Here is a 1153433-nt window from a genome sequence, read left to right as displayed (position 1 = left end):
CTAAATGGTCGTAAGAACTTCATCTCTTTATGTCACCTGGTCTCAGTAGAATGCAATTTGGAAACATATGGAACATATGGTTTGATGTGGTTAAGGTATATAGTAAGCTACCTATTTCTCTGAGGTTCTGGTGGAAAAATGAAAAAATAAAAGCAAAGTTGATTATCAGGGAAGCCAAAACAAAAGGAGAAGAAAACAATCTTAGCCTCAATAATCTCTGATGGGAAGTACAGCCCTTTAGGAGAGATAATGAAGTTACTTCCCACGCCATCACATTTAGCCTTGATCTGAGTGTCTCCTGATTCTCTTGTGCTTTTGCACTGTAAGGACAGAGAATGACTTTTTCCTCTTTTCTATTGATTTCAATTTCCGTTTGGTAACCTGCGTACTAAACCGACATGGGACTTGTCCTTTCTGTCTGGAAAGCTAAGAAGAGACAGAGATTTTGCTTGATTTCCTAGGAAGATAAATAAACTTCTCGATCCCTTACTACCATTTTCATCACCATGAAAAGCCAGATAAGACAGTAAAATTGACCATTAGAGTAGCAACCTTGCAAACACACATCACAAAATGAAGCGCCTTGTCTCCACGAAGAAGGAGTACCAGGGGTTCCCTTGTTGCCATGTTTCGTTTTAGCCAGTTATATCCAGAAAAAACTGTCTGGTTTTTGTTTGTTCCATTGGGAAATCTAGGAGATTATTGCCATGCTTCTAATTAAGGCATTAACATTTGCTTTGGAGGTTCTAGTTAATAACAACAACTCATCAAGTGGGTCCCACAGCCACTAATTAGTTTTTTTCCACACCACATTTTCTACCTGAAATTTCCGCACTGATCCTGTGCCTATTTTCCTTGGAGCTTTTCCTAAGGGTTTTTGCGTCTGTCTGTTGGGTTTTTTTTAATAAATCAGAAAAACTTCTACTGGTGACTTTCCATTCAACTTCTACTCTAGACGCTGCCCAGAAATGTTTTGGCATTTTTTTTTTTTAATCCAGAGAGAAACTAGAGAGATGTGCATACTAACAGTACACATTTTGATGCCTTTCACTGTTAACAGTATATACCTTCTAACCATTAGGCCGCTGTACTGCTCATTGCTGTAACTCTCATCTTTGACATTATACAGTGTTGAATGTAGGACCTGATCCTGCAAGCGAACCCATGCCACTGACCCTATTGATTAAAAAACAAAAATCACACATGAGAAAAATGTGCAGCACCTTGTTTGCAGTAGACTGTAACTCTCATGGTGGGAATTGTCATTTTATTTATATCTACCTTACAAAATAGGTAGCTAATATTTGCTTTTCATTTTACGTAGTCTTCCTATGTACGCAGTTGTCAGATCTCCTCCTTTCCTCGTGGAAGAAGGCTTCCTCCTCCGGGAATGATTTAAATGATTAAAAAAGTACCTTTTGTCCTCTTATGATGAAGAATTTTACTGTGTATTTTGTGAAACAATTCACATCTTGCCATTCTCTCCTTTTTCTCTAAATCCCCCTGCATTTCATTGTCACAGCTTGAACTAGCCCTGCAGTTGAGAGCTACCTGCCTCTCATGAGCCTGATCACTATGGTTGTGTTAATGAATATTTACCACCCTGCAGAAAGGCTGAAGAAGCCTGACTGCAGCTGTGCTCCAAAACACCGGAAAGAACTGGATCTTTTTAAAGCTATTACCCCCAGCTCCATCATTTAATAAAAGGAAAGATAATACACGCTGCACTATAATGAAGTTTCCTACTTTTTTGTACACACGAATGCAACACAATGCTTCACGGGATTGATAACCACTGTAAATTAAATGAGATAATGGCATGGACCGGACAAATAATAAGATTAGCATTAAACTGAATGTCTTACTTCAGTATTAACTGCTCAGTAACAGATTATAGGGGACAGTCTCTTTTCCACCTATCTACAACCTCTGCGTAGTCAGGGCTGCGAGGGAAATTATTTTACTTTTCTGCATGAGTTTCCAAAATTAGGAGAAAACAGGAATCTTAAAAGACCAAGGTACAAGTCTCATTTCATAAAAGGCTAGCTATGTTAAGATTTAAGCTAATTACCTAGGCTCTCCTGTAGTCAATTGAGAAAAATAGATACAACCGGAGGGCAATTCATTGCATGTCCAACAGGTAGGATGAATGATTTTCTAGAAGTGTCTGTCCTTCTCGCAGGCCATTAGTTTAGATCAGACCCTGAAGATTAGAGGAGAAAAACTGCATCTACAGACAGAGCAGGGATTTGAATCTGGACGCCTCGTAGTCCGAACAGAAGCCATGACTACCACTGTACTTGCGGCCCGCGAATGTCTGCTGAAAGGTTTGTTTTATGTAACTGTATGTAACTTTTCATTGAACAAGAACATGAACACAGCTGCCCTCTTCCAGCTGAGAGTTTGAATCGTCTAGCTTTTATGGCACTCGCTCTACATTTGGCCAAAAATTGTGTTCTGTTACTTGAGAAACATTTCCCTGCAAGGGTCCTGTCAAGACTGGCATGTTGCTGAAGGCGTCTGTTTTGATAAGCATTTTGCTGATGAAAAAAAGCAACAACAAATCAAGAATATTTATTCACTAGAACTCGAAACAAAGACTTTTCAGGAACTGGTAGAAACCACCAATTTGCTCTATTATTTTGGGCTTGCCTTCATCCCGTTAAAAGCAATGGGAAAGCTCCCAAGGACATCAAAAAGCATTGTTCCTTTCCGTGTGAAAAAATAAACTATTAAAAGATTGAGCAGAAATTTGAGAATCAGACTCTCATACAGCTCTTAATGGTTTTCCCATCTGTAAAATGGAGAGTATTGTTGCATCGATACTTTGCAGAGAATATGCAGAGGATAAAGTCATAAATACTCAGGAATTGTCATTATCTATTAAAGATATTTCAAAAGCTGTCTAAAAAAAGAATATCTATGAAACCTATACAAAACTGTAGGTTATACTATGCATGAAAGAAAGGAGGTATTTTTATTATCTTGTGCGCTTAGGATATAGCCCTGGAGACATGAACTATTTGCTTTTCGGCCTAACGTGTGAATGTGACTAACGTGTGAATGTGGCAACTCAAACACTGCCTCAGCTTGGCAGCGTAAAAGATGGGGATAACGCTACGTTCCTCACAAGTTTGCTCTGAGGCTGGAGCACTTTGACATCTTTGGATGCAGGCTGAGACAAAAGCGAAATAATTAATAATTGGGACCAAACGCTTGGAAAGGTCATTTAGCGCAATCCCCTGCTCCTGCTGGCAACTGCATCATAAAAATTTATGAAGCTGTTTTCCCTTTCTAGGGGCTCGGGGCTCGCAGAAGGGGCAGAGCCGTGTCCCGCTGCCCTCCGAGCCAAGCAACTGGTTAACAGTGATTTTTGAAATGAAACGACCATTTCAGATCCGGGCTGTTGAAGTTAACTAACGCGTAATTTTAGATCCAGTCCTTTGGGTCTTTTTTTTTTTTTTTCTTTCCCCCCCCCCCCCCCCCTCAGAGCACTTCTCTGGGAAAAGGGGGTAACGCTACTTCCACGCTTCACTGCGGCGCTCGGGAGGACAAACGCACCCAACGGCTGGCGAGCCCGCCAACCCTGCCCTCGCATATAACTTAATATACAAGCATTTCCTTGAAAGGGGATATCCCCGTCTCGAAACAAAGAGAACAACTGTGCTAACTCGAGCCACTGTGGCACCGAAGAGAGGCCGGAGGGGCCCCGAAAAGGCCACGAAGCGAGGAAAGGGCGGGGGGGGGGGGCTGCACTCCCGCCTCGAAGCAGCTGATAAACCAAGGGCCGCCTCCGCGCACCGCAGGGGGAGGACGAGGGGGTGAAACCCCCCCACTTTTCCCCTCAGCCCTTCATCCCCTGCGCCGCCTACGGCGAGGGAAGCCGCCCCGAGCCCGCCCGCGCCGCCTCTGACAGGATCCGAGGCAGCGCCGGGGGCTAACGGCTGCCGCGCATGCGCGACGCGGGGCTGGGCGGCTCCCCCCCCCCTCCCAATCCTCCCGCGCGCGCCTCGGTTTGGGGGCGGCAGCCTGACCCCTCCCCCCCCCCTCCCTCTCCCGAATCCCTCGCAGCCATGTTAGTGTGGGGAGCGGGGAGGGAGAGGGCAGCCGCGCCTCCCATGGTGCAGCGCGGCGGGAGGGCGGGGGAGCGGCCTGGAGCGGCCGGGCCGGGCGGGTGAGGAGGCGTCGCCGCCGCCGCCGCCGCGCAGAGCCACCTCGAGCGGGGCGGCAGGCGGGCGCTCCGCGGTCAGCGGCGCAACTTCGCCGCTCCCTCCTTTCCCCCCCTTCTCCTCCTCCTCCTCCTCCTCCTCCTTCTTCTTCTTCTTCTCCGCCTCCTCCCGCCGGGGCCAGCCGGACGGAGGCGGCTTCCCCGCAGCCCGGTGAGTGCTGGCGGCGGGGAGGAGGGGGCGGAAGGGGGGAGCGAGGCGCAACGGTCCTAACGGCCCTGACTTATATAACGGGGGGGGGTTGGTGAAGGGGGGGGCAGAGGCTTCACCCTTCGTTCCCCCCCCTCCTCCTCCTGCTCCTCTGGGAGTGAAAGCGGCGCCGTCTCCTCCGGGGAAGAGCCGCCCGTTTCTGGGGTATCGCTGTGGGCCGGGGGGGGGGTGTCGATGAGCCCCCCCCTTCCCCCCGAGGGCGCAGGTGTGTGTGTACACCCCCCCCCCACGCACACACGCGCGATGTGGGCCTGCAGCCGCCCGTGGGGAGGGGGGTGGGCAGCTCCGTCCGCTGTGGGAAGAGGGGGAAACACGAGTGACAGGGGGCGGGGGGTGGTGGGGGGGGGGGGAGGTATTTGGCGCAGCGTTGCCCCCGGGGCAGTGGGGACCGGCGGATGTGGTGGGACGCGGGTGGGTAACGGCGGCTCCGCGGCCGCGCGGGACGCGCCGCCCGGTAAACAAAGGGAAGGGGCAAAGGAGCCGCGGGCCCCCGGCAGCCCGGTGCAGCGGCCGGGCCCCCCCGCCGCCCCCCCCCCCCGGCTCTCCGCAGCCGGGCTGGTAAATCTGTGGTTGCCTGTGCGAGCCGGGGTGGGAGTGCAGGGGAAGTGGTTGAGGTTTCCTTTTTTTTTTTTTTTTTTTTTTTGCATTTTGGTTTCCCTTTTTTAAAATTTTTTTTATTATTGTTGCCGTGCTCACTGGAGAGGAGCGGCGGCTCCTGGGTCGCGGACGCTGTTTTTAACACCCGGATCGCTTCGTAAATCCCTGCGGAGAAGGGGAGGCGAGTGTTGCCGAGTGGAGTCACCCGCCCGGTGCCATGGAAGTTGGATGAGATAAAGGAGGATTTGCAGTTTTGGGAGAAACTCATTTTTTTTTTTCTTTTTTTTTCCTTTTTTTTTTTTTTTGTGTAAACCTGGTTTGAGGTTAAAGTGGGAATTGTACGCTCAGGCAGCTCTGTCAGAGTATCTTTCTCCTCAAATCCCTGGCACTAATTTTGAAGCAAGCTCAGTATATCACCAGTTCGCACATCCGTTCTCTTTCCAAACTTTCTTTCCCCAGAGGATCTTTTTCGGGAGGAGGAGATGGTCTCTCGCTTTGGTTTCCTTTTCTTTTTCTGGCTGAAAGACAGTACTTCAATAACTAAATTACTTTTTCTTTTTTTTCTAGTTGAGGTGCAATCTGTCTTATTTAAATGCCCTGAAAGCAGAATGATCCTGTAGGCCCTAGCACCAGTGTTAGACTCATGAAGCTGCAGGCTGATACTGAATTTTGGCAGTTTGGTTAAGATAATAGCACTGCTGTAGTAAATGTGTTGAACAGAAAGTTCACTTGAAAGCAGAAAGTGTTGGGGATTCATATTTAAATAAATGGGAGTACTGGATTTAATACATACATGAGCTTAAAAGTGAAGCGGTACTGCAGCGTCTCTTAATTTCAGATTTTTTGGGGGCCTTTGGTTGTCTGTACAATGTCGTCTTTCTGTGTTAATCAGAAAAGTCCCGCATTCCTTAAAGCTAATCTGCCTTTATCATCTCTGACCTTACTCAGGTTTAATACAGTCAAAGGCACAGCTGGATCAGGGCCAGAAAATATTAAATGTTACATAGTTATTCAGAACAGCTTGTTATCTTATTGGTGTTGTCCATGTCCAAAATTCCACCACTTCCTTTCTCCACCCACCTCCCTTTTTGTTACCTCTGAAATCGGGCCGTTATCCTATTGTACGTCTGTGTTGGACCACCTTTGCCTACATGGATTGATTTGCAGAATGGAGGCCGGTAGCCTTTGCATTTCGTAATGTAAGCGTTATGGCTGAGATTCTGTAAAGAAAGTATGTGTGTGCCTTTGCGATGGGAGCCTGTGTAACAAATTTAATGGATTTTAAAAGTTTGCAGATATTATCCTCCTTTAAAAAAAAAAAAAAAAAAAAGGAGGAGGCACTTTACTAGTAGCAGGGAAACAAATTTTCTCTCACAGGACTGTATGCTCTACTGGCTATTCAGAAAGGGAATGTGTAGAGCACGGGAAAAATATGTTTCTTAAAAATAAGTTCTGGAGTTAATTTGTTTTTCATGCTGTTAAGTCTTAAATCCAGTTTTGGTAGAGCATGGTTTGGGTTTCTTTGGGCTGATATTTCTCTTTGCTGATTGTAATTTTTTAGGAAGGCTAAAATATACACGTGTAAAAAAGATGGTATGGTACTTCTTTTTCAAAAGCTCTAAGCTTTATTGAGCCCTGGATATTATTAAGTGTAGTGAACATACGTAGCTGAACAGCAGTCAACTAGTAGTGTTCGTATCAGAGTATGTCACCCAGAAATGAATATTCCTAGAATAGTGCTCTTGCTTTTTGAATGTATAATTGCTGAAGTAACTTTAACAATTATTTCAGCTTCTAGGTCTCTAGTGTAGTGATGCAGTTTTGCTTCCAAGTATGTTACATGTTGTGAAGCTTTTTGTTTTTTTGTTTTCTTGTTTTTTTTTGAAAAATAATGGTTTACCACATTATGACTAATACTTGAATAGGGGAATCTTTGGTTTTGTAAATTCTACCAAGCTGACAGACATTTTTGGGGAAGATAGGAGATGAAAGCAGGAGTGTTTTTTTGGACGTTACATGAGTGCTAGACCAGGTGGTTTTGATGGTTTAGCAGATTATTTTAACTATATACATACACACACCAAATATGTATATTTAAAGCTGTGTTTTTTTTTTTTTTTTTTACTCAGGAAGAGGGTAACTCCAAAAAAACCTAAGTGTCTCTGAAAACCAAGAAGCTACTTCTTGCTATTTGTATAACAAAATGATTGATATTTTCTCCCTCTTCTAGTCATTGCAGTGTATATGGCATACTATCTTCCACATGTCATAATGTTCATGATGAAAATGCAGGCTATTCTAAATCGTTTCATATCTCTTAGGATTTGTGGAAAAGTCTTTTTGCCTATGACAGAGAACTTCTGTATTCTCCAAGTATCTTAAATTTGATTGCCTTGTTGCATGTTCCTAGAAGTATGTGTAAGTGCTTAGCAGCATTTTTTTGACAGTTACCCTGCACTAATGTTTAAAGAGAAGTAATGTTTTGCAGAATATCGGTAACTATAAATAGGTGGTGATTTTGCTGTAAAATCTGTGTATTGAAATCTTGTGTGTTTCTAATCTTACTTGCATAATTTCCTGTCCTAGTTTTAGAGTCCCTAGCTTTACTTTTGATATAGATTGCTGCACCCAGTGCCTCCGTGTTCTCCTGTTCTGAACAATTTAATTAATCAGTAGAAGATATTTAAAAAGGATGCTCTTGTGTTCATACTGTTTTTCCCCTGTCTGAAAACTCTCTCTCTGGGATGGTAGTAGTGAAAACTTAGGTTTTATGTACTTCTTACCAGTAAATATGATTCCTCATTTCAGAAAGCTCCATTAATGAAAACTTAAATGTGAGACTGCTGTTAACTTCCATGAGATGGTAATTTCCAGTCTAATGTACTGTGTTACTTGTTAGTGTCATTCTGAAGTTCCAACTACCTTTACTGAGTGACATGAAAACATGGACATATGGACTTAATTTTTTTGAGAAGGTTTTAATTAGAGGCCAGAATATTAAAACCCCAACAAAGAAACATTTCTTACTGTTATTCTTTTGACTTCTTCTATAGAGTGATTGCAGAAGTGACTTAAGAACAACCTAAACTTCTAATTATGAATGTGTTTATTTAGCATTTGAACTACAGTAATTCTTGTCTCCCTGAATGGCAATTTCTGCAGGATTCTTTTTTTTTTTTTTTTTTAAGCAAGCTCTTTTTTTTTTCTAACCATTTTTTTTTAAATGTTTGAAAAAACAGCACTTAATTCAGGTCAATGCAAGTTTTCACCGTGTAAACTGTTAGCAATTTCAAGTGAGTCTCTCTCAATTCCTGAATGATTGATATCTTAGGAGCCTCTGAAGTCTGGTGTGTTGTACTGCAGTGTTTAAAGAATGTGGTTTATTGTGTGTGTTAGAAACACATGAAGGTGAAATAATGGAGGTAAATGGGAAATTGCATTGAAAACCTGATGATGTGTATCTGTTTCTTAAATAGCCTTTTAACGTAGGAAAGGAAGACTTTCTGTGGAAGATGATCAAGTAGAACTTTCTAAAAGTGCTTTTTTTTTTTTAATGTTGTGTTTTCTATATTCGGGCAGTGGTTGATGGCTACTCAGATGAACTATTGAAGAAAGTGGTTATTTAGGAACTGAGCAGCTTAAAGAAAAGCCTACATTTTTGTGTTATTGGCTTAAATATTTGTTTTCCTCTCCCTTTCCTTTATAAGTTTTCCTTTGTTCTACCATGTAGGCTTCCTAAGGTGGGAGTTTGACTCTTTGCTCAGCCTTTAATATTGCTGACATTGGGATGTAAATCTTAAGAGCACTGTGACTTTGGAGCGATAGATCTTCGTGACTAGAAAATCACTCTTTGGTTCTAAAAAACAAACAAACAAACAAACAAACAAAAAAAACCCCAACTCTTGATTTGATTTCTTCCACTTGTATTAAAGCAGACCTAAGAGACCACTCTGATTATCTGGATGCTTTGTGCTGGAAGCTGTATGAACTATTGCAAGTGACAGGGGGACGCTCTGAAGGCTGTGTCAGAAGATACGTTGTTGGGTGGAGAAAGATGACAGTGGGAATCAGGTATATGGAAAAATATGTCTCTGGAAAGACAGAAGGGGGCCAGAAGTGAGAAGTCGTCTTGTGGATTTTTCTCATTTCCTTTTTGAGGGGAGACACAAGTGTAATCAGGGGTGGGAGGAGAACCATGGAAACTGGATGATCTGAGTCTGACAGTACTTGACGTTTGCAGGTGCTGATCACTAGTGTTGTCAATATTTCGTAGATTAAGAAGAATTTAGACAACAGTTTCTGAAATCTGGTTTGCAAGGTTTGAAAGCAATTTTTTGTCAAATAAAAATGAGAATGAAAACAGGTGAAGAATAGGAACTGAAGGCCTTAGGCTGCATTAAAGAACATCTGAATGTTCTCTCACATCAGCATTAGAGTGTGAGGACGTTTTCTTCGCATCTGCAGCAGTCCACAGTGGAAACTGGTAAAAGTCTTGTATTGGAATTCCATTGTCCCCATTGACTTCAAGTCTACTTTTTTTTTCCCTACAGTTCTCTGTATCTGGCTTTTTCTGTCTCTTTCCCCTCCTACACCCTATTTTTCTATTATTACTGCATTGGTTTTCCTGTTCTTCTACCTTTATTTTTTTTAATCATGTTCAACAGTGAAAGGGCAGGTAGAAAAGTTTATGTAGTGTTATGTAGCTTTCTGCTGCACCAAAGTGTGGGTGGTGTTTTTTTTTTTTTTTTTTTTTTTTTTTTTGCTGGGAAGGGGAACTGGCAAGCAGTCTAATCAGTTCTGCTCTGCTGCAGGATTCCAACTTCACACAGTTTAACTTAGGTCAGTTTAAAGCTTAATCCTAAAGAGTAATCTTGACCCTTTCCCTGCCCATGAAACCATAATTCAGCTCATTTAGAGTGTGGTATAGCTTACTTCCTATACTTTTGATTTTAAAAGTATTAGCAAAAGGTGTACCTCAGTTGTCCTGGAGGCAGTAATAGATTTCCTGTTCTTCCCCACTGCTGGCATTGTAGGTATAAAGACGATGTGACAGTAAACTTGGAAGCGTTTAGGCCATGTAAAAGTGAGATTGTAGCAGTTTGTGTGATACAGCTGAAGCTGTTCTTACTGTTTGTAAGAAAGGTCAGGGGGCTCTACTGACTGCTAGCTACTCCTGCTTCCGGCTGCCATGCTTGATTTTTTTCCTCTTGTTTACCCACACGTGAAAATGTGTAATTCCTGCTTTTGTTTTATTTGGTTTTGGAGGAGGGGAGAGGGAGCAGACCATGTCAGGCTATTAAATATCTCTGAAAGGCAGAGATCGTTTTTTTTCTTTGGTCCCATTCTAGTTCCTGGGAAGGTTTTGAAGTGGCAGCAGATTTTTAAGTATAGAAAGGAGGAGCCGCTGCTCTTCTCGTTTTCTTGCTGCTAGAATAGTAAGTAATTTGGTTGCAAATGTCTAATTTAGCAGAAACTAAAAATGAGCAGAGTGGTAGATTTTTGTGGTTCTGAATACACCTCTTCAATCAAGGACTTAGCTGTCTTCTCAGTCCCTTTTTGATGCTGCAAAGAGTGTGTATTGAAATACTCTCTGGGATTTACCGTGGCCAGTAAGACCTCTGGCTCATCTACACTTGACACTTTATTGAAGCATCTCTAGGAAATAAAGAGGTTCAAAATTACAGCTAATAAATTAGTAAGGTACTGAAGGTACTAATAAGGACTTATTGTAAATTCTAAATGTCTGAGTTATACCCAGCAGTAGGGATTTATATCCGTAGCTATTTTATCCTGTCATTTATGAATGCTTTTATGATCAGCATGAATACTGAATGCTGATGCAGGTTTATCCTCAATATTACCTTATAAGAGTGAGTTTCAGAAAGTCTATAATCTTAAACGAACATTTCCGCTTACTGATTTCAAGCAATTTTTTTTTTGTTATTCCTGTTGTATGAAGGGTAGTGTAAAAGAATAAAATGTACTGTCATTCTTTTATTTTTACTTAGCTATCTGTTCTTCGTTTCTTCTTTTGCACTAAGTAGTCATCATCTCTCTTTCCTTAGAGAAAAATTGTCTGTGTTCTGATTCAGACTATTGGAATTTATATTGCCCACTCTTTTCAAACGCAAGATTAGTGCATAGAATAGTGAAGCTAGTGTTTTTTAAGAGTATTGCTCCTTATATATTTTTTTGATTAATTAACTAAACTGTTCCTCAGCTGTTATTTCTGCTATTTCCAGTATGCTTTCTTGAGACAGAAATGTCTCTCCTTGGCGCCTGAATGCTCTTGTAGTTCTTTTTATGTTCTCTTAAACCTCAGATTGTAGCTGATTCCTCCTATTCACCTGTTCATCCTGTTCAGTGTACTTTATTGATTCTGTTCAGAGTAGTAGAAACTATTTAAAGGCAGGGATACTTCTTCATAGTTGACTTTACAGTCTAGGTGGCCGCATACAAAAGCAACATGTGTAACGTACCTTAATAGTTCAGTTGCTTGAAGTTACTCTTTGTAAAGGATTAAACTTGGTACTTCCTTGATTTTTGTGTTAGTCCTTATCTCTCTTTCTTCATCACTTCCCCCAACTAGTTCCAGAACTTGATTTTAGGTAGGTTTTGTAGTTCTGCTAGTACTACTAGCACTTCTCTTGCCTAATGGTACTGTTCTTGCTCGCTGTTGGTAGAAGAAGATGGGAAACACTGATATAACCGCGCTATTGGAAGTCAGGAGACGAGGATTTTATTTCTGCCTCCTCCTGTGGATTTTTTTTTTTTTCCTTCTGATGTTGACTAAACTGGTTTAATTGCTGTGCTATTGTTTATTCCCTTTAAAATAAGGACTGTGCTTTGCTCAGGCATTGTCCACTGGCACATAAACACACGGTAATTCCGAAGTGCTTTCCGTAACAGGAGTTTGAAGTACTTATCCCTCACAAGAAAAAGGAGAAACCGTGATGTTGGATCAAAGCTGTTCGTTTAAGGTGCAGTCCTACTGCTTGGAACGAACCTTGAGATGGCAATCTCAATTAATTTGCGTTTGTCACTGTGCTTGTTAATCTTTCACAGTGCTTGAACTGTGAAAGTACAGAACTACATTTGCATTCACAAAACATAATGCAAGTGCATTTTATTTCCTAGGTGAGAACAAAAGGAGGTTGATTGATAGTATGTATATAAAACATACATGTGCCTTTAAGATAAACCACAAATTGGAGAGTTTTAATCTGGAAGTCCCATATTTCATTATATTAGAAGAGTATTTAATTTTGTCACACGTTTAACTGTAGTTGTATATTGTTAATCTTGATTCAGGAAACCTTTACACATTGCTGATGTGTAAGGTTCTCTTGCTCACAGTGAAGTTTTGTTGCAAATGTCACAAATTAGTTTCTGTTCTCTGTTAACAGCACCGTTATGGGAATGTTGTTATTTAATGGAAAAAGAAGTAATTCTGAATTTTTATCTTCTCTGTATCATGCTGAAGTGCTGTACCCTAGAGGCTTCTAGATCTTACTAGGTTTATTAGCTGTCTTGTTATTTTCACTTTATTTTATGTAAATTACAAAGCTCTCTGGTTTCCCTACTTGCATCTGTCTTCTGGTACCTCTCATTTACAGCCTCTCTTCCTACTCTGTATTTAGTGCTTTATTTTTTTAAATCTTCTTGTTCAAATGTCTGCTCACAGCGTTCTTTTCAAGGTCTACAAGAGTTGAGCAAATTTATTAATCACAAACTGAGCAAAAAAAAATCAATAGCGTGCACATCCCATGTTCTGCATTTGCAGAAAAGGACAGACACTCTGCTGCGATGTATCCATAGGGGTAAATGCTTTGAATAACCCTTCTGCTGAATTCAGTGCTGGTAGGATTTAGTTAGGATGCCCTGTTCAGTTTTGGGCACTGCACTTGAAGAAAGTATTTCTGTCTTCTGGACTCTACCATTAACAGATCATATACCTGAAGAATATGACAGATAAGAATTGAACAAATTGAGATGTTTAACTTAAAACTAAAAGGAGATAAAAGCTTTTCATGTACATTAGGCTGTTACAGAGAGGAAGAAGATTAGGGCTTGGGGGCTGAAACAAGAAATGGCTATCTTAAATGGCAGGAGTGAAGACTTAGGTTATTTTCGGGGGAGGAAAAATTCAATGCTAAGAACAGCAAAGCTTTGGAATAAATTGCTTTGGGAAGGTAGTGGAGGGAACCTTTTTACCTGATGGTCTTTAAGAACAAATTGGACGTCTTTCAGACAGGAATGCTGTTTACCCGTACCTCTCGACTGGGGGATTAACACGATGGGCTACTGAGTAGTTTCCAGCACTGATTCTGATTCTGTCAATAGGTAAAGAAGATGGGGTTATATTTTCAGGTTTATATTGATAGTCACAACGTAGTTGGCAGTAACCCCAGCCTCAGATAGTCTTCTCTGAGCCCTTGTAAGTCCTCTCCGTTATCTAGTTGGCCGTTCCCTGATAGTTTTCAGTTTTGTTGTGAATCTGTTTTGCGCAAAGCATCTTTTATTTTCTTGGTAGGATGCTGTTCTTAATTACGTTTGTAAAGATCAGGAGGAGGAAAACTCTTCCACAAATGAAATTGTCATACTCTTCTATAGATGCAAATGTTACCTGAATATGACTGGAAAAGCAGAATTACAGACCAGCTACTGATCCTACAGCAATTAGATTAGTTGCCATTTTGTTTATGCCTTTACAAATTTAATGAAAGAAAACATGAAACATTTCTAATCTGTATAAGCAAATCAATAAAATAGCCATGGAGGATGACTTCTCTCATTTCCTTTGGTATTGCCCTTTATTTAATGAGTATATTCTATTACATATTAATAAACTGCGTTGTCTTGCTTTCAAAATAATAGTCTAGAACTTCTGGTGAACATGTACTTTCTCTCTCTTTCATTCTTTCACAGAACAGCTTGCATTTTGATATTGCACCAGTAGGCTTCCTCTTGGTTGTAACTTGAATGGATCTGTTTTAAAGCGAGTCAAAATACTGTTTCCTAACATTTTGTCATGGGAGAAGTAAGTCACTAGTGTGACTGGGAAACAGAATTAAGTAATTTTTAGCAAAAACGTATAGAGAGACAAATTAATTGTGGTCTGTGTGCTGCTACTTAAAACAGCCTCTACTGGAAACTAATATTAATGACTTGCCCTCCATTTGAGGTGTTCCTTCTGCATATCAACAAAAAACTCATTGATCTAACAGCTTTTTTTTTTTTTTTTTTATTAAAGGGTATGCTGAAAGTTGGAGGCAGAAGCTTCTTAAAGTAGCATTATAGTGGTACATCTGGGTTTTCAGAAAGTCTACAAGCAAAAAGGGGAAGCTAAGGGTGTACGTTTATGGAGTGTGTATAAACCTTCAGTGAGCTGTTTGTTATGATTTGGAAAACAAAATCATTTAAATTAGTCAGGTGGTGAGGAGGCAAGGTGAAGCCTGTTCTCATCATTTATATTAAATTCTGTTTAATCAATATGTAAAATCACCTAATTAAACTAGCTATTGAATGTTCATTATCAGTATAGTCTATTAACTTTGGATTTGTAAGTGGCACTTTTTTTCGAAAAGCCATTTTGCAACTTAAACAAGGAGGAAGGCGTTGCTAATACACACCTTAATATATGCGTGCATAAACTGTTGCAGATACATTAGTCAATAGTGTATCAGAAAAAAATCAATCACCTCAATAGTCAGAATTACCAGAAGTTAATGATATTCCTTTATTTTACATGTGTATCTTTATGGACCAGATTAAGGGTTGAAATTAATAAGAGAAATAGAGGAAAAAAAAAAAAAACTTGTATGGCATGTGCTTCTACTGTGGTAATATCTCTTCTTGAGTGCTATGTGACTATTAGATTGAGTTACTAGTCATATTTCTCAGGTTGTGGAAGAAATAAAAATAATGTAGTCAGTGCCTCTATAAAACTTAGTCCAAGAATGGAGTCAAAAGGAGAAGGATTTAAATGTTCTCTAGTAGCATTTGGACCTCTCTCACTTGCATCATGGTAGTAGGTTCTGTGTCATATAACTTAAAAAACGAAACACTTCTGTTCCATCCTCCGCCCAGGTTAAACAGCCGTATTTCACTTTTAAATGAAATTTAGCTTTAATTCCAGCGGTTTCGTATTCCTTTGTTCCCTGAAGTTTGTTACCTGCATGAAATTAATAAATAGCCAGGTGGAGTGCTTTAGGAGATTAGATGAATTAGAAGAAGGTGGTGTGCAGCACAGAAGATTAATTCTCAGATGGGGGTTTAAATGAAGTGAAAGTTTAATTGTTTCATAGACTACAAAGCCTCCGCTTGTTCAGTCTCAGTTGAAGGGGGGAGTTTTCTTTGTGTGATGGCAGTAGTGCTTGTCTCATGCTGTTTCAGTGCTTTCGACAGATAGTTTTTATGCCTTGCTTTGGTTTCTTCAAAAGAGCAGAGGTAATTCATAAGACGAGAGTGTGTATCACTGGCTTCACATTACAACTGAATCAGCGTTTTCTTCCCTTAACTTAAGGGTTTTATTTGCCTTTTTCATAGTCTAAGGAACATATTGAACAACAGAGCTTTCCTTTCTAGGAAACAAATTTTGAATTTCTGTTATCTATTTATCTATATGACTTTTTGAGGATAAACGGGGGTTACATTGAAGCGCTTGTGCACAGAAGTCTTTGTTACTCCTATTGCAAGTAACTTCTTTCAATAGAAAGAAGTTCTATTCTGAAGTTCTGGTTAAACTACGGTTTCCTCAAGTGGGAGCATTGGCCATATCACAGCAAGCAAAGGATCGTAGAATGGAAACGCAGGAAGGCTGAGGACTGCAACAAGTAGGTTATGAAAATAAATGCAGGTAAAGCATATCTTTGAAAATCGATGGAAAAAGTAAAATAAGGCAAGATCTCGTGAGTGGCTTAGTAGAGGTCCGTTTTGGAAAGATAAGATGAAAGGGAGTCATGACAAAGGATTCAAAGGATAGTCAAAATAAAAGCAAAGAGGAGAAGAGAGTGTGGTGGCCATGTGTATATGGCATAAGTACTTAATGCACATCTGTCACTTGAAATATGATAGTTTTTTGGACTCTGTCTTACAGCAATTTTAAGTGTTACTGCAGTCAAAATGTTGAAGTTATATTCTCAGCTGCTAAATCTTTGTCTGGATTGATGTATGATTTTGACATGTGATGCCTCTTATGAATAGAGGTGATAATGAGAATTGACACATTTATGTTGTATTGTTTTTAGTATGATATTATGGATGGAAGACCTTACTGAAGTTTGTCCTTCTTCCCCCCTTTAACGACTGTAACAATCTGGTTAGATGTTCCTGCAGGTCTCTTGGTGGTGAGCTTGAGAGTGGCCCGTACGGTTATGTTTTGTGATGGCACGCTTATTATCCGCATTTGGGTGCGGTGGTTCTGTTGTCTTAAATTCTGTTTTATGGGCTATAGTCTTCTGGCGTCGGAGTCACTGAGCAACGTTAAGACTGCTAGTGCATCACTTGTCCTGAAACACTAAGGCTTTCAAGACTGCTAATTTTTTAGAGCTTTATGTCTGTGCAAATAGCACCTCTTGGTTAGTTTAGAATTTGACTGCCTTGAGCGTTGTAGGACTTGTCTTGAAGGCCGTAGATGATTTGTCTGTAGATTGTATTCGGGGTTGTGCTGTACTATGCTTTTGCATAGGTTTCTCTTTTTGGTGTCACTTACTGCTGAAAGTGCTTCAGGCAGGTCCGTTATCCCATTGCTTCTGCAAGCAGAGGAGCTGAGTTTATTTAGCTGAGGTCAGCTCATGTTAGACCTCATTACTCTGAGGTCTAATCTCTTACGCTCGTTAGAGGTGTCTTTATGCAAGATTTAGGAGAGAACGTAAAAATCTATGTACTGTATAAGCAGCGATAATAATGGCAACTAATAGAGCTGACTTTAAGTGTTGTCTCTGATAATAGCAATTGCTGAACACCAGTAATGTTTTATTCTTCGAGTCTTCCATGTCTAGCGTCGTCTTTTGAAGTTTTCCTCTGACTTACTGTAGTGCCAACAGGGCATCATGGGAGACCAGACCTGATCATGTTAGATACTTTATAAAAATGTTGTGCCACACCAAAATATTTACTTGCTTTGCTGTCACAGATCACAGGTAGAGGGTGAGGTAAAGGAAATAAATAATATTGGTCTTTATGGACTCATCCTTCGCTTTGTAGGGCTTGATGACAAGCCTCTGTATGGAAATGATGGAGTAGGGGATATTGGAATAGGTTAAAGGAGAGGAATTTGTGAGAGGAAATTAATGGAATGATGAGGAAAGAGGACAAGCTTACTTCAAGAACGTGATCGTAGAACATCAAAGGTGTCTGAAAACATAAAGAAGCTGAAGACTGGGTTCCCTGCTTTAAATTAGCTTTTAGGTTTTCCTTCCCTAGATGGAAAGAAGTGGACTATGTCCTTAGTGGTAGATGTGGTCTAGAAGCCAAACTGGAGAGGGAATAGGATGAGAGTGGAAGGCAAATCTATAAACTAAGTTTTTTTTACATGGGGTATTTGAAAGGTTAAATCTAAAAGTATGACAATATTTTAATTGAAAACAAGTAGGAATGTGGGTGGCTTTAAAAGGAGAGATTAAAATATGACTGTAGATGGAAAGACGGAGATAAATTGATAAATATGAGTTTAAAAAAAAAAGAGATAAGGAAACAGATAAAACTGGAGCAAAAAGATGACTTTCAGCCAGTTGGAGAAAGTCTAAAAGGAGTAGTTTTCCACCAGAAGAAGCCTGTCAAAGTTAAAACATCTAAATATTGTCAGTTTACTGAAACCTTTCCCTTGAGGAGAAAGGTAGAGTAGTTCCAAAAGCTATGAAAAGTTCCATCTTAATGCTTTCAGAACAAATGTCTTTTTTTGTTCGTGTGTTGTTTCAAATAAACCATTTTGTAGGATATGTAGATTTTTAGAAGTAGAAATAAAAGTAAGATATTTTGTTTAACCCAAACAACTTCTTATGCTAAATCTTCTTTTGGCTAATTTAGAAGCTTTCAGTGTTTATTCCAATTAGAGTGAGACTAATTTATATTTTGCATTTAAAGAGCGTTGTAACTGGTCCAACTGAGTTAGACGTAAAAGAGTTCTTGTTACCTCTTGCTTCGTGAAGTAAAGCAATACATGCAGCAAATGAGCAAGCAGTGGTGACCTCCTAGCAAAACAAATCTCAGGAGGATGTGCTTAGATGCGACTGTTGGTGTAAGGGGCTGAAACGACCCTATATTTGGAGCGTCTCTGACTGCATCGCATGCTAGTAGCTAATGACCAAAAAGGAGGCCCTTTATCTGTGTTTCGGAGATGCAGCACAGCGTCAAATCACGGTAACGTGTTTGTCCACTCAACTTTACGCACATGGGTAGTTTTATTGGAAATCAATGGGACAGCTTGTGTGGAAAATTCAGTGGGATCTTCAGTGTTTGCACTATTGATGTCTAAGCAATTAAAACCATATTTCTAATATTTTTGCGCATTGGATACTACGTAACTCCCACAGTAATACACGCAGTATTATTTTAGCATGCATCAGGGTGCTGTTGACAGTTTCCCAGAGTGAGGAAAGATCGTCACTATCAGTATTGGAAGTTAAAAGTAGTTTTTTTGCTGTATCAGAAAACTCTTTTTTTGTTTCTCTAAGCAAATCAATAATTGTATGTATTTTTCAGTCTGACAGTTTCTTGAGGGATTTCCCTTTTAGTAAAGGATATAAAAAGCTGTCATGATGTCATTCCCATTGTGTTAAACACTGATGTTTTCATGCATTGTCCCAAGTCGTGACTAATTCCCTAAAAATATTCAGAGCAGACGTAGTTCTGGGGAACACTGTCGTTTGCCGGTCAGTAGTTTTGGTAGAGATGCCAGGACAGCCAGCTGACCTAACAGGTTCTGTGCTGACTTTAAGGTTAGTATTTTGAGGTAGTGTCATTCCTGTTACATGCCACTATTAAAGTAGTTCAAGTTGTTGGTGATATTTTTTGATGGTATGGATACATGTCACGTGAGTGTCTGTGGCTGAAAGCGCCTAAATTGAAGATCTGCCCATAAAAATGAAAGAAATCTTACATTAACAAGTAATGATGGAAGACCAGTCTGGTTATTCACTAATCACTTCCTCCTTGAAGTTCTGCTCTCCTCCAGCTCTTTTTTAGAGAAACTTTATGGATATAACCTGTTTTACTCTTTCTGAGGAAGCATAGGTGCTGTGAATGTATGAGCGTAGGGGGATTTTTTTTGTTTTGTTTTGTTTTTGTTTCGACTCTTTGAAGTAGTTAATGACATTTAACGTGATGAGTCTCTGTCTACCACGTATCCAGGTGTAGGGGTGCGCATGTGAGGAGCAGAAGGAACATCTCTCTGCTACTCTGGATCCTTTTGGGCCCTCTTTCTAGGGTGAGGCAGTTTCTTCCTGCTGCAAAGTCTTGAATTGGAAACAGGAGGAAGGGGAGTTTTTTCAGGCCTCCTTAGTCTGCGTCATCATGCCTGGTCCATACGCTGCCGTGTGTTCGCACAGCTCTGGCTACACGTGAGCCTATCTCATACAGAAGTTATTCAGTTAATTTTTAACATAGGCACATCAGCTTTGTACTAAAATTTTAAAGTTCAGGCTCTTAAGTTCTGCAAAGCAGTCTCAGTGTCTGCTGCTAGTGTATATAAAAGGTGCGAGGGGAAGAGAAGACACACAGGAATTGTTTCCCATTGTTTTGCACATGTTCAGACATTTAAACTTTTGTGGATGTTTTGCATAGAAATTGCCAGTATTGTGGTTTTCTTTTTCAAATCGCTATAGTTTTTATGAACAAAATGGTATGTGTTCTGTTTTTAATGTAATTTATTTTAAAATCTCTTTGCATTGTTTCTTTTAACATCTCTTATTTCCAGAAGATAATCTGATGAGGTAAAATCTTTCAGTGGCTTTGTGTGGGTGGGGAAAAACTTAAGTAGTTAAGGCGAATAAAGGTTCGGAAATAGTTCTTAAAAATTGATTTCTCTGTGCTCAATGCGTACCTAAGCTCAGTCTTTCTACTTGTACTAGAAAGTTTGTTCAAAAAGCAAAAGAGCAGAAAGAACTAGTCTGTAGATTACTCTGCCAAGTTCTTTGATGTGTTGCCGTCATTTCTTTTAAGGGGAAAAAAAATATATCTTTCTGGACCAAAGTCTTATGTGCATGTTTTGACCGATACCTGTACGCGTTTGTTACTTGAACTAAGAAGTGGCTTGGCTGTCCTGTGGTGCACATACCCTGAGGAAATAACGCTTTTCACTAGTTCCTCCCCTCCCCGACACACACTTCACACGCTTTCCCTCCCCCCCCCCCCCCCCCCCAAAAACCCTCCAGGAAACAAACAGACTTTAATTCCAGATCTGGATGGTGTTCAGTATTCACGGTGTTGTAATGCTGTTAAATGTGTGTGTTTTGGCTGTATTGTTTGCTGCGAAATCTTTCTCTTTCTCTCCCCCCTTCAAAATACTGAAAACATAAAACTTCCGCAATTTTAAACTTATTTTCATGAGACCTACAGGATTGATTGTCATCAAATTATTTTGTAAGGTGCTTATTTCCATTTCAAATGTATGCCCCCTGGCTGCTTCTGCTGTTTTTGTGGGGCCTTTCTAAGGACTTGCAGCTAAACAACCTGCCCTTGAAAATAGGGTCTCTACTTGCAGTTCATTTCTTTGTTCAAAGTTATCTTGTCCTAAGACTAAGAATGTCGTGGTTAAGTTTCTATTAGATATCTGACTGCTTTGAGGTTAATCAAGAAAATATCCTAATCAATTCTAAATGATCATTTCAGGCTTCATGTTCCATCCTGTATTGAGCACCGACTGCTGAGAGCTGGAAAGTCTACTTAAGGTATGTAGTATCTAATGATTTCACTTTCTCATGGGGTTTTATTACAGGTAAAATGGTCCTAGTTAAGATTTTTGTGGTTCCTTCCTTGTAATTGCTGGTGGAAATATTCGTTATAAACAGAATGGTAAACAGAAGTTTTTTGAATTTATTTTTTTTATCAGAGCCTCTTAGCACCGACCTTTCTCTGACACGGCATATGTAGCCCTTCCGTTCAGTGTGATGGGGAAAGAGATGAGTAGGCCTCTATAACAGTTTGTCTTGCGTGGAAGGAATTTGTAAGGTGCTTTCTCACGAACTGAAATTACGTAGCTGCAAATTGTCTGACTGGAGTGACGTGCTAGCGTTGGAGCAAAATGTTTATGATTCTCTATTTGCGTGTTCTTATCTTCTGTAGTACATAAAAATATTTGTGTTGGGCAGAATCTTTGCTATAGGAGTGCTTCACCTGATCTCAAGCGTTTCAGCTATAAGCAAAGTAGAAAAGCTGGATAATGATAGGCTATTCTTCGTACTCTAGGGCTCTAGTTTGGTCTCCTGTTTTTTGATTTTTATGTGCTCTCTCAAGGTGAAAGGTTTTATGTGCAAACTTCAATTTTATACTTGGTATTTTTCTAATATTTCTTCTGCTTTTATTGCTGCTGACGTACATGGATATTTGGAATATTCTTGCATTTGAGTGTGGGTAGAGGAGCTTGCTGGATCCATTTTTTGTTTTCTGTATTTTGTTGCTTTACGGCTACAGCTTTCTCTGTGCTTAACTGTTTGGAAACCGTTTTTAAGGCCTTTATATCACCTGTTTTAGATGATGCTAATGTTCTCCTTGCCTGGGCTGTAATATCCTTGAGAACATTCTGCTGCTAGCGTTCTGGGTGGAGTAAGCCCCGATGCCTTTTCAGACTGCTGTCTTGCAGATGAACTTCAGAGTATCGTCTCTCGCATATAAGAAGCTCTCCAGGATCTCTCCGTTTTTCCACCTTTAGTCAACAGCAGAGGTCACTTAGTGTCTCATGACTATCTGAATGTGCGGGAGTAGGTATCTTTTGCTCTTCAGTAGCATTTTTTTCTGCCTAACCTCTTATACCATGAGTGGCCTGGGTTAACATCCAGGCTTTCTTAAATTTTAAAGTTTTTGGTGACTAATTGCTTCTCTTTTCTACCCACCCGTTCCTTCTCATTTCTGGTTTGGAGTGCTCTTTGTACGTGCTGTTACACGGTTACTAGATGGAATTGCTTGGAAAAAACTTTTCTCTCTCCAAGGAATAAGTTGAAAGTGGTTTAAAAATAGTAGTCTTCAGTTTTGGGACTGAGTTGGAAAGCCTGAAGCACTGTAGGTGGAACAAAAAGCATCAGTAATAGCATTTTATCAATTAAGACCCGTATTTGTTGTCTTCTGTGCCTTGCTAAATCCAAAATGTGATTTGATTGGAATCCCGGACATGTTCTACACTTCTTACTGTACTTATTTTCCTTGAGTCACTGCTTATTAACATGAAAAAAATAGTAATGTGGGAAATCCAAAAAAGTAAGAATCTGAGAAGTTCTGAGTTTCTTTTGGGTCGGCGGGGGGAGAAAGTAAACAGAGCAGCTGCCTTCAGCTTATCGTGTATGAAAGACTACAAAATCAGATCTGTGGTTTCAGGGTTTATTTTTAATGCTTCCTTCCATTTAGTCTTCCTTTTTAAAATGAATGGCTACTACTGTCATGATGTCATTGGCAAAAGCACATACTTGTATGTTTTGTGCGCTGAAACTGTTTGTTCTTTGGAGTACATAGTTTGTAAAAGACTGAAGTGAGTCATATCCTGGTAAAACCGTGACAACTAAGTAATTGCTAGTTTGTTAGCCAAATTTCTTGCGGCACCTTCCTAGATAAGACTTAGTAGAAAACCAGCTCTGTGAATGACAGGGTTGTGAAATGTAATGTCAAGTGAGCAGAAAGAGCAGAAGGTATTAAATGTAAATGGCAAATATTTCTGATTTGTCAAGTTTAAATTGAAGTGTGTGCATGTATCTTTTATTTCTTTTGGCTGAGAATTTGGTAGGAGGGAGAGATTAGCACTGCTTACTCTTTCAAATTTGTATCGTACATGCAAATACTGGAATGACAGTTGCAGCGGAAATGACAGAAACGTATACTGAATCTCTTGCTTACCCGACTGGGATAAAGACCGTTACGGCAGTCTCACATTCAGATTGGCAGTATTTAAGTTCTAGTGCACGTATCATGATAGTGTTTTCATTACAAGATCATATACTTTGTTCTGCAGAGTCACTACCTTATTTGTTGCTGAAAATACACCTGTCTATTCACTGCACTCTTCAAATCCTTCTCTGACAAAATTTCCTGATGGGCTTTTCCGGAGTTTGCCATGCATGCTTTACCTATTCCTCTCATTAGGTTATTAGTATCCGTGCTGAATGGAATCACTGAATGTAGAGTCAAAAGGATGGAATGATTTTAGGTCCCCACTCTGACATGCCATGTTTTTGTTGTTATGCTTAAAAATTTCTTATATTCAAAACAGATCTTTCACTGATTTGAATAGCACCTGAAAGTACTTGGCAGTTCTGTATTTAACCCCCAGGGTGTCAAGATGAGTGTCGCTAAAAGAGAAACATGGAGATTGTGGAAAGCTTGATTAAATGATTCTGCTGACCTCATCCAGAGACCCTGAACGCAGAGATGATATTTAATTGCTCAAGCTCATAAAGTATTCTTTGTCTTCATGCTAGTTCTGATTACTTACTCCTACGTCCTAGCAAATGCAGGCTACCTATTTCAATGGGGGGGGATTATGAGCAACACTTGTATTACCTTTATAAGTCTGACTTATTCCTCAGGCAAGTCTTTGGGCTGAATTGATGCAGGAGGTCTGCAAATAAAACCTCCTGTAATTGTGTATTTTCAAAGGAAATGTTGGTCAGCAGATAACGGCAGGTGGTGCTAGCATTACCAGAAGATGTTCCCGTGATTGTGTCTCTACTGCCAGTGATACCCAATGCTTTACAGTTTTCCAGCTTTATTTTACTTGGAGTTAAACTAACAGCAGTGATTTGACAAGCAGCCTTGCTCTATCTAGTGTAGAACTTGTTTTAAAACAGTATGTCAGGTGAATAAATTTCACTATCATAGTATCTTTCTAGGGGTAGAGTGATAGCATTGTTATTAAGCTGGATTGGCTTAAGCAAACAAAACTTGTGCAGAGTTGGCTTTGTATTTATCTCCTAGAGTAAGAAATACTTCCCTGCTGAAATCTTTAAAGAACCATGTTTTCTCTATATTTTGGAGGTTATGCATATAATCTTGTTTTGAGGCATTAAGAGTTTTTCCCTTCTTGACAGAAAATTTGTTTCAAAGTAGATTTCAATATGCAGTTAAAACTAAAGAGTAACCGCTTTATTCTTAAGTGACAAGATAATTAATATGTATTGCTTCAAGTCAATAACCACCTATGTGCTTATAGCTCCTCCTGGCTTCTGAAAGTGGAATTTTGCTGGGCTTCCTATCTGGTTCATTATTCTAGACTTCTGGGGCGTTGGAGGACAATATACTTTTCCACTAAGGTTATAATAAACTTTCTTCCAACTAGGGTGGGTTTGCATGAGCATGTGAGTGTGTGAGATCACCAGTGGTTCAGTGCATAACACTTCTCTCTGGGTTCTTATTTTGAAAGGTTCTAGGTTTTATCTATATTGGCACACGTCACCGGTGCATTTATTATATGAAGTTTCAAAAGCAATGAACTTGAATTTCACAAGCACAAACTAGGCCATGTGGTACTTAAGGCGTTCCTGAACTCTGTCCTGGCCTTTGCCCAGCACGGCTGTCGTTCCTTAGCCTGTCTCCAGAGCAACTGTTGCCTTTTAAATGAAACTAAGTGGGTTCAATGGGAGGAAAAAAATAAACATTTAAAAAAAAAAAATCACTGCTTGTGATATTCTCCTTAGCTGTCTCTCATTCCCCATTGGATTTTAATTCCTAAAACCTCAATTTGCCTGGATTGTCTGGGAAAATGTTGCTGAGGTAGAATGAATTAATCTTCCCTTCAGAGGTGCTAAAGAACTTCTGTATACTATAACAAATTATTTGTTTTGCTTGCTACCCCTTCTGGTAAATGCAAGTAAGGAAACAAAACAGAAAAGAGTGTTTGCCAATCTGGAAATAGTATTTCTTTGTAATCCAGGTTGGATATGGATCTGTAGTAGTACATCCTCCTAATGCCAGGAATAGCTTTGTAATGCTCCTGATAATACTTTCCAGACTTTGCTTAAGTTGCGGACTTCTCAATTATTGACTTGGTTAAATGTCCATGAGACTTCTTCCCCCATATAGTAGGTATTAACCTGTACACTGCAGCGTTATTTCAGCTTGGAAAAGTATTGCCGTTTCACAAATTAGTTGCTGCAGGAAGACGAGAAGAGTATAATTTGTTCTTAATCCCCAGCCCTGAAAACACATACCTGTTTAAGTTTGTGCAACAGTGCTGATAATGTTCAAATCAGTAAGTGGTTCTTGTGTCTGAAGTCAAGCGTGCTTATTCTTGTTTTGCAGAATGAGGATCTTAATGCTTAGCTATTGTGGTGGAAGACTCTTATTTATACCCGTAAGGAAGGTGGATGCAACCCATTTTATTGTTTTAAAAGGCAAACTGCTTCTGGTTCACCACAACTATTGTGTTCCACCCCATTAATGTGTTACTGCTCTAAAAATAGCCATAGAGCTCTCGGGGGTGCAGCGCTATATATGTTCTACAGTTACTGCAGGTTGATATTACCGTGAGAATGCTTCATTTGTTTAGCTACTAGTCTATAACTGTCCTTTTATCCTGCATTTTGATTAACGGGTTAAAATCCATGCTGCCTGTTGGTGTCTGCAGGAAATACACAAGACTTAACGCTCTGGCCTTGAAAAAAGTCTAAAAGCAGCAGGATGTTCTGACTCATTCGTCCAGACCATTCTTATACAAAATAATCGATGATAATGTACTTCCTGCTGCTGGGTGGTGGACTTTACCCATCCAGGACGTCCAAATTTCAGACGCTTAGCGGATCAACTCTGCACCAGCCTTTGAGTGCACCTTGAAAAGTGTGTTCACCTTTCTACTTGTAAAAAGAAAACATGAAGAGAATTTTCTGAGTGCAGCCAAAGAGACCAACTCCAAAGACCAAAAACCAAAGCAGACCCCAGCTTTTCTAAGACTTGAAAATTTCAGTTTTCACCTGCAAACTCAGTTCGATATGCCTGGCTTCCCATTATCCTTTATGGTACTGCTTGTTGTTTGGCATAGCATCTTGAGTCTTAATTGTAGACCAAGTTATGAAGATTGTCCTTGTGCCAAAGAGATTACATTTCAGATATAAAAAAGGGAAAGCTGATGGATAGAAACATACTGAGAAGTCATAAAATATTGTGGGGGGGGGGGGGGGGGAAGAATACTGGCCAGCTTGATAGGCAGCAGGCTCAGCAAATGAAAGCCCAGTGACTACCATTGCCAAGGTTTGCTTGTGCTCTGTAGTAAAGGAGAGATCTGGGTTATTTCCTGGCAGATGATCACAGAAAACTCCTCTGAACAGCAGCAGTCTCAAATATACTTCCTGAAATGAATTTTAGTCAGCACTGCCAAAAATGCAGAGAATTGTGCTCTTCAGGAAATTCAGGGTTTATAAATATTTGTGTCATGTTCAAAACTGGACCTTATACTCAAGTTGAGCCAAATAAATTGAAAAGATTTCTTATCTTCCTCATGCTTGGCACCCTTATTCACAAGTCTCAGTATACTATTTGATCCCCCCCACCCCTTCCCTACAGCTGTCTCGCTCTTGGCTCTTGTTCACTTTTGATTCACTAAAATCTCCGGATGATTTTATGTGGAAATTTTCTTTCGCTAGTAATTTCATTTTATATATGCATGGCTGGTGGTTCCTACCTAGGTATGAATCTGGTGAAAATAATGTGAGATAGTGTTAGAAATGTCTGAGTCGTAAGAGATGACTTCTTTGCTTCTTACCTATCTTTAAGACATGTTACCAGTTGTATGTTAAGAGCCAGGACAGATGACTTCCAGCTTTTCCAGTGACAAGATATAAAGCGGATAACTCCAGTTGCCAGGCAAGATGCTGAACAAATGCAGCTTGTACAGCTTGCTTATTGAGGAGGATTAAGAGGACACGAGAAGACAGCAGAGTCTATAACTGTGCCCATAAGTGAACGCGTTATATGAGATATAATACTCTTTACCTAGAGGGAGCTTTGATCACATAACAAAACTTGTGACTTGTAACTTTTGGAATACCATTGAAATACAACCCTCTCTTTGATGACACATAGAAGCCGTCTTGTAACACACTGCACTCACAGCTATATTGTGAAAGGTGAAGTCTTTAAATGGCTAACCACGGTTCTTATTTAAAAAAAAAAAAAAGCCATTTCTTATTTTAGTAAAAAGGTATTAGGCATGTGAAAAGGAAAAAAGGGCGCTTAAAGTCAGGGTTGTCAACAGGCCTCCAAGTTTGGCATTCCAGATTATCTTTGTATTTATTGTAAGCAGGTGGCAGTGTCATCACTTCCCTCTTTTGGGATCAGTCTGCTCAGTTTAACTTTCAGGATAGGATAATAAAAGCTTGACAATGTCACGGTAGGTGTTGAGGTCCAAAGAAACTGGGACAGCCACGATCATCAAGTTCTTTCTTCTTAGCCTACTGCTTTATTCTTAAATGATTTCTGCAGAGCAGTGTCCAAAACGAATGGTAGGTTCTTTCTAATAATATTAACATTAAAAGTGTATTTTGCTGACTTTCTCCTGTTTCTGGAAGTCTCCTAATGTTGTTTGGTTAGTAGTAACATTGCTAGGAGCCGGGATGGTATGGTATCAGAGTTATTTTAAGTGGAACGGTTCAAGTTGTGCTGATCTGCTTTTAATGTATGCTGACTCTTTTTAAAAAAAAAAAAAAATCACCTAATGTATAAATTAGAATTGCACTCTTACTATAGTGAATAACTTAACTTAGAAGCCTCTGCATAACAGTTTTTGTCTTAAAACAAAAACAGAGTCTTTAACTTGCACTTCCTTTTTGCATAGCGTTAGAGGCTATGTATTGACCCCGTTGGATACCTTAAAGTAGTTTGAAAATGGAAAGTGATTATACTAATTTATTGGGATCAAGTGTAGTGCTGAAGAACAACTTGCTTAAAACAAGTCTCAACCTAAAAGATCCCCTTGGTCAGAAGCTAACGGTGTTCCCTCTTGCAGCAGCTAGTCCATATTGCAAAGCCATCCCTCGTATTGTTCAGAGCAGCAAGTCGGTGCTTTTATCTGCTGTCAGCTGCATGCAAATCTGCGTGTATGAGAATAACATCTGACAGAGTGGCTTTTCACTTTGTGGGTTTGTGTGCTTGTGGTTCTGCCAGTCCCAGTGGATTTGTGCCTTTTCTTGTCTATCCGGTTGCCAGCATTTTGCCTTTGAGCCGGTCTTAGTTTTATGTTCTGCTTCTCAAGACAGCTAGTCGCGAAGCACAGGGTATGTGTCCTCAGTCTGAGCCCTTGTGCTTCTCGCTCTGCCCTAAATGCTAATACTAGTACTAATACTAGCTATCGCTAGATGGCTTTGAGGTGGGGAGGGAGTGTTGTGTTGTTTGGTTTTTCTCTCTTCGCTTTCTCTACCAGATCTTACCTGGATATAAGTAGACAGTGAAGAACAGGACATCTGGTGGTGAAGGCGGGGAAATCTGGGCTTCAGCTCAGAGGTTCCCTGTCAATAAGGCTTGAAGAGGGGCCAAGCTCAAGGTACCTGGAAGATTTGAGACAGGGGCTGGGGAGGTGGGGGAATGTATGTATATGGTTTGAGATTTCACACCAGTTACTTGCAACTTTTAGAAGGAAAAGAGCTCTAACTCTTATCCTTACACTGAGTGCGAAGTTCCAGAGGCATAAAAATCACTGAATCCAATACAAGGAATTCATATTTCTTTGACCTTGTTTTTGATGACAAACACTTAACATTTTAGGCGTATTATGAATATAACTCTTCCCTTGGGAAGGAGAAAGAATTGCATAAGGAAAACAGTAAGTTATATTGCTTAAAATACTGATCATATCTGTATCCGTAGCGATGACAGCAGAAAAACCTGTACCGAATGCCACTTCCGACATGTAATAACAGTATACAAGCAGTACGAATAATATGGGTCAGGTATTGCTGTTCTAGCTTTTCTAACTAAAACTCCCATTTGGAGGTACGCTTGTGCCAAGAAAATTACTGTAGTGGCTATTCACATATTTAGAAAGTAGCTTAAATGAGGAGATGTATGAATCCTGGAGTTAAGACTTATTCATTTAGCCTCGAACGCTTTTCTAACGCAATTTTTGTGTGTTCCCTAATCCTCAGTTTAAGAGGAAAATGCAGAAGTATTAAGTTGGGGAAGGCAAGATTGCACTCAATCAGAAAGTTCCTCTATTTTTTTTTAATGCATAAGATTACGTAATCCCGTCTTTGTTCAAGTTCCTTGCCTGTCCTGTATTTTTCAGGAAAAATAATATTTTTAACCCCTAAACTTGTATCTGAACTACACAATATTTTCGTCAGCAGAGATTAATTTCTGTATTATTTGGGAGTCAGGTAGAGTTTAAAGTAAACTTGGAACTTTAGGATGAACTTCTTTCTTCCCCTTTCTTCAAAATAATTTTTCAAGAGAAGTTTGTAGAAACCTGAGAGCACTTGAAAACCAGATTATTGGAAAGGCTGTAAGCTTGGCCTCAGGTCTAGATTTTTTTTACTGTTATGAAGGTTATAGTTAGAATGGACTGAATGACGGGAAACTGAACAAAAAGACTTGTTGCTTTTGTGTATAGTGTAAGTATAACTTTTTGGCTGAGTCATCTTAAGTGCGCAGCAATGGAGGAATTCAGCAAACTTGCACATTCCAGTTAATCTTGGTTTTCACCTCTGCAGCATCCATATTTTCTGTACAGCTGGTCTGATGACTAATTGAGGTCAAATACAGTCTGTTCATGAAATCCTGAAAATGTTCCTCTGGTAACTTTTGGGATTTTCTTTTATTTGTAATGTTCCCTCTTATCATTAAAGTTGCATAAAATGTTTTTTGAAGTGAGGACATGTTTTGATTCGTCTGGTGAGAGCTCTCAAATTTCGGAAGAATGCAGAGATTTGAAGGAGGGAGGCAGTCAGAGCTGTGAGCAGCCCAAGGGCCGGGAAACCTATCCAAGCATACTCTCTTTTCCCTGCAGAAGAAAGAAAAATAGGAGGAGAAAATTTAGGTTTGGATTTTTGGATTGGGCAAACAATGGTATGTATGTATTTTACCTTTAAATGGGGTGATTGTTTACAGATTTTTATAAATAGCATGGGATATTTGAAAAAAAAAAAAAGCTGAAATATTCATAGTGCGTGGTTGTTGACACTTGGCAGGGTGTGCTGGTATTCTCCTTCACTTTGTAGTTTGTATTCTGTTCACTTTATAGCTAATCTCTGTTACGTTCTTAATAAATCACCCAAATTCATAGAAAATTGATTTGTATTGTTATTCTTAAAGTTCGGAGTCTTTCTGAATTGTGGTTAATTGATCTGGACTCCATACTTTAATACAGAGCGGTTGTTCGGAGAGCAAGACATCTGAATTACAAATTAATGTGGTGTTTACACATGTGGCTCACGTGTTCTTTAACTGATTTCACTAATGTGAGACTGGCTTGTTTTGCTGAGCAAGTGACTCTGAAGTGCTTGATGTAAATATGCCGGGAAAGTAAAGTAAGCTAGTGCTAACAACTGCCTCATGTGAAAACATGAAAGCCATGTTATATCTACTTGCATCTAAAACATCTGGAAATTCCGTGTTTCTGTCATTCAGCCTGTCCATCTCATGCTGTTTGGTTTCCCAAAGAATTCGGAGCTCGGTTTACTGAAGCTTTCCGTAACAAACTTTTGTATTTTGCCATTAATCAGGGCTGTAATGCAGTCCCTAAATGTTACCAAATTTGATAGGTCTCTGCTGCTTCAGTCTCGCAAAATATTCATGCGAATCAAGCAGACTTTTGTCATCTGTCATGGTTTTTTGGAATGTCAGCATTTTGTCCCCAAACAATACATTTTCATGGCTGTTGTATGAGGCTAAGTGAGGGCTTTTCTTTTTTTATTCTTTTATGCACTGTAAAAACACTTAGTTGCTGCGTATTCTTGTTCTGTTCTTAACCAGTGATTGCATTGCTAAGATTGCTTGCCTTTCATTTGAATAATATATGTGTCTTTAAGGGGAAGGTGGGGGAGAAGTCCACCAGGCCTCTGTTCTTGGTCATCCTGTGAAATTTAAAAGCGCAGCAGGAACTGTGACAGAGGACAGCTGGGTAGTTCAGCTGTTGAAGAGAGCTACTTACTATGTGGAAATCTTGTCTTTGACTTAGGTAAGCTGATAAAATTAAGATAATGCAATGAGACTGGAAAAACTGATTGATGTGTTGGAAAAGCTGATGTCAGAAAGGTGAGCTGTTTTGGCCTAAGGGTGCCCAGTGTAGTCAGTTGGCTCCATCTGCCTGACCAACAATTTATGAGGAGACAAGGTGTCCGTCCATTAATGGTCTGCACAGAAGGGAGTGCAAGTCTTAGGAACCAGAAGTTTTGTGACAAAACTACCATTTTTGCTATACCCCGGCTGTAAAAGCAACATACTTGCTTCTTTAATGGCTGTTTTGGGGGCTTGTGTGGAGGCTGAGGAAGAAAATGGGGAGTTAAGTCCTCTGGAGACTAAGTTTCGGAAGCCCAAATAGAACAGAGAGAAACCACTTGGTACCTCAGATAGCTCTATATCTCTGTGCTTTGGGGAAGCGGTGGGGGGAGTTGGAACTTTCTTTTGCCTCAGCTTAAATAGCCAAACATAATGATCTCTTTCTTCACGCTTTTCAGAAATGGGTGTGCTTGATGTATGTCAGGTTATAAAAGAAAGCTAAAACTTAGGTGTTCTCACATTCATGTTAGTACTTTGGAAGGAGGCCTTATACAGTACTGAGCCATGACTCACTCTGTCTAGCCTCAAAACTGCACTTCATAATGATTTTTTAGAACAGTGTTTAATTATGTAGACTTTATATTGCAAAGCTGTATGTAGTTACCAAACCTATTGACATTACCTAATGTCTGTGGTCAGATATGCAGATGTCTTAATTAGAAGAAGCTATGTTGGAAAAAACCTGAAATCTTCCTTTTTTGGCATTGCTTTTTCTGAGGTGACTCAAATGAGTTCTGGACTGACATCCTGTATCATTGGGATAAGCCTTTTTGCATGCATCTGTTTGTCTGTAAGAGGCATTTTGGACCAGATAACGCCATTTTTACCTGTAGAGAAACTCTCTTGGATGAAACTATTACAAAGTAAGGTCTGTCCTGCCCCGATGTTGAATTTCCTCTCTCCCCAGTCATGTTCTTACGAATGGCAGTACTGTCCAGCGTTAACCTACGTTTCTAAAAAAAAAATTAGAAAGCGCTCACTAAGCCAGGAGAAAGGTGTTGTTACAGTGATGAAGTGTTGTGTACGTGGGTGTGTAGGAAATAATGCTGTAATAATCTATTCGGAATCTATCTATTCTATACAGAACAATGCCATATTTATCTATTCAGAACAGTTTTTCTTAACTTTTCAAAACAGTGTCTGTAGGTATGAACTTTGAAATCAACTTAAGAAGGTAAAATTTTGTTGGTAAGCGTGTAAGAAGGTCTTGTGCTCTTAGGCATCCTGTTTAGTGCCATGCTGTGCCAGCCATTTGCATCTTAGTCCTGCTTTTTTGAATTTGGAGATATTTTTCAGGCGTTTGTTTCAGTTTTCCCTGGCATATTCCAAAGGGAATCTTCGCTGCTGCTGGGAGCAAGAATTAAGTCTGAAAGCATGCGTAAACAAGCAATAAGGGTTTGGGATTCATCTGGCTACACGCTGGTGTCTACGTGGTTGGTACACTCATCTGAGCCACTCTAGACAATTACAGCAAATGCTGATTTGTTCAGTGGGGTTGAGGGAGGAATTAATCACTTTGTGGAGCGCGTTCTTATCTGTAGAAACCCTCTCAGGGAAGGAGAGTCTTAGGACTGTGTACTTCAGGAGCAGTACCAGCTAGGGGGCTCGGAGGGCCTATGGGGGGAGTTTGTTGTATGATTTTGTTGTTGTTGTTTATTTTTAGCTCTAGATTGATCAGGGAGATGGATGTAGCTGCACTGCAGAAAAAGATCTGGTATACTTTATCTGCTCTGAAAGGTTCTGCTTGACTGCAGCTTTGTTGGCTCCGCTGGGGAAAGCCTTAAGGCGCTGACAGGCGCAATCTAGCTAGATCTGGTACAGGAAGGTGAAAAGTTACTGGCCTGACAGTCTGCTCCTCCGCTTTCCTGGAGGGCGGTGTCCCACAGAGGAATGGGCGAAACAAACTGCACTCTTACCTGCTTCAGAGTCAACTTGGGCAGCTCAGCCAAATCTCGCGAGGAAGCCTCTGGGCTTGGGCAGAGGAGTTCTGGCTGCTCACGTTACTTTCTGGAAACTAGAAGCTTAAATAGAAAAAAAAATCTGACTGTCCTTGCTAGGCTCTTGCTGGTGGACCAGCGTGAAGTAGCTGTATGAACTCACAGGCCATGAGCCAGCTTGTTAGCCACCAGGTCTTATAAGTAAGACCTGGTCTTAGTCGCTGTCCTCCCTCTGGCGCTCTTTCAGCCTTTTCCCCCATTCCTACAAGATTGTACTGAAAGCTTTTGCTGCTGGAGAAGAGGCTGCGTGAAGTCCTTGCCTTAAATGTTGTAATTTACGTCTTTGCTCTTTCCTAACAAGCACAGGATGGTAAATCTGTTCTTCTCCAAGTCGAACGTAATCACCATATTATTTTTTAAACATGACTTTGATGGGAGGTTTTTATTAGAGTTGAAATGATTGTGATTTATCCTGCCTTCGTTGAACAAGAGCATTTTAACGTTTTCTGAGAGAATATGCCCAGAGCCTTTCTCCTCTGTGACTGCTAGGCAGGGAGAAGAGGAAGAAGATGAGATCTTTCAGGGAGTAACTTCTAGAGGATTTCTGGAACGGAGTAACTGTGGTGTTTGATATCTGGTACTGCTGCCTTTTTGTGAGCAAGTAGAGGGTCATGCTCTTAGCTACAGGAGAAGAGGGAGACTCCCAAAGTTTTCTTTGGACTCATGACTTCTGTCTATGCTCTCTGATTAAAGAACTGGAAAAACGGAGATAAATGGTTCTCCTTAAATTGTGTTCATTTGGCAACAGGGATGACATCCCTGTCATTTAGACTGAAAATTATTCTTTTGTTCTTTGAGCTTGCTCTGGTTTGCTCCGACTTTCAGTGTCCAGTTATTAAGGACTTGTGCACTTTTTTTCTTATGTGGTGCTACAGGAGACAAATACAAAGTAGAACAACTCCGGTTCCGTGTTATATTTTTAGCATATGCAACCTGAAGTTCTTTTATACTGTCGAGAATGCTTAATTTGAAGAATGATGAAATATTAGAAGTACCAGAGCTACGCTAAATCGTTACACACTACCATTCTTTATTTTGATTTCTTACGGCATGTCACTGTAAGATGCATGTACTGAGACATTCCTGAAATACTGCTATACTCAGGCAGTAGAGCTAGATGATTTTGGACCAGAATAGCTTAGCATTTTAAATCAAATTTAACTTTATGCCCACTCTGAACTTGAGTGGATCTTGAAACAGCTTGCACTGGAAATGAGTCTTTTATAATAACTATCAGAAATTTGATTTAGGTTTTTAATCTGGACCTTAAGGCATTTTCCTTCTCTTTAATTTACACTTTAAAATTGAACTCCAATGAATTTTTGTTTTGTTTTTGAGAGAGCTTTATGATGCTCTGCCCAGTGAGTGGGAGGGTTGGGGAGCAGAGAAGAGATACTGATGGGCTCAGTGTTGTCTCCGTAGCGTTCGCTGAATTTTAATTTTTTAAGTATAAGCATTGCGTATGTACTGTCTGCGATTTAAGGAGAGTAGAAGAGATTATTATAGTACTGAATAACTACTAGGCATATATGACATTTTGTAGATGATAGATTTGGTTACTGGATCATAGTATAATAAATGCAGCTACTGATTTTTTGTTACGGGGATTAAAAATACGTGAGACGACTGGTGGTTCTGTTCATAATCCTTGACCAAGCTGAATTCTTTGTTCTTGCTGTTGTCAGATTCAGTGACGTTCGACTTTGAATAAGCTGTGTAAGGAGTGGAAAAAAATAGGTGTTTTTTTTTTTTTTTTTTTAACTGATCTTTCCTTCTTCCACACCTGATGAATAAACAGAAACAGGAAAATCTGTTTAGGGAATATTCGTCAAACAATTTATATTCATTTGAAATTGCAGAAGTGGTGCTGCTATTTCAGGCAAACAGAATCGGGGAGGGGGTAACCAATAAACTAAAATATTAGTGAACAGTTCAGAAAGATTATCACTGTGGCTGTTCTTGTTTAGGGATTTATTGTGGTGGTTTACGCACTGCTTGACTACACCTGAAAGGAGGCAAAAGAGATTCGACTGGCTTCAGTGTAGGTGATGATGCACTCACAAAAATAGGGAATGAGTCTGGTTTGTAATTCATGGCCGAATATTTATCATTAAGTTTCTGCATGTTAATAACTTACATTAAACACTGCGCACAGTTCTTTTGCACGACGAACTACTTCTGTAGTACAGGCAGATTGTATTGTGGAAAGGAAGACTTGTTATATTGCCTTTCAGCAGTTCACTGCCGAGTTGAAAATATGCGTGTTTTCTTTTGCACTTTGTGGTCTTACTTTCTGCACAAAGGTAAGAATTCATTTGTTCACTGAGTCCGGTGTGCACATGGCTGTACCAAATATGCCTGCGTAATTAGGATCTTTGTGGCCCTTTTCTATTCATCCTTCAAGCAGGATAGCCGTGATTTCTTTATTTGTTCCAGTGCATGTTGCAATTAATTTACTTGCTAATAAGGAATCATAATACATCAGCAATAAATATATATTCAGCATTAGCGTTGCATTTTACATATCAGAAAAGCAAGTACAAGTTAAACTTATTTGTACAAGTGTATATATACTGTATGATCACTTTGCATAAATGAAGAAAAGCTGTCAGTGAAATATTTATGTACTTTACAACCAGAACGGTACTGGTTCTAAACATTCACCGGCAGAAAAAGTAAACCTCAGGCTGACTTTTGAAATGTTAGATATGCTTTGTCTTGCAAAAATAAAAATGTCTTTTCTAGAAAATCATGCCTGCATACAAAATTATGGTAGACTTCAAAAATTCACTTAAAAATAGACGTGTAATGCTGCTTGACCTTGTATTGATAGATATTTTTAAGAGTCACTAAAGGACGCAGTGATTTTTTAAGCTAAGAAAGTAATGAGTGTGTGTTGTGAACCATATTTTGTCAGCATTCCCTTCTCCTCTGCTGCCCTTAGAATTGGCTTGTTAATTATTTGTGAAGATAATCGATCTGACAGCCCTGAAGGCAGAAGCGTTCGCTTCGTAGTCCAAATAGCGCTGCTGTGCCGTGGTCGTGATACAGGGAGGAGAGCTGCTGCTTGGAGAACTCTTCTGTATGCTCCCCGGTACAGTCTGCGTAGGGCAACTTTTTGTCATTGTCTTTCGGTATTTTGATGGGTAGACGAATTAGTTTAAATTGAACCTTGGCAAATTTGAGTAGGATCGTAGGCTGTGGTCATCTGAGGTAAAAGGGACCTAGATCTTGAATGGGTTCAGTTCTTTGACCCACACGTGTATTAATCTGGTTTTGGCTTGGAACCTGCACAGGAATTGTCAAGTGCCTCTGCTGCAAGTTGTCTTTGCTTATATTTCATATGTTGCATGATTAATATTTTCTGAAATCTGGCTTTAAAAAAGTGGGGGCGAGGGAAGGGGAATCATGGTTTACGTGGGATGCCTAATTGGAGTTAGCTGCTGGGAAGGTAAATGCAATTAGAGCGTTAACTGAAAAAAAAAAACCCAGCAGCTTTTGTAAACACAGCATTGAGTCTACAGAATGCAGAGTTTATAGCAAATCTGACATTTGGCTGCCACCTAAGATGTAATGAATCTTAAATCTTTCTGCAAGTATTTTTGGTGGTCTTAATCTATTTTATGCCAGAGGCAGAGAGAAGTAATGCGTTCAGTTTTGTCAAATTAAGTTTTTACTGTGCATTAAATTGATTACATAGAGCAGCAGATTAAGGAGAAAAATACTCTCTTAAATTACATTTCAAGACTGATGGAATCTTAATGACGCTAAGCTGACGTTTTGCAGTGGGCTTGTGGATATGAGAAACCGTTAATTGTGGACGCGACACTTCTGATGCTACTGCGTTAGAACATGTTTGACTTGCTGCCGTTGCGAACACGAGTAACGGGCACGCTTGCAAGTCGCTGCAAACGGAATATGCAGGTTGCACATGGGTTCTCGTCTGTCAGGTCGGCGGGGTCTCGCATTTGATCATCTTCCTGCAGAGAAGAGCCGTGTTGGGGATTTTCCTGTTACACGAGCAACGGTGTCTTTTGAGAGGCGCTGGCCGATGGCTGCGTGACAGAACCAATTAGGAGAAGAAAGCCCGTCTTGTGTTGTGTGCTGAAGTTCTGCTCTCTGCTGTCTCGTTCCCCCACCACCACTCCCCCCTTTTTTCCCCTCTCTGCTAGATTAAGTTTTCATCAGTCATTTCTCTTCTGGTTTCTTTGTCCTGGTGTGTATGTGTGTTTTCTTCTGCCCATGGTTCCTCCCCACATTGTCATCTTTTTTGCTGTCTTAAATTCACTTCCATTTTTCTTCTTACTGAGAAACAGTAAAAAATGTGAGAGCAGAGGAGAAGCAAGGGGAAGGGTTTTTTTCTCTGTTTTTGCTAGTGTTTCTGCCTCGCTTCGGGAGGGCCTGGGGAACCCTCGTACCACAAGAACAGCCATCGCGAAGCTTAGCAATTAACTACGTCAGTTTAGATGAACACGTAGTATCTTGCTTTGTTGCTGCTCTTTTGCCCTTTCCTAATTTCTGTTGTCTTCAATTCTGTTGCATCAAAAGTCTTATTTAGGACCCTGAGATACGACCCATGTCTTTCTGCCTTAAAAGCTGTGTATGTATGCTTTTGTAACAGTAGAAATAAATTAATCTTTCTGCTGATTCTCGTTACCCTATGTTGTCTCCTTTCTTCTCTGGCAAATAATGTGTTCAACCTAGAGGGTTCTTGAAACAATCTTCTGCTCTTTGTGACCTAGGTTTTAGAAAGTTTAACCAAAAAAAACCCCAAAACTTGCCTCAGAATTATACTTTGAAGTGTCTTATGCCTCCAAACCTTTAAAGTGGTTTGCAGATTGAAATCTATGTCCCTAGTAAGCAGCATAAGAACTTACTGAAACCGCAAGGTTGCTAAAGGAGTCTTTTTTTTTTACGCCTATAGTAGTACATTTGTAGAAAATATGTCTAGCACACTGAACAGCGTCCTCAATTTTCTGTTATTTTTTACATTGCTAGACTCCTCAACAGTGAGACGTGACAGTTTCAAAATTTAGGACTTTAGGACCCTCTGTGAGGGTGACAGAGCGTTGAAACAGGTTGCCCAGAGAGGCGGTGGAGTCTCCTTCGCTGGAGATATTCCAAACCCGTCCGGATGCGATCCTGGGCAGTATGCTCTAGAGGACCGTGCTTGAGCAGGGAGGTTGGACGAGGTGATCTCCAGAGGTCCCTTCCAACCTCGACCATTTGGTGATTCTGTGACTTTAGGATTCTGCAGCTTTGATGCTGTTAGTCGTATGCTTGTGGAAATGGCTGTTTATTTGGGGACGTTATGCTTTGCTTTCAAAAAAGCTTTAACTGTAGCCAAATGTTTTTCTCCATCTCTGGTATCGCTGTTACGCTAAACATACAGTAGCGTTCTCATTAAAAAGAGATTTCATCTTGTTTATTACAGTGCATTTCTGTACACAAAAAACCTTCTGCAACTGCTGTCAAACTCGCTTTTGCAGTATTCCTGATGAAATTAATAGAATTTTCTTTTAATTTCAGGCACTAGATAAGTTAGTCTTTTCATGCTTTCAAGCATTAACTAAATAGCAATTCTTTTTTAGATAAGTACAATATATGTGCAAAGATGATAATTATCTTGTATACAACTTTGGGCAAACTGCTTTCTCATTAAACATGTGTGGTTTACTGAGAAACTGTCTTTTAATTTCTTTTCCTTCTCCTTCCCTCCATGCAAGTGTCATTGACTTATTCTCTTTGACCTTCTTTTGCTCATCTTAAATATTCTGTAACTTCAAATGAAAACACTTTAATTCTGAAAAGGGGCAGTAAGAATGGAGTCAGTGTGTGGGCTGTAACCATGGAAATTGTGTAGTTATACGCAGTGGCAGAATATGAAGGGAAGTGACTCTCCCAACTTTTTAAGAGTTTCAAGCTTAAAAAAAAAGAGAAAAAAAAAAAACTGTTCTCATATTCAGAAAAGAAAACCATTCCTAGCAATTTATCTTTAAAAACAAACAAACAAACAAACAAACAAGAAAGCAGCTTTCTGCTGCATTGTGCTCTGGGATCTGTAGCACCGTTGTACTTATGTTCAAGTGTCCAGGTCTGCAATTCTTCCTCCTAATTCCTGTCCTTGGTTATGTCCTTGGTGTTAATTTTTTTTCAAGGATAAGGCTTGTACCTTGCAAAGTACCTGGAAAAATGTGTGTGTGTGTTTTTTTTTTTTTTTTTTAATACTGAAATATCTCCATGCTGAGTTCCTGTCATATCTTAGAGTGCATAACAGCTTTATTGGCGTGCAACAATAATCTGTGTTTTGTACAGGAAGTATAAAATTCTGTCACCTCTGGAAAAGGTGTATAACTTCTGGTGGAACATTGCATGTCACAATTCCATCATGAAAAATGATGGGGAAATTCAATGACAGCAAGCAGCGTTGAGCTGATAGGTTCTTCAAATGCTCCTCTAAACCTACTACTTTATAAGAGCCTGCACTCTGTCGTGCTGGGGGTGTGGGCATGTACAGGGTACCCTTTGGTTTTCGCTAAGCTTGCGCAAGGGCTTGAAATGGTAGGTTCATAAAACCTCACAGGATTTCAATCAGGATTACACGATCGCAGGTCGTAGTGCTGGAGATATTCCTGGTATACCCAGCGCAGAAATGGCCCTCCCTAAGTATCTTAAGCAGTTTAAGGTTCCTGGGCTTGTATAGGTCGCGTCTGGAGTTTGTGACTATTCTGTAGCGGGATCGTTTTGGCTACCCTTCCCTTACTCCCTCTGGTGCAGAGACCAGGATAGCACACAAGATGTGGATGCTTTATGGTTTGGTGGAGTAACAGGTTAGTATCTGTTTAGTTGAATCAAGTTTATCAGCTGCCGCATTTTAAAAGCTGGTGGTTTCGGAGGGACAAGTCATTACCCAGGCTTCTTTCCACAGCTGTAACTGCAGGAAGTGGAAGTGTTAAGTGTAACAAAAGTATTGTTCAGAATGCCTTTCCCTAGATGCATAATTTCACGTTCATCTATTTTGAAGCTTATCTGCTACCTTTTTGGCAACTTGCTTCGTTTGAGAGGTCTTTCTGGCATTCCCTGCCATTGGCATGGTGTTTGACTGCCCTTAAAAATACTTGAAGACTTGGAGATTTCACACATCTGTTTCACGATGCTGAATAAAAGCAGTTCTTGGGGGACCTCCCTCCTGACTCATCTATTCGTGCCTCTCTTCAACATAGGCGAAAGGGTTATAGCACTTGTGTATATATAATGAGCACTTGTGTATATTCATTAGCATAAGAGGTGGTCAGATAGTGCATGTTTCTTAATATATAATGGGATTGATTTCTGTCTCTCCCTGGCCCCAGTAAACATTCAGTGAATTTTCTTGCTCTTCTTTATCTCCTTGAATTGTACTATAGCTCGCATTACAATTTTTCCTCATTAAATCTCTTATTGTTTAATATGCCTTCCGTAAAATTTAGCTAGTGGTAACTGGATAGAGAATTTCATGGAGATGCTCAGTAGCGTCAATGAATTTGAAGTTTTTAAGTGTATCTTCTTTTCTAATTCAGGGCAGAGTTCCGATGAGATTAAGAAAAACACATGGATTGCTGTCAGCATCTTAATCAGAATATAGATTTTTAGATTTAAAAAAACCCTAGTATTCACCAGTTATAATCCAAATGGTTTTAGGAGGAGTGTTTTATTCAGTGGGAGAGGAGAAACTATGATTATAACGTCTACAGAAGTCTTTCAACAGTTTACAAACTAAGGAGACTAAGCATGATTTTTGTTTTTAAATTGCAGTGGGTGGGAAACAGGAAGCAGGTATAAACAGAAGATTGGGAGCAGTGAGAAGAACGTGACAGTTAATTAGCTGCTGATTTGTCAATTTGTTGTCAGTTGTAGAAATAAATATAAACTGTATGTATTCCCAAGATAGAGGACGCGTTAGCTGACACTGACAGTAGTGCTGCTGTAACATAATGTTATGCTCTTGCGTGCTCAAATCTGAGGTATGTCAACCCTTCAGTGCGTGATGATCACAATGTGAAGGTACCTAGCATCTAGCTTATTAATCAAACATGGTCTCCAAAAAGATCGTTATGAAGTTGTGTTCTGTATAGTTGTGTTCTGTCCTCAGATTTTTTCAGTGCCTTTAGTACTGGGTTGCTTTTGTACTTAAGGTTTAACAGCAGCTAGCATTAAAAGTAATAACTAAGAGTTACACAGAAGGTCTCAAAATGTAACATGAACCGTGCACCCTTCCGGAGGAGGGTCTCCTAACAGTTAATTCTTGACTGTTTGCTAGTCAACAGACATAGATTAAAGTGTTAAAGCATTACTGCTGATATTTGCAGCTGAAGCAAAGATTTAAACAAAGATAACAAAGTACTGCAGCGCAACCTGGATCCCCTGTGAAGTTGGGTTGTAAACGAAGAATGTGTGGTTTTGTACGTTGGAGGTCTTCCTATCTGGCCAAAGGACAAAAAATGCTGGCAAGTTTCGTGGATGGAAGAATCTATCCTACAATCGCCCCCCTCCAGCTCCCCAAGGGTAACGGATGAAAATTTGCAGTTCATGGTGGATATTCAACTTTTGCTGTGCCTTAGGCAAACGCAATAAATATGTCAACAGAGGGGAAAAAAACTCAATCTAAGGAAGCAAATGACATTTTCAGTGCTGTTATGATAGACTTGTGAATACTGTGTCACACATTGGTGTCTGCGTTTCAGACAGGTTCCTAAAAACAAAAGCAGATGATTCAAAGGCTTGTAAGGATGATCAAAGGTTTAAAAAAATGTGTCGTTACACTGTGACACTTCTGGCTTTCATCCTCTGTAGTTAATACAAGAAAAGATTTACCTGAGTTGCTCCTTAACCTAAAACTGTCTTAATGGGAAATGATATAATAAAGGGCTGTTATCATAGAGCTCTGCAGACTGGTAAAGCGAAGGAGGTTAGATTTTAGGTTAGAAATAAGGGCTGTACTTTTAACAATGATGAAGAAAAATCTTTATTGAGCAGTCTAACCAGTCGTTACAGTAGATTTTTGCATGGAAACCTTTTAATCCTACTGTGAGGCTTCTTTATTCTCTCTCTCTCTCTCTCTCTCTCTCTCTCTCTCTCTCTCTCTCTCTCTCTCTCTCTCTGTCTTTCTCTTTCTTTTTTTCCTCTCTTTTTTCTTTTTAGCAACTTATCCTTAGAGGGTAGAGGGTGTGCTGTCAGAATGGATTCAGGATAGATGGAAAGATGATGGAACAGCTCATCCTGGAGGTCCTCACTAAGCATCTGGAGGACAAGAAGGTGATCAGGAGTAGTCAGCATGGATTCACCAAAGGGAAATCGTGCTTGACCAGTTTGACTGAAAGCCTTCTCTGAGGGAATGACTGGTTGGGTAGAGGAGGGCAGAGCAGGGGATGTTGTCTCCCTGGACTTCAGCAAGGCTTTTGACACTGTCTCCCATCACATCCTTGTAGGTAAGCTCAGGAAGTGTGGGTTAGATGAGTGGCCAGTGAGGTGGATTGAGAACTGGCTGGAGGGCCGAGCTCGGAGGGTTGTGGTGAATGGCGCAGAGTCAAGTTGGAGGCCTGTGGCTAGTGTTGTCCCCCAGGGGTCAGTCCTGGGTCCAGTCTTGTTCAACTTATTCATCAATGGCCTGGGGGAAGGCACAGAGTGCACCCTCAGCAAGCTTGCTGATGATACTAAACTGAGGAGGAGTGGCTGACACACCAGAAGACTGTGCTGCCATTCAGAGGGACCTGGAGAGGCTGGAGAGTTGGCCGGAGAGGAACCTCACGAAGTTCAACAAAGGCAAGTGCAGGGTCCTGCCCCTAGAGAGGAATAACCCCACGCAGCACTACAGGCTGGGGGTTGACCTGCTGGAAAGCAGCTCTGCCGAGAAGGACCTGGGAGTGCTGGTGGACAACAAGTTAAGCATGAGGCAGCAATGTGCCCTTGTGGCCAAGAAGGCTAATGGTCTCCTGGGGTGCATGAGGCAGAGTGCTGCCAGCAGGTGGAGGGAGGTGATCCTGCCCCTCTTCTCAGCCCTGGTGAGGCCATATCTGGAGTCCTGTGTGCAGTTGTGGGCTCCCCAGGACAAGAGAGACATGGAGCTCCTGGAGGGAGTCCAGCGGAGGCTACGAAGATGATGAGGGGACTGGAGCACCTCTCCTCTGAAGAAAGGCTGCAAGAGCTGGGCCTGTTGAGCCTGGAGAAGAGGAGACTGAGAGGGGATCTCATCAACGTGTACAAGTATCTGAAGGGGGGGTGTCAAGAGGATGAGGCCAGTCTCCTCTCCGTGGTGCCCAGCAACAGGACAAGAGGCAACGGGCAGAAACTGAACCACAGGAAGTTCCATCTGACCCTGAGGAGAAACTTCTTGACTGTGAGGGTGACAGAGCCCTGGCACAGGTTGCCCAGAGAGGTAGTGGAGTCTCCTTCGCTGGAGATATTCCAACCCGCCTGGACGCGATCCTGTGCAATGTGCTGTAACTGACCCTACTTGAGGAGGGGGCTTGGACGAGATGATCTCCAGAGGTCCCTTCCAACCTCAACCATTCTGTGATAGGATCCATGGTAGCTCCATATTCAAGGACTTCGCTCAATAGATAGATGATCATGAATACATCCTCCAGTTTATCAGTGAATGTTGTAGTTTTACAAAGCAGTTTCTTGAAAGGTGATTCATGTTTTTTGCTTAATCCTTTGCTCATTTTCTCTACCAGAGTATGTTAAAAGGAAACGAGAGCTCAATGTCGTTAGAGGATGGAGGAGGATTCGGCAGCCTTTTAGCCTGCCAGAAAATCGTAGGAAGGGAAGCTTCTGCGTTGTTGAATGCAGCCTGTAAAGCAACATCCTCAAGCATCACTCATGCAGAAACTAAAAGCTGAATAGTTGCGTGTATTGTTGTGCAATATTGGCCCTGGGATGTGAGCAGGAAAATTGCCTTTTACGTTGTGGCTGGGATATTCCTCCTTCAGTTGGAAGGCTTGCTGTGCTGTTGAATGCCATGTGTTGCTCGACTTCCTGGAGGTTGTGGTCTGCGGTTCTCAGTGCGCTGCTAGCCTTTACTACCATTAGAATGAGAGATCAGTTTGTGAACTGAGTATCAAATTCATTTCAAGAGAATATCGTCAGGCTCAAGACAGTCAGTTGCTGCTGCAGTAGAACAGAATTAAATTTCTTGTGGTCTGCTCCTTACCACAATTCTGGAGACAGACCTGGTTGCAGGCTGAGTATGAGTGTGAGCCTCCGTTGTTGTCCACGGAGCCGCATTCTCATTTTGCTTTGATGCAGGAACATGAAGCTCACAAAATATTCATATTTTTGATGATTAGATGTTAGTCTTGGAAAGCAAGATGTTAAATTGTGGCTCCATTTCCAAGAAAGCATTTGAGGAAAACCTGCAGCACAAAAGGCATACTTTCATAAAAGCATATATAGCGTTATGGGTATATGAACGCCTTCTAGTACTGGATCTCATAGAAAAGACCAGTGATAAAGAAAGAGAGTGAGTGGATCCACAAAATCTATGTGAGGTTTATACTGCCCCAAAACATCTCAGCAGGTATAGAAGTAGTAGCAGAATTCTTTCCCAACATGGAGTCCTTTTTGTTCTTCAGGGAACTCTTGTAGATAACTGTGTTATTTGACATTTGGCTGAGGAGTTTCTTTGTTTTGTAGTGCCTCTAAAGTTGTTATAGCTTTTTTTCAAGTTCTGTTTTTGTCATCTGTGTATAGTATTACAGAAATGTTGATTGCAAGGGACCTCAGGAGGGAATTGCTCCATCCTCCCACTATCTGAGATTAAAAGAGTTTTTTTTGAGAACTAGACCATCTTTACTAGGCGTGTGAAAAGCTTGTAAAGAATATGATCCAAAAGTTACACTTTTTGCCTGCCCTTTTAATCACTAGCAGTTTGTTCCCTACATAGTACCATGGTAAGACACGTAAGAATATAAAATAAATGTGGGACGTGATTGAACCCTTGAAAGCATCAGTAGAAAGAGAAGAACATGAAGCAGAAGTCTGATCAGTTTTTAATTACACTTGGAGGAACAGTTTTGGAACAGATAGGAAATGTCAGATTGGTTTGTGCTGTGCCGCTGTAAACGCGGTTTGTGTGATAGGATTCATATGCACTCAGGAAATGAATTTTGGGGATAGGGTTCATATGCATTCAGGAAATGAATTTCAGGAGAAAAGTCAGTCCCAGGCCCCCGTCAGATGAGGGAGTCCTTACCAACAGGACAGCCCTGTAATGGAATGGATTATAATGAGCATAAATTCCCAGCTAACGGGTTTTGTGAGGCGAAGAGATTCGTGCTAGCCGTATCGCTGTCGGAGAGCGGCTGCGCTGCTCCAGCAGCCTTTGTGGCTGTGTTTCGATCCAAGGGTGTTGGGCAGTCAGGTGTCAGCACTTCTGGAAGCGCCAGGTCTGGCTCTGTGAACTCCAGTCTGCTACAGTAAGTGAAAGATGAAAAAGGGAGGGAAGGGAGTAGAGAAGGGGTGCACAAAATGTGACAGCTTTGCACTATGAAGAAGGCAAGCGTGTAAATCTGTGTAAATCTATAATTTGAAATGAGTTGCTAGCTTAAATGCATTTTTCAGTGTGTGAAATTTTTAAAATGTTGCCATAATCCACTAATGTTTTTTTTTTTAGTGTTACATACTAGGGGATTTGGCTTTCTTTTTAACTTAAAAAGAAAAATCTTTGGGGACTGAAGCTGAGAAGTTTCAAGATACAGAAGATGAGAGGTTGGGGGAACAGGGTAGATCCAAGGGTAAGAAATACCGTGGAAGTCCATCTTTGAAGTTGGAATGACTCTGCAACTAAAAATGTGAACATACGCTAGTGAACATACGCTTACTGTTGTGGTACCTGGTTATGCAAATAGTAAACACACAAAAATGCACAGAAATGGGGCTTTTCTCTTGGAATCATGGCATTTTGAATGCTTTATTTATGCTGTTATGAGTTGCTATTCTGTAGTGGCTGGTGTTTGCCAGAGCTGAGATGCATTAGCCTATAAAAGACCTTATGCTTAATGGAAATCCTTGAAAAATATGATACGGATAACTGGCTAAGTGCATTTCTGCAATTTTGAGCACGCTGATGTGACCTTCAGGCTTCTGTTTCTTTTGTCCTCCTTGCTTTTAAATCTCGCATGTGTGGATTAATCTTAGAAAAGAGTCTTCCTTATACTCAGTTGTATTAGAAGAACGCTTGCTTGCAGGAAGCTACATTAAGTATACTTGTCCCAGAGGTGTAGCATCTCTTCAGTTAATGCACTTATGAAACTAATTTGAAATGGAACTTGGAAGTAATAAATCATTATGGCTGTTGACTAAATACAGCAACGGGCTGATCTTGTAGGTACCCTTCCTGGGCAGGTCTCAGCGAAATTAGTGGGATTTATGTGAACGCAGGGGCGTATTCGCAAAGAAATCGCTGAGGAAACGGAGACTCAGGTGTTAAGTGCAAACACCAAAATGTGAGCAGTTCTTTCTTAAGTTAAAAATTATGTGCGTCTTAACAACATGGCTTTCCGTGAAGGTATTTGAAATTGCATGGCTAAGTTCATAGAATACAAGTTAATGTTTTCTGCATATGTGTGTGCATATTATAATGTTCTTATCTGGTGGTCATGCTTACTAGTGTTTTCTTAATCTTCTGCGTAGGCACACTTAGTCAGATAGCCTGCTTTGAGAGCAATAAACGCTGTGATATAAACTTTTCCTCTACATCAACACTCACACACTTTTATTGGAGCTTGTTGTTCTTTGTAGTAAACTAAATTTTTCAAGATGCTATAATTTTACAGACAGTTGAATTCAGAGGCTAGTTTCCATCATAGTAGAAAAATTAAAATCAGCCACGATATTTTTGTTTGATATTTTAGGGTTTTTTAAACTCAAGTGGATAAAATTGTTCGTATTTGTATATCCTAGTGACAAACCGAAATTTTTGTTTTTTGGCTGCATCAAAAATGTGTGTGGAAGCTATCAAACAAACCTACAAACCAACAGAAAGACGCAACGTTTCTCGGGATTCCTTCAACTTTCGAAGTTGATTGTTACTACGACGTATTTTTCTGCCAGAGCATTATATACACTGCTCTGTATTCTGTGCAGAAACTATTGCCGGAGACAACTTGAGGCTTTTCCTTCCTGCAGTTCATGCAGCTTATGCATCTTCTTCCTGCCTGCTTATTGTTTTTACCGTCTAAAGGCATTTCTTAGTACATAAGCTGGTGTTGCTTGTCGCAGAAGGCAGCGTGGTGAGCTTATCTTTTTATAAACGTGATTTGTTACTTTTGAAAATTTTGTGTGCTTTTGCCAGAATAAAGTCTGCAATGTTTTCTCTTTTTTTGGGGTGGCCTGTTGCTGTTTTCATTTTGCATTTTTAAGTGTCTTTGAACTTCTGTGTTTGCCGCTCCAGGAGAGTTTTTTCGTCAGGACGAATACTAAAGTTCAGTTTTGAAGTTTGTTTTGAAGTAAGCTGCCTTTAGAGATTTATTTATTTCAGATGTGATTGTGTTCAGCGTTCAAATTCCATCACATTTTTGCAGACGCAAACATGGATTATAAATGAAACCAAGCGTGGTTTTTCGTGTGTCTCAGTGCTAAATTTATTAAGCGTCCTTATTTTTTCTAATAGGTAGCAGAGTAGGGACCATCTGCCCTGATGGTCTCTGAATCTGCTCCAGTTCTTAAGGCTATGGATGAAGTTCAGAATCCACATGGACTTTGTACCCAATACATTGATTTTTGTCACTCAGCATTTTGCGTTTGAATTTTTTGTTTTGTTTCTTTTTTTCTTTAATCCAAGCAACTATGCTTCTTCTCTCTGATCTCTTTCTCGGGCTTTCTTATTTTCTTACTACTTTTTTTTTTTTTTAAATTTCTGTTTGTTTCAGCTTTTTATCACCTCCTGAGTTTGTGTTGCCAGTCCTTGTTGACTTGCAGTGATTCTTGATTCCTGGTCCTTTGTGGGTTTTGGAGTTTGTTCTGAACTCGAACTGGCACCCCAAGCCCCATTAACATCACATTTACTGAGATAACAACAGCGTATATGAAAAACAGTCTGAAGGAAGGTAACAAGCTATAATTACCTTTTTAGGGAAATTTAATGTCTTTGCATTAACGTCTGTCATTCTTAAGGTGTAATTTTTAGTATGATATGTTTAGATTTTGAAGCAGTGATTTTTTTTTTTTTGTCCCTCCGTGAGGCACATGGGACACTGTAGCTCAAGACACACTTAGCGTGTACTATGAAAATGTTAAGTAACAATCAGCTTTACCAAGATAGGTTTCCTTTCTTTTAATTTTACTTCTTAAGTTTGGAACTTGCTTGGCTACCTCTGAAGTTTTAAGGAAAAAAGAAAATGAACAGTATTGTCCTCTTGTGAGGAGGCGCAGACTTAACCTGACAGTTTCAGCTCTGAAATTATATGGGTGATAATGGCAAAATCCCTATGTAACGTTAATTTGTACTTGGTGACCTGCGTTCTCTTGTAGTAATTAAACATATATTGTGTAGCGGTTTATCCTTCACTTGGGTAGGCAAAATCTAATCTCGTTGACGAACAGGGGTGAGACAAGGGAAGTGCTTTTAGTTTGCACGTGGGGTGCCTAGCAGCTAGCGGATGGCTTCAGATAATGTGCGAGTACAGCCTTGCGGGAAGGTGATTGGGCTAACACAATTTTAAAACTACTTTTCCTTGTTTCTAAATGTATTTCTTTATTCTTCCAGATATTTCAAGACTTTCCTTGCCAGCAGGTAGGTTGTCTTCTTTCTTTCGTGTCTTGATGTGCCAGCAGGCAGCTTTTAAAGGCTTGCTTGCGATACGGTAATGCTTTTATATAATCAGAATGTTGATTCTTACTGGTACTGTTGTGGTATCTGTGTCATTTTGGGGACCAGAGTTAAGGCTAGGGAGAAAACAAAACCTGTTGAGGTACAGGGACTTTACATTTAAATAGTGTATTTTGACATCAGAATGAGGTAATTGAGATGCAAAGGTTGGTGGTGGCTAAATATGCATGTGATGTAGTTAATGTTTAAAATGACCCGGCACAAGCATGTGCTAAAGCTGTCAAGAGAACAGATTAGCAACAGTCATAGCTAGTATTAGTGGTGAGTCAGAGGGGCAAATGCGCAAGGAAACGCGGATAGATGGTTGGGGGAGGCAACTACTCTTCCCAGATGGTGGTGGAGAAAGTGACAGAGAAGTTAACTTCCCCGGGGCTGTGGGTGACTTGTGGCAGAGCTAGAAATAGTGTCGTCTTATCGGTGGTGTTGACAAAAAAAAAAAAAAAAAAAGGGGATGAGGGGGAGGAAAAAAACCAAACCTGATTGTAAAAAGTAGTATTCATTTATTGTTTATAATGCTGTTTGAAACACTGTCTTTAGTAATAAGCATCGTTAATCTTTATAAATTAGCTCATGCTGTGGGCCCGGGAGCTCAGAATGGTGATGCATGCGTTTTGCTCTCAGTAGCATTTTGTCTATCTATTCTCCCAATACATGTAATCAAGGGAAGAAGTCACTGTTTGTAATTATACAGTGAGTTCTCTGTTAAGTAACTTTTCTAGAATCATACTTGCAGTAAGCTTTTATTTAAAGTTGAGCAAGTTTCAGGTTGGATGTTCAGCAGGCCTCTTGCCGTTGGTCCTTGCTGTGTCGGCGATTTTGCTCATATATCCATTCTGTTATCGCTTATTACTGAAATATGCTTCATAACTAGCTATAGGTATGGACTTATAAAAAGATTGTTTCAAGTATAATGGTACTTAGTCACTTTGAATGTGCTGGGGAGGTAGTTGTTTTTTTTCCTTTTCGAATCAGATGCCAATTTTGATTAAAAGCTTTATGTCGTGCAATCTTTCCACAAGAACTCTTAAGTGTCTGTTCTGGGAGAAATCCGTGTTTTCTTGAAACAGAGTGCTAAACATGAAGTTATTTTTCATGTAAGAAAAAATGATATTGGAATCCTGAGAGCCGTTGTCAAGATGCAAGTGCTTGTGGAGAACACTTGGCAAACTAAACGTTTGTCTGATGCTTAGCCAGGCCGAAGGGAAGACGCGGGGTGTCTTGTTCTTCTGCAACTTTTAAAATAAAGATGCATGACAAAACTTCTGAGTTTCCATTTGGGACTTGAGGGCTTTTTGTCTAATTCATGGCTTGGATTGACAATGAACAACTGAAATCTGGTTAGAGTATGTTCCCTGTTTAAGGCTTGTTTCAGGTTAATTTCTGACTTCTGTCTTCAGAGTATTTTGGACAGATGGAGGGAGATACCTCCTCCTCCTTCCTCTTCCCCTCGCTCTTTCCCCACCCTGTGTTTTCTGCATGATGGTAGGATGTGGCAGCAGGATTAGTGGATGAAATGTGGTGCCTTCTCTCTTTGTGCGTGCGAGTGTCCTAAGGATTTTAAGAGGCATTGGGACTTGTAGCAGTAGCATTGAAGTACAGAGAGGGCAGACATTTGCCTTAGGTTTTGACATGGTGACCTGTGGTAAGGCACAGGCTTTGTGTATAGTTAGGCTAGAAACGCTATGCGCCATAGCATGGCTCTAGCAGGCTTTTGGCAGTACTCTCGGATAAGCAAATTAAGGAAACTTGTTTTAAAAACGTGCTCTTAAAGTATTGTGAAAATAGAAGGGCGTATCGAATGGAATCCCAACGAGATCTGGCTTGGCCTGTAGCGTTACAATGTTTTCATTAATGACCATGATGATGGACATAATGCGCTCATTCAATCTACAAGTGATGTCCGTATAGAAAGGTTAAAAGCACATTGGAGGATAGGATTAAAATTCAAGGGAAACTTGAAGAATTGCAGAAATGGCCAGGATAAAAGATGAAATGCAGTTGAATAAAGACAAAGTTTTAATTTAGACAGGAAGCTTTACTTGATGCTGTTTTACGTTCAGAACTCGTGTTTGCAATAGGTAACGATATTTACTTATTTCATGTTTTGCAGGTCCTTATTACTTTCCTCTTCTTGGGGCCGCTTTTAGCAATGGACGATAGAGATCACTGGACGTGCTCTCACTTTTGCCATCAGTCTCTTAGTACTCTGAATTTGCATCACAACATGTTGTGTTTTTGCAGTATTTGAAGACTTCACAGTAGCAAGGAGGATACTTCAGATGGTCACCGTTGTACTGTCTTGTTTAAGATTGGATTATGTGTAAATTCTGTTCTTTGTGGTCAGTTGCCTACAAGGGTCATCCAGAACATTTCTTTTTTCCTTTGATTTCATAGGCAAATCTTAGTGACTGTTGAATGCATTAGTGGATTAAGTCATTAGTTAAATCATCCCACAAGGGAGTTGTCCTACATTCATCTGTATCGCTGTTTTGAAGTCTATAGGTAACTTGATTTTTTGCTACCTTTTACTTGAGGTCGTGGATATGAGCGTTGTGAATTTCTGGAATGCCAAACAGTAGATAGAGGCTTGGAGGGCAACTTGCTAAAACTTTATCATTTCAGAGCCAGCTGGAGAACATGCAATACTTCTTGTCTGTGTACGAAGGCATCTTTGAACATGAGTGTGTTCATAATATGCCTGGAGGAGTGGAAGACTGGTTTCCTTTGGTAAATTGAGCTGAATCTTGTCCATGGGCACTGTTTGCATTTGAAAGTAATAGTGCTAGATTTTGCTAACCTCCGAATTTTAAACAGATATGGCGTGATAATCTTCGTGTGAAATAGCTGACTTTTTCATTAGTCTTAGTCCTTGGTTCCTGATCCAGCAGTGCAAATGAGTATTCATTACTAGAATCAGGAAATGGTAAGAAACCAGGCGACTATACTTAAGGTGTATACTAGATCGTTAGAGAAAATTAAAGGAAAATAGACAAAGTTTAGGATAGCATGCAATGGGTTTTCAGTCAGGAATCCCAGAATCTTAAATATAGAATCAGGACCACCCCAGGTCCTCCTCTGCGAAGCTGCTCTCTGGCCAGTCGGCCCCCAGCCTGTCCTGGTGCTGGGGTTTTTCCTCCCCAGGTGCAGGACGTGACATTTCCCGTTGTTGACCTTTGTGAAGTTCCTCTCTGCCCGTTTCTCCAGCCCCTTGAGGTATCTCTGAATGGCAGCGCGACCGTCCGGGCTGTCAGCCGCTCCTCCCAGCTTTGTATCGCCTGCAGACTTGCTGAGGGGGGCCCTTGGTCCCATCATCCAGGTCATCATCAAACAGATGTTGCTCTCCTACTGCAAGGTATGGAAAAATGTATAGGGAATGAGCATCCGCATTGCCCATGTAGCCTTAATTCCGGATACGCAGTATATTTGGAAAGTCGGACTGGTGTTTTTGTGCTGTGTAGCATATAATTTAGGTAGGTATCCTTCACACAGTCATTGTTACCTTGAAATATTAAATCAGTTTGGCACCAGTTCTAGCTCCAAGCGCTCATTTAGGATGCAAAACAAACAAACAAACGAAAAATGATATACCTTCAACTGCAGTCTAAAGAAGCTGCTCTTCCTGAATTAAAAATGTGTCCTCATTCAATCTTTCAGTAGCGTGTCCTGCCTGGCTGCTTACAGGAAGCGTGCTGGCGATCCATTTAATTAAATCGGATTCATCTCCCTGACACCTGCCACAGAAGCATACTTTCTCAAAAACATCCTTCTACTGCTTTTTCCTCTTACCCAGCAGATGCCAGGTGGCTGTTTAATGCTATGATGTAATTGGGTCGTCTTTATCTTAAAGATAAAGAGGGGAGGCAGTCTGGTCAGCTGTCTGATCAACTTAAACATTGCAGCTGGAAATGCAGCATAGCTTTTCAGGATGTCCACACGACACTGACTAGAATGAGAGCCTGGATGCTTTCAGTGATGCTAAGAGATTGAAAATTAAAAATCGATTGACTAATTGCTGTAGGAAGTTGCAGTAGCAAGAACATGGCAGAACTGAAGGTATGCAAAATTCTTGAAGTAAATGTTCATATTTATTAGAAGGGGGAATATATTATGCAAAAATGATTCATAAGTTGAGAACAAACTCAATAACATAAGCAGAAAACTGCTGTTAACATCTCTGCTTAAAGGGAAAAAAACTAACCAACTGTGTAGTCAGAAGTAAAATATTAGTGCTAAATAGCAGCTTTTGGATCTGTCCCTTACATTTAAATTAGGACGGACTCGAAATACGGACTACATTAGGGACTGTAAGCAGTTCCTCTCATGGCTGATTTTAGAATTCCTGTTTTACAGTGCCGAATGGCTAGTATAAAAAAAGTCTGCACGATCTGTTTTGCTAATGGTACTATTTTCAGAAATGCCTTTTGAAAGTCAGGATTTTTTTTTTTCTCTCTTGAATTCAGCTTCTTGTCCAACAATAAATTTAATCTGTATAAGTTTTTGGTTGTTCTTGTTGGTTGTAATTTTTTTCATTGCAGTTGTGAGGTTTTGTAATGTAGTTTTACAAATGAAAGTATGAGATTAGAATTTGTTGAGTCTGAGTAAAGCTAGTGCTGTTGAATTAGGGTAGCTGTCTGCATGCCTCTTAACTGTTCAGAAGGCATGAGACAGTTTTCTTTGTTTTGATGAAAGTGTGCTTTATATCTTAAATTCTTTTAATCAGCCATGAGGAATGTGCTATTTCTAGACTTCCAAATATTGTATCACAGAGCTTATATTCCTATTGGATGAAAGTTACTGTTGCTAGAACTTAAATCTCACTTTGAGGAAGCTTCCCTCGCTACTTGTGCGTTGGCTTTTCTTGTTTGAAAATTTTATTCTGTAGTTCTAATAATAGAATCATCCTCACATTGCAGAATGCCTTTTTCCATTATATACCTCTGATGCTTTAAAAGGTAATAAATACCCACCAGCAATAGCTTGAAAGAATGGCTCTTTGCATTGAACTCTTAACAGAGTTAAGAAATTGATATCTGAAAGAACAGGGTTATAATGCTTTCTCCCTTTCTCGTGGTACCTTATTTCTTTGCTTACAGATATCAGCATTAAACTGATATCAGTTTTGGCCCCCGTTGTTGGGTGAGGGGACAGTTAAGACCTTGAAATTAAATCTGAATATTTAAAAACCTTTCTAATGAAACTTTCTAGCCTCGTTTGGGCTGCTCTTTTCTAACCTTGCCCCCCAACCACGTGTTTTGTAGTTAATAACCCCACAGTTCAATAGCCAAGTGTCAAGTGCATGCTTTCAATGATAAAAGGTTAACATGTTGCAGTCAGTGAGTTTGGCCTAGGGTGTAGAGTTCATATCAAAGGTGATGAGGCATGCTAAACTTAGTAAAATCGAGAAAGCTTAGCACTGTTTTCTTTTTCCTTTAGAAAATGATGTTCTTGTTAGTCTTCTATTTGAAAATTTTGCGATATACTTTACATGGAGAGATCCCAGAAGATTTTGCGGGCTGTTCTTACAAAGGTTGCTTTATCTACTAAGTGTGGTTAGTACATATGGCAGTAAATATAGCAGTTCCTATATCTCAAACACGGTATAGAATAGCTGAAGTTGGAAGGAACTTGCAGAGATCGTCTGGTGCAACGCTCCCTGCTCAAAGCAGGGTCAGCTGGAGCAGATTGTTCAGGGCTGTGTCCAGTCAGGGTTTAGATACCTCCAAGGACGGAGACTCCCCAACCTCTCTGGGCAGCCACTTCCACTGTTCAACCACCCTCACGGTAAAAAGTGTTTTCTTGTGTTTAGATGGAATTTCCTGCATTTCAATTTGTGCCCCTGGTCCTTTCACTGGGCACCAGTGTAGAGAGTCTGTCTCCATCATCTTTATACCCTCACGTTTTGTCAAAAGATGCTTTTTACCTGCTTTGTAAGGTATGTTCCGTTTTTTCCAAGCAGTCTTCCATCCTCAAAGAGGATGACCTTAAAACCCAAAACCTTGCTGTCAGCACCAGCTGTGCAACCAATTGCTGGCTCACAGGATCTGTCCACTCCCCCTTGAGCTCTTCTCCATACTATGAGAAGGGGCAGAAAAGGTTAAATGCCCTGGAATAGTCTCGGTAAGACAGTTTAGGCTAACATGCCATTTTCAAAGTGAAATTACTGTTTAGGAAAATTTTATTTTATGATTTGTGGTTCGTCAGTGACGGTTAAGGCAATGACTTATTGTTCTGTCCTGAAGACTATTGCTTTGCGTGATGTTGGTGTTAGTTTAATCATACTTAGAGACAACTATGCCACTTGATCAAGCAACCCGCTTCAAATGCTGCTGCAGCCAGGTTTGCTCATGTTGAGATTGATTCAGGGCATAACTGGGTTTGTTATGGCTCAGGAAATACAGTCTGAGATGCACTCTTGTTTTGGAGCAGAAAAGGAGAACCTCTGCTCCTCTTGTAGCAGAGTAGGGAAAGAAAATAGACTAATGCAATGACAAAAATCTATGAATCCCTTTTAAAATGTAGAAGTTAGAAGCTAGACACTGCTGCTGCTTTCCGTTTAAACGTTTGACTTGATAGAGGTCTAGAAAGTGAAGAAACCTACAGTAAGGCCTTGTAGGCAGTCAGGTTTTTAATGCTTTTTTTTGACCTTGGCATCAGTGTTTGCGTAATACTGATGCTTTAAAGCCTGTAAATGTGCCTTATGTGGCTCTGGCTGTTCCCAAGTGTTACTAAACAGTCATATAGCGTATGCATGTCTCTAGAAAGTCAGTGTAACCACATCTAAATGAAATGCTATTCGTATAAATCCTTTTACAAGAGATTCCTGAACTTTGGTATGTGCACTGCCAGTAGTGTGAAAATGTAGTTTAAACAGCGATCCTCTTCTCTCCTAGCTGTGCAGAGCGGAAAGCTGTGTGTGAGCGTTACATTTGGGACCTCAGCCTTATAATATAGGCTACCTAATATTTGCTTGTTGCTGTAAGAAAAATAATTTTTCTACTGCAGTTGTCGTCTTTGACTATATACCTACCTCATTTTAGGTAGCTGTTCTAGACTTATGCTTGGAGGCTTTTAAACTATCGGGACTATTTGTTTTCCATTATCACCTCCAGAACTGTGTGTGCGTGGAGGGCGGGTTGTTTGACTCTAATCGTAAAAGGAACAAGGAAAAATATAAAACACCTTATAAAGTGTTTTATTCATCTGCTCCAAAATAGTTACACTAAGTGTAAAATTTCTGTGGCAGAAGGAATCAGGAAAAGTTACAAACAGGAGCCGTCTCTTTCACTGGAAGGCTACAGTTTTTTCCCTTTGCCGTGATAATCTTGATGAGTTATAACCAGTCTGTAAAATGGTGAATAGTTAAGAAATTTGCCCTGCAGACCACTGTTTTTCTGGGAGTGTGTAAAGGTCAATTTGAAGGAGAAGACAGGATAGAAGGAAAGAAGTTTTAAGACAGAATATTGAGAGTAAGATAAAATTTCTGGGGAAGTAAGTCCTGGGAGTACTGTGGCCCTCAATCGTAATTAGCTTAATCTGTTCTGATGTTCCAAAAAATGAAGTTTGATATATTTGTCAATTAATGCAATTGAAGTGATTGCCTGAGAAAGTAGGAAGTTAGGACTCGAAGGACCTTTCGTGTCATCAACTCCTATGCCCAATGTTCGTATACATTTTAATAAGCTGGCTTAATAGCCTGAGAGAATATATTTAAAAACAAAAAGAAAACCCAAGTTTATCACTTCCCGTCTGTAGTTCTAGCTCCCAATTTTTTGGGGACATAGGCGCTACTGCGAGGGATGGTTCTTGCCTGCTTGTATACAGTAATCTGATAATGGCAGAATTCAGGAAGTCAAGGGTATGCTATATAAAAATTGTACCACTTGAATGTATAGCATGTTGACGGTCTCTTCTTTGTTCTAATTTGTTGCTGTTTTTGGGGACAAACTGGAAATGTCTGTTTGTTTGCATCAGCTGGAAATCAGTTTTACAAATGATGTCTTTGGATTATTATAAGTCAATTTGTCAGTCTGGAGGGACTGGGATACTTTTCCTAGGGGAAAATTGCTCAACTGTTTTTGCAAGTGACAGGAGAAAGGCGCAGGCGAGAAACAGGGCTGCTCCTCTCTGGATAAGTTGAAAGATGCTGATTCCAAATACGCAGTCAGTTTTGAAATCAGTGATCCGCACATTTTCTCTCTTCTTCTAGCTAGCCGACTTGATTTTATTGCTCGTTTGGCAAGTTTGTTTTTGAAATACTACTATTGTATATATCCTCTTACTGAGGATGATGGACAAGAAACTTAGGAGCTTTGGTGCCATTAAGGCCTGTTGACATCCTTCAGCCACAATTTCCGGAAAGGGGTTTTGTAGGTAACTTCTCACAAAGCTGGGGGAGAGCGTTGTCTGAGACTTTATATTTTAAAAGTCCAAACTAAGAGTAGGTGTTATCAATTTCAAAAAAAAAAAACACGTATTTTGAAGGTGTTCTTGGAGAAAAAGGAAAAAACCTGACAGTTCTTCATTTTTGGAAAAAAGGACTAGGAGAGAAGCTACAGGATTGTTCTGGGTTTTGCATGTAACAATAGTAGAGGAATAGCAGCAGGGCTCAGAGCTCTGTTGTACTCTATCGCTGTCAGAAATAAGTAACTCGTAGTAACATTTTTCTCTTAGAGAGATCCAGATGCTTATTCACTTAAAAAAAAAAAAAAAAAAAAAAGGGGGGGGGGTAATGCCTGTTTTGGAGGGGAGGGAGTACAGGTTGAAAATGTTTATTTGTACTTTTTGTGCCTTTTAAATTCTCACTTTGATTCCATTGAAACAGAATGAGTGTCTAGGACTGGCGCTTCAAATTCGGCTGAAGTAGTTCATAAGTGCTTTTCTGTGAGCCAAGTGAAATAAGTTCACTCCACACTGTACATGTGTATGTATATTCTTACCAGCAAACTGACAGGTAACCGTAATGCAGAAAGAGCCTGAGGGACGTTGATGAGGGTTATTCGAGTAGCATACCTAATCTACATCTAAAGTAGATTTTTGTCCGGGCTCTACCAAGGTTACAGAAATGTGACATCTCTCGTGTTTCCGCAGGAGAAACTGTAGTGCTCGGCCTCGGGGCGTTGCTGCATAATGAAGGCCGTTGCACTTCTTGGAAGTGAAGGTGGCCTCTGGTCTTCAGCAGAGAGGTGAAGCTGCTGCACCCATTTCTAAAGGGTACCTTGGTCAAACCTCAGTGAATATCCCCATTCTAGCTCGCGATAGCAAAATCGATTGGAGTGACACGTGCTGATAGCGATGAAGTATGCAAAATTTACCTTGTGTTTGTTTTGTACTTCCTGCGTGCAAGCCAGGAAGCAACTTCCAGGGGTGTAGCGGAGCGTAAATTGGAAAGTCACTTTTAAGTTGAAAGGCTGTGCTTGCTCTGAAAAGCGCATGCCTACTCAGCTACCCTGGGCCATTATGTTCAGCTGGTGGCAACTTTTAAGGGAGCTTGTTAAATGGTTAGGAACTTAAGGGATTTTTTTTTTATTGTAGGGTTTTAGGTCTTTTTTTTTTTTTAGCTGAGTTTATAAAAGTGTGTGCAAAAGGCAGGGCACTTGTGGGTATCTGCTAAGAGGGCTGCAGCATGGAGGGTTCATCTTTCCACTCTTTTGCAAACAAAACAAAAAATGGAGGACAGAGCTAATTAAGGCGTTTTAAGGTATTCTGAATGAGAGATTCTGCCACTTCTTTACAAAATAAAACCTTCAGTGGCAGTCCCTGAAAATATCTTGATGTTCTGGTTCAGAGCAGCTTCAGGAAAACACAAACGGAAAAGGAAAGAAATTTAATAATGAAGGTATATAGCCACGTGTCCTTTACTGCATCGCCTGACCGGTATCTTGCTATGCCCATGATACACGTTCGCTCTGCTTTATAAGACTGCTCCACAGACAGTCCAGTTTCTGCTAAACTCTGTAACCCCTTCAGCTCTTGCATCTCTTTCACCTTAAATATGTAATGAACTTAACAGGTTTCTGTGCAGGTTTCCGTTAAAGGCCCTCACCACACTGGTCTCCTGTGCAGTTATATTCACATCCCATATCATGGTGTGCTGCTACTCCTGAAGCAACCTAAATGACTGAGCAATGATTTATTGAGCCTTGCTGAATTTTCATGAGGTTACCTCGGATTTTTTTTTTTCCTGCTGGTAAAACGCAAAGGAGTTGGAAAGAAGGGTACTCCTCGGCACCCATTTCATGCAGAAGATAGTAGGTAGTGGAAGTGAGCAGAGTCAGCAATATGTTTTGATGAGAACCAGGAGCTTTCTTGCATGAGTGCATTAAGGACACTTGCTATGGTATCAAAGTACGTTTGTATCTAAAGTTTGGTATCAGCAACTGTGACGAAAAGGAAGGGTGGGGAGAATAAAGAAAAGTATAGCTGAAAGGAGGTTTCTAGAAATCAAGTTGGATCTTGTGCAGTTGTTTATGTAAAGTGTTAGCTGTTAGAGTGTGTTTTTTGTTCCGCGGGACCTGAGTTGGGAGTGACTTGGAATCGTCTCCCAAAATACACATATACGTGTTTGAAGTTGAGCATCACAGGCTACAGTGGACTGAGAGGAAAAACATTACATGCTGGATTTTTTTATCAGCTATTTTATTATAAGTTACGCCTAAAATGACCATAAATAAACTACGTGAGGACTTCTTCAGTGTATTTTTACTTTCTTACCAGTCCTTGTTGTGTACAGTTCCAGTGTTTTGCTTGTTTGGTTAGCTAATAACTCTCTTACTTGTGCAGGTTTTTGTGCTCGACAGAAGGCTGGAGGAGGGGAGTAGTAAGAAAAAATGTAGATACTATACCTAATGGCTTCTTCCTCTCATGCTGCCTTTTTGTTTTAGGAAGGTGAAGAACGTCTTTAAGAAAATATCCAAACTGCTTAAAGGTAGCAGTGTTGTTTCCTGCAGCCCTTTTCCCTGTTAAGAGTGGGAGGGAAATTAGTACCGTGATGGAAATTGAAAGACTGCGGACATTACTTTGCTAGGCATCAGACTGATGCTCTTCAGGTTTTGATATGGAAGGTCAAACTAAAAAAAAAAAAAAAAAAAAAATCTGTTCTTGTTGCAAACCTATTTTCTTTTGGCCTTTATTCCTGCTAAGGAGCCAGAGTAACAGTAGCAGTCTGTTAGATGACTGTATTTCCACAGGCAGGCTAGAATTACGGTAGAGATGGATGCGAAAAGGTATCGATCCAACCTTTGTCTCATCTCTTTACTGTCCTCTTTCAAATGCTTGAAGTGGGAAGCGGATTCGCTTCAGAAGCTATTCAGCTTCTTTATAGTTTGTTTAACTCCAGCGCAAAGTTGTTCTCCAGATTATATCTTCGCTAATTATCCCTCTACTAAGTTTAGAAACTGTACAAAAGGATTTTTAAGTTAGTCTTCATTCAGATTGGTTACTTGCACTAATATTGTTTCAGGTGTTTCATTGTACGGCCACACGTATGCTGAAAGGGTTAATATAGAGAAATGTTGGAACTGTATTTCCAGGGTTAATAGCCTTTATCTTGTGATTCAGATTTACCTGCTTTCTTGAATTAAATCTATGACGACTGGATGGGCCAGGACGCAAACACGTGTTTTTGATGTGGTGGTTTGCTCTGCTTATCCTGCAGAGGCTTTGAAAGCCTTAGTTGTAGCTGAAGCTCTGTTTAGCAGTTCAGTTGCTCTTTGAGTCCAAAGAAGCTTCTTCCATTAAGATATGGAAGCATTTTGCTGGTGCTTCTTGCAGTCTTGGTAACACGTTATTGATTAGCATTAAAACTGCTACTGATTATCTCCCTGGTCAACTGTGTGTCCGCCAAGAAAGGGAGAGGAAAGGTGGTTACTAAGCTTCTGAAACCTGAGGCCTTGTGATAAAGAAAGGTGGGGGAGCTTATTGATACAGTGGGATGCCATAGGTAATCATGAGAGTTGAGGTTCTGGAAACATTGACTGCTGAATAATCAAGGATTTTGAATGGAAATTTAAAGGAGGACTGGACCACAAACTGGCTTTCTTAATCACCTGCCCCCTTCAAAGCCTGAGGGGGGAAAAAGGAAATCTCTACTGCAAGACAAAATTTACTGAACTTGCATCATTCCTGAAGATATCTAACCTATTAAGATGGTAATTTCACAGCTCTTTCTGCAATTTAAAAATTCCTGCTGTACTATCATTTAAGGATACTTAACCTAAACTTCTCTAGGAGCAATTTAAGCTAGCTGTGTTCTTTTCCATGTCTCAGTGACAAGACGAGGCTTATAGCTGTCCTCTGTTCATTTACGTATCCACTGATTGTTGTCTCCTCTTAGTCTCTTGTTGCCTAAACTTAAAAACCTTAAAGCTATCTGGTTTGAAATGCATCACACAGGATAGCGGAGGCTAATACCACAGGGCTTTTCAAAGTGGTGCTTGACAACTTGGTACCAGATGAGAGATGAGTTCTTGGCCCTGTCAGATGCTGTTAAGTGCTGACAGCATTGCTCCCATGACATCTGGTAATGTAGGTCATTCAGGCAACTATTAAAGGGCTTTTTAGTGTTCTGTCTACCATTGTTAGACTGTGGATATTTGTTTAATATCCTTTCCGCTAGACCTGAAAAGGGCTATGCTCAAAAAGTTGGCTCTCTTTCAATTGTATCGGTTGGTCTTGTGGATTTTTTGCTTCTCTCTATAGCTCTCGCCTAGTTTAATCCTTATAGCAGTAATCTTTGCTTCAGCAGAACACCTTCGTTTGTGCTCAGGTTGCTCTCGAGTCAGTGGATACAGCCGAGTATGCTTTTGGACGTCTGTTGTATTTGGAGCTACAGTGAAGAAGTTGCATTGATCTGTTCATAATATCAACGTATTACGAAAGGATAAGACTGAGAATATTTGGTACCTTTGACTTACTGAATGCTGTTTCATCTCGTTTCGTAGTTGGTTATCTAAACTAACTTGGGCTTTGAAACATGGGAAAACTTGAAGTAGAGCAACCTAGATCTGGTTATTCTGGGCGCTTTGTGATATCAGTTTGCAGGCGTTTTCATAGGTAAACATTATGTCTTCAACAGAACAGTGCTGAAGAGCTGTCTTTTTCTAATTGTAGGAACAAATGAGGCTATTTAGGGGTTATTATGCACTGGAAACAATTTTGTCTTGCCTGAAGACACCCTTTGATTCCCCACAGCATGGCAGGGGGACTACCTGAGGAGCCGGTGCTTGCAGGTTTATTGCCGTTCTCACAAGGCAGAGACCTAGGTGGAAGTTGTGAAGTGAGTGGCCCTTCTTGGTATAAAATTGGAAGAGGGATTGATTAAAGCAAATAGGAGTTGAATTTTCTGTGGTTTAGTGGCTCAACTCCACCTGGACTCTACTGCAGTTTTAAGGAATTCTGGCTGCTATACAGGATAGGGGCCGTCCTACACAAAGCATCAAACCCAACATGTCTGAATTTCTCATGAAACTATCTCAAACTGAATCTATGGTGAATCTATCTGTGAATCTTTGGAGAGAGGCAGGGGGTTTCTTATCTCTGACAATATTTTCTTGTTTATAAATTGACTTTATTTTTTGCTTGATATGATTAGGCATAGAATTTGCTTGGTTAATACAGCTTGTGTTATAAAACTTTAATTGAAAAGACAATATGTAAAAAATGAATTTTAAATTTCCTATTTTCTTAGAGCCTTGAAGGGTGTCAACGCTGGCTTGTTGATTTTGTTGATTATTCTACAGTACTAAAACTTCAAAGTTAGATAGCTGTAAGTTAAACTTTTACTTACATGTATGGAATTTATGTTAAGTTCATCCTCAAATAAGAAATACAATGCTAGCTGTTACGTTCATATGTTTTTAAATATAAATGGAATAGTGTTGCATTATTTTGGGCTGATGGATGTTTATTCAGTTTGTAGTTGCATTTAGTGATTCCAAAGTGTGAGGCGTTGCTAATGCTGTGTTTGCGTTTTACGTAACGCTCGGTCTTTGAAAATTCCCTGCTTTCTTCTAAGGTGTGATGATACATAAGTAGAACTCTTAGTTGAAAATACCTTTTTAGCACAGAGTTTTGGTCAGCTTCTTGTTCTAACTTTGTATTTAGCATATAGAGAAGCTAATAGAAGAAGGGAGCGAAAGTGTTCGGACTATACCGTTTCTGGTAAATTAACTGGGCCCTCTGTTGCTGCGCAGCTTTTCTGTTGTCTTTTCTATAACCAGTTATTAGATGGATGAAGGAGAAAGCAGCCCAGATATGACCCATAATGAGCTTCAGTGTTCTATATTCCCTTTCAGAAGATGTGACTAGCTATTCCTCGTTTACGTTTGAATTAATGGCAAAGGGTTTTAAGGACCATCTGTAAGGTCGGGGATGCCTTCCACAGAATGCAAGCAATCCTTGCAGAATGTATTTCCTTAAAACAGTAACAGAGGGTTGTTCCCTCACCACCACCCGTTTGGGGTATCTTCCACAGAGGAACATCCTTGTGGCCCCTATGGGTAGTTCTATCTCATTCCCTCCTCTCTTCTCACCACCTTCCTGCCCATCTGAGAAATCTGAAGAGAGAAACAAATACAAATGCAATGGCGTAGTGAGCCTGTGGACAAGCAACATTCTCAGACTTTGTTTTGCGGTAAAAGAAGGAGCAGGATGTGTAGAGATGAGAGTTCTTTCTCCTCTTTGTTTTCCAGGTCCCCATGAAGCAGATTTTTGCAGGGTGCAGTCTCTAATAACGTGAAGAGACTTCTCAAATGCATCTTGAGAGTAACCACGGCTTCTTTTGCAAATAGCCTAGAATCCAAAGAAGTAGAAGCTTGGAATCGGTGCCCTAAGGAAGGAGTAATTTTAAACCATTCTCAGATTTCATGGTGCTGACTTTGTACTCCTCTATGATAAGCCTTCAAAAAAGTAAATGGAAGGAAGTGGGAGAGGATGAGGAATTAGTCCACCTACATGAAAATATGCTATAGCTTATATGCCTGAAAATTAATGCAATCCCTATGAGCTTAAAAAGTGGCAAATCTTTATTTACAGAATAAGAAAAATAAAGCTAACTTAGAGGTCCTTCTAACATCTGTTGTCCTAATAGCTTAGGCTAAGATGCTGCATGCTCCCTGCTCTGTTGCTGAGCATCAGAGGCTCCTTTGGGAAGAGGAAGTATTGGGAATTTCATTAACAGCGAATTCTTCCTCCCCTCTCCAACTTCCTCTTCTGTTTCCCCTCCCAACTCCACTGTCAGTAGGTTGAGATTTAGCATAAAAGCAGTGAATTCTGTCAACTTCAGCTGTCCCCAAGGACTTAGAGAGCCAGTCCTCTGGCAAAGTAGGTACTGCTTTTCGAGAAGTAAGTATTTTGGTAACTGTATGTGAAACAGCCATGGAAATCTTAAATAACTCCAAGGAAGCCTTGCAGCTCAAAAAGAAACACGAATGCTACTGTAAAATGTAGTTCTGAGAATAGTAAGGCTAATTAGGTGACTGTAATCCAGAAGGTGAGAAATGTTACTCTAAAACTGTACGTTTTTCAGGAATTATGACCGTAGATGCATATTGAAGCTCAGCAAATGAGGAAAACGACAGCAACTTCAGTAGTGGATCAGATTTTATGCCAGAAGAATCTCTTGAAGAGATCTAAAATAGTTTATGCTCTAGAACCAACTTTTGGGGGGATATGGCTTTCTCTAGTCAGTTAAAGCAGCAGAGGGATGCTGCTCCCTACAGAGGGATTTTTTTTCTGTGTATTTTTGCAGTGTAAAAGTATTTCTGTGTATTTTCTCCTCGCCCTGAATAACAGCTGCCCCAGCTGTTTGAAGCTAGAAAGGGTGAGCTTTATTGTATCATACCCCTTCAAATCTCAAGGAATATTTTCCAAGTACTAGTTACCCTTTTTCTTCAAGAGAAAAATGGCCTGATTCTAACCCACGTTTCCTGAGCTTGCCTATGAGGACGTGAATGGGATGTGATGGAAGGCAGTGTCAGAAGCCTTGCTGAAGTCCAGGGAGACAACATCCCCTGCTCTCCCCTTCTCTACCCAGCCAGTTGTCCCATCCTAGAAGGCTATCAGATTGGTCAAGCCTGATTTCCCTTTGGTGAATCCATGCTGACTACTCCTGATCACCTTCTTGTCCTCCATGTGCTTAGTGAGGACCTCCAGGATGAGCTGTTACGTCACCTTTCCAGGGATGGAGGTGAGAAAACATGTAAAGATGATGATGCACTACTTCTCAACAGTTCCTGTGAGCAAAAGAGGAGGTCTTTTGATTGACTCTAGCTAAAAGCATCTTTCTGTCTTCCTAAAAAGAAGAAACTTATAGGAATAGTATTTTCTATTCTTAAATGTTCCACATACAAGAAATAAATACAGCAACTAGAAGACAAAAAAAAAAAAAAAGGGGAGCAAGGGATGAGCTTGGGAGAATGAAGGTTACGGTGCAGGTTCTGTAGTTGGAGAGCATCTTTGTTGTAATCTGGATGCAAACATGGACAAGCAAATGAGTTAGGATTCAGAAGACTTGTCCTATGACCAATACACCACTTTAAAATTAGTGTTAGAGCAGTCATGAGGCATTTTTAGCTTTGCAGTCTGTTCTGCAGTAGTCTCAGTAAAAAAAGCACTTGTGGCTTTGCCGGAAACCCTCGCCCTCTTGTGAGGGCAGATTTGGTTTGGGGGCTGTCATTTTTCTCTTAGCCAAATGAATACAGTTAAACTTTCTTATTCTATCTCTTATGTCTATATGCAGAATTTAAAATAAGTGTGCTTGTTCTTAAGCCCATAGTTACTAGAGGAAAAAGCAATGACTGAGAAAGTGGCTCCGTCTATCAATGGTCAAGTCCAAACAAAAAAAAAAAAGATGATGATGGTGTGATTAGTATGCTGTAGGCTGGACCTCTTTACATTCATTTTGTCTTAACAAGTAAATGTGCTGGTTCCTTCCCTCTGTTGGAAGGAGATGTCTGGATCTGCTGTGTTCATGCAGTAGCTGCGAGGTTGCAGGAGAGACATGGGGAAAAAAAAGAAGTCTCTTTCTTCATTCTGCTGTCAGACACTGCCTTGAAATAGATATGCAGACTTTCTTCACAGTTTCTGAATACCAAGTTTTGTCCAGTTTCTCTGGAAAGTGAGACTTAGGCAAGTATCCTGTAAGGATTCTGTCCGGTTGGCTGTGTCCCGTTCCCCTTCCCAACAGCGTCTGAGCTTCTCAGCCGGTATGGCCAAAAATTGCTGAATGGAGATATTAACTGATGTGAAAATAATTGACTGAATTGTGGAGAGATCCTAAACGATGCCTTCACTGAGGGAGAAGCTTCAGGTATCTGAGACATCCGCAGGAGCTCTGACTCCAACATAACCCCTAAGAAAGCCAAGCTTTGCCGATTCATCGATACGTACTTTAGAGCTTTATTTTTGTTTTGATAAGCTTGAGTGGAGAGAATTATACAGCCTTTTATCTGCCTCCCAGTTGTACAAAATTGTTTCTTAACCCTTTATTTCACGAGGCTTTTATGATTTTTTTTGCTCTTACCTTCACTGGGGGTACAGGACCAGCCTTTAAGGCAAAATTAAAACGAAAACCAAACGTCTTAATACAGCTTCAGCTTCTGGCTTGTTTCCCTGCCTTCAAGGAGCTGATGCTGATACTCAGCAGACTTTAAAACCAGTCTGAAATTAAGCAGCCAAAGTCATAGTTACTGTAGAAAAGCCTCGACTTAAATTTCCTTAGAGGCAAAATTCAGTTTGTTAGCTGAGGACCGTGAGCTCTCCGTTTTATTATTGGGGTGGTTTGAGGGGTTTTTTTGGTTGCAAAGTGTATTTTATGAAAACGTCCAGTGCTTCTACATACTGTTAGTATACATAATTTATTTTGGAATAGATATTTTGAGTATATGTTTAAGCAGACAGTTATCAAAGAAATGATATTTTGAGTAGATGTCAGCATAGGTATCTTCCATAACAAAAAATATTCTGTAGTGTTGTACAGCTCCAGTTTCTGACAACGGAGGGTTACCTCTGTGAATGTTACAGTCTGATGGGCATCACCTAGGACAGGTTGTTTTACTTAACTGGTACTCGGATACCTTCTTCAGGAACCGTATTTATCAAGTATTGCAAATACTTGGCATTGAGTATATTCTTTAGAGACAAAAATATTTAACCCCCTTTTAAAAACTTTTTGTCTTCTCTTTGTACCGCCCGTCCTTCTTTTTCTTTACACTGAAGTTTTAGGATTTTTAACTTCCTTCAGAATGCAAATTTAATGCTTTTGGCTTTTTGCACTGAGAAAGTGATGATATAATTTGCAAGAGGAGAACAAGCAGGTGTCCGTTATATACATTTCTTCAGTAACGAATAGAAATGAAGTAATTCCTGTGTGATATGTGGGTGTGGTTTTTTGGCTTTTTTTTGCTTGTTTTTTCTAAACCTGAGTTTTAAAGTATTTTACTATACGATACTCTTTTCCTCACCTTTTCCCTTTTGTAGCCTCATATTACAACCAGAAAGTACGTCCTTGAAGAGGATGACTGTAATACTCACGTCGTCAATGAGGATAGCTGTAAAAAGCAGGCAGCAGCTCTTGACACTCAGATTGAGAACTTACACTTTTCATGGATGAGACTAGCTTATGTGCAATGTCCACATAGTGCGCTTATTCATATCCTCCTTGAGAGGACACATCAGTTAATATTTCAAGAGTTCTGTTTTCAAAACTTTAAAAAAAAAAAAAAAAAGACTACAACTGATAGATGCGTAGGCTTTTCATATTTTACGTTGTAAAAGATGAACCAAAACCAACCCTAGTAACAACCAGGAAAATACCTATGGCTTTCAGTTTCGAAACTGAGCAAAACGAGGCCCACTTGCTCAAGGTGATGAAGGAAGTCCCGTGGCAGAGTTGGGTACCTAAAATCAGCTTTCCTGCACTCGGAGCTGGAGCTGCAACCTCAAAGGCGCCTTCCCTTTGTGGCTCTGTCTGCTGTAGACAAGGAGGGGCGAGGGAGTGTCCTAAATATTATTATAACACAGTGCAGCATGTGTTGCTGTATTACCCAAGGTAAATATGATTGACCTTGTTATTGAAAGCATTTGGCTGTTTGTGTAGCGCTTTGAGGCTTTGAAAACTTTGGCGGGGGGAGGCGTGCAGGCGTATCTTCAGGTCCCTTTGGCTTTCCCCAGCCCCAGGAAGAGCTTTGTGCCTGAGCAGCGAGGCAGAACAGCAGACGGCTCTAGTGTAGCCTTGTCACTACCTTTTTGCAGTGAATATATATATATATATTCCCCCCCCCCCCTTTTAAATATAGAAGAAAGCAATGCTTAAAAAAGGCAGCAACTGTATTTCTCACAAGTTTTGAAATACACTGCTTTAATTCCACATAGCCAGCGTATTGCAAAGTCAAGATGGCAGTACTTATACGTAAAGAACAGTGATTAAATTCAACATTTGCTGTAGAGTAGCTTGTGCTGCTACAGCAGGGCAGATATGTGAAGTTGAAGGTGGTTAGCTTTAGATTAATTCCCTTTTGGTTATAGTCTTGGATAAGCCTTATACCTTACTGCTGGGGCCTGGAAGTGAGAAAAGATTGACATGGGATATGTAAAGAGCTTAATGATTGTGCGTTAGATTTTTGTTCCTGTAGATTTGTAATACATATTTTGGCTGAATCAGTTGTTTATAGTCTCTTTTGTGGGCCTTTTGCTGAGAGTAAAATGGGTGTTTTATTGATTTCCAGATATATACGCTGTTTGCTTGTTTATGAACATGTGCTTGCACAGCGTTTATACTCTGATTTTTAAAAGGGAAAAAAACATTGTTGCCTGTAGTTTTGATGTTGCGTGCTGCAAAGTTAAGAAACAAGTGCTATCCAGGATGTTGGGCACGTGTGTATATTTTGCGATGCCCTTTGCCTTTTGCCCGGAAGCATGCGAAGAAGCTCCATGGGGTACTGATGAATCAGAGGCATGTGCTTGCTCTTTTTTAGAGGCACATAAACGCGGGCAGCATTCTTTCATCGGCCGTCTTGCCGCAGCTCTGATGAGGAGCGTGGGTTGAGGTAGGGTCCGGCCCCCGTTCCTGCTGAAGTTTATGGAAGTTCTCGCGTGGGGGGGTGCGTGGGTACGTGGGGGTTTTTTTGTTGTTGTTTTTTCTTAAGGTGTTAGTGGAGCTATGAAATACCCAAAGCATATTCAAGTGATGGTGGGGGGGGAAGCCGGTTTGAACGCGTGATTGCGGTGTTTCTGTTGCAGGCTCGTAGCCTCCTGGATAGCTGCGAGCGCCCCGTGCTCAAGCCGGGCATTGTTCCGGCTTTCATTGTTCCCACGTCGCCGGGATAGTTGCCGCAAACGGAGCGGCGGCGGGGCGCCTTGGGAGGCTGCCAAAGGCGTGAATTTGGAAAAAAGAAAAAGAAAAAAAGAAAAAAAAAAAAAAAACCTCGGGGCAGCACAGCTACAGCCCTGCCCCGGGTCAGCCTTGATTTGCGGCTCAGGCGATTTTTTGTTTGGTTGTTTTTTTTGTGTGTGTGTTTTTTTTTTTTTCCCTCCCCCCGAACCCGCTCTCAGTTGGGTAAACAGCAGGCTGCCGGGCGAGCCGCGCAGAAAGCTGAGATTAGCATGCTAATGCGGTGCCCGCTAATCGCCTCCCCTCCGCGCTCTCCTCCTCCCGCCGCCCCGCATGGCTCCGGCAGCCGCCGCGCACCATCCCCATCCCTCCAGCGCCGGCCTCGCTCGCCCCGGAAAGGGATGGGCTGCGCTCGGCGCTGCTGAGCCGCCGCCGGGGCCGGGGCTCCGCGAGCGCCGGGCGCTGGAGGGGGACGGCCGGCTTTCCCGCAGCCGGATGAAGACAGCGAGCGCGGGGAAGGTTAGTAGCTCCGCTCCTGGCTCGCGGGTTGAAGCCCCCCGAGTGGCCGGCTCCCCAGCCCCCCCCTGCACCACCGCGGACTGCCGGAGCGCTGCGGGCGGGCGCCGTATGCCGAAGCCTGGATGAGCTCGGCACGATTGTGTGTATGTTGTCGCTGGAAGCGGCAGGCCAGCAGGCCCCGAGACAAGCAGGTGCTGTCTGTATGGAGAAGAGCGGCTGTAGTCCGTTCCCAATATGCTGGGCTAAAGGTACATGCAACTTAATTACGTTTTTTATTTTTTATTCCCCCCCCCCTCCTCCCTCTGTTAATGTTTTACCACCTGTGGGTAAACGGGATTTTTTTTTTCTCCTATCAAAGGAGAAAAAAGCTGGACTCAAAAAATATTTCTAATTCTGGTCGTGCAATTGTAATGTGAAGCAAGTCAGCTGCATCTTTTTTCACCTGGCAGCTGAAATGGCTTTTTATTTTTATCTATTTATTTATTTTATAGCCTCTCCTCTCTCATTACCCAAAATTATTTGAAAGGAAACACTTTAGCTGTTTTGGTTTTAGTGGCACTGATGCGCGGATCTGATTGCTTTGCTTTTAATGCTCATATGTTTTAAAACCCCTGAATGTAATTCTGCTCTTGCTCACCTTTAGGTGACGGTGTTTTTAAGTCATTGATACAGCATTTTCAGTGAAATGCCAACATCCTTTTAATTGATGTCTTAGAAGTTGGCACCCATATTACAGGCAAAAAAAAAAAAAGAGAGAGAGAGACAATAACTAACTCCAAAGTATGCATTTATTATGGCGAAAGAGTTTGATCTGAAACTGAAGTTTATCAGAAATTAGATGGAAATGTGAAACTCACACAGAGTATCTTAACTTGAATTGCAAGGCGTTAATATTTACACTCTTATAATCCGAAAGGTTTTTATGTGTTGGTTTTGTGGGTGGGAGTATCTGTCTGAGGATACAGTGCAGGGATTAAGCTCAAAATTCTGCTAGTAGCCAAAGAATCAGATCCTCCTTAGATGGAAAGCAACTGTAAGGTATCAAGTGAAACTGGTTGTAAGCATAACTTCCTTCGTGTTCGCTTTCATTCAATGTACTTTCCTTTTTGGAAGAGAAACTGGCTGTGAAGTATTGCACCGTAGCAGTCTTGGATGCCGGACCGAGGCGGTTACTGCAGAAGTTTTGGGGGAGCGTGTCTGAAATAGGGAGGTGACGGTTCAGTAGTTGGTAGGCATCGGCAGTTATGAGCGCTCCCGTATAAAATAACGCGCAGCTGAAGTTGAGTTTCTAATCCCCTCCCTCTGTTCGGAGGGCGCGTGGAGGAGCGTTTAGCGCGGTCTTTGTCTTGCATGCTTTCTCGGGCTTACTGAACTGTTGGGGCTAAACTAACTACTGTTTGCCCTGCATTCACATACTGTAACAACACGTATAGGGAAAATAGCTGAGAGTGAGAAATCGCCCGCTGTGAGCATCGTGATGATGTCTAATGAAGTACAGAATCTATCAGCCTACTGGGGGGAAATAGTTCCTAAAACAGTGAGCAACAGTAGCTGGAAGTAAAGCTGAAATAGAGCTGTGCTTTACTTCTCATAAAACTTGCTTGCCAAGAAGGGGTAATGGAGATGTCTGTTGCTGCGTGTCGCAAACTAGGTAACTGAGGAGATGGAGTTAACTTCCCAGCCGCCTCCTTGGAACATGCAGAGAGTCAGAATGAAGGTGCTCTCTGGAGAGTGACTTTCAACATGCACAAGTAGGAAAGAAAAAGTTTCTTTTAGAAGAGGAAAAAAACGCAGGTTGTTACCATCTGTTAGTAAGACGTTTTCATATTGGGGACAACCGTTTTCTTCCTTGTGCTCGGTTCCAGGCGCCCACCCCAACAGGCTAGCGTAGTCTTTCAGAAGACGACAGCATTGGGTCCTGCTGAAAGGTATTGGTTTCCCCCCACCCACTCCAACAACGACGCTGAATGAAAAGTGATCCCTCCCTCTGCCCCTCGCTGCAGCAAAACTTCTCCTGGATTGCCTATCCTGCCTTCTCCTTCCTGACATGGAGAACAGCCTTGTGATCTCTCTTTATTCCTGCTGGGGGGAGAAGGGGGACACCAGCAGTTACATAAGAGGACAAAGGCACAGCATCTCTGACTCTGCCGGTTGTGGTGATTTCTGGAAAAAAGCTACATATCATCCCTCAAAAAATAGGGCAGATGAGAAATAGCTTGTGCTATATTTGTGATCGAATGGTGGCTGTTTCTTAGTTGATGAATACTCTGTATACGGTTCACCCGTTTAACCTTAGGGGAATGAAACGGATCTGGCCTACTTTGATAAGGGCTGTGAGATATCTACAGTCAAAGAAAGGTAATATATTAATGAGATAAACATTTAGTTTGGGTAGCTTTATTCTGACCCATTGGCTGTTAAACCTTCAGTTTGTTACCTGCAGGAACAAACAAAACTGAGCAAAATTGATAAACCTTTGTTAAGTGTTTAGTAATATGCTTTAAAATGTGACTTTGATGTATTTGTTTTGTTTTCCATAAGCTGTCTTTCCAAACGGTCCGTTCTCTATTTGATTGTGAAGGACGGAGCTTTTTGCGTGTTACATGTGATCTCGTGGCAGACGTTTGAAAATGCTTTGAAATATTTCACTAAATCTATATTCATATATAGTATGCGTATACTTTTTTTTTTCTTTTAGGGTTTCTGAATCTGAAATCTTATCTGCGTAGTGGTACCGTGTGCTGATCTGATTGCAGTTAATTCTGTACGCTCTGTCTGAAGGACTGCAGCAAAGAATTAGTCAGCTAGTACTTGCTCTTTTTTTATGAAGTATTCATGTCAGCTGCGTTGCCAGATTCTGCCGGCTCCTTCGCGCTAGCGTCAGTCCTAAGCAATGTCACTGTATTTGATAATTCAGTCTAGATCTGCATGCTCAAGATTCGAGAGTATTTTGTTTGGCAGGCTAAGAGAAAGTTTGTGTTTTGTTTACTGGAAGATTTCTTCTCAGCAGGCAAATCTGTATTACCTTATTTCAGTAATGATAGGAAATGGATCAATTCTTGGCTTGTTTTTTCTCATTTCCCTTACTAGGTAATTGCAGACTTAAAATTAAATCTCTGATCTAGTGAAGTAAAGGGATTCAAGCTTGGTTAGAGCTTAAATGAACACTGAAGGGGGAGTATCTTGGTCGCTGAGAAGGCAGTGCTTTTCCTCCAGTTAAGTGCTGAAATGTTGTGCCGGTGTCATATAGGGCTAGTTCTCTTTGGATATTTTCTTTCCGACTGTAACAGTAGACTAGAAAGTGTTTAAATTAGCTTAAATTTTTACCAAATAAGTTTATGTGGATCATTAATAATCTTACCAAAGCTTACAGATGCTAATTGTAAGTTTTAAATGGTATAAGTTATTGTACTTTGTACTAGTCTTTACTAGTCACCTTTTCCCCCCCGCAGTTTCACGTGGTTTGCCCTTTTTAACTTTACAAAAGAATTCAGAAAGAAGTGTGAATTTAGCAGTTAAGGAATTGTTTGATAGCTCTGCCGTATCCCTGTAAATTATCTACCCAAAGGAGGAAGTTCCTTTAATATGTTCCATATGAAGAGCTACCCGTTTAATAATTTACAAAGAATAAATTGGCTTGATGTTGTTAGGTGCACCCTAACAACAAGGGTGATTGCAGTTCTTAACTACTAGCTTTTAGACTGCAACATGAAAAGATATTCACTGTCTCCGAATAATCAAACCCAGTTCCGTCCAAAGCGGTGTGCTGACTTGCTATTTTTAAGCCAAGTATGTTCTGAAATATATATACACACATATACACAAGTATATATGTATTGCAGTCTATTAAATATTGCACCGCTTTCTCTGAGCGATAAAGTGATTTTTAAGTAAACGGTTCTTTTCTGGTGCAATGGGAGGAGGTGTTCAGATGGTGCCTACTGGTTCACCTTTGGAGTAGAAGCCAAATTGCTAGATGCAGAGGGAGAAGCAGTAAAGAGCTTTTCTTCCATCTCATCTGTCCGCTCTGTTTTGCGAACAGAGAAATAACTTCCAAGTTCTGCTTCAGTTTTGTAGAGACTTTCAGTTGAGGTGACTAGAGGAGGCACCTGATGAACGTGTTGCACTTCTTGCCAACCTCTAGGCATGACTAGGGAGTGCTGCTTCTCCCCGGGTTTCTGAGGACGTGGCAAGCAGGAAAAGAGGAATTGTTGTTTCAGTTAATGTGTGGCTGTTTTGTTGTTGGAAGTATTTAAAAAAAAAAAAAAAAAAAAAGCATTAACCTCATCAAACATCACTAATTCTTCAAAAGCAATGTAAGAAAAGTTTGTGAAATGCCTGTGGGAAGGTAAAAGTCGGCAAAAGTAGGCAGGGAGGTTGTTTGGGGTTGGAGCCCTTCCCCCCTCCCTTCCCCCCCCCCCCTTTTTTCCCCCCCCCCAGTGTTTCAGTACAGCACATGGTAGAGGTGGTATTTTTCAAAATGTATGTGAAGGGTATAGGTATGAGAGCTATGAGAGTACTGATGTATTTCTGTTAGGCTGATTGTTTCTTGCTCAAAGAGAAATGGAGCAGAAAATGGAACTTGGGATATTTGTACCAAAAAAAAAAAAAAAAAAAAAGGCAAATGACTCTTCTGAGCCCTTGGGGAACATTTAGTGTTACCTATGAGATAGTTGATCTTATCAGTTGTAGTACCTCCTGATGAACCAGTGCGGACTTAAACTCTGAGCTGCCTTTGAAGACCTGGAAATTACGCAAGGAGAATAAAATGTTTCAAATATCCTTTTGAAGATGGCTTAAAAAAAGGCTGCAGAGTGTCTGGAAGTCAGCATTTGAGATGGTGCTATGTTGATTGAAATAGTGCGTTTTTGCTGAATGGTGAAACAGGAATTTGACCTTCATATCTTATTCAGTTTATATTTGAAAAATTTGATGACAGGTCACAAAGGATATAGATATATAAACACGCACGCTCACTCTCGGAAAGCGTGGTTTCCCTCCCCCAGTTAGCCAGGCAACAGTTGCAGTATTTAGAAGTTGGTATCTTTAGATACTGAAGATGATCTCTTACCTGTTTTAAATCTGCCTTTAATGAACAAAATCCTTTGGGCAACTGGATTTCATACACTGCTTTTATTGGCAGCGTTAGTGTAATGAAATAAGCTTTTGTGTGTTTGTAACAAATATAACAGCTCACTTAATTCTTCTGCTTCCTGAAGTGCTATTTAAAAGAAACTGGATAGTCGCAAATTCATGTCGTTTAGAAACCTGAGTGTATTAAGCAAAGAGCATGCAGTTTTCATCAGTTATTAGTCCGAAGAACTCTTTAGGATCCGTAACTCGTGACCGGGCTTGTATTTGTTCATAACAATCCATTAAAAACTGGAGCTATCTTAAAGTAATAGACAGTGATCACGTTAGAGCAGGCAAGCCCACAGAAGGCAATAATCTCCACAGGCTAGCCTAGCAAACAAAGCAAAGGCCTACAATAAAATATCCTTGTAAATGTTGTGTTAAAACGAGCTCAAGTACAGCATATCATAAATGTGTTGTAATATATTACAGTTAGAAAAAGTATGGTAGCATTCATAACGATCTCAGATTTTTACAAAATAAATGACATCACTACTGTGCGATTGAATCGTTGAGGAGAGAGGCAATGCCACCAGGTTTTTCGAACAGGTTGTAATGGATGGGGATAGCCGGGGTTATGCTGTTAACCGAAACATGTTTGACACTTGATGTAACGCTTCATCTCCTGCAATACAAGGGAAGGTTTCTTTCCCCTCTTCTCGTATTAAATGTAACTTAGCAAAAATATTGCTAAGAACGTATTTCTGGGTGGAATTCAGTTCATTCAGTCATTTCATTGAAAATAACAATTTGTGAACAAACTTCCGTTGTTCATTTGATGGAAGGATTTATCAGAAGAGGAAACGGGTTTTTCGCCAGGACAAGGGTTGCTTATTGCTGCTTCTCTCCGGCACCGCCGCTACTTCCCAAAATAAGTTTCCCCTGCCAAAGACTTCAGACTCCTAAAACTAAGCACTAGCATTTTTCTTTTAATTGGACTAAAATTCCCTGAACAAAGTACAGTCTCTTCCTTTACTGAGAAATTTCTAAGGAAAGAAAGTTTTTCCGTAGGTCTAAGTCTCCTCATTTTATGCAAGTACAAGAAGAAAATCAGTGTAGGACCTTCAATTTTGCAATTGGTAGGTACTGCTGTACTCATGGCAGCAGCAAATGTTTAGGTAGAAGCTGGCAGTGAAGAGCAATGGAAGGTGTCATATCAGCAGGAGAGGAGGCTAATGAACTTAAGTGTGACATTTTGAGACTAAAAGCTAAATTTTGACTTTAATTTGACACTTTAATTTAGTTCAGAACTAAGTCTGTCAGAGGAAATTGAATAGTCATAATTTCTCCTATGCATCCAGTGTTTGATATTTCATCTTATGTTGGCTGAATGTGCCATCAAGGATAGGGAAATTGCCTTTCAGAAACAGGTACTGATAAAATAATCTTCACCATGTCCAGAAAATGGATAAAGGCTTTTGGTTCTCAACCTTGTGGAAGATGCAGATCATCTTCACTGTCTCCTACTGTAAGGAGCATGACAGACTTTGTGGTGTGCTTTGACTAATGAATAAAGAATAGTAGTTCCTTCCTATTGTTATATGCTCCCTAGTTCCTGTAGGGAATTGGACTAAACCAAAAATATTTAAAACTGTCAGGAAAGCCAGTCGTCTTCATTAACATGGTTCTAGTTCTTGTAGAAGCTAGCCTAATTGCTTACTCTATTACTGTTGTTGGTCAGGGATCCCTATGCCTGTTGAATTTTCTCCTTTAATAGGTCTATAAAAAGATTATTGTAGCAAGGAACTCTTTCATCACAAATAGCGGCATGATGGGTAATGGTCTATAGTCACGTTGAATCTTTATTTCTAGGGAGGAGGATGGGAAAGACAACTAGATGTATTCCTGAAGCTTCTCAGCTGGCTTCTAAAGATAAGGAGCCGTAAGATTTAAGCCCTTCTCATAGGCTCTCTGCTAGTATGCTTGCAACTGCGGTGATCTATTGTCTTTGCTTTTATTAGGAGGTACTAGTAGAGATTGTATTCCTGAAATTGTTCTATATTCCGTTAAGAGAAGATTTTATCTATTCTGTGACATGACGATTGGCCAAGATAAAATAACGTAGAATTATAACTAAACTACTGCAGACTGCAGCAGTTTTTTCAGTTTGATAACGATGGCTGATTTGCCTACAACAATTTGCGTTGCCAGTCTGCTTAGTAAATTAATTATGGAACAGCAGCTTTTTGTCCATTCTGGTGTTTATGGTTGCAGCACTCTTGAGTCATGCTAGCATGATTAAAACCCTGGCATAAAGGGTCTCTGATTTATGATTTCCTGTAGATTGACCTGCCAAAACCGCAGCGCGCGTGTGCTGTAGCTTGTCCATCCCAAACCTTTACCCGAGGCTGCTGCAAAGCGCCCGGGTGGCAGTGGGCTCTGCGTCTTCAGCCAGCGCTGCAGCACAGTGTGCGAGTATGCCGCTTTTATCATACGGCTGGAAAGCACATCACTGATTTGCATGCTGCTCTGTTCCTGTTCTTCCCAGCAATAACGGGATGCTGGCAAACGGATGGGATGGACAGACAGCAGCGCTGACTGTCAGCTAAATCGGTATTTTATAAATGCATCATAGGTTTTAGTAGAAGGTAGGATTTTCTGTACGCTTTCCTAAATCTGTGCCTTCTAATGCTGAACTCCTGCTTCAGTGATAATGTGAGGATTTAATAATAAGGATTTTCTTACAGTAATGTAGGAGACTGTCATTGCGCCATTTCTCTTCTGCCCTTTAAGGGTTTGGGTCTTTATACTTTTGCTGCTAAGTACCTTCAACTATATGCTTATATATACATCTTAATGGATATGAGTCATAGTACTTGGACGGGAAAATGTCCGTTATCTGCTTTCTTTCAAATTCATTTGGGGAATCCAGTTGATTCTGTGCCATATTATTGAGCAAATGTCTTATTATTTTAGCATGCACTAATGTATTTTTTTACTAAAACGAGGTGTGTGATCTACATTGGCTGTTAACGTTGGACATGGTGCTTGAAGAATCAAATTTGCACATCTAAGCATAATTTCAAATCTCTTTTGTCAGTCTGAAGACACTGTGAGAATTAAAGTGACAGACTTGTTCTGTTGGGTCGTTCTTCTAATATTACTCTTACTTGTGGGAAGCCTGACTTTCCCCGCGCGTCTTGCTGCTTTCTCTGAGCTCCATAACGTGTTGCTGATAATATTCACATAGGCTATAACTTCATGCTGAATAAGAGTGTATTACAGTAAAAACGGCAGCGCTTGCCATGACTGTGGCTGCCTAATAGTTCCTATGAAAATCCGTGTTTCAGTTAATGTATTTTTAACTCAATAATTTTCCGACTGCTTGTTCAGGCTGAAGCTTGTCCACTCCTAGACTTGGGAATCTCTTTGCTCCAAAACTGTTCTAGAAGTTTTAAGGGAAAATATTCACGCTATTTCTCAGGCCACTATGTCCTGTAAAGGAGCAGTGACTGTTGGGGACAAGTTGATACTAAAGTTGTAGCTTCCTGAATTCAGAAGCAAGCACAGCGTGTTTATATTTCTGTCCGTTATTTTATCGGATAGTTAAAGCACCTGATGCAAAAAGGTAGTGTTTAATGCTGCAGGAAAAGTAGGATGTAAGGACTTACTTGGTTTGGCTAGAGTGCTGCAATAAATTAATGGCAGAGTTGGGACTAAAATGTATTGCAGCTTGCTGCTTGTGGGCAGCGGTGGGCCAGGCTGCATATAGATGATCAGTGCTGCTCTGTCTTCCTCTGAGGAATTATATATTAGGCCCTTTTCCTACCGAAGATAAAGTAGGGGGAGTATATATAGTGTGTATATAAATACAGTATATCTTTTTAGTGTATTTTACACCTGCAATTTTTGTGCTTTTTTTTTTTTAGTTCACAATTTTTGCATTTTACTTTGGTCTAGACCCCGAGATACGGTCTGACTACGTCGCTGTTGTTCTTCCGTTCTAGTTAACAGCTGCAACGTTCACTGAGTGTATCGGACACTAAGAGCAACTACTATACAAAAAAAACCCTTCTTTTATAGTTGTTACAAAATCTAATTCCTCCATGCCCTGGTTAGACGTGAAGCAGGAAATATGGTAAAAATCAACAATGGAAAAGTAGCAATGGATTTGAGAAAGCTTATACTGTAATGCAGGGTAACAAAGAAAATATTACTGTAGACATCAGCTAAGCCCTTTTTGCAGGGCTTTCATTGAACAGTTTAAGCTAAGCCCAGCAGGTTCCTTAAGAAGGAAAGAGGTAAAGCACAGTAGAGCACTTCTGTAAAGCCATAACTGGACACCCACACCATTTAAGTAATAAATGTCAACGCGTGCAATTATGCCTGTGAAGATCACAACCTGTACCTCTTTCTTTTCAAGCAGTACACATTTTTCCCTAACTTGTTGGTATCTGCCCCACAATAGTTAGAGGAAAATATTGGTGTGGATAGTTGCTCTTCTGAATCATTAATATTTTAGTGCTTTTGCTTTAAGTCTTCAATTGTTAAGAATGGATTGATGAGCAGCCCAGTGTGAGCTTCTTTAAAGTCTGATGTGTGTGTACTGAGCTTAGGGAAATGAATTTGAAGACTTGCCTGCATGGGAAGTTTACATTAATTCAAATATGTTTTTGTTTGTTTTAAACTAATGTTTATCCAGGATGGGAAAAACAATGGCAGACACTCATTTCGCTTTAATCTAGATTTATCTCCACTTTCTTTTAATATATTAACATCACACTTAAGCCAAAGTGAAGGAAACCTGGGGGGGATGGTCTGATCTTAATCTCAGAAACAAGTAAAAATCAGTCAAAAAGGGGGAAAATTCTCAAAAGGTGAACCTCAGTATGGTCCTGACACTACATCCCTGCATAACTTAGTAAAGTATGTGTTTGAAATGCATTACACAGTGAGGATCATACTTGGATACATATTTATGAATGCATCATTGTTTTGGCCCAAGGATGCTCTCCTCATGCTTGAGACGTCCAAAAAAATTTGACTTATGCGTATTTGCATTCAATATCTCAAAAGAAGCTGTACTAATTTGCTCGGTCATTACGTTTTGTGCATCTTCTGGCACGTGGAAAAGTGAAGCCAGCTGTGAAGCTTGCAGTTGTCTCTCTAATTTCCATTTTTCTTTGGTATATTGGGCAATTCAGAGAGCTTAGTATGAGCACGCTGTGTTTGGAGAGGGAAAAACAAGAGGGCTGACTTAGGTAGAAAGCCTAACCTTAGCATAAAATGTCTTTACCTACCGTTAGTGTGTATTCATGGACCCACAAAAGATGTTGAAATACTGTAATGACTTATTTTAGTGCTTCTTTTAAGGAGATGGCCACTGATGTGTGAAGCTGGTCAGTATTTTCCTGCTCAGTGATAGGAACGTAACAAGAAGTTGGAGACGCTTTAAGGAGGCCTGGACCTAGGGCAGGACAGTTATCATGAACTCAGTTGGGTTTCTGTCTCTGAAGTATACTTGACGCCTCAGCCTTGGAATAATCGTATAATCCAGGACTTTGTTCATTGCTTTCTGTAACTTATTACCGTAATATTCTTGGAGGGAATTTTTTTTTTCCTTTTTATTAGACTTTCCCTGCCCTTTGTATCCAATATGCACTCACTTTATTAATAATTACTCCAGTTCTGTTGGGAATGGAAATAAAACGTAATCTCATTCTTTTCCTCTAATGGAAAAAATATTTCACGGGGTAGACTGTAGAGGTGATGTAAGCCATTATCTTTCTGTTCCTCGCAAGGACAGCAAAGCTACTGTAATGCAGTGAACCTGATCGTAAAATGTGTCCTTTGCGACTGCGCGTGCGGTTTTGTTGCACGTTTGCAGAGCCGAGTCCTTTCAGGTGTGGAGCACTTCAGGTGCATGTACGTGTCCCGGTGCTTCTCAGTGTACCGTAGATGTATTTATGTACTGAAATCTGCCCTTCGGGAGAATGGCTGGGCACACTCATTGTTTTGCAAAGTTTAGGCCAGATCGAAGGGCAAGGGTGGATCCTAGGCACTTGAGGATGCTGGTTTTGGTAAATCATGGCATGTGTTTTCTTTGAAATTGATGGTACTGTGTGATTTACCACTGAATTTTTGCATGAAATATTTCTGGCTTTGATTCCTCCTTCTTTGCGTTGTTTCTGTTTTTTCCCTCACTCCTTTTAGGCCGCGGGGATGCTGTTTGTTCTGTCGCTGCGAACCGTTTTGCTTAGGGTGGAAGAGCAGGTTATATAAATGTGTTGTCTTGATTTATAAGCTCCTAGCTTTCTGTCAAAACAACGTGTGATTCTTAACAATATGCTTTGGGAATATTCCTATCTCTCTCTTTAAACTTAATTTTGCTGCATTAAAACAAACAAGCAAGCAAGGAATATAAATCTCTCCTAGAAGATGTCCTGGAAGCATTGACAAACCCTTTCCAAAAAATGCCCTGATTGCTATAAATACTACTGCAACTTCTTGTAATGCAAGATGAAGAGCAAGGAAGATCTGTAAATTAGAGATGGAATTAATGCAGCCACATATCCTCCCTCTCCTCCCCCCCCCTTTTTTTTTTTTTTTGAAATTAAACTGTGAGAGAACACATCCAGTTCTAAAAATACATCTTTTATCTGGAAGACGAGGAACAAAAGGCTTGGTGTTTTTACTGGATATTTATCCTTATTTACTGAAAAAGTTAATTTCAGATAATTTTTTTTATATCAAGCATTTTTCAGATGATGGTAAAACGGAAGAATGTAAAGCAGACAAACCAGCGAGATTTTGGGGGGGGGGGGGGGGGGGGAGTCTTTCTAAATCCTATCGTTTTGGATACTGTTGAAATAAGTTAATTGATATGTGTAAGGGAAGATGGATATGAGGAACGTTTTTTCTAAATATTACTTCACGTCATAAAGGTGAAGCAGAGACTGAAGCAATCTTGTTTTCCTGTTCATCTTGCTCTCTGAAGTCTTTGAGCTCCTGGTTTCGTTTGATTAATTAAAAAACTGAATGAATCTGTACTTGATTAGCTTGCAGATATTGAGCACAGACTGGGAGCGTGTTTGAGGCGAAAAAAGCTCTGCACAGTTCCAGCGCTGGGCCATAAAGCAGAAACTTAACTCCAAGTGGCAAAGTCTTCAAAGACTTTGAAAGAAATAGGACGGTCCGATCTCTAGCAAGAGCATGGCAGGGGATGGCTAAAATAAGAGAGTAAATGGGCGTAGACTCTGCTGCCATTTTTGCAGAGAAGAAACATGTGAACACCTATTCCTGAAGGATTTTTTTCCTGCTGTAACATCCTTTTCATGTGTATTTCATTTTTGCTACAAAGCATGGAAAAGATACAGCCTGTGCAGCTAAAGTTCTTGCTATAAATGGACTTTTTTCTGTTTAACTGCAATTATGAAATTCATTTTGCAGGAGACTAGAATGGGACAGGAAAGAACTGTCATCTCTAACCGGCATCCTAAATGAGCAATTACTGTTACCATGAATGAATCAGAATTTACCATTTATTCTGAAAAGCTTCTAAATACATAATCTTAAAGTGAAAGATTGTCGGTTGGGGGTGTGTTTTTACTGAAACAGTAAAGCACAAAGTCTAATCAAGTGTGATGCTCCGTATTCCTGTTTACGTTACTGTAACATCCTTCTTTGTTCAGAACAAATCTTACTCACCGTGAGTTTCCAAAACGTTACGCTCGGGTAGCTGGAACATTGACGTGACCTCTACCAAAAACAAGCACTGGAGCAGTTAAATATGGTGTGTCTCACAAGTTTACCTGGTCTGTGTGTCCTGGGTCTACGTGATACAGGTGGAACAAAAATGTTCAAGCCTGCCTGAAGCCTGACAAGCTCCACGTTTTGCTTCTCCATTGATCACCTCTCATCAGCGTTCGTCACTCCTCTGAGTAGCGTTGTCTTTGACAGAAGAACCTAGCTGCATTTTGAACTAATTTTTTACTATTTGCCTGTCCGTTATCTACTAAACTTGCTTCATCTGCTCAGTGAAATGTCCTGGAGCTGATTGAAAGCTAATGCAATACTGTTTGAGAGTCAGATGGAAACAAATGCCGAGCTTCTCTTTAAGCCATACCTTTATTAGGACGTTTATACAAAATACTTGAACGCAATTAGGGCTTAGATTTGCTTATGCTGTCATTGTCTGTGCCAGGCATATTTCAGCTACGTTTTTTTCCATTCCACTTCATCCTTATTGTTCTGTCATCATGTATTCAAATGGTCTCTGCCCTAGAAGTTGCTTTTAAAAGCTAATATGGTACTTGCACCACCCTTTTAAATTTGGATGCCTAGCTGAGGAGCTCTAGATAGTATCACAATACAGCTAACTATCAGGCCTTCTGTTAACTTCGGTGCAAATTGTAGGTGCTCATCACCTTTTAGCTTCAGCCTTAGATATAAGCTTTATTTGGTCTCTCCTGTTCCCAGAAGTTTCGTATTTTCTGCACCTGCCAAGTTCTTGGAGTTTTGTATAAAAAAGATAAAAATTAACTCTAGCATCAGAACTGCCTACTCTGGTAGTAAACACTCTCCTCCTAAGCAAAGGCAAATTATCATCTCTTTGAGGAAACTAGATTTTTAGATAATTTTTTTTCCCTCTCAGACCGTGCCTTCAAGGCCTTCAGCTCGTGCAGTATCTAATCTTAACCTAAAGTCAGGAGATGCATCATATCCAGAGATACAAAATTCCAGTGTACTTTTGGGTATATGCATACAATTTTCTCATGTATTTATAAGCTATATCCGTATGCTCAGCACTTCAAAGCATACTTTCCATACACTTCCTTCACATTTTATAATACCATCAAAGTCGCATGTTGCCAAACATAGCATCAGATTGTATTTTGCAAAGTTGCTTGCGCCTCAGAAGAACGCTGGATGCTGTAGCAGCCTCGTCGTCTGGTTTTCAGACGTTGCAAATTCGGAAGTTACTGGACTACAAGATAAATTGCTTCCATTACTCTGCTAACAGGAAATACAAGAACATGCCTAGATTAATGACAAGCAATTAATGTATTTGAGGTCTTACATGTACTCTATTATATACCATGCTTTTATATCTGTTATAGGAGTAAAACTTCTATTTCAGCAAAGCCATTATTGCTAAAAGCTTTATTATGAATAATTAGTCATAACGTTAAGACCTCCTATGCAGTTTTCTTTTTCCTTTGCTTACTCTGAAGGGTAGGTAATAGAGAAGTAGGTCTGTCGGTGGCCTCGAGAGCTATTCACCTTTGTTGTTCAGGAGGTGCCCACAGGAGCTTCTTGGGTAAGTCAGGCAGTGGAAGGAGAACGTTGTTTCAGCCAGGAAGCTGGACTCCGGTTTTGGACCCTGAACGCTGAAACACTGTGAAAGTTAGTCTGCCTTGATCGTGTCCCTTATTTTTTCTCAGCAGCTTCTCCTACTCTGTCTTCGTGCTCGCTCTTTTTTTTCTGACAATCATGGGATATTTTCCTGAGCCATTTCAGTGTGTTGGTGTTAAGATTCTTGGTCTCTTTTTCAAATGTGCCCCTGTAGTTGGTCACGTGTATCAAATCTAGGTACAAGTTAAGAATTGATAAATGTTTTTAGAGGGAAAGGAAGAAAATAACATTGAAGTTAAAAATTATGTTTTAATACTGATATTTTAACCAAATTGCTTTTGTCGCCTTTGGCCATTAAAAGAGAGTTGAGTTCCTCTTCCTTTCCTACCAGTGCCCTGCCCTCCTCTCTCCCTTCCCCTTGCCCAGGTATTGAAAAATCATTAAACGCCATTTAACAGTTTGCGACAGAGGCTCAGAGCTGACCGTTCTGGAGCACAAATAATTCACGTGGCTGTATTAGAAAAAGTAATTTCACCCAAGCACAACCCTTTCTAGCCCTTCTGTGAGTGCAAACAAGTGTCTTAGAGTTCAGAACCTCGGAGGAAGATGGCTTCTAACTCCCACAGATTTTTTTTTTTTCTCTCCTCGTCCTCCTCTCCAAGGTACAGGCCAACGAGAGCGGTGAGCCGACACAGCCGCCTGCTGCTGCCAAAACTGGGAAGCCTCCTTCCAGCTGCTGGCCGTGTGCTTCTGCTGTTTACTTTGTGCTGACTCCAAAGCTTTTTAGACCTCTCTTTGAGCCACTTCATCTCATTTAATTGCCAAAAAAAAAAAAAAAAAAAAAAAGTCTGGACAGATTTCTTCTGTCTTAACAAGTAAAAGCAGCTGAAGAAAGCTTGTGCGAAGCGCTAGGAGGCCACAGAAGGGAAGCAGGGGCTGCTTGGTCGGGAGCAGAGGGGATGAGGAAACCCTTGGCAAGGAGGAAGGGAGTAGTGAGCTCTCCAGCTTTGGCAGCAGCAAGGACAACTCGGGTTTATTAGGCTGCTTCAGCAGGCTGCAGGGCGACTTGAGCTTCCTTTGAAAAACTGACTCAAACTTCAATACAAGTATATTCTGTGGAAATAATCATGCGTCGATTCTGTTGTGTGCAGCCATCGTGCTTCTTGCAGGCTGCAAACCCAGACTTGAGGGCTCCTTTATTGGTATTTGAACATTAAAACCGTACCTGGGAACGTGAAGAGCATTTGCAAAAATATTTCACGCTATTGAAAAAAGCTCTTTGAAAGCTCTGTTATTTGGGCTGGCTATCCAAATGCTGGAATTGGGATTTTTTCATGGCAGACTGTCGGAGCTTGTGCAGAGGGCTGTATTCTGTTGCTGAACACCAGTAAATTCTGACACGCAAACCTTAGTACGCTAATAGTATGTGGGACTGACCTGCTGGAGAGCAGCTCTGCCGAGAAGGACCTGGGAGTGCTGGTGGACAACAAGTTAAACATGAGGCAGCAATGTGCCCTTGTGGCCAAGAAGGCCAATGGTCTCCTGGGGTGCATGAGGCAGAGTGTTGCCAGCAGGTGGAGGGAGGTGATCCTGCCCCTCTCCTCAGCCCTGGTGAGGCCATATCTGGAGTCCTGTGTGCAGTTCTGGGCTCCCCAGGACAAGAGAGACATGGCGCTCCTGGAGGGAGTCCAGCGGAGGGCTACGAAGATGATGAGGGGACTGGAGCACCTCTCCTCTGAAGAAAGGCTGTGGGAGCTGGGCCTGTTGAGCCTGGAGAAGAGAAGACTGAGGAGGGGATCTGATCAATGTGTACAAGTACCAGAAGGGAGGGTGTCAAGAGGAGGAGGCCAATCTCTTCTCCGTGGTGCCCAGCAACAGGACAAGAGGCAACGGACACAAACTGCAACACAGGAAGTTCCATCTGAACCTGAGGAGAAACTTCTTTGCTGTGAGGGTGACAGAGCCCTGGCACAGGTTGCCCGGAGAGGTAGTGGAGTCTCCTTCGCTGGAGATATTCCAAACCCGTCTGGATGTGATCCTGGGCAATATGCTCTAGAGGTCCCTGCTTGAGGAGGGGGCTTGGACGAGATGATCTCCAGAGGTCCCATCCAACCTCAACCATTCTGTGACGTGCTTGTGGTTTTCAAAGGTGAATTGTTTAGTGCTTTGAATTCCCCTTTGCATGAACTGATTTTATTGGCTGTGAACAAGTTAAAAATAGTTTAAAAGCATGATGAAAAATGCCTTTTACAAGGAGGTTGTGTTCTTTGCTTTCAGTAGAATAACTGTACTCTGAAATACCTTTTCTTTTTTTGTGTTTTTTTTCCCCTCAATCTAAATATTGTCCATTATGGGTTACGGTAATGATAGCCTGGAAGCTCTTGTATCCGGGCGTTTGGGAGCAGAAGAAATTTGATGGTAGCACAGCTGAAGCCATACCAACCAGTCTCTCGCTTTCCCAAGCTGCATCAAAACTAGAAAACATGTTTATTTACAGAAAGACTTTATTTTTGTTAACAGCTAGGTTAACATTTTTCCCCAAACCAGTAGCGTTGCTGTACACCTCTTACAGTAACGAGTGAGAAGAATATGACTTAATTGAATGCTGGTTATCAGAAATCAAGCTACCTCCTGTGTAAAGCCTTTTTATCTGAAACTAATAAGAGATTAGTTGAATCGAGTCTCAAGCAGCTCTCTTATTAGGGCTCAGTTTATCCAGCCTCCTCGTGGGGGATCAGGCTCCCCTGCTCCCCCTGCCCTCCCAACCTGAGGCAGCCCAACCTTTTCGGCCTCCCTTCCCGTAGTGCCTGCGGCATCTCTTGCTCAGTTCAGTTACCCTGCTCTGGGCTTTCAGGACAGTCCTCGAGATGTGGTGGAAGCACCATCGACTTTTACTCTGTTATGCCTTGAGGTTGCATATAGAATAAAATTAACCATAGTTTTCTGTTGGCAGGAAATTGTATGATACTAAAGATGCTGAAGGTGGGGGATGAGCGAGGGGTCAATCTACTAAGCCCTGGCAGACCTTTGTCTAACTTGCAGGTATCCTAAAGACCCAATTTCAGGCTAAAACTAATAATGTGATGAATCGAGTATCCTTCAGGTGGAATAGCTAGTAACGTTTTTCTCCCTTTAAGTCACTTTTTCTTAAAGCTGGCTACTATGCCAATGTGCATAGGGGCTTGAGGGACAGATTTCTCCAACCTGTGAAGCCCTACCGCATAGGGGAAAGAAAAAATAGTTTCTAGCGTAGAGGGTAGGTTGTCACAACTGAACAGTCTGCTTTTGTGCAAGAAAAAATATTTTCGTGCACATCACTTGGCTCTGGGTAGCTAGAGGACGTGCTCCTTGTTGAGGAAAAAAAATCTGCTCTCCTGTTTTACATCTAGCTAGTGTGAAGCACTCTTACAGTTTAAACACATTTAAGAGTACAGATTACAAGTATATACAAATTCTGTGCTTACTGAAGCTCTTGTGCAATTCTCTTCAATTACTGCACCCTTTAACGGTATCATGTTAAAGGCTTGCTCTTTCATGGCAAATATAAGCCAGCATTTTAAACAGTTCACTTTTAGCCCCCAACATAAGTATTTTGCATGTTCTAATAGGGGCTGAAGGAAGAGTAGATTGATAGGTCTATGTATAATATTGGCTTAGGGAAGCATCTTGTTTATGTCATGTCAGCTTAATTTATTATCACCTCCTGTTTCTGCTGGTAGTTAGATTGCCGTGTACAAATAGCATATTTCATCACTATGACATGGTGGCGAATTAATTTATGGTTTCCAGGGAAAAAAATTAAATAGAATAAAAATGCACTGGAAAGCAACAGTTTTATCATGATCAGAGTCTTTTTAGCACCTACGTATGTTCAAATGTATTATAAAAACGGTGCAGCAAATTGTTGTGAAGGTGGTGGAACCTGCTTGCTTGAATTCTTCAGGTTTGCCTCTGTGGTCTGGCACGTGCTAAGAAACGACAATTTTTCTCCAGTCGTCTCCATGTCCTTTATGCCACCCTCGCACGATGAGGGGACAGTGCACGCTGGGGACTCGGACGTATGCCGTGTTGACAGAGCTGTCGTTAGGTTTGTGCCCATTAGCTGGCTGATGAGCTCGCAAACACTGCATGAACACTGATTTTTTTTTTTTGGTACCAATTTTTACAAAACTTGCAGCAACTTAATTACCTGCTGTTTCTGGTGCTTGTTCCAAGTTGTCTGAAACTGGTTAACTGTCGGTAACTAATGACTTAACTGGATTTGGTCAGGTGGGTTGTGATGAGCTAGATGAAATAACACAAGCAGTTGCTTTAAGGGAAATAGGCTAAAATGCTTTGTGGCAAAGGCTGTGTTTTATTTACTGCACATGCAGTGTAAAGCATGGTGTAGTTTTGATCCAAGCTGTCCCCTACCGTTGGATGGAGGGGGGGGTTAAAAACGGTGCTTCACTTACCCTGATCGAGTGCTCTTGAGATGATCCCACGCAATAGAAAAGAGAAAACTAAATTGATTTTGTTGAAAATCAATTGGCTGGTAAGCAGTTGTCGTTGTCCTCTGTCATCATCATTGACTGCACACTGAGGAAATCCACGTTCTCAAATTATATCTTATTCAGTCAGCTAAGCGACGACTTTCCCTTAAACTCGTGCGTTCCTTATTTCTCGGGACAACACAAATATCGAACCCCGGAAGGTCTAGAATATTAAACATATGTTTCTTTTCTCTGAAAAGGTTTGATGGTCTCGTGTGTTAGGTTGAAGTAAGGGCCTGGGAGGCTAGAGTATGCCTTTGGTGAGGGCAGAGGATAACAGCTTGGATAGCATCTACCCTCAAGAGCTTTTCAGTGTTGATGATTCTACTCAAAGACTTAATGGAGCATTCACTGGAAAAGACCCCACCAGTCAGTATAAGGCTCCTAAGTATTAAAAAGAACAAAGCTGAAGAAATCCCCTCCCAGTAGTTGTGCAATGCACAGGCCAAAATTAAAGAACCCCCTAGTTTTGCGGGGAAAGCACGGGGCTAGAGAGGCTGTGCAAAAAACCATTTCCAGCCAAAGTGAGATCACTCTGTCAGCTGACGTCCAGCAATGAGAAGCGTCTCAGAGACTAGGGCAGAGATGCTAGGTAGAGTCAGTCCTATGCTGCCTTCATGACATGTGAAGAGGAACCACAGGTGATCCCAGTACTGGTAGACCACGCAAATCTTGCCCCACCACAGCGCAATATGGGAGTGTTGACAATGACTCCAGAAGTCTAGGGAGGGCCTTGATGCACTGTCTTGAGTGGCTCGCGTGTTTTAGATTGCTTCTTTAAGGCTGTTCCTAGTCCTTTATGAAAATCTTGTAATGAGCCGTACAGTGGCGTATATCCACCTGCTTCTTGCTCAGCCAGCAAACTTCTTCCCCGAGTGCCGATGTAATCGTTACCCTACGGGCTTGGCCTTGTACCTGTTTTAGGGTTGTGTCAGAATCTGAAGCCTGCAAGTCAAGAAAATGAAATAACCTGCCGATTTCTTATCGGGCATTATGCGATTGACTTAATTGTTAGATCAAATGCCAAATGTGAGAAGGGACAGCCTCTATTTTTTTGACTAATTTGGCTAATTCTATGGGTGTTTTTTTTTTTCCTTTCCCCTGTTGCTTAATGCAACAGATAAAAACTTAAGGGAAAAGAATGCTTTACCTGAAAACTGGTGTAGCTGGTGGTTGGGTTCCCAAACACAGCCTGAAGATCTTTGGCAGCTAAGGACTGTGATTTGTAAGGGAATTCAAGGGAAGGTCCTCTGCTCATTGCTCATCGTGATCACAAAGAGACAAGTGGTACGTGCCTAGTTCCCTTTGCGAATTACTGTTTTTTGTATGCAGATACACAGAGGCATCATCTCAAAAAGCTAGAATTAGAAAAAGAATGATTATGCTTGCCCTACATTAAAGTACTATGCAGTTACTTGAATAAGAATCAGTTTGTACTTCATTTCTGTCTATATAACAGAGGCTGTAATTATTGGCTTTGGAAAACACTTGAGCCAGAATAGGCTTAAGTACAACTTTTTACAGGTCATTGATTTTGTAATAAGCTATTGTTATGCAGCGCAACAACGTGATTGTTGTTATGCAGTGTTCCTCTAGTGCACTTAAATGCGCTTTTTATCTGATGGTTTTGGTTTGCATGAAAAATAAGTATGAACAGCACAAAGGCAGCTGAAACTGTATTAAAGTGAAGCAAAAATTGAAAGCCTGTGCAGTTGGATGATTTAAAATACAGGACTGGGGTGATGTTATCAAAGCATAATATAAAACTAGGAAAGGCAGGATTAAAGTCAGATGTTAACAAAACGTAAATATGTTAAGCTGTGATAATGCACAGCCAGAGTACTGTACTTCTTTCCTTAACTACTTCTAATTCAGGCATTTCTAGTTCTTAATCTTTGAGAAGCGCACCTGCATTATCAGCAATCCTAATATATTCTTTGCTTTTAGTGCTCTATAAAGATAGTAATCGCTCAGTGCTTCTATTTGCTGCTTTTAAAGCTGTTTAGAAGAAGATCTGATGGTATGTAGGGCCTCCATAGAGCTATGTTGAGCGTGTGGTGTTGAAAAATAAAAACACGGGCTCACTGTTTACCCTCTTGTTTTGTGAGGTTCGTAGGTAGGGCTGCTGCCAACCAGTGGTGCCACTTCAAAATAGATGGAATTTTATTTTAACTTTTTTTTGCTAAATACAGAATTTCCACTGCTTGTTTCTTTGTTGCCTATTTAAAAAAACACTACCATGACAGCTCTCTGCAACTTGCTAGAGAAATTCAAAAGATAAGCGGTAGAAGATGTAAGGGGAGATTAGTATTTACTTGGATGTTGGTGGTACCAAGTGACCTACGTGAAGGTTCAGAGCGCTCTTGAAAAACGAGGCAAGTACCTAGCTGGATTTGTTATACTAATTAAAGCATGTATAGACACTGATTTCCTGGTATTCCCAACACAACTGATGTTTCTTCATCATTAATTTTTTTTTGTGTGTTTAAAATAGAAATTGGTGCCAACTCCAAAGGGATTTGCTGAGTAGTACAGGGTATGCAACAACATTACTATAAAATTGGGCTAAACTAAGTGTTTGAGGTATGTCGGGACTTAATTCTGTGAGGTGCTTCTGTGTGAGAGAATCACAGAATGGTTGGAAGGGACCTCTGGAGATCATCTCGTCCAACATTCCTGCTCAAGCATGGTCCTCTAGAGCACGTTGCCCAGAACCACGTCCAGGCGAGTTTAGAATATCTCCAGCGAAGGAGACTCCACAACCTCTCTAGGCAGCTTGTGCCAGCGCTCAGTCAGAGAAAGGTGGGAACTGTTTTGAATATCGCTAAATTAAGAGATTGCAAGACATCTTCGTTAACTTGAGATACTACTGTACAGTACAAAATAGTTCAGCCACTTGTCAATGCTCCTTAAAACTTATTTTCTCTATCTTTTCATCCGAAGGTGCAGTGCTTCCCAATAGCAGGCTAATTTTGCAGTAGCACTTAAAAGTGATGTGCGAGTCCTTAAGATAACCCGGCCTCAGTAGCACCTCTGTGTGGAATGTGCCCCAGTTCAAATTGATGTAGAGGATACACAGATTTATAAATTGACTTTTTCTAAGCATGCTTGCCTTGAGTTTAACAGGCCAAAGATTTATACAATGGGTTTCCAATGTGACTTACAGAAACAGCTGAAATTACTGACCGTTTCTGAAAGCAAAAGTGACTATTAAAAAAGCCCCTGCGCTTTCTTCTCTCTTTCCCTGTGTTTATCCCCAATTTGAAATTTGCAAACCTTATGGGTTTCTCAAAATAAATGTTTCATCCTTATATCTGTCACAAGATGTTAGCAGCATCAGATGAATGTGAAAACAACCTCTGCCGCAGCTCCAGCCTGCTTGCTGCTTCTCTTTCCTGGGTCATGGACGTGTCTGCAGGTACCACTTTTACCACTTGGGTCATTCCAGCTTTCTGTTTTGTCTGGGCTTGTGGGAATGGGACTATTGGCGTAACCAGGCTTTTCATGGGTGCCGCTGTGCCGTGTGGTCATCAACATGTAGTTGAATGCGCTAGAAGAAATGTATTTTTGTAAGTGCCACTAAAAAGGATTTCAGGGAGTCATCCAGTTTGTGTCCAACTTCGGGACTGAATTTTGTGATTAAAAAAAAATGCATTTGAAGGAATGGCATACCAAAAGAGTCAGCAATGTGCAAAACCGCATGCAGACTGAATAAAATGCAAGATTTATAATGAAGAAAAAAGTTTAAAATTGTACCTACCGTATGTGCTTTCTGTGAGGTTGGGATAGATGAGTTAATATTTGCATGGAGAGCTGTGGTAGGATTTAATAGTAACCGTGAAAATGGATTGAGCTGTAAACTCAGGAGGTGTTTCCTGACCAATGTGAGACACCTTATGGATAACTCTAAGGAATTTAAAGTGTGGATGAAATTCTTAATTTACGTTCTGAATTGCCAGTTCGTGGAATAGCTGAGGTTGGAAGGGACCTGTAGAGATTGTCTAGATCGTCAGCTTATCTAGAGTTGACCACGTGAGAAGTAGGGTCAACTAGAGCAGGTCGCTGAGGACCATGTGCAGTCAGCTTTTGAATACCTCCAAAACTGGGAGACTCCACAACGTGTCTGGGCAAGCTGTTCCATGGTTTGACCCACCTTCACAGTAAAAATGTTTTCTCTTATGTTTAAATGGAGTTTCCTGTGTTCCAGTTTGTGCCCGTTACCTCTTGTCCTTTCACTAGGCACCCCGGAGGAGAGTCTGGTACTCTCTTCTTTATACTCTCCCATCAGTTATTTATGCACATGGGTAAGATTCCGCTGCCTCTGTGTCCTCTTCCCCCCAGGCCTTCTCTTCTCCAGGCTCTCCAGAGTCCCAGCTCTCTCAGCCTCTCCTCATACATCAAATTTTCCATTCCCTTAATTGTCTTTGTGACTCTGTCCTGAACTCACTTCAGTATGTCCATGTCTCATGTATGTATCTCCAGCACTGGAAAGAGCCCTCCAAGTGTGACCTCACCAGTGTTGAGGCAAGGGGAAGGATCACCTCCCTTGACCTGCTGGCAGCGCTGTGCCTAGTGCAGCCCGGGATGCTGTTGGCCATCTTTGCCTCAAGGGCATATTGCTGTCTCATGTCCAGGTTGTTGCCTCCCAGCCAGAACTCTCAGGTCCTTCTCTGCAAAACTGCTTTCCAGCTGATTGGCCCTCAGGATGTACTGGTGCCTAGTGTTATTCCTCTCCAAGTGCAGGACTTGGCATTTCCCTTTGACCTTCGTGAGGTTCCTGTCTGCCCATTTCTGCAGTCTGTCGAGATCCCTCTGGTGTATCAGCCCTTCCTCTCAGTTTTGTATCGTCTGCAAACTTGCTGAGGGGACCATCTGTCCTGTCATCCAAGTCATTGCTGAAGAGGTTGAAGAGTATCAACCCCTGGATTACGTCAGTAGTGACTGGCCTCCAGCTGGACTTTCTGCCGCTGATCACAACCCTTTGAGCTTGGAGGTTAAGCCACTTTCCAGTCCCCCTCACTGTCCTTTCATCTAGCTCATACTTCATCAGTTTGTCAAGGAGGCGTCATGGGAGAGAGAGACACGAGAGACAATGTCGAAAGCTTTGTTACAGCGAAGATAAACAACATACGCTGCCCTCCCTTCATCTGCCAAGCTAATCATTTTGTCATAGAGGGCTATCAGGTGAGATTTCCCTTTTGTGAATCCGTGCTGACTATTCCCAGTCACCTTCTTGTCCTTCATATGTTTGGGAGTAGGTCGTCCTCCTTGAAGACAGGGTGACACTTGCTTTCGTCCAGTCCTTGGGAACCTTCCCCCAATTGCCATTACCTTTTGAAGATAATTGAGAGTGGCTTGGCAAGGACGTGAGCTGGCCATCGTGGGTGCCTCCTGTCAGGTCCTATGGACTTGGATGTATCCAGTCTGTTTAAATGTTCCCTGACCTGATCCTCCTCTAGTGAGGGTAGGTCTTCCTTACTGCAGACTTTCCCACTGGTCTCATGGTCCTGGGATTTCTGAAGGCAAATCTTACCAGTAAAGGCCGAGGCGAAGAAGGCATTGAGTATCTCAGCCTTTTACGGGTCCCTTGCCCCATTTGGCAGCAGGCCCACGTTTTCCCTGTCTTCCTTGTGCAGCTGTACTAGTAGAAGCCTTTCTCGTTTGCTCTTAATATCCCTCACCAGATTCAACTCTGGAGAATTTGGCTTCCCTGACTCTGTCCCTGCATGCTTGGCCAGTGTCTCTCTGTTTCTCCCATGCGACCTGGTCGTGTCTTCCACCTCTGGTATTTTTCCCTCGTTTTTCCTGAATTTAGTCAGGAGCTCCTTTCTCAGCCAGGCAGGCCTCCCGCCACCTTTACTTAACTTCCTGAACATTGGGATGGACCAGCCTTGAGCTTGGAGGAAACGACTGAAAATAAATGAAGTCACCTAATATGGTTTCTTCCCAGTACTCTGTGAGAAAATAGTTCAGTGATATCCTTCCTGGGTTGCATCAGGAAGAGCATTGCCAGCAGGTCGAGGGCGGTGATCCTGCCCCTCTACTCAGCCCTGGTGAGGCCATGTCTGTGGGCTTCCCCGATGCAAGAGAGACATGGAGCTCCTGGAGCGAGTCCAGCAAAGGGCTGTGAGGATGAAGGGCCTGGAGCATTCCTCCTATGAGGAAAGGCTGCGAGAGCTGGGCCTGTTGAGCCTGGAGAAGAGAAGGCTCAGCGGGGATCTGATCAGTGTGTACAAGTATCTGAAGTGAGGATATCAAGAGGATGGGGCCAGGCTCTTCTCCGTGGTGCCCAGTGGATAGGATGCGAGGCAGCGGGCAGAAGCTGGAACGCAGGAAGTTCTGTCTGAACCTGAGGAGAAACTTCTTTCCTGTGAAGGTGACAGAACACTGGGCCAGGTTGCCCAGAGAGATTGTGGAGTCTCCTTCCACGGAGATGCTCAAAGCCATCTGGACAGGGTCTTGGGCAACGTGCTGTAGGTCACCCTGCTGGAGGGTGGGATGTGGGACTAGCTGATCTCCAGAGGTCCCTTCCAACCTTGGCCATTCTGTGACGTGAGATAGCTTGTGAATGTCTTGTTTGGTAAAGCAGCGTTGTTTACTGAGGCTGCAAGTAACTCTTTTAATAACTGAACATTTTTTTTAAGAATATTAAAGTACTTCAGAGTTTAAGTCACAGAAGGTTTCTACACTCGGACCAGAGAAAGAAATGAAGTCGGAATTTTGATTGTATTTGTGCAAGTGGGAGTTATTAGATTCTTACGGGGAGGAATTAATTTCACGGTTTCGAAGTGAGGTGGAGCAGGTTACTCTGTGGAAATGTGACCTAGCGGGGACTTTATCTCATAGATGTACGTGCCTTCAGGCCTGAGATGGGAAGTGGAATATGGAGATTTAGCAGCATTATGAAACTTCGTGATGTCTACGAAGGGCAACGTGGAGTTGCTGTGTGAGTAATCGCAGCTTGGTTCGGTGTTGCACAAGTGTGTTGACACCTTGTTGTTGGCCATCTGTCATCACTAGTATGAGGAATATATTTTTTTGTTTTCAATTTATTGTCAGTTTGCTAATCCTGAAGCCATTATTATTGGCACCGGAAAGATTTCCTTTATGGGATTAGGATAACTTCATTATGAGTTTATTAATCACTTTTTAAATTAATTGATTTGAACATGTTTTTGTGTGTGTGTGTGTGTGGTTTTTTTTTTTTTGACTGTCTCATTACTGGAAGCAATTTAGTTTCAAAGTACGGAGAGCTGGTAGTGAAATGTGAGACTGAACTTTGATTGTTTGTACAAAGTGAAGAGTCATAATATTGACTTTGTTCCTGACCTGTCTGCAGAACATGGGGGATACACAGTGTTTGTAAGAAGAAATACATCAGATAACCAGTTTTATAATACTTTCCTAGTGTAACTGGTGCCTGAATAAAGAAAATGGCAATGAATCAACAACAAAATGTATCTTAAAAAAGAAGAAAAAGGAGCAGGAAGAACCGGGAGGAGTGTTTTCTTGTATTGTAACTGATTTGAGAAGCTAAATACAGTGTTGCTATTCAGAACAGACAAACCTTAAAATACCTTTTAACCTGATAAATTGTCTGAAAAATGAACGCATCAGTAGTTTGGCAGCAAGTGCAATGTCTTAGCAGAGCCGCTCACTATCAGTGGGCCGGGAGCTCTGCAGTTCCCCTCCTCCACACATGCTCCTCTCCCCCAACCTGTAGCAACTCTTTACAGTATTGAGAAATATGAATGTATTTTATGAAGCTTGAGAATTTGGGAACAGTAGGCTTTACTCTTGACAGCTCAAAGGGATAGTTGACACACAGCTTCACATACAAACAAGTTGGGCTAGGCTTGCTTTTAGACCAGCAGTCTTAACATTCCCCTGTTTTTTAAGCAGCACAATTTCCAATAAAATACTGCAGAATTAGGTCTCCATGCAGAATTAAGTCTCCATATGCAGGCAGCAGCTTGTTTCTGCTTCATAATAGCATATATTTGTCTGTTTTAATACCAAGAGGTCTAAATCTGTTTTATTAAACTGAGATCTATAATGGCAGTATTACAAACCAGTCTGGTTTGAATTTAGAAGAGCCCAAGTAAGCGTCTTCAGTCTTACAGTCTTAGCTTTTTTTTGTAACTTAAAATAACCAAGCCGATCTCATAAAATAGTTGTTTAACTATCCTTGCTTCAATACCAGCTATGCCTTACAAAGTTTTGGCCTAGGGCAGTTTTACAGTCACATTATAAACTCAAAACCAGGGGCTGGTTTAATGGAAATGTTAACAGGTTCGTAACCAGAAATATGGCCTGCGCTCCTGTAATTTTAGAGCCATCAAATTTATTGCTATTTTGGTACCTCATAAAGTAAGCATTGGGATTTTTAAAAGAAGTTGTAAAGAATCCAGAGTTGATCGAATCTTGAAGAAAAGCTGCTTTTGTACTGTTGAACTGGATAATATTTTAAACAGCTCTATGCTGTGAAATCTTTGGTGCTTAATTGTTTTCCAAGCTGAAAACTGACAATACCGTCTACCTATTCTTGTCGGTCTGATGTTTAATTCCAGGTTTTTCTCTCGATGTGGTGAATATGAGGCTCTTCTATGCAAAAATTATCTCTGTATTAGTATTTTGCATGTCTGTTGGAATTAACGCTAGTTAAGAGGACTCCCGTATCTAGCAACTGCTGTCTTTCATCACTTTTCTATATGCTCTTCCCAAGGGGCCTGTGTCATCCATAATAAATCTGTGGTCGGGCATCTTTTTCAGTGCTCCTTTCTATGCTCCCATGTTGCTTTTCTCCCTACTTTGTTTCTGCCAAATAATACCTGATGAACATGTAAATTATGTTGATGCCATACTGTGAATTAGTATTAAAACACGGTCGGTCTTTTAGTCCTCCTTTACTACAAAATTCTTTGTGTTGCCTTGGTCCGCGGCAACATTTTCTACCGGTTGCATATGTTTCCGCTTTTAACGCTGACTTTGAGGTAGGGTTGGTTGTTTGGAAGGAGGCAGAACTTTATGGGGAAGGATTTAAAATGGCCTAAGTTTGAGAGGAAAATTCCCGTTTAATTGCTACTAGTTGCCATATTGGGTGCAGACAGGACCTGATCTGAGGGAATTTTCTTGAGGAAGCTCGCTGTCCTCTAGTCGTTTAGTTTCACAATGGTTATTTTAACATGATGGAAGAGGAGCCTTGCAGGAAAAGGAAAGTGCATGTAGGGTCTTGTTGCATTGGTATTAGTCTGCCACGGGGAAGATGCACATACCTGCTTCAACTTTCAAGCCAAGGGTTATAGGAAAACAGTTTGCACACCTCTTTGGTGAGGACAGCTCCAGACTAACTTTGTTAGAGGTTCCCCTGTGTGTTCTGATCTCTCTCTGATGGCGTAGTGTGGATAGGAAAAAATGTTTTAAGGTGGGTATAAGATTGGCTTAATACTTTTTTATTGGTTGTGAGAAAGGAGAGCAATAAAACAAGGTGGAAAAGCTGCAATAATTTCCTGAATTTTCCACCGCAAAGGCAGCTGAGGGTTATGAACAAGCCAGCAGGCGGGTCCCTCGAGGGTCGGGCCCTGGGAGAAGCGTCGCATCGGCTTGTTCTTACGCTCTGTCCTCAGGGGAGATTATTAGAGGCTTTTGGTCTGACCCGGTGCTGCCAATCCGAAATTCGTACAGTTCTCTTGGATGGGTGGGGTTCGACCATTTATTCAAGAGGTAAGGATGTACTGCCCATGAGGTCTCTCTTTTCCCTGTTTATCCTTTTCCTGTGGGTATGAATTATATAGGCACTTAACATTGTGTTACACCTGAAGTCTTGTTTCATCCTCCAGCAAGGTGTTACCTACCTTTGCAGCCATGATATTAGTAATGTTGAATTCCTGCTGTCTAGGCCCTGCATAGGGTTTGACAGCGCTCGTAACCTCGTGTAACGGCTAGCTGCTGCTGGAAGGGAAAGGGTGTCTCTCCTGCCCCACCAGCTTCGGCTTCTCCGGCTCTGGGCTTATTTGACCTCCATGGTGAGATAACTCAGGGAGCTGGAAACCTTAGTGCACTTGTCCGAGACCCATCGGCTGGGAACAGAGAGCCTGGCAGTTCTTTGCTCCTCTGAGTTAGGGGACTGGAATGATTCTTGAGACTGAGCCGGGGAGGGACAACGTCTTGTTTTCTCTCTCGTAGTACGTTGATTTCTCAAACACCATCTGCTCACGGTTGACTAGTTTGCAGCCGTAGCCAAGAGGCAGCAATTTTTTTTTTTTTTCTTTGAGATGCAGACTCCTAAAGTGATCTGAGCCTTTTACCACCAGACTTGGAAATCACTTGGAAACCAGGCTAGTAAATAATAAAACTAGCCGCTTAGTGCATGAGAAGTAGGGACGTGGATGTCCCTAGTGGTTCCTCCTTGGCTTCTGATGGGAGAATGAATTTCTGCGTGGCTTTAAATTGATTGAGTCACACTGATTTTCAAAACAGCCCAAAATGAGTGATCTCAGAGTGCCCTAGCGTTGACGGGTACTGTCTTTTCATGCAGAGCCTTCAATTCAGTGCTTGTTCTGTCAGGGTTTCCATATGCTGATCTCTGGTGGGGCATCGCAAGGCTGACCAAGAGCTCTCCTGGGATGCAAACTCCTGTTAAAAGTGGAAGGCGCTAACTATTGCAGTCAAAGTGAATCTTGAACAGGGGTGGATGGCTTGTTAAACTGAAGGGCTCTGAAATGTTCGCTTTCAAGGGCTTTGGGGAGGGGCTGGGTGTTAAGACCTTAAGAAAATAAAGGAAGAAGTCTTGCCAGAAGAAGCCGGAGAAGCAACTTTTGTGGCTATCATATGGTTTGAATGGGGATAACTTGCTTAAAGAGACACTGGCAGTTTCTCTGATAGTAATGCTGTTAGATTTTTATGCGTATGTAGATGTGTAGCTATTTTAGCAGGCAGCTCCAAAAGAGCAATCAGCTGTCACTGAAAACATGAATCTTTAGGATTGCCAATAAATACTTCGTATGAATCAGTGTCAGATTTAGGTATAACTAAAGCTAATTTATTTTTTCTTTCCCTTTCCTAGAATATGACAGATACCTAGCATCTAGCAAAACCATGGCAGCGGCTTACCTCGATCCAAACTTGAATCATACGCCAAGTTCAAGTGCAAAGACGCACCTCAGTACTGGGATGGAGCGTTCCCCAGGGACCATGGAGCGAGTCTTAAAGGTCTTTCACTACTTTGAAAATAGCAGTGAACCGACAACGTGGGCCAGCATTATCCGCCATGGAGATGCTACTGATGTCCGAGTAAGTCTGTTTTTAGCATTTTCAGGCCATCTTTAGGTTAAATGTTAACTACACACTCCAAAAGTATGATGTAAAAGTCTGGGAACAAAGAAACATAGAAGTTTAAGTTTATTTTAAGAGAATCTTTATCTATCATATATTGTGAATAATTTCAGAAAAAGTGATACTTTCTTTATGAAAAATCAGGTGTAGGTATTATGTATTACCTTAAAGTAATTTCAGAACTCTTCTCATTTTTGCAGAATCGAGACCTTATGTTCAGGAAACTGGGTATCAGTCTAGGTTGCACCACTGATTTATGTCCGTTGACTTTTACCACTTTGTATTGCCCAAAAGCCCACGTGGCACTTCATCATGTACGCGCGTGTGTGTATGTAAGCTCGGAGAAGTGATCTGTTAAACTACTCTTTTCATGTGCATAACCCCAAACTCAGTGTTTTTAAATAAATAAATAAATAAATACATGAGCCTTGTGCCCCGCACCAGTGTGGGGAAATAGCCTTGAAGTTGTTACTGCAGTCCCCTTTCCCACCTGCTCCTTTTGTTTGTACCATGTGGTCCTTCTGTTAATCTACACAAAAAACGGGTGAGTTTGTTTTAAGAACAACTTTAAGGTCTCGGTAGTCTTAGAGGTATGTGGAAATGTGTGTGTGCCTGAAAATACAGTATTTCTTCTGTAAAGGGAAGTTAAGCAGCTCTGTGTGGAAGGGGTAGGGCAGAAATCTAATGCTTAACCATTTACTACGCTTACTCTTTTAATTTTTTGAGATTTCTCGGTAGCTAGATAAGCCGAAACAAAGTAGAAAGGGGCTCACTTCAACATGTCAAATGTTTTTAAAACTTTCTGATTTGCTTGTTTTCGATTATCCCCCCAAGAGCAGAACCTTGAGTGATGGCAGGTTTTGGGGGGGTGGGAGGGGGTTGTTTTTTACCTGAAAGGTTTCTCCCTGCAGAAGTAGATTCCCATCTGCTTATTCCTTTCAATACTAGTAGGCTCTGTGCAGTGCCTCAAATTGCATTTTAAGGACGTAATTCTGCTCTGCTGAAAGGAGAGAGTAATCAGAGTTCAGGAGATCTGTTGTCTCTCCCTGCCCACTATTGGTTTTCCTTTATGCAAGAGAAAACTAATGGAAAAGCCTAAGGGGTCTTGAATGCTTTCTCTTCCTTTCCTGCGGTTTATTTTCTAGCATCGCTGTGTTTGAAAAGAATTAACAGCGTTCCTAAGTGGAGTAAATCTTGTGACAGTGATCGTAGACCTGTGAAATTCAAGGATTTTCTTTGGGAACGATCAGAAAATCTACTTCTTGCCAATTTAGTAAGCTCACATCTGTGTTTAGGGATATCGTGGTGAGTGGAGAAATTGTACCTCTGACAACAGTTGGAATTATTGTTATCAATACACGTACATTTGTTTTCTATGGAATAGGGATTTTTGAGCGCTACTTGAAAATACATTTGATCCCTGACTTCTGTATATTGGTTTCATATAACCAATGTGACTGATTCATTTTATATAGAAATGTATTGTTGGGTACAAGGGAAGGAAAAGTAGGTCTCAGTGTGTCTTTAAGCTTACTTGCAAGCCTCTGCTCTGGAAGTTTGTCCAGGATTTTTTTTATATGCTACTCAAGACAAGTTTTTATTGAGGTTATCTGTCTTTCCAAAGAAATAGCTAGAAACTTCAAAAGCAGAGATTACATCTTGGATTTCTCCAAACCAAAAATACCTGTGGTTATGGGCTTTTAGGATCCAAAACTTACTCTCCCTGTAAGAAATTTAGTGCTCAGTTCAATTTGCAGGGTTATATACTGTTGTTTAAAGCACAGACTTCTTGGAATTTTTGTAAAAACTGGATCGAAAGAGCAAAGCAACAGCAGTTATTTGAGGCTTGCCTTAATTTTTAGTTTTTATATATGCCCATTTATAACTGATTTATTTGGATATTTGTTTCTAAAAGTAGCATTTTATGCGTGTGTGTGTGTGTGTGTGACGGGTCATGGTTACGCTTTATGCTTGAAATAAAAAAAAGTGATTTTTTTGTTTTAATTTTGTGAAAATGGTACAATGACTGCTGAAATGTGCAGGTACTTCATGGTAATGATCTAGCACTGGTATATTACCATGTCTTGACATTTATTTTAGAAACAGTAAACTGTTGTTGGAGAGCAAGCCCAAATTCCATTGAAATGACTGTTACACTGAGCCGAATAATTTAAAATGAAAGTAACCTTTAAGGTTTTTATGCCTTAGATTGTCTCTCCATTTTGTGGAGGAGATAGTCTGCAATAGAGCTGTCATTTCTTCTGAATTAAGATCCAGAAAGGTGATTGGTGCAGGTTTGGGGTTTTGTCTTGTTTCCAAGGAGCTCTGAGCATGTTCAGTGGTAGATGCCTTTGAAACAGCTTTGCAATTAACAAAGAAATAAAAAAATTATTTTCAAGACTTCTCACTGGTTAGTATGGCTTCTGGGATCACAGCCGAGGAACCTTTCCAGTTCTCAAAGGGAGTCTGACTTGGGCTGGCCTATTGAAGGCATTTCTGCTGTTAAAGCGGAGGACTCTGTGAAAAGTTCTTATACTAAGGGAAAGTAAGGATGGGATTTTCTTTCCTGATTTCTCATGTTTCCTTAACCTAACATCTTTTATTTTTAGCCAAGTGAAGTTTGCTTTTGTCAATTGAAAGGTTTTGTTTAACAGTCGTCAGAAAAGGACTTTTTTTTTTCCTTCTGTATCCTTCCCTCCTGTACGTACATACATACATACATACATATATATTTGCTTTGCTTCAGTGAGGTCTTCCTGGCTGTGGACCTCTGCTTTTTCTGTGTGGATTTAGTCATTTTCTTGGTGTCACAGTAGGGACATGCTTAACTTTAAAAAACAAACAAACAAAACAAAAAGTACAAACACTAGTCTCCTCCCATGAATGCCCATATAGCCATCCATTTGCCAGAGAAAGAAAGGATCTTTATCTTCGCTATTGATCTTAGTACATCTTCGTTTGGATATGTTGCCTACGGAAGAGGCTTTCCAAGGGTTTGGGAGGGCACCGGGCGTTCTCTGTCCTGTCTCCCGCCTCGGCTGCAGTGTGCGAGGAGATGGGTGTTGCTCAGAGGGAATTTCTTGGGTCTCAAGAGCACCCTGCCAATGGAAACAATGTCAGTGCATCCTGATGAGTAATAACAAATAAATAACCTTTTTTTCTCCGGAAGATGCGATCAAAGCAGAGTTACGATGACCATGTTTCATAGAGAAACGAAGGTGCCGTCAACGTTTAAGATTTTTTTTTGTTACTATATTTTTTGAAAACAAGCATTTGAAAATGTTGTGTGAGCCCCATCTAGATGGCTTGCACTGAAGTGTTGTTCTGCTCTGTGGTCCACGTCCCCACTCCAGAAGTGCCTAGTTTGCATCCACGCTACCTTCTAAACTTACAGCCTTCAAAACTGATCACTGATTCTTAAATAGGAGTTGTGAGAGGCAAAGTTGTGTGTAGTAGTAGCAATCAGAAATCTCAAAGCATGCTATTGACAGATATACATTACATCTTAATTCTTATACGGGTCTGTTTTTTTCCAATTTTGTAAGATCAGCTGAGTGAAACGTACGCTTGGATAGATAGCGGTAAAACTTTTGGTGGTTAGTGCTATCCTTATTTCTGGAGTTATGGAGTGGTACGATCAGAAGTCTTCAATAAAGATACTTTTTCTATGACTTGGTTAGCCTGCTCACGACAAAGATGTCTTTTCCTCCCTCTTCTGTGCAGTACCACCCAGCTTCTTTAAAGCTGACAGAATGAGAACTCAAAAAGCTAGGGCGAAACGGAAGAGCATCCTTTGCTAAGGGTAAGGATTTATCTAACCTGATGGACCTGAAAAAGTTTCTGAAGTCAAGGAGCATGCCTTAGTTGTATCCCTTTCCCGGGAGAGAGTAAATGTCCAGAGCAAATTCTTCAGTTTCCTTGTCCACCTGCAGAAACTTATTTTCCATGGGTAGAAAGCATCGGTGCATGGTTGGGAGAGTTGTGTATTCCAGCCAGTTCCATAATTTGAGCTTTTTAGCAGGAGAAGGCCTTAAGGTAGCGTCATACAAGCCATCACTAAAGCAGTTTATTAAACTGCCTTACTGTGTTGGTATTTATCTCTTCCTTTTTCTTGTTTGCCGCTTCCTTTTGATCTGTATCCTATTTTTATGTTCCCAAACCATTAGCAACTGCCATTTCTTGGTCTCTCCTACAGTGTTTGTATTTTGTTCTGTTTTGGCTAGCAGTGTTTCCATTCTCTCCAAGTCCGCCTGCATTAGGCCCATACGTTGTTTTGGGGAATTTCTGCGCTGTGGATTGTTGCTGTGCTTTACCTAGCACTACAGGAGACTTAACAGTTTGATCGGGAGATGCAGTTCACGGTAAGGCTTTGGTGCAAAGGTCTGCCACCCAAGTGATATCCTAGTCAGACAAGCTTGTCTTTTGGCAGCAGTGCCAGCTTCCTCCTCACTGCTTGTTTTGTATATGCTACCACTTCACTTGTGTTGGCCCAGGTGGTATGACTGTTTGGCAAACTCGATTTAATCCAGGTTAAAATTTAGCTTTCTTTGTCATGTATTTTTTTTTTTAACCCAGATCAGTTTTGCAATCCTGTTCACTGCGTCGCCTTGCAGACTGACGCAACTGTGAGAGGAAAGGAAGTGGCTGTTTGTGCTGGCACTACTCGCGTTTGCAGTGACAGTGCACTATCAGTGAACAGACTGTTAAAGAGTATGGTGCATCCCTCATTATCCACTGAAATATTCCTGGTTTCCTTCCACATCTAAAGCAGGATATTTTCGATCTTCATAAAGGGCAAAAAGGGAATTAAAGGTGTGTCAAGTCTAACCTCAGTCCCCGAGAAGATTGTTCTCATGTTCTAGCAATCAGCCCTCTTATTCAGCCTCCAAGCTTTTTCCTCTTTTTCAAACCCATCTTATTTTGACCCGATATCTGGACAAAAGGCAGCAGATGCTGTGGCTAACTCAGGCCACAGACTAACAGGCTGCCACCACCACATCTGGGTAGCCAGAAGCTGAACGCGCTGCTTCCCAACCGCTGAGTGGGCCAGATATGCTTTATTGCTTCTTGGTTCTTCCGAAAACAAGCAAATAGCTTGAAGAATTACAGGGAATTGGACACGTAGGGCTCTTCTGGCATATCTGCTGCTAGCTGTGAAGGACAATCTCAATCTATTAGACAGCAGAATTTATCTACTAGGTTTTTCTTTTAAAATAGATCCGTTAGATAATGTACCACTTGGGTGGGGGATTGGTCACGCACAAAGTTCTTTTACATTCAATGGAAAGGGCCTATGAACACAAGCAGGGCTTAAAGCTCTGCTAGATGTGAAATTTTTGGATGATAGAAGTACAGATACACAACGGCTAGATTTCAGACTCTTATTTCTACGTATGTGCAGTAATATATCTGCTTTGAGATGATGGAACTGTGTAGCAGTAGCAGACTCGGTAATGCACTGATTTCTCACATTAGTTACGTGTGGGGAAATGTACGAAGTCATTCCTGATTTAGTAAAAGAGCCAGCAGATAGGTCCTATTTACAGTTTTTTCTCTCTTCTGAACTGCACGCCTCCATGGATTGCACTGGATGACAAGGCATAGTTGTGGTGTCAGCAAATATATGCCTCACTTCTAAGATCTTGAAAAAAGTACCGAGAGCACAAAACTGCAGGCTTGCATGTGTAAACAGCGTGAAAAAGAAGGCGTACTGTACTATGCCAGTCGAACTAATGAGACGAAAATACCTTTATCTTTATAATACCTGTTTTATTTGTGCAAAATACTCTGCTGTCCTTGGATGAGAGACATGCAAAATGGTTTTCTAAAAGCAATATAAGTAGCCCTTTGACATTTTCCTGGAAATATCAGCTAGATCTACAGATATGGCCTTTAAGTTAACCATACTTTTACTGCATTAGAATTTAACCATATAGGACTGGATCCAAGGAAGCACTTAGACTTTGCAAGTGCAACTGAGGGTAGGGTTTTACAATGCAGTTGAGACTTTCTAATGTAGATTAATCTAACCTAGATCGTTTTCCCGACCCTCTTCTAGCCACGAATCCCTGCTATTTCTCTTCTGTTTCACTCTAGACTCCACAGCTCTGGAAGCTAACCTTCCAGAAAACTAAGCTTATTGTAAATATTTCAAACGGTGCTCTGCTGATTTCAGAAGCTAGAGCAGCGTGCAGTCGGATCAGAAGAGTGCTAACACAGTGGAGAGGATTGGAGAGCATTGGCCGTACCTGCTCCGTGGTTGTCCACGTTGTCTGGTTGCGCGCAGAGGTTTTCTGTCGAGTTGGGCTGCGGCGTGGAGGGACGTTTGTTGGTGACTGACCTATGCGTGGCTTAAGTGCAAGAGAGATGCTAAGGCACTTACTGCTGCGTCGTCTAAGTTGACGGGGTCTCTGGGCTTGCACGATGACAAAATCCTGCATAGCAGAGTTTCGGGTTTCAAAAATAGTAGTTTTAAAATACACTTGTCACTGGGCTTCAGTGACAGCGTTCTTGCTCGGCTGGGCCAATTCCCTGGTAGTTTATCATGCCATATGTGAACGTGTGCTGGACTAGTGCAGGAGGCAGACGGATAATGCGAATGAGAAAAAGAGGGATGTGGGCTTTGCTCTTTGAGTGTTGTTGGAGGACAGCCTAAATTCTGGTGTTGTGAAGTGACTCCAAAGTTTTGCTTCATGGAAATTTTAAATCTAGCTTGCATCAGGGCCTTGTTGTTTACTTCTGTTCAGCTCCTCATTTAAACCCCCTGTATAAATATCTTGTCAGGAGTAATAATACTTAATGCATAAATATCATTTGACCTACTTGAAGCGCTTCACGAACATTAATGCTCTGTCCCTGTGTAGGAGATGTTACTTGAAGACTTTTTCTAGTGCGAGAGACTTTCTGCTTTCTACTAAATAGGGAAATTAGGTTGGTAGTCACCCCGGGAATAGGTTATTTCAACTTCGATTTGTTCATAGTAGCACATCAACTTTGTTACTTTACGAGCAAGCGATGCACTTCCACTCGTTTACAGAAACACGAGATATTGCTGATATATATCCAGGATATCCTGAGCCTTTCTCTGATCTGTCTTGATTTTCTAGAGCCTCCTAACTCTACTGTACATGTTCTTTCTACTTTTGGACGCTTTCCCCTTCTAATTTGGGACAAATATCAACCTATTTTGCAAATTGGCCGCGTTGAATATTTTGTGGTTCTTTGGACAAATTAGTAACAAGAAGTATTTCTAGCGTAAGCCTTGTGGACGCTGTGATGAATTTGAGGTCTTACAATTATAATGAAGGTTGACACCTCCCGGCTCCTTACCTGTTTCTCACTCAGTAGAGCACCCGATGAGCTCCGCGAGCTGCGGGGCTGCTTGGAGCTGAGGCTGGGGCATTTTCAGGTTTCCTTGGCTCTGGTTTCAGTTAGAAGATGGTTATGACACGTTGCGGAAGGGTGTTTCAGTTGCTATTGTGCAGTGGTTAAGTGGTTAAATTGTTTGTTGAGAAACCTCTGGTTACGTATTCTGATCTCTATTGCAAGCAGCATCGCGGGCTTCTGGCAAGACTCCCCAAACTGGGGCCGGGAAAGGCAGAGATGCCGTTGCCCACCTGGGGTAGGGGCACCGACTGGTGGAGCCTCTCCAGAACCGAGGGCTCTCTGCATTGTTCACTACCACATCAGTGTTAAATACCCTGACCCACTTAGGCCACTGCGCCTATTGAACTCGCAGAGGTTAATCTTGGGCTGTTTAGAAACAGCAGCCAGATAAAACAAATCTCATCCTCCTGCCTGGGAATTTACTCCGCTGTTTATCCACCGCGCTTCCGCTCGTGGGGATTCGCGGTGCTGAATGAACTACGTGCTCGTTTGTACGGACTCCAAGGTGGGACTCTAAATGTTTCAAGTTCAGCCTCTCCGTTTTTATTAATAAAAAAGTAAGGAAGGAAATAGATGTTTTATTTGAGAGGCTTCCCCTGCAGACCAGCCATTTTGAGTGTCTTAATCGCCATGTTTCCTTATTTCTCCATTTTTGATTCCAGCTATGATTTGTTAGTAGGTGGAGTGATCTCCCCGGCTTTCCTGATTTAAAAAACCAAACAAGCAAACAAAACCCATTTAAGCAGCCACGTATGCTTGATTCGCATAAAGCATCAGTTCATCCTTTCCAAATTCACATACAAGTTTTTAGGATAACGTTTTCAAACACTTGACCTTCTTTTCTGCAATACTACTTGTTTATATCATACTTGATCTTAATGAGTATTTAACTTGCCTGATTAGATAGGTGATATTTAAAATGCTTTTCATTGCATGTCTGTATTGGACTTTGAAAAGAGAGGTGTAAATCTTTCTTACCAGCCTCTTTAGTGGAAGGCAGTTCTTCATCTCCATTCTGAGAGGAGGCTTTTTTGAGTTGTAATATATGTTCTTGATAATTATTTTCATGGAGTGATACTGATTAACTGACCAGAGGGAATATAGCATCCTTCTAATTTAAAAAAAACAAAACAAACAAACAAAAACCAACAACTTACAGATCTTGTGATAAGTTTAGGATTGATTGATGATGTGAAAGGGATAGAGGCATGAAAACCTCACTTTTGGTAGGAATTACGATATCTGACTTCCTCCAGCCCATTTGAAATGCCAACCTGAAAATCAGAGAGGTTCTTAAATGTCCCACTCAACTCTTTTTGAGCATATACTAATAGTTTTTCCACTGCCTTACGCGTCAGTATTTTCAGTTGTTCGTGGTCTTAGAAAAATGTCCAATTTTGCCATGATTTCTTCTTTCCAAACTCATCTCTTGTCTTATCACATCAGATGTAACTGCCTTTTTAAGAAGACATACCCCTGTTTTCATTATTGGCTGACAGCGTTGGGGACAAGGGAAGGGGCAGGTTTGTGGAGAAAAAAAAAAAAACCGCTGCATGCGATGCACTTTATTTACACAAAGTGCAGAAAGTGAAGAAAATGAATGAATCTGTCTTCTGTTTGTGCACATATGGAAAATCTGGCAGTGTGCCATTTAGAGGAAAGCGCGCCTGCCAAAATGTTAGGTCTTGCTTCACCAAGCAGAGCTTGTCTTTTGGGTGAAGAAGAGGTTAAATGTTTCTCTGTTTGTCACTTCTGAGAGTACTTAGCCACTGTTACACACTAACTTATGCAAAGACCTGCAAGGAACACACTTAACCAGTTTTTGCATCCTGTAGTTGGTTCCTTCAAGCCAGGTTTAAAACAATTTGCTGACCAGTTAGTAGAGCTGTGGAGCTTGTTGCTGAAGGACACAAAGACTTAACTGCTTTAAGAGGAGACTGGACAAGTAATCGGAAGAGAGTGTCCTTGAAGGTTGATGAATAGACAGAAAGAACGCTTGGCTCAGGAAGACCACTCAGATGAGTGTAGCCAGAGGCTGGCAGAGCGTGGAGGTGAAGTGTGTGCTCACCCTGGTTTCCCTCTTCCCTGGGTATCCGTGTGTGGCCACTGTCATTTTTCCTTCATTTGTTTTACCAGCCTCCTGGTGGGGAGGTTATTTTCATTTACATCAGACACTTGTCCCAGCAACCTGGACTCCTCCCGGCCACCAGGTCTCCAGTGTCACCAGTGCTCTTAGCAGGTAGTGGCCACTTGAAAATCTTGTCCTGAGTGAAGGATTTACCGGAGTGTTTTGAAGTCTCCCTCTCATGTGATACAGTCCTCGGCAAGCATCTTGCACGCTTTGCTGCTTGTGTGTGTCTTCCTCCAAGTGGAGGGCTCATAATCCACTTATCAGTGAGGATTATGGAAGGAAGTCCTCTCCTGGGCATGGCAGATGAGGGTATTGAAGTTCTACCATCACCGGTACGGAGGAGAAAGACACTGCTGCAGGTAGTCCTACTGCTGCTCTTGGAGACAGAGTACCGGGCTTGATGGAGATGCTAACTTAGACTCTCTCTGAACTTACTAAAGGAGGCTTGTGCTTCCTTTTTGTAGACTTCGGAGGATTGTCTTACATTTCACTCCGCCCCGTATTGCTGTTGGAAGATCAGTTGAAAGTTGCGGTTTGATAAGACGCATGAGGTGGTGTAGCAGCTTGCTGCCTCCAAAGCATGGTCCTGCTCCTACGTGTGTGATCTTCCCCCTCTCTGCAGCTTGTTTAGCGCTTCCCTAGTCCTTTTTTTGGCAGTTAGCTTTCTGCTTGCTTAATTTGCAGAATCAGAGTCTTAAACAATTTATTTGGGATATAAAATAGGACATTTTGGAAAACGGTGGAAAATGCTGCACAAACTTCCCCTTGGCTAACTCCAGCAGCCCACCTCCGGGCCCTAAAGAACTTATTCCTGGTTATCTGGCGACGTTCTCTGAAGTTCTGACCAAGAACCAGCAGCTTCCCTATAAACACTGAAGCGCATCTTCAATAGGATCGTTGCAGGGCCCGGAGCAAAGGACTGTGGTTCCCTGGAAGCAAATCTGGGAGCGGCGATAGCCTGTGCCCCTGCTGGGCTCTGCCCTCGGCGCTGGCTGCGATCTGCTGCCTTGCGAAGAGCCAATCCTTACCTTTACCGAGTCGCGAGGCAGCAAGTCTGAGCCCCTGCTGACTTTCTAATCTGGATAAGAGGAAGACGGTCTGTCTGGCACATTGCACTTAAAAGGCTGCTAATCCGTAATCTACTGAATTTTAGTTACCGGCATGTTAAACCTTTCATTTGGGAAAGCCTACAGCAATCTGATACATGATATTTTTTGAAAGGTTCCTCTCTCTGGCAAGAAATCCTCAAAACTCTAACATAAACCTACGTACAAAGAAGCAACGTATTTGTCTTGTTTGAGAACCTTCCCAGAGAATTGCTTGGCTTTATGGGAGGGATCTGCGCTGCACCTCAGGAGCACACGCGGTGGGGGGGCGCAGAGGGGGAGAAATCAAAGAGCTAGGAGGTGACCTCTGCTAAATCCTGGCTGCTCAGGCACTAAATAGGATGAAAGTCTAAAAAATTTTCCGGTTGTAGATTGAGAGTGATTTTGAAGGCTGGTGACAGGTTTTTTTTTTTTTAAAAAAAAAAAAAAAAGCAAATACATGTCCCTTTTGTCCACAAATCTGCTGCTCGTATTTTGGCTTTTGTGTTACTCTGTTTTACGTAGAGGGAGCAGTGGCTTAATTCTGATAAGATGCGGGGAAACATATTTGCACGATCTTTTGTGAACGTTCGCCAGCAAAACTTCAGAAACAGCAAACAGTTATCTGAAACAGAAGCTTTCCGTTTAGCATGTATAGTGTTCTGAAAGGTGATATCTGATTTATTGCTTAGCGTTTTGTGTAGGATATGACATGGTAACATATTAAAGCCTAACTGTAGATTTTTTTTTTAATACCTATTGCATTTTATGGCTTATAAGGAGTGTATGTTTCTCTGTTTTAGGGCATAATTCAGAAGATTGTGGACAGTCACAAAGTGAAAAATGTGGCCTGCTATGGGTTACGGCTCAGTCACCTGCAATCTGAGGAGGTTCACTGGCTACACCTGGACATGGGGGTGTCCAATGTGAGAGAGAAATTTGAACTAGCCCACCCTCCAGAAGAATGGAAGTAAGAGTGCAAATCTGTTCAGTGTCAAAATGAACTCATATAAGTCTTTTTGCCATGTCAGAAAAATTGACTCTGTAATTTGCTTTATTAAAGGAAGTCATCTCGTGGTGGAATAGAGGGGGTGGCACAGGGGAGAAAGAAAAAAGGTGCCCGTCAAAGAGGTGGTATTGGGGAATTGGGGAGGTGTGCTTTTTATGGTTGAAAGGGGGTGCCGGCAAACTGAGGAGAACACAAGTCTCACCTGGGCTTTAGAGGAGGCCTAAAATGGGAGCAGAAGGCTCCTAGCTGCTTGTCAGAGTTGTCCTGAAAACCTGCAAAACTTGCGATATGTCTAGTGAACACCATCTCAGGTTTTGTCATCTTTAAACATCTTAATACAAGAATCTTATTCCCAGTCTTATTCCTATCTATAATGTAAGCACACCTCTAACAATTTGAATGGATAAACCTTGTTCCTTAAATGAAAATAAGAAAATACTATTGAGCGGTGGCTGCATTTATATGTAGATTAAGTAGGACAAATAAAATTTGCAGAGAATAGATCAGCGTACCCCTTTGCAAATATAAAACTTGTTAGTTGTAAAACTTGTTAGCGTCAATGAATTGAGGCGCCAAGGGAAAAGTGAAATTTGCCTTTTTTTTTTCCTTCCCTTTCCCCCCTTTATTTTGACTGGGACCTTCTTCAGTTATCTCAGGGGCAAGGAACAGTAGAAAGATAACTGCAGATATCTGATTTTTATTTATTTTCCCCAGAGCCTAAGTGCATTTGTTAAGATACCTTCTCGATATCAGTTGGTTTAAAAAAAAAAGTGGTGTGACCTTTGCTATGTTGACTGTTGGGTTTTCTTCAGCTTTTTGGCAGGGTAAGCAGAAGAGACAGAGCAGGCTGACGGTGCACGCTCAGGAAAGGATGTAGGCTGGAGGTGAAGAGGGAGAAGACTGTCCACTTTCCTGACAGAAGGACAAGAGGAAACTAATGTTATTTGCAAAGGACACCATAGGCTACTAGGGAAGAGGGAGGGTCAGAGTTTTGAAATGCAGCACCATAGAGTCAAGTATAGCTGTAAAGTCATAAGAGGACACTGAAAAGTAGATTACTAAGTTTACTAGTTCGTTTGTAGGGTTTTTTTTTTTTACCTTGTAATTGTTTTTTCCTGTTCATAGCCACAATTTGTGCAAAAGTTGCTAAAAATACAGTTGCTAAAAAAAGCATACAAATAGAATCCTCTGCAGAATTGCAGAATTATGAATAGTCTATGCTTAATTTCTTGCAAATTGAATTAGCATAATATATTAGCAGATGTCACAGTTTGCAATCCTCAGTTCATAAATTCGCTTTAGTGACCTATCTTTATCAAACGAATTAGGAATATTTAAAACCTAGATGTCTGAAATGTGACACATTCTTTTCTATGTATCTTGCATTTCATGGATTCTCGTATGTTTGTGGGATATGCGTCAATATTTTTCCCCCCATACATCTTAAGAAATTTTTCCTAACACCTTGAAATTACAGATTTGGAAGTAGGATATTCCTGAATGCGTCCCATGATACTAGTGTTGCATTACGCTTGGAAATTTGTAACATAGTACACAAGTGCCAATTGCATTTATATTAGGCAGTGCAACTCGCATTCTACACATTGCAGAACAAAGTTAATCGGTTTTAACAGCAGAGTTAGATGATTGTTTTGAAGTTTGTGGAAAGGGTTTGTATAAAATGCTCATGAAAGAGCTATGATAAGATATAAATTATTCAATACCTTTTCAGTGTGTCATTTTATATTTTATCGAATACATGCAGCCCTGACATACCTTTTAAACCCATGGAGATTTACTGTGCATAATCAAAATGTTGCTGTCATATTTGGAACACTATAAAGCAGAGCATTTAAGATCATGTGACAGTGCTTGTAAAAATATTTAGATTAGTAAAGGGAGAGAGAAATCTTGGAAGAGTGCTTGAATTAAAAGCTTTCTATAGTATTAATAATCCAGTAACTGCCTCTTATGGGATTTTTTAAATTATCTAAATTAAAAGGGTTGTATGTTCAATATCTACAGAAGCAGGTTCTCACATCTTCTTCTGGACTAATCCAGATATTGGAAGTTACAGTGATTGTCAGTAGGATGTAGACAAAAGTTGCTGGGATAAAATGCGTCCCCCACATACGGAGCTTTTGTTTGGGGCTGTTGTACTATTTACAGTTCTGCAGTAGGAATGGGCCAGCGAAGGGCAATGACAGGGATACGACTCTGCCCCAGATGACCTAGCCGTAGCGAAAGCCTAGGAAGAGTAAATAGTAGCGGACTTCAAGCAAAGGAGGTCACCCAGAATTTTGTCATTTCAAGGATCTCTTCCCTCTTCTTATGGCAAGCGGTCCAGCTGCAGGAGCACACACAGCCTAGCTTCACCAAACTGCCAGGGCAGAACCTCCGTTGTATGGCAGAAGAACAGGAGATCACTGCTTACCGGAAGTCTGTCTTATCCCACACCTCACGTTTGCTTTAATGTATTACTTCGACCTTATTCTCCTGGCTAAAAATGGCTCACGTTTTACATGAGATAGCAAGGGTTGAACTGTCTTGTAATTTAAAAAGAAAACGCAGTGAAGACCTAATACTTCAGTTTTTTTCCTACAAAAAAGGTGAGGAAGATTGGCACTAAAATTCAGATGAAAACCCAGTATTAACTGTGCCTGCGTCTTCACTGTATTTTTACTTTAGGGACATTCATGCTAGTTAACTCTATCAAACAACATACCTTCTCCTTATTTTATTCTCTGGAAATGAGGATAATTCCCTCCATTGTCAGAAAATTCTGAATGTATCCAAAATGATGGTGTCAGAAGTCATCAGAGTTATAATTATTGGAACTGCATGCTTATTTCTTTGCAATAGTTCAGGAAATAACTGTTCTGGAGTCTGCTGTATTATATGTCACATTGGGTAATACTGGCTTATGTCTTTGAGATGTGCATGATCTAGGATTGCAGAAGCTTTGTATAATTTGGGCAGTTTCATGCAGTTGTTTTAGAAATGTTGTTTTCCAAATGCTTAGAGGTTTTTTTGTTACTGAATTACTGAATTTCAGTAACACTGTTGTTATCATCTTACAGTAGCGTGAATCGTTAATTCTTCTTTAAGCATTTGGTTGTATGAATGCCTTTGTAGCTGTGCATGCAAGAAGATGCCAGATGATAAGTGTAAAAATGAGCAAACAGAAAGACCCTGGGCCTTTTTATGGAAAGGCAATAAAGACTGGAGTGCCTTTGATTTGTTTCAGTTTTTCTTAGTGTTTGTGGCAGCAGGCAGAACTGAGCATGTCTAAAGCCCACTTTTTAATGAAGAAATTTCTCTTCGTTTGTCGTATTATTATTTTAAGGAGTGTTTGTTTCCAAGGGCAGGTATGGTGAAGGATGAAGGAACCTTCCTCTCTCAACCTTCATTTTTGTCTGTATAGTGTACGGTGAAATACAGCGTATGGATCCCCAGGGTGTGGGACTCTGAACCTCTAGTATTAACCCTGGCCAGTTTCTGTTAGTACGTTGCCCTCAATGGCAATCACAGCAGCTATCCTTTCTGTCCCGAGAAATGCTGTGTCCCAAAGAAGGGTTCCATTTGTTGGTCTTTCTCGTCCCACAGGGGAAAATCAAGAGATTCAAGTAACAAATTATATCTCTTGCAACAAGCTGCGGGTCTCAGACTATAGAGATCTTCCAGTTCTGCAGTTAAGAGCCTAGATAAAGCAGGAGCTTGTGAGCAGACATCATTCTTTGCTCTGTCAGGTAAAGGAGAGTCAGAAGGAAGCCTAGTACTTAGCAGTCCTGTACCATCGGTTTTGGTAGCTGCAGTACAAGTGCCTCTGCTGATGCAAAGGCCAGAACACCAAAGGTGTGCTTTAACAAGGTGGCTGAGATCATCTAACGACTTGCTGCACCTCTTCCCTGCTCTGCCTTCTCTCTCTTGCTTTCAGTTGCACAGACTTTTCCCTTTCCTTGTACAAGTCCTAATGCTTATCTAATCCTTCAGGGAGCTGATTCAGTTCATTAAACTCTTCCAAGGCTGTTTCTCCCTCCTTCATCCCCCACCGTCATTCTCCTCTTATCCTTTCAGATTACTTTTCTGCTGATGTTGCGAACTGAACTGGAACCTGCTGGGGCATGGTTAGGGCTGGTGGGATGGCTTCTTTCAGGGCCACAAGATGTTAAGACTTGCCTCATCCTTTCTTTTTCGACGACACCACCTGCCCAAGTGGTACTTGTTGCTCAAAGGGAAGCTCCTAGAAGTGCTCAGTAGTGTGTGCTGTGGGCAGGTTGTTTCCCCATGCAGCTCATTAGCTCTGAAGCCCATCTTTCCACAGGTCCATAGTGTCAGAGGCAAGGAGGAGGGAGGTTTTATACCTCAGTAGCAGTGACGGTCAGGTGTCAGAAGAATCCAGATGACAAGAAGTTGCCTTCAGAAGGCATGGACTGTTCAGCAGATAGATGGATGAAACTTTTCCAGCCTTCAACATCCATATGTGCCTGGAAGCGTCTATACCCCAGTACTCTGCAGCAGGTCCTTTTGGTAGTAGGAGGTGATCATCAGCTGGGATCTTCACTCGGCAGATCTGTTTTGTGAGAAGGGTCTTGTCCTGTTCGGGTGGCTGCATTTCAGAGATGCTGAAAAACAAGCCCATCCTTGAGCTGGCGCTTGGAAATCAGCTTCTTCTTTGTTCCCCTAGATGTAGTCAAGAGATTAGTTTGTAAATAGATAATGAAGGTGGCTTTCAGTGACTGTCCCAGGCATGCTTTTTACTTTCCTAATTTTCTCGTGAGATCCTGGTACAAAAAGAAGTCCTTGTCATTGCTTCACTGCAGAGCCATGCAGAGTCCCTGCTTTTCCTGTATTGTCTCATCTGAGAGAAGGAAAGTGTGCTATATCCCACTCGAGACTGGGGTGACTGACTCCAGCTGTACACTGTTAAGAGGTCTGAGATGAGAAGTTCTGTTTGCATTTCTTCAGGCCTGAATATTCTAGTTTTTTGGCTAGCAGGATGACTGAAAAAGGTGTTTCAGAATGACTAACAGTATTTAGTAAATGTTTGTTCTTAATATGTTGGAAGAGCAGATAAGGGATTCTTCTATATTGTTAACATTAATTTCGTAGTATTCACAAGATGTGCAATGACTTCATAAAGTTAGAAAGTATAAAACAGATTGCATGACTTCATGTAGCCCCTTCAACTTCTAGTGTGTAATGCCTCAAAATTGAGTTACCACTTAGAGAGAGGTAAGAACTCAGCTTTTAGATGGTTCCGTTGTTAAATGGGAATTGAACCCAAAAGTTACTATTTGATGGTCTAAGGGCTACTTTGCCTTTATATTTTTTTCATTTGTATAGCATGAAGATTCAACCCTATTGCAGAATCTGGCATTGAGTAAGATGTCCAAAAGATGCCTTAAATCGTAACGTTTCCCTTCTAGGATTTAGAAGGACCCTTTGGTTAGGTATTTGTGACAGAAGACACCTGCTTAGAGTGGGAACCCTTAGGTTAATTAACCTAGAGGTACCACGACATGGATAACCTGTTACCTTCAGTCACATTGAAGTGCCTGGTCAGTCAACTTGTCTTTGCGTAGAGGTTGGCTCTTTACTTTTGAATGCTTCATTCCTGCTTACTGTTTCATGGTCATGTATTTGGAAAGCAATCTAGAGGCCTACTGCCAAAGAAAAGAATCGCAGATAGAAACAGCGAAAGGAGTAACGAGGAACAGAAGGAGAACGAATGCACCTGAGGAATGATGAGAAATTAGGAAGGACAGTTTTCAGAGGATGTTCTTTCGGTCTTAATCTTAAAACGTATAAAGACAACTAAAAAAGTTTCAGAGCAAAAAAAGAAGGAAACGAGTCTTCCTCCTTATGCAGGAGACTTGTTTCATTCTGCATTAATCTCTGCAGTATAATCCAGAGATAAATTGCGGAGGCAGAAGCAGGGGTTAGGGAACTCTGGTTTTCAGCTTCTCGGTCGCGCGGTGATGCTGCCTTCCCTCCCTAGTGCTTGACCACCTGTAGTTGCATTTTGGCCTATATCTAACATTTCAGTGAATAGCTGAAGTTAGCTACTGTATATCATGAAATGTAAATACTAATCAACAATAAAAGTTGTTTCTATGGCTTTTTAAATTAGAGCGCTTTTTGTGAGAGTTTTTCAACTGCAACTTTGACTCTTTTTGTATTTTGGTTTCTACTTGGCTTGTCATCCACCCACCTTTTTATATCCTGTAGTCAGAAGAAGGTTGTTTTCTGCACATAAGAAGACTGAGCATGCATTTTCCTTTATGAAAAGAGGCTTTTTCATGTAGATATTCCTAGTTTGTTACAGTGTTGCAGTTGTACATAGTTTTCCGTATTTTGAAGATTCATAACCAGGCAATATATTTTCAATGGTTTCAAAGCAAAGAATCCTGCAGCTTCTGTTTGCAGTGTGTTGTTGTGTGGAATCCTAAGCAACAGTAACTTGTGGTAACTTTTTATCAAATCCCCAAATAAACCTTGAGATTATAGGCAGCCAAAGCAGCTGCTTAAAACGAGTTCTCCTTGTAATGAAACCAACAGATTGAAATGTTGCAAAATGCACTCTTAGTATCAGGAGTAAATGGTTAGATATGCTTATTTTGGGGAAGGCGTACAGAGAATTTTATACTTGGGATATACTGGCATCACCCACCCACAGGGATGCATAAGTAAGTTGTCAGGACTTCATTACAGAAATGAATTGGAGGAGGAAGCATGCAATATGTGTCAAGCATCATTAGCTGTTGCTGCGGGACGAATAATAATCCTAAATTTAGAATCGGGAATAGAAGTTTGAGCTTTGGGAAGGCATATGAATTTGGGATTGGTCGTGAGTCAAGGGGGGCTTCTGTATCTGTCTCGCTCCATCATATACTGTTTTCTTACAGAATATGACAGTCACGCTGAAAACTAGTTCATTCAGCTTTGGCATGCAGCTTAATGCCTTACTAGGAAGTAGTTTTACAGATAAATCCCTTCAAAACCTGTGGAATAAATCAAGGGTGAATATTGCAACTTTTGATCAGAGAAAAGGCTGAGTCATTCTCATAGCGAGTGAGCCCTTGTTCTGTCAATAGGATGTGGCTCCCTGGTGAGTAAAACTGGTTGCTGCTCTGACCTGGAGCAGTAGGATCTATGTGTTCGTTGCTGGCAGCTGCGTATTAGGTATTCATGCTTGAGAAACCGAAGATAGCTCTTGCCATGAGGGCATACCGGTGGTTATGTTAGCTCAGCTGCTGTCATCACCTATGTGGGGCCTCCCTTGCCTTCAGCCTGGACCTGACAGCGTACCCGCTTTGGGTCTTGATGCCTCAGGTCCTCACTGAAGCTTTGAGAAGGTCCCAGGGTTTGATGTGTGCTTCTGTACAAAGAAGGTCCCTCCTAACCATCTTTATGAAACGTCAGGAGCTGCGTGCCCTCCAGCTTTCTTGTTTAGATTTCCGAGTTGTCAAAACAGAGAATCCTCTGTTAGTTTTCTGGGTTTGTTTTGACTTTATTTTCAAGAACTCTTGATGACTGTCTAATTTCTGATGAAGTCTTGATTGTTATTTGTGCCTTGTCAGTTTAATTCTCTTTTTCTTACTTTTCAGATATGAGCTGAGAATCCGATATTTACCCAAAGGATTTCTAAACCAGTTCACTGAGGACAAACCAACTCTAAATTTTTTCTATCAACAGGTATATTCAGTTCTACTGCTCTTTATTTTACTGGCATCAATTTGGAAAGTTCTTACTTTGTTTATGCAGAATACATACTGCTGCAGAAGCAGAAGTTGTGAAAATGTAAGATTGCGTAGATAAAACAAAGGGAACAGACCATCACATCTCTCTCCCTGAGAAATGACGAGGATTGTTTTCCCAGGAGAAGGTGATTTTGCAGCACTCATCTTCGCTGAGATGAGAGTTACTCTTGTTCAGAGGACTTTTAATAGCTTTTCCCTATCTTATTAAGTTGTCGAATGTCTTCGTTTTTGCAACTGTAAGTAAGCAGGCAGGGTTTTTTTTGTTGTTGTTTTTGTTTTTTTTTACAACTATGTGATTTTTTTCCAATAGCATTATTAGGTTATTTTCTTGATTTCAGTATCCTTTTAGAGTGTGACTTTCTTACCAATTAGCAAAACTGTGTAATGGTAAAACTTCCTAAAAATTAAGCACCTAAATCCTCTTTTTGTATTTTCAAGCTGTCTTTAGACTGGCAAGTTCAAAGTTCTTTCTCTGAAAACTCAAACCTAAAATTACTTATTTGCTGCATGTTAGGTGAGTCGTCTTCAATGTCTGGCTGGTATGTTGGAATATTGTCGTAACTGAGACAGAGTAGGGTAGGGATGGGAGGCAGGGAGAGCGAGCCCTTGGGCTTGTTAAGTCAGCTGAACTGGGCGAGCTCAAGAACTACGCTGTGAAGTTAGAGTTATGTTTTGAAATGGTTTTTCAACCTTGTGAAGCTCTGATAGCATTACGCAAACCCCAGAGCTTTCTGCAAGAGATAGCTGTTCTCATGGACTACTGTCCTTTTGTTGTGTCTCTGCCAGGTTCAAAAATATCCTAAACCTACGAGATCAGCTCCAGATTAACGAATTTCCTGAACTCAGTCATTTACCTGCTCAACATGGGGGAAAAGTCCAGGAGAACTCCCCCAGATTGCCTCCCTTCTCTTATGGGACGGTGTTGTTATAGCGTAAGAAAATTCCCCCAAGTATCACAGTTTGGAGCCTGGTAAGAACAGGCAGCTGTGTTCTTTTTTGATCCCACACTTCAAACTCAGGAAGGGAAGGAGCTATTTCTTTTTAATCCCTTCTGATGTCCTTATTTTTTCCTTCATAGGTGAAGCTCTGCGTGTTTGGATTACAATAATAATGACAATGTGACATCTTCTCATTTGTGCCTCAAATTGCTATTTCTTTCAAGCAGGGAATTTGAAGTTCTAGAGGAATATATTTAGCATTTTCTGAGAAGCATGCGTTGACTAAATTTGGGGAAAACATTAGAAGCAGGTACAAATGCCTGGGAATATAGCAAGAAGGCTTAGAAGGTGTGCAGGTACTGATGAGCACAAGAAGACATCTGCGTTTATCTGATAGTGTCCTGAATCCCAGTTCCATCTATTACAAAGTGAAAATCAGATGCTCTTGTCTCCTTGCTCTGCACCCCATACAGTTTTTGGTCTCTCTTCCTTTCTTCTCCTCCCCCTTATCATTAGGTCTTTCTAAATCCACCTGTCTTTTTCCAAAGTCACTATTCTTCATTTTGGGATCCTGCAAGGTATTTGGGTGTTTGTTGTCATGGAAATCAGTGCATAACTTTTCAAGAGCTGATGCTCTCTGTCCCTGACTCTGCTTTGCTCCATGAGTCTCACTTGGCCTCTTGAGTAAATTAGGGCAATTACATTTGTCTTATCTGGTTAACTGTTCAGGCAACCTCACTGACTTCTGACAAGACAGCAGGAAAAGAATTTGAGCAATAATGCTGCAGCATAAAACAGACCTAAAGCAAAAGGGAAAATGGAAAGACGTCTCTGGTCATTCCTAGAGCATTGTAACTTTCTCTTTCTGCTAGCCACAGCTCACCTACAGTCAGATTTGTGTCATCAAACACAGCATGTTGTGTATAGACAGGAACACTGAAATGCATATAAATCATACAGGCATATACAGAGATCTTGAACTTTCGGCACGGAAGCCACTACATTAGAGATAATGAACATGGGACCCAGTTACAGCATTAAGAAAAAAAAGTAACACTTCTAGAATCAAATTGGCTTTTGTGGAACTAAAAGTCAAATATGTTGTTGCCTTACGTGTTATAATTGAGATAAAAGATTTTGAGGAACAGATGCTGCCCATGACTAAATCTTTCTTTGCAAGATGTGACTGAAGACCTGTTATTATCTTGATAACATCTAAAAGCAAGTTATCAGACTTACTAAAAATGCACAACATCAAATTTGAAAGGCCATGGAGAAAGAAAACTATTACGGCGACTTCTGTGAAAGAGAAGCCTGTGGAAAGTCCATGGATTTTAGAAACCGTGTAATTATTTTTTTAAATTGCTGCAGAGTAGCAATATTGTTGAAAAACAAGCTGTAAAGTTCCAGTGAGACTGAATCCACAAGTGATTCTTGGTCTTCACAGAAAGCGGAGCACATTTGTAAAGATAACAATGTTACCTTAATCGCTGTCAACAGACACAGTGTATTCATATTCTTAACCCAAACCACAATTAGCAGGCTGTTAAACTGAAAACTGGCACACATTTGTAACTTCACATGCATGACTACTCCCATTCACTGCAATGAGTGCATTTCTGGCTATAAATTCGTGCAAGCGTTTAAGTCTCGGTTTGGACTTAATAGCTGAAATATTTTTTTTTCCTTGGTTTTGCCTACATTAAGAATGCTGTGACCGTTCTTTGTGTTGGATAGTCTTTATTTTCGAGCGTCTTTAATAAACCAAGAAGCTCCAAGCAGAGCCGTCTGCAGCTTGATGTACTGCTTGTGTGCAGTCAGTGGCACTCGTTCTGCCATCTGCAGTGGGCGTAATCGGTTCTAATTGGAAGTATAAAAGCAGTGCACTTAATGAGACTTTTCACAAGAGTGCCCCTGTTTCGAAATCTGTACAGCAAAGGATTAAAATTAGTGGGGGAGGAAAAGCCCACAGAACTTGTTTGTAGTGTCAGAATTGCTCCTACTAATACCGGCTCCATCCAGCTCGTCGGGGTTTCGGTGTTCGGGCCGCTCGGCTTGGAGGCAGGCCTGCCGCTCAGGTCGTTCCTCTAGCCGGTAGGAGCTGGGCGTTCAGACCGCACCGAAGCTGGAATTTGACTTCCCGATCGAGGGCTCTGTTAAAAAGAGTAATATGCTAAAATTTTTCCAGAATTTCATCTTTGGTTTACTGGGTCTGTGTTTGGAAGGTGTTTGGAAGATGCTAGGTGAGGGGGTCTTCAGAGGTGTCTCTCTCTCTCTCTCTCTCTCTCTCTCTCTCTCTAAGCAGAACGTTTGGGTGGTTATATCGCACTGACTGCACTATGCCCCTGGGCCCAGCTGCCTAAAATTTTAGAAAGCTGGGCAGACTGGATGCTACCACGTGTTGTTTGGATCATGAGATTAAGTATTCAAGAGTTGGGAAATGTCAGATATAAGGTTATCTGGACAGTTTGCAGGTGCTTGCGACATATGCTTTGTATGTAACTCTTCAATTACTGTCCTGTTCTGTTGCATACCCAAATCTGACATAAATTGACCTCTAAACAAAATGACCTCCCAAACCCTCAAACACAAAGTACTCAAGATAGGTGAAGGAAAAATATTGCAAATCAGATTTTATCAGTAACATCTGTGAACTTGCATTCTGTTGGCTGTACTGTAATTTTGAAAAGAATAAAGATCTTTTTCTTTTTTTGTAGGAATTCATGAAAATTTGTAAACAGGAGGACAGAAGTATAAAAGGAGAATTAAAAAATTGGAATTTTTCAAGTAACGAAAATTATACTTCACATTTTTCTTAGACTTTTGGGGAGCATTTCAAATTGCTTTAGCAAAGTGTTGGTAGAATTTGTTGCGTCTTCCTTTCCCTAGGTCCCAGTGAAAATGACGCGAGCGTGCGTATAGGGAGGGGAGTAAAGGGTACGGGCGTCTGTCTTTTCTCTTAATAGCTGAGTGAGGGACAAAAGCCGTATCTCGCCTCGAGATAGAATACACATCTTTTAAAACATTCATATGATTAGAATCAGACGTAACTACTTGAGTTGTCTCCCTTTTATTAGGGAACAGGAGCCTGCACACATTTATCCCGGGATAACTGTGTTAGCCCACAGTAATTTGAGCTGGTTTATCCCTTGGTGAAAAGGGAATAAGCATCTGTATGGGAGTAGCGGGGTAAGCAGCTCTCAGGCATCAGCTGTTCCATTGTTCCTGCCCTTGTGCCTCTCCTAGAAGAGTTTTAAAAGTAACTTTTTGGATTTTTAGATCCCCGAGGAACAGGAAAAGGTTGTTTCGATCAGCATCGATGCAGCAGGAAAACCTGAGCAGAGCTCTGTGCCACGCAGCTTTATCGTTTAAGAAAAAAAAAAAAAAAAGAAGTGTTATCACTGAATGAATGTGGGATTTTTGATGTTCTGGCTGGGTTCTTAAAACTATGTAGTAGTGCTTTATAAAAAAAAAAGTGTGATTAGTTCCATTAAAAAAAATGCACGCACATAACAACAACAACAACTAAAAATCCGGCACTCCAAGGAAAGATGAGGCAAAGTTTCTCGCGGACAAACACCACCTTTTTGTCCGGTTTCTGTAGTGTCTGTGAAGATAATTTCAGCACTTTAAATGTAGTTCCCGAGATGAAAATTCTCACTTATATGGTGGTAAAGAAATGTATCATGCAAGTTAAATGTTGTTTTTATAACACTGTCCCCGACAGGTAAAAAATATTAAGTCAAGGTGCAATTACTGTAATAACTTAGTGGTTAAAGCTTGATAAAGCTTAGGTGCATGAGATGTAATTTGAAATGCAGACTGGGAATTAGACTCTTTGACCTAATTAAGTAACAACCTCTCTTATATTGTAATAAAAATAGGAGAGCTGAAGCAAATGACTTTGCCAGCAAAAGCTGTGAAGGAAAATCGAGGACATAGGGAGGAAAGCTCATGTTATGCCTAATGTTGGCAGCCTGTTTAAAACAAACAAAAAAGCCCTTCAGGAAGGGTTAAGGGTTGCCACACAAAGCGTGCCCTAAAGGGAGGTGGTAATAAATGTAAGGACTGCAGCTGCTTAGAAAGTGAAAAAATAAATCCAACTGAACATCACCTGTCTACTCCTTACAGCTTGTAAGAGTGATTAGAAATGAAATACCCTTTTGTAGGGGTCGGTTTGTTAAAATTGCCGAAATTCACAGTTCCTGGTAAAACACTCATTTTCAGCTCCAGAGGTTGATTTACGATCTCAAAACTCCACTGCCGTTCTTGTTGCAGTAGGTCTTGCTGTGTGTATAGCGGCGTAGCCCTTTCTGCCTCTCCCAGACGTTCTGCGTAAAACCGGCCTGCTTTCTGCTCGCGGTCCTGTAGGACAGGACTGGAAAACATCCTCGTATTCCTAAATACTCTTTCAGTAGACAAACTCAGACTGAAGTAAAGGGACTGCTTTGATTTGGTATTTCCACCTGTCTGCGGGAGTTCTGAAAATAGCGTTTGAGGGCTTTTTTCAGTGACGTATGTGAATTAATATTAATTCAAGACTGTAAATTTGAAATAGCCAGGAGCTGTATTTCCGTGTATCGATACACGCGTATATCTTTGTGGTGTTGAGCAAAACATTCTTTTTACTCCGTTTACCAAATCACATTGTGTGTAACAAACATCAGACAGAAACAAAGTGGAATCGCATTGATCCTTGTACTCATGTGATCTGGGAAAGCAAATTTTTGTGGGGGAGAGGAGGGGTATGAAATTAGCCCTTAGCAAAGCATGCTTAGTAGGTTGAGCGCTAGATGACTCCCAAGTGTATCGTCCTACTTTATCGAAGATCGGAGAGGCAGCAGTGTCTGTTGCAGTGACATCTGGAGATCAGCCCGCTCTGACAGAAGGGATAGTTTTTAGCCATTCTGTCCCAAACAATGCCTTGTCGCAAGTCGATTTTTTTTTTCCCTATCTCTAATGCCCTTATTATTAACATAGGAGGTTCCAAAACTAGTTAGCGATGTCAAAGATCATCGCTAGATAATATAGGGACTGTGACCTTGGAAGATGAAGAGGAGGAGCAGCTGAGGGCAGATGGCAAATGAATGTTATCCTGACACTGAATCTGTGCTTTTAACTCCCCTGGAAAAGGCTGAAGCTTTAATTTTCCCCTAATGTAGACTTATCTTCTAGAATGAGTCTAATATTATCAGATGGCTGAATAAGGGTGGAGAGCAACCACATATGTGGTTATCTGTCCCCTGCGTGTTTTAAAAACATCATGATCATTACGATCATTAAGGTGGCTTCCAAAAATACTGATGACGTTAGAAGTATACTTTGGGTTTTTGTGCATATGTTGCTTTGTTCAAAGCAGATTAGGCACAAATCTTTGAGGCTTAATTTTGTACAAGATTTATGAAGGTATAGTAGTGTGAGGTGGGACCTTACTCTTTCAAGGCAGAGTCACGTCTGAAGCTGAATATTCTGACCCGGTAGAGAGGAGAACTCGGTGTGCTACAGGAACCTGCTATTGATGGTTTAGGATTGATTCTGCTGTGAAAAGATGCAGGGGCCTTCTCCTTACGGCAGTTTTGCGATTACAAATACAAACAATTATGTAAGGTGACTGTTTCACGTTCATCTGAAGATTTCTCTCTCTCCCATGGTGTCCTACAGTATTTCAGCAGTGCATTTGACACTACACAATAGATTACAGCGGAACATGCAAGCTGTTTGTGATAATTATTTCTAATAATATATCCCAGAAAAGTTTTGAGTCCCGCGCTGGTGAACTTGCTTGTGGCAACTGCTCCAAGTACAGAAAAAAAAAAGTGCAACAGGAACTTGAGAACATGGAGCAGATTTATTAATTTTGAATATGAGGTCACGTGGTGAAAACAAACGTGCTATGCCTTAATCATTGGTTACGTGCGTAGTTGCCAGAGATCAGCTTTTCAGACTGATGCGTCGAGCGTATCCTGGACTTTGTGTTACGGAAGCCAAAATTAAGAATTGGTAAATTACAGGAAGAAATTCACTGCGCTTTCCTGGGCCTGGCGTCACCAGAGGTGTTGTGCAGTGGTACGAAATAATCGTCCCGATAAGCAGTCTCTGCGGTAGCCGAGACTGAGTTATTACGTACAAAGAGCAAACACTGAAACGCCTTTCCGCGTTAGACTCTTGAACGGTCAGCAGCAGGCTGTTAGGCCACACGCGAGCTGTTAGAAAGGAGGAGAAATAACGACCGTAGATACGGGACGGCTAAGAGTAGGATTGTTCTTTGCTTACGTAAACATCACCACCGAGCACGGGTACGTCATTTCTGACTATAACGCTTAAAAACACCAGCTGAGAATCTGTGGCTGAAACACGTTTCCTAGGGAGAGGACGCGGTAATGGAAACCTGTCTTGCGTGCCTTGCTAATTCTAATTAGGACTTTTATGCTACTTGCTATATGCCATCCAGAAAGGCACGTTGTGTTTGTTCGTTTGCTTGCGTGGATTTCTTTTTAACCAAAAGAATCACCAGCCCGGTGTTTGCGCTTTAAGCTCTTTGGAGGATCCTTCACCGCTTCCTTCTTACTGTTTAATTGCGGTTTTCAAAGCCCGTTTCAAATGCCCATTTGGAAAATGAAAAAACTAAGTGGTGTAAGTAGGTCATAGACATTGAAAGTGAAGCGAGAGAAATAGATTACTTATTTTTAAACTGCCCTTCTGAAAAACTGGAGATTATCCTGTGGGAAATTTCTTGGTAACATTAAATGAGATGGGAAAGCCAATATAGAGGCCAATTATTGGTATGTCGCCCATTTTGAGACACCATTTGATAGTGCTGTTGCTGTAGAATTTCTGCAGTAGTTTAGCCTGAAAACAAAACTCAGTAGAAAGGGTGATAATCTTATTTAGTAGTTTTTTTCTGTAGGATATAAACAAATTCAAAGCTGAAATATGATATTAGGACACAGCAACAGTAAGTCTTTTCATTCCTCAACTCCTGCAAAATGTTCAGTATTAAGTTCAAAATTATTTTACTCACGTTCTTAATAAAAAGGAATTGTAATCCAGCAGCGCCTTTTTATGAACTGCACTGGCAGGACGGCTCGTCAGCCTCAGCGACCGTTTTTCTGAAATACTGCAGCTGCATAAAAAAATGGTGCGCGGAAAAATGAAGCAGATGGCTTTTGAAAGTGGCAGCTGGTATATAAAATACGAGGTCTGTGATAGATTTCCTCTTAGATCGCATGTTGCTAGCAGAGGGCTATTCTCTGACTTCTCCGTGTTCACAAACATGGGCTTTCTTCGGTCTGCAATTTTTATTTTAAATTGTACCAGCCCATTTTTTCCTAGGGAATTTTGAAAAGGTAGAGAAGCTACTCCATCAGCAATTTGCCCGTTCAAGTTAAAAAAAAAAAAAAAACACAAAACAAATAGTTTAAAAATCAGAGCTGAAACTGGTCTGGCGAAACTGGGCTTTTCTTTATGTGCCCGACTTCCTCTTATCCGTGGGGAAAAGATTATTACTTCGTGGGTCCCTGTCCACTTTTTCCTTTCTTCTGGTTTTAAGAGCATCTTTGAGCTCTTTCGTTGCTCAACAGGCTGTAGAATCGTAACCGGTAACATAAGCATAACAGAATATTTTTGTCCTGGCTAACCAATGAAGGATACCCCGATGATCCAAAAAAAAACAACAAAAAAAACCCCCACCAAGGCAGAGGTACTGGTGAGCTGGTGAAGAAATGCGTTGTGGCTTAAGGTTATTTTGGGCTTTGTGACATTTTTGTTTGTTTTAAATATTAACGCCCTTTCTAAGCACGTATCAAGCACAGGCAGCGTGCTTTGTGAGGGGTGCCTTGCTGAGTTTGACTTTATATTTTTTAAAGGCATAGAGACTTCCAGGTCTTGCCTTTGAGGGGCGAGTTTAAGCTTGGCACTCAAGTTTTTCACGTATTGCCTCCTGTCGTTGTAATAGAGCGTTCACAGCTGTTGTGACCGAGAGGTTTACTATAAACGTGACGCAGGGGTGACATTTAAATGCTTATTCAGCAGCCTGTGAGTGAGCAAATACAAGTGCAAATACAACTTCCTTTAACCCTTAACGTTGTGATAGCGCTCATCTAGAAGCCTGACGTGGTTTGAATTTCTGTTGTACCGTGTTTAAACAAACCTGCATAGGCTAATCCTATCCCAAAAAGCCTGCACCTGTTTGACTGTAAATGTAACTTAAAACTTGCTGGAACATTTCAGACAAATCTGGGGGAGGTAAGTGCTTAAAACCAACATTCCAGTTTGCAGCAGGGAATCCTTTGTCCTTCAAACCTTGTTTCCCAGTCTATTTTGCTCTACACGTTCAAATAAGCGTGTTCTGCTAGCATGCCAAAGGGGTAAATAAGCGGAAACAACAAGATTGTGTTGCTAGCAGAGTAGACCAGATTGATTCCCTTAATTAAGCTATACTATTTTTGTTCGCTTTTGGTTGTTACCAAATAAAAATAGGTAGGTTTTTAGCAGTATAGTGTGTGAATTCGTGATCCCAGCATAAATCCCAGTGTAAAAAGTGTTTGCTTTGTTGACCTGTATGCATTTTTATTGCTAAAATATTACACCTGTGAAGCCACTGAGATCACTGCAGGCTTTACTGGGTCTTATGTTTGCCAGAGCATCTTGTTTCCAGCATGTGCTATAACTGAAGTACTACCGCACAGGTTTACCAGAGGTACCTTAAAGGCTTCATGGAAATCAGTAAGGGTAGGTGGGGAGGTTGGGGGCTTTTTTTCCTTCCCGTTCATTCTCCCTCCCCAAATTAGATTTGTGTTTTGTTATTTATATGAGTTAGTGTTCTCTTACACACTAGAAAAAATGAAGTTACCCTTAAGGTACCTTAAATAGCCTACTATAAATTTTCTGATTTAGCCATCAGGTCTGATTTTGAACAATTAAAACGGGGGAAAGAACCACAGCAAAGGTCCGTAATTGGCCCTGAATTCTGTTGCGTCCCTCCCATGCAATATTTGTTTGGGCTTTTTCCTTAACGGGTTGTGCAGCTCGCACTGAAACGCTTGCAGCGTGCCTCTCTAGTCTTTGTGCGTGAGCGTTAGTTCACGCATTGACCTAGTGCTCCCTCAAAGAGAATAGTCGAGGAGAGTTAAAGGGGATAAGAGAACCTCTCATTAGTATTCTCATATTGGAAACTGCATCTGCTTCTTTTTTTCCTCTTAGACTCCCGGAAATTTAAAGAACAACGTGTGCAGGCAGGTTTCTGAAAAGATGAGATTCCTGGTCTCGATATATTACCTTTGCCATCCATCCTACAGCGCTGTTCAGTCTAATAAGACCACAAGGTTATGGCCATAGGCTTCCCGAAGCTTATATAATTTCTTCGCATACCTTCCAAGATTGGAAAATGAATAGGTTCATAGAACGTATAGGTTCATATAACATATATGCAGTGCTTCGTGATAAACCAGTGCAACTACTCATTTTTATGAGAGGGGCGGCAAGGGACAGTTTTCACGTCGGACACTTCTGTTGGCAACAGGAAGTGGAAGAAACGCAGTTAATTTACTCCGCCTTTGTGAAATCTCTGTGTTTGTCCATCCCTTCTCACGCGGAGATATGCAAAACAAAAATTGCTTTTGTCCTCGTCACTCTAATAAAATTAGGCACTCAAGTAGGTGATTATCTGCTTGCATGTTGGAATATTGTGAAGGTGCCTCATTTTTGCCCTGTCTTGCAAATGTTGTGAGAAGTTTCACATTATTTACTCCTGCCTGGAAACTTTGTCCTGTTGGTATCAGGAGGGGGACTTTTAAGCAAGTTCTGGTGCCTGTAGCTGCAAAGCAAAACAGGGAAAACATGACTGGGATTTGTGAAAGCTCGCAAGCAAGATGGCAAAGGGGAGGAAACCCAAACTAGAACTGCTTGGGTAACATTGCTTATTTCCTTATAGAGTAGTAATCACTACTTGAGGCAGCATATTTGACGATATTGGCGTGAAACTGAAGATGTTCTCTAGGCTGCTGGCTTTAACAAATGAATTACCTTCCATACTGGGAGCTACAAGCCAATGAGCTGAAGATAAAAGAATAAAAATTTGATTGCTATACACTGGTAGGCTCAAATGAACATAGTTTCTGCAAGGGGAAAATTTATATGTCAGTATTGTAAAAATACTTTGCAAGAGCTCATGGGAATTGAGATTTGCAACTTCGATCATGCAACAGGTTTTCAAATAAAGTTGTAAGATACCACTAAAGAAGTGCGTACTAGAAAAGAGAAGGCAACTGCTTTTTGATTGGAAAGGTATTACTTGAAATGCATCCCCCCCCCCCCAAATGTATAGTCTTTTTTTAAAAAAAAATCAAAGCTAAGTGAAATAGCCAGTGGAACTTAATCTGGGTAAGTGGAAGACTGTTAAAAGTGGAAGACGCAGTAAAAGCGTAGATTCACCTCCCTTCCCTTCGGCCGTTAAGCAGCCGTACAATAAAGGCAACTTCTCTTCCGGCAAATCAAAAGGTTGAAGTTCTGGTTTAAAAAAAATAGAACAACAAAGCTGGCTCTGTCACCGAGGGCTCAAATGGACAAACTCTTCCAGCACCGCACGGCATCGGGTGCCGTTTTACACCTGCTGCCAAAGAGTAGGACGTTAAACCCCCCTGACCCCGGCAAATGTCCCTGCAGTGCCCTCTTTGCCGAGTGTTGCAGACGGCTGGCGTGCATCTGCTACGTCTTACAGCTAAGTAGCTAGAGGATAATATGCATTGTAGATTAGGCGTAATACCTGTGATCTTGTAGCTGGCAGGTGTCTCTGATTTATACACAGTTGCTGTTTCCCACGCGATTCTAATTTTTAAACAGTGAGCATTATGGAGAGGAAAAAAATTTGAATTCTGAGTATTTTAATTTGTGTGCAACTTTCTTAATTTATGCTATCACGAGCGTACAAATTGACTATTTATTTCCATGCATGTATATAAATTCCAAAGTACATGATGCTGATGGACAATTGTTTCAGTCTTTGACTTCTGTCTCTGTAATTAGTGTTTGTTTAGAGTTGCAGCGAGACAGATTAAAAACTTAACTGTTAGCTCAAAATACTGAGTACCCGGTCAGTCCAAACACAGGAAATTTTGGCCTGATGTTGCAGCTCTTGCGATAATTCACGTTCTCACCCTTATCAAGCTTATCATATTTCTTCTTCCACATCCTTCAGGAACAAATTAAAATTTTTCATGCACTCCCTGACTGGGGAAGTCTCATGCATTTGTCACTTTGTAGTGCAGGGCTGGATGCAGCTGCTGCGTTGCAGGGCGGATGCGGCCTGGGGAGAGCTCCGGCTGCTGTTTTCCCTTAGCTTTTAAAGCACGAATTTCGGAGCGGGTAGCAGTGTGACATAGTTTTTCGTACAACTTCTCATCCCTCAGGTTTCGTAAAGCATACCTCTCGCAGTGTATGATCTCCTTGATTTGCAGTTAGGTCATGTTGGTTGGGGGGATATTTCAGGCCTTTCTGCACCAAGAGGCTGTGGGATCACGTTGGCCGGTGGAGGATCTCGTAAGATGGAGCATAACGCGAGCTGTTAAAGAAAGGCTTGACTCTACTGTAGAGAGGTGTTACTGGTGAAAAATGCCTGCTGAACTCAAGACAATTTGCAAAAATCAGGTTTTCAGCAGTAATTCTGCGTTCTCGTACTGTTTTTGTTAATAACTGTATAAATGACTTTTTCCGGTTGTGAAAGTACTATCTGAAAATGAGCCTTACTGGCTTACATCCGTCTTAGTGTATGTAAAACAAGTCCAGGACGTGTGATAGGGACTTGACGACCTCCCCCCCCCCCAGTCCGTATAGTTTAGTACTTAGCCTGCTGTCTGGCCCAGTTTCTGTGCCTGCCGCTCTTCCAGACTGGGCCCAAGCACGTGCCTGGCGTTTGGCCTCAAGGTCAGAGGACACTTCTCGGCCTGTTGTATTTTCTGCTTTAGATGGTAGCCAGTGAAAAGGACCTAGGATGTAAGTTTTTACGCTCTTGGGTTTTATTTCTTGCCATGTAAAATGTCGTTTTAAGTCAGTACGTAGCACGAGTTTCGCATACGACCATTTTTACTTTCACAAGAACGAGTGGACGCGTGTCTGTTTTCTACGCGTGATCAGCCGCACCGACAAAGTTAAAAGCAGCTTAGGCACAGTGGTTCAAGAGTAGACCCTACGTTCGCATATCTTGAGTGCAGATGCAACCGTGTGCTCCAGCTTCCCGTGAAGATTTTGATTGTATTTAATAAAACATAACTAAACTGATGTACGTGAGGAGGATTGAACCGAGTTCACTGCGGTCCAAGTGGGTTTCTCGCAAAACCGCAGCTCGCTTAGGGAGAATATGTACATAACTACTTTTTTCTCTTCCTGCACCGTGGCTAGTTACCCCCTGCAAAAATTAAACCCAAGGAAAGACATATTTATTCCCAAGTTGTTTGGACAGCGTTTCAGTCTTTAACAACACTGCACTGATCTTTCTGTGATGCAATCCTACTTCTTTTGCTATAGGTGAAAAATGACTATATGTTAGAAATAGCAGATCAAGTGGACCAGGAAATTGCTTTGAAACTAGGTTGCCTTGAAATCCGGTAAGCTGATCATTTCGTTTATTATTCAACATGTTTCTGACTGCATATATGTATTAATTTTCAAACTGTTTTTAGCTCACAGATTTGGGACCAACATAGCTAGCTGAATAAAACACTATAAAACCTTTTTGCTATAAAGTAGCTTGAAGAAAAAAACTCATTAGATTATCTTGTAACTAATTTCTAGTGATTTTTGAATTAAAATTAATATTAAAATTATAATTAACTGCTTCTTGATATTGCCGTTTTTGGTGAATTTTTCATTTGAATAATTCAAAGGCCTGTAGGGTACAGTGAAGTGTAGTAAAAGGCGAATAAATCCGAGGTGTGAGCAAATAATCTCGTCGATGTGCATCTCAGTACTACGGCTGAGGAACGTAATTAAAGATAAATGCTACTACCTCTTCTCTCTACGTTTACTCAATTTTTCATGTGCTATTTTAAAAACTACTTTTTTGTAAATAGGTAAATGAACAAATCTTTCAGGAAAGGTAAAGAATCTTTTTTTTTTTTTTCTTTTTAACTGTTTTGACATTCTTGTCAACTATATAGACAGCTGGAAAGTAAAGATAAGTTGAATCAGATTAAGAGCTCCTTGAGAGAGCTTTCCTCACAGCTTCTAAAGTGCACGTTTTGTTTTTGCTAATTTATGGAGAATTCCCAGCCTGAATCATTTGATTTAGCTATTCTGTTGCCTTGCACAGAAAGATTAGGAAAGCAGTAAAATTTGTAAGAAGTAAATGGCAAACATAAAGAAGAAAAATGTAATTTAAACTGCATTTTTTCTAAAATGAAACGGAGTTTGGGTTTGTCAGCAGAATGGCGGTAACTGCGATTGCGTGGGTTTTGTCGGCGAGCCTGATGCCCGGGCTGTAAGCTTTACTGGTAGCCCTGGCGAAAACAAAATTGCTCCGTGTAATTGCAGATTCCTTACGCATTTACAGAATTACAGACGCCTTTTTTAAAAAGGTGTAATGAATACGATAACCCAGATGATGTTGTGAGCCAACACGTTACCCGTTGCTGTTCCCGCTATTTTGGGAGAAATGAAATCACTTTGTGAAATAAAAATCTAGTCTATTGGGGTAGGATAATGATGTTGTAATATATATTGGAGTTCGTTCTGCAGATGGTTTCTAATGGTAAATCGCTGAAAGACTTGAATATGTTGATACTATAGTTTTAGGCCGGATCATCCAATAATTGTTGCTTTCAAATATTTTTCCTGACTTCAGGAGATCCTACGGAGAAATGAGAGGCAATGCATTAGAAAAGAAGTCCAACTATGAAGTGTTAGAGTAAGTATTGTGCTCTAGCTTGAGGTTTCAACTGTTTCTTAATCAGGAATATTAAATTAGTCTCAATAAAAGAAAGCTGCTGTTGCATTTTATATTTCTTGCAGATTATTGAGGTCTTTTAATTAAGAAAAAGGTAACGGAACCTTTCCAACTATAGAAGTGGAGAGAGCCTGTTTAACTCTGGTCGAGGGAAATAAGGTGGTTTAAAGTTACTGATGAGGATTGTTACTGTGATTTTTTTCAATTTTGCTAATGCTTATGGGATCATCAAGTCTAGTTCTAAGGTGATTTTGTTTCTAAACGATTTCCTATGCATCATTGCATTCATCACTTGTGACTAATCTGTGGTAAGGTTTGAGTAACGTGAAATGTCTGTGGTATCATTTTTCCTTTATTCGTTAAGTATGTGGTTTTGCTGAATTGTGATCTTGCAGTTAACACGTTTATTATGTATCTGTGTGCCACAAGTTTTAAGAAGACCGGGAAGCATCCTTATACTAAAACTATTCTGGCTACTTAATCATGTTGTATGTTAGATGGCTTCAATCCAGGCAGTCTGAAGTACCTAAGAAGTTTTGTAGCTTGAAGATTGATTTTATTTGTGGTAATTTAGTGGAACAGCGTGTCTACACCCATCCCAGTGAGCTGTGCTTCACTGCTGATTATCTTTCTGAAAATATGCTGTACAGTGCAACATAAAATTGGGATAAAAGGTTGGTATAGCAGTAAAGTCTTGGTTTTTTTTCTTTTTTTTTGTAAAATAAAACTATACTAACTTAGAGGTGCGAAATTGGAGTCGTTTGGAGGTACAGTACAAGATTATTGTAAAGGGTGAATAAATTTATAAGCACTTTTGAGGAAAACGACATAATTTTAATGAGTAAAGTTAAATTTTGGCAATCACCTATTTATAAGACTACAAAGTTCGCACCCCTCCAGTGCTCCACTAGAAAGGGTCCATATCTTCAGACTCTTCACCACGGATGCAATATGCTACATATGCATCCTTTAAAAGGACATTACTCTATATAATTTATTGTAGACTGCCCTTCTTAGCTCTAACATTGGCTCTTTTTGGTTATTCTGGGCAAAATTGATTAGACATAAACTTTCAAAAGCAGCCTCTGAGTTTGAATGCTACCAAATTTGTCCATTTTATCTGAATGTTTTGGAGGAGGATTAAGCTCACGTACTGGCCTCTTGATTTTGCCTGGACTTGTGTGTGGTTGGAATCTGGAAATCTTTTGTCTTTAGTGGTAGATATTCCAAACTGAACATGATAAGAGACAACTTTTAGGGTTAGAAACCCGACTTTCTTGCACCTTTTTAAATGGAAAGCAATGTTTATTTCAAAAGCTAATCGGTTAACTTAGAAGAGCAATTTGGATTTTATATAGTGCTCCTGTAGCTGCACAGAATTTATGAGATTCTGTTGTTTAAACTAGGGTTTTTTTGAAGGACTTTAGCTGGTTTTATATCAGTAACCACCAGGAGAAATATATTCTGGTTAAGAGTACACATAACTAAATGAGAAAGGAGTAATAATGATGAACAGAGTGAACGGAGAGAAAAGGGTAAAAAGCAATATAAAATAGATAAGGAAGTAGGGTGACCTGAAATTTTGCTTTAAAAAAAGAGAGTTTGTGAGTTTAATGACTTCGAGTTGGTGATTTAGCTTGGATTTAGAAGATAGGCTAAAACAAATGAGACAATGCCAGTGAGAAAAGGCGATAGTTACAATTTACATATATTTCATCAAGAACTTTGGAAGGGTATTTTTGAATCTGTTATTGGTCAACCTTTAAAGTACAAACATTGGTAATTAGGTTAAGAATTTCAAAAAGTGGGGTAAAGGAAGCAAGGTTCATAACAGATGACACGAAATACCAATTAAGAATTATAATGGACAAGAGGGTCTTTAGGACTCAGAACAGGGGTCGCTTCCAGTTTAACGATGACTTGTTAACAACGCAGACGTTCGCCAAGCAGCATCTGCTTTGGTAGGTATAAAATTAATTGCTATCGTGGAAGACGGGCACGAAATGAAGCAAAACGGTAATGTGCAAAAACACGGCAACTTGGTGCCGTGCAGAACTGGACGAGTAGAATTGTGCGCTTCAAAGATGTTTTGTTTTTTGGGGGGGTTCGGGTTTGGAGGGGGGGTGGTTTTTGTTTTGTTTTTTGCTTTTTGAGAAGCAAAATATGTTTTGTGTGGGATTCAGCTGGGAGGGGTGAAGGATGAAAGCACCTTAAAGTGACTGTAGATAATTATAAGCTAGTAAGAGCCTGCAGAAAGTGTCGGTAATCCCCAAAACTGTACTCATGTGATCTTACCACCTTAATAGTCTACCGAGGTTTTCTTACACAAGTAACATTCATTTTTCAAATGAGGCTTTTTGTTTCTTTTTTTTTTTTTTCGGTAGCTTTATTACATCATGAGACACTTAACCAGCTGAGGGCAATTTTGGAAAGCGTTTTTTTGCGCTTGCTGTGATTGCTTCTCGCCTGTCTTTGTCTGTCTGATGTTTATTCATCTTTGATCAGAATTTCTTATAAGACCAAATCTGGATGGGAAAGGGTGGATAGACTCAAACTGCTAAGTAGCCTTTAATAGTTGGGTCTTCATACAATGAAAGGAGAATTTTTTTCATGATAAGTGTGAAGCCTTTTAGTGTAGAACAAGGATAATTACAAGTACAAAAATGGGAGCTATATGAAGAAGCAGCTGCATCCACAGCATTGAAAAAGCATATAAAATGTATTAAGCTGTCCTAATACTACTTTTCGGATATAGCTTTGAGATAAAAAGTAGAAATAAAGGTGAACATTGCCAAAAGCTGTTTAGTCATTATATAACAAGCTCTATCGTCTCTCTGTAGTTGGTATTTTATTAATCCTATTGAAGTTTATACAGGTAAAATTTTATTTTGTCATATAAATCCATGCATAGGGTAGACTAGATGGAGCTAAATGTAAAGCTTTTAGCTTTGCGAACCAGGATCTAGCTGCTAATTGCTGGCAGTCAGCAGATGGGTGTCCGAGTCCTTAATCTGGAGCGCTGAGTTGGTCTTTTTCCTGAGCTGGCCATTTTATGCCCATGCAATGCGGCTGAGGATGGAAGAGGAGGAGATTGCAGGACTGTGTGTTTAAACCTGCGTTGCACGTTCTCCTGTAGTAAATAAACGTACAGCCTAATTTAAAAATAGGAAATGCCGTCTTAACAAATTTGCTTAAGAGCTGTCATTCGTTATGCTCTACCTAAGGATTCCTTCTGGATTTGCTGCGTACGGGTCTGTACCGAAAGCTGCTCCACGAGTCGCTTTAAGAACCCGTTGAAGCAGGACGTGGCAGCCCTGTGCTGCAGTACGGTGAAGATGAGTAATACTGGAGTGATCCCGGGTGCTAATTTTTGAAAGCACCGTTTCTTTCTCAGCGCATAGTGTTAAACTAATACGTTCCTTGTCAAAATGACTTTGCATGTTATTTAGATGGTAATAGCGTGTTGGATTTATTTAACTACGTGGGATGATAAACGGCATATAATTTGCACTTGAGAAGGAACGCCTCAAAGGACTTAACGTTTATGGAGGTTTTATAACCGTGTTCAGCTTACTGCCGTTGCACAGACGCCAGCGTTCAGTGCTGTACATGAACACACTCTGCTTCTCGTGGCTGAGGGTGTTTTTAGTATGTTTTGTGAAACTGCATACTGCTTGTCTTTAGAGAGCTTTACAATGACCATGTTTTATTCTTCTTATTTTTAGACTGAATTTAATGTTGGTTTTCCTCTTGCACTGTTGGGTAGCAGTGAATAGATACCGTGTTTCTCTCACTGGCTAACACCTTTCTTGTCTTTATCGAGTGTTTGAATTCCAGTTTTATTTCTGTTTCGGAGATAGAGCAGGGTCTTTGTTTAAAAGAGGTTGTCACCTCTTGACTAAATTGAAAAATAAAGTTGTTGGTAACACCACTGAGAAGGAGACAACAAAAATCCTTTTCCCATTTAAAATTTTCTTACAATTTTTCCTCTGTCTCATAGAGATTTTATGCTGATGTCTCTGCATCTAGACTGTGCTCATGCAACTTTCGGTACACCTGGCTGTGTAACGATCTCCTCCTGCACTACCACCTCTGGCAACTTCTCTGCCGTCTGCTTTCTTTCTCAAAGCTACCGTTGGTTGTAGTGGTACAGATACACGTCAGATATCAGTTAGCTGCAGCACATTTCAGCCAAGAAAATATTTAACCTGCATGGCTTTGATTTTCAAACTAGGGCTCCCAACCCTATTTCAAAACATGAAATTGTGAGCGTGATGTAATTCCGCTTGCAGAAATGGAGCTTGCGGACAGAATTAGGATCCGGCCTTATGGATGCAAGAAGTGAGACTGCTTTCCTAACGCTAGATTGTAAATAGGAGAAAAACCGATGGTGGAAATTGCTTCATAAAGTTAATTTTGGTGCTGCAAAGGGTAAAACGGTAGGGGAGAGGCTGTCAGCCTTCCTACTAAGGTGATACCATGAGAGATCGCCCTGTATGTTGTGTTCTGTAATCAATTCTAATAGCAGGTGTTTATTGTAATTTGCAGTTTTTGTATTCTTCCCTTCTCTGCTGACTACGCGCAGTAAGAACATTTTTTTTCAGTTTTCTTTAAATTAATAAAACATGTACACTTAACAGGTTTTCTTCTCAGAAGTTCTCTGTGCCCAAGCCAACGTTTAAAGTTGTACACTTTACACACTAGATGCCCGCTGTAAAGGCAATAAATATCCTTCTGAGTTTAGAGTAGAAGATACTGCTGTAGCACGTTTGCTGGGGACTGGCTGAGGCCAGCATTTTAACGGTACTGTATTTGTACTCTGAGCTTGTCAGGGACCTTACTACGAAAATGGTAATTATATTGCATGCATTAGCTAAAGGCTAATCAGCAATATGCTATCTCATGCTTTTCGTTAATGATGTGTGTGTTCTTGTTTCAGGAAGGATGTTGGCTTAAGACGATTTTTTCCGAAGAGTTTACTAGATTCAGTGAAGGTAATTATAGTTTCAGTTAGTTGCATGCTGCCGAAAAAAAATTTGCTTCAGAAATCTGAAAAATGTGCGCTTGATTTCCCTGTATAGTCATAAGCGAGTTGTCATTAAGTTCTGTCTCCATGAAAAAAAATTCAGATCAGTCTAACAAATGGGTAGGCTGTAGGTCCCCTAGTTAAACAACGGACGTGAACTGGGAAGAACTAATCTGAGAACGGTTCACATGGCCTCGCTGAGCTGATAGGAGGGAGGTACCCCTCTGCCACTCGCATCTTGTGGCCAGAAGTCAGAGATGAGCCCTCAGCTCCTCTGATAGGAAATAATTCATTTTTCTTTTCTTCCAAGAGAAAAATGAGACTTTTGAAGAAAGGGGAAAGGGACACATAAGAAAACAGCATATTTTTACTGACAAGTTGATTAACCAAATTCTGCTTTCCTTGCTCACGACTGTATCCAGCTCTCACTCGAGGAAGCTTTTTCCAGCAATTTCCGCTTACGTTCATCGTAGTTAGACTACCAGCTTTAGTCAGATCTTACTTCCATTGAAGTCCGTCTGTTCCCTGAGTAAAAAAAATGCAGATTTTTCTCAACGTGTTGTGAAAGGGAGTCCAGAACTCTCACCAAGTAGTTTTACATCTATAGCAGTCTTGGTATTAAAATCATGGTAAAAATCTCTGCTGTTTGTACGGAAGTCAGCTATGCTAAACTCGTATTTTAGAACTGATTTTGGTAAGCAGTGACGGTTTTAGAGAGGGTTTAGTTAGAGAATTTAACTTACATGTAAAGAGTTTACTCATGATTGAAATGGAAGGGTAAACGGGAAAGGTCTGTCATGAAGGGGGTTTTGTTCCGGAAGGCTTGAAAAAAAACCAATCTAATGAAGCTGAGTGAATGTGGTAATTCCTATGCATTTTAATTTAAGGACTTATCTAGGATTGTATTCTCTGCTAAATATGCAAATTGTAGTGAAAGGCTCCTCACCTAAAGGAACAAGCAACTGTCTCAAAAACTGATATTAGGAGAGCCAGAAAGAACTGGTCGACAAAAACGGCTGCTCTTTAGAAACTAGGAAACAAAATAGCAGAAATAGCAAAAATTACCAAAAAGTCAAGCCGAGTTGAACCTTTCAAAGATACTAATACAAAAAAGTTAGATGTATAAAAAGAAAAATAAGGGAAAGAAAAATGATGCTGCTTTTCAGTGAAAATGGAGGACCTATTAAACATAATCCAGGATTGATTCAAGTAATTAATTGACTCCCTCACTCTGTGAAGGGTGATAATGTTGAAGTGGTGGGCAAAGGAAGACTCCTGATGCCCATGAAGTATAAAAATAATTGCTTTTCTCCATCAGTGAGGTAAAACTTGGGGTTCAGTGCAGTGCTAATGAGATTTGCTGCTGTTACAAAGCCCGGAGGTGTCAGCTAGAGAGAGGATATCACCCTATGTATAGGAAGACTAGAAGGCCGGAATAATGCAGATCAAAATATTTAGCAGGGCAAAGTACGAGGTGATACACTTGAGTATTAACAGCAGAAATTTCAGCTTTATTCGGGAAGCTCATTGAAGTCATGAGTTTAAAGACATCGGTATATTAGCTGATCACAGTTAAGACGTTAGCGTAATGTTGTAAAAGAAAGCAAGCGTAGTCCTACGAAGTGTCTCGTGATTTTTTTCCAGGAGGAAACACTTAAGTCGTTGCACAATGTGCTAGATCTCATATATATTGCAAATAGTTCTGCTTATCCTAACAAAGTCTGAGGCAGCTCTGGGCGCAGTATGGAGGTGTCCTGAGTGCCAGACCCTTCCTTCATCCTACCCGGTATCCGCAGCCTGTTGCAGCAGTGATCCACCTCATAGTTGGTAAAGACTTCTGCCAAAGTGATACAGTAATTTGAAACTATAACAACATGGCGTATTTGTTCAGTGAGAAACTTCAAGTTTGTGTGCTGAACTGAGATTTTCTTCAGTCTGCTTTCCATCTGCTCTGGGCATCAGCGTTCCAAAACCGATCATTTTGTATGTGAATATGCAGTGCCACTGGATCAGTCACCGGATCACTATCTGTCACTCTTTTCTGCATACCCTCTTCTGAAATTCCTGGCTATTTTGAGTTCTTAATGTACTTTAAAGGGTTGCTAAAAATGAAGGCATACTCTGAGCGTAAGTACTAAAGAGGAAAGAGGAAGTTTGTATTTGTTTGTGTAATGCCTGGGGCTGTCTAAGGCAACTTGAGTTTGAAGGCCCTTACCATAGGGATGAGAGGCATGTTTTTGCAGAGGAACAATGATCTTTCCTGTCTTAGCCTTGACATACTGCAAAAGTCGATCTGATTGTACCTTCTCGCATTGTTAGTTGGAAGATGCATCAGAAATAGGCAGTACTAAAGGTAGGGTTTTTTTTTTTTTTTTTTTTTTTTACATCCCGTCCAGCTACTTTTAGATACAAGTCCAGCTTTGACAAAGGAAGAAAGAATAGCTGTGTATGTGGCTGTGGCATTTTGGCATTACATGATATACAGAGTGCTGAAAGACAGCGAATCAGCTGGCGCTACACATAGCATACATATGCTCTCGATAAGGACAGAGGAGGGAAGCTACTGCACTTTTGCTGTAGTGTCCATATGAACTCTGGTGTCTAGGGACAGGGCGTTTATTAGAGATTCTTGATCCCTTGTTCAGTTTTGCCCAGCCAGACTTACCAGTCAGGGGATTGGTGGGGCACGTGGAAGACGTCATTTCACAGATTCTGCTTTTATTGTGAGAGGTGGCCGCCTTTCCAGGCGTATGGTTTATAAGCAGCCAAATATTCCATTTTTAATAAGTTATCCATTCAGTTCTCGTTCATTTGTCCATTAAAAAAAGAGACAGTTGCTCCCAAGTCTGCTTGTTTCCTTTATAAACGTTACCTTCCAGGATATATAAGCAGGGTCTGCCCCGGTCCCAGTCTCTGTCCCACTGCGCCAGATGTTGTAGCTATTAGTAGGATGATTTGTGCTGCTCTTCTTATGTAGTTATTTCTGCCTTGCAGACAATAAAATGATATGCAGTATAGTTAAAATATTCAATTTTTTAATTTAAATGTTTGTTTTAATTAATTAATTTTAATTTACTATTCTAATTTTATTTATTTACATGGCAACTATTTTGCATCTTCTCAGACTTTAAGAATCCAGTATGTTATGAATAGTCTAAGATACTTGCAACGAGGTGAGGATGGTTGCAGCTGAGGGTTATTCTTAACACATAAGAGAATAGCTTATGATGACATGAACAAAACTAAGACATGGTATGAGGGGGTAGTTTGCTGGTGGCACTGTTTTTATATTGGTAATCAGTCAAGAAAGTGGAAGAAATGGGGGATTTGGAAAAAACAGATCCTGCAAAAATTAGCACGTAGACTTACACCGTAATTTAACTGAAACTTTACTTGCCAGGTATTCCTGCTCTAAGGTACAGCAGAAATAATTTGGTTCCCAAGCAGAAGCTGGAAGGCAGAAGTCTGTTGTTTATGTTGTGAGGGTCCTTTTTTTCTCCCTTGAGAACTGTGTGCTGTGTTGCATTGAGAAAGAAACTGTTGTGATACCAAGGGACTGATACTTTTAATATACCCCGTCACTGATTGGAATGAAAATAATTGATCTTCAACCTTCTTAATACACAGGCCAAAACACTACGAAAACTAATCCAACAAACGTTTCGACAGTTTGCCAACCTCAATAGAGAAGAAAGTATTTTGAAGTTCTTTGAGATCCTCTCTCCAGTGTACAGATTTGACAAGGAGTGCTTCAAGTGTGCTCTCGGTGTAAGTACCGGAATGGGACAGCATCACGCATGCTGTAGTTATGAGTCGGATTGGTTTTGCCTAGCCTTGCAGTTAACTGCCTGCCTAGTTCACACTTGGATTTCAGGAAGAGTCCTTGGATTTCATTAACAACAAAATATACGTATTGATTTTATTCACAACATTCTCAGATGACCATCGGAATAAGTATCATTCATTAGTAGCGTAGGGATTGTACTTAAGTAAATGCTTGTATTGGTGCTTAGTTTGTGAAAGTCAAGCTATTTTTAACCTGGTTTCCTGCGGAAATGAGACTTCTCTACTTCTATCTGCTTGTAAATCCTCCTCTCATACCTTTTAATCTCCACCAATTTCAAAGAAATTTGACAGAGGGCCTTAAATCTACAAGCTTCATGAAAATAGACACTCAGGTGAAAGTTAGAACGTGAACATGGACGTCCATGAGGAGAGAAGACGAAGCACAGGAACTCGTTTCTTACGTGGACCTGAGATAAAACACATGGAAACTTGGAAGCTCACGCTAATACCGCAGATCCCCAGGAAACCAGGCCTCAGTAGTTTTGCTCCTGAGGAGATTACTCGATCCTAATATATTTTTTAAATGCCTGAAGAGTTTAGAAGCTTCTAGAGATTAATTACTAAGGACTGTAATGATAACATTGGAGGATAGCGTTGCATAACGTTTTCTTCTCTTGCAATTGAAATTTTGTTCCGTCTTCCTCCTTCATTTCTGAAGTCAAGCTGGATTATTTCCGTGGAGCTGGCAATTGGCCCAGAAGAAGGAATCAGTTACCTTACGGACAAGGGCGCTAATGTAGGTCTACTTCTGTTTTCCTTTCTCAGTTAGTGCCTTAACAAGCTGTCGAGTCGGGCACGGCCTGTTGTGAATTGGACTTTAAACCAAGAGGACAGAAAGTTGAATCTTTGAGTTAAACTCGGAACAGGAAATTCGGAGCAAAAAGCTGTTACTCAGGCATTAACTCACGGTGTGGGATGGGAGAAAACACAGCGGGGTTAAGTTGAGAGACAGCGTCAGCCTCGGTACTGAGTTTGCTGGCTTTGGTACCCAGTGAAGCAGTCAGTTAAGGAACTGAAGTATTAGCGGCGATGACTGTTTTTAACAACGAAACATTCAGGTTACTCTAAATTATTCTCCCCTGTCTGAGCAAGACTGCTTAAATGAAGAACTTGTTTAATCGGTTAGTGTTTAGCATTTGCCATGCAGTCGTTGCTGGATCATATTTTACTTTACTTTATTCTCCTAACAACCTTCCTGATGGTGACTGCGTTAACAGCATTTTCTTGCACCAAGGACGTGTTCAGGAAGCATGTTCAGACCAATTCTGCTAATAACAAAACATCGGGGAAGTTTACAGTCATTTCCAACTTCTGTGGAAACTAACTTGGAGGTGGGGAAGAGATTTGCAGATCGGGAATTTGTAGTCAGCTAAGAACATGCTTTTTAAAGCGGTCTGGAGGTGCGTAAGTATGCTGTGAGTGCAGATACCATGTGGTTGACCTATTGAGTTTTCTGTCTTGACATCCAAGAGGCCGTTTCCACTGCGTAGTTAGCGTGTGCCTAGTGTTACTCAACAGTGACCTCTGTAGTCAAACTTGGTGCTTGGTTTAATTTTGCAAATCCTGCAAATACGTGAAAATATTGTTACCCAAATCGCAAAGAAATTATAGAAGGAAACAAAGGAACAGGCTTTTTACAGTGTGATTTGGAGATCAAAGTCTGCATATGCTTTCGCAGCTTTAGGAGTAAAGCCAAAGTATTTTGCTGTAATTTTGAATTTTCCCCGCTTTTTCCGTTGCCTTTCTGCAGCCAACTCACCTGGCAGATTTTAATCAAGTACAGACTATCCAGTATTCAAACAGTGAAGACAAGGACAGAAAAGGGATGTTGCAGCTCAAGATAGCAGGTGCACCTGAGGTACGGTATTGACAGTTGTAGTAAACTTATTTGCCTTGGTTTTCCTAAAAAATGAAATTAGCATCCTGATAATGAAGATATTCTGTATGTTATGCTTACGTTTTTGTCTGCAACTTCACTCTGGATTTTTCTACTGTTGGTGTAGTTGTGATAAATGTATTATTCTAAAAGTATATCTCCCATTTATACGTACGAGAAAACTATATTTATAACTGTTTTTAACAAACAGCTGTATAAGTATGCATACCCTTACCAGGGATTGAAGGCTCCGGAAATTATTCTTTGATTTCTTTTTTTTTCTCATTTTTTTTTCTCGCTGCTAACCTACACCTGAATTTATTTGTACACAGAGATAGCCTGAAGACATACAGAGAATGAATGGTATGGCAGAAACATCTAATAGCTTTTACTCTCATTTCCTTTTTATCAAGCATCTTGCCTAATCCAGTTATAAGCATCTCTGAGCGTGGAACTGCCTGACTTTATGTGTGTAGTCCTGAGCCGTGGTTCAAGACTCTAGACTGCTATTGCTAAACTCTCGTTTCTTCTGTAATACAGCCAGTGCATTATGTTTAAGCATATTTCGCGTTCCAGGCGTTCTGTGTAGTTATTCCATTTTTCTTGTTATTTAAGGGGGGAGGAAAGGTGATCGTGAGTAGTCATAATCATTATGCTAGTCAGATATTTTCGTATCTGAAATAGATTTGCAGCTCATTTTGATGCTTTTATGCTCTAATCTTTGTAAAAGAGGTTGAATTTAGAAATATTATTGTTGCACTAGAAAGTGCAACTTTCTAGTAATAGCCTGTATATGCATATAATGCTTTCCACTGAAGTGGATGCTAAGCGGCTTCACTTTTGTGAAAAGAGGAAATAGGACATAATACATGGGGACAGAGCTGGAAGTGAAATTAGTTGTATAGGCTGGAAAATAGTCTCTGTGACAGACAAGGATCGAGGGCAAGGTGGCAAATATGTGCAAGGGAGGATGAGTGTTGATACTGTTAAGGTAGTTTGACTGTATGTGTCTCTTCCCCTTCCCCACTTTTCTAGTCTCCCATCTTTTTTTCATGTTAATCTGTTTTTCAGTTGAGGAGGTTGCTTTTTAGCTGTAAAAGAGCAGAAAATATAGAAAGAAAGACAACCTTGAAGAGCTTTAGGGAACAAGCAGCTTCTACAGAATTGTCATGATTATGGCCATAAAAGTCATAAAAATTGCAGTAAAGAGTTCTTGGCTAAAAGTTTGACTAGGAAACCATTTGGTGAGCCCAGATCAATCTTACATTGAGGTGGAAGGTTTTGTCAGCTATACTTTCTGACTGCCTTACTTAAATTGGCTAAATAGAAAGTAGAGAAGGCAGATGAGGACTGATATACCACCTTCAAAATATTAAGGATATCTCTGTTTATGTGAATGGTACCTTGCATGCTGGGGGGCCAGCGAAATGCAGATGTTGTTTCATGATCTGATAGTTCTTTGGTAACCCATCTTCTTCTGTTCGCTGTTTGCAAATGTGTATGAAGTTCTGATGCAATGACGCAGCTGTTCTACCCCGCGTTTGCAGCCACAATAATACCTCTTTGTTGGTGCCTTGTTTTCTTCCTTCTCTAGCCTCTGACAGTGACAGCACCGTCCTTAACCATTGCAGAGAACATGGCTGACCTGATAGACGGATATTGCCGACTGGTGAACGGAGCCACGCAATCTTTTATTATCAGGCCACAGAAAGGTAAGGACGTCTTTCGTTCTGGAGGAGACCCATAGATTGTTAGGTGCTGTCTGCTGATTATTTCAAACTGGAATAGGAGACGCAAGGTAGAAGCAAAATCCTCACTTGGAGACTGCTGTCTTTCTAGGAGGAAACTAAAGGTATTTTTGTAAAGACTGATAATAAATGCTATTCCACGGAAAATTATTTATGATTGATAGTTCAGACTTTCTTCCAGGGGTCAACACTTTACGCTATTTTTAAACTTAACCAGCAGAAGTAAACAAACTGTAATTAAAGACACGCCTAACAAAGAAATGTTATCTTGAAACGTGATTCCCTGACAACTGATTGGAAACCCACAGATATCAGTCGAGTGGATTTGGATAAGATTTCTGACAGTAGATAATTTTTGAAAAATTCCACCTTTCTCCCAGATACTCAAAACATCTCCATTTTTATCTTATAAACTCAGGTAGCTCATGATAGGTAGCTCATTAGCATTTCTCATGAAATAGAATTAAAGCAAAGCAAGTATTTTGTGGTGTTGATCAGCTGCTTTTGTAGCGGATCACAAGTTAGTAGCAGTGAAACTAGGGTGTGGGTGCAGTTAGTTTTAAAGAGACAATTTTAATTAGATTTTGTTAGAATATTTTCAACTTTCAGCAAGACTTAAATTATTGAGAAATACTGAAGCAGAGCTGCTTAAAACTGGCAGTGTCTGCCTTCTGTATTGATCTTTACTTGTGGAAGTTGATCCAGCATTTTTGGGTCCTAAAACAAGGAATAAACTATTTCCTTCTTCTGTGGTTGTGATACAAGAGACAGTACATGCAGGATCCCAGAAAGATGCTGAAATGCTGATATCATCGTTGACGAGTTGGGTTACTCAGTTGAGCACTTTGTTCAGTAATGGAAATTGAGCTGTTGTGGCTACCCTTTTCATTTGCACAAAAGAATTCCGTTAAAAATAAATACAAAAGTGGGCATTTTATCAGTGCTGTTATGAAGCAGAAGTTCTACAGTCTGAAGTTCCCTTTAGCCGTGTTTTTTTTGCTCTTTTATGGCACTTTTTTCCAATTTGTTGTTCCGATTGGGTAATATTATTGACATGGTTCAGGTCTTTCACAGGTCCATCATTAGCATCCTGCTTGTGCATGGCTCTGAAATCTGCTTGTACCCTTCTGTTATCAAAAAAGGAACAATACTTGGTCTTTCAGTGATGAAGAAATGTGATTTTAGAGTGTTAGGCATTTTGATAGCACTTAGGAATTGTTTAAATTATTCTTAAGACTGCACGTTTCTGTTTCTTATTTCTGACTCTTAACACGTACAACTAACTTTTAGCTCCACCGTAAGCAGCTTTGTTTGAATTTGCATTAGTCATGCGACCTTATCTCCATATAACGGAAAATCTTTCCTCTGCTCCACAAATTCCACTCTGCTGGCCAAACTGGTGCGCGGCTCAGTGAGCATGAACCATTGGCACAAAAATTCAACACCAAAAAAAGGATAAGCTACCATCAGTGATAATGCTAGCTTACTTACTCTTCTTTTAAAAATAAAATTGGCACCACGCACCAAAAATGTTCGTTTCGCTAGTCTAGTCTGTACCTTCACGTGATTATCTTTTGTACCCGTTTGCCTCGTTTTGAAAAATAACATCAATTTCTCATGAAAAATCATGGGCTTGGGTTTGTTGCCACCTTCGTTTCTCTCTCCTAAAACTTTCTTCCAAAGATTCAAATTGGCGATTTGCCAACCTGAACTCAGGTAGCCGAAGTTGAGCTTTTAACTTTCTTATGTCCTAACACATTGCCTCTCGCCACCTCTCGCTCATCCTAGGTTAGTGGATAGCGCCATCACTCTGACACTGTCATCGCCTGCCCTCTCTTCAGAGGCTCGCGGGTGGGCTTTGTCCCGTTCCTGCCGCTTCTCTGTGGGTGATACTTCAGAGGTTGGGTCTGTTTAGTTTGCGTTGCTCCTGGCAGCTTGGTTGCTAGAGTGGCTCACTTCCCACGTAGATGCTCTTAACTACCCAAAATGCCGTTGCTGTTTTCCCTCTGGCTGATGACAGCAATTCTGCCTTTCACGGTAGCAACCACAGGTTATTAAAACCTTCATCATCAAGCCTTATCTCTGTTCACCTAATCTGCAAGCTTCCAGCGCTGCACTGTGCTCCACTGTGCACCTGTATTTCCTTTTCTCTGCCAAGCCCTGCTCTGCTTTCCTCTGTGCTCTTCTTGCCCAAGCAAGGGAACAACTCTCGGTCAAAATCTAAACAAAAATTACCATGTCCTCCTTAATTTCCAGCCTCTTCCATGATGCGTACAGTTATCTGCCGTCTAAGACTAGCAGGACAAATGAGTCCTGATTTACTGCCCTAAGTGGCGATAAAAATGGACCCACCCTTTTAAAATTTTCGTGTTGTTTCTAAATTTTGTTTCACTGAGCTCTTCAAGGGCAACATCTCTGATTTTTCTATATGTTGTACAGGACTGAACGCAGCTATGTCTTGCACTGCGGTTTGCCTGTAGGCACTAACGCAAAATAAATCAATGCATGCGATGGCATGTGTGTGTTTGTATGGTATTCGCAGTGTATTTTAAAGTGGAGCAAATGAGCAGTGATTCAGTTAAAGGAACATTTGTTATATAGCACTTCGGGAACTGTACTTGAGAGACTGTTCTTTATGCAGACGGGAAGAGAATGCCTTAAATAAACTGTCTTTTTCTCGTTTCTCCGTAAGTATGATTTCCTACATACAAGCTGACCTAAACCATTTGTTATCCATTTAAAATAAGTTGTGTTTTCTTGTATGAGGGTTTTTTTTTATTATTGCATAGCAATACTGAATACATTAATTAAACATTCTGCAGGAGAGCTCTCCCCACCGTGACCTGCACGCCCAGAGCCCTCCCGCAGTGAGCTCTGATTATATACAGCATACGACAAAAAAATCCTTGTAGCAGCTCTGGATCCAAGAGATGCATCTTTTTCTTCCTCTTTGAGCTTTCCCCTTCCCTCTTTGTTGTAAATTTGTTTATTTTAAGTCTCCATGTAAGTTATCTCTCTTGATTACGAAGAGAAGCTGCGTCTTGGGGGTGTTTTCAGTCTCACTATGCATTAGTAATCCAGTTTCTCTTCATTTGGTGAGAGCGGTTAGTAATATGTAAGACCTGGTCTGCATTTGGGGTATTTTTATTCAGTTTGTTTTATTTTTCCTAACTACTTTAGTGCACACGTCAGTTTAGAACAGTGTAGAAACTTTAAATTTATTATTTGTATTTTCATTATCTTACTTCCCCTAGTAGAGGAAGAGTACAAATGAAGTGACTGATAAAAACTTAAACTGGTACTAAATGGCTGTATACTGGTTGGACACTGCGCTAGGTCGTTTCCGGTGATCGAAGTCTACTGGCTGAATTCTGTGTCTATCAGTTAAAACAAGTTTCTTAAGTAATGCAAAATTGTCAGACCTCTAAAAGACTAAAAATACTCAAAAAAAAAACCACTTAAGCAACTCAAATAGATAGCTGATGGTCATTTCTTTATGCCAGAGCTAAACATTTACACTTCAACATTGTTTCCCACTCAGTCTAAGAGGATCACCACTAAATGAAAGCTAGTCTGAATTGCTTCATGTTGAAATTAAATAATCTGTGAAGTCATCCAGGAAAGTCTTTGTTCACAGTTTGTTCATGTGAAAACTGAATGATTGGCATCTTATCAGAATGGCCGCATGTATTGCAATTCTTACGATACTGTCACCTTGACCGGCGTCTTTTTGTAGTGTTTGCTTTCAAAATTATTTTGGTCCGATGAGGACACAGTTTACATTGTGATAAATCAAAATACTTGAAAGCTCTTTTCATGTGTCCTTGCTCATGCATAGCCATTTTCAGCTCTTGAAAACCAACATATGCTTTTACTTGGGTGTTGTTAGTAATATATTTTAACCTCAGAACTACAGAAGAACTAAGGAATGTTTCTGATTTTACTTAGTATACGAGCTTTAAATGGCTGAGTACCAACTTGGAAGACACTACCTGCAGTGATCGATTTATATCTGGAGAGTATGTAGGAGTCTATAAAATCAGCTTTGGTATGCCATTTCGGCAGGAGTTGCTTGCAGATGCATCTCTGCTGAGTTTTCTTGAGCAAAAAGGGAGGTGTCACTGATACTACTTTACAGTCGGGCTTTGTTTCTAGTTTGGGTTTTGTGGATTTCTTTGTTTCTTTGGGGTTTACATATAGATAGATAGATAGATAGATATAGATATAGATAGATAGATAGATATGCTTATTTCCTTTATTCCCAGTATTTCCATTTCCATTATTTCCATTCCCATTTCCCCTGTCTGTATCTGGGGCGTATCTCTAACAGCAGTAAGGTGGATGTTGTCGCTGCAGCTCGTCAGTGCTAATTCTTGCAGGAGTCAGATGTTGCTCAGGAGCGGTGCAGGGTGCTCCTGCCCTTCGCCAGGGCTGAGCATGCGTTCTCCACTGCTCTCCCACCCCAGCCGGTTCTGGTCGCTGCAAGGGAGTGCGTCTCTCTGCTGCTAATGAGAGTTCAAAAGCGCTCTTGGATATCACTGTTATTAAGGGTTTGCAAACGGGAACGTTGTCAGGAAAAGGAGCCCGGTTCTGCCAGCTCTTATTAGACCTGTCAAAGCCAGGCTCCTTTCCTATAAATTTTTATCACAAAAGGGAGGACAAAATCAGTTATGCCCCCTGGGGAGGGTAAGGGACAGCAAAAAGGAAGATGATCGGGAATGATGGAACTTTAGTTATATTGGAACCTTAAGTCCAGCCTGATTTTTTTTAACCATCTAGAAACTTAAACTTTCATTTAACTTGGCCTAGAGACTCTGCTTTTCTCTGTCCCTACCCATCATTTCCTTGCGCCACTTTCCAGCCGTCTTCAAATCCTTGCGCCTTGATCACGCTCTAGAAATCTTTTTTTGCTCCTCACGCGTGCAGCCTTTTTCTGATTCCACCATGGTCCTTCGTTCCAAGATTAGCAGAAACTTGTTCACGTGTGGAGCCCTAAGTCTATGATCATTTATTGCTTATCCATTCCCACAACTGCTGATTCTTCCTGTTGTCTGCCGTGTTCTTCTATTTCCATCCCTGCTTTATGTGGCTGCGGTTGAAAATAAACCAACTTTTCAAAATTTGAACGATAATGAAACAGAAATAAATACACTAAGAGAATGTTAACCAAACCACAAGACACTAGAAATTTAGGAAATGCTTATTTAATCTCGGTTCCGCCTTGTGTCCCTGTGTGTTATTAACTGCATACCACTACTCCACTTAATACTGCTTTATTCACGTTCTCCTTATCTCATAAAATGCACAGAATGGGTCTACTTTAAGATAAAATCAGGATTTTTGTAGTGAGGGAGATGTTTTGGCAAAATCCTTGGTTTACACTTTGCACCGATAGAAAGCTGTTCAATAGATGAGGCAGGGACTCGCAGGAACAGCGTGGGAGATCTCATGGTTAGGGCAATTTAATACCGCCCTGGAAGGTTAGATCCTATCCTTATCTCTCAGAGAGATCCTTTTTGTTACTTAGCAAGTGACTTTGGCTTACTCTGCCAGTTGCCACCTAAGGCTATTTCTCATTTTCTCAAGGCATCCAGGTCTACGTTTGCAGGAGAGATGAACAATCTGATCTGAAACAGAAACAAGCAGAAACCGTGCTTTGAACATTTAAAATATTGTCTGTCTGCAGTGCTGCGGAGTAATTCACTGATGTTTCTGAAGTCCTCAGATACGATACGGATGTGGCCCATACAAAAATTCCAGAGGAGAATTAGAAATTCCATCTTTAGAATACAGTTTAAATAGTGTGTATTTAGTACGTCATGGAGCTACACAGTGAAGAGCAAGGACAGTTGTCTGGAAGGGCTGCTTATTAATTGGGGATTTGGAAATGTGGAAATGCTAAGATTTAACTTTGCAGTGTAGGAACATTCTTTTCACCCAGAGGTTCATACGTATGTATTATTTCCTGAGCCTTTAAAAGTAACAGTCTGCAAGTATGTTTTATCAGTGACACACACACAGATTCATCAGCACCATCTGAACCATTAAATCCACTGCCAAATCTGGGAAAGACAGTGGAATAACTAACAGTAGCAGCGCAACTTGATGTAGACTAGCACCCGGGACACTTTCACAAATAGTTATTGCTGACATAGAGATCAGGTGAGGCTTAAGGTTCTTGAGTCTTGCTCACAACCCTGGGGAGGCTCGCGCTCTAGTGGGCAAGACTTTTGGGCCTTTTTCTCCAAGCTTGGTGCCTTTTGCTCAGATCCATCCGGCTTGAATCCTGTACTGCCCATTCTGGTCTCTCTTTTCGGGGTTCCTCCCCCTCATCTTTTTAGTGCTAGGCTTCGTCAGGCTTCTGATCCCGTGCTTGTCACAGCGTACTACCTTTCAGGATTTTTGCCTTTGGTTTTCTTTCTCAGAAGATCTCGGTCCGCCTCACGTTTCACAGTATCTTACAATACCTTTCTCTCCTTCCTTGTGCTTCTTGTGTAATCTTTTGCTGCCCTTTATCTGTCCCCCAGTTTCAGGTCCTTGTTCTAGTCACTTTACCCAGCTACCTGAGGTGCACCTCTCTTAGCCTTTCTACGCTTAAGTTGGACTGCTGCTCTACACTTTTAAGTAGAGTTGCCTATCTTTTTTTTTTTTTTTTTTTTTTTTGGTTCCAGTGTCCAAACGCACTAGGAAAGATCTGCCTTTGTAGCCCTGGGGCACGTGCGTTTACCCCATAGGGATGGAGCCTGTGGAGCCCATGAGAGTTTGAAGAGATGGAGCGCGTTCAGTTACTTGCATGTATGCTTTGGGCAGTGCTAGGAGGGGGGCAGAGGAGAGCTTGTGGACATGGGGCGTGTGCACTTTTTCGGATGTGAAAGCTTCAAGGGGATTGAGGGGCATGCGCTTCAGCTATGCGATGCGTGTTCAGTTTGTCACCTGGGAGCTGGTAAGGGCTGGAAAATGCTGGTTCATGGAGAACAGCAGTAGGTGCAGCTTGGCCGACGTTAGATGCTATTAAAGGCTTGAGTATCCTCACTGAAGAGGGAATGCTTTCGGTATAGTTGCAAGGCTGTGTTAGAGCTCTGCTGAGCCTGCCTGCGTTGCAATGCCCCCCCACCCCCACCCCCCTTGATACCTTGACCAAAATTAGGCGAACTTTCCCTGAGATGATGAAAGGAAACATTCTGGCACAACCACCACCTCATATCAAATTTCAGTGCATCCCTGCTCCAAAACATAGAGGCCCAGGCAATTTCTGAAAAAAAAGAGGGAGGATTTTTGTTTTCTTTAGCACTGAAAAGGTCTGACCTGTCCCCGGAAAATAAGCCAGCCAGCCCGAGGCAGAAATTCAATATGGAAACTATTGACCTGGTTGGTAAAAGTACCACGGTGTTGTAGGAAACTGAAAATGGATCTTAATGACCTGAATAGGCAGTGCTGTGAGCATCTTTTCTCTTTGAAACTTTGCTCCAAATATACCTAAAAGAGACCTATGTTGGTGGGCCCAGCTATGTCGTTAAAACTTTGGATAACAAAGTAAGTGTAACAGAATGCTGTGTTTTGCCACGTAGAGCGCTGTCACGTCAGCAGTGGGCATTTCTCCACTCTGTCCCAGCGCTCACAAAGACGAGATTGTAGGTTTCTTTTATAAGGTCTGGAAATTTCAGAAATTTAGACGTAGGAGGAAAAAAAACCCTAGAATTTACAAGATTTTGTGAAAACAGTATATAGCACAATTTTCTAAACGCGTGGCTCTTCCATTTGCTCTCAGGTTGCTTCCCCAGTGCCCCTGTGACTTGGAGATACATATCTGTTCTCGTCTCCTGTCTCTTCATATCTCCTCTCTCTTTCACTGCATATTGCAATTTACCATAAATTGCTGGTGCCTTTAGTAAAGGCTTAGTAATTCCCCATCATCCTCCCCCACATTGATACTAAGTGTAATTATCAGGAAAAACAAAACCCTTAGGTTATTTGCATCCAAACACTTACACAAATATCATTATCAAAGACAGTTACACTGGCAGAGGATTTGCAAATAGTTTATGAAAAGCTAAGTCCATCTCTGGCTACTGAGCATTTCTGTTTTATAGTATAAACCAAATGTGAAATTGGTATAACAGGTTATGCGAGTTAATGATTTATGTCAGTTGTCTTGTCTGGAAGTTCAAGTTGACTTTGGTAATTTTATTTATGTTAGTACTTAGCACATCTTGGAGATGAAGGAGAAGCATTTATCAGTAGAGATGAGATACTGTCATGCCTTGTGCAGGTGATCTGTCAGAGTTAAATTGTTACGAATGAAAAAGGAGGTTTATATTTTGTGTACGTTTTTCTTCTCAGATAAGATTTTGTCAGAAGTTCTGTATCACTAATTAAAAGATGTGTTGATATGCTGCTGATAATACTAGTTTAGAACTAGTCTTGAATCAACATAATTTGCCCGAGAGGCTGTGGTGATTAATATTTCATGCATGTATCTATTGCACATTGAAAGAGGCTATTTGCAAGTTTTCATAAAATGGTAATCCTGTTTTCTTCCTCTTTACACAGAAGGTGAAAGAGCTTTACCATCAATACCAAAGTAAGTTTTATGCTTTCTTTTTTATATATTAAAAGTTTCTTGAGAAACAGTTCTGTGTAAATGATACCTTGAGACTTTATATATGTAATTAATTTTTATTGTTGCTTTTGGAGTCTAGAAGAATAGCAGGTAGTCAGAAGAGACCATGGGACATAAATGACTGACAGAGGCATTCAGCTATAAAAATACTAGACATAAAACCTGAAGAAAGAAAGTGCATGACGTATGGACTGACAATAGCAAAAGTAGGATGTTTTGGTTAAAGACTGGACCAGAATGCAGGCTATTTGTTTTAAGTCCATGAGTAAAATTTAATTATAGGAGTGATGCTAAACGGTTTTTGAATTGTGGATTCAGCCTCTGTGAGTACATCTACAACGTTGTTCTGCCTTTTTGTCCCTTTTCTCTGCCTATGTGAAATAGCGCACATACTTCTTTTCTTCTATCGTAAATCTGTCCCATCTGCTTTCTTAACAGCACTTGCATAATTGGACCGATCTAAGTTGGGATCTCTAGCTTCAACTGCAATAAAGAATAATAGTATTTAACATAGGAAATATTTTAACCCATTTTTTGAAAAGGTAGCTCAGTAGCAATATTGTTCTCTAATAACAACTGTGGATGTGAAGAGAATGCTGATGTATGTCAGACAAGTGAATTTGATTTTTCTCTGGCTGTTTTTATGGTGACACTGTATTCAAGGTATGATGACGCTTGCTGGCTGCTTCTAATAAGTCTTAACTAAGCTGTGCTAAAACCCCTGTCTCTGCTTTTTTTTTTTTTTCCCATCTCAAACTTCCAGGAAAATAATAAAAGATTTCTCACGTAAACCTGTTTGAACTAAGCACGCTCCTTACGTAGCTGGAGGCTCTGTTCCATAATACACTGATAGCAAGCTCTGAATTCTCCCTGCTGATTCTCGGCACTGTTAGCCTTACTGTCGCAATCTCCGTTTCGTTTGGCACGTTGCACTGGTTGTTTCTCCTCTGTCTTTCCTAAGGGCAGTGGCACTCCTTGTGGCTTACTAGACTTCTGTCCTTTTCCCGAGCTGCTTTTTTGTGTTGTTTGTAATCTGGCTATTTTATTAATAGCCGCATTCTGACCCGGTTTAAAGCCTCGTCTCATCAAATGGTTCCCCTTGGACCTTACGCAAGGGGATACCCTGACCAACATCGTCATTGTCTAGTTGGGGATCAGAGGTGGAAGCCCAAATGAAATTTAGCAGTTTATAGGGGCTTCTCTGTTCGTTTTTCTTGTGGGACCCAGGAACTGTGCCTCCCTCGACCCAGCCACCTCATTCTGCTTTTTCCTTGCCTCCAGGATGGTCTAGAACCTTTATATTTATTATCGGGTGGCGTGTGGGACTTGTTCTGTCACTGAACGGGCAAGAAAACGGTCACTCGCCGTCCTAGCGGTTGCTCTTCCTTCCCTGGTCCTGTTGCAGTCCTCCCTAGCCGACTGGTTTGCACGCGGTGCAAAAGGAGAGGAGCTGAAACGTAGGGAGGGCCAGGAGGTGAAAGTCAAGGCGGCCCTCAGTAGGACCAGAAAACTCGGCGTTCACTGACGTGCGAGATGAATATAAATTTGTTTTTACCTGCGTGGATACAGCTGAGAAAGAATAAGCTTCTAATTACATGAATTTTGCGTTGTATTTTTTTCATTTATAAGGCTTTCTGGGATAAAATAAGATTTCAAGGGAAAGCTCCCCACTTTTGGGGCAGTTTGCCTAAAATACATTTGTACGTGTGAGTCTAAATAAATACGGGTATTATATGTGCTGTTAGTCTGACAGCAGAGGGATGCTCTTTTGTCAGACGTGTAAAAGTACTAGCCAACATCATGCGGCGTCTGGAGAGCTTTGCCTCTGGCAGATGACGTTTCAAGCTTGTCAAAGCATGGAAGTGCACTGCTCTTTTGCTTTCTTACCATTAAAGTTATAGATGTACTTGTATGTGGAAAGAAACTGTTGAAAGACTTCATATTAGAGCGTTTCTTTTACCAGTGAGCCTCCCTAGCTAAAACAAATCCAGTTTTAATCGGTCTCCTTCATTTACTCGGCGTATAACTCGATTTAAATGTGTTTTTATACAGGGTAAGTTATCCAGCAGACAGCAGCTCAATTCATTCGTCTGGGAGCATGACATATAAATATCGCAAAACTTGGTGTATAGCTCTATCCTTTTTCTCTCCCATATTTACTACAGAGAGCAGATGCAAAAAATTGCCTGCATGGATAGCGTTTAGGCATGCACGCCTAGATTTTAAAAAAAGCGCCTTTAATTGTTCTTTTTTAAGTTTACTCTGCCGTTACGATTGTATGCGCCCGGTAAACCAGTCCTTGTAAAACGTTCCCTCCGCTCTTACTCCCCCAGCTGGCTTTGAAACGGTAGAGTCCCTTATTTTGTTGTTTTTTTTAAGGGTGGTTTTTTTTGTTGTTTTTTTTTTTTAAATAAAGTTTTCTCCCCCTCAAAACCGCGCGACTGCGGCAAACGGCTCGGCCCTGCTAGTGCCCGTAGGTGCCCCGCTAGGAGGAACGGCCCAGCGCGCGCGCCGGGGAAGGAACGCGCAGCATTCAGCCGTTTCAACCGCTCTTTTGCAGGCTGGCCAACAACGAGAAGCAAGGAGTCCGGTCGCACACCGTCTCTGTATCAGGTAAGGATCTTTTAAGGCGGCGGGGAGAAAACCGTGAGTTTTCGCTGACGGCTGTTTAGACACACGAGCGCCGGCGGTTAGAGCGCCTTTCTTGCTCCCTCGCAGTGATTTTTCCCAGGAGCGGAGCCGGGCTGCCTTGGCGGCGCGGTTCCTAAAGAGCCGCTTTCCGCCGCTGTCCCCCTCCGTAGCGGTGCCTGCGAGAACGGCCGGATCCGTGCGGGAAAGCTTCGCGGCAAGGCTGGTGGGAAATATTTCCGCGCGGGTTTTGTGGTGACGTAGAATATTTGGGAGCGCGTCTTACGCTGCGTGAGCCGCGCGGCGATCTGTAACGAGGGAAAACCAGAGACGGTTCGGTATCGAGCGTCACTTTTCTGAAAGAGGGGACTTAAGCGCTGCGTTTGTGTCGTTGCTGTTTAGACTGAGGTGCTATTACGTTTCTCCTACTGAAAGTCACGGAAGTTAGTTGGAGGGTGAGGCTGTGAGGGAATATATGTTGGTTTTGTAGCCTATGGGCTTCCAAGGTTTCTGTTTGGACTTACTGTACTTTTTCGCTTTTAGAGTTTTGATACTTGAGAGTGAACGTTTTTCTTTTACAGAGTCTGAAAACAAATCCTCCTGAGGGACTCGGTGTCTTTCTTAGGAGGAATACCTCTCTAGATCCTGTAAAGGAGATTCTCACCCTATAGATGTATATGATTTTTGGCCACAAGCTTCAGGAACCGTTTTTGTGACCAAAATAAGAGCGCCCACTCCTGACCTCCAACCCCGCTGTCACATTAGTGGCACGTAGGATCAAAACTAGGATATTTCTCACGAGGAGGAGAGAAGATGGACCGCTGCGTATTTAATTCCCTAGTCTTTGTGATCCTCTCCCCACCCCTACCCTTTTTTAAAGACGGGTAAGATTCACCTCTTGGCAGAGCAAGGCCAGACAGACCTTGGGCGAGGAAATAAGGGAGAGGATGTGGCGTTCAAACGTTCATCCCGCTGCAGAGCTTCCGCAGGTGCTGTTACCTCTCGGGGTCGAACGGCAGCTCGTGTTGCTTCGGGACCTAGCAAGCCGGCTTGGGGACACAGGAGTAGCCCCGCGGGGAAAGCCTATCCGCTCTTGGTTTACCTGCATGAGTCATTTTAGCTGTCAGAAAGAGTGGAAGTTCCTTAAATGACGAAGGCAGCGCTTTCTAATTGCTCTGCTTACACCAAGCTGTTTATCTTCAGGAAAAAAAGGGATCGTACTTCCTTGCCACCACAGTTTTCACCCCGTCAGGTTTTCTAGGAAACCCGCTATGCTGCTGTTATTGAAAAAGTTATAAAGGATCCTGTATTTTATTATGACCCTTCACGATCCTGTAGTGCCATCTCTTTGCAAATGTAGCCATCCTTTGTCATTGCCTGATCCTTTCTATGCTGAATTGGGGTTGTGTCTCGGAGCGCAGCCTTGCCTCTTTCCCCTTGAAGCAGCAGTTGGTCGTCGATGTAATGAAGGTAATCGTAACGCCGCATAGCCCTGGCGGTTTGGGTGTCACGTAAAGACGAACGGTTGGCAAGTGAGAGCTTTGCCAGGGAACCAGACCTGGAACACAGCGTCCGAAACGGAGACGAAAGCAGCAGCGCTGCGGGTTAGCTGGTTGTTCGAGCGAAGGTCGGGGAAGCTGCGAGGGACCAAGCTGCCGCATAATGGCATAGGCAAAAGAGGCAGCAAACGTCCCTCTCTCTCACGTAGGCGCGAGGAAGCGTCCCTCCTGCTGACGCCTGTAACCGGTACACCGGTATCAGGCGACGGAGGCAGCGGATGCGCGTAACGTGCAGTTAACCCGAGAGGGACAGGGCAGCAGAGCCGGACACCTGAGAGCGTCCAGCGCAAAGCCAGCTGCGGGTGGCGATCTCTCGGTTTGTAGAGTAAGAGCTTTCCTCAGGTGACATTTAAATGACTTGGAGCAAGGGGCGTCAAATAAGAAGAGCCTTTATAACTTACTGGCAGCTGTCACGTCCTTGAGGCCTTTAAGGGCGTAAATCATAAATTCACTCCGCTGTTTGTTTGCAGCGAGATTGCCGCTCTTTGTTCCGACTTCTCCCGGCGCTGAAGCTTAATAGCAAAAATCTGAGCCGGGCGTTGGGCAGAAAAATTAAGCCGTTGGACGTATTTGTAGTTGTAATACCCTTAGTTTGAAAGGAAAGTTTCCAAGCGAGTTCCCCCCTGCCAAAATTTGGAACCAGCAATAGCAGAAAGCCAGTGTGGAATATGGTTTGGTCTAGAAGTTCAGGTATTTGTCTGAAGTTTTAGAGGTTTGCCTGTTAATCAGCCTGTTAATGAAAGATTTCTGGACTTTCTTTCCGAAATATTTATTGACGTTCTGGCCTAGCGAAATGAAAACTTGTTCTTTCCAAGTATTTTGATGTTCTGAGGCATGAAAAGGTACTAGGTTTTCAAAACCAACATTTTTTGCTCTAACCTTCAGTAAAGACCTTTTCAAACTAGTGAAGGGTGAAGCTGCTTCCAGAAGTCCAAAGCATCGGATCCCTGGACCCAGCAGCCAGGAAAAGTTCTCTTCTGATTATGTGTCGCTGAACCTTGTTTGACCGCATACTCGTTATTGCCTGCCTCTTTTTCCATTTCTCCTTGCGCTATTTGTCTCTCCTGCCTGTTTACATTATATGTTCCTTGCAACAGGCATTATCTTTCATTATGTGCTAATAAGATGCCTACCCGTTTTCCCCCAGTGTTTTTAAGCATAGTAGTAATGTTTGTCCCTCGAAACTTGTTATATTTGTATGTGTGTGTTTATACAAAAGTATAAATAAAAAGCACAATTAAATTTGAGCTGGATTTCAGATTTCTTTGGTATAGATCTGATGTTTTGGCTTAAGTTACTGTGACTCACCAGAAGCGATTAGCGCTCTGACTGTTTGTTAGATGGTTCCAGCTTTTATCCCCTTCTCCCTCTACGTCCGTCTTTACGTTAAAAAAAGGAATCCTTTGTACTTAGCAGGAGCGTGCATTTGGGAAACGCTAAGGCTCAACTATTTGCTGTATACTTGAAATCAAGATAAGCACATCTAATTTGCAAGAAGTAACATACCAGTTTACTGTAATTCTATTGACTAGATTTCGTGCTGTTTTACTTGGAGCCTTTATCAAAGCGCTCTGCTCTAGTCTCCAGGAACTTACTTTGGCCAGCAGTTTGTTTTGAAATAGCAAACCTTGGCCTTAGTGAGGTGGTGCACATATTTCCCGATGCACGTATTTCCAAAAATAATAATTTACCCGGTCAATCACATATTATAGTAAGTTCTTCATAAAATGAAATCAATAAAGCCATAGTTTGCCTGCTCCCTTTTTGCATAAACTCCTTCTAACATAACATTCCTTGATTCCTGCCTGCCATCACGCTCCCTTCTGTAAATATGACTAGGAAGAATAAATATCATACTTTTGCATTCTTTGGGCAGCCTTTTTGCCTCCTTTGCACTGAAGAGTCCTGTGGCCCATAAATTCTTCTAATCCTGGCTCTACCGAAGCTTGTGTTACATGCAGAGCTAGAGAATATGGCACTTCGGGCCCATTCATTGTGGTGTGGAAATGTGTTGAACAAGCAATCCCAGTTGACATTTGGCTCTTCTGGTACTGGTGGATAGAATAATGCCCCTGTGGGGAAGAAACCATGACTGCAGAAAGATGAATAAGGAAGAAGACGGACCTTTCTGCGGGCACTGGCGCAAGGCATGGCCTGGAGGGGTTTTTTAAGGCCTGGCAAAGGAGCTGAGCTGGGTTTGTAGTACATGTTGGTTTTGCAGATTTAACATGTGCTTATTTAGTGATGGAAATTGAAGGGTGTTTAAATCTGTGGTCACTGTTTCACGTGTTACGGCAAACTGTTTAAGCCATCTGAATAGGAGGTCACACACCAGACCTCTGTAATAAGGAAACAGGTAGCATAAAAAGAGAAATAAGTTTGTCGGCATGTTCCCTAGCTAACACAAATAGCATTTTAAAATTAAAGTCAGAAGGGGTAGCTGTAGGTGCATAGCTAATGTTACGGCATAAGTTTCTAGAAACGCTGGTGTGCCGTTGCCTGCCTGCAGAAGAAAACCAGAAAGTCCATTTGCTCACAGTGACTCCCTAAGAAGTGATAAGTACATCCCATGGTTTGGGGCTATCCAGTAACATGCCCCTTATAGAACAACTCCACTCTCTTGGAGAAAGCCAGTTTATTGGAATTGAAGGATTTTAGCATCCGGGAAGGATTGGTGGCTTAGCAAGGTTCCACTTTCTGCCGTAGAACCATCGATTTATAGCGGCATCGTTACAGTCACTTAAATCACATCCCGTGACTGAACTGCCGATTATGGTGGTGAAGCAGCATGAGGGTTCTTCTCTGAGGTGCTACTTAGGAGCAGATCCTCAGCTTCAAGTAATTGCCATTTCATTCAGGTCATTTGGCTTAAAAATTTAAAGAAAGTTGGAGGACCGTTCCTCTTTCAAAGGAGATTTGACGTGATTTAAGTGAAAATAATACATTTCTGAGAGATTTCCAGTTGCTTACTTAGAAAAATGAAGCGTAGCAGGAGCCAACTGTCAAAATGGAACAAAAAAACAAAGTGTATTTTAGCCGATTTCAGTATTACGATTAAAAATGTAACGAAGGAGACGGCCTACAAAAGGGTCTGAATGTCTCCGTGAATGATGAGGGCTAATCACAGGCAACGGTGTGAGCCAGGATGGAAAGACAAATTAGATGTTATTGAACCACTTCTGCACACAAAGCACAATGTGTGCTCTATTTTGCGATTCCAGGACTCAAAATGAAGGTCTGCCCTGTGCTCAGCTCTGAAAGGGTTTCTTGTGTAGGACTCCTATTCTCCAGTTCCCTTTGGATAAATCAGGAGGGGGAAAAGGTGTCCTTTGCCTGAGGTTGAAAAGTGACGAAGTGGGGTGGGTTTGGGAACATGCTTATTTTATCAAGTCACTTCAAAAAGATAGTGCTGAAAAGTGTAAGTAAACAGTTTTTGAGGTGAGAAATTTTTCTCCAGGGCTCATGAGTGTGTCCATGAGATCAATTTATATTTGAAAGGACCGTACTCCACAAGCTACTGTTTCTGAAAGGAAAAGACTCCCAGCACTGTTGGCATAAATTACGTAGTTGTACTTTCAAATTATTCAGTACCTAGAGGACCGTAAAGACTCTGTGCAGCTATAAGTCTGTTGTATGGTCACAGGAGTAGGAGAGGTTCAAGCCCGAGTTTTAACAGATTACTTTTATAACTTGGAGCAAGTCATTAGCCTCCAAGTTCCTGAAGATTACTTTTTTCTTAATTAACGCAGCTGTTCTGCTGATTAAGAAGATAATATGCTGAAAATATCCTTGCTGCGGCTAAGTTAAAGCACTTAAGATTCGCATCACAGTTGCATGGACTGGTGTGTTACCTTCTTGTATTTTAGCCTTCCTAAACCACTGTTGCTTCTTTCCATGGACAGTAAGACTAGACTGGACTGTGGTGACCGTCTAAGCTGATTTCTTGTGCTTAACTTGATGTTAGGTATCTGGGAAGTTTTGCCTGGTTTGGTGGATGTGGATCACTGGTTAAGGAGCGCTTTCGCTCCCACCCTCCTCCCTTAGGATGCCTTCTTTTGATTTGAGCCAACGCTTTTGCATTGCTAGTGATGAGACTGTAGTATGACCACAGAAATGCCCCACACGCCTTATTAGCTTGGCTTTTTATTTGTTATGCCTAGGCATATTTGCCTTGACAAATACGTCCGGTAGATATTCTAACTGCATAATATCATTTTATTTCAAAAGCTTGAAAGCAAGTAGATTCATTCCTTCTACAGATTTTTTGAAGGCTTTTCTCAAATTGTTTAACTGAGGAATATAGGACTGAAATAGAATGGGAATAGGTTTTTTTTTTTTTTGGTAGCTAAACTTGAAGGTGTAATTTTAAGACAAAGGCGTACTTCTGTTTGTTTAATCTAGCAGAATAGTTGCATAAAACTTGGCTGTGGACAAGGGATCATCAGGGCAAAGTTTTAAATGCAGGGGACGAGTTGGATTGAGTTTCTTAAGTTCCCAGGAACGTCCAGTACGTGATGAATTATGAACACCTTGAGCATTTGCTGAGCACTTCATGAGAGAGAGGTTAGTCAGGCTTCAGTCGTCAGCTGCTTGTTACCCATGTGTCGATGTAAGAGAGAACAGCATTTCATCTGACGGTAAATTATTTTTGTAGCCTGGGTAAACGGCTCAAGAGTTGGAGGATCTCTTCCCTTTCTGGCGTAGCTTGCCCTGCTTCCAGGGACTCTATGACCTCTTCTGCTCTTTCAGAACAGGGTGTTACGTTCCTTTATTCTAATACGAACACCTTTGCAGTAGTCCCTTATAATAATAAGCAGGAGCATTTGTTCATTTTTGTACTCTGTCGAAAGCTTTGTTAGGAAGCTCAGGCTTGCGTTAGAACGACAGTGCTGAAATTTGTGCCGTTAGGAAGATATGTCCCCATCATTTCAGGAGTATGTCACGTGCCACGTAAATATTGGCGTTATACTAACTTACTGAATAAGAGTTTGCCCACTCCTCGAGCCTCCTTGGGTTTATAACGTTGAATCTCATTAATGTTCTGTCAGTTTGAATGAAATGTCGATTTTCACAGTTGATGAGTGATTTCCGTTGGTTTGCAGCCACCCTAGCAGATTTTAAAATGGTACTTTGTTGTTTTGATTGAAGATACCAACTTAGCGAAGCGTGAGTTGCACGCGGTAGCGCATTGCCCTTGTGATATGCACGTGTAAAATTCAACCTGCAGCCTCCAGACTGGACAGCGATCGAGCACGTTTGATTTAAAAAATTCTGCACCTTGTCCTGCAAAATCTGGCAACTAAAAAATTGCCCAGCTGTTTGCAAGACAATGCTTTTGCAGGAATGTATCTGCTTTGGTGGTTCCTAGGTTTCTGGAGTGCACGAAAAGTATCAAGGTTTTCTTTTTTTTTTTTTTTTTTTTTTTAAAGAAGGTACCATACTTCTCTTTTTCCACTTTTGACTGAGAGAGAGTACCAGCAAGAGGGTGTGGGGTTTATTACTTGGTTGGCTTTTTAAAGCACATCTCACATTTCCTGAGATAGAGTAAAGAGGGGAAAAGAATAAAGCAGAGAGAAGCAACCAGATTAACAAGAGAAATAATGGAAGCAGCGGAGCTGTCTTCAGGTTCTTGGTGTCTTTTTGGTTCCTTCTCTGCTTTCTCACCTTGTGAAATTGGTTGTGGTTTCTTTATGTTCTCCCCTCCCCAGAATCTCTCTCCTGATGAGAAAAGCCAGTCGCATGCAGGAAGGTGACCGGGACAGGGGTCTGTGAGGACACTACCTTGGAGAATTTTCTTCAGGAGGTCCTTGGAGAGTTGGAATATCTGTTCCAAGTCCGGTCCACACAGGGCGTAAAACTGCAGGGAGTTATTTCATATCATAACTTCCGTGCTGTTTTTGGGTGGGACAGAGAAAGTGAGGGCTTTGCCTTGTTCTGCGTAACTGTGCTGTGGGAAATGCTGCTTCGGTGGGAAGTTCTTCTTGTAAGCGAGTCCAGCAAGTCAATCCTTTTGTGTCCAAGTCTGGCGGGTGCCACTTAAGTCAGAAGTTACCTACCCCGCATTTCGGTACAAGGTAGGAGGGGAGCTTGGAGAAGGGGAGTAAACTTCTGGAAGGATGCTGTTCTTTGCGTCGTGAACGGCTGATATGTAGGGAGAGAGGATGGGCAAAAGTTGACTTTTTAGTAGATTCTGCTCTTACTTTTTAAAAGTGAGATAAGCGTAGTTGATTACTGGGGAGAGGAATTTTCAGGAAAACGCCTAACGCGCTGTAGCGTTTCGAAACCTTGCCTGTATGTGTTTGGCGTCTGCAGAGTTGTAACGTGAACCTTTACTTTCTGTGTTCATTCGTTGGTTGTAGATGTTCTCTGCGGTCTTTTTTGTTTTGCTTCCGAATAATTTGTTTCTGTTTTTTCTCTTTCCTTTTCTTGCCTCTTTGTAAAGGAGTCAATCACTGTCAGCATAAAGTAAAGAAAGCTAGACGCTTTCTCCCTTTCGTCTTCTGTTCCCATGAGCCGCCGCCTACGGGTACTGCACCGCTCTTTGTCTAGGCTGCCTTATTAACCCAAAAGCTGAACATACTAACTCAGTTACCGTTTGTTTGCGACCTTAGCGTTCAGGTATACAGAGTTCCAAGAATAATTTCCTTGACGTTTCCGCTACCCCTCCCCTCCGACTCGATTGGATTTTCGTGCCGTGTCGCAAACTTGCCGGTTGCCACTCTTACGGGGGGACTTTGTTCCACGTGCCGTGTGCTGCAGTGACAAACACATCAGTGATTCCACGTGTACAGCTATGCAGCCCCCAAATGCCCTGTTTGGTTTTTTTTTTTTTAAAAATTAATTATCTGGACTTCATTCTTGGACCCCTGGTGCAGCATGCTCATGAATGAAACCGAAAAGCAACAAGAAGCATCGATTAAGATCACTTTAAATTAAGTATTGAATACAGTGATGCTTGCGGCTGCTTACTGGTTCAGCACTCTGAGAGGACCAGTTTGGCTTTGTTAGGGGTGAAGACTGGAGGAAGAGGTGCGTTATTTTTGCAATATTAGTGTGCATTTTCATTTTATTCATAAGTAATGTCTAAAGCGCATCAGCTTGCGGTGTGGGCACTGGTGTGGCGTACGGCCGCTGCTGTGAATGCAGACTGCCGTGCTCATTTGAACAGATTCCCAGTAGAGTTGCTCCATTCACCGCGCATTTAACTTTCAGCTTTGTATAACTGTAAATGTTCTGTATGATTAATACTTACATTACTCTGTTTCTTATTCGCGTGTTAGCGATAGCTTTAGGAGCACGTGTCCCGTGAAAGAGTCACCACCGGCTTTGGTTTTCAAAAATGACGAGTGTCCGTGCGAAGCTTTGCTGGCCGAGTTGAACTGACTCATCTGGCTGTAGGAGATCTGTCTTGTAGTGGAAGTATCGAATTAAAGCACAAATTGGCATTTCTTAACGATGCATTAGAATAACTGGTTCCACTCCCAAATTTAATTTTTGTGTAACTTTGTGTTTGAAAGTCATTAACTTGTTTCGTCATACGAGCTTCTCAGAACGTAGCTCTGTCCCTTGGGTTTTAGGTGAGAAGTCTTAAATTCCACTACTTTTCTGGTTTCTCTTGAGTCAGGTGTATAAGATGACTGCAGTCTTAATACTTTTGGATTACTCATGAATTTAATAGTATATTTTCCCCTCCCCCTTCTCTGTCCCTTCTCTCTCCCCCTCTGTTTTTCTCTCTCCTTGCATGCCACCTGGATCTGCAGATGAAATTAGTGGGGACGGTAATATGTTTTCTAGTCTGTGTGTTACTAACATGCAATATGCAGCTCTTATATCCATGTACCGCTTAATGCACATTTCAGTGATCGGTTTTATGCAAATTTTAGTATTAAAAAGCAGCCTGCATTGGATATTAGCCAAGAAATACTGTGCTTCCCAGGCCACGCAACTAACACTTTCTGCTAACCTGGAATAGAAAAAGGGGGGGAAAAAGGCATTTGAAACACGCAGCGATTCGGTATTGCATGCGTTTGCAGTGAGAGTTCTGGCGTGGCGCGGAGGAGGTTTGTGGGTTTTCCAGAGTGTCCGTTCATTTGGACTGAAACGGTCGTCTCGCAGATTTTTCTTTTGTCCATGAGCAAGTTCACTGGACGTGGTAACAAACCGATAAATGAGTCGTCCCAGTGATGCTTGACTTCAAAGACATAGTAGCACCAAAGTGCTCTGTTGTCCCCTTGTTGTTTCCTGCCTAAAAAAGAAACTATATGAAACGGGTTACTTTAGATGAAATATATGAAATATTGTGCAGGCTTAAGCTACTCTAAGTACTGATTCTAGCAAAAGATTTGTAACGCTCTTCCTTAGAACTTTGAAGCTGTTGTTACAAAATCTTTTAACTTCTCTGGTGATGATTTTCATGGGGTTTTTTTTCAAGTCCGGTGGGGTTTTTTTCCCCCCTAGAAAATGTTGAGTTGTTCTTCTCTGCAAATAAAGCTTTGGGTTCTGTTTAAAAAGCAATTTCTAGCCATTTTTCCAAAGGAAAGCCACCTGCTGTTGGAAAAAATCAAGCTGCTACCGCTGCTGGTGCATGTATCTTCTTTCTCATAAGCTGGAGGTACTAAAAGGGCTCAGAAAACGATATGAAAAGGAAGGAGAGGAAAAGAGAGAGAGATACTGGCTCGTGGCCTTCCTCTCAGTAAAATGTAAAGAGATATATAAATTCTCTTCTCCGTTCTCCCCTTCAGATACAAATCATGTTAAGCTAATACTACCGCCATCTTCTTTCTTTTCTAAAATGTTAAAAACGCAAAGGGCGTTTTCTTTTCCCCATCATAAATTCAGAAATCCTATTTCATATGCTAATCTTAACTTTTTGGTAAATGTATAGAACCTGATAAACACTGGGGGGAAAAAAAAAAACATAAAAAGGGAAATGTCACAGGGGGTAAAAACCATGAATCGGCCGTCACAGATGCCGTGTAGCAGGGTGTGTTTTTCCTATGCTCTGCTAAACACACTCTGATATAATAAAGCACTACTTAGCTACCTCACCTGTATACCACCACCACTGTGTGTTTGTCCAGAAGGGACCTCTTTGGTTTTCATCTAAAACAGTCTAGGGCTGGCAGGTGAATAAGCTCAGGCCCGTTTTTGAGATGTAGGAAGAAGCAAGCAGTAAAGAGCCCTCCGTTTGTATCTCGCTCTTCCCAGATGTTCAGATACGGACGACTGCCCAAAGCCCGGCTTTGTTGGGGCTTTTCACCTCTTGAGAGCGCTGCAGCACAACTTGCTTCGTAAAGCAGCCCGGAGAGCCTTGCCCAGCTGAGTTTTGCTTTGCGCTCTCTTTCTGCCTGGCTTCTGGAAAGCCTCTCGTAGAAGCCCGTCTTAGGGTAGGACTCTCCAAGCGTGGTGTAAAGTCGGCAGGTGATGGAGGTCGCTGCTGTCTTGGGTGCAGAACCCTTTAAGCATGGTTTCGCCTTGATTAAGTTTGCCTCCCATTCCCAGGAAGAGTGGAGGTGTATTTAGTTAAGAAGTCAGAAGAAATAATTCCTAGATCCCTCTCCAAAGTAGTAAATGTATAACAAGGAATATTTGTTTAGTTAATTGCATGCATTTAATTTATTTGGACTGGCCAGCAGAAGACCCTTCCAGCTTGAGTTTTGGGCAACGTATCAAAAGCCCATAAAGTGGGCTGCGGTGCTCTGATAATGCTTTTAGTATGAATGAGCTTCATTAATTAAAACGGAAAGATGAACAAGCCAAGCCATTTATCACATTTTATAAGCACTGTTCTATAATGCAGTGTGACAAATGTTTTGATTTTTTTTTTTTTTTAATGACCGGCACAAAACCAGTTCTAGTGCCCGGATTCCTTTAATTCTTCCTGAGGCTGTTGATAATCTCATTCATTCATTCATTACATGCCTGTATAAAGTACTTTCTGGTATCTGCCTCAAATAATAGCTTATAAATGTAGCTGATACACACACACACACACACACACACACACACACACACGTATAATATATAAATATATAAAAAGTATATCGTGCTTGACCTAACAGAAATATCTCACTACAATATGGCAAGAAAGCAGAATGATTTATCCCAGTTATGTTGCTGTCACACTAACGTTGCCTTTCGGATGGGTGCTTATTTTTTAGATCAAACTGGGGCTTGTCTCTCACCAAAAGTTAGTCTATAGTATAGGGAGGAAAAAACGTACCCAAAAAAAAGGATAAATGTTTCTTTCTTTCCACTGGGGTATCCTGCCTGTTCAGACTTGTGCAGCTTCTTTATAATATACTGAGTTTTCATTGCCTGACTCTCTTTTGCCAGGTCCTAAATAGATATTTATTTTCTGTTTGCCTAGCAAAAATCTTAAATGGCCTAGCAAAAATTGCCTGGCAAAAATCTTGAGTGGCAGAGGATTTTCTGATTATGTTCTTGCAAGATACAATATATTCCCACAGGTGTTTGGGGAAAAAATGGCTTTATTTATTTTTTTGGTTTTTAATAGTGCCAATTTAGGGTCATAAATCTATATTTAATCACTGAAGTGTGTTGAACTTCAAAGGTTACAGGCAACCTGTAGTTCCCTAATTGTTGAATATTCATTCTGTTTGAAGATGAAGCCTCTTATTTATAAACCTCTATAATATTTAGGAGCCTTGCTTGGGCTTCGGAGTTGACTGAAGTTGGCTGGACTGAGGGCTGCCATCGAAAGGGATCATCCCAACCTTTTTTTCCGTTCTCACTATGGCTTTATCCCACTCCCCATTCGGACACCCAGCCCCTGGAAATGATACCAGGGAGGAGTAGGAATAGATGTGTGCTGGAGAGGTGGCAAAAAGGGGGAGTGAATCTGGCCTTTCAGAGGCAGCCCCGGATTTGCTCAGCTGCAACCAGCCCTGGAAACCACATACCGAACTTGAAACTGTTCAATTTTTGCAAACCTTTATAGGCATTTAAAGAAAGCGGCCTTGCAGGGAAAAATCATCTCACTGTTGTGGATTGGTTTGGTCAATCAGAATGAGAATTTATCTGATTGCTAGGGAATTACCTACTCACACTGGAAACTCTTTAGAGCAAGAGGAGGGTCTTCTGATATGACTTGACACCTTTTAGACTATTTTGAGAACTGATGATGTAAAAATAGCAAGTCTTAAAGGAAGAAGAAGAGTTGTTTTTCTTAAAACGTTGAGAACCAATGCTTTCCAAAAACTAACTGTGAGGTGTTGATTCTTGATAACAAAACTGGCTAGTTGTTGGAGTGAATTTCCCCTAAACAGGGAAAACTAAGATGAAGAGAGGAGAAGAGGGGGTAGGGCAAGAGCGGGACCTTGAGGCTCTCGATGCTCTAAGAGAAACTATGGAAAATTATTCACCTTGCCACACCGACCCTAGGGAGATGCTGCCCTGGAACATCTTTCCTGGCTGCTCTGCCTGTTAGACATAGCACAACTGGCACACCTTTATTCACGCTTCATTGAGAGTAAAGGAATTTAACCTGTTGACATTAGCTGTTTCTATCCGTGAGCAATGTTGTTTTCTCTTTTTTTGTGGCGGGAATTTGCTGTTAAAAGATTTTCTTTTTAAGTCAGCGGTTGAGGTGGGTTGGTTTCAGTTACAGAACTTGCTGTTTTTTAGCATTCAAACGGATTCTCCTTTTATGCCTGGTTAAATGCATCTGCGTGACATAGTAGAATGGGCACTGAAGTCATCATCGCTTTCATAAATACTTCATGCATGAGCAAGTTTAAGTCATGCTATTGTAAATGCCTCCCAGCAGTGGTGAACTTGGGGGTTGTGGTATATCAGTACTGATAAATTGGAGACAGTGATAAAAAGATTAGATTTGGTTTCACCTGCTTTTCCCGAAACTCTTTAATTCCTCCCTTACAGAAACAGATGACTATGCGGAGATTATAGATGAAGAAGATACTTATACAATGCCATCAAGTAAGTATGCCAGTTAAGTAAGTATGGTAGCTAACTTGAGAACTTTTGTCTGGTAGCTTCTTAGGTTTCGCAGGGACTGAATCTTGCATTTCAGCCTTAAGTAATATGCATTCAAAGAAAATATTTGTTGTGAAAGATGTTCTGAAAACGCATGCATTCAATGTCTTTCAAGTTCAGCTTTTGAAGCAAAGACAACCAAATTCTGCAACGAGATTTGCTGTTGTCAAAGACTTCAGAGTAAAATCCCTTTTTTATCTCAAAATGCAGGATTTTTAATTATGATGATGAAAACATGCTTAGAAAAAAAGAGTAGATATGATTTCTTTGATAGGGGCAAGTAATTTGGGAAGTCTCTAGCTTCTACATGTTGCTCTGTAGCTGTATCTCAGCCCTGCTCTGTGATAGACTTGCAGCTCTAAGTCCTTAGCAGAAGAAAGTCATCTGTACCACATGTCATCTTGTAAAGATGAAAGGCTCTAGGCACATAAAAATGCAAAATTTTCCTAAGTCTTCATCTTTGAAGTCAAATAAAGATAATGCACTAGCCAATACGAGGATTTTGTCTTCAGGCATGTTGGAATTAAGAGTATAATCCTAAACTGGAAGGTTAGGGTTAATTAGGTTAAAAAGCAAATCTAGTGTTGTGATGTTAAAAGTTTGTGTCTGCCCAGTACGGTTGGGTTCTGGCAGTCTAGGGTTTCTCTAGAAATAGATAATCGGTACACAGAGCTGCAGAAATGTCACGTTTGGCTGTGGTGAGAGGGCGGCAGGATGGTCATAAACTGATACCGTGATCAGCTGCAGAATGATGAATGTACCTGAGGATTTGCAGAGTCTCCCTTACAGGGGAGGAACGTTTCAGAATCATTTCAGCCTTTACAATATAGTGTGCCGTTTTGGAAAACACTTGAAAAGCAAGAATATATATGTTTTCCCAAAATAAACATGTATTTTGAATGTTGTGTGCAGTAAACCACTACATGACTCCACTAAAATAATTGCAGGATCAAATACTGTGATAGGTTATGTGCTTCCTTATTTGTTAATGTATTCACTCTGTATGTAGTTTTTGTAATCTTTACACTGAAGTTCTCGTGTAAGTAATTACTTGTGAGCTCAGCCCCGGATGATGCTGAACACTTAAGTACGCCTTCAACTCAAAGCCCGCCAGATGGACTGTTGAAGTGAAGTTCATTAAGGGCTTGGCGGGATTGAAGTGGATTCAAGTGTTGAGCTCTCAAAGGACTGAGCCAGTAAAGATCCCAAGAACAGGCCCGCGACTTCTGTTAATGTAAACTTGAAATTGCTTCCATGTGTTCTTTCTTCGGGTTTTTTAAATGTTAACAAATATTTGTCCTTGTGTTGTTAATTTGAAGAAGCTATCTCTAAGTAAGCATTTGATTTTTCTCTTAATTGCACTGCAGAAAGCTATGGAATAGATGAAGGTAACAGGAGACCCTTTACCCATCTCTGTGTGCTTGCAGTTTGGAATGATGTGGAATTTTTCGGTTTACTATTCACTTTCATTTAATAAGCATTATTTCTTTATAGTTAAACCAGCTAGCTTGGGGATTTTAAAGAGGAAAATGCAGTATCTAAAGCAAGAGATGAAAAAGGCATTTGTTGCTTGGGTTATCCAGCTAGAAGACATGAATTTTGTAGTGTTAATGAAGCCATAAAATAATTGGGCATGAAGTCTAAGCTGGCTGATGATGATTTTTTTTCTCTGAATAATATAAGAAGAGGTGAAAACATGCTGTAGATGTTTTTCTGCTATTCCTGAAATATTTTTCCATGTCAGCTAGAAATTGCAAACAAAGTAATTCAATTGCAACTGATTAAATGTTTTTCTGAAGTACTGAGCCGTTTTTATCAGTAATATCCCCACTCTATTAAACCACAAAGTTAATAAAATTGCCTCAGTCACATAACGTTATATCAATTTCATTTCAATGATACGCTGATGGAAGTGTCACGCACTCAAAATTTTGCTCTTTCATTTCATCTTTATTTGCCATGGTGTTGTTTCCGTATTTTTTTCTTGCAGTTACCTCTTTAAAAATTCTCCTGGCTCATTTGATGGTTCAGAGATCTAAAATACCACATAGTGGAGTTCTCTTAAACGTATAAAAAAGCACCTGTGCTCAGGCTGTATTTCATACATTCCGCATTGCCCTACGCTATTTGGGTTCTTTGCCTTTTATTACCTGTAATTAAGAAGGATTGAATTATATCCATTGCATTGAAATTAGTAATGCATAGCAGTCAATTTAGGAAATTGCATTTCAAAATTCCTTTTTCATTGCTTTGATTCGAACATTTAGTTAAGAGGATTCCACTGTGTGTATACAGCATTTGCTGTATAGGTTGATGTGCAGCAGATGTTAATCTTAGTTATTCATATGTGAGACATTTGAGTGACTGACTTTGAGTTTGGTATCTTGTGGATTATTTCTTTGCCCTTGGTTAGAAATCTGATATTTTAAGCGCATTATATTCTTGCAGCCAGGGATTATGAAATTCAAAGGGAGAGAATTGAACTGGGGCGCTGCATTGGTGAAGGACAGTTTGGAGATGTACACCAGGGAGTTTACATGAGTCCAGTAAGTATCACTTCTGAAATAATAAAGCTAATGTCTAACTAAAAAAATATTGTATGCCTTGGATTGAGTCCACTAGAAGAAGTAAACGTTGACTGTGCGTTATATATAAGAAAAATCAGCAGGTACGGCAAGTTCTCCGTGTTTCAATTGATGCAGAAAACTTACTTGTTGCTCTATATCCCTGTCAGACAATAAAAGAAAATAGCCGAGTGAATTATTCAGGCCCCTACCAAAGCCTCTGGCTGAGTCAGAATTAGAAGTCGTTGCTTTTAACCCCAACCGTACGCTTGCTCGCTCTTTAGTTTGAGCGTGTCCGAGCACGGCAAGCCCGTGTGCCTTTGGCCACGCTCCACTGTTGGGCGTCCGGCGCTTCAGGACCTCGCCAGGAGTTTGGCACCGCATTTATGGGTGGTAAAGCCAAGTTAGCTTTAGGTTTGACGTTCAGTGGAGAAGCTGCCATTTGTGTCAGGCTAAGCTGATCCGCGCTGAAGTAGGAGAACTTACCCAGCCGATCTGCTGCAAGGGCTGTAACCTACAGCAGAGCGACAACATTGCAACCAGTGTGGCTCTTTCTACAGTGAGTATCTAACGGTATCTCTTGCTAAGAAGCTAATACCTTAATAAACTACTGTTTTGGCCTGAAAGAAAAGATGCGGAATAGTTGGTTGCTGATCCAACGCAAGAGTCACGCCAGTGAAAGCAGAGAGGTCGGCAGGACTAACGTGCTTTAGCTCGGTGCTTATGTGTTTTTCCAGAATGCAATCACAAAGATTAAAGTTGCAGTCTAAATGGAGGAAGGATTGACTTTGCGGAAATACGCAAGAGAAAGTTGTAAAATTATTTCACTCCCACAGAAAATTTCAGGGTTATAGTGACGAAGGAACTGATTCCACACACGTAAAGCGAGCGCATCCGTTTCTTGTTTGAAAGGATTGAGGGGGCGGCGTGTTGACAGCTAAGCTAATAGTGCCTGTATGCAACGGTCTGGCTCTAACTTGGGAAAAACACCATTGACTTCTGGAAGCGTTGTCCAGTAAAACCCGATTAGATTCCTGGATATGGTTGGGTCCTGTACAGGGAAAAACGTTAACTATCTCATACAGGTTTGAAATCTGTTGTGATGTCTTCATTTAGAAACATACGTAGCCTTCAGGGGTATCCTTATTTTTCATTTAAGCCTGTCCGAGTTAACTGAAGAGTAACGCTTCGCTGAATTTGGGGCAGAGCGGATAAATCTAGTGCTCTATAAAACCAACTGAAGTCCCCTTTTTTTAAAGGAACACCATTTTGAAAATGCTTTCCATCTCAGTCTTTTCTTTTTCTTTAATCGGAAAATACCCTTTGTTCAGTCATCCTGTGCATCGTAGGAGTTTTTTAAGTGGTAACCTGCCGACTTTATTAATAATGTTTTTGCTGCATCAGACACTTGAATATGAAAGGGAAATTAATAAGGGTTTACCATTAAATTTAGATGCGATAGTCTGATGGTAACCTAAACCTTTGGCAGAAATGTTACAGTAGACTCAAGACGCAGTACAGTAACACAACGGCAGTTCCATCTTTGTATATATTCAGCTCACTTGTGGTAATATGGGGCGAGATTTCTGGCATCTAGTTCTGCCAGCTCAAATTCAACCTAAATACCCATCTCGTGATCCCATCAGTTGCATTTGCAGGGCTTTTTATTGTGCTGAATGCCACTTGCTACTAAATACTCCTGAAATACCTGGTAATCACCATCAGCCTGGGCTTGTGGGATGCTGACTGGAACATGTATAGGACCATATATGCTGGAACATATAGGACCAATAGTATTGCTCAACCATCCAGATCCGACTGTCTTTTAAAGGCTGAACTGCTGTGAAATTGATCCAGAAATGCCATTTTCAATAGTGTTTGCTGCTCACTAGACAAACTGTTACCAGTTGGGTGTCATGCCCGGCCTCCATATTCTCATTCTGTTGCCTCCGTATCCAAAAAAAAATACAAAAAATGAGCAAAATCTTGATACAAGGCTGCTTCCTAAATCTACTGTGCAAAATGTTTGGAGTCTTTGCTGCTGGCAGACACTAGAACTGTTCCTTTTGGTGCTGCTGTTGGTTATAAGATGTTCCAAAAATCCTCAGGAGAGGGCTTGGTCTGTTTGACCCCCAGAGGTCTCTTCCAACCTTAGTTAGCCTGATTTCAGAAGGGAATGAAATCATCTTGATTTACCAAAAGCTTCTCAGTCAGACTGTGGGCATCTTTGTCTATGAGAGAAATTTTGCAATCAATATTTACTTGCAAAATCAGCTCGGAGGGAAATGCTGTGAAAGACCTAGAAAATAGGCACTTAAGCCTCTGAAACGTAATATTACATTCAGAATCATTCTGATAATGTCTGTCTGTAAAAAGAGATACAAAATAGGGCCCGGATGAACATATTGGTGAATCCTGAGTTCTCCCTGGCCTTAAAGGAATAGGAGAGGGCCCGAGTCTGCCCAGTTACCCTCCGAGTAGCCTTTGGGGTGAAAGATGATTTATAATCTTCCCGTTAAACAACGCGCAGTCCTTAGCCTTTCCAATTTTAAAGCAGTCGTATTAGTCGTTGCTTAGGCCTGTACCTTGGTGGATATGAGAACAGTTCGCCTGCCTCGGAGCCGTTAGGAGCTCAGAGGAGCGGCGTGTTTTTAGCGCCGTGCTACTTCGGCTGGGCTGGAGGAAGCCACGCGTTGGATGTGGCAGCTTTTGGAGGGCCTCTGCCGAGCGGTCGCACCGAGAGCCCTGCGGCACCAGCAGGACGTGAGCTGTCCCCTTGGCCACGCACGGTGCCCTTCGCCTCCTCTAGGTTTAAACCCACCTGCTTAAAAACTAGCGTTCACCAAGTGAGTTGGAGGGAGGGCTGTCTCGGGTGCTAAGGAAGGACGAGCACCTCGGGCTGCTTTCCCGAAGAGAAACGCTTGCAACTTCTTGGCGCGGTCCGTGACTTGTGAGAAGAGCGTTTGTAAAACGTCCTGTAGAAAGAGAAGGTTAGAGATGGCATCCGAGCCAGGAGGCCTCCTTTGGGCTCTGTCAACGCTTCTCGTTTTTCTGCATTCGGAAGAAAAGAAATCGGATGCTGCAGTCTGCTTCCCATTGTGAACACCTGCGCTCTGTTAAACTCAAGTTTTAAGAAAAGAAATCGGATGCTGCAGTCTGCTTCCCATTGTGAACACCTGCGCTCTGTTAAACTCAGTTTTAAGAAAAGAAATCGGATGCTGCAGTCTGCTTCCCATTGTGAACACCTGCGCTCTGTTAAACTCAGTTTTAAGCCCTTGATATAACTAACATTGCATGTAATAGGTAAAGCCCTTGCTTTACATTCTTTTATAGTTTAAATTCAGTTGAAAAGTTTAATTACTGTGGATCCTGCTAGCCATCTACTTAGCACGAGGAATTTGAGTCAGTCGAAGTCATAGCCAGTCTCTGCATGGCAAAAGCCTCAAAAAAGCCCTTATTTGGCTTTCCAAGCTGCTTACTTGCATCAGGCAAGCACGTTTTTCAGGCAGAAGTCTACTTGTTTCCTCTGCTTTTGCTAAATATTGTTGCGGTTTACCATCTTCAGTCACACTAGAAAATTGATGGTACTGTTCACTTAAACATCACTTTTCCATAATTGTATATGAATGACGGTACTTAAAGTAAATTCAATTTTTCTTAGGGTCATTAGCTGCAGATGTTGAACACTGTCTTGATTATAATATTTTGTTAAGTTTTAGCATATTGCTGCTTTCACGGCTGATTTCTCAACTAAAGACATTTTAGTTTTTAGTCATTTTCTTTTAAGCAGTTTTGCTGGAGTTTTAAAGGAGTGAGTTTGTGATGGGCTGTGTTTCAGTTATTTCTAAATTTTTGTCTTTCAGGAAAATCCAGCTATGGCTGTTGCAATCAAAACATGTAAAAACTGCACCTCAGACAGCGTTAGGGAAAAGTTCTTGCAAGAAGCCTGTGAGTATTAAAATGTTTCTTTGGGGCCAGCTTCTGTGAGTGGTCCTTGCAAAGACTTTGCAGCCACCTGTGCTGCAAACTACAGATACTAATTTAATATGTAAAAGCAGTTTGAGATATATGAAAACAAGAAATTATAGAAATACGTAACTATTTATGTTCTTATATAAAATGTATATTTAGGAAATTTTATATGTGCATATATAGCATGAGCTTATATGCATATACGTATAGCATGAACTTTGTCCTCTCCTGCAATATGTGCCAGGCAGACTGCTTTATATCCTGGCATTGCCCATGTATATGGTTATACATAGATTATTTGATTTTTTTCACAATTAAGCAGTGATGTCCAACTCCTTTAAGGCTTCCTAACCAGTTTTGGCCTGTTAGAGATCAGATTCTCTATTTCCTTCTCTTTCTCTAATGAATTAAAGGACACGTAGCACTTGTTGGAGTGTTTTGCGCCCCCTTCATAAAGTCGGGTTGTCATCTCGGTTAACAACGTTGGCTAAAACGTTAGGCCTAAAAGAGGTCTGTTTTGAAGATTCAGGATTTAAAATTCTCACCGTATGAATTTCCTAAATCATTGCCCACAAGTAGTACAGTTCCCCAAACAGGGCTCTTCGTACACGGAGAAAGGCTTTCCGGATTTCTGAGCCCCTTATGAGCTCTGCGGGTGGTCAGAAATCTCGGAGAGATGGCCGCTAGGGCAAAACTGCTAAAGGACGTTACGGTTGCTGATTTCTTTAGCATTTGTAAGCAAAGTAACGTATGAGACACGGACCGTAATTTTTGCCTGTTATCCTCTGCTCCTGTATAGCTGGAAACCTTGTAGAGCTGTTGCATTACACCGCTCAGGGCGTTGGTTCGGGCCCGGGTAACAGGATGCTCCTGTTCCTTTGTTCAAGGCTTTTTTTCCAACTATCTATAAAGAAAATCTGTGTTCGTAGCTAATGCCTTTTCTTTTTTAAATGTTAGGGTTTTTTTAATTTATTATCGTTTTCCTTAATTACGTTCCTAGTTGTTGGAGAAGGAAATGCCATTGCTCATGGCAGTAGCTTAGCAGTCAGAGATACGCCGCTGTTTCTTAACAATCTAGACAATAATTGCTCATTTACAAGGGCTCCTTATTGTACTTGGAGCTTGACAGATCAGGAAATGCCAGCGTAGCAGACAGGTAACTTTTTCATTTGGGTTTAATCAGCTTGCCATTTTTTCTTCTTCCTTTTTGTAGCCTAATTGCCCTCCCGTTACCTGTCTTTTGTTTGTGTTCAGAGGGAAAGCTCCCTGAGAGCCTCTTGGTTTCTTATACCGCTCTCCAAAAAAAACCCCAAGTTTTGATAGTTTGGGGGTTTTAGTTGCTTGTGCGTAGTGCTGTTTTCCATGCTAAAAGGATTTAGTATTGATCCGTACAAGAAGAAACACATGAAAGGAAATGTTTCTTAGAGCAACGCCTCTCCCTGCCTTCCTGTCCTGTTTTGTGTAGCAGTGTGTTGCCATCGACGCAGTTGTATGTGCTGCAGTATCAACGGCCAGGTTTGGGGAGGTTATTCTTGATCTCCCACTGGATATGGGAAACTGCTCCTTTCTCCAATAGTTCCTTCTTTCCAGAAGCTTAATCTTCCTCCTGCCTCTAGATGCTGGAGAGCGCAGCAATATAATAACCTTACCTTTCTGAATTTGTGAGCTTGACAGGTAAAATGAGTTAATTTCTTTTCCTTAAAGATTCCTTAGGCAATTAAAACCGTGTTCCTGCTTCATTTTTACACCAGTGAAGCGGTGTTTTCATGTTACAAAACACATTCAAAATTGCTTTGAGTTTGGTTAGCGTAAGAGAACGCTAAAACTAAATGGCTGGTGTTTCTCTTGGAATACATACTTTATTTACAAAGATTTTAATAATGAAATTGGGTCCAGAGGTTCTGGTACAGTACTGCATCTTTTTGCAGGATGCCAGAAAGAGCTTTTTTGTATTATTCCTAATACACTAATATTTTAAAGGGTATATGCTTATGTGGGCCCACATAAGTTTTCTCGCAGGATAATGCATTATTGAACTGTTACGAGATTAGGTCTTACAAATAAAACTGTCGAAGGGATTTCTCTTGGGGTTTGTGGTGTTACGAAATGTGTCGACTATATGGTTGCTGCGTGCCACTGTACCGAAGTATAATTCTGAGCTCGTCAGACTAGGAAATCCCAAAACACCCGCTGCTTTTGCTAGATTAATTTGTGATTAATTAAAAACCAAAAGATGAGGGGTTTGTTCTTGTCCAATGTTGTTGAACGGGAGCAGACTCTTCAGCTGGGGAAATGCAGTGTATTTCTGTTGACGTTGTAAACTGTAAATGTAAAAGAGATACCACCTTGAGATTAAATTAAGGATATTTGTCATGCGTATGTCAGGAGATAAAAACTTAATCAGAAGACTGATATTTTGCTTAACCTACCGAATACACCTCCCCACAGCATTAATAAACGTTTGTCCATCTTCCTGCATCAAATATATTGCGAGTGCACTGCTGAGCCTGAAAAGTTAATTAAGCCTGTAGAAAATAAAATCAGATGTGAGCATAATCATTAAATGAGATGCTGTGTTTATGCCGTAAGCTGACACGCGATTTTTTTCAGATACTGAATGATACTTGCTTTTTATTCCCTCCTCCTCTTCCAAGAGGAAGAGCGCAAGTGAATACGTCAGAAACCGGGTTGATAGGTCAGGACGTCAACTCATATCGTGCTCCGGCAAGGCAGAAGAGCCCGACTTGCACCTTTGACAGCGGGTGGAGGGCAGACAGAGCCGCTCGAGCAAGCGGGATCTCGGGCTGCCTGCAGGCAGGACGCAGAATCTCAAACGAGCAGACGTCACGGCTTGCAAGCACTTGTCTGAAGTCCCGCAGAACTGTTACTGTGTCTCCTGGCTACTGGTGGCGCAGTTACAGACTACAAGCTTCTCGACTAAGTTGTTTCATTGCAAAAAGAAAAAAAAAAAATGGATAGGCATCGCATTAGCAGTTAGGTTTTATGTAACGTGCTACTTTGATTTTAATTTTTTTCCCCCCTTTCAGTAACAATGCGTCAGTTTGATCATCCTCACATCGTGAAGCTCATTGGAGTTATTACAGAAAACCCAGTCTGGATAATCATGGAGCTCTGTACGCTTGGAGAGGTACGGCAAATTCTCATCCCTCCTTGGTCCCCACCCTTTTAACTCCAGCTCGCGTAAGAGACTGAAAAAGCGTTTATCTCAATTCTAACGCAAAGGGGTCCGCAGGTTCCCTTGGAGGTGGACTCCTCAAATGTGGTACCGTTAGTGTGCGCGGGATTGTGGATTCGGGGGCGGCAGAATTTGGCCTAACCCCTCCGTTAAGGGAACTGCAGCAGCTCGCGCCAGAGTGATTTAGTCATGATTTTCAGAGGACTTCAGTTGCTGTCCCAAAGTGAGATTGGGACCCTTGGCAAGTAAAATGATGGTTCTGAGACAGGTTTTAAACAGCATTTGCAAACACGCCTTCTTCAGGTGAAATTATATAGTATGTCTTTTATTCCTAAAAGATGGCTGTAGCAGCTTGTTTTGTGTGTAGCAGTCGGAGAAACCGTGAGCAGGTTTGCTGTTCATGGGCAAAGAGAGCTCCTAACGTTTTGCTGACGGTAGTTAAAACTACAGTTTTTCACCTTTGGGAAAGTAGCTTCCTGAGCGATGCTTCTTCTCCCCTGGAAACGCTGAAGTTACTATGTTTCTTTCTCTGTCTCTGCAGCAGGGATCCTAGAAAAGATGATTTTCCTCATTATTATATCTTTTGGATGAATGACTTAAACGTACCTGGATCTCAGCTTTTATAATTGACTATTTTTCTTTTAGCCACGTGCCTCTGAAAATTTGAGAAGAAGTAATGTTTCGTATCGCATGATAGGACATTCATTGTATTTATCAAACTGCAATACTGTTGTCCAAGTTTTAAAAAAGAAAAGAAAGAAAAAGGGGCAGAAAAGCTATACTGGAGAGGTCATCTCCTCGCAGGAATTTACAGATGTCTTTTCCAGCCCCCTGATTGTTTTCAAAGCCTTGTATTAGTTTTGAAAGGAGAATCCATTAGGTCTTAGTTGCCTTATACCAGAAGTCTAGTTTATACAAATTCTGCGTTGATACTAGCTACTCTTGAGCTAAATCTGGGTATTTTAGCAAAAGTAAATGTAGATTAAAATTAATGCTGCCAAAACAATACTGATCTAACCAGTATTCATATTGGCCTTATACTGCTACTTCCTGAAGTTACGTGGGCCAAAAATGAGCAGTTTTCAAGGCAAGACTGCATGAAAAGACCAGGAGTGCTTGACTCTGGACCGGCAGCAGCGTGTGTATTTTGTCTTCAAAAAGAGCCCGAGAGCAATGCAAAAGTTTCGTCTTGGTTTGGCTGGCAGTTTTCACACACACAAAAATCTGTCTGGTTTTAACCCAGCGTCGTGTTTCTACGTGAGAACTGATTTTCTTTTCTCATCCACTCTAAAGGGAGGGCATGTCAATTGGTACCTGGGCAAACTTTACAATTGAAGGTATGCTTTGTTCAAATATTTTATCGTGACTTCTTCCCTTTCTTCTTCTTTTGCAAAAAGCTGAGATCGTTTTTGCAAGTAAGAAAATACAGCTTGGATCTGGCCTCTCTGATACTCTACGCTTACCAGCTTAGTACAGCGCTTGCCTACTTAGAGAGCAAGAGATTTGTACATAGGTAAGGTTTTATGTATACATGTCTATGCGTATATATGTATTTTTATATGTTAACTACTTAATATTTTAGGGTGGAAGCAGCGTCCTGGATGGTTGGCAGTAGGTGCGCTTGCTGGAGTGAAGACAAACATTTACAGTGCCTAGGTGCATGCTTTGAAGCTTGCCTGCTCTTCTCCTTTCCTTGCCCTCTCCTGATGAGCGTGTAGCAGCGATACTTCGGCGCGCCTAAAGTCCACCTATCTGCTTTATGTCGGGCTCCGTATTAGACTCTCACTGTTTTTGGAGACTCTGCAACCAAAATGACTCCCTTCCCAAGAGTGACCCCTGCTGGCCCGCTGCTAGACTGCCTTCGGGATGTTGCCTGGCTTTAGTCAGCTGAGCTGTGGCCTTGCAGTTGCAAGGTTTTTTCCAAGCTGCAGGTCGGCTGTGATTTGCCAAATACAAAAAAAAAAGCAAAACGAAGGGCAGCTGGCTTCTTAAGTAAAGAACGAGGAAAACGAAATATTTATACAACAAACTACCTAAAGTTCCCTTTTGGTGTGTGTTTTAGTTGTTATTCCCTTGAGTTTGAACATCAGCTTTCAAGGGAGAAGAGAGAGGTTTTAGCCTCTTTTACTGCACGCAGTTAACCTGTACCCAGCCCAGACACAAGCATTTTATGTGTGTTTAAATACTTAAAGTGTGTTTCAAGTCCTGTGTGTCCATACGTATCCCTGTAGGACTATCCCTAGGACTAAGTGCCTAAATTTGTTACCCTGTGATTTTTAAATAGGTGAAAAATAAAACTTTTTTCTCCGATGTTGACGTTGACAGTTACATTTTTGGATGATAGTTATAAGGATCAAATATACTACAGTATTTCTGCAAGCTTTTCATTATCAGTGGAAAAATATTATGTAGTCTTCTTATTCTCTACATGCAGAGTTAAACCGTGATTAGAAAATAATTTGGCCCTTTCCCAGGAGCCTGATGCTTTTGGGATTTCATAAATATTCCTTTCTTGATGCTGCTATTTTACCGCTGTCAGTTTTTTTTTTTTAAATGACTGGAAATAGTGTCTCCTCTATTTGGCAGGGATATTGCTGCTAGAAACGTGCTGGTGTCTGCCACTGACTGTGTGAAATTAGGAGATTTTGGGTTGTCGCGATATATGGAAGACAGTACTTACTATAAAGGTAAGTTAACACGCTTGCTTTTCACAGTACCAAGTTTGTTGTCAAAAGGCATTAGCCAGATTTTCTTGGCCTAGCTGTAGTAGTTGTATAAAAAGGCCAACTATCCAGTAATTAATAGATAGTGGTAAATTCCTTCATGTACATTGCACAAAGGAGAATCACAGGGTGCGTTTTCGATGGCAGAACGGAGGAAATTCATTCGTCGGTAAAACTGTGTCTTTTTAAGAGAAGTTTATACTGCTTGCTTCGCAATTTTTAGATTATTCACCTGTGAGGCTCGTTTGAGAAAATGTTCATGTTCATGGCAAAATCTAACTAGCCTTCAGTGAGTTCAGGGTCGCCTGCAGGTCTTTGTACTGAGTTTGCCCTGTCATCATGTGCTGCATACTCCAGATAGCAATGGGCTGGGGAGATTCAGTAGAAGAAAATCTTTGAAACCTACTTTTTTCCATTTTGTGTGGAAAACCGAAGTTAACTGGCTCCAGCAGCTGGGAGATGCCCTGCAGTGCCTGATAGGTGGGAAGCAGAGCGGGAGAACAGAGATGGCATTGTAGGGTACCAAACAATGACATTTTACATCGGGTGCATGTTATGAAAGCATGTTTTCATACGTTTAATCTTCACTATATTTCCAAATTTGCCTCCTGTATTTGGAAGCATGCCTTATGTGGACCCCTGCTCCCCAGAAGGTTTCCTTATGTCCCTTGGGTCTCACAATAACACTGTGAGATTTTGTGCGACAGTGTCCGATTTGGTATCGGGATGTTCTTAACCTGCGAGAGCTGTATCTTGAAATCAGGAGAATTAACTTGGAACCGGAACGAGCCCCTGCTCAGTCGGTCCGTGTATTTGAGCGACGCGCCGCTCTTCTCGGCGCCGTCAAGGGGAGCTGCCGGCGGAGCTGGTCCGGCCGTGCAGAAGTCTCTTGTGCAAAACGCGATGGTTGCAGTGCTGCACTGGAGAGAGGTTTTGCCTGCCTCACGGCACCAAAAATCTGTGTTTGAGCTCCGTAGCAGAAATAATGGCCTGTCTTCTCCTACCTTCCCTGCAGCTTCCAAGGGAAAGTTACCTATCAAATGGATGGCTCCGGAGTCAATCAACTTCCGACGGTTTACCTCCGCTAGCGATGTGTGGATGTTTGGTAAGGGAATACCGATTGTTTGGGTTTTTAAGTGTCCTGTTGGAGAAGTTGGGTTTCATTGTAATTAATGGAAGATGAATAATTTCCAGGTAATTGGCTGCATTTTTTATTGTGCGTTCTGAACATCCAGTTTCTTCCTGGACGTTTTCCATCTCTTTTTTTTTTTTCCTTCCTTTTTTGCCCTACTCAGTAAGTCTAAAATTTCATGTGCCTTTTCATGTGTACTAAGAAGTGGACGGAAATGAAAGTGCAAGGGAATTAGGTCCTAGTCATAACGGAGATGATTTCTTTACTGGTGGTTGGTTTTGTTTCTGTGGTTTTTTGACATACCGCTGTTATTTGCTGCTTCTGCTTTATATTCTCACATTTTCCTGCCCTGTGGTCTGCCGGCTTCCCTGCTTAATGCATAGATCAGCCTGTATTTTGGCCTGTTTCTAGATTTTTAATGTTAAAGTCTCACAGTCGCACCTAATTTGTCTTTCATAGCTCCTGCTAGCATAGAAAATAGACCAGAGGCTGAGCAAAAAAAAAAAAAAAAAAAAAAAAAAAGGGAATGGGAATGCCCTGAAACCTTGGTTCTTTCTGAATATTTTTTTGAATAAGTTTTGATGTGAATCTGATGCCCTGTGCTCCAACTAGAGCTTCACAGACTCCGTGTCTGGACGGACAACACAAAGACAGGCTGTATGAAGGAACTAAGGTGATGGGGCTTGAAGTAAGAGGAAATAAAGAGCCGGACAAACAAATAAGGATTCAGCCTCTTTGAAAAATAAAGTCTGAATGTTTTCGAGTGAAACATGCATGATTTTTACAAGGTGTAAAATACTTCAAAGAAAACATGCCTACAGTTGGAGTTAGAAAAACTAAGTCTGCGGAGCATTCAGACTGACCTTAAATCGACAGACCATTTTTCTCTTTGTGCTTTTGACACGGTTTCAACAGAAACTGTTTTATTACATAGTGTCAGCACCAAAAATGCGGCTCGATGCCAGCAGTAAAACACCCTCAAAGCAAAAATACCTTCTGCAAGTCAAAACAAGCCAGTTGAAACTAGTCAAAGGGGAAAGCAAATACAGCTCATGCTACTTCATGAAAACGTAGATTTGAATATGAGCAAGCGTTCTGGCTTACGGTAGGTAAAGCGTAGCTCAAGGTGAAGCCTGGCTGCTGTGAGCCAGCAGCGGGTCATGCTTCCTCGGGAGCGGTGGTGGCCGATACCGTGCGTGCGCTCGGGCTGCGCGTCATTCCTTTCCGCCGCCAGCCGGTAAGTGAGAACTGATTCACTAGCTGTACGTTTCGGATGAAGAAGTTGCGTTATTTGGCTGTGCAAGTCAAGCGAGGCGCTTTGGGAACGGGTGAATTTCTAATACGGAGTACTGCTGACCGTGACTACTCTGAAAGGAGGTGTGTTTTCTTTTGTCCTTTTATTTCAGCTGCGGTCTGTATTACAACTTCTTTTCTTCGCTTAAAAGGCAGGCTGCGCTTGCTTGGGGTTTTTTGTTTCCCTTCGGCGGGGTGTTTCAATACCGCTTTCCTAGTTTGCTCACGCTGGGACAATGTGTTATGTTTCTCAGGCGTGTGTATGTGGGAGATCCTCATGCACGGGGTAAAGCCCTTCCAAGGGGTGAAGAACAATGATGTGATCGGTCGAATTGAGAACGGTGAGCGCCTACCAATGCCTCCAAACTGCCCTCCCACCCTCTACAGCCTTATGACCAAGTGCTGGGCCTACGACCCTAGCAGACGACCCAGGTTTACTGAACTTAAAGCACAACTCAGGTAGGGTTATACTTCTGAAAGATGGTTTCCTTGTTCAAAGATGTGTATCTTTGCTGTATGTTTTGTTAAAATCTTTTCTTTCCATGGGAAATGAAAGACCGTGTGTTAAGTTTTATCTTCAGAGGGTCAGGTGTTTGACATTCTTCCAGGTTGGAAACCTGGACCTTATCTAATGAAGAAAATCAGATGGGGCAAATAAATCCGCAGGAACTGGAAATGTGAACCCCCTTCTTTCTCTCCCCCCAAAATTCCAAATTTTGAGCAATTGTTTTATAACTTTAGGTATGTATGTCACGATCCTCAGGGCTAGCGGTAGGAAGAATTTGGATCGATTACTTAGTCAAACGTGTAGTTGTCACAGGGTTGGTGGTAGAAAGGTGTCATTTCTGAAATAAATGAACCGCCACTTTTCAAAGCAGGTGCCCTGACTTAGGCACGTGAACGTTTTCAGTAGCACCTGCAAAATTTTGAAGCGAGTGTTGCTGAAAGTTCGTTTGGTGAATCACTTATCCACCCCATACCTCAAAATGAGATTTACAACGTACCGTGCGAGCGTACGTGGGGTGGAGGTTGTCCTGTGGCGGCTGTCTCTGTGCGGTTTTGTAGCCCGCAGTAAATGCAGTGTGATTAATTAGAAATGACTTTCCTCTCTATAAAGTAGAGGTGGACTACCTTACATTTATCGTGGAGTACGTGTGAGCACATGCTTGTGACACCAGGCTAAATTTGCCCGCTAATTTATTCTGCAGCAACTGATTCTTGTGTCTGTATCTCAGTTTCTCCAGCTCAGGTTTAAACTTTGAAGCATCACAAAGATACCGTATAGGCACATTTAACATTTGTGATGACCTTGGTGATCTTCTTCTGAGTGCTCAGTATTTATTTTGTCAAAGTCAACATTAGCCTTGAAAACAACGTTTAAGTTTTCTCCAGCTATAAGTCCCCGAGTGGCTTTGTAGTGACTCGTTGCCAAATACGTCATGGTTATGTTCCGTCTGGGTTCAAAGTTGTGCTTTGTGGCATATTTTATTTTCATAAAACAATTTGGGCTGTCACTGGATGTTCAGGTATGCAAGATGATTCATAGGTGATTGAAGTAAGCAGTAATTTTACTATAAGCAGTAATTTTACTATAATTATGATGCTCGTTCAAAGCTGCTGTATGGCTAACTTGTCCTGGTCTGTAGCTACCTTTACAGTTTTCCCTCTTTCTTAAAATGTCATGCTGTTTCACTGTCTGTTATGCCTGGAGCTCCTGCATAGACTAATAACTTACGTAACTACAGAGGCATGGCCCTTCTCACAAAGCACTTACCGTAATAAGAGAGTATCTCACCAGCAAGGGGAGAGGAAAAAGAAACCCAGAGCGAGAGTAACTGTGTGAGCAGTGAAATAAATGTAGCCTGTCCTCGGAGGGAGAGCAAAGGCAGCAGTGCTTGCAGCAGCACGAATTAGGAGCAGGGAGAGAGGAAAAGTGAAGGACAGGAGAGGTGTCACCAGAATAACGGGACAGACCCGTGTCCCAGAGCCTGACTCTTCTCAGAAACGCACAGCCGAAGGGCGAGAAGCAAGTCACAGATTGCAGCAAGGCAAATCGCGACTGGATATAAAGAAACAAATATTTTTCCTGCTGAGCGTGGTTAAGCACTGAAACGGGTCTCCCCGAGAGACTGGGATTTCCGTGCTGGGAGACTTTCAGACCTTGACTGGAAGCTACCCTGAGCGACCTGACCTGCATCAGCCCTGCTTTAGCCAGAAACTGGACTGGAGACCTCCAGGAGACCTTCCAGGCGAAATGATTGACTGCCTCTAGCTGAAAGGTGAACTGAGGGAGGGTTTCTTTTCTCCTCTTGTCACGCCAGGAGATCTGTAGCAGTCTTTAGAGGACAGTCTCTCTCCTGGGGCTGCAAGAAGTCTTGAACCCATTTTCTTCTCACTAAAGCAGAGACTTTGCTGCCGCTGCAAAAGGGTGACCTTTCTCTACTGGAAGCAAAGCGGTACAGTTGTCCTTAGGGCTTCTTTGCGCCGCACAAAGACAAAGTCAGCCTTTCGTTGGAAAGGTTGCCAATTCCCTTATGATGAGGCAATCTCAGGCAACTAGGAAAGATTGGGTTTCAGAACGCAAATTCCCATGAACTTGCAAAAACAAGCCATGTCCCTGGTGGCTGTTTCTGTGTGTTGGTTCTGCTGCTCTTTTTGGATACTCTCCAGGGTAGTTTTTCAAGCTGAGAGCAGGCTAGTTGTATGCTTGAAGCGCATGATACAACACCACAACATTCTTCTCTGTTTTAATGACAAAAGTCCATGAGTTTGGGAAAAAACTTTTTTTCTGCATCTGAAATAGCACTGATGGGAGCATAAACATCTCGAATGTTCTCAGTTTGTTATTTGATGCTTTACCCATTTCATACTAACATCTGCTTTGCGCAAACATTTTTTGCAGCTGCTTGTGCCCCGTGAAGAGGGGCATTTCTGTAGAATTTATGTAGTGTTATTAGGGTAGTAGAAAAGCAGAGTATTTTTCTAACAAGTGTGGCTCCGAAGAAGAAGTGTATAGGGATGAGTTAGACTTCAAGCCAACAGAGAAGCAAATGGATGGTGGATTTCCGCCATCACTTCTCACTTCTTCCGCTCTCCTTTGCTCTCTTTAAATGCCCCAAACCCTGCAGGTTTTGTGTTGCAAAGGTAGCACCGATGCAGTCATAGGCTTTCTTACGAGCTCCCAGGCTTGTGCTTGCAAGCGTGGTGCCCCGAATGTCCCTTTGGTTGGCAGTTCTGTTAAAACTGTTTTTTGCGTTCGATGTTAAGTAGGATTTTACTTTTGAGCCTCTTAATATAGTTCAGCGATGTTTCGTTGCAGCCTCGAGTGAATTTTACATCAGGTGCTCGTTGCTAACTCTTTCTCTCTACTAAAAATAGCAAATTAAGGAGTGGTTTTATCTCTGCTGTGGGACTGCAGTCCGTGGGACTGCCAATCACATACTAAATACAGATACAGCTCTAGAAATAATGTAAAATAGCGTAGAGGTAATGACTGATTCATGGTCTTAAAGTCTGTTTTAATGGCAACGCTGAGATAATTAACTGATGAAGATGAGACTTGAGGCTTTTTGTGACCACATTTGCTGTAACTTTTGCAGTACTGAAAAAGAAAAAACAAAGCTGATAATGAGGACAGCTCTAGAGTGCTGCCATTTTGTAGCATCCTGCCAATATTTCCCCCCTCCCGCCTTTTTCTTCTAAGCAGATAACTCCATACATATCGTGTAGGCTGCAGAATACTTGGTAAGCCTTTTGCTCTCTTCGGCAGTGACCGTTGGGAATAATCTCTCTTATTAAAATTATTAAATTAGGCCAGTATGTACAACATGTTCCTCTACGTCCAGCCTTGTATTTCTGGTGGCTGGAGGCTGCAGAGAGAAAGAAAGCAGCTGCTTGTTAAAGCGTCGGCGCTTACTGAAGGTCCCCACAGGACGGTATCGGAGGACGCTGGCTTTGCTGTGTCTCCTGAAATGCAAGGCTACATTTCAGGATTTCACAAATTCCTACATAGAAACTCTCAGCAAACGTGTCCTTTTCAACGGCACGGGCACGTTTTGGTGGAAAGATTCTTTGTAAAATAAATAAGCCCATCAATTCAGCGAGCTTTTACTCGCTGGAGTTTTGCATCAGGCTTCTCCTCCACGCGGCCCGGAAGATGCAGTGACGTTTGCTCGTACCACCTTAAGATTAGCCGGGGAAATCGTCTGGAAGAGAAATGCTTCTCCGCTTGCTCCTCTTGGCTGCTAAAAATAGATGTCGTTTGGGAAAATATGCCTAGATCTGACTTTCCTGACCTTCTGCAAATGCGAATAAACTGTTCAGAGTACTCGAGCAGCTGCGCCGAGAAAAGGTCAAAGGTATCTCTGGGCGTGCTTTTGCTCCGTCTATGGCTCGGCCTTCCCGTTGTGCAAACAAAGGCATTTTTGTAAGCCGTTTATATCCTTGTGCCGAATAACGCTCCTCCGAGGCGTTGCCGTTTCATAGTCTCTTGTCGGCACCAGCCGCTCAAGGGCATCCAAGTACAAGGATCGTCCTTTGGCCAGGCGGCCCGTCGGGGCGCTGGGAAGGGACCTCCCCAAGATGCGGGCAGAGGCGCGGCGGGGAAGGCATCAGAGTTGCGAGGCGGAAAGCTGAGCCTCTGTTGGGAGAAATCAGTCATTTTGGTAGAAATTTGCCGCTTCCGGTTACACTGTTGAAGTTGATGGTGTTAGGAAATACTTGGGCACCACGGGCACAGCGGCACCGCCAGCAAGGCAGACAGGTAGCAGCGTTTCGGTCCTTCTCCTGGAAGAGCAGCGATGCTCTGTGACAAGTGACACCCGTGGCCCTAATTGTCAATAAGCCACCTAAAAGTCAGCGACTTTCAGCCGACTTTTGCCCCGCTCCTTTTGCTTCGTTGCAAAATATACTTGGCGCGAAAGATGTGCGTTTTGTTCTCGCTTGAGATCCTGCGATACCGCTAGGGAAGACCCCGAGCGTGGTTCATGGCTACGGGTGCGTGTTGGGCGGTTTCTCACGCTCCGCAAAGCTACGTGCCAAGCAGCCGAAGCGTAACCTGGCCTTCCAAGCGGCGCTTCTGCCGCTTCGCGGCTCTTGGTGTTTTAGTGAAACGATCTCCCCGTCCTGGAGGGAGGGAGAGAGAGCTGAAACAGAAAGCTCGTCCTCTTTTTTCGCGCCCTCCGCCGGGCGGTAGCTGTGTCGGGGTTGCTTCCGCAAATACCTCGCCTGATGTTGTTTTTGTTGCGCATTCTTGTGTTAGTTCGGCAGTGATGGATGGAAATTGCAGCAACGCTTATAAACTCGGCTTCGCTGCAGTCGGGCTAGATGCCTTCCCTGCTTCCTTCAGTGGCGTGGGGCGCGTTGCTCTTTATTTTTTTAACCCCGCTTTTGGCCACGTGAGGAGAAGCGAAGCTCCGGGCTCCCACCAAGCAGCAATTTATTCCTGAACTAAGCCGTAAAGTTCCCAGATGGGAGCAGATTGCTGGAGCTGAGCTCATCCCTCGCGTGAGTAATCGGGCCGGGTAGCGAGCGGGCCGATTAAAAACGCCGCCTTTTAGCTCCGCCGCTCGCAACTCTCCGCCTGACAGAGGAGCTGGCGCCGCTCCGTCGCGGGCTTGTCCCGTGGCGACGGCGCTCGGCGAGCCGCGTCGCCCCAACGGCCGCCCAGCCCGCCGCCCCGCTGAATTTGCCGGTCCCCGTTTGCCGGGTATTTTTAAAATGGCAAATATCCAACATTAATAATCCACATAGCAGAGCTGGGAGGAGGCGGCTGTGGAGGAGGCAGCGGTATCGCGCTGAGCTCGAAACGCTCTTTAGTAGGCAGAAGAGGGGTAAGTAGCAAACCGGCGTTAGCGCCGTCTCGTACTTTGTTGAAAACGCGGCCTTTTGACCTGAATATTTGGAAGCGGGGTGAATGCTGTCACATAGTTGTGTTTGGCTAAATTTGTCTGCTGAATGTGTTCCTGGTTGGGCTGAAATGTAAGAGGAAGGCTTAGGATTTGCAAGGCTTTTGGTTGCTTTCTTTAAAGAAATTAAAAAAAAAAAAAAAAAAAGAGGGACAATCCTGGTAATTTTAGTAATTTGAAGCTCCGTCAAGTTGCCGTAAAGGACGTTTTCTCGTCCCTTGAAGCTTTGCGGCAGCTCAGTAGAATATTTTCCCTGTGAAGAATAAGTTGTCCTGCAAGTAAATGCCTGATGCGCTGCGTCGCAGGATTTCTCTGCGTAATGAAGCATCCGGAGAAATGTTAACGCGCAGGAAAAAAAAAAAAGGAAAAAAAAATTTTTTTTCCCCCCCCCAAGATCGACCGCAACTTTTTAAAAACTTGCTGCTGTTTCTGTTGTTAAAGGCACGCTGATAATCCTGTGGAAGCCTTTCTTCCCCATACTGCTTTTTGGAAACGTAACCGGTGTGTCCTCCCGTTCTCGGTCGCTTTGCTGAATAGCGTCCGTTCGTTCGCGAGATGTAGGGGCGCCGCGGAGAGCTCTGTTAGACGCTGAACGGGAGTTTTATTAAACGCAACGTTTCCGTTTTCCGCAGTACGATCCTGGAGGAAGAGAAGCTGCAGCAAGAGGAACGGATGCGAATGGAGTCCAGGCGGCAGGTCACCGTGTCCTGGGACTCGGGAGGCTCCGATGAAGCCCCTCCCAAGGTAGCTAAGGCAGCAGACTGCAAAGTATTTGTTAAAACAAAAAAAAAAAAAAGAAGGAAAGAAACAACATCCTCTCTTTCTTCCATTTATTTCTTCAAAGCCCTCCTTTGACCGAGTGGTCCAGACGACGGCGTTTTGGCTGCTTTTGTCGTCTGCTAATACTTGCCTGAAGTGACCCAGCTCTGCTTACACTCAGTTACTAGAGCTGATCTGTACTGTAATTTTTTTTTTTTTACTAACCATCTTCTGTTTCTTGTCATTTGTGTAACTTGTAAGAGGCTACACAAAATAGTTTCCTGGACTTTTCTTTTTTTTTCTTGCAGCACCCCTATCCTAGCTAGTGAGAGCTCAGACCACCATAAAGTTTTTGTTTATGATTCATTAGTGAGAGCACACAAGGGCATTAATTGCACTTTCCTTATTCTGAAAACAGAAAGTTATAGTTTTACTTCCATACCTGTGCATGTTAGTTTACGTTTAATCTTGTTTCCTTGCCTCGTCCCATGTGGATGTCCCTGATGTGTCCTGCAGTTGTGGAGTGGTAACCTCCCCGCTTGCTGCTCCTCTTCTCTCCATAACTTGACTGTTCCTCAGAGGAGATCTTTTGCACTTGGAAGGATTGAGATGGTATTTGGGAAAATTTTGGCTACTTGCTTTTGTGCAGGAGCCACCATAATATCCAATATTCCCTGTGCCATAGTCGATCTGTGATGGTGAAATCCTGGAGCCTGCTGTGCCAGCTCAGGTGCTGCTGCTGGTTTTAGTCGTACCACCATGGCACCTTCTGCCATGCACATCCTCCGGCAGCCATAGGAAAGTCACTTTGGTTTTGTTTAGTTTCCCCATTGGCAGCTTGTTGCCTGCTAGATTTTGGAGCTCAGTTCTCCGTTTCAGTAGTGGTAGGCAACCGAGAAATATGGACAATGCAATTGTTGCTTTTATTGCAGAGTTAAAACCAGCAAATAATCCGGATGTCAGCCTGCTCAGTCATCTCAGATGAACCCTCAGGGTTTGGTGCATATATAAGTAGACAAGGTACCAAGTTACAGAAGCAGATAAACTGTGTAAATTGGAAAAAAAATGCTACTTGATAATGAAAAGCTTGTTTGAAGAATTTATTTATTGTGAGGCTCGTCCAGATAGAGTAAATACCTTTAGTGTAGTGGATGAAGAACAACATCCTATTAGAAATGCTCATCGTTAAAGCCTTGGGCTGCGATATAAACGGCAACAGCTGAAAAAAGATGGGGTAGGATTGAAATGAATTCGCCTACCACCTTTTGGAGGGTGAAGTTTTAAACTCTTTGAGATGTCCTCACCACATATGTAAAGTGGTTAGGTAAGGTTTTTGAACAGTGTTTTTTGTGTAAAATGTTGGCATGCATACTAATGGCATGTGCACAAACTGAATTTTGTGGATATGAGATTTAAATATCTCTGAAGTTTTTATATCGTTTTTCAAATGGTGATGACTTTTTCTCTTACGACAATTAACGATAAAAGTTTAAGCCCTTTATAGGGCTTGAACTCAGTTCTATTTATGGTATTAAACTCAGTCCTACGCCTGCACAGGTAATTTATCGCTACAGTTTGGTCCTGTGAAGTTCTGTGTGTCTCACTGGCAGAAACCTTAGACGGGAGATCCTAGTACAGAATGGTAATGACGCTTTTCATAAAGCAATGATAAAACTGTGCTACCCCAAAGTAATGTGGTGGTAGCCTCTAGCTGCTGGAGGGACTGTAGCAGCCCCTTTGCAGAACGATGAGGTTTTATCATTTATTTTGTCTTTTGCTGATTTTTCTTCTCCTGAGATGCCCAGCAGCACTTTTCCTCACCAAAAAGCAAACATATCTTATAGCCTCTTTCTGTTAGAGCTCTGCTCTCTAATAGGAGCTCTTTCTGTCTGCTTGTCTTGGCTGGGAACGGGTTGCAAAACAAAACCTGTGTAGCGAAGGGACCTCGGAGTTCACAGTATGATCAGAAACACCTTCCGGTCTGAGGCAATTAATTACGTGGAAGTTAATAATCAGCCCTAGCTTTGGTCCTCAGAATCATTCATTTAACTGTGCATGCTAACCAAATAAATCAGCTTGCTTGACTTGTGTTCGTTTTAGACCAGGCTTCCCAAAGTAAAAAGAATTTACTTTGGGAACATTCGCAGAAGCGACACATTGATGGTAAAACTTCGGAGATATTTCTGTAATACAGATTATGAGCTTAGAAACGTTGCTGTTTGCTCCTGGAAACTTGACTTAAGTTATGGTCTGCTCTGGTGTCCTCTCTAGAATTAATCTGCACAGAGCAGGGTCTTTAGTCCTTGCAATTAAATATGCAGGAAAAAAAATTCGGAAGAGGCATTTTCTGTTGAAATGTCTAGCAAATGATTTAGATTGTTCTGTTTGTGAGTGAAAGTAGAGGAAGCTTTAATTGTTTGCAATAAAAATAAATAAGTAACACTGCAAATCATCTACGATATTCATTTCAGTTTTCTTTCCGAGCTTACTTCTGTGGTTTAGGCCCTGTAAATGTTCGTCTCGCCAAAGACTAATCCTCAGTTTTGACGCTTTTCTGTTTCTAAAGACTCTCTTAAAATTCCTTCACCCTCACAGCCCAGTAGGCCTGGTTACCCCAGTCCAAGATCCAGCGAAGGATTTTATCCAAGTCCGCAGCATATGGTACAGCCAAATCATTACCAGGTATGATATTTAACGCTGTGCCTGTATTCTTTCGAACGTGGCGTTTTATAACTCGCTTGCAGCTGGTGGGATCGATTCACTTCTTGCGCGGTTTAGTTGCATCGAGTCCTGGTAAATGTTTTCTGTTTTACATCAGAACAAACCCTGAGCTGAGCCTGGTAGGTTTGCTCCAGATGGCAAACGTTTCCGCAGTTGACGTGGCGCTCGAGTTCCTAAAGGGGCACTGAAGCACATTGGGCCTTTTTGTATTTACTGAAGGAATGTGGCGTTCACGGTGGCGTTTGTGCTAAGCTACAAAATGACTCGCATGGTAAAATGGGGTTGACTAGTGCATTTACCTTGGGTTTATTGATACACAGCTCCCTGATGCTTCTCTGAAACATTTCACTTTCCGTTGGCTAGTCGCCTCCTTTACATCTATCGCACAGTACGCTTGCAGGCTTTGCTTTTATTAATACTACCAAAGAAATTTAAAGCACAAGTTAGTCCCGAAGCGTTCTTGGCTTTGTTCAAAGCTGTGGCTGTGTGCAGCAGGCTCAACCGAGGATTTTTGGGTTTTTTCGTTGTTGTTTTTTCCATAGATAGGGAAGATTTTCATTGTTTTAATGAGAATGCTTCAGGCTCATTAAAATGACTTTGATTTTTTTTCAATGGGGAAGTTCCCAGGCTGTGCAGCTGAGCACAGCAATTACATGCTGTCACTCAAGACTTACTTAGGCTCCTAACGTGCACGGGAGGTTGCATTTCCGGATGGCTCCAGAGGGCAATACGTGCAGAGCTCCCGTTAACCTGAATGAGCTCCGCATCCGTGACTTAGAAATATATCACTTGGGTTATTTTTGCTCCTCAGAGGACTTGGATCTTCTTGACTACAGAGGTTAAAAAGCACTTCCTAGTGCTGCTGTTAGGATAGGCATCCTCAAATAGCACAGGGATTAGAGAAAGAGTTTTTGTGTGTGTCATGGCTTGGCTTGGCTTCGCTTCCTTCTTCTGGTGTCGCTTCCCCTCCTCCCTCCCAGAGACTGCCCAGACTGAGTCACTTCTGTGCTCTCATATTTGCTCCCTGGAGGGGAAAAAAAAAGAACAACTAAACACGGAGAAGCACAGGGCACATTAATATAACTTTTTTCTCTTTCTTCTGAAGGTGTCTGGCTACCCTGGTTCTCATGGGATGCCCGCCATGGCGGGCAGCATTTATCCTGGGCAAGCGTCTCTCCTGGATCAAACAGAGTCGTGGAACCATCGGCCTCAAGAAATATCAGCGTGGCAACCAAACATGGAGGTATCGTGAGCCGGCACATCTCGTGTTGCGCGCTGTGCACTAAACTCACTGTATTGCTATTACTTAGGTACATGTGGAGATTATGGTAGGGAAATTAAGTACATCTGTCTGGGGATGTTTTGTTTGTTTGGATTCCCTGATTGCAGTGGGACGGCACTCGGGACTGAATTCAGTTCTTTTTGAACCAAAATCTCTTACGTGAGATCTCGTACGTGAAGTGTTTGTACTCTTTACACTACTTCTTGGGGAAGTTATTACTGCTCTAGACATGGAGGCTAAATGAGTGATCACAAACATTTTCAGTTTATTAAAATAAGACTCTCCTGAAGCTTTTTGCAGTTAATATAGGAGGGAACATCTGTGTTAAAATGGTCCCCAAAACTGTTCTCGGGTTGTATTCCTATCGGGTGCTTTTCAGCCTCTCGGGGTTGCATAACGCTGCAAGGAACATCAAATTATTTCCCCCTTTCTCTGTCTTTTTTTTCCTTTTTTCTGTTCTCTTCCAACATTTTACACTTCTTTTAATATGTTTTCATTTTATGCTTTACAAGTGTCGGCTAAAATTGAAAAGATACTTGTTTGGATTAAAAAATGTGTCTTGCAGCTCTAGCAACTGGTTTGTCGTGTTATTGCTCAAGACCAAGCAAATGAATTTGGTGAATGTTTTTGGTTGTCCTGCTTGAGTGAAGCGCAAGAGGATGAAGCGACTATGTTACTGGAAGACAGAACAGAATTTTTCAAATCTTTTTGATTCCAGTGATTAGGAACAAGGCGGTTAAAATGCTGCAGTGGGAAAGAGTTTCTTCTGATGGTCTGCTTCAGTTCATAAGGAGATCAGGGACTCTGTTGTATGTTTGGGCTTTTTATAATCCCTTCTTTTATAACCTTTAAGATATTGCAGCTGTTTATGCAAATTGCTTGTTGTTGTGGGACTGAATACACTTTGCCGTTTTGTAGGATTCGGGCACTTTGGACATTCGAGGAATGGGACAGATTCTTCCCACACATCTCATGGAGGAGAGATTGATACGACAACAACAAGAGATGGAAGAAGATCAGCGTTGGCTCGAAAAAGAGGAACGATTCCTGGTAATGCTTTGTTTCCTAGGGCTTCTTAATTCGTTCTGACTTTTTTTTTTTTTAAAGGTTGCTAAAACTGGTCACTTCTAGGAAATGAGAATAATTCCGGAACAAGTAAGTTGGTACCAAAATGTAGGTTTGAAAACAGATTTTCAATGAAGTGTTCAGCCGGTAAGCGAGTCCCGTATTAAAAGTATCTTGAACAGCTGGTTTCTTTCATGAGTCTCACTTTATTCTCATTAATATTTATGTGTAGGAAGTTGTTGGTACAGTTCTGTAACGATCTGGAGATTGCCTGTTTTTTTTTCCTTAAGGAGATAGAGCGGTGTCTGCTCTACCCCTTAAAAAAAATCCTAACTATTATTAAGATTTGAAAACAGATGCAGTAGTGGGAAGAAGTAATTTAAAAGAGTGGGAGAGCATAATCTCTCTGTAAGGGAAAAAGCTCTTGAGTACCATCAGGGAGGAGGAGGAGGAGGAAATGCATTGGTAATGGGACCTTTTATTGCCATTTCGCTGCAGTTTCATGTTTTCTTGTTGTCAGCGCCACTGATGTACCTTTCTGAGTTCGGCTCGGGCTTCCCAGTTGTCAAGATCCAAATGCAATGTTCAAATTATTCTCTTTGAGACGGAAAGTGCCTGGTGGCTACAGATACGGCACAGGGCAGCAGTAACGTGTTACTCTGTATGGGCTCATGCTGGGGAGGCGATGGGCGCGTGAGCCTCGCTCGCTGGGTGGAATAGGTCGTTACGGGTTGTGACGAACCTCTGTCGCATGTTTGACCTCGTGTTTTTACCCAGGTTCTTAAGTGTATCTCAAGGAATGTTTGTTTTGAAAGCTTTTCATGTTGTATATGGCTATGAAACCTGGTTGTATAAACGCATGGTGTCCTAGGTTTGTTACAGGAGGTAAGCTTGAATAAATACGCTGTGTATTTGAAGCAGAAGAGGGTAACGGTAGGAGAAGTCTCTGCCAGCTTTTGGGAAGTACTGATAGAAGACCTCCCAGAGTGCCGGAGTCACGATGCTACTTTGGATTAGAGGACCCTGAAGCTGGTGCTTGGCTGGCTTCTCTGGAAGTGCTGCACTTGGGAACTGGAGGTCTGATGCTGGATGCTGGTGTTTAAACCAAACCAAACCAAACCAAACACTGTATCCAGATTGGTTTGTCCGTACTATTACAAGTCGAAGAGAGGGAGGGGGACGGGAAGATTTATTCCCTAATTTAGGCAAGAGCTTTTCCAGTCCTGAGCGGCACCGGTTGTGAAAGAGTGGCTCTTTCACAAGTGAGGAAGAACGGAGCTCAGATTCGTCCATCGTGGGTCAGCACTTCCTAGGTTGTCAAGAATTTTTTGAGGAATCAGTATGCTGAGTATGAAGCAGCGTGATTTCAGGTGCTGTGGCGCGAGGCTGTGTGGGAATTTTGACCTTTTCTGCAAACGAAGTGATAATTAGTTGCAGCACTTGGTATTCTGTTTCACTTCAGCCTCTGCACCCTTAGGACGTTTGCCATCGCCCAAATTGCTGCTTCAGCAGGGGCTTGTTGGTTATCTCCAGGCCTGTAATAGCAGTTCTAGCATAAGTTTGGAAAGATTTCCTATATTTTCATTCTGTAACGTTTCAGTGGAAGTAAATATGAGCTTAGATGGCCAAAAGGAGGATTTAGAAGCAGTAGGTGACTGCAGTTCTGTTTCTTTCCGCACTAGCGTTTTGACTTTTATAGGAGCTTTTGGTTTTATATTTGAAGGCGTGTTACAAACTGGATACAGATTTATACATTGTGTGAAAAGCTAAGCAAGCTGTGATGATAGCAACAAGATGTATTTGAACCCAAAGCAGCATATGTCAAAGGAAACTGTTCAGTTCATAGGTAGGTATTTCAGTTTTCTGGTTTTAGCCATGAAGAGCTCAAGGTGATCGAAAGAAGTAACAGCCATTGGACCGTTTGCTTTTCTTCTTAGGCACAAATAGGGTTAAAAGCGTTTTTTGTGTATAGGTGTGTTTTGATTCTGATTTTGAATAATACAGAGAAGCGAGGGTTGTTTCTAAATGATTCATTTCTCTTTGAAGTGGATAATCTGCGTCTGGCCAAGACTGTTTTCAGCAGTCATTGTGGGCAGCCGCTCTTGGAGGCCTTGCAGATCTCCTGGAGATATCCGCAGGTAACACATGAGAGTCCAAACACAGGTCCGGGGTAGAAATAATGTAAATATATCTAAAAAGAAATAATCTAAATATTACACGATCCCAGGCTCTCACTCCCTGCCCTGTGTCTCCTGGTAAAGGAATGACATTTCCTCTCTGGGACTTTCCTAATTTCACTCTGGGTGTTTTAGGGAGGATCGGCAACTCTTTACTCAGGGTCCTCTTCCTGTCTCACGCTTACTGTAAGGGCAGAAAGCTGAACTTTGGATTTTGATAAGCCGTTTTGCCGAAGTGTGGCTCTCCTGTGCCTGCTGTAGGCAGATTTCAGAGCGTTTTTCCTTCTGAGCGCAGCGAACAATAGAGAGAGCAGAGCCAGCTTTTAATTTTTAACTTACGTAACGCTGCAGTATCGTGTTCTCAGTTTATAACAGGCTGCTTTCAAAAGCAGATCCATCTACGTCGTCGTCACACTCCTAAAGTACATCTCACTCCTGCTGTTGAGGTTTGGACTCACAGGAGAATAATTGCGAATCATTTAATGCGAGACACTAAGATGAGAAGAAAAATCCTCGCCTCGTGGGGTTTCTGTTAGCACAAGCGTCGTTTCCCCTGAGTAACGCCGACTTGTGGCTCCAAATTTACTGCTGCTTTTGCAGCAAAAAAATGCAACTCAAAACGCGGTAGTGCAAGTGCAAACAGCACTGACGCTGCGTTGGCTGGAAGAGACACCCCAGCTCGAGGATTCAATTGTCGTGGCGTTGAAATGAAAAAGTACCAGCGCTCAGACAGGCTGTGTTATCTCTGTAAGCAGTTTGCCTAAAAACTGGTCCTTGGAGAAGACGTAAGTAGTCAATCCTTGGAAGAAGTTCTGCGTGCAAGCTGCAGGCGTAACAGCATCCAGAACGTGGGCTTTCTCCTCGAAGAAAGGAAAGGGCTCGCTCCGCTTCAGGAGCTTCGTGGGGAGCTCCCAAATAAAAATAAACCTGTTGTTTAAGAAATGAAGAGTAGAGAACGGTTAAAATCTGAAATGGAGAGCCGTGTTTACGCAGTGGAAGGTAAGAAGAGACTTGGGAAGTGGAAGTTTTGGGTTGGTCGGTGGGGTTTTCTGTTAGCCTTCCCCCCTCCCAGGACTGCCCTTTTTCTCCCCATTCCTTGGTAAGGAGGGGATGAAGCGCGCTAGTTTGGCAGTTTTAATGGACGCTGGTGAAATTTGCAGACTTTCCTGCTGTCTTGATACACGTGCTTTGGGTATCAGCGTCTCAGGAAGGCGGGCAGAAATGCCTGTGATTCGTGTTATTGAAGAGGGAGCTGAAGTGAAGCCAGAGCATTACTGCACTTAAAGCCTGGTACAGGTAACTGTAGAAGACAGCCTCTGACCGAGGCGGATGGAGGCGGAGGGATGAGACGGCACCCCATGGCCATGCTACACCTACGGAGCGCGAGTCGCTCTCACCTTGTACGTAAGGGCCCAGGCTGTTAAGATTTTTAGGTGACGTAGTCCCGGGGCCTGCGACTTTCACGCGTCCTTTATCCGCTGTCTGCGGTGGTACTCCGGAAATACCAACGGGAACCAATGACCATCTCGTTCGGCACTTGTTCCCGAGTTGTTTTTCCATCAGATGGCTCTTTCCACCTCCAAAAACGAAGTTTGCTCAGAGGGCAACGCAAGAGCCGGAGAAACTGGCGCTCCCCGGGCGCAAGCGCTGGCGCTCGCAGCTCAGGGTGACTGAAGATGTGGCCCGTGGCCGGCAGCGCAGCACGCGCGCGGTCAAGCGTGCCGGCTTTCTCCCGCCGGTCTTGGCGCACGTGAAAAGCGGCGCACGAGGAGCGGATCGCGCCGTTAGGGCCGCGGCATGCGCGTGTCCGTCCCGCAGCGCTGACTTCTTGTGTGGGCAGTCAGTTTAACAGCAAGGCAATTAGTTCGTTGAGTTAAAAATCGTTTTAGAAGGCGCTCTGAGCATGCTCGCTCTTGTGGGTTTGACACAACATTTGAATCTGCCAAAAACTGGGCTGGTTTTTTTTTCCTTTTCCTTTTTTTGGAAGATTGAATCGACTAGCTTCCAGAACGGAGTATGCTTTTCTATATTTTAATAGATGGCTTGACCCAAAAGGAGGGTCGTCTGTAGCCAACGGCAGGAGACGGCTAGCTTTGACGGTGCCGCGAGAGACCACGTAGCGCCATAGCAAGCAGGTGGCTTCACAGGGGTTGGGGGAAAGCGTCTGTGTCTCTCTGTCTCTCTCTTTCCAGGGTGGAGTCTAGGTAAGTTAGCGAGTTTTATGCTGTAACTTTTTGCACTCTAGATACAGAATCTGTGGCTAATTGGATGTTTTGCAGAATGATCTTCCTCTTTTCAGGGTTTTTTTTGTTTTTTTTTTTTTTTTTTGGTAATGACCTCCTTCCTCCCATATATTTAATTTCCAGTTTGAGCCTTTCTCTTGTGGTTGTGTTGCCGGGGCAGGACGTTGTTTTAATCTATATAAAGCAAGCAGATTTGCGCATGCCTCTTAGTAGTTTCTCAGCAGACAGAGCAATGCTGTATTAAGAAATTTATAGTCCTTTCCCGCGATAGGCTTAGAAGAAATAACTCGCATAGTTTCCTTATCGTGTTTGGCTTTGGGTTTTTTTTTTTCCTGAAATTCCCACATAGTTGTGGTTTGTGTTTGTCCTGTTTTGACAGTGAGAACTGCAATTCAACTGTAATTGATGTGAACTGTTGCTAAAATAAGATTTTAATTTTTAGCCTGAGAAAATCCCACCAAGACATTATAATTTGGCATGTCGTGAGAATACCGAGACGTACATGTTCTTTTATTAGTGAGGGACCAGAAATACTGGAAATCAAGTAGATTATGTTCCAGTATGTCAACATACACATCCTGCCTGAAAGTCCTCTTGACGTTTCCAAAGATCTCAAAGGGAAGACTGCTTTAGTAGAGGGGGGAAAAAAACTCGTTTGCTTTCCAAGAGTTTTGATTTTCTGCAAGATTTAAATAAAACACAGTCCCTCCCCGAAGCAGATACCTGTAATGAGTATGACAGTAAGTGCAAAAGATTTTGCTTAAACTTGCATTTTAGTTTCGCCCAGCTGGTGCTTCCCCAAGAAGATTTCCTCAGCGCCGCGAGGAGAGAATCGTTTTGAGGAGCTTCCCGCGGTTGCAGCAAGGGGTGCCAGGGCGGCCCAGGGCCGATGGCGGGGCCGCACCGCGGCCGTGTCGCGGGCCGTGCTCAAGCTGCCTTCGGTCTTTCCGTTTGCCAACGTGTGAAGCAAGTACTTGCCCAGCTACTTGAACGTATTTTAGCGTCGGGGTAACTTTGGCTCTCTTCTCCTTTTAATCTCGAAAAGTGCGTCACTCGGTCTGGGGTGTATGTTAACGCTTCTGACCCTTAAAATGCTAAATATGTCCGTCTTTTGGTGTTTGGGTTGGGGTGGATTTCTGGAGTAATAAATAAATGCTTAGAGTTCCTAGACGGTTGAGGTAAAGACCCCCCGGGATCCAGCGGCCTTCCACTGTTTACAGACTTTTGGCACTTTTCGTAGCTTTTTTTTTTTTTTTTCCTCGCAACTTAATAGAAATAAAAACGAACGGAAGAGAAATTGTGCCCGTCCGTGTACTAGAAATCCTTTCTGTTGTTCGTTTGCTGAGATGGACCAGAATAGCTGTTTCCGTTAGCTTAAAAAACAAAATGACGAAAATAGTGACTTACCTTGTTTATCTATCGGGCACTTCAGTGGGTATCAAATACTTTTATCAGAAGGATCCCTTCGTCGTGGTGGAGGAAATTTTAGCGTGTTTTTCGTGTGCGAGCTCTTCAGGCAGGGGCTGGCTCTCGCTGTGCCTCGCGGCGGCCGGGAGAGAGCGGGCGATCGCCGGCTCGGCAGCTCGACCCACGGTTTAAGCCCTTCTTGCGAGCTACCAACCCAATTTGGCCGTTTTTCCGGAGGAAAGAGCAGCGTTAGCGAGTACTGCCTGCCCTAGCAGGATATGCAAACTGGAATGAATCCTCAGGGCTTTTTGGAAAGACGGCAAGAAAGAGACCTTGGGTAGCCTGAGCGAAGTAGGGGTACAAATATATACCCCTCGGTGGGGGCACTTCCGTCCGAGCCGGTACTGCCGTGCCCGCATTCGCTAAATGCAAACTTCCTGCCTCTCTGCGCCCCGGGACGCGTGCGTGTATCACAGATTCACCGAACGGTTGAGGTTGGCAGGGACCTCTGGAGATCATCTCGTCCAACCCCCCTGCTCCAGCAGGGTCCTCTAGAGCACGTTGCCCAGGACCGCGTCCGGACGGGTTTGGAATATCTCCAGGGAGATGTGTGCCGCGTGTGGGTGTTTATATACCTCTGTAGATATGGGTCTGTGTAGATGTATGCCTACGCGTGCAAGGGCCGTGTTCCCACGGGTAGGGGGCTGCGTTTGCGGCGTTGCCCGAGAAGGGGGGACTGCTGGCGCCGCCGCCGAGGGCGGCGGGTTGAGGAGTCGCGTGAGTCCTCCCGCTTTGCGTTTCCGCCCCGAGGCGTCGGAAACGCGCTCGCCTTTTGCCCGCCCGGGCTCTTCCAGAGCGCCGCTAACCCCTTGTTTCCGAGCCGCTGGCACGGGGCGAATGGCGCCTGCGCGCTCGGTCAGCTGTCCGCATCCAGACGCGGTGCCTCTGCGATGGTTTTGGTGCGCGGCTGTTTGGACCTGCGAGCCAAGGGCAGCGTGACGTTCTCCCGTTTGTTTTTTTTTTCCTTCCTTTCAGAAACCCGACGTGCGGCTCTCCAGGGGCAGCATCGAGCGAGAGGACGGAGGTCTCCAGGGCCCAGTAAGTGTCGGGGGCGACCGCTCCCCTCCCAGCTCCTTCTCCCGTTCCCTGGTAGAACATGTTGTGCGCTGCCTTGATTATGGGGGAAGAGTTAAAAGTTTTTGCTAAGTGTTTCCGCTATTATTACGTGCTTGGACAAGTTTCCAAGCAGGTTTGGGGTTTGTGGGTTTGGGGTGTTTTTTTTTTTTTTTTTTTTTTTTTTGTTCCCCGCTCCCGAAGCTGCTGCTGAAACGGGCACCAAAACGTTTCCGCCGACACGTTGCAGTTATTTCTCAGTGCTTGTGTGTGCTGTATGACCGGGCCTTTTATTTCAAACTACAGAGAGTGTCTCAAACTTGTGTCAACAGGAAGCAGCGTTAACATAACTTTTGCAGTTGTTTAAATATCTGAAGGGTTTTCCTGTGAGGAACGTAAATGTTCCGGGGGTATTACCCAGAAATACTCACGCCCGTCGGGGGTGAGTGATCCGCTGGGAAACGAATGGAATAAACCCCAGAGCCGTTCCTTTCCTGCCAGACAGCAGCTGCAGCCGTGGTGTTCTTCCTGGGGGCCTTAACTCAGGTTCTGTTTAAATAAAAACGTCTCTCTGATCGTTTAATGACCATGGGAGTCGCTGAATCACGCTGGTTGGAAATAGGGGATCGGGCTGGAGACCACGGCGGTGTTTGAAACCTCGTGGCTGGTCTGTTACCTGTCTTCAGCGATCACCTTTGAAGCGTTTCTCGGAAATTAATATCTGAAATTCCCTCTCCTAGTCAGTTTTGGGACGCAGTTGTAAAATCCTAGTTTGGCTGCAGTATTTATGTACGGCCTGAGCGTTTTAGGGACTCTGTCTGCGTCTGCTGCCCAAATCTCGTCAAGGAGGAGCGTATCGATGGCGCGCTGCGGCAGAGTCGTGTTTGGAAGCCCCTAAGCTTCTTCCGTGCATGAAGCTGGAAAGGATATGAGTTATTGTTATGTCTTTGCTATTGTTATATCTTTATGTAACAGCAGCTATGAAGCGTTGCTGCGTTTCGCGCAACTCGTGCAGCTGCTTTGGGAAGGTAACTGGAGATGCTGAAGTCGTGTCCCAGGATTCGGTGAGGTGGCTCTCGGGGCGGGGGGTTTGAAGAGCAGCTTGTTGCAGCCAGCTAGCGTGCCGTCCTGCTGCTCGGTTTCGGCAGGACTGCCCAGGCCTAGCCCAGATCGGAGTTAGCGACAGAGCTGGTGACGCAGCTGGCAGAAAGCGGTGGGTTTCCCGACTGCGGGGCGGCCGTAGACCAGCGGGTGGGATGACGGGCCGGCGGGTGTCGGAGATGCTGAGTGACAGCAGAAGAGCGTCAGGACTTTGGAGCTTTGATTGCTGCTCCTGGTTCCTGACAGGGCATTTTTATTTCTCAAGTCTGTAGTTAAGGACGTGAAGCGGGCAGGTTGAACACGGTCCTTTCTTTCTAGCCATCGCATCTCTGCTCTAAAGCACTAAGGTGATACAGCATCATCATCTCTGAAACTTGTAAGAGCTTCTTAGCGTCTGTCTCCAGGTTTCTCCTTATGTGATATATTTTTATTTGACGATACTTGCTAAAAGATGTGCTTCTTGCCACAGTTTTCCATGGCAGACTGGTAGAAATGAGCCTGAAGGAGTGATTTAGTGTGGAAATCCTCAGTTCATGCAGTTAAAATTTGGCAAAGTTTTGAGCAGCTGAAAACAGGCCTCATAAAGCATTAGACGACCCTAACTATAGACACCGTTGTCAGACCTGCCTGTAGTTTTAAAACAATAACATTAATTTCTAAAAACACCAGGCAGAAACTTTGAATAAATGCTGAACTACAATCCTACAAGTTTCAGTGTCCTACAAGTTTCTTACTGGAAAGATGATCCAGTTGTCAGGACGTGTGAGCTTCTCTGCTTGGATCTGAGGGTCTCTCGCGGACTTCCTGTGTGCCGTTGGGCACGTCGCTTGGTGTTCGTGAAGTTTCACCTGGATACGTAGACAATGTGAGGTGGTCAAAAACAGTGGCTTAAAGGGTCAGAGAAGGAAGTTAAAGAGTTAACAGTCTTAAGCAGTGATTTATGGTAGCGTTATCGAGAGCTGGAGATGAATTTGAGCAAATACTGTTTTTTCCTACCGTAAGAAGTGAATTCTGACTTGTCTGAATAGCTTCAGTGTCGAAGCAGCGTCCTTAGGGTCTGATGCCAAGGAGTGTTCTGACTTGACAGAAAATGTTCTTTATTTTATAAATAAAAGCCTTGTAGGGTTGTATTTACTACTAGACCTATTAAATTTTAGCAGCCTTCAGGGTTTTACTCGGCAATGGAAACTCCTTTATATAGACACATTTGCATAAAATGTGACTCTTTGAATTACAGCGTCTCTTCTGACACGACGACCTCAAGGTTTGTTTGAAGTATTAATTTGGTTGCGACTAAACAGATTTTCGTCTTTCTTGGCGTGAAAATTGTATAAATATAATTACCAAAGAAAGTCACTTGAATACATCGTTAAATACTTCCAAATGAGTAAGCAGATTGACCTCGATTTAGGGCGTCACAATAAAACCAAAAAGTAAAACAGCTTAGAAGCCTGTTAACATTATTGAAACAATTCAGCAGTGCAGAAATACCTTAGTCTTCTAATAGTTCCTCTGCAATTTCCTCTTCACCAGCATGACTTACACAGTTTGATTTCTGAATAAAGATGAAAAATGACTGTGAACACGCCAGCGCTTGTGTGACTAACGATGATCTCAGCCTTGCAAGGATAAACTGTGTGTAGCCTAAACGAAGGCCAGGGCTGTTGTGAAGAATAGCTAACGATGGCAAATAGGGAAGTATTTTTAAATGTTGGGAAATGTGCTGAGAACTATCTACTCTTAGTGTTTAAGATTATCCTAATGAAAGTTGTGAACACGCTAATAACTAGTTTAAACGTGTATTTTATTTTGTAGACTGGTAACCAGCACATATATCAGCCCGTGGGTAAACCAGGTAAGCAGTAAATTCCTATCTTGTCCCTTTGAGTCCTTGATTACAAGTCTTCTAGCCACAGTAGTGAACCCAAAGATTTATGCCAGTGTTTTCACGTGAGGGATAGATTCGGTCCCAGATGAAAATAACTGCACATAGGTGTTTCAGTGTACTCCATGTGGTCAAGTTTCCACTACAGTCACCAGGGATGTGGTCAGCAAAGCCTAGAAAGTGTCTCATCAGCAGCCAGGACGTGTCTAGAGGAAGCTGAGTCACGCCGTAGGACTCCGTGGAGCGTGGAGTTCAGACATGTAAAACACAGGTAGACACCGAAATTTGGGTTTCTCAATCTCCAACTGAATCACATCTAGGATTTCTGCCACGAAGCAGTCTAATTTTCCAGACATACAGAGCGTGTGCAGCACTCGGTTACTGCGGTACGAAGTGCCGAACACTTGGCAGGTCTGGGCTGGTGGCAGTGAGGTGAGGAGCAGCGGCCCCACAAAGGCATTTGTGCAGCGCCTTACTGCAGTGGCCACGTCCTCCTAAGCGTAGGAGGACTTGCTGACTTTCACGGGCTTTTTTGTCTCTGTGTTTCTTGAGATGAAATACGGATAAGAGCGTAGTTCATCCGGATGAATTTTTCCTAGGACACGTGACTGACTGCATTAAGCTCTACGTCTCCTCTGCCAGTGCAATAAAGCACCTTTCTAGCCATGACAGTCCAGTGTGACGCAGGTACGGCTGATACCTTGGTCCTCTAAAACGCAGATTGTTTTGTTAACCAGATCATGCAGCTCCGCCAAAGAAACCTCCCCGTCCTGGAGCCCCCAGCCACCTGGGCAGCCTCGCGAGCCTCAACAGCCCCGTGGACAGCTACAACGAAGGGGTGAAGGTACATTGCTCGATGTCACTGAAATGCTTTTCAGGAAATTACCCGTTACTCCTCGGCGATTAACTTCTCCTGAAGGAGAGACTGCAGAAAGCAAAAGCAGCTAAACTTCCCAACTAAATATGTTGTCATGGGACATACATACCCCGGCCCTCAGCTGCAGATAAGTGAGACGTGTCCAAACTGTGACGCTCCAGCGAGCTCCAGCTGCAGGGTCAAGGCCCCGAAAACCCTGCTGGCTCTGGGGAGTGAGGGAAGAGGGGGAAATGGTGTGGTCGGCCTGTGTAGGTGCTATGATGAGAAATACTTTCTAATTTGTTGTTTTGTCTCCAGTAAAGAGGCAGTAACACCAAAAATGAACTTTTTTGGAGCTCTCTAGCAGAGAAGTGCTGCAGGGTGTTATCGAATGCGTTGTGCCTGGTCTCCCCGTTGCAGCGGTTGGTGTAGATGAAACAGTTCCTTCACATGTCGATCACCTCCAAAAAGTGTCTCTAGGCTTTATTCTGTGCCTTTGGGACTCTGCCTTCCTCCTGATGGTCACCTGAGTGACCTCGGTGCCTCGTGGGGGCAAGGAGCGGAGCTATTTCTGATGGCAGCGGTTTCCAGCAGCGAGATACAGCGCTGGCTGGGCATTCGCTGGCAGTAACAACCTACCAGCGAAATGCAGCTCGTGTGTACATGTAGCAGTTTCATTACTTTACAACCTTTGCTGCTGGAAAAATACCCCCCAACGCACACCCAGACTTTTGAGCTGACTGCAGTATCAGTGACCCGAGCGCTAAGGCCACATCACTCGGGCTGCTGCTCCTGTTTCCTCCGCTGACGCCAACAGTAGCGCTCGAAGTGGTTTGGTTGTGCGAGGGGCAAGATGGGGTCAGCAGTAGAGCACAGGCTCCTGCAAAGACGCACATCAGCAATCCCTGCTGCAGTAGATGTTAGTTTTCACAAAAAGACAACCTCCCGCTGAGTCTGAGCCTTGCCAAGTCCATACTAAAGAGCTGGATCCCATGTCTGGGTAGGCCACAGATAACTGCTGGACGTGACACTTATTTTAGGGGGTTTAAGAAAGTGCAGGAAAAAATGCAGTTCATCAGCTCGTGAAGTTCAAAACTAGCCATCAAAGCGGTATGTGGAGCAGAAACTTGATCTTTCAGCCGCTGCCTCTGTCTCACTCTCCTGAGATTATCTGAATGTTTGAGAATCAGCGTAAATAGACAGCGGTGGCGAGTTTGAGCAAGATTATTTATTACAAAGCGGTGCCAGAGCTTTTCAAGCTGCCAAGCCTCCGAAAGTGTAAAAAAAGCAGTAACAGATGCGTTACTAAACCTGGCTTCTCTAGCCAAAACTTCCTTTATAAAGAGTGATATTTGACGAACACGAAAGCCGTTTTCTGAAAAACGTCCTTTTGACACCAAACTAACCTGTACAGCCAAAGTCACCGGTAATAACAGCTGAACAAGATTCACTTGCTAAATGGCTTCTTCATTAGAAAGAGAGGGGCTGGTTTTGTTCTGTTTTTTTTTTTTTTTGAAGAGTTTCTTGAAATTGCATTGTTTTATGTCCTTCAGGAAAACACGGTCCATTATTTGGTAACAGAATATGGCTTTGTAATGCCTGCAGTCGTAAGCTGAAGACGTTTCTGGGATTTCCTTTTCTGTAGTGCCAGAATACAAATTAAAATAAGAGGATTTGAGCCGTTTAACCCCTGTAAAGCCCTATGCACCGAGATACACCTATTGTATAACAGTATACTCGTACTTGCTGAGGCAATGTCAGCCTACCCATGCAAGGAGAAGCCTGACCGTACAGTTTGCAGAGCCTTAGGGTTGATGTTGGCTATAAAAACGGCCAAAAAAAAAAAATTAAGAAATAGAGATATCCTTACTCTGGAAGTGTTAGGACCTACCCGTAGGACTGAAGTGGGTTGGGTATAATCCCTCTGCAATGGGCTCTTAGTAGCACTTCACCACCACCGTGACCAGTCATCATGAGCAGTAGCTGCACGGTTAGATGACTTCCTGTTTCCTATCATGAACTTTTAAAAACACAGCAAAAAACCAAAAAGATTGCGCAGGATTAAGGCAACGTTTTCTTGATCTGTTGGATAATGGATAGTTTGTGGAAAGGGTTTCACAGGCCGCAGTTTCCCCCTGTTGCAAAGGCCCTCTGCTCCATTCGCCACTTTGCTACTTGCCTGACCGGCTCGTTCCTGTCAAGCTTTGCATGATCTCTGCCCCACGTACTTGGTGAGACGAAAGCATGGGCGCATGGCAAACCCTCGGGCTCTGCGGGCACGCAGCAGGTTGTCGGCGCGTTGCGCTTCCGTAACAAGTGGGCCACGAGCTAACAAACACGACTGCCGGTACTGTTGGGGGCGGGCGTTTTTGCTGCAGGCTTTTTAACTGGTCTCTTGTTGCTACACATGGTTTGGTTTGGTTTGGTTGGTTTGTTTTTTTTTTTTTCTCTCTCCTCCTGCTGAGTTTTATTAATATTGTTTTTCTTTTTTCCCTTCTTTTGGTAAATTTCTTTAACCTCCCCCCACGTTCTGCTCAACCATAGCCGTGGAGGGTAAGCAGTGCGCGGGTGCGCGTGTCCGTGCCCTATGCCAAACTGTCTTTGCATGCGACTTTGCGGGGCGGCTCTAACTCCTCGATCACGGAAACCAATGGGAATCGCATCCTTTCACTACTGATTGAGGCAATTGTAATGTTCATTTGCCTAAGGCATTTGCTGATCAAAGCGCGCTAGATGATCGAAATTGTGTTAAGCGTTGTCAGTACCCGCTTGGTGGGATGCAGCAAAATGGAATCACCACGCACAAAATCCTGCGCTCCTTCCTTAGGCAAAGTTTCTTCCAAGCATTTTATACTCTCACCAGGTTAGTATCTCAGGTGCTTCCTAGAAACTTTCAGGAGGGATATCCTGTAAGATGCTGGAATTAACGCTGGTTTGCCGCTTCGTATGTAAGTGGGTGTTTGCAGGATGTAGTGAGGGAAACTCAAGAGAAATCAGGTTTTTAATTTTCTTCTTCCCGTGGCTTGGACTATAGTAGACTCCCGCTTTTGAAGAGAAACGACACAGCCCCAATCCTTTCTTTTCTTCAGACTGGAGCCTCGTGCTTCCCGTGAAATGTCCCTGTAGCTAGGGCCAGTAGTAACAGCCTGTAGCAACCCGGTTTGGTGGTCTGCAGCGCTGTGAGCTGATGTCGGTCCAACAGGCTGGAGCGCAGCTGCGTGACCAGCTGGAAGGAGGCAGTTTGTTCACCACCTTCTCCCGTTGAGTAGTTGCTTGGACCAGTAGCCCTGAAGAGCTGCAAGGTCCTGGGAGGCTTGGAGTTTCACAGCTCAAGAGCAGAGCTACTGAGGATTTTACAGAGGAAATGAGTTGTTTCTTTTCTGACCAGGGTAATTTCAGTCTGCCTTGGATTTAACTTTAGGCAGCGCCAACTTGATGGAAGTTTTGCTTGAGTAAGGACTACAGGATTTTTAGCCTATTGGCTTTGTTCTGATCTGTTGGAAACAAAGTGTATGAAAATGTTCAGTGTTTCCCACCTGTACTGGTGACACCATTTTTATTAATTTGCCGTGCGCGTTCACTAACAAAACGCTTGAGAACGTATGCTGCAATATTCTCTCTTTCCTATATCCGTGTGTTAAGTGTGTCCCCGGCATGGTTTTAGAGCACAAAACAACTTTCTGGCTCGAGGGACCGGATAGCCCCCTTGTCTTAGCAATGACACTTGTCCATCAGTAGTGAACCACTTCAGACATAGATTTGTGTTGCAAGTACTCTGCTCCTCGTTCCACAAATTATTTGCGTCTGTATGGTGAGAGTTGCACTGGAAGCTCTTCAGAGATTTCCTGGTGGGAAGTTCTTCAGTGTTGTCTCACAGGCGAGGCTCAGTCGGAAGAACAGAAGGGAATTTCCTTCCGATGTGAGAGCGGGTGCTGGCGGCCGGGACGGGGGCCCAGCGGGTGGGAGGGCTGTGCACAACCCGAGGCTTTCCCGGCGCTCTGGCGAGGTTGGGAAGTTGCTGAGCCCCATCTGCTGGGGACGCGAGATTGAACAACCTCTCTCTGCTTCCAGATCCAGCCGCAGGAGATCAGCCCTCCTCCTACCGCCAACCTGGACCGCTCCAACGACAGAGTCTACGAGAATGTGACTGGGCTGGTGAAAGCTGTCATAGAAATGTCCAGTAAAATACAGCCAGCTCCGCCGGAGGAGTACGTGCCCATGGTGAAGGTAAGAAGGCATTTTCTACAACCAGCGTTTGTTTTCTCTCCTGGATGCTGCTGCTCTTACCTACATGCTGTAGGAGAAGCTTCCTGGAAAGCTGGAAGCAGAAAAGCTTTGCGTGTTTGTGCGGGGTAACTCGTGGTCAGAGCGCTGGAGCTTTGGATACTGTTGCAGCACTGCAGACATTGGTGCTTCTCCCCAGCTTGCCTGTGCGTATCCGGGAGGTGGGGGAGTTGTGTACTAACTTCCCTGCATTTAAATTAAAAAAAAAATTGTTCTTTAATTAATTCGTTGACATCTTGTTTTGACGGCATGAAACAAGGAATTACAAGTGGGGTTTTCAAAAGCCACTGAGCCGTATTGTTCTAACTCTGTTCTTACTGAGATGAAGCGCAAGAGTACCTGCTGCTTCCTTCGCTCCTGCTGTAAGACTTTGCTTTCCGTTCCAGGTTTCTGAAGTTTAATAGACGTTTGCTTACGTGGTCTAGAGTAATTCCTGCATGTAGCTGATGAACTTAAACCAAACAACATGTTCCTGAGAGGGGGAGTTGAATCACAAAGCGGTGATGTGCCGTTGCGCTATCCATCCTTTGTCAAATTTGTTATTTCCTTTTTTTTTTTTTTTCCTTAGGAGGTTGGCTTGGCGCTAAGAACTTTACTGGCAACGGTAGATGAGACCCTGCCAGTGCTTCCTGCGAGCACTCACCGAGAGGTACGTAGAGCTCCACTCACGGAAAGCTCACACGTTAAGTTTCAAGGTGTCCTCAGGCAGGACAACTGTCTGGGTGGGTTTTGGCTTTCCTAAAATGGCAGGACTAGTTTTTTTTGACCTCTTTGCATTGCACATGTTAGATTCACTAAGCACTGTGAACTCTCAGTTACGCGCCTTCACTAAATTAATTTTAGTGGAATTGAATTGCTATATGGACATACGCTTGTATTGCCCGAAGCGAGGCCACTTGAGCTGGCTGTAATTGAAAAGCACACAACACGAGCGTACGCGGAGTTAAAGAAAAATGGTTATCAGTGCTTGTATGGAAATCAGTAGTCTAATTCAGGGAGACCATCTGGGAATTAATTCTCACTGCAAGTTTAATCTTTCATTAAACTACAGCTTGCACACAAAGTCATTACACACTTAATTGAGCGTAGCTCAGTGTAGCTGGAAGCATTTGCTGAGAGACTATCCTTCAGTAACCTAGTTCTAAAGGAGAATTGACTGAGATGCTTCAGTGAAGTTCACATGAGTCAGGAATAAACATTTTCCCTCTAAACCCTGAATGAGTGGGATAATGAGAAGGCTTGAGAATGATACTTTAAATATGCGCTTAGAGAATCATCCCAACTTAGCTGATGCGGGTCTGCTAAGCAATCTGTATCTTGCTTCTTGGCCTGTTTTATTTTTGCTGCTTTAGAGCTATTAAAAAAAAGAGGAGGACGGAGCATGATGATAATAGGGACCTGGAAACCTAGAACAAAGCGTTAACTTTTGGAGCCAGGCTAAATCCAGTGCTAGTGAGCAGGGCCTCACCGCTGTTAACAGCGGGTGGCTGATCAGCAGCTCAGAAGACTGCTCTTGATCTCCATGCAGCTTGTAATTGGGACAGAGCAGCAAGTACAGATATTTCATCTGCTCCGTGTAGTCTCCAGAGAAACTGCTGCAGCTTCAATCCGGAGCAGAGGCTGTCCAGGTTTCGGTGAGAGGTGATGCTCGCGCTCAGGAGGGTAGATAGTGCCGCTGCTCCGGCGGCGCTGCTGCTGGGGGCGCAGCACTCCTCCCAACGGTCTGCCCGGCTGACTGCATCTTGCTTTTCCAGATCGAGATGGCCCAGAAGCTGCTGAACTCGGACTTGGCTGAACTCATCAACAAGATGAAGCTGGCACAGCAGTATGTCATGACCAGCCTGCAGCAGGAATACAAAAAGCAAATGCTCACGGCTGCTCACGCTCTGGCTGTGGATGCCAAGAACTTGCTGGATGTTATCGATCAAGCCAGACTGAAAATGATCGGTCAGTCCAGACCGCATTAAATCCCGAGGGAAGCGTTTCATCGTTCTGTTAGAGAGTTCTGCTTGCGAAAGGATGTTACTTCACCTTCCACCAGCAGTGAGGATTAACCCAGTATAGTCCTGGCTTTCCAGCGACTCTTGCTTCAGCGGACCTGACTGACCGCTGTTGGTTCGCTCTCATTAGAAAAGTTTAACCCAGTTTTTATCCTAAAGCCAAGCTGGTCTGGGATTCAGAAAGTGGCATTATCACAGGATGAAGTCTGTACAGGTGTCCTTGGGAAATCATGACTACGGAGCGCAATTAAATTCCCCACCATCGCATAGGACGTGCTTAGGCTGAAGTCACCGCGGGGTCACCGTCTCGGAGCCAGAAGGGTTCGAGCAGCAGCTCGGGGAAAGATATTGTGAAGTGAAGAATTCTGGGAAACCTCAGGGCTGAGAATTCTTGCCCACAGTATATGAACTTATCCAGACTGGAATTTTTTTATTAGAACACTTACGTCGCAATATGCTAATCACAATTTACAGAGAAAGAAAATAAAAAGCTATATTTTCAAGACTTCGGTCATTTCAAGACAAACTAAAGCCCTCTTCATTTTCCTGCTTTTTACTTTTATGTGGATGTGTGGAGCATTCGTTTGGAAGATAGCTGTAGAACACAACCGAAAACTCTCGTCTCTTTCACCAGAATAACGTGCCAGTTGTTTTTTTGTAGCAATGTTATTTTCCTTGGAAGCAAAAAAAAATGCTGCTTTGTACCAGAGCAATTCAGAGCCGCATTTAGAGGAGTTCTGTAACCATTCATGTTCCCCATTTTTATATAATTTATAAAGAAAGATTAAAGCCATGTTGACTATTTTAAACCCACTGTAGTTAACTAACCCATCTTTTTTGTCTATCTTGCCTGGGAGGAGTTACAGTAGAGCAGTGTAATTAGATTTTTCCTTGGTTTCTCCAGTTATACCATCTGTTCTGTTAAAATAAAAACCACATGCCCTTTTTGCTGTTGAGGGATATAAATTATTCTCAGGAAGAATATAATGAACTGTACAGTTACTTTGACCTATTAAAAAGGTGTTACCAGTGAAATTCTGGCTATAATATATATTTTGTGTGTGTGTGTGTGTGTGTGTGCGCACTACAGAAAATATCACTGAGTTTTGTCTGCTGTGTTTTATCCCCCTACCAATCCCCCAGACTTTGAAAAATTCACTGAAACACAGGCTTAAAAAGGACCAGCGAGCATCCAAGGAAGACAGCCAAGGTTTACGTTATCTTCTGAAAGAGCATAGCTTTTCTGCAAATACAAAACATGGGAACAGGTTGACAAATGGCACTTGGGGCCAAAGTAGCTTGTTTGCAATCTACTTGCTGTCACTTGTTACGCTCCTTTAGACGTCTAATATCAATTTTCCTAGCGGAAGCTTAAAAAAAGGGGTGGGCAGGGAGGAGGCAGGCTGTAGCACAAGGTCTGAATAAGGTATTTGAGCAGCTCAGGAAGCTCGCTGCAGCAGGGGGCTGCAAGGATATCCAACAACTGCCACCACCCTAGGGCCACCTGCCGGTACAGCCCTTGCACTCAAGGCAGCCATCCCCACCGCCCAGAAAAACAAACAGAATCCAGTTAAGGGCAGAAGAAGGAGCACTGCAAAGTGCTAGCATATTTTTTTTGTTGTTCTAGACTAAGCCTACATAATTTTGGAGCTCTTCCTCTTGCAAAATTAGAATGTCTTACTGAGATATTGACAAACTTAATATATATATTTAAGACAGACACTGCCCCCCACCCCCAAAACCTTGCTCAGTTGCTCTGGAGAAGCCCTATTCAGGAGTTTAACAACATGGACTTTTTACCCTGTTCATAAGCAAAGTTACACAATCTTCCATACCCACCCACCACAGCAGAGATGCTCCTCAACTTTTGTTCCTCTTAAAAAAAAAAAAGTTAGGCACTTTTAAGTACTTTATACAGCCTAGTCTTCGCTGCAGGCCAGGAACTTGAAGCAGTCCCAGACTTTGTTAGCTTTTAAATCACATGTAACCATGAATAAATAATAATACACTGTATCCCTTGACCAGGGCCTTCAGACCAGAATTACAGCATTTTCCCAAGCCTTAACCTCAACTGCCTTACAGTGTAAAGCGCATTTAATCGCTGCCCTTTTAACTGCTCCCAAACAGGTTAAATTACCTGCTGCTAGAAATGCCCTAAATGGAAGCTGCAGTGTTGCTAATGCTCACGAGGTGCTGCAGCAAAAGCTGTTCCTGGCTGCAGTACAGACTAAGTAGCAGCACCTTCTGTTAAACCTGACCACAGCCCATGCTCACTGCAGTTACACTCCTTCCTTTGTTTGTAAACCATGAAGGCAAGTGAGAGAGCTCTAACTACCACAGGCAGAGCCCACTGACAGTGACAGTGTTCTGTGCCACCACCTGTCAAGAAGAGCTGTAGAGCTCTGAACTGACGGGCACTATGAAAGCAGCTTTGGTAGCTACAGGTAACATGCCAGTCCTCCATCCACTGCCCTTCACGTGCATCACCTTTATAAAAAAGAAAAGTACCCTTAAGCGTTCTTTATTACAGACATGTACAAAACTAATTAGTCAAAAAGACCAAAGCCCATGTCGTCATCAGATTCCTCTGATTCTTCTTTCTTTTCTTCTTCTTTCTTCTCCTCAGCTAGAAAAGAAGAAGAGAGTCAGGATTTTTTCATTTTGTCAGGTCACAGAAATCACAATTGAATATCAACTCCTACAGAAGACTTTATACCTAAAGACCATAACAGCAAGAAGCAAAGCCTGTACAATCCTAACAAGCTAACCTAATGACTCAAGGAGACTTCTGTTTGTTTCTTATAAGCAGGACACAAGTGTAGTTAAAATCATTTTTTTCCAACTTCCTGTCAAATCTGAAAAGCTTTACAAAAGCAGGTGGGCTCTCTCTAGCCGTCATACCAAGGGCCTGATATGTACAGGAAGTTCAGACTTAATTCAGAGGTAACACTAGCCCTGAACACTGACTGAATGTGCAATTCCAGCCTTTCTAAAGTTGAAGGCCAGCTTTGCTCTTGAACACGCACTTGCATACGAAGAAACATAAACCACAAAGACGACATGCAGGGGGAGAGCCCGTTAACAAGCCGTTTGCTATCAGCTTGCATTAAGTATTTCTTCCAAGTAAACATCGCTGCCTTGGACACCGGAGCCCACTTACCAGGGGCAGCACCGCCTGCAGGAGCAGTACCACCAGCAGGAGCAGCTGCAGCTGGAGCACCACCACCAGCTCCTACGTTACAGATCAGGCTGCCGATGTCGATATTAGCTAGAGCCTAGGAAGAACAAACATGGAGAAAGCCTCACTAATCCAGGCCGTGCGAGGCAGGTGTATGTCAAGCCTGCACCCTTTGTACAAATCACGCTGTCAATTCGGTGATGAAACCGCAATAGTAAGAGTGAGCAGCCTGCTCTACTCTCACTACCGGTGTCACCGTCGTGCAGCCCTTTCCGCCTGTGCTACAGGAAGCACTTTAAGCAGTTGCAGGCGGCTGACGGCTACAGCGCCAGCATCGGGGAGTCACTGGGGGGCTGCGCTCTGCCGCCAGCGCCCCGGGCCACCCCCAACGGGAGGGGGGCGGCGGCGCGGGGTCCCGGGGCGAGCGGGTCGCCTCCCGGCCCGCTCCTCCTCACCTACCTTCGCGAAGAGGCCCGGCCAAAACGGCTCCACGTTCACTCCGGCCGCCTTGATGAGCGCGTTGATCTTGTCCTCCTGCAACGAGAGCAGCGCTAAGCGGCGGCTCCCCGCGCCCCCCTCCCTCCGCTCCGGGGCAGCCGTTAAGCGGCCGCCGCGCCCCCCCCCCCCCGCTCCGGGGCAGCCGTTAAACGGCCGCCGCGCCCCCCCGTCCCCCCGCTCCAGGGCAGCCGTTAAACGGCCGCCGCGTCTCCCCCGCGCCCCCCCGCTCCAGGGCAGCCGTTAAGCGGCCGCCGCGCACCGCCCCTCCCCCGCTCCGGGGCAGCCGTTAAACGGCCGCCGCCCCCGCCGCGCGCGCGTCCGCCGGCCGGCCATGCCGCGGCTCGCCGCCATCTTGCGAGGGCGCGGGCGGCCGGGCGCGCACTCACCGTGACGGTGACCTCGTCGTCGTGCAGGATGAGGGCGGAGTAGATGCAGGCGAGCTCGGAGACGGAGGCCATGGCGGGGGGCGCGGTGCTAGTCGCCGGGGTGGAACGGCCTTAGCTTCAGCTGAAGGACACAGCACCTTGTGCGGCCACTGAGGAAAGGGAGCATGCGCCGGCTGAAGGGGCTCTTTATACGGGTGCCCTGAGCCAATGGCAAGCCTCGGGAAGCGAGACGTCACAGAGCCGTCAGCGCCGCTGCCCAACCTGTGAGCGGCAGGGCAGCGCCGGCCAATGCCGTAAGGGGAGCGCTCGGCCAATGGCAGCGCCGCGGGGCACGGCGGGAGCGGCGGCGGCGGCGGCGGCGGCGGTGTCATGGCGGCTCGGAGGCGCCGCCCCTGCTCTCGGCCTCGCCGTGCCGCTGCCCGTCCTCCCTCCCTCCCTCCTTTCCTCCCTCCTTTCCTTCCTTCCTTCCTTCCCCCGCGAGGGGCCGGGTCCCGCCTGCCCCCGGCTCCTCCCCTTCCAAAGCAGCCCTGAAACAACACTCCGTGTTAGTGTAAGACACCGCTTCGTCCTAGAGACTTTTCTTCGCGCCAACCGGAAAAAAAGAGCCCGGCATAGTTTCATTATTGCACCCAAGAGAGCTTAGTATGAAATGCGAGCTTAAAAAAGAAAAGGCAGAAGTCCCGAGGGGCAGGAGCGTCGGCTGGTGTGGTGGTGGTGGGCCGCGTCCGCAGGCCTTCGCGCCGGGTGCGGCGGCCGCCCCTCACCGTGACCGACAGGATCACCCGCGGGGGTTGACGTTCACTCAGGACCGGGCAACGCATGCCGCGTTCGGGCTTCAGTCCGCGCTGTTGGCTGGGGGGCCCTTTTGCCACCCCGAGAGCCTTTGGAAGCTCCGGCGTTTTACTCTTTGAAAGAGAACTAGAAAATGAGAAATCACTCCTTTCCCTTCTTGGTGTTCTTGACGTGCGAGACTGATGGATGTCACTCGCGAGATGCCTGGAAATACGGCCTGTGGGCTCTAACGCTAGTTTTGGAGTCCTGGGATGCGGGATGGGACCTCCGCAGAGAACACCCATGCGAAGCGCTGGATCGCGGTGCTGTTTGTTTGTTCCTCTTTCGGTTGACAAAGTCCCCTTCAAACTGTAGTCCAGACAACAGGAACCGAGAGACGTGTCTCAGCTGAGTCACATGCAGTTGAATCAGTCAGGCTTGTGCGTTTTTATTTTAAACGTTAAAGTGGCAAGATGGGCGTGTTTGGCTTTCCTCGGAAAAGATGGGAGATTGTTTTGAGAGCGTTTTCCGATCTTTTTTTTTTGTCAGAAGGGGGCATGAGAAAATAGTTATTTTGAGGGAGGGACAAGTACTTAACTGATCAAACTATCCTTCCCACCAAAATAAGAGCTTTATTTTCTATTTATATGTAGCCTATCAGTCTACTTCTAGACAGGAGTGGAATTACTTAAAACAAACAGCATTTTTTCAGAATACTGCTTATGTTCCATAAATAAGTCCAACTTTCAAAAAATAGACTTGTGCAGAATCTAATTCAAGGATTTGAAAAAAAGCCTTTAAAGGTTTAAAATCCTTAAGTGACAGTTTACCAATACCAGCAAAATGTACCCAACACCCTAATATTGCAATGCTCCTTTATAAAAAAAAAATAATAGTAATAATAACAATAAGAAACAGAAAGGACCATTATAGAGGCCATTACAAATGAAAACTGGGGCACACACGAGTGACTTGACCTCCTTGTATCCCTTACCTGTTACCAGAAGCCACATGAAGTATCGCTAAACTACGATTTGACGTTCCTTGCTGCTGGAGATGGCAAATGCAGAGTGTTGCAGCACTTAACTTTTGGGTTCTTAAGCCTGTTAGCGGAGTCAGCACCTCTGACTTTAGCACTTGCACTCCCTAGAGCAGGCACAGGGCAAATTCACAGGAGAGATTCACCAGCTGAGTAGGCAGCTGCTTTGCTAAACAACAGGCAATCCTAAGGACAGGGCTGTCTTGCATGCTGCCACACTCTGGAGTTTTAAGACTTGATTCAAACTGGCAGATAAAAACATCCTTTCATGAGGATGTGATATCCCGGGCCCCTCTTTCAGCGGTAGGGGCCTGAGGATGCGTTTTCACAAATGACTCGGGTGATGGACAGGGTGGTTCTGCTCTCCCCGTGCCTCCCTCGCTCCAGTGCTCCCAGGCCCCCTTGCGCTGTTAACTCACAGCATGGGTAGACAGGCCAGCGAGATGAGCTGACTGAAAACCGGCAACCCGTAAAGAGAAGGTTCATTTGCAGTCAAATGAGCTTGTAGATCTAATTTATTGTCTAGTTGCGTGAGTTTAACCAGTGCCAGTGCGAGGCAGGAGAAGGCAGAACCAGAAGTATCCCAATTTTATCCGAAGATCAGCATTCACGGAGTGCACCCTTAGCCTTTTCTTTCTTTTAGGATACGAGGGAAGGAGAGAGGGATATGGCCATATATCTGGCTGTGCACGCTGAAGAGACTTTGCAATGAAGGTGGCCCAGGAGACAAGTAACAGAAATTGTGTGAAAAAACAAAGAGTACAGACTTAATAAGAGACCAGTCATAACTTGCTTATGAGGGAAGTTCATATGCAGGCTATAACTGTTCCAAATTAAATGCAGAACTACTCGTCTGGAAGCAGAACCTGGAATTTCTTTAAGAGCATCAGAACCAAGCAAGGGGAACTATAAATTGCTGAAGCAGGACACCTATAAAAGCCATGAGCCTTTATTAGAACAGCTCACTTAAAGACCTCTCAGATACCTATTACTTTATAGGTCTAAAGATGCTGCCAGGTAAGAAACTACAACGATCTGAAATAAGTCTGCTCCAGCGAAAACATCCTGCATTGAATGGGAAGTAACCCTAAGTGCATTAAATATCTTCTCTGTACAACCTTCTGTCAAGATGCAGAGTTAAAAAATAAGCTAGTAAAGCGTAAATGGGACATTCACATGAGCCTAGGCTTTGTTTGGTAAAGAAGTTAATTAGATGAGATTTGCCTACATCCTTGCTTCACGGCTGCCTTGCTACATTTATTGAGTGACACTGATGTGGCGGATCTGGAGGGGCTCAGAGTAAAGTTATGGTGAAAACAGATCACTGAGTAATAACAGAGATAAAGAGCAGTTTTTGCTGCTTCCCAAAGCTTTTAAGCCTAGCTCTGCAGTCAGGATTGCTGGTTAGTAGGGCCTAATCGGACCAGAGCGAGGTCTAGAAATTTGCAGCAGTGCATGCTTTGTTTTTGATCCTGCAACTGTCCGTGATTTGTACAACTGTCGGCATCCGAACACACACTCCCACACACACCCATTTAGGGACTTGGACACTGCTGTGATGGGCGTGCTGTGATGGGGACTGATATAGCACATCAGTTTTAAAATTTAAAACAAAGCTTTGCTAGACAGACATTCATTAACAAAACACTCCATACTAATAATTAGTTCTCAAAATTGTTATCACTGCGTATTCGTTCTTACTGATTATCAGTCACTATCACTACATATACAAAGCAGTCCGTCCTTAACACTTTTATGCTAAATTAGCTGTGAGAATACAGTACTACAGAGCTGATGGGGCAGAGTTAGAGTATGACTATGGTCCTCGATAGTCATCAAGGTGGCTAAACACAGGAACTCTTTGCTGCGGGGAGCTGATCTTTCTCTTACCTTAGCTTGCCAATTGGGGAATTTTGTCTTTTTAAGATACGCTACATTAGCGTGCTTATGTTTCGGTTCAAAATGAGCCAGTATTAAAGTCTGCTTAGTGTGCTTCTGCTTTCAGGGGTGCTACAGGCCCCTGCTTTAGTTGCAACACTAACTCAATGCAACTTGAGAAGAGAAAGGGCCACTTTCAGATGCCCGGCAGGCACACAAGCATGTGTTATTCTCTTTCACCCAAATCATGCTGGGGTTCTAGAAAGCTTGATTACCTTGTGACTTGATATCGAGGGAGTAAGAATAAGTAAGACAGGTGAAATGGCAGCATCTTACATCTACAACTTGAAGACAGCATTTCAAAACATGGAACAACATGCGACTTAGAAGCTCAGCCAGGTATAAAACCAGCAGGTAGGAAAGTTGCGTGCCTGCCCATCCACCCAAGAATGAGAGAAGATATGACTGCTCAACTGAAAAAGGCCACCCTCCTCCCCCCCCAAAAAAAAACCCCAAACAGATTACCTTAGCTTCTAAATACGCTTCATATTGCCCAGAATCACTTGCATCTTCTGTATTTTTTCATAGTCTCCTTAAAGTAGTCACAGTATGACAGTGAAGGGACTTGGCAGTAGCTAAACCCTTTTAGGTTGTCTTTTTTACTACCATCCACCTTAATCTCTTTGCACTTATCTTTCTTTATTGGAAGTCTGCTGTTGTCATCTTGTTCAAACAGTCCAATTCGTTCACTGGCCCTGGGAGGATATTAATCTGGCTATGCAAGCCTTTATCTCCTGTTTTTAGCAATTAGCAACGCTAATGCTAAAACCAATGAACTTCAGGTTGTTGATCAAAGTGCCAGCGGCTTTACCCAAAGGCGCTTGGGTAAAGTCTGTCTGACTTCAAGAGGGGGAAGGTGCCAGTAGCTGTCAGGTTGCCCTGTTTTCTGTTTACTGCTGTTCTGAGCCACCATTTACCTCCTGTTAAGCAGGATAGGCATTCCCTCCTGCAACTGTTTTCCAGGAAAGATCTCGGTTTCTTCTTTGCATGGTAGGATTTTAGAACACGTGGCATTCTACTGTGCCATGCTGAGTCTGGTGGGTTTTTTTGGAAATTGGGAAAGCATCTGGAGACCATTAATTTGGTTTTTCCAAATTTGTTCAAGAACGGCCTCAGGTGCAGTATTTGCTTCCCTTATTCTTTTTGGAAATGACTTTTCTCCTTAGCTGAGTCTTTTTTGTCCCCTATCTGTTTTGTTTTTGCTGATAATTAGGTTCAAATCCAAGAAATATTCTCATGCCTGAGTTCACAACTGAAGGGGGAAGCCCAGCTCAGAAACCTGTGCAGATGGTAGATGACTAGCAAAAAATAGAACAAACTTCTACTACTATTGTAATGGTAAGTGCACAGTCCATATCCCCAATAGGTGGTGCTGCACCTTTTTCATAGGGTTTAATTGTTGTAATATTGGACCCCATCACCTAGGAAGGTGAGTACTTCTCGAGTGAAATGAAGTCAGGAATCTAGTAATAATATATATTTTTTTAATATAAATAAGTAAGTGTTACATTTCATTTGGTAAATGAAATAAAGTATGTCTTTTTAGCTTAGCGGTTAGTACAGTCACCTAGGTATAGGGAGACAATATTAGGTTTTGGTCCCTCTACTGCAGATTATTATTTTACTGATCACTCTTTTCATCACAAGTAAACAGTCCCTGGAGAAGAGACCCTCCGAGTCTATCTACCATGTGAAAACATTAGATGATAGAGTCACGGTCGTTTTCTCTTTTGTTCTGATCTCATTCATTTTATATTATTATTATGCAAAGCAGGATAGAGAATATGTGAGAAATCTAATACATTACATCTAATACAATATAAGTTAGAATCTCCTCAGAGTCACAAATCAAATCTACATGATCTTTCTCCAAGTAAAAATTCTTACCGTTTAACATTGTTAACAATGTCTAACAGACGTTCACAAAATGTGGTTTTAAAATTAATTCAGTTTCAAAAGGGGAGGGTTGTTACTTAGTGAAATCAATGCACATTTTCTCACCAGAAGAGAAGCCATATATTTGCCACTAGACTATTTGTATGTGAAATATTTATCCCAGATGATTGCCGCTGCTGATATAAGTCATTTTTAAAAGCTGTTCATAAATACCATTTTCTCTTCCAAAATGACTAAAAGCTGCTTGTTTTTTCCAAAAACAATGATTCCTTCTTTGGCAGATATCAGTTCTGGGAAATTTCAACTTTAAATCCAGCAGTTATGGTAGGGTATTGTGGCCAACAGTCAGTCAAATCTTTCTTTAAAGAAAAACATTTTTGAATGTTTCAGCAATTCTTCTTAAACTACTGCGTAATTGTTAATATAGTGCATGAGGAGCATGTATATAGGAATGCTTTTATAGAGTTTTCAAACCACATTGGCCTCAGTCTTCTCAAAAACTGGTGTCTTTTTTGGCGAAGTTGCCTGGTAAGGTGTAATTAGTTTTCAGTGCGCTCTGGAACATCAATTGTCAGGTAAAATGATTAAGAGAAAGCTTTAGAAGTAAAACAAGTTAGCAGGCCCAAAATGAGCGTGTGCCCTGTAACTGCAAGAGGAGGGTAGACAAGAGCTGTAACTCTCCTCTTTCCTCGACACACAGAAAAGTTGCTGAAAGTGCAGAGTAGCATGAAAACAGCCTAAAGGAAGAACAGAACTTGTCTACATGAGAAAACAGTAGTTAAATAAAACTATTTAACTGATTTACTATTTAACTGATTGTGCAAGTCCGCAGTCATGTATACACAGTGATAATGCCCTTTTGCTTATAAAGTTCTAAATCCACAAAAATCAGCTCTAAATCAATATGAGTATATTGCAATCTAGGAAGTTCCAGGTATTAATTGCTGTTTTCAGCATCTATATTTTCCAGGTAATTTCTGAAATCAATTGCAGAGCGTCCTCTGGAGCCCAAGAGAAGTGTGGGCTATGTGTTTACCATCTTGTGAAACCTCCTGCTGTATATCACCTATCTTCTACTGCTTGTTAGCTTGTGCTGTCTTCAAACCGCTAGCAGGTACAATCATGAGCAGATATTTTTCTTCTCTTTTGCAGCCGTGTGCGGTGTCAGATGAAGTTCCATGTGGGTATATCCCTTCAGCGTGTAAGCTTCACTGACCATTGCTTTCACGCCAGCATTTCACGAGCCAAATGGTGTAGAAAGGTGGGACAGGAAGATCTGCGTTTCTAGAACTACAGGATGGGGAGAGGGCCTTTTTCCTGGAAGTCTGTACTGAGCTCATGCCACACATCTACCAACATGAGCAGGTATTTCTTCACGTGGAAAAATATAATGCAGTAGTTGTTGCTCCTGTCCTTTCTATCCGTGTTGCGGGCCCCAAAGGTGTGAATGTTATGATGGAGGTTAGCTCAAGTGCTACTGGTTGAGGCGACCAAATTAGGCAAGCCTAGATTACTGATGTTTTTGCGAATGTAAGTTGTGTTGTTTTTCTGAGGAGACCCATGCATCTGTTATTTGTGGGTTTTTTTCCTCCCCCTAGGAATTGCCGTTGGAGTCATAATTGGGAAGGACTATTTTACTGCAGTATGCAGTGATGGTCCTGGAGGTCCGTTGACCAAATCCTCTTAACCTGAAATATAGCCCTCATAACCTAAATCTGTGCACTTTGTGTGGTTAAAATTTTTACAATATGAAAGCTGATTCTCCCAAAATACGACTTAAGAGTACAAACTTATAAATGAAAAGTTTATGTTATCATACTTGAAGTAGGTCAGCTTTAATAAAATTTTGGAGTGCTAATGCATCTGATTGTCTAATGCGTGAGGTGTGCTAATGGTGGTGGTATATATGTTACTGCCACATCACATCAGATGCCAGGCTAAAAAGTCACTAATTTTGAAATGCTGTGGTTACTTGTGATGATGGCTTATTTTCATCTTGCATTCTGTGAATAGCAAACATAAACCATGTAATTTATCTTGCTAAAACAATAAATAAACTGCTGATATGATAAAAGCTATACTAGCTCCCCTCCTTCTAGTCTCTCACATGAAACTTTTGAACACGTGCGTGTAGTGGTAAGTGCTAAGGGAGGACCACAGCTACTTAGCTGAGCCGCTGCTGAGGTGAGGCAGTAAATTTAGGCTTAATGTGTGAGATCAGGTGATGGCTACTGGATGCTAACTTCTCCATGATCATCACTTTCAATAGACCATTTTCGAGAGACCAGTGTATTTTCATGCTCTCTTGTCCTTAAATGCAGAAGATCTAACAGGCATCGTACGATGCATGTTAAACTTCCTAATCAGAAAGAACAGAAGAGATTGATTTAAATATAATATCAAAACCTTCGATGCTGATACAGGGGCTGCATGAGTTCCCACTGTCACCTCAGCATTTAGTACCGTCTAATAGAGCAGAAGCGCAGAGTTGCCTCAGATGACTCTCTTTTGGCTCGTTGTTTTTTTGGATTTTGTTCTGCTTCCAGCCTCTGGAAAGACTATTTAGCATAAACAAGGAATTAATGGTGTTTATGCAAAAAATCTACCCAAATCCTCAGAGGGGACAACAGCAATCCCTTTGACAGCTCCCTTGGCTGTCTTCAAAGTCTATCTTTACAATTTTGCTACAGTATGTCTCTTTACCGATTTTGACTCATGATTTTGTCCTTTATTTGTTTGCAGTTACCAGTAAATTTTAACTTTCTGGCAACTAGAGGAGCCTGGAGAATAATCCTTCCCCTGGAAAGTCTAGTGGTGACAACGGTTTTAGGTACAGTACGCTTGAAATGAAAGCTGAGCTCAGAGTAGAGACTTTTGAATATCTATCAGTATGACCCAAAGGGAAGAGTGGATGTATAGCTGACGTAACTCTGGCATAGTGGGATGCTTCTGTAGAGCTTCAGATGTAAACTGGTGAAGGAGGATGCTGGCTTGACTGACAACGCAAGCAGTACGTTCACCTTGTGCTTTAGCACAAGTAGTATTTACTGAAGGAATTCAGTTGACTTTGAAAGGGCTTTACTGTCCTGGGATGCTTCCTTTCAGGCTTTTTTAAGAGGTTTCATCTAAATGAGAGGAGTAGAGCAGGTACGTGAAACTATAGATCAGCGTTGCTATATTCTAACTCTGTAACTAACACTTTCTGGTGGCAGCGAGTGGCATCAGCTTGCCTTTTGCATCCATAACAGGCTTTAAGAATTTTATTCCTACTTTCTCCTCCTGAAAGGAAGAAGTACCAATGAGGTGATTTCAAAAGGATGACGACTCTTGAAGGAATCATCATCATCACTGCTATCTCTGGGTCTCCGTGCATCATACTGACCAATACTGTCTCTTTCACATTATAGAAATTACTGGTTGGTATTCTCCTGTATTAAATTTATGACCAGAGATTATCTTGTAAAATACGCTAGGTACTAGACCACAGCTGGGTTTCATAAGTACGACAAGAAGTGGATGCAGCATGGAGGTGTGAGATCCACGAGGTGAGCGATCCGAGGTTTTTCAGAGCAGCGTTGCCCTTGTTGCGTGAGGCTGTGGGGAGGAAGAACTGAAGGAACTAAACCCCGTTTTCAAGTAAACAGGGCATTCACAGGCAGTACAGATAACACTGACGCCGCTCCATCATCCCTGTCACGTGGCGTAGCTAGGCAGGCCGCCTTAAAGTAGCGGAGAGGGAGCTAGAGGAACTTAGTGTTTTATTTACCAAGCTCTGGTAGAAAGAGGGGTCTCCAGCAGCCCTGGCTGCAGCACACACTTTGTTTTAGCCTGACTGATGACGATACACCTGCCCGAAGGCCTCGGTTCTTCCCGGTGGGTGACTCCAGGGCCTAGAAAGACCCGTTCGTGCTGGGTTAGCCACACTGGCAAAGACTGTAAAAAGAGCGGAGGGCTCTGAGGGCGCGTGAGCTGTTCGGCGCCAGCTGATGAAATCCGTGGAGGGGAAGGGAAGAAGACGAGGAGGCGGCGGGAGAGAAAGGGGGCGAGCGCCGAGCGGCCGGGGCTGGCGCCGCGGGCGGCGGGAGGGAGCCGGCGGCGGCGGGCGGGGCGCCCCTGCCCCGTGACCCCCGCGGCTCCTCCCTTCTCCCCACCCACCGCCCCGCTCCTCGGTGCCGCCGAGTAACCTGGTTTCCCGGCGTCGGCCCGGCCCTTCTCCTCCCTCTTTTTTCCCACTCCCCCTCCTTCCTCCTCCCCCTTCGCCGACAGCGTAGCCGGGGCTCGGGCTCTCTCGCTCCCTCCTCCCCTTTCCCTCCCCTCGAGCTGCCGCCGCGGTAGGGAAGCCGGAGAGAGGCGCCGCCTCCGCCGCCGTACACGGAGACATGTACCCGGGAGCCACCTCCGCCGGACCCGGTGAGGTTTGGGCCGCTTCGGTTTCCCTTTCCCTCACCTCCCGCCCCGCCGACTTTCGCAGTCGCTTCGCGGCGTGTTGTGGAGGGGTTGGGTGCGGGGGTGGGGGGGGGGGAAGGTTTGAACTCGGGCTCCGTGTGCGGCGTTGGGGGGGGGAGGGGGGAAGGCGGAGGAGGGGTGTGTGTGTGGGGGGGGGAGGTGGGTGACCGTTGGCGCACGCGGCGGTCTGTCAGCGCGAGGCGCCGCACGCGCCCCCTCTGCCCCCCCCCCCCCAACCGTCGCCGCCGCGAGGCGCCAACGGCCGCCGGCGAGACGTTGGGGGGGGGGGGGAAGATCCGCGCGGCCGCCCTCCCCCCCCCCCCATCCGCCCCCACCTCAGTGCCCTCCCGGCCCGGGCCTGCTCGCTCGTAGCCTCCGTCCGAGGCCGCGCTGGCGGGGGAAGGAGGGGTCAGGCCGCCGCCGCCGCCACCACCTCGGGGAGGGAGGCGAGTGAGCCTGCGTGTCCTGAGGCCCCTTCGAGGGGAGGGTCGCCGTGTGTTCTGCCCTCCTCTCCCCTTCCTTCCTCCCTCCCTCCCTCCCGCGGCGGCGAGCCCCGAGGCAGCGGGGAGGGGCGAGAGGAAGGGGCTGCCCCGCTCCCCCTTGCCGGGGCCCGGCTCTGTGGTGGCCGCTGGGGCAGCGCCAAGCGGCGGGTCACCCTCGGCCGCCTCGTCCCCCCTCTATGCGCTTACGTGCCGCCTTGCCCCGGCCGTTGGTGCCAGCTCGGCCTCCTGCTGGCAGCGCGGCGCGGACGGGGGCGGCGGAGGTGGTTGGAGAAGGGGGGGGGTGCGGGGGGGGTCTCCATTTCCTCCCTCGCAGCGGCCGGGGGTGCCGCGGCCGCCTTTGCCCGGCGGCGTGTCTGCAGCCGCGGCCTGGCTGTTGGGGTGCGGGCGGGGGCTGCGTCCCGCTGTCCCATAGGGATCCGGTGAGGTTCTCGCCTTCAGTCGCCCTTCAGACTTCGGTGGATTTTTGTGAGCGAAGGGGGAGGAGGACGCGGGCAGCAGAAGCGCTAGCAACTTGCTCGGGGACGCTAGTGTTGTTCAAGGGGAAGGATAAGTTAGTATTGTGAGAGCTTGTGTCGTTAGCGTGTAGTTAGCCTAACGCTCGAAAAGAAAACAACTCTCCTAATGTAGAAACTATTATTTTTACCTTGTTTTTTTTTTTTCCAGAAAAAGTTTAAAAGTGAAACTTCCTGTATTTTATATTACTGTTCTTCATAGGTTTGTGTAAAATCTTTTTCCCGTGAAGGGAAGATCTAGTAAGGAAAAGTGCAGAACAATATAGGACCTGTAGCTCGGACCCTTCTACTGTTTCTCTCTTGCAAATGCTGCCACAGTAGCAGCATTCACCTTAGGATCTACAGTTAGGTGCTGGCTTCCTCTTCCCCCCCCCCCCCCCCCCCCCTTTTCTGTCTGATACTATTACCCTGAAGGAAAGAGAATCGAGAAAGGACCGGGACGATAGCTGTCCTTTTAGGAAAACCAGAAGAGCTATATTCTTCCTTGCTTTTCTTCCTGTAGTTCATGAAGGCTTTTACTATACACAGCAGGAAGACAGACCGCTGTAGCCGCGTGCATCCAGACTGATGACGTTCAATACTTTGGTTTTAAGTATTGGGCTGTCTTCAAGTTTCAGTACCAATAGCTGTGCATAAATACTTACTTTATCATTTGCTTGGCTTCTAGTGTCAGGTTCTCTTGTTCACTTTCAGTGTGCAGATAATCTTGGTGCTTAAATTGTGCTGCTGTTAAGGCTGTTACGTTCACCCCTTATTGTTACATCTTTTGCAAAATTGTATATAAGGGTTCTTCACCTATCTGGAGGTGGGGTTTTTTTGTTTTGTTTTTTAAAGGAACCAAATCATTGAAAAAATTGCCAGTATATGGACTGAGAGCAGGTTTACATGTGGGAGCAGTCTATCTTCTTCCGTTTGCTCTTTATCTGATCCTAACAGTGTCCCTTCTACACAGAATGATCTTACTTCCACAACACTGGCACAGGTGGTTGCTGTTTACTGCCAGATCCAGTGCGTATGTGTATTTTTCCCCTTATCAGAACAACCCTCTCTGAGCCCCAGAGAGCAAACACCATACCTTTACTGAGCTGCTATTTCTCTGCAAGCACTGCTGTCCGGTGCCGCAGGCTTCTGCTATTCCGCTCCCTTCAACTAAGCTCGTCTTCTGTCTCGTTTACTTCCCAGTTTATCTTGGGCTCAGCTTTTTTTCCCTCTGCAGAGCCAGGCAGGGACAGCGTCTGGTCTAGAGCACGAGCTGCAAGTTGTTGTCCGCATCGTTTCCTTCCTGTGCAGTCATCCACAGAGAGCCTTACCAGGGCAGTGGCTTTTAGCAATCCGAAAAAGCTTCCCGTTCTGCATCAAATCATACGGCAGGACCTTTGATTAGAGTTTTTAAAGAGGGAAGAGCTGTATTGTGAACCAGTCTGGAAACGGAGACTGTCAGCAGGGTGCTTGGTTTTGTCCTGTAGGCTAAACGTGGCCTGTGCACTGCTAGTGAAAGTCCCCTTCCACGTGTTAATCTGATACGTATCAAGCGAGCGTATGCTGAGATCCTCTTCAGAGGAATGAGCGAGCAGGAGTGTGGTTCGCAGACGTTCAGTAAGGCACAGCTGCTGTAAGTGCAGGAGAGCTCCAGCCTCTACATGTCTGTCACCACATCCTTGACGCAGCTTAAATGCTCCATTCATATCTCTTGTAACTTGGGTCTGGCCGCTGTTTGGTGGTTCGTTGAACGATGTTGCAGCATACGAGCTACTTTACTCTTCCTGCTCCCGTCACCAAACTGGACACCACAGCCATCCCTGTTCTGAGGGTGTTTGTGGTGTTGGCCCTCTGCCAATGTAATCACTCAATTTGCCACAGGGTTTGCTATTTTAATCTTCATTCTTTTTCTGGAAACAGTATAAAGCAAGTTAGGAGGCTGCATCTGACTAATTTAAAAAAATTGCAGCTAAACCTGGAAACTTTGTTCTAACATGCTGTTACATTGGGAGTAAAATATTTTTATACAAGAGAGTAAGATGTTTGTGTACAGATCACGTTTTTATGATTAGAAAAGCTATGATCTCCATTCCTTTTTCCCAAAATATTGTTCAGCTTTGAGACTTTACACTGGTGCTCCTTCTCCTTCAAGAGACTATAGAAAGACTACAGTTTTGAAAGTATGAAACTTTTTTTTTTTTTTTTTTAATTAATATAGATACTTTTTAGGATGTGTTTTCCTAGAAGGACAGGAAGATATCAAGGAGGTATAATAAAAATACTGTTGTTAGATCAGTTGAGTTTGAGGAAGTGATTGAAACTTGCACAAACTTCTGAAACTTGCACTGCTTAGTATTCACATATTTATAAATTCTAAACTTTGCATGCTATAGGTTGTCTCTTTCTTTATTTGAAAGAATATTTGTTTTTGTTCACTATCTGAGGTTTTAATTTGTTGTTGAAGGAGCACTTACTTGGAAAAAAGGTGACTTCAAAAAAAAAAGGGGGTTGTTGCTTTACGTATAAAATAAACTTTTTTTTTTTCCTGGTATGAAAAACAAGTTTGAGTTTTCTGTAGCAGGCTGTTGGCACCTGCCTCAGTAACACCAAGAACTCCCTTGTATCAAGGGTCTCCTCATCACCTGCCCAATCTTTTACTTCTTAGAAAGCCTCTTAATATTATTTTTAGGTTGAAACTGGGCCTGTTTGTATTGTGCTGTCCTGCTGGTATCACATGTTTGCACAGGTTTTTGGGGCTTAATTTTAGACAGTAAATTATGTTGAAATTCATTATAAGCTGCCATATGTAAAAGAGGAAATGATAATTTAATATACAGCGCGCTCAATTTTTTTTTTTGCATGAGACTTTTTTTTTTTTTTTTTAGACTTAAATCACATTTGACAGCCTACAATGTACAAAACGCAGGTAACTTTTTTAAAATATTGTTGTCATGGCCAGTATATTTTCCTAAGAAAGGAAAAGATTCCATATTATTGTTTCCACTAGCTGCATGGTCTTAGGTGGCTTAAAATGAGGGAGTTATTTGGTGAAAGGATGACTGATGTTACACATACGAACCAAAGCTTTCTCCTTTTCTTAGTGAACCAAAGATTCACTATGTGAAAAGTGAAAATTTTCAGCAGTGACTCTGACGTACTGACTATGCAGTAATGCAGGATTTTTGTGCGTTTATTTTTCCGTCAACTTGAAGTTTTTCCTTTTTGCAGAAATATCAGACACTCATATATTCAACTGTGTTTTGTAATGTGTGTAGAAGGGAGTGCAGAGGTCATGTGGAACCTCCAGACCTTCCTGACTTTGAGGAAAGTACCACTTTCATACTTTGCATGCCTCCTTCTGCACTGTTAGCATCATCAGTATTCCCCTGTTTCACAAAAGCAGGGGAAGGCAGCTGAATGCGTAAGCTCTGCAGGTTAAAACCGTGGGTTAGACTATCATATGCTGCTCTGTCCTTCTGTCTGCTTTAAACAGCATAGGAGGGAAAGTTTTTGCTATTCCAGAGAACTGAGGTCTTCTAAGTACTCTTGGCCAGCCAGAAATTACACGGGTCAAACCGATGAATGCAGTAAATTTCTAACTGCTAAATTGACTTGACGATCATATGCAGTTCTCATTAGCTAGGAGCTTTGCATGGGTAGTGAAAGCTTTGTTTGAGCTAAGCCTGTGCCATGAATAGCTTTTCAAAACTTGTAGGACTTGTCAAAGTTTTGTTGTATTTCATTCCTTATTTCAAGTTTTAGCTGAATACTTGGTCATATTTTTACTGTCAGAATTTCTAGTGCTCAAATGCCAGAAGGTATTATTTGACTTTAAAATGTCATCTCTGTCTTAAGTGACAATTAAGAAAAGTCAGCCTCAAGTATCTAATTTTTGGTAAGTTGTGAACTGGAAAACAGTAGCTGGTGGAAAATCTTACTTAGTTTTACCTGTAATGATCCTGGATTAGGATTCACTCTGCCTTGTCCAAATAATTTGGCTTAATATCATGCATCCTTTTGGATGTACGTGAAAAGCAGCCCACTGACATGGAAACAAGCCCTTATCCTGTCAACTAGGGAACAACCTCACTTTCCAACATAATGCAAATTTTTTGTTTGTTTGTTTTTCATCTAATCTGTTTTTAAATCCAGCTTTGGATATTAAGTTTTTCTTATCAGTGTTATGCTATCGAAATTTGGAATGTGGAAAAGTAAAGGACAGGCCTGTGTAGCTTTAGTCACAGCTAGACTGGACTGGTGTAGTATATCTCACGCCTTACACTAGAGTTGTAATTTAGTAGTGCACTGTTTTCTTTGGTAGCTGTTTCTAAGTCATGCTTCAAAGAGAGACTTTTTAGCACTGCTCACAGTGGGTTTTTGTTGTTATTGCTTTTTCTTATACTGAGATGATATCTGTACTTTTGTCTACCTGGGATAATTTTTTATGTACTCATGAAAATGTTTTAATAGTTAATGTCTTTGAGTGTGGTTGGTGGGCATCATAGGTTAGCAAAATTCATTTTAGTTTCCTTTCCATTTGAACTTATTTTACTTGTACTGGTCTTCTGTCAGACCACACCTAATGCTTAAAAAAAAAAACTAAAAAAACTCTTAGTATGAGCATTATTTCATATGTTTCTTTAGTCTCTCCTTGATTTTTTTTTTTTGGTAGTAAGGAAAAGTGTTTGTTATTTATCCTTTAAATATCTTTATTTATAGCTCTGCTACATGTATGAAGCCATATCATACTTAGTGACCAGACCCCCCCCCCCCCCCCTTTTTTTTAAACTGTATGACTTCTGAAAATTGGGCAGAGTCAAGCTGGAAGCTATTGATTTAGATGGGTACTGTTGATGATGGTATAATTAAGTCACTCCAAAGCTTACTTTGATGTTTTCCTGTCTGGTTCCCATTACTGTTTGTCTTTTGAGTTCAGTTTTAATTGAGCTGTCCACAGTGCTGCCAAACTTTGGTTGTATTTGGGTTGTGAAACTGGCTTTAATCACAGTCATGGTGAGAATAGTTCATTTTCTCCTGTTGACATTTGTGCTTTTCTCTATTTTTGTCAGTGCTGCTCGGCTGCACTAGTTTTGTCTTTTTTAGTAGGTTTTACTCTTGTTTTCCTTCAATCTTCATTAAACAGGCACCTGAAAAATAAAACTCTGCAATGCCAAAAGTAGATGTAAAAGCTGTCCATGTGTAACCTGTACTTTTACGTACATCTTAAACTGGCAAGATTTAGTGCTGCCGCAGAAAGAAGTGGTCGCGCTGGCATTAGTATCTGAGCTGCATTGTGCAGTTTGGCGAGCAGGTCCAAGGTAAAACCGAGTTCCTTCCGCGCCTTGCCTTTGTGCCCCCTCCTCTCCCTAGTCAGCTTTACCGGCTTTGCTTCTTTGTGGGAATACTCATGATGATACGAGTTTGGGGACTGCAGGACAGATTGAAGGGCTGCGTGAAAGCAGGGCTTGTCTTTCAGCGTGAGTTCTGTCTTATACTTGCGTTAAGTTATATGAAGTGAAGTGGTTAAGGCCTGCGTTCCGAAGTTAAAATATGCCGTGATAGCTCTGCAGTCATATAGGTCTCTATCTGACAGAGGTGTTAAATACTTTAACTTTTTAGAGATATAGAATGACTCTATAATTCTGTATTGTTCTAGGTTCCAGGTATGTTTCCTTTCCTAACAGTTCTGCTGGCAACAACCTGACTGTGTTTCATTATACGTGTTATTTTGTAATCAGAACGTGGAAAAGACTCTCAGTGTAAGGTCTTCCTCTGTGGGAAGAAGTAAATCACATAACACGTAATTCCATGAAGTTTATATAAACCTGAAGGTTCTGTGCTTAAACAGTATGTAAATTGTATGTCTTAGGTCATTTCCAACCTGCATTAGGATGTGATTGAAACAAGGGACCTATATATATTTAAAAAAAAAAAAAAAGTCATCACACTTTTGAGGAATAGGGTAAATTCTCAGCACGTTATCTCAGGGAGCTTAAAAATAGACTTTTGAGACAATGTCGGTTTGACGGTGCAGATTTGTGTGTGGAGAATCATTATGATAATTTGGTACCTAGTCTAGAAAAAATCCTTGCAACTCTTCTTCTGGCCAGACGATGAACTGACTTGTCAGGCAGTGTTCAGTCCTGTGAAGTGAGCGTGGGTGGTTCTGTTAGAGCTGGTAATGTCACAGTTCGGATCTTCAGAACTTTTTGTCTTAGGAGTGCTTTTCTGTATTCTTAATTTCAGTAATGAAATTTATTACAGCTTATTGATGTGAGAAAATAGTGAAATGTGACTTTTAAGTTAGTAGTAGGAAGTGTGTGGATGTGCTAACTTTGATTTATTTTGAATAAGCCAATTTTAGAAATATTCCTGAGAGAGGAGGTTTCACTGGCTTAACTAGATCAATCTAAAAACTGTTTGAAGTTAAACTTGCCATGTAGATGAATAAGGCTTTAAAACATAATTATTACTGGGGCCTTGTTATATACCTTCTGAAACTTGTTTAGCTAGTGTTTACTGTTAAAGGACAGGCTTTTAGACATAGAGAGGATAATTTCTACCTAAACATTGCTGTGTTCTCAGCTTCGCTTATCCTTTGATAATGAACTTATTTCATTGTCCTTTCATATGACTTTTGGATTTCAGTGAATGTTCTCTTTCTGTTAGCTTTTATCTATTTCTCTGTTGGTTGTCCTTTCCCAACACATTGTACTTCTCCATCATTTCTGAAATCTTTGTTTGCTCCCTGTGGAAGACAAGTCTGAAGACTTCTGGAGAGCAAGATTTTTTTTTTTGTGTGTGTGTGGGGGGGTTGTGTGTGTGTGTGTGTGTGTGTTCTTTTTTTTTTTTTCCCCTTCTTCCCCTTTTAACTGGCTGTCAAATATCAGATTTCTCAAACAACGCTACTTTCCCCTGAACTTCAGCTCTTCTGATTTAAATGTTTCTGTTGAAAATCTTAGTGTGAGATAAAAAAAACCCAACCCCAAAACCACAAACAAAACAAAATTAGAATTGAGAAGCCACTCAAATTCAGGTAGAAATAACGATACAGAAGAACGAACGTCTTGGTGAACCAAGTGCATTTCTTCTTAGGAAAAGCTTCACCATTTAACGAGAAAAGGTTTAGGAGTGATTGGTATAGAGGCAGCATGTTTGAGCAAAGGTGTGTTGTTCCAGAAGCGAGAGCTTCATTCAGAAGGAAGAAATAGGTTTTATGTATTTCTTGAGAGAATTTCAGAAAGGATTCCCATTAGAGCAAGGAAGTAGGAGCTTTATTATTTGAATCACGTTTTGTGACTAGAATACAGTAGTAACCTTTTTCCTTATCTTTTCTGACTCATATATCCCTTTTAATGTAAAGTTCCAATGGACATACAGGCATCTCTGTAACAAACTTAAGTTTAACGGTAGGCGTGTGTGCTTTTTTTTTTTTTTTTTTTTTAACTTACTGTTCATGGAACCCTTAGAGAGAATCTTCAGACCAAAAAAGGAAATTTATGGAACTAGGTACTAGGTTTTGACCGTGACGTTGTGGGGGAAAACGAATTGTTTCTGCAGAAAAGTTCTGTGGCGATTTGGATCTTCCTACAGTGAGATGCCATTGTGTGCTGTCTCCTCCCAGAGTGTTGTCACTGCGACTGGGGTGGCACAGTGCCACAGCTGACTTAATTCACTTCAGCTAACGTGACAACTTAAGTGGGTTACAAGAAGCAGGTGGAGGAAAAGAAACAAGATGTTATAGGAAAAAATTATCATAGAAGACTTCCACTGAAAGCCTACACGCTTGTCATATCTCTATTATTCCATTATTATAAACCTGTACTTTACTCCTCCTTTTCAGCGATACCGAAAACCACAGCCCTATCTCTTGAGACCGTGTTAGATACTGTTGGATCTCTTGCATGTTAAAGATGCTTCTACAGCTGCTTTCGTTATCTAAAATGATAAATCATAGCCTCAGCTCTTAACTGAGAATTTTCTATTTTGAAACTAAGCCTCGGGAATGTTCATGTTTTTAGATTAATTCAGCGTAGAACTGGACAAAGATTCCTTCTTCAAGGAAAGCATGGCTGCTTTGGGGTTAATAGCTTACCAGTTTGATTTTGTAAATTGGGAATGTTTTAGGCATGGAGACAACTTTATTTGGATTTTCTTTTACTAGAAAAAAACGGCAAGCCAAAATCTGTGGAGATATGAATGTGCCTGCGAAGGTACAGCACAGAATATGGCCATCCTAGTTTATTTCTTTAATGAACTGAGAACAACTCATTTCTGTGTTTCATTAAATGCTATACAATGTGAATACCACAGGGAACACTGATTCAGGGCCGCTGTGGCACCAGTTGCCAGCTGGTGAAGCACAGCTCACTGGAAAGGCACGCCAGCAGCAAGAGCTTTGAGCCTGAGCTATTACAGCTTGTTAGACTTGGTGGAGCTTGTGTGTGCGTGTTGGCACTGCAGCCTCTAGTAATACGAAAGGCAGGAGGGGAGTCATGGGATGTAGCAGCAAGGGATCTGAGAGGAGAAGGAGGGCAAGGAAAAGGTGGTGGTAGAAAGGCTGGGGACGCAGCGTTGTCCTGAGGACTGTGACTCTGCTCAGGTGACTTAATTCATCCAGTATCTGTAGTCTTTAATACAGAGATCAGTTTTTACTGTTTGCAAGGAAGTTTGGGGAAAGTCCATGAAAGGTTAGGATCTTTAGTTACTGTGGTAACAGAATTACGGTGTCACTAGTGAAGTGTGCAGTTCTCGAGCTGCTGTTTGATTGCTGTTTGTGTGTGGTGTCAAAGTACTTAACAGGGTAGGTTTTGGGCTGAGAATCCATCGCTGAGTTCAGTTCTGCCTCTGGCAGTAGCTGGAATGACACGTACTGTGCGCTCTCCCTAGGACTGACTGCACATTCTCGTTTATATCTGATATTCACACCAAGTAGTCTGACGGAAACTTCGGTCTGTCCACTGAAGTAAATATTAATGGAAGAGCCAGTATAGGTGTATAAGGGTGTCAAGCTTTTTGAACTTACTAGCAACTTTTTTTTTTTTTTTGGAAACAGACAGATAAAGACAATAGTGGTCAGGCTATGCTGTTTGCATTTTGGAACCTACTTAGCTCTAGGTGTAGGAATACGAGTGCCAATGAAGACAAAAGGAAGAGAGAGCCACGCTTCTTTCCTAACCTAAATGCAACTTTTCAGAAAACTGGGGGTAAAGGAAGGGTAAGGTGAGATGAGGAGAACAGATTTTCTGATCTTCTCTTTTATTGGGGAGAAGCAACTTGAAGAAAGGCATAGAAGCTAGTGGTGTTTTCTTTTTCTTTTACAAGATGTGTATACTCGTGACATCAGCCTTTGGGAATGGCAAAGAACAGAGATTCAGTTATTCTTTGTGAAAGTAGAAAATACTGTTTCTTTTTTAATTTTAAATTGTTAGAAAAGTCACCTGGAATAAATTCAACATCATTTTCTAAGGTAAGGAGAAATGAATAAGTCGTTAAGGCCAAATATGATAAGCAGAACTAAGAATGTTCTCCATTTCCCGCCTTGTTTTAGTAGAAGTTTGCCTAAAGGAGTTATTCTGTAGTTTGAATTCATGCTGAACTTTAATCTGGGTTGCCCACTTGTGGGTAAGCCGTAAGCATCCAGTGCATTGTTTTGATGAGGTTCGCTATTTTAAATTGATGACTTAATTCAACATTGCAATTTGTAGTTAAAAGCATTTCTCTGCATCCCTTAAGAAGAATTTCAGTCATATTTAAATCTATCCTTGCTACTAATCTTGCTATATCCTTGCTATAACTATTAAATGAAAATAAATCAATTAGTAATAATAAAAATGTTACTAATATTAAATACTACTGAAGTCTAAGCTTGGTTTATTAATAGTAAGGATAGAGATTCCTTATATTTTCCTCCTATGCTCTGATGCTGCTCTTCTCATCCCCACTTGTAAGTGACCAGTGGGTTGGTGAGAACCAGCTTGCTAATAGTTGAAAGTGTGGATGATAACTCTGAAGGTCTCGGTTGCGAGGAGAAGGTGGGAGAAGGAAAAAAGAATTACTAGCACTTGGTGGCTTTTTCTAGTTGACGTGGTCCATAAGAGGTTTATGGGCTAGAAAGAAGAACCGTTGCTAGTTTCTCACCTGCTGCTTTTTACCAACGCATTGATTTCTTCTTCTTTGGCTCTCTAGCCTTTTGTTCTTCTTGCAGTCTTTCACGTACTCGCATTGGAAACCTGGTCATAGCTTACAAAGTGAAATGGGTTGATGTCTTGTTTCTCCCATTCACCTCCAACCCCACCACCCGCTGACACCATTGATGCCTGAGAGTAATTCGGATTTCCTGGGATCGTATCGCTTCCTGCACTATGAAGAGATCACCCTATCTTACGGGGTGGGGGGAAGTAACGAGGGCCACTAGGGCAGCTGTAGATGTGTAACCAATTATTTACCCTAAGCAAAGTAATAAAATGGCTGACTTGAGAATTAACCTTCCTTGAATTCTTTTGTACTAAGTGACAATTATTCCATAAAAATTGTGTCTAGATTAGGTCTGCTGAACATAACGAGGTTGTAGGTTTGAAGGCGATGTTGCTTATCGAATATACCAGCTCCTTATATTTAACTTCGTTCTACCACGCTAAGAAATGAGAAGGAATTTGACACAGCGGGAAACCTAAAGTTCTGAAGAGAGTTATCTAAGGGCCTTAAAACGTGGACAGATGTGAAGACAGCTCTTTTTTTTCCCCTCTTTTCTTTCTTTATTTTTAACTTCTTTCTTTTTTTTTCCTCCTACCTCTGGTAAGCCAACTAGATGTATACAACGCTTTGTGGTTACAAAGCAGCTGCTCACTGAGAGACGAGAAGGACTGTTAGAGGGAGGGGCTCCATCAAGAACTTGAAAGACGACATATGTAAATCCTTGCCAAGATCTGGGCACAGTTGGTATGTGACCAGAATAGGAAAAGAAGTCTCGCTCGGACAGAATGAGGAGCACGAGAAGAGCTAAGTTGCTTCAAGACTTGGATTGCCAGTGCAGATGGAGATGTGAGGAGGCCTAGGACAAGCAGGGATTTGACAAAAGTACAGAAATAGTCTGAACATAATGAGGAGCAAGGGCAGCACATGTCCAAGCGATCTAACTGTGGATAGCATTTTAGGGACTGTTCCAGGAAACTGAGCAATAATTTAAAAGCTACATGGCTAGAAAAGATGTAGAGAATACATCTTTACCTCTTTCCAATCCTACCGGATGCTTATCAGGTTATTTGCCGTGCTGGACTTTGTAAAGTACTATTTTTCTACAGGGTGCGTTATTAGCAGAAAAACTCAGGAAATCTTCTGGCAACCACACCTGAATAAAGAATCTTCAATAGTTAATATTTCAAATAACGCTATCAAAGATGTTAAATTCAAATGAAGTAATGACCGTATCATCTTCCCTTCTACTTCCCTTCTTTTCCTAGGGGTTAGTTTGTTGAATTATTAGGGATAATGGATAAGTCCATTACCTTGTTGTACATCATCTTACCCAACAGCTAACTTTAAGCATGCCTCAGTCAAGGTATCACATAGTTTTCCATGCTCCAAAACATGCTTAATAATGAGCAGCAGAGAAAGATACACAGGTTCCATATAGATTCCTCTGCCCCCTTTGTATCAAGGGACTATTAGTTGCAGCTTTGGGTTTTCCTTATCTCTTACAAAACACTGCAAGTCTTTTCCCTATCTTTCTCTAACGGTTCTTAACAGAAAGCCAACGTGAAAGTTGAACTTCTCTATAAACTACAGACTGTAACAAAACTTACTGATGGCCCAAAGCTTTTCTAGTTACTTAAAAAAAAAAAAAGAAAAGACTTCACTTCCAGTATTCCTTTTCTTATTTTGGCCGTATATAAACTCTGTGCAGATCTTGTCAAGGTTTCATATATGCTGTCTTTCACATTCTTGCCGGATCCCCTCTGTCTTGTACTGAAGTAACCATGTGTGGAAACCCTATTTCCCTTCTCCACTAGGCCCATTGGTCACTTGCTCTGACAGCCTTGCATCTTACTTTAGTTGTATGCTAAAAAGGATCTGCTACACCTTCTAAGAGAGCCCAACTGCCTAGTGGGAAGGTACGGACAAGACCGAGGCAAACTTACTGAAGGTGCACCAGGATAGGGCAGGAGGCAGTGGATGCAAACTGGAATGCAGGAAATTCCCACTGGGCGTAAGAAAAGTTTTTATTTTACCGTGAGGGTGGTCAAACACTGGAACAGGTTGTAAGAGAGGTTGTGGGAACTCTTTCTTTGGAAATAGTCAAAACTCGAGTGGATAAAACCTGAGGGCCCTAAGGTCCCATCTAACCTGTGTTATTCTCTTATTATGATACCCTGCACTTCTGCAGAACCCCTTCAAGCAGATGTATTCCTGTCCCTTGCTTTGCTGGTCTTGATTTTGTTTCTAACCTGATCATGATGAACATGTTTGTCCTTCCTTGTCTCCTGCAGTTCTGGAGGCAAAGAGCTTACCACCAGCTGAGGCCGAGCTCGCAAGCTTTTTCCAAGGTGCAATGCCTCCTCTCTGGGCAAGAGATGGTATCAGTGGTTCACCTGGAGGCAGCTAAGTCCCCACACAGGTGCTGGCATTGTTGGCACCCTCTAAAAAGTAATATGTAAGTGGACTTATTGCTGCGCTGCCTGCAGGCTGGGATCAGCGAGCAAGGCACATCAGATCAAGTGCTGCAGGGGTATATTCAGTTAAGATTATTCCTTAAACTGGCATGCACAGCTAGAAAATATTTTGAAACCTTTTCTGAAGACATCCTTTTCTCACGGCAGCTTCTGTCAGTGGCAGCTGCGTTCCACGTAAACGCAGCAATAGCTGAAAACACCCGTCCTGATGATGCAGGAGATCTGACCTTTGTCTGATATTAGGAACCTCAACTGAAAGCAGAGCTTGCGAATAAGACTTCCTTAACAGTAGTTTCATTTAGAGAATGTGTTTTTAGAAAAATCATGTTAGAGATGCTTCATATCGACAAACAGACTCTGTTAACCCAATGCTGAAACATTCTTTGAGTTATGAAAACATCACCTGATTATTAAATATGCGTTAGGACTTGCTACACAAGGAAACTTACTGATATAATTACGCTGGCATAATTATACTCAGACAATTTCCTGTGTCAACAAGCCCTTGGATGCAACTAGTTTGGCCCCTTCTTCTTCAGTAACTCATTAGGCCTCTAACTGCACATTCAGATTGTGTAATTCACAGCTAAAAAACTTTAATATGCAAGTTCAGCGTTGACCAGCAGTCCTTCCAGAATACCAAGCAAACCAGCAGTTAAGCTTTAAAAAATTATGGAATATTAAAGACAAAAATAATAAATATATCAAGTCTAGGGGAGAGCTATAAATCAAATTGTCCTGAAAATTTGTAGTTACCCACTGGCATAGGTTTCAGTGTAGGAGACGAGCTGAACCACGCTCATTGAAAAGTGGGGCTCGTTGACACTTTTTATGTCCTGGGAGTGTCTGAGCCAGGTGACTCCTTGAGTCACACTCTTATCTCTGCTTTTGATCCACGGTATTATGATGGAGGAGAAGCATGTGTGCAGACAGCCTTGCATTTGCAGCTCTGTTTAAAGTTTGCAGAACTCTGTCTTTGCACCAGAGTAGCCTTTCTGTGTTTGTGGTTAGTTTCTGTACCACTTTCTTTTGGCAGAAAGTACTGCCTGAAGTTTACTTTCATTTCGGAAAGTGTTATGAAACTGTTATTCTGCTACTTTCTGTCTTTCTCCGCGTTGCTTTTTTTTTTTTTTTTTGGTAGAAATTGCTGCACTTAAGATCGATAACTCTGAACGTTTGGTCTGGGTGAATTATAACAGGATGTCCGTTTTTCATAATAAAAATAAGCCTAAAGACAATATACTCGCATCTCCTTGTTGAGTATCCAGCTTAACTTACTTCAAGCCTTAAAATAAGAGTTCGACGTTTTCTTGATGGTCTCAGTCATTATATCAAGGCTGAAACTTTCTCATTATTCATGTCATCAGGGAGCAGTAAGTGAGGCGCTTCATATATATATATCACACCGATGCTCTAGTTTACTCGTCTTTCATCTTTCTCCTAATTCGTTCTTCCCTTGACAGCACTTTAAAAGTAAAATCTAGGTATGCGCGTAGATCTCGAAACACTTTGAAATACCATCTCTGAAAGCATAATCCTTGCTCTCGGAGGAGTCTCTGAAAAACAGGAGAGGATCAAATAATGCAGAAGTGCGTTTGGAAAATTGCCCGAGGCAGACCTTTGGGTTTAGGGAGGTGAATTCTGGTGGGGTTCGCTGGGCAGAGCGCGACTTTGAACATCGCTGTTCAGCTACATCCTCGGTAACAGACATCCCGTCACACTGCGAAACCCCCCAGGTAGGAACCTTTCTGCTACAAAAAGCTTCTCACATCGCTATAGCTTCTGTAACACTTTAAAGAGGAAGAGCGAGGGGAATTACACAAGAGTATTTAAACAGGGAGTTGTATCAGCGCGGCTAGATTTCTGAATCGGCTTGAACACAGCAACTGTGTTTTATTGATTAAGGCTAAGGTTTCTACTTCGATAGAAATGATTAATAAGGCTGTATCCTCTGTAGACCTGTCTGTCAGTGCTGTTAACCAGTCAAAGAAGAAGTCAGTATTCCTTGACTTTGTAAATGCCACAAGTAGTTGCTGAAATACGTTTTACACGAGAGCGCTTGATTTTTATGTTCTTAATTTGAGGCAGCGGTCCGAAAGGTGAACTCGGATCGACGGTTGCGTTCCGAAGTTAAATTCACATCGCTTGGTCCTATAGCTAACGCATACGTATCTGTTTTAAGCGGCAAAAATACAGCTTAGCTTCTTATCAGGTCAGTACTGCTGTTTAATAAACAGTACTTATCTCATTCAAGCAACACCCTGCCCTAAATAAGTTTCTGTCTAGTGAGTTGAGCCAGAAATAGCTTCCATTTGTATTGGATCGTAGAAAATGCATCATTTTAAAGGGGTATTTAAAATCAAAATACACGGTGGTAGTAGTTTTACTTTCTGAACAGCTTGGTTCTGTTCTTCTCCATCTCACGCGTGTATTACAGAACTGTGTGGTCGCCTGTTTTCCCCAGGAGTCTTTGCTTCTCTCAGGTTTTTGTTTTGTTTTCGTAACTGAATGTATGCCCTCAGTTTTGTCACTAAAACTCCAGTAGAAGAGCGTTGCAATGTTTTTGAGCAACGTGTGACTGGTTTTGATCCTTGAACGTTTGCATCTTCCGTGCGTTCCTGTGAAGTACTAAACCACCCCGTTTTCATAGCAAGATGTAACTTGATAATACCTCCTCTCCAAAATCCCTTAATTTTGCAGCATATGTCGCTTATGGGGAGTATTCCCAAATGATTCTAAGCACATTTAGTTTAGAGTATTTCCAGTTGTAACCCATCTTTGTACTTCTAAATGTTACAAGTTCGTTGTTTTTTTTTTTTTTTTTTAGTGTTTTTGAAAATTAGTCACGATGTAGTCACGACTGAAGAAGAGAGGACAGGGAAATTAAGATGTGGCAGCAGCTACGGGCGTAAAAATAGTCATCAAAGAGAAGGGAAATGCTTAATGCTGATGAGATGATAATTAAACAGGTAATAGTGGTAAGGCAATACCTAACACAGCTAGAATACAGATTGTCATTAGCAAGAAATGGAAATGGTCAAAAACAAATGGCAGGAGTCTGGACAGAAAATGGGTGGTGCTACGGAAATCTTAGGGAACGAACGCAAAAAAAATCACAGAATAACATTCATGACTTGAATGCCGTTGTTAACGGGAGTTTTCTGTTATCGAAAGAAGGACATAGAAATAAGTGTGTTAATGCAGTGATGAGCTGTAAAGAACTAAGCAATAGAATGGATGAAACAGTTGGTGGATGTCAACGTTTCTTTGGGGAAAAAATGGAAATTGAGATTGTTGGAGTAGAGCCGAACGTGCCTGCTGCACGTTCCTAGGGTCTGATTTGGATACGGGTGATAGAAACCTTTGTAACATTACAAGTATAAATATTGCTGGGAATAGATTCTGTGGTACTTTCCAGCTGTAGAATAAAGGCTATAAATAAATCGGTTAGCTATCATATCCGTAATAGCTGACTCCTTCCAATTAAAGATGCAGATGCTTTTGGAATTTGTAATACCAAGCAAGGGGGGAAAGGGATTGCAGAGGCTGAGTTAATATCCCGAAGAAAAACATTTGAAAGAAGTGGGGATCCTACAAGGATTAGGAAAAAATGACAGATCAGTGAAGAAATCTGTCTCAGAAGTCAAGAAGTGCAGGAATAAAAAGGAAATTACCAAAGGCTGAGTGGAATTAGAGTGAGCAAAGTATTTTAACTTTCTGCAGGCGTGTAAATATAACAGGAGAGACGGCAGGGCAGATGGGCTTCCTGCAGTGAGGACTGGGTTAGAGACAAAAGACTCTGTAGCTGTCGTGTGGAAACTAAGAAAATACTTCATTTCTCGATAAAGGTGCTGACAGTGCAAAGGCAGGATGGATGCACAGAAAGAAGAGTATTTTAATGAGAATTGCTGCATTTGCACTGAAAGGAAAACTGAAGGAGTACTTAAACTAGGGAGACAGAATAGTCTTTTAGCACAGAATCCTGAAATTTCAGGTAATGAAAATGCAAGTTTTAGTAGCAAGCATTTTTAACAAATCCAAATTGGTGTTAGAGAAGCACAAATGTCATTGCCCATACTTAGGAAAGGGAGGAAGAAAAGCGAATTGAGTGTCTGTACATCAAAAGGGGGTGTAGCTTGGAATATATTTGGAAGACAAGACCTGGAACAAGCTTCCCAAATATTAGCCAAGAAATTATAACCAAAAAATCGTTTATCCTATTAAAAAGCCTGTGCAAAAAGCCATGTCACATTCCTCATGTCAAACCAAGCTCTCTGAATTTTGATAAAAGCATCTGATAACTGGGAGATTGCTACTGAAAGTCAGGTTGGTAGAACTGGGAAAAACAAGTAAAGAGGTGCTGATCAGGGAAACTGGCAGTGGGTAGTGTTGAGGGGGAAAGTGGGAGAAATGACGTTAATGAAGTTTGGGAGTGCTCTTGTTTATTATTTCATTGATGGCTTTTACAGAAACGTTAGGAATAAGTAGATGACATTTTGTCATGCCGCAGAGGAGCGGGAAAGGAGGACCTGAGTACCATACAGAAAGGAGTAACTGATATAGGTTGAACTAATCTAGCGTATGATAACTATATATAAGAACTAATATAACGTGTAAGATCGTATAGCCAGGAGTTAATAGAATTACCTTCCAGTAAACGGGAAGGTGGTCAGTCATAAGCAACTGGGAGGGACACGCACCTTTTGATTGATCACTGGGTGGCTGAGAACTGCCATTGTAAGGCAGTAGTAAAATGGGCAAATGCAGTTTGGGGTTCATTAACAGGCCATTTCCGATGGAGAGGTGAAAGCTTTAGAGCACTTGTGCCAGAGCCTAATGAGACCTTAGGCAGAGTAAAGCTTAAGTCACTCTTGGTGCAGAAGGGTGACCTGAAAATGCAGTAGTTCGAAAAGCTGCTGGAAGGATGAGAAGAAGGATGAAGCCTCTTTTATGAGAGGAGACTAACAGAAGATGTATAGCCTAGCAACCAGAGTTCAATGGGAATTTGATTTAAATCTAAGAATACAATAAAGAATACTTAATCCAGAGGCCAGTGAGTATAACCTGATCATGAAAAAAATTAGGTTGAAAAACGGAAGGATGTTTCTGAATGTTAGAGCCTTTAAGATTTGGGACAACTGCCACATGAGGAAAGCAAGGGTGGAAGAGTGGCAATTGTTTTGTTAACGAACAGATGTATATTGTTTCTGGTGCTAGCAGAGGTCTGAAGCTGATAAACCAAGGAAACCACACCTGTGTTCTTACATAAGTAGTATGTAAGAGAAGCCTCCTGGGCCGTTTCACACACGTGCATGTTTCCCTGCCAGTGTTTTTTGTCCAGTACCACATGAAATATCCATCCGGAAAGCCTGGGTACTGATGTTTCAGGAGTTTCAATACTCAGGTTGCTACCTTACCCACTTTTCAGTGGATTTTTAATGATTTTTCCTAGATTAAAACAACCATAAGCCACTATTGCACTCCTACTTCACATTGTGTGATCTGTATCAGCCAGCTACCGTTTGAGCTCAATAGTACAGTACAGCAGGAGTAAACCATTAATTCTATTTGCTTTCTATTTAAAGGATATAGTAGCAGGCAGGAATGATTCGTGTGTTATATTCCCATCTTAAACAGGCTACGTATAGAGCAGAATACATATAGCTAGAATGTGCACGTGGCATTTGCTTTGCATTTACATACCTACAACTCATTCAAATGTGATCCCAGAGGTGTTTTAAGTGGTAAAAACTCCACTTTATAGATGCTTGCTCAACTTAACATGGTTAGGTGATTGGCTTTGGCATCTGCTTTGAAACGGAGATTCTTCCTCATAGCGCGTAAGGTAAGGCTCCAGTTCTCACTTTTCCAGCAATGCCTGTTTAGCCTCTCAAATTCCCCATCCAGCTTATTTGTGGTACAGGAAAATGCAACTGATTTTAAGGTTTTCCTTAGCAATAAGGGCTAGGAGGTATAGCAACTAGTCAGCCAGCATGGGAAGAGGAGGGGTCAAACTTGCAGACTCCTGATAACGTTCTGTTGTTGTTTTTTTCAGTTTTAAGGTTGTTAAAAAGATGTACAAGTTTAAATGTGCTCTACTTCACTGGTGAAGTTTGGCTGTCAATTTAATGCACTGTTATATAGTGTGTGTGTGTGTGTGTGTGTGTATGTATATTATAGTGTATATGTACAATATAGTAAAACCGTATTGCTAACCTGTGCTTTTCTTTTTTCAGTGCTTGCCCCTCCTCCACCGTTGCCACCACCAATACAGGGATATGCCTTCAAACCCCCTCCTCGACCAGATTTTGGTACTTCTGGGAGAACAATCAAACTGCAGGCCAACTTCTTTGAAATGGACATTCCTAAAATAGATATCTACCATTATGAGTTGGATATAAAGCCAGAAAAATGCCCTAGAAGAGTTAACAGGTAATACTATGCGTTGCCTTTCCTCCGTTTATTTCTGTTCTTGTTTTCATTTGAAAATGCTGGAGCCACATGCCAGTTTTCCTTGACAGCTCTGGAGGATGCATCTATCTTTATTTATTGTTTGTACTGATAGCTTCCAGCTTGGCATATCCATCAGCTGGCATAATTTCTCAGACTTTTGTTTCTCCAGGTCTTTCTGTACCAACCCAGATTCTTCAAGACTTTTGTGCTGAGGATCCTTTATTTTGCACGAAGTCCGTAGTGTCTTAAAAAGCTGCTGATCAAAGCTACTGGGGACATCGGGATAAACTGTATTAACTCTAGTAGAGTTAGCTCAGTATATGCCAGCTTGATGAATATGGTTCTTAATAGTGCTTGGTTAAATACTGGAGTGGAATCAGCTGACAAGCCCTTCAGCTCTGTTGCCAGCTTGTTTTCCTGTCTTGCCCTATTGACAAGGGGAGAGGTAAACCCATGTGTTTGTGCTGCTGCGAGAAGGTCTTGAACTGAATTAGGTAAGAAATAATCCTTCGTCATCGGATTCTATGTAAGGGAAAGCTATGCTCCTGAAACAGATAGCAAGGTGAAAACATGGATCAGCTGGCTAAGGAAACAAGCGATTAGGTCCTATATTTTTCATATGCGCCCTCTTAGTAGTCACAGCGTGGCAACCTCATTGACTTGAAAAAGCGTGGTGCTGCCAAAAGTGAAACTGAGAACAAGACTTGGCACTAACTCGAAACCACAAGTGTCTTCATCAGACCTACCTACGTCTTGACTGTAGAGGATTGGAATGGACTGTTTATATGTTCAAGAGCTAAGACTTTCCTTTTTGAAAAAAGGTCGCATTGGGTAGACTATGTAGTCATACACAAACAGTGGAATCCAGAAAAAAAACCCTGAAAGCCAAAGTTTTCCTAACGTGAACTAATAAACGGGAGTACATTATCCATTGTTATACTGAAGAGTCTACGGATGATACTGTAAAGCTGCTGAATAGGTCTTACACTTTGCTGCTCTGTTTTTCTCTATAACACCTAATTTTTTAGCTAGTTTAAAATTGGATTTATTTTCAAAAGCAAACACCATTGTAAGTACGTTAAGCCCAATTCTCTTCCTGCCCAAGTGCAATGTGTATCGGAGCGCTGAAACTCATTTTTAGCAGTCCCTTTTTTCATAGTGGGAGCCGTGAGAGCTTTGCTTTCGTTAGCTCGAATCCCTCCCTCCTTCTCCAACCTTGACAACTCGCATGCCCCTGACTGATGCGAATTGCCGTACCTCTGTAGCTCCTCTAGAAGCTGCAGTGCTGTGCAGCTTTTATGTGGTGTTTATTTGTTGTATGCGGTCACCTCTTTGTGGCCTACTGTATGTGTGCTTGCTTGTCTCCTATTCCTGCATTTACCGGGAGGACTATGTTGCCCCTGTTCAGTACAGATATGGTTGAAGACAAAGATAGAGAGCATAATTATTAAATAATAAAATAGTTTTTCTGACTGAAAAGGCAGATTGTATTCAGTAACAAGCTGTTTTTCCCTGACAGCTTTTGACCTGACCTGCTTTGTCTGATTAGTCACTCCTCTTGTGGCAATAGGAGCAGGTATAAATCTACATAGATTCAGTGCCTTTTGCAGTAAACGAGGATGTCGTGAATGCATTCCAGAATACTACAGTGTCTGTTTCTCAGTGCAGTGTGGGGAGAATACAAAGTGGATTCACCGAGTGAAGTTTGTTTTCTTTCTTCGTTGAGTGCTTATTCCTGCTTGCATTATCCTGTGGATGTGCATGCATTCCAGTCACTCACGCCTGGGTTTTTGCTAGCCATGACCTTCGAGTCCTACGTAAATGCATATGTATATATTTATGTGTAAATATATGTGTATATATACACACACACACATACACACACATAGATATATAGGATTATGCAGGATGCACTTGTAATCTCAGACCAAATGATGATTTTGGTAGCTGGCCTACCTCTTCCTAGTCTTTGGCTTATATAATTCATACATGTATTTATAATAAATAGTTTTTATCATTACTTTGTATGTTGGAGCATCTACAAGCAATAGAGAGAGATCTTCATTCTTTTACACCTCTCCTTTGTCTGCCCCAGTTTTGTTCCTCAATTTTATTCTAAGACTTATTATGCCATTATGACTATGGCTGTGTGGATACAGTGCAGAGATGTGTCTGTTATCCATGCACGTTCCACAGTGATGAGACATGAGTTAGAGCACGACTGGAGGACGCATTGGCACACTGTCTCAGCTATGTGCCAAATGAATACAATCCTGCTGATTTTTTTTCATGTGTCACAGAAAGTCCCGATCTGTCTTGGTAGTTTGATACTCAGGGTGGGTAAGGCCCAAACCTCTTCCGACCTAGCCGCCCGGGTCTTGGCAGCTATCAGTTTTATTTAACTGAGGCCTTCTTTAAGAAATTGTTCTTTAAATGGTATTTGCAAGTAGTAATAAAAGACTTAATTCGTAGTGTAGTATGTTATCAGAGCCTGGAAAAACTAACTCTGTTAGTACTGGTGTCTGCTAGTGAAACTAACTCTGTTAGTACTGGTGTCTGTTAGTGCCTCGGAGCACTAGTATGGCTCTGTAGTCTACCAGAAAGGGAGGTACAAGGGCATAAGCATTTGAAGGAAGAAAGGTCCTTTGCTATATGGACAGTTCATGGAGAGACTATGTCTGTGCGCTCCCCTACCTTCCTTTCCTTCTCTTTCAGAATCGTGTGTCTTGATACGTTTGGATCCAAAGTAAAGCAAGAACCAGTATGATGTTTGGTTTGGCACCATGGATGTCCTCCGTTTAAATCATGAGGATAGCTAGGACTCCCAAGGGATCAAAATGTACTCTGCTGGCAGTCAGTAGTCTTGGATTCTTGGGGTGTATGTAAAAGTCTCAGTAGAAAAGTAGTCCCAAAGGGCTGAAGTTAGAGTATTGGTAAACTTCAAAGGGAGAAAATAATTCACTTTCCATTAAGCTCCACCCACAGCTGAGAAGCACCATTGCTAAGTACAATCTGAAACTTGCAAACCTTAATTCAAAAGAAGTGCTCGTTTTTGTACCCGGTGGTTTGCGATCGGAATGATTTAGCTACTAAGATAATGGATTTTCCATTGCTCAGTCTTTAACCTAAGGTCAAAAATATCTCCCTCCTCCCACCCTCCAAATTATGTACTCGTTCAGTCAAATGGTCGTGCAGACCTGGGGCAGAAATTATTGGACCAAGTTTTATTCAGGCTTCACCAGAGGTCAAACGAGTTTCTTTTAGTGGTCTCGTCTTGTTTTAAAAAGCCTTGGGGCGTAGCAAAGAAGTTATCCGTTAAAACAATCTTCATTCTTTACAATGTGTGAATTCAGAGTTTCATCTCAGATTTTTGCAGCTGCACACATCACTATAATATCTGACTGTATGCTTGGTTAGTTACTTTTTCAAGTCAAGGTCTATAGAGTAGTGTCAACTACAAGCTAGTTAACAACAGTCCTGAAGAAACAGCTTGCTGTGGCTTTCCTTTCCTTGTCTGTTTAAATTTTTAATGCCCTTTTGCCGCAAGCCATGTCTTTAGGATCTTCTAGGCAGCGAGTTGCAGCCCGCCGATGTATTTCAAATCGGTGGTCTGCAACTCGCTGCCTAGAAGATGTATTTCAAATTTTACAGCCGTATGCTACAGATAGCCTGAAGGATGTCTGTTTGGGATATTTAAACCAAAGACCTTTGGCATCAAAGGCTGTTATTATTCCAGTAGGCCACTAACCTGCTAGTCAACCACTTTGCAGGGCCAGCTTGTAAATAAACATTGCAGTTTGATGAGAACTTTGTGAATGGTTACATCATGCTAAAGCACAGAACCTGATTCCAGCCACGCCTAAACAAATATGTGTTTTTGGTATGCGTGGTACCTGGTGAATGCTGGTGTTTCAGCTATGGGAAGAAATTAGAGTTAAAAGCGTTCTTTCTGAATGCGATGCAGAAAAGCTTGCGTATCACTGTCATCAGGGGAACGTTGTGCTAGTGAAACACGGTGAAGGAAACTTTGATAGTGTTTCTTTAAAAGGTTCTCAGTCCTCTGATCTTTTGGTCCATGATCCTCTAGTGACATGCAAAAAGGACTGTAGGGTAGGGAAGGAGAAGCCCCAGGAGAATACTATGAAGCTCTAGTTCTAGGGATGAGATAGCAGGGGTTGTTCACATTCCAGTTCAAGCGTATCATGGAAAAGGTGAATAAAAGTTTCAGTCTGAAATAGCTGAAAGCAGCTGCTTTGAGAAACCAGTTCAGTCTGTGAAAAGGCTGGGTTAAATCAAATCAGTCATACAAATCTTGCCTCTAATGCCCAACAGTGGACAATTCTTTCATTTACCAACTAATGTTTTGGGGGGGGTGGGGGGGGGTTTATGCCCATACTCATAAACGTCCGCGCTGGTATTCATTTGCTACTTAACATCAAAACCAAAAAATTTGAACTAACATTATTTTTGTATTTCCAGAGAAATAGTGGAGCATATGGTTCAGCACTTTAAAACACAGATTTTTGGGGATCGCAAACCAGTGTTTGATGGAAGAAAAAATCTTTATACAGCCATGCCGCTTCCCATTGGGAGAGATAAAGTAAGTTTTTAAAAAAAAAAAAAAGTTTCTACTTGGAGATGATAATGTAATATTTGCAGAGCCTTTCCAGCAACTGATAGCAACTAATTGTATGGTTTTGGCCTAAATGTGTTCTGCTGATCTAAGGTATCACCTTAATCAGGAGGCGGTTTGACGAGAGAGGCTGAACGGAAGTATGAGCTTGTTGCCATCAAAAAGGTTGCTTCCCTTTCCATATCCCCTCTTTCCTCCATCTCTTTCTCTGCGCTCACATAGTTTTCTGCTGGTTTGGTGAGCTGGATCAGTTGCCCGAGAAGGGATGGAGACAAGCTCCATACTGGTGCTAGAGGGAAGGTGAAAACACAGTAGGAGTTGGGAGAGGAAGCACCCTTCTTAGCAGCAGCAGGCTGTTTTATCAGCTCATTAATCTTGTCAAAGTCTACTGTAAGCTGATACTCACTATCCAGTAGTTGGAAGAGACTCCTCCAGTGCTCACTTGGCAAAATGGAACGTGTACCTCTTCCCTAATCATTTGTCATGAGAGAGCCAAGTTAGCTCAAACTGTTTTGGTTACTACGACTGCTAGCTTAGCACTGGAGCAGCTGAGGAGCACTCACGTGTTCTGCTTTGCTCTGTTCTGGGGGCACTGACACCTTCAGTCCCTGTAGTTGTAGTTTTAAAACACATCTGTACCCATAGGTGAATTATTAAGCGGAAAGTACTGTGTTAAAACATGCTAACACACAAACTCTATAAAATAATTGATTCTGCACTTCTGTGGTCTAATACCAGATTGAGTTTTCTGTGGTCTTTTTGTATAGATGAGAAACACTTCACGATATAGGTCATTCTCATTATTCATGGAATCATAGTAATTCCTGGAGGCCACTGTAGCCTTCTGCTGTGGGTGCAAGGAAAGGCATGTGCAATTACAGTGAAAGAGGGTCCTGTCCTATAGAAATTGGTTACAACCAGAGTAGGCAACAGAAATGAGACATAAGGGGAAAGAGAAATACGGAGAAATGTGCAAACTTGCTTATATGATCAAGTTGGAAATAGAGCCCAGGTCTTCCAAAATTCAGTGACAGTGTGTTATAAGCTAGATGTTAGTGTTCTTCTCCGTTCCGTATGCTTGACGTTGTTAATAATTCTACCTTCCTCTAGTTCTTACTCTGATGTACGTAACGTATAACCCTTGCTTTTCCCGTGAATGTTCTCTGGTTTTGAGTGAGTGTGGAGCAGTAAAGGCCAGTCTCTGCTCCAGTCTGAAGTATTTTTCAACTAATCAACTAATATCTAGGAAAACTCTAAAGGAAGCATTTAAGATTACTGGAGATGAAAAGTGTTTTTGCTTTCACTCTTTTAGTTTACTAATATATAGTATCCCGATTCCTACAGATTTGACGAGTGAGGTTCTGAGGTACTCACCATAGCTGGAATGATATCTGTTGAGTATCTACTGGGGGCCCAACCAAGTCGTCTTGACACACGTGGAATTAGTTTTTAACTATAACATTGTCCAAGTTGTGTATGAGCGACTATAAGTCACTAAAAGAAAAATGAAAACCTATGGAGAATAAAGAGACTTGGATCAAGTTAATTCCGGATCTGTTGACACTTCATGAAATGCACGTTGACCCTTCTTTGATCGGGGGTTGGAGCAGGTGACCTCCAACCTATATGATTCTGTATGGTTGTTATCTGAGTAACCACTTACTGAATAGGCCTCTACCCTTGATATTTTGAATTGTGAAGTCCATAAATATACATGGTAAAAATGAAGTGTAGTGACAGTATGTCGTGAGGAAAAAAGTGGTTATCTTGCTGCTAAATTTGCCGTTCACGTGGCTTTCTTCTTGGCCAACTGTACAGGAGCCGAGTTTAATCTGTCACTTACTGTAAAGCCTGAAAGGAGCTACTAAAACAAGACATAGCGGGTAGCTTTCTCAAAATTTCCTGCCTGCCTTTCCCAGGGTTAACGTTGAGAAGTTGACTCCAAACTAGTGAGTATTACTTTTAGTCAAAGTACGGAAAATACCTTAAAATGAGAAGTAAACTTAAGGTGATTATATTGGAAATACGTTTGAAGCCTCAATTCCTCTGTGCGCGTGAAGATAAATGTTGTAACCTACTCTTTGAAAAGGTTAACTTTTGTTAATTGCTTTCGAGTGGGACAGAACTGTGTAGCATGAGGAATGGTAATTTGCAAAGGGCCCTTGGTATGAATCTCACTGGGGAGACTGTTTTTGGTGGAGATGAGCGCAAGATGGCTTCAGTTGTCATCTACGTAACTGGCTCACATTTAGGCTCAGTTGAATAAACTCTCATCCCCCCCCACTCCTTTTCACATCAGCTAGAGGACTTTCCTCCAGGGCAGAAAATATATATTTTATATATATATATAGTTATCTGTATAGCAAAAGTAGCAAGTGTGCTGTACAGCTCATTGCATCTATGATCCTATTGGAAAGATTGAACATATAAACGATTAATATGTGATCCTTAATCTAAACAGGAACAGACCTTGATTTACCTGCAGCGCGTCGATAGTGGAAGAACTGATCCTAAACAGAACGCTGATACCCAAATTGCTGGTGTCTTCCTCCTGTTACTCTTGCACTTCTGTACTCTATCCTCGTCTATGGTCAGGGGTGGTGGTTCAGGGTTGTTTGTTTTTTTTTTTTTCGTCCTTGCTGACAGTTGCAGAACTGTCTTTTATAACTTTTTCTCTTACATAAACACTTTTCATCTTCTTGGCCTTCATGATTATCTTACCTACTTATACCTTCCTTCCTTTGTTTCTTTAGACCCTTCAGGGCAAATACGAAATACATAAATATTACCAGAATATTTTCTTAGTTTTTTCCTTTTTTCTGAGTGTGTAAAAGTTATATATAGGACACTGTCTTTGCTTGTAGCTTCTAAGAGCAAGCTTAGCTCGCTTTACCTGTGGCTTTTAATGAACCTGCTATATTGCGTCTGTATTTGCCTGAACTGTGCTTTTAAAATTAAAAGCTAGAACTAAATTTTAACTTAATCTGGAATGTTTTCTTACCTAGCAAGATTCAAGAACAGCTAATACATCTTAAAGAGTCTTTAATTAAAAAAAAAATGCATGTAACTAATTCAAAGTGTTTTATGTGAATTTGATGCTGAAAGACTGCGCGGGAGGCTGATACAGACATATTATTTCTGTTCCCTTTGAGAAGGGAAGTCTTGTCCTGAGGGCAGTCTGTTAATCCAGTGTATGGCCCCAGCTGTGTTACTTATTCTCCTTGACTTTGTCCACGTGCAATACGGAAATAATACCGATGACTGTGTAAGTGGTAGAAGTAGACCTCTTTCATAAATCCTGAGCTTGAGGTTTCCAGGCCAGTGCGTGGGAGGTAAGCACCCCAATATTTGATTGGAAGGTATGCATCTATTTTCCTCTGAATCTATAGAAAAGAAAAATCTCTCAGGTTACTGGACAGAAGGTACTTCATACGCTGTAAACATGACTACGTAGTCATGTAGCGAGGCACGGATCTTTATAGAAAGGCAACTGAAGTACCGAATTCCCCAGAACTGCGTGGCCGGGCTTTGCGCGAGCTGGGAGCAGAATGCAGAAATTCCTTGTATCGAGCACTGTTCTTAACTCCTGATACACGCTGACTCCTGTGAGTAAGTCACCCCTAGTCTTTTTAGTCATTCAGTGACTTTTTGCGTGGGTATACAGTAACGTCCCTTTCATTTACTTCCAGACTTGCAAAATGGTATTAACTGAGTTGCAGCTTAGTCATTGCTGCAGCAGCAATTGGTTAGTGGCTGCGGTGGAACGCTTTTTCCTTTGGGACAGGTTGTTCCTGGTGCAACTGTAGGAAGTTGCTATATACATTGCTATTTATTCCTAATAGTAAAGTGAAATGGGAAAGACTCCCATTTAAAATTACTTTTCTTTTTTCTTTTCTTTTTTTTTTTTAATTTTGCTTATTCTCTGAAACTTAAATGTGCTTGTTTGCCCTTAAAAATGTAGAGTGGGATAAATCACGAATGATTGCCAGACTTAAATTCTGATTTGCAGCACTTCGAAGCATAAAAGTATATGTAGTCGTCTTATGAATGTGGATTATGGAGTCACTTTTGGTCCTAATGTGTTACTGTTTTTTTTTTTTTTTTTAATGGACTCAGTATAACTTAAACTCTTAAAAAGCAAGTCATTCACGTGAGATATTAGGGGAAGAAAACCTCGGAAGTTGGTTTTAAACCTTACGTACATCAAGAGTGACTCCGATTCGGTTATTTTTAAATGGATTTAGACTCAGCAATATCAGTTTCGTCCGAATTTGCCAGTGTAAATTCACTGTTACAGCTATGCTAAACGTAGTAGGTATTTGGCTCCCGAAACGTAGTAGGTACTTGGCTCCCGACTTACTCTGATAGTTTACTGATAGATTTGTCTAAGATAGCTGAGTACCTATATGTGTTATGGTAGAGTGTATTTTTGTCGCCGAAAAGGGTAAAGTAGTTTCCTAATTCTGGCATATCTACTTTTAAAATTAAGAATCAGGGGAGCGGATCGGACGCAAGTTTGCACTCCGCCAACTGGAATACAAACTCTTCAATCCTGTGTCTTTTATTTCCACCAGGGATACACAGTTACTGCAACACAAGTAGTCCAGTTCTTTATCTGTTTCCATTCCATCGTGGGTAAGGAGCTTCGTAAATTGAAACCTGGAGGGAGGGGAAAAAAAAAAAAGACAAAAAAGTCCTTGTTTAAATTAATGGTACCAAAGTCAGTAATAATCAGCCAAGTTATGTATTCAGCGGTGTCAGGAGCAATAAAAATGGTGCAAGTTGATTTGCAGCAGGAGAGGAGTTTAAAAAAAAAAAAAAAAAACATAATTCAGGTGTGAAAAGAATTTTCCATCCTCTAAGTTGCATGTAGGGTGCAGACCTTTTCACGGCATAGCAGCAAAAGACTTCATAAAAAGCTTCCAACCTGTGTCATCTGAAAACCTGTACCTTTGTTTGCATTGCTCTTTGGTAGGATTAACGTTCTGGGCCAGATTCAAGCCAGCGACCCAGCAATTACAGGCTCCCTTTTCCATCGTTTCCCTTCCTCTGCACGACTCTTCCGGCAAATAATGTTTGTGCAAGAGGAGCGATGAGGCTGTAATATTAATTTTAACTGTCTAGTCTAAGTTGTCAACTAAGTTTTTGGCTTATAGGACAGCTTATTATTTGTGTTTTATTTTAACTTTTTTTTTTTCCTGTGAGTGAACCAGTTAACTGTCACAAAAGACCAGATGATTGCATATATTAGCTCCCTGTTACCCATATATTGTTTTCACTACCGCACTAATTACAGTTTGTCTGTGAAGTGGATGCCTTTTGTATTTAAATTGTAAGCTCCTTAGGACAGGAAAATCAAGTGTTTTTGTTTATATCCAACACAAAGGCTATTCTGATCTGGTTGTTTCTTGTAGTCCTTCCCAGAAGTTCTCATCATTTCAAACAAGCCTTAATTTTAGTTAAAGAACGTCTGTTTTCGGACGTTCTTTGTGTTAATAAAAAGGGAGAAAATCAGCATTATAAAAATGCACCACAGCTGCAGTAATTTAAAATAATACAGTTTGTCAATGTTTTGGGCAAAAAAAATTAAAACAGAGCATAACAAGCTTGTTTCTTGCATGTTACTATTGCTGGTACTTGAGCCATCGTTTATTCTTTGGCATTCAGAAGTAATAGTTATTTCTTTTTTTTTTTTTTTTTTGACCTCTTTCTGGATTGTTACTGCTCGTTTGAACTATATTCACAGTATGTGAAAGGTACTCTGTCTAGTGCTCTAGAGAGAGAAGGTCTGAAGTTCATGAATTTTGGCAGGTAATGACAGCCCACGTTTTATTTTGCACATGCAGAAGTTGACGTTGTGCGCGTTGACACATCGGTATGCGTTAGATATCTGAATTCGGGTTTTCCGATTTTTCACTGAGACCTTCGTGGTGATACGCAAGCGCTTCCAAAAGGTACCTTGCCTTAATGAGGGAAGTAGATGCAAGTTGGGAAGTATGCTGGTTTTCTGAATTACGCCTTTGGAAAACCCGAGCTGTAAAAAGAGCCTTATGTATGTTGTTTCTTCAGCATTGCTTTGTGTCCTGTCCCATGCTTTAGAGTTGATATTCAGAGGAATTTATGATCCCTTCTAAGCCCCTTTCATTTTTCCCTTTAAATGGAAAGAATCATCTTGGTTTGTTGTTTGGCATTGTTGCAGGTGGAGTTGGAGGTCACGCTGCCAGGAGAAGGGAAGGACAGAATATTTAAGGTGGCTATAAAGTGGATGTCCTGTGTGAGTTTGCAGGCTTTACATGATGCTCTTTCTGGTCGGCTGCCAAGTGTCCCATTTGAGACCATCCAGGCACTGGATGTAGTCATGAGGCACTTGCCTTCCATGAGGTGAGGGGAAGACCTTGACGTTGTTTAGAAAAATTGCCTTACTGCTCATACCGCTTCAGCGGCTATTTTACGTAGCATGCACTTTGATAGATCAAGCGCAATAATAGTAGATCTTGTGTGCTCAGGCGAGAAGCAGTACTGCTGCTTTTCTGCTCTTCGGGTGAAACTAGTAGCCTCCAGCGTGGACACGAGTCCCTTTCCTTGCTGATCTTCAGCATCGTCCCATATTTGTATGGTCAGATCGAGGGAGAGCTCTTCCATCTCACCCATACCTCATTCCCCTGTAGTCTTAAAAGAGGAATGCCCCTCAAGTTGAAAGTAGTTGGAGGCTGGGAGACGTGTAAGGCTGGTTTCAAACATTATTACCCTGTTCTTACGTTTTCCTGGGCAGATGTTTATAGCCAATTTGGTATAGAGGATACTGAGCTAGACAGGCATTAGGCATTGATCTCACCTGGTATAGCTATTTTTATAGAAAACTCTTGAAAATGTTCTTTTCCAAGCAAGTGGGATCCACAGCATTTGCAGTCAAACCCAGGAGACACCAGGCTCCATAAATTCTGCTGCCATGAAACAACTCACTCAAGAACGCTGTTCAAATTAAAGTCAGCTGGAAAGTAAAGGACAAAGCTTAATAAGGCTGAACTTTCCTGTTTTAAAGAGGAGTAAATAGAGAGGACTAAATAGAGAAACTGAGCATTAAATTTATGTAAATATCTTTAAATATCCCTATATTAAGTTGAATTTATCCCTAATGGGAGGATAAAAGAAGGTACTTGAGTCAGCTTTTAGAACAGAGAAAACGGTCCATACTGGTTAGTCACACATCTTTGCTCAGAGAAAAATATTAGCACTGGTTTTGATTAGTTTTACATTAAACGTGTAATACTAAAATGCCAAGATGAAAGATGCATTTAAAATGTTTGTTAGATCAGTCTTTTACTCAGGCAAAGTTTCCATGGATTTCGGAGGAAGCTATTTGCAAATAAAGGGTGAGATTATTAGACTGTTGTTTTTAATATTAGAGATGCTTAAGTATTTTCTTACTGAGCCGTAGCTGAGTTTGTTTCAACAGAGCACAAAGAACGTTGTGAAGTTTTTGGTTTGTGTAAGTGGGTGTGTTAATGGGGTATATTGATAATGGGTAAAAAACCCAGACAGTCATGAGTACTAGGTAACTTCTCACTGTAACTAACTGGAATTGAGAGGTAAAACCTGAGTCCTGATGAGAGTTTCAGGTCATTTATAATAGGAAACACTGACGTTTCTGTGTTTTCGAGTAGGAATTTGTATTAGTTATTGTTGTATTGCTGAAGTTTTTTTCCTTTTCCTTCATGATTGGCCTCTTTAGCTAATGCATTCATTTTCTTTATTCCAGATATACGCCTGTGGGACGATCTTTTTTTACAGCATCGGAAGGGTGCTCAAATCCATTAGGTGGTGGCAGAGAAGTTTGGTTTGGGTTTCATCAATCAGTCAGACCTTCATTATGGAAAATGATGTTAAATATTGATGGTAGGTCCTTTATAAATTCTTTCTTCCTCCTCCTTTCTCTTTCAATGAAAAGCTAAACATTTAATCCTGTTTGTTGTGTTTCTGAACAATTTCCTCGTTGTTACTGTAATGTAACTTGAATGTACGTGCATTTGTCTGTAGTATCTGCGACCGCATTTTACAAAGCACAGCCAGTTATCGAATTTGTATGTGAAGTTTTGGACTTCAAAAGTATTGAAGAACAACAGAAACCTCTGACAGATTCCCAAAGGGTAAAGTTTACCAAAGAAATAAAAGGTAATAATCGAATAATATAAAAATGCTTTTATTCTGAGTGATGATATATGAAAACCACATGTTCAAAAGTCTTTCTGTTGCGGTTGATTTCTTGCTGGGAGACAGATTATCACAGTGCACACTGAACATACGCTTTTGAGCAAAACTAAGAAGACTCCTTTTATTACTTGGATATATGCCAAGACTTTCAGAACTCTACTAATGAATTTTATATTTAAGCCTATACCTGTCTTTTTCCTACTGTGTCATGGCTTGAGCTCTGTAAATTTACTGAGTTACTTTGTGGTTATAAGCAAAGTTGCATCAGTTAAGATAAATATGTGGCTTCATACTTGGTTAATCATAAGTATAAAATATTAAGTGAACATACTTATTTTTATTGAAGCCATGCACGCTTAGAGCTCAGGTATGCACATGAATAAGTTAGCACGTATTAGAGAATCTGTGGTAATGATAATATTCGTGTGCTTTTAGCCTATGGCAAATATAGGGTAATTTTAATTAGCTTTGCCTTTAATGAAAGTGCTTCAGTGAAACCATGAGGATGATGCATTTTACTTTAAGTGTTGAGATGAACTAAAGCTTCCTAGCAGATGGGTAGTAATTTATTGTACTGAGATTAGCTACTGGCTTGTGATTGTGCAAGCTTCTCCTCCTTTAACTGTATGTTCTCTTGACATACCTCAGTTTCTTCATGCCTCACCTCCACCCAGGCGTTTGATCGAGCATTATGACAAAGTTAGCTCTGCACGCTGACATCTGAGAATATCTCAGTGCAAACTGCTCAGATTTTTTCTCTTATAGTATATAGAGCAGCATCTCTTACTATGTCAGTCTCCTTTAAACAAATTTTTTTTCTTCCCACTTGAATATTGCTATCCATCCCGGTATTTAAAGGTGTTATTTACTGTAGCTCTCTAACTCTTTTTAAAGTAACCCCCTCCCCCCCCCCCCCCCATTTCTAAAGTAAATAAAAGTCGGTTACAAATGCAAAAGTTTCATACTGGTTTTCCAGTTTTGCAACATAAGTCAGTAGTGCCAATCCTGATTCAATAGTGAAAAGAAAGTCTAGGTTGTAATCCAATGATTGCAGAATGTTTGTAAAAGCCACAATTTCATTCCTTTTTTTTTTTTAATTACCTGGACTTAAATGTTTCCAGTTACTGCTGATTTTAAGATTTTCACGTGCCAGATTTTGCTAATAATTTGGCGATACATGTTTCCGTACTTAAGTATATTTCATGCCTACATTTTCCTGGAGGAAAATTACAGTTATTCTAATACATAATGACTGAATCAAAAAGTAAGAGGAGGGAGTACTACTGTTTGTGTTTGCAGAATCCTTACTCGTAAGTTGTCTTCTGAGAAGTCAAGGTCCTTCCTCTGCTTGCCTGTCTTGTACCTGATGAGATGATGTAGGCTTGTGACGTAAGCATCCCTCTTGGTGCCCTTATATACCTGAGAAGGGTGACTACATCATGAGCCTGAGTGGATTATTGAAGCCCCTACTTAGCAAGCCAAGTAAGCCTTTAGGGCGGTCAGGCAAGATACGCTCGTCAGAAGGAAAGTTAGAAGAGAGCAACAAACTCCACTAATCTGTCTTGCAGCGAAGGCAACTTTAAATATTCCCCGTTTCCACAAACGTCCACAAAATCGTTTTGAGAACACATATTTGCCCCACTAAAAGTTTGCAATACAGGTATAAAGAAATCCTCCCCTTTTTATTGTCGTGTGTTTTATGATGGGATTGTACTGCTCATAAATGTTTGACAGACATCATAACTGGGCACCGAATTGCCAGGTATTATTGTCATTTTTTTTTTTCCGTGAGGGTTTTCAGTCTTCAGGTAAGAAATAGTCATGTGAGATTTTGAGCAAAGCGAATCATAAATTAATGTATACTGAGGTAACAGTTTTATCTTTAATGGAAGTATCATGCTACTGGCTTCAGAGGTATTCATGACAACTTTTTTATTTACTGAAGCTTTCCAAATAGTTGGCACCTGGAGCCCTGACAAATAACGTGGAAAGATTTGTATGTTGTTTGGCAAGTTATTGGTGCCTTTAGCAGAGAGCTTAGATATGCACTCTTACTCAGCAGCAGCATGAACTTATACGTATGTGCAGCTATATAAGGAATTTATATGTACAGCCCTTTCTTTCATAGCCCCCTACATTCAACTTCCTCTCGTTCATGGTCCACCCACTTCTATTTTTGTCTGAATATGAAAGTAATACAAATGCAAATGCAGTATTCAAGGTGATGTTTAGAGGGTAGTGGTAAGTGAGAAACTTTTCTGTATAGCTAGCTGTGTTGTGTTGTTTTGGGGTGGAGAATCTCTTTTTTTGGGGATGTGCAGAGTGGGGACAATTCCACTCTTCTTTTGGTTAGCCTCTCTGAAAAGCTGTTGGCTTTCAGGTGGGCTTGGCTTCTGTGCAAGTGGGGATTGCGGCAGCTGGTAGTCTTCAGTAGAAATACAGCCCAGCTGCCTCATTCTGCAGGGTGCCCAGAGTCTTATAGGTATTTTTTGTTTTCAAGTTCGTTAGGTCAGGGTTGGTTGCAGCAGTTGGAGGTCTCGCAGTTTAGCTTTACCGTACAGATTGAGTAATCTTGTTTAGTAACAAAGAGGGCAGACACCATGATTTTGAAGAAACGGTGATACGTGTTTTCTAATTTTTAGGTCTAAAGGTGGAGATAACACACTGTGGACAAATGAAAAGAAAGTACAGAGTGTGCAATGTCACCAGACGACCAGCAAGTCACCAAACGTAAAATATTTTGCTTCTTTTTAAACATATATTTAATCTCATGCTGGAGGGATATCTTGCATGCAAGCCTGTCTTGCAAAATGATGCTTTATTTGGTCAGTATATTTAAAATATACCTCAGAGTAATGTCCCAGTTTTGGTGTTCTTGAAGTCCTTTATAGAATAAAACAGAACAACATGTCATTTCAACAGATCCCTTCGTCTTAGACTTGCTACCTGTTTATTTTTTTTCTTTATGAATTTCTTCAACATTGGAAGAACAGAAAGGGCTGTTGGTAGCGTAATGTTTTCCAGAATTGGTGAGCAGGAAATTGATGTCAGTTGGGATCTGGTTCTTAATCTTGCTTACTACCAGTCCATTCCTTCCCCCCGCACCGCAAGACATCTGTATATTTTTATGACTAACCAGAGACTTACAGATAACTTCAAAGTTGAATGGATTTTTTGAATCTTATTCTGGAATGACTGTATTCTGTGCATGGCATATCATAAAATATAGGACCGAGTATCACAAAAAATCAGAAAATGTTATCTAAGGCACCCCCATTCCTTGGGAACTTATGTTATAGCTTCAGGTGTCATGAGATTAGAGAAATAGCCTACTGGGATACTATTAAGACACATGATATTACATGGAATCTTAATTATAAAAGTATACTGAGGTCATTTAATTTCCAGCTGAATTTCTAGCAAACTTAACTTGTGCCAAGAAGTGTATTGAGCAAGCCTGGGAAAGTTTTACGCAAAGTGACGGCTTATTTTTCGCATTTGACTTCCAATAGATTCCCACTTCAGCAGGAGAATGGACAAACAGTTGAATGCACTGTAGCTCAGTATTTTAAGGACAGGCACAAGTTAGTTCTACGCTATCCTCACCTTCCATGTTTACAAGTCGGACAGGAGCAGAAACACACGTACCTTCCTCTTGAGGCAAGTAAACTTTGATATAATATTACATCTCGTGGGAAGGAGGTTGGGAGGAGGCAGAGAAAAAAGGCTAACAATTTTGTGACAAATTGTGCTTTGTGAGTAGCCAGCTCTAAAAATAGTGCAAATAAGCAGGAAAAGAATAACAGCTGCGTTTTGTTTTTTACCTTACCTTTTGTGGGGCTGTTTTAGGTGTGCAACATAGTGGCAGGACAAAGATGCATAAAGAAACTGACGGACAATCAAACTTCCACTATGATTCGGGCAACTGCCAGATCAGCACCTGACCGCCAAGAAGAGATTAGCAAATTGGTAAGTGTTCTGTAAGCGATGAGAGCAACGCGTGGTAGCAAACTTAGTTTTTCTCTTACCTCTAGAAGATATCAAGTAGTTTGTACAACTGCACACAGGTAATGTTTCTGTTTTTTATAAGACTTTCTCTGTTCGTCTCAGAAAAGTAAACACTCACAAAGGGTTTTCAAATGTCCTTTCGGTGCTTTACTTCAATTTTAAGGCAAGTATCCAAGCGGAATTAACAGAGGCTCTGAATGCTTGGCGTTACCCGTATGTGCTTGAGTACGGTTATCTGTGAACGTTTTAGATCTCATGAAAAGGGCTTTTTTTCTGCATGCAGTATCTCATTCCTTTTAATTTCAGATGCGGAGTGCAAGTTTTAATACTGACCCTTATGTTCGCGAATTTGGAATAATGGTCAAAGATGAGATGACTGATGTGACTGGTAGAGTCCTACAGCCTCCCTCAATCCTCTACGGAGGCAGGGTATGTTAAATCAGTACTGTGCAGTCTGTGATTGCTTTGATTACCAGGGGTGGTAGCTTCTGTAATATGGTTACTCTAAATGACATGTTGGGTGTAATGGGATAAAGTCATGATTGCTGTAATGTTTAACACTTAATTTTTTTTTTTTAATCCTTAAACTTAACGGCCATGTTGCATGTGATATGCTCCTTCTCCCGTTGCCTCGTTATTTTTAAAAGAAAAGCTAGGGCAAAAATACCTATTTTCCTCTACAGTTGATTTAAAGGTGTAAGTCATATTTTCCTCTCATGCACTGTTTTTTTGGTGTGTTTTATAAGGAGAAAATTGCAAATCATAGTTCAAATCAGTGCGTGTAGAAAAGAACAGACAGAGTCTATCGTTGTTATTTATTTTTGCCTCCCTTAACTCTGAAATCTTCTTCCTGAACTTCTCGTTGGTTTTTGAGAGCTCTGCAGGGAGCAACTCTGTTCAGGACAACTCTCTTAAGGTATTAGCTCTATCAGCATGTTACTCTCCAGAGCCACCCCTTCCTGTTGGAGTATTTCATGGGTTTTTTCCTTTAAAATGGCCTGTCAGGTGGCCTCTGTTTGACATGCCCTTGCTACTACTTTTTCAAAAAAGTTTGAGAAGCAGGATTTTTTTTTTTAACAATTGTATAATGTATCTTTTGATTTTATTTTTTATCCCTTACATGATATGTCTTTTTCTGCAAGAGAGAAGGTCTTAATGTCCATGATGCATTAACTTGTGGAGACTTCTGATGAACAGCATGTAAATTAAGTGCTGCAGCTGAAAATAGTTCTGTTCCCAGGCACAAGTCAGTCTGTTACTCCTGTAAATCTGCCATGGGAGGGTATCTTGAGCCTTCTCCATAATGTTCTTCTGTCAAAACCAGACAGATTAGCTCAAACCTTCCTTCCCTGACAAGTTAGTTAACCCAGCTGCCTTTGCCTGATCCTGATTAGGGGGAGCGCTCACATGAACTATTCTGGCAGCAGAAAAGGGGGAGCAAAAGCGTAAAGGCAGATAAATGGTGACAAGTCCGGGTGGGGGAGGTACTGCTGTCAGCCAATACAGCTCCTTACAAAATGAATTAGCAAATTTGTGTCCTGAAAAATTCCCATACGTTTTAGCCTTTGCTGATAAATGAAGGGCAGACACTGCAGTAACTTGTGTAAAAACATCTGCTGGGTACTAATACTTATTAAGGTAATTAACATCAGCAGACTCACTTTAGTCGTCTTATTCTATCCCTTATCCTCTAGATAATCCATCACAGTAATGTCTACTTGATAGGAGAAAAAGTGTTGCACGGGCCAAAGTTCAATAACCAGCCATCTTTTGTCAGCTCTTTCACTTTTTTTTCTAAGTGACCTCGAACCACTATTTGTCTCTATTTACTGACGTGTAAAATATTGATAACACTTGAATTAAGTCACTAAAGTGTCGGGAAGCTAAATTAATTCTTGAGAAGTTCACTGAGCAGTTGTGAAGTCACTGTAGAAATGTGCATTCCTATTATTTACCAGTTGTGAATCTCTGATTTACTAACTATACGTAATTTCTACCTGCTGCTGACTTACATAACCAAAGAAATTCATCAACAGTAAAAATGAGCATGCGATCACCCTAAGCTTTCTTTTTCACCAGATAGACAGGCTATCTTGTTGCAGTGATAGATTGATCTTTACATGATAGGATAGATATCTGAACGATAGAGAAAGAGCTGAGACTATTAATAGTCTGCTAGTTAGAGTGGAGCAACTGGTTTTTGTTAGCGTGAATCGTTTTCTGCATTAGGTGTTTTTTTTCTTTCTACTTCCAGAATAAAGCAATTGCCACACCAGTTCAAGGTGTCTGGGACATGAGGAATAAGCAGTTTCACACTGGAATTGAAATAAAGGTTTGGGCAATTGCATGCTTTGCTCCCCAACGCCAATGCACTGAAGTTCATCTTAAGTAAGTGTGTTTCCTAAGAAGATAATTTTATTACTTATTGATTATGTATGGAAGTGTCATACTTTGCACTTCTGTATATTTTTTTAAATTGTTTAACTTAAGGAAATATGTCTGTAATACTGCTTTAGATGTTCTAGCTGTGCGTTCGGTGTCATGGGTATTGAACTTCATGTTTTGAACCATGCCAATACAATTTCGATGTTAGCCTCATAGTTTCGTGAAATCCTCAAGATCAGAACCAGCTTATACTGTATGGCAAGTTTCCTACCCCAATGAAGTCTTAGCATAGAGTTAAAGATGAATAAAGAACAGTGGGGACTATTGAACTGGTAAAATGAACAGTGTTTATCACTAAGTATTTGTCAATACTGAAAGCTAGCATGTGTGTCTTATGTCTCAATTTAAGTATGTTCTTCATAACCGGAAAAAAACTATCTGTGCTGAACTTATTTAAAAGGTAAACTTTAATGTAAAGCAATCAAATTTTGGTCTCAAATTTTCCGTCGCCTAGAGGTACAGTAATGTATAAATTAGTGTATTTACAAGATTGGCAAGAGCAGTTTGTTTTGTTGACCTCGAGTGTATGAATGAAATTCAATTTTCAAATTTGGTTTCTCTCTCTTTTTTTTTTCCTCTCCCACAAATGAATGGAACACTATTGTTAAAAGTGACACCTACTGTTCTCTAGGTTACGGAAAGTGTGCCTGCCTATGTTAGATGGATTGTCTGATTCTTTGGCACACAGTCGTTTTCCCTTTGTGCATAGGCAGGTGCAGCTCTTGGAGCTTGCTCAACTGCTCTTTTTCAGGGGAATGCAAGGCAGTTATTATCCGTAACGATAGCATTACCATAACAATGTCCCTTTTGATAATTTGCCAAATTGTTGGGAAACGTTTCCCTAACAAGCGGTGATGAAACAGTAGAAATCTTACCTTTCATTTCTTGCCCTTGTTGTTAGGGACACGTTCTCTTTAAGTCCAGCGCTGCTTAGGAGAAGTTGGTCAGTTCTGAGGTGTAAAGCCGATGGGAGGAATAGGCAGAAGCCAGCAACATAGTGAGCTGAAGCAATTTGATTTCAGTTTAGATGACGTTTGTCCTCATTTTGAAAGGAAGTTCTTTCATACTGGGAATCTGTGTGCGTCCAGTCCCACCTTGTTGCCTCTTGTGAGGCAAGTTGGAAGTCAGCTGCTGTCGAGCTGTCTAGTTCTCATCTCAGAGTAAATGCTTCCAAAATGCCTAAAAGTCTTCAAAATCATTTGGTTTTAACTGTTGGGAGCAGTGTGATAACCGTTCCTATTAGACACCGTGCTTGTGGTTAGACTCGTATAAACTCAGGTTCCAAACTTGAAGTGTTTTAGACTTGGATATCCTGCTACTGACTATTTCTGCTCATAGTGGTGGTGAATGCCTGTTCTGCCAGGGAAGATGTGTAACATGCCTGTTTTCTACAAGAAGTCACAAGCTGCAGGGCTGAGACTCACATTCTGTTACAATCTGTGAAAATAACACAGGCTATAGAAGAAACTAAAACTTCACATCCTCTAAGTGAGTAGGACTGTGTTAGCTGGCACCCTTCTGTGAAGATGCACAACTTCTCAGGCAGCTATGGGGACATCTGCTCCGAAGTAATAGAACATCTTTGTCAACGTTGACGTCAGTTAACCACTGCTACCAAGGATCACCTAGCTATCAATCAAAGCTCTGGTAGTAAAGCCAAGTGCCGAAGAAGGACCTCTCTGGATGCATCTGTGCTAGTGTTTTAGTTCGGTTTGGGAGTGCGTATCTGAAGACAATCTTCTACCGGTCGCCACTTGCCAAGCCACGATCTGCATCCAGGAGCAACCCGAGTGCGCGCTCTGGGTTTCTTTTGGATGAAACTCAACTAGAGGATGTGCATCAGCCACTAATGGAGATTTAGCCCACTGCACCCAGCTACACCCGCTCTGAGGGAAAATCCCAGAAACACGTACAGCGTGGGTAATGGTTCAGTGCCAAGTTCTCCACTCCACACATCTGCTCTGTGGCACCTCACTACGTGCTAATCTAGACATGGCCTTTGGTTATCAGGCTGGTATTTATGGAGTACGCGTGCACCATTGACTGCAGGCAACTGACTCGGAAGTGCCCTAAATTTGAAGCTGCTTTCTAGACTCAGTATACTTCATAGGGCCCTAGACTCCTACACTTAAGTGCTTTCAGTTGTCTTGTTTAAAATAGGCACACTGGAAAACTTCTTGGTATCCTCTCGAAGGGAAAGATAGCCAAACGCTACAACCTTAGAAGAAGATGGAGGCAGGCTGCAGGGCAGCAGGCCTTGCTACCAGAGGCCTTGACGGGGGCCTCTTCACTGGTAAAAGCCTCTGACAAAATCAGATTGTCTCCAGTTCTGACCGGTTCCAACAAAGGGTGCCTTGTTTTGGCACCGTCCTGGAGAAGGTTTGTCTTGCACACCTCCAGGATACACCCTTCCTCCGATATCCAGCAGTTTTTTCTTGTGCAGTGTTACCACTGTTTGCTCAATTCACTGAGACGCAATTGCTAATGACTTTTGTTGGTCATTCTCCTTAGCAAACGAAGAACAAACTCCTGCCGTTTTTACAGTGATAAACCCTAAGTATTGTAGAGCTGGCTATTCAACGTGGTGTTGCTGTAGTGTGTTTTGTGAAAAGCAGCTCTTACTGTGTCTCCTATAGGCAGAGCTAATGGGATGGAGTAGTTTGCTTGCTTTTGCAAGTGAAGTTTTTATTAACAGTGTTATTTATGTAACGTGCTTGCTTATCTTCCTCAGTTTTTCCTTCAGGCCCCGAGTAGGGACATCCATTTAATTAGAGATACGCTCAAGGTGAACACTGATTTTTTTGTTGTTGTTGTTTGTACAAAAACCAGCAAACAAACAACAAAACTTTTTAAATTTAACAGGATTATTCGATTAGAAATGAGCACAAAATCGAGATGCTTTTCGCCACCTAAAAGTCTAATGTGTGTATGTCCTTTAGGTCCTTCACAGAACAGCTGAGGAAGATTTCAAGAGATGCGGGAATGCCAATCCAGGGGCAACCTTGCTTCTGTAAATACGCCCAGGGAGCCGACAGCGTGGAACCCATGTTCAGGCACCTGAAAAACACTTATACTGGGCTGCAGCTCGTTGTCGTAATTTTGCCGGGGAAAACGCCAGTCTACGGTCAGTATGTGCAAGTCACGAGCGTATGCACGCATCGGTCACAATTTCATGTATTTTTGTGAAGTATCTGAATGACAGAAGTTAATTCTGGTTTAATTGTGTACATGCCGTGTAGAAATGGGCTGTGCGTCACTTTCATTCCTCCTATTGTGCTGCGTGATGTTTCAAATTAATACCGTAATTTGTTTCATCATTTTTCATTTAAATTTGCTTCGTTATTTTCTCCTTTTGATTTGCTCTTTTGCATGCACCTTGTTCGCGATACATTTTGTTTCTGAGAAAGCTAAAATTGAGGCCTTTTGTAAAACTATTTAAAACAAATTTTCAGTGGTTTAAAATGTACTTACAGTTAAGTTGTGTGCTTAAAGCTCCAAGTGACTGAACAAGCCATGAGCTCAAAAACTACGTGTAGCTTTTAAAAACAACTTTGCCAACTCAACCTTTGGCAAAAACTTGCATGAAGTGGAAGTTTCTGCCAGTGGATTTTTCCTGTTCTTCTTATTTTTAACTCTTGGGTTGTGAGGACACGAATGCCTACAGTTTCACAGGTTAAAACTCGGTGATGTTACACTGTTTTAGAAACAGATCAATAATTTGTACATTTTACAGAGCACATAGGTATAGTTTTAATATGCTTCAGGCAAACCGTGGATTTTGTTTTTTTAACTAGCTTTTCCTGTACACAGGACTGCTCCTTTCCTATCCTGCCTTCCTCCTTTCCTCACTTATTTACTCTGCGTAATTGCAGATTCACCTACTTCATCTTTTTTCTCCCATAGCTTCAAGGGCTCTCACGTGGCTAATGGCTCAGATCGAACAAGCAGCTGCAGATTTGCTTTCCTCCTTCCTGTCCCATACCTCTCTCTCATCGATTTAATTTAGCAAAAATAGGCTCCTAGCTGTTCCTTCAGATTATCTGGCATCAAGTAAAAAGAGAGGCAGAGTGAAAAAGGAGCCTTGAGCAAAACGATAACCTTTTCATTTGCATTTTTATTTCCTTTAAAGGAAGTTGCTCGTTTCCAATTTGTTAATAGAAATCCAATGCAAACTCACTTTTCCTGCTTGGCATTACAAGGGGACTCCTTCCTCTCCTTAACCACTGAGAGGAGGTGGTATCACTCTCATCCGCCCTCTTAGTTACTGGCCTCAGGTACGGTTCTCCCTGCCCCATCTAATCGTCTCTCTCTCTTCTTCCCGTGCACTTCCATGCTCTTGGGCTTCCTATACACCCAGTTTTGCTTTTTCTCCTTCTCTTACCCTGCTCCTCAAAGAGCCTCTTTCCCTCAGGTGATGCCAAAGGGGGATTGTGTCTTCTCTGAGGGCAGTGTTGCTTTAATTCTGTTGGAGTCTAAATTTCTTTTTTTCCAAAAAGTAAGATTATGGCACTCTCAGAGTCTGCAGTCTCAGTTTTATTGTTAACGATAGGATTTATTGAAACCTTTGAAGAGCAAAACTCTTCATGATTTCCTTTTAGAGTTTTTACGGGCCATCCTTTGCTGAACCGTCTGCTTTTTATGCAAGTCAGGTTTAAAGCGAATGAACTGATAAACTGGAAGGATGACGTTCATGGGTTGGTTGAATATTACTTAGCACCTTTATTAAGTTTGCATTATTAAATGCAAATGTCCAGTGTTAAATGACAAAATAACGGCTCGTCCTAACGTTTTCTTATTACCTGACTTCACTAGCCAAAGTTTCTTCTGTGCTGATGATGAAACACAAAACCTCTGAAATTACAATTAGCATAATTTAAAATAATCCATAGTTAAATTAAATAAAAAATACTTTTAGTTATATATAGGACCCGGTTACTATACTGTCAGTGGGTAGAAGTTACTCCGAACAGAGAGGAGGAGGTTTGCTTGGAGACTGGAGTTCTTTATTGTTTTTTACTTTAAAAAAAAAAAAAAAGCTTAAATGACCACTTTGCTAAAACTCTAGGAATAGGTATTCATCACTGAATTAATGTCTCCTTCGTCTTTTGATTGGCAATACGCAAATGCTTTTTGTTTTGCCTTTGCTTTGCAGCGGAGGTGAAGCGTGTTGGCGACACTGTGCTGGGAATGGCTACGCAGTGTGTTCAGATGAAAAACGTACAGAGAACGACACCGCAAACTCTGTCTAACCTTTGCTTAAAAATAAATGTCAAATTAGGAGGCGTAAATAATATTTTACTGCCACAGGGAAGGTAAGACCTTTCACAGAAGAAGTGGGTGTTGTATTGTAAAGAGAACATGGATCATATTAACATAAAGTAGGTGCTTTTATCTGTAGTTGATAGCACTGGTTTTTAAGTCAAGCTATCTTTCGGGTTCCAGCATGGTCCTGCCAAAGCTGGAGTATAAACACTGGCAAAAAATAGTTGTTCCAATTGAAATGTGTAAGAAAAAGTAATAAAATATTTTATTTGCGATCTGACCATTGAAGTTTGCAGCTTTCATTTGAAGGAAGAATGTATATATGTATTTTTTCACTTTGAGTGTTTAGAGCCATGTAGAAAACATCCTGAATGCGATTTTTCTCTATAGTTTAATTGTGATTAGGTTTCTTCATTCCGTTGCGTGTCTGGACTTATATGGACATTTGAAAACGCAAGCAGAAAAGACTAATTCATTTCCAGGTCCAATTTACTTTGCAATTTCTTATTAGGATTACAGCGGTAAGCTTTAGTTGTACCGTGATTATATTCTGGAAAGCTGCTTTGATACTATGGAATTCCATGTTTAACAGATCAACAGATGAAATAGTATCTTATTTGTAAAAACGAGTGGACCCTCTTGTTCAAGATTCTACAGGGTTTGTGTGTCACCTCGTAACAAACGTTCTCAAACGGAAACTTTTCATCAGGTTTATGGGGAAAATCAATTCCAAAAGAATTCTGATGGAAAACGGGACAAAGTTCAGCTTGTTTTATCTTACTTGCGTAGGATAGAGAGGGCTAGCATAAAGATATGTATAGCTAGTTGAATCAAAATGAACGGCTAGGTCTCTGCTTCAGTAAAAAGATGGAGTCTTTACAATCCTGGCACATCAAGCTGTAGAGAGCTCAAGGAATAACCTGCCGCATCGTTCTTGGGATCCTGTTTCAAAGAAGTCAACACCCTGTTTTGCTCAGATAAGCAAATGTTTGCTTCATATTTAGGCTAGTCTGAAGGCAGCTACTGAAAAATAATCCAACAGCAAGAACCTGGGGGTGGGAAAAAGCCCTGTTATCAGAGGGGGTGCATGTTTTGTGTACCGTCTAAATTCCGTCCATAATTAAATTATAATTAAATTCTAAATATACTCAGCTTGGATAATGCACTTGTCTAAGTATCCTCTGTTAAAGCGACTAAAATCTTTGTATTCCAGAGCAGGCACTTCGAAAAGGCACAGAGTTTTGGTTTTTTTTTTTTTTTTTTAAGTTAAAAATATAGATACCGCTGTAGAAGCAAAACAAAAATAGACGCGCACCATATCAGCAGTTTAATGTCATATCCCTAGACGTTTCAGAGAAGTGGATTTTGGGGTCACTTGTATCGGAATGTTTTAACTATTATTTTCTGTTGGTTGTTTTATTTTTGGCGGGGGGGAGGAATAGAGCAGTTTTCTATTTGTATAATTATATTATAAATTACATTATAATAATAACCTTGACATACTTTTTAGAAAAGGTCTGACAACAGCGGCATCTATCTGCATAACTGTTCCCCCCGCGCATCCACATCCATAGAAAGATTTGGTGGCCTAAAATCTCCCAGTTAAAATCAAGTGTTTTGTTAAGCAATAGAGTTAAAGCTTCACATTTGCAGTGCAGTGTTCTGGTGTTCTACTTTTGACGAAGTAATTTAATATCTTGATTTAACTAAAACTGTGAAATTTTTTTAAATCTATTTTTAAAATCATTCCTATAACATCCAGATTTTTCATACTTCCTTACCAGCGCTTTTTTTTTTTTCCTTTTCCGTGCAAATTCATAGTGGTTGTATATATGCACAGTCCTTTAATTTTCTCATATGTTGCTTGATGCTAAGAGAACAGCTTTTTAACCCTTTCTGTGGTCTAATTCATGGAGGCTGCAATTCTGACTTCAAAATATTTTTTTCACTCATTTCGTATAAAAATTAACAGTTAGCAGTTAGCCATGCTTTAAAAATATGTGCAAGTACTTAGTATTTAGCATGGGAACCCTAATCAGGACTCTAAGCCCTGTCGCGGTACAAATGATCAACTCTGGACACGTGCAAATTGTTGACTAATTCTTGTCTATACTGCAGGAGTGTAAAATGCTATTTATTTGAGTTATAACATGCTCTGCTGAGAGTAAGCCTTGCTGCTTTTACAAAGCCACTGTTTCTTTTCCAGACCACCAGTATTTCAGCAGCCTGTCATATTCCTTGGTGCAGATGTAACTCATCCGCCAGCTGGGGATGGAAAAAAGCCTTCCATTGCTGCAGTGAGTAAACTATAATAATTTTTAACCCCTGCTCTCCCTGGCTGCTCAGTTTCAATTGATTTCTTCCCATTTGGTGCTTACTTTCAAGTACTCTAAGTTCTTGTTCTTCTTATTGCCTAATGACAGCCTTATGTGTTATTTTTCTGGAGAATCTAATGAAACTTCGAGGATCTTGCTCTGATAATTACCTAAATGTATGTATTAGCTTGGGAAATGCTCGAGATACTAATACACGGAGGAGCTTTATTTATCAGTCGATATTTATCAGTGACTTCTAATAAGTCAGTGTATCTTTAAAACTGCTTTTTCAGCAGTTAAAAATGTGTCCGTTACTGCTAGTGAATTATGCTGGCCCAGTTATGTTTTTTGTTGATTCATGCTTCCTGACAAAACAAATTGGGTGGTAATCCCTTGGAAATGTACTCCTGGTATATATGAAAGGGCCTTTGACTTGCATTATGTCATACATCTGTTTTAAACTGTTTTCTTAACTTGGTTTAAAAAATTACACACGAGTGCAGAGAAAGCCAGGTGGAATTGTGCTTAGTTGTGATCTTTGACACATGAGGTTTGGATTTTTAGGTTGGTGCCATTTTTTAAACTGTGTTAATTTTGAGGCTTCATGAACAGAAGATTTTCTTCTCTAAGAACAGTGTCTCTTCTGTGTGGACCTTTCAATGGAGGCTCACCGTGGGCTCTTCCACAGTGCCAGAGCTTCCAAAAGGGAGCTGCTCTTCAGGAGTTCAAATTTGGATGGTGCAGAACTAAAAAAAACGATAGTTTCATGGTATCTGGGCTCCAAATGTTATTAGTGTTTTCAGCTGCACGTAGGTGCAAGTAGGAAATTAGTCTATTATGTTTCAAAAAAAGTTCTCAGCTTCAGCAAGGTATGTTACCACAGGTAGACTGAACTCAAAGCTCTTCCCAAGCTAACTGTGATTTTGACTGCGTCTTTGCTTGGTCAACCCCTTAGATTGTAAGTTACTGTTAAAAAGACAGTTTGCTTATTGTCATGGAATAACTTTTATTAAAGTGCTTTCAAATTTGTTTTGGGGCTAAGTTCTGTTTTTTGTTTTTTCTTTGCCCTTCCCCCCAACAGGTTGTAGGGAGCATGGATGCTCATCCTAATCGATACTGTGCCACTGTCCGGGTCCAGCAGCACCGCCAAGAAATCATCCAAGATTTGGCTGCCATGGTCAGAGAGTTGCTTATTCAGTTTTACAAATCAACCAGATTTAAACCAACTCGAATTATTTTCTACAGAGATGGTGTTTCTGAGGGCCAGTTCCAACAGGTTACGCTTTTATTTTAAGATCGTCGTTATGTAGCTTTCTGTAGAAGACTTTCCAGTAGATGTAGTTCTGTGTAGTGGAGCTATGAAAAGAAGTATATCAAACCTTCCCTCAACAGACGGGTTGGATTCTATCCAAGAGGAGCGGGGAAAGTGTTTTCCTATTTTTCAGGAGCTTTTTATATTTTTTTGCCCTTAAAATACTTCCCTGTGCACGAATGAAACGGTGAAGTATAATTTTAATGTTAAACATCTGTGACTTATTCAAGATATGTTAGTCAAAGTGGATCCCATAGAACATAGACAGTAAAGAAAGACAAGGTGTAAGCTAATATTCTTAATTTTCTCCGGATTTTATAAATCTTGTATTTTCACATTGTCACTATTTATTTATTCTCTATAAAATTTAACAGATATCTTCTTATATTTATTTTACTTGCTTACAAGTAGCATGTTTTACAAAATATTTTTAAGATATTTACATATGCTTTCCTCTCCAGTATTTTTATACATAAATTAAAAAATACAGAACTTGGTAAACATCTTAAAATCCAAGGAGGAGTGAGGAAAGGGCGCTTAATAGACTTGGGTTAGTAAAACTCAGCTTTGTAATGAACTTCAATTTTTTTTTTTTTCAATTTTTATTGGTTCTTGTGGTCCACCATATGAATTCACAAAGCAGGCAGACATTATTCACTTTAGCAATTCTGGATTTTTTTACCCTTGGACTAATCTGAAAAATAATTAGGCTGTTGGATATTCAACAATCCAATTAAATGTTCATTTCTGTCTGGCGGTTAAAAAGGTTTTGACATCCAGCTTATTAGTCCAAGCCGCATGCGTAGAGTTGTACCAATATGGAAGCTAACTCTGGGCTGGCTCAGCAAACTGGTCGTCTAACTTGTTCTCCTCAAGTGAAGAAGTTAAGATTTGATCCTGCATGCACGGACGTTTCATTGCTCTGAGTGACAATGCAAGAAGGGACGTTATAAATAGGAGTAATTAGTAGAAAACTATCTTTCATATTTATCGCACTTTATTTTTTATGATTCAGGTTCTCCATCATGAATTGCTGGCTATTAGAGAAGCATGCATTAAGCTAGAAAAGGATTACCAGCCTGGAATTACGTTTATAGTTGTGCAGAAAAGGCATCACACCAGACTCTTCTGCACAGATAAAAATGAACGGGTACGTTGTAATCTCTGACTAGCCGAATTGCCTACATGCTGTATTAAAATTTTGCTGCTTAATTAAATAGTCAGGGACCAGTTGGAGGAAGTACAAAAGTGGGATCTTTCTGCCTGCAGAGGAAAAACATCCTTTTCCGTTTTTATTTTTTACGATAACATGGCATGAAGCTTTTGTGGAAACACTGCAGAATGTGTCATTCAACGCGTCTGTACATCCTTTTTTGCAATCTCAAATTCTTCCGGCTTCCTTTCAGTTTTTTGTACTGGCTCAAGCTCCTCAAGGGTTGAGATTCATCTGAGCAAAGCAGAGTCTTACGGTGAAGGTACCTACATCCAAAATAGTTACTTCAGGCGCTCTTTTAAGTTAATGGCGATGTAGTTAGTATTGCCAACACAGTTTAAGGCACAGTTCATGTGATGCTGAAGCAGACACTGATTTGATTCCTGTTAACTGAAGAGTGGCTCTTGGGTAACCGGCTGAAATGTAGACACGTGCGCAGTAGATACATAAATTGGGTAAGATGAACTCTGCCGTTTGAGAATTTTTTATTTTCCATTAATGCTACCTTTAAGATGTTGTAGGTGTCTAATATCTTGGACACGTGGAATTCGGTTGGGGCGTATCAAGTGTCACAACACAGTCTGAAGTGTTCAGTACTACAAATAGTTTTATGAATGTTTCTTAATCCTTATTATAACTCTGTGAAGTACACGCAGAAGTATTTGTTTCATCCGTTTGAGGTTAGGAGACTCTCCAAAGAGTCACTGTTGGAGGTGAGAAGTAGGTTCTTTTTCCTGCTGTCAGGCTTTTCCATGTGAGCCTTTGAAGCCCCACTAGGCTTCAAGGCAGTAATTAGTTACTTTTAATGCTGATGTGTATGTGTATCATTATTCAAAACACACAATGTGCTGTAGATTGTCGTTGTTAAAATATTTTAAAGAGTATTTTTAAGTTCTACTTTTATGTAAAGAATATTTATAAGGGAAAGGGAGGCCTCCCTTGCAGCCATGGCCTGTCCTCTTTCAAGAATAAACAAGAAAAGTTACAGTGAAATAATCTCTCTTGCAGTGGGAAGGTGAAAAGGATTTGACAACTCAGTCACAGGAAGTTCTTTTTGCATTGATCAGAAAAGCTAATTTTTATGGGTAACTTCTAAGAAGATTTTGCAGCTTTTTTTCTTTTTCTCTAGTAGAGACATTCCAGATTTTTATGTGAAGAAAATTTCATTTTTACTGATTCTTTTTTGACTTTTGGTTTTTACCGTGGTGGTTTTTTTTTTTTTTTTTTAAGATTTTTGTTGTGTTTCTCTTCTTACTGCACGGCTATAAAGAAGAGTTTGTCTGAACCTTACTATATTTGCACTTTTTGTTCTCGCAGGTTGGAAAGAGCGGAAACATTCCAGCAGGTACCACAGTGGACACAAAAATCACCCATCCGTCAGAGTTTGACTTTTACCTGTGTAGTCATGCCGGTATTCAGGTAGGGCGTTTTGTGGAGGATGAAAACTTTCAACGATAACGTCGGCTGTTGGCATTATATGTGTGTTATATGTGTTACAGACAACAAATGACACAGCTTTTGTCTATGTATTCCTGCTTTTCTCTGGGCCACCCATGATGCTCTTCTCTGGTTCTTAAAACCTGAAAGAATCAACGAAAGTAAACAGATATGAAGTGCAGCCTGTGCATTTAGCTTGCTGCGCTTCGCTCGTGTCTGTTTGCTGCAGTAAATAGTAGCACGGTAGTCTGGCTATTTCACATAGCTGCTTCCGGATAAATGAAGCATGCTCTAAAATATCTTTGTTCTCGCCGTGGACTGCAAAAGGAGTCTAAACCGCTAACGCGCATACATACAGATGCACCTTACTTTCATTCTTTACCCTTTTGCTTATCTAGAAGTTATCTCACGTCTGTAGCTGAACGTTATAAGAGACAAAGTGCCTCTTGCATTAATTTCACTTGAAACGTGTATCCAACTGCTAGGACGTAACTAGTGCTTTTAGATATCACCGCTGTAGTTTCGTGTTTTCCTGTGATTTCTTCTTTGCAATCAGAAGCAGCAACAATTAAACAGTAGCAACAGTACTGGAAGTCAAAATTGAATACTTTTATGTAACGATTCTTCAACACGGGCACAAATTAAATTGCTGTTAGCTATTAACGTTTTGCATAGAGCTACTTTGTCGGATGGCTTTTTGTCAAATTTACGTTTCACAGGATCAAAGTTTATTTCAGTAAGACTGTTTAATTTGACTAACACAGATGAAATTCTAGAAGATGCAATCCTGTGCCAAAATGCAAAGGGATTAGTTATGTGGGGAGCAAGCAGGGAGATTGCTGCATTTTTAAATGAAAAATTTGTTGAAATACGGGGAATCGATAGCATGTAATTTTGAGGAAGTAGCCTGTTATATTGCGGTTCACCTGGCGAGGTGGGAAGTTAGAGAGGTTTTCTGAAGTGCTGATGTCCTCTGTGATCTGCCTTCAGGGAACAAGCAGACCTTCTCATTACCACGTCCTCTGGGATGACAATCGTTTCTCTTCAGACGAACTGCAGATCCTTACCTACCAGTTGTGTCACACGTATGTACGCTGTACTCGTTCCGTTTCAATCCCTGCACCAGCATACTACGCGCACCTGGTTGCCTTCAGAGCCAGGTATCATCTGGTGGATAAAGAACACGATAGGTGAGTTGCATGATTTTGAATTATCGCACGATTTGAAGGCGGTAGGAAGGAAATTGACTTGTTAACTCTGATATCAGTGGTATCCTCAGGTAGCAGTTTGAGGGTAAATTTGGTCTTTCCACGGAATTACACTGTGAAAGAATGGAAGATGCTTCTGTATCCTTCTGTGCTTTCTTCTCTTTCAGAACTGGTGTGCTTTAACAGTAATTAACTTTTGACTGTTCAGAAGTGTTTGACATGCAAATAGTATATTTAAGGAGAGACGGATTAAATAGGGCTTCTCTTCACCTTCCTACCTCCCCGTTTTTGTTTTTTTTCCCCTCCCTTCTCTTTCAGTGCTGAAGGAAGCCACACTTCTGGTCAGAGTAATGGCAGAGATCATCAAGCACTTGCTAAAGCAGTTCAAGTTCATCAGGACACATTGCGCACTATGTACTTTGCTTGACATGTTTTAATGTTTAGCGACTCAGTACAATACAGAGTTGGATTCACACGAGACCAGCTGCACTTAGACCAACAGTTGCCCAAGCTACAGTGACAGCCAGCAATGAGTGATGCATCTTAATTTTTTTTTTCCCGTTTGCAAGAAAGCCTTCCGTCCAGAATTTCAGACTTGATCATGAACTGCATTCTTCTACAAAACCTCACAATTTTTGGAAATGTGGTTTGCCAAAATCTCTAAGCTGCTTGTTATAAAACAGACCCATATTTTATATTAAATCAAGAGCTGTGATCTCAGGGCTTAGGGAAACTCCCCCCCCCCCCCCCCCAAAAAAAAAAAAAAAAAAAACCTCTTCGTTCAGCTTGCTATTCATTTTAATTGCTTTTAAGAATTTGGAAAGATCTAATTCACACTAAAGTTGATGGGCTACAATGCTGTGAACTAGCTTTTAATACAAAGGAAAGCAAAACGTTTTTTGACTATTTATGCCTTGATTATTCTAGATGCATTTACAAAATTTTTATTTTCAAAAGGAAGAAGTGACAAAATTCTGGTTTTCAACTGTCTTAAAAAGATTATTCTCTGTGTGTCTAAGGGCAAACGTATTTTCTGAAGCTTGTTCTTGAATGTTTTTTATTGTGCTGCATTTAAAAATGTTTTTCATAGACTAAATATGAAATTTAAAAAAGGAGAAAAAAAAAAAAAAGAACTTGTACTTAAACTTTTAATAGGTCCAGTTAGATTGGCAAAAGAAAAGGTGCCATTTAAAAAAAATTTGTAAAGAATTTTTTTTTCTTTTTAATCATACTGACAGCTAATTTTAGGATTTGTCATACAGGACTGTGACACTTACTTTCCAAAGTCTCTAAAGAATACGGGTCTGTGGTGATAAATACAGTACAATCCTTTTTCACTGTTATGTTTGAATTAATGTAAATTTTATATATGTTTCACAGTATTAATGTGATAGACTAGATGCTATTATTTATTTTTTATTTACTAAGGAGTGCTCATTATACTTCTGTTAACATATCAAGAATGCTTTGGATTTAGAAATTAAAACCTTACTGTGGGGACATGGCTGGTTCAAACGCAGAAATATGCAAGCGACCTTGACGTGAGAGTTCAGCGATACGGACAGTGCATGGCGGTAGGGCTCGTAGCTTGTAGCAAGGCTTTTTACGCGCGCGCGCGCTGTGGCGGGTTTTTTACCCTGTGCCGTTCGGAGACGCACGCGCGAGACCAACGTTCTGCATTCGCTCGAGCACAAAACAAGTCGCGTTTAATTTCTGCGTTGATTCCTGGTGAAGCAGGCGCCCCAGCGGAGGAGGGTGGGTCACCCTTTGTAACGCAGACCCGAGTCGGAGAATCTATGCAGTAAAGACAAACCTTAGGAAACTCGAGTTTACTTACGAAGGGGGGCGAAGCTCTCTTCGTTATGCATGAGGTCAAGAGGAAACGCGAGTTTGGCCGTTCTCTTAGGAGAAGCATTAATTCAAACCGGTGATTCTTAACGCAGACGCTTCCATTAGTTTGCACACTGGGTCCCTAACAAACTGTAACGCAGAGGTAAACCATTGCACTAATCGTGATGCCGCGGGCTGGCTTAGAGGAGAGCGGAACAAGCCCAGGAGCCTGGTCGACGCTGACTTGGTTTCGTCTGTTTTTCGTAGGGTAGCTGAAATCCCTGTTCAGAGGCACGCTTTTTGAGTTGGGTTCTCTTCCGCCGATTTGGTTTGCTTTCTCTTTTCTCCCAGCAGATGCTCAGCCGCTGTTCTGAGTACGTTTACCTCTAGCCGCGGAGCTGGGCAAAGAGCCTGAAGCGATACCGAGGTCTGTGCCACGTAGTGGATAGGTGAGAACTGGTTGCTCTTGAATAAGCTAGAAAATGCCCACTTTTGCTGCCTAAAAGCTTTAGGTACGTAGCTTTGTGCAGGTTCAGCTCTTCACCCTGTAGCGCAAGTGTCTTGCGTGTCGTCGTTGTTTAGCTGAAATAACAATGTCAATTCTATTAACAGAGTAAATGTATTATTCTTCTTGTCGATTAGGTTTGTTGGGTCAGAGTTTCTTCTTGGTCGTAGTTAGGTAAATCCAGATTTAACATTATGCTGGTGTAACAGAAAGCAAAGTCCGGGTCGCGCTTCTGCCTTTCTGTTTTCCGGCCAGGCTGCACATAACCCCCTTAAAATACTGCTAAGCTGCAAAAGCTTTTCCGGAACAGATAAATTGTACTTCTTTGTGCGTTTGCTCGGGAGGTTTCAGAATTCAGCGAGGATCTTAATTTGGCAAAGTTTTATATATGATTTTTTTTTTTTAACCAATTATTCTTAGCAAAATAGGAAGATGATCAGCCATTTTACAGCTCTGTTTCTTTTATTTGCTCGTCATTTAGGCAGGGACCTCTTGGATGTGAAATTCGTCCTCCTCTTTCCGCAAACCGGCAACTGAAATGCTTTTATATAGGCGGTGAGAGAGGGGAGGAGGACGGATCCCAAACCTTATCTCAGAAGCGGGCTGCTGAGCTTTGGTTGTACCCTATTTTGGAGGTATTCTCTGGGCTGGAATAGGTGTTGCAGCTCCTTTGGTGAGAAGAGGAGCATTACGCAGACCCTTGATCTGAGCTTGGCTCTACACCCTGTTGGGATGAGGAGAAACTTTGCGTAGCTTGCTTTCCCAGAGTACAAAGAAGTTGGGATGCAGTTCAGATGTTCAGATTCCGGATATTTTTGCAGCTTTTTTAAGCCTGTAGCACTGTTAACTCTTTAGCTTTGATTTCCCTGCCTGCCCCCCCCCCCCCCAAAAAAAAAAAAAAGGTGAAGGAATGAATAATTTAAAGCATTTCCCCCCCCCCCAAAAAAAAAAAAAAAAAAGCTTTTCACGAAGCGCGTACTTTGAGGAGGACAGCATGCCCAGCAGCTGTCTTCCTGGGAAGATTTTTAATATAAACGACATAGTCAAAAATGCCTCTAATCCAGCACAATACTCTTGTCTGTATTTTTCTCACTTTGGGTAGGAAGAGCAATATCTCAGGTAAACCCGTAAGCAGGCGCGCTCTCCAGAGCAGGGAAACGATCAAAGGCAAAAATAAGCGCAGAGCTCCAGGTGTCCCTATGCGGCCGGCCTGCTCCTTGACGTTGCTGGTTGTAACCACTAAGCCGCTGTGCAGCTCAGGTCAGCAATAACCCAAATGCGTTTTTACCGGCCGGCAGTCATGCAAACTCTGTGCAGAAGGGTTTGCATGATGGCAGGTGCGAAAGCCGTCTCTTGCACAGGCTGACGGCGGCCGATAACGCAGTTTCCCTTGTGTTTCGGAGCAGCTCAGCCCTAAAGGAGCGTGCTTGAGAGAGGAGCAGGTGGGGATGAGCCATCCCGTTTAGCTGTCTGTCTTGTTGTGGTTGTTGTCAAGTAGTAACACTATTGAAACACGGAAATAAAAATATTCAAATATTGGAAGGGCTTGCGGAAGCTCAGTCCTCCACGAGGCTCAGGCCGGACTGGTCGGTCCCGGAGCGGCCTCCTCCGGCTGCCGCCGCTCAGAGCCCAGGATGGGGCTGGAGACCTCCCGCGAGCCCTTCCGGAGTGCTCGGCTCGGTGGAAAAACCTCCAAAAAACGCGTGGCGAGTGCAAAACGCTGCTAGCGGAAGCTAGGAAAATAACATCAAGACAAAATACTTGAAAGGGGGTTTTGTTTGTTTTACATACTAAATATGGCGCTGCAGTTGGGTTTGCTTGTTTGTAGACGCTGCTGCTCAGGTGGCTCCGTAGAGATGACGCGCGCGCTCTGCCTCTTGCAGCACCTGGGAAAGAGAGTTGGGTCCGGGCCTAGGAGGATACAGCCTGTGACGAAGCGTCGCGAGTCGGTGAGCTCGGCTCCACCTTGTTTCCGTTCGGCGTTTCGGGTAGCCCTGCGCAACCCGAACGCGTGGCCTGCGCTGGCCGATGGAGCGAGGTCGCTCGGTCCTACTGGGACTCGTTTCGGCTTGATGTGGGTTAGGCCGTTCCAGCTACGCTAACCGGCCGGCCGAATGACTTCGGCCGTAGTCGGTGACCTCCCGCGCTGCGCGAGCTTTTGTCGTCCTGCTTTGCTTCTTTCCCGATTCGTCGGGTGAAAAGTCTTTGGATTGTTTTGTCCTTCGCCCAAGGTATTGGGCAGCTTGTGCGTTCAGCTGCTGGAGCCAGCACGGGAGATTTCACAGCTACGTTTGAAACAAAAAAATCCATAAAATACACATGGAGATATGTATATCTCTATATCTCTCCTTGATCTTTTTCCTGGTGTACCTTCCCAGCTTGTTAAAGCCAAAATTGTCACTAAGGTTTAGCTTTAATTCCGACTCTATCAATAGCTCTCGGAGCCTCTGCAGAATTTGAACCTAGGTCTCGTTAAAATATTAGCAGCTCGCTCTTCCAGCTAAGACAAAAGCTAACTTTCCTCGCGAGGATTTTAACTGGGGCGGGTTTGAGGTTCCCGGGGCTGGGGAGGACGTTGCCGCCCCGCGGGGTTTCGTGGCCGTGGCACTGGCGGCTGCTTTCTGAGGAAGGGTGCCGGCGTGCGGAGGTGGCAACCAGCAGGTGCTGTAGCTCGCTCTTAGGCAAAGCTGCAAGCGGTCGAAATGCAGGATCGGGCCCCGAATTCGGAGCTTTGGATGGACGTACTTGCCGCTTGGAGGGATGCAGTTTCTGGGGGCGTAGGTAACCCATAAAGGGTTTGGTTTTGTTTGTTGTTTTTGTTTTTAGGAGCTCTCTTACACTTAAGGAATGTAAAACCAAACAAGTTCTCACTCTGGTTTTCACACTCAATGCTAATGTACTAAAATTACATTTTTTTTTCCCCCAATTTCTTTTAAATACTCTCCTCCTACAGTAACATCTCTTCTTGTGTATTTGTCCTGCCCGTGTGGCTTTCTCGATTTCTAAAACCAGACAGTACTTTTTTCTTTTTTTTTTTTTTAAGGAAAATGCCAAGCAGAAGGTAATTGCACTGATTTTTTTTAACTCCCTTTTTACTGTAAGACTTTTTTTTTGCATCTGCTGTAGCCGTCTGACAATACTGTACATCATGCTACGTGCAGCAAAACACGGAAAAGCTGTGGATACGCTGCCTTGCTGAGCTCGCGCTTTAGGGCCGCGGCTGTATTTGACGATACTGAGAGACGAGCTTTGGTTTTAAACATCCTTCGGCTTCCTGTTTGCGCTAGGGCGCGAGTCCAAGTTGCTCGCTCGGCTCCGGTGGAAATCTTGAGGGATCAGGCTGCGTTCATCGAAGTCGTTCTTCCCTCTCTCCGTGCGTTCCTCCCGCGCGCTGAGGACGCGCAGGCAGGTTTTGAGCCGCCGACGTGCTGCTTGGCCGGGCCCCGTTTAAACGCCCGACTTTGGTATCGCGGGAAGCCACCTCACGGCACTAACGCCCCGCGATCGGCCGCCGTTGCCCCGCGCTTCCCTCGCTCCCTTCCGCGCTGGGTTTCTGCGTTAAGCGGCGCCGTTACCAGAATCGGAGGGTTTCGAGGTGGAAGCGGCCGGGTTTCGCTCGCCGTCCTTGGCGCTCCGACCTCAGCGTTGCCTCCTCGGCTTGCCCCGGGTCGGAAAGCCGTCGGTCCGATTGCTTAATCGCCATTTGGCTCGAGGGCCAGCGGCATCCCTGCTGTAGTCCCTGCTACCATCACAGCTGCTAAACCTTAAAATGCCAAAAAAAAAAAAAAAAAAAAAAAGAAAGTAAAACAAAGCACCCCACCTTGCGAACGCGTTTGCGAGCAGCTTTGCAATATCTCCCCTTGGCGGACGCCAACGAAGCTCCCGGCCGGCCGGGAGAATCGCTGGCGTCGGTGCTTTTTGCCGGGAAGCCCTGTGGGGCGACCGCTGGCTGTTGCTCCCATCTCCTCCCCAGCGAACGACGGGCCGGGCTAAAACCCCGACGGTTTGGTTGGGCTCTCGCTTATAGCTTAAGCAAAGCTCTCCCGAAAAGCGTGGAGGGAAGGATTTCGCTCTCCGGTAAGGTGCTTTGCGGGGAACATCTCGCCGCTCTCTGGCGTTAGGGGTCTGTAGACGCTGTGGACGTTGCTCTGGTCTGCAAGGGGCTTCGCTGTGCGGGCTTAGCAAACGCTGCTGTTTTGAAGAGCCAAACATTTGCGTTGCAAGTCTGCGTTAAAGGCGATATGCTTTTCTTCCCTTTCCGTGGTCGTCATGAGTGTGTTTTCCCCCCGCTCCCCACCTTTTGGCCGTGCCGTCGGCCTGGGCTGCTTTCGTTTTGGTGCATCTTTTCCTCCTGGCCTCTCAAACGCCTGCTGGAGTAACTAACTCCCGGCTGATCGTCAGCAGGGATTGCGGGTATGCCTAAATCGTCCCCGGAAATATCAGTTAAAGCAGTGGTGACCACGTGACGCTTTGGGGCAGGCGTGAAGCTCAAAGGGCAGCAGCAAAGTCGAGGAGTTTCCGGGTTTCTCAGAAGCTTTTTCTAGGTCGGCTCGGAGGAGCCCAGCCACCACCGCCGTTTCAGCGCTATGAGGGACGTTGCCCGGGGACCTGGCCTGGGAGGTGGCCCCGGGCTTTCCTCGCGGCCCCGGCGCCCTGAAGTCGCTCGCCTCGTTCGCGGGTCTCGTCCTCGTCTTTCCCAGTACGGTGCGTGTCTCTGGCCGCCCGCCCGCCGGACTTGAATCTTTAACTGTTGTGTAGCTGTCCATCAGTAACGTTTAATTCGCAGATTATTTCCCAATTAAAAGACGACAGTAGCTTTTTTTTTCCTTTTTTTTTTTTTTTGTTACCTAGTTTGGAGCAGTAGAAATAGTGGTTTTTGATTACGTGGTGGGGGGAGGGAAGGGTTAGGTGTTTTATGTGCTTGCTTAAGGAAGATGTACGTAGGGAATAATGACTGTAGACCTTGGCGGGGGGGCGGGGGGGGATATTTTTCATTTTGTAAGTGAGGGCGTTTGCTCAGGAAAAAACAAACAAGCAAACAAACAAACCACAAGGAGCAAGTTTCAGAATCACGTGGTCTTGAAAAAAATCAAACCGTGAATTGGGTGCAAAGAGGAAGTACAGCGGGCAAAGCTGCGCGCTCTCCTGAGGAGCGTCGCCCTTCGCCCTGTGCTATCGGCTGCTGCAGCCGGCAAATTTATCCTGAGAGATATATATATATATATATATATATGTGCGTGTGTGTATCTGTGTATGTGCATATACACACACACACACACACGTATAGGCACGTGACTGTTGGTGCAAGGAAAAATGGGACTGTTCATATATGAAGACATAAAGACCGAATTTTGGGTTAACAGGCACAATTTCACCGACTTCAGCAGGATTTCATTGGTTTGTGCAATTGGGGGAACTGGCAGCGTTTAGGACAGTTCATAAATAAAGGTGCAGCCCCGGGTTTCGGTGCGGCAAAGCGCTCGCCTGGGTCACGGGAGGGCGAGAGGGAAAGCGGGATGTATTGTTTTAAAAAAGCAAACCCCCCCCCCCCACCGCCGCCACCGCCACCACCCCGTGCCGTCCTTCCGTTGGGATCCACCGGACGTCCGCCGAGGCGCTGGCCCTTCGGTTTCGGTGCTTCTCGAAGATTTATTTTTTTATAAAATAACGGAAAAAGAACCAAAAAAAAAAAAAAATCCGTGCCGAGACTTCCTAGCGTACGCGTTGCCCTGGAACCAAAAGGTTTTTATGACCCTTTAGAGTTTACTATTTTTTTGTGGAGAAAAACAAAAAAAAAAAAGGAAAAAAAAAAAGGGAGGTGGGGGGAGAAAAGGAAAGAAAAAGCCAAGGTGCCGGGGGCTTCCTCGCGCGGCGCCGCCGCGTCGACCTGCCTCGTGCTCGCAGCAGACATGAAGGCCGTCGCGCCCGTCAAGCGAAAACCACGCGCGCAACGTCCGGTGCCGCCTCGAGCCTTAACGAAGCGCTAAACCGGCCGGGTTTTCTCCGTTGGCGTAAAAACAGGGCCGCGGGCTGAAGCGGCGCCGCCGTTCCTCGCCGCCGTCGTCGCGGGGGCCGGCAGCCATTTTAAGTAGAGGCGAGCGAAGCGTCGGGGAAGCCAGGTGGCTTTTCGATTTGCATCTACCTCATTTAACCAGTCGGGTGCTATTTCCTCGGAGCTGAGATGGGCGAGAGAGCCAGCCCGCGGCCGGGCGAAGCGGCGCCGCTCCGTTTTTTGGCCGGAAGCGACGACATGGCGTTTTTGAGTGGTATTCGTTGTGCCTTTGTGGTCCTCCCCCCCCCCCCCCCCCCCAAACTCCCGGTAGGTACATAAGGAGGGAAAACGGCATTCTCGATTATTATTTTTTTTTTATTATTAGTGTTTTAATTTTTTTTTTAAGAAACTGCAAATGGGTTTGAACCAGGAAGCTTTAAAAAACAGAAACACAAAAGGTAGTTTTAGCCAACGTCAAAATTTCTGTCAGTGTTTCCGGCGGCCCAGCGTGCGGTGTCGCGGCGGCCACCGAAGGGACGCCTCTGTGAGGGGGGGAGTGAAGCGTCTTTGAGCTTTCCGCGCAGGTTTGGATTTAACAGTTTACAGCTACGCATACGTTTTTTTTCTACTCTGTAAACCCTTTTTTTTTTTTTTTTTTTTTTACTTGCAAATAATTCCTTGGAGGAAAATGTTGTGATACGCTATCTTTTTTTTTTTTTTGGAAATTTTTAAAAAAAATAACTTTTTACCAGTACCGAACGTAGGGGGGAAGATGAGGGGTGGGGAATCCGTTCTGTAAATTGTATTTAGTTTAAATATGGAAGAAATATCTGTACGTGGACTAGTACAAGTGCTGACATTCCCTAGTGGCAGGACTTCCGAGCCGCTTCCTACGGCTTTCTGCTGCAGAGACGCTCAAAGAAAGAAAAGGAAAATGCCTCTGTTAAAAGGGTGTTTTTTTTTTTTTTTTAATATAAAACTGCTCCATCAGGTCTGTACTTAAGCTATATTTTCTAAAGCCTAATCATCCTTTAATATGCTGCATATAAATTATCAGCATGGTTGCACTTTCTCAATAGTAACGGATGCCCTGCAATTGGCTCATGGTAAGGACTTTAGGTTTGTTTTTAATTTTTTTGTTTTTTTAACAAAACCGGTAGTGCTTTGGGCAGAAGGTAATATTTATATAGGTACCTCAAGAGAAGGGAGGGGGGGGAAAAAAAGAGCCTGAATATGCTGCATTTTGTTCCTTTAACATTTTTCATGTAGCATTTGTTTGCTTTTTTTTTTTTTTTTTTTTTTTTTTTTTTTTTTTTTTTTTTTTTTTAAGGCTATCCCGAGCTACCTGTTTTGCTTTGGGGACCCCGGTAGCGTTTAGACCGTCGTTTTCCGTCGATCTCATAGGAAGTAGTATCCTGCCCGGGCTGAACGCAGTCGGCGGGGGGTGCGGTTCGCCCTGCGTCGTGCGGGAGGGGAGGGGGACCACGAGGACATACATACGCTTTACATAGGAGGCTTCAGGAAAAGGATACTATATTTCTAAAACAGACAATACATGTTCCTTGTTTTTTAGTAATTTTTTTTTCTCCCTCCCCCCTGCTCGTACGGCTTTGGTGACTCTTTTCTCAGATACGGCCCGGTCGGGCGTTTGAGCAAGCGTGTCTTTTACTTCTTCCTTTCCGAGTCGGTGAAAATCTAAAAAAAGGTGCAGAGATGGGGAATTTCTTTGTTGGGAACTGTTGAAGGAAGCTTCTAAGGCTGTGAAATTGAGCATTTATTGTCCTGTTTTTAAGCTTAGGTGGGTCCTTTTCCGAGTTTGTTTTACAGCTTGCAAGGTAAAATAGTTTGCACTACTTTTGCAATAAACTCATGAAAAACCTAACAGTTTCTGTTTTGGTTTCTTACTGTGTATATATATAAATATATATATATACAACTAATACTAAAGACTTAGCATAGTGTTTTTCACCTCAAAACATAAGACTTGTAACAAGCTCAGAATGCTGTAATTCCTGACAAAAATAATGATGTGAATGATATTTTATAAAGTTATTTTGTATGGTGTCAATTTTGTTTTGCCTCATAGTATGTCAATAAAATAAAATCCTCATCTTTACAAGCTTCTGTTTAATGCCTTTTTATTGAACCTCGGACGCTTTCCGCAGCGATCGGGTGCGCGGGGAGAGCCGAGGAGAGACCCCCGGCCAGGGGAGCTGCTCTTTTATTCAACGATATGAATTCAGGAGTCACAACGGTCCTTCTCGTTTCAGTCGGAGCTTTGTTTTTTCTCCTTGCGTTGAGGTACTGCCGCTCCTCGCTGGACGTCTTGCCCCGTGTCAAACTTCAGGGGAAACGCAAAAAACAGTAGGGCTTGGCGGATGCAAGCCCTGGCGCTGGTTATGGCAAACTCTGGCACCTCTAAAGTCATCGTGGAGACTTCTGGCTGAATTGATGGAGAAGAGCGTTCAAGTTCTTGCGTGCTCCCCGAGTGGCAGCGCGTGCTCGTCGTGTCCCAGGAGACTCGGAGGAATGCAATAGGATGAATGACGTTTAGGAACCGTGGTCCTTTTGGCGTTTTTGCAAACCTAGGGAGATGGGAACTTGTGGTCTCCTTCAGGCAGCTTGGGTGAGGAGGATCTCACAAGTTATTAACGCAGCCTTTGTGGAAAGCTGCCCGGAGGAGGCCAGCTCATGTTCCTCAGCATCCGGCTTACTTGGGAGCTGGACTCCAAGCCCAAGTGCTGCGGTGTCCGCTAGTGACCTTCAGTGGCAGTGGAGAGCCGGGGACATAGTGGATACTATGGTCCTAAGGTGCTTTTGGGCCCACCTAGGGAAATTTATTGTTAAAGAACGTGGTTTATAGCCTGCGCTTTGTAATACCCCACGAATCCAGCTTTTGTTTTACCGCATGGAATAAAGGCAGGCTACGTGTAGCCTGGGAGATGGCACTTGGAAATCGCAGGCTGCTGGGCTATTGCGCTAGTTAGTGTGCTTGCATGTCTGATGTCGCTTGCAATGTATTTCCTGTAGCGCGTGACCCAGTGTTAGCATTAGCGCTTTGTTAGCACTTTCGGGCATCTCTTGGTGTCCATATCGGTTTTGCTGTAGATAGGACATAGCAGTAAAGGCAGGGCGGAGGGAAAGCACCATCAGAAGAGTGTGCCTAGAGAGGGATGCCAGGGCACAGACTGCAGGGACGAGGCTGATCCGTTGGGGTGCAATGCTGTTAGGGTCACGCACGTGTTAGCTTAACGGCTCTGCTGGTGGGAGCAGTGGTGGCCGGGAATAGCCACGCAGAAGGATTTGCACATTGGCTCTATGAGGACGCTCAACGATACCCGTTACGTAGAGGCTGGAGGCAGGATCTTGTTCAACGTTTCTGCTCGCTCCCCCCAGCCCTGGTGAACGTTTTGCAGATTCAGTTGCCCATCAGCAAGGCTGGCTTGGCTGCTTGGGCCAGCACAAGGACCTGTTTCGTACCACGCCTGTTCCTAAGCAGTTTGGCTTGTCGCAGGCTGCATAGCCTTGCGGAAAGGGCACGTCCCACTCTACGGACAGCGTTGCATGCATGCACCGTGGGGTGCATGCATGAGCCTCGTCTCAGGACTTCATGGCCAAGGGTAGAGCTCTGCCTTCTTGCTTATTCTTGTGCCTCGGACATATCTCCGAGGTGTCTCCTCAGGTGTCTGACACGGTTTGCAGAAGTAGGCAGGGAGGAGAGGAGGAGCTGTTACAGACAAGCCGGCTGCAGAACCCGTGAAGTCTTGGTGCTTTCTGAGGGAGCAATGGGCCTCGTTCTCAAAAGAGGGAAGCAGCAGCTGCAGGCTCTGGGGAGGACACCACCCTTAGAAAGCAGCACAACCATTGCTGGTGTCTGCTGTGGCAGCAGAGGGCTCCAAGACTGCCCAAGACACGTGCGCATCACGGACCAAGTGGCCAGCATCCTTCAGGAGGGTGACTCTTCCGTTGGGACGATATGTATATGCTGCTCACAACTCAAATCAAGAGCGAGGGAGGCTGGTCCAAGAGCCGAGGCAGAGCTGCTAGATGGCACAAGACTGTTCTTGACGCAGAAGGGCTTGGGGAATGGGGTTGCAGGACAACGAAGCAGGGTGCTTTGCCGCTGTGGGCTCTTCGTGTCTAGGGACAGCTCTGCCAGTTGTGGCAGTAGCCTGGATACACGGATAATATCTTATTCCACAATAAGATATGATGGTACTGAACAAGCCCAGTACGGTGCTTACCTCTGCTGGCTCCCGCAGTATGCTCCCCTTCCGATTGCAGGCGCCCCTCTCAGAACTGGCCAGGATCTGACATGTCCCCAGTGAACATTTGTTTTTTCAGTGCTCCTAGTTGTGTCAGCATGGGCGGGTGTGTACTGGGGCATGGGGTCAGGCTTTTTTTTCTTGGACAAATTGGCTGATCATGCTGACACGCTCCTTTCCAGGCATGTGATCTCCTACTCGCCAGAGCAGCGCCTGGCTGATGAATGCGTTGGGGCTTTGATACAGTGCCCAACAGCGGTGCTGCTGCATCACCTAACGAAAGTCAGTGGGCGCGCTCACTTGGCAAGCTGAGCAGCAGCTCGTCTTGAGTGCCAAAATCCAGCCATGATCAGTCCCCTGCAAACTGTGAGCAATGGGAGGTGCTCACCTCCACGCGGGGCTGCTTGGGCACCTTTACTATCAAGTCACTGATATTGGCCCTTATGATCTACGCCTGGCAAAACCCCAGGTCTTCTAAAACTGAGCCAAACAGTTAAGTAAGTTCAACAGCTTTTGAGCGTGAGCATGTCTCTGTTTGGTTCCCCCCCCACCCCCCAACTGCTCAGACATAATTTACATATCTCAGCATACTTGAGCCTTCAGCCTGGGACAAGCTGGTAGTGTTATCCTGACAGGGAGGATACAGCATGAATAATTAGCAGGCAACTCTTTGCCATACCATCCAAATTAGTGTGTTGTATGACACCTCTCATTTCCTGGTTAAGGGCAGGTTGCTGCCTGGCTTATTGGATGTGGAGAATTAGTTCCTTAACCTTTTTCCATGCTTAGGGAGAACAGAGCTTGGTTTCGGTAAGTGTCTGCGAGGTAGGTAGTGGAACACAAGAAGCATTCTTCTCTTAACCTCCCTCCATCTAGAGAGACATGTTAGTCAGTTCAGTTTCTTTCTGACTAAACATTAGAGAGACCCTTGGCTAACAGTGGTGAGGCTCCCAAAGCAGACTAAATCTAGTTAGCATTGCTAATAGAGAACACCTCAGACGATTGCTCCAAGCATCGCATAGCTCTTTGCCCCCCCCCCCCCCTTTCCTTTCTGGAAAGATGAACAGCAAGCATACTAGGCTCATACGTTAACCAGGGACGTGACTGAAGCTGGAAAGAACTGTAGAAAGCCTCTGCATTAACTGTCACTTTTCATATAAAACATTTATTTTCCTTAAAAAGTTGCATACAAAGTTCTACACAGGACTGTCACCATTTCTGTAGTTTAAAAAAAAAAAAAGAAAAAATCCAGCTCTACCGCTCAAATGGTAAAACAGTTGCTAATTCTCTTGCCACTCAACAATCCACATTCAATAAACTTAAAACAATGTCCATTTTGGTAGGAAACCACAGACAAATTGCAGAAGTAGAGACTTCACTAGAAAAAAAGATTCTAGATATACATATTTACATCATTATCTAACACATCTACTTTTTACTGCTGGCCGCAGAGCCACATCAGCTATCGGAATGGATCTGAACCTCTAGCTCATTTCTGTGCAGACGTGGCTATTTAAGCTGCATTACAGAAGCGGTTTTTGGGGGGTTTTGTTTTGTTTTAGATGGGCTTGGTCCACTGCTAATGCCCTGGCACGTTTCCAGAGAACTGGGGGAAGGTTTGATCAGTTATTGTCTACTTAGGGAGGCAGAGGACATTGCGTAAGAAGTCTCTCCTCCCCTCATTTTCCTCTCTGAGGAAAGAGAAAGTGGTGGAGGACTCCTGGTTGGAGGGAGAAAGAGCCTTTGGACTGAAAGCTGCATTGCCCATAAGACGTTTTAAATTTGGATAACGATTGTCTGAAGAAGTCATTTTAAATCGTCTGAGCAAGTTCTGCTGTCAGATTTACAACAACTCTTCTTTCCCCATCATGCGTCTGAGAGAAGAATTCCATTCTTCAGCAGGGATAAAGTTCAATTTCTAAACTTCTTAAAGCAAAAGCAGATGGCTCAGTGTATAAATATATCCAGCATATGGATTTTCAGTCACAAAAATAGCATCCTTTATACAACAGAAAATTGATTAACTATGAAGTAATTCTCCATTAGCCTTAAGATCCAACATCTTCAACACTTTCTTCTTCATCATCATCTTCCTCCTCATCCTCTTCGTCATTTTCCCTCACTTCTCCATCTCGCTTCTCTTTTTCAAGCATTTTTAGGTATTTGCTAGCGAGGATCTTCTTTGGTAAGATATCTGAAAGGTAGAATTGCTTCTTCTATAGAAAGTTTGAATACTTAAATTATCTCATAAATACTGTTGCATCCATATCATTACTGAAACAAAGTCCAACAGAGGCAATTTTGAAAAGTTATTATACTTTTAGCGACTAACCAGATTATTCACTCTGGCTTATGAACAAGCTGTGAGAAAAGGAGGGAATTGCCCACTTAAGGTACAAGTAATCAAAGATGAGGAATATATGTTATAAAACTGATTACAGACCACTCTCTTTACTACCTAATCACTTCATTTTACTTTTACATCAAATAAAAATGAGTGCTCATTTAACTGGATAGCCATCCCATTTATGTTCTGTGGAAATTGTTTTTCTGTACTCAAGGAAGGTATTGTTCAGGGCAATAATGATGGACCTGTGACAAAACAGGACTGCATGCTCTGAAAGCATGCCCATAAGGTGCTCGGAGAAAAACTGGGCTAGGTACATCTCATCCTCAACCCATATCCTTTTCCCATATCTGTTCTGAGCTAAGTGTTAAAACAAAAATCTCAGTACCAGCAAAAAATGTATATGTGCGTGCACACATATACTTACACACTAAAAAGGGGGAGTGGAACCAGAGAATGACTCTCTTTGAGAATTAAGATTTGTAGATTTACATCTGTAGTTTCTGGGATAACAGAAGTTGACACAGAAAGACCTAAAGTGATCTCATTTTATAGGCTTGAAAGCTTTCAGATTGCGTTGTTTGCATCTAAGAAACGGATAGAGCAATACACAGAGGACTAACAGGCCTTGTGTAGTTTCCCAGCACTGGAAAAATACCCATTCTTTTGCAAAGAAGTGTTTTCAGTGATGTAGTTCATGAGGTACAGTCGAATGCTGTACAGGACACTAACAACCAGTAGGAGAATCGTGTCCTCACAGAACGCTTCTGTGACAGCACCGTTTCATTTTCCAAACTACATCCTGGATTCACTATTACTCTACAGATACCTGCAAGGAACTGAAAGGTTTCACACTCTTCCGCGGTGTGAGACAGGTCACTGTAAGTTAGAGCGCTCTTCTCCTTGCCTCTGCCATGCTTGTAGGAGTAGGTAGCCAAATACTGTACAAAAAGCTCCTAAAAATCAAAACGAAGTCAACAGTCAAGCAGTGAATTAATACATAGAGTTGGTAGCAGTTGTCGTTAATCCCCACTTAACGCCCTTTGCTCAACCGTACGTATTGTGGGACGCCCTGCGCAGAGTCCCACGGATTTCAGAAAGGCTCAAGGTCAGGATGTAGCTGAGGGAACTTCACTCGCGCTGCTCGCCAGGGCCTCCCGCAGCCCAGCAAGCCGCAGGCGGGAGGGGAAAGCGGCAGGAGGCGGCCTCCACACGGGCTCGTTTCCTGAGCGCGGTGGAAACGCTGGCTCCCGCGGGCCCTGGCGGCTCGGCCGCAGCGGACGGCGCCCAAACCCCCCACACGACAAGCAGCCAGGAGGGCGAGGCTTCACCTCCCGCTTGCGCGGGTAGGAAAGGGCCGGAGGGAGGCAGCGAGAGCTGCTGCGGCGGCGGCGGCGGCGCCGTTGGGCCCGGCCCCCCCCCCTCACAACCGGGCCCGGCCCGGGAGGGGAGGTGAAAGGGGCGACCGGTACCGTGGCCTTGGCGGTGAGGAAAAGAGCGTCTTGGTTGATGCTGGAAACCTCCGGCGAGCTCTTCATGATCACGCGGATGCGCGAAAGGGGCAGCGACACCAGCCGGTTCTCGCCGCCGCTCAACCGCGCCGCCATCTTCCCCTCCTCCTCCTCCTCCCCCACCCCCAACCCCGCCTGGCCTCCGACCGGCGCCGGCCCTCCAAACCCGGCCGCGGGCGGGCGGGGATTTGGGGGGGGGGGGGAATAGGCGGCCTCTGCAGCACAGCCTGCTGGGAACTGTAGTCTTCGGCCACTAGAGGGAACGCCGCGCCCCGCGGCTAAGCAGCGAGGCTTGGACTACAAATCCCATGAGGCACCGCTCCGCCCGCCGAGGAGAGGAGGGGGAAGGACTACAAGTCCCGCCGTGCACCGCGCCTCCCGCGGGAGGAGCGTTCTTCCCGTGATGCACCGCGGGCCCTGAGGCGATGGCGGCGGCGGCGGCGGCGGCGCCGTTGGTTCCTCAGAGCTCGGCCCGGCCCCGCCGTCGGGGTTCCCCTTCCCCGGGCCCGGGAGGGGGCTTCTCTCGGCGCCGGCTGGTGCCCTGCTCCCTCCCGCGGCCCCTCCGCGCGGGTCGTAGCCCCAGGCGGGCGCTTGAGCTTCGGGAGCAGCCCCGCCTCTGTCTACCCTAATTACAGGCCACTGGCTACCAAATTATTCACGGATCTGTAATCGCAGGTGGCTAAATACCGCCTCAGCTGCTGTAGGGACAGTCAGAGGGAGGGCTGTGACGCTCGTGGGAGGTATTTAGATGCGGAGGGCCCGTGGAAGGTATTAAGTGATAATAGGGCAGTGTCTTTGTTATTAACACGTTCGGCCTGTGCAGGAGCGTACCGCGGTGCGTCTCTGCTCGGGTGACTCGTATCCCGCTTCCCAGCGGCTGGCGTCCGCTCAGGCCCACCGAAGGCAGGGAGGGTTTTGCTGCTGATAAGGCTGGACCGGAAAGTTCGCGCGTGCCTGTGAGGATGAGACCTGCCGTACTCTGCCTCTCCGCGAGCAACTCGGCGCTCGCGGAAAGGATAACGCGCTGTTTGCGTTTCCTTAGTGTCTTTATTCAAAAGTTTTCAGTGCGCTTTACGAGCAGTGTGCCTGATTGCGTGTGTTGGTAAGAAGTCTGCTAAGGTCACTTATTTGATCGCCGCTTAATAGACGCGTAGAGGCTTTTCCACGGCGTGCAGAAATAGTACGTGTCGAGTTTGGGGCAGAAAGGGAAGTGTCAGTAAAGAGAATTGTATTAAATTGAAAATGCAGGGAATTTGTTAGCAGGATATAATCAGCTGATGCAGGTTTTGCCCAGTACATAAGGACAAGGTTTTCATACAGGTGATGTTGGGTTATTAATGAAAAATAACATCTTCAGCACATGTCGATACCTGAGTGCAAGGGTGATGTGACAGTTCCAGCACTACAATATTTGGAGACGTCTTTTCCTATTAGTCTTTAAAGACAATCTAAATCTCTTAGACTGCAAAGATCCCTTGAGGTTACAACTTTGTTGATGCTATTCTGTGGCAGTTACAGCTAAAGCGAAGCATAACATAGTATGATGCTATTTTGCAGGCTCAGTTTCTTTGATCCTTATCTACTTGTGACATCTTGTGGAAACAGTTGACATTGCCATGACAGTGAATTCTGCTGGTATCTTTCATGATTTCAGTATATGAAGTTACCCATGAAACTACCAAAATTTCTGATGGTGTTGAGCCATCTGGATATGGGTTTAGGAGCCATGTAGATCCTATAGGAGCTAGGCACCTGTCAGTGGTCCTTTTACTCAGTGGTGGACAATGTAGCGTAAAGTGGTCTGGGCAAATCGGGACGTGCTCGTTTTTGTCTGGCTCCTGTCCCACTCTCAGGCTTTTCCCTTCACCCACCCACTGCTCCCAGAGTCAGGGCCCATGGGACAGCTCTGTCATTCAGCACGGTGCTGGGAAGAGGAGGGCGTTCGACTGACAGAGGACGGGAGTGGGAGCACAGCAAACTTCTGGCATCTCTCCCTTCCCACTGCTAATGCAGATTTGGTTCGCAGGAGGCAGAAGCACAATGCATGACACAAAGTGGATGTGTACACGCTCTGAGGATACCATTATACTGCAACGTTACTGGCACTTAATAATTATTTTTTTAGTACGTTTTGAAATGGCAGCATTACTGTGGTACCAGTAACTGACTGAACCTGTTCCTAATTAAAAAAAAAAAAAAAAAAACCACCCACAGATCTGTAGAGTTCAAACTAGAGTTAGTTCTTTTGAATCAGGACTGAACTGGCACTGTTACTAGGAATTATTCTTTAAACCTGACTTGGAACCCAGCTGAAATAAGTATCTTTTGTGATGAATTCGAACAAGTTTCACTGAAAACTAATATGCCCCAGTGGAAATCTCTTCAGCATAGAGACTATTTGTACCAATTACAAACTGCAGAGCACTGTCACATCAGTCTCTCCTTTTCTACTCCTGCTTGGGTCACTAGTCCTCCTTTTTGCTGTGCTTTGCGGCCTTGAATAAGAACCTGCTCAGTGGAGGTACTTTGGCACCTCAGGTGAGGTATAACTACGCTGTGTCTGGAAACACAATGGAGTGACCAGAGCTACAATTCTTGTCCCATAGTAAGGAATTGTTCCTTGTCACTGCCACCTGCCTACCTGAGCTTCCCTGCAGCGATCTCACTTGTTTCACTCTAAATATGTATCTCTGGGTTGTGTATGGACGTATTTCCCAGGAAAAGAGAAGAGATTAGACACGTTGTGCTCATCCCTCTCTCTCATTTCCTTCCTGCGCAGTGCAATGCCACAGTTTCTGTCGAGCTTCTCAACCTCGGTTTCCTTTTTAGGGAACTGGAGAGATGCTGCAGCACTGTGTTAACAGTATAGGTATTGTGCAAGCTTTGGCAGAAAAGGAGGCTGGGGTAATTTTCCTTGCTGCGGTCTCACCCTGTAGCATGGCTATTTTAATTCATTATCTGTGACGCAGTGCATATAAATCCCAGGTTACTGGTATGAACTATTAGTGTTCTGAACCAGAACAAAACTGTAACAAATTCATGGGCTGAATCTGAAACAGAACCTAACTGAAGAAAATTACTGATTTGACTCCCTAATTTACCAATTTGACTTCTCCTGTCCTATACTGAGTGGAAGTAGAGCTATTGTGGTAGTAAAGCTTCCTCTCAGTGAATAGTTGGCCTGCTCAAACAGGGACAGAACTCATTCATATGTACTAGTGAGCTGCCTGAAACTAGAAAAGAGTGCTGTATCTTTGAAAAATGCTTTCCTGTATCATTCCTTTATTGTATGGTATTAAAAGAAAAATCATGATAAACATGATGTATCACAATTCCCCATGGAAGGGAATCTGGAGAAGGTGTCTGCAGAATTTCCAAACGTCACTGAGATAAGTTAGAGTATTATCGGATAAAGAGCAAATATATTATAGAAAGAGCATGAAGCAATTCTAGCTGCACTGAAGCTCTTCCAGTTATTCCAGAGAGACTGTGATGAAGACTGCACATTCACATTGCTTGGCAAAGCCAAAGAAGTTCACGAATACATTTTCTTTACACAAAAGTGGAGCATAGCTAAAAAAATTGACCATTATGTTGCAAAGTGGCATTTTAAAACCAGCCCATGCACATTTAAGAGCATTGAGAGTAATTAGAGAGTAAATTATTTATGATCTGTAATCAGAAAAAAGACTATTGACATTGACCATTATGTTGTGAAGAACAGTAGGAAAGTGCTGGACCAGTGAAAAAATGTGTGTGAGTCAGCGAACAAGGGAGGAAGCAGAAGTCAATCTGGCAAAGCATAAACGCAGTATCTGGATAAGCAATTGGCACATGCTACAGTAAATGTAAAGATATATTAAAATAAAAAGCTGTTTATCATGAAATGCATACCATCACAAAAGACATTAACTATGCTGCAGTAGTGTTCTTGGCATCTGAAGCACAGCGATACGGAAGTAGCATTCACAAATAATGAGAACAGTTTATAACGAAGTTTATGATGAAGCAGAAGCGTTGTCTTGCACGAGGAAAAAAAAAAGTGATTCTGAAGGCATTTGATGACGTGTTATTGAGTGGGGATGTATAAGGCTGTATCATACTTGGAGATAAATCTGAGCCGTTGGTAAAGTAGATGTTAATGCACAAATGCAAATAGAAAATGATTGAATTGACAGTGGTCACTAATATGCCTAACCATTTTGAAGTTTCAGGTAAGACTCTCAGTGTAGGAGTTCCTCCGTTAGAAAAGCTGAAAGGATGAAGATTTTCAGCTTCAGAAATGTTTGAATGGGAGCCAGGTTTTCAGGCAAAAAATGCCAAGTCTGATCTTCCATTTCCGATTTTGATAGATGCCCATTTAGGTAACTTCTCTTCAGACTCGCTCCACCACCTGGGATTATGCAGGACATTATATACCCACAACCTGGAGGGTATCAGGAGACTGAGTAGCTTAACAGCAGTGTCAAAGCTCTAGATCACTGTGTTTACACAGCCTCAATCTAAATAATTTCCTAGAGATGCTAAAATATTAGATGCTCCAATTTACATTAATCGTAACTCTGCCTTTCTGCAAGCCATTTATCACCATCACCTTTTTGTCTTGCAAGAAAAAAGTGTGAAACAACAACAGACTGCTGAGATGAACTACGTCAAAAGCGTGTCTGAACCCCTCTCCAACCAAGGGTACAGAGTAGATTCATGAGTAACGATCAGCATTGGCTCTGTTCAGCTGAGCCCAAACCTTTAAGGTGCTTTGGTATCGCTGATACCACAACAAAGTACAAAGTGAAGTACCTGCATCGTTATTGTAGAAATAAATGTAGCAATCATGTTCCTGTGAGAAATGCTCCCAGTCACGTTCCTGGCAAAAGTATGTGAACAAAAAATGATTACTTTGTTTATTTAAAACTGTCACCCTCTACCCTCTCCATCCTAAATTTGGCTAAGCTTGACTATGGCTATCTTCCCTCCCGAAAGGGGTGTGCAGCTTCCTACCTTTGTATTCTTTCTGAAACAGAATGGCTCCATTTGTAGTTTCATCTGTATTATCCCTGAATTACTGTTAAATCAATTCACACCAGTTCACACCAAGCAATTGCTTGTCCATAATCTTCAAATAAGTGTTAATGCTATTGAAGTTACCGTTTCAATCTACAGTCCTTATCAGGCTGAATTTTTCAGTCACAATTGATTCCCACAGTGAGCTATTTTCTAGAATATAGCTAAAACTATTAAACTATATGCTAGCTGCGAAGACGAGAGATTTCTGTCTTAAACTCCCATTGTGACAGAACCTAATGCTGTGACACATTGTCCTACAGTGGCCAGTTTTTCAGTGCCTTAGGGGGAAAATGAGTAGCATGCTGGAAGAGAATGTGACATCCGGGGAAACGTGTCTGCTCTCCTGGATTACTGTGGAATACAAAAATAAACAGCTTCGTAAAGTGAGGTTGGGAGAGGTTTTGGGTGTTTTGTAAGCAGGGATGTATTTTTTTTAAAAGTAAAACTGTTACAGAAAAGTCTGGTAGCTGAGTGTTGATTTCCAGTTCTCTCCATAGTTGTCAAGAGGCCAGTAATGTGCAAAGAAGTGAGTTTGCATTACGTCCCTTGTGTCTTCACATGCATCTGTGAAGCTAATAAATGCGGTGCTTTCTAAGGAGAGACACCTAACTGTCAGCTGAGAAATCCCCAGCTCCTTTTTTTTCACAGAGGCTTTTGACTTGTCACTGGGAAATACATGTGTTCAGGTTATTCAAGTAATTATCATCCTAAATGGTTTAAGAGCATTCATTTGTCTGCATTTATATATAACGTTTGTGTGTTGGAAGTAGGTTTGTGCTCCTATGACCCTTCCCAAATCCTTTAATCTTTCTCCAGCAATATACTTGTGACAAGGTCTCCTGAATAGTGAGCTGTAAGGAGGCCATATTAACAATAATTAACTTAAATGACATTTTCTGTCCAAAGCTAGTAGTTAACTGTATTTTCTATTATCCCGAAAGTGTTTGTATAATAACTAGTTCTAAAAATTGTTTTAGAAAAGTTAAACTTGGAGGTAATTCAACTCATTTTCATCCCTCTCTTTGGGGGAAGGGCAATGTTTGCACCACGTGCATGAACCGTCTGCTGAGAAATGAAACGGCGACGTTCTTTTTCATCTGACAATGTTTCATCAGACTCTCTCATGGATAGAAGGTTTATCATTTAATATCGCTTTAAAGCGAAATCGATCCGTCGACTTCCCGGATTACAGCAGATTCCTCAGCGCGTGGTGGGAAGTAAAATGGGAGGAGGTGCGAGTCCCGAGAAGCGTGGCAGCAACCAAGGGGTTTCCGTTTGGAAAACAAGCTGGGAGGATGCCATCTGGGTGGCCGGCGGCAGGTATGTCCTGCCGACCCTTGGCTGAGAGAAAAACGAGGGATACGCCGAGAATCAGTCTTCACACGGCTAGCTGTTGGAACGAGGTGTGACGCCACATCGTTTCTCCTCACCAAGCCTTGGAGCCGGTTTCTTCTCTTTGTGTTTTAGTAGAATATATGTAGACTGGTTTTTGCTTGAATACTGCCCGATTTCAACAGTGATTTTTAGAGGTATTTGGCAAATACCGAGGTATGAGACATATCGTTCTCCAGGAACGGCTGTAACTAGGATCTCCTATGTGGTTAAGAGTACCTTAATCCTCACATAAGGCTCACGCTTCCCAGGCTCTGAGGCTTTTTGGCCCTTAAGCTGAAGATGCTGAAGGAGGCCGTTGCCACGAGTAAGTGCTGGAGTAGTTTTCAATTACGCGATAAGGCAGCTGGGCCTCACCTGCCGCTTCAGGTGAAATCACCTCTGTTTCAGTCAAAGCCTGATTTACAAACCGACGGGCAGGCCAGGCCTGGCAGCGCACGAAGAAAACGCCGTTTCCCGGAGCTGTCGACCAGCCCTTTCCGCCAGCGCTTCGCCGCTCCTCAAGCCGCGCAGCGCGGCGCCACCCGCCAACGGCTACGCCGCCGCCCCGGCGGGCGCCAACCGCCCTGCGCATGCGCTGCCTGCCCGCTGAAGGGGGGCGGGGCGGCACCAGGACGCCCGTTACCGTCAGTTCCGCCCCGCCCCGCCCCGCCCCGCCCCTCCGGCGTGTCCGGCAGCAGAAGGAGGCGGGGGCGGTTCCTGTCCCGGCTGTGAGTGCCTCCCCCCCCCCCCCCGTTACCCACCCGCTCGTGCCCCACGCTCGCGGGGGGGGGGGGGTGAGGGGCGGCCTCTCCTTCCCCCCCCCCCCCAAACTTCGCCGCGCCCCGCGCGTGGAGACGAAAGCGCCCGCGGAGCGCCGGCCGCCGCCGTCCCTCACAGGCTCGGCCGCGGGGAGGGTGGCGGCGGGGGGGGGGGGGGTGCGAGGCGCCGCCCGGCCGCACGCGCCCGCCCAGCGGCCGTTGGCCGCGGTTGTCTGCGCTGTGAGGGGAGGTGGGGGTGGGGGGATGAGGGCACTGGGAGAAACAGGTTGCCCCCTGCCTCGGGCCGTCTGCCGTTAAGGAAAAAACCCTTCGAAACAGCTTATTTTCCGCCACCACCTACATTCCCGGGCACAACACTCTTTTGTTGTTGTTGGTTTTTTCCTTAGTTCTGGTTAGTAAACCATTTAGCGTCAGTCTAAGGCTCTGCTGCATCCCCCCCCCGGCCCATATATACTTTTTTAGAGGGTGTTTTGAAGCTGAAAGCCGCCAGCGTGACTGAGTGGTCCAGGAGGCCTCAGAGGAGATGAAATGTTTTAGCTGTGCTCATCTTAATTTCAGAGAGAGCCGCAGCAGTTCGATCGATTTTAGAGCTCAGAGGGGGAAGGAATTTTAAGCGTTTAAATGTAAAGGAAGAAGTAATTGCCTGGTCTCGATAAACCTATGCGTGCTTTGAGGGAAAATAATGGCTTCAGTTCTGCTTGAATAAGTATTGTGGACCTGTTTCTCGTTGGCATGGCCTTGTGAAAGCGTTGGCAGCTCTATGGCCATTCTAATTTGGTAGTAGTTTACCCTTCACCTTACCTGATTTTCAGTGGTTCCACAAGGCATATCCTAGAGACAGACCGGAGAGTCCGAGTCCCAGATAAGGCCTCTGCTGAGGTTTTGGTAAGCATTCAGTCTGTGGCAGCGGTAGCCTAACAGTAGCTAGAGACTCTCCGCTGCCCCGTGGGTTTCTGCGGGTTTGCATTGCTTGCGCAGTTACCTGTATAGCTGCAGAGGGAATAGGATGGGGGAACTCATCTGGGCGAAGAACAAAACTTAGATGCTTTTGCTCGTGGCTGTTTGGGTTTGTGACTAAGAGCGCTCTTTGTGCTCACTTTAACTTTGTGTGATGGAAAATTTAGTAAAATTATGAAAAAAGCATTGTAGAGCAAATAGCGGTGTTCTGCCTTGAAAAAGGAAGAAGAGAATAAAACAGTTAAGTGTGGAAGCAGTTTAAAGGAGTGCATAATACAGAGAATGCAGAAATGTTTAGGATCGAAGTCCTTCATTCAGCAGCCACAGGTATTTTTGAATGTTTAAGAAAAATACATGTTTTTCTTTTATTAGCCCGCAGTTGATCCAAAATGAGTGTTCCTGACTACATGCAGTGCGCTGAGGACCATCAGACCCTCCTGGTTGTGGTTCAGCCGATTGGTATTGTGCCAGAAGAGAGCTTCTTCAGGATCTACAAGCGGATTTCAGCAGTGAGTCAAGTTAATGTGCGCGACTCTCAGCGTGTGTTGTATATCCGTTATAGGCACCATTATCCGCCAGAGAATAATGAATGGGGAGATTTTCAGACACACCGCAAAGTTGTGGGGCTGATAACTATTACCGACTGTTCTTCTGCAAAGGACTGGCCTCAGACTTTTGAAAAATTCCATCTTCAAAAGGAAATGTATGGTTCTACGCTGTATGATTCCCGGTTGTTTGTCTTCGGACTTCAAGGAGAGATTGCAGAGCAGCCCCGCACGGATGTGGCATTTTATCCCAGTTATGATGAATGTGAGACTGTGGAGAAGAGAATAGAAGATTTTATTGAATCCCTCTTCATTGTCTTGGAATCTAAGCGGCTTGACAGAGCCACTGATAAGTCTGGAGACAAGATCCCGCTACTCTGTGTTCCTTTTGAAAAGAAGGATTTTGTAGGTTTGGACACAGATAGTAGGTAAGCAGCTATTTTTATCAGCTGACAGGTTTTGTAAACGTATGTGGCAATTGCTAGCCTCTAGAATAAGCCTATTAGAAAGGACAAAGCATACTTTGTTGCCACAAAGGTCATGCCCCTATTTTATTGCGTGTGTCTGCTGTAATTTAGAAGACCTTAATTTGCTGTCTGACTATATTTGATGTTTTGTGTTTATCCATATAAGTATGTTTATCCATATCCAGTCAAACAGTAGGAAGAAGTCACAGAAAAGATTTGATAGTTTCCACTACAATGAGACTTTTTACTGAAAGAAACAAATGTTTTGTAGATATACAGTATTAATAAAGAAATTCAATTAACATTGTCAAAATCAGTTTTATATTTTTTGTAGTAGTATTTGACTAGTCATACTTACTATATTTTTTTTCCCCCAAGCCTGTCTTCCTTTTCATCCTGTGAAACAGTGATCTTTATTTTGCCAACCAAGTTCAGCATCTTTCATTCTTACTTTTTTATTTAATTATTTGATGTTCTTGACCCGTCCTGTTTTGCTACCATTCCATTCACAATTGTTCTCTTTGTCTAGAGGTTTTGTCTGTGTAATAGTTCTTATTTATTTATTTTATTCACATTGCATCATTTGGATGCTCAGCTTTCAGATTTGAGTGTTGCATAGTTCTGATATTAGGGAGTAGTAGTTCTGGCTTGCTAGCTACAGGCAGGTGCAAAATCTATTTGACTCCACTGCTCACAGGCAAATCCAAAGTAAGAAATCAAATGTCTTTCTATCATCTTGGAGAAGACAGACAGAGGTGTGAAAGTCCTAACGAAATACGTAGTATGCGTGGGAATATCTTTCAAATCAATTTTGTACGACTAGGGATGCTAGCAGTGGTTAAAGCTGAGAGATAACCACGTTGGATACCTTGTTCAGAGCTGTACAGGCATGCTTGTGAGGCCTCCTGACCAAGTTAATTAGCCCTACTTGCATAATTGATGCTAGCCTTAGAATCTCTATATAAGAGTGTAATATACTGGAAGACGGTATTCAAGGTTTCTAATTAGTTTGAAGCCTCCATTAAGTTATCTCTGGTTGCTTGAAGGAATGGCCGCACTTTCCTCCCCTGTTCCGGATCCTCTTTGGTGGTGTGCAGTTGAACTTGTGCCAGCTTGCTACTAGTATCATTTCCAACTGTAGCTACTTTTTCTAGTTCTAGTTCTAGTGTTCCATTTTGTCCCTGCATTATTTGACTTTCATTAGCAGTATAAATTATGTTACTGTATTTTCGGTACTCTACGGACAGTAAAGTTTTCTAGACTAGATGAGCCCTCTTAGAATCTTGACTTTAGTTCTTCACTCTGGATGAATTTTGGATGAACACAATCACCAAGATTTCCTGTTTCCAGTTAAGCTAAGAAAACTGTGAGTTTTGCCCAGAAATCTTTGTCTTAATATCAGAATTAATTCTGCTGTTCAGTTGTTTCTTGTAAATAATACGTTTCCAAATGGTAAAATTACTTATTGTAAAATTACTTGTAATTTATGAGCCGTGACTGTGTGTAGCTAGTGGCCAAAAATGTCCTGTGAAATTCTAAACTGGTGGGGAGCTCCAATAACAAGCAGTGTATTTATCCATACATACCCAAGAAGAGATTTTGTGCTGTTACCCTGAAACCCTGGAATGATTTTAATGTCATGCTTCAGCCCTTTGCAAAATGTAAGGTGCAAGTCCCTCTTCTCTCACCCTGGTTCAGTAAACATAAGCATTTACAAAAAATTAAGCAGTAGTTTAGATATGCATGCAACCTTGTCAAATGGCTTGAATGCTAAAAAGATTCTCAGTAAGTCTAAGTCAATGGATATACTTTAACTAAATCCTTTCTGTCCCTGACTCCTCTAATTCTAATCAACTCCTCTATTCTAATCTTTCCTCTTCAGTTGAAAAATAAAATGAAAATGTTTTACAGTTTTTTATTTTGCTATGGAATTAGCACTTCTGATTGTTTTAAAACTTGGGCTTTATATATAATAGCCAGAGTCTTTAGATGTGAAATACTAGTGTATTTCATTTTATTACTTGGGTTTCAATAAAAGGTTTTTATTGTAGCATATTCTCTTTTGTAGTGGTTGATTCCCTAATTAAGGGAAAATCATTGTTTTAAGTCATAATATGGAGATACAAGATCAAAAATGACCTTATTACACTGAGTCCAATTTCTGTTTTTGCAAGATGCTGGTTTGTATAATTCTGTACAGTGAGAGACTAAAGGTTGTCTAAATGCTGGGAGTGTGTAAGAGAACCTCTGGTATAATAACTTTTATTACTTTCTTGATTTTTTTTTTTTTTTGAATCTTTAGGTATAATGAGTTTAAAGAGTGAAGTCAAAAAATTAAGCTGTTCATGAGACAGTGAGGACAACGAAACAACTTTTCCTAGAATAGGGGGAAGTTTCTGAAGGATGAAAGGCAAAGATTGTCCCCTTACTCTTTTTATATCCTGACTTTATTCTTACCCCCTCTGTTTTCATTTTATTGATATAGTTTATCCTGACCTTACCGTCAGTGTGAAACAAACTGGTACATGAGCCTCAATGTTCTATATTAAATGGATGGAAATTAGTGCTCGTAACTGAGAGTACGCGTCTTTGCCGCTGTAGTTGTGGATGTCTTTTTAGTCTCAATAAGCATATGTTTTACAGCAGTTTCTGAATTTTTGAAGTTACATTTGATAGTCTGTACCACAGGTCTTGTTAGACTTAGAGTATAGCTGTAACCCTCAGCTAATGAACCAGGTTGACAGATTGAGTGAGAATATGTTAAGAAGTTACATGGGATGCAGTAATTATGATCATCTGATTTTTTTTTTTTTCCCCCCCCCTCAACTGAAAGACTAATTAAAACTGCTCAACTTTTTTAGTCTCTTAATATGAAAATATACTTTTCTCCAACATATTTATGGTAAAATACTAAAGTTAGTGCTAATGTCGTGATCAGAAATAGATGGGTAAGACTGATCTTTTATCTTGCCCAATTTAGAAGACTGGCATTAGTACCAAGAATGGATATTTGCCGCTAGGTTACATAGTCATTGAAACCTGATTGTCTTATTTTGAGATGTGGCATTTATAAATTAGGTATGTGAAAGATTAAGCTGCATTTCAGATAAGATTCTGAAGAAGGGTGCAGTCGATCTTTGTCTTTTGACAGGTTGTTTGTATACTGAGCAGATGAGAGAACGTTCCCAGAATTCGTATGGAGACAGTAATATAGAGAAAAACATTGAACGATTTGTGTAGAATTACTTTTTTGGCTGGTGAAAAACTTTTTTTTACCTAGCAAAAATAGCGGGTTCCCTAACAGGGAGTCAAGTGTTGAGGAAAGATAGGCGCATTGACAGAAAGGTGTAGGACTGGGCATCTGACCTAGGTTTAATTCCTAGAGCAGCCAGCCAATAGGTGATCTTGGCAAATCAGTTAATTTTCCTGTGTTTCTGTTCTTCGTCTGTAAATTACATAAAATATTTTCAACTATCCTCAGCAGTCCTGTGACAAAGTTTTTGAGGTCAGTTGCTCTTGGTATTTGTTCGTAGATGTTTGAGAACGGACTCAGATTGAAGGGAATGGAATTGCATGTTCAGAGAACGATACAGAAGTCTTCCTGACTTGAGGCTGGGAAACATACTTGCCAGAAATACTATAGTAGGGTCATGGCTAGTGCGCGCTGTGTTAGACATAATTTGCATGTTCTTCATCCATGTTACTGAATTTAATGTTGTGGGGCTCTATTCAAGTTGTAAGATAAGAGCTTTCCTTTGAAATTAGTCCATTCTTGATCATCTTGACAAATCCCATTTGCTTAAATTTTCTGTGACTTTTCTGTTTCCAGTTAAAAAAAATCTCAACATGCTTGTATTCATAATCTTTTTAGATAAACTCATTTGAATATTGTTTATGTCCATTTGTGTGTTAGGATCTTTTTTTGTTCTCTCTTAATACTTGTAAGGCATCCATTTAATATTACTGAGTGATTAGAAAGTAGGACTGTATTTGTAAAAGTTTGTTTTTCTAAATAGAATAGTTGGTGGGATTTGTTCACTGGTTTGTCAAACTTTGTGATATTTAAGTATGTGTATGTGGCTGTTAATTTTGTTTCTGTTCTTTGTCTTTCTAATTTTTGTTTTATTCCTTTCTTTTTTTCTTCTTCTCTCATACTGCCCTGTGAGTTTATTGTTGGGTCTGAAAAGGTAGGCTGTGATCGCGTATGTTTAAAAATAGTTAGCTTTCTTCCATGTCCTGCCTTTCCACTCTGCCTTCATTGCATAGTTTAGTGTTGCTTTTTATATTTGTTTTTTAGTACATATAAAAATTATTGCTGCCTGGACCCTCACTACTGTGGTTGACACCTTTTGGCGCATTTGGCAATTGTATTTGGTAGCAATGCTGAATATTTTTTTGTAGGACACACGTAATTTGCTTAGGTGGCTGCTGGCCTCTGGAATTTGCTTTATTTTTTAAACTCCAAAGCCATGAAGCTATTGCTGCCTGTATTTGGTTTCCAAATTCAAAAGTTCTGGAAGTCAGTCAAATGCTGTAGCTGTGTTTTTAAGTCTGGATAATGTTATGATTGGTGATATCTATAGTTATGCATGCTAATTGGGTTTGGCAGAATTTGATGGAAATTTTTGTTGAAGCATTTTGCATGAATACTTTTGTGAATTCATTTTGCATGTTTTTATTTTTAAATTTAGCCATTTTGAAATCTTGAGGATTCAGCAATTCCTTTCAAACTTGTTGCTGGATGGTTTTTAGTGGGAATAACTTGTGTCTTGAAATATAATGCCGTTGCTCTGAATTTTCCAAGTATTATCCTTGTAGCCATTCTAGGCAATTTTAGTTTCACAAAGGGGAACTCAGAGAAAAAAGGAGTTGGGGATGGAGGGGTGAAGAATGTATCCTATATAGCAAAAGAGGTAGAAGTGGATGTGGGTTACAGCAGTGCTTTCTGATTCCATTTTGAGAACTGGAACAGGATTTTTCTCCTCCAATGTGAAGTAGTAGTAATGGTTACTCATGGTGATGATGATGGTCGTTATTATTCTGAAGAGCACCATATATCTGGTAAAACAAAATGAATGTGGCTGGGCTTCTCTTTAGAGAAGAAGATTTTAAACTAGCTTTGTAGTCGTGTGTAGTACATGTGCTGAGGAGAGGACCTTCTGAAGAGGAGTTTGGATGATGGTCTGAAGTTACAGTGTATGTGGCATGTAGTCCTGTATTACATGACATTGTCTTCTCTGAGATATTTTTAAGTGCAGCATCACACTCCCTGGACGGGCCTCTTTTTGTTGTGTTTTTAGGCGACACTGCTTTCCTAACATCTTAAATTATCTGTCTTTTTGCCCAAGAAGGTTAACAGCTTTTAGCAGTGGGGTATGACAAGGACCTGGCCTTTGCTTATCCTAGAAAAAGTAGCAAAGCTTGTGTGGGCTTCCTGTCATCAAATACGTTAGAATTAAGCAATAGAGGACCAAAACAATTAAGCAATGTTTTAATCAAAATTATATTAGGAAGAAGGTCTCTCTAAGCTCTGGCTCTTAGCTTTGCAGCCTGATTTATTGGGTAGAGCTGTTAAGTTTTATGAATAATCGTTTTATCCTAGGAGGGTCAGCATATATGAATTTTTTTCCATTCAATTTACCATCCAGTAATCGATCGATTCAGCAGTTGTTTAAGTCATAATTCACTTAGTCATACTGTTAATGACCCGATTTTGCAGATGTGGTTTTTCTGAAACCAGCTTCCCAAATACAAAGTAAATTTGAGTCCTGCTGTCTACGGAGAATGGGTTTAGCTTTAAAGAAATCTTTGCTTTTTGTCTCTTCAAACACGCTTGCACTAATTGAAAGCTGGCATATTTGTAGTTTAAGGCCTGAATTCCTTGCACTTAACTGTGAGTGCTAAAATAGGACACGATTTATACATCTGTACATTGCAAACTTCCTCTATAATTAGTGGGAAGTGTTCTCAAGGAGGTGATTGAAGGCTTTGCAGAGAGTGTAGGAGATAGCTTCTCTCTTGGCGCCACATTTAAGAGCCAAAAAGTAGGTAGAATGAATTCAGCCTTTGAACGATTAATAGTTAATATCTTCCTCATCAGGAATAAGATATCTTTTAGCTTATAATCAGGGCGAGTTTCTGACAAGAGAAATGTTATGGCTAAACAATGTTTATTGATATTTAACTTTTACTGCAGTGAGCAGATGCATTCACATTTTGAATATATTGACATGTGCATAAAGTGTTTAGCAGAATTAGATATTGATTGGGAAGAGTTGTTGGTGAGGCTGTGTTACTGAAGCATTTCTGATATCAGTCTCCGTTTTAGAAGTCTGGCTCTATTCTGCTTTTGCTATATGACTTGCACTTAAGAATGTACGCTTAAGAACTTAAAAATATGCAATTTGGAAAATATTAGTTACTGTAAAAATTTTCTGAGCTTCCTCATGGAAGTGTAATGATTTATAAAGATTATATTGAATTTTTGAGTAGTATTTATTTTAAAGGATGCTCTTTCAAAATTTCTTCCAGTTGAGTGCAAAAAACAACGATAAAATCAAGGAAAATTGAGTAACTGATCCAGAAATTAGTAAATAAAATCCACTTGATTTGCTTAGTTTGGATATTTTGAACTCTTTTCTTTCATCTCTGAACTTACGTATTAGTTTTTAAAAGGTTACCGCTAGTCTATCGATTGCTGTCACTTTGGTAGGAACTGTGAAATGATCGCATTTGAAATATGGACAGTAGCTTCTTAAAAATAAATTTTATTTAACCTTTCAGCTTGGTTCTTGGCTGTAATCCTAACGTTTGGAGGAAAACAAAGAAAGATGATCTGTTACAGATCATGATGACAAATTGATACTGTAATTAATATCAGGAAAGATAATTAGGATGATAATGAATAAAAATAATCTTGTGTGCATTAATAAAAAAAAAACCTCTACAAAATTACAATTGTGCAGTAGTAAGGAATGCAATTTGTCCATAACCCTACAGAATACTTGAAAATTTAGGGAGAGGAATTCCGCGTGAAGAGTTAGCATCTCTGAATGAAACTATTGCTCCGGAATAAACTGAGTTTCCCCATTCCACTATTTATTCTGTGTAGCAAATTAAAAGAAATAATAACGTTTATGATCTTCATTTCATTTTAAAATGCAGAGATTAACAAAACCCTGACTTGAATCAGGGTTGTATAGGAGAGTATAAACTGTTTACGAGATTAAAAACCAACATTTTGGCCAACTATATTTCTCTAAAAGCCAAAGCTCATATTGAAGTCTTGTTAAGATTTGATGTCCTTTCTTAGTTTCTGCAGAGCAACTTTAGTTTTCACTTGAAATTTTCTTACTTTTTTGCATAAAACAGATCCATAAATTAGAAGCTTGTTGAAAAACTGAAAGATAAGAAATAATGCGATTTCTTGGCAAACCTGAAAGATAAAGACGACAGTCTTTTTATAGTCTTATGTGTTGCCATCTTCATCACATCAGTTGTGAATATGAGGTGGTTGATCAGAAAAGTGGGACTATACATTTACGGATTTATTTGCAATTTTTAGGATGGACGGAAGCAATAGGAGACGTGCTTCTTGACTTCTTGTCAATAATACTATTTCTGATTGCTTTTCTGCTTGTTTTTTTTAAATATAAGATTGCATGTTTTTTTAATGTAACATTTATCTGTAAATTTTTGTTCCCAGACTAAGTAATGAATAATGATAACTTTTTTTTTTTTTTCAAGTTCAAAAAATAAGACATTATTTCATAGCTGAATGTAGGGGCTGTTATTAGGACTTGATGCTTGTCTCCAGTAAAAACAGTAACATGGTAACATGTAGTTAATATAAATGTTTTCGTTATTATCGTCTCTCCTAGCCTTTATGCCTTACAATCTAAAGGAATATATTAATATGCTATACTTGGTTGGCTTTCCAGTTGTACGAAAGCATCTGTTTACTCTTAATATTTTCAGTAAGACTTTATTGTCCTTATCTATTAACTGTGGTTGGGATAGGAAAGACACTGTATTGTTGGTGTTGTTTGAAGTTTTATTTGAATAAATAAAAGAAGAGTAGGAACAGAAACTCTTGCCAGTTCTTGACAGAAATGATGGTGGTCATGTTGGGCCTCTAAGTGTGGAACAGGAGGAAGAATGGAAAGGAGCTATAGGTTTAATCAGTTCTTCTGCTAATTATCTCTTCAAAAGAAAAACATTCTTTTTTTAACAGGCCATGATATTTCTAAAGACGTAATACTACTTTACAGATACGAGCAGTTCTTTACTCTTTATGAGTATATTTTTATTTAATTTGTGACATGGCTATTAAAGTGCGCTGAAAAAGAGTCTTTGAACTTTGTCTGACTGTGTATATATTAATGTTATATAGCCAAAATATATGGTACATCGGTTTTCGCCATATCCCCTCAGAACATTGGTGCTTTTACTTTTGCCTGTTACGCTGGTTAGAATTCAGGCTGGATAATTGCCCAGGGAGAGTAAATTGATGCTGATGCATTGTTAAGGAGGAAACAAAACTGACTTTAGGTTAAATATTATCTCAAATAGGTGTTTCCTGGAAGTAGTTATGAACTGTAGCTTTATTTTGCAGACACTATAAGAAGCGTTGTCAAGGCCGGATGCGGAAACATGTTGGTGACCTATGTTTGCAAGCTGGGATGTTACAGGATTCCTTAGTGCATTATCACATGGCTGTGGAACTTCTGCGGTCTGTAAATGATTTTCTGTGGCTTGGAGGTAGGAATAATTGATTATAGTGGATCAAATAATTGGTTGCTAAAATCAAGGAAATCAAACTATCTTCTATAACATTCCTTCTATGTTATGAAAAGGAGGAACAATTTTGGGTGATCAAAGTCTGAATGTCAAGAGTAACTAAGAATTAAATCAAAATTTAAAATTTGTTAATAAGACATTAGAAAAAAAGTGTGTTTAAAAAGCCCAAACACTTGCAATATAAAATGTGCAATTGTAGTAAAGCATATATTTAAAAAAAAAATTTCGAATTTGACTTTTTAATGCTTTTTTGGAAAGTGTTTCTTTTTTTCAGGGGATTGTACAAATGATTTAGAAATCTTTCCTGCATGTATTTACTAGAACTGCTAGCAAAAAATTTTTGCTTTTGCATCTGCTAAAGCCACAAGGGTTTAACTTCCATTGACACGTCGTCTTCACTTTTGCATTAGATCCTAGGCTTTGCTTCCCCCCTCTCCCCCTTCAGATTTCTTCTCCTGTTCTTTTCTCTGTACTGGATATACGCGTGATCTCCGAATTAAATTCCTTCTTCTCAGTTTCCCGCCTTTTTAGGAAAATTGCTGCCTCCAGCTCCGCTTTCAGCTTTCTCTTTCATTTTACATGGAAATCCATTTGACATCTTACCTGCTCTGTAGCTTACATATTACAAAAACCTTAACCATTTCCAACTTTCCACTTTTTTTTGGCTTGTACTCTTGCAAAAGATTAAATCACTCAGGATCCTTCAAGCAGAAAAGGAAGACTTACCTACTTCTGCAGGGCATGAAAATATTTTAAGGCCCTTCTATTGGATTATAAAATTGTACTCATAAAATCATGGAATAATTTAGGTTCAAAGGTCCACTAGTCTGACCTTCTGGTCAGACCAGGTCTATTTAAATCAGGTTGCTCAAGGACCTGTCCAGTTGAGTTTTAAATGTCTCTAAGGATGAAGGTTTTACAATCTCTGGGCAACCTGTTCTAACATTTTACATCTCATAATTTAAAAAAAAAAAAAAAAAAGTCTTTTATTAAAGCAAAATTTCCTGTGATGCAGCTTGTGTCTATTGACCCTCATCCAATCACAGTACACCTCAGAGAAGAGTCTGGCTCTGTCTCCTCTGTACTTTCCCGCTGGATATTTGAAGACAGCAATAAGATCTCCCTTTAGCCTCTTGTTCTTAAGGCTGACCAAACCCGGTTCTCTCAACTCTCCTCATATGTCGTGGGCTGCAGTCCCCTGACCATCTCGGTAGCCTTCTCCTGAGATCGCTTCAATATGCCAATGTTTTTCTAGTGCTGGGGAGGCCAAAACAAACTGGACACAGTACACCAGATGAGGTCTCGCAGATGCAGACTAGAAGAGAATAATCACATCTCTTGATTTGCTGGGACACTGGGTGTTACAGCCTGCTATGCAGTTGGCCGCCTTTTTTGCAAGGGCTTACTGCTAACTCCTGTTAACTTGCCTACCAGGATGCCTAGGTATTTTTCTGCAAAGCTGCTTTGTAGCCGATTCGCTCCCAGGCTGTGCTGCTGCGTGGGGTTATTCCATCTGAAATGTGTTTGCCTTTGTTGAACTGCATGAGGTTCCTGTTGGCCTGTATCTCCAGCCTATCGAGTTCTCTCTAAATAACAGCCCTGTCCTTCAGCGTACCAGCTGCTCCCCCCCCCCCCCCCATTTTGGTATCATCTGTGAACTTGCTGAGAATGAGCTCTATGCAATCATTCAGGCTGTTGTTAAAGATATTGAAGAGTATTGGTCCCAATATTGATCCCTGAGGGGCACCACTAGTAACTGACAACCAGCTGGACTTTTGCTGCTGGTTTCATTCTCTTGAGCCTGACAGTCCAGGCAATATTCCACCCACTTCATGGTTCACTTACCTGAACCTTATCTCCTCAGTTTGGCTATCAGGGTGATATGGGAGATCACGTCAAAGGCCTTGCTAAAGTCAAGGTATACAGTGTCCATTGCTCTTCCATTGTCCACTGAGCCAGTCATCTAATCATAGGAGGCAACGAGGTTGATGAGGACTTATTTATCCTCTGCAAATCCATGTTTGCTGTTCCCAGTCACCTTTTTGTCCTTCATGTGCTTGGACGTGGTATCCAGAATGATTTTCTCTGTAGCCTTCCCAGGGAGTTAGGTGAGGCTGACCTGCCCATAGTTCCCTGGTACCCCCTTCTTGAAGATGGGTGTGATGTTTGCTTTTTTTCTAGTCATCAGAAACCTCTCCCAATTGGCATGACCTGTTGAAGGGCGCAGAAAGTGGCCTCTCAGTGGCATTGGCCAGCTCTCTGACAGCCTCAGAAGCATCCTGTCTGTGGATTTATGTCCAGTTGGATTAAGCGCTGCCTAACTATATCTTCCTCTACTATGGATAATGCTTCACTCCCATGGACTCTGCTAGTAGGCTTGGGGACCTGGAAAGCCTGAGGGTAAACCTTACAAATGAAAACAGAAACAAAAAGGTTGTTGAGTATCTCAGCCTTTTCCGTGACCTTTGTCACTAGGTCCCCAATCGAAGTATACTTCACGTTCATGTAAATGAGCTGACTCTGCTACGCGCTACTTCATGTAAATGAATTGACTCTACTAATCTGTTGATTCTTTCTTTAATCTCCAGCTGCTCTTGAAGGGCTATGTTCAGCATCAGTCATCTACCATTACCCCAGTGGTACTGGAGGTAAAACTGGAACTCGTAGGGCACAAGGAGGTTCTCTTTCTGCCGAGGCAGGCAACAGGCACAGACCAGGTAAGCGCTGGAGTTCATTTGTATTCTGTTTTTCAGATATTCAGTAATGGCAACATCCTCCCCATTTCCTACTTTTAGTAAAATTTTACACATGGCAGGAAGAACTGAGACAAGCTAGAGCTTTACACAGAGTTGTAAAGATTTTGGTCGATATTACTTCATCTGATTGTTAAAATTTAGTGTAAGTATTAGCTTGAATTTTGACAGAGGAAGTGCAGACAGTTTTCAGAAAACATATGTGGTATGGAAGAGCCACACATGCCGAGAAGGGTGAGTTAGGTGTATTTATGCTGAGGTGTTCTGCTGTTCCAAAGTCAAGATATAACAAATAGTTTTGGTTAACTAAATACCTATAAACCAGCATTGTTTTTAAGATTTAGCATGCTTTTTATGAACTCTTAGATTGTGTAACTAATAGGGTGATTGTGCGACATTGATATAGGTGTTCTTTGGAGATATGGTCTGCTTAACTTCATTAAGGAATTATTAGGAGAGGACAAAGGAATTATTAGGAGAGGAAAAAAAAAAAAAAGAGAAAATATCATTAAGTAGATCCATGGTATCTGTAATATTATGTGCCGTTTCATTTTCCCAGCTCAAAATGGTGTCCACGTTCCCTTTCTCCTGTTTCTCTACTGGAAGGAGGTTGCAGATTGGCAACAAAGACGATCAAACACTTGATATGGTTTCTGTACAAGGAATAACTGAATAGACTAGGACTCTTCAGTTCTGGAAAAAGTGATGATTGAGGAGAAATGTGATAGAGATCTATAATACCATGAACACTGGAGGAGGATGGGTAGGGATCAGATGTTCACTGCTTCTTCTGACACAAGAACTAGAGGACATCAAATAGAGCTAGCAGATCACAGATTCAAAACAAATGAAAGGAATTAATCTTTACCCAATTTCTAGGTGTACTGTGGAACTCCCTGCTGTTAGGAGTTCCCAAATATGGTAGACTGATAGAGGCAAGACTGCCTCGGTTCCGTGTCCTCAGATGCAGTCAGCAGTGAGACTTAAGCACGTGTATTCCCAGTAGGCACACATGCACGCGTTCACGTAATACATATACACATGGCCAACCACCCAGCTCAACACAGGCAGAAAACACAGCACTCGTGCAGACAGACAGCACTGACAGCCTAATCCTGTTTCCTTCTCTGGCGGATCAGCCTGAAACCCTGTTAGTGTTACATGCCTGTTAGTGTTGCATGTGCACGCGCACACGCGTGTGCTTGCGTGCACACACACACACTCTGAATCCATCCAGTATCTGACTCAAACTTCTGGCTACGCCAGCACTTGGCTCCCAGACCTCCTGTCCTACCTGCTGGTTAGTCCAGCTTGATGTTTGCTAGTGACTCCACACTGGCATATGCACACAATATGCACACACTCTGGTCTCTCCAGTTGCTAGCATCTCAGGCGCATGCACCCCATGACCCATGGGCCCTTTTCCCGTTGTTGTGCGCATATGTACGCAAAGAGAGTCCCCTTACCCAGAAAAATGGAGTTTAATGAGAAGACAGGACTGACTGTAGTGATCAGTGTTACAGGGTATGACCAGACAAGCATACTAACCAACAACCTGTTTACATGTGACTGGTGTATTTTATGCTCTTATACCTCTGTTTTTCCATGCTTGTTCCTCCCCAAACTGCCTTGATCCCTCCCTTTCCCTGCCTTTAGTTTGTCCCCTAAAATATTGTAACAACTCTTGTATGAACCCAAGATGCTCTTCCCCTGCTCTTTCCCTAATGAGTCCTATACCCAGGTAGGCGGTAACCCATCTCAGTCAGTAGGGTGATCTGGAGAGCCTCTCCTAACGACTCCTCGTAATCGGTTTCCTCCCGAAACAGTTCTGTTGTATCTGATTAGGTTATTAGGGTTCCTCCACTGGACGCTGTTCCCCTGTGCTCCTTTGTGTTTATGGAGATGAGCCTTTAATCCCATAAGCTAACACTTGCCACAAGGTGTTGGGGCTGCTAAAAGTTGAGCTGGCTTCCAGAATAGGTTGGATAGGGTTCATGGAAGAAAAATCTATTGATAATTTCACAAATATGTGAAAACTGCCTCTGGTTCAGAAAGTCTGAGCTGCAAATGACTGTAGGCAAGGAGCATATTTGGTGAAGCATCTTAAAAGCTTGCTTTGCTTTAATGTACTTTGTGGGAGGGGGACTAGTAAGCTGGACAGGCCTCTGGTCTAGCCCAATATAGCCATTCTTTTGTACGTAGTTAGGTTCTTATACAGTCCTGAAACAAGTAGAAGCTGAGTTTAACTGCTGATGTAAGTGCTCTTTTATGTGCAGTGTGATTAAAATTAATTCTTTCATTTAGAAAAACCCAAAGTTTATTCATATATAAATCACAACCTAACAAAACATCTGCTATGTGTCATCTTTAATACAAAAGTTGTGTGTTGACCTCAGATAATTTTGATATTATAATTACCTTATTTCAGGAGAGAATACCAGATACATGTACTATATACAGGGATTAAAGTCTGTTCATTTGGTTTTTCTGATCTATGAGCATGTTTTTATGTTGGCTATAATGTGTGGTACCATGTCACACAGTTGCAAACCTTTCTCCACTTTTCAGAAAATATTTAAGAGTAGGTGTGGCAATCTCTCCTTTGTTAAAGGATATGCCTTTTTAGTAAAGGATATAACAAATAAGTCACAGCTGTAAAAATAATGTAATAAAATATATTTTGGCTATATACTTGCTTTTGTGGATAAGTTGCTTTGTAACTCAAAATAATCCTGTCACTGTTAGCAGTCTGCAAACTTGTTAATGCAGTCTTACTGTATAAATTCCATGTGATAAGATTTTTCGAGAAGCTATGAACCAAACATTAATAAATGAAGAAAAATTGATTACATACTTTTTTGTCATTCCTTTCAGATGAAAATGTTACTTCGAAGTGCATGAGTTACTGTTCCCTTACTCTAGTTATGACCTTTTAATGTTTTGAGATCTGAAATGCTAAACTCTAATATCTAGCCAAATAGCTAAGGATGTGATGTCTTTCTCCTATATTTTCTGAAAGATTCTTTTCATTGCCTTTTGCTGACTCTGCAATGCCTTTCATTTAAAACTTTTTTTTTTTTTTTTTTTTTAAGTGCAACCTTGTTTATACAGTTAATCTACCTTGTCAACACTAATTTTGTAAGGACGGGATTTGACCTAGGGAACTAATTCCAGTGTACCTTTCTGTAGAATCAGGCCAGATCCAAAAAGGGACTTGGGTTTCCAAATTTTTCTCAAGTCAAGATATGACTTACTTGGAACTGAATTTCAACTCACATCTGTTCTTGAGGAATATAGATGTGATAATTATAACTTCCTGATTTGCCTGGAATTGCACCTCTTCTTGTACATGTAACTTCAGCCTTGACAGGGCAAGTTTTCTTGGTACTCCCTTTGTGCCCACACTTAGTCAAGAAAAGCATGTTCCTCTTCAATCTCCTGTGACTTTCACCAGTCAGCGTTTTCAGGCTATTGTGCAGGACTAGGCTACTCAACAAGTGGTGTGGTGTCTACTTTATTTAAAAAAAAAAAAAAATCTGAGGAGAGAAGTGTTAATATTGCCTCTCTTTCTGTAGCATAAATCACAAACTTAAGAAAAGGGAGGTGCTACATTTTTTTTCTGCTAAGCAGTATTGTAATGTCATATTTCACACCTATGTAGGATGTGTTGCAGCCATCAGAATATTGTCTGTTTTTTGGTAGTGAGCCCTTCACTTTCTTTTGAAACTCCCTAGGAAGTGTGTCGCTACTCAGGAATAGTTCATTCAGAAGAGAATTAGTCAATAACATAAAGTTTAAATTACTTCCCAAAGTGAGGGAGATGTGCAGTTTTGCCTTCCTCAGAGACAGATTTCTTCCGTGTGGTCATTGCCCGAGTGAACGATACTGATACTGCAGTATCTTGCCAACAGTAAAAAGTTGTTTTAAAAACAAGTGCAACTTCTCAGGTTCCTAGAACCTTTTGTTTGTAGGGAGAAAGCATTAGAGTGTGTCCTTTTGAACTGGTGGATTCACCTGTCTGCGGCCTTTAGTATAAAAATGGATTTGAAAGTTGCTTAGTAGTTCTGATTGACTAGGAACGTGGACATGTTCTGTTGGTGGGGTGATTTGTATGTTGAATAAACTGATTTTAGACTGCTTCATGTTTAGCTTGCTAGCTGTTTTGGGTTACATTCTACTGTATTGGATTTTTTTATGGAGTACAAGACTCTTAATCTTGTCACCGGACCTTCCTCTTTCCCCAAGAAGAATTAGGAAACCCGAGTAAGGTGTTGGAGTGCCTTTTTGATCTGGCTCTAAATCTGCAATTCACTAGTCTGGAGAGCGAGAAAATCAATTGAAGGGAGGTCCTGTCTCTCTCATAAAGCAATTATTTTGAACTGCCTAACCCTCAATCTTAACAGTTCTGTTGTTATTTTTGATAGAAGCTTAGGGTAACAAGATGATGTATTTCTGATTAAACCAAGTCATCTCCAACAGTCTTGTCAACTATTTGTTGTAAATAGTCTGGCTTGTTGAGTAGGCCCTAATCAAATCATTCAGAAGCTGTCATGGAGTGAAATTAATGATAACTATAAGGGATATATTGGTTACGGTTCTTTAAAAGTATTACCCTCGAGGACTGTGTGGATTAAATGAGCTCACATAGGGAGATGTAGGCACTGTAGGACCTGATTATTAAAATTTAATAAACGAACTGCCGTGGAAACTTGCCAACTAAAACAAGAGTAAAGAAAAGGGTGAAAAAAGGGATTTGACTTCAAAATATATCATGAAAATTTGTCAATTCTTGTTGATGTGTCTTAAAATTGATTATAAAGTTAGGGGATTTTTACTCCCCTTTATTTGATTTCTAGCAAAATGAGATTTAACATATGGTGACTACTTATATGATTGGCAGACCTTCAAAACAGGAATGATGATTCTAATAAATTTTATAATTTTGTTCAAGCCTGATGATAGTTATAAAACATATTATAAGAGCTTATTTTTGTTGGCTATATTGAAGGCTGAAAAAAAAATCATTTTTGTTCCTCCTTTTAGGGGCACAAGAAGTTCTCATTGATCCAGGTACATTATTTTCATGCATGTTTCCAAAGTCTTGTCTTATTACTTGCATTTGTTTTGCATTTGTGTAGGTAGTTACTGCCACTTGCCAAAACTAGTACTGATTCCTGATGCTTTCAGTTTTTTCTTGAGGAAGCAAAAGAAAGACTGTGAAGAGTAGTTAGCACAAAATAAATTCTGTAGTTCCATTGCTGGGTCTCAGTAAATCCTTATCAAATGTTCTCATGAGCAGTGGGGGTTTAAAATTTTTAGCAGACAAACCTGTATAATCACATGTAGTCTTGTAGTCTCAAGGTACTCTTTCAGTCCTCACCAACAAAGATTTTGCACTTAGAACTTCCTTAAAAGCCTAAGGCATTAACCTACAGGTGTCCTTGGTGTGATTCTTCAGGGTTGACAGACATAAGAAAAATGTTATTTTAGCACTTAAGCATATAGAATAACATGTTTCTGAATACACAGAGGGAGTAGAAAGTAGCATTCGCAGTAGTTCTTAACCATAACTGTTCTAAGGGTTTGGTCCGACTCTGAAACGTGAAAGTTTCTTTGCCGTCTTAGCAGAGAAACCTATTGGAGAAATAAATTACAGTATACACTTAGGCATGGACTTTGAATCCTACGGATTAAATAACATTTAAAAAGGTATAGAGCCTTTCCAAACCTTTGATGTACGTGTTTAATTTTATTATATTAGCTCTGCAATAAAATTAAATTCAAAAAAATAGAATTGTCATGTTTTTTGCCATACCCCAGATTGTTTTGTCTTCTATTTTGAATTCTTGTCCCTTATGTGTGTAAAGCCTCTCTGCCTCTTTTTTTCTTTCTTATATATGAAATGCAATTTCTCATTGTACTGGCCTCAGGTAGTTTTTTTACTTTTTTTTTTTTTTTTTAATAATTTAGTACTTTTCTGGGATTGGAGATAGGGAAGAGAAGCATTTGTTTTAAATTATTGGAGGAGGAGATCACTGTTCTAATAATTAGTTTATAATAACATATTGCACAATTTCTTTCTTATGTGTGCTTTAGAAACTCTATTTATAAGTAAATGAAAAACTCAAAGATTAAAAATGCCTGTTCAGATTCAGCTGTATCCTAATTTTAACAATGTTATATTTTATTCATTGTCTAAATATTCAGATCAGTGTAAAAGATTATGGTTATATTTGTTTTTTAATAAGTGAAAGATTATTTTTTTCTTTGTTTTATGTTTTAATCCATTTTTCATTTACATTCTTTATTAATATAGCGTAGTGAAAACGAACACTTATTTTATAGGTATGGCATGGTTTCTTCAAGTATTCTTTGTGTATGCTTTGGTAAAACCTGTAGATATTTAATACTAGCTAAAAGTGTTTCTGCTCGTTTCCTGTCCTCTTCTGTTTTAGGTGCCCTGACTTCAAATGGTATAAATGCCGATACCAGCGCTGAGATAGGACGTGCCAAGAATTGCCTTAGTCCTGAAGACATCATAGATAAATATAAAGAAGCCATTTCTTACTACAGCAAGGTAGTCCTATGTAATTTTAAGAAACTTCACTGCGCCTCTTGTAGATAATGAAATGTTGTGTTTTTGGTTTCAGAGGATCTTTTAAAGCATGTGCAAAAAAGTAAACATAAAGTAATGGGAGAAACAGGAGTATTTTGTACTACTGCACTAAATGCTTGGCTTAGAGCCTGGGCATCTCAGGACTTTGATCAAAGATGACATCTAAAATCGCAACGCGCTGAGTTATACTATTTTCTATGTCTGCTTGTACCTGCTTGGGGGTAATTGTCTTATTTTTAAAGCACTCTAAGCAGAAGTGTTAAATATTTGGAAGGTTTTGGTAACTGTTAGGTAGCTTTATGGTCTTCAGTACATATGGCAGTGACGTTATTGATGCTTTTATGCATTATATGGGCTGGATGCTTATTTACTGTGACTGCTGGAATGATATCTGAGGAGTGTATGCAGGAGTTTATACAGGGATTGCTGATCACGGGTGTGATTTTACAGGACTGTTCAGGGAGGCTAATGTATAGAGCGTGCACAGAGGTAGGGGTTACTGAGAAAATGTGAACGATAAACTTTCTTAACTGATGATGTGGAAAAGATTAAATAGTTTCAGCTCTACTGGAGCGTTTTTCTAGATTAGTGTGAAAATGCTGAGTGCATATGGTAGTAAGGTAGTTTAATGTTCTTGTTTATACAATATGGAGAAAAAAATTTTGATTTCATACTGTGACAGCAGAGCTCTGCTCAGGATATACATCAACACTAAAGATAGGTTTTAGTTGTACTATCGTGTAGTTGTTTGTTTGCGCTTTAATCACTTGTTCATTTCACTTGTCTGTCTTCTTTGATTTTAAAAGTATCTTTAAATTGAGTTATGAAAATATGAAATGTTGTTTCCCCAGTTGTAGCAAAGGGAGACTCTCCAAACATACACAAAAGATGTGTTGTGTACATCAGGTAATTTATCACCAGGTGCAATGAAAAGTGATGGTTTTAGGGTGGGTTTCAGATAAAATAAAATCTGTAATACTGCAGTAATTCTCCAGTATACATTCAGTTCGTGTTAACATAATGATAAATTGCTTATCTAGAAAGAGAGTATTTTTTTGAAAGTACAGCTACTGGTGGACTTAGTTTAGGACAGGTTATTCATATTTTGGTTATAATAATATCCACTATGCTCTTTCCAAGTAACAGTTATGCTTCACTGCACCTTCACTTGTAAGTGACCAAGAGCTGTGTCTTGGACTGATTTATGGCTATTCAAGACAAATATATTTAGTCTTTTTGATCCGTTTAGGACTGGTACGGTAGAGTAACTTCTAGCTGTAATGCTGAGGAAGCAGTGCTTTCTACACTGTTTTGATGTCATCACTGAGTTTAAGAAACCTTCATAGCTTCTTTTAAAATGTGTTCAATCCCCATAGTCTTTTTTGTTTTTGCTGATATCTCAAGTGCACAAGAAAGGAATATGTAACTATAGTTCTGTGGAAAGTTACTCTTGTATTTCATTCTGGGGCTTATGTCCCACATTAAATTTCAAACATGAAGAACACCTCAAGAGAATTTAACTTACATAGGTGATTGGCAGACTCAAATGTCCAATATCAGTATTATCTGAGAAAATAACTAGATCGGATTGCTTGTCTAGAAAGTTGCCTGTATTTGTTGTCTGAACTCAGACAGGTCAATGGGTATATACATTGTTTCCTATCTTTTTTAAGCAAGCTGTGTAGTTTAACTGAAATGTTCATTTACAGATAATGTTCTCAACTGTATATTAGAAAAATCAAAATGGTTTGTAATTCATCTGTAATCAATGATATGATTTTAACTAAAGATAAATTTGAAGCAGGAAAAACTAGAGTTTTGTTACTCTTGCTTCCTATATTTTTTCAGGTATTTTGCAATAAGTAGCAAAGGCAAAATAATTTCTCAATTCATTGCTTAGAATGATTTTAATTGGTGAAATATTATTCTAAAACGGACCTGTGTATTAATGGCTTTTAGCTCATGTACCTATTATGGTGTGGACGTAGAATTATTTTTTTGTGGACACACATAGGTTATACTTGGGGGTATCCAAAATGATGATGATATTCCAAACTTTTCTCCTTATCTGAATTCATGGACTGATGTGTCTTAAAATAACAAAAGTTGAGTGAAGATGTTGAAAAACATTGTTTTGCATAATAACGTTTTGGATGACACCTTAATTTTCACTTGGGTATATGTTGACAATTTAACAGTATAGTCACTAGCATTCAGGAGTTGCTGGTTTTGGGAGATGTGACGACTGACTTGTGTGTTGAGGAGAAATGCTTGTCAAATCTAACACGTGCCCTACTTCAATATTATTTTGATTATCTCTCTCTTCGTAAGTATAAGAATGCTGGTGTGATTGAACTGGAAGCCTGCGTGAAGGCAGTGCGAGTCCTTGCAATACAGAAAAGGAGCATGGAAGCCTCTGAATTTCTTCAAAATGCAGTTTATATCAACCTTCGACAGGTCAGTGCCGAAAGTCCAGTTATTTTTCTGTTCTCATGTAAGAAATTATACTGAAGCGTGAAAGTTACTTTGATTCAGGAAACTCAAGTTCCTTTTCTGTCTAACCACCTTGCTTCTCACTAGGGCTTTATTTCCAAGGATTTTCACATCTGGGAGTGTGGTTAAAAAAGTGTTCAGAGCTCATGTAAAAACATGAGGTCTTAATTTGAAATTAGAGTCTTTATTGGCCCTTCTCTCTTGTGAAGACAAAACGTCCCATCGTTACGCTTTTTACATGTTACGCTAGGGAAAAATGGACATTAAGGACAGATCTCCTATGACTGATTTTTCTTAATTGTTTCTGTTGCTGGATGAAGCTGTGAGCAAATCAAGAATGGCCTGTTGTTGAAACTGCTCATAGCTACTATTTTGTCATTTTCTTGGATGCAATGGTTTTGAGAAAGTATTAATAAGAGAACTATGAGGAAGATAACATTTCCAATGTTGAGGGATCTATTTCCCATAGGGTGTGGAATGGCTGAAAATTATATTTGCAGCTACTCAAGATTTATTGTACATAGCACAGAGGCAGATAGTGGTGGTACTTAGAATTTAGACTAAAGGAGGAGTCATCTTTTCCTAGGCTAAAAAGAAACAAACTGCAAAATTGCATATTTCTATTGCAGATAGATAGAAGAAACATCAGCACAATCAATATTAAACAAAAAACCCCCTCACCAGGATAAAGTGTATGCCTCTGACAAAAATGAACGCTAGTTTCCTTCCATATATTCAGTCTCATAGCCATTCTAAATAGTATTATTGGTATTTTCTGGTTATAGGAGAGCTCCAGGGTAATAAGACTTACCTTTGTATCTGTTTATGAGGAATAAATTGTAACATCCAATTACAAATTGAGAGAGAGAGAGAGAAAGAGAGAGAGATTACTAGAAGTTTATTTTAATATAGTAAGGAATAATTAAAAATCAAACAAGCAGCTACCCTCTTGAAAGTCTAACTTAGAACAGGCTTGAGAAAAAGCTGGCCCAGTTGCCTCGATGGTGAATTAGGGCTTTTAAAGATGTAATTGCTAACTTGTTTTGCTTTAATAGTTAAATGAAAATTAACCAGATAGAACAGATGCTGTGCTTCGGATATGGGGTATTGCCTACCACCTGATAGGCCTTAAGCTTTTAAAGATTTGTAAGGACAGGAAAGGCAATTGTGATTGCTCTACTAATGGTCTGCAGAATGCCTGCTATGATCTTCCCAAAATCAATTGATTTGGAGTATTTGTTTTTCTTCTTCTTCTTCTTCTCCTTGTTGGTCGTCTTGTTGTTGATCATCTTTCTTTTTTTTTAAATGCTGGGCTGATAACACCGAGCTGTTTGAGCTGAGGGAAAACAAAATTTTGTCCTCCTTGTGAGGAGGAAACATAAGCAATTTCCTGTGGCTACAAAAAAATATTTGAGCAACTTTGTGAGCAAACCCTAAGTAACTAGTTAGGTAACACTGTTAAAAACTTATTCAAATGTGATGATAAGAAATCTTCAGACAACCTATTGCCTCTCTTACAATGGTCCCAATTATTAGTGAGCGCCTGTGTTGACCTAAATATTTATCATGACCATTTTTTCTTGCCATCGTAAAAATTTAGTTTCCATAGTTGCACACACATTAACAGTATTATGTATCTGAGAGGTAGTTTTGATAATTTTTTAAGCTTTTCTAGCTAACTTTTGTATCTGATCATGTGCTCATGCCCTTTCCAACTCTGCTACTGTGGGTTTTTTTGATTTTACTAAGTTTTTTTTTTAATGACATGAATGGAAAAAAGAAAAAAAAAAGTTGGAGCAGCTTTCCTGCTAGAGTAGGTGACCTTAATCCAATGCCTTTCTTTCTTTCTGAATGATAGATCTGGGGATTCTAACAAACTGTTCTTAAGAAGTTCTCTATCTTTACTTTGTGCCCAAATTTCTTTCCAACTGCTTTGATTCATGAAAATGTTCAGCTTAGTGCAATTGTCCTTTTACAATTTTTTTTAGTTTTTTATATGGATAGGCTGTATGTTTACATTATATACGTTATGTTTCTAGTTCTGTGGGTAATAGGAACTTCAGCTTCCAAAAACTGAAACTGCAGAAAGTCACTTGCTAGTCTGTCTCTCTTTTGACAGTTTGAGATATGCGATAAGATCATGGTGCCTTCTGAAGACTTGAGGTCTCTGTTGAGTATATATATTTGTATGTCCAAAATTAGTAAGGACTTTTGAAACCCTTTTTCACAGCTGTGTTACAATTTAGCTAGCTAAAAGTGTGTTTTGAAACTTCATTTATAAGACGCACCTTACAGAATCACAGAATGGCCAAGGTTGGAAGGGACCTCTGGAGATCATCTAGTCCAACCCCCCTGCTCAAGCTGGGTCCTCTAGAGCATATTTCCCAGGGTCACATCCAGACGGGTTTGGAATATCTCCAGGGAAGGAGACTCCACTACCTCTCTGGGCAACCTGTGCCAGTGCTCTGTCACCCTCACAGTCAAGAAGTTTCTCCTTAGGTTCAGATGCAACTGCCTGTGTTGCAGTTTGTGCCCGTTGCCTCTTGTCCTGTTGCTGGGCACCACGGAGAAGAGATTGGCCTCCTCCTCTTGACACCCTCCCTTCAGGTATTTATACTCATTGATCAGATTGCCTCTCAGTCTTCTCTTCTCCAGGCTGAACAGGCCCAGCTCTCTCAGCCTTTCTTCAGAGGAGAGATCCTCCAGTCCCCTCATCATCTTTGTAGCCCTCCACTGGACTCTCTCCAGGAGTGCCATGTCTCTCTTGTCCTGGGGAGCCCAGAACTGGACACAGTACTCCAGGGGAGGCCTCCCCAGGGCTGAGTAGAGGGGCGGGATCACCTCCCTCCACCTGCTGGCAACACTCTTCCTCATGAAGCCCAGCATCCCATTGGCCTTCTTGGCCACAAGGGCACATTGCTGCTGCCTCATGCTTAACTTGTCCACCAGCACTCCCAGGTCCTTCTCTGCAGAGCTACTTTCCAGCAGGTCAACCCCCAGCCTGTCCTGGTGCATGGGGTTCTTCCTCCCTCGGGGCAGGACCCTGCACTTGCCTTTGTTGAACTTGAGGAGGTTCCTCTCCGCCTAGCTCTCCAGCCTCTCCAGGTCCCTCTGAAGGGCAGCACAGCCTTCTGGTGTGTCAGCCACTCCTCCCAGTTTAGTATCATCAGCAAACTTGCTGAGGGTGCACTCTGTGCCTTCCTCCAGGTCATTGATGAATACGTTGAACAAGACTGGGCCCAGGACTGACCCCTGGGGGACACCGCTAGCTACAGGCCTCCAACTAGACCCTGTATTGCTGATCACAGCCCTCTGAGCTCTGATATCCAGCCAGTTCTCAATCCACCTCACTGTCCACTCATCTAGCCCACACTTCCTGAGCTTCCCTAGGAGGATGTGATGGGAGACAGTGTCCAAAGCCTTGCTGAAGTTCAGGTAGACAACATCCACTGCTCTCCCCTCATCTACCCAGCCAGTCATTCCCTCAGAGAAGGCTATCAGATTGGTCAAGCATGACTTCCCTTTGGTGAATGCATGCTGACTACTCCTGATCACCTTCTTGTCCTCCACATGCTTAGTGATGACCTCCAGGAGGAGCTGTTCCATCACCTTTCCAGGGATGGAGGTGAGGCTGACAGGCCTGTAGTTTCCTGGCTCCTCCTTCTTGCCTTTTTGGGAATACTGGAGCGACGCTGGCTTTCTTCCAGTCCTCAGGCACCTCTCCTGATCTCCAGGACCTTTCCAAGATGATGGAGAGTGGCCTAGCGATAACATCCGCCAGCTCCCTCAGCACTCGTGGGTGCATCCCATCGGGGCCCATGGACTTGTGGATGTCAGGTTTGCCCAAATGATCTCTAACCTGATCCTCCTCGACCAAGGGGGAGTCGTCTTTTCTCCAGACTTCCTCTCTTGTCCCCAGGGTCTGGGATTCCTGAGGGCTGGCCTTAGCAGTAAAGACTGAAACAAAGGCGGCATTCAGCAACTCTGCCTTCTCTGTATCCTTCGTTACCAGGGCACCCGCCCCATTCAGCAGCAGGCCCATGTTTTAACCTAGGCTTCCTTTTGCTCTTGAGGTATTTGAAGAAGCCCTTCTTGTTGTCCTTGACGTCCCTTGCCAGATTTAACTCCAACTGGGCCTTAGCCTTCCTTGTCGCATCCCTGCACACTCTGACAAGGTCCCTGTATTCCTCCCAAGTGGCCTGTCCCCTTTTCCACATTCTGTGTACTTCCTTCTTCTGTTGGAGTTTTGCCAGGCGTTCCTTGCTCATCCATGCAGGTCTCCTGCCCGCTTTGCTGGACTTCTTCCTCAGAGGGATGCACTGGTCTTGAGCCTGGAGGAAGTGATGCTTGAATATTAACCAGCTTTCTTGGACCCCTCTTCCCTCCAGGGCCCTACCCCATGAGATTCCTCCAAGCAGGTCCCTGAAGTGGCCAAAGTCAGCTCTCCTGAAGTCCAGCGTTGCGATCCTACTTATTGCCCTGCTCCCTCCTCGTAGGATTCTGAGCTCCACCATCTCATGGTCACTGCAGCCGAGGCTGCCCCCAATCTTCACCTCTCCAACTAGACCTTCTTTGTTCGTTAGTACAAGGTCTAGCAGCGCACCTCTCCTCGTTGGCGTCTCCACCACCTGGGTCAAGAAATTATCATCACTGCTCTGCAGGAACCTCTTTGACTGTTTGTGCCTAGCTGTGCTGTCTTCCCAGCAGATGTCAGGGCGGTTGAAATGCCCCATGAGAACCAGGGCCTGTGATCGTGAGGCTGCTTCCAGCTGTCGGTAGAAGGCCTCATCCACTTCCCCTTCCTGATCAGGTGGCCTGTAGTAAACCCCCACCACCGTGTCACGCACGTTAGCCTGCCCTTGAGTCCTTACCTATAGGCTCTCCACTTGCTCTTCATCCACCCCGAGGCAGAGCTCCACACGTTCTAGTTGCTCCCTCACGTAAAGGGCAACTCCACCACCTCGCCGTCCTGGCCCGTCTTTCCTAAAAAGCACGTAGCCATCCATGGCAGCATTCCAGTCATGTGAGCTCTCCCACCATGTCTCTGTAACTGCAACGAGATCACGGCCCTGCAACCGCACACAGATCTCTAATTCTTCCTGCTTATTCCCCATGGTGTGTGCATTGGTGTACAGGCATCTCGGAGAGGCAATCGAACATGCAGGTTTCTCAGGAGAGTTGCGAGAGGACCCTCCATAGCCGTGTCCCATACTGTCTCCCCTGGCTTCATGTGCCCGCTGGAGGCATCCTGACTTGAGTGGTGTTTTACTGACTACCCTGTCTCTATAACGCTCCCCTTCCCCCATCTTTCCTAGGTTAAATGCCTATGTTCTTAACTAATTATTTATCACAATGTTATTACTTGTGGCTGGGATCATCCTCTGAGTTTACAAGACTGAAAGTATCTGAAGTTAGACAGACAGAATTCACTGATTGATATTTTCAGTCTTGAAGAATGAGTTACGGAAATGCTTTCTCTCTTTGAGTGCAATTTTTATGTCAAGTTTGTTATTTTAAATGCCTTGAAAGCTACTCATGTATTTTCCAGAAGAATTCTTGGTAATTTAAAATAATATCCTTGGATGTGCACGCTCTATATTGTGCACTAGGTGTCAGCATTGATCTGCTTTCAGAACTCTGTTGCTTGTTCCTGGGATGTAGAATTGAAGTACCTGGTAGCTTTGAGACTTCCTGAGAAAGTTTCTTGGCTGTTTTCAAAGTAAGATGGGCATTCAAACCAAGGAGGAAACAGTGATTCCTTACGACTTGTGCCACAATATGGCTAAGCTGAAGAAGTGTATGTCAGTAGTTTCTCACCAAGCTTATTTCAACTTTAAACCTATCTAGGCCTTTCACTAAATTCTTCCTCACTGTTTGGCAATCTGCATAGAATCATGAAATTAATATTTCGTAGTTTACAAGGTTGGAGACACATAAGGTTGGGAGAACAGTTTCCTTGCTTTCATAGCCTGAGATTTCAAGATTAACTAGTATGTTTGCTCTTAAAGGGTTGAAAACCTCTAATTTGGTAAATCAGTAGTTTTTGCACGTCATGTGTTTTTGAGTTCCTATTGCACATAGGACTATCTCCCTAAATATATTCCATAAAATGGGGGATTTTTAGCTGTTATTGAGTATTTTGACTATCTACTTGTTAGCACTGCTGACAGATAAATTTGATAAAGAAAGCTATATTTGCTGCTCTTGTTAGCTGTTGAACTTGAAGCAAGTTTAAGGTTTCCTGGCGGTAGGAGATTTTAATACTAGCTGAATGTAAAATCACTAGCTTTCTGTAAATTTGGAGAATGTCTACTACATTTTTTTCCTGTTGCTTTTTACTCTAGTATGCTCTTCAAGATTTTATTTGATAAAAACAATTCTTTTCTTTCCCCTTTAAATTTCAGCTTTCAGAAGAAGAAAAAATCCAACGTTACAGCATTCTTTCTGAGCTGTATGAGCGCATTGGTTTTCACCGAAAGTCTGCTTTTTTCAAGCGCGTAGCAGCAATGCAGTGTGTTGCACCTAGCATACCAGAGCCTGGTTGGAGGGCCTGCTACAAATTGCTTTTGGAAACTCTCCCTGGCTATAGTCTGTCGCTGGATCCGAAAGATTTCAGCAAAGGTGAGTGGCTGTGGAAGGGACTAGCATACTAGGACACTCAACTGGCTTTCTGTAACTTTTTCAAGTTCCTTGAGATATTTCAAATGAGAACAAAATCCTTTACCTATCTGAAACGAATTGCAGCAAGTAGAGCTGTTCTTGTACAATAGCAGTTTTGCCTTTTGTTAGTGTTATTTTCAATAATTTCAAAATTCTGATGAGAAATGCTGCTGAATGTGTTGCTGTATTCCTCTCCTTGCAGGGAATAGTTATCAGCGCTTTATTAATGAGGGCTTCCCTTCTACTGTCTTTCAAAAATATGCCTTTGTGTTTAATTATAAACTTCTCGGTACAAAGAAGTCATGTTTTATTTTTGAGTATTTTTCAATTAAGTGCCTTCATCTTGTGTCTCAGAAGTTGTATTTCTTTTGATATTTGTTGTTGGCTTATAGTCAAAGAATGAAAGAGTCTTTCAAATGTTTTTAGTTTTTATATTTTTAATGTTTACAGGCACAGATGTGCATGTACATATATATATATATATATATATATATATATATATATATACACCCACCCACCCATATATATCTATAGCTATATCTATACTTGTATCTATAATATCAAATATAATACCACGTTTTACCACCAATTAAATCAATGTAATATTATCTGCAAGACTGACATTTGGTTAAGAGCACTCCAGCAGTTTTTAGATGCAGTGTATCATTCGAGTTACTATTTTATTGCATCTATAAAAAAGCAGAACAAAAAAAACCCTTAACAACACATGACTGTTCTTGTAGTTGTTAAATACTGTATTCACTTTCTGTAAGTTATATGCAGTCTACTGACCTTCTTTAAGCAAGCTGGTTTTGAACAATTTTTAATAATTATAGTTTGGTATTAATGTTATCTGAAGCTGAATATAAGGTAATAGTTTTTAAAGCTGTTTTTATTTTAATATACTGTGCTGTATTTTTCCTCCAAAAGAAAAGCCAGCTAATATGCTGCTTGGGAACTCCTTTTGAGTAAACCATCCCATGTTACCCTGAAAGTTATGTTCTTTTTGTATAGTAGCATTTTTCTGGTATTCACTAAATGTAGCTGTGGGAACAAAGGTAGCAAGCTATGGGCTGGGCATATGTCAATGGAAAGGAGGTGGGGGTTCGCTAGTAAGAAGACTCTCTGGACTGATTTGAATATGAATGGACTGCAGCCAGTAGATTCTTCTCTCTTTTGTGAAAATACATTAACTTCAAATTGGAATCCCAACAATAGATGGTAATCTTGTAAATTTAAGTGTTTCCATATGTGCTAGGTTACTTAGTTCCTTTATAGTCAATGGCTATCTAGTCAATTCAGCCAGTGAAGCATATGGAAATAGTGAGCTGGCCAACCCGCTGGTTGATATTTTCCAGGCTCTTTAAGTTGTGTTTATGGCATTTCCATTGACTGTAGCAGGCACGTAGACAACCTGCTGTATGTATATTTAAAATTTATTTATTTTTTTTTAAATCAGGTATGGCTTCAATAGTCACATTGGAAAGAAACGTTATGTGAGTGGAGGCAGAAAATGCGAAGTGGACTATACAGATTGTCTAGGAAGAGAGAAAATATTTGGGGGGAAGAAATATGGTATGGCTTATTATGGAAAAGGCGAAGGCTAGTTTGGGAGTGTGTTGGGAGGGAAGGCTGTAGAAGTTCTGCAGACCTTCTAGACTGTTGATTAAAAATCAAAGTGATTTTGTGCTTTTTGTTTTTACTTCATGGGAAATATTAACTTGATTTTCTGAATTCTAGTGATAAATTTAAGAGCTGATAGACAAGCATATAAAACCAAAATTCCTCTACATTGAAGTATTCAAGCAAACTGAAATATGCTAAGTTTTCTTTTGTTTTGAATGCAGACTTTGGATTTTGTGGTCAATAGGTTCAACGATACAAGCATCATTAAATTACTGCATAGTATATAAAGAAAATCAAATACAAGTGATTTTTGATGACTTATAGCCTTTTAAAAAAATGTAAATGACTCTCTCTTTCCTTTTTAGGAACTCATAGAGGATGGGCTGCAGTACAGATGCGTTTGCTTCATGAACTAGTATATGCTTCCAGAAGAATGGGCAATCCTGCTCTATCTGTCAGGCACCTCTCTTTCCTTCTCCAGACCATGCTGGATTTTCTTTCTGATCAAGGTAGGATTTTAAAGAAGGAAAGCAAAATCTGTACTTTCTTCTGTGCTATAGAGAAGCAGTGTGACTTTATTTTGAAATGGACTTAATTTGAGAAGTAATGGAGAGGCCAGAAGTTGGGGAATTCTGTGTAAGCAGGAGATAGCTGACTGACAGTAATACAATCAAGTATACAGTGTTGTTAGTTTTAGATATCAGTGTGTTCTGAGCTTCATATGTAGAACTTCAAACTTTCTTAAAGGTTTTCCATCTATGGATTGACTGCCTTAAGGCTAATGCTCTATTTCCTCTGTAAATGTTAGGTATATGACTGGAGGGCTTGATTTGTCTGTAGACGGAGAAAAAGAATGTATTGTTTAAAATACTAGAAGCCTCCTTAAGTGCTATTAATAGACAGATTGAGAGGAATTGTGGCTGATTAGTAAATTCAGATAAGAAAAGTTTGCTGTAGATGAGATTTAATTTACCATGAGCCGTTTTTGATGAAACTTTTAATAGTCTGGATACAGAAGTCATCTAAAGGATAATTCTCGCCCTTTTGTTTGAGACAGTGAACTTGTAGCAGTTGAACATGATGGAACAGAATTCAGCAACGTTTAACTAGGACAGTAGGCTTAAGTTCCTAGAAGTTAAACAAGTTTTTGTGATTTCTTTCCTTTATTTTTTAATTTTTTTTAATTCAATAATAAATTTCAGTGTGATTTATTAAATTTATCAGTGGATGACAATAGACTGAATGTGTCTGTGGATGATTGTGAAATATGGTGTTTATGTTTGTGAAGATCTTTTGGGGAGGGGGAAGGGACAAGCAGCATTTGCAAGATCACTTGGGAAAGGAAAAGGTGACAACTATTATGTTAGCATCATATTTCTTAGGAAAAATGCTTCATAAAAGTTTTATTTGTAGCCCAGAATAATAACACTGAACCAATGATGAAGGGTTATAAAAATATTCTTGATTCACCATAAACTTAGGTAAAAGGTGCATTTTTTTTCCCAGTTGTGCCCTCAGCTAAGATACAGAGGAAAGGAGTAAAATCATGCTTTTTTTTTTTTTTTTATTTTTCCCTATTTTCTCCTTTAGCGGTAGGCAAATGTCTCTTCTTGGTGACTATCCAGGAAAGAGCTTTTCTGGCAAGCTTTAGATTTTTTGTTGCCAGTAAATTCACTTTGTTTAGTGGCTCAAATCAGTTGCGGAGAAAGGAAGGAATCGTAGAGGAACTGATAAACTGGAATAAATTATCTTTCTATCTATCAATCTTGTTTGCTGTCTACGGGGACTTGGATTTTTGTGGACTCTTAGATCAAACGTTATAGATTTATGTACAGACAGTTTGGCTGAAAATAAGACTTTCAGCTGCTCTGTTTCACGTGTCCACATACAACGTTGTTAATCTTAAGTCCTAAAATGGTTTGAAATTTTAAAATGAAATAACTTGTTTGTTTTTATATTTGTAACTAAGTTTTGAATCTCTTAACCCTTGGCTGGGTTTCAGATTTTTTCTATATAAAATGGGCGAAATGAAAGTTGAAATTCTTGTGTATCTTGTCTTCAGACGTTATAGAACTAAGTAAAGCTTCCAGTTTTGTAAGACCTATGATAACTGTGATATTCAATGTCTGAAAAATTAAACTTAATTTTTTCCTAAGTGTTTGACTAATAGCTTTTTCTTTCTTATGCTGAAGAGGTCTAAAAAAGAAGTTGCTATGGTTTTTGAAGTCTGTTATTGATAACATGTTACCCAGACATCATAAGCATTACAGACTAGGTTGAGCATGGATAACAGAGAAATATCTTTCTGGTTTGTAATTCTTTTGTAATTCTTCTAAAGCTGATTTTGTGTGGTATTATGCAAGGGTTCATTGAGCATAGAAAAGTACTGTGCCTTTTTTTGCTAGAATGCTAGGAAAAAAGGATTACACGCGCGCGCACACACACACACGTTCTCTTATATGTAGGATTCTAGTACTTACTATGTTAAGTCTGTGAATGGTTTCCATTATCTTACGAACTTTTGAAAAGTGTTATAGTTAGTACTTTTTTCTGTTAATCACATGACAAACTTTGCTTTTGCACTAAAACTTCCAGCTTCTGTTAGCCAACTAAAGATTTTGTTATGAGGAATGCTCTAATTTTATTGTTTTTCTCCTCTATATAGAAACTAGGCAGGTTAGCAGTTACTAGGTAGAGGAAAATTCATTCTTTTAAAAAATAAGTTTTTAATCTGAATATATTTTTTTCTTAAATAAAATATACTATTTTTAAAGCTTGTTATTGAACATATATTTTAAATCATACACTTATATTTAAGATTCAGGTAGCATGCAGCAAACTTTTAAAAACAAAAGAAATGGAATTGAAAAATCTGAACTAAAAGGAAGTCACAGCTAAACGTTTGGTACTCAAACTTGAGCTTCTAACCCTTTTTATCCCAGAATTAGCTGCCTGTAGACACACGGAAGGAATGTTCCTTCAGTCTAGTTTGTTAATTGTTCACTTGCTAGTTTGGTTGATGTTGAGAAACATAAGATTTCAGAAAAGAGAAAAATTTCACTTCAAGTAGAGGCAAGGTAAGAGGATGAGATTTAATTGCTATAACGAAGAATCTGGTATTTAGATGCTCTTGATTCTATTCATAGAATACAGGTGCATTGTCAAAATTCCTTTGTATTTAAAACAAACTTTTCTGGTATTTCCATTGAATGACATTGAATATTTATTTATTTTAAAACACAAATTTTGTAGTCAGTTACTTGTAGCTATTTTCAACCAGCAGCCTGGCAAATCTGAATAAAGAGTATCATCAAGTAAATGGGAGATGTCAGTCACTATTTTAACAACAAAAAAGTTAAGAGTCTGATTTAAAATTAAGCTAATTAGTTATATAAATATGTAAAATGCAGCCTTCTGGTTAGCAAAAAGCTTCCAAATTCAGCATAACGGATCTGTAATCTCAGAGCGTCGTACGTTAAACCTTTGAGAATCATTCTTCCTTTAAAAAGCATTAAAACGTGCAGCTGGAAAGTTGCTTTGAATTAAACCCCTCTCTTTGGCCTAATGTGCATTGAAACATGTACAGTTCACACTGAATTACATTTGGGTAAGGTCAGATACTTGGAAAAATGATATTGTACATTTTTATTGATAGTATCAACAGTAGTTAGACTGTAATCTGTGTTGTATGTAAATGCTTCTGATTTAGCTCATCTAATAAGGCTTATCTAAACACAGAGTTAACTTAGAAACAGCTATTATCCAAGTCCATGTAGATTCCACTTAGAAAGAGCGTGCATGTCACCCCTGCACGGTCAGATTCTTCCAGACTTCCCCTGAGTTTCCAGCTGTGTCCTGCCTGCCGTTGCCCTTCTGATAGCAATGGTCAGAGCACTGAGGTGGCTTTTTCTTGGCATTCGTGGTATGGGATGCAGCTAGGAATGCATTTTTCCTTTTTTGAATGAGTTCAATCTTTTACAAGTAATTGAAGTTTGCCTGTTTTAATACTTGGGAAATACTGTATGCTTTTCAGTCCTTCTTGGTATACGTCTGTCAGTAAGACCATCCTGTTCTCTGAATTTTGTTGGATTTTAGTTCTTTTCAGCCTTTTGGTGAGATGAAGAACTTATCTTGTGAGATCCGTGCTGAGCTGCCTCTTGTGTGCTTGCAATTAATTAGACTGCCAACTTGATAATGGCTCAGCCTTGCATGAAACGTGCAGAGGTCGTGTTTCATCTATTACCAGCATCCTGGATGTCTTTATTCTTGAGATGAGTGACACTAAGTGAGGGAGAGACCAAGATCTGCAAGTACTTCCTGAAACAGGGCGGGATGCCTTTCTCTCGTTCCTGTGCATGGCTGATTGTTGTGATCATTGATCTGTGATCTTCTGACATTGTCACTCATGACTGTGATCCTCTAATACCATTGTTGGTGCCAGCTGTTTCCTCTGATACCAAACTGTAGGACGGATGATGATTGCCAAAGCAGTTTGGCAACGGTTTGAGATTGTGGAGGCTGGTATGAAGGTGCGTGTTGGCCTTTTGACACCTGTTCTCCCTGCTGGTGCTGGAGAGTCAACTAACAAAGGTAAAAAGTCAAATGACAATATTCCGTATTTTTCTTCTCTCCATCATGATTATTGAGTTTGGAAGTAGTCTGTATGATGTCTGAGGTCTTTTGGGACCCTTTCTGGTGTGTCTCTATTCAACTGCCACTGGATTGTCAGCATAGGTAGTTAATGCAGCGTTAGCGTGACCTTTGGTGCCTCGAAACTTCTGTTCTCTTCTGTTGCTCTTGTTATCATTCCCCAGATTAGCACTATAGTTCTCTTTTAAAAAAGAACTATGTGGATTGGTTAACAATTCAAAGAACAACAGCATGGCCTCTCATGTCTTTATGTTTACCTTTCAAGATTGGAAAGACAGAAAATAGTGGGTATCAGGAAATTTTGAGTCCTTCTGAGACCTCCTTTGTCTTTAGTCTTCAGCAACAGCAGTGACCGAAATAAATTAAGCCAAGTTCCACAGACTTGACCACAAAGTGTCTGGTAGACTCTGGCAAGAAGATACGCTTCTCTTTCTAGTTTTGGTAATGAAGTTATCAAACCTTCTTTGCTTAGTGAATATAAGATTTTGAACAATCTTCACTTGTTTGCCTTCCTGCTGATGTCAGAAGGGAATTTGTTTCAGCCCTAGCAAACCTCAAATGATATCATGAGCTTCATAACAAGTACCATTAGATATGGGCATGGCCTCTGCAGAGATACTCATCATTCTAGCCACAGCCCTGGATTCTGTTTAAGGACACAAACTTTTCAGTGGAAGGCTGAACTTGTTATGACACTTCTCTTCAGCCAGAGGACAGATGGGGTCCTGCATGTGGTAAAGGACTAAAGGCTTCCTTACAGTAGCTGGATATTTTCACTTCAGAAGCAAAACTCAGTTCATGACTGCCCGTTAGGAGGGATTTTTGTTTGTGGATGTTTCTTTACAGTATTCCTGTTTTGTCATAGCTCTATAGAGGCATTGCACAGGAAATACCTCAGAACGGCCAAGCTCATGACTTGTATGCTGTGGCTGCCCTTGGTCAGTAGGATGATAGAAGCATAGTTCTAGCTGAAAAAAAGTTTTTTGTTCCTTTCAAAGGCCCTGAGTTGATTTCTCAGAAACGTCCCTGGGATATTTCTGGGGGTATGTTTAGTTGTCTGAATGTCATTGACATAATTCTGAACTCCATGGTGGCAAAATTCTATCACAGCTGCAGCACTGCTATTGCTTGGCACTTCAAAATCGTATGACATGATGATCTGTATGCCATGCAAACCTTAGAGGTTTGTAAGTTTGGCTCCAGGCTGTTTTCTGGTGAAAACATAGCCTCTTACCTTCCAGGAGATGCTTATTCTCAGCCTATGCTACTCCCTGATGAGGAATTTTTTGCCAAAATATATGCTGGATGCTCTTTCAGTTCCCCATATCCTCCAGATCAGTTTTGATGGACATGTCTGCATTGGCTGGGCAGACCACTTTGATGCTCTGACAGCTTAGGGTTGTTAGTAGTTGGGGGACGAAGGACTGCATCTCAGTGATCTTGGATATTGGCGAAGTCTGAAATCACTTTCAGAACCTTTTGATCCTCCTTTCAAAACTGCTGTGTTCAGATGATGGCCGACACGTCGACTGACAGGAGTGTGAGGTCTGTGCCTTTTGCAGAGAAGTGATGAGCCTGATCTTACGAAAAAATCCCTGAACCTGGCATATTTTTAGAAATTATAGCTAAACCTGGTCTGCTCGTAATTTGGTCATGTCAGACTTGGTGTCTGACAACTATAAAATATCCCTTTCTATCTCATGGTTTGCAAGAAGAAGCTGCAGTATTTTATAGACGTTTTTATTTATAGAACAGATCGCATATGCGTTCACTTTGTGATATTTAAATTTCAAATTGCTATGTAAGAATACAGAAGATAACAAAGAATATTAAACGGGGCTCATAAAAAATTGCCAGCCAAAAGCAAATATGTACATGCTATTAAACATAATCCTTCTGGCGAGCATTAATTGGCAGAAATAAAGACCAGACTTGCATTGTCTTGAACTTTCACCCAAAGACCTAGGGAAATTAAATCAAGCTGCCTGGGCGCTTGGTGAGTTATACTTCCTCACGGATTTCACTAAATAGTATTTTATAGGAGGAAGGGATACAGTATAACCTGTGAACTGATGCATAACTGCTCTTACTCTAGAGCATGGAATAATTTAAAACTGCTTCTTGTTTTGAGGGAGCGCTGAAGCAACTTGTTACTATATGTTCACCTGTACATAAAATTAAAGAAGGTAATTAGAAGAAATTAAAAGGGATGGCCTATTTACTGTTAACATGGAGGCTGCTTAAAGATGTCATAGCAGATTCTCAGTAAGTGTATTCTCCTTCTCCGTGAAAAAAATTTCCCAAGACAATGAAAAGGCAAGGCTCGTTAAGCAGCAAAATAAACACAATTAGGGTAAAAAGGGTATACCTTATAAAAGCAGATGTTGTGTCTAAGCACAGAGAGTAGAAGGGAGCATAAATGCAGGCAGGTTAAATGGGAGAGGGAGAAAAAAAATCAGAAGCCAAAAAAAGAGTCTGAACTTGCTGAAGTCATACAAGCTAATAGCTTCTTCCAGTATCTGAGAAGCAGGAAGTCTACCAGGAAGCCTGTGAGAGAGACACTCATGGAAGACTAACACATAGCAGAAAAGTTGAGCAGGGTTTTAGCAGTAAGTAAGTGGGCAGTAGGGTAGTAAGTAAGTGGGTTAAGTGGGTTCAGGGATCAGATAAGGTCCTAAAGATGCTAAAAAATAATTAAAAAAAAATGAAGTAGCCGAACGATTTACTGTTACGAATAATGAATTTCTTTGTCTTCATTCTCCTTTCTAAAAAGGAAAATGGCAAATGAACTTCTGCATTTTTTTAAGATTCTGGAGAAGGAGGGGAGCTCTTCTAATTAAATGTATTAGCCAGTCACCGTAGTGATTTTTAAGGGACTTTTCACTCCTTTCGTGCACATATAGCTAGCTTATGGCTAGGTGTCTGCATCTGACCTGGTTACTGAGGCTTCAATTGAAGTGTAAGGTAAGCTGAATTCCATCCTTTAAATGTAATCTACAGTTCAATGAGTTGATATCTGAACTGGATAAATTGTAAGAAGCTTCTTTTGTGAAACTAAAAAAAAAAAGTAATTACTTCATGCGGGATTGTTTAACCATAGGTCTGCAAGATAGGGCCATGTGTCTCTGAAAAGGACATGCAGTATACCATGAACTCAGCAATTTAACATCCAAATACATGTTTTTATGTAGGTTTTATGTTAATATGCTATGTTATTTTTGTTACGAGTTATGTTAGTGAGTTATTTGGTACCTCAGTACAATACACTGTGGTTACAGAGAACTCCTATTTCTTGTAGTGTGACTACAATTTTCTAATGAAAATGCGGTTTTGGTTATAACTTAATACTGAGTTGATAAGGAAAGTCTGTCAGAATGATCTCATATTTCCGTTACTGTGATATATTTAAAATATGTTGGAGGCGAAATTAATGAACACAGTTGTCAATAGGGCCCAGCTGTCTTAGTTGTTGTCAGTGTGCGCATTTGGAACAAATGTATTCCTCAGAGATCTTTTAAGTTGAATTTATGTAGCTATTGTAACTGATATCCAGAACTGTTGCATAATTGAGTAATTGCATCTTCCTTTAGTTTTCTACAGTATAGAGCAGATTTACTGGTGAAAATGTTCTCGGGAATGGTTTAGACTTTTCTAAGAGTGTGTCTGCATCAACATTATAGTTTGGGTCAAAAAATGTGCTTTCCCCATATTTCCCCCATACTCAGCAATCCAAACCAAAGCGTGGTGGTCTTGGAGTATGCAAGCTGCTTTCTTCCAGATGAAACTAAACCACTGAGTGTGCTCTAGGAGCAGGCTAGTGTATACCAATGGATATTCAGTCCACATATACTAAAACTAGTTTCAAGTAATCCCCCCAAATGGGTATAAAGTAGGGTTTTTTTAATGAAGTCTCCTTCGTTGGGGATATTCAGAACCTGCCTGGGTGCGATCCTGGGCAATGTGTGGTAGAGGACCCTGCCTGAGCAGAGGGTTTGCACTAGATGATCTCCAGAGGTCCCTTCCAACCTTGACCATTCTGTGATTCTTTCTTTGGGTCCTCTGCAGCAACTGTTTTGCTCCTTAGCTACTCTCCTTCTGTGCTGCGCTACTTGCTGATATAGCCATAGCCTGCCAATACTTAACAATTTTTTGTAGTTATTTGCAAAGACAATGCGAATGTTTAAATTAGGAGGGCATTTCCTTAGAACCCTCTATAGCACATGAATTCATTTTTAGAAAGATAAAAGTTATTGATTTCAAAGGCTGAAAAGAGTGAAATTTTAATCAGGCTGGACAGAGAATATGATGTAAATCAACACTTGATGTTAACTTCTGTGTCAAAATGAGAGTTTACTTAACTGACATTAATGAACTGGTTTTAATGGGCTGCTTTGTATTTTGGTTACAAAGTGCTTGCTTGTTGTTTTTGCATAATCCGTGAATTTTTCAAAAGGGAACTAGTTTGTTTGGTCTTATAATGTTTTAATTCACCTATTTCAGAATGGAGGCTGAAATCTTCAGTGTAATTACTGGAAACTACTTATAGCAGCTTAGTAGGTTCTTCACCGTTAGTTGCAAATATTTTGCAGCTGTTTTATTTCAGCATAGTGCTGTATCTAATCTACACACACATAATTTAAAAAAGTATATGTAAATATGTGATTGAACAGACTTATTATCTGACAGGTGTTTGCTGTACAGGAATGGCACAATGTGATGTAAGACTTAATGTAAAAAAAAAAAAAAGCTTGAATCTGGAAGTTTTCTACCATACCGTAATGAGCGATTGTACAGGAAGTAGGAGGAAGTTCCTTAGAAGTCACTTAAACTCTTTTCATTCATCGTGACACCTAACATGATCAGATAAATAGGAAGAGCTCTGGATATGTGCCATATAGAAGGCCATTAGCCAGAGTTTTGTTTTTTCTGTCTTTTTTAATCTGTGTTGCAAGACAGCTAAGAATGATGCGATATGATCGTAATTAAGCTTTCCTACATAAGGTTAACATCTGTAAGAATAAGTAAGATGGGTAGTATTTAGAATTTCCTTTAAGATAGCTAACTGAGACATGAATTTCATTACTTCTGTTTTAGTTTCATGTTCTCTTTAGTCCTGTACTATAAAACTTGATCAGCATTACATACTTCTGTTACTGACACTTTGTTTTTTGTGCAACATATTTTTCCTTTTTTTTTTTTTTTTAATTCCTCTTTTTTAATACAGAATGGTAGCTGCATGGTAAAACTCTATGGCCTTATTTTGTTTGTTTTATTAAAAAGTTGTAATGTACTTTCCAGAAATGCATATCTCTTAAAACTGTGGTGAAGGTTAAGGTTGCTGAAAGGAAAAACGAAAGGACTGTACATGTTTATCTGTTTCTAATAATCATCTACTCATTCTTGATTATAGTATCTCTGTTTTTTGGAGTAAAGATTCTGGTTCAGACCCAACTCAATGAATTATTTATTAATTTTGAAGGGGAATAGATAAATGAGAAATAAAATCAAGAGCCAAGCTCAAAAGACCCAGATTATCTAGCATTGTAACAAACCTGAAAGTCTTTGTCAAGTGATTTGCCTAGTTTTAGATTTGTGTGTTGATGAGGTACAAACTCCAGCCTATGTCATATCCAGATTCTTAGGGGAAACAACAAATTATTCATTAAAATGGTGCATTGCTTGATGATAAAAATTCTCATTAACTTAGTTAAAATCATTCTCAAGTGAAATGAAATTTCCAAGCTTTTACTTAAGACTCCCATCTTCATGCAGTTGCCTCTGCTTTTGAAGAAGTGTTATATATTTGGTTGATTAATTGAAAAAATAAGTGTTCAAATGAAGACAAATTACAAAGTTTTTGTTCCAGAAAAAAGGACTGTAATCAGCAATATTAGGACATGAAGAATTTGTGCTGTATTTGTATAAAGTATATTGGGAAAATTGTCCTACAGAAATGAGCATGTTGTTCTTGTCGTCATCTGTCTCCATATGCCTCTTCCACCCAAAATACAAAATCAGATATCTCTTCCAATTGTGCCATCATATATATACATTTTTATATAGTCTATTTGGTTCATAAGCAGCTTTACAAGTAGTCCTTGGTAATCTTTTTGTTGTTATGGAAGTTATCTTTGTTTAATTTCCTCCACTTTGTGTTAAGGTGGGTCTTCAGGTATTTCTTAGCATGAAAAATGATTGCTATTGTTCAGTGGTTTGCATACTGATTTTATAGCTACAAAATATATTTTGAAGTGTTGTTCAAAATGTACAGACATCTGAAGTTATCTCAAATATAGTGGAGAAGCAGCTACTGAAATTTTAATGGTACGTTTCTGAACTCTGACTTAGTTGTATCAATTTTTCATGAGATTTTATCTAAAAATACCTTTGTGCTAGCAATGAATTTCAAGCTCAGTGTGATTTAATGTATAGAAATGTTTTATATAATTATTAAGAATCTTATGTTAAAGGACCCTTGTGTGTCCTTTACACACAATCTCTTTCCCTTCTTTTGCTCTGTGTGGTGGTCTACTTCAGAAGTAGAAAACATTAATCTGACACAGACAACTCTTATTTTTTGTCTACATTGAAAAAAATTTTTTTCTTTATTGCTAATTTTGCAGGAGAACGGAAAAGCCGATCTTTTCTGAAACTGAGCTATTACACAACAAATAACTGAATCCCTTTGCTCTCATGCTTTTCTTCATATGAATGGAGCCACTTTCTTTTGTATTGTTCATGGTGATCTGTTTATGAAAGTGGGTCTTATTCACCTAGCTCTCTGGCTAGCATAGATGAATTATTTTCTTGTTGCTCTTCTTTTTCCTCTCAAGCTCTGTGAATTTTATTAGTTTTAGTGTCCTTTGGATCTATTTAGAGATTTATTTTGCTTAATTTCTCAAAGAACCAGAATTTATATAATATGCTGTCTGCCTTTCTGGTTTTCCCAAAAGAATAGCTTTTGAGCCTATTGACAAAATGTGATATGGAGAAGAGATCAAAAGTGTTAAGTTTGTTGCAGTTTCATTACAGTTGTTCATACACAGAAAAGGAAGACCTTCAGGCTTGATCTTGCAAGTCCTGCTAAGACACTTCATTGAGAAGGTTAGCATGCTTGTGGTGGTGAAAAATGATGTACTGAATATACAAATAGTAAGTTTAGTGTCCTAGCTGGCCCCAGCTAGAATTTGAGGGACAACTCAAAGGTCATGAAGATCTTTTGCCTACATCCTATAATCTAGTGATTAACTACATGATAAAAACAGTTTGTAGCAATTATAGTCTCTGAATACTCGGTTGCTACTCCAGCTTTTGTGAGGATTATGGTCCTAAAAATTTTGGGGCTATTTTGAAATTCCTTTTTTCCTTAAAGGATCAGCTGCATCTTGATGGCAGGGGTGGTGCTAAAGAGCTCTCCAGCAGCAGACACGTGTCGTCTTCGTGTCGTCTTCTTCTCTAATTCGAAGATGGCTCAGTAAGAGTTTTCTTTTTTGTGAGGTGGAAATCGTGTTTCTGGGTGCAGATCACCTACTTTTTTCTCTTGCTCTTTCTGCAGTCAGGCTGACTGTTTTCTGTTTTGTTGCATGTAATTTGGCAAGGCGATGTTTTTCTTTTTGCTCCTGAGAGAGTTGGGTAGGCCAGCTGGCTGCCAGTTCTCTGCAGCAGACCGCTTCAGGAGGTCTCCTCTTCTCCGACTTCCCCTCCTTGAATTTCATTTGCTGTTTTGGTGGGGAAGGAAAAGCTCTGCCAGCACAAAGAACCATGGGGAGTAGCTTTTTTTGTTCAACCTTTGATTCTGGGCTTGTCATGAGGGGAGAGTTCTAGTCAGAAGTTTTTTTTTAGCTATTTGTTTCCCTGCTTTCGTTTTCAATATTTTAGTGAGTGACATAAGGAAACAGAAGATCATTTGTCTTCCAGTATAATTGGCAGATCAGACATAAACTGTTCCCTTTCTCCATTCCGGGATACAATGACTTCAGCAAAACAAGATCAACGAATTATTTGCCAGAGAGCATATTTATTTTTTAAAAATGTGTCTCCATTTTTAATGGGTGAAATAGAGATATTTTCCATTTGTTCAAGGTATTAAAGATAAAAAGCTAAAACACAGTTAAAGCAATTGTGTTCTACTAGTTATCTTGATTATCTGTCAAGGCATGGAATGCCATTGGTGTAATACTGTTAAATCATGGTTACTAAGATGTTGAAAAATGTTAGCGTATAACTGACCTTCCCTCCTTCCTGTCCTGCTCTGATTTTTCAAGGGCTCCGTCATTGTGAAACTAACAGTTAAGACTTTTCTTTTTTACATTAAGTAGTATTCAATCACAAATGGTTTCTAATTATGCAACTAAAGCTTTCAGATTTCTGGATTTTCGGAAGAAGTTTTGAAGCAAGTTTGTGACAACATCAACATTCGTTCTGTTGGTGTGAAGTAGTTAAGTGAAAAGTTACCAAGAATTTTGGTAGATATGCAAAATTTTCAGTAATCAGAAGAAGCATGAAGATGGTAATGGAAACAATATTGTACAAAATGCGGAAATTGTACTATGAGATTATATTGAACAAACTGAGAAACAGAGATTCAGGTGACATTACTAACTACAGCTTTATTCAACTTTATTTTGCTTGCAGGCATTCTGTGATCCTGATCCTTCAATGAATCTAGAAGGAAATTGGAGAAAAATTGATGAGTGTAGTTATTCCAAATGAGATAATGGAGTTTGTGGATCATAAAATTGTCAGGAGTACTTGTTTCAGGAAAGTTTTATAGAGTTAGAGGAAATGGACCTCTCAGAGAGGCTTTATATTTGCAGTATATGTATGAACGCTCTTGAAGAGTTCATTAGGTTGTACAGAGTAACATGTGATGTTGTACTACTCCCCAGTGAATTTAGTCACATTGCAAGGAGATTCAGGAGTGCCGACGTTCACATTTCAGCTTTTAGAAAATAACCTATCATTTCTCACTCAATAAATGGATTGGTGTAATACCTACACGAGAGCATCCAGTAGCACTTCCTGCTGCAGTGCAGGCTTTTAAAGCTGTTGAGGAGAATTCACAGGTCAAAGGATCAAGTGCTTGTCATTTTCCTGCTAACATATCCAAGCATGAAGACGCTAGGGAGGCAAAGAGCCCTCCAAGAGTAGATTTGCATCCAAGATTTGCATCCCTTCTTTGCAAAGAGAAAGATAACTTCTGGTGGAATCTTACTTCTTTCAGCCAGAGACAATCTCCTAGGCTACCAGTCAGGAGAATCAATAGCTGAAAAGATCCTCCCAGAAAGTTGGCGCAGATTTTTCTTGTGTTAAAATAGGATGACAGCCAGGCAGATGCTAGGAAAGTTCAGAGAGCTGTTTCAAAACAGCAGTCTGTAGTAGGTTTTGGCAACCATTAGGCTTCGATGCAAATGTGACTATACAGATAAGTCTGTATCATTCATTCATACTACAGAGGTCAGGGAGAAGAGGTGCCCAGTCAAGGGAGAAAGCCTCCAACGTTTGCTTTCAGAAGTGGCACTCAGGCGAGACTGTGCTCTTATTGCTCTTCTATATCAAGTATGCTTCTTGAAGCATCGTATGAGGTACGTTCCTTTAGCATCTAAATTGAGACCCAGTGCTAAGTGGAAAGTAATAGAGCTGCTGACTTGGCAGCAAGCAAGTTATAAGCTGTTTCCAATATCGTGCCAGGATAGAATGAGGTCCTGTTTTAACATTGTCTTTTGTGGAAAGCATGTTGAGCTCATACTGTGAAACGAAAATGCAACTCTAAAAGCTATAAACAAAGAGTGTTTGAAAATGGCAGCATTCTTTCTTCAAATGCAACAATTGACAGAGTTTCACACTGCAGCTTTTAGGAAATGGGAGGTCTGTCATTCTAAAGAATTGTCTCTCATTTCAAACAGAAGTAAGCACATACTGTACCATTGTCATCATCACTCTTTCCTGACAGTTGTGACGCTTTCCATCTCAGTAGATTCTATATATACTATGTACACTTGCTGGTATAAAATAGTGAAATAACATCCTGAATGCTATAGTCTCAAATTTTTATGAAAATACTCAATCTGAACCACTACAACTCCAGGCTCTGCTCTAGTGGTCGGAGTGTCTGTGTGTGGCTAATAATGTATTTCCTGGAACATTTCCTACACCCAGTTAAAATGTGGTGAGTGGCTCAAGAGAGAGTTCAGTGAAACATAGGCACAAGCAAGGCAATTTGTCAGTTGTATGGCATTAATTTCCCAATGCAGGCAATTACAGTTAATGTTTGCTTGCCGAAAGACAATAGGTACTCATGGCCTTAGAAGCTTACAGACTAAGCTGGATTGATGTGCACAGCAGAAATGTCAGCAGAAAACATATGCCATATGTACCAGAAGATGCATATGTGATACCTGTAGCCTCTGTTGTGCTGTGATAATAGATTGCTGTTTCATGAGAAGAATCGTACAACCTGAATCTTGAGAAGTTGAGTTTGCGGAAGCTCAGTCATTGCGTAGGGAGAATGAAGTGTGTATATGGAGTTTAATCAGTAGCGTTTTGAATATGGTATTGTGTTATCTGATCAGAGAGGAGTTAACACAGAAGCAAATAGTATATAAAATAGGCAAAGAAAAGCCTTAAAAGAAAAAAAGGGGGTGGATGCTCCTGCCTCATTCTCTCGAGGCACTGAAAATCCTTGGGTGAAAAAAAATATCCTGAACCTTGAAAGTGCTGTCCTGAGCGATGTGGTAGGGATGAACTGGCTTGCAGCAGTAGCTGCTGGAGGTCTTCTCTTGCAGAAAGAGGCATGGGGTCTACCTGAACCATGAATAATAGTTTAACCTTAAGAGAGAAAACACAGTGTTTCTCCCGTGCATATTTTCATAGATCTAGAGTCCCTTGAGCAAATGCTCTTTTATTATTGAAAGTGCTCTTTCTGATTATGGCAGTCAGCTGTCATTAGAGGTCTTGAGAAATAGCAGACTGGAAGAAAGGTGGAAAATCCATTTAGGCAGGTTGTATCACCTTAATCTATAAACAGATGAGAAATAAGAGGAGCAGTAAATGATAATATGACATAGACCTGTGGACTATGTCCCAGCATTCAATGCATTTGTACATGATTTTGTTCAAGAACAGAAATAGTAAAATATTTCTATTCAGGTGAGCATTTGGAAGAGACAAGCTGGTTAAATGCCTTGCTAGTACATACATGTCTAAATCTGAGGATTAAATGTGCGGAAAATGTTCTAATGGTGTCAGGGGTCTGATGGTCTTACTGTTGCGTTTTAAAAAGGTTTTAAAAAAAAAAGTCTATACGTCCCTTAATTCTGTCTGATAGCTGAGACTCCATACCTGTCTGACTTGACCATCTATTTTGAGACTTTATCACCTGACTTTTCTGTTGTCGTAGTGCCACTGAAATTCTAGCGATATTAAAATACTGATTGTTAAATATTAATGATCCTTTACCTGCACGTACAGAGTTTGTCTATTGCCTAAAAGAACTAGCTTTTAAAAATTAGATAACTAATGGATTGTGTGGTGGATAGTGAATTGTTTCTGTATGACAAAAGACAGAACGTTTCACTGGATATTTGGAGAGCGAGAGAATAGTAGGTGAGTGCGCGAAGGGGAAGGAGAAGTTTATCTCTTGTTTGAGATGGAAGTGGGGAGGAAGTCTTGCATTATATTCTAGAGGAATTTTGGACAAAATTCAAAGAATGCTTGAATAGTGGAAAAGAGATAAGAAAGAAGCAAATGGCATAAGCGTCTAATTTTTTTCTGGAATCATATTTTAGTGCTGTCTAAAGTGAAGACTGATTTTGCCATTTTGCTGGAAATACTTGCAAAATCCTGAGTATTTCAGCAGATTGTTTCCCAGAAATGATAGCCATTGTGTACACGGTTGTCGCTTTGGGATATAGCCTGAATCACCTAGGTACTTAGGGAGGAGAGGCTGTCAACATGGATTTTGGTGGCCTAAGTCAACTTGACTCTTAAGTTGCTGGACTCAGAAAACCTAAAAAAAAAGTGCACAGATACAATGTACTGTAACACAAGTAGAGCTATGGAATTGTTACAAATGCTGTGATAAGTTGAAGATATAATGAGCAGATTGAGTGTATTTCTTTACTGCCATATATTGCTAATTGACTGTAAACTGTTTTAATTTCTGAAAGTTAGCAATTCTGTAGGTCCTAATAATTCATAATGGACATGAACAAGTCGGTAGTATTCATGTTCTGTTGTCCTATCTTAAACTACTGCATCTTTTTTGAACAATGATGTCTTAGCGGTGTATGCAGTTATATATAGGAACAAAAAAATGGCTTATAGATGTTGCAGAATAATTAAATGTTTGTAAGTTCATTGGCTCACTTATCACTCTTTACTCCTGTTGAAATGAATAGTTTTGTGTCTTGCCAGATTTGGTAGACTAAATGTTAGTTGCTCTCTCAAACTCCTCAGGCTCCCTTGAAAGGCATTCCTTCCGTATCTTTTAGGGAGAAAGGATAAGGATGAGAGAATCATTCCCACAATCTCAGTTGTATTTCTAGCTGTTCCTAGAAATTGCTGTGATAAGTTTTGCTAGGAACATAGAGGGAAGTGGTAGCAGCTTAGAAGGAGAGTGGGATGCTGATGACCAGGAGGCAGCAACAATGATCTGAGACCATAAAACAGTAGAAATACTAGTTTGACAGTACCTCTGTGGTCATGTAGTCCAACCTCCTGCTTAAACCAGGACTGTCACCAACAGTGGGTCAGATTGGGTATGATTTTATTTAGCTGCATCTTGAAAACCTTCAAAGATGGAGACTCTACAGCCTATCTGATCAGCCTCTTCCAGAGCTGTGCTCTTCTGGTGATGAGCACTTTCCTAATGTCCAGAGTGAACCTCCCAAGCTGCAGCCTGTGGCTGTTGACTCTTGTATTGCCTGGCACTGCAAAGAGGAGTTTTACTCCGTCAGTGTTGTAGCTGCACTTGAGTTGCAGGCTGTGATTAGATTGTCCTGTAGCTGCCTGTTCTCCTGACTAAAGCAGCCCAGCTCTCTCAACCTCTCTCATAGGTCATGAGCTCTGCAGCCCTAACCATGCTGTCATCTCTTTCCTGGGCTCTCTCCAGTTTTTCTACTCTCGCCTTGAACTGAGAAGCCCAAAACTGAACACTGTAGTGTGGCTGTGGCCTGATCTGTGCTGACCAGAAGGACCTGATAACTTCCTTTGATCTCCTGACTACACACCTCCTAGCGTAGCCCGGTACACCGTTAGAAAGCAGAAAAAATGTTAAAGAAAATGTAGCCCCGATGACCCTGAGAAGGTAATTGTATTAAAATTTGACCTGAAAGTACAGGGGATCACTCAGTTATCCATTATCCAGCCACTCACTTTTCCATCCTTATGCTATTTTTATTTTTACCTTTGAAATGATTTAAGGGTGAGAAATCAGGACATCTAGTTCAGGCTTTTATGTAGTAAATATTACTGGTGATGCTACTCAAACCTAATTGCCTGTAAGACATTATGCTTCTGCATCTGGGAATCTTCAGGAAACTTTTATTCAGTTTGTTCATGAAGGCATGACGTTTTACTTTTAGTATTGCAAAGAAAGTGTTGTCCTATTCCAAAAGAAGCTCTCTTTGCTAATTTCAAACTATTCCTTTTCCCATTTGCACTAAAGCCATTAGTTGAAATTTTAACATTCAAGGCAGATTTTTGCTAGAAAGATAGTGGAGATGTGGTTTCTGAATGAGTCGTAGGGTGGTCATTTCCTGAACATTGCTACCAATCATCTTGCTAGCAAACAACTTGCCACCTGAAACTGATTAACTTACAATATTTTAATGGAGCTATTTGTAGTAGAAGAGAAAAATTTAGGTAATTCTTCAGAAATCTTGGAACTTTATCACTAAAATATGAAATCTAAGAAATAATTGATAGCTTGTTTTATGCAAGACACTTCTTCCAAGTATGGGTGATCTCTGTAGCCATGGGTAACTTTCATTGTTGGTTTCCTATCAGTCTAAACAAACAGTGTATCTTTTTTTTAATTTCTTGTCTAAGTAGCTTTTTCTGAAAGCAGCATTTTGTATTACTCTTTCTTTCTCCATTTTGCTTTATCCCTGTGTATTTTGATCTCTGAATTATTTTCTAGAAACAGCTTAGTTATTGAGTAATTATTTTTATTCGTAGACCATAGAGAGATGAATATTCACTGTGCTTTAATACAGATATAAGACTTTTCAACTGTCTCAGTTTCCCCTCTAGACACACAGTTTCAGGCTTATTTCTGTTTACAGTGCTAGTATTCAGAAAGATCTGTGCTCTTTCAGTGTTAACGAGACTCCTCTCTCATCAGAGAAATATAATTTTGTGTTCAGGCCGTATATCACAGAATCACAGAATCGTTTAGGTTGGAAGGGACCTCTGGAGATCATCTAGTCCAACCTCCCTGCTCAAGCAGGGTCACCTAGAGCATATTGCCCAGGATCACATCCAGACGGGTTTTGAATATCTCCAGCGAAGGAGACTCCACCACCTCTCTGGGCAACCTGTTCCAATGCTCTGTCACCCTCACAGTCAAGAAGTTTTTTCTCAGGTTCAGATGCAACTGCCTGTGTTGCAGTTTCTGCCCGTTGCCTCTTGTCCTGTCGCTGGGCACCACGGAGAAGAGGCTGGCCTCCTCCTCTTGACACTCCCCCTTCAGATACTTGCACACGTTGATGAGATCGCCTCTCAGTCTTCTCTTCTCCAGGCTGAACAGGCCCAGCTCTTGCAGTCTTTCTTCAGAGGAGAGATGCTCCAGCCCTCTAATCCTCTTGGTAGCCCTCCGCTGGACTCTCTCCAGGAGTGCCAAATATACCCAAATAGATATTTTTTTCTGGAGACACAATTGTGTAAATTATTGAAAATAGAAGTTATATAAAATTCAGCAGCATTTGTTATACATTATTGATGATAACCCAAAAAATGTATGTTTGCTTGAACATTCTTGTATTTTTAAACAAAACCAAAGCAAAATTCTGTTACTCGTTGTTGCAGTTTAGTAGCGTAGTACAGCATATTTATTTCAAGAATTATGCAGTTTTAACATGAGGTAACATCAAAATCATTTATTCCTCTTATTTGCCTTTGGGATTGTTTCAGCTGAAGTTTCAGAAAAGGGCTTGTTCACATAGCAACGATCTTATTTAATAACCTTAAAAGCCTTGAGGCCATTTGTTTTGGACTGTGGATTTTTTAGTTAAATTGTAGAAATTGTTGTCTTGATGAAAATACTAACAAAAGTAGGTATCCACTGAAACTTTAACAGTTACAAAATGTCAATAAAACTCTCTTCCTTAGGACAATTTAATTATTTTTGGTACATCTGTTAAGGCCTCTGGAGCATAGCCTGTAAGCATATATGCAAATATTAACGCAGAAGATATTTAATAAAAAATGTTGGCAGTCCATTAGAGTAATTTTATGTCAATGTAAAAAGCAAGAAAATCTGTAGTTTATGACCTCATTTTAAACATTTTTTTCATATAAATTTGACTTTTTTTGTTTTTTTAAACAAACACATTTTTTCTAGAAAAGAAAGACGTAACACAGAGCTTGGAAAGCTACACATCAAAATGCCCTGGCACAATGGAGTTCATCACTCTTCCAGATGGCCTGAAGTTACCTCCCGTTCCGTTCACCAAATTGCCTATTGTGAGGTAAGACTCTAAAATACAACCTTTAACTTTTCCTCAGTACCTATCAAATTTTAAATGATACTAGAAGGATATAGTCTTCTCAGTTCACATAAATTCTTTACAATAGCATGAAAAAATGTCGAAATGTCAAATTGGTTTGAGAAGTTCTTAGGCAAAAATAGAACCTTTGAGTAGAATTTTTTTCCCGTAGTCTTTAGTTTAAAAAGGAGAGGGAGGTTTTTTATTTTTATTTTTATTTAACTGTAATTCAACCGATCCTGATACAATCTAAGAACAGCATTTTGTAATTGAAGCTGAGATTTAAGGTAGATATGTGACAGTACTGAAAGTCAACATGAGTTGGATGCTCTCTCTCTCTGCGGAGCTTGGAACTCTGCTGGAACTGATGCCTTTCGTAGCTGTTCCTTTCAATATACTGTTTTTTCGAGCTGTCCCCTTCTTTGGCCTTATACACTGTTCAAGTCCTAAGTTCCTTTTTTTTGGCATGTGTGCTAATTCTAAGGTGCATCAGTCAATCAATGCAATGGGCAATTAAAAAGCAGTGTGAAACATTAGAAAGGGAGAACAGTACTTGGGCATCAATAATGAAAGGAGACCCATATCAAGAAGCGGATTTTTGACAGAAAAGTAATTACCCTTCAGAAAAATATATGCTAAAAGTTATTGAAAAAAGTTCTTAGAGATTTGGGTTCTCATGGGATGTCATTGAATGCTTCATGAAGCAAGAGTTTGGTATCACAAAAGAGATATTTAAACTCTATAAAAAGAGTGAAAGCTATTTTTTATCTTCAGATTACTTTCAGTCTCTAAAATGAAAATGAATATTTGTTATACTCTATGGCCATGTTCCACGGTATAACTAGTTTTACTATGTATTCTGTAACCTTTTCATTCTATTTGTTAAATTTATTGAAGAAAGACTCCAACTAATGTATTTAGCACCACAGGTATGTTCACATTAGTGCTGTAGTGTGGGGGAAGTGCTCTTTTTAGAGCAAAATTGTCCTGAGCCTGTACTTGTGGTTTGGTTGTGTGGGATCAGACGCACCAGACGTGTCCTGAAAGCAGTGGTTTGTCTCCTGGCGGAAGAACGTATGAAGCTGTGCACTGGCTCACCGCGTGGGTGACCCTACTTTTAAGGTGTACTTGAGGGGGGAAAACACATCTTCTCTGAGGTCTTCCAGCAGTGTGCAGGATTCGGAGAGCAATGACAAGGCGATGTGAGATGGCTGTGCAGAAATCTGCTTTGTGTTGCCTGTTCAGGGATGCAGTGAGTAGGGGCTAGCATCAGCTTCATTGCTGGAAAACATATGTGTGGACGTAGTCCAAAAACCATAACTGGTAGCACCAAATCAAAGCCTGGTCCTTCCCCTTGTGCTGCACCAGTTGCTAATCTAGATGCACCCCTACATGCTATACATGTACTGCAGCATTATGTAAGGTGCTGCATCCCAATGGGAAAATTATTTGACTAATTTATTATCAGCCTACCTCAAGGATGTTATAGATTCACTAAAAGTGAATGCGCAGAGCTAAGCTAGTCATCTGTCTCCTTTACAGTCCAGACACACAGGTAGGCACATTTTTTTCCTGACCCAGTTTAGATACCTGCTTTATGATGAGCTGAATCACTGGAAATCCATGGATTGTATTGAGTAGTTTTCCATTGACCTGAAAGATGCCAGGGGATGAGTTCAGATACCTGTGTCTGCATGTGCGATGAGTTCCCTGAGAAATACATTCTGAAATACGAGGCATATATTTCTTCTGAAAATTTTCTCTGAAGTGGTTTTTAGAAATCCTAACTTAAAGAAAATTGTATCCTCATTTTTTTTAAAAGTAGAAAAGAAATAGTGTTCCAAAAAATTAAATTAGTTAAGAAAATTTATATAATCCTTTCTCATACTTGAGTTAATTGATTATAGAGAAATTAGAGCAATAGCTTCCAAGAGTAACTTATTTATGCAAAATAGTTTCTTTTGAGAACAAGGATGCTGTCAGCCTCTTACTTTCTCTTGCAGTTCTCTGTTCTAGGAATAATCCTAGTATTATAGAATGTAAAAACAAACCCACCTTCCTTAATCTGACTGTATGCAGTATATGACTGTTTTGGTAGTCAAAAATAGTTGTAGGAACCACAGCACTGAAGTTTCTTTATGAATCCACCCCTTAGCTTGGGCTAAAAGCAGCATTGTGTTTAGCAGTGAAATGTTAAATCTTGACTTAGTCTCAGGTTTAGCTTTTTGCTTAACTTTTAAAGCATGAAGGAGGTAGATTGTATTGGATGTATTCCGTAATACTTTCTTGTTCTTCTCCATCTCAATATTGAGGAGACGCTGAATTCAAGCCTGGAAGATATGGGAAACTGATCAAAATCCTTTGCTATAGAAATCATGCATGCAAAGTCCAGTCAACACCTGGGCAACAGATTGCCAGTCTTCAGTGGGAAGACTCTGCCTCGCTTACTTGGAGCGTATTGTGTGCTGAGAGAAGGGGACAGGCGTATTATATACGTTATACTTACTTGTCCTTCCTGGCTGTGGTTTAAGAAATTGCTCACCATCCAGATGCTTCCTATTTATGTTGTCAGGTTTCACTGACCTGGCCGTGCTTGGAGAACTGAAAATAACTTGAAAACGTTTATTCGACAGTTAAGAATTGCTCTTTGTGCTCTCCCTCCGCTCTTCCTGTGTTTCAGAATTTCTATAGAAACCATACTGGTAACAATTAAGAGCCTGAGCAAACATTTAGTTGCCTCTAAATATGAAGCCTGCAGCTACCTCTGCCCAGCAGCACTAGTGTAGTGTAGAGCTGTCCAGCTGGCTGGAGTTACTGCCAGGAGTCTTGCTGCAGCGCTCTTTCAGCTAAGTCATGCTAATTTGGGGGACATAAGTTGTAAATGTGTAGAAATGTGGTTTTGGTCAGTGCTGAATAACATAAGTTTACAAATCAATACCTGCTAGATCACTTTAGAAACATACACGTTCACTGATCACTTCTGTTAGTTGTTGGCATTTTATGGTTTACTAGTTTTTAATCCATTTAATATGTGGTGCTAGTTTTGTATGTAAGCTTCTTGATCAAAATAGTGTGTCAAGCATTCAAATGTCTTCCTGAAATGCCTTAGAGAAACTTATAAAAGCAGTAAAACAGGTTAACTTGGAAAAGTCTTTATATTCCATTACTTATGTCAACTAGCGTTTAATGTATAAATGTCCTTTATTTATATGTTTGTTCCTGATATTCCATATAGTCTGCCTCATAACTTTTTCTTCTGCCATGTCTTTTAACTAAATAACTGGTCTTATTATTGGCTTACTTTAAATATTATCACATTTTTATTTATTTTGGTTTAGCCTTTGGAACTTTACTGGGCTTTTTTTTGGTCGTTTCAAATACTGTGGCGCAATCTGGAAAACGCCTTCATGAATCTTTTGAAGCTTCATCAAAAGAATTAAAGTTTGATTTTGTTGAATTGGAAAATATTTCATTATAACAGACTATGAAATCATCACCTAGTATTTTCTCAAATACATAATAAAAGAATTTTTTCTTTTTTTCTTTCTGTATCAGCTGATGCACTACCATTTAATACGTTAGCCATGTTAAAACTCCTTTTGTTATGAACATACTTAAAAGAAGAAAGATTTTTCTTCCTTTTCACCACTGATGATTTTTTTGTTGTCCTTACACGTTTTTCTTACCACTTTACATTTACTGTAATTGCTCCAGTTTTTCTTTCATCTGTTTATTTAGGTGTAGTGCTTTTTTGATTTTTATTTCCGCTGTAATAAGGTTGTTCTTAATTAACACAGTGCTTTTCAAATAAAGGATTTTGGTCTTCTCAGCAGCTAGTGAAATTATTTGGCAATTCCTAATAGTTGCTTGTTTGAATTCAGAAGGGCTAGGACCGGAGGTAAAAGGCTTAATTTATGCAAGTGTTTCATTAAAAGGAATTTTAAAAATTACTGTATATGTGGTTGAAGAATATTCCCTCCACAGGCGTGCATTAAGATTAAAGAGGTTACTTTTGTAATTCAAACAGTATTTATATAATAATGATGGATGAGTCAAAGCACTTCTATATGTGAAATGCTCCTTTATTAACAGTTGATCTAGTTTAATGTTAGTTTCCTCAAATGAGTATCATTTACACGTTGTGCTCTAAATTGCATTCTAATTTGTCTCCAAATCCTATCAGAAGAGTTAGCGCATTCATTTTAACATGTGAAATATTCAGGAATCTGTCATAGTTTCTCTTTATTCCTCAAACTCATTGTCAGTATTTTCACATTAGACTGTAGTGCTGACGCTAAGTGTTGCCAGCAGATAATGTATGGATATGATTTATTTCTCGTTCTAAAATACTTCTAATGTTCTCTAATAACTTCTTATTAAAGTGTTTTATATCACTGAAATAACTTGTCTTTGTATTATTACTCTTACAGCTTCATTATTTTTCAGCAGTAGCACATTATCTTGAATGATTTGGGTAATTTTTAAAACAAATTGCTCTCTTATATGTATGTACCTTTTATTAGTGGGATACTGATTTGTTTGGTGGCTATAACTGTTCTTCGTTGTGCTGAGTTCATTGGTTATTTCCCAGGACTTAAATTGTTTTCACCTTCTTATTAATGATTTGCTGTTTTGAAAATAAGTATATTTCTGTGACTTTGGTAAGTGAAGGACTTCAATTACATCCTATAAATGGTGCAAAATTACTTTAACATGTGAAAGAGCTACTTATCTGCATTTTAAAATCAAGGCACTTGATCTTAATTTGTGTTTCTATGACCTTTACAATTGAGAAAGACAGGTTTCTTTCTTAGTACTCTAATGCTGTTGTCGTAAGTATCTGAAGAACTTCATAAAACACAAAAACTTAATCATGTACTGTAACATTTATAGCCTCTGGCTTACTATGGCATTGTCAAAGAATTCCAATGAGATAACTCTTACTGTAGTAGATGGATTTGAGAAAGGGGGGAAAGAAGGGAATTTGCCCAGGAACAAACTGTGGTTTTCTAGGTTTCTGGTACCTGGCTTCTTAACTGCTTTCAAAAGTCTCCTAGACTCTGTGATAATTAATGCCTTGGTACATGCCTGTTATATCATTAAATATCATTTGAAAGGTTACTGCTGGAAAAGTTTTTTGAACAATGTTTTTCACTCTTGTCTCTCTGTGTGCTGATGTCTCTAGCAATTAGCAAAACTTGTACTTTTATTCTGTAAGAAATATTTTTTTCTTGAAAACAAATTTATGAAAAGATAGCAATATAATGTTTGAGTGACTATAAAAGGAAGTTTCTTGTCTCTTGTCATTTTTTAATAAATGTATGAGTACTTTATGCTTAATGGAAGGTGGCAAAAAAGCTGTGATACTATGATAATCGTACATCTGTTCACCTTTTATTTTTCCTTTCCTGACTCCTTTCTGTCTCTAAATAATTAGGAATCTTCCAGGCTTTTATAGTGCTACTATTGTTATTAAATATCCGCTGGTTAAATGTCCACTGCTTGCTCTTATTTTGTTTGTTTAGTCTCCAATTTCCTATCAGCACTGGCGCACCGGCGGTTTCCTTGCATGGTAGCATAGGGATTTTGGCCTAATAAGGATGTAGCCTAATAGATCATCCTTTTCTTGTCTTGTTTGTCTTGCTTTCTGGTCTTTCAGCAAGACCAGAATAGCAATATCATATTGCTATGATATTTCCTTCCTTCCGGAAGCAGGAAGGAAGGATTCATGCTGTGCGTTTTAACCGTTTTCAAATCTACTGTATTCACCTTGGAGAACTTTTTGTTGTATTACGTTGACCAATGACATTTTGTCTGTCTTCTAGTTTGGACTTAAGTTAAATATTCAGTCACTTTCTGCACTAGAGTTATGGGGTAACCATCATTTAATTCGCACTTGGGAGCTAAAAGCTGGGTTTCAAATCACTGATCTTATTTGTTTTGTGCTTGATGGTTTCTAAAGAAGTTTAATTTGTATTTTTTCTTTGGTATTTGTTTCCTTATACCTTTCTGAAAATTTTTCTTTAGTTTCCTTGGATTGCTGTTATTTTCTTTTTCTCCATAGTGTTTATTTTATATTTTTCCTTTCCAGTATTGTAATCAGTACCAGAGCTTCCTTCAGTATTTATCAGCATCATTTTTAGCATACTCATCTAAAAATATTTCTACTTAACAGATCTGTGAAGCTCTTGAATCTCCCCACCAGCCTCCGACCTCACAAAATGAAAAGTTTGCTTGGTCAGAATATGTCAACCAAAAGCCCCTTCATATATTCTCCAATTATTGTGCACAGTCGTGGTGAAGAACGAAATAAGAAAATAGGTAAGAATATTTTACAGTATTTTCAGTCTTTTTGCTAAGTTGTAAAATGTTTTCTCAGTCAAACTGAAACTGAATATTGCTTTCTTGTATTTGAATTAATCAGCTTGCCTGACATTGTGAAGAAGCAGAGCTTTGGTATCTCAAGTGACTTTTGAACCCATGGGAGGTTTTCAGCCGAATTCAAAAGGAGGATGAACTCTTTTTCAGAGGAGATAAACTAGTGGTGTTTCTTTCTCAGACAAAAAGAAAGAAGGCAAAACTTTGTTCTTGCACGTTCTGTTTGGCAGCAGCCAGCTTGGCCACTTGTCATGAGCTAGTGCCTGAGCTGGATGCCGTGTTTCGTTTTTCTCTTTTCTGATGGGGCTATTACCGTGGACATGAAGAAGTTAGGATGAATGAGCTGCAGCTTCAGGGGCAAAGGATGCAAAAACATAGGAAACTGGATTGTGGTAGTTCATCACCCATAGAAAAAGTTTCTCTCTTTGGCTAATAAATTAGGTTAGATCACTGGGTTTTTAAAATTGGTTGTCAACTTGCTATCTCTTACATGGAAAAAAAAACGTACCTAGTGATTTACCTTAAACTCAGAATCATTAGCTGTCTCAAAGACAGTTGAGCAAAAATCCCAAAAGCCTACAAGCAATGTTTAGGATACTATAGTAATTTTCTTTTAGAAGATTGTTTAATTTGTTAAAGCACTTAAGTCCAGTAATCGTGCCTACTGGAAATAGACTAAAAGGCTTGTTTCCAAACCTGGATTAAGTTACAAATATGGGTAGTCTTACCTGTTGCTTTTGTGCGTATCAAATGCATGATATTTTCTTAACATAATCATTAATGTCAGCACAAAAGGACTTGCGTGGCTGTGGAATAGAATTGATTGTAAAACCTTGAATATAGAAATTTGCGGAAGAGTGTTTATGTTAATTTGGCTCATTCCCTTACTGTTGGTTTTTAGTTCTGTGTAGCCACTGGTGGGAGGAAAGAGTAGAAAAAACAGTGCTTTGAAATATCATCAAGGTTTCTTAGATTTTCTATATCATGCTTTGAATCGTAATCAAACACAGATCAACATCACTAATGTTCCAACTAATTCTTCCAGTGGGTACTGCAGGAATAAGTTAGCAGAAGCTTGCGAATGGGACAGGAGCGTGTGCTCCTCAGGACCTGAATTTCATTTCTTGTCCCCCTTCCAAGTGCGAACGCATGTGAGAGAGAGGGAGAGCGTTTTCTGATTCCCGCCTCTTCCCTTTCTCTTCTTCCTTGTAGTGTATTTGTGAGCTATGTTGTTCTCTAGGGCTTCTTTTTTTCTTCTTGCTGCTCTCTTCCCCTTCCCACAGTCCGTGCTCCTCTATTTTTAAAACTGAATTAGCTCTAGTAGTGTAGCAACGATTTGGCTTGTTTGTCCGGATTGTATTTGGCTTGCAGAGCCTGTCATTGGAGTCTGGCTCTGTGATTGCTCTGTAATGCACAGGGCTTCAGTCTTTTTCCACACTGCGTGCTAAGTTAGCTGTTGGATTTAACTGCCTTTGAGGTGGACCCATGATTAGGTTTAAGAGGATAATCTCCGCCTTGAGAAAAACATGCACAACTTCCAATTTGTTTTATGATGATGTGTGTTTTCAGTGAGTTGTTGAAACATATGGATTATGAAAAACGCAGAAAGGGATTATTGTTTGGCAGGCTGGCTGGGCATGATTTAGTGCTGCTTTGCTGCAGTACTTTTTTTTTTTTTTTTTGATTTCACAAGATGGCTAAGAAAGGATAAGAAATTAAAAATGTCTTTGTGTGAGAACAGCTTAAAGTGCTTTTTCTTTAAAGAAATGGTATTCCTTTGGAAAATGGTTCCCATTTGTCTTATTAATTTCTTAAAAAAAACTCAGTTCATTATTAAATTTTTAACATTTAATCTCTTAAGTGTACCCAGTCATAGTTTTTTATTAAAGTAAAACGTTATTGCTAATCTTGTCAAATAGTTGTTTTATGTAGTATTCACGTTCCTTGGTGGATACAAAAGGGAACCTGTGTTTCTGGAAACTTCAGATTAAGATTTTGTTATGTTCTGTGTGCGCCATAGGAGGTTTGTATTATACAGGGCAGTTTCTCCTATTAGGATTTATTTAGGCCAAGGAGATGTTTGAACTGCTTGTGATCATGCAAAGTGTTAGTTTTTGCCATATAAACAGCATGTATTCACTTTCAAAATAGCCTCTAATGTTCAGTTCCAGCTCTCGCAAACAAAAGAACATGCAGAACAAAAACAGGTATTTCCGCTGCAAGAAGCTGAGGAATTTAACATACTTTCAAACTAATCAAAACGTTGGATAGATTTAAAAAAATAAACAAGCCAACAAATAATCTGCCTTTTTCCATTGTGGATAGTAGTATGTATTTTTTGGCTCTTCTAAACGACTGGTAGTTCACTGAAGAGTTTGCAGATAAACTTGGCTTATTACCTGGTGCATTTTGTATCTATAATAAGCCGTATTTCGGATGAATCATTGTTGCAGCAAGGGAGATCGAGTATTGCTGACAACAAAAGGCAAACAAAGCCCTTTAGAAAAAGTCTTAGGAAAATGCTTTCAGCTTTTAAGTTTTCAAATGGATAAGCTTTTCTGATTTGAAACAATAAATTGGATTATTATATTCTGGTTAAATTGCTTTAATATCAAGCTAGTTATGAGAAATAAGCCCACTGTTTTTTGACATAGTTAAAGTGATTTGTGTTATAAAAAGCTGATAGTCTAAAGCAGCAAGAATGTATAATATAGTTCCATTAGAAAATCTTGCAACTAATCTGTCATAGTTATATTACAGCTTATATAAATACAGCTGTTTGCCTAGGACTGCATAACCCAATTTTATCTTCCTATTCAAAAGCTTTTCCCCCTAGGGAAGCAATTCTTTAACATCGCCCTGGTGTCTGTTATACAGGATAGATAGACCTTCTGGAAAGGAAACCAGAGTCAACTGTTGAGCCCTCTTGAAGCGAGGGTGTCTCTTTGACGGTGGTGAGGAGTAGTCCCATTTTACTGGGGGAATGATAACGCACAATGCATATAATTTGTGTCTACAAATAAATTTTAGTAGTTTTGTAGGGAGGTATTCTGCACAGAGGAAGGGGTCAAAAGTGCAAAAATGAGGAAAGCAGCCTAGAATCCTTTCTTAGTGGGAGAAGTTTGTGCGTCCTTAGTTTAGAGGAAAACTTAGAATGATGAAGCAATGAGTCTCCGGCGCGTTCTTCTGGTAACTCGCTTTTCTTTTTGTATGTAGTTGTATATTTGTCTATTGGATGAATTTTCAAAAACGGACATGCTGATTGTATAGTGGTCCTCCTAATCTGGACATTACTATAGTTCGCAATCACTGAAGTGCCTATCTCCGTTGAAACAGTTAGCTATAATGGGGGTTCAGTGCTTAAATATCTTTGAAGCTCTGTGCGATAGCTTTTTAGAGGAATAACTGATTCTTTCGGAAGCAGAAAATGCAGACAACTTTTTGGATGATAATAAGCAAGCATAGAGATGAAATTCAACAAAACATCCTATACAATTGCACTTTTGATCATTTTGTTTTAATCAGTTTTCATTTCCCGGTTTCATAGGATTATAACCTGTTCATATCTCAGAATATTTTTTTTTATTTTTAAATTCCACTTCCATTGGAGTTAAACATTCACATTAAGAACATCTCCCCTGAGCTCTCTAATATTGCTTGCAAAATTGGAACCACATAGTAAACGATTGTGAATGTGTAATTAGAGTACGGACGGTTTTAATTCTAAATTACAGTCTTAATAATTGTTGTTTATACAGGACACTTCTAATATCCTTCTAAAAAAGTCTTAACAGTTTATTAAGATTATTGAGTAAATTAGTTAAAAGTTAATCCATGTATGTTATAGATTAGATGATGATCATGTTTTAGTGAATCTATTTAACAACCATTGTTAAACCGTCTTTTGTTTATTAGGACTGCAGGTCCTCAGCTGGTGTGGAGAATATTATGACATTCAGTTTAAAGCCTGAATGCTATAGTGGATGTGGTTAGCTATGAGGAATTTGGAAGGTAGACAGTAGCTTCTGGACTGAAAAGCTTATGAAATGCTCATGTAAAATAATCTTTCTGCAGTGAATAGTTCCTCAGAAATTGCATCTCTGCTGTTGACCTCATTTCCTTAAATTTCTTACCTCCTAAAATTAAAAAAAACAAAGATTTAAACTTAGCAGGGTTAAGTGTCTTTAAAGCTTAACCTCTGTCACTGAACAATTGTAATGAGATATAAATTGTAAGTACAGCGTATTTTCTGATCTCTGCTCTGGTCATGTGTCTTTCCTAAGTGTTTTCAGAGGTTACCTAATAGTTTGCTTTATTGGTTAAGTCTCCATTTTGTGAATCTCAGAAAAATAAATATGTGTAGATACACATCTTAGTGTCATCTTCCCCAGCATTCCCCGCACTTGCTGTTTCTCACAGAAAATAAATAGGAAACTAAGGTAGCATCTTGCTGGTGAGCAGACTTTTTCTCCTCGAGAAGTAAATGAAAGAACATTCTAAATGACTATCAGCTAAATATGTATGAAGATATATTTCCATTAACTGTTAATTTCCTCTTCCCTGTATTGTTCACTCCGTATCTGATGATTGCTTTTCATCCGAGTCTTGATTATACAAGATGATGTGTGGTCTGTACCGAAATCCAAGCATGTAAGCTTTTAAGTGTTTAGCATTAAGGACGTGCTTGAGTACTACTTTGAATTGATGCCTGAGTTAATTTTGCCAATGTAATGTTGGCACATTGGGGCTTGGGAACACTGCAGCCGTATTAATGAACTCTTCCAGTCCTTTAACCCATCGCTCCGCCTGTGATTTATAGCTTGTGTCCCTCAATGCGCCTGAGTCGGGACTTGGGTTGTGGAGGTTATTCAGGGATCTTAATTTAGAACATAAAGATAATATAGCAGTCTGGCAGCTCACCTGATGCTACTTTTTTATATAATCATTTGGTATAGACTTCCAGTGGGTCCAGGGAGATGTGTGTGAAGTTCAGCTGATGGTGTACAACCCTATGCCTTTTGAGCTCCGAGTAGAAAACATGGTATGTATCTTTCTAAATTTTCCCTTTTTATTGTTCTGAAAAATTTCTCAATCCTTTTCTAAGTTAAACTTTCAAATGTGGCTTTCTATATATCACATAGTTTAAAAATTGCTTAAGCCAGTATAACCTCAGTTTAACAATGCAGTAGTGCCAATTTTCTCCTTATATTTTGTGGTGGTGTTGAGATATTGAAATGAAAATCTTTGCCACTCAGCTTTACTGTTACACACTCCTAAATCAGCTCTGTACCTCTCTGAGCATTGACTAGAACTCATGCTGAGTAACTTAAATGTACTGATTTTCAAGTAATAACCGTATCCTGAAACGTAATGGTTAGAGTATTCTTCCTAATGCAGTTTAGAAATCTGCATTCGTCACAGCTATTTAAATCCGGATTTTGTCTACCTTTTTTAAAAACTAGGAATTAATTTTAATTACTTCTAAGAAACTGTGCTTTTTAATGGAAACTTCAGCTCATGGATCTGCTGTTCCCAAAGATTATGTTACTGGAAATACAATAATGTACAGTGATCAGGAGGGAGAAAAAATGACTAAAATACCAGGCAGGAATGAGAGGTTAGAAGGGAATCTCTTGGTCAAGCCCAAGGCTTCTGCTCCTTCAGGCAACTGTATGATATTCTTTGTGGACAGCTTGAATTGTATCCTGAAACAAACTAGTTTGTTTTTGTCCTCTTTATACCTACTGGAGGTACTTCTTAAAATTGTGATCTGTTTAATGGTTAGAAATCTCCTAATTGCCAATCCAATTGCATATCCACTCACTCCTAATCTAGTGTTTAATAATTTTACCCTTTTCTCAATATTTAATATTACTTTTAAAAATAAATCATGTATTTTAGAGCCCATCGTTCTGTTCGGCTAACTGAATAGGGGTATATATATTTGCTCAGTATTTTTGATTATTTATTGATAGATCTATTGCTGTAGCTAGTCAAACAGTTTGATAAATAACTAACTGACTCATATGCTATATATAATAAAATATTTTTCCACTGGGAGCAAACACACCCAGAGGTTGTGTTTATAGCATAATAAAATTCACTTTTGGGAGTTACCACTCTGATCGCTTTAGTAGCGTTTTATCTGACACTCAAGGAAATATCCCAAATTGTTAAGAACGACTAGAAAAATTAATTCTACAGTTGTATCTCAAAGGCAACACTCTAAAGGAATTAATTTATTTAAACAAATTTTTATTTATAGTCTAAATTGTACTGTGTAACTAATCTTGTAATTATATATTTAAGAAATTGGCATTGGCTAGCTTACCCCTAGAATTTCTTAATGAGGAATTGAATGAAGGCTTGCATACAGTTAAGAACTGCAAATACAGTTATTTACATGGATGCATGCTCCATCTGGAAACTGAGCAAATTAGTTGTAGCAGCACGTGTACTTCTTTTTCTTGTTGGTGTCATAAGGCTCTGTCTTTGAAGTAATACTCTATTTCAGTTTGATTGGTAAGCATAAGAGGAAGAATCAAAAATATTCCATCTGAACCTGAGAAAAAACTTCTTCACTGTGAGGGTGACAGAGCACTGGCACAGGTTGCCCAGAGAGGTAGTGGAGTCTCCTTCCCTGGAGATATTCAAAACCCGCCTGGATGTGATCCTGGGCAATATGCTCTAGGTGACCGTGCTTGAGCAGGGAGGTTGGACGAGATGATCTCCAGAGGTCCCTTCCAACCTCAACCATTCTGTGATTCTGTAACGCATGCAAACTAGGTACAAATAATTGAAACGGTTAACGATTCTTTAGCCAGTGCTCTATAAATAGAGTGCCTTGAGAAACTCGGCTGTGCATTTATGTCATCTCATTGGTACAAATTAGTTTGATTTTTGCTTGATTTGTCTGCATTTACCAAGAATGTAGCCAGCAGGTTGAGGAAAGTAATGATTCCCCTCACTTTGGCAGCTGTAACAGCACATCTTTAGTACTGTGCCCACTTTTGAGCTCCCAGTATAACAGAAACCCTGACGTACTGGAGTGAGCCTGGCAGAGCGTTAACAGGGTGGTTAGTGCACTGGAGCATCTGACTGATGAGGAGAGGTTCAAAGAGCAGCATTTGTGCAGTCTGAAAAAGCGAGGACTAGTGAGGGATTCGTACTGCTGCCTTCAGCTACATAATGGGAAGGTGCAGTGAAAACAGAGCCCGACTCTTCCCAGAGGTGCACAGTGAGAGTCAACGAACAAGTTGCAGCAATGGCAATTCTGATTAGGTATTAGGAAAACTTGGTTTTCTTTCCCAACCTTGAGGGTGGTCAAACATTGGAATAGATTGCCCAGAGAAAATGTGGGGTCTGCATCTTTAGAAAGATTGAAAACTTGACTGGAACGGACCATGAGCAACCTAATCTAACATCAAAGCTGGACCTGTTTTGAGCAGTGGGTTGGACCCCAGGGCCTCCAACGTTTTCTTCCAGCCTAAATTGTTTTCATTCTGTGAGTTATCACAAGAATAAAATCTTTTGTTTTTATTTTAATAATTCAAGGCACCGTTTAATATTTTAAACTGTTTTGGTTTATTATTAATGTATACTCATACCTGCAGTCCACATGCCTCCGTGTTGTCTAATATTTCATGGTGTGTCACCTTCTTTAATGTTATTGTAGACTCACAGAGTCACTTTCATAGCGATCGCATTCTTTTATGTCATTCAGTGGCACTTTTGGCTTGTCTATCCCGTAAACTTAAAGTCTTTAACTCTGACTCAGCACCTTACCTTTGTCGTATGACCACTCCTTCACCCTTGTTTTCAATAACTGGCAGTTCTTTGTTGAATTCTCCTCTGCTAAATTTCCTTTGTTGTTTCCCCCTTTCGTGGTTCACCATTCATCAACGTGCAACTCTTCTGAAATCGATAGTCTTATTCGGTCATCTTTCGGCTTAGGGTTTGTTGTTATATTGGCTTACTTGTTTTAAGTTAAATGAATGCTGGAAGCTTCAATCCGGACTTTTATCATGATACTTTTCCTAATATGTCTTTCTGATCGATATGGCTCGACGTTGTGTAGGTGAGCAACTTAATGCTGAAATACAGCGCAAGTTGTTAAGCAGAGTAATTCACCACTGAAAGCCTTCCCTTCCTTTTTTTTTTTTTCCCTCTATCATTAAAAATGTTTATGTCAAGCTTGTGCAGTTTTATTGAAGTATGCTTAAGGAAAAATAACTGGATTTTTGAACTTGATACTAACACTGTGGAGAGGTGACTTAGTGATCAGTATCATTCACGTGGTGAGCTCTGTACTCGCTCAGAAGTTGGCATTTTTCTTTTTATCTTGGTTCAGAGCTCTTTGTGCCGATCTGCCTTGTTCTTGCTGTTTTCTCCCCCTGCTGTGCATGTCATGTCCATGGTTTTGGAGTATACTTAGATTCTTGTTCTTTGTATGTGTCTCTTTTCTGTCTTTTTTTGTATCACGTTTTTCTTTTGATATAGTGAGAACTCTAATCCAACGGAAGGTGCAATTGTGTTGTTTGATTAAAAAAAAAATGTTTATCCGGGGAATATGGAGATGATTAGATCCAGCAACTATGTATTTTGGCCGGTAAAGCAAAGCAGGAAGGACTACAGTTGTCATCGGAGAGAGTGCCTTAGTTAAACCTTAGCAGGTACCTTAAGTCAGCATACTGAGAGAGATGCAAATAAGTCTAATTATTTTATCTTAGATGAATTAGAATATTTTTGCTGTCCTGGTACTGGAACCAAAGTACAGAGAAGCTGTAATGCATATTTGGAAATAAGTGCATATACCACATTTTTCCAGGAATATTAGTTTGTGTTTAGATTTATTCAGGTATTCAAAGGCTAGCCTCTACCTTTCTTGTTGTTACTAAGCCTTTTTTATGCCCAGGAAAGACTGGCCTTCAGATTTCAGGCCTTCAGAAAAAACACAAAAATTCTGGGAAATCTCTATTCAGTTTATTTTGTACCTTGGGAAAAAATGTTTAAGACTGTAAATCATGGTAAAATCTACTGATATCCATGATTAAATAAAATGTGCATGAAGATGCAGTGCTAAGTGTCTTAAATCATGTAAGATTTTAACTACTTTTTTCCTCTTTATTTTTCAAATTTTATATTAAAGACAAATGTGCCTTAATATTATAAGACAGGCCCAAGAAATTTGAGGGGAATTTTTTATTTATTGTGTGAAGCCTTTTTTCTTTATTATGGGAGTGGTTTAGAAGTATATTCTGGTTAGTCACGGAATCACAGAATGGTTGAGGTTGGAAGGGACCTCCGGATCATCCTGCGCTTATTGTAGAAAATGATTCTAAGAAGGCGGTGATATAAACAGAATAGTATAAACTGTATTTAATAAATGAATACTGAGAAAATAAAAAGTATTACCCCAAAACAGTACCTGGCAGTAAAGTAATTTATTGTATTGAAGCCCGTTATTCAAAAAGAAACTCTTTGTTCTGCAGTTTTCCTTCTCTTTGGTATGTATATTTATTTGATAGCAATACAAGTGTATTATTTTGATTAATGGTGGTATAGGAATAGCTGTTAAACTATTTGTAAACTTCAAAACTATATTATTTACCAAAAGCTCTTTCAATATTGATGTTTAAAAATAACATCTAAAATTGTATCTGTCAACTTGATAAATCTTTGTGTATAATCAGTCCCATGATTTAGCGCGTGGTCGTTCAACTTGTTTTCGTGAACTGCTCTTTAGTGAGTTCACATCTTCGTACTTTTTCTGCCATCTTGAGAGAACATTTACTTACTGATACATTAAATGGAATTGAAGATCCACTGGGCAAGAATGTACACAAAAGAAAGAGGGGAAGATAAACATGGTCATGTTTCATGTTCTTTAAGGTCCGCCTCAATTAACTTTACTAGAAATAGTAGGAAAAACCTTTTTTTTGTTTGTTTGTTTTTTTAATAAATGTTTGAGAATGTTAGTGAACATTGTGTAAAGTGTGCTTAATAGGAAAACTAACTTAGTTGTCGGTGTTACTTGGAAAAAAGAGTGATTGCATTTCAGAATTAGTAAGTAAAGCCTAAAAAGGCAATTACATACCCGTGTAGTTTTAACAGCATCCCCAATGCTACTATTTTCATACAAGCTGTTTTGCTTCTCCAAAACTAAACCTAATTTTTGAGAGATCGAAAGGCAGGCGGTGGTAGCGGCGTACATAATCACTCTAAAACTCTGAGATTGTTTTATAAGAATACAAGGAAATAAAAAATCTTTTTTCTGCTGGTGATTCATATCTTCCCTGGCCAAAACCTGGAATACAGGTAAACTTTTTCTGTAACGTCAAAAAGAGCTATGATTACTAAAATATTGTTACTGATTTAAAGTACAAGACTCTAGGGAAAAGAAATCTAACACCTTCCTCCTTTTGTGCATCAGGTATGTTTAGGGAAAGGATATGACAGTACTTCAACTTTAATTTGATTGTCCCTGTTAATCTAAAACTTTTTAAGCACCAGAGGGCAGTGTTGGGCAAATATTGCTGAATTCTGCTGTCTAGCAAACAGCAATATTGAACATGTCATTCAGACATTCTAGCTATGTCACCGTATTTTAAACCTTACCTGTGTTGATTATGTTTTAAGAGTATCTTGATCTCAGTTTATGCCTGGAACTCTGAAGCCCAGTTGAGGTTTATTTTGTTTTTGTTTTTTTTTTTTTTTTTTCTCTCCATTTTAATGAGTTTGAGTTTTTAAGAATAAAGATATTAAAAGTTTTACTGAACAGTAAAACTCACGTAATGAGAGAAGTGAATGATGTATTCTCCTTTATGGGATAATACAGTTGACTGTTTAATATCTATTCCAGTCACAGTCTATGCTTAATGCACACGTTTTGGCATTTCCAGTGCATTAGTGCATTTGCTCTGTAGAAGAGCTCTCAGTTTTCATTGTCTTTGCTGTTGAAGAATTATGTCTTAGAATGAGAATACATTTTCAGTGCAATGTAAGAAAAATACATTTTACTGAGGACTTAATTTGCTTTATGAGTTGTGTTATGATCAACATGCTATGTGCGTGTATACCATGATCCAAGGGTGTCGCTTTGATATAATCTCAGGGAGTATAGTTCAATATACCCTGTATTTAGCAATTTTTTTTTTGCTCTACTGTTATAAAATCGTTTTATTACTAGTAACTTCTCAAGCAAATAACCCTTCCTTCTTGTCCATAAGCATATTCATATTTTGGCTGATTGCAGTCCAGAAGCACTCGGATGCCTATTTGTCTATTACTTTCTGCATTTATGTTGAATCTTGACTTGCCTCCCTCCCAAACCTTACGTAAGGGAGTGTGGAAGATGCTGTTACATGTTTGTATTGTCTCAATCCTTTGGCTAAGAAGATGCTTTCCAGACCTTTGACTGTTTGCCTTTCCAAATATTGTCATTAACTTATTCTATTTTTCTCAGTCCATTTTACTTTGTTTTTAATGCGTATGCTCTTCAGTCCCTCAGGGAACTGTGGTTGGACTCTGGTCCATTCCATATCTCAGTTCTCTGCAACAAGAGAACTTGTAGGTGTCATAGATCAAAACTGTAGCTGGATTGTGGGGTTTTGGCCAGCAATTCTGGGTCATATGGCAGCCTATATTTGGGGACACGTGGGTGCTTTTTATGTGTTTCTCAGGGCTATGCTGCTATATGATTCTCCTTGGGGTGATTTTTTTTCTCTACAGGACCCTAAAAAGGCTTCCAGTGGAATGTCTTCCCATGCACCTCATCAGTCTAGTTTGATAATGGAGTATGTCTGATTGCTGAGATGAAGGACTAATCTGTATTATCTAAGTACACAAGACTGGTGTTACTGCGAGAAGTAAATGGATGTATAAATGTACATGCTAGAATCCAGCATGGTTAAAGTGCTTTCATCTTTTTTCAATCCAGAGACATTATATAGAGATGGAGCTAGCAAGATAATGCAAAATTCCCTTCTGTGTGAAATTAAGTTTTGAAATAGGACACTCAAAATGCCTTTTTGCAAGCTGTATTCTGGAAGTGCTACCTATTCTAGAGGATAGTTTGTTATTTCAGGGCATTAGGTCAGGCAAAGGAGATAAATTCTGATGCCCTTAAAGAGTGGAGGCATTCACAGTACGACTTTTTTTTTGCTTTTTTGGTGCAAACGTGAAGTACTACATCCTCTGCTCCAGAATCCATCTGAGCCAGGCCCTTACAATATGTTGCTGGTGTGAAAGACTTGCTGTATAATTTCCTTTTAAGCCTAGTGTTTCCAGAGTTTTAGACGAGAGATCGTATTGGCCAGCAAGATTTGTGCCTCGTTCATCTGATCAAGAGAGCTGTGATGCCTAGTACCTCCTGAGTTAATAATCACTGTAGGCCCAAAGTTTTTGTTTCTCTAGGACCAGCTTACTGACTCAGGCCTTAGCACCTGTATCTCAAATGCTGGAGGCTAGATGACTCTTTATACTAGAGAGCAATTGCTTCCCCCCTTTAATGGGCTGTCCTCCCCAGCAGCAGAAAGGGTTCCATGAACTGAGGTTATATGGAGTAGGATTTTTGCTTGTTGCTTGGCTAGCTTTGAATCTCTTGTTGATCTTGGTTCTTGTCCTACCAGAACCCAAGGAATCTGGTGTATCTTTTACTTGGATCCTGTCTTATCTGAGAACAGTCTCAAATACATTATCCCCTTAAGGCTGCTGTGTCTTTTTTTCCTATCCTACCGACTTCTGTGGGATTATAAAAAGCACCAATAGTGGAAAGAGTGGTGAAGACAGAACGTGGCCCTCTCAGGGGCGAGCCTTTCAGCATGTGTTTGTAGGGGAAATACGCTTTACTAAAGAGAGGTAAAGATGTTTTTGTTTCCTGTCTGGGGATTGTTGCAGAAGAATTCAGTGCTACTAGAGGAAGAGAATCTTTTTTAGCTCTAGACCCTTGCAAGGAACGACAGAAGGATGTTGGCCTTGGATTGCTGGATAATAACTCACCAAGGTGACAGATAGGGCACCGACTTGACACTTGTCATGGTGGATGAAGGTGTCAAATTGAAGGACTGCGTATATGATTAAACCCAGTGCGTATTATGACTGAGTAGGCTCTGTGTGTGGGGCGGAGTTTTTTAATGTTACTGTTTGAGAAGTTTAGACTAGAACTGTTTGGTGAACTTGCTGTCGTTGAAAACTAAGGGGTTTAGATACATAAACAACTTTGGCATATGCATCATCTTCTCACAATTAAAAAAAAAAAAAAAAGCTGTGTAACTGCAACGCTGCTTGTCTAAATCCTGACCCACTTAGGAACAAGATGTCATTTGTGAAAGCAACCAGTTTTATGAGGTTATCTTGATGGAATCGAGCAGCCTGACATTCAAAGAGAAATTTCAAATACAATGAAGAGTAGTAGGAACACGGGAGAAAGCTTTATTGATTCGGCTCCCGCCACCCTACCTGAGGAAAATTGAGCTAATCAGGACCATATCTTAATGAGAAACTTCCAATATTTCAGAAAAGTGACTGGACTATGGTTTCACAATGAGTCTCCTGTGCTGTAATTTCTTAGTGTTTTGTATGCATTTGGTATATGAATTCATTTTGGGAGCAAAGTAGGAATGGAAAAGTAGTAGGGAGTATATTAATTGGCACAAGGCAAATTCAGTTTAAATATTAGGAGAAAGTTGAACTGGGAGGGCTGTTTATACACAGTGTTAAATTATCTAATTTGCTCTTAGAAACTACAATTGAGGGAAATTCAAAAATTCCCTAGATAAACATGTAAGGAAAGGTTTATGTAAGAGCTGGCTTTGCTTCAGAGCCAGGAGGTAAATCGGATGATACTGAGAGGTCCCTGTCAGCTCTACCTTTTGACAGCTTTCTATAGTTGATACTAAACGATGTATTGGAATTTTTATCATCCTTTTTAGGACTCTACAAGCCCCTGGATCAAAGTATTTAGATGAGATGATTCCTGACTAATTCAAATATGTTTGAATGTTTGGCCAAGTGGTAACTCAGTGCTTTGGGGGGAGGAGAATTGTGCAAAGCCTTCTGTACCTGTCTTAAAGAGTGAGTTCTGGAGTGTGTGGGGTTACCTTTCATATATGTTCTACGATTTGGTTCAGTCGAAGCAAAACCAGAGTGATTATGATGAAGCCTGAAGCTAAGTCAGTAGTAGAAAGTGTAAATGTTCACCCCTTTTCTAAGGGGCAAATCCTCAGGAGAGATTCTTGTTGAATCACATGCAATCAATTATGTTGTATCATATCCACAGTCAGTTTGCATTAGCTAATTACTGCAGTAATTATTTTGGTGTCTTGGTAAAACGTTCTCTGACTGTGCAATGTTTCAAAATAAGGAGAGCACAAAGATCCTTTTAAATTCTTAGCTGCATACATGTATCCTTTTGAAAAATAACGATCAAGTTTGCACTGATGAAGTGGGGAGTTTGGAGGCCTGTAGCTAGCGTTGTCCCCCGGGGTCAATACTGGGTCCAGCCTCAGCCATTCTGTGATTCTGTGAATCACAAAGCATCAGTGCTCTTATATACTGCGTGATGAAAGCGTAGCATGATAGAATCTTGAAATTTGTTGTGATTTCTCCTGACTGCTGAAGTCTAATTGTGGAATTGGGGGAAAAAGTCTACAAAGAAGTAATTGCTAGAATGAAGGATTTATAGCTTTTGGGTAAATTAAGGACTGCCTGAATCTTAGTGACTTCAGTTCTTCAGTTAAAAAGAACTCAAGAACCTGCCAAAAACGTTCAGCTTGCTTTCTTAAGTTTCTAGTGTGTTTCTAGTTGTTCCCTGTTCACAATCTTAAATGCAAAGCTTTTCTTTATTTATTACATAATGTATGCATTCTGTAGCTGACTGTTAATTTTCCATGAAACACTGCCTTTTGAGGAGGGAAGAAATGATGAAGAATTTTTTAGTTCAGTTTTTGATTATTGGGGATTAATTTTAGTTAGTATCCAGGAATTGCTTGAAGAAAACTTTGTGGTGATTAGGCCCTATGCAAATCAGGCCATTAAAGACTTAGTGTACATGACAGGTTAAGTTCCAGTCATTGGCTGGATAATTCAGGAGATGCCATTTTCTTTTCCTGCAGTACTTGTTATCAAATGAGTGTCAACTTTGGTAATTCCTAATTAAGAATTAGAGGCAGGAGAGTGCTAGTTGTCTACCTTTTGCACCTGACATGAACATTAGAGGTGCACCATTCAAAAACCTATTGAATTAGAAGCTAGGCAGTCATGGATATTTTCAAGGGAAAGCAAGTACTGGTGTTCTGGCACTGTGCGGGTAACGCTGCAGATACCACTGACGGTTCTTAAATTCTTTGTTTGGTCTTCAGCCTCTGTGTGGCTCTCTGCGGCTCAGACTGCTAATTTTTTTAAATGTCTTTTACAAAAATAATATGTACCTTTTTGATAGGCTGCTGAGTTCCTGTGAAGCATTTTCATAGAACTGAGATTTAACCCAGTTGTACTTCCTGTGTTAAATGTGGGGGAGAATAATACTGGATAACATCTTCATAAAAAATAAATGTTTAAGCAGCTAGTAATTCAGAATCCTATGTTTTACGACAATAAGTTTATTACTTCTAACAGTATTTACTGTGTTCAAAAATCTTAAATTCATACACTGAGATTAGAAAAGCAATTAATCTAGTAATGCTGTATTTAAAAGTTGGTTAAATAATTTTTTTGGGGCTTCATCTCTTGTTTTGTCCCATGTTTTAACTTCAGGAGGCTTAGAGGTTTCCCTTGACGTGCGTTAAGGGAGTAAATCATACAGGCTAACTGCAGATATCTAGGCTGGAAAGACAGTCAACTTAGCAAAGTGAATGTTTTATTCCAACTCCTAATTTAAACATTTAAGTTAGATAATAAATTTAGACTGAGTGTGTTATCTGTAATTTTCCAGATGTTTCCTCCCTGTAGATAAGTCTTTTCTTGGTCAGGAACTTTAATTAAAGCTGGGTAATAGCTGCTACTGATGTTTGATTTGCAATGTCCAAAATATAACCAAATATATAAATAAGATCTCAGATACAATTAAGTATAGGTACAAAGACCACCTTGCAGATTATATCACTTACTCTTTTTATTATGCTTGGGTGTATATTTTTATTTGTAATCCATATTTCATCCCACTGCAGAGAGATCTTGAAACAGTTGCTTCACCATTGAATACAAGTCTTGCAGTAAGTCTAGATGCATGTTTGAGTCACTAGTACTTTAAAACGAAAGCAGCTGTTACAAAAAATTTGACTGAATCCTAAAAACTTGATGATGTAATATGAAGCATTAAAATATAAGTGTTTGTATCTGTGGATTAAGTGGATAAGTGGATTTATCTGTGTAATATAACTTTTTCCAGGGTCTCTTGACAGCAGGAGTAGAATTCGAATCTCTTCCCGCAGCTCTTTCTCTACCTGCAGAATCTGGTCTCTATCCGGTAACTCTTGTTGGTGTTCCTCAGACCACTGGACAGATCTCTATCAATGGTAAGCAATAACTTCAGTCATTCTCTTCCTACCAAAACAATTGCATTTTTAAAGTCTCTGTGGATTGCGTATGTTTCTGTGACACAGTTTCAATTGGTATCCTTTATATATTTGCTGCTCCGAATTATCCTCGGTATGTAAAACACTTCCCCCCCCCCCCCCCCCCCCAGATATTGAAAAAAACATTTGCTCTACTAGATTTCATTAAAAACATAGACCTCGATGCTGAATAATCACTTGTTTGTAGTGGCAACAATGAAGAGATATTTACAATATCTTCAGTATGAGTGGAAAAGGATAATGAACTCAAATTCCCCTTCATTAATGTTTTCATTTGAAACTCTTCTGAGAGAAATTACTTAAACTTCTTCATGAGAATGTACAAGATAATCTTGCTGTTCATTTTTCTCAATTAATCATGTTCATGCGAGATTAGAGAAATTTTTGTAAATTACTTGTGTAGAAACAGTTTAGCTGATGTGGGTGGTCTGTTGCAGTGCAGATATCATTTCAGTAATAATCCTAAATAGAATTGTGTAAGTAAAGAGAATTAAAGAGCTTTTGTAGAAGACTAGCAGATCAGTCTCTTAGAAAAGGAGGTACATGAGAAGATGACAGATTTAACTAGAAGTGATACTGAAGCATATTACTGATGCACTAGCTAAAGTAGATGTTCCTGGAATAAAAAATTGCAGGAAAAGAACCGTTTTAATAAAGTTTAACACCACTACAAGAGGGCTTTGAACCTTAAAAAATTCTGTTCTGATAAAGTTTTTCTTAAATGCTTTTCTGTCTGCTCATAATGCTCTTCTCCATTTGTTTTTTCTTCAGAAATTATTTTAGTAAATTCAGAATAGCATCAAAGCATTCAAAAACATTCGTGATGTAGTTGTCGGCTTTTAGTTTCACATACTAAAAAAGCACTGCAAGTAGAGGAGCTGATTTCTGCATTTGGGTGTTATTTAAGTATTAATGTGAATATTGCGAGTCTGTACTAGGCGCATGTAGTAAAGACAAGTTTTTCAGTAGTACTGGACGCATTTTTTTCTGGAAAATTTCTAGTTTGTCTTCTTTACCCTATCAGTGACTGCACAGAAAATCTTTTCTTTTCAGTACAGTTGACAGTTCATTGTTTCTAGGATTTTTTAAACTTCAGGATACGTTTGAGGCTCTTTCCTATTAATATTTTTTGGGGAAAGTGAGGGGCTCTTAACATATGTTGAAGAGTGAGAAGTTTTGTGTACACCAGTGGATTTGTGGACATGCTGCTGTAAAATTGTGGTCTGTACAGTATGACTTGTGATGTTGTTCTTGTAAAGGATTTTGGTGGTGGAATTAAAGAAGTGCAGTGGAAATCCTGAACTCTCTTTTTTGTTTTACTTGTCATATGTACAAAAGCATAGATGCATGTTGTTTGTACAGTGTGGTGTTTTTATAAATAGTATCATTTTTTTAGTGGATTGAAAATCTTCTTAAATTTTATGTCCTGTTAAGATTCTCCTGTAGAGAAGGTGGTGATTTGGGCAGTGGAAATACTGACAGGATCTGACTGCTAAGCCTTCTGTATGTTTAGACCTTCCATAACACCAAATAATTTCAGAATATATCGTTGTTTTCTTCCTAAAATCAGGTTACCACACTTCAGTTTTTGGTGTCTTCAGTGATTGCCTCCTGGACAATCTGCCAGGAGTGAAGACCAATGGCTGTACTGTTGAAGTCATTCCAGCTTTGCCAAGGCTGCAGATCAGTACCTCCCTTCCAAGGTGAGAAGCTGAATAAAGTGGGGATTCTGTCTCTGCTGTTGTTTATCATGCATAAAAGTAATAGTTTAATTTTAACTTTTACACTCGAAATGTGAAACATAAATTTGCTTGAATTTTTTGTTCTACTGGTTGAAATCTTGGAATTTCATAGAAAATGTATTGAGCTCTAATCAACTGAGGTAGTGTATTGGTTGTTCTTTATTCGAAATGTCCCTTTGAAAGACTGCATGCTATAAACGCTAGATATTTGTAAATGTAGAAGTAAACAAACACAAAAAACCTCACGTTTTAATGTAAGTTGGAAGGGGGCCCTCTAGAAGTTGTCTGGAGCTTGCTCAAAGCAGGTGCCCCTGTGACAATAGATAAGACTTTAAATGTTGGATGAGGTTGCTCAGGACATCGTCTAATCAAGTTTTAAATATCTCCATGGATGGTGTTTCCGTCACTTCTCAGGGGAGTATTTTCCAAAGCCTGACCGTCTTCACTGTGAAAATTTGTAATTGGAGTTTCTCTTCCTGCAACATGTCCTCATTCCTCACTGTGCACCTCCAAAATGAGTATGGCCGTGTGTTGTCCTTAGGTAGTTGATGACAGCAGTAAAAATCTCCTTCTAGCCTTCTTCTTTCTCACGTTGAACAAACCCAGCTCTTTGGATCCAGCTCTTTTGGATCCTGCCATGTGCTCCACCCCCCTAACCATTCTGATAACCTGTCTAGACTTGTTCCGTCAGTATTTCCTTTACAGTGAGAAGCCCCAAAGAGTACTCCAGAAATGATAAGTGTAAGAAGTACCAGAAGAATTAACTAGAATACCATCTTATGCACTCACTTAGAGGACACGGTAGTTGTGTGTGGGTTTTAGGTTTTTAATATGTTTTGTTTGTTTGTTTGTTTTGGAAAGGATGTGACTAATTCCACAATTATAAAAGTGCTGGTAAAACATTGATCAAGTTCAGTTTTTGGAACTTTTCAGAAAAATACAGAGCTGCTCCCTTGTGCACTGTAAATGAATTTCTATTGTTAGAAATTATACATATGTTCTCACTGAAGTTGACAGGAGATTTGCTATCACTTCAGGAAGATTGAGATTTCATTTTAGGGAAGATTCTTTTTAGGGACTTGTTTTTCTCTATGTGTACCTTCCTGAATTTTTTTTTTTAACTGTAGAATTAGGTTATCTAAATTGTTCTAGGGGATATATATACCCACTTTTTTGTTGCATTTTTTAATGTGGTTTACTTAGTAAAGCAATCAGTTTGGTTCTGATTTTTCCATGCTGGATTCTGTTTTTCTAATGTGGAGTGGGCTGTGTTAATGGTGTCCTATTACAAAGATATGAAAGTAATATCCTGATGAAGACCATTTGACAGCAAAATAATAAAACACTGCAATTGAGTTGCATGTTCATAAGTTCCCTATAAAAATTTTTCTAGATATAGCAGCCTAGTGTAGTTTAACTGTTATCAAAATTAATATTGGATAGGCAAAGTTATGAATATATTGAAAGACATGATGAGTTTGAAATACAGAGGGAATTGCAAATATTCTTAAAGGACCATAATATTTCCACCTGCTGAATAAATGTTTAACTGATAATGCGGAACATCAACAAGATTTTTTTTTTGCTTCAGAAGTGTATTTTCTTTTCCGCTGATGTTAACTTTAATTTCTTCAAAGACTTCAGTTTCAGTTCTCAGTCTCAGTTCCTATCACATCCTTGGAATCCACGGGTGCTTCAGGCTACCTTCCTGCATGCTGGAGAGCCCCTTGGTGACTGTCACTTCCTCCTTCACCCAGCCTCTACGGTATCAGCGAATTAGCTCATACAACTCTTATCCTTTGGCTGCTCGGGAGAATGGGGTGCTTTTAAAAGACATAGGCGAAGAAATGAAAGAATGAACACTCTTGATATACTGACAGCAGGATGAAATCCAAATGTGATTTCTCTCCTTACATCTTGCTGATTTGCTTTACCTGCTTTCCTTACATCCATCTTATCAGCACTTGGTGTCTCAAGTTGTATTCATGGGAGGGAATCTTTTCCTGTAGAGCACGTTAGCTTTTATAGCTGGTTGTCTTTGGATCCTTCTGCGGGGACTGAAATGACTTCTCTTCTTTCTTGTCAAATTTATTTATTTTTGAAGTATTTGAGATAATCTTGGTACAGTATGTATTGTCTCTTCTTTAGAGATAAACCTGGTCCTACAGACCAACTCTTTTATCTGAAAGGCTAGTTAAAAGCATGTAGACCATTACTATCTCTTCAATAAATGACTGATTTAATAGTATTTTGGGGCTGACAGTGATATTGACAATAATAATCCCAAGCATTTCTAGGCATATTTCAACATCTATTTAGCAATGTAAACCAATTTTGTTTAACTATGTTATGGAAGGTCAGTTTTAATAAGCTCAGGTTAGCAGGGGCTGCAATGAAGTTTAATGTTTGTTCAGAATGACATTGTTTATATATGTGTGTATATATATATATATATAATATATATAATATATATATAAAAATAAAACTATGTCTATATATGACATATATAAAATATAAAAAAAAGACACTGAATCAAAATAATGTCATTCTAGCACCCTGTAAAATAAGAAAACAGTGTGAAGACAATGACTTAGTTTTGGGAGAACTGCAAATACTATATAGACAGAACTATGAACGATTTCTAATATGTATGAACTTGGATGGAAATCAGTCATTTACACAAGAACAACAAATTTTTGCAACTGCTTGGCAGTGCACCAGGTATTCTAGGTTGCTTTCTTGATGAGTATTTTCTAATGCAGCAATACTATTATGCTCAGGATCTTGTTTATAGGCAAAGAGGAAATGCACATTAGGTATAAAGCCAATAATTTTTGGCTTCACCATTACTCCAGATGTAATTACTATAGAAAAAGAAAGAAAAAGAAAAGAAAAAGAATACTTTATACAGAGAAAGAATCACTAATAATAATACACATGAAATTATTACACACACACTTCTTAGTTTCAACTCGTTTTCCTGGTGTCACGCTTATCCTTCCACTGCTCCTCTGGATCCTGAGGTTGGTCTCTTCACCTAAGGTTGATGCTGTTACAGTGAGTCGTCAGCATCTGGATTGCCTTCAAGTGAGGAATATAACATTGATGGTTTCTTGTGTTCGTTTTTCTAGGATACGCTTGAAAATATAGGATACGTTTTTATGCTTGCTAACAGAGTGTTACACCTTGCTCTTTCTTCACTGATTTGTAGTTCCATGTTGCATCCAAATTTATTAGATATGGTCCAGTTTTCATATGTTAGGTACTTGTTCTTTGTTCACTTTTTTACCCCCTGAGAACAGGTTTTGTCCAACTCCATCTGCTTTTCTTTAACTGACCATTGGGGAGTTGTTTATAGCCTGGGGTCTCTGATGTCAAGCCTGTGCCCCATCTCTTGTCATCCCGTGCCAGTACTCATTTCTGCCTCATCCTGCTCTCCACTTCTCAAGGCCTTTGTCTTGAGGCCTGTATTTCTCTTCATTACATCATTATGTTATAAATATATAATTCTACATGGGATTATAAATATCTCATGCTACTTGTTACTACTGTCTGCGTTAAACTATAGTTGCTCCGTGCAAAGATGAAGAAGAGTAAAACTAATTAGGTGTAGCCAGCTGGTCAGAAGAAAAATCACTGCTACAGGTAAGCTAGGTCCAAACCAAGCTGGAGGCAGGGCAAGACCAGTTCAGACAAAGGGAGCCTGAGAAGCCTCAGTGTCGAGGCCTTGCAAATTCAGAACGAAGCTTGTGGCTCCTAGCTAGGAAAGGCAATACTGTGTTACGCAGCTGTGGAGTTACAGTACTTGGACAGATGAGAGGTGAGACGGTGCTCAGTGGAAGAAGCTCTATTACAGCAAAGGGTGTGTAACCTTAATTAGCTTGGACTCAGGTTTCACATATACGTTGATACATTCAAGGTAGCCATTCTTTTCTTCTGTTAGTATACAATTCCTTGAAATTTTTGTCTAGGTATGGGGAGGAAAAAAGAAATCCCCTCTTTCCTCTCCCATTGCCACTCCAAATGCCCGTATTTCAGTGTCATAATGACAAGGATATACAACAGCAAGGTTTAAATGGTCCAAAAAGGCATGTTTTATTTATTTGTTGTCAAAGATGCATTCTGAAAGACTAAGAGTGTGCTGTGATATTTGTTTGTGGAGGGTGCTTATCTTGTAGTAGGCTAAGAAGGACAGATAGCAAAAATACCTGTCAAGAGAAGTTACTGAACAGGGGTTTAACAACAAATTTATCAGTCATTGATCTTCGTAGCTTTTGCCCTTGTATCCTTGATCCTGTCTAGCCGTGTTGCGTATGCATGACAAATACGGTCAGAAGTTGAACCTCTGCCCATCTGTCTTGTTCTGCAATCCTTCTTCCCTCCTTCACGTTCCTTAAATAGTTCATTTATATTCACTGTTTCACCTTTCACTCAGTGATTTTCTTCCAGGATCCACTCCTATAAGGCTTATGTCCTCAGCTGTCCTCTAAAACTGCACTCTCCAAACTCCTATATTACTTCTTCCTGGCAAAGTTCAAGGTTATTGCTCGTTTCTCCTTTATCCGTGTGCTGTCATAGGCCTGTGCGTATCTGTTATTTCAAAAACTGACTAATTTGACACATTTGTTATTTTAAAATCAAACTCATGACATTCATTTAAATAAATTCATTTAAATATTTAAATAGCCTGCTTAATTAAATTTATTATGGTTTTGGCAGCAATTTTTTAATAAGCTTTCGCAGTTAGAAATACATATTTTATATTGTTTGAAATCTGAATTAACTTATGCATAACATATTAACCTTTTTCCTTGATAGCTCTAGAAATGGTCCTAGCTAAAATTAGAATGGAAGATGGTATCTTGCAAGATTGTAGAGCAGTAGCTTGTGAATCTTCAAAGAATGGTTGATGGAATATAGTAACTTGAACAAGTTTTTAACATGTTTTTCATAATATTTGATTTACATATTTATCACTGTCTGCAGGTCTGCTCATACGCTTCAGCCGTCTTCAGGGGATGAAATCACCACGAATGTGTCTGTCCAGCTTTACAATGGAGAGACCCAACAGCTTATCATTAAGTTAGAAAATATTGGAACAGAACCTTTGGAGAAACTAGAGGTCACAGCAAAAACAGTCAACACTAAGGGTATGTAGGCTGATACATATATTTAGAAATAATAATCTCTCTTTCTTTGATAAATGGGGGTCTACTTGCTATATGCTTAAATTGGAACAATTTCACATAATATCGTAATTACTGTTAAGAAGCTGGAGTCATTCCATTTGATTATATTGCAGAAACATGGGAATGACAGAAGATGTAAGAAAATACAGAAAGAAAATGAAAGAAAGTATAGAAACATTTATGTCTGAAACGGTCACCAGCTTTTTGTAAATCTAGATTTCATTTTAATGTCACTTAAAAAAACATCCTAAAACAATAAATAGTTAAAAGCAGGAATCTTGGATCTAAATTGTTTTCTCCTTATGCCTAAATATGATGATTAGTTAATTAAATAAATTATCATTAACACTAATGTGTAGATGAGAAAGTGGAAGTAAATGAGCCTACTTCTGTCTCGCTCAGGGAGCAATATGCAAAGTCAGGCCCCAGCCTGTATTGCTGATAATTCTGTCTCGGTTGCAAGACTTTACATTTATCTTTATGCAGTTCTTGTTAGCCCAGTCTTCCAGCCTGTGCAGGGTCTCTCCTGGTTTTACCTTTGGGTGTTACCTACCTCTCATCCCAGTTTGCTGTCATCTGCAAATTTGGTGAAGTTATTTTAAAATTGCGTTACCATATTATGACCAACTTTTAAGGAGAAATAGGTGCATGACAGTATTGCGCTAACCTCCTGTTGTTAAGTCCTGCAGGACGTTTTTCAGTGATCGATTTGCTTTCAAAGTTAAACATATGTGTGATCAAATATTAATTCATTATTCAGTAGCAACAAAATATGTTTTTTCCAAGAACAGAAATGTGTAGCCTGATAGGCAATATTCTGTAGAATGTTACTGTTTATATATTGAAGAAACAGTTGTTGTACTTTCTACCCCAAAAGGATGGACCTTTGCTCTGTTTTTAATGGACATTACAGAATTATATTCATTCAGTAAGATAACATTGTTAAGTAGAGACGTTGCAAGTAATGGGGTGGCCCTGCAAACACTGATTTTTTTTTTAAATGTATTCGTTTCCTTGAGTTGCTCACAGAGGTAAGATGAACTGCAATACTTGGGTCTAGAAGCTCAGAATGAGGCATGTTAGTGTGGGGAAAAAAAACTGTAATTAAGTCTGACTTGTTACATGATTGTGTGGTGTGGGCATCACATAAAGTGCTGAGAAAGACTATCCATGGTAAAAGAACCAACGGTCCCCGTTAACCATGTAATAATTATGTTACGTAATTGTGTATAGGTGCTGCAAAGGATTTTTTTTTTTTTTTAAATGGACTTTGTCTTTTGTTTTAGTGTTAATGATTACTGAAAAATGACAAAAACTTACAAAGATGGGCTCACCGTACAGTGCAAGAAAACGAGGTTCTGGTGAATAATGGTGAATGAGAAATTTGAAATGTCAGCAACTCAGTTTGGTCAGTGAACGTATTCTGTAGGCTGAAAATACTACATGTGTGGGAAGATGTGGACACTGGTTTAAACCATCTCTAATAGTAGTACAAACCGTTAACTTGATGTTATCTGTCAAGATGATATTATATATCGAGTTAAGAGCATAAGCAGACGCTTGCTGATGAACTGTCTGTAGTACGTTAGGAAGTTGTCTCTCAGATGTTCGTTACCGCTTCTCAGCTGAAATGTGACTGTGATTTAAATTATTCAAGGTGTTCTTGAAATCTGTTATGTGTCTTCCTCTGCCGTGGCCACAGCCTCCTCATCGCCTTGGGAGCCCATGAGAAGTTGTTGCCCAGTTTTGGCCAAATAGAGGGTGCTTGCAATCATCCTTGGTTTCATCCGATTTACTTTGATTATTTTAGAGTGGACAGTCCCTCATGAGTCTTGTGCAGCTGTTGCACGCGTGCCTGCCTGACTCCTGTTTCCTTACCTTCTGCTTCTGGGGCCACAAATTTAGAGCCAAGATGAATGCTGTAAATGGCAACTATTCTCACTTTTTGTTGTAGTATACTGGGTAGGGATTACTGTTGCTGTGCAATGACCTGACCTCCTCCTTCATTGCTCTGTGCTTCAGATGCTGGCTAGTCAGTAACTTTTCTTGAGGTAGCCCACTTCTCTGGCGTTGGTTTTTGATGTCTTCTTGTGTATGAGATCCTCTGAGGATCAGGTCTTCAAACTCTTTTTCCTGTTCTGTTTTCTTTGGCTGCGGTTCTTTGATTTTTCCACGCTAAAAGCTTTGACAGCCCAGGTATTTGATCCGCCTAGGGCCAAATTTCAGAGCGATGTTCTCAAACTTGAGAAGAGTGCGCCAGGCGTTCTTGCCAGGCTTGCGGGTTGTTAAGGCTCTGGAAGTGAGCGTCAGCACTGAATTAACTTGGATGATGAAGCGAAACCTCATTGATCTTTCTTAGAAGCGATTGACCTCTGGAATTTAAACAGAGAGAAATTAATTCACCTGTCTAGCTGTATTCTTTCTGTGGTCTTTGAACACATCTGCTTGCAGTCTCAGCTGCTTAACCATGCCCAGACCATGAGTGAGAGATTCACTCCCAGGTCTCGGTAACTGATTTTTAAGGACTGTGAATATCCTGGTATAAATCTGTTTGCCTTTGTTATCAACAAAAAGCAGTCTTTCGAGTTGGTGTTGGGCTATGTTTGATGTGGAGTTCTGAGCGCGTGCAGGCTTTCCTCCGGTTAGTGCAAAGGACCCTGCCACGGTATGACAAAAAGGAGTGTTGATAATCCTGCCGCGGTTTTGCGATCAGGTTTTCTCAGCTGATTCTTCCTTTTTGCCCACGCTGATTGACACAGTTCTTCACGATCCACTCATAGGATGAATGCTAGATGGCTGGGTTTTTTTGAGCAGGTTTTATCTCCCATTAAGGAGATGCGCTAATTGTCTGGACGAGGCTCAACAAGATCCATTTACCGGGGAAAGAGTATAGCAGGTCCTGCAAGTCCATTTCTATCTATGAGATCCAAGCCCAAAATATTATTTGGGCTTGGACCTCTTAAATAGAAATATGTGGATTCTGGATTATCTCCTAAGTTTGAAAGAGTCTTAATTTTCCCTAATTGCAAGGAAAATTAGCAGTAGTAATAGTTCAGTGCCTGTAAGTAGATGAAAAATGAGTGTTTTTAACCCTGTGATCTTAATATGCTTGCTCCACATTTGCTAGAAAGGTTCTAGATGCTCTTTAGTGCAAATACAACATTTCATTTTTACTAGAATTGGTCCTTGGTGGACTTGCCCCTGGGTTTGTCTAATCTTGTTTTGAAGCTGTTGATACTGCCTACCTCTGCCTCCTGTAGCAAGTTTCCAGAAGTACGCTACCAACTGGATAGAGAAGTACTGTCTCTGTTTTAATCTAATCTGCTGTTTTCATAAAGTGCTCCCAGTTCTCATACCATGGGATTTAGTGGATAACAGTTCTGCATTCAGCTTATGTGCCACCTTGTGATTTTGTAGACCTGCGCCATCTTCCCCTGCTCAGCCTTCTCTCCAGACTGAAGGGTCCCAGCATGTTTTAATCTCTTCTCACATGACAGCTGTTCCACCCCTTTGATCATTTTTATTACCCTTCTCTGGACGGTCTCTAACTCCAGTATGCTACGCCCTCCTTGCGGTGCAGAGACCAGAACTGCCAACACCGCTTACGACATGAGTGCACCAAGTTTTCATACAGTGGCAGAGTGATCTGCTTTGTCTTGTTCTCGGTGCCTTTCCTAATGATGACCAATGTTTTGCTGGGCTTTTTTTTCGACTGCTGCTGCATGCTATGCTGGTGAATCTAGAGGACTGTCAGTGGTGACTCCAGGGTTTCTTTCTGGAGCTGTAACTGCCGCTTCCACGTTCAGCATAATTTAGGCGTAACTCAGATTTTTTTTTCCTTAGCTGCATTGCTTTACATTTATATATATATTGAAGTCCATCTTCTTACTTACTTGCTTGGTTTTGTGAGGTCCTTTTGAGTTCCTTGCCATTGACATTACTACTTTCCTAAATGAATTTGAAATCTAGTCAAGAAATGTCTGGAAATGGATCTGACCAAGTGGTGAATTTAACTTGCAAAGCAACTTAATGCTGTTAAACGTCAACACAGTTATTAAAGAAGTGCCTTTGTCTACTCTGTTGTTCTGTAAGGCATCTTATGAAGACAAGGAGGAAATTAAATTCTTAGTAGTCCATAAATTCTGCACCTTTGTAATCTGCATTGGGATATACCATTTGTGCATCTTTTGAAAGGGAGATAATTAGGAAAAGGAATCATTTCAAAAAAGACACAGCAAAAAGAGAGATCTACCTGGGATCGTAAGTTTGAGAATAATTAAGGGATGGCTCTTGTGATCTCAAAAGATCTGTGATTCTGTGGAGTTGCTTTGTGCGAGGAGTTGATGTGGAATTGTTTTACAGACCCTAAAATCTGTTAAGAGTGAACCTGAAGTTAGATTGTGAGTAAGCTGTTACGTGACATTTGTTGTTCTCAGGCAGTCTTTTCACTCGTGGTGCTTTCAAATAAATCTCCCACTTGGTGAAATTACATTTTGGAAACGATTTGTTCCTCAAACTGGAGTTAAACTCCAGTGTTTGTCGAATGTCATTCCTCTTTGCTTACACTGAGGAAAAATAATCTCTGTAGCATACTGTATCTTTATTCATCAGGAAAAAGGGATAGAGATTGCTGTACTTGGTAAACCACCTTCTTCTTTTTTTGAAAATAAAAGAAAATCAGAATGGTATGGTCACAGCGAAGTCAGTAGGGGAGGGTAGAGGTGACTTTACTGAAACAGAATTATTAGCAGAAAATTTTATTTTTATCTCATCTTCATGCTTACAGAGAAATCCTTTATATTGATTTGAAGTGCAGAGTAACAAGGCAACAAGAAAGATATACCTCAGGAAATAGAGTTATCATTTAATAGAAATTAAATGGAAAATTGCTCAGTTGTTTTTCTTTTTGTAAATGCCGTTGTTTCTGGGCAAATTAACAAATTTTGAACTGGAATACTAATTATTTTCTTTGAAAGATCCTTAATTCAAGTTTATGTTGTTCAGACAATCTTCCTACCCCGTTTTCTTACGCACAGGTCTTAGATGAAGTTTTTTGAAAGGGTCAGAAACGCCAATGCACAACACGATAGGCTGGTATGAAGTAGAGATGAGATCTGGGACTTTGTCATTGCCGTTTTATGCAAAGCAATGCTCAAATTGTGATTAAATGAGCCTTTGGAAGAATCGTTTAGCATACTTTGCAACAATGTGTATCGTTATGAATTAATAAATATCTTTTAGGATGCTCCCAGTCGAAACACCACATTTATTTCATGGATTAATAGACTTCTGGAGTGCTTACGGTTGTACAGTCTTGAAAATATTAATGAATTTGTGGATTAGAAGTGAAGGACTGAGAGATTAAGTGATTTTTTGCCCAGGACCATTCACGAAGCGCATTAAAGAAATAAGATATTAGCATATATTACTTGTGTCTATTAAGCATCTGAAGTAATAATTCAGGAAAAAGTTACTGTGTTACTGTATCATTCTAGCATTGAACAACTGGTTTTGTCATTCTAAAGGTTTTTTTCTTTCTCTTACATGAAATTAATAGAATATCAGTGATTGCTTTTACTGAAGGTACTTAAATGCCTGCTACTTTAGTTTTTGACGTACTTCAAGTTTGGAATAGCACATAACTGCCTCAACGTTCTTTTTTTCCTGAAATAGACTTATCATTCTCTGCTCTTCTTTACTTCTAACTAGAGTTTTTGATCTTATTGGAGTACTAAGGAAATTGAGTAACTGGCGAAAGTATCTCAATCTATTCATGAACAATTAATAGTGGATTTTTCCCTCATTGTACTTTTTGGCACTTTAGATGTAGGAGAGAGGAACTCATAATGACAGATGCCATTTCTCACATAGAACAATGATAAATAATTTATGACACAAATATCTTTTAATGCAGCTAATCCCGTCTGGCAGAATCCTTAATATTTGGGTCTAGTATACATCCTTCTGCATCTCAGTTTTGAGAAAGAACTTTATTTTAATGAAACCTGAAAGGGAGTAGTTTTCCTAGTTTTCTCCTATGCTCAGTAAGTAACTACATAATGATGTTACAGCTACGTCAGAATTATAACTGACTTATTTCGGTGTAATGTTTTGCTGAGATGGCATTTGCATGCATGTGCCATTTCCTGATCGGGAGACTGTATCATTTAAAATTATACGAACATTTAGTTTGCTGTAAGGCTATATTCTTGAGTATTCAGAGTGTATATTTCATGCTACCTATTGTCAAATATTTTTTTCTGGTAGCGTTCTTGAGATAAATTGATATTTTGAGCTTTGTGATCAACGTGTTTTCAGGCAAATGTCAGTAACGTCTCTGATGTCTTGCTAGTGATATATTCGTTTTTAATGCGTTAACTCTAAATACTCTAGAATTTAAACAGAAAATGACAAATCAGTTAATGATTGGTGTAACAGTAATAAAATTAAACATTCTTAACACAGTTGTGCTCATGAAATATGTACTTTTTTTTTAATATAGAGAAGCTGTATGGTGACTTCTTGAGTTGGAATCTAGAAGATACTCTCTCCCAGTTTCCTCTAAAACCTGGCAAAATTGCAACATTTACTGTAAACATTAAAGTGAAGCTGGACTTCTCCTGCCAAGAAAATCTTCTGCAAGATCTCAATGATGGTGAGTTTTTGAATTTCTCCTTGCTTAGGAGTATTGTATTTACTTCTGAGAAGCATCTATGTCCAGTTGTCAGGCTGTTCTGTTTTAAATATGGTGTGTAAAGTGGCTGTATGTTTTCATATTTGTATCTTGTGATGTAAAGACATAGCTCTTCAGTGAGATGTATGGATGGAAGACTGAATTCTTGTGACAGCTTTGGACAAGAGAGTTTGGCCAGGCTTTCTCATCCTGAGACGTTACCCTGATATATTTTTAAATCTTTCTTGAGGGATCGTTTTTAGAGTGTCTCTTTGTTATATCTCTATCTCATGAAAGCAAAGAAAAATAAAGCTTGCAAACATCAATCGACATCAAAGAGAAATGAATATTACGTTAATTATTCAATGATCTAATATTGTAGAATTCTTAATCATGGCTGGCTTCCAGCATTTTGCCAGAAGTGACACACTGAAACACAGGGCGTAATCCCCTTAATATTTATAATATATAAAAAGTTTCATGTGGTTAAACTCATAATTTCTTTTGAATCAAAACAAGAACAATACTTGCTTTTACCAGATTTACCCAGAATTACAAGTATCAGATACTTGTGCTACGGATTTCTTCTTTGTTAGAACACAAAATGGTCACAGAATGGTTGATGTTGGAAGGGACCTCTGGAGATCATCTCGTCCAACCTCCCTGCCCAAGCAGGGTCCTCTAGAGGATATTGCCCAGGATCGCATCCGGACGGGTTTGGAATATCTCCAGGGAAGGAGACTCCACTACCTCTCTGGGCAACCTGTGCCAGTGCTCTGTCACCCTCACAGGAAAGAGGTTTTCCCTCAGGTTCAGATGGAACTGCCTGTGTTGCAGTTTGTGCCCGTTGCCTCTTGTCCTGTTGCTGGGCACCACGGAGAAGAGACTGGCCTCATCATCTAGACATGCCCCTCCTCCCCCCCCCCCCCCCCCCCCAAAATCTTAGAATATTTATTGTACCCTTTATATTTTAGATCTTCATTTTTTTTTCAACTGCCAGGTTTAGTTACACTCATTGAATTAACTGGAGAAAACAAGATATTCCTATATTTTAATAAATAAAAACATACCATAATTATAATTTGGACTCTTTCCCAGGATTATTCAGGTATACATAATTGATATCAGTAGTTTTTAAAATGCAAACAAATGTAGTATGTAAAAATAGAAAAAAATTATGTGCATAACTTATTCAAAGGGAAGAGGACCACGTTCTGTGAATTATCTTGCAAATTCATTTAGGCTGAAATTATATTAATTGTTGGTAAAGATCAGAAGACTCCTTAATTGTTAAACTTCCCTGGTGTAAAATACATAAATTATCAAAATATTTTAGAGCTTAACTGCGCAATACCCACAGTTTTGCTGCACTAAACTTTATTTAGAAGGACTCAATTTCTCAGTTGTCAGTATGCTATAGCCTTTTAAAGAAGATACAGTGGAAAAGGTGAGAGGGAAAGCTAGAGTCAGGCTGTGAAGCATGAAGATTTTTTTTTCTAAATTTAATCAAAAACCATAGATTTAAGTTATGTTATTTTTTAAAAAAAACTTTTTTCCTGAACTTGATGGTTAGAACTTTTTCGAGGAAGGGGTGGAAAGGAGAAAAGAAGATGCCTTGTTATTGTTATGAAAATACAGACATGAAGAAACTGAGAGTTTGAGAAATGCCCTTGATAGGAAATGATTCAGTAATTGCATACATCACAAATCTGTGCAAGGAATTACCAGAATGAGGGGAAGCAGATTTGATTGCTGGTATCATTGGCTGATACGTACTTTGTGTACTTGGAAAGTATTAATTAAAATGCTGCATACATTGCCTTTTTTAGTTATTTGTGCAATTTTTCCACATAGTTTTTAAATTTCACAAGTATTTCACAAGTATCTACTACTTTCTAAAGAAGTAGGTAAGATCCTAATATGAACAGCTGGAAAAGGCAATGGCTGCTGCGTCATGACTTTCAATTATATGGTAGCTATGGTACCTTTTTCTGTAAAGACCAGATTTACAATAATGATCAGAATACTTTCATCTTTTAAAATATTGCCCTTAGTAGGGTGTCTGTTACTTTGATCTCTCTTCATTTGATGCTGAAATTGCTTCCTTTTACACTGTTTGTAGTTGGAACATAGCACAAAAAGGATGAATTACAGATGTTTCTGATGATAGTTATTCAATTGGGAGGTAAATTAAGTCATCAGTCAGAACTGCTGATGTAATTCTTGGGTGCTGATGTATACTACCTGGTAAAGAAAACTGGTAGATGTTCTTCTAGATTAAAGGAAGCAAAAACACATGAGTGACTGTACAAATGTCCATCTAGTCCAATATCCTGGCTGTAATAGTGGCTAAGAGCAGACACCCAGGGGAGAATACAGGGAAAATCGTGAGAGTACGTGCTACTTTCCTTTAATGCGTGTGGACTCGAGCTGTTGTCAGCTCAGTAGTTTCTCTGTAGTTAGTCGTTCTCCATGGCTTTCTCTTTCATAAAAGTTTCCAGTCTCCCTTAGGCTTGCACAACATCCTGAGACAAGAATTTACAAAATTACTACTTTTATCAGCTTTGAGCCTAATAGTTTCCTTCTGATATCCCCTAGTTCTTGTGTTGCAACAAACAGCTAACTACCCATCCTCTACAGCTCGTACCTTCCCTCATGATTTTATACATCTCCTCATATTACCTGTGCAGTTGTCTTGTTTACGGGCTGAAGGGTCCTAACTAGCAGTTCCTTACATTTGATCAGCCCTGTTGTTCCTTTTGAATCTTTTTGTCCCGTTCTGTACCCTCGAGAGAGGCTGTATGCTGGAGAGGTGGATGACCTATAGATTTCAGCAATGACCTAAAGATATTCCTTGTTTTGTTCTCTGTTCCTTTCCTTATAACAGTGCACAGTGTACAATTTACTTTTTTGGCCATTGCTGAACATCGAGTCGGTAGTTTTGTGTGACTGTGAACCAAACCTCGAAGATCTTGCTCCTGACTGGTGATTAGCCACTGAACGCCCATCATTTCACGTGTGAGGTTAGGATTGTTTTTTTCCCCAAAAATTTATACTGAATTTTATTTGACATTAAGTCTCACAAAGGCCTTCTGCAGTCTCTCGAAGTCACCCTTTAGCCTTACTGCCCTAGGTGTGCTAAAAACATCATTTGTGTCCTGTTGCTTTTCTTCAGATTGGGCATGTGAATATGTTAACTGTTTATTTATCTATATAAAGACCTTCTCTCTTGTGGCTTGGAGAGGGCATTTAAAAGCCCTCAGAGAAGAACTCTGTCAAAGGTATCCTGGCAGAGCTCATCAGGTGAATCAGCTGGGTCTCTTCCCTGTCCGTGTGCTTGCTGACTTTACTCGTTGTACCTGAAAAACGTTTCGTTTCTTGATTTTTTTTTTTTTTTTTTTTTTTTTAAACTTAGGCCGGCCATTCTCTTATTATCTTTTCTGGTTTTCAAATTATTGGCTTTCAGTCTCCTTTGCCCTATCTCTGTGCTCAGGCAGACAGCAGTATAGTTTAGGGAAATAACTGTGCATAATATTCATATAAAAAAATAACACAGTCGTTTCTCAGTCTGTCACAGCAGGTCTCATCACTTCTATTTTTTTTTTTTTTTTTTTTTTCTCAGAATGAGAAATCTCTTTTCCTGTCCGGTCTGAAACTGGATTTAACTGACTTAACTTGTCCTTCCGTTCTAATTCTATGCAATTTTGGTCTTTCCTATCCAAAACTTTGTAACTATAGGTTTTGTGGCTGAGAAGGATCATGACTGAATGACAGCAGTGCTTTTTGAAACTGTTAGGTGTGTCTGACATCTACCATTTATTCAGAGTGACTAAGAAGGATTTTTAGTCTTTGCATGCAAGAACCTCAGAGTTGGAATTATATATGTGGACCACCTCAAGGAGTAATGCTGAAATTCTCGAAGATGCTTAACTGACAGCAAAATTCAAGCCCTATTGTTAAAATTGATACAGACACGTAGTTGTATAGCAGTTCAGATAAACAAATTGCTAAGTGTCAGTAAATCAGTGTCCGTGTGTGTTCATCTGGGCAGATGCAAGGTAAGTCAGGTTAGCGGTATGTATCGGACTGTGAAAACTTTAGCTTGGAAAAGGCAAGTGGGTAGTCGTGAGAAGGGTATATACCTCTTTTATACCTTGTTTTTCCTTGTTTTGGATCAGTCGTGATAGCATTGTGATTTGAGAAGACAATTTTACCCTTCTGTAAATACAGACTTCATGAAGTATACTGAGATCTTTATTTCACAAGCGTTTGCTCAGATTTGATTCCTAACTCTAATGTAACAGTCTGTTACTGGAGAGAAGTGGATGTGAAAAAATGTGGTACAAGGAAAGTTAAGGGAACTTCTGTTACCGGCCATCTGTATCAGATTCTTGTTGTGCTGGGATGTGGGGAATGAAAACTTCTGTTGCTTTTTTATGTTGTTTTCACTCTGTTGCAAATTTTTTTAATTGCATCTTTGAAAGTATTAGCATCAAGAAATATACTCCTCTTAGATAGTGATCCCTGAAATTAAAATCCTCCACTACACATGATCTCTCTCAGAATGCTAACTTTGTGTGTGTTTTGTGAATCTGTAAAGCTAGATTATAGTGCTATGACCCAATTTGAATGTGGTCATTATGAACGTTTTTTTGAATTCTAGGACACATATTTTATCTAATGTCACCAACTACAAATATTGAAATGTCATTGAGTTTGATGAAGATAATGGAATTGGTTAGCATTTCAGACTACTTTAAAAATTGTATGTAATATCCAGAAGAACTAGAGTTATATTAAGCTTTTATCTGTAATAGACTCTCCTTTTTCATGGTAAAATTTGCAGCGATACAGGTGGGAGTCTCAACAACAGTAATGATAGCACAAATATTGACCTTTTGTATAACGTTTAGCTGTGATGTGAGGAACATGTTATTCTGTCCATGTTGGATAGGCTGCCATGCTGAGAGTTGTGTTTATGCAGATAGAGCCTAATAATTTGCTGGATGGAGCTGCAGAAGAAAATGCGTTCCATTAACGCATGGCATTTAGGGTTCTGGTCACTGTCTGGGTTGCCTCAGCTTGTTATCTTTGGAAATAATCCCTTTGCAGGCACTTTTGAACAGGCAGGTAGGTGTTCTAAAGACCCTTGCATTTCGTTAATTAAGACTAAGACGTCCAGGTTTACATCTTGAAGGCGCTTGCCTGGGATTTAAGAGTTCCCTTCAAGAGATCTGATGGCTGCAAATGCTAATGAAGTTTTGTATCTACCATCCCTGAGCTGAGTGGCTCACACGTTCCTGCTACATACATTCTTGCTTCTCTGATCAGGAAAGATAGCGCGTGGATTTGATTTGATTTTAAGGTTGTTGCACTGGGCAAGACAGGAGGAAGCGCTATATCTGCTTGGTACAGCCAGCCTTAAGGAGCTTCAGTGTTAAGGTCTCTCTCACCTGTTCATTGAGAGAGATGAGCAGGGTGCTCACATTATGCTAACAAATTTTCCTTCCCAGGCATCATAGCTTAATTTCTGAAATCCTGTGGCTCCCCTATACTAAACGGGATAAATTAACTCTTTTTGGATTGCATTATAAATGGTAACTTGTTAGTGGAAGCAGTCTTTAAAAAGCTTGTATTAGGTTAGGATAATGTTTTGCAATGTAAATGAAGGAATCTGTAATGAGTTCTTCATTACGTAAAAATGTTAGTGTTCATTCAGTGTATAGGCAACCTAACGACAGATACAAGGATATTTAAATTCATGAACTCACCAAGGAAACTAATTAATAACATGCTGCCAGAGAAGCCACACTGTGCCTTGGGTCTCTCCTTCCCTTCTCTGGGGCAGTTGCAGAGAAGTAAAAGCATGTTTCTGAAAGCAGTGATCTTGAATAATTTTAATATTGGTATACAGGACCATTGTCTAGTTCATAATTAGTTTATTGCTTTTCTATTTAAATGAAATGCTTCAATTTCATAGCTAGATTGTATCCACTTAAGAGTATTTCTACGCTTATATACCTTATAGACAAGAAATGTCATTATTAGAAAGATCTGGTTTTGAGCTTAAATGTAGTCTTGACAGGTCTTCTGAAAAAGAAAGTAGCCTAGAGGACTGTATTAGGATAGTTGTATTACTGATAATGATGATAGATGTTCTCCAGGGTTTTACAGTACGAGCATTTGTAGGTTGCTTGGTTGCCTTTGTTGCATTTAATGATTCAGAATATTTTTCCAAAGTGACTTCACTTTTAAGGAGTTGTTTGAGTCTTTACAGTTTGGAGATGATGGTTTTTATTTTGGTTGCATTGATAATCTGAGGAAATGAAGATTCTTTTTTTCTTTTGACTGCAAATACTTTCCGTGTTGTCCGTAAATTCGTCATCTTGTTACTTAAAATATATATTTTCAATTATTTAGGATTTGTCCTTACAGAATTTTCTTTAAGTATCAGCCTTAGTGATTACTGGAGATAAGGAGCTTTCTGTTCGTCCAGCTGCCTTTTAAACTATCTAACTTGCTTCACAATTTGACTGATATAATTTGTTTTTCTTGTGGCTCTTATGCGCTGTGAAAAAAATAAGACCTTACCTAGTATCGGTTGTATCAGTTGCTATACAAATAGCAACAGGAGAGAGAGTTCAGGCCCCAAATCTTTACAGCATAAATAGTTAAGACAGACATGAGGCAAACAGGAATAAATTTATTAATGGAATATTCAGGCTAATTGTCCCATCAGCCTGTTAAATGTCCTGTTACAGTATTTCCTTGCTGAGGTGCTTTATTTTGGTGCCTAATGGAGTGTGCTTAAGTAGTCTCTAGTCTACGGTTATGAATTTCTTTGCACTTCATTTGCTCCCTTCTTTGGTATTCTCCCTGATTCTAAGTTTGTCTTCTCAGTACTAGTTTAGGTAGTTCACCATCATCAGGAAGGAGCCCTTAATTGGCTCTGTTTGCTATTATTAAATATTACTGTTGTCCTCCTCAAGTGTAATGTCATCTTCAAATGTAATGAAGTCTTGAAGAGGTGCTCATTGCACTACTTGGTGAAATAATAATGAAAAAAAGATCAGTTTTACTGAGCCAGAAAATACGGAATTAGCACCCACTAACAACTATAGGCTGTTATTTGCTAATCACTATTGGCAGTTCATGTCTGTTTTCCGCTGCTCTGGGACGCTGTTTTATTATCTGTTCTTGTGCTATTCCCTCTTTGTAGCTGGAGACAGCAAGTTCATACAGTTCAGGCAATGAAGGTGAGGATCGTTTTCCCCTTGATTGACAAAACAAGCAAATGGGTTGAGTGAGCAAGAAAGTTATTTTATGCTAAAGTTGCATATGGTTGAAAAATTCTGGGAGGTAAATTTCCTTACTGTATCATACACAGAAAGCACTCATGTAAGAAAGAAGTTACTGTAGTGTTTTGATAGTTTTTAGCATTAAATATTTTTCCTGTACTTGCAGAAGAGAGCAGTAGGTGGGTTGGTGCTGCGAGTAAGCATTTCTTCTGCAAAGGAGAAATTTAACTTAAAATCTTGCACTGTTTTGCATCTCGTATAACATTATATTACCAGCTATCTGTAGACTGCCTTAGAATTCAAAGGGAATTTAGGACTTTCTGGCTTCAGGGATAAACTTGTTCAAGAGTTTCCTAGCTACAGATTTTGCAGCTACCTTAGTTGGGCTGATGCATCTTTTTAAAAAAAAAAAAAAAAAAAAAAGCCTATATTTTTGTGATCGGGATCAGTTCAGCGATCATTGCACAAAGCAGTATTACAGCGGCGGGGGCCAAGAAGGGCTGGATGAGAACAGCGTGGAGAAAGTTTTACGGCAGCTCAGTCTTTGGGTGCTTCAGTTTGTAAACCTGCAAGTTGAGCTACATTAGTAAAATTTCACTCATTCGAATATGAAATTGTGTGGGATTCTTTTGTGGAGTGTACTGTGAAAGTGGCTCATGAAGTTAAATTGACAATTTACTTAACATTTGAGAGGAGAGAGGAAACGCCTGTAAGAGATTTTGCTCTGTTATGACAGAAATGACTGCGATGTTGAAAAGGCAAGTTGCGTTTTTTCAGTTACGGTGGAAAAAGTGATGGTCTTGTGCTGGTTACCATGGAAATGCACAATATGGATTGTAGAAATTAGAAAGATTTCTGGACAGAGCAGAAAGACAATTGTTCTTTTTATAGTGAAAGGCTGCCGTCTGTTTGTCCTTATGGATTATTGAAACAAAGCTCTGACAGAGGTATCGTCTTCAAAGCTCTAAACTTCAGGAAAAAAAAATTATATTTTCACTACGAAAACTCAAATAATATAAACATGGAATAATTTAAAGCTTCTGCTGAGCTGCTTCATTGAGGATCTAGTAGCTTCTCAATTACCTTTTTTCTTCTCTAATCACTAAGTCCTACAATCTGCAGGTGCTTTTAAAAGAATGTGCTCCCCTGTGCTGTGCTGACTTCCATTTAGTGTATTATAAGGGAGTTGGATGATATCTCATGTTTCCAAACTTTGCTGCCTTTCCAAGAAGGGAAAAAGCTAAATAATTTAACATAAGTCACTAGCAGCAAAACATTAATTATTTTTATCCTATGGCAAAACAGTCCCCTTGCAAAGTCAGCTGTGAAGAGGTGAGTCTAAATTTAAAGTATAGCAAAGTGCCTGGTCCTGAACTCTGCGCTCTAAGCAACATTTGAGTGCCACTGTCTTTAAACAAAAATTTTCAAATACTGCATACCTAAGATTTCCCTCTTAGCCTGAAGCAGAAATAATGCGCCGTTTAATATCATGTATCCTTTTGCCTTGAGGTGTAACTTAGAAATTAAAAAAATAAAATAGAAAGTTAATTTGAGTCTTTATTTTCTTCTAAGAAAATAAAAATAGGGTGGGTTTTTAGAAGATAATAATATTAACAAAGCCATTAGCTATATGTCCAACATGTTCAAATTTACTTGAAGATTTTATTGTTTTACTGCCTCAAATTTTAGGCTAATAAATCTGATTGCTTTAATATCAGTTCACCCCCATTAGAGACTGAAGTATGTTTTCTCCACCCCGGGACCGACACCTTTGATTTTGTTTTGTTTACTCCAAATGGAGTTCAGTGTGCATGCACCAAAATTGCTCTACAAGCCCAAGTAAGTGGGAATGATCAGGAGATTTACTTCAAAACCATATACCAAAACGCTAGATGTGGCAAAGGTCATCTTAACTGTTGCACAGAGACTTACCTCTAACGAACATTACATATAAACATGAAAATTGTGGGTTGAGGGGAAAAAGCAATTTTCATGCACTCCATGCAAAAATTGATATATTTTTGATGTAGGTAATAACTCCTTTGCTTCTGTGTGAAGGTCACCAAAGCCATCAAAATCATTTTCTCTTCCTTTAAATTAACATAGCACATCAAGCCAGGCTTTGTCCAAGTGCAGCATGTCAGTGCATGTGAATCCGTCTTGTGCTGGGCTCTGCACGGGTGACTGACCTGTTAAAGAGGGCTGTTTGAGCAGATGCTGTTGATGACATTTTGTGATGGAAATGACTGAGAAATGTTGATCTTTCTTTTCTGTTAAGGATGTTTCTTTTCTTTCTTTCTTCTTTTTTCCTTTTTTGCTTATGAGGTAACTTAATTGTCTATTGAAAACTTACAAGATTTTTCACTAGTAAGCCTCTCCTCAAATTTATTGGTATTTGTAGGGCTGTATCTTTAAGGTTGAATGAAGGCACATCTTTAAACAATTTAGTTATGGGAGGAAGTAGGAAGTAAAGGAATATTAGGAATGTCTTTTGTTTTCATGTTGGGATATCGATGAAGAAGGACTTTAAAGATGCAAAAAAAAATTGTGTGCTCCATATTTTTCCTCTGGTTTCAGCTTTTGAGGAACACATCTGCGTGCAGATGCCGATTTGAGGTCATCTGTATAATTGAAACATGATAAAGCAACTATAATTCTGTGGGGGGTTATTTCCGAAGAGGAAGATATTAGCATATCTTGATGACACTAACTGAGCTTTTTTATTGTTCTGAATACGTAGTTTTTAAGAATGTAACGTGTATAAATATTTGGAGTCCAAATTTCTGCCTTAAAAAAGATGAAATAGAATCTTTGAAATAAAGCCAAATTTATTGGCTTCTTATTGGTAAACTTTCATTTATTGTTAATGAAAGGAGTTTATTAGACAGGATCTTATTCTGCAGTTTTTTTCAGAGAAACTGTAGTAGATCTCCGATATTTTCTTTGCAGTTAAATCAAATAAAATAATTCACCAAAAATTGATAATAAGAAAATCATTGGAAAACTCAAACACCAAATTACTTTCAAACTACATGCAAAATTTAAGATTTGTTCTTTTATGATTGTTTTTCATGTAATTAAGTTGTTCCCCCTGTGTTTAGTTGCATGTATGTGCTGCGATGCATCAGATTTTCTCTGTATTTAATCAGTGTGCGTGCATGGTAGCTGCTTTGCACAGTATAAAGGAACAAAATCCTGTTCTTCTTCAGACTTCTGTTTTACCTCTAAAAGTCTGAATAATAGATTGTGAATCTAGTTCTTAATATATGCTTAAACTTCCTTTTTTTGATGTTCTTGTTCCTCTGACTTTTTTGACTCAGCAGTAATTTTCCCATGTTTTAATGGTTTATGTTTAATATGTGGCTTTTGGTGCATTTGGTACCAAATATGGTGCATTGTATTTACTTACCTCTAAGGTGTACCGGCTTATCAGTAGTAAGAAATACCACTCTGCTGTCATATTCTCTTTTACTGATGCACTATGTGCCGATACACAGACTGCTAGAAAATACCAAATTGAGAACATTGCTCTAAGAATATGTATTTCTGCTGAGTTTTGCTGAGTACTACAATATGATGCTTAATTTCCATTCTGCATTTGTTCTACATAACATGTTTTATATTTTATATATTTTTTACATCGGCAGATAGTAGAAAACATCCCATCTCTATTTTGTGTTTTAAAAATATCTAGCTGCAAAAGGTCCTCCAGCCTGATATTAGAAGTTTTGCTAAAGATATTAAGTAGTTGATCTGATCACTGTCATGGCAAAGCACAAACGTGTCCCCTTCTGTATTCTGCTTTAACATTCTAAATATTAAAACTAGTTTTAAATTATGGACTCTTTGAAACGTCTGTTGTGATATTTCGCATAATTTCCTCCTTTTCCTGTGAACTTCATTGAGTTTTAGGTGTATTTTTATTTTACTAGTCTTCTAGAGCAGAATATAACAAAATAATTCAAAAAATATTTTGTTTAAAATGTTAATATTTTGAGTATTTTCCTTCTTTTTGGTTAAAAAAAAATAAAAAAAGATATAGACTTATTGGAATAAGGCGTCTTATTTGAAAGGAAAAAGTAAGGTAATCTCATTTATTCTTTTTGTAGATGGAATCAGTGTCAGTGGACTTCCACTTTCCAGTCCTTTCCGACAGGTTGTGAAACCCCGAGTAGAGACTAAACCCATTAATCCACCAGAAGGCAGCAAAGCTGGTGACTTCAGTCACGTAAAGGTAAGTAAATGGCACCAAAACGAGTAAAAGAATTGGTTTGTGATTATAAAATAAAGGATTAATTTCCTCGTAAGTATTTCCTTTTTTTTTTTTTTTTTTTTTAGAATAGCTTGATATCCTGTGTTTGGATTGTTATGTCAGAACAAACAAAAAAGTAAACCACATGCAGGCGAGCTGGTTATCAGCAGGGTCTACCCAAGGAACTGCTGGTGCTTCGCCTCCTTTTATTTTCTGATACTAAATTCTCTGTAGGGAAGTGCTTCTTTTATGAATTGTTTTCTTTTATTAAAATGTGCTGAAGGAGTTGTACCTTACAAACATTTTGGGATCAAAGTCTTACGTTCACGCTTTGGGTAGTAAGCCTTTCAGGAATGTTCATATAAGTAATACAGTGGAATAATGAAATGCAAATAAATGTAGCAGGATGAAAGAACGGCGCGCGCAGAAACTACGCTGTACTTGCCAGGAGAGCGACTTCCCTGGAATAAGCTGCTGTTTGTTCTTCTGATGAAGGGCTTAACTGCTGAAGATGTAAACTTTTATTTTGAGCAGTGAAATAAGAACAGCTTTATGCTAGTCAGATTTGCAGAAGATATAGTTTAAGGTTAAAATAACAAAGTTGGTCAAAAATGTAATGTTAGGACTTTATCTTCCATATTTTTGATGAATGTTTTGCGTGCTGTTCAGGATTTAATACGTTTCCTTTATGGATCTGTGTTCTGCATTAATTTGGTGCATCAGAATTTCGCTTGGGGTGTTGTATTATTGCACACTGAAATATTTGGCTCAGCCTGCCTTTCGCTGAAACACAAACAGTAGCTTTGTTTCTTTCGCTGTATCTCACTTGGCATCTGAACTTACTTTCTTCGCTGTAAGGTTGTTTACAACCCCGACTGATAAACAAGCGAAGGTATTAATTTATAAATATGCTTCTTTTGGGCCATTAGTGCTGCTAATTCGTCCTCATTCGTTTCTGCAGTACAAAAATGGTGATGACAGGGAGCATTTGAGAGAGAAAATACTAGCGAAGCTTTTCCTGGTATTTTATGGCACGGCAAGGTACTTCCTGATTGCTCATTAATATAATTCAGCATAATTGAGAAAAAGATTTGGGATGCACAGTAGTAAAGTGGTCAGCACTGTTTTTTTAAATTAAATCTAAAACTGTGGGGAAACTAGAGTTTTTGTCCTATGGACAACTTTTGATTTGTGGAAGCAAGAGGAATATTATGCTGAAACTGGAATAAAATTCCAGGAATGTAGATTCTCAGTGCTCCAAATACATGGAAAAAATTCTTTCAAGCACTTTTTGCTTGTCAGCCAGTTGCCCTGGCAACCATGAAAATACAAGCTCACAGTAGTCTCTGTGATGGTATTACAAGGATGTTAGAGAGCTGTAGAGCAAGAACTTGTGTTTTCAGCAGCGTACGGAGAAGCTGCCTGGTGGAAACATGCATCCTTGATTCTACTGTTAGGTTTATGGGATGCCTTTTGGTTTAATTGATTGATATCTTGTGGTGGAAGCACCATGCAGGTGGTCAGAACCACATTCCGTAGAGAACACCCATGTATCTGTATATTGAGCCTGACTTATGTGACTGTTGCACAGTTCCCATAACATGCTTGAAATTAACACTTTACTGTGTTAGCTATTCTAAAATTGACTTAATCACTAACATTGCATTGTTAGTGGTGTGTGTCTAGTAGAGAAGATCTACAGAGAATCAACAGGGAAAATATAAATCAGGGTGTTCAGGCATCCAAGAGAATAAAGCTGTGGAGGAAGCCTTCAAAATTATGTTTCTGGTTACTTAAATTGTAATATACAGATCACATATTTGCCAGGGAAATTCATCAGATGAAAGTATGATTTAGTATTTTTCTGAGATCTGTGAGCTTTGCCTGTTATGGATGAGATGAGAGAAAATCACAATGAGGGTATCACCATCTGTTGGATAACTTACTATCGTGGCTAATACTGTTTTAATAAATCTTCATCTCTAAACCCTTCGTTTGTATTTACTACGTTAATATAGTTATAAAGAATAATCATATCCCAGTTTGTACTAATTAAACTACTATGAATCAATCCTTTGATCTGGCTGAATTAAAATTGCCTATGTAATTCAGACCGAAAATATCTTAGAAGTACTTTTAGATCCACCAGACTATCTACATAATTAAGTCTATGTGTATATGGACGTATATAATTATTACAGACCAAAGGATGAGAAGAAATTACATGTCATAATTCAACAGATTGCATTTCTCTTTGGATGACTGTTACATTTGACTTGTAGTCATTCTGTGGTCAGGTGTTATATCCAGCTTTTTCTCGTGCTTATTACTATCTGTTTACTTCTGTCTGCTATTTCTCTCTACTTACTGTGACAGGGCTCTTTAATCTAGTAGAAAAACACATGACAAGAACCAGCAGCTTAAAATAAAAGCCGGGCAAATTCCAATTAAAGAATCAGGCGGTTATTGTAAATAATTGAGTCAATTAGCCATTAAAGATACAATGAAAATGTAGTCTGGTCTAGTTTTCTTGGCTGGGTTCTGGAGGATTTGCTGTATTTTTAACTTTTATTTGCTTGACTTCATGCTGCGTATCTTTCAGAATATAAAAATATATATTTGTTGACAAATGTAAAGGCTTTTGCATAGAAGGAACGTTGCTGTGTGAAGAGTAGCGATCTGGGATATATAACAGAGAGATGATCCAATGTTCCCTTTGACCTCGAATCTAAAAAATATTTGATATTAATGAATCTTTTTGAACGGCCCAGAACTCCCAACAGACGATATTTCAATTTCCTTCTGTTGCTGCAGAAGAATTGTGTGCCTGTGGGCTGTTGCCCGTGTCCTGCACAGTGCCCTTTGGGATGATTGCTTGATTGTATTTTAAGGTTTGCCTTGTAATAGTTTAATTAACGTGGTTTGATAAGGACTAATGCCAGAAGCAAGTGGAAGTTTTTAAGTTAAGAAACAAGATAAGTCTTAAACATTTGCTGTGAAACCTTAAACATGCTGTGAAAATGCTCTGCTATCGCTTATGATCTAGCAATAGGTGTTTGTTGTGAATATTCAGGATAAGTAGTTATTTTTCGGTTCTCTATGTGCATAAGCTAGTCTTCAAAAGCAAGATGAGTCTTTGCAAATGAAAATTGATATAAGTCTATATTACTCCTGTTACAGTTTCTGAGATGTCCTTATGTGGATACTTGTAAGCATTGATGCTTAAACCTTCCCTTTCAACTTGTTTTGCTTACAACTTTTGTGCTTCAAAGTGCTGGAATACTGAATACTGCCAGTATTGCACTTGAACTTCCCTACAGTCCATGATTTCAGATTTGCAACAGGCTATCTTCTAATAAACCGGTCACTGGCTTCTGGAAATGACTGTTGTAATGACATCATAAATTCAATATAAAAATTGCTTTATGGCTTCATGATAAAGCTTGCTTACACGTACCTCAAGCTGAAAAGAGTGTCAGTGTAATACGATGTTCAGATACACTCTTTGCTGCTGTTTACTTCTGAGTAGCTGTGGTAACTGTTGTCTTAAAAACCTTAGTCATCCTAGGCTACGTGTGTGCTGCAGGGTGAGTTAGCCCATGCTTAGCTCTGCATTGCTGTGGGTAAACCGGTTAAGCCATGAAATGGCTTATTTTAGGGCTGTGTTAGTTACTTTTTTGAATAAAACTGTACTGCCTTTAGACATTCAACTATTCTCTGCGTGAATGCAAAAGCCGCAGAAAAAGTTAAACAACTGTCGTCATCTCTCAGCGCACAGTATGTTATTTTTAACCTAGGGAGTTCTGTACTGCATTTCAAGCTTGGAAGCAGGGTTTATTTGGCCTAGACTAGCGCTTTGCAGTGGTGGAAGAAATCCACCCTCGCTCCATGCCATGTATGATGGACTTGAGGCGTGGAGATCAGTCCAATTCATGTGAATCTGGTCCTTAAAGTCACAGGGTTTGCCATCATATAATGGTAATTCACTGGTAGTTCCTTTATGTTACCAGGTGAAAATGCAAATTATCTGTCAAGATGTCTCAGTTCAACTTAACGGCCAGGGTTTCTTTAAAATAAATCTTCTGGGAGTAGGGAATGCTACATGACCCTAATCTGACAAAAAGCCGGTTCAAAAATTGAAATGGCAGTCTTTAAGTTGGGTGAAAGAAAATGTATGTTGTGGATTTAAAAAAAAAAAAAAATGATTTAAGATGTTAACCATCGACTCTCATTGATGACCAGTTGCAGCACAGGCTGTGAGCTGGCTTATAATTTAAAATGACTGGCTGATATTTGTTTTGAAATTTGTATGTTCAGAATTTGTATTTTCCCCTGCATACTGAACACGAGCTGGAATTTAAGAGGATGCAGTGCAGAAATGAGGTGCAAGTAAACTACTGCATTCCTGTACTATCAGTAAATGATAGGGAGTGTTAAACTAGAATAAAATGTAGGGCTAATTATGCGCTATCTTTAGTGTATCTTCTCTGATTCAGTTGATAGTGTGTTAAAATGAAACATCAGACTGAGTTGGATGTTGTCCATGCAATTCTCAGGTTATACTCTTTTAGTGTGGATGCTGTTAAATGAAACAAACTTTATTTTGGTGATGCTTTAAGCTCCAAATCCTTAGACCTGTAAGCCTTAAGTCTATTCTTCTATGTTTAAACCCTGGAATAGAACAAGTTTTTAATAGCTCTAGAGTCTACTGAAGTTAGTGAGAGTGTTAAATCTACTTTTGAAAGGGATTACTTCTTTTTAGTTGCCTAAATGTGAATTTAGGAATGAGGTCTTGGGCATGAAAGGTTAACGCCTGTTAAATGCTCTACTCCCACATTGTCTTGTTTAGGAATTGAATAGTATGTCTGTAAATGCTGTGGTCCTCAGTTGCCTTTTGTATTGGTATATTCATGTCAACGTTAAATGTGTAGCTAGAACATTCATATAATATCAATTTAGAAAGCCTGTAATCCTTCACATTATATGGGTTGTCTTTGTTTGCACAGTGAAGCTGGTGGGATGGTGCTGCAAACTGGAACTGAAATGTACTCCCTGTTTGCAGTGCTCTTGCTTCTTGCACCTAGGAAGCAACGTTGGAAAGGAACTGCCCTGTAAATCCTTTTGCAAATCCATGCATGCTAGGGAAGAGACTATCAACGGTACCATAGTTTTGATTTTAAAAAATACTTGTTTCTTTGATTTCTGGATCACCTTTCTCCTTCCAATATTGCACACATCAGGTCTTACGAAAGAAAAAAAGGAAAATCCAAGTCTATGTCTTTGTTTCCCTAATAACTTTTCAGGCCTGTAAAATAGACAATAATTATATAAATATCCAAATCGAAGCTTTTTCACTTCCTAAGTTTGTTTCTCCCCCTCCCCCCCGCTTTTTTTTTTTTTTTTTTTGATGGGTTAGTTGTGATTTGTGAGCTAAGTACCCGAAAGCCACATTTCCCGAGCTGTGGTCGGCAGGGAGCCAAATCAAGCTTTGCCAGGTCAGCAGGGTGCTTTGTGTTGCTTTCCTGGCCAAAAATTGCAATTGCTCCTGAGACAAAGAGAAAAATAAAAATGGATTTGTTCTGCAAAAATGAGAGAGATTTGCATTCTTGATCATTGGTGTATGCCAGGCTAAATTTGTTTATGGTCTGATTTTGGATAAAAGCCTGCAGTTTGAGCAGTCTGGATCTAAATCCTCTGACTTCCCTGCCCTGTTTGGCAGTTGATTATATTCATTTAGGAGGTTTTGGTTCTATAAATAGTTTGTTGGGTATTCAGCAGTATTTCTGCTCCGCAACGCTCTTCCTCCTGTGCAAATTGTTACATCGAGAAGTGAATGCTCCGTTGTGCCCTGGAGACGATTCTCCCTCTGAACATGAGGAAAGTGTTTTACCTAAGTATTCTTCCCTAGTGCCACAGGAAAAATAAAAATACTACCTTCTCCCTGTTTTCAATGAATTCAATTAATTCATCTCATTTGGTAATTTTACGTTCAATACGATCACTGCAGTAGCTACAATTTCAATTCTGAATGGTCTACAACTTTGAGTACTTCCTTTTTTGCAATTTGTGAGGCATGAAGGAAATACTTAAAATTTTGTCTTGCTTTGATAGAAGAGTTTGGATAGAATCACTCTCTGCCTGTCCAAAAGCACTGTTTTCTCAAGGCTTTTATTCCTTGTCACTCAGTGAACAAGGTATGATAATCTACTTATACCCAAACAGATATCTCATCAAGGAGAGTTGCAGCAGGTACAATCTACACTATGTAAAACACACTTTATCTGTCTGTCCCTCTTTTTGTCTAAAGATGAGCAAAGAAAAATTAAAGTTGGCGTCAGCAAAATGAACAGAGCTTATGGGAACGCTAATAGACTCCACAGGCACCAGAGGGTCTTTGCCTGAGGAGACATCCATGGCAGTCGTTGGCCTTGCTGTTCAGCTACAGTGACATGCTGTTGCTGTAGTTAGCGTGTGTTAGCATCTCTTGAGACTAATGATTTCTGGTAGCTTTATCATCAGCTTGCCAGGCTACATTGGAATCATTAGTATAGTCGGTAGCGGACCATATATCTATTTTTTTTGCTCTAAATGTCCCAATGTTGTTACAATGGAAATATGTCAAGACAAATGTGTGAAGGAAAGGACGCCCCCTCTGAGCAGCCACTGTAACTGGGAAGGTAGAAGAACCCATTTGGGGATGGGGAGAACACTGGAAAATACACTGTAAAGTACAGATGACATCGACTTGTTTATCACTGTAATGCTTAAGAAGTAACTGGCACTCTGCATTGCGCTCTGCAGATAGAATAGCAGTAGGTAGTTATTCCCATAATGACTTTATAATAAGACAGCAGAAAATCCTTATTTTGAAGCAGGGTTCTGGAGGACGGTTATGCAGGAGCTAGACTGAAGGTAGTGGAAAAAGCAAAGGGGAAGATGACTGGGTTAAAGTGGTGGAGAAGAAGAAAAGAAGAACTTACGGTGGCAACTTGAAGGGAGGAGAGGGTTGAGGCAAAACATTCAGAATACGGTAGTGAAAGTTCAGTCAGCTCTGTAGGAAGTTTTACAAACAATTAGAGATTTAGATGTCTTTTGCAATGTTCTGCTTGTACAGGATGGTGTCTGCTTCCTCAGAGCAGCTCTTCCAGAGGAGAGATGACGAAGGGGAGGACACACGTCACCGATAGTCTAGTGCACTCACAGTGTAAACTCTCATGTGCCACATAATCAAAACGTCACAAATTCAGGATACCTCCACATAAATATATTTGAATTTTGCTCTTGCAAATTGTTGCAAGTTTTGTTCCTGTCTCTTAATGAGGATAGATAAGATCAGACTGTTAATCAGCCCTCTGAAGACTCTTGTTCTCCTATTGGACTTAGTGTACAATGGTGAACTGCCTTTTACCAATACTCAGTCTCCCCATTTGCACTGTCTTCCGCTTCGTAACTGACTCACGTTCAGTCACACCAGTTTCTGGACAGAGTGAGCTCAAGGCTGTTTATGAAAAAAATTTGTAGGCAATATTTAAAAGGTCTCTTTTTCCCTCAAGTACAGAACATCTTGCTCTGCCACACAAGAATTTTTCCAGATAGACTTACCTGAACATATGGAAGAGTTTTGTATTCTGTGTAATGCAGACTTTTTCAATCGTTTGATACGTAGTTTTCAATTATAATAGCATTTTTTTGAAGATTCTGAATATTTTATTCACTTTTATGGTCTAATGTCTTTCCACACTTCATGCCTTAAAAGATTTATGCACTATTTCTACCCGTTTAATTTATGGGTAACGGTAAACACAGAGTTTTGTTATGCTCCTTTTAGCTAGGGCTGTCATTATAATTTCTGGTGGTCTGTAGCCTTTACCTTGTCCAGAAGTGTGGAAGTGGCTGGGAGGAGGGTAGCTGTTCTGGTGGGAAAACGTGATGGCAGAAGCTGAAAGGGACCAGAAAATAGACCTGAGGGGACCAAGTGAGAAGCAAGCTCTGGTGGATGGAAAACGTGAAGGATCTCCAACGCCTGTATAAATTGATCTGATATTTAGTATAGTCATTCATTCGCTTTTGCAAGTATATTGAGGATTTTAATTCAACATCTGTGAACATGAAGTTAAATGCAAAGAGTGTCATAGAGGTGCTGTCTTGTCACAGTTAGCATTAAACTGTCTTAAGGACATGTTTGTTCCTGACCTTTAAGGCAAGGTTATGCCACTCGCTGAATAGTATCTAAGTTCAGGGAGAGTCCGATTCAATTCTTTAGGTCTCTCTGTAAAATAAAATGTTATGCAGTATAAGGTTAATGTTTCAGTGTAACGTTTGTGTGTACTGGGCATCAAACAGCTGAAGAGCGTAGTGGAGGTGTAACAACGAGTAATTCATGGAATTGGGCAACGCTTTTCTGGAAGGTGAAATCTCGACTGCAAGGGAGGAGTGGAATCAATCGTGCTTTTTGTTTCATATTGAATTTAGTGTCACTTCTGTTTCAAAATCCTGTTGCTGCTTAGTAAGACACAAACAAGTTGTCTTGAACTGACTCCTATATATTCTGCTTATTAGCTTTGTATTTGTGAGTTTTTCCACAGAAGCTCAAAAAAAGTCATGGCTACATTTTCATTGTTAAGGTAGATACTCAAGTTGAAATACTTTTAAATCTGTTGGGGCGTAAGTAGTGTCATAAGCAGAAAACTGATAGGAAGTAACTACATAATTACGCTGAAGAAAATGTTTGGGGAGGCTGCCTGCTGCACTGGAGCTGATGCCCGGGAGAGGACTCATCTGGCGACTCCTGTTGCTCCAGGCTGGCCAGTGTGGAACGTTTTCTTTCTTCTCTCTCTTGCTCTTTCTCTTCATCTCCTATTCCCCTGCTCAAAGTAACCTTGATGTCAATGTATGCAATTAGTTATGGTCCCGCTATTAAAGCATTGCTGCGTGCATGCCCCTCTGGACGTTTTTTTCAACAAGCTTGTTTCCTTCTGTGTATCTTTCTGCATCTTGTTTTGCCCTGAAAATAAGGGAGGCTACTTTGTTATAGCTTTGGAAAACTGCTACCCGGAGGAAATATTTTTCCTAGTTTCTTAACGATTTAGTCAGAAACGTAAGTTTACATGTGAACATATGTTATTTCCTGTGACTTAGATTCTAATAATGCAGTTGTATTACTTTTATAAATCTTCCCTTGGAACAATAACAGACGACTTATCTCAAAAGTCGTTCTAATATGATGGACTTAATGAAATGAGCTATTAAAAATCATATAGAGTAAAAATGATGTGCTCTCTGGAAGACTAGTTTGTGAGAAAGGAGACATGCTCCCTGAATGACAGTAACTGAAACAATTATTCAGTAAATGTAATACTACTTTTGGTGCTTTGCAGGATTTAAATCAGGAGGATCATCTTCCTTTCCATCCAAAAATGTGTAGTTAGTTTTCCATTTCATTAATCACTACTGGTGGCAAGCAGCATCTTCATCTTACTCATACTCGTTTCTGTAGGTGCTGCTATTAGCCCTTGGTGTTTACATTTCTGGTCCTGCGCTTACTGCCAGGTACCGTCAGCCCATTCAAACATGTGGATGAAGAGGTGGGAAAGAAAGGGTAATTCTAGGTTCTTTTCCCTCTCTTTGCATTCTGTTATGGTCATCTAAAATTTAGTTCTTACCGTATGAAATAGACAAGTTCAAAATGTAATAATCTAGAAATTTACTGCTGAAGTTTATTTAAACCTCCTGTGTTAGATTGTTGCTAAAATATTGCTCTTCCTGCAGATGATAGTCGTCTCTTACAAAGTGTTTATTGGATCTTTTCTGAGATTCCATAGGTTTTAGCCATTTAATCTTCTACTGTGGTATGCTATTGACAAATAATAAAGAGCAGCTTTTCTGAAGGCTGCTTTTAAACTCCGTGTGCAGTATACAGGACTTCCGCAGCAGTATAACCGTGCTTTGTGTGAAATTGCTCACATTTTATTCTGTTCTTTTATATGTAGATCAGTTTTTTTCCTCTATATTTGAGAATAAATAATTCTGCAAGAAAGTTTAGTTTTGTAGATTTCCCAGTCCTTTATTCCTGAAAAATGCTTTATCTCTCCATCACAAGCACTGATCACATATATGCATAGAGGTTTACTCTGCTTTTTGGGCAACTTGCCAAAGGAGTTAGAGTGCATCTTAATAGAAAAGCTGAATCTTTAGATAGCACATCTTCTGTTTGTTTAGCTAAAAGTGGCATTCTTAATAGCTGCCATACCCAGGAGTATGAGAAAGGGAATGCAGTTTAGTAATTTATCACTGTAGGGACTTCGAAAGAGTAGGTCAAGTGCTGTAGTTTTTCGGTGGAAGAAATTGGAAACACAGAATGTGATAGCTGTAATTGATGCGAAGCCATTTTTGAAAGGGCACATTAGAATCTACTTTACCAAGTTCGGTTTCACCTAGGGAAATGGCTGGATAATCATCACAGCAAGCTCCACATTTACTGTTAATGGGGTAAAACAGATTTTCAATGCCATACTTTGCAGTTTCCTAGTAAGATGGGTTGGCTTAATATTCTGGTTGAGGAATTGCTTAGGAGAATTCTGTTTATTTTTTATTTTTTATTTAAGACTTTTTACAGCTATCAGTGAAAAGAGCCGCAGAACCAACACAATCAAGCTTTAACGCAGGCAATAGAATAATATCATGTCAACTTTATGGCTGTTCAGTGGTGAAGTGTGACTCTTTGTTAGTGTAAGTAGGCCAATTTTGTCTTCAAAAGCCTTACATTTCCAAAAAATTGAAAACGATCTAAAAGGGTCAGAAGTAGGGGAGAGAAAAATCCTCATGCAAGAGAAGAAAAAGTAAGACCAAAAAAAAAAAAAAGCTATTTTTTGATATTTTTACATGAGATAGATCCAAGTTATAACTCATCTTCTGTTAGCCAGTTTGTGAAACAGATGTCTATACGTTGTCATTAAAATGCTCTTTTTGCTGAATATTGGCATGATGTGAGAGGAAAAGCATATAATGAACTCTATTGTTACATGAAGAGCTGAAAGTTCAGGAATTTCGAGATGCTGTGTTATTGCAGGATCAAAAATAGTGCGATGTATTAGATTTTTCTCTGCAATTGGTTTAGAACAAACCTGATGTAGGTATACACTTATCATAAAATGAATTCCTAATGTTACTGTGGTTAAATGGAATAAAAACTTTGTTCTCCAGTGGTAGAACATACTAGAGAGAAATACTACTATTACTGCAGTGGAAAACTCAGCCTTTTAACTAGTACATGTTACTTGTGCCTAGAACATTCTCTGTACCCTTTGACTTAGAGATCTGTGGTTTGGGGATGTATTAGTATAAATGTTACATGATTTGGATGTGCATCAAGTGACTCAAGCTGTTAAGCGTAGTGAGCATAATATATCATTCTGCAGAATTATATTTGTAAAATCAGAAAACTAAAGAAGAGTGACTAATTTTAAACCTGGGACTCTTAACATATATTATTGATTTAGCTAAAATAGGTCTGAGCAAGAGAAGAAGACAAATGGCAAGAAGCAATTAAAATGCATATTCTTTAATAAAGTGATTCTTTGGAGCAAGGGGACTTCTAGATTACTTAGTGGTAGTAGTTAATTTATCTATACTGACTTTGTTGTTATTACAGTTATGCTGTGTCTCTGCATCAAATAATCAGGAAGCTGAGCAGCACATTTCAAGTTCCGTGCTAACAGCTTTATTTGGATTATGGCATTTCCTAAAAATCCACTCCTTTTTTATTAAGCACTATGCAAATACAAGTAAAAGACGACTGTGTTGTTATCGCTGCTATTGGATATAGTGGTCGACAGTCCAGAAGAACGAGTAGATGACTTGTCCAGGATCACAACAACAAGTATAATTGGGAACATTTCAGGTTTAACCACCAAATAGTCCTCTCAGAGGAGGATGCGAAATGGGTGATGGAATCTTTTTTCTTTAGAAAACACGCACACATGCACACCCACCCCCAACAACAGCAACCTAAACCCTCTATCTTGGCTGCTGGAGATGTTCAACAGGAGATATCTTCCCTGCTTAACATCCTGATATTTTATTAGTTCCAAAACCCATTTCTAGATTTCCCCCCTGCCAGATGCTTGCTTCCAGTGGGTAATTATCTATGCCTATTTCTCAGTGCGTTTTTCTCCTCTTTCTTGGTCTGATGCTGTGCTGCAGCGCTCTGGTCAAACTAAACCCTCTCCCTGAGTTTATTTGCTTGCTTGGCAGCCCCCTCTGGAGCTCCTTCTCCAGACTAGAATAGGAGGGAATAGCTACAAATGGAGAGCAAATGAGTTTAAATACAAAAAGATGGAACATTAACCGTAATAGTGCTGTGTGCAGTCGCACCCTTGATATGTAATACACTCATAAACCAGAAAAGGAAGCTGATCGTGAGGGCTGGATGCCACTGTGATTATCCCAGAATAAAGTTGTGTAGTGACATAAGGAAGCCTATGCTATCCCGATGCTGCTAATCCATCCTGGGAAACTTACCAGTAAGGAGCCATCGAGTCCGATCCTGATAAATCTCACCCAGTGATTCCAGCGTCACACCAAGAATTCTGAGTTGAAACATGCATTTTTAGAGAGTCATCTAATTTTGTTAAAATATTTCAGTGGCAGAAAACTTTCTATATTGTTACAGCAGTTACTTTACTAGTTAAATACCCAGGCCGTTCAAAAGAATGCATTTTATTTGCATTTTATTATTAATCTTAGTTTGTCCACGTTCAGTTTCCACCACTGGGTTTTGAAGCAGGTAAAGGGCCTTCCAGTCTGAAACACCTTTTGTCTACTTAGCGAGCTCCTATGAGTCTAATTATTGTTAAGATCTATTTTGAACTTTTGCTTATGAGAGAGAGATCCAGGAAGAGGGAGAATGTTACCTTTCCAGCACTGATACACAGCTGCGTGATAATTTTCCAGAAAGTGCTGTTTTTGCTATTCAGGCTGTTTCTCTGTGAAGTGGAGAAACTAGTTTTACAAACTCTAATGTACATTGTTGAACATGGTTTTGAGAGTAATCTTTTGTATTTCTCTTGTCTTGTTCCCATCAAGTAGCCATAATACAGAACTTTTGTTCTGATGATTTGTTTACTACAAAATGAGTAAAATGGTTTGATTGTTGTAACTGTTCTTTATACTTGGTATCCAAGAGTGTTTGAAAAGTGTGAGCAATGATCTTCTAATCTAGATGGAATAGAATTGGAAATGTTAGGCTACAGTGTCTATTCATAAAGGCACTTGGCATTTGAATTCAAAAGCACGGCAGTCAATATATGGTCATTCTTTCTCTGTATGCTCTGTCTAGCCAGGGGACTTTGGTTCCCCATGGAAATCAGGGGTGACGGCATAACTACATGATGAACAAGGCATGGCAGCTCTCTGCAGTGTGCAGTGCCAGGCCGAGTCTTACTGGATTGCAGGGCATCACCTTATGCCCTCTTAGCCTGCTAATAGAAGTGCCTTTGAAGCTCCTCTGGAAAGCAAGGAATGAGAAATGAAAGTTATACTCCAAGAGCAAACTTCTGTGTGATGTTGGATGAAAGAGGAAGCGGGGAGAAATCTAGACATCAGCTCGATAATTTTACTTTGTAAGAAATTTATGCATTCTGGACAACGTTTGCAAATGCTTCTCTAACCTCCGTTGTCATGAAATCCAACTCCCTCCGGGGAAGGACGTACAGCAAATGATACCAGAAAGACTACCTGACAGCAGTAACCTGAAATGACTTCAGTTGCCCTTCCTAAAAGGGAAGAGCTGTCATAGCTGCTGCTGTCCAGTGGCAGAAGAAATGACCAGGGTCAGTTCCAGTGCCTGGAGAGTGCCTCCCTTGCCCAAGGAACATATGGAAGGGCAAGGGCAGTGTCAGTGGTCAGTGTCACGGCGTCTTCCTCCGCTTCTCTGTCTTCGCGTTTCTGTTCACTGTTTCAGACATGCGTAGCACTGCCTTATCCTTTCACTTGATATTTTTTGCTTTATACACCTGATGGATATGTAACCATTTCTAGATCTTTGAGGGGTAGGCCAGTACTTTTAAAATGAAGCTGTCAGGAGCTTTTCAGCCTTTTGGTTATCTATCTCTTCTCATTGCTCCTGTAGTATTTTTTACTCATTGAAGTAGTTTGCCACGTAGAAAATGCTGACTTTCTTTTTCAGGAATCTTGCCATCTGTTGAGTACCTTGTACTAACCTAGCGTGTGAAAGTCAGAACGATTCTCCTCATGTTCTCTTCTCCTTGTTTGTTCAGCCTACAGACTTGCAGCCTTATTCGGAAAGAAAATCCAACTGTATGAGCATTTGGCTTTTTAAGCGTACGGAAAAGAATACCAAATGGAAATGGAAGTCAATCAGTAGTTGCGTTTGTAGTGAATTTTCATTTTACATCTTAACTTTTGACCTCCTTTCTGGATGCATCAAAATCTCACTGTTTACTTCAAGATGGTTGTGCCGTGTATGTTCCTAGACGACGACGTAAGGAAGTCCTTCAGTGTAAGGTTCAAAATTCAGTTTTTCTGATGTATTTTAATATACGCAAATATGTGAGTTAGTTGAGAATCACCTAAAATAGTGGACAAAAATAAATTTAGTGTTAAAAATTTTCCATCCTATTATTCTTAAAAGCAAACAAACAATAAAAACTAATTTCTTTGAACTGTTCAAAAAGACATCTAGTACCTTTGCTATTATTACTTTTTAATCCAAAGCTTTTAGTGCCATCAGTGTATCAATGGTATGAAATACCTGATCGGATGAACACAATGCTTTCTGTTGGATTCTTGGCTCCACAAAGAGGACCAAAACGTAAAAAGTTACTGGAGTCTTCTTAGTGGATGGAGATTAAATTGCAGTCATCAAAAGGGTAAAAAGGGACCTACAAACTGCTTAGTTGTTGTCCAATATGCTTTTCCTACAGACCATCTGAAATTTCTTAAAAGGAAGCCTGCTTTTGGAAACAGAAACCCTCAGGTCTGTGGATTAGAAAAATATGGAAAATATCCTTTGTAAATTTGCTCTCTGAGAAAAGAACAGCTGTTTTGAAGAGGTTGAAAGCAAAAACCTCAAAATGTTGCAGAATGGGGAATGATTAATCCTGTTTGCCCAAATGGTTAACGGCTGTGGTGTAGTGAAACATTTCATTAAAATTTTGTCAAGCACGCTGAAGTGTTAGTCTTGGACTAACCTAAACAAATGTGATGGATTGGCATAAGAGTATCTTGGAACATTATATCTCAATAGAACTTCACACTTCTTCTACTCTCTCTTTCTTTTTTCTTTTTTTTTTTTTTTCCTGCTTCATTCCTCCTTTAAAGGAAGGTACATTGTATTTTGGTAGCTTAGCTCCTGTTTAAACTTAATAGCTTTAAAAGACAAAAAAAAGCCTACTATAGCTCCAAACACGTAGCCACTCTTGAAAGTTGAGTATTAAGTCTTTCATTTTAGGTCAACATACAAGGCAAAAGAAATACCTTGAAGTTTTTCATACTTGTGTGTTCAGGTAAATAGATATTTTTTTTAATGAATTAGGAAAAATTTGAAGAATAGTAGCAGATTCTGAAAAGAGATTTCCATATTATGGAACTGGAAATGCATTTCCTATGACAAATTGATGCCCTGCATCTTTAATAAATATTCGGGGCACAAAGTGGAAAAAAAAAAAAACCCTATAGTAGGGAGAATTAGTATTATTCTGCAAATAAAGACTTTTATTCTTAATAAAAAGCTAAACAAAATTAGTTTAAGTACAAGTAAACATAACTGAATCGCCAAAAAACAACTCCCCGCGCAATTACATAATTTGCTTTGCTTTGTTTTGGGTAGGTTTTCATGTTTGTTCTACTTTTTTTTTGCCTGGTAACTTAGAAGAAGAGGTTATGGCTCCGAGTCTTACATAGTTCTGTATCGTTGTTTTGACAACAATGTCATGTTAAAATGTCAACAGCGTCAATACGTGCTTAGATAGTTGGGTCTATTTATGTCACTGGCCTTTGAAAAGCAATCTAGTTAGAATTGGTGTGAATGTCAGTACTCATTCCTGAAAATGCAGTGATATACCTGTTCTGACATTAATTCAAGAGGACGTTTCAGTGTTATGGCAGTCTTGGCAAGTGTTAAGTGCGTTAGTCCTTACGACCTCCCAAAACTTCAGGTGATGCTTGGATAAATTCCAGCTGAAATTATCACAGCATCCCAGCAAGGTGTTATTTGGCTGGAATCTAAATTTCTTTTAAAGAAGTCTGGTTGAAAATTAAGCTTCTTAATCTGTCCCAGAAATGAAAATTCTCCAAATTTACCTACAAAGGTAACAGCTGAATTTTTAATAATTTTTCTTTTTCCGTTGATACGTGATTTAAAATGAAGCTGAGTTCAAAGTTACAAAAGTAAGAGCTAGATAGCTAGAGAAGGCATGTGTAAATAATTTGTTCTGCTAATGCTTTTATACATGACTTAATTTGGGAAGTAGACCTGTCAATGAATTGACATGTAACTGAGGGAGTGGTAGGAATGGTTAGTGTAAATTTTGCTAAGTAGCTGTCTTTTTCATAAATTAACATTTTTCTTCATGATTTGAAATGATCAAAGTTTAAAAAAATATTATTCTAATTTAAATGCTGTTGGAAAGTGTGATAAAGTTTCCCTGCTACCTGCTCAGGGGTCAGAAGTTTAGTCTTTGGATTTTAGCCAGCACTTGTTTCACTGATGCTGGTTGTAAAAAGTTGGTCAGAGGGGTTGTTCTCTTTGAAATTAACCCCTCTCTTGGGTTTCACGGTCAGTGGGACTGAAGATTCGTGGTACAATTTTTAAAAATCTTAGAGGGTTCCCAGAGCTTTTTTAAAAAAAAAAAAAAAAAAAGGCTGCTGGGAATTGAAATTATTTGTTAGCTGCATGGAATTGCTCCTTATATATTCATTTATGTTGAGGAATTTAGATACAATCCAAATAGGAATTCCTAATATTAGTTTAATAACGCAAGGTGGATTGATTCAAAAATGGTAAACTTTATTTTCGTAAAAGCGGGCAAATGTTTCTTTTGGATGATTTGATCACTTTTGAAAGTAGTTTAGTTTTTCATTTACCTAATGCAGTAGTGCTTAATTTAAAACAGGATATATGTGTGCGTGCATGCGTATAGGAGCTTTGAGCCATGAAAAGGTGGCGATACTCTAGGGATAATACGGAAGAGAGATTTTTTTTTTTTTTTCTTTTAGCAAGCATATTTATGCTCCCGTTGGAAGTGTCTGACCTATCAGGTGTTACATAGTTCAATGAAATTTTCTAGAACTTTAATAATTTGAAGAAAATGCTGCACAAAAATAATCCGAGAATAGTCAATCTATATCATATGTAAAAGTCTTCAGAAGGATTATTTTTCTTACCCTTCGTTACAGAAGACCTGAATTAAATACCTTAATTTTTTTAGTACATTAGTCTTGTGGCTATAAGCCTGTGCGTTCTATAGTTATACTTTCTATATGTTCAAATGTTTATGAGATCATATAAAAATGCTGCAAAACACTTTCTAGGAGGAAAAAGAACAGTAGGCAACAATACTTAGGTATAGAACAGAGATATTTGGACTTGCTGATTTTTTGAGGGCTATTAATAAACGCTTTGTAGTTAATAAGCTGAGATTGTTGCTTAATAAAGCCTTTGTGTTCTTTTACTTTGTCCATTCCTTTTTTATCTTAGATTGTATATTTCCTGAAAAATCATACACCTTTCGTTAAATATATATATCAGTGCCTTCAGTGCTCTAACCTATGATTGAGGCTCAGAGCCACAGTAAGCTACAAATAACTTGGAAATTGCAAAGTAAAATGAATTAATTCAACATTATGTGAATTAATTTTAAACTGATAATTGGCAGTTAAAATTGTATACTAGTAGGCAGATTTAAAAAAAAAAAAGAGGAAATATAACTTGCTTTTATAAATCAAACTGAAATACTAGGACTTGGGTATTTCAGTCTCACTTGTTTTATTTTTAGAAAAAAAACCTGTGAATATTCTACTACTTTCAGCTGCCATTTCTGTCAGTTCTTAATTTACTTTCTAAAGTTTAAAAAATTGTTCATTTAAAATTGCAAGTTGGCTGCTGTCTTAATAGTGCTTCTGTTTAACACATGCTTGGAAAATGTGCTACATTTGAAGATGGTTATTTAGATGAAAGCTTAAGTCAAGCATTTGAATATATTTTTTTTTTCCTTCAGAGATCTAATTCAATTGTCTGTGTAATAGGTCTTCCAATGTTCATATTTTCCAGTTTTGACTTGGAAGTGGAATAACAGCATAAAACTGTTATTTATTTAACACAAATGTGGGGACTGATTTGTTTCTACTAAGTTATATAGAGTAAAAAGATTGAATACCTATGTGAAGCCGTATACCTGAAGAGTTTTGTGAGGTGAGTTTCGTTATTATATTTTCGTGTCGAATGTTGTAATTGTGAAAGTTTACATGGTGCTTAGCAGTTGTGATATGGCATTTCTAATGAAGCTTTCTGGCCCTAATTCATTAGGGAGAATCAGTAGTTGCATTACTGAGTCCTGCACGTGGGCTAGGAGCTCTAGAGCACGAATGAGAAAGGTGCCTGCCTCAAACAGTGCAATTTCAAGACTAAGACAAGACAGAGGAATATGGACAGTTCAGGGAGTACAAGAAACCATACCAACAGCCTCTATTTATTTATCTAGCTGTCTACTTATAAGACGTGATTGCAAAGTGAATTAATGAGAAAAGCAGTATTTATGAATCTAATATATACAGCAATATAAGGGAAGTGCAATTCTGCTTTGAATATTTTTAAGAAATGGGTGAGAGAAACGGTGTAAATAGGCTTTCTGGAAGTAAGAGATGGATGCTGGGATGGCGATGAGCATTTGCAAATGAGGACAAATTCGGCTATGTTGGCGGCATGCTGTCTCAGGATATCAAATGTCATTGCAAGCTCCCCAGAGGACTGCAAAAGGCCTGCACAGTTTCAGGGAAGTCAAAACAGCGTCAGTGGAATACAGAAAGTACTCAGCTTAAGAAGTGTATGTGTGCGTGTGTGTGTGCGTGGACTCCAAATGCACATAGCTGCTATTTCTGTTGTGTGTGGCTATAAACTTTATACTGCTTGCAGACTTTTTGTCAGTTTTAGTGCATTTCTGTCCTTCCTGATATAAATGATAAGATCCCAAATACTGAGATTTTAGAGCATTGTCTAATCCGCTGAAGTAATGTATCTGCAGGCTTATTTATATTGGCCTGGGTCCCTGGTTAAACAGTCCCCCAAACTGTTTCAAATGGTCAGTATTATCATGCTGAATGACCCAGTGATATTTTCAAAGCCACTCTTCAGATTTGTGTTCTGAGGCGTATAAACGGCGCTAAAAGGTGATCATCTTGTGCAGAAGACATGTGTTGTGAAACTGTCAAAACCTATAGGCAAAATCTCCAATACGATACAACAAGAAGACAACTGAGAAAAGTGACTGAAGTATGAGAATCTCTGATATCTGTGACTACAGGTTTGTTCAAGAAATTTGGATATTCCCTCTCTCCCTCCTCCCTCACCTTCTTTCCCGTTTTGCATAGTGAATAACGTACCTGCAAAAATTGCATGCATAAAATGAAATGTTGTAGCAATGTCTTCCATGCACAAATCTCAAAATGCTTTCTATGACTGATGGTGGAACAGCTCTGAAATTGTTGAAGTAATATTAGTACGGACTGTAGCATCTTCAGACTAGAAGGAGGTGATCCCTGATTTTATTCTCCAGAAAACTGGAAAATAAGTGACATGCAAAGAAATTTAGGAAGAGTGAAGAGCTGCAATTGTTCGTTTACGCTGCAGCATTTTACCTCTTACCCAGCGTATTATTTGGCTAGGTGCATATATGCTGATAGAGAAATTGTTAGGTGTAAAGAAACTAACCTCAGAACTTGACATTCTTCAGAGATTTATCTCAGTCATGCTTACTGAATAATTTTATTTGAGGAAAACACCTTTTCTCTCAAAAACAATAATGAAAAAAGCTCTGGCCAGAAGGAGTTGAGACTGTTTGTTGCTCACTGTTCATATGCTGTCTTAAAGGCAGGGGCCTATGTGCCGTACTGCTGCAGTTTCTCCATCTTTTGATAAGTCCACGCTAAGCACTTGGGTGCTGTGGAAGTACTCTTAGCTTTATCAACTTAAAAATAGCACAAGTTCCTTGCTTAGAGAAGAGATGGGGGGAAAACAAAAGAAGAATGAAGAGTGAAATACTTGTATTTCTTATTTTCCATTGCTATAAATTGTACATGTTCTCGATGGGAGCTCCTCAGCTGTTTTTCTTACAGAAAAACTAGTAACTGGTCTGAAGAAAAACTGGAGCAACTGAAGCACTTTTCATCTTTTAAAGATGTGATTTCTTGTGGATATATTTAATACAGTGATATTGGACTGGGAATTGAAGCAGAAAAGAATTTGTTATCTAATGCGTGAGATAAACACAATTTATTTCATATGAAACTGAGATCTGATAACTCCTATGGAAAAACTTATAGAAATGTGTTACATGGCATGTTCGCATTCAAGACTGAAGGAAAGCCAGAAGTCTACTTGTAATTTTTATTCAAGAGCTATCATTTTTAATGTAACAGTTTCTAGATGAAAAGATTGATGTCATCTTAATTTTTAATTAGTGTATTATTCTTAGAGCTTCTCTGTCCTGTGGAGAAACATTTTTGAGGGGAAAAAAAAAATGTCCAAATATAACACAATTTTCCCCTGCACAGACCTCTTTCATTGGCAGAGGTGAAAGGACAAATATGATACGTTATAGTCTGGTCACTTATTGTGTTGTGGGAAGAGGGGAAGGGTGAATGGCAATGGGAATATTTGTTGTGAATTGGGGGAAGGGGAAAAAATGAAGGTCTGCACCAATTTGAAAAAACTTTTCTTCTATGTTACTGTCTTCAGCAAAGTGTCAGAATATGGCTCATCACTTCTATAAATGGTTGCTTTAAAAGAGAGAAAATATATACTAAGATTGGGAAGGGTGTTTGGTTTTATACTTAGTATTCCCATTCATCTTCACTATGTGTATTTATCTGCCACCACTTTTTAAATGATGGCTACGGTAATTTTAGCAGTGGAACTTGAAAAGACATGTTCAGCAATGTTTGTTCTTGCATAACTGGCTTTTAGAGGCCAAATTCCAGGGAAAGCAAACAAAAGACACTCTTCTCCATTTCGCTCAGTCTTGAGATCATGCCATTCGTTATTCCCAAAAGAAACTTTCTTATTTTTTTTATAGCAATATTCACATGACTTAATGGTCGCTTACGGTTGTAGCTTTCACTATGTTCTTAGTGCACATAAAGGTTTGGAAGAAGAGCATGTGAACTGGAAATTTTATACCATCATCATTTGTCTTCTCTCCTTCAGCTAAAACTTAAGAGAAGGGGTTAATACGTGGTGTTTGAATGATATAAGGTGGTTGGACGAGCCTAAAGCATACCATCTATTTAAAATGTATAAGAGTATAAATAGTCACCAGATGGCACTGTGACTGAAATTTAAATCAGGTAACCATAAATATAGTCAATCAGATCTTGGAATGAACGTTGGTTTTCTCTGAAATTGTTATATCAAATGATATATATTTTTTCCTTTGTTGAACTTTAGTTGTTGAGGGACAGCTAGTTTGTCCAAGCAAAAACATTTATGAAATTTGAGCCATCCAGTTGATACTAAAGATGGATTTTAGAATATCTGATTAAAATCTAATACATGTGGACAGCTTTATGTATTGTGCTTTTACTTGTCAGAGGATATTTGCAACAGCTTACTTGAGGAAAAAACAGCCGTTGTGTTCAGACTTAGATGGGACTGAGCAAAGATTTGTACTAGAAAGATGTACTTACAAGGAAGTTCAATCTGCAGCGTGTGGTCAATGAGTTATGCAAAGTCACGCAATCACAGTGACAGTGTCCTGTTTAAATTTGTGGCACAAGTTTAACTAGAACTTGTCTCAAACCCTTTACCTTCCTTGGAATAAAAGCATTGCAGTAGGTGTTGAAGTTAAGTGGAACGGGATTTACTTCCTTTTCCGCACAGGTTTCATTCAATTGTAATCTAATTTCATCTAATTGTAACTGTAATCAGTTATCCAAACTGTGTTTTAAAAGAAGGCTAGCAGTCAAGTCGTTGCTCATTTTAATAGCTTATTCTGTCCTGAAACTTTCTATTTGCAAAAATTGTAAATCTGCTGAGATCCAACTAGATCATGTACCGCTTTCCTTCAGTGCTAAGCATCACACTTTGACTGGTTCAGTAAAAATCTTAGTGGCAGTAACATCACGTGGCAGATATGCAAAAGTCCTAGAGAGATATGGAATAGTACTGCCAGAGCTTATATAAATTTTCTGAAAGCAGAATTTCAGAATTGTAATGTATGTGGTATGTTGTAAATCTTGTGTGACAAATCGGTGAAAAAGATCGGACGTGTCTAAACTTGAGAGAAAGAATAGATGCCTAGCTGACAATAGACAGCTCTTAGTGGAAGCATTAATTCCAGTTGTCTTGCAGCCAGAGTTCACTGCAGTGAACAAGTGGATCCATAGGCTTTATGAAAACAGCAATCCTAATTATCCCAGGAGCTGAATTTCCTTGCCTGAACATTGGTATGCCTCTTACTGCAGTAGAGTTTACTTTTTCAGTATTTAAGTTTTGTATGACAGATTACTTTGTCTTATGAGTGATACAGCTTTAGGAGGGTCACAAACGAGAGAAGGGGTTGTATTTCCATTGTAGTTCTTCCTTAAATAATCTTCAGGAAAGATGGAAAGTCTAATCTAAGCCTGTTCTAAAAAAATCTATTTCATTTTGTCTGGGAAATACTTTTCCTTCCCTAGTGTTTTGGTTTTACTTGTAAGAGTGCATTGAAGATTTTGTCTTTACTGCTGAAGAACACAAATTTGATGTACTTTAAACTTCGTTTAGATTTAATTTCTTATTTTAAATGCAGGTAATACCTGGTAAAACTGGAAACTAATACTCTCATATGTACACTTCTAAAATAAAAGCAAGTACTTATACAAGATTGCTCCCGGAAACAGTGCAGGTGGGGTGCTGATTGGCTAGAAGGGAGCTTTGCAGAAAAGGACCGGGTTGATGACAAGTTCAACAGCAGCCTTGCGATGAAGAAAGCCAACTACATATTGAACTGTGGCAGAAAAAGCGTAGCCAGTAGGCTGAAGAAAATATTTCTCCTTGGCTCAGCACGTCTGGAATACTGTGTCCAGTTTTGGGCAGAGTCTTGGGCAGCCCAGATGTGCTGGAGTGAGTCCTGTGGAGGTCCACCATGCTGGAGAGTGCATTGGAGCCCATGACATATGAAAGGCTGAGAACTAGATTTCTTCCGTCTTGAGACTGAAGAAATTGTGAAGAAATAATGGGAGGATATAGAGATAAGAGGGAGCCAGACTCATCTTGAAGGTGCACAGTAAAACAACAAGAAGCAATGGACCCAAGCTGGCAAATAAGAAATTTTAATTGGATGTTAGGAAACTTATTATTCACAGTGAGGATGCTCAAACCCTCACAGTGGTTACTCAGAGATGTTACAGAATCTCTGTCTGCAGAGATGTAGTCAGAGTTTGACTGGATGAGTTCCTAAATGACCTACACTGACTTGGCCATGCTTTGAGCAGATAGCCTGCAGAGATTCCTTCTAACCTGAAATATTCTATGTTTTATGACATTACTGCCTCTGCAAGCACATTTTTGATTGTGAAGATCTTTGTAGTTTGTATCATTTTTTTGGACTTCCGTTTTTTCCAAGCAGTAGTTGCTTATTAGGAACTTAGCAGTCCAGATTTTCACCTGATAGTTTAAAGAAATGTAAACATTCGCCTAATCAGTAACGACAGCTCATTTATTTTTTTTAATCTGTTGACCTAAATAGCCACACTGCTGTTACTGCACTAATATCAACTATGGTCACAAAGATTTTGACTTAAGATGATGAAAATGCTATGAGTAGCAACTAAAAGCTACCTTTTTTTGGAGAATGTGTGTCTGAAGTCATGACTGCTGAATTTAGAAATCTGTTTTTGGACAGTTTTCCTTTGTTCCTGTTGGAAGGTAGCTCATACAGTTAGTATCAGCTGCGTAATCATCATTTTCTTGTTTCATTTATATAGAAGTATATTAGAATGAAGCTGAGCTCCAGCAACTCGGACAACATAACTTGTGTGCTGTTGATTGTCATGTATTTTTTATTCTTGTAAAATGATTTTTGTTTCTGCCCTTGCTTCATGTACTTTGAGTTCTAGGCATTACTCCATGTTTTATGTCAGGCTTTTCAAGATTTTTTCTGTTGTGCTTTTATTCATAGCGGTACGGGGGGGAACGGAGGTCAGAAAATGTCATACCGTCTGTCTCGTGCGCCGCAGATGTTCATTTTTTTAGCTTCATGCAGAAAAAAATTGAAATCCGCTCTGCGTATGTGACAAAGTGTTTCTGAGGACAACTGTTCAAATGCAATATTGTCAAGCTATTTTTAGCCAGCTGCTGTCCCTATAGTGCTGTTTAAAGATTCAGTTCAGGCTGCTAATAGATATATTTATAACCATTCTGTCAACTGCCACAGCATGAGTGCTGTTACAGATGATAATTCTATTCTTGGAAGCAGTACCATGGTTACCAGTCCCCTAGCTGCTCAAATAGAAGCTATACATCTGTATACACTTAGTAACATTTTTAATATGCTAACACATTTTATGCTGCAAGAAAGAACAAAGCCAGGCACGATATTAAAAGAAGTGATTTATAAAGAAAATGGCAGGAAACAATGAAAAATGGTACATTTACTTGTTTAAGAAAATACGATGACTTCTTTAGCATTGTACATTCTGAGGTCTGGGTCTGAGAGAAACTGTCTGAGGTTATGTTTTGCCTGCATTTATTTTTAATGTAAGCTATATGGCTTCAGTGGTTTTATTTCATGTCAGATTGCTAAGGCATAGATGCTCAAGTATGGTGTGAGTATGTATACACATGCTTTTGGTACTGTGAAAAGTCGTCACGCTGAGAGGGATGAGACTGTGTCCTTCCCAGAAATTCAGAATTTTACTAAATTTGAGATTTATATACTTAAAGGTGAGATTTGACATGAAAAATATCATGTTACTTTACATTTGTGTGCTATGCTGCGAAAGTAGGCTGACGAGGTGCAGCATTGGCTTCGGGTGGCTGCCTGGTGGCACAGCACGTGTCTGGGTCTTTTCTCACCTCCTGGCCGAGTGAGCCCAGGCATCACGTAGGACATTTGGAAGCTCCTGCATTTGAGCCCCAAACCCATGTAATCCAGGCTCTTGCAGCCCTTTTAGTCTTCCGCTCTTTCAGGTAAATATTTGCTAAGCAGTAATACAGTGTCTGGGACTCAACTGCTTTATTAGCGTGCCCTAAGTGCTGAGGAGGCTTTAAGCAAGTATGACTGGAGGGATCATATTAGGTCCCCTGTTTGAATAAACTGTGTTCCTAGTGACGGCACTGTCATGTGCCTGACAAGCATACTAGAAAAGAGAGTTAGAGCGATACGATAGGGGAACAGTTGGGGCTTTAGAGCTTTATTATTATTATTATTTATTTAACTGTTAGGTTGCAGTGGTGGTAAAGATCTCTCTGTGGTGTAGGTGATGTCAGTTTTGGGATGATGTGGGATGATGGAATTTCTTCCAATGTTGGGAAGAAAATGACCTGTTAGTTGGTATGTGAACTATTGGAATATATGTATGCTATATAAATTTCTCTTTAAAAATCAGGATAAAAATCAAGAGAGTCCTGATGCACAACAAATTGACCATGAGCCAGCAATGTGCCCTTGTGGCCAAGAAGGTCAATGGTATGCTGGGGTCTATTAGGCACAGTGTTGCCAGCAGGTGGAGTGAGGTGATCCTCCCCCTCTGCTCAGCCCAGGGGAGGCCTCAGCTGGAGTGCTGTGTCCAATTCTGGATTCCCCAGACTCCTGGAGCAAGTCCAGTGAAGGGCCACTAAGATGATGCAGGGCCTGGAGCCTCTCTCCTCTGAAGAAAGGCTGAGAGCGCTGGGCCTGTTGAGCCTGGAGAAGGGAAGACTGCGGGGGGATCTCATCAATGTGTGTAAGTTTTTGAAGGGGTGATATCGAGAGGGTGGGGCCAGACTCTTCTCCGTGTGTGCCCAGTGATGGGATGTGAGGCAACGAGCACAAACTGAAAGACAGGCAGTTCCATCGCAAGATGAGGAAAAACTTCTTTCCTGTGAGGGTGACAGAACACTGGGCCAGGTTGCCCACAGAGGTTGTGGAGTGTCCTTCCTTGGAGATATTCAAAAACTGTCTGGACAGGCAATGTGCTTGTTGATGACCCAGCTGGACCAGGGGGATTGGACTAGATGATCTCCAGAGGTCCCTTCCAACCTTGGCCATTCTGTGATTCTGTGAAGATCACTTTTGTGATCCAGCATTACTTTATGTTGAGGTCACTAAGAAATGCCTCAAGCTTGAAGACAAAATATGCTTCGCAGTGTAAACTTAATAATGGTATGACTAACTGGGTCTTCATCGTTGTGATACCATTGGCCTTCTTGGCCACAAGGGCACACTGTTGGCTCGTGGTCAACTTGTTGTCTACCACACCTCCCAGATGATCCTTCTCGGCAGAGCTGCTTTCCAGCAGGTCAACCCCCAGCCTGTCCTGGTGCAGGGGGTTCTTCCTCCCTCGGGGCAGGACCCTGCACTTGCCTTTGTTGAACTTCATGAGGTTCCTCTCCGCCCACCTCTCCAGCCTGTCCAGGTCCCTCTGAATGGCAGCACAGCCTTCTGGTGTGTCAGCCACTCCTCCCAGTTTAGTATCATCAGCAAACTTGCTGAGGGTGCACTCTGTCCCTTCCTCCAGGTCACTGATGAATATATTGAACAAGACTGGGCCCAGGACTGACCCCTGGGGGACACCACTAGCCACAGGCCTCCAACTAGGCTCTGCGCCATTCACCACAACCCTCTGAGTTCTGCCATCCAGCCAGTCCAGTCATCTAGCCCACACTTCCTGAGTTTGTCTGTAAGGATGTGACGGGAGACAGTGTCCAAAGCCTTGCTGAAGTCCAGGGAGACAATATCCCCTACTCTCCCCTCCTCTACCCAGCCAGTCATTCCATCAGAGAAGGCTCTCAGATTGGTCAAGCATGACTTCCCCTTGGTGAATGCATGCTGACTACTCCTGATCACCTTCTTGTCCTCCACGTGCTTAGTGAGGACCTCCAGGAGGAGCTGTTCCATCACCTTTGCAGGGATGGAGGTGAGGCTGACAGGCCTGTAGTTTCCTGGCTCCTCCTTCTTGCCCTTTTGGGAATACTGGCGTGACACTGGCTTTCTTCCAGTCCTCAGGCACCTCTCCTGATCTCCAGGACCTTTCCAAGATGATGGAGAGTGGCCTAGCGATAACATCTGCCAGCTCCCTCAGCACTCGTGGGTGCATCCCATTGGGGCCCATGGACTTGTGGATGTCAGGTTTGCCCAAATGATCTCTAACCTGATCCTCCTCGACCAAGGGGGAGTCGTCTTTTCTCCAGACTTCCTCTCTTGTCCCCAGGGTCTGGGATTCCTGAGGGCTGGCCTTAGCAGTAAAGACTGAAACAAAGGCGGCATTCAGCAACTCTGCCTTCTCTGTATCCTTTGTTACCAGGGCACCCGCCCCATTCAGCAGCAGGCCCACGTTTTAACCTAGTCTTCCTTTTGCTCTTGAGGTATTTGAAGAAGCCCTTCTTGTTGTCCTTGATGTCCCTTGCCAGATTTAACTGCAACTGGGCCTTAGCCTTCCTTGTCGCATCCCTGCACACTCTGACAAGGTCCCTGTATTCCTCCCAAGTGGCCTGTCCCCTTTTCCACATTCTGTGTACTTCCTTCTTCTGTTGGAGTTTTGCCAGGCGTTCCTTGCTCATCCATGCAGGTCTCCTGCCCGCTTTGCTGGCCTTCTTACTCCGAGGGGTGCACTGCTCTTGAGCCTGGAGGAAGTGATATTTGAATATTAGCCAGCTCTCCTGGACCTCTCTTCCTTCTAGAGCCTGATCCTGTGTCATTCTAATGGGAATATCTTATATAATGTTCTGTTCAGGCCTCTCTTTTTTTGAGACAAGGTGCCAGCAATGTCTTACAATGCCAGGGATGTGTTATTGTCCAGCTTCTTGTTATCTGGAAGCTTCTAGGCAATTTACGCTCACTGTCTGGATTTGAGTTGTAGGCCATGAGAATGAGAGACCATTTGTATGTTCAAGTTGTTAGTCTAGGTTTACTCTTTTGTCTGTATGGATTTGGGGAAAAGTGCTTCTGTGAATGATGGACAGTAGCTGCTAATTTTTCTTGGCCCTTAAATTCGTTAGCTAAAGATCGAAGAAAGCTGTCTTGACTTTTATACAACTACTCATAAAAAGATCAATATGTTTTTTAGTACATATTCCTTGCCATTGAATGTATCAGTTTTCTGCAAGACATTAAACATTAATTACAGATCATGGCTGCCTGAAAAATTGAAAAAGAAAGTGTATTTTGTTTTTGTAGGAAGAGAACTGGAAAGATTAATATTCTGGGCTTTTGTAGAAGAAGAGCATCAGCATTATTAATTTCTTTAGCTGTGGGAATTGCCCCTATCTGCACTTTAAATTGTAGAATTCATTACGGCCAAATTATAGGAAATCCAGAGGAAAAAACAGGTTCAAAATTGAACAAGGCAAATTCGTGGAAGATTGGATTTGATAGGTGGCTGTTGTCAGCCTGAACCAAGTGCAGTGTCTTTCCTAAAAACTTTGTTTCCTGGAAACTGAGAATAAGCAAGAGTAATGATCACTTAATTGCCTTAATTGTCTCACTTCTACTTAAATAAATGCTACTGGTCATAGCAGGATGCAGAGCTACATGATCATCTGGTCTGACACGGTAAGGTACGCTTTACATTAACGAAAAGAGCACCAGGACTCCGTGTAACAAACGAATTTTGTTAGAAAATAATGAAATTTCACAAGTCATCGAGTATATCACATACCATCTTAATTGAAATACCAAGTTTGTTTGTTTGGGCTGATCAGTGGATGCTTTCTATTCTTAAGATTTTTTTTCATAATTTTTACTGATAAGTATTTTTTTCGAGTTTGATGAATTTGTTCAACAGTTTTAAAAAAACTAGGTAAGATAATGTACTGTCCTGTTACCTAATTTTACTCTTTATACAAATTCAGGAGTAGCACAGATTTTCAGCAGGACTTTCAAAAATTTTTGAAGTAGTTCTGATACTTTTGTGTAGCTGGCAAACTGTGTATAGCAGAGGCACTACTAGCTTTACTATTCTTCTTGCAGATAACTTTTGTACTAATTAGTTCAGGTAAGTAGTCTTTGTCTTTTACTTATAAAGGTGATGAAGAGTGAACAATTTAAATCCAGATCTTTTAATAGAATTTCTCAGTTTTTACACTGGAAGTGTAAATCATGATGAAATTTGTCTTTCTAGTTAATTACTGGAATTGTGAAGTGGCCGATTGTGCCTGTAAGTGAAGCAGTTATCCAACTTACGTTGTGGATGTGAAGTAGTTCCTTTGAAATTGTGTTTAAAAAAAGAATAGAACCCAGTTTAAGGAGAACTGAATATGGCTTGGTATGCTCAGAAATATGTACTCCTTTCAAATTGTGTGTGTTTTCTAGAATGTGTAAGGGGCTTAGATGTTGGGTAATGAATAAAAATCACAAGAGTAAGCACAAAGCTTAAATCTTGCTTTTGCACTTACCTTCAGATGGAAGAAGAAGCAGCAATAAAAATGTCATGTTAGTGATTAATAGTGATTAATTCTACTACTATGAAAAGAAAAAGTAATTGACTGGCAGGAAAAGAGGTTTTACATGATGTACATCTTTTAACATATTACGTCTGTGAGATTTACTACTCTTAATCATGTAACGCTATCAAAGCTATGCCATGTATTACAGTGAAGGTCACTGTGATTAAAACTGCCCCTCTTCCAGTAGTGCTTGGAATAAAAATAGAAGAGGATAAACTGCAAAAGAAAGGTCTGTAGGCCTACCATATCTAAAGTGTATTGCTGTTCTGTTTTTTTTTCTTTTTTTTCATACACAAGCAAATATAAAGTTATAAACAGTCAAGACTAGCTTGACTGAACAGTGAAGAAAGGTAAAGCATATTGAAGACATGCAGAACTGTGATACACCTTGACCAAAGCAAAATAGCACAACTTCCTCGCATATACAATGGCAATGGTAATGCGCTGTCTTGTTAAGCTCAGAATTCTGAATATACAGCTGAATATATATACCTATATACATACACCTAGAATGAAGATTAGGATTTGGAGTGTGGTCTTGGACATGTACACAAAAAGGAAGGAAAAAAACATCTGATGATGAGGTCACGGTAAAGACCAAAAATCTGGATAATGATCTGGAGAGTATGAAAAAGTGTTGGTAAAAGGGGAGAACTTTGAAGGAAAGTTATTTAATTTTCGGGTAACATGCTGTGTTATGACATCCAGATGTGATTTTTGAAGGGACAGCACTTTAAGAAGTCTTTTGAAGGATATAGTGTTTTTCATAGTAAAGGGGCAAAACCAGATTGGAGATTGGCAACTGGGGAAGGTTCGTGATGACTGGAAAAAAGTTAATGTTATGCCATGGCCAGGATGGCCAGCCTCATCTCAGTTCCTGAAAAGGAAATGGAGCGCAGTCTTTTTCAAACACATGAATGAGAAGAACGTAACTGAGCGCAGTCATTGTGGAATTACCAAAGGCAGATCAAGCTTGACAAACCCGGTTGCCTTTTTTGATGAAATTACTGGCTCTTTGATGACACTGAGGCTGATGTTGTCCGCTATCTTAACAATCTAAATGATGAAACAATGTTTCCTTAGCAAATCTGTGGATGGCAGTAAATTTTGGGTGGACATTGGTAGAGCTTGAGTCCAGAAGTACCTTGAGAAGCTAGAGGATTGGGCCAACAGAAACTTTTGGAAGTTCCACAAGGAGAAATGAAAAGTACTTTGCCTTGTCCTTGTGATTGCAGGGGATGCCAAGTTTAATATGAGCAAACAGTGTGTGCTCATTTTGAATAAGGCAAATTGTGTCCTGGGATATATTAGGAGAAACACGTTCAGCAGATGGGAAGGAAGCTGTTACGCCATACTATTTGTATGCACCTACTATACTGTGTGCAGTTTTAGTACATGGGTTCAAGAAGACTGTGTAGAAAATGAAGGGCCTGCCGAGAGCTGCCAAGAGGGACCTTGGCCATTTGACCTATGAGGACGGGTTGGGTGAGTTGGACTTGTTTAGTCTGGAGGAATCATTTTATAGTCCATATGCACTTCACATATTTTCATGCTGACAGCGATGGAAAAAATTTGCATGGTAGTACTTAAGATTATCATCACATTTCCCACTCATACCAAAAGACTGTAAGCCTTATCTCATGTTTGTTGTTTTAGGAATGGTATTTTTGGTTTCCTTGCATTATCAAAAAAAGATCTCTGATTCGTATTTTCTTTAGAGAATCACTGCTTTGATGTAGGGAGAACAGATCCGTAGTATCACCACCCATTAATGCAATGCTTAGACTTGTTTGAAAATGATTTTGATATTGACAGATCTGCTATTTTTTCTTTTCTGTTCTTGACCATAAAAAACGAATATTGTGGAATCCTTTGTGGAAATAAAGCATTGTAAAGTTCTCAGATACTTTAAATCTATTTCTTTCTATTTCTTCCTCATAACATACAAGAAATTACATTCATTTTGTTGCTTGATAATGTTATGTTGATAATGAAAGATGCAAGCATGAGTGTTGCATTCAGTTTCATTGGCCATGACAGATCGGTGCCAGGTCTCTACGTTATCTCTGTTTTTGGTAGATCTGTGCTTTAATTATTCCCTTTTTATTCTCTCTCAGAAAACTGAGTTGGTTGAAGCAGTTGTTCCTTTTCTTCCAGAAGTTTTCCCATGAATTTTTTTTAAATTCCTGCTAGCGTTGCCTCTTGTGTAAGACTGCAAAGGAGATTGTGACAGATTGGGTTGCCGTTTCATCAATATGCTGCTAATACTCATTTTTACATCTCCCTTTCATGAAACACAGATGGTCAGGTTTTTTAGATGATCAATGTCTGACTGAAATTTGGTTTTGACAAAGAGCTAGTTGTCTGAAGCTCATCCTAACTGAAGCAGATGACACTGCCTGATTGAGGGCACGAGAAGATGAGATAGTAGGGATTTGTTTCTTGAGAAGGTATAGCTGCTTTTAGTTGTTAAAACAGATGTGATGTTCCACTTGCATTAAATATTTGCTTTTCCTTTTGGATATCATGAAAGAAAGGGTATGCAAGCTTATTTCCTAATCTTCATTTAAAAAGCCGTTCTCTGCTTTTATTTTACTCACTAGATGGTGACTTTAGTTGATTGCATCAAATGTCATACTTGTCTGTGGCTTTGTCTTCGAGATGGATTGCGTTCCAATTACCAAGAGTATATCTGTGATACGATCTGTGTACCTTCCTTTGTTTAACGTTCTGCATAAACGACATTATGTATAGTCTTTTGGAAAAAGAGCATTATCTTTCAGAACATTTTTTCTGTTCAGAATCTTAAAATAACTTTCTTTGCATCTGCTCATCTCAGTGTCCTGTTCTCTTGACTGAGAACAGACAGAATTGTTAAGATACGGTTTGTAGATTGAAACTCTGCCATTGATCTTCTGCTTGGCATATTAGTTCCCTGCAAACTGTAGGGTTTAATGTGAAATCCATGTTTTAAAGTACTGTGTAATTTTACCTTGGAAGAATGTTGCCATAACTTTTTGGGAGCTTTGCATTCACAGTACTAGTTCATTGAAGGTACATATCTGTGTTCTAGTTTCTCTGTATGTACACATAGGTTCTGTAGTGCCTAAGTATGATAAGTTGTTTTATAAATAGATTGCATTTTGAGAACTAATCATTTCCGTAGCTCAGTTATCAACAAATGTGTGTGGCAGACATCTGTGGTTTTATCTACATTGTTTGTACTGAGATGTTCTGGAAGACAGTTTTTTGTAGCATTTAAATAATTAAACTCTTACAAATCTCAAGCAAATAGGATACCCAAGAGAAACTGTGTATTTGAATTAAAATTTAAAAGAGAGATGAAGTTATATAAAAATCACTGAGCCTAAAATGTTGTTTACTCTTCACACACATTACTGACTTCATAAAGGGGTGTTTAATTCCATTGATTATGAGTTGAACATTGAGAATTTCACCTGTGTTTTGTGTATGAAATAGGTGCATGCAAATCATACATTCTTATGCAACTCTCACTTAAATTTATTTTATACGTAATCCATTATAGGATTTTTTTTAAAAAAATTATTATTATTCCCTAACCTGAGGAATCATGGGCTAGTATTTGTATTTGTAGTAGCCATACCTTTAAATCTTGGGTGTAACTCTTGTTCCAAGGGATCAGATCAGATCAAGATTCCCACTCTGCAGGTATGGGCCATGCTCTTGGGTATTCTGCATAATGTCACAAAGTCAGCCAAGATGCGCTTCATTCTGGTCTGCTAAAGCTGATTCATGGAGCAGGTCAGATTTCCTTGGAGTCACCAGTTACTTCTTGGTTTTCTCAAAACTAGTGTCTGTACATCCTCTGATACTGACATTTAAATTTTGACATCAATATGTTCTCTTCTAAAAACCGGGATAACTTTGAATTCCCTGCTAAAATTTCTTGTAGCAGAGCTTGGCAATATTATATTGCAAAAGAAATCCTGCAAATGATTGGTTTTCCCACTGTGCCCTGCCTAATAGCGTCAAGAATCCGTATTAGCGAGTTCTTGTGTGTCTGAAAATTTGTGGCCAACTCGGCATCTATCTGCTACATCGATATTTAAGAAAAGATAATTGCTGTTAGACTCCTTGTAAGGACTCATCATGTTTTTTAGACTGTCAGTTTTAGAATCATTAGTGGTAGCGCTGCTGATGAAAGCTAAATACTCCATTATGAGAAAAAGGAGTAAGCTTCTTCAGAAAGAGCTCTATGAGTCATAAGTATACAGAACTAATGCTTATAGCCTTAACATAAGGCCATCCATCTTTTTTCTTGATAAAAGAGCAGCCAAGAATACGCTTGTCTATTCAGAAGTGCTGTGTAAGCAGATCAGTGCAAAAAGTGTTTGTCTTACCAAGGTAGAAGTAATGTATTTGACACACAGCAGTAGTATTTTTTTAAGCAAACAGACGTTTCTACAAGGATGGAGAAAGTAGGTCTGTCTAACAACTGTGCCAAAAAACCCGTCCCTTTTACCTTTCAGAGATCTCCTGGATTGCTCATGCCCTGCCGTTTCCTTCCCAGAGGATGTCTAAAGTGGTTAGTCCTCTGCGAGAACAGGGACTGCGATCAAAAGACGTCTTCCATTTGTTGTAGTAAGGCTTTATCACTTCTTGATCAGGCAGTCCGTAGTAGATACCCATCGTAATGTTCCCTTGTTCTCCTCCTCTCTCAATGCTTATCCAAAAGCTTTTTCCTGTCTGGTCATCTACTCTGCAGCAGATCTCCGTGTACTTGAGCCTTGATGCTCCAGCTTTTTCATCTCACCTCATCTTCTCTGCATTGCTTTCTCCAAGTGTATCCATTTATTGCAGCACTCTGGTTGTGTGAGCTCTCCTATTCCATGCTTGTTTTCCACCTATGCTCCAGTGCTCTGCTTCTCTTCAGGTTTTGATCTCCATCCCTCAGTGAACCTAACTTAGAAGTTCTCCTCACGGGGGTAGAAAGTTTGTTGGCAAAGAGGCACTTGCCTTGCTTCCTCAGGTCTCTGCACCTCTTTGAGGAACAAGACAATGGCCATTGAAGCCAAAGCCCAGCTGTGGAAGCTAGCTCTGCCGCTAGGTATTGATCTGCAGGATATGTCCCTCCTGCCCGTCCCCCTCAAATGCCACAATCAAAGGCCGCGGAAACCTTGTAGTTGCCGTTGATCTACACTGCTAAGTCTCCCTTGGCGCATCATTGGTGCCCACAGGAGTGGGAAATACAGGGTAGTATTGAGACCTGGCTGAGCCTTAGCAATCTCTTTGACATCCCCAACCATGGTTCTAAGCAAGCAGCAAACAGTAGGTTTCCTGGCAGATGGGTGCCTATATCCTTCAGAAATAAAAATTTTACAACTGTATACACAGTTAAAATTGAGTAAAACTGTTTTCTTACAGATATTTACTAGGATATCTAAAGCAGTCCAGAGGGGTGCAGGATTTTCCATGCTGTGAAGCTGTCAAGCAAATCCTTAAGTAACTTCTCTGTACTTAAGTATACATATTTATTAGATGCAGTAAGAGATTACTAGATAGGTAAATGATGGGTGTAGCACAAGTCGTATGCAACAATATGAGAAGTTTAGGGAGCTTCACATAACTGAAGATTTCCTGTTTAAAAGATAATAAACTAGTTAGTGTGGAAAATAAATTATAGCAAGCATGACATTCGTCTGTATCTCTATCTATATATTTTTAAAAAAGTCTTAGTTTTGAGGCTCAATTTGTAATCAATAAGAATACCAGCAAATCCCATTTAAAATATTATTTACTTAAAGTGCATTTTTGTTTGAAAACTTATATGTTGAGTATTGATATCACAGAAAATTGTAAATTAGAAATAAGTAAGAATCCAATTTCCCTAGTTAATAAAGACAAAAGCACAAGAAAGGGCATGTACAATGCATTATTTTCAGGAGACTACTTTGTCTCTTTTTACATGCTGAGGCTTGGGGGTGGGGGTCAATAAAATTAGTTCTTAAATCATATGTGAAGTTAAACTGAAGTTGGCAATAGTTTTGAGAGGTCATATACTGCATTCTCTTGGGAAACATGTCCTTTAATTTCTAAAGATCAGCTTTTTAAAAAAGTAGCAGAAATTCGAACCAAAACGTGGTGATTCAACTTCTATTTGTGTTTATAATTCTGTATAACAGTCTTTTTGGTTATTCCTTCCTAGTTTTGTGATGTTACTGTTCTGGCCTTTTTCACAGGATTACCAAAAAGGAACATTTTACAGCTATTATGTTTCCTTGCTTTTATTAGTGGTATGACTTTTCTGTGTTAAGCATGCTTTAAAAGCAGATTGCTAAAAATACAGGTCTGAATAAGGTGTAAGAACAACTGTATTTAAGAAAGCTCCATCTAGCTGTCTTACCGTTATTACTGCCCACTATGAATGGAAGTATTTGAGGAAAGAATATGAAAACCTGGCACATAAAAAGTGATCCTTTTCCATTTTACTTTTACCAGGTTTCAACAATCAACTGCTGCTTAGCTTCATTAAGCGTTGCTTGTACCTGATCCATCTTATTTAAAACCTACCATTCAGGCCAGTTTTCTGTGAATTTTTCGTATCTGTTTTTGAGCTCATGGCCTCCACAGTATCCTGCTGAAATTATTTGGGGAGCCTGGGTGGAAATCTGTTGTCTGACAAATAATTCTATCAATTGACTTTTTTTCTTTTTTTCCTAGTAGTTACTTAGTATTCATTTTCTGCACACTGTTTATTTTTTGGTAGATTTCTTTAATATTCCCTTCCCGTTGTCTCTATTCAGCTGAAGAGTCGCAGTCTAAGTAATCTCTCCTGTTGGAGCTTGCTGGGCGCTTCGCAGATACTTCCCAAGAGCTGCCCGCAATGATCAAGCTCTGATTAATAACCAGGCTCTGTGCGCGTGTACTTAGCGTTGTAGTTTCCCAAATGTGCTGTTTTGCCTTTGTCGTCTTAGAATTTGCTCTTTTGATTTGTCACCCATGCTGTCAGAGTGGGTAAATCCTTTTCTGAACAGCCAGCTTTCAATTTAATCATTGTGAATAAATAACTTCAATGTATTATTAGTAAAGCTTACCACGTATCAGTGACTCTGTTTTCTGTGAAGAAACCCTGTTCTCTTACCGCACGTATCTTGGTTTCTACGGTGCTTGTTAGGAACCTTTGGAAGATTTGAGCCTACTAGGTCATCGTTATTCATATTCACGATGACTTCCATGAAGATCAGATTTGGGAGGTGTCATTTCTGACTGCAAAATCCATTTTGAGCATTGCCAGTGTATCTCTTCAATCCATTTGTCTGCTAATTTTTTTTCTATCATGTTTTCTGCCTGTTGGCCGAGTACAGAAATCTTTTGCACATCTTTTACTTTATCGTTTGCCCGGAATCTCCTTCCTCAAAAAAAAAAAAAAAAAAGACACATTAGATATCCTGTATTGCAGATAGCTTGTTCTAGTCGTTCACTGGTTATGTGAGTTCGTTTAATACTCTAATGCGAATACCACAGTGGCAATTCGTTACTGTTCTCCTTATTTGACCTAAAATTCACTTGCCTTCCAGTTGGAAAGTAATTCTTCAGGCTCTTTCTCTGTAGAGGAAGTTATATGTAATCTAATACATATAAAAAGAAAATATACTGCCCATCCACTTAGTATTATGTCAGCCACTGAGTGTCAGTCAATTTTCATAAATTTATGTTGACAATCTTTCTTTCTAACAAATTGAGCTCTGTGAAATATGAATGACGAATGGAATGCTATCAAGTAACGTTCAGAATGCTATATCCTGGAAGTGGTTAAACCATTTTGATTTGAAACCTGCTCAAAAACTTTTGAGTTTAAAAAGTGGAAGGATTATTGCTTTGTGTTCTGCCTAAGCTGTGAAAAATGTGGAGAGGGAAGAAGAATATTTTTAAAACTTGGAAAAAAAATCTGTGCGGATTCTTTGTGCTCAGAAGAGCTTCTGTGAAGATGGCTAATTAAAAATAAGGGGAATCACAGGGAGCTAGTGGAAATTCCTTTTTGCTTGCCTATTCTTCCATTTGTGTGTATTACCTTACCTTTTAAGAGTGTTTGTTTGCATACAGTGTTTTTTGAGGAAGACTTGAGGGAGGAATGCCGCGTTGGTCAGTGACTGATAAATGTATTGAATAAAGGTTAATTACTTTGTGATTCACAAAATAGCTGAAGGCACAGATGAATGCACCATGGAGACAAACTTTAAAGCATAATCGGAGCTGGCCTTAAATGCTGGAAGAAATGGTGAGAAAACACCTTTCTAGGCCAAGTTCTAAGAACTAATAAAAGGCAACAGATAAGGTAACGTGCTGTGGTTTGAAACGCTTCAGTATCCTTTGTATAAAGGCTAATATCTTTGTCTCATATTTAATAGCATTATAATACTATATCATCTTGGAAAGTCTGTAATTGCTTTTACGCCATTTACGCCATGTATGTTTTGGTAATAAAAATAATAGGTAATAAAAGACACTGCCCCTGCCCTAAATATGTGTTTATATCTTTAGATTATTCAGAGTGACGGTACATTGCCCATAAAGACTGTTGTAATACCTCTTTTTTATATTTGATGAGAAAAATGCATGTGCCAGTCAGCGTGGTTGCATTTGTCACTCACTGAGTGAAAGGCAAAGAAAGTTGTGGAGCTGGTAGATAGCATTATCAGTAACGTTAAATTATCCGTTTAAATTTTGGATTCATGAGATGTTTTCTGGTACTTGATCTTTCCTTGATGTTACGAATGTTCAGCATGGTAATCTGATCAAAGGTGAGAACTTGAAAAATTGCAGATTTCCTCACCAATAGTGGGCTGCTGATGTGGAGACAGCGAGACTACAAACGGATTCTCGTTATACTTTACTCTGAATGACTTTCTCCTCTTTAAGAGGCAAGGTTATCTGTTCGGTAGCTTATAAAGGCATCGATATTCTTTTTGCAGCTGACTTCTGAAAGTCAGTAAAACTTAAAATATTTTAAAATTCCTGGTTAAAGTATAAAGCAAAAAGTGAATGTGTGCCATTCTTTTATGTATATGCCATTATTAATAAGGAACGAGCTGTGCATATAATTACGTATTTCGTAATATGTATGATTTATAAACAATTTATATAATTAATCAATAATTCATATAGCTTTAGTTGTTAGTGCCATTTTGTGACAAGGTTTTTTATCAGCACCTTTTTAAAAAAAGGTTGTGTACTGCCTGAAGAGAAGGTGGATTTCTAGCGGAAAGTTAGCTTGCCCTTAATTTCAGTCCTAACTGGCAAAACAAATACTTCAGCTGCAGAAATGAAGTATTTCCCACCCGTGTTTGCACGGTAAATATTATAGGAAAAGAAGAAAGTAGAGCTAGAAGGGGCTTTAAGAGAAAACCTAGCCTACCTTGCTGCCGCAAAGTTCAGCTTACATGGAAGCAATGTCTGGGCCATTCTAGAAGATCGGGGAAATTCAGCAAACTGTGTTTAATCATCTCTAGCGGTTTGCGCTTGTCAATTAGAAAGCTTTTCTTATTTCTGTGGTAATGCTTCCTTCCAAAGCTGTCCATCCACGGTGGACGCAGAGACCAGTTATTCCCATCCTCTGCAGATCAAACTTTCCCTTTTTCAGAAACCGTTAGTAGGTCTTTTCTGTCAAGCTGCTTTGAGTCTTACTGGTTAGGGTAAAGGACTCTGCATGGGAAATAGCTAGAGTATTAATTCGAATCTGAATCTCTAGATCGTTTGGTGGCTTTGGGAGAGACATTTAGCACTATATCATTTCAAGGAAAATCAGATTTTAGCTGAAGACCTTTTCTTGCGTCTGATTGAGCTTAGCTAAATTAACTTCCTGTAGGGGAGAGTCTTGCTTTGAGAGTCACCAAGCTGTTTCAGTTGGAAAACAAAACTGAATTTAAAGACATACTCTGGGGGAAAAAAAAAAAGAAAACAGGGACCCACTTCACAAGTAGACGTAGGCTGCTACTGTGGATGGAAAAAGCCTTAAACCAACATTTTGCGTTCTGTAGATGTATGGTTGATTCAGCAAGTTTTTAATGTCAGAAAGACTTGGGTAAGTTGGATCATACCATATATCATTGTGTGCTTCTTTGGCATCAACTGACATAATGACCCAGCACATGAAACTGTTTCAGTGTGATTATGGCAACGGTGGAATTCTTACAATGTTTACAGATTTGTCATTTCTTTTTAAAAAGCCTCTTAAGCTGTATTAAGAAGAGTCTCTTCTTACTCTCTTCTTACTCTTTTTATGCTAATAGAAGCACTATTAGCGTACAGTTTGAGAAGGTGTGGGCAAACCTTTTGTTCATCTCTGCTGAGTGTACCATGCCTTTATCTTCTTGGATGCTGCGTAGCTGTGATTTTTTTTTTTTTTTAAAGCTTTGTTCAAAAGGGCATGCATTTGTTTTCTTAAGACTTTTATTGACTGACATATCTTATGTCAGAAGGCCACAAATCAATAAAAGAATTGAGAAAATAAATGCATGTTATGCTGACTGGAGAGTAAAAAAATATGTACTTGCCTACTCCCCTTATTTTTTTTTTTATTTTTTTAATTGCTTCACCAAACTGCAAATTTTGGGAGAACATATGGAATAATTTGCATATAAAACCATGACAGATTGTGTTACATACCTGGTAAAATAGTACGTAACGCTGACTTATGAAATACTCGATAAGGAATGCACTGTATGAACTAAGATGACAAATAACTGTATTGATTACGGAAATTTAATTGAACATACACTCCTTTAAACATGTTTGGCCTTTAATGTATGAAATACTAATTCAAGTTAAATTACATTTCACTTGAAGTATTTTTAAACTAGCACCATGAGTTAGCAATTGATTACGACTGATAGAGCTTTACAGCTAACGCAGGAATATTTGAAGTTGAAAAATTCTTTCATGTTTTGTTCCATTTCTTTCTTTTTTCCCGCCCTCCCTTTCTTTCTGAAGATCCTAGATACTATTTAAATGAAACATTGAATGCAGTGACTATTACGTAGAGTGGTTCCTTGCACAGATGAAGTCGGCTAACATGAGGATATTGGTTGCCTACATGCTTGTTTTCAACTAGTGATGCTTTGAGCAAGGCCAAGCAAGTAATGTTACATACAGTAAAAATGTGTGAAAATACAGGATCTATTTTATTTATGCATGGCATAAGTGTTTATGAAACTGATTTTTGCTACTTGTGAAAGACTGAATGTACGCTCAGCACCAGTTTGATTGTTTGTGATAAAAACTGGCATATTGATGAAGATATTTTAACTCAGAGAAGACTGAACTTTTTAAAATTTAAAATAAGCAAGTCATACACATGGAGCTGATTGTTCAGTTTGCCCCAGCAGTTAGCTTATTAAACTGTTACGTTTGACGGAATATTTTAAAAGATTTACTGCAAATGAAAACATTCTTTCATAATCACTATTAACGTTATAAATATTTCAGAAAACATTATGCACTTGTTTTCTCAGTGGGCCCATATATTCTGCACCAAAAAGTGCCTTTGCAAGGAAATCGCTCATAAGTTGCAAAGGTTTTATCACAATAGAATTTTTAAGGACAGAAAATGGAATAATGCATTCTGAAGCCTGAAACCTCTTGACGCGTTTGGTAAGAAGCGTGAAGGAAAGTCTCTTGCTTTCTGAGTTTTTGTTGCAGGAGGAAGGAATTCATATAACACACCTTTTAGGGACGGCAAACTTCTCTGTGTATACCTGCTGAGATAATTAGTGTCGCTGCAGAGTTTTGAGGCGAAGCTATGTATTGCTGTAGACTAGTGATCCTTCTACATGTATCATATTTCTTGGATATTAAACAGTTTTCATCTTAGTCTGGGATTACATGAAGGCCCATCTTGTCCTGTAAAGTCTTTAGGGTTGTTTGAAGTTACTGTCCCAAACTTCAGCTGCTCCCTAACTCGTCCATTCCTGATGTTCTTGTACTTAATTATACAAGATAGCCTAGAAAAAACAATTTTTTTCCCCCACCGTGTATCTACGTGTTTGCCTTGTGTGTACAGTAATACTAATGTGGGCCTGATTTGATTTTTAAGATGTAAAATGGTAATAACCTGTGATGGCTTGAGACAGTCTGCTAGGTTTAGTAGGCTAAGCTATAATATTGGACTCACGACTAATGTTACCGCTTAAATTTTCTTTTCTGGTTGCTGATAGAATCAGCTATATCGTTGCTAGCATAAAAAAGGAAAAATTTTTAAATTACTTGCACATGTAATAAATGGCAGCTCTCTTGAGATTCCACCGATAATGTAGAAAGGATTAAAATGCTGAATTAAGCAATCTTTGAATAGGAAATGTCTAAATGCGTGTTCACAATGTAGACTTACATGTACCCTGAAGTACTCAAGGCTGGAGCATTTTCTATACCAAACCCTTTATATAGGCAACACATACCCCTCTCCTCTTTCCTGCTTGGATGTGTGCCTATGTGCGATAGTGTTTTTCCTGGAATTTTGTACCTCTGCGACTCCGCTGCTTTGGGATGGAGCCTTCAGCTGCTCCCTTGCAAACAGCCTGTTTGCTTCGGCTGCCTGAATGTGCTTTTTCATAGGAGTTTTCTTTTAACTCTTTTATTCTTTTTTTCTTTGTTTCTAGTTCTTTATTTTAGCTCTTTATTTTATGCCGCTACCCTTTTCTTTTATGCGATGGCAATTGTGACTGTGCTGCATCTTCTGAACAAACTGTTTCTTTCTGTGGCTCTTCTTAATGTCTTTTTCTTTATTTTTCTTTGAATTTTGTTGTCCCTTTGAACAGAGTATGTGGTGTTATTCTTTTGAGTGGGGACTAATTAGGAGTTATGCTGGCATAAAATTATATTACAGTCACTACAGTTTTTGGAAGCAGTGTTCATTGGCTATGAGCTTGCTTAACAAAAGCATAAAAAAAAATGGTTTCCGGATCCATTTTATTGTTTCAATATTATATTACATCTCTTAGTCTTTCAGGATGCACATTGACTTTGTGATACATAATGCTAGTGTCTCTCCAGAGAACGGGAGATAGGTATAATACTTCAAAACTGATATTCTGGCCAGTTCCTCAAGTCGTCTTTCTTTCCTTCCTGTATATAATCACCTTGTTTATATTGTCTTGAATGTCTTTATAATCTCTTGGGTGTCACCTGCAGCAGCTTAGCCTCTGCCACCTCACCTAACGTTTCTTTATAGCCCTCGGAGTTACCCCACTCTTTCACTTCACTGTAAAAAGGTCAGGGTTTATGCCTAAGATCACTACATCTAGACTGTTAGCAGTTATGCCGAATTATCTCTGGTTGGGTGTAGAGTATACAGAGCGCTGGGATGGATTAGTCAGATGATTTATTCCGTTTTTTTAGTGCCATGTTTATGCGCAGGTTTTTGATTGTAGCCTGGTAGGTTTTTTGACCTCACCTCTCTGTTTTCCCCGTCTGAGATTGCAGTTGCCTCAGAACGGGGACAGTTGAGAGGTTTTGTGTTTTGAGGTGGCCTATCAGCATATTGCTTCGGGTGCAAACCTGCATACTGCTGCCGGCATAACGCTGCTTTACTCGGCGACTGCTGCAGTGTCGCGTTACGTGGCTCAACTCAGCAAGCGTAAATAGGTTTGTGACTCAGTTCACTCCACGTTTTCGGGTATGCGTAGATGTGAAATACCAAGCAAACACCACGGGTGGCTGTAGAAAAACTAACTTAACTGTTGCTTTGAAGGCAAATTTTTTGTTTATTTGTTTTTTTGTTTTAACAGCATGACACATGAGAACCTAATTTAACTGAGTGATCTAACTTAGACTTTTTTTTTTCAGTAGCCTGCTTAGTCATTAATTATTACATTAATAATATTCTGAGGGTTCCTTTCATTTCCTGAATTTTAAATTTCCCAGCCATTTCAGGCTAGCAGAATGGGTTGGAAAGACCTTTTGACAGTGAATACGGGCACAAGAGAATGGCGCTCGTTGATTCTCCTGTGCCTTTAGCTAAGCTAACAGACAAACACAAAACTGTTGCAAAGTCCTGAAAGTCTGAGTATCTGATTTTGAAGTCATATCTTTAGTACCAAGTGGCGCACCTCAGACACAGTCATTTTGCTTTCTTGTAGGTGTTCTGTCATAATGGAGGAACTCCTTTCAGGACTTGGAGAAAGCACTGTATAATTCCTCTCTTTCCTAAGTAGGGTGCATAGGTGCTTTTTATGAGTCTCGGCATTCACAGTGAATAAAGTATTAAGATGCTTTTAAAAAATGGATGTAATAAAAATGTAAAATGCTTATAATAGGGAGATAATCGTACTACAGAGCAATCAGTTTCACGGTCATGCTGCAGATATTTCATAGAACTCGTTAGAAATGCTAAGAAGGAGCAAAGAAATATATTCAAAAATTTTTTATAGTATTACTCTTCAACCCATTCTTTCACAAGCTGGTTTTGTAAGCCAGGAGTAAGTTGTGTTATTTTCAGTTTCTTCTCAGAAAAAGAGGCAATAATTAGCCTAAATACATGTTGGTCAAAACAATTCCAGAAGTTAGCTTTGATATCTCAAGACAGTGATGGTCCATTTTTTAAAAATATAGTTAAAACAAAATTTCCTAATAGCCTGTTTTACATTTTGAATTTCAGAGTCCTATTTTGTGGATTTGTTCCCCTTTTGTCTGATGTCCAATCCCACCTGTGGTAGAGAACAACATCACATCTCTGTCCCAAGTTAACAGTATCTGTTTTTCTTAAGTAGGAGTTTCAGTTACCCATTTTGAGGGAAAGTTGGAGTCCTGAAAGAGTTATCAGATGTGGCAGATCATCTTGCTTACACTCGTCAAAAATTATTATGAGTTGAGTACCAAACTGAGTCAGTTCAAAGAGTGCACAATAGAACTTCCCACAGAGTCCAAAATTCGAGTTGTCCCAAACACCTGTCAGGGTGGGGTGACAACTGTTGAGGGTATCTTACTGTGGCATCTCTCAGGAGGATTTTCTACTCGCATTGAACATGTGCCTATTTTTCTTAATATAAGAAAAGAAAATGTGATCAAGGCTAAGACTACTAATAGTCTGATAAATATCTCAATATTTTTGTCTAATCATTTAGCTTTCTGCATCAAAGACTCCAACTGTTTAGAAAATGCATGAGGCATTTAATGCATAATAAGTACCTAAACTGTTGTAATCCCACACCAATCCTATCATTTTAGTTCTTTCCTGTTTTGAGGCGGACATCAGCAGGATGTCAGGAGTTTGCACTCTTTGATGGCCCTCTGTACGTTTATCTCATCAGTGAATAATTAGTCAATATGCCAGCAGGTTGAGGGAGGTGATGCTTCCCTTCTGCTCGGCTCTGGTGAGGCCACACCTGGAGTGCTGCGTCCAGTGCTGGGCTGCCCAGGACAAGAGAAACGTGGAGCCCCTGGAGCGAGCCCAGCGAAGGGCTACTAAGATGTTTAAGGGCCTGGAGCATCTCTCGTACGAGGAGAGTCTGAGAGAGGCTGGGCCTGTCGAGTCTGGAGAAGAGAAGGCTCAGGGGGGACCTTATCAGTGTGTGTAAATACCTCATAGGAGGATGTCAAGAAGACAAGGCCAGGCTCTTCTTGGCAGTGCCCAGTGACAGGGCAAGAGATAATGAGCGCAAACTGAAACACAGGAAATTCCCCTTGAAGACAAGAAAACACTTTGTCATTGTGAGGGTAGTTGAACCCTGGAACAGGTCTCTGAGAGAGGTTGTGGAGTCTCCATCCTTGGAGATGTTCAAAACCCAATTGGACACTGTCCTGGGCAGCCTGCTCTAGTTGACCCTGCTTGAGCAGGGGGATTGGACGATATGATCTCCAAAGGTCCCTGCTAACCCCATCTGTCCTGTGATTCTGCAGTGGGGTCAGTTGTTATCCTTTGCAGATTCTAGGTGGCATGTATTTGTGACACAGTATTGGCTAAGTGTTTATAGACTGCTTCATTGTGAAGTGGGTTATTTGTGTACTTGTACATACCGCAGAAAGCTACTACATGTAAAACTAGTGTTTAATCCTTTGGTGGCAGAATATGTTTGCATCTCTTTGAAGGCTTCTGAAGTGCTTGCATATTGACCTTAGGAAGACCTTACTTTGTAGAACACGGAAATCCAGAAATAAAAGATGTTATTTATGGAAATAGGTAAGTTGTCTAAGGGAAAAGATAGGCCTCATGTTTGATAGAGACAGTTTACCAGCAGAGGTAAAATGAGCAATTTCAGTGAAGTCTTTGAACATACATCTTTTTTGTAAGTGATATCAAATGAAAATGCTGGAGTATAAATTCCAGGTGCATCAAGAATAGGGTGTAATGCACAAAACAGAGGAATCATCTCTTCTCCCCTAAACACAACCTTTTAGAATATTATATTAAGTTTTAATTTATTCCAGAAGATAAACACGATACCGTCTTAGTATTTCGAAGAGTATGACAGATTTATAAATCTACCCTGTGATAACTGTATAAATTTCCCAGAGAAGCTTTAAGAAGCTGCTTCAGCAAAATGGCTGTAGTTTAAGTGCTGCATATAGTTGGTTGTCAAGTACTATAGCAGTAGGTTAAAGGTTGCATGTACTTTTGAGGTGATCGATAGGTTATTCTAATGGAATATTTTATATCACCAGTTGCTGTGGAAAATGTGTCTTGAAACTGATCTCAGGTAAACAAATTTACTAAGGATATATTTTCTCCTGGTTTTCTGGTGTCCTTCCTGTACTACTTTTTCAGGTGTCAGATGCTGATTTCTTAAGATTTTAACGCAGTATAAGTGCTAATATTTCCTGTTATATTCCAGAAAGAAAATTTTGCTGTTTTCATTCTGTTGTTGGCTTTTCGTTCCCTTATTCAAAAATCCTTGCTTTGACCCATTCTTTTCAACAACATAACAGAAAGGTCTTAACATCCCTGTCCTGCTCCGATTTCTTGAAGTGTGCAGTTGATTCAAACTGATCAGCTTCCAGATATGAAAAGTGTCAGCGATATGAAAACATCGCTTCCTATTTATTCCATCTCAGGCTTTTCTAATGCATGGGGCTTTATTTTGGTTATCATAGCTTTAACTCTTTTGTAAAATTAAACATCTCTCTCTTTTTTTTTTTTTTTAATTTTTTTTGGTCTAAAAAGTTCTTAGCAGATGCCTTGCCTTGGCTTCAGCCTATTTGCAGGGATGTTTCAGGTCACAGCTTATTTTTTCATTCTTGTACCTGCTAATCATTAAAATACTTTTTAAACTACTTATCCTGTTTATTTTTCCCTTACGGTGTAGTATATCAATCACCTGTGTTTGTTGTATTTCTTGTGTTGTAAGGAATGCTGAAGAGGTATCTTAAAAGCTATCCTGCTGTTAAGTGCAGTTTGCCTCTGCAGTTTGACCGAAGAAAGCCCTGCTACCTGTGCACAGTCTCAGTTTTCAGGAAGAAGAGAGAGGAGTTGTGTCATTGGCTAGTGTTACTAAATAAAGCCTGTAAAAGTAACCACACTCTAAAGTAAAACTTTGTGGATTAATGAATACAGTCCACAGCCTGTGCGTGTGGCTGCTACCAAAGCTCTCACATACTTTTCAACATCGTTTTCAAAAACGTTGTCATTGTATTTTAAACCTTATACAAAATTGTTTTGTTGGCATTTAAGATTCTCTTCAAATCAATTGCTGTGGATCTCGTTGACCTTCTAGTTCCTTATATTCCAGCCTGAGAGCTAAGTTGCAGTGTTATTTCTGTTGGTGACTCCCAGACACGTGAAATTATGGAGTAGCTGGAATATAATTATCCAAATGAACTTTAACCAGTATATGAAGGTTAACACTTTGCTTGTGAAAACTGTCAGGTTTTGGGAATGAGGGGCCAGGGTTCCAGTTTTACGTTTCTTGTGAAAAATAGTGTTTTCAGCAGTGTATCCTAATACTGTATTAGGATATAAAATCATTACCTGATCCACACGAAAGAGAGCTATCCCCTGAAAGATGAAGAATTTCCTTTCTCTAGACTGTGTTATACCTTTTAAACTATGTGCTTATTTTTTTTCAGAACTCAAATGTAATTCTGAAAGGTTTCTGTAGCTCGGCCCCCTTTACATTTTTGACTTCTGTTTTCCTCAGACTTCTCCTATGTTTGCAACGGCCAAAGCCTTAATTCTTAGTAATAATATAGAACCTGAACAGTTCTTCTGATTTCTTGAACTGGAAAGGGCGAGTACAAGGTATATGGCACATTTATTATGGCTCACCACCTATATTTAACTGAGATTTGATGATGTTTCTGACAAGTACTTGGGTTTAGATTGAGTCAGCAGTTCGCCACGATGACGCATTGACTGGGACAGGCGAACAAATCATCTGAAAAGTGTGGGGAGTAGAGGACCCAATTGCAAGTCAATATTAGGAAGGGCAGTCTAAAGTAAATATTGAAAGCAATATCATTGCTAGTTTTAATTTGTCAATTTGGCAGGCGTGACATGCTGAATGCATAACTTTTTGTGGTTATACAGAAGTAATGACTGAAATGAGCAAAAGTGTGGAAGATCCAGAAAGATTTAGGTCTTTACAGTTAACAATAAAAATATTATTTTAATGACAAGCTAAGATTCCACATGTCATATCTTATTAACTAGTTTTTCTGAGGTCCTGTTATGATCTTGAATCAGAGCTGCTGTGCTTTTTTTTTTTCCAGGTTACTTATAGTATATACCTTTGTTATTTAAGAAGTACCCATGTTCTCTATAAATGACTATTTACAGTTGTGACTGATAATGAAATTCATTACTTCATTAATATGAATTAGAGGAGATGGAAGTTCTCATTAGTGTGCTGTCCAATGCCCTTTTCTATAAGGCTATTGTAAGACAAAAGCAGAATATCTGCATAGTGTCTAGAAAAAAACAGTAAGTAGAAATTACATTTTTTTATATACTACTCCAGAAATTAGAAGAAAAATTAAAAAAAAAAAAGTGAAAAACAGCTTAAAAGCTCTTCTGAACATGTATGTAATCAAAGCAGAAAAATATTACTATGCAAAATGCTTATTATGCTATCCACTAGGATCATTCAAATGATTTGCTTTTTCAACAACAGAACAAAATTTTACTTTATATAGCTGTGAATTTAACAAGCAATTTGCTGTTAAAATATTTGGGAAATTTAAAAGTAGGTCGTTTATAGGTCATATTTTGAACATTTGGCTTTATATAGGAAAAAGTTTATTGTTAAATATAGTGCTGAAAACAATTTACAGTCCGTCCTTTATTTCGGGTGCTTTCCTCCATGTGGTGCTGTTTATCTATAGCAGTGTAGAGATGATTTTTGTTATGAGCAGATTTTTCTATACACTGCTCTACATTTCTATACATTAAAATCATTGACGCCAACTTCTTAGGATGATAGAAGAAAATACTCAACGTGTATAGATAAATCACCAACGTGAAACGTTGTATAGATGAATTCTTGTCTCTCACACGTCTTGTGTTTTCACTGGTAGTCCTATGACTTGCTGAGATTACTGCAAAAAACTCGCCTGAAGCGTTTAAGAGTAAAGTGTCTAGGGTTTAAATCTATTCACTTTGAGCTTTATGCCAATAGGTCCCATTCATATACTAAAGAGACTTGAGTTTCAAAAATATGAAAATCCTGGAGACACTTAGTAGTCATGAGCAAAATAATGCGCTTTTATGTGAGAGACAATAAAATACATCTCATTAATCCCAGAGCAAATGTTTTCATCCAGTTAGCTGTATTTTACTGTAGAAGTACTGTGGCACTTAATTTTATAAAGGGTGCCTGTGATCATTTCTATCATCCACACAGTTATCCTAATGTCAGTGCAGATTCTTATGTCAATAAGAGATGATGATGATGACGCATTGCACCTGCTGGCTAAATGGGCAGGGTCACCTAGAAAGGTGCTAAGACTGTTCAGTCACAGTTATCCCTTTGCATACTTTGGGAGGCTCATGGGCATACCATGCTCTTGCTAGTTTGTTGGAATATCTCAAAATTTTTCCCATAGACCGTGGGTGGCCAACGTGAGAGCAGTTATGTTATAATTGCATCTTTTATGGTGCACAATCTCTCATACTTTCCATAGAGCTATAACGACATGCATTTTTCCTCTTGACCTGTTAGCAGGGAGAGCTGAATCTGCGTCTTTCCTTTTTTCACTCTGTGCCGGTCTCTACAGAGAACACTACAATCCTTCTCTATCATCACAATCTTAAATAATAAAACACCCCCCCACAATAATCTCCATATGCATGGTAGAGGGGTTGCTTCCCCCTTTTTTGTGTCAAATTCCACATTTATGGCTTTTAGTTTGCAGAAATGTTTTAAAATACCTTTATATCAATAGTAAAGTACTATCCTTTCAGGGAGAGAAACGGGATTGCTCATGAGACTCTAAACAAGCCCTGAATAACAAGACTTGTAGCACATAAAAATGCAGGCATATTTGTGAATTCCTTTAATAATGAGTTAAAATAAATCTGGTTAATCAGAAATTTATGACTTAGTTTCAGCCTTATAGATGAGCTCAGGATAAATATTCCCGACCTGAGGAGCAGTCGCTGCATTTTAGTAGCAGGAAGTCTTTTAGACTAATCTGCAGATATTTGAGCTTTGAAGTCCTGTATGAATTGTACAGGAGATCTTGCATTGCATGAGATCATTTTTGTCCTCGTAACTGTAAACTGTGGAGCATCAGCTTACATATTTTGTTGACATAAATTAGCTTGTAAATATTTCCTCTATGTTACAATGACAGGCATTTCAGTGAGTGCATAGCAGGTTGTTTTGATGGTGGCATAGTGCCATTAGGAAGGGTTTTAGGGAAATCAGATTAATAAACCAACTATGTCAGTAAGTAACAGAATTTCTTGTGATGATACTGATGCAAGATGATACTGATTGCAAGATCTCAAGGGAGGTTAGAGAGGCTCAGAGTTGCTGGTACAGTAGTAAAAGGTGACTCCAAATCTTCTGTTGTAGAGTAGACCAATACTGCACTGGGACATGACACAGACTAAATTTGCAGACGCATCTGTTTTGTGGAGCGGCTGACTAGAATGCCCATGGGATAAAGTCAGTCTGTGACGTTTTCCTGAGGAAACATGTAGGACCTGGTTCAAAGTGTTAAGTTGAAACGCCCCCTGGTAATAGCGATTACGATACACCTGGATTCAGCATTGTTGCAGGAGCAACACAAGCTGATGAAGTAGTGCTCAGCTGCTTAAAGCTACCTAAAGAGAACATTCACAAAAATGAGGAAGGAAAGGCTATTAGAGAAAACAAAAGAGCAGCTAAGAGAGTTAAACCTCAGCAGGTGGCATGGAAACTCCTTGATGGCACCCTATCAGAAGCACAGAACAAAAATATTCCTATAGGAACAGTCTTTTGCCTACCAAGAATGACTTGAGAAGAGGACAAGAGAGACTGGCATGTCTAAACAGCAGAGCAAGGCAGTCCATTGAATGCAAGATGGCACATTGAATGCAAGATGGCATCTTGTAGAAGTGCTCTGGAAATGTTTTTGTGACGGTCTTCCTCGTACCCAAGTGTTTGTAGAAGGTAATATGATACAAATAAACAAAACTAATAGTACCACCACCAAGACCACCTCTATGGGCTAAATGGTTATAATAGTTAAGATATCAGTTGTGGTTTGTCTCCTCCCTCTTTAAATCATCTTAGTTCTTGAGGACTGATGGGTAGCAAATATGAAGCCAATATTTTTAAGGAGTTCCAGATCTGGGAAGCTGCATACTGCTAAACCTGAAGTCTCTATTGGATTCTTAAATAGAAATCGTAATACAGAATTAGTGAACACGTAAGTATATCGGATATACTGGGGACATAGCTTTTTCTTTATTTTTTTATTTTAATCTTTTTTTCCTTTTTAAAACAGTCCTGCCTCACATACTGGAATTTGAAGAAGAAGCACTTGAATGAGGGAGACACTAAAAGTTTTCGTGGATTCAGGAAAACATTGAACAAATTCAGAGAAGAAAAATTAAGTGAGGGTTATTAAATACAAAGAAACTGCCTCTGTCTTAAGGAACCTCATATTATTTGTGACTGGGAGAACAGGTTGGGAAGTATCTCATGTGCATGCTCTGTTCTGTAGACATCCTAGTTTGGTCGCTATTGAAGACACGATAGTGGGCTAGATGGACGTTTGGTCTGAACCAGTCTGGCGACTCTCACTAGTATAAAGTCATAAGAACTTTTCTCTGCTGAAAGACTGAAGAATAAATCAGCATTAAAAACGTGCTATCTTAAATATTTTTAAGGAAGTTTTATCCTAGCAAGGATTGAGAGATGGCCAGGCGGTGGCTGTTTTTGTACAAAACATTTAAAGTACAAAGTGTCTGTATTTGAAAAGATTGTAGTCATCATTAACTCTTAAAGATGTGTTTTTGTATTAGAACTATTACTGCAGACCAAGCCAAATTTTTTTTTGCTTGTTTTATAATTCCTATGTTCATGCACTGATTTTTGCATAAACATTTGAAAGATGCATTCTAAAATGGAGGTGTGCACATGATACAGTTTTGTCAGAATGAGTAAAAACATACAGTCACTTTTAACGTGTTCAGTTTTCTTTCAGTTTATATCACAATTTCCATTATATGGAGAATGTCTAAAAAGCAAATTATTCTCTCTACAGTTACCAAGCTTAAGTTTTATGCTTTACTATCTTTTCTTTACTGTTTTAAACTAGTATTTGAGAGAATAAAAGAATTTAATTTGTATGAAGCAGGTGAGAGCAAGTCCTGAAACGGCTGGGTGATGCAGTTAAGAGGACGAGCAGTGTGTATGAAGAACTTGCCGTATATTTGCTCTGTGGAAGAACATTTTTCCTTGATGTCATTCATAAAGCTGTCATACCAACACCACAGTAGAAAGATACTTCCCTGTACAAATTTTACGATATCTTGCAAGTTTGTTTGACAGGGCACATGACAGGCCTATCAAAACAGGGAGTCTCCTGTGACAAAATTCAAGACAAGTGGCAATCCTATAAATGAAAAAGGCGGAATTTGTATATGTCAGAAAGCAACCCCGTTTTTACTGAAATTTCTTCTTACCATTTTGCCTTCTCATTTTTGTACCTATAGGATTTCAAATATTGAAATGAGAATCACGCTAAGATACTGCCTTGCCATACATGCTTTTATATAATCTTACTTGGACACTTCTTACCTTCTCTCATCCTTAGAGCTCTTCCTTTAGCTCATCTTAAGATGCAATGAATATATATTTAGTTAGAAAGAATTGAATTAGAATAGTGCAAAATTAAGAAATAAACTTTTAAAAATCTTTTTTGTAACTTTTCCTCAAAATATTAGAGGCTCGTGGTCAGTGAAAGGCTGGCTCAAGCTTGACCTGCGGCTTGCGAATTCTCCTACCTGCATGAGTGCAAGCATTCTCATTAAGCCATCTAAGCAAGGGGAGAGAAGCAAAAGGCAATGGTGCAGATGAAAGCGTCCCTAAATCAAGCGCAAATACTACATTTGAATGCCTGAAGACATGAATGATTTATTAATCTGAGGATATATTTAGAATGGTTCAAACTGTTATCCATGGCACTGATTTCTAATGGAGTAAAATGGTGAGGTAGTAGCACATGTCAGTTACGTTTAAAAACACATGATCATTCACCTGTGTTATAAAACGCAGCACAAACGTGCTCGGTTAACAGTAGCTGTAATTTGTGCTCCTTGAAAAGGGGATGGCTGGGTAGCAGAGAAGGCGGCTAGAAGGTTCCTGCTTGCTGTGTCCTGGCTGCTGCAGGCTGGGTTGTTCCAAACCTTTGGAGAGGGAGAGATGTTTCCTTCCTCACAGGAAGCATCTCACAAGGCTTGAGAGGCAGAGAAGCTTCACACGTGACAGGTGAAAAAGAGGAAACAGGAATGGCTGAAATGATAGGAGCTCAGACAACAGGGAGCTTCGACCTCAACAGACAGGGACACTCATGGGAATAGCAAGGATCAGGTGTCTTGGATGATAGAGCAGACTATGTCTACATAGTAAGTAGTGTGGCCTAATAGGTGCAGATTTATAAAGTGAAACTGGCTGCTAAAGAACCGATACCTGCAATATCCATGCTTTTAGGTATGTGGGGGAGTTTATTTCAGACTAGCTCTAATTTGGTGCTATGGGCCTGAATGCCTAGCAGCAGTTGAAGCACATTTCCCAGTTTAGTATCAAAGAGTTATTGCTGTTGGAAAGGGTATCTGGAGATTATCTAGTCCAACCCTCCAGGTCAAAGCAGGGTTATCTAGAGCAGACCACATCCAGGCAGGTTTTCAATAGCTCCAAGAATAGAGATTCCACAAGCTCTCTGGACAACCTGTTCCGGCATTTGTCCACCCTCACAATAAAAAACTTTTTTCTTATGTTTAAGTGGAGTTTCCTATATTGTCAATTTGTGTCCATTGCCTTTGGTTCCTTCACTGGTTATCAATGAGGAGAGTCTGGCTCCGTCTTCTTTGCTCCCTCCTATCAGATGTTTATACACATTGATAAGATTTCCCTGAGCCTTCTCTTCTCCAGACTCGACAGGCCCAGCCTCTCTCAGACTCTCCTCGTACGAGAGATGCTCCAGGCCCTTAAACATCTTAGTAGCCCTTCGCTGGGCTCGCTCCAGGGGCTCCACGTTTCTCTTGTCCTGGGCAGCCCAGCACTGGACGCAGCACTCCAGGTGTGGCCTCACCAGAGCCGAGCAGAAGGGAAGCATCACCTCCCTCAACCTGCTGGCAGCGCTCTTCCTAATGCAGCCTTTCATAATTCGTCCTGAAAGAATCAGGTTTGTGTGCTCCAAGACCATTCCACAGAGTGAACAAGTGGACCGAGTTTGCACAAAGTCACCAAGGTGGACTAATAGAAACCCTGCAAGAATCTAGTAGGTGGGAAAACTTGTTACAAACCCACTTAATTTCTGTTTTGTCTCATTTTGCTTATGTTTAAAATGACTTATTAGGGGCAGAAGGGAGAGAAGTCCAGGTAAATCCATCTCAGAGTTCCCATTGACCGGAGGTCCCATTGTAATTTCATGGTTAATTCTAGCCCATAGCATTTTAAACTTGGATATTGTGTTTTTAAGATTTTGTGCCTACTGCATTTACTTTGGCACAATTTTAGAACCAAATATTTTAAATATTGCATATAACTCTAATAACACTTTTTTGGAGTAACTACAAAATGAGTAAGTACTCATTTTGACTTTTCATCTACTATAGAAAAGTTAATTTCCTTTTTTGTTCCATAATCCATAGAGCTTAATTTTTCTCTAATATAGGTTGAATGCAGAGAGGTTGCCTTAGGCAAACAATTAAAAATCCACCCTCAAGTACGGTCCTCAGAAGTAATTTTCACTTTTTCTGTGTTAAACTGTGAGGCTTGTATGTTTAAACTGAATTCTCGCATATCTCTGTTTCAATAGGAAAAACGTTACCCTCGTATTACCTGGTAAAAATAAATTGCCAAACAGATTGTTTACCATTTGGTGTGATAAAATTAAAATGTTAGAGATGGACAAGAACAACTTGATTCTTTATATTTTTAATATTTTTTCAAAGCAGGTTGTGACACTTGTCATGTAGATGCAAGAAATGTTGGCAGCTATTTATATTTCATTGTTACTTGCCTTTGAAACTGAGTTTTGACTACTGTTTATTTTCTGTTAAAAAGAGTGAATAATACAAATTTATTAGTAAAAAAAATAGTGACTTTTAAATGTTACGCTCCTTAACGGTATTCAGTAAAAAGTTATGCATAGTTAGTGCTCATAATTTCTTCTAGCAGGCAGTTAAAGGGATATATCTGTAAATCAGAAAGGAGTGCATTTTTTAGCAAATATGCAATTTAACCACCATCTAATTTTAATTTTTTTGCCTTAAAAAAGGGGAGAGAGCATAAAGGGCCTTCAGAATTGCTGAAATGATTTGTTTGGACAATTTAAATAACAAAACTTAATCTTCAACTAATTACTTCTATCTTTTTTTGTAAAAAAAGATAGCAAAAAATGTTATTTGAAGAAAGAGAAATGTATTCATTCAGGTTGAACAAATTTGAATAAAAAGTTAAAAAGCTGTTGATCACCATTCGCAGCCAAAAGTGCTGTTAATTGCCTTTTTTTTTTTATCTTGAAGCTTTGTTTTTAGTACACATTTTACAAGAATCAGACATTAGATTTCTTGAGAATATCGTGTTGGAATGGACACCATATCTCCTCAGTAGGCAGGCAAAAATGCACCGTTTCCGCACCGTCGCTGCAGTGGGATCAGCCTCTCTTCACTTCAATACTTTTCCCTTTTCTTGAGACTTAAACGTTCCAACCAAACCAAAAAGCAGCAGCTTCAAAATGAATGGGGACTATGTTGTAATATGACTGGAACATACCTAAAGTCACTCCTGACCACATGGAAAGGTCCAGGACTCCAGACGACTGTAAATACCTCCCAGGACGGAGGCTCCACAACTTCTGTCTATTTACGGCTCTCAAAACTGACTCCGTTCACGCTCCTCAAGTCCTGAGGTCTTCTTTTGCTTCCACAGAACTCAAAATAGGCTTTAGTTTTTTGTTAGTTAAAATATTGTTTATTAGGCTAAATAAGTAACTGTAGGTAAGATTTCTACATTCTCAGAAGTGTGGGATGGTGTCCCACCCTTTTGTTTGAAATGAATCCCTCAGAATTTCATTGCATCATGTGCAGTTTTGAATGGATAAATCTTTTGACTTTCGTCATCATGTAACGATATTAATTTGCATTTATATCATCTGGCCTTACCTTGTTTATAAATTAGGTTAACTTTTGGTGAAATGGTTGATAGTGTGCCTATAAATAAAAGCCAGTATTTTATTGAGATAGAGATGAGAGATTTTAAAGGGAATTCTTTATTCTTGACTTTTCCGTTTAGAAGACTCAGTACCTTTATAGTAGTTACATATATTTTAATGCTGTTGAAAGTTAACAAGTTACTCATCATTATTGCAAGACAAAATGAGAGCGTTATGATCGTATTTAGCAATGAGCCTTTAAACGTTTATGCTGAGTATTACAATTCTATAAGAACAAGTAGATGGGGATGCCAGCACATTTCCTGACTAGGAACTAGCTAGGATTGTCTAGTTGTACCTTTCAACAGGTACATTTGAACAGAGATCTGTGGAGAAGAGACTTCAGGATTGTTTCATGTCCTAAAGTCGTGTTTCATTTTTCTCTAATTAAAAAAAAAGATAGTTGGTAAAGTTATTTTCTCTAAAATCGGTCATATGTTCTTAAATAAACTGAAAAAAAAATCCACCCGCACATTGGATGCAAAGGAAAGAGTTACTGTCTGATGTATATTATTGTATGAAATAGTTTTTCCATGTAAGCTGTTCAGAATTAGTCCTCCTTTCCCACTTCTCTGGTTTTCGGTTATTTTTTCCCATGGTGCTGTTATTTCTGTAGAACTTTATGGATGATCACGTGTGGAGTTCCCAGAAGTAGGAAGGTAGTGGCTTCTGATTTAATCACGTATGACTAACAGTTTGAAAATTCACGATTATTTGCCTGTTTTAAACCTCTGAAGTTATGAGTCACTCTTTGGGAGTTTCCTGCTGAATATTTATAAGGTCTCTGAGTGAGCTGAGTCAGTGTGTTTTTTTAAAATAAGCATTTGTAATCCGTTTAAATGTGTGCTAACCACTTACACTGGAAACCAAGTTAGCATCCAAAACAGAATCAAAATAGTGATTTAAAGATCAGACACCAGTTACCCTATTAAAAAAAAAGTTACGTATTGCAGAAAATCTATTCCGAGTTTGTTTAGGTCGGCTCACCACTGGGGATCACTAGGGAGACAAGTGATCACATGACAAAGAGATTTTTGTTGGAATTTTATATATGTGTAGCTATTTCCTGGAAGGTGGGAACTGTACATCCTCGATTCTGTTTCAAAGAAAGAAAGAAGGAATCGGAGACTGACCTTCTCTTCACGCAGAAAGGACATTTTCTGTTCCTTCTCCTTTTAGAAAATGGAGAGCTCTTCTGGTTTTTTAGCGCATGATGGTTTTAGATGGCTTCACGGTTTAGATGCTGGAATTAGATTTGTTAAGTTTCCTCCTGGAAGAGATCTCTGAGTCGGTTGATTAATTCTCTCGCTAACGGTGAGTTGTTGGGCCTGTTTGTAATCCCTTCTAGTTAATGTTGCAGAATCTGTTGTGTTGGATGGGGGGAACCAATGACAACGTATAATAAGCCTTTATTTTGGATATTATTTTTATAGGTTATTATTTTTATAAATATTTTCATATTTTGTTTATACATATAGGCTGTGATTTTTAGACCATACCTGGTTTATGTGAAGAGTACGGGTATGTGAGTAGTCAGGTTGCAACTTGGAAGCAATCATGTTACAGGTATCACCTGAACCATGAGACTGTGCTCAGAAATCAACCCTAAACTCATCCTGCACTCTCGTTTGACATACAGTGTCTAAATCATTGGTGATTAGCCCTTTATAAATCTTTATTTCTGAGAAAGCATTCTGTGATGGCTTTCATCCCTTTGAAGACCTTCCCCTTTTGTAAAACCTGTCTGGTTTTGCTGTTGTAAAACTCATAGAATGTAAGGTTTATTCTCAGCTTTTAAGACCCTTTGGTGCAATTGGGACCAGGCGCAGGCAGCAAGGCTGGATCTCATTGCCATGGAGCGTGTTTACTTGGCTGAATTATGGCAAAATGGGATCAGTGAAGGGAGGAAATGAGTTTTAGTGTCATCTCTACTTCTGATTTGTATCTGCAATTATCTTCTTGTGTTTACTGAAGAGCTAAGGCCATATTCCTTATATTGAGAAAAAAAATGGGAGGAAATCACATATGCTGCATTTATTAAACGACCTGTATGTTTTAATAAAATGAGTGAATGCTTGGTTGCTTGGCATATTAACTTTAGGGTAGTGTGCCCAGTGAAAGAAAGAAGGTGCATTAGAATGGAAAGCCTTGCTGTTTTGCAACTCTAGGACCTGATTTCTAGCTAAACTACAGTATATGCTTAACTTCTGAAGTATTAATCCCTGAAAACTGATTTCACTTTTTTCATACTATTCATTTTTGTCATCATATTAAATAGTAGAAATTTGCCAGATTCATTTCAGTTAACCCCCTTTTCCTTCCTTATTAAATCAGGGATAATTTTAACTCAATAAGTTTAGTGACTGCAAAACTGAGCTAGTACAGCCTGTGTTCCCATCGCAACTAGCAGCTGAAAAAGCTGGAGTACTCGGTCTTCCATAGTTCTGTGTTAATGACTATGCTAAATAAACAGATCTATGAAGGTATGGAAGTAGTCTTTTTTAAAACCACTTTTTTTTTTTTTTCACTTACTCATGCTTCTGAACAATCACATAATTCGGCTTATCTCTCCTAATCACAGAAAGTCCAGCAAAATTGATCTAGGATCATTTAACAGAAGCATGCCAAAGAGTTTGGACGTAAAAAACTGTCTTTTAGTCAATTTTGTTCTAATGTGCTAGATGCATACATAATTTTTCAGGTGCTTCTGCAATTGTAGGGGAGCATTTGTTCAGTCATTTGAAGGTGGGGGTATGGTATTTGTTTAAAGTACGTTACGGCAATATTCTGAATAAAAATAAACACGTGTGAACAGAATAGGAGCTGAGTTCTTCGGGAGATCTTTTGTGCGTCTTTTGTGCCCTTTGTGTGGGATGGGGTTATGTATAGTAAATAAGTTCTGAATTTTGCTTGTTTGGGTAATGGGGAGAGTCCTGGACTCGTATCTAGCTAGAAGCGCTAGGGGAGTGTATGTGACTGTATTCCTTCTTCGTTTGGGATTATCTTTGTATTGTTTAGTATTTTAAAAGTTTCATATTGTAGGTTTAAAGGTTTCATATTGTCTGTCATTGGGGAAGCAGAGCAGCTGATACATTTACTTTGCTCTTACTGCTATGTATGGTAAAAATAGAAATGTGGCAATGGAGTTCATGATCATAGCGGGTATATATTGAGATATTATTAAAATATTTTTTTGTGGAGGGCAGTCATGGCTAGCAAATCTATCAGAACTCTTTGAAGTGTACGCTGAGTAGGTGAACAAAGGAAAATTTGTTGATACGGCTTGCTTTGATTCCTGAAACGCTTTCAGCAAAACTTGCACAAAAGGCTCTGGAAGGAACAAACATGCTATGAGATAAAAGCGAAGGTCCTGCCATGAGTCAAGAGTTGATTAAAGGTAGGATAAATGGCCCATTTACTCACTAAATGGTGGTCTCCAGTGTAATTCCGTGGGGATCTGTACGTGCCTGTGCCGTTCAACACACTCATGAATGCTTTGGGCATTTGGGTGACGAGCATTGTAACAAAGTTTATCAAGGTAGCAGATAGGAAAACCATCCTTTAAGGGTTACAGGATAATCCTGTGATAGAAGGGTGGTGTTAAAACTTTGCATGAAGATCAGTATTGATCAACATGTGCATTGTAAATTAATGTACGTAAAGAAAAAGCCATCAACTTCTAACATACAGTGATGGGCTCTGAGCTAACTGTTACCATTCAGCAAAGAGACCTTGGAAGTACGAGATGTTCTGTGATGATGTTAGCTCAAATCTTAGTAGTGAAAAAGGCAAATAGAATATTAGGAATAATATAAAGTAAGGGAATTGAGAGCAAAACAGAATGTTTCTTCTGTGTTTGTGCCACTTACTGTGCGGCCGAACTCTTTTCTCACAAAGGACATGGTGGAAGCAGAAGAGGAAGAGAAAAGGGATGGGCAAGTGTTGAGGAAGTGTGAAACAGAGTAGAGCTGTTCAGCACGAAAAAGAAGTAACTGAAGAACTTGGTGGTGTTACCCAGAGATTTCAGGTTGTTGCTAGACGTGTATTCTGGCTTGGTGGTGGTTTACCAATTGCCTTGTTGGGAAGGAGGGTCGGAGCAGCAAACTTGCCCTCAGGCTTGCTAACTCTCATGCTCTCACAGTGCTTTTGAAAACTTTAGTTAACTTAACCCAACACATAACACTGAATGGTAATACTTGATTACTGAGTCTGCGGCAGCAAACTCAAACTTTGAGCAGTGACTCAAAAACCAGTGCTATCGATTCCTCTCCAACATGAGAGATGACCTGCATAGGGATAAGAAGCAGCACTGATTAGGTGTCGTTCTTAATGGGGGTGTCAGATCTGCAGCGCTTCTTTTTGTTTTGCTGCTGTTCCTTTTGGGGCTTGTTTTTCTCCTTGTTATTGCGTTTTTATCTTGTAATTTCATTTATGTTTTCGTGATATGTTGGACGCTTGACATATGCTGAATGCATGTTCTTGATTCTCTTTGTTGTGCCCTGGGTATGGTTCTAGCCACCTCTCACTGCTGCACTCCTTTAGTGACAAGGAATTAACTGAGCGTTGGTGATTTGCCTTCTTCCAGTTGGGGCCTTTGGTATCATCCTGTGCCGTACCTTCAAGGCATCTGCCAACATCCTGCGCTTTTCAGTGAGGAGATGCATTCACTGCAGCCTCTGTGCAGCACAGGTGTGTTGCATAGTGGTTCCTGGGAGAGCCAGGCTGAGAAGTTGGTCTTTGCATGGAGAATATTTCCCCTTCAAGGGGCGAGGAAGGGAAGGCTGCTCATCATCATCAGTTCTTCAGGACCGCTGTCCATATTTGCTCTCCTTTTCACCTTCAAACTTCAGAATCAGGGCAAGGATTTCAGAATCAGAGAAGCTGTCGAAGAGCATGCGAGATGACTGGCCCCTCCACTCCTTCGGGTCCGCGTGCAAAGAATAGGAAACAGGGATGGTATAATTCCTGAGCCCACGCTTTTCTAAAAGGCTCTGCAATTTAATGTCGATAGACCCAAAACTCTCAAAGGGAACCTTCCGCGGTCACGCTCAAAAGAATAAAAATTACTCATATGTAAATTATTTCTAATTTTTTATTCATATCTCAGGCAAGACTCCGAGTCTGCGGTAACTGAAGTCAGTATCACGTGGATCCAAGTTGACAGAGGCAGTTGTGAGCGCACACCCGCCACTTGGGTGTTCGGCCGCCGTGTTACTGCCCTGGTAGCCTGGATGTAATTTGCCTTTAATTAAAGAGAGAAAATTTCTGTGATTAATATTACAAGAAAAAGTATGTATTACATTTCCTGAATGTTTTCAGAGGGGATGTGAACCTTAGGGGAGGGAAATAAGGAAGGAATAATGTCCGAAGGAATAATCCTATGTACTTTCTTTTACATCTCCTGTCTTTTGGAAATCACCACTTCTGTTCCACCTAAACAATGCACACGAAATAAATTGTGAATGTGGAGCTGCAGTGGCCAATTAGAAAGTGCACAGTTGAATGTGAAATGAATACTCTTCGATAAGGGATTGCTGTGTTTGATCTGTCACTCTGTATATCTGTTTGTGAGAGTGACCTTTGATTCACCCTCCGCGTTAATGTGCAACGACTAGCGCATGCCTGCCTTTAAACTTAATATTATTCTGCTCACATCTCCATTCTCATTATAAACAAGGCTATTTTTAGCCAGCTCAGATCCAGAATACGCCTTGTAAGCTTAAGGGGGATTTACTGAGCTCCTGTGTGTATTCACTAGGGATTCCGTGTTGAAGCTTACTGATTTAGGCTTGGGGAGGGGAAAATGAGCTATTTAATTCACAGCATATGCCTGCAGAAGCTATTTTTAGCTTCAGCTACTTTTCCTTGCCGTTGTGCTATTTTTACCGCGGGATGCTGCAGCTTCATTGTTCAGTGCCTTAACTAGACGTAAATGTAGAGGGATGAGCTAGATAAACACTGATGCGCTGCAAGCCGTGCTACTAATGTGCGTGCGGTAGGCGTGCTTGAGTAAATCTGCGCTAGAACCTGAAGACAACAAACAAATATTTCTCACCTTGTTCCATTGACTAGGCATGTAAATTCAACTGAGTAACGTGGGCTAAAATTTATACTTAGTCTGGCGTTAGACTAATAAAATAGTGTAGCAGCAATAGCAATTGGGGCTTAGTTTGTATTTATGCATAAAAAGGACCTAATTTACTACGGTGGCACAAAATTTACTTTATTACCAATCAGTTATTAAGAATTTTATCACAGCTTTTATAATTGTATGTCCCTTCAGGAACAGCATCTACTGGGAACGGTGTTTCCTATTTGGGGTAAAATTAGTAATTCTACCTTGATCAACTAAGTATTCAGTAGATTTGGGTTAGCTTCATGATTTCCATTCAGAAAAATGGACAGGTACTTTCTGTCTTATCTTTGATTTCTCATAAAAATGCAGGATTTATTCTTTTCAGGTATAATGGAGAATTTGAAAAGACTATGAAGAAATTTGTCTTTTAGAAGATACAGAAACCTTAAAATATATTTTGTGTTTCAGAAAACCAGACAGGTCAGCCGTTAGTGAACAGACTAATATTCTTCAGTGCGAGACAGAATAATGAGTAGATCCCTTTCTGCAAAGTTGCATAATGTCACTGTGCACTCATTCCCACAATTGAAAAATGCAATTTGTCATAGAAGGTAATTGTTATGAACCATGATATGATGGTTTCTGCAGTCGAAGAAATTTTGTATATTGTTGCTCCTATATTGCGCTTCTGATCTTCAGTTCTTGTCCTGGACCTTTCTCCGGCAGTCTCGTAATTGTGCCAGATACTGGCATTGTTTCCTGAAGACCTACAGGGGAACTAATTTGTTTTTTCTTTTGGAGTTACACTGGGCTTGGAAGAAATCTTCTGAGGTATAAAGGGTGCTCGCAAAGCACATACCCCCCTGCTCCTCCGAATTTCCTTTGAAAATGCCAGTATTTCAAGTAAAGGAGGGTCTCAGGGTTTGAGGGATTACTGTGGATTCCTCCATGGAAGAAGCTTGGGAGATGAGATCAGCATGCAAGCCTCTGTGGTCTCTGTCTTGCGGTGGGAGACTGGTCAGAAAAGTCAAAGCTGAGAAGTATGCATAAGTCAAGAAGCCCAAGGTACGCTGTGAGAGCATTCAGATTTCGGTAACGCTGTTTGTTCCCTGGCTTTTGTCAACAGAAAGTGATGGAAACATGGTGCTACTGACATTTAGCTGGAGCTTTTTTTCATTTGATTTGAGATTTTTGTCCTGACAATGAGAATTACGGTTTAGCTGGCCAGCAGTTTCTCTTTTTCCTGCCTAGTTGGGGGGGGTGTGTGTGTGTATGTGTGCGTGTGTGCGTGCGTGTGTGTTTGTGCCTTTCTTTTTCTCTTTCTTTCTTTCTTTTTATCTCTCTCTTTCTTTCCTTCTCTCTCTCTCTCTCTCTCTCTCTCTGTCTTTCCTGTTTCCCCCCCTGCCGGGCACAAGCAGACCAAAGGATATTCAGCCTCTGTACGCAGAGGCACCTATTACTTCTCTCAACACTATTGTTAAGCCTAATTTTTATTCAGACTTTATCCTTTGTCAGGCTACCATGTGAAATCATGGGATGTAGACTCAGTGACAGGAGAAAGAAGCAAAAGGAGCAGGTAGCCAGGAGAATTTCAGAAGTGAAGGAAGGCCGCAGAGCTTTACGGAGTAGAGCTCTGAAGGTCTGCAGGGGCTGGGAAAGAGCCCACGCTCTTCCCTTTTTATCTACGCTCCATCAGACCTGTTACCAGACACCATTTCAGGCCTAAACTGAGAAACCTCTCGCATCTGGATGAGATATAACGATATTAGTGAAGTAGTCTCAGTTTGGTGATGGAAGTTTGTCTTTTAACTGATCAGGAAAGAAAGAAAAACTGAAGAACTGACATGAGGAAGAAGATTATAAAGGAGTGGGATTGAAAACTGCAAAGAACTCCATTAAACAAAATAAATCACTGATACCTTCAATATTTGCAGTAGTCAACAATTGACTACTGATCACTCCTTTTCTGTGAGATATAACTATGTCTGTTTTACAGAATAAAATCCCTTTAGAACGGTGTTAAGTGACTGATAAACAGCTCTACAGTGATTTAAGAGTGCTGCAAGTTGAATTGTTGTTGTTCAACTCTTTGCTCTTACGACTAGGTTTATTTCCAGGGTTACGTGCTGCTGTTGAAAACACCTTAGTGAATGTGAGAAACTCATTTTGTTACTGCTACATACTTTAATTAATTACAAAATATTCTCAATCAGCTGAATTTCCTTAGAAGTGTTGTTTATTTACAAGTGTGCAGCCCTTTAAAGAATTTGAGAAGCGTAGCACCCAATAGAAGAAATTTAGAAATTAATTTTGCAGACAGAGTTTCTTCGATGCTTTTTGGAAGGTGAAGGCGATGCATTTTTTCTCTCTGCATCACTGATGAGTATCGCTGATGGCCCGTCGGAGTTGAACATGGGAGAGGAATTGTCTGAGAAGTGAGAGGAAAGAAGGGAGGTGGATAATATAATAAAAATTATTATTATTATTTTGAAAAAGGTCAGAAAATAAAAGGCATGCCATCAGGAGAGAAAAGGGGCTGAAAGTCAGAAAGAGTGGATAAAAGCTAATGATTGCATTGCCTCTTTCTGGAGCATGTCCTGCTAATGCATGTGCTAATTGGGGTGAGAAGCAGGCGATGGTGAGCATGACGGGATCTAGGTAGAAAACATGTTTACTGTAGGGCATGCAATTTGATAAAAAAGGAGGGTATATTTGAAGATTACACACCTAAAATACGTTCTTTTTCAAATTTCGAGTTCTATTCCTATGACAAATTATATTCTTTAGTAAGAGTTGTTTTCTACAGTCAGGTCAGAAACTTCATATGGAAAGGAAGCTCGTATTTGGAATTTCAGTATTTTTAAAATTTTCTTTGTGCCTTTTTTATTTTATTTTTTTTAAACCTTACAGGGGAGCCTGCAATCATATCTTTTACTTTTTGCAGACAGTATCTGTGGAGTCCCAGGAGCTGACTCTTGCCAAGTATTTTAATTACTTACGTGAGGTCACAAGCTGATTTTGCTGTCGGTAAAACAATATACAGTGTCTGTGGTGATGCAATGCTGTGGGTAAGGAGAAACATTATAAAATCGAGTCTTCTGGTTCTCCTAGTAACCAGAGTGTTTTCTCTACAGGAAATGCATGGGGGGGAATTTGGGTATTACCATCCCTACTAGAAGTGCTTACGAGTGAAGCTTTCTTGATTCTTTTCCTGATTCTGCCTGTGGCTTGTAATTTGTCCTTTGGAAAAGTTATATCGCGGTCTTCCTTAACCTCTCCCTTTGAGAAATGGATTTCGGGATTGCGATTTTACAGAGATCTGGAAATTTTCTTATAGTTTTTTAAGTAAAATACTCAGATGAGAGGGTTTTTATAGCTAAAAATTATCTTCCACTAATACTTCCCAAGGAAAATTTTAAGGCTTTTCTAATACCGTATTTCAATTAGTTACTGTTTCAAAACATGTTTTTTTTGAAAGAATCATTCCTGTGTTGTATTATACGCTCTGTGCATTTTACAAAGTTGGAAACGCTTAGTTATAGTCAGGAGCTCCTGGGCTTCCATCTGTTTTGCCTGGTGGATTTGTCTTCCTCGCTTTTTGTAAGCAAAAGTTTAGGTGCATAAAAGTATTTTTCAGCAATGAGGAGGAACGTAAATGGACAATTTATTGACTGTTTACTCGTTAAAAATATATTACTATAAATCTGAGTTTCTTGACTACTAATTTACCTATTGTGTATATCAAACTCATTGAATAGTTGCTTTATTGATTACATCTAATGAGGCTGTTCAATTGATTATTCCTTTTTTTTTTTTTAAATGACTGTTTTAACGTTTCTCATATCTCCAGGATTTTTCTTAACGCCAATCTGATAATAAGAGATGTTAATATCAAATTATACTGAGATTTTGTGTGGTCTTCTATATGATTATTTTCCTTTACATTCAGTAAATAAAGATTACATTTCCAGAGAAAGATTCTTATGTCCTTGAGTTACAGTTAACCTTAACATAATTTTGGTCTAGATCCATCTTTTTTGAGCTAAAGTAGTATCCTCTCACTGTGTATAACGTTAAACAACAATTTTTTTAAAAGCTTCTTGACTCAGCTGTTTTTCCTGTGATAGCCAGGCAACCCTAACCGGTGAGCTAGCATACAGAAAAGGTCGAGCACCCTGTTTAACTTCCCAGAACAAGAAATTCCCTTCATTGCACCTTCTTTTCCCATTCATTTATATGTTTTCTTGTATTATTATTACCTGTTTTGGAGGAATCTTTTCTTACTCTGTAATGCTGCGGCTTCTGCAGAGGTAGCAATATTGTGAAGAATAATTTGGGAATTCTACTTAGATTTTACTCTTTACTCTTGCATATTAAGTACTATAATAGCACTTCACTTGAAACAATTGATCAGAGTTGTAATGTGCAATTATGTTGGAACTGATAATTAAAAATCAGTATATGAAAGGTACCGCCATTCAGTCACAGTCATTGTTGGAGGGATCAGCAGACAGGTGTCCGTAGTGATGCTAAATGTAGTCATTTAGTGAGGAAACTTTGATGCCCAACGTTTTGCTTTTCATTAGTTACACAGTGTTATTCAAATAGCAGTTCTTTTATAATTTTACTTTTTGCCCGGTTACGAGAGCGTTTATAGCAAGGATTTCAACCTGCAGACTGCAGAGAATGTTATCTTTTTTTGAAGTGAAGTACCTACTTTATGTCTTTGAGGACAAAATACGTCAAGAAACCAGAATGGTCATTTTTTTTGATAGCTTATGAGTAAAATGTTTCTTCTCGATATAGTAAGGTGATATTAAATGTCTGTTGCCTTTAATTAAGTGTCTTGGCGTCTGGAACTTACGCACAGATGTGTTTCCTTCCCTTCGTCAGCAGAAGGAAAGACCAATGCAATAAGCGATCAACAGCGTGGGAATTCATCCGGCCAAAGTCATCAAGCAGATTGAACAGCTTTTCCGTGCTCTCAGTATGGGGCTTCCAGGATGGAGCCCTGCTTAAAAGCTATAATATATAAACTGCCACCTTCCCCAAATTTATTGATATTTTGAATTCCAGGTTTACTCCATTCTTTCCTCTCTTTTAAGGATCAGCTGCTGGCAAAATTATATTTGCAGTGACGCCCTGCCATTTCACACGGGCTTGCAGAGATGTTGTTTAGAGAAGTCGAATAAATTCTGTGTCTATCCTTAAAGATTAACACAATCAGTCTGTTATTTGTGTTGGTTTGGCAAGGCCACTGGAGTAAGTATCCAACAATAGTTAAATCCGTGGTGTTAGCGTTTGAAAGGAGTCCTGCTTTGGAGGTGCTATGGGTAAATTGTTTTCAACTGGAGCTTTGTAAGCTTACAAGAGTGTTGGATTTTTTTTTATGTCTTAAAGATAGGAAATCAATCATTCATATCATACTGGAGTCCTTCCAAGGCATGTGTGTGGAGGTTTAAAGGCATATATGCGTATGCATAAATATATTTGCATCCTGTTTATATTATATGAATCCTATTATCATCCTAAATTATATGAATGAGTTTTATTTGATACATTCCTCCCAGCGATGGGTTATTATGATGCCCTTAAACTTTGCTGCTCATTAGTAACACATGATGATTGTATTTTTAGACTTTTTCTGGACGTTTTTCATTTGTTGTAGGATGTTGGGGAGCATTTTGTGTGTGGAGGGATAATGTTTGGTGACCTTCTGGATTAACCTTTACTGGAGTTTACCTGTGATTACCTGGGGCCAGATATAGTGCTGCAGCCTAATGCCGCGTCCCTATGCAGAATAAACCAAGTAACCATATCACAGTAGCTTTGCAAAGCAGGATGCCATGAATATTACAGCAGTAATATAGCTAGAGTTTTCATAGAAGAATTCATAATTAAAATTGAAATTCTTTCTAACGTTATGACTTAAGTAGCATCAGACACATGTAGAGTCTAGCTCCGAGTTTTATTAAATAGTCCAGCTGGTTAATTAGAATGAAGTATGTATAGAATGAGCTTGCATTTTTTTCTTTATTTTTGTACTTAATATTGATTACCTCTCTTGACATAGTAGAAGCTTGGGCTCATTAACTGCAAATTAGGAATTAACACAAACAGAGTAGATGGAAATGTCCGAAGTGCCCAGTGGATATTTTGGTTTGTACTATAAGGTGACTCATATGAGTATTAATGTAACTAAATCAGAAATGGAGTTAGCCCAAAATACAAAATATGTATGTGCACACATGGAGCAAAACACTGAATTCTTGATTTGAGTAGTTTTTGAATCACTATATTATGGTAATTTTAAGAAATTGAGTGTAAGAGTGTTTCTGTTCTTTCAGTCAAAACCAGAATGGTATCAAACATGTATATTTTTTGGAAGCTAAAAAATCCTTACAGATTGTTCCTTAGAGCTTATGGGAAAAAAATTAACAAATTTCATAAACTGTCTGAGGATTGATGACACCTGGTAAATATAACTGGTTCCCTAGATGTGGTGTTACCTTGGCTTTTGGGTTTTTATTTTGTGTGTTTGTTCTTGGGAGGCCGTTTTGTTAAAGCATGAGTTAAAAGCTATTCAAAGCAGAGATGGGCATTGTATGTACAACTTTGTGAGAAATGACTGTTTTTCCAGACCCAGGCTTGAGCATAACGTGATAATGTCCCGGTTAGATAGAGGTCTATCTTTAGGAGCATCCTGACCCTGAGGCTTGGCAATAGCAGGGGCACTGCTCCCAGACGCTCTCCTCGTTTCCAGCAAAGTGCATTTCCTTTGGGAGAGGTGGTGTGCAGTCTCTCTGGAGGAACCAAAGGTTCGCTCTGGTATGCTGGGAGCTTCCTGTGTGCTGGTCCTTAAGGAAAAAACACAAAGCCTGAGATTTCAGTCACTGTCGTGAAGGCCCAGTACCGATGAGGGTAATATTTTAGTGCGTAAGCACTAGTACTGGAAAACCATCCTCCTCTTTAATATTTGCTAAACAATCATGTTCCTCTAAAATGAACTTCATGGAAAGATAAGGTTCATGCACTTTATCTGGTCAACAGTTATTTTTACTGTGTTAGTTTTTGCATGTTTACATTGACTTACATAGAGATCAGACGCTTTAGTTTTGTTTAAACTTCCTCTATGTGTCTGCAGCCGAAAACTTTAAAAGCCTGTTTTATTAGGAAGGTAATGAATTGGTCAATATTTTTAGAAGTATAAAAGAGCATATCATTTACTGTGCTCTAAACACTTAGAAGCGAAAATTAGCTTTTCATTTTTCCCATGTTAACTGTAGCGTGAGGAGGAATTATGTACACGGAAGTCCGGTTGACTTTGTTCTGTACTCCTTAGCATTGGAAACGATGAGGGGGAAAAAAAGCACCCGGTTAGATAAGATGAGGTCATTTCATTGTGGATGTTTCCCTTTTCTTAAGATAAGAGAGCGGATGGGTTAGGAGGGTGGATTCTCCATGGCCTGGAAACTTTGTTATGAAATCACTTCTAGTGGTCTAATATAATTGAGCTGTTTTAACGCAGAGCAATGAATCATAGCTAATAAGTAATTTTATTTTATTTCTCTAGACACTGGAAGCCATTCTGAATTTTAAATACTCCGGTGGGCCAGGACACATTGAAGGGTATTACAGGAACCTTTCTCTAGGCCTTCACGTAGAAGTAGAGCCGTCCGTTTTCTTTACCCGGGTCAGCACCCTGCCAGCAACCAGGTAAGCCTTGCTTTGACTCTTGTCTATTTGATTCATATCTCTGCTGTATTGACTATAACTTTAAAAGCTTGCACCAAGCTTTTGTCATCATCAGCACCATGTCGGTAAAGAATTATATCCACGAGTTTTCAAAATTACTCTGGTTGAGGAGTTTAGCCTCAGTGCGCAGTCCATGCGCACTGGAAAATTTCTGAAGTTTCATTATTTTTTTCATGATGCTTTATTTTGCAGGGACAAAATATTCCCTGTTTATTGTAAAACTTGATGACTTCTTTCTACATGTCTTTGCTGTTGTGGTATGTTCTGCATTACATTGGGTTGTGGTTGCCCCAACACCGTCTTGCAGAGAATGCACGTGTAAACGTTTGTCTTTGGAAGGGAGGAATGAATTCTAATCCTTGTTTTCATCGGTGCTTTTTTCCTCTTTTAAGCCACAAAGCAGTTTCACATGTATGTAGCGATTTTTAAACATTGTGGTGATCGGATGGTGGTCAGATATCATAACTAGTAAATTTTGATTGCCTAAAGTTTCTCTGCAACTGTGAGTGGAATCGATTTTAATGATTATTTTTTGCTGTAATTGTCTTCATTTGTGACTGAATGCAGAGTTCTTAATCTGTATATTTGTATTAATTTCATACTGCTTAAGCCAAGTGGCTTTTGCAACGATAAATTCTGTAAGTTGATGATTTTACTCATCCGTTATCATTTTTTTTTAATGCCTGCATGTGAGTTCACCTATGTTAGCAGTTAAATACTCTGCAGTCTCTAAATATTTGGGATGTAGTCAAACTCTTGGCAGTAGAGAGGACTCCAAGGTGGCCTTGGAATAGCCGTTATTCAGAAGATGAATAGCTGAGCTTGGCTTTGTTGGGAAGAAAGAAAACCGAGAACGGAGTTGTTTCAGTCCATAAATACTTCTGAAGTACCAGGAAGGAGGAAATGCTCTTTAACATGAAGGATAAAGTTAGTACAAGAAGAAATCATTATAAACTGAACAGGAATATATGTTTACATTACATCCTCTTCTAATTTCCGACTACCAAAACAGCAGGATTATAGAAAAGCATGTCAGCCTGTGTAGCGGGGCAAGCATTCTGTTTGGTTTCAGGTTTGAACTTCTTTCAATGCAGTTATATAGTGTTGCTTTGACAGAGGCTGAATTTAATGCAGCCAAGAGATTCCTTCCAGTCTCAGGTCCTTTTTCAGGACAGACTTCAGAAAGAAAATCCAAAGACAGGCAAGATAAGAGTACCAGTCTTGCAGGTATCAGGACCAAATTTCTTTTTCAAAGTCACTGATACCGTAGTATTGCAAAAATGGCAAAGAACGGATAGTCAGCAGTCTAGCCTGCAGAATATTTCTTACAGTATTTCTTTTGTTCCTGTGAGCAGTAGTGAAGCCTCGGGAAAAATCCTCTGTGTGTAGCTGAGGGTCCGAACTTGAAGAAACTTGAAGAAAACATGGATGAGCTGGAGAAAGTCTAGAGCGAGAAGAGTGATAAAATGCGACTTACGCTAACGAGTTGTGTTTGTTGTACTTGCTGAAGCTAAAAACGAGCCTGTGGAGAGGGTTGAATTTTTACTTGGGTAAATAGCAGTGCAAGGTGGATAGGTATCTCTTTTCACAGCAGGTAACAGAGTAAATAATGACCTTTGCATGCAGCAAGGATGGATGCCTAAATGAGGATAATGAAGCACTTCAATAATTTGTATAAGGATGTTTACACATCCCTCATACTCTGTTTATCTTAAGTATACTTTTAAAGGTAAAGGTTTAAAGGTTCCTTGAAATTACTTTCCCGTGCCCGCAGAGTGCCTGGGTGTGAAGCTGCAAACCTCCCCGAAAAGCTTGAAGTATAACATGATGATTTGATTTGACACTCCACTGCCGAAGCGTTTGCTTTTGGGGCTAGGTTTCTGCAACAACGCTTTCTGTAAGACGACGTTACCCTGCCCCTGTGTTACCCGTCTGTTTTCAGGAACTTGCTATGCCTGGAAAACGTTTCATTGTAAAATCTGTAGAATATATGGAGGTCTTAATTCAACACTATAGTTTCTGCGTCATTCGGCTGTGTACGCTTCCACCACTCTTAGAGCAGCAGGCGCTATATATAGTTGCTGCAGTTCAGCCAAATGCTTGAGTTCATGTTGTATGCATTTGCTTCGTTCTTTGCCTGTTCCTCATACATACCAGCCTGTAAGTCAGTGCAAACTTTAAGTGATTTGCCAATTGGAGATGAAGTTAAAGATGTGACTGATTATAAATTAGGATGCCAAAAAGCTTTCGTAAAATGGGGGGAAATATTGTAGTTTAAATGTCTTTCAGAAATGTTTCATCACAGGACCTGTCGAAAGGCTATTCAAATCTTTTTATTTTTTGGTTACGTAGGGATACACTGTCTGCTCAGTCATGAATGTATTTTATTTTTATGTGCTCGCTGTGTCTTAAGTTTGGTCAATACTAGTGGTTTTAGTGATCAGAACACTGTTGCTTTACTCTTGCGCTTCCCAGCATTGATTCTCCATCAGCAAGGGCAGCCGCATATCGTTTTGTGTTATTTTAAAGTGAAAATTGTAGATATATGTCATCTTCCAAACACCTAAGGATAAGTATTTATCATTAGGTGAAACAAAGTTTATTTCTTGACTCTTGATCATCTGTGAATTTCTAAGACTCAGTTACAGCAAATGTAAGTCAAATTTTGCACTTTCACCGTTGCTCTTTTAAAATCTTGAATTCGATTTCCCGTTGATTTACAGCTGAGATTTCATTGCTGAAATTCTACTTGAGTTCAAATTCTAAACGGTTTTTGTTTAGTAATTGTGAGAAACTGTGTTTTATAACTTAGCTTTTCAGCTGTCAATTCAGAGTGAAGGTTGTCATTACTTTCATTTTCTCAATTCAGCTTTTCCCCTGTCTTCTAAGTTTTTTTGTTTGTATTGTTGCTTTACATTTTACCTCCATGAAAGTAAGAAACAATAGCGTAATAGGTGCCGGGCTTAAAAATCAAAGTAAAATAAAAAAAAACCCCTTTAACGTTGATTTATCCCTTAAGTCTTTCCCAAAAAACAAGGAAAAAATGTGATTTTTTTTTCTTTCCATAGTAACATACAGATTATGGTTTATGTAAAAGTCTTCAAAACCTAGTTGATATATTTTTTTTTTTCAGTTGATAAACAGCTATACATGGGAAGTATCATGGAAGCATCTGTTTGTTTTTCATTTGGGTTTATATTTTTCTGAGTATCTAACCGTAATATCCTCCGCTCATCCACAGGTTTGTGCTTAACCGCACAAGTCAGAGCAGTTTCATTAACTGTATCTTCATTATATCTTAGGATCCAGTTAAATGAGAATTAGATGCTTTTAACCTTTCTTTGTACTAATCGCTAGAGGCCCCTGTGCTTAGCTCGATGCAGCCCGTAACGTACTGCCTTGCCGAACCGTTGCCTAGTTCCGTTTCAGATACCAGCCCTCCTGGCTGAAAAGGTGATCTTCTGCCAGTAAAACGCTGTACCTTGCTCCAAGGTTTTTCACTGGATATCTCAACCTCTGCTCCTCAGCTGTCTGCATCCAAAAAAGGCTGGCGCAGCAGCCTGGCGCTTGGGGGTTGTTTGCCCCGACCACGTCACCTGTAATGCTTGATTCTGCTTTTTCATGTTTGCGGGGACATCTTTGTCCCATGACGCATAAGTGAAAAATTGGTATTTGAAGCAGCCCCTTGTAAGCGGCTTCTGTTCTCCCGGTCTGTCCCACAGCTTCCTGCAGTCTTGAAGGGCTTCAGGGATATACTTGCTTGACCCTGCCCACAAATCTGCATAATAAAATTGATTTCACCCTCTTCTGTAATTGGGCACACCATGTGAATTTACTCCTTAGCACGGCTTAGCCCCAAAACTACTGCTGTGACTTCAGGCCTCAAAACAGTTCATTTGCCAGCAAATTATTTCCAAGACCGTCAGCAGAGATAGTGCTAATGGTTCGGTTCAAGGGGAACATCGTGTTGACGGTTGCATGTGATGCACCTCTTCCTTTCGACATACTGTTAGAGAGTCTGTTGTTGAGACCTGTTGTAGATAGATTGTCTTGAACTATGTCTTTTATAGGTGTTGGTCCTCTCAAAAATATTATCAGCCAATTTTGGGTGGACACTGAATGTTGTTCCTTAATGCCTGTTATCACAAGGCAGCTAATGCACAAAGCTTGAAAAAATGCCAGAAAAAATACTACTTTATGCCATACTTTTGGTAAGAATTCAACTAAGGTATGATCTACATACTGTGAAGGGACCCATTATTCTCCTTGCATCCCTTGCCACAATGCCATCTGCACAAACATGTTTTACATGAGAGCCATTTAGGAAAGTCTGAAAATCCCTCTGTCTTGCTTATTGCAAGGGTGGCAGGTTGGTCAAGCCATAGCACGTCGGGGATGCTGCCTTCCTTTGTGTGCAAAGCTTGAAAGCCAGATAACTAAGAATTTCTTAGCAATAAATTCAAGATGATGAACAAGGTAAATTTTTGAATGTTCTTGAAGCAATAGAGTTTTCTTGTCTTAATACTGCTGCACAGCTGCTGAGACATCAGCTGCAGATCTTGTCTGGCAAATGCAGACGCTCAAAATCTGTTCTTTAACTGAGTCAAAGCGAAAGGGGCCTGCTGCAGGTCTGGAAAATTCAGTAAGTGCCAGGTCATGTCGATTCAAGTACCTTTGCCCTTGTACCATTAGGGTATGTTTTTTAAAGAAATGTTTTAGTTCTGTGAACGAGGCATACGTCCACAATAATGCCTGCAGTGTGCTCCCTGCTAAGACCTGTCATGGCTTTGTATTTAATGTTAGAATCCATTTTTTTCCAACTTAGTTTCACCAGAGTGTTAGAAGGAACAACCCTGAACATGCTGAGTGTTATCAAAAGCTCCTGAGTTTAGGGGATAGACCTTTGGGTCTTGTTGAAAATAAAATTTTCAGAACATCAATTACTGTTTCCTTGCTTTCCCACTTCTTCAGTACACTAAATTGCAGCACGTCTTTCTTAGCAGTCAGATGTGGGTTAGAAATCCTGATCCTGCATTACAAATGATAGAAGGGAATGAGGAAATGTGTGTTTGCCTGTGCTCAAGTTCTTGTTGATGCAGATCCCCACAGCCCTCCCTATCCTTGGAGGATAGCTTGGAGAATGTGCGAGGAAAGCATCACTGTGTTCTTGCTCTGCTGTTACATTCTTCCTTACGCACCAGGCTAGATAAGCCTTTCCTTTGATCTACTCGGATTATTTTTATGGGTCTGGCCTTCTCACGAAGAGGTTCCTTCACCCAAGCGTCTACTTCTTTTGCTCCTTTGTATCCACCAGTTTTGCTCGGGATTTTTTCTCAGGAGCAAGAGCAAACATCTGCAGATCTTTGTTACTATGTGTACTATGAATTCGGTGTTGCAGAATTCAAACCCCTGCTGTAAAAGCAGATGTCTTAGTTATTTGACCTCAAAATCAGGTTGCTGTGGGGAGAATACAGTGTTCAAATCCATTGACTTCATGTTAGTGAGGAAGTTGGCCTCTAGGGAAGCAGGTGCAGTTGGGAAGCTTGCGGTCATGTGTTTATAATGATTAAGCATATTTGTGTTCACCTAAGCATCTAATGCTTGAGTGGTTTTACTCTTTTGGGGTATTTGCACTGCCCAGGTTGATGAACTTTTTCTTCAGCCTAAATAATGACAGCTGGATGGCATGGTGAATGTGTTGACCTTGCAAGGGAAGTGATCTTCAAAATGCTTATGAGCCAGCTTTGTGAAGACCCAGCCTCCCTGCAGTCTCTCTGCAGAATTGGCTAAGACAGCAGGTATCCCCTGCTCTCCCTTGTCAGGTTGTTCAAACAAAATATGTATATGTTTGAATGCAATCAAATATGAAAGAGACAGTAAAAAAGTCACAGATCTTTGAAGCATGGAGAAAATGCCTTTCAATTGAGTACCTGAAAAATCAATATGTTTAGTTTATTGTGAGGAAGGCTAAGATATGACTTGTTTAAGACGAATGGATGTTGCTACAGGGAGAAAATATTGAGTGTTAGATTCACTCTTTTGTTAATGAAAAATAATAATAATAAAGAAGCAGCCGAAAGAGAAACCAGGCAAATTGAATTACAAATAAAGGTCTGATTTTGATCAATTAGACTGATGAAAAAATTGGAAAGAGCTATCAAAGAATGGATTTAGTAACCTTTTTATGTTCTCCCGACTGGATGTCTTTCTAGAAGATATTCTTTATTCATACATACACCATTGAGCTCGATATAGATTCAAGTGAGTGAAGTCAAAGAACTTATAGCACATGGAAAGTTAGATTGAATTCATTTTACTAACCTTAAACCTTGGTAATTGTATAACATTGCAGTGAGTTTGGAGAGGAGCAGCAAAAAGTAGTTTATGGATTGAGGGAATTGATTTTTGAGATCAAAATGTTAAATATGTACTGTTTGGCACATCAAGACATGAGAACATAAATCTGCAAGTATTTGTAGATGTGCTGGGAATATTTAGCATAACTGAAAGGGTTTATAGCTAGGAGAAGTCAGATGAGGACAATCCTTAGAATAGCTTAAAAAGACCTTTTAACAGTGAGATGTATGAATTTCAGACTAAATCATCCAAAGTTAGCATTGAAAGCTTCATTTTTAATAAAAATTAAAATGAAGAAACCCTATTAAAATACAATAATAACAGTGAAGATGCTCTAGACCCTTGTTCCCCAATGTTACTATGTGAAGTAGCTATGTTTGTCAGTGGGTTTTGGAGAATCGGGCATTCTGGCAAGTCGTTACCTGTCTTCGTTGCCAAATACTTCTCTTACTTTTGGTTCCTCTTTATGAGTCGGGGTGTTGTGTATGCCTCTTTAAAGAAAAAATAAAATAAACAAGTAAGACAATAAAAAAAAATGTGGACTTAAAAACACGCATTGATTTCAGTTGATGGGGAGACTGAGCTGAGTGAGGATGTAGAAAACTTACCACACCACCCCGCTCAGCGTTTCTTGCTTAAACTAACTATAAAACTAAGGTAGAAGCAGAACTGGCGTTGAGGTTACTCTCAGCAGTGAGCCGTCATTAGAACATGACAGCTGCCTCTGATTTTTAATACTGTCTTAAATGTTACTGAAGTAAATCCTACAATGTTGCTTCGGAGTAGATGAGAATAAGATTTGGAATACCCCTGAAAGAAATTTTTAGATCAACATATAATTATCTCTTGCCTTAGGTTCCCCTAGCCCCAGTTTTGTGACTGTTTTTGGAATCGTAAAAAGGAATTGTGATTTCTTAAGCAGATAATTTGATCCATCGTGTCTGTACCTTTTGTTTGTGTGTTATATCCTGAATTATCTAATAGAAGGGAACGGAGGAATTTAAACAATAACTTTCAAGACAATTTAGAATTAAGTCGATGATTTTCAATTAAAAAACTTAAGACTAGGTTGAAATTATTATTACCTTAATTTTGCATGTTATTCTGAAGAGTCGTCAGATTATAAACCCCCCAGCTGAAAATAACAGCCTTTATAATACTCTTTTTTCCATGCACAACCTTCTGATGTTTAGACTTTCATCTTGAACGTGAAATTCATGGTGGATTTTTCCAACAGAAATCCCTTGGATAAATAAGAAAGAATTGAAATAGAAAACATGTGCACATTGGGATTTTTAGTGTTCTTCCACTCTAGGGTCTGAAACAGTTTAACCCAACCTTGTTTCCTTTCCATTAGCAGTCAAAATGACAGATGGAAACAAAAGTAACTTGTTTTCAAGCACTTTAGTTCTTTATCTTAGAGTCTAGAATATACATTCTAGTACAGTTGAAATAAGTTTTCATTCAGTTTGGACTTTTAACATAATAGAATAATTTTCTATATCGATCTGTTCAGAAAAGACACGTTTTGTTTGCAGTGTTTGTTGTATTTTCCCTCAGTCATTTTAAATCTTATTTCCCAGGGAAAAGAAGTGTATATGATCATTATAACTGTTTCTACCTCCCCCCCCAAATAAATTTTGACAAAATTCAGCCAATCATATGAGGGGAAGTTAAAAACATTCCTGCACATTGGTAACTGCACAGAGAAGAGAGATCCTAATTTCTGTCCCAGTGAGGAAAGGCAGAAGCGTGGGCTCGGCGGTTGCGTGTGTTAGGTGTGCCGATTGGCATGGGTGACCTCAGGACTAGCCAAGAACGTGAAGCTGGAGCTGATGCGTGAACATGGTTTGGCTCTAAAATCTCATTTAATGACACTTTGAGTGAGGTCTTTTAATTCATATCTTGCATTTTCTCACCTGCAGTGAACATTGATACAAGTAATTAATGAGACTTTATGCTAATTCTTTGTTTTCCTGGAACTTTCGTAGCCCGGCCTCACCAGTTCTCCAGAACCTTTCTCCTAGTGACATGTTAAAGGGAAAAAAAAAAAAAAAAATTCTTGCTCGTTTTCAGATTTTTAGCAAGTTGCTCTTTAACCCATTCTTGTGGGGTTTTCTTTTTTCCTGCTTTTAACTTCATTTTGGTGTTGCATCTAACTTGCCAGAGCTTATACTTTGTCTTATTTTTCTTATTTGGATACAACTTCCAGTATGGGAAGTTGCTAAGGTATATATTAAAAAATCCTACTTCCATCAGTTTTTTTAAACATACTCTCTACCAGAAGTTTCACTCGCACATCTTAATATATACTGGAGAGGCAGAAGTTTGCTGTGACCTTACAGGTCTTGTCCTGTGCTCCCAATGCTGAGGTGGAAGCCAGGCTGCTTTCTCCCTCCTTTTCATTCATTACTGGTAACAGGTTAGCTACTGACTTGAGTACTGCCTTTTTTTGTTTTTTTTTTTTTTGTTGGTGAGTTAAGTAAGAGCATTTCCAGTAAGAGCTATGACTCCTCATTTTTCCTAAATTCTTGAGTTTTGGCATGTTTGCTTCAGGCACTCAGCTGCCTTTGTGCATTCTTCTCTATATTCAGTTTTCTTTGAGGTTTTATCTGAAAAGAATGAACCCTCCTAAAAAATACAAAAATAGCTTCCACATCCCCTTTTGCTTTTCTCTTTCTCTAGGAGATATGCCCCGTCTCCAGGCAGTGTTCGCTTGTCATTTTATGTCGGATTGCATATGACATTGCTATCACTGCTGTGGCCTGAACTGTAGCCTCCCGTGCTTGTTATAGGAGCATTTCCATCTCAAGGACTTGCGAGGTAGCACTTCTGTGCATGCTCTGAAAATGATATTTCTTGATTTTTTCAAAAGAGAATTGTATTTTGCTCTAGAGAACCTGCTTCTAAAACAGAAGAGCAGTTCCTACACTCTTCAGCCACTACAGTTTAATTTTCCTTTGGAATGGTTTGTTTTGGGTTTAATCGCAAAATAATGTGCAGTAGGATGAACATACTTGGCTGCCTGAGACACTCAACTGTACGTTATGGAGTCTGAATGCATATAACTCTTGAAAAGTTTAGTAGTTCATATCTACTCGAAGATATTTCTGGTTAACATGAGAGAATTTCTTTTAATTTCAGAGAAACTATGCTATTCTACCTCCTGTCAAACTCACTTAAATGGAGTAGTTCCATTTACTTTCATGGGACTTTGTGAGCAGTAGGTCTGGATAATTAGACATTTGTATCTTTCATTTACTTGCGTTCTGGTGAATTTAGTAGAATTTTTATTCCCATGACAAATTTTTTCCCAAGTTCATTTTCTGATGGAAAATTTTGCTGTGGTGAAAAATCTCATGACCGAGGGAGAGGAGTGTTCATTTATTTTTTTTTATTTATTTTCCCGGGGGATTAACTTTTGCGAAACGATTGAATAAAACCGGAATTAAGGCTATTTTGTGTGCTGTGCTTGCTGTTGAGCACGGTGAAACTAAGGGCAAGGGGGGAAACAAGCATGCGGACTTTTAGGGCCCAGCTTTAAGTAAGCTTTCACTTAGGCTCTTCAATTTGAAAATACCTAAAATCACCTGAGAGCTAAGTAAGAACTCAGCTCAGCACAGTTATTTACTTTTTTGCCCCTAAATTTTAACCTGCATAGGTATAATCCTTTAAAGCATGTTATACCTGCATATTATAGTTATGGGAAGGACAGCTCTGATGACCCTCACCTGACAAAGGTATTTCTCCTCCTTCCTGTTGGGGCGCTGCTGATTGCGTGTGAGCTCTCCCTGCCGTCAGTGCAGCTGGTGCGGTCTCCTCCTGACATGCGATGCAAGCGTCTTTCCCAGCTTTGAGATTCTGGTAGCAACGATACGTGATGCGGCGGTCCGCAGTCTTCATATGACAGCGGTACTACCTTCCGCTGTACTTTGCAGTGCCAAGTCAGCTAATTTTGGTCCACATGCGTTTAAACTTCAAAATCATATTGATAGTTAAGCCTAAATGGTAGTGAGGCTTAAGAAGGCTGAGAGAGTTCTCTGTTGTTAATTAGCTTCTTGGGAAGTTTTGAATTTCAGGGTAGACTGATAAAGCGTTATCAGTCACAGCCATATGATTGCGTCTGGCATAATGGTATCTGATTCTATTTTTTTCTTTCTTTTTCTTCTGTATTTTACTCTAATCTTCACTGAATGCTGCTGCTGGTGGTTAGTTCCACAAGGAGAAAAAGTATATAAATAACTTTTACCGTAAAGTTTCTTTTGTGGAGCTTTGTCAGTATCATTTCCCAAGACGATCAGAAATGCAGTTGGTGCATTCATCACGAAAGATTTCTAGGGAAATTTGGGTTGGAAAGACAGTGGCTGACAAATGTAAGGTTTTCTCTGAGGACTGCGTGTGTTTGCCTTTCTTTCAGAAGAGACCGAGTTATCTCTCTTGGAGTAGTTAGTATAATGTAGAAAGTATTCCAGCTGCCAACTTTGCTTGCTCTGTAGGCAGAAGAACTATAGCAGTACATGGAATTGCTCCCTTTTCCTGGGCAAGGATTTAAATTTTGCTTGTAACTTTATTTCTTAAAAAGCTATCTATCTAACTGTCTTAAAAAACATCTATCTTAAAAGACATCTGTCTAACATGAACGCTCCAAAAACTGAAAAAAAAACCCTGTGACTTTTTGACGGAAGTGGATCTAAAAGCTGCAGAGCAAGAACATGTACAGGAGACCATAAGATATGGGACTTGTGCAGGTCATATCATTGAACTCTTCTTTTCTTTGGCGATATATGCTGCTGTCCAGTCTTAGTGAAAAAAATGAAGCATAGTTTCCAGTAAAAGAATATACATATATATAATCTAATTATTCTGTGGTGTGCTGTTGAAGCTGAAATATTCTTTTCTTCTTCTCCGAACAGCACCCGACAATGCCATCTACTTCTTGACGTCTTCAATTCTACAGAGCATGAGTTGACCATTAGCGCTAAGAACAACGAAGATTTAATTCTGCACGCGGGGGAATGTCAGCGGTGAGTGCTTTCAGTGTTAGAAGGGCCCGATTTGTAGCCCTGTTACTTCTCTGCGTGAACCCTGTTGATGTTATTTGGGGTCTCTTTTTCTTTTTAAACATTTTATACGTGTCCAAGAATACAGTAATTTTATTTACTTTAAAGGTACATAATTGATTTCAAGTAATTTCTCAGTTGAATTCATTTGACTGTGAATCTAGAAAGACTGAAAATAACAAAACATAAAATAGTTGGTTGGGAGATATACAAATGGATATAGCATTGACATGTCTACTTTAGCTGTAATTTCCCAGAATGTTTTAATAGCATTTTCATGCATTTTAAACCGTTGTTCTGATGTCAAAACCTGAACTCACTCGCTTGTCACCCTTTCACAACTGGTGAGCTAGTCTTTTCTCCCAACCATTTCATCAATTTTAATAAAAAGAGAACTGAAGGAAAGACAAATAGAACTGAAGAAAAAGCAATGACAATTTCTGTGAAAAAATAGTCTAGGTTAAGTAGGCTGTTTCGTGTATTGGTTCTTATAGTCCTGCTATGGTAATGTAAAGGCAGTTTTCTAGCTAACTGCAACATAACACACTGAGGAATCATTTGCCATAATAGATTTTCTTCCTCAAATTTCTGCCGTTAGCTGTGCCTGGGTGTATTGTTGCTTGGCTTATGTCCCTCGGACAACCATTACGTCTGGGTGATGTCATTTTCTTCCTGAAAAGGTGAAACTGTGAAGAAGGAAATGTTTCAGGTTGGTCATTGATCACGGAATCGTTTAGGTTGGAAGGGACCTCTGGAGATCATCTAGTCCAACCTCCCTGCTCAAGCAGGGTCACCTAGAGCATGTTGATCATCAGCACAGGTCACTTCCCCTTAGAGAGAGCTGCGCTGCAGTCTCAAATCATGCAGCAGAGAATAGAAGAGAGAGAGTTTGGTGTCTTCACTGTCTCAATCGAATTATTAAGTTCCAAGTAAGAACAGAGCTTTTGCAGGGCGTGCGGTTGCGCGAAAAAGAAATTGAGAATAGCGCACAACATCAGGAAAGTTGGGAGCCTTTTGGCCGTTAGTCGCTCCGATACTGCAGCCATCAGCAAACACATCAGCTCAAGCTGAGGCTGAATTTTAATGTTCTTTTCTTTCTTGAGGAATGGACAGAAATATCACTAAAATACAGCATTTGTAACTTTTGCATTTTACTTAGAAAGCCGTGGTCTTTTTTGAAAAAAGCAAACGCAGTAGTCACCAAAATGGGCATATTCTTATATCCATGCCGTGTGTGTAATTTTGTTACTATCACTCTTGCTATTTCCCATTGTTTTTTAACATCATGTATTTGGTAAGGTCCTTGGAATAATAATTTCTGCCTCCCAGTTTTTGTGGTGATAGTAAAAAATAGAAATAATGCTACAAATAATATTATAACGTCACTTTGCATCTCCTTGGCTGAATTGCTTTCATTTTCCTATGGATTTAATGTTTGAAGTTTAAATATCCTTAAATCGTTGTGTTGTAATGGATATAAACCTTTTCAATAAGTCCCTTGAAACAGTCATTTATCAAGGAGGATTGTGTAACTGTTGCAAGTATTTGGACCTTTTAAGGATAATGATTTTAGTCTTACTGTAAAATATTGTTTTTACTCCCCTTTAGAGACTGCCCTAGGTTTTCTATAAGTTCTACACTCATTTGTTTTCTATTTCTTGAATGGTAAGCTGTTAATTTAACTCTGTATATGGCTGCTATACTGCTTAAAAGATTTAATTTTTATTCTGATCGATCTACTGGAGAAATTTAGATGGAGCATAACATGGGCCTTAACATTAGCAAATTCCTAGCAAAGGGCTTCTGTTAGTCTTATGAAAAAAAGAACAACTCGGAAATCTTCCCCTTCCTTGGGGCAATGGTTCTAGATCCTTCTGTTTTAACATCAGCCAGCCAACTTTGAGGGTTTGTTTTTCAATCAGGTGTTTTCAGTCTGAATACACAGCGTTTTTCAACAAAGCCTACTCTTAGATTCTCTTTTTATCCTTTTTTTCTTATCCTTAGATGCTGATTTTTGCTAATATGTGATCGATGTTTGCAGTGAGGGTTTTAGTCAAGTTCAGGTTTTTTCTTTTTTTTTTTTTTTTCCTTACCGTCTCGATTCCTTCCTCATTCTTAACGTTTTCCTCACTGCGCTTTAAATTAAATTGTAACTTTATCTCCAGTTCCAACGTCGGTCACTCGCGGTTCCTTTTGTACAGCACTAATTTAGTCTCCCTCCATTCATCTCCATCATTTTCAAACCTCCCATCCCGACCAGTGCAGATAGCAGGAAATTGGCTTCATCTTTCCTGTTCGTACTACTAGAGCCGGTAAGTGTTTCATATTCCCTCCCTAGCAACTTGTAAAAAAGGGATTGCACTGCATCCTACTTACCGCTCATTTTTTTTGCTTCCCTCTTTGTATACCAAGAAAGTCAAATAACCAGGAAGCCTCTGATGTGTTGCTTCTGCTTTGGTCACTCCATAGCACAGGAAAGAATATACAGAATAAAACTCCTGGGCGTGCTAGGAAGGGATTTGCAGGGAAGTCTTATGTTGCCCTTGCAGAAAATGCCAAGTGGCGATGAAAGGCTTGGGATGCTGTAGTTATTCCTGCACTGCCAAATCTTGGCAAGCTCTTGCAGAGTGGAGCAGTGCGTGGTACATCCTGCAGTAACCATATTATTTGGTGCGTTCCAGGTCCCTGCTGTTCTTGGGTAATGCTTATTGGTGTTAACGTAAAATGGGACAAATGCATAGGATATTCCACACTCCTTTCACTGTAAGGACTGAAGTTAAGTTTGCTGCAATTGATTTAGAGCTAAGGAAATGATAGATAGTATAAACATTAGGACAGCGCCACATGCAATATGAAAAAGTGGTGTTTCGATACCATTAACAAAAACTGCCATCCTTTAGTGCATTGAAATACTCTCTGAAAAAAATATTTTTGGTACAATAAGATTATTCTGCTGACTGATAAAGATTAGCATTTTAGCTTTTAGAAAATCTTAAGCTTACAACTTACTGTAACTTTTTAAACTGTTGATTAGGAATATTTAGTGTGTGCGTTGTAATAGTTCTCAGATTGTGTATTGAGTAATGTTTCTGAGAGGCTGCACTCATTTGCTTGCGCGTTAGGATAAAGAGTTGTAAGGAACAAGTGCTTTACTAACCAATTGTTTCTTGCTATGAAACAATGGTGTTGATGGGTTATTTCTTGACTCACTTGTTCTGTCTTTTACTGTTATGTTTTCTGTGAATGCACATATGCAAAGGAGCAACCTTTCATTTTTCCTGCATCCCAGGTTATTACTTGGAGAGTGATCTTCATACTTCCCTTTTCGGTTTCCGTAGGATTTGAAGTGTTACTTTGTGTCCCACCATGGGACAGTTACGATTAGGTTTTACTCTGAGGCCTTTTGTCCACAGAAGACTTTTTTGGAGGTGAGTAGAAAGCAGAGATTTGCATCTCCCCCTTTCCTGCAAGGTGGCACGTCCAAGAAGAGCATTGGTGTTGGAGGGTCCTTTGCTCTATTGCTGAAAGTGTGATTGGGGTTCATTACAAAGCTAGACTCAGGTTCTCTAGATCAAAACCAAATGATTTTTTGTGGCTTCCCACAGTTTTTACAGCTTTAATCTACAATCTGAAAAATGTTATTTGGACAGTTGATGTCCTGGCAAAAAGTTGTCAGATAACTTACTCTAGGGAAGAAGTTTGAACTACACTGAGTGGAACTGAGATGTCTGCAATGTCTTCAGTTAATTAAAATATTTATGACGTATAACACTGTGGTGTCCATATGCTTTGTTAACTTATTGAGTTGAAACAAATTCTCTTAAATATAGTATTGGAAAGCTCAGTCTTCAGATGTTTTCTAGACTAGTGGAGCCTACCATCTGCAAAGCTATTCCATGAAATAACTAGGCTGTTGTAGCTGTTGTACAGTTGTACATTGCTGGGCTCTGCTGTCAATGGCAAAATGTTATGAATGCAGTCAATAGTAAGTGAACTTGCTTATCACAATGATGCGGCATTTAACTGAATGTTTTGAAATGGCAGAATATACCAGATGGCTCTGGCAGGGAATCGTGTTATGTATGTTAACAAAAAAAAAGTGTTGCTAGTAGCAGTGATTTTAATTTATTGAAGAACTTAGGTATGGTAATTATTGTGTTTCTTACTTGATTATCAAACCATTAAAATTAAATTTCATGACAACCCTCATTTATGCGTAAATCACTTCATAATTTATGGTAATAGATGTTATCTCATTATGTGCCCCAGGATATCTCATTTTGTACAGCATACTATACACTGCTTTTACATTTACATTCTGTGCACAGTACATCTGGCATTTGGGAGTCCCAGCCATCGTAATCAGGAGAAGACTTAACAAGGTAACAGTCTGAGCAGATCAATCCTCTCATCTGTCTTTGTGGTACAACACAACCAAGTTGTGAAAGTCTTTCAGGTGTATGGGATGAACAGAGGCTCCATAACCGGTAGCTATAGATATAGCGGTTCTAGACATTGGAGTTTTCAGACTTTGTTGGCCTTCGTGCAAGGACTGTAAGGCTCGAAGCTTGGGGCTGCAGGGGAATAGGACTGGAGTGAGGAGTGAAGGCGTGAAGAGCACGCAGGATGTAAGAACAGATTAGGAAGAAAAGGGTCAAATGGTGTCACTCATGGCGGAAGACATCTGGTGGATGTCTTCCACTAGAGGAGCCATCTTCTCTACTAGACACTGGAGTGAGATTTAAATTTTACTGAGATTTGTATTTGTTTGGGAAGGGTAATTATTTTGAAGCCTCTGGGCGGGTGTCTTACTGGTACAGGTCATCATGAATGAAAGTATCCAGTTGCTGCTAGTTTAAATGGCAGAGGAACAAAATTAATAAGTTCTGACAACTAATTGTGACTTTTATGAAAGTTGATTTGAAATAATGTGATCAAATTCCCCCCCACCCCCTTTTGGGGCAGGGGTGATACTTGGGAGTTGCGTGAGAAAAAAGAGACTAAAGAAATACCAGAGTACCAAAATCAACATTGCGAAGTTAAGAAATTTCAGCTAAGCTTGCTGCTGGAGACCCAATTCCTGCCTCTTAGCAGGGTTATAGGTTATAGGGTTATATGAGTGAGTGAGCTTTCTTATACATATCCATTGTAGTAATTTACTTACTATTTTTAAATCAGAAGAATTGTAGGTATTTTGCTCAGTTTTGAAAAATGAACTTTTGTTGTATTGGCCTCAATTATTTTAAAATATTCTTTCTTAAATTCTAATGACAGTTAAGAATAATTAAGAAACAAATTATTATTTTCCTTATTATCTCTTAGTGTGATGTTTTTTCATCCATGAAAAATAAAGATTATGTTTAAAGTTCTTTGCATATGTATTTTTAAAGAGTGTCATTGACTACTGCTTAATTAATTTATTTAAATACATTGATTAATTGAGCTGTAAAGTCTATGAATATCTTATTAGACCTAACTGGCTAAATATTGAATTTGCGGAAGTGCCATTACTCTGGAAACTGGTTGCATGATTAATGTTAAATACTTGCTATCTTTTTTACAACCGTTACCAATAAATGTATATTAAATGATCAATGTTTGTATGCAACAAGAGAAACCTTTCAACTGAATTGAAATATTGTGTCCTGCAATTTCTGCAGTACTAGTTAGCAATGCGTGTACATATTTAAAACATTTTGAAATATGTCATCTGCCAAGGGGTATGAGAATTTAAATATTCTACCCCTTTCTAAATCAGCAGCAAGTCCCCTCAATAAATTTTTTATCTCTGTGTAAGTAAATCATGATTGTTAGTTCTCTTAGCTGCCAAGGCGATGTTTAATTTGTGCCCTTGTTTATGACAGGGCATGTTGTCTGTATGAGAGATTAATTATGTCTTCCTTGCACTGACGTTGTAGTTTGTGTTTTAAGACACAGCTGCTATAACTAAGGCTCTGTATGCTATCATCAAAGGAAACTAAAATTTCACAGCAATTTCCCTGGATCTTCCTGTTAAACCCATGGCAAGCTGGCAGTTTCTGAGGTAGCTTGAAGTAAATTTAAAAAATGATGAGGATTGTATTAACTAAGACATGAAAATCACTTGCTGCTTTCAGGGTAATATTTTTTGTTTTGCCTTTTGCTTGAAATTTGCTAAATACACCTGTTCATTTTGTAAGGCTTGCCTTTTTTATACTGATAGACAAGACAATCTTTATATATGCCACATAATTTGGTGTGAACAATTAGTTATTTTCAGCAAAGAAATTGGGAAGGAAATGTTCAGTTGGGTAGGGAAAATTAATGTATATGACACTGATCTGATCAATATTATGGTCCAGTTCTGATGTTTATAATTATTTCAAAGCACTTTGAGAAATTGGAGAGAGAATACTGAGAAGATCTGCAAAAAGGATAGGCTGGCCAAATGATGAGTTCTTTCCAACTAAGAAAAAGTTAGTTTTCCATGGAAGGGACGTACTTCTATGGTAAGGAGCAAAGGCATGATGGTTGACTGAAGAATGGTTTTGAGTCCTCTTTGTGAGTGTGCTGTGCAAAAACAAATATGATCTGAGAAGATGTCAGGCAAATAAAAAGAGAGAACAAATATTGCTCTTGTAAATGGCACGGGGAAAATTAGGACACTGAGCACTGGAACAGGTTGCTCAGGGAGGCTGTGGAGTCTCCATCCTTGGAGATATTCAAAAGCCGTCTGCACATGGTCCTGGGCAACGTGCTGTAGGTGACCCTGTCTGAGCAGGGGGGGTTGGGCTAGATGATCTCCAGAGGTCCCTTCCAATCTCAGCCATTCTGTGATTCTGTGATTCCCTGACGTTCAATTCTGCTTACAGAGATACAAGGAAGAGGAGATGAAATGACAGAAGATACAGATCACTGATCAAAAGTAGGTCTCAGTTATCTGACTGTTTTTCTAAATCAGGGAGGAATAATTGGTAGCCCCTTGGTTGGATCTTCCATGCATAACAGTTTCTCTGACCTCTTTGAACGCTGACTTGAGCTCAGGAAACGCCGTTTGTACCATTTCTAATATTTTGTGTACACGCCTCAGGGAACGGGAGGCCAAGTTCATCTCTAACAGAATTTATTAAGTTTAATAAGGTACAGCATGAACATTGTTATACAGGTTGGCCTCTATACAAAATATCGGGCAGACATAATACAAGTTTGCCATCCGAGTTTCAAATGATTTATGTATTGCTCCAAATCTGATATTCATCTTTATTTAGCCCTTAATTCCTAAATAGGACATTGGTTATAGGAAGTGCAGGGTTCCAACTCTTCAAAAAAGTCAGAAAAATTGATTTTAGAATTCAGATTTAGAAATTATATAAAAGTGATTGTTTTCATAGAAGAAACCAGACCTTTTCCTTCCTTCATTTCTTTAATGCTGGGAAAAATTATTTATTTGTTTTAATTTGTTGATGCTAGGCACTTATGAGGGAAATGGATTTTGGTCCTTAGTAGCTAACATTCTAAATGGAAGCTTTCAACAAAGTGCAGACCTGTTGAAAATTGGCTGAAGCACTTCTACTTTGTCATTGTTTTTCCATTTTTGTGAAGGATGTTTGGGAGAAACAGGGAGAAGGGGAGAATGCAGGAAAATTCATAAATGCTTTGTTCATTAGATAACAATGGACCAACAAGTAAAACAGGAGAAAAGTGTATTGCTTCTTGAAGAAAGTCACTATGGAGGTCAGGCCGCACACTTCCTTCATTCGCGTACATTGAGGCCAATAAAACGGCATTGTGTTTTTAGAAAAATCATGTTTTAACATTGGTAGATCATGGAAGAAAGTAGCAAATGAAGGTTGCCCCTTGTCAGCCTTTTAGATCCCTCATTAAAATTAAGTCAAAACAAAAACACTAATTTCCAAAGGAAGGAATGCTTCCGTGAGAAATACAGATTTTGCCTGTTCCTTTTCTGGTGGATTTTCTGAACCCTGAAGGAGAAAGGTAAGTACTGCTAGTTGATGTTGGTTTTCCTACCAATGTTTGGCAATGATTCAGAGATGAAAACTTAATCCATATTTCTGTCTTGTCTTGAAACCTGCTCAGTACTCAGCACAACCTGGATATGTTATTGCTGTCTGTCATCTTTCATGAAGTTGTATATTTTCATATGTGAAATTTCCATGTAGGTATTTATGCATTATAGTGAAGTCCAAGTTAGAAACCTAGCTAAATGAAACGATGTGAGACAGACGTTAGGGAGAAAGAGAGAGACAAATATAACTAACATGTGTGCTGCTGGGCTGCAAGTGTGCGTGTGTGTGGCCACCTTCTGAGTTAGCCCTGCTCTGAGGAAGGGGTTTGGACTGGTCCCTTCCAACCTAAAATATTGTGTGGTTCAAAGATCTACCTTCTCAGCAGTAAAGTCGCTCATTCTTCTCAAAGCTGACCGTGTTGTGTTGATATTTCTGGGCCGGACGTGTGCCCGCATGAATTGGTTCCCCTCATGGATGTATCAGTTTATGCCCGCTAAGATTTCTGTCTGCCCAGCCAGTGTCCTATTCTGGCACTCTTCGCTTTGCCTCCGGGGATTTGCTTCCTTCCTTCAGCCTTTCTGCTTTTATTTTTTTCTGCAAAGTGCCACGTTACATTCAAGGCTCTTGGCCTCCGGAATCACGAATTACTTGAAGTGGTGTGTTATTGGAAGTAGTGTGTATCTACACAATCCTGCTTTGTACGCATTACTTTTTATGTTCATCCCCACCTGATGAGGGCAGCAGTCTGGTGCCTTCTGTGCTCATCTAACAGATGAAAAGTCACTATGGAATTTCTTGTCCTGATAAAATGCTCTAATATGGCATTTGGAGACATGCAAAAGCAGAGGGAAGGGTATCTGGAGACGCAGAACCTTTATAGGTTGTAAGTTCAAATCGTGAAGTGAACTGAATGCTTTTAAGCCATTTCCCAATTAATCATCAGCTTTACCGGGAGGAAGAAAGCTACCAAAACACTTCAGGACATTTTTGTTTGCACTGCCAGTGACAGACTGAGCGGACAGGTGTAAGTACAGCTCCCGGTCAGAACTGAATTGATGGATATCTATGGATAAATAGATTAATTTAGCCTATAGCACTCTCTGTATTTAGGAACACTTGGTGTGTTTTGTGGCTGGGGTGGCACGGTGACGGCATTAATGGGATGAGAGAGGATTGCCTTGAATGGACGCCAGTTAAGTCTGCTTTAATGGCCAAAGGATTTATTAAAGTAACACTTTGAGGCTGTGCTGATTTGGCTTCCTGCCTACTTTCTCATCCCCTGTAAAAAGATTGTGATGGTATAGCGTAGATTTCCTGAAATTGGAAATGAAAATACACAATTCCTATTAATTTATTTTAGATGATCAAAAGCATAGTTAAAATTTATGAGCCTTTGCTTCAAGGAGAACAGTCATTTAAAACTGATGCATCAGTAGTTTGCATTTATTCTTCAGTCTTGACCTGCATCGCGTTCCTCTTTCGTTAACTGGAAACAAAAACTGAAGCGACAGTGACCTGAGAGAGAAGTCTGAAAGATGCTATGTAAATGCTACAGTATATGAAGCCTCTTTATTGTCATTTTATAGTCTTAAAGGTGTCTTTAGAAGTGTGTTTGAAATGGAGTCTCTATCTTATCTTTATTCCCTGAAGTCGCTATACCAACTAGGATTCTAGACAAAAAGTCGAAGCGTTCTTGGGGAATAATGGCCTGATTTATAGGTTCTGAATTTTAAAAAGTACTGTACTCTGCTAAATTTGAATGACATGTATTATTTACCCTGCAGAAATATAATAGCAACCCTACTCCCTTCCCTCCGGAAAAATATCCAGTGTTTTAAAAAGAAAGGGCAAAATAAGAGCGTAGGAGTAAGACAAAAACCCGTGATGGTTGTGTCATGACACTTGCTAACGTCGCTCTTTCTAGTAGTGAATTTGATTAAGTGGCTTTGACGAATCTTGAGCTGTTTGTTATGAGCTTCCGATTTTGTGATGTTAAGTTCATAACCTTCCCTGCCTTTGGCCGCTTTGCCCCTGCACTCAAGCCTGCTCTGCTGGACTTTTCCCAAGGGCGAGTTTTCCCGCTGTTGACTTGGCGCGGTCTTAGTCAGGAACACGGCATTTGAAGCTCTTTGCGCTCAGCTTGTGCGAATGCCTACTGCTTCCAGTTTGTTTTCTTGCAATTGGCAGGTGCAATAAAAATGAAGAATCCTGTCCTGGCTTTGGAGTTTTAAAGAATAACAGACAGCTTTCAAATGAAATCATTGCAGTAGTTTGGTTTTGTGGCCCTCGGAAGGGCTGTTACTTGACGGATGGAAGCTCTAATCTTGAAACCCAGAGTACTTTGATTTCTGTCTAGTGTTGTATGTGTGTTTAAAGCCTCCATATCTACCCTTTTAAAATTACTCCTTGCCTTATATAGAGCTCTCAGGCTAGGAAAGATCCTAACATTTTGGAAACATTGCACAGGTAATATATTGAATCACAAATGAGTATCCTCAGGGAAAAGAGCTCATAGAGCATCTCAGCTGCTGCGGGATAAGAAAGGAAAGGTTGCGTAAGTTAAGAATTGGTTAAGAGAAAGGAACCGGGAGTGGATAGTTGGGTTTTGTTGCAGAAGCTGAGTTGTCATTGGGGCCCTCCAGGGACCTGTGCTGGCCCTGGGCTGTTCAGCACGGTTGTACCGTGGGTGTAAGAAGCAGTGAATGGTGGGCGGGCTGGGAAAAGGTTCCCAACGGGGAGATTCTGAGAGTAAAGCGAAGCTGACCGCGAAGAATTACAGCGGGACGCGGTGACAGAGGGGCTGGTGGAATTCAGCGTTAATAAATGTAAAGCGGTGAACGGGATGGAAGAAGAATCTGCGTTGTGAGTCGCGAATGGTTGGCTCTGAGCTGCCTTTACCGCTCAGGGAATGGTCGCAGGTCCGAAAATTCCCGTGTATGGAAATGCCTCCTCAGTGCTCAACAGCGGTTGAACAGCAGACGACTGGCCTGCACGACACAGGATTTTTCCACTCGGAAACAGTTATATTTTGTGTTCTCAGCGGTATCACTGGGATGAGCATACCTCTAATGCTCTTTAATAGCTCGAGTTTTCAAATAGCGCTGCTATAGGCAGGCCTTTATGTCTTAGCTGTGATTTTCCTCTTTGATTCAACTGCTGAAATAATATTCTTTAATGCAGACCACCTTTGTGTTGTGCTTTAACGATCCGTTGCCGTGTTTAAATAGTAACTTTTCTTGGAGGTTGGTGAAAGTGAACTTGTTTTTCAGTTCCATTCTTTAAAGTTTATAATTAAAATCCTTCCTTGTTAATAAGAGTCGTCACATGGCTTTACTAAAATATAAAAACAATTCTTCAGTGACAGGTTCATATTTTTGGAAGATTTTACTCTTTGGAAATTGAGATTCAGAATTCCTTTTAAAATTGAATTTCGCTCTAGGCTACTTGTTGATCTTAATTTAAAAATAAATATGGGTCAAAGCATTCTATAATTTCTGTATCTATAATTTATTTGTCTTTTTTTCCTACAAACTAGGTAATATCATACTATTTTCCAGCATTATGTGATAATGATTATATTTTGAGATTCTGCTTTCCTGATACGACTACATTAATCCTACAGCATCCTTCTGAGATTTACAGATATTAACCTCTAATATACCTTAATTTTGTTTTTATAAAGGACAAGTGGCTATTCAGGAAGTTGAAACTAATTTTATTCTTTTTTTTTTTTTTTTTTATCGATAATTGAGCTTATAGTCTTTCCCAGAGTCCTAAAGTTTAATACCGCTTTCTTTAGATTATGCTGTTAGTCTCTTAAGTACAGTTGCTTCACTTTGTTTATAATTAGTGAACTAGATGGGTGAAAAGACAGATGCTAGCTTTAAGTCCAGTTATTCAGTAGAAACAGTGTTTTACAGCTAAAAAAAATGACTTTCTTTAGGGAAGAAAATGGCCCATAGTTCCCCCGCTTTTCTCCAATTGCTCTAATTGTCTAATCTTCTTGACCTTAAGAGTTAACAGTTAAAAATAATTGTATATCCCCTGTAAGAGTTACTTGACTCTGAAAAATGCTCCTCAAAATTGAAGTTTTTTTGTGATCTTGTGATGATTTAGTTCCCAAATAGGACCACTGTTGGTACTGCCACACAGCTTGCCTTTGTATGACACACCTAGTAAAACTGACTTTTGTTGCAGTTTTCACTGGGATTCTGCTCTTACACTGCATTTCCCCGAGGGGACTAGAATGGAGCAGTTTGGCTTTATTGCCAGTATTAGAGTCTGAAATCTTCTTGCAGGCTTTTCCGTGCACGAGACCTCCCGTGTTGAGTTGCCTGAGAGTAATGGGATATAAAAAAAACCACCAGCATATATTTCGTTCTTGAGAACGTGAGAGTATTAAAATTTGTTCTGTGGATGAGCCTTTAAGTGGACATAGTTGAAAAGTTTGCTACAGTGGTCAAAGGTCATAATTTTAAAACTGTACAGTACAGAGAATTTGGTTTAGAATTTCCCATAATGCAGTTTTTAAGGTAGGTATTGTTGGTTCAAGTTTGTACAGATAGCAGTGTGGGACCCTGGTGTGGCCGAGGACTGTAGACGCTGCTACGTTTGAGCAAACACTGAAAAATTTAAAAAAAAAAAGGGCAGAAAACAAGTACACAGCATAAATGGAAGAATGAATCACAAATTTCTTTGAAATTTAGTTGCCTGAGAAGGTTGGTAGTAATTTTTTCAATTATTTCGGTTATAGGATTAAAGTTGTGCTGCGTGTTACAACTGTTGTTGAGGCGGTTAAAGAGAAACTGCTTTACTGATTTGTATCTTTCCTAACTAAATGATTTATTTCTTAATAAATCGTTACTGTCCCCAGATTTCTTCCTCACTTCTGGCCTGGAGGTCTCTGGCTGCAGTGTGCCCAGACATTCCTCGATCGGGGACCTGCGCTGCTCAGAGGGGAGGAGCTGGGCATGGGTTGGACCCTGCTTATACTGGTTTATTGGGTGGTGGAATAGAAGTTTTCCTCACTGATGGCAGATATTAAAGATATTTCTCTATTCGCCAGATGCTTATTCCCCATCTCCTTCCAGAGGCTTCTTTTACGTTGATGCCGATCTGTTATTCACAGATCTGCCCTTTAGCTGTGGGGATAAAAGCAGTGGAGCGGCCGGAACAACAGCCTGTGTTTTTTTTTTTTTCTTTTTGCCATCTTTTAAATCAGTTGAAGGTGTTACAAGTTACAAGAGAAAGTTAAAAATTATAGTCTGGATAAATTGAGGTATGCATTGCAACTAGAGATGCCCAATATAGCAGAAAAATAGAGTTTGGCCAGTGGTTTAGCGTGGCTACATGCCTCTAATACAATTCAAATCATTTTTCCTCTTTCTCATCTGAGTCTCCAGGAACTGTGGTTGTTTTGGGAAGAAGCTGTTGAGTCATTATTTGCAGGAGGAAATCTTTATCTCTTTAAATTATTTCAGCTATAACAATTTACCACCTGTATTTCTCCCGATGTGTTTATTCTTTGTCTTTTTTTCGGTTCAAAATGAGGTAGATGTCACCTCTGCAGAACACGTGGCAGAACAGTAGTTCTGCTCGTAGCTGCTGCGAAGCGTACGTAGCAAGACCCTGGCCGTGGATATAGCTTCGCTTAAATCTTGTTCTTTGACTAATGAAACTACAGCATAAGAACGATATGAACAGATTACCCGGGTTTCTTTCCAAGTTGCTTCCATCAGAGCATCTTTGTTCTCGGACGTATCTTTTGTATCAAAACGTTGTTAATTAGTCGTGGGGCTCCTGGGTACTGGCAGAGCTTTAACAGCTTCAAGGAGCTCTCACGCCTGGTAATACCAGCGCGAAAGCTTGGCCGCGGCGTTGCAAAGACCACACCTAACCTATCTGAATCATAAACTGCCATTGATTAGTGCTTTGCACTGTGTTCCCTTGAGCGCTTTAGGTTTAGGAGATTTATTATTTAAAGAAAGGTTTTAGTATTTAATTTGCAGTCTTTGGGATGAGAAAAGTTGCCTGTTTGGGATAGATAAAGGCCATCAAATACAGTAATAATAATAACTTACTTATAGTCGTTCCTGAGCTCTTAAAGAACACTCTTGCAGTAGAATTCCTCCACTAGATAAAGATTCAGCATGATATGAGCAAAACTAGACTGGATTAAGAGGAACTTCACATGGTAAGAGAGTTTTACTGAGCTATGTCTGCAGTAAGAGTGAGAGCGGGGGCAAGTACACGACACCGTGATCCTGGCACAAGTAGCTCTTAGCTGGCCCACGCTTTAAGATGTTGGTGGATTTGAACAAAGCCTGCCATCCGCTCCTGTATTCAGAAATGCTACAAGGAAAAGCAGCAGCACGCATTTTATTCGTTTTTCACGGTCCTGAAAAATACGTTATTTAGGCCCCTGGTGTGACCTGTGTCCTTCCACGGGTGGAGGAACAGATTCCTACAGATTTGTCTTCAGAGAACCCGCTTCTGTTTTTGAAGCTGTTTTTGAATCACACTGAGTACTTGTATGCGTGTGTTTGGAAAAGATATCAAAATTACATTTGAAGAAATTTCCAACTGGTAATTTATATTTTGTAAAAATAGCAGATGCCCACTGTATTGCCAAAGGAGGCAGTTAGTTAAAGTTCTTAGGAATATTTGCTGAGTTTCAGAACGTTTCTCGCACAAAATAAAACCGCATTATTTTATCTGAAGTCCTGCGGCTGTATGTTTCAGGGTGCACATGCGAAGTATTTTCCCTCGTGCTACTTGGAGTGCTCTTTGTACCTATTGAGCTAAATTTATTTTGCAAAGTGTAGAGAAAATGTGTGCCATGTCTGTAAATCTAATCGCCTCAATTTAAATAAAGCGTACATTGAGGTCCTAACAGCTCAATGACTGAAGACAAAATTAGAAATATATGTATATTAATGATATTTGCGTAGCAGTTGACTTTCCAGTTTGAAAAAGGGGGCAAGGGAGAAAACGGTCGGTCTTTAAATAGACCGTCAGGCCACCGCTGCATCCAGTTTCTTGTGTGACAGATACTGCATTTCTCATTAATGGTACCTTACAAGTGCCAGCGGTTGCCATAGGAACTATCTCTGAGCCTTATACTTTAAATTTATCCTGACAAAGGTTATTGTGGCAATTCCTACTAATTGGCTTTTTTTGCTGCTCCTATTTTTAACTCTTGCCCTCCCCCCTGTTTAAGTTACGCATCCTAAAGGGAGCGACTTGGCAGAGCGGCGCTGGGTGAGAAGATGCTTTCCAGAGCCTGGCTAATTGGCAGCTAAAGTCTACGTTTTGCTCTTCAGTGCTTGGTCAAGAAAATCTAAGTTATAACTGTCAGCGGTAACTAAAACGTTATCTGTTTTCACTTTTGAACGTTATGATAGAAAATATCCTAGATGCTCTCGAACAGTGGTTTTGGTTCGTCCATGCTGCTACTGTTTATTTCCAAATGTGATATTATGAACACACAGCAGTCATGCTGTCTATTAGCGATATTACCACCAGCAGAGACGCAAGGAAATTAGCCATATCCTGAAGAGCTGAAAAGCTAATTTAAAGTCGGACTCTAATAAAGAGAAGATTGCACGATGAGGAGGAGGAAGGGACACGCGCTCCGTTTGTACGAATGTGGTTACCTGGCGCACGCTGCTGCAGCAGGTTGAATTAAAAAGTTAGAGACAGGCTGATGAAATCGTCATCTAATTTCCTGTAGGTGTTGTAGAGGGTTTTAAAGGACTACTCCTACAACCTTTCTTACGGCTAAGTACTCTCTAATTGAATTGCTTTAATTGCTCAGTTACACTTTTCAGGATCAGGACGTCGGTAGTGAAGCCGTGGCTTGATGTACCGTCTCGAGGTATCCGTTTCCTGGGTGCAGAGCAGAAAAGTTATAGGTGGTAAGGTAGTGGTGGGGCCAAACAGAGTGACTTGTGGTAGGGTGGAAGGACTCATCAAATCATTCAGTCCTGCCGAACCAGGGGAAATGTGATTATAACTATGGTACGACACAAAACGTAGCTGTAAAGAAGGCAACGTGACAAGAGTAAATCCGACGATGCTATTAGGGGAAGAGAAGGGGTGGATGACGCTAAATTTCTCAGTAACGCGGGGGATAAGTATGCACTAGAAGCCCGCTGGTTTCCCCGTGGCAGAGTCTGCCCGAAGGTGCACCCAGTCCTTTAACCCTCTTCTTTCTTTACAGACATAGGAGAAGGGTAAAGATACTTCACAACTTTTCAACATTGTGCTATCTAAATGTTGTTCTCATGATATTATTCTCATCTGAGTCTGGATGTTGATCAGCATTTGAGTTTGCTTTGAAGCCTAGGAATAAGTCCACTATGACTTTTTCTTAGAACAATTTCATTTTCTCTCCATGCTTTGTCAGGATGAATTTACAAGTGCTGTGAATTCATGCTTGTAGATGGAAATTTTCTGTAAAAGCCAGAAAGCTCCCAAAGGAAATTTGGGGAAAAAAATGGAGATTGGGAATTGGATACCTGACCACGGATTATGCAGGGATATATTTCTTTTTTTTTTTCTGTGAGGGATAACTTTGACCAGAAGCCTCTTTTTCAATATAAAAGCAACACGGAAAGCTCTGAATAATTGGCATGGGCTTTCAGTACTTTTAATTCTCCTCCGTAAACTTTTTACTTGGAGGACAAAATAGAGGACAAGGCTATGCTAATCAGATCTGATCCTCTTCTGGGAGGATTTATATCTTGTTTACAATAAGTCTGACTTTAATATCGTTTAAAGGGAAAGGTAACAGAGCTTTGTGTGATACGAAATTGATGTTTTGTCGCTCTGAACCCAGTTCAATGTTCTTCTGCCGAATTCTCATTCTCTGTCTTATTTGAAGCTATAACTCCTACCACGCTGTTGAGCTTCCTACGTGTTTTTACGTTCTTCGTCTGGTGTGTCTGAACAGGGACAGGATACAGACCTCAAATTCTGCCATTTTGAGGGAACCTCAGTCATTTAATTTAGCGGGTAGTTAACTGGAAAGTCTATCTTGCATATATATTTTTTTTTTATCTATATGCTTAAGCTCCTTATAAAAGAGGTGCATGCTATGATTTGAGGCCAGAGAGACAGAACGGTAAGCGTCCTTCTGGCTGTCAGTCCGCAGGAAGGTGCCAAGAGCAGTCTGCCCTTCGTGGTTTGCCATAGCCGTTGAATGCTGAAGTGATGCCCTGGCAGCCTCTGAGCATCGAGAACGTGCCTGGAGCTTCGAGGTTTGCAGTGATAACAAGAGGCAGGACGTAAAAAGAAGAGCTTGAAGATTTCCGGAAGTTTTTACTTTGAATACATCAGCAATAGTGGTCTGAAATAGAAATGGTGATTTACAGTCACTTTAGAAAATTGCAGCATTGTTAAAGACTAATGGTTTCTTCCTATGGTCAATTATGGAAATGCCAGAGCCCTGTTAGAAGCTGACGACTGAATATGCAGTGAAGAAGATGGCATTCACCTACTCCTGTAATTTCTCAAGCTTCTGAGGCATTTAAACCTAAATTTTATGTAGCAAATTACACGCATTTGCTGCATTAAAGATTTTCTAACTGAAGCTCTACTGCAGTTTTTCCTCTTGTGTTGACTTTTCTTTTGTGTTGACTGTTTACTGTTTATTTTTGTTCTCTCTTCTCTGTTCCACCCAGCAATTATATCTTTGTTTTGTGTCTGAACTCACTGACAATGACCTGTCTTTTTCCTGTGTGTGTGCACGCTCCCTGACGTCAAGTGATTCTGATCATACCTGCTACTGCAGAAATGACCAAAGATTAAGGAATAATGTAAAATTATGCAAAAAGAAGAAACAGATTAATTTAAGTTGTAGCAGTGAATGTGTTTTCAGATCTTTCATTTAGGAATACAGCATATATCCAATAAGGCACACACATTAATTTTACTATTATAGGAGCAACTGTAAAAATGATTTTTGAGACTGTTGTAGAGCATAATATGCATGTACTGAATTACAAAATCCATATTTTCCTCTTCGTAAAGCACCATTTCATCCTGAGCCCAGTACAATCAGAGGGTTGTGGATTGCCCCAGAAAAGAGGGAAATGAGGGAGTCCAAAAAAAATCAAACAGGCAGACAAACAAACTTGGGAAAGATGGTCAATCTCCATCTTCAGAAATCTTTGGAAATACAGCTCTTTTCTTGACCAGGTAAGTGCTGAGGTACCTGGTTGGTGTACCTCACCAGGCGATCTTGGAGTTTGGAGGGAAGGGGAGAGATTGTGAAGAGGAGAACCGTGCATGCCAACAGAGCAGAAGACTGAGCTAGAGCAGAAAGGCCAGGAAGACACTGCCTTGTACTAAAACACTAACCAAATCTTTGATGAGCAGAAAGGTGCTGAAGAAAAGTCTCAGGTAGCAGTGAGTTTCAAAGGAAGTTGGTCATATACCTATTTTTTAAAAGGATGTGGGTGAGCGTACAGTAAGTACCTAGTGTGATTTTCAGAATCTGCGTTGCAGTCTGCAAGTAGTGCCTGGATCTGGATATCTCCAGCTCACTAAGCAGACTTACACTGAGTGGCGTACTCACGCAGTTTACACATTTCGGTAACCTTCTTGCCATACAGATCCCTTTTATAATTGATTCAACGTAACAGATTTGGGAAGAGTCATGTAGGATAATGATCTAAAAAATCTGTAACAAAAATGAGTTTGTTTGAACTGGTGGTAAATTTTATCTGCTTGCATTAAAATGTAAATCATAAGCTCATGACAGCTTGAACTATTCCTTTTTTCTTGTTATTATTGAGGTTAATAGGTTCATTTAAGGCCAGTTTTTTTTGGATGTGAATGTTTCATCAAAAATATTAATGAAATATATTTCAATATGGGTATAACTATCTGGGACCCCAAACTCAAATATTTACTGTAAGCAAAATGAAGACGTGAACAGAATTTGTAGTTCTGATTTAAAGTAAAATAAAATGAGAACTCATGGAGAGTAATAGTAAAGATAATAGTAAATAACAGTAATTTTAAAATTCATTTCAGTTTTAAAATCATGGTAACTTAGTTGATGTATTTTCTTTAAATACATAAATTTGAAAGATATCTCTCTACAGGACAGTACAGTAGCAATGACATATCACTGTGCTTACAGGTAAGAGACAGGTATGTAAATCATCCTGAATTGTCTTCTTTAAGTTGTAGAATTGAACCATAATGAAACAGAAATGTTTTAAATTGGAACCTTATCTTTGAGTAATAAAACTTCCCAGCACACTTCTAATTATCCGTAGACATATATGCACGTATATGAACTGATGATAAAACACTTCTGCATGGGAAGCATTGATTCCCATTATCTCTCTTGTGGATAAAGCTGACTTCCGTTTCTGTTTGTTTATTTCTTTAAATAACTATGAAGTAAAAATTGTGTTTTTTCGTTATCGATTTAGATGATCACCTGCAGGGTTGAATAGTAGACTTATGTAATCAGTGTAATTAATGGAGTTAGGTGATAGCAGCCATTGTACCAGTAGCATTGTTCTGGCCTGCACTCTGTTATGTTTTATTTTAAGGCCTGGAAAAGCTGTTAGTGCATATAAAGTCTTCTCACGGGCTTATTCTTAATTTGAGATTCTAAAAAAATTTCATTTAACATTGAATATATGGTGTCGTCTTATGGCATGCTGTGAAGTTACCCTGTAGCAAAAAATGAAAAACTGTAGGGTCTTTAGAAGAAGGTAGAACATGCATTTACTGGATTGTAGGTCCTCCTTTCTAAATGAAGTTGCCAACATTTTCTAAAGAAAGCACAATTTTGTATGCTGTTAATGGTAAATTTTTTTTTTATACGTCATGCCTATGTTTAGCAGCGAGTAGATTGTTTAGCAGTGAGTGGGTTTCCAGCACAAATGCTGTTATATGCATATTACTCCACCTGATTTGACTGAATTAAAAATTTGCCTTGCAGTTGCTTTTGTGAGAACTGCTCCAGTGTAGTTCTAAAACGGCAGTTGATTTCCAGATTTTTCATTTAGACGCAGAAATACTCAAAATGTTGAGGGTCTTGTGAACTGAGACCTTGATAACATCAGCTATTCCAGCTGATAAGGAGAAAGAAAGTAGGTTTGAACTTTTTCCCATACAATTGCATTGGAGCCGGCCTACGGCTGCATGTACTCACCCTTACGGTAGTCTATCACCGGACTGTGACAGATTGCTCAGGTATTGCGAACCATGGTAAGAGCACATCTGTTGATATCTGTAACAAGTTAGGGTTTGGATATGAAGGGCTATCAGGGGCTTGTTCAGGTCACTTTGTGCCTTCCCTCTGAGACAGCGCAGACTTGCCCTGTTTACCGTTTTGTTGTTCAGGTTGTTGCTTTGGTGGGTGTTTTCACTGGTTTGATGAAAATGTCTCTAACCCAGGACACAGTAAAAATGCATATTTAAGTGCACTTAAACTATGCACTTAATATGAGGTGTGTCATGTTGTGTGCATTGACTAATGAAATATAGAGAAATGTTAGAACACGGAGTTATTTGATACTAGTGAACTGTGTTGTAGCAAGCTGATTGTGTTGAGTCTGGTCTTTCTTTTGTCCTCTGGTAGAATTTTTCCTCTCTAGTTTCAGTTCAGTGTTTTATACCTCTGTTGCAAATGTCATAACCAGGTGGCAGACCTGGTAATAGTCCCAGACCACCTGAGAGAGACCACCTGAGATTACTGCCTCTCTGAAGAGACTCAAGTGATGGGAAGACAATTTATGACTCTGGGCACCTCTGAAATATATTACAAACTGTCAGAAGCTGAGACCTGAGACTTGGCTCTGATTGCATGTGATTATTTTACAAAAGTTAATTTCAATCCTGCAAAACATAATTAACTTTCTGTGCTGTGAAGCCATGCACGTGATTTAAACACTATGATTTTGCTTTTACAATCAGAACCTGGAATCTAGTTGTTATGGCCAGAATTAGTACTATGGCTGACCTTTCAAATCTGTCTATTTAAACGTGGTTTTTGAAGGAAACAAGGCTGATGCAATTGCTTTTTCTGTTCTGTCGCTCTTAAGTTTTGCGTTCACCAGGAAAGTGGGGAAGAGAAGTCTCAAAGACAGCTTTAATTCCTAAGTGTTCTGTCAAAATCACCAATGGGCAGAGGGGGGAAAAGGAAAAAGTTATTGCCCCTTTTTTGGGAAGGACAGGCAGAACATGAATATGTGAATGTGTGTTTCATTTGGCACGTGGAGATTTTGATTGATTGGGAGGGAACGTGGGAAAAGGAAATCTGAGGTTAGTGAATGATGGGGGATCAAAGAACAAAAATCCTTGAAACAGACTTTATTTTTCCTTCTGCTTATGGAATAACTTATTTGACTAAAAGTAGTATTCTTAAAATTTCTCGGAGGGAAGGATTTTTACCAAATGCTTCCTGTGATTCTGTATTGTAAAGAGATTCTGAGTTTTTTATCTCCGTCTGAGATAATTTATTATATTGTCTTTAGGAATATAGTAACTTGACAAAGCACGAAGTCCCAGTGTTAAGTGAACTCGTACCGTGACGGGCTGAGTTCACTAAAACATAACCCTTTCAAGGTACTGTGTGCCTTTTGCTCCCGCGTCTTTGAAGAATCGTTTTAGAAGTCTAAGCATTCATCTCCACGTCTGAAGTGACGTGATCCTGGATGATGAGAGGATTAGCAAGGTTCCCTACAGAGCACCAAACGGAGCAGGCTGGTGAGTGAGATTTATAAGAAAAAGGGACTGAAAGTCCTGCCTTGACTGGAAATGATGTTCCGGGAATTGATAGCGCCCAATAACCTCTGTCCTTCTGGGATCCAGCCTGACCTTTTCCGTGCCCCTTATTTTTCAAATCTCCCTCTTTTAAAGATATTTTTTAAAGGATTTGTTTTGTTTGATAGGTTTGGGGAGTTTTTGCCTTATAAGGATAAAAGCTATTTCCAATATTATATTCAATTTTTTCTAGCTGTTCTTCTGTATTGCTTCTGAAGACGGTTTTTGGTGGCTTTACTGATTAGAAGTGAAGTCTAGCCGGTCTTTCTGGCTAGATCCAAACAAGCAGGAGATTTTCTTGTGTTTTCATCATGTCCTCCTCATCTTATTCATGCGTCTTCTTTACACTAGCAAAGACAGGTTACTATTCATAAGTGTCTAATGGGAAGTTTTCACCACGATCAGAGCTTCTCTCTAAATTAGTATTGGCATCTCCGTTTTTCTTGGTGCGCTTGGTGCGTCTTTCTCTAATCCATTCTGTTCAGGCGTAACCTGCGTCAGGGGTTTCTGCCTCACTCTTCTGTAGATGATATACGTGCATTAAAGCTGTATTTTTCAAAATAGTCTTTTGAAGCATTTCCTCGTGTGCCTCCCGCAGTTTTCCTAGTCTGTATTTGAGGAATGCCGGAGGTGTGTTGGAAAGTCAGAAGCTACTTGTTCATTTGAGGTTTTCTTTTAATAGTATGGGTAATTAGAAAGGAACTAGTATTTATAATTAAAAGGTTAATTTAGTAATTGTGAATACATTTGTAATTTTCAAAAGGCAGCTCTGCTTGGGGTTTTTTTCTGAGCTGCGGGACCAAACGTCATTAGGTTTTTAACTCTTTTTCTATTCTAAGCCATATCTTTGCTGCGTCAGTACTGTTAAAATAAAAATTTAGTTTGGTTTAAATTGTTTTTTACCCTCCTCTCAGCTAAAATACTGTGCTTTGTTTTCCTGAGTAAAAATTACAGATCGGTTATTTTGTCCATCTGTTTGTGCATGAGAACTAAGGGGATGCTCATTAAGAGTAAAATACATGGATCTAAAAGAAGTTACCCATTTTTTTGAAATTACCATATTTATTAGAAGTTATTTGCGCTGCATCCAAAGTGCAACCAAGCCTTATGGACAGGACGCTAGACTAGACACAAGCGTCAGAGATGTATTTCCCTGTAGTAATGGTAAGATAATACTTATATATAGAGAATTGCGGGATACCGGTGTAATCAGTTCTGCATACCCAATTCTGAAGGCACCAGTGCAGCTGAAGTGCTTCATTGCAGTCTTACGTGCACTGTAAAATGGCTCCTTCTATGCGGTGAGTCATGGACAGCTGCAAGAAGTTTTTTCACAGTTGTGCAGAGTTAATTTGTGTGACGAGCGTGTGGCAGTGCATGGTTGGCTGGTTGCTTGTCCAGCAGGAGGTCCCCCTGCTTTTGTTCAACATCCCTCGAGATATGGTTTCCTGATAACTGGTGTTGCCCACATGTGGTGTATGCTCTTATCTGAGGGTCGGTCACACATTCATTATCATGAAAAATTCCTTATATACTGCACAAGTTTGTTAGAAAAGTGTGTGTAATGCTTTTGAAATGGTCAGAAAACCAACTCTCCTAAGTGCTCTTCAAGTTAGGATTACAGTATGACCATGGCCAGGAGATAGGCTGTAGGTAGGAGACCAAGGAGTTCATACAAGGAGCTGTGGTGCTATAACAAGGCAGAGGTTTGGCTAGAGCAGGTGATAGGATCAGAAGGGCATATTAGTGACCTAGAATTGGGGCCGACCAGACCAAACATAAAAGCATGGCAAACGTAAAAGTTACCACAAATTAGGCATTTTCTAGAAGGAATTGAGCCTTGTTCTGTAGTAATGTAAGTAGAAAGTATGTGTATGTGTGTAAAAACCCCTGCTTTCATAGTGCAAGTTAGTATCTCAATCAGGAGAAGAATCAAGAAGAGAATTAGGCCCATAACCTGTCCAGTACCCAATTCTCAATGGTAAAAATGTTTTCTTCCAGCTACAGATTTCCCTCTGCAACAGAAAAGGCCACTCCTCTAGTAAGTGTGGTTTGTTTCAGCTCTCTTCTTAGATGATATGTTCCTCAAGGCAAGTCTGATTCATCTTCCAGGCCTTGGTCTGCTAAAGCAATAAAAACCCAGCTTTCTTGCCCATAAAATAAAGCTTCAATTTTGCATGGTGTGCCAGAAGAGAGATTATATTTGACAGTTCCAATATTTTGATTTCACACCATACCCCGGTTTGAATTGCATCTGTCAAGGCAAAGGAGAGGTTTGCTCCTAGAAAGGGTATTGAGTAGAAGACATGATAGTCTTTATTGTGCTGCTCTGCAAGTTTCTATTGTCGTCAGCTTTGTCTTCGGAGGACAAGGAGATGATTTCATGTTGGATATGATTAAAAAAGAAAAAATCAATACAGAATTAAATGATCATGAGTCAGATAATGCCTGATTGTGATGAAGAGTTTTATTACAGATTTCTTTTTTTGTTAGCTAGGGCAATGGAAATGCAAGAATGACAAGTTGTAGAATATAAATAAAAATAAATATCCACATTAGCTGAGTTACTGTATTTTAACGTTTGGGGTACCAAGGCCTGTCATTAGTTCTGACTCTTCTGTTTGCATTTGTCAGTAGTAATTAGTTTAATATAAGTTGTTTTGAGAATGCTGGCATGACCTTAGAAAATTATTTTAGTTGCTGTGCTAATTTGCTCCTTATTTCTATTATTTTAACCTTTCACATTGGAGAACGCTTGTTTCCACATGCCGTAATGGTTTCTAGACAAAATTAAGAATGGGATTGGTCAGGAACGTGGTGGCAGTAGTGAAGGCAGGGTACTAATTAATTACTGCGGCGTTACTTATACTCTTCAAGCGTCTTCCAGCCAATATATACCCTTTCAATTTTCTTATGAAGTCTTTAAAGATCCTCCTGGTTTTTCAGGCCCGTGTTAACAAAGGCAGCCAGTGCTTGTAACCTGTTAATCCAACAGAAGCTGCTGCTGGATTAAGGAGCAGTAGGGCCTTGATATACGTGGATGTAGATGGAGAAGAACAAGAAGAATCAGGTATCACACGCATTTCAAGCTCTGATATAAGTACTGAGAATAATACTAAAAAGAAAAAGACACTAACAAAAAATCTATCTTCATAAACAATCTTGGAAGTGTTATGAATGGAGGAGGGTTGAGTGAAAGAAGACGAATTTAATGGGAACAAAAAGTGCGAAAGAACTGAGAAAGGCTTTTAATTGTTTGAAGTATTTACAACATTTAACAGGATCCTGAAATTGCAGTTCATTTACATAATAAAATTATTCCAGCTATATTACTGTTATGTCATGGAGCATTTTGAAGACTAACGCTTGAGACTTGAATTTCACTGAGAATTCTTTATGAAACCATAGAAGAGGGAAAGTACAAATTTTATTGCTTTTAATAGTCTCTGTTACCGAAGTGGTTGTTGTCAATGTTTTCATGAGTCGGTTATGTGCTTAGGTCTCCAAAAGGGAACAAGAGAATAAGGAGCTTTATAGTTCTGGTGGTAGAGAGATGTCTGTTAAAATATGCCCATATTAATGAAGAATGAATGGATTTTTTCTCCATTGCTTTCTAATTGTTTATTAGGGGCATGATGTTCTAGAAAAAACTTCAGATTGATTTTTTTGCCCTTCTGCTCTTCCTAAGTAGTTTTAAGATAGAATTAGATAATTTTATGCGTAGGATCACAGAAACTTGCACCCAATCACAGAATGGGGGAGGTGGGCAGGGATCTGGCTAGGCAAACTCCCCCTGCTCGAGCAGGGTCACCTAGAGTAGCTTGCTCAGGGCCGTATCTGGTCGGGTTTTGAATATCTCCAAGGACAGAGGCTCCACAACAACTGCGTTGCAGTTTGTGCCTTTTGCCTCTCGTCCTGTCTCTGGGCACTCTTGAGAAGAGTCTAGCCCCATCCAATTCACAGTCTCCCATCAGATGTTTATACACGTTGATCAGACGTCCCTGACCCTTCTCGTCTCCAGGCTGAACAGTCCCAGCTCCCTCAGCCTCTCCTCATATGAGAGATACTGCAGTCCCTTAATCGTCTTCATTTGTTGTCTTAGCTTTATTTGCAAAGAAAAAGCAGTCACTTGTTCACCTCATTCCTTTCTTTTTGCCTCTTCATTTTTTTGACAGCAGTCCTTGATATATACCTTATTTTTTGAGCTACTAGAAAAAGTTATAGGTATCATGTTTTTAAGAGATTCTCATTAGTGTATGACCAAGTATCTCCTTATCCCTTAACTCTATCACACATGTAATTGTGGACATTTTCAAAACTATCTTCAATAATTATCAATGTTTGAGGTAAAGTTTCCAGTTTAGAAGAACATCTTGACTTGTAGGAAGCATTAAAGAATTCTGGCCAAGTTTTGTTTCAGTTATATAAAAGTTTTCTTATATAAAGGGAGGACCAAAACATTTTTCCTATCGGTAATCTGCTATATTTGGGCAGTACTTTAAAGCTTGTTGATGGGGTACTACAGCTTATGCCTTTTTCTCAGAGACAGTATTGTGTTTCATTATTTTTCTGTCCTGCGTTCTGGTAGTATTGCATTAACCTCATCTGATGTTTAATGAGTTTTCTACCGGTGAAAAAAGCAAATGGAAATTTGACATCTTGTAGAAAGTGGTGTTTTCTGAATCGGGGTTTAACAGTGCATCAATTCAGCGTTCCTGCTGTTGTCTGTAATTAGATAAGCATTCTGCAGAGCAGGAACCATTTATCTCTATTACTTCAAGAAGAAGATTTCTTTGAAAATATATTTACTCTTTTCAATATTATGTTATGGTTTCCACCCACATAAATATATGATATCTCTTGTTTTTAGTAAGTGGTCAGTCATTTTATTTAAAACGGTATCCTAATCAGTATAGTAAAAGCATGTATTTTCATGAGGCATTGTTAAGTGGTGCTGCAGACGCTTCCTATCCCAAAATGTGCTGGGAGTTTTCTGTTAATACTCATGAAACGATCTAATTTCTTTTGACATGCCTCAATGTTTGAATGTGTTGTCCTTTAGAGAAGATAATAGCCAACTTCACCTCATTTAATTTAATATATATTTCTTAAAGCATTTCCTAATTTCTCTCGGGAAGCTATTCATTCATCCAGTTGAAGAGAGATTCTTAAAATAGAGATTAAAAAAAAAATCCACTTTAGTATTTGTTGCCAGTGTTATTACCTAAATGCCAGTGTCATTACCTAAACTTAACAAATCTAACCGGTAATGTTGGAACTGAAAATCAAATATAATTACTGAGGAAAGTAGTCTTTCCTGTACATAGCTTTAGCTAAAAACAGGAAAAAACTTCAGGACACCACGGTAGTAAATCTATTTTTAAAAGAGAGCATTGCTATTTAATGAAATGCTGAGCTGAGGGAGTGCAGTAAGGGGTAATCAGAGGTACTTATCACCTTTGACAGGCTGCAGTGTTTCTTATGGCTTTGTTTCAGCCCATAACTTCTTACTTTGATAATCAAATACTTTCTATACCTATTTCTAGGGAAAACATTCAACTTAAAAAAATATATCGCCGAGAGAAAAAAAGCATAGCAGAATGGGTTGGGAGAATGCTCTAAACATCAAATTTGCTATCTAGACTCCCCTTTACGTGGATGAGGTCTGTTCTCTTTGTATATGGTTTGCTTTTGATATGTTTTTGTTTTAAGTATGGCCATGCAGAATTTTGCTCTTGATGCCATGCCTTACTGCCAGGCACTTGCAGGCCACAAAATTAATCCTTCAGTAATTTGCATTTGCCGAATTCCAGGGGAACTCTAGTGTTTTCCTGCAGCTTGCTTAAAACTCTGCCTGCACTTCCCAAGAATATCTTGGAAACTTTTCCTTGATAATGCAATTTCCTTACTAGAAGTATGTCTACTATCTGCCTCCTTGAGAGATGGCATTATTCCCACCCATAGCATGTTACATACCGCATACCTCCTGTTAGAGTTGATGCGCTGAATTAAGGCAAAGCTGTCTCATTACTTTGCCACTGGTTGTGGTGATGGGCAGGTCCTGTAGCTCTAGATACTATTTTCTCAGAAGCTTGAGATACGAAGCACTGCCGCCAAGAAACCCCACTGTGGGACAGAGCTGGAGAACAGGGAGAAGCAGTTCTTTTTTTTTTGCAGCAAAAATTATTAGAAAATTCCATGCACTTGCAAATCATTAAATTTTTTTGTGCTTTTGTATTTGATACTCATTACTACTTTAAGTTTGTCCTTTTAGCTTCTTTATTTGATCTTCCAGGTTTGGACTGAGACGTGAATGTAACCATTTTGTTATATTTCCTCTCCTGAATTCAGTTTTCACTTACATCTTTGCATTACCTTCTGTATTCCTTATTGTTCGTTATTCATGGCAGAGGACATATAAAGCGAGTATGTAAAAGAAAAATTACTAAGATTCTAAAGGTGAATGATCAAAACTTAGGATATGTTAATTTTAGGACTGCAGAGCATACGCTTCCCATTTGAAATTGGAAGCTGAAGTTTTGTTGTTTTTCCCCTGGACTTCAGGCTTGTAAGTACCAAAGTAACCTTAAAAAATGCAGTTTGTCTCAAGTCATTGAGGTGTTTTTGAAACTAGCCTTAGGTGTAAGTAATGGGCTGCTCTATCTTGTATAAATAATGCATCTTAAGAACATATTTTGTATTAGTCCAGAGCAGTGTTTACCCCATCTCGTCACACAGCAGCACTGCCGTGCCCAGGAGCGTCAGGCCCAGTAGATACCTGGTACATCTGGCACGTGAAGAACTTTACCAGTATCTCCTTTTTTATCCTCAGTCTTCTGATGAAAAGTGTTGCCACACACTTAGTGCATCTCAAGATTGCAGTCGCTATCAGTTTATTTAAGCTGTCACTTACATTCCTCTGAATGCACAGTGACTTCAGTAGGATGAGACTTCAGTTATGAATATTCAGGATCCTGACCTCTGTAGTATGAAATAAGAGGATGTCCTGAAACCCACTAACGGAGTGATGCACGAGCCGACAGATAGGTGTTTAACAGGCAATAGCTACGTATAGGTAGGTTTACACAGGTTTTTGTCATGCGGTTGTTTAAACCTAGACTATAAATCAGCAAGGAGTATTCTTACACCAGTACTCCTTATTCTTTCTTTTCTAGGCTATCACATGTATGTTCAAGTCAACTTTCCTGCGTTACCTCTTGTGGTTTTATGTTACGTCTCCTTTTCTGGGCAGAGCCAGTCATCTGTAATTGTGAAGGGGAGTTTTTTTTTTTTTTTGTCTTTTATCTGGCATTATATGAGAATCTGGGCAGGCCTGACTCCTGCACAGTGATATTTTCAAGTACCCGGTGACATTAGACAGTTGGTTATGTCTGTGCTACTTGTCCTGAATACAAGCTCACCAAAACAAGCCTTGTTTTTTGTCTTCTGTATCACCTCTTGCTGTTCTCAGTACTGCCTGCAACTACACAAACTCATTTACTTTTGATTCCTTGTACACAAGAACTTATTTATACAAATAATTAACTTTTTTTTTTAATTATTGGTGTTTTTAAAAGAAAGCTGACAGATTACTCTTGTGATATTTGTAAGCTGGTCATTTTTCAAAGGCAATTAAAACCACATGGCTTTCTCTGTTTTCTGCATTTCCATACTGTTCCACTGAGTAAGAAAATCGCATTACTTCCTTTTTAGGTCTTCCATTTTAATTTGAGTACATGTGCATGTGTGAAATACACAATAAACTGTGTAAGGCATTTCTGATAATGAAATAATGATTAAACGAGGGTTTCTAAGCCTGACTGTCTAAAGTATGCCAGTGGGATAGGAATTCCCAGGAGACAGAAGGTCACAGATTTGCTATTAAAATTGTATTGTGTACAGAGATAGAGCAGAAAAGGAGATAAACAGCTAAAAAGGGAGTGACTTATTGGGAATTGCTTGAAGAAAAAATGTGATTTGGCTTAAAGGTACAGAGGCTGTCCCAGGTTTGTGAAACCGTTTGCCTCTCTCCATTTGCAAAATTAAGTTCCGAGAAGCTATTTGTGCTTAGAGTAATTAATCCATATCTGATATTCTGATTATCAACTTTAGGAATAATATTTGATTTTAATGTTCTAAACTGTATTGAATTGTTCTCCAACTGGGGTGAAGATGTCTTCTCTTTTGCCTGGTTAGGCAATATTCAGAAAGGGAAAGTGTTGAAAAGCACCTTGGGGAGAAGTTAAGTGTTGCTACTGCTGCTCCTATGTCTTCCATAACCCTGGACAGTCCCTCATATCTCCCTTCTAGAGTATGTTTTGATCCCAGCTAGCATTCAGACTCCTGAAATAGCTGCTGAGGACTGGACAAAAGCACCTTTGCAGTATTGCAAGGACCGGGCACAGAGCATGGGTGAGTTAGGTAGTCTGCGACACACACGAGTCGAGTAGTAGTTTGCCTCAGTGCAGAGAAGAACTGGAGATGAAGAGCCTGAAAGCTTGTAGATGATAATTGTTTGAGTGTATATATATATTTTATTATTTTATTCCTTTTAATGTTGTTTGTGATAGCAAGCCAAAATTAGCATCCCTGCTTATTATCACTCACATTAGAGGCAGCAATTAAGGTGGTGATTTGATTTAGTGATTTCTCTAGTTCTGTGATAGCATAAGGATTTGCATAAGAGAACAGTCCAACTGATAGAACGTGTATAAACGCCTACTTGAAGGATATTGCAGATAGAAACTACTCTTTGATGACTTTGTACTCAACAGTGCATAATTAGTGTCTTGTATATTAATGAAAAAAACCTACGGTTTAACCCATTTCCTAATAATAATTAGTCTTATATATTGATGAAACAACCTACTGTTTAGCCCATTCCCTAATAATAACTTGTTTTACAATTGAAAAATATATTTTTTAGGTGGAAAGTTCATATGTGTATATGAGAGAGAGGTGTGTATAATTTTTATTAGTAGTGCTGAGCAGTTCATTGCTACGGAGCCTGCACAGCTCCTCATGGGGAAGCTTGCTTATTCTGATCAAAGTTTAAGGAATCAGATGAAAGCTTCTTCATGCCCCTTCCCACATTTGTGAACGTTATACTTGATTATAGCTACGAAATAAGCTCTCTAGCTCAAAACTCCTTCTCTACTCTGCTGACACTTTGTTTCCTTGAACTGATTTCGTCCTGACTGTTCCAACACTGCTCTTTGGCAGGACGGTTGCAGTATGGTTTCACTGACAACTCTGTTGCTTCTGGGGCTTGAGAATCAGTATAAAATCTGTATAGCGTCTCTATATACCAAAAGAATCAGTAAGACTGTGGCAAAATAAATACTTTAAAAGCAGTGGACTGGAGAACTTGTGTACAAGAATCTTCAAGGAACTGACTGAGGAACACTCTGAAAAACTCTTGTTGTTTTTTTAAGAAATCTTGACAATGTGAAGATCGTGCCTACGGAAGAGGAATACAAGTTACAGGTCTAGGAAGGGTTTAGGGGAACAGTGATTTGGAAAGGCATTTGGTTATCATAGTAAATAATCTCAAGCTGAACTTTTACTGGAGAGCTCTGGGAAAAAGGGCAAATGTTATCTTTGTACATAAAGAAGGAAGAGAGCAAGTAAGAGAAGGTAAATGAATAATTTACTAGAGTGTAGTGTCTAGTTTTTTGTTGAAGTCATTATCCATGACATATGGATATTGTGCAAATACATACATTTGCACAATGAGTGTTCATGTGTCCTATCATTTTACCCCAAAACTTTTGAATTACTTGCTTATGGAAAACATGTATGTAAACGCGGTGGCATGTCATTTCCTCTAATCTAATCCCTGAGATGTCCTCTCTCGTGTGAATGCTTTCTCTGTTGCGTAGTCTGTTTTTTTTTTTCTTTTTTGAGCACTCTCTTGGGTTTTATCTCTGAGTTTTGTTTTGACTGTCATCTCAGTATTTTCTCTGTCATCTCTGAAGATGACCTTTCAGTGATGTGCAGCATGTTATGGTTCCCATTCCCATAAAAGAGGAGCACGTTGCCTTCTATTGTATGATTTACTGGGAATTTAAGCCGTTTCTCTGAAGAGAAAATGAGTTGATGCTCCAAGCGTATCGTGTGAAGTTGGAGTTGATGCTCCAAGCGTATCGTTGAGATCCCTCAGAGTGTCTTGGTGTCCTACGCAGGTCCTACACTGACCCAGCTCTGCTACGCTTGCACCGCAGGTGCCACTGGGCCCCTGAACCAGCTACCACTGTCAGAGTGGGGAAGAGACAGAAGCTCTTCTGTGAAGTGATCCGATGGTTATTCCTGATGACAGTGCTCCTTTCCCTCTCTCTTTCTGGTTTCTTTACAGGGTTACAAAAGCAGAGACACTTAGCATTTTTGTCCCATGTTCCATGCTGATAGCTATGTGCAGAATCAATATCAAGACAAGGGTTGAGACACCTGAGCACGTGGTTCCTGTCTGCGTATCCATTTCTGCAGCACGCTCCTCCTCTTGAGACTAAAGGGAAGATATGCTCTAAACACGACACAGATGATACTTACCTTATTCCAGTTATTTGAATCCATTTTTGAGGTGGCCAGAGAAAGGCTTCTTCCTTCTCCTGGGAAGACTGAGAGAGCTGGAAAGAGTGCTAGGTGTGATGGTGGACTGAAGTTTTTTGGATTTGCTTTTAAAATATGGCACAAAATTCCATTTTTCTTAATTTACAAGTTTTCTTTTATGCTTTCTAGCAGTACCTAATCATACAAATGAGCAATTGAGTCTAAACATGTAGATCTTCAAACCTGTTTCTCTGATTATTAGCGTTCCACTGAGAGAGGGGTAGGAGGTGCAGCAGGGCAGTAGGCATCCTGTCATTATAGGATGACAATCCATATCTAGATCAACTGTGGTGAATAAAAATAAGATATTCATCTCAATCTTCAATTATTATAGTGCTGAACCAGATATTATTCTTTCCCAGGTATTTTAATGGAGTGACTGACTGTTGATTGTTAGGCTCTCATGCCCCCTACAGAAGGTGTTGTGTTTATGGAGTATGCTATTACCATCATTATTATGTTAAATTTCTTATTTCAATAAGTAGCTAACAGTTTTGCAGTATGGTGATGACCATAAAAGTCAAAATTATTTAAATGGGCAAGTGAAAAAAGAGGTAAGTTGGAGCTAATTGTTATACCTCTTCATTTCCAGCTGGTGATTTTCAGATCTGGGTTTAGGAATTAAAAAGCCAGATTCTCAGCAGGCCAAGTACAATGGCGTTTAAACAGGAGGTTTATGTAGCTAACATTCTTTTAACAGTGTTCCATTTTCAAATATTACCTTATATACGGTGGAACTATTCTTTCCTATTTTAAGTTTTTATCATCTGAAATATTTTGGATTGGATAAGTAAATGCTGTTGAATTTTACAGACTTCAACGCTATAGTTTGACTTTATCTTCGCTTCAGTTATTTTAAATAAATAATTAAGTTCTAAATGAATTTTTTAAAATTTTAATTGACCTTTCAAAGATTAATGGAAAAATTCATCTTTTGTTCTGCATAGTTCAGATACTAGAGCAATCCTTTTCCTTTATGAAGTCAGTTTTAGGCCTGGAAGAGATATCGTTACTTATGGGTCACTTGAGCTCCTTATTTTTTACTTTATTGGAATGTATGCAATATAGATTGCAGTTCTAAAGCAGTGAAATAATTAGAAATAAGCAGGAGATAAAGTTAATTTGTATTATTTTTCTTCCTCGTTTTTGTCTAGTGGTATGTATTAATCTCATGAGAGATTTGATTCTTGAGGTCTCTTTTAGCCTGTGAATTATTGCGCACTGGGATGTGATTGCTGTGCTTTTTTTTTGGTAATATCAGCTGCATAACTTATATTTGGGGTGAACTATGTATTCTTGAACATTATGTTAGAAAGATGATTTTACTGAGATTGTACAGTGGAAGGATCCGCTGAATTTTTTTTAATGTTGGCTTGTCTTTAGGCCTTTTAATGTTCTGTGCAGTTTTTACCCCTTAAAAGTGGAAACGAGTATCATCCTCACTTCTAGCTTCTCCTGAAATTTATTTAAAGTCATTGACTGTGCAGGGCCTATTCATAAACATAAACATAAGTCGTATTAACGTGGTCTGCTTCTACGTCCCTGTTGTCTCCTTCATAAAAGAGGAGAAAGAGCAGGAAGCATAATATTGAATAAAGTCTCAAACTGTCTCCTTTCAGCTTCATTATGCAAACAGCTCGCCAGCTCCTCCGTGGCTGATAGTATTTAAATAGGTAGTTAGCCACGAGGAAGAGGTTTTTGGGTCCCTGTTACATCATATCGTGGTATAGATAACTGAATAAGGACCTTCTCTAGATTTTTATTCTTCAACCCTAAGCTGCAGTATTTTATTTCCACAACGAAGGATGAAATCGGGTTATGATGAGCAGACTGCTGCTTTCCTTTTCATTCCGTGTCTGCTTTTAACCCTGTTTGGCGAGCGGGTCCCGCTGCTTTTCACATCGTGCGCTCTCAGGGGAACCGAGGCCGTGGAAAGCGCGGGAAGGACAAGGAGCGCCTGGGACCTGCCCCTTCTCACGCCACCGCCGAGGGCTCGGGGCGAGAGGCAGGAGCTCACAGGACGGCGGGACTCATCACCTCTTGCTTTCATCTCCTCCTTGCCCCTCCTCGGCAACCGTTGGAGTGGCAGAGTTTTAGCTGGCGCTGCTTTAGCCAAGAGGGTTGTAGGAAACACTCAGGATTAGTCACGGTGCCTATTTACAGGGAGGTTTTTTCTCTCTGTTTAAAGTCCTTTCTGCTGTGTGTTTTATCATTATCACAGAATAATATTTCCAGTAAAGTTGTAACTCATTTTCTCAGAAGTAGTGGATTGAACTGTCCAGTGTCTTTAATAATTCTGTTTTGTTCCTTTAGCAATGCTTTAGATAACTGTCGTTGAAATGCCTGCTCCACCCATGGAAGATTTGGGTTCCCCCCCGTAAGTCATCCCGAGAGGGGACGTGAGGCGGTACCGTGCAGACATACCATCGGCATCGCCAGTGAGCTGACCTTTTCGTTCAGTTAATTTGTCTTTGAATAATTTGCATCCCTGTAACGATATTCAGTTGCCTGAGTAGCTGTCGCAGTGGCTCGGCCTTGTTTCCTGACAAAACCCAGTAGTTTCAAAACACGATTGTTTCATTATTCGTGAAAACTCGTGCCGCTTTATCCCTGCTCCTGCACAAGCTGGGTTAGCCAGAGAGAAACAAAACCTGTTTTCCGTTTGCAGTGTTGGCTATTAAACATTTTTACGCGATGCAGTGGTTTTGTACAAATATCTCATGATTTGTTTAGAACTCTCCTTGGAGGAAATCTGGAGAGCTACCTGCAAGGTAAAAGTGGGTTAAAATGAAATTCTAGTCCCTTTTCCTGAAGCCAGTGTACGTTTCAGCTCTTGGGTTTTAAGTTGGGCGATGGTCCAGGTATCGCCTTTCACTGTCTTCTCTTTCTTTTTAGGAGAACGCCTGCATGATCTCTGTGGGTCACTTGAAATTTGAAAAATCCTTTTCTGTGTAGCAGTTGTAAGCCAATGTCCGGCTCTTTTCTCTTTGAGTCAGCCAGTTTCGGGCATTCGTTCATCCGCTGGTTAATCCCTCGCTGGCAAATGCATCTTTTGAGATGGGAGAAATCATCATACTGAAAGCGAAGTGAAGCAGCTGTGCTGGTATAGGTGTAAATTAGTAGTGATGAGTGCCTGGCTTAGGTTAACGTGCTTATTTTTTGTTGTGATTTTTGTGGGAAGCCTTCCAATTTACTGCACGTTGCAGAGGCTGAGGAATAAATCCTGAAGAAACATTATTGACACAAAACAGAGACAAAACTCAAATGAATACATTTTTAGCAGCAGCAGCAGAACACTGAGTGTGAAAGGCATATATGTTTAAGAGCTAAAATTTAATTTTACTCCGCTTTACCTTGAGCGTAACTGTAGTCTTGTAAAATTTGATATTTCTCACTTACTTCCCCACCTTCTGCCTACAACTGTATTTGTAAGATTGTGTTACTAGTTGTGCTGTGTGGTGTTTTTCTCTCCATAGTTCTTTTTTTTTTTTGCAGACCTCTTCACTTTCTAGCAGACAAATATGCTGTTGGGAATTTTACTTTTATATATATATATATATATATATATATATATATCTTTTCATGTAGTATGAGGTGTCGCTGGGCTAAGTACAGTCTACACCATATAAAAATAAAAGAAGATTAGAAAAATTGGAAAATGAGTAGAAGTTCTGACCAGTAGATGAAGGAAGGGGCAGAGCTACCAAGGAGCACTATTTACTTAACTCTTCCTTACCTTTGAGCTTATTAAAAGTTATTTCAAACAGAGGTATACCATGAATGAGCAGTTTTCAAGAAAAAAATCTAACTGCGTTCCTTGAAGCTGATGTGGATCTGTTGTGGACTATTGGGAAAAAAGTGCTTGCATGCATATTTAATTTCCAGTGCAGAAAAAATTTACCATATTGCCAGTAATGATCCATTAAAGGAAGAATGCAGTGTGAATACCTTCAATTAAACGTTAAATGTTGTTAGGCTAGAATGTATCATTCACTGAGAAGAGTGTGGCACGCTAAATAAATGAGCGATTTACCAGGTCTGCTGGAAGATGGGTTCTGAATGTGTTTGAGTGTTCAGAAGTGAAAATAATTTGTTGTTGAAATATGAATTTAGGTAACTAACGATGAGTATTTATGTTAGACTTTAAGCAATACTGTATATATTTTGGAACTCAAGCATGGGTTTGCATCTGGTCCTTTACCACAGAATAATCTCAGAAACAAAGGTAGAAATGGTAGTGATGTTCCAGTTGCGTCTCTATCATCTTCCACATGTGTTGCCTGTACAAAACCCAGGAAACTCAACGGCATTCGCCGAATGAAGTCATATTTATATGCCAGTAAGAACTGATGTTAAAGTCATCTCACCTGTTTCTTGCCTGTTTTTTTTTTTAATCCACTATACAGATTATATTTAGGTGTTTTTCATTGCATTCTTTATTTCTGACACGATTCCTGCAGTTCCAGCGATGCACTTTTGATGGTTCATTTTAGCTTTTTTATATGCCCTGCGCTGGATGGTCTTTGCAATAAAGAATTCTTGATGATCTCTTGCTGGAGCAACAAAAAAATGAAAGCAAAAACAGCCCTTAGAGAGGGATAGATTAATTCCACTGGCTTTCTTTGATTGTTAAATGTGAAGATCAGCAAAGATGCAGTCTGCAGAGGCAAAGATGCAGTCTGCAGAGGAGGCAGCTTGTAGAAACAGCGACCCTGTCATCTCAGTGCGCTATTTGTCCCTTTTAATGATGAAGGTAGTCATGGAACATTAAGAGCTTCGCCTGAGATGTTGCTTTTTGCTCAGGGTGAAGCATTAACAGACTATTCAAATTTATCTTTCCACAGCAAACTTTAGAAACTCTGGATTATTCCTTGCTCTTGTAATTGCCTTGCTTCCTTTTCCTCTGTTAGGGTCACCGTTTTCTTAAATGAATGCTAATTATGGAACATCTGTTCTAGTTTGGTGGGATTTTAAAGCACTTTCTTGTTTACTTCAATGACCAGTGTTTTCCTTTTGGGAACACCTGTGGAAAATGTCTCCCTCTGATATAGGTGGAACTAGAGAAAAGGAGTAGTAGTAACCCCACCGCATGATGTGAAATGCCCTTCCCGTACCTCCTCTTCGGCTGTAGTTGCTCTCCACCATGAATGGTTTTCAGTGCTGGTTGCTTGGTCTTCTGTTTTCCCTAAGTGCAAAGTAATCTCAAAAGCAATGCATTTTTGTGCTTCGTTAATTGCTGCCCTATTTCAGCCAATTCAAGAAATTAGAACTGTGTTGGCGGCGTAGTACGTGTAGCCACATTTCGTGTGATGATAGCTAGTCTGAATTTCCTTTTATGTTAGATTTAATTAGTGATTCTAGTTTAAGATACAAGTATTTAGTACACATTATACCATTTTTAATTTATTTTGCTTTTATGTCTCACCATATATTTAATAAAGCAATTGCTTAACTGTTTGCTAATGATGAAATATCCTATGGTATTGAAATTCATACTGCCTGTAATTCATTAAAATGCGTTAAGAGGGCTGCAAGAGTTTTCGAAAAGTAATTAAGTATGAGCATTTGGGCCCTACCACTGTGGTAATGTTTTCTTTCCTACCTAGTTTTGTAAGTAAAATTTTAAAGGAAAATTTAGGAAATCTGCTTGTACAAGTGATGAAGCGCACGTTGCTTTATCAGTGTGTTAATTTTCACTCCAGGACACACTTTTGTACAAGGTGTTTTACTTTAGTTGTACCTAAGTTGGCATTATTGAAATGCTTTACCTAGCAGGCTCTTTTTTAAAGAGCATCAGGGTTTGGCCCAGTTTTGTTGTTCTTTCCTGCAGGTCTTTGGATTAATAAAGCACACCAGGAGTATTTACGTGCCAAGAGTAAAAGCAGATGAATCTGTGTAGAGCCACAGAGAGGTCAACTGGTTCCAATTGCAAAACAAATATCTTGTGCACTGCTCACTGAGGCATTAAAATGTTGGCTGAACCTTGTTTATCTTGCCATCTTGAATAGGCTTTGGCTCCCGTTTTTGGTAGCGTAACTCATATGGCAAATCATAGTGTCGTTACTGTATAGCATAGAACCCGCTGAGACCAACCTGCTGCCATCTCGTAGTGATTGGTTTCACAGTGGTCTACAGAGTTTACTGCAGAAGTCATACCTTTAAAGTTGTTACAGTGAAAATTCTTCTTCTTTCTTTCTTTTCCTTGCACTACAGTATGGCTATCCAAGTGGACAAGTTCAATTTTGAGAGCTTCCCAGAATCCCCTGCGGATGGGACACAGTTTGCGGACGCAAAGCAACTGGAAGAAGAAAGGCAACAGGCGAAAGGTCTGGAGATTAACAGCAAGCTGGATATTTGCTGGAAAATTATATCCTTTCATAAGTACTTCCTTTAAAAATACATAAATAGGTGCCCTGTGACACATTTTATTTTATAATTCAACTCAGTGTATAGCAGTGTTACTGAAAAGAAAAGTAATTAGAACTATGAAGCTTATCATAATTATAGACTGTTTAAGGTTAATTGTGCTCTATATTATTTAGATGATGTTTGGGTTTTACTGTAATGGCTTTCTCCGAGTCATTGAGCCTGCTCAAGCCCTGTATGTTTTTCACAGCTTTTAGGGAACTGAGGAAAGTGTAGTGAGGACTGATGAATAGTAGTTTTACAGGGTCAAATTTTTCTATTCTTCCTCACACTGTGTTAGTGAATCAGACCCATAAAGTAATACGTGAAACAATTTATAGAGCTTTCATATGTTTAATTATATTTGAACAAATCAAATCATATTAGAAATATTTATCTCCAAATCTTTACAGATTTATTAATATAACTAATTTTAGGCAGCCTTTTGAAGGCTTGAAAAGGACTTCCGTGATGACTTAGTCATGAAAATCCTAAAGGTAGCCCCCTCCAAATCATTCTAAATGCAATAAAATATTGCGTCATTATTGTTAATAAGGAATTACATTAAGAAGATCTCATATACATTCAGTTTTAGTTAAAATAAACGAATTATGTTCCTGTAAATTTCATAATTTCCATAAAAATTCTTGTGCGAGGCCTGCCAAAAAATACACTTTTCTATGATTGTCATTAGGGAAAAGTTGTGTGCAGCCAGCAGCCCGCCAACTCGGGTGTTCATACGCGGCATCCTTCAGGAGATCTGTCTTTTTCACTCAAATCACGCTGAAATCGGCGTGATTGTAGGTGGCATGAAGTGAAAGAAGAGTGGCAATAAAATCATGATTTATCTTTAGAGATGCCTTTTTGTACTTTTAATTGTACTTTTATCTAGTGAACTGAAATGGTTCTTCATTACTAATTATTAAAACTGCATAAAGCTGTACATGGTTATTCAAAGGCAAGACTTGAAATATAAATGAGTTTCCTAGTGCCTGGCTCCGACCGTGTTCCCCAGGCAGCGTTTCAAAAAGTATTTCACTTATGCAAAAATGTCAATATTTAACCAGAGCTCACTCAGACAGTTTCTCTGTTTTAGAAAGATGTAAATATTCTTTGATAGCATAGTTGAATTCTTATGCTGGAATTGAATGCATAGCTGTAATAGTTTTATCAGGGTGTAAAAATACATCCTCATTCATTTTTGTTGCTGAGCAACACTGTTAACATCCACTCTGTTCTGTATTTAAAGTGAATTTTGCTACCAAAATGATCGTGGCTGACATGTAAGTCAGTACCTAAAAAAACTGGTAGGACAGTTCATGAATTTTTTCTGTTAAATTCAGTGCAATTGTTAGTTTCTGTGTTTCTGAGATTTTTTAGGAGTGTTTTCTTTGTAACCAGAACTCAAACTACTGTAATGTAAGGCTAGGAATTGTGCATGTGTATAAACATTATTGAAGAAACTTATAAATTGTATTTTAGATTTTATGTCCCAACTGCAGTCAATCTTTCTCATCCTCATCTCATTTAGATTTCAGCCAGTAAAAAAAAAAAAAAAATTCTTGTCTCACTTCTACTAACTTTAATTTTCAGGAAATTTTGAAAACGTTTATATTTCTGAGACATCTGTCCTTCTGCCAGAGTAATTTGAAGCTGGCAAGCAAAGTTTATTTCAGAAAGACTGATAGACAGCTTAACTCTGTAAGCTTTGTTTTGCTTCAGAATTCAATCTAAATGCAGGCAAGAGATAAAATCTATTTGTTTGCAAAAATACTAGCTATGTTTTTGCTTGTATTCCTTACTAGAGAAGGTATTTTTGCAAAGGTCTTTTGTATGGGAAGATGAGGTGATCTCTTAGGTGTCTACCATCTTCAAGCTACTCTGAGCTCTATTCCGTGAGCTCTTTGGCTAGCTTTCTGTGACAGTATGTGAGAGGAATGTAGATTTCAGAGAACACAGTTTGGATCATTTTGCTATAAATAAAATTTTATAAATAAATGTTATTTAAAAGGGAAGGGATATATTATTTAGTTTATTAGAAATAAATAGAAACCAATATTTGTTTCTATCAATGCAATAAAATGGAAAAATGAGTTCTCATGCTTAGAATTTACGAGAGATTCAGTCTTCCTAAGTAACCAAAGAAAAGTTCATAAAAATGTTTTCAGTGTAGGGAGGTCAAAGCTTTATTTTTATTTTTAAAATATAATTGGGTATATGGTAGAAACAGTAAAGAAAAAGAATAAATCAGTTTTTCATACTTTTTAAACAAGCCATCATCTGTGTTGGGAAGAATTACAGTATTTGGTTAATACTTTATGAAATCATCACACAAAAAAAAGGTTTCAAATTTAAGTGTACGGATAACATTGACTGCCATAAAAAGTCAATTATTTAGAACCCCGTGCAGACGCAAAAATAGTCCATAAATGATGAGAAGTGTCAGGTTGCTCCTTCAACTTCTTCCCGTATGGTAAGTACATTTTCCACTGTTCTATCCATTGAAATATTCAGGGCTTCAAGTGATGAGATTTTCGGTGTTTCATTTGTGAAAGTATTGTAAAGTGTGATAGTTTCTCTTATACTTTTGGAGGGGCAGGAGCTAAAGAGGGCATACCATGCTATTCAATTCAACCTTTGTACACTTGTGACAAAAAGAAAATTATTAGGAAAATAGACTGTCTTCTGAGAAAGGTTACTGCCGTGCCTTTTCAATTGAAAAGAAGCTATGGACTAATTTAATTTAGAGTATCATTGAGATTATATGTGTATTGAGATAATTTGAATTAAGAACACGCTGTCTTGTTTTTTAGCATCTGGTAAATGGCATCTGGTATCAGCTTAAAAACCAGGATTTGTTGTTTTAACACAGGATTTGAACAGATGGAGCACATGTAGTATTAAGGTGGCTAATATTTTCAACTTACGCTTCCCTTCGTGTTTTCTAAATATTTTTAAACAAAATTCATATTTTCTTCAAGGAGCTTCTATGCATTCTGACTTGTGGATCAATGTATCTGTGCTAAGCATCTTTCAGAGTTTCTGCAGTGCTGTGTTTGTGGCAGAGTGCTCTAAGATTTGTGTCTTTATATTGATACTTGATACCTGACTCCTTCAGACTCTTAGGTTAAGAAATGTCAGATTCCACAGGGTTGTGATCAGTACCCGCAAGAGATGATTACTCCTCAGAATATTCTGTTGATTTTGACTCAATTATGTTCAAACTCATTTCAGAGAATTTGGTCACATGGAAGTGTTCTTCCTTTTTTTAGAAGAATATACAAAGATTTAACAATGTTCCGATGGCTGAAGGGATTTTTCATAGGAAGCACAGAAGTGCCTGGCTAGAGGAGTCATCAAGATGTTAATTATGCTTCAGTTTTGTATTTAGTTCAGTTTGGCATAACTCTTGCTGCTCTCGTAATGGACAGTCTTTTCCCCTCTAGTTCTGGCTGCCTCTTCTCACCCTCCTGAAGAAGTGAGGTAAGAGCAGACTTGCTAGTCTAGAGAGGAGGACTTTGAACTTGGTACCTTGCAGAATGGAGGCCAAAGCCTGAAGAGTAGTGGGAGAACAATAGAGAAGGAGGATCCAAAAAAAAAAGGTGGATGAAATCTTCCTTAAAGACCTGGAATAAGTCTTCCAGTTGCAGGCAAGGAGATTGCTGGAGTGTGTTAGGGATGCTTTCAGTGTACAGGTGCTGGATGGCTTGGTCTGGCATGTGTGTTGCTGGAGCTGCTGCTTGCAAACAATGAAGATCTGATTGGGGATGTGAAGTGTGATGGCAGCCTTGGTTCCAGTGACCCCGAGATGGTGGAGTTAAATATTCTGAGGGAAATGAGAAAGCAGGTGGCAGAATAATGACTCTGGGCTTCAGGGGAGGAGTGTGAAGAACTGGTAGGCAGGCAGGATTGTCAGGTTGCAGAGGGTCCAGGAGAGCTGATTGACTTTGAAGAACAACCTTCTCAAAACAAAGTTTTCTAGTGGTCAACAGGGTACCTCCAACTCTTCTAGCAAGACACAGCATCAGACTGGTTTGGCTGAACTGACAGAGCTCAAATGCAAAGAGTAAATGTATGGAAGGTGGTAGTGGGAACAAACTGCCCAGTAGGAATTTGGAGGGCTCACTTGGTGTGCAAGGATGCGATTAGGAAGACCAAAACTCAACTGGAGTTGGAACTGGCAAGGAAACTAAGGGCTTGTATTGGTACCTTGGCAACAAAAGGACAATAAAGGGAAATACGAACCCGCTGCTGAGGGAGTAGGAAACTTTGTAATCAAAGACACTGAACTGGAGAAAATTGAGATGGTCGAAGCCTTATTTGCCTTGATCTTTCCTAGCAGCATCTGCTCTCAGGCCTGTCAAACCTCTGTGCCTAATGGAAGCATTTGGGAGAGAGAAGTATTAACATTGGTAGAAGAAGTCAGAGACCACTTCAGTAAACTCAGTGCACGGAAGTCCCTGGAACTGAATGGGCTGTGTCCATGGATGCTGAGGGAGCTGCTCTGGATTATCATGAGACTGATTCTTACCGTCTTTGAAAGGTTGCAATGACCATGATGAGGGGAGGTCCCATGATTTGCCCCTAGTCCTGAGGGAGGTTATGGTGCAATCTTCATGGAAGTCACTTCCAGGCCCACGAAGGACAAGGTGATTGGCGGCAGCCAGCACAGATGATCTCTGTTAGGCAATTATTCCCAACTTCCATTTATGAATTTCTTGATTTCTTCCTGATATTTGGAGCTTTTCTTCATTGAATTTCATCTAATTGACCTTGGTAGGTTGCCCCGGTTTATTAATTTTCTGAATTCTGAATTCCAAACGCACAAATTTTATGGATTTTTTTTTTTGGTTCATCATCTAAATAGCTAATCAAAATATTAAAAATATTAGCTATTTTACAGAGCCTTGGGTTATATCATTTGATAGGCTGTCTGGTCTTGGCGGGAAACCATTGATAATTGTTATTGAAATTTCCTTTTCTAACCATTTGGCAGTGCAGCTTTTAAGAGTTTCATCATGATCATAGTTATGAACCTCTGGTTATGAAAATGTTGCATGTTGTGGCACTTTTGTACATCAGGAAAGGTTTCTTTAGAGATACTTTGGTTGGAGGGAGCTTTACAATTCCATGCAGCTTCTTAGCATCAACAGTTGTTGCAATAGTAACGGTTATTTAAGAGCCTTAATAACTGCGTATAATTAGTTTTAATAGTAAAGAACCACAGTAATAATCAAGCTGAAAACTTAAAACATGACTAAGGCTACTGCTGTAAGTGAAGTGTGATCATTAATCATTTAAATTTGTTTTTCATTAGTGTAAATTTTATTTATGAACATTTCCTAATTTGTTTTTGGTGGTGAGGATGCTTCCACCTTTATTTATTCGCAAAGGAACTGAGAAATACATTACTGAAAATAAATTTTAGAAGGATGCAAGAGGTGGAGTGTTGCGTAGCAGAGAAAAAAATCAGCAATTTTAACATAGAAACCTTTTTTTAAAATATAATCCCCGGTCTTTTTAAGCAGTAGGTTTCAGGTAGCATGCTGTGGTATGGTTGTGGATAGCCAAGCACACATGAGCTAATCAAGATATTATCAAAGATAAAATTTTGTCTTAGGGAAATAACTAGGTCATTTGACTGTCATTCAGGTTTTCAATATGAAGCAGTTTACGTTATATACAATCTCTTGCTAAAGAAACATGAAATAAAGGTGTACTCCAAAAAAATTAGGTTTTCTTTTTTTCATATATTTTAAATAGCATCTGGTAGTTATGCGTTCATTGGCTTAGAGGCCCCGGTTGAAAGTTGCTTGATTGTGCAAATTAAAACGTAGTGTCTTAAACTGCCAGATATGAACAATTGCACTGGGAACTGGGAGTCAACTGTTTCATTCCGCGCTGATGCACGTGGTGCTAATAATAAACATTTTTATGCTTTGGGAGCTGAGGCCCAAGTCCCTAAAGAGGTTTGAGCATCTGACCCCTGTGGAATAGCAAGTTTTTAATCACAGTGGGAGTTCACTGAAACATTTGGAGGTTTATTTCAGTTAATGTATTCTGCAAGGTCAAACCTGACTTCGGCAATCTGTACTTCTGTTTATCTGTGCAATTTTTTCAATGAATTTGAAATTCTAGATCTTACAATTTTGTTACGTATCAGGTTCCACTTTGAGCTGAGAATGAACGGGTGTATTGGCACTCGCTGCTCCAAGGGTTTTGCTTTAACTGACATCCAAAGGCTTATCTTAGAAAATAGGCAAGCTGAGTTAGGCTTTTTTCTCTTTTTTGCTCTGTGATTTCACTCCTGCGTGCTCTGGTTACCTATATACTCCAAGGCGATGAGTTTGCTACAATGTTCAGTCCGTAGTACTACTAAATGAGCAATTTTGTATAACTGTCTGAGGTACGCTCAGGAGACACAGATCGATAATATTTAATTCAATGCTATTTGTGTCCATTTGGCATGGTAAGAGCATACCAACCATACTGTCAACTTAAGTGATTTTTATCTTTGAGTCTACTTTGCAGCAGAGCTTAAGTGGAGCTAGATACAGAGGGAATTTTGAATCTTCATCATGGTGGTTATTGTAAATTTCTGTTTGCTTTTTAATTTTGCATGTGTATGTGTGTGTGAGAGAGTGTCGTAGAGACACAGTGGATACTGGAAAAGCCTAAGCATTGTTTTAATAAAGATTTTAATAAAGTTCGTTGTTTTACTATAGCATTGAGAATAAGATAAACTTGGACACAACTTACAATTTATTTTGATTATTTGTTACAGAGACATAGAATGATTTAGGGCCAGAAGGGATTTTTTCTGGTCATCTAGTGCAACCTCCTGCTCAAGGCAGATCCAAGTAGGTGAGGTGGTGCAGGGCCTTGTCCACTCAAGCATCCCCAAGGATGGAGATTCCACAGTCTCTCTGGGAAACCTTTGCCAGTCTTTCACCACACTCAATATGAAGAATTTTTTCATTGTGTCTAATTGAAATTTCAGGTGTTCCCAACTTGTGTCGATTGCCCTTCTTCCTACCGCTGTGCTCTTCCAAGCAAAGTGTGCTTCCATCTTCTCTGTATCCTCCCACTAAGACAGATAGCGATAAGATTTCTCATTAGCCTTCTCTTCTTAAGACTGAAAAAACCCTGTTCTCTCAACCTCTCCTCATCTGTCGTGTGCTCCAGCCCTCTAACCGTCTTTACAGTCCTGCAGGGGACTTTGTCCGCTATTTCAGTCTCTTGCCCTGGGAGCCCGAAATGGGACGCAGGACTTAAGAAGTGCAGTTATGTGCTTTTTGTGTTATTTGAGGCATAGGTATGTATATTTTTTATCACTGTAAGTGCTTGTAAGTGAGGAGGAGCAGTGGCTTAAATACAGACTTTCTTCTGATTATTCTACCACCTTGGAGAACTCCTCTTATTTTTATTAGTGGGCCTCTGAAGAAATATCGCATGCATAGCAAATCTTCTGGACCGCCTTTAAAAACTTGGCTTTTGTAAATAATCTGCAGATGCATTGCTGTATTGAATTTGAAATTGCAAAATGTATTTTCCTTATAAATACACGGGTCTGCTTTGATAGCATTTACCAATAGTAAAGTATGGCGAATCACCCTTTTTATAGTCATTTTATAATGGTATCTGAGACATTAAGCTTTCCATGGAGCTTTAAGCAGTAAAAATTTGTAAAATTCTAGGCACCACTGTGAGCCAGTTGTAAGTAAATTACAGTTAAGTTAGTTTAACATTACAGTTAATGGCAGCCACTCTGTTTTAAAACTTCTTTAAAATATTGCCTTTTTATTAGTTTTTCTCAAACTTACATTCCTCACATTAAAGATGTGGCAAAAGAAATATTTATCTGCTACGTCTATAAAGTAATCCAAATTAGGTATTCTCTATCCTATAACTTGGTTTGTGGAAATGATTCTGTTGTGTTGCTGTCCCAGGTTTTATTTTTCAGTGGTGATACTTTTTGAAAGCGATACTTCTGCTGCCTTGAATTTTCCAAATTGGTGCTTTTCCTTAATGTTATTTAGGGCTTTCAGGCTCTTTGGGGTTTGTGAAATTTTCAGTTGAAGTCCTTTTAGGGAAATTAAAGCTATTTAAGAGATTTTTCAGTCCATAGGAGGCCAGAAATGAGGATTATTTAGAAAACAAAGTTGTATTGATCCCCTTCTTTTACATTTCCTTCAGTTCTTGAGTCTAAAAATTGCGAATTGCTAGATCTCATTTTAATCTGAAGTTGTAAGACTTTTTTTTTTTTTTTGCCTCCTAGACATCCTTTGAAAATAGGTCCTGTGGTAGAAATCAGTTATGTGCAGTACCTATTCATTTTCTTTTGAATAACACATAGGAGAAGATACTTTATCTGTCAGATTATGTGCTTCTCTTTCCAGATTTTTGCAGAAAAAGTATTGGATTGTGCTTAGGAGTGGTTTATAAAAGCTAATAGATTCTTCTATCTTTGATCTATTTTTGAGTAAGACGGTTCCAGTAATTTTGGGGTAGTTGGATGAAACCTTGATGCGTCTTGCTATCAAGAGGAGTTTAGCCCTTAATTATGGTTAGACACCTCTTTGCCTATGGTTATTTCATGTGAAGGTTGGTAAGTTTGAAAAAGAGCATTTCTGAGCGTGTATCCGTCCGCTCCTCTCAGCCTACGTGAGAGAGGAGCTTCTTGTTCCTGTTCCAGACAAACTGCCGCCCAACCTCTCTGTAGTACTTTCATTCTGATGTTGTTGCTTTTAATTGATCTTTCCTGTTTTGTTTCGTGGGTTGAACAGCTTGGGAAGCACTTAACTTTTCATTTGCTGAGTATCCCCCGATTGGGGAAGTTTAGTGGGCATTACTCCCGAGATCTCTGTTGTTAGCAATATGTGCGTTCCCAAACGAAGAGCTGGCATCTACAAGCTTTATCAAGTTTGCCTACCTACCATGAGGAAAAGATACTCTGGCATCTGGTGGTCATTCCATCTACCTTTTCCATGCTTTCAAGAGTCTCATTTTACACCCCAAAAGACAGGCAGTGCTAACTAAAGGAACAGGAAATCTGTGATCTTTGTTTTTGACCCAAGGAGAGATTGTCTCCATGGGAAATTTAGCTCAGCAACTCTGAGGTTCTGCAGTCCACACAAAATATATAGTAACCTTCTGGGAAGAAGAGCAGTGCCCTATATTGGACAGATCTGACCCATGCTCTAGGTTTCGATGGCTGTCAGAGACTAAGGCCTCTATGGTGTTAGAGGCCATAAATATTTAGGTGGTACTGGTGAGAAGCTGCATTCGCTGGCTTTGGTACAACTTTGTACCATAAGGGTAACTGTTTACCCTTGCCTGGGCAACAGGCCTGCAAGGGTCATATCTCTGGAAAAGATGATTTACCTTTCTGGCTTCCTCCCTGCACATGCAAGACCAGTGCATTCTGGTTGACACTCACAAGAGTGTCAACCAGACACTCAACTACAATATGCTTTGTCAGCCCCAAAGTTGGTGGCATAATCCTTCTCATCGTCCAGAAAGCTGCTGACTTACAGGACTAGGATATTGAGTGAGTTGCTCCTGGTCTCTTTTTCTCAAACTCTGACTGCTGAAATAGGTTTTCCTTTTTCAGAATGATAGTTCATGGAAGTGGGGAGCAATGGTTTTGGAGCAATTAAATGCGGAATTGGGGTTAACCTGCAACTTGTCGGGCCTGGGACATAAGCCGTAGGAATCCTTGGCCCAACTGGTCACAGGATACTATTGGACATGTTCCTGATGGTTGGTCAGAGCTGATGTCAACCTGCTGTCAGATACCTCTCCTATCCAGTTGTCACCACCGATGCAGCAGTGGCAATCCTTTCCAGCAGCTAGGGGAGCTCCACCATCTCCACAGCCTTGGGCTCAGGGTCTGAGGACCGGATTTCTTTTCCTGGCTCAGCCCTGTTCTTCATCGCAAGGATGCTGGATGATTCTTTGGATTATACTCTCCATACTCCTCTATAGTTAGAGGCTGTCTGTTCAACAGCGGTGTTGAACTGTACTTGACATTCACCAGTAACCAAGGGTACTTGATCCTGGGACTTAGGTTTAATTGAATCAGGAACCCAGCTTCAGACTGCTTTTCCTAACATCCAAGATTAGAGTTGAAAGTTTGCAGGACTTTCCATCAGTGCTGTTACAGCACGTAGGCAGCCATTCCCCCGTGCCTCTAATACATTTGAGTTTATAAGGTAGCCGTGACCTTAGCTTTCTTTGAAAAAAAGTGATGTTTTGACAGATACATCCCACAGGAAATTAATTTCTTTAAATGGAAAATACTATCTTTGGGTTACATTGGATATTTTTTAACCTTTTTTATTGAAACCTGTTTTTGAAGCCCTTCAAAAAATAGGGATTCTGCTTTTCCCAACAGTCTATTCCAGCGCTTCGCTGCACTTAGAGTAGAGATCTTTCTCATTTTGTTTTAAGCCTGCTACTGGGTTCGTACAGTGCTGAACAGAAGGGAAACGAACAGGATATGTGTCTGTACAACTCTGGTGTGATATTTGCTCTTGATCTCGTGATCCCTATCACTGTGTTGTCTAATGTTCCCTGTACCTCCACAGAACTGGCGCCTAGCCAGTGTTCACAGCTGTCCCATCACACATTTGTTCTGTTTTGTATTGCCCTGTTAAATTTAACTCTTTTTGTTTTCAGATTGTTCTGAATTTATCATCTTGATATGTGAAGATATCAGCTGTGCTAATTACTATTGTCAGCCAATTAATGGGTTAATAAGACTAAGTCTGTAGCTGTAACCGTTAATGAATCTCTAGGATGCAGTCCTGATTTTCAGGAATAAAAGCTGTGTGCATTACCTGCTCTTTTTCCCTCTGAATCAAGGTTTTCCTTAATTCTAATGTACCCTTCTTTGAAGCGTGAAGGGGAAGCCAGTGTGGAAGGCGTTCTCAATCAACTGGTGCTAGAGCATCTACAGCTGGCTCCTCTTCAGTGGGGTGAGTAACATGAAAATCTATCGATGACCTATTTTTGAGAATGTATTGGTTTGTAATTTTTGGAAGTATTTTTTTTTCTTGATAATGTTCTTTGTAACATCAAATCATTTTTACAGTGTGCCATGTATAAGAATGCTGAAGTTTCATGTGCAGTTAATTTTCAATCAATCGCACAGAAGGATTTGCTAGGATTTCTTTTAGGATATTTTCCTTAGCTGAAGATAAACGTAAAATTGAGTCTATTTTATTTGAAGTGTCAGTGCTCAGTGATGATAACTGTGAGACCTGAGTACATACTTCTTCCTGTAATTTGTGGTCCTGGTAATTTTGTATGAGAGGTGGCTGCTGCTTAAACTTTTCCTTTACCTGATAGTGTATATTACAAAGTAATATCTCTAAAATGTTTTCATATGGAATTATAATAAACTTTGTGGTATATTTATTATCATAATCTAGGCATTTCCATTACTCTAGCTTTTCAAGCACAGAAAAGGTTATTACTTTGGGTAGTGGAGAAGAACAACTTCTCTTAATTGTGCATTCAGAATGATGTTCAAATTATGAAGTATTGAATTAATTTAATTCTGAAGAGTCATGAAAACGTGACTTCTGTCTGAGGTTCTTAACAAGGCTTATTTAGAGGTTTTGGAACACGTGATATTTTGTCTCCAACACTTCTGTTACAGTGACAGTTTACTGAGAAAATCCCCAGTTCATCAGAAAATTGCTTTCAAAGCCTTTTGTTTTTAAAGCAAGTTTAATTGGATACTCCTTGTTTGAATGCATTTTATGACCTAGAGAGAAACAATTTTAAGGACCAGTGATACATCACTGTTGGCTGAGTGAACTGTTAAAGCTAAGGAGACCTCAAACTCTAACCCCAAACTCCATTATTTATGTACATTTGCTCTTTAAACACTTTAAACACTATTTTTCAAGCATGCAGACCATCCTCAACTGGTACATTAAAATTTGTAAGGTGAGAACATGAAAACAGGTAATGGTTTAAAGTTGTGCATTGTATACATGTCAGACTTGAATCGTAAACGTCTCTGAAATTGTGCTTACGTGGCCTCTGCTCTTAACTGATGCCAGACTCTCAGGGATTTGGTAGCCCTTGCTTGTAGGACTTGCATTGGCCGTGGTCACCTCGGTCCTTAACTGTGAACTAGAGTGGCTTGTGTCAGATGTGAGTTATGAGCTCCGTCTCCAACAGGTTGCTTCAGTGTTATCTCAATCTGTTGAGCTCCCCTGGTCTTTGATGGGTTTGCAACCTGAGCTCTGTGTCTGAAAATCTTCCTTTACTTTGAGTCTTAAAGAGGAAAAAGGTGGATTCTTTTTTCACATTTTCTTATTTTTCCTCTTTTAATTTTCTTCTAATTGGCGAACACCACTCTTTCCGTAGTAAAAGAGGTGTTTGGAATGATAGGATTGTGTTCGCTCTTCCTGCCTAAATGGTGAACCGTAGCCATTTTGATCTGCCCATGGGAAAACATGAATGCAGTGCTGATTTAGAGTAAGATCAGCTTGCTTATGCAGTGGATAATTTCCGATGTTGCTGTTTAATTTAGTTAAAGCATCCTTATTACTCTAGTTTTCAGGCCGTATGAACACTGACCTAAAGCCTGTGATATTCTCTGCCTCATAGACCACTGCAAAATCCTTTGCCACAGTTTGTAGGCTGATTATGACCTACACTGTAATTTTCTATGTTAAACAAATCAGAGAAAGGGATATCCTATGGGATCTCAAATACTTGCTTTACCACTATATATATATGGTATATCCTTATATAGATACTTAGGGGAGGTGACATTATCAAGAAAATAAGATGAGAGGTTAAGGAAAAGACTAAGTTTTTGGAAAGTTTTTGCAGCAGAAAATAGTGGTTTGGCACAAGTCTGCCTTGTTTTCCTGTCTAATATTTTCTAAATCTGAAATCATTTATCTATTATCTATCTGTATTATCTATTTTGCATAACACAGAAATTATGTCCAGGTAGAAGCTGTAACTCACTGAGATTATTGAAAAGGACGTTTTAATTAAATGCCCCGTTCTTCTTGAAAACAGAAAGGAAACTGAAAATAAAAAAATATGGGGAGGTTTCTTTTAATCCACTATAACTTCAGATATTTGGTAGTTAAATCTTTAGTTGCTTTTGCTACATTGTAGCCAGGTGTCCCTGTCTGCAGTCAGTGTAAGGAAGGCCACTGGGGTCCCTTGGAAAGGGCACCACGGCAATGTGGACTAACTCTTTTATTTCTGTAGAGGAGGGAATAGGAATTTAAAGATTATGTTCTCAGTTTGGTAGGTGGGAATAATAAGGAGTTACTGGACTGTCTGCGCAATCAAGTGTGTGTGTGTGTTTCAAGTATTTATGTAGTGTGACATTGTCAGGCAGAGTTTGAATTGGAATTGTAGCCAGAATGTATTTCCCATTCAACTCATTTAGGTACAGGAAGGGGTTTTAGGTTTCAAATCATCTGAGACAGAATGTGAAAGGTGAATTTGGTATCCCTATGTTATTTTTTTCCTGAAATGTTGAAGTAATGGAAGTAGTATTTCTGTTTTCGTATGGATTATTAGAGATCTCAGCTACCTTACAGGACCACTCTTTCATTGATGGTGGTCTACACTGAGGTCCAACAGGAAGATAAACTTACGAAAGCAATCTTAAAAGTTCTTTAAATATTAAAGTTTCTAATTAAAAAGAACTATAATCTTTATATATATAATTAATAAGGCAATTTGTAAAAATTTTCTTTTCCTGCCTCCTCCCCTTTTTGGTGTTACTGATTAAAAAAAAATTTAACTTTAAAAATAATATGATATGGTACTGCCAGCAGGTTGAGGTGCTTCTTTCTCATAATTATAACACTTCCTGTAATCACAGCCTTGCTCAGCTTTGAGTTTTGTTTTTTACGGAGCTAAAAATTGCTTGTGTTTTAGTGCTAGCAATCATTGTAATACAATCCTTGCATATTTTGGCTGAGAAATGTTACCTTAGTCTTATGCAGTAAAATTGATTATATGATTATTCAAGACTTTTCCCATATTGATGGTTACATTGAAAGGTTTTCTTCATTATATATGCTTACACTGGAACATGGATGAATATTTAATGGGGTTTTGATTAAAAAAAGACTGGCTCTTGTACAAGCTGGAATTCAAAATTCCTTTGAAATTTGACATATTTAATTCATACTAGAGCAATATTACACGTCTACAATTATGAAAACACATTGAAATAATTTTTTCATGTGATTTTGACAGTCTCATCTTTGCATTAAATACAAAGGAAGACTGGTAAAAGTTAGCGGCACTAAAACGTTGGTCTGAGGGTTAGAAGTCAGCTCTAAAAGTAGTTGCAGGAAGGGAAAAAGTGGCTCTTGGAGAACAGTGTTATTTGTGATTTCATATAATTTAGGTGAGTAGGCAGGAAAAATATTTAAAACATAAAGGATCATAGAAAAAGCAAATATGTCAAAGGGCAGAGTGAGAGTTCTTAATGTGTTGTTGAAATTGATTTCAAGATTTAGGGCATCTCTTTAAAATGGAGTTGTCTATTAGGGAGGTTATTAAATCACACGTAATTGAAAAACATAATCCTGCTGAACACCAGCAAGTTCAATGTTCTCTAAAATTTATGACATATTTTCTTTTTACTGCTGGGCAACAAACCAAATGTAGGAATAGATGTGATTTTAAGGTGACTATATTAACATCATCTAATCAAAGAAACATAGCCTGCAGAGTTTAATGAGGAGAACCAAGACTCTTCTAAGACATCCATTAATGCAAATTCTGGGGTTAGATTTGAAAACGGTCAGGTGGCGGCGTTCAGAGTTGCTTACACTGCAGTATTTTTTTCAATCTTTATTTGATTTATGTTGCTAAATTTTGCAAGCAGCCTAAATTTTGAGACCGAACACGTACCAGTTTGATGGTACTCTTCTGCATTTATAGCAAAATTATCGTAGGTACAAATGGCATGAGTAAAATGTTGACTGAAGTTGAAATATGCTGAATTTGGGATAGGCTGTTCGTTAGGCTTGGAATAGGCTGGAACTAGGATATTCCTACGTTGAAATCTGAGAACCGCCCCTTAGGCGAGAGGTTCCCAACATTTTACATGCTGTGTGCAATTTTCACAGCGGAAAGGTTTTTTGAAATTCTTCTCCCGCATGAAAGAGAAGAAACCTGGATTCCCTCGTTGGTTGCAACCTCCAGGTAAAGAGAGCATACTTGCCTTTTCCTAATGGTCCTCATATGTAGAGGGTGAAGCTTTGTTAGAGAAGCTTGATTTAGGAATTCAGAATTGTGGACAAATCTAAAAGTGCTAAATGTGATAATTATCACGTAATATAATATAACACAATATAATAAGCAAATATTTAGCTTCTCTTCCCTGGAGAGACTAACTGAACAACTGAAAAGGAATGATGATACATAAACTGTTAAGACAACTTAGGCAATAATGGTCTAAGAACCAGATATTAACCAAGCATCATCACAGGAAAAGTCCTGAAGTAATTTTTTGCCTTCATTCATTCTTTTATTTCATTCGTTTCCTTCGTTCTTCACTTCTTCCTGTATAATATATATGCATGTCAAGAACGTTGATAACATTCAAATTAAGCATGGATACCTTTTCACAAGGCAGTAGGGTTCATTTTCCAGTACACGATTGAAGGGGAAGCGAACAATACTGTTACTGAACGCTCTCCAGATCAGAATTAAGGAACGTGGTGCCAAACAGCCAAAATCTTAATCGTTTACTTGGAGGTAGAGAATGCTGCATGTTTTGTTGTGGTTTCATGATAAATTGACTATCTGCTTGCATCATATAGGCATATTGTATTTAGGGGAAACTTGGACTTGAAGGACGATTTTAAATTGTGCTCATATGTGAATGGCATCAGGAGAGGAGGTAGATTTACAAGGATTTTGAAATGTTTTATGAGTGTACAGTCCCTTCTACGACAGCTTATTTGGAAGTTCTGTCTGCTTCGTTAGTCTGACAAAACATCTTACAGAAATATTACTTTTTAAATGAATTATCTTGTTACTATACCATTTGTTTTAAAAAGCACCAAATCGAGATCCCTTCTTAATGCACAGAGCTTATTTATTTCGTGGATCTTAAAATTAATTACTGCACTCACGCATCCGTTTTATTTTGCATTTTCCGGTCTGACTTCAGACCATAATTAAATCTTTCTTTCCACCATTGATGGGATTAAGTCTTAGGGACTGCAGCAGGGTCAAATCAGAGTGTCCGGAATGCAGAGGAAAATATCATAAAGTGTCCATCAGGAAGTAGTTGAGGAAATGACACATCCCTAAGGCGGCAAAGGTATGTGTTGGACGCCGTCTTGACACCCGGACAGCTGATTCTCCCCATGAGGCTAGTTAAAAAGAGCCAGATCTCTGCAGACGCGATTGCTACTGATTTTGATGTAGTCAGGGCAGCCCAACAATGTTGCTCTTCCCCCTTATATGAAGTGCTAGCGCGGTCCTGACTGCTCATTAACAGAATATTTTTTAATGGCATTCTTATCATAGCTGGGGAACTGCAAGGAAAAAGTCTTATTTTCTCCTTTAATAAACCACTGACGGGCACTGCATATGAGCCTTTGCTTTGTAGGAGTGTGTAGGGAGAAGTGTGCGTTGCGCTTGGGAGTATGAAGAGATTAGGAGGGTATCTGAGGGCCAAAATAAGACTGAGAGCTTACCTGCTATTTGTTCTCTGAGAATATTAGATGTTGCTTTAGGCTTTCCAAAGATGCTGGCTTTTGGACTTTCACTAGTCCGTAGTTGAGTCTGAGAGCTTTTCTTTGAAGGGTTTGCACGAGGAATGTTAAAAATTAGGTTTCTGTCCTTGAAGCACAATTAGGAACGTCATTCTGTTCATGTATCAAAGTAAACTATTCCTTAATACTTTATAGTTTAGAATTACAATAGACTGGCTATTATGATCAGTGCAAGAGTGAAAGCAAGAGCGTTAGCCAGAAAAATTGAAGAGCAAGCTGTCCGTAATGTAGAGAATCTCAATCTGGTTCATAGAGAGATTGAAAGTGAGAAACAGTCATGTGGGAGATGAATTCTACTAGGTAACCAACCTTTCTCATCCATTTAGAAAAATCTTCCTTTTTTTTTTTTTGTTTTTATTTTTAAGTACAAGAGAAGTGGGAAGGCTTTCATATCCTAACAGCTTGTGTGCGGGCTGTTGGGGGATATTTTGGCAATGTCAAACCAGCAAGATGCTTTAGTTACTGGGAAGTGTTAAGGGACTAGGGTAGTACATTGAAAAAGGGACTAACTTGATGAAACTAGGGCATCTGGCACATGAGTAATGTTCTCACATGTCAAAACATGCTATTGTGTGATATACTTTGAATCAGCTGTTGTTTCTAATTCCTGCTGAAGTCTTGGCTATTCTAAACTGAGAGGAAAAACTAGTAGAGAAAGGTTTCAGACATAAGTGGACCAGTGGTGATTTCAAATAAAAGATACTAAAGTAAACCTAAAGTGAAAAGAAATGAACAAAAACTCCTATGGAAAGACAAGATAGCTCGAGGCAGTTAGGTTGGTGCAACGCCAGTGGGTACCTGCATCGTGGATGTCCAAAGCAGCTGGTAGTAGAAGCTGCAGATCCACTATTTCTAGAAATCAGTGAGGAAAGACTGGAGGGAAAATGCACTTACAAGTGCTGTTGGAGTTCTTTAAGCATTGCTCTAGGACCACTTTTTTACAGTTTCACCAGTTTGGGGGAAAAAAAACAAAACAGGAGACATAAACTGATGAAATATGTGGATGGCTCAAAGATGGGCACCATCACTTCTCCAAAAAAGGATCAGGATACCACACAGGCATCAATAGGTAATCCTGAAAACCAAAGTACTGCAGATAAAATGGATGAAATGTAGTCTAGAAAGGGAGATTATCTGTTCTAAGACTATTAATGTAGAAATCTGCTTGAAGTTATTGGGAAGGAGGAGACGCTGAGTGCACTTGAGGAAGTGTTGCTCTGAGCTACCCTTGTGATTCAGCAATGAAAAAAAGGTGCATGTGATGTTTGTACAAGCCTGTCATGAAACTTCCCATGGGAAACTTCCTATATAAGAGATTAATTCAAATTAGAACAGGGAAGAGGAAAGTTCTGGAGGTGATCAAGTTGTGGAGCCAGTTGTGCTTACATTATAGAGATACTGCTTTGAGTAAAATTAGCTCAAATATTGGAAAAAAAAAAAAAGAGCTCAAATCTTGAAAGAAGATCAGGCAGGTGAGGTCTATGTTCACTCCTTGGACTTCTAATACACAATCTAGCTTGCTTTGAACTGCGTTTTTCTGAGAGAAATTTTTTAATTTAGCAAAATTAAGGCATAGAGAAAAGAGATGATTGATCTCCACCAATGCATCAGAGGCCCAGGTCTCCCAGGAGACGAAAACAATTGCTGAAGTAGGGCAACTTCGGGCATAAAAGCATGCTGAACAGAAACTGGCTGTTAATGAACGTAGTTTAGATTTTTTAAAAAGCATTAGAGATTTTAGCACAATCTTATAGCAGGAATGTTGGTGGGGAGGACTCTGCCACATAATAGTAATTGATCAGAAACAGTAAGAATGTGGTAGGAGAAAAATAAATTATTTATGCTTGATTCAGTCACATTTTTTCTGATTAGTGGGTGACTTATTTTGGTTTCAACAGTTATTTTACAAAACTTGATTGATTTTTTTTTTTAAAAGGAAAACAATAAGAATTTTCTATGCATAGTTTACCTATTTGTAGGAATATTGTTTACCAGGTTATGTTTAAACCGTAAGAGGTGAACGAGGAGCAGTGTAAGGATGATAAATTGTAACACAGTTATGCAAGGTGTTTAGTTTTCTAGATACTGTTAGAAGTTAATTTAGTAATAGATGAATTGAACGTTCAAATAAAAAGTTTAAAAACAATTGAAGAAATCATGACAATGAGTTACAATTTAAAAAAGGCCCAAAGACTTGTGAAGAAGAAGATTGAAAAGGCAAAACTGAAATTTGGCATGCGAAGCAATTGGTGCAGAATATCACTGAATCTGTAGGGAAAAAGATTTCTCTTATTCTGCTGGACACAGCGGATACCATTTGAATAGAAATTTAGAGAAGTGCGATTCAGCTTGTGTACAGTTAGAGAAAGAGAAAAGGAGAACCGATCAGATGATGTGCGTTTTAACAAGACAGGCAAGAAAGATGCTTTGATCAGGCAGGATTTTAATTACCCAGCGATTAAATGAACTGTGCGGTGAAGGGTGTAGAGAACGAGAAATGGAAAATATGGTAATGGTAACGCAGGACTGTTGTGAGTAGCCCGTGTAGGACGGGCTCAGCATCGGCTGGTTTCAGGCAGGAGGCAAGAAGGGATGCCTTATTCTACAAAGCATATGATGATCTTTCCTTATCCAGCTTTGGATGTTTTTCAGCCTGTGTTTATTTCACTTCAAAAAAAAATAATGCATATGCTTGGAGCCTAATGGCATATCTATTGGATGTGTTACAAAGGAACTGTGCACCTATATGTCTGTGTGTGTGTTTTTACACACACAAACACACCCACGCACCCTTAATGTGTTTTAGCTCTTCAGTTAAGGTCAGCGTGGCCTGTGATCAGCGGTTCTTTGGTGGACGGGAGCTTCAGGGGCAGGGAAGTTGGTTCAATTTTACGTGTTCGTTCTGAAGGAGCCCTTTGTTTCATCAAGGAAGCAGAAGTGTGTTAATGATTATGAAGAACATAAATCCACCTCGGCAAGCTCTGTAGTACTGAAATTAATAGCTTCCAGCTGTCAAAACCTCAACAGCGTGAGCACAGACCAGAACAGGCAGATTCGTATGAGAAAACGTAAGCTATGACTGCAGTCTCCCCTTTTCCTCTTTCTTTCTCTCCTTTTCTCACTTTTGCTCTGTCTCTCTCGGTCCCTAAAAAATTGGCAGCTAATTGCCTATTTTCTAGCTTAGAGATTTTTTTTCCATCTTCTTTTTCTCTATTTTGTGATTTTTCTTTGCCTGTTCTTCCTCTGTTCTTTTCTTTAAATTTTTTGGTAAAATTAAATGTCAGGCCTTTTTTTAATATTTATTTTTATATTGTATTCTAAACCTTCATATGTAGCAATCATTTTTCTTTTTTTTCTTTTTCTTTTTCTTTTTTTTTTTTTTTGGACAAGAAAGATTGCAGTTTTAGGCCAGAAAGGCATTACAAGCAGGTAAACTTTTTGATTTGATTTTCAAAGGAAGGTAGTCAAACAGAAAATCTTTCCTGATCTGTGATTCTGGGTCTTCTTCGATACCATATACTTAGTACTGAACTTAGATGTTTTTTTTCTTAAATATCTTTTCCCTTATCAAGCAGATTATTAGGTTCATTTTGATAATAACTCTCATTACCTAGGGATACATTAGAAAAAGTTATGGAAACAGAAGGGCTGTTTTTCAACATCTTAGGATATAAAAAAAGAGCTGAGCAAGCGTGTTGTGTAGTGTGGCTTTGGACCAAAGGAATTTCATCAAAAGATACCGTAGTTGTTTCCTGTTACTAGATATATTTTACATAGCATCACAGAAGTTGTGGCTCAGTAGTGTCAGAAATGCCCAGAACTGTTACAGAATTTTTATAACAAGGCCAGACACAAGAGGAGAAATAAGGAAGAATCTCAATTAAGATTTTTAGTAGTATATGGAAAAGGTAAAATGTCTAGGCAGAATCTGGATTTACGTGGAGGAAAATAATCGTTTGCCTCGTGAGAACTTCCAAAAAAAAAAAAAAAAGGCAACAGCAGCAAGCGTCAATAATTAGAAGAAGTGCTAAGGGATAATTACACTTGATAAACAGTCATCTCTCAGTATGTGAGTTAATGATGGGGTTGGGATGTTCAGGATGAAGGAAAAAGCCAGGTATGAAGCATTGGGGGAACATAACGCAGCAACTTCAGAGCAAATCGCTCATTGGATCCGCTTGAGTTGAGCGGGTGCTGCTGGGCCTGTTTCTGTTGGGAAGTCTTTGAACGACACTGGTAGCTCTGGGAGGATTTGTTAAATCAGCTGTCGCGTGATGGGAAGGCTCTGAGCTGCTTTTATGCTGCACCCAAGTGTCATCTGGAGCCCGGGGGAACGTGGTGTGACAGCAGCTCAAGTATGGCTTGAGCCTTTGCCTTCCCCACTGCCAAGGCTGGTACTTGGGGGAAACGTGCGCTTGCACCAATTTATTCGACTGCTTGGATCCAGGCTGTTGGTTGAAACAAAACATAGTTGGAGCTTGCCTGTCCTCCCCAGAAATTTAGGCCTGACTTGGCCAGAACGAATAAAACCAACTAAGAAGGGAGCTGCCTGCATGCAGCCATGTGTCCATGCAGGGCTGCCAAGTGGTAGTGGTCGGGAACCGCGATGCGAACAGGGGGTCGGGAGCCACGAAGGGAACGGGGGTTGGGTACCATGACGGAGACGAAGGTCAGGAACTGCGATGGAAACTGGAGCCAGAAACTGCAGGGGAAATTGGGGTTGGAACCATAATGGAAACTGGTGTTGGGTACCACAATGGGAAGGGGTTGGGAACCACAGGGGAAATATCCCTGAACTGGCTGTGCACGAGGTAGGGTTGGACCGAACATGTCATTTTTAGCGCTTGATTCCACACCACGTGGAATTAGGTACACTTTACTATATCAAATTGAACCTGGAACGGAAGAGTTGTATTCATTACTTCATCCTCCCAGAGCATTTGTTGCCAAATTGTGCTAGCAAAATAAAGAAAATTTAAAAAAGAGTGAGAGATGTAGTCTCTCAAAGTCTTCAAAAGTGGATGAAAATGAGAACATCCTGAACTTTGTTAGGAGTTAGAAAAGGCAGAATGACCTCTTCTGGTTTCCTAGCAACCCTAATTTTGTGTAACTTGCTAGAACACCCAGTCAGTTGGTGAGCATCTGCTCCTAATGAAGCTATTAAACAGCAGTGCTCTCATTATTAGCTACTTATCAACTATTTTTGTTAACAGTTAGGAGGTATTTGAAAAAGTTAATCTCTTTATGGATGCTAACTAGTGATGTGTAGCGTCCACACATTGTTTGAAGTTAAGCTCATGACATGAAATACACGTTTTTATGTAAAATGTTATTTAATTCAGAGATAGATTGCAGAAGGTGTCCCTCTAACTCTATTTGGAGAGCCTTTTATGAACTTACTGAGCTCTCTCAGAACCCTACCGTGGGTAGAGACTTCAAGATTAAATTTATTTGTGACTCATTTCCAGCCCTTTTGATCTTGTGTCAATATTATTCTTTAGTTTAAATAGCTTTTCTCTGTCTCTGATGTTTGTCCTTTTTTTTTCTCCTACTTTCTTTAGTACATTTATAGACAGCAGTCACAGAATGAACTCTTTTAGTCTCCTTTTCAGTATAGTTTTTTCCCCCCATCCCACAGTTATCTCAGTAGCCCCTATCTGTGCCTGTTGTAGTATTTTTTTTTTGCCCCTTAAATATGGATGACAAGGTTATAAGCAGTTTTCAACTGCTTAGCTCTTTAGTACGGTCATTCCTGACAGGGATCCTTGATGGTCTCTATCTCGATAAAGTAAATCTGTACATTCACTTACAAGGTCACCTGTTGTCATCTCCCATTCAGGTGATCACCTAAGTGATAAATATTTAGTAATTCACATAACAGGATGTATCATGTAGAAGATTTGTTATATATCGTGGGAATTTTATGTATACCTCTGATTTCAGCTTAGTCTCATTCTTCCATCTCTCAGGAGCTTTTATCTCATCATAGCTTTAGTAGAGTTAAAAAGGTGGGTAGTTAACTGTGCATACATGACTGTTTGCAGGACTTTCAGAGCTTTTCACCAGTATTATGCATATTTCAGATGAAATCAAATGGCTTAGTCTCTCTGTTTTTATATAAGGGATCTGGCAATCAGGTGGGCTACTGACACCAGCGTTGCCTCTCTCTCAAACTTCAGTTTGAAAGTAGCAGTGATGGAGTGAATCCAACATATTAAACCTTCTGGCTTATTTCAAATTTTAGGTATCCCAATGTATTTCAAAGTTTATGTTCACCAATGTGGATGTGGTTGGTATGTGGCTACAGCAGAGTAGGGAGCAAGTTGCTTTTGTCTCCTCTAGCACATCAGGATCTTTAATGTAGGCAATGGGTAATAACGTAATCAGTCTAAGTAAATACAAAATAATTACACCACCAAAAGTTTCAGAAGAAAATTTTGATTACATTTTGCATTTTCGTTACCTAACACGATAACCAGAGAAATGCAGAGAAAACCAGTCATTTGTGGCTGTCGATGCTGCAACTGGATTGCTGTCTACAGTAGAGAACTGGATTGAAGTCTGAAGTCAATGAGTAACTAGTCAGATGTACAATTACTTTTTTCCCTATTTTCCTAACTTGTGTTCTGAATGATGCCGTGACATTTGTCTGTCTAGGTTTTCGTATGATCCTTATGAACTTAGAACCAAACAGCTGTTTCTTGTGGTACCACTTCTCTTGATATTATAGCTAGGAGTGTAATAGCTAGGAAACTCAGATACACAGATGAGTTTCAAGTACAGGTTAGTTTTCGTTATACAGCAATTACACCTTTCACCACACCCATAGATAAAATCCTGGAAACTAGAAGCAGCATGTTACTTTCCCATTTCTGGACCTTCCCCTTCAGTTATTGCCATTGGGAGAGGTTGTGCAGTTCCTTGGAGCCGTTAATGTTCAGAAGTCTCTGTGCAAGCAATAGACGTTACACAAAGGAAAAAAATATGCTGGAATGATGCAAGGAATGAAAATGAGACAATTCAGAAATATGTTTGTTTACTTATGAGAAATTGCGGCTTTGTAGCTGTCACAGTACATCGTTTTGGCCCAGGAAGTCCATTGAGATAGGTGCACATAGTGCCGTCAAGGAAAAATGAGAAGAGACAAACTAGGGTTGTGCCATGTAGTGATACACGCTCGGTACGAGCGGCAGCTTGCAACAGGGGTTAGACACGGTAACCTGGAAGCTGTTCTTCAAAAGGCACCACAGCAAACAGTGACGTTCATCTGTATTTTGACAGAGGGAAGAACTGAACTAATTGATCAGTCGTGCAGAACTAACCTCCACGTGTTTCCTTTGGTTATTTTAATAAATTGTTTCTAAACCAGTGTGTTGTGTGAAATGAAAAACAACTCTGGAGCCACTGTATAGCATCGTCCTTAATTCTTCTCTTTATCTTTTATGTCACATAGGCATGGACAACTTGGTAATAAGCCAGTAGCATTACCTAATTTATGTAAAACGCCACAGATGGCATTTACCCCCATCTTTTATCTGGAGTTTCCATCCGAGGAGCTGTTCGTTTGCCATACAACATGCCATGATAATCAACAAACCTTCAGTTGAATTAAGCTGGAGTCTCCTGTGGCTGGTGACTCACTATACGATTGCTGTGTATCTAAATTTAAAGCTGTGGGGACGAAAGCTGCATTATAGAAATCCAGACATTTTTTTTAGTCCAGCATTTTAGCAACTAAAACGTTGCTCTGTTGAATTTTTGAAGCTCTTTGTTCCTTCAGATTAGCTCACAGCGTAGTTTATTCTTCTGATTGGGAACTCACTCTGTTCTTTGGGATAGTGACTGTTTCTCGGTGGCACAGATTCTGAATGTGAGCCTTGATTGTTCAGCTATTTTCATTTTTCACAAAAATTCCGACTAGCATAATGGTTTCACATGCCACAACACGCACATTTCCAGTGTGGGAGTCTTCTGGATATTGTTGGATAGTATTGTTTTTGCTCAAACTTGCAATAATGAAGTCTTTGAACTGCCTTGGGGGAGAATTTTAAACTCAGATACTGTAGTGATGAGTTCTGTGCTTTTCCTGACATGCCAAAATCTAGAGAGAAGGCTGCACAAAGGACTTGCTGGAGCTCTGCAGGAATGCTAAAGAAATGGGAGATGTAAGTACAGGTCCAAATATTTGAAGTTCTAAAGTGGAATCGACCTCAGCATTTCTGTAGAAACAAGTCTGAGTAGACAGTATCTGGCAATTGAAACTATTTTTCTATACAACGACTAGGCATTCTTTAATTTTCGTTACTTCATATTCTTATGGCAGAGTGTATTATAGTTTGTAAACTGAAATAAATACAAGTAAATATTTTATTTGGAAAAATCTTGACTCAGATTTAATGATGTCTAGGTGAAAAGCCATTTGGGATTCTTTGTATTTTAAAACAGGGATTAAAATGAATCAGAGTCATCTTGCTATTCATTAAGCAGCTTTCTCCTACGCCGTCGTAAATAATAAATAATAAGATAGGAAGACTCATCATTTGTTAGAGAAATTTGAATATCAGCAAGTAAGTTAATAGCTGCAAATAAAAAGCAAGTCTATGTCATCATAAAACATCTTTAAAACTTTCTAATGCTGTAAGATAAAGATGAATAGGACTGGATAGCTTCTATTGCCCAAGAAAGTGGAAGACTCCAAGATCTTTCCTGATTATTCCATTACCATACCCCATTCTCACTAGCTGTATTTGGATATATATATTGGATGTGTAATTGAATGTAGAACACTTAGCTTCTAGTGCTCAGCCCTTCAGAAATATCTACATATTCTTCCTTTCAACCCCTTTAGGAGCGAATTCTTGTTATGGAAGTCTGAGGCATTACAAAAAGGTATATTTATCTCGACAGGCTGGAGAGGTGGGCAGAGGAACCTCCTGAAGTTTAAGAAAGGCAAGTGCAGGTCCTGCATCTAGGGAGGAATAACACCATGCACCAGTACAGGCTGGTGCGTGACCTGCTGGAAAGCAGCTCTGGGAGCTGTGGTGGACAACAAGTTGACCATGAGCCAGCAGTGTGCCCTTGTGTCCAGTCTTGTTCAACATATTCATCAATGGTCTGGATGAAGGGACAGAGTGCACTCTCAGCAAGTTTGCTGATGATCCGAAACTGGGAGGGGTAGCTGATACCCCAGAGGGCTGTGCTGCCATTCAGAGGGACCTGGAGAGGCTGGAGAGTTGGGCGGAGAGGAACCTCCTGAAGTTCAACAAAGGCAAGTGCAGGGTCCTGCCCCGAGGGAGGAAGACCCCAACCCCCTGCACCAGGATAGGTTGAGGGCTGACCTGCTGGAAAGCAGCTCTGCCAAGAAGGACCTGGGAGTCCTGGTGGACAACAAGTTAAGCATGAGGCAGCAATGTGCCCTTGTGGCCAAGAAGGCCAATGGGATGCTGGGCTTCATGAGGCAGAGTGTTGCCAGCAGGTGGAGGGAGGTGATCCTCCTCCTCTACTCAGCCCTGGGGAGGCCATATCTGGAGTACTGTGTCCAGTTGTGGGCTCCCCAGGACAAGAGAGACATGACGCTACTGGAGAGAGTCCAGCAGAGGGCTACAAAGATGATGAGGGGCCTGAAGCACCTCTCCTATGAGGAAAGGCTGAGAGAGCTGGTCTTGTTCAGCATGGAGCAGACTGAGGGGGGATTTGATCAGTTTGTACAAAGTATCTGAAGGGAGGGGGTCAAGAGGATGGGGCCAGGCTCTTCTCCGTGGTGTCCAGTGACAGGAGAAGAGGGAACAGGCACAAACTGAAATACAGGAAGTTCCATCTGAACCTGAGGGAAAACTTCTTCCCTGTGAGGGTGACGGAGCACTGGCACAGGTTGCCCAGAGAGATTGTGGAGTCTCCTTCCTTGGAGGTATTCAAAACCCGTCTGGATTTGACCCTGGGAGATGTGCTCTAGAGGACCCAGCTTGAGCAGGGGAGTTGAACTAGATGATCTCCAGAGGTCCCTTCCAACCTCAACCATTCTGTGATTCTGTGATACTGATTATCAAACCTCCGCACCTACGAAAAAATACCCCAAACCAAAATCCGTAAAACCACACCTAAGATTTCTATCCTATTTCTGTGACTGAATGTCTTATAACTGTGATTGTTATCTAAAAGAACCTGATCAGAGAGTACTGGACTCTGACATTAATTTTTATGTTAGATCCTGGGAATTAAAGAGGACGATGCTGCAGGTGGAAATGCATCTTTCATTCTCATCTCGCTTTATACCCCCCACCCCCCATTTTTTTTTCCCTGTATATGGAGGTCTCATACTGGTGCCAAATTCTGTTTGTGGTTTTGAAGAAGTGTGGATTAAAATATTGTAGGCTCTATTAGATGCCTGAAAGCACTAACTACACAAGGAAATTTATACTTAAGCCTGCTAATTGTTGGAAAATATGAGCCCTTGATTGGTAGGCAATTAGAAGTGTAACATTCTGTTAAACATATCACACAGCATATGGCATGTTAGTAGCAAATTCTCTAATTTAAAAAATATATATATCTAGTTCTGTATATTAGAAATCTTTGATGAGGAATGAAAATTTGCCATTTGTCTAAATGTCAGAGGGGGAAAAATCCATCCTTAGTTGTTTGGGTAGTCTAAATTTGGTTTATATTTGATGCAATTTCTGTTCTCCAATGATAAACAAGACTAAAAGAAGGAAACCCGCATTGTATTTAAATGTGCTGTTAGTTCCAACTAATTAAAACTATGTCTTTCCTTCAGAAAAGGTTTTGAATTACCTACCACATGTGCTTTAATGCAAATGGGTTAAAAATGCTGAAGCAAAAACGTGTTTGCAGAACAATTAATCTTGGAGGGGATCGCACTTCATTGATTAAGCACGTATGCACACCAATTTCCAGTACATATCCAGGAAGTTTCAGAGATCTTTGAATCCTTCAGACATGCTCTTGTTAACTCGCCAGGATGCTCTACAAGCTTGTTATCTCTAGCAATTGTAGGTGGTAACATTTTTTTTTGCGAATGGCAGGTACTATTTATCTTCCTCCGGGAAGTTTCTGCTTCCTAGTCGGTCTTTCATTGCTGATATGCTAGGATTACTCATCACTTTAAAAACAAGCCTTATTTCGGCTATAATTTGCATCTTGTCCATGGTCTCTTTCTTACAGCATAGTATCTGTGAGATGTCAGTCTGATGGTACATAGCCAGTACATCTCAAAGTACCCTTCTAATGCTGGCTTTGTTAGGGGTTTGTGCTGAAGTGGTAAGTCGGATGATGCCCATCCTGCTTGTTGCCCCATCCATCCCTTGTCACCTTCCGACTTCAGTCCCTGAGAATAACTCTGACTGCAGCATAGCTGGCTCCTGCAACATCATAGTCTGGCCTTGTGAGATTAGAGCCCCTGTCTTAAACCCGGCAGTGAAGAAAATCGTTGTGCTCTAACAGATAAGCCAATCATTTGTTTATGCTCAAACACTGAGATCGGTGACTTTGCACTTCAGTTTGACATTGCATTATACAGTTAATTTGGCACTGAACTGGAGAAAATGAGACCACCAGGAAGCCGATTCCTCAACCTGTTAATATGATATCAAAGAAAGCTTTTCAAGATGTAGCCGGGGAAGGAGAGAATTCTGTTTTTTTTTTTTTTTTCCTCTGCTTTACTTACCAAATTATGCAGTTACTTTGGAAATCTTAAATCGAGTACGTTTAAAATCAGTTGCGCTACAAAGCCCAAGGTCTGGTATCGCTTGTTCCTGTTGTGTGTTGTAGTCAGTAATCCTTTTAATGAAGAGCTTTTAGCATTGAAGAGATTCTATTTATAGCAAAGCCATTAGAGCATGAAGCTCCTCATTGCTATTCTGCAGCATGGCACTGTAATGTTTGTCAGTGGAGAAAAGATATTTTTAGCTGCAGCATTCAAAACCGAGGCTGAAAGGTCATGAAGCCTCGCGGGGATATGTTCTGCTACATCAGTGCTATCACACAGCTGCTGTTTACTCTCTTATCGTTCTTCAGTAATAAGAAGATTTCTTTATTGTGACACTAACGGTATAAAGCATCGAAAGGATTTTGTGCATGAAATGAATACTCAGGGCAGGGTGATGTATCCAATCACATTAAATGTTCTCCTTCTCCTTAAGTGAATGATTTTATTTTCCCAAAGACCATCTCGATACCTATTAGTCAAAGATTTGGTCTAGGAAACTGTTTTTATTAAAGCGGATAAGAGTGGGTGCAAGCGAAAGGCAATCTGCCCGAATAGTGACAAATTTTAAGGGCGTGCTATGCTTCCTGGACATCGCCACCATTCGTTTCTTTAGCCATGTGCTGCACGAGCAGAAGACGTAATGTCAGCGTGTGGCTTGCCAAAGGAAGGGGTCTGGAGATTGCTGCTGGAGCAGCAATGTGGGTGGTGGTGATCCGATGTGCTACTGGATGGCCCCTAGCATGCTGGTGAGGCCGGCAGTGGGCACAAAGAGATCACACGGTCCTACTGAACCAGCATGAGATAGATGGTGTGCTGAAGGGAGAAAAGAGGAGGGGGAAAAAGTGGGTGATTACGGGAATATAAGGCTGCAGGTATTAGCTGAGTGTACAACGTGCAGGCTTCAGAGGGATTGCTAATATCTTGATATAAAAATCCAGGCGAAAAGAGATTAATTGCCGCATTGAGAAAATTAGGGGTCTGTGATGAAAGGAAAGGCAGAGAAGAAATAGTCTGCTGACAGGTGGCTTAGCAAAATGAAAAGATTTTTCAGAGGAGGGGAGTCTGGAGTTTTGTGCTGTTTGGGGAGACACAGGCCCTGCCATCATATTTTCATAATAATAAGCTGCTGTGTAGCTCCCTTTATTCACGAAACGTTATGCAGCACAAGAAAAGGGATGAGTAAAGTAGTACACTGATCGGTACGCTTTCTTCTCAGTGTATAATGAAATTAATTGCCCTTGTCCGCTAAGAATTTCTCGGAGTTTGCACCGCTGGAGGTTGTTCTTACCTTCTGGCAAATGGATTCCATTGTCACCTACCTTTGCAAAGAGGTTCCTTCCTAGCAGGAAACTCTTTTAGTTCTACTCTTGCTGTATAGCCCAGACAGTTTTTAACACCATCATTTCCAAGCTTTGGTAGTTTTGAGTTAGTCCATGTGGTTATAGTTAGTGTTGTTCTGTGACAGCGGTGCCAAGCAGCAGCACAGGATGAACACCTCTCAAAAGGAAGCAGAGAGACTGAAAACATCTTAATTCTACAATTATTTTCTGTTGTAACTGAATAAAGCTTAGGTAAATGGGCATCAGCTGAAGGGAATGACAGAGAAAGGGAGAGTATGGCTTTATGAAGAGGCTTGTAGTGCTTGAATGTCTTGTTCCTGCTGAAAACGTATGTATACACACACACATATATATTTCATTTTTCCTTTTTAATAGAAGAGGAGCTTTGTAACGTCAGTGATGGGTTTGAAATGTTGAGGGAATTGCGGGAATTGGATGGTAGCGTAAAGATGTCTTGCAGGCTTCCTGCAAGGCAGAGAATTCAGGGCGTGTTTTTATTGCTATAGCTGTTAGATTGCAGAAGTAACCAGCGTAGAGTATGACAAAAATTAAGTAAAATCATGAACTGTGATCCTAGCTGCAAATCCAGACGTTATTTGTTCATAGCTGTCATGGCCTACAGAGGGAATCCTGGTGCTTGTGAAAAAAGAGTAAGTCCCAAACTGATAAAATAGTGGAAATCCTAATGTATACTCTCGTCCTCCACTAGCTGAGTCGTGAGTCATGGTGCTTTTTATATTCACCTAGTCATGTGAAATCCAGTGTAGGTTTGCTATCTGGGCTGCATTCTGTCCTGCCTGGTTTAGACTATTGAGTTCTTATTTGGGTTTAGAGCAGATGTAATTACTTTAATGGTGGTGTCTTGCAAATTTACACTCACTGTGACATCTCTTTTTTTGTAACTGGTTTTCTTGCAGTTAGCCCTTCAAATACTCAATAATTTGCTTTATTGGCTAAGCATTCTTGCGAGGAACAGGTCTTTTTTCTGCTTTTTTTTTTTTTTCTGACAGTGTCATTTGTAGGTAAAATAAAGGCAACTCTTTTGTGTCTAATAGGGTAATGCTCCAGGCTTGTCTTGCACGGCGTGGAGTTGAAGACTTTTCATGTGCGCTTTGCTGTAAATTCGGAAAACTCGGTGCAAGTCGGTTACTGAAAACACTTTGTTTTCATTAAATTCTCCCCTAGATCTCATCCATATGCAGGAGGATAGGTTAAAAAAAATCGCAAAGTAGACTTGTCGACCTTTATTGACATACATTCAACCAACATGCAGCAACTGGCAGTTGCCATTTAGTAGTTTCATCTTTTTCTTTTAAATACATAGCTTCCATGGGAAAGTGGAAATGTCAATGCTGTATCTTCAGTGAAGACAAAAATGCTTGCCTGCACTTACTGTTCTCTGAAAATGTCTTATTTATTCTCCTTTCTTCTGTATCTGAGACTTGTATTAGTCGTTTCCTAATTTGTTCATTAACCAAGGGGGATTTTTACTTCTTATTTTCTAGTGTTTGGAGGTTTATGACATGATTGCCTCTAATTTGAAACTCCTTTATAAACGAGGCCAGGTTACTGGCTTTATGCTGTATTTTGCCCCTAGCACATTTGATGGCCCTGCAAGCCCTTTTAGCTGCCATCTCCCATCACAAAAACGTATTTGGCTCCTGGTTACTTTATAAAAGGATGAACGATTCCTGACCTAACTGAAGCGTCAGTTCAGGAATCTCAAGTTTAAATCTCTTTGCAACAACTAACATAGCAAGGGTGATTATTAGAGAAAGACCGCATCACCTTGAGAGAGGTGTGGGAGTTGTACAAAATAGTACGTCGCAGAATCCCATCATTCCAGCTGCAGCTTTTCCAGCTGGTCCAGCACCATATCGGAGAGTTCAGTTTATCTACTCAAAGCTCTCCATGGCTTCACTTCGTTGTATAAGCAGAGTCTATGCTATAGATCCAGTTCAAATCAAAATGAAGTCCTAGGTCTTAGCATTTCACTTTGTCTGCTGTAGTAGTCGTGTGACGGTAGCAACGTTGAGAGCACTTTTGCAGGTAAAGCTTCAGGCAGTGGCTAGCATTTTAATTCCTCCGTCCTTTAAATTTGCTCAGCTTGGGAGTTTTGTCTGTACTAATGCTGTCTTTGTGATGCAAACGTAGGATAACTTGTGATTTTCATCCTATTAAGTGGATGTATTTTACGTGTAGCTAATGACTTGCTGCCAGTGACTAGTAAATGTGTGACTAGTGACATGTTGTTTTATGTTCAATCCATGGCTCTCATGAACCTCTGAAAGAGTCTTATGACACCACATACTTTTTTTCGATAATTTCCTGCTTGTGGTTCAGGGTTTGTAAAGAATTTATAGAGCTATAAGTAGCCTTGCCTGAGTATGTCTTTTCTTGTATACCATTTCAGCACTTGGAATCCAAATTATGTTAACAACATCCTAGGTTAGGGTACTTAACGGATAAAGCATTTCTGGAGATGCACTTTGTTCTTGCTGCTGATTAAATGATCAGGGCCCAGTGTAATCTCTTCCTCTTCATTCAAGATTCTGACTTGTGTGGAGCTGACATGCTGGAAATGTAGTTAAGGCGTGATAAAAGGTATTCTCTTATTATTGCCTGCCCACATCACATTTATTCTGTTTACTGAATAAATAACCCAGAGGCTTGTTCCATTTGGAAGGTTTTTTTGGTGTACGTGAATACACCAAAAAGGCACATTAACTTTTTTTAATTTCTTAGGATTCTTTGGTGGTACGTTGAACATAAACAGGATTAAATAAATCGAGACTTTGTCTGGGAAAACCATATTTCAGCTGAATCGCATTTCATTTGTCCAGAAAAACTCCTTCCACAATATTCCTCAATGCTTCTGAAGGAAATACCTCAACCGATGAATGTGGTTGCTAAAATAACTGATCTGTTCCAAGAGGGCAAAAGTAGGAGATAAAAGACTGATTTTGCCTTTTCACCCCAAAAATATGAGTCTTCAGAACTGTGACATGAATAATCCAAACTGATTGTTAAAAACGTGGAAAGAGAATGGCGTGGTGTGGTGAGGGAGACAAAGCCTATGAAGGTATCTGATTTGGACGCTGTGCATTGCATCTGAGAATAAAGTGACGTATGAGCTAGAAACATGACTGTATAAAGAGACAGCCTCATTAATACCTCGGGTTTCTAACTAGTTCTCAGAAGACAACATTACGTTATTCACACCTAGAGCTGCTAGAACTCCACTTTCATACTGAGTAGATTTGAGGAAACATCATTGCAGTCTCTGCAACTCCATCACCAATCAGACTCCAGCAGCAGCATTTTAATAAAATAAATGGGCAAATGTGTTTAATCAAAGCAGCAAATTCTGTTTTTCTTTATGCTTCCTTCCCCAAACTCCTTCCCCTGCGTCAGCTCTCCATACCTCCAGGAGAGAATCTGAAGCCGTCTGCTCCTTTTTACTTGACTTGTGTAGTCCTCACGAGCTGGAGGCTTGCGGTTCCCACGCTCTCCCAGGGTTCAGAAGATGACGGGAAGTTCTTATCCTGGCTGGCTCCAGAGCAGAAGTCCTGAAAGTGTCAAATGGGTGGTATTCACCAAGAGCAGAATGAACTTAAAAGACGTTTCATTTCTGGCTAGCATTAGGTTGATAATGCTGTTAAACCTCTCTTTTTGGGGGCAGCTGATTAAAAAACAAACAGAAACCCTCAGGGGGCTCAAGAGCAGAAAGATTTATATCTTTAGGTAAAAGTTTATTGTAACGTTTAAGTTGTCCGACCGCACTGGTATGAGAAGGTGATTGCTTTCACTCTCTTGCTTACCTCTTGCGAATTTACGATGCTGTTTTTGTGAGAGCACTGCAATGTTTCTTATCATCAGTGGGCGAATCATATTACGCATATCACATATGCGTAATGTGCATATTACATATAGACAGATTAAGAAAATATGATTATTTTGCCTTCAGCTGTAGAATAAGTCAGTAAAATACTGGCAAACTCAGTCTTGCAGTCTCTTGCTTTAACCAATAAATGACTCATATATGATACTGGCTTAAAATGCAGTGCGAGTGAAGGCTGGTGAATAAAGCTGGGACAGTGCTTGGTCAGAGCAATGTCCTTTATTTCAGGTTTGATAATGTGGGACTTTCAGAGCCACCACAGCTCTTTGCTCTGCTAAACGGCCAGCTAATCCAAGGCCGGTTCAGTGGATATGACACCACATCGTGAAATATTCTTTTATCCTTCTCTCTCTTCACCTAGATATTTTAAATTTCAAAACTCTGTGGAGCTGACTGCTTATTTGCAAATTATCTAATGAAGCTTAGTTTTTTTTTTTTTTTCCTTCCAGTGTAGTATGGCTAAACACAAGCCGGGGAGACAGAGTAAGTAATCATCAGTGAAATAAACAAATAGTGACTTAATAATCACAAATCTAACTGAGAAAGTGAGTTTCATTATTCATGGAGGGCAATTTATCTTAAAACTTACCATTAGAATCGTAGCTGAAATGAAGGTAAATGTTTCTGCCTGGTTCTAGAGGGCTAGAAATACAGAATTAGAGTTAAACTTGATATCCATGTAATGATTTGGCGGGGAGAAAGGTCTATACAGCTTTTTTTTTTGTATATGGCATTTGTTTTCAATGCCGAGAGGGCAGCGCTTTTTCAGGCTGCGTGTTGTTCCTCATTTTTTGTGTATGATGTATAGAGACTGCATTTTTTGGAGCACGTGTTTACAGGAGTAAAGAAAAAGAAATGAAAAATGTCTAGTAGTAAATAAAAAAAAAAAAGGTACTTTAAATTTGTGGAATCACTTCCAGAAGTTGCGTTTCATTTTTGACGTGCTTTGCAAACACACGTAGACCGCCGCAGGCTTGTAGTTGCAGAGCACAACATTTAGATTAAGGATGGAGCCACCTCCCAGGTCAGACGGTGAACTAACGGCAGAGATGAGATTTGACAGCACGCTTCCCACCGCAACTCTGTCTTCTGCTTAACTTGCTGATAAAGAGCTGCAAAGCCCTTGTACGTGCATTGCAATTTTTCTTCAGTATTTACACTAATTAGCTGTAAAATTGAGGGTGAGCTGGAGGACACAGGCTTATGATGAAGAGAGGGAAAACAAGGTGTGAAAGTCGGAAGACCTCTAATAAGAGCGTGAGCCCTGGATCTGGTGGGGTCAGTGAAGTTGTCAGCATGCCGTAAGATCAGCGCTCAAAATCTTGTTGGTCGTTAACCACTATATTTTCCTGTCGTCCTTTCTTTTAAAAGAACGTATGCTTTACAATTTTGACCACTGTTTTAGCTCGTGAGCATTTCTGTTCGTCCAGTTAAGCTGTGCAACACTGTCTTGGAAATGTTGTAAAGTGATCTTTCTTTCTTTTTTTTTTTTTTTAAAAACGAAAAATATCAGTGTGTATAGGTATTCAGTGTTTATTCTACTGATCAGTTCGTTTACGTGAAAATAATACAGATTTACTGGAGCGTTTTGGGAGCAGCTGTGGTACTTCCTAGTTATCCACTGTATTTTTCTTTCTGTCTCTGAATTTTAGAGTTTATTAAAATGTGTAAAGAAGCGATTCAGTGCGACAAAATGAAAAAGGGAGGCAGCAGTGGCGTCCCTAGCTCTTCTCTTTTGCTCTGTGAGATGTTCGTAGTTAGTTCTCCCTGGGGTCTACAGCGTGCTAAAGCAGGCTCGTAGGGACGTGCTAGCAGCTCTACAGGAGGGTGATGCTCTTTGCTGCCCCCCTGCCTCCGTGCACAGGGGCCTTCAAGGCTTCACATTCGGAGTAGGGGTTTTACCTTTCGTTGATAGGGTTTCTATCCGGTTTTCTTGTGCACCGCCACCGATATGCCGTAGTTGTTTCCCCCACGGCAATGTTGAAAACGGAGCCGTCGGCCTTGAAGTGTGCTGCTCGGGTTTCATCAGTGCTAGCTCTTAGGATTTCTAATTTTTATCTGAGCTGTGAAAACATGTAATATCTTCTCATGTGTTTTAGTTCACATTTTCCCTGGAAACCTAGAGAATGTTTCCTGTTGACATCTCCATCTCGGAGATTTTCATGGTTTTTCTCTTAACATCTGTCTTTAAAGAGAAGATTCCTTCTGGCTGCCTGGTGCCAAGCCAACTTCATTATGCTTATGTATATATATGTTATTTAGGTATTTTTCCCCACTGAAGAACACTAGAACTTCTAAGAACATAAATGTGCAAGGGGCTGTCCTTTCCTCATATTGAAAATCCACATATTTTCTTTGGGAAAACGGGTACACTCTGTCTGTAGGACATCAGTCAGGAGAGACAGAGAGGTGCCCCGTAAGAACTCGTTTAAGGTACTTTCCTGTACTGCAGCCTAATATAAAATTTGCAATAATTAGACTGTTTAATGTCTCTGCATGGCTTAATAATAGAGCCTGTGATAATAACATCCTATCAGTTGAAGGTTTAATATATCATTTCAAGCAGTAAGACATATACAGAAGTGTAACAGCCTCAGGTTTTGTCTAAACAGGCCTTTTTTTTTTTTTAAGTTCTCTATTTAAGACAGTAGTCTGTTTGCTTCAATGTTAGCAATATTTGGATCACTGACTTGAACACACCGCTGGCTGCTCAAGCAGTTTCCAGTCAATAAAACTCGTTCTGAGTCAACAGACAGCAGAGTGCTTAGCTGTGATCTGGATTCTAGTGCATGAAGCCATCTAAAGAGGGCTTTTGGCTCCCTAATACGTACATCTTTTTATATTTTTTCAGGAAAAAAAAAATTCGGTATGTCCACTTTGGCCAATAGCATTTAGGGGGACCATACTTCTTTTGTATCTGTCAAGTGAAAACAAAGCCTGAGACTGCTGGATTTTTGCTCTGCTTGGAAAAATAAAATTTTACCATATAATGAGTTCTGAGTAAACAGTTATTCCAGCCATTAGTACCGTCTGTGATTGATTGTCAGATTGTTGCGGATTCCTATTTCTGCCAGCCGAATAAGAGTCGCCAAGGGGAAGGGAGTTTAACGGCATCTTTGCGAGAGGTAGTTGTCTTTGCTCCTGAATCAGCGTGGTATCCATTTGAAGAGCTTTATATTTTCAGTCTCAGCTTTCACATTTTTCTGTAAAATGTGTTTGTTGCTGATGCTATATCTAGACACAGTTTTATGTGTGTGTATGTGTATGTATATATATATTTATAGTGTTTCTACTGCACGTGTGTGCTATATACATGTACAAAAAAATTTAGTGGAGCTGTATGCGGGTCTGTTTATTTGATATGGTTGGCATGTGATTCTGCAGAAATACAAAATTTGGAGGAAAAAAAAGTTAGAGGAACTGGATTATGGAATTCAGGGTACAGAAACTTGCTGATTTGGTCTTTGAAAATGCAAGGAATATTTCCACCCTGGATCCACTTGCTGTATGTTCCATAAATAGACTTTATTCATGCGCCTCTAGGAGAGATGTGGCTGCAATTTATGGAAACCTCATCGTGCTTCATGAAAATGCTGAATCCTGCAGCTTTCACCGAAGCGCACTGCTTCATAAACGTTGCAAGGCTACGAGCAGTCTAAAAGTATAATTTTTTTCACTTCTGGCAGGTGATGCAATTTTATTGCTTGAAGAAGATTCCTGCTGAGTTCAAAGTGAAAATATTTGTTCAAAGTGAAAGAATTTGATGCTGACTAGCAGAAAGATTCTGCAGTAGTCTGCCAGGCTGATTGACAAGCTGTGATTTCAGTGGACCATCAACTTGTGTCGCTTCTGCTCTCCCCTGTACAGTGTTACTTTCCAATCAAATCCCCAGTTCCTGATTTGCCCGTCAAAAACTAATTTTCCCAGCGAAACTTATGCTGGGGCTGAGCTCTGCAGAGCTGCAAACCCTAGGGCTGATGTGCATTAATGGGAGTGTAAAAATGATCAATAGAAAACCACTTCGCTGTATGGGAATACGCTTTTTCCTGAAGATGCAAGTTGTTAGTCAAGATAAATGATACTCTTTCCTTATACCAACAAGTGCATGCATGCTGTGTAGAAATGCTACCACGTTGAAATTGGTGCTTTTAATATCCCCTCAGTGTCCTTTGCAAAGTCCCTGATGATGCTTCTGTTACACAGATTACGTTCACAGCCGTGCACCACCATGAATTCTTACTATGAAGAAGGATATTTACCGTTGCGTGTGTGCAGAATACAAGTTTTTATGTGATCCATATAAAAGCCAAAAATTTAAAAAAAAAAAAGGGGGGGATTCACTGGGTTTGAGTTTTGTGAAGCAACCTCAGCGCTGTGGTGGGACCTACGGCTGCAAGGTTGTCGATACGTCCCAAGACTTGAGAGGGCTCAGAGGTTGCTGAATCCTCTTTGAGGAGCCAAGGACTCTCTTAGCTCAGATCCTGCATGTTTAAGTTTTAATATTCCTATATCAAGTAGATGTGAGAGTATAGATAGAATACAGAGTGCAGAGAGAGAGTTTAGCTTAATAATGCTTTAAATGGGATTTAGCCTGTAACTGTTTTCCCTCGTTCCTACCACCTGACTCCCACCTCTGTTCCTTCCAAATCTGAAAATAGCACATATATTTACCGAAAAAAAAAAAAGCAGCGTGGTGTTGAATTTTAGCTTTTCACTAAATGGAACAATCTAGAGTATCAGCAAGATGTAAGAAAGTCCTAAAGAAACACTGAGCTGAATGAAAATCTCAAAAGAAGAACTTGCTTTCTTTTTTTATAAGGAAGAATCGTAAATATTTTCCTTGCTCTGTAGCAGCGAATCCACAAGGGATGAAAATATACTCTAATTAGCGGCTTTGCAAAATGTACAAAATTCATAATGTGTTTGATTAGAACTTCAGAGTTACTTAAGCTTTGCACCGAATTTTGCAAGCATTTAATAAAAAGCAGTTCATAAATCAGATAAGGTACGCTTGCAATCTCAGTCAAAATCTGCCGTAAGCACTGTTAAAAGTTTTTTGAAAAAAAAAAAAAGGTTAAAGCTCAATAGGTAGTTAGAAATAAAGCAAGGAAAGAAGAAGGTCGCTGTATTAGTTGGACTTTGGGCAATGGCAAGACTTGATACTTTTGCTTAGAATTGCCTTGTGTGTGTGCTAGTTCAAATAAGAGTGCTGGAGACGTGCGACGAAGCGAGGACTCAAAAGCAATGCAGAAAATAAGGCAGAATTATGGAACTGCGTTTCCAAACTGGCAACAGACTGCTGAAGGGATTTCTGCTTATTTTATTTTAATGCTTTTAGAAATAGGAGAGTTAGGAGAATTTTACTTTCTTTTCCTGAAAACCTTTAGTGGGCTCGCCATGAAATAAAGTTTTTTTTTTTCTGCCGAACTGTGATTCTGTGAGTGAGCAAACTAATGTGATCCAACTAATAAAGCCACTAAATTAGCTTGTAAACTCTTCTGCTGGATACTTGTGTTGCATAATAATTAGAGGTTATAATCAAATCTTAAATAAAGTGAGCTTATCTAAATAGCACATGTGCTGCAAATGCTGTCGATATGATGTTTTTAATAAGCTTCTACTTCTTGGATGATGATCTTCAGGTCCCCTGAAGTACCCTTCGTGCCTCCTCTTTGCTGAATTTTATTATATTCCCCAGTGGTTTTCCAGCACAGGGGTAAAGAAGGGCCATAATGACATTATTGCTGTGGTTTTTGTTGCTGAAATTTTCTCCAAGCCCTTGAGCAAAGTGAAGCTGAATCAAAATTGGTGGCATTCATCACCCGCAGAGAACAAATAGTATCACTCTCCCCATTGGAGAGAAATGTAATGTGGCATTACAATCCATAATTAAATATCCACTCTTTCTTCTTCCCCCTCTCCCCAACTTATTTACTTGGACATTCATTATTTTGACATTTTTGCTGGCCTGTGTCCCTTAAAATTATTTTGCATCTTTAATTCCCTTTGCCAAATTACCTTGGGGTGAAAATGTTTGTGGTCCCCTCCAATGGCAGAGGCTGTTAGGAAAACCAGCTACTCTTAGTGCAGCCTAAATCTCAAAATTGAGTGTTAAAAGGTTCAAAAAAGAAGAAATACTGAAAAGAAGAAAGGGAGAGTCACATAAAAACCAGTATGTAATGCCTCAATGTAAGGGAAAGAAAAATGATTTGCATATTTTAAAGCACAGTGATATCTCAAGTGATATAGAAAATAGAAAAAAATCACAAATGCTAATTCTGCTTTAAGAAGTTGATTGATTTCATAAATTATAGGAAGAGGAAAGGTTGATTTGTGTAGTCTTAAGATCCTTGCAAAGTAGTGAATAAAATAAAAAAAAAATCAGTCTTGCATTTCAGGTTAAATTCAAAAAGTGAATAATAAAGGAAATGAGCTTGAAAGAAAGCAAACTTTTAGAAGTTTTTTTGAAAATCTTTATGGTTAATTCTGATCATTTAGCATTAATTCTATACTTTTTTTGCTTGTAATAAAATCTCATCGTATTTGCTAAAATAAAATATGAGAGAAATGTTGTAGCTAGTTTTGGTTTCCCAAATGATGTTATGCTTATGGCCTGCAAGGTCCTCTGGAATGGGTGAGGAGATAAAAAGCACTTAGAGCAGCTACGTCCAATTTTTTCACTTTGGTGTATTACAGCAAATTAAGTTTGGAAGCCCCAGTCGTTGAGTTTTTTAATGCAACTTAATGTGTGGTATTTCTTTTATGCCAATGTTTGACCAACAGTATGGTGCAAGAGAACTTGCTAGGTGCAAAACCAAGAGAGTTATGCTGAAATTTTGCGAGATATTTCCTTCAACGTAGTAGAAACGCAATAGTTGCTATTTCAACAGAAGCTTTGAAATCTGCAGAAGCTGATAATGTTTAACTCGGAGCAGTGCCTGCAAAATGCATAGTGTAGCACATCTGATCTGGTCAGGAGAATAGTGATACATTTTGGCTGGTGGGATCTACGTACGCTAGATGGGAAAAGCAATCCGGGAAGCCAAATCCTTTGCAAAACAAGCAGTGATCTGATTTCAGTTCAGCTTTGTCAGGTCATTCTTAATGTCAGGAGCTGTGTTACTTGCCTGTTGACAAGATTACGGAAAACTGGTTTTCTTGTGCGGATCCTTTTCTCCTTAATGGCCCCTTTCAGTTGGGTATTGCAGTTTCATGAGTTAAGAACCGTTAGTAATAGAATAATGTGGGCAGTTATTGGGAATGCTTATGCAGTTTTGGAACAGCATGGGTGATAATATGTTTTGGAAGGATTAATTTTCTTAGCTATTAATTGTTAAAATCCATTTGAATTTAACTTTTTATTCCAATTTGGCGGTACATCTGGCTGACACAAGTGATTTTGAAAATACAAATTAAATTGATTAGCAAGCATTTAATCTGAATGAGATTTTTTCTGAACACATTTTTTCCCCCTAATAATAGTTATCAGTGTTTTAACAGCTCTTCTCTTTAAATGAAATATTATGCATCTTTTTACTTTTAGGAATTCTCCCAAAAAATAATTTTACGTTTCCTTAGTTACAAAATCATAGCGCATAGGGTTGGACATAAGAATAGAAATTTAAAATCTTCATTACAGTATGAAATTGGAAAAGAAATTTGAGGAAGATATCATTCCATGCCAAAATTAATTTAAAATATAAATATTTACTTCTTTCTTAATGTCTTCTCTCCAAAATTTTGTTAAAGCAAGACTTTTCTAAGCATCTGCTTTGAAGACTTAATGAAGCTATAACTATAGCTTAGCACTGTGATTATTCGGGGATTCTAACTATTTTTATCTTTCACTGCTTTTGATTGTATATTCTAATTTAGTATCAGTGAGCCTTGTTTTGGAAGTGTACAGTAACTGCACATTTCCCCCACTTGTTAAATACTTTAAATTTAACTTTCCACTAATTCTGGTTGAGTGAGTGGGCTGCTGTATTGGTTGCAGTTCACTGTGTGGGTACAGGAAAGTAAGAAATGCAAAAATGAATTTAGCAAAGTAATTCTCAAGGAATTCAAATATTTTAAAAAATCATTAGAAACAAAGTATAAAGAGATGTGCATAATGAGTCAAAGTTTCCGTTTTTTTTTTTTTTTTTTTTTAGTTATATTCCTTGGCCTTCCAACATGTTTTCCCTTCTGTAGCCACTTTCCTACCTAACCACTCTGAATAAGAAGCAAGGCCAGATGAGTCCATTTTCTCTCTAGATAATATCTTGTCTTGGGGTAGACCCAGTTGAGGTATATTTTGCTAGATTTCGGTAGTTTACCCACTCTAGGTGCCACGCATATATGGTAGAAATTAGTGTGAGGCAAACCCGGGAGCAGAAAGCTTCATAATGGACCATTTTATCTGATAATTCAAGTTTCAACTCTGTAAGTAGTTGGGCGTGTGAATAATTTTACACCGAGAAGTATTCATATTGAACTCCGTGTGATGTTCACATACTTTATTCACAGACTTAAGTTACAGGTCTGGGGCATTACCATGCCCCAGTCCTCCAGAGCCTGGAGTGTTGTGCTAGCTCTGCTACCAACTTTGAATTAGTTGCCAAATTCTTTAATTTTTGTTTCCGCCACTGTAAAATTCCTGTTCTTCCAATATCCTTGCGTATACCTTTCTGAATAGTTCTTCAGTGTTTTTCCTAGCCGTTACATAGCTCTTTTGACCTCTGGCTGTCTATTAAGAAAGAAAACGGGCTCTTATGTCTGGTCGGGGAGAGGTGTGGTGGAGGTCTCTTTAACAAGGCTGAAAGCAATGAGATAGAGAGGTCCCAACGATGCAGCAATTTTCATGATAAAATTATTTAGTAATTGTATAGTATCAATGTAATATCATCAGAGACTCTTTATGTTACACACTGCCTTCACAGGCCTCTTAAAATAAGCATATCCAGACCCCAAGTCCTTCTGGGGTTCTGGTGATATATGTCATGGAAAATTCTGACCCGGTGTGTCAAAAACTTACCTAATCCTGCTCCAAGAAATCAGGAGCACAGCAAGAAAGTATTTTTCTGCCAGTTCCTCATTCTGTGCCTTCTCCTGCAAGACCAGTCCTCCTCTTGTTTTATTGCAAAAAATGATTTTACCCTTAGAGTTGTAGTGGAAAAGTTGACCTTTATGAAGTCTCCCACTGCTTCCCCAATTTATATATCACTCTTTGACAGTGTCGTTCTTTTGTTAAATGGGAAGGAAGAAGAAGAGACAGATCCCAGAGGAGTAGAGGCTTGTGATAAAATCAAAACTAAAAGCCGAAGCAGTCTCCTGCTTGGGCTGATTCTTCTTTGTCAGGGAGGCTCGTTTGGGTCACCTTGTCCTGGTTCAAGCGAGAAGCATTATGGCCTGTGTTGTCTCGAATTTTTTTTTGGTATTCGGTCAAGGCATTCATCTCCTGGCAGTCTATATGTGGGCTGTATGCAGTCTGTAAATCTGCAGCAAAGCCAGCACAAAAGGTATTACTTTCAGCTGTTCATCTTACTGCTTCTGACTGTACCAAATTCTTCTGTGACATACCAGGAGAAGTAATATTTTCTACGGAATATTGCTTTCTGTGGACGTAGTAAAATTACTTTCTGTGTGTATGTGTTTACCTCCTTTTCCTCTCATAGAAAGTTAATTGATAGAAGGAAAGGCGAAAAGTGAAAATACGCGTTCAATCAAGGATCGTTTCTTGCAAGAATACAGTGCTACCTGCACACGAGTGACTGTTCAGGTGTGGGGGACTGAGTTCTTGCTAGTTCTGCAACTCCCGGGAGTGCCGGTGAAAAGGTACAGGTAAAGAGGACCTGACATGGTGACTCCACTCTACTGTTCCTCTTTCAGCCAATGCGAGTGAAACCGAAGAAAACTATGTCCAAACCTTAGCTTTTAGATCAGGTTCACCTCCTTTGGATTTTTTTTTCTGCTTTGGCTTTTGTCAACTCTTTGTCAAATGAAGTTCAGTCTCGTGTTTAGGCCAGAGCTTGAGGTGGAGGTAAGGGAAACGTAGCCATAAGGAAAATCTAGGTGCTTGCCTAGCTTAGGAAATCAGAGGCAACAAAATCATGCTTATGACATTGCTTACGGTGTTAGGTTACTTTTTCTTCCACTTAATGTTCCAATTTTTTCCTGATTTTTCAAGTGAGGCAAAAGGCAATAGTTTCAAAGTCAGAATGTGCTGAGGTTAGACAAGCAGTCTACCAGATCTTGCACTGGAATAAAATTGTTTGGAAACCTCTTATTTTCATTCTGAATCCGAGAGAGTGACCTCTGCTTCCTCCTTAGGTAATTAACAGGGCAGCAGAAACTCAGCAAAGTCCAGTGGTCGGAGCCTCGTGTGATAACCAGTCACCTCAAAGGCAGCAGTGCCATGCGTTGATGGTGCTTGTGAACTAACAAAGAAAGAGAAAAAGGTGGATTGATTTCTGATTTTTAGCATAAATGAAGGAAATACAAAGGAATGACTCAAAGTACCAGGGAGAATTTTAAAGGGAAATGTTCACTCATAGGGTCAAGCAGTGTTGCATGCGAGGGTAACAGAAAGGTGGAGGTGAACCTGCAGATGCACTGGGAAGTTTACAAAGCGCAGAACAGGGCTTTAGTGCAGAGTGTACTTGGTTTTGTGTGTCCTGAGTTGGCTGACTCGCAAAGGGATGAGATGAAGGAGTCAGATTTTCATTATGGAAAAATTCAATTCTTACCACTTCTAATAAAATCCTAATATCCTGAAAAGGCCTGGAGGAGTCAGTACAAAATCAGTGTTCCTGCCATGCAGACCTGTTTGCAAATGCTTGTGCGCTGCGTGAGACAACTTGAAGAAAGCCACATTTACTTTCTCATTTAAAAATCAGTTTTCACAAGACCTGTAGGAAGAGAGTAAAATTTCAGCCTCTTTTCCAAAGTGTGGATTTGTACCAATATTTTAATTATGATGAAATTTACAGTGGCAACCTTTTGCAGTCTAACAGTGCTGGTGTATGTTGTGTAAAGCCTAATAACTTGTAACATACCCACGTCGTCTCACTTGGAATAATCCCTTAGAAATTTGTGGGATGCTGAACCAGTGACTTGAAGCTGTCTTTTATTGTTCAAATTGTGTAGGATGAGAGGATGCTTTGTCTATGATTTTATTTCACAAGTGTTCAATATCATCATGAGTTCCCTCTGGCAGAAAAATAGGAAAATGGGAAATGTTGCGTGTTGGGAATCTGTCGTAAGATGGAAAACCACTTCAAAGCTGGGAGAGTGAAGAATAATGGGATGCTGTAGGTGGGTACTTTGAGTTTAGCGCATATCAAATGGTCATTAACCTGGTGGAGGATGTTGAGAGAAGAAACCTCTGGTGTGCAAATGATCTCTCTTCTACATTGGCAGAAAGGTCACCATCTATCACAGTGGACGTTAAGTTCTCAATAAAACGCTGTGCAAGGTTTCCATTTCAGATGCAAGCAGAATACTGGCAAATATGTGACTTTGCTCTGAAGCTCTGAACTGAAGAAGTTTGAGCCTGCTTGGTGTAGACCTCTGCTGTAATGAGTACTTGTAGTGGTTTCTCTAAGACTGCTTTATAAATCTCCAGATTTTACTGATTTAGTAAAATAGCTTGGTTAAGTGAAGTTATTTCGAACTGTTTCTCACAGTTTCATTGCAACTGTGAAGGGGTCTAAAGAAATAGGATTTTTGTCCTGATGGAATGCAAAACAAATGCTACCTTGCGAATTAGATCTTAAAAAAAAAAACAAATTAAAGCAGAGGAGAAGCTAAAGTTTCATTGACATGCATTGATGATATATACTTTAAAAAACCCACCCCAAATGAGTGTACAAGAAGTGTCATTGATAACTAACAGAAAGTGTCTAGTTAGGGCTAATTTCAGCGCTTCAGAAGGAGGTCACTGGCTGAAAGCCAGCAGAGGAGAAGTTTCAAGTCACACATCTCTAGTTTCTCTGCTGTTTATGAAGAGGAAACGCCAACATAGATTTAGAAAGATATTTGTTATGTTGGTCACATGTTAAATTTTAAAATTACATAGGAAGTGTTTTTTTTCCTTTTGATTTTTCAAAGGATTCTAGTTTTCCCCTCCCAAGTTGCCGTTTGTCCACTGCTGTTATTCACCCACGTGGACTATTCTGGTGTGGATCAGAGGGACGTTTTGCCCTTTCTTCTTACTCAGGCACGAAGGACAGGGGAGGAGAACAGAAAAGACAAGGGTAGGCTTCTTTCCCTGCCTGCACCCTCCAGCAACCTTGCTATACATCTCAGCTCTGTGGCCTACCCCGTTCCTATCTACTGCAAACTTCAACCCCACTTCTTCATTACATTCATTCACAAGCACTGCAGTCATGATGAGAGAAGAAACATGGTTTTCTATGGAGCTTGATCATCTTAAATTAAAAAATAAAAAATAAAAAAAGAAAGATGAGTCAGCTGAGAGATATTTTTAACTTTTTACCTTTTTGTATTAACATTGCAAAATTTTTTGGAAACCTGTCAGTAAGATTTTTACCGAGGGACAGGAGGTGATGTTTCAGAGATGTAGGGAGATTAATTTTTTTTCCTCTTGGTGGGCTGGGAAAGAGGGAGATAGCTGAAAACTAAAACAAATCTTGTTCCTTCTAACAGCATAAAGAGTGTTAGATTTAGTAGATAGATGATGCTTGCTTTCTTCTTGCCTTTAGCTTAGCGTGAGAATTGATGGGAGTTGCTCTGCGGAGGCATTCATTTTTCAAGAAGCCTGTCAGAACATTATACTTTTAAGACCTCTACTCATTTTTTAAAATTTGGTTGAAATAATACAAAGATTTAAAAAAAACGAAGAGGGGGACGGATGAATATGGAGACAGTGTGATTGAATAAACCTTGTTTTATTAGAAAATAGATACACATGAGCAAATTTGAGCCAGATGCAAAGGGAGTTCTGCCTTTTTTCTCTGCAAGTATTTTCATCAGACTCTGACTTAGCTGGATTGTCACCATATTTTCTCCTAGCCCATCAATTAGTGGAAACATTACTTTTTTATACATGTCAAACTGTTATAAAATTACTTTGTGTCAGTTGTTTCTCCCCTGGAACTAATTTTTATAGCACAGGGAGAAGTGTTAAAGTGTGTAATTTTTTTTGGATCTGAACAAGATTTGTTACAGTAGGATAATAACCGTATGCTTTTTAAACAGATGGGATCTCATTTATTTTCTTTGGGCCTGCTTTCTTTCATCGCAAAACATTTCGTGAAAAAATATGAGTGTTTATCGGTAACATCTTTCTTCTCGCCCACTCGCTACGAGATCGTGAGATCAGTACCACGGGTCATCCCAAGCAAGTATTTGAGTTTTAAAATTCAACGATTCCTTTTTCTTTGTAGTTCTTGCTAGTCCAAGCAGCGATTGTCATTAGTGTTTTCAGGGCCTCGCAGTATATTAAGCGAACGGAGAGGTTAGTTCTATCATGTTGCAATTTTAGCTTTGGCTGAAAGGGAGAATTGGGAACAGAAAGAGAGACATCTGAAGAGGTGTCCTGTTGGTTGACCTTTGAAACCTTTTATCAAAAGTGCCAAGTCTGGTCGATGAAGTTTTAACTTCCACAATTCCAACCAGAGTATCTGGCATTTTCTCATGACTACGGTGAAATGTACAGGTCTTCCTGGCATTTTGCTTGAAATTGTGTAAATCTGTACTTGTGCAAGGAGCAAGTGATTAGGAGACTCCTACTTCTGTTGATCTTTGTGGAATCTGTTGTTAACACTGGAGTGAATACGGAAAAGACAAAACTGGGGCTAACACTGCTTCTCACAGGCTTCCTCTGAGCTGAACCAGCAGCAGCAACACGTGGCACCGAATAGCCATCCATCAGAAGCTCTCTGCCAAGGAAGGTGGTGGGCGTCCATAGCAACCTTCTCCGTATTCATTCAAAAACAGGTAAAGTTTCCTTTCTTGGCTTTTCAAGCCCCGCTGCATAAGCTTTGTTGCAGGAGACCAGTGTTTGTGATGCCTGCCTGTCAGAGCTGCTGCTCATTTGTCTCTGAAAAGTGTGAACTGTGTTTTGCAAAAGCAGGGCAAAATATTTTCTTTTCCTTTCTGCTCACTTTTCATGTGACCTTTTCACTCAGGAAGGAGATGCAGCCCTTTTTTAAGAGCGCTGCTCATAGAGAAGATGTGTGCACAGCAGTAAGTTGTAAAGTATTAAAATAGTTCTGCTATTACATTCCCGATATCTGTTTAGTTTCTTATGCAAATTCTCTGAATATAGAGCTTCACTCAGTTTTCCTACAGTAGGGCCTGAGGAATCCTAGTTTTTGAACTGGGATATGGTTACCCATTTGTTATACTCCTACTTCTCAGTCTCTTATATTTTCTTTTTCAAACCAACCAACTAAAAGGTATTTGGTGCTGGTGACTAAGAAGCTGATTAAGATACGGCTGGTTGTTCCTCGGATTAGAAAGAAGCAGTCTTTGAAGAATGCTTAGCTGTTCTCCTGGTGCATATTTGCTTTTATATGAGGTAGCTGTATTTTGTCGTTGGTTGTTTAGGAGATACAAATCTCTGTCTTTTTATATAGTACTTTATTGAGGTATGGTGTATCCTGTTCATTCTTTACTATAACTATGTCAACTTGAGCGTTTGTGAGGGTACATAATTGGAAAAGTAGGCTGTTAATTGTACACTCAACAGATTTGATCTACTGTCATTGGCAGACAAGAAACATTGACTCACAGAAAGACTGATGTTCCTACACAGCCATTTGTTAGTCTCTTTCTAAAAGAGTGGCATCTAGCAGAGCCATCGTGCGCTGCACAGAGGCACACCTAAACCTGAAGTCCACCACGAGTCAACACTTTGCTCAGGCTTAAAAAATGGTCAGCAGCCTATTTACCGCTTTTGGGTTGTGGAGAATACTAAGTGTGCTGTTTCAAAGAGCTCGATATTCGGGGCGGAATTGTTGTTTGGCACTTCTACTGATTTTGTATGCGTGCCATTTTGCAAACCGATAGTGATCCAGGTTCTGATGTATTGGAGTATCCCATCTCATCATTCGGGACTAATCCACAGAGTGGAAACACTGTTCTCCTTTTGAGTTTAAGAAAAAAATCGACGCTATTAATGCCCTCAAACCAGGGGATGAAGAGAAATGAGCAGTAAGTAGTCAAAAAGAAACGATATCAGATCGATCTAATCTCCTTTCATGAGAAAGAGTCAAGCTTTATGGAGAGCAGAGAATCACAGAATCAGTAGATGATGTATTTTTTGTGGTTTAGTAAGGTTTTTGACATTTCACGTCACTTGAAGCTGAAGAAATATGGTTTAGCTCAATTACTGTACGGTGAATGTAAAACTCATTGGAAAACCACTTTCACAAAACTGTGATGGTTGGTTCGTTGCAGGACTGGAAAGAAGTGTCAAATGGAGCTCTGCAAGGACTTGTTCCAGTTTGTATTTGCATTACCACCTTGGGCAGTGGAATAGAAGACACTTGCTAAATTTGCAGATGCAAATAGGCTGGGACGGGCTGCGAGTGTATATGAGTACAAAATTAAAATTCAAAATTATTTGAAGAACGAGCCTGAAAAGAATAAGAATTACTATAGGAACAAAGATGAATTGCTAAGTTTAGGCCGGAGTACTTGGTTCATTCTCAGGTGTATCTTTCCAGGAGGAAAGTAGACTAATTATAGAGAATTCAGAGTATAGTCATGGTTATAATTAGACAGCTACACAGTATGATCCATGAGGGGAGAATGAAAGCACTGGTGTTATTTAATCTGGTAGTAGACTAGAAGGACCATAACAGACCTCCAGTATGTGAAAGGCTGCTGTAAAAAGACCTAAATAACCGATTATTTGTATTTCTGGTTAATAGAAATTTTTGAAATAAAAGTTGCAGAAAGAGATATTTACAGACTATTTGGGAAAAAAACAAAAAAATAAGGATAGCAAAATTTTGGAAGATGTTGGCCAGAGAGGCTGTGGTGGTTTTGGAGACTGGACTAGACAGAAATGTCTTTGGAATCATTAGGTGTAACAAACTCCTCTTTTGGGGAAGGGAGACGGAGCAGAGGTCTTCTTCAGGTTCAAGATCTTACAGTTTTTGTGACAACCTAGCCAGGCTGCCATATGTGGTAGCCTTGCTGTGATTGTCCATCTTAACCATTTTTATTTGAGGGTGTGTGTTCAGGCATATAAACTTGTCAAGCTGTATCGTCCATTGTAGATGAGTGAATAAATTAGATCTTTTATTTTTACATTTATGAGACTATAAAGGCTTCCCTTGCCTATCAAAACAGAGACTTACACTTCTACTAATGGGTTGTAGGAAGCAAATGAAGCTTGAATTCCGTTCTTTCCATTTTGACAACTGTTATTGATATGAAGTGTAATGAAAACAGCCTGTCTGTTGTTAGGCTTTTAGTTATTTGGTATGCCGTTTCCAGCCTCTAATTTACGAGGATGAAATAATTGACCTTGTATCCTTACAGGGCTGATTGAGAATTACTGACAGCAGTTATGTTTTGTTTAAGCGGCAGTGCTGTGCAATTGAGAACAAATAGAAGTGTCTTTAATAAAAATAGAGGATGGTTTGGTTAAATGTCCTCATAGAAATTTTTGGTATTTGATACCCTTCTGATTGCACAAATACGGAGTGAGAAAACCTTGCCAAATGATGAGTAGTGACAAATCCAGAACAAATGAAGGAAAAATATGCATTAATGTCACTGCTAATGAGTTTAGTTTCTCATGGAAAATGTAGACTATTTTGCTTTGCTCTGCTACAATTGAACCCTATGCTACCTGTGAAATAGCATCCTTTTTGGTGTGATCATTATAATTATTTTAGTGTAATTATTGTTTCCTACGGTAGGATGTGAATAACCACGAAAGTTAAAGCAACTTGATTGAGGCTGCTTCCAGCATAGATGTATATATCCTTTGAAAGGGTCCAAGAATAACTGCTAAAAGTAAGGAGGACTGCAGAATCCCCAAGGACATCCCACAGCATCATAGCAAGTTACAGTTTTATATTGCTGTTGGTGTTGGAATCACAGAATGGTTGAGGTTGGAAGGGACCTCTGGAGATCATCTAGTCCAACCCCCCTGCTCAAGCAGGGACCTCTAGAGCATATTGCCCAGGATCACATCCAGACGGGTTTTGAATATCTCCAGCGAAGGAGACTCCACTACCTCTCTGGGCAACCTGTGCCAGTGCTCTGTCACCCTCACAGGGAAGAAGTTTTCCCTCAGGTTCAGATGGAACTTCCTGTGGTTCAGTTTCTGCCCATTGCCTCTTGTCCTGTTGCTGGGCACCACAGAATTAGGATCAAAATTCTGTCAATTTAACAAAATTTAGTTACAAGCCAATTGTATCACAGCTGAATTTTGGTGAAAAGATTTCATGAGGTCAGTGATGGATGTTGCGAAGATCTAACCTGGAGCATATGAGCGATCATTATGACCACTTCTTGCTAACATTAAATTGATACCTCCCTGTCTTCAAAACACTTTTTTTGAGCTATGCCCAATACTACTGCTCTAATGCTCATAACTTATTTGTGTGTGTCTAAGCAGAATTTGCTCAAAATTATTTTCAATTATTAATTTAGAAAGCTACTTCTTATGTAGAAGGTGGATTTCCTTGGAAAATAATATAACATAAGAATATTATAAGAATAAGAAATGTTATTGGCAGCTGTCAGCAAAGAATTTTGCTCAGTTTGCTACTGAGGACGCTTAGCTTAATCACTTGGCAAGGAATAACCTAAAATACATTAAAAGCCTAAAGATTTTGACTTACGATTATGGCGCAGGAGCTCAGTGCAGACCGTGCTATGGAGGATGCCATGCTGTGCAATTTGAGGCATCGCACTCTATGCCTTACCTCTCCTTGGGACGCTAAGCTAAATTACCTTTCCTAGACGAAAAAATACTTAAGAATTGTCTGAGTTACTGAAGTCTTATTGTACTAGTTCAGACTAGCAAAGCTGCATTGGCTCGCGTGTTGGTAGATGTCTACTGACCCTTCGTTTCCCATCCACTTTCCGTGCATCCGCTCTCCCTCTTGCTTAAAGGCTGCCTGTTCCCTTAAATCCGTGCAGAGTTGTGCAAACAGATTTATTATTGAAAGTATATTATTAGTATGGTGCCTAACGCAGAGCCTCTGGGTGGCACCATAACATGAATAATGATAATTATAATGAGTCGAGTCAGCCATTAAATCATTTCACCTTCAAATCTTGGCCGCCTGTGGAAGCCTTTTTTATTTCTAGAGCTGACTTTTTCCAAATCTAAAATTCATTACTGTGTGCATTTTTCATCTCTGCAGACACGCTGGTGTTCAGTGAAAATTAAGCTGCAAAAAGAAGCCGAAAAAGCTTTAATTAAAAAGCAAATAGCATTCTTCAGCGGGGAAAAGAGGTGGTGCGATCTCCCCCAAGGCTTCTCTTACTAAATAAAGAGCCTTCTATTTTTGTCTCACTTGCCTTTAAAGTCAGCCACCTACCTTATTTATTCATGCCCACTTGGAATTTACTGATCCAGTTGTAAGCGAGGTGTTCAGAATTAGCAGCTGCGCTGTGGCAGCCTTAAGGGTATCCTACTTGCGTCTGTAAAAGAGAAATTGCAGGCTCTGCACGTTGGTGGTGCAGCTCCTCAGCCGAGGGGATACAGCTCCAATAGCGTCCGTACCTTTTATTTTTAATGTCTGATTGCCAACGTGTAAGGACCGACAACTTTTGGCAACAAAGAGAGCGAGGAAAGCATCCTTTTTTATTGTGCAGACATGCATTTGAGAAACGCGGTGGTCTGCACCATCTCATTTCACGTTTTCACAGTTCGGTTCGGGACGGGGCGAGTTAGGGCTTGCACTGGGTAGTTGGGGAGAATTAATAAATTGAGCCTAGGTATCCTGTTCCTATATTATTTGCTTCCTTGAATAAATAGCCTCTTTCTTACGTTTCGCAACTTCGTAGAATTGGCTGAGATCGGGCAGAAGTGTCCTGACGGCTTTTGCGTGCAGCTTAGATTTCTGTATGCGAAATCAAAGCGATGAAGAATCTGTTGCAACTATTTGGTGACCCATTTGAAGTCAACTGACGGTCTTAATTTTGCACTTCACGAGAGCATATCTTGTCCTGTTACATTTAGCTGTAATTGGCATCTTTATTGGCAGCCTTTAGAAAACAAAAAACGGTGAAGTGGGCCCCGGGAGCTGATTAGACCCTCTTAATTACCCAATGCTTGTGCTCAGCTTTGCTCTACTGCTCCTTTTGCTTTATCATCTTTGCACTTATGCAACAGCCAACACGCTGCTGAGCTTGTAGTCCACCATCTCCCGTATAAATAAAACACAAGATTTTTTTTCTTAAAATAAAACCATTTTCATTTATTTCTGAATGGTGGACACTTTATTTCTAAGAGCTTCCTTTGCTGTTGAATGTCTCCTTGTATTGAAATACCTGTTGTCCCATGGTGTAGTTGGACCTTCCCAGGAGTGAAAGCCTGGTTCCATTTTAGCTAGGTTTTGGTTTAGGGACAGCAAGGATTTCACCTTTGATGTCCCAGGTTGCGATGGCATAGATAGCCATTTAGGTAATGAACGATGTTCCCTGAATTTAGGGGATAAGACGTCTTCAGTATTTTTTCTTAATTGACGTTTAAATTGCTACCGTGTTGTACTGCTGCAAACTCCCGTACTGATAATACACGGACAAACTTGCTTATTCTTGTAATGTTGAAGATGCTTTAAACTATATTGACAGCATCACATTTTTCTCTGAAGTTGCAGTTTGTGGAATTCAGAGGAGACATATAAATATAGACTCTGAAATGACTGCAAGCTATAGCTTGATTGTTCTGAACACTATCCTGCTTTTCAACCGGTATTTGGGATTTTGAGGGTTTTTTTCCATTCATAGGCACAATTTGGTTGCTGCAGCCTGGGGAATCCATCCTGTGCTCTGTGTGGATGTTCAGAATCCCTTTTCTTCTCTGTCTGGGCTTTTCTGCATCCTCCTAACTGAGCACCGGCTCAAGCCTGATGCGAGCGCAGCCTCTGCGCTGTGATAAAGCTGCAGCTGGAGGTGATTTGACAGTCTCTTTATTTTGCTTTTAAAATGTTGTTAGTTCATTACTTATGATAATCACATACGAGAGACCTTTTTCTTCTTTCGTTAGGAGGTAGATATTAGGTAGTAAATCCTGCAGAGCAGTCCCTACGCAGCTGGCTGTTTTTGCATATGAGAGTACAAAACCATGAAAGTTTGCAACTATTTTTAACCTTTTGCCATCAAACGCGCACATAAAACTTTACGGCTTGTGGTTTAAAATCTTTCGGTAGTATAAAGCCTTTTGGAGTCATCAATTTTATTATAGACTTCTAGGTGCATTGTAACTCTTTGGAGAGCGACATTACCTTCCTCGTGTCTGGTATAGGGGAGTGCCTCTTCCTGTAGCCCTTTAATCCGGAGCTGCTAGTGGTTGTAATACCGCTCACGTCTTGAATGATACGCTCTTATTAAAGGCTGCTGACCAAATTAATGCTGCAATTGTAGGATGACTATGTTAACCCAAGTAGCTGCTCAGGATGGAAGCTATGCGCAGCATTGCTGTAAGAATGGAAAATGTATAGTTCAAAAAGGTCTTTGTCTTATCCTCAATACCAGTTTCATTGATTTTTAAAACACACCCAAACCTGTTGACCTTATTCTTCTCATAAAAGTGTCCTGGTAAAACTTATCATAAAACTGTCCAGGATGTTTTGAATGGTTGTGTGATTTTTATGAATAGGAAATACGTTTACTATATTCCTAGAAAACGCTGGGGGCTCTTAAATATTTCAAATTTCACTCTTTTAAAGCCTCACTGCAGTTCTCTTATAATGAACTAGGACTTTCAAAGATGTTCTCACACTACCTGCTCTATGGATATATGATACCTACTTCTCTTTTGTCTGTCTCTTGTGACTTTTAAAATGCAGGCTATTTTTTGCATATTTTTTGCCCTGTCTGCCTTTTTTTTTTCTTTTACGAAGCCTGAGTTTTTAAACTCCTAAATTTGCAAATTAATTACAAAAGAGAAAAGGAAAAAATATGGGAATTTGAGCAGTCTCCAAGTAACTGTCCTTTAATTGCCATCTTTCTGAAGTAATTGCCTACAGATTCTTTCAGCATCTATGCTCAACTGTCACTGTAATAACAAAACCAAAAATCTTATTTTTTTTCTCCTTAGAAGATTGTTTGCGGACCTATTAGGCATTAGCAGTACTTTTCAGATATGAAAAATGATACTTTAAAATCAGCCTCTATAATTAAAATATTATTAAGGGAAGACAGTGGCAAAATAAAGCGTCAACAGGGGTTAATGATGGCTAAAGTACCCATGTTATTAAGTATTTCTCTTAGGTTTTAGTTCTTCTTGGCAACTGGGGTTCGTGTAGGTGTCACAGTACAAGTGAAAAGCATCAGAATTTTATATCAATAAATAATGATAACAATAGCATTATTGATTGGTTACCATCATTATTGGTTTATTTATATAAGTAATCATTTTTGACTTGCTGGGAACAGTGGTCATCTCTAGCAGGCTTCAGCTGTTAGGCTGGGAGAGTGATAGCAGCATTTCTTTCCGGTGATGAATGACCACTTAGACTTTCCTTTCAGTTCAAATTACTTTGGTATAAAGTGCTGGTGATATTAAATGGGAGAGAAGACTTTTTATCCAGCCCTTCCTATTTGTTATATCTCTCCTTTAATATTGTGTGGAAAAATGATCCCCTTTACACAGAAACAGATTGTAAGTGTTGGACAATTTGGTATCATAAACTATATTTCCGTCCTGAAATATACCGTTGGGAAAGAAGAAGTGACCGTCTGAGGTTCCCCAAGAGCAGGAAAATATGTCTGTGATCCTGAAGGCCCAGTAAATTGAATAGGGAAGTAAAAGGATCACATTGCACTTGAACTGGAAGGAACGGTGCAGTAGCTACACAGTAAATCAAAAGTCTGATTCTCCTTTGCGAAAAAATGCAGAGGGCCCTCGCTAACTTCATTCATGCCCCAGTTTTGTTACGTGAAATTGTGAAATAATTGCTCCCCAATCAGGTTCATCTTAGAATTCATGGTTTTATACATCTGTATCAGATCCTCCTTTTGTTGTCTTTCACCAGCTGCAAAATCCAAATGCTGTTTTACTCTCATATGCTACGCAAGCCATATTGCCATATCCTTTTTTGTCATTCTGTGGTTTTTCTTATTCTGCTGTCTCTTTGAGATCACAGTGTCTGAGATATAGAAATCTATGGTGTGTTCATATAGTAGCAATTACTGTTTTCTCTCATTATCTCAATACCATTCCTTACTAATGTCTTGCATGCTGTTGACTCTTGTGATGACTGCTGAACACTCATGTTTCCTGCTGTTTTCATAGAGCTGTCTACCAGATCTCCCAGGCTCTCTTTCCCGACTGGTAATGACTAAGAGCCTGTCATTATACTTAAGACCTATCTGCCTTCCCTTGAATTTCAGCTGCCATTTTATCACCCCATCACTTAGACGGATTTCGAAACACTGCAATTTTTCATAGGAAGCTTTTGATTTTCATTATTCTGAACAATTTTCCGTTGTCAGCAAAATACATGCCTACGCTCATCAGTCCTTTTCCACATCATTTGTTAAGCTCCGCAACTGCACAGGTCCCTTACGTACCTCAGTGATGAGGAAGTAAATGAGCTGCACCTGTAGCACTCCTCTAAGTATATCCAAAAGCCATTCCCTTTCAAAAGCTTCTCGGTGATCTATATGTAAAGAATTTGGTGTCATTCTGCTTGGTCTCTGCATCCTGTTCTGAGACAGCACTGTCTTGTTACTGCAAAGAAAGGGACTTCTGTGGATCACAGAATCACAGAATGGCCAAGATTGGGAGGGACCTCTGGAGATCATCTAGTCCAACCTCCCTGCTCAAGCAGGGCCCTCTACAGCACATCGCCCAGGATTGCATCCAGGTGGGTCGTGAATATCTCCAGGGTATGCCTCTCTGGGTAACCTGTGCCAGTGCTCTGTCACCCTCACAGCAAAGAAGCTTTTCCTCAGGTTCAGACGGAACTTCCTGTGTTGCGGTTTGTGCCCATTGCCTCTTGTCCTGTCACTGGGCACCACGGAGAAGAGTCTGGCCCCATCCTCTTGACACCCTCCCTTCAGATACTTCTACACACTGATCAGATCCCCCCTCAGTCTTCTCCAGGCTGAACAGGCCCAGCTCTCGCAGCCTTTCTTCAGAGGAGAGATGCTCCAGTCCCCTCATCATCTTCATAGCCCTCTGCTGGGCTCCCTCCAGTAGTGCCATGTCTCTCTTGTCCTGGGGAGCCCAGAATTGGACACAGCCCCTCCCCAGGGCTGAGGAGAGGGGCAGGATCACCTCCCTCCACCTGCTGGCAACACTCTGCCTCATGCACCCCAGGAGACCGTTGGCCTTCTTGGCCACGAGGGCACATTGCTGCCTCATGCTTAACTTGTTGTCCACCAGCACTCCCAGGTCCTTCTCGGCAGAGCTGCTTTCCAGCAGGTCAACCCCCAGCCTGTCCTGGTGCAGGGGGTTCTTCCTCCCTCGGGGCAGGACCCTGCACTTGCCTTTGTTGAACTTCAGGAGGTTCCTCTCCACCCAGCTCTCCAGCCGGTCCAGGTCCCTCTGAATGGCAGCACAGCCTTCTGGTGTGTCAGCCACTCCTCCTCAGTTTCGGATCATCAGCAAGCTTGCTGAGGGTGCACTCTGTGCCTTCCTCCAGGTCATTGATGAATATATTGAACAAGACTGGACCCAGGACTGACCCCTGGGGGATACCATTAGCAACAGGCTTCCAACTTGACTCTGTGCCATTGACCACAACGCCCTGAGCTCTGATATCCAGCCAGTTCTCAATCCACCTCACTGTCCACTCATCCAACCCACGCTTCCTGAGTTTGTCTGTAAGGATGTGATGGGAGACAGTGTCCAAAGCCTTGGTGAAGTCCAGGGAGACAACGTACCACCCCTGCTCTGCCCTCCTCTACCCAACCAGTCGTTCCGTCATAGAAGGCTCTCAGATTGGTCAAGCATGATTTCCCTTTGGTGAATCCGTGCTCCTGATCACCTTCTTGTCCTCCGCATGCTTAGTGAGGACCTCCAGGAGGAGCTGTTCCATCAGCTTTGCAGGGATGGAGGTGAGGCTGACTGGCCTGTAGAGGATTTAAACGAGGATTTAAGGGTGGGGCCATCAGTCTGGAGGTATTGCTCATAAATGCAGATTGTCATTTTTTAGGAAAGTTTATGAAGGTTTGCAATCATTTATTTGCTGCAATCATTACCATATTATGAATCTTTAGGCAGAAAAATAGCAAAGAAGTAACTATTGATCATCTGATATTCCCCATATTTACATGCACACAAGTGCAATTTCCTCTTGTTAGTTTGCTCTATGAGCCTTAGACTGGTCATCAGAATGAAGTAATTGTGACATATTTCAGTTTCATGATCCTTTTTTTCAAAGCTAAGCTGTTGATCAGTGCTTCTAAATTTAATGTCCTTTGCTGGTTTTTCTTAAGTAGTATTAATCTATATGTTGCCATGGCCGAATGAGGCCCACAGTGAGCATTTTACAATATGCTAGAAAACATAATGTATCATAAGTTTATACTGAGGTCATTTTTGGTAGTATTCCAGCAGTGAGTTTTAATGGCCATGGTGTGAACCATGATGCATCATCATATCTAGACTGCTGATTTTTTTAAGAGAATGCCAAATTCTGTCAGTCTGAGAAAAATTCCTGCAGCAATGATGGTAAGCAGGGTATGTTCTCTTAAAACACCGCTGCTTCGTAAGAGTGACTGCTGCATGAGTCTAGCACTTAAAGTACCCACCTACATTTCTAAGAAAGCACCTCTGAATTTTTCTTCTTAATATTTCTTTAGAAAGAACGCTTTTCTGCTGTCAGACATAGCTGAGTATGGAACTGCAGTAGATCGTGGAGAATATGCTGTATGGAGCCAGACAAAGGTGTGTCTGTAGTATTGCAGGCTTCCTTGCATTAATTTCTATGAAGCTAGAATGGATGACAGTGACAGGCAAAGAAGGTCCAGGTAGCCTCAATTTCAGTACAGGCTATCAAATGAATTAGATCTCGGCTCTCTTGCTGGTGGAGCTGCAGAGCTTGAGTTGGAGGCCTTGCTGGCCCTGCCTTTTCTGTTGGTGCTACCTATCCTAGTTAAGAAGCAAACTCGTTAAATACAAATTGTTTTGGTGTTCCTGTGAGTATAAAAGGTGGATAAGTGCAGTACAGCAGTTGCTCAGCATGTCCTTTGCAAGCTGAAGTATGGTTTTACGTGGCAGATATTTAACAGTGTACAGTTCAATTCAAGGAATCTTCCTGGATGTGTAAAACTTAGCTGTCCTGCATTGGCTTTTCTTTTACTGTCTACTTCTTGTGCTACAAAGAATTAAGTGGAACCCGTGGAGGTTCTGCTTATTTAGCATAAGGGTTTGAATTTATGTCTTCTTGGAAGTAGTTAAAACCAAAAATAACAAAATCTGAATGTATAAGACATAGTTTATGCAAAAAATTATTTTGTATGAGTATTTGTTAGAGAAATGTCCACATTAATTTTGAAAACATCTACATTTCTTAGAATTCTGGCACAGCTAAGCTCCAGTGTGGAAATACATATAACAAAATTTACGAAGTTAATATATCGTACCTAAAGTTAGAGAGCTTTCTCTGTAATACCAAAAGGCATAGGCTGTTTAATGGCAGTACATTGAAATACTCTACAGTTCACAAAATTTGATATGAGTGTTTCCAACGTGCCATTGTAACACGCTCTTGGAAAATCACAAGTGCTATTTGTGTTTATACTGAGACTGTACTTCTGGTAGTTTTTCTGTGTGCTTGTTACTTTTACTAATACTTAGTTTTGGTTTATTAATGTATTTGGATACTCTTCGTAGTGCTGTACGTTATGATCTTAATAGATTGAATAAGCGTGGCAGGGTTGGTGGACTGATAACCAGAAAATAAGATTTTGCAGAAAACAGTCTTGAATCAGGGTTCTGTTTGTTTTTCCAATTTGTCTTCCTCTCATTTTGATGCTAGTTCGGTGTTTTGGAAGTTGTGACTGCTCAGTTCAGTAGAGCTTTTGAAAGAAGGGTCCATGTTGGAGTTGAAGGGAAGAAGTTTCCATAGTCCCCCCTCTTCTGAACTGAAGCTCTGCTAAGAATAATTTAAATGGGGATGCAAGATTAGAAAGACTCCTTTAAAGATAAAACAGGAAGAGGGCTCAAACACAGTGTATTTTTTGAACATATATTAAGATCAAGACATAAAATGTCTTATTAGAGGTGTGAAGAGGCAAATTAGAGATGACACCTTTCTGGCACTGTGACGGTTGTCACTTCGTAATGAAAGATTGAAAGATTAATGGCTTCTAGAGCTATTCATTACTCTATAGAATAAGCCTTGTGAACTATTGTTATGCTGCAGGTCAGGCAGACATGTTGCTGTGAATAGGACTCCTGTTATAGATGCAGTTGGCACTTTTCTTCCCGATCCCATTAGCAGTTATTTTCCAGCAGTTTCACTCTGCTGTTTACTCAGTCCCTGTTAGCTGAGTTGGCAGCTCTCATTTCCCAGGACCCAGTGCAATATTAGACGACTGCAAGATTTTTTTTCAGAATGACTTTCAAATGCTTTCAAGTATTTTCTTTTCTTTTTTTCTCATCAGTCTTATTGCACAGTCGTGGTTAACATCGCTCATTGCAGATATCTATTGGAAGTAGCCTTATATTGGAATAGCAGCAATGAAGGAAAGGGGAATAGCTCTTAGGCCTATTAAATTATTTTCCTCAACCAAAAGATAGCTTGGAGTGTTTTCCAGACTTCTGGGAGAGGTTGCCCATTTCTAGGTACTGCAGAATCATACCCGCAGTGAACAATGTTGCGGGAAAGCACGCGCTTTGCTAGAAAGGAACTTTCTAAAACCCCTTAACCTGCATTCAAATTACAAACGCTGAATATTGAGCTGTGCAATAACATACTGCATATATTTTCAATTGTCCTGTTTGCAAAGGAGGTCCATAGTACCTGGTAGTGGGCCTTTGGGCTATGAGATGTTGGCCAACCAAAGGGGTGCTTGTGCAAAATTCCCGCCTCTGAAATCCTGGCAAAAACATCACTATCGTGATGTAGTATCGTTTCACTGCTGTAATGTATGAAGTAGTGTTTAAAAAAAACTCTTAAAACAATTCGAGCCAGCATTTTGAAATCTGTAGTTAGTTTAGTTGCCTGGATAAACCTGTATTTGGGTACCTAAATAAATCAGCAGTTTTCAGTAATGCTGAATTCCAGTGGCTTCCGTTGACTCCAGAAAGTTTTTGGCTGAATTCGGGTGCGTCTAGCAGAGCTCCAAGTTGTTACAGGTGACTCAGTCTCCTTCATTCATTAAATACCAAATCTCAGGGAAGGTTCAGCATTTAATAATGTGTTTTCAGGGCTGGATGAGATTAGTTTGTGCTTGTAATTTTTTTTTTCCTCATAAGTTCAGAAATTAGTAAGTATGACATCTTCAAAGACCCTCAGGGGAAAATATCCTAAGGAATGTGACTTTATAGGACAGGATGAGCTTATTGAATTTCTGGCTTATAACATATTGAGTGATAGTTTTCTCAGAACTTTCTGGAACTTCACGACCAGATTGAAGCTAAGAGAAGAAGAGAATTTTTTGAATTAGAAGAATTCTGTAAAGAGGAGAGGGAGGGATTCTTCATGAACTTTGTCAGAATGAATATGCGTTTACTAGACATAGATATTAGAGTGCTTGCAGAAACCTGCTAAACTTGCCAAGAAGCATTACCAATTAACATGGTTAATTAACAAGAAACTATGTTAAAATTAGTTTGGGGGTTGGAAGGGGGGAGAGAGAGTGAATTGTAATTAGAAGAAGAAATCACAGCTGCTATTTAGAGAACTGGTAGGGAAGTTTGCAGGTCTAACTGCTGGAAGAAGCACTGCATTGCGGCTATGCCTCATTCATTCATTCATTCATTCCATTCCCGGTTTTCTATGAAAGAGCTACTTTGGTATTATGTATCACACTTTCAAAGCAATATTGATTACCCTAATCAAATTTAACTTTCTATGGGCTAACACAATAAAAATAATAATAAAACCTCTCATTTTTTTAGAACTTCTGAGAAAGGTAAAACTCTCAGTGTTTCTTGAGGATCTAATGTTTGAGACGTTATGCTGATTTTTTTCTGTTAAGGATTTGGATCCTGCTGAGTAGAACCTACTCAAAGAAAAAAGCCAGCTTTCCCGGCTTGTATTACCCTGCATGTCACTATGAAGCAAAGAGGAAAAATCAGGATGTTTATCTTTGCAAATTGAAACAAGTTTCAAGCTAGAAATATATGAAAGCTACCCATAAAGTAGAGAGTGTCTCACATATGTCATTTTGTTTTCTCAGTGAAAAACAGCTTAGAATTTATGTAATAGATTTCTGAATCGGCCTGATATTAGCCTGGGGAATTTTCAAGTCTTTTTAAAATATATGTCTTTATTTTAAAAATTAGATTGGGCATTCAGATTAGGCTGTGTGAAGCAAGCTTGATTCTTCGGTTGACCGTGGCACTCTGGGGTGCATTACCAAAGGCTAGTCTACGTTACAAAGCTTTCAACAGGGTGGTTACTTTCACAGCCATATGGAGGAGAAAGAGTTTATACTAGCAAGAAGTGTCCTTTCTTGGTTAATGTAATTAAACATTTCCACAAATGAGACCAAGCTTACTGCATCCTCTGGTGGGACTTATGGTGGGATCTTTCTAGCTTCAAGAGCAAATCCCAACCTCTCTGTTGAGGCAGAAACTGAACTTACAGAACATGCATGAGACTGGGGTGACCAATTTTATGATTTCTCCAGGCCTTTTGACCCCCTCGAGGTGAGATGGTCAGTCTGTTTTTATGTTGTCAGGGCTTTCAGGGCTCCTTTTTCATATCCTGTTCACTGTTGCAGTTCAGGCAAGTCCAAATCCTGTGCTTCTTTTCTTATGTTAGGTTGTGGATGAGTGCTCTGATCCTCACTGAACAGATTCCTCTTTCTACATAAACTATCGTGCAACTTAAGAGAACTCATTAATGCCCGGTTTTAAGTTCTGATAGACAAAATGAGCATCTGTACCACTTCCCTATTTAAAAGCTTTTCTGGAAGTCTTTTTTTAACACCAGAGGTTCACCTCTTGAGGCAGGTGTTTATGCCGCTAAGACGAAGGGTAGAGTATACACTGGGTTAGTCAAGTTACTGACTGTTTTGTGTCAATATATGTACTGAATACATTTTATATTTACTGTATTTTATGAAAATGTGTTGGCAAAAATTTTGTCTTGTAGTTTGGGTTATGCATTTTGATTTTACTTAAGTAGATGTGCCCTGGTCACCAGAGGGATGGGACTTCTGTTTATGCCCAATCATTTTATGGATAACGTCACTGAGAAACTGTAGTGTAGATCTGCAGAGACAGTATTTTTGAAGAGCTGTGGCTACTGTTTTTATTTCTTAAGTATATGTGTGTGAAGAGTTCTTGAGAACTGACCTTGGCTTTTATGAAAAGCGTACATAGGCAGCAGAACTAGCTTGGTGTCTTGTGGACACCTTAAATCATTCTCTCTTGCTCTGGTAATGTTAAATAAAAGTCAGATGAAGAGATAATATTTTTCTTTTCTTTCTTCAAAATATGTGCTTTTCAGTTTAGTGTAACATTTTTTTGACTTTTTAATGCAGTAGACACGTCCTGAGAAGCTCTGTAGGTAAAAGCAGTTCTATTCAAATACCTATTAGAAAGGCCATTAATAGCAAATCTGGTAGCTTCTGCTTCCGATTCTCCATTAGACATTATGATCCTTGATAACCTGTTTTTGCTGACATAATTACCTTCACAGGAGCCAGCTTTAATATCAAAAGGCAGAATTAAGAGTTCACATTGTAAGCGACCAGCAGGAACAGATGGGCTGAGAAAGCAGTTAGGTTTCATGCAAATATCCGTAAAGGTGATCAGCAAAGTAATAAAAAAAATGGGCGAGGTTTTGGAACTGGTTGGAGGTATGGAGAGTTAGATGTTCTACTTCTGTATGTTAAAAGATCTTGTTTTTGGTTTGTGAGAAGGAGATGCTGCCATAAGCGGTGGGTTATTCCAGTGATTATGCTACTAGGCCCAGTATTGAAAGTCTTTTCTTCACAGATTTTTAGTGCTTAAGGCCTGGAAGCATTAAATTTCATCTAGTTGAATAGATACTGAGCTGAGTAACTTGGGTTTGATTAAAGCACTCCTGTAAATAGGTAAAGTGGGATTAGGGAACCTTTTGCCTGGGTTTCAGGTTTATGGTAGTATTAGCACCTACACTTTAAAACTCACCTCACTGTCACCCTTCCCTCTGTACCTCTTTCCTTACTCTTTCTGGAGATATCTGTCTTCTGTCATGCTTTCACAGGGTAGGAAGGGACCTCTGGAGATCATCTAGTCCAACTGCCCTGCTCAAGCATGGTCACCTACAGCATGTTGCACAGGACCTTATCCGGATGGGTTTTGAATATCTCCAAGGAAGGAGAGTCCACAACCTCTCTGGGCAACCTGTGACAGTTCTCAACCACCCTCACAGTAAAGAAGTTTATTCTTGTGTTCAGGTGCTTTGACTTCATTGTTTTGTGGTGACATTGATGCCTTCCTGTATTTCTTTATACTTAATGGAGTATACTTAAACTCTCTATACAGCTAGTATACATATCAGCGAGGGCTGCAGAACATGTCTACACTGGGGCGGTCATATTCTTCTCCAGGATTTTTTGGAGAGAAACAGGTTGCCACACATCAGGTACACTTGCACGTTGACTGAGGTGTGTTCTGAATTAATCAGGGTGTCAGGGCACATATTTGGATGTCTTAGCGCATGCCCAGCAAGGGCACTTGAGTTGCTGTCCGTATAGCTGATATATGTGTGCACTATAGGTCGAATTTCTGGAGAGCCAGAGTCAGTAGCTCTGACTGGCCTGTTGACTTGTCAAAATTATCGGAAAATATCAGAAGTCCTCAGAATTCTCCTTCAGCAGAATAAGGTGATAACAGTGATGGCAGTAGGCTTTCAACTGTGCATTTTGGGTTCACCTTCCTGGAAGAAAATCTCTTATGACCGTCCCTGAGTCTTGTTGATGTTTCCCTCTGGTTCGTAGAAGTCTGTCAGCTCTTAATCACAGGTCTTGTGATGAGTTCAGAGAGGCCTTTGGAAAGAATACTCCAGGGTATTTGCATGTAGTCCATCCCTTGTTAGTCTTTGCATCCCTTTGAAATAATACACATTTTTGTTTTGCACTTAATAATATTTTTTGCCCTCTGTATTTATAATGGATTTAAAACCTGGGATGTAACCTTGATTTCCTTAGCTTTGCTGTAACCATTAAAGACTTCTAGCCAGAGCCCGCTCTTGCTTTCTGCAGTCTACTCTAGGAGGGCAGGAGGGCTTTCTTGGCTAGAACCAGGGCGTAATGCATTTCACTTAGCTTCTGATTGATTTTGTTGCTGCTCACTGTCGGTACTGTATTAAAGTTATATTTTTATTGTTGTAAGCTCCTGCATTCTCTGGTGTTTGGCAATATAGAAATGTGTTAAATAATATTGATTTCTTCTTTTTCCCACTTGGCAATCATTTTATTTTACTCTTTCTCTAATGCTATTTTAAGCATAATTTACTGATTTTATTTTCTTTCTTATTTATGGCTTGGCATCTCATAGAGCAAGGGGCATAGTAGTGCCTAGACAGAAGTCCTAAGATAGAGGACGTTAAGAACATACTCTCCCGTTTTGGTGCAAACTACTACGAAATAACAAGAGAGGGAGTTTGCATATTATATTCTGATGACATCTTAAATAGTAGGTTTTGCACTTTGGCTCAGAAAACAAAAATTATTTCGATTTTTATTGCAGTATGTACAGCCTTTCAGGTAATCCTCCTAAATGGAAGTTATGCCAAACCGCTTCCAGAAAAGACTGGACCTTAAAGAGCCAACAAAATGACATAAAGTTGTCCATTGCTGATGTCTTTCATAATAAATACAAGTATTTAGGTGTTTTTCACTCCATGATAAAATGTGAGGGTCTATCTGTTAACAGTGACTCCTTCTGAATTGGCTGTATTTGGCAGATGTAGGTATGGGAGGGTTTTTTTCAGAAAAGGGAGGTTATTCTTCACTAGGGGGAAATAAAGATTTTCTTTGAAGTGCAGGTCCTACCTGATGTTAAAGAAATCTTGACTGCACCTTAGAGGATTCTGCAACTTTCTTGCACTTTTATCCTATATTAGAGGTCTGTGCCAAGGTTTGTCATGGCCATGCCAAGTAGTCAGCTGTGCTGAGCAGAATAAGGTACAGGAAAATACCTTAGCGGTAAACTGTGATTTCTGAGATCTTCATTACAGTTATTAGGGGAACAAAATGGCCTTTTCAGCTATTCTACTTCTGGTCAGAGTCTTTTTGGAGATAATAGTTATAGGTTAGTTTTTAAACCAAGAGGTTAATATGGTGGCTTATTGTCACACTTTATTTTACGTTCTCTTTGTACGGTTTCATACAGCTCTGGTTTGCTTTTGACATTGATATAGATAATCTTTCTTTAATAAATAGTGCTTCTATCCAAATGTTGCATGACTGTTGAAGCATTTCATTTTGGAGGAAAACTTTTTTGTAGACCTTCAGGCCAGGCTAGTATAGCATCTTCTGTAAAGCTCTATGTGTGTGCGTGGGTAGAGGTTAACGGGTTTTTCAGAAAACAACTTTTTATTTGAAAATTCTGAACAGAAGTTTTTGAGAGAAATTCTAAAATTCTGGAAAAAATGTTAGCCGTTCTTTTGTTCCATTAGTAAAGTTTTTATCTTGCTGTAAAAAAAGAGGTAAAAAGAGAAGTCCCGTCTCAGCAATTCAGCAAATGCTAATGGATTTCCTTTTTACATAGGAAAGAGTGGTTTGGAGAATGCTTTGAAACCCCTTCACGAGAGAATGAGCACTCACATTTTTCACTTGATTTTCCCTCTTCAAAGACTGATGAAATCTAATCTTGTATCCAATTCTTGATAATTCTGAAGTTGTAGTTAGTTGAACACACGTAGTTCCAAGGGAATGCTGCTACAATCCAAATCTTTCTTCTGGACAGAAAAGAAACACCCCTTATTTGCAAAGCCAAGAATTTATTGCTGGTATGATGGAAATCTTAACAGTCTAATTAAAGAGTTATTATTAGTCCGGATCTCGTTATTACAGAAGAAAGAAAGAAAGAATGCCATTGCAGAAAAAGTTTTGATAATAGTAACATAATTAAAATTGTTACACCCATATTATGTACACATATACAGTGTCTACCCCTTTCTCTGTTGTTACGCTCATCCTTCTACTGCCCTTCTGCATCCTAAGGTTGATGGTAGCTGTCTTCCTTCAGAAGAAGCTGAGGGTTGCAGTGAGTCATCAGCATCCCCAAGTTCTTCCCTGTGAGGAGCGTGATGATGATGATGATGACGTAATTTCTTCCTCCTCTCCTTTGTCAGAGGGAGTGAGATGCTGATAGTTTCTTCCTCCTTACTTTAGGGTCCACTTGAGGCTGTTTTAATGTTTTCTGATATGGTTATACACCTTGCTCTTTTTTCGTTGATCTGCAAGTCCGTGTAACGACTGAATTCTCGGCATATAGTGTGTTTTACATGTGCTAGCTAGATATATTAGATATGTTCTTTGATCTCTTTCTTACCCCTAAAACCATTTTTTCCACTCTCAGATGTGCATTTCTTTAACTTACCATTAATGAGCTGTTTATGGCCCTGGGGTCTCCAGTGTCAGCCTGTGGCCCTTTCCTTGCCTGTACTTCTCAGCGCTGTGTCCCATGTTACCGCTTTTAAAGGCCTCCACTTTCCTACTGGGCCTTTATTGTCTGTGCTACAGCATTTTCCTAGAGTTGTATGTATGCACTTCATTTTAGCCCAAATAATTACGTGTTACTATTTACATAAAGATTAATAGCAAAGCCAATATGATATATACTGGGCTGCTGGGCCTGCAGTGGACTGATGATCTTGAAGAGCCTGAAGAATTAGAAACTATACCTCCCCCACCCAATCTTCACCACTTTGTCTTTTCAAATTCACATTATTTCATAGCAGAGAAATGTTCTGTATTTTTGATGCATATGCTAGCGTTAGTTGATGTGTTACAAATCCATCTCAATCATCTGAGTATTAAAATAGGCGTTTATTGTCAAATAGCTCTTATGGATAGACACCACATTTTATTGAGCTCAAATATTATGTTGGGTTGATTTTGATGCCAAGGCACCACTGTGAAAAGTTTATAGCATCACATCTGTGCAAATCACATTCCAGTTTCCTTGGTGCCATAATGTGCATCTCGTTCCCTTTTACTAATGTCATTGCAGCCTTCTTCTCAGATCCATTACCTACTTCATTTAAAATTTTAAGGAAGGCATATTGGTGGAGTTAAACTCTGGGGATAACGTTCATGCAACCTATTACTTATTTGCCTAATGCTACAATTGTATGCATGACAATATGCAGAATCCTAATTCTTTTGTAATCTAATTTAAATACAATGCGGGGTACAGCAGTGAGGCAGTAAGCAAAGGATGATGGCAAAGGGGATGGATGGATGAGGTTACAACGGTGAAAGATCATGACAAAGGTGTATTTTTGCTGTCCGTTTTAATTTCACTCCTTCCTGTGTGACGTGTTTCTTCACCAGATTTGCTCCTTGTAACTGTCGGTAACTCCCAATGTCTGGATGAGTCTTTATTTTGGAATCTGTTTGATAACCTAATTCTCCTCAGTCAATTGATTTCTGACCTGACTTTCATTCTTGATTCAAATGATTTACTTAATAGTTTAGCTAACTACAGTTGCCAGTAATTGATCTTATTAACCACTTTTTCTTAACATATCTCAGCTTTTTTGCCACCCATCTTCTTTTAAGCTGCCCATTTGTATGGATTCTTTGCATAAATATTTTGTGGCTCATTTGATTCTCTGCATAATTAATTAATTGCTTCTCATTTAGTTCTCTGCATAACTAATTTGCTGCCACGTAATTAACAAACTCTTTAATTCCTTATTAATTATTTACTGTTCTTTTGAATATATGAATTAATTGACTGTTTAAATTTGCTGCTGTGCTGATTTGACATCTAGTTAATTGTTTTGATTAATCAGTTAATTAGCTGCTTAATCTCTACTTCAGAGTATAACCCTGTGACTGCCTTGCGCGTGTTCTGCTGCCCTTCCCCGTTCTCTTCATCCCTCTCGTTCAACCTCTCCCTCATCTGGGTGCTCAGCTTTCTCTACTACAGGCATGCACAGCCCTCAAGGGTCTTCATATTTTCTTCCGGTGAGGCCATCTCCATAACCCCGATGATGTTCCTCATACATCTGATCTTCCTCCAAGTATGTTTTCCTTCCCACACTGCTGTTACGCTTCCATAATAGTTATTTAGTTTCGTTAGTACACCTGAGCCTCAGCAGTTGCTCTGTTTAGTTATGCCAAAACGAAGAGGGCCGAATCAGGGGAAAAAAGGCATTAAAATTCCGACAGGGAAATGTGGTATGGGAACAGACCCGGAGAATTATGAATTTTTATGGCAGGATGTTTCAGACACAATCAAGTACTGCATAGCTGTTCCAGATGTTTATGATAAGTTGATCTATCTGACCAAAGTTCCTGAGACTTTACAGCAAATACTGTGAGCAAACTTATGGCAAACTTCAGAGCAAACTCTTCCACTCGACTTATTTTTTGAGACTTTTTTTCCTCTCATTCTTCGCTGCAGAAGATTTTGTGTAGAAAAGGAACCTTTTTCTTCACACTTTGCTTTATTTATGTTCTAAGCCTATACTTAAGATTTCACAACTGGCTGCTGGAGAAAATACTGTTCTCTTTGGGGACCCGGCCTTTGAAAGAGGTGTTACCTTAAAAAATACTTTTATGTTATATATCAAGAGTAAGCCAACAGAAAACTTGCCTGATGTTATGAAAAATCCTTCCAAATGGAATTTTTTTTTTAAGTTTTCCACGAAGTGTCGGCTGCTCTTCAAAGCTGTTAAATCGTGGTTTCTTATACAAGTGGAAAAGTGAGAAAATAAATGGCTTTATCAAGCATGCAACATGAGACATGGGGCTACATTTGCTTCTGTAAAGCGAGGTGCTGAGCAGAATATGAACTTTCACAGCTAGGGAGTAACGCTGTCAGAATCAGAACTGCTTGGACTGGCTCATACATTCAATGGGTACCCTGCTAATTACAGCGTTGATCAATACGCTATATCCATAATAGCGAGGTTAGTCACCAGAAATATAACATGTTAGGGACTGTATAAAAAAAAAAGTATAAAAACTGTGTTACGGATGGAAATTTTCAAATATATGGCGTTACAGGTTATAGTGTTATAATACGTATTACAATGTTATAGTACACATAATACATATGTTATGATAGGTGTTAAAAGAACATCTTAGCGTGATTACTTGTCCGCTGAACCACACTAGGCAGTAAAAGGGGCCGTAAACACCTAGCGCTCGTGCACATACCTCCAGGTAGGTGGCTAAATTTAGATATCTTAATCTTGAGCTGAGTGCTACCCAAGTGTTCTTTCATTGAAGGCCGTGACAATAAGGCACCAGCTAGTCCATGAAAGGTCATCTTTCTCCACGCTGAACTGTTTTGGGAGTCGCTCATCTGGCGAAAAACATTGGACAATATGGGGAAGTTGTTGATCTTTTGAAAAAGTGGGTGCAAGAGTCTACTAATCTTTTTTTATCCCCACTTTCTGGGAAAGCGGTTAGCATGAAAAATTGCCATGAAAATGCGCTAGGCAATATGTACAGTCTGCTAGCTTGCCTGTTTGCTCCCAGTGCAATGGTGAAGAATTTTAACTAGTTTGCTTTTCATTGTTTACCTTCGGCAAATTAATGAGAGGCTTTTTTCGGGACTGATTCACAATATATTTAGCCTAATTCGTAAATATTCTGAAACAACTGGATTCTCTGAACATGTGCTGAATAATAACGACACAAACTAAATATGAAGTTGTTATTGTCATTCTTCTGATGCTACTTTAATTAGTCCGTGATACAGTGAGTATGCTGCAAAGTATGGATCATCTCTTAGCCTATATGTATCTTGTCTGGAACAACGAAGCTTTGCTCTTCGGGCTTCCAGGCACTGCTTGATACAAAAGCTATTAATAACTATGACTAGTGTTCAGCATATAAGTATTATGTTTCAGTGAGACTATTCCTATGATTAAAATTAAGCATTAAACTCAGATAACTCAGAGAACCAAAGCCCTAATAATATTCTCACTGGAGCTTTGCCGTTGCAAAAATGTATTTTAAACAGATGTACAATCTGAATGAAAAAAAAAGAGCTTTTCCAGAAATTAACGGGCAGTAGAAAATGGGTTGTAATGTGACAACGTAGGAGAAACATGTGAGTAGGTGGAACAGGTGGGAGAAATTCACATTTTCAGGTAATACATATATATTTATTGTCAATATTTCTTATTAGTGAGAAAAACATGCATCAACAACCCAGTGGTTATAGGACTTACTAGAGAGGGTGGAATAGCTAAACGCACAGGAATTACTGTCCCCATTCAGCTCTGTCTTGTTGCATTTTTATGTCAACATAAATCCACTGATTCAGTGAAATTGTCGGCACACACCTTGATTTCTTTGTGTAACTGAAGCTGTGCGGACAGAGACTTCGGTGTTCTTCTCTTATTTACTGCTGGTGCAGAACTACTGCAACGTGGAGTGCGCGAGAGAGGGCCGTTCTCCTGGTTATTGTCCAGTTCTTTGGACTGAAACTCGTTCCTTGGCTTTCCATCCGTTCGATAGCTCCCTGTCAAATCTGAAGTAACCTTTTGTAATAAATGTATTCAAATTCAATTTTAGTATCCCTTCCTTTCAGTTTTGTTTCTTGAGGATGGCAGGTTCGTATACAAGAGCAGGCTTACCCACGTGCTTAAAAACCTGTCACAATCAGGACACGCCTGCACTGGTTTCATCAGCAACGCCGGGAGTCGGTATTTCCAATAAATCACTGCCTTCACATCTACACAAACGTGTTGGAAACAGAATCGTCTCTTTTGCAGGTATTTACCTTTATCTCTTTCTACTGGAAGCAAAAGGAAAGGTTATGAAAGTAGACAGAGTGTGAAGGGTATGTAACTGCTTTTCTGCATGATCAGGCATATTATTTTGTATGTGACTGAGCAGTTGCGGTTGACAAAAAAAATTGGAGGCAAAATACCAGAAACCATTGCTTTGTCATGGGTTTGTGTTCTATCTTAACTTCAGTAATGCTGTTTTTTAATGGTTATGTGTATTCACTAACATTTGAAAGAAGATGCAATGTTTGGTCTGGAAGAATATCAGCCTCAAAATTAGGTTGGCATTGTTTTAGGAAATCTGTGGAAAAATAACCAAAACGGCTACATAAGGAGAGCTAGCTTCTTTTGCTGCTTCCATTTCACTTTGCAAAGGCTGTGTGCTTTATTTGAAAGCAAGGTTTTTGGAGAAGTTTAATGTTCAACAACTTAATGCTCTTATTATCTACTATGAATCGTTCTTAATTATAAAGCAACATAAGGAAATTTTTGAAATAGCAGAAAAATATCACCAATGGCTATCTTTTGAACTCTAAATATCTACAGGAAAAAGCTAGTGCTAAGACAGTGTATGATACTCAACCATTTTACAAAACTCCTCTGAAAGACAATGGAGTATTGTAATAGCTCCTTACTGGAGCTATTATTATTAAACTTAGATCTAAGAAGCTGAATAGCAAAGTATTTTTTATGTCTAGGCACCTATCTGAGTACTTTCGAAGAAAATAACAAAAGTCTATCCTTAAATTTGATTTAAAATGCTACAGTGGTACCTTACAGCTTTCGAGGAAGTAGCGAGAGTTGCTTGCACAGGCAGCCCAACAGCATAAACATTGCTCTGCTGTGCTTGAGCATTCAAAATAGGTAAAACTAGCAAATGGCCTAAATTTAAACATTAAGCTTCCAAACTCTAGTGTTTCCTTTGTCCAGCTCTTGTGTAGAAAATTAATTCCTAAAACAAACACCCATCTCTTCATCACAGTTACAACTTGCACAAACTGCTCCCAGTAATTCATGAGCTGCCCAGTATGGACACAGTGGAGGCAGCTGAGTTTCAAATCTGTGGAACAAAACAAAAATGCTGGAGTTCTCTCTTAGTCTTAATGTTTTTGTAGCCTTGTGGCTTGAGCGCTATGAAGGACAGCGCATATAGTACGGGAAGTAGAAGTAGGCTTCTTCCAGTTCACTTTTATACAGGATGTAATATTGCGTTTGATTAAAAAGATTGCGGAGTTACACTTAGTCGTCACTTTGAGCTTCAAGAAATGGAGAATTCCACGTTTCCCTTTGGTTCTTACTTCCTACTACCAGCCAGGGGCTCCAGAAACCAGAACGTAAGTCCTGTAAGGCAGCAGCTACCCTAACTCTGAACTCCCTACTTTCATAGACTTATTTATAATTGAAATTTTTAGAGACTCCACAAGGACACACAGCAGTGTTTGATAACCTTAGCTGGGCATAAGCAGTGTTTCTGAGCGCTTTAGTTGCATTGTTCAAAAAATGAAATAAAGATAAAAAAATGACACCGCGGTGTGCAGTGGTCGAGTTCTGCTCCTTCCATTCTTTGGCACCAGTTATCTCAGCTACAGCATGTGCTGGCAGCACAGTGGGACCTGCCTGGCCCTATGTTACATCTTATCCTTGCTTCCTTGTTTCTCTCCTCATGGCTATTTCCCATAAATAGCAGATTTCACCAAGGAACCAGCATATCAAGGAACCAGGGAAAAGATCCTGGGAACAACATAGGACAGAAGGGCTGAGTGAGGAGGCTTTCGAAGGGAAAAGGGGAAAGGTCGTTTGGAACAGATGAGGACCCATGAGGATTTAAGAGTTGTTTTCACATACCTTCCTTGAACATGTGTAGTATATTACCTTTCAGAAATAATTAGATTTTCTTCTTAAATAGTTCTGCTATTCAAAGCGTGCAGCAAAAATTTAAGTTCCCTTTGATAGCAACATCTGGCCCTCTGGTTATTCTACTAGTTGTAACAAATCGGAATTTGAGCCCTCAGTGCCTGGGTGCAGCTAAGGCTCAGTAGCAACAGCTTGTTCCCTTGTATGACCCATCCTTCTCACTTCAGCAGAGTCCTGGGCTGCCAGATGTTAGCTCTGCTCTGAATCATTGACTTAGCCCTTAACAAATCCTTGAGTGTAACACCCGGTCCCCAAGAGAGGATGAGTGCCAGCTTGTCTGAGGCAACAAACTGAGCAACTAAAATGAATTTGGGAGAATGGAGACATGCTCTTGCCTAACTAATGTGTTAAAAATAAATTGGGACAAATTCATTTTAGTCTTTTAGGACTAAACATTAGGACATTTAGGACTAAAACATTATCTTGGGAGCACCTTGCTCAAATTAATCCAAATGTAGACCTCTTATCTGGCCTCATGTAAATGTGACAAGCAAATTTCAAGATGATCTGGGTAAGCATATGGATAAAAGAGCATTTAGGCTTTTGAATTTACAGTGGAAGATATGGTTCTAGATTCGGGTTCTCACCCTCCAGCTCAATAACTCTGTTGCTCTGTTACCTTGGGCAGCCTCTTAGAATTTAACTTTACAAAGTTTAGGGTTCCTGAAAGGTGCATTTGAAATCAGGAGGATCTGTGGACCATGGGAGGATTAAGACAGTTGTACCCTCTTTTGTCTTCCTAACTACCTGTGTAGACTGCTGAAAAAGGAAGGTGAAATAACTTCTTCCATTTCCATTTGTTTTGTGATGCGATTTGAGCAGGCAAGTGGCAAGTAGTCCAATCATAAGGATATTCAGTAGCAAGCTGATTAGGAAAGTTTATCCCTGACCATAAATTGGTTGTGAAACGCCATGAAAAGTATGAGAAAATAAAAAAGTGTATGTCAGATTTGGGTTTCCTCCAAACCCGCTGCTGGGCAGTAACTAATTTCTCTTTGCCTGAGTGCTTTCCATCCTAGAGCCTCGCAGTGCTGATACCAGGCTGGCTAGAGAAGGTCACGTCACAGCAACCATCTCTTTGACGTGACAAAGAGATGACAGAGACCTGTCAACATTTCTACTCTTAGCTTCTGCTCACCAAAGGGAATGATAGAAATGACTGGAAATCTCAAGAGAGAAAGACTTCAGTTGTATTATCTGTTTTTTTTTTAGATATTGTTTCCTAGTCAAGACGGCCATGGAAAGCATGTGGCTCTTTTTAGTATATATGATTGTTATAAAAGGGTTTATAAAAGGCCTGATCGCAATAAATCATTGAGAGTTTAAGGCGACATAATGAGTCTGCCACATCTTGAATTTTTGTTTTCTTGCTTTTCATTCGTCTTCCGTGTGTCTACAGCTTCGAGATTCTGATAATATTGCAAAGTTTGTAAATCAAAATGTAGGGAGTGATGGTAAATGTATGGGCAAGAGTCTGAATTGCCATTTATAAAGTATTTTGCTTTATAAAGTCTGCTTGTAATGAAATAAGACCACACTACATCTGTTTCCAATAGCATTAAGTTCAGTTAAATGATACTGTTAAGGATCTCCAGAGAAAGTTTTTTGAAATAGTTTTGATTTAGAGAGATGTTTCATGCCACAGATTTCTTCCGATAGATGAGTGCATTTGGGGTGGGGGGAAGAAAACAGCTCTTTGGAGTCACTGAATGCTGGTACGCTCAATGTCTCTGCCTGAAAGACAGCTTTTTTGTAAGGGGTAATGAGTAAGTAGAGCCTTATTTGGAAAGCCCCTGGAGAGGGAAAATGCAGAAAGGTCTGAAAGCAACACACGATGCTGTATCTTCATATAGCTGGCAAAAGAAAATTCGAGCCACAAAATATAGGCAGAATGGAGAATGTATTCCTGGGGAAATTATCATACATTTGAAAACAATGACTTGGTCATGCAGCAGGCAGGACTTTCCTTGACTTCCTTCCTTGCCCATAAATCATTACGAATATGTAATTTCCACTACTTCTGACATAAATATCCTTTATGAAAGATATATTGTACATTATGGAGCCACCAAATCATGCAGTGTGACGATATCAGAAGTACTGTGCTGAATTTTCATGTTTGCATCTCGGTGATTTCCAGCTCGAGTAAGCTCAGCTATTATTTGGCTTTCAATTCCCTAGCGATCTGAATGTCAGTTCCTGTTCTTTTGGGATTATAAATAATCACTGCTAAATAGACTTTGCAATGATGAATTTGTTTAAAAACATTCTGGATGATGATGGAATCAGAATGGGATTTGTCCGACTTCTCGTAGTTGTGTGTATTCCTAAGGACTTGCATGATTCGAGAAAAATCAAAACATGTATTTTCTTGAAGTAGTGAAATATGAAGACAAAACTCAGAGTACACAAGGTACCTTTTTATACAACAAACAAGAAGTATTATTTTTGAATTTTGTCACGTGATTATGAAAGTTTTAACTGCAGTAATCCTCCAAGAACACCAAATTATTAGGAGATAGCTGGATTTTCCACTTTCTCCAAATCACTTGAAAAATAGGCAGCTATTAACAGCATGTCTGCTGCATATAAAAATGGCTATGGGTTTTACTTTTATACAGATAAATATTTGACGGAAATATCAGTCAGAAAGGAGTTGGTTTTGACATTGCCCATTACGATGATCAGATTGACTTTTTGTTTTTTTTCAAGATTTTAGGTTTTTCTCAAAATGCTTCCTCAGTCCTTGAGCCACTTTTTGAACCATGATGTTTTTAAATTGAAGAGGCACAGCAAAGCTGATGTCGTTCCAGGTGGCTAATGAATTGTCATTGTCTGCATTGTGTAGCTGCAATGCCTGATATGAATAAAGTAACAGTGGCTTAATGCTGTTAAGAAGAGTTATTCCTCTGCTTCGATCTATTTTACTAGCCATTTCTGATTATTTTTTGCTATCCTTCCAACAGAAGCCCTCATGCTGGTTCTTTTCCAAAATATTTCCTATTAAAATTCTATTACGCAGTAGATATTTTCTTCGTAGACAAGTTGGCCTCAGTAACAGAACATCTGGTTACTTTCTTGTATGCCTAATTTGGTATTGCATTTTAGTAGCAGCCACTTTGGCAGTGCGCAGTGGCGAGTAGCTGAGTACCTTTGACTTTTCTACTTTGTCGTGTTTTATACTTGCACGCCTGCAGAGTGGCAGGATATGAATGTCTTTATTTTGAATTGTCAATTAACAGTAGAAATGGGACGTGTAGGTCAACTGTACAGATTTAACATGAAATTCTAAGCTGGTGAAGTTATGTTTCACTTTCTGCCGGAGACTGGAGAAGGGGCAATAGAAAGGTTTTATTTTTACCATTTCTTCAGAAAGCACACACTGAGGTTACAAGAAAGTATGTAAGGATAAATGAGAGAGAGCAGGAGAAAACAAAGAACTAAGCCTGGGGTTCTTGGAATTTTGTAAGGTGAATGCTTGCCGGAAGGCTCTAGATTTTCTAAGTTCCTTCAAATAATGGCTGAAGAGTTGCTGAAAGCAAAACCCTGCATCTCCAGAGCTTCGAGTAACAAAGGAGGATTCAGAAGGTCGCTAAGCATTTAATGATCTTAATTGTGTTCACAGGTTAAAATTTATATATTTAGTTAAAGGGACATAGCTATTGATATCTATAGCAAAGTATGAAAGTGAGATGAGATGGTGAGAGGATGCCGGAGGAGGACTGAGACACGGGTCTTGTTACCCTAAGCGCAGGGATGTGAATAGGGACCAGCGGCTGCCTGTTGAGCCATAGGAATGGGAAACAGTCCTGTTGCCTGCGGCTCAGAAAAACGAGGGTGTACTTTTCAGCAAGGGGAGCTTATTCTCCAGCTCCTACAAATATTTCTTCAAGAGCTTACAGTCCTGACTGGGATTCCTGGTTGGACTTGAGCATCTTGTGAAAGTAGTATCAGTTTAATTCGTCATGTGTGTGTATCAGCACACTGGCTTTCTGAAATCGGTGAATGGAGCTTACTGACTCTGTGAAAATGTCACAGTGAGTGCTCGACTGTCGTTTCTGTTCTTTTTCGCTTTTTAAACCACTTGTAAAGTTAATGCTTAAGGTCTTCTAAAAATTTATTCGGCTCTACTGTGCTAAAGAAGCGCTGGTTGTTTTAAACTGAGGTCAACCTGTTGCACCATGTGTTAATATATGTGTGTGTGTGTTTGTGTATTCATACATGAGATAAAATGTAACTTCATATTGCATTGCTTTCCCTTTCTCCTCTTGTTCATTTGAAGCTTTGCAATCTTTTCTATTTCAAAAGCAGAGAGCAAATAGAAGATTCTCACATTTCATTAATACAAAGAAGAAGAAGAAAAGGAGGTTGCTAGCTCTTCTACTTGCAAAAAGCCCTGAATATTAGCTTGTGTACACCTATTCCTTGGCTGAAAGTTGAATTTTCTTAAAGGACAGAGGGTTGTTACCCACTGCTCCTCACCACAACTAGGAACAAATGTCAGGTTCCAAAAAGCTGCCGTGAAAGACTCTTGATTTTGCTTTTTTTGGAGGTGAGGAGGCTCCATGTGCCATCCCTTGGTAGGCTAGCACCCAGCAGACCTTGCGACAGAGCTGCTGTGCCATAGCCTCCCCCGGGGCTCCCGCTCTATCGGTGACGTGGAGGGACCGCAAAGCGAGTGAGGAGACGGAGGCTGATTCCCATCTCTGCTTTTCGTCTGGTGAAAAAAGATCCCTCAAATTCGAATTGCATTGTACAGCCAAATAGCCAGACGATGCTATACGCTAGCCTTTTCTAACATAGCTCGTGCTGCTGATTTTAAGCGTTATCAAATAATTGACTTTTTTTTTTTAAGAAAAGTATTCAGTTTCAAATCTTGACTGTTTGGAAGAAAATGTAGTTTTCTCTGCACTTTTATTTTTCCTTCTACGCTTTGCAGACTTCCAATATAGTAAATTGAAACCTCTGTATGTATTGAAGATCGCTTGCTTTTCCTGCAATTTTAGAAAGCTGAAAAAAGAACAGTTTTAATAAGCTGAATACATTGTTACATTATTAGTAGCGCTTTATACAGGTGTTTTCCAATTAGGTATGAAGCCATGGTTCTGGGCTTAGAGTGCTCAAGACATGGAGTTATGATAAAATAACCCAGACAGAACAGACTTGAGAGCCTTTTTTCCCAGCAAGTGACACAGTACTACTTTATCCTTTCCTGTTTGCTTTGCTGAACAGATCTGAGAGCTTCTTCTTGTAGCACTCAACAAAGAAATCTCTTCCTTAGCTCTAGATTTTAAATCTTTCATCCTTTGCGAATTGAAGTGGTCTTGCTAGCACTAAGATGTAAGGAATTTGCCCAGCATGTTCGTTTCCAGTATCTGTTGGGTGAGAAACTTTACTTCCAATGAAATCTTGTGTTATCAAGCCCTATCTTCTGCAGTCCCACTACGAGAGAACTAGGTGAGTCAGGCCATGCTGCAGCCCAGCTGGGCGTTGGTGACAAGATTAGTGCTACTTTTGGGATTTATACCTTGTACTTCTTTCACTTTGGGGATGACAGTGCTGACCTTAGGTATGGAATTACTCCGTGGCAGCCCTGTGTTAAACTTCCAGTTGCACGAGAGCCCGGGTGAATGGCTTGTTCTGCTGCATCTCAAAGTGGGTGTTTTTCAGCAGGAATCAAACCTGTTGCCTCTGCGGGAACTATTCTTGCTCGTACCACTCCTACAGAATATAGTCTGAGGAGACAGTTTAACAATCTGAATGCATATCTTGTAGTATCCTACCAGCAAAAATGAAATCTGAAGATTTAAAATTCTACATTTTTGAAATTTAACGCTTGAATAGCATTTCTATCTTCCAAATAATCTTGAGACTCTATACAGTGAATGATCGCAATATCTGGGATGCAGCTGTTCCCTGGAGTACTTACTGCTGGGTAAACCGAAAAGCTCCAACCCCCCAAAATACGTGGGGTTGGCACCAAGTTTAGAACTCCAGAACAATCCCATTATTTCTTTATTCTCCATAAAGAAGAGAAGGAGAAAACATTTACTTTCCTGTGATAGGCTGGATATTTTTTGGTATCTATGAAATGTGGTTCTTTCCAGAGCTATGTGATTACCCAAACAATAATGAAAGATAGAAGCTTTTGTTTAACTCTCAGCTGGTGGTTGTACAGTTCCCCAAAAAAGTGAATCACCTTGAAATCACCCTGTTAGGCAAGCACAGTCAGCACGCTGCTGTCACGGACTGTACTCTCAGAAAAGGGAAACAATGTGATAGCTCTCCTTGGTTCAAAGCTGTGGCTGAAACTCCTGATGTTTCAAGGACTTCATGTGAATTTGCACTTCTTTTATGTGCAAGGTAGTTAAGGATGCCTGACACTTCGTAAAAGCACATTGCTATGCCTTCCCTATCCAGCCTCTGAGCTAGAAAGAAGCCATAGCGGAAATAACACAAAACTCAGGTTCTTGTCCAAAAAATTAAAGTCGGCAACATGAGGAAAGGAGGAGGCAAATGCTGAATTAATCATGTGGAATGCTAATGTTTGTTTGATCCTAATGCAGGCTACCGGGTTGAATTTCAAAGACCTGATGCAACATTTTAGTGGCCTGTTTCTTCCTCTCTGGAAGTACAGGAACATCTGATGCAGTTGTAGAGGGTAGTTGGAGCATGATTTCAGTGGTGAGGATTCCCCTCCAGATAGATTGGGGAGTCACATCACAAATTCCCCCCAATTCTCTGTCTGAGCTTGCAGAGCCATAAAAAGCCAAATGAGAATGCGTTGAGGAGGCCAGCAATTCTTCTCCTCTTCTACTCCTTGGAAAATGGTGAATTCTTAACATTAGTATCTTTCAGAATCTGGAATACAAGTGTTTGAAGTTTTTTTTTTAAATATTTTGTACTTTATATTCCCATAGCTCAGTACAGCAAGGATTCCCCTTGAGACTGTTATGTGGTGTACCTACCTTAGCTGCCAACGGCAGTCTTGAGTTAAGAAGAGAAAGGTGTTATTGTGCTCACTGATAACGATAACCAGAATCAAAGGAAGATCAGAGTCCAACCAGAAAAAAGTATATGGTTAAGCTTTGTGTCTATTCCATAAAGATTGTTCTAAATTACATGGAACTGGCTGGTGCAATGAGCTTGCTATCTCTGCTATGCATTAAGTATTGAAAGTCTCAGTTAGATCTGAGTCTTAAGTTTCATTATAAACTGTCTTTAATCTGCTATATCCTTTTATACCAAACCGTATTACAGACCTTCCAGTTTATCCTTGATCTGTTAAGTTTAGGGAAATTCTCTTGGGCAGTGCTGGAGCCTTCATAGATAGGATTCATAAACGTTAACAGTGAATGTCCTTTTCTGTATAGAACATGTATTTTATCAGAAGACATTGCAGTAACCATTTCTGAGGGATAGACTGTATCTTTCATGAAGCTGGAATTGCGATTATAGTGATTATGGGTAGGAAGCAAAGTGACTCACTGGATGGAAGTCTCATCACAGAATGTGAGAATAATTTATTAGAGATTAAAAGTTGCAAAGTTTTTTCTTCAAACTAGTATTACAGAGTTCAACAGCACCATTTTTCTGAACTTCCAAAGGGCCAAGTGCCCAAGAAAAATTGTGTGTTTGATATTAAACTACTAAGATTGCACAAAGAGGAATAAATATTTTGTGAATCATAATGGAATGAACAGTAAAAGAAGGCTACTGTCATTTTTTTCTTTTTTGATTTAGATAGTAAGAACACTTTTTCTTGGGCTCTGAGCTCACTACCACTTATCTCAAATTTCCTTGCTGATTTTGGCCACTGCAATAACAGGGAAGTAGTTCTGTGTCTTACCTAAAACAAATAAATCACAATCACTTAAGTGATGCTCAACATTGAGATAAGTTGCTTGTTTTCTTGTTCTAACTTTCTTAACTCTGCCTCCTTGCTCTTCCTGGCTCAGTGAGTCAGAAGTAGTTACAGACTGCTTTATCCGTTCTCGGGAAAATGTGTGGGTCCTCCCAGTAGAAGTAAGGCCAAGAAAAACTCCTCCTGGCAATGGTTCAGAGTATCTTCTGCAAATCACACTCTGGTGAGCCTGTTCTTATCCCTCGGCACGTAGGGAGACTCATCTCCTAGTTTAGGTCCTCCAACTGCCTAATCTTTTACATATAATAATTTTAATTGCTGATTTTTTTTTCTAATGGACTCAAACTGAAGTGGGTTTCATTCAGTCATTAAAAGTTAAAAGAGCAAAAAGTCTCAAAGCAAAACAATCAGCCTGCTGAGATAGGTTAACTCTTCTTGTTTCACAGAAAGAAGTAAGTTCCTGAGAGTAAAATTGCTTGCCTAAGGTCAAAATGAATTGATAACAGATCCAAAACCAAGACCTGGAAATATGGTTTATGAGGCTCTAATTACAAGCTGGAAAGGGAGTAGTTATCGTAAGCTATTTTATTGCGTTGCATCTTTGACCTGAACATAGTCAAGAAAAATCAATATTTTCCATAGACTTTCAGAGATGGCTTTGTGGGTGGATGAGGACAGTTTGACTTATTTAATGAAGCCGGTGGCGTGAAGTAAATAGTATCATAGAATTTGTTCCCACAGACTGGATGGAAAGCAATGATTTTTAAAGAGGCTGCTTTTTGCACACTTATTGATCTTTTGGTGGATCCATAGCTACTGATACTTTTGTGATGCCGAATTATTTTATGAGTAACTTTAGAACTCATTACGTGTTTCCTTCTTAATCTATTTATATTCCCTTTAGCCACTGGCAAAGCAGGGGACGGTAGGCTCAATTTTCTGGCAGAAGGTAGTATTTTCTTCCTGAGTTAGAGCAGTCGCCCTTTATCTTTGCGACGATAAAAAATATGTAATAATTAAGAGCTTTGGTAAGTTTGGTTCTAAAGAGCCAATATGTTCTGGCTACAGATTTTAAGGTTGTTACTTTATGTGCTGTGTCTTTATGACACAAAAATGGGAGCGTCTGTCTGCTGCTCAGTGAAGCAAACACTCCCCCTCAAACACTCAGAGGATCCCAGTAAGTCACGAAAGGCTAAATAAGACAATCTATATTGTTGTACTTGACAGCAATAAAAGAGAACTTATGATATGTTTTGGCTCATGAATTTAGACACCAGTGGAGTTATGAAAGCCTCTTCGTGTTACCAGAGTGATGACTGCCAGTTGCAAATTACAGTGCTTTTTAGATCTGCTTACTGTGCACTTTGAAGTCTTTTACAGAGAGATTGACTTGATGGTATATTTTAATATTGTTAAACTGCTGCGTGTACCGTAATAAGGAGTCCAATAGCCTGGTTTGATACAAGCGAATCAAGCAAACTTGTTCAAGTGCTTAAAATCTCATAATTTACCAAGTATAAAAACTATTGTAAAAATAGAGTCTAATTGAGGTGCATAGTGCCGTTTCTCTTTCTTTGTGCTCTACAAAGCCAATTAATTCTCTCGGCAAACCCAGATGTGTGACAAGAATTGAGTGCAGCCCAAGGGTACTCATACCTTTGAAGGTTTATTTTTGGAGGGAACCTGGCAGGAAGCTCTGGAGCCAATTTTACATAGCAGATGTGTTTAGGCAGTCTCAAGGGCACTGAACACCATCGATGCCTGAAGTCAAGGAGACCCGTAAGATATCTACTCAGAATGGGGATCTGCCCAGTACCCAGAGGGAGCCTTGACTGGGACCGTAGCTGGGGATGGTGGTGGTGGTTAGGCATTGTTGGATAAACCCCATTGCAGATGTTATTGATGAAGGAAGTTGCTTTCTAAGATCATCTCTTCCAGTAAAATCAGCTTTTGATCTGGAGTGATTCAGAGGGAAACTGACTTTTCATGCCTGCAAGTACAGAGTTTTTATATGTCATTTCTCTTTCAAGGGCGCTTGCGGAGATGCGAACTGTATTTTTCTTTCTTCAGAGAGTTTCCAGGTGCCATGTCCTTTGCACCACTAGAGTGAAAAGGATACTTGTCTAGGGAAATCCTAATCCAGATGCTTGGAGGAATTTTGCAGCACAGATCAGGGTGATACGAAAGAGGTGTCATGTCGGCAGGAACTCACTGCCTTTAGAGGCAAGTTTTGTAGTTTGTTTTGAATATTCATAACTTCCAGATAGCTTAGGCCAGAGCAGAGGACGAATACAGCATTTCAGCATTGGCTCATTAATGGCATGTGTCTTCTTCTTAATCCTCTCTCTCTTCCAAGACTTCACGTTTAAGAGTAGAAGTCCTATAAAACATTAGGCTTACTCTCAGTTAATTAACTGAATTTAGCAATGGTGTTCTAATAAATATTTGCTTTAAATTCCTCTTTGTCTGTTACTTGTAGGTGTTTGCATCTAAAACAGAAAATTTGTCTTTTTAGAGCTCGTGGGGTAATTTCTTCCTTCTCTTTAAAGAAATATAGGTCTTTATAAGACCTAGAATAAAACAACCAGTTGCTTCTTTACCCTCTGGTGTTCTTTAATCAGCTTACCGGCTTTTTCCCAGCCAGGATTTTCTTAGCACTACTAGTCTGATATTTGAAGATGTTTTTTTTTCGCTTGTGTGCCCGTAAAGAGCCTTGAGCACAAAGTCATTATCTGAGAGCTACAAACTGGAATTGATCTGTTTTAGAGTTAGCATAATTTCCATGTCTGGGCTAACTCGAATGTTATTGTGCAACAGGTTTCTGAAAATGTCAAGAGCCAGAGGGGAGGTCCCAATGAAATTGAAGTTCTTCCTTCGCTCAGAGTAACTGAATTTTAAAGTCCCCAAGCCCTGTAAATAAAAGAGAAAAATTGATAATGAGAAGAGGAATTAATAGGATAGTCTCTCACATGATTTATATAGCTTTCAAAAACTGTGGCATTATTGTGTTTAAAAGTGCTGGTCTACAGCACTTTCACGCTAGGAAGATACGATTAAAAACTCAAAGGGGCAGCACTGGGGATTAGAAGTTGGAAGATCTGATGGATATGAAATGAAATAAAAGCTGCTATTGGGGAAAATTTATTTCAGAGGTAAAATAATGTGTCTGCCAATAAAGTATTCAGTGGACTCGAATGTTTACCTTGATATAGATGTCACATTTCAATTTATTAGACAAGTACTTTTTCAAGTACTGTTGTCATTATGGAAATTAGCTGAATGAGTGTATGCCATATAATACATTATGCAGTAAATTGGGCTCCAAAGCCAAGTTACCATTATGCAGATGTGGTAGGCTGGGCAGACACATGGGCAAAGTCATGTCATTGCGACCCTGTGGGATATACGGTGCTTGGGCAGAAAAAAAATTTAGCCAGAGATTAGAATGGGCTTTTAATCAGAAAGGCGAAGAATGGAAGGCTCTGATGCCTCTGCAAGGCACCTGTCCTTAATAAAGATTTTTTTTTTTGGATGAAGCTATTTATTTTAAAGTACTAGTGTGTATAACAAAATGCATTTTTACAGTGAACCCTATTTTAGTAAAACAAGGACATAAGATCTTGAGTGCTGAGGGAGCTGGCAGACATCATTGCTAGGCCGCTCCTCATCATCTTTGAAAGGACATGGAGAACAGAAGAGATGCCTGAGGGCTGGAAGAAAGCCAGTGTCACTCCAGCCTTCCAAAAGGGCAAGAAGGAGGAGCCAGGAAGCTACAGGCCTGTCAGCCTCACCTCCATCCCTGGAAAGGTGATAGAACAGCTCCTCCTGGAGGTCCTCACTAAGCACGTGGAGGACAAGAAGGTGATCGGGAGTAGTCAGCATGCATTCACCAAGGGGAAATCATGCTTGACCAATCTGAAAGCCTTCTCTGATGGGACAACTGGCTGGGTAGAGGAGGGGAGAGCAGTGGATGTTGTCTCCTTGGACTTCAGCAAGTTCATCAAAGTTCAACAAAGGCAAGTGCAGGATCCTGGCCCTAGGGAGGAATAACCCCCTGCACCAGTACAGGCTGGTGACTGACCTGCTGGAAAGTAGCTCTGCAGAGAAGGAGCTGGGAGTCCTGGTGGACAACAAGTTAAGCATGAACACTGTTCTTGTAAAAAAAATTTAGTCCTGGAAGTTGTTTCTTTTCTTTTCTAAATCTTTAGCTGATACAGAGTGGTGTTTCTCTATTGATCTGAAACGAGCTATGCTAGTTTGTTCACCAGAATCTGTCTTCTTGATTTAAAGTACTCTGTGATAATTTAGGAGGTGACTATGTAGACATTCGTTGAAACTGTGCTTAAATGCGACTGTTTGAACTTTTTGATAAGAATTTCCTGTGTGAAAACTCATATAGAAGTGGTCAATGTAGCTAAAGTAAGGACTGGGATGCTAGTTATTATTTTAATTTAAAGTATGATCTTTTCAGAGGTTTATTTTTTGCCTGCTATTTGCTGTAGGGAGTTTTTGCTAAGAATTTCCATCTCCTGATACCGTTGAATTATCTATCTTACTTTTTCTTTTTTCCCCTCGGAAGAACCTTCAGAAGTTTTCTAGGCAAACAAATTGATTGTTACACTGCGGTATAGGAGGATTTAGTGTTGCATTTGTTTGAAAATGTTATTGCTCCTGGAGCTTTGTTGGGAAACTGAAAACTTCTGTAGTCACTCCTCTGTTTTCTGCTCCATTTGCGCCTTTTTTCTGACTACCTGGAAATAATCTACAGTAGTGTTAGAAGAAAGTTAATGAACATAAAATAAGAGTGCTGCAGAAATTAACAGAGCTGCGAGTAGGAGATACATATCCTTAGAAGCTTGCTGTCAGCAGAAGCTGAGATCACAGGATGAATCATTTCTTTTCTTTGTATTTGTTTCCAGGCTCTTTATCTATGGTATTTAGTACAAAAGGAAAAAGGCTAAAGTTTTTTCTACCAGTATTTCCAGGAAAAGAAGAGTTTTATTTTTGTCCATTTATAATGAAGCAAAAGCATCTAAAGCAGATCAGGGCTAAAGATTTTTAAAAGTTAACCTGTATTTTCTAATATGGTATGTTGTTTACTAGTAGTTAGTCCATTAAGAGTATATAGAAAACTTAAACAGTGGAAAGAAGTGTCTACATGTATGTTATACAATCCCACAGATGCTGTGGGTGCCCTTTGCAAAATACCATTTTACAGAATGCATGCGAAGTAAATCTAACCGCTTTCATGAAACCAGAAACGGTGTAAAGTACAAGAAGCTGCGAATACATCCAGTACTGCCACATCAGCGTAGTACAGCATCTTCTCTTAAGCTCTCGTCCATGCTAGCTACCCTGCATTCCTGAACGCGACTTCCACATTCCAAAGATGTTCCTCCGCGGAATTGACTTGCATTTTTAACGAGCCACCTCAGTGTTCACAGAAAGAGGGAACATCACCAAAAAGGCCCCTCCGATGAGGATTGCATACAGCCTGCACTGGAATATACACTGAAATCATCAAATAGTGACATTAGATTCTGGAAGAGAGACATCCATCCACTCGCCAGCTTTCAACTCTCCGGCACTGCTGTCCACTGTCCTCTGTCTCCTTCACAGGGACTGACATAATGCCTGCCTCCACCAGCCCTGTTACTATACCTCTGTGCTCTACTTGGGCTAACTACCCTCTTCTTTCAGCTTGTCTAGTTAGATATTATAATATTATAGATAGTATATCGATTCATTAAGAGCTATTGTGTCGTGTTTGTGATTGGCTTGAGGTTGTCTGCTGCTTTGTGAGGCCCAAAGGAGAGGAAGTTTGTCTTTTACAAGGATATTAACTGGCCTCGTAAAAATATTACGTTGCCCTACAAATTGCATTGTGCTTTTGGTCCTGATGGAAGATGAACAGATGGAGCTCAGCTGCTACAACCGGTGCAAGACTGCTGTAGACTTTGGAGGAAGACACACTATGGTGTGTCTTCCGCGGTTGTTCATTTTTAGCTTGCTTTCTGTAAAAATAAGAAAGAAACACAAAAAGATGCTTATTCCGTTGCTTGGACAGTTCCCACCCTCCATTAACTTTTAAAGTCTCTAACCAAATCTTGGAGAGGGAAATTGCAATCTCAAGGATAGCAATTTCATAGCAGTTGCAGGAAAACAACTGGACAGAGGAGACGCATTCTACCTGTGCCCCTGCAAGGAGAAAGACTGCAGCCTGACCTCAGTAGTTTTCTGTTCTGTTAAGCCAATTTACTTGCCCAGACAGCTAAAGTTTTAGTAACAGACAGTTTTAGCACATACTCCCTCTTCCTTGGCCATTGTTTAGGGAAGTTGGCAGGGAACCGAGGGAATTCTTCAGGGTTTTGATGCAGAAAAAGTCATGGAGGCAAGGGGGAGCAGAGGTTATTGTCTTGTGAGGGTGAGACAGGACTTCAATCTGCAAGAACACGGCAATAAAATCCATCTTCCCTGCCTTTAGATGGCTTCAGTGTAGGTTTTTATGCCTGAGATTGTGCATGTTTTCATTACAGTTACTGGACATCTCTTCAGTGGAGTTGAGGATGCTGTTTGTTTGAGCGGTGACCTACTCACGTGCCTGCAGACCGCTCTCCCTTAGTCAGATGATTCCCATTCTAGGTTAGTTCCACAGCACAGGGAGCAACTTGTGTTTGGTATAAACGGGTAGGAGATGACATCAGTTCATTGGAAAGAACAATTCATTGCAGTCCCTAGGGTGTCCTGGAGCAGTGACCCTTGTTTCCTGACATTTGTTGCTACCTCTGTAGGCAAAAAAAACTTTAAATATGTCCCTGATGCCATAATTTGTTTCAAGTGGTACATCTGCACTGCGTGATTGAATGGACAGATGGAGCTTCTGGTGATTTACGTACTCTTAAGTAAGTCCATAGAAACCATAAAATGAAAGGCCATTTCTTTTAAAGATTTGTTTGGTGTTTGGCTTGTTTGTTTTTTATTTTGGCAAGATAAGAGGGACCAGCCTCATGGCCGAGGATATGAGATAAGAGCCAGAACTGATTCCAGAACTTCTATCCTTAGGAGAAGAAAAGAAGCTGGTTCCTCTCTGTCTGACCTTATTGTCTTTGCTAATATAGAAATAACATACGGCGGGTGTGAGAGCTGTTATTCTGTCTTTGCTCAGCTTTGTCGTCATTGCCTTATGCAGTGATGGTAGAGGACTGTTCTGGCTGTGTTTCTTTGGCAGCTAAGGAGAAGCGCTGTAGTTGCAGAGTACAGACATAATGCTTTATTGCTCATATATTGCTCAGTACAGAAGCTGATGGTTTTGAAAAGGCAGTGTTTGCTCGAGTAGTTAAATCAATTTAAAATATTTTTTTTTTCTGGCAAGTTTTGGACCATTATTGTATATTGCCTAATCCTAAATAAGGCAATTTGTAAATGACGGCTTTTCTGCAGAGCAATCATTTGTACACTGGCTGCTTAATATTGTTTAACATGTATGTTTTATTGCTGGGATTTTTTTTTTTTTGACTATTGATCTTATTGTGTTGATTGATTTTTGTCTGAATGATTTTCAAATCTGGAAGGCAGCCCCCGACTTAACTTTGAATTTCATAAAGATGGCGTAAGTGTGTTAGTCATAGGGACTCTGCTGGTGGCACGGATCTTTTTCTTTTTCTTTTTTTCTTTTTCTTTCTCTTTCTCTTGATTATTAATCAATTATTAATAGATTATTAATAGATTCATATACATTGATATTGTTAATATTGCAGTGCTAAGTGGTGATCAGTAAAAGCTTTCTTGTATGATGAAGCTGCTCAGGATTTTTTTAAAACAAAAAAACCCTGCAGTTCTTTTCCGGAATTCATGTTGAAATTCCTCAACTGATGACTGATCCAGCGCCTAACAATATTTTGGGACTTACTGGATGGTCAAGACTTCAGAATATCAGGCCACTTATCTGGATGCTTAATACAAAAGCAAAGACTTTTTTTTCTTTGAATTTTATTGGAAAACTTAAAATTGTCCTGAACACCAGTGAAAGCAATGGGCTTTGGCAAAGGCTAATTTTTTTATTTACTTAAGTAGATTGGAGTAAGGAACTCAAAACAAATCACTTAAAAACAATCCTGCTTAACATTTGTGGGCAAAGCAACTCCTGTATATTAAGAATCAAAGCTTTTGCCCATTTGCCCCCTCCAGTCTCTGGATGAGTGTTGTGAAACGGCATGGGGCCTCCTCTTCCAGATCCACAGAGGAACCTCTTCCTCTGTCCCATAAAGACCTGCAAGTAGGAAGGAAAGGTGGAATTTGGTTTATAGTTTATGCAGTTGGTAGTGTTTAAAGTACTTTAAGATCTTTCAGTAAAAGTTGCTGTAAGTGTAAGAATGTTATCATGAATCGCTATGTTAATAGCCTGAAAAAATGATAAAGAAGAGTGCCTATCTGATGGCATTTGATCCTGCAGGGGCCAAGAGGCCAAAGTGAATCTTTTCTATGGGAAAAAAAGCCAAAAAAGAAGGCTGCTGAAGTCTTTGTTGTATCTCTCGGAATCTGCAAGAGAGGCATGGAACAAAACTTGGAGGTCAACAAAATCTGATTTTAAAAGGAATTAGTAGAATGTATGGAGAATGAAGAAGTAAGAGCAGTATGTATAGATAAAACGTGCTCTTGCCGAGCCTGGATTGCGCTGATTTGTTTGTACTGTGGAGAAGTTAACTTCAGAGATACTGCCTTTACGATACCTTTTAATGGACTCAGGGTGACTGTCCAATATTTTTGTGCCTTAGGCTGTCAAGCAAGCTCTGGCATTCAGCCCTTCCTGCCATTGGCCCATTGTGTATTTGAAGCCATGGACATCTGTCTGAGACCCTGGAAACTGTTCTTGTGTCCTGAAATTTTGAGCCTTTGCAGCCTGAAGGCACTGGCATTCAAGACCGGCGGATGATTCCTGTGCCTAGATTGTTCAGTTTAGTTTTCAGTTTTATCAAGACAGTACGGTGTTTTGTAGTGGAAATAGTTAGTATCTCTCACAATGGCTGCTATCTCTCCTTGTTTTTCCTTCACTATACCTGGAGCAGGGTATTTCCTCTCTCTAAATAGAATATCCTCCAATTCCCACTTCCCTTCATTAGAGATCTTCTGCTCTTCACCCTGATGCCATCCCCTGCTTCTTTTATGGATCTTTTTCCAATTGAAATTCAGATGTTCCACCTCTGAAGTCTTCACTTTGTCTATTCTTTCCTCACTACACTGTAAGGAGGTTGTGAAGATGACAGCTGGTGAACTGAGACAGAAGACCTTCATCTGAACCTCAGATATGCCCAAGAGGCTGGAGTGCAAGCGCTCATATAGCAACGCACACACCTGCTCTGTCTTCCCACTAAGTGGGCAGGAGGATGCTGTGTCCTTATCTGTCTCAGCACTCTGGCTTTTTTTCTGCACTTGTGTAAAGTTGCTTTGGCCGCTTGGGCTTCCCTTCTCTCGCTTACGAGAAGAGCACAGTTCAGAGTCCCCTTAGGTGTATCAGCAGTGTTTCAAATAGGCAGAAAATAAGCAGGCTGGTGAGCTCTGGAGAGCACAGTGGCCCTGCAGGCCAGCAGGCAGTGCAAAATAAGTCCAGCTAAGAGGAAGTTGAGTTTTGGTGTTTAAGTATAGCAGCAGGGAGCATAAGAGAACTGAAGTGGGGAACTTGGCCCTTTGTGATGATTTCCCCCATGCGGAGGCACCTGGAATAAAAGCGCTTGGATCAGGAACACCCCGTGTTCAATCAGGCAGCGGAGTTAGTTAGCTAGCAAAATACTTCCTGTGCGTGACAAGTTTCCAAATGAATGAACTTTGAGCAAACTGAGGCAAAGCCAAAAACGCTACTGAAGTCAGAGCATTCTGTTCAAGTCAGAGCTAGCATTCACAAGGACTAGATAATCTCCAGAGGTCTCTTCCAACCTCAACCATTCTGTGATTCAGTGAAGGAGAAACTGCCAACTTCAAAAACCAAGAACATGGTATTTGACTTCAGAAGCACTGTTGGCCCATGGAAAGACAAAGCTCCTTGCCTTATTTGAAACAGATTGGGACACCGTGGTATGTTTAAACGGATAAAGCAAACCTGCTAACTAAAAGCTGAAGGGATCTCCCAGATTTACGCAGTAGAACCTGTAGAGTAACCTTTTTCTACTCAATCTAATAATAATAGCAAAATCAAAGGACAGCTTTGGGAAGGAAAATTAATGTATACCTCCTAGAAAAGTAATTCTGGAGCAGCACCTTCTTGGTCATGAGAGCAGATTTGCCCAGAGAGGCTTAGCTTGTCCCAAGGGTGTAGATAGTCTCCACAAACGGTCTTGCACGCATGATGTGCCCCTTGCTGTGTTGGAAAATGTTGGATTTGGAGTAAATGATTCTATGAAAATGTCCTTTTCCTTTTGGCAAGTGAAATTAAAGCTTTAATAAGCTTTAGAAAAAAATAAAGACCACAGCCTATGCATTATGAAAATACACAAAGGAAATGTGTATTCATATATATATATGTCAGCATATTTAATGCTTCCATTCTTTATTCTTGACTTCATAATTCTCTCTTCTGTTGTGGAGGGAAACAGAAAACCATTTTCCCTTAGCTGGTACAGTAAAAGTTCAAAGTCTATGTACGAATGTTTTTTTTATCTGTTAACCTCGATAATATCGTATTTAAAGAACTGGATGAACTGTGCGACAAAGTCAAATGAACCATTTCCTATCCTAATATTTTGAAAAAAATGTGCATTTTCTAAGGTGCTCTTCTAAGAAGAGGTTTCATGTAATGTCAAGTCTTTAGGAACTTATCTCAGCTGAGAGAAAAATCCAGTTTTTGGAAGTCTGTACTATGAATTCAGTTGCTCTTTGCTGCATTTATTTATATTTTTAGGTTGTTTTTTTTCTGGAATGAGGCTTTCTGTGCTTGTGCTTATCTCCCTCAGCCCTACTAAATCTTTAACCTGTTGGATAACCAAACTCAAATTTAAGAGTGAGAGCACACTCAAAAGTAATTTAAAGTTCAACCAGTTGTACAAAGAAAATGGAGAGAGCGACCTCACATGCTACCGAACTCAGAGGGAAGCTGGGAAACTTGTCTAGTCTGTGTCACGTTTGGCAGCAGCTAATTTGTGGGTCCAAATTAGCCCCAGCACTTACTCACTTTCGCTTAGGGATGGTGGCGTTACGATAGAGAGGAGCACCCCAACAGTGTGCTTAGGGAACCAGGCTTCCAGTCGGTTTGCTCAGGTGTTTTTGGCATTGCTTTGGCAAATTATTTGTAGCTTAGAGCAAGCTTTTAACAAATCCAGCGCAGGAAATAGCGGCAGTCCAGCGTGGGAGCCCGAAAGCAGAGTAAGCAAACTTGTGGCTGTACTGTACTTCCTACTCAAACTCGGTTTTTTGAAAACGGTTCAGACCTCACTGTGCTATTCCTGTTTCACTAGAAAAAGGTTTTGCGAGTGTTATTTAACATAAAGGCCAGTTATCGCTGTGGATTAGTATCAGACAAAATTACTCGCTTGTACTTGAGCAGTAGCATCAGAAGATAAAGCGTCTTTCCAAAGTTTATCTTTCAGTACCTTCTACACCCTACTTTAAATTTGGGTAAAACCCCACCAAATACAGTTTCAATGATACATGGGTGCATGCCACGAATTATCTTCTCTGGAGTTGGCTTTGCCTCCCTGTGCTCCTTTGCGCTAAGGTTCTGCTTGATCCCTGCGTTCCCATTCGTTGGCAAAAGGAGACTTTGTCCTTTACAAAAGCAGTACCACATGATTGACCATGCTTCGAAGAGCGCAGCGGCAGAAAGATGGCTGATTAACAGGAAGATGAGATGAACAAAGGAGCTGTGATGATGAAGATCAAGTAACAACAACAAAAGGCGTCTACACTTCTTGGCCAAAACAGTTAATTTTTTCTAATTTTGCTAAACGTTGCCCTTAAAAAAAGTGCCAAAAAACCCATGAGCGGTTTTAAATTTCGGTAACTGATTTGAAGCTTCTACTGAGATTGCAATAAGCTGCACTGGGCTGGTGCTGTACATTAATTTCTTGGCTGGTGTAATGAGGCGTGGAGTTATCATGCCGGGTCACTCTGGGCAGAGGAAATTGTGCCAGTCGGAAGTGATAACTTGCATTCTGTCCTGCCCAGGTGGAATCGCAAAGACTTGGCTGAGCCAGTAGAGTGTGTAGCCAAGAGCTCATCATGCATGTAAAACTCGAAAGATCAGATGGTGCCTTATGTGAATGGCAGGGGAGCAGAGATTAGTTAGGAACAGATAGAGTTCACATGTCAGCATATTTAATGCTTCCATTCTTTATTCTTGACTTCATAATTCAAACCCGTTGATATCTGTCATACCATCTTTCGCTTATTTCTTTAGCTTATTGAACTACATCTTCAGCTTCATTGGTATTGCAGTCCTTTCACTGCTGTGCTCTTGACACAAGCTGAGGATGCATCGTTTAGCATGATCCTGCGCTTTGCTTTGTTCATTGAAATGACGGCAGGAGGATGATGCACGTTGTAAATACATCCTTGGGGTTTAAAAATGGCATTTGAGTGGACATATCGGGCTGTGCTCTACAGCATCCAGAGTCATGCTTTAAAAAATTGTGTTTCTTCCTAAAAACTGTGCATTTTTGGCAGTTCTCAAGGTGTGTTATAAACCCAGTTATTCTATAGGCTGTACAGATGCTGTTTTCACAATATGTTTCTTTAGGGTCTGACCTGCCCTGTCATATATGATAAAAAGGTGCTCCAGGCCATATGTTTAATGCTGTAAGGACATTACGATAACGAACAAGAGTCCCTTATATCCTAAACGTAGTTTTAACAGCAAATCAGCATATTTTTTAATGCTTACTTAAGAACTTGGTCAGAAGTTAACTGAAGGACTAGAAATCAAGTTTCTGCTTTTTAGGGATACTTTATTTTTCTTGCCTGATTAGCCATATGACTTTGAGCTGTCATTGAAGGTTGAATTAGCTCATCCTGGGCCAGGCAGCTCTCCCTACCGTGGCTGAAACTACGTTTGAGAGCTCCAAAGTTTAGCAAAGAAATGGTATCAGTGAGATGTGGTATCTCGTGTGGCTGGTGCTGATTTATTTTCACCTAAAGGCATGCCCTTGAAAAGGTCGTGTGTGAGCGGCTGACTGTCCGCAGAAGAAGCTGTGCAGAGTAGCTCTAGTTTTGCAGCTGACCACTGATCTTGCAGTTTCGAACACAGAAAAGTGGGAAGTCAGCAGAAAAGCAAAGTGAATATACTGCATAAATGGAATCAGCTCTCTGCTTGGACTTCACCAAGCAGGCTGAAATTTTTCTGTGTGTTTTGAGCCCAAATAACAGACTGCAGTTTCTGATTTGTTTCCCTTGCCTTCCCCTTCCATGATACTGGTGTTCAAAATACTTTTTATTTTCTTTACATGGAAAGAGAGCAGTACAAATGCAGTCAGGTTTACCCACCTGTAGCAACAGATTGAAACTGTGGTCTGATGAGGAACTGGGAAATCATTCGGTCAAAACTGCTAGCCAGTGTATTTTCCTCTGATTTCTATGCTTTGGGGTTGGGGGAAGAGGAGGCAGGGAAGCTTTAGTGTATGGACTGGTATGTGTGCTTAAAAAAGGGAAAAAGTTCTCTGCCAGCCTTTTTGTGGGAAGATAAAAGAAGCCCATGGCATGTTAAGCAAGGTGTTGTGATTGCACGGTAATGAATAATACATGTGTATCAGTGGAGAGATCTCATTGCTGATTATTTAAGTGGATTTTTCTGTGGCCAAACTACTTGTAAAATATGCAGAAAATGTCTTAGTATGAGCGGAAAAGTAAACTGAAGATTGCACAAAGCTTTAGAATGATTTGAAGTGATGGGATTTGTCATAGGAAGTGGGTTATGGTTGTGTTGCCTCTTAGCCAGCCTCCGGTGGTTTTCGTGGATCAACAAAAGACAGGTCCAAGCAACGTGCATGGGAGGGAAGTGTTTGAAATATCACTGGAGCAGAAACTGCAACTGGGCTCTTCCTGTTCCCTGCGCTCTGTGGTGTCTTCACAGTGGGTTGCAGCCATTTCCACTGTCTTCCGCTTTTCTCTTGTGTAATCGTTACTTTATTGTTCAAAAACTATGGAAGAGCTGCAGCAGGAGATGTGGAGGTCAAGATCCGTGTTCTTGGTTTTCATGCTGTAGTTGGTGGGAGAGGCAGACTCCCACATTCTGGGAGTATAGGCAACATGGTGAAAGAAGGCACAGCCAGTGCTTCATCTGTGACTGTATTTCTTTAGAAAGGCTGACACTTGCGTTTCACTCAGAGACAAATTAGGACTGTGGCTTTCCGGGAAATAAAACCCGCTTCCCTGCAGTTTAAAAGGATTTTGCTCTCAGTAAGGGGCAAGATTTAAAGATGCACCTGTCACTTCTGCCATTCCTACCGGCTGAGTTTGATGTTTCCTCCCAAGCTCGCCAGTGTGTGTTCAGCGCATGCTGCAGCAACTCGTGTGCCCGTGTGTCCTTCGCATTTCCCAGTTGAGATATGTGGATTCTGCTAAACTGAAATTTAAGTGATGAGAAAGAATATTTTAATGTTTATTCCTGTTTGTGGATCCAGCCACAGATGCCTTCTAGGACTACATCAAATAACATGACTAATGTCTGCCCTCTGTCTTATTCTTTCATTTATTTCGACTTATTTTAAAATTAAATATTCGTACTTAAATAAGTAGCTGAAATCAATTATTTTAATGCATCTTCCTTGCTGTATCTCTTTTTGGCTCACATCTCTTACAGAAAAGGGAGAAAATGTATTTAAGGTCCCTTATTTAACAAATTGATGTGATAGTATGTTGCTGATAGAAGCTGCAGGTGCAGTAGCTGGGCGGTCCGAGTTGTTCTCTCCATGACCATGACCAGTAGCATCACATGCTTCCTTCATGCAGCAGCAGCAGCTTCCCCCAAATCCAAATTAAGGGGAGTAATGTTAGCTTGTTCCACGCATGCCTTCTTCCTTTGGTCTTGACTTAGTGTTTGTGTAAAGTTATCGTGGTGCGATATTTCACCTCAGTGCTCTTAAAGAGCTTTCACTCCATATTCTGAAGAAACATATCTCCACTGCAGCACTCGGCCAGAGATTGCGACTGTTCTCAGTTGTATTTACCATCAGTGCTGGGTCATTGTAAAGAGGGGAATTCAATGTTTTGCCCAGGCCCTGTGGACAGTGGAGGATGCAGGACCCCAAACACATTAGGAGAGTTCAGACTGTTGGAGTACTTCATGGTAGGATCCCTCTGCTGCTCTAATGTGGTATTTACTGGCTCCCTTTACACCATTTGTCCCCTTCTGATATCATACGAACTGTAATCACTAAAGGTGATCTCCCTCCCTCATTTATTTGACCATTTATTGTTCCACACGTGGATCCTAGCTCATGACTCCATCAGATGTCGAGGGCTTTTGGTTCAACCTTCCAAGCTCTGTGCAGCTCTCTCACCTCTCTAGTCAAGCTGTATGTCCCCTGCTTTGCCAACATCCCCAGCCTCATTTTACAGCTTTTCAGGTGATTGCCTTCCTTTTTTTTCTCTTATGTGGCCTCTAGCATATGATGTAGCTCTGTTTGGCTCATGCTAAATTCCTGTAGGTTCCTCATCAGGACCATTTTGCGTAAACTGAGTGTCGTACAGTTCTTCCCCTCTCCCCTTGTAGACCTAACTGTTTCCATCTAGATTCCATACCAAAACGCATTTGCATGCACCTCACTTCAGTTTGTGCCTCACCCCTCTGGTTTGGTGGTTCTGTTTCACTTAACGATTCCTTAGAGCTTCAGAGGTTTCGCAGCTCATTTATACATTTTTTTCATCTTCACAGTGTTTGCATCAGACATTGACTTGTCCCAGTAGCTGAAGACTTGATCTGATAGGATATTTTTAGCTAAACAGTAATCCTGTTGCTAGGAATTAAGTCTAAAATACCCTGTGTGTGCTTTTTCTCCTACCCTTTAAAATGATGACCCCAAATTCTTACTAAGATAACATCCTGAAAATGTGACAGTGCTCAGGAACTGGAAATTCGCTTCTTGACAGAGATGTGGTACTTTGGTTCTCGTCATTTCTACTCACCTTCACATATTATTCATAGTGAAATAAATGCTACCTTGATTTGCCATAGTTCCTACCATCTCTACTTTCTTTGGTTTTCACTTCTTTTTCCATATATCAAAAGCAATGCTCAAAACAAAAGCAGTTCATACATAGGATTAGGAGGAGGCAATTAGTGGGACTAGAAGAAGAGCTTTCAGTATTCTTATGACTTGGTTCATTGGTGACCGCTGGATTGTAGCTCAAGAGATACAATTTTAACAAACGTCTTTGCAATCTCTGCCCGTCGTTCCCAGCCTCAGGAAATACATTAATACTTCAGAGCTTTCATGTGCTCATCTGTGTCTTGCTTTTGGGGGACTTAATGGAATTTATCCTGTAATTTCATTGAGCAGATATATTGCTTTTCTGTCTTATATAACCGTTACATGAAGAAATTGAAAAAAAAAAAAAAAAACCACTGTGCAACTCTATTGGGAACAGAGATTGTTAAAGGCTCAAATGTTCTTAGAATTATGTCATAATAATAGTTTATTTAAAATAATACATTAATTATAATTGAACCATGATAATACTAGATATTGATTTTTTTTTATGTGTTTGCACATTATTTAGAGTAGCAAGTTGCGTTTTTTTTTTTTCCTTTTCCTTTTGAAGGATGCAAACAGGAGGATTGTATCTGGAAAATCCGTTTCAGATATATTCTGTAGGGGATGGAGACATCACAAATAGCTCAACCTTTTACATAGGTCTAAATGTGGCCAGCCAAAATGCTGAATTAAAATTAAGCCATCAGAGGAGACTTAGACATGAGCATAGAAAAAAAGCAGTCTTTTTTGTGAACGGTAGCAATAGAGCCAAAGAGCTTACTGTGCTATGATATTGTTGGGGCCTGTCTCCTTCACCCAGTCACCAATTTTCAAAAACCTGTAGAAACTTAAATTTGTGTTTGCAATGCTGTTAAATGTGGGTGAAACAAGCCAGTGTGTCTAAACCTTGTTGGGGAATTGATAGACAGGCAGACAGTGGTACCGTATGTATTTTACTTGGGGGAAATCAAACTAAAAAACAAATGCCCCAGGACTGTGCCAGTGCTTAAAGTATGTCCTGTCTGCGTGCTTTCTCTTACTGCCTGTCATATTATATTCTTAAGAGAAATGCAAAATATTCCTTTGTTCTTATTCCTGATCGAACGTCTCCATTCTGTCTGGTTAATCTGCCCTGCAGTCTCACTGGCTGCGTTGTCCTCCCGTCTTTCAGTGTTAGGTGGTCTCTTTAGAGCAGCCTTTTGCGTGAGGGCGGAAGTATTTTCTTTGTTGTTGGTTTTTATACTGATTTCAGATACACATGAAAGAATTTGTGTGTTCACGTAATATAATTTAAGCTTTCATAGAATCATAGAAATTTTGGTCAGCCTATGGTGGTCGTCTGGTCCCATCCCCTGCTCAGAGAGGGGTTGTCACCAGCAGTAGATCAGGTGAGATGTTGTTTGTCTTGCAGGGAATTAAAAATCTCCAAGGATGGAGATCACACAGCCCCTCTAGGAGACCTGTTCCAGCACTGCACTATCTCTAGTGAAGAGGTTTATCCTAATATTCAGTCTAAACCATGATCTCCAAACCTTCCAAATGACCAATCTCTGATCCTTCCTTTCAGGACTGTTTGATTATCTGTTCTCTAACTTCTAACCCCTGATTACTGAGTTCAGCGGCAACCTGTATGAGGCCAGATGTGTCATTTAAATTTAAGCATTTTGACTCCTGGGGGACCATACAGTACATAGCAGGCACAAAGTAGTAAACACCAAATGTTACTGTTGCCAAGATCGCAGCAATAGCAATGAATCGATTTAGCTGCAAAAGAACTGGATCATTTGAAGAGGCAAAACACGTCCTATACTGCAAAAATCCAAACCCTGAAGCTGTTGCTTGCAAAAGTTCCTTGGTTTCTGCCTCATTAGAAAGTCTAACACAGGATGCTTTTGCATGCTGTAACCACCGGCTAATTCGTTACTGTGAAGCAAATGCAAGTTTCTTCCATACAAAACCCTGCGTTCTGTTAACTTGATTTTGCTCTCTGTGCCGTATTGGTGAAATGGACTTCCCTTGCTCTTACCCGGAAAGCCAGAAGGCAGGAAAAGTTGTCACTTGGAGCTGTAGCAAGTTGTAAGAGTGCCCTCTTGACCTTGGAAGAAGCCAACTTTGAAAGCCAAACCCTACGCGTTGTTCAGTGCTGCCTGCTCCCCTTTGCTGTGGTTAACCCAGGGGCTGACCGCCCCGTGTACCGAGATGCCTGTAGCTCATAGTTGCGGTCTTTAGAGCGCTAGCCACGGGTCACGGGTAGAGACATTAATTTTCCTCTAGCAATAGTTAGCAAAGTGCAATACCTCTTCCAAAAACCCTCAGTGATCTGTGATCGTTTTGGCTATCCATGCTGCTGTTTTTGCTGGGCCGCAAGTCGAATGCGGCACTTGAAATTTTAATTTGGTGGTGTCAGGAGAGTGCAGTGTGAACTGACTTGACCGAGATGAAAAATTGTGATGAACCTGTGACCGCCGGGCAGATGCAGAGAAGAAGCAATTATTAACATTGCCAGAATCTTTTATATTTAGATTCTGAATAAGCTGACTGCAGGGTGGAGGATTAGCGTGAACCTTTCAGATGGGACATTGCAGTAGGCATTCTTGAAGGGATAAACAAACTTCATTTGTGATAAGGTTTCCATGAGGATCCCTTGACTCTTAATGCTGTTGCAAGTGAAAACTCAGGTAATAAGGAAATAGAAAAGAACAATGTACAAAACCCTCCCTCACACCATACGCATTAGAAAACATAACATTTTCATAACCATAGTGTGTTTAATGCACTATGTGCCGTATCTATAAATTGTCTTGAAGCTGAAAAAGAATCATCTGTGTGGCTCAGCCCGGCTGTCTGGGCAGACTTCAGCAATTTTCCATGGACTTCGTTTCTTCCTGTCTGTGCTTTTAATGTTTTCATTTCCTTTAAGTTAAACTGTAAATCCGAATTTCCTGTCTTTCTAATATTTGGGATTTATTTGGTTGATCACTATGGACTTTTAAAATTGCTGAAGTTACCAAAATGTGCCTTCAGGCCTGGCTTCATCTTAGGTTTCTATCTATCTGCAAGCGTGTAGCATATTACAGTGCATCCGTGTGGCGTTACAAAGTTCAGCTTTAACAAACAGTAAAAGCTTTTATTTGTAAAGATCTCAGTGAAATGACAACACGAAGAATGAAAATTTTGAGTACCACTTGAACTTTCCCTGGAATTTTATGAAAAATGGATTAGATTAGTGAATGTGATAGATACTGAGAATTACCTCTTTGTCATAATTTCCCCAGAAAATCTTGTTTATCCTGGTTTTCGAGGAAGAATAAGCTTTTCTTTTCTTGTCCCTAGTCTGGATCACTTTATCATTGCTTGTTGTATGCAGGCTATTAGAATATCAGTTGTAGTTCGGTAGCTTTTATCTAGAGCTCATTAGCTGTAATTGAATTTATGTAGCAAGCTGAATATGTTTATTAGTAACTTGATAATTCATCTGCTGCAGACACTTATTCTAGGAGAAGGGGAAAAAAAGGAGACAGACAGACAGCTTGTTACCCATGAGATACTGCTCCAGCCTAAAACAGAAAAAAACAATATATGATAGAAGGTGACAAAAGTTTAATCGTTTAAAAATGCTGTTTAAATTGCAGAGTAGTTCCGTTTGCTTATTTATTAATTTGGCTGTCTCCAAACTAAGTAGACACAAAGGAAAAGTGGCTTAATTGTTCTTTTTTATAGAAAATGGTGGCCCAGATGTCATGCAAGACTAAGATTGCCACCGCCTAAGATTGGTGCTGTCCGATCTTTAACGTAGTAACTCCTCGTTTTAATCTACTCAGACTTCATTAGTGGCAATCTCACTAATTCCTAGGCAACGTAGCTTCCCAAATGAGTAGACTATGCGAGAGAGCACCTTTCTCATGTTACAGTTGATATCAAAGTATGTGCAGGGTTTCTTTTTTTTTTTTTTTCTTTTGACTGAGAAGGTTGAAGAGCATATGATACGTTTGGGTAGTTCTTGGTGGTGGGATTGAAAGCCTACTGACGTCTGGCAGCTATTACTGCTAACATTTCGGGAAGCTCAGAACCAAAGACGAATGTACAAGTCTTTCCTTTTCCATTCCTAATCCCTTTCCTAGGAGGTTTTGAATAGGCCAGGCACGTACCACCACCTTCATTTTTACTGCCTGTATCTTAGTTTGCCAGTGCTTTCTCCGAGCAGGCTTGAGATGACATCATAGGTACCTAACTGCTTTGCTTTTGCTCCTGTCAACCTTATGCATTTTGAAAAGTAGAGCATGTTCAGCCGAATTCTTATTTTCTGTCAAATGTAAGAGTCAGAACTACATTATGTCCCATTAAGCATATTTTAAAGATATGCCTGTATCCTGAGAGGAAAGTCGCTCCGTTCCCCGGCTGACTCTCTAGGTAACGAAATAGAAAAAAATGATTACCTCCGGAAAAGCCGCAGTTCTGCAAGGCCTGTAGTGGAGCCTGTTTGTGTGCTTTGTCATGTTGGGACTGGCGTTTTTTGGAGAGCAAAAGAAAAAGGAAGAAGTGACTCTCCAGAGCAGTGCGGTGCACGGGATGTGCCTTTTTGTACCCGAACTTGGAAAGCAAGGCATGCTTTTGCCCAGGTGCGCAGCCCGTGAGTGAGGTTAATCCACGAAATAACTTTCTCTTTCTTGGTTAAAGACTTCTGATAAGCTCCTCGTTGAGGCTGATTGAACGCATCGCGTTTGCTTTACCGAGTAATCAGCCTTGGGATCGTGTTATACGTGTGACCGTTTTCGCAGGCTGAAAGGGCCCTTGTGCAGTAATCTGAAAACAGCCAAACGGCAGCTGCGTGCAGAACATCTCAGAAACGGCCCCTGTTTTATTTCAGGCTGAACTCCTTCCTGCCACCATTTCTCATTACATAGGAGAGGAAAAAAAGAAAAAGGTTTTATGATTCGTGTTGTCACGCAAGCCTCGAGTTTACCTCCCTGGAGTAGAGAGAGGCAGCAAGCAATGAAGAAACAGGAGCGTGGGAAAATTGGCCGTGATTTTCACAGCACGTGGCAAGAGTCAATGGGATTTTCTGTCTTTAATTCATGCTGCATATATAAATATATATATATAAATACACACGCGCGCGCACACACACACACACACACACACACACACACACAGAGGCACAAAAATATACCACATTTTGTGTACCAAGGCAGGATTTATTACCTAGGTGTGCTTTATGCCCTCCTTGGTTTGGGGAGGGTTGGGATGTCAGATACTTCTCACAGTTAGGTGGGTTTTGTCATTTTTGGGGTATTGTAGCCAGCTGTGATGATGAATTTGGTCCTCAGAGTTTTAATGATAGGATTAGTTTCTGCATGTATTCTTTAATAACTGCTCTTTGGGGATGTTATCTGTGTGTCTTGCTGTAGGATTACAGTTTAGGGAGACCTGTTCTGAATCTTGCCAAGTTTTGTTGGTATTTATTTCTTTTAATTTACAAGAAAATGCAAAGGCCATTGTGAATTATCACATTTTTATAGACATAAATGCACAGCAGAATTGTATGAGGCTGCAGACAGATTTGTGGTTTTATTTCTTTGCCTTTTTCTGGTACTTCTGCTCAAAAAATAGACATCACTGTTACATTTTTGCATGTATAATACATTAGAATTAGTGTTACATTCTGGAATAAACTGGAATATTAGGAATAAATCATTGCCTCTAAATTCAGTTGCTTCCCTTGAAGATATGTGAGTTGAGTCTCTTCTTGGAGTTATATTTGAAAGACCATCAGAATTATCAGTTTTATATGATATTAAGAAAGGTCTTTTAATTCTGAAAGGTTGCCTTAGTGCATAAAAATGAGTTTAATATATCAAATGAGCAAAACTTCAGACATTCATAGAATCTTCGAGCATGGCAGAAATTTGCCTAATGTGACCGTTGCATCATAGCGCTATGCATTATTTAAGTATCTAGGAAGGTGTCATCTCACTAGGCGTTTTGCACCCATACTTTGTCCTATAACGTACTCAGTTCCTCTCCATAAAATCATTTCAGGTTGAAAGGACAGGACCCCTGGAGGCCATCTCATCCCACCCTCTGCTCATAGAGTTCACCAGCCTTCGTATATATCAATGCGTTCCGAAAAATATCTTGACTATTTAAAAAGTATGGATAGGAAATCTCGGTTTCCTTGCACGTTAATTTCCTTAGTTTTGTTTTTGCTAGTCTTTGGCAGAGCTTTCTCAGTGCAGTATTTTTCCGCAGGTGTGTCTGTATTCTTGTGGCTTGCTTCTGTGGTCCTCATATTCCCCATGTGTTAAAATAATTTTGAAGGTTAGTTCTCCGCTCATTTCAGTGTAACCTGAAAGACTGTGGTTTTGCTTCTTAATATTCTTTTGTGCTTGGAAATATGCAGCAGTCAGGATTTATTTGCAGGTGGGAGGATCTTAGTAATTAGCCTATGGTGGATTTATTGGTCACTTTGAGTACGATGAAAAATGATTTAATGAGGGATTGCTGGACACTCAGAAAAAGAGAAAAAATAAGTGAATAATTTGAATATTTTCTCTCTTTTTGTAGGGATACTCTTTGAGAAACAAAGTGATAAAATGGCATAGGCATTCTCCTTCACCCTCAATTTTTTGCACCATCTAAGGTGAAAGTCCTCTGTGGAGATGTGTGAGAAGCTATATATTGTCTGTGTATGCATATTTGAAACTGTATTAATGCACATGTCTGCTTTCCCAGGCTGATTTCTTACCCTCGCGCCTTATACGTGTTATTTATCGCGCACCACTGTTTTAAGAGCCGGGATGTGCTGTAGATTACACAGTCGCTGCCTGACTGATCTTTGACGTGGTAGCAAATCAGTGGAGCAACCGTGTTTAACATAATCCTCAGATTATAAAAATATGAGAGTATCCCTGAGCAGTTTTTTTCTTTCCTGTGTTTTCTTTGTTTTCTTTGGTTATTAATTAGCTTGATAAGGCATCACAGCTAAGGGGTGCTGAGCCTTATTTTGAGGTAGTTTTTATAATTCAGGAGGCTTGGTCACAACTCCATTTGGGAAGGAAACAGAGCCTGCCACAGCTGCAACCTTCAAGTTTGCGCCTTCTCCGACAAATGTCCATGTTCCGCAAAGAAAAAAAATCACAGAATCACAGAAAACGGTTGAGGTTGGAGAGGGGATCCCTAGAGATCATCTAGTCCAACCGCTCTGCTCGAGCAGGGTCACCTAGAGCACGTTGCCCAGCGATATGTCCAGATGGTTTTGGAATATCTGCAAGGATGGAGACCTCACAACCTCTCTGGGCAACTTGTTCCAGTGCTTTTTCCATTGCAAAAATTGAGAGAGACAGTTTGGAATTTGGACCTATTTTGAGTCCACGAGGCAGCAAGCTCAAGTAAAATTTTCAGACCGTGCGCTTGATGGGTCAGCTTGATAAGCATAGCCACATACTTGTCCAAAAATCTGCACGAGTTTGCTATTTTTTTTTTTCCTGCTGCCCCACATATGTGCTGTAGTTTTATCTCCTTACCACATCTGTTGCTGAAAATTCACCCACTGCCTGTTAGGGTAAAAGCCATTGAAATTAGGGTTTTTTGCCACATTCGACCACCTCTCTTTCGGACAAGTAGCAGAAAAATATTAATTCTTTGCAAATAAAAACTGCGATAGCTACTTAGCTGGTTTTTAGCTTTTGTAATTACACTGAATAATCATAAAGCGTTGGGCATATCTGACGATGGCTGAACGGGCATTTTTTTGGGCTTGAACTGTGTGCCTGTGATTTCCATAGTGACTGCTGGTGCTGACAAAATCTCAGGCTTTGTTTGGGCCCTTTTGATCATGAATTATGCATCGCAGACTAAAAGACATGTGGCCTCTCTTGCTTCAGATCCTGAGGGACAGAGCAGAACAAAGTGCTCCAATTTCATCGGAGCGCCACAACAGGCGTTGCAAGCTGGCACGTGGCTGAACAGCGTTTTCAAATGGAAGAGAAGACTAGTTTCCACATAGCCGAAGCAAATTTGGGATTCTTCCCGAACTCCTGCCAGACGACTAATGCATTCCCCGAGTGGCAAAGTTTGGATGTCTTTGATAAGTTTGTGCATATCGGAGTGTACATTTTGCCAGTCCTTTTGGCGCAACGATCTGGATTCATCTTCTTGTTTGAAATGCAAATGCTAAGATCTATTTGTTATCAACTGCCAGAAAGCAAGAAAACGTATTTTAGGAGAAAGAAATCCGGCCAGGGAGCAGAACCATTCATTATTTAAATGACAGCATTGCATGGCGGTTTTGTCTTGAAATAAGCTTCTGATTTTGTGAATTGTGCAGCACTGCTTTTTCAGTAGCCGAAAATCTTTGTCACTGACTCCGATACATGTGTTTGTGATGCATGTGTTACTATGTCTGCACTGGAAAGGTGGAAGCAGATGACTGGGAAATAGTACTAATCAGCAGCACATCCCAGTAAGGGTAATGAATCGGTCTTTCTCTTTGCTAAATGCGCGTTGGCCTCCAAGCCATTTGGCAACCCTTTAGGTCTGACTTGAGAAAATAACTAGAAGAGGGTTTTTTTGGTCCAGCTTCAGCATCCCAGCGTCATCTTTCACATCCTGCTCTTACATGGGAAAATGAGGAGCTGAGGAGCCTCCGGCTTTGGAGGCTGCCAAGGTGTCTCAGGAGGTAAGTTAGAAAGTGGCCATGCTGTACCTCCAGTATTTTTGCTTTGCCACCTGCCTGAAAGCAGTTTCTTTAAGTCAGTTCAATGAAGAAATTGTAATCATTGTTTCCAAATGCCCCATTTTGTGCTGCATTGTGTGGTTTAATGCTCTGTTATAACTTCTGTGCTTCAGACATTTGACTTATTTCCCCTCCTCCTTTTCACTACCCTACTAATATTTCATGGGAACCTTTGAGAGCATCTATAACTAGGTCTAACTTTTTGTGTGTTCAAACAACAGAGAAAATTCAGCTACGGTTGGATATTTTTCTGCTTAAGTTTGTTAGTGGTGGCCAGAAGTTATTGCCATCAAAGGACCAACACAAAGTATGTTGGTTCTCCCTAACCTACCTCTCTTGGCAGGAGTTAATATCGCAGAATGATGACACTGTACCTACTTGCGGCCGTCTAAACACCACCTGTGCTCAGGTTTTTGGGTGAAGTTTCTGACTTTCAGAGCCACTCCACTCCCTTTTAGATAACCAAATCATTGCCTTCGAGCTCCAGCGGTCTTCGCAGATGCAGCTCTTCTGCTGCACCTTGAGGACACTTTTCTTTTGCTCCTATCTCGGTGGTTTTGTGGTGCCTGGGATTTTTCTCCGTGCTCTTTTGGCTTGCGACACGTTGCCGGGTTGTTGTTTGTGAACTCTTGCCGGCAGTAATCTCCAGATCTGTTCATGATATGAATGGGTACCGCAAAAGCTCTCATAAAAGCACTCATAAACACTTACTGTGCAAGAATCAAGTGCTCCAGGCTAGGGCTTGTTTAAAAGATAGCGCTTGCGTGCTGTATGTCTTGTGTACTCGTCCTCAGACTCAAGAGTGCAGGAGCGGATTACTGGCATTAGTTTTATTGTATTATTAATTGTATTAAGGTTACACTGTTTATCAGTGTAATTTCTGACGTGAAGGAAAATTGTTGCTTTTCTCCCCAGCATTTTGCAGCATCAATTCTTGCGTGCCTTGCCGGCGGTATTATAGGGATTATCTGGCGAAGCAAGGAAATACGCCTAAATCATTGGAGTCCCCGTCTGTTGTCTTAATCATAAAATCAACCTCATCTGCTATTAAAAAAACCCTCTTTATTTACAGCTTAAAAACACATTTTTAAAAAGTTTCCCGCGCGAGTTCAGTTCTTTGATCGCTGCCTGGTGAGGTGGGGTTCGCGCGTGGCATGGCAGCAGCGCTGTCGCGTCCGCCCGCGCCGCGGGAGCGCTCTTGGTAATCCCGCACGGCGTCTGGGCTGCGCACGCGTCCCTTGAGCAGCGCGATGCTCGGTTTGGGCTCCAAGCAATGTAATAATAATAATAGAATGAAATTTCACTACTGCGTTCTTGCATTGCGTGCTCGCGCTATGCAGAAATATAAAGAAAGAAATAGGCAAAGAAATGAAGAAAGGGGAAAAAAACGGCCTTTAGGCAGAGACTGCACTTGTGCTGTCTGTATGCAGGGCCTAGAAGCATGGCGGAGCCATTAATAAGGCCTCTAGGTAGGGTCGCAGTTTGAAAAACCAGTATTTTTCAGCGGTCAGCATCTCAGCCTTATTAAATCAGTGTTTCATGGCTCTATGCAACAAAACAGTCTATTGTCTGCTGGCACGTGGGCTGCGTTTTGGACCTCAAGAAAAGGAAATTAATTTCATGAATTAGTGATGAGATGCAAATTCACGTTGGCGGTTTTTTCGGTCCTGACTTTAAGACGGCGCTGTTAGTGTCTTACGCAGATGCATCGGAAAACACCTGGTGCTGCAGCCTCGCGGAGCGAATCTTTTAACGGTCCACAGCGGCGCGTGACCGAGGCCGGCCAAAAAAATTAGGCCGTTATTGGCAAAGAGTATGCAGATGAAGTACAGTTCCTTCATGTAGCGGGAAGCAAAAAAGCCAGCCCAGATGACGAGGACTTTCTTAATAAGATTTCTGGTTTCAAATATTCCGCTTCAGACCTCTTACTAAGAGGAGCGCGTTAGAGCCACAGAGCTAAGACCGCAGCTGCGTGAGATTACGCATTTGTCCCTTTAATAAAGAGGCAGCTGCATGTTTTGTCCGTACCTTCTCTTATAACTTGAAATGTTTAGCACTGAGCAAATTTGGCTTGAGTTTCAGTGGCTTTATTTGCATTTTTTTCTCTAAATAACCTTTCAGTGTATGCAATCTGAATCGCTCCTGAGCTCCTAACAGGCTAAACGTGTTTCCTTTCTCATCGTCTTGTGACTTAAGTGTGTCTGTTCGTCGCAGAGGCCACATGGACGGGAGCCTTTTTAAGACAACATTGGGAAATTAAATTTAAAGAGAGCATTTTGGTTTAACGTGCTGGGTCAATTTGCTTAAATAGGCAATAATCTTGTATTTGTCCCGGTGAGACCTTGGATGGAGAGCACGCTTGGAGCAGTACAGTATCATTTTCGGTACTGCACAACGTAGCACTTGCGCTAATAATTGATGGTGAAGCGATGCATTTAGGTATTCCTACTTCAGATGGCTGATTTTTGGCTTACGAGTTGTTTCTGATTGATCACCGGTTGTCTGTTGACTTTTTTTTTGTAGTTTCGCTCTGGCAAGAGGAGTTGCTCTGGCTCTTTATTCCCTTCCTCCCCCTGTTCGCAGCCTCTTCCCCAGGAGATCAGCTCCACTCTCAGCACCGGCTGACAGTTAGTAGTTGTGACAGGCTAGCTTATTTTTGGAAGTCTGTCCCCACTCTTTCCCTGCTGGAAAAGAAAGGCAAATTATCTTTAAAAATTCATCCATCCAGCCGGAGGAGGAGGAGGAGGAGAAAAGCTTCGCCAGGTGCTTGCCACTCATCGCTTGGACCGCAGTTTTGCGAATTATTTTTGCAGCTGGTGGCACGAGATCGGACAAGTTTGTGCTTTGCCTGTCACTGGTCACCTACCGCTTAGCGTTTGGCACTGGGAGAGATCCGGAGTCACACACGGCGCGGAGCTGCATGGATGTTGTCCAGTCGTGTCTCCGGTTTCACGCCGTCTGAGCCGCTTCCGCAAAACCAGAGCTACTGCTGCTCGTCTCCCAGGAGCAGAAACAGAAGTGCAGGATTTGGCAGTTGGGGTGGAAAGGATTTTTTTGGGTTTTTTTTTTCCTCATTTGTTTAGCCCCATTCTTTAGACTCTGCAGGCTCTGCCAGTGGTAAGATAGACGCGTTAAATTGTACGGCGAGTAGGGGCAGCAGCCACAGTGCTCTTCCACGCGAGGGAATATCCGCTTTGTGCGTAGCGAGTACATCTCGTCTTCTGCTGTGGCCTTCTTGTAATCGAGGTACTGCATCTCTGTGCATTGCAAAGCCAACCCAAATAAGGCACATGCCGTCCTGCAACTTCCTCGCGGTCCTTAATGAACAGATAGAAAACAAGTGCTGATGCCTGGCGGTGAAAGTAATACACCAGAATTAGGTGAACAGTTTATATCATCCCGAGCAAGCAGGAATTTCAAGTAGGTGAAACTATGAGCAAAACGGCATTTAAACGCAACTTTCCGTTTTAGCCGTGTGCCGAAAGCTCAGGACCGCGTCGGACCGCTGTTTTTAGTTTTGCTCTCCTGGAGCGCTATTATTTTGTTTCCTCATAGGTGGTTATTATTGGGACTTTAAAGACAGAGGCTGCTCCCTGTCTAATCCGTTCATTTAATCTTGTTCCAGAGGCTTCCCTTCTTTCGGGGCGCTCTGAATACCTCTGTGCCTACGCATTATATACCTGGCGTCGCTCGACTATCAGTGCAGCCTTCCCTGGCAAGTCAGGGTTGAGTCATCTCCAGCAGTGCTCCCGGCCTCCCCACGTCTCAGCTTGGTATAGCAGAAAAAAAAAACGTTCAGAAATATCACTTAAGTAAGCGAGGGGCCCCAAAGAGCCCGTGGTGTTTCCTAGGCCGTGAATGGCTAAGGCCGTATTTTCAAGCAGCCGTGGCCCCTCGGGCTCCTGAACCGCTAGGCGCAGACTTGCAAGGCGAGCTGGCTGAGGTGGCAGACGTCATGAAACCTCCCAAATCAGGTACCCGTAGAGGCAAAACCTGTGATCCCTGATCAGGGGGCGTTCTGTTTACGTGGATCGCGTTTCCTCGGTACGGCTGTTCCCTTGTCGCCTTTAAAAGATCATAAGAACAGTATATGACTGTTCCTGTCGCCTGTACACACGGGAGCTGGATAGGCACGTACGCTTGTCCGCTGGGAGTGGGTTGAATTGAAAGAGAGGCAGTAAATTAATTTACAGCTTCAATAAGGTTTTTATTGATTCCTCCAAGCCTACCGCTGTTCTCCTCTGTTCTGCCTGCCAAATAAATAAATGCATATGTTACATGTTTTAGTTCTTCGAGGTGAAGACCTTCTAGAGGAATACAGCTCAATGGAATACGTTCTCACCCAGTTTGTTTTTACTGTTTCCCGTTCAATTCACGCTTCTCTCTCATCTAAGCCTTCACTGCCAGAAAGGGATGCCCATGCGTGTACAGGTAGGCTCGTGCTGTTTATGTTTTTTCGTAACAACCAACTTCATGCGTGTGCACACTGCAAAAATTTAGGCTCGCGTGATCGGGTGACCAAGGGCACGTATGTGAACGTCTTCGGCATGCACATTGCGTGTCTCGGGGCGTAAGGTGCCTATGCATAATTTTGTGTATTTCTAGGAAATTTTATCACACTGGATGGATGTTCTTACATAATAATTTGATTGCAAAAGATCATGAGACAAGTGAGCAGAAAAACATTTTAAGAGAATTTTTTGTATGTATTCAATTGTGTGTGGTGGATGTGTATATCATTACCCACTGTGTCTTAAAGTAGATTAAAATAGTAAATACGTTTCCAATACAGCAGGAGATCTCTAAAACCATGCCTTGGTAGCATCAGAGAGGTGAGGAGCAATGCCAGGGGATAGCTGGTATGGAAAAACGTGGGTTTATACAACTGAAAGTGCCAGTAAAGGGAAACGAACCTTGAGTGGTGGCGTCCTTCTGCACCACTTGTGCAGGAAGGGAAAACGTTTCCTTAGTTCTACCCCTCATCTCATATACAAAAGCGTAAGCCTAATTAGACCCATAAATTGATGATTACTCTTTCATATCCATCACCATTAGGATGTCGCACTTTTTAAATATTCATATAAACTATATGTGAACTAGCAATGTAATGAATGGGCTGCGCTTCTGGACTTTCTCTTTTCATATGCTAAGCAGTAATAGTTAATCAGCAGCGGTATGTGGAGCAACATCAGATAATCAGACCAGAAACATCCATCTGCTTCTCCCGAAGTGAATCATCATTCCAGCATCCTCGCTCGGTATCTTCTGCAGAAGAGAAACGACACAAAAACTTCTTTCAGCATAAAAAAACGTTCGCCTCCTTGTTCTAAATGACCATCTAAGTGTGCAGAGAGAAGAAATGAAGTGATGCAGGTATGCAGTTGTATAAAGCTGGCTGATACGTGACATTCTCCCGATGTCTTTTATATCAGTCCACCAGGAAATATTATCCTTCAGCACAAGCTGGCTGGCCTAGGCATGTGGGGAAGTCTCTGTCCCCTGAAGTTTTAAACTGATCTTGATTTCTATCTTGAGTGATAGACTCCAATCATCCAGTCTTTCCAGTTTGCACATTTCTCTTTTTAGAACTAGTTATCCATACTTTTGTGTTTGAGTTAATAGATTCCTATGTGTGGTGATCACCAAATTCTTTCTTCCTTTTTAGTTGTGCGTGTAGATTTTATCATCTTTTTATGAGCTTTTCTCCGAAGGCGCAGCACTGGTCTGAATTTCCTAAATCAGTCCTCTGGCTATAAACTCTGATGACGAATTTTAAGTAAGTCTATATTTGGACACACAAAGTAAGTAATGTGAAGTTGCTCTGAACTTAAACTATTTACACGTTTAAGCTATTGTCCTCAGCTTATCGAAAGAATCCCTTCTGAAGGAAGCAAGGGGGTTTGCCTTCGTAACTTAAGAGTTGCTTTGAGAATAAAAGCTGCTTGCACTATGTGTTTTCTGCAGTCAGTGCTCCTTCCTCTTTTTTCAATAATTATTTAAGACATATGATTAAAATATTTTTCGTTCTGTATACTAAGTGCCCAATTAAACGTCTCAGCTACAGGAAGTCACAAAAATTGATCCTTTATGCTGGGCCATATGAACGGTCTGATAGGTTTAACAAAAATGTAACCCATTTTTTTGCCTGCTTTGCAGGCGTGGCAAGAGCTCTGGGATTTAGGTTATAAGTGAGTTAGAAGTATGAAAACCAGGTTTACTCTTTTGGTATGACTGTGGTGTAGCTGGGGATCAGGGCTGTGCACTTAAGTCATTAATTCCTCATATGGTCCAGAAGCCTCCCTGGCCCAGCATTTGCGTAGATGGGATAATGGACTGCTTTAAGACCAACTTGGAGCTAGATGGATGCCTGAGCCTTTGCAGTTAAGCACCTAATTGTTACAGGAGTCCTCCAGGTGGGGATTTCAGATGGTTTAGAAATATTCCTCCCTCCCCGCCCCCAGCAGCTCCTGCTGCGCCTAGTCCACTTTGTATGCCAAAACGTGTTGACTGACGTCCCAGACGGAGTCTCCCAAAGCTTCTCTTAGGTTGTTTCTGCTGCAGAAGCGATCAAATTGTACGTAGGTCAGACAACCGTCCGTAGAAAGTTTCCTGCAGAAATGGTTATGTAGGACAGTCTTTTGTGTGTAGTTAAGACATTTAAGAGTTTTTCGTATGTGGTTAAGATGTATCAATAGTGATTAATTATGCCTGTGCTGTGGCAGTCATGTGGGACTGTGGGCAGCTGGATTAAAAGAACTGAGCAAACCAGTGATTTGAGGAGTCCCTTGATTAGGTTGCACAGCCTCCTAGGGGAAGTTTTGGAGATGCTGGAGAAAGCGGAAGCAAAGCGTTCACGTGGGGATGCATGTTAGTCTGATGCTGATCATTGAGATCTGGGCAAAGAGATGCATAATGTGCTGCCGTACTCAACTGAGAATGTGTGACTATCACTCTGAGCAAGTAAGAAACTCTACCCAAAGCATCTGGCAGAAATAGTCAGCTTTCCACCTCTCCCTCCCAACTGCTGAGGTCTCCAGCAGTGTCTCCTCTTTGGGTTCTTTCACTGTGTCTGGCTCCAGCTAGTGCAAGTCTTCTGCACTATCTTTGCTGCTGGTTGGAGCATGAATTCACATTGCATTCAAAAATGCAGGGAAAGTCTCTCTTTTGCCAACTGAACGTTTCTCTCTTTTGCTAAAGCTTGCTATTTCCATCCACAGAAATGTTCATCGGGTTTTAGTGTTAAAAATTTACCACTCCTTTTGTTCTCTTTATGTTCGTCGGAGTCTCATTTAGAAATACGGCAATGCTGGTATTGTTTTCTTGGTTGTTGCTGTTTTTTGTTTTTTTGCAAAATCTACTATCTAAGAGGCTTTCCAAAGGCTGGTTATGCGTATGATTGCAATTCTGCAAAGCATGTGTGTCATTGAAATTCCAAAGCATGCAAATTAAAGTGCTTCCATATGGCTACCTCGGCTTTAGCGCTTTGTTAATCAGTGGAGGAAGGGGTCTAACTGGATTTTTTTTTTTTTTGCATATGAACATCCATCTGTTCTATCATTGCCCTCATCTCCATGACTTTGGCATTCTCAGTCTTTACTCTGGCACTTACGTGATTGTGAAAAAAATGCTTCTGTATGGATTTGGTCATTATACTTGTTTCCCTTTGATTACCAGCTTGCAAGCTGGTCAGCATCAAGAAGCTTCTGTATTATTTATTGCTATACAGAGTAAATCAATATCTACGTAATGGAACAAGAACATACGCATTAAGGTTGTGGATTAGGGTGCCGCCTGACAAAAATATAAAAGGTGTAAAAGAGGCAGTTCAAGCAAGGCTGGCAAATCTTTCTCTTCCTGGGCTCCCAGGGAAAGGGACCTGTTTACTGCTCATATAGCTTTTTGACTGGCTAAAACAGGGTGCTTTATACTCTTGTAACTAAAGCCTATGGTGTAAGCAGTTTAATATCTATTTTTCTCAGACCTGGGACAGAGAATGTTCATTTTTTTTCCCCTATTGAATAAGAAGCTTCCATTTGTGCTTGTCTATAAAACTCACCAAAACACTGAAAATACTGATTTCTCATAGGCAGGTTTCACGTTCGTGTGCTTTGTTCTCATGCACTGCCGAACAGTGGTAACGAAGACTAAAATGACATTGACACACATATATTAGTGCAGAGAGAGCTGACAAGCGTTTAAGTTGCCCGGAGTTAGCGTATAAGTTATAATAAGAGGAAGTGAATATCTGATTTCACCCAGATACCTAGAAAGGAGCTTTATGTCATTCTTAAAAGCTTACTCGTGACTCTAATTTTACACAGTTACATCTGCTGACTTGTATGGCAACATGCTACTACTTTTTTCTTGACCTGGAAACCAGTTCACTGAAAACAGACGGTTAATGCCTGTGCATTGCCATCACGAGCTTTTTATATCCTTATTAAAAGGACTACATTGAGGTTGTTGAGAAACATGCTCTTTTTTTTTCCCCCTCCTTCGATTCATTTGCCAATATTTTGTCCATCATGAAATCTGATGTCAGAGTCTAATGACTAGTGTTTTTCTTATGGTCCTCCCAAGAAAACACTGAGGTGAGGGAAAAGGGGAACTTTTTAATTGAATAATTAATTAACAGTATGGATTTTCACTAATAAAGATAAAGCTAAAGAGCTTCACCTGCGTTTGGAATGGGAACATGTGGCTGGTGGCATCTAGCATTTTTGCAGCCTTGCACCAATCCTTGGTCACTGGGGCAATTTTATACAGCGTGTGAGGACTGGATTTCTTACCCTCTGAACTGGTGATGTTTGGTGACCAAATCATTTAGAGGCATGGAGAACTGTAGGGCTATGTGATGAAAGTGGTGTATAATTTGGTTTGCAAGATCTTTATTACCAGCGATGGTATGTGAGAAAATGATAACACAGGTTGACTTTTAGATCCTCAGTTAATCATGAAGTAATATCTTTTAGGGGAAAGCAGAACTGGTGCTTGAGAATCAAGTGTGTTAAGTACGATATTATGGATACTTAGCATGGAAACCCATAATCCCATTTTATAGGATCATTTTTCAGAGAAGAGTCACCCTTTTAATTCTCTTTCTCTTCTTCAGTGCCCTTCGTATCATGCATTTTATTAGATATTCAAATAAGACAGAGAAGAAGATCCTTACCCTGATGATTTTGTACTCTGATCTTTCAAACCCTTTCTTACATGCTTATGTTTATTCATGTGAACTGTTCGTTTACCAGTGTGCCTGCAGGATAAGAGACCCATAAAAAGTGCATTTTGAGTTTACTAGCCCAAAGTTAAGGAAGATATGGAAAAGTATGTATATGTCATTGCAAACTCATTTATTTCACTGTGTTTATTGTAAAGACCATACCAGCATATTCTATGATGAAATTTATCCTTGTGCTGCTGGTGGCACAGAAGAATGAATAAAATTCATTTATTATAGCCTAATAAATCATATTAATACAGGATAAAATAGCATTGGGATCTTGTTACAGATACTGTGACTGCAGTATAACCTGGGGCAATATGTGAATAAGTAACATTTATTACTAAGTCTAATTTTTATGCTGCTTTGAAAGTGACAAACATTTGACACGTTCAGTTAATTGATTTAATTAAAATTCAAGATTAATTATGAAGATGAGTAACTCTCCTTCATTACCTTGTAGGAACAAAAGATACTTACATTTTCAGAAAGAAAAGATGATTAACCTAGTAACATGCATCAGAAGAATAGCAAATACTCCCTTACAGGAGCAGAGATCATAAATATTAATTCCACCTCCCCCAGCAAAGAAGGAATGAGATTCAAAGCAAACTGAGTGTGCAGAGCTGCTGTTTTTTCAAAAAGCGAGTTTAAAATAACTGTAAGTGCACTTGTCAAAGAGGTAAACCGTTGCTTCGGAGAGATCAGAGACAATTACAACAGTGGAGGATCTCAGAGTCTTGCTTTAAAACACTTTTTTTTTTTTCCAGCACACTTTCGGGGTAGAGTTTACAGGTAAAGAACTGAATGTAGGATTAGTTTCCTCCGTTTGAGTTTAGAAAGTCCATCCCATGTTCATGGAAAAAACTTGAAAGAGGCTATTAGGCAACTATCCTAATTTCTTCCGTGGTTTCCAAAAAAGCGGAATGCACCAGCTGATTGCGATGGCAACGCATTATATTTGTAGGTCAACTTAGCAAGTTTTTCTATTAAATCTTGTCAGGCTCCATACCTATATGATATTTGTACAGCATGCCTCTAGCAGATAGGACTGGTAATTTGAAATATGAAATGTGCTAACCTCTGAGTTAAGCTAATGGTAAAGTTGAATTAGGCTAATAGCAGTTTAAACCGGCTATATGCTTCCTTTCGACTGTGTAGACTTTCAGTCTTAGATAGGTTTTTGCCTTGTACAGAAATGTGAAGTTTTATTTCTTTATAAATACAGCCTGCTGTTCTGAAGGGCTACCTCCAGGTCTTTGATTTGTAAGTAGGAGAAAAAGGATGTTATTTTCAATGTCTTCTGAAATTCTGGTTTTTGAAAAACTTCAGCTTTTGATATTTCTGGTGTCGGTGATCAGCACTTTAACTTTAGATTTTAAACCAATTGCAAGATCTCGTCCCTGGTTGAAAACCACTAGTATAGTTGTTTTGTCTCTGCAGCTTTTTTATTAGGTCCTTTGAATTAGCTCAGGATAAGCTGCTGGCATTGCAACTCTCAAGCCACTTTATGGATTTCGTGAACAGCCAGGCATTGCTGTATTTGTCAAACAAAGAAGCTCATGGATCTCTTCTGATGAGAGGAGAGTGCTTTTTGGCCAGGATTCACTCCATTTCTTTCAAATTTGACAAGCAGGTTCAGCTTTGCAAAGCTGCCTTCCCTTCAGTGACGTCTTTGGTTGTTGGCGTGTCTAGTCTGCTAGCCTGCGTTGCAGACAACTATTTTAAATGGGAAATACTTTTGAGTGCCTTTTTCAAAAACGGAGTGCTGCTCTTTGCTTATGAATGGGTGAATTCAATTTTTAGAAATGACATTTGTGTAGGTGTTGTGCCTTGAAGGTCACCACTTGTTCAGTAGAATTTCTTCATCGTTACCGTTCCTTTTATCCAGGTTTTCCCACTTGTGTTTCCTGCTGGCTCCAGTTTACGTAGGAATTCACTCTGAACAAACAGTATCGCTTAGGAAAAGTAAAATCCTCCTCCCTCTGCAATTATTCTCGTCCCAGTAATGTATATATATATACGAAAAAATGACATTCTTTTCATTGTCGTGATTAACAGCCAAGTTATGTTTTTATCTCCAGTAGATCTGCAGGCACCTAGCGTAGGTCTGGATGTGCTCGCTAAATTTAGCATCATTACGGGCACGTGGACCTCAAGATTGGCTCTAGTATCCAGTATACAGGCCAGAGACATAATTAACTTCCTCCAGAAAAATTTGCCTCTGTTGCTTGACTCATCTAATGCCCAGGGGTAACCCTTAAAATCATACATATTTGTGCTGTGGAAATGTTACCTATCAAAATACTTCTGTTGAGGGGATGTGCTTATTTTGTGTAGACAAGGTTACTGTATGGGAGCATTAGCAGTGAGCTGTGTTTTGCCATAGGCAGTGCAATAAGCTTCCCGATCCTGACTTTCGCAGGAGGAGTACAGATCCAGAGTGAATTAGATGATTGCTTTTCAACACATGACAGTGAGATCAGATTGGAACAGCCCTGGAAAATATCGCGAATGTCGCATATCGGTCGCCCCACGCATCCAAATGTATTTGTGTCTTGCATGAAAAAGGCTTGTGATGTTAAGCAGCAACTACAACATATTTCCTTTGTATGCCGTCGTCCCCTGGCATGTGGTAAATTTGAATAAAACAAAGATTATCTGCTGCACAAATGAAACTAAAATGGAAGTCCCTTTGTGGCGTGTAGCTGTGCTGCAGACTGTGTAAGGTGGCTCGTTATTTTGGGCCTTGTTATTCCCACTGTGTCTAATGCATATTATTTTTCGCAGTGGCTAATAGTCCCTCAGCATCCTGTGTTGGTTGAGGCGATCTCAAACGTGTTAGGTTTCCTAACCTTCTGCCAGCAATGTTTGGTGTCTCAGCTTAGTAGTAGCGACTCTGCAATGGGCCCCTTTAGCCAAAATAGAAAATGTGAGGGGTCCGGTCACTTTTATTTTTGCTAAAAAAATGTTTCCATTGTTTTCTGCAAAAGCACACGTGCTAGCCTCACATCGTGGTCAGCCACCACTTTAAGGAAAGGTAGGCTGCCAATCTGTAAAGGGTCACCTTGTTAGCCTCATTAAGACCCTCCCAGGTCACCAGTGCGATGGTGAGAACCTTTCTATGGAACATTCTGCACTTTCAAGAACCTCCATGGAAGCTGCATCCTTAGCGTCCCTCAGTACGAGGCCAATCTTCTTAATTCTTGAGATCATTGTTAGTCTTACCTATTTGACTTTAGGATCTGAGGAGGAGCTTTAGGCACCTTAAGGTTTGTCAGCTGGTTTCATTAGTTTGTCTACCAAAAGGTATTACCTCTCCTAGAAGCGTTGCCCACATCAGAAAAGTATTTACAAGATTAAGAGGCTGGCCTGTTGTCAGAAGCTATGTGATCCTATCCTGGAATTTCAGGAGAAGAAATAGGAAGGAAAAATGTGAAGATGTATAATGTAATTCACTGCATTTTGGGGAAGAAATAGAAAAAATACTTGTTTTCCAGTGTAGACAGTTCTTCGTGAATAAGGGAGCTTGCAAGGCCGCGCTATTTGACAAATGCTTGTGTGGGATGACAAAGAATTGCTTTTATGCGTTTTTCTACTGTAGATATTTTTTGTGTTAGGAGACAAACACATTGAAACCCCAATGATCTTTCTCTAAGTGCCTTAAAACTCAGACCTAGACCGTATTTCTGTCTTTGCAAGACGTAGTCCAGAAAGTTGGCTACTAGGATGGATGATGTTGAGATACGCTTTAAGTTCTGAGGGTCTCCTAGAACCTAGCACAAAACAGCTTTCCAGAGGGAAGGAACTTACCCCTTTTATATTAGGAAAGTTCATAGTGTAGCAGCAAGTGAAAAAGACTACTGGTCTGTGCACTTCAGTCCCTCAAAAGGGATCTACTGAGAGCTCTTCCATATTTCATTTCTCCTTGCACGATACGGGGAAAGAAAAGTTTTTCTCCCATTTGAGTTACTGACATATTGGCATTGCATCTCAGCAGATCTCACCGATAGCCTCTTTTATTTCCATCCAGCAGATCAGAAGTCCTAAGGGCATTATACAAATCAGAAATAGATGCTCTTAAATTATGCTGAAAGACAAATTTTCTGACAGGGCACTTACGTGTTTCTATTCTCTTTAGTCACTGGCTTTTGGTGAAGGGGATCAAGAAAGGGTAAAACTTGCTAAGCGCTGTTCTAGGTGAGACCAGATGTGCAGCTCTAACCCAGCGTCGTGTTTCTGACAGTGACCAACAGCAGGAGTCTTTTTTTACGGAAAAATGTTTAAAATGTCAAGCATACAATAACACTTTTCCTAACATACACTTCTAGTTTTGGAAAACTACATCCTAGGCACTTTTTGAGCCAAGGGCTTTATGCACATCTCTGTGTTTAATAGGTCACGCTGAACTCTCTTTGATGGATTTGTCTAATTAGTCTTTGAAACCATTTGTACCTTTCACTGCCTATATCATAGTAAGTAATTTTCATGCATGTTTTATGCCAGCTCAAAGGACCTCCTACGATCACCTACAGTTTGTTTGCCTACCATAAATTCTTATCTGGGTGTATAAATCCAGTGAGTATACCTTTTATTCTGTCTGTTGACATTTTGGTAAACATCTCTGCATCAACATTTATAGGTTTATATAATAAGCCTTTATTCCAGTTTCTCCCCTCTTTCAGTGTTACAACTCTCCTTTCTTAGCTGTAGGAGAAGAAAATACTTTTGCTTGTCAGGATTTTGCTGAATAAATCTACTAATAAAGATTTAAAACTCTTTTAAAGCATGTAAAATTCAGGTATAAACTCATACCGGCCTGCTGCTTTGCTTGTGTTTATTTAGGAAAGCATGTATAGGTATATATATTTCATTAAAAATATAATGGGATTATCCAGCCTTATCCTATCTTCTTTTTCTTATTGAAGCCATGGTCAGGCCAGAGGATGGTTGGCTTCCTTTTGTGTGAAGGAGACGTGCCTGTTTCACATAATCCTTGAATAAAGCCTATCCAAAAACTTTCGCTATTTATTCTGAGCTAGTTACTGGATATTTTTTGCAGTTCCTAATGAATGGACTGGCCTCATTGCCCATTTGTTTCCTTAAGCTGAACATCCTTTTTTTTTTTTTTTTTTTTTTTTTTACATTCTCTTTGGCTGTTTAAGAGATCTGTTTCTCTCTAACTTCACTGTTTTCTTTAAAAAGTTTTAGATACTGTTCAGTCCTTGGTTTGTAGACTTGGAAGCTTTATCAATTAAGGGCACTTTTCATCACAGCCACGCTAGTGTCCTGGTGTGATTTGTATCTGCTTGTTCCTGATCCTCACTCTGAGCAGGGGCTGTTTTATCTCTCTCCTCTTCTTTCCTGCGTATTTGCTTTCTCACTTGAGCAGCCGCTTTGTGATTCTCCAAATCCCACGCAGTATCCAGAGCTGTGGTTATCCCTGGGAATGTCTTTTGGGGAACCACGTTTCTAATCGTTCCCTGCCCTAAACTATCTTTTTCTCAACTGAAGGAGTAATGTTAGAGAGGTTACAGGCCAAGGAGCGATGGGATGTGCTGGAAGATTTTGACATCTTGCCCTTCAAGCTGCAGCCTCAAGCAGTGACTGTAGGTTCCCAATCTCTTAATGCTTCTTTTCCTTTTTGTAAATTTTGCAAGTTCAGCATAAAGGTAAATTCAGAAATTTTAAAATAATTTGGATACTACTAGCAGTTGGTGTTATTATGAAGGGGAAAGAGGTGGATACAGAGATGAGTGTGTACTTCGAAGGTTTGATAGTACCTCAACTTACTTTTAAATTCTCAAACCATGTTGCCAGTGTTCCTTCCTATCAATCCAGAGGTCCCGTTGCCTAAGGAAATATTAAAAATTATCGAGGCAATGAATTCCACAAAGGAGGAAAGTAGGAAGTGAAGGGTTTTTCATTTTTAGAAGCCAACAGCTGTCATTTTTATAAAACATTGCTTTTAGAGATTGTATAGTGATAAGTGCTCCCACTTGTTTTATGGAAAGTAGATTTGCCTAGTAATTCAATTTTTTTGTGTATGAAAAGTCCTTTAATGAATAATCTTGGGGTGAGAGGTGCCTGATGCTCTGCTGTGCCTACTGTGGGCGACCGAGAGAGGGTAACAGAAGAGCATAGGAGAACAGAAGTGAGGAGGAAAAGTAGGCTGTGGCTTTGGTGGAGAAAATAAGGAGCAAGAGGCCTCAATAAGAAATGAAATGCAAGACACAAGCCAAAGTGGACTGTTGGAGTAGGAAGATAATTTTAGCAGCTGTGACTCCAATAGGCTGGGAAGCAAGTGTGTGGGACCTGGATGCTAGGTAGGAAGAAGTGGCAGCAATTGAGGTGGGAGATGATCAGGGCAAGAAGATTAGGGCGAGGGCGGTCCAGGGAGATGTTGAATGAATGCTTGCTTGGAGGGAAGGAAGTTAAAGTTTTCACAAACTTATAATTAAACCATTACCCCATACCGTCGCAAAGAGAAACTTTTTGGTGGCGTCTAATACCTTTTTCTCCAGCGGGTTTTGATTCTCTAACAAAGTAACCGTATGCTGCGTTTTCAGCTGGAGGGAAGTGACATATGGTGTTGTTTAATAATTGAATTTATTACAGAGCATCATGTACCATAATCAGCCCTAGAAGTACTGTACATACAGCTTAGCTGCCTGGGAGAAGGAAGACCAGGGCTTGTCTTTTTGCGTACAACCGTGTGGTTGCGCTTGTAGATGGCTGCAAACATCAGCAAGTCAAAAAAGTGATGTTAAATTGTGGAGGTGATTGTGGAACCACTCGTCCGTGGTGGAGCTGGAGCTTCTTCTTAGCCTTTTGTCTGCTCTCTTGCACGGTGCTTCTGGTGGCAGAAATACTCTCCTAACAGAACTCAAGCCCACCATTTTATCCACCAGCAGAAGACTCTATTGCAATGAGAAGAATCTTTTACTTTTTTTGCCAAAAGAAGTGAAATATATGAGAGCGATGAAACTCTCTTGGAGTGTGAGTCCCAGGTGATGTGTTTTGCCCGGCAGAAGGAAACCTTTACTCTGATTGCACTGTGCTAGTGCCGTGCTTCTAAACATATTTTTAAAATCATCATTCTGTCTTTTTGTAGGCCTGAATGTGAGCAAGAAAGAGCAGGATAGATATTCTGCCTTGGTCAGATATACATATTTTATCATATTTGCAATTTCTGTTGTCATATTGGTTTCCACTCTCATTAGGGCAAGGCATTCCGATGTTTATTTTCCTTCTGAGTTATTTGAAATAAATTATGATTTCATAAATGCAAACAACTGTGTAAAAACAAATTATGGCTGAGGGAAGATAAATAGGAAATAATTAATGTAGAGGTAAATTCTAGCTTCTCTCCTCCTTCTCTTCCCAGGGCATTCCCAAATAGACATTCTCATTGCAGACTGTGTGTTTTGTTTTGTTTTTTTTCCCCCCTATGCATGAAACTTCCCTATGGAAGTGGCCACAGCACAGTCTTTCCTCACGCTGCTCGGAACCAATTTTGGACATTGTAAGGTTTGCCACACAGTTTCCCACCCTGTTGGGTTTGTGCTTTATTGTTAGTGCAGTTAACTGCAGTGAATAACTTAATTCCTAGCCCTCTGCTTTCTGCTCAGGCGCACAGGCCATTTAAAAGGAAAATTCACCTTTTCTAGAGAAATAGCGGAGCAGGATGTGTTGTTTCTACAGTTCAGCTTTGGCTTTTCCAGCCTCTGTTAGTTTTCCCAGTTCTACTGCCTGCAAAATTTTTCTCTTTTGGAGGGAAGTTCCGAACTATATTTCAAACTTTTTAATAATCATTTCTGGATAACTGTTTTTCTCAACAATGCATTTTGTCCAGATCTGATTGCACTGATTTTTTGGGAAAGACAGTCCTTTTTCTGTGCTCTCTCAGAAAGGTGATTTTACTAGCAGATGTTTCAGGAAGGAAAGCCAGAAAATCAAAGCATCGGTCTCTGTCCCCATTACGCTGTATTATAATGTGTAGCTCTTTGGCTACTAAAGGACATGAATGTGAGAACCAAGAGTCTCCCTTTCCATCCTTCCTCTTCCATCTCCTCGAAGAGACTAAAAGGGCAATATCGAAGATGTGCCTCCAGCACGGTGCTTTGAGCACCCATACAGTTTACTTGCTGGCATTCTCCCTGCACTGTTTTGGCCTTTTCTAGCTGTCGTTCTCCTCTTCCTCAGATAGCATGGGTCAATCATTACTGTTTGCAGTAGGTGCTCCGGATGGGGCCATACTGTTCTGGAGAGGAAAAGTCTAGCCACATATACATGGGGCTTGTCGTGCCACTTGCCTATCTAGTCTATTTATTTATTTATACAAATTTAGTTTGAGAGTCCTTCAGAGCTCCTTTAGCAAGTTGAATCTCCAGCACCTTCCAGGAGAGGCTCCTATCTGCCCTCCTGGAAACAGAAGACTATAAACCTTGCCTCTAGACCCCCCAGTAGGTAGAATCATAGCCAAACACAAATTACCGGAGTTGAAGTAGGAGGAATGAGTGAAATTATATGCCCTGGGAAATACAAGAGGTCAGGCAAGAAGATATAGTGTTCCCTGTTGGGTGTAATGCCTGTGAATCAGGGACAAGCTCCCAAAGGAGACATGAATAATTCTGAACGAGTTCCCCTGCTCAATTTATTTTCAGTCAAACTGACAGGTTGGTGGTTGACCTCTTTGCGTCACGAACACAAGCAAAGTACCCTCTCTCCACTTGATCTATAGGAATCTGAAATGTCAGCTGATGGATTATCTTTGCAAAACTGATGAATGTTTCTGCCTGATATTTTCCCAGGGATGTGCATGACTACATAAAAGCCATGAAACAAGAGAGACCATGCATACATTTGTTACTTCCTGACCCGGCTGGAGCTTTCAGGACTGGTTAACAGAGCAGTATATGGTGTGATGACACTACATTATAACAGGTTGCTATTTCCCTATCGCCTTCCGTGCGAGAACAGCAACAACAAAAAAACCTAAACCACCCTCAAAGCCAATCCACCATTTAGCATCAAAGAGGTCCAAAAGGGCAATTCTTGGATGAAAGGCATGCCAGTATTGGGGGAGTAAATTTATTTCATTTAAAACAATGGTTTGAATGACTAAGAAGAAAGTGAATCATAACTTTGAATTCGTTTGAGAGACCTCTAATTTGTATGTATAGGCGTCCAAGAAAAATGATAATTTTAAAAATAATGTCAAGTAATATTCCACAAAGGGAAGATATCTTCAAATAGAAGCAATAAGGACAGGATTCATGTTACCTGATGTACATATCTGCATCTAATCTTACTGTATTAGGCAGCCTTTATACTGAAAGGATATTAATAGGCACTTACAAGGTTTAGCCTACCTAGGTGTCTGGATCAGGTTCAAGGAGTGCCTGTTTCTCTCCACTGACTATGAAGGGGCCATAGCATGCCATAACACAGGTGAGGAACATCTACATTTGCTCAGCTGAATTCTGGCCTAATTATTTCCTTAGTAAGGCACTAACCTCTTTTTAGATCCCTAAGTTATAGAATGCAACCTTGGAACATCTCCAACCATACAGCACGCTTTGATATAATGATAAAATCCTTAGCGTCATTAAGACATTGAGCAAAGTTTGCAGTAAATATCAATCCAAATGTTGCTTTATATCCTGGTAACAGTCATTGGCATGTAAACGATGCCAGAGCAATACCGGTGTATAAATATTTGAGTGTTAAAGGAAATATGGAAGCAGTGCACATATAAGCTGTAAATGAGATAAGGTTGGTAATACCAGAAGGCAATATCATTTGAAGAAATCTATTGAAATAGTTGTTTTGTAAATTAAACTCGTTTGGAGAAATGTTTATTGTCACAGATAAAATTTCACTGTGGGTCTGCTCTAGGAAACCTGGAACACTGTGTGACGTTCCAGAAATGCTCACGAGGCCAGAATTTAAGGTACATGCAGTTAGACTAGTAAACAGGGTGAATTGTGAACATGCTCTTAAGTCACAGTTTTGTGAGTAGGAAGGGCAGAACACACATTGGTTTCATAAAGTTGTCTTTAAAACTCTAGCATGTTGAATTTAAAGGATATTTGAAGGTTACAGGTTACTTTTATTGAATGAGAGGCAGACGAGATGGGCTGTTTAATACGTAAGATTGAGAGGAGGAGAAGATTTCTAGTCCATCTGGAAATCTGTTAGCACAACTACTGTAGTTTGCCCAGGGAATGTTAAAACACTAATTTGTTTGCTGAAAATGGGGAAGTAAATGAAACAGGCTGCTCAATTTTTGATGTTTGTTTACTTTTCATTGTCCCCTTGAGGTTTGATTTTTCAAGGTGTTAGAGTTATTCCAGGTTGGAAGTTGAATAAATGTCTTTGTTATAGTCTATTTTAAACGGTATCCCAGAAACTGGATGTTCCTCAGAGAGAAAGAGATGCTTTCCAGGACCGGAAAGGATATCTTCTCAATGGACGCCTCTGTTAACAGCTGAGCAAGGCTCTTTCCAGAACGTTGCAAATGTCACTGAGATGCATGATACTTAATTTCTATAAATACAGTAAATAACTACTGCTTTCAGTTCCCCTGTAATGCCTCCTTTTCTGTGTTAAAATTTTTCTTTTGTCATTTCTGCAACGTGCTGTGCATTTTGTGCGATATGAGGGTATCTAATTGTGATCAAAAGGAAAAGGAAACTGCATATTATTAGGAGGAACGTGTGAGTGAGGCTTGCTGTTGATAGATCTTCTCCCCACCCCAGGAGTGGTAGCTGTCCCATCACTGCGGAGCCCTTGTGGCTATTTAGGAAAAAAACACTGGAAAATATGGGCCAACCCTTTTCGGTTTCATATTCCGGACCCCCCTCAGCCTGCTTCCTACCCTGAAATGAAACTTGCAGCTGAACCCGTCCTGGCCTCACAACTTTCTGTTCTTGATTCTAGTTCACTGCTCAGCCTGGAACTCTTCTTTAATCTTTCTTACTAGTCAGAATATTTCACAAGACACATTTGGCCGTTAGTCAATTCAAGTAAGATAGTGTATGAAATTACGGATTCAGGAAGTTGTTAAAGAAGTCCTGACAACAACCCCAAACACCTTTCTTCTATGCATTTAGCATTGATAAAGTGGTAAGTGGACGTGAGAGCGGAGTAGGCCTGCTGAAGAAAGCGTTACAATTAAATTAATTAAAGAGGATAGAGAAAGTATACCTGAGGTGACAAGTTACTTTGATTTCAAAATAATTTCTGTTTCTGAGTAGCTTCTGTTAAATTTGCACGAGTTGGTTAGCAGCATCCAAATGAGCTGCATGTCTCCAATATTGGGGTCCCCCCTCTGAGAAATTCCCTGTGGTCTTGCTGTAGGGTCTTGCATTAGGTGAGCGAGGAGATGTAGTGGATGACTTAGTAGAGCTTTTCTATCCTTAATTCCTAAGACCTTTTACTTCCCTCAGGAGTTAGCATGTGTCCATGTTTTACTGTGCTTAAAATTACTCTCCTTTAAAGGTTCATTTGGTCAACAGCCCCTGCAACTTATACTAACTGTAGAGAACCTGTTCATTGTGAATAACAGCCTCCTTCCAGCAAGCAGAAATAGCACTGCTTTTTCTGTCCATGTCAATGAGTCCTGGTGAGGATTTTGAAAAGCCAGCCGTTAGACATAGGTATAAATACATTCCTATTTGACAATAAAAATCCCATCGGTATCTCCAAGCTAGATGGTACTTCTGGGTGTCTATCTGTAATGCATAGAAATAGTTTCCATTATGATATCAGTAAATTCATATGTTTACTTAAAAGAGAGAAGATGAACTGTAGGAATGAGGAGAAACTTAAAATTTAGCATCTGATTTTTGAAATAGTACAGCTAATAAGCCCAGGTGTGGGAAACTAAATTAGAAAATATCTATGAAACATGGCAAAGACTTATTTTCTTGGACTCTTAATAAGTTAATTATTCCCTATCATTTATATTGGCCACGGAGCAAGACTCTTCTCAGTAGTGCCCAGCGATAGATGAGAGGCAACGGGCACAAACTGCAACCCAGGAAGCTGCATCCAAACATGACAAAAATCTTCTTTCCTGTGAGGGTGACTGAGCACTGGCACAGGATGCCCAGAGAGGCTGTGGAGTCTGCATTCTTGGAAATACTCAAAAGCCATCTGGACAGGGTCCTGGGCAATGTGCTGTAGGTGACCCAGCTTGAGCAGAGGGGCTGGACTAGATGATCTCCAGAGATCCCTTCTAACCTCAGCCATTCTGTGATTCTGTGAAAGCCTGTAAATCCTAGTAATTCTGCTGACTAACTAATATTGGTACAAGCACTGGGACAAAAAGGGAGACCTTGTCCACAAAGTAGCCATCTGTGCAGAAGAGGAGAGAAAATAGCTGAATGAGATGTGGACAGTACCAGGAAACGGTGAGATACTCTGGTTCACCATGGCGGGCAGTGACCTCTAACAAGTCAACAGCATCACTGTTGTGAAGTGTTTGTTGGCATCACACCAAGGAAGTGTATTAAGGAGTAAAGCAGCATAACTCTTCCAAGAACCAATGGGTGACACGACCAACAGTTTGAAAAAAGCTTGATTTAAAATCAAATGGATGATGGATGTTGCTCTCACATGCCCATTAGAGGGGAGCTCAACCATCCGGCGCAAAAGGAAAGAGGAAAAGATAGGGGAGGACACACTGTGGAAAACGTTGAAAGCAACAAAATGGGATGGGCATTGCATATCTATACTGTTATTACACTTCTTATGTGATGGTATGATGTCAGAATTCATTAAAGCCTTTTTATAGGCACAATAGCAACACCATATGGAATATTTCTGTCTTGGCCATGGCCACGTGCTAATCTTTTAAGAATACCACGTGCGCTCAGCATAATCTGCAGCGCTGAGACTGTAGATGCATATGGAAGGAATATGTTCACAGAATACAGCCCATCCAGTAGCCGATGGGTATGCGGTATATTCTCTTCTCCTTACTACTCACAGTGATACCAGTGATGGGCAGTTATTTCCGGAGGAGGGGGCAATTGAAAGGTCAAACATATATACAGAGTTCTGAAATAATTTCATAAATGGATGCTGCTGACGTGTTACTAAACAAAGACGATATAAAATACAGGATTTTCTATCCTTAAGTTTACAGTTATCTGTGGAAACTTGGAGGATTCCACAGCACGAAATTGTCAGCTACCCCTCCATATCTTTTATTTATGGATGTAAGAGCTTTTAACTACTATGCTTGGAAAGAAGGCTACTAAACTGGATACAGCTAAACTAATCTACAGAATGGATTTTCTTTCTAAATGTACTTTTTTTTTTTTTTGGGTACATGATAGAAAGCTCCTTCAGGAAAGTTTGTTTCTTAAGTGAGAGCAAGCAGGATAAATTACCACTGACATATTAACAGATCTCTGTAACTTCCAAACCGAATTGTGCCCGTGATGTTCCTTAACGCAGAGTATGAAGCCTGACTTACTGGAACTTTGCTGAAAGTTCCCTGCCGCATCCCCTTTCCAAAATACCTCTGCACAGCCTAGGCAGGTGAAAAAGGAAAGGACAGCCTTTCTATGTCCTATAATGTTCTAGATTGTCATTACATTTATTGTGTTAGGTATGTTAGGTTAACCTTTTCAATCTGAACAAAATTTAGTAGTGTCTAGCAGACCTGGGCTAAACCTCCTGGTCTGAATTTCCTGTCTCTAGCTAGACAAAAAACTCCATCTGCCTAAACATACATTTAGGAAGGCAGAGAAATGAGAATCTCAGTGGTGGTTTTGTTGCTGCCATTGTTAATGAACGTCTAAATGCTCAAATTTTTCCAAACTAGGAAACGTTTGTGGCTGTTCATCAGACGAAGCCCGTTTCTTTCAGAGCTTAGGTTAAAATAAGAACGCTGATGCAATTCTAGGTGCAGATTGCAGATCTGGGGCTGGAAATATTTCCATTTCTGCTACAGTTGAGCTAATTGGTTTCCAATTGCCTCTTTCATTTCACAGCAGCCAAATGCTCATTTTCAAATCTAGCAGCAACTGCGTTACTAACCCTATAAAGGAGAAATATTTTGCTTGGCTTGTTGATTATCTGTCTATCTTCAGCATTTTTCTGGTATCGATGAACTTGGAGCTACTTACAACACCGACAGCTAGAGTTAGTTGATTTACGTTACTTCTACGAAACATAAACTTAGTAAGATTCAAATTGATTTCTACTCTACTGTCGTATCCCTATGCCTTGAAATTACACGTGAAATTACTTGCAACTGCCATAAAGACAGGGGAAATATCTTGATGTCAGAAATGCTTCCGATTTAGAAGAAATTCACATTAAGGAAAGATGCAGGTTTTATAGGCTGTCGAAATACAAATAGCCTGGCACGTGTTTATGCCAGATGCATTCATTGGATGTATGCCTTTTGATCAGCTATCCCATGCCAGTCCAGAATGAGAGTAATTTGTAGGTTAATAATGGTAGATTGTGGAAATTCTTCTTTCTTTCTTGAACGTTTGCATTCTGAGAAAGACTCACTGGTTTGGAATAGAGGTTTCCCCCACCAAGCAAGTGTTCAAGCTGAAGTTATCTATGTGCATCCCTTGCGACATTGTGTACTGTGCCGGGGTACACCAGTGCTCTGTGTATGAACATAAAAAAAACTAGACCAGTGCGTTACTAACTCCATTTTCAATAATAACAGGAGAGATAAAGCGCCTCAATTAAGCTTGATGTATCTCAAGGAGAAGCGAATTTGAGCACTAGTGACATCCTAGGTGGCAGTAATCAAAAAATAAGAACAGAACTAATAAGGTTTGTGATTTGAAGATTGTTAATGCTTCCCTTAAGAAATATTTCCTTTTTTGTTGGGCTGATTTGTGACGCTGTCCTCTTCATTTTAATATTCCAGTTTGTGCTCTTACTTCTCTACTTAGAGAATGTCTGAGAAACTCCTTTATGTTTATTTGAGCACTTGGAAGAATTAGTTCTGGTTTACTCCTCTCAAAGATAATTACATTTTACAATTAGCTAGATTTTATTTTAGTTCTTCTAGTTGTTTAGATGGCAGCAATAATAAAATTGTCATGGTCTTTCAAATCTCTTCTCTGAGCTGGCCCAGGTTCATTACAAAGAAGCCTTTGGGAAAACATTAACTAGCAAAATTTCCTTGTTCAAAGGCAGCACTCATCATCTACAGTGCATTAAATTCAGTCATTTCCCAGCCCTCTCATATATTAGCAATATGGAAATCTTGATAAGTCTGAATATGATAATATCAATTATTATATTATATGTATTCTTCATACATTTTCAGATGTAAATTATTATGATGTTTCCTTTTTTGTAAAGTAATCCTTTTACAATAAAGATATTAAAATGTTATCTGAGATCAGGTTCCAGACATATGAACAGGCTTACATGTGCTTATATCTTTAGACCATCATGGTAACAACAGCGCTGTTGTTATAAAGAAAGATAGCTATGGTTTTGAAAAAGTGGATGAGATTCAGGAGTGCTCGAACGACTAGAAAAATACATTATAAAGAAAGGCTTGGGAGCTCAGTGTGTTTAATACAAGGAGACAAGCTTATGAGATGTTGATTGCAATCTCTGCATATCTATTTGAGGAAGAGAAAAGTGGTAATGGAAGGGTTTTCAGCTGAGCAAAGAAAGAGCCAGTAGCTGGCTACGTTCAGACTTAAATAAGGTAGCGTTTCTGAACAGGGAGAGTAATTCACCGTCACAGGAGTGGTGGTGGTTTTTTGCCGTCGCTCAGCATCCCACATTTCTCTAAAAGTCATTCCAGTGGAAACACAGATTGAACTGGGGGAGTCTAGCGGCCTAAGTCGTGTAGGTCACACAAGGTCTGAGAAGACCGATTTGTTCTCCACGTTACTGCTAACATAGTTGTACATGTTAGAGATGCTGTGGTATATAGATGCGATGGTGCGATCCACTGAGAGTATTTGGTTCATCTGATGTCGAGTCTCCTCAGGGGTGTGATTGCTTTCTGTGAGTTTAAATGTGGTGCTAATACTCCTGCTTCCTTGCTTCCTTCACGTTTAATTGGGAGCCTGACAAGAAGAGTGACTGCCGACCTCATGAGATGAAGATGCAGTTAAGTTAATGATGAAGTGTGTGTTCTTGTTCTCTTTCTTGTTACTAAGGAATGAAATGATTGTAACCAACACACACGAGTAACGACTTTTCAAAGTGACAAGCTTTTCTGCTCCACTCTCGTGCACGTGATCCATGCCATTGCATGGCTTAGATGATTGAAAATAACTGTGCTACAGTTCACACTTTTTTTAATGCAAGGTTAATGCCAAAGGCTCAGTTTTCCAAAGGAGGTTAGCCAGTGCTTACTGATGGCAAGAGTTGTGCCCAGTATACATGAAGACCTTTTGTAAAAACTTATTTTCTTTATTCAGTTTATTTTCTTTACTTTTTAAAATAAGGTCTCCCATAGAATTTTGCAGTGATTGAACAGAAGGTGGTAGGTGTCCTTAGAAAGTTTCTCATTTGTACCTCACTGAATTTAATAAAATATTGGAAGATCATTATAAGAATTCAGACTCTCAGATGAAGACACAAATCCTGCAGATCTGGTGTGTCACAGAAATGCCAGGTTCCCTTAAGCTGATGAGGTCTTGCAGTTAGTTGTTCACAAATCTGTAGGTTTTTTGTTTGTGCTTTTTGGGATTTCTTTGCCACATCTTACCTGCAAAGTAAAGGAGGAGAGAGGAATTTAAATAGTCAAGACCGTCTAATGGCAGAACTTCCTTGAACTTATTGTATGAAAATCAAATTGGAGCAACACCTGGTCTTTAAGTTGTTAAACATGCTGAAACAAAGAATTAGTCCTACACGCTTCATTCCTAGAAAAGCAGTCCCCAAATAAAGCCAGGAATCAATCTTGATACAATTAATGCCATATGGGATATGTGGAATAATTATCGGATTATTACTACACCAGGTAATTTTGCAGCTGCCAGAGGTTTTTCATTTGTGGTGGCATGATTTCCACTAAAGTGGGCAGCCCTTGGCAGCCAGTCTCGTCAGTGATCGTTGCACTTAGGCCTTTTTCTCACTTACCTGGAAAGAAGGGAAGGGATTTCTGTGGAGGGCGTTGGGCAGCACATCATTGATTATTTCCATACTAACTTTGAGCCTGATTTCCTTAAAACTTTGCTGTTACTCTGAATTTGTGTTAGTGGCTGGAAAGAATTCAGGGATTAGGATGAATAAAGTTGGATGTTGAATATTTAAGAGGAAGTGGTGGGAATTTACTTCACAGTTTTCTTCTGTTACAAGTGGACTACCGATCAAAAGCAGAAATGTGCCTTTCGGATATAAAAAGCTCAGCGATTCTTCTTGGTAGGCATCTGTGTACGTGCGAGTTTTTAATATGAATAAAAGCGATGTTTGTGCTTTGAGAAACAGTACTTCTGTTTCACATATGAGAGCTCTACTTTGCAAACAAGAATCTGTGGCAATGTCACACACATGCAAATTTATCCATATTTGCAGGTGTCTGTCTGTGTACGTATTTAATACTGATATTTAAAAATATATTGGAGAATGGGAAAATTGTTATTGACCGGTGAATCTTAATCAAGTATATATTTACTAATCTTTATCAGTCAGTGGTATTTGAAATATTGTCTTTTCCATACATCGCGTTGGCTGTTCTAAGAATATCTCCGATAACACTCTGCAACAAACTCAGATATTGGCTTTTACTAAAAATGGACTTAAAAAAAATCACAGCAGTATTTCTACCTTCAAATCCCATGTCTGGGCTAAGTGTGATCAGCTTGCTATCCAGGAGCATTAAATAAGAAATCTCAACTACACTCCAGAGACGAAAAGTTGGCAGGTGGTGACTGGCTTTGAGGCTTCTCCCCACTGGAAAGGGGAAAATAATCACTTTGTAGAGATTTAGATAAAGGGAAGTAAGGTTAATTCTGTTTTTTTAACGACTGCTTCTCTTCCTGAAACCATAATTAATTTTAGTGGCTATTATCCTCTTGCACATCTTTTTGGTGTGTAATATACATATTTTTATGTAAAATATACATATTTGTAGTGTAAGTAAGTAGAATGACGAACACAACAGCAGGAGCTGATAATCATATATATTGGAAGATATATTGAAGTTGAAATTGATATTTTGGAAGAAAAATAATGTTATTGTTTTTGTATTCTTAGATTTGTGCTTCTAGGCGCTAAGTCATATTGGTCAGCATGGGTTTATGGCATGATTTCAGTAATGGAGATAGTTAAATGAATGATAACTAAAAGAGGACGTTTATATGACATTCAATTATTTAACAATATAAACTGTCACAGTATTTTATTCTAAGACTCTAAAAGCTGGATTTAGAAGCCAGGCCAGAGAAGTCTTTGGAACTGAATTTTTCACTAGCTTTAATGACTTTTTGACAATGATGTCTGTAAACCAGAGGAGGTGATCCTGTATTACTGTGCCTCACATATATGTGTTGAATGAGTTTGAATGTAGTATCAAGGTGCAGATCAGCTGATTAAAATTGAGGACAGGATTGCTCTTAGTAGAATAACTCTTCCTGTTTTGAGGCAAAAAGTCCATTTTAGGGTAAAGCGCAGTGGCAGAAAAAAGAGGAGGAGAAGAGGCTCCTTCTGGTATTGTGGGGGCCTGCTGGAGTTTTGCAGCGGATACTCGGGAATGAACCGTCAGTCGCGGTGATATGCTGTTATGAGATAGACCTGTTTGAAGGTGTTTGAGACCCATGAAAGTGTGTAGTGTCACTTTTTGAGGGTTGATCATGAAATGGAAAGGTATATGACCTGTTTGTTGGATAGAATAAAGAAGAGTGATGTAGCTGGGATCAAAATCTGGATTTTTTTGCTCTTTCTCACCACTTGAAAAACAGATGAGGTCCACCTTGTTTGCTTCATTAGTGTGCAGGAGATATAAAAGTCTTATCTTGGGGAGGGGGAGGGCCCTCAGAAAATATAGCTATTGTTTTGTTTTTCCTTGGTTTTGAATCATCCGTAAAAGTCACAGGTCCTTTCTGACAAATCAAGATCCCATATGTGAAACAGAATTGCAATTTCATGGATATTACTCTCATTTTTACTCCCCTTTTAAGAAAGTGCTCTGATCTCTGGGAAGAAGATTATTAACACTTTAAGTTTTTAATCTTTTTAGTTGTGTGGCTTCCAGAGTAAGTGCAAACTCTTTCCTGGGAAAGCCTGTTTAGAGTTTTAAAAAAGCAGATCAGGCTGCAAACCTGACTTAATACCTTACAAAGGTAAAGAGGTTGGAGAGTTTTCATCAAGAGTATGTTACTAACAGATTATACGTGCTTGACCTTCACTTCAAAGAAAGTTACCAATTAAAAAAAATTAATTACATATATATATAAATATTATATTATATTATATTATATTTATTATATATTGAGCTTTAAACAGCAGCAGTCATGGACCCAAGTCATACTGAAATCCAGGGCATCTGTCCTTCATCAGCAAGTGACGTTGTGTCTGGGAGGAGCATTTCCTTCTGCCTGTGGGTCACTAAGCACCTGAGAGCCAAGCTCTGACCATCCAACTCAAGGTCCACCTCAGTCAGTGGAGACCTTGCCTGAGGAAAGATGGACTATTTCATACTGGAGTCTTTAGGAAATGCAAGTGGTCTGTAGTAAGTGAAGGGAATTTGATATACTGATATGCAATTCCCATTGGCTCCCCCAGGGAGAAATTATTTTCTGCCTCTGATATGGTAAAAGTAAGGTCTGCGGACCTGTTCAACTCCTGCTTTGTGCCACTGGTGAGCTGGAAGGTGAGTGCCAGCTTCCTCCTGCTGACTGGAGAGGAATGGTGTGTGCAGAGCGAGGTTCATGGAAACACTTGATGCAAAGCTGGGTGATAGTCCTTAGGAAAAAACAGAGGTTTTTAGAAAGTGGGTAAAGATATGGGAAAATGCTGTTTGCCTTATGTTTCATAAATGTTTATTGAAAGAGCTTTGAAAAGTCATGGTAATGTCTTTCCAGTCCTCCGCCTCATGAGGCAGGTGTTCTTAAACTTAAGGTTTCTTGGGACCAAGGCAGAAAATTGCAATGTTTTGTGCTTTCTTTTTTTGTTCGCTTCCCCCTGCCCCATTTTGAGAAAATGAAGCTCTCTGACTTATTTCTGAAGTATCTGGTGCAGATGTGGTGTTGGACTAGGTGAGCCCTGTGTCTGGTTCCGCAGAATGATTTCCACAAATCTAAACTGCCACGAAACTGCGGCACTGGTCTTTTTCAGTAACTTCTGCCACAACATCCTGTCTTTACGACGGTTAAATAAGCCTAATGCCCTTAACATGGGGTGTTTAAGCTTTTAAGGAGGAGGAGGACACAGCCATAATTCCTCCTGCTTTAAGACATTGAAATGTAGTGGAAATGGGACTTAGCAAGTGAAGGTTACCGGGCTTGGTGAGAAAACTGCGAAAGGACAAGAATAGATGCGACACCATCAATATCACTTACTAAGCCTGTCCCTTATTTTGAGACTTCCAGATTTCCCCGGTGAGAAATGTGCAAGCCATTTTAGTGGTGATACAGAGCTTTGACAATAATAGGATGTATTTACGTACTGAAATGGATTCATTCGCATAAGAAGATGTAGGGATAAGTGGAGTGTTCAGTTTTTTGCGTCATATTTAGGAGGGGAGAGGTTGTTAAATTCTCCCATATTGACCTAGCAGAAGAGATTTTTAAGAACCAGCACACAGTCACTAGCAGCCCAACAAATATGTTGAAAGGGATGAATAACAAAAGTTTTGTGGAAATCTGGTGAAGGTTGTTTGGCATAGAAAAAACTACCCCAGAATCCCTCCTGCTAGTATGCCCATAGCTGCAGGAAGAGTTGTTTGGCTGCCAGATTCTCAGCTCAAGAAGTCCCAACGTCTAATTGGAACCTCAGGTCTTCGGGATGACTTTCTCCTACAGAAGTACAAACTGGCAAAAGTCAGCGTTTCAAGTGTTTGACTTCTGAGAACTGCTTTCACTTGGTATCTGGATCTGACTTTGAGCAAAGGTAACATGATGTTCCTATTTGAATGTATAGATTTAGATCTGCAGGTTCTTAATTTCCAGTGTAAATTTGCTCTGCGGTTATGATTGGTTTAAGTCTGTCTGCTAAATTATTTTACGTGCGCTCAGACTGTTCTTTAGAGAGATTATTTTGTTTCTGTCAGAATGGTGATCAAATTTATGACTGTGTTCTAGGTAGGAACATCAATTATTCCAATAAAGGCGAAATAAAAAGAGCTATTTACTTGTTTTCTCAGACAAAGACTTGCTGGGACTTTCAAGTAGCTGAGATCACAGCAAGCCTCCGCAACACAATGAATTCTCATGCTGCCTTCGCATGTGTTGCTGTGCTATTCAGGAGAGAGGCCCATGAAAAGGCCCTTGTTGATATCCTAGGGACTAGCTTATTATCATGCTTTTTGTAGATGGTTTCCCTAAATAATGTAATTCCATTCAATGGAACTTAAAATAATACGCAACGGAGCTGAAGACGGTATTGCACTGAGAGAGTGTCGCTTTAGCAGGAGCGTGTCTTTGGTCTGTTGTACTAAAGCAGATTTGTTGCTGTCGAATGTGGAAAAACTAGGAAGCTCCCCACTGTTTGTTTTGCAACAGTAAAGATTGTTGTTGTCTTTCTGTTGGGGCTTAGTGTATCCTGCATGGGTTAGAGAGGCAGGAAATGAAGTATTTTTAAAGGTTGGAGGAATCTCTGGTTCTGCTCTCTTATGTATGAGAAGTGGAAGCGAGGTCTTGTCCTGCTCAAGTGGCAAGGGGTTACTTAAGGCTGAAAGTATAGCGCGAGGTCATCTCGCTGCTTTGCTCGGGCTCTGAGGAGGCATCACTTGATCTGTTCATTGCATTGCCAATTGGTTGGTATCAAAGTTACAAAAGTAAAATTTCTCCGATGTCTTCTAAAATCTTCTGTGAACTGGAGAAGGAATCAGCCATGTGATCCAGCACTGTCCTGTGAGGAAAAGGGTTATTAACATGGGTTTTGTTTAGCTTTGGTTTTTCCAGAGAAATTTCATTTTCATTAAGTCTTTCTCCCTATACTCAGAGCACTATTTCCCTTAGCCTAAAACAAGGGAAATGATCTTTCCAATTTAATATTTTCCTTTGATTAAAATTTGTGCAAGTCAAGCTGCGAATTGTAACATCTAGCTTTTATAGTATTCTTTATCTGTAATGCTCAAAGGACTCTGTAAGTAGGCAAGCGGCATTAACACCGTTTTGTAGATAAGAAGTTGAAGCACAGGGAAGGAGATGCTTTTCTTAAAATTTCACTAAATTGGCCAGCGCAGTGATCTCTGTAACAGTATAGTGCTGTTTATCGGTAAATAAGCTAACAATACTGGTGAATCAGATTATTTTCACGCTTCACTGCTCTTTCTGCAGTGCATTACCTGTACGCTAGCATAGTCTTGCTTTGCAGACAGCGTGGGCTGTGACATGCTAGCTGTCCTAATGCTGGGTCTGGTAAGAGAAAAAGCAGGTTCTTAATTTTGAGCTTTTTTTTTTTTTTTTGCAGCTGTGGTTGTAATAGAAAACCACGTCTTTCTAAAAAGATCACACTACCTCCAAGTGTGTAGCACACTGAGGAGATGAAAGTGTCCGGGAGTTCACCATGGGGAACTCGCTAACGCTGGGGTTTGGGCAGAAGATACAGACACAAGGCAACCAAATATTGTGCGAGAAGGCTGTAATTCTGAGAAACAGCTAAAGAAATGATGCCTGGGGAACAAGTATGTCCAGCACTGGGTTTTCCGTGGGGTTTCCCCTCACTCCTGGTTTTCTGACAGCAGCGGAGTTTGAGGTATCATACTTCTGCCCATAGCTTTAGGTCTTGCTGTTGGGCAATGTTTATAGTACTTTAGCTTGATTTGCAGTCATGCATTACTTAGCCTTGGTTAAATATGTTCATCCACAGTATCTCTCAGAACACTAACATAAAACAAAAAATGAGTTTATTTAGCTTCATTTTGTTCCTGGAAGTAGAAAGTGAAAACTCGGGAGCAAACAGTGCAAAACCACGACATAATGGGTTGCCCAACTCATTTCAACTTCAGATGACTGTCTGTTAGGCAGCAGCATGAAGACTTCAAGATTATTTGCAAAAGATGGCTTCAGTAACATTTTACAAGTTTTTAAAGGCAACACCTATGATAAGTTGTTAATTCCTAAGTTCCATGGCCAGATTTGATTAAGAAGTTCTCCGTAGTTGACTACATTTACTCACATGAGAAAGAACTGTTTATTATCAGGAGTAATCTTGTTGTAGCCATGACAGTCAAAGGATGCAAATAACCTAAAGTTTATGGAAGAGGTCATCTCTTTTATTACTTCTCTCTACAAACCTTGCTCCTCATTAATATGCATTCCTCTTCCTTCCACTATAGAAAACTTAATCATGCACCGAAATGATTGTTCCCTTTGAGCTTTGTCACCTCAGGCTTTACGATGTTATTTAGTTTTGGTTCTCATTTAAGAAATTACTCAAGTACTGTTTCTAAAAGAGGTCTGGAATGTTAAGTAGGTCCATTAGGTCTAAGCTGAGGCCATCAAATTAATTCTGCTTCTGTCCTTGTGTAGATATGAATCTTAGCTTCCGGAACTGAAAAGGCTATTACGTTATATACAACCCGTCGTGTCCCTGGAACTTCTCTATAGATGCGTTTATAGTACTTATCTGCCCCAAAGAAATATTTCAGCTCGTTCAGGGTAAGCCCTTTAAAACATCAACTTTGGAGAAGAGTACAGTCTCCGCTGCTTCTTTTTACTTCTGATTTGTGGCAAAGTTCTAACTGAAGTTAAACCGAAATAATAAGTATGTCCTTATTTAAACCAGAGGACTTTTTATGGAACCTTCCTGGCTATTTAAACTGAAATGAATAGGACATTCTAGAGCTTTAATGTTAATAAAAGTGCTTGTTTTATGCAGAATCTTGCCTACGAACTGTATCTAAAATACTTTCTGAAGTTGATTAGTAGCAGATGGAAGGAGAATTCATGTTCTTGGTTTGTTTGAAAGAGGCAGGACTGTATCATTGGTGTTATAAGCCCATTCTGATCCTCTTCTTTGTAACAGAGAGATGGGTAATGATATTAGAGCTACTAAAGGATATTCTGACAGGTTTACATCTACCCAAGGCTGAAAATGAGCCTAATCATGAAGGACTGCCTGAGGAAAGTGTTATTGACGCTAGCCAGAAAATGCACATAAAAACGTGACCCGTTTTGTAAATGATTATAATTAGAAGCTTCAACCATTATTGCACGTTTTCTTGAAGAAGAAACCTGACACTGGGCTCTTGGGCATTTCATGGGGTAGGGAAGAACAAACTGTCTCAGGAGTCCTTTGGTTCACTTTCCCACAGTACCTTTCGCCCTGTGTAGCCGTGGGCGTTCACACTATCTGCGTGCACTAGCTTGTGCTTCTCAACTCCGTCCACCTTGTGGGCAGCTTGCAAGGATCCTAAATTTCTGCCCAAGAAACCTAATTTGTTTATAAAAGCAAAGTCAATTGGAAGAGCCAAATTTAAAAATCTTCCTCTCGAACCTTAGAGTTTATCTGTCCCCATCCCAGATTTGCGATTTAGTAAGGGGAGATAAGCAGTAATTGCTTGAGGACACTGGAGGTTCTTACAGTTTAATTACTGGATGACTGTAAATGCACAGAGAACCTCTGATAAAAGATACTAAGGACATGGAAAGTGTATTTGTTTTAGTGTCTCATTGCAGGGAGCCTTTCCTTGAATGAAAATCCTTGGGATAATATAGTTGTCACAATAGTCAGCTAAAAGCCCATGTGGTTCCTCTCTAATTCTTTTTTCTTGTTACCTTAGGAAGAAATTATTCCAATTAAATTTGTCACAACCAAGCCGTAAACTGAAAGTTCAGCTTCAAGGAAGTTAACAAAAGAATGCAGTAAGAAGTTGTGGTGTCTTTGAATGATGTCAGGAAATATAGATAGTGTAAATAGGGTTTTTGTCTCAGAGAGAGGAAAAATAAAATACTGGACTGGGACGCAAGAAAAGGAAAGAATTTAATTTCTGATATTTTAAGTGAGAAAAAATTAAAAAAAGAAGAAAAGAAAAAAGGAAACAGGGCTTCACTGAGCTCTTTTACTGCAGAGTCCTTTTGTCCAGCAGTAGGAGCTTCCCACTAACGTCTTTTCTGTCTTCAGCAAGCCACTGAACTGTGCCTTAATTTCTTCATCAGCAAAATGAGATTAGGGATGAACGTTTTGGTACAGAGTAGTGTGACGTATGCAGTTGAATAAATTTGAATAATTTTCCAAATGTATTTCCCGGTAACCTGAATCTAACCATCCAGATAATTGTTGCTGATATTGGTAGTATATTAAATCAGTGTTGTGTGGTATGTTTTTCTTTAAGCAATCAAAACTAAAACGAAGGCCAATGTGATTTGGTGTCCCAAATGCCAACTTCTCCTTGGAGGTGCCTTAGTGTTTTGAGCCTGCAATATGCCCTACTATTCCACCAATGAAATCACAGCTCTTTTTCCCAGAAAGTTGACAAGGTAAATACCGCAGTGAAATCAATGATACATCCTGGTTTGATTTTGTGTGTGTCGCTTTTCGCACAACCTTTGATGTTAATTCTGAAAACAGAAAATTTTACAGTTCCTTATTGGGGATTCAAGGCTATGAGGCTTGATTTTTTTTCCCAACAGCAGATGGATTTTCATTTCTTTGTTCCATTTAATTCATTGTTCTTATTAACCTGATCCCTGAAGGTATGCAGTAGTCAAGAATGAACCATTCCTGATTGCTTTCTTTTCCCAGTGGTAAATTAGCCAAGCACAGCTTCACTAAAAGTTATTTTTAAACAACGAAAAACAAGCATAAGTCAAGCATTAGTAGAGAGATACTTACTGGACATAGCTAGAGGTGTCTGCAAGGTGAGCGGCAAGAGGTGGGTAAATTTCTTTAACTTTGTAAATGTTAGGATGATAGAAGTGTAAGATGAAATACCGCTGTGTCATGAGCTCAGTCAGCATTCAGCAGATGAATACATTTGTCATTGGTGTTGTGATTAAAAAGCATAAAGACACATAAATCCAATAAATTATTCCAGAAGTTTGCAAGGGGGTTTTGCATTTTTTAAATCTGAAACCTTGCAGTTTGCTGGTGACAGAGGGTAGGAAAAAAAAACTCAACGAACTACAGAGTCATAGGTTCTCCACCTAAAAATTATGATCCATATCATAAGGAATATATGGCAAAAAACCCCACAGTAATAAAACAAGACAGCCGAATCCATGGCAAAAAAGCTGAAAACATGCCCATTAATATATCCAAAACAGCACATGAATTATCTGAACTAGAGCATAAGAGCTGAACTGGCTTTAATGAAAGTAAATTGGTGTTTGAGGTAATAGTGAGAACTTAGCTAAATGAACGCTGCAAGGTGAAGCTGTGCTGCTTGGCCCCATTAATCTGTGTCCACACTGCCTCCAGCAATTTGTATTTTGACTTTTTGCTGACAACGCTTGAAATGACTACGGTCTCCCCAGCAGAAAGAACTGGTGAGCCTTCCTCAAAGCGTCAAACTTTTGAGTATCCAGGAGACATTTGGGCTGGTGTTGGCTGCCTCCGGTAAGACTGCGAATCTCTAATGCAGTAATAGGGGCTTGGCCATAATTACTACATCAAATATTCCTTTGCCCAGAAATGAGTAAAGACATTTCTTTCTGGTCTTCCTAGATTGTATGAATATAATATAGATTTGCCCATAGTACTTCTCATGTGTTTTGATTAAAAAAAAAAAAAAAGGCTTTAACATTTGAGATGAACTGCCAGTATTCAGATTCCTGCTGTGTATACTAATATGTTATCACAAGGACACGCAGCAGCCTGGGGAACTGGGATTGGGGTGAAGCCTTGTCCTGACTCCACAGAAAGGATCCCCAGAGTGGAAATGAGAAGTATGGATGAATTATTCAGAGGTTTTGGACAAAAATTGCTATTTGTCAAACAGCAATTTTTTTAGTGCAGACTCGACAGTCAATATTAAGGGACTTGAACCTTATAAAATAACGTTGTCTTTATTATCACAGGAGATGAGAGGTGCCGGTTAGGAATTACACACGGAGCAGTGCTACTAGGGAGCTTTTCATGTACGTGTCTTGCAAGATACGGTGACTGAAGCACACATGGGGAGACTGCGGGGAACATTTCCGTGTATTCAACTTAAGGTTTTTAAGGAAGCATGCACCGTGGTAGTTGTAGTATTTGGCATTTACAGGCTTTTACATATCCCAGGCATTGTTAAGACGTTAATGGATCCTGACAGCATGTCTGTGAATGAAGAATAATTGCTGATAAATTCACATTCAATGAATTAGAAATGTGTGCTTTGATCTTGGGGAAATGGCTTATCTGTTAGTGAGAAAATGGCAGACTGTGGTTTTAGCTTAGGTGTGCCTCGAATCCCCCTTATTTGAGTTGCATATGTTGAAGAGCTACAAGAATTTAGTTAACCTCAAGGAAAAACAAGAAAATAATAAACAAATAAACCCCAAGGCAACAATCTGGTGTGTTCATTGCTACAATCATAACTGTATCTAGCAATAATTTTGTCTTTTTCCTCTGTTATTCTCACTGTCCTGGATGCCGTCAGATCTTCCCTCTGTGCTGAATTCGTGGCTTCAGGTCGAGGATCTATTGCAGTCTGTTAAAGTTGTGAAAAGAAATCAGGGTGAGAGCTTCCTAGCACTATTTCTGCTGCAATTTCATTACCTTTTATTCTGAACTCAAGAAAACGTGTATACCAGATTGCAGAAGATTGCCTTGGCTTCTTATTTTTTACTGCTCCTTTGGCAAAGGCAGATATTGCCGTCCCTCGGTGATTTTTCTACTGCGCTTCCCTGTTCTAATTGTAAAAGAGCGCATATATTTGTGGCTTGGGGGAATGGGTTGTTTAATACCTTGAAAACCTCATGGGATTTGATTATTTGGACTTGGTGTCGCAGCTCCAAAGCCAGCTCCATCTGCGCTCCCCCTGCCCTCTCCTCAGCGAGGAGGGCCTCGAGCCTAGCCGTGTGTAACCCACCATGCTCTGTGACTCTCTCCACCACTGCTTGCAGATCCAGGAAGTTCCAAAGGTAAAATTCAGGCCAAAAAGGAATATTACGCCTGAAGTTGCTCACAACATTCAGCGAGTCGATCAGAAAGCGTGTGGCTTCTTATGGATTTAGGCAGAAATTCTGTTGGCTAGGAGGTCTGTAAAGAAACATGCAGCATGAGGAGCGTTAATGCACACAATAGTCCCCAAATAGCCCTTGAATCCATTCCATCCATTGCCTGTCAGCATTTGCGTGTGGAAATGTCTTTTCTCGAAATCTGAGTCTACCTCAATCGAAACTTTCCAAGTTTGTTGTAAAACTGCTCATTTTCAGTTAGGCACATGAGTCCAAATGCCCCTAGGGCAAATAGTAAGCTCTGACCTCCAGCAAAGCACTCGTATTGTCCAGGTGCGGCTTTTCTCCTGGAGCTTTCACTCCCTCTGTTCAGCTATATGTGTAATTTATTCTTTATTTAAGCTTTTCCTGTTACAGATTTCATAATTGCAATTTAAGCATTACAGTGGGATAGGGCAAAGATTAATTTGATTTTAATTCATTTTCTAATTGCAGTTTTCTCCATCCAAAGCTTGAGTTACATTTCTCTGTGTACTTAGAGTGGCTACAGTGGGCTAACATAAATATTAGCCCACTTAAACCTGCACGTTGTTTTTAATCTTAGAAAAATCCTGTCGTTAGCTTTAGCAAGACATTTCAGATCTCTTCACCGTGAAATTGCCACAGACAAACAAACAAGAATAGAGCTGTGCTGTTTAATTCCGTGAGCGTGGCATTGAATAATTATTCTTTAAGGTGTTTGTGAATTATCCTTCGAATAGGGAATCTTATTTTCAAAGAAATTTATGGGTTTAAAGTTGTCACATCCCCGAGATGTGTCTGAATGTTGCAGGTTGTGTATCTGGACTAAGGGTTGGGTGGACAGGGGCTATCTACCGCCATGGCGGTCACAGGAAAAGCTTGCGCTAGAAATAGTAAAGTGGAATGGAGGGTCTGGGATCACAGTCATCGTCGAGATGCTCTTTGCAACTAAAAATATAATGGGGAATTTAAAGGTGAAAGTTTGCAGCAAGGTATCTCCTGTAAAATAGAAAGATCTTCTGCTCTATGGACAAATCTTGTTACTGGTTGGTCATTAACATACGTCCCCAGTACTGTTCCTTCTTTAAGAGCTTGCAGGCTTAATGTTTTTACCCATTTTGTTCATGTGGGAAGGATGTTTCCTTTTTATGCCGTTTTTTTCCTGGAAAATTAATTAGGATAGAAACTACCATGTCCGGAGCAAGAAAAAAGTTATGTAGGTCTTTACAGAGCAGAACTTTGCTTGTAAATTTGGTAGATAATTAAAACATTAAAATGATAGTTGTGACCCTATGAAAAATCCTTTGGATTGGTACCATCTCAGAGTTTTGTAACTGCAGATGTCTTGGTTTAAGGAAATTGTGTTGTTTACCCACAAATCAGAGAGCCACTAGGAATGTGTACTTATTCGTTCTCATACTAGCAATCGTGCTGCTCTTAATAAGAGTAAAAATTCAAGTAAAAAACTCTTTGTCCCAAGAATGGCTACAGGAAATTTAATCTCACCTCCTGAGGTTTTTAGCTGTAGCCGGGTGAGATCCCTTAGAAGGGAAAAGGCTGCATCCTTTCGCCCGTAGTCCTGTAGGGAGGATTAAGTGGTGTCACATTTCAGTCCTGCCCTACGTTCCTTGAGGCGGCTCTACTTTCTGTGGCAATATTTCAGGATGTTTCGTGGCAATTTTGGGGACCTCTTGATGAGAACCGAGAGCGGACATGTACCCCAAGGGCCAGGGAGCAGCAAGGGCCAGCCGATCCGGTGGGAAAGCGGGTGCCAGCCAGGCACACGCAGGAGCACGGGCCTCGTCCAGGTGACCTCCACTAACAGCCGCATGTGCTCAGAGCCTTGCTCTAAAATAAAATCTACAAAAAGACACGAACAAAGCGGCGATGCGCTGAATGCTCAGCTGCTTTGAGTAGAACAAAGAAATGGAGAACAATGCCAGAATTGTATGTTTTAAGAGATAGCCGCAGGAATACCATTGACGACCGCCTTCCTCCGTTCTTCGGAACAGGTATTTTTAAAATTTTAATTGGTTTCACCCCTTTCACCACCTTCCTTCTTTGGAAAGAACAGCATCTCTCAGCACCCCAGCCACCAAGGCAATGCCGTGCCCTCATCTGTGCACATATGTTTCCCAAGCACATTGTCTGTAGCAGAGCATCAAAAATGAGAGCAGTAAACTGCTCTAAACAGACTTGCAGCATCTTCAGGCATGTCATTGTAATGGATTCACTGCGAGTGCAGCCGTTGTTAAGAATCTTAGAAAAGCATTCATTGCCCAGCAAGTTAAGAGCCATTTATGAAGGTGTCACTCCGGTGGATTTTTCTTGCTTGTGAAATGTCACCGAAACACTGGCCCTGCGTATGCAGTTTCCTACTTGGTGACAATGATGACGCTTTCTAATTTTGCTGGGAATTTGAATACATGCAATGCTTTTATGCAATCGGTGTAATTCCTGTAAGTTTGCTGGGTTGTATGTGCCATTTTGGATGCTGGCAGCTTAAGTGGTTTTACGGCTATTTTGTGCTGCCACTATGACATTAAAGCATTTGGAAAATACAGGAATTTTGTTCACAATAGTATAAAACGTCTCAGCCTACTATTATATCCTTGTTCTACAGAAAAGCTTTTCTAGGTCTAGTTGAAGAAATAATGAAGGAATCTGCATTTGCTGTATTTATTTGAAATATTAATATATTTATTTGTTAGGCAGGTAATCAATCAGAAAAGGTATGGAGATACCATCACAGTGGCCTTCCATCACCTGGTAATATATGATATGGCAGAGCTGCTTCTCCAGTAAATATTATTTCAACCTCACAATGTTTTAATTAGGTAACTGGGAATTACTGAGTACTTACAATGCATTTAGCACTATTTTATGTATGTGTTTTGAGGAAGAGAATTGAAATAGGTAAGGATTTAAGTTCACTACTTGTGGACTTAAATGTTAGAAACTTGCACAGAAGGGGCTGGTAATGTGCAATTATTGTTGATGTCTGTTGCAGATAGAGTTTAAAGTTTCTGCGAACGAGCTCAGAGGGCCCTCTCTAATAGCGACCACAGAAGACCTCCAGAACAGGCAGGTGAATTGAAGGAATTTGAGGAGTGCAGTTTGGGTCTTCTCGTGACCCTCTGTGCTTTCAAGGAGCTACGTGCTGGCGTGATTTTTTACTCCTGTCTTTCCAATGCTGTGGTTTCACGCTGCTTTCTGTCAATGGGGTGTTAAGAGTTTGATACACAGAAGGATATCTTCTCCAAAATCCATACAGTCTATGTAGTTTGCTGTATACCTTGCACCTTCTGTGTGCTTATGAACTACTCTTCCTTAACAGCTGGCAGAAAGATTTTTAGTAATAATTGGAAGATAAATTAGGGTTGTACTTTTACTAAAGTAATTGCAATCCTGAATTTGCTCAAGTGTTTAACTTCCAAAGTTATCCCTTTTCGTACTACTTTAGTTTGAACTTCAAGGTGATTTCAATGCCGGTTGTTCAGTAGCCAGGAAGAGTGGAAAAACTTATCATTATGTAGGTGGTTGGCTACAGGGTTTTATTGCATCTCTGAAATAGAAACAATACTCCTTTTCATTTGTGTGGAGACTTTTGCCTGAGGATATTAATGCAGTTCCATAACATTATTAAAGAACATTATTAAATCTAGTTTGTCAGTAGAGTAGATTTAGTTACACAGCAGTAGAGAGAACGTACCCCAGTGGGGAGCAGAGCCTTTTTTTCCTGATCTCTTGAGTACAGAGCTTATATAGGAGAAAGTCAGTCGCTCTCAGCAGCGGATACAAGGCAATGAGTATTTAAGTAAGTCCTCCAAGTGTTTGTTCTGTCTCTGCACTATGGTCCTTCAAGTCACAGCTTGTCCATGGCAAACTGCTTCCAGATCATTGGGATCAAAGACTAAGTAACATGAGCCTAGGCCATCCTAACGTGGTACTTCTCCACACTTTATGCAGCACCTGACCATGAAATGTGGATTATATCAGGGGATGACCTGTTCAGTATGAGTAAAAATAGAAGAGCATAGTGTTTCCAAGGCTTCCATTTCCTGCTAGATTTGAATCTCTGAGAAACCTCTGGAGTCATTTTGGTCATGGATCAGTGCTTACCCTGCCATGCTCACAGCAGCACGTTCCCCAAAGGAGAACCGGGCCTCTGTTATGAAGCTTTAGTACCCACAATATGAGTCTGTCTTTGGTAACTGTGAAATGGAGATAAGCATCCTCAACTGATGTTAGCACTTGATGTTGTACATAGTTCCCTCACAGAAATACATTTCTTTTTCTCGCTTTGAAATACCTTTTCCTCATTTCTTCTTTTTTTTTTTTTTCTCCTCTTATTTTTCCTGTTTGGCATGTAGAGACTGTTGGGAGTTTGTTGATCAGATGCTGAGATAATACTGCTTTCTTGGTAAATTGGTCTTCATCTGGGAGCGATCTCCTGGCAGCCCTGTGAAACACTCCTTTCCCCAGTTGTGTTCCCCTGTCTCTTCCTTCAGAAATACACTGGTCAATTCTGATGGAAAAGAGAGAGTCTTAGCTTTGTCCCCGTAAATCTTATTTTTGCTCTACTAACTATTCTTCTGAGTATGATCAGGTGCAGCATATAATGAAGTGGGTGGAACACAAGCTATTTAAGGCCTTTACTCAAGACATTAAAGAAAGATCATGTGGAAATTTATTCTTTCAAGGAGAGGAGAAGCCCAAGCTTTTCCAGCGCTGATGATACGTGGAAAATAAAGTTGTAGTATATCAGACAAGGATGCGTAGAGAAGGAAGGCAGAGCGTGTTTGAGAGCTGGAGGCAAGGCTGGTCCATCTGAACTGTGATTTCAGCTCTGTGCTACCAAGAGCTTGGTGATATGCTCGTTCCTTAAGGCCAGCCATAAAACTCTTCTCCATCTCTTTCACTTTCTCTCCTTTCTGGAAGCTTCGCACAAACTGAACCTGCCTGACAAATGCCTGGTCCTTTGCAAGCCGGCTTTAAGAACAGATGCATTTCTGTGGCAGTTGATTTTTTTTTTTTCAATCCAAATAACAAAATTACAATGTGATGAATTCTACATGCTTGCTCAAGGAATCAATACCCTCGTTGATTTTCACAGTATGGATTCAATTTATATTTGCTGAGGGAAGCAGGAATGCACTTTTCTAAAGGAAACAAAATGATTCCCTAAGTTGTTTATATAGTGGTTTGTTTGCAGATGAAGAATATCATGTGCAAGTGTAATAGATCTGTCGGTTGCAAATCATTTCTATGTATATGAAAAGAGATCAAAGATATATCCTTCCAAAAATAGGCCTCTTCTATGTAATCATTATAAAGTACTACCACAGGCAAAGATAAATAGAGGCTCATCGTGGTGATAATGTGTTTAAAAGTTGAGTTCAAGCCTAATAAGGAAATTATTTCGTTATTATTTCTGTTCATATATTTTAATTATTTGGAAGCATAGTATCAAGAACACGAGAGATGCTTTATAGATATAAGCATTAGAAAAACAGTATCTTTCTATTTTCTTAAAGGTTTTGACCAGTGTAATTTGGTGCAAAAAGTTTTGTCTGGCATATCTGATGTTAGTTCAAAGTGAGCAGGAAATGAGAGTAACCTAATAGAGTTTTGAATGTTTGAATCAAGTGAAATGACTGAACAACAACAACAAAAAGATTTAAATCATGAAGCATCATTCCAGTTGCTTGTTCGGGGCAAGTAAGGTATGTGCTCTCAGTCTGTGTTTCATGAACAGTTTGCTGAAAACATACAAGTGTTTTATTAGAGATGGAGAGATCAGAGTCAGGATCATGAAAGCGTTTGTGCAGAAACCTTAATTAGGACGTGTATAGGCAGAGATTTATTGCGGTTTATAAATGTTCCCTGAACGAGGGCTGAGAGAGAAAAGAACAGACAAGAGTTTTAGTCCCTCCTGTTGCCAATACAGGAACGTTCAGCAGAATAGTGAATTCAGTGGCTGGGGGGACTTCTGCTGGCTCCTGGTGGACCACCCCGAACAAAGCTGTTCCTCAGCGCCGTCTTTTTTTTTTTTTTCCCCAGTAGTCATTTAATTATTATTTGTCCAAGCTGTGCTTACTGCAGTATCTTTCATCGTAAATAAGGCACTCCAGCTTCTGAATGATTAATGTTGACCATGCTCTGAAATCTCGTTAAAGCTCTCCAGCGCTGAGATGTGTCAAAGTGTATGAACTGGTTTTGATGTGTACTCCTTTATACCATAAAGGAAAAACGAACACGCCTGGACCGTGCTACTACACATATTGTATAAATGACCGAAGCACCTTGCTGTCTCGGCCAGTTGTGAGCCTCTGCCTGAGTTAGTCCGTCGTTGCTCCAGGGTGCTCTGATGTTGCTTCTTTCAAGGCTTTTTCCTTCTCTTGAATACCTGTGTTTGAGATTATTTCCCCCTCCCATGTAATACTTGCTGTAATTCTAGTTCTAATCACTCTGAACCTGTATTTTCTTCTTCACGGTATTGCCAGTACCCACTCTAATGACACACATGAAACCATTTCATTTGAAATAAATCCAGGTCCAGCATTCACCTGACAACTCCGGTTAGTAACAACCTACTGCCGTCACCACTTCGTATCAGCTCTTTTGCCAGTTTTGGTTTATAAATAAAAAATGGGATTAATTTTTCATTTCACATCTAGTAACCCACAGTGGGGAGTGCTTTCCTGGAGCTCAGACGGTCTGTTAGATGCACAGTGTCCTCCCCGCTCATTGATTTGAGAAACTTGATCAAAAATTGCTTTCCGCATAAAACTAAATATCCTAGGAGATACGATGTTTTGAAAGCAGTGTGTGGCAAAAAATGTTCATCTAAAAATTAATAAAAAATGCAGAAGAGAAGTTGGTTGTTAATTTTCTGCAGTATTTTGTGATGGCAGTAGACTTTAATGCAGAAAGCACTTCATAGCTCGAGAAAATAGATAACTCTATTATCTGTAAACAACAATAGAAACTATGCATCAAGTTGTTTATGTAGCCATCCCATTTTTAAGATTTAGTGAGGTTTACTTTTAATTTTAGTTTCTACCAAGCCTTTCTGATTTATCACTTTGGAGTCTCTCAGTTTATTGAAGTGCTGAACTGCGTACACTATCCCCTCCATAAATATATATGCCCCCTTATTGGATTATCTGTTAGTACAAAACTCAAAAGTAATATTTAGGCCATAAACTTGCATGAAATTAGGTTCTATCTTCTTATTAACAGACCTGCCTGCGTGCGGATAGATAATAAAATAGTAGCGTAGTCCATCCCAGGCACTAGTCCTTCTCCAGGATCAGGCCCTCCCAGAAGTCTCGGGCGGAGATGAACATTTGTGACAGCAGGCACCTCTGGAAATACCTACCAAGAGGCAAAATGTCTTCATAACCCGCCCACGGTCTCACCTGCCCCTGAAAAGATGAAAACGCACTTCTCTTCCGTGTCTTCTTTATCCGTTTCACTAAAAGTCTATTGCTTTGGCAGGGAAGGGCCGTTTCAGGTCTTACTGGCCTCACTCATACCTTGGAAAATTGAATTTAAAAATATTTAAATTAATTAAGTTGTTGTCTTTTGATTTTACTGCATCTAAATGACTAGTCAGCTAATTGCTTTCAAATTTGGGTGTTTTCATGTGTGTAAAATTTGCATTTGGAATGGACTATTTTCTTTTGAAATCTAATACAGTTATTAAATGGCTACAGGGAAGGCAGAGGCAATTGTAGAATGATATCTCCGGTTGAACTTGTTTTAATTGTTTTAATGTTACCCAAGAAATAACAACTCGGCTGTTAATTTTCAAAAGGCCTATACTCTATACTTTCCTAAAATCGAGTTAACTTGAATGGCAAGGCTGAGACTGAGGGGGTTTTTATACCCAATAAAAACCTCAAAGGGGGGAAAAAAAAAAAAAGAAACCGAGCACAAATGACTACTTGTGCTCCCCTCCCACACCTGTCCACGCTTTCTGCTGGTAATTTCTCCTCTGAGTCAGGACCTTCCATCAGTTTCTCAGATAATTCAGTTATTTCAGTTGCATGTTCTGCTCTTCAACCTGTGGAGAAGAGACGGGGTCAAGCCAAGAGGAGCTGTCATACGCCTGGTGGGACCGCCCCGTAGGGGCAACGGCAACGCAGAGATGCGTTGTGTGTGTAATAGGGTTATACTGTCACATAGTTGTTAGACTGGTGGTGTTCAGAAGTGGGGAAAGAGGCTGGGAGTGTAAATGAAAGTGGGTTTATAGAGCACAGAAGTGAATTTGTGGTTGGAAATGTTCAGACGCCATTGCTATAAACTGTCATGACAATGCTTCTTTGTCTCCAGTTACGTATTTGCAAGGGCCAAAATTAAAAAATAAACCGATTCTGTTATGAACTTCATCTGTTTTGCAAGCTGAAGTGTCTGCTGATCGCACTATGATTGCAAAGTTCGTCTCTCCTTAACCCCCTACCTTGGTCTTCGCCTTCTCTACCATCTGCCTTTCTAAGTGTACTGGATAACACTGCAGCGTATTGCCACTATGACTGGATCTTCTCAACAATCTTCTCCCTCTTGGGAGAGGCTGGAAGAAGACATTAATCCCATTAATCCATCTGTGTTTTGACTTATTTTTGTAGGTTCTTAAGTCTATTGGTCAGCTTCTGCAAGAGGGAAAAAGGTGGGAAGAGCCTGACATTGAACATTAAGTCTCGAGAGCTATTATGTAACTAGCTGATTTTTCAAGAATAAAAATTCTGTTTGAGTCAAACTAAAGAAGATTTCTTTTTAATTCCTACCCAAGGAGGCGTGGGGGAGAAAAAGACAAAACACTTTGATCCAGTTTGCACTTTCCTCAAAAAGAACAAAGTGAAACGGCTTGGCCTTTGAAATGGTGTGGAGGGGAAAGCAGGACTGTCCCTTGCTAGAGAAATTCTCAGTGGAACATGGAATGAAACATGAATTTCCTTGACTGGAGTGAGCATCCCAGCCCTTGTTGTTTGTTTGCCTGGGTATACCAAATTCTGTGTATAATGTGAAACGGCTGCAGTAAGGAGGGTGTAAGAGAGATTTGTTTCAGAGCACCCAGCAGCGAAGTGGCCAAACAGGCTCACGGTAAGTGGGAGGCTGTGACTGAATCCCAGCTGTGCGTGGGCAAAGAGTGGAGATGAAGGTCGATAATTAAATTTGGAGTTCTGTCAGAACTAAACTTTTTTCAGAACTGAACTTTTGGGACTCTAAAACAGAAGTGGCCTATTCCAGCCCCTCTGTGGAGAACTGCGTTCTTTAGTGCTTTTCTTAGTGCTTATTTTTGATGTACTCCTGACATCTTCACAATGGGATTGCTACTGCTTCCTCGTCTGGTATTTGAGCTCTGTTATTTGCAAGATATGTTTCCCAGGGCCTGAAACAGTGCTCTTAACATTCCTGTTCCTCCATGTCTTTAATTCAAGTTATAGCTCAGAGTTTCAAAGGCAATTATAGAGGTTCTGAAGAAGCAAAAAGGGAGAGCTTTTTTAAAGCACCTGGGCTCTATGAAAGGGTAGAGTGAGGAAAATATCAATATATCATTTGAAATAATGAGAATGTCCCTGTTAATGATGGATAAAGTATACATATTTGCACTCAATTAATGACTGCTCATTTTAGAGCTTATAAAACAGGGAAATATTTATATTGCTCGTGTAATTTGTGTAATGTTCGGGCTGAACTGTGTTTGGCAACATCCGTTTGGTTACAGCACAGATTTCTTTTGGTCCTCCCTTGAGCGAAATAAAACCCCGTTAGGGAAAGCTGCAGGTACTCGTGGTTCTTCCCGGCCACATGCTAAAATATTTTGCCTTGTAGCTACCGAGAGGAACTGAGCTATAAACTGTGGTTACAAAGCTGTGCTGTAAAGCACTTTATAACCTACCAGCACAATGTACTATTTTGCAAAGCAGTTTTATAGCACTCTTCAAGCCTGGCCAGAGAAGCCACATTACCACCTTGCAGGCGAGAATCGTGTTTTAAAACATGTCAGTCAAGACAGTTTTGAGCTCTGCTGTAATGAGAGCCCTCTAGAAAGATGCTTGGCGTATCGTAAGAGCGAGACGAGCCCTATTTGTAGTCTAGGGAGGTGATATTTGATGAAATTGCGTCTGTACTTTCTCTTGTTATTTATATCCAATTACATTACCTTCAACGGCTGATATAATCTCTGTGTTATCGCTGGTATGTATAGGCTCCCTCAGGCTTCTCATGAAAATGAAGCATTTAAGATTTCCCTGGAAAATTAGATTTTACCTAAATACATCCACATTGATTACGAAAGGTGTTGTAACAGTCTCCACGTTTCGGATTGCGTGAGTTTTTCTGTGCTAAGTCCTTGACTGCAGCATTAAACATTTCTGAATTTTCCCTCTGAGGAGAAATTTTTTCTCATCCAGGTTTCCTGAAATATTTATATATATATATATATCTATTTATATTTTAAGTTTGACTAAAACTTGTTCATCTGCTCCTAAAGAGAGCGGTGGACAGAAATATCATCTTTTTCTTATTAGTAAATGAGCAAAAGCAAATAAATCCCGCAGCTCAGGTTGTATCCTTGGTTATATACTGCACCTACATCTACAGCTTGAATACCATTAAAATCTTTATGGGATAATTCAGTCCAAAAAGGGTTAAGCAGAATTTGAGTTTGATCTTATGTTAGTTTCTTAGTTTACGGTTTTATCTTTTGCAGTTCCCCTGAAGAAGGCTTGCCGATGGCTAGAGAGAAAGCATAGTTTCCTTATCCTGGCATAGTAGTTTAAAATGTGCCTGCATTTGAAAGAAAAAGGCTTTTGAGTAGAACTTTCAGAAGTTTAGTGACTGGTTAATGTAAAATAACGGCACTGTGAGCTCTCTACCCCACAACGTAGTCTGAAAAACTGTAATTTGTAGAAAGCTACTAGTTGTTCCTGTCTCGGCAGAGGCTTATCAGACCCTGCTGCCCTGCCTCTGCGCGCTCTCCGGCGTACCAGAAGTGCTATAGAGTTCAAGAAAATGCATCATGGGATGTAAAAACTTCTTGTACTCTGGCATGAATATCTTTTCCACTGAGAAATTATTAATCTGTGTGATGTTTCCACATGATGGATGCCAGTGCATTAGAGGACACCGAGGGGAAAGAATGCTTCCCCATGGCCAAAACCAGCAGTTTTTATTGCTTTCTTGTTCAACCCTAGGCCGTCTTTGGCCAAATGGCTTTCTAATCATGATGAATTCTCTGTGAAATCAGGCAAGGAGAGCCTTCTGATGTGAACTATTGAGCAGAGATTATTCAGCCTGTTTTACCTGTAATAAACCACCACCGTAAGGGACTGCAGAGAAGAAATTTGGGCTTGGTCTAAGACTTTTTTGGTAAAGTTGTAAAAATAAATGCAACAATATCATTACAGAAGAGTAAGAGAACTGGGACAGGTGCTCATCTTAGTGCAGCAGCTGAGATTGCTAATAGCAAACAGCTAAGGAACAGCTCTGCATCAGGTTTTCATCACTGGAGGGTGCTCAAATTGACAAAATGCCTGGTAGTTACAGAATACGTCTGGATTTGCCTTGCTTTGGTCTGCAGAGCAGGGGCCAGCACGGAGATTTCTCTCTGTCTCCACAGAAGGAAGAAAAAGCATATTTGGCTAGCCAAGATACCTGGCAATTGCTACTAAAAAAAAGTATCCATGCCGGTGTGCCATTCCTCATGTTCGTTAAAATGCTAGTGAATGAATTGCTACTTCACTTCTTCTAAATCACTAATAGCTCATGAAATCAGAAAGAGCATTATTTAGAGTTTTGACAGATATGGATGGAGAAATAAATTGTTTGTCAAAATTATATTATCTGCCATGGTTCAACATTTCAAATTCTTCCTATTTAGCCCTTGTAGAGAAATGCAACCTTTAAAAATTAATAAGTGCAGTGATGATAAAAACGGGAGTAGAAGGGAAAGGAGGAGAGATTAGTTTGAAGGCAGATTTGGCAATCATACAAGAACTCTTATTTAAATCAGATTGGTATACTTAAAAACATTTTAAGCCGAGTATTGAGCCCAAGCAACTGAAATTTGGCTTTAATTTTTAATGATTGCGTTTCTGAAATTTACTGAGCAGACTTAAGCAAAGCCTTTGCTTTTCAAAAGCAATTTCTATTTCATCCGCGATATGTGGCTGAAAATTTCTGTATGTCTGCTAAGAGAGGAGCACCTACAGTGATGCTTGTTGCAGCCTCTGCTCTACCTGGTTCATTCAATATAATCAGAATGTGTTTGAGGCTCTTGAATTAGTCTTAACAATTGAGACAAATCAGCTCCTTCCGATTTCATGTATTTCCTTTACTGTTTTAAGAACTGGAGGGGCAGGGGAAAGAGCACTGGAGATGTATATTTCTATAGTTGAGGTATAGAATACCAGCTACTGCCAAATTCAGTAGATTTACGTGCCCTGAATAGTCGAAAAGAAGTGACTGTCTAGCTAAATTATCAAAAGTGTTGACTAGCACTCTCTATTTTTAAAATAGAGCCTGCTTGCAAATTCATGTAAGAGATACATGATCATTGTGATTGGATTGAGAGAAAAAACGCTGGGAGTCAAAATGGAGGTAGGTGCTCGTTAAACGTATACCTGGCACCGAATCACTGCACATTAGATGAAAAAAATGATGAAACAAAGTGGAAGAAGGGGACTCCAGCTGAGGAGCACGGTTATCGCTTTGGACACTTTGACAGGCCGTGGGGAGCAGGTGGGCCACGATGGCCATGTGCAGTGGGTTTTTAGGATGGGGCTGGGAAGCAGAGGGTTGCCTTGACACCCTGCGGCGGTGGGGAAGAGCCCCCAGATGCTTCTCCACTTTTGTGCTGTGGAGCGCCCAGAAAACGCAGAAAGCTCTCAGAAGCGCATCAGTTCCCCCTCGCTGTGAGCAAACAGGGTGCGGGGGAGCCACCAAGGAGCACGGCTGAGTGGAGTAAAGATGCCTGTAATCAGCGCTTGCTTTTCTGTAGTCTGTCAGGTCCATAGCAGGCATGGAAAGGCAAATCCAGTCTCTCATTTCGGAGCAAGTCTGAGGCAAGGAGTAACACGCTGAAGTTGGCAGGGCTGCCTGACAGAGAGGAGGCTTTGAAGTATATACTTCATTTGAAATAGGTTGGCTTGTTCTCATCCAGCAGAAATGGTCTTTTTGTTCCCTCTTCCCTTCCTTCATGCAAACAGATACTAAATGACGATAACCTTGCCCTCCCCACTAGTCTACGAGGAAAATCCATGCTAGCAATGGCAGTTTGGCAAGAAGTTCGCCCGTGGGACCGTTTGCCAAGCCCCAGGGACTGTGGGGATTCATCAGCCCGTTCACTTGTGTGGGTGCAGCCTTCAGTTCCCTTCGTTCTGCTTCCTAATGGGGTAAATCCCGTGAAAATCAGATGCCTGGTCCCAGATCAAAACATTACACACTAATCCCCCTGCACTTCAAATTCAGATTGTAATGGTTTCTTTAATCCTGTTAGCTCAGATCTGTATTAATTTCTTTTTCCTGTTGGATGATGCGTTTGAGAGAACTCCTGCAGACCTCCTGTTTTCAGGAGAGCCGATGACATTATATTTCGGCTTGCTGTTGTGTAGCGTGAAGGATACACTGAGGAGCTGCTTGCAGCGTCCCTTGGATTCAAAGGCTGGGACTGGGTTTCCCTCTGGCTTGAGGAATTGCCATGCACATAGGTGCCCATCCATTCCTTCACGAGGCATCCGTGGGGTCCAAAAGAACTTGCTAATGAAATGCAAGCTAAAACCTATCTTCAGCAACCTGTTGCTTCTTACTGCTGAAATGACTAACATCCATGGGCAGGGCTGTGCTGACAGTTTGTGCAGCCCTCTGTTTCGTTAAAGCAAATGAAGTGTGCTTTTTTGACGTTGATTAACTTGTCTTGGGTAGTTTTGTCTACTCGGAGTGCTTGAGTGAACACAACGCGGAAGCAATGAACTGGCATTGTTAGAGATAAAAAATTGACAGTTTGCGAAGCAGTGCAACATATATTTTTTTTTCCTCAACATTATATCATCGGTGTGCCTGGGCATAGATTTACAATGCAGACAGTTGTCACTTTAGAAGGAGGCAAGGACCGCTATATTACCCTTTGAAGCAAGCTGGAAGGCTGCAGATTTTACTGTTTAGATTAGTGGTTTTAGTTACTGCAGAGCAAAGAAAAATGCCTGGAGCCAGTAATTGAAGCCTCTGCACTTCTAAAGTATACCAGCTTGTATTACTTCTGAAACTTGTCCCATTACTGTTAATGGAACCTGTTCATAAAATCTGTTTTCCCAAATGCTTACCAAAATGAAAGCATCTCACAACAAAATGTATAACTATATAGAGATATCTATTTTCTCCTTTGTATTTCGTAGTTTATTTGGACTTCTGCTTTTATATAGAAACATATGGAAGAGAATAAATAGAAAAAAACCCCATATGATGGAGGGAAGGTAGAGAAATTAAGAAACATAGCCAAGAGAGGAAAAAAAACCCAACCATGTTTCCATGCATGTTGTTTCCATCTCTACAATATATCAAGTGAGTTTATAATCTGTCTCGTTGTAGATAGTTTATGGGAATACTGCAGTCTTGACCAAAATATGACAAACTGAAGCAGGGATGCTAGAAATGGAAACGTGAATCTATGCGCCCTGGACACAGCTGAAGTCATCCGGGGGGCTCTTTGGGTCATGTACCAAAAGGTGCGCGGAGAGGACACACACTGAGGAGCAGTCTGGAACAATAAATGGGAGGGATTATACTGTTCCTATCGAGACTGTATTCCTGAATCTTTTAATCTTTGGATTTGACTGTCAGCAGAGATTTCAAAGGAAGGATAGAAACCGAAAGAAATGTGAGGATGTGAAAGATGTATTTCCAGAGAGCAAAACGAGAGCAATATGCTGCAAAGACAGCGGCCGGGCTGAAGGCACTGACGGCATGCGGGAAAGGGTGAGGAAATGGCTGTTTCCCTAACAAAAATTCTTTTGCTTTTGAAGAGAGGTATTTTGGCAGCCAAATGTTAAAGCATCAGCCTTTTCCAGACGCGTCAGGCCTGGTCAGTCTAAGTCTCTGGGAAATTAAAATACCTCTTCATGACTGACATGGATTTATAGCTCTCCATCAGTTCTGTTTTAGCTTCTAAATATCGTTTAAGTACCCTTATTAAGACACTTATCTTGCATAACAGTTGGGCAAATGATCAAATATGGCAAACATTTAGATAAATTAGAGCTTCTTTGTTTAACTACTAGTATGGTGCTGAAGGACAGGGGGGACAGAGAGAATTTGAAGAGGTTAAATTGAAATGTAGATGCACATGGAAAGTTTTAAAATCCCCCCTTATCAAATACAGAGACTCTTGTAATGTTGGTCCCTTATTTTGTGTGGTTGAAATGCCCCTTATGGGAATTTATGAAAGCCGTTTGGAAAGCTCTCTTTAGTTTTCAAGGCCTAGCTATAGGCTTAATGTTACCAATAAGTATAATTTAAAACGTTCTTGTATATTAAGGCATGAGATCTCTTCATTTTGTGTGCGAATCTACTTCTCAGCTTGCAACTTGTGGCCGATGAAATACGTACCCTTTGCCTCCAGAATGAGGAGACGGCACGAATGAAAAAGTAGTGTCCGCAGTGCTGTGTTTAGGGCTCACGCCATAGAAAATTATTTCTTTTCACTGCAATTTTGATATGTTACGGAGAAGAAAGATACCAGCACGTTGAGCCATGGCAGCATAATCTGATGTAAAATTAGGGTTTTGATCAGAGTAAATGCATAACTAATATCTCCTTTTCTTGTGACCGAATGGATTGAGGCACTTTGAATTCCAGTGACGTCTGTCCTTTTGAGTCGCTGTGTGGCCTGGTAGAGACCCTCTCGCTTCTAAAAAGGAAGCAAAATCTCCCCAATTAGAAACCTGTAAACTGACAGCGGTAATTGTTACCTAGCTGGGAGGAGTATTATGAAGTCTAATTAGTGGCTGTTTTAGTTTTCATGGGGAAAAAAAATTGCCATACAAGCGCCGCTTTGATTTTCCTCTTTTAAGACTGGTTCGATTAAATCTGCTCTTGTGGAATTGTTCTCAGTGCTCTCAGGGATGAGATAGCTAATCTAATAGGGCTTCGCTGTCTCGAAATACCATGATTCCTGGCCAGCCTTAGGCACAAAGGTTTCTCTTATAAATGCCAGGGAAATAATGCTTCATAGTCCTTTGCTTCCTTTCGGTAGGAAGTTCTAAAGCGAAATTATTTTAGATAGAAATGCGACGCAGATCATGGCACTTCGATAACGGCCTGATCCTGTCACCTGTTAAGGATGTGAATAATGTTGCACTTGTAAGATTTTAGATGAATTTGCTAGGACTGCTTGAGTAGAAGGGTTTTCAAGACAACATTACCTGCCTTTTTGACAAGCTTAGGTGATTCTGTCTAATCAGGGTTCTTTCTTTTTTCTTTTTTAAGTTTCTCTTTTTGTCAGGATTTCAGCACTTCGTAGGTAAATTGGACTCACCACAGCAAGTCTCTCGGTAAAGTTCATGGAATCTTCTCCCAAGTGGTTATCTCCTTACATATACGCTTATTAATGTACTTAGTTGCATCAGGTATGAGGAAGCTTCTCAAAAAAGGAAAATCCTACCATTTGTACTTCTTGTAGTACAACGTCTCTCAGCCTGGTCTCCTCAGAGAAGCCAATCTGATGCTGGAGCAGTTGGTCAGAAATGCCGTAGCTCAAGCTCCTCTGCGGTTCATGCTGAGCTCTGTGAAAAACATCCTCCCTAAGGAGGACTCTTGCCTGGTTGCCATAGACTGGGAACAAAAAATGAAATTATAGTCCGAATAATACGAAATGTTGAAATAGAAGAATCAGTGGAAAAGCATTGTCATTGCCTTCGAGTTTGCGGTAAAGTGCAAGGTAGAGATCTATCACATGTTTTGACCCTATTTTGTCATGTAGTGATAACAGACTATGATGTGTGCGTCACTTAGTACAGACACTGTAGGCAACGTGACTGGGATTTCGGAAATACAGTCAGAGTTCCTGGTGTGAGATTTAAACTGTGAGAAAAGTTAAATGAGACTTCAACAGGTGCCATCTCTACTTTCTCTTCTCTGTCCATCCTCTTTCCCACTGTAGTTCAAAAAATCCACATGGGACTTGGGTCGATGGCTGCAGCCTCATATTCAGCACATGATAATGAGGTGTGACTCTGGGGCAGTATCCAGAGAAAATCTTGAGAAATAAAGATTTTTTCATTTAGTTGACTTCAGGTTTCAGCAAACAGAGGATAAGGTTGCAGCTCTGTGCTATGTTCTCACTCATCACCCCTCTCCATCTTGGATGTATGAAATAGTATATGGGCTGATTTGGTACTTGCTGTTGATTTAATAGTCTGGTAGTGTAATGGCAGAAGACCTTCCTTCCAAAAACTTTATATTTAACGAAGAGGAACTTTACATTTAAAGAAGAGGATTTCTGGGATTTTGTTCCCAGAAATCATATGTGGTTGTCCACTGTTTTGTCTAGGCGTGAATTTATGGTTTAAAGAGTGTCTCTCTTCTGCTTTCTCCTGCTGAAATGAAAAGCTTGCAAGGACGTCTTGAAGTTCAGTGAGATAATTATTGTTCCAGTGTAATTGCTAGGCAGGCCATACTATTATCATTATTTAATTATATAATTAACTTTCATTAATTTCTTAAACCATTAAGGAAAAAGAAGCATAGTTAAATATTTGACCCTGATTCTGACAGACTGATCCTTGCCTGGAGCAAGGGCTTCTTTTCGCTGTTCTGTCATTCAAAGATTATGCAAGCTCCACCTTATATTTCATTTTACAGTTGATTAATTCTACTTAGTTTATGAATTTGTTGTTTGCGGCTGACTCCCCAGGATGCTAATTGCTACTGTAAACCACAGATACTGCTGAGCTAATGTATTCTGGAAATATCAGGGAGAGAAAGGAAGTTATGAATGCACAGGTCAAAAATGATTTGTAATTTTGGGTTCTTTCCAAAGTGAAGAATCCCTTATTCTTTCCTTTTTTTTTTGGAGAAAATGCCCATGTCCTTTTTACTTAAATATATAAAAGGTGAGAACGGATCTGGTCAAAAGAGAGCTTTTGCTATCTTTGCTTTTATATTTATTTTATATATGTAGTTATTAGGAAGACACAGTATATTCAACTGGAAATTTGAAGGTTGTTTAGACCATCGGAATAAAAAAAAAAAAAAAGCTCTTTTGACCAGATCCATTTCTCCCTAGGTTTTAGTGTGCATATCCTTCTCTGAGTTCAGGATGGATTTTGTCTGCCTTCTCCATCTCTCCCCAAAATACGACCCCTTCTCCATCCCACCCTAACCCAGAATAAATGCCTTAGCTTCATCCTCTGGGCAATGCTGAGATTTTCTTTCCTTCTCTCTTGTGGCTAGACACAGGAGTACTATGTGGCACTGAGAGACTCTGCATGGTGACCTTTTCCCTTCTTCAGGATTTCAGTGAATACCTTGATTAACATGTCTTTGGCTACAGGCTGTCTTTTCATTAGTATTATTTGAAGCTCTCTGAAGAAACACTGATAATTAATACTTTATACTTCAGATTACCAGAAATATTAGACGCACTTGTCTTCAATGTCTAACTGTTTTCTCTATGTGAACGTCAATGGGGTGGGGGGGGGAAGGATGTTTAGCTCAAGTGTGAAGTCAACCCCCCCCCACAACTCCTCCTCTTGCCTGAGATTCAGGATGAATTTCACTCTGACTCTTTGCAGGACTTCTCTTACACCCACATTTGAGAGCGAGCAAACAGCTCCGCTTAACAGCCGAGCATTATTTCTCAATAGTGAACCCATAATTTAGTTGTAAAATAAGTGGGGACTCTTCTAGGAGTTGCGTAGCTACCCCTGGATTTCCCTAGCGGGGTGCAGAGAGTTTAAAAATCAGGTGAGCAAGATCCCTGCCGGCGGGAGCAGACGACCCTGTCATGATAGCGGCTGCCACGTGCGGCGATTTCATTTACAGCCCTGAAGACTTGTGCTTGCACTGTGCCATGTTTTATCAGCGAAGTGCTATAGAGAAGGTGCTAATAGCTCATGATGCTGCAAACAGGTGGTGCCGGTTCCGGCCGGCCATCGTCTCCCGAGAAAGTCTGCAGAAATGTGATGCTTTGCCTGGAAAAGCATCACCCGGTCACTCTCAATTTTCAGCAGTTCTTGCCAACGCCTAATCAGGATACTATTTGCAACGTTTTCCTGGCAGCTACTGCTGTTCGTGCTGTTTTCTTGCTACGATCGGGCTGGAACTTTGAATTTTCATCAGGAAACGTGAATGTGCTGTAAGATCTTTAGGCTGAAGCAATTAGCTAATAGATGCCTCTGTCTTATTATATGGTCTAGAGTGCACTACCGTCCCTTTCTCAGTGTTGCCTTCTACAAAATGAAATACTTACTGCCAGCCTTCTGCAGAGTTTGCAAAACAGTGAAAAAGTATTGCACTGCATATTAGTATGGCATATTAATAGGAGTATTCAGAGATTAGAGGCTGACTTGGTGCAGCAAAAAAAAAAAAGTTCTCTAAGTTTCTTTTGTATTCAATCTGGCAAACAGTAAGTCCAGACATGTCTATGTGGGCTAAAACTCATCTCTGCCTCTGGGATTTTGGTTTAACTTGAGTCAAAACGAGCTGATTCCTAGACCCTTGCTGCACTTAGTAGATCCTTTGTTTTTATGATACTGGGCTTTTGTGTTTTCTATCTTCCTGTCCTTTGACACCCTGCGGTACTTCAGACTTTGGTTTTAATAACTGAATGTGGAGTTTTTGGGTATTAAAAGCAAAGCAAACATTAAATCAGGATGTGCTCAGTAGATGTTTAACTTGATTAGCATTTTGAATGCATAGGGAGCCTGAAAAGTTCTTGGAATATAGATGCACTGTAAGGCACTGCACGTGGCGGCAGCAAAAGATATTACTTGTTTAGTGGCAGCACTAAATAACACAGTGTTGATACTGTTGTCAAATGTTAATTTTATTGCTGTTTTCAGTACAACTTGATCGCTGGAAAATTAATACATCAATGCCTCAGAAATTCTTTCAGCTTTTCCATAAAAAAAGACAAAAAGTAATCTTTAGAGCCAGTATTCCAAAGGAGAAAGTCTTCTTCATCCCAGACACCAAATTTTAAAATTAATACTCAGATTTTATTCATTAAGGTCAGCGGAGAGGGAAGAAACCTCAGACTTTCAGATTTTAGTTTATAATTTTGAAAATTTTGTGATCCGAGGCCGTTTCTTGGGAAAGAAAACTGCAGCTCTCTGCTCTACATGATTAATGAAGTATCTTGACTTCTCATATGAATAATATTCTGGCTTAATTAAAAAGTATGTAACCAAATATTTAAATCGGAGCGAATGTAGGAAAAATAACATCCTGATTTAATTAGATAGCAGTTAAGAAAGCTTTAAATCACTCCACAGCACAGAAGGGGCATAAAGTATTAAAAAGTATGGACTCCTATCTTAGAAATGTTAGAGCTTTGAGAGTGCGCTTAAAGGCAGCTCTTCAAGTAAGTTCCAAAGAGGACAACCTCTAGCAAGAACACCTGGGATCTACTGGAAAAATTTACACGAGTTTGTTAGGCCTTTAACAACCTTGTGCTTCTCTCACTGAAGACAAATACAGCCTCACCTCTACTTCATTAGTGCAGTTTCAGACATACAGTTTGCAAAAGTCTTCCCTTAAACCTGGAGTTCACAAAAAGGCTTGAGTTTCAGGAAGGACTGGAAGAAAACCAGTGTCACTCCAGTCTTCCAAAAGGGCAAGAAGGAGGGGCCAGGAAGCTACAGGCCTGTCAGCCTCCCCTCCATCCCTGGAAAGGTGATAGAACAGCTCCTCCTGGAGGTCCTCACTAAGCATGTGGAGGACAAGAAGGTGATCAGGAGTAGTCAGCATGGATTCACCAAGGGGAAATCATGCTTGACCAATCTGATAGCCTTCTCTGAGGGAATGACTGGTTGGGTAGAGGAGGGCAGAGCAGGGGATGTTGTCTCCCTGGACTTCAGCAAGGCTTTTTGACACTCTCTCCCATCACATCCTCCTAGGTAAACTCCGGAAGTGTGGGTTAGATGAGTGAGTGGCCAGTGAGGCAGCTTGAGAACTGGCTGCATGGCAGAACTCAGAGGGTTATGGTCAGTGGCGCAGAGTCGAGTTGGAGGCCTGTGGCTAGCGGTGTCCCCCAGGAGTCAGTCCTGGGTCCAGTCTTGTTCAACGTATTCATCCATGACCTGGAGGAAGGCACAGAGTGCGCCCTCAGCAAGCTTGCTGATGATCCGAAACTGAGGAGGTGTGGCTGACACACCAGAAGGCTGTGCTGCCATTCAGAGGGACCTGGAGAGGCTGGAGAGTTGGGTGGAGAGGAACCTGCTGTTCCTCAAAGTTCAACAAAGGCGAGTGCAGGGTCCTGCCCCGAGGGAGGAAGAACCCCAACCCCCTGCACCAGGATAGGTTGAGGGCTGACCTGCTGGAAAGCAGCTCTGCCGAGAAGGACCTGGGAGTGCTGGTGGACAACAAGTTAAGCATGAGGCAGCAATGTGCCCTTTTGGCCAAGAAGACCAATGGTGTCCTGGGCTGCATGAGGCAGAGTGTTGGCAGCAGGTGGAGGGAGGTGATCCCGCCCCTCTCCTCAGCCCTGGGGAGGCCTCCCCTGGAGTACTGTGTGCAGTTCTGGGCTCCCCAGGACAAGAGAGACATGGCGCTACTGGAGAGAGTCCAGCAGTGGGCTGTGAAGATGATGGGGGGACTGGAGGATCTCTCCTCTGAAGAAAGGCTGCGAGAGCTGGGCCTGTTGAGCCTGGAGAAGAGAAGACTGAGAGGGGATCTGATCAGTGTGTACAAGTATCTGAAGGGGGGGTGTCAAGAGGAGGAGGCCAATCTCTTCTCCGTGGTGCCCAGTGACAGGACAAGAGGCAACGGGCACAAACTGCAACACAGGCAGTTGCATCTGACCCTGAGGGAAAACTTCTTTCTTGTGAGGGTGACAGAGCACTGACTCAAGTTACCTAGAGAGGCTGTGGAGTCTCCTTCACTGGAGATATTCCAAACCCGCCTGGACGCAATCCTGTGCAGTGTGCCCTAGAGGACCCTGCTTGAGCAGGGAGGTTGGACTAGATGATCTCCAGAGTTCCCTTCCAACATTGGCTGTTCTGTGATTCTGTCATGCTGTGATTCAGTGCAAAAAGTCCTCAAAAAAAAACTAAGTCCATGGCTATTGTAAAATACTGATAGGTTTTTTGGACCGCTGCGTAATAAATATCTTTGTCTTCTGATCCCACTTACACCAAAAAAGTGAGGCCAAAGCCTCTGCTTTTGTATGGACATGTCAAGCACCTCGCGAATGTATTGGACTATTCAAAATGAAACCCAAGCACCATCTCCTCTGCCATCTCACTTAAAGTGCATGCGAGTGTCGGCTGTTTGCGTACATATGCTACAACTATTTCTTCAGTCTTATATTTTATTCTGACCTAATTCAGTGGCTTTCTTTCAAAGTTCAAGTGAATATTGTTCTACTAAATGGCATTACTACTCATGGGGTCCCTTTGGGAGTTTTTCTTAGTCATTAAATACACCACAGCAGTCAAATGTGATATTTTACTTAAGCACAGATAACAATTCTTTATTCCCTGGTGTGATACGCAGGATCCCCAGCTATAATGCAGCCACATCTGTTCCTGCAGATGGAAGGAAGGTTAAATTTCTTATATTCACGACACTTTCAAGGTGACGCCATGATTTGTGTAGCTGTAAATTTCAACTGTAAGGCTCTAGGTCAGCTTTTCTTTGATGCTTTGTCAAAATGTGATGGGACGCTGAAAAGCCAGTTTGCTGCTGCGGTCAATGTGTAGTTACGTCATTTATGAAAATGACACTGAAAGAATGCAAAGCCAAGGAAGTTAAGACTGATCTGCAAAGTCAAGTCCTCAGAAAGTTAGGAAATGTAAAGATTAAGGCCCCTTCTGTGACTTGATTGACATTCAGGCTTTTCAGCAGGCCCCAGTTATTCATTCATTCACCTGTGATTGCTTCATGCTGATTCCTATTATTTTACACCTTCAAAATCCCTTAGAAACAGGAGTCCTGGGGGCAATCTGAAAGAGAGCTCAGCAAAACCATTGCTCTGCATGCTGCAGTTTTTGTCCCCTCCATAATAAGCAATACATGTCATGAAATATTTTGTTTAGGATTTCCATATCTGTCTTTCACTTTCTCAGATGTAGAATTGGAATTAGTCAGTTGTGTGGCCGATCTGTGTGCAGCATGGAAATGAAGTGGGAGTGTGTGCTGGATAATCACTTCCAATGAATGGCTGAAAGGGTTAACTGCAGGACTGGTACTCCTAGAAATACAATTGTGGGAGAAGTGAGTCGTGTTTCTGCCTAGGGATGCACTAACGGGCCGATTGACTGCCTTGCGGAGTTATTTGGAATCAGCACTAGATTGTTTTTCTCCAACTTCCAATGAAGAATTTTACGGCTTCACATGAATTTCAGGAAACTATGTTACCTTACATTTCTGATTAATCTTGGGTTAAATGTTAGGCTACACATTTGAAATGAAGTGCAAAACCAAGAACTATTGAGACCCAAACGGAAATGAAGGTTGTAAACCATCATTGCATCTGTACAAGCTAGCATTTTTCTGAATGACCTTTTTAAGTTGCGAAAGTTTATAAGCAAATCAGGATGTCAATGAGATTAGGCAAATGGTCAGTATTGGTGAGTGAAGTGAAACCCTTTCTTCCTGGTTGTGAGGACCATCTGCTCCCATGTAGACCACATGATTTGTTGATGTTTGTCTTGGCACTTAGATTCCTTAGTGAGAGGTGCCTTAAAAATCCTGCAGCTAGAAATCATGAGTATTATGAACGAGCAGGTCATCATTGCCTTTTTTTTGTTTTTTGATTTTATTTTGATTCTCCTTAGTGCATATACAAACATCACACTTTTTTTCCTCCAGCATTTCCTTTACTTTGTGATGCATCTTGATGGAAAATAACTCCTCACCTTACACCTTAGAAAATAATTATGATTTCCATCTATGTCTATAAGGAAAATAAATAATATTAAAAATGCAACATAGGCACTGGAAAGACATATATGAAAGATGAAAGAAGACTAGCAATTGTGGAGATTCATATTTGAAAATATTCTCAAGCTACCGTTATCAAGGTACTGCCATACTTGATTGAGAGATACAGTTCTTTGTAAGGTGTAGCAGAAGGCTTCCCACTTATCCCAAAGTAGAATATTAAATCTTGTTTTGTAATTGTTCTTATTATCTCAACAATAAATTCTTAGAAAGGTAGCATCTGTGGTTTAGGAGCAGAAACTGGATCTTCACGAAATCTCTCTTGCGAGGTTGCTGAGTATTCAGCCAGATGATTCAGACCTTTTGGTAATAATGGAAGGACCTACTGCCTCAAATGACTAGCTTGACACAGTATAGGAGTCAGTCTCTTGCAACATATAGAAGTCAATCAAAAAAAAGACTTCAGTGTGTGCTATAACATGACATTAAGCAGCATATGACTCTGCCTAGAGGAAAGCAGCCTTCTACGTGTGAATTTTGCTGAGCAGTCCACCAACAGCTTGTCATGCCTCCTTTAAATGATAATAATAATCATATTCAAGTATCTGTGATATTAATGGTACGGAGAACTTCTCATGCGTGGCAGTAAGTCACAAGAGCTGGCAGGAAGCCTCTAAAGTGGTATCAGTCACAATTAGTATAATGTCATCAAAGACAGGCTGATGAAAAATAAGAGGAACTGGGAGATAAGTTGGAGACAACAACCATGAAAAATCTTTGCTCAACTAAGAATATGATTTCTGTTTATAGAGGAGAGTATTTCCAGAGGGAAACTCCAGTTTGGCCTTTTTCCTCTGCTTTATATGTAGATAAGGAAGGATGTTTTATGCTTAAATACCCTCATTACAGCATCGTACCGTCTTCTGACAATACAAAATTATTGCTTAGCCAGTGCCAACCACGTGGCATCATAATTGGAGTACACCAAGGTTCCTGTTGACTTGAACGGTCACTCATACCAATGGCTTCAAGGAAAAACGCCACTGAAGGTGATGTGAAATGTTACAGCCTGCATTTGGCCTGGCACCTTTTGTAGTCAACAGGAAATTTTGTATTATAAATGCAACTGAAAAATATGACACGGCTGTGCTAAGAGCTGCTGTAGGATTCTGGGCAGAGTTTATGCTGTGATATTGAGTTAAAAAGTATGCGAACCCTGCTCACAGATTGAGGCAGCCTCACAGCTTAGTTCAGGTTTCTGCGCTGGCTTATGGTTGATGAAAGCACATGTGTTTGTCAGGATGAGTCAGGAGTATAGTTCCCGTTTTGTGCATGTGCGATGCGACTTGAGAGCTTTAGAAAGCAGCACAGCTAGCCAAGAATAACACTGGGAAGAATAAAACAAATGTAGCGATATCGAGGCTGTCAAAGCCAAACACCCTGGCAGTGAATGTTTGCTGGTATATAGGAAATAGTCAAAAAACTCCCAAAACGTCGTTAAGATGAATTCAATTTTTTTTTTAAACTACAAAAGGATAAAAAACCAACTGGCATATCAGTAGCAAATGATGGACACAAAGCTCTCTGACTTTCACGGCTGGCATATTGCATAAGGGATTAAATTTCAGCAGTGCAGTGCACCTTGAAAAATATTTAACTAGCTGACCCTCAGTCGTGATGTCTGGTTGCTGTGACTATCTTTCTGCAATTGATAAAAGCAGGTTGGTTATGATGTACTGATGGTTTAGAAAACTTAATCCAAGTGTGTGATCTTGTTTTCTGTTTCATCAGAATCAGTCAGGGTATGCTTGGTTTGCTTAAGGTAGGAAATGCTTGCATGCCTTGCATTTCACCTAAGTGGCAAATTGATTTCTAGTTTAGAGAACAATGTAAATCGTGGTACCAAAACTGTATGAAATCATCAAAGTTATTTTTGCCCCGCAGTATGTTCCTATTTCTGCTGTGCTACCTGAGTCAGGCTAGTTTGGAAATTAAGTTCTTAACTCCTGGACTGCTTCTCAGCCAATTTTTCCTGTGGTAATTGTGGATCTTCCGGAATCGATGAACGTGCTCTGTCTGAATTTGAGAAGGTAATCTGTGGTTAGAACAGTGCATAAGAACGTGCCAAAATTAAATAATGACCTCAAATAATGACATTGTTTCATAGTGTTTTCAATAAACTGAATGTGTCCTCAAGCATTATTCTGAATACAAATGCCGTCCTGAATTAATATTTTTAAGATTTATTTATTTATTTTTTTTTAGGCATGCTTATGTCTGAGCACCCCAGAATTTTTGGCTGAAACCACTCTCCTAAATTAGGGAAGAGCTTTTCTCTCTGTTGTGCAGCTGCGGACCAAGGCAGAGGGAGTTTGTACCTTGCCTCAAGCTGGGCAAGAGCTCGGTGGCAGAGCAGGGAATGAAGTCTCGGTCTCCTAAGCCCTTGACTGCAGCAGAGTCACTAAATCTTGAACATGCAGCTTCCTTGGTGATTCATTTCTTTTAATGCAGCCACTCGGTCCCGTGTGGAGCAAGGAGCGAGGACCGATTTCAGATACGGACATTTACTCTCCTATTCTGCGCGGCTGCAGGTGCCCGAAGGCTGATGTGGACCATTGCAGCCAGCGCTTGCAACCGCTCCTTTTCTTGACTTTGGAAAACCTGAGCTATGGCTGACTAATACTGCTTCATCTTAAGCTTTATAATCCCCATTGAACTCAAAGTCTGAGTTCCCTGGGGTAAAATCTTTTAGTCCAACTCTGGGCTAAACTGTCCTTTCTCTCCAATTACAGACTTTGGCTTTGGTGGTTTTTATAAATTGTCTTCTTCCACAGTTTTTTTCCCCATGGATAAGATTGAGATGTTGAATGACTACCTGTCTGTAAGCTAATCTAATAAAGCAATGATTTTCAGACTCTTAGTACAAAACGAGAGAAAGGCCTCTTTAGACTTCCTGCTTAATAAGATTTACAGTGTTTTCTAGTAACGGCAGCCACAGTTTCATTCTTAGCACATTTGCTTTGCAGTCAAGACTTCTGAAATGAATGCCCAATTCTTTTTTTTACGGGTAGTTTTTCAGCTCTTTTAATTGGCACCGATCACAGGCGACTAGTGTCATGTTTTGCTGCCTCCAGTGCTGCTCCATCTGGCTGCCGCTCTCTGAGCACATCCGTTACCTCCAGGTCTTCCCCACCTCCTGTTCGGCACTTTCAGTTACTTCCTACTTGTTGCTGCCTTCTGCTTGCGGTGCAAGACTTTCTGAGCTCGTCCTAGACTTTTTCATGCATGTCTTCTTTTTTTTTTTTTTTTTAAGGATGAAATGGCTTCTTTGTTTTGCTCAGTTTACCTTGATAAGGTGAAAGCACCATAGAAAAGGGAAGCAAAGTCCAGTAGTCTCTTGTTTCAGGTAAAGCTTTGATTTTTTGGGCAACTTTTATGATGTCAGATGTCAAAATTGTAGCCTTAAAGGCAACATTCAGTTCTATAATATTAAAGTTCTGTTTCCTAGAAGCAGAAGATTTACCACTACGAAAAATGGCAGCTGCTAAACTTTAATTTTCAATGATATAATTAAAATTATATAACTTTCTGGTATAGAAATTTGATATGTACATTTTTATATGTAAAACTTTGCTTATTTTAGAACAGATCTTAATTACAGTACTAATAATCGATGCACACCTACTTTACTTTTCTTCATCTAGGTGCTTCTTAACACTCTCCAGCATAAAGCCTGTGGTCTGTTCCCAGCTATTTTTAACATTACCTACTTTTTAAATGAGTGCTTTAGACTTGAGTTCAGTGTATCTTGCCTCACACTGACTTAACTCTATTGACTTCGACAGAGTTAAGCATAATCTTCATTTATGTAGGAGGTAAATTGTGCACATTTAGCTAATTCTCTAGGTGCCTGGGCTGGAAACGGAGCCTAATGAATCTTAGTCACTGTTATGTTTTCATGCAAACTGTTAAAACACTTTTATTTGCAGAACTTCCTGTACTTTTGGAAAACACCAAAATTCCTAAACACCTTTTCAGCTACAGAAATGCAAATCGGAAATGTACTGATTTTACGATGTACGGTCCTGGGAGAAAGGAAGGCCTTTTTCAAGATCAGGGAAACTCCAAAATATCAGTGGCCACAAACATTTCCATCTGTGACTCCTTAATAAGTATTTTCCCAAAGCAGCTTTTTCTTTTTCTTTCTTTCAAACCCGCCTTTTGAAACTGAAGTACATTACAACATGGTCCCTGCAAGGGTGTTAAGAAGCAGAAGAGCGCAGCTAAATAGGGAAGATAAACCAAGACACTTTGTCACTATCTTGCTTTTATACTAAACATAAAACAAGCCCATAAGCAGCACAAAATGTTTAGACAGAAGCTGTAAAGTTAAGAGGGTTGTCAGAACCTAAAAGCATTGCTGGAGATGGTTCTCCTGCTACGCAAGGGTACATGACTTTGAGACATCTGCGCTAGCAGCCATCCAATAAGGAGATGCAGCGCCTTTATTTAAATGATAGGTAATCGAACAAACAAACAGGAGGAATTAGAAGTCTGCGTGCAGGGCTATAATCTCATGGGGATAACAGGGATGTGGTGGGATCGTTAACGTGCCTGGAGTGCTGCAATGGCTGGATATAGGACGAGTTGGGATGGCAAGGAGAGGGAGTTGCCCTTGATGGGAGCTTTGCTGTGGGGTGGGTTATGAGCTGGCTGAGAGCTTATAGGTCAGGATCAGAGGGCAGACCAGCATGGGTGACATTGCCGTGGGTGTCTGTACAGACTGCCTGATCAGGACAAAGACATCAATGAGCTCTTCTTCAGACAGCTGGAGAAAGCTTCACAGTTGCAGGCCCTGGTCCTCCTAGGGAGCTTGAACAACGCCAATATCTGCTGGAGGTACAACGCAGCAGGGCACATCTGGAGTGCCGCATCCAGCGCTGGGCTCCCCAGTGCAAGAGAGACATGGGCATACTGGAGCGAGTCCAGGGAAGGACCGTGAAGCTGGTCAAGAAATGGGAGCACCAGATACACAAGGAGAGGCTGAGAGAGCTGGGACTGTTCAGGCTGGAGAAGAGAAGGACTAAGGGGATCTTACCAATGTGTGTAAAGATGTGACGGGGGCAGGAGTGAAGAAGACGGAGCCAGCCTCTTGTCAGGGTTGTTGAGCGATAGGGCAAGAAGTGATGGGCGCAGACTGACCTGCAGGAAATCCCCTGTACATGTAAGAAAGCTCTTTTTTTCTGTGAGGGTGGTTGAACAAGGGAGCGAGTGGCGGAGAGAGGTTGCAGAGTCTCCACCGTTGGAGATATTTGTTACCTGACTGGATTCAGTCCCGGGCCACTGTCTCAGGCTGACCCTGCTTTGAAAAGGGCTATTGGACGAGAGGATCTCCAGAGGTTTCTTCCAACCCCGTCCATTCTGTGACGCTGAGATTTACCAAACTCCAGTTCACACAGCAAAGCGTGGGAAAGTCTAATGGTTCTCTCTCTTTCCCTGACTCTGTTCTCAGGTACTGATCACTGTCAAGGAAGAAATTTGGAAAAGGTCTTTTATGATTTCTAACTCACCCCTGCCTACTGCTGAGCTGTTCACAGAAATTTTTTTAAAGTTGTATGGGGAACGATAACTTTGAGCAATGTGATTACATTTAGGAAAGGAGAAAGAAGGAAATGGCTGTTAGTGAAATCTCTTGTTTCATCAACTAGCCTGCTAAGAGAGCTGCTAGGAGATGCTCTGTATGTAGGTATTTAAAATGAGGCAAAACAATATAGGAAACATAATATAACAAGAGGATAAGAGGATGAAATTTAAGTTTCTCTCAGCTGTGGCCACAGCAGTGCCTTCAAGCTCATGCTCTGCTTGCAAGAGCTGCAAACTGTTTTCTACTTTTGTCTCCCGTATGACCTAGAGATGAACATATTTTGTAGCACATGTTTGGAGTAGACATACCCATCCCTGAGTCCACATGAGCTCTGCCTGTGCATCATGCCTCCGTCTTCAGATTGCCCTCCCTGGCTTTCTTTAACTCCCATTTGTTTTTCAGTGCGGTCTGCTTTCTTATTCAGTAATGAATGTTTTTATATTCTTCTCTCTGTTTTGAAGAACTCTAGACGAGGTGTTTGCCATTCCACTCTCTCAGTATATTATATTACTGAACATCCATCGTCCCCTGTTTACCAGCTTTTGTCTGCTGTACAGGCATTGTTGAATTAAAATAGCCTTTTGGGGAAACTAGTCTGCCAAATGAGTAAATATTTGAGATGTTGAGCAGTGAATCAGTTGTATAAAAGTCCTGAGTCCAAGAAGATGGAAAAACTCCTAGTTCTTGCAAACCTCTGATTGGATCTCTCCTCCCTTTTACATTCAATACAAGCTGTGTTTAATGTCTCTTTGTAAGGCAATAGAGTTTAGCAAAATCTTTGGAAAGTGATCTACTTGCCTGTAGACAGCTAATGGCTATTAATTAATGTCTATTTTGACCCAATAAAATTAAATCCCTGCCAGAGACTTCCTACTTTTCCAAAATAATTCATTCATCATTTATTTTATATCTATGCTATCTAGAAAAGCCATAAATTCTGTTCTTGTCTCTGGCTTAATGTTTTGTCTTTGTCTTCTGTGTCTTCCATGGACATCTTTATGAGTATATGTTATCCTCGAATCCTATCCGCCACCACTATTTATCTTCAGAAGGTGCCTGAAGAGTAAGAAAATACTGAAAAGCACAAGGGATTGAATCCACATCTCAGTTGAGGGGCTGGTTCCTCTTCTTATTCCCACAGCGCGGATCACTTTAGTGATTGCTTTCGAAAGGTTGGAGTTACTTACCTTCAGCCTTCAGATCTAGGAGGGAGATTCCGATCTCCCTTGCCCCGTGGGAAGCCCCAGCTCACTGCTGTCTTTCCCTTCTCCCCACTAACTGCTGCAAGTTACAGCCTTGAGTCCATGAGATGTATCAAATTTACAATGAAAAAATAGCGTCCAATCTGCTATCCTGCACGTTCTGGGAACTTAACTTTTATACGGCGAGTTCAACTACTCGGCTTAGGATACCAAGTCTTAAATGAAGAAGTCAGGATAGGGGTACTCCTCCTCTTCCCTGCCTGATTTTTGGCAATACTGAAAGCACCCTCCGGGGAAAACCCACAGCCTTGATCGCTGATTTGAACTTCTCCAGCTCCAGCATTACTTTCAGTAATGTCTTTCTCTACCAATTAAAGAACCGTTTATGACTCTTCGTTTTCTCTCCATAGAGGTACTTGCACACTAATCAAGTCATTTTTCAGTCTTTTTGATAAGCTAAACAATTAAGCTTTTTAATTCTGTCAGTGAAAAATATTTTCTCCAGCCTCCAGTTAATTTTTTTTGCCTCTTTTCTGCATCCCTGTTGTTCTGCATTCTCCCTAAAAGAGGAGCATCCGAACTCTATTCTGTTTTTAGGTTTAATCTTACAAAATATAAATACAAAAGTAAGTTATTTCCCTTCTGCTTTTTACCTGCTGTGGTTGTAAATTTCTGTAATACAATGCAGCATTCAGAAGCTAAAGTTTCTTCTTTCCTGTGACATTTATGTGCAAGAACATAAGAATGGCCTCACTGCTCCAGGTGAAAGGTTCATCTAGTCCAGGATCCTGTCCCTGACAGCAGTCAATAGAGATCCTGAGGAAGAGTGTAAGACCAGAGTGTAGAATTTTTTGCAGCAATTTATAGCTCATCCAGGAAGTAGTGGTGCTCTGTTTAATAGATCTTGATGAGTTGCTCTTCCATTAGTTTCTCCAATCGCTTTTTTTGAACTCTGGGAAACCTTTTGCAGTGATAATGTATCTTCACAAGAGACTCTACAGCTGGACTGTGGATTGGATCGCGAAGTATATACTTTCTTTGTTTTTGCTGTGCCATCTGCCGCTTTTGTTTGACTTCCTCTACAGCTTCTGTTCAAAGAGATTGTGAACAGTCGGTCCGCGTTCACCTAATCCATGCCACTCCTAGTTTTATAGGTCTGTGTCATAACCCTCCTACCCCAGTTTCAGAACTACTCATTTTCGTGGCAGGTCTTCTGCTCTGTTTGAATGACCTTTATTCCTTAAATACATACACAGGTGTTCATTTGTGTGTGTTTGTATCAAAACAAATACTTTTTGAATGGGTCAAGCTTTCCAAGTGGCCTACATTGTGCTTCAAAGTTCCTTGTCCTCATAATTGATCGTTGTGTCTGTGCTCTCTAGGAAATAAATTACACCATTATTTCTGTGTAATATGTTCCTTTTCTTTGTGAGCTTCTTTCTGAAAGTATGCGTTTTTATACATATGTATACACATATATATGTATAAGTATGTACATATGTATCTCCCGAACAGGCTAGCAGTAAGCACAGCTGAGTAACAGCAGTGCTGGCACCTGATTAATTCCAGCTTGTAACCTTAGATATTTAAGCAGGATTAGCCAAATAATATCAATCTATTTATGAATTTTTGAGATGAGTTTTCTTACAGAGCCTTTAATGCAAAAGGTTATTCTACTTAACACTTAAAAAAAACCCGTTAATTCTCTTTTAGGAAAGCTGATTAGGAAGCCTTTTATGTAACTCCATAAGGCTTCAGGTGAACTTAACCCACTGACATGCTTGTTCTTTTGCATGCAAAAAATAGCTTCTTATCCCTATAAAATACCAAGGATTTACCTTTACATGGCAAGAGTAGCTAGTCAGTAGCCTGAATCTGTGCAAATGGTGGCTTGTGTGGAGAGGATCGGGTATGAACTCCTTACTGAAAAAAAAAAAAGAAAACCAAATCTTATCTCTTCTTGTTTGCATCATTGACTGGCACAAAGACAAGTCCCCCAAATGAGTAGCCTCTTCCATATGCTTGGTCTTCTAAGCCAACAGCATTGCATAAACAGCTTTGGGTTTGTTTTTCTTTTAAATTATGCTGGCGATAGTTTGAAAGAAACCAACTTACAAGTTATTTCAGAGCCCTGAAAAAGATTCTTCAAGTGAAAAATAGGTTAGTTCAGTTCGATATTCCACTACAATAAAAAAAAAAAAAAAAGCTGGGAACAGTAGGGAATAATGCTGCTTAGCCCTGGTCTGTTAAAAGTGCTCAGACTGTAATGCTGAATGTGCCTTCCCGTGAAATTAGATAAGGGCACTAGGGAAAAGACTTAGAGAGAAGCAGTTTTTCCCAGTCTTGAAGAGGCAACAGCCTGACCTGGTAATGAAACTATTTTCTTTGTAAAAATGAATAATAAAAAAATGTTTAAATAGTTCAGATATCTTTTTAGATATTCATAAAAGTCACACCAAAAGGCAGCCTTCTTTTTCCTAGCTGCCTTTAATGGTGTTTATTTTCTCAACTGACAATATTATCTGTGTTTCTGGGCCTGGATACCATAAGTTTTGCCTTCCTACCCCAAATAATGACTTTTGTTGTGATTTTGAGGATTTTTGCAGAGATCTCCCTTGTGTGGAAAGCAGAGTGATACTTACCTTTTTGAAATGATTTGAATCATTGGAAAAAACTCACATTGGATGATCCAAAATCGTAAGCCAAATTGTGAGTGAGAACAGAGCTGTGAAAGTGATACTCCACAGCAAAAAATAGATGCTGTGAGAATTAAATTCTTGGTTAACTATCCACAGTATAAATTATCCTCTGAACAGGATCACACAGGGACTATTTTAAAGTTTCTCTTCATCAACTGGTGCAACTAAATACGTATTAGTATATCAGGGACTCAAGCTTGCTCTTCGACTTCTCTCTTAGGTCCCTAACTTCTGTTTTACTGAGGTGAGGGGAAAAGAAGAAAAAGGTTCCTTGCCATATAAGCTCTCTGTCTGAATTTCTGTTAATTAGGGCTAAAAGTAAATTGTAAGTTATTCTTCATCTTTTCCTTCTCCTATCACATAGAGATACACTCATACCCTCAGAAATAGCATACTCTTTAAGCCGAGGCTCCCCTCTCTTGAAATAATACCAATATATTCTTTAAACGTTTCATGTGCTCTTCATAAGCAGCAGAGAATTTGATTACTTCATGCTCCTAAATTCAGGTATTACTTATTTACTTGGAAGTGTTAGGGTGAGTTACTACGATTAACTTTAGCATATTAAATCACAGAATCACAGAATGGTTGATGTTGGAAGGGACCTCTGGAGATCATCTCGTCCAACCTCCCTGCTCAAGCAGGGTCCTCTAGAGCATATTGCCCAGGATCGCATCCAGACGGCTTTTGAATATCTCCAGCGAAGGAGACTCCACTGCCTCTGTGGGCAACCTGTGCCGGTGCTCTGTCACCCTCACAGTGAAGAAGTTTTCCCTCAGGTTCAGATGGAACTTCCTGTGGTTCAGTTTCTGCCCGTTGCCTCTTGTCCTGTTGCTGGGCACCACGGAGAAGAGACTGGCCCCATCCTCTTGACACTCCCCCTTCAGATACTTATACACGTTGATGAGATCGCCTCTCATGAATAGTTTTTTACAGCAGTTGGTGGTTCATGCCACACTACTTAGAATTGGTTTCAATATTTCATTGCTGTCTTGGAGCTAGCTCTAATTTTTAATTTTGTAGAACACTTTAGGACACCCTAAAAAAAATAATCACATTACAAGTGAGAAGTGTTGGGTAAATTTCTTTTACAAAAATGCGTCTGTTATAAATTTAGCCTTGGTCACATTAGAAAGAGCTGAGATGGAAAGCTGACAGGAGGAGGTCTAATAATCCATAATGCCAGGAGTCCATACCTGCAGGTTGGTTGGGGTCTGCTGTGTTGGTTTGCATACTGGCTGCCGAAGAGTGGAGGCTTTTAGTACTAAGAAAAAACAGTCTTCAGAAACTCATTGCCTGTGGTGGTAAGGTGTCCAGCTGAGGAAACAACAAGTAGGCAATGACCTTTCAGGCCTTATTTGCTTTTGTGGTCTCAGCCAAAGGGTGCCCCTGTGCTATTGCTTCCAAGGCAGAAGGGCAAATCATCGATTCTCCTGATTTTCTCTCTGCAATGCTGTACACTCTCTATGGGCAAACTGGCCTCTGTATTTTATCCAGTTTGTTGTCTGCTTTCAGCTCTCGTCAGGCAACTTGGGCTTCTTCCACCACAGCCAATTGGCTGGATGGAAAAAAAAGCCACAGTTTGTGTGGCAGCACAGGTGGGCTCTGCAGGTGTACGATCTGGCTTTAGAGTCTCTTGCGGCTCACTAGAAGATGCCCAAGCTAAAAGACTCCTTCTTCTCTCGCTCCAGGCCTCCTGACAGAACAAGAGAGCAGTAGGATTTGGGTTTGTATAACAAGTCTACCTCCCCAAGACCTCATTAGGCATTCCTTAGGCTGCCTCTCTACTTCCATCACCATCCAGGTAGTCTGTACCTTGAAAGATGTACAAGGATGATAAAAAGGGCACTTTGAAAGCTTTATTCTTTCCCAGACTTTCGTATCTCCAGCAAAGATGTTATTTGGATACCTTAGTTGACATGTTTCTCCAGCAGCTTCAGTGCTCTGATTCTTCCTGTTCTCCCTGGGTTAAATCAAGTGCAGAGAATTCGTCCTTTTAGTTTGAGCTCACAATATGTTATAGTTTTCTATGGTAGTGCAGGCAGCGGATCTTTCCGGTAGCAGATTTCTTCCAGTTCTTTCATGCCATGTTTGGGTCCAAATCTCAGACGTATGCTCCTGGCATCTGTTTGAACAGCAGTTCTGCCTTGTGAAGCTCTCCACCCTGTCCATCTCCAGGGGGCTGCTTGCTGTTGTCTGTGGATATCACTCTAGCAACTGGCAGCAGACTTCTATAATGAGAAATGCTGAGACTGTGGTTAAAAGGCCCAGAACAATCATTTCTGGACTTAAAGTCTCTAAGTCGTAGAGAGCTGATCATATTTCTTCCATGCAAAGCTCTTTCATGCTTATGGGAATGATGCCTTTCAAAGGCAGCTTTAAGGGAAACTGTAGGTCCAGCTCCTCAGTGGTGGAGATTTGATGGGTGCACATGAAAATTTCAAGTGATGAGCTTCAGGGAAGCTGGTCTATGTTTCAGCATGTCAAGGTGTTCTTCATTACTGTCCCTCAGTATTGGGGCTTACAGCAGCATTTTTACCCCTGTGTTCCTTTCCCTACTAATTAAATTCAGAATTCTGTTTCATTTTGCAAATATGTAGTAAGTTCTCCCTGTACAGAAAAAGCCATTGGTTTTACGTCTTTCATGTAATAATATTCTGAGTGACTGAGAAGAGCAGACTTTTTCCCTAGTCTCACCATATTTGCTACAGCTGTGCCTTCTGTTAAACTTGCTGTCTTCATCAAGAACTTCTGCAAAAAATGATAGCAGTGAACATGTCTTGTAGAGAGCAGCCAGATTTTTGGGTGGTGAATGGGTGGGAGGAACTTTATAATAAGACAAAGTCTCAGAGGAGAAATGAACTTCTTGGGTCTCCAGTAGGCCTACAGTTTTCTTTTCGCATTGTCTTGTAGAGCAGTTGTGAAGGAGGAGATGCAGAATGTGTGTGATGTGATGAGCCATGGTCGACTTTGCTGTTTGTTCTGCACTTTCTTAGAGGTAATGTCTAACCTGGAAAGATTCCTCTCACAGTAAAATGCCTGCTGCACTTGTGATTTGTCATGGTATTTCTTCAGCTGTTGCTTATTCAGTGGAGGGAACAAGAGGAATCCTAGTTCCTTTCCTCTCTGGATATTCCCAGTTCATTATCATGGTCTCTTGCGCTGAGCTGGTTGTTTTCCTCTGCTCCCTTCTCATGGTAAACCACCCTTTTCAAGGGGACGGACCTTTCATGAGATGAACCCATGAATTGACTCTGACACACTGCTGTTGTCTAATACTGGAGGAGATAAGCCCTTATAAGCTTTATCTGCTCCTTTAGGCACCTGTACAAATCCAGACAGCGGTGTTTGATGTCATGACTGGTTGAATTTTAAGAGAAGTTTGAATAGACTCTTAATAGAAATTTTGGTGGTGAAAAAGGGTAGTTATACGTAAAGGCCAGGAAACTGAAATCACCTATCACCTATGTTCAGCTAGGTGATGGACTAACCTGTGACCAGTGCTCTGTGAATACATTTCCTTCCTAAATGGATTCAGTGATGTAAATACTTACTGTTCCCTTTGTACACTCTTCTATCTAAGTGACATAGCATTAAGGTAATGCATAGTAGAAGAGTATCTACATAATAAACATCTATTACTTGTAGATAGCTATGATAACCAAGTGGCTCATTGCTTAAAGTTGGTTTTGCATATGGCACGTCCTGTGCTAGCATTAATTATGGGCTCTAGTGCAATGCTTAGGGGAAGTCTTAATCAAGCTGTCCCATTCTAATAAGTTTATCTAGTCTTATTATCATTGTAGAGCTTCCAGCCTCATTATAGTTGACATAGCGTACATTTGGATACTGTGAAGGTTCAATGAGTTTATCGTCTAAATACCAAAGAGAGATTCCAGTTAGTTACAATAAATAGCAGAGGGGAGATGACAAAGACGAGTATAATACGCTCTCACTGCTGTTTGCTAGTGACCTGGTATTGCTGTTTGGATGAATTTGCTGAATCCACTGCTGTGAATGGGGACAGCTGTCGTAGTAAAGATTTGCAAGAGTATTTTGTTTTAATTCCAGGAGGAACTGAAATATGAATGAATTTCATAAAAGGCTGGTATAATCTGTCCTCTCTGCCTTGTATCTATTATCTTTCCACTTTTCCGTAACCACTTGAGAATGGATTTCCCAGTGGGCTAATTAAAATCTTTCTGGGACATCCCGTTATCTCACCCGACCCCTGTCTCACTGCACACTGGTTTGATAGGGACGCTGGGAGGACAAGTTTAGCTCATATGGGCTCTATGGAATAAACACAGGCTTCTTTGATGTTGATCTGTTTTCAGCAGAATATGACTGTATTGGTTGGCTTTAAGAACATGTCCATGAGCAAAATAGTGGAAAATAGAGAGCAGCAAAATGTATTAAAGACAGAAGAAAGAAAATGCCATGACTGCGACCACCCAAGGAGAAAGACCCTGTGTAAAATCCAGCATATTAAAGAGGATTTGAAGCAATCTTCCTCACACGTTTCCGAACTGGGGTCTGCAGACTCCACTGTGTCAGTACATTCCTGCTTTTTGCACATAACCCCATCAATTTAATTGGTTTTTTTTTTTTTTTTAATCCTCAGGTAGAAAGACAGCAATATTCTTTTTCTTCATAAGTTTCTCATTTGTTTTTAGTACCATTGGGTACCATTTTACAAGAGGACCTGGGGGATTCTTTTGCATGCCCAGTTAGTTCCTTTGGTTTATTTCACCTTCCTTTCAGTGCTAAAAGTGCTACCGGTCACAAAAAACAAAAATAATTAGGAATTTTTTGTTCTTTAGTTATGCCATAATTGTCAGGTTTCCTCTTTGTGGGTAGAGGATTCTCCTTCTTTAGGAAAGACAAGGGCATTAATATATTTAATAATAGCTTTTTAAAAGTTCTGATTTCATTTTCAGGGCAGACCTCAAGACCTCACGAGGCATATTTTTGTGGGAGTCATGTATGTTTGATGGGGAGGAATAACAGACTAAAAATGACACTTTGAAAAATTACCTAGGCTCTGCTTTATCAACAGCTGTATGATGAACAGAAATTACATGCAATTGCCCCCCCCCAAAAAATCAGCTGAGGTTCAACAGGATTTGTGTTGCTCAAGAGCGAAGCCAATTTTTTTTGAATGGTATTACATGTATTAAAATAATATGTGAGGAAAGTCTGCTTTTCTGTCGGAATGCTTTGTGTTTGGAGACTTAATCTCGTGGATCACTTTTATGGTTTTCCATTTCTGTCCTTTCTCCGTAGTCTAAACAATCAGTCTTGTTATCCACAGTCGGTTTGTGTTGCTTCCTTGGGGTCCCCATTCTGGGGGTTGCTTTTTACTGTGTTTTATGCTGCACTAAAAGAGAAGATAAAATAAACTATCCGGATGGGGCTTTAAAGATATGAGCTGTGAAGATGTGCAATCTAAACACACAGTGAGGAGTTTCTGATAGTACTACAGCCTTAGAAGAGAAGCACATGTTCTCTGTGCTTCTTTTCTCCCTTGGGAGCTAAGTATGAAAAGAAACTCTGTCACCATGGTCATTGCTCCTCTTGTTTTAAACAAATCTAGAGCTTACAAAATGGGTGCAGTTAAATGAAATCTGACAGCATGGGTTTAGGGTATAGATAGCACCTCGTCATCCAAGAAGTCCAAGAAGTCGCTACGGTTGCTCTCTTGGGTTGTTTAATCTTTGTTTCCTAAGGTGGTACAAAGGGGGTTGATCTAAGGGTGGTTTCTATGATGGTTCACATGAAATCATCTCTGCATTTTCACACTGGCTTCCTGAGCCACCTGATAGTGATTTTAAGTTAGCCATTTAGAGATGGGAGTCTGCATAGTATCATTACTAAGCCTCCAAATACTCATCTCTGCTCCCATGAGCTCTGTATTTACATTGATGATGCTCTTGTTTTATAAGAAGGTTTGAAATGTCACCTTTGAAAATACTTCCTGACTAATGAAAAGTGAAAATCTTGTGATTGTTCTGAAGTTTTATTGTAAGTAAGTTCATCAGTAATCAGTTAACTTGCAAAGGAAGAGGTGCACCATGGTGCACCAGGATGCTGGAGCAGACAGCACGTGTCGATCAACCAGAACGTAACTAAGAGGCATGTCTAAGTAGACTGTAGGTCGTATAATTCACATTGTGGAGGCAGTGACATTTCCTTTGAAATCTAATAGAACAGCCAAGTCTAACAGAGCAGCACTTCTGTCACAGAGCCTTAGATTTTTGCTAGAAACCTATATCTGTCTTCAAAAGCTGTTTAGTCAAATCATTTTTTAAAGCAAACAAATATCTCTTTATACTAGTAGCTTAGTCCCATAGGTGGTAAAAATCTGGCTGTTGCTTGGCCAGTACATCAGTGGTTTAAGTATAGTATACATTTGAAACAAAGGTAATGGGGGAAAAATTGTTTTATTACTTGTATGTCAGGTCATACATTAAAAACCGTTAAGTAGCCTCAAGTGCAAACTATGGGCAGTTGTTTACAAAATCAGACAGGTGCAGAGAACTATAACTTAAAGACTGTCAATAATAAAAAAAGATACTGGTTCTGCAGCAGCCTTAACATGAAGGTATGATTCAAGCAGTACACAGGATTGTAGCATGTTTGTTGATGTGATTTCAATTCTTCTGCATCTGACAGGATAGGCACAAAGCATCCTCGTGTCAACACTGTAATTTTTGCCTTTGGAAAGATTGCACTGGTCAGTAGAGGCGATGTCTTAATTTCTTTGTTACTGGGGAGTAGTCATAAAGATTTTAAAGAATAAGTTAAATGCATAAATATAGTTTAGCATCAAAGTCAGAGCAATTGTATGTCTGTTCTCACCACCCTTTTGTCTCTTTAATTATGATAATGTAATAAAATAAGGGGAGAGATATTGCAAGCTACTCTTACTCATGCTCTTAACCCAGAGCCGTGTCTATCACCGAATGGCTGAAAGGTCTCCCTAGCCCCAAATCTTCAGTCCAACATTACGGAGGATTCAAAATTTCCTATTTAGGGTTGTTTTTATTTTTTATAGATGAAATTAATTCTCTACAAGGGACTAACATGCGTCCCTGTGTACCTCTATCAGAGAGTGCCTTAAGAGTAAAACAGTACTTCTAGCCCATCTGCAAGACAACTTCATTTTGTGGAGAAAAGAGTGCTTTTAACCACAAGCATGTCAGTTGTCACTTAGTTTTATTTCATGCGATTTTATGCATTTTTGTGTTTCAAACCCATGTTTGCACATGATGGCATCATGGCTAATGTCAGAGAATTCTGATAAAAATAACAAGGAATTGACTAATTTTGCTCCAGCGTGCTTGTTTAAGCACATGTTCTGTGGCCCTCGCAACGGAGTGGTCTAAGTGATAAATTTATTGCTAGTGTCTAGACTAGCTGGCTTCACAGTGCAAATCCTTGTCTATCTCTAGTATAGGATGGACATGTTGCTCAAGGAAGTCATTTATCTCACAGTTTTTTTCCCCCTAATAAACTATTCACAACTGCATTCAGGAGTAGTTGAGTAGTAACTAATAGCTAGATAAACTAATATTAATTGAGCAAGTTAATAAGTGACTTTTTCAGTGCTTGCTACTATATATATGTTCAATTATTTGCCCAGCTGTCGTGGGCAATTCCTGGCTGAAGCTGCAGTAACCCAACTCTCTATTATCTTCGACTGATTTAAAGGAGCCTGAAAAAATCTTTTACAAGTTTATTTTGCAGCCTGGTCAAAAGGTTGAGAGCTAAAGGTAAAAGTGATAATATCCAAGTGAATGAAGGCATTAAGTGGAATATAAAGCTTTACTTGAGAAACACATTTAAAAGAAAAAAAAAAGGTTATTTAAAACCCCCCAAAAAGCTTGCTAGTAAAATTTATAGTGACTCAAGCCTCTTTATTAAATGTGAAAGAGCACGAGGCGGACAAAGCTGAGTCTTTTATAGGAGTGTTGCCTCAATTCTGGTGTCTCGCTGGCGGTTTGAAGAGGTTTAGCAAGACTCTTATCAGTGGACCAGCTGCACTGTGATGCTTTAATGCTGCCTGGCAGCTCTGGGAAAAGGAGCCACGTTTTTGGGAAGCCATGCCACAGCCAACTGCAGTGGCCCCGCATTTGCAGCTCTGGTTCGGTTCGGGAGCTGTGGAGCAATCTCCTCCTCCGCAGAAGCGGAGGAATTGGAGAAATTTACTGTCGGGCTGGTCCTGAGTATCCATTTTATGAGCGTGCAGGGTGGTAAATTCTCCCTCTTTTCTCTCTTCCTGCTCTTTCCTGGCTGTCCCAGTGATTTGTAGGAACTAATTATTTTGAAGTTCTCTTTTAAAAAAGTCGGTCTTCCTTTCAAGCATACACTTGAGCAGAAGGGACCACCCAGAGCACTCGCTGCTACCCAATACAAGGAAAGATGAGTGGGGAGTTAGAAATCTTGGGGATTAAAGACATTGGGGTTTTGCATTGGGCTTTTTTAGATTGATTTATCTTTTTAAATAAAATTTCTGACAAGAACACTGTTCCAATGTTAAAGCTTGATGTTTTCGTTTCAAAATACCTTTAAAAATAGTAACCACTCTTCTACTTGCCTGTTAATCTTTGCCAGGGTCTTCTTCAGAAGAAAACATACACAAGACAAGCAGTCTAGTTGACTATAGTTAATTTGGTGCCTTTTGCAGCAAATATAGGACAAAGTATTTAGGCGAGTGTGGCGTTCAAGTTTGCTCTGCCCCATGGAAGGGGAGAAACTGAGGAAAATTATTGAATGAGAAAAAATATATCCAAATTCCTGCTGCAGGAAAAACGAGGATAAGAAAAAAAATAGTGCCTTTTCGTCCATATTTTTCAAAACAGCTGTTTTCCTTCTCATCATTAGTGGATGGATCAGCATATGCTTTCATAGCTCTGTTTGAAGATGTTCTCGACTGATTGTCCAATTCAGTGCTGGCTTGTGGAGCCTCTCCTGTTGTATTCTGGAAGCCTGAATGAAATAACAGGTTGCTGCTCGAAGACTTGAAAGGATCAGCCAGTACTGGCTGCTTTTAAAACAATGGTATTAGTTACATTACTAATTATTTTCTTTTCGACAAAGCATGCAGCAGTCAATGAAATCCTCACTAGTTTGGTTTTCTTTTACCACTCAAGAACCAGTTTCCTGAAACGCTCATAGAAAGTACTCTATAAATATCTTTGGCCTTTGGAAATAAGAGACCCTTTTCTGCAGTTTATATATCCTCAAAGTATTTACTGAGGCAGAATTGCCTCCATTTTGGAGTGCTTTGCTCATTGCACATTTCCTTTCCCATTTAACAAGATATTAAAAAGATATCCTTGAGGGCAGACAGTGAAATTTAGCAGCTGAAAGGCCACCCAAAGAGCAAGAAGATGGCCTTTGAAGAGCTAAACCTGGCAGAGAAAAAAATTGCTTTCTAAAATTTCATTTCACGAATAATAATTTTCTCCCCCTACCATTTTTTTTTTTGAACCTAACATTGCCAGTTTTTCCTGCGCAGGGCTAGCAAATGCTCAGTTTTTCAGGTTTTATAGTACTTTTCTTAGTATGGTGGATTTCTTTTAGGGGCCGGGAGTGCTACAGATTAAAGTTGTGCCTACTGCGTCTAATTTTGGGTAATGCTTCAAAGGCCTATTTTAGCTCTTGGAAAAATTAATAGGCTTCTGTTTTCTTCAAATGTCATTACTTTTTATAGCGTTGATATAAACTATCCTATCTGGTTGTGTTAGGAAGTGGCAGTAAGTCCTTCTAACTCTGTAATAAAGGAGTGCCAAGAGGAGGGCATGTGTAACGGGGATCAGCTAGTGGGTCTTGAATATCTCCAGCGAAGGAGACTCCACAGCCTCTCTAGGTAACTTGAGCCAGTACTCTGTCACCCTCACAGCAAAGAAGTTTTCCCTCAGGTTCAGATGCAACTCCCTGTGTTGCAGTTTGTGCCCGTTGCCTCTTGTCCTGTCACTGGGCACCATGGAGAAGAGATTGGCCTCCTCCTCTTGACACCCCCCCTTCAGATACTTGTACACACTGATCAGATCCCCTCTCAGTCTTCTCTTCTCCAGGCTCAACAGGCCCAGCTCCCGCAGCCTTTCTTCAGAGGAGAGATCCTCCAGTCCCCTCATCATCTTCATAGCCCTCCACTGGACTCTCTCCAGTAGTGCCATGTCTCTCTTGTCCTGGGGAATCCCGAAGTGGACACAGTACTCCAGGGGAGGCTTCCCCAGGGCTGAGGAGAGGAGCGGGATCACCTCCCTCCACCTGCTGGCAACACTCTGCCTCATGCAGCCCAGCATCCCATTGGTCTTCTTGGCCACAAGGGCACATTGCTGCCTCGTGGTTAACTTGTTGTCCACCAGCACTCCCAGGTCCTTCTCGGCAGAGCTGCTTTCCAGCAGGTCAGCCCTCAACCTATCCTGGTGCAGGGGGTTGGGGTTCTTCCTCCCTCGGGGCAGGACCCTGCACTCGCCTTTGTTGAACTCTGAGGAACAGCAGGTTCCTCTCCACCCAACTCTCCAGCCTCTCCAGGTCCCTCTGAATGGCAGCACAGCCTTCTGGTGTGTCAGCCACTCCTCCTCAGTTTCGGATCATCAGCAAGCTTGCTGAGGGTGCACTCTGTGCCTTCCTCCAGGTCATGGATGAATACGTTGAACAAGACTGGACCCAGGACTGACCCCTGGGGGTCACCGCTAGCTGCAGGCCTCCAACTCGACTCTGCGCCACTGACCACAACCCTCTGAGTTCTGCCATGCAGCCAGTTCTCAAGCTGCCTCACTGGCCACTCACTCATCTAACCCACACTTCCGGAGTTTACCTAGGAGGATGTGATGGGAGAGAGTGTCAAAAAGCCTTGCTGAAGTCCAGGGAGACAACATCCCCTGCTCTGCCCTCCTCTACCCAACCAGTCATTCCCTCAGAGAAGGCTATCAGTCAGATTGGTCAAGCATGATTTCCCTTTGGTGAATGCATGCTGACTACTCCTGATCACCTTCTTGTCCTCCACATGCTTGGAAATGGTGTCCAAGATGAGCTGTTCCATCGAGGTGAGGGACTGAGATGAGACTGAAGGCCTGTAGTTTCCTGGCCCCTCCTTCTTGCCCTTTTGGGAAGACTGGAGCGACACTGGCTTTCTTCCAGTCCCTCCTGTTCTTCAGGACCTTTCCAAGATGATGCAGAGTGGCCTAGCAATGACATCCGCCAGCTCCCTCAGCACTCGTGGGTGCATCCCATCGGGGCCCATGGACTTGTGGATGTCAGGTTTGCCCAAATGATCTCTAACCCGATCCTCCACGACCAAGGGAGAGTCTTCCTTTCTCCAGACTTCCTCTCTTGTCCCCAGGGTCTGGGATTCCTGAGGGCTGGCCTTAGCAGTAAAGACTGAAACAAAGGCGGCATTCAGCAACTCTGCCTTCTCTGTATCCTTCATTACCAGGGCACCCGCCCCATTCAGCAGCAGGCCCACATTTTAACCTAGTCTTCCTTTTGCTCTTTGAAGAAGCCCTTCTTGTTGTCCTTGACGTGCCTAGCAAGATTTAACTCCGACTGGGCCTTAGCCTTCCTTGTCACATCCCTGCACACTCTGACAAGGTCCCTGTATTCCTCCCAAGTGGCCTGTCCCCTTTTCCACATTCTGTACACTTCCTTCTTCTGCTTTTGCCAGGCGTTCCTTGCTCATCCATGCTGGTCTTCTGCCTGTTTTGCTGGACTTCTTACTCCGAGGGGTGCACTGCTCTTGAGCCTGGAGGAAGTGATGCTTGAATATTAACCAGCTTTCTTGGACCCCTCTTCCTTCTAGGGCCCTACCCCATGAGATTCCTCCAAGCAGGTCCCTGAAGAGGCCAAAGTCAGCTCTCCTGAAGTCCAGCGTTGCGATCCTACTTCTTGCCCTGCTCCCTCCTTGCAGGATCCTGAGCTCCACCATCTCATGGTCACTGCAGCCGAGGCTGCCCCCAACCTTCACATCTCCAACTAGACCTTCTTTGTTCGTTAGTACAAGGTCTAGCAGCGCACCTCTCCTCGTTGGCGTCTCCACCACCTGGGTCAAGAAATTATCATCACTGCTCTGCAGGAACCTCTTTGACTGTTTGTGCCTAGCTGTGCTGTCTTCCCAGCAGATGTCAGGGCGGTTCAAATGCCCCATGAGAACCAGGGCCTGTGATCGTGAGGCTACTTCCAGCTGTCTGTAGAAGGCCTCATCCGCTTCCCCTTCCTGATCAGGTGGCCTGTAGTAAACCCCCACCACTGTGTCACCCCCGTTAGCCTGCTCTTGAATCCCTACCCATAAGCTCTCCACTTGCTCTTCATCCACCCCGAGGCAGAGCTCCACACGTTCTAGTTGCTCCCTCACGTAAAGGGCAACTCCACCACCTCGCCGTCCTGGCCCGTCTTTCCTAAAAAGCACGTAGCCATCCATGGCAGCATTCCAGTCATGTGAGCTCTCCCACCATGTCTCTGTAACTGCAACGAGATCACGGCCCTGCAACCGCACACAGATCTCTAATTCTTCCTGCTTATTCCCCATGGTGTGTGCCTTGGTGTACAGGCATCTCGGAGAGCCAGTCAAGCATGTAAGCTTCTCAGGAGAGAGGCAAGTGGACCCTCCATAGCCGTGTCCCATGCTGTCTCCCCTGGCTGCATGCACCCGCTGGAGGCATCCTGACTTGAGCGGTGTTTTACTGACTCCCCTGCCACTATAGCACCTCCCTTCCCCCATCTTTCCTAGTTTAAAGCCCTCCTTACCAGGCTGGCCAACCTGTTGGCAAAGAAAGACATGCGTGCCCCACTTCGTGAGGTGGATCCCATCGCTCCCCATCAGCTGCCGATCTTCAAACAGGCTCCCATGGTCATAGAAACCCAAACCCTGCTGCCAACACCAGCGGCGCAGCCAGCTGTTAACTTGGAAAACTCGTCTACTCCTCCTCCCATCCTTCCCCCTCATAGGTAGGATTGAGGAGAAAACGACCTGGGCTCCCAGACCCTTGACCATCATTCCCAGAGCTCTGAAGTCCCGTTTGATGGAATCCAATTTGCCTTTTGTTTCATTATTGCCCACGTGTAAGAGCAGCAGAGGGTAGTAGTGTGATGCATGGATGAATAAGTAAAGAGTATTTCAGCTATAATTGAAAGTGTTGGGTCCATGGATACCTTTAAAAAAAATAGCGGGGGCAGGGGTGACTGCAACGCTGTGGCTAATTCATCATTTACCAAATATAAGCAAATAAAAGTAATAAAGCTGTTATGATGGTCCAACCGCATTAGTCAATAGAGCAACGACATTTCTCTGACTCACCAGCTGAAATTAGTAGAGGAGTAATGATAGGTTGCATACACACAATAAAGAACCAGAATCTTTTCATTTCCTTTTTATACTTTGATTTTTTCTTCCAATTTTCTGCTACTTGTAAAGAAATACTATTCCTTAGGGTGCTGTTCAGGTGCCCTGCTATTATGAAGAAGTTGTGTTTGTTTCCTTATTACTGTTTTCCGACTGCCTCTTTAGGTAGTTTTTTTGCTAGAAATCCCTACATGGAAGGGCTATATATATGATACTTTATAGTTAAAATTCTGTAAGGTCTCCAGCTGTTACATTTTGATCCAGGAATGAACACATTTAGGTTTGCGACTTATCTAAGGACTATCTTTCACAAAAATGAGATATGTTCCATGATCCCAGTATGAAAAGTATTGCAAAAATATGGTCAGCTATTAATTCAGACACTTTTTACTTTAGTTCCAGTTTAGAGGATGGATACTGCAAGGTAAAACCTGATTTTTAAAAAAAAAAAATTCCCTTTCTGAATTTGTATTTCACAGATCACCTTAATGCCTCAGGAATTTCTTAAAAGCCCAATATAAAAATGGGAGGCGCTGTTCTTCCGGTATTTCAGTGGCTATGTGATGAAAAAAGGAAATCTCATTTTAATTTTGCTACCCATGTTACCATATCATTTATTAATCTTAGGAGAAAGGGCACAAATACATGAAGAGCGACCTTTCCTGATAGCCTGAGGGCAGTCCTTTCCAGTACCTTATCAGTGATTATTTCCATATTGATTTTGCTTTTTTCTGGAGTGTTTTAAAGGAATTATTATGATTCCAGTTAATCTAAATTCAGGAAAACTTTGTGCTTTTGCTAAGTGTAAAATCTGTATTAAGACTTTGTTGACGTCATTAAGACATGAGTATTAGTGACACATAGTATTGAAAATGTGACTTTTTCACAAAAAATGGTTTCCTTGTGTGCTCTATTACTATTAGAGTAAATCTTTTCTTTGTCAAAAGGTTTTTGACTCAACAAAGTTTTTGCTTATGCAGAAGCTAAATTAGTAAAATATAGACGTGCAATATGGGAAGTAATGTCTGAACGTGAAGTACTGTTAGAGCCATTTTCCTCAGACTAGCCTGTAGTGAAATTATCTGGAATAATTAAATAAATCTACCATACGGCTTTGTATTTATGGTCAGATCTGTGTCTATATTCTTTTATAAAGCTTTCTATCACTCACCGTAAGTCTTGGAATCTTTCACTGTTACCGTGGGGAGAAAAAAAGTTGTCTGATCTATTGTTTTTCAACTTGAAAAGTAGGCGTGATTTTCTAAAAACATTTGGCTTAGTAAACTGATAGTGCTATGAGAAGAGCTTACATTATGCAACAGCGTGCATGGCAGGGATGCTGGTTTTCCACATGATCTAATATGACACAGTGAAATAGATGCCCTGTTACTGATTTTGAGAACAGTAAGTCTATAATTCTCTGTGTGCTTGGTTGAGAATATTACCCTCTATATTTTCTTTCTCAGTTCCCCAAAGGGAAAAGTGGGAATAGAGCCACTGCAGATCATATGCTGCTTTTGGTCATATTGAGGTCCGCTGGCTGCGTGGAAGACGATGGCGCTTTCTCTTAAAACCAGAAGGAACAAGGGGGGCCATCTGATCTCTTCTCCAGTGAGCAATAGGTTTTGGGTTTCTGGCAGCCCATTCCTCCAGCTTACTGATGTATCTCTGATGGCAACCCTTTAGCATATTGACAGCTCTGCCTCCCCAGTTTGAGGTCTGCTGTGAACTTACTGAGGGTGAGCTCCATCCCATTGTCCAAATCATTGGTGAAGATGGTAGACAGCATCAGCTCAGGTATTGACCCCTAGAAACATCCCGTGTAACCACTTGTGCAAAGTTCAAACTCAGTAGCAGTGCTCTTTGGCTATGATCAAATCATTTCTTTTTGCCCTTGAAAAAGGAGAATGGCTATAGCAAGCAAGGGCTCTTTTTTCTTTGAAATGGGAAAATTCAATTCCTAATGTGTTTTCTCTGAATGTGAATGTTTTTTGGTATTTTTTGTGGAAACTCAGTAGAACAGAATTATTACGTAAAAAAGCAGAAAACGATCATCCTTGTCTTATCTTTGCATGCAACAGGATATTAAACTTCATCCTAATAGGCTTGCTCTTGCCCCCTCATTTATTTCAGTTCCACTGCAGATAGGCAAAAGCACTGCTGCAGTTTTCTAGGTAAAATGCCCATTTGAAAACCAGCTTAAATCTTGCATACTTCACATTACTCGTGATAAGGAACTGCCAGGAATAGTCCTAGTCTACGTAATATTGATGTATCCATCTGTCTGTAGAAGATGAGTTTGCTGAACCTCCTGTGAGTTTGGTTGCTGAAAGGTTATGTGAACTTAGTTCAAGGTTTTGGAGAAACAAAAGGGGACTGCTTCAATATGTGGTCTGAAGAGCTGGCCTCTCTCTATTACAGCCTCGGTCTCCTGTGGTTCGTTTCAGTTAGATCAATTTAATAAACTGACAGATACAAATTTTCATTACTGTTAGCACAATGTGGCCAATACAACAGCAAAAGATCAAGCTGTATTCCCCCTCTGCTTCCCACATAAGCGACACAATTGCCAGCTAGCTCTCTTTCGATTCTGGAGTCCTCCGTGCTGGTGACGAGGCTGGACCACAGCTGGTGAAAAGGTCACCGAGCGAGCTTTTGGTGTGCCAGGCTGAGCTTGCAGGCTTCACTACATGAAATATATTGTTTGGATTTGTAAGCTGAGCGAGTCAAGAATTAGGCACATTGGGGGAATAACTGGGAAACCGCAGAATGCCATGGCCGTGCATGGTTTCCTCTGCAAAAGCCTTAGGTAGTGCTACACAAGTAGACCGAAGATTTCTCTTTCCTCTACCTGAAGACACCTCAGTAGACAGCTGACAGTTTTAATGTGTGTTGAGGGTTACAGGTAGAGGAAATCCCCTGTCCTGTCCTTCCCCAGCAAGCAATACTCTCTTCTCTAGAGAAAGTATATGCACGATCTCTGCCCACTTGTCGACCTGGAAGCCAATTCAAGGGATGACTTGGCAGCCCATATTTGCGTGGATGCTGCTGAGCAGTTGTGCTCCAGCATCCAAGCAAAACTTTTTTTTTTTTTTTAAATGCAATGCAAGCGCTAAATCATGCTGTTGAAAGCAATATTCTGTGTCTGACGAGTGCAGGAATATCACGCTAGCTTTAGCTGGTTAATCACTGACAGAGAGGCGACAGTGCCTGCTCCTTCTGCTCCTTTGCTCCTGTGCTTTCACAGTCTTTCTTCCCAACGTGAACCTCAATTAATATGCTACATTATTTTAGGATAAAACCTGATCTTAAAATATGCAAAATAAAGTTTTTAATTGCATGTCTTTAGTCACCTTGGCGGGGGGTATTTTTATCCCTATTTCCATGTGAATATCATATCATAAAAGGGCTGATTAAAATGAGGTGACATGACAGGATTGGCTCGTAGTGAATGGATATATTATTTGTCCTGTTTAAAGGACGTTTTTGTAACCTTGCCTGCAGTCCTGCGGAGTGGTTCCTAGTAAGTTATGTGCCATCTAACCTTCTCTGAAATTTATTCCTAATAATTGACAGGTAGATTATCAATGCAGCAGAAGTTTTCTATATTTTCTTTGGAGCAGGGGGTGGCAAGTAAGCAACCTTTCAAACAAAACTCTAAAGCGCTCATTGATAAAACTGGAGATACATAATTTAGCATTTTTTAAATCCTGCATTTCAGCAGAGGAGTAAAAGAAGAGCATTGAAAGAATTCAGCAGTAAAAAAGTATGCCTTTTGTTCTCATTTCAAAGGGTTTTGCCTTCACTTGACTAAGATATTTCATTTTTAAAGCAGATACCTGCTACAGAGTGAGCCTATTATTTTAGAAAAATGGCAGTGTGTTATTTTTTATATTGAAGATTTACAATTAGCTGGCAAAGTAGTTTCCTGGGTTAATAATAACACCACTTCAGTAGAACATTTTTCAGCAGTAAGCTTTCAAGTACTGAACAGAGGACATCAGGGTCATCCTCCCTGCTTTATAGTTGGGGAAACCAAGGCACAGGGTGAGCACCCGGTTCGCCTAGGTCATTGAGCACACAAGTGGCACAGCTCTAAACCTGATGCCAATTTTCTGAGTGCTGCTCTAGCACTCGGCTCGCCTTCTTTGCGTGCAAAGGCACAAGGAGGGCTGCAAGTGGCCTTGTACTGTTTTGAACAAGCGTGAATGAAATGGTAGCAATACAAACTGCGTATGGAATCTCTTTGCAAAATCTGGTCCCCAGAATAACCTTGTCCTTTAAGGCATCCTGCTCTTTTTCACTCACTTTTCACAGACCTGACGGTCTAGGGGCCTGAAGCAGGATTGCTGTGGTCATCCGGTCCCCAGATGTGGATGCGACACTTTCACTTCTTAATTTTTCCACTGAACCCAGTAAATTCAGGCCGAAGCACTACAGGATTTTCTGGTTGAAGAGTTACAGGATTTGCCTTTGCTAGAACGAAGCACCTTCCAATATCAAATACACTAACGTGTCTCCTCCAATATCTGCGCCCTGAGCAGATGGTGTGACCTCGGTGGTACGTCATTTTTTTTCATTCTGCCTTTCTGCTTGGGCCTGACGGTGTCAAGAGTACCTGAGAAAAGGGCACAAAACTTTTCTGGATTCAGTGGTAAAAGGCTTTGAGAAAGTTGTTTCTCCGCCCCAATGCAGCGAACAGTTCCTCACAACTTTGACTTGTTTCTTTGCTGATTGAGAGCTAAAGAGAAAAATCAAAGGATATTTATGGTCCTAATAATGACATATAGATAATGGTACATTGCGCATGCTGTCAGTCCTAGTCATGATGTAATCAAGGACCTGACTCGTTTCTTTAGCTCAGGTGTGAGTTAGGATTGGTGTAGATTGGTGCTGGAGAGCTGAAGTTGAAACGTCTGTAGATGTTTTTCCTAAGAAGATTAACTTTCTGCTATACCCTCTGCCCATCTGTTAGTCTGTAACTTTTTAGCACGTTGGCCGATTTCAACAATATATCGGAATGAGGATGGACGTCTCAAAAATAATTACGTTCCTACAGGACAGCTTAGACAAAGGTGTCAATGGGCCAGAGATGGTTTCTTGTCCGGTGAGGGGATCAGAAGAGCTGGGCTGGGAGCTGGGGTGATCGTGTGGGGCATGCGCCGGTGAGCGCAACTTTTGCAGGACATTGGGCCTTTTCCTTCTCCTTCTTGCCAGGAAACCTACTGTCTCTGCATGCACAGCAGGGCTTCACTTCAAGTTTTAAATACATTTTACTTTTTCTGTCCTTTCACTTTCTTTGGTGCTCTGTCTCCCTGAAGGAAAAGGTGTTTGTGAGAAGGGATTCTGCCTAGTGCAAGGGCTATAGCTGAAGTCAATCATCTTTGGTCTAATTAAAGATGAGGCTCCTGGATGGGCAATAACATGCGGTTTCTTTTGGCACAATTATATTTGCAGGCAAGGGAAGCGGGTGCCAAAGAGATGGTTAGGACAAGCTGTTTGTAGCTGGTCGTAAATAGGAAGCAGTTTCTCCATCCTTGATTTCTTTCTCACTTTATTTGAGCTATATTAAGTGAATGTTATGCGCGAACTATTTTCAGAAAGCAGTAATTATATTAAATTTTCTTTTTCCGGTATTCTTTCATTTTTTAATGTATTCAAATGCTGGTAAGATATTGTCCAGACAAGATGATGATAAAATCTGATCATCTGTTACTGTTTAGTAATGAAAGCAAAATTGGAAGATTGTGTAGCAACTTTAAAAGAGGGTACTTTGACAGCTTTTATTTTATTGGAGTTGTTCTAGTCTATTATTTAACAAACCATCTCTTTATTGCTTAAAGGAGTGATTGCAATATTTCACAAGGAGCTCATTTTTCTTCAATTTCTATTCACTTGTGCAGTGTTCTGCTGATAGCTTTGTGCTCTGCTTCTCATGCTAATTCCTTTCACTGCAGCTGCGAGAGAGAGTCTTAATGAAATTTGGCATTTCCACCCCCCATGCTGCCTGCCATATACAGTGCATCCGTAAAACCTGGTTAAGCATCTGAGTTACCACTTTCGCGCAGGCTGGTGGCAAATCTGGCTACTTCACTCTTGAGCCTGCAAACCTGTGCTCTCACAAATCTCTCTTATTTATATGTGCACGCCTTTTTAAGTAAGTTTCTGTGTATAATGTAAATATTATAACGTCTTTTCAGGATCAAATTAATATTTATGTCTGGCAACGTCCAAAACTAAGTGCATGTATGTAGTAGAGGGAAAAAACGTGTAATACGGTCATGCAGTGACCGTAACGGTGGTGGAACATTGCGGCAGCATGTTGACTGGAGACGACAGTCAGTTTGCTCTCTGACACTATAGGTCACCCTGAAATTTTAAACGTAGCGAGTGATTCTCTGAAAACTATGTTAATCCACATGAAAATCAACCCTGATATGAGAATTTTGGCAGGGAGTTCTGCAGATTAATTGAATTAGAGTAGATGTGTTGCTGCTTTATCCTCTCAATTTTATCTTTTAGTTTTATTGATTGATCTTTTGCTTGTCTCTTTGGGAGAGAATGAACAGTGCACCCAGCCAGCATCCTTGTTCTTTTCCTGCTGTTCAATCATCAGTGTTTTGCCATTTCTCCTCTAAGAGGAATTGTGTGAAACATTTACATAACAGCGGTTATAGACAAAGACCCCGGAGAGCTGATGCTTCTTCAGCTTCCTGCGTCGTTCACAACCCAGCTCAAAGACTTTGCTACCAAAAGAGACTTTTTACACTTGACATCCCGTTTCTGAAATTATCAGCCCAGCACGTAGCACGTTTTATTGCCCTCCGACATCCTGGTCTGCCGTTGCTCAATGCTTCTCCCAGCTGTCAGCTCTGAGGGTCTGGGTTATTACAAACCCCCCAGATTGAATTTTCTATTATGTATAGTGGTCCGGGTGATCCACAGGCGGTATAGAGCACTGAATAATATTTGTTCTTGCAGCCACCAGCCTTCCAAAATTGCTTTTCACTCTAGCTCTATATTAGGTTCCACATTACTATTATTTTTTTTAATATTGGCTGTATTGAGGCTGTATTTGTCAGGTGGATCTTTTGCGGGTTGCCTTTCCCAGTACTTTACTGTACCTTACAATTTCCATGTCACCACTACACACTTGAAAGCCAAAATTTACCCCTGCATAAATACAAGAGTTATATTCAAAGGCCTTCACTGAGCAAAGTGTGAATCCTCTGCTTAACTTTAGGTAGATAGAAATATGTTTAAGGTGGAGCGCAGCTTAATTTTTATCCCAGCCAGCTCCTTCCCCTCAGCACCCAGCTCTATATTCAAATAATGTCCATTTTACACCCCAAGATTTGGCTAAGTCTGAACTACATTGAAAACCATGATATCAAGATAAGATTTCGCTGCGCTGGCCTGAAGGTGGGTCTCATAGGGGCGAGACAGCCGTGCTCCAAGTGCTCCTCGGCTCATCCCAACCTGCTGCTCGAGGAACGGGGTGGTTGATCAGCAAACAGAGCCTGAGTGATGCATGCAGCATCGGTACAGTTTTCAGTAGCGTTCCTTGTGGATTCTTTTTCACGTGCTTTTTTGAGGAACTTGGTTGCCACCGTGGTAATCGCTCCGAGGGAACCGGAAAGGTGCTGTCTTACAGTAGTTTCCATATCTATTGTGGTGCTCTCTTTGTCTATTGTTTTCCTTTTACTGTGTCCACTGTAGTATTTTCCAATCAGAGCTAAACGCTACTGAGCCCTGGGGATTTTTGCAGATATTGCCACTGACAGAGCAAACAGGACTGAGGAATCTCGGCTGTTGCTGTAGAGGTTGTCTATAACACAGCACCTGTGGAGCGAGCAGTGGCCACGATAACTGTAACGTGAAAAATGTGCTATTGGTTCGCTGCCCACTTCTAAGGAATTAAAAATCCCCTCCCAGTCCGTAAAGCCAGTGTACCAACGGCGTTCGTCCTCCTTAGTACTTGTGCTTGGAGACCTGATGCTGTTCTCCGGCCTGTTTAGTGGAGGCTAATGAGAATCCATGTATATTTGAGGAAAAACTTGTCATGTGCTTATTTTGGGGGTTGTACAGCGTCATCAGTCCAATGATTTTGCAGCCCTCAGCAGGCATGAGAAGCACTGGTTTGACTTAGGTGGGCACCGTTCCTGCCTTACGTATCAAGGAGGGATGAGGGATGAATCATAGAAAGATTAAAGCGGTGATTTTGGCGTCCTTACTCATTCTGGGCGTTACTTTAATCTCTGTCTAGTCCCGCTGTGCACAAATGTGTGACCGGAGGTGAGCAAAGATGTCACAGTTTCAGTGATCTTAGCCTAATGGCAGAGGAAGTCTTTGGGAGAGATGAGTCCTTAGCCCGCATCCCACGTCATAAGTAGTGAGAATACCAGAAATGCTCGCTCCCATTCTCACAATCCCAAATTCATCTCTCTGCTTTGAGGAGATGAAGTATTTACGCGTTTCTTTTTGCCAGGATTTTCGGCAGTGCCTGGTGCAGGTTTGCTCAGACTTGTGGGCTGCCGTGGGGCTGCTGGCGGCAGACACACCGGCCACAAGAACTGGCAGCGCCACTTTCCTCTCCTCCGTGTCCCCCTCAAAGGAGTTTTAGGTACCAATTACAGGGCAAGTCGCCGGCACGAGGCAAGATTAGTCCTTTGTGGACAGCTGAAAGAGAAGCGCAGCGCGGATCTCAGTAAAATTTGGCTGCTCGTTTCGCGGGCGCTTGTGCCAACATTGTCTTTGGTTGGAGCCGTGCAGATTTAGGGCCTTGTGTTGCGTTTGGAGTTCTGCTCGGGAATGAGCCCAAGTGCTGCAAACGAAGCTGCCAAGTTTTCTCTGGGTCCGTGTCAAGAGCAACTTTGGATTAAAGCTGGAAGCGAACCAGGCACGTGACCCGACTTCTATTCTGTCATCTCGTGCGTTGAGGAAAGCTAGGCTGGCCCAGCCAAAAGGGAGTCAGCTAGAAGGGGTTATACATCCTGGTGACATCACCTGATGTCAGATTAAAGTAGCGCCCATAGACATTTTTATTTTCTTTCCTGGAGCCTGGCAAACGCCTCAAAAAGCAACCTTTCTGGAACAAATTTTTGATGTTGAAAGTTGCATGTGGGTTATTCTTATTTCCTCTCCATTTTGGAAGTTGAAAGGCTGTTTCAGCTGGTGACTGCCGGGCCAAGCCCAGCTTGCAGGATGCCCCAGGCCGTTCCTCGTGTGCGGGCGGTCGAAGGCGATGGATATGAGAGCAGCGAGCGAGTCTGGGAGGCGAATACCGGATGCCTGGAGTTGCCACATCTCCTCGCCTTGGGGACAGCATCCCCACAAGCAGCCTCTTGCCTCTTGCTTTGAAATGTTTGAACTGTTGCGCTGGGAGGGTGATATACTCGAGGGCAATATATAAGAAGCCAAGTAAATAGTTTGGTGTCAGCATTTCTGTTAGTGCAATAATTAATGAGAAGATTGATTACTGGACCGAATTCCTTTCTCTTTTGGGGAGAGCGATGATCTCACTGAAAACATCTGGCTTTTTATGTAGGTATTGGTGCGGCATTCTGCCACGTACCCAACGGGGTATTTTTTTAAACCGTTCTCTACAAAAGCGATAAGATGAGGCTCCCGCGCACTTGAGCAGCTGGGCTGCATCACCGCAGTCACAGTCACGCCACTCGCCGGCTCTCCGCAAATGCCTTTGCCGCCATGCCGTCACCTCTCCGTGAGCCTCGTGCCCTATGCTGGCTCATGCCAAAAAGACCTCGTGCCGCCGAGCTGGATGTTTCTGCCTTGACGCTGCGTCTCCGGCAGCGGCGAGCGCCTTGCCTGGTCTTGCCTCTGGTGCGGGGGGAGGCCAGGGCTCGGCCCATTACCTTTTATGATCCCAGCTGCAGCTCCTGTAGTGCTACCACATGCAAAATATCCCTGCTGGTAGCCGGAATTAATTTGCCCGGCTTGAGAGGACCGAGACAGATGTTAGAGGGTATGTTTCTGTTTTGGATGGAGATCAGACTCCCACGTTTTCCTAGCTAGGCGAGTTTTATTTTTAATGTTTGGATGCAGAGTAATAAACACGCCAGAAAAAAAAAAAAAAAAAAAAAACCAACCCCAAACCCTTCAACTTTGTTTTTAGATGTACTGAGATGTCTCTGCATTTCTTGTAGTTTCTGCTGTCTCTTGTCATATCTGTGCATATTTCCGAGCTCCGCTCTGAGCCAATCTCTTCGCTTTCCCCCTTGGGCTGCCTTTCAAGCAGCACCTGGCCGACGTGGATCAGCCGAGAGCAACGCTATGTGTGACCTACCCACTCGACTTCAAGCAAATCACCGCCTGCGCGGTCCTCAGGCTATTTTTAGAAGCCTGGCTCCCGTATTAGGCTCGAGGAATTCGGTATTTGCTTCAGCTGGAGTACGACAAAAACCTTGTGATTAATTTTCGAGGCAAAGCTCTGTGGAATACAGTTTGGTTTAATGATGGAAGTGCATTAAAAATTTATATGAGAAACGGGAATTTGTGTCTCTCCGGGAGCTTAAATTTAAATACAATCTACCTGAAAGAGACACGCAGGGTATAATAAACACAAGGTTCGCATTGAGTGGTTGAGTCCTATTGATGTATCCAATCCCATCCGGCTTACAAATCTTTATTGGCAGGAGCTGGTTACCATGCTTCCCACTCACAGTTATTTATTTATTTATTTTTTTTGATGCAGGATATGTACATTTGCATTCCCTTTCTGAAGACTGGTAGTCCGTCCTTGTCTTGGGTGAACTGTGCTGTGCTGATTTGGGGCTGAGTTCTCAAAATCCCATTGAATTTTAAGTTGTGTGGGCCATATCATCTGTAGCACCTCCTGGCAGCTTGAATCAGTTTACCTTTTTTTTTTAGTTTTTTTCCCCCCTATAATTTACATAATCAGAGAAAATATTGGCTAGACCTCAGGGCTCGCCTTCATGGGAGATGTCTCTGAAATGTTTCTGGCAAAGGACACCAGTTTATCAATGATCTCTTTTGGAAAGGAGATTTTCATTTATCTTGAAATCACTTGCATTTCATAAAGATTCACGCCACAAATGGAAAGGTAGATAAAATGCCATGGAAAAGGCTGTCATCATTGTTCTTCTGTTCCCTCTGGAAGCAGGAAACTCTGGGAATATCATTATTTGTTTTCTGGTTCAGCCCTATTTTGTAGCCCTGCTTGAGTCAGCCCTCGGATCTTAGAGCAATGACTTAAGAAAAGACGACTTACAGGAGTTTTAGATCTGTGACAATATGAGAAAAGGCAGGCTGAGCTAGTTAGATGTTTTAAACTCAGATTTAAGAAAAGGAAAAATGAGAAAAGTGTGATTTAATGCTGGGATCTAAACACACGACTGAGAGTCAAGAGCCTTAAAGCTTTACATCTGGCTCAGACTGTGACTCTCCATTACACGGAGGAGATTGTGTTCAGGATCATTTGTCCTTTTTAAAGAAAGGGTGTCAGGGTAAGTGTGTGCTAACTTACCACTGAGATAACATAACTCTCTTGTAATTTACTTGTGTCTGCAAAAGTTGAAATGGAAAATATTATTTTACTCGTAAATGTTACTTTTTTTTTTGTTTTTTGGTAACACTGCAAGGCCTAGATCCTGCATGCTTTTCCAAAGAGCACTGGACTTTAAAACAGATTTGAAACTTAGGTGTGAATCTCATTTCTTTTTACAACTGTCTTTCATTCTAGTTTGCTTGCAACCTTTTAAATCTCCTCTAAAAGCTGCTTAGTTTTTGTGATCCACTTAATATGCTCTCCCAGTGTTTAATTTGTTGGACGTTGATAGTGTTCTGATGGAAACTTCCGTCGGCTCTGATATTCAGAAATAATACTAAAGGAGAAAAAGACAGACAGGGGAAATCTAGGGTATTTTTAAATCTAAAAGGCTAATTTAGATTAAGTGTAAACTGGATGTGAACAACTGCCCTCGTATTTCACAATAGCCAGTCGAATGCCATCTGAAAAAAACTGCTAATATCCTCATTTCTTTTTATGAGTCAGCATTGGCAGGTACTGATGCAGAAGGTAAGCTAACTCATGCTGTTTGAACTAAATTGGGTAGTTCAAAGTGAACATAAGGCATTCAGCTGCAGTTGTACAATATGTGGTAAAGAGACCCCCTGGATCCTAAGAAGCAATGTATTAAATTGCCTCAGAACCACGTCTTTGTCAATTTATTGCTTTTCTGCAAATGCCACACTCTTTTGAGTAAGTTTTTGCTGAGATCTTTCTGCCCGAGTTTCTTTTCCCTTCCAGTGTGCAGAGCAGAGCAATTGCATCTCAAATTCTGTAGTGCAGATCCTGGAATAAAGAGCATGTTACCATCTATTCAAATCAGTCTCTCAAAACAGCTCATTTGACATACAGAAAAAAAAAAAAAGTCACAGAAGAAAGCTGTGAATTTTTGCCCAGAGGTAAATTTGTGGGTTTACCATCACCATGACAGTAAGAAATTTGGTCTTGGTTAAGAATGTTGTCTTGACAACCCTGGAGATTTAAGTCCTCTCTAGGTGTGATCGGCATCACAGCAAAGAGACAGCATTTAAAGCATTCCTATAGGAGGGAGAGAGTGAGAAACCTTTTGATATCCAGTGCTTTTTTTCTGTTTTTTTTTTTTTTTTTTTTATTAAGAACGCATTTGAAATGTTGAGTGGGATAGACCAGTAATTTTTATCTTCATAAAGTATTAATTTTTTTTCTTCCAATTTCTTGGAGAAATGGTGCAGGAGTGGAAGGCTTGCTGGAGTTGCTATACTATATGAATATGCCCTGTATGTAACTAAAGCTTCCTGCATCACTTTCTTAAAGTCCTTTTGCAAGCACCAACCCTTTTTACAGCACTGACTATGCTGTAGTCACTTGTCAGCTCATTTTTTCCCTAATACATCTACCGCCACTTCCATATCCTCCTCAAAACACTCATCCCGTTGCCAAGAGCATTGTCTATTATCAATATTGGCCTCTAGTTGGCCAGGCACTGTGAGTGGCTGGCCTGATTCAGCTCTATTAATTTAGTAACTACACACTTGTAAAGAACGTACACAAATACATTTATTAGTGAAGTATATTATTAGTCAGAAACAAGCCTAGGTGAAAGCCATGTCTCCCCCAGTAATTTGAAGATTCAGTCAATACATTGCCTTAATAGATTCCATCAATAGATATTTGAAACTTTTAATATCAGGAAGACTCACCATGTGTTCAGTTCCTGAAAGTTCAGTCACTTCCTAATCTCAGGGTTTAATCCAAGCCCATTTCTTAAAGAAGATTATTTTAAATGTAATTTGTTAGTAAAAGCCACACTAACAATGATGAGACTTAATTAATTGTCTTGGTCTATAAGCTCTTCTGACCTGCAAAATGCTTCTGCGAGAAGCATCGCATAAGGCAAAAATTCAGCACTGGGAAATCAAAAGGGGAAGGAGAAAAGAGCCCACTATGCGGTCCCTGAGATTCCTTTTGTAGCATGATTTATTGGTCTCTCAGTTTTGTTTCAAGACCCAGCTTTGAGGACAGTAGCTCACAATGCGAAGAGGTAGGCTGGCTTGACAGAGATGCATGTGGATCTATAATGTAGAGAAAGCTGGAAGGAGAGGTGGTGGAGAGTTTGGGAAAGTAAGGCAGCTTTTTTCTTTTTCTTTTTTAAAGGAATATGTGCATAACGTCAATTGTAATTGTTAAACAATTCATTTCCCTAGGCCCTTTGACTAACAAAGTTTATATCTGCTTGTCCTCATTAATTTTTTACATTAGTTACTACTTATACAGAAGTTTAACTCCTTGCTGTTGATTTCTTTTAATGACCAGTAAGCCATAAATCAGCAGCAAGATAAACAGCTTACCGTAGTATCTCCGTGCATTGATATTTATCTTTAGAGTGGATGTGAAACAAGATGAATTATAGAAACCCCACCTACACTTGCAACACCTACACATTTCTCAACTGTTTCTATGCCCATGCTATCCAAAAATGGGTGTGGCATTAGAAATATGCCTTCAAAATATTGATAACAATAAAAAGACATCCCATTGAATTATTGTGAAGTTATGTCTGCAAGAGTTTTTTGCATAATTATCTGTCTTGTATATTATAGGTCACATCTAACTCCCTTAACTTCAGTTGTCTCAAGCCCTGCTCTGCATGAAGTCAGAGGAAGGAGATGAGCAGCCCCTGGGGCAATTCTTTCCATCCTACGAGAACTGCCCAAGTTAGGTGGAATGGAGACACCTCTGGAGGTATATTTCTCTCCAGGAACTTAGAGAGGATCTTGCTTTTACATGGCTGCACTTGGATGACATGAATCCTATTCATGGGAATGATCGTGTTAGTAGTGTGGAGTGCCTTATGCGTCAATTACCCTTTAATAGTACTCGTTTTATGGAGCAGATATAAGGAAGAATTATATTGTACCTGGTTAAAGAACTCCACTGGTCCACTGTGTGGAAACGCTCACGTAGCTTCATTAGAAATTAAGAACAGATCATCAACTCTCTCTATCACAGACCATTAAGTGTCATTCAGCTACACTATTACTAGCCTGAATACATTAGGGATATATGTTTCAGTCCTCTAAAAATTGAAGTGTGGGCTTCGGGTAGAAAAAGAAGCAAGAAAATGCCAGTGCCCATGACCCATGTTAAATTACTATGTAGGTGTAGTTTCCTCAGAAGACCTTAATAGGTGTGCCATGTCCCATCTTCCTGAGAAAGCTGAAAAATTCCAGAGGGTGGGAGGTTCAGTCTCTGCTCCAGCTCCACTGTGGGTTAAAAATAGCAATAGCTCTCTCACATAGTGCCCTTCTGGCCCCGTTCTTCCTGGCATTTCTTAAAAATGCAGAATTTGTTGTTATTTTCCAAGCTGCTTCGTGTGACACTCCTTCAAAGAAAATTTGAGGTTGCTCTGTGTGAGTTGCTCTTCCTTCTTGATATATCGCTGATGACTTTGCATGGGATGAATAAGTTGGGGAGGCAATTCAGCTGGAATTGTTTGAAGCAACCCGTGATTACAGTTTTCCAGAACGAATGTAAGTCTTGGCATCGTCGGACAATAACTCATTCTGGGTTCTTCTGATAACTTGGCTTGAACATGGCTGATAAGGGCTGTCTATCCCCCATGGTTGTGGCAGAGACTCTTTCAGAATCATCGCAAATTTGGTCATTGATGAATAAGGCAATGAAGGCATTTTCTTTTTTTCAGTGAAACCTGTTTGATGCTACAGGCTGTTTTGGCACGACTGAAAATTCACTCTGTCCATTTTCATTCAGTATTTTCTATTCAGCCTCACATTGTCCCTTTAATGAAACTGTTTAGGAAAATGATTCTATTTTGCAGTAATGCTGGCAGGACAGAGAGGTTCATGCTTGTTAAGCAAACTGGCTCATATGCTGACCAAATCACTGCTGCAATACGCTCTTTGAGAAGGCATTTACAGCTAAGCGTTTGTTAGCACAGGGAGAACCCGAGCTGCTTCTAAACCTTTGCAAATCTAATACAGAAAAGTCTTATCCTGGCATATCTTTTCAGAAGGTGAACTCAGGAGCTATTAAGAGGCCAGGATATTGTTAGCAGAGAGAAGAAAATAAAATACAAGCTGAAAAGAGAGCATAAGATTAAAGATAATAGTTCTGCTGTAGGGGCCCCTTCAGGCAATCAGGAAAAATAGAACAAGGTTTGTAATATTCTCTTTCTCTCATAGCCTAGAGAAGTCTTCATGTGCAAAATATTTTTAATCTCATTTTCTATTTTGAGACTCTGTTTCACAAAGTCATTTTTATACATCCCAGCGTAAACACTGCGGCAAATTTAAGAGGGATTTTGTGTCTGTCAAAATTAAGTGCATCAGCCTGCGTGTGAGGCTGGTAAATGTTAGGAGGCAATCACAGTGAAAAACAAACATGCAAAAAAAAGCAAACATCAAGTACGGAACAGTTTTGTGTGTCAGATGAGTGACTTTGGTCCCAAGGCTGACTAATGAAGGAGGAAAGAGAGGTTATTCAGTGGTTATCACAGAAGATGGATGATTGGGGCTTCTGGGTTCCTTTTCTTTGCTGACTCATTTTCTGGCCTTTAATGAGTCAAACTCTGTGTCATTCTATCTTATAAAATCGGGTGCAATAAGGATGTGTGTCCCAGAAGCATTGTGAGTCTTAATTTACATTGGTAAAATATTCTGATATTTTTGGCTGAAGACACTAAAATGAAAATAGTGTTGATAACAAAAATACTCGCTCCTTCCACGTGAACGTTTCTGCCTGGAGCTCCACTCTCTGTACCTAAATCTTTTGGATTTTCTTTGCTTTCTCTTAATTTTTACACTGCATGAATCATGCAGAAAGTTGCATGTTTCCACCAGTATTCAGCAGTAGGACTGACATTTGGATCTTTCCCTTCCTTTCTCTTCCTTTCTCTAGTGTAAATGTTTTTATATTGAAATGTAAGGGTTATCCAAATTCATCTTTCTTCCTGATGGTCGGTGTAGCTCAGCTCTTGTACGTGTTGCCGGGTGTTTGGGTGTGTAAATGTGTTATGCCTCTGTCACATGAAAGTCAATGACAAAATTCCATTGATTTCCGGTAAGGCAGGATGAGATTCAATATTAAGAAAAGTCCATTTCCTGGTAATAATCTATTTTGGTCTCCAGACAAGTTACAGAGTTGCATTTAAAGCGGATGTTTAAATCTGATGATCTGCTTGTTTTGTTCTCTATAAATAACCCTGCAAAAATTAGGTTTTTCACGTTCAGTCCTGCAGCTTCTTCTCCGCATTGTTGCTACTTATTCAAAGGTGACCCTTTTTATGAATAAGGATTACTTCTAAGAATGGAAGCTGGCAGGATCAGGCCCTAAAATTCTCACAGCAGTTTGTATTTCAGACCAAGTTTCATGTCGGCCAGCTGGCTACCTTTGCTTTGATGGTACTGAAGCCTGGTAAATAGAAAGCAGACAGATGAATTAAGAGTGAACTCATCTGAAACAGGGAAGGTCGAAGCAATGCGAAAAAAAAAGGTCTTTGGCAAGTAGAGAACATGCTTTGAATGAGAGAGCACGTCTGTCACGTTGGAGGGCCCTTGGACTACATGATCTTTAATACACAGGACACCACCAGCCCTATTCAAAGCAGTAATCTGTAAATTCTATTAAACAGAATACAAACAGGATCTACAAATGATTTCCAAATAGGGATTACAGAGAGAAATTCTGATAAAGAGGAATCGAGACTGCGAAGCAGAGAGGTTCAGGTCATGGTCCTGATTCCAGGAAAGCCATTCTTTGCAGGGAGGCTGCTTTGTGGCGAAAGCACGGAAAATTTCTTACAGCGTCTTTGATGGGATTTTGAGAGCTTCAGAGCTGGGCAAACACACATCATCATTGGAGAAAAATTGGCAGCGCTGTGGCACCATATTCTGACTGTTTTTCTACAGAAGCCTATCTTTAGCATCTGAATTTGAGAGAGTGATCAGTGATTCAGGCCACCTACAACCCAATGCTGCCAGACCTGGCTGTCTGCACAGTCAGGGGAGAGAAGCAGTCATAATACCTAAATTAGCTACGGTTAGCAGGTTATTCTGAGTACAGCTCTGAGTTTAGTAATGGAAGTAAGTTCTCATACCGTTTAACTAAAGAAGGCTGTTGAAACAGCTGGGGAACCAACAGGACCAAAGCATGCCTGTTGTTCAGCTCTGATTCTGTAATTTAATAACTATGCGGAGGGAATGCTGAAATTCTGGATTACTTTAAGGCTAAATTTAGGGGAAAAAAATAGAAGGAAAAAATGGAAAATAATGGTGGGCTATCCAGGGTTTCTACAGATTGTGAGCATGGATTTAAAGTAATATATGATGTGAAAATTCCAGGTATTCGGTGAGGAACCTTAAAACAGAAGTGCAATGAACAGGGCAGTGCCGTAGCAGAAAAGCCACATTACTCTGAACAGGATTGTGTTCCACTAATATGATTGTTCCATCAAACATAGTTATCAGGCATAATGTATTCACTGCTGCTCTTTATCCTTTTAATATGATTGCAAATTATCAAGGTGCTTTTGCCTTACTTTGCTTTATGCAGCTGTATTTTGATATTAAGTCTTTGTCATGCTATAAACTTTTAGCATTAATAATAATTACAAACACATTTTAATTGTCCCATGTGGGTCTGTTATGTGCACTCCTCCTTGTTCTTTTTTCTTCTGCTTTATCTGGTATGTTGTGCTTAGAGTTGTGTACAATAATGAATTTCATGAGTGAAAAGAAAAAAAACCCTCATGTAAATGAGAATGGGAGACAAAGGATAGAGGAAAGGGAAAAAATGAGGAATGCTTCAGCTTGGAAGTGTAGGAAAATATATGAAAATTGCAGAAGAAAGTCTGTATTACACAATTCCTCTGCATATCTCTGAGAAGGATAGTTGTAGGCCCCTAAAAAAAATATAAACAACTCTTGGAAGTCGGTGGGTGGCTTTTCTAAAGGCTCAGTGGGTTTTGGCTGACTAATACTCTGATTCTGCGAGATTATGAGAAAAGGACTGCTGTGTATCAGGGAGGGCCTGACTGCTATGCCTGGGCGCTGAAGATGTTTAGGTTGGCATTCACCTAGCTCAACCCCATGAAGAACTAGATGGTGCTTGCTGCTAGCAGGAAAGGAGAGATAGGCAAGGACAACTGCAGGAAGCCTTAACTTAACTTCTCCTGGGAAGTTCTAGCTAGGTGTGGCTGCTGCTAAGGAGCTCTCTGGGCTGCCCTGGTCAGAGGGAGTTGGGGCTTTTGATTTAGGTGGCTCTTGATTGGGTGGGTCAAGCACCCTTGTGAGTCACTGCTAGGCAGAGGCCTATATAAGAGCCAGGTCTAGAGCGCAGCTCCCAGAGTGCAGCCAACAGAGGCAGTAGTTTGTGCAGAAGGATGCCAGAAGGCAAAGAAGGCACCGTCAGTTTTCGTAGTGGTGTGTACTTCCCCAAGCATGGTCATGACATGCTGCAGAGCACGTTCCCCAGTGGCTGCTGGAGGTGCTGCATCAGCTGTGTCTGAGGCTTCAACCCAGACAGACCCTCTGACAGCAGATGCAGCTCTACAGGTGTCAGGCTGCAGGGAGTGCCTGGGATCTCTCCATGGGCCCTGGGCTGACAGTCAGTTCTCCTGTGCGAGGTGTGCTGTGGTTGACCAGTCGTATCACCAGATAAAGGAGTTGCAGGAGGAAGACAGTAGGCTGTGTAGCGTCTGAGAAGATGAGCCGGAGATTGACAGGGTATTCTCAGAGACTGTGCAGCTCCAGGAGTCCCCAACCCCCACTGCAGCAGAGTTGCTGGAGGCTCTGTACCGTGTGTAACGATACATCATAACACTGTTGAAGAAGGCTGGAAACTGGTGACCTCTCGTAGAAGGAGACAGGCTCTTGCTCCTCCTCAAGATGTGCCTTTGAAGAACAAGTGTAGCACCCTCCAAGCTGAGGAGGAGCTGGGCATGGCTCCAAGGGAGGCAACTGGCCTGGCAGACATTGTGCCATGCAGGAACCCCCGGAAGAAGCGGCGAGTGATTGTTGTGGGTGACTCCCTGCTACAGGGCACAGAGGCACCTATCTGCCGACCTGACCTAGACCTGACCTGTCTAGAGAGGTTTGCTGCCTGCCGGGGGCTCGAAGAAGAGATGTCATGGAAAGACTGCCAAGGCTTGTCCATGCAGCAGACTACTACCCTCTGCTGCTCTTGCACGTGGGCAATAATGAAACAAAAGGCAAATTGGATGCTATCAAACGGGACTTCAGAGCTCTGGGAATGATGGTCAAGGGTCTGGGAGCCCAGGTCGTTTTCTCCTCAATCCTACCTATGAGGGGGAAGGATGGGAGGAGGAGTAGACGAGTTTTCCAAGTTAACAGCTGGCTGCGCCGCTGGTGTTGGCAGCAGGGTTTGGGTTTCTATGACCATGGGAGCCTGTTTGAAGATCGACAGCTGATGGGGAGCGATGGGATCCACCTCACGAAGTGGGGCACGCATGTCTTTCTTTGCCAACAGGTTGGCCAGCCTGGTAAGGAGGGCTTTAAACTAGGAAAGATGGGGGAAGGGAGGTGCTATAGTGGCAGGGGAGTCAGTAAAACACCGCTCAAGTCAGGATGCCTCCAGCGGGTGCATGCAGCCAGGGGAGACAGCATGGGACACGGCTATGGAGGGTCCACTTGCCTCTCTCCTGAGAAGCTTACATGCTTGACTGGCTCTCCGAGATGCCTGTACACCAAGGCACGCAGCATGGGGAATAAGCAGGAAGAATTAGAGATCTGTGTGCGGTTGCAGGGCCGTGATCTCGTTGCAGTTACAGAGACATGGTGGGAGAGCTCACATGACTGGAATGCTGCCATGGATGGCTACGTGCTTTTTAGGAAAGACGGGCCAGGACGGCGAGGTGGTGGAGTTGCCCTTTACGTGAGGGAGCAACTAGAACGTGTGGAGCTCTGCCTCGGGGTGGATGAAGAGCAAGTGGAGAGCTTATGGGTAGGGATTCAAGAGCAGGCTAACGGGGGTGACACGGTGGTGGGGGTTTACTACAGGCCACCTGATCAGGAAGGGGAAGTGGATGAGGCCTTCTACAGACAGCTGGAAGTAGCCTCACGATCACAGGCCCTGGTTCTCATGGGGCATTTCAACCGCCCTGACATCTGCTGGGAAGACAGCACAGCTAGGCACAAACAGTCAAAGAGGTTCCTGCAGAGCAGTGATGATAATTTCTTGACCCAGGTGGTGGAGACGCCAACGAGGAGAGGTGCGCTGCTAGACCTTGTACTAATGAACCAAGAAGGTCTAGTTGGAGAGGTGAAGATTGGGGGCAGCCTCGACTGCAGTGACCATGAGATGGTGGAGCTCAGGATCCTGCAAGGAGGGAGCAGGGCAATGAGTAGGATTGCAACGCTGGACTTCAGGAGAGCTGACTTTGGCCTCTTCAGGGACCTGCTTGGAGGAATCTCATGGGGTAGGGCCCTAGAAGGAAGAGGGGTCCAAGAAAGCTGGTTAATATTCAAGCATCACTTCCTCCAGGCTCAAGAGCAGTGCACCCCTCGGAGTAAGAAGTCCAGCAAAACAGGCAGGAGACCTGCATGGATGAGCAAGGAACGCCTGGCAAAAGCAGAAGAAGGAAGTGTACAGAATGTGGAAAAGGGGACAGGCCACTTGGGAGGAATACAGGGACCTTGTCAGAGTGTGCAGGGATGTGACAAGGAAGGCTAAGGCCCAGTCGGAGTTAAATCTTGCTAGGCACGTCAAGGACAACAAGAAGGGCTTCTTCAAATACCTCAAGAGCAAAAGGAAGACTAGGTTAAAACGTGGGCCTGCTGCTGAATGGGGCGGGTGCCCTGGTAACGAAGGATACAGAGAAGGCAGAGTTGCTGAATGCCGCCTTTGTTTCAGTCTTTACTGCTAAGGCCAGCCCTCAGGAATCCCAGACCCTGGGGACAAGAGAGGAAGTCTGGAGAAAGGAAGACTCTCCCTTGGTCGTGGAGGATCGGGTTAGAGATCATTTGGGCAAACCTGACATCCACAAGTCCATGGGCCCCAATGGGATGCACCCACGAGTGCTGAGGGAGCTGGCGGATATTATTGCTAGGCCACTCTGCATCATCTTGGAAAGGTCCTGAAGAACAGGAGGGACTGGAAGAAAGCCAGTGTCGCTCCAGTCTTCCCAAAAGGGCAAGAAGGAGGGGCCAGGAAACTACAGGCCTGTCAGTCTCATCTCAGTCCCTCACCTCGATGGAACAGCTCATCTTGGACACCATTTCCAAGCATGTGGAGGACAAGAAGGTGATCAGGAGTAGTCAGCATGCATTCACCAAAGGGAAATCATGCTTGACCAATCTGACTGATAGCCTTCTCTGAGGGAATGACTGGTTGGGTAGAGGAGGGCAGAGCAGGGGATGTTGTCTCCCTGGACTTCAGCAAGGCTTTTTGACACTCTCTCCCATCACATCCTCCTAGGTAAACTCCGGAAGTGTGGGTTAGATGAGTGAGTGGCCAGTGAGGCAGCTTGAGAACTGGCTGGATGGCAGAACTCAGAGGGTTATGGTCAGTGGTGCAGAGTCGAGTTGGAGGCCTGCAGCTAGCGGTGACCCCCAGGGGTCAGTCCTGGGTCCAGTCTTGTTCAACGTATTCATCCATGACCTGGAGGAAGGCACAGAGTGCACCCTCAGCAAGTTTGCTGATGATCCGAAACTGAGGAGGAGTGGCTGACACACCAGAAGGCTGTGCTGCCATTCAGAGGGACCTGGACCGGCTGGAGAGTTGGGTGGAGAGGAACCTGCTGTTCCTCAAAGTTCAACAAAGGCAGGGTCCTGCCCCAAGGGAGGAAGAACCCCAACCCCCTGCACCAGGATAGGTTGAGGGCTGACCGGCTGGAAAGCAGCTCTGCCGAGAAGGACCTGGGAGTGCTGGTGGACAACAAGTTAAGCATGAGGCAGCAATGTGCCCTTTTGGCCAAGAAGACCAACGGTGTCCTGGGGTGCATGAGGCAGAGTGTTGCCAGTAGGTGGAGGGAGGTGATCCTGCCCCTCTCCTCAGCCCTGGGGAGGCCTCCCCTGGAGTACTGTGTGCAGTTCTGGGCTCCCCAGGACAAGAGAGACATGGCGCTACTGGAGAGAGTCCAGCAGTGGGCTATGAAGATGATGGGGGGACTGGAGGATCTCTCCTCTGAAGAAAGGCTGTGGGAGCTGGGCCTGTTGAGCCTGGAGAAGAGAAGACTGAGAGGGGATCTGATCAGTGTGTACAAGTATCTGAAAGGGGGGGTGTCAAGAGCATGGGGCCAGTCTCTTCTCCGTGGTGCCCAGTGACAGGACAAGAGGCAACGGGCACAAACTGAAATACAGGAAGTTCTATCTGAAGATGACGAAAAACTTCTTTGCTGTGAGGGTGACAGAGCCCTGGCACAGGTTGCCCAGAGAGGTAGTGGAGTCTCCTTTCCTGGAGGTATTCAAAAGCTGTCTGGACAGGGTCCTGTGCAGTGTGCTGTAGAGGACCCTGCTTGAGCAGAGGGGTTGGACTAGATGATCTCCAGAGATCCCTTCCAACCTCAAACGTTCTGTGATTGTATGCTTAGGTTGGCATTCACCTAGCCTGACGTTGGGTGTCTCCATCTGAGCTAGTCCCTAAGTTGGTGTTAAAGCCAGGGCAAACCTTATCAGATATTTTTTCCTTGAGCAAGGCCCCTGAGGAGTAAATGGTAAGAGTAAGGCAGAGCAGAAAGCTCTGGACAAGTTCATCTGAGGGTAAAGAATTTGTGCCAGAAGAAATCTGCCTTAGGAATGACCCACGGACAGATATATTTTTTTTTTTTTGAAACTCATTATGTGATTGGTTTTCAGTGCTGCTACCCTTTCTTTTGAGGCAGGAAAAAAAAAAAGCGTGACAAATAGCAAAACCAAGAAAGATCAAGACAATAAATGGATAAAAGTCTCAAATTAAAAGCTAGTTCTCATTTTGAGGCGTTATCTAGACAGAGATTTCTGTCGAGAAACTCTAAGGACTTTTGGCATTCTTTTTACATGGGAGGTTTTGGGTGTTTGTGGTAAAGGATGGTGGTATAACAGGCTTTGTGATAGATGGAATCAGAGCTGAAACACTCACTGGAGTCCTGTATGCCTTCTTTTCCATACCTAGTGAGCCAGGATCCCTGGCTTGGAGTGTAAAACGGACAGCTAATCTCTTCAAGGCAAGCCAGAACGATGTTTTCTCAATGCAGTATATGTAACAGCTGGTATTTCAGACATCAGTTCAAACGGTCAGTGGCTGCACGTTGTGTTTGTTAGTAAGTGTGGAAAGGAACAATTAAATATGTGTAGTATTAAGAAAGACTTTCAGATTCTCTGCTGAATAACTTTCCAACTTGGGTAGGTAAAAGTTTCCCACTGAATTCAGTGACTGAAAATGCTGGTATCTGTGATGCAAAATACATCTTTCACTCAGCAGTTTTATATGCTAGCTTTGATTTCTGCTTTGCATTTTGGCAAGCTTGACATTGTAACTCACCTTCTTGACTCAGTCAATACATTAGGAGAAATACCACTCAGAGGTCATAACATGCCGTTCCATCTGCTCTGTCTTGGCCTATATCCTCAGCTGCGTTTGCAAATCAGGTCATGGACGTAAACGTTACGTGAGAGCCAGAATGTAGGAATTACAATACCAGGTCAGAACAGTTGTCTGCCTCGTCTGGAATTATGTCTGGCAATGTTGGCACCATGTGTCTCAAAAACGAGTATGCTGGAAAAGAAGACTGTAAGCGTGTTGGGAAGATAAATGGTGATTTTGTGCCATTGTATCTTAAGTATTAAGAACATACTGAAAAGGACAAGAATTCACACATGCACTGGCCTGCAGTGACCTCTTTTCTGGCATAATAGTGTGGGAGCAAAACCAAAAATACTTTTTGCTCTGGTTTGCCATTAAAAAAAAAAGCATGTGATGACTCTCTTTGTAGAGAGAGAGAAGCAGTGTGTGTTTGTTTGCGTCTGTCTTTCTATCTGTGTTTTCTCTTTCTTTTCTCCCTGTATCTCCCCCAATGTCTTCTGAATTTATTTGCCAAATTTTTATTCAATTTCATGGAAGTATGGAACTCAGTGATAATGAAATTCCTGTGAATCTGTGAAATTTGGGGGAGAGGAGAGAGATTTGAAATGAAGGAAAGGCTCTAACAAGCAGACTGCAGTCTGGGCATGGACCTTTTTAGGCACCAGCGAATCCACATCAGAGAACACAGCTGTGTTCATTGGAAGGGGCTGCAGGAACTCTCCAGTCCAACCTCCTGCTCAAAGCACCAAAACTAGAGCAGGTCACCTTGGTCTGGCTAAGTCTTGAAAACCTCTAAGGGTGGAGATTCACCAGCCTCCCTGGGTGACCTCTTCAGCACTGCACTACTCTCCAGGTGAAGTCTTCCTAATATCCAGTCTGAACCTCCAGGATAGCAACCTGTGGCCGTTTACCCTTGTTTATCATCTGCCATGACCAAGAAGAGTTTGGCTCCATCGTCTTAATGACTCCCCTTCAGGTAGTGGTAAGCTGTGATTAGTTTCCCCCTTAGCCTCCTCTTCACAAGACTGGAGAAGCTGATGCTTATTCGATTAGCACAAAAAAGAAGTCAAAGGGAACCAGGATCAATTAGCTCCAGTACTGTCAGAATTACTTTTTATTTTATAAATGGGAAGACAGAGGGATGAGAATTAGATGTTCCTCCACTTCCTACAGAAATGTATAAGTGCGACCCTGCAATATATTGCTCTCTACTTTTTTCTGTAGTCTTTGACGAATAACAGCTATTGGTACAAGAACACCTACGAGTGCTTTCTCTCCAAACGAATGATAAAGTACCTTACCTTATGTCAGCATTAAAGAACAGAAATCAATTGTCTATCTCCAGTGTTTTGTACTTTGTGATAAGTTGAGATAATCTCCTCTCTAGTGGAGTTTCAAATCAGGAATTTGTTGTTCTAGGAGTGCTTGATAGGAGTCATAATGTATAGATAAATAAATAGCTGTTCTGCCCCTTTATGGCAGTGTCCTCATTTACAGAGTTATATAATGACTTCTTGATCTATCATAATGCTCCCTTAATGTTTGTGAGTTTGTATTTCAGAGTTATGTTTGAAATAATATCAAAATAGCAAACTTATTGTTTTGCTATTTCTGCCACTGCCTTTCAAATTCATTAAAACATTTCTATTTTCTTTTTCTATAAAGAATTGTAATGGCTGTTGGTTACACAGCCAAATCAAAGCATCAAGAAGAGTGGATGTTATAAACAAAGATTTTGAGATTTACAGCATTTTCCATTAAATGCTTAAGTACATCATTTGGGCCTGTGAGGGGCTAGGATTTAGCAACTGTATCTCATTGCAACCTAAGAAGTTCCATTTGGGAGCTTGAGTATTGTTACTCTATGACATTGTACTCTACTCTGTACTTCCACAAAAAAGATGCCTTGAACACAGGCTGCCTTGGTTCATGGCATTTGTCAGGACTGTAGTAAACTGAGTGCAGCCCATGAACAGCCAACAGGCACAGCAGTTTGTGTGGCAGTTTCCGTGCTTTGCTTCTGGGAATTTCTCCTGGGAACTCTTTGAGGAACGTCGAGTTGCCCGCTGCTGCTGGGAAAGGACAGCTGTAGGAGGTGATGCTGTGACTTCTTGCAAGCTCTAGCAACTTCTAACAAGCTCTGTCAGCTGTTCCTGATCAGAGGGTGCTTTGAGCTTTTTTTTTTCCCAGCTGACTCCTCATCAGGGAGGGTCAAGCAGTTTTTCAGAGGGTTCTAGGGAGAGGCCTATATTAGCCTTGGGGCCCTGAGCCCAGCTCTCAGATGCAGTTGGTGCAGGAGTTTGTGTACAAGGGTGGATGGGCCAGAAACTCTGCTGTAGGTGCTGTGTGCTCAGCAGTGATGGTGTCATGCTACAGGGCATGGTCTCCAGCACCCACTGGAGCAACCATCCCTGGTGCATCAGAGGGCTTAACTCAACAGAGCTCCCAAGCAGGGATGCAGCCCTGCAGGAGTGGAGCTGTTGGGGTGCCTGCAGGAAGTATGTGCTGGTGGAGCATCTGTGTTGCTAAGTAAAGGAGCTGTGGCAGGAGGTCAGCAGACTGCACAGCATCAGAGATGGCAAAAAGGAAATTGACTGGATCTTCTCTAAGATCCTCAAGATACAAGAGGCTGAACCTGCAAATTTACTGGAAGAGGGGCAGACAGTCTTTACTTGTTGGTTTAGGAAATGGAAAGTCTCATGGTAAAGGTGGGAATCTTGTGACTTCTGGCTCCAGGAGGATGGCTTCTGCTCCCTTTGCAGATCTGCAACTACAGAAAAGGTGCAGTGCCCTGGTTGCAGATGAGGGGCTGGGAGCTCTCTCCAGTGAAGGATCTGAGCCTGAGCCCCACAGCAGTACCACGAGGAAGCAGTGAATGTTAGTAATGGGTGACTCCCTCGTGTGGGGGACAGAGGCTCCGTGTGCTGACATGACCTCCTGTCTGGGAAGGTTTGCTGCTTATAAGGGGCTCAGATCCAGGACACCGTGGAGAGACTGCTGAGGCTTGTCCAGCCCTTGGACCGTTACCTGCTGCTGCTCTTCTACATGGGCATCAATGATACTGCCAGGGGAAACCTGGAATGTATCAGGTGAAACTACATGGCTTTGGGAGTGATGGTCAAGGACCTGGGGGCCCAAGTGGTTTTCTACTTGTTCCTGCCGGTGAAGGAGAAGGGCTTGAGCAGGCGTGCATGGATCCTGTGTGTCAACAACTGCTTGTGCTGCCGGTGTCAATAACAGGGATTTGGCTTTTACAACCATGGGACTCTCTTTCCTAACTGAAGACTGTTAGGAAGAAACAGGATCCAGCTGACCAAGTCGGGCAAAAACATCATTGCCAACAGGCTGGCCAACCTGGTGAGGAGAGCCTTGAATTAGGAGTAACAGGGGAGGGAGATGATGACCCACAGTCAAGTGAGAAGTGGTGAACTGGATTAGCGAGTAAAAGGTGCAGGGTGAGGTTTGTTATGAGCTCTTTCTGGCCCACAAAACAGGGCTAGAGGGGACCAACCTCAAGCTTATGCACACAAATAGGGAGGGGCCGAGAGGCCAGCATGGTGGGAGAAGCTCTCATACCTGTTCTGGGAAATCGGTGTGATTGAGTGCCTCTCTGAGCTGCCTGTGCAGTGATGCAAGCAGCATGGGGAACAAACGGGAGGAATTAGAGGTCTGCCTGCTGTTGTAGGGATATGAGCTCTTTGGGATCATGGGAATGTGGTGGGATAGCCTGCACGAGTGGAGTGCTGCAGTGGCTGGATTCAGGTCCTTTCAGAAAGATGGGATGGGAGGATGAGGAGGTGGAGTTACTCTTTATGTGAGAGAGTAGTGGGAATGCATGGAGCTCTGCCTGGGGGACAGGTGAGGGGTCAGCTGAGAGCTTATAGGTCAGGATCAGAGGGCAGACAAACATAGGTGATGCTGTGGTGGGTGTCAGCTCCAGACTGATCATGACATCAATGGCTTTCTTCAGACAGCTGGAGAAAGCTTCACAGTTGCAGGCCCTGGTCCTCCTAGGGAGCTTGAACAACGCCAATATCTGCTGGAGGTACAACGCAGCAGGGCACATCTGGAGTGCCGCGTCCAGCGCTGGGCTCCCCAGTGCAAGAGAGACATGGACATACTGGAGCGAGTCCAGGGAAGGACCGTGAAGCTGGTCAAGAAATGGGAGCACCAGATACACAAGGAGAGGCTGAGAGAGCTGGGACTGTTCAGGCTGGAGAAAAGAAGGACTAAGGGGATCTTACCAATGTGTGTAAAGATGTGACGGGGGCAGGAGTGAAGAAGACGGAGCCAGCCTCTTGTCAGGGTTGTTGAGCGATAGGGCAAGAAGTGATGGGCGCAGACTGACCTGCAGGAAATCCCCTGTACATGTAAGAAAGCTCTTTTTTTCTGTGAGGGTGGTTGAACAAGGGAGCGAGTGGCGGAGAGAGGTTGCAGAGTCTCCACCGTTGGAGATACTTGTTACCTGACCGGATTCAGTCCCGGGCCACTGTCTCAGGCTGACCCTGCTTTGAACGTTGGACGAGAGGATCTCCAGGGGTCCCTTCCAACTTCATCCTTTCTGTGATTCTTTGATTCTATAAGAAACCACATTCCTTCTCTTCTGTTATATCGACAAAGCAGCACACAGCAGTGTGAAACAAGGAAGCTGATTTCTGGTTACGTGCTTGCAATGTGCTTAAGGAGAGAACAAATAGGAACAGTTTGCAGCACAGCTTTCCTTAGAGCCTATTTTCCTCAAGCTCTGTAAATTTTCATGAGTGAAATAATCCACCTTGAATTGGTTAATTATTGGCAATAAAAGAAACCACAAGGTTGACCTGCAAATTACAGGGAGTGAAAACTAAGTACAGGTTTAGACTTCACTGAAGCTTTGTTGAAACTCTGTAGGTATTCTGAATGTATGTTTAACAATGTCAGATGGATAAATAACAGCTACTCTAGCCGTCTACTCCCTTTAACTGCAATTAGTGGGACACTGCAGTCTGCTTCCTGAAAGATCTGGAAATCTTCCAAAGAAGAATTAGGACGCAGGGTTTTGGTACAATTGGTAGAGATCAAGTAATGTGACGTCCTTGCAATGTGAAGGAAGGAAAGCCAAAAAATAATGAACAGGCAGTGGTTGGATGGCAAATGTCTGGATTTCAGCTCAAACTGGACAAAGGAGAAGATTTCAGAGGCTCATAGTAAGAATTGCTGGTGTTGTTCTTAAAGCAATACTTTGAAGAAATCTTGAACAGCTCGTTGTTTATCTTCTGATAAGAGCAGCATAAAATGAATAACTAATTAATGTATTTCAATGGCAAATGAAATCTACATCATTTGCTAAGTGCTCAATTCCAGTAATTAATACACTGCACATGATTAAACATAGCTTAGGACAGGTAGGCTTAGAGCACAGAGATACTGGCCATTCAGAGAACACAGGAAAAGAAGGTTTTTTAGTTAAAGCAGAAATGGTGACAAAGAGAAACTCAGAGTCATGAGGTAGACTTAGTTCATGAAGAAAGGCATGTTTTAAGCTGAAGACATCCCCAAAACCAGTCTTTTAATCTCAATAATTCATACCATGTATCTGCTGTCGGTTGGAAGCATGTTGGGTGGTAGATAACACGGCCAAGGAGTCGACCAGGGCAGCTGTAATAGAAGTGGTTGTCAGGTGGTTTAGAGCTGCTTTATGTATACATGTGATCATTTCTTTTCTCCTGTGCAAAAGGAGGCAGCCTGTTCCCACACTCTGCCTCTGGGGCTCAGGATCGCTCGCAGTGAAGAAGTGATGCAAAAGTAGGTACTGCAGTTTTGGCCAGTGCCGTTAGCATTCTGCTAGTTTATTCAGTTTCTATTGCTGTTTACTAAACAGCATGCCTTGCCTGTCCCCTGTTCCCCCTGTGCCCATGGTGCTAATTGGTGCAACTCATCGTTCCAGCCTTTCTCCTCTCTCTTGTTTCACCAGTGGGCAAGATCTGGCAAATATTGAAATGAAGACTGGCAAGGCCTCTTCTCTTGCTTGCTTATTTTTCATTCCTCCACTAATTTGTCACTGACAGGGGCTTATCGCTTTCTTTCTACCTCTAGTCTCTGTTCATGCCTCTTTGGCCTTCGTTTGCAAGATACTTACAGGTCTCTACTCTTGCACCTCCTCTGTTCCTTTTCCTCACCTTGACTGCAAGATTTCATCTCCTTCTGCAAGATTTCATTCTTCTTCTTCTTGTCAGCCTTATTTCATGAAGTCTGGTTTGTGCAGGGATATATTTCCTTTTCTCCACTTGGCTGATTCCTAGAAAAATCCATTATTATTTATCATTGTATTGCTTTGAAAGTTAGTCATAAAAATAAGTACACTACAGAAGTGCAGCTATTTACAGAGATGGAGCAAATAATGTCCTAAACCTATGCCAAGCAGCTCTACCACAATTCACCTTTCCCCACTGATGGGAAGAGAGGAATCATCTATATATTTAATGCCAGTGTGGGGAAAAGAAAGCAACTTCAAAGGAGCGGTGAGTCTGTTCCTTCCTCTGTTGAAAAGGAATAAGCTATGAATGAAGTGAAAACAAACCTGGAAAGGTGATATGCTCCTGTAGAAAACTGAATGAAATTGTTTTGCCTGGCTGCAAGTAAAGGGGCTCTTTTTGCCTTTGTGAAACTTGGAAACAATTATTTCTTACGTGTGCTGGAAATGGTTTCTAGAGACTGCACCACACTGGACAGGGCTGAGGAGATTGGGGCCCACCTCTGTCCCTGGCCTAAGAATAAATTGTTTTGCTTCTCTCTGCCTATTTCTCACTATTAAATAGGGACTAATAAACCTAACCTCCTTTGTAAAGCTCTTTCAGTCTCGCTGCCAGGCTATGAAGGTAGGTATCCTTGCTGTTATTGTGTAGTAAATATCTTCACAGCTTCCTTTAAAACTTATGGGAGGACATGTCTGTGCATCCAAAGTCAGAATTAAGCATTGTGCCTGTAATGTTAAAAATAAAGAATCCAGACAGACGAGAGTTCGTGTCCAACGTACGTTTTAGTGCTTGATATTGCTGGTTGCGCATATGTATAAGAGGATATTACTTCTGTTACCCAGAATCTTCCTTTCTCTGCTTAGAGCTTTTTAAATTGCCAAGAACAGGAATAAGGGGATGTATTTCTAAGCCACCTTCTCCTCTTCACAGAATTAACAATGAGGAGGTTATTTTTGTGGTGCAATACAGCCTGTGGACTTGCATTGGCTTTGTGAGGCTTCCGTGCCGTAAGCCTTCCAGTTAGTTTCAAGGGATATGGTTCTGTTAGTAGGGCATTATAGTGTTTACCAAAAATAATGAAAAATAATCCTTGTATTTCTCCAAGGCACAGTATTTGTATTACAGTACAGGTTGATATGATCTGATTACTTCTAAGGTAATTTAACTTTGAGCTCCTTGTGTTTATAACCGTTTGGTCGTCATACATTGGTCCCTCTGAAGGTCTTGTAATGCTGTTGTCATCAGAGGTTTTCAATGTGGGTTAAGTATTTTGGGGAATTCATTGAGAACAGCTCTGCTGCAGAGACAGCATTGACAGTCTGTTTTCCTTCTCTGTCTTACTGTTTACTTTCTGAGATAGCTGTATTTTGAGAGAAATTATGTATGTGTCTAAACAAAAAGCTTGGTCACTGTAAATGTATGCAGTATGAATGAGATCCACAAACAAGGAATTCTCAATGCGCCCTGAAGATTCAATCTTCTGTTTTTGAGAAGATCCTTGGGGAGATATATGAATGGGGGGAACTGATACGCTTGTGAGTACACTGACTTTCTAGAGGGGTTGTAGGCCAGCCTGGCAAACCCTGGGATCCCTTGAAAAAGACTGCTAAGGAGGAATACTTCAGAGGGTTTTTTTGCTTGAAAGGACCTGCGTGACTCACAGCATTGAAATCAGTGTGTCAATCTTCGCTTAAGTTATCAGCTGATATTCACTGCAGATTTGCCAAATGTTGTTCTCTGAAATAATAGCAGTCCTGGTTATCCACCTCACGTTTGCACTTTCTTTGTTAGCCATTTGAACAGAAAGAGTTAGACTTCAGTGTACACAGATACATCCCTCTGAGAGCTAAATCAAGCTTCAAATAGAAATTCATGTCTGTGCTACTAGGGCTAATAGTGGTCACGTTCCTTCTTGTGAGGCAAACGGTTGTTACGGGATTCAAAGCTGTAACTCATTTGTAGTTGGAAAAACTACAAATCCTTCTGTATTGCAGTGTGTTTTCATCTTTCAGATTATAGTTGTCAAAATGGAGAAGTCCTGTAAGGTACCATCCTTCGCATGAGTGGTGGGTCAGAGGACTGCATTGAGATACCGAGGATTTGCCAAGACATGCAGTAATATTTTCGTTTGTGTTCTTTACGTCTACATATTAAGCAAAGAAATGAAGTATGTCAAACAATAGCTGTAAAGCTGAACTGGAAAATGTATTCCTTATGTTGTTTTTGGAAGTAACAGCCTTGAATGTAATGCTGCTAGAAGACCAGGCAGGAACATCACTGCTATACAGGTTCCTGCTGCCTTCTGGTTATTAGTAAAACAGGTATCTGTTAGGACCGTATGGTTTGGAGATATGTGCCGCGGTGGTCCAGCCAAAGGTCTGAGTCAAGAAGTTTCACTGACAAAATTATTTAAAACCTCTCTTTGCTCTTCTTCCACCAAATTAAGTGACATGAAGAGATGTCCGTGTTTGTCTGTAGCCATCCTGTTCCTAAGTGTTTTACTCTTAATTTCAAGTTCTTCACACTGCCTAGGGTGCAGCTGATGGTGTCCTGAGGAAACAAGCTGTTCTGAGCTGTGGCACTCACAGCTATAATAGGCTTCATGCAGTATTTAGGACAAAACCCTTATTTTCTGATGCTGGAAATCAAACTACTCTGTAAGGAGAATGTAGGTGGTATTTGGATAAAAAGTCTTGATTAAGAATACGCAACCGTAATTTTACAAAGCTTATAACTTGCAGAAATTTGAACTGAGCAGCAAAAGCTTCATACCTAACACGCAGGCAACTGTACCTGCCCAGCCAGATTTTAGACCCTGTCTGTAGTGCGTGAAAATGCTAGAGCTCTTCAGGAAAAAAAATATGCGCAAATTCTAAGCTGATCTTAGAAACTTTTGAATCATGCTAGAAGTCATACCAAAAAAAGCTGCTATAATTTTGTACTAAGTAATCCATCTCAATGGTGAAAGATCGAACTGGCATCTTTGGTCAATATTTATCCAGGAATATTGAAAAGGAAAAATCTCTGCTGTCACTCAGACCACTGTATTATCAGAAGAAATCTGTGGCAGCATTCAAAAAGCAAAAATTAACCAAAATATCATTCTCCTTTTAGAGAAAAGCAATTTAACATTTAATAAAATGTAACTTGCCTCTAGGAAGGTGAATCCACAGCCTATCAGCCTGCCATATCATTTTAAAATTTATAACTCTCATGATTAGAAAATGTCAAGATAATCAAAATAGAGGGGAAATTACAGCTGCAACGGTAAATGAATGCTCTGAAAGTACTCAGATTGTATAATGCTGTAATATCCATATAACAGTCCTAACTTTTAAAGCAGTTTTTCACACATGTTTTTTTAGCTTATATATTGTTGTAAGACTGTGGAATTCTGGATGTGATTTCACCGCTGATCTTAAGAACAAGTTGTTAAATCCCTTACACATGATCCACTGCTCAGATAATGAACCTAGGCTGCTGAGAAAGTGTCAAAAAGTTGACTTTCTTTTGTGCTCACACCCTCTGTATAAATCTGCGTGGGCAATAAAATTATAATCACATATTCATTCCTCTTTGCAAAATAAATGTGATGATACGTTGTATTCCCTTGGCACCAGCTCTCTCAAGTTCTTCAAGCACTTTATAAACATTAATTAAGATTTGCACCTCTGCGTTACATAAGTGCCATCCTGATCTTGTTCATTGTTTTGTAAAGCGTCTGCCATATTTTGATTGCTCTAGAGCTGTTTTTTTAATATCGTGCAGGAAGGTTAAATCATGTTATTAAATCCATGCGGCAAATCAGCAATGAAGGTTGGGTGTGGAATTAGAGAGTATCGCTTTCCAGTTCTCTATTAAAACCAGTGGACTAACTCCTACAGGAACTGTAAAAGTATTTTCAGTGATTTAAATTGGTTCCCGTGTTGAAATAAATTTAATTCATAACATTAATGGGAGTGGGATTGTTAATGCATTGTCAGTTGGTATCTCTTGAGGGCAAATATGTAATGGTAGGTCAGCCATGAACTGTAATATGGCACCTTTTACAGACGTGGTTCCTATAATAAGCTCTAATAGGCAGCTGTTTGCAAGAGTAAGCTATGCTTTATTATGGTAGGTCTATGGCTCGTTTATGACAGGATGATGAAGCTGATTATTTTTCGGTTGGTCTTTAGCTTACAATGTGCTATTTCTTCCTCTTTTTCCAGTCGAGAGAATTGTACCCTCTTCTCCTGGAATCAGTATTTCTCTCGTCTCTTGCCAAAGGCTGTTTTATTAACTCCCAGCTAAGTCCTGTTTCCTGTCATTTTGTGTTGCTTTTCCATCTGAAGAAAGACAGTGGTCACATCATAATTATTTTCTTTAGTAATTGCCACAAAGATGCAAAGAGTGTTTCCTAATTAGATCAGGCAGCATTCAGGGTGAAATTTCAGAGATGCTGTCCAAGGATGCAAGTTGCCTTCAGATCTCAGTAATTGAGTTGTACAGCCCGTGTTTGAGCAACCAGAGTTTCTCACTGCAGCTCTTTAAGCACATTCGAAGGTTAGGAATAGTGATGTTTAAAGAGAAAGGGCAAAAAGCTTCCTTGGGGAAGTAAAATGTTGGGACTTTTTTCCAAGCCTTTAAATATGGCAGAGTGTGTGGAAATCTACTGTGCCTCACCAGGTGGTTCTTTGCATATGTTGCTGGAGCTAAAATACTTTTGTATAGGTGAGGTTCAGCTAACGACTTGAACACGTGGGTGGGTTGCTGAAACAGATGGATAAAAATGATCTAGGGGTTGAAAACCTGTTTTTTGAATATACACTCATTTTGATGCTATATACAACTTTACAAAACTCTAAGCAATGCCTTATTGTGGTGCTTGAGGGCTGTAAAGTAACAGATTGTTGTGCTAAAGTCAAGATGTTAATTTCGAGGAATTTATGAGCAATATAGAGGTAATGGACACGTTCAGTGCGCCGCTTTCTTTCATTTTTTTATTAGCATGAATTAATAACATGTTGATCACCTCTTAGGAGCAATTTGTCAGCAACAGTGAGGATGTCCCAGCAGCAGGATTAGTGTTGATGGCAAATGCCAGAAGTGATGGCAGAGCTGCCCATTGTCTAATGACACAGAGAGAGGAGGGAATATTCCCTTTGCCCTACTATTTCTGTTAAGAGCACCTCCCTTCCACTTTTTTATTTAACGGGTACGAATGGGACATTTATCCAGAGATAAACCCATATGGTGTCCAGGAGGTCTGTGATCGAGTCCTCCCTTTGCCTGCTGCCGTTCACTCCCTGGGCCGTTTCAGCACGCTAACTTTTTCTCTGCCTTGTGCAAGCAGCATTGCAAAGCAGATTTGGGTGGAGGGTGACACTTACTTTACCCAGCTCAACGTTTAGGTTGACAGAACATCCTCTACAGTCCCTCAGCCCTTAGAAATTTTGCTTTTGACAGCGGACTCTTGAAAATAACAGCAGCTGAGGTCTTGCTTTCCTGAAAATCCCGCAGCAGTGCTGTGTCCGGGCATTAGTTCAAGGCCAATTTCAAGGGAAAAAGGGCACATCTGTCCTTCCTTGCAGCATGACGTTTCCTACTTAGGCACTTGCGCTACTTAGTGTGCCTTCATGTAACATCCAAAAATGAGTGTGTGGAGCCATGAGCACACGCAGATAGGACGTAGCTAGTTATTTTGCAAAGCAGGAGGATGAAAAGGTAACCCTCTCCTGGAAAGGAGGCAAAAAGAAGGTGGAAAGGCATGAACGTTTAGCTTCTCCTCTCCTGTCTGTGAGTGTGGTCTAGTGTTTAACGACAGAAAACCCTACTGAAGGAGACCGAAGTGAAGTGACCTTTTCTTTGCCCAACCAGTAACAGCAAATGTTGCTGTCGTTTCCAGGGCTTAAAGGGTTCATTATGTTTACCAAAATTTCAGTCTACTGTTGCTATGTATGCAGTGTGGTAGCAAAGGAAGCTGTTGCCCGCCGTATAGAGAAGAAAGACACGTCGGCACCACGCTTTTGCTTTGGCCCATTGGCAATGTGATTTAGTCATCTTTCTCTCTTAAGAAAGATTAGGAACAAATTCAAGAAATATGCTACTTCTCACAGATGGAAACCACTGTAATATATAGGATGGCAGATTTTCTGTGTATTAGCAGGGCTTTTTTTTCTTTCTCAGCGTGCAATACACATAAATAATTCAACAATACAACAGTACTGGTTGAACTTCACTGTCCAGCAGAAGATAAAATAAATATTTACAAGATTCTAAAATATATTGTTATAAAGCAGACTTGTGGCTCATTTTCCCCACTGTGTTGCGATCTTTTTGCCACTCCTAACAGTTTTTCCCAGTTAGATCCTCACAAGACCCTGTAATATCACATACACAGTTGAGACTCAACGTGATGTGAAGATTAAAATCAGTTAAGTTGTAGAAACAAATAACATCTTTAGGAGGTATTCTTGCAGTATGTGGCAACAATGAATGCAACTTTTTAAAACATGTCCTACAATACAGGATGCCATTTGCAAATCAGAATCAAAGGAGTTGAAATCGCTATCAAAGTTACGCCAGTTTGACCTGTTGCAAGGGGTGACTACAAAAATATTTGGCCCTATGTTGAAATTCAGAAACTCAGAATTGGTTCCTTTACCTTTCCAAAAATCAGTGAGCGTTTGAAACAAAGCTTGTGGCACATGCTTCCAGCTACGGTCTATCAAGCACATCTTGAAAAGAACTTTACTTTTTCTGAAAGATATTCCGGACACTTTAGTCTTTTGTTATCATGAATAAAAGGAATTTTCTTTATTCATCCTTTCCTTGCAGTCTCCAAGCAGTCTGTTGTAATTGGTACAGTAGACAGCATTGTTTTTCCTAAGAGAAAAGAATCTTGTTATTCTAGTGATTGCTGCTCATGATATCTTAAAAACAAAGCCCCAGAACAGTGACCATCTCACACCAGGTGCTGAAGAAACACAAAGCGAAGCATGATGATGTTTTCTCTAGACTATAGACACTGTACTGTGGTTTAGATGTGGGATATCTTCTAGTCTTTTAGGACAGGTTAAGTCATTATATTACGTGTTTTGAGTGCTTAAAAATGAACTGAAATTTCTTTTTGTCTGCTGCTTATACAAAAAAAGGAGTACAGCAGCTCCAACTCATAACTGGAAGCCTATCGTGCTTCAAGTTTTCTGAGAACATGGCAAAGAGAAGAAGAACCTGCACTCAGCCTTGCTTCCACTGCTGTTAAACTGGCATTTCCATGTCCATTGTAGCCAACTGAAAGCGTCCTTACTGGAATCATTTGCACATGTCAACAAGTGTCTATCATACAACAAGCTGAAGAGGCTAGTAATAAAATAAAGCAAGGTAGTTTAGCAAAGAGACAAGGAATTTTCTTTTTCCTCAGAGGTTACCAGTGAATGCACTTTCTCCTGCTTTGTGGAACTTGCTAAGGAACCTTATTTGCTCTTATATCTATCTTTAATTGATCCAACAGTTAAGGGTTTTGTTGCAAGAAAATTTCTTCTTGGATTTAGATTTTTGAATCATTCAGAGAAATTGAGTTCATTTTAGACTGAGGTGTCTGATATTTTCAAAGCAACTCCTTGGTCTACAAGCCAAATGGTTAGAAGTAAATGCAGACTGTAACAGGCTGCAGTCTGTTAGATATTTTTGGAGATTAACTGTGATTTATTGGTTTAAAAAGTTTGGGAGCAACTTTTCTTTTCTTCCCTAAGGGTCTTATGTTGAAGACATGAAACAACTTCTATCTTGAGCAAATGCAGATATAGCCCCACAGAATACCCAAGCCAAGCCTACCTGAAGCGAGGGCCTTAGTGAACACAATTACACTCCACTTTCTGGAATAGCTGTTTAAGTTTATATTCCCCTTAAATAACTTTCTCAAGAGTTATATATTTGAGATTTTGATGTATTGCTGTTTCGTTTAGACCATCTATCTTCTGATATCCTGAAATGGTATTGCTTGTAACACAGTTCCTATCAGAGTTATGGTATTATTAAAAATCAAATTTCATCTTTTTTTTTTTTTTTTGGCCAGGCAAGGCTTAGCATCAACACTGTTGGTAAACAAACACAATCAAATATTCGTCCGGAACTGCATTCCCATGTGTTTTTGTTGAAACTGCAGCTCAAATGAGGTTTGGATGCAGCAGTTCCACCTGAGTGCAGATAGACACAGCAATGTTCAGTTTGAAGAAGGCACAGACTTGATGAGTACTTGAGTTAAGCCTCATCCAAGATCTTCACACTAGAGATAAGTTTCATGTAAGATAAAGCCCATCATTTGCTTCAAAAAAAGAAGAGTTTGATTTTTGAATAGTAAAAACTAGCACACCTTCGGGTGCTGATATATTAGCCTTTTGATACATATTGTATGAAGGCCAGGAATTCTAAATTAAAGGATATATGCAACATTATTCTTGACCTTTTGGCTTAGATCACATTTAATATCAGATTAATCTAAGACAACCTGTATTCAGGGACACATTCAGTAATCTAATAGACCTTCTCCCTTTTTAACTGCTGTAATTCTATTTTTTTGTAAATTATCTGTCTTTCATTGTTTTTTCTGACAATTTTAGTTTGTTCTAGTATATTTTTCTAATGTTTTCCTGTGCCAGGGTAATGAAGGTTGGAAGTGTTTGAAGGATACAAATCCCATGTGGGACTGGAATTATTCTGAGACTAGAATATGGGCTATAATTAAGTATAATGGGATGAAATGAGGAAGGGAACATCTAGAATGAGACTTAAGAAGCCTTGACAGTAAGATCTATCGGACTGTGGAGTTATTTCCTAAAGGAAATGTTAAAAGCCACATCATTTTGAACAGTTTCGACTAGACTGGATAAATCAGAAAAATAACTATACATGGAGTAATCTTGGTTTTATAGTTGGCGGTCAACTCTCCTTTCAGTCTAAATTTTGTCTATTTCTTCTCTTTGCTTTGTCCATATCCTTCAGTGGGATTGGAAAGCATTTAGGGAGAAGAAAGTATGCTATATTTGGATGTAGGTTTACCTGACAAAGCTGCACTATAAGAAGTAGCTATGGTGGAAACAGCCTTTTCCAGCAGAAGCCAAGAAGCCACAAGAGTTCTCATTTTTGTCCTCTTTCCACCTGCTTAGGAAATGAGTGCCATGGCTGTTCTCTGCTTTGCTACCCAAGGAGCTAGTAAGACTAGCTGCTTTCATAGTCAGTAGCACTTTTTGTATGAAAAATTCATTTCTGAAGACTGAATTTCTTAAAAGTTCTTTTCCTTGAATGGCTATGGCAACATCAACAATATGATAAAAGTGAACTTAGTTTATTTGAGAGACCTGACCTTTTAATGTAGTCAGTTTAATTCTCACTGGAAGCTTTATGATGATGATGGAAGTGTAATGTGGTAGCAACTGGATGTGGCAGGCAAGATCTGCGCACCCGTGTGTGTCAACGCTACATGAGCACGCAGTCAAGGTCTCCGCTGCCCCAGTGAAGTTGAGAGAGGATGCAACAAGAGAGCAAAACCCTCAGTCTGCAAGTCTGAGGGGAGAATGTCTAGGAAAACTTTAGTATAAATGTGTCTGTAATGCCAGAAAAAAGAAATAGTGGAAATTTCTATTCCTTAGAAAACTCCCAAGCCATTGTATCTTAATGGGGTCCCCAGAAGCTTTGTGTTGGAAGTGCCATGTGAAGTAAGGTAGTGCTAATACAGCGTAGTCTCATTTGGAGAGGCCATCATATATGTAACTGGCAGTTTGGGAGAAGGTCACAGTTGAAAGAGCCATTGAGACCAACCTTGGTGGCAGGGCAGATGCGAGGGAGAACAAGACTGTGGTCGTAGATGGAGGTGGGGGCTCAGCTCTAAGGACCGTTAGAGGTAGCAACTGTGGAGAATATGCAATCAGGGAAAGGGTCCAAAGGAGGTCTAGTGTGTCCAGAATGATGGCCCAAGGACATAAAGCCAGACTATTTTGTCACTTAAGCAAAGCTCTTTTTTTCTTTGAGCCTATTAGCAGGCTAGTGTGTGTAGTGATCAACAATTTGGGTATGGTGGATATGCAGAATCAGCTTTCAGTAGGAAGGCCACTTCTGAGACATTTGTTTCAGTGCCGCCAATTGAAGAGAATGGTGACACTGTTGCTTTGGAGGTTATGGAGAAAAATATATGAAAAAACAGCCAGACAATTTTTTAGTCTTTGGAGAAGAGAAGAATTCTTGTTTCCCCTGCTCAAGTGGTCTTTGTGAAAGATAAACATTTCAGAACTATTAGGACTCATTTCATGTAATCAATTATCTTCTTTGCCACTGTTCTCTTTCTGCAAGGAGGCCTGGTAACTTGAAAAGCGTCAGTCGTAATACTCGCTCTGCTCATTAGTGTAATCAACCTGCAGACAAACTTGAGCTATTTTATTAATTAAAACAGCTGTATTGTTCTCACTTGGAAATCTCAATAGGAAGACCATCCATGTGACTGCCCAGCAGAAGTTGTTCAGCTGTGAAAGCCAAAGATGGCAGGTGGTTATCCAGGGCTCTCAATAAAGTTGGTGTCGTACTTTTTTTTCTACCCAGGGCTTGGCGAGTGAGTAGTTAGGGAAAGGGCATTTACTGGGTTTGATGGCAGTTCGCACTGTGGCCAAGCAATAAAGAGCCTTGCCCGCAAATGATCCAAGAGAAGATTACAGTTCCCAGCCCAGACAATACATATTCTCATGCAGTATTCAAGTATTTATGACTGTTTTGATAGGATGATAAGTCTAGGTAAGGTAAATTGTTGCTCTGGTTTGTTTAAATAGCTCAGCGAATTGCAAGGAAATGAACCTCGCACTGCTCTCAGGTGGCTTTTTCCAAAGTGATTTTACCATGCTGTCTTTCAAATATTTAGCTTTATTGTTGGGGTTTTTGTGATTCCGTGGATTCACAATGCACATGAAAATATGTGCATGAAATACTCCTGCACTGGCAGGAGAAAGGCTGGCTGAGCAAATTTAGGCTTTTTTCCATCCCTGTGTCAAGTAGAAATATTCCAGATCTAACTAGCCCTAGTACTTTTATAGTACTTTTAGGCATAAAAAAGCTGTTACTGGCACAGGAGGGAGTCCTTTTGGGCAGGAGTAATCTGGGAGGAAATTCTATACTTGGTAAGCTGTGGATGGGAAGGCACAAGGGATATTTGAAACTTCCCAAGGTTTGAAATGCTCCAGCAGCTCTAAAATGGATGAGTCAATGGACAAAGGAAGCTGACACAGTAAAAAGCGTGCTATGTAGATATATAGATAGCTACTAGCAAATAGTATAATTGATTAGCTATCTTCTATATGAACCTGTAAGCCTGGAGTGAGTAATCACTCACGCTCACATCACTCTATAAACGCGATGGGTATATAAAGGGCTAAAGATAAATATTGTGAGTCCAGCAAAGTACTAAACCCAACTTTAAAATAAGAGCAGAGGGCCCGAATGCCAAAGCAATACAGAAGGCGTGAATGGTCACGTGTGTTAATTGCAACGTCTTATGTGCCATAAAGCTGGAAGACCCTTCCTGGCTAGAGCATCAGGTTGTAGGCAGGAGAGAAAGTTATCCAAAAATGTCCCCATAAATTCTTGACCAGATTACTTGCTGTTGACTCTCAAAAGAGTTAGCTACAGCATACATTTTTTTTTAACCATAGGCATGTTCCTGAATTGGAAGAGGTTGACTGGTCTGTTGAAGTTTTTCCACAGTCACACATCTCTGGACTTTTCTAATCAAGTTTGCTTATTAACGGACTATTCTCGTTTAACTTACTGAGGCACTTTGGAATGGTAAAGAGGGCAGTCCTTCTGCAGAATGGAGAAAAGTGATTAAGTTTTTGTAAAGTTAAAAAATAAAATAAAATGTTAAGTGCCAATAGATCTCCAGTTAGCCTTTACTGGCAGTGGTTCTTTGATATCCAATTCCAGCTAGCATCCCACTTTCAAAAAGTTTATTTTCAGATTGCAGTTAATAACAAGTGTTGGAGGCAATATACTGCAGCAAATGCTGGCTTCTTTACTTGGAGAAATACTTAAATTAAGTAAGAGTAGGTCAAGCCTGACTGATTTTCAAGTAATTAACAATTCTGTTCTTTCTTACTGTATTTTTTAGAGAGAAAATAGTGATATTCATATAAAACACATCTAAAAGAAAAGTGTCAGAGGGAAGGGACTTTTGCTCTTACAAAGCAGTCTTCCGTAAAACAGACATATAACGGAAATGGAAAATGGTGCCAGAAGTAAATTTGGGAAAACAAGGGAATGTGTGCTACTGTTGGGTTTTGTATGATTTAGATCATTAAGGACGACTGGATTGATTTTCTCTGTCAAACAAAACTCTCCATTATTTTTCTGTGATTTTTCAGTGTTTGGTTTTGTGGGCATATTGCTTGAGTACTTGTCAGAGAAACCTGAAAGTAGCATTAAGTCCACTGCAACTTACAGTCATAAAGTCCTTGGCTGAACCTTTTTAAGAGAGAGAGCTGTGACTTCCTTTTATGCTGTACAGTTTGATACATCTTAACATCTGGGCCTTTCGTTGAGGCAAATTGAAAGTGGCATCTAAGATGACTCTTTGCGTACATGGAGATTTCACTGATTATTACGTAATAGAAAGCACTCATCCAAGGGCAGCGATTGGCCTGTTTTTGTGTTCACACAGCGCCTGGTACACTGCGGTTGCTGTCAGAAGTAAATGCAAAAGAGATATTAAGTAGTCAAGAATAATGTGGGGAGTGAGGAAAGCAGTGAGGAAGAGAAAGAAAAGTTCTTCTACATCTGTAGATATGAATCAATGACTTTCTAAGAATGTTTGAATCTTAACCCGATGGGTTTTGAATATTCTTTTGTAGTTTTGAATAGGATGCTTCACTTTAACACATTATCTTGCTCTGATAGATGCTTCAGATTTATGCTATTTCTAGAATGCTTTTGAGGTCAAACCTCTCATGAAGGTATGCAGTTTATCAATCATCTCTGATTTTTGTTTTGTTTGTGTTTAAGATCAGGGATATTCTGTTGCCCAACACGGCCATGAAATCTCATCATGATTCTATGGTTTTAGAGTGTAAATATGTGCTCTTATTGCTAGGTATGACTCAGGAACCTTAGTGATACTTTGTGGAAGCAAAAATAACTTGGATTTGGCCAATGATACTGGCCAAATTACCACCTTATGCTGTTTGTCATTTCTCAAGAAAGGATGTTAAGAGATTCTTACTGAGTAGGCTTGAGCAAGAAGTGTCTTCACAACAAATGCCTACTAGTGATACACTTGTAGGTGATGTCTGCTGAGCTATGGAGGCCTGAAAAATATTTCAGTTTTATTGTCACTTGATAGTCTTTAAAACCTGCTTCCTCTTAGCTAGTTAGCCAGCCATTGTGTTCTTCTGCGATGTCGCAGTTCATGCTCTTTCCCTGTTGCCACTAACCATGATAATGTCATTAATAGAAATGGATAAGAGCGAATTTCCTTCATTTCAGAGAATTTTCCAAGAGAAGGCAGCCATAGTTAATTCTGGGTCAGTTCATGGGCTACAACGTGAATACAGATTGCCGGAGCATTTGGCGGTGACACTGTATTGCCCAGCATGGTTTGTGCGCTTAGTTCTTTTAATTTGTTCCTTTGTTTGTCTTGCAAGTGGGTAAAAGATAGACTTTTTCACAGATTAATGCTGGAAAAGACAGACAGCATAATAGAGTGGTTAGCTGCGCTGTACTTGCTGAAATCACCAGTGCTCTTGGGAGTAGTTTCCAATACCTGTCACTGCTTGCTTTATATACTTTCCAACCAAGTCACAAGCTTGCCTTCGCTCTCTTACTTCAAAAATATTTATGGAAGAGCATAGCCCAAACTCTTACTAGAGACTAGAACATTTCCAGAAGAAGTTTCTCTTAGACTGACAATGCCTTTTAATTTTTGAGTAGTTCAGAAAGGATTGGGGCAAAATAACCCTCTCTACCCCACTGTTTTGCATTATGAGGCTACATAAGACTCGTCTCAGTTTGGATGTAAGGATGATAGCCCATATTCACACTTTGGTGGCTATAGTCATCCTGACGTCAGGAACTGTGTAGATGGTAGCAGGATGTGGTTTTGAATACAGCCCTACCAAAGCCATTACTTTGGAAAAGCCACTTCTGGGACTGGGATGGCAAGCAGGACCTCTTAACAGTTACCCTCAGTTTTTGTATAAAGACTGCAAGGCAGACCGCCTGTTCACATGAAATAGGTGGCTTCATTTCTTCGATGAGTTCAAGACAGCAAACACAATTTTTCCTCTCTTCTTCCTCTTTTTTTTTTTTTTTTTAACCTCGTGCTTCCTGGATCACCAAATAAAAACTCTGTGAAATCCCTTTGGTCAGAAACTGATATAACGTAAATCCACTGATTCTCACAAAGCTAAAAATCTTGTGCCCTTCCAGGACAGAGGTGATGATGGTTTTAGGGGGCTTTTTTGTTAGTTTCCTAAGAGGAAACAAGGTGCAATAGAAATCACTTCCTGCGTCAACCCACAAGATGATCTCAGAGATACAGCTAAGGAAGCCATGAAATCTTTCCATGCATTAGATTTTGAGATTTTTAGCTTTGATTTTGTCAACTTTCAATGCTTTATAGCCTCTCTTCATTTCTTAGGAGTTCCACTGATGCGTAGCTAACATACACGCATATTCTCAAAGTACACGAAATGCACCATGGAGAGCTTCTCAGACAATTTGGTGTTGCTTAGTTTGGCTTGGTAAATAACTCTTAGAGAAGAGACCTCATCAGGCACCATGCTGCATGGTTCTGCGCAGAATTGCACCTGTCCTTTAAAAGCTGACGGTAAAAGGATAGAAGCTAGCACCTCACCACAGCTCCATTTCGCAGCGGTACAGCGGGCTGGCACGCGGTGGTAGATTTTGAGTGATGAAGGGTTTGGCTACTCAGGAGGCCAACTCAAAGCAGAGGGGATGGCAGGAATGCCGGGGCCACTTGACGGGTGGAGTTCAAGGTAAGGCTTGCGGCCTCCGGTGTGAAGAGGATTTAATTTTATACTTTCTGTAGCTGAGCTCAGTGTTCCCCCCCTTCAGCAATACATTTCATTCCTAGTTTTGTTTAAACCCAAAGTTTTCATCCTCTCAGCGTTTTGCTAAGCTGATACCTGCGGCCTCCATTCCTTCGAGATGGAGTAATTGGGAAAGAGTTTCTAGGCTCTTTCTTCAACTCTCTTACCAAATACTTCTCCTTTAAATGGCATTACTCTTATTTCAATTTATTTTTCCTTAAGGCTGGGGTTTTTTCTTAGCGTTTTTCTTCCTTCCTGTGTTCCCCGGCTTTTACCTTCAGTTTAGTGTAAAACTGTTTCTTGTAAAGAGTTGGTGGTAACAGAAAGCTAATGGATTGAAATGTGCCCTGATGAGCCAGCATAGGGATTTTGAAAGCTTGCAATTAAAATCTGTGTCTCTCATCTAGGGTAGCAAGTTTCTCCTCCCACTCCTAGTGCATAGGTTTTGCATTTATGCTTGCTCAGTTGTGTTCTGAGTGAAAACTCCTGATGGCTATTCACAGGACAGGTTAACTTGTTCCTAAAAGATCTCATTTTTCCCATTTTGAAAAACCAGGATAGCACTCACTCTGTTGCCTCCCCAGATTGCCTTCAATTTACTGTAAATATTGCTTTTACTTAATTTGTGTTATTCTTTATATTTTTCTTGCAGTACTGCCTGGGCATCCCAGGCAGATAGGTCTAGGTGTCATACAAATCGTATAGCTAAGCTCTAAAGAATACCAGTCTCCCTCTCCCTACCAGTTTATAATCTAGACTACATATTTTATTTATATAAATTTATATATTTGTATATTTGTATATGCATATATTTAGAGAGGGGGGAATGTATCTATACATAGTATATATATGTTCTCTGTGTAGTGTATAAATATATATGTTATATACAGCAACAGGTTAGCAGGGAAGAAGAGAGGGGAAAACAGTATAATGGAGTAATAAGAAAGAAGTACTTTTGCACACAACTTGCGGCCAGTAGGTAGCAGTGAACACAACTTGCTCAATGCTGTAGCAATTAGCAGATAGCAGCTTTCTGCTGCTCTTACAGCAGATGCACATTGCAGTGAAGGAGCAGAGGGAGGGCTAAGTCAACCTTTGCAGCTTCTATTACAAAGATAGGGGTCTATGGGCGAAAACAGGGTTATGGATGTGGACGAAGTCAGCATGCTGGTCTTTAAGGCTGTCTTGTGGTCATAACCAGATAATAGGCCTTTGAAGCAAGATTTTCAGTAGACTAGAAGACCAGTAGTTTGGATATGTCAAGGCTAGAGAAGAACAGATGTTAGTTGTTAAGGCTCATAATTTGATTAGATCTTAGACGAGGGTTTGGTGAGGTGGGCAGAGAGAAAAGGTCAGATTTGGAGAAGTTTTGTAGGAAGCGGCATCAGGATTTAATCACAGTCTGGAGGTGTGAGTCATGAAAGGAGATAAAGTCAAAGATAAAGCCAGGATTGCCGGGAAAGATTCTGATTTTATTCCTGAAATTAATAAAGAGAAAGAGAGGAAAGGACTTCAGGAAAAATTCAGGTCAAGTTTTGAGCTCATTCGGTTCAGTGGTAGGTTATCAACAGAAAGATGTCTGAGGGAGAAGCCAAAATTTGTTTTTAAGTAGATCATTCTAGGCTTAAAGATTTCTTGTTTTCAGTGAGTTTGATTGTTCTTTGTGTGTTTTATCTAACAAGGACGAATATGTGATTTTTATTACAGGTGATGATTTAAACCTTCAGTGCACATGTATCTAGTTGTGTGGTATGTAGTCTGAACGGTTACTCTTCTGGTTTGGGTTAACTTGGAAGTATCCTTTTTTTAGGCTTTCTTTTTATATTCTGCTATTTGTTCTGTGGTGTAATGCTGGAGATCTCCTTAGCAATCAGTGCTTGGCTCTGGTTTTGGCTTGACTAGATGACAGGAGTAGATGACAGAAATCCTCTTAGCTGCGCAGGTACGGTTTAATCCTGTGAGAGCTGACAGTGGTCTTAGTAAGTGGATTCAAATTGGATTTTTAGGCAGGTCGTGATAGGTGTTTTAGGATTTGATCAGAATTAAGAAGTAGTAGCACCACAGATAGGAGCAGTAGGCTCGACAGTTTCCAAGTCACAGCTACATAGATTATCATCTCATGTCTTAATGTAAAAGTGGGAAAAAGAACTAACCACACATACAGGAAGAGTAAAAATTTGACTCAATCCGTTGGTAATTAAAACAACTTAGACTCACTAGACTGAAATATTCTGTGACTGATATTCAAAGAAACTTCATTAAGGGTATATCTGTTTTAATGCACGCAGTGCTGTAAGTGACCTCTGCTTTTGAGCAGCTCTGGTCTGTAGACATTAGCTGCATGTAGTCTAGTAACCACACGTCACGCCTTCCCTGTACGTAAAGTGCTGAGATAGAGCATTTGTACCTGAACAGAGTCATTTAATATCTCTCATTTAACTCAGCTCATTGCGTTTCAATCATGGTTGGGCTAAAGGAGGCCCAAGAGGCTCACTGTCCTGGTGCTCATATTTACACAGTTACTGAAATGTGGTTAAGTCATCTACCTGCCTGTTAATAGGGGGTTATATTATCTTGTAGCAGGCTTTGGCTGCTCTGCTAGGATACAAAATTCCTATGGCCTAGACATCTGATCTAATAGCTCATGGTTCCTTTTAATACAAGCATGGAAAAACCGTCTTCAGTCATCTACCCATCGTTTTCTTTAAATAATCACTATCACATTTTTTGCTTTGTTAAAGCGTTCTGCCCCTAAATTTCTATATACCTGGGCTTGGATATGCCAGTATATCTACTGCCTTATCTCTCTTCTCTTCTGCATTAAAATTCCTTCCTACTTCAGACAGTGCATAGCATATTTCATCCTACAGGATCCCCAAATGCTCTTCAAATATAGCAATTATACTACATTTAGGAATAACTTAACTAGGAGTTGAAAAAAATAGCTATCTGTTAGGTATGATCCCTTATCTATGTAGGAGTCCAGAGCACCACTCTATGACTGTTGAATAGCTAATGCAGAAAATACTGTCTCCGCTTGATAATCGCCGTATCTAGCGAGAGTTTAAGGTAGGCAGATTGTGCGTGGTGAAATCCTTGTTTCCTTTTACATGCACAGGAGCCTGGTTTCACGTCTCGTCCACTGAGTAAACATTATTTCTTATGTGACTGGTGTGCTAGGTCACTGCTGTCTCCATAGGAAATGTGCCCCTATCTCCATCCTTATCACTGATTTCTGGAACAGGCAACGCTCTCCAAAAAGCTGTAGTTTAAGTAGCGTCTAGACCAAACCTGCTTAGACATCACACAGGCTCCTGAACCAGCACTTTAGGGCTACAGACCAATTTTTACCATTAACTTTTCAGCCTCAAGTCAGAAACTCTCACAAAGATTGCATGAGACCTTTAAAAATCCCCCCGCAGAGACAGAGGTTCATCTCCATGCATCATTGCAGAATGGCAGGAGGAAGGAGAAAATTTTGAGTCTTATTATGCAACTAGTGAGGAGTGATCATGATTTTCTTTCAGTAAGCTGTCAGATGAGCCACATGTTATTCATGACCTACAGTGATTTTTCACAAAGCTGCCAGTGTACAAAATAGTGTTGTATGATATATCCTGATCCAGATTTGTTTTACTTAGTTTTGCTTTTTTTTCCCCCTTTTCCTTTTTTTTATTTTTCTTTTGACAAGGCAGGGCAAGAATGCTTTGAAAGCAGTCCTGCCGCAAACCAGTTTTCAATAACCTAAAATAACCTAAAATCCTGGGATAGTGTATTTTCAAAATACAGGCATAGTGTATGTCAACCAGACCTTCTAGCTGTGGAGCAGGTAATCAAAAGAAGCCTTCTGCAAACCTACTTGAGATGAATAGATTAAAAAGGGGTTGGCCCGCGTTCGGAAATAAGATTATTTAAGCAAACTGGGACTGTGTCATTGAATTTTTGAGGGGAAACTTCTTTCTTATGAGCCTGACAGAGCACTGGCACAGGTTGCCCAGAGAGGTTGTGGAGTCTCCTTCCCTGGAGATATTCAAAACCCACCTGGACGCGATCCTGTGCAACGTGCTCTAGAGGTCCCTGCTTAAGCAGGGGAGTTGGACTAGATGATCTCCAGAGGTCTCTTCCAACCTCGGCCGTTCTGTGATTCTGTGATTCTGTAATATTTTAAAATAAGTGAAAAGGAGCTTAGACAGAAGGGAAAGCAAAGATCCTCTGGGAGCTTTAAAATTTCAGGGTTCTGCTTTGGATCATTTAGATTAGGACTGGACACGAACAGTATAAACTCTGGTGCAATTTTCACTTTGATAGCAAATTGGGCAAATCACCAAAGGACAAGTCATCTTGGCTGCCAAAGGAGAGATGAGACAAGCAGGTGAGATGTGCGTGCCAGCAGTCTCACAGGGCAGGAGAAATGCATTTTGAAGAAGACGTGCAAAATATAATACCTTCCCAACAAAACCAGAGAGATTAAACTGAGCAAATACGCTTGCTTCTTAAAATAAACCAGTGGTTAATGGGCATTCGGATTTGTTGTGTAAGATCCCGAGTGTAAGTTCGTCTCTGTTCGTGCTTCTCTTTTCAGCTCGTGTGACCCTGGTATTTAGGGTTAATTGAAGAAGACTGTACTACATCTAAATGTTTGTAGCCGAGGTTGACTAGCGCTGAGATCGAACACTAATCATGTGTCTGCCAAGGAGAGATTTGAGAATTAAAACTGGACGTTAACCTTATACGGATGCGGAGGGAGAAAGCTTCCTCAGGCCAAATGAATAAATTGGAAAAAATCCTTTGGAGAGGGAGCCTTTAACGGATGCCGTGGCATGCTTAGTCCGCTGTCATCACAGAGTTAAAAACTGATACAAACTCGAAACAATTTGGCAAGAAAAATAATGGGACCAGTCAGGATCTGTCATCAGCATACTGGCCACTGCAACAGAGTGATTAACTAGGAAGACGCAGACAATTATCAAAGACTAATTGCTTATTGTTGCTAGAACTATATTTTAGATGTTTTTTTTCTTTTTAATTACTTTTGGAACAAATGAAGTGTCCTTAATTCAATTGTAGAATGGTTGGGAATGGGAAGCCTGCCATGAATCAGGCAGCTCAGAGGTCTTGTGAAAGCGGTTGCCTCTTTAAATAGTCCATATTCATGTTCAGTCATCCCATCCTCTGCCAACTTTCCTGTTTTCGGGTCTGCGCTCTGATGTGAGTTGAAGGTCTCCGAGTTGTAGGTGCTTGTAGGAAGTTTCCCTAGTTTGTCAGTATCTTTTCCGGTATTTTTATTCATCCCTGTCCAAGGGCCTTGATCCAAAGAGGAGCTTCAGGCCCATAGTGGTTTTGAACCCTCAGGAGCTGAGTTTTCTGAGCGCTTTCCAGGACAGGGCTTGCACTGGCTGACAAGGTGAAATACTGGCATAATTTGAATCTATGATCTGTACGAACAGCTGTATACCTCTGTACCTGGCTTTACTATTGACTGTAAAGAAATTATGCAGGGGATAAATCTGGCTCAGTGTTTTGTCAGGACAACAATGAACGAACAGGAGGATGTTGTTCCAAATGAAGATGCTTAGGTTTGGTGTCAGGAGCAGATCCAAAGCACACAGAGTAGATTTCATGCAAATAGATATGAGGCTCCTGTGTTATTAAATACTCACTCAGCGTTGTCTTAATGAGAATGACAGGGAACGCAGCTTTTATATTCATTGAAATATCTCCGGCATGGATGTATTGAGCTCTGAAAATACTGCAGGACCTTGTAATGGACAAACAGATGTTACCCACCCTGTTTCTCTGTGTGTAAATAATTTGCGCCGTCAGTTTGGAAAATGAAAGGGAGTAAGTGGGAACAAAGGAAGCAGAAACAATGTTTAAGTTCATTTAGTGGTGAAGGTACATAGAAAAAATTCAGGCATTCTGTTGTGTTACAAAAACACCTGCAAGCTCCTATAAGCAGCTGGCTTAAATAACCACAAAAAGTAGGCTGCTAAAGCTGCTGCTGATCTGACACGCAACAGGAAAGAAGAGGCAGGATATTCGCTTGATTGGAGACTGGCAGAAGCAGCTTGTACTGTACACTGAATTTATCTATACTACAGGTTTTTGCTCAATTTTGATCTCTCTTCCGTTTATATAATATATAAAACTAGAATTGGACTGAATTGTTCAGTCTCTTTCTAAATGACTGATTCTTTCAATCTTCTCTGTGCACTTCCAAGTTCCTTGCAAAATCCTGCATAAACATTCCTGCAGTAAGGTAGAAGAAGCTCCAGACAGCATTGCTGGCCCTTTGATCGCTCTTTTAGGACAATTAGAAGCAAAACTGGCCTGGGTAGGCATTTTAATCAGCACTTTAGATTTGGTGAATGCAAAATACCTGAATCATTCTGAGACTTTCACTGCAGCAGCTCTGGCTTGGGCTCTCGGTTTTTGGCTTTCCTCCATTGAAGTATTTGATGCACCTTATCTGGGAAAGTCAGCGGTATTGCTCTTCCCTCCGTCTCAGACTCCTGCTCTCTTTACCAGCGTACAGATCGAGAGGAAGAAAACTAGCATTTTTGAGCAGTTCTAACGGCATAAGAAATAGTTGATTGACTAAAATTCCCTGAACTATCCCACTGCAGCTGAGCAAGGCTTGTTTTGCTGGGCTTTAAGATCTGTTTTACCTCTTGCCTGAGATTTATGTACTCCTCTGGGCATCTCTTGCCTTGGGTTTTGTTGACCCTCTCGTCTGTGCAGAGCAACATCTCCGAGAGGAGTTTGCTCAAAGTCTCGAGCCAGGTTCTCAGCCACGGTGAATGGTGGACGCCAGTGCGTCCACATCAGCTGGGGGTTCCACCTCCAGCTTAAAAGCTAATATCTAATGGAAAATTCTCCATCCCCCACTGTAACGATGAGTAGAAATGCCATATCTTCCTGTGCAGCTTGTTTTTTAAAATCAGCCCAAACTCGAGTGAAGGGTGTAAACGCTACAGGAGTATATATTTTCATTGAGAAAAACCAAGTATTTATATGCGTTTTTCCAAATTAAACTTTCACAGCAGTGAATGAGGAGTTGTTTGTGGAAGACCAATTAGCCACGACTGTGGGCTCTGAACGTGCAGGCAGGGCAATGAGTTGCCAGTGCTCAGAGGGAAACCTGACAGAGCAGCAAGAACAACTTACTGTCTGTTAATTTGAGCAGAATAAATAACATCGAATGTTAATAGCATTTGGTGTTCATTTCCAAGTTGCTCCTTTGGGCAATGTAGACAGAAGTGTGCCTAGCAGGTGATGTTAAAAGATGTTTTTCTTGTGGAATAGTAGTTGTCTTGCCTTTAGTAACGTTCATTCCCTTTTCTTGAGAGTTTTGAGATCCTGAAAGCCAGACGCTGTATGAATTCTGATGTGTTCTTTCCATGTAATGGTCTCTCAGCTTTCCTGTGGTGTCAGCAAGCATAGCTCATAAAGCGGACGATGAATCGTTTTGCCAGCTACGAGGCGAGTTCATAGAGATCGTGAAAGGTTTGTCTGTGATCACACAGGAGTTGAGAGCCAAAGCAAGACCTCCTGATCTCCCTTCTCAGTGGCTGGTATTAGCCTCATCTCCTGCCTTCCTGAATGGAAGAAAAAATGTTTTCTCCCGTGGTAGGATAATCCCTTAGAGAACGTCCTAAAGATTAAATATACAGCACTTCCTCGGGGCTGTCCAGCATGAGTTCATAGATGGTGGCTTTCCTTTCTCCAGTGGCCATCAAGCATTACAGAGTAGTGTTGGCACACAAGGATGCCTCCTGTAACGGCCATGTGCAGGTAAATGAGCAGGAAAGGAGAAAGAAAGAAAAAAATCTTGGCCTATTAAAAGAAGCTTGGCTTATTAAAAAAGAAGCTATTGGCTTATTAAATTACCTAGAAGAAAAAAAAAAAAAGATTTAGCTTTTAATTAAAAGGCGATCGTTAGGTCTTTGTGTTGTTTTCCCTGACAGCCAGCCATTCTGCTTCGAGCTCTTTTTATGTAATTTATGTGCGGCTGTTTGCGTTAAACTTGTTCCTTTCTAATTTTCTGAAACACTCCCTATCCTGCATCCGAACCTGTGGAAGAGGGAGACACGGCCACCACTGTCTTCTGCGCTAGCGACTGTATCATATGGTTCAGAGCGACGGTGTGCTGGAGCCAGCGATGATTCACCCGCGCAGCAGTGGTGTGAGCAGTCGCAGCTTCCCTGCGCCATCTGCGTTGGGGAGCTGAATCTGCAGAAACCGCACATGGCTCTTCCTCTGTTCACGGATGACAATATTAAAGCAAACCCGTATGGTCCGTGCGATGTTTTCTGTGTCAGGAAGGGAGTAAAGCTGCCTGGCAAGTCAAGCTGTTCTCGCTGATGAAAGGGGGCTGCTCTCAAGCACGCCTTGCCTTGCCATCGTATTTTGCACCACAGCCCGTGTGTGTTTTCTCCTTTGGCATTTCATCGAGATCCTTGGCTTTAGTGCGGCAAGAGGGAAGGGTGAGGCTAGGAAGGTAGGAAATAATTAATCTCTCAATGTGTACACAAGCGTGTGTGCACACATACTTTTAAATCAGTCTTAAATGATTTTTTTTTTTTAGGAATATGAAAGAAAATTAATCTGGATGAGTCAGGCTTAATTACTTCCCTTTTGTCTGGATTTTCTATTTTTACATGAAGATATTGAGAAGCAATGCTCCGAGCTATTATTAGATGCAAAGGTGGAGACAGAGGGCAAAGGGTTCATTTATAATTCTTGCAGCAGAGAATCAAACGTAAAGCTGAAAGGCGAGTGGATGAGCAGCTTGAAAGTAGAGATTCATCCACTTAGTTCACTGAGTATTGCTACAAGTTCGTGCTGGTCTGGGGAGCTAGCAGTTCCTACAGCTCTAAGACCTCTGGCTGAAGCCACCAGAAAAAAAAAAAAAAAGATTATTTTTCTTAATGAAAGAATTTACCTTGCGGAGAGGCTTGAAAACATAAACTGATATAAACTCATGAACGGATACAAACTCATTACTTTAGGAAGAAACAACTGGACTTCTATGGCAGGAAGTTGGGAAATACAGTGATTATGTGGGAACACACACACATATTTCTGTCTTTAAAAAAAATTCAAGTTGGTTAAGCTTAGCGTGTATCCCAAATAATGACCGCTGCCTCACTTCCATATTCTTCTATATCCTGCATGAACCCATTTGATCACGTTGGCCAAGAGAGCCCATAATTTTAGGGTGCGCCGTTGCAAAACAAACCCGAACCAAGAGAGTATTTCTAGCGCTTTCCTAAAATGCAGTGCTGCTTATAACTTCCTCTCTTTCTCATCATCATAAACTGGGCATCTCGTTTGGGAAGAGAGGTGGTGGCATGACACCAGCCCAGCTTTTGGAAAATGATAGCTGCAGCGCGAGCACCGCAGGATTTGTGTCCTCTCTCTGACGAGCCTCTTGTGTCTGGGACTTGCTGCTGCGCTTGGTCAGCAGCTTTGGTCAAGGAGGCGTTTTCACCCGGGGCAGCTCATCTTTCTTGAACCAACCTCTGGAATTAATGTCCTCTTCTGAACTTGTTTCCTTGTTTCTTCTCTGTTACTGGCTGGGGTTTTTTTTGTTTTTTTTTTGTTTTTTTTTTTTTAGTTGCTATGCTAAGGTTTGTTCATTTTGCCAGGCTAAAGGGCATCACAACAACGTGCATCGTTTTGCTGGTTTTCTTCTAAGCCAACAGAAGAAAATAAGTTAAAAAAAAATCACTTTGGTGCCAAATGTTTTTTCTCTGTAAGTTCCTGAAGCATAAAAAGAGAGTGTCTTTTCTTGAAGAGGGGATATTACTAATGTAAATCCAGTGCTGTCGGCACAGGAATAATATGCTGTATGTCATAAGGCGAGCGACTGAGGAGGAGCTGGAGTGATTGAAATGCCTGCCCCGTGGGTGTATGAGATTGTGGGGAGAGGTATTCACACAGAGCATGCTTTCTTACATGTGCCCAGGGCTTTTTCTTATCTCTGAACATGAACCCATAGTGAAATAGAAATGTTGCTGTATTAATAGTGCATCAGAGATAACCTTCATCTGAAAAAATACAGTAATACTGCACAACTGGGAACCTTTCAGAGCGAGGAATTGGAGTAGCAATTTCCTAGTGCGTTAGTAATGAAACATTTTGGTTCTGTATAAGCAAATGGGCAAGGTTAGTGGACACATTACTCCAACTGTCATTGTCCCAGCAGTAACCAATTTAGAGGCTTTATATCTTCTGCTTTCCCAGTAAGGGAGAGAAACCCATGAAAAGTATAAATGTAAAAATAGAAATCCCAGAATGAATTAAAGCGGAAAGTGTGAACAAGCTTGTAGTACTGCTGTATAATTTGAAAATCCCATTTTTCCTGGACCTTAATATATGTATTAGATATTGCAAATTCTGGCAGTGTCTGTCCTTCTCCGAAAGGTCGCCTCCTAACAGGAGGATTTATTTCTGGCTGTAACATGTGACATGTGCATCTAGCACTGGATCTGCAGAGCTAATTTGTGCACATGATTCCTGTTTGTAGTTCCCCTCCCAGGATGGTGTTGATGTGCAGGAGAAGCATGAGAAAGAAGGGCAGCTTCATCAGAGCCAGCCTGTGGCTTGGCCTGCAAGGGAGAGCGAAAGGAGTTGCCGCCTTTCATTTCTGGGCTGGAGCCAGGGCTGATACCAGCAGATGGTACCACTGGAGGTGCCGATCCCTCCAGACCTGGTGGGAGAGGACCCCAACACCAGCCGGGAGAATTCAGCTCTTAAAAAAAGAGATCTTCTGGTGCGTGTGTGTAGGAGATCATAAACATTTTTTTCATACTTCTTTCAACAGCTGTGGACAGACATCAGGCCTTCTTAGAAGAACTGGTTGCTTAAAGTCGTTTCCTTGCAGCACTACCCTACCCAAAGGGTGGGAGTCTTGCTCTGCCTCTGAGGGAGCGCAAGGAGGGAATCACGCATGTGAGGCTGATGCTTACTGCAAGAGGAAGGCGTCAACACTCTGCGGGACTGGGTTGTCTCTCCTAATGTTAACTGTTTTGCACTCTTATGGTTCAGGTTGCTTTTTGCTGTTAGGTTTCCTAACAACCAAAGTTAGTACCGTTTCTAGATCCAACGTAACGTGGAATTGTTTTCTTGACTTACAGATATCCTTGTTGATGGAAAGCTTTGCGACTGTGATATCGTGGTAGACTGCAAAGTTGGGGACCCTGTCCCGTTGGAAGTGAAGCTGACCAACTGGAGCAAACACAGCGTGGGCCCTTTTGCTCTCACGGTGACACCGTACCAGGATTACCAAAATGGGGTGCACAACTATGAGCTGCAAGATGCTATCACTTTTGTGGGATCCAACACCTTTTACATCGATTCGGTGAGTCTATCTATTGGATAGATCATGCTTCTGGATGGCGTGCATCATGATGAAAGCCATATGCCGAAGCAGATTGCCAGTGTGTCTTGCTTTGCCTTATCAAATTTTTTTAAGAGGTGACACCGACTGCCTTGGAGAAGGAGTTCTGCCATATCGTCATGCAGATTTCCTTGTGCTGTCCTGGCAAATTGCTTTAATCGTAACTTAAAGTTAATCATAAACTTAATTATAAGCATCCTGAAAAGTAGTTCAGCTTTATTCCTCATGAATTCTAGGGCTCTGTTAAAACCTTGTTAAAAGTTTCAGTATTTGGTTGTGCATTTTAAGGCAGGAGGTTAATTTTCAGAAAGTACCAAAATTACAGCAGCTACCGCTGAAGATGTTGCTGGGTAGGAGCATATAGAATCATCTCCCTGAAATGGTCTAAGATTGTAATTTCCTATGACATAAACCACTAGTAAGCTATCCAAGAGAGTAACTTTTGGTCACTCTAGATCTGACTAGATGTGAATGGGTAACCTAGATAAAATGTTTAATACCATATTGCCAGTCCCTTGGGCCATTCAGTCGAGCCTGCAGTAATAGATTTTGAGTAACTTTTTCTCTCTAGCCCAGGAGAAATATTCCCTAGACTGAGCAGAGGAGCTCAGCAAATCAGTTTTAGTCCGGTCCTGAGGAAATGTGAAAAGAAAATGCTAGACATTAATGACCAATATGATGAGCTCGTTCATTTACTTGTCACTTAGCATCCTCTTATAGAACTATATAGAAAAATAAAAACATAGAAAACATGTTTAAAGGAGGCCAAAAAGTTTTTTTTTTTTAATAGAAGAATTGAGGTTTCTCACAAATACATCTTCAGAAATGGCCTGTCCAAGAGTTTTTTGCTTGTAAGGCAAAATACTGAAAATTCTTCCCAGATACAACTACTCTGTTCCACATCGTTCCCCAAAGAGCAAAGATAACAAAAAAACAGAGGAATGAAAAACATAGGGAAAATATTGCAGAGTGGAAAAAGCAGTATTTCTGGTACTTATAAAATAAACATGAAGAAGAGGGTGATTGTGTGGGATAGTGCTTAGGACCGTTGCTTAGGTCAGCTCTTCAGTTAGCTAATAAAATACACCTGTCAAAACTGAATATTTAAGTGAACCTTAGTAAGAAAGAAATTAAAGGCTAACCACAGGGATAGTCATTGTGCACATTTTTCAGTTATGCTTCCTGTGAAGAAAATATTTAAAAAAAAAAAAAACCTAATGAGCACAGAATACACCATCAACTTGAATTTTAATGGGTGCTAACCATATTCTTCGCTGAATAATTTAGATATGTCAACAGAAATAATCAAGAGATGGCTTTCTTTGACTATCTTTATGACAATGTGGATTTTTTAATCAGAATTGCAGTGTTTAGATGGCCAGCTGCCGAAGGGGCTGACCCTGAAGGCTAATGAGGGAAAAGGGAGATGTCAGCCTGATGTGTTCCTGCCGTCTGATTGAGTCTTTGATGGGGCAAGAAGTCAGGAGGTCACATCTCTTCTGCCTGCCCAGGTGGCCTTCTCATACATTACGGGCCCCACATTTGCCTCAGTGTTCAGGACTGTGACATTTCTTCTGTAAACACAGTCCCTGATAAGTTAAAAATAGAGTTGGTTCCTGCTGTTTGTCCTCCTTTTCATTCAAAAAGGAGGAATGAAGAAAATGTTGACTCTTAGGCAAGAAGTGTTATATTTCACGGTATATAGTGTTGATACTTGTCTTCCACAGGCTCCCCCAGAAAATACTTAGTCATATTTCTGTGAAGCAGAGAGCGCTGATGATGGAGGAAAATTCTTCAAACAGTGTATCTAATGTTGTCAGAGGCCCTTTCATCCCCTGTAATAACTAATTCAGTAATGGAAAAAAGATTTCAGAAAGCAGCACCTGGTTTTGGGACAGGAAGAAAGTCCTGGTTTGTGTGTTTGATGCTTCGGGGAAGAACGAACATACTCAGAATTGTGTTAATGCTCTGAGTTTGGCAGGAAGTCAGACAGACGCTGGTTGAGAAACTGAAGAAGCTCATGATTGGGTGAGATGAAAGAAATTGATAGTTTCTCTTTTTGTAAATTAGAGCTGAAACATTGGACCAAATTCCCTGCTGGTGTAACTCAGTGCTGCTCTACTGAACATGAGCCCATTATTTTTATGGACTGAAGTCATGGGCACAGGATTATTTTGCTTGATTAACAGAGCCGGCTTGAGATGCTGCCATTTCCCAGCTGCTTGTTTGTGTCCCTTTGTGGGCAGATGTCCCTCTCTTCCTCAGCAGACCCAGCAGGAGAGATGGTGCAAGCCTTTTTTTCAGTGCAGAGCTGGCCAGGTTAACACAAACTACCTTCGTCAGCAGCTTAAGCTAATTGGCCTGACTTTACACTGACACGAGCAAGGAGGTGGTGACATGATTTATTGCACTGCTGAGCTGGGTGGGAGGGAGGATGCAGAACCAGTATAGGGTTTGGTGTACAGGTAGTGTATGAGCAAAAACAACTGGGAGCATCAGGTGTTACAGCACAAGTTAGAGAAGATCCTTCTCAAGCCCTGAAAATTTGGTCTATCATCACGCTGATACAGAAACTGAAATATTATCGATTTGAACTGAATGTGTCTTTGGGGAAAAAAAAAAATGCTTTCCTAAACATTAACTTCTTAGTAAGCCAGATGCCTAATTGTTCAGCAATTCAAAATTATTTTTGTCTTTAAAGTAAAAGGTTTCAGATCCATTTCCACACCTATGTGGAAGGCAGGGACTATGCACAGTATTTTTCAGCATGCACACACTGCTTTACGGTATGAGCAAAAATTATTTTAAGAGTAAAAGTTACAAGATTTTGTATTTCTCTTTCTTTTGACTTGAGGTCCAGGTTAGCAGAGGCCCCTTGAAGGTAATGTAATGAGTGCTTATTCACCTTTTTGCGCTCTTTACTTCAATATACTGCAGCAGTCTGGGTTTGCATCACAAAAGTTCTGTGGGATATGCCTACCTCAAAAAAGCAAATTATTGTATTGAAGATTTTTTAAAGGGTGTGGAGATATCTCCATGCATTTTAAATTATGCAAAATCTTTATTTTTAAGCATAATTTTTATTTAGTTAACTTTATTATTGCTGTATTAGCTTATTAGTTAACTTATTGCTGTATTTTCATTTAACTGAAAAGATGAGTTTGTCAGTTATCATTTAGGTTGCCCAGAGAGGCTGTGGAGTCTCCTTCGCTGGAGATTTTCAAAACCCACCTGGACGTGATCCTGTGCAATGTGCTCTAGATGACCCTGCTGGAGCAGGGGGGTTGAACTAGCTGATCTCCTGAGCTCCCTTCCGACCTCAGCGGTTCTGAGATTCTGTGATTTAGACTGTAGACCTTTTTTTTCAATGTAGGGTTTTGAAACGTGAGATAGGATGGTGGACCTTCACCTATTCAAATACCTTTGCATTTATATTTTTTTTTCTCTCACTTTAGAACTTAAGATTTAGCTTCAGATATATTATTATAAATTCTTAATTCTTACCAATGTTTTGTCTTGAATAATTAGTTGATCAAGCAGAGCTGGCTCTTGCCAAATTAAAAGCAAAAAAAAAAAAAAAAAAGAGAAGAATTTGCTATGCAGATTCTTGTAACTACCAGCAATTTATCTTTCCTTGTGGTTCCCACTTTCACCATTAGTATTTGAAAGCAGGGTTTCTCCAGGGTATGTGATCACCGAGTAACTCAAATGATTAGTAGTGGAAGATGAGGAAAAAATTCATTAATAGCTAGCCATTTTGAATCAGCCCAGAAGCTATGATGAACATTTACTCACTTCTGGCAGGTCCCCTGTGGCCCATCTGGAACAAATTACTTTTCTTGGCACTGTTTTACTCAGAATGTAAACTCTTTGGGGCAGTGTACAGTAGCTGGCACTAGCCTTGATCTCCAGCTGGGCTCCCTAAGTACTACAGCGGTAAAAATAAGGAGTAATTAGTTTGTAGCAATCACAGTCCCAAATGGTAGCCTGAATAAGGGAAGGATTAGGATGGGGGTAGAGAATTTTTCTTCTGTCTCTGAGGAGCAGAGGGGGAATGTAGGCAGTGTGTTATTGATTCTCCAGTCGTGTTTTTCTGGGGTGGGAACTTCTCATCTTTGGTCTCCATGCAAAAGATTCGGTAGAAGAATTTTGGTAAAATCTATTCAGATTTTGTGACTTGATTCAGCAATCACGCTGAATCAACATCATCGCAGATTGGCACAGCAAATAAGCATGTATCTAGACTGTGATTCCACAGGGATCGCTACCAGATCTGTGCGCTGCTAGATCAATTGGCAATACAAATTTGGTCTGGATCAGACATGAGTACGTGATCTTCATGGTTCTGTCAGATTTGCTGGCTCATGCATAGCAGTCTTTGTGCGAGGTGGGGTACATCTGGCCTGTGTACACATCTGCATCTAAACAAGTCATCCTGAACTCCCTTCGCAGTCAGTTGAGACCAAGTCAACAGGGTTGATGGAGTTTAGGGCACATTTTACCTCATTCTGCAGTAGGCACTTACGTTTCAACAGGTGAATCCTTGTGTTGAACAACTGGCTCAGGCATGGATATGCACTTTACAGACATGTCAATGGATTCAGTCCCAGGCTGAGGCATCTAAATGAGTAGATGTCCCAATGGATGCTGGCCAACAAAGGTCCCGTTAGAGTCAGTGGAGATCTAGTCTGCAGCCACTGGAGCTTGACTTGCCGTAATGCAAGGGATGAGATTCAGTTGCATAAAAGTAGGTGTCTAGTATCATTTAAGTGCTTGAGTATCCCTCCCAGCCTCTGTCTGTTGCTCCAGAAGGTTGCAGGCCTCCTGTAAATGGTGTGTCACATCTGCCAGCCCTGAACAGGTCTCTCCGTACCTTAGGTCATCCCAAGTGGTTCTAGGTGCCTATGTTTAAGCAGCTGAATCCTGTCTGTATAGGTTGGTGAGGTACACCATTTCTTTCCTCCACTGCCTGCACTGACTAGACATCTGCTTAGTGTCATAGGAGCGTGGATACCTAGTGCACGAGCAGACACCTAAATATATGTGGTTTAATCTCAAAATGAATCCCAGGCCTGGTACAGCATATTGCATTGGATCTGGCTGTCCACTGATCTGATTGCTGATGCTGTCCTTGTGGTCTTCTGGGAGTGTCTGTGAGCGGCTCCACTAAAGAAGCAGCCCTACTATCAAAGGTTAGTCACTACTTTGGAAGAAACTTCTGGTAACACACTGCAGTGGTTCTGCAGAGTCACTTGCATCTCAGCAGTGCAACGATTGCTCACTACTTTTACTTCCCTGTTTTGTCCCCAAAACACAGAAGCGTTGATTAGAGCAGTGCTTCTACAAGTGGAAATGCAGATGTGCTAGTCCCTGAACCAGGAACACTCTCATCTGGTCAGTGTGTACTGTGTACAGAGAGATGGGCTGCAAGCAGAACTGGACCCATGCCACTATCTGTCTCACTGGCTCTTCTCTTTCATGATGAGGAAATTGATAATTGGTGCAGAGACTTGTGCTGTAAAGGCAAGATGAGCAACGATGTAGGCAGAACTTTGAATGAGTGAAAAGACCGTGTTTGTTGATGTGCCCGAAATCACCTCCCTGCTCCTCCAGGGCGTTGATCAGTGTAATAGTGGCTGAGAGAAGTGAAGAATTGTTGGCTCTGATCATCTGAAAACCTCTAGTTCCCACCGATCCTGTTTATCTGACTTCTTACATCATTTCTAAACTAGTAAGTCAGAAAGTCAGTAGTGACCAGGCTAATTCATGCTGTCTGCAGGTACTGGACGTACACTAGGTTATTCCGTGCTTCATATTTGCTGACGTGGTCTTCACCAGCTGTACTGAGGTTACGAATAGGACACGCATGCCTATCCCTTGTGCCTGAGCCTGTCCTTATTCTGTAAGTGCAAGACAAATGTTCTTCCACAGTGCAGCTAGCTTAGGAAGGTGAATCAAGGAGCCCAGCATTTGGAGCCTTAGAAAGCTATAGGGCCAAGGACACTGCATTTGCTGTTTGCCTCCATCCATCACTGTCTCTGTCCTTCTCTGGATGCAAGAATGCGTCAATTCCAGTAAAGCAAAAATAAGGCAAGCAGTGAATGGAGAAGGGGAAGAAAACAAGAGAGAAGACTGTTTGATAGTTGTAGCGAGTTGTTCTGTGTGTCCAGACCCAATCCCAGAGGGCAAGAACTTGTAGCCAGCGAGGAAGGGGAATGCCAAGGACAGGGATCAGGAGAAAAGCTGTGATGGCTCTGACTGCCACTCGCCACTCGCGTGGCTGATGTGATGCTGATAGAAGTTTGCTGTGGGTCAGCAAAAGTGCTCAACATCAAAGCCAAAGGTAGCCTGAGGATTGCCAGCTCTGATGATGTTACTGCTTGTGAACAGCGAAACTCCTGTGCAGAAGCAGCAATTTAAGCAATTTAAGTCACCAAAGAAACCTGATATCGCAGGGGACTGTAAGGGGTGCATGTCTGCTATCTAAAGGTCAGTGCTGTAACCCCTGATGTATTAGCTGCTGCTCAACGTACAATCAGCAACTATTTGTTGAAGGAGAGACCTCAGTCCTGTCCACCTTGTCTTTACTGCATGAGTTCCTGTTTTGAATAAGAAATGGTTTTGTTCAGTGTTTCTTGCTGCACTGGCATTGTATGATGAAGTGGCGAGCCCTGGGAGTAGTTTATCAGAAGTCAGATGTAAGGCGATGGAGCAGGATAGATGGTTGGTTAGGGGATTGAGACCAGCTAGTGGGATTGTTCTGCGTGACTTGATAGGGCTTAGCTATGGAGCATAAGGAAGCTTAAAGAAAAAGTGGAAATGCAACATAAGGCCTGCTGAGGAGTTCCACACTGTCCCTTTGGCAAAATACTCAGGACCCAGAAATGGAGGTCCAAAAAAACTAGAATAGAGGAAAACAAAAATGAACAGCTTGTTCCCTTCGCATCTGGCAGCTGCAGAAGATCTTCCTTATTGGAGGTGGTTGCAGTCCAAGCACATTTTCAGCTCTTTGGCATATTCTTGAAGGGCCCCACATTCAAAGAAATTCCAATCCTGAAAACCTTTCCCAGTGGTTGCTCTCCCACCCCTCCCTGTGGTTTAGTCATCATCCTTGTTCATATCTTCCTAGGCAATGACAAGGTGCCTTTCAGCAAAGGGCGCCCATAGACATTTTCCCAGTGAATCCCCAGTTGTTGATGTCCCGGTTTGAGATGAGACCAAGTGGTGAGCAAGGATCCTCCCAGTCCTTGACCACATTTGTAGCTCCATTTTGGAGCCTTAGCCTTGTCCCTTCACTGTTACAGGACTAAAGAAGCATTGATTCCCTTGCAAAGATTCTCTCTCTGAATTAATCATCAAGTCCACTACACGTGGACAGCTCAGCACTTGTGGATGCAACACTAGAGTTTCCATTGCAATTGGATTTGGGTCAGGGTCTGGGCCTGGTTGACCGGTCATGCTGTCATTTGGTATTGGCCCCAGACACTGTAACATGGTGGACTTTGAGGTGATTGGAGATGAGGTGTCTTGGTAGCAAGAAAAGAAAGGCCCATTATCAATAAGTATCCACGTAAAAAGAAAATATATGGGCACAGGCCTAACTGAGAGAAGGGATGACACCAGGGTACATCTTAAGATGATGGCTTCAGGGTCCTGGGAGCAGGAGGGGACTGGTGAGATGGTCTTGGCTGAGGGAAGGCTAGTACTGAAGAGCATCAGGTACCTGTTACTGGGTGCATTCTACTGGACTGAAGTTGGCTCGTCACTATTTTTTTTTAATAAATTCAGCCCAATTGAATTTGTGCTGATTCAGCTTTTTTGCATCTGCAGCAATTTTAACTCAATCCTAGGCACCTTGAAACTGGATTTAACATCTTGTGGAGGCGGTGTATTAATTCAAACACTGGCCTATGCTGAAAAGTGATGAGATTGTTAAAGTTAAGAAGTACTTAAATGTCTTGCTGAAATGGTGGATCAAGAGACGTTATTTTTTTAAAAGATATGGATTGCAAATGGTTTAGAGATGAAAGGAGATACGTAAGTGTGGAAAAAGTGCTGATTCTATATTTAATTAGGACAAGTTAAATCAGGAGGGCTACCTTTAGTAGGGTGTTTCCCACCAAACTTAATCAGTCCAATGATAGTGAATGTTAAAAATTACTAATTAGAATTTACAGTCAGATTGTGTCTGAATAATAACTGGGGATGAATTTAGTTAGTTACGAAGTAGCTAAATGGTGTTTAAGCATGTGTTTAACAAGAGTTGAAAGCCATGACTTAGACCTTTAATGTACAAATTGATAAATCATTCAGTCTAAGGGAAGATGTTCCTGGATATTCAGGAAATTTGGGATGACTTCTGCCACAAACCAACTCTATTCTGGAATCAATGACTCGTGAAGATCTGTGTTCTCGTCTGAGCCATGCCACAGCTTTCCTGCATAAGAGAATAACATAGGATTTAATTTTCAGTGCTCCAGTTTCACCATTAGAATAGAGGCACAGTATTTACCTTTTCTTGTGGGAAGGCAATACCGAGATATTTAAAGTATGAATACTTCTAGATAGATACTTTAGGATCACTTGAAGGAACTCCTGAACTGAAAGGTGCAATTATTTTGTGTTGTTGCTTGTTTGGTTTTACTGATTTTCACCTTCTCCTTTCCAGGTGAAGCCAACCAAGGACTCTGTGTACTTTGGAGCACTTCTCTTTCTCTACACAGGTGATTTCTATCTGAATATCAAATTCCATGAAGACAACTGCAGCAGGGAGCTCCCTCTCTCCTGGTTCTGCCTTCCTAGTGTCCACATCCGTGCGATGGAGCCTGTGATCCAAACTAAGCTGTAGATGTACTGTGTGCTGTTTGATTAACCGCAGTGCACAGAAATGCTTGGCACAGTCTCTGCTTGACCCCAGCTTGTTTCTGTCCAGCCCCCGGCCACAGTCCCTACTTTGGAGGAACAGCTGAACGCTTTCTGAATTGGCTGATAGTCATTTGGGCAGCTGCTTTAGCTAATTTCAGAGAGAGAGAAAGACAGATTATAAATATGCTGGAGTTCTCCTCTGTTTCCAAAAAGCCTTTGAAACAGCTAATACATGCATTATGCTTTCATACACCCCATTAATATCAGCGGATTTGAAAGGGTCTTGAGGGCTGAATTTAACCATGTATTTGAAAGTATCAATTCCAATTTGAATAATCCTTCTTTATTGTTTTAGCAAGAGTTGTGTATCTATATTAAATGCCTCCTGGTGCACAATGAACCCTTGTGTACCTTTGGGGTGTAGTTGTCTCTCGCACTTATTCCCAGGGTTGTTCTTATTCCACTTGTTTGTTGAGTATTTGTTGTCTTCAGCGGTAAACAGTGGTAGTGATGCCTTTCGCTGTGTTACTTAGTGAAAGTAAGAATAGCAAATGTGCCTCCAGTTATTCTCTTCTTCCCCTGAGCTCAGTGCCTCTGCTCCTGGTGGAGTCATTGCCTTTTGTCTGGTAGATACGTGAACATGAAAAGAAGGATGGCACAGAAGAGCTAAATTTTTGCCCTTGAGAAAGGAAATAAGCCAACTATTGGGTTGCTGGGGGCTAGCCTATGAATTCAGCTTATGAATTTGTGTTTCAAACAATCACAGCCACCAGGAACATTTGCAGACCCTTAAAAAGTGCCACCAAAATTAATCAGCTGGCCATTATTATCACTTTGTGTGAGTTTTGGCAAACTCTTCTGATCAGGTTTTTCATGCTAATAGACAGAGTTTGATTATGTGGTTGGTTTTGGGGGGGTTGGTTTTTTTTTTTTTTTTTTTCCGGTAGAATGATTAAGTTTAGTTATTAGGCAATTAAGGCCATGGAATTCCTGACCGTGAAAGTAGTTGCTAAATGTACTGAAAATTTAACCACTTGTTTTTCCAAATAATGCTTTTGCATAAAGAAATCTGAGTTTACTCCATGCAAAGCAGGGTGATATTTCATCTATATGATTTCTAAGTTACTTCATGGACCATAGGTTTCAAACATGGCTCAATCTTTTCTTAGGTTTACGGCCTGCAGCTGGTAAAAGTGGTGGTAGAACAGTTATTGGGGATGAACGCACCCAGATGTGGTGGGATGTTCAAGTTATCTCTATCTGTGCTAAACCTAGAGGCGCAACCTTTTTTGCTTAGGCTTCATCCAGATGTGGATGCGCCACTTCATGCCTGCAGTGGTATGTCTGCTCACGCCATGGAGCACTAGGCTGGATAGCCACTCGCTCTGAGTCTCTGCACCATGCTCAGTTGTACTTGTAGCTATGACTCGTGTTTTTCAAAGGAACGTGACAGTGCTTAAAACTCGATTCATTGCATGTTTGCAAATGACTGTAAGGTATGGAGCCTAAATATTTTCTTCAGTTGAGGGAACTGTAGCTATAGCATGATAGTTATATTTCCAATGTGTTCAGGGTATTATCTCTCAATCTGTATTGTGGCAACTTCATCAGTGTTTGCTCTTGAGCTGTGGCTCTCTACAGGGCTTTGAATTGCAGAGTAGAAGTCTTTGGACTTAAAATGATGGAAATCTGAGGCTGAATGAACCTGTAATGATTTGCAATGATTTGCTACTCTGTCAGCTGCCAGTGAGCAGTGTCCTGTAACAAAACTGTTCCCTAGAGTTGCACAGTGGCTCTGGGCCAGAGACACCAGTGGGAAGAGGGTCCAAGCAGCAGAGCTGGGTACGTCCTGTGCCGTGAGGCTGAGTCTCTGTCACTAGATATACACATAATAAGATCCCAGGAGAGCAGGAATTAAACCAGTTACTCTTCTCCATAAAAGCTTGCTTTTGACATGTGTCTCTGTACTATGTTACACAACACTGTTGCAGCAAAATCCAAATTGTGTTTTATTCAGTATTCCCAGCAGGTAGTCTGCAGATGCTAGGAATACAGCTAAGGCTTTATACCACATTGCATTTGAGGCAAAAATATTGTGAAGCAGATATTATTGCAGTCAGGATGCTTCAGCTTACCCAGCTAAGGGAGCTTGTCATAGTTTGGCTTTGAGAGCAGTCCCTGAGAACAGAGGGTGTTGTTCGGTGAAGCCTGTGCTGAGGTACAGCACGCATGTGCCCTTTGCTTATAAAGGGCTGATCCACAGCCCATTGAAGCTCTTGAGTGCGAAGAGGTCTTATTATAACAGAATAAAGCTGCATATTTCCTAGGCTTCCAACATGCCATTATAAATCTGCAACATGTGCTCGTAAATATAAGCATTTAAGTGTGAGCTGACCCTTAATGGTCTCCCCGTTTATTATATAGTATACTGCTCTGTTGCTTGTCAACTTTGATGGTTAGTTGCTTTTTACATTTATGATAGCTTTCCCAATTTTCTTACACTTCTACTTGTATTGGTGAGAGAGATGAAACACAAGAAATTCTTCCTTCTGGGGATCATTTGTGACTTGAGAAGGAGAATGTAAAAGTGTCAATGTAATTTGGAGAAGGGTGAGGGGAGAGTATTTTAGAATGAGAATACCGTGTGGCTTTTTGTTTTCTTTTTAATGGAAGCTTTCACTGAAATTGCTGTCAGGATTGCTACTTGCAGTGGCTTGAATAAAGGATGATACTTTTCTGATCTGCTCTCCCTTTCTGGAACTGAAAACTTGTTTTTATTTCTCTGAACCACCCAGCTATTATTTTGAACATGATGAGCCAATCTGTGCATTGTTACACAGCTGTAAATCTGATATGATCGCACTTTGAATTAAATCGTTCCTAATTTAAATCATCATTGCTGAGAGCAGAAGTTGATCCAATATAGGTATGTGTTGGAGAAGCATGAACTATGTAAATTTAATTATCTGAATAAATGCTTATCTTGTGTTATTTACACCTTTGCCTGTTTCTTCTGTCTATAATTCTTGTTAGTGCTCATATGTTTTTATTGTTAATAATAATATATCCCATGGTGCTGTCTTCTGTCCCTGAAAGGAGAATGTATGTGACCCTGGAACTGAAATTTCAGCTTCATTCAGACTTTATCTTCCCAGATGAATTTAGAGCTGATGAAAGATGTAAGCTTCATACTGCAACTCCCATGTCCGTCTCCACCAAGCAGGTTCAAAGTGAGCGGAGGCAAGGTGAGCCGCCCAACACTGGCTGACCAACCCTTCTTAACTGTGAGCTGAGGGGGAGAACAATGCAAACTCCCCAGGATGTTAAGCGTGCCTTGCGGCGCTCTGAGTTTATAATTCAGCTCTTTCAGCACAGGTGGGAAGCGGAGGCTTTCCTACAGTAGGTGCATGCTTTGCAGAGATTTTTTAAACACTAATGCCCTGAGTTAGTACAGCAGATATACAGATCTAGACTATGGTCATATGTGTTTCTCTGCCTCCTTTACCTCTGCAGGTTACAGCATTCTGGGGATTGCGTCAGGGTCCTTGGGTTGTCCAGCATCTTTCCTGCTGGTTTGCCTTCTCTCCCTTGCTCACCTCATCCTTTCCACCGTCTCTTCCAGTGTTCTGCTTTCTGTGGTTGGTCCCAACAGAAAGGATTAACATTTCTTTTTCTTTTTCTCTCTCCTTCCTGTGCCCTTCTATCAGAGACCTCTTAACACTTGGGTCATCTTCTGGGGAAAAAAATAATGTTTCAAACCCTATTCCAGTTGTTAAGCTGGAGTTTGGCTTTCACATCCTCTCTTAGAAGAATCTCAGGATGCTTCTGTTGAATGGGACCTTAACTATTTAATAACCGTCTGGTGTTGCTTGTTGGAGTGATGCTTAGGCTAGTACGTTCATGTTGCATCAGTTTCATAACACTAGTATAATATGTAGATGACAGGTCATCAAAAATATATTGATAACTTTTTGTCCCTATGTTCCTGATTCAGCAAAATATTTGTGTGCCTAATCTAAAACACATGGGTAGACCACAGATTGTAGCCAATTCAGAGTCACGTATCTGCCTAGGGAACTTGCTAAACCGGTGCCTAGGTGTTCAATCTGTATTTGAACCCATAAGTTTGAAATTAAGGCTCCTGTCCCATTACCAGTTGCACAGGTCATCTTATTTTTGGATCACCGCTGGCTCCTGGGAATGATGGTACAAGTAGGAGAAGTCTCATCAAAATCAGGCACTGTCATTTTAATGCTTCAGGGACATATATACTATGAGTCTGGAAGTACAGATGATCCTTCCAGGGCAGTGTATACTCAGAGTGTAACTATACAAACCACAGTAATGAACCTTGAGGGTATAAATCATATGAATGGACCTGCATTCCCTGCATTGGGAAACTGCATTATACCGAAAGGCTACGCCTGGAGCTGTGTATTAGAAGAGGCAGTGCTCTTCCACCTCCTGCTTGCAGTTCCTCTTCCAGATGTTCCTCTTCCAGGCCAGGTAGCCAGTACAGGCTGTGCTATATCTCCTCTCTGCCTCTGCAGCTCCATATGCGCAGGAAATCTCCCTGGTAACTACCCAGAAACTCTACTCACCAGTCAGAAATTACCTGGCCTGAGCCATAAGGGAGGGTTCTCCTTATGCGCATGTTAACAGTGAGGAAACACAGCACCACTGTTTTGGAGTGGTGGATCCTCTGAAGAGAAGAATTTGTTAACATCCCATGTGCTCTTATATCACGGCAGAAGAAGGGCTAATTACAGCCCCTTCTCACCATGTGTTCAATTTGAACAAAGCATCATAGATGTTGCCATAAGGAAATCAGGCCAGCTGTTTAAATGTTTTAGCAATGAGTATCTTGTTAATGGATGTGAGGATGCCATCACTGATCAGCATCGGAAACGTGGCCCTTCTGTTACCCGGAGACTGCCCATTTTCTTACAGAACTGACCAGGACTACGGCTGAAATGATGCCACACTAATCCTGGTTCAGTGTAGGCATCTTGCTGCCACCTCCTTTCCCATCAGCTCACATCCAGAGCACAGATGCCAAGATGTAGCCCACCTACGTGAAGCATTTTGTTCTAAGAGCTAGTTTGGGTCGTTAGCTGCCTGAGGCTGTGGGGAGACAGAGTTAAGCATCTCCAAGGACCCTGCTAATATCTGAATCATCCTCTACAGGAACCTGTTTTGGACATGTAAGTTGCGAATTTGGAGTGTAGCTTCATGTTGCTTTTCTGTTGGGTGAGTTGTTATGGACCCTAGAGGTTTTCCACTCTCTCCCTTACACCGACAAGCATCCTCCCTCCATCCCTTTGCCAGATCAGCAGCCCTGATTCACCTCTTGGGTTGGCTATGGCAGACTGAACCTGGACAATGATTTGGTTTGCAAAGGGAAAAGAAAAGGCGGAGGAGTGTTTTCCTCGCCAAGGATGTGTGTGTGTGGGGGGGGTGTTGATGTGGAATTTGGTCCATGCACAGACTGTTGAAGCCTGTGAGGATGCAGCATCCCAGATAGACAAATTTGCAGTGCTGTTCAGGGTGGAAAGTGGTAAATTGGCAGTGGGAGGAAGGGCAGGTTGAAAAGGAGAGCAAAGTGGCATGGGGCTACAACCAGAGATGCCCAAAGCTAAGTAAGATGAATCAAGGCCAAATGGCTTATGTAACTCCCACTACATTAAAAATAGGTTACACTGTATATTAAGATTTCATTTATAAATTGTTTATAAAGCATTCATAAATGTTAGATGCTGTAAGCACGTTATACTCACGAATACTTCATGTTCCAACATTATTGATGGCTCTATATACAGCTGCAGCAGATATTATAGATGGTTAAGTCACAGCTCTAGAGACCAACAGTTCAATAGCAATATACAATAAATGATTCATCAATCACTTAAACATGTATTAAGCATTTATATGTTCTTTATAAATGGAACCTTAATATGAAGTGTGACCTTAAGATGTGTGAAACAGGGAACTTTTCCCTTTCATCTTTCTTTTCTCCTAAAAAAAAAAATTTTAAAAACCCTCCCAGATCACTTCTTTAATAATGGTTGTACTTTCCTCCACCTCTGACTTGAAAGAGGCCACAGGCTTCTGAGAATTAAAAAAAGGCTCATGGAACAAGGCCAATGGAGCGTTTGGCCAATGCAGCTCTGCTCCGCTAGCAAATACGTTTTGTGTCAGTGTAGGAGGTTGGGCTCCAGGGAGGCAGAAGGATGTCACCTTGCCAGCTTTTGGCTTTGCTCAGGTGGATTCCTGCAGCTCCTGGAAGGAAGCACAAGAGCAAAGGTAATAGTAAGTGTCACTGCAAAGCCCAGAACAAAAGAGCTGTGAAAATGAGATTTGAACAGGGTAACTGAATTCATGAACGTAAGCCCCCCAGCCAGCTCTGTGGTGTTTGCTTCTGGAGAAGATGCCACCAGAGAAGATGCCACCACGGCAGACCCCAGACGTGAGGAGGCAAGGGAGGGAGGTTTCTGGCTCCCTGCCATGGTGTCTGAAATCCAGAGGAAGGAGTAAAGCCTGCCTATCCCATCCCAGCTTCCTCCTGCAGAGCTGAGCCACGTGAGGCAGCAGTGGAGGAAACCAGAGAGAGCACTAAACTGTTGTTGCTGTTAGTGGAGGAGATACAAGTTGTTCCTGTCTTCCTGCACTTTGCTGAAGTGCTGGCCAGGGCTATGTCTTTACAAGCATCTTCAGGAGGGCTCTGGCCCTGGACAATTGTATTCAAAATTGTGTATAAATATTGGCCTCTTCCAAGTGGCATTAAAGGGAAGCCCTGCAGTTCTTGGTTAATGAGCATTTAAATTTAGCCCCGAGAAGAAGCACCAAAAAGACAAAATATGTGCAAATGCTTTGGAATATTATTTTCAGTACAAATATTGGTTAAATCGACCAGTTCTTCCCCTTTCCACCCCTCTCCAAGTGTTGCTGCTGTTGAGCTCAGAACAAAAACACTTCCTCTGAAGAGAGTGGTCAGCCCATACTGACGGCTTGGGGTCATGCGGGCTCTGTGAGAAGAAGCGACTGAAGGGACCAGTGATGTTGTTAACACAATGTTCTTCATTTAAACTGGCTGGATGTGAAGGGGAGCCATGTGATGAGCTGTCGCCATTTACAGGGTAGTCAAGTCGTTCCCCAAAAGCCTACTTTTTGCCATTGGCTTTAAAGTGAGGCCACAGTGACTAGATACGGTGGGGATATCTACTTATCAGACCGCTGCATTCAGGTGAGCTAAAGCCCACTGAAAAGAAGACTCTTTGCCTGCTCCCCATGCCAGATCCTACCTCATTCTTCTGATATAGTACATCCACATGGACAGCTTATGTGAAGTGGCTGGTGAAGGTGCAAAGCAAGAGCAAATCAGTCAAAAATGTTCTCAGCCTTCATATTTTTTCAAGTGTTTGCACACACATGCCTAACCAAAGCCCCAGGATAAATGGTAAATCAGTAGCCATGCGTATCAAATAATTGTCAGCCACTGAGTCACTCACCCTCTCATTTTCAATGAAAAATCTTTAGGGAGAAAAAGATCCACCATTTATTGAGGGCCATCAAGTTGTTCTGAGGCAGCAGAGCTAGCGAAGCCAGCTCTCCTGTAGCTCTGTCTCTCCCGCTTGGAGGCTTTGACTGATAAGGTGCAAACACCTACTAAAGTCACCACTGGTGTCCTCCCTCTCTCCTAGCCTCTCAGAGAATCTCTGATGAGCCCTTAGTCTGTCTCTGACTACGGGTCATCTCCGTTTTCATATACCAGGGTAGACGTCCATTTCATAAACCTGGCAGAAACTTCATGTTTTTGAGACAATCCTTTCCACCCTCAATGCCTTGGCCCATCAAATATGGATCAAATTACCCAACGTGTTTAAAAGTTGTAAAAGGACCCAAGGAGGGCACAAACAGCACAAAGGTATTTCTACTACTTCCACATTTCTTTGGAAGTAGTAGAAATAACACTGTGGTTAACAACAGTGAACTGTGATTTTCGGGAGCTCCCATCTGTCCGGATTGCAAGGTCTGCGCTATTGCAAGCTTCTAGGGCTGTGGGCAGTGACCTTGCCATGGTAATGCCAGCCTGAATCCCCTCTAAAAGAACCGTATAGACCCTCACTGTAGACCACTCCACAGCCATAGAGGAGGAAAATCTGACTTTTTCCCTCCCCATCCAGGGTGCAGCTCAGTGGGCTCCTGGTTCGTACACAGGCTCTTCAGCACTACTATACTACAAATAACAGGAATGCTGCTCATTCCCAGTATTTTTCCTTGTCGACCAGGTGTGCAGTGACCTTACTGGGGAGCAGGGCATCATGCAGCGTGTCAGCTAGGAGCCACGTGATGGGGAAATATTGGTCTCCTGGGAAAGGCTTGGACCAGTGATGCGAAAGGTTTAGGGGAAGGGGGGAGGCATGCTGCAGCTTTATCTCGGCTTTGTGCAAATGTGCTCTGATGAGACCCTCAGCTGAGAGATGTTGCACTCTTACTGAATGACCACTGTCATATTTTCCCTTTTCCCAGCGCCTCTTGCTACACTGTAGATAACGCTGCAGTGTTTTGCCAGCTGGGGGGTAATGGTCTATCTGTTTGCACATACAGTACATTAATGGAAATGTGCCACCCATCATCGTTACTGGGTTTTAACTTGCCTCTGCTCAGTGCACCGTTGACATCAGCTGATTTCTTTGATGGCAATGTGAAGAGCAGCAGTTTGCAGAGATACTGGTGCAGATCACAGACTGAGCAGACGTGCCTATTCAAAACGGAAAAAGCCCAACATTAGCCTTGTTTAATGCTGTTGCTGCTGGAGGCTCTGTTTTGAGGCTCTGCTCCAAAGTTCTTTTCCCCCTCTTTAGATATTCAAGTTCATGGAATTTTTCTGACATCAGATTTATTTATTCTGCAATCCTTCATGCTTTTTCCGTAGAGCTTTTCTGCAGCTAGCTTGTAACATTTTGTCCATTTGATCTAATCCTGCTTTCCTGAGTTTAGAGTGGCCAGAGAAACTAGTGGGGGTCATGCTGTGGGATGAAGTCCTCCTGTCCGCTTTCCAGTGCAGTATCTACCTGCTCAAGGCCACTTTCACCCCCCTCTGCTGCCTGCCTTATTTCAAAGCTCAGACACTAAGAGGAGAAAAAGAGCACTGCCTGGCTGTGCTCTCCCTTCAGACCTAATGCATCTGTTTTGAATTAGTCCAGGACACTGTTGTCCTCCCTTCCCTTATTTATCAGTGTTCCCACCAGCTCCTGGGCAGCAAACAGGCAAGATTCTGGGTTCTGGTGACCTTAGTGTAGTGGAGAGGTAGGATGAGAAAAGGAGACTTAGTATCACCTTACTATCTCCTGCAAAATCCTTGTTTTGTTGCTTAGTGACAACCTCTTTATAAGCAGCCCCAGTGCTACATGTAAAATATTAAATGCAAAGTGCCGCTGTGCAGTGAGAAGTTAAGCTTTGCTAAATGCCAAGTCTCTCTGCTCCACACTGCTCCGCACTTGCAATGCAGCTGTCTGCTCCACTTCGAAATGCTGAAGGGTAATTCAGATATTTGCACTAAAAAAAATGGCAGAGGCCCTGCCTTTGTGGCAGACTGGCTCTTTGTTGAAGCGTTGGTGGTGGTGTTGGTCTGTCACTGGTGGTACAGCACAGCCCCACTGTGGGCACTGTGCTTGCTTCAGCTGGGAACAGTGCCATGATCACTTTGGGTGTACCTACACGGTATTTTTAAAGGTGGCCACAAGACCTTGTTCGGTCATAACCCTTTCTATCAGCCATGGGAACATATCTGATTGGGTTTACAGTGGCCTAGCTGATATCTCTGGAGAAAATTCCTGAATAAACTCAGGTACATACTTACTACACATTGAGATGGCCTGCATTTCCCATCTGTCTTTGTGGCCATCGTATGATATCCCAGATGTGCCCCATGCTGCATTGGTCGAGGTGGATGGGATCTGGAGACAGCCCGAATTTAGACAGACTGGAAGGGCAACATCCTTCAAACCTCCGCAGACTCTTCACCCACCTTGTGCTGGGCCTTGGACTCTGTTCTGGAGTGGGTCCAACACAAGCAATATTCCACCCCATGCCCCACCGCTAGGCGTCATGAATAACGAAGAGCCTCCTGCAGGGCAATGATCACTGATTTGTGATCAAGCTGCCTCAGGCTTACCTCCAAACAAGCAGAAAGCGTTTTCCAGGGTCCTACCCAGAATCTTCTCTCTGAGAGGGGTGATGAGCGGCTGGCTGTTCCTTTGCCAGTACCACAAAGCAAGGCTGGAAGACATGGCTCTGGCCTCAAGCTTATGTGACCCACCTTGCTTCCAATAACTGGATGTGAAAGACAAATAGATCAAATCCAAAACAGTGACAAAAACCCCTGACTGTGTTAGAGAGCTGAGGAAAAGTGCTCAGGAATGAATGCTTGATTCAATCAAACTGAAGTGGCTGCTTTATGAAAATGCATCTTTCATGGGCTACCTGTGACTGACAATGCACCAAATATATTTTGGACAGTCTGCATTGCTAGTAAACGCCACATAATGTACTCTAGAGGCTGAAGTGGTTGCAGCATCCTTGGCTACACCAACACAATATTCCATTTTTGTCTTGTTTGATGCAGCTTGTACAAGGCAGCATACCATCAGCCGAAAACTGCATTGCTATTCTTATAACAAAAGAAAGATCTCCTCTCATTTTAGGTGAAGTCTCCATTTGCATTAAGAATGCCCAGGGGACATGGATACATGAACACTTTTTATCCGAGGAAAATGTTGAACAGGGTTCTTTATAAGCCTCAGCTTGTCTGTCTTGGAAAAAAAACCCAGGCTAGGGCTATAGCAACACAGTCGGCCTTTTTCCTGCCATGCTGGGCAGCAAACTCGCACCTGTGATGGTGCACAGGAGGGTTGTAACAGCAAGAACATGCCTTTGGAATGGATTTAGAGATAATAAGAAATCATCTTAATGTGACTGTTGAATGTACAAGGGATCCGGTAATAGTTATCACAGGTACACTTTCATTAACTCCCTTTAATTTAAAAGCTCGGTGTTTGCAGCAATCTTTTACGGGCAAGAAAAAGTCAAATCAAATAAAAAAAGCCCGCTAAAGTGCGGTGCTGCTGTTTCCCACAGGGGCTGTTTAACGCAGCCTAAAATATATCAGTAAAGGGTTCCTCCTGCCAGGCCCAGCAGCCCTCTCTCCTTCGATGGTCCGGGTGGGAAGGGGCCTTCGAGGAAGGGGACCAGGCCCAGTTTGGGGAGAGACTGGCGTGGATCAGCAAAGCAGAAACTCGGTGGCCTGGTGGATGAGCTACTAGCTGCTGGTTTGGCCCTGGGTGCCTACTGCTGGCATCTTTTGCCGTGAGAAACAAATGTTGAGCAGCCCCCCTTCTATGTTCAAAAAGGCTCAATTTGTTTAATGAGTCATCCCGTGGAGGAGAGGGGGTGGCTCTGGGCAAGGGGTGGTGCAATGAGTAGCAGGGTAGGGGAAGGGTTGGCTGCGACGCGCTGCCCTGGGACTACCCTTGCTCTACGTGGCACTACGCCATGCCGTGCAGGTACGTCCCCCAACGCTTCAGCAGACGTGGTTGCTGCCAGTTCAGCCTCGTGCAAGCGCGTGCCACCTGGCAGGAAGCAGCAGCGTGCAAATACCTCTCTGCTCAGGATCTGGGGCCAGCTGGGGAGTGCAGCCACCTCCTGCCCTCACGGCCTGGACCCCAGGGCAGGGCTCGTGGTGGGGAAGCCACGCGTGGGCACAGCAACAGCATGTCTCTGATGGTCACGGGAGCTGCCTTCCAGTCCCACCGTGCTATTAAAATACCCTGTGTGGTCGTTACCTACTTATCTCTGTGCAGCAGGGACCCGTGCTTGCTGTGCACCAACATCTACTGTGCAGGGTTTGGGTAGGACCTTACAGTGCTTGAAACACCAGCATCGACTGCATCACCCCTGAGGCAATGTGCCCCCATGCTCCTGCTAAGATAACACGTACAGTCCGGGCTTGCAGGTCATAATGTTCCTCCAACCAGGAGTAAACTGTGTGCACACCTATTAAAAAAAAAAAAAAAAAGAGAGGGCTTATTGCACAAAGCTAATACAGTTCTGCAACAAAACCTAAATTATATCATCAGGATCCAGTGTAGCTCTGCTGAAAGTGAATAAAGTATTTGACCTACCCAATATATTAACTGCACAAATCAATAGACACGTCACAGAAATTAGGAATTTCAAACCAAAGCCAGTAGCTTATGAAACTTATGACTGCAGGGTGGTGGGCAAGTGGGGAGAGACAGGTCACTGTTTCAAAATGACGTAGCTCCCCTTTCCCTCCCTCAGTCCCCCCCGTCTGGGCTGTGATGAATTTACACTGGAAGCTGTAGCAGCAAGCAGGGAAGAGACACCTGACCCGACTTGGTGTCCGCTGACTTTGTAACAGCATGCTGAGCTCTCGTCCTAAGTTTTCTGCCAGCAATTCAGCTTTATGAAAGACTTCATACATATTCAGGCGTTTCAGAGGATAAATGCCAGGGAGGCAAATTTCATTGCAGTGGTGGAGGGTTCCCATTGCTGTAGTAGGAAATGCCTTTATTTGCAGAGCCAGGATAAGGGGGTGGAGATTCAGAAAGGAGAAATAGTTCCGTTCAGGAAAGGTTTACTAAAGGAAAATAACCCAGCCGTTAGACGCTATCAGTGTTATGAATCATCCCCATTTCCACCTCAGCTTCCATGGAGGCATGATAGCGCTGTTCTCCGTAGTACGCGACAGCATGCTCGGCTGGGGCTGTGCTGTAACTGCGCGGTGGCCTTTGAGGACAGCTGGGGGTTTTAGGGCACAATGTGCCGTAGATGCATTGCTTAGCTTATCCCCTCATTTTGCTGCTGAGGTGCCCTGACCCCTTTCTGCTCTACAGCACCCCGTGACTCTGAGCCCGGGTGGGCATCAGCCAGAGAGCGTCACGCTGACGCTAACAGAGGGGGGAACAAAGTGGATGGAATATGTCAAAATGGTGCCAGAGATATAGGATATGCCCTGTTTCAGGCTCTCCTCGGTGTCACGTCTTCCTCTGCCCAAAGCCCTGGGCGATAGGCTTCCACCATGCTTTCTCTGGAAGCTGAATCCCACGCAAGACAAAACTGATTCGTGGGGCCAAGCAAGGGGTGTAACGCACAGTGATTATGGCATGCACCTGGGAGCTGGCAACACCTGCCTGCCCCAAGGCCCTGCCTGCAAAGGTGGTGTGTGAGGCTGCCCTGACCCTGCTCCCAGATTGGCTCTGCAGGGGACTTCTGTGCCTGGCTGGGTTGGCACCAAGGCTCTGGCAGGACCAGGGGGCCGATGCTGGGGGTGGGAGCAGCTCCGGATACGCAGGATGATGGTCCTGGTCTCATAGGCAAGTGGCCAGGATTAGACCCTGTCTGGCTAGGGCATCACCAAGCAGGAGGTTTGTGGGCTATGGTTTTAGGTGGAAGCACGGAGAGTCAGTTTGGTGTCTTAGGTCCTTTTTTTTTTTTTTTCATTGACCTACCAGGTCAATGAAATTCAAAATCACTTGATTTTCAAGAAGATTTGGGCATCCTGCAGGATATCTGCCTAAGGATATGTTTGGATATTGCTTTCTTCAACCCTATTCTTCCTTTCTTTCCTTTGCTGCTGGCTGTAAGGACACGTCCAGAGCAGACACACAGAAATCTGGTGACGAGGAAACAGCCCCATCATGGAAGACTGTGGATACTTCCAGTGTGGTCCACTTGGAAAAAGTAAAGGGCCCAGAGACAGGAGGTTTTATGGTGTAAAATAGGAATGCAAAGTTGCTTGTGGATATCTCGGGGGAAGGAAATATGAACATGAGTGTCTTCGGTGTTCTTTCTCTGTGTTACATCTTCTGCATCTGCTTGCCCTCAACCAGTCTTTGCGTCATTGCCAGCTGGAGCAGCAGCTCACACAGTTTGCAGGGTGGGAAATGTGAGATGAGGGGCTTCTCCAGTTGAGGGAGAAATCTCTGCTTCCTGGAGATGAAGACTTGAGACAAAATGAAGCAGTGAATTATCTCCTTCCACATGTATTGCTTTGCAGGCCATAGCCCAGGAAGGGTTCAACAGCAATGAGCCTGATTGACATGAAATAGTTTTTTGTCTATCAAAGCCAGTGTCTGGAGAAATGCCTTGTCAGGAAAAGCTGGGTCACAAGCTGAGGCCCTTCCATACCACATGAACTGAAGACCCACAGAGTAAATCTGGACTTTACTTCACCCCCAAAGTGAAGCTAATGCTCACGTGCTGGAGCCCTCCCAGGGCTACTCTGGGCACAGCAGCCTGAAGGACCACAGTGGTTACTGCCAGCTCCCCTCCAACCCTTGTGGGGTTTTCTTACCCCTCCTATCTGCCTCACTCACAATCTGTTTTCCCTCCAGCTGCCATCAGTTCAGCAGAATTAAATCTGCCTTCTCTTGCAAGGGGCTCTGCAGAGCAGAGCTGCTCTGAGGTTCACTCATGCACACCACGCTTTGCACCGTCCCTCCCCTAGTCCCGGGTTTGTGTTGCAGCACTGAGAGGCGGCTCTCCCTGTCAAAGAGATGTTCCTAAGTACGTTTCTGCAGGCGGTGAGGGACGACGGCCTGTGAAAAGGCCTTGCAGAGCTGCAGTTGTATCTAAATACTGATTTTGCAGTAAAAGCACCAGAGCTCCAGACTCTCCTGCAGCCTCTCAGTAGATTCAAGGATCGTGAGCGTGTGAGTGCCATCAAGTCACTCCGTGAAAGCCCAAGGCATCTGGTACCCTGAAAGATGCCGCTGGCACACAGATTTTGTCTGAGCAAGCCGCCAAGTGTTTCTCAGCCTTGCGGTGCCTCAGCCGTACACTGCAGAGCGGTCGGCACACGCTGCTCTTGGTAGGGTGAATCACACCTGTGCTTCACTTTTGAACACAAAGCACTATGTACAAATGCTCTTGGGTGCTTTTTTTTTTTTTTTTTGGCAAATGGCTCTAATCCTGATACCCACCCTATAATCTCCCCTTAGCTACAGCACAGCACCTTGTGTAATGGATAATATGGCATATTTATCCCGTACCTCAGACCGTCTCTATGTTTTTTCACTGTGCCTTGGAAACCAAATTTCTATTCTTGCCAACAAATCACTTTCAGACAAATGGGGGAGTGTGTGGTAGCTTAGATTTCTTTCTTTCTTTCTTTCTTTCTTTTTTTTTAAGAAATTTTTTGCAATCTAAGAAAAGAATTGAGGATCTATTTTTAAGAATTATTTCCCCCCCTCCACCCACTACGCTGCAACAGTGGAACACTTTGGCTTGCATGAGAGTATTAGTAAAGCAGTCGCAATCTGCAGGGTACACTTAAAACTACATTGCATAAAGGCACAAGCAGTGTTCCTAATACAAGGAAATACAGTGGGAGCTGGGATCCTCTTAAGGTTGTGAGCTACGAGAAGGTGCCTTCAACCAGTATCGATCAGCAAATAGTTTGCAATTAAAATTAAATTCATAGATTCTGTAGTCACGTTAGAGCACAGAGTGTTTTGCAGGAAATCTAGCTGCCAAAACAATCTCCTTCTCCTCCCTGGTGTATTTTGGTATTTAAAGAAACCAATAAGTACAGTAATGGCAATGATATGCCTATAAGATGATTTGAAAAGGCATTTTTATCATTAGAGTGTAGGGGAATTGCATTAGCTCCAATAAGATCCTATAGGACTTCAGTAAGGATAATAACTTTTAAATGTTGTTTTTAGTAGCACTGTCAGGTCTGTTCTGAGGTTTGCCATGTTAACAAATTAGACGGAAGAAAAAAATTCCATTTGATTCTGTTGAAGGCTACTGCATCCAAGGAAAAATATAGCACCTTCTAGATTTTATCGAAAGTCCTTGGGATTCAACCACCCACCTGGGCTGTACTGAGTGATGAATGCAGGTCATGTGCTATTTATCCCTTAAAATGCAATCACAAGCTGATTATTATGTTGAACGCATTTTTGGTGATTTGATTATGAACCTGCGTGGACTTAAAAGATTCAGAGGAAAACATTTGGAAGAGGAGTTGAAGGACAAAAGTTGCCCCTAGGTAAGGATATTCTTGGGGCCTTGGTATAACCAAGTATCTACTGATTAAGATTCTCTTCTTGGAGCACTTAAGGCTCCTGTGTGTCTGCATCTATCTTAAAAGAAGTGAGCTGAGTTGGTGAGCGTATATGAGGGAATATGGCCTTATTCTGCAGACCTTCACACAGCTAAAAGAAATCATGTTGCACTTCAAGTCCACAGAAAATGTAGAATAGAATGGAGGGGAAAAATGAAGACTTGGTATGACTCTTAAAATTTGAATGGCAAAGATGTTTATTCTCAGCTCAGTTCCACTCTTCAAATAATTACTCCTTGCCCTGGCTTTGGAAGCCCATCACACCAGACAAACAGGAACCCCTTGACACAAATGATAATAATACTCAGTGCTTACTTGGTTCTTTCATTAGCGTGTATTGAAACTCATTAGAAGACAGGTATGAGTGACTAGTCCTCTTGTCAAGATGGGGGGACCAGAGCACAGAAAAAGCTTTTTCCTTCTATTTGCATGCGTCCCCAACACAACCAGCACCAAATCCTTGGACAGGATGCATGCTCTCTAGTCCCCTACGTATTTTCTGATGTTCCTAGTTAATCTGCGCTGGCCTACAGGACGTTCAAAGCTATCTATTTAGTCGGGACAAGCCAAAAACAGCAAGACATTTTCTCTTTCTCTGACTTCCTGCTTTTCTTTCTTCTGTTTTGGTTTTTCAAAGGGCTAAGATCTGACAATGACAAATGAGTTGCCTGCTGTAGCAGGTGTTAGATATAGAAGTCTAGAAACAGAGTCTTGTGCTGATCAGGAGGTGGGTTTGAGTCAGCCACAGAAAAGCCATGAGATGCATGTCTGATAATCTACTGGCCTAATGCAGCAGATGCCTTCCTTTACAAGAAGCAAAAGTGGAGATCGTTCCTGCCTGTGAATGCACAACAACTCATGTGAGAAAGGAAGCTTATCCTAGTTAACTCAGTAAAGGTAAATTATATGTGAATGTTGGATTTGGTTTGGCTAATAATGGTTTGAGTTTAATCCTATTAGGAGAAGAACTGAAATCCAGGAAATAATGCCTGGAAGTTGATGGGATGCTTCATCTATGAGGTGTTCATCCCCGTCAGAGGAAGGCTCACGAGGAAACAGAGAATACAAGATGAGGCAAAGAGTTTCTAACTTGTCTCCGCTTTGTGGCAACTAGCTTTAGAATTAGAAAGACTGATTGTGTTGAGCTTAAAAGACAGTTAATGTTCTGATATCCGCACACAGTAAATGGTCTTTGGCACTTTTTTCCTCTGCACGGGCAAAGATGACATTAAAATACATTGTGTTCAGCCTGCTAGCTGGAGAATGGGGAGAGAGTGTTTGACAGGCCTTAGAAGTAGTCGCTCTTCTAGCTTCAGAGCTTAAAAAGAGGTGAACTTATTCATAAAAAAATCAACCTTTTGTTCAGTCCTGTCATTCCCAGTTTCTCTGAAAACTGCTTAATTTGGAAGGGGATTATTTTGTTATTTTCTCGACCATATTTGCTCCTAGCTGATGGTCTCCTGAAGCTGTGCCCTCTTTGCTTCCTGAGCATTGGCAGAGATTTTACTGCTGAACAAATGCCTCAGTCTGTTCTTTCTGTGGTGAATCCCTTCCTCATCACGATTCCCTTGCTGTCTGATGCTACTTTTTGATGGGTCCTGTTCCTACCTTCCACATCTTGCCACCGTTTGGATCCTTTGCCCCATTATGGCAGTCGCGCAGCATCAGCTAAAGAACTTGGTAATGCAATGGCTTTCTCACCAAGTGCCCCTTTATGCATCCTGCACACCTCATCCCCAGGCCTTGCCTTCCTCAAGATACAGTTGTCCCAGTCCTTTCCTACCTTCCCTCGCTGTTCCACTGCTGTACATTTTGGCAAACCAGTCTTCTTCTCCGCTTTCCATTTTCACTGGAGCTGTATGGAAACTTGTCGTCTTCTCACATTATACCCAGTCAGTGACTGCACTGGATCCTATGGGCGGTATTAACATTTCTAGCTTGACTTTACATGGGCACTCCACTCTCAAAGCGCTCCTCTTGATTCATTGCTGCTTCTTGATCTTCTCTAGAAGATCTCATCCTGGGCCATTGACTGAGATGGATGATGCAGGACTTGTTGCCCTCTCTCTGAGCACTCCTCGCTCTCTGCCAGGGCTAAAATGTCACCATCTTCACATCACCATCAGAATGCAGACGCCACGCTCAAATTCTGCCAATCCTCACCCTCACCATGCCTTATCCAAATAAATGGGTCACCATAGTGACACACTGCTTGCTGATAACTGTACCTCATGGTCTTCTATACAGAAAGTTAGTCTGAAGTCAGTTTGCAAGGTGTGAGAGAGAGAGGCCAACACCTTTCATTGCAGTGGGAGGCGCCTGAATGTCATTAAAATAATAGGTGGTAGGGATTATTTCTGGCTGAAGCACAAAGTAAAGGACATTTTGCAAGAAAAACCTCTCAGGAGATTACCAGCACAACACTGAGTTGAGAAATATGTTAAATAGGCAAGAGCAGAACTGTGGTTGCTGTAACATTGCATGGGTCCACTTAAGTCAAAGGAATAGCACAGATCCATCCCAACTGAGTCTCTGGAGCCCAAAAGACTTTGTATGAGCTTCAACTCAGACTGGTTTTTGCACTGAACAAGTCAGCAGTTCATCGCCCAGGTCTCTGGTTTTAAAGAGCAGCATAACATTGGGGAAAAAAAGCTCCTAACAGTGGCACAGAAACTTCAGAAATGCAGACTTGCAGCAGGAAACGAACCCAGGATGGGCTCTGCTACAGCAGGAGATTTCAGGCAATTGTTGCATCTTGTCTGAGATCAAGAGGCTTCCAGAGCATCATATAGCACAGCATGGGACCTTGGGAAGGTACTGCAGGGAACAGCCTGGGCAGCCTCTACACTGACTTCGGCTCAGTGGAAACATGATAGAAGCAGGATTTCAGATGCTCGTTTCTTTGAGATTACCCTGTATCACAGAGTGCTGATGAGACACGTGTAAGTTAGTTGCTGTCAGGGATCCAGAAGTGTGCTGGGATCAGTAGAATAAATCCAAAATCGTAACTGAGAATCAGAGACCATCTTGCTAGTATAGACTTCTAAATATTAACGCAGCAGAGTGAGAGATAAAGAAACCAGAGTATCGTTTATTGCTGCTTAACGGAGAGGAAGGTATGTTCAACACTCACAAGCTTACTTTTTTTCGTACGTTGCTTTTTATTTATTTATTTTATTCTTTTTTTTCTTTTTTCCTAAAGCCAAAAAGGATTTTATTTTCAAGACTATTTCCTACAGGATTGTAAGAGGCTGAGAAATGGAGCTGAACAGAGGAGACGGTTGTAATTTCCAGCAAACTCAAGTAAAGAATTGTTATCGACAAGGCTTCTGCCAGACTATAAAAAAACCCAGCAGCCATTTTTTTACTCCTGATATTGTGTGAGATAACGGAGTCAGTGGCAGTAAGGATGACTCCTGCCTCATTACTCCAACACTGCGCTCAAATATGCAGCCGTCTGAGTAGACACCAGTGGGTCTCTAGGGTATGATTAACACGCCCACATGCCATCCAGGCCTGACATGCGCAAAGCCAGGGTTCGCAGGCTGGAGACTTTTGCTAGCAGATCTGTGGGGCAGCAGATGATCAAAAGCGAGTATTGTTTTCAGCTGAGGGATAAAAGTGCCCCTGGCGCTCTCACTGCCACGATGACAGAGCTGCTTCTTTCTTCCTTTGAGAAACTGGTTTCTGAGCTGTGAATAGTCTCATCCCCTGTAAATGATGATAATTTTCCAGAGGGAAATTCCAGTATACGACTTTGGTGGAAGATGTGCCTTTGTATCAGCAAGGTTTCTGAGTGATGACTTGAGGGATAAATCCATTGCCCGTGAACTGTGACCCCACCTCCTCTCTGACCTCGTAGGCTTGATACTGCATCTATTGAAACCATGGGAAAAGCCCATTGCTTTCAGTAGGGTTAGATTAAATACCTAAGAAGAATGATTTGGAGGCAGGAGTGGCCCTTTCTCTTTGATGTCTCATTAGGATTCCTTCAAAAGGACAGTCTGATGCAGGCATTTATCTTGGAGACCATTCAGATCAACAGGGACTGGCCCCTTTTGCCCTCTCCTGCGCCATCAGTGGGGTGAGAGATACGGAGGAATAGTCTCAGCGCATTTCTCTCTGTGCTTGGATGTCCACATGCTCGTAACCAGCACCTTTCCTCTAGACCTGGGTACAACGGTGGTCTGAGTGGACCTGCATGCTAAATTATCCTCTCATCCTGTGGGTGATCCAATTAAGCCAAATATGAAGAGAGCCAGAGAAGTTTGTCTTCTGCCTTGCTGCACATTAAGCCAGCAAGTTAATAACAGACATTGATGTCTAGGGCTGTCAGTTTGTCTAGGGCTGGATGGAAAAGATTTCAGATTATCATCACATCATTAGATTTCATACTGCGAGCAATAAGCTCTGTAGCCTGCACCTGTGAAGACATTAGTTTGAGAGCTATTATTTTTGATACTTTTGAGATCTTGCTGCCATGTTATATTTTGGGGTGTTTTTGGTTTTTTTTTTCAAAACTACGGTAGGTCCTTCAGTTTCCTTCCCCCATTTTCTGATTTTCTTGGAAGCCTTTCATATCAACCAGCTACCTCTTTTTTCCCTCCCTCAGTTCCCCTCCCTCTCTTTTTTTCCACCCCTCTCCCTTTAGTTGCTAGAGCAGAGGGGATTTACCCAGTACAGGAGACTAAATATCTGAAGACTCCTAAGTTTTTTTGTGAATATGATATGAGCCTTTCCCCTCTCTGCACACTTTCCCTACTCCAGACGTCTTAATCTGACATCTTCCCCTCTTCTCAGGACTGTGACTTCCCAGATCTGTTGGCTTCATTCCTGCACCTTCATCCATATACAATCAGTTTGTTTTCTGGGAAATGTCTTTGAAATCCTCAGAAAAACACCTCCTTTATTATCTGATGAAGACAGTGTATGGTAATAACATCTAGACACCTCACCTGCACTGGCCACTGGGGGTTGGGAAAGGTTGTTCCTGGCCTGAACTGCTCAGACTAGGAAGAGATAGATGCTGTGCAGGGATCGAACAAGGGTTTAGAGAGGTTAAGCAAACTTCTCCAGGAACTGCCACACTTCAGTGGCATGTTCAAGAGTTTCTCTTTCCTATTTCTTTTGACCCTTCCCCCTGTCATTACTCCTTGGATTGCTTTCTGCTTTGCGGCTCCCCACAGCTCCAGAGTCCTGTAGTAGTTAGTAAAGGTGATCTTTTTAAAGATAGTTCTTCATCTGATGTTTCAGAGCAAGGTCAGTAAAAAAATTGGCCCCAGGAGCAGCTGTTTTAAAGGCAACGATAACATTAAACCTTAAGTTTTAAATAATGCTAGCCTCTGTCTTTTGCATTAATGAAAGAAGACATAATAGCTGTCCCTCTGCTCTTGCAGGATGGTTATGGTTAAACACACTGGTGTGTAACGCAGGGTGATGAAAAGCCACATTTATGTGAGACTTAAATACAGGCCTGGAAAATAATAATTGGAGTTCAAGTGTGACTAAGCACTTCCAAGGGCTGTCATGCTTGACACTGAAGGCAGCTGGTCATGTCCTTAAAGTCCTTTTTAATAAGATTACTGTGTTGTTCATTATTCAGAGGGCTAGAAAATGCCATAAATTGTTATATTCTTGTAAAGATAACTGGTTGCTCAGGAATGTTCTTATTCATCCTTTACCAGGGCTGCGGAAGCGTGCTTTCTGTGTAGGAACCGATAGGAAGCATTCAGGCTCTTCTGGACCCATATTTGGATGCTTGCTTGAGGACACCACCTTCCTTCTCACAGTTGCATATTTTGTGATGAGCCTTCAGCTCACCAAGGCCTTAGGTTTGTGCTTAAATACTTTTTAAGTCCATACCATCTGCTTTTTTTAATACATTGTTGGCCATTGCTGAACTAGGACATTTTGGTGTGCTACACTGAGGGAGCATGGGTACAACTGCTCAGCGAGCCAGTTCCCCTGAGGAAGGGGAGGTTTTCCTGTTGCCACAGGTTTGGTTGAAAATGCCCCCTGCAGTGTATGGCCATGTGTGTAATAAAAGACCCTGGAGCTGTACGTGTTGCAGAGCAGCATGAGCTTCCTACGCAAATCATCAACCACGTTGTATGGTCACCACCAGGGAGGGGCGCTTGGTCTGCCCACGTTGTTAATGAGCATAACAAGATCTATCTCCTGGCTGAGTCAACACTGAGCTGGAGAATTAGCCATACAGGAAACCTGACTTTAATTTCCCTTTCAATCCCCATGTTTAAATCTCCATGACTGTGACTCATTACTGAGAAATGATTCCTGTTTACCTTCATATGTTGCAACGAGTTGAGTATAGCCCTGTTTTTCATGTGTTGGTGATGATGACCAGTGGTTAGCACACCTGGGATTGAATTAAGAGCCTCTAGACCTAAAAGCATGAGTCATGCGTACAAGCTGAGCTCAGGAGCCTTATAGCTGGGGCTGGGAAACGCTTGCATCCCCTGGGGACAAAGGAAACACGACTGCTCTGAGCTGAGCAGGATACTGGTCTCAGCCTCCTCATCTCTGTCTTGCAGAGGGCAAGCATCTCACCCACCCAGACCAGCACACACACAGGACAGGGGAGCGTAAGGGTGTGCTGGGGTTGGGGTGCCCACTCATCCCATCCTCCTGTGCCCTCTCTCAAGGATGATGATATTAGAGATCAGAAGATTTTAAAGTATGTCTTTGGTTACAGGCACTTGATAACAAAGATTAGTCTCCACTGGGGTACCTGTAAGTGCTCACTGAAAGCTCCTGGTACTACCGGAGAGACTAGGGAAATCCTATCTGTATGAATCAGAGAATCACAGAGTGGCCAAGGTTGGAAGGGACCTCTGGAGATCAGCTAGTCCAACCCCCCCTGCTCAAGGCAAACTGTGCCAGTGATCTGTCACCCTCACAGGAAAGGTTTTCCTCATGTTCACATGGTACTGCCTGTGGTTCAGTTTGTGCCCGTTCCCTCTTGTCCTGTCACTGAGCACCACGGAGAAGAGACTGGCCCCATGCTCTTGACACCCCCCCCTTCAGATACTTGTACACACTGATCAGATCCCCTCTCAGTCTTCTCTTCTCCAGGCTCAACAGGCCCAGCTCCCGCAGCCTTTCTTCAGAGGAGAGATCCTCCAGTCCCCTCATCATCTTTGTAGCCCTCCACTGGACTCTCTCCAGTAGTGCCATGTCTCTCTTGTCCTGGGGAATCCCGAAGTGGACACAGTACTCCAGGGGAGGCTTCCCCAGGGCTGAGGAGAGGAGCGGGATCACCTCCCTCCACCTGCTGGCAACACTCTGCCTCATGAAGCCCAGGACACCATTGGCCTTGGCTACAGGGGCACATTGTTTCCTCGTGGTTAACTTGTTGTCCACCAGCACTCCCAGGTCCTTCTCGGCAGAGCTGCTTTCCAGCAGGTCAGCCCTCAACCTATCCTGGTGCAAGGGGTTGGGGTTCTTCCTCCCTCGGGGCAGGACCCTGCACTCGCCTTTGTTGAACTTTGAGGAACAGCAGGTTCCTCTCCACCCAACTCTCCAGCCTCTCCAGGTCCCTCTGAATGGCAGCACAGCCTTCTGGTGTGTCAGCCACTCCTCCTCAGTTTCGGATCATCAGCAAGCTTGCTGAGGGCGCACTCTGTGCCTTCCTCCAGGTCATGGATGAATACGTTGAACAAGACTGGACCCAGGACTGACCCCTGGGGGTCACTGCTAGCTGCAGGCCTCCAACTCGACTCTGCACCACTGACCATAACCCTCTGAGTTCTGCCATCCAGCCAGTTCTCAAGCTGCCTCACTGGCCACTCACTCATCTAACCCACACTTCCGGAGTTTACCTAGGAGGATGTGATGAGAGACAGTGTCAAAAAGCCTTGCTGAGGTCCAGGGAGACAACATCCCCTGCTCTGCCCTCCTCTACCCAACCAGTCATTCCCTCAGAGAAGGCTATCAGTCGAATTGGTCAAGCATGATTTCCCTTTGGTGAATGCATGCTGACTACTCCTGATCACCTTCTTGTCCTCCACATGCTTAGTGAGGACCTCCAGGATGAAAATACAGTGCATTGCAGGAGATGGAATCAAAACTGAATTTCATTTGGGTGAGGAAAGAAGCCAGGAAACACAGTTTGTCTCTAGAAACTGGGTAGATCCACTTAAAGACAATGACGATAATTAAGAAAGCTTTACGTTGTTCACCCTCAACAAAGCCACTCTAAAGAGATGCAGTACTAGACAGCTTTTGCGGCTAGAAAACTTTGCCAAGTTTTCTGCTTGTATTCTCTTCATAAATTATTTGGATTCACAGTGTGTCCATTGTGATGGCTTAAAAAGAAGTGCATGATCTGGGGAGGGTGAGGGTGATACAGGCATTTGGCAGGGTGCTCTAACTGCTCAGTTATGAAGGACTCTGCACCTCGGCCCTTGGTCCTTGAAGAAGGCTTTAATGGATGGAGTCCAGGTTACTGGTCCACAACTGGCCTGGGTCAGTAATGCCAGAAACCCTTTGCAGTAGCAGCAGGCTCAGTGACAAATACTTAGCTAGTTTCAGTCTTTGAGGGAAAATGTGCATACTGCTAAAAATAAAAATTAAATTGCAGTGGATGGTATCTTGACGACTGCTGGCAGAGGCAACAGAGAGGACATGGCCCGGCTTGGGTGGCCCCACTTCGTGCTGCCTAGATGTACCCTCCTAAACTGGGGCTAATGGGGATTTAAGCGCTGTTTGTGTTTGCATTTTCTCTGTTCTGTGGCACAGATCCAATGCTACTCACAAACCACAAGCACCAGAAATGGCTGCGAATTTTGAGATTTTTTTTTTAATGGATTAGGCTGTTTTTGGGTACAGTGAATTCAGGTTCATTTTCAGCTTGCAGAATGTGAGCTTAATCTATCTCCGACTTGTTTGAATCTGTGGAAATAAGAATAAGATGTGACCCTTCGCTTCCTCAGCAGCTCAAATAGAAATGAAGTAGATGATTATATAAGGTTCAGAACAGGTTAGATATTTTCCTATTGTGCTAACAAGTCTCTTTCTCTTTCCCTCCCATCTTCTTTCTTTCTTTCTTTTCCTCATTTTTCTTTCATCTGTGCTGTGGCCAAGCCCAGGAAAAAGAAATGCCAAAAACAAAAACAAAAACTTGGATTATATCCATTCTTACCCAAAATAAAGTGGAAATACTAGAAATTCAGTAAGACAATATATTCTCAGAGGCCAAGTGATGCAGATAAATCAACAAAGCTTAGGACTTACTTAGTGATTGTTTGATGCTTACTGTCCCTATTTTTTTTTTAAGGTGAACAATTTTGGGCAGCCTGGACTCTTTATCGTTTTATTAATAAGCAGATAACATGCTTTTCAACAGGGAGACTTGCTTAAAAAATTCAGTGCTGTGGTATGGCACTATCAATCTATGAATATATAGTCGGCAGATTTAAACCCACTGTTAAATTTTAGGATTGCAACACAATTTATTGCCTTTCTAACCATTTTTATTGTCACTGGGAGCCCCTAGTAGATGGGATCAATCTTTAACAACTTGTAAAATCTTACTCTTTGCACACTGGTTTGTTTCCGCTGGTTGTTTCTAATTATTCCTTGCAAAACTGGTCTTGGTAGGATTTTAGTGCAGGTCTCGGCTATTGCAGAGCAAGACACAGCCCTTTTTGCAGTAAAAGGCTGGAGTACTTTCTACTGTTGCATTTAACTAGAAGTCACTCTCCCTGATTTTGTGGCAGCAAATCAATGCCATAATAGCTATTCCTTTTTGGCAAGAGACCGATAGCATTGGCCAGTACCCAGAATAATGCAAGCTGGAGATAGAAAGTTCTGCCAGTGCACCTTACACCTCCCGACCTTCAGCATCTCAGGATTTCCAGCTTGGAGAAAAGAGCTTTCTTGAGAAGAGATTGATAATTCTGCTTGGCTATGAGACGGTGTCCAAGAAAGAGCCCCAGTGGAAAAGCGAAAGCATCCTCTGTGTTGCTTCTTCTTTCACATTAATGTAAATAATGGATGATGTTGCTGAAGCCAAAGGAACTGAACACTGAAACTAATGTTAAAGACAACAAAATCAGTCATCCTAGGCACGTTCTGGCTCCAAGATAGCGCTGGGCTGAGTTTGCTCAGAAAAATGCATTGGCTAGAAAGGGCATGTGCTTGGCATAATTGCTTTGCCCTGCAGATCAGCTTGTATTTTGGAGAGTCGTCACGGCTGCTGATACGCATTTCTCCTGAGGAATGCAGCGCTGTGGGGCTCCCATTTTCAGGTAGGCTAGCAAAGGGCTCTCTGATGCTCTGAAGCAGCCAGGCTGTCAGACCCTTGCAGATTATCATACGACTGCAGTTACAGTTAAGTATATCTTGGCTTGTGGGAGTGCAGCTAGCGCTGATTTTACCCTGATTAAGCTGCTGCGCCTTTGAAGTAGTGAGGCAAACCCACTTCATTCTTGAGAGACTGATGCTTTACTTCTTGCTGAATGGGAGGTTTGGTTCACTAGTCAAAGCAGAACTCTGGGAGCCAAAAGCACTGAAATCTCACTCCGCCTTAGGCAACGACTTACTGCATGACCTTGCATCAAGTCCCAGAGGCTCTGCCTTTATTTTCTGATCTGTAAAAACGGGCTTATGAATCCTAAGCAATCCACCTTTCCAAGATTGTTTATTAATAATTTTTCCGGTGTACTGCTTGCTTGGCTTGCTTCATGAACTGGACTGCCTGATGTAATGATGCAAAAGAAACATCGCCCCAAGCTGACCACCTTAACATAATTCCACCAGGAAAGCTGACTTCTGAAGAGCTATTGAACATAAGGATGCTCAGGCATTGCTACGGCTTTTCACTCTTTTCAGCCTAAAGATTACAGTCCGATTGTCTACAGTGCTGTTGCTGGTCTAATCCTTCATGTATTACATTCACTTAATCTCAGAAAAATCCTTCAAGAGCATATTATGTTAGGGATTTGTACAGTTTTTTCTTTATAGTGAACGAAACCATCCTGGACACATGCAAATAGACCGCTGAGTAGAGAGGGGGTACTGTTATTTCTTAGATCTTGGATAAAGTGCATCCATTTTAACTGAACTTCATCTTCTGTGTTGCCAGGCTATTGACTTTTACAAATTGATTCTTATATCAATGTACATTTTACATTTTGATTTTTTTGAAAAGGAGCTGCAACAGACAGCATCTCCTCAGACAGAAGTGCTATGGAAAAAAGGAAAAGCAAGAGTTAAACTCAACTGGAAAGTGACAGTGTACCAGATGCATTGACACTAATGTGCCTTTTTAGAGTTCACGCCCAAAGGCTTTGTGTGCGATGATAAATATATTTGTTTTTGTTGCTGGAGGTGCCCTTAAATTATTAAAACACAAAACAGAAAAATGGCTTTTCATTTTCTAGCCCCATTAAGTTGTTTCACTGGCCATGAGAGAATCAAAAAAAGGTTCAGAAAAATCAAAGGCTCAGACAGTCCCAAATGTTTTAATTTTCAACCGTTGTGCTTCACTTTCCTAGCTGTTTAGGTCCAGTTAGCAGTGTCACTTATTTGCAAAACCCATAAGCTCTGACTGCTGCAAAAATCCTTTTATAATAGAAAGGGGTTAAATAGGGCATTTTCAATATTTCCTTGCATTGATTCTGTGTATATGTGTGTGAGGGAGAGAAGGGAAGAGAAAAAATACAGTTGTGATAAAATAAGAATACAAGTAGCAATGTAAAGTTAGCAAAAAGAAAAATGTTAAAGGAGAAAAATAGTTCTGGCTCTGTAAAGTTCTGAAGAGGTCTCTGGCAAAGTCATGGACGTACTTTGGGCTAAACTTTTTAAACTAGAGATCAATGAAAACTATTGTTGCTATAACCCTTGAAAATTGTGTTTTTGTTATTAAATGGCCACAGAACGAGTGGGCCACAGGTTGGGGATGGCCTGTTGTTGCATTGTCTCAGAAGCATCAGAAGGCAAAGAGCTGTCCCTTAGGAAAAGATTTCTTATTTATTTTATTTTTAATTCTTTGCTTTGCCAAGAGAAGTAATTTTTCACCGGCTTATGCTTCCCTTTCCTTTGTGCAGACTAGTACAGGCAGAGATGAACCCAGGGCTTACCCCCTTCCCTCCCCACATAAGAAAACCCACAGAGCTTAACTTGTTTCTGGTCTCTCGCGCTGGCCCACATGATGGGGGTGTTTGCCAGGTTATACGACACAGACTTGCCAGAGGATTCATGTATGTGAAACAGGCCCACCACCAGTTGCGACTGGCAGAAGGCGGTCACGGTGCACAGCTGCAAGGAGGAAGGTGATTTTTCTAGCCTGGCGTTTGCTGATGTGGCTCCTTTCCCTTCCAAGCACTTTGCTGCTCATCTTCAGCACAGCCCCCTTGCCTGTCCTTGTGGACATCCCATGACAAACACAGCTGAGGAGTAAATCGCAGGATAACTACCCAGTACGTCAGATGGGGCACAGGAGAGAGGCCCAAACATTGCAGATGCACGAGGTGCCGTGCAGAGATGGTCCCGGATGAGATGATCTCAGACAGCCTGTGCTAGCTGGTGGCTCAGTGAGGTTCAGGTGGGATCAGATGGAAGGTCCATCCAGTTGTGAAGGGGATGCCAGTATAGAAAAGAGGAGGACCCTCAGGATGTCAGGATGGGGTTGTTCTGCCCTTCTTAGGTCTTCTCCTGAGTCCAAAGGAAGCCTGCCATGAGCACTGAAATCTGAGACTAAATATGCCTTCCAGGAAATGTTTGTTATTAAGACTTTAAATAACTGTGGATATTCTGCATAACTGCAGAAATGCACTTTAAAAAATAAAAAACCAAACCCTTGTTCCACTCTTTCTGTCAGCCACTTCTTGGTTATGTGTTACAGAAAAGGGACTTCCTTCTTTTTCTTCATAGCTTCCTGTCTTCCAGTGTTACTGACCCTTCTCTTGCTCATGGCTCATGAGAAGTGCATGAGAGTAAAAGATAGTTCTGATTTGTCTTTCTAGGCTCTTCTGGAACTTTTTTTCTATAATTAGTCACCACTTATAATTAACTGGTAACTTTTATCAGGCTACCTCCTACTTAATCTGTTTTTGAAGAGAAAATACCCTTCTTCCCTCAGTGTCTCTTCACATTTGTACCAACTCAAAAAGGGGCATCAATGTATGTAGATAACTGGTACAATTCATTTAGCAGGCTGCAGAGCATATAAATAGTCTACATTTTTGCCTCCATTGTGTGTTACTTTTTATTTACCCTGAATTTCCCTTGCCATTGCCCATTCATTTAACTCTCTGCTATTGACTAAATAATTTCACATCATCTGCAATTTTTTTTCTCCCTTTGCAGCTTTCCAGCTCGCAGAGCTGTTTAACAAAGCAGGACCTCATCCAGATTTTGTGGTGCTTCATAATTACTTTTTTTCTTTCCCATGTTGAAAATAAACCATTTGGTTACATACTGCAGATCCTCTTGGCACGCCTTCACAGTACACCAAACTCATGGTTTCAGTCAGCCTCGTAGTGGTCAGATTAAATTTGTTGGCTCTGTATATCCTTCTACACCTCTATCTACTTGCACTCAGGTGCAGCCTACACTTAGTTAAATAGATACCAACCTTTGGCTCTCTCAGTTCTAAAAATATTAGCCTTTTCAAAAAAAAAAAATTGAACAACATTCACTGATTGCAGTGGAAAACTTTACCAGGTACAACATTATTCCACAGGTATCAGTTTCCCAGATTCAGTTAATAATGTAGGCTATCTCAGGGGATCTTGAGTATTTCTGATAGCAGCTTTCTGACCAACTCCAGTTAAAGAACAATATAAAGAAATGCAGTTTTGGAGGAAAAAACAAGTGAATCAGGCACATCTGTCTTCATAAATTCTACCCAGTGAAGAGGGATGAATCTGAGTGACTAAATGCCACTCAGACCTGCACGAAGGGAACAGGTTCCTTGCAATACTTCTGTGCCCTATCTATTTTGATAACACCAAGACTTTCAGCAAATGGATGTGCGTAGGACAGTGGGTAGGACTGCTTGCCTTGTGGCACAAGAAATCTGGTAGCATTTAAAAAAAACTAGGTCAGTAAGATGGTGGAAAGGTGCTAAAGCGAAGACATAGAGGTGATGAAATTCATGGTCAGGGAAGTGTTGACCTCAAGAAATGGAGACGACCTCTTCTTTTTTCCTGTCAGGGAACGTTTGGCAGGTTCTTCATCCACATCTTTGGATATCTCTTTTATTACCCCTCCCCAGAGACACACACGCACAGATGCACGAGCACTAAAGGCATGTAGGCAAGAATTGTCCTACTGACACCAGCTGAGGTGTACGTAATGGATTTGGGCACTTCCTCTGATCAGATTAGCAGTGAGAACTGAGAAAATCCTGAATGAAGAAACGTTAGGGAACAGTTAAGCTTGGGAGAAAGGCAAGGCTGCAACTGAAAGATAAATGCTGAAGAGGTGGTCAGATGCCTGGCGTGCAGCAGCAGTGGCCTGGAAAACGGCACCTGCCTACCCAACCTTAAATGAAAAGCTGTTTCAGGGCTAAATAAAACTGAAGACAGCAGTTCTTTAAGTGTGTTCAATTGTAATTAAAATCTCGCACAAACTTTTTAGAAGCTGACTTTACCCACAGAAAATTTCCGTTTTTTTTCTGTTTTTTTAACTATGTTCTTTCAAGCCAAAAAAACCTCCTTAACTGTGATAACCCATGATCATCTTTATCCCATTAAACTCATAATGAAACAGTATTACATCTCCCTTGTTAGAGGCTTGCTCAGTACACCGCATTTTAAAATATTGAGTCCCATTCTTTTCATTGGTAACTGCTCCAAAGGTAGTGAAACAACATTTTAAAAATGCTTGGAAAAGAAATCAAATATAGATATACTTGAATGCAATTACAGGAGCAAATGATTGTGTACCAGCGAGTCTTGGTTTAATCTAAGCTAAGCAATCACCTTCTGTACCCTTTTTAGTACCTTATTATTAACCTCTTGTCTATGGAAAAACCACTTTCAAAATGAAGGAGCAAATGAAAGTAGTTATAATGTTAGACTTTAAATCTTAGCTGAGTCTTTATTCAGTTAACAAGCGCAGTCAGAGCTGACTGTGCAGCCTATAAAGTTATCTATCACTTTCACTTGTATACGACCCCTCTTTTCAAAAGTTTTGCCAGGCTTTCACACAATCATGGAATAACTTCAACTATTTAGGCTAAAATTTTCCATGATGTCTACCTGCCCTCTTTCCCCCCTAACCTATGCCTTAATTTCACTAAAAATTGTTCTGTCAGATGTAATAAGAACATGGAAAATTTGCTTGCTTTGCCCAAATCCTGAGATTTGCTAGGAAGTCTAGCATCCACATATTCCTGAGCAGAGAAGACATCCCCCTAGTGCCAGGTATGTGCTTTTTGCTACGCCTGTTAAAATTCATCCCCATTAATCTTAGTTGCCAACTGCTGAAATATCTCTTTGCACATACTCAGTAGGGGCTTATTAGAGGCTGGATGCTACATTTTGCTAAGATACCACCCACCCTGAATGTGCTCTGTTACCTCATCATATGTCCTTGTTGACATGACTGGGCATATAACTACGTATGATACATTTGGCTATATGTGTTCTTCTACAACATATACATCTCCAGCTCCATCTGAGAAAGCCACAGCTCTTTACTATTAGTGCAGACCACATCAGTATGAACCCAGTGGAGCTCAGGACGTCCTTTATTTCATACTGCATTTGGTCAGCTTTACCCTGAACCCTTAGCTCTCAATGGGAACACTATTAGCTGTCCAAAGTAGGTTAGCAGCTCAGGTGCAGATATCTACCTTTTAGACACGTAAAGTTAGCTGAGATGAATTGCACCTGAAGTAAATGAATAATTCAAGGCTGTAGGGATTGAGCATGTCTTGGGAATATCTCATAACTAAATATACAGAGGGAGAAATTACAGTTGCCTGAACATTTGTTTGGCATCATTTTTGGATGGAATTTTTGACACTATTTATCCCCAAATTAGCTCAAGCTGCTAGGGATCTCAGGCTCATTCCACTTTCTCTAATGGAATGAGAATAATAAGAAAACAAGAAAAAAAAACCTCATCTAGTATCAAGCTAACCAGTACTGGTGAGATGCCAGTGGAAGTTTTCCTTGTGCAAAGATTAAGAACAAAATGAACAATGCTATCAGTTCAGATTTTTTCAACAAAGAGTAATATTTCTGTAACAGAAAATGTCTCTCACACAAAAGGTATGCAATTTAGAACAAACGAGAGAATTTAAATATTTGGAGAATAATTATGGAAAACAGTGCTAAGAAGAAATGTGAGACCTGGACTCACATAAACTGTAGTGGGATTACCTGCTGTTAAAATATGCGTGCAACAAGTGGCAGCATACTACTGTGACAAGTGAGTTCAAGTGTCAGGAGTTTATATCGTGGCTCTGGACTTGTTAGGCGAAAATTCTGCTGATATGCTGGTCTAGCAGGCTTGTTAACCTAGCTTGGGTACATCTGACCAACGATGGGAAAGTCTGGCTGGCCAGCCTTAGCACTTGCACGGAGCCTCCCTTCCCCATTTGCTCTCAGGAGTTACATGAATTACCTTCACTGTATTTAAAGCATTTATTGGCACCATTGTGTAAGCCCAAACGTGCTTTGCAGCCACGCTGCTAGGTCGGGTAGTTCAGGATTACAGGGCTGGAAAAACCTTGACTTTGCGCTCTTTCTACCAGATGAGATCTACTAAGAGTGCGGATAGACTCTGAGGGACCACGGCTGTGACTGGCTGAACAAGTCTGCCGAAACATCCTGCTTTGGGTGTATAACATATGACAAACTTAAGTTGCATACTCTGCTGAGAAGGCCCTGGTGGTGCTGGGGCTTTGGGATTTGTAATGGGTAAGCTGCAGGATAGCTACAGGATAGACTCAAACAGAGACTTGTCTCTTAAGTCTCTCTGCATTTGTGCTTGGGGCTAGAGATCATCCTAACAGTTCGCTGCAACAGCAGGAAAACCTGAATGGAAGAATACTAGACAGACGATACCAGAGAGCAGAGAGTTTCCAGGATTTTTTTTCTTTTAAGCTGGGGAGGAAAAGATGGGAATGAGAGAGAGCAGAGTAAAAGAAGAGTCAGCTGTATCTACCTACAATCTAGCGAGGGAACTACTACTGCAGTCTCAGTGAGGGAAACTTTTGCAATTGTCAGAGACACGCCTGTCTATTTTCATTTCTTAAAGTGCTTCCCCCTACAATCTCTCATAGTTGTTTATTTGTTATGAAATCAGAGACAGGGATGAAGGAAAAGAGATGAGGCCTGTAAGGCATTTTGGGCCATAATCTGTAGTAGTTAGGGGTGACACCATGGCAGACCAGGGAAAATTCAATGGCAGCTGGAAGGAGCGTGTCACACTGACATTGTGCATGAGACGCTCAAGAAGACCGCGTTGGTTGTAGGCATTTTTTGAGACCTATCACATTGCTAGAGCTCAAGAAGCTAAAATAGTATACCAGCATAAATTAGTGAAGCATAGTGCCTCAAGACCCTCGGTTCTCCTTTCTCCCAAACCTACCTTTTGACTCCTTCCTCAGCTTCTAACCCCTTTATGAGTTCCAAAATAAGCCAAGCTCAGGGAGGATCCTCTCTTCTACAACAAAGAGGAAAAGCAAGAGCTGCAAGGATGGCAGAAGGAATTGCCTTCACTGGAAAAACATGGCAGAGAAGTGCCGCAGCTGACACATGAGAGGTGGACATCTATTTGCTCCCTCAGCACATGAGGTAGCTGTGGTTAGGCTTTCCTTTCCAGGAGCCAGAGAAAGGGGAAAGAACGGTTAATCCCCAGTTACAATTCCTAAAGACCAGTTAAAGACCAAGAGCAAAGAGCGGGAAGTTCTATCATTTCTGTGGGAGACTGAGGATGCAGGCAGACAACCAGAAGACTCCCTGGTCTCCTGATATATGTCTTGTGCTTTCCTACTCTCACAGTTGTCATCCATCTGCATTTTTAGTGATGGACTCCAGCCGTTCAATACGCAGCGTCTGCAGTGCAGCAGGAGCCTCGCAGAAGCAATCTCTGGCGGCAGAAGGTGAGAACCCCGACCAAATCGGTAGCCTCTGTGGCAGCCTCTGTGAACTGCTCATCCAGAAATTTCTCGACTGTTTGTTAGCTACTGCACTTGAGATCATGACAATCCCTAGTGTTGCTGAAGAGTGTGTTTACTGCTACAGCCCTTAATGGGATACAGCATGACTCCACTGCGTGTTCTTCCAGCCCTAACTGCAAAGGGGAGGAGGGGAAGAAAGGGGTAGTGCTTTGCTCCTGCTTCCGTTTTCCATTAGAAGCATTGGGAGGAAAGCATTTTTCAGTTGTGCATGGATGCTGTGTGGGGATACTTGGAGCTGGCAGTCTCTTCAGTATGTTATCTGCCACAGTTTGCCCTAAATATATATATGGAAGAAGAAATTTTAAAAGGCCTCTAATAGGCTTTCTCCAAAGTGCATATATGGGTCACTAATACTGGCCAATATTGGGCACTGCATCTCCAGCAGCTTAAACAGATTCATTAGTAACTTTAAATAGTGTTAGTTATTCTAACATTGATGAGTTTGTACAGAGTGTCAAGAAAGGAATGGAAAGTATCTGCTGATGCATTATGCTCAGAGGTGCCCTTCACCAGCAGCACCATATATATACCTAGAAGCTTGAGAAGGACCCAAGAATGAAAAGGACTGCTGAAGACCGCAAAAGATCTCACCTACTGATCATCACAAGTGAAAGATGTGTCTCCAGCATCTACTGTTCTCTTCTGCAGTTGTTACATCCTTTCAGCCCTTCACAGGTACTGATGAAGTTTATTTATGTGTTATCTAAAAACCTGCAAAAAATGTGTTGAGGTGTTTGGGGAAGGAAAATAAATAGTTATAACATGGCTTCAATCCTGGTAGGCCTTACAAACTTATTTAAATATGATGCTGAGTGTGAGAAGAGCAAACTGCAGGAGGACTAGTTGTGAGGACAGAGTGTTCAGATTCTGCGGCGAGTCACTCTGGCATGTGTGTGTGTTGCTGTTTTTTTTCCATCAAACTTGCAATAAGACATAAGTAAAAATACATGACAATAGACATGATATGAGAATAGAGGCTTAATGGAAACAGAGTTTGGAAACAGCATTGGCAAAAGTGATCAAGGTTTCTGCAGTGCAGCATCTTGGCTGCTAAGAAACTACCTAACTTGAAAGAAGCAGCTTTGCTAACCTTGTACTCTCAAAACGAGTGAAACAGGCAACTAAAAATAATGAGTTTAGCTGATAAAGATATATTATATTCCACTTTCTGGTCTCCTGAAACTGGTGGATTGTGCTGTCCAGTCCAAAAGCAAGAGAGTGCACCTGAAAGTAAAAATAACGCTTTTCGCCATTCACAGGGGATGTCCCTTGTGACATAAATTACATTAAAAATGAATCCTCTTCTCTGGCTGCCAAGAAAGGACTTCACTTTTGTTCCCCTAACTGCCATCTGCTCTTATTTTCTGCAGTCCTCGCTACTGTTTTCCTCACCTTCATTCCCCCTCATGCATCCAAACTTTTCTTCATTCCTTCAGTGTCTCTCTCTCTGATTTCTCTACATTCCCCCCTTCTCACAGGCATTTTGCATATAACTATGAAAAACAACAGGAGATGGCAACCACCTTTAGTATAGAACTATCTGACAGTAAGCAGGTGTGCTTTCATGGGAAATGTAAAAGGAAATCAGCCCCAAACTGCTAGAATAGCAATAAGATAATGAGTAAAATACTCTACGGTGTCTGTGCTTATATTAGCAAATGATACGCTATGTTATAGCAAAAGGTAAATATATTAGCAATAGGAGTAGATATGCAGAACTACTGAGCTGAGTTGAGGATCTGACATCCACACAACATAGGCGTGTTGGAGAGTTTTACATTAGAGTATGCCTAACCTGATCTCATGAATCAAACGCCCATTAATGGCTCATGTACCTTAGGTATGTTCCCGGAGGACATTGTTTGGTTCAGTTTAATCTAGAAGGAGTCTATTTCACCACAGCCAACTCAGTGTTGTGCAGGAAGGTGCAGTGGGTATGACTGACAAATTCGCTTCTAAAGTAAACTCTGATCTAAACTAAACCTCTAATATAGACAAATCTAGTATATCCATCTTGACTACTGTGGTAGGAAGGTCTCTACTTACCTCTGAGAAATACTAAAAATTGGACCATAGCAAATTGCACTAGGAAATATATTATAGATCAGTCCTGAAGCTGCGGGAAGTTGGAACTAGCTGCAGTATCTTCCAAGACTGTAAATCAGGTACTCCTTAAAAGATGTCAGCAAGGTCTCTCTTCAGTATTCAAATTCAGGTGCCTTGTGGGCTGATGGATGTTCTTTCCATCCAGAAGTCAATGTTTCCCGCTTCAATGAGCTCCTTGTGACTCATGGGATTTGTACAAGGCTTGAAACCAGTTTTCAGGTCAAGAAGAAGCTCCAGCCTTCTCATGAACTGTAACTTGGAATGGGACAAGCTGCCAACGATGAGCTGCTCATCCCACTTGTTTACTTGCGTGGACAGAAGCAGCCAAAGAGGGCTACTGAGGAAAAGAGCTGAGCTCTCAATTTCCCTGTAGCTACCTGCCATTACTGTGATCAGCAGAGGATGGGGCAGGGGGGACTAAGAAGCAAAGATGCTGTAATGGCAGATGTTTTACTTTTTAGTTGATTAGCTTTTTTAGTGACTTTTCTAGTTACTTACTACTGCTGTGTTTGTCCAAAGTTTGTGCTAATTTCATGTATACCCTAATATAGTTTTGTCCTGATTCTGCACTGACCTGGTGTTGGTAGGTGGCTAAATATAGTCCACTGAAGGTAGGCAAAGTGGTATGGATTAATTTTTTGGAAAAACTTCTGGACACTTCACTCTGGCTCTTGGTACTGTTAAAAACATCTCTCAGAAGCTTTACACAGAGATGTTACTTTGTGAATGAGGAAAGGCTTCACCTGAGCAGCGTGACTTTTTCACAGAAGATACAGTGCTGATGAGGGGAAGGGGGCTCTCTCCAGCTGGGTGGGAAAATGTAGCTCCAAAGAAAGACACCATATCTCCTTTCTTCCCTGCCAATGGAGTGGGCAGAAAGGATTTGCATAATTACTAAGTCTCAGCCATCAATGTGCTCATAAGGTTATTTCCCAGCTCATTCCTAAGGAGTCCAGTTACATGGAAAATATTCCTTTCATACATGGAGCTGAGACAGTCAGCTCAAAAATTAACGTTTGTGTTGGCAGCTTCAATATGCGCCTTTTAGATTTGAGGGCTGCAGGTAGCAAAGAGTGACAGGAAGGCTTCAGAGTAAGATGTGTAAAACATACCAAAGCTGTGTTTATTTTTCATTTCGCAACTGAGAAGGCATTTCAATATGAATGTTAAACCATAGTTTTTTTAAAATGCTTTATTATTTATAGACATGACTTGGTTAGTATTGAAAGCAAGATTTCTGGGTGACAGCAAATTGGGAGAAAAGGTAAATAATGAAGAACAATGCAGTTAGACACAAAAGGTCTTAGATCATTTAAGTAAGTGGGCAAAAAGATGACAAATTCAGTTCAGTGCAGATAAATGTAGAATAATGAGTCTTGGAGCAAGGAATATAAAGAGAGAATATGCTAACTAGGAGGATGCCGCAGCATACTGACTAGCAAAGAGATCTGGGGAGTTAATGGAGAGAAATCTCCTTAATGCTCGGGATATAACTGCTCTGCAATGGGTAGAGTCAGAGAGGAATCAGAAAAGGGTCAAGAATTGAATTTTTCATAGATGTAAAACCCTTTAAGGTTATCTTGTCCATCCCCTTGCATTAGATGAGAGACATGTCTTTCTGTAAAGAACCCTATTGTGTTGAGTTACGAGGACTGTCAAGGTGATTTATAAGACAGATCCAGTTAGAGTGTGAAAATTTTTGCTAGCCAACGCAAAAGCCGAACATTTTGGATAAGATTCTGACCACAATGACAAAGATGTAAATAAAGACACCTGTGCAATTATGAACAGAATCTCTCATGCTAGCCGGAAGCGTATATGTACTTATTTATTCTCAGACTTTGGATTAAAACCAGGCTTTGCAATATTGGAGTTTCAGCTACAGGTCCAGCTGAAACAATGCAAGACCTGTGAATTTCTACCAGGGAAATTCACAGCACCTCTACTGTCTAAGCTGATTTAAGATTGGGTGGTTGGAATCCCATTCCCTGTCCTGCATGGGTGCTGCGTGGTGACCTGACCTCTAAACACTGATCTGGATGAAGCTTATCACTTTTTTCAAAGGTTTAACTTTCTGCCGGATCAGTTCTCTAGACTAGGTCATCTCATTATTTTGTGAGTGCCAGCACAAGGTAAATGTTGGGGCTGCAGCAAACCCATCTTATGCTGACTCAAGCTACAGTGGAACTGCATGTTCCATTTTCGGATTGGAATCAGTTCACCAATACCAGCTCCCAAATGCTATTTCTATTGCTACCTATCCTTGAGATTTCCGCCTGCGTAGATAAACTGGTACAACCATAGGGAAGGCAGGATTTACACAGCTTTCTCAGCAGACCCATTGACTTCAGGATATATTATTGGAGAGTGAAAATGGCAGGAGTTCACTCTTGGAGTAAGAAGATAATAATGAAAAGCAAGAATCAAAGCACCCAACACCTAATCTGTGAACCCTATGATTAGCTCTCACTGGAAGCACACATCTCCTAGTGTCTACTTATTTGGCACTAATGTTTTCCAGGTACTTGAAATTTTGCTCTATTCACTTACAGAACTGCTGGATTCCGCACCAAAATCCACTTGGGATCCAGAAAAAGGTCCAAATTCTTTGCCTTATCTGGGAAGCAGAAGACCTAGTTTCTGACCGTCCTGCAATGGCTAATCATACACTTTACATTTTACAGCCACAAAGGCAATGACAGGAACCTAGGCCTCCCCTTTCCCCAGGAAGTGCTGACATGAGCAGGCTCTATCCCTGTTCCTTCTTTTGCTTCTTCCCTACGGGTCAATGAGGCTTATGTTCTTTGTTTTTTTGGCATAAGGGGTAGAACACCACCTCCCCAAACCTATTGCTCTGTATCTTGGTGTACAGCACCCTTTTGGGAAGCCTTTTGGTTTGAGTGGGGCACTGATCCCAGCACCTCTGCTAAGCAATGTGACAAGTGTGTGTGGCATGAGCATTTCTCTAAAGAGGAAAGAGCGAGCCCTGCTCATGTCTTTCAGAGAATGGACCTATGTGTCTCCCTTTGGGAGCAGCATTCTAGACTTTCAGTTCTGAGGAGATAGAGGAATCCTCCATCAGGGTGAGAAAAGGGTGAGAAAATGATGCAGAGGCGCGCAGTCTCCCTCTGCAATGCTACAGGGACTAAACACTCAGTGCTGGATCCCCCTCCGGTCAGGTGCCTGCGCAGTAGGTATTACAGTGCCTATGTCTTGCACTGGAAAATGCTCAGATCCACAAGTGAGCTCAGAGCAAAACTAATAGGGTAATCTAATCAGAGCACTGTTGTTTGTTAATTCAGCCTTGGAGAAATTTGGGAAGCAATAGCTGCAATACCCTTTTTTATGTCAATGAGGTGTAAATTCTACTACTTCATTCGCCTCAGTCAGTTTTTATTTCCAAACCTTGTTGGGGGATCATAAAATGCTTACTCTATTAAACACAGGCAATTTAAGAAACAAACACGCACTTGGAATCTGAGACCTTAATTAAAAGACTGTTTTTCTGATCTCCAGCCCTCACCGGCTTTTTTGTCTTCTGTTTTCATCAGACTGGGCAGTACTTTTAAGGAGGCAAAACTGAGGTTAGGTGACATGGAAATGAGTAACGCAAGGTGGCATGGAAGCAGGACTGCTGTGCCACTGGCAGCGAGTTAGGTACCACATTGTACCATGGGCATCAAATAGATCCCTTTGCATAAACTGGTCCATTTCAGCAAGGATTTCCAAGAGCTGCACCTGAGATGTGGAAAGCAGAGGCAGACCCCTGCAAGCTTTCCATACAACCTTTGCCTCTGCCACCATACAACCTGGTGCATCTGGTCTCATACCCATGTCTATAAAATACATACACACAGAGTCACACAGCATATATACAGAACTGTCACCCATCTCCCAGGGGCAGGATTCCAATGAATGCATTAAAACTCTTTATTTCTGCTGGCATGGTCATGGGAGCCTTTAAAAAGCTTGAGAGAACTTTTGACATTCAATTCCTACTTTTAAGAGGTGCTCTACCTATAAAGCGCATTGTTTGGGGGGATACACTAGACTGTTGAAAAACACTTGAGGCTTTGGTATTTTGCAAAAAAAGATTCTTTGTGGTGAGTTAACGACTTTCTGCAGCAGCACCTAAATAACATGTATTACTACGTGCTCTTGTTTTCTTTCAGAGCAGGAGTTACTATTTGTGTCTAATAAAGCTACTAATAAATCTCTGTGGCAATTTGTTTCCTTCTGATGCCATGTTTGTAAAGCCCTTGAAGACTGTGACATCACACTGGCTTTTCAACATATAAGTGAATGTTTTTCCTGCTCTTTGATCTGCTATCAGCTCCAAATGCCTGTTACTTGAATATCAAATGGATGCCAGTATTCAGTTACATGATTGTCAGGTATTCATTTAACCTTTTTTGACACACAAAAATGTCGAATTCTTCCAAGATGCCTACCGGTTTTGAATGCATAGCTACAGAACTTTCTCTTAAATTCTAATGTGTCATAACACCCCTAGGATGCTGTTGTTTTAAATGCTATATATGGTTATGAAATAAAATGATACTCTGCTTAGTACTAACAGTGTTAAACAGCTCCTAGACCCTACCAGTTATATAAACTAAGATAAATTCAGTTCCCTTTAATGGGAAATCTCTGACTGTAGCCAACCACAGAGAGAAAAGGCTGTTGAAGAAGCTTTCCAGTAGGCAGTTTGTATCCCAGCTTGAAAATTTATCTTCTTGCAAAGTGTAAAGAGCAACCCCTGGCATGGGGCATCAATAGGTTATGAACCCTGGCTATTTATTGGCATGGGAGAAAACCCTGACCTGGTCCCAACACACATCTACTCTTCAGTGGATAACATTATTCATACAGTCACATCCAGGAACATATCAACCAGCCCAAACCTTGCACTAATATCACTTTGAGAAAGAAAGTCCATATTTGAAAGATGCAGTAAGATTCATCCTGAAAAAGAACTGTCTGAGACGCCTTGGTGGAATGATATATTGTATCGAGGGAGTAGAAGTAGAGGCACATTGAACACAATGGGGATGTACAAGACAGCCACTTTTGTGCATGTCATGTAGCACATCTTACCGGAAATAAAGAGCGTATATTTACTAAATAACCACTAGGGCCAGTTCCACAGGGGCAAGAATATGATCCATTACTTGGAGCTTTTAAATCATCAGCTGATATCTTCCCAAAAGGCGTGACCTGTTTCAAAGACACTGAATGCAACATTGCTGGGTAGAAGTTGGTGATAGGCGGTTACAGTAGTTCCCTCTCAACTTAAAACCCCTGGGTGAAATCTCACCTTCGCTAGAACAGATGAGACACAGCCAGATGAGTCTACAACCAGAAGACATGTGGACATCTCTGCATTTTGTATTAAACTGAAATTTGAAACATAGTTGGTTTGTACCAGCAGACATAGAAAGAAATCAGAAATCAGCAGTAAGAAAAAAGCATTACTAGTGTTTGGATGAACAGGTGTCCAGTAGAACTACAGATAAATAAAGATAGCAGTTACCGAAATGCTGGAGCTGAGTCAGAAATGCCCAAGGATATTACCTACAGGCCTTGCTTGTGAACCTTGAAAAGAGGATTAGAGCAAGAGAAGTAGGACTGTAGCTGAAGCGGAGCAGTATGGGCTGATTTTTCAAAGAATCAGAGACTATAGGATCAGCTACACCACTGCACTCAGTGTCAAAATAAGCCTTCTAAGTCGGGAAACGTCATGGGACAAAGTATCTTGGACTGGTATATTTGTAGTGATGGAAATGACTATTTAGACCTTAAGGAAAGCTTATCAATTTGCTTTGTCAATGTAGTGTGTGTGTGTGCATAACACATAATCTGTTTTCCCAGTGGCTTTGTGAAGTTTTAAATCCTGAACAGGAGTTGCAGGTGTATAGGGAATTTGGGCCATTAGTACCTGTTTGGTATCACTGAGTATATGGTGCTGTGTTTCAGTGAAGAGGGAACCGGCTAGGAGCTAAGGAGACCTGAATTTCTCTACCAGCTCTGTTGGGATAACTTGACCTACGGAACCATCCTGGGCAAAATGAGCACAGCTCGGTGTGCCTCAATTTTATAATCATTGAAAAGGTGACATTGTAGCATGCTCTGTAAATACGGTGAAATCTACAGTGGCCAAAACATTGACGTCAGAGTTAAGAGGACTCACTTAGTCTGGATTTGTGGCACATCGCCTTATGGATGGGTCAATGATACACTCCTCTCTCCTCTCTCAAAAAGAGGATTGGAGCCTTCTCTTGCGCTGTACTGCTCCAATAGGACACTGCTATTGGTGAATTCTCTGATTAAGAAACAGTACTTGAGATATCCTACATTTTCAGTGATTACCATGGGAACCACAAATGATCTCATAAGGGTGGAGAAACTATAAGAAGTTCTAATTGAGAGAGGATGAGGCTTAAAACAGTTTCTATGGAAACCAGAGGTGGCATCCAAAAAAAGTATGTGTACTAATCTGGTAGTCTGATTGGCAGGTTACTGGTTCGGTGTTAGAGTGGTTGAAGCCTTGGGGTGTGAGGTGAAGTGTCCATTGCACAAATATATAAAATACATAGTCTTCTGAAGAGAAGCTGGAACCTCAAACTCTTTCTCTCCCAGCAGAATACTCTCATCACTCAACTGGTGATTCATTTGCACTCTTGTCTCTTTGCTCAGGGAATCCTGATTTTTTTTTTCCCTTGCAGAGTGGAACAACTTTAACAGGAGGGGTAGAGCTGCTCCCTCACCATACCCAAAGCTTACAAGTCATGAGGATGCTCCTCTGGATAGCAGGAGTCGTGGGTTCCAATGCCCTTCTCAGACAAAAAAGAGAAAATAACATAGCCTTCAGTAAGCACTTTGAATAGTTTGATGAGCTTTTTCCTGTGTTTTCCAGGATGTCACTTTCTTCTGACTGACTGGTTAATGTCCGGTTAAATTCATTTCACAGAATCCAAGATTTCTAAAGTAGTTTCACTTGCAGGATCACAGTGGAACACCCAATTACATGGGGTCCTGTATGATCTGTGAAGAAACCTAAATGCATATAATAAATCTGATGAATTACTATTTGTATCTACCAGAACTATTTGTTTTCAGGTCAAGTGGAAGACTGTAATCTACAGTTTTGAGGAAGGCATACAATGAGCAAATCAAATCTCGACTTTCTTTGGTGGGGCCACAGTCCAAGTACCTTATATTGCCCTTCCGCTGATGCCTGAAGAAGGAAAATAACATAGCACTGTTGTCAGTAAATTAGATAAATAACAGGCCATTGGCCAGCTGCAAGTTGGTAAAGTCCTTGGCAAACTCAGTGCCACCTCGGTGTTTTGTCAGGCATATACCTTTCTCTGATGTTCTCTGAGGTCATCAAATTTATTTCTCCATTCAGAAGATGTAGACAAAAACGCGTAGCATTTTGAAATACTTTACAGATCCAAGATATTTTGAAAGAGGATAAGCCATTCTGCTGGAAGGCCTAAAAGGCTGGTCTGCCATCTCAGTGGCACTATGGTTCATGGCCCTCCCACTGACATCAATAATCAAGATCTAAACAAAGTATTGCAAAAGCATCAGGAGTGAAAACATCCCTTAACTTAGCAAATGTGCTTCTGCAGAAGGTTTTGCCCATTTTCTGATCGTAGAATTACTACTGCCAGTGTAAATAGCAGAATCTAGACCGGAGCCGTCTCCAGAACAGCCCTGCTTGCCACAGTCAGTGGCCAACTTTTCAGGCAAATTTCTATCCAGAATGGCTGCTATATCATGACCTCTGCATGCTCCAGGATAAAATGAATTTAAAGACTGATACAAAAAGAAAGGTATTCAAGGGGATCAAGAAGATTTCTTGCTCCACTTTTGGTCTGGTCATTTTAAACGAATTATTATCTTGCTCAAGTTTCATTCTTTGTCTTATGTATAGGACTAAGGCTGGATGGGTCTCATGTCGTATGTGTTATACCTTTACAAAACACTAAAATGCCTGCATAGATAATGGGCTAAAGCTAAAACCTTTCAGGGATTCTCTCTTTACAAATATTTGCAACAGATTGCCTTGCCACAGATTGAAGGGCTCAGAGAAGCTGTAATGAAGATGGTGGCATCCTTTTAAAGTAGACTAATGTGTTATTAGAATAATGGCACATAACAGGCACTGTTCAGCTGAAGCGGCTATCAGGTTGTTGCCCTACCATGTGGTTCAGTGAATCCGTCACTGCTTGTGCCACACTTTCCTGATAGCAGCATTTCACAAAAACAAGGCAGTAAACTGGGTAGAATGGCTAAAGAAAATGATGGGAGGTGTAACTCAGTGCGAGAAGATCCAAGGTTCCAACGCACTCACTCTGTCTGGATGTCTTTATAGATGGGTCAGGGATACACTCCTCTCTCAAAAACTGTATATTTTCAAATTTTCATATATGTTCTTTCTCCTATCATCACCAGTGGGTGAGGAGGCAATCAGAGTAGCAAATGTGATCCGGCCATACCTCTAGTGGGGTGTTTAACTTGCACATCTGACATTTTCCTGATGTGTTCACTGTTCGTGCTGGCTTGTGCCCTGCCTATTACAAGCCCTTCCAGTTGTGGCCATTTGGCAGAAATTTCCCAGAGACTGAATGGTTAATCCACATTTCAATTCATCTCAGATGTTGCAATTACATTTCTCAGAAGTGTATGTCTGTATGTGGGGAGGTGTGTAGCAACCTTATCTATATACACTCTCAATAGAAAGCAATAGAGAAAATTTAAGGTTTACACAGGTGAACATTTCTACCTGGGTTTTGTAGCTGGTGCTTCATCACTTCAGTATGGCATGCCAAAAGAATTAAGCCCCTCTAGAGACTCTCAGATCTTTTCTATGTAAACAAAATGTTACACTAGCTGCAGAATTATCTAGCAGAAGTGGGAAATATGCAGTAGTCCTCTACTGTGATGGACAGAAGACATCATCTACGACATTCTCTGAGATCAGCATGCAAGAATAATCATTGGGTCAAGACCAGGTGAGGTAGAAGAAGGAACTCATCACTCCTGAACCTTTCTGGGTCTTGGAAAGGAAAGGATTTAGACCTATGAGACTGAGAGATGTCTGAGCATGCGCAAAGCAGTTGTTCATTACCACTCAGGAGCAGAGTTTTAAGGCTAGGATGATACTTTGCATTAAAACATAAACATGCTGCTCGGTAGTTGTCAAAAATATAAATCAGATTTTGGAAAAGGAGTTGAGAACATGAGAGAGAACTTCAGCATACCCCTGTGTAACTCCGCACATCCTAAAGACTGTGTGGAGTTCTGGCTCGTCTATCTCAAAAAGACAGAGTAAAACTGAAAAAGGCACAGAAAGGGTGACATGACACGGAACAACTTTTGTATGAGGGATGACTAAAAACACTAGGCTTCTGCCTCAAAGGGGAATAGCAGAGGAAGAATGTTAAAGAGGCCTGTAAAATCTCGAGTGGCATGGAGAAAATGAAGGAAGAGAGTTTTCTTCATGTCTCCTTTCAGTAAAAGAACGAGGAGATAATAATGAAACTAGCAGGTTGCAGGTCCAGAACAAACAAGAGGGTACAGTCCTTTGTGTAATGTGTAATTAAGCTATGAAGTTCCTTCCCATGGGTTGCTGTAGAAGTGAAAAGTTTACACAGGTTCAGGAAGCAACTGGGCAGAATCACAGAAGAAGAAGATCTGCTAAGGGCTATTCAATACAAAGACACAGCCTCTGAGTCAGGAATTCCTACATGGCAATTTGCAGAAGCTTGGCAAGTATCAGCACATGCTGATCCTGTTCTCTTTCTCTTTTGCAGGAATCCACTTTCAGCCAATTTCAAGTATGGTGTTGTGAGCTAAAGGCAGCTTGGATCCCACCTGGGAAAGTTATTCTTAAGTGAAAAGAAATGAACCTCTGCTGGAATCTAGCTGTAAGAAAGAGAAGCTAAACGTGGAGGAGAGGAAACCAAGAGAGGAGGACACCAATGATCCCTGGATGAGACATGCAGCTCAAAAGGACCAGGTAGGGTCTCACAGTACTCTTCATTTCTGCTTGGGTTCAAAATCATAACCCTAACCGCACTGAAAGCCCTTCGGAATACTTTGCAAAGTTGTGAATACACGTCCCAGATTTTAGAAAGGAATCAATAATTTGCTGCAATTTTTTGAGCTCAGCTCGAGACATCTTCATGCAGCCTGAAGTTCAGACGGCAAGTAATCCCATCCCTGTTAAATAATGTTGTTACGCACTGAATAAACAGGATCCTGTCAGTAAATTCAACTGAAAGCGGTTCAAAAGCAGATATTTTTCTGAACTGAATCTTCAATGAAGAAATTTTCTTGAGTGGCATTCTTTTGTTATCAGATCTCCTTTAGATCACAGTACATCCTGTGTGTCCCAGCGTACAACTTCGTGCCTCTTAGCACTATTAAACAAGGGTTGGGGATGCCTGAGTAAGAGAGTTTCTAAGATTGAAAGTCCTCATATAAGCATGGCTTTCCTGGAACGGTTACATACGAAACAAAAATAACCTTGTTTATATTTTTGGTCTGAATTTACTTGGTATATAGGCCTTAACTGATCTGACTAGACCATTATAGAGACCTACAGAATCTACTTGTAGATTTAAGCTAAATTAGAAGAATTTAGCTATTTTTTAAAAAAAGGAACATCTATGATCAGTATAACCAAAGTGATATAAAATCAAGCTTTAAATTAAATAGTGCCTGTTCTATTTGCAGACATGCCAAAATCTACATCAGAATGAAGTCAATGTGCATGTTCCTGAAGGCTGCTTACAGTGATTTGCTCACTGAGTTTGAAAATATAGTGATTTGCTCATTTGTTGAGTGACAGTTAATATAGCAGCCTAGCTAATATATTAGCCTTCCTTCCTCTGAGCTGTAAGGTAAAGTAACATTAATGGAGTACAGGAAGAAGGCAGTCAAGAACTGGAAAAATAATTTGCAATCAATAATTTATCCGATAAATGCTACCTTTTCTTTCTTCTGTTCACAAACTGTCCATAAATAGGCTATGATTGGAATTATGCGCTGAATAATTCCTGCCACCGAGTCTCCGTCTATCATAAACATTTTTCTCTGACTGTGTGATGGGCAAAGGTCAAGCAGCTTTGACGAGACACATATGTTACATGGACTGTATCTTTTCCGTTGCTGGATGGCAGGAAATCTCCGAATAAAACCTTCTGGAAAGAAACAGTTGTAAAAACAAATTCTGAGTCTGCTTTCTGACTTATTCAAATATATTTTGATGTTCCTTTAAATTCTTTTTAAAGAGCATTGTGTGTTCCATTCTAAGAGCTATCTCCATTGGTACTCACAAAGAATCTGGTAGCTCTTCAACTCGAAAGCTAAGGGAACTTGTGAGCTCAGGTCTAGAGGCCTCCAGATCCATCTTTTGTGCCATATTAAAATGAAGAGTACTGCTCTTTGCCTCGGTGCTCTGGACAATAAACTTGTCTTGCAAATATATTTCAGAATCAGAGATTAATGTAGGTCAGAAAGGACCTCTGAAGGTCTCTCGTTTTAACCTTCTGCTCAAAGCAGGGCTAATTTCAAAGTGACGTCAGGTTGCTCATTGCCTTGTCCAGCTGAGTTTTAAATATCTCTAAGGATGGAGATTCCATGGCCTCTCTAGGTAATCTGTTCCAGCGCTTAACTACTTCATTGTGAAATACTTTTCCCCAAGGAAGTTGAAATTTCCTTTATGGCAATGTGTGTCTATTGCTCTCATCCTTTAGTCATGCACCTTCGAGAAGAATCTGATTCCACCATCTCTGTAACCTCCCATTAGGTCGTTAAGACAGCAACTGGATCCTTCCTTAGCTTTCTCTTCTGCAGGCAGAGCCAAGTCAGCAGTGTCATGCTGTCTTTTTGCATGACATGCAAGTCAGTGTAAAATAAACTTAAATGTGATGACAATTAATTATTTTTAATATTGAGAAAAATAGTCACATCATTTGCCCCATCCCATAGTACACCTAGCTCTTCTAAGAGAGTAGATTGTCCCCTAAGAATATCTGAATGCAATGCCTTCAGCTTTAATAGGAGCAAATAGGAAACACTGGAAGCATTACTGGTCTGTAGGAAGTTCTGTCCAAAAGTGAGGCACTTATTTATAGAATAAATAATTGGGACATAATCCTTACTTACAACGGCAAAATTTTTTAATCAAGAAGCATGGATGTCATTGCGGTAAGACAAATAAAGCCATAAAAGTAAAGAAATTAAACAGAGACATATTTAATGAATAGGATAGTTTCCATATCTGTAATATTTCTCATTAAAGCAAAGCTCTCATTCTCCCTTCCAAAACTCCTGGTCCTAATCTGGGCTGCCTTCTTGGCATGTGCATGCAATGCTCATGTCACCTCTCACAAATATGACTGCCCCTGTGCAATTTGCCAGTACTTTCATGGTATTAAAAGGTTCCCATATAGGACATCTCAGGAGAAGTAAAAACCACCATGTCCAGTTGAAACTGCAGTGCATGTTGTTCTGTGGCATCTACTCCATAGGCCATACCATCTGCAAGGTAATGGCATGGTTAATTCAGACTAGTTTACACTAGTCACTGTAATGAATGGGATCACCAAGGAGGATTTTTCAGATGAGTTTGCATAGATACTGGGGATCTACAGTTACAGTATTATGGCCTTTGATGGGACTAGTGGTGCAGAGCTCCTGACTGTCACTCCTAGCAGAGTGACTCTTTCCCCACTGCCTACTTTGCTGATGTTGGAGCCCCGAGGGACAAAATTTCTTAATGCCATTGAAAAAATGAGTCTAGAGTATGTGGATAGTTGTTTTCCATAACCCGGAGGGGCAATATGAGTGCTACATCTATCTATTTCTCAGCTCTCTGCCCTAGCTCCCCTTTTGCACAATGCGAACAGCCAGGACCCAATATGGTCCAAGTTCCTCTTCAGTATTCACATTTGTCTGCGTAAAATAATCTTTACTCTTTATGGGGCACGTTTGGATAGAAAAACATAGCAAATGCCTCGGAAAGCAAGCTTGGCTCAGTTATTAATACCAGCATTTTGTGGTTCATTTTCGAGAAGGTAAAGTATAAAATAATCATTAAATAATAGCGGAAACCTTCTTTTTCTGCGTATGCTAATTTCACCCTTCAAGGAAATCTTCAGTGCATATGTGCCACTAGTCAGACCCACTGTCATTACAGCATAGCTGTTTTTGGTTCCTGTCCATAACCCTGATGGAGCTCCCTAAGGCACTGGAGGATTCCTATGCAACACAGAAGCAATATATTTATATTTATGAACTATCCTGTCCAGGTCTCATATTGGAGGTCTTGTGATAGGTCTCATGGGGAAGAAGGTCCTGGACAGAGCAGTGCTGCATGCTGTCTATTCTGGGCTCCTGGGATGACTATTGACAAGCTTGAGTCTCTTTTAATGAACACTATGAGCAGGCAGACTAAGGGCTATCACTGGGACCAGGAGGGTATGAAGGTGAGTTAAAACAATCTCTGTTCTTATGAGATGGCTGTTGTGCTGAATGTAGGTGGCTGGAACAGAAGCTAGACAAGATGTGTGATATTGTTGAGTGGGGGCACTGGAATAATTGGTCCTGGATACTTGAATTACAGCAACTGGTGTAAAACATCTTTTTTCATCTCAGTTGTATCAAATGACGTCAGTTAGGTTCATTGCTAACTGGTATTTTTTTCCAACTGATGCTGGCACATGTCAAGTGCTGGGCACATTTATTATACTGTGTGCTGATGTTAAATTATAGTAAAAGAGAGGTTCTGTTAGCAGTATGGCCATTGACTTTAATGAAATAGCTAATTTGATCATTTTAATTATGAAGCTGAGGCAAAGGAAGAGCATAAATGTTAAAATATCATTTCATGCCTGTAGAGAGAAAAGTTGACATTTACCTAAACCAAGGACTAGATTGCTGACAATGAAGGAGAGAGATAATGAGCAAGTGAAAAGGAAAATAGATGTGAAAAGGTGAGGCTATCTGAAAGCTGAGAAGACACTAGAAGGACATGACCTGGAGCCAGAGATGGCTGGAAAAACCTTCTGGCAGGGAGAAGATGAAAAGTTTTGTGAAAAGGTTTCGTGTGTTTCTTTAGTTAAGGGAAGAAGAGTCTCAGTGCTGGAAAATGGAGCCTACATTTCCTGCAGTGCTAAACGAAAGCACTGGATATCACATACACAATAATGTCTCTGGATTCTCTTCTGAGTGGATTTATTTCTGCATTTGTAAGGCTAAATTTGATCAAATTCCCATAAGAAGAAAAGCAGGCACACTGATTCTCTCTCTCTCTCTTTCTCTCCCTCTAAACAATAAAAAGCCATATTTTTATTGTGAGAGGCTAGCAACTACAGATGTTAACAAAAAACAGGTTTCTAAGAGAGAAAACAAAGTGGGATTACAGAATCACTTTGATATCAGAAGCAGAGTAGAAATGCCGAAGCACTACAATTGCAAACCATTCCAGCACCGCAGCACCTTCTTCTACACAGGTAATCTGAGTTCTGTTTTTGTTGTAGCCATTGATTAGGTTTATGGGCTTAATATAAATTATCTAAATTCTCTAGGTGAAATCCTGGCTCTCCTGAAATCAATGAGAATTTTAATATTGGTTTCACTGGGGCCAAAGTGCTGGTGTACAGATTTGAAAAGGGGATGTAAGAATGTTTGCTGACTTTGCAGCAAAGTTAGTCACTCATTATTTGATGTTCATTTAGCGCTTGCATGGGCATAGTGCTATGGGAAGGCTTACTATGTTTAAGGGTTGACCAACTCTTGCTTTATGTACCTTGTGCTAGTGCCAGATTTTCCAGCCTTCTTTGGAAATGATTTTTGTCTTATCAAGAAGAAAATCTATGGCCTGTGCTGAAAGCTTGAATAACTGCTGTGCTCTGTGTCAATACTTTTGCCCAAAAGCTGGGAGGTCAAAATCACTTTTAAACTTAAGCTGGGGCCTGGTACTCTCATTCCACAGCCAGACTTTACATGGGTCTGAGGGAGTTATTGTTTACCAGTATCCCCATGGGGAGATCCAGAATAACGCTCGATAGGAAGACAGAATGGGGGAAAGTTGCTTCATAAGGAAGTTCTCACGAAAACATATTTATTCACAAAGAAAATTCCATGTTTCTAATAAATGTAGTAGCACTGTCATAAAAAGAGACACATGAACGTTTTTTTGTTCCTAAAATCCAGTAGAAAGCATCTCCCTAAGACCTGATAGTTTAAAATATTGTTTTGATCTTATATTAAAGATATCAAATAGATCTGATGATTTCAGTGGTTTATCATCTAAGGAACTGGATGCAATGAGTGAACTGGACCCAATTCTCCGCAGGTCTAAAGTGACATCCCTGGCAGCTTTGAAGCTGTGCATCTTCTCCAATTTGTGTCAGGTAAAGATATCAGCCAGAGACTGAGATTACCACAGAGTGTTTTGGTAGCTCATTTGTATGATTGGTTAGGGAACAGTCTCAGGGAAATATTGCCCCCTTGAGAAGTACATAGAGAGGCAGGTTCGGCAAGTGTTTATAGCCTTTGTGTCTCCCTTACTTTTGGGTGAGGTTTCTGATCTGCACAGATTTTCTGTGTGATACTGGAAAATCCTGTAATTTCTCTAAGATCCTGTTTTGTCTCCATAAGATGAGGCTAGAAATACAGTACTTTCTCTTCACTTGAATGATGCAAGGAGAAATCCATTAATGTGAGACACTTAGATAACAGAGTAGTGGCGGCTATGAGCATCACAAATATCTGGGTCTAGTCTTACATAGGGATGCACTCTGTTGTGTTTATAGGGATGTAAAAATCATGTTTTCCTATCTGCTATCAAACTGTTTGATGTTGTCTGTTGAAAAAGCACAAGGCAACGAAATAAATATCCTAATTGTAATTCTAGGGAAGAATCTTGTGATAATAAAGAACTGAAAATTGGAAAGTGCTGCTTTAACTTCTGTTGTCATTTGCTCTGCCAGGCTACGGAAAGGTTTGGAAAAATAAAAGTGCTGTTTTGAGGCTCCTGCACTCCCTCTGTAATCATTCCCTCTCCTTTGCTCTACAGCATCATGACAACCTGGCAGTTAGTAGTGACATTACGCAGGGTTAAATTCTCCCTCCTTCCTGAAGTCCCTCACTTAGCTCCAGGCCTGGTCTAGAGCTCCTGAGCCATTCCTCAGCTACACAAGTTGTGCTAGGAACAATTTAGTGACACAGTAATAAAAGAAGCTTTGAGCTAAAGCCTAAATTTCTCTTCATATATGCTCATTCTCTGCTCATGCAAACTCCCACTGAAACTTGGCATTTCTTCCAAATCCAGCCTTCTGATTTACTAGACCTCAAGACACATGTAGAGCCAAGCATCTAGCCTTCACAAGGTCTGGGCATGGCATCAGATTATGGGTTGTTCCTTCAGCATGCAGAAATGCTGAGGCACAGAGAAGTACACAGAGTTGCACTACGCCATGCAGCCAGCTTGTGCAGAGCCAGGAACACAAATCTACAGTGGCATCCCATGAAGGGTGTCGTGAGCTTTTGGCTTGTCTGTGTCATAGCAGAAGTGTCTTTCAGTGAGGACTTGTATGAGTTGGTGGGATGGGGCAGTCAGCAGGCAACCGAGCCAAGGAAGGTGAGAGGCATGGAAATAGGCATGGGCTCAGGAGAGCAAGAGCAAGATAAGTAGACCACAAGGGCCAGAGTAACGGGGAGGAGGGCGTAGAAGTTGGACTATGAAGGAGGATATGATAACAGATGAGGCTGCTATAAGAAGCTTCAACTATTAGTAGTGCATCAGTCTTCTATTTTACTTAGCAGTGTGCTAAACATGAAGTATTTAGTCTTGTGTAGCTTGTGGAGAGGCAGCTCTTTGCACATTTGCAATGCAGGAGATGCAGTAACCTGGAGTGCACCTCAGTCACTGTTTCATCTTGCACACCTGACATTTACTGTTAAAGGAAACGTGCAGCAGGAAGTGGATTGTAGTTTATTTAACAACATTTATATGAAAAACATTCAATCATATGCCCTGCTGTTCATACAGTTGCTAAGGGGATGAGATTGATAGTAAGTGGTCTTATGAAGCCACCAAGCAATTTTATAGCAGGGGCTCAAATTTCTGCCTTTTCAATCTGTCCAAAACAGGCCTTTTCAGGGCTTTTCAACCTGCCCAAGAGGACTTTTCAATCTGCCCAAAATTATTACCCTTGCCAAGTCGTGATCTTCTGGGAAAACCAAAAAGCCCAACCCCCGCTTCCCCATCTCCATTGGCTGACTCAGCAGGCCAGTAATTTGCCATTTTCCAGTAGACTTTTGTTCCGTAATTGGTGCCTGCTATTTAAAGTAGCTCCAGAGCAGGTTGAGTGAGTGAGAGCTCAGCAGCGCCCTGAGTGCACATGGTGCAGAACCAGTGCCACCTCCAGCTGCAGCTCCAGCCACCCTGCTTGGCCTGTGCTAACCACAAAATCTTGCTGGCCTAGTGACGTTCCCCGGGGGTTAGAGGAGATGTGAACCATGACTGTCTAGCTATGCTGGCACAAAGTCCCAAAAGCAGCGTGGTTGTATGGCTAAAGCTATGTGTTTTAGTAAGACAGCTTGCTTTGCTAATGGGGAGAGCTATTATGCTGGTGCAAAGCAGTATATACGCAAAGGTGCTTTGCCACTCGCTGTAGTCCAGCTGCAGAGAAATGCACTTACTGTAGACATAAATTTAATCCTGAGGAAATTCTACTTAAGCAGCAGATTTCCCTTCCAGGGCTAGTCTGCCCTGAGCAGTTTGTTCAGGGGAACGGAGGGAAGGATTGTTTGCGAGGTACGTTAGGGCTAATATCCCGTAGATATCTTGGTGCACGCAGGGAATCTTCAGCAGTGCTCAGGAGAGGCTGGGATCAGGAGAGGCTGAGGCCCTGGTGGAGTCCCGGCACTTTTTTTCTTCACACCATCAGCTTGATACACAAGCAGAAGCAAAAGTCTCTGCACTGTTATCGTGTCTATGCAAGAATAAAGTCTTAATAAGAACTATGCTCAACAATCTTCAAGGCGTGGTACTTTGGAAACACACCTTATGTGTACGAGAGCCCAGACTACACTACCAGTACAGTGGCAGCTTCAATGAACATGGACGTGCCTTTCCCAAAATCCCCTAGATTTTGAACAATGAAAGGCAGACTATCTGCCCCTCTGGGAAAACTAAAACTCAGGTGCTATCTGTTCCCTTCTCTAGTTTCTTGCCTTCAAGACAAACTGTCAAGAGGATTCTGCCAGAGACTCCAGACAGCTGGAAGCGGACATCGATAAACATTTTCTGCAGTTCTGACTGGAAATCTTCTGCCCATTGCCAAATGGCTAATTGCACCAACCATCTTCCTCCCAGCCCCTTTCCTTAGCTTCAACATGCAGCTGCCCCCAATTTCTCTGTCCTCCTCCTTCCTCACTCCCCCACGGTTTCTTTTTCTTTATTATTATTATTCTCCATCTAGGCTAGATCCCCTGATGAATACACCGTGCATGAGAAGCAACGCTATCATACTCTTGACCCACCTCGTGCTTTCTACCCCTAGCGCTAGTCCCGTCTGTCCTGTGCACACAGCTTGTGAGCCGTCAGTGGCAGGCATTCCTAGCACAACAGACCCCTATTCAAAATGCTCTTAATGGACTTTATGGGCAGCAGAGCATCTCTAAGCCTACTATTCAGCATGCTATTTCAAACTCCCACTGGCTGTCTCAGATAGCTGGCTGGGGTGTGGACTGCTAAGCAGAGCCATGGGGCACGGACTGACGATGCATTTAAATGTCATACCATGCAAAGGTAAAGGCAGGAGTACCATGACAATGCTAAACCGTCATTTTTGGTAGTCAAGAGATGTGAAATAGCAGAAATTCTCCTTCACTGTCTTTTGTTGCTATTATAACCTGAAGTTATTCAGTGACTGTGGATTGTATGAAGGAAGCATTAGAAGGAAGTGCTGTCCCAAAGCAAGGCTGCATGATAGGATACAGTGACGTGGGTTTGGTTCATGCTCTGCCACTAATTCATTTGTTGGGCTTGTAACCATGTAAGCATGCTGTGCTTCAGAGCAACCATCTGTAGACTGAGTATAGTATTTACTGAATCACAGGGATGCTGTGAGGCTTCATCAATCAGTTGCGATTTTAAAAGGACTCTCAACTCCTGGCCCCAAAGTGTAAATCATCATAATTTACGTCCTTGTTAGATATTTTTTATGCAAAGTCTTTGTCACATTCTTTTCTCATAACAAATGTACACCAGTCACATCTCAGCGGGTTACTCCTGATTTCAATAGTGTAACTGAGCTGAGAATCAAATCCCTTGTCTTCAGCCGGGAAAATGCTCTTGATACCGTAGCCACTTATGCACCCTCCAGAGCAGAAGCTATTTAAAAGTCTTATTTGACTTCAACAGCAGGAAAATGTGCACCTCACTTTCCTCAGCATCAATCCTTTTTTTAAAGCATACTGTGTGTTTACTAGCTGTCTTGAGCACTGCAATTGATTTTAGACCAGGGCAGTTATTAAAGGTTCATTTTCCCTCCCTCCTCTAGTTCCAAAATAAGCGATAATATGAGGTGGTGGGAAATTCTTTCCGTGAGGTGGTACTGGCTTTGCCCTGACTCTCTGAGTTTCTCAGGAAAGGTTTTCAATAGACTATATATCCTGCTTGATCTCTACAAGTAAAACTATAATCTTCCTTTCAAAGAAATAGTTTAGCCTTGTGTGTATATACAGGCTGGAATTTATTTTGGAAAATGGCTCTAAGAGACTTTGGCACAGCTAAATGTAATTGAATTAGTTGAGGTTTAACACATTGCTATGCTTTTACTCCCATAACAACACAGTCAGATATGGTAATAACAATACTTAGCACCCAAATTCTTAATTGCTCATTACTCCAGCCAGTGCCTGAGTTTGGTGAGATAAGTCTGACACTTCCAGCACGGGTATGGAGAAGAGGAAAGATGCTGTTCTTCCACTCACTTGACGGCAGGCAGCCTTGCTTTGCCCTGGTCTGTCCCACGTAGATTCGAATGTTGTACCCACAACCAGCGTATTCAGGGATTACGCTGGAGTATTCAGGTCTTGGACCACTAAGATAGATTTGCTAGAGATGCAGTAGTGGAGGCCACCCCACTGAAGTAAGCTGTGTATCACTGGCGAGATGCACTGTATGTCCATCAGCGGCTAAAGCTGGAGCTGGATACTTCACCTGGCACAGACTTTCTGCATGGCTTTGGTAAATCTCTCTGTTCCTCACCTGAAAAATGGGAAATGCTGTATGAGTATGCAGGATGGAAAAAGTCTTTCCATTACTGGGAGGTGCTCAGCTCAAAAACAATGGGAATAGAGGCCAGCAAAATTAGGTTAGAACAGAACACACTCCGGCAACTCTGGAGGTATCTGAAAGGTGAGTGCGTTCACGTGTCCTGAAAGAGGAGCAAAAAAAGGAGGAGGTGGGGAAAAGCCCACCCAAGCTCTTCTGAGTATAAAGAATGTGTATACATCAATCATTTATTCAAAGGAGTTAAAAGCTGGGTCCTGCTGCTCAAACAATCAACACAGAGAAGCCAGGAAGGTAAATCAAAACGTTTAACTCATCCCTATGTTAAATATTTCAAACTATATGGAGTCTTTTCTCCAGACAAGACTATTCCACAGCCTAACAGATTTCAGAATCTGTAAATATTTTGGATAGTCAGTTTCTATTTTCTCTTTTTTGGTTGCACCTCATTAGTAATAGTTATAGCCAATTCCACTAGCTAGAAAGCCCCCTAATTCATTTCCTCCTTCAATGGTGATTTTAATAAAATGCACACTTCCATAAATTCTTTCAGAAGCTGCTGCATCAAATTACATTGCTCATTGCTACGTGAAGACTGCTGTCTTTCCTACAGCTCTAGATCTCAGTTCTCTTGCCGCTCACTTGCCTATGGTGATGATGAAGCCTGTACCAGTACAAGGTTCTTCCTTTTTATTTTTCCAGGATTCTTCCTGAAGACTCACTGTTCTTATACAGTGGCAATTTTGGTATGCAAGGTACTCATCTAAAGTGTGCATCAAATACTTGTTGAGGTGTCAACTACAGTAAACGTAAAAGTGACAGCCACACTGTGGGCAAGTGGAAATCTACAAATAGATTTGGAAGTCACACTGGTTCAAGAAGCTTAGGTGAAGTCAATTCTGTAATGAATCCATCAATAATCGACACCTTTGCAGTATGAATTTCTCCAAGGCAGCCTGTTTCTCTAGAGCATGCCTAGAAGCCTTGCACACATTACTGTCAGTGACTGACGCTGTCCCCTTAACCGCTTATGTTCAAAGAAAGCTTTGTGCCTATATAGAAATTCTGTGTCTGAATGAAACATCTTCCAAATCCTTCACAGCAGTTCTGGAAGAAACCTTTGGCTTAAATACTGAGGAGTGAATTCACCCTTTCTGCCATGCACAAGCTCTGCAGAATAAAAATGATACATGATTATAAAAATAGAACAGAAGAGACTATTTAGGTTGGACCAGATGCTCACATTCCTGCCACCCAGGTTAGTTAAATATTAGTGAATTCACTGTGAAAAGAAAGAAGTGTGGGAAAAATATGAAGCGTAGGTCTGATCCTGTTCATTTTTCTCCCACATGTGAACTTGCTTCACACAAACACCCTCTCTTGAAGTCAATGAGACTATTTGCCCATGTTTGCTGTCATCATTGATTTCTTTCAAGAGGATTGTCATGTTGCAGGCAGAGGAGGAACGAAGGCAAGAATTAAAGCATCGTCTCTCTGTTCTGCCTTCTACACAAACACTGCTTGGGGGCGAGAACACTATTGAAGGATTTTGGACCTGCCTGAGCAATAGAGGTTGTACAACAGTGGGAAAAGGTAAAAAGAATAAAACGAGAACTGGACCAGAAAGGTTCCCATCTCCATCATTTTCCTGAGCTCCTGCACTAAGGACCCAGGGGTACTCACCTATTAAGCGGAGCTCAGCTTCCTCTTGCAGTCAGCCCAATAAGTGCCTGTGCCATGAACATTTCAATGAGTGTGCAAGTGCGCAGAGCTGACAGAAACACAAAACAAGAAGAGAGCTTGTGAAGCTAAAGGGAAGCTTGCCTCCTTACAGTCCAGCGTCTAATCCTTTTTATGATAATCTTTGCATTCCTGGAGAGTCTATGCTAACAGCCTCATCCAAAGGCTGCCAGAGCTGATGAGAAGACTGACTATGATAGGCTTTGAGTCAGGCATTGCATTTTTAGCTTGAGTCACTTCTCCGTTCCCAAAATTTCAATGACCTCCTCAGTGCTGCAGCTGCACTGTGAAGGACAATCCTCATTCATGGTCAGATCATTTCCTGAACTATTTTTTTTTTTTTAACTTACAAGAAAGAACTTTTACGGGGGAGCTCTGGTGAGCTATTCTCAGCCACTGAAATTTTTCTTACACATTCTTGATCTCGCTGACTGTTGGAATTGCTACAGATCTGAAGAACCCATCCCATGTAAATAGTGTGGTAATAACCACTCCTTGTGTGTGACCACCTTCCGTGAAGAACTGCCTATTGCTGCCTGAAAGAATAACCATAGCAAATTTCATCACTCACCAGGTGTTGAAATGTTTCTCCTGCCTCAGCATCTAAGCTTCTTAAGGGCATGCAGAGCTGGGGATGACAAAGCTTAGCGCAGTATTTGTATAGCAGTAACGCAAAGAAATCCCAGATAGGGCCAAGACACCGCACAGGGGGAACTGAGCCAGGGCTACAACTCTGCCTTGCTTGCCTGTACGCAAGGAAAGAATTGGGCATGGAGCCTCTTACTTTTATGGCAGACAGATGGGGAAGCCACACGCAGCTGTCATGTTATATCCCTGTGTGGGGACACCGACGCAAAATGGGGCTACCTTGCTTGGCTTTGAAAAACTCCACCAAATCATGGGGGGAATGGAGAAATTGCATAGACACCAATCCTTCACTTTCTCTTTCAGTAGAGGAGTTGAAGGGACCATTGAAATAAGCCTGATTTGAACTAGCAAAAAGAAGTGCTCTTCTTTTTGAAGAATAACGAATAAATAGATTTGACCATGAATAAATAGATCTGTTGAACTCCTTGTCAGGGGATGTCATGTATGCAAAATTTTAACCTGGATTCAAGAAGAGAAAGGTCAAGTGCTTGGAGGAGATATCTATTACAGGTCACCTAATAGAGCAACTGCATCAGGCTCAGAAAATCCCCTGAATTAAAATACTCTGAGGCTTGGAAAGCATTTGGGGCAGAGAAAAGAATGACATACGCTTGTTCTGTTTGAATTTCTCCCTACCTGTCCACTCCAACTGCTGCCGGAGACAGACTACCGGGCTATATGAACCCTTGACTGAACCATGCCATTCCTGCATGGGACTCTGCATCCAACTGCCATTGCTACTATCTTCTTGCCATTATTTTAAGAGAAAGAAAATAATGTCCTGATAATCTGTGGAGAAAAATGAATGGGTTTGCTATCTTTCTTTCCAGTTTTGATCACTTTTTTCAGTTGTTTTTTTTTTTCTGCTCTGATTTTTTTTTTCCTTATCTGGGATATTGTGAGGCCAGTGTTTGAGCTGGAAGAAGGCTTGTGGATTGGCAGGCCTTGGTCCCTTCTTGCAGAGACACAGACATTAGATCTCTTTCAAGCAATATCTAACAGGTCAACAGCAGTAACCAGAGAAGGCCACAAAAGCAACCAGAAAGTAAGTTCTCCTTGCAGCTAGCACTCTCCTTCAGTGCAGAGTAAACTCAAGGTAAAGCTTGAGCACTCACACACTCTTATCTTGAATATGGGAGACTTTTACCTCCCCTTGGCTTCTTGTACAAGGAGTGCGGGAAACCTTAGCACAACTCTCAGCAGCAAGTGCAACCGCTATTCAGCCAGGGGCTGTCTTCCAGCTTGTTTGCTCTCCCTCAAGTTAGCTAATTCGAGAAAAGCTAAACTATATGTGGACACCTTGAGTTAACCTTCCTTCCGATGAATAATCAAGGTTCACTCCTTCAGTAGCTCTGCCTGCAACAGTGCAGGTCCCTAGTTGGTCAAACAGTTTTCCATAGAAGAAAAGATGTGATTTTTTTTTTTTTTAAGGGCAAATAGTTTGGGCCAGGAGAGACCTTTTTAGCCACTTTGGTTTACAGTAAAGAAAGAAAAGCTTTTCAGTCATCCCTTACCGCTCCAATCTTTTCCCTGCTACATTTGCACAGATATTTTCTAGCTTCTTCACCTTCACGGTTTCCTTTTCTCTCTGTCATGCTGTTTACACCCTTGGGTCCCAGTCCTGCAATCAGGGTGACAACACACTTTCTGTTCCAGGATGAGCCTATCTGTCTCCGCCTTTCACTCTGGTGATTTCAGCTCAGTTCAGCACTCAGGCAGAGCCAGTGAGCTGAGCCATCGATCAGCTTGTTGACAGTCACTCCTTCTCCCTCAAGTTCGACTGACTGCTTTGCTGCAGACAGAAACTTCTCTTTGGATGTTATTTGCACCACGGCTCAAATGTGGAGTTTTATGGCAAGTCTGGAGGAGCAAAGTCTGGGGACTCTGAGAAAATACTTTCTCTCCAAAAAGACTGGCAAACAAGAAAAAAATCCCCACATCTGGAGGTTCCTGTAGATGTAAATATAGTGACTGTGGCTTTCATCTAAGCAATGACGAAACCTTTGCGAGTACACAGAACTACAAATATTTCCTGCTCCTACAGCCTCACAGAAATACTCAGATATTCCTGCAGAAAGCACTACAACCGGTCTGCAGTTTCACACTGCCGCCTGAACAGAGGAAGGCTGCGAGCCCGTGACCGTGTGTGCGTGCCTGTGTCCTGCACCTCTGTGACCGTCACGCTGCTGTGTACCTCCAAGCTCCACCGAGACCTCATCCATTCCCAGCTGCTCACAGGATCTGCTTCAGCCTCGTGCTAACCACCACTTTCCAGCTAAAGGTTAATTACTCCGGGGGACATTTTCATCCAAGCTGTTGCCCGCAGGTTGCAATCCCTGCCGGAGTGCTATTTTTAGATCAGCTCCTTCGTTGCTATTGATCCCAGTCACCCTCTGTTAATTAGATACACACAACACACACAGCATTTGCAGCTCATTTATCAATTCAGTTCAGCACCTCCCTCCCCTGAGATGTAATTTGGAGCCCTCCTTGAATCATGTTATTGATCTTTCCCAGCAACTTTGCTATAGGATTCTCTGTGTTGCAAACTATTTATAGATCCGACTTTTTTCCCCGCTCTCCCTTGGGGAATCAGAAATGGGCAACAGTAATCAGGCTTCTATTTTTAAGAAGGAGTTGATCGAAACCAGATATTTCCTCTTTTCTCTTTCTTTCCCCTCCTTCCCCCTGTTGCTGTTACACACAGGCTTCCTTCAGCTGGTGAGGCCTTCTTGCTCACTGTGGTACTGTAACAATTTCGGTAACGCGCGCAGGTGATGGGATGCAGACTTTGCCCTGCGTGAAATCGCCATCCCTGAATTAGCAAAATGAATTCCTCCTCCTTCGACTGAAATCCTCCTCAGACTGAACCCTCTGAGTCCAGGAGTTTCACGAAGGGCTCCACGAGCAGCCTGAGACCCTCCTGCAGCCATTTCGGCCGACAGGTGTGACCCATTTTGAAGGCCCTGGCTTCCCGCCACCTGCTAACGTCTCTGGAAGGGCATCTGAGGGTCTTTGCGCGCAGTCAGGTAGATGGAGTTGCTCCTAGGGATGGAGGGATTAGAGCAGTGGGCTGGGATTCGAGGGAGACCTAAAATGAGGGACGTCCTGGGAGTCGGAGAAGCCAGAAGAAGCTCAGCCTTCACTGCACGTTGTTGCTTGGGTGAGGACGGGCACGCGGTGGGAGAAGCGGGCGCCGCTCGCTGGCACGCGTCCCCCGGATGCCCTGCCCGCGGGTGGCAGTGCGGAGCCGGGCCGGGTGGCATCGACCGGCGGCCAGCTGGCTCCTCTGAGTCACCGTGTTTGCACAGCAGCTGTATCGCAGCGTGCGGCAACGGTCCGACCCGGCGGCCTGCTCAGAGGGGCCACCTGGGCGTGCGCGGCGGGTGTGCGAGGCTGCGGGTGTGCGAGGCTGTGCCCGTGGCCGGGGGGAGGGTGCGGAGTGAGCACAGGACAGGGTTGGCGGGAGGGAGGCTGCCTGTTGCGTGTGGCATGGGGTGTGCGGGGTGGTGTGGTGGTGCGGAGCGGGGTGTGTGTGTGGGGCAGTGGTGTGTGCGGGGAAGGCCTGTGCATGGGGTGTGGGGGGGGTGGGATGGGGTATGTGGGGGGGGCTGTTTAGTGGCGCTGTGTGTTGTGTGGGTGGACGGGTGTGTTGGAGCTGTGTGTGGGGCTGTGGTGTGCATAGGTTTGTGTGTGGGGTGTAGTGTGCATAAGGCTGTGTGTACAGGGCTGTGTGTAAGGCTGTGTGTGTGGCTGTGGTGTGTGTAGGACTGTGAATAGGGCTGTGGTGCGCACAGGGCTGTGTGTATAGGGCTGTGTGGGGGCTCTGCTGTGCATAGGGCTGTGTGTGGGGCTGTGGCGTGTGAGGGGCTGTGTGGGGGCTGCGGTGTGTACAGCGCTCTGTGTATCGGGCTGTGGTATGTATAGGGCTGCATGTGGGACTTTGGTGTGTATAGGGCTGTGTGGGGCAGTGTGTGGGGCTGTGGTGTGCATAGGGCTGTGTGTGGAGCTGTGGTGTGTGTGGGGCTGTGGGGGGGCAGTGTGTGGAGCTGTGGGGTGCTCAGGGCTGTGTGTATAGGGCTGTGTGTGGGGCTGTAGTGCGCATAGGGCTGTGTGTGGGGCTGTGTCGGGGTGGTGTCTGAAGCTGTGGGGCGCATAGGGCTGTGTGTGGGGCTGTGTCGGGGTGGTGTCTGAAGCTGTGGGGTGCACAGGGCTGTGTGTGGGGCTGTGATGTGTATGGGGCTGTGCGGGGGCAGTGTGTAGGGAGCTGTGGGGTGTGTGGGGGCAGTGTGTGTGGAGCTGTGGGGTGGTGTGTGTGGGGTTGTGGTGTGTGTGGAGCTGTGGGGTGGTGTGTGTGGGGTTGTGGTGTGTATGGAGCTGTGAGGTGCGTGGGGCTGTTTGGGAGCAGTGTGTGGAGCTGTAGGGTGCATAGGGCTGTGTGTGTGGGGCTGTGGACTGCGTGGGGCGGTGTGTGTGGGGCTGTGGGGCACGCAGGCCTGAGTGAGGGCAGTGTGTGGAGCTGTGGGGTGTGTGGGGTGGTGTGTGTGGGGCTGTGGGGCACAGAGGCCTGAGTGAGGGCGGTGTGTGGAGCTGTGGGGTGTGTGGGGTGGTGTGTGTGGGGCTGTGGGGTGCACGGGGCTGTGTGGGGGCTGTGGGGTGCGGGGGGCAGTGTGTGTGGGGCTGTGGAGCACACAGGCCTGAGTGAGGGCGGTGTGTGTGGGGCTGTGAGGTGCGTGGGGCAGTGTGTGTGGGGCTGTGGGGTGCGTGGGGCTGTGCGTGGGGCTGTGTGGGGGCTGTGTGTGGGGGGCTGTGGGGCACACAGAGCTGTGCGGGGGACGGTGTGTGTGGGGCTGTGGGGTGCGTGGGGCTGTGTGTGTGTGTGGGGCTGTGTGGTGCGTGAGGCGGTGTGTGTGGGGCTGTGGGGCGCACACGGCTGTGTGGGGCGGTGTGTGGGGGGCTCTGGGGTGCGTGGGGCGGTGTGTGTGGGGCGCGTGGGGCTGTGGGGTGCGGGGGGCGGTGTGTGTGGGGCTGTGGGGCGCACAGGGCTGTGTGGGGCTGCGGGGCGCACAGGGCTGTGTGGGGCGGTGTGTGGGGGGCTGTGGGGTGCGTGGGGCGGTGTGTGTGGGGCTGTGGGGCACACAGGGCTGTGTGGGGCTGTGGGGTGCGGGGGGCGGTGTGGGGGGCGGGGGGCGGTGTGTGTGGGGCTGTGGGGCGCACAGGGCTGTGTGGGGCTGCGGGGCACACAGGGCTGTGTGGGGCTGTGGGGTGCGGGGGGCGGTGTGGGGGGCGGTGTGTGGCCGCGGCGCGCGCGGGCGCTGCCTCCGTCCCGCCGCGGCCGAACCCGCTCGCTGCCCCCTCCCCCCTCCCGCTGCGGAGCGGCGGCGGCGCCCCCCCCCCGCCCAAGGCGCGGCCGGGGCCGGGGCGGTCCCGGCGCGCGGGAGGGGGGTGGGAGGGGCTCGCGCGCGCGCCACCTGTCCCGGCCGTTAACGCTCCGCCACAGCCGGCGGCAGCCAGGCCGCAGCGGGCGCGGCCACCGGCCCGTCCCGCGCTGCCCTCCCACCGCCACAACGCTCCGCGCCGAGCCCCGGGCCACCGCAGCGAGCTCGGCCCCGCCGCCGCCACCACCACCACCACCGCCACCACCGCCACAGCCCGGCCCCGCTTCACCCGCCGGGGCGTGGCCAGGCTCGGGGGGCCGGGAAGGCGCCGCGCCGGGGGAGCCCCGCGGCCTTTCGCTGACAGGGCGGCGCCGGCGGGGTGAAGGCTCTGCCCGCGGCGGGCCGGGGCCAGCCGCCCCCCCCCCCCGCCCCGCCGGAGCGCAGACACACGCACACGCGTGCGGGCGATGGCTGAGGGGCGCGGGCTCGCTTTTCCCCGAGATGATGTCAAGAGCTTGGGGGAAGGAGGAGGAGGAGGAGGAGGACGGTTGCTCTTTTTCTTAACGGCTTTGTTCTAAAACCCTCCGAAAATAAAGCAGCGCCCAGCCCCGCGCGCCTGGGGAGCAGCCGTGAAAGTAGCGGTTTTTTTTTTTTTCTTTCTTTCTTATTTTTTTTTTCCCTCCCCCCCACCTCGCCCAACCTTTCCTCTTGGGGTTTGTGTCCGTGCGGGGCCGAGCCCCCTCCCTTCTCTCCCGGCCCGGCTCTCTTCCCCCGGCAAAGCGCTCGCTTTCTCCGCTCCTCCCGGCGGCGGCGGCGCCGCCCTGCCCCGCGCAGGTGCCCCGCCGCTCCCGGACCGCCCGGCAGACGCCTCCTCTCCGCCCTCCCTCCTCGCCCGCCAGCCGGGGCGGCTCCGAGCCGCTCCGCTCCGCTCCTCCCGCTCGCCGCGGCTCCTGCGGGGCGCCGGCTCCCCGCCGCTGCCGCTGCTGCCGCCGCCAGGGCCCCGCCGGCCCCGCCGCGCCCGGGGATGTTGCCCCCAACTCCCCGCCCGCCGCCTGACACCGTCGCCGTCCTCGCCGCGCCGGACACCGCTCCGCTACCCGCGCCGCGGCCACCTGCAGCAGCCCGCCTGCCCTGCGCACCGCCGCGGAAGGAGTGAGGCGCCCACCGGCAAGCGCTTAGCCCGACCCGACCCGACCCGACCCGACCGGCTCGGCGCTCGCCGAGGCAGCCGGAGCCGGGGCCGGCCCCCCGCGGCCCTGGGGACCCGCTGCGCCTCGCCTCGCCGCCCGCCGATGGGCGCGCAGCCGCCGCCCGCTCCCCGCCGCTGCCGCGGCACCGCCTGAAGAAACTTGGGACGGCGACGGTCTGCGGCTGCCCTCCGCGCCCTGCCTGTGACCTCCGGCAGCCCTCGCCCGCGCCGCCGCGCAGACTTCGCGCGGGGGGGGGGGGGAGGTGGGTGGGTGGGTGTTGGGAGGAGGAGGTGGGGGGGCAGAACCCGCCTGCCGCAGGACTCCGGCCCGGGGCCCCCCTGCCCCTCGGCCGGGAGCCACCCAGCGCCCCCTTCCCGCGGCGAGAGCGCGGCGGGCACCCCCTGCCCCTGGCCGCGGTGCTGGGGAGCAGCGGCCGTGCCCTGGATGGCCCTGCGCACCGGGACGGCTTGGTTTGGGCAAGTCCTGCGTAGAGTTTCCCGGCTCCAGGGTACCTGGTCCCGGCGCTCCAGCAGCCTCCTGTGCCTCTCCTCCTCCCAGGAGCCCGAGCAGGCAGGCGGGGAGCAGCCGCCGCCGCAGCACAAGCTGCCCCGGAGCAGCGGCGGTGGGCGCCGCCGGCCCCCCCGGCAGCTGCCCCCCTGCTGCGGCTGCTGCGGCCTGTCGGATCCCCGGGCGGCCAGGGGGGGACATGGTCCCCTCACTCGCCCCTTGCTGGCGGCCATGAAGAGGCAGAACGTGCGGACCCTGTCCCTCATCATCTGCACGTTCACCTACCTGCTGGTCGGGGCTGCCGTCTTTGATGCCCTGGAGTCCGACAACGAGATGCGGGAGGAGGAGAAACTCAAAGCCGAGGAGATCCGGCTCAAAGGAAAGTACAACATCACCACCGAGGACTACCGGCAGCTGGAGTTGGTGATCATGCAGTCCGAGCCGCACCGGGCTGGTGTCCAGTGGAAATTCGCCGGCTCCTTCTACTTTGCCATCACGGTCATCACGACCATTGGTGAGTGTCTCACCTCGGGGAGGCCTGCTGGGGCTGAGGCATGAGCCCCCTGTGGTTGGGAGCAAGGGAGAGGGGCAGGGGGCTGTGCAAAAGGTTAAGTGCAAGATGAGTCTCTTGATTCCCCCCCCCCCCCCCCACGGGAACTGTGTTATGCAATTCACTGCTCTCCATGGGCACTTGTTGGACTTGGAGGTGTCCCACACCTCCTCCCCTGGAGATGGAGTCTGTGTCCCCTGGGTGGGACTGCGGAGGAATGACACTGGCCAGGTGGAGGGATTGTCACTGGCCAGGTGGCTACCAGCAAGCTGTGGCCGGGGTGGCAAGGAGGAGGGGGGAAGAGGCATGATGACAACCTCCTCAGCAAGGAAACAAGGCCCTGTTGCTGTGCACCTCCTTCGACTGTGCATGCACCTTCGCTTAAAAGTCACGAGGGAAACTTAGGCAAAAAGCTGCTGGATGCGGACAAAAATGCGGAGAGCATCGGAAATGAATCAGCTGCAAAACCTCTTGATGTAGCTGTGTAGTCCCACTTTTGTAAACTTTGTTTTAACATTGACAAGGGCTGTGGCAGGGGTTCCCTACAGCTGTGGTCCCATAGCTGGGTCTCTCCTGTGCATTCCCAATGCGTTCCTGAAGTTTTCTGTGCAGTTAGATAGTCTGATGTGCCAACAGGTCATAGAGTGTGTCTCCGCTTTGCAGGCACACAGTCAAACTGGCAAAATGATATCGCTGTCACATCTTTGTTGCTGAGCCTAAGTGTGCCACTTCCCAAGACTGTAGAGGGACAGTTAGTGGACAGAGCCACAGACTGTCCTTTTGTACTTCTCTGCTTTGCTCAGCTAAAACAGAGCGTTTCTCATAAAGTTTGCTTCCCTGCCGTAAAAATAAATACCATGATAACTTAGAGGCTGTAATGTGCCAACAGAACTGTGCTACAACTCTTGCTTCGGCTTGATGAACAGGTGTGTTTTCCCTTGTTTTGTATTAATTAGGGTGTATTTGGTGAGGCTGTTGATATGTCCTTCTCACAGCACTTCTAGATGTCCCCCTCTAACATCTGGGGAGACCTGAAAATCTTTCTCTTGTTCAGTGGATATTTGACAATGGATTGTATTGAACAGGACAAGAAAGACTAGCTCTCTCACTAATACGGAAAGACATGATCTTTTCACTGTTTAGAACTTGTTCAGCAAATTTGCACATTTTCACCTCAAGATACTGTCAATTTTCAGCACAATGTCCTGTCCACCATCCTTTGTATTTTCTTACATTTGTATTTGACTTTATTACTTGGGGCAGTAAATATTTTCCTAGGGAAGACCATCTTAACAATCTGAAGTCTATTTGTCCTTACAAAGATAAGATTTTTAAGGGCTAATCTCTTCTTCTGTTTATGTTACTGCATGCATCTATCTATCTATCTATATCTATATCTATAGTATATATTAATAGGCTATAGATTATAGTGCAGAATACAACTTTGGAATAGCGAGGCAAATGAATTAGATTTCCTGTCATTCATTACGATGTCAGAACTCTACTCCTGCTCTGATCACCAATTCTCTATTCCTCGATATGTCTCTTGTCATTTATTTGTGCTAAGTGAATACTGGATTATTATGCCCTTCTGGATTATGTACAAGGTTTACACACACATGCGCATGTACTCGCTGTGCCTTATACTCCTACTCTTAAGAGATGACTGCAAGACTTCCTGTATTCTTATGCTCTGTTGGTGACAGGTAGAGAGGGCTATAAATGTTGGCTGCTTAGGCAGTATTTTACCTGGAAACAAGAACAATTTGCTTGGGAAACCCTACAATTTTCTCATGCAAAGAGCTGAGATTCGTTTAGGAAGCGCAGAACATGTCAACGTGCAGAGGATGCTGTGCATTTCTGTAGGCAGAGGTGCTTCGGGATGTCAGAACTGTTTAAATTTAAAATGTGTATAGCAACAGGGAACCACTGGGAGGAAGAATGGTAATAAAGAATGATGCAGAAAGACAGACATCCTTTAATGATTGTTCATTTAGGAAACTCTGCTCCAGTAGGATACGTGGTTAGCCTTTCAGAAGTTTATTAATAGTTACTATCTGCATTTTGCCAAATACACTTTTCTTCTATTTTGCATATCTCTTCAGTGCTGGAATAGCTTAGTGATGTTATCGGTTCTGTTGGTTGTCTGTAAAAGTGAGCATGGAAAGTTTTTCTTTAATTTCTTATTTGTACTAGAAGAGTTTGGTTCACAGGGGAAAAATTACTTTCTATACGTAAGTTCTGAGGAAATTAAGAAAGGATTTCCTCTCTGTGGTATTGTTTCCTGCACGGGGCAGTGTTCTTAAGTGTTCGTATGAATCTTCTATGATGGATTTTATTTTTAATCTAACCTGGTGTATGCTCTCACATAGATTTCCTTCTCCCTCTCAGACCTTCCAGGCAGACTTCAAGAAGCACATGCGTTGTACACATTAGTGAACGTGCTTTAGTCAGTAAGTGTCCCTGTAAAAGTGCGTCTTTCATATCTAAACAATAATCTCAGGCTGAATTTTAAGAGCGATTGAATTAAATACTTTGTTGCCTATTCTGGAGTGGTAAATTTATCCCCTCAAACTTCTCTTAAAAGAAGTATAATGGCAATCAGTGGACCACGAAGTCTAGCAATACGCACAGGATGGCGTATTTGCGTCCAACTAAATCGTGCTCCTCGAGATTGCCGCGCTAGCAACGTGTCTGAAACGATTACCTCTTTACTGCGTTGATCTAAACTACTGTGGCTTTAATGTAATCAAAGGCAGTTCTGTTTGGCCAGGGAACGCGATCCAGCTGCAGTCGGCGGCCTGGTGGAGGCTGTTGTGTTTGCCGAGGGACGGCGCGAGCGGAGCTGAGCCGTGCGCCGAGCCCGGCGCCGCACGTGGCCGTGGTGCTGAACTGGACAGCTCCCGCCGCCGCGCTCCCTGGCTCGCCTCCGCGGCCGAGCGACCGCCGCCGCCCCTTGTTTCCTTTAACTACCCATTACTGAAGAGCTGCTTTGACTGAACTCTGAAAAATACTGAAAGCCTTCCATGCTAGGAGAAACAGTGCGGTCTAGTCAACTTTCACGTTTCCTCTAATCTCTGTCATTTTGCTTTTATTAGCTGGTGATAGGGGGTCGTTGCGAATTTGTCGATCCGAGCAAGAGAAAACAAAGCAAAAGATGATCAACCGACCAGAAAGAGTTTTTTAGCTGTGACCTAAGAATTTTCTTCCGCTCTCCAGGTGCAATGTTGTTCTATTCTACCTTTTTAACTGACCCGACAAGGAAATTAACAACTGCAGATGCTACCACGTTTGAGGACTCTGCTCTTAAAAATCCAATAGCAGAACAGAAATACCCTGTTTTCACAAATTTTTGGTCACATTTGAATTCTGAAAAAGTTTTTAGGTGATCAAAATGAACTAATAAGCTCCTCTTGGCTCTCAGCACTTGCTAAATTTATTTCAGGATTCTTCTCACTTAAGAGTTAGTTAGTATCATTTCCCATCCATTTCCAGTTACCCAGCCAAAATGATGACAGGGAGTGAATTAATCCAGTTCTTCATCCAGCTACTTGTCTTTTATGTGATACACTGTAGAATGCACTACTGAATTAGTCAAGAGGCTGGATATGACATACAAAACCACGAAATTTTGAAAGCAAAATGTTATTTCTAGGATTCATATTAATTTTTAATGCCATTTTCTGCAGGTTTATAGGAGCGAACAAACTATTTATATATAAGCAGGTGCTGGCACTGTCAAAATGTGTTATTGGTATGGATATCACTCCATCATTTAGGCCTTAAAGGGTGATAGTCATACTTGATTTAACACCACTGAGCTCTAGTAAACACTGAATATTTCTGGAGGCTTGTGTAGAATGTAAAGAAATGAAAGCTGTTTATGTCACCCTAAAATGAACTGAAAAAAACAAACAGATTGAGGATTTTTATTTATTTATTTTTTTCTCAGAAGCGACCGTGTAAGATGAGCAAAATGCAGACAGAATGTTTGCTGCGAATTGGAAGTCTCTTCTTCTAACTTTTAGGCTATTAATATCAGTCTCTAATCTACTGTAAGCAGTGACTGAACTGTTCTGGTGAACAGAGACAAAATATTTTTGAAGAATGTGGTGCAGTACCTGTAATGATGAATGGAATATCCACCTACTGACAGTTGTTTGGCTACTTAGTAGCTAACCACTTACGAGCTGGCTACATCCAGATGAGAGGATTACTTACTTCTAGCAGATGGTTGCCTGACAGGGAGTTTGATCCTGCATTAATGAACTAAGCAAACACATGCTCATACCCGTTTTAGGATAGTAGTTAAGTCTCCATAGCCTTTCTTTGCTGCATCCATTCGCCTTTCTTTGCTGCATCCATTCACCTTTCTGCAAAATGGGTATAAAAATACTCACCAAGTGAGTGTTGTCATGTCTCCAATTTGGGTTAGAGAAAAAAAATCTTTTTAAGTGTGAATTGTTAGGTCAGTATTGCGTCTTCTTTAATGCCATCTCCTGGTGTTCAGACTCTGCTCTTGATTTTTGATAGATAGCAATATTTAAAGGCAGTCTATTGAAAAGCTTTGAGTAGGGAATCATGGCAGATGGACAATTTGCAATGGAAAGAAAGAGAGGAAAGGAAGAAAAGATACAAAAAGGGAAAGAGAGAGAAAAAAGACACCCATACTTTGGTAAATTAATTGCTGCTTTTGTGACTTGCCAGGATTGTGAAGGTCATATTTCATTTAAAACTCTCGTATTATTGCATTCAGGTGAAAGCAGAGAGCAAGATTTTCTGCTGGTGTCAATGCTTGTAGATCTCCTGAAGTAATAAAGCTATTCCAATTCACACTATCCAATTCACACTAGCTGAAGCTTCAGTGGGGCATATTGGATGATGAGGGCTTGCAATATCTGCTGCTTGGTATCTCCAGGGCAAAGAAGAGGTCAGCTTCAGCGTTCCAAATGAAGATGCACTCTGCGCCAGAGTTTGCTTCCCTGCGTTACAATATCCTGCAAGACCTTTTCGCACTATATCCTTTATCTCATTGAGAATTACAAAACAAAAAAATCCAAAGTAGGGTTCTACTGACACAGAATGGCATTGGTGTGTCTGTTTTGCTCACATGCTCACAGAAACAGTTCTTGAGTTCTTGAAAACTGGTTTTGCAATGATACCTCATGTTCTTGCCAGAGGCACGTTAGCGAAAGCTTTTTAAAAATCACTGATAAGTAAGACAAAAGGATAGCTCAGACTGATGCTGAACTGCAACTTCCTGCTATATGGCTTACTGGCAGTGTAACTGCAATATCCAGTAATAGTCTAAAAGTGGTTTTGAGGAAGCACTGAGAAACCCCTATCCACTCAGCTGGGTGATGGTATCAACAGATTTCCTTAGCGTAAACAGCCTTGAGAAATGAGTGTCTTAGAGTTTTTTCGGGATTTAGTGCTCTTTCTTTTCTTCATAACTTTTCTTAGCTTCCTCCTTAAACTGAAGCAAGTGAGATTTAGATTAGGCACTAGAAAACTCTTCCAACTGTCAGGGTAGTTGCATGCTGGAAGAGATTGCTTAGGAAAGCTGTGGAATCTCCATCACTGGAGGGTTTTAAGAGGAGTTTAGACAAACATCTGTCAGGAATGGTTAAGTTATAGCTGCTTTTGCCTTTGGGGAGGAAGATGGACTGGCTGACCTTTTGAAGTCTTTACAAGACATATGTTCTATGATTTTCTGAATCTTCCTTTTTCCATATGTCTTCAGTGCTAATAGTTTCTGCGATAGTTTGTTTTCCTTGTGAAAGAAAACCAAAGATCTTTAATGACATTTTCTCCAGTATATGGTCTTTGCACATGCTCACTGATTATTTTTCTACTTGGTAAAATCATTACGTGCCTTTGCAAGTGTCAGAATAGAAGTATCTATGCTTGCCCACTGACTATGCTGTAAGTTATGGTGTCAGAGAGTCTTTTGGGATAGGAATTAGTTGAAGAAGAAAATGATTCCACTGACGTAAGGATGGGAAACAGATATTTACAGGATAGAACTGGAAGGAAAAAGAAGTCTTATAGACTAAGAGTAAAGGAAGAGGGATAGCCGCTAGCTGTGAGCTTATGCCTGCTTCTCCTAAATAGAAAAAAATATCCCTTTGCTTTCTGTGGGATCAGCATCAGATTTATGAAGCTTGATGTAAAGGAAAACTGATTAATGGAGAGCTTCCCTTTTGGACTGCATGGGTTTTGGGACAGACCCTCTGAATCATTTGATCTGGCACAAAACAAGGGTCAGAAAGCTGTCATCTTCCCTTGAAGGCAATCTAAGCTGAAGCGCTTAGTTCTTTCAGTGCTGGAGAATATTCTTTCATAAATGATGAAGGCAACGCTCATGGCTTAGAGCTGGTGTTACACAGCACTTTATATTCAGAATGCTGTACTGACATTAGGTGATTCATCTTCACAACACCTCTATGTAAAAATTATCCTCAATTTAGACACAAGAAGGTAAAATGACTTTCTGAAGATTCAGGCTGGGAACTATTCTAATTGCCAAACAGCTCACTTTGCTCTCTTTCAGACCACACGGCATTAGTTTTTAGCCAGATTAAACATGGAAGATGAACCCAAGACACAAGTCCATAATGAATTCATGATGATATTAGCAAACTCCTGCACCTTGAGTCTTCTGATCTGCAATAATAACAGAACCTGGAGCCTTATTATGTAAAGGGACATAATACAATTCTGGATTATTATCTCTGCTATTGCTATGTGTCCTTGTTCAAAGGCTCTTTTGGGAATTTAGGTACCCGGTTCCTATGGATTTTTACTGAAAATCCTTGACTAGACTCAGATAATAGCTGCATGAAATATCCCTCTGCCATGTAACAGATGCTGGCAAGGACATTTGTTGATGATGCAAAGCTAATCAGGAAGAGGCCTTGCTGCTTCTAAGTAGATCTAACAGGTTACTGTAGACTTGCAACAGATGTTTGCTGTATGTAGCAGACCTGTGTTTTTCATCTCTTCAATTTGTGGATTTTTTTGAACTGGAGGTATAGACCACTTCAGAAATGTCACATTCTTCTCTGGATGTAGTCCCTGGAATCCATGGACCCCAGCCTAAAATCTCTGGATAGGCTCCTTCCCCCATGTTACCTGTTCCTGTTACTCCTGCTTCCAGGAGCCTGTGATGTGACTTGCTACAACTAAAGTTGATATCTTTGGCAATGCAGCTACTGCAGTGTTTAGAGTAAAGCAAGAAGGTGTATGAATAAGGGAATATTATGCAAAAAAAACCCAGAAATTAAGGCTGCTTGTAAATAATGGAGGAATATTTTATCTCACATTAGTTTTGAATCAGGCTGTTATTTGACATGAATTACACAATGCAAGGACCTATACTCCATAGCAAACTAAATCCTGGAAAATGTATGTAATACAAGTGAATAATAATCATTACAAGAGAAGAATGCAAGTAATTTTCTGAGCTGACACTCTCAGATCTCACTGTACATAGCCGTTTTTTGATTTTTATTCTTTTCAAATGATAAAGTAAGCAGATTTTGATGAGTTAGAGCTTATGTTGTCTTCGACATTTATACTGATTTTTTTCAACAACCAGACATGGAAAGCTAAACTACATAACTACTACATACTTGACTTTCAGCAAAGACAAATCTTAAGGAAGAATGTTGATGCTTGTTTATTTTGGTGGTTGGTTTTTTGAATTTTACTTTCTTTCCTTGTTGCCTGACAGTTAATAACCTCTTCTAATCCACTGAGACATTGTTTTGTTTTTTATTTTTTTAAGCTTAATGTGCTCTTTCTTCTTATCTGTTTTGGGGAAAATCCTTCAAAGTTTCTTAGCAGTTTTTTTTTTTTTAAGAGTTATATGGCTTTTTTTTTTTTAATATCTGCCAATTGCCATAGGAGGCTTATGCAATAGTCAGCTGGTTAAAGGGTTCAGTATCCTTTTCAACTGCGTTCATTATGGAGGTGATTAGGGCATGCCAGTGAAAGACATATCACAGAACGGTTTAGGTTGGAAGGGACCTCTGGAGATCATCTAGTCCAACCTCCCTGCTCAAGCAGGGTCCTCTAGAGCATATTGCCCAGGATCACATCCAGACGGGTTTTGAATATCTTCAGGGAAGGAGACTCCACTACCTCTCTGGGCAACCTGTTCCAATGCCCTGTCACCCTCACAGTGAAGAAGTTTTTCCTCAGGTTTAGATGCAACTTCCTGTGGTTCAGTTTCTGCCCGTTGCCTCTTGTCCTGTCGCTGGGCACCACGGAGAAGAGGCTGGCCTCATCCTCTTGACACTCCCCCTTCAGATACTTGTACACGTTGATGAGATCGCCTCTCAGTCTTCTCTTCTCCAGGCTGAACAGGCCCAGCTCTTGCAGTCTTTCTTCATAGGAGAGGTGCTCCAGCCCTCTAATCATCTTGGTAGCCCTCCGCTGCACTCTCTCCAGTAGTGTCATATCTCTATTAAAGACTCATGTACAAGTAATATCCTACTTGTTAGGATAATTAGGAGAGAATAGACTATATTGTCCTTTGACTTCTCTCCACCTGCAAGAAAGAAGTGCTTTGGAGAAAGCAGGCAAATAGTGGGGTTGAAAGGTATCTGATGGGAAGTTGATGGTTTCCTTGCTCTTCCATCGCAGAAGAGGATTGCTCCCGCTGTTAACTGTGTGAGCTTTCTCTGACAGGAAAATTTCACAAAGAGCTTCAGGACACAGACTGATGAATGAAACCTACAGCAATTCTCTAATTGTGTAGTGCAGGAGATTAGCTGCAAGGAAATGTTTGTAGATCCCCAATTTAGGGATATTCTTGACATATTGAAGGGAAGATAGAAAAAAAAGACATCTTTTCTCAAGGCAATTGGCACTGTGAGCAGTTTCTGATATTTGCTGTGGAGACATTTTGGGTGCAGAAGGAGTATTTTATTTCCTTCTACCCTCTTTTTTTTTGATGTCCTCTAGAAAGGATGTCCTCTTCCTGTGTTTAAACCACCACAGTGGTTCATTACTATGGGAACTATATCATAAATCGACTGTTGTAAAAAACCCTGTGACCTTGTGACCACCTAGACTTTTGAGCTTCACTTTGCTACATTTCACACCCATCTGGAGCTTTGCAGGACCAGACAGTAGGAAAAGATGTCCAGTACTCTTGTTTCAAAGGCCCAGGTCCCTATTACTTGAACAGTCTCTGCTACCTGTTAATGTTCTGGACTATATAGTGAAACGGGCCTGATTTCACTCAGTGAAAACAGTGTTATCAGCAGTAATAATAACAATCACTAGTAATTTCTAAAAATGTGCAACCTGGTACTTCCATTAAGTGCACTGCGGAAACTAGCAAACTTGCAATAAAGTGAACTCCAACAGCAAGAAGTACATGGAACCTTGACTGTAATGCTTTGTATTCAAGATACGTAGTATAAGATACTGCATCTGAAATGTTATAAAACTGTTGATGAAATAATGATGGTTGAACTCAGAGCTGGAATTTTGCATCAGAGGAATACCTTGTACTCCCAGAAGTGACTCAAAGTCTCAGTGCTCCTCCATAGTTGTTCTGGCCTGTGGGAATCTCATGGGTTTACAGAGGTTGGCTAGGATTTTTAGAAGCATACTTTCATGATAAAAGAGCTAGTATTTTCTGCTGAGGACTGTGAACAGTAGAACGATGCCCTTTCAGTGTTATCCAGGATCATTACATATCCTAGGCAGTCAAAAAACCTGGACTTCCTTAGATTCCCCAAGAAGAAAGCAGCATATTTTGGGACGTGGAAGTCTGGGGACCAAAGTTTGGGGAGTGAGAAGCATTTGAAGGGATCTCCTTCTTCCATATCCTTTATAAAAGTCCCTGATCTACTATTTATTTGCTACTGGACACCAAGCATGAGTTCTCTTTGTAGTCTTTTCTGCAATATTACATAGGTAGGTTAGAAATGAGATAAAACTAATTCTTGGTAACAGAGAGTCACAGCAGTAACCCTCGATCTGTGCCTGAATTCTTCAGCTGACCTTTGAACAGATATATTAAGAATTCTGGGTTAATCTTGATCTCACCCCATCTGAGTTTCTTCCATCCTTTGTTATTTCATGTGGCAGTGAACATCCCAGGAAGAGGAAGGAGATGGTAACTGTTCAGGTTGTACTGATGCCATATCAGCTTTTGCATTCTTTTTTAGTATTTTTGTCTGACAAACACATAAATGAGCATCCAGTCTTTTGGCAGCAAAGGCTTAAGCTCATGATTTGCTCTTAAAACACATCCTGCCTAGTAGTAAAAGGCCTGTTATTTAAAGGGCACTTTTCAAAACAATTAGGGGTTTAGTAGCAATGTGTTTGCCTTAATGAGTGCACTCTGCCAGTCAGAGGAAACAACATAAGCTGATACCTGCCGATGTAGGCCAACAGAGGCAAATTAGCAATGTTACAAGTCAGTTCATGAATGTACTGCACACCCAAGAGGTTTATTTTAATGCTTGAGAAGCACTAGATATGATTCAGAGTGGCTTCATTTTTGTTTTCTTCCCAAATATCCACCCCCAATTATATGTTCTTTTAGAAGCCTTTGTACAGCTCCTATGCTTTTGATAGCTTAATCTGTATGGGTTCTGTTTAGCTCTGGTTTGACTTCTTGGACTGGCACCAAAGATAATTTTTCATAGAACCTCACTGCATTCCAGTGTATCTGCATGTAGCTTTTGTTGTATGAAATGAGAAGTCAAAGTCCTTACAACACAGGTAGATCAGCTGCTGGCCTTTTTGTCTTTTGTCATGATTTATTAATCGTGGGTTTGATGGTGGTTTGCCTCTATAGCTCTGCTTCCAAAGTTGAGGAGGATAAGAATTTTCTGACATGGATTTTTTTTTAAGGTATCAACTAATTTTTCTTTTCTCAAAGTGAGCCGCGGTAAAGGTTGATGGTGCTAAAGAGGTAGATGCATGGGATGCAAACTTGGCTCTGAATATCTAGCTATAGATATCACAGTGGAAGTTGCTGGCTCTTGAGCATTTGTGGTCTCGATTTGGATAACTAATTGAAACTTGACTGCAGGCAGAGTGATGAGCAGTAAAAATATTTCCATGATAAAGAATGCAGCCTGGGGAGCTTTTCACATCTGACCTAATCCAGGTTCTGATCCTGAAGAACTTCGATGTGGTACAGTGAATAAGAAAAACTATGAAACAACAGCAAGGAGGATTCAGTCTAGACATGGAGAAAAAAATCCTTCTAGCAATGATGAATGCTGAAATAGGTTGCCTGGGGAGGGTGTGGGCTCTCCTTTGCTAGCTTTTGAAGAACAGGATAGACAAGCATCTGCCAAGAGTGACCTATGCATACTGTCCTGCCTTGCAGCAAGTTGTGGACTAGTCCCCTCCTGCCTTATTTTCTGTGGTTCTGTACACACAGAGGCTGTTTGAAGTTTGTTTTCGATCTTGGCTGATAAGTTTATCTTGTCCTTTTTTGTTGAAGGTTCCTGCTTCCCTGAGGGATTATCAGTGCATCCTACAATTTCGTCTCCAGCTGAATGTCTGGATAAGAATCAAACCTCTTCTCTTAGCAGCAACTGTTCACTGTCAGCAGTGTCACCAGTTTTTTATGGCTGCTGTTTGAACAGCTCTACCTGTGGCTGTTGCAGAGAAAAGCAAACACAGTACATATCTTTAAAAGAGGGACAGCAGGGAACATGGGGAGGTAATGCTCAGTCAACCTACATTTGACACGCAGAAAGGTATTTGAGTGAACTGTTAAACAATCAGTGTGAAAGTACCTAGGGAGTAACAAGGGACAAGCTAGAACCTACACAAATTTTTCATGAATAACTCATGTCATGGTTTTTTTTTTTTTTTTCCTAATAAGGTAGCTAGTCTAGCTAGTAGATCTTGACTTTTAGTAGAGCAGTAGATCTTGACTTTTAGTACATACATGGCATTATAATAAAACTGAGTTCTCACTGAATTACCACAGGTGGATGCAAGGGCTGGATGTGCACTCATTGTGGACAAGAGGTTGTATTGTGGCTGGGCTCCCGCTTGTCCATTTTTTTCGAGAGCTTACTCTGTGCTGGAGGATGCAAATGGGTCAGAAAATACAACCCCAGATGGCCCCTGCTAAATCTGTGACAGGATAATTTCACAACAGAATGAAAAAAATGCCACAAATACTTATCAATATTTTACTGTCAAACTGGATGAACATAACATGTAGAATCTTACAAGGGTCTGTGTTGTGGTTGCTACTATTCAATTTTTCCCTTAATGGCTTGGCTGATAGAACAGAGAGTACACATATTATTAATGGTGAGAGGAGTGGCAAGCACTTTGGAGGGCAGGAGTAGAATACAAAATGATTTTGATAAATTGGAGAAATGGTTTGAAATCAATATGATGAAATTCAATAAAGACAAGTGCAAAGTATTACAGTGCAGGAAAATCAAATGCACACATAGAAAAATGAATGAACTGACTAGATGCAAGTACTGCGACCAAAATATCGTGGTGATAAAGTGGATTACAGTGTAAATATGAGTCTATGGTGTGAGACTTTCAAAACAGGCAAGTGTTGGATGTAAGACACAGAAAGTAATTATTCTGCTCTGTTGTCGTTGGTAATGCTTCAGCTTGAAAACTGGTTCCAGTTCTGGGCACAGTTTTCTGAGAAAGGAACAGAAAAATCAAAGTGTCAAGAAGGGAAAGCAACAAAAATGCTAAGAGAAAACTTGACCTACCTTCATTCCAAAGTGAAAAGAGATCGTTTAGACTGAAAAAGAAAAGTATGAAGAAGAGAATTATAACAGTCTTCAAATGGTTGTTGTGAAGAGACCAGCGGTCGGTTTTTTCACATGCCTACTGAGGGTTTAGTCTGCAGCATAGCAGATGTAGGTTCACTGTCAGCAGTGGAAACATCTGAGTATATGGTGGAACATGATCTGCAGGGAACCTGCAGGGTGCATGTTGATAGGATGTAGGTACTGAACAGGTGAGACAGTTGTTCAACAGGCATGGTCTTGGTATGCTTTAGCCTGCCTCAGAGCTGAATGGACTAGATTACCTCTTGAGATCCCTCCAAGCCATGTATTTCTAGAAGTGTGGAGGCTGATAGTGCTATACAGGAGCTGACTGGCTATTTTGAACAGCTTCTGAGTGATGGGCTGAGGAGCTAAGCATCCTGAAATAGCTTGGATGGTCTCTTGAGGTTTCTCTGAGCTCTCAACTGCCGGGAGTGTACGCTCCTTGGATGTTGCTGAATAACATTAAACGCACTGCAACATTTGCTGTCTGACAGTGGCTTTCATCCAGTCAAGGCTGAACTTGCTAAGAGGGCTGCTGTGTTAGAACATGCATCAGTACGGGTATTGCAACCCCTCTCTCATTTTGTGTTTTGTATTACAAATACTGTCATACTGAAACAAAGAGGTTTCTCTTTTCCCAGATCCCATGCATACAAACCGGCAAATGGCCATAACACAGACAATCATGCAATCTGTTATCTTGGCAAGGACCAATGCCTTTCTACAGAGGAAGGAAATTTATCCCATAATCCACCTGTGCAATATATGGCAATGGTGATTTCGTTGCTAACCCCTGCAGCAATCAGTTTATGCCCTCAAGCATGGGATTTGATTATCCTTGTCATTATCTTAGCTACAAATGTTATTAGCAGCCATAAAATTGTCCATTAAAGTGAGAGGAATTACTTGCCTGCACCAAGGGGAGAACAGATAATTTACTACGGTTTTTAAGCCTAAATGTACTTTTTTTTTTTTTCTCAGAAGAGCCCGCTAAGCCTTTTTTCAGCCTGTATTTTTTGTGTTTCACAACCAGCTTCCCCCTCCATGGGCTTCAAGTTCAGGTCTTTATACCATAACAGTGAGATATATACATACCATTCTTGAAATAACCGCAGAGATTGTGACCATATAGTTTCTCTTATTCCATGGACTGGGTAAATTCTTCATTAAATCTGGAACTGTTATGGAAACAGTTCGACCCTAGGTTTCCAAGGAGCAGAGTCTCACGCACGTCTAGCAGTGAAATTAATTGTTTATTTAAATGACGGTACAGCAAAGTAACAGCTTGAGCTGGGTCCCTCCAAGGAGGGACCCCAAACAAAGAAATTTTGGGGTAATTATACTCCTTAAAGTCTTATTTCCTCTCCTGCCAGTGACAGTCTCTTCAGATCTTCTTTACTTAGTCGGTGGTCTCTTTCCTTTTGATTGGTTCACATCTGTATCCCAGGATGGTTGCTAGTTCCTGTTTCATGGTGCCTTATCTTATCCGAAGGTTAACCGTTATCTCTGTCCATTCTATTCTGTATCTTTGAGGGCTGGTTCTAGCTGGTTTTGCAGTGGCATCCTCAGCAATGTCTTTTGAGCTCATTTGCAATTCATTCCTGTGGCCTGCAGGCTTCACCTGCTTTAGGCACTAGTGCTGAACTCGCTAGAGCTACATTAGTTCCCTTTTCTAACAATTGCAGTTGCCCAACCTTTGATCAGGCAGCTGAATTGCATAATTTCTAGACTTCATTGTTAGTCCATGTTTCCTTTCATCTCCTTTCTTCCTTTCTTCCTTTCTTCCTTTTCTCCTTCCTGCCTGCCTGCTGGCCTGCTTTCCTTCCTTACTTCCTTCTTGGAAAAGCCATTAAGACGGACTTTTAGCTGGAGCTAAGAGCCATGTTTTAGCTAGAACTCTTGGACAGAAATCTGAGCATAAGATGCACACAGTGAGTTGATGCATCTATTGGACTTCATCCATGTGCATGGCCCAGGAGGCTAGTGAACGCAAATCATTCTGGAGGCCTCAAACTGACTGCTCATGCATGAATAGACTGTACAACACTGGTTAAGTGTAGGTTCAGTTAATTTTCTCCTGGAAGTGTCATTTTTATAGGTTTTCTGGGTACTGCAATAGTGTTTGTTGTTTATGAGAGAAAGAGATGATATATCACAGGAGCCAAGAAAAGATGCTGTGGCTGAGTGGGTGAGAACAAGGGCAGTGTCTGAAAAATTTCTTTGTCTTCACTGGGACTGGCTGATTCATTCCCTTCCCACCACCCTATGTTAATTCCTGTTCATATATCAGTTCACCATAAAGCTGCTTTTTTATTCCCACGTGATATTGTGTTCCCAGCCCCTTCCATCAACACGGAGTGGGAGAAGCCGCCTACGTCTTTCCCAACAGACAAAAAAATGGTGGATCCTGGCAGACTGGGACAGATTCTGATTATGGTTGCTCTTTGTAAATCCTGTGTAACTCGGTTATTTCTGTGGAGTCACTGGCTTTACACTGAGATGGATTTGTTCAAATTGTGGTCTTGAGAGCCTGTATTTTGAAGGAAGCATCCCCACCTACTCACCCAACAAATTCACACACACGCTGTATAGCATCAATATTAGCTCCTGTAACAAATGTAAAATGTGGCAGCAGCTTGAAAGAAATAGAAAATGTTCCCAAACAGGGCTTTAAAAAGTAAACACACATCATGTAACCAACAAAATCAATATAGTTCCATACTGACCATTACAGATACCTCTGTCTTTGTCTCCATCACGCTGTGCACGTTTCAGTGCTATGGGAAATGTATAACCCAGGGGACCTCATTTCAGAACTTAGTGCTGGTCTTGATCTTAAATGCAAGGTCTTGGATGTGAGGTCTGGCAGAGGCTGATGTTAAATAACGGAAGTTTTCCCTCCTTCCTCCCCAAACAACATTAACTGAACAGAACAAGTGAAAATATGGATATATATTCATGGATGTTTCAGTGTTATTAGAAATAGCTCCTCCACAGCTCTTTTTTCTAGGGTCATATCCATTGACTTAAAAAAATGACTTTGCAAGAGCAGGTGCAAGTTCAGGATGTCCAGAGGAGACAGCCCTTTAGCTTTCTGCATTCTAAAAGCTTTATATTTCTAAGCTGCTGTTCTGCTTGGAGGGAATCCTAGATGAAGGAATGCCCTTGTGCTTCCCAGTCTGTCTCTCACGTTCTTCTGTCTTTATTCTTCACATCTTCCAACACAATCAGTAATATCCTAGCAATTCTTGTAAGTTTCTCTGTAGAATTTGTCCTAGCCAAGTGCTTTGGCTGCCTCTCCTCTTTCTCTGAGGACTGATGTCCCTATTAATCCGGTAAGCAAGAAACAAGACTGTGGACTAAGTAGGTGGCTGATGACCTTCCCAACCAGAAGACCATGTTATCAGCTGTCTCAGTAGAAGTTATGTTAGATTTAAAAGGAAGAAATGGTCCTGTGAGGTGGGACCATTCTTTGATTGCTTGCATAATACACATAATATTTGGGGAGCATCCCGTGTCCTTTGAATAGTGACTCTTGCTTCCATTTGCAGTGCAGAGCTGTTTGCCAAGGAGAGGCTGGCAAATTTTCCTGCACAGCATATTGGTAGAGATATTGAAGATGAGGAAGAAGCTGGAAACATCTATTAAGGACAAAATGGACCATTGCTTGGAATCATTCTTTCAGATGACTCTCAAAAACAGAAATGTCTGGTTTGTTTGGTCTTCTGCCTCCTAGTATTTTCCGTTCTGTATATCAGAAAGAGTGTGCGTGCTCACTGAAGCTGCTGGTGAGCCCACAGGAGTTGTGCTTCACTGTGTTTGCTTTTCTATTAGAACGATAGCATTATTTGAAACAGAGAAAAAAAAATATGCACATATATATATAACCTATGTATAGATATATATATATATTCTTTTCTATGTAACCTTTAAATGTGACATGCTCCAACCCTTTTAAAAATCTCCAAAGGCTCTTTGGGAGGTCTCCAGCCTTTCATCTTGAAGGGGAGACAGAAGGCTTTTGTCTCACCTATGGCTTCCCCTTCACCTCCCAACTGCAGTGCTTGATGTCAGTCTCATTGCTTAGAGCGCCTGCAGCATGAACAAGTCCTGGGGGCCTGGGTTTCTTGTGTGTTTAACAGCATTCTGTGAGCTTGTGCTCAGAAAGAGATAGAAAGATCAAAGGCTATACAAGTGCACTGCTCTTGATTTTGCTTACACCAATATGAATCGATTGTCTTCACTGAGTTATGAGGGATTTACAGCTGGGAGAGAGCAGATTCTGACCTAATGGCTCCAAAAGAGGCTTTTATTGGATGAGCAATGTAATTAGAGCACTGAAACAGACAGATTTCATGACTCATCTGTGGGTCTGAAGTCTTTTCTTTGCTTATAGTAGGGTGTTCACTAATGTCACCACACGTTCATTTCACCCGTGGGCTGATCTAATGAAGGACCACCCTTTGCTTGAACAGAAATCCCTATTCAGCTGCAAAGCATCCTCCAATCTTCATGTCATCATGCGAATTTTATTTATTGAGCAGCCTAGGCAGGGACCCAGCAATCTCAGGGCTAAATACTGAAATAGATAGGAAAATTCCCAATTTCTTCCTTTGTCAGAGAGCTAAAAGAAAAAAGTGAGGCAGGGAGAATGGGTTAATGACCAGGTCCGTTTACTAATCCTAAATAAGTATCTTAGCAAGGAGCAAGATGATGGAGCACATATGCCAATGTGGACCTGCTCTATATATCAAGCTGGAAAGCAGTAAATGGATTTTGAGATCGGCAAAGCTCCTTTTCAGAGTTAGTTGGGAGTCTGAGGATGAAATATTTTTATTACAAGATACCAATACACTGAGACCGCAAGGCATCAGTTTGAGAAACTTGGGAACGTTCCCCAGGTTTGGGAGAGAGGAGGTAATGGCCAGTATAAGAGGGACTGAATATGTGTTTGTAACTAGTGAGGTGTGCGCATACCAGTCATAAGGCCGTGCCTTGCCTCATCCAAGTATTTAGAGCCATCCTGGGCACAAGGGCTTGATGGAGAGGTGGCAGCACTAGGAGGAGGATGTGGTGCTGCTTTGGCTGCCTATTCTCCTTCAGTCTCACTGCAACAGGAATTGGAGTCAGGGGCCTGCTGTGGCAATTTGGCTGTTGGCCATGACCATGACAGCAAGACCAGCAGGGTTGTGCCGGGGTTGAGTGAGCAGCAGCTCCTACCCTGCTGCCTACATAGTCCCGCCTCTTCCTTACCCATCTCTCACTTGAGCTGTGCTTGGACGGTGACACTTTTTCAGTGCCTGCACTATTGTGATGGGAGCAATAGCCTTGCATGGGTCCACCAGGCAAGGCAACAAGGAGACAGTGGTTTCAGGAGAGAGCAGGGAGACTGTGATACAAAGGACTTGGGCACAGCACAGGAAGGGAGAGGTGAGGCAGAGACATGGAGGGTGCCTCATTGAGGCTCCCTTTCAAAAAGACGGGAGGTCACTGATGTGGGCAACTCAGCTGCAAGTGCCTGCCTTGCATGCAGCCCTCACCTTGTTTCTGCATGTTAACTTCTGAAGCCTTCCAGATGCCAGGGTGCATCTGCTCTGAACTCGGAATGTATTGCAGCTGTGCTTGTGTTAGCTTTGGCCTTCCTAACTGGGGTGCCGCCGGTGCAAGCGTTTGGACCAGTTGTAAGACCCACCTGTGAAGAGAGTGAATTGCAACGTGCTGGATTGTGTGCCTCACTACTTGGCAGTGACAATAGCATAGCTATATCTGCAATTGGATTTGATGTTGGTTTTCTTCTGAATTGCCACTCACTCTGTCTTAGAGCTAGTCATGAAGATTGGTCCTGTCCTTGGATTCAAGCCCCACTGCAGCAGGCTCAGTACCAGCATGAAATTCAGGGTAATTTCGAAAAAGTGTCTAGAAGACCTCAGAACTGAAGCTCCATTTTCAAAAGTAGCTTTTGTGCTTAAGAGGCTGGTTTTCAAGCCAAGTGAACTTGTACATGCCAAATGAGAGTTTGGAAGATAGGTTGGTTGAGGTGTGAAGCCATTGAGGAACATGAGAAAACTATGCCTTTTAGGATAGTTTGAAATAGGTATAGGTGCCTGGTAGCTCTGAATCATCTGGTAATTCCCTTACACAGCTGTCACAGAAACTTCCCTTGGAAGATTTTGCTCTCCTGTTATTCCTGAGGGAGTAAGTCACCACCTGAAGTATCAATGAAAGCTGCAGTTGGTGCTGGTCTGTTCATATAGGGAAGGCTTAAACAACTCCTCTGCTTTCTGACTTCTGAGGTATGAACTCCCATTGATGTTCACAGGCGCTTGGTGAATACCTTTAAAACATAGAATAAGTCACTGCCTGAAGAAATTTCAGTCTCTTTGAAAGATGACAAAATGAGTAAAAAAGAAATAATAGGATTGAAGGGGAAAAAATCATGAAAGTGATAACACACTTACATATCCTGGGTACCTTTCCTCCCAGCCATTGGAATTTTTTGTTCATGAGGTCAGTATATGAAACCAGCTCCTCCTAATTGCTCTGAGTTGTCACTGTCACTGGCTAGCTGAAGAGTAAGATCAAGAAAAGCTTTACCCTTTTTTTCTCAAGGAAAATATTGGCCTCATGGGTTAGATCAGGGAGTCTTTCATGTCCAAGAGGCTATGAGGAAGAAGGTATGGAGATATTTTTCGATAAGCCAACAGATGCTAGTCACAGCAGGCACAAATGATGTTGCTGACAGGGAAGTGAGTGATGAGAGGAGAAATGGGAGCTAGGAAGGATGGAGTAGGGCTTTGTGGTCATGAAAAAGTTGAAGAAGACGTGGAGAAAAGAAAAGCCAACAGAGGGAAAGGGCGAAGCTCTTAGTGCACTCTGCTGCTCAGAACAGAAGTATTGACTTAGGTTTCCTTTGACGTTTTTTCAAGATAGGTGAGAATTTCCCACCTGAGTGCAGTAGCCTGCAGGTACATCACTGCTTGCATGAGCGCCATTTAGAACAATTATGACTTGACGGACCTGCCCCAGGATGCCTGTGGCAATGGTACCTGACTGACGGCTTGCTTTATTCCTTGCGTGGTCATGGGGATCCGGATGCAGGATGCACTGTCCTTTCCGAAGGAGTCTGAAACTACAGATGATTTTTTTAAATCTCTCAGGATGAGCACTACCATAACCATTCATAGGCTATTTGCACCGCAGAGCTAGTGTAGTATAATCTAATACAACACAGGAGGCTCAAAAAGCTCACAAAGCTGCAATATAGAGGGCTTCAAGCATGTTAGCCTGGTGTTGCCTGAGCCTTCAGGTTTTATGTGCTCTCTGCACTAGGTTTAACATCTTAGAAAACTGGCACTGGGTCAGCATCATTAGTGTCACTGCTCTTTTTAATGGTAACCAACACTTTTCAGCAAACTTTAGGTTAAAAAAAACACACTGGTGGGAGAGCTGTAAAACTGATCCCACTGTGTAAGTCTGTGGAGGTATTTGGTTGTGGAAACAGCCGTATCTCAGCAGAATTAGACAATGTTGGAAGATGAACGCTAGCTAGAACCTAGATCCTCAATCAATAATTTGCAATCCTAATTTTCCAAGGCCAGATGCTGCTTTATGAATTCAGATGGATTTGTGGACACCTTCCAATTTTGGGTGTCTTGAAAACATATCTCCAAGGAGGGAAGCCGCCGTAGTAAATGTGTGGCAGATACGTTGGTGCTTCTGTTTCCTGGTCTGAAAAGTGGGGCCAGGGCTATTTAAACCTTCCAAGAGCTGTTCTCTGGTTAAACCATGCTCTGGGAGTACTAAATATTGTTGCTATTATTTGTTTCACTGAAGAGAGCAAAATTACATCAGGAAAAAGGAACCAGCCAAATCCACTCTCCTAGCCAGGTGACCCCAGAGAAAAATTTTGATTGTGAACAGCTCAACACCAAGCTGTTGTGATGTTCAGCTGCCGTCATTGTAATGCTGAGAGAGATGTGCTGAGAGAGAGCCGCTTCCTTTCTAGATTGTGTATTTTGAGCACGTTTCAGTAGTGCTCTGAGTTAACATTTTTTTTCCCTTCCTCTACAGTGCCAGTCATTGCCTTTTCTTCATTTTAGTGATTAATTGCTCTAAATACTCCTGCTCCTGGACTGCGGGAGTACAATTTCTGAGCTGTATTTCATTTGAACTTGCTATGCAAGTACAAGCGAACTTGGGGGAGTGCACACACCCACGTACTGCTAGGTAGAGATGGTTGCCAAAAGGACACCAAGTAAAAGAACAGTTAGTTCTTAAACAAGGGTATAATCTAATAAGCCAAAAAAGAGAAAATTACATATTGGAATCTTCAGTTCCTTCCCCTCCCCCCTCATTTTCAAAATTTACAGCTAGTACAAACCCTGACTAGAGCAGTGATTTAAATATATATAGGCATCTGTGCTTCTAAGAAAAGGAAGCGTGTCTGTTTGGGGATCTGTGTGGAATGAGTTGGTGGATCTCAGTCCAACTTCTGGCAGCCAGGTTTTCAGATCACTCAGAGCCACCCCCTCCCCCTGCAGGGCTCATGCCAAACTGTTCATCTCTTCCTCGTCTGATGCCACCTGTCTTAACACCTTCTGCGAAGAGACTGTGTTGGAGGGAGTGTTTCTGATTCCTGGTTGTGGTCCTTCTGAGCTGGCACTGAGACATGTTGCAGGCCTGTCAAGTCCCACACGTGCGGTGAGAGACTTGCAGAACTGGCTTTCTTCTCACTCTTTCCCCCAGCGAGACCGATTCTGCACACATGGGAAGCCAAGTGCCTTGGGCTCTTTTCCTCCCTGTGGTCCCCACGTGTTAGACATGTTTAGCTGGCCCATTTTGTGAATTCTCCACCAATTTTGCCTGGCTTACAGTGTCATCTTTTCCTTGTGCTGAAAAGAGACCAACTAGAAGACATGGTGCTTTCTTGGGTTAGCACTGTGGCCCTCTTGCTAGGGCCGACATGCTGACATGCACCTTCTCTGGGTCTAGTGCGCCAGATATGTCAGGAACGTGGATGTGGTTTGGGATGTGTGATAGAACAGGACTTCTTCACCTTTTCAGTACTGTAGCTCTGTTTTATTACAGGGAAAAAGCCTCAGGACCTGCAAAAAATTCAGCAGTCTGGAAATAGATGGTTATTTCAAGCTGCCTGGAGGTTACAATTTCCTCCCCAGTTCCTAGGTGGAAAATCCATAGCTTGCTGCTCCCCTCCTTCATCTGTTCTTAGGATGTCCATTGCCAGGACCCTCAATCTGGTCTTGTTTATATGCTGCTTTCCAAACCTCACTGTGCGAGTTATTTCTTACAAATCTGTCGCTGTGCCTGGGTGTATTTAGCTGTTTAACGATCATACTGTGCACCTTGAAAAGCACAACAGCCCTTTCTGATGAAAGTGGCACTCTGCAGGCTGACTGCTTTTACCTTACCTTGACTCAAGAACTTAAAAGGAAATGTTAATTGCTTTAGTAATGTTATTGTCAAAAAACGCACGCCAGGCAGACTAGCTCGAAAAGATGAGTCCTGGTGCTGATAAGGGAGAGAGAGAAATCTATGCAAGTCTATGAAAAGTCAGTAGTGCCCGGGGCAAATTCAAAAGTGGAATGGAAATATCTCAGTGATTTGCTTTCTTGTTGCTTTTGTGTGGAGATGGCAGAACTGACTGGCATTTCAGGGCTGCGTTAGCTTCTGTGTTCTTTTATCACAGGCTCTGGGCTTCTTCAGTGTGTTGCCTATGCTGATTTTTCCTTTTATGGCAAGTGGCCAGCTAGAATACGAAGGAGAAAAGGCAAAGAGACTGTAGGGAAAGTATTAGTTACAGGAGTCATGAAGGATACTGAGACGGCGTATATTTGCTCTTCTAGCTGAGGGGATGCTGTGGTTGCAACAGCAGAGTCAAATCCAATAATTGTTCATACCCAGGGAATTGAATAGGCAGGGAAGGTGCGACATAGCTCTCAGAGAGCCTTTGTTCAGATCCAGGGGATATGACCCCAGAATTGCGAGGATGTCCTGGTTCCTAGCTCCTGTTGCAACTTTTGCTCTAAACTCAAATCAACATGGCCTTGTAGTTGGCAGTGGTTTGGGTTACAAGAGATATGTGCTCAGGTCTCACGCTTGCTCTCTTTCCAAGTACTATGGTCCTGAAGCCTCTACTCATCTGACGCCCCTGCCTTTTTTTTTTTTTTAATTATTTTAATTTTTGTACTCTCCTGGTTGCTACAGCTACAGTTTTGCATGTGCCCAGAACTGCCCGTCTCTTAACATCTCAATACCTAGCCCACTATTAGGCATGCTTGGGATCAGGAATAGAGGTTACTCTGGGGCAACATGAAGAAGAGAATGGCACTTTGTACCCTTCTTGTTAAAACTGAGCCATTCTATAGGAAAGGATCCTTATAGAGAGCAAGAGAGACTCTGAGAGAGAGGTTATGATGCTGTGGCGTAGTGATTGGGCCAGCTACCCTGCGACGGAGGAAGTCTTTGTCTCAGTTTTTTGTTCTCTGCACTTATTCTGGATTTTTTATTTGAATAAAATACTTAAGCAGTCACAACAGCCACATATCCCAAGCCCCTAGGAAAAGGTTTTGAATTTCACTCTGTGAACTAGACACCAAAAACAGAGGCATTGCTATGGCTCTGTTCTAGGTGCTCAAGGACAGTACTGCTTCTAGCCCTTAATCTTGCTGTGTCTCAGTTTCCTACAAGTGAAATAGGTATAACAGTGCATCTGTCTTTCCCTCTTTGTGCAGTCTGTGCTGAGAAAGAATTCTTCCCTTGTCTCTTACTATGCATTCATGCAGTATATAATGTATAGGTGCTCAGCTGGGGTTTTAAATGCGCAGATAGAATCCAATGAGCTAATGCATCATTTCAATTTCTGTATGCACCTGTCATCGTTCTCCAGATTCCTGGAAAATTCTTTCCGTTTAAACATTCGTGCTCATTCTCCCCAAAGAGGTTTTAATAGGCAGAGAGAATTAAAGTAAGGTAGATAACCTGTAAAAATTCAGACACTTAGGAAAGTGCAGCAACCTAAATTATCACCTCAAGTTATCACTGTGCTGTGTTACTGCATATCCTGCAAAGTGCTTTGAGCTGTGATGAAGCACTTGGGTGGCAGTAATGGAGCTGTTCGGTATCGGGCAGAATCAGAAATGTCCCATTGCGTGCTAAGTGGCAATGGTGGTCTTCCATACCAGTGCATGGTGATAGCTCTCCTGCATCAGTGAAAGGCCAAGCCACAAACTGGCTATAAATTGCATTTAGTTAACAATATCTACAAGTCGTACTACAGAATACCCACAAAGATAGCTTGCAATCAGCTAATCTTGGCGCTAGTTGATGGGTCAGGAATAAAACAGCTAAAAATTGTCCTAGTAGACAAATGGGTAACGGAAAGAATCTGTGTGGTGTAGAGGGGGAGATAAATTGGCCTTAGTAAAATTTCCTTGTTACTAACTAAAGCAAGTGCTATGGCCTCCTTGGCTGGCACAGCAGCCTCAAATTCAGCAAGAGAGCTGTAGTACTACTGGGCAGGGTACAGAGAGCACAATTTTTTGGCATACATTTTCCAAGGTGAATATGCAGGGGGGACATGAACATTTGGTTCAGATATGTCACAGATCCAATCCCAGCCTTGGAAAAACAAGCAGCATTATGCCCTACAGACTCCTAGTCAGCCAAATCATCCTGTATTTGGTTTTTCTTATTCTGTATGTCATTCACTGATAGATTTGCGCCCTTTGCGTTACTCTGCTCTTTTGACTATATCTCCCTCATTTGTTTTCTTTTTTCTCTTGATCCTTAGCCCATGTTATGTCTACTTCATGGGATTTCCACCTAGGATCAGATGTTGAAAGGTTATGTAGCAGGCAGCTGTTTTGTATCAGAACAGTGTCTGCTAGGTGAACAGTGATGGCTAAAATTAAAAAGTGCCAATTAATGCTTATCTGAGCTATTTGATAACGTACAAAACTGAGTGCTAGCCTGAGACATTCATAAAATTCTCAGAAAGACCTGGGCTTTGGGTTTCACTGGGAACTGAGAGCGTTCACAGCCTCAGCACAAGAGAGTGTTTTTCCTGTCACGTGACTTTTTATTTGGGGCTAGCGTGAAAAGAATGACTGTGGCTATATGGTAGCAGTGCTGCAGTAGAACGTGCATACTTGGGTTCAACACCCTAGTTGTCCCTTTGCTGATATTCTGGTATTTGCATGGGTTTCCCAGGGCTTTCAAGTCAGTCTCTTTTTTGGGGATGGTTCTTGTCATTGCTCCAGAGAAAATGAGTAGTCAAGAGGTGGACTGACTAGTGCAGTAGGCAAGACAGTCCTTTGGGATGTGGGTGGGATTCCTGTTGCTGTTCTGCTAATGGATACTTAGAGACGAATAGGTCCAAGGGAGGGGGAAGGAGGTAGTGTTATTGGAGGCTTGGTGGTGTGAGGCCAGGGTTCAGGCCCGTCATTAATTGAGCTGTGTCATTCGCTCTAATGACGATGCTTTTCAGGCTGAAATTCCATCCTCCTCCTAAGAAATGCCATATGCCAAAAGTGCTATATCCCTAAGCAAGGAGCCAAGGGCTGAACTGAAACTTTCAACAAAAAATGCAGGAAAATTAATGTATTCAGTATCTGTTCTCATTGCTGAAAGGGAATCCAGATGGACTGTGGCCACTAGGTCATCCAAATGTCTCCCAGGATCAGGGGCAATCATCTCTCCAGAGCTTAAGTCGAACACACTCCTGATACGATTAGTTGTTTCTGACGTGAGTTTTCCTCTGTCCCTACAACAGGACATAGGAACAGGGCGACAGACAACAGGAACCTCAGAAGTGCACGCTGATATTTTGGTTGTAAGCAGACAGAGAGGGAAGAGAGAGGAGGCAATGTCTCGTTCAGCTCAAGTGATGGGGACAGTTCAGTCCTCACAAATTTGCTTCAGTTTTGTGGCTTGGGAAGAGTCGTTGCTGCCAGGCAGCCCCTAAAGGGCAATCTGAATGTCTCTCACTCTGATTTACTTGCACCATTGTGGCTGCTCAAGGAAGTTACCTTTCTTGGCCTCTTGTGAGCCAGGCAACCATGAAAGGAGCCTATGAAAAAAACTGTATGGTATTTTAAAAACTGTGGTTGCAGTCACAGGGGTCCTGGACATCTGGGAAGGCATCTGTGAGGTAGGATGTGGCAGACAGATGCATGCTCCCCCGGCCTAGGAACTTTGTTACGAAAAACTTCAGAGAGCCCGGGGTTGTGCTACAGCCAATTCAAAGTCATCTAATACGTTTTCCAATATCCTGTGAGCAGGAATAATGTAACTGTGATGCTTTTTCTTTTATCCCCGACATTCATCATAAAAACGAAAGCAATGATGTTGTGACTCAGCCAACCTGAACGAGCCTGACAGTTCTTTTCTCTGATGAGCTGGGACTGGGTTATGATATGGAGTCATTTACTCTTAGTCGGCTTTCAAGCAATAAGGACTTCAGAAATGTCCCTGGTGCGGTAAGGATGAGGGCACTTAGCAAAAGCCAATTCTTATCTAACTGACCAAAAAAAAAAAAAAAAAGCTATAAGAAGCTCCTTACTCCTGGTTGAAACATAACAACACAAAAAAAGGATTTGGAAAAATGCCTCATTCCAAAGCGAATTTTTCCATGGTAAAGTGCTTCTACAAAAGGCATCTTGGGACTCCATGTTTATTCTCCCTCAATGACTTCTAGACTGAGTTTGCTTGATTTTCAAGTCAACAGTTTTTTTCCAACTGCCAATCGTATAAACTCAGCTGGATTCTGGAAATCAAACTGTTTTCTGCCTCACAACTGTCATCTCCAGTAATATTCTGCAATCAGCACATGGGAAGCAGCTTTACTGGTGATAAGTGAGCCAGTTTAGAAACCAGTTCATTCCACAGTGCAGTGACTCTGTCATGCTCAGAGTAGCAAAAACCTCTTCCTCTAAACAAAATAGGAAGACCTGCTTCAGGGACATGCCACCTTGAGAAAGAAGGGGCTGCTTTTTACCTCAGCACAGTGGTGACTGCAGACTTTTACCTTTTGTTTCTGGCTCCCACATTCATATTTGAAGTCCACTGTTATGATAAGCTGATGCAGCTGTGCCTGAGGTGGGGTGAAAAAGAAAAACTCGTGTATGTTTATATTTTCCCCCTTTCTGGAGGGTCATATGGAAACTGCATTTGTTCATTACAAAATCTGTTGGCTGGGATGTGCTGTGTCCTCAAGGTAGCAGCTCAGACAGTGATTTCCAAAGGTAGGTGGAGAACACGCGAAAGTGGCAATAAGTTGCCTCTTGTATCTTTGGGGCTTTGGATGGATCTCACGGAGAATTTAGGTCTTGACTAGTGGGGAGAGGCAGAATGAGAACGATTTCTGAGAGCTGTTTCTGATGAAGCCCTAAATTAATTTTGCACTTCTGTCAGCCCTCGCTCCCTGTCTTGCTCCAAATTTTGATTCAAGGGCGCCCTTTACATGGAATCATAGACTGGTTTAGGTTGGAAGGGGCCTCTAAGTGGTCATCTAGTTGAACCACGTGCTCAAAGCAGGCCTAGCCTGGGATCAGATCAGAGCTTTGCCAGTTGAGTTTGATCATCCTCAAGGAAGACTTTTAGCAGGCTGGAGAGTGCACATCCTCTCTGGCCCTTATTCCAAAGCTTGACTGATCCTGTTGTGAAGATTTTTTTTTTCTAATTTCAGATTGGAATTTCTCTCTCTGAAACTTGTGATCACTGCCTGTCATTTTGCCGTGCACCTCCGGGTGTACAGCTCTGTCAGTGCCAAATAGAGGGGAATAATCTCTTGTCTTGACCTGCTAGCTGCATCTTACTAATGCAGTACGATGCAGTTGGTCCTCATTGCTGCAAGCGCACACTGCTGACTCCTGTGCAACTTTTTGTCCACCAGGACCCCCAGATCTTTTCCTGCAAAGCTGCTCTCTAACCAGTCATGATGATTTTCACTCCCAGCACTTGCACTTCCAGAGGATCATGTAGGGGCAAGAGCTATGGAACCTGGAATGCATCTCGATGAATATTAGAAAAAAGGAATGGAAAAAAATTCATCCCCTGATTTATCACCGAGGAGCAGAGCAGAGCTGCTTCCTTCTGTAGCTGTGCTGATGCTTTTTCCTCCCTTGGTGTTGTAGTCCTTAAAAATTGCAGAGTATCTGTTGTAACAGTACCATTACAGCTTGTAAACATATTACGTTAAACTGCAGCGCGAGGCTGCACGCTTGACCCTGTAGGTTCCTGAAATGATTTCTGCTGAGTCCTCATAAAGTCAAAAGATTTTGAAAGGCTGCAACTTGTATTAAATAAAATCTTTGTTTTTTTCCATAAAAGATCACTTTCCTTGAGAGACAGTTCCCCAGATGTATAGGCCCAGCATTTGGAATGGAGTCCTAGTTTCTAGCCTTCATTTCTGTTTCATATCTTTCTTCAATTCTTGCTAGTTTTACTACCTCAAATAAAATGTTTATATCCTTTCAGTATTTATAGACTGTTATAAAGTCCTCACCATAGGTTATGTTTAGTCAAACTGTATATTTATTTGACTGTTTTAATCTCTCTTTATTAGTTCTTTCCAACATTGCAATAATTTCTTACGCTTTCTTTGGATTCCTTATCTTGTACAATTAGTTATCCTCTCTTTCTGGTACTGGGAGCTCAGTGGAAAAGCAATCACAGGAGAGCTTTTCTCTTCTCATTTTTTCATCAGAACATTCACTTCAATTATATTTCATCAGTGGTTTTAGTTTTTAATTTTGCTGTTTCTGATGCAAGTGTAAATACAAGAGTTGTGCAACTATGTCAGAAAATCCTGGATTGACCTGGGGACTTCTGGAATTCAAAACCACATCTATAACTTAGGCTGAGATGAAGGGACAACACACTGACTGGCTGGCTTTATATTTTGCTGTGCAGAGAAAGCTCCTCCGAAACAGGGCTGTTCCCAGCTTCAGCTTAACTAACATTAAGGACCACAGCAGCTAAAAGCATGACCAAAGACAGGCATGCAAGGGGGAGAGAAAGGTCACAGATTCACATCCCCCAAAAGGGAGGGGATGCATAACATATATTCCTCAGTAGGGCTACGCGATAAAGCACTGCCATGTTCTTCTTTGCAGAAGCATGACCACTCCTGGTCCCACCTTGCAGTGGCAGAGCAGGGGCAATTACTGTTTGAGTGCTGAATCCAAAATAGGTGCAGTGCATTTTTGCCCTTCAGGAACCAAAGGAATATTTTTCCTGGGAATTTACCGAGTTGGTTGAAGTTGAAATACTTGCTGTTAAGTTTGTTTTGTGGCACTTGGATGCATCTCAGTGTATTGACACCCTTGCAGGGTCCTTCTGAACCAGAGGTTTTCAAGGAGCTGTGTTTCACTGGATGCATATGAATGGAGTAGTCTGCTCCTCATGATATTACTGATGGAGATGGTTAGGAAGGACAATGAGTGATCGAGGTAGAACATGTTGAGACTAATTAATTTAGAAGCTGTTCAGAATGCCTGAGGCTCCTAGAGATCACATAGGAACTGGTAGAGAACGGGCCACCTGGGAGCAGGCGAAAACAACTTCATCATCACTGCTGATATTTATAGTAGCGTCTAGATGCCTTGATCTGGGATCAGGCCCTCCTGCGCTTGATACTGTACGCATGAATAACCGGTACCACCCGCAAAGAGACACTGTTATTGAGAACAACATCTCAGGGCCAGTTATTCTTTTGCTCAACCCTCGTCTTTCTATTTATTCACTTGAACTATCCAGCAAATGCCTATAAAACAGATATCTGCACTTCCACCCTGAATTTCCAGGGGAAGAGAATGAGTAGTTTTCCAACCAGCAATAAAAGGGAGAGAAGGCTAATTTAACAGTATAGAAACCGAAATGGAAACAGAATAGAAAGCGAAATGGAAAAGTCCTGGGGGGGTGAACTGTGATTTCCGAGCTCCCCCCAGAGGCCCGCCGGGGCGGCGGCACCTCCGCGGCGGGGCCGGCCCGAGCCCCGGCGCTCCCCTCCCTCCCTTAGCTCGCACCGGATGCGAACCAAACCTCTTTTATCTTTTTTCTTTCTTCTTTTCTTTTCTTTTCTTTTCTTTTTATTTTTTCCTTTCTGAAATAAAGCCGTAGGTAAAGCATTTATCTTTTGCAGAAATGAGTCCTGCTCCACCCCCTCCCCTTTTTCCTTCCTTGCGGATAGATTTTGTTTGTAGAAAAGGGCATGGCTCCACCACCATCTGCTAGGAAAAAAAAAAAGAAGAAAAAAAAAAGAAGAAAAAAAAAAGAAGCAGCACCCTCAGAAGCTGAGAATTCAGTCATTAAACCAGACTCTGGGATTGGGGGAAAAAAAAAAAAAAAAAAAAAAAAAAAGAGAAAACCCTCCAAATCTTATTTTAAACCCTTTTAACTGCTTTATTTTTGGCATTAGCTTTTTAGGAGCCACTTCAGGTTAAAAGAGATTTACAGATGGCTGGGTGTGTAGAAATGTCTCGCGTTCAGCCTTGTCCGTTTATGCTTGCGCTGTTCAAGTAGGAGCCATCATTGGAGCATGGGTCGAGAAAGGAGAAGGGAGGCTCCTATGTAATCCTTCTAGGGACTTCATTGTACTTTTTTTTTTAACCTCATGTGGCGTTTGGGCATACTGACACTGTTCCTGTTGACTGTGCATTCCTGGCCAAACCAAACTCCCACTTCTTGGGAACTCGGTTTTTGTGTCTCTAGGTAACGTCTGCTCCTGGCTGAACTGTGAGGACTTCTGCAGGCTTGGGGGATGCGCTTGATGACACGCTTGTGTTTTTCTCCTCGTTTTGCTGGGGAATTTTGGCTCGATCACTCCTCCCACCCCACTCCCCTTCCTTTCCTCCCCAAAATGGTAGTTTACAGTGGTGAAGAGCAATGGGCAACAGAGAATAGCAACATCAGCAAGACTGCAATGTAGGGACTGTTTGTTCAGCCTTGCGAGTGGGTGCTTGGAGAAGAGGCATAGGTATTAAATTGGTTTTCTGTCAGGACTCTTTGAATTACATGTGTCTCCTGCAAGGGGTTCTAGAAGGAGGAGATGCTACGGCTTTGTCAGTACTCATCTCCTGTGCCTGTGTTGGGGCATCTGGCTAACGTTAAGGTGACCTTTGGATGGTCCTGTTAGCCTCCCTGAGATGAAGGAGGAGAAGGCAGAAATCTTTGCACTGTCAGCCAGGTCTTGGCTATGCTCCAGTGATTCAGTGAACTGGAAGGGAAGTGCAGCTGGGGGTTATGGGCATTCCAGTTACTTTGTTGTGAGTTCTTATTTCAGGATTATGGCTTTTTGAATATTCTTCTCAGTTTGCATTTGTTTTGTTTGATGCTCCACATGCACACATCCTTTCCCATCTATAAACTTATTATGTATTTGGCTGGGACATGCAAAGACTGATGAATTCTCTACTGGATTTCTTTTTGGCACGTGGGCTATGTTTTTACAATGGGCTATATGCTTACTAAGGATTATTTTCTGGTATTTCCTTCTCCTTTTTATGCAGTCTGTATGTACCTACCTTCAGACTGTACCTATTCTATCTGAGCAAAGGCTTGAAATGTCTTGTCTGATGTGATTCAGTCCCTTAACTGCCTGTAAAGGGCAGGGAGTGGAGTGTGAGGTGGTTTTTCCCTTTCTAGTGAGGAGTGTCTTCACTTCTTTGCAAGCATCTTACTCCAGACTTGAGCCAGAGTGAGAGCCAATGTATAAGCAGTGTGACCATTTGGGAAGTCTGGGCTCAAGCCCTGAGTAATCCTATCAGCAAAGATGCTCTCAGGGTTCCCACCTGGCTGGAGAAGATGTTTTGTGGTGGAGGTGGCTCCATGCTGTGCATATCACCCAAGGTAAATCTCTAAGCTGCTCTCAGGAGATTCCTCATCAGCAAGAGAGTCAAGGGTAGGTGTATTTTGTAAGCGTTACGTTTTTATAACCAAAGGGATTTATTTAGAATTTTTTTTTGTCTCTTCATGGTTTGAATATTAAAGACTGTAACATGTTCTTCAGAAACTACATTTGATGTCAGTCGAGTTCTCCTAAAGAGTTGTGCCCCGGGGTCATGCAGCTAGGGGTCAGCAAAATAATACCACGGGACATCAGAAAGGCTGTAACACTTGTTTACAATAAAACGTCTGCTGGAGCAGACTTGACCTAAAATTGGCCCATTTGGCATTTCTTACCAAGAAACCTGCTTTCTTCTCTGTAACCATGAAGTTCAATGGGGATGGAATTGGAGAGCCCTTTATTTTCTTCTTTTTAAAAGTAGTTTAAGTTCAAAATTTTAGGTAAAAGATAAAAAAATTAACAAGCTCTTTGGATTTTCCAGGCAGTGATGTATAAACAAGAAATAAATAGCTGGTGGCTAAGTCCTCAGCATGCCATGAGTAATCATGGTATGTTAGATTAAAAGGACAATAATACTGTGTAAAATCATTTCAGTATGTGAGGACCTCATTCACAATAAAATACTACATTTAAAGTGTGCTGTTTATTAGGCAGTATATAGTTAAATTTGACCTGTTTATTGGCTATGAAACACCTATAAAATAAAAAAACTGAGCTTCACTGAATGCATCAGTGAGTAAATACAAATCATATTATGTTCTGGTTAATAGACACTTAATAAAACTCAGAAGCTAAGAAAATTCTGCTTTTATACTTTTCATTTAGATGATTGTAAAAGAGCATAAAGCACTGTGGAAAATAGACGCAGTTTTTGGACTACTAGATGCACTACTTCTAACTCAAGGAGGTTTTAATATCCGGAGGTCATTAGAAAATGTACACCAAAGTACTTATTTTAAGTATATAGTCAAATACATGTTCAAGATAGCCAAAGAATTCCACATAAACACTGCAGAATTAGGTCTCTGTTGATATTTTGTTAAGGTAATATTTTTTTAACTTTCCAGATTATGAGGTTTCAATAAGATAAAATGAAATGTGAGAACAACACTAACATTCGCATTCTGATGGAATTGACTCAAATAATCAGTTCTCTTGTCTGAATCATTCAACTTTTTGTCAACAGATTCATTTCTCTTCTCTTTCCCCTTGATTTGAGCATTCAGAAGAGCCACTGCTTTGTCATAATCATAAGAGACCGTTTTTAGTATCTTCATCAAAATGATGTTTGGTGGGAAAAGAAAACGAAATAGTGAATCCTAGGGAAGACAAACATAAAAATTCATTTTTCTTCTAACCAACACGCTACTAAAATGTTGGGTGAAAATGATGGAGGTATTTATAATTGACACAGTACTTGCTGTTTGCTTTTTCAACTAGGCAATTCAGTCAGTCATGATCTGACTTCCATCCCAAACCCTCATTGTTTATTATCTCTGGGGCCCTGGGGTTCTTCTCTACCACAGCCACCTCCAGTCTCTCACAACCTTACAACAGGGTGAAGCGCTTCAACTAAAATCCACATAACTCCATCTCTTCCTTACTTATTCTTTCAGACTTTCCTCTGCTGTAATATCTATCGAACACTGTCGGTTGACAATTATCCGGCAAGAGGACGGGTGGACTTGTGTTTATGGTGTGGTTAAAAGGAGTTTAAGGTTCCTGTTACACCTCAGATTGTGGGACTCAGTTCTCCACTTGAGAAAGGAAGGTAATACCTGCCCCTGATGCTGCTTATGAGGCTTTCACACACATGAGATTAGTAGTCCTGCAGGAACCTGTGTTGGCCTCATTGCTTGTAATACAAAAACTGTGATTAGTTCATTACTCCCTTCTGGTCTTAATTTGTTGTTGTCATCCACCCAGCTAAGGAAGTGTCCCAGGTTTTATGATTACATCCCATGGGGCCCTCTTTTGGGACTGCAGGGACTGGTGATGGAAACAGGGGGGAGCTAGTGCTGCGCTGTGCTCCTGGAAATCCAGCTCTGAGTGTAAGCAGAGCATCTTGTATCTGCAGGAGAATTAAGCAAGTGCTCAAAAGCTGGAATAACCGAGTTACTCCTAGAAGTCATGTGAGATATCACAACTGCTGGAGTAGCCTCGGTGGAGGTATCATGGGTTTCTCTTGTTCTCTAGAGACATTGAGAGGGACAGACCAACCTTCCTGAGAGGGCAGTCCCTTCCCTTGTGCCCTGTGGCAGATCATGATGAGGATGGGCTTTTAAGAAGAGGGAAAAAAAGCCATTTCGAACAAGTGCAAAGCTATCTTTCAAACCTGAGCTAACAATCTGGTTTAGGGGGTAGATTTGAGGTAGAGATCCTGTTAGTTTTGCTCCCTCTCTCCTTGGTTTCGCTGGTTCATTCTGGGCAAGTGGTTTACATTTTCTGCCTCAGTTTCTTCATCTGGCTATAACAGTATCCACTTCCTTCCTTCCTGAATGCTGGATGAGGATGATTTAGTTAATATTTGTACAGATCTGTGGGCGTGAAGAAATACCTCTAAAAGTGCTAATTATTAACCCAAGTGATGAAATGCTGTTGTGCACAGTAATTCATTTTTTGCTGGATGAATTGGCTAGTGGCAAATTAGCTAATGTTCAAAACAATTCATTCTGAGGTCCCGCTTAGCTGGGTTTATCAGCCATTGAATTATTAGCCCAGCATATTGTTACATATTACACAATGAAACTATCGAATATGCATCAGTAAAGTGTCTATTAGCAAGACAAGATGGGTGTAATGCTGTAAGTTGCAGCCAAGCCCAATTACCATGCGAGAACGCCTCTCATGTTTGGTGGCTGCCAACCATTTCAATTGCATATTAATGGAGTTAACTCCATTTAAGTGGTTTTGCCATCCTGTCCCCGACTCCTTTTTCTCTGGCAGTTCTGCATGGCTGTGAGCAGTGACAGGCATTCTCAGAGGTTGTTTCAGCCCAGAGGCAGGATTAATTGCCCTTTGAAGATGCGGTGCTCTCTCCATTGACTACAGAGGGAGCCGGATGTGATGAGATGTGTAAAGTAAATTGTGGCTCAGTCTCTACTGTTAGGGTGAAAGGGCCAATAGCAATGACAGTTTGCGTGATGGCTACGAGAGCCTGTGACCTGCCCCATGACAAGGAAAGCGTGGGCACATCAGTCCAGGCAATTTGCCGGTGGTTTGAGAGCTGCAGGATCATATCTAATGTCTCTGTGGGAACAGATTTTGCCATGGTTTATATTCTGTGTAAAGCAGTGGAGGGCTGACCCTGGCACAGGCAAAGTAGACAGTTGTTTAGGCAGCAAATGGCTACGGCCTTGTTGCCTACTTTCCAAGGGCCTGATGAGCCAGGGTTGCTCCTCCAAGGGAGGCAGTGGGCTGCTCTGGAGCTTGGCTGAGGTTGGCTAAGGTTGGAGGTTTGCCGTGCTCCGCAGCTTTGACTGCTGCCTCTACCACCTCCATTGATTTGGTAGCAGTAGGAGTAGCAAGCCTGCTCTGCAGAGTTCTCCCCACAGCTTTTCTTTCTACTCCTCTCTTTCCTCAGCTTTCAGGTTTGCTTCTGCTTCTGAAAATCTCCAGCTTGTCTTTGGAGCAGAAGGTCTGGCACCAACAGGCTTGCCCATATCAGCTATTTCAAGCCAATGTTAGATGACCCTCATGATGGGATTTCTTCTATCTTAGCCTTCAGGCTCTTGGTACGAGAGAGGGAGTAGGCCCACATCTGATCTTCCTAGGTAATCTGGGGCCAGACGGTCTTTTGTTTTAAGGACAGTCACCAAAGAGATTTTAAGGATGTCATCACAGCTACACTCACAGGCAAATGCAGCAGTTTGGCTGCTTTAGGCTGTGAAGGTTTAATTGAGCTCTGAAGAGAGCTTGAATCCAAATAAAATCTTGTTCTGATGGAGAGCAAAGTCAGCGTTTAAAAAAATGCTCCCTGTGTTTGCTTTCCCTGCACCTTGGCCGTATGAACTTAGGACCAGCTCTAACCCAATCCAGAACAGTGTCTGTGCTGAGAAAGGGAATATTTCCCCTGCTGAAGATACTTTCCAAAAGCAAATTCCCCATTGTATGCTCTGCTCGGCATGTGAAAAAAAAACACTCAGAGGAACTGAACTGCTATTTTTTAATTACTGCTATTCTGTAGCTAGAGATTGAGAGATTTGCAGGCTCTCAGTTGAAATGTCATAGCAAGATTGTTCTTTATAAGCTTATAAGAAGAAACAGAGTACGTGGGAGAGGTGGGCCAAGAGAGAATAATTTATCGATTTTCCTTAGTAATATAAGGATGGCATGTATACTAATTTGGGAGTGGGCTGTGGATATTTGTCAGTGAACCTCATGGGTTTTATTCCCGAATAAATAAATATTCTGACTGTAGCATGCTTTGACTGTCAGGACAATTTCTTGGCCTTTTTTACAGCCAAAGGCACCTGATTCTGCCCTGCCTGTAAGGATTACATTTGGAGATCGTCAGGGACTGTTCTGATGCTGGTGACTTAGAATCAGTTTGCCTGGATTTCTGCACAGTAAAATCCTCTTGAGATGGCACTGAAAAAATGCCTTCAGCCCTGTGTGGCCATTGTTAGGTTTGCCAGAAAAATCCTCAGCATTCAGGAGTCCACTGTTAGAACATGGGTTTGTGGGATCCTCTGGAGGTGGACAAAGGTTTAACCTCTGAACCTCAAAGATCCCATGGCTTCTTTAGGGATATGTCAAAACATGCTTCCAGCTGTACAGATTTGCTCCATGGGGCCTGTGAATGGGATCTTGATGCAGACTGATCAGCTGTCTTAGATTTGCCTGTGGTTTGTGCACAAGAGAATTTGAGTTGTTAGGCAAAATAATATGTTTTTGTTTATTTGCTTGTTTGCTTTTAATGAGGAAAAAAGTAATGAAAATCTTTCAAAAATCTATTTCTTTTGGGCAGTTTTGCAAAACCAAGAGGGCCAGATGACCGAATAAGGAGCAGAACTGTAGGATATTGATATGAATGAAACATTTGGGGATTTATGTCAGTGCTTCTTTTTACTTTCTGCAGACAGACAGTTTAGAAAGATCAGAAGATCTTTCCATAGTCACACAATCTCTTTGCATGGATTTAACAGGAATTCTGAGAGATATTCTGGTATTAGATCAGTTCATTAATATACCTGAGAACTGCTAGTCCCTTTAAAGACTTTCTCTGCTTTTTTTTTCCAGAGATCCTCACTTCTTGTGACATGTCTGAAAATGTTTTCAGTAAAAGGTAACCGACCTGAGACCAACACTGAGACGCCAGAAGTATTTAAGCTAGCACAGAGTTATTACAGAATTTAACCTTGAACTACCTGGGGTTACAGGAAAGCTCAAGACTAGGTATGAATTATGAGCAAATAGATGTGAGGTGAGTGAGGCAAATAGATGTGAGGTGAGTGAGAGGTAATATTCTTGGAGGCTTTATGATTCCAGGAAAGAGGGAAATGTGAAATGGAAGGTGAGCCAAAATTAGAGACCCCTAAGAGATACTAATAAATCTGAAGGGGGCTGGCCAGTGGGAGGCTTTTGAGTAACTTCCCATCTCTTGTGTGATCAAAGGAGAATTCTTTGTAAATCAGTGCATGCTAACCTGATTCTTACCTTGTACCCTTATGTACATAGGTGTAAAGTGTGACATAAATCACAGAGGTGATCTATTTTGGTAGCATTTTACCAACACTCTGGACAGATGTGAAAACAAAAGTCGCAGAGGCTATACAGAATTTTGCCTTATGTTTTCTCCTTGTGACTGTGGGGTTTCATTGCACAGTTCAAGGTTTTAATTCTTTTGCATTTCTCTGATGTGATAAAACGAAAGGAGTCTAAAACAGGCATAGCCTCATTCATACCAAAACTCGAGCCAAGTGTAGTTCAGAAGTAAACAGGCTGACCTGTGACTGAAGCTTGTGGACACCTCACCTGCTTTCCTTTCCTATATCAAAACAGCACTGGGAAGGGATTACTTCCATGCTAGGAGATCTAGGGTCCTGTTGTGCTGTAATTCTTCCTGATGATTTAGGTACCACTCCAAATAACGCTGTGTGTAGCCTATTGCTAGTGCTAAGGCTCTCTGTGACCTTGGTGAGGTTAATCCTCATTTATGCTAGTATGAAAACAGAATCAAGTCCATATGTTCAGCCTTGGCATGTGGCTCCGGAAGTAGCATGCATAGGTTCGATATTAGAGTCATATTTCTGTCTCCTTGGGTAGATGGAAGTCTGCCAGGACTAGAAAGGAAAATGTTAGCCGATATGCATAAAAGCAAGGACATCTATGATTTTTTCTTTTCCCCTTCTATCCTCCCACCTAGGTTAGACACCTGGAGAACCTCAGGACTTTTCTCTTCAGTTTTGTTTTGCTCAATGAGTGAAGAGATGGAAAGACTAAATCAGTCTGAAATGTCAGATGACAAAATTATAGGCTTGCCAAGTGTCTTGGGTGCCCTGTTATTTAAAAGAAGCATCTGTACAAGAATCAGTACCCACAACAAAGCCAAGGTCCCAGACAGCAAAATTAAAGTGATTCTAACCAACCAGTAAATATAAAGCACAGTATGTTTCTGAGACAGCCTGAAACTGTCTCAGAAACTTCAACTTTTCTTCAAGCTGGAGGATAATGGTGACAGGTTTTCCTAATCCTCTGACTCATATAACAGATCGTTCTTCTGCAAAGTGTGTGAGCCGCAGGATGCATTGGTGTACCTGGGAGAGTGGAAGGGACGGGGAGCTTCAGGGATACTTTGCAGTGGGAGATGACTGTGGTTTCTCAAGGGTCTTGTCACTCATTTGGCTGTACTGGGTAGTCTGAAGGGGCTGGTGTCGGTAGTCTTGGCTTCTTTGCAAAGCTGAGGGTTCCGCTTACCCAAAAGCTGTGGCTCACCTGGCCTAGTGTCTGAAGTATGAGTGGCTCTTGAACTACTCAGCCTGTATGCTATTCAAGAGCCACAGGATATAAGTATATTCAAGCAAGGGTATAAGTAAACTTCACCAAAACAAAGGTCTTGGCTGTTCTGAAGTGTGAAGGAGAGCAAATATCACACCTCACAGCTCTCGCAAGAACTGCCCTTACCAGCTCCAAAGAAGGAAATATAGGGGACATCCTTCTAACCACAGCCATATGACCACACTGATATCTTTGTTAGAGGTCTCTAGCAGAGCTTAACTCAGTTTCTAGAGCATCACCTGGAAACATGAAGTGAACCCAGACTGTGGGATATGGATCTGTAGGCTGGTAGTGAGGTACACACTCTGTGAAGCATTATTTCACTGTGCGCCTGCTTTGCTCCTGTAAACATGCTTTGACAAGAGATTTCCCTGCAGCTGGGGAACCCGGCAGCACCAGTTTTTGGTAACAGCAGTGTCCTTATCTGAGGGGTGAGGCTGCAAACTCTCAACCTCTGTCCCAAGTGGGCTTGCTGGGAGCGCAGCACAACGTGTCTGACTCACCTTATGCGCCACTCATGTGCTGTGCAGTGTTGCAGGTTCAACCCCCAACAGGGGTTGAATAATATCCACAAGCCTACTGATGTCTCATGGAGAGGTCTGACCTACCAGCATCATGTAGTGCAGTACAGTAATAGGAAATGAGTTTTGATGGAAGGGGGGGTAACAGTAAAGACGAAAATCCCTTCTAGGTCAAGAGGTTAATACGGGCCAGACCAGTGAAGTGTTGCTGATAGAGGTGTACATAGGCCATGAACATTTCCCACGGTAACATCTTGAGCCTCTGTCAGACTGCAAAATGTTGACTTTAATCCCTCAAGCCCATGATGTCATTGGCAAGCAGCAGATACCGAACTTTTGCAGAAGAACAAGAGCTGGAGCTGATGGTCAGGCTGATTTCACTGCAGCGTTATTCTAGGATCTGCTGATCTCAGTGTCTCACTCGGATTTATTACATGGCAGGATGTCTGATGTGTTTGCTCTGAAAATGCAAAGCCAAGGCCTCACCGAAGAGTTGGCAGGAATGCGTGTGCTAACTGGGCTCAGTGCTGGATCCACTGAACTTGGGCAGTTTTACTTGTGACTTCTCTGGAAACAGGAAGAATATGTCTGATCCTAAAAGGTCCTAAATATCTCTCGTTCCAGGGTGTGCAGGGGTCTCTCTGGCATAGCAATAGCATTGTAACTGCTTCACATCTCTTAGGATTCAGTCTAACACTACAGAGCTTTATTTCATGACAGTTTTTCTTAGTTATAACATTGCTGAGCATCTTCTCCTCTTTACCTGAAGGAAGGGAAAACTGACCAGCTCCACTTGATTATGTTATATGAATACTAACCTGAAGTGTTCAAAAGTTGTTGTTTTGAGGATATAGATTTAAAACCTCGTACCTAATCTAAGTTGAGGGTAATATGTCCAACGGAAAATTGAGAAATCTCCTACCATTTCAATCTCAAAGAGGAGAGATGGTGCACTCTGAGAGTCAGATAACCAGGCTAATAATTAACTCCAGTGTATCTTCCTCTGCGTTCTGATCCTGACTCGCCATGAAGGTTGTGTAAGCAATCTCCCTTCCTCTCCAAAGCGGATAGCTAGCAGTCTCACTAGTGTCAGAAGGTCTGATTGCCTGATGTTTATAAAGTGCTGGAAATCCTACAGTGAAAGGCTGAGTGTTATTTCACAGTTGTAGCAACCCCCACCTTGTGTGAGCCATAACCCCAGTGACAACAGTATGTCACTCTTATTTTAAGCCTAATCATATTTAAACTTGTTTATACAGGAGCAGAAACCACGAGAAAGAGAGATGGGGAGTGTTATAGTGACATACATACCTGCTCAGCTTTTCTGTTTAGAGACAGAGTAAGTAAAGAGTAAGATCTCAGCAGGGTTTTCTGAGTTTGGCCCCTGGTGAACCTTTTTTCTTCCCCTGGAGAAGGAATGTAGCACCAGTAGGATTTCCTTAACTCACGTCCCTGGACTCAGGTCTGTATGATCTCTTGGAGACACGACTTGCGTTCCCACCTCTCTGAGATGCAGCCCTCTCCAGCATGCACTGCATGACTAGCATACCTATGCACTATGGATCCGTGACAGAAAAAGCCAAATCCAGCTGACACGTCGGGATCTGTCAGCTGGCTACTTACGTTCACCAGCACTGAAAATGTAATGGCAATATGAAGGCTGATGGCTGATTTAAAAAAAAAAAAAAAATCACTGAGGGATCTTTATGTCCTTTCTGGAAGAGAGGACCCTCCTTTTGTGTCTGTGGGTATCTCAGCCTGATGGTGACAGACGGCCTTTGGGCAGCCATCTGGGTAGCACCAGATTTGCAGCCTTTGCGCTCACATCACCACTGCTTTCTACTGTTTAGGCTCTAGCAGGTGTGCAAGGCACTAGCACTGGTGTGACTGGGGATTTTGGCAGTGCTGTTTGGCGGAGCACTGTAAATAGCGGCAGATGAAGCAACCCAAGCCAGTTGAGGGTCATCTTAGCCATCTCCAGCCCTAGTAGTGACCAGGCTGCTATTTGTCTTGTGAAAGCCAGAACATTTACTATGACAATAAATTGATGGCTGTAATATGCTCCCTAACTTATTGGTAAATTTATGTGTAAAATGAGTGTGAAAACAGCATTCCTATTGCTGAGCATAGTAGCAATGCTGCCAGCATCCAGAGACCCTCCTTTCCAGAGATGGGGACCCCTCCTATAGGCTTCACTCATGCAGAGGTAATTTGGCTTCTCATAAAGCTTAGTGGGCTTCCAGGTGCTTTATCATTTCAGATTCATTTCCTGCTTGCGTTAATAAACAATTGATTCATCCTGTCTTCCTAGTTACAAGCTAGTTGCAATGATTCTAAATACTAGACTGTCAAGGTGAAAGGGAGGCAGTCATGGACAATAAAGAAAGTGCAGAGGAGTTCAATTGCTTAGTTGCTTCAGTTCAATTACTTAGTTGCTTCATGAACATGAAAGCTGTGTTCATGTTGAATTGGGGAGGGTTTGGGTGGCAGGGTGAGAGGAGATGTGTGGGAGGGAATTTCTTTCCTCTTCTGAGTGTTAGTTTCTGAGTACCGTGGAACTATTCCTACAGGCAAAGTTCTGGGCTTGTGAGTCCAAGTATATGTGATGTAACCATCTCCCCTATGAATACCTCATGCCAAAGCAAGTGGCCCTAAAAGGCTATGCTAAGACTGAAATCACAAGTAATCCAGGATCCCATTTCAGAGAATTTTTCCTTCTTTGCTCATGCGCAGATCACATAGGAGAATTAGGGGGAGCGGGCAATACAGGTGCTGAGAGAGGGAACCAAAAAGCAATATGACAAAAGAACTGTACAGAGCACCTGGACAATAAACCTCTATTGCATCCTGCTGAAGCTAGCTGTGCACAGGATTTTGTTCCTATAGACCAGCTTCCAGAAGAGAGGCCCAGATCAGAGCAGTGGGAAAATCTTCTAGGTGTCTTGAGTGAGATGATAAGTAATTCAGTATTATACTGGAGATGCATAGCCATGCTGTTTATCATGAAAACCAGCTGGAGAAATGGAAGAATCACACAATTAAAAAATAATTTTTGTGTTCTGTGACTGAGGTGTTGAGTTCACCTTGCTTTGCTCAGCTCACTTCATTCACTCTATAATGAGAGCCCCAAAGGATCTGTGAAAGCATCCTCCACTCTCCGAAGTCCGCTGATGTTCACCTGGAAATACATATCTGCAGGACTTTATACTCTGTCAATGATTTTCCAGTGTGGTGTGCTGCTTCTCTAATAGAGCTGTTACAAAAGATCATGGACTTGGAGAACCAACCAAGTACCATTAAAAGTGAAGAGTCAAAGAAAATTGTTTGCAAATATCTTAAGGTCTGTTTGCCAAATGCTTGTAAACAATCAATACAGTTAAAGAAAATCAGGATGGTTCCCAAACATTCTGCTAACCAAAATGGGGCTTTATTCATAATAAATACTATTTATGATGAATAATTTGACTAGGGAGGACTGGAGAGAGGCCAATGTATCCATCTATTTAATAGGAACTATGGGTGATCCAAAGAATTATAGACTTCTCAGTCTTATTTCAGTAGCTGGAAGAATAACGGAGACATTAATTAAAAACCAAGCAGTAAAGTACCAGGGTAAGTATAAGCTGAAAATAGCAAAACATCATGAATTTTAAGGGTAAAATTCAGCATGCCTCCATTCCCATTTTCTAGAGCAGAGGTAGCAATTGTTCCTCTCACTGTCTTTTCTGTACCTACTAAGATCATGAGCAAATAGGGATGGTGACTTTCCCTCTGTGTAGACAGCGCTTAGCACATTGTCACCTAATCTTTGCTGATGTCTTTAAACACTACCGCACTTGAATATGAATAATAAGTTATGTCTCTAAACATTAATAACCCCTTCAATTGCTTTGAGACGATTAACAACCCAGCAGATAAAGGAGAACTGGTAAATACAGTTAATTTAGATTTTCGAGATGTTTTTCAAAAAGCGTCTTACAAGAAGCTATTAATGGCATTTGGTGACTGTGGATGGAAAGGGAAGGCAGAAGTACAGCTTCAGCAGTGGTTAAGAGGAGAGAAAGAAAGAGGAGGGCTAAGAGTTCAACTCTCAGCATGGGAGGAGGTTAATAACAAGGTCTGCCCAGAATCAGGTTAGTGAAGAGCAGTGAGGAATAAAAACAACTCCATAAAGGCTTAATAAACCTCAAAAATTGCCAACATGAATTTCAATATAGCCAAGCACGAGGCCATGCTGCTTGAAATGACTGGCTGAAGCACTTTGCACACACCAATGAGTTTTGCATTCGTTCTTGCCCTCCAGACCTCTAGGCATCATTGTCAACCGCTGAAGGAAGGAATTCACTCAGTGCTCAGTGGGGGCTTGAAGCAGTGAAAGGACCACTCAGCTGAAGTAAGAAATGTGTGGAGGAAGTTGTGGCTAATAATAATCTGGTGAACTAATGGCTCATCTATACCACCTACTGTGTTCAGTCCTGATCACCCTTTTATTGAAAAGAGAAATGATAGCGCAAATAGGAAGGAAAAGTGATGAGGTTGAATCCATATGGAAAGGAGACAAATAAGTTAGAAAGAAAGTATTTAACTGGGTTCATACTCATAGGGGAGGGCTCCTCTGCCGCTGTCCTTTTTTGTTTTTTGTCTTTTAATCCTTTTCAGGGGCTGATGAGTGCGCAGAAAAACCTAGAAAGTTAAAGGCAGTTCATTTCAGAGGGGAAAAGTGTTTAGAGGCTGCATGACAACTGTTCCCAGTTTGTGGACCTCAGTGGGAGAAAGATTTCTTGAGGGAAGCTGTATATTTTAGTAATGTGTGCTATATATGTGTGTGTGTGTGTGTGTGTGTGTGTGTGTGTTTGTTTAACAGAGAATCTAATATCATTAGAAGAAAAAAAATTACATGGGCTGTGAATATTCACGTTTCATACTGATGTAAAAGTGTGAGTGGGAAAGAATACCACCCTTTTGAAAAGTGCTGGTATACACAGAATGCCTTGTGCACAGCAGTGATTGCAGCCTGGGTTGTCGCCTTCCAGACTCCAATTCATTCCAGTTGTATGGTAGTTTTGGGCAGTAAGTTCAGGCTACCTAGAACTTCCTGGGACCCACAGTGTGATGTCCTAGACCAATCTGGGATGACTTGGGCAAGGGTGGGAAGGTCTTGCCTGTGTATAACTCTGCAGCTGCTGGGAGAAACCCAGTAGTTTTGGTTCAGTTTCAGGCTCAGTTTTTGAGCTCATTTGAATGCCAGGAATGAAGTATGGGCAGCTGTGTTCATCCCAGCTCTTGGGTAGCAAAGAACAAGACGAATTCTCCTTAAGAGTAGCAAAGTGAAATCCAAAGCTAAAGAGTGCTTTGAGAAATTGCTTGAGACCTGAAGCACTTGTGCGGTGACACTCCCCTGGCACAGGCTGTGACACTGTCACTGGGCACACGTGCGCTAGCATGGGAGCCACAGAGTTATAGCCAGCTGCAAGAAGATGCTTGCCAATGGGGAGAACTGCTGAGATGTCTCTCCCCTCTGCCAGCGACAGGGAAGGCGGTAGTGGGGGGACTGAATATCCATTGTCTAGTCTTGTCCTGTTTCCTGAAGTCACTTGAAGCGCATCTTAAGATGTTACCGCCCAAGGTACCTGATAGGTTTATTTTGCCCATAACAGTGTTTGCTGCCCCAGCCTTATGCTAACTAGTCTGTTCCAGCCGGTGTTGAGAGGTTATCTGCTTTTCTCTTGCCCCACCTCCTTTCCCTGCAGGACTATTGCTATTGCTGTTATCCACAAAGGTGGCAAATAGGACAAGAAAGGAGGAAGGGCCCCTTGTGCAAAGGAGATGGTAGTGTGATGCTAAATAAGTGCTTAGGACACTGATCAAGTGTGACACAAGGATCATGTCTTCCTTTTGCTCTGGAAGGCAGGGAATTGCTGCATCCTTAAATTATCGCCGGAGGTCTGAGGGATAGAAAATGTTATGGCCACACCATGGAGAAATTCAGTGTCAGGAACTGACTCTGGCTTTCCTGGATCCAAGCCCTGGGTGTAAAGCAGAAGCTTGACCTTCCCATCATCAGGACTACCTTCTCCCCTCCTTCCTGTTCGTCATCATTCTTCACTGCATCACGTTTAGCGTAAGTTATGGACAGTTCAGGTCTTTCTGGGGTATTCTGTGGGAAATGAGCCTTGCTTCAGGGCTGCTATACAAATTCTTAACAACAGTGATCCAGAAAAATTAATTCTTAATCATGAGTAATTTCTAAAATGAATTAGACACATTCTGTTCTTTCCAATGAATAATTCTCTCAATTCTAAACCTCAGTTATCATAAGATCTCTTTGATCTCCTTACAAATATGTTTTTAAAAAGGCATAGGTTCCTACTTTTAATAATAATAATAAATCCCCTTTGGAAATATTCTATTTAATTTGAAAACCTTAGAAAAAAGGAGGGTCTGGGTCAAAGGCAGTTGCTGCTGTTCAGCCTTAATCACATCAAGATGGTTTTTATCCACAGATTTAATGCATGTGTGTGGATCTGTGGCTCAGATCCTTCCTTAGGCATGCACTGGCTTGATAGGCCTTAATGACCATGCCAGTGATCCACGGATAATAAGTCGCTGGGAGATGGAGCTTTTTGAAACTGCACCTTTCAATCCATGTTGCTCTGCCTCCAAGGGGATTCTGAGGCAGTCGCAGGAACCAGCCAAGAATCAGTGATTTTATACCCATCACAGAAGCGCCTTGCTAGAAGCACCTTGGGCAGTGACTTCCATGATATCCCTCGCCTTTGAATAGCTCTAAACAACAACTCTAAACAGCAGGCAGTTGAGGAAAATCAGAAACCCAGCGAAGGTAATATTGAACCACGTTGGAATGCACTGTTATTTGTTTTTTCTTTGGGGATAAAGCTCTTTTGGGCCCACTGAATAAGGCTAGAAGTAAATGCTGGTGCATAGTCTGTCCTGGAGTCAATCTGTGGAGTCAGTGGAGGGAAGCCAGAAGGTATCTGGCCTGCAGTGTCTGCCGTGCAGTGCTTAGCCTCTAAGGGACATATGCTGGGCTGGGCTGGAAGGAGACGGACAGCCACACACCTGTAACCTCGGCACATGCTCTCACTGAATGTAATGCCTTCAACGAATATCAGTCTTTTCTTCCTGCCCTTCTATTCCTTCTTCCTGCCATTCTAGACAAAAAAAAAAAAGAAAGAAAGAAAGAAAGAAAGAAAGAAGAAACCCGCAGATTGTTTCCTTTGAGCTGCGACAAGGCAAAACTGAGAGAGGAGGTTTTAACAGATATCCTCAGGGTGGAAATGCAGAACGGCTGTCAAAGAAAAGCACAGATGCCTGTGGCCCTGTAGATGATGTTCAAAGTGCACGTTCAACGTGCCGGCTGCCTTGCTGCAGGAGGAGACGTGGTTTCAGGCTGTTCTCCACTGATGTGCCCACAGGACAAGTTTGTGAGCGGTCTGAGCCTCAACACAGAAAGACTTTAGGAATTACATGTGGAGTTACATTCAGGAATTCCTGGCACTTTTATTCATACTTCTCCCACAGAATCTCCGAACCACGTACCACAGTACTTCTTTTACCAAATTGTTTTTGGTAAGTCTGAAGTAAGAAGGCATGGAATTAACAACAGAAAACCTTTACTACATTCAGAAATGTATTTTGTCAGGAATCAAGAGAGAGCCCCCATATGCAGTGCCTGAATCTCAGAAAAGCATTGCCAAGGATGCAAAGCTTCTTGCTCATGCCTTGTGATGGTTGCACTAAATACGCAGCACGAGCAGCTGATCTTGTGTCTTTTCCCTCTGTTGCCAAGGCTGTCCCACAGACAGCAGTGAGCGCTCTATGTGTGGATGCAGCAAGTAGCAGGGGTGCCCATTAGACATGAACTCTTGCTGTGTGTTACTATATAGTTCACCCCAACATGAAAAGTGTGTAGGTAGGAAGGATGTGGCCTCTTGTTACAGATCCAGAAATACGAGCTTGAGCTTCCCCCTGCACCCTTCGTAAAAGTTATCAGCCCAGCAAAACATGTGTGTCTGACCATATGGACTAGAGAGTTAAAGTCATCTGGCTATGACGGTTGTTGTATCTCTCTTCTTTGCTACAGGAAAGGTGGTGGAATTTGGCTATCTTTGCACAATTTTGCCTAGATGATTAGAGTGGTAAAGCACTGAGTTTTTGGAGCAAAGGAGTCTGAGGTTCCTCTGCGGTCCGCTTTTGTGGTCTTGGTCGTTCCCCAGGCAGTAGTGCTTCCCACTGGTTGCCCTCCCCTTATTGTGACCTTTCATTTTGGCCTGTGGAGTTGCCCCTGGTGACTACCGCATAATATATAAAGGGTGTCACTTTAGCAACAGGTTAAGCATATTGGAGAGCAGCATGAAGAAAGAGTCTCTCATCTGACAATAGAAATGGACAGCATTCAAAGGCAAGGTGAGGGAGAGAAATGAACATCCAAAACAAGAGCTGGGCAAAGTCTACTGCCCTTTCTAGCCTGTCCGGCATTGGGCAAAAGTTTGTTTCATTGCTTAGTCACTGGAACTGGTAGCCTTTGGTTAGTAAGACATAGGAGAGTGGTAGCTAGCTTAAAAAAAAAAAAAAACATGTACCAATGTTTAAAGATGAGGAAAAGGCAAGTACCTTACGGTGAGGTTTCTTGAGCTGGTTTCGGTGAGGTTTCTTGAGCTGATTTATCTGCCTTTTTTTTTTAATTTAAACAGTCATTTACTTATGCTTTTAAATGGGTGGCTGCTGGACAGATGTACTGGGGTTCATGTAGCAGCAGCAAATGGGGTGGAAGGAGGCAGGCAGGAACGTATGACTGCAAGGATGGGAATCTTTTAAGCTAGATTTCCACTGGAGATGCTGGAAACTAGACCCTTCAACATTAGTATATCAGGTTGGTTATCCTTGTTCTCAGTTCCTTTGCGTAGGGAGGACAGACAACCCAACTGATTTTGCAGTAGTTTGCTGCAATCAAACAGCAGTTTTCCAATTGCTGCTCCATTTTCTTCACAGAGCATATGGATCATGGGACAGACTATTACTGGGCAATGCTTCTCTCAGTCCTCTCGCAGCTCTATTCCCCTTGCTCGAGATTGCAGTCACCCGGATTCACGTGGGATTTCCGTGTGGGTCTGCTCTCTTCTTGCTTTCACCCTGCCTATGAGGAAGAGGACCTCTAGCTATGAAAATTTAGTGGGATAATTTGACTGGAAATTATCATCTGTCTTGTTTGGGTGTCAGGCAAGACCCACAGTGGCCTTAGTGGATACAATAGACAATTATACTAGTTGTGAGAATCCTAGATTAAGTAATGCATGGAGGCCTGCAAGTGAAGAAGGCAAAACATATCCTGACAAAATCGTCCTATCCTGTCTTCTGACAAGTGTTTTTTATATGCCATCTTACAGAGAAACTGTTCTGCAAATATTATAGAGAGCTGTAATACATTAAAATTAGTTTTAGATTAGCATCCTCTCACCTGGAAATCCAGGTGCTTTACTTATCATGAGTTAAGCTCTCCAGAACTTGGAGACAACCATAAAGCTTCTATGAACAACTTTAAATAGCTGTTCTGCGCATATAAATGCTGCTCCTTTGAAATCAAGTATCTAATTTCCAGAGCAAGTGATATATTTTGCTATGCATAACTCCTTTCCTCCCTGAGTGTGAATTGCCCTACTCTTCTGTTGCAGAGCATGAACCAGGGCCTAGAATGGCAGTTTAGCATTACGTACGTACATCTGGTCTAATTTCCCTTCTCTATTTGGAGGAGGACGTGAAGGAAACAATGCATAGAATATCAGTTTTTCCTCTTAAATTAGTGACAAGCTTTTGGAGGTGTCTGGGGTGTTAAATGTTAGCCTTTGTGACGAGGGAGGTGGAGCAGAGGGATCACACAGACAGGATGGTCAAGGGGAAACATCACAATGCATCAGCGTTGCTGTGATGATCAGTGTTACTGTAACGACTCTCCACCTCTTCACATGGGTGTCATTTCCCATGTATGTAGCACATCATTTAGGGTACCAGGAAATCTAAGCCATATTTTCAGCTGGTGCAGACTGGCAGAACTGCATGACTTCAGCAGAGCTTCATGGATTTATTCCAGCTGAAGTCTGGCTTATTGTCTGGCTGCAATGAAATACCCTACACACCAGTTTGAGGTGGTGAGTACAGAATGCTGTATTCAGGGGAAATTTTAAGGGAAGCAGAAATAACACAGAGCTCGCTCACCATAGCTGGAATCCTGACAGGATGCTGGGATTAAGTCTGTAAGCGCTTAAAAACAGTGCAATAGGGTATCAAAGCTGTTCACGTGGTCATGGATTTAGCTTTCCCTTAATCCAAAAGGCAGCACCTCTGACAGTGCTGTGCCTCTTGAGCAGCATCCTAAGCCATTGGGTCAATACCAGTACTGAGGAAGAAAAGCTACAAATGAACAGGCTGTTGCCTGGTGTCCCTTTCTTTTGGTTTGTGTGTTGGGAGGCTACTTGCAGAAAGTTCCCATCTTGGGGGGGAAAGTAAAAAGGGCAAATGGGAAAAAGGTGATTGGATTTTGCTGTTAGCCTGAGGAGGTGAATTGCTGCAAAGTGTGAAGGTGAGAGACTGGGGAGTTTATTGTGGAATGGAGGCCTAACCCAGTGGTCTTTGAAATCAATAGAAAGCCTCTAACTTCCATGTCCCTTTGTTCTAAAGGAGGGGAAGATCATGGAAAGAGGAGAATAAAATGAAAACAGGCTTCTGACTTGCAGAATGCTCACTTGTCCTGGGTTATACAGACAGAGGCAGATTTACTGGTCATCTAAGTTCCTGGAGAGACATGATAGTGAGGTTTGCCTTAAGGGAAATGTTTTGTTCTTTTTTTTCTTTTCTTTTTTTTTTTTTTTTGGTAACAAATAATGCATCTAGAGAAACTGGATGCAGGTGTCTGCATAGAATAGGAATTAAAGACTTGGTTCTGCCCATCACACTCCTGTCCAAACCTGGGTTTAGAAACAATATAAAATAGTACAAGGAGCAAAGGCATCAGTTCCAGTTCTATAAAGAGACAGTGGGTATAATTAGTCAAAAGAAAAAGAAGACAATGTAAGACAAACAATAGCTTCCTAGTGTAGAGTCAAAGGAATCCCATGGGTTAAAATGTTCTGTTAGAGAATATACTGCATGGAACAAACCCAAGCTGGCAATGAAATGAGGATGGACAGGATGTCCTGGGAGTCTATTTAATCTACCTTGTTGTCTGTGCATGTTTCTGCCATCTGCCACATGGGGTATCCCATAACTAAGAAAGGTGGAAAACCAGAAGGGTCCATGACATGCACTAAGCATGCTGCTTTGCATATTTAGGATACCTATACCTAGTTACTATGGTGATGGGCACTATGGAAAGCACTCATATGGATTCCTTCCTGATCCATAGTGCAGTAGGGAGAGAGAGCAATCTGAGAGGGGGACTTTGCCGGATGGATAGCCTGCACAGCACCTCCCTGCAGGGAACAAAGGGTCTTTACTGGAGACCCTAGGCCAAGGGGGAGGGCTATGATTCATATTTTGAATTTATATTCTTTAAGAGAAATGAGTTCTGAACACGAGGGGCCTGACCCCTGCAGCTAGAGTCTTTTGTGGGGCATGGCTAGGCGTTAAATTCACAAGCATACAAGCACCTGAATAAGTATCCTGAATTTTAAATTTACTGAAGCCTGTTAAGTATGTAAATGTTTATCTGCCTTTAAATACCTAAGTCCACTATGTAGGTGATATTAATATCCTTGAACAGCCAGGGAACTGCGGTGAGACTCAGAGAATTGCTGAGGTTGGCAGGGACCTCTGGAGAGTGTCTAGTCCAACCTTTGCTCCAAGCAGGGTTACCTAGAGCAGGTTGCTCAGGACTGTGTCCCAACAGGTTTTGAGTATCTCCAAGTGTGGAGAATCCACAGTCTCTCTGGGCAACCCATTCCAGTGTTCAACTACCCTCATATTAAAAAATACATTTTCTTATGTTTACATTTCCTGTATTTCAGTTTTTGCCCGTTGCCTCTTGTCCTGTCACTGGCTACCACTGAGAAAGTCTGGTTCCCTCTTCTTTACACCCTCGCATATACATTGACTGAATCCCTCCTGAGCCTTCTCTTCTCCAGGTTGAACAGTCCCAGCTCTCTCCTTGTATGCTCCAGTCCCTCAATCATCTTTATGGTCCTTCACTGGACTCATTCCAATATGTCCGGGTCTGTTGTACTGGGTAGCCCAGCATTGGCACCTTGGTTAAAAGCCAGCTCTTGAGGAGTTTCAGATCGTGTTGGCATGCCCACCTGAGTATTTTAGGGGTTATGCTGAGGCACTTGGACTTCCAAATTTTGGTCTCATGTCAGTCAGAAAACAAGCAACAGTGGCAGGAACTGTGTTTGTGTATCCTAGCTCCCCACTCTGACAGCGAAGTTTTCTTCTAGCCAGGCTCAGAGAAGGTTTCGTTCCCTGGCTTCTCTTTCTTGCAGTAATGAAAACCCTGCCTGACTGATTATCAGAAGTGGAGAATTTGATGAGTCACTGTCTTGTAGAGCAGCGCAATTTTATGTGGAGTGCTGCACCAATCTGCCTACCTATCTTGGGCAAAGATTTATTTATGGCACTCTCCGAAGTGATACTGTAATATCCTTTTCTAGCCCACATTCCCTCTGGTGCCTGCTCACTACAAGATTTTTTTTTAATGTGTTAAATAAGATTATAGTGTATTGAGGTTGAAGGGAGCAGGATATTGTCAGGATTTTTATCATCAAATTACTACTTTAAACAAACTGGAAGTCTCTGATTAATCATTTAGAGCTCAATGTACTGGCCTCGGCCTTGACATCCTCTCCCCTCTCAACGCCCCTGCAAGATTCAGCAAGGAGCCAGAGGTTACCCGAGGTAAAGGTGGAAACATATTGGTGTGAACAGCCACTACTGGTGCTAGCTTCTTCACTTTCATGGAGAGTTCAGAGGCAATAGATTTGTCTCAGAGAAAGCTTTCTCCTGCTCGGTAAGTCATTCTTCATTAATGTGCTCATCTACCAGCAAGCTATTTTCAGTTTATACCTGTTCTAACAAAGAGAGAGCACGTTTCCCCAGTCCTGCCCAGCTTCCTCACTCTGCCTTGAAGGGGCTTGAGGGGCTCGGGGGAGGCATCTAATGTTTGCTGGGAAACGTGACTATTTGCAGGGCACAAAGAGCTTGTTCTCCACCTTGAGTCCATCCAGCTTTGTGCTGCATCTCTGTCAGTAAGTGGGACCACATACCTGAGGACAGGAGCACTCAAGGTTTCGCCTGAGGCCTAGCTGCGGTCCTGGGGAGCTAAGTGTAATTCTTAGCTGTCTTGTCCGTCTTTAATGCCGTGTAAGAAAAGTAATCAGCGGAAGGTTTTTACTGCAGGCAGGCCTGGCCAGCCACCAGTTTCTCTTTGTCTGTCTCAGGTGCAAAGGTGGTCAAGTTACATTCAAATTTACTATAAAAATAGGTTGCATTTAGATGCAAATTCAGTATGTTTCCTGGCAGGAGACCTGTATTGCCCTTAGTGTTGCTAAGTTTAGATTGCTAAGTGCAAATAATAAAGTGATAGCCTCCCTTCTTCAAAAGAAGTCCAACCTCTCCCATTCTACAGTGGACAAGTGGATGCGTGCCACTGGCGTTCCTCTCACCTCCTGAAACGCAAACTTTGTCTTGATGCTGCCCCTTAGTCAGTATATAGTGGCTACTGAATCTAAGTGTCAAAACAATTAACCTAGAGGGGCAGGAATGAAATGGTTAACAAGAAGGCCAGGGGTCCAGAGAGAGATGAACAAAATGACACTGGATTATCCAGGACAAGTTGTTTCGGTTTGCTGCAGAGGGATGAGTCACTCTGGCGGGAGTGGCTAATGTAGATTGCAAGGGAAGTGGGTCTTTTCTCTGAGTGAGATTTTCAATGGAAAATACGGTTTAAAAGTGGACTAATGTCAAACAATGCAGTGGGAATAGTAAAGTGCATATGTTAAACTAAAAAGCTCTGCAGCCTGCCATTCAGTGAAAGGATTGATGGGTTATTTATTACAGATTATATGACGGGAAGAAATCTGGCTCATTAGGGACTAGGAGAATTAAATGTTATTCTCCTGTCACGGTAGGTGCTGAAATCAGACTATTACCACCTGTTACCTCTTTTGGTGATCATACAAAGCAGCCTGTTGCTTCGTGGATAAGGCTGGCTTCTTAGCATTGTAGCTGACTAATTTTGAGGGCAGTGATAGTATTTCCGGTTATGAATTCCAGAGCATAAAATGTTTTCTGCATAGATCAAGAGAGAAGACAACCCTGCCAGGTAAAATATCAATGACCTGTTATGGAAGTGCTTTTACATAAAGAGAGCTCCTCTTTGAACCAGCAGATAATGGTATTACTAGAAGCATGATATTGAACCAGATCTGCCATGTTTCCCTGTGATTGGTGCAAAATTGTGATTTCCGTTGGCTTCAGTAGAGATCTACCAGTTTACACCTTTGCAGAGCTTGACTCTCTGTTTCCATATGACATCATTCTGTGTCAGGGCAAATACAGTCTTGTGCTTAGCATCCAGCCAGCGATACTGCTCCTCAACTCCGTAGCTTTTTGAGCCTGGTGGCAGTAAGGGGTCTTCACACACCGTCAGTGCCTGTGCTGATTGGTTTAGTTGGCACAGTAGATGTTTCATGCTTTGAAAACAGTAGTTACTTCTTTGCCCATCTGTCCTGTTGGTGTGTCCAAACCGCAACTTAAATGTCTTAAATTGGCCTTAATTCTAAATATCCTCATGCTCTAACTAACCTACCAAAACCCAAGCCTAAGGGAATGGGACTTGGAACATACCCACAGTCTTTAGGGACTATTCTTATACAAATGATTAAGAGCAACAGCATATATGCTGTGGCCCTCTGTGGCCCTCAAGCTCAACATCTGGCAGATTGTGGCAAGTGTACTAAGTGTGGACTTAAGCCTTATGGCCGTCTTTGATGCATTAAGTGGTGCAGAGATAAGTGCTGACAAGTACCTAAGAGAAGGGAGAGCTGAAGAGGTGTCATTACTGTTTTTTTTTTTTTTTTAATGGAGGAACACATTCCAAAGATATAAATCCATATCTACCCTATGGTAACAGACAGTTAATTTTTTTTCTGCGGCCTCTATGTGCTATTTGATTGCTTTTTCCTGAAGAGACATTGCTTTCACTGTAAGGAACTCGGTGGCTAGCACCGGACAATGTGATTCATTACAGTCGGCTTATAAAAATATTTGTTATATATAAGCAAAGATTAAGGACCTGAATCTTTTCCTCCTGAAGGCTGTGAGGTTACCAAGCAAAAAGCACTCAGCATTACAAAGTGATTTGGTAAATCTGAATGAGATCAGCAGTCCTTGCTGAGAGCAGCCTTAAGAACACAACAAACAAGGCAATCTAAATGCAAGCTGAGTAGATAGAACATATTGCTTTATGCAAGAGACAATCATATGGAGTCAGGACATGGGCAAAAAGTAATGCTAACCAGTTTAGGAGACAATTAGGCTGTGGCTGAGAGGAAGGATAGTCTTGTGATTTAAATGCCGGCATAGCTGTCAGAGCAGGGTTTGGCTCCTAATTCTGCCGCAGGCTCACAGCCTCTTTCATTTGCTATTAACGCTCTCCCCTGGATAGCCTGGTAGTAGGTTTCTACTTCAGAGCTGCTGGAGCACGCTGGTGGCCATATGGGGAGCAGAATGTTTCGCTGAAGACTTTGAGCTCATTAAAAAACAGTCAGGTCTTGGCTGAAAGAGAGGGGTACTGGTGGCAAGGCTGGTTACTACAGTATCTATAGCTGCATCGAGCTATAAGGCTATTCTTGCTTCTATCTATAAATGGATTTGGAAGTGCTTTCTAGCAGAAGTCAGGGAGGTAGGAGCATGGCTGCACTCATGTCTTCTCCCCTCTGCTTTCTCCCAAGTCTTTGCTCGGTCACGGGGAGTAGATGAGGACAGCTACACAGGCAGTAGTGAAATAAGTTGTAAGATAATGAGTTGGGGCCCTCTTGGGTACAGGAAACGGTTCACTGCAATCCTCTAGCAGGATGTGGGCCCTTTCGAAATATCACGGGTACATGGCACAGACTTGCATTGGGAAAACAGATCAATCCCCTGCTCAAAAGTCATTATTTACCAGCACGTTCTATGCCAATGTGTCTGAGTCAAAGTTCTGCGCACAAGGAACCTTTGGATTTCCCAACGCAGCCCTGGTGGCCAGTAAAGCCTGGTGACAGGGAAGCCAACGTGGGCCACTGGAGGTGGGCAGTCTTCCTCTCTAACTGCTCACCAGGGCAATCTTTCCTCTGTACTGGGAAGGGATGCGTCCCTTCACAAGTGACCTCAGGAAGCTAAAAGACACTCATGTTTGTCTTGTGCCAACAAGCCACGTGGAAAACTCTCTAGGAACACAGAATATGCTGCAGAAAGGGAAAGGGTGGGACAGATGGGAGAAAGAGAGCCAGGCAGAAGAGAAATAGGGCAAATGCAAAACAGACTTTGAGCCAGTCCTAGCCAAACCTTCTAGCCAGAATATGCTAGGAGGAAGCAGAGCTCATGGCCTCTCATACCAGCCAACAAAATATCCTTGGTATCCCCTGCCAGTCATTTCTCCCAGCTGAGACAAAGGTAGCAGGGGGCTGACCAACTTCATGTCGTCCCAGGAGCTTCCAGTCTGGCTGTATCACCCATAGCGTGGCATAGGCTGGCCTTTCTGTACCCTCACTCAGACTTTGTCCTCTCTTCATTTGGAGCCTCTCTCTCTCGAATGGGCCAGAGAAGGTCAAACGGCTACAAAGCCAGACTGTGACGGGCTCAGTATGCCGTGATGGCTGGGTCTTGCATGGCCAGGACCAAAAATGAATGTGACGTGGCTCTCCAGTTGAAACAAAAGAAAATGAGAGGAGTACTGTCCCTAATTTGTCAGTCAGTTGGAGCTCTGGTAAGGTGAGGAATGGGAAGTGATGCCCCATGGCACAATAACTATTAGAGAGGAGGCTGCAGGGCTGTGGGTACATGTCCCCAGCCCTGCACCGCAGCCTGCTTCACCTCAGCAGGGCAGTTATTTCCTGCTTGTCCCCCCTCCCACAGACGTGCAAGAACAGATCTGCCAAATTAGCTGAGTAAGCTGTTTCATAAAAAACCAAAGGCAAAGCTAGTGAAATACAGAGTAATTTGGGCAAGGAGCAAATTTTCTGGAAATCTGTCACCTAAAATTCAACCTCCGGCTGGTAAGGTCCTGCACATTTGAGTACAGCATTTATATTGTCTTTTGTTTGGGATTGCTCTCTCCTTATTATAATTACAGCAACTTTCAACAAATGCAGCAAGGAACACCCTGTAAAACCAAGTCGGGCGGCTCTTCCCTATGCACATTTCAAATATGGTCAATAAGGCTGTTGATCTTGCCACCTTGTTACATCCAGAGATCAGAATATGAAGCTCATGCTTAAGTGGATTATGCCGTTTTACTCAGTGGCTTCACACGGAGATCAGAGACCAGGAGCCAAGATTTCTGGTTCCCTGCATTGCCTCTTGGCAATGGCTGCACTCTTCCGCTGTGTGTGACATTGCCACCTGTTTTACTTGGTGTACAGAGCTGGGGCTTCCTTTTAATGCACCTTCTTAGGGGCCTGTACTTGATCCTGCCCACAGAGCTGGATTTCTTTCCTGTTTATCACTTTCCTGTTTTCTTCAGATGCTTCAGTCTTTAAATCTTCAGGATGCCAGTGCAAGTGGAAAGATGCGGAGTAGACAAGCTTAAAGATTGCAGCCTGTGTGTGAATCTCACTGGACTCTTAGCATGACCTCCAGATAGCTGTAGATGCTAGGAGAAAAGTAGATGGCTTCATGCCAGGGAATAAAATGTACAACACTTCCTGCAAGCGCAAGCATAGGAAGGAGAAGCAATCAGCCACTGGGACAAAACAGCAGAAGCTGAATGGGTTGTTCTGTCCTATTGGGAAAGGAAAATCCCCTTCTCATAGCTTCAGTGAGGGCAGATATTCAGGCTTGTTACCAAAAAAACATGGATTACCAAGAAGCACACAAAAGGCAGTGGGAAGGTGATGCAAAGTACAAGTGGAGTGTTAAATCTGGAGAGCTTATCCAAGAGGTGAATAAAAGGGCTTATGCTACCTATAAGAGTGTAGTGGATGTAAAACAGAGGGGAATGATTTGGCTTAATCAAAGGGCATAGCACTTAGCGGTAGCAGGGAGAAATTATGGAAGGTTTAAATCCAGGCCTGAGTACAGTACGAATTTGCAGTCAGATGTGTTAGTTTAGAGAATAACCTCCCATGGAACTGTGTGGCAGTTGGTTCTCATTTTGAAACTAGGTAAATGCACATAGGATATAAAGGCATCTGGAGAAAGGAATGGTGTATGAACAGGCCTGTTGACATATAAATGTATGTAAAGCTGTGCTGTGAGCTCCCATAGATATTTGTCCATGAATAACAGTATAGAGAAGTTAGGGGGATCAAGTGGGAATCTGAGAAAAACTGTACTTGTCAGATTGCCAGCACAACTTCTGAGACATTTTTAAATGACTTCTAACAATATTTGAAGTTGTAATTGGCTCTCCAGACCCAAAGAGATGTTTGAGGCCCTTTCAGCCATCGTAATGGAAATTTCATCCAGGGAACCGTAGCATCCTCAACTTGTTATTGTATTTGTTATACCCAGTGCGAAGGAGCAGCTATATTTACAGCATGCCACAAAGTTCATGTGTTCATTCATTTATTTTTCATTCATTCAGTGAGCAGGAGGCAGCCAACAGCTGTTGCATCAGGATCTGGGGAGGGAGGGAATGATAGCAAATCAAGGATTACAAGTAAATCCCTCGTCCGATTGGAAGCGTAGCAGAATTTCCAGGTGAACAAGTAAGAAATAGTTACATCTGTCATTGTTAAGAAGCTGGACTATAGCTAAGAAATTGGTCTAGTGAAGAATCAGTTTGGATCTCCAAAGAAGTGTCCAGAGAATCATAACCCTTTTAAGGCTAAAAATCTTGGAGCAGTTGTGAATTGCTCCTGAGTCAGAGAAGTCCAGCAATGTTAAGAAATATCTTAATTTTCTTTTCTTTTCTTCCTCATTTGATTTTCCTATATACTTCCCCGCACAAAAGACACATCCTTTTCCTTAATCTTTTGAAAGGTGCAGGATCCGGTTCTGCTACATCTTCATTCTCTATTTATCTGATATGTGGAAGCAGGAGCTGGTTCATGAAACGTGCTGCTGAACTGAATGAGGGCATCACAGGAGAAGATGGCCTATTTTTCCCCCTAATGACAATTCACATAAGTAGCCAATGACTCCTGCAGGGTTTTGCATTGAGATCATGGAGTTACAGGCACCTTTCTTCTGTGGTTCCACTCTTACCCTCAGCTATGCTCTTTATATATTATGTTCATACATGCTTTGACCTCCTGACACTGATGATGTCACTCTGTGAATTTAAGACTTGGAATAGAGCAGCCAGAAAGGACTTGATGTTCGACGTTCTCATTTTGATTATCAGTCCCACAAATGACATTAAAAGTTACTGCCTAAGTACTGCATCTCTAAACCTAAACAGATCCATGGAAATAGCTGCTGAACCCTTCCTCTCAGTCCATGCTTAGTGTTGTTTGATGATAGCAAGGGAGGTAAGGTGGTATCTGTGTTACCTAAGGCCAGTAGTCCCCAGATTAGCTATGCTCTTGGTATGTGTAAAGACAATGCTGCCAATTCCATGAGCACACAAAGGTGCTAGCATGATGTTGGTGCAGTGGTGAGATTGCCCATATGTGCAATTGCCAGCCCAGGTTTCCTGCTGCAGCGTGATGATTTCCATTTTGGTGAAAACACTGAGGTTTAGTCAGCTGTGCAAGATTAGGCTAAAGAAAAAGCTACGTAATGGTAAGACTCATACTCCCTGGATTAGCCATGGATGAGGATATATAACACACAGTGATACCAGATGTTCCCAGATCTGTATGTGACTATATCTGGCACCATTTACTGCTTAACTTACAGACTTTCCTGTAGCCAATATCTTAGGCATGCAAACAGTAAGAACTCCTTTCTGCATGAGATGGGATCTTTTTCTAAATTGGTTAACACCAGTTGTCTGTGCTTCCTGATAAGCTAAATAACCGCAGTTGGGATAATCTTTGTGGAAATTTCCATATCCCCCTTGCAGAGAAGCCAATAACCAGCTGTCAAGCAATGAACCTGAGACCAAACCAGGACTGCTGCTAAATGGGAGTGGAGGGAATGGTGGCTATTTGACTCCTGACTGCGCGGTGGCAAAGGGGCCTGCTGCCTGCAAAGGGCTGCGTGACTGCTTGCACAGTGGGCTTGGGCTGCTACTGAGTGGCCGTCCCAGCTATGGGAGAAGTTTCCAGGTGGAGATGTGGGAACTGCTGCTGTTGGACTGCCCATAAATTTAGCACAATGAGGAATGGAAAAGCTGTCTTCCTCATTTGGTCCTCATCCCTTTTTCAGTACAAAAGTGGCCTGAAATCCTGTGAACAGCAATGCTGGGTTAATATTCTCTTCCTTTGGGGGCCAGCAGCGTGCGAAGAGGGTCTTACCTCCTCCAGTGCCTGTAGAGCTCCTGTGAGTGATAGAGGGGTGAGCTTTGCCTCTGTCACTTACCAGTTCTGCAACAATACAATGCTTATTGCAGCTTTGTTCTTTCTTTCTTTGAAATGTCAGCTAGTGTCTTCTATTTCCCTTACGCTGCCCATGGTGTGGTAGAGGTGGTGTATTTAGAGTAGAAGTTTACAGTTATTTAATCTGCAGCTTGAGAGAAGTAACGCATGTCATTCAGGAGTACAGAGAGTTGTTTTGTTATTATTTTATTAAAAGTGCATTTTTTGGTGAAGGGGATCCTTAGCCAATAATCAAATAAGAGAAGCTGCAGATCATTAGGAAAACAATAAAGGATCAGACTAATGACTCTTAGGGCCTCATTTGCTCTCCAGTTAATTAAACAGACAACACAGATGCTGCTGCTGTTAATAATATCATTCAATTACTGTGCTGCTAAGTATTATGGTCCCTAGGAAACCATTACCCAGTGCTGATTGAGAAGGGGAACGGTGAAGGGCTACTTAGGGGACAATAAACCATGTCTCTGTTGAAAAGGGGGCTGAAAGCAGTGTTTACCAGAGATACTAGGTGCTCCGGAACAAGGAGGGGCAAGGTTGTTTGAGGTGATGGAGGAGCTGAGTGCAAATCCGAAAAGATATTCATATACCCAAGGTGTGCTGGTGAAGCTTAGAGCAGCTGGTCCTGGGTCAGCAGGAGGACTTTTGTGAAGAAGGGCCTGGGGAGGAGGGCTCTTTGCTCATGGAAACAAGTGGGTGTGCGTACAGCTGCTGGGAGATGGATAGTGAATAAAAAGGAATTGGAAATGGAAATGAATGTATCTCAGTTCTCCAGTGGGTACTAAGCATCTCTCTCAGGGACTATCAGAAAAGCCACATGTAGCAGTGCAGGTAATAGATTCACTTGACTAATATTTCCACTCTCCTACTTTGAGGGCAAGTGTGAAATAGAGGGCTGGCGGTTCGAGACCTCATCTCAGCACTCAGGGCTTTATCAAACTGAGCTTTCTTGTCGCAGTGACAGGGACTATCGAGCTCAAAGAGCACAACGCAGAATGTTCCCAAGTGGCTTCTGCCTCCTGGGCTTGCCCGCGTGCTCATGGCACAGACCAGCTCCCTGGGAACCTCAGAAGAGCGGCATGTAAAGGTGTGAAAAGGGAGAGGATAACAGGCAGGAAACAGAAGCATCAGCGAAGGTGATGCACCTCCAGGTCACTAGCTACGGAGGACCGTGACAGGAAGTTCCCATGGCTGCTGATGGTCAGCAAATTCTCGGGGTGATTACAGGGATCAGTGTAGCCTCAGAAGGTGCTGAGGGACCCTCACTCAGTGCTTTTTCTGTAACTGTGTCTATGCTATCACCCCTGGAAGACTGTGAAAGGGGTCTTCGAAGGAAACCTTTCTTGGAGTCCTGATGTCTTCTTGCCCCCTTTTCCTCTGTCCCAGTCAGCCTGGTGTCCCAGTCAGCCTGGTATCCCCCTTTCCCCCACTGGGGCCAAAGGGAGCTTTTCTCTCATTTTTTTCTTTCCACTGGTGGCTAACCAGGGGAGAGCCGGCATTTTCCTATGTCCTGGCTGAAAGGTGATGAATTACAACCCCAGGCCCCTAACCTCCACCCCTACCTTTTAACTCTTTCATCTGAAGGGATATTGCTTCCTAAAGGAAGCAAAGGGCAGGTTACAATCATCTGAGTTAGGGAATGAAGGCAGTCTGAAGTCTTCTCTCCCTAGCTACATTCACCAGCCAGCCTGTTGGGCAGTCTTTTGGGCTTGCCTGTGCAAAAGGAGCTTTCACAGTATTTATCTGTATTATGGTAGCAGCTGGAGACCTTGACCAGGGACATAGGGGACTTGTATGCTGTGGCGCTCAAGCTGGCAGGTAACAACAGTATGGGGTTAATGGTCTCTGTGTGTGGTACTTTCAGCTGTTCTGTGGTCCCCAGGAAATGCCTTGGGTCATGATTATAATAGCTTAAGTAATATGAAGAAATGTGTTGGAAAATGCTTGGCAGTAGCTCTGTTTAGGAAAACTGCTCCTGCGTGGCCGCCTTGACGTTTTGAGTGCAATGCTGCTTAGTTTGCTTCTGTGTCAGGCTACATCTTTGCTGGTGGTGAGGGTAAGCAGGCTAATATGGAGGGTTTGGGGTGCTAATACTCCGTCCTTGAGGAGGTATTGGCAGTGTCAGGGGCCCTACTGCTATGTGGTGACACCAAAGCCGTGTTATAACTGGCTTTGCCTTGGCTCGGCAAGGAAATCCTTTACTAGCCTCTCCCAGAGCACTGGGCCAAGATCAGGATTTCACTTTTCATGTTAAAGGTTAAAAAATGTTGCATATTTGTGTGTGGATTTGCCCGCTGTGCAAAATGCTTCGCCAAAAATCTTTGATTCCCCCAAAGAGGGAATTATACTCACTTCTGAAAGCTGTTCTGGTGGAAGGGAAAGTGGTTTCTGTTTTCTTTTTTTTAAGATCAATTTAAAAAAATCTTTATAATTTTTATCCAAACATACATGTATTCATTCAGCTTCTCACTTGTTAGTATTTCAATACACTATGCCAAAATCATTTCAAGCAGCTTTAATCTCACATACATCTGTGCTCCTGCACTTGGGTGCATGCCTAGGTCTCAGATCCCGGCATGTTCCCAAGTCCATACTGAAACATTTGCTAGGGAGCAAAGAAATGTAAATTGACAGGTCAAGGTTCAAGCCTCTCTGGCTATGTCTCAGTATAGACTTAGGAACATGCTGGGATCTGAGACCCAGGCATGCACCAAAGTCTTGCCAGCCTTTGGGCTGGAAGGGGGCCATGGACTACTGAGGGCACCCAGGATCTTGTGGTGTTGCCACGGGACAGACCTGCTGCTAGGTCCTGCTGTAGCCTCGGACTGGGACCATGGGAGCTATGTAGCACCTTGTTCTGGAGCGTGGGAGTTTCTCAGTGGCTGATCCAAAGCAGCGGGCAAGGAAAGCACAGTATAAAACTGAATCTTTCAGGATGGCTTTTAGCACCATGACAAACTCAGGCAAAGAAAAGTTAAATGAGAAGGATACAGTGGAAGCAGCAGCAAAGAAAACTTGGACCCAGTTCTGTGCTTATACACAGAGAGTTAGGAATAACTTCAATCAGTGGAATTAGATGCACGGGAGAAGAACAGCCCAGCCCCTTGCTATAAGCCCTATTAAGAAGGAGATTTATTGTGAATGAAATCATTCTCCAGAGCTTCTTTGGTGTAAGCAAGGTGTCGCCTCATTTCCATACAATTTGTCTCTGTTGGCACTGACCTGATGAGAGGCAGCTCACAGAGCCTGTGCTCTGAATCTCCTTTGAGTCAGCAGGAACTGAGATCAGCCTCTCATGGAGCGTGCTGCTAGGTTTGGTCGTTTGCTCAAACAGAGCATGGGTTCACGATGCGTGAGAGGGGCTGCACTGTTGGATGTTATTGCTAGGCCACTCTCCATCATCTTGGAAAGGTCCTGGAGAACAGGAGAGGTACCTGAGGACTGGAAGAAAGCCAATGTCACGCCAGTCTTCCAAAAGGGCAAGAGGGAGGAGCCAGGAAACTACAGGCCTGTCAGCCTCCCCTCCATCCCTGGAAAGGTGATGGAACAGCTCCTCCTGGAGGTCCTCACTAAGCATGCGGAGGACAAGAAGGTGATCAGGAGTAGTCAGCATGGATTCACCAAGGGGAAATCATGCTTGACCAATCTGAGAGCCTTCTCTGAGGGAATGACTGGCTGGATAGAGGAGGGCAGAGCAGGGGTGGTATGTTGTCTCCCTGGACTTCAGCAAGGCTTTGGACACTGTCTCCCATCACATCCTCCTAGGTAAGCTCAGGAAGTGTGGGCTAGACGAGTGGACAGTGAGGTGGATTGAGACCTGGCTGGACGGCCGAGCTCAGAGGGTTGTGGTGAATGGCTCAGAGTCAAGTTGGAGGCCTGTGGCTAGTGGTGTCCCCCAGGGGTCAGTGCTGGGTCCAGTCTTGTTCAATATATTCATCAGTGACCTGGAGGAAGGGACAGAGTGCACCCTCAGCAATTTTGCTGATGATTCGAAACTGAGGAGGTGTGGCTGACACACCAGAAGGCTGTGCTGCCATTCAGAGGGACCTGGATAGGCTGGAGAGTTGGGTAAAGAGGAACCTCATGAAGTTCAACAAAGGCAAGTGCAGGGTCCTGCCCCGAGGGAGGAAGAACCTCCTGCAGCAGTACAGGTTGGGGGTTGACCTGCTGGAGAGCAGCTCTGCCGAGAAGGACCTGGGAGTGCTGGTGGACAACAAGTTAAGCATGAGGCAGCAATGTGCCTTTGTGGCCAAGAAGGCCAATGGGATGCTGGGGTGCATGAGGAAGAGTGTTGCTAGCAGGTGGAGGGAGGTGATCCTGCCCCTCTCCTCAGCCCTGGTGAGGCCATATCTGGAGTGACAGAGCACTGGACCAGGTTGCCCAGAGAGGTTGTGGAGTCTCCTTCCCTGGAGATAGTCAAAACCCACCTGGACGCAATCCTGTGCAGTGTGCCCTAGAGGACCCTGCTTGAGCAGGGGGGTTATACTGGATGATCTCCAGAGGTCCCTTCCAGCCTTGGCTGTTCTGTGATTCTGTGACTCTGTCTCAGCCGCTGGGTCCATGCTAGTTCACTGCTCTGTATTTGGGGAGGCGGATACCTTTCCAGGATATTGTTTTCTTTGCATTTCAGCTCTTTCCCAGTCCTCAGGCTGTGTTATGCAGCAGACAAGGGGCTGGCAGACTTCCTATGTTATCAGGGGAGCTTGCTGAATGTACAAACCTTCCAAATGCTCTCATTTTACTTTTTGGCGGTTAGCCACAGACCCACCTTTATTGCAGATATGTTTGTGACTCTTGCTAGCTGGCATATCTCATCACTGGAATCCCACATCCAGTGCTAGAAACAGAAATGAAAATACTAAGTAAAATCAGCTCCACCTTGAGAAGTTCCACCTGTGCTTGTTGGGATGGGACCTCTCTCAGGCAAGGCTTTTGCTTTTGGAGCCTCGGCCAGTTGCTCAGCCAGTTGCGTGTTTGCAGCCTGCTGCAGTCTGTGGATCTCTGCCTCTGCCTTATCTGCTTCTTCCTCTGATGTGTGTTTGCTTACCTAATATTATACTAAAGACTTGCCTCAGTCATAAGCTGCTACACAGATGTCTCTTTAACCACGGTGACAAAACACGGCAGTTAACTCCTCCTGGGTCAGTTCTCTCCCTTTCCGTACAACCTGTTGGCATTTCTTATTTAATGATTCAACATTTCTCATTTTTACTAAGGATAGTATATGTGGGACATACTAATTATCTTACTGAGTTGGAATAAAAAAACAGACCTGAAATTTCTTTTTTTTTTGAGAGAGAGAGTTCTCATATGGGGATATTCAGTTTCTACATTTGAGGACCTGAGACTCTTCAGGAGTTGTTACAAGTTGTCTGTCCCAGATACTGATCTCCATCTGGTCTTTGCCTGAGCTTATAGTGGCTTCCTTTTTCCTGAAAACTAAAGTAATGTTTTATTTTACTGTACAGCTCATCCTCATCCTACCCTTATTCTCTAAATACCTTTTTTCCTTATAGAGCCAAAGAACCCTTTTCTATTTCTGTTAATGTTCATTAGGCAGTTGTCATCTTATCCTTATATATACAGATCTAGAAGAAATGGATTTGTTGATTTGTCCTTCTCCTATTGCTTATAAATGCCCCTCTAACTGTTTTTGTTAAATAGTTGTTAAAAAGTTTTTGATAAAAAGTTAAATAACTTTTTTTTTCCCCTGAGGAAAGGAGGAGCGCTCAGTTAGGTGGGGAGTGCTTTCCTGTCAATTTTTGCCTTGCAGTAAAAATCCTAGTATTCTTTGTGTATTTGTCATGGAGAAGTTTCAAGCTTCTTTTTTATCATCCCTGAGTTCTTCACACAGCAAGTGATTCACTAACTACTTCCTTTAATTTTTCACCATTTGCCCTTTGGAAATTGAGGACCTAGGTTGCAGACCTGCTATTGCTTACTTCTATGCTTCTATTTAACGTAAACAGTACTAGTGAACTGTTGGTCAAAGTTATTTCAATGGTCATTTTTTCCATCGTGTCTTCACTGTTCATCAAAGCCACGTCTAAAACAGAATTGCTTCTCGCTGGCTTCAGTGCTATTTCAATGTGTGTGTGTGTGTGTGTGTGTGTGTGTGTAAAATCTATTGCCCATTAAATCCAGGAAGGACTGAGCTCAAGTACTGCTAATAAAAAATAATTCTCCAGTTGCCATTTAGAAAACTGAATAATGACACATTTCCCAGTGTTATTCATCTTTCTAATAATTTCCAAGAGATCTCTGGTCAGGTCTAGATCCAATGGCAGAGATCTGTAGCAACGTCCCAGGAAATTAATTATATTCAGATGGATCCTGTTGTAACCATGTTCTAGTTTCTTAATTCCTTACAAGCTCTCATATTATTCACTTGCACTGCTGTTTTACTGTTATAGCTTTTATTTCTCTTTTATTCAGATCATATCCCCCAGTGCTGTGCTCTAGTCAGAATACTGATCTTATCATGTTCCTGTTATCACAGAAATAATCCGTTTCAAATCTAGCACCAGGAGTTCTAGTTCTTCCAGACACTTACTTTGTGTATCTATCATTTTCTGCTGGCAAGCTTTTCTCATCTCCTTTTTTTTCCTTCTCACTTTCTCTTCTTCTCTCTCTTCTTTTTCTCTCTTTATATCCTCCTTACTTTTTCACTTCTTCTTTTCTCTGCTCATCTTTTTTTCTTATCCTTTCCCATCAAATGTCTTATTTTGTTCTTTTTTTCCTCTCCCATTGTGAAATAACTCCCATGTACTTATAAATCCATTTGTGCTTGTATCTCTGCTTTAGATTAGCCTGAAAAAGAGTAACAGGGAACCACACTTTAAAGGCATTTAAGATGTGCTTAGTCTATAAAATATGGAGAAAGCTCAAATACAGTGAATCTGTCTTTGCTAATGTCCCAATATGTCAATAAGAGTTAAACAATCAAGGTCAGTGCAGTTCGGAGCTTGTGTGCACACTGGATTACTCAAAGCTCATGGAAATAATGACACTTATCTCTGTTGGCTGCATTTTATTGGCTGTTTTGCTTGTGTTCCCAAATGCTGCTGATTTGTACACCAAGCTGCCCATTCTAAGCCTCCAGTGGAGGAGGGAGAGGATGGGCCCAGTCTGAGAAATGGGGGAGAGGGTGTAAGAGATGAGAAATGATCATGAAGGGGAAATGAGAAGAGACTGGAAGGTATTGAGGGTGAAGAGGAGGAAATGAGAGGGCAAAATTAACGGGGATTGTGAGGAACCATTATTGTCAGAGATAGGAGGAGAAGGGACATTTGGCTACCCTCAGCTGCTGCTCGAGATGATGTACTGGGCCAGATGACCTCCAGATTGGAGCTGTATTGCATTTCTACATTGGGGAGAAGGAAAACGGGCAGAAAGATGGGATATGGTGGCAACTGAGAGCAATAAAAGGAAGACTAAGCAGGAGGCAGAAGTGGGGCATCTTCGACCTCCCTTCTCTTTCATAGAGAGAAGCTGCTGTTTCCCACTCCCCAATCCCATTCTATCTCTGGTGGAAGCCAGCGCTATTTTCATGTTGTCTGCCTGCTGCGATGCGTGAGCATGGCTCAGCACTCGCTTCCCAGATCAGCATCAGCTGTGCTGTCAATAACACCAGAATAAGAGGGTCAGCTGCTGGCAAGCTGCTGTAACTAAAAAACAAAACAACAAAAACAAATTATATACATAAGAAAAAAAAAAATTAAGCAATCATAGGTTGGCCAATTAAGCTAAAAGCATTTGGAACCATAATCCAGCTCTCTCTATCAATAATTCAGGAGTCCAAGATCAGTCTAATTGATTGAACACCTTCCACAGTAGTCAGCCACTAATAAGACAAATGAAATGTCTTTTTTATTGTCAAATGTCCATTGCACATTCACGCAGGCAAAATCCTGCAGGGCTTTTCATTTGCGGAGCTTGGGTATTTTTTCTCTTGATAGAGATAAATTGAAGGCCAGTGCCTGTTTTTAAAAGAGCAGTAAATTAAGCTGATCTGCTCCTGGGTTTGTCAGAGTCCAGTATTCTCTGACCAGGTTCTTTTAGATATTCCACGCATACAGAGAGTGCAATGTTTAATCTAAAAGTTTATTTTTAAGGAATTTGACATTACATGGGATTTTTGATTTAGCAGAGTGGTTCAGCAATATACTGAAATCACAATTCAAGTGTATACACTTAACAAAATCTAGACAGTTCAATCACAATACCAATGTGATTGCCATTACTGGTCTCAAGTATGCTCATTGTTACAACACTGGGTGTCCCCAGTCACTGGGAAGGAATACATGCCTTAATGCCAGCTCAAGCCCGTTGCTCTCTCTGAAATTTCTTTGTTAGTTGTTGAGGTTTTATACTTTTTGTTGGGCGGAGCCATGTATACACTTCCCCCATGCTGGTCTGGCTATTCTCAGGGAGACCTTCACATTCTTTTGGACAACTCAGAAGAAACATTTACATCAGGTCTAACTACTTAACTGGTTATTTATCTAACACAAAGGTCACCCTCTGGCCCCCTTTGTGTTGAGATAAAGTCAGTTCTCTGTGCAGCAGCGAGGATTAACGAGCCGCATCCTACACGGTCCTTGAGATCCGAAAGGGCGCCTCTCCGTCTGAGTCTTCTCCCGTGAATAGGGGCTATTGGTCGGTCACAGGGTTTTGCTCCTTTGTCTGTGGCTAGGTGGAAGAACAGAGCTGTGGTGAACAGGTTTCACATAGAAAACTTGTGTGGGTTGTGAAAGGTTGAACCCAGTTCCCGGAGTACATGTTATCACTGCATATTACTTTGAATGCCAAGGATACTTGGCCTCACCATGTCTTGATAGACTTCAAGGGACTACAGATCTTACCATAAAACCAGGGTTTCTTATCTCCTCACCTCTCAAGGAGGATCAGAGTAGGATCCTTGGTTCTCTAGTAGTAGTAATACTTGCTTTCGCACATGGAACAGTTGTTTAAAGGGGATTGGACACATGTTTAACTTTTCCAAATTACATGAGCAAATCAAGTTCCAAGTTTTGTAAAATCTGGTGGGTTGAGCTCTTCTTTGTGTGTGCAGCCTTTTTCAAAAATTGTACCAAAACCAGTGATTTGGGGGACTTTTGTGATGGAAAAGTGGGGAATGCTCAACAACTTCACTCAATTTTGTTTCCTTTGGAGAGCAGCCTGGCGGGGAGACTGCCCCAACAGGATGGAGCATGTGGAAACAGCTCCAGAGCATTGCTCATTGCCAATCAAAAGCTAATTTGGAGGAGAGGTGAGGCTTGAACTGTTATTGATACAGGTATATGTGCAACCATTTTTAGCCAACATAAATCAAAGTCGTGAGGCATTCTGCTGACTTACATGAGCTGAGGATCCAGCCCTGGGATGAGGGAGTGGCTCTCATTAGGATGTGTGCACACGTGCTTAACTAGGAGAGACTGCAGGCTGTATGTATGCTCCAGAGTCCCCACTGAGTTATTCTTTTCCCTGATGCAGTGGAAGCTGTCTTCCGAGCAAACCAAATGTCTGGAGATATGGTAGCGACTTCCCTCTACATTTCATTTGCTGTTACTGCATGCACTTCCCCATGGCTGGCTAGGGAGGGAGGAAAGGAGGGCAAGTGCCTCAGAGCAGCTCCATTTTTGCCTATATTACCTCTGAAATGTTATATAATGTGTTCAAACGCTTGAGCTAACCAAGACGTGGTTGTTTTACTTCCTAATCTAATAACTTTGTGATGTCTGTCTCCTCTTAGCTTTGCTCTAGCTTGACTGTGCAAGTGCCGTTTAATTGTGTTCTTGTGGAAACTACAGGCCAGTAGCTTTGCCAAGGATGGCTAATTTTATAATACACCATGCCAGAATTAATCCTGTCTGCAAAGATAAGACTGATGGTTTATAGTTGGCTGTTATGGTCATAAAACAACTGCTGTACAGAGTGGTTATAGGCTATAAAGTTCTCTAAACTGTGTGTGTTGTCTAAGGAGGTAGGTGTTTGCAATAGTCAAGATAGAGGGGAATGAAGAGGAGGCAGATGGGAATGAAGGAGAGGAATGTGGGTGTGAGTGAGAGTAGGGAAAAAGGAAAAAAGAGAAAAGAATTGCAACATATCCAAACAAGTAGGAGGCAGGCAAGAGAATGGCATGGGACTAAGATTTAGATGGAACAGGGGAAGAAGAGGAATGCCAACAAGAAGGGAGAAGGTATGGAAAAGAGGTAAAAAGAACCTGATAGGAGAAATAGGGCAGTGGTTACAGTGGTCTGTATCTGAGATGCCGTGCTGCCGAAGCAGATTTTTTCTTTTGAAAGCTATTTCCAGCTTCTGTCTTTAGGTCATATACCACACCTAATAAGCCTAATAAGAGAAGCAACTCAGTTAACCAGCAGATGTGCTGATGCTTACTGGAGCTTTCTCTCTGAGATGTGTTCTTTCAAGCTGGGAGCTGGTCCTTTACAAAGATAAAAAAAACACTGCCCACTTCATAATTCTGCTGCTGCTACTCAGTTAGGAAGTCAAGAGATCTTCAGGACTCAAACAGCTTCAGTCTCAGTGTGAGCACACGTGGCTGGAACAGCAGCTCCATCAAACTGCTTAGGGCTTTGCAAAGCAAGTGGGTACCCCACAGCAAATAAGGTAAGGAAGTGGAGCTGTCACTTCCAAGACTTCCAAGCAAGCAAATAAACAGAAGCTGTTGTTTATATATATTGATTGTAGGAAATGTGCAGTTGAAGACACCTGACTTCTGCGAAATTCCACCAAGATCCTTACGGGGAGTCCAAACTTGAGCATGTGTCTGCAACTCCACTCCCAAACTGAGAAGCGTTAAATAATACCGTACTGGGAATACAGGGCATGCACGAGAAGGGTAGTGCCATGAAGGAAGGGTCGTTATGTCTCATGAGCAGAAACTGTAGTGGACTCTCAGAGGTGCTGCTCTCTCCATATTTATATGAGCTTCCTAGCTTAGGAGTAGAGCTGAAAGCAAGACTTAAATCACGTTGTGCCAGCTGGACCAGAAGGGAACCTCTGTTTAGCTGACCTGGTCAAAGCTAAGCTTTGCTAACGTCAGTTGGAAACCAGACTTCCATATCTTGCAGACCCTTTGCTTTCGTGTACTGTGCAAACGGGGAATTAGCTCCATCACTGAGCCAAATTCCACTGGCAGTTACTCTTCCCAGTCTGGAGTAAATGTGCTGAACTCAGCAGAGTTATTTGGATTTACAGAGAAGATTTACAGAAGAATTTGAGCGGTGGAAATTAAAGATGGCAAGTGACTGTTGTCTTGCATGTGGCAGGTAACTGTTATCTTGCCTGATCTCCATGTCACTGGGGACTAGTTCTAGATAATGTTAGCCAGGGCTTTGTCCAAAGCAAGTATATTCCTCCTCGTATATCCGAAACAAAAGATATTCCTACTAGTACATTTTCTCCCTTGTTGAATACATTAACAATTCTATTCATTACATGGCCTTTTTTTTGGATGTCAAACTCTATCTGAGCTATATGCTTCATGACTAATCCCTCTCTCTCTCTGGTATCGCCATCCTGGAAAGGGCAGGTGGTAGTCCTCAATGTCACAGAAGAGTTGTGAATTGTCAGGAACCATCTCGTGTTATTCTATGTCATTTATAGAGCCCTCACCACTGCGGGGTCTTGGACCATAATGGAGGTTCTCAGGGATAAAAGCTGTACAAAGAGTGATGATTAATGATGATTACAAGTGCTCATATAAAGTACTTTGTCAGTCTAAATTCTGGAGTTACCTTGCATGGAGGAGCTCAAGGATGAAGTAAAATGAAAAATGGCAGATTTTGACCCTGCAAAAGAGAAATGGTGAGGGGTAGAAGTCTGAAGAAGTTCTGGTAAGTAGCTTCTCTTTTCCTCCCACTCAGTTTGACTATTCCTGTTGGCTGGGAATGGAAAACTGAAGTGATGGATTGCTCTGATTATGCCTAGTCAGGTACACTAAATGGTGTCTCACTCTGCTGCCTGCTGCAATCTTGCTGCTCGATGTGCTTATCAGGGCTGACATGGAAAAGGTGGGTGTTCGTAAACAGTAGAGAAATAAAAGGGGAGGTGAAAGACCTCAGACTAGCCTCAGCAAAAAGATTTGTTGGTAACTGGAGATGTGTTGAGGAGGTCAAACTGAGCCACATTTAGAATAACTAATTGGGATATGCCTGTCAGCTTCAAGATTCAGTAGTGCACAAAACCCGTCCTGCTTTTCATGGGTCATTTGTTAGAGAGCAGCTTGCAGCATCTGGAAAGTTTCTTTTTAGCATCCACTTGTGGAATGCTAACATGGAGCTTAGCTTAAACACCTGTCTTTAGTTAAGCCATAAACTCATGTGTACTTGAGTTATAGAGCTGTGAGTTCATGGTTACCAAGGAAGATTACTCTATCAGAGTGAAACAAAATGAGGTCCCATGGATTTTTAGTACTGTAGTCCAAAGACAGGTAGGTTCAAGACAGTACTTTATTTCAACTTTCTTGTTGGTGCTGTCTCTAAGATCTGTCCAAAATTGTATAAAATGCTATTCTAAATCTGTCCAAATGGAGCACTGAATTTCTATTTCTTTATCTAAATTCGGGTTGTCCACACACAAGAAAATTGAATTCAAACTGGAAAGGTGCAAAATGGTATGAAAGCAGTTAGGAGAGCAGTTAGTTGGCAGTTAGGCAGCAAACTGGAAGAGGCTGGCTTATTTATCCTAGGAAAAGAAGGACTAGTGGGATATGGCTGCTCTTTATTAATCTATTGGAGTGCGGGAAGCAAACTGGGAGGAGAGCTATTTAACTAAGGGCTGTATATGAGAACAAGCAGACCATGAATAAATTTGGGCTGATAGTAGGAATACTTTTAGCCATAAGAGGAGTGAGTTTAGGGACAGCCTTTCAGCTGGATTAGCAGAGACAAAATCCTGAGATGGAGCTCCATCTTTTATGAAGGGAATTTCCAGTGTTTGTGAAAGCAGGTGCTGGGTTTAATGTATCTTAGTCTCAGGTTCCTCAAATATCTGCCTGATCTTGTACAGTTTCTGCTGATTGGGACAGAACCACATGAGAAAAGCCTTTGGTTTGTCTTGGCAGGAAAAGGTACTGTCAGTCTGTGCGCGCCTCAGGTGGGCTTGCTAGTTTGAGATGAAAGCTGCTGTTGGGAAAAAAAGAAGAGGTGACTCCAAATGAAAGTGCCAGCCCAGTCAGTTAGACCAGTGTAACTGTGCAGTGTAATTACCTTGAAACCGCAGTTCCAGCAAATCTTCTCGTATGCAGCGCTGCATAATGTTGTAAAACTTTCATCTCACTTCAAATTTTAGCTCAGCTCTTCTCTCTTCATAGTCCAAGGATAAACCTAAGTCAAACTTAGTGCTAGCTCAGTGGGCAACTGAATTGGACAGTAAAGTTGGGCAATATATTTCCATTAACGTTTTTGTTTCCAAATTCCAAAAAAGCATTCTCAGTCAAAATTGAACTTTTTCCTTCACAGAAGTGTTTTGGTTGAACTATTTCAATTTTTCAAAGACTGAACACAGTTGAAATTTGTAAAGGAAACTTGAGAAACCTCTTTTTGCTTGCCTTTTAAACATAATTCTGTTTTTGGAAGTGCGAGCAACAGAAATCAAAAATCTTACATTGGGAAGAAAAAGCTCAATGCAAAGCATTTGAACAAAACATTAGTCTTTTTTTAATGAAATACACATACTCTTTAATCAAATCTGTCTATAAATCTGATATTTATTGAATCACTGCTTGGTCTATATGTGATGTAATGGAGGGGGATTATGATGGACTTCAGTTGGTCTGGCTGTCAGATCACTGAGGCCAGGTTTCAGCTAATGAAGCTGCTGGAAAATCAGAGTATCTGCAGGGAGAATATGCATTGGCCAAAACTGCAGGCAGCCCGAGTAAGAATTCATGTTTGAGAGCTTTTTCTCAGAGAAGGGTACAATAAATGCTGGGATTGATGTAAACGAGTATGTGATTGCAAGGATCTAGAACCTGGAAAACTACCGTTTAGCAGCGTTACAGAAGCTATAAAAGACCCTTCAAAGCCCAAGACTGTGGTCCAGCTAGCTAATTCTCTTATTGTAAACACAAAAAAGAAAAAAACAAGAAAAAAACAAGGACAGAGAAAGAAAAGCAAAGGAGAAGGAAGTTAAATTGCTAGTTCCTCCACACTTGACTGTTCATGTGCTGACACAGAAGCTGCCCTGGAACAAGCACTTTTAAATCTCTGTGATTTATCCAGAGCAGAGCTTGTACCAGTTTAACTGTATTAGTAAGAGTTATGCGTCCTAACTGATTTGCTGGCGTGTTTTTCTAGTGCAGACCCGTTAAACATACTGAGAATCACTAACCTTTCCATTAGCTGCCCTTTTGAGTAGGGGAAGCCCTCATTTCTCTAACAGCAGAAAAGAGAGTCTGCTCAAAAGAACACACGCCTGTTAGTGTTTTCTAAAAGTTTGCAAAATATCCTTTTTTCTCCCACAAGGGAACAGTCTTCAGTAGATACAGCAGGAAATAAAAGCAGATACGCAGGCAAACTCATAACAAATTATCTGTGCTCTCATAAGTCTCGTAGTTTCATAGAGAAGAGGGGAGTCATAGAGGCAAAATGTAATTGCTTTAGTGAAATCACAGCCGAACAGTTTCTCTAAGTGCCATCCTGTGCCTCTCAGGGGGCTCCTCTGGATGTGCTGTGTTTTACCAGACGAGCTCTAACAGCTATTGATGTCACTCCGATTTGCAAACAAAGCTCTGTGGACTGCAGTGGGTAATGACATCATAGGTACGGAGGAGGTGATTACTCTGGCAGGATGTTTCGAGCCGCTCTGGTTTTTGCTGGCCTTCAGTAGCACTTATTGAGCAGGGGTTTTGTTAAGAGTCAGCATCCCAGGCCCTGGCAGTGTCGGACTGAGAGAGGTCTCAGGCATTCAGCAGGTCTGAAAGCAGAATCCTGCTAACCTTGCCAAGGCTCAGACTTGGTATATTTTTATCTTGAAAAAAAGTAACCCTCTAACAAAAATAAATTAGAAGTTTCTCATACCCCTTTTCTATCATCAGAGCATACTAAAGGAAAGGAAGAAGAAACCCATTCACTTTTGGCCTCACGTTAAGACATGAGCCCTTACATTTCTTCCTCACTGATTTTTCCCTGATCTCCCAGAGTGCTGCTGGGATACTCCTAAATCCTGCAGGCAGGGAGTCCTTCACCCTTTACCCTCACTGAGAGTTCTTAGGTCATCACCAGTAAACTGGTGACCTGTCCGCCAGTAACCTGTCTAGCAAAATCCCAATTACAGAAGAAGGGCAAGAAAGCCATTTAGAAAGAAGACTGGGGGAAAATAGTACTTAATGACATATGTGCAGTAGAAGAAGGCTTTCAGATGTGAAGAAATGGCAGCATCAAAAAAAGTTTGCAATGCAGTGAGATCATTATGTTATAACGATGTCGAGTCAGAGGCTCATACTCGAAGGGAACATTTGGCAAGGGAGGGAACTGATAATCCTGCTTACCATGGTCCTGCTTCTTTGAAGGCTGTGCACAATTCTAGCAAAGATCCTAGCAAATTACTGAAGAGCAGGAGGGATTTCAAAGAAGTATGATAGAAATGTCCACATAAGGAGCTGCTTCTGAGGAAACTTTTAAAATTTGAGCCTATGTGTAACTTGTAAAATACCTATTGTCTTTCTTGCTACAGGACTCTGCCTTAAAGAGCTGCATAGCTAATACTGATTAAGGGATGAAGCTATGATTGTCTCCAAGCAGCATAAAGGAGTGAACAGTGGTGGAAAGAAATGGGGTGTGTTGGAATGAGTGCTACAAAAGAGCACTGTGCTACAGGAAAGCAGAGAAAAATACAGGCTATGTATCAAAAAACTTCCTAATAGCTGGATCTGTTAGACAGGAGAACAGTTTCCTAAGGGAGAGAGCAGAAACCCTGTTATTTCAATCATTTAAACAAAACTGGACAAAGCCCTGGAGAGTATTTTGTAGGGAACAATCATGTGCCAGCCGCTGGGAATGGATAACATGATCTGATAAGTCTTTTCCTAGTGGTTGCTACGACTCTCTTCAGATTGAGATGTTGTTCTGGGCATGATTTGTCTTGGGACTGGATGTGATGTGAGCCTCAGGTCAAACCTGACTGTTTCAGAGAACAAAAATGGAGAGGAGGAAGTGGAGAAAAGGCGTGCAGGGGCAGAGTCAGAAATAGAGAGCTTGAGTTGAGTGGGAAAACGTTGACTCAGAAATGCTAGAGGGCTTTGTGCAGTTAACGTCTCTCCGTGCCAAAGAGATATAAAACACATTCTGGTCCAAATGGAAAGCTTTTATGCTGCACAGCCCTAAAATACATGAGTCTGTGGTGTGCAGGCACCAGAGAACCGGATCATTCAGTGGTTACTGTGAAGCTACCAAGGCTGCCTGTCAAGCTGTCAACCTGCCTGTCCTTGGACTTCGAAGGTTTGTTATTCTTGCTGTTATGAGAATCTAGGTAGTTTGCTGATCAGTCTTTCACAGTCCCTGTGATGCCCACACACTCTTTGAGTCCAAAGTGAGTTTATCCTGGTGGTGTATCTGGCTGCCGATTTGTAGCACTGTTGATTTCTTTAGTAAGCTGACCAGGCTCAGCTGCTGTCCAGGGAGCTGTCAACAGCTGACCAGCTGGAAATCCAGAACCAAATCACTGTTGGTTTAGGAAAGAACTGGGGAATGATATTGCTAGAAAAATGTCCTAGATCTGATCAGTGCCCTTTTCGGTGCCTGTCTCCTTGCAGACCTGGAGAAGGGATCTTTTCTCTCTTCCCAGTCTCTTTTCCTAGCCAGAGGAAACCACATAACTTGTTCTGCAAGCCAAGAGCTCTGTAGGATCACTGAGAGCCTGGGGGAAGAAGGGGAGGTAGTGGCTAGATGGAAAGTATAATGCTCTTGCTTCTTTTTTTTGACTTAGGAAAAAGAATAGCTAATTTCTCAAGGGTATGTTCACCATAAGCAGCAACACAACTTTTATTGCCACTAGTGCTGTGCCCCCTTTCAGTGTTGGGGCTAATATGGAGACCGTTCCACTACAGACATCATTGCAGAGATGAGTAGAGATGATGTTGTTGTGGCTGGACAAAATCAACTAGCAAGTATGTGTATCCTTGAGTTCCTGGGGCTCTAGGGATGTTACACCAGGTAGCAGTTGCCTTGGATGCTTTACCTTCTCACGCAAAAGAATTGTCAGTGATCGCACTTCTCTCTTATCTAAGCAGTACAAGTAGAAGCTGTATAAGTTCAACAAAAACAAGTACTTCCTTGAGCAGCAGAACTAATGACACCTGGTTTCCTGTGCAAGAAGGAGGAGCCAGGAAACTACAGGCCTGTCAGCTTCACCTCCATCCCTGGAAAGGTGATGGAACAGCTCCTCCTGGAGGTCCTCACTAAGCATGTGGAGGACAAGAAGGTGATCAGGAGTAGTCAGCATGGATTCACCAAGGGGAAATCATGCTAGACCAATCTGATAGCCTTCTCTGAGGGAATGACTGGGACTGGCTGGGTAGAGGAGGGCAGAGCAGGGGTGGTATGCTGTCTACCTGGACTTCAGCAAGGCTTTTGACACTGTCTCCCCGTCACATCCTCCTAGGTAAACTCCGGAAGTGTGGGTTGGATGAGTGGACGGTGAGGTGGATTGAGACCTGGCTGGATGGCCGAGCTCAGAGGGTTGTAGTCAGTGGCACAGAGTACAGGTGGAGGCCTGTAGCTAGCAGTGTCCCCCAGGGGTCAGTCCTGGGTCCAGTCTTGTTCAACGTATTCATCAACATATTCATCGTTGTTCAACGTGTTCATCGATGACCTGGAGGAAGGGACAGAGTGCACTCTCAGCAAGTTTGCTGATGATCTGAAACTGAGGAGGAGTGGCTGACACACCAGAAAGCTGTGCTGCCATTCAGAGAGACCTGGGCAGGCTGGAGAGTTGGGTGGAGAGGAACCTCATGAAGTTCAACAAAGGCAAGTGCAGGGTCCTGCCCCGAGGGAGGAATAACCCCCTGCACCAGGATAGGTTGAGGGCTGACCTGCTGGAAAGCAGCTCTGCCGAGAAGGACCTGGGAGTGCTGGTGGACAAGTTAAGCATGAGGCAGCAATGTGCCCTTGTGGCCAAGAAGACCAATGGGATGCTGGGGTGCATGAGGCAGAGTGTTGCCAGCAGGTGGAGGGAGGTGATCCTGCCCCTCTCCTCAGCCCTAGTAAGGCCTCACCTGGAGTACTGTGTCCAGTTGTGGGCTCCCCAGGACAAGAGAGACATGGCACTCCTGGAGAGAGTCCAGCGGAGAGCTACAAAGATGATGAGGGGACTGGAGCATCTCTCCTATGAAAAAAGGCTGCGAGAGCTGGGCCTGTTGAGCCTGGAGAAGAGAAGACTGAGAGGGGATCTCATCAACGTGTACAAGTATCTGAAGGGAGGGTGTCAAGAGGATGGGGCCAGTCTCTTCTCTGTGGTGCCCAGTGACAGGACAAGAGGCAACGGGCACAAACTGAAATACAGGAAGTTCTATCTGAAGATGGCGAAAAACTTCTTTGCTGTGAGGGTGACAGAGCCCTGGCACAGGTTGCCCAGAGAGGTAGTGGAGTCTCCTTCCCTGGAGATATTCAAAACCCGCCTGGAAGCAATCCTGTGCAGTGTGCTGTAGAGGACCCTGCTTGAGCAGGGAGGTTGGACTAGATGATCTCCAGAGGTCCCTTCCAACCTCAGCCATTCGGTAATTCTTTGATTATGCCTTGGTTTAAACTTAGCTTATCTGTTCTCGCATTGTCACAGTGGGTATCTGAGAGGGCCCAATGCTGTGACCAACTCTATGCTTCCTCCGTAGGCAGAAGCAATAGATCTCAAGAGGGGGAGCAGTGTCTCCGTCAGGGGTCTGAAGATCAGAAGGAGCATGAAATATTTCACAGGGAAGCAGACAATCCCCCATGTCTCTCCAGTTGTGGGGAAGATGCAAACTGCCTGGGCACGCATCTCTGATGGGCATAGGGCTGAATGAGCACTGCTACTGCCACTGCTACTGATACGGCTATTCTGCCCCAGCAAAATGAATGGACACCCTTCCTCCTCCCTCGCCCCCCGCCAGCCTCAGTAGTGATCCAACAGGGAAGGAGGAGAGGTCAGCTCTTGTCTTTCTTTTCCTGTCTTGAGAGCCTCGAGGATGTATTTATATTGCTGTTGGAGTTCAGGCAGGAAAGGAGAAGGTAAAGGCAATCTAAGCAGTTTGAGAACCTCAGAAACACAGTTCTCCAATATCTACCAGGGAGGTGACCTTACTGACGGCCTTACTGGGACTGGGACACACTATTTGCCTTGATCCTCTAAGAATCCAGGTGAAGTCTCCTCAAGAGGAGCACCATCTTACAGGCAAAGCCTGAACGTATTACATGTGATCCCCAGCTCAAGACAGCCAGACATGAAGTGTTAACTCCTACCTTGAATTAGAAATGAACGTGGCAGTGTGTGATTGTTTCGCAGAGCTGAGCTGATGCCTTTGGACCACTATAATTTAAGGTAGCTTGAGAAACGTGCTGTCTTCCCAAACTACACCCACAGGAGGACTACTCAGAAGGTTGCCTCAGCTGATGGCCTCAGTTCTTGCCCCTTCAAGGACAGTGAGAGTTCAGGGGTGTATTCTTGAGCAGATGCCCAAGCATACTTCCATAGTAGTTTTCCTATGGTTGCCTCTTCCAGTGCGGTATGGTTTAGCAAAACGTGCTGGTAATATTCAGGGGAGAGAATTGCCAGCAGGACATTTGGGCAATTCAAACATTCTCTGTGTTGGTAGATACGAGCAACTTGCTGTTGCTGGAAGAGAAGTTATAGGAAGCACTTACTATCAGTAATGCTCCGAACTAGGGGTTCCAGTTTCATAAAACAGGAGGTTTCTAACAGGGAGGCAATGCACAATGAGTGTAAATCAGGCCACAATAGGAAACGGGAGGCCAGAGAAGCCAGCATGCTGGAGGGATGGTGGCGTGGAGGATGGTGTTGCTGATTCAGCAGTAGTTATCAATCTTTCTGATGAGCCCTTCAACTTGGCTGCTGGGCTGCCATCTGCTCAATTTGCTGACAAGCAGTTCATTCAGCCTGATATGCTGAATGTGCTTACAGAAATTGCTATTCCTGAGGTAACTTCAGAGGCTGAGGCAGTCATCTGTCCAGACTCAGGATGTGCACAGGACAGGGCTGACCACCCACCTGCAAGAAGAAAGGCTTCAGCTGCCACCTGACCTGCAAGTCAGTGGATCAGAGGAGAATGAAACCATTTCTTCTCCTTATTTCTCTGCTGGGCCCCATATGTGTTTGTATGTGTCTGCCTATCCAATCATAGCTCTACTGAGCTTCATTTGAAGTTATTTTCCCTGAACATTTTGAAAGCTTGATTCCAAGATGAACAAGAAAAGACTTCGGTGCTCATGGCGGGGATAACAAAGCTAGAGAAGCCTGCTGCATCCTTGCTGTCTGTAACAGGAGATCTTGTGTGGATCTGGATTCAATATGAAGCGGTGAGTGTAATTTCCAAGCAAGCATGGCCTTATCTCTGCAGCCAGGATGTGGAAGCAGTCACAGCAGAGCAGAAGTGAGAGGCTGTGCCACCCTTGCCAAGGGATCTTGGATCTGAGGTTGCAGCTGGGGCTGGTACATCCTTCCTCCTCTCACATGCTGTTCATGTCTTCACAGCACTAGATGATATTGTCCCACATTTCTTCTCTGCCCGTAGGGAGCTGCAGTGCCACACTTTGACCCGACATTAGAGACTGTCTTTTAAGCAAATTGGAGGGGCAGTGCTGTGTGAAACCAAGGAAGATTTTACAGGTCAACTATTGGAGTAAGATCAACTGAAGGGCTGGGAAGGGAATTGAAGGAAAAACGGGGGCATGCAGATCTTCAGGGACAAATGCAGCAGGATTTAGGGAGAGCCCAGATATGTGGGTAACAGAAAAGAGAACAAGTTAAAGGTGCTCAGTTACCAGGAGGCTGAAGTACTAAAACGGCAACTTTCATCCAAGTAAAGCATAATCAGACTATGGTATTACAGGTGGACAGAGGTCAACACTTTTCGTGACAGTGATGTGATTTGCTCATTGATTTCTTTACAGAAGAATGGCTTTGTCATGGTAAATGAGTTTCTGGTAGCTACCAGTTAGTTAGATGAAGTATCTGTTCATCTCTTAATTAAATGCAACCAACGCTGTGGTGGAGCTCCGGAGCTAAATAACATTACCAACAGTGGTGTGCCGCAGTTTGTGGTGAGAAATGGAGCGCCTTTGACTGAAATTTATGAATGGAGATATAATTAAAGAGAATATAATTACCCAAGAAAGAAGGAACTAGTGATAGTGTTCTGCTCTTGCAAAAAATGTAAGGGGATATTTAACCACAAGTAGTCAAAGATGTATCCTAAAGGTGAGGTATGCAAGTTATTCATTGCTTTCTAGCACCTTGCTTGGTTAGCGTGTGTTATTCACCAGCTGTGGTGGGGCTTGCCCCCCCACTGCTCGAGAACCTGAGCCTGACAGCTTTTCATGCCTATCCCGGAGTCCATGGCGATGGCTTTCTGTTGCTACCAGAGTCAAATGGATAGCAGAAGCTCCTTTCCCAACACCTCTTGAAAGCTTTTTCATTTATACCGCGAAGACAGCATCATTTCTTCTCTCTGCTCAAAGCAAAAGCAGCCTTAGCTGTTCTTTGTGGCAGCTTCCTTGACGTAGATAAACCTCTGAAGTGAGTGTGTGACATCAGCAAGATGCTTTAATCTGAATTATGCTTGCCCATCTGAGTAACAGGTGCCATTATCCTCTTTTCATTATCTCACACCCAGAGCTTCTGCCAGCATGAGTAAGAAAAGTTTGAGTCACGGGAATGGAGTAGCTCATTTCTTTCTGGCAGCTGTTGTCAAAGAAGACCAGGCCCAAATGTCTGTCACTGGGATGAACGATATGTAGAAGAATGATGGGCAAAACCTTCTCCTGAGAGAAACAAAATGTCCCTCGTGAATAATACAGAATGCCATTGCTTCAAGATTCAAGAGGTCTAAAACCTGTTGTAAGTTGAATGTAAATGTGAATGAGGCTTACCGTTCTGCAGCCACACACTAGCTTGAGCACTAACTGTAAATAACTTATCACTGCCACATTTCATTATTGTTCTTTAGCGCTGACCCTGTATTCGGCGTGGTATCAGTGCACATGTAGAGACAAATCTCACGCAAAGGGCTGACAGAATAAGGCTCTGTATGGAGAAACACCCTTTGCCTTGCACTGCACTGGCTACATCTGTGCTACTGAGTAAAGCAGGACCTGTTTTTCAAGGCACAGAGACCAACAGGTATGGCATGGATAATGCTGTAACAGCTAGATCCTCATACTGTGGTACTTAATTGGAGTGGTCCCAGGCTGGTGCTAACCTCCATGGGTCTACCTTGCATGGGCATGGCATTGTTCCTGGGACAGTGCTAGCTGGTCCAGGCCAAAGCTGTGACAGGAGCTGTGCTTTAACAGTGTGGACTATCACAAGCTGATGCCGGAATCCATCCCTTGGCCCAGTTCAGTTTGCTAGCCTGCGTATTGCCTTGCAGTCTTACAGAGATGGTTCCTACGTAGATGCAACGTACTGGGAACATGAAGGATTTTTCCTCACAGAGTTTTATTTTTGTTATAAATTGACTTAGTCTGCATCATTGCAATAGCATGACATTGTTTTTTGAGACTCTTTTTGTTCCAGAAGCAAAGTGTTACTCAGGAGGATTCGTGTTGGAGGACAAGTCAGACTTTATGGGCATGTGTATACCCTGCAGCTGAGCGTAGTGCAAAGATCACTGATGTAGATCTAAGCAAGCTGGTCTGTCCACATGAAACAGTGCACTGCCAGAGATATTTGCTCAGGGCCTGAATGTGGACGAGCATAATATGGCATCTGTGTCGATAAACTGTCTATAAAATTATAAGTGGCATGGAGAAGGTGAGCAGGGAATGATTGTTCCTCATCTGTTCCATACAGGAAGTATGGACATCAAATGATACTAGCTGGAGAGAGATTTAACATAAAGAAGTGGAGGTGATTTTTTTAAAGAGCATGGGGTTGATCTATGGAACTCCTTACCACAGGATGCTGTAGATGCTAACATTTTATACAGATTCAAGGAGAGAATGGCCAAGGTCATGGAAGAGAAATTCATTATGGGTTACTGAAAACAGTGAAACCCTATCTGAGTCAGGAAGTCCTTGAGCTGCAAATGGATGGGAGCTGGGTACCTGAGTACTTGGGGAAAATATCATACATACTCTTACTATTCTCATACTCTTCCCTAGCCATCTGCTTTTGGTCACTTTTGGATTCACTGTGCTGTGTTACATGCTACAACTGTGTCCTGGTACATCAGCATGCTTGCTGCCATGTCCCTTTAGAAGCAAGAGGAAGCTATCCGTGCTTGTGCTCCTGAGTGGACCTCCCATAAACTCTCATGAGGGGTTTCCCTCCAGGTCTCATTTGAAAGGCACCCTGGAAAAGTAAGCTTTCTACCGGAGACCAGACAAGAGCTGGAAAAAATCAAAGACAGAAGACAGCAACCCATTTAATGGGTACCCATTTAGACAGTACCCATTTAGTGTAAGCTCCTGTGACCTGACCCTTTGCCTCCCTTGCCTAACCTTTCTGCAGTTCTGCCTGACATCTGTAGCACAACCTTTTCCATAACTGGGAGGAGGTGACATCGGCGGTAGATTGGTGCTGTGTACTCCAGAATTGGAATAACACTCTGAGACATGACATTTCTTCATGCCAGACTATTCTTCTTGGTGCCAAACTAGATGAGTTCTGTCTTGAAAGCTAGAAGGATTATAAAAGAGAGAGAGGGCACTGATGAAATCACTTTCAGTCAAGGTGAAAGTTATTTAGACTCTCTTTGATCATTCAAATGTTATCTCATTAAAAATCAGACAAGTCTGTCTGCTGTGGTGATGTTGCTGAGTTGTGGGGCACAGCAAACTGGATAGTACGCTAGAAGGAGGCACAGGTATTTACCTAGATGTGGACCAAGGTAAAACTGTGTCTTTATATACTCCCATCTATACATACTATTAGTGTAAGCGATGGAGAAGGACCAGCTGACCTTCTAAGGAATTCTGTGAGATGAAATAACAAGACTTGACTATTTTTCCAGAAGCTCAAAGATGCTCTGCTGTTCAATCCTTATGCTCTGTGAGTAGAACAGCCCCTCCTGGCTTTAAGAATTTCTCTCATGACACAGAAGGGGTGAACTATCCACTTACAAAATAAGCAGAAATCTCTCTAATTCCAGAAGAAAGTACTGGCCTGAGTATTTTGCTCCCTGGCACGTAGCAGATGCATCACATTATGGCATCTCCCCTTTGGACACACAGGCAGACTTTCTAACTGATTTCTCAGTCCCTTGGCTTGTTAGGGGATGCAGTCTCTGAATCTAGTTGTAATCACTTCTGTTTGACTTTTCTTCCTTCATCACAGAAGAGAAAGAAATATCAATACCATATTTAACCTAACTCTCTGTTTCTCTTTAATCTTCATGCTCTTGCTGTTCGCGTGGAGCCCTCTCTTTATATTCTGTGAAAAGACAGTGCCATTTGTATGGAGGAAGTTAACAGAAGTCCCTAGGCTGAATATTGGTAGCTGAAATCTGGTACTAAAGCAGTTGCTTTTGCCTGTTCAGATCTGACGCAAGTGAAACCCATTTACCTGGAGACTGACTTTGTCCACCTTGGAGGGCTATTTCCTGGGGAAAATGATTCTCTGTGACCTTCCTCCTCTGGCAAAGACTCACCTTCTCTTTCATCCCATGGGCAATCTCTGATGTTAAGAAGACAAGGTTTTGTTTCAAATTTTAGCTTTTGTTTCAAATTTTGGAGAATGTGAACTATTGGGGTTTGCTTTTCATGTATTACTGGACAGATTCTGTAATGCTAAGTAATTGAGAATTTAGTCTTTCTTTGATGTCTTCAAAACACTAATTTTAGAGTGCTGAAATCAATGGCTACGATACCTGCTCTTTAAAGACACATAGCTCTGGAGAAATATATCACTCCAATCCCCTACACATGAATTTATTTGTAAAGTCTTATTCCAGCTTCATGAATAAACCATGTCTGTCCCTCAGCTTCATGATCAAAATATGGTAAAAGACATGTAATTTAATATTGTGGAAACTGAACATGTCCTGGGGCAGAATAGAAATCAGAATTTCTGGATCTTTTGTATACCTGTGTGAATTGGAGAGAAATTGTAGTCAATCTGTGACTGTGCTTTCCTATGTGTAAAGCAGGGATATGAATATATTCCTGTCTTATGAGAGAGCTGTGAGTCTAAGTTAATTACAAAGTCTATGATGAACTTTAGAAATTCAACTGTGAGATAGTGTGTTAGCATGCAATATTAATGTTTTGTAGTCTCCCTAAACTATCTTTGTGGATATCTTTAGTAAGTGGGAGATAATGATATCAAAAGAGATCTTTTTTCATCTCAACCATTCTCTTTAGAACCCAAAGTGAAAGCTGTTTCCACCAACTGCCATCTCTGTAACCATCTGGAAAATCACATTTTCTGAAGCTTTCTTCTCTTTATCAGCTGTAACTAAAGCTATAAAATGGGAAGATGTCCCTGGTTTAATTAACACCCCTGTAGTTCAAAAGCTGATCTTAGTAATGAGAGGCAATTATAGCCTTTATTGAGGGACAGTCAGGTGGAACAAATCCAGCATCAATCTATTGGAGGCACTTCCCCTTCCAGGTAATTTGGAAAATGCTTTTTATAATGAACAGGCTACCTGGCCCAATGCAACAGGTGAATCTATTTATTTTGTAACATGAAAAGTAGTGTCTTCCTTTTTTAATTTATCTACTGCTTTTGTAAACTGTTTTTTTTCCCATCCATCTGCCAACAACTAGCAACTGAGCTAACGAAATGCTTGTTGCCTTTTGGAGGGTATTCTTACTGATTTTCTATTTTTCTTTCCATTTTCTATTTTTCTTTCCCTTGTCCAGTGTTGCTTTTCATTTTGAAGGTTGCTTGGTGTTCACATTTTTTTCTAGCAAAACTGCAGACTTACTTAATTGGAGGTGTGCCTCCATCTTGAAGACTACGTGAACTTCTGGTCTCTGCACCTCAGAAAAGATGTGGCAAAGCTAAAGAAGGTCTAGAGAAGGGAATTGAAATGATCAGGAGCATGAGATATCTGCTATATAAAAGAGGCTAAAAAGGCTGCAGCTTCAGTTTAGACAGGAGACGGCTGATGGCAGGGATAGAGCTGAGGTTTACAAACTCATGAAGCTGATGGATAAGGTGGATTCAGAACTTCAATACCAGAGCCAAGAGCCACTAGCTGAAATGAGGAGCTATGTTTAAAATCGTAAAACACATTTTTACACAGCAGGTAGTGAAATTCTGGAATCTGTTGCCATAGGAAATTATGGAGGTGGACAGCATCAACACGTACAGAAAAAGGAGCATAATGAGCATCAGTTCTATAACCAGATTCTGAAAGTCGTGGGCAAGGCTGGGACAGTTCGAGGGGAAAGATCTGCAGAGAGTGGCCATGCTCACCTAGTCTGCCTAATAGTATCTGAGATGCTGTCTGGCCTCCAGCTTCTGGTCTATAAGAATGTGGATGTGATCTATGTCCCGTGTATTATCTGTCAGATTATACACAGATATCAGATTGTCAGGGGTCTGAAATGATGCTAGGTGCCTCTGTCTGGGCAACCGCTCTGAACTTTCAGTATCTACTCTGAACTTTCAGTATCTACAATGCAGGCATCCACATTTGAGCTTAACACTGAAGGTAGAGCTCTGTGCATGATTAAGAGACCTGCATTTGGGTGTTTGTATATAGTTGTCTACTTATACAGTAGGTGTCTAAATTCTTTTGTACTCAGCAGAGGTCTAGTCCTTGTAATGGGGACCTAGTCGGTACATTCAATGGAGCAATCAGTATGGTCATTTCATCTTGCCATGAAGTAGACAGGTATGTGGATGGTCAGTTAAATAACTCTGTTGCCTGTTTTCAATCTCTGTTGACTATAATGGGAGCTTTGACATCTAGCATACGTATAGATACCTAAATAAAGGTATGTTAATCTTGAACTGAGTTCCGTCCCTACATTTCTGTTATAATCACTGTAGACGGATAGGTGTCTCCTGAGAGTAATTCATTGACCCGTTTTAGATCTCTAGGTGTTGATAACATGAACTGCTGATTTCTACTCTGACCTTAAAAGGAGTCTAGCTAGTGGTATATACATTGCCAACATAACGGCCAGGTGAGTCCCAGCCATCCTGTTTCAGGAACTTTGGTACGGTCACTTATCCTCTCAATAGCAAATGTAGATTTCTGGAGAGAGTCCAGCGGAGGGCTATGAAGATGATGAGGGGACTGGAGGATCCCTCCTGTGAAGAAAGGCTGCGAAAGCTGGGCCTGTTGAGCCTGGAGAAGAGAAGACTGAGAGGGGATCTCATCAACATGTGCAAGTATCTGAAGGGAGGGTGTCAAGAGGATGGGGCCGGTCTCTTCTCTGTGGTGCCCAGTGACAGGACAAGAGGCAACGGGCACAAACTGAAATACAGGAAGTTCTATCTGAAGATGACGAAAAACTTCTTTGCTGTGAGGGTGACAGAGCCCTGGCACAGGTTGCCCAGAGAGGTAGTGGAGTCTCCTTCCCTGGAGATATTCCAAACCCGCCTGGACGCAATCCTGTGCAGTGTGCCCTAGAGGACCCTGCTTGAGCAGGGAGGTTGGACTAGATGATCTCCAGAGGTCCCTTCCAACCTCAGCCATTCGGTGATTCTGTGATTTTGTGATTTCTAAAGCAATATAATGTGAAATAACAATTTTAGAAAAAGAAACTCTCACACTTGTGCTGTGATTTTTGAATGGAGGTTTAGCTATGACTTTATTTTCTGTAAACTATGCTGTGAAGCATGCTACATCCTTTGTCCTAGAGTAGTTCAGCATCCTGATACACTTACCTTTGCCAGCCTAGCTGTAAAAGCTGTAGAACTGTAAAAGGAGTTGGTGAGTTGTTCAGTCTTCAGTAATTAAAGAAGGCATTAAAGCCCTAAAAATCCCACAATATTCTAGCAGTGAGGGGCTTTCACAGGGTTTCTAGGAAAAAGGTTACTTCTATACGGAGAACAATTTGAAAAGGAGTTTCTTCAGTTGGCGGGTCTACGGGTTTCTTTGCTTGGTGGGTTATTGACTCCTCTCTGCCAGCAGATACAGAATTTGGATGGCATCAATGTGCTCTGATTTTGCCACAGCCAAGATCAGCTCTTTCTTGTTTAGGAGACTGCATAGTTACTTAAAATAGGATGCATTGCCTATTCTTTCATTTTTCTCACTCCTGTGTGTTTTATGTCTTATTTGCTTTTTCTGGATACAGGATGTGGGCATGGAGATAGGAAGATCCTCTGACTGTGGTGTTCTCAGAGCTGCTGCAGTTCTGGATTTACTGCAGTGTTTGAGTTACTGAGAGTCAAGTGGCCTGCATGAAAAGGGAGCTGTGGTAATCACCCACCTTGCTGACTGTCCTGTCTTTTCTTTCCCTCTCCCAGGTTATGGACATGCTGCCCCAGGGACTGACGCAGGGAAGGCCTTTTGCATGTTCTACGCAGTCCTGGGGATCCCACTGACACTCGTCATGTTCCAGAGCTTGGGCGAGCGCATGAACACCTTCGTCAAGTACCTCTTGAAACGCATCAAAAAGTGCTGTGGGATGAGGAGCACCGAGGTCTCCATGGAAAACATGGTCACTGTGGGTTTCTTCTCCTGCATGGGAACACTCTGCATTGGAGCAGCAGCCTTTTCCCAGTACGAGGAATGGAGCTTTTTCCATGCTTACTATTACTGCTTTATAACATTGACTACAATAGGGTTTGGAGACTATGTGGCCCTGCAGACCAAAGGGGCCCTTCAAAAGAAGCCTCTCTATGTGGCTTTTAGCTTTATGTACATTCTAGTAGGGTTGACAGTCATTGGGGCATTTCTAAATCTGGTTGTTCTCAGGTTCTTAACCATGAACAGCGAGGACGAGAGGCGGGATGCCGAGGAACGGGCATCCCTGGCAGGGAACCGCAACAGCATGATTATCCACATCCAAGAGGACTCTCAGCATGGTCGGCCACGGTACAAGGCCGAAGTAACAGACCTTCAGTCAGTTTGTTCCTGCATGTGTTACAGGTCCCACGAGTACACCAGCCGGGTGGTGTCCCACCAAAATTCGTTCAGCTCGAAGCTGAACCCCCAGTACTTTCACTCCATCTCTTACAAGATAGAGGAGATCTCGCCAAGCACATTAAAAAACAGCCTTTTCCCGTCTCCTGTCAGCTCCATCTCACCTGGGTTGCACAGCTTTACAGATAACCACAGGCTGATGAAAAGGCGAAAGTCCATTTAAAGTGATTTGTCTTCTTTTGCTTTCCTTGTTTTCCCCAGTTCTTCTTCGTTGTTTTGTTTCTGTTTTGTTCCTTGAATGAGACAGAGCGAGGCCAAAGGGAGTAGAGAAAGCCAGTCCTCCTCTGAGACTCAGCTCTTGAGCATGAAGCATGGATTATTACTGTTCCAGCAAAGTATGCCTTACATTACCCCCTCGGTGGATGTCAGAGGATTCAAGGTGACGTGAAGTGGGTACCAAATCCAAAGTTGCACACACAGCTGGGAGCCTTCATGTGCCACTGGCACTCCTGACCTAATAAACTATTTTCCTCACGAGCAGGTTGCTGCGTGCGTGTGTGCTTGCGTGTGTGTTGAGTGTGTGTGTGTGTGAGTATGTGCGCGTGCAATTCCACAACTAGTGCCATGTGACAGAAATTAAAGCATCAGGTATTTTTTTTTCCCCCTTGAAGCAATTGTGTTCCAGCCTGCTTTTAACTTTTAGATTGCTTCCAAAAAGAATGGGGAGGGAAGGGAGGCAATTTGTTTTGTTTTTTGCCAAGTCAAGCATGCGCCATACGCAGTCAATATACCAGGTGTATCATGATAAATTTTTTAATGCTAGATTTTAGATTATATTAACATTAAAAGGCAGGAAAAGATGGATCATTTCAGCTTGCCAGTTCAAAATTAAATAAAATAAAGCATGCACTTTGTAAAACTGGTATGCATAATAAAAACACAAGAAAAACTAGCAATGGAATTAATAATCAAAAGCCAATAATCCTATTGATTTAACTATATTTACTTTCACCATTTGCAACTGTTCCAACAATCTGCTGTGCAAGTGAAATTTTTACGATAAATTGGGAGAATTGTTGGAAGTAAAGAATGTCTATTTTGTTATTTTTTGTTTTATTTATAATTTTTTTATTATTATTAATTATTATTATTACTACTATTATTTTATTGTGCAGCAATTACCTGCATGAATAGGAATTATATTTTTTGGAATGCTTGGTTTAGGATGGGTATAAATAGGTGGCTGTATATTTTTTCTTATATAATAGTGACAGGGCATTCCTTGTTTTAAATAAAAAAATAAAGATGATTGTCTCTAAATGCTTTTGATTTGTAAATAATGGAAAGCCTTTGCTGGTCTCAGGAAGAATTCAAGGGACAGTATCTTGTGTTTGGCTCACTGGTAACTTGTGAGAGTAGATGTGATATTGCTTTTTTGCTTGGCAGAAAGGCAGAATGCATGTAGCAGTATTGGGCAAAAGCAGTTTTACTCCAGTGTTTAGAGGGTAACATTGGGAGTGGATTGCATTGGCAAGCTATAGTGAAGGATGTTAACACCACTTAGAAGAGTTATTCCTTGGAGATTGTCCATCGCTCGGTTGTTGATCTGGACCAAACAGATTTACAGAACCAAATTAGAGGCCTAATCCAGCTCCCATTGAAGACAATAAGAATTTGCAAAGATGACATGGGATTTAGTGCTTTGGGAGATTTATCTTTGATTTGACAGGGGCAGGACTGGGATTTTTGCAAACCTGCACCATTGTCTCTGAATTAATCCTAGCTTTCAAATTGCCTTCCATGTTAATTCGCTGTAAAAAAAAAACCAACTTTTTTTTCGGCACTAATCACCTCCTGCTAATTCTACTATTTTGTGCTTTCAGTGTGAAAGCAATAATTGTCCATATTCTCTCTTAAATAGATGGTATGTTTTCATACAAACCTCAGCTCTGAGCTCTGTGTGCTGATGGATCTTGATATCCTTCCAAAGAGGCATCTGTAAAGAGCAGTAATAGGGAGAAATAAGGAATGTCCTCCCGTCTCTATTCTCTTCTCCCTGGCTTTAAATTATTAACTATATCAAACATGTTTGTTCTCCTAATTTCCATGTTTGTCTTTCAACAAGTTAATGAAAAACAAGTGTCCATAACTTTGACTTCCCTATGCAACTTCCTCTGGGAATTTAAATCGCTGTGGCATGAAAACCTCCATTAAGATTAGTGAAGAAACAACGCTAGGATTTTTAATGAAGATGAAAGAAAATGGACTTTTTCAGCCTAGCCTTTGGTTATAACAATCTTCAGCGTAATATGCGAGAATGCTGGTTGCATTAATTATGTGTTGCTGGTGTCACATCCTAAGGCAGACGTTGATGTCGGAAGCATTGAAGCAGGCATACCTAGAAAAGCAATTTCAGGACGTTGTAAACCATCTCGGTGATAGCCACCTAGAAGGTGGTGTCCAGGAGGGTGACGCACGGGGCTCACGGTGCTGCTGAGGTTAACTTTCACAGCCTTTACTGATGGCATCCCAAAAATGCAACTAATTGTAGGTCTCCTTTCCTGGTAAGGAGATAAGAAAATGATACATATTCCTGGAATATACATGGCCATATCAGGTGTATCTACTGGGTCTATTTGGCACTGGAGGAAAACAGGAAAAGTTTGCATTTTTGCAGAACTCAGAAGTATGAACCTCTGTCTGTCCTGTAAAAGAGAATATTTGTCATGGAACTTTTAGCAGTCACAAAAATTTTAAACAGTTTTGTGAAAAACAAATTGCATTTAAAAAAATGTTGGTTAGCTTTTTCCTTTTTTCCTTTAAGAAAAGAGGAAAATTCTGTTCCATGTGAAAATAATATTTAAATAGTTTTGAACCTATATATGGTGTTGAACTCCAGAAGTTCAAAGTTGATACATATTCCAGCTGATTTGTTACAAAATTTTCCTTTGGGAACAACAAACAGAGAGTAAATTTTAATATAGGAGGTATTTAACCAGGGGAGCAACTTACCTAGCTTATCTAGGTATCTGTCAAATAAAGTCTTTGCATTAAAACCCAATAGCTGCCTAAAAATTTTACTTTAGCTTAGTCAAAGTTTATGGATGTGGTCAAAAAAAATCTATGCATGTCGGTATGAAGGAACCAGAGTAGATGCCCTTAGTGATACTTCTGAGTTTAAAAGCTATGAAAAGTGTGTATGTGGGAAAGTGCTTCGGTAAAATGTATCTGCATTCCTTAGAATTTTTAAATATTTTATTTATTTTTATTTTATACGTGAAGAACCTGTGATTCTGTTCAATTAGTTTTTTTGGTACACATGCGATTGTAAAGTGGCCAGACAAGTCCTTTGTGAGGCTTCATGCGTTCAGACTTTTGCATGAATTCTTTCAGGACTTTGCTTTGTGAGCAGCCACAATATAAGAACTCTCGTGTACAGATGAGTAAACCAGGCAAAATATGCTGAAAATGCCTTTCTTCTTCTTTTTTTATTTTTTATGCTTCTTACCTGATGCTATATAAATGAATGACTTGGGCTGTCTGGAGTTGGAACAGGCAGAATATTGTGAAAGAGAAGCTTTTGCCCTAAGATTAATCCCATCTTTTCAGTAAAACATGCAAAATCAGTTGATGAACGATGAGCTGATTTGTCTGCTGTATCTCTAGCTATTTGTTGCCCTACATAAACGCTGAGTTTCTTCCCACAACTCTGCTTTTCACAGAATAGTCTGTCTGCTACATTATTAGTTTTATTCCACGTAAGATGTTATTTCTCTTGAAACAGACTCTCTTGCTCTCTACTTGTTCTTTTGAAATTCAGCCAGAAGCAGGTACTATTGGTGTTGCTTACGACAAGACTTCCTAATGTCCAAAGCACCTGATGTGTTTCAATAGCACGCTGACTTTCGCAATCACTTTGTGATGCATTTTCATTCTCCAGAGTCTCGTTTCCCCTACTCTTCCCTATTATTAAGCATTAGAAATAATAATAATAAATCAGATTAGTCTATTTGTGTCACACTAATGTGCTCTTCATCAAAACAACACAAATTTAGCTCCCTGCTGTCGACTTTGATTATATAACAACGCTATTATCCTATCATATTTCATATTATCATCAAAGGAAAAAATCAGTTTAATCACTGAAGCACCAAAATAGCTTTGACTGAGCATGCTGTGATATGGAAAATGAAAGAGGAAACTTAATAGAACAATGCAAGCACAACTCTACGCTTAGTGCTTGATTGCCATGTAAGGACGAACCTAACTGCTCTAGCTAGGGCTGCTTTGCCAGAAGTTTGCACATATATATGCTTTACAGGGTTGACTTTAATGAGACAGCTCTAGAAGGCATGTTTGGATGTTACTTCAAGGCTCCACAATTGCCTCTGGGTTGCTAATGAATGGGAAAGATGTACAGCCAACTTGAGCAATAGACTTTCTTCTGTTTAGACTCCTCTCTAACAGCTCATTAGAACAAAATCAGCAATATCAGAAAAGAGGGAAGTGACCAAGTTAATTTCCTGTGTTGTAGGTCCTCTCATTTGTTTCCTAGTGCTTTGACTGAAGGAATGCCTGGACAGTAATCAAGAGTATCGTGACTCAAACCCAAGCAAGGTAATTTCTTTTTCACTCTGACAGATTTGAAAGCCTTTGTTAGGAAAAAGGTATCGTTTGTTGCTAAAAGCTTAAAAAAGAGCAATGAATGGAACCAAGATGGAGAATGAGAATGTTCCAGAATGATCTGGTCCACGCAGACTGGAGGGCAGAGGCTTGGGTGGAAGTAGCCTTTACTGAAGTTTATACTCTCATTTAGCTTTTTTTTAATATTCCTGTTAATATTAGGATCTAATTAAGATAGTCATTGAAAATCTTTATGAGGAAGCTAGACCACGGAGATGTATTGGAGTGTGTCCATTAAACTAATGTTACGGACTTTTTAATGCATATTTCAACAAGACACACTTATTAACTGGAATATTGTGCTAATTACAATGAAAGTCACACTATCACTACTTTTCCCAACTAAAGGTGTATAGTACTCACAGAACTGAAAAAGAAACATTGTCTGTTTGACCAGCCTGCCTGTCATCTGACTTTAAGATCAAACTTTCTTTTAGGAGCTTTAGCAAGATAAGTAATATGAAAAGGGTTAGCCATCGTAATGATACACTGAGATTGAACCAAATAGAATAATGACATTGGATGAGGAAAAATTGATTACAGATGGAAGGTGCTCTGGGACTTTTATGCTAGTTAATCTGAACTCAGAGACTGAATTAAAGCCATGAAAACTGATGGTACCCATTGCCAAAATGCAGTTTGCAGTTATTTAGGATGTAGATAACGAACACAGCAGAGGGATTTTCACCTGAAGAAGTAGTAGCAAGGCAAAAAGAAAGACAGAAAGAATGAAATCCTGCTCAACAGCTGGAGTAGTTATGTTATTTCCAACTGAAACCACAATGAGATAGTTCTGAAAAAGACTTGTGTTTTGATCCAGATAGAATTAGTCTGGGAGATATCCTTTGCTCAGACATGGTCTATGCTTATCCTTGTTCACCTGATCAGAAATTAACTTGCAGACGCTTCCTGCTCACCATACCCACTTTCCAGCCCACCTCTGAGTGTGTCAGGAACAGGTGAGCTGATAGGACAGGAAAGGGTTAAAGGCGATGAAATGGGGCTCCATAGGGAAGTGTGGAGTCCTGCAGACCCCCTGGGTTGCATGTTTTAAAGGCCCTGGCCTGCTGTGCATTGCTCAGCCCTTCACTCACAACATTGCACTGGTTACTGCTGATGCAGAAATGCGTGGAGTTCCTGATCATCCAGGCAGATTTTTTGCTGCTCCCTTCATGGAAACTAAGACTTAATTCAGCCAGCCCATCCTGAGCAGTGCTGATCGCAGTGATACATTATGCTAGGGACGTTATTTCCTTTAGTGGTGGTCCTAAGTAAAAGGGCTCAGTAGCGTGTAAGGAAACTCTTAAGTACTTAGCTAGTCTAGAGCCTGGAGTGCCAGGATCTTCCTCTGAGGTCAATGGAAGCTTTACTGGAGCTAACTTTGTCCAGACCGGTCCTAAGTCTTTCATTTCCTTGGAAATTGTTTGGTGATTGTTCCTATTTTTAATTTTCTGCGAAGAAGCTTCTCCAAAATGCCTGATTGATTCTCGGTCAGTGTTGTGGTATCCTTTGCACAAATTTCCAAGTCGTGTACATGTACATCAGTATTCCTCTAGGGAAAACTCCAGCATAAAGCTTCAAATAAAAGAGCTTCTAGCATTTGTGGCCCCTTTACACTGGGTGCTGCATTCAGTTCACAGAAGTCACTTTCTGTGTGCGCTGGAGAAAGCAGGCACAGAGGTGCATGATGGTTGGGTGTGCACATACCCTAGGTGGATGTTGCAGCTGGTAAGCCGGACCTTGCTATAGTATTCTCTGAAACCAGTGACTTTATACTACTGTGAGTGGATAAGCTAAGGAGAAATGTAGGGCACTAAAATAACAAAAAGTTAGTACTGTAGGGCTAATTTTTGTTTGTGCAGTTTTCTGTTTTTTATCTGATTTTGGTGCGATGCAATGAGTCCCAATTTATATCCGTCTTACGGAAACTGGAGTGTGGACCTGTATTTATTTACTATACAGTAAATACATATATATATATACAATTAGATATTATAATGTTACCTCCAGCTAGTGATTGCTGTGAACAAACTTTACTAAATATAACAGTGGATCAGAAAAACCTGAAGACAACAGTCAACCTGTATAACTCATGCTACTGTATTTTGCTTTATGGAATCCAGGCAACCAAAGCTACTCAGCTAATTTTAGGCTGGAAATATTATCCTTGGAGCCTTCAGCCTTCAGTTGTCTCTTCTTCTGTGAATATTGTAATTAACAAATGTCCCAGAGCCTTCCCCCAACCTTGCTTCTTGGCCATGTAAGGAATGCTGCCATATATCAACACCCACAACAGATCAGGGAAAAAAAAAAAGGGAAAGGGAAAGGAAAGGAAAGATTAATGCTGCAATTTTGTTGGTAATTAATATTCACAGTTCCAAGCTGTGTCATCTTTGGTTCACTTTGAGAAATGCAGAGCAAACAGCAGCGTGATAAAATTTATCATAGGTGGCTAATTCACAAATGGAGCTAGCAAATATAATAATTGAAACTATGCTCTGTAATGCATCTCCGTCATGCGCGAGTTCTGATACCACTAGCCTGGCTTTGATTCACTGTTTATCTGGTCTGTGGAACAGCTTGCAGTAATTGCTCTATCCAGAGCACTATACTGGAGGCTAGAAGAAAGATCCGTTTCACAGACAGTGGCCCTCCGGCTTTCTCCATACACTCTCCCCATTTCCTGCCCTGACATTAACTCGTTAGCCATTTCGTAGACGTATGTTCAAGTCCGAGATCACCACATTCTGTACTTTCCCCCATCATGTTTTAATGAAAAGCCTTATATTAAAGAACTGCACCCTGGGGAAGAAAATGTTCCACTCTAATTACTACTGCCAAAAGAAATCTACAGATTGATTAAAAACAATACCTGGGGAATCAAACAGGAAATGTAAAGTGCACAAACCTGCACATGTGAGATCCATTTCTACCTTAGCCAAGATGCAATGTTTCAGCCCAGGAGGAGAATTTGGAATTATGCTTCCTTGGGAGAAGTCCTAGGCACCAGCAGAAATGGCAGCACAAAGCGAATGAGCAAACAAAGCAACATAATGGTTTACTCATTCTCTGTAGATCATTGGCAAAGTTTGTGGTATGATTTCAAATTGAAGGAAGAGCTGTGGGTCTTCCTGGTTTAGTCTATCTGCTAATTCTCTGCCATCTTCCTCCCACAGCAGAAGCAACAGGAGGTGCAAGAAGGATGGAGCATGGCTGGTTCATGGTGGGGTGGATTGTTGGTGCAACCACATTTCCAGTCTTGAGGGAAAGCAGGAAACAGGGAAAAATGTCTCTTCTAGAGGTCTTTTCGCTCTTCTTGTCCTGGTAGAGGTCAGTTACGCCATCTCTCCTAGCTCCTGCTGCAAACCCACAGTCTAACCACTGTGGCTCTGAGAGACCTGGACCATGGTATCCTTACTCAGCTTGATGGTACCTCCAAAGAGTTGTGCTGTAGAAATGTGTGGGAAATGCTGAGCTGCTCCAGCTGGGTGTAGGAGGTCACAATATGGCAAAGAAACATCTTTGTACTAACAGTGTTTGGACAGTTCCTACATGTAGACCAATAATCAAAATTGAGCTTTAGAGAAATAAGAATAATTTGTTATTGTTGGCTCTCCCTGCAATACTGGTATGCATCTCCTTTATTAAAATTATTGTTAACAGACTGATTAATCTGATAAGAGTATTTTATTAGATTAGCTGAAGTAGAGTGTGTAAAAGCTTTTGGCCTTCTCAGAGGCTGAAGTCTGAAACGAATACAATGATTTCCAAAGGGCCTGCTTGGTGATACTCCTGCTGACAGGAGGGGTCATGCCACAGCTGTACTAATGACAAGCATCATCTTGGCAAGTTGAGTGGCTCTCATAATGGGAATTTCTGAGGAAAGGAGTTGAGGCAAGGTCCAATAAAAGGAGTAAGGACCTTAGTTTCCACTGAATTAAGTAGGTGCTTAAATGTCTTTGTGGAGGTAGGCTTTGGACCTGATTTTGTGTTACTTGTTACTTGAAAGAACTAGTACTGTATCATAGATAGACGATATGATCCAGATGGTACTGAGCAAGAGGCTCAATGAGGAAGGTGCAGCCACCTTTCTCTGTCACAGCCTGAATTGCTGAGGGAGCACATGCTATTGATATACCCTTCTCCCAAACCCTGTCGGAGCCAGGTTAAAAAAGGCAGACCAAAAAGGTGAATTTCTGCTTTGCCTCTGAGTGAGGGTAGCGAAGGGCAGGGGTAGTTTCTGACACTTGCCTTTGGACTGCGTGCTGGGCAAGAGCTTGGCACAGCACTCTTGTTAGGGACCAAGGCTGGAGTCAGGAGTCATCTGCATTTCTTTCATAAAATATGAGTAACATCACTTTCCCTCTTCACAGGTGTGTTGCAAAAGATTTACTAGAAAGTGTCTGTCCAGGACCATGAAACTAGTGTGTAGTGAGTTTTACTTGTACGTGTTCAATTTAGAAAAATGAGTTGCAAGATTCTGTAGGAAAAAAAGGAAAAAAAAAAGACAACTGTCAGGCATTCTTTACTTCAAAAAAGAAGAGGAGCCAGATTGGTTGGCACCTTTCTTTTATTTTTGGTTTTATTATTTTTCCATTTGAGCTTGGATTTCAATAACTCAGGGGAGTCCTTGGAATAGGTATAATGTGACTGCTCTGGAGGCATTGCCTTTGCTGGGAAGAACCAAAACCAAATCTACTCAAGTCACTAAGAAGCCAGACTTTCTCTTCCATATTGACAGACAGCTCCATATCCATTGCTTATGTTTCCTTTAAACAACTTAATGTGTTTCCCTGATCCCTCTGATTCAAAGCTGCTCTTCCGAGAGCCTTCTGTGAATGGCGATGTGAATGAATCAGTTTCTCATTCAGCATGCAGCAGTGGAGCAGATTCTCATATCCTCTTTGTGCAAGTCATCCAGATGGATCTGTGGGACAGCTCACAGCTATTCATTTTGCTCATAGCTACCAGAATGCGGCCCAGTTCTTCTGTCTGCCTTGGGAAGTTGTCATTTTGCCCAAAGATTGGCCAGGCATACACACAGAAGTGAAGACATAGTACCTCTGTGAGTTCCTTTTTCGAGGGCATAGTTAGTCTTTTTGTTTTTTTATCTTTACTCATTTAATTTTCTTCAACATCTAAGCCCCAGTCGCTTCACAATGACATGTCTTTCCACCTCAGAGGACTTCTCTTGTCTTGTAGAATTCCTCCCTGTCACACGCATTTTTACAGCAAAGATCGATATCAACGTTGTTCCTTTTTAGCATATCCTTTCAATTTCCAGCGTGAAGAAATACAGCAGTCAGAGGTAACAATAGGAAATTTCACTTCATCCTTGATACCATGCCCATTGTATTCTCCTGGGAAGACTGGTACCGCAAAATCTCGGTGTTTGCCACCAAGAATTTGCTGGTGTTCTCAACATAACTTAGTGTTTTCTTCATGACAGCTTTTCTTCTTTTTTGACTGCTCAGCTGCATTTATATTATGGCAAAGACTTTCTGTATACGTTGTTAATGCAGGAATATTATTCATTTACTGGTGGAACAGCAGGCTATCTACACAACAAGAGAGGGACCCAAGTGTCCACGTTACAAAGATTTCTGATGCTCCATGACTCTAGCAGTTGACTTCATTGTTAAGTCATTTCCTGGGTACCACTCTGGGGACCTCTTTTTTAGATTTTAAGATTAGCTAATTTGGTTAACCCACCTGAAGTTAGTTTGGGTGTATGAGTACCGTTGGATTTAACCCTGCATGAAAAGAGACTAGTACATGCTACAGAAAAAAATCTATCTACTACAATTTTTTAACAATTAAATAATAAGCAGAAATGATGAGAGATTGATTCATTCTTTAGAAAGCAAGTCTAATCTGTATTTCTTCTTCAGAATGTAAATTTCCTATAATATACTATACAACCAGTAATCCAGCTGTTCCTTTTTTGCAAGGTCGGGAGTGAAATATGGAAAAAATTTTTTTTCGTTTTCCTCTTTCCTTGGCTTGTTAAGATTTGTGTGGCTGTTTGTTACCATTGAGGAATATTGACTAAAAATGTTGATGCTAGTGATATAACAGCACAGGAATTATTTGGAGCTGGATAGGTCAATGGGGAATGGGAGGGGGGCTTAAAAGTTGTTTCCAGTAGGCCAAAAGAATGTGGATACTGTCTCTTCAAGGTGCAATTTCTTACTTCAACAAACTGTTCATCTATGAGAAACAGGGATAAAAGTGTTCAATTTGGGACCTAAGGAGTTTATATGGAAATTCTTGAATTTCTTCCAAACACACATACATGTTGAAATTAAATTGTGATTCCTACTTTGGAGACTGAGCCTTCCTGCTCAGGTAGATAGAAGCGTGCGTGTATGTGTGTGTTTGTGAGTGTGTGTTGATGCTATGTCTCTTTTGGATCTCTTGACACTTTTTGGTGCATTTTTGTACTTCTTTGAATGTGCATAAGAGGACTTACCGATGGTATATCGACGGCATTCTAAAGGCCCTCAACAGCTTGAGATAGAGCAAAACTCTCTAAATTTCTGCCCTGGTTGATACATTTTCTGTGCAGCACACAGGGAATTAGGAGTATGGTCATCTAGAAAGAGGAGCAGGCTAGCTGCTTGGCCATGGACTGCACAGAGAATTTACCTCCTGGAGGCTGTTTTCTTTGCTCATTTCAGACCATTTAACTTCAACACGGTTGTTGAGCTGGTCCTAGCAATGGAGAAAGAGCAGGTCATAAGCATCAAGATGCAATTTGTTAAACCAGAGATAACTTGATTACAGAGAACCAAATTAAAGACTGCTTTGTGTTTTTTTTTTCTTTTTCTGGCCTTCTCCATAGCTGGAGAGGTTGCCTTCACGCATGGCCTTAGAATGCCGTACTGGAGTTAGAATGCAACAACAGTCAGATGAAAATAAGATGTATTGCAGCTTACATAAAGAATGAAAACTGTATCACACAAATGTTTACAAGTCCAAGTAGACAGCGAACCCCTGTACAATATGTAATTTATGCAAGGGATTGCATCTTTCTTTTGTAATGAATGCACTAAGCAACCCTGTATATATTTTACAATGTCTTTACAGAGAAAAAAAAGAATCATTTACTGTAGTGTTGTAAAATAATGCACTTTTCTAATTTTTTCATTAAAAATCCTATGGCACGTTTTCAAATGTATATTGTTTCTTTTCTATTGAATATGGAAATGTTAACTTCTTGTAAAATTGCACTACAGAAGTAACATCCACCGACGGAGTCTATTTTGTTAAAGAAAAGTCCCTTGGCAACTGACAGATGTTTATGATTATACAATATGTATGCGTGTGGGTATATGTGTATATAATGCATATATATTATGTGTATATATACACACACACACACACACACACACACACATACATATACCTAGTACTATGTGTATATATATATATAAAATTACATAGGTTCAGATTTATATACAATTGTATTGATATGATATCTATAGATTAATAGATATGTATATATATTCATACATACACACAACAATCACAATGTACAAAACCAGAAAGACTTACTCATTAAATTTAAGGCGGGGAAAGAGAGATGTCATATACAGAAGATATTTTGCATTGCAATAAAAGCTTTTTTGACAAAAGTATGTGCTGAGTGAAATATGAACCTTCATCAAATACCCAACTATGCCATGCCCAAAAGATTACAGCGCAGAATAAGCAGAAGGAAAGTGCTTAGGGAATGCATTAGAGCAGAGCAATGTATGATCGATTGGCATTAGCTGTTCAGACAACACCCACCTCACCATCAACAGGATCAACAATTTAATTATTTTTGGAGTGGTGTTTGCCTTCTCACCATTGTGGAACTGAAGGGCAAGGTGTTAGGATACAAAAGTCAACAGCATAACTTCTCCTGACTCGGGGAGAACAGAATTTCACACACAAAATTATTCATCTAGTGCATCCTAGCCGTAAAGGGGAGGTGGATCTTTGTGCCAATTTTAGGTGGCCTCTGTTGCTATGGGGCACAAGCAACAGTGATTCCTCATTTAGGATGGAGCATTGGGCAATTTTTACTGTTGTTCCCTTTCAGGAAAGTCTCAAGTGATATCAGGTATGGAACAATTGTCCATATGATATGATTTCTGCACACTGCTACTTACGGAAGAATTCTGAAAGCTTCCCAATTTAATATTTGATGTTCCATAAAGATCTTGTCTCTTTCTTTTGATGATGATGATGATGCTGTGGTCAGAAACTGATCCTGGATGTGTAGCGACAGAGAATGTGGATTTTTGTATTTCACTCCATCAGTATTGATGAAAGAGAGAGAAATGTCCACATGAAAAGTGAGAATAATTAACCATTAGAATAAGTAACTGGCTGCAGTGAATTTGGAATGACTTGCGGTGATTAGACGGAGACCAACTACCAAGTGCTGTGTCTCTCAGGAAAAAACTATTGCCTTGATGCAGAAATTACTTGATAGAGTTCACCAGTCTGTATTATACAGCAGGTGAAACTGGATTATCATGATAACCTTCATCTGCTCTTGCTGTGTATGTGGCTCACTTAAAAAATGAACAAACTGGCCTGATATGTCCTGTGCAGTGAGACACAGCCAGTGTTACATGCACACTATATTTGGTTACGGGCCTGCATTAAAGCAAACAAACAAAATGTTTGTAAATGCTTCATTTTCTGATGGTGAAGACAGGAGTTCTCATGGAACAGAAAAGAGAACAACAGCTTCAACAATAGAGATAAATACACCCGAGCAATCTCACATACGTTTTCTGTGCTGCATCGGATAACATCTCTGTTAGCAATTAGGATCAACAATTTCATTATTTTTGGAGTGGTCTTTGCCAGCATATTTTATCATCTCAATTTATCCAGCATGTACCGACAAGCCAAAGAGTCGTTGAACCCTGTCCTCCCCTTTTGCAAGCAAAAAAGCCTTTTAGAGTAATTAATTGAGCAATCAATAATATAGACTAGAAGACCACAATTTAAAGGGATCCAGGTAGTGCAGAGGCATACCCAGGCGAATTTGAAGAGAGCTCATGTGCTGAACTTTTCATAACAACCCTAGGAAAGTGAGATATCAGGAAAAAAATCTTGGAGAAAAAAACCCTGATTTTTCATATATAGGCATATAAATGATCTTTATAAATCTGGACCAGAGTCATGGATGTTTGATCGCTCAGGACTTGGCTGCTAACATGTGCCTGGGTCTTGTCTGTGAATGTCTAAGAGGAGGAAAGAAATTAAACATCCTGCAGGAAAATGCAAGAGCCTGCTCAGTGCGCATCAACTGTTTGGTTGACAGCAAACAAAATATTTCAGTAGCTGAAAATGGGCTTGTGTCTATAATCATGCTGTGACCAAATCACTGCATCTTTCTCACCTAGGGCAATGTCTTCAGTTCTGTTTGCCCCTTTGCAAAAGCAGTGACTTTTGAAAGGAACAAATGAGGGAATTGTGCTGGAAGTGTTCCAAATAACGAGCAGTATAGAAGAGGTAAATAAGCTCTTCCCTGTTGTGCTTTCTCACTCTCCCAGGACAAAGCAATATCCAATTAAACAGAAAGCAAAACATTTAGAACTGAGAGAAGGAAATATTTTTAGCTCAGTTATTAAATTAAAAAAAAAGAAGTTTTTCAGGAAAGAAGCTACATTTCTAGGGTCTTCAGAACCAGGAAAACTGTTCTTTGATTAAAAGGCAGAAAACACAAGCTCTGTAAGGCTTGCAATCAGTGTGTCAGTTGAAGGCTCAAGTTCAGCCACTGAAATATGTATAAAAAACTAGTTGCTGCTTGTATTAGGACTAACCTTGGCTCCAGCATTTTACTGCTGGGAAATGTTGATCATTGAAGGAAAGGAAGATAATGTTCTCATGGATGAAGTCAGTGTACTATGCTACTTACATAGTGGCTATTAATGGAAATTCTTGGCTTTAAGACTTGACATGGATTCAGACAAGCTGTCCTTTCCTAGCACTACGGTTGTGTGTTCCAGCTCTGGCTGGGGCAAGAGGGTGTTGCTTGGTTTCTAAGAGAGTGGAAGTGCCAGAGAGAGAAACTATTCTGACATAGACAACTAATCTGGCTACCTTGGACTATATGGACTCTGTGTGGGAGCTGATACTACCTCCCATTTGAAAGTATAAGGAAAAAAAAATCTGTAATAGCAGCATTGCTTGTATAGATCTCGTACTTGGATTGTATTGCAGCAGGCTCCTGTTTCACATTGGAGATTTAGGTCGTATGACTGCCAATGTGGCAAAGAGGCTGCGTCTGGAGTGGTGTGTCCAGTGCTGGGATCCCCAGTACAAGAGAGACAGGGACATACTGGGGAAAGGCCAGAGAAGGGCCATGATGAGGAGTAAGGAATGGGAACATCTGATACATGAGGAGAGGAGGAGAGAGCTGGGACTGTTGAGCCTGGAGGAGAGAAGGTTCAGGGGGATGTTATGCATGTGCATAAATACCTAGTGGGCACAGTAAAGAAAGAAGGTGGTGGGAGCCAGACCCTTCTCAGTGGTGTCTGGTGACAGAACAAAAGGCACAAACTGAAATACAAGAAATTCCATTTAAACATAATAGGGGGCTTTTTTTTTTTACTATAAGGATGGTAAAAAAAAATGTGAAGGGGTTGCCCAGAGAGGCTGTAGAGTCTCCATCCTTGGAGATATTCATACCCTGACCAGACGTGGTCCCGGACACCCTGCTCTAGCTGCTTTGAGTAGGAGGGTTGTACCAGATATCTTCAGAGGCCCCTTTCCACCTCAGCAATTCTGGGATTCTGTGATTATACAAATAAACCTAGTATTTCCAAAGGGAACAATCCATGGCTATGACATTAGATTTGGGCTTGAATAAAAGGAGAACATATGGATCACAGGGAATTTCAGAGCCAGCCCTTGTAGAAATTGTCTCTCTCCACTTTGCACTCATCTGCTGGAGAGGGCCCATGGAGCAAAGGCACTAGATTACTGGTGCCACAAGACAGGAAGAGCATCTTCTCCAAGTGTATCATGCCACTGTTAGCTTAATCTGCTGTTCTTCTCTAAACGGAAACCAGCACCTGACTTTCCAAATGAGGAAAAACAGTCCATGCCTGTAGTGTCCAGTGCAGCACAGTGCATAATAAGCATCTTGCAATAGCTTATATCTTCATTGTCATAGCGCTTGATGATGTTACCTGCTGCAGTAGGAGGCACAGACAAGCTGCAAGATGCTGACACGTCTTTGGAGGTTTAGGACAGATGTTCATTGTGCTCTACACAGGAATGAGATGAAACAAGGTGAACTTGCTACTGGAGTGTCCCTCATCCCACACTATGATTTATGCCTCTTGATGGTGCATTTGTATTATTGTAAATGAGAGGAATATTTGGCCTAATGGATTAAATTCATCCATATTTCAGCACAACAACTTATGGGATAGTATGGGCCAAACTGTTGAGTGGTGGTATAAAAGCTAACATCACTGAGCTAGGACTCAGCTGAATGCAGATAGGGGGAAAAAGAAAGGAGGGGCTAGCGCAGCAATTAATAATGAGTAATTAACTAGTCAGAATTACTAAAATACGTTTTGATTCAATTTCTTAGCACTATGTTAAGCAGTTAAATCCGGGCACAGTCCACATTGGGACTGAACGTTGCTCTTTTAGCCTACCCAGAAAATTGGTGCAAATTATATCACTTTGCTAGTTCTATCTGTCTGCTCCTCCTTCCTGGACTGCTTGCACTGACCAGCTCTGTTCACATTACTGGGAGCCTTACTGTATTCTCCTTGGGCCTGACTTCATACTCATGATATGCTTCTGTTCCTAAGGCTAATAAAAAATACAATTCAACTTTATTTTATTTTATCTGATTTTTTGCATTCCCAAAATGTCTGCAGAAAAGGCTTTTCCATTTGTGTGATAAATTTTTCTACCCAGATTTGGTCACCAAGGAAGAGCCCTCCTGCAGCTGTAAAACATGTAGATGGTGGATGTGGATGCTAATGCCTTCTGGCTCATTAGCACAAGAGCAAGTATCTGTGGGAGGTAATTGCTGTAAGGGTGATAATGTAGGAAACATCCAAACCATCGATCTCTGTGTGAAGGTGAATCCCCAGGTGCTAAATCACTTAAATTAATCACCTAGAGCTGTTACAGGCAATGATTAGTGTCTGCTTTCCTGAGGAAGAGGGATGGAGAGAGAGAGAGAGGGAAGGAGAGAGAAATCTAGAACGCAAATTCTGCCGTGTTGTCTTGCAGCAATTCTCTCCTTTGAATAGTGGCTCTTTGAAGCAGTTCCTAGAAGAATATGACTTTGCAAGATGTGGCCTTGTCAGGCTTCCCAAACACAAACAGGTCAGTCAGGTATGACAGATCTGCTAACATGACCCTACAAGGGACCTGATGCTATTTCAGTGAAAGGGAGGATTTTGGGAGCCTGTTCGGTAAGTAGATTCTCAAATGCAGTCTGCGGTGATTGCTGTTGGGTAATTTCAAGATGATTTTGGCCTGTCTTTGTTACTTAAATCCACGCTATGTTGATATCAGGAGCAAAGGTCTAACCATTGAATAACTATTCTATTTCTTGTAAGAAATGAGTTTGAACATTTGCCATTATTTCCCTGTGCTCCTTTAGATCTTACAAATTCCAGGACCCAATAAGTTATGGAAACAAAATAATCCTGCAGCCCTGAGCTGCAGAAGATAAGCAGTGTCTCTCTTTGTCTGGGCCTTGAGTGGATTTCTTGGAGGTGATGATGGAGGTGTTCCTGAGCTCACCAAACTTCATGCAGCCACAGAGATAGTACAGAGGCTCATGCCTGTCTCGAAGTTATGGTGTCTTAACAAGCTGTCACATAGCAGGTGAGCTGCAAAACCTGGCCTTGTGTCTGTCCTTAGCCTGTGGCCATGCTATGCAGAGTTTTCCATTTAAGTGTGATGGAGTGTGTGTTTCTGGACAGATGCACAGAGACATTAGTTCTACCTCATGTTTACTGGGAAGCTGTCTGGCCTGCTCTACTTCAGTTAAGTCTCTGTAGGAAATTGGTTTATTCCTACATCCAGTCTTTACATGGTGAAGTCTGCTCAAACCCTTTATTTTGTTTAAACAGCAGGCTCAGAAACGCTCTTCTCATTTCAACTGCTACTAGCTCATAACACAACGGGTTTTTAGGCACCCAAGATAGTGAATAAGCCCATCCAGGGAACCAGCAGAATCTGGGTTGTTTCAGCCACATGATCCTACAAGGCAGACCCTGAGGGACAGGAAAAACTGCCTCTTACTCTTACTTCAGTCTTATAGTCATGATTACATGTTATTTTGGCTACACTTGTGCTTAATGCCAAACAAAAATGGGGCCGTTACGGTTGGCGTTGTACACAGACACCACTGAGGCAAATTGTTCCCTTGAAATGTTTATAATCTAATATGCTAATATGCACTACTGTCTTGGGAATATTAGCACGAATTAATGGAGAAAACCTATACTCTGCTACTCCAGAACATTAAGCAGTCATAAGCTGTTTCTAAAGTATCTGAAAAGGGGTGAAAACTGGGCTATAGCTGTTTATGCGGCCATGGTAAAACATTTACTCACATTTACAAGAAGGAAAGCCACTTGTGAGGAAGGCACTATAGAGATGAAAAGCATGGGAGAGCAAGTGAAGAGTCAAGGCCCAGCTGGACAAAGCCCTGAGCAACTAGATCTGAATTCAGTGTTGGTCCTACTTGGAGCAGGAGACTGGGCTAGAGACCTTCTGCAGTCCCTGCCAGCCCGAACAAGACTAGGAGTCCGTATTTGAATTAGTGTAACACAAAGGAGTCACCTGGATTCTGGATGCAGCCTTTGCATTTGTGGTGACAGGTTAAGTTGTTCCCATAAGTATAATAGGAGTGACACAACCATGGCTACTTAAATACAGGCTCTCGTTAGTACCATTAACACTCCTGAGGAGACAATAGATCTGTTGCTACAGACAGAGCTGCTGGGATTTGACTGACCATCTATGAATCAGGGGTGGTGGACAACATGGGCAGCCTTTCTGTGAGCCCTTAAGGCATTTTGAGAGGCAGCTCTTCTCTGAACTCTTACATAATTTTGGGGGAGAGCTCTAATGGGAATTTGGGGACTGCGCTTTTGTATACAGCCTAGGGTAATCGCAGGAGACCAGGAATGCAGTTAATGTGTGTTTCTGTGGTCTTCGCAAGCGTCTTGCTTGTAGTAAATGATTTATGGACAAGGTAAGCAGACCTCTCTAAAGACTTGTTGAAAACTCCAACCTTTTGACCCAGAGGAACAGTTCAAGAGTGGGCGTAAAACCAGGAAGAAGGGTAGAAACTAAGAACTCTGTGTGTGTATGTGTATATGTGACACTTAAAATTGTATTATTACTATTATGACTTTTTCTTTATATAAGTATTTTATGTTATTATTCTTTATTCTTCTGTACTAATTAGATCTAGACTAATGATGATTCTTGGATTAGACTAGGATTTTCATTGTACTAACAATAAATTCCAATCTTTGGTTACATATGTAAGGTGCGTTTCCTCTCTGCCCATAAACACGATTTTTATCATAACACGAGGAAGTCTAGATAAAGGGTAATCTAAGCACCCTTTATACATCACCTAGGCAGTTTGGTCCCTCTTGGACTTTCTCATAGCATCCTCGACCTCCCTGGTAGTTGTCACCTTGGTTCATTCATGCCTGTCTTCCAGTGAGCCCAAAACGTCGTATAACCAGCTTTGTGGCCTCCCACGGAGAGCTGTGTGCAGGCTCTGGTAGGTAGACATTAATCATTCAGGACTGCAAAGTGACGGATGGCTGAGCGCACAGGGCAAAGCGTGCTTTCATTCTCAAAGACGACTGTGATAAGCAGGAGCCAGGGTTGTAAGGACATGATTATTAGTGTAGCTGTCTGATTACCGGGGAAACAGCAACAGAAAACACAATCTGTTTGCAGCTGGTACCCAAACAGCTCTTCCCTGTAACGGCTCAGTGAAAGGCAGAGAGACGTGAGAGGCAGATTGCTTCACAGCTAGTTTGCAGGGCTGCAAATGTTGCAAAGCAATGTTATATGCAGAAAATGTGGGGTTATCATCTCTGCTCCTAGAGGAGAGGGTGACGTGGTACATAAGGATGATTGAAAATTGGCCCCGCATGCCTCCCCCCACCCTGACTCCACAGAAACTCATGAAGAACGGTATCTTCTTTGATCAGTGAGTTGGGAAGGGCTGAGGAAACCAGAGGCAGAGCAGCAACCACACTCATCAGTGTTGCCACGTCTTGCATATCCCCTGGGAAGCTGTCCCCTGAAGTTCGGTGGTGGCTCTGGACCATCTCCTCCAGTCCCGGAGAGTTTTCCTGAGATGCAGTGACACTGACACTGGTGCAGAGAGCAGTACTCTACTTCAGAGAGACAGTTCATTTGTGCCCAGGGCAATAAAGGCATCATTCAAAATAACACCAGAAGTTTCTCTTAGTGGAAATCTCAATATAGTGAGAGGGATCAGGGATCTGGAAAATAAAGGACTTTCTTCCAGCCACCTCCTACAATGGACTTAGGTCGCTACTGTGGCATATAACTTTAAGAGTGACTGAGATCCTTTCCAGAGCTTTGTAGGCGGTGGAAAGAAATGGTGCTATACACAGACCGTCTGCATCCTCCAGCTAGCTGACTTAGATGCTGTAGCTACTTATCTCTATTGACTTTATTGAAAACCATGCTCTGGTGCCCCTTGTTAGAAGACTGTCTGAATAAATCACACCATCATATCAGCTGGGAGGCACATGCTGTTGCCTCTGTGAGCAGAGGACTCTGCTCCCCAGTTCAGCAGTGCTTGACTCAATTGATACACAGAAAAAGTGACCACAGAGGGGGAAAAAATGGTGCTGGCATATTTGTGAACACCCTCCTACACACCTCTGTCATCAGAAAAAAAAAAGACTATTATGAAATACAGCTGGGAGGACATGTGACATGTGACATAGGGTCATTTACCAGCATCTGATATCATGGCTCTGCTTGTTTCCAGTACGTATCTCCTTCAGTTTTGGTTCAGTCTGCTCTTTATTTCTGTCATCTGTCACTGAAGGGCTGTGCTATTTCTCATCTACGTAACTACTGGACAGGAAGCTACGTGAACTGATGCACCGTGTCAATGAGTTCTTCTGAGCGGATGCATTGTAGCTTTGATTTAGAGCTCCAGAGGGAAAAAAAATAACCATTTGCATGCAATTTTCAATAAGCAGATGGTACACGGCTTGTTTTATAAAGCTGTAAATTTTGAAGTCCCTACTGAAAAATAAGAAAAGCTAGCATATATGCCTTTATTTCAAACTATCCCTGTTTCCATGGCAATATCCCAGTGAGATACCAAGAGTAGATGCTGGGATATGAGGTATTAAACAGTTCCGTTTCTCTGCATCATGAAAGATAATGCTGAGGTCCACATGTAAAGAAAACAAGTCAAGGAATCATACAAGGGAAGGAACATGGAGGAATTACCCTGGGGATTAGTGCTGAGAAAATTCAACACGCTGTAAATCATCCATAGAAGGATGAGACAGGTTCACCCCTTCGTTTTAGGCCAGTGCAACTCTATTGTTTTTCAGTAGACCTGTACCAGAATTAAAAGGATGGAACCATTTCCATGTTATTTGGGTGGTTACAGAGAAGAAGAATCAGGCTCTTCTTGGAGCTGTGGAGCAAAAAGATGAGCAGCAACAAACACAAGCTGCAGAAAGTGAAAATTCCATTAGATGCAAGGAAAAAATAAATCACAATGAGAATGGTCATGCACTGGAACAGGTTGTCCCAGTGAACACCTTGAAGATAACAGAATCCTGACTGGAAAAGGTCTTTGGCAGCCTGATCTAACTTTGAAGTTGTCTCTGCGTTAAGTGGGGGGTTGGATCATCAATATCCCCTTCCAGCTGTGACTCCGTGATTCCCTGTCACAAGGCAGTCAAAGAGCCTTTGCTCCTACGGCACTGTATATTCACCTAGTCTGCGTTTAAGGTAACTGGAAAGATAGTCCTTCTACTTCCTCCTTTCAAAGACCATTCTGCAATCTTATAGATTTTTCTCACAATGAACATATAAGCCAGATTTTCCTGTTGTTCCTTTCTCCACAGTTTCAGTATTGCCCTTGAGTGAAACGCTGCAGCATATCTGAGCTGTGTATTTACTATTTACTTCGGTAATTGGAGACCTTTGATACAGTAACAGCAAGACAAGAAGATACCTGTTGAGATGAAATGTATATCCCAAGCATCATTAGCCAAAGGAACCAATATAACAGGATCAGAGGATAATTCAGGTTGGAAGGGACCTCAGGAGACTGTCTAGTCCAGCCTCCTCAAAGCGTGATGTGAAGGACATTGATCTGCATAGCCTCAGAGATTCAAGGAATGGTGTGGAAGTATTTTAAAAGAGCCTGAGGACCTGAAACTCCAGTAGACATTTTATTTTTTTCTATAATAACTGTGAAAGTAATCATAGTAATCTACTGTTACCATTTTTATTATTATTATGCAGTGAAGTCCTGACTCTTTAAACAAAAAATTAATTCCTTCTTAAAATCCAGAGAGGGAAGAAAGACAAAAGGGAGAAGAAAAGAAGGAGTACTAGAGTTATTATTTTATAAGCTGAGAAACTAAATGACATTTCTGAAAGATGCATGGTGATCACACAGCCAGAAACTCAGTCTCCTGAATCCCAGCCAGTGTTCGCAAATAAGACCACTCTTTAATCATACTTTTTGTTCTCTGAGGTTCAAGTTTGGCCCAGTAGCATTGGCTAAAGCTTAGGAATCTTCAACAAGGAAGAGAACAGAAAGAGGGTACTGCCCAAGACTTGGAAAAGAAACTGAGATACTTTTCTTCTTGTTTGCAGGTGGTAATGATGAAGCTTGTTTTTCAAATGGGACTTACCCATCAAGTTTTCTTCCTATTTCCAAGTGTGGCAAAGTTTTTCTGGTATTGTCTCTGCTGTTGATATAAAGGCATGTGAATGAATGAAAATCTCTACACCATTTTGAAAATGTATTTGTAGCTCCCACCTCACTATAAAGGCAATGGGTGAGGTCCTTACTCAGCCACTAGAAATTCACCTTTAGTGACAGGCTGATTTTTGCACTAATGCTGAGTTGGCCACCAGCAGAAAGTGCGGCTGAGTTTCTGAGTGCTGTAGTGAGTCAAGGGGTATACTGCTATGGGGCCAAAGAAATCTAATGTAGTCCTATCCCTTTTGAAGTTGTTGTTACAGGACTTAATTTATTATTCTGTTGTTTTTTAATTTTATATCATCTCATTTTATGTTATTTATTTGTTATTCATTACAGACATAATGTGTTACTCTAACATAGTCTTTTCTTTTTTTTATTTTACAATGAATGTACAATGTGCCACTTCTCTGAATGCAGCAGGTATCAGCCTCTTTGCTCAGAGTTCATAACCTCTTTCCAGCCAGTGCAGTAACCCATCTCTCCTCACTTTCTCTCAGGGTCATACTCTCAGTGCTTCTCTTGCTGCGTCCTTTCTTTTCCAGCCCTTCCACCTGCCCTGCTGCAACTGTTTCCGCTAACAGAGGCCCTTTGCAGCGCCTCCCCCGTCAGGTATATCAGTCTCCGATGAAGTAGCCACTCTGCTGGTCTGTGTTTTGGACAGTGACTTTGATCACCGAGCTTGGCTGCTCCTTTAGCTCTTCCTGGAAGAGGGTCGGTAGTAATGCCCACCACCTTCATGCCATTGAAGGCACTGAAACAACCTAGGATTGATACAAAGAGCTGTGGATGCTCTGTTCCAAGAGGATCCTCAAACAGACAACGGTACCGATTATTAATAACGATTTAAGTATAATATGAGTTTGTCTTACCAAAGAGGGGGGACTACCTGAGCTCTTAGGTCCTACTAGCCTTTTACTCTCTCACAGGAAGGGCTCAAGGATCCCCATGGGACTATTGCTCAGGGTGTGCAAAACAGATTCATAGACTACAGAACAACCCATTGGAGAAGTGAGCCAGAAACCCCCTAGGCACAGCCCCCCTTCTTAATATTGGATTGACGTCATCTTCTGTAATGCAAAAGAAACTACAGCTTGTGAGGTGGGCGGTGATTAACCACACTGGGAATGTCTGAGTTCTGCAAATTGTCTGGTCAAGACCACTTTAGTCTTTGAGAATAAATTGATTTAAAAGAAAAAAAAAAGAGCCTTGTTCAAACTCCAAGAAAGGCATTTGGTAGATTCAGCTGACATCCACTGAGATTTGGCCAAGTCCTGAGGCAGGGTATGTTTTAGCAAAAAGCATGACTGAAAGTTCTCCACCAGACAGGTCTCATCTGAACACCGACCACCCTCCAGGAGTACCCCAAATACCAGACAGCACCAACTGTTCAGTAGTGATATAGGAAAGAAACCTTTTCAACCAGCACTATTTTCTGTAGCAACAGATGGCTTGATGCTGCCCCTAGTAAGAATTCCTAATGAGGTCCTTCTAGCAGAGATCCTGCAAAGGGCAGAGGATGGAGAGAAATGGGCCTTAGTTTTACAGAAGTGCTTGTCTATGCTCGTACTGTCTGTGTCTCAGCTGCAAGGGAAGCAGAAGAATCTTGCTGCCTCCTTGCAGAAGTTAACCTCAGCAAGCAAAGTCAAGCCAATGAGATAAATACAAAGCTGAGCAAATAGTTCTAAAAAAAGATTTGAGCTGGAAGGTGGCTTGCTTTCAGGGTTCATAGTTGGTTAATTTTTGTAGCATGCGGAGAATTGGAATGGAGCTTTCGTATTTGCGAAAGCAGTGACGTGTGAGTGGAGTGCTGTGCAGAGAGCGTGAGGCAGAGAGAGACCCCTTTGCCATCTCTGCTGCAGAGTCTCAGAAAATCAATACTAATAATATTAACACACAGGGAGGCTGAAGCAAAGTGTATACACCAGGGCTGTGATATTTTAATATGGTCTTTTCAGTGAGCAGTGAAGGAAAACAAGATATTTAGATACTGAGAGAGCAGTTCTCAGAGCCAGAACCAAAAAGGGACTTAGACCATTGAAGTTACTTTCTATGATATCTGATTTTTACTCTTCTGGGTCTAAGTGTGGAACTGAGGCCTTCTGAGTGGGTATCCCATGCTGTGCAGATGGTTCAAACTTGGGAGGAGTGGTTAATACACCAGATAGTTGTGCCACCATTTAGAGAAGCCTCCACGGGCTGGAGAAACAGGTTGTCAGGAACCTCATGAACTTCAGCGATGGGAAGTGCCAAGTCCTGCACCTGAGGGAGATTAACCCCAGGCACCAGGACAGGCTGGGGCCGACCAGCTGGAAAGCACCTCTGTAGAGAAGGACCTTGGGGTCCTGGTGAACACCAAGATCAACGTGGACCAGCGACGTGCCTTGGGGGCAAAGGCGGCCAGTGGTGTCCTGGGCCGCATTAGGAAGAGCGTTGCTAGCAGGTGGAGGGAGGTGATTCTTCCCTTCAACTTAGCACTGGTGAGGCCACACCTGGAGTACTGTGTGCAGTGCTGGGACCCCAGGACAGGAAAATCGTAGACGTACTGGAGCAAGTCCAGCAAGGAGTCTTGAAGATAACTGAGGATCTGAAGCGTCTGTCATGGTAGGAGAGGCTGAGAGAGCTGAGACTGTTCAGTCTGGAGAAGGGAAGGCTCAGGGGTGGTCTTATAAATGTGTAAATATCTAATGGGACAGAGTTAAGATGATTGAGCCACCCCCTTCTCAGTAGTGCCCAGTGAAAGGCCAAGCGGCACTGGGCACAAGCTGAAATGCAGGAAATTGAACACACAAAATACTTCTTCACTGTGAGGGTGATTGAGCACGGGAACAGGTTGCCCAGAGAGGTAGTGGAGTCTCTCTCCTTAGAGATATTCAAAATCTGACTGGACATGGTCCTAGGAAACCTGTTTCAGGCAACTCTACCTTGAGCAGGGGGATTGGAATAGATGATCTCCAGATGTTCCCTACCACATAATTGATTCTGTGATTTGGTGCATTGGGAGAATTATCTGCACCGGAATGGAGAGCCTGAGCAGGATCCTGGCTAAAATAAAGATGCGTAGCCTGCAGTTGCCTCCTGCTAGTGAACTGATGATCAGGATAAGCCATAAACCCACATTTCAGGAACATTTTATTGCCTGAAAAGAAGCACTTCTGTCTCCAAATTTTCCCAGAAGTAAGTTTCTCCAATCATTGTTTCAATGTACTGAACCAATCTTTTCTTTAAGAACATACTTCTTAGCAATGAAGGAGATAAATGTGTCGGTTATGGCATTTGCCCAAGAACTGAGAGTCTGAGATTTCATTTCTTCCTCACTTCTGAGTTATTGATTTCTCAGTGCCCAATAGAAAACCCCAGCAGCTAAGATGGATGCCCTTACTAATACCTCTGCTTTGTATAGCTATGTTTGAAATGCAAAATGCAGATATTGCTCCCCTTTTTGAGGCTTCTGGTCCTCTCTGTGGTGTGGAGGATGTTCTGATGGTGTCCTGTTAGGGACATCTTGAGTGATAAAGGCAATGTTGTACCTTGTTCTAGGATCCTAACCATACTTAACAGTAGTTTGGATAAATGCTCAGAACTGGTGCAAATTTCAGGTGCTTGGAGAATTTCAAGATCATAAACATGGAGGTTTGGAGGTTATGGAGGACAGGCACCAGCTGAACAGGATTTTCAGGCAAAGAAATTTTGGACTGAAGTATCTGGCTAATAACATAAAGGCTCACTTCAGTCATGTAAGCGTCCCTCTGCCTTTTTCTAAAGGATGTGGCCCACAGCTGATAAGGTAAACAACTAAACTACTGGAAATGGGAAAAGATAGCAACGTCCCAAAAATAATGAATCCCTTTTAAAGGGTATGAAATGTAATAAGATAGCTATCCGCAAATCCTATCCTAAAGAAGGGCTAACATCCACAGAGCTGGTAATGGGCCACCCCCTGCTCAGCATGCAAAGAACTGAATGTCTTTGTCCAGTTTTCCAGGGCTGAGTTTCCCTTAGACCTGATTTTTCCATTATCATTCTCATATTTATCACGTACAAGCTTCACAGCTGGGATGCAGTATGGTTAGCGATAGGCTGGGACCAATGCAGTTCTGTCACTGTGTCCCTCAGAACCAGGGATAGCGGGGCATTTCATCCCAAATTCATTAGTACCCCAGGGTGTAACTTGTTTATGATCCAGCACTATGCCACAGACATCAGCATCATTTCTTTCACTGGGTAAAATGCGGTTGTCCGTTTACATGGCTCTGTGGAATATGAAGATGAATGAAGAGGCTTTACTCTCACTTTTCACTATAGACATTGCACAGAGGAAGAACATTTCTTTTACAGTGACTTAAGGATTTATCCTCTGACCACAGGAATATTCATTATCCTTAATGACATTCTTAATAATGTGCTTAATGATAGCCAGTGACCACAGGGATATTCATTAGATATCTTTATTGACCATCTGGGCAAACACAAATTGCACTAGGCTATGTCCAAAGGACATTACTCTTTCTAATGCTAGTGGGGCCAGGCCATGGTGTGAGGATAGGCTGCTCGAATGCTCTTCTTGATTTGGGTAAGAAGTCTTTGGATCTGAAGAAACTGCAAGGAAGGACTTCAAATACAAAATAAAGAAGGGCTCTATACATGGGTTCCCTTTTGTAAGGCAGCCAGATGGGCTGTATGAGTATTAGCAACCTTGAATAGGAAGGCTGAGAAGCATCTTTCAGCTTATTAGCTGAATCACAGAGTGTGAAAGAAACTTCACAACCTGCTAGACTAGAAAGTAGCATATTTATAGAAACATTTCTGTAAACTGTATTATCTATTCCTATTCTGCATGCTCTATGTGGGACTGGGTATTACGCCTGTGTGCTCTTACCTTACCCTAGCTTGAAATAAAGTGATTTAGAGATAACAGGCTAGCACTAAGGCATTCCATCCCCTTGGTGTACCCATCCTCAAAATGAAGTTGCTGAGATGCTCAAACAGCGCTGAATTTCCAGGGAATCCCAAGGTAATGGGAGCATATGTCCACTTACACCCTAGCGGCTGACTGGGCATCTGGTGACATGGTACCTGGGAGGAAGGAGAAGCTCCTTACGGCCACTGTTAAGCCAGAAGGTCTCTGATGTGCAGCAGAGCCCTGAGGACCCCTGTGATGAGACCACTGAATTTGCAAGGGCTATGTGGTAGAGCAGAGTTGGAGGCAATAGCTAGTATAACAGGAAAATACTCGCTGCGCTGAGACTCTGCGTCCTGAGAAAATACGCTGAGACCCTGCGTCCTGAGAAAAACGGTCCTCTCCCTGGAAGAATTTCTTGGCCTCAAGCCCAGCTGTCTGGGTTACTGTTGTAGCCCTTGAACAGGCTAGGTTTTGAGCAGCTGCAGTTCATTTATTTCAATTTGCGTGAGAACAAGCATCAGTGTGTGCAGCGCCTGACGCAGAGAGAGTCCTGCTCCTTTCATAGTGTGGTTTGGTAGTAAATATTGGCACCAATAAAATAAAAGTAGCTGTGAATATTGGGCCTGATCATGGAATTATATGCTGGTGGGTTTTTGAATCTTTCTCTGAGCGTCCTAGTACTTTTCCTGATGACGGGTTAGGAAGGTTGGTGGTAGCATCAGAAGTAGTTACATCCTTAACCGGTCATAGCCCATTCAGAGAGAAGCAGACCAGTGTAAATTAGGGGATTAGGCCTAGCAAAGGTCCACAGCAGAGCAGCCAAATGGTTTCCCACGGTCCTTAGGGGGGATCCAGCTAACTGCAACCAGATCTCCTGGCAGAGTGACTCATGCGAGCAACACCCTCCAAGGGAAACAGAGCACCTGAGATGTTAAGGGCTAATCTGGGCACCAACTCAGCTCTTGTTACGCAGGGAGTGGTGGGTAATACTCAGAGTGTGCAAGATGATAAGCAAGGAAAGAAAAAGAAAGAGGAGGGAGGAACGTATCCAGGCCCTGGGAGCATCCCTGAGCCAGGCCATCTGGCTGCTGAGGCTCAGGGTCAGCACAGCGATAGTGTGGTTGAGGCAGTCCCATCCCTCGGCTGATGCTGGGGAGAGGCTGCCAGGGCATGCAGTGGTGAGATAAGCCAGCCAGCAGGGCGGGGGTCTCACAGCACCCAAACGGGACAGAGGGAGAGGGACCAAGGAGAGGAGCCCTTCACGCGGCACCTAGCATGATGGCACTCCAGTTCTGCAAATGTGAACCAGAACTGGGAGCTGAACTCCCAATCGGGAACTGCTCTTTCCTCACTTGTAACTTACAGTGAGGATCCTAATCGCTGTCCCAGGACAGAAGCAAAAATACAGTTGATAATAGCAATTTTCTTCCAGTGGAGAGCCTAACTACCAGACACAGGAACAGAGAAGCACGAAGCCCAGGACAGTAGCAGCAGAGAGGCCAGAAGCATCAGTGGGAAGTAACTGGCTGCAAAGTGAGAGATGGATGGCCAAAGATGTTGACATTAGAGAGGGAACTAGGATACCTTGTGAGGGAGGAAAGACACCATTTATCACTGTGAAGTCTCTATCTCAAGCCTTTTTAATGCATGATATCAATTAACACCTATCAGCATCCTGCAGCAAAATGGTGTCTGCTCTTCTCCCCAATCCCACAAGTTCCCAAAGTCAAGTACTTTCAAAGTCATTACTTTTCCCACAATTGTTGCTAAGTGAGGGAGGGAAATCCATACATCACACATAACCTTTCTAGATCTTTTAAATTAGTTCTTCCTTGTTTTTGATGGGATTTAGGGGTGGGGATTATAAGGTTCGGCCTATTAGTATGTTACAATGCCGTGGTATAACGAGTGATTGCTTGGGATAGTGAGTCATTGAATTACTGCTCTCTTCTGCTTGGTGATCACCACCGAGTGCCTCAGCATAAGGTTTAAGTTAGGAATTCAGAATGGCTATGAAACTAGGAATGATATGATTACTATAGATAATTACTACATTTTTTTAGAACTTTATTCCCTTAACGCCAGTCATGACGTGATTTTTGATATTTAAAATCAAGGCGCAGCTACTGTTTAGCCAGGAAAAGGCTAGAACAAACTGAGCTGAAAATTCAGAACTGAGGGAATAAATCTCTTCCTTACAGGCATCCTTTGAAACCACCTGGGAGCTTGGGCTTTTGGTTTTGAATTGCTGTACTGTACCAAAGGCAAAAGCCAAAGCCAAATCTCCTGAGGACTGGCTAACACCTTTGTTCTCCCATACCTAATCCTGTATTGCTGAGCGACTGAGTCTTGATCCCCATCCACCTGCCTCTCCTAGCCTTTAGTACCAGCACGATGGGAATGTGAATACAGACCATGCCTATCAAGTTTTATTTGGTGCAGGATGCTGTTCCTGGAGAATCATGTCTGATTTCACATTGCTGGAAGATTTACAGACCAGCAAGGTTGCTTGGGCTAGTGATGAAAGCCTCCTCCCTTGCAGCTGTACACCAGTTTCAAGGTAGATCAGCAAACGGTGGGTTGACATGGCAAGGGAGTATTAAAGTGGTCTTCTGTCCCCTTTCCCGACCTCCGTCTGCTTAGCACCACTGGTAGGGCCATTAATCTGGTTTCTCTGGTCTGGTGACACTAGCTTAACAGTTGTGACTACTTAGTGCCTCTGCTACCCCTTATTTTTAGGCGATCTCTTCACCAAGTAGTGCTTGGTGACAGGATGTCCAAGACAAGAAAGGTGAGTTCAGAGTGTGGGTGGCACAGTGAACTGGCAGGCACAACCCCCAGCACTATTGTTTTTTCCTGCAAAGAGATGACTCTCTTTTGTGTTCCTGGATAAGAGGCACCAACACATGCATCTCTTCCCTTACTGTTTGACTCTTTTGCCTTCTCTTCCCCTGTAACATCAAGAGCCTTTCAAAGTTCAAAAAAGTGCTGCAGCCAAAAGGCAATGACGAAACGATCAGAGCTGACAGTCCTGGGCTGAAAGGGAATCAGGACTGGGATTTTCGAAGCAAGTGTGGAGGGCAGCCTGTATAGGCCAAAAGTGTGCAGGGAGCAGAACTGTGCAGGCACTGAGCACTGCACTTGATGCCTCATGCTTGTCTGCTCACAGCTACCTCGCAGGGAGCAGAACTGTGCAGGCACTGAGCACTGCACTTGATGCCTCATGCTTGTCTGCTCACAGCTACCTCGCAGGGAGCAGAACTGTGCAGGCACTGAGCACTGCACTTGATGCCTCATGCTTGTCTGCTCACAGCTACCTCGCACTCAGAAGTGCTCAGATAAGGTCACCATAAGTTCAAGAACTCATTTGACATTGAGGGTTGTTGGGTTTATTTCCTACCACCAAGAACTCCTTTGCTCCATGATGATTAGTCTGCGCTGCTGCTGGAGGTAGCAACCGTGGGATGTAATGTGGACCTGTGAACCTGTGGTGCCTGGCCTCATTTCAGCAGGCTCCGCTTGGGTTTGGGCAGTGCAGGGGCAAAACCTTCATGACTGTTCTAGCTGCCTCATGGAGAGTGGTACAACAGTGGGTGAATGAGGTGTTAAGCTCAGTTCAGATGGGGTCCATGCTAGGCCAGAGGTCCAGCTCTGTCTCTTGGAATAAGAGCAGAGGAACAGAGCAATTGTCAGCCTATTACAATCCTGGTAAAACCACTGAAGACACCCAAGAGGGAACTGCTAAATATTCTCTGCCAGTTCCATAGAAGAAGCCATACCTTGATGTCAGGAAACTTCTAAGTCACAAGTTCTAGGTCTGGCATGATCTTTGTAGTCTTTATATGGACTAACACCTTTTGATATGGCCCTTGGTTTCAATTCATCTGTAACTATGCAAACAGCATGAATAATTGAACTTTCTGCTTCCTGGGGTCAGGCCTAACTCCAGACTTTTGAGTTTCAGGGTTGAAAATATCAGGTACTCTCTCTTCTCAGTTTCCCAGCTTCGTTACGTGGTGCCAAGAAGGTTTGGAGGATGTGTTCGACCTTCAGTTTTTGCCTCACTAGCCTACCAAAACAGCTAAAGTTTAGCTGACTGAGAGGAGTGAAATGGAAAAACTGAAACCATTAAAGTAGTTTGGTTTAACCGGTTAAGCAGCGATGTAAGCAAGGATGAGCAGAAGCCAAGACTTCACGTCTGAAGCCATGTTTGGGGTGTATGAGGATGCAGAGGTCTGGACTATGTTAGATTTTGATCCCTCAGTCAGCGGTGGCTGTTCAGGGCTGGGCTTTCTGCTTTGGAAGTATTTTTTGCACAGCCAGGATGTGTTTAGTTCTTTAGATGCAGCACTGAGTATCCAAGGAGTCATTAGCACCATGCTCTCTCTGTGACACTTGGGCATCTGCAGCTTGTTCCTCTTGCTTCTGCAGGATTTCCAATGGAAGGTCACTAAATTTCCCCCCAAGAGCCAAAAGCATGTACAGGGCAAGAGCCTTGCAGCAAAATCCCCATGTACAGCTGATAGGAGAGGAGAGGGCATGTCCTACTGAGAAAGGTGTTTGAGGTATTGGGGAATTTTAAATTATTTTTCCTTCACACTCTTTGTCTATTGTTCAAATCGATGCACAGGCTGTCTGTACGGTGCCTAACACACAAATACCAGCACACGAGTCCACTGCAGGTACTAATGGATAATTGAAACAGTAATGCAAGTGAATGGTGAGCATCCTCCTGAATGTAATTCATTGATGTGCTCACTTCTACTAGAAACTCAAAGATCATCAGCTGATCCAAGGTCTATTGGGGAGGGGGACCACCCCTCTCCCCCCACATAGACAAGCATAGCTTCTACCTTGTTCTGAGTCCTCCTGAAGCTTACGGTGAGATCTGAATGAAAAAATATTATTTCTGGAAAGAATAACTTCAATAGTTATAAAGAAATATAGGGGGGCAATGCAATCTTCCTGCAGGTGCAGATAACCTTCCAGGACTTACACCTGGAACAGGGAAGGTAAAGCATAATTCACAGACAATGGAGAAAGGAGGAAAAAAAAAAATCTCTGAAAAGCTTTCATCAAAGAAAATTGAATTTAGAGGATGAATTTGCACCATAAATCTAGGAGTAAAAATAGCCAAGGCTGGCTGATAGTAGTCTGAAAAATGAGTTCAGTTAGAACGGTCACAGCTGTGATGGATAGGGGAGCTGCTTCTTATCAGGTCAGGCCAGTAATGGAAAGGCAATGGGATAATCATCAAATAATTCTTTTTACTACCTATCAGTTACACGTAAGTGGTTGCCTTACAGAACCAGTTAACTAGGGACAGTAAATCTGAGCAGAGCCTGTGTGCTCCAAATGAGGATCTTTGTGCTCCTCCCTTACTCATTCAATTGCATTTTGTTTTTCCATCTCCGGTATTGCCTGTGTTGGCTCTAAGTGTTATTGCCATCTGACAGTGTCTTGGTACCTATGGGAAATGTGCTAGAGGTGACATACTAGTTTCAGGTGAGACAAGTGTTAACAACCCCCCCCACCCCACCCTTAAATGGTTTCACCAGTGAGAGTAACCTGAGAGGCTTTAGGAGATTTATATTTCGGATAAGAGTAAAGCTGAAGTCATGACTATGGCTCCTAGGAATGTTGCTCTTACTGTTACTATAACCAATATTCGTGGTATAGCAGACCTAGTAATACCAATGACAAGAATAATAAGGAATGGTAATAATAAAGAAGCTCTCCTCACCCTTTCTGAGCACTAAAAATCCCACTGCAAGAATAAAAAGACTAGCTCCGACTCCCTGGCACCATTCGACCCTGGATAGCTGCAGTTTGTCCACGTAGGAGCTCCCCGGGGCGTCACTTTGGAGCTGGTGTTCGTTATTGCTGAACTCTTGGGTAATTTTGGTGCATGCTGCAGGCTGCTTCCAGTGTGGTGGTGGAAGAAAAGCTCTTTAGGCTGTTTTGATGTGTTCACACTCACTGGCCTAAAATGGAGGAGTGAAGATGAATAGCCTCGGGGGAGAGACCGAGCTGGAGTTGTAACCTGTTACAAGCATACTATTAGAGTGCAGTGATAAAATTAGGACCATGAGCGCATTCATATGGATATGCCATATGGCTCTGAAGCTCATTTGCAACTTTCAGAGCAGATAAGATATCCACAGAGACAGATGCCTGGTTGGTCCCTATGTTTGCAAGTTGAAATATACCCCTATTCTGTAAAAACAATGACCCGAATAGTGTTGTGGGTCAGCTATTGCGCTTAGACATGGTCTAGGTATAGAATAGCTAGGTCAAGAGCTTGTCTATCCCCTGACATTTATTTCTTCCAGTTTAGTGAGATAACACTGGGACTGGGCAGAAAGGTTTGCTATTGGTATGGCACAGTCCAGTCATTTCTCTCACTTAAGATGTTCTTTAGGACATAAACTGTCTTTTAGCTTAATGCCGTATGCTTGATCGTGAACTGCCCAGTTTTCCAATCAAGTTATCATACATCTGCTGAGTGAATGCAAGTCTTCAGCCATGCCCTGTGCTCCCTGCTGCCTTCAGCTGGCATTGACTTAAATCTTTCTCACTGAGCAGGGGCTGTATCTTATTTTACTGTGTAACGTTTTGTTCAGTGGCGTCCTAGTTTTATATAGGGTTTTGGTTGCTGCTTTACTGTAGATACAATAACTGTTTGCAAAAGAGAAATGCTCACTCCCTTCTTTCTTGGTGCACCTCCCTCTCCTTTTACAGAAAAATTCTGCTGAAAGAAAAATGTGCAGCATTTGATCACCGGTGATGTTGTTTTTATAGTTTTTATCAGTAAATCCTCTGCTCCTGTGCTGCAAGAAGCTTTTCAGTTTTCCTTCCAAAACATCACACTATTCAGTGAAGCTCGAGCCAACTCAAGAGTTTAATTAGTTATGTGACTTAAAGGAAAACATGGTTGCAGTTTCCTAGATGCCATGTCACTCTGCATATCCGTCAAACTGGCTGTGGGAGCCTTCCAAGAAGTGCTTGCCCTACTACTCAGAAAGCCAAGGCCTTTTGTTCCCTTCAGTGGCAGCTTGACTTAATAATTAATAGTTAGCATTATGTGAACATGAGTTAATGAATCCTCAAGCTACCCAAAGGCTAAGGATTCGTGCTTCTCTTATGTGAGGGGGGAGGCTGGGCCACAGCAAGTCCTATTGGGTTTCTTTCTCCAGTTATGATGCGTTTTTTGAGCATGCAGAAACTTATGTTCCAAGGTACTTAGACCTAAGTGAGGCCTTAGCAGTGTTTTTCAGTATTTTGGGGATGTTTGAGGAACGGCTTTAGGTGCCTAAATGGGTCGGAGCAGAACAGAGTGTAAGTGGTTCACCCAACTCACTCAGTTTTGTGGCACAGCCAGAAACTGGAGCCAAATCTTCCAGCTTCCTTCAGTGTCAGCACAGTTGGCCAGATATGAAACTGAACCATGGCGTGTGTCTGTTCACTGCCACCCTTTCTTTTAATGGCATCAAGGGCTGGAACACCTTAGCCAAGACTCTTCTTTCTGATCAAGCTGTAGATGGCTTTAGCCTCCTGCAGGTCAATGCAAAGCTTGGCAGGGAAGAAACTCCAGCGGAAGGGAAGCCTCTTCTTCAAAGCAGCTTAATTCTAATAGGGAATTGCTGCTGAGCCCACTGCTGAGTGTCATCTTCCCCAGCCCGCCTCAGCACACTGGTGGCTTAAGCTTCTTCTGGTGACTTGGGCTTCTCCCTGCTGATTGCAGCGATGACGCAGCAGCAACAGCTCATCACTGACTCACTCCCTTGACGTCTCAGAGAGAAGCAGAGGCAGGAGGGAGATCTGCGTTTTCTTCATTTACATTCCAGCTTCTCTGCGAAGCTGGCAAAGTGCTCCTCAGACTGTCTGCATGCCGAGTTAGAGAAACTTTCATGCTCTCTTCCTCTGGCCAACTGTTCATGGCATCCAGCATCCTTCTGAGTCAGAGCTGGTGGCTCTCTTGTTTGTTTGTTTCACTGGACATACACAAATGCATCACAGGGGAAAATGAGAAAAGAAAATATGTTCAAAGGATGGTCACTGGCGCAGTGGTGAATGCCATTGCTTTTCACATAGGCGAAAACAAGACTTGACAGCAGCATCTTTAAGCGTATTTGCGTGCCAAAGCACCACAAACAACCAGAAACAGCTGCATGTTGCACAGTCCTCCCCAGTTGTCTGTGGGAATTGCCTTGGGATGTCTGATAAATCACCTTTGTCTTGAGCTGAATTTAAAAGAGGCCTCTTTTGTCAGTGCATATGTTACTCTCATGCTTCCAATACCCTGGTTCCTCCCCTGCAAAGCTAATGTGCAGCGGAGCCTCTCGGAATCTTTATCTTGGTATCTGACCAGGTTTTGCCCTGAACATGTTGTACTTTCGCAAATTATAAACTGATTTGAAAGTGATACTTATCTAAAGTGGGCTAAATGACTTACAGTTTATAATCCTGGACTTTAGTAAAAAGTCTAGGCATCAGACACGCAGTATCTCTCTGTCCAGAATGCAATGTTTTAATCTGTCAAGGGCCCTCGTCTGGGAGAAGGGATTGAAATCCTTGTGTGTAGCACAGACATCATTGCTCGTACGATCCCTTTGCTTTCAAGTCATTATACTACTGATCGCTCTGTTTCCCAAGCAGCTTCTGCAGCTTCAGTTTCTGCACCTGATCCCAGGAGTTTTATTTCCCCGGTTCACAGAACATCGCACAGCCTTCGTCAGCAAACCGTTGGTAGCATTGGTGTCCGGGAGTTCAAAGACTTATCTGGCTCAGGTGTCTCTGCAAGCGTTCTCCAACAAAGGTGTTTTTGAATAGGGAGGATATCGTAACATTAATTAGAACGGTAGGATTTTCTGTTATGTTATTTTTCAGTGTTTTCTGCAAAAGGGTGTCCTTGTCCGTGAATGGGGAGCAGTAAGCACTGGTGTTAATATTGCGAACAGCCGTTTGGAGCACCGCCTTGGTAGGCTGGTGTCCTGATGCTCTGCCACCAGCACTTGCTGTCACCAGGTGGATGATACAGTCCACAGGAAGTAAAGTGTTTTTAGCAGGGTGTTGCTGGTAGCTGGCTGCTGTTCCTTATCGGCATACAAGCGCCTGTGGTAATAACAGTGACCATGGGAGGAATCTGGAAGGGCAATAGCTAAATCATGGCTGCATCTGTACACAGCCCTGCCTTAGCACTGCCCAGTCATGTGCACTGGTTGCTGTTCTCACCTGTATTTCCTCCTAGGGAAGGAGATGCAGAGATTGTACTGTGATAAGAAAGCAACGTCTAGCACTGGAAGGCAACACCAAGTTTGTTCAGCTATAAGGACGCTGCAAGCATGAGGCAGATGGATGGTAATAGGAGGCAGGAGCAGATAGTGGAAGGATGGTTAAGCCGGATCTAGAGATCTGGGTTGAAGCTGTGCCTTCCTATGCCCAGGCAGCCTTGCATTGAGTGTGGACTTGCTCAGCAGGAGAGGGAAGCAAAGACACTGCACAAAGTGGATCCCAGTGCATTGTTGGGTGCATTCAGCTATACACAGTGGCAATTTTCACTCAGTGACTGCTTAGGTTTGGGATAGGCACCGGATTGGCCTGTGAGTACACTGCAATTTTTTAGTATACTGAAATGCCCTTTCCCAAATCTGGACAACTTTGAATAACCTGGGAGATGAGGCAGCTCTCTACCTGATTTTGAGTCTTTTCTTTTGTACTCTGTAAAGAAGACGAGTGTTTCTAGTTCTAGGCTGACTCTATCCAGGCACGTACTGGAAGCAACATGCTCTATTTCTGCTTCTCTGGTTGCGGCACGTAAGACATTGAAACAGGTCTCCAAAAGGCTGCGCTACAGAGGAGAAGAACAGAATGAAGACTTTTGCCTCAAGTGGCTCCTGAAATGAATTCATCTTCCTTTTCTTCAGGCAGTCTCCCTGTAGCATTAACATATGCTTTGCTGCCCTAGGACATGCTCGTGAGAACTATTTTATCTCTATTTTGCACCACTGTATAAATACCTATAAGGATTGCTTCCTCACCTCTCTCAAAGTAGACTTCCATTTTCTGGTGTTACGGCAATGCAAGACATGAGGCCTCAAACTGGATATCTGGGGGAAGTCTTGTCCAATAATTAAGAAAGAGGGAGATGATAGCCCAGATATGAGGGATTTCATTTTTAAAGTAGATTTTTTTTTCAAGGACATTTGCTTGACACAGTCGAGTTAGAATGTTGAAAATAACCTGGCTGGAGATTAACTGTGGTTTGAATGCAAAATGAGGTGTCTTATTGCAAAGCTACTTATTATAAAAATATGATATAGGCAACCTCTAGAGATGGGAAATGTCAGGTTCGTATTTTGATGGAGAGCTGGGTATTCTGTTTAATCCATTAAAAGTTTCACTTGGATGTTTAGGATGGTCATATTATTCATGAGCAGCCCTTATACTCCTGGTTTGTTTATGCTGCAGATTGTTACAGAAATATTGTGAATTAGAGAGTTATAAAACACTTCATGGTCTGCACGTGATGCTATAAATCCAGGTTGCCTTAGTAACCAACTACACAGGTGAAGAAAGAGAGGAAGAGTGAGCGAGAAAGAGAGATTAGTACTAATACATTTCTTAAATCTCAAAAGATCTTCTGATGTTGTGGTATGACAGAAAGATTTCAAGACCTGCACAACGCAAGAGGACTGTGAAAGCAAAGATTCACAATGGTGGTTCGGTGGCAGGATACTGAACACACTTAACAGACCTTTTTTTTCAGAAATTCTTGAATCTAAGCCTGAACATTGCTGAGTCAAAAGCTTTAGCAGAGCTAATACTTAATCGCTTCTTGAACACCTTCTGTATTTGGCCCAGAGAGCAATGTCTTCACTGGCAATAAAATGTGCCAGGGTCTGTTCTTTCACTGTGGGAGCAGGTGGCATGGCACAATATGGCATCCGTATGGCTAAACTATCTTCCGTCCTTTCTTACCCAAACTGCCTAGTGGGACCAGAAGTCTATGCTACACCCTGGACATATTGATTAGGCTGCACCATCCCATGAACCAGGCACAGACATCGCTCATTGGTTCGTATAGATGAAAACCATGCCATGGAGAATGTGAACAACTAAACGGTAAAGACGGCTGCAAGACAGCACGCGAGTCTGCGCTCTGGTCTGATTTAGTATAGACAGAGGCATGGCAAGAGAAGATAATGCCTTCTGAATATCTTTAAAAACAAAGCAGTCTGGAATGGTAGCACCGGTATTCTTGGTAAATTTTGTGACACAATTGTGAGTCATATATAAGTTGATGTTTTTCTTAGAGCAAGTCAGAGCTGCCAGAATCAACAGTAAAGGCTTGACATTCTCAGTCTTCATTTAAAAAGACAAAGAAGGAGAAGATGAAATTAAATAATTCCAGCTCTCCTTGCTGTTAAGGAAAGTTTGCATGAATGGAGCTACCTCTGTGGGCTGAGAGACCAGCATTTAATAAAAGTCATTATCTTAAGCCTAGCTCATAATTTTCTGAGGACAGAGTCACTTCTCTGTGAGATGCACATTACCATTGACAGCTTAGATGCTTCTTCCTCCTAATACTTTCTGTGTCCGCTACCTTATGAATCCACAGTAAACTAGATTTCCTTTTTTTTTTTTCTTTTTCCTTTTTTTTTTTTTTTTGGGTAGTAAAAGCACCAGAACTGGAAGAAGTTTTGAAACAAAAATAGACATGTATGTCTTATGCCTATTCTTTCCATATAGACTAGCTCAGTAGTCATGGCTTGTTAAGCTCAACGTTTGGGTTTTTGGTTAACTGCTACTGCTACTGCTACTGAATAATATGATCACATAGGCTGAGAGCTGTGTGCTGACTTACATGGGAGTCTGAGCCTCCAGGGAAGCTGAATATAGATGTTTGCAGTCACTTTTCTCTAAATGACACCCCAGGGATCTTCAATATTAATGATGATAGCTCTTAACTGCATCCTGACAAAAATAGTTTGTCTAAATTCGAGTGAAGAGAATGGGTAAAAATCATGGCATCCTTGCTTTATTTTTAGCCTGGTTTCCTAAAGAAATAAAAGGCTGTGTGGACATGCTAACTGTTTGTTAATCAGTAACCTCTACTCCCTTATTATTTTAACCTGACAGCCGGTTCCAACCAAATCTAAAAGAAGGATGGAGATCTCAGAGATGGGAATTTACTGCATGCTCAAGATAAAAGGTGCTAGTCATTCTCTCTCAGAAAGAAAGGTCATGGGCAATGTAACTCTTAGTAGATGCTGGAGAATTCACGTGGGAATGCAACTTTAGAACATGGGACCCAGGCCTATTGGCTGCATGCTCAAGGACCTTCTGGTTTCTAAATGAGATAGGTTTCCATACCCAACCATATGTATAATGATTAGTGAAGAAATATGTTTAAAAAATTAATTTATTTTTGGGAAGGTGAATGTGGCCCTTGTCTTCATGTGGGCCTGTTCAGAGACCTCTTGGAAGAATCCAGAGGGATCTGGCCCTGGATGGAAGAGTGGTCCAAGAGAGCTTGTTGATAAGTTCCAGAATGGTCCAGCCTATCAAGCAGGATATCAAGCAAAGACAGCAGGAGGCCTGTACAGATGAACAAGGGACTGCTGACTAAAAGTGAACAGAAAATGAAGTGTACAAGAGCTGAAAGCAGGGACAGATGACCAGGAGGAATATAGAGACGATATCTGAGCATGCAGGGATGGGGTTAGGAGTGCAAAAGCCCACCTAGAGTTAAAATTGGCGAGGGACATCAAGGGCAACCAGAAGACTCCTACAAATAAATCAGCAGCAAAAGAAAGACTAGGGAAATGTGGGCAGGGGACCTCATGACAAAGGACACAAAAAGGCTGAGGTACTGAATGTCTTCTTCACCTCAGTGAAGACTGTTTTACTGCTTCACTAGTAAAGACTGCTTTACTGGTAAGAGCAATCCTCAGGAATTTCAAACTCCTGAGTCCAGAGGGGAAGTCTGGAGCAATGAAGACTTACTCTTGATGGAGGAGGATCAGGTCAGGGAACACTTAAAGAAACTGAACGGGCCTAAGTCCACGGTCCCTGAGGGGATGCTCCCATAAATGCTGAGGGAGCTGGCCGATGTCACTGTGAAGCCACTCTCCATTGTATTTGAAAGGTCATGGCACTCGGGAGAGGTTTCTGAGGACTGGAAGAAAGAAAACATCACCCCTATCGTCAAAAAGGCCGAGAAGGAGAATCCAGCGAACTACTGGCTACCCAGTTTACCTTGATCCCTGGGAATATAATGGAACAATTAATCCTGGATACCATTTCAAGACACATGAAGGACAGGAAAGTGATTGGAGGTAAACAGCATGGATTTACAAAGAGGAAATCATGCTTATCCAACCAGATAGCCTTCCATGATGTAGGCACCGGCTTGGTGGATGAGAGGAGAGCATTACATGCTGTTTACCTTGACTTTGACAGGCTTTTAACACTATGTCCCATAGCACCTTCGTAGGCAAGCAGACAAAGTATAGGTTGGATAGGAGGTCAGTGAGGTGGACTGAAAACTTGTTGAACTGCCAGGTTCAGAGAGTTGTGATCAGCGGCACAGAGTCCAGCTGGTGGCCAGTCACTAATATCCCCCAGGCGTTGATACTGGGGCCAATAGTGTTCATGCTCTTCATCAGTGACCTGGGTGATGGGACAGAATGCACCCTCAGCAAGTTTTCAGATAATACAAAACTGGGAGGAGTATCTGATATATTAGAGGGTTGTGCCACCATTTAGAGAGGCCTCCACGGGCTGGAGAAACAGGTTGTCAGGAACCTCATGAACTTCAGCGATGGGAAGTGCCAAGTCCTGCACCTGAGGGAGATTAACCCCAGGCACCAGGACAGGCTGGGGCCGACCAGCTGGAAAGCACCTCTGTAGAGAAGGACCTTGGGGTCCTGGTGAACACCAAGATCAACGTGGACCAGCGACGTGCCTTGGGGGCAAAGGCGGCCAGTGGTGTCCTGGGCCGCATTAGGAAGAGCGTTGCTAGCAGGTGGAGGGAGGTGATTCTTCCCTTCAACTTAGCACTGGTGAGGCCACACCTGGAGTACTGTGTGCAGTGCTGGGACCCCAGGACAGGAAAATCGTAGACGTACTGGAGCAAGTCCAGCAAGGAGTCTTGAAGATAACTGAGGATCTGAAGCGTCTGTCATGGTAGGAGAGGCTGAGAGAGCTGAGACTGTTCAGTCTGGAGAAGGGAAGGCTCATCTTATCAATGTGTATGAATATCTGATGAGAGGGTGTGAATCAGGCAGGGCCAGACTCTTCTCAGTAGTGCCCAGTGAAAGGCCAAGCGGCACTGGGCACAAGCTGAAACACTGGAAATTCCACTTGAACACACAAAATACTTCTTCACTGTGAGGGTGGTTGAGCACGGGAACAGGTTGCCCGGAGAGGTAGTGGAGTCTCTCTCCTTAGAGATATTCAAAATCTGACTGGACATAGTCCTGGGCAACCCATCTTAGCTGACCCTGCTTAAACCGAAGGTTGGACCAGATGATCTTCAGAGGTCCTTTCCCATCTCAGCGATTTTGTGTTCCTGTGATTTTGTGATTCTGTGTGCTGGGAGATTTTTTATCTCTTTACCTTCTCATATTCAATGGATTTGACTATGCTATTTTTTGTCATAGATATGAAACAGTTTGCCACCTGATCAGATTCTAGCTGGTGTGTTGTATCTCACTGAGGTTTTTTTGACTGCTTATGTCCTAGTAATATTTTGCAAAATCTATTGACTCACTGAAGAGCTCAAATTCTCTACGTCTTAATTTAAAAAGGCCCTACGTCTCTTTCTTCAGTGGTAGTCATAGTAATGAGCAGTAGTAGGTAAGAAAATCAGGGGTGCTAAGTTGATGTATTTCTTGGAAGGAAGCAGGATCCTCCATTTAGCTGAACATGAGAGAGAAACCTGGGTACATACTTGCTTTTCTTGTAGTAACACAGTCTGGCTGGTGGCATCAGTTTGCCCCATAACGTAATGACCCTCTTCCACGACACCTGCATTCAGTCAAGCATGCTCTTCTTGGGATAATATAACCAAAATAGCTCTCTTGACAATAGTGCACAGTGAAGGAAGAGTTGCTGAGGTTCACCAGACAGAAGATTTGGATATCAATCCTTATTCTCAGTTCTGGCATTGAAGTGTGTCTACCTTTCTCCATCATTAATGTGATCATAACTTATCTGTCTTATCTGTTGAGACTTTGCTAAAGAGATTTTAACATGCAAATTCTTTTCAAAGTGTAACAGTTAGTACAATTTATTTCCATGGATGGCAGCTGAATTAGATGGAACCAAGAGACACAAATATTAGATTGGAATAGAGAGTAGAATACCAAATAGTCCCGAGTATCTACTCCACAATGCCCAGTTTCTTTTGGTGACTTGATGTCTGAGATGTACTGGATATATATATTTTTCCAGAAGTATTAAACATAGATGAGTAATTCTTATGGTCTTTAAAAATAGCCCAGGCAAAGAACTAACCATCTGCACAGCTAACATCACCACCACATCTCAAAATTGCCTTGCTTCCTTTAAAGGCTCATTGTTCTAGCAATTGAAGCTTACTTTAACAATAAATATGGCAACACTGTCATTCCTGATGGGAAGAGGAGCTCAGAACTGGTTAGTGGTAATTTACTCTTTGAGGTGGTTTGAATCTTGACAAAAATATAGTGTTTTTCTGTTGCTATTTCAGTTTGCTGGCTGAGCATTTCTTTAAATGCTTACTGCCTCTGCTCAGCAATATAAAAGCAAGATTGCTTTTTACTGCCATTCTCTCCCAGCACAAGATTGTGTCTGGGTCTCTTAAAGACTTCACTAAGCTTGTCAATCTGAGAACTTCATTTGTAATTTACCAGGAACCCTCAAGCCATGTTTCTTGCAATCATCCTCTGTCTCACAGGAGAGGGACTAAATCCACCCTTAGGAGTGTAGGGAGGGCTGGGAACCAGCACACATCCCCCTTTTGCAGCCTCTGTGAGGGCTGGTGATGCTGCAGAACATGTTCTCCCTCCTGTTTCATTTATGGTGGGGCAAAAGCAGCAAGCTCCAGGTCCCAGGAAGTAATACTGCTCAGGGAATTATGTCTGCTGTCATTCTGCCCTGACCCTGCACACAGCTCCTCACAGCCCAACTTCCTTCCCCTTCATGTGCCCTAGTGCAGCTCCGCAGGCACCAGGGCAGTAGACAGGACACCCCAAACACAAAAGACGTGGAGGTGGACGTGAAGGTGCTGGATGCTATTCATGGAAACAGTACAAGAATTGCTTTGTATCTAGAGAAGATACCTCTATCCTTCATCTCATACCTTGAAACAGCAAAAGAAATTTTGCTGAAATTTTCCAAGGACTTTTCTTTTTCCTCAATCAAAGCATACATTTGAGGGAAAAGGTTCAAGTTTTCCAATCCTCTTCTTGCTGTTTGTAATAAAGCTAAGACATGATAAGAAACTTTCTGTTGATCTCAATGGAAGTTGAGGACAAAGAAAGATGACTGAGACGAGAGCACAAGAGACAAAGAGGAGAGATCAGTCAAAAAGTGTCAGATCAATGAACACATGCAGTCCTGCCCTGATGGCTCAGCTTTGCTTGTTTTCCTCTAGCAAAAAAAAAAAAAAAAGCCTTTTCGCACTCTGTGAGTACAGCCTGTGTCTCACTGAAAATGCTGAAAGGGGGGAAGGGAAGGTTCGGAGAGATGCTGAAAACTAAAAGGAAAATTCCACTCACGATTCATGTCTGTGCTTGGAACCTAAAATTCAAGGTTCAAACTTCATTTAAAGGGATGTGATTAAAACCTTAGTAACTCTCTGAAGGGATTTCTGCATTCAGAGGTGGATAAGGGTACCTAGTAGCACTTGCAAAAGGACCTAAGCAAGGGTGGTGCCTAATCCTCGATGGTTCCCTTCTTAGCCTTTTTTGTAGATCACATTGAGTTCCTATCTCACATCCTAATATGCCCTTGTAAACCTTGTATAATCCTGTATAAATTTCTTTGCTTGGTTATAAAGCAGGCAGTTATTTGTAGCAACACCTTGTGAGAATGATGGATGCTTTCAAGCAGCATTTCCCCAGAACATTTTTCCTTTCTGTAAACTAAACCGTTTTTACCCTCCCCGTAGTCAAAGCGGCCCTTTAGGAGCAGCAGAGCACCGGGGCATTGCTAGTACTGAGCGTTTCCTACATGTGCACTGCACTGGGGCCAGCGGACTATCAGCCCGCTCTCTCTTACCCAGCATAGCTTCAACCTGGTACTTGCTCACCTGCCACTGACGTTTCTTACTTGACTCAGTATGACACCTTCCCATCATGCCACTTCTCTTTCTCATACCCCTCAGAAAAACTAGCACTTCAACATCCACTTACTCCTTGCTTTGAGTAAGTCTGAATCCAGAAACGATATAAGCACATTTTATTTTTGCCTCATTTTGCTTCACTGTTGGAAACAGCAGAAGGATTTTTGCTGCAACTTTCAAATATGTGGATATAGGTATAGATATCTGAATTCTGAGGCCTATTTTTAGATGCTACTGCTGACTACCATGAGATGCTGAATGTGAACAGTGCATTACAAGCTGATACATATTGCCTTTCCCTTTATTCTGATCTTCTGTAGCATCTGTAACAAAAAAATTAGCTTGAAATAAGGTAAATCTAAGCAACTCACTTTGCGATTAGTTCTTGGAAAACTCAATCCGCTTTTTAGAACAGTCATAATTGATTTCATAGAAGAAAAAGTAACTCTCTAGCTAGAGGATTAAGAAGTCAATTTTGTAAATGTGTACTGTACTCTACAGTGATGCCTGAGATTCAGACATTGCACAAAAATAACCAAATAGTAGAAAACAGCATCAAAAAAGAGCCTTGAGAAACTATCTAATCATCCCTTTGACATAATCCAAAGAACAGCAGATGTTTCTTTAGTCTAATGATTCTCAAACATTAGGTTACAAGCAAAGGGACTGGTTGCTCTCTTGATCTGTGATGTGTAGAGGAGTTTGGAAGTAGCCCAACCTGAGGGAATTCCATGTGAGTTTTGTATATTTACTCCCCCATTTTCCTATTTTCCTTCTTGAAAGTGGCTTCTTCTACCTCAGCCAAGGAACAGATACGACACTTATTTGGGCAAAGGCTGAAGCCTTCTTTTTCTCCCGTGGATTTGTGAGCAAGCTCAGATTGACAGAAGGGCAGCGAAGGCTGCAGAGGTGCCAAGGGAGGAGAGGCCGCACAGGAATTTGGCAAGTGAGGGGTCCGGGGGATCCTTGCTAGATGATGGACTGGGACTTGAGTGTGGTTATGCTGAGTCGGACCAGAAGCATCTTTGCAAGAGGGTGGGATTAAAGGCTTTTTGGGGTGGGAACAGGCAATCTCTGTAACAGTCAGTGGAGATTGAGGACTTGATTCAATACTCTTAAACATAGGTGTCTTGTGCCATTTAAAATTTCTCAGCTCATCCAACCTGGTTTTCAGATCCCAATCTGGAAAGGCAAAAATCTCTTCTAAAGCCACATCATAGCTACCAGACCTGTGTGGGTGTATCTAGACACATCCTTTTAGGCAATTGAATTACTTACTTAGTCAAAAAGTGCAATTCAGTTCATCCGAAAGTAAACCCTGGCTGATCAGCCAAATTGCTCTTCAGAATTCCTTCACTGTATTGACTAGATCAAAACAGAGTATAATGAGAGCTTTGGTCCCTACCTTATTTGTAGATATGTCTATTTTAATCAGGAGCTAAGCCTCACTTGAGATGTCAAAGGACAGCATACAAAATCATAATAGGCTCAGATTTCTACTGGTCTCTCTTTCCCAATGCTTCATTAAACCACCATCTTCTAAATACAGCGCTGTTGTGAGCAACTAGCATGTGACTACTGCATTAAGGTCAACATTCCCTCTCTTCCTCTGCAGGGAATTCTTCACTTAGAGTTTCTCTAAGAAGGAAAGATGGAGGCCACAGCTCCAGACTGTTATCCTTATTGCTTGGTTTCAGAGCATTCTCCGACCTAATTCCTGAGCATGCCACTGCAGTAGTCATTTCTCCAATGTCCTATGTAAAAACTGCTAACTTTTCTCTCCTATTGCTTCTTATGTTCTTCTGTTTATTCTTCTTGCCTGAGTGTAAAAAGGAATACACCACTGTGTGTATACACAATACACACAGTGTGAATACACCAATGTAATCTCTGAACAAGGTTTTTAATGATTGTTCCTTGCAAGGACACAAAGAAATGGAGAATAACATGTTTTCCTCTCTTGGTCCCTTCTGCAACATGCCAAGAAACATTGCTTTAAACATTATCAGTAATATAAATCTAATCCTGCTTAGAAACATTTGTTTAAGAGATAAGAACCAGAGCCCAAAATATATAAAACCTCGACACTGGTCTGCAACCACTACTTTACAATAAACGATAGAGGGGATTTTTTCCTTATTTCTCCTCTTGGGGAATTCATAGCTTTTGCTTTGTGGCAAATAAAAAATATTTTTAATAACCTTGCAAAAAGGAATTTAGTGTGTGGTTCTTAAAGCAAATGTGAGACAGACGAAATGTCCTCTACTTCAGGAGTGTGAGTGATCAAAGAGATGGTATCTGAAGCACCTCCAGTGCTGTCTGGTAGAATTCCATTCACTGGTGGCGCTCCATCTAAGAGTAAAAAACGGCAACGCTTAATACATTCATATCTAATCCCCTTTTACACTTCATTTCCTTTTCTTATTATGAAACATTGTCAGACAACTAGCTTTCTGTACTTTATGGTTCATTAGCACCCTTGCCAAAACACTCACAAGATTACCAAGCTCTGAGGCAGAGTCACTATTTGCACAAACACACGTACACATGCATACACGCATAGAAACTCTGTTTAGATGGAATTATTATTCATAAATTAGTCTTAATTAGACAGTTCATCAGTCTGAGAGATTACGCTCCCCCATTATGAGTATCATTAAATTACGTCTTAAAATCCATTACCATAGCTTGTTTTTCGTGTGGATGTACATCCTCCCTTTCCATCCCCAGTTTCAGCACAACATCTCATCTCTGGAACTTTTGACAAGTTTTTGATAATCCTGGCTGCTCATTTGGGCAGGGTGCCTCACCTTGCATAAGAAGGGAACAGTTATGGGAAAAGGTCTTATCCAGCAAAACTAGCTGATACGGATAAGAAGAGACCTGCAATGTAGCCCAGCTAGCAGTCCCAGAAGTTTTTTATGTGTGATTCCCCATCTAAATCTTCTGTATCTTGGGCAGGCCCTGGCCCAAGGTCCCCTCTAGACTTCTAGAGGTCTCTTTCTTTGAAAAGATAGAGTTTAAATGGATAAATGAATAAACCCTACCTTCAGGAAAGGGTTTAAATGAATATAGCACTGACACTTAGGTCCTGAAGAGGAGGGGGATTGATTTGCACTCAGCGTGTCCTATTTCCTAGCATAAGTGTTCTCGGCTTTCATATGTGGCTATTATAGATCCTATTCAGAAGCATCTAAATCTCCTTTCTCTCTGCAGACATGCTGAGTGCTTATCCCAACTTCATAGCTTCTACTATAAAGCCACACACCACAAGTAGGTTCTATCATCCTGAGCATCACAGTGGCTGACTGAACCTCCAGGAGGTCTCGGCCAGACAGAGAGGGTTAGTGCATGGCAGAGAACCTTTTCTTCTTCCTTTGGACTGTCTCATAATTTAACGCCTAATCTTGATTTCATTTCACTGTGCAGCTCTACTCTAAGAGCAGTCCAGCATCTTGTGCCTAGGAATGGGACCCACGTGCACAGACACAGCTGGATCTTTCACACTCATTTCACTAGGAGGTATCTGCTCTTGACTCCTTCAGCTACGCAGTCACCCTGCCCTATTCTCTGTGCTCCCTAACTGACTGCCCCGTCAAATGCTTTTTTATTTTGCTTATGACACGGTAAGGCAAGAGGCAAGAAAGCTCAGAAATAAATACTCGCAAGGAGCCAAGAAGAAGCAAAGACAAAACAAATCCTCCCACTGAGGTAGAGATCTCAGAGCTCATTTATTTCAACTTCCAGCTTAAGCCGAGATTTTCCAATTTGCTGACATTGAAAAGTACATTGACTCTTGGCTGAGGTACAAGATCTCAAACTTCTGCTTTTCCAAAAAAAAAAAAAAAGAAAAGAAAAAAAGAATTTACATCTATGGCTGCACAGGAGACAGATAAAAGTGCAGGCAGATGAAACCTACCCATTCCAGGATGGGGAATTTGCACAACTCATTATGAGCACTGTGACAGAGTTCAGAGAAGGAGAGTCATTTCCTTCAAACTTCAGTTGTGCCGTGGTATTGGGAACCATCGGACTTAATTTCCTTGTTGGCAGAACTGTGAGGGAGGAAAGGGACATTGCTGGGTTATTTAGTCCATTGCTTTTGTCCTCTGAAGAGCTGAGACTAAACCTGCTCCACAGACACATGATCAGATAGTTCAATTTATGAATTCCCTGTAAGATCCACCCAACATAAATTTCCTCTAGTTGCATAACTTTCCTTTAACTGGTTTGGCTATCGTTATATATCTACAATTGATATTTAAGCTAAGATTTTACAATGCTGCTTAAATTGAAATACCTTAGGCCCAGTTTAAGACTCTCCTCATGAAAAATGGATCATTCAAATGCATTTATTCACTTCCTTTACTTCTCAAACATCTTTCCTTAGGATTGCATGTACAAAATTCCAACAAAATTGCCCAGTGCTGACTCTTCTCATGGCTGGAAAAAACACTGCCTCGTCACTGTCCTAACAACTGATGACTGAAGATCCTTGCTGTGTCGATGTGAAAACACCAGAGTAAATGGAAAACTCCTGGTACAGCAGCTTGTGTAGAAAGAGGTTTAGACTTTATCAAAAATGTCTAATCTCACAAACTTTTTGGAAATTTGAGTGACTGACACTCCTCTGAGGACTTGTGGAGAACATCATTGGAGTAGACTGCATCTTAGTTCCTCGGATAGGGGCTGAGGTGACTGTCCCTGGGAAAGATTAAAAACTATATGTTGCCTTTAGACTGCCCTTTCATGACAATAATCCCAATGGTAAAGCACAGTTAGCATTATTGTGACCCTCTAAGTAGAGGAATAGGTTAATTACTGCTCTTTATTTTCTGCTAATACAGTTTCTCTGCCTGACTGACCACACTTTCAAGATCAAGGGAAAATGTCTTCATATCATGTATTGCCAGTTCGTGTGACTAGTTTTTCTCTTCAAACCAAAAAGGGAGTAGTGATGGCCAAAGTTTCTCCTGAGAAACCTGAAAAACCTGAAAACCTGAAAAATATTCTGTCAGAATAAGTGCCTACTTCTTGGAGGGATCCAGGATCTGAATCACAAAGAGGAGGTGGGCAGGAGTGAATAAGAAGAGTCGATTGCAGAGGGTCCTCACCTTATTCACTACATCAAGGTCCCACTGAGCTCATGGACTGAGTCATCTGTAGTGTCCAAATGCAACCATCACACTTGCAAATGAACCAAAGGGGATCACTTCTCCAGAACGCTACAGAAGGTCAGGAGGGAGACAGCTGAATTCTTACTTTCTTGACGTTACTCTTCTATGTTTGCTATTCCAGCAGCTGTCGTTAAGAACATCAGAAAGTCACAGGACAAGAAGCAACACCTCTATCTGAAGAAGCGGTGAGAGCTACCTCTGGAGAAGTCTAATAACAACAAAATTTGATGAAAGACTTTCCTCCCATCTCCACTTTCTCTCTTTCCCAAGTCCTTCGTGCTGAAGCCTGCTGCCCACCTGTATTCTAGGTGTGCTCTGGCTGCCTGGATTGCACAGTTTCCGAAACCTCCGGTGCGAAATGATAATAAACAAATGAAAGAGGTTATTGAAAACATTACAGGCCATAATTTTAATAAATGTTGGCTTCTGTCACTATGTTCTCTAGTATTTATAGTTTTATATACTGCCAACAGATCCAAGTGTTTTGTCTTTTTGACAAACATTTCTTGCAATCATAAATTAACTCATTTTTCAACAACATCTGACATCAGCAGTTAAGCTGTCAGTACACAGAAGTACTAGGGTTGGCAAATCCTCATCTCATAATAAAAACAAAGAGCTTTAAATGAGTCCCAGACAGTGAGCTAAGTATGCCTGGGCTGAGTCTGCTATCGCAGGCTACATCGGTCACAGATCTGACAGGCAGTGATTCTGCAGTTCGCACATCAGCCAAAACAGCTCTCACAAATGTTGGTCTCGTTAATAACGCTGCACAGGTACGCAAGAGCAACTCCTGGGCTTTTGATGAAGCCAGGGAAGTTAAAGCCTCTTGATAGTTGCTTGCTGACTTGTATTGAGTTCTGTATGTTGCTAGTTTAGTTCTTAAAAGCCATGCTGCACCAGGTGGATGTTTTTTCAGACGTAGTTCTAATAAAAACAAACCACAGGCTGGTCTAAGAATAATTTCTCTGCTTTATTCTGGGTTTTACCCAGATCCTGACGGAGCAGGACACTTTGGGCAGGCTTATAACTGAACTTCAAGGTTCCTTTGGTGAACCACGATGCTCCGGAAGGTTTGATGCCACCTCTTTTGAGGTGTCTGAAGGGGATGGGGCAGAGCTGCCCAGAGCTACCCAGAAATTCTTCATTCTTTCATTCTGAACAAAGTCTCATGCTTTAAAAAATTGATTCTTTACTCTCATTACCTGTTCCACTTCTCAACACTCTTGAGAAGTGCAGAGTCTGTGCTCCCCCACAGGCTGCTTCGAGGGGAACATCCTGTGTGCAGACACCTGCCTGGCTGCTAAGGCCGTAGGGCTGCTAAAGATGGAGATGTAATACCCTTCAAAAAGGGGAAACGTTTTTCTCACCCCAGAATACAAGGTGGAAAGTGCATGTCTTACAGCACAGAGATATCAGATGAAATTATAGCAATGAGTGACTCTTTGAAGGAGCTGGTGCACAAGGCAGGAGCAAGAAACTGTATCCAGACTGTTACCAGAAGAGTTGTAGTAGACACGGAGCTACAGAGGCTGCTGAAGATGTGTTTAGGAAGCCTGAGAGAATTAGGAGTCTGCAGGTCCACAGAAGTCCTTCCAGGAGACATCTTGAAATTATCAAGTGTCATCCAAGCTCAGACGTGAAGGTCTGAGATTAAACACGAACAGGAGGAATTTCATCTCCACACCAGACACTGTTGCAGCAAGATCGCTACAGGAGATGGCTCGTGCTAAGGTGGGACTAAAGTACACACAGAGCCCAACTCACTGTTTGTACATCAATGTCAACAATATCAGTATCAAGCTGGCCCCATGTAGGCAAGCTCCAGCCAAGGATTTGTGACCATGCTAATGGGAGGCTGAGCGTCCTTGCTCAGGAACAGCACTGCACTAGCACAGCTACATACCCTCTCCTGGAAACTGTTTCACACCAAGTCAACTGGGAGCAGAACAGAGCAAATTCAGTATACTGCTGCATGCTGAAAGGGACTGAAAGTTTCATTTGGATCGGTAAATCTAGAAGACTAAGCCTTTCAAGACACCAGGAAGGGATATTAGGCTGGCAAGACTCCATATCGTAATCCACTCCAATAGGTTATGAATCTCTCATTGGATGCGTGTCATATCTGTTCATACGGGATGTCTAGGACACCTTAGAGCATTTCGCTGTGTTTGCAAAACAGAGTGGAATCCATGAGGTTCATGGAAATATGGTCTAAAACTTCACTGTGCTTTGGAGCCTGCTTCCAAATGACAGCGAATTTGTCACCTAGGAGAAATCTTCTCTACTGAGGAGAAGGTTTCTATAACCCTTTCTCCCATACAGATTTCTTTGTGCTTGGGGAAAAGGAAGATGTTGGCTCCCTGCTCTGAGGCACAGGGTGGAGCAGCTGCATCCTGCATCTCGGGAGCCTCCTGACAACAGCCTCTGTGGACCTCATTTGTGCTTTCTAGCCTGTTTGTTTGGGGATAGGTGGTGGCAGTGGTGGACTGTTTAATTAAACATAGCCAGCATTCAATTTATGTGGAATTTACTATTAAGCTGAAAAAAATAAATGATATGCTTTAATAAGCACCAGCCTTTGGATTAGTTACTGACAATAAAAGCAGTGACATACTGATGCCTTATCTTTTTTTTTGTTCAGCATTCCTGCGTCAGCTAAATTCTACTCTCATTCGTCATATCTTTTCAACATGTTGGCTTTCCTCCCAGGCAGAGTATGTTTGACTTTTTTCTAAAAGGAATAGAATATAATAGGAACCGTTTCTGTTTAGTTGCTGTGGAATATACAAGGAGGTAAAGTGTACCTGAATCAATAAAGGGTGAGACCACAGGTCTTACTGTTTAAAGATTTAAATACTGCTTATTTCTTCGTATTTCTCCAAAACAAAAAAGTGAGGATTCCGTAATCATTTGAGACAGTTATAGACACATGTTTGGATAAGGCCTTTGTTTGCTTACCAGTGTCTCTAGTGCGCTGTGTTCCTCTTGTCTTTACTCCTTTAATACAAAGCCTTTCAAGATCTTTTCCCTCAACTATTTTGTTGAGGAGCGCAGAGAGTACTTAATACAGTATATTCCTTAAAGTGCCAGTGATTTCTCACTTACACAGCTGTAAATGGAGATCTTTAATTTTTTTTTTTTTTTTCCCTTGGGGAAACAAAAAAGGAGCACTATAGAAAGCAGAATGGGAGGACAGGAAGTAATTTCCTCTAGCAGTGCTAGGCTAAGAGTGGATGTAGCAGGCCTTCACAGCTTTGGCCTCAGTGGTTCTGGATCTTCATTGACTTGAAACCCTACTGAGAAATCTTCCCAGCACCTCCCTTGCATTCTGGGCTTCGGCTGGTGATCACCCAATAGGAAGAGGAGAAGGGAGCATGAGAAGGATGTTCATGAGAGCAAGCTTTGACGCTACAGGAACACATGTAACCCTGCGTCCTTCTCTGACACATGGTTGCTGCCTGCTTATTAATCATATCTGGTAAAGATACAGCTTGTTTTAATAATGCTGTGCATTCAAACCTCTCACAGGGAATTTCAAGCTCTGCCTAGGTATTAACCCATTATTTCAACTTGAGAGGTCAAAACAAGTGTAAAAGTCCTAGCGGGAAAAAAGGAGTAGTCTGGTATCTTCATTGCCATTTCCCTAGAAAGAACAAGAATAATTCTTAGCAACAAAAGTGCTTTTTACTCTTATATACTGGTTTGTTTTGATCACAGCTTAGCAGCAGATAGGTACCTTCTACTTCCTAGAGGAGAAAAACAGGAATGACAGAGACTAAGAGACTTGTCATGGTATCACACATAGTGTGGGGGAATAGTAAGGCCATTCTACAAAGCTATGAATCTTTAGAATTAGAGAATCCATTCAAATTTGGAGGTCTTCTCTCCGAATGAGTCTGGAAACACCAAAGCAGCTTGATGTGATCATTGGGTCAGCCCAGACTTTGCTGTGCTGTGAATCCAGTAAGTCAAATGTGCAACTGGAAGTGCACCACAGCCAGGAGTAAGCATGCTTTCTAAGGCAGGGCTTTCCCCTTCCCACTCAGTAAGTCTATGCCTGGTTGCTTAATTACGATCTCCTACATTATGATGTATCTGAGCACAATGCCAATCACATAATTCCCTGGTGCTTGGTTAATTATAAACAAAAGAAGGCCTTAACCGTAGTTGCCCAGTGTCCTGCTTGACTTGAAAATGAACCTCAATCTCTGCAAATCCTGCCATTATAATCCCAGTCTTAGCAAGCAGTTATCTTTGAGGATGCGTTTGAATGCTTCCCTGAACTGAGATTTTTTTCCTGGATTGGGCTTAAATAGCTTGTCTAAATCCAAACTGCACTCCAAGTTCACTGTTTCAACGGGTGGTTACAACTTAAACTATTCTAGATTGTTACAGCCTTTATACAGGAAAAAATAGTGTAGAATTAATCAGAAACCAATTGCATTAAGAGGACTTGAAAAAAACCATTGTAAGATCTAGTCACACCAAAGTGAACACAGGGGCTTTGGACTGGACTGGATAACTTGGTTCAGCAAGTTCAGTTCTGTACAATTATAAACAAGTGTATAACAAATGTCTAGTATAGAAGGAACTGTAGAATGTCTTCCACTTACTTTCCCAGACCACAAAGCAATTTATAACAGACTGTAACAGGACCTATAATCGAAGACCAAATGCCACCACTATGATATGCCATGTAAAGAATGCATTGCCCACTGCCATGAAATCCCCCACGTACTCCAAGGAAGCAGACAGTGAACTGTGCTAAGTACTGAGGCAAAAAATCCTACCCCAGCAGTCTGCATTGCTCTGAACTGAAACACATCGGCAAAGAGATGACTTATCACCTGTGCCTATCTGCAGCAATCTCTAGTGATTCAGAAGAAGGTGAAACCTTCCTCTAAAGCAACCCGACAGACAAATTATACCTTAGATAGGAAACGGTTCCTCCACCATCTCTCTGGGTTGCCAGGAGAAATCTTGAAGAATAGTAGTGGTAAATATTCTATGATTTAGGCTTGCATGCCAAACCAACAGCATCATCTGAAAGCATCAGCTGCTGCAAAGGAAGTGTAAAAAATGAAGTTAGCCTCTAAAAAGAAATGAGAAGATAGAAAAGGAACCCACTACATCTGAGATGTGAATTCAGATCTTTTCCAGTGTTCCTATGCTATGAGTGTCCCATGGAGAGACGGTCCGTGAAATGAGAAGGATATAAAGGAAAGAAAAGCAAACATGCTCTCTCACTCATGAGGAGAAAAAACTATCCCATGATCCTGCAGTGGTAAGAGTATGGCATGAACATTTGAAATATTAACTTATAAGTACCTATGTCCACAAATAGAACATGTGAACGTGCGCCAAGTAAGTTGTCGGGGGAGAAGCAAACTCAGAAAGTTCCTGTCTGTGAAGTATCTTCAGATTTCTGATGTTTATAATGAAGTACTGAGAATAACGTTTTACTCATATACAGCTGCTGTTGTGGGGAGAATAATAACCACGTTATTTGGACTTGGGCTAGATTTTTGCTCTGACAGATACAAATTAGGTCATAATGGTCAAATGTTTGGTTCCCAATTCTCAGCTGAGCCAATTAAAAGTTGCCTGGCCTTCCAGCTGAGGAGAGTTCTTACGGAGAGATGCATGGACCTGAATGCTTTTGAAAGGCAAATCCTTTTTCTTTACATCCCTACATATTGATTTAGGAACTTAACATTGGCTGCTGAATGTAAATTAGGATCCAAAAGGTACCGCTCTGTTTTATGAACACAGTTAATGAATTAGGCTTTCCAGTATGCCCTCAAGGTAAGTAACAATCATTACTTGAACTTTCAAAATGTAGAAAGCTAAGGCCAAGTAATCTCTGAAATATCCATTAATGTGTCGAGTTCAAGACACCTACATTTTGGTTGTCCAGGGGCTTGTTCAGCTCCCTGCTGACAGTAGGTGCGAAAACTTAGCCAAAGGAAAGACACCGTACAAAGGAAAGACACATTTGGAAAGACACCATAGGCCCTTCCAACTTAAGTGTCAGAAGGTGAAAAATTAGATATCTGTTCTCCCCCTGCCCCGCCTGGTGAAGAGCAGGAAGTTTGGCATCTAGGCTGTCTGCATAGTGGTTGGAGAGAGTTACCATCCCACAGCTCAGAGAATCACAAAGCCTGACATTAAACAACCAGGTAGTGTAGGGCAGAGGGCAAATGGATCCCCATCCATTTGGGATCCTTGCCTGAGAGAAAGGTTATGACGTGAGCATATTTTTCTCTTTGAAGGTGATAGTGTCATGAACTTGTACGTAACGGACTAGGGGTTAGAGCACTCGCCCAAAACACTGGCTACGTTACTTCTAGGCTTTCCCTAGCCTTCAAATACACCTCACTGAAGAGATGCTCATAACCACATATTTTACTGAAGCTAATTCACTCTTCAGTCAAGGATACAGGAGGCTTTGGACTAGAAGTTGAACAAAAGTCCTACCTATAGTCCTACCTCTATCTGTACTCTTTCAAACATGGAATATTCTGCACAGTTAAGTCTCCCAAATAGCTAAGCCAGGAGGCCAGTCTGTTGTGGAAGGTCTTTTATGCACCCCAGGTCTGAGTTTGGCCTTAATCCTACTTACTTTTTAAGGAATTGAACCTGAAGTTGTAACAGTGGTGTTGTGCACCAGAAATCCATGCCAAAAAGAAACTAGATGTACCTGGTGGAAGAGGTTCACCTTGCAGGTGTGAGCTTATTTTCTAATGATTATAAATATATGTTCTGAATTCTATGAATGATGTCCAGATTTCTAGGAGCGTGACAAGAAGGAAAATTGAAGCTGTAGCAGAAATATCTAATGGGAAATTGGAAAAAGTTAAAGCATGCATGCTCACCAGCTTCCTCTTGAACAAGTCAACAGCTGTTGTCGATAGCTCAATACTCATTTGAAAGATATCCATACAGCACAGTTTCAAAGGAGAACGATTTAAAATTATACCAAAAGGAAATACTGAGAAGAAAACATTTCCCGGCTATTTAAAAGATAGATGGGAGACACGGATGTGCTTACGCCAAAACTTGTTTCAATAACAGCAACTTTAACAGCTTTTCTCTTGTTTCATAGTGATACTGATTTTCTTCTATTGCACAGGAAAGTCTTACCTTTCTAGAGCCCCTGAGAGCCCGCATAGGCAACCAGCAATCCTCATATAGCACAGACCATCCTAAGAATAGCAAATTTCATCCCTGTCAGATTCCATTACTTCTGTTTTTTTACTTCTGTTTTTTAAGTGGTCTTTTAGAGGTGCACATTACAGCTGCCTACCTTCTTCACACAACAGTGCAAGAGAAAAACTCTGAAAAGTTTTCAACATCTTGTTCCAGAAATATGCCAATTCTTGGATCAGAGAGGTAAGCAATATGAAGAACTGAATGGTCTTCTGTGACTGTCTGGCCTGGCTTTCACTGTCGAGCTGACGTTCAAATTTAAAGACCTTAATCTTGAAATTCAAGGTGAAAGAAAAACTGTGACACATAAGATTAGATCAGTAGATTCTTTCAGAATGAAACTCAAGCTCAGATAACCTAGTTCAACACAGAATTCGTACTTCTACGCTTCAGAAGAAAGTCAAAGAAGAAATAAATTTTCCTAAAGTATCCAAAGTATTTTGAAAGTGTTACAAAGGATTTTGAGATATGATTTTCTGTCTTCAGTTGAAAAAGTTACCGTGTTTACCACCTTACTCGTTATTAGAGTTATATGCAAAATTGCTAATTAGATTTGGAAAGGTCTTCAAAGTAAATGTAACTGACCTGGAATGGAAATTGTAACCTTGCAAACAGATATGCAGTTAAATGCATAGTCAGGTCAACCATATTTTTAACCATTACTGGAAAAAGCTGATTTTTTTCCGAGTGGAGTTCCCTTTTGATTAACTGCATGTTTCAGGTCAGCACATCTAAGTGAAGCTGAAATTTCCATGATAGAAATATTGAAGTCCAAGTTCAGGTCTTTCATGTCAGGTAACCTCTTTAATGACTACAGAAAAGAAGCAGTGACACCTTACACATCCCAAAAGTTGACTGAGAATATGCAGTGCTAGAGTTCTCATTATTGCTTCTCTGAGAGCAATTTTTTGACAATGATGGCAATAATATACCTTTAGGTCTATGGCTGCACTATATTTTTTAATATAGTGTTATGAGAAATTTAAAATTATGCAAAAATGAGTTAATTATTAGCTACTGTTAGCTATTTTAACCTCCCCTTTTTGTGAGAAGTACAGGTCTTATGTAAAAATTTTCCCCATTATTGACTTCACAAGGGAGCACAGTGAAGGCACACCTCAATCACTCAGTGAAAGTCATGGAAGAAATTCATAAGTAGCCATGGGAACCAGGGCTGGAGTAGATTTCTCGCTGCTGGACCTGAACTGGCTTCTTTGCATGCCTGTGCTGGGTTATATGAACTTACTGGCCTGTTTGAGGCTCTCTGTTCTGCACCTTATTGTGTGCAGTGGCTACACCCAGGTCTGACATTGTAAATGGTCCTTGGTCAAGAAAGGTTTATCATGATGGTGCAGTTCTATGGGAAGCTGCAATCGGTGAAAAATAAAATAAAGAACCTGTGGCCTGGAGAGGGGATAACACATCAACAAAATGAGCAATGCCTCATCCTGGGAGCAAGCAGTTAGAGTTGGCCAGCAACAGTCAGGTGGTGCATGTTGTTTTCATTCTTGCAGAAGTGACTTTAGGGGACAGAGAAGTGGTGGTTGTACAGTTCAGGATGATACCTTCTTTACCAGCAAAATGCAATTTAGGAGGACAAGCAGGTATGATTTGGTTAGTAGGTAGATATGTACAGTGCAAGTATCCATGGCTTGACTCCCTAGACCCTTCAATCCAGAACAAGAGGTGTTTGGCATTTCCTCTGAGGTGGATTGGGGTGCACTGACACTATCTGCACTGCTGATGGATTTGAGGGACTGGCAACAGCTACTGGGAGGGGGAGGCTTGTGCATGCAGGGGTACTAATTTCTACCTGCACATCTCTGTCTGGGAGAGGATGCTATTCGGAGCCCTAGGAGGACAGCAAATCTCTAAATGTCTTCTGGCTCTCTGTCCAGTGGAGCGGCTGAAAAATCTGTTTCTCCCTAGGCAGGTAGTTATATCTTTATCAACACCGCCAGAACAAAAGTAAAGCAGCTGGAACTCAAACTCATTCTCTGTCCTAATTGCAAACGCTTCCCTGCTTGTTGTTAATAGCTCGTCCATTCTTCTCACTTAAGTATTCCAATCACTCAAATCTCTACCAAAATGGGCCAGTCACTCTTAGCTCCTCCTGTATGAGTTGTCCCAGATTAAAAATGCCTCAATAATAAATACCTTAGCTTAATCTCAATGCCATAATAATATATTAGGGCCGTACATTAGAAACTGTTGGATAATGTATCTCACAGCACAAAGCAACTTTACAATAAATTATGAAACAGCTCCATCATAAAAAACATAAATGATGATTCTTCAGATGCATACGCCATCGACATTTTGTCATTGTTTATTATGCTTCACAGCACAAATCATGGCCATCAATACTGCTCAAATGACTAACGCACGACAGACTGCACTGTAATACTGTCCCTCAGCTTGATGTGGATGTGGATGCAGTCACAGCTTTAAAACACTGCTGAGCAGAGTCTGTGGAGGGGACTGGCAGGTTTCTGCTATAAGACAGAGTAGTCTTCAGCCACCCCACTCTACAGCCGGAGCGTGTAGCGCTAGACTGATGCATTTCAAGGACCTCTAATTTTATTGTTCTTACATCTACGGGGATTTGTGTTACTACTCTGGATTTGTACATGTTGGTTCTAGATCTTGGCTTTTTCCTTTATTCCTTTCATTGATTTTGGTGTAGCTACTCTTGGACTACCTCACAACAACTTCAGGATCTCAGCAGAGGCCCATAATGTTAATCCTAGCTCTATTAAAACATATCTTTTGATGTTTCTCAAAGGGGGAAAGTTGGAGCATTGACCAGCATCTTAAGTGTCTGGCAGAGTGGAGGTAACTAGCTGATTTTGGGCAGGATCAGTCAAGTGTGTTGTCTTCACTTTATTGCCGAAAGACCCGTCAGAGAAGATGGACATATCTGGATGGATATTTTATTACCATCCGGTGTCTGGTGGGGTTTGCCACTGTCTGCATATCTGAGACAACGCACTTGTATCCGAATACCCGCTCCCCAAGGAAGAGAGACCAAATGATATTGGAAAGCAAGGATCCCTGTAATCTAATAGCGTGCAACACCTCAAAGTGTACTAGTCACTTCATAAAGAATACACTAAAATATAGCCTGCACCCCAAAAGAAGTGTAATGAAAATCGCCTATACAACATTGTGGATTTTGTCTTTTCTAGTAACTGACACAGTCATTTCACAACAGGGCCCAGCTTCAGCTGCTCTGCTTGTGCAAAGAGAGAAAGGACGCAGAGCTGCCCAACCTTGTCCCAGAAGCTGATGAAGTGTTGATCTACACTCGTTTATGCTAGCAAAAACATTTTGCTTTCAAAGTTAGTAAACACCTTTTGTTGATTCATCCCAATCCCACACCCCCTGTGAAGAAACAGAAGTGGACCTTGAGAAGAGTTAGGAAATGATCCTAGCATCATCCTGGCTTTTCTCTCTTTGCAATGCAAACAGGCCAACTATGTTTTTCAGGATCCTTAAACTTTCTTGGGTCACCTCATTGATACAATGCAATTTGTTTCCTGCACATAGATGAGAAAAATGTGATTTAGAAGCAGTGAGTTTACAGAAGGACTGTCCAAATAGGTTGGCCAGTTTTAAGCTAACTGGGATTCAGGTAGATGTGTTGTGCTAATTGGGAAGTTGCTATGGGACTAAGTCCCTGGAAGAATGCTATATTGCTGCACCTTTCCCCAAGTCAAATCTAATGCAATGTCCCCGTTATTTGGAAATGGTGGCTGTATATCAATGTATAAGTGTGACCCTGTTATAGGCAACAGGCCAAACTAAGGTCATGCCAGCAAAACCCCTTGTGCTTTCTGAAAGAAAAGTACTGTTGGCTGTTCTGTGCTGATGAAATTCCAAGGTCTTGTTACAGAAAAATAAGCAAAAGGGATGGAAAATGTTTTTTCCCAATTTCCTAGCAGTACCACATGCCTGTCCCCCATATGAGTCTCCCTAGGTGCTGGCATGTTTTCCTTCTGGTGCAGCGTGCTCTGCATCATTAAAAAGCTGCTTGTTTGACCTTATCATTAAGTTTTTATTTTACTTTTTGATTGTAGCGACTAAATATAACAATACATGATTTAAAGAGGAGACAGAAATAAACGTTAGAGAAAACAAACAGCCTCCCCCCCTGCCAAAACACTGAGCGGCGTAGCAGTGAACGGTTAAAAGAATCACATTTAATTAGGCTTCCTTTCAGTGCTGAAAATTCCATTTATGCACACTATTAAAATAATCTTCTGCATTAATACTAATTTGCATCATCAAAATAGCACTTCATCTATTATTCATATGGTATTGTAATTTCTCCCGACTGAGAGGGTGAAGCGTGGTAAGACTCTTCTGCTAAATGCTGCACAGATATTAAGATATCAGTAATGGCTTAGTTTTTTCTACCACATTAGATATCCCACACAGTTTCCACGCTGCTCTGGGTCTGTGTAATGATCACTGAAAAGACAGTAATGATTTTGCACATTTCACCTGACCTTACGGCCAAAAGGTCTCCCTCCCGCAGGCATTCTTGTAATCAGTCTTCCTTTTCCCGCTGCTAAAGTGCAGCCTCAACCCTTGTGGGACGGTGTAGGAGCAAAAGAGTAACTCTTGAAGAGAGAGCCAAGAAAAATCTCTTTTATTCTCCAGTTTAAGGGGTGATGAGGAGAGTCAATGCGCAGAACACAGCATAGCTGGTTTTTTTCATACATGCAGGCGGTGATGGCACACTCTTGCTTTCCGTAAAAAAGCAAGTGATGGTGGTTTGCATCTGTCACTTGTCGTGGTGGGTTCATCCAGGGTGTGTGTGTGTGTGTGTGTGTGTGTGTGTGTGTGTGTGCGTGCGTGCGTGTGTGAGCGTGTGTAGGGTGTTGGTGCAGCTCCCTATTACCAGCAGGCATCAGAGCATGCATCCTGCCTCATGCTGTGCTGAGCGCCAGGCTGGGGTTGCCGGCTCTTGGAGGAGCAAATGCTAGTGGACATCAGGATATTTGTCAGTTTTTGAGGCTGAGTGTCATGCTAGGAAGAGAAACCAAAGTATTCTTCATACCACTCCAGCAGTATAAAATAGTCTTTCAACAGCGTAGTTCTCATTTATTTGGAATTACAGTTCCCTGAAATGTTTTTTTATTAGGCTGATTCTTTCCTCATCTACAAACTTCTGAAGCAAAAATAAAAACTTTTAAATCACTTATTAAGGAGAAACTTTTCTGATAGCCTATCGATTAGGCTGATAGAAAAGTTGATAGTTAGAGACATTTGAGAATTGACTGCATTGACCATCAGCTTATATGTCCTGTTGCAACTGGGGAAAGAGCAGATGACCTAGCAGGACATTTATGTTCTGCAATGGAGTGAGTCACACTGCTCCTACTGATTAATACAAAGGAAGAATTAATTGTCTGTAAAGATTGCTGCTAATCACTTGTTAACAAGCTGAAGGGAGGAAGATAGGTAGGTGGGAGGTAATTTTGCTTGTGACAAAGGCAGAGGTCTAACTAGAAACCTCCAAGTGTCAGTTGAAGAAGAAAAAAATCCCACATGGTATTTTCTTGGCTTTGGGACTCAAGTGGTCTTTCTACTGCTTGTTGTTTTAGAGTCCGCAGTAAAGCACAATATGACTCTGCAGTGTTTAAAGAACAATCATCATGTAGGCTTGGAAATCAATAACCAAAAACAAAGCCATTCCAGCCTCAGTAAGCCTAAATGGAAGAAATCTTATAAAAGGGAATATTTTTTCTATGAGATGAAGGATCTTGCTTTATTACACATATGGTTTTATTAATCTCTATAAAGCTATTTTTGCACGTAGGCTGGGATTTAATAATTACTAGTTTTCCTACTCTGGCCTCTTCAGAGTATATTCAGCACTACAGAGCAGATGGATAGTAGAGTGCAACTAAGCCTGAGTGGTCATCTTCAAACTGCCCCGGGGGAAGGACACTTCTATCAAGACCTAAGTGTGAAGTCACCAAGAACTTGTGGAAGCAGGCTGAATTTTCATTGCACTTAGAAATTAATAACGTGTTATGGGCAGATTTCCATCACTGATTTCTTGCTGTTAACTATGATCATAATAACATGATACAAGATCTCTGAGAGCGTGAAAAATAAGGTCCAGAGTGGATTTACATGACTGTAAATTAATGTATGAGAAAAAGATCTTTTAATACACTCTGCGTTATCTCCCACATTGTGAGACAACAGGTTTTTGAGTTCTTTGTTAACCTATTGGTGCATGTCATGACAGTAACAACAAAATCAGGATCTCCATGCAAAGGGCTTTTGCGCGTTGTATTGATTCATTGATCTTCATAGCCAAGCTCTTATAGCTTCATTAGAGAACATAAGCAGGCAAGGGGTGGATGAAATGAATTTATATAAACAGCTGGAAATTTGTACCGGAAGATACCTAATGATCTTTTGCCCACGGTCTCACAGGATGTTTGTGGAAACAGAGAGGGATACTTGAGAAAAGAAATCCACAGTAGGTGTAAAGATGTACTCGGTTTCACAAGGTTTGATAGCCTAAGAGTTGTAGTGACTGGAGGGAGGGGAGCTGCTTTGGAAAAGAAAAGCTGCCTTTAGCAAACGTTGAAACCTATGACAGAGCAAGCTTGAACAGATGATTAAACTTTCCCTGGACCATTCTGAGAACTTTTTATCAGAAGCAGAAGGACCATGTCCTCACAATATACCTAAGTGTCTCCATGAAATTAAGGATTTTGCTTTCCAACTCTTCCTAATGTTTCCATGTCAGGCTGCTGATGTCAAATGATGCATCTATGAAACACCTGGAGGCACAAAAAAGGATAGAATTTACAAGTTGCAGTCTCATCAAGTACTCCAACGACAACAAGTACACCCAAGTCATGTACTCACTGTTAGGCAGAAAGATGCTGCATGCTAATCCTCAGATGCTCAGTCTCTGAAATATGCTACACTCTTTTCCTAGTGTAGCAGCTTTCAAAGCCAGGAGGAACTATAGTAATAATTCAATGTGAAATGCATAGGCCAGCCATGGGACAAGCTATAGCTGATTCTGATTTCCAGCCCGTTATCTCTCCTTGAGTTGTGATGTAACTTTTAGAAAAATAGCCAATATGGATTTAAAATTTTCCAGGGATGGAAAATCCATCACAGCCTTGGGAAGTTGTTCCAACGGTTAACTATCTTGGCTGTTAAAAACTTATTTCTTGTCTGAGTTTGTCTAGACTAGGTTAGATCTTTCAGTATCATTCCCTGTGAAATAGAGGAACCTCTAATTAACTTTTCAGTTCCTTATGTGGGAACTGGTAGCTTAGGTTGCTTAAGCTACCTATGTTAACTTTCTAATATTCTGATACATATCCCGAATTAGAAAAAATCTTCCTACAACTGTGATATCTTACCAAATTGAAGAGCTGTGTAATCACTGTTAATACATTCAGAAATCCTCAAATTTATGTATCTAGGGGTCATATTGGCCTTTCTGACTACATGTTGCCCTGAGAAGTCATGACCCTTTTCAAAGTCACTGATATCCAAGAGGGAACGGGCCCTGCCCTTCTTTTTTATTCCTCCATATGTAACTTGACAGTTGACTGTGATAACAACGTTGTGTGTGCCCGCTTTACTACGTAGCTCTGTCTTAGTAACCTCTCTTTTCAGTACTGTATTTTTAGAAACCCAACTAAATATACACTCTGTTTGCAATTACATATGGAAGCCTATCAGTCAACCAGTTTGTAAAAAGTCAAGATCTACAAACTCATTCTGTATCCTCCTAGGTTCTTGTAAAATTTGTTTCTAGTGCAAAGTCAAATACTTTACTGGTTTCTACTGTTTTAATGTAATAACATTAAAACTTTTTCATCCAAACTTGCAATTTCAGGAAAAAAATATTGTTATATTTTAGCAAGTTTTGTTCTTATACTTGAATTCTAGTTTACATATTGCCATTTTTAATTCCTTATTAATCAGTTCTCATATTAGCCTCGCTATTATTTTGCCCAAGATAGGTGACAGACAGAAATTTAGCCCTATAATTCCCAACATTTATCTTTTAAAATATTGGCTCATAATAATTTTCTCTCACTTTCTTGGAATGTTCCTTGTATTCTAAAATATATTGCAAATAAATATAAGGATTCCAAATGCCTTCCCTTTTAGGAAGCTTGGAAGCAAAAAATGTGGACCCGTGGATTAAAAATGCCCTAGTTTAGTAGCTACTGTTCCAAAATCCACCAAAACCAGTAGCTATTTTTCTTTCTACTTATATAAAGAACTTGGCCATGCATAGCTTTTTAGCATAATGACTTTGGATAGTTGAATTAATATACATAATATTATTTAATGCCAAGAAGCATGGTTAATTATGACATTAATAGTTCTTAATGGTCATGGTTTAATGATCAGGTACTCTGTTATATTTCTCCTGTGTTCCTAATATTTTGTTCAGCAGGAGTGGGCTGCAATTCGATCTACTTTCATACAGCGGTGACGGTAAAAAGGAACTGTGGTTTGTAGGAATTTAATAGATATTTCTCTATTCTTTCGTAGTTAATATATTTTTTATTTTCTTGACTGAGTATGAATCAAAATAAAGTAATAAGATTTTACAATTTAAGTGATGAACATCATACTTGTATGATGTAAGCTTTAATCCTGAAAGAATAAGGGAGACAGAGGTCAGCTGGTTTAGGCACTAATCAGATATTTTTAGCGGTTTATACGCATGAAATAGTATGAGGTGATGGTCAGATACTCCTAACGGTAATATCTGGCTTTTACTTTAGCAGATATGTTTGATAGTTTGTTTTCTATTCAGCTGCTGTTAGTATCTTAGGGTCAACCATTTGTCTCTTTAATACCGGAGAAAGACCACCAAAGGTCTCGGTAAAGCAAAGGCAGATACATCCTTGATCAGAATAGGAAAACTGTGAAACTGCGTGGGAGCGCCTACATCACATGAAGGGAAATGTGTTTGCTGAAGAGACAATAATTAGGCTATAACATCGTTAGACAGGTTCCTATGACTGATTTAGTCTAGCTGAGCATTTATTCTTGATTATATCTTTACAAACCAGTGGGTGTTTCTTTCCTTGTTTTTTTTCTTCCTTTTATTTCTCTCTCTATATGTATGTGTGTGTGTGTGTGTGTGTGTATATATATATATATATATATATATATATATTTATTTATTTATTTACTTTTTGATCAAAATATCAGAAGGCCTTAAGCATAATTAATCATCACGTGTTGTGGAAAAGGTCGATTACAGTGGCTGGAGTTACTGCTGTCATGACTAAACTGTAAGTAATATTCTAGAGCCGTTAAAGGCTTGGGAACTGAAGCTATGACACTGCTATTTCAGGTGAAAATGGATGCATTTTCCCATCTGTTCTTTCAGTCCCACTAGTTAAATAGATTAATTACTGGCATGATTCCAGCCCATTAGGGACTGATTTGCCCGAATTATTTTTCGCATTATTGAAGGACCGCAGTGACGCGTATAGTATTTTTAAAATAAAAAGCACTGACCTCTAAGCTCCAGAGAACAGATTTCAAATCTGCCTTAATTTACTAGGCCTTCACTCTCTTAAGCATATCCTTACTGGGCATTTAGCAGTGTTACAAAATCACCAGAAGACGATCTGTTGCAACATCTCTAACTCCGGAGGGCTGTAACAAGGCAGAGGGCTGGCAGCCAAGTTACAGTGCAGGCATTTTGCTTTTTCACTGTTGCTTTCTTCTAGTATGGGAATTCAGCTGAGACCTCTCTAAAAAAATAAGTGACATCTCCAGGCGGCACTGAAGGCATTTAAATGACATATTTGCATCGTACCTGTTTGAACACAGGGACTGTTACAACAATCAAAAGAGCTCTGGCACTGTCCTAAGCCCTGGTTAATGTTGTTTCTCCCAAGCCGGGACCTGTGCAGCCTACCAGAGGTGCATGCCCCTGACTTCTGCATTTCCTTTGATCTTGTAGGGGGTGATAGACAGCAAAGGATCCACCTCTTTCCCTGTTTTTGCAGATCCCTTGGGAGCTCCCTCTGGCTAGCTTGATTCTCGAAAATACTCTAAACTAGACAGCTATTACGGCACAAGTAGATATATTTATTAATACATTTTCATAATTAATATAGCACAATGTAGGACATGAAGATGTCCTTCTATAACTGTGTGTATATTTGTTCAACCTGAAGGGATTTTCTTGGTTTCAGTCTGCTTGCTCAGCGCTCCTAGCTGTGATGCCATCCTTAGGCAAGGCTCTAGCCTTCGGAATTGCTTGCATTGATTGGGATCTTGATATAGAGACAAACATTTCCCTAGAGATTCATTTCGTGCTTGGGATTCTGCTCAAGTTCAAACCTTTCCCCTCAAGGACTTTCTATCACTCATAAACTTGAAACTTAATCGAAATATTACATGTTCACATTTCTCCTGAAGAGTCATTTCCTGCCCCTGCCTATCTTCAGAAGTGTCAGTCTCCCTTGAGCGTGGATGGCTGAGCAGAAGGATCTCCTGGCTGGACAGTAACAAAACTTGCTAACTTCGGCTGCAGCAAGGTACGCGGTAAAGGAAACATTTCATCTGACAATGGAGTTCAAGCACACAGTAGGCTCTGTAAAATCACAGAATGGTTGAGGTTGGAAGGGACCTCTGGAGATCATCTAGTCCAACCTCCCTGCTCAAGCAGGGACCTCTAGAGCATATTGCCCAGGATCGCATCCAGACGGGATTTGAATATCTCCAGGGAAGGAGACTCCACCACCTCTGTGGGCAACCTGTGCCAGGGCTCTGTCACCCTCACAGTGAAGAAGTTTTTTCTCAGGTTCAGATGCAACTTCCTGTGGTTCAGTTTCTGCCTGTTGCCTCTTGTCCTATTGCTGGGCACCACGGAGAAGAGGCTGGCCTCATCCTCTTGACACTCCCCCTTCAGATACTTATACACGTTGATGTGATTGCCTCTCAGTCTTCTCTTCTCCAGGCTGAACAGGCCCAGCTCTAGCAGCCTTTCTTCATAGGAGAGATGCTCCAGTCCCCTCATCATCTTTGTAGCCCTATAAATACTGAGAACTGTCATAGAGAGAAACATAGGTTGAGAAATATACTTACACAAACATACACAGGAAAACAATGTTTGCAAATCATCCCAAATCCAGAATCCAAATATGGACTGCCATGAGATACTACAGTAGCTAAGTAACTTTCGTATCATAGAAGATGACATAAATGACCCATCAGCTTGTCTTTGATGGACACCACAAAGTGAAAACAGCATAGATATGAGTGGCAAGTTAGGATAAAGGTTGAAACTTGAAATACGTTGTCCCCAAAAGAACAAAAAACAAAAAAACAGGATATTGAAACATTGCTATAGTTTCATTTCTGTTGTTTGATAGACTAAAGCACTCTTGGGTTTTCAGCCATGACAAATGACAGAAAGGCAAGGATGCCAGGAGAAGGAACCAACAACACTAGAGCATATATTGACACCTCTTGCATTAAACAAGAAAATATAAGGGAGCTGACAGTGAGAGCAAGATTTTTAAGCAGTGTGAAGGTCATGGGAAGAACACGTCCGCCTAGTGCCGTTGGCCACTCTGGGAACCAAAAGTCAAACATGGGTGGAAGAATCAGTGATGTGAGGAATCAAACAAGTAGAATTGAGATATAGTTTGGCTAAATTATCTAGGTTTGTTCTGGTATAACAGAACAGTTGTTCTCCATTCTCCCTCAGCCTCTTACCTGACTTCTCTTATTTCTATATTATTTGATAAATTTTTCTCTTCACATCCATTCCTGGAAAATAGTTAATCTTTAAGCCAGCCACATTAGTAGAAATGATCAATCGGTTACAGGATATCAGAAGACTTAAGGTAAAACAAGTACAAGTTATCAAACACTTGCAGTAAAGCCACTGCCAAGCTGTGAGTTTTGGCAGCTCTTCTAAACTAAGCACGGTTGAGCTTATTGAGTAGCAGGACGAGAGACCACCAAAGAAAACCCGACTCAATAAGCAACACTTCATCTTTTCAATCAGTTCAGCACGGATCTTCCAACACAATGTCATTAGCTGTCATGCTATTTCTGATTGAATAGCTATTGGAAAGTAGTTATTCCCAATTCCTTGTTTTTCTTTTCTGTGCATTCTTATAGAAGGAAGTCTCGTACTTTTAGTTGCATGAAAACTTAAGAGCTACTTCATTATCCCTCAATTTGACAAATATTTTAGCTGTTATGTCCTTGCAATGCTGAAGTGGAGTTTTATATCTAGAGTGACTGTCGTGCACCATCCCTTATTTACTGCTTATGAATGTCTCTTTCCTAAGATAAATGGAGTTTACAAGCAGAGAGCTGACTTCAGCTTGAACCCAAACCAAAAACTTGTTTAAAGAAATATTTTTTCTTGAGCTGATGACGAACTCGATTGGTCAGTATGAAATCTTTTGGAACTGAACTACTTTCCCCCCTCCCCCCTTTAAATGGAGCTAAAGCTAGACTTTTCCTTTGAAATATGCTGCATTTAAACCTTTACTGAACCAGAACAGCTCAGGTCACACCTGGAACAACAAATGGATTGAATCAGAATTTTCCTGCTGTGACTCCGTGTTTACAAATGAGAAATCTCCCCCAAAAAGGCATATAAAATTCTGAAAAAATAAAGAATGTCAGCTCTGTAAAAGCAATCAGAAATGAGACAATGAGATGTTCTTCTTTGCTTGTGTATCGACACTAGAGTCATGAATCCTAGTGAAAAGAGGTTCTCCCTTTACTAGGTGTCCCTCAAGTAGTGACTGGCACTGCCATACCTGGACAAGTTAAATAATGAGACAACTCAGGTATGAAGGGCCTTAATCAAAGCCTACTCAAGTAATGCTGTTCGTTGACATCACTGTTGCTTCCGTCAGGTGCAGAGACCACAAGGGCATCCAAACACTCCTAAAGAGTTTGGGCTGGCTTGGTGGATTCAGAGACCCCAAGGGCAGCACAGATTTGCTTCCCGCTGATTTTATCTGAAAAAGTTAAAAACACGCGACCGAATGTGTGGATCTTCAAACATCACAGCAATGGAGAGCACCACATCTCTCACTTATTGTAGCTACTCCTGGGGAAACGTTGCTAATAGGATTTAACAGTCTGCTGCGCAAGGAAACCGATGGCATTCAAAAAAACTCTTTCTTTCCTTTCCGCTCTCTCCTTTGTTCAAGGCTGCCAGACTGAAGTTTACTCAGTAAATATGCAGAGACTTAAAATTAGCTCTCGGTTAATATGGACTGAAATGGGAAAAATCCCCTTCTGTCTAATCTAATTTACTGCCGGTATCAAGAGCGTCAATAGAAGAGAGTCATCAATATGACTCGCACACTGAAAATAATTCATTTCTCTGTGTTCCCAGGTGGTTGTGGTGCAGATGCAGCGGCTGCTTGCATCCCATAATTAAGCCCCAACAGCTTTACAATTGTATTATCTGTTACATACATTATCCTCAAATTGTTTCCCTTCCAATGATGTATCTGACTGACACACTGCTGCTGAACAGCTGACATGAGGATGATGGGGATGAAGATGCCGCGCCAGTAAAGTGAACCCTCCGGTATGGGATGATATATCACCCTATAATGGCTCTGTTTAAGCCGGGGAGAAAACTGCAAGGTGGGACAGGGCGGCACAGTTGGAGGTTTTTGGGGGGCTGGGAGCAATCTCCCCTTTAGGCTTTCTCTCCAGCACAGTTTCTGCTGGTTTTATAACAGCGGATTCCTAAACCTGTCTAACTTCCCTCCCTCCTTCTGTGTTTAGATAACGATATTTAACTTTTATAGCACTGCAGTGGCAGGGATAAACTGTGACAACCGTAGCTGAAAAGGGAGAGAAAGTACAAGCCAGCGCCATGCAAGAGCACATGGCTCTTGGCTCCCTGTGCAACAGTGCCTCAGATTAAAGCTTCTCGTCAGCATCTCCGATGCTCTGTGTAACTCTTCCCTTCCCTACTTACCCTCTTTGCCAAACTCTGTGCCACCCCTACCCCCATGATCACTTTCACCCTGCCAATTCCAGCTTTCCCAGTTGTTTATCAGCAACGCCCAGCGTTGCCCATGAGCCCTTTCACATATAGCCCTCTGTATCCGTCCACAGCTTTCTTCTTAAAAAAACTCCTTTGTGCTGTGTTACTTAACAATGAATTGACCTGGATATATGCTGCCCAGGCAGAAGCTTCAAGGAGTGACAAAGTAGATGGTTTTCTACCTCATCTATTAGTTGCTGCCAGTATTTATTATTTGACAGCAAATTTTCCTCATTAAAATTTGCAAGAGTAAGAAGTCTGATCCTATTCGTGCCTGATGGGGAATAGTCCAAAAACTTGGCACAAAGTGCTCCTGCCTGCTGGCAAAAGTAGGCTAAAGCTGGCTGCATGCCTGGTTCTCGGTCTCTCCTTCAAACTACATCCATCCTCAGATCGTGAGCTCCCGCACATAAAATACCCCTGTCCTGAACCTAGGAAAAATTGGGTATAACTTTAAACAGACAATGTTTTTTTTATACAAATGGCATCCCAAAATGCTCTACTGATGTAAGGGAAGCCAAGGGGTAGTGAAGTAAAAGATGAGGCAATTTAGAGAAATGGGTGGAAAGTATTTGTAGCTGCATTTTGAAAAGAGAGCTCAAACAGGACGTGTTGAAGAGGGCTATATGAAATAGGAGTTGCAGTTACTGACGGTGCAATGAAAAGAGCTATTATATTCAAGGAGTCAAGAAAATGTAGTGAAGAGGAAAGCATATGAATGGAAAAGTTACTGGGGCAAATGGATTAATAATTTTAAAAATCTAAAAGGAAATGATTAAAATGGAAGTCTGTAATTACAGGAAAACCCATTGCAAAATGGTTAAGAAAGCATTGTCTGAGGTAACTTTCTAAGTGAGAGACAATGATGGTCTTGTATATGATAACATATGGAGAGCTGCAGTAAAACTAAAACCAAGACAGGAAACTGAAACAGTATGGTACAATTCCAGGAAAATGCTTGGAAGGTGATAATAATGAAATAATGTGATGATAATAATGAAAGCTGGGGAAAAAAAAAAAGAAAAAAAAGGATTAAAAATTGCAGGGAGTGATCAGACACTGCAAGCGCTACAGTAATTCTGCATGATATGGAGTTAGTCTCTCTACAGACTTTTTGTGCTCCTGATTCAAAACAAAGCAAAAGCTGGCAGTTGTCAAAGAATCATCTAGGTGACAGCTACAAGGCGAGGAGGCTGTGCGGGAGTTACCCAGAGTCTCTGACTGCATCTTGCTCTTCTCAAAGCAGCCTTGATCCACAACTTGAGTGGGAACTGCACTGGAACTACTTTACCCTCCTTTTTCCTCAGGTATTTGGGCTATTCCTTAATTAATCTGTATCCAGTCTTTCCATGCGTGCTTTGGGCCCAATCCAAAACCAAGAAAAGTCAAATTAAGCCTACCTATCAGTTCAACAGATTTTTAGGCCATACCTTTGAAGCCATTCAGAAAGGATTTGGGATCACCTTTGCTGCTGGTTCAGGGGATGAGGCTGAGAGAATGGCAGATTTCCCACCGTCTCCCCAAAGTCAGGCTGCAAGGCGCTTGCTCAAACACAGCTTGAATACTCCAGTGCCAGGACGTCTGCTTTCATGCTTTTTTCTTCGCTGGTTAAAGGGAGCTGCAGGAAACTTGAAAGAACTCATTAAAAATGAAATGACTCACCCAATAAGGCAGTGAGGGACTTAATTGGGTCCCAAAATGAGTGATTCAGGTTGGTCCATGGCAGTGTAGAGCAGGTGCCAAGTGTCTTTGTGAATGTGGAAAGCCCTGTCTGCTAATACAGAGCAACTATATCTGTCAATAACACTATACAGGCAGTGCGCGAGGGGAGGCAGAGACATGCCATCAATAAGATCTGCAGCTCGCTGTGCCTGCCATGATCCCTGGAGCAGAACCTCATTGTGAAAGTCCCAGTGTGCAGTGTACTATGGGATCCTGCTGCAGGGTTAGTCATTTATTATCTTTCTCGGTGGCAGCCAGGCAAAAAAGAAAGGCGAATTTTTAAACAATGACAAGCGGAAAATTCAGAAAACTGGAATGCCTAACAAATACCAGTTCAAAGACCTTTAATGAGCTGTGATTAAACTTTTCGTGTTTCAGTCGGGGCGTAACTGAAACAGAGTTGAGGCCCTCACAAAAGCTTCCCGTGACTTCTGGCCCCTACCTTCAGAGTCGGGGTTTCATCTGTAGTATCTGTTGGGCAGTAGAGCTCCACACTGGGGTCTAGCTGGAGGTTTTCCAACTGTCCTTTGTGCATGCATGTTAAAGGAGGCTGAGATGGGGTGGTTACGTGGTGCCCCCTTAGCGTGAGGGAGAGCGCTCCCAGGGTTTGGGCACTACTCAAGACACGCCAGGTCCCTCCTGACCACCGAAGGTGCCCGCCACATGGGTAGGGTGGAGACTGTAGGTTGGTGTCCTAATAACAGCATGGATCGGACACAGGGCAGGCTCAACAGTGACCCACAAACAGTCGTGCCTGCAGGAGGAGAAGGATGTAGTTCTGTAAACGTAAACACACCTAAGGGCGACTTAGACTTAGCTGAGCTCCCTACTTTATGCAACTCGGTTAATTGTCCGTTTACAGCAGGGGCCATTTGAGGCGCCTCGGCCTCAGAGGCTTTTGCTCTGCTCCACCTCCTCCTGCCACGGCACTGAGGTGCAGTCAATGACTGCTTTATTTCCATTAGAGTCGATCAGCATTTCACTTCCTTAAACAACTGCCACCAGTTAAAATGAAGTATTTGCACATATCATGGCTTTTAAAATTTAATCCTGCTCAGTCTGCAGCCTTTTCTTTTCCCCTAAAACCTGTTCTTTCAAAAATTACATTTTTGAAAGTAGAAGATATAAAGTCATTGTAAAAGGAAAGTGATTTGAAGATTTTAGTGTGATTTAATGTAATTCCAAATAATATTCTTTATCATTTTACCTATAATCGCTTCTCTTTGAGGATGTAAAGGTTTCTGTAACTCTATCCTGCTTCCTGGCAATTATTCATATCTTAGTTGAAAGGCTTTACATTCATACAACCATAATTTTTATATTAATGATTTGCACATCAGCTACCCAGTAATATTTTATAGAGATATTTTTCTCATTCTATAAAATTCCTCTTATAATTATTCAGAAGCCAAAGAGCATAAAATGTGCCATTTGGAAGGGAACTTGTTGATATCCTTTTACTGAGTGGAGATTGTCACCTGGAAGTTTCCCAAAAACTGGCAACAGTACTCATTTCATAACACCCCGAATTTCAGCCACAAAAATACTGAAATCAAGAAGCTAATTTTTCAGGGAAGCCAAAGAGAGCAAAAGTAGACATTTGGATAGTTATTTGTTCAAAACTGTTTTGAAACTAGTTGGAAGCTGTTTGGGGCACCTACACTTACGAAAAGGACAAAAGGCTCTCCCTCCCCTCCCCAGATAGGTCCACTCCACTTTCACTTGTCTTGCTTTGGTTGTTGTCACTAATAAGTTTTTTTTTCCCTGCCAAAAGCACTTTGCACTGAATGAAAATTAGAAGAAGAGCTGCTAACTGAGCTTCTAACAAGCCACTGTCTCTAAACGCCCTCAAAAGCTGCCAGGCACAATGCATAACGTATCTAGATGTTGTTTGGTTTTTGGCTCATCAGCACTGCTGGAGAGAACAGCCAGAAACCTTTCTTCAGAAAACAACAGCGCACGCTGTTTAGGGATGTTTCATCCTCGATGGTTTCTGAAGCATTTGTTAGAGAAGCCAACAATTTCTCCTTTCTGAGGGGAGTTTAAACTACCTGTGGAGACCACCTTGGACATTGATCCCATGCAGCTAGTTTAATCTGGAGTGACGGAGTACCTGGGGCAGAGGTGAAGCTCCACGCGGCTGAAGTCCTGCATCCTTTGTGGGGCAGTGCTGGCCAGCTGTGTCCAGAAACGCTTAGCAAATAGCATAAGTAAAAACAGTTGTTCTAAACGTGACACATCAAAAGTTATTACTTCCATGAGTCTGTGTCCTAGAAGTTTCTCTTCCAACTGATTAGTTAAACTGGATGAAAAAGCGTGTGCTAACACTTCCGAGAGTTCCTGTTGAAGTAATGACATTGTAGTGTAACCAATTATAATCACTTGTATGTAAAGTAAAATCTTTCACATGAATGGCAGCTCATTTTTTCCAATCCTTCACACTCAGTGGAAGACAAATTTATGCCACTGTTATAGCAATCCTATCAAACAATAAGTCAGGTTGGCTTTATCTTTCGAGAGAAAAAGGAATGCCAAATATGCAACTGCAAATTGGAGTCAGATTACTCTACCAAGGGAAAGAGAACAGGCCAACGTGCTGCTTCCTGAGATCTTATCACTTGATTGTTTCCCATACACATTGTATTCTTGGAAAGTTGATCAAACTTGTGAGGTAATCAACAAAGGAAATTCAGAGTAAATTCCAGTTACTGGTATTTCTGGTAGCTGAAATCATCTGTTCTTTCTCTTATGGTGTTTCTGGTCTCATAGGTTGACATTTCTTCTCTTCCAGTGCTAGAGTTAAATGCAACATAACTGGAATTTCTGATTTAACTATGCGTTGTATTTTTGCAGAGAGTTACACTTAACACTTTGGGATGCAATAGCAACTGCAGGCTCACAGATTCCAGGATTAAAACGTCCAAAGGAACCACTACGGTCAAATAGTCTGACTTGTTGTGTCGTGTAGGCTTTGGGACCTCCCTGATTTTACCTTTATTAGAAGAAGAGCATATTATTTCCAGCACACTGTGATTCAGCTAGGAGTGCTGTAGAATCCTCTGCAATTTCTATTCCAATAATTCTGTGCTAAAACTATGGGCTTCTATCTGGTTTTGTTTTCCAACTGTGGGCCCTTTATTACTTTTGTTTACATGGCTGAAGAGCTCACTGTCCATCTCCAGCTCCTAGCCATCTCCACAAGTGTGACAGATTAGCACTGAGGAGAAAGGGAATATTGGAAAAATTAGGCACCCGATATTTTTTCCAATATTGTGGGTAAAGTACTGTGACTCCCCAAAGCAGCCACAAATATGAATTTTACTAGGCAGCCACGAGTTTTTTCATTTATGGTTCACAAGGCTCAAAAGGACCATTATGATTGCCTAACTTGACTGTTTCCATAAAAATTGTGAATTACAATACAAGTGAGTCATACATAAACCCATTTAGGTAACAGTATTTTTTTGAAGACATCCATTACTGAATGAAAAAATTCAACTGATGAAGGATTCATGAGGTCTTTAGGTAAGCTAGGGCAACCTTTAATTTAATATGCATTGCATTTTGTCCGAGTATGTCTAATTTCAGTTACCTATTATTAGATCCCTAGTCTTTACCTCCTGGAGTAAAGAATTAACTACCCTCAGAAATCCTCCTTCAGTGTAAGCATTTAGAGACAGAGCAGGCAACGTGGGTGACCTTCATTTGACTGTATATAGATATACATGCAGCGTAACGTAAAAAGTCTGTAACGATCACCCTCTGCAGTCAACAGAGGTCTGTTCATTATAGTCAGCGAAGACTAAGCTACAATTCTTCTCATTCCAAAGTGTACCTCTAAAGTCAATCTGATGTACCGTGCTATGAAAGTGATTACTTCTGTTCAGTAACTATAAGTTGAACATAAAGTGAGCAGCTCAGCTAACATGGAATGAGATGAATCCCATCCCTTCTAACCTTCCCTTGAATAAGAATGCGTCTCAAAAATGTTTCCACTGAAGTTACCACAAATGTGTGGAAGAGAAGCTCACATCCTCCTGAATGATCATGCTATAGGGTGATCTGTTTAATTTTTTTTTTCTCTCAAGGGTCACCATATTGTCATTAGACATGAAAATAGGTTGACCCCTGGAAGACGAAAAGTTGCTACATCTGTTCCTAAAAGACTGTTATCTGAACAAGGCCTAACGTCCTTCATCTTATAGATCATCTGACCTTATAGATAAAGTGAACTCTACAAATAAAGGGGAAATTTCATCTGGGAAAAGCATAATATTATGTTTCTCATGAAACTATTCAGCTCAGAGGTGTGACGTAGAGGCAGTGCAGAACTTTATTTTGCCATTGTGAAGCATTTCCTTGGTATCTGAGACAAGATTCATCTCATCGGACCTTAAGAGTGGCATTCAATTCTAGGTGAAGGTTCTTAAAATTTAAGTTCTACAAGAAGGTGTCCAAATATGCGCTAGATTTCTAAGCGGTCTTTGCAGTCAGTAAAGACTTAATCAGTTATCAATGGAGCCCACAGAGTGATTTGGCTCACCTTAAAGTAGATATCTACTGTCTGGTCTCCTGGATTGCTCCCCAGGCTCTACTGGGTATTGGCAAAGGGCTCAGTCCACTTGCCTGCAGGTAGTTGTTTAGTGTCATTTGAGATGCTCTAAGGTATCCTGTCCAGTCTCTACCTGACACTGTAAATGATAAAAGGTCTCCTGCAAGATCTGCATCACACCTGGCAGCTTGTGTAGATATCCTAGGAAATCTCAAGTGGCACTAGATGCAATAGGCAACAAAAACCATCCCAGAGTTCTGCTAACTAAAATGGAAGCAACATAATTTATAAGTAGGAATCCACACACAGGTATCACAATCTTTATCCCCAGATGTCTTTAATGTAGGAAACTACATCTGAGGTATACCTCAACTCCTTTCCTAGTCAGTAGATTGGAACAGGCACCACTAGCACATTCTGCATCTGGTCTGAGATATCTTCTCTAGGCAAAGACGTCCCAGATGTGCACTGATCATAGTGCAATCTGGAATATTAGACCAGCTCTTAACATTTGGCCAGATGAATCTAATGGGGTCTGCTCAGTTTTAAGGCTGGTATAGGCTTAAAGGCTTTAAGGCTGTTACTTTTTTATTTCTGCAAAACTATCCTATTATCAACCAACATTCGGAAGAGAGCCATCTGGATTCTGGGAAATGGAAGAAGTACAACAGAATTCCCATGTGCTGTAGCATGATCATATGGAAGAGCTTATCTGAGGAAAAAAAAAAGAAAGAAAAGGAAAGAAAGGAAGGTCTTAAATGCTCCAAATGTATCCCTTTTAAGACTGAGGTTGCTGACAGCAATAGAAGTCATATTCCCTGTAGCAGTTATGAAGTTTCACAACATTTCACGTCCTTATGGAAGAGAAAACTTAACGCTCATGGGTGTATCTGGACTTTGCTCCTTTTTTGATTTTTGGCCTCTTGAGTCTGAGTCATTTCCCCCATCAATGGAGCACCCTAGTGGTTCCAAGGGGCAAAAGGTAGAAGGCAATACAAACAGTAAGAAGACAAGAAACACCCTCCTGCTACCTTTGTGTAAATCAGTCCTCTGTGATAGTTTGAAATGGGCAAGGATAGCAGAGTGGGAAAAACTGACTCCCTTTTTTTCACACTAGGAAGATGAAAAGTGCATGTGCAAGGACTGGAGAGGTGGTTACCACCTGATACCACCTGTGCTTTGATTACTAGGCTATGCTTTACACAGTCAATGTGAAATGAACTACAACCCTATTTTATGTTGGAAGAGCAAAGCATGTTGGGGCTCTCTATGATGTCTCCCAATTAGACATCAGAACTCATAATTCATTTACCCAATACCTATTAACATTTGGAAAGGGAGTAAATTTTTTTGGAAAAATAGGAATCTAATGGTTCAGGCTGGAAAGTATTTAGCTTTGATCCTGTGCCAACTAGCAAACTGAGGACTTTACTTTCATTTGCGGTGAGCTTATTGTTTAGCACAGCAGCAACAATAGCGACAATAACAAGTTAAAAGTGTCTACAATGCTAACTCTTGATTTCAGGATCTGATTGCTTCTGATATTGTTGAAAAGCCCATAAAAATATCATCTTCAGGCCTATGTGGCTTCAATATTTGTGAAAGGCCATAAACATATCAATTCAAAATTTCTGTAAATCATGGGAAGCCCAGAGTCAATCTTTTATGATGGTGTTAGATGCTCATCTCTGTGAACTCAGGATGTATATCTCTTTCCCATTCTCACCCTAGCATGGGGATATACTTGGTGATCTGCAACATACACAGCTTTCTATGGAGCTGGTTAGAATATTACCAAAACATCAACTCTAGACCTCCTTTTGCCATTAGTCATACAAATGTTACATTTATATTATAATGTAGAAAAAAAGTAAGAGAATATTTGTACTGAGTTAGTTCTTAGGCTCTCCAGCTCTCTTATGAAGGGTGCTGTACAACCACTGAACAGAATGGCTGAACCACCAAGAGCTCAAAAATTAAATGTAGGTCAAGGCAGAAGAGGTGGTTATATCACAGAGACAGGAGGAGCATGATACAAACCATGAGACAAAGTGGATGGTTCGGAAGACCATCTCTCAGCGCTGGCGTCCTACAAGAAAAGACAGCAGAATGAATAGGGACATCCTGACTGTGACCCTTAATAAAACGCTTTTGAGAAGCAAGGCATTTTCTCTTTACTTTTATCTATAGCAGAAGGAAATAGTGAGTCTTCCTACTCCATTCCTCACTCAGCAGAAAAATTGCTCCTCAGGTCTCCTTGTTTTGAATGGAGGGGCTTACTCTTACTGGAACTGCATGACGTTTGCATTTGGAGGTGTTGGTAGGCTCCACTTGGACATGAGCTTTTTCCGGAAAACTCCGTTATCCCATTTCTGGCTTCCGCTAGATATATCATTTAATAAGACATCAGCATAGGTTCCAGAATTTCAAAGATGTATAGAAACAAAATAAAAAAACTCCCATCCGTAGGAAAAGAACTCAAAAGCATTTTCCAAACTTCTCACAGCTTAGCCGGGTGGGGTGTGAGGGAGGGTATTTATACCGGAATTGTGTATTGAAGGCAAGTTGTCTTAATAGATTTTTGGAATATTATTCTGAGAGATTCACACTGTTACTGCTTCTGAAGGATTTCTGCTGTACAGTTGTCTAAGCTGTTTGGGGTGGGACAGATTCGGTGTGCTCTATTCTTCTCTCAGGCAGTGAGCGAGCCACACAACTGGTGGCAATGTTGTAACATCAGTTACATCAGTTATTATCTGCTAAAAAATATGAGAATCAGCCTCCACTTAATGAACTTGAGGTGATGAACTGGTAAAATATGAGCTTGAAACAGAGATCAAATTTTTGCAGTGGGATTTTTGTTTTCCTTATCCAACCACCTATGGCAAAACTGGGAGGAGCTCTTTGCTAATTGCCTTTCTTTGTGGAAGAAACTTCCCTCCAACTGGGATTGCTGCAGGGACCAGCAAATCTTTAGGAATCTCATTAGAAGTCGTCTGACAGAGCACACACTGCGGTCGTGGTGTTGGGCAGGAAATCGGATAAGCAAGGAGTATCTGGGATCAATGAAAGCATCATTGAAACGATCAAATTATGTAACAGCTTTTAATGAAGAAGGGCACATGGATACAGTCCCAGGAGGAGCTGCAGGGGAGTCTAAGCTAAGCAGAAAAGGGAAGATCTCTGGGGCTCATTTGAAAGCACTGAGTCAGTACCACTGCTGCCAGAAAGCCACTCCAGCTACCCCACACAGGGATGGGCAGGGAGAAAAAGCGAGAAGGCATCAGTTATCAATTTTTTACCATGTATTTCTACATCTGATTTGTAAAATAGTTACCAGTGAGGCATCTAGACGCTTTGCTTTTGCCATGAGAAGGAGCCTTTTGATTGGATGAGTGGCAAACCTGCTTATCCCAAAACTAGTAGTTATTAACATAGATACATTAACATAAAATGTGGAGTGAGGCATCTGAGGCACCAGTTGTTATCATATATGTTCCTCTCTTGACATAACTTTGCAGCATGCATCATCTCAAAAATCGCTTTGAAACTCAAGTATTGTGATGAGGGAGAGGGCAGGAGGAAAGCGGAGGGCTGGCTGTAAAATGAAAAATACGCTTCGTAAAGTGTTTCAAGGATCTTTTGGCTTTCTTTCCACTTGTCTTTTACAAAATAGTCTTTTATAAATTCTTCTCAAAGGAGCATATAAGAGAGAGATGCATCTCAGAAAACCATCTTGGATACAGTAAATTGCAGCTTCATACACCTTTATCGTGAATTTCCTACCCATCAGGCAATTAGTTATCCTGTAATGTTCCTCTTTTGTACTTGCTTGTACTCTTGTATGATGAATTGGTATTTATTCATTGAATCACAGCTGAGACCTGGGAAACCTTACTGAAAAGTTACAATGAAATGGATATCACTGAGAAATTCCTGACCAGTTATTGCACATCCATTTATGCTTCAAAAACTTCTTTTCTTCTCCTCTCCTTCACGCTGCTGTGTGTAAGGTCTTCAAAGATCCTCTCATCTGGAAAGTTCAGAGTCAATTTACTTGTTGGTCTTTGCCTTAGTAGAAAAGAGGTAATTGTGATACACAGAAACCTTGTGTTGATGCAGCAATACATGCAGGAATTAATGTAGTATCAGCAGCATTTTGCATGTGCTTTTTCATCCCAGAAATGGAAGGACAGCAGAAGGACAGTTGCATCTTAATGAACTGATATAAAAATATATGGGACTTTGTTCTTCATTGTTCTCCAGCTGGTGGTATCATCTTCCTCACTGCAAGGTCCATCTGAAAAGCTACCAGCAAGCATGGTAGCAGGTTACATCTGGCTTAAACTGGTATAAGTGAATTCATGATCAGCAAGGCAAAGATGAGTTCTAAAAAGTCTCCTCTGGCCTTTTTCACAGCTTGCATTATTGGTTTGCAATTTTGAGCTGGGCTCATTTTTGATACAGGCTTTATATTTCCTTGCACCTGCATAAAAGATGGAGCAAGATAGGACAAGTGACTTCGGCATGTTACAGCACTACACACTTTAAGGCAGTCTCGCTCTTGCAGAGGTTACCTGTTTGCCTGGAGTACCTTGCCTTTAGCTTCACTGTGTTCTGAACAAAGCCCATGCTGAATACAGACTTAGGGTTTAGGATTATAAACGTTACATGCTAGGTTAAAATTTAAACTGTGAAGTATGCCTATTAAGGAGTGCTCATAATGGAAAATTAAACTGAGAGATGGAGAAGATAGGAAAATATTAGGGAAAGGAACAAAGCAATGTTTCTGACGAAGACAAATAACTTCTCTGTCCTCCTTGGCATTGAATTCTCCTTCCTCTTTGGATGTGTCCTCTTCCATTCTAGTTTCATCAATCCATTGCATTAATATGATGTTTGCTCCCTCTTCTAGATCATTAATGAAAGTGTTCAGTCTTCAGTTCACTAATTAAAACTGACCTTGGTAAGGACAGCTTAGATGGACGTTAGGGAATATAAAAGAAGTAGGTGGAAATCCAGGAGAGAATCCTAAGACATGAAAATTGTACATCAGAAGTCAGGCAAAGTACTGAAGTGGTTGAGAATTTAGTAATGTGGCATAATTTAGCAGAAGGAAAACAACTTAGCCACTGCACAGTCAAGAGACTGCGGAAACCCTGAGGTCCAGTGATTACCAGCCAAGAGGAGCATCCACACTCCTATATTCTTACTTGCACAGCAGAACCGATTGGAAAATTTCCAGTAAATCTCAGTTTACCTGAAAGCACTGTCTAATAATATACAGTATTTGTGAATAATCCACCTTCCATTCACTATGATTAAGAAGGTCTTCACCTTTGATGATCATATTTATGAAAGCAAAATAGCATTAGCAGGATGTTTGCCCAGGAAGTCAGACAAATGCATTGTACACATCATTTGATAGCGGTTCATTTGATAATTTCATGGCATAGGCATGCAGATACATCATTTATAAGCAGAATAAGAATGCTGAAATGAAATTATTTCTTTGAAGGATGTCATGAACAGAAAAAGGATTCTATTTGTAAGGTAACGCACTGGTGAGGAAGTATTTTGGCCCTTTAGCCCATGCGTGCAGATTAGATACATGGTGTCTCTTAGAAGAGGTTGTCTTCAAACGCTGCCTCATAAGTTAAAACAGTAAAGGAAGGTGGATATTTTGTTCACTTGTTTCTTTCTTGCTATAGGAACAATTGTTTGTTAACAGAGACATGCCCAGCAAGAAAGGGTCCAGTTAATACTCTAATACTATATGACTAGATTGAATAAATAAATGTAAATAATCTTCCTCCTCTAGTTATTGGCACAGTGACTTAATGTGTCTTCTAAATTGTGGTTACAATTCCTGTTGGGTAGAAAGAGAGAGCTTCTTGTATTTCTTTTCAATCTCCTATCTGGCTCCCATGACTTTGCAAATTTTGCCTGTTGTTCTCAGAAGCAAAATGCATACCAAAGCTTAGTATCTTGTAGTAACAAAAAGATTTGAACCCCGAAACCTGATATATCAGCACCAGGTGAGAAAGTGAACAGATAGTGTCTGGATTAAATGGTAATAACTAAACAAATAAACAAGAGTCTTGAAAATTAACCAGGTGATTATGTGGCAATGAGATAACACAATCAATCTCCAATAAAGCCTCTGCAGTGCCCGTACGTGTTGACATAGATTCTGTAGCCTCAGGCCAACCTTGGCTTGTTCAGTTGCAGGTCCATCTGGCTAGCAACTTTGCTAGCTTGGATCATAAATCATTAAAAAGATATTCTGTTATTCCAGGCACTGATGCTCCAGTTTGTTGACACTCTCTTCATTGAGGGGCACAGCACAGCGAAACAGGTCATCGTTTGACTTATGCAGCACTTCAAAGAGAGGTTGGTAAAATGCTGAGAATCACTAATGCCCATTATCTGTCCACTGGCAATGACCTTTCCGTGAGATACCACAAAAACACAGCTTGCGCTGAGATTTACCACTAGGAAAAGCTGGAGGCTCTGTTGTTGCTAGGCAGATGCTATGGATGAAGATAATGTTAGTTGTTAAACAAGGAAAGATCAGGACCACTGTATCTCTGATACTGTACCTTTTTCACCTGTTCCAGATATACATCACAGATGTGCATATTGGAACTTCCTAGATGCATACTTTATTCTTTTAGCCCTCCTTCTGCCCTGAATGGATTTATGGCTTCTATTATAGTGCTCCCTGGATGCCCTACCGCCACTGATGGCCTGGGTAGTAAAAAAAATTGCCTTTCAGAGAAATTCCCGTCCATATATGAGGGAATACAAATGCAGTAAGGGACCAAAAGGAATAACGAGACTGTCTGTAGCAGCATCACGAAAAATAGTCATGAACGTGCCAGATCTCTGGCCAGTATTTGCTACCAGACACCCCTGCTACCGAGTTCTTATGGTGTACTAGAGGTTCATCAAGACAGCTTTTGTCCTGGGGTGGAAGATGGGCATGTACGTTGTCCTAATGCACGTTGTGCATTAGCCTTCACAATGTTCCTATTCAATATACTAGATTTTTACTCCCAATTGCTGATGTGAAGCAATGCTGTTTCTAGAGAGGGACCAATGAGGTATTGTTATTCAGGGCTAGCAAGAAGCTGTGCTGGGGACGTGGAGGGATGGGAAGGAAAAGTCAAGGTTGCACATGTGTCAGGGAATATGAAACGACTCATGTCCTATAAACAGGTCCAACCAAAGACCTTCACCTTCAATGACTGTGAATTAACAGGAGTGGCAGTAATGAGTTGTTTAACGTGACTGAATTGTACAAAGCAGCAGAAAAATCTTCCATGGACAGCTGTGAGATGTAGTTTCCTATATTAGGGGAACAGAGGGACCTCTAGCTGTGACGTATTTGGAGAAGCCAGTGAGTGACTAATGGATGAGTAACTTTGTGCGTGCTGACTTAATTGCAGTCCCTTGGCTTGTGAATGCTGTTTCTGGAGACCTTAAATATGCATCTTCAGCTTTCCACCTACTTCTGAGCCTCCCATTTGACTGTTCAGACCCTCTCCCCCTCCCCCCACCCCAGCCCTCTAGAGCTTGCTTGCAAATGGTAGGCTTCCCTGGCAAATGCCTTGGGTCACAAGAGCAGCAAGCCTTGCTGAATCTGAAAAATGTCCTTCTATAAAGTCCAATCTAAGTGACTCTGTCAAGCTCCCTTTTCATCCTGCCTTTGTTCCAAACACACCGCATCACCCATAACACAGCCTTATTTTGCATAGTGGCTCTGGGGCAAGCTGCATCCTTAAATTGCTGCCCAGAGATAAAGAATGAGTAATGTCACAAAGAGTGAAATCGTAATTTCAGGCACGTGAAGGGAGCTGAGGCTGCAGAGGAACTTTGAAAATGACTGGAAAAGTTAATGGGCAGCAGCAAAACTGCAGTATCTGCTTCAAGTGCTGGACCTCAGCCAGAACTGAAATACCCCAGCCTGGAGTGATGATACTGTGTATCTGAGCACTTGGGAAGGCCAGTTTTCTCGTGGTTCATATTTTTTAACAATAAATCACAGTATATAAAGCTGACTCTGTCATTAAATCAAGTATCAGATAGTCTAGCTATTCAGTTGGAAGGGAACTTCCTTGTTAATTAACATAAATAAAACCTTCAGGGCTTGTAGGTGTCAAAGCCAAGGCAAGGGAGAAAGTGATAAAGGAAGGCAACTATGGATGGCATATTGGGAGGCTCTTTAAAAGGGCTGGAAATGGACCTATCCCATGTAGTTTTGCAGTTTTGGTAATTTGATTATTAAAGAAATTAAAATTTGATGATCTTAGAGAATAAATGGCTCATTTTACAGTGCTGGAAGGGAAATTTAAAGTGGAGTAAAGGGAACTGCAGACTCCAGTATATCATATTCACTTCTTGTTCAGAAAACTGGAAGAAAAGCTCCCTTACTGGCCATTGCAGAAAGTCTCACTACGCTTCATCTCTGGAAGAAGATGAAAATTATCTTGTCAAGGGCTAAGGCTTTTTCTTCTTCTTCCTCCATCACAACACTGCCACATCTTAAAAATGACTTTGGGACTTAATTTAAGCCCCAGTAAAGGGCCCTGTCTAGGGATATGATTGGTAAAGTTTTCCTGCTATAGAGCAGGTTTTAGAGATTAACTCCTTGGTGGCAAAGCTCTGCATGGCAGTGCCAGGCTCTCGGAGCAGGTGGAGCACTTGCAACTCTTTTAATCCCTCTCAAAGATGTTTGCTCCTGTACAACCTCCATCCCCTCAATGTGGATACCTGAGGTGGTGGTTTTGCGGATTCTTGAAGACACCAGGGACTGAGTAAGGTGCTATTGTGACCTTCAAAGAACCTAACAGGGACAATTTAACATTTAACTTTTTTGTTAAAGAAAGATATAGCCTGAAGCCTTGTGAGCCAGAGCTAGGAGAAAAGGTGTTACCTTCTCCTCGAAAGAGCAAAGGGTCACTCAGGGGTTTTGGACCTAGTCGAGAAGTCAGCTTAGAAAGAGAGGGGTAAGTGCAGCTAAACGTGACCAGCCTCAGCAGCCTGAATGAAAATCCAGGAAGATGGGCTCCTTGCAGGTGTCACGATTTTCCAGGCTCTACCTTTTCTATGTTTTGTTAGTCTAATTGATTCCAGACTCATCTGGCTTTGGAAGTAACCTAATTCAATGACAAAATTTGCCCAATCTACTCAGAAGTTAACCAGACCCAAACAGCCTGGTGCCAGAAGGAGTAGTAGGATCCAGGCATGGCAGTCATATGCCAAGCTAAGCTGAGGTTGCACGAATGAGGTTCAGATAGAAGTTTGCACGACTTCTTTTTTACTTTGTGTTCATGAAAAGAGCTCATACGAATATATTTTTTAAATCTCTTGAACTAAAATTCCAGAGTGGATTGATTTTTTTTCCTTCCCTTAAGAGAGATTGCAGATGCTAGCAAGTGACTCTTTAGACAAAAGACTTCCCTCTGATGCATCTCTGTGGCAGTGAGAGAAATAAAAGGGAATTTTCCTAGAAGAAAAGCTATTTGAGTTTTTCAGTGAAAGTATTTCAAATGTACTCTTTTTCTTTTTTCCCAGCATATTTCAAACTATTTAAAGGGATTGTGGTGCAGCAGTCGCTGTGGGTGAAATTAGACTTTTTTCATTCAACACAGTTAAGTATTTAATATTTTAACAATAGAAAGAATTTACCTTTTAGTGAGAAATTTACTTTTTTTTTTTTTAAGTTGTTTCTGAACATGGACAGAGGATGAAAAGCTTAGAACAAACAAGCTTCCTAGAAAACAAGGAAAAGTTTTGCAGTTTATTTCAGGGTTGAAACATCTCTATTTTCTTCTCCATGATAGATATCACTGGAAATGGTGTGATTTTACATGAGACAGCTTCATAAATTCAAAGGGACAGCATCCAATAGCTTTAAGTTCAGCTGCTTCCCTGACAGATTCTGAACGACCACTCCATTCATAAACTTGAAACTACTTGGAGTGAAGGTCTGTCAAACTGTCCTTCTTCATTCGGAAACAGACATTCAAGCTGGTTTATTATTGCTATCCATGGCGTGAGAACTGACACCTTAATTGCAAGGTGGCTGTAGCCACGGGTAACCTTTTCAGAAGAGCCAATTAATTGATCCTGTGATAATGTGACAAACTTTAATAATGCTCCAGATTGCTGAATGCTCCAGATCACTGAATGTGTGGAGATCTGCAAATGGGTTTCACAGTCTCAGATTTCACTCTGCAGGGCAAAATCTTTTCCAAGACAAAAGAGCTTTTCAATTCTGATACTGTAAGCACAGGGTAACTGGAGTTTAATATAAGGGAAATATAAAGGAAAAGAGTTATTATGGGATAAAGGGATTACTTAATTACTGCTTGGCAAAGCCACTGTTTCTTCGGGCCCGCTTGGAGCATGATCTATGCCCCAAGTTTCTCAGCTTAGGAGTTCCTACCAGAGTCTGGATCTTATCATACCTTAAGTATTGGGTCATTGCTAAGAAAGTACTTCTGGAATATCCGGAGAGTGGATTATTAAGTAAATGCAGTTGTGTGTAATTTTGAGTAACTTGGAAATAATAGGGGGAAAAATAAGGCAAAAGTAAAATGCAGGCTACTTGGTTACGTCCACATCGACACCAGGGCACCCTAACGAGACTTACTCTTCATTTAGACATTTACTCTCCATTATAAACATATTTTCTCCTACCTATGTGACCTCAGGCCATACTGTGTGCCCCAAGAGTGCTTTTGGTATGTCCATTGCCCTGTCCCTTACTGTGCCTATGTGCTGACCCCATACCAGGAGTGCTGTGCTAGCAGTCATCTGGCACAGGCTCTGTCCTCCAGGGCTCTGGAGATGAACCGTACTGGTGTGCCTGACAATCTCCCTTCACCAGGTCCCTGAAGGTCATCTCTCTCCCAAATTGCCAGAGCTCATCAGAACCCAGAGGCATGAGGGCTCTTCTTGGGTGGGTAGACAAGCACCCAGAAGAGGAAGGAGATGCTGGATGTTAAGGTCTGGGCACTGGACAAGGTATATTGGTCTCCCACTGTCTGTTTGGAAAGGCATCAGTCCTGATTCGGGGGGTCTCAGCCTCAGTTCAGCCCTTGTACCTAGTATTTTTTACCAGCTGTTCATATCTGAAAGCCTGGATTTAACCCATAGGAACCTTTAAGCCCAAGGCCCAGGGTGGGACTTAGGCCATATGAATCCAGGCTGGTATACTACAGCCCCCATACAACTACAGGTGGGGAAAATAACTGAAGCTTCAGTTAGGGAAATGCTACAATCCATATGGGACAGAGCACGCAGGAACGATTCTTCTAGTTTGAGCTTTCTTGAAGGGAAGAAAAGAAGAAAAGAAGAAGAAAAGAAAGCTGCTTCTCTCACAGAAGAAATATCACTCAAAATCTCAAAAAATTGTGGCACTGGCATGAAAAAACAAACCAGTCATGGAGCTGGGAGTTGACATGCAGTCTGCAGGGATCTGCGCGTCATCGTAAGGGCATAGACCTCTCACATAAAGCATTATGGTGTTTGCAATGGCAAAAATAAGAAATTCAACTAGGGTAGACTAAAGCAGCATCAGTAATTGCATTATCTGGTTAGAATTGTGTCAGTAGATTGTTCTTAGCCCGAAAGATGCTTTATTTATAAGCAGATACAGAGAGCTGGGTGGCGGTGCTGCAGCTGGATGAAGGGAGGAGGGGGAGCAGGTCTAGACAGATTGCTAGTGTTGAAGATCTGGAGCTTCCACGTACTCAGGAAACGATCACAGTCTGGAGAGTGAAGACTGTTAATTCAGCGGGGAAAGTTAAGGTATTGCCATAGCAACTAAAGTAAAGAAACAATTCTTGATGGATCCTTTGACACCAAAAGTGAAGATTTGACTTGTCCTGGCCGCTTTGAACTAACTAAATTTATATTACTAGAAGGTCTCCAAAAGACATTTGGCAGAGAGGCTTTCGTGCCGTGAAGGGCAGTGGCACGCACAGCTTTTGTGCTCTGGAGCTGGGCACAGCCAGCAGAGGTGTTTTTCAGAGTGAGAGTTTGGCTCAGAGGCATCTTTAAAATGAAGAAAGACTTTCTGAAGTCTTTCAGTTATAGAAAGCGGGGTAGAGAAAGCAAATAAATATTGATGAAGAATGAAACTGGGCATATACCACTGCACTCATTAGCTTGCTCTCTTCTGAGCCCCTGTGATGTTTTATGTATTTTAAATTAACCAGTTTACCATAGGCCAGGTTAATTCCCACTGCTTGGAAGTTTATGTTTATATGTATATATTGTAAAGGTGTTTCTGGAAGCAGGAGGTATTCATCTAAATGTATGATGTGCTCTGCAAATTTTCATTTTAAATTGAAGAATGCTGCATAAAGAATGATTAGAAGTCTCAAGAACATGAGGCCAATAGTAACAGAAAAAAACCCTAAGGCAAATAAGCATACTCATGTGCACAGAGAAAGGAGCACAATCAAATCTGTAGAATGCACTAAGACAATTTTATGGTAGCCATGTTTTAGTGTTTCTACCCTAAACTGCAGAGAAATGAATCCATTCAAAGTTCGCTGTTGAGTGCTGGGACAATTTCTATGACAAATTTGTATTTAAAAAAAACAACCCCCCAAAAACATCTAGTCATTTCTCCGTAGACTCTGAAAGATATGTTTCCTTGCTCTTATCCCAGCTTTGATGCTGATTCCTTCTGTCGCCTTAGACAAACCACGTACATTGATTCAAAGTTCGTGATTTCCTAGAATTGGTTTGCTGCCTTTGTGAAGAAATTCATGAGTGATAAAGTAGTGTTAATCATATATGGAGTCAAAAAATTTCCTGCCAGTGGAGAATGAGAAATAACCTGGAGATGAGACTTTGCTCTTTGATGTACATCTCAGACAGCAATGGATGTAACAGCAAATATTTTATCCAGATGGAAATGTAATGGAAATTTGAGGAGGCAGATCAGGGTAGCTAGAACATTGAGTATTTATGTTTCTCTGACAGGGTCTTCCCAGACCATGTACACATATTGATAACTCAATCTATTTTGCTGCAACGTTTGAGGAGAGACCCTTTTTCAATTCTTTTTACAAAATGTCCGTTGCAAAGGAAAGATGGTTGAACTGTCATTTCTTGGCATCATTTTGAGTGAGGAGCAGCAGAAATAGTTGCTGATCTTGTACAATGAGAGAAGGCAAGGGGATTATTCATATCTTCCTTGGGAAACTCCTTCATTTCATCCAGCTCAAACACTGTGTCACTCAGAGATGAATCAGATATTTTCCTTCTCTGATGCTTAGCTAGGCACAATTGGTAGTACACATTTACACTTTGGAATATCATCAAAATCGGTGTAAAAACAGGATGGTTTCCTGATCAGCTTTTGAGTCAGGAATAACTGGGGTTCTGAATGCAAGATCCAATGACCTTGGAAGGTCTTGCATGCTTTACCAGTTTTATTGCTAGTGTTCCCGTCACCAAAACAGTCCCCATATCTCCACAAGACAAAGCCGAAATCAGTTCCGACAGAACTCAATTCATTGTCTTCACCTTGAAATGAAAGTGGAGGTGGCAGACTGCTGAAACGAGCTGTTTGCTGCAGCTTTCAGGTGGTGCCTGACTGCTGCCCTTCACGTTGTGAAGGTGTAGCCGGTGGATTGGTCGGACTGTGCCTCCTCAGCACTGGCCCCGGGTGGGACGGGGCAGAACTGAACACTTACGGTCTTTCCTCCTCTCTGTTTTCTTTTGCTGTGGTTTTGAAAAACTCACACAATGTGCTTGCCGTTACAGAAGGTATGGTGTGAGATGCCAGCTCACCGCGCTGGGTGGGCTGTGGGAGTTCCCTGCACTGTACGATCACTCTCGCTTCCCGCATATTACGCATGAAAAAAAATTCAGCCTTTGGCCTGAAGTTGTTATGTTTAGCTTTTAAGACATCAAGCACCATCTTGAGAAGGAGATGCAACTGACTTAAAGGTGCCGCTGACAAAGTAGGAAATGCCAGCCTCAAGCCTTGATGTGTTCAAGTCCCATTTCATTCAAAAATGTTTCCTGACTTTCATGAATATCTGTATTATTTATAAGCTTTTTGCTAAATACCCTTGATGAAAATTTTTCAATCTGTGCACTGTTTGCAAACTGTTCACTTCAAATCATCACTATTCATCGTATGTGTTAGCTCACGTGGCCTGGTTTTTGCATGCTGCTTGGGTGCCTGAGATAGATACATTCACAGGAAAATAATGAGTAGTGCAATCTGTTTAACATTCAGAAATATTTTCCTGAGCAGGAAACAGTTCTCCTATTCACAAGTATGTAGAATAAGAAGCGTGTGACCTGTTGAATAGAAAAGCTCTAAATTAGAATCTAAATTAGATTCGATTATTCTGAAATATATTCATGAATATTTTACTTAGTCAAAAGTATGCAGTAAAATATTTAAAAACGTAGGCCCGATCTACGCTAGAAATAGCTTCAGCGTTCAGTATGAATAATGGCAGACACTTTATGCAATAGAATTCCTCTCCCCCTTCATATGAGGGATATGCCCAATACCAGCATTTTTCACTACTCTAGCACCTGATATCACAGAAATGTGTAACTATTACAAGTGAATGCACTTGATGACCCTAGGCCCTCCAGCAGTAAAACATGCAGGCATCTTTGTTGAGATGACTTAAGCTAGGCTTAACAGAACACAAAGATTAGGTCGAGCAGATCCAGCTTTTGCCCAAGCGCCCCGTGTGAACTGCTCCCCAGAATAGTAGAACTGGTAGCTTGTGAAATGGAAGCAGGTTTCCCGGCTTTCCATCACTCGTGCGCTGAGTTTCTTTACACTGTCCTGAGCCGTCTCAAAGTTATTAACTGCCAACCTAACTCGGTCTTAAAGATGGTTTTGAATTTCAAAACTTATTGATTTTTGATGGCTTATCATGATGTCATCTAGTTTTGTAGGATGCCATTGGTAAATTCTGTGAATGCATTTGACATTATAATTTCCTAGTACTGCTTTTCTGGAGCATCAAACTTTTGTTTGTTTGAAGAATGATACTTTTTAAAAGAATCTAGTTCCTACACTCTTTTTTCTACACAGCTTTTGCACTCTTTAAGTTTCTAAAAATAGTATTTTTGTCACAGAAAAAGGGAAAGGTTGTTATAGGTGTAAAAGTATGTTTTGCCAGTTATTTGAAAGGAAAAAAGAAATGATAATGCCAGAAAATTAGAGTTACAAAGTGCTGAGTTTTCAAAAAAATGGTGTGGGGATTATTTTGAAGAGGATAAAAGAGGGTGGATAGCTGAAGAGTGGAAGCGGAAAAGAAAGTGTACTTTGGTATGGTAATCTATTGAAAGTCTCGAAAAGAGAATCAGAGCTCTGCGTTACTGTGAGGCAGATGATTTATACATATCTCACAATCTGCTCTCCAAAAGCATAAGCAAAACAAAATTTTTAACCTTTTGACCCAATCAACTCTACATCACATCTCTGCTGTGAAACTTTAATGTTCTTCCAGGTTTATCTCCAGCTGCAAAATGATTATAGCAAGTACCTGAACCTTTTTCGTTAGTCTTACAACAGCTCTTTTTATTTGTTCCGCTTTGTGATTTTTGCAAGTGAAGTACCCTGTCAGCATCATTTAAGGGCACCATTTGAAGTTAGATGCCTTGCACTTTTTTTCAATGGCACTAAGTATATATACTGTTGTAAATATAAGATATAAAAGCAGAAGCCTTGATCTATGGAGGCTTCTGAGAAGCAGTTAGACATTAACTCAGGAAGGAATGGTGTGGAAATCTTGCATATTCTTTCAATTTTCATTTCCTCAGTGCCTAAAAATACTTCTTTACTTCACTGTTAAGTCGAGTGTGATGAGGGCAGGGTGAGCCAGCATGAAATCAGAGGATGCTCTTCCTTCTCAGAACCAAAATACCCCAATAGATCAGTGTGTACTGACATGCCTAAAGGAGGTCCTGGGTAGAGTTCAAGGGAGCCGTGAGACAGAGGCAGTTTCCTTGGAAGCAGGAGAGGATTTTTGCGAGTTTTGCGAACAAGTAGGGTTTTGGGAAAAGGCTTCCTTTAGTTGCAAGAAACAGCGAATGGAGATGCTCATTGCTCTGAACAAACCTCAGTCTCTAACAATAGCCAAATCCTTGTTAGGTGTTTTTTTTTTTTTCCCTCTAGCTACATTCTGCACATTTCTTTTTTCTCTTTTATGCGTGTATGAATGAAGACTACAATGGTTATTATTTTTTCTCTTCATTTTTCTGAGAAACAAATTCATCAGAACTATTTTTGGAATTCTTTTTTCCCCTCCTCTTTTCCCTCCAAACTTTTGTTGTCAGGTTTCCAAGCCTGCCTTCTCATGTGCTGTAAAGAAAACAAAGGGATCAGAGTTGGAAGTTTTCTGCTACACTTATATAAGACGCACAGAGAACAAATTCCAAAGAAGACAATCACAGATGTCCTCGGTATGGAAGACTACTTTTGGCTTAGGTTCCAGGATTAATGACTGTGCAGTTAGTTATTGTTAAAACTAAATTGGCTGCCAAGTTTTTAAAAAAGTATCTGTAATTAAGCTTGTTTTTTTTCCTGCAGAAACTGATATGGCCGTATCTTTCAAGTCATCCTGCGTCCTGCCTTGATTGGTACAGCGCAGATTTTACATGTGTCTTTGGCTACTCTTTTCAAATAAGTGAAATGTCTTGATGTTTCATTTGATCAGTTAAGTTTTCAGTTACTGAAAAAAAAACCCCAGATATTCTGATGCCAAGTGGAAGTAGCTCATGTCTAACAGGGACAAATCATTCAGTGGAATGACAGTTTTTGGTAGCGAACAATGCTTGGAGAGAAAAACTGAGGACCACAACACACTCAAAGCCACTCTTATGCTTGAAAGCAAGTACTAATAATGACTCTCCTTCACTGTAGCAGGATGAAACAATTAGGACACTAAGTAAGTTTCTCAAAGAAACCCATCCTATTAAGAGAGAGAAATGTGTAATAGGAGATTCAGATACTAACAGTAGAGAAATTCTGCAAAACAAAGAAAAAAGCCTCCTTTTTAAGCCAGTTTCTGAGGAATAGCATTTACATGGGAGAGAAGTGTGGTCTGTGTGACCACTAACATTGAGGTGAGACCATCCAACATAAGGGTAAGACTCAATCCCAGGTCCAATATTTGGAGACAATATGGTTTAATCACTGCCACGGGTCTGCTGAAACCCTTTAGCGAGCCATTCATCTTCTCACTTGAGCCGTATAGCCAGGTTTCTCTTCCTGCTAAAACGTAGATGAACTTTCCTTGAACAACTGCATGGAAGAGGTATTTGATGGAAGACTCAATTTCAAACTGATGCAACGGCCTTCAAATCAGCTTTCCAGAACGAAGGTCTTGCTAATTGCCCAATAGCTTCTTCTGAACGTCTGCAAATACAGTAGTTAACGCGGATTTCAAATTGCTCCTCTTGAAAGCCAGATATTAACTAAGCTTGTTTCTATGAAAGCAGGTTAAGCACCTTTGCTCACTCAGTTTCTTATTTGTTTATGCTCTTGCACTATAAAAATATTCCATTAAAAGAAAAAAGGAGATTATATTCAGATGCAGAATAAAGTATCTTCAGTTACTGAGCTTGAAATGCTGCCATAAAAAACAATGCTTTCTGATGAGATACATTTTGTAATGTTTAATGAAAGGTAAAATGAAGACTTAAAAAACGATAGGTCATAAAAAAGCCCAAACTTAATACAGCACAAGGGAGAAACATTCATGGTTCTGGTGCAGGCACATTTAGGAGGAGGTTTCTGTGGCATATCTGCTTTAACTCAGTCAAATTTGCAAAAAATATGTTAGATGCAGAGTAGCACTGATCCTTTTTTTTCTATACTTTATGTTTTGCACTGAATTCTCTCCCTTTCTTACATAGATAGATAGATAGATAGACATAAAAGTGCATGTGTGTTTTACGTTCATAAATATATATATTTGTCTTATTCAGGTAGATAGCTAGACATCTTATTTTGCAAACTCTGTGGGGTAAATTTCTACAAATATGTGAATGGATGTGATTTTTTTTAGCTAATGGCATCGCTGTTATTTGAAACTCAGTGATTAGGGCAGCTCACGGATGCCGCAGCCGTGATAGACAACAGATCCTTCTGGACATTCAAAACTTGACTGGATGTGGCTCTGAACAACCTGGTCTGGTCTGACCAGTTTTGGGTAGGAGGCTGGACAAACCTAAATTAGCCTGTGATTCTATGAAACTGGTTTTTCTAGAACAAGAAAGTCAGATTTCATCTTATTGTAAAGCTGTTAGCAAGACTAAATTAGGTCCCCTATATGGCTTATTACGGAAAAGAGGAACTCAGCAGCATTTATCCAAAGCACAAAATAAGACAGTCAACTCCTGTATAGGATAGAGATCAGAATGTATTTGTCTCTGTTCAAATAATTTTTAATTAATAGGAGAATTATGAGGCTTAAATTGCTCCAGGATATATAAAAATAAGTGATACTCAGAGACAACTGATTGATGACAATACCGTGATTATGTATAAATAGAGTGAAGGTAGTTCTTGCTATTCGGGAAGTCTTTTGGTGGAACCGAGGAAAGCGTGAGGGCAGGTGGGTTTGGCAGATGACTACTATTCATTTGCAGCAGATATATATCCAATCTTTTCTTAGGTGACTAGTAAAGAATTTGTTGATTCTGTCTTGTTCCAGTCTCCAGAACACTGCAGCACTGCAGTGAATACCTTCCTCTCAACTAAATGAATCGAGATGTGTCACACACTGGAAAGAGTTCGTATACGATATATATGTATATATGCATGTATGTATGTATGTATGTATAAACTTTTTCCTCTAGTAAGCCGTCTAAAAACCAGATACACTCCACATTAAGACTGGGAGTCCTGAAAATTGTAAATAACTTAGAATGTTGTAAAAATATTTCTATGAATTTCTTTATAAAAATAAACATGGTTTGATACTTTTAAACTACTTTCCAGACGTGATTACACGAATATCAGGTAGACGGTTCATTAGGAATGAAATCTGATGTTCCCTAAGGCAGTGTAGCAATATGTATCAAAGGAAACTCTATTTGTCCTCTCCTCGTAAAGCAAAAACCCACCCCTCCCCCCAAAAATACCTTAGGTTTTATTGTGTCAAAGAGTGACAAGGTAATAAGATTAAGAAAGGCAAGGCAACTCTACATCACGCAAGACTAACCTGATATTCTGACCAAAGAACAGATTTTTATAGACAAGAGATATGACATAGATTTAACCTCTTCATACCTCAGTAAGATATTTGATAATTCCACACAGAAAATTATGAAGATGGAGAAGATAAAGACTTGTAAAGGAACTGAAAAGCCTCAGAAACTACTGCAATGGGATGTGAGAACTGTTTGTAATGAAAAGAGAATCATCAGCCTGGAGAGGGATTATTTCTGTTGTTACTAAAAGCTAATGCTTGCACCTAATGTAAATTACTATTTTCATTAAGGATATTGGAACAAAAATAAGTCCGTGTCAGTAAGAAAAGCTGATGACAAATTTATTGGGATGCGTTATCAAGGTAGAAGAGTATCAGATTAACATACAAAGGGGATGGACGGCCATGCATACTGGAAAAGCAGATGCATGATGACATTTGAAGGAAGGTCTAGAAGTTTTGAAGATCTGTTGTAAGATGAATTCTTCTCAGTAGAAAACAAAAGAGAAGAAGGACATGGATGAAGTAGTAGGTTCACAGTCATTGTGGCACATCAGTGTGAGGCCATCAGGAGAAAGCATACTAGGATGCTTTACGTGAGATTGTTCCGTAGAAAGAGGGAAATGTTAATGTCATTATAACGGAACTGGAATTCAATGTACACCTCTGATCAGCTGTATTGGAGAGAGAGATATTCAAACTAGAATAAGGTTACTAGAATGAACAAAGGGTAAAAATACTACCTTAAAAAAGAACGGAGAGCTTGCTTTCTTCAGACTGGCAAAATGAAAGCTAGTAGAGGATGTAATTATCGTTTATAAATATCCACAAGCGGGTAAATTCCAGGAAGAGATAGGCACTATCGAAGCTAAAGAACAAATGGGATATAAAATGATCATAAATATGGTTAGGCAGTGAATTAGAAGAAGCCTTAGAGGAAGAAGATTAATGTAGATCAGCTGTTCACTTGAAGTAGTGGGTACAGATGACATAACTACTTTTAAGAAGGAGTTTGATAAATATATGACTGGGGTGATATGACATGACTTCCTGCTGTGACTGAGGACTGGAGCTGATTACTCGGGACATCAGTTCCTAAGTGGATAGGTAATGAGTTGGGAGATGAGGGAATAAGCCAAGGAGCATGTAGTGCTGGGACTTAAATAGAGAGAAAGCCAGATATTAGAATTCATTTAACCATTTAGAAGCTCAACGTCTGGTTTAAGAGAGTCATGCAGGTTCACCCTGTAGACAGCACGGAGGGGTTGGCAACTGCAAAAGACAATTCATCCCATCATAACAGAAGCCTACAAAATAAGTGGATGAACTACCTTCTGAAGGGAGTTATCTTTCTCACAGTCTTTCTCTGTTTAACGCAGTGGGAGCTTAAATGGCTGGCTTAGATTGCACGTCTAACCTTTAGTTGGCTGTAGTTGGTTGAAACAAATCTTACCAAATCTAGGGGCAAAAAAATGTGAACGGATAGAGATCTATAGAGGGTGATTTGAGAAAGGGAAATTCTGATGCAGAAGGGAAAATACAAACAGCGATTTAACGTAGTTCCAGTAGTTTTGTAATAACCTTGCTAACTGTTTGGCATGTAAATTACCTTTGCAAGTGATTTTCTTGGCAACAGAAGTGAGTTGACAATGACAGCATGTTCATCAGAGAATGTCTGCTGGAGATGTGTGTTGAAGAGCTGAAAGGTGAACATTTCATCTGAGGTTAAGAAAATTATTCTCTTCTCATCTTCTGTCAATGTTTCTTAAAGTTACATTGCTGTTGTTTCCTTTTTTTCTCACTGAATTTGATCTTAGGAGAAATAGAAGCTTATGCAGGATTTTAAGAAAGGCACCTAATTCATTTTTGGACCAAGTGACTGTCCTCTATCACATTTGCTACGAAAAACACTTCATCCTTATACTAACTTGAGTGCTGGGTTCTGTGCAATTCCACAACAGTGCACAGGATGTTTTCCTTTAATGTTGGCCTTTGGCATATTATAGGCTATTACCATAATACAGAAAATGCACTTACAATAGCAATTTGCAATTTCCTCAAAACCATACGGACATCAAAGCTTGTGAGACACATGAATGAACAATTTCAAATGCATGCCAAATTGGGCAAAAAGACAAGGGGCAAGATCAATAGCAAATACTAAGGAAAAGGAAAACACTTCTTTCTTAGCAGAGATCATTAAAGATTTCATTGTTCCTGCCATATCACGCAGATGAAAGCTTTGCTTTTTAATTTCTATAGGGAGCTGTTTGTCTGTGTGGGCTCTTTTCCTAGTTGTGACCAAAAAGGCTGTTCAAAGCTACTTTAAAAATACCTGTTGAACAAACACACACATGCACGCTGTTTGACATTTTGCCAGTTCTAGGGGGTCATATTCTTCTCCTAGGAGACTTTAAATCTTCATACCTCCTACTCTGGCCTTACCCAAACAACTCAAATGGAAGGACTTCTACTGACACCTGTAGGATATAGATGAAACACTGAAAGCAGCTGTTACGGGATCAGAGGTTACTTTCTCCAAACGCAGATGCTAATATCAGTGGTTTGTCCCTCGTGTCAGGTGGCAGAAGCCAACAGAGAACTTCTGCCTCTGCCCTGCAGGGATGTCCTCACCTCCTCACAAACTACAGGTACTTTCAGTTGAAGTGGTATAATTCTTCACGGTAAAAGTGGGCTCCACTTGCCCAGAAGATGAAAAGTCAAAAGCTTTTTGTTGTTCTAATCATTGTAACTGAGCTCACGACTATGTCAGGGTTTGTCTCAGTGGAGAAGATTTCATGGTTTTGTCATTTCAGAGATAAAGAGCTTGAACAGTGATGTCCGAATTCTGCTGCTACATCAAGTCATGCTGCTGTTCCCATTTCCTCTGCAACAATAATTGATGTATAAAACTTGTGCAAAACTCTCACATGCCACAAGCTTCAAGCATTCAAGCTAGGATAGGCAACACATAGTGTTGTCTCAGCGAGAGAGTTGCTTATCTTTAAAGAAGTGGACGGGCAGCTGGCTTCCTGGAACTGGTGCCTCGCAATTGGCCATTCGAAGGGGATATAAATCTGCAGTGAATTTACTGAGCCTAGACAAAGTTGGCCTGGTTGGGTTAGTTTGTTGGCACATTCTCATTCTGCAGCAGACAGAGGTTTGTTTTAATTACTTAGAAGTGTTTCAGGCACACAAATCATTACCAACTGCTTGCTTGTAATGCAGAAACACTAGAAGAGGAGATTCTGCTAAGTGAAAATGACTGGGCCAGGTTTTTTTCTGTGATTGCTGTCTTGCAACTGACAAATTAGATGATTTTATTACTTTTTTTGGCTAGTTTTCTGCCTCCCAATCCCTCCTAACATTTCTAAACATCTGCAAGGGGATGAGGAATGGAGATGGTTCCCTTCACACAGCTCAGCTTCCCTCCAGCATTGGAGCCACCTTGTATTTTGTAGTTTTCAGAGCAGAGGAAGAGAACAGATTAGGCAGGGCAATTACAAAAGAGGAGAGGAATTAGGGATTAAAGTCCCTTTTCCTACCCTAAAAAACTTTGCTCAAGATGCATTAATATATAGACACTTCTGGTTGGACAATGTCCGGAGGGACCACCAATAATAACTGATGTATAAGGAGAGCTAACGTCCGGACATCTCTTCCGCAGTCATGGCAGTTGTACAAATATGAAGTAAATGGAAGTACCTACCCTGAGATGCTTTTTCTAGATGCATGAGACATAAAAGGTGGATGACACAAACGAAATGACTAGATGGAAGAGAAAAGGAAAAGCTCTTGGCTGTAATAAGCTGTGATAACACGAACCAGCTGTATGCTCGTTTTTTCGTCCATTGGTAGCAGAAATAGCACCGGAAGTCCCAGCTTGCTGCATAGCCAGTCTCTGGTGTGGTGGGCTGTGATATTTATTTCTTAGCAACACACCACCTGTTTTCAGAGCCTGCCACTTTGCCCGATTTTGCCCAGAGTAGGGGGGGATGATGGGGCCAGACTTAGTGCAGAGGCTCAGGAGATTCAGTCATTTGGGCTGGACCCCTGTATTGTTTCAGAGGAGGTGGGGAGGATCAGACAAGGGAAATGCAGAGCCCTGACTTAGCACTGCCCAGCTTTGTTTCCCCTACGTGCAAAATGCAGATAATACTTCTTTCTCTCAAAATATTCTGCTCAGCCTGTATAGACTACTCTCTTCTTGACCAGCCCATCTCTTGCTTTATATTTGCTCAGTTAGGGCCTTTGTCCTAGGCAGAGATTTCTATGAATTACTGTAATACAAAAAATAAAAAATAAATACTTTAATACTTAAAATATTTATATAGATATTCCCAAATAAGACTACTTCAGGTAGTGCCATGAGCGTGCTTTTCCAGTCCCTGCTCCTTCACAGCGTTCATCACGTTGGCTACTTCAACTCTTAATTCTTTAGCAGACTTCTCTTTGCCTTTTCACAGCATTTAAGCACTTCAGAATTACTTTTCCTCACTGTCCAAGCAACTTCCAGTAATGTGACAGGCATAAAAACTCCAAATTAACTTCAAATAAGTCCTTCCACTAATTCCAATTAAAATGTAAATCGCCATTAACAATTCCTCTGCACGGTTAAATATGAAAAAGGAGAAGAATGACTCTTCTGTTTCAACAACCTAGTCTGAAAGTAAGGGTTTACTATGCTGATCAGAGATTTAAAATAAATGTGCCTGCTTTAAAACCTCGGCAGCAGTTCGCTGTGGAAATATGATATTTAATCACAGCAGGGTGGTCAGGCTTCTAGGGATGTTATAGCTGTGTTAAGACTAAAAATAGACATGAGTTAGTAATAAAGTACCAACCTACTTTTTCAATGGTGTGTACTCAAATGTTAAAAGCACTTTAACCTAGTGCCTTAAAGACATGTAGCTTGAATATTTATTAAAGGAAAAAAGATGAAGACATCTCACGTAGAGTTTGCCTCTGGTGCAGCATTTGCTGGAGCTAAACCTTGGGTATTTTCTCTTCTCAAGCTCTTGTTCACACACAGAAAAACCTCTGGATCAGTTGAGGCTGATTTTTAAACTCATGCAATCTGCCTGGTGGTGGGTGGGCCCCCAAGCTGGTGGGCAGAGCTCAAGGGGGACTTGGAAGCTGAGCCAAAGTCAGAGGAACGGATGGGAAGCTTGGAAGAAGGAGGTTGCCTAAGAGTGTTCCCAGACTGATTTCACCTTTCATGGAGAACACAGCCATGATGTGCTCTTTGGAGCAGTGTAGCAACAGCCGTATCTTCTGGCACTCTGATGTGCCTCATTTAGCCCTTCACAGCATACGCAGTGCTTGGCAGGGTCACCGACTCACACAAAGCAGGGAGAAGTTCCCCTTTTCAGCTGGAACTATTTGCAGCAGTAATCTTCCTCCTGGGTTGGTGGGAGTGCTCACATCAGTGTGCCTCTGTCCCTCCTTCCCTTTCCCTGCCTCCCTCTGAGTCAGTGCTCAGATCCCTGTGCACTTTCCTCCGTGACGGGGCGGCAGGATGTTTGGGCTGCCTGGCTGTAATTAGCATTGTCACTTTGCCGATACGAAGTCAGGAGCAGCACTTTGTTTATAGCTCACGAAATTATGTGGGATAGAACAGACCCATGTAGGTGGTTCTGACTGGAGCTGCCAGGACCAACTAGCAAAATGACTGTTTCTGCAGGAAAAAAAAGGAAAGACGGCTTTATTCCACTTTAAAAATCAAATAAAAGATACAGAATTGCACTTTTTGGAGCCTCCATTTGGTATGGTCTGATGAAAGAAGAATGGTACATGTTTTGGCTGGCAAGGAGTAATCTCTTCTCACCATCCTACTGTTTATGGAGAGAGGAACTGGTCTGGGAATATCAGGAGAAAACAGCACAGCCTTGGGCACGCAATAGCAGCTCCCTGTTTATGCAGAAGAAAGGCCAAGGAGATGTTTCATATGCAGCTTCTTGAATCCTTCCAGAGGAATGACCGGAGCTTCAGATGGCTTAATACTGCTAACTTCTACTTGTGGGAGCTGAGTTCAACACATTTACTGGGAATAAAGCATGGAATTCACCTCCTCCTGCTCATGCCTCTTTTGTGTTTACTTCTGCAGACCTTTTAGTGAATGAGCATACTGCCATTCAGAGAGTCTGTCTTAACCAGAGACACAAACATAGACACAAAGTCCAACATTTGCACCCTAGAGTACAGGTATTGGCAGCTTTCCTTTAGAGTAATGCTTCTCTAAGGAAGGGGCAGATAGGGAATGAACCAGGGGTGAGCTGCTCAAGGCCAAGTCCTCAAAAGGACATAAGTGCCTAATCCCTGCCTCTCTTTCAGTTTTGGCACCCAAATCCAAAATGAGATTCCCTCAGATACTGCATACCTTTGGCTGCTTCTAACATCCCAAAGCACCTCAGGATGTGTCAGCAAAATTCCCTCTTCACTGAGGAGCCAGGAGCAGACAAGCTGATCTGCAGGCTAGTTTTACTCAGCATCTCAAAATTAACAGAATCTCTAACAATGTAGGAAGCTAGTACTGTTTTCTGCATTTTTCATATCCATATCTCCTCGAAGAGTGCTCAACCTATCTATCTAAGGCTGTTCTTGGAAAAGCTCTTTACCCTCCCATTGAAGATCTTGCATATTGGTTAGAAAAAAAATAATTTAACAAACTTTCTCATTCCTGTACAATTGCCCTTTTTCATATGCCACAATACTATGTGGATTTTTTTGGCCTGCATTAGCCCCTAAAACACATTTAAATAAATCTTAGTCATTATAAGAAAATAGATCTTCCATAGAGAGATCTTGAATTAGGCTGTGTGTACTTCCTGGGAGTGAATTAATTGCTTTTTTTCTTGCAGATTTTGTGATTATTTGGTCCATAAAAAAAGGTTATGGTAGTCAAGAACAGGGACATCATATCTGCTGTAGCATATCTCCAGCTAACTTGGGAAATAACTAAAACCTCCCGTTACTCTTTTATATTTTGCCTTAAAACCTCTGTGATTTCCATCACCGTATCATCCTGGTTGGGTGATGGACTGTAATGTCCCAGTAATATATTATTCTTCTGTAGATGTGGACTCTCAACCCATGGGGTCTTTATTTGAATATATAATTTTCTTTTCCTTGACTTTAGACTCTCTTTGATGAATAACATTAACCCTCCACCAGATCAACCCGCTCTATCATGCAGTTCCTATCCCAGCTTTTACGCTGTTACATGGATGACCTTTCTGCCCTGCCATTTTTTTAAATTTCAATATTTGAATTTAAAAGAGCCATTTTAGTTCTCCCATCTTATCTATGAAACTTCGAGATTTACACAGAAGCACAGACAGATTTAGCCTGGGCTTGACTGTCACCTTTTCAGCCTCCTCCTTAAATGGGTCTGTATTTGTTGAGTCTGATCGTTGCTGCTTCCTACTCTAATTTTATGCATTTCTATGCCACATCTTGTTAAAGAAAGGGAGATTTTGTGACTTCAGTTGTTCTTCAAAGCAGACATTTGTCATCTCAAACTGCAGTTTTTCTGTATCGATTGCTTTGTCCCATCTCTAGATAGACCTCTCTGTAGTACCTGCAAGTTGATTTTGTTTTGGTGTCCGTGTCTTGCTCCATCCCTTCCGGGGTTTTCTGTAGTTCCTAATACATCTGAACACCTCTTCCCTACAGTTCCTTTTATCCAGGCACTGGGACTTTGCTTCTGGTCAGGTCCCATGTGTGGCACCGGGAATGGTTCAGAAGATTTTCCCATGACCATGGTGTCCTGGTCTATAATTTTTACCAAGAGCTTATGATTTACGTCCAGGAGCACTTTCCCTCCCCTCTCATATTTTGTGTGCCTTTCACAAGCACTAGCACTACCCCAGCATGCCTTCCAGACGTAGTAAAATGTGCTATAAAGCATGCAGGAAAACTACACTACCTGCTAGATTTCCACCTCCATTCTCTCTTACTGTGAGGTTTCTGCCAGTTGTTTAGTTTATTTGCCTCCTCCCACTTTTAACTGTGTGGATGGGGGCAGGGGGAAGGGTATTGCTTTAGGAATGAAGAGTCCTGCATCCCAGTCCCACAGCAGCTGGACTCCCGGACAGGAACGCGGCAGTGCCCTACCGATGGTGTGCAGCATCCCAGCAGTATCACGGGGGAGACCGGTGCCTCAGCTGCCTCTGCCCTTCAGAGGTATTTAACCTTCTCTATTGACCTTCACTAACTTGGGTACCTAATTTAAATGGTTAGGAACATCTTGTTAAGCATTACAGTAGATGCCCTAAGTGAGCAGTCTATATATGGCCTTTTCTTCTATAGCGATAAGTAGGGATTTTGGTAGTCTTGTTGTTAGGATATTGTGAGGTGCTATCTTAGAGGAGCTGTATAATACCTGAGATTGATGTGTCTTGACAACACAGATCATAGCCTGAATTATTATTCATATTGCAGTGAGATGTAGAGCGCTGAGCTCCATTGTGTTAAGCCGCGCATGCAGATAAAACAAGGGAAGATCTCTGCTCCTCCTTACAGACTTGGAATGAAACAAGAGATGGATACAATAAAGAGAGGAGGAATGTTACCTCGTGATCATGAGATAATCATGGTCACTGTGATAATTGAACTGTTGAAATTATGCCTTCAGGACCATTTTCACTTCAGAAAGTATTTGCAGAAACTGTTCAGCAGAATTTTTAAAATAATGAATTAAAGAAAATAGTGTTCTGCTGTACTCACAGAGCACAATTCACCGAGGGAAAGTATCTAAATTCATTAAATAATTTATCCACTCAGAAGTAATTGCCAGCTTGACTTTTTATGATGTCCTAGCAGTGAGGTATGGACCAATAGCTCAAGGACACTCAGGAGTAAATCTGGATTTAACTGAAGAACAACATTCTTCACCTAAATGTGGTGTCCCAGTGCATCTTTCAGTCTGACCTCACTCCTAGCAGTGTGATGGCACAGTAACTTGATCCCTTCTCAGAAAAAAAAAAGAAAAGTTTCATGAGCAGTGGAAGAACAAAGCCTGCTTTCCTCTGGATTTGTAAGGGGGAGTGGATTCTGTAACACTTAATAAGAGTGAGCTCAGGCTGCACTGCCTGCATATGTCTCCTCCAAAGGTTTTCTAGACAGAAAGGGAGGTGGGAAGGCACATCCAGATTCACGCTCACAGTCATTCACACAGTGTAATGGCTTCAGCCTTATTTTCTTGAGAAACTGGACTGAAAATGATAAAAATCAAAACCAAAACCGGCTCCCCCCCATCCAGCCATCACAATTATATTAATATCATGTACATTGTACCCGTTAGACATTTTAATGACTGAATTCCCTACTTATGTTTTCTTAGTAGGAAAAACAGACTTCATGTTCCTCACTTATAGTTACTTTACTTTGGCTCTTCACAAGGTACATTTCTCCTTGAAAAAAGTATCACATATCTGAAGAGCAGCATTAAGGAAGAAAAATTAAGAGCAGCATGGGTCTAATCCGGCAGATTATCAGGTTCCAAAATAATTTTTTAAGGAAAGAGTGACTAAAGGCTGAGCAATGGGGTGGAATACAAGCTGCACTTACAGTTAGGATTGCATTAGGTTACCCAGTATCTTTCTTAATGGGAAAATACTAGGTGTCATCAGTGTAGCATATTTTCTACAGTTCTTCAACGGAAATTAGCAGCTGACTTGGAGAAAAGAAGATGGGTGCAATACTTGAAGCCCTTGTAGAGAAGTGACTGACTGGTCATGATGATAATAAAATATCAGCACCAAGGGCTGCCACTAACAGAATTCCTCAAGGACAAATTTTGAGACTGATCATGTTTAATATTTACATTAATAAGATGGTATAAAATTTGGGATATGAGAATAACACTAGTTTGTGACAGAATAGATACATCCTCCACATCAAGGAAGATGGAGCTGTCATGCATGAAGGATTGGAAGACTTTGAAGATTGTAATATGAGAAATGAAATCAAATAAAATCAGAAAAATGTGCAGGTCATATGGGACAGAAGACAAGAACTCCAGCAACATGGCAGAGCTCATTTGCTGGAAATGACTGAGGAGGAAAAAAACATGGATGTGTTAGAGGTCTGCAGATTAGCAATAACATGCCAAGGTGGCAAAACCGTGAAAAAGGTATAAAAGAGTGCATGTGTCTCAGGTTATATCTGCTGAGCCAGTCTAGTAGATACAGGGAATTATTAGTGAGTGCTGAAGCTATCTTATCTGGAACACTACTCAGTTTTGGTCGTTTGTGCTGAAGATAAATGAACTCAAACCGGGAGTCACAGAGGGGATGTTACTTGGAGCTTCACTGTAGTGAAGAGCCTTTCTTGACTGAGGATGGTGAAAAAGCTTGGTTTGCTCAGACTAGCAAAACAGTCTGGCTGGGGATTGCTCCCTATAAATGTACCAGGAGGATAAGCACCCGGGCTGTAAAAGAGCTGTTTAAACTAAAGGACAATATCAGCAAAAGAATAAACAGCTATAAAGAAACCAGGACTGCATTTAGGTTGGAAATTAGAGAATGTTTATTTTAGAGGAATAAGAAATTTCTGGAAAGAGAAATAAGGGAGACTCTTATTTGTTTAATAAAGGCACAACATACTGTAGCTCTGAAGGTAAGGGACCTGGACTTGTTGAATGAAAATGTTGTTTTTATTCCAAAGTCATAAAAAAAATTTTCACATCAATATTTGATTGAGTGTTGTGTTTTGATAGTGCCATCTGACTGGCTGGCATGGAAATTTGTGTGAAGTTTCCTATTTATTAGTCTGCAGACCATTTTTTGAAGTTCGTCCTTTGCCTTTTCAGAAGTTCCTTGTGAATAGACTTAAACTTGTTTATGAATTTACTACTGATGATTACCTCTGATGGGAGAGAGGATAAGCTAGGGATGACACAAACACTAGTTCTGCTATGTGTTTTCGTGATATGTCCCCTAATTCACGTTGTGTTGCTTCCGCGGGCTGACTGAAGATAATTGTGATAATAGGGGGGAGACCCCAAGCCTCTGGTGGGGGCCTTTGGTTTTTATCAGGAAGGGAGAATTGGGAGTGCTGGCTGCATGTATCACACATGCTAGTCTTCACACAACACTAAATGTGTATGTTGCAAACCTACTTTCTTTGACCATCACTCATCTGCAGGTGCATACAGGTAAACATAATTATAGGAAGGATTTAGTAGTAATTACTGTGTCAGGTCTCTGCTTAGAGGTGTAGGGAACATTTTACCATGTCTCTCCCTTTGAATTAATTATGAGTTCTGTTTCTTTTCTGTCCCTACTATGTGAGGCAAATGGTCCAGAGGAGAGACACTCATGGAGGAAGACTATGTCCCTTTATTTATGAGCCCACATAAATCTGAGGGAGTTATTTAACATGAGTTTGGGCTGCAGAGGAAAATGGATTGCCTACACTACTGCCTGTAGTTAGAATGGCTTGGATACAAGCTTTCGGAGTTTACCTCTCAGAGATGTGTGCACCTTGATTTGCTAATTTCTTTTATCTTGTTCTTCTAGACCAGGAGGTCCAGATTTTTGTCTGAAATACTCCCTTTTATAGGAAAACAGCTACTTAATGGTGTGGGGCACCTTTGGCTCGTGTGAACCAATGCATACCTGATTCCTTAATCCACATTAAGTATGTTATCCTGGATGGGTTATGTAAGCTGCCCAGTAAAACGCAAGCTCTGACTGTGAACTACCCTCTAGCGCATGTTGTCTGCGTTTCCTTTTTTCAATATGCCCTTTCTGAGTCTAGCACTTAGAAATGGGAAGAGAGCAGCCAAAAGAAAAGGCCTGTTATGGCATTTTGTGAATTATTACTTCTTGCTGAGTCTTCATCCTTTGGGCTGTTCTCCTTTTGCACTGTTTTCCCTTCTTTATTTTGAATGAGCAAATGCGTGTGCACATTGTCATGTCTCCTCGAGTGTACTGAGGAAAGGGACATCCACCAGTTCCCTTGACAATGTATAAGAGCAGCCCTTCTTCTCTCTGGAGAATGACTTTTAGAAAGTTGCTGGAAATTTGTCTGAGGTCACCTCAATCATCCTTCTCCACAAAAGCTGTGATGCTGTAAAATCTAGGTCTGAATATGACAGTCCTAGGCTGTCTTTCCTTCTTGCAGATTACCTTTTCTATAAATATTGCTTCTCATATTCCAGACCTCCCCCCTATTAGCAGTAATTAATGTCTTAATAACACTAGCATTCATTAGGAAAATGTGTTTCACCTTCTATCACATTCAGATCAGAATGCATTCTTTTTCTGTCTTTAGAGAAGAGGATTTTTTCCAGGAGTTGTTTGCTATTCAGAGATTGCATTTCACATTGCAATTGAAAGGGATTTACTGATCCATTTATAATAATTAGAGCTGTCATGTTTTTGTTCTTAATACATTTTGTGAATGACTAACTGCAGCACCTCCCATTTGGCCCCAGTAATGTTTGATGGGGCTCTTTGCCCTGCTAAGTCTGAAAAGTTTCATAAAGAGAATGATTTCAAATAATGGAAGTTAAAAAGCTGATGTGTAAGGCTCTATGGGAGAATTTGACATGCCTGTTCAAATCATTTGTCATGCTATAAAATTGCTGGAATACAGCTATAAGAATGTAAAGGGTGGAAAATGATATGTTGTCTTCCAAGTTCAGTGTTTTATTTATTCTGTGACCTTCCTTTTCAATAACATTTTAGGCCTACCAGACCTAATACAAGTCGAAATTGCAGCCTCAGGCTGCACCTGCCAGTCAAAGATCGTGACTATGGTATACCAGGTGAATCTATAATGGTATAACAGCTTTGCAGGCAAGCTAAAATGTCATTAATCATCTATTAAGAGCCGAGAAAGTAAGCAATTGGTCAGCCTGTATAGGAAGAGATGGTTAGGAAGAGAATCAATGAGTTTAAGGACATGTCATTTCTCTTACCACTTTACCTCAACATCTTACTGTATTCTTTTACTCATTTATTTATTCATCTTTTCATTTATTCATTTATGTTGTCAGCATCCCTAGGCATCAGTCTTTTGGTCTTGAAAGCTATGTTTTCTTCTATTTTTGTCTCCTTTTAGTATGTTATGTGGGTCTATATTTTGTGTTCCATGCAATGATAACAGAAATGCAGTATATTTCCTGTCTCTGGATTTTAGTAAAGTGATTGAACTGATGCAATGTCAAACTTGACTAATGATACAAGAGAGACTGGAAATTAATATATGCAGTATATATGCAATCTAAGGAACTGCATGAACTAAACTACTGGATAAACTGGATGAACATGGATTATGTGAAAAGGAGAACTAGGTGGTTTCAAAATGGAGCTTGATCCATTTCCAGAAGAGATTAGATAATGTGCACGTCCTACTGGAGGAGGTCTGTGGATCTTTTGATCTTAGACATTTCTTTCCAGGCCTACCTTCTTGTGGAGGCAGAAATTGAGACGCATTCAGAGTCACGGAGCAAGAATATAACTTCAGCAATAAATTATTGACACTGAAACTGCAAGGCTGAGGTGACAGTTATCAAAGTCAGAGAAAACTTTGTTGAGATGGGCCTGGACAAACGTTAATCGTGTGGACTCAGAGAAAGGCATGTCCCCCAGGTATTGCCTGAGTAAGTGCAAAAGATTTCAAGCATTCAGCACAGAGAGAGCAAGAACCCCAAAGCTTAGATATTTTGATGCTGTGGTAAGTGCTGAGCAGCCATATTATTATAGGGGGGGTACTGGATCTTTCAGATACTATTGGGACACAAAGAATAACTGTAATACAAATGATGATATGCACTGGTGGACGTTAGTAGAATAGGGTGCTTCAGGTACTGTGTCTTACGCTCTGCCAGTATTAAGCAGATGAGTGCAAATTGAATTTCATGCTAACTTGCTCTGGGCAATGAGCACCCAAGTTTTTAATTAAGTTTTAGTGAATTAAGGTAACTTAATTAAAATATTTGCACACAGTTCATGGATACAAAAAAAAAAAAAAAGTTTTGATAGCAATATTAATCTGTTCCAGAGTCTGCATACATCACAGACGAGGTTGCCAGTGTCATTAGTGATACTGGTGAAAGAACTACATCCTGCCTATAAATTGGGCAAAGCAAGCGTAGTAATTAAATAGCCTGGTATAGTATAGATTGACAAGAACACCATGAATCAGGTATTTAAAAGCAAGTAGATGGGGATGGGAGGGAGAACGCTGAAATTGGAAAGGAGAGGAGAATGAATGATGTGGTAGAGTGGGACTCAGGCTGGTAGAGCTAAAGAGAGAAACAGTAGATAGGAGAGATAGGAGCTCAGGTACAAGGAACTGGCTGGACATGCAGATTGGCCCAGAGATCTAAGGCACTAGGGATAAAATGAAGCAGGCACTGAAAAAAGAGCATTAGACTTGGAATCACTAGGGAATACAGGGTAAAGTCAGGAGTTGGGGACTGGAGGGTTGAGAGGGTTAGACGAGGAACTGGGACAACAGTTGAAAAAGCCTATCTGGAAAAAGAGGTGAAGAAAGAGAGAGAGTGAGAAAAATGGGAATGAAAGAAAACTAGACCCATCTGGCCAGTGAGATTAGGACAGGAACGGAAAAATTAAGGAGTGATATTTAGCATTGGCAAATGGGAGTGTAATGACGTTTCAAGGATGGGCAAAAAAAAAAAAAAAAAATAGCGAGGAGAAACCGAGACAAAGATGACTATGCAACAGGGACCAGTAAGAGGTTATGACTTATTCTGTGCACTGAACCAGGCTTATATCGTATGGAAAATAGAGCACCAGAAAACGAAATGGAAATCTAGCCTCATGTGCGCACCAGGAGTTAAACTGAACATGAGCCAGCAATTGTGCAGAGAAGGTGAGAAGCACTCTGGGCTGCCTTAAGGAAAGCATTGCCAGCAGGTAAACGGAGGTGATCCTTCTCCTCTAGTCAGCACTGTTGAGACATGTCTGGAGTGCTGTGTCCAGTGCTAGGCTGCCCAGTGCAAGAGACACATGGACCTATTGCAGTGAGTGCAGCAAAAGGCAACAGAGGTGTTTAAGGGACATGGGACATCTCTCATAGAAGAAGAGGCTGAGAGAGCTGGGATTATTTAGCCTGGAGAGGAGAAGGCTCACGGGGAATCTGATCAATGTGTATGAATGCCTGATGCAGAGGGATTAAAGAAGATGGAGCCAGACTCTTCTCAGTGGTGCCCAGTGACAGGACAAGAGGCAATGGGCATAAACTGAAACACAGGTAATTCCCTTTAAACATAAAAATATTCTTTTATTTTTTTACTGTGAGGGCGGTCAAACACAGGAACAGGTTTTCAGGAGAGGTTGTGGAGTCTCCATCCTTGGAGATATTCAAAATGTGACTAGGCACGCTTTGGGAAACCTACTCTAAGCTGACCCTACTTTGAGCAGGGGCATTGGACTAGACGATCTCCAGAGGTTCCTGCCAACCTCAGCTATCCTGCTGTGAAATAAGGGTTGCACAGAGTGCCTTGCTTCTGACATTTGCTCATTTTTGAATGCTTGACTTTGTCACACTCTGGGTCTTTTCATGTAACGTGCACATGTGCACATGCAGAAGTGCATGTGAGAGCTGGGGAAAACGTGAACATGGACACACGTATGTTAAAAATGCACAATAGCTAGTAGTTGCTAACACAAATATATAACATATGGGACATACAATTTGCACTTCACATTTCATTGCCAGGGTTAATGAGGGTTAATGCTTTCCCCCAAGACAGTCAATGGAGAGTGTACTGATCCATCAGTAAGGAAACCAGAGTCTGATTTTGATTATGGTTTCTGACCTGCCGTGAAACCATGGAAAACCTTTCTCCTTTCTGAATTTATGTTGCCTATTGGTAATGTCAGAGAGTCAAGCGTCTCTGAGCATGTGTGTATGGAACAAGTTCACCATCTCATCTGGAGCTCCTAGAACTGCCCTGGTACCAATATGGGTGAGAAATGCACCTTTACCAAATTCGTGATAACAAGGGCTCACCCTATTAGAAAAAAGTAGCTTTGGCCCATTCACTACATCAGCATGTGCCTTAGGAATGGTGTGGTTTTGACAGACATCAAAGCATAGGGCTCAGGCACGAGGGTAAATAGGCTGCCATGTACTTGGGCTTAGGGCTGCATTGCTCTGGTTTGTCCTTGCATGCACCTTCCTCAACTAGAGCCACAGGTAATTAAGCAGGCAGCAGGCTAACTAGTCAAATTACTCTCCTTCTGCTTTTCTTTTTTGTAGATGGATGGCTGAGCAGACGGCTTGTGAGCTCCAGAACTTTTTTGCTTCTAGGTCACTCATCTGAATCTAGACCAGGTCAACATTAACCAAATTGTTTTCACTTGAGCAGAAAATGATTGGTGGTGATCAAGTGCTGTCTTAATGGAAACCATGAGTTCCCACATGTAAATTGCTCTTCTTGCCAGTCTGTCATTGCTATCAATCTTTGTCTGACCACTGCGGAAGACTGCAGTGCAGAGCATGGGCTGTGAGGGTGTGATCCAGCCTACACATTCAGTTCTTTTTGATGCAGAAAGAAGAAAGAATGAGAATAGCATTTCCCAGAAGTATTCAAATGAACTCAAAATGTCAGGGAAGAGAAAACAGCAGGAGGATTCATGCCCTCTGATTTTTCTATCTCAATTTCAATTACAGTTGCACTTTTATGACTGGTGCCATTTGGCCAATGTTTTTCTTTTAAAAATCTCTTCATATTTTTAAGGTTTTACATCTTGTCTTCCTTGGTGATCCTTGAACCAGTGACTGAATATTTTTCATCTTCAGAGGCATGCAAAGTTCCAACAAGAATCATGGCCAGAAGCAAAAAAGGAAACAAAAAGTCCCTTGGGACTTTTCAAAGGAGGTGTTTAGCATGAGATCTTAGGGGAAAAAAAGGCAAGTATTGCTCAGGAATGTGGAAGAAATATCATTTTTAGAGCCTATTGATGAGAACGTTGCATGAATAAGGGGTACAGAACTGGCAGTACATGGGATTTAACTGGTGGAGTCACAAATGAGATAGATAAGGAATACTGAAAGACATCAGCAGAGGTTCAGTGGAGGAAGGAAAGAGAATCCTGAATTTGACATGGGGGATGAAACTGCAGAAAGACCCTCATCTGCTCTTCTCCAAACATTTGACTGTCAAAAATCAACTGAGCTGAGAGATTCCATTTTGTTTTATTGTCACCTAATGAATAGGGGGGAAAAAAAAAGGCAAAGGAGGGGAAGAGGAGGAGGAAATATTTGAATGTTTGGACAGTCTGAGAAGCAAGTCTGAAAAGAATTAAGGTAACGTACATGTAGTTAATGGATTGCAGTTTTGTGGAGAAAGGGATGGTAAAGTCACGCTGGTGAAGTTAGGTAGCCCAGAATATAGCCTGACCAAGGTGGCTGGGAGTACAGTGCTATCGCTTCATAATATCGGAGGATTTAGGGAGTACAGACAGAAAGAATGACATTTGCCAGCTTTCGACTTCAAAGGTGACTGGGTGGCCAAGGAAAGGTTTAAGGAGAGTTATCAGAAGTGTTACTCTGAACTGGTCATTAATGGAGAGAGACTGATTTAAGGCTGTTACAGAAGGCGTGACCATGAGTCAAGATTTGGATGCCTCCAAGAAAAGGGGAAGCTAAAAGTAAAGCCTAAGGGGACACTAAGCAAGTGGGGTAGAAAAGAAGTCACTGGAAAGTCTCTGAAAGAGGAGAGATGGCTGAAAAGCCCTGCAAAAGGAGAAGAGTAGAAGGAAAAGAAACTAGGATAAGGGATTGCCAGTGAAGCGGAAAAATCAGATATGCAGAAACTGGAAAAGAGACCTTAATTCCATCCGTGTGCAACAATCTTCCAGAAGACACAGTAAAAATCATGTTGCTTAAATCTCTGAACATGCAAAGAATAAAGCATGGAGTGAATATTCGTTACAGGAAAAAAATCTTGCACTGTTGGAGATTTATATAGGATAGGGTAGGATAGGACAGAATATTGTCTTCCTGCTTCTAGTTGTTACAGTTCTTGGACTGAAGTCCCAAAGAAAAGCAAAAGAGGATGATCCAGCCAAATTGCAGCTGGCAGATTATGGCGGATTTCTGGCACACTGGTGTGAATGTGCCTCACTTGCATTTTCTTACAGTCCACGCCAGCAGCTACTTCAGCCTTTCCAGTAATGAAGATGTGTCTCTCTCATTTACTTGGACTGAAGCTGTTCCATGTTGCAAAAATAATTAATTATTCATTGGAGAAGGAACTAGGATAAAGTGTCTTGCATCCCAGGTGAATGCTTAAACTACTGTGTTATGGAGAAATTACCACTTTCTCTTGCTCATTAGGTCTTAATTCAGCTCTACAAAGAAGAGCAGTGTCAATAGGAGTAAATGAAATGGCTCTGTCCCAGATAACTGTGCAATGCACTGAGGATGGCATCTCCAAAGCGGGTGAAAAGCTTTGATTCAAGCTCCCTTTCTACTTTATTTAAAGCAGGAGTTTGAAAACTTACAAAGATTTAGCCACAAGGGTATACAGTTTCCTTGGGCTGAGGTCTCTCACTTAGTCCTGGGGAACAAATTGTTTAAATTCAAGATTTACTGAGTCAGAGAAACTAAAAATGTCCATGTGAATAGCTGTCTTTTGTCACAGTACTTAAGTCCTTATTTCTTAAAGGATATCTGAGAAAGAGAAAAAAACATAATGCATAGGGACTTTCCTCTCCTGTGCCTCCAAGGATATCAGCAACTTCTATCTATTGGCTCTTTTTTACAAGTGAAGATGGCTGTTTGGAAAGATAAACAAAACAACAGGACAAGAGTGAGTCAGAGTGATACTGGCTTAAATATGGTGTTTTGTGCACCTGCCCTCTCTCCTAGTGCCTTGTTACACTAAAAGCACTATGCAGCTTCTTTGTGAAAGGCTAAAAGAAAGGGTAGAAGAAGCAGGATAATTTTCATGTCTGGGCCGCAGTCGACGTAACATGGTCATGTCAAATGACATGAGATTACATCAGTATGCAGCAGTTGACGGCAGTTTTGAGGAAAGTCAGATGCTAGCCCTATAATATCACCATTGCTGTGAAAGCCAGCTCTTTGGGAGTGTGAGTCACAGTGAGAGCTTTATAGAGCATATCTACTATAGAGAAGGCACTACTGTAAAGCCCCCACCATCTCCCCCTCCAGCCTATGGCACTTCCTTGTTGCCCAGCTGCTCGAATGGATTCAGCTATAAAAGCTGCTGGTTGGAGGGACACGTATTTGTCCATACATTTTTCCATACACAGCATTATCTGTGCAGTGCAGAGGGAAATGGGGAGGAAGATCATTGGGAGGAGAAGCACAGGACACATGCTTGGTGCCAGGACTGAGATGTTCACCTGTGGCTGATGGCAAAGAGCAGCTTGCCATTCCAAGAACTGGAGGAACAGAAAAGAGTCACCACAGACACATGTCCAGATGTGCCAAATTCCTATGCCTCCCCCTCCTCTTTCTTGCCTCCGTGAAACAGAGAGATGATGAATGTTTGTAGTCAGGTCAGCTTACAGGTTTTGCGTGCTTTGAGGGACCTGAGACACAGAAATCTCCACCTTTCCTGTCAAAACCATTGACCAAGTTCATATGAGAATCTGGTCTCTCACCTAGTGACTGGGGTACCATTTTCCCGCAGGTGACCTTTTTTATTTTTCACACTTCTTTGCTGTTCCAAATACATCCTATACCTTTGCTTTCTGTCTCTTATAACAACCCTACAATGCTTTTAGCAACCTTTCATCAGTTTATTCATTTAGGGTCACCCTATGTGGCGTGCCTATTTTTTCCAGATTGTGCCAATGACAAAAATGGGATGGGATGGTGAAGGCACTGGAGCATCTTTAGCAGTTTCTTGTTTCTCCTGGCTTGTAGTATGGAGGAATTGATAATATCTCCCCCTTTTAAAATAAAAATGAGCCATTTTCTTAGGAAAATATAAAAAGTAGACAAAAATCAGCCATTTTATGCATTTTATACTTGCTGTTGACTTGAATGCATGGTATACAACACAACTATCCTTCAAAGTCTGCTGTACAGGAACACTAGGGAATAATAAAAAATTATGACTAGATGGTGCCATAGAGGAAGAGCGATGCAGAGTTACACGCTGCACAAGTAGGGTACCTGGGAGTGCTGCATGAAGATGGGAAGCTGCTTAGGAAGAGAAATTTCTTGCATAGCAGAGTATGGGGATCTTGCTGGCTTTGTGAGAAGCTTTGAAAGTAGTTTTAAAGGTTCTCCAGAGCCGGCTGCTGTGTGCAAGGTTACTTAATGCAAGGAAGAAAATGCAGTAAAAGAGCTGGGGTACTTCTCTGTTCAATGGCAAGCAACACCTTAAGCATTAGTGCGGGATAAGAGATCTTTTCCATTCTGCACAATGGACTCTCTTGGGTGAAAAGGCCCTTACACAGCCTCAACTGAAATGCTTTCAGTTTTCTTTTTTCTTCATCTGCTGAAGGGTTTCCTAGGTTAGTCTCTTTATGGTCATACTTTTCATGAATTTTTCATTATAAGCAGATAAAAGTTTAATAAAGATTTAATTGTTCCTAAAGCATCTTACACACACAAGCACCTGGATAAGAGGCATTTTTAATTACGATAAACCTTAACATGAGCAACCTATTGGGCTGCTGGGGCTCATCAAAGATGATTTCAAAATATTTATTAAATGGTCATTTATAAATTAACCCTTTACAGGCAATCTTCAAGGAATACTTGACCACATTTCTTTCCAAAATGAGCACTGCAGACGTTTTGCACAGGGGGTCTAGGTTCCTTCCTCATCTGGTTGTGCCAACCTCTGTGATGGGGCTGCAGCTCTTCGGGGCCGTACCTCGCGTGGCGATCCTGCGGGGGGTGACATGGCTGAAGTCTTCATCTGGAGAGAGAGGAACGGCTGTCATGTCAGTGATGGTCCCATGGCACTGCTCCGCTCAGAAAACGAGAAACCAAAATGATCCTTTACCCCATTCTGTGCTCTGCTCCCTGCAACCAGCTCTGCCAAGCCGCGCTTCCCTGTGAAACCTGGGATATCATTTTCCTAAGTGAATAAATACTCGTTACAAAAAAAAAAACAAGTGCAGAGAATCAGATTACAGGAGGAAAAAAAAAATCTCTTCAAAGAGAGACCCAGTAAAAACCCAATCCCAGCTCTAACCCAAGGACCCCTCTATCACAACCAGCCACTTATGAAAGTAGCTTTGAGTGACGAAGACTTGGGCACCGAGACTAATTTCACCCCCTCATTCACATTCAGAGTGGGACCTAAGCACAAGCACACACTTGGAAGAGGACAGTAGCTTTTGCCAGAAATTGCTTTAGCTCTGCGTCCTGAAAGCTGGTTTCGTGCCAAGCCCCTGACCTGGTGCAGTTGCACTGAAGGAGCAGGAATCGACGCCTCTTTCCAGGGCCTTGACCATCAGATCAGGGCTATAAGTGCTGGAAAACCAAGCTGTCCTTGTGCGTGCTCAGAGCCTGCAGCGCCTTCAGCCTCATCCTCTTACGGACTGAATATTTCTCTTCTAATAAATCTCCTCAGTACATTGATAAATGGAAGCTGTTTGAGAATAGAAAGGGAAAAAAAAGTATATATATATATATATATAAAAGACAGAGGATGGGCTTCTCACCTGTTTGAAAAATTGCTTCACAGACCAGCTGCCTCCTTGCCCTCCTCCACCCTCATCGTGGGCCGCTTAGCACTTCGCCTGGCTGCATTTTCACATGAGCCGTGCTTATTCCCGGTTCGGCTCCCATCTCTTCGAGGAGCCGCTCACCTTGTACAAAGTCAAACGGCTGCACAAGTCACGCAAACTGGGCAGCGTCTGTGCCGGCTGCTCTCCGGGACGGATCCTGACTGGGAGCAGCTGCATTGGAGGCAGCGGCCGAGCGTTCCTCGGCATCCAGGCCCCGCTCTCCTGCCGGAGCTGAAAGCAGAAGGCCGGATTGATCGAGACGTCAGAAGTGCCTTTTTCCCCAGAGGTCAACTATATTCAGGTAACGATGCAGTGCCGCAGTGCACTCCTCCTAATCCAATCAAATAACGTAATGGTTTAGGCTCTATCAAATAAAGTTCAAGGGAGGCATGTGAAACGTGGCCGCCCCTCCGTTGCTGGCAGCTTTCCTAAGTGCTGAGAATCAGATCAGAGGAAGAAAAAAAAAAAAAAGAATATCTTCAAAGACAAACTTTCACGTAGACACACACTTGGAAGAAGACAATACTTGAGTACAGTTTTCCGTGTCAGGCTTTTTTTTTTTCTAATTATTTTTGGTTTTCTCTCATCTTCCCATTTTAATGCCTATTTATCTTAGGCCCAGATGGTTTCTGAAATTGCTGATGAATTGGGGTGCCTCATTGTTGAGAAGAGAGCATGTCTGCGAGGTGGGGAGTCTTCATTTGTTGTCAGATGTGAGGAGACTCAGTATATTGTGTAAAATCAAGCCCTTTTAGAAACATCTCAACTTAGGTGTCCAGAAATTGGTATGCTAGAAAATATTAGTCATTTCTGGAACTCTTTGGCCTTTGCCTCTTGGACCGGTCATCTTCACTCAGTAAACTCATAGACATTACTTGAGCAGTTTTATATATCAGATCAGGGGATATAGGTCTCGGTGTAACTCATCTGGGATAGGTTAAGTACTGTAACACTATTTCTGTAGAAATTTAATCTATCAAACAGTAAATGCGCCAACAGAAATTTGCACAGGTATTGATCTGATTTATTCCTTATTAAATGTTAATTTAAGTTTCTCTCATTGCTTCACGTCCTGTGAAAACTGTCCAGCTGTGTTAGAAATGTACGCACACTTATCTTTCACATAATGCAACGCATTCATCCAAACAGTATATGGCATTGACTAACTTACCAGTTATTTCCCATGCAGAACATCTGAATCAAAGTAAATTTGAGGTACTCTACTGGTCCGTCTGCTTCATCAGTACAATCCAGTACCTTGCTATGTAAGTGTCTGTGGCTGAATTTTCCAGTGAGTTTCCAGTGAATTTTTCACCTTGCAATGAGCAGGCACCTTTCTTGGGCGGTTTGGGGTTTTGGTCAATTCTTATTTACCTGTGAGGAGATTATCTAGGGCATGGATTAACCCATGCTGTGGGTCCTACCTAGCCCTACCTGGCCCGGCTCTGATCTGCAGTCAGCATGACCATGCTGGCACAGTGCTGCACATGTGGACAACCTGGCTGGATGCAGCAGCCCCAGCATGGCCCTTCTGCCCATTACAGACTCACGTGGTGATCTCAGAGCCTAATGTGTATGTGCTTCACGTCGCTCCTTGACCCTGGTTACCCCTTCTAGGTAATTGAAAGAGTTGACTGCACTGTCTGACTAAGACAGATTCAGTTCGCTGGATTATACTCTTTTCTCCTTCTTGGAATACTTCTCCTCCGTCTGCTTTCTAGTCTGTTTTACATTTTTAGCAATTTTCTGCAAGTGAAGTCAGGTAAAACTTTGCTTTCACAGCACCAAGATGGCAGGTGGAGAAGAGCTGTGCTAAGTTGTCCAGCTGATGCACACAGGTTAAACTTGGGTTTTTTTGGTCTTTTACATTGTAAATCTCTGTGAGGGCAATGAGATTTTACTAAAACCTTGCTAAACATAGCTTACTAATGCAAGACCTGCTACCAAAGGAAAAATGAAGCCATGAACTCATAATTTAACTCTGAATTCCTTCTTCTGTATCAGAGCCATTGACTTTTGTTTTCTAGTGAACCCTATGTGCTCATCTCCCCATTTGTACACCTTTTCCCAGGTTCTGCAGTGTTGTTGCTCTGGTGTGAGGTACTGGGAGTGAAGCAGCTCCTCTCCTCTGATTTATTTGTGTTTCCTGCCTGCTGTGAGCTCAAAGGTCTGACTCTGTCTCAGCAAGTGTTTCTTTGGAGTCTGGTAGGTCTTTCTGAGTAAACTAAGCAGTTGCCAATGTTTACTGAAGGGATTCATAGACTGAGAAATACAACTGTTTCTTCCACATTGATGGCAACTCTCACCAGCTGCCGTTTTGAACTGTGCATTGTTTTCTGAAGAGTTCATTATCTAGGCCAGGGGTTTCGTTTTCCTGAAGAGCAGCTCTTAAGTGTGCTATGTGGATCTCAGTTATTTCATCTAGTCTTTTTTTTTAAGCTTGTGATCAGATGAACTCTCTTCAGCACTACAGAGGAGTCGACCCTGACAGCTCTAGTCACCCTAAGCCTAAACATGAATGATCACAAAGCAGTGTGCCATGCATCAGTCCCCATCCTACAGCCAGACCTGGTCCGATCTGAGGGCCACTGGGCTTCTCCATGGGAGTGCTTGATGGGACAAGCAAGTTAGACAGTGGAGAAGCCATGGTAAACACGTGCTTTGCTTTATTCTGGGCCGTGTGGGCTTTAATGCAGAGAGGGAAGGGTTATGCCCCTCCCGAATGATTAAGACCCTGGATTCAGGATCAGACCCTTGGCTGCTGGCCTCTGCTGGCTGCAGAAGTCCTGGAGAAAGAGGAACCTTGCTGGCAGCCTTGTGGCCCGGATGAACGACCATGGCAGTGATAAACCGCCAGCAACACAGAGCATAAAGCTACGAAAGCGAGTGTTGAATCAGTAACACCATTCCAAGCACTTCTGCTAGAGAGCAGTCCTAGACCAGTCTCCTAATCGCACTCCCTTTCTCTTGACATGCACAGATTATAAAACACATCATAAGAACTACCCTGCTTTGGAAGGGAGCTACATCAGATGGTCTAACAGTTTTCTTCTTTTCCTACAATTTGATTCTATAAAGGAACGAACCAACAAGTTCTGAGAAAACTGATCTGAGAAGATCTGAGAGAATTTGACTCCATCTTTAAGGTAAAGTATGTTTTTTTGGAACATTCTTTTCAAGATTTCTTTTCTCTGGCTATGTTTGGTTTTCCAGCTATACTCCAGAGTGAAGGTTGGGCTTTTCAGGGAAGAAGCGCATTTAAAGTTAAATTTTACCTAGAATTATTCCTTTGTAACGCCCGTTGGCTAGGATAAGATACAAATGCAGGCATCTGAAGTAAAAAATTGGCTCTCATTTCTCAGGAAACATTGACATTATGGTAATCTCTGGTTTATTCTTGGGAGGAAATAACTGGGGCAGCTTTATAATATTGCAAGAACCATTCATGCACATGATTTAAATCACGCTATTCTGCTGACAAGCTGAAACCTACTAGGACATGGGTTTTACTTGCTCTTTAAGTGGATAATTTTGGAGGGGGTACAGTGAAATGAGGGAATCTGACAGGAGCTGCAGTTGTGATGGTGACAAAGACAGACAAACTTCATCAAAAATGTGTTCACTAGACATGCCGAAATAAACAATTCTCCACTTTCTGAACAAAAATGACATTTCAAGATAATATGCCCCGGTTGCTTTCTTTTTTTGCATTTTTCTAACAATTTTTTGTGTGAAAACTTCCTCATATCCTTCACTGTCCTACTTATCCTTTTAGCTATAGGATAGGAAAAAATGCCAAAACTTGGATTCAAGGAATAAAGGATGAGTATGGGGTAGAAATTGCCCATTCGTGGCCTTGCCATTGACTCTCTGCTTTTACCTCTAGCAAGTTTCTCAAGGCCATATACAATAAAGGATCCAAAAGATTAGAAAAGTATCCAAAACATGCAGCATGCTTAGTAAAGAGCTGCCCATCTCCACCATGCTCAGCATGCAGCTATCTAAAGCTAGCCAGCAGAAGACAGTGATGGCAGGGATGTTTTAAATCTTGGCTTTCCACTGCTTGATTCAGGGCTCTGGAGAAGCGCCTCTGTTTCGCCTGGATCCAGCCTTCGACCATCCTTAGAAGGTGCTACAGCTCCTTCTTGTCTCTAAGTTGTCTCCGGTCAGATCAGATCTTTGCGGTGTCTCTGCTTTTCCTTCCAGGGCTCCCTCCCTGTTGTATAAATATGGTTTCCAGATAAGGAAGAGGAAGAAGGAGAAGAAACTTCCTCTCCCCAGGGTGGGTAGGACTGGGAGGTTATTTACTGTTGCATGGGGCAGAATAAAGCAGAACTTGATCTCATCAGTGATAGATGGCTGTCTAACCTGTTCTTAAAAAGCTCCGGAGGAGGAGGAGGAGGAGATCCTCAAATCGCCAGAGGACATTCTGCCGCCCTTTGCCATGAAAATCACCCAACAGTCTAACAGAAATTGTCTTTTTCTGCAAATTAGGTAGATTTTTATTTTGTTGCTCTCTCCCCTTTGGTGTTTTTCATAGCAGACCTTTTATGGGCTGGAAGAGCACTGTTATATCCGTCTTCATATTATCCTTTCCTGAACAATACAAATCCAGTTCCCGCACAGGCCACGTTTTTAAACCTGCTATCCTTGCTGTTATCCTCTGGACTCCCTCCAATCTTTCTACATCTTAGTATGATGCCCAGTACTCCTGCTGAGGTTTTACCATCAAGATAAAGGAGGATAATTCTAATTACCTCCTGTGACTTCCATATGTTAATTCAGTCAGGAATTCTGCAACAGCAGCATATTGTTAAGTCCTATTCAGTGGACTTTCACCTCAACCTCTTTTCTGCAGTATTACTGCTCAGCCAGTTATCTCCCTTTTTGCATTTGATTTTTTCTTCCTAAGTATAGCACTTATTTATTGAACTTGTTTTTATCAGACCATCTCTCCAATAGGTCAAGATCGTTTTGGTTTGTGATCCTGCCCTCTGGGGTGCCTGTAATGCCTCTTGGTTTTACATCTTCAGCAAATCTTATGAGCCTTTGCTCTACCATCATCCAAGGCTGCAGTGAAATGATTGGATAAGTCACATGGAGGAAAGACCCTCGCAGGACCCCTTGCAATGCCCTATATGTTTCTTAGCAAACCTTAGTTAACTCTTGAAATGATGTATTTATCTGACTCCAAGACATGTCTTTATCTACATCTCACCTCTGTGCACAGGGTTCATTTAAGGAATGGGGTTTGGGCAATAGCTGCTTCCTGTGTTCAGAGGGCAGACAGGAGAGGTTGGGGTTTTTTGCATCTCCCAGCTGTCATTGGGAAGAAACAAGCTGTAAGTTTTCATCCAAGGTGAAACGTAGTAAGTCACCCTTCTTTTATAGAGGGGCAAGGACCTTAAAGCTGGCTCACATTTATCAATGGGAAAAAGCCTTTTTAGAAATTTTCTCCAAACTATCTTTCTCTTGGCTGCTTATAAGATGTCACGCGAGACTATAAGAAAACCTCACTGAAGGGCCAGTGAGGCCCTTCACCCACCACTCTCCCCTCATCCACCAGTTCTGTTACTTTGTCAAGGGGGAAAAGTGATCAGTTTGACATGATGTTTTCCTTACATATCCATGTTGGCTGAATACCCATGTTTCCCTGCATATCCTGTCACCCGAGCTTCACTGAGGTGCCTATAGATTGTCAGATAATATCTTTCCCAAATCAGTCTATGAATAAAGGTCAGGCTGACTGGCCTAGTGCTTTTGAGTCCTCTTTCTTCTTACATTGAGTTCTCTGTTTTCACTGCTTCAGTCTCCTGGGATCTCTCCTGTCTTCCACAAGTCCTCCAAGATAATTGCTAATGGTTCAGAGGTTACTTTGGCTTGCTCCTTCAACATCCTTTGGTGAATTCCTTTATGCCTTGCAAAGTTGAATACATCTATCTTATCTACATATACTTTAACCTATTCATTCTTTGTTTGAGCTTATCCTCTTGTTAAAATTAATTGCCTTAAGTAGACAGTCATAATTAATTTTCAGTGTAGTCGGCTGCAAAGAGAATATTGAATTCTTCAGCTTTCTCTGCATCGTGTGCTATTTGTTCTCCTTCCTGGTTAAGTAATGGGCCTATACTTTCCAATATTTCTTCCTACTTTTAATGCATTTATAAAACCTTCTCCTGTCACTTTTTATGTTCCTTTCAAGCTGTAACCCACTTCATCCCAAACCCTTTCTGATTTTTTTCCTCTCTCGTCCTTAATCACATGCCCTTTTTTGCTTTTTGTGTGATTTTTTTCTCAGTTTATTTTCAGGCCCTTTAAGAGCTCCTGATGCAGCCATAATGGCTTCTCACTGTGCGCTCTGTCCTTCCCCTGTATTGAGATAGGTTGCTATTGTGCCTTTAATATACTCTCTTGCTGTAACTGCCAGCTCTTCTGTGCTCCTTTATCCCTTAAATTACCTTCCCAAGAGACCCTACAGATGAGTTCCCTGGGCTTGTTGAAGTCTGCCTTTTCTTTTTTTCTTTTTTTCTTTTTTTAAGTCCATTATCCTTACTTTATTTCCCTGACTCCTTCCTTTTTCTTAGAATAGTGATTCACAGTCCTTTCACCTAAGTCACCTTCCCTCTTTAGACTTTCGACCAGTTCCTCTCTATGAGACAGGGCCAAATCCAAAACGCTTTCTCTCCTTACCATTTCTTCCACCTTTTTTAAATGTCCCTGATTCATTTCAAAGATTTTAATTGACTGTTTGAATCCCACCACGCTTTCTCAAGAAACATTTGGGCATTTAGCATTTCTTATTATCATCACATCCTGTCCTTCAGATGTCCATGACCTACAAAAGATCCATCTCATCCTATAGCCCCTCCTCATATTCATGTGAAGACAGCAGCAAATACTGCATCACTTCTGAACTGCAGAGGAAATACATATTCTTGATATGCAACACAATGCCCTCTTTCCTCTCTGACCTTCCAGAACAAGCTATCTCCTCAGTATGGATATTCAAGTCCTCCCATTTTTCCGGCTACGATATCCCGGCTCCTTCATGATTTCTTCATATTCTTTAAAATTCGATTGCCATAGTTTAGAAAGTCTGAAAAGATTTTTGAGGAAAGACCAGCACTGAGCTGGGTGCCCACACCCTCAGTCTGCAAGAATAAGATACTGCTTGCTTCTCTGTCTGGACACATGCAGCGCTCAGCCACAGTTGATTCAGCCTTAGCGGGAAAGCTGAAAGACATCTCTCGAAGAAACAGACCATATGCAGCTATATTTGAGGCTCCAGAGGTGGAATTCAGACATGAGAGAGTCCTACCGGATCAGATGACGGTCCTTCTAGCTCAATAACCTGTATCAGGCAGTAGTCAGTAGCAGACGCCTAAGGAAGGAATACCAAAATAGAGCCGGCGTATAGCAATATTGCCCACTTTTGTGGCATACCCTCCTGACTTTTGGTAGCCTCAAGCTTGGAGATTTCCTGAGCTGCAGGTTGCATCTCTACTTTGAGTTTAACAGCCCGTGATAGCCTTTTCTTCCATGCAGTTGCCTAATTGCTTCTTGTACCTATTTATAACTTTAGACTCCACAGCATCTTATTGCCATGAAGTCCGTGATTTAATTATGTGCTACACAAACAGTTCTTTGTGTAAATCTTCTGGCTGATAATTTCATCTGCTATCCCTAATTCTTGGGTTATGAGAAACAGTAAAGAATAAATGTTCCCCACTCCCTTTCTCCATGCCATGCAAAATTCTGCCAGAGCTTCTCAACATTCCTTTCTTTTCCAGGCTGAAGACCATCCTTGCATAGAGCTTTCTATAACTTTAATCCTCTTTTTGTCCTTCACTGTAGCCTTCTAGTTCTTCTGCACCTTTCTGAGATGGAACAACCGAAAAATGTACCCACTGCTTTGGGTTCATCATTAATGCACTCCAGGCCAGAAGGAAGTTTTCTGGTTTGTTCTCTGTTCTTTTTCTAATAATTCCTAACATACTATTTGACTGCTGACCAACTTCTGTTGACATTTCTACAGAGCTGTGTCTATTGAATCAACATCTCTTTCTGCAGATGTATTTAGAGATTTAGAGTACACTATTACGTAGATACAGCTAAGGTTTTTCCCTTCCACCATACAGTCCTTTGCATTTACTGTCACAGAATTTAATTTGCCATTTTCTCTTCCAGTATAAAATAATTCCGTAACTTTTTGTAATTTTTATGACTATGTAATTTCATATCTGCAGCTAACTTTGTTGCCCTATTACTCAAGATTTTCTGGCGCTAGTCAGGTGTTGTGTCTATTGATTATGCGGTTATTCCGGACACTCAAATCTATTGATCTTTTTTCTCCTCTTTTTTTTTTTTTTAATCAGTCTAAAAAATAGGCTGGGAGCAGAGCCTTTTTGTAGGTACTATAGACTTATGTTGGAAATTCTTAAAGTGCTTTTCTGGATGTCCTCAAATAATCCCGCTGAAGTAAAAGTGTTCATTTTTATGTGAGGCTGCTCAAGAGCATAGGCTAGTATTTTACTGTCTTTCAATGATCTGGGCCTCCATCTAGCTCTGATTTCCATAAGCTCCCCTTAGCAATGAAAAAGGTGATGTTCCTTTAAGAGCTCGTATAATGAGTGTTAAGGGCACTGACAACAAGGAAATTATTATCTTTGCTTTGAGGAACTGTACATTTTTTTGCAGCTGTAGTTCCAAGCAAGTGTTTAGCAAGTGGGAGGCACTACAGAGCAAGTCCCTTTATCCATCACATTACCCTAATAATTAAACTGTCAGCTAGGGATGTCAGGCTTTAATTGAAAAAAAAAGCCACCAGAATCAAACAGTGGTAAAAAAATTCTGACTATTCCTCCAGTTAAGCCTATAATTTTTTTTATCTTAATCATTATGTTTGCATAAGGCACTGCTCAGAACACGCATTTTAAAATGTTTTTAATACTTTTTGTATGTTTTAAAATAACAAGAAGTTATTTAACCACTCTCCATTGTTCCTATGACTCCAGGAAGCAATTATCCTAAGATTCATCTGTAATTTTGTGTGTGTGTGTGTGTGTGTGTGTGTGTGTGTGTGTTTGTGTGTGTGTGTGGTTTATGTCTAAAATGAGCTCCAGAGGTGTTTTTTAAAATCTCCAGGCAGCTTTTCCTTGAGGATGTGAGTTCAGCAGATAGTCTGCTCCTTCTGAACTCTCCCTGTGGGGCTCATTCACCCGGCTGTCACGTTGTTAGAGGTCTCTATTACAGGCAGAAGTAGCTGAGCACCTCTGGTCTCTTCGCAGTAGGACATGGTTGGTTGTCGCCACTACTTATGCTCTAAATCCTGGGTCCTCCTTTTTATTTTTTTTCCTTGCTTTCTGCTTCCCAGCCTGGAGCTCAGATTGTGACACACTCGTCTGCAATGAAGCAGGTGGTCACTCCTGTAAGTTACCAGATGGAGGCACCGAACTGCTGCCACAGAGCCTGATTAGAAGACCATGGAAATGATAACAGTGAAGTGATGCAGTTGTCCCTGGCAGGTGGCTCTGCCCTGACTCAGAGATACTGTCTTTCAAAAAGATAATGCTCTTCTACCTCTCCCAACTTTGCTGCCAGGAATCAGCTGGGCATAGTTACCGTGCCAGCAGTAACTATGAACTTTGAGAGAGAGATAGGGACAGCTTTATTGTGAGAAAGAGACAAGACCTCCTGAGACACTTTTCACCAATCAACAGGGCCACTGGGGTGAGAGGAAGCACCTACATGACCAGGCAGTGACTGTTTTATCCAGAAGACTGAACGGCACACCCACTCCAAATGATACCACAAGCCACAGAGGAGTGACTGGTATAGCTGAATTCATGGCTATAGTAGAAGTCCAAAAGCCAAAATGATCATCTACTCTTGGAATAGTCATGAATAAGATAGTAATAGCAATATCCACTTGTTCATGTTGACCCATATTTCTCTATACTTGAAATAATAAAGCATTACAGCACACACCACACTGTGCAAATGGCTGGAAAACACTGATTTTTTTATGTTATCACTTTCTTTAATGGCTCCCTGTGGTATATGACACTGTGACTGTCATCGCCTTTGTCCTCATCTAACTAGGACTAGACAGAGAGAAGTGCAAGGCTTTAGTATGCCATTACCAATTTCCTGAGCAACAGAATGCCAAGTTCTAATTTTTGTTCTAATTTTAACTACACTATAGATTTTTAAATAAGCCTCAAGCTTCCTATTAACATGATCTGTCTGCTCCTTTGGTGCTCTCTCATCCCATTCTGATCGACCCATGAATGGGCTCCCTGTATTATTCATTGTACACTAAATTAAGCTTTTAGTGTTAAAGGCTTTCAAGAGTAGCGTTCCTTCCGTAGAACTCATTACCTGTGTCAATACACAAAGCAGAAGTGCTTAATAGATTTAAAACATCTAGTGTCTGCCCATTTTTTTCAGCAGTTATGAAGACTCATGGGCATTTGTTATTCTGATAATATTCCTTATTGTCCTGATATCAATTTCATTAGTCAGTGAGTGTGCACTATAGAGTTCCAAAGTGTCTTTGCATTACATTAACTTTAGCTAGTCCTGATGTTTTCTAAAAAGGTTAGGTAAATGAAAATTATTCTAGAAGATCATGGTTTTGTACACCTTTGGAAACAAGGAAGTCTGTTTTCATCACTTGTGAGAAAGTGGGAAAGTTGTGGGACAACTACAGTTCTTCCTCTACAGTTGATGGGACAACACCCTCAGACGCAGATCTGCGGGTAAGATTTTCTACACAGACATAACATGCATGTGCTACAGACATTTGGGGGTTTGTTTTATTTTCTTCTTGTTTTCAAAGAAAGCTAAGTTACAAAAGAGCAGCTTGCTGAGCAGATGAGCACTACCAGCTATCTCGAAGCTCAGTCTGCTATTTGCTACGAATCTAAACTCTCCTGGGTTTTATTCACAGCCATTTCACTTCTGTTAGTTGAGGAATATTGCACAAATAGTAGTCAGCCTTTGTCTGCTTAATTGACCTTGATGCAAATGCTGAGGAACCAGGTAGAAACATAGCTGCTGCATGCCATGGGTGACCACTACATGGATAGAGCATAGCTGGCGTTCAGACCTAAAGTATGAATGAACAGGAAAAACTAACCATTATTCTCATTTCAGTTCCTAGTGTGAATTTCTTTTTTGGTAAGAGTGACTGGGTTGACTTAAAAAAAGTTGCACCAATGGTGCATCTGTCCCGTAGCTAAAGGACATAAACCTCCAGGGCTCCCCCGGCTAAAGCCCCGAGGTGCTTCTGCATCTCATTTCGCTGTTGAAGTTATCTTTTCTCTTGGGAGAAATAGACCACTTTTGTTGTGAATCTGGCTTTTTCAGAAAGGTACTTACAAGCTCATTCTTTGCAAAGACCAGAGTTTGGAAGGGAGACTGACCTGTCAGAGTTTGCTTCCTTCCAGAAGATTCAAGTGTCTCCCACTTTTTCCAAGTTGGTAACTCCCTTAAAACATTTAAATGGTTAAAGCAAAAATCATTTTCCTTTTTAGTCACAGAAAAAAACAGGGAGAGAGAAAGCTTTAGTGGTTTAATGACTGCATTGTTGGGAGCTGGTAGTCAGGCTCTGGAAGCTTAAACAGATGACCTAACACAGGAGGTGGGTGTAATGCACTCTGTTGCACTGAGTAATGTATGCTGAGTCTGGGGAGGGAATGCAAAAAAAAAAAAAAAAAAAAAGATAAATAATTCTGGTTAGGAGAAGAAGTGAATTCAGCTCTGTGGCTGCTGAGCAGCTCCTCCCTGCTTGTCCCCATCTTCACTCCTCTATCAAGGTGAAAACAAGAAATCAGTAAGCCAGGAGTAGTGACAGTGTGGAACATCTTCCAGGCTGCCTTTGTCTGCTTGCTAATAATGAAAGTCTATTTATAGCTTTGTGCAGAGCAGGGACAGTGCGCTGTGGGTGACAACGTGATATGGATTTCACAGTCCATCAGTCTGGATTTCAAGTTTACAGTTCTCTTTCGGACTAATTGAGAAGTCAGACACCGTTTTGGGATGTTACAGGCAATATAAAATAGGGCACTTGGTGCTGTGTTTAGCAAGCACTTGGGGTCAGGTTGGCTGGGGAGACATCACAGCACTCTGAGATCAGTTAGGCTTTGCACAGTGGCCTGGGAGAACCAAGCTCATGGAGATAGGTTTTGCATGCCGAGCATCAATGTGCTTATAGGCCTGGTACCTGCCAAAGCTGATCACTTCATGGTAATAATTACCAGAGGTCCCAGTACAGAGTGCACTACCCACACACTGTGAGGGCATGGTAGCACATACGCAGCAAAGCCTCCCAGCTAGGTCTCTTCATCCTGTCCCTCCTGGGCCTGGCTGTTTAGGCCACCTGCTGCCCTATCCCTCCAGCTGTTTGTGGAGTCACACAGTGAAGGTCTCTAGGGTCCAGTGTGGGTGCCAGCCCCCCCTTGCAACAACAAAAGGGAAAGTGGAGGAGATGCTTTGACATGGCCCAGCTCTGTGGTCTGGTGTATTGGCATGGCTGAGGGATAGCATTGGGGTAAAGAGGGGAAAGTGATCCCCTTGAGAAGGGGGGCACTCTGGGAGCTGCATAAGCAGCAGAATTGCAGTAAGAGCAATGCCCTGAAGAACAGCTCTCTCTCTGGAGGTTTAACTTCTACATAGACAAAAAGTAGAATGTGCCCTGGTGGCCAAGAAGGCCAATGGTATCCTGGGGTGCATTAGGCAGAGTGTTGCCCGCAGGTCGAGGGAGGTGATCCTCCTCCTCTACTCAGCCTTGATGAGGCCACATCTAGAGTACTGTGTCTGGTTCTGGGCTCCCCAGTGCGAGAGAAACATGGAGAGACTGGAGCAAGTCCAGCAAAGGGCTATGAAGATGATTAAGGGACTGGAGCATCTCTCCTATGAGGAAAGGCTGAGAGAGCTGGGCCTGTTCAGCCTGGAGAAGAGAAGACTGAGAGGTGATCTCATCAATGTGTATAAATATCTGAAGGGAGAGTGTCAAGGGGGTGGTGCCCAGCGACAGGACGTGAGGCAATGGGCACTAACTGCAACACAGGAAGTTCTGTCTGAGTATGAGAAAAAGTTTCTTTCCTGTGAGGGTGACAGAGCCCTGGCACAGGTTGCCCAGAGAGATTGTGGAGTCTCCTTCCTTGGAGATATTCAAAAGTCGTCTGGGTACAATCCTGGGCAATGCTCTAGAGGACCCTGCTTGAGCAGGGGGGTTGGACTACATGATCTCCAGAGGTCCCTTCCAACCTCAATCACTCTGTGATTCTGTAATTCTGTGATGTGGAAAGAGACATGGATGTATGAGGTGATTTCCTGGCAGAGTGAGAAGTAGAAGTTGAGTCTCTTCCACCTCAGTCCAGTCTGTCATGTTGCTCATAAGTGGAGCTCTCCTGGGCTTGCGGGGTAAGAAGTACCCTTCTCCCTCCTGGATCAATCCAGAGGGTCTGTGTCATACCCATATATGGACCCCAACAAACCATGTCCCAGAAGTGGACCTGACCACGGTATTGTTCTGGTCTGGTCTGGTCACTGTGGACAGGTCTTAATTGCATCTGCAGGTTTACTGCTGATATGGTGTCACAAATCCTGATTGCACTTCGATTGGTGTGACTGGAGTCAAATTAACAGAGGGAATAAATATCCAGGGTGGATATTCAGTGAACAGCCTGAACAGCTTCCGAACTGCAGAGCAAGCTGCTGTCTGTGCATAGTGATAGGATTTGGGCATTTATGTTTCTTGCTGCAAGTTCAGTCCTTTGGGCTTATTTCCACCATTTGCCTCTTTCTGGACATGTTTTCAATGGAGTGCTGTTGGACAAGTGTCTTGAGGCACTTTTACCTGACGCTTAACCTTTTCCTATTGCCATTTCCATTGGTAACTCCTGCCATGAGGATAAAAAATTCACTCAGAGTTCCTTATCGTGGAATCCACGCCAGGAGATATTTTGTCCAGACGCTTCATTTTCACAGATAAGGTGCCTAGCATCGTAGTTCCAAATATGAGTGCCTGCACTTAGGCCTCTGAACTCAGTAGGGGCTGTTAGATATGAGGTCCATGGGTCTATATGGGGTCTATATGGAGTCAATGACTACAGTGCCTATTTTAGACCTCTGGGTTTCAGAGTTGTAGTCTTTTTTTGCTTTTCAGGTTTTTCCCTCGATCAAATGAGTCTGATGTTATCTTAGGCAGAGCTTACGCTGTCTTGGGGCAGGGAGATAGACTACATGACCTTTTGCATTTTGATCCTATTTTCTAACTAGAAAAAGCATGGTAAGGCTCAGTAGTTTCATATAAAAGGAATCTGCCTAAAACACTGCAAGTGCTAGATCTTCATTGAGGAGTCTCTGCCAAACTGTTTTACTTTTCCCTAAGTGTTTAAATGCACGGTAGCACCAGTGACACTTTATTTATAGCTGCAGCAATGGCTACTCCCACTTTCATGGTCAGCTCTCGAGGAATTTCAGGGTCCTATAAGATGCTGAACACACTCAACAGAGAAATTGGTAGGAACTTGGGCCAACATCCACAAGAGTGTTTAGATGCTTCACTAGCTCCGTGGAAGTTCAGGTCCCTACCTCTCTTTGTGGGTCTAGTCACCTGTCTGACAGTTTGGAAGCTGCTTATTGACAAAGGGATGAGATTTATCTTGAAAAAAGCACTCAGCTCACTTTCCAGTGCCATGTCCAATTTTCACTTGGATTTTCTGTAAATTAATGTTTTCTGTAAATTAATTTAGGGTAAATTAAAGATACCACATCTTGCTGGTTCTTGCATGTGATGAGTTGGAGACTGCCATGCTGTATTCTCCCACCACTGGTGGGATATCCGCACCCATTTCCGCTCCTTCCAGGCCTAGTGATGTGGTTGTTTTGCTATAGCTTCTCATGGTGATGGAAATGAATCTTCTTTGTAAGAGCTAAGTCATTCTGATTTGATCAGTGGTGGAAGATTGGGGCACTCTGCACTAGTAAGTTGACATTGCAGGGTGCAAGGCAGCACTGAAGTAGGCCTGGTCAGCTGTGCTTTAAAAGTGTAGGACTAGTCTGAACCTGGCACCCAGGTAATACAAACTGCAGCATCCACTGACTTTTAATGAAGCTGCATTCTGAGCCCTTGTTGCTACTTTCAACTGTCTTCTCACTATCTCCTCCAGGTTTTCATTGAAGTTCACACCCTTTTCATTGATATGTCTGTAATTCAGTTTCCTTGACATAGTCCTGATATCTGATATGAAAGATAAAAAAAATCTTATTGAGGCTGAGAAAAGTAAACAAATTGCAGCTCAGCCTCTTGACGTTCTCCACTCTCTCTTCCTGCTCAGACACACACATACACAATATTATTTTCAGCCTTAAGAGGAGAAGCACTACAGGTATGGAGTTTCTAGTTTCATGAGTTCATAAGGTCAGTTATCTGATAAAAAGCCTGCTCACCTCAGATCACGTCTGACGACAAAGACCCTGAGTTGCCTCTGATAACAGATAGTGTTGGATTAATCTGCGGTCCTGCCGTCAACGACTTGCAGTAAAGACACTGAGAAAGGAGAAAATGTAGTTAATTTAGTCAGTGAGCTAAAAATATGCTCTTGAAAAATTTAAGAAGTAAATTCCTAACTTGCTATGTGTTCTGATAAGAAACAATACGAGTACAACACGTTGTCACTTGTCAGAAGCAGTTTGCTTCTTTCCTTTGCTGAGTAGCCTTCAGGTTCTGTTTCTCCACTGGCTAAAGTGCAACCCAGATCATGTGGTGATGACTGTGCCATTTCCCTTCTACTGAAGAGCAAAACAGTTCTCTGCTGCGAGAAAAATACTCCAGCTTCAGGTTTACCAGTTTTATCAGCCACATTCCAGGCTTGTAAAATCTCCAGCTATCCTGAGCGAAGTAAATATTTCTACAGCTTCCCTCTGCACTTTGCTCTTAGTTAATGGGATTTTTTTCAGAATTACAATCTTAGCTGTTAAAAAACTTACCTTGCAAAATAAGCAGAGATCACATCAGATCTGCTCACTGAGCTTGAGCTGGGGCTGAATGAGTTTGTGCTCTTTGCCTTACATAAAAGACCCTGTGTTTCGGCATTATCTGAATATGTACATATCCGGATAGAACTCTTGGCAGAAGAAGCTGATTTAAGAACTTGAAGGATGTGGTGGCCACTCTCTGGTCCTTGACACCATAAGTCAAATTTTGCTTGTGTCACATGAGTGGTCAATACATGCTTTTTTTTGCTTATGTGACATATGACAGAGAGGTCAAGATGTGCTTGTACCAAGTTCATCATTTGTGTTGAATCCACTCTCCTCTGTAGTGACAACAGTGGAACTAGACCAGTGATTTTTTGGTCTAGTTCTAAGACTGATTTAAGCTTTATAAGCCACCACAGCTGATTTCCCAGAACAAGAGCTGATGTTTAGGGAGGGTGCAGTTCACGGTGATGATCAGTCTTGACCTCTGCGTCTGAGCCTTGAATCTCCAGTCCATCACACTATCCCACCTAGGACCAAATGCATCAAAGTGTTTTGAGTCCCTTCTTTTGAGGAGCACGTCCAGAGTCCTGAAGGACCTCCAGTACTGTCTATATATCTTACAGGTGGCTATCAACCAGAAAAAAAGAATTCTATTTCACGCTTTAGTTATAATTAACATGCTGTTACTGGGAGAACTGATGAGATAATACAGGCTATAGCACCACCAATAAATAGGTTTTGGCCATATAACTGTCACTGGGCTGGGCAATGCGATGTACAGATATCAAGTGTAGAGCTGAGCTGGTGCAGCCACAGCGCTGAATACAGATATAAGCAAGGTCTTGGGAACCATATTAGTGTAGCACTATGCCGAAATATTCTGCTAAATACGTGCCAGGGCTCCCAGCCTGAACCCATTGCTTCCACTTGCGGAGTTAATGCAAGCTATGCTGGCTCAGATGCCTTGAGATACCCCAGAGCTCAAGAGAGGAATGAAACTAATAAGCGCAGTAGGAGGATGCTTCCCAGCAGAAACCATTGGTGTTGGCACATGAGTTGGGGCAAACTGAGGCAGCGGCAGTCACTGTTTGTGGCTTGGCGAATTTTTGTGTGTCTTGGAGGGAGCAGAATGCCCTCCTCTGCAAGGCACAGAGGGCTTGGCTTATCCATATTGAGGGTTTCTCTTCTTACAGGTAAACTCCTTCTGCTAGGTGTGTTGTGGGGAGGCAGAGGCATGTTTGAGGGGGCAGGAGGGCTCGATGAGCAGTTTTGCTTGAAAGGAATTAATGGTTTCTGAGGACACTCTTTGTATAGGAGTGAGTGCCACAGTTGTGTGGAAATAGTCATTTCATGCAGTCGGCACAGGGAGGCTACGTTGGCTCAGCCTCATCAAGGGTGAAACAACTTATTTCATCCACTAAGGCCCTTGCTTTTTACTGTATTTTCCAAATTTGCTGGTGGGGTGGGAGCAGAGGTGAGAGGGAGCCTGAGAGCTGCCAGAGAGTAACAACACATCCAAGCTTTGACAGACTCTGGTGGCATAACTTAATTAACTAATGGCCTGTGCAGAGCTGTAATGGGATCCGAAAAGAGAAAGCTTTTAAGCAAAACTTAAAGCCAGCGGCATTGATAACGGTGAGCTGAGGGCACCTACTCCCTTTAGTTTTTCCTGTAAGGCTGGTGACACAGCCTGTCACCTACTGCCTATCCCTAACTGCGTTTCTCCATCTAGTGTCCCTGGGCAATAATTGCAGCCAGCTTGGTCCTAACATCCCACTTTTGCTCCAAAGGGCTCAGAGTTTTCACTCTAGATAGATGCTCTATAGGTTTCACTCTGCTCTACAGGTTTCTGAAAGGTTGCTTGCTCCCTGGAACATCCTGGATTGCAGTCACCTGCCTCGGGTGCCTCCAGGCGTCAGGGAGCAGATTGCTTCTTAGTAGTTGTGGGGACACGTGGGGACATTCTAATTTGTCCTGTCATCATGGAGCATGTGTAGGCTGAGCTCTTCCACAGTTTTCACTCCTATGAAACAGTTGCTGTCCCAGGTCCAGCTCTTTGGAGTTGCTTCATTAGGCTGATATTGAAGCAAGGGTTTCAGGTTGCTGGAACCCCCCCTTTCGTACATGTCTCTATCTTCAAGAGTGAGTTAGTGTATGGAAACTGCCTATAGACCTCAGCATAATTAGCAAACTTCTCACAGCGCTATCCCATCCTGTAGCATACACATGGGTGCATATTCACATAGCTGTGAAGTCTAATGAAGGCAGTGTTTTAGGTAACAGTGTCTAAACTAGGTGCCTGATAGATTCTAGCAGAGTCTACAGCATCACCTTCACTGCTTGTATTCTCTTCTAAGCTGTTAGTGTGAGTAGTCGGACCTTGGTCTTTATCTGCACTACTATTATCCATTTGTTGGATGAAGATGTTGCATCTCACCAAGTACAGCATCCTGGAGGCCCTGAAGCATGCACGTATGGCAACACAACACACCGATCTGTTCCAGCAAGGTAGGTGGTTGTGCTGTTCTCCTTCCTCTTCTCCCTAATTTTCCTTTCACGTGTATACCTTCTTTTTAAGGGTGAAAGCTACTGACTTCTTGCCACGTTTTCTTCTCAGCACCTCCCAGTTTTTTATGTGAGGCCAAGTGAGATTCGTTCTGTGGGCTTGTGAGAACTTGCTGGACATTAGCATCAGCAGTGCCAGAAAGTTAGCTTGGACAGATGGCTCTCAGCCGAACCTCCTGCCTGCCAATGGCTGGCAACTTCTCTGATATCTGCAATGTTTCAGGGAGAACAAAGAGCACTGCCAGCTTCTACATTTAGTGTTGCTGGTTGCAACCTGCCAGAGACAACATATGGTCCATACTACCTGCAGAGAGAGTTGGACAGGAGATAGCTGTAGGTCCCCCACTGTGATTTTGGGCATGCCTGATTCTGCCGGGTGTTACCAGCTGAAATGCCACAAAGCCACGTATCTTGGAGCATCCTTAAGAAGGCACCCTGTAGTCAGTCAGAAAAGTGCTGAAGACATCAGGGAATCTAAAATATATGTTGTGTCCTATTTAATATCGTTCCATCTGAGGCTTTTGGGAACAAAGTTGCATGTTTTTTTAATGGAAATGTGACACTGTTGAGGATTATGTACTTGCTCTATCTGTGCTAGTGAGCTGAGAAGAGGAAAGCAATGATATAGCATGGACAGAGAAGTATCCTTTCCTTACAAAATGATCTAACCTAATAGCGCAGAAGAAATCTTGCACTCATAAGTATAGCTTTTGGGAGCCTGTCAGCATTACACTCAGAATCAGAACTCAAAATCCTATATCCCCTTAGGATGCAACAGGACTATGTGTGGATTCACAACATGTTTCCTAACAACATATCAATGCTATGGAGCCTCAGGAGGAGGCGTGCTTACCCTGGGATGTGTTAAAATCCTCTCAACTATGTTATAGGAACCCCATTTAAGATGTGGGGAGATCTGGTCCTGTGAATCCAGTGGAAGTGATATTCGAGAGTTTCCCGGAAAGATTAGAGTCCTAAAACTGGCCTCTCGCCTAGATCCTGGATGGACCTTCTTGTACAGTTTGTGGGTATGCTTGATGTTTGGAGGTTAAACTTCTGTCCATTTTAGTGGAGAGGGAAAGGGAAGACTGTTCCTCTGGCAGAATCATCTAACTCCGTACTCTTTCCACAGGAAGACGAAACCTCCCAACTTAAGGAAGTTTGGGTCCAGATAGGTAATCCACAGCTGGCCGTGATGATGGCAATGGCCATGAAACAAGCACAGGTATAGACATTGCTGCAAGGAAGCAGGAGGCTTAGAAAATATCTCCCTTGAGGCTGGTTCATAGTACACATAACTGATCAATAGCAAGAGCAGAAATGCTTCATATTATGGGTAAATCTTCATGTCAGTCAAAAGGGTGACTTCGGGTCTTGCACACATGCCTGAATCAACTTTTCATTAAGTGGTATCAAGGAGCTTAGCACAGGCTGTCTCCAGAGTCCCAGGGGGATTGTGCTGTGAGTATGCTGTAATAAGTGCTTAAGTCCTCTGTTTCAGAATTTACTTGCATGCCTGTCTCCTGCTGTACTTGCACTTTTCTCTGTGGACCTATCGGAAGGTAATGTGACATCCTGGCGTTCATCTCTCTAAAACCTACTGAGAATAAGCTAACACATTCTTGACATCCCTGGCCAGGAGAAGCAGTGGCAACAGCCAAGGTTCGGTCCTGTAGTCCTGAATCTGCCCTATTATGTAGGGTTACTCTTTACAAGAGAGTTAATTTTTCTGATTTCCTTCCCAGTCTTTGTTTCATTCAGATATGGGACTGTGTATTACTCTACTGAGAGGCAGAACTTAGCACAATATGGTTCAGATCTCAGGTGGGTAAAGACACTGTTTCAGTGTAAAGAGGTGATGGCAGTAATGGTTGGGATCAAAGAGATGGAGACCGTTTGTGATAGTCAATAAGACTCCCCCATACCCTCTGGCTGTCATTAAACACAGAGCTTTGAAAGCAGCAAGGAACTTGGTAATTCTAGAAAACCTGAAAATCATTAAAAGGAGTTAGTTCACAGTTAATCACAATTTCCCCATGAAAGGTGAAATGCTAATTATTTCCCCCTAATTACACTAAAATCTTGAGAGGATTCAAATATTGGCATGACCTATAGTTTACAGAGACCCATATGACACCCACCTACCACCTAATTAGTGACGACTTTCCACAGACGGCATCTCTTTGAAGCGTTAAATTTTCCACATGCTTTTTCATATTAACACTGTGAAAATAACCCTCCTTACTTGCTACAATAGAGGATGAGTCAGAGACACATCATCACAGAGCACCCAAAACCTTCCCCGACAGGAATAATCCTTGTAACACTTGCTAATAAGTGAAAGCGGAGGGGGGTCTCTTCTGATCTTCCTGTCAATGGGAGTTAAGCGTGCGTAGGGAGGAGAGAACACAATTAAAATGAATAATTTGCATTAGATACATATTATAATGAATACACTTTAACCATCGGGGAATAATTATCTGGTTCTGTTAGTAACCAGGTCATGCCTTGCTCCAAGACCCTGCGGCCACAAGATATTACTTGCCAAGTTCTCCAAAGAGCAACAGCACTGCAGAGATATCCAAGGCAAGATCACAGCTGCTGGGAGGAGCAGGGCTGGTGATTAACCACTACTATCATCAGACCCATATGCGTCCCTCAGCTCAACTGTTATTGTTTCTGATACGAGCACTAGTAGAAGACAAGTAATACCTGGAACTTTATAGACACAGGGATCACGCTTTAAACTGGTTATCTTATAAATCAGCCCCATCTTTTCCCATTTTAAGTCTACAGAAAAGAAGCAGAAATTTCACTTTGTGGTCTTGCTGGATATGTCAGCTCTTCAAATTCTCCTATTTCTGTCTAGGATTTAATCAGCATAGCGATGTGAATAAATCATTCTCACTACAGTGTTGAAATACATACACTCATATGCATACCCGGGAAGCAGCTAGTAAACAACAGGCAAAGCTGGAAGTCAAACTATATAGAAACATGCACGTATCTGTTGAATGCAGTTTGTTATGTAAAGAAGACTGCAGGCTGATGTTCCCGGCTGCAGTTACCATCAAAGAAAATCTTCCAGGTGTATCAGACCAGTGCCAAGAGAACCTAGGAGGAGAGGGGAAAACTGAGTGAAATAAAGCTGAAGTGGGACAAGGTCTTCCTTACCTCCCTGATCTATCTTCCCAAATCTAATTAACACAGGTAATCAGTAAAGGCATAAGGAGGAGCTGCTTTACGTACTCAGCTTTTGGCTTCCTAAATATAAGCCACAATCTGTATTCTGACAAAGAGAATCTTCTCGTGTTTTTCTCCACCCGCCAAATCCCAACGGCAGTCTGGGACCTGCTACAACAGTCGGTACAACTTGCATCAACTGTGTAAATATTTCCCTTCTGCAGAGGACCTTAACAGGGTGGGATAAAGCACTGGTGGGAGAGGGAATTCCAGTTTGTTTCTGAAAGTATATTATCCTCTATCCAGGTACACAATAGACTTGTCTGCTTTAAAAGAGATTGCCAATGGGAAAACTCCATATTAGGGAAATGGCATCACAAAGGAGGTTTGATTCAGCATGAAACCATACTTTCTGACCTAAAGAAACAAGGAATGAAGTTAGAACTCATTCCAGGCTGAAAAGGAAGCAAAAAAGTTAATTGTTCCTGGCAAGGATTTTCAAAATGAAGTGCCAGACTTTTAGATCCTAAATCCACATTATCTAAAAGTCTAAACAAATAGGCCTGACCTGTGAGAAACTTGGGCACCCCACAGACCAGCACTGACTTCAAGTCACCTATGATCTTTCAATCAGTATTTCTGTATTGAAATGTGCATGAGCACCTCTGATATGAAGGTGGTGAGGATCTAGATGGTTCAGGGAAATTACAGGGCAAAATGAAAGCCAAAATGATCAGCCAAAAGACATTCCAGCACTGCTAGCAGGCTGCCCTTGATCTTGTGAGTTTTTTCATACACGCTAAGTGGAGCTCATTTGCTTATTGGGAACCTGTTGCTAGGTAGGAAAAACTTACATTAACAGGATCTGGGCCTGAATGGTAACGAATGATCTAATCTACACAGAGTAAGACAACGAAAGAAATTAATTCATCTCTTATTAACAAACATCAAAAAAATCTAGTTTCACTAGGAAGAGATATTTGATAGAAATTGAGTCTTCTGCCAGCAAGGGTGAACAATAGCGCATCGGGGGAAGATGAGAGAAAGAGAACTTCAGGAAGGAGCAGACATAATAACTGCAGCAACCTTTAGCTAGTAACAGACTATAAGTCTTTTATTTGGAGACGAGGAGAAGAATTCGCCTGAAACTATACTTCACCTTGTATCTGAGCAGCACTTAATACCTAAAGTCAAATCAGGAATTTGCATAGAAGCAAAATATCAATGCCAGTTGCAATTCCAAGACACTTCCTAGCTCTGTGTGCTCTGCAGTAGGCTTTCTGTGACTACAGCAGCTCACTGCAGCTATTTCATCTGTGTGAAGTGCAACCTCCACTCTTCCCTGGCATGTTCAAGGAATTGGCATGAACCAAGAGCCATTACCTAGCGTGGAAATACCATGTGGCTGACAAACCAGTAAGTGCTCTCTTGCCTAGGACCGGCAGAATCTCCTAGAAAGAAAACTAAAACCTAGACTACCTGGCAGATGTTACAGAAGCCAAGCCAAGATGATTGAGCCTGTGAAATAGGAAGCAGAAGGATTGTCTAGGAACATGTATTAAAGTGTCCTACTGGTCTTCTTGGAGACAGGAAACCCGTTGAACACTTTTAACCCAATACCTAGGTTGTCTTCACTGGAGGAATGCTTCTTTCAGCCAATTGGTCTGAACAGAGCTGGGTTCAGTAGACATGAGATTCCTACTGAAAATTTTGGAACAGCACAATCCACTTCAGAAAACCTGCTGGAGGTTAGAGCTGGTGGTGTAGGTGATGAAGGATGCATTTTTCATCTTTTTTCCCCATATTTGGCAACTGGATTATTTGATGTGTTATTAGTTTTGCTCTGTAGCTTCTACAGTCTTATTTTATTGAGTAATTTACATGTAGAACCTGCATGCAGATAGATAATATTTGGAATTATTTTTCGTGTTCTTCAACTCCCTCTTCTATATTCTATCAGCAGAAATGCTTACACCTATTATAGGCAACATCTACTCATTTTAATACACTCCTCCCTTGAAACAAAGGATTTAAAGAAAGGAACAATTGTATTGACTATTTAGCATCATTAATCCTTGTCTCTTGATACCTGAATTGTCATTCCAGCCCATAAAATTGCTTATATAGCAGCTTTCATGCAATGCATCACAAAACACTTTACAAATAATAGCTTAATGAAACACAACAGAACAACAAATCATTACCAGAGCAAAAGGACACGTCATAAAATCTATTTGAACGCTGCAAGTGATATCAAACAATTTGTAAACAGATACTGTCTGTGCTCCTTGTGCTTCTCAGCAGAAGGCAGTTCTGTGCATGAGGTGCATAGCAAGTAAGAGCTTTTGAGCAACGCAGTTTTCAGGCAAACTTTTCTGCAGGTAGATTTTCCTGTGATCCAAAAGGTTGCCCATAGATTTACAGAGGCAGATTCTGCTTTCATTTAGGACTTATCTATGTAAGAAATTTATGATTTATTTATATCTGATTATGAACAGGACAGGAATTTAAACGATATGAATATTCCAAGCTAAATTCCTTACTTGGCCTGTAGTTAATTCCAAGGCACTCCATTTCCAAAGTGGAGGTAGCAGTCTTGCACTTAACTGGGTTTCCTAGTGGGGACTTAATGCACAGTAGGCAGAGATCTGTACAAACAGGCTATCCGAACTGAATGTGTAGTGACTTTAGCATTTAGATACATCCTTCTACTGCTGAACTTCAGGGAGTCATTCCTGAGTTATACCAGTGGGAGAAACAACAAAAATCTGATTCCTCTGGTCCTTAAGGGACAAGACATGATCCTGAACAAATGTGGTATCAACCTGTTCTTTACTACTATTTCTTTATGTAAAGGCCGAATAGAACTGCAGTGCATCATACATTTGCTGCTCCTTTTGTTTGCATCGTCTGTTCAAAGGGATGGAAGTAACAAAGACAATAACAACTATATCCCTAGCCCAGGCAAAACTCTGTTCCAGGATTCCTGATCCCGTCCCAGCGCATTAGCAGTGATGCCTCATGTCCTCTGGCAGGAGGAAGCGTATACATTTTTTTGAAATCCGAAAGATATGTTTTCTCCAGGAGTAACTGTAAAATGCTTATGATTTGCAAGGTACGTTGACAATGTTTCCCTTTTTCAGAGGCTGTAAGCTGGGGGACGTGCCATCGACAAATAGTTCCATGAAGAATCTCAGTAATATCTGTGCGAAATATGTGGATAATCTCTTCAAGTTCTGAGTTAGAGATCAATGGCCACCACCCAGCAATATGCCTCCAACAAAATAAAGACAATGTATATAGCGGTATCTGGTGCACAAATGGTTATGCTGAGGCAACCCCATTGAGCTGAAAGCCTGAATGCTCTCTGATAGATACTGCATCAACTCTTCCCTCTGCTGCAGAAGGGTGAGAAAGGATTTGCACAAACTGGGGAAGGATTCAAAATTGTTTAGAGTACAGGAAAAGTGATATTATGAGTGATATTATGATATAAAAGAATGCATCATAAAACCATCTAGAAGCCCTAGCTGAAGGTAGAACTGGAAGCTAGAGCAATATGGAATACCAGAATAGGCCTGCTATGCTTAATGGAGAAATTAAGCGATTTACCTAAGATCAAATCAGAGGTCCATGGGTCCTTTGCCTGCAGTGCCAACAGTCCAATGGGAGCTTTGCTGCAAACAAGAATTGTTTGGTCTGGCTCTCCTGCCTTCCCACAGCTTCTAACAGTACTAATGACCTAGAGATGAAACTACTGTGTAAGAGCCAAAGCTGATCAGAGAACTTGGTGCAACAGAAGATGTTAGTTCAATTGAGTTTTCTCTGAAACTGATGAATGTTTCTGTTCTAACTAACATGCCAAAGTCTATCATCCTGTTGAATTTGTACTTGACTGTATGTGTATTCTAAATGCTAGTGCACTGGCATATTTCTGCATTAAAACCCATTCTCAAAACAGTTATATTCCTTTTCCCTCAGAGCAGAACAGTCATTACCCAACTGAACAGAGTGGCAACACAATCTGGAGAACAAGAACTCTATAACCTTGAGTGGTTCCAAATACTTTCAGCAGTATAATATATTCTAGAGCTGGTAGTACCCTCAAGAACTGGTACAGTGGCATAACTCATACAAACAGACCTTCTACTTTTATAGTTTCCTATTATGCTCTCCATTCACACTGAGTATATTCAATAACTTTACCCGCATGAATTTCAGAAAAATGGCCTCATTCCAAGCATAAAAACAAGGTAACAGAAGAAAAAAAAGTGTTTTAACAAAGTCAAGGGCAATGAACTCAAAATGCTGATGTATGATAGGGAAAAAGTTCTCCAGGTTTTTCCTTCCAACGTTATGGACATAGGCAATGCTGTACATGTGCGTGCTTCCATTAACACTAAATCATTTCAAACTTTTTATATTCTTCTCAAATCTCTTTTTTAAATATTTGGGATTAAACATACTAATCAAAGCAGATCTTGGAAAAAAAAAAATCCTTGTAATGATGGCACTGTGTGTGGACTGATGTGTAGGGCCACTGACAGATTCACAAAGCTCTGTTGGTTCCTAAGTCACTGTTTTGTAGACTTCACTGGGATCTGTAGGTCTTGATCCTTACCTCTTCCAGGCCATGGAGAAAGGAATTAATACTGCATAAACAAGTAAATCTTTTGTGTTCCTCTCAAGAGTGAAAAGGGCATTAATGTTCATGGTTGACAGTCAGGTAGCAATGGTCTTTCATTTTACTTGCAGTGACTAAATGTCACCTCTCTTTGTGGGGATACAGTCATTATGAACTGTGTGCACAGAACTGAGAAAATAACCTTATCTATCACGTAACAATCCCAATAATTATCTGTGTACCCAAAGCACATCCCATCCACCTACTTCTGCAGATGTTTCTGTGCTTGAAACTACTAGCAAATTCTTATCTTTGAACAATGTGGCGTGACACCTTGGGGTATTTTCCCATCAAGTTTAATATTCTCCGTGTCTCTAGATTTTAAGGTGAAAAAGCCACAAATCACCCATATCATTACAGGGAAATGCCTTCCTGCCGTCTCTGCCCGTTGACTTATATCTCAAAACAGGACAGAAAAATGAAAACATACCTGGGTCCTAATAGGGCTTATTTAAAGCCAATAGCATGTAATTTACCCAGCTGGAATGCTGCCATTCTCCACCGCCACTGGAACGATCCATCTTCTCTGACACGCAACTGGAAAGCGGTGGGGATGCTGGCACGGCTTGGCTAGTTTGCTGGCATGTGCCCCCCAAAATATGCAATTCTCTTGCAGGGAGAAGGTTTCTCCTAGCTGCTTCATTCTCATTATTATCCTCACACCATCCTGAGCTGCCGTCATGGCAGTGCTGACCTTTCTACAGTCATTAGCAAGAACTTTCTTACTTCAACTATCGGGAAATCTAAGAATGAGTCAAAGTAGAGGCTTCAGATGGATATATGAGATGTACAAATATCTGCACTCTGATGAATGCAGCTACCTTTGAGGTAACAAGGGACAGAAGAATAAAAGTAGTACAGATATCAAATGGCAGAATAAAATTAGAAAAAGAGAACGTGGCTGATACTTGGAGATCAAATGTCTATCTTTAAGACAAGTCTCAGAGAATCTTTATTTGGAAATATCTAAACCTTTGTCTTCTTTAACTACCTGTGAACCAGTAAGTATATAATGATCAGAGTTCCAGAGCGTCTAGATGGTGGATTTCTGCTGTTTGTGCTCCACAGATATCACAGTTAGGCAAATAATTCACAGCATACAGATATTTTTCCTATTACAATCATCCTGAGGAATGAAAACTTACACGTGATGCTAGTATTTTCTCTAGAACTAACGACGTTCATAATTCTCACTTTCTTCATCCACCTTATGTAATGAACGGAGTGCTGAGGCAGTCAAATGTTTTCAATAGCAGTTTAGAAGGATCTAGTAAACATCTGCAAAAAGTGAAACTGCATTTCCATGTACTTGCATCAGATGAGATATCTTCACAGAGATCACCCCGTAGACAAATATAAAATTAATAAACTATTGAAATTAGTAAACTGGACAGCACAGGAATTAGATACGGCTTTTGAGTAAGTGAACAGTGTCTTGTCTTCCTCCAACAAATGTAGCCTGTCTTGAGGGCTGGGCTCATTTAGCACTACCAGCAAGATCAATCAAGAGGGGATGTGAGGACTGTTTTTTCCAGGAGAAATATCAGAGGAAATTTGAGGTACGCAGAATGCGACTGAATGCAATTGTACTTCCAGGAGTAGGGCGGATATAGTTATTCACATCCATTCTGGGAAAAAAGACTCAGATGGGGTGTTGAGCTATCAGTCATCACAGTGGACAGACAATGTGTCTCAGTGCTTGTTTGAACAATGTTATGTGGGAAAGAGAGAGATAGTGTTATTACAGGCAGACAGTTGAAACTTTTTTAACTCAGGCATTTATTTTAACCCTGTGTTCCTTCTGTTCCATTTCTAGGAAGATGAGCAACAGACCTAACCATGCAAATATCCCTCTGCTGTGCCTCCAGCTTAACAGTTAGGGCTTAACAGTGCTGAATTGTAGACAACCCCTGTTTAATGCTTTCTCGCTCAGTGGCTCTGGGAGGACCTCTCTGAAGGTGCAGCTCTTCAAAAAGACTGCTAAATAGAGAAACGCATTTTTCTGAGTGTGGACTGTTTTCCATAGATTCATTTTTGGAGCTACACTTATATATACGATATAGATTTTAAGAAGAAAAACTGGGACGTAGAAGCAAAAACCAAAAGCATCTGAGAGTGTCTGTTTTCAGCCAAGTGAAGAAAGGCTTCGGCTAGCAGATTGGGCTATTGGCCAGCAGTGTGATGGCATGAAAAGGTAAATGCATGGTAAAACATATCAACCATGTTTTTTTGTTAGCCATAAACAAATTTTATTCTCATCACTCAAAACACTGGTGAAATGGTGATTGAAAATATTGTGTACACTTGTCCTCACCAAATTTCAAGAAGCATGGGTTCAGATCAGGGCAGGTCCAGGCGAGGGAGTGTTAGCTGGCTAGAGGAGGGGGCACCCTGTCTGGGAAGACAGGCATGAAGAGCCTGGTACATTCAATCTGCCAAAACAGAAGCAGTGAAAACTCTTTGGAAACAGCTCCAGAATGGAGGAGGGCTGTTGAAGCCAAAGGAAAATGCTGGCACAAAAGCAATTGGGCATAAGCAGGCCACATATACATTTCTGACCCCAAGAGCAGAGTTCTGTTGCATCTTTCTGATAAGAAATATAAAGCATTAAATCCAATTTGCTCTAAGAAAGAACTCTGTGATTTTACGAGCAGGATGACGTGACACGATCTCCTGTGCAGGAAGGTCTCCTCCAGCCCTCTACCTCGGATTACCAAAACACATATGGATGGGATGGAAAGATGCGTTTAGTGCCTCTTCCCAACTCTGGAAGTGACCTAAAGTTTAAACATGGTTAAACTTAACACCTTCTGCCCCTTAAGGAGTGGGGAGGACAACTCGGAAGTGTCTCCTCCTCAGAAACACCGTGGTGCCAGTTCATGCCATAGGGAATCCCAGTGGCACTTTGCATGACAAGGTGCCCACCTCTCACCAGAGGAGACCAGGAGGTTTGGACCTGCAGAAGGGGTCACTCAGCTGCTGCTTGGCTTTGCTCAGTGCAAATCCTCCCACTGATCCCTCTAGGGCAAGTGAGAGCTTGGAGACCGCGTAGAGGTCCGGAACGGACCAGAGCAGAGGGCAGGGTTGCAGGGGGGCGGCAGGCTCTCAAGTCTCATCTCACAGCGCTGGGAGGGGCAAGACAAGTGTTACTGAAGTTAAAGAAAAGAAGGATGGCATGAGCAGTGAAGGAGAAAACTCTGACATCAAAAACAGTGAGATTTGTGGTGAAAGGCAGTGGAGGGAGTTGGGGAATAAAAGGAAATGTTGTACGAGGAGGCAGGAGCAGGTCACTGAAAGCTGTTGGTTGTGGTCTGAAAGGATCAAATAAAGCTTATGCTAATATTCACTGACAAAGTGATTTTCTTCTAATGACCTGTCTTAGCTATAAGAGGTAGGTAACATTTTTTTGCTTTCCAAGAGACTTTGCATCCCCAGCTCTGTGAGGGTCTGGCTCTGGGAGAAGCTATTTTAAGACAAGGGAAAAAATGAGATTGCAAAAATTTTATATTGTTCACCAGTGATTCACATCAGATCCCCATCTTGAGCAACATCAGATCTTTCAGTCTGCAGGGGGAGGGGAAAAAAAGATGCCAAGAGGGGTCACCTCTGAGGGAACCATAGTGTTGAGTTTTGCAAAGGCTTCTTTTTTCTTGTTAAATACTGGTGCAATTTTGCCCTTGGACTCGTGTGTGATTGGCACTAAAAAAACAGAGACACTTGCCTAGGCCCAGAAATGGGACCCTGACTCCCCTGTGCAGGATCTTTGGCAGGTTTTTCCATCAGAATCAAAGAGACTTAGGAGCTCAGTGGGACTCCACTGAGCTATAACCATGAACCATGAGCTGGAAGCAGCTTCCTGGGTTTCTGAGTGCATGCTCTCCCCAGTACCACAAGTCCTTCACCTCACTCTCATCACCATGTGTAATCCAATTAGGATATTTGTCAGGCAGAAGCAGGACCCTTTCAATAGTGCAAACCCTTTTTTCCATCACGCAACCATTTGGCGTCTCGCTCTGATTCAGAGAGCTGACATATCATGCTTGCGTACCTTGCAAGGGGCGATGAGCAATCACCAGCGGCTTCGTGTCTCTGTGCAATGTACATATATAACATCCTTTATGTTAGTCCTATGTTCATCCCATTCATACCCACATATCGGCAGTGAGTAGCTTAACTACATGGAGCATTTGTTCTAAAGAGTAGGTAACACAGGGACTGGCTAGCTCACTCTCTTCCAGTACAAGAACTGGAGTGACTGGATGCGGAGAGTGAGAGACAGGGTCTAACCAAAGGGAAATTATCCTTTACCCAAAGGTAGATGTGCAGAATTCCCAACCGTTGGAGGCTGGACGTAAGAAATCTTGCGTGAGTTCAAGGGAGAAGTACTTGGAAGATGGATCCATTATGGAATGAAATGAAATAATGAAATGAAATGAAATGAAATGAAATGAAATGAAATTAAATTAAATTAAATTAAATATGCGGTGCTAAACAGATGAACCGTAACGGACTCAGGAAATCCTTGAGCTGAAAATGGTCAAAGACTGGCAGAGTCCTAGGGGGACACAGCATAAACGCTTGCACTAATCTTAGTAGTGTCTGGGCATCTTCTTATGGACAACATTTGCTAATTTGTGGGAACCAGCACACCTGGAGGGAATGACAGACAAGCACTGCCTTTGTGGTCAGGCTGTCTGTCCTGTCTGTCCCGTCACTGAATACGGGGCTGGCTGGGCCCTTGGTACGAACAATGTGGCTGTCTGTACGTCCTCAGATATAATATCAGTTGCCTGTGTTTCTATATGTAGTTTCAAATGTGATGCTACAAGTACTATTAAAAGAGTATCCTTTCCTAAATAGTGCACTATTTTTTCTTATCCCTCCCCTTCTTTAGCTTATTTTAGTATTTGTTATGAAAAAATGTTCCATCACAATTAGTTGCCTTGGTTACTAATGATTTTCTTGTATTCGTATATAGCTCCTTGTAGTTAAACACAGCACCTAATCTATCTGCTTTTGTGTTGCTTAATGTGACAAGACCCTAGGCCACAGGGAGCCTGTGGTTACAGTTTTGATTAAATTAATGACATCTTCAATTTACTCTTGGGGAGGAATCATTTAGTGGAGGGATTCAGTGAGATCACATTGAACCTCATATACTGTTTACAGTGCACCATGGCAGGAACTGTTCTTTGGCTACTGCATGATTAAAGAAATTAAGGCAGCTATGTCTGTATGCAGGTGTTTGGTACCTGCGAACTTGCAAGACTATGGATTTATGCAATGAGTTACAAGAAGAAAAGGAGGTGCCCCGCAGCACTGGCATCCCATACTGCCAGCCACCTGCAATGGCTGCAAGCAGAAGATCCTGAAGTCTGAATAAATGGTGCATTTTTACACAGTCATTTCCAAAGAAATACCAAGCTACCTGGCAAGACATATCCAGTGACTGTGATTTACTCCAGGTCACATTAAGTGTCCATAATAGGACAGGGAGCTGTGCCCAGGCCCTTGGCCAGGTCAGAGGTTTCAGCATAAGCCCAACTTATTGTCTCTGCGCTGGAGACTTGAGGGAACAAATATTCAGAGAAGGCTCATGATGGTCTCTCGAGTGGTGAGACTGTGATGATTAATGCCCAGGAAAACTTTGCATGAGTTCTGGGAAAGAAAGGAGCTCGCTACAGAGTTCTGGCCTGATATTTCCACTTGGAGAAAGATTAAGGAAAGATGCTCTCAAATCAGGTGCCTGAACATAGTCTCCTAGCTTGGTGAAGTGACCTCCTGGCCTCAGAAGTGAGAAGCATTTATCGCTCCAGCTGAAGTCAGTGGGAGCCAGGGAGGCTTGGTGCCTTTGAAAATCAAGCCATTTAGCCTCAGTAAAAGGAGATGGAAATAAATGAGAGAGCATCTTTTCTTCAAAATGATACCACAAGTGTTGCTCAGCTGGTGGCTGAGACCTCCTGCCAGCAGCACCTGTGCCACCAGTTCTGTGCTTTGATTTTATGCAACTCCAATTTCACATCATTTGAAGAAAAGTATGAAAAAGCTTTTTGTGCATATGCCCGGTGAAACTATTATCATGATACTAGGCAGGAGCAATGTAAAGGCTTGGCTAAGTATGCACCACATTATATATCACCAGTACAACTCATCCATCATGCTTAGGAATAAACACGATGCTTTCATGAATAGAAGCATATAGCAATAGAGATCTCAGCAGCTGGGATGGATCCGTCCCAGACAAAAGTGATGCTTGTTAAATCACATGCTACATTTTTGCCCTTCAGCTCTTACTCATAACCGTATTCATTTTGACTCTGGAGACGGGACTACGCTTCAGTTCATGCTTGTGCCTGAAAACGGAAATAAATTTGCAGCATGAAATCTTAGTCCTGCTGAAGTCACCAGGAATTTTGTGATTAAACTGAATGAATTGCACCCAAGACCAGAAGAGGAGATGTTACAGTCATGCAGAGTCTTGCTCAGTGGTTCTGTCCTCTCATCCTTGTATCACATGGCTGAACCCAACGTATGAGGTCAAAAAGGTATAATATTAATTTACTACCAGACAGCCTCCTTCAATGACTTGCTCCAATTGATATGTCTTGTTATGCGCTGTCCCACAAGGGATATTCTTACGGCCATCTCAGGAGGCCCTCTTTACCTATACAAGGTTTGTTTCTTCTTGCTGGAGCACAGAGTTTTTTTTTTATTTAGATGACTCTACTCTGAAAACTAGCCCTGCGAGAAGGTCATCTTTGGGCTGAGCAGAGCTGCTGCCCGTTGCTTCTTAGTCATGCTTGCTCATGTGGATGAGACTACTGCTTTGCACTGCGGAAGACATTAGTGGTCCTGCCCTGGCTGTCCTTTATTACCCAAGCTGTTAACTAAAGCTATGAGCGCTGGATGATCATGCAGAGACACCCAGCACGGTTCTTTTTAGGTTACCTTGTTAGCGATTGCCTTTCAGCCAGATTGGTTAGCAGTGCTGTGAAGCAAGAGCCTTTACCTTAATGCTACTGACCACAACACCCAGAGTCTGCAGTGGGAAGTCCAGACATGAAGAGCAGTCCACACAAGGGTCTTCCACTAGTCTCTTCCAGGGGTAAGTTTGGGGAAACGGTGAGTATAGTCAGACTAAACGCAAAGTCTTGAGTGTATTGGTCCTCTGAGTAGCTCCTCCTCAGTAGCCCTATCCTCACTCCTGAGTCGCCAGAAACAGCAAGGCACTTTCTATGGGCAGCTAATCCTGGCTGAGGTGTGAACCAGCTGCTGCCTCCAGCTCCTGCCAGTGGCTGCAGAGGGATCTCAGAACAGTTTCTCTCCAAACAGAAGCATTTAGGTGTCCAAAGTAGAATGGGATGAAACCAGGATCAAGTGACGTGCCCGGCTTTATTCTGCAGCACAACTGCATTGCCTTTCAGAAGTGCTCTGAAGTATAGATACGCATAATTGTTCTTAGATAAATGCTTCAGCGCAGATATAAAAAAATCGTAATGCCTACAGCACTGCACTTATGATGAGTAGCCCTACAATACCTAAACAACAATTTGTGTATGTGCCCAAGGCAAAATGGGCTAGTAATAAGTTAATGTCAAGCTTCTAGGGGATTAATATATGAACACTGCATTAAACATATTTTATTTTTAAAAATACACAGGCAGCATCTTTGCATGCAGCATGTTATTAAAAGTGACACGAGTGACTATTAACTAATGTACATAAGCACTCTCATGTCATAACTCAAGCTTTATTATGCAACTACAGGTAAGTACATAAAAATTCAATGATGTACTATATTACATCTTATTTAGATTGCTCTTCCAGTGAAATAGAAAGTGTCACCAATAGATTTGCTCTACTAGCAATCCTATAGTCAGTTAGAAACAAACTCAGTGAAGCTAATCCTCTTGTAATTTATTTAACATGATTTTTTTCATTTATATTCAAGATACATTTTGACAAATAAGCTACATCATTCAAAAAGGAAAGAAAAAAAAGTTAATGTTGCATACGGCTAGGATTAAATAGCTGTTGACCTAGAATCTCTGCACGTAAATAAACTAAAGCAGAGTGTCCTCCCTCCACAGTGTTTAAGAATTAAAAAACCGCATGGGCAAATTTATACTTTTAGGGACAGCTATGTACTGTGACAGTAAGCTCACACTCCGGTTATAAGCTTTCTGAGGAAGAAGCTTGACCTTTTTGCTTTAAATCTACTGCTTGACCATTTCAGTGGGTGTTATAGGTCCTTGTATAATGAGAAATAGTTAATAACCATTTCTTATTTGCTTTTTCCATACCAGTCACCATTTTATTCTCATCTGAATTCTCTTTCTTCAGGCATCAGGTTCCTCTTCTGTTAAATCTGTGTAAAAACCAAATATTCCTCTTGCCATTCCCGGAGTTCCTAGGAGGTAACAGGAGATGGTATGAAAGCAAATTTTTGGCACTGATTTTCCATGAAATAGCTGCAATGCACTTCTGGTTAGCAAACTGATTTTATTCCAGGAACTGGTACAGGAAGCAGAAAGCTGAACATGGGCACAGTTTCCCGCTCACAACAGGCTGATGGCTTTATCAGACATCTGCACTAAAGCATGCATATAAGATGTACATAATCCAGTTAACACTGGAGTTAAGTAAGGATTAGGTAAGACAAAAATAATTTTTTGAATTTGAAAATATTATTTTCTTTAAAAATACAATTGCTGAAAAGAAAAATCCTACTGGTTAAAATAACAAAAGAAAAAAAAAAACATTCTAGACAGGGACCTGGGAGATCAGCACTAATGTTTAATTTTGATGTAGAGGAAGAAGAATGATGCATTTTTGAGGGGGCTACATTGGTAAGAACTGTATCAAATGCCTTCTGCAAACTGTCACCACACGTGACAAATGGGTTTTGATAACCTTAGCTATTTGAAATGGCAATTTACATAAAATAAATTCTGAGTTTATATCTAATGAGAAGTGTTGGACTGGTCATCAACGTCAAAGCCTGTGGTCCCTTCTGTAGCTGTTCAGAGCAGCCAGCTGTAATACCAGCTTCAGTGCTGTACTCAGCAGGTGCCAAGGACTGCAGTATTCCTAGGCATTCATGGAAATTATATGCCAAAATTTCAATGGAATTCCCCTGCAAAAAGGCATTTCATCCTCTTCAGCTCTTTGGCAAATCCTGTCCTCAATCCTGCTCCAGCAGTACTGTCTTTGGCTGGCTTCTGTGCTAATCTGAGTGCAGAACTGAGCTGTGCATAATTTTTTTAAGAATAGCTATACAATCTGCTTCAGAAAAGTATGCAAGCAACTGTATAGTATCTGTCCTTAGAAGAATTTTTTGATGTTCGTTTTTTTATTTTAAAAATGTTCATTTATGTATATACAGTAATATCATTATAACCCACTCAATCCAATTAGCAGCACCATGAAAAAGGGATGGAGGTTTTTGTTTGATTCAATTGTAAGCAAATGAAGCAGCAACAAACTCCCAATTAGCTCTGAGGAAAATAGGCTGAAAATTTTTTTTCCTAGTGTTTCACTGTAAACAAAAATGTGTGGCTGGCATTCAAGAGGAAAGAAAATACAATTTAAAGACACTTTAAATCTTCAATGATTAATGTCATGCCAAGCAACTCATTAAAATTCTCATAAAAATATGACCGTAGAAAAGAATTCTCTTCTGAAGAAAAATCAAATGTAATTAAGAAGAGAGAGAGAGAGAGAGAAAGAATGGGGAAGGAATTACCAGCCAAAATCAAGCTAAGCTGGGCTGCCAAATAATGTGTTTCAAGACGGGGGTGACCAGGCCTCTGTTGAAAGGATTACGCTGGGACTCAGGGAAGACGCATCCAGGTCCCAGCGTTGCCACATCTGGCATATCACTCATCCATGGCTTAGTTCCTTGTGCCTGAAGTGGAGACGATGACAGCTCCATTTTCCCACCCTCTGATGATTGTTGATTTTGATTGTGGGTTTGCTGCAAATGTGTAGAAGAGAGCCTGAGGAGATGGCAAGGTCAGAGGCACCTTTCTTGTGGTCTGATGGGGCAAGGTGTGGCCGCATAGGTAATCAGTGGTGTTAGGACCTTCTCCTGCTGACATCAAGTCTACAGGCCTGAACATCAGAGCCCGCACATTCCTATTCTCCATTCCTGACATCTGAGGAAAAACATATTTACACATCTGTCTTATAGCATTACCGCTTGAACTGGAGTTTGGCTGCCTTATGTCACAGATTTGCATTGCTGATTGTCCTTCAGTGGCTCTCATCCACTTTTGATGTCCTTTCTACGATAAAGCACATCATTGTACGACTAAGTTTTATCAGAAGTCTGGCATCTCTGTTCCTCAATGCTCAGAGTTTTGCTCTGCAGCCCGAAGCAATTGGCTGAAGGCTTGGCTTTAATCGTGTTTTTCGGCGTACATATTAATTCATATTTGGCTCTATGCTATTTTTGAATCAGGAAAAATATCTTATTAAGGTAACAGGTGGTCTGGCACTACAGAGACATTCCTGCTTCACATGGCAAAAAAAAAAAAAAAAAGTAAGCAATCTTGATTTCAGCATTTCCTCCTTGGTTAGTACTCCTCAGTTTGATTAACCTGGGTAAAATGCTAATCACATTTAATTTCTTTCTGATTTGATTTTTTAGGATTTGCGGTTTGTTTGTTTCTGAAAAGGAGGTCTTTTCTGTTCATAAGAGGTAGCGTGTACCACTGATGTCCCATGAGGACTCAGTATGAGAGAAATGCTTATTTAATGTAGAGTACAAATAGAAAGGGGAGAAGGAAAGGGACCAAGTGCTATTTATAGATTACATCTGAGTCATCTGGGCTAAGTATTGTGACTTCTCCTTTCCACTGACTGTGCAGGCAGTCAGACTGGCACCAAAACTGCGCTGTCCACACTGCTCCTGAACAGAAACCTCGTGACTTTTGTATTTCTAAGCAGAGCACCTTTCTTAGGCTGCCCGATACGGCCCCAGGACTCTCAAGCTGCATCTAAAACCAGCTGAGGTCTATTCTCTGCCCCTAAGGCCAAGTAGCATGGCACAACCCATGCCCAGAAGCGTGTGCCTGCCTCCAAATAGCCTCCTGGGAGTGGTCCTGGCCGTGCTGGCCCCTGTATCCTTCTTGGGCATTGGCTGGGAGGCCAAGGGCTATAACTGTACCAGGCTCATGCTCAAAGCTGAACCATCAGTGATGATCAGAGAGCTCAAACTCCCTTCAATATGAAAAGTCATTTAACTGTCAGATAAAGGAGTGGCAGCTTAGAGTCTGATCTTGAAGATGAATATGGTTGACACAAATAACTTGTGCCCCATGTAAAGTAAAATTTTCCTTCATTAAACATAGATGCATGCTGTGCAGTGTTCAGCAGTTTGCTCTTTCATATCCAGGCTCTGATTGTTTTATTTTTATCCTTTAAGAGAAATCAGATGTTAAAGAGGAAGCTATTCTTAGGCTGACTGTACAAGTGATCAAGCCAAGCATATCCACATAAGACAGCTGCTGGCAAATGACAATTCAGGGTTGTGCTTTCAGAGCAGAAACAGCAGTGTGAGTGCCGGGGATGCAGACACGGTATCCTTGGGGAACAAGAGAGTAGCTGTCATTGCACTTCTGGTCCTCATCTCAAGTCTTCAGCCGCGTACTAGTCTCTTCGTAACAAAAATTCCCATCCTCTTTGAGGCTGAGACAACTAATTCCTCAGTGTCATGACCTCTTTTCACAGCTCTGAGCCCTACTGCGGTGATTGGTTGCATCAGCACCGGCCCCATGACAATAGGTAGTTCTGGTTAACACTTCCTGGAGATTTTGAGGAATTTCTGCTCCACACTGGCAGGTTGCAGAGCATGGATCCAACCAAACTGAAGCCAGCAAAGGTCTGACAGAAAAGCTTTGCTTGGGATGTGCCCCTCTCTTTAACTGTCTGAATTTCAAAGTCCCTGATCAGGAGGAGAGCACCTCCACTCTGCTGGCACTCCCTTAGCAGCTGATGTGGGCTGTAACCATTTAGTAGACCAAAGAGGGAAGGGAAACACCTTTGGAAACGCATTGAATGGATAACTTTATGTTGACAACAGTAATTCCAGAATCCCTCTGTTGCTCTGGACTGTATGACAGTTCCCTGCCTTGGAACATGGACATGAGTTGTTCCTTTTGCCTGTATCTCTTTGGGGTATAGTCCAACTCTTCCTGTGTGCCTATACAGTATCCGGCACAATGGATCTGTAAGTATTGCTATACCAAAAAGGAATTCAACACCATATGTGAGCGCGTGTCGCCAAACGCCGGGAAAGGGCATTGTTTAAAAGCTCACAGGGTCCAGGCAATGTATCCTGTCACGGCTGCAATAGCAAGCACCTTCCGGCCAGCACATGGCAGCCCCTGTTGGCTGTATGCATGCTGCAGCACCAGAGAGATTGTTGATGGCCCAGAAGTGACAACACTGAAGCATACAACTAGTGCTGAGTCCTCAGAGTCTGTAAAGAATTATATGTGTTAGAAAAGGTCACTTGTTCTTCTGAAGAAAGATCCTGAAGAATCACTGATGACATCACATCCATTTCTGGGATAATGTTAATGAATCAGCTCAGCTTAGGTGAATGTAATAAAAAACACCAGTGGTTTGGTAGCTCATGCAGTGCTATAGGAAGGGGTTGATATCTTTTCTTGATAAAATTTCCCCTCTACTTTGGCGTTTTTTTATTAGCCTCCTCTTAGTGTCAAATCAGTCAGGCAGATATGGTTGTAAATTTGTTTACAGTGACATGGTTAGCTTGTAAAATACAGACTGCTAGCTCTAAAGCTTCACAATATTTCAAAACATCGGTCCCTTTTCATAAATTTAAATGACTCTTTCTTTTATTTAAATCTTTTTTCTATAGCTGAAGATTCTCAGAGTCTTGCCTCCATAGATTAAAATCTTCCGGTAGAAACGTGCAAAAGGAAGGAAAAAGAATGAGAAAATAGGTCAAATAAAGCAGAATAAAGGAAAAGTTTGAATGATGCAAGTTTCTTCGCAACTTGATATTTTTTAACAATGCTGACAGTAAGATGCAATTAGTGATGAGCAGAAGAGTTTCATTCTTAGCAGCAGATAGCTTTTGTGAGCAATTCATTGTGAGCACTTAAGCAGGTCCGACTTTGCATTGGTAATACCTGTTTGCCTAGCGTTGCTAAGTGACCAGATACTGGAGATTGGATAGTGCCCAGTAGGCAAGCGCTAAGCCAAGCCTAAATCTCTAACCTCACCGCTGCAATTTGCTTTAAAAGTTCAGCCAGGATGGATGTGACGGTAGCTAAGGTGAGGAGCAGCAGCTCTGCACTGCAGGAAGCCTCCTCCGAGCTGAGTCCGTAGCGTGCAGACACAGCTGTGCTGGTGTGTGATGGCAAACAGGTGAGGATCCACGGGACAAAACTCTGTGGTGAAACCCTACAGAAGCCAGTGGAGTTGTCATATGGTAGGGACCTGAATCAATTCATAAAGATATAGTCCAGTCTATTCCTGCTTCTCCTCACTTACCATTGCCTTTAACTAAACATATGCATTAAACCAGTTGATGTAGAGATCTGACCATACCTCTTTAAGTGACATTTGCTACTTTTGTGACAGCAGTAAAGAAATGATGTAAGGCATAGGGGTTACTTAATCTGGAATAAAGGAGTCTGGAAAGAGACATGATTCTTGCTGCAGAGAGTAATGGGATATACTGCTCCCCATGTCTAGGGTGGATAGGACAAGAAGTAATGGTCTCAGATCATAAAAAAGGGAGATTTATGTGAGGAAAAAGTTTTCTAATAGTGTGGATAACGAAGAACTGGGAAAGATGTGGGTGTTTTATCACCAAGTTTTCAGGAACAGGGCACACAAATATAGGATCCTGCCTTAAGTAGGAAGGATGCATTACACGTGACCCTCGCTCTATTTTCTGTGAGTCAAATTCTCCTATTTTTCAGAGCAATTGGGTACCTGGCTCCAAAGATTCCCTTTAAAAGTGCCAGACTAAGACATTCTGAGCATCTTCACTAATAGCTTTGCTATTAACTACAGTAAAATGAGTTAATCATTAGTGTATCTACTCAGCTAGCAATTTACTGATTGCCTTTTTCTTTAGAGGGTCTGATCCCATCAGACACTAAGGTCTGGGTGCTGAGCATTAGCAACTCACTGAAGTCAACAAGAGCCAAGAGTCTTCATTTGGGTCCCTGATCATGCCTTAATTTCCATTAAAATCCTTAAATATTTTATTTATATCTTAAAAATATTATCATATAAATCTCTTAAATTATTACCCTGCTGATGATGCTTTTGGCAAGTTGCCAGAGGAGATGCATTTTGCCTTTTAGCTGGATACAAAATTAATGTACATTAAACTAACCTCATCTTCATCAACCTAATTAACGTTAAATATAACTAGCTTTTATCCAGGCAGGGGCTTGCCCCTGTGCATATGTGTGCTGATTGCTCATGTGACTCGTCCTACTGATGTCATTGGGCAACTTGCAAAAGACTTGCTTCTAATAAAAAGCTTTCTTTTTTTCCCCCCTCCAAATAGTCTGATTTCAAAAAAAATACTGTTCTTTGATTCCCATTCTACCGTTATAAATGAACGTACCCAGGACTTTAAAGGAAGCAACATTGGTCATCTTGACTGTATCCTCTCTTCATTGCCTCCTGGGGAGTGTGGGGAGGTTGTTTTGTGGGGGACAAACCGCCAGAGACTGAGTCTTTTCAGTTCCTAGGCCTTATTATGTGGGCAAATTGTGTCTTCCAGTCAGCACAGGTCATACCTGCCACCATCTCTTGACCTGCAAGGTGCAAACTTACAGCAATCTCTAATCTAACAGAGATTCTCTAATTCCTCAGAGTATGACTGTTTCTTTCGGTGTGAGCCTCACTTTTAGCATCAACAGACCCTTTTAGCCATAATCTAAGGGTCTCTAAACTGTGTTCTGCCCTTTGCCACAGCTTTTTGTCTAAACACTTTCTTTCTCAATGTGACTCCTGCTCATTAAGCACAGTTTTATAATTAATTTCTCTGGAGTGTTTGTCAGCTCTGCAGACTCAGTCAGCAGATAGAAACAGCCCTTCCCTTCCTTCACTTTATCGACAAGGGAAAGTGCCAACATTTTATTTACTTCCCGAATGGGCTCTCTGTCTTGCCGAATGAGGCTTTTCTCTCTCACATCATAGCCCACCCTCTGCATTTGCATGGTTTCAGACAGATAATAAAAGCACTCATCTCCGTTTACCTGAGCCCAGCTATAAACTCCATGTAGCAGACAGTGCAGCTTTGTGGCAGAAGGAAAAGCATGGCTCAATTGTTTGCTGAAAAAGAGCGTAACGGCTGCCTACGTGCTCCTTCGGCAGGTGCTGTTGGGAATTAGTTCTTCTTCCAGAGCCAACTCTGCCATGAAGTGAACCCCTTGAGTTTGAAAACCTCAGAGATTTCTGTTAAGAGTCAGCCAGAAGCCAGGAAATCACTGAAGAGCTTGAAAAAGAAGCTGAATAATGTCAGGTGATGTCTTCTGCGGGGCCGGGGGGAGTATTGATTGGGAGTGGAGAGGGAAGGTTATTGATTTAGATTTCTACCTTTCGGAAAGATGAGTTTTAGTCTGGTTCCTCCCCCTCCCTCCCAGTCCCCCTGTGGCCTGGGTTGCTGATCGTGCTGCTTCTACACCAGAGTCTGCTCTGCTCCCTCTGATCTGTGTTTTAATAGACGGTATAAGTGCCCAGAGCTCTCCTTAAAGCCGTAAAAATCTAAATAAGTGCAGCTTTTCTGTTCTGCCGGAAAGCACTTGGCCTGCCTGGGAGGCTGAGCCCTAGTCAGAGTTTTTTGCCTGCTCCCCGTGGTATGCAGGAGCTCTCACCAAGCCCTGGCAGGGCTGGTCTGACAGTGGGGCACCCTCTTCAGAGGTGGGGGTAGGACAGGGAGAGACTCAAGAAACAATAGGGTTTCCTGTGCCAGGCAAAAAATGCTGGACTCAGAAAGCTCTTGAAGTACCATGGTCCAGGAGGGGAGATGACAGGCCTTCATAAAGACGCTCAGATGCTGAAAATCTGATGTCCATACTGCACAGGTGCAGTATGCCCACAATTTGTCTGTCTCTTTGATAAAAAGAGATTTGCAAAGTCTGATGTTCTCCATTTCTAAACTGTTATTCTCATGGGGCACCAACTAGCAATGCGGTCTGCTGTGGACCAAGGGAAGTATCTAACACACTAGACCCTTTGAGTGCAAGGGCCAAATGATCCATGGGAAAGGAGAAGGCCATTCCATATGGCTCTCCACACTACACTACTTTGGGGAATTTTATTTTTGTGGAATCAGTATGGAGATTTTCCTAGGGAGGAAGATAAATCTTCTGGCTCTCCACCCTCATTCATTAATTTTCCACCTTGGCTCTGTCCAAGCTCTCGATCTCCTCAAGCAGCACTAGGGGTGGTGGAGGATCCCCAGGAAGTGCAGAGTTGCCAGAGGCAGAGTAGTGAGGAAGGTGCAATGTCCTCATGCCCTTGGGGAACTGGCATGCTACCCTAGGGAACCAGCAGTCACAGCAAGGTGGCAGTGGTCACGATCTGATTTGAAAAAAGGTCTACTGTTCTCTGCTCCCTACATCTCACCCAGACCCCTCTCCTCTGTCACGACCTGAGAAACTACGTCAGCAACAAACTCAATGCACGCACTTTACTCATAGCAACACACTTTGCATTCCTGTAGCATCATCCAGCATTCAAAAACTCAGTTCCCCAGACATAGGTAAATATTAATTTCTGTCATGTTGCAGATGGGAAAAATGATGTCTGCAGAGGTTAAATGGAAGGCTGATCATATGTCTTCCTCCTGCCAAGGGCTTTGCAGCAAGTTAGCATCAGAACAAGGAGGAGGGCTTGTTTGCCTCAGTCTGCGTTCACGCTCAGGATTTCTTTCCTTCCTGGAATTCATACCTACTTCTGCTGCTGCCGCATCCACCGCTCAGCGTGCTCATCGCCACCTTCCAGCTTCCTCTCAGCTTGGCCCATCCACTTTAAAACCTGCCCACTCCTCCTATGTAACTCTCTGCCCAATGCTTGTAGAGCTGTCTTTGCTTCCTCAGTGGCTCTCTGAGTTTAGGCTCTCCCACCTCTTCTTCTAGTTCCAGCCCACAGCGCCCGAACCTGTCACCACACCATCCACTACACAATATTTGATCTCCCTGCACTTGTCTGCCACATCCACTTTGAAGAATCACATTGGATTCACACGTTAAATACATTTGAAAAAAATGTTGCCCTCTTACTCCTTAACAGCTCCCTATCCTTGGTGTGGATACCATACCTTCTGGTCCAAAAGGAGAATCCCCAGCACTTGGTTATTCGCATTAGCAGTAAACTGAGCCGTGTGTGCACATCTGGACGGGTTTTTACTGCTCTATTCCAGATCAAGTTTGTCAGCGAAGAAGGGAGTGGGAGTGTACAATGCTCTGGCCTGTGGTGGCATTTGCTTCTTCTTCTAGATCATGATAAATATTAATTTACTTGAACACGTAGAGTCTTTTAAATCTTCCAGGCACTTTACAAACATAATCTAATTAATTTGTCATCCCTTGTTGCCAAAGATGATATTTTATCTCTGGTTAATAAAGATGTCTCTGAGGAGGCAATGCTTTGATTTTTGAAAGTACCAAATGACAGGACTGTGTTGTTCTTCATTTAAACAAAGTAAGAACTCCCCAAAGGTTAACTTCCCAGGAAAGGATGGTTTTGCTAGTAAAAAAATGTATCCCAAACTCATTAGCCTTCTCACCAAAAAATGGCATGTCCAGTAAACAGCAAAGCACCAAGGCTGCAAACGTCCCCTCTGTATAGGAAAGGTAAGAGTGACCTCCCTTGTATAGGATTGTGTTATTCACTAGTGAAAATGTTATTTAAGAGATATGTATAGGAGTGTTTTTTCAGAACAACTTACATACTGAAACGAATCACCTTCTGCAGCATCATGTTTAAACTATCATTGGTTGTTATCTGGCCCACTATAGCAAATGAAAGCCAGAGTCATAGAGCAGAGACTCTTCTGGGCCCTCTTATCCCTCTGAGGAAGAAGTCGAGCAAAGCGGGCAGGAGACCTGCATGGATGAGCAAGGAACTCCTGGCAAAACTCCAACAGAAGAAGGAAGTGTACAGAATGTGGAAAAGGGGACAGGCCACTTGGGAGGAATACAGAGACGTTGTCAGAGCGTGCAGGGATGCGACAAGGAAGGCTAAGGCCCAGCTGGAATTGAATCTGGCAAGGGATGTCAAGGACAACAAGAAGGCCTTCTTCAAATACATCAAGAGCAAAAGGAAGACTAGGGAAAACGTGGGCCCGCTGCTGAATGGGGCGGGTGCCCTGGTGACAAAGGATACAGAGAAGGCAGAGGTATTGAATGCTGCCTTTGCTTCAGTCTTCACTGCTAAGGCTGGTCCTCAGGAATTGCAGACCCTGGGGACAAGAGAGGAAGTCTGGAGAAAAGACGACTCCCCCTTGGTCGAGGAGGATCAGGTTAGAGATCTTTTGTCCAAACTTGACATCCATAAATCCATGGGCCCCGATGGGACGCACCCACGAGTGCTGAGGGAGCTGGCAGATGTTATCGCTAGGCCACTCTGCATCATCTTGGAAAGGTCCTGGAGATCAGGAGAGGTGCCTGAGGACTGGAAGAAAGCCAGTCTTCCAAAAGGGCAAGAAAGAGGAGCCAGGAAACTACAGGCCTGTCAGCCTCCCCTCCATCCCTGGAAAGGTGATGGAACAGCTCCTCCTGGAGGCCATCACTAAGCATGAGGAGGACAAGAAGGTGATCAGGAGTAGTCAGCATGGATTCACCAAAGGGAAATCATGCTTGACCAATCTGAGAGCCTTCTATGACGGAATGACTGGCTGGGTAGATGAGGGCAGAGCAGTGGATGTTGTCTCCCTGGACTTCAGCAAGGCTTTGGACACTGTCTCCCATCACATCCTCCTAGGTAATCTCAGGAAGTGTGGGTTGGATGAGTGGACAGTGAGGTGGCTTGAGAACTGGTTGGATGGCCGAGCTCCGAGGGTTGTGGTGAATGGCGCAGAGTCAAGTTGGAGGCCTGTGGCTAGTGGTGTCCCCCAGGGGTCAGTGCTGGGTCCAGTCTTGTTCAATATATTCATCAATGACCTGGAGGAAAGGATAGAGTGCACCCTCAGCAAGTTTGCTGATGATACTAAACTGGGAGGAGAGGCTAACACACCAGAAGACTGTGCTGCCATTCAGAGGGAGCTGGACAGGCTGGAGAGGTGGGCGGAGAGGAACCTCCTGAAGTTCAACAAAGGCAAGTGCAAGGTCCTGCACCTAGGCAGGAATAATCCCATGCACCAGGACAGGCTGGGGGTTGACCTGTTGGAAAGTAGCTCTGCCGAGAAGGACCTGGGAGTGCTGGTGGACAACAAGTTAAGCATGAGGCAGCAGTGTGCCCTTGTGGCCAAGAAGGCCAGTGGTATCCTGGGCTGCATTAGGCAGATTGTTGCCAGCAGGTGGAGGGAGGTGATCCTGCCCCTCTCCTCAGCCCTGGGGAGGCCTCCCCTGGAGTACTGTGTCCAGTTCTGGGCTCCCCAGGACAAGAGAGACATGGCACTCCTGGAGAGAGTCCAGCGGAGGGCTACCAAGATGATTAGAGGGCTGGAGCACCTCTCCTATGAAGAAAGACTGCAAGAGCTGGGCCTGTTGAGCCTGGAGAAGAGAAGACTGAGAGGGGATCTGATCAGTGTGTACAAGTATCTGAAGGGGGAGTGTCAAGAGGATGAGGCCAGCCTCTTCTCCGTGGTGCCCAGCAACAGGACAAGAGGCAACGGGCAGAAACTGAACCACAGGCAGTTCCATCTGAACCTGAGAAAAAACTTCTTGACTGTGAGGGTGACAGAGCACTGGCACAGGTTGCCCAGAGAGGCAGTGGAGTCTCCTTCGCTGGAGATATTCCAAACCCGTCTGGATGTGATCCTGGGCAATATGCTCTAGGTGACCCTGCTTGAACAGGGAGGTTGGACTAGATGATCTCCAGAGGTCCCTTCCAACCTAAACGATTCTGTGATTCTCCAAAATTCACATAGCCCCTATCCCAAAGGGTTTACAGCAAAGGGCATTGCAATCTGCAGCTGTCGCTGCAACACTGAGTGAGACAGTTCTGGAAGGGATTTCAGCACATAGAGTTAGATAAAGCTAACCCCTAGGTATGTGGCAAGACTCTGGACAGGCTCCGTGATGCACACAGAGCTCTTCACCATGTGGCTGTGTCGTAATGGTATGTAGGCTAGTTCTTTCAGACTAGCTTGTGCTACATGGCAGACAACCTTTAACTGTGGCATCTCCATTTTTTCCATGCATCATCAAATCCAACTCCATCTCGCTCTGCTTTTAAAGGCTTAAAAGATGATGACCAGGGATTATAAAGCTATAATATAGAGGACTATAGGTTTTAAACTATCATTGTTAGTTTACTAATGAGTTACTTTTAGCTTCTCAATAGATGGAATCTGTAAGAAAACAGCAATCATCACATTTTCCATTAAGCTTTTGGAGCACCTAAAACCTCAGGCAGCTATGTGAATTTCCAAGCAAGTAGTCAGTGGCAAGGGATAGGGACCGCCAGAGGGTAATTCATCCCATCCTACGCTCTGAATCCCTCCTCTTTTCTGTTAAGGACAGAGGGAGCCCTGGGCAAATTCATTCCTAGCCTAGTCAGATAGGATGAATCCTTCATCTGTATAACTTGAGAAGTTATCCTTGTGAGCTAACTTCATCATTAACATGTAGACAAAGGATTTGCTGTGCTTTAGATTTAGAGATGGTCTGTACTCTAACGAACTCAGAAGTCTTTATCCAGGGGCCAAGTGCAAGCCAGGAGACTGCAATGATGTTTTTGGAAACTTGGACCAAGTATGGATTTCAGGACTCTGTCTTGCTGTCCTGCTGTCCCTACCCAGCTGGATAGTAATAGATTGGATAATTTGCAAGGCTGTAAGATTGCAAAATAGCTGTACTTTGCCTCAGCTGTAGTGAAATCTCTCTCTATAGGTTCCCAAATGCTGGGAAACGGTAATGTCTCTTCAAACATGAACTATTTTAGCTAGTCTTCAGTCGCTGTGTGGAAAAAGAAATTCTAGCTCCAATGCAACCTCGGCTATTTCTTCTTAGCCAGTCAGTCCCACATACAGAGATAGAGATTGCAGCTTCTTCAGTCTCATTTAGAGTTAATTGGCATATCCTCCTCTCTTGTTTCCACCCTGACCCTTCTCCATACAGTGTTCCAGTCACATGGGCTTTTTTTCAAACTGCCTGGCTGCTACTGCCTCATCTTCATTAGGATGCACCTTCAATATTCACGTAGATCCATTCAGGAGCCTTTTGCTGTCTTCAGTTTCCAGGCAGTGATATTTAAGCAGCAATCCCAGAGTTATTGGTCATTACTTTAGTCCTTAATCATCATGAGAGACCAGAGACAGGAGCTAACCCTTGCCTAAATCACTCTGTTACAAGAGAAGCAGTTAATTTTTAGAAGATTTAAAACTCATAAACCATTGTCTTGCTTCCTGGTCAAATCCAGAAGAGTGTTTGCAATTTGGGCAGAGAAAAGGGAACTGCAGTTCGGTGGCATGCATCCCTCATGCCTAAGCTATTAGATCTTGCTAATAATACCTTGAATTTCTATAACAGCACCTTACACGTGGACATCTCCAAGCTCTGCACAAGCTATTCTGTTTTGGCTGGAGTAATTTAGATCAATGAGTTTTATGTTTTTCCATCCTTGACTTTCCCGATGTTCTGAGCTGAGCATCTGTGCCTGTGAACTGAGCCACATGAGAGCCTGGTTTCCTATACCAAACTTGTGCTTGGTAAGCTACCATAATTAGCTCTAGGTCAGGCAAAAAATGGGATTTAGAGCTTTGGGCACCCCACTGCAGAAACACATTCCCATGTTACTTGCGCCAGAAAGGGCGCAGGGGAAAGGAACTGTGTGAATAACAGGGGCAGGCTTTCTGGGTCGCTTGGTCACGGGCAGTAGCTCTCTACCATCATAACCAAGACAGTGCTTGCTGCTCTCACTTCCAGGCAATCTCACTCTCCTTTTGTGTAGCAGAAATCTTAAAGACGGTTTAAGAGACAAGTGTTTGCTCTGCAGGGCCCCCAGGTCCTTGGAACATCTGGAATCTCATTGCTATCAGCATCGTAGGGGCTTTATGAGAAAAAGGCACTCCCCACTCTCCAGGCTGAGCATCCAATTACGTTAAAAGTGTCTTTATGCCATTATATCCCCATTAAAGTAATAATTTATTACTCTCCATTGAACTCTTAATGACATTTGAAAATAATGGGCTTGAATGAATATCATGCCCAGTATAAATGTGATGGAGGAACACAGAGGACCTTAGCAAAGCTGGTTGCATTTCCCTGATTCTTTGGCTGGTTTGGTGTTTTGAAAGAGTATCCGCCCAAAGAGCAAGCTCCTGCTATGTAGATGAATTTTACAATGGTAAAATGGTACAATGAAAACTGGTAAGCTATTTGCCAGAAGTTACATGTCCAATGTAGCATTTTGATGCATCTGGGGCACAATGGAGTAACACATGCAATGTAGAGTCTTCTGGTTAAGTCATCCATGTTCCTGGGGAGAAATGATAAGTCTTGTCCCAGTATGCAAAGGGTCTAAGCCATTAACCTGGCGTGGTACTTCTGGCTCTCTCTGTTGCGTCCTGCAGTTTCTGTGGCTTATTGCAGCTGTGCCTAGGATGTGCTGGAAACTAGTTCACCAGTAAATCGTTTTTGGCTTAAACACGCTAGTTTGTTTCCTGTGCTCTGCAGTTGGTGACTGGTAATGCCGTGCATACATCAAGGATGCACTTTATCCTTCCCAGGTGTGGCTGTTCTTCAGAAGGAGAGCAGATAAGCTCTGCAAACCGTTTCCCCTCTTTATTCTTCCTTAGGTTTGGAAATGCCCTGTGTGGGAGGGCCCATTTTCTGCTGTGTCCATGATGGGGATACTTCACTCCATCAGCCTTCCTCCAGAACTGGCAGTCTCAAAGCCCAGCCTTGCCTGTATCTGATCTTGAATGTGAAATCTTTGAACTTACATTTATACATCCTCTTTTTTTTTTTTTGGTAAAATCACATGCTTACTTCAGGTATCAAATAGATTGAAAAAAAAAAACAGCAGCAGATCTATTGAGCATCCATAAGATCTGAAGTGTGGAAGAAAGGTTAAACAGATTTCCAGACATTGACAAGGTTGATCTCCCGTACCCCTCCACTTCTCTTCACACAGTGGAAGTGACCTAAGAAGATCGTGGAGAGTCAGCATGCAGAGCAGCAGTTCGTGGATCAATAGGGATGTTTCTGCACTCCTGCCAATTTTCAGTGCTCTGATTCTTCGGACTTTGCTGCAGTTCTCGTGACTGGAGTGACTGCACGCAGGTTCAGGATGTTGCAGGTGCTGCGAAATCATCCTTTGGAGAGAGGCTGGGCTACGTACAGCCCAGAGCAGCTCACTCCCGGAGCAGCTCAATCCAGGCACTGTGCAAGAAGTTGTAGTGAGGTTCTGGAGAGTACTTTGTAAAGGCTTGAGAAATTACAAAGCTCCGCACAGGCAGTAAGCCTACTTTAACCCCCCAACCATATATTTCAGAAAATTTTATTAGATTTTGTTTTAACAGTGTTTCCTGTCTAGTCCAGCCACATCAGAGCAATTTCCTTCCTCTTTTCCCTCAGTGAGTCCTCATTTTTCATACTGTATGCAGGACTGCAAAGCCAATGAATTCCTGACAGCAGCATTAGAAATGGAGGTGGTAACGGAGGACGGCGGGAGGACGTTTACTGGCTAAGGAAGGCAGTCTTTGTGGAATAAGGAAAGACAGGAGCCTCCTTATGGGATCCTATGGCTCTACACTGAGAAGAGGAGGGACAGGTTAATCTTCTGTTCCCAAACTGAGCAGCAAAAAGGAAAATCTCCAAATTATTTGGTCATCCTCCTTCGCCCAGGCTCCGTCAGCAAATAAAATGGTCCAAGGGATGTTCTCTGGCCCTCTGGCAATTGGCCAAGCATTGCTCATGCCCAGAAAATTAGCTACTCTTGTTTTCCCCGGGATAGCCCCATCCAAACTGCTTCTTGGGAAGAGTACCTAGCCCCTGCTGGCTTTGTCTGGGAGAATGCTGGTTGGCATGGGCCAAAACAGTGATGAACAACACGGAAACAGGTAAGCCGTGACCGGTGGTGCTCATGTCTGTGCCAAAGCCATGTTCAGTTTGTCACTGTAAATGTTAGGAGATTCACTTCTCTTTAGCCTCCCATATTAAAGGATGCCCTAAGACTCAACCAAAAAGGTCTGGTATTTCCAAAGGAGATTGCTGATGACTTTCCAACTTTCAGGTGCAACAGATGGAGGCCTCCACCCCACCTTTAGCCTGAGGAAGGAGCCTTTGTATTAGCCACAGTAGTGGCTGGGGTAAAAATGCAGGACCTCCAGATGGAAAGAGCTTGGATATAAGATACTAAGCACCTGTTGGATTCAGTTGAGTGGCAATGAGTAGCCTCCAAGCCTGAGCAACTATGTGTGCAGCCACCTGAAGCTGAACATAGAGAATCTGAGCATACAAGAGGGTAATTCCAGTCTTATGCTATTCCTTTCTTTTGATGTTTGACTTACTAGTTCACGTATTCCTGATTTAGTTAAATTGTTTTTAAGAATAAGTTAAAATGAGGATAATTTAAACAAGTCAAAGATTTTACTCAAACCAAATTCAACCCCAGTTCTGTCTATTATGTGTCCTGATGTGCTCTAGAAATCATTCAGCTAAAAAACAGGATCAGCAAAAGGCCTCCTAGCAACACTATGTCAGGTAAATGACATATAGGATACTGTTGGGGCTTTGACTCAGGCAAATGGGAGTAAATTAGTTGCTTTGTCATTCCTCTCTCTCTATTCCTCCAATGTCAGTTAACTAAATGCAGTGAATTTCTTCTTTTCTTTTTCTTTCTCTCTTTTTCTCTTTCTCTCTTTTTCTTTTTCTCTTTCTCTTTCTCTTTCTCTTTCCCTTTCCCTTTCTCTCTTTCTCTTTCTCATTCTTTCTTTCTCTTTCTCTTTCTCTTTCTCTTTCTCTTTCTCTTTCTCTTTCTCTTTCTCTTTCTCTTTCTCTTTCTCTTTCTCTTTTTCTCTTTCTCTTTCTCTTTCTTTCTCTTTTTCTTTTTTCCCCTTCCAGCTTTCCAGTGTTTGCTGGATACTGTTAAAAAGAACTGCCTCCCATTTTTCAGGTAGCTGCAAAGCAATACTTTGCATAACTAGGCTTACTTATACCCATATCCACAGTTAAACAGAAAACGCATATATACATCCACATCTCCAAACACAGAGTTATATCCCATATATGTTATATGACATCTGATATCACAGATCTTAAAGTACAATTGCCCTGAAGCTAAAGGGGGAACTCCCAGAGGACTATGGAATACGTATTTCAGGGTCAGATGTTAAGGTATGACTTACGATTTCTAGAGTGTCTGGGGTTACTGTATGACAGTGAATACTAAGGAAATGGGGTAAGGACATTATCTGCTTCACGCCTTTATGTCTCACAGCTTCTGATTCCTAACTTCTTCTGGGGAATATCCCTGAACATCTTGGGACAATGTGTATTAATGAACTTTCCAATGTATAGCCAAGCTTGGCTGCATCCTCTGTTCTTTCATTCGTCACTAGCCACTTCAATTAGAAAGAGCATTAGCTCACAGGTCATAAATTTAGAAGAGTAGGTAGTATCCCTCCCTGCTCAGCAATGGGATCTAATGACTTTTTTGCTTCAACAGTAGAGAAAGCATTTAAAGTAATGTCCCTTATGGATAGTCTCCAGCACGTGTGATGACTTATTTAGAGTACTCAGTATATTTAGTAATGAAAGAAAGCGAAATTGTGCGCTCTTCTATTAGAAGGAACAAGATAAAATGCAACAGATTTTTTTTGTGGACATGAAGTACACCCAGGTCTATGCTTTCTTGTACCTAAAGCACAGCTCTGCTTCCTGCAAGCCATTGGTAACTTCATCTCTTTTTTAGAAGCCAAAGCAGCTGAGCAGGCCCACAAGCATTCAAAAGACTAGGTATGTTCTTGGTAGTGCATTCCCTTGAGCACCCTGATAAACCCTCAGGAACATCCCTTGATGTTGGACAGGCCCAACACCACCTCACATGTCAGAGCAGGCAAAACAGAAGTGTTTATATTGTGTAGGAATCTGACCGGAGAAGTCATCTACCTGCAACCTTCCTTCAAGTCTGCAGCTATCGTGTATGCAGGAGGAGCAGGGATCCGGGGGCCCACAGGCTGGAGGGACCTGGGGTCCAGGCTACAACTCTGTGGAAGACAGTAGTGAGCCCTCTATGTTATTCCTGTGCACAGCTTATTCTCATCTCATAACGCCCCTCTACAATATTGCCTGCCTTCAGCAGATTCCTGCTTTCTTTGACTACTGTGAAGCGCTACTCTACTGTCCTACTCCACAGTGACTGTCTGAGCTACACTGGTGGTGCCTCTGTGGAGAGCACAGCAAATACATACGGGAACAGCAATGTACAGTGTCCCTTCCCTCCAATCCTAAAGCAATGGGAGCAGAGAAGATAAAATATTTAGACTGCAGATGTCTTTATTTGCCAAAATAAAAATCCTTGCTGTAAAATATCTACAAAATGTAATTAAAATTGTGATTTATCTTTCTCACTGTTGCTAACATTGTTAGCAAAACTGAGTCACTTGGTGCTGCCAAATATAGTATTCCAGGTGTAAAACACTCTCAGATGTTCATGATATTTTCCATGTAAATAGTGAGTCATTGAGGATGATCTGGTACTATCCATATGCCTGATACAGAAATACTGTGATGAGTGGGAGATCAGTATACACACACGACAGGATAATGTTTGAGAATGAAAAACTTGTGTTTGTGCATACTGCCTAATAAAGATGATGAATTTTGCATACAGTGATTCTTCTGCTCTCAAAACCATGTTAAAAAGGAGGCCAACCACCACCCACATCCCTGCGTCACAGCTCAGGAAACTGAGGCACGTGGAAGTAAAATGGCTTGACCAAATCAGCGATCCCAGGTAGAGCCGGTTCCTCTGACCCCCCAGCCCTCTTGCTGCTGCTTCTCTGAACGTCAAATTTAACTATTTTGCTAAAGTATGTTTCCTTTTTCCAATTCTCTCTTTTTTTTTTTTTTTTTTTTTTTTCACTTTGCCTATGGGAGGAACTTGCAAACGGTGCTGCCTCTGAATATACTGCAGGTAACAAGCCTGCCTTGTGTGCTGCTGTCTGTCCAAAAAGATCATTTTCTGCCAGTCACCTTTCCAATCTGCCTTTTGGCTCCTGCTGCTGCTGCTCTGCACAACAAAGCAGCAGTACAGCCTGCGTTTGCAGGCTGTAACGGGCATCGTGCCTTCCTGGGGAAATGGATGTGTTTCTGGAAAGCGTGTGGGAACGGTAGGCCCTGCAATCATGCTGGAGGATCTAAGCCCTGGAGAAAGGTGCTGTTTGCTGAAATATAAGCCATTGAATTGAGTGAAATCGTTTCAGCCTTACAGTCTCTCATCAGTTACATAAGGAAAAAGAATTGTCTGCTGTTATGAGCGTGGAAGCTCAGGATCAGACCTGAGCAGGCAGAGCCAGGCTGGCCCTGTACTTTAATGAGACCCGCATGGGCTCTCTGAGCTCTGAGCAAACTCAGACACCTCTCAAACATTGCTCACACGGGGACCCTAATACTGTCTCTCCGACTCTTGTTCTCGCTCTTTTTTTTTCTCGCTTCAAGTCCCCCTGAGGACCTCTACTGCTTTCTCTGCTCCAGTACCGAGCTTTGGGCAACTGCATTGCTCAGGACAGTGCCAGGCCACAGTCTGGCTCCGGATCCAGGCACCTCTTCCCTGCTTTATCTTATATAGAAGATTTTTTTTTTCCTGTTTAGGCTCATAACAGCTTTAGGCTGGTAAAATCAAAGACCATGGCCTGGGACTACCCGAATATGCACAGGGGAGGATTACCATGAAAAGAAAAGCCCTTTTGTCTCTTTGTCCATGTGGGTTTGGATTGTTACTCAGCAGCTGGGAAATGCTTACATCTTAGGTCTGATGCCTAAGATACTGAAGAAACTGCATCCAGAGTCACATATTTAATGCTGCAAAACGTCTTGTGTGCTTCATGTGCTGTTGCAGCAAGCTGGCTCCTGGTCACCTTAGCAGTGAACGTTGACACCTTAGCAGTGAACGTTGACTAGAGGGGCCTTTCAGAGCATAGGCTGTCAGGCCGTATCCTCTGTTATTCGAGCTAGAATGATGATTCAACCACAACTGCCTGCTGTAAGGGTGCTTTGCCACTAAGTACAGCAAATGTGATCAATGATCTTGTTATCACAGACCTGTAATATTTATTTACTTGCAGCCATCCGTAAGGCAGAAGCCAATGCTGGGCAATGACAAATGCCTAGGTAATGTTAAAAGTAGGTTGGTTTTGAAGACCAGGCTTCTGGAGGGGTAAGGAAATGTTGCAGGACATCATTGTTCACTCAGTTTGGGGCCAGCTGCAGGCCAGACTCTTTCTGCCTGTTCTCTCTCTGCCTGCCTGAACCAAAATAGGTCTTTTCTTCTCATCTGCCCCTGCCTCAAGGGAAATACACTAAAATGTATTAATGCAGCAACACTAACCTTGCTGTTATGCAGCTTTCCTTGCTTTTTTTCCTGCTTTCTTTCACCACAGAGGTTTTCTCATTATGATTATTCTTCCCTTTCCATGTTTTCTCTACGTCTCCACATCTCTTCTCCTTCCACCAGCTCCCTCTCCTTTTTGGCCAGTTCTACAGTCTATTACTTTCTGTTCTTTCTCCACTTACTGCCTATACATTTCCCTGATGCTTTACCATGGTGGTGCTCCTGTTTGTTTTCTAGGGAGGAGTCAGTCTCAAAGGCAGCTTTGCAGGGCCCATTTATAGCAAGGCTCTGTAGAGTGGTGGTCCACCACCACTGGTGGTGCTATTAGGTGTTCATTTTTATTGTGGTCAGGATGAAAGGATTTGCATGAGAGATGGTAAAACCGGAAACACAGTTTTCTTATTTTGGATGAAGTTTTCAAGCGTCCCTATTTCCTTATTCAGTTTTGCATCCCTGTCTGTCCAAATCAAGAGAATTAAATGATTGGAGATTAGATGTGAATTACACTTAGAAAAGTAGTGAAGTTCAGGACTAGAAGGGATGATAAGAGGTCACCCCTCTATGCTGCAGCAGGATTAAATAAATCTTGGCCACCACCAGCAGAAGTTTGTGCAACATCTTAGAAGCTCTTTAGCTTGTAATCCACAGCCTTCTAAGGCAATCTCCATAAGAGCTCCACTGTCCTTCCTGTTAGAAGGTTTGTTGTCTGTTTTCCTTTTTCTGTCAGCTAAAATAAGTCTCCCCTACCAAAAGCTAAGACACGCTCCTTCTTTATCCTCAGTGGGCACAGGGAGCAACAGATCCAAATTCGTTTTATACCAACCTCTCAGACACTTGAAGGTGATTATCAAATGTCCACATCAGTTCCACAGACCCAATTATTTCATTCTGCCTTCATCAGCCATGTTTTTCAGCTCCTGTATCACTCCTGTTGCTCTGCTCTGGACTCCCTCCAATTTGTTGACCTCCTCACTAAAGAGGAGTGCCAAGCAACAGACACCAATGTGCTTGCTGGAGTCTCACTAGTGCCAAGTTCAGTGAATAATTCCCTCCGGGGCCTTACATAACTGATGGTGTTTAAGATGTCCCATAATGCCATGTAGCTTGTTTGCAGCAATATCACAGAGTTTGCCTAGAGAATACAGTCACTGCAAAATCAGTTACGGTGTACAATGTTCTGATTTCTCCACGCTAATTCCCTTTGGGACTCTCTAAGTCTACATTAAGTGTAGCTTAGTTCACTTTAAAAGTGAAACTGAACAGATAAGGTGGAATATAGCTCAGATCAAGACCTACCTTTTAGTGCCTACACGTAGGTGTCTGTCTGTCAATAGGGCATCTTAATTTAGCCACACAGAAGGTACAGCAGGGTTCAGGCACCTGTGGAGTGCCATCTGGAACTGCTGGAGCTGCACCAGGGAACTCCATGTCACCTCTGGAGGCCATTCCTGAAAGGCACGGGTCTGCCTTAGACTCCGTCTCATGCTTGCTAGTCCCACCTGGATGCCCCCTAGGAAACCTCGGCTGGGCACCTAACTGAGGTCAACTGCACTGAGCTTGATGTCTGCTACGGGGTGAAATGAATCATTCACCAGCAGCCACTGAGTGCGTTGACCAGGGAGCCACGTGGGCCTCTGCAGGTCTTTCTGCCTGTCCATGAGTTAGGTGTCTAGGCTTGCCAGTGGAGGATACATAAAGCATACAGCCCCCTAAAGAATGCCTCCGTTTGAGATGCCCTAGATTGTCCTGCCTGGCAAGCGTATCCTGCGGCCTACAGATTATGTGGGCAGCTCCACAGGCAATCTGTTGGTCCCTGTTTGCTGCTTTCTGTGCTCCACTGACTGTACGGATTAGTTCTCCACGGACTATCCAGGGCTCAGCTAAGTTGTCCACACATAGGTGTTGAGTGCTGTTTGAGTTGCCTCTAGATAGTCTTCTGTCGAGAAATAAGTGCATGCTCTATGCTTGCACACCAAAAAATGCTCTCTTTCAAGAACTGCGTCTGTGCCACAGGGTTATTTATGATGCCAAGACTGTTCTCATTCCCTTGGCACTACAGGCTAGGTAAATAGGTAGATCTCAAAGAAGTAGCACTGGTAATTTCATCGCCTTTACGTTAACTCAGGACTGTAATAAACTGGTAAATTAGGCTACGCATTTTAAAAGAGAATAATTAAAATCATTTAAAGTGTTAAATTAAATGAAAAATTTACAGTCTACACAAAGGAGGTTCTTGAAAGTCCATGGAACCACATTTCTCCAACAGTGTTTGCAGTTGCAACTTCCACGATGATAGTGGAGCATAGCTGTGGGAAATGTCAGTGATTTGTGCTTCCCCTTAATCACTGCATAAGTTGTCCTGTCTTTGGCTGGATGGAAGCAATCCACTTCTGACAAATCGGTGTTGGCTGTTTCTTATCACTTTCCTATCTTCTAGGTGCTTACATATCAACTATTTAATCATTTGGTCTGTTTTCTTTCCAGGTATCAAAGTGGCTGACTCTTCTGGAATTCACCTTTCTTTTTACAATAGTACTGTTTGCCCTTCTTTTCTCTTTTGGTACTTTTCCTCCATGAGATCTCAAAGATAATCTCTACTCATGCAGTGATTACTATTGGTAATTCCTGATGTAGCCTACAGTATATGTCAACGGTCCCCGTTGACCTGCATACACCTAACTTATCCAAATATTATTTAACTCGTTCTTTTCCTGTGCTAACCTGCCTTTCTCTCCGTGCGCAACTAATTTTAATGAAGTTGAGAATCTGGTCACAGTTAACTTTTTTAAAAATTTTTCTCCAGTCAGGTCGAAGCAAAAAGGCACTGTACCAAGCAAAAAAGATAAAGCCATCACACAGATAAAGCACTTCAGGTACATAGCTTAGGAGTTACAGAGCAACAGCTGGCCATGAATTACAGGGAGAAATTATCCACAGTCTAGATGGCTTCATTCAGCTAGAAAGCGGTATTCTTCCAAAGCTAAAAATGACACAAAAATCAAAGGGGGCCTAAAATCTTAGCAGTGCTTGAAAGAAAGGGAGGAGTTTGGGTAAGTGAGACTAATGTGAGTCAGTGAAAAGCTGACAGTCTGCCTGTTTCACAGCAAGGCAAGGAGACAAAGATGCGGTGACACAGTGAGATGTTTCTAACTCTAAAGGATGAAAGGATGCAAATTTATGAAGATGCACCTAATACCCATACATTTAGCCTGAGTGTGGTTGTTAGACTTTGTTCTGAAAGCTTTGTATCTTACAGGAATAAGTAAATAATGTTTTGTTCTGAAAGCAGTTGCTTTTGGCACTGCAGATATATGCAGCCAAAGGCAGCATATAGGAAGCCGAAAGGGAATTTTGCAGGGTCTGGATGCCAGATGAACAGATGAAAGCAGACAAAACTGGAACCTGTAGGCTGTAAGGAAGCTTTTGGGCTGCAGAAAAACAATGCCCTTAGGGGAGATGGCCAGGCCCTTGGTCCATTTACCATGACCCAGAAATCCAAGAATAGTACAACTAAGAGCTTAGGCTGATAAAATGACATACAGGGTAGGGTGGGCTTACATGTGATGGACTACATTTATCCAGGCAAGAGCAGTATCGCTTTGTTCAGGCAAAAACACTGATTTTACATCCCTCTGATTTTCTGATCCCACATTTTTATAACCGGAATTCAGCACCTGTGCTTTGTTTCAATGTGGATTGCCCTGTTAGTCTCTAGATTTATCTCCTCATTAAGATATTTGAAGAGTGATTCATTTGCTGAGTTTCAGAAAGATGCATGGGTATCACCTGTGAAAGTAGTGCTTGAGGCAGAGAAATACTAGTCTATATATATCTTTGATAATCCTGTCACTTTGACTGTGAACTTCTTGGGGGCAGAGGCTGTCTCTGCATAAAGAAAAAGGGGACGGCAGTCATTGCCCTGAATGAGCTTTAAAATATTTTCATAATCAAATAACACAGCAGATTTCAGAAAGACAACTACCTAACTTTGAAACTGGTTTGTTACATGAAACTGTTATATCATCACCTTGTTTTGTAAGTCCTCAGTGTTTCCATCAGCCTCTTAAGATATCTTGAGTCATAAAGAGATTACAAACTCTTCAGTGCAAGGGAGTTACATACATATAAACCAGCAAACACTAAACCAGCTAGGGCCAAGCACTTCCACTGCCTACTTCATCAATATAAATGGCAACAATACTAATGATAAACTGATTAAGGGCAGTACAGTGGAAAGTAACTAGGAGTAGTAAATCTGAATATCAGAAGAAATGTGTTACAAAAACATTTATCAGGATGTGGCATAGTCTCCCAGGAAAAGTGGTAAAAGACCTATCCTTTGTGTCATTTATGATCAGACTGGATCATGTTTTGTGAGCAATAATCAATCCTGTATTAGTCCAGTTGGAATGGACAGTGATTTTCATTTGTAATTTCAGTTCAGAGAAGGATAGAGTGTATTTCTCTTTACAGAAAGTACAGAAATTGGGAAATGGAGTTTTTTTATATCTCCTGAGACACTAGGGATTTGACTGGAATAAGAAGAGGAGAGTGCAGGGGCAGGAGGAAAAAACGGGTGGATATGCCAAGAGCTCTTTCTATTTGACTGTAGCTGAACAACTGGTGATCTATTCAGGCCACCTGGAAACCTGCAGAAACCTTCCGCAGATATTGTGCTAACAGCATTGAATGGGTCAGTGATCAGACCTTGGACCTTTTGAAAAACAATGCAAAAAACAAGTAATGAGAAAAAAATAAAGGGGCTCAGGCTAAAGGAAACAGAGAAGATGGAAAAAATTTGGACTAACCAAGAATGTAAATCTAATGGGCACAGACAGGTGAAAACTAATTTAAATTAGGCAAAAGAGTAAACGTGAGAAAGGCAGCCACATCAAGGTAAAGCTCTAGAAGCTTAAAGCAGCCATGGTTACCCTGACAGAGGGTGGCAAGACACTTAAGAGGAGAATAGCTGCAATATGCACTTCTAAAGGCTTCTGAGATGCATACAGAGAAGTGTTCTCACTTACCTGAAGGGCATTCCAGCTTTTTTTAGTGGAGTAGAATGATGCTGCAAAAGAAGATGGATATGAATGTGGTTGTCAGGATCATGACATAGTTAGTAAGAGTAAACATGTTTTGCTTGCAGAACATGTGGGAGAATGTGCATACACATGAACAGTTATAGTCTGAGATCTGTGCAGTTTGAGATCTGTCCAAAGATCAGAGAGAGTCTTGCAGAGGTCCAGCTCTCTAGAGAAGATCAGGGAAATGGCTGCATCACATAACTATCCTCAGAGAAGATGTGCTTAAGAAAGTACTAAGAAATAACAAAGTCTTTGGAGGTCAAAACATTACCTTTGGAGATCAAAATCTTCAAGCACTCTCACAACTAAAGCATCTATGTGATTTAATGGTGGTTGGCAAACTCAGCAAAAATTAATTTGGGTGTATGAACTTTTTGCGTGTATGAACTTGCACAATCTTAGAGTTCTTCTATATATGCAAACAGACTGTATATAGTCTGAAAGACGATGGGTATTTTTGGGTACTCTCTGTGTGAACACTGATGGGGATCCCATATGCATTAGACAAAGGCTCAGCTTCACATCACAGTCCTCTGCCTGGCCACTAAGTAGCCCTGTGGGCAGCTGAAGTTGGTAAACTGCAGAAAATAAGAGAAAGTTTGAGTAAGTGAGTGTATGCTTGTGCTTATTAGCAGTTTTAGTTAATAAGAACATAGATGCTCTTCCCCTTCTAATAACCTAGCTTGAATACAATATAATAAATATTAAGAATCATTAGCATCAGTTGTTATATTCAAAAGACAAGATAGTAACACGGCAAATTGAAGACGGAACAATTTTTACTAACTTCTGCTTTATCAAAACACAGAATGAGATATGGCCTAGCAAGGCCACTGAAAAGAAACTGTCAAACAGTCTACAGATATCAGTCCATCTCTCGAGTATTTCATATAAGCTGTACCAGGCATCAGAGGGTCTCCCAGGTATTAAGACTGAAAAGGATATAGCTTTCTTTCAGGCGAAGAGGGAAGCTATCCAGAGCCGTGATACCAAACTGCAATATTAGATTGAAAGACAGCACACCGCAACAGAAGAAAACCAGAAAGACATTGTGTCATATAGCTCTCGGCTTAGGAAGGTCTTAGCCAGTTCTTACATAGGAGATATTAAGTTCATGCCCCATACGAAAGGATGAGTGATAGCATTCAGGGATTATAAGGCTAGTAACTCTCCTAGATTCTGCACATGTTGATGCAAGAAGCTATGTTGAAACTAAATATTAGCACAGGTGTCATTGTTTGAAAATATGCAAAGAAATTTTGTTTAGAAGGCTTTCTGTGGCCAAATGGCACATCCGAGCAACCAGTGAACCGGGGCTGTGAGCCGTGATGGGAATCACATAGAGCAGGGATGTGAGCAAGACGCTGAGCAACCTTCTCTAGCTGACCCTGCTAGGAGCATGGAGGTTGGACTAGATGATCTCTAGAGGACCCTGCCCACATCGGTGACTCTGTGATTCTGTCAATTTTTCTTTCTAAGTTCCAGAGGAGCTCCCAAATTCCCAGCTTAGTTTTGTTTGTTTGTTTGCTTCTTTGCTTTCTGTGGCATGGGGAACCTCTCCGAGCACTTTCTTTTAAATCTTGGCTTTGATTTGATGCCAGCTGAAGACAAATACCTGGAGTTTAATAGAGTCAGGAAATCAAAGTTCATTTTGTGGACAGCCCCAGTTCCTACGTACATAGTGAGCCAAAGTATGAGATGTTTAATTAACCTTTCACTTCAATGAGAGGTTTCTTGGTCAGAGACTTTGGGAGCTGTCCTTCTGTGTAACCCTTCTAAATTTGTGGATACAATTTAAATTAACTGCTGAAAAATCACGATATGTGCTTCATAGAAACCCGCACTAACATAAAGACTGGGCATCTGTCGTGAGAAAGAAAACAAAGAGGAGGAATTAGCTGATAAGTTTATAATTTTAAGTGTTCTTTCACTAGGTTTGAAATACACAGAAGGCATTGTTTTATGATATACAGACACTGGGACAAACAAACCACAGGATTATACTAGCAGTGTGAAGCAGGGCCATTACAGAGGAAATTAAATGCAACATTTAAGTGTAATAGCATCACAGTGTACAATAAAAAGGGCATAAATATATATTCTCAGTAACCTCACTACAGAAACATCTGTATGCTGGATGAAACCTTGCCACGGTTTATGACATAATTTTTAAACACACACGTGGCAGGGAGGTCCTGCTAAGTCCTGGGGGCTCAATCTACTTTGTGGACCCTAGGAACCACTCATACTGCACCTTATATTGCAGGTTTTCCAAAACAATTTTGTCCAAGTTTGAGCACTGCAAACCTCAGGATTAATCCAGGATATTAGAGATGGTCTATAGCGGTGATTAAAGTCAGCCCTAGTTTTCACCAGCAGGTACTTGCTCTTAGGAGAAATGTGCATTCTCATTGTGTTGGATTAGGGGGTAGGCTGTGGTCACAGACAATAGCAAAACACAGTAAGTTGCAGCAAAAGAAAAATGCAGATGGAGTGAATTTTCAAACTGTTCATCATCATCATCCAAAGATTACCGACAGACACTTCAAAAGTGGAAAGGCTTTAAAAACCTCATGCTCATCAAATGACTGAGAGAGCTACTCACCAAAGCATTAGATACAGGTAGTGAAAAAGCAGCCAAGGAGCAGCCACCTCCAGCGAGAGCCCAGGGAAGGCTTGATGCAAAGCTGAGCTGATACATGAGGTGGGGGATGCTGGGTTTTCTTGGATCTGTGTTGGAAGCACCTGTGGCAACATCCCAAAAAATGTTTCTTTCTAAAGCCAGCTGAGAGGGTTTTTTGGATGCAAGACCTGCCATGTGTATATCAGGGAGGCTTTGTAGCTCAGTAACTATGATTCTGCTATAACTAGTTAAAGGCCATTGGCCCTGTCTCGACCTGACAGTCAAGATGGAGCTAGCCCAGACTGGAGATTTGTCTGGGCTTGTCTAGGCTGAGCTTGTTTTAGTTATGATAGCAATTGCCCAGCAGTCAGGGAACTATGGCTTAGCTTTGTTTTAGCTCAGCTTTAGTTTATAATGATGAAAGAGGGTTATGCTATGTTGACTGAACAGCTGGTGATTCCAGAATAAAATGTGGTATGGAAAAACACAGACATGGGATAATACCAGAGGTCCCAGGCTGTAAACACAAATATTAACAATCAGTCGATGGTCACTACAGGAGTGTGGTTCAGGTAAAGCCAGTTTGGGAGATAATAACAAGAATAGAAAAACTGAATAATTAGGAACCAATGAGAAGAAAGAACATGTGTCAAGAAAATGTATAGAAATACAAGACTAAGGAAGAAGAAAGTATCAACTGCAGCATCATGTGCCTTCCAGAAGAAAGGAGAAAGAACCGCTCCCCACAAACATCATACTATGATGTTTGGTATTTTGATATCCTGATAGATATCCCAGGATACTGACAGCTTGTGATAAATCACCTTCAATTCTACCTGTTGAAGGCTGAAATGGTCAACTGTAGGAGGCAGAAGGACACTGGAAGCATGAGCACTATACCAAAGAAAAGGGGTAGATATCAGAAAGTTTTTTTGGTTTTTGTTTTTGTTTTTTCCCATATAGCAATTTTAGCAGCATTATTGAGACTTTCCTGTATTAATTTGGGTGACAATTCATATTTTTGTAACTGGGTTACTCATTTGGACTATCAGATTGTTAAAACTTCAGCTGAACTAACAATGCAGTCTTAGCTCCCTGTATATGTATGCTGTGCTCCATTCTTCCCAAAAGCAAGAATTTGAGTGCCATAGCTTACAAGTCCATCACAGATCTATAAGGAGGAGCAACTAGCATTCTGGTTCCTGCTTGTTCAATGGACTCAGCTTCACCTATAAGACTTGAAGGATAATTAGCAGTCTGCAGAGAGACTATATGGAAGAAAACTGATCAGTCTGTTCTGGGAGATGGGGATAGATTGCATGCGATTTTGGCCAGAAAAAAATTACCCTTTGAAAGGTTCTACTGGTATTTCTGGCCACCTTCTTGTCTACTCTGTCATCTACCTTGAAGTGTGAATGCTAGTGAAGGGGAAGGCACCTGGTCCCACTTCTCTTCTTCAGCTACCCTTTCATTTCTCCTTTCCAACGTTTCAAGCTTTTCAGCTACAGAGGAACAAAAATTCAAAAAGAGAATAGAATGAGCCCTACTTCCTTGTATGATCAGTCATGTCAATGAAAATGAACCCTACGTAAAGAGCTCTGGCCTGGAATTGAAAATAAAATTGTTGTATACATGCATGTAAAAGTTCACCCAGCCTTCTTGTCTACAGATTGTAACTAGTCCTGTAATTTACCATGTTGCATGCAATGAATGCAGCTAAAATTATTTCTCATTTTCATGAGACTGTAGTTAGAGGACTCTGATTTGATTTGTCTCTGGTGTCTATAATGGCACAAATGGAAGGTAGAAAACAGCAAAGGTCTACTCTGATTAGCTTCTGCTTACATAAGGGTGTTGTTTGAAGGCAGCGGGAGCTGAAGATGCCTCTGCAAATCAGGGATGATTTTCTTTATTGTATGAAAGCAGCCCATAAGCTGATTACACATGCACCCTGCCCGCAATGTATTTCAGTCTTCAGTGTAATTTGGCTTTTGCTGCTCCTTTATTCTCCATTTATACCTTAGAACAAGGATGCATAATTTTTTTTTTGAAAATCTCAAGTCCTCTTTTTTTTTTTTTTTTAAATTTCTCTTACAAAAGACCTTTTGGGAGACTTGCCCGCTTGTGCCTAAGACGATTTCTCAAAGTCTGAAGTCAGGTGAAAGGCAGGAATTGGCACAAGAGGCTTAATCATGGCTGCCCTATTGTTGCTTTGAGTGTGTATGAGTACAAGAGTGTGTGTGAGAGAGTGTATGGTGCATGGGGAAGCGGACTGCAGCTGAAAGGAACTAGACATATCCTCTGGTAACCCTACTTACCGCTTTGGAAATGTTGGCTGCCTTCTCTGGGACACTTTTCAGATCTGTCTAAGTTCACATTTTCAAAAAGATTCATGTTAATATACACAAGGTGGTATTTCCAAAAGGCCTTGGTCATTTTTTGGCATGTATCAGTGACTTTCATTTGACTCCTAGGCCAGAAGGTATATTGCAAGCTCTGATTCAGGAGGACTTTAAACATTAGTACATAATGTAGACTTACAAGCTGCTTCATCCCATGAGCTGTTCTCATTAGATAGAACAATTGATTAAAAAATCTACTTAGGCATTTCATTCTTTCTTTTTGGTATTGAAAACTCCCAACACAGCCTAGTCTCCAGCAAACTGTAAGTCCATATCTCTTCTCAGTTTGTTCCAGTGCAACTTAGTGGAGTTCAGACAAACATCAGCAAAATAAGATCAGGGATAGAAAAGGCCAGAATTTTAAATGAAAAAAAAAATCAATAGCCATTTTCACAGGGGTTCAAGAACTCATCCTATGCACCGTGTTATCTGTGAAAAGGACCCCAGCAGAGCAGATAGAAAGTCCAGTAGCAGAGAGGTGACTCTCTCCTTTAAACAAGCAGTTCCTATAATGCTGTGCTTAGCTCATATCATCTCGTTAACAGCTAAATGCAGTATATTTTTTTTCCTAGAAATCTCATACTTCCTGTTTTTCCTGTTTTTTAAACAGAGACAGTGAGACTGATGAATCTTTCCAGCCGTTATCCATCACTATCTGGAAGGATGTATTCTGCTTAGGAAAGTTAAGAGCTGCCTTATAATGTGGGCACTAATTCTGGTCCTTCTGGGAGGGTGAAGTCCTGGGAGCCTTTAGGAACATCAAGTCTGCAGTAGAGGTAGGGCTGGCCCAGAAATGTGTTTCCTAGGGCTAACATGAGCCAGCAGGTCAATCAGGCTAAAAAATCAAAACAAAACACTTTATAGGGAAGAAAGAAGCAGAGCCCAAAGGGTTAGAAATATATAGTCTTTAACAGCCACTGAGCTAGAAGGCATCATCAGCTGGGCTGCCCCAATGGCTGCAATTAACCCCCTGCTGTGACCGGACTAGATCACTTCCCCTCCGCTGCCTCTAGTTTCTCCTCCAGTCACTACTGCCTTATCTATCCACGTTGGAAATATTTAAGGGACTGTTGTTTGTGGCATTAAGACTGTGCCCAGCACTAGGGCCTAGGAGCTTCTTGGAACTCGGAATGGTCAGATAGACCGGAGGAAGTTCTGGAGCTGCTTGCACTGCTCCTGCATGAGCCAGCGGCTGCACATTCAAGTGCTAGAATGGTTCTTGCTCTTCACACTGGGCGTGCAAACTGACTGAAGCTGGCCTTGAGGACTGGTATATCTGTGAATTTTTTATTTCCATTTTATCCTACACAATGTCCAAGAACAACAGTATCTTTAGTTTGGATTTTCCCATATTAATATGCAGGCAAGGGGAACATGCAAGTAAATAATCTCTATTCATATATTGAGGCACACAATAACTCCATACTCTATCCCCTTCGTGATGCATTGTTCAGATGGATGCAGTTTATCGTGCTTATCGCTGAAAAGTCGATGCTCACCTGCCCATCTGCAGCTACTCAGAGCTATTCACTGATCCCATAGGCTTTCACCCCTACGGGAGAGCATTGCCACAGCAGTCTTGCTACCCGTGATAGATGGGAAAGGTGGATACCGTAGCAGAGGTGATGATATACCCATCCTCCACTTACAGGGTAGATGACTAACCTTTCAGAATAGATAGCATAATGAGTAAGACTGAGATGTTCTTTTCTCTCCTTGCGACACTCTTCCTTACAGAGAATGAAAGTCTCTGTAGAGTAAGATCACCCTGTAGAGTAAGACTGTCAAAACTAGAAGGGAGCAGGCAATGGTGTCACCAGTGACACCAGGAATTGTCTGTGGTTACATAACTGCACTCTCTCCTTGTACAATCCTAGAGTGATCGGCAGTCAGGGCTGGGCAGATAGCACTGGGAATAAGGTAGAGCTCTAATCCTTCTCTTTCCAAACTCAGCACTGCCATAACCTTCCTTTCTGCTGACAGAAAAACTTATAGGCAGAGCCCTTCTGAGGATACCTCTTGCTCTAGTTAATCCATTAGTACCAAGGAATATTTCGGGGTACTGCCACCGGGTTGTCTATGCTGCTGAAGTGCTGGAAGCCTCCCCGACATGCCTTTGGACTGTGACAACTAGCATCCTCCTAAATGATTCCCAGGCACAGGCTGGCACTGAGGACATTCCAGAAACCATGCAAAGGACGTGGTTTGCATGCAGCCACCCTTTTGTGCTAGCAACCTTTATTTTCGTAGACATTGGCTGCACCATGCCAGTTGGCTTCAGTAGCCAAGAATGACTGAAGCATATGTAATTTATAAGTATAGATATAGCCTGAGTAAATTCCAGCAGGTTCCCAAAGTTCTCATGTTTCTTTGCTGGATGCCAGGAACTGAATTGATCCGTTCCTGCTGTTCTTGATAAAAGTCAAGGTCCTTTAGCTATTAAAGACAGAAATACAAGATAAATAGGTTCAGGAACCACTCTATGGCTATAGCACAGCCATTGGTTGACTGAAATTGTGAATGGGTTTGCTTGTCACAATGGAATGACTTAGAAAAAAACCAAGCCCAACACTCCTGTAGACATGGCATTCATCAATACATCTGATGAGACACTGCAAATAGACACTGATGTTGCATGTGAAGCTTCCAGGTGGTAACAAGAATTCACAAGATATGGCTTTACCTGGTGTTTCCATATGGGCTGCTGCCAGGGACAGGTAGCTCTTAGGATGTAATCAAAGGAAGCCAGATTCTAAGACACCTCCACCCTTAGCTGGAGACAGCAGCTTTGGTGCCACAGTAGAGACACTATAAACTGTTCTCCTCTCTCCAGTCCCGCACTTATCACCCGTTAAGAGACCCAACCCTGCTGTTGTTCAATGGCTGGTCACAGGATTCTCTCTCCCTGCTACTCCTCTGCTAACTCAACTAATTTAGCCCATGTCTGCATCATCATCATCTGATGGATCTGGCAGGCCAGGCCTTTATTGCTCAGTTACCTTGACTTGTTCCCTTCTGCCACTTCACTGGAATTGCTAGCAGGAGACCAGCTTGGGACTGTTGTTAAATCTCTGATATGACTGAAACCTGCTGCATTGCCTTCTACTTTCAGCAGTGCCTCACGAAGAATATTCTCTTAGTGTGTGATGCATGTACGTATTTAGTGCATATGAACATTCCTGTATGAGTAGGCAACACCAAAGGTTTGATGTGGCTTGGCATGCCTCCTGTCTCACACACTTCATTGTGACCCCACCATATACTGGGATTTGGTTATAATATAAAAGAGCTTTTGGAAATATATGGGCTTTTGGAAACCCCATATATCCAAACAAACCATCACTGATATTGCTGGAAATCAGGCGATTTCTAGTTAGATGCTGAAACATAAATTTGGGATTATTATTGTAGGAATCTGCACCTTAGTAGTGGGGTTGGCATGACTAGAAGATTTTTGGGCCACATAGCCCAGTGAAAAGAGGGCAAAGAAAAGGTGAAGGACAGGAACACAGAGGAAAAGGAAAAAGAATGAAAGGAGGAAGAGGTGCATGGGACGCAAAAGATAGTTGGAGGAGAGACTTTTTAAGGAAGAGTACTTACAGTAAGGTAATACTTCTACTTTAAAGAAGAAAGAAGACTATACCACATTCACAATTGTTTTTTGGCACATGGAATCTGTTCAGAGCTCATTTCCTTAAGTGACTGCAGAAACGCTGACCCTAATCTCCCACTACTTATCTCCATGTAGGGTTCCTAAGCCTTTCAGTCCCCCTGAGTGAGCATAGGCACCTGGTCTCAGCACACATAGCCACAGCAGCTTGAAGACTGCGGAGCAAATATACTGCACCAGTAGAAGGAGACGTGTCTCGGGAATGATAAAACAAAGAGCAAAGCAAGAACTGCCAGGCCGGCTGGTAAGTGTGGGAGCTGTTGGCTTCTTATTAATGGCCCAGAAGTCTCATTTTAGAGAGATAGCTGGAAATTTTTAACCGTAAAAATGTTATTCTGAGATGGCTGAGAAGAGAGCAGGAGCCAACGCTCATCAGAGGAATCAATGTAGAACATGGGTGGAATGAGGCTATTTATAAATAATAAGACAGAACTTGGGAGCTAATCAAACAAAAAGCCATTTTCTAGTTGGGGCATTGCACAGGCGCTTGATTGCCATAGTAATGACAATGCAGAGATTGGAAACAATGAAGTATACTGTAAAAGCTGACTGAAAATCCCTTCTCATGGAAGCCTCTATTTAAAAGAGTGGCTGAAGAGAAGAGTTTGCTAGAAGAGATATATTTCAGGATATTTAACAGGGGTTGTAAATAGGCACCAGTGATCTTCGGAGCGTGAAAAACTGAAACTAATGCTGGCAAAAGATGCCAGATAAGCCTGCAATTTCAATTTTTCTAGTTATTGCTAGCTGGGCGACAATTTCACACAGCTGGTAACTGTATATCTAAGCTCTACAAATGTCTTCACCTGCAGGGACCATCTCCCATTATGCAACAGTCATTTAATCTTTGGCATCTTTCACTGAAGTACCACCTCCTGTCAGCTTTTGAGGAAAAGGCCTGCAGATACGAGTGAAAGGGAAATATCCCTCCAGAATTTTGTTGCATCCCAAAAATGTCTTGCTATTGAGTCCTATAAGATGGGTCAAAAACCCAAAAGACCTCTACTAAACTCAATGGATTTTTTAAATGATTGAAGTAGAACTCTTCTGTATTCATTCTTATTACACTTCCTTGGATTTTTCTGTGAGTAAAGCCTGTTTTAGCTTTTCATGATATATTTGTTACTTGTACTGAAATCCTCGGTTTCTTCCGATAGATTAGAAAATTGCTACTACTAAAATAGATTGGCTTATTCAGTCGCATAAGTAGCTCTAAAGCCAAGCTACTAATAACTACCACCATCAGCTTTTCACTGCTGGAGAAAGGTTTCAGGAGAATTCTAAGCCTGATTTGCCTAATTTCCTTAAGGAGATCTTCAAGATCCAAAGATTGAACAAGGCAATTAAGGGGAAGTAGATGAGAATTTTTGCCTTATGAAAAGGCAGCTAATGGGGAAAAGCCCATAGGAGGGGTATTAGATACCAGGAATTTGTAAGCTTGGGGTCCTACTGTGTAGTTTTTTAAAACCAGAAAAGCACTTCAGATGTGTTTTGGACAAATAGGGAGGGAACTGGCATTTCTTTTCTGCTTTTGATGGCACTGGTCATACTGCTTTTGCAACACGTTACTATGATAAGACTGGGGGAACACTTTAAAAAAGAGAGAGAGGCATGAGGTGCAAAGATGTCAATGAATCTGTGTTTCACAGAGTGTAGGACATGTTCTCTACCTGAACAACGCAAACATTTCATGGTACATTAGGATGAAAAACTGTTCAGGAACATGCTGTGAAACATAACCTTAAGCGCAGCCTGGAGCAGCAATGATTGTGTCTGCATGCTGTGCATAGCAGAAAGCTGCAAGTATCTCTGTGACCTTAGGAGCAGGGACTGCACAATGTCTCAGGCCATGTGGTGTGGTGTGCTTGTGGCTCTGCAAGTGACCTACTGTACAGTGTGGTTTCTTGGATGAGTCCAGAACACACTCCGTATCAGAGCAGTCATATTGTGCCACAGTTATCACAGCATAGCAATGACAATACAGTGTTTTGGGAAAGTTTCCTCACAGGTTTCTGACAGAAGCAACAGACTATTGGACTAGAATAACCAAACTCCTTTCTCTACTTTCCTTAGTTTCATGGGATGATGATTTGATGTTAGCCTTAAGACAACGGACATACATATTTAGTCTCCTTTCAATATGGGAACCACGCCAAGACTGAGTAGGCTTGCTTTTTGCTCCTTAGTCTGAGCACTCACAGATTAAGAACTGAGATCTTTGCTGATTCCCTCTCTGTCTTTGAAAACTGCCATTAGAGAGTGGGGCAGATGGCACCAAGAAGGTTTGACTTTGTGATTGTTTAATACTAGTAAGTACGTGTGGCTTAAGCTTAACTTTGGTCTGACGTGGCAAGTGGAACTAAGAGCCCTATGCATTCAATAAACAGTATACACACATATCCAGTACACAGGTGCTGTTTGCTCTGAAACGGCTAAAGATCATATTGAAGGATGCTAATAACCTTCTCTGATCCATTCATCCTTTCTCCTACCCCTCCTGGGAAGGAGATTCTTAAAATCAACCCTAAGCAGAGGCTTTATTGAGGGTAATAAGACATACATGGTACCAACTATGCTATCCAAGCAACATGACACATACTGTTCAGATGTGTGCAGACAGTCTGGTGCTTTGGGCTGGATGGAAAATGAGTAATAGTTCAGACTTCAAGTAAGCCCTGTAAGGATCCAGATTACCAAGGTAATTAATGACAGTAGCCATGGATAAGACTCTCCCTCTCACTCTGACATATGGCTTCTCAGGTCAGGAACCCAGCTGGGGAACCAGAGCAGGGCAATGGAGAAAGCAGAGTGCAGACCTAGGACTCTTCTTTCTGTCACTTGACTAGATCATAATGTTGGGGAAAAACCTGTTTTTCAGCAAAATCTCCTTTTTATAGGTATGACGGTGCCAGGTTGACTCAGTGTACTCAGCTACTCTCCGTGCCTTTGTTTTTCCCATCAGAAACAAAATTAGCAGGAAGGACAGGCAATACATGATCCCATTCAGTTTGAAGCCCTTCCCCTAAAGGTGTTCCTAGAGAAGGGGAACTGCCAGTCACTGCTTCTCCACAGCCGAGGCCCTGCAGTGACTATTCACATATATTTGCCCTTTTAGCTACCTTGCTGGGTTACTTACTAGATACTTTAATCGCTCCTAAAGCCATCTGGAGGATCTGATATTTAGTTATCGTTTAAGACGACGAGAAAGAAAAGAAAATGAATCTGAAGCTGATGAGAGAACTCCCCTTCTGTCCCCTGACCTGTTAAGAAAGTCCTACATATTAATAGCTTTAACTTCCCTTCCTATTATGCTCTGATAGGATTTGCCTTTCAAAACACTCTGACAAGAAAAGGCAGTAGGCTGCTGAACTGGAATAAGCAACACTGGCATATGAAGATGTTGTTTTCTCAGGACACGCTGATCTGTTGGCTAAGGTAACCCAGTGCACCTCTCTTCAGAGAGAATAATCAAAATCTTTCCAAATTTTACATGGGGAGAGAAATTGCCTCATTCGCTGTGGAATTGCAAGAGCCAGGAGCAGAATCTCTGGTGAGACAGAGCAAGAGATAGCAGCAGTTTCGAGGAGAGGGACAGAAGGTTACCATGTACTAAAAGCAAGTGCCTGCATGGTCTGGGGTCTTTGGGAGACAGAGCTGTTTTGTGTGACCTGTTTATGCTGAACATAAAATTTTTAGTATAGACAGAGATGCCTGTGACAGAACCCCATCCTACCAGTACTACCAGAGTGTACAGTTCTACCCCATGAGGAAAATTCACTGCTTTTCCAGAAAATCAGGAGGAGGCAATACCCTACTAAACCCTGATTTTGAGGCCTTGCATGGAAATTAGGCAGGGAATAGGTCTCATATTTGCCCTTTCCACTTGTAAGGAAGCTTGATGGGAGTGTTTCCACGTTTGGTAGTGCCCTCCGTGTGTAGGTGTTTACAGCACTGGATCCTTGGCTGAGAGGTATACAGAGTGCCCACGAGGCATAGGGGTGGGAAGGCGTAAAATATGTGAAGAGGGCAGACAGAAAAGGTGGGGGGAATTACAAAAAAAAAGAATATGATGGAGAGAACAGGTTATTGTGCCTGACTGAACTCGATCACTAGGTAAGCTGAAAATGAACAAAACACGTGCTTTGCAGCATGGCCAGAAATAAAGTTATGCAGCTCAGAACAAGGAACATCTGGCACTGACAGTCAGCAATCTGGGGAAGGTCAGACTTCACAGTTTTTCCCTTTGGCTGTGGAAATAGTGAATACTGATGATTGCTAGAAGCTTTTGAAAAGTTTGATCTAGATTTCTGGCATAAGATGAGTTTAAAGAGCTGAAGAGTCTTACCCAGAAGAGCCTTGGAGATGTTAAATGGCATTTAACGTGGTTTTCATCAGAAGACTCCCTTCACGGTTCTTCAGATGCACATAAAATTGAATGAAGACTACATGCAATTTGTAAAACCGCGCTGGAGACCTTGGAGGTGCTCCCCTTGCTTCTGCCTTTGCTGAAATCAAGGGGAGTGTCTTCACTGATTGTAAAAGGCACAGGATCAATGCCTTCTGGGAACTGGAGGGGTGTCCCAGGGGGTGTCCCTGTGCTGCAGCATGCAAATTGAACTTCTGATAATACTGAAGATCTCCTTGCTGGACCACGTCCAACACCCAACAGAAAGGTTCTCATTGAGAGCTGAATTTCAGAGTACAGTACTATAGTCCTGAGGGCAGAACAACAGTCAATTACAGTTATTACAGCAGAAGGGTCTGCTATACACACAGATGATATAAAGACCCTGACTGCTGGCATGGAACATGCTGTATTATATTATGACATCTCAGCTCTAGCTTTAGACCCTGCTCTACAGAAGAGGTGGAGAAGCCTCCATGACCAGCTGCTAATGTTACAGAAGAGGTCCTTGTGAATTCCAGGGGGAGCAGATTAGCTGGAAAAGCATGACACTGGCTTGCTCCTGGGATTGTGCTGGAAAGCTGCTGTTCATTCAGGCATTGTTTGTTCCTCATGGTGAAATGTGTTTAGCTCTCATGAGAAAAACTGTTTTCTTTTCCTTATTAACTTCTGAGTGCAAAGCAATGGTAATAATTAAGGGAGAAAAAGATAAAATGGAGGGAGGTGAATAAAGGCATTAAAATCCCCGGGGAGCTGTCTGGAGCAATTCAGGTAGTCCACAATGAAATGAATGAAGCCCTCCGCTCCTCCCCAGAAGGAAACTTGGACTAATGTAGGCTTCTGCAAGTAAGGATGTAATCTTCATTGGCGGAATCACTGGAATGAAACTAAGCCATGAAAAATGTAGATGTTTCCAGGCTTCATAGAAAAGTTGATCATTCCTCCAGTGACTGTACACGTCACGTGTAAGGAAAGGGACAGAAGGAAGCAGCTGGAACCAGTGCTGAGGTTGAAAGGGGGCTTTTGTCCTTTTTTAAATTGGTTGTGTTTTGTGCAATAGTTGAGCGCAAGGTCAGAGTGAAGCAGAAAGGTCTACTTATATTTTCTGATTAAATCAACTCATCTCCTAAGTGTTGAGAAAAGAAAGGGACCCGCTCAATAGGAGAAGTCATCCTGACGGTGCTAGGACTTTATACCTCATGATTCAGAAAAACTTGAAACTGATTCTGCACAGACATTCAGTGGTATAAATTTTATTAAGTGTCTCCATGACACTGTGAGCCATCCATGTGGGCAGGATCAGCAAATTTCAATTATATAGGAAAGATAGTTACTCCAAGGTTTTAAAACAAGACCTGTTGCAATTAATGAAACAACAGCATTTGTATCCCCGCTGTCAAAGAGAGGACAGGAAGAGATGCACTAAGGATTTGTGAAGTCTTCAGTGACCTCTTAGCAATAAATTAGGTAACATAATAGAGCTTAGCTCCCTGGGCTCCTGAGGATAGGAGAAAATTGCTTGGTGCAATTATTAGAGGTGTTTTGCTTTTGTGGAATGCACCACCATCAAGTGGCACACCTCTTTGGAGGAATTTGCACTCAGAAAGCCACACAGGTGAAAAAAGGCCATCTTGCATCTTGCTGTGCAGACAGGGTCTCTCTGTCTCTATTTTCTTCAATGCTGTGGTGCTCCAACCTGGAAAAACATAAGAACTCAGAGTGACTTTTTACAGCTGTGGCTCATTTTCACCTTTCTCCATGCTGGGATCAGAAACTAACAAGAGATCCTGAAACCTGGACCCAGAAGGGTCTCAAAAGCTCTAAAAATTCTGTCCTGCCCTTTTAACAAATATTGATTGAATTTTGAGCCTGGAGCAAGACCAGGAGGACTGCAAGCGCCTATGATCTCTGAATACCACATGGACAACATTCTGAAAGGGATTTTAGCTCCTCATAGCACACAGCTTTTCCTGGTATTGTGAGTGTCACTGGAGCATCTGGTAAGAGCTGTGAGTGTAATGCAATTATTCAGCTGGCTTTCATTATTACTCTTTTCTTCTTCTTCTTCTTCTTCTTCTTTTTTTCTCTTTACCTCCCACTGAACCTACCTAGTTATAGTATGGACTCTAAGCTGCTGCAAACACAAAGGAGCCCAACTGGCTGTAGCCAGAAGTGCAGCAGAGACGAAATAGGAAAAGAATGCCATTCTCAGTAGTTCATGGTAAAACTATCTAAAGCTTTATTGGGCTGGGACAAATTGATTAGTGAAGGTATTACACTGTAACTTGTCAGCCATAGTTCTCCTGGTATGCTTTAACCATTCCAGAACACCTCCTCTATATAAAGATTCGAATGTAGAGGTATCTTTGTGTTTGGATTATCTTCTTCACATAGGGAAGTTAGTCTGTAGTAGCTATTCTAGTTGATTCAACTCAAATAGCAAACAGACGGACCTTTAGAAAGGTGCTTTACCCACTAGATCCAGAGGGAAAACTGTCTCATAGCAAATATAAACTGGAATAAGCCCCTATGCTGAGAACCAGTAAAGTCATTAAACCATTTATATCCCAGCTGAGCTTGGTTTTGAGAGGTTTCAGTGATACACAGCAGGTAATGCCATTCTTTAAGTCAAGGGGAAAGTGTTTACTGATGGCAACTCACAGTATCTGGGAGGACGGGGATCTATTTTGTGTGCTTAGTCTTCTTGTAGGGATGCTACCTTGCTGGAGAACTTTTCTTGGCTGTGGCATTTTTTTCTGTTTCTGTTTTCCATTGTTCAGTGAACAGTGGTACAGATTCTGGCAATGTCACCATGTAAACATGCTTCATTTGAATGGTTACCATAGGCTTGGCTCCTATGGTAACAGATTTTTAGCTGCACTGGGTCCCATTAGTCATTACTGCCTGTGGCCTGTTTCTCTATGTGGCCTGAACTTTCCAAGACTGGTTCTCAAGAGGATCAGGGATGCGCTGGACAAAGCTAAGGGGCGTCAGTGACCAGGAACCACAAGATTAAGCCTTCTTTCCTCTTCTCCCTAATCCCGGACTAGAGAGACGCCAAACCAGCCCCAGCAAAGCATACAGCAGCTAAGATGCTCCTGCAAATTCTGCCAGCCTCAGCGGTTCCTTATGGATATCATGCTAGCAGGATTCTGATCCTTTTTGCCCCATCCTAATTCCTCTGCATGGCAACATGCCCTTTGCTCTAAAGTGGGAGAAGTTCCCATTGTGCCAGCTGTCAGAGGGATCTTCACCTGTTCCTTGACTACATTATCTCTGGGGCTACGTCAGCTAACCAGGTGGAGTTTCAGCAAAGATTTTGGCAATATCTGCAGCTCTGGGGCTGTGTTTAAGGTCACATTTCTATAGCTGTGCTTGTCTTCATTTAATCTTGTTTGCTCTGACGTCAATGCAAATGTAGCAGCAAGCCCATGCTGTTACATGCGCTCTCTCTTTTTTCTCTCCCTTAAATCAGGGCTAGTTTCTTCTGATTGAGTTAGATTTACTATGGAGAGGGGTGGGTTGTTTTAACACTGCACTAGCTACAGTGTTAGCTTATTCTATCCAAACACAGAGTATCTGCACTTAATAATTCTGTTCAATTGCTTCTTTTATAACAGTCAAAAAATCTGAGTTCACTGTGAGCTGTGTATGCCTGTATCGTGGTGCGATTCAGCCCTGAATGCTAATGTATTAGTCCTGCCTATTTTATACATAAACAATTTATTACCTTCATATGAATTAAATTTTCATGACATAGACTAATGTATTCTGCCTACCATCTGGAAGGTCCTACAGCAGTCTCCAAATGGTGCAGGAATCCAAATGTCATTGAAACGCAGCCCTTTCCAAAGCAGAATACAATAGCTGAGTAACAGTGCATAACTTTAGGAGCATTGGGACAGAACGGAATGAACCACACTGCATCCTGCTGAAACTAGAAGTAAATTTAGGTTAGAAGAGGGTATGGTGCTTAACCTGAGCAGCCCAGCAAGTTTAACAGACTTCCATTCCTTGGAAAATGTGTGGACATCATCCCTTGATTGCCAGGCACAGAGATGTTCAGTGACTTGTCTGAGTCTGCAGGACAAGTTCATATCAAAAGTAGTAACAGTGCCTATGTCCCCTGCCTACCAGTTGTCCTGCTCTATAAAGCAGTTTCTATTTGAAGAGAGAAAGGGAGAAGAGTCAGATAACAGGCTTGAGGAAAAAAGAAGGGACATCAAAATCTTTCAGCATCCATGTCATTAGTGGATCAGAGAATAGGCTGTCATTGACTATTCTGGCCTTAAAGGCTAGCAAATTCAACAAGGAAGTGCTAATTTTCAGGGAACTGGAAAACTGTAGACTTTTGGGTCATGTTTAATCATTTTGTACAAAGAAGCTCTATCTGTAATACCCCCGCTGTCAAAGCATCAGTGGATTAACAGAACTAGCAGGTAATTCCGCCTTAACATCAATACTGACATAACACTACATGCTGCCTACAGCTTAATAGGAACACGTGAAAATGTATTTTTGGAGTGACAACATTAAGCGAGCAATATCTGCAGACTGTGGGTAAGAAAACTATCCCAAGGGGTAAAATAAATATTCAGGACTTGTCTAAGCCATTAAAGGGATGGGGCAGCCTGCTGATCAGGCTCTGCTTTGCTGCTGGTTCCTTAGGGTAAGTTTCCCTTCCTTTACCTTTAACCATGGAGCCACAAAGCCATCAAAGTGCGACAGTGTCTTCTTGAAGATAAGCCACCTCACTATTTGAGGTACTATTTGAGGTATTTATTTTCAGATGGGAAGAACTGTTTGCTCACTATTCCTATTTAAGTTGCCTAGATAACCAGTTCAGATTAGGTTCTTAACAGTGAGAGAGAGGTGAGCGGGCTCCTGTCAACATAACCGCTTTCTCAAAGACTTGTCAACTGTAGGGATTCTTCTGGTGTGATGAGATTCTACCAGAGGTGTCACACTGGGAGCGTGCCCAAACCAAAACGTGAGGTCAGCCTGGGCTGGAAGCTCTTTCAACCCTTGCTGTCGAAGCTGTGGAGGTAGAAACATGTTATAGCAAGGAGTAAGAAAATGTAAGAAGATATTTTAGCCTTGTGACTGGGAATTCAGCCAGTAAAGGAGAGATTTTGATACTGGCCTATCTTTGTTGTCCTCGTCAAAGGACACCTCCAAGGTAAAGATCCTCATTTCCAGCCTAGATATCTATGCCAGTCTTTCATTTCTGGCCCAATCGGTCTAAACAAAACGGAACAGTTTTGGCAGGAGTAAGGCCCTCCTCAATGCTATAGAGAGAGGGGACATGGGGGCTTAAGGATCTCTCCTTTAAGAATTGAATTTCCTAACCTTTATATTTTAAGAAGAGGTAAAGTCACTGTTGATGACTCCTTTTTAGAAGACAGCGATGCTTTTTTTTCTGTTATGAATCAAACATTGCAGGAAAGACCTGAGAAAAGGTGCTTGTCTCCTTGAGTATTTCTGAGCGCAATGGATGAGTGGCATCCAGAAAACAGGCAGATTGAATGATTGCTGAGTGAGGCTTTCACTGCCTTCTATGTGCTGGCCTCTGTTATCAGTGGGATAGTGCGGGATACCAAATTATTTTGTAGACTGGAGTTTCCACTGTAGCAGATAGCTCCATCTCTCTGCTTGTACAGTGCCAAATCCTAAATTAAGAAAAACTGGCAAGGAAAGAGTTCAATCTCCTTGTCCCTGCAAGTTCTGCTCATGCTGCTGTCTTTGCGGACATGTAATGTAAGTAAGAGCTTCTAGTAAGCAGGGGATATTGAATTTTTCATTTTTGCTTCACTCCAGGTACGGAGTGGGAAGATTTAGGCTTGTGCCATAATGTCACCCCCAGCACCCTGGGATGTCTGGGCTCTACAGTGTGGGTCCAACTGTGCATGCAGACCTTTACCTTGTCATGCAGTCTTGTTGAAATGATTGGGATCTGCTCAGGATTTTGGGAAGGCAAGCTCCTTATTCTGACAGCTAAGGCTAAGATTTTTGAACCTGAAGCTAGAATCTTAAATTATAATTTAGATCTTTAAATAAGTTGCCTGAATTTATAAAGTGCAAAGCCAGTGCTGCCATTGAAAAATAGGTCATATATTTATATCTTAAATTTGGATTTAGAAGCCTAACATTAGCTGTGGATTTTTTACAGATCTTTGTCTCGGTCTAAATAAGGAACTATGTCCCTGTTTAGATGTGGAGGCTGGAAAAATTAGCTTATGTATGTGACTTATATGTGGTTGCACAGTGTCAATGTTAAGTCCAGGACTGGAATTTCATAGTAACTGAGCTCACTCTCTTCCTGCAATATTGCAAATCCCTACAACAAGCTTCCCAAGAACTAAATAACCAGAGTTACCTTGTTCAGTAAAGCTAAGCAGTGATATGGGAAATTCTGGACAATAAAATCAATACCACCTGGAACAGGTTGCTATTCCTGGGGGTCCCATGACTTGCAAATTGGGTGGATCCTCAAGGGTAGGTTTGCCGTAGGTTTCCTAAAACTCAGACTAGACTCCTCACGTATTCCGTGAGGTGCTATTAAAGCAGTGATTAGGAATGTGAGTATTCCAAATGATATGAAATGATATGATTTCTCTCAGGATCCCCAAAGCTTTATGAACAAGTAATATATAAGATTTCATTAAACACTCTGGTAAATTAATGATTACAAATACTGAATCATGTCCAAAAACTTTCTCACCTATAAAATATAATCCATAAGTGTAAAAACAAGTCCTCTGCAGAACATGACTTGTAGTACTGATCTGTAAAATATATTCCCCAATATAAAGTATAAAGAAACTTGCAAATAATCATCAGTATAAGATGTTTAAAAGATCTCACTGCCCATCCAAAGATTCAACCTTGTCAGTCAAGTGAAAAAGGACAAAAGAATACTCTGCCTTATAAAGTGTGTAGACCTTTATAGAGAGAAATGTTCTATATATGCTCAACATTACAGGCCATGATTTTCAAGAGGTTATAGGGTTTTGCATGCTTCTGTTTTTGACTATTCAACATATGCCACCTGATTCTGTAGAGAATTTGTTTTCTGAAAATTAAGTTGTCTGGAACACAATCAATTTTCGGAACGAACATAACTCCATTGCCAGTGTTGCTGAGTAACTTGTATTCTATCATATGCTTATATTCATAACGCTCCTGTGACTTAGGAGAGGGAATCAGCCCAAGTTTACAGGTGGAGAACTGGGGCACAGTCAGAGAGGGACAAAGCATCTTCCTGCCATTACATGAGCAGTTTGTGGTGGAACAGGGATTTTAAGTGGGTTCCCTGACGTCAGGGCTGGCGTTCAAACCTTTATTTTGCTTTGAAGATCTTCTTGCTATTGTTATCGTTTTAAGATACCTACATATGCAACAGAAGAGGAGCTGTGGCAGAATGGCTCACCAAATCTCTGTATCCTCAATTGCAAAGACTCAGCAATTGCACAGACTCAGGACTTGCCAAGTCCTCCCTATTCACTCCACCTTGAAGGAAACACTTGCTTATTTGGGGATCAGCTGGGTGTGACATCAACACTATCTTCAGAGCTATTGGTTACAGGCATTCTTATGTTTTAGCTTCATCAGCCTGACGGACCATCTAACACCCTTCTAGCACCCACTGACATCATTGTCTTGTTAAATTTTTCCAGTGCGGAAAACTGAGTCCCTGACTTTGCAGATGCGATCCTTACGTCAACCAGTGAAAGCAGGTAGAGTTCTTGGAGGTTAGATGTTTAGGGCCTTTCTCGGGGTTATTTGAGGTGCCAGCTCCGTTTGCAGCATTGTCTGATGACAACGACTGGAGTCATTCTCTGCATACGCAGAATTTACAGTGGAAGCAAAGAAGGATATTCATTCCTAGCCATTTGAACTGAATCACATCTCTCCTCTGTTGAGCGACTGCATGTATAATAGAACTCCACGTGCCAGAGGGTACCAGTGCTTCAGCTATTACGAAGAGAATTGAGGCACGCTGAGGATTCCGCGTTTATTTAGGACTGAACTCAGAAACCTCCAACCTAGGGAGAAGCTTTCAACCGGATAAGCTGGAGGATTTGATCTGTGAACTTCCTTTCTTAGATATTTCTGTTTCTCCCTTTGAACCACAGCAATCAGTTGGTACACGTGATGGTGGGAAGGAAAAGCATTTGAGTTGCGTAACATCTGCTTATCACTGCAGATTATCCTGTAGCAATGAGATTAAACCTTTTCCTTATGTAGGAAGGGCGTGGGATTTGGGTTTTTTTAATGCAATGTATTATAAATCTGGTTTCACTGAGCAAGGAGAGGAAATGTTGCAAGTGTGACTAAGGAAAACAGAGTGCAGGGATTTTTAATGGGCCCCCCTTCAACTGTGACACATCTATTACCAGGTATACTACAATCTCCTGGTACTACCTCTTTGTTGTTATGCTCACAACAGGGCAGTAATGGAGGAGCATTTTGGAACCATGCAGGGAAGTGATTTGCATAAAATAGTGGTTTGGCTCTCAAGCCCTGCAGAGTTGTGTCATACCACTACCGCCTGCAGCTTTCTCCTGCTGAGGGGTCAACTTTCTGCCTAAAGTTCAGTTGGTTGCTAGGGGTATCTTTGTGCATTTCATGTAAAATGTGCTTGGCCCATTCTTCTGTGCTCCGGTTCTACCATGTAACCATCAAGAGAAACCTCAGGGTTCCTGAGGCTGCTTTAAATGTCTGGTTTCGTCAGCTATTGAGTGACAGAGACAGAGGGTCAAGACTGGATAGTGTTCCTCAGCTCAATCTCTTCTCCACCAGGCCTTGTCTTCTAGCTGGTGAACAAGGTTTTGAAATAGAGTCAGATCCCCCTGAGGTGCTACTGCACATCTCACTTTCTGCCTATAAATCAAGTGTTTATTGCCTCGTAATAAGCAGGCTCCTGAAATCAAAGTGGAGTAAAAATAGCAGAAGCACCCTTCTCTGAGGACTAGTCTGGGCACTAAGATAGCCTAAGTGGAGGGTCATCAGATTGCTGTTTGTGGGACATAGCATCCTTCCTCGACTGGATTTGTGGCCACTCCGTGCTAATTGGCCACCTTGCTGCAGTGCATGCATTAAATTTAGCAAAACAGTAATAACATATACTGACCCTTCTGTGGCTGCCTTTCCGTTACTGTGCAGTTTATAACAGAAGGATCAGCAAGCTGAGACTAAGTAGGAAAGTATTTAAATTACATGAAGGTTGTGGTTTCTAAATAAAGACTGGTGGTCCCTTTGATAATACCACTATCATAATACTTTGATCCTGAGAGCATGAAGTAGTCATTCTTTGCATGGGTCTCTCACTGACTGCAAAGGGAATTTTGGGCACAGAGCAATTACCAATATAGGATTGGGCCAATTACTTAATTAAATTTTAAGTAGGACTATATATATAGTGGATCGACATTTTGAGAAGGTATTGAGTAATATGTGCAGGGCAACAGAGGATGCAGTTTATCTTGTACATTGGCCTTGGACAGGTTTAATGTTAAGTGCATTAACATTAGGACTCCAATAGGATTTAGGTGGTGTGTCAAATTTCTCGTGGCCTTCTTAACAAGGTTGATTTTTCCTCAGATGAATGCAGCAAAAAGTTATCCGGTCATGTAATCAGTCTTGCCTGAAATGAGCATAAAAGCAAAGAATGGTCATAACTAGGAAGTGGCGGATAGAAACACCTTTGATGTTCAGTTAATGTTTTAGGAACGTGATATGCTATACACCACAAACCACGACACCCATTTGTCTAGAACTGGATAGTTCACTGGGTTTTAGCTGGCTCCCCACTTTCTAAAGGCATGTAAAAGATTTTTCAGCCAGGGTCTTTTTTAGAATGATCATTTGTAGGTACTACGTTATTTACCTTTCCTTCCTTTCCGGTCCCATACCTCACTGTAAATTGGAATTTTCATTCTGTCTCATTGCTTTATGTCCTTGAATTTTAGGACAAGGGTTTATTTATGTTTATTGTATTTCACTTTGCTTGTACAGAGCTGTAGGCAGCCTTAACTATTTCACTGGAATATAGCAAGGCACACGAAGGGCAACAGGAGTATTATTTTTATTTATAACAATTATAAGCTAAGGTACTCTGAAAAATTACCACTGATACCAGTGAACACGAATTACTAATTGCGGGCACTAATTTAGTTAGATAAGATGAGGGGATCCACAAAGTAAAATAGCTTATGCTCTCCTCTGGTCAGTAGAAGAAGAACAAGTTAATACTACTGTTTAATGAAATGTCTTTATATCTGTGTCTAGAGGTCTTTGCTACACTAGGAGTATTGTGCTTGCCTGTCCCATAAAACAGGGAGTGAGATAGGGGAAATGGGAGCACAGAGAGGAGGACTTGCTTGTTTGGGCAGAGTTAGGGAGAAAATCCTTCTCCTGAGGGCCCCCTTGAGCCCCTCATTGTCTAGAAAGCATTAGAAAATTGAACAGAAAAACCCTGTTTACAATGAGATCCATATATTATTGATGACAACTATGGATTTTTCCCAACCATGATATAAAGTTCCTCTGAATAATGGCAAGAAGTGAACTCAAAGTTTGCCAGATTTGCCTTTTAGCACTTAAAACTAGTCACTTGAGCACTGTAGCGCTTCCCTTTAGTTAGCAAATTAGAATTCAGTGTATTTGAGACTGAATGACAATCAGGGTATGCTGAATACCTTCTAGACCCATTCAGGGGTATACTTTACTGACACTAGTAAAATCATCATTGGTGCAACTGTCTGCCATTTATGGAAAAGCTTGCGGTGTAATTAGGCAGAATTTGGAGAGAAATGAAGGCACACGTCCCACCCTGCAAAACAAATGTCAGTACAGGCACTGGATTGAGCTGAGGATAATCAATCCTCAGCAGAAATGCACATTACTCAGCATGTTGGAAGAAGAAGGGATGGCCCACACCTGTGCCTCATCTAGGAGCACCCCAAATTAACATCAATTCTGTGGTGATAGCAGTATTATCCATGTGTTGTGGAAGTCTCCATCTTCCTTTAAATTAGTGACTGCAGTGACAGAACAGTGCAGCCTACTGCTTAGAAAGGACACTCAATACTTGGGACAAAGTGGGAGAAAAAATGGAAACGCTCCACTGAGAAAATGAGTAATGACAGACAGAGCTGTTGATACAGTCAGAGGGAGACAATCTCTGAAGGTTTTCAGGCTTATTGTAAACATGGAGCAGATATGGAAATTAAGTTAGATTAGATTGTGTTTTAGATTTATGTGTTAGATTAGCCAGGGGTCAGCCAAATGATGGAGCACAGAGCTTGGGGCATATCACTATGGGGAGTAAGCTGTGCCACGCTGCAATCTTGCCAAACTCAAAACATATAAAAACCTAATGATGACCATTAATAGGATGTGTGGTAGTAATCCTCATGTGCGTTTCCTTTCTTTAAGGGTGCTCCAATGTCTGAGGAAAAGCTGATGCCGAAGTACAACTGCACTGTCAGTGAAGTCACCATCATGAACCTGCAGCCTGAGAAGAATCCCATCCTCATCTTGCCAGGAGGGAAGTCAGGAAGTGAACATAGAAACCCTAGTCTCCATCCTCCTTCTCCTAGGATTTCAGAGAAGAGGCCAACCCAGGGAGAGAAAAAACTGTGGCCAGAAAAGGTAAAAAAGGAGGGGGCTTTGTCTCCCAGCCTGCGTCGTGCAAATGAGTTATGTAGCATGGAGAACGTCACCCTGAAGAGGCCAGTAAAGTTAGCTCCCCTGGAGATTCCTTTGGAAGTGAAAGAAGCTCAGCTCCAAAAGATCATGGTCATCCGGAGAGAAGCCCAAATGGCTGCTCAAAAGCTGACAGTTACTAACTCCATCAGCAATGAACCCCATGTGAAAAAGGTAAAGAATCTGGCGCAGGGGGAGCTAGAAAACCTTCATAAGATAAAGCTGAGTGAGAAGGCTACTCTGGAGAATAAAGACGATCGTCCTTCCCTGAAAAGCAGCAAACCCCTGGGAGAAATCCAAATTATTTTGCCGCCAGAGACAAGCTCTAAGTTGACTAGACAACCAGGTCCTGAAGATGCTCCAAAGACAGTCCGTAAGCAGTTAATCCCCACTCTCCAGGTACCTGACATACATGAAGACTCTAACAGCCCTGAGAGCAGCCCTTGCCAGAATGATTCCCGACGCCGATTCAGATTAAGGCACATGAAAGAGCAGCAGGAGGAATATGGGAGAGCCAAACCCTTAAAGGTCACAGATCCAATTGTGGGAGAAAGCAAGCAGAAAAATGCAGGTCAACGAACACAAAAAACCCTGAGTGATGCGAGCAAGCTTGTTGAGAATGTGGCCAAAAAGCACAAGGAGCGAGGAGCACAGCAAGGGATAATAGATGAGGCTTCCTTTGTAAGAAGACAGTCCACTCGAAGGATGGCCTTAGGAGACATCACCCAAGTGGATGAAGACTAAATATCATGCAAAGGTTCCTCCCCACTCCTTGTTAGATCCAACTCTGAAAAGCACAGGAGCGTTAAACACTACAGCTACCCAGTAAAGGGCATTAGATTGACTGCTTAGGTACAAATTCTTCAGAAGAGCCTCTAGAGACGTTAGTAGACCACCAGCTGAAAAGAAGTCAACATTGTTAAACTACTGCAAACCCTTCTCACCACCACAGCCGTTCTTGAGATGTGTAGACAAGCATGCCGTACGGAAAATAGCCTTCTACTCTTCTCAATGCTAAAAAGGGCCCAGTTACAGTCCTATGTCCAGTCTGGAGTATAAAATTTCAAGAAGGATGTGAACTACATAGGGAAAATTCAGCTGTGGACTGGGTGGAGGGAGTCAGAAGAAAACAGAATCCTAGAAAATATTGTATCTGGGGCAAGACTGAAAGAATTAGGACTATTTGCTCCTGAGAAGAAAGCCCTGCCATTTTCAGCTATAGCAAGCTGGCTTCAGAAAGGAAAGACTAACATGTTCTTGGTATCTATTGTGGGCAGGACAAGAAATAATTTGCCTAAAATTTAGCATGAGATGTAAGTTAGAAAGTAAGAGATACTTTTAAGAGCAGTAAACACTGAAAAATGCTACTTAAAGAGGGGGGTATCTATCACTGAAATTTGAAATAACAACTGCCAGGAATGATTTCAGAACAGATAATCCTTCAATGGAACAAGGAAAAGAGCTAGATGATCCCTAAGGTCCCTTCCACTTGTATTTCCTTTTGTTCCATGGTCTATATCTTTCATTTGTCCACTTGGAGGGCTATTAACCATGCAATTATTCTGTAGTGCAAAAGCATGCAATAAAAGTAACTTTCCACTTTGTGGTGATTCTTCTCCATTTTCTTACAGCTGGTGCCAAGATATTCACTCAATCCTTCAGAAGGCTGCATCTTATAGGAGGATTGCTTCTCCCTGATTTCTTTGGACATAATTCTGTTTATTCTCTCCCGCTTTCTTGGTAACGGGATGATGAATCCTTATATTTTCACCCCCTGCTTTCAAACAGCTCTGCATCAATTGTTTAGCTGTGCTGACTTGTAGGTATTCATTTGTGGCAATTCATCACCTAAAATGTCTTGCAATTTCTACCTTTTCACTTCTGGTCACCTTTTGAGACCACCATTCTCTCCTGAAGAGCAAATATTATTTAATGTATAATATGAAAAATCCCAAGCGTGCACAGCCTCAAGTAAGTCCGAAAATATTTTAAGGGAGTAAAATCTACTCCGTGTTTTTTTAAGCAGCTAGTATGACAAGCTGTCAGAGATGCTAATACCGTGCAAATACTATTAGTAAAACTAACATGTTATGAAATTGCAATGTAAATGACTTTTCCAGTAAAAAATGGGATGTTCACATATTCCAGTAGTTTGCTTGTTTGTTTGTTTGTTTGGTTTGGTTTTAGCAAAGCTGATATTTCTGGATATAACATGATCCTAGAAGCTGGGAATTTAAAAAGAGAAACGGTGAGACTTGCCATGCAATCATGAGAGTTGGCAAAAATACATGGACGTTCTTGGAAAATCGGCAGTTAGATAAGATGGCTAGAAACAGCAGGCCTCAGCCTTTAGACATTCTGAGGTTGGTGCAAGAAGAGAAGAACGAAGAACGTTTATTATAGAAAAGAGGTGAGCCTGATTTTACGCTATATTCTTTCTTTTATACACGTGATGAAGACAGACAAAGCCACAGCATATGAAACCCTGTGAACCATTTCAGTCATTTTCTGCATTCCAGTGGTACCAGAAACCAAAAAACTTTTTTTTGCTGAAATGCTCCCTGATTGTTCCCTTTGTAGCAGAAAAGCCAGAGCACAGATATGCTTCAAGAATTCATTCCTAAGTATCATCTCTCATTGAAGAGAAAACAGTACTACAATAGAAATTTTTGCCTCATTCATTTTTTTTAGTCTTCCTTCCTTGCTGTTCCCCTGTTTTGTTTTGTTTTTTTTTGCTTTTTTTTTTTTTTTTGGAACTGTTATTGTTCAGCCTTATTTTTGCATTACTGATTGCCTGGTCTCAGGTAATTCCAAATATGCCATCAACTCTTACGTTTGACTTCACATAGAACTTTCAGATCCTTACTCTGTGATTCATTCCCAAACAAGATGGAACAAATTTGCTTTTCTGTAACACCTAGCCCTTTCTAGAGGGCTCCACAGGCAACTTACAGTTGAATTCAGGCTATAGGAATTAAATAATCAAAGACAGATGGAAGTGTTCCATAGAAAAGGAGATGTTTTAAGGCAAAGTGAAAAGGTTGCTCAGCACACGGGAAGTGGTCCATACTCCAAACATTTGTGTTGTGTAAAATGAGCCACTGAGATAAGAGGTCAAGGAAACCACAGAAACCTTCCCTAATGGAATAAGAATTAGGGAGTATAAGACTGAGTGAAAACTCATATGGGAGGATAGGAGCAGGGCACGTACAGCAGAAAAGTCACGAGGAAGCCATTTGAGGTAGAGGGGGCATGTTGGAAGAAGGAGGATGAATTATTTTTAATTTCCTGATTTTTACTGTACTTGGGCAAAAACAACTAGTTGGCAGTAACTGCTAAGTAAACTGTTTTGTAAGCTTCCTGAAGAAGTTAAAGTTGCCATGCAGGACACACTTTCTGGTGCTGCTCCCAGATACTCCTACACAGAAACAAAAACCAGTTGCAGAAACCAGGATTGAAACTCTGCCCAGGCTTGTCACAGCAGCAGTAGCACTACTTACACAAATTAGTCACTCTATGACTTGCCACCAGTTCTATCTGTCAATTTTCTACAGTCACAGTAACTGGGGAGTAAGGACCTGAAGCTATGCAGGCAAGATAACATAAATACAGTTAAGGCTGTTGTAATTGTCCAACACAATGCAAGGAAATGAGATTAGATGCTAATCCAATGATAAAAGAAACCAAGAAGTATGTCCTCCTTGTGATGTCTGGGCAGTGAGGAAAAATAATCATTCAGCTCATGTGAATTCAACTACATCTCTGACTCACTGCACTTAGCAGAATAATTGTGAATATGAAAAAGGCAGCCCAAGGTGTGGCGTTCTGGTGGCATCTCACAAGTTCCCAGCCAAGCAATATTCTGTATATTTAAGTAGCAGAGGCAGAACAGCAACATGAGGGACAGGTGAGTTCTTGAGCTTGGCCGGGCTCACCTGAGAAGCTGTTCCCCATTACTAAGCCATAGCAAGGTGATGTTAGAAGGTTCCTCAAGTGGATGTTGAGCCCACCTGGCTGATACTCCTGCCCCGGAAATACAATTGGCAGCTCAACTGGATGGACAACCTGCAGCTGACTGAAGCTGTAGGAAGGTCATTGCATGCTGTCCCCTTTTTGGGCTGGTTAGGCCTTCCCACCACCCCCTTGTGCTGGCACTGCTTCTCTCATAGCTGCACAGTGACCTGGAACAGTGAATTTAACATAGCAACTTGCTCCTCAAAACGAGTTTTGAGCTATGATCCATCCTCAGTTTTGATTCAATGAACGGCTTGAGCAGCGCTTGTGTCAGCATAAAGGATCTAGGGGATGGGGAAAAACAAGACTATCCATTTTGATGACGAACAGTACTTTTGTCATGGTAAAGCGTCTTTAAATCATACCCTGAGGGCAATAAATTAATGTATCAGTGTGCTAAGGAACACAGTGGGAACACTCTCCATGATATTAAATCTTGAAAAATCTGGATTCCATCTTTAAAACTATTCTGAGGAATAATTGTGGCTCTGGTTTAGAAATGCCTGACCAGTGTTAGCTGGAAGAGCAGCCTGGAGATATCATGCTCTACTCTGCCTTTCAAATCTGTGAAACTCTCTTCTCTTCTAAGCTTTTTTAATCTGTTCAGTGTAGAATGTGATGACAGCCACACATTTTCCGTAATGGAAAAGTGCATCACTGCAGGAAGACCAGGGGAACTCTGGTACTTTTCCAGATCATTCCAGGAGGATGCTCCCAAAATTTAGCCCTTTGCTAGTAAAAGACCTATGACTCAATGTTATCTAATACTTGCTAGCATATAATCTGTGTAGTGAAAATGCAGTCCTGTGCACACTTACAAAAAAATTTAGAAGGCAAATGTACTTTTGAAAGAAGCCCTTTCAATTAACAGCCGTGCTTATTTCTTATAGCAAGATCAGGGCAAAACAGGGACTTTGGCAAAGGGACACTGACCACACCAAGGTGGGCATCATGGAAGGGGGACAAGCTCCTCTCCCATTTACATGCTATATGTACACGATCACCCCTTGAAGTCAATTTAGTTGCTCTGCTCTTTCTGCCATTAGAGAGAATCTGTTTCAATAATGTGTTTAAACTGGGAACGGATGATGCAATCAATGGAGCTGGAGTCAAACCATAAAAACATTATCAGATATTGAACATAATGGGATAAAATTCTATCAACTAAATAATGGTGTGGGGGGGAATCCATTCTTATGTAATGAAAGGTCAAAAATGAGTAAATGGTGCTTTAAGGATTCACATCTGTCTATGTATTTAGTAGATTGCTCCAAGATAAAACCTCTTTGATTTCCTGTTCCGCTTCTCTGCCTTTGGTTCCAAAATTTTTTGCAACTCAGCAACCTAGGAAGTGATTTATTTCTTGTATTAGAAGAGCAAGCTCCATGTCTTTACCCTAAGCTGTGGGAAAATAGTACTCAAAGATGGTCTCCATATCACAGATTTTAAAGCCTTAGAATAAAATAAAGAAACAGTGGGTGGATACAGGAGACAGAACAAGCAGAAGGTAATAGTGCTATCCTTTGTAAAGTAGTGTGATGAATGAAAGTTGCAGATTACTGGCACAATTATCTCATTTAGTAATAGTGCATATCCTATGACAATTACCTTCCACCCCCAGAGATTTTTACATTCCTCACACAATACAGCAAAGCAGCACTTCCTCAGATGGGAAAAGAAGGTAAAAGCTTACTTAGCCCTCTACGCCGAGGCACAGTGGCACGTTGGAAGTGGGAAAAGGACAAGCCAGAGATGTCCGAATCCCAAACACTACTTGCAACGGATGGGAACATTGTGAAATAGCCCAGTGTCTTGGTTGTATCTTTCAATGCATGGAAATGCCCCTGGAGTGATGTCTCGGTATTTGCTTGAAGTTCTTCCTCCCTTCAGCCTAGAGCAGGAAAACTCAGCATCTTGGATGGAAGACAGAGAGAAGAGATTCAGGTAAGCGTTTAGAAGTGAGGACCTAGAACAACAGACAAAGATTTTTTCATCTTTATTATTACTTATTATTAGACTCCCTTTGCAATTTCCCTTAAGTTTGCAATGAATGCCTTATGGATTTTATGTGGAAAAAAACAGAATGATTATAAGGACAGCAATGTAGCCGTCAACAAACTGGAGAAAGAAAAAGATATGAGCCAGGAGCATGAAGCAAAAACGTCTCTAGCGTCTGTCATCACTGTGACTGCAGTTCCTGCTTGCTGTAAGCATGTCTTTTCATGTGCCATGACTTTTCAGATCATGAAGACTGAAAGTTTTAAAAATCCCAGTCAAAGTCCGCACCTAGCAGTTGGTGTAAGTCTGAAGAGGCCTGATTTGTGCCCACTAATAATGAGCCAAAGTCTTCACACTAGACTCTGTCCATGCCGTTCCCTGAGGGGAACCTCAGGGAGTTGGTTCCTATACTAGAGGCTGTGATCACTCTGGTATTGCATGAAAAGGAGCTTAAATGGAAGCAGGGTCCTTTGCAGAGGAGATCAGCAATTGCCAGCAGTAGGAAAAATACTATTATTCCAAATCAGGATTTCTAGTTGTCAGGGTGAGGCTGGGAAAGCCTAAATATCCACTCTGATTTCTTCTGCTCATGCAGCCTAGCTGCATTAAACACTTGGAAAACAGCCTTGCAGCTTCAGAAGTGAGCTGGCACAGAGCTTGCCTTTGGGATCGACGTGTAAATGCTCTCAGGCTGTTTGTACCAACAGGTTGTCTTAATTTTCAGTTTGTGAGAGACACAATTTTAAACATAATCGTTTTCTCTGAATATTCACTGAGGCCCTGGGGGTGACATGCTTTCTGGCAACTGCAGCAGAAATGTCAATAAAAGGAACAGTGCTGGAAAATCATTAGCAGAGTGCACTTTCAACTTTGTTCCTTGAGTACGGGGGTTTTTACCCTGAGCGGGCTGGTGAGAGTTTTTCTGTCTCTGGAAATTTATTGTGGCTGCAGAAGGGAAATTAGTTCAGCTAAAATAAAGGATATATGGAACTTCCAGCTAAATCCAGAAGCAAACACAAATGTTGGGCTCTTAGAGGTGCAAAACACATACTCAGTGCATTTTTCCTTCCTATACTTATTTTCTGCTGCATTTGCTAGTTCCTCCCAGAAACAAGAACACAAGCTCTGAAAAGCCTCTCAAGTGTTTCTGTCTCAGTAAGGAACAGAAAGCAGCATACAAGTACCTTGTGAAAATGTCAGCCAGGTTTTAAGAGCAGGAAAGATCCAAAAGGTCTGATAAGGTTGAGATGAGCAAAGAGAACACGAGGCCTTGGTGTGACCAAGACTGATTATTTGTTTTAATAGTCAATGGGAATCTATTAGTAGGACTTTAGAGAATTTCTGAGGTAGTCTTTTCTTAGGCATCCTGCAGAGATAACTATCCCAATCCCGGCAGATGCCTGAACAGAGGTATAACTCATACACTGTAGAAAATGCAGTCTTCAGTTCAACTGTCACTGCTAAAAGCATGGCTGCAGGCCACCTGACTTCATTTGCTCAATGCTATCCTAGGGATAGGGCCCATCTTGATTAGCTAAATGCTGAGATGTGGGTCCCATGAAAAAGAGCAAGGCACAGAACAAGGTCTGCAGGGGCCGTAGAGTAATTCTATGTTCTGTTTAGAGGCAAGTCAAATGCACGGTGAGAGACATCTCAGCTCAGACTGGAGGCACTAAAAATGCCCAGCAAAATCCCAAACGCCCCAGGTGAAATTCATTCAGGTATTGTTAGTTATATCCTCTCCACAATCCTGTCTTCAGGTCACTCAGCCAACTTGTTTGATTACTACCTATTTTATCGAGAGCGCACACTTTTAAGATGTAGATGCGAGCTCATCATGACAGTGTGGGGAAAAACATGTTGAAAAACAGTTATGCAACTATTGGTCAGATAGGAGTGGAGAATGAAGTGTGGCGTAATTTAGGTTAATTTGTTCCAAATTGAAACTTTTCATAGGAGCTTTTTCCCCTTATATTTCCATTTTTTTCTTGTTCAGTTTAACTGTTTCATAGTACATTGTGAGTATGAGAGTAAGGAACTGCTGTAGGTCCTTGACAACAGGATAAGGTAATTAAGAAAGGTGTTTTCATTCTAAGTAGAACTTCCTAAAAGCTGGGGCCCATTAGCATTGTGCTAGACCAACCATCAGCTTTGCCTGCCAGGAAACATGCATAGAACAAGCAGAACAAGGGAGCACCAGAAACACTAGATATGTCTACAGGGTCTCATAAGGGCCACCTTGAGGCTGCACTCAAGACCAAATTTGCTGCGGAGAGTAAACTTGCCAACGGTACCTAGCTAAGGTCAAGCTTTGGAGCGCGTCAGTGTCTTCCTTTCACAAGCTCTCCTTGCACCATATCATGTTGCTACAGATGCCAAGATAGGCCTCCGGAGGCATCCTGAGATAGTCATATGGATGCCAAATAGAGGAGCATATGATGGGCTTACTCTCTTAACTAGGTACGGTCCTACCCTAAGGAGCTCACAGTTTGTACTCAGAGAGAAGTACTACCACATTTCTTTAGATGGGAAACTGAGTAATGGGTCTGTGACATAGCAAGGCATGGAGCTTGCTCATCTGAGACCTGGTCTAGTCAAGCAACTATCAGAGCCATCTCTATATCCACAGGCAGTTGGACATAAAGTCACTTTTAATAATCTCTCAGTTCTGACAACCCAAGGCTGTTGCATTAGCAACAGAGGTGGGAAAGATTTTTTTTCCCTGTTGAAAGTGAGCATCCTGTTTCATTTTTTTTTTACCTGAATTAATATTTTCCATCACCAGTTTTTCCCAGTTAAGCATTTTCTGATTTAAAGAGCTGTCAGTAGAATGTAATGAAAATGCAAGCAAGCCAGGGCAGTGTGGGCTGGAAGTAAACTTTGGTGTTAAGTTAAAAAACAGTTTGAGGTCTGGGTGCACTTCCAGCGGTAATTCACATGGCAATTCAGCCAGTTTGTCCTATCAACAAGCTGTCCTGTCTAAGCAGCACCAGGTCCCTGCCAGTGACTATTAAACAAGCCATTATTATTTCAGCCCCATTTGCTAATGGGATACACCACTCTACTCAAGTAAATCTAAGTAGCTTCACCTTGAAACAGTATATTTATTCTTTTGCTTCTGATACATGGCTTCCTATGCCATCACTACATATGAGTCCAAAGAACTGTGCAGCAAAGGGCAGACATTCAGCTTACAGAGAGGCAAGCCGATCCGATCCCTTATTCCCCTGGCCATGGTGGCAAGTAGTCAAGACAAGTTCAGGACGAACAACCAAGTCAGGTGTGAGTTTGTGTGAATCCATCGATAGATCCACAAAGCTGAAGAAAGATGTCCTTGCTTCTGTTCATGAATACATTACCTGAGACCTGAATAGATTATCTGAGATCTGACCCAGCCTGAGATTTTAGTCTATTTCCCTCTTCTGCCTGTGAATCTTGGGTCAGGCACCGACATTGCAGGCAAGCAGAATTTGACGCCTCATTATCTGCCTTGCTAGATAGGTTAAGCATGTTTTGAGGGTTGCAAATCCCATCCTAAGGTGTCTTTTTCTTCCTAGATGTTGTACAGGGACTATCAGCCTCTAGCAGAAAGCTGTAGACACAGCTGTCTGTGTCTGACAGAAAATATATTTTCTGTCTAATAGATGAACACTACAGACCTGTCTATGCAAGTGAAGTAAATATGCCTGGGTTTGTTCTCTGGCATCTAGGTCAGGTGACATGCGAGAGCCTGCATCCATAGTGTTCAACTCTCTTATGTGCCAAAAGAGGGTGGCTGCACCTAAACTTCCTCTTGGGAATGATCCTTGGCCCACAATGACTCTCAGATGCCCAGGCATTGCCTGGGAGACCACTTTACAGGACAGACAACTGTATCCCTGTGCTTGGGAATGTATCCTGCATCTGCTTAATTTACTGATATAGACTTAGCGTCAAAACTGAAATCTCTTTACTAATCTAATTTACAGTTCCTCAGAAAAGTTAGGGGAAAGAAAATATTGCAGGTAAACACTGATCCTCTAGTCATACTTAGGCAGGGTTAAGAATTGCCAAGATTTTGTTTCTTGATCCTGGGATTCATTTACATGTGAAATGGTTGTTTAAAAAGGTATTGGAGGAATTCTTCCATTAAAGATGGAAAGTTGCCACAGGGAAGAGGCGAACTGATTAAAAAATGGTAACCTGGAAAGCTGTTAAAAGAATAAAAATATAGTCCTAGTTTTTCAGCTGAGTATGATGGTTAGTTCATTCCACCTGCCTCCTCCTTCCTCCTTTAGTTACCTTTGAAAACTGAATACATCCTCCTAAGTCACTTAGGCGCCTTTGACAATTTTTCCTCTGACTTTATTTACTGAAGGATCAGACTTGGAATTCCACTAAGTCCTATAAACTTACGGGCAACAACTCCTCCAGTTTGAATAGCTTTCCGCAAGAAAGCTCCTTTGGTTGGCTCATCCTGGTGGGCTGCACACCAGTAGCAATGGTCTATTTGCTCTCCGTTGCTCTGAGAAGCAGCTGATTCATTGCTCTGATTTTCACTGATTAGGTTTAAACCGATCAGTTTACTAGGATTCCTCCAACTACCATTATTCCTTTGATCCTTGCTGAGTCTTTCTGTTAAATTTGCTTAGACTTTAGTCACGACACCTGAAGTTGACTTTCTTATGTCAATAAAAAGATGTTGGATTAGTCTACTATCAGAGTCATTGTGCTTGGTACAGCATATGTATATAGGAAGAGAGCATGCCCATGCTACCAAATTTTCTCTTTTCAGTCAGACAGATGAATCATGGACTGGGGAAAAACACAGAGAGAGTGATTCATTCAAGGTTATAGAGTTGTCACTGTTGGAGCTGGTAGTAATATCTAGGTCTCATCCTCCAATAGGCCATATGACCTCCCTGCAGACTGATGGTGAATCTGTTCTTAACTTTTCGGGTTGTATCCTCCACTCAATTTCCACAGAAATTTTCACCCTCTGTCAGCATTTAACATCTGTGTAACGGTCTGTTTTTAAGGGAGCTCTACACAGTTTCCCCATCTTTTTTTTTTTTTTTCCCCAAGCTTCTTATTTTTGGTAAAGTTGGAGGAAAAGGATGGATTTTTCAAGCACTATCTAGCAGCTGTGGCCTGCTGTCCTAAAAAGGGTTATTGCAGCAGCTTTCCAGCAGATGGCTGACTTCTGTCATGAATAAAATCCACCTATGTAAAGCACAGCAGCACAGTTACAGGAAAGAGCAGAGATTTATTTTCTTCTGCTCTTGATTAATACCGCAACTGTTGTCCCTCTTTGGATTCATTAATGACCCTAAAAATAAAAACAACCCTATGCAATCCAAGGAAG

General features: G+C 41.4%; 6 protein-coding genes and 2 long non-coding RNA genes across 45 annotated transcripts; 5 read left to right on the top strand and 3 right to left on the bottom strand.

The window, feature by feature from the left end:
* Positions 1-4152: 4152 nt before the first annotated feature.
* Positions 4153-216738, top strand: PTK2 (protein tyrosine kinase 2). Of its 25 annotated transcripts, XM_068933411.1 has the most exons (35): positions 4160-4379; positions 20865-20923; positions 49182-49208; positions 100174-100400; positions 111848-112014; positions 119664-119751; positions 133274-133353; positions 134589-134651; positions 139630-139684; positions 143344-143484; positions 144221-144298; positions 145313-145420; positions 147033-147150; positions 155737-155767; positions 158367-158419; positions 167754-167771; positions 171895-171951; positions 173376-173396; positions 174457-174554; positions 178436-178520; positions 181592-181692; positions 183138-183253; positions 184327-184427; positions 185479-185568; positions 187143-187347; positions 193427-193538; positions 196149-196235; positions 197380-197517; positions 198475-198606; positions 205484-205546; positions 208478-208517; positions 209285-209391; positions 213475-213630; positions 214256-214336; positions 215442-216738. In XM_068933411.1, exons 4-35 carry the CDS (start codon positions 100206-100208, stop codon positions 215652-215654), a joined length of 3198 nt encoding a protein of 1065 aa, XP_068789512.1. In that variant the 5' UTR covers positions 4160-4379; positions 20865-20923; positions 49182-49208; positions 100174-100205; the 3' UTR covers positions 215655-216738. The 25 variants fall into 25 exon arrangements, 24 of the variants coding, with proteins under 24 accessions (XP_068789513.1, XP_068789519.1, XP_068789524.1 ...); XM_068933412.1 differs by lacking the exon at positions 49182-49208 and having other exon boundaries at positions 4153-4379; XM_068933415.1 differs by lacking the exon at positions 167754-167771.
* A 1454-nt stretch (positions 216739-218192) lies between these two features.
* RPLP1 (ribosomal protein lateral stalk subunit P1) lies at positions 218193-221395 on the bottom strand. The gene is made up of 4 exons (XM_068933436.1): positions 219750-221395; positions 219325-219399; positions 218848-218962; positions 218193-218313 (listed from the first exon to the last, which is right to left on the bottom strand). Exons 1-4 carry the CDS (start codon positions 219819-219821, stop codon positions 218234-218236), a joined length of 342 nt encoding a protein of 113 aa, XP_068789537.1. The 5' UTR covers positions 219822-221395; the 3' UTR covers positions 218193-218233.
* On the top strand, positions 220710-229394 carry LOC138066100 (uncharacterized). The gene is made up of 5 exons (XR_011139352.1): positions 220710-222576; positions 224711-224835; positions 226546-226758; positions 228136-228223; positions 228680-229394. It is a non-coding gene; the product is annotated as an uncharacterized lncRNA (long non-coding RNA).
* Positions 229395-229556: 162 nt separating this feature from the next.
* On the top strand, positions 229557-291296 carry AGO2 (argonaute RISC catalytic component 2). 9 transcript variants are annotated; one of them, XM_068933427.1, is made up of 20 exons: positions 229557-229803; positions 246332-246473; positions 249741-249936; positions 254437-254557; positions 260790-260971; positions 262350-262486; positions 262628-262762; positions 265444-265531; positions 266314-266461; positions 266651-266770; positions 267116-267238; positions 269064-269197; positions 272194-272378; positions 274407-274566; positions 276723-276813; positions 277913-278107; positions 279159-279293; positions 280674-280775; positions 281784-281983; positions 282320-291296. In XM_068933427.1, the coding sequence occupies exons 3-20, from the start codon at positions 249860-249862 to the stop codon at positions 282426-282428; spliced, it is 2442 nt and encodes an 813-aa protein (XP_068789528.1). In that variant the 5' UTR covers positions 229557-229803; positions 246332-246473; positions 249741-249859; the 3' UTR covers positions 282429-291296. The 9 variants fall into 9 exon arrangements, with proteins under 9 accessions (XP_068789528.1, XP_068789527.1, XP_068789526.1 ...); XM_068933426.1 differs by having other exon boundaries at positions 260787-260971; XM_068933425.1 differs by lacking the exon at positions 246332-246473.
* A 4435-nt stretch (positions 291297-295731) lies between these two features.
* Positions 295732-298628, bottom strand: CHRAC1 (chromatin accessibility complex subunit 1). Its single transcript, XM_068933434.1, has 3 exons — positions 298413-298628; positions 297770-297896; positions 295732-296787 (listed from the first exon to the last, which is right to left on the bottom strand). The coding sequence occupies exons 1-3, from the start codon at positions 298545-298547 to the stop codon at positions 296642-296644; spliced, it is 408 nt and encodes a 135-aa protein (XP_068789535.1). The 5' UTR covers positions 298548-298628; the 3' UTR covers positions 295732-296641.
* A 3097-nt stretch (positions 298629-301725) lies between these two features.
* Positions 301726-785583, top strand: TRAPPC9 (trafficking protein particle complex subunit 9). Of its 4 annotated transcripts, none has more exons than XM_068933393.1 (23): positions 301726-305617; positions 306998-307598; positions 316252-316397; positions 319025-319153; positions 324233-324259; positions 325645-325766; positions 328137-328262; positions 334703-334919; positions 336950-337093; positions 356797-356923; positions 363117-363262; positions 368275-368360; positions 379707-379833; positions 381464-381596; positions 386622-386785; positions 393327-393479; positions 404905-405029; positions 475392-475534; positions 486844-486954; positions 525609-525762; positions 536689-536779; positions 773461-773684; positions 782392-785583. In XM_068933393.1, the coding sequence occupies exons 2-23, from the start codon at positions 307015-307017 to the stop codon at positions 782569-782571; spliced, it is 3459 nt and encodes a 1152-aa protein (XP_068789494.1). In that variant the 5' UTR covers positions 301726-305617; positions 306998-307014; the 3' UTR covers positions 782572-785583. The 4 variants fall into 4 exon arrangements, with proteins under 4 accessions (XP_068789494.1, XP_068789496.1, XP_068789497.1 ...); XM_068933394.1 differs by lacking the exon at positions 301726-305617 and adding an exon at positions 306135-306553; XM_068933395.1 differs by lacking the exon at positions 324233-324259 and having other exon boundaries at positions 305551-305617.
* A 51967-nt stretch (positions 785584-837550) lies between these two features.
* On the bottom strand, positions 837551-847922 carry LOC138066099 (uncharacterized). The gene is made up of 3 exons (XR_011139350.1): positions 847800-847922; positions 841017-841104; positions 837551-839309 (listed from the first exon to the last, which is right to left on the bottom strand). It is a non-coding gene; the product is annotated as an uncharacterized lncRNA (long non-coding RNA).
* Positions 847923-848646: 724 nt separating this feature from the next.
* Positions 848647-950730, top strand: KCNK9 (potassium two pore domain channel subfamily K member 9). 3 transcript variants are annotated; one of them, XR_695915.2, is made up of 4 exons: positions 848647-849310; positions 937827-938894; positions 942980-943062; positions 946305-950730. XR_695915.2 is itself a non-coding variant. In XM_009687424.2 (2 exons), exons 1-2 carry the CDS (start codon positions 848734-848736, stop codon positions 938666-938668), a joined length of 1419 nt encoding a protein of 472 aa, XP_009685719.2. In that variant the 5' UTR covers positions 848647-848733; the 3' UTR covers positions 938669-939510. The 3 variants fall into 3 exon arrangements, 1 of the variants encoding a protein (XP_009685719.2); XR_695917.2 differs by having other exon boundaries at positions 942980-950730; XM_009687424.2 differs by lacking the exons at positions 942980-943062; positions 946305-950730 and having other exon boundaries at positions 937827-939510.
* Positions 950731-1153433: the final 202703 nt, after the last annotated feature.

This window comes from Struthio camelus, chromosome 2, assembly GCF_040807025.1.
Source record: "Struthio camelus isolate bStrCam1 chromosome 2, bStrCam1.hap1, whole genome shotgun sequence".
Taxonomy (NCBI): Eukaryota; Metazoa; Chordata; class Aves; order Struthioniformes; family Struthionidae; genus Struthio; species Struthio camelus.
This window is presented reverse-complemented; position numbering and strand designations above follow the sequence as displayed.

Excerpts from the sequence above, each read along its gene's own strand:
- CHRAC1 (XM_068933434.1), bottom strand. The coding sequence starts at position 298,547 with ATGGCGGCGCGGTTGAGCGGCGGCGAGAACCGGCTGGTGTCGCTGCCC. Across the intron at positions 297,897-298,412 it reads TCCTCACCGCCAAGGCCACG|GAGCTTTTTGTACAGTATTT; the intron begins GTACCGGTCGCC and ends TTTGATTTTTAG. Across the intron at positions 296,788-297,769 it reads AACCTTTCAGTTCCTTGCAG|ATATCTTACCAAAGAAGATC; the intron begins GTATCTGTAGAG and ends TCTACCTTTCAG.
- RPLP1 (XM_068933436.1), bottom strand. The coding sequence starts at position 219,821 with ATGGCCTCCGTCTCCGAGCTCGCCTGCATCTACTCCGCCCTCATCCTG. Across the intron at positions 219,400-219,749 it reads ACGACGAGGTCACCGTCACG|GAGGACAAGATCAACGCGCT; the intron begins GTGAGTGCGCGC and ends CTCTCGTTGCAG. Across the intron at positions 218,314-218,847 it reads TGCAGGCGGTGCTGCCCCTG|CTGAGGAGAAGAAAGAAGAA; the intron begins GTAAGTGGGCTC and ends CTTCTTTTCTAG.
- TRAPPC9 (XM_068933393.1), top strand. The coding sequence starts at position 307,015 with ATGAGTGTTCCTGACTACATGCAGTGCGCTGAGGACCATCAGACCCTC. Across the intron at positions 324,260-325,644 it reads AGAAGTTCTCATTGATCCAG|GTGCCCTGACTTCAAATGGT; the intron begins GTACATTATTTT and ends CTTCTGTTTTAG. Across the intron at positions 773,685-782,391 it reads ACACCTTTTACATCGATTCG|GTGAAGCCAACCAAGGACTC; the intron begins GTGAGTCTATCT and ends TCTCCTTTCCAG.
- AGO2 (XM_068933424.1), top strand. The coding sequence starts at position 229,773 with ATGTACCCGGGAGCCACCTCCGCCGGACCCG. Across the intron at positions 249,937-254,436 it reads TGCCCTAGAAGAGTTAACAG|AGAAATAGTGGAGCATATGG; the intron begins GTAATACTATGC and ends TTGTATTTCCAG. Across the intron at positions 266,462-266,650 it reads ACACGTACCTTCCTCTTGAG|GTGTGCAACATAGTGGCAGG; the intron begins GCAAGTAAACTT and ends GGGCTGTTTTAG.
- KCNK9 (XM_009687424.2), top strand. The coding sequence starts at position 848,734 with ATGGCCCTGCGCACCGGGACGGCTTGGTTTGGGCAAGTCCTGCGTAGA. Across the intron at positions 849,311-937,826 it reads CACGGTCATCACGACCATTG|GTTATGGACATGCTGCCCCA; the intron begins GTGAGTGTCTCA and ends TCCCTCTCCCAG.
- PTK2 (XM_068933397.1), top strand. The coding sequence starts at position 70,295 with ATGTTGTCGCTGGAAGCGGCAGGCCAGCAGGCCCCGAGACAAGCAGGT. Across the intron at positions 134,652-139,629 it reads TCCAACTATGAAGTGTTAGA|GAAGGATGTTGGCTTAAGAC; the intron begins GTAAGTATTGTG and ends TTCTTGTTTCAG. Across the intron at positions 181,693-183,137 it reads AGCTCTGTACGCTTGGAGAG|CTGAGATCGTTTTTGCAAGT; the intron begins GTACGGCAAATT and ends TTTTGCAAAAAG.